General features: G+C 44.6%; 4 protein-coding genes across 4 annotated transcripts; 1 reads left to right on the top strand and 3 right to left on the bottom strand.

Moving 5' to 3' along the window:
* The first annotated feature begins 689,290 nt into the window (after positions 1-689,290).
* Positions 689,291-690,196, top strand: LOC146786061 (taste receptor type 2 member 7-like). Its single transcript, XM_085633154.1, has one exon. The coding sequence runs from the start codon at positions 689,291-689,293 to the stop codon at positions 690,194-690,196; it is 906 nt and encodes a 301-aa protein (XP_085489280.1).
* Positions 690,197-920,345: 230,149 nt separating this feature from the next.
* LOC146786060 (taste receptor type 2 member 41-like) lies at positions 920,346-921,230 on the bottom strand. Its single transcript, XM_085633153.1, has one exon. It carries the CDS (start codon positions 921,228-921,230, stop codon positions 920,346-920,348), a length of 885 nt encoding a protein of 294 aa, XP_085489279.1.
* A 108,018-nt stretch (positions 921,231-1,029,248) lies between these two features.
* LOC146786059 (taste receptor type 2 member 40-like) lies at positions 1,029,249-1,030,076 on the bottom strand. Its single transcript, XM_085633152.1, has one exon. The coding sequence runs from the start codon at positions 1,030,074-1,030,076 to the stop codon at positions 1,029,249-1,029,251; it is 828 nt and encodes a 275-aa protein (XP_085489278.1).
* An 81,824-nt stretch (positions 1,030,077-1,111,900) lies between these two features.
* Positions 1,111,901-1,112,785, bottom strand: LOC146786058 (taste receptor type 2 member 41-like). The gene has a single exon (XM_085633151.1). The coding sequence runs from the start codon at positions 1,112,783-1,112,785 to the stop codon at positions 1,111,901-1,111,903; it is 885 nt and encodes a 294-aa protein (XP_085489277.1).
* Between the last annotated feature and the right edge of the window lie 40,648 nt (positions 1,112,786-1,153,433).

The raw sequence follows: 1,153,433 nt of genomic DNA, 5'->3' as shown, positions 1-1,153,433 counted from the left end.
GATTATGTAGCAGATGATGGATTATGTGGCAAATGCGGCAAATCTATAATTATGTAAAAATTGCCATGGTCGCACAATCGCATAATTCCACTGACCCTGGTGTCTGTTCGTTCATGCTGTAGTAGTGAGACCCACGGAATGAGTGTGTGCGCCTATCCTTTCACGACACAGTAGGAGGACACACAGAATGCGTCTATCGGTTCACAGTACTCAAGGAGGACAAATGGAGTGAGTGTATGTGTTGATCCATTTCAGATACACCAAAGAGGCACTTGAAATAGATGTGTCTGTCCATTCATAGTAGAGAAGGAGGACACACACAATGGATGGAAGTGTCTATGGGCCCGATTCACAGAACTAACTTGAGACAAAATCCTAAACTTACTACCATTTTGGTATTCACAGAAGGCACTTACTCATTTCGGTATTCACAGAAGTTAGTAGTCCTAACTTTAGGACTCCTAAATGCCTTTTGTGAATACCGAAAGTCTTAAAGTTAGGATTTTTCTCAGTTTAGAAGTAGTAAAGTTAGGACTCCAAACCTTAAGACTCCTAAATGCCTTCTGTGAATACCAAAAGTCTTAAAGTTAGGATTTTTGTCAGTTTAGGAGTAGTAAAGTTAGGACTCCAAACTTTACTACTCCTAAACTGAGAAAAATCCTAACTATAAGACTTTTGGTATTCACAAAAGGCATTTAGGAGTCCTAAAGTTAGGACTACTAACTTCTGTGAATACCGAAATGAGTAAGTGCCTTCTGTGAATACCAACATGAGTAATTGCCTTCTGTGAATACCAAAATGAGTAAGTGCCTTTTGTGAATACAAAATGAGTAAGTGCCTCCTGTGAATACCAAAATGGTAGTAAGTTTAGGATTTTGTCTTAAGTTAGTTCTGTGAATCGGGCCCTACAATTTCAGGGTGTGGTAGGTGGACAAATGGAATGAGAGTAAGTGTCTGTCCACTCATAACACAATAGAAGAATATGTGGAATTGAGTGAAAAGGATGCATAGAATGAAAATAAGTTGTATCTATTCACCCCACCGTAGTGGGTAACATGAAATTACGTTGAGTGTCTATCCTTTCACAGCACAATACTTGAGACACATGGAATAGGTATGTGTGTCAATCCTTTGTGTGACACCCCCATAGATTTCCATTGGCCTAAGCCAGCACAGCTATACCAACCAAGCATTCTGAGTGAGGAATATAGACATATTGTGTCCCCTAAAACTCCAATGAGCCTGTCCAGATGGAGTTTGTATTAGGACTGTAACAAACAGTACCTGTCAGACACAGGAATTATAGTCAGTTACCCTCACTCTTTCCCTCAAGCAAGCATACACAAGAAACCTGGACCACTATTTCATGAGGCTTAATACAAAGCTGGTCTAGTGCAGAATATATGCAGAAATATTACAATAAATATATCAAAAGCAGGATTGTGATTATGAATGAAGAAAAACTAAACAATATAAAACAGGCAGCATATGATACCATAATGTTTTCTTTCCTACTACGCATGGGCAAATAATACTTAAAAAACAAAGGTCAGCTGTCTTAAAGCGGGAAGTACATGTGTTGCATACCTGGATGCAGAAGGCAGAGAGCTTGAAGCCTGCAAGATCAGGCTCTTCCTATGAGAACTGTTTAATAATGAATCCCAGAGCAGATGCAAGAAACTGTCCTCTTCATTAGTGACATGGTGCGAGAAAAAAATCATGAAAATTCTTTCAATAATAGTCTTGTGACCCCTCTAAATACTCATTAAAACTCTACGTGTTGTATGAATATATTCATTTAAACACTCTGCCCGAACACAGACTACATATAGCACATATTGCCATGTAGTAATGGACAGAAATGCAGAAAATAATGTGCAGTTCTAATGAATAAACAACTTTGGGGAGGGGGGCGGATAGGCCATAAGTTAATGATGTGCAGTGCATGAAATGGAAGACATCAAAGTAAATAAGGCAAAGGCACATGACATATCCATCGAAGATGCAGTGGGAGGACTCATAGATTCCATGGAAGTCCTTCTCCTTTCAATCTACAGCAGGAGGACACATGAAATGAGTATCTGTAAGGAAACAGGCTTCTGTGCAGGTTTCTTCCACTTTTTGCCCCATTTGGACTATTAGCTGCTGGTTCTTCGACATCGAAAGTGCACTCAGGCCTGCTGTCCAGACCTCAGCGCAAATATTCTGACCCATTGCAAAGGGTATGGTTAATTGGATTCACCCAATAGGTAAATACTGTCTTACTTACAAGTCCATAGCATATGATACTCGGGGTACCAAGGGCATGTAAGGCAAAGTGTTCACCCAGGGCTGCAGCACTGTTTACGCCACCCTGCATGTGACAGACAAAATGGACCCCAGCGTGCCACTGCAGACCGAAAGGGCAGTGTTTACACTGCTACTTCGACTTTGCCATTACACCTAATGACAAAACCACCACTTCCCTTAGGGATATATGTAAGTCTCCTCTAAGGAAGGTCTATGGGACCCTATCACAGGGAGCTATATATACTTAAGTAAGTCATATGATTTCTAGTACCAACACTTCTAAGTTGCTGTTTTGCTGTAGAAAGGTTATGAGACCCAAATTAGTAATTTCTTCTCATTTTTGTTCTTTCTATGTGTGCTGCAAATCATCGATATAGATTGTTGATTATTGTTGATTGTTGATTGTCTATGTGCAGGAAGGTGTCCCTTCCTGCACTTAAACCATTGCCCCTGCAGCGCAGGCACCCTTGCAACATGGCATTGTGCAGCACACATAGAAACAGCAATCGCCATGAATGATTGTCTATGTGCAGGAAGGTGTCCCTTCCTGCACATAAACAATCATTAAAAAAGCGACGATTGGCAACTTCTATGTGTGCTGCGTGGACACCTTCCTGCACATAAACAATCACTCCCTCATTGCAGACACTCCTGCACTGGCAGCTTAATGTAGCACCTGCGGAAACGCAGGGATGTGCCGTATCTTTGTAAATACAACGAATCCCCGCATTTTCGGAATGGCGGAGCGTGGTGTTACCTTTTTATGCTTAATGCCGCGTTCCACCATTCCCTTGTAAATTTGCCCCTATGTTTGTCAGTCTGCGGGGGCCGCAAATTTTTTTTTTTGACGGAGGAACGTGTAAAGTGCGCCATTGAAAAGTTTGAAGACTAATGCCTTTACATGGTCGAAAACGAGTTGAAGACTAAAGGGAATTCTTGTTTGTTTTTACTTTGTATACAGACACATTCATTTATGAGTTAACCGGAAACTTGGACTACGGTCCATGCACAAACACAGAAACAAATACAACCAGCCTCGTGAAACTTAATGTAACTAAACTCCACCTTACTTGTCCACTTCTAATGGTTTCTGTAAACAGCAACTTAAAACAGATTCCTATCCATGCCCCAGGCCTTGCCACCCTGCCTTGGAGCCTGGGTCGAGGTGTTGCATTCGCTTTCTCCATGTCCCCTTAATGTGCCTGTTTCCAACCTCCTGAAATAGATTGAAGTGTTGCCTGTGTTCTGTTGTCCCTTTCCTTTTGAAAGAGGCTTTTTTTGTCTGTGTGCTGGCTCGTTAGAGCTCCCTGCTTCTTACTCGACGCTGCACTTGCGTTGTGCCTAATGAAGGCACCGCGGCAGCCATTAGACTCCGCATTAATCACATCTCTGGCTGCTTGGTCGTTACTCCGGTGGCTTACCACCCATGGCTCACGCTGCCAGGCTTTGTTCTGGTCTCTGTGCCACCTGACATCTGGGCTGCCTGTTGGGAAAAGAGCATGCATCTGCTATAATTCATTAGACATAATTGTGTTGTATTATCACACCTTTTCCCTGTTCAGATTCTTGGCAATGTGTGATCTTTCACTTTCTTTCTTCTTATGCCTACAGCTTCAAAGAGGATTTTTTAAAATAATCTTTCTGGGTCATTAATTACTACACAAAGACGTACTTTTTCCATTTTCACTGGAACCATCATACTGGGTTTGAAAAAAAGTTTTATCTTAACTTCTGGCTCTCAGACTCCTGCAATTATTTTAATGCAGAGTTTAGTCTTCAGTCAGAAGTTCAGTTTCTACCTTGCAATCATCACATTAATTCCTTAGACACTCAAAATTAAGCGCAAGTCACAATAGGGAAACCTTTCTGAGGCACTGAACCCCCAGTCTCATTTCCCTGCCCATCCCCATCTTTATATTTCTTACCTCTCTGGCTAATTGTGCCGCTATTGCACCCGCTAAGACCCCCCCTCCTCCTACCTTCCTGTCCATACCGGCAGACATCTATGGGTGGTTATCGATAATGCACCTCTGCCCCACCGGCTGATGGGGTATGAGTAGAGGGGGCAAAGAATTCCTCTCCACTGGCGGAGTTCACAAAGTTTTGCTCATTCTGTGCGGAGTGCAGAGTTCCGAAAAACTCAGCGAATCAGAGATGTTTCTCTCTCGTGGCTCGCCAACGTTAAGTTGGGAGCACGAGCGAGAGAAATTGTGCACTACACTACCTCCCGGTGAGATTTTTAATCACGGTTGGTAATGGCAGGTTGCTATCGCTTGCGTTGAGAAACTGCCGTACGCTTTGAGGAAGCTGCCGTTCGAGTAAGAAATCCACTTGAGCGTCAGAAAGAAGCCGCGCTCTCTGGTGCTCCGCGTGACGCAGTGTGCGCTGGTTTTACAGCACGGGAGAAATTCTTGGCGCTAAAGATCAGCGCGAACAGTGCGGTATACTGGACTCGGCTACTCATGGAACTGCACATAGCGTGGTGGAGTTTTTTGACACTTCGCAGAGATCCGTATAGCCGGACGCAGCGACCTCCGTGCAGGGCTTGGTATGAGTGCTTTGAGGTGATTCTTTCAGTTCATAAACTCCTCCCTCATTCCCTCTCCTCTGATCCGTCATTTCCTGTCACCCTCCTACAGCCTTGATGTGTCCTCAGGGCCGAGTAAGCATTTTACAAACAACCTACGTAAAGTAGCATAAACCTTGCTGTGTAGAGTGAAACCCAAATCCTTGCTGAAACTGTTGTGTATTGTTTCACCTGACAAGAGTTTTAGGCAGCCCCACACTGCTCTGTCTGAAGAGAATGGGAAGCAAATGGCATCATTTGCATTATATATATAACTATAATTTACTTCTGGTTTACCTACTTTCTGACAATATAAACTGTACACGTTTTGACCATAAACGCCAAAAACATTTTGCATGAAAAATTAAAACTACTAGACACCTTTATCAAGGATGTGAGTACAAAGGTGTTCCCCTTGTTCACAAAGACTGGTAAACAGTGAGTATGATGACAACCACTGCCATTTGTTCATATATTTACTAATAAATGCGTTAAGTTTTTACAAAGAAACACAATACCTGTAAAGATCTCAATATGTGCCCAAAAGAAAGGGCACATGGGCCAATGGCAGGGCCGGACTGGGAACCGAACCGGCCCTGGTAGAGAGCTCGGCTGGCCTGGGGAGAGGGGGGGCGGGCAGGGCATGGGATGGGGGGTAGTGGAAAGCATTGTGCTCTTTTGCTGCAGGGGGCAGATATTGCAAAAACCGCCCCCTGTGACACAAACGGCCTCCCAGGGGTCTAATACCCACCCCAACCATGGCGGCCCCCCGGGGAAACGCTCGGTGGCCGCTATGGCCAGTCTGGCCCTGGCCAATGGCCCTCAGAGTAGAACTGTGACAAAATGTGAGTCACATGAGATTCACCTCTATGAGGGATCCTAAATTATATCATAAATCATTGCATTAATGTTACTATTACAAAATGAACAATAGTCATTATAAGCATGCTTGGTTGAAAGCACGTGATCTCTGCCAGAGCATTACATCAATAGCTTCCTTACATTATATTTAAGTATGCCTAAAGTAGTTGCTGCATCAGGAAACAATTGCTTCAGCCATGAACAGAGCATTGATGTTTGACACTCCAGGCAAATTGGTATTTTGCCGCAGGAGCACTCCCTACCCACCATAAATAGGCTATTTCGTGGCCTTTACTTGTTATATGTTTCAACTAGTAAGGGCCACTCTAAGACAACCTGCCTTATGGATGTGCTGCTTAATCCCTATTAAGCCACAACATACAAAAGTAAGATTCTGAGGGATGCTGGCCCAATAAAGGTTGCTTTATATAAAATCATGTATTCTATTCGATGCTCATTCGGTAATCATAAAGTAACTAACCAATGCCATTTTTAACGCACAATTTCAGCTCGACAGCAAGCCAAACTCAAGTCTAAGAAACTTAAGATAGGAGACTGACAGCCTCCTAATAAATTCTACTATAAGCACACATCCTGATTACAGGACACCAAAGTGGCTCATAAAATGGTAATACAGGAATAGCTTTAGCACACTGGGCCTTTATGAGTGGTCTAAATCATTTGCCATCAAGTTTAAACCTAAATGTTTTTAAAGACCATTCATCAGCTGTGGCAGTGAGCGTACCTCACCTTTGACCAAAGATTTCCAAGATACATTCCTTTTGAAGACCATACTCTTCGGCTCTGGCAAAACAGGGTTCCCCTCTAGACCAGTAGCCCATAAATCTCGATTTTACAAATGTATAAATTCGAATATTTTCAAAGTTTATCTTCAGCCTCTTTAGTTTAGGGCAGTCTGTAAGCGCTGTTGGAACATTAGCATGTTGAGAACTCCCCTGCAAACAAAGGAGTGCTCTGGGCTTCTATGGGCCGGTAGGAGCCGCAGAACAACATTCTAATGTTGTATTTTATTCACAGCTGTTGCTGTGAACAAAGGCCTCTCGGGACCTGAGGGGATTACAATCCTGCTCGGGCACTGAGGGGCCTTTGTTTTGACCAATTAGACATTGTGCCCTCTGGGGTGGAATGTTCTAATAGCCTTAGAGCCCTCCTATCAGGCTCTACTGGCCGTTAATGGTACTCTCCTTGCTTAAGGCCCTCATGTTCGGCTCAGGCCTTTGACGCTGGAGCCGGCCTTAAATGGCCTGTATAGCCGGCTAAGTCAGGCTCTAAGGCTATATTAATTCTCATTGCGAACCGTCTGCGGCATGACCAAGCAACAGTCACTTTCATAAACCTCAGCAAACCTTCTTAGGTCTAAGGGAGGAGGGACAGTTCTAAAACCTAGCACAATATCCTCACATTCATATACTTGTATGACATCGATGTGATGGACTCTAAACAGACTTATTTTAAGGATATTGAATCCTTTGGTCAACTAAACAGAGTTTGAGTATCCATATATAACTCACTTTTTGTACTAACCATACCGTGAGGGTCACCATTAGCACAATCTATAATTTCAGAGGACACCTCATCTATTGCGTCGAAGGTCTCAGATAATGCCGCGCGCACATAATGGAGTGTAAGCGTCACTGAGCTGACCACACAGCTGGCCACAAGTGGCAAAGCCAGAACATTATGCGTTGTCAACCAACCCTTTTTAGAGCCAGTCTTATCTGTTGAAAGATTATCTTTCTCTTCCACCCAGTTAATGAGTTTGACCAATCACAATCTGGCTTTCGACTGGGTTTCAGTACCGAGACCGCCATTCTGGCTGTAACTGATTCCCTCAGACAGACAATGGACGCAGGAGCAGTAGTACTGATCCTCCTAGATCTCTCCACGGCGTTTGATACCATCTCACACTCAATGCTCGCGGAGAGGTTAGTCTCCTGTGGCATTCAAGGGACAGCCTTGAAATGGCTGCAGAACATTATATCAGACAGAACGCAAACTATCATGCTAGGGCCATACTGGTCAGAAAAAATCCGTCTGGACAGGGGTGTACCTCAGGGCTCCTGCCTAAGCCCGACAGAGAAATTGCAGTTATCCGTCGGAATGCTTGCAATTCCTAGCTGGATGACGGAGAACCGTCTCCAGCTGAACCCAGGAAAAACCGAGGTCATGCTAATGGGGAAAGCCTCAGATATCTGGTCGGATGAATAGTGGCCCTCACAAATGGGAGGACCCCCCGTTCCCAAAAAATGTGTCAAAATTGTAGGCCTAAAACTAGACCAGACATTAACCATGAAAGATCACATTGCTGCCACTACCAGCGCCTGCTATTATAGTTTGCGTTTACTCCACAGAATCCATCCTTACATGCCCACTAATCACCGTAGAACTTTAGTTCAAGCCATGGTCATCAGCCGATTAGACTATGGTAACGCTCTGTTGGCAGAAGTGGGAGAGACCCTGCTCACTAAATTACAGGTGATCCAGAACACTGCGGCTAGAATGATACTGAACCTTCCAGCAGGCTCCGCCTCTGCCCCCTTGTTGAGAGAGCTACACTGGTTACCTGTAAGGAAGAGATCATATTTTAAAATCTGCTGTCTCACTTACAATGCGCTGAAAGGCAGAGGTCCTCACTATCTGCAGAAGAAACTCATAAAACATATACCATACAGAAATCTCAGATCCAGTACACTAGACCTTTTACAGGTGCCCCGTATACGCCTGAGTCACACTGGGGGAAAAGCTTTTTCGTATTTGGCCCCAAGATACTGCAATAAATTTCCGCTGGCCTTACGAAAAATCTACACATACAGCACCTTTAGGAAACAACTAAAAGCTTTCCTGTTTTAATTCTGGTCCGACTTCTACCTCATTTCATGACTTGCAATGAAAAGTACCAATGCTCTGCTGGCATGGCATGCGCAAAGTGGAAGCGGTCAATGAGGGAGAGTTTCCAGTTTGAAATGTGGGTTTGGGCGTTGGGGAAGCATCCATCTGTCCAAGGGAATGCTAGATGCTCACCAATTTATCATGTCAGTTTTTATTGTATCAATCAATGGATTCTCTAATCTTTTAAGTAGGATTTGAGAGCATTCTTCTGACTCACTACCATTGATGGAGCAACATTCAGTGACTCTCAGCAAATGCTAATTTTTTACAGTGCCACGGATTAGTACAGCCATCATGGAACAAACATATTCCCACAAACTAGTCGCTGTGTAAAACGGGGACTGCTTTGCAACCTGCATTTTTTTATCAGGTGTGTGAAACAACAATATCCCTGCATGCCCACTTGAAGTCTAAAACATGCTTATTAAGCAGAATTAGAACATTGGAATGTTGAGCACTCCATTGAAAACAATGGTGTGCCCCGGGGCTTCTAATGGTCGGTAGAAGCTTGGAGCATGAACATTCCAACTGGGCCAGAGGGGATTTCAACCTCCTCGGGCTCTGTGAGGCCTTTGTTTTACAGATTAGAACCTTCTGCCCTCTAAGTGCGGAAAGCGCAAATAGCGTTAGAGCCCTCCGTCGTGGGCTCTACCCGCCATTGAAGGCCCCCCTCCCTTGTTAAAGTCTCTCTCCTTCGGCTCAGGCCTTTAACGCTGGAGTGTGCCTTTAATGGCCATTAGAGCTCGATACGGCAGGCTCTAAGGCTAGAATATATTAATATCTCTTTACTCAGCGAGACTGAATGTTCCCTCGCCAAGCAACTGATCATCTAATTCGAGTCTCTTCTGAAATTTTCTTAACATTTCTGCATTTTCTTCACATAGACAGGTGAAACTGCATGTATATGCCAGATATTGAAAGTTTAGATAACTGTACCACCAGGTCACTGGCTTTTGCATGAGATAAAGAAAAAAGGACATTGTGGAAAGACAGAACAGCAGAGATCTCAGAAGCTGAGCTGACTTAAATGAGAATCTTCCATTTGCAGTGCCAGTGTTGAAAGCGAAGCTGTGCACATCAGAGGCGAAAGAAATCAAGCATGTTAGTTTGCATTGGGGATACAAAACTGACACAACATGGAAGTTTGCAAATGTGTAATATATATCTTATGCAGAACCAGTTTGTTAGCATTAAATAAGGATAGATGCGATATAAATTGTTTCAAAAGTCATGATGTACTCACAGATCAAGCAATGCAAAAAGATTTGCAACATCTTCCATAGACCTTAGCCATAGTCAACAAACTTTGCACGTGCGCAGCCAATAGACAATAGTTTGAGTACAAGTAAAGTGCAGGGGTCTGTCTTGGGGCTTCGGGGTGTGTGATTAGAAGCCGGACTGGGCCATACTGACTCATTGTGGTTGGTATTTCTTTCACTGTACCATGCTAATATGGGCTTTCCTAGCCAGGCTGGGGCATAACACTCAGGACGCGTATTTCCCTATCCAATTTCCACATTTTTTCCAAATTCTAGCAATGTTTGCAGTCAGAGATTTGTCCTACAGGAGGAATCTATGCACAGAAACACAAGGGGAGACAGGGTGAGAATGTTCACACTGTGCAGCTCAAAATGGAGCGGAGTGCTATTCACCACCTTGAAATACCACACTGCCTCATTAAAGATTGAGGCCACACGCATCTTGTTCTTGGGGAACGCCCAGAACAAAATGGGCAGAGCAACACGTTTCGAAACACCACAAGCGTATCCACGCTTGCCTGAACAAGGCATATGCTTTAACCACACATATGCGTGGTTAAGGCAGATAGCGTTGTAGTGACCATGATGGGCGGGTAAGCGTCAGAACAGGAAGCTCTGGTTGCAGAACAGTGGGGCTAGAACTGGGTTTGGGGGTAATTTTTTAGGGGTGGAGGTCGCTTTTAAGGGTCAGGACTGGGGGGTCGGGGTACTTTTGGAAAGGGGGCAGGTTTTTAGGGCTCAGGTGGGCAGGAGTGGGTCATGGTAGTTTTAAGGACTGGGTTAGGGGGAGTTTTCAGGAGTGGGGGCAGTTTTAGATCTCAGGACAGGGGGTCGAGTAGTTTTTTTAATTGCGCGCAGGGTTTTAGGACTCAGGGCAGTGGAAGGGATTGGGGTAGTTTCGAAATGGGGAGGTTTTTAGGGCTCAGGGCAGGGGGAGAGGATTGGGGTACTTTTAGGGACAGGACTGGGTGGCGGGGGTCTGGGTGCTTTATGGTAAGAGGGATGGTTTCAGGCCTCACAGACAGGGGAAGGAGAAGAGGTAGCTTTAAGGGCATGGCAGGTTTAGGTCTCATGGTAGGGGGGTGAGGTGGGGGGGTTAATATTTTAGGGCTGAAGGCGGGAGCGGGTAGTATATGGTAAGAGACATGGTTTTAAGCCTCAGGGCAGGGGAGGGAAAGGGGTTGTTTTAAGGGCAGGTTTAGGACTCAGGGCAGGGGGGCGAGGTAGAGGATTTGAATTTTAAGGCAAGGGCAGGTTCGGAGTAGTGGCAAACTTTAACCACACATACCGCCTTACTATTCAAGCCTTTACACCAAAAATGTGTGGTAAAGGCATGCGTGGTAAAGGATTGCATGGTTAAGACATGCCTCTGTCACACATCCCTTTTTCTTTCAATGTTCGCAGTAGGCGATCACTTTCATACCTCACCTTACAATGGTACTCTTGAAGTATTTAAGTGACCTACAGACTTAAAACGAACATCACTTAGCGACAGTCTGACCAGAACCTGCAATATACAGTGCCGGCATATCAAGTAAGAATCCTCCATTCATGTGATGCTTGTAGATTCAATCACTTCTCAAGGGTTAGGCCAATCTGCTGTAGGGAGTGGTAGAATCCAGCATGATATGTGAAAGGACCCATTAGTTGGCACCCTACCTCCAAGGTTTCTCAGACTCAGAGGTAATCTCTGAAGCATACACCTAGGGGGCCGATTACGATCTTAGGCATAAAGCCTCCTCCCGACAGTCGGAATCTCCTCAACCACGTCGGAGCGCTTCTGACGGACTCAGCTGGTTTACATTCCAACCTAGCAATTAGGATGTTCACTGTTGGAATGTAAACAGCGTGGTCATTCTGAATCGGTTACGAGCGACTCACAGAGTATTCATGTCGGTCGGAACCGCATCGTACACCTCTTTGGACAGCGTTTTCGCCATTGGGATTACGATGTCAATTTCCAACAGCCTGTCCAATAGGGAAAGGCTGTCAGAAAGTGACTTTGGGGGCCGCTAGCAGGTCCATTTGCCCTGCGGTTGATGGCAGAGGGGGTTCCTAAGGGACTCTCCTGTAAACCCCTGCTCTGTGTGGCAGACACCATGACAGGGTGGAGGGTTTTCCGCAAACACTCCATTTCCCCATAGGAGCCTGTGTTACGGGCAGTTGTTGGGCGGAACATGAGCTCCCATAAGGAACAATGGGACTCCGACCGAACAGTGTTCAGTCGCATCGTAATCTGATGGTCGGAACCACTGACCGCAAGTTGGTCATTCCCGATTCCGAGTCAGTGTCGGGCAGAGGTTTTCCACCCGTCATCGCTAGGAGCCCCCAAATGTATAAAACATATAGCACATAGTAAGATCAGTGCGTAATTTGACACTGTGGTTTCCGGTGCTCGGCACCGGCATTTTATTGTCAACATCGCACTTATGACAGTATGCCACATGGTGGCACTGCTCATCTAATTTAGAGATGCGCAGAACAGTGTTTTTTTATGAATACAATATACATTAAAAAGTACTAATACCCGCCTCCCCAGCCATTCCTTTAGCTTTGGGGACCTGAATAATATGCATATCACACTTGCAGGTGAGAAAGATGGTTAATAGTTGTCTTGGTAACGATGACAGGGGCGATGCGTGGTGCAAGCTGCTGTGGCCTCCTGGTCAGGGCCCTGGCACTTATTATTTTACAAATTAAGCACTGTATGATCCCAATAAAAATCCCACAAAACCTCTGTGGTGGTCGCAGGCTTACAATAACTTCACATCTGAAAAATGTTACAGGTGCAAAATTCTATCATTTTTTATTTATGGTGAGATTATATCTAGTTGTTACATTTCAGCAGGCAGTGTGAGTGCTGTGGCTAGTTGGCTGTGCCTGTCTACCCTTTTTTAGGCCGCAAAAAGACTTCTTATGGGCATTCTGAAGCTTCCATAGAAATGCATTCCACTCAAAGCTTACCATTGGCTTTGTGGCGTGTAACTCACATTTCTGGCTTTCTATTTGCCGGCTTTATTTGTTTTAGGCTCTCCAGCACATCTTTCTCCCTACCCTAGAGCAAAGGTTGTTCACCAGAGTTCCTTGTATACTTTCTTGAGCCCTTGGTTTCTGTAAACAGGCCTTTAAATTTTGCTCTTATCTTGTCACACTTGCTGTGTGTTCAAAGACAGCTATCAAATGTCAGTCTTTGTCTTCAGAGGGATCTTGATATTTACTTTTTGTTCTCTGACTTCAAAGGGAGAGGATTTATGTGACAATCTTGCTGGTTACTGGAAAATAAAAGGTTTTTTCTAGCACACAACAAATTTTAACGGTCTGTAAATGAACTGTGCAAATATTTCAGAATACATCAGAATTAGGAACGAATAAATGAAGCACTTTTTTTGTAATTCAGAAGTGTGGTGGAAACAAATATTTTAATATGATCAAAACAAATGCACTAAATGATGCCATTTTCACACATTATCATTTGCACGCTGTGTAGTTTTATCAGTAAAACTTTATATACAAATGTAATGGTCGTTTCATTTAAAAATGTGTTGTCTGTAATAGCAATGCGCTAACACACCATGCATACTCAACTCTAAACCACTTCATTCTAAGCCACTCCACTCTACAACACTCCACTCTACAACACTTTATTCCACTCTGCGCCTCTCCACTCTATGCCCCACACATTTACGACCCTCCACTCAACTCCACTTCACAACACTTCCGCCCATGACACTCTATAACACTCCACTCTATGACACTTTACTTCATTCTTCAACAATCTACTCCACTCTTTGCCACTCTATGCCACACTGCTCCACTTCACACTACTCTCCTCTAAGCCACTAACTTTTAGCCATGCTGAACAGCAGCCAGGCTGGTGTACAACTTGACTAAAACACATTGCCGAAGCCACTAGCTCTTGCATAGGCGAGAACTATTGGCTTTGCCACTGCTTGTTTCATTTTGTGCCCCAATAGGTAAGTAATTTTACTGCTAACCAAGTAGTCAACTTGCAGCTGCTAGGCAAGCAGACCTTACTCCAAACACAGGCAATGGTGGCATTACTGGCAGACATAAGCATATAGCTAATGTAATACACATACAGGGCTGCTATAATGCTAGTCTTCTGAGAATAAGGGGCCTTGAGATAACATTTTTATAACATGTTAATCAAAGTGGGGAAAAAAGAAAGAATGCAGGAAATCTGTAAGAATCTCAGAAAGTTGGCCTTTCTGTCTAACTAACACACACCCTTGAGTAGATAAGGTGAAATGTCTGATACAATCTTCTAAGGAGTTTTTGCCTACTATAAAAACTAAATTTTAAATCCAACAATATTGTAGTCCAACATAAGGCAGGCAGGGGTTCTACCTTCATATCCATAAACAAGTTAAGTAGCTTATAGCAGTATGGGTGTCAGTCTAAAATAAAAATAAAACATTGAAAGTTTACTGCACGGCTCCATAATGTTTATGGAGACATTTATCTAACTTTCAATGCATTTCCAGGAACAGCCATTAAGGTGGTTCCTATAAATGCAAGAGATGTACTCTGGGCTGTCGGCCATCTCACAATTTTGGCAGGCGGGTACTCCCTCAGAGAGACTAAGTACTTTAATCCAAAGTCCTGACGTTGTAAATACCTGTCCACCAAACGCTAAATCAGGCCCTAGTCTTTTGTGCCAGTCATGCTATGCCCCTCCATTACTTGCTTTTTGGAGACGCAGTTCTAGTGACGCCAGAAGGCATGTTCTGCTACAGCTTATTGATACAGGACTGCAGCTGTGATGACCATGAGACCCTTGGCAGGATCAGTGCGCCAAGCCTTCATGGTCCCATTAAATATAATGGGGCTACGCTGTGTTTCTCAAAACCTGGGTATGCAGTTATGAGCTACAAACGGTTCTGTCAGGTGAACGAAATCTACTTAAGGGGAATTGTAAAATAATGTTTTTCATGAACATTTAATACTAGAAGGGCCTATAAATAGGAACATAAAGAAAAATTACATCACATTAACATATATAGGACTCAAACAGACCAAAGATCAGCCTTAAATGTATTCAAAGAAAGACACATATGGCTTGACACGCAACAGGACAGCAGAAAAGACAGGAGCTGTTGCTGTATATTTTAAATGAAGCCACGATTGGGCCAAGAGGCCTACAATTAAAGGAGGGTAAAAATAACCCCATCCCCACACCGAGTGAACCCCGGCTGGGGTCTGAGATGTCATGTTACATAACTAATGGATACCATTTTGGACACGCCATATTTGTCTTTCTTTGAATACACTTAAAGCTGCCCTTTGGTCTGTTTTAGTCCTGAGGAAGACCCGTCATGATGTATAGTGAATAACATTTGACCACAGGGTCGAAACATTGATGACATTATGTAATGTCCTGTGTCAGCTATGCTTGGAATATATAAAGAAGAAATAAGGATACACTGAACAAAACATTTTTGGGATATTTTGATTATTTGTCGTTCCAAGGTCTCATGTTTGTGTATGTGATCACTGTGAGATTTGTGATTTTTACTGTGTATATGTTAATGTGATGTATTGTTCTTTATGTTCTCTGGACAGCCGTTGAAATGAAAATTATGAAAAAAGATAGCTATACATGTTGTGATATATTAAAAATAATATATTTAAAACAAATTAATGATTGTGTTGTGTCGGAGGAGTTTCACACATGTTTGAGGGATCATTTATAGGCCCTTCTAATATGTTTAATGAAAAACATTATTTTACAATTCCCCTTGAGGAGATTTTGTTCACCCAACAAAGCCTTCATGGTCGGCACTCATCTTCGGCAGTTGTGGACTCGCCAGTCCAGGTGCAGACTTTGGAACAGATCTTCAATGGGTGTGCATCTTCTGCAGTTTTGGCCTCCAGAGCTGGTCAGTGCTGTGTCCTGAAAAAAGGGATTTTCAGTTCTGGAGCCAGAGAGCAGCAGCGCCCATCCCTCGATCCTTCAGGAGGATGGCAGATAACATGTTGATGCTTTGTCATGAATGCCTTGGGGCAGTTCACAACAGGAACCACTTAGGAGATGGAGGACCTTTCACGGTACAGGTAATTAATCGATTCACTCTTGTCGGGAGTGAGGGACGCACTCACAGCACGGACCACTCCTGGCGTTGAGCCTTCTCTCATTCGGCCTCCTCTTGATATTTCTCAAGCTGGGAATGTGCTAGATTTATCTTCTTGGGCAAACTCCATCCAGTAGGGTCAGGCAATTTCCTTTCCTCTCAAAGCATACAGGAAGGCCTCTAAGCTCCTATCACCCCACTCAGCTCCTCCAAGATGTGCAAGCTTCAAATAATGTTCTCTAGACCCTTGAAATCTTGCTGTTTTGAAGCCACCAGCCCAGGTCACACAGCGGACATTTATGTACAGTGTGGAGGACTCCCTTCCATGCTCATGAAGAACTTGGAAGTGGAACTAAGTGGGATGATTTGAATCCCATTGTAAAACCTGTTTTCCATAGCGGAGAAAGGGGATATACTGTGTAAAGTTTTAGAACCAATTTGTGTTGGTTTTCTTTCACATGTCATTTCCAGGCTGCTCCTCAGACAAAGCATTTGTGCTTGGTGATGGCTGTCACCTGCTGGATCCCAGCAGGTGTATTCAAAACAAGGGCACAGTGAAGTGTGAGATTTCTGCACCTGGCTGTACTCATACTTTCTGAAGCTGAAATCAGGGACTGAAAAAATGACAGGCCAAGCCTAGAAACTTCCTAACTATGAGCAAAAGATACTGCAATCCCTCATCTCCCCCTACTGTTTACCAAACAGCAGTACTCAGGAACAACTAATCATTAGACGTCTGCAGCAAGCACTTCTTTGAATTATTAGGAGTAGCCGAGTCTCCATCCTCCTTCACGTCAGTGACTGGGTCTCTACCCACCAGCCACAGAAATGACATCGATAACACTGTCTGGGAAAGCTATATCCACGCTCCATCTTGTTGATCCAGACGGGGTCCCAGTGGTCCAAGAATTTAGAGTCTCACAGCACAGATTGGCATATTAAAAAGGGCTTTATCTCCGCTTTTTGGGCTTTAAAAGCCAAAGAAGCGGAGATAAAAATATCGCCCTATCAACAACAGGGTGCTAACATGCAAAATCGCATGTTAGCACCCTTTTTCACTACGCTTCCCTTTGCATCTCTAATGAGATGCAAAGTGGGCGTTCCAGAGCAAAATAATAGGAGAAATGTCGCTAAGCGATATTTCTCCTATTATCAAGCTTCACGCTAACCCTGTTAGAGACAAAAAAAGCAGCGCTAACCACGGTTAACGCTGCTTTTTTACGTCTGCTAATTTTCAGACTTAGCCATGTAATCCAATGGGAGGTGGATTACATGGCTAAATCCACCATGGCCTATCAACAAGGATATCCCTATCCTTGTAGTTTTATCGCTGCATTACCAGCGATAACCTCCCAAAATGCCACTATCGCTGGATTTTTTATCGCCTAGGCGGTTAGCGTTGTTAACAACGCGCTAACCAGGCGATATTATCCAGCGATAGCGGACGTTAAAAAAATTAACGCTAACCGCCCTTAGCGTTAATTTTCCCTGTTCCTTGTTAATATGCCCCAGAGTTCTGCTACCACATGTGCTTTGCATTTACTGCACATATAAACAATCAAGACACCCACAGAATGTCTATGTAAGCGTCAGGGGTTATCTTAAAAATATAACTTAACAATAGAGAAATTCTGTAGACTGTGCTGTCCTTTGACACAATAAATGATCTGCTTCTACTACTGATTCACAAAATTTCGATACACTTCCACCACCACATTATGTGCAACATGTATCCTTATTTCGAATAGCGATTACCTAATCGTGATTATGTGCGAGTCACAATTAGGTAATGGCTATTTGAATGTATGAAACTCTTTTAGGTTTCATTTAGCTGTTCCTAATGGGTCGCAAATCGACCTACCTCATTAATATTAATGAGACAGGCCACAATTTGCGACCCACTAGGAATCATTAAAATCACAGGGATGGTGTCCTGCTGGGGTCAGCAGACCACCCTGTCTGTGATTGCTTTTAAATAAAGCAATCTTTTTTTTTTTGCAGCTCTTTCTCCTTAAAGAAAAATGGGTTTCATTTAAAAAAGAAAAATTAAAAGTTTTCTTTTCATTTTTTAAGAGCAGGCAGTGGTCCGTGGGACCACTGCCTGCTCTTAAGAAACATTTTTACAAACATTCACAAAGGGAAAGGTGTCCCCTGGGGGTCTCTTCCCCTTTGCGAATGGGTTACCACCTACTTGAAGTAGGTGGCAAAGTTTGAATGTTTTGCGACTGCATTTCGGTCACAAAACATTCCTACATACCACAGCGATTCGGTATTAAGAAGGGACGCCATAAACACGCCCCTTCCTAATACTGAGTTGTTATGTATTCATAATTCGAAATTGCGATTCGGTAACATGTTACCAAATCGCAACTTGGAATTTATACATACCGAAAAGCATTTTACCGGTAGCAAACGGCCCGGTTTTGCGAATTGGGTCGCTTGCGACTGGTACAATGCATGATACATGTGGGCCCCTATTTGACTCACCAGGGCATGGACATAGTCATATGCACGCTATGAGGGCAAGTTTGATGTGTCCCTCCATGGACAGAACATGTTCTGGACCGCGCATCACCAAGGACATGCCTAGGCCTACTTGCACACTCTCAATTAGTATGGTATTGTGGCCTGACAAAAAGTCCAGATACCAGTTCCACCTGTAGTTGGGCACCCAGAGAAGAGGTCCTTGCTCGTGTGGCATGCAGCGAACATTACCTTCCAACAAGAGGTAGGAACTGGACTGCCAGCGGCTGGCTGGATTGGTCCATGCCACTAACCTTCAGCTGAATGCTGTGTTTCACATGCTCCTTTGGCAAGAATGGAGGACACTTATAAACATGCTATTTACTAGAATTATGTGGTGCAGTAATATATAATAAGATAGATAGATAGCTAGATAGATAGACAGACAGACAGACAGACAGACAGATAGATAGATAGATAGATAGACAGACAGACAGACAGACAGACAGACAGACAGACAGACAGACAGACAGACAGACAGACAGACAGACAGACAGACAGACAGACAGACAGACAGACAGACAGACAGACAGACAGACAGATAGATAGATAGATAGATAGATAGATTTTAAAAGGGATACAATTACCTTTTTTTCATAGTCACTAATAAGCAATCTGCTCCTTTATTGTTGTGAATGTAGATGGAGTTTAATTGTAAAACGGGTGAATCTAGAAATAAATGTTTTTTAACCTGTCACTTACACAGTTGTGTTGAGAGGTTTCTAGAAGGGAGTGAAAAGAAGTAGATGGGCAAGGAGGCAAAAGAAAGGAAAATTGTTAGTGAGGGAAGGGAAGTTATTGCCATGTGCACGGTCTGCACACATCTGATTTATAAGGGCTGACAGAGAACAGCTGCGAGGCGCTTTATTAATCTTTTTACTCACACCCACTGAAATGCCTCGACCAGAAGATGGTGCAAAAACCTCCAAATGAATCACAAGCAGTGGGAGGGGCCTCCGCCCTGTCCCATAACCTTTGTGGCCTCGGTACAGCAACCTCTTCTGGCAGATTCCACCCCACGGTCATGACAGTTGCACTGATGCCAGATTGCCTCCAGACTCCAAAGCAGAGACTTAATGTTCACACCCTGCATTCTGTAGGGGTGCAAAGTCTCTGTGAGGTTCTGAATTCATTTGTGTTCCTGCTTATTGGAGAGAGAGAGAGAGAGAGAGAGAGAGAGAAAGAAAGAGAGAGAAGAGAAGAGAGAGAGAGAGAGAGAGAGAGAGAGAGAGAGAGAGAGAGTCTCTGTGTGTCTCTGTGTGTGTGTCTGCTGAATATCCTACCCCACTATAAAGTGCGCGTTATTTAGAATAATAAATACATACTCCATTATGGTATGGTTAATGAGCAGTCCTCGTATATATAAATTAAATATGTAATAATATGTGTATGTGCTTTTTTGTTTCAGGCTTTACCAATGAGTGTGACTCTGTATTTCAGCTCGCATATGTAATTGAACTTCTATTCCTTTACTGAGTACACTTCTGTATTTGTGTTTCAATGTGCATTGGTGAGTGACTCATCACTTGAAGATCGCTATTAATTAACCTGACCTATAGTGTCTAATTCAGCTCGGTACTGCCTTTATGTCCACAGAGTTTTGTATTGGCAAGGGTTAGCTTTCTAACAACAGGTTTCACCTTTGCACTAGTTTGGGCACAGTCCATGAGAGTTCAGCCCTGCCTTACCCAGTCAGTAGAGTGGTGGATCTGTGGCTCTGGGTGGTGTGGTCAGCGACCATGCACCCTTGAAGTCAGTGGAGGTGATGCGGGATCGCGGGCAGGGCTATCACTCCTACATTGACCACTGGTGTTAAACAGCGCGGCAAACTTGCATTTCAGGCCTCATCTTCAGCTTTTGTTCCTGTGGGATGGTGTAGGCGGGCCCTCTTCTTAGACATTTGCAGTCAATAGGACAGTGCTGGACTTGGACATTTGTGTCCTCTCACCCGGTGCAGGCTCCTCACAGGTGAACACCTTGGGAAGGCATTGGCAATACCAGTCCTTGGTGAACTGAGGCAGAAATGCTGGACAGCACAATGATGATCAGGTGGTTAGCTTCTACACACAGCTCACTACAGGAAAGGCACAAGGAGAACGGGGGCAACCCTCACCAGCTTCTCTCCCTCAAGACAGTTAGCTACTTCTGGGTGTACCTCACATTGAGAACATGCTCGGCTTCTCCTCCTGGACAGCCTCTCCTCTGCATGACCAGGCAATCTCCCTCCATCTCCAAGTAGACAGGTTGGCTTCTAAGATCTAGACAGACCCTTAGCTTCTCCAGCAAGGTGCGACTTTGGGAGATGTTCCCTCATCTTCGATAGACTTCCTGTCAGGCAGACGCCAGGTTAAGCCATGCAGCAGTCCTTCTAGAAACCTATGAAGCACTCCCTTGCTTGGTCAAGAAGAACTTGCAACTGATACAAAGTGGAATGGCTTGGGTCCCGATTTTATGCAAATTTTCCAGAGAGGGGATGTTGATCCACTGTCTAAATTTCTGTAATCAGTTTGTGGCAGTTCCTTTTCAAAAGTTATTTCCCGAAAGTAACTTAGACGCAGCTTGTGTGCAAGGTGAGTATCCGAAATATGGGCACAATGATGTGTTAGATCGCTGCATCCGGCTGTCATCAATCTTCCTTAAGCGGTAATCGGGGACTGACAAATGGCGATAGCAACTGAAACTGCTGACGCAGTCCTTACTCCAACCATCTGCCAAATGGAAGAACTCACAAGGAAGAAATCAGCAGCCATTTGTTGAAAAGGAAGACATTGAATGTCTAATGTTAGTCCTTTCTCCATCTTCATTCACTTCAAATTCCACCTCCCACCATAGAAGTGCGGTTAATATACAGCACACGACTACTGTGGGGGGAAGGTGTAGTCATCCCTCCTCTTGTGGCATGCTAAACCAGGGGCAATTTCAAAGTGGATCCCACTGGTCTGAATACTCAGACTCTCACCAAACCCAGAGTCTTAATTCTACACGTGTTAGGTGTGCAGTGCATATATAAACCCTTGACACGCGCATGGAATGTAAGTGCAATAATGTGGGTGTTGAAGTAAAGCAGAAATGTGGACAAACAGAGTCAACAGACTACATTCTCTTCTGACACAGAAAAAAGTTCTGGTCAAAACTATTATTTCACAAAGCACAGTAGATTGCCACCACCGCTTCATGTGATCACGCCAAGACATGGACTGTAGTTGCACGTCAGTTAAGTGGTCATGCTTGGTGCACTCCTCCCAATTACAGAACAGGTTCTGGAACTTGCTTTATAATGGAGAGTCGTCTGCCTCTGTGTACTTGCTAGGTTAGCGTGGTTGCAGGGCCAACATAGCAAGACGCTAGTGTCATTTCTGCAGGAGACATTTCTGTCCGAATAGTACCAGTAGGTTGCATCGCAAAATCTCCACTTGCAGTAGGTTTCAAAATGACGTACCAAATGAATACCAGCAAGGCAGGTTGCTATTTAAAACCCTGTTCAAATTGTTACAAACACAGGAATGGTGGCCTGCATTCCCAAATGAGAACCTTTTCTTTCTTTCCTTAGGGCCTCTTGCAACACCTTCCCTTTTGCAAATCAGTTACCACCTTTTTCACATTTAATTTTAAAATTAAACTTCAGAAAATAAAACAATTTAATATATTTAGTTTAATTAAACTTGTCATTCATAATTATTTAACAGTGCGGTAGCATTGTAGCATTTTTTTATTCTACAAATAAAATAATTACATAACATTAATTTACATTAAAGTACAATGTAAAAATATTTTTACTATCTCTTGTTTTAGTTAAATAAAAAAAATTGCTTTTCCTTGTACTTTACCACACGGATAGTCCACAGTTGTGGTAGTTCATTTTTTAATTAAAAAAGGTTGTTAAAATATTTAATAATTAAATAGTAACTATGTTTTATCTTTATATTTTGTAACATTGAATTATGTTTTTACTATTTTAAATAATTTTATTTAATGCAACAGTATTCCCTATTGTTTGATTTAAGGCCCTATGTCCATGGTTTTGTATAGGAGGTTGTTGCAGTATCTGTTTCTTTTTGGCTGCAGAAACTTACACTTGTAAATTGGTGTGCCTTCTTTTCAAAGGGCCGAGACATGTATTAAATATACTTAGAAAGATAACTCAATATAATTATATGTTTAAAATGTCTAAATAAAACATAGTTACTATTCAATTATAACATTTTGTAATAACTTTGTTTGAAACATAATTTAACATTATCTTTTCTCAGAATTTAACTATATTATTTTTTATTCATTTTATACATCACGTTTATTAATTATTACTGCAAAATAAAAAAAACTTTTTACTTTATGTTGGATTTTTTAAAATGTAAACTTTAGAATAATAACTTTATGTATTGAAGATATTTAAATTATTTAAATCTGTCATTCATAATTAGGTTAATGGTGCTGTAGCATTATTATTTAATGTATTTTTCATTTAAAAGAATTATACAGCATTAATTTTCATTATTCTGTAAGTAAAAATATGTTTACTTTTTTCAGTTACGTAAAGCTTTTACTTCTCCCTATAGTTTACCATGAGGAGACTCAACAGTTGGGGCAGTTACTTTTTAAATTCCAAGCAAATTGTTAAATTATTTTAGAATTAAATAAAAATTATGTTGTGTTTATATATTATAAGCAATCTTGGCCCCCCCGGCTATCCTTACAGTAAGTCATTTCTCCCGCAGTCTGTCCCCTCTGACTCTCTCCTCGTTCTACTTCCCTATTACAGAACCTTCCTTTATACTCTACCTTCTCCCTCCTTCACCGCCCAGTTACTCCACTTTCCATTTGGGACATCTTTGTATGCACTATTCTACCTCCTCCCTCCACGCATCTCTCTTGTTTTTATTTCTTTCCCCTTGTAAAATCCTCATACCTTCGACTCCTCTCTCTATACCTTTGTACGTTACCTCAATCGTCTTGACCCCTTTTTACCCTCCATTCGTTTTTATCCTCATACCATTTTACCTTTTCTCCCTTCTCCCCCCTCTCGCATATCTCTCTCTCCCCCATCCCCTCTCATCTTCTTTTCCTCCCCTACCCAGGCTAACTTCCCAGGCATTTCTATCATCAACTTATCCTGAAGAGATCCCACTATTGCCAAGGGGATCGAAACGTCGTCGACTATCATCTCTAAACTCTTTTATAACTGTTATCCAACTGTTGGAGTATAAGATGCTGATTTGCCTTTTTGTTACTGTCTATTTGTCTGCACTAAAAAAGGCACCTTTTAAAGTCACTTGCCTGGGTTTTGGAAATCGTCTGATTTCCCTTTTACCCTGCCACAGTTAAACTCACTCACTGCTTTGTTATTTTCGTTGTTTAATAATTGTTTCGCATCGACCAATATTCCTTGCATTGACTTCATACATAAACCCGATTTCTCATTGTATTAATTGTGGTATTATATTTATTATTTTTTGTGAATGGGACCGTTGTTCCTTATAAATATGTGTTTATATATTAAACATTAAATGATATTCTAACTACTTTAAGTAATTTTATTTAATGTAACATTATTTTCTATGGTGTTTTATTTTAAGCCCCTACACCCGTTGTTTATATGGGAGGATGCTGCTGATAGAGCGTGATTGTGCTCTTCCTTGGTAGGGGTGCTTCATAATCATGAGTGGTCCGCACCTGCATTTATTCTTTTTTTGTATTAACGTGGGACAGTACAATGTGTACTGTAATAATGTCAAAGGTAATGTGCTAGGTGTATTTTTCGTATAAACGTGAAGAAATTAATTTTGCAATACATATGTATTTAGCTGAGACATTAGCATGTAGAATTCGTGTATGTGGTTTACAATTATTCACGTATTGGTTTGTGTAGCTTGTTGATTTAGAAACTCTTATTAAAAAGTTCATACAGGTGATTTTCATAAGGCCTATGCGCCTTACTCTTATGTTGGCCGCTTTCTGTAGGCCTGAAATGCATTCTCCATGGAAGCTCTTGTATTAGAGTTAAAAGCTGAATTTCATGTGCATGTTGAATTTGTCTTTTCTCACGTTTCTGTTGCAGGTGGAGAAATTCATTTTTGTTAGTTAGAATAAAGCTTTTGTTTTTGGAGTTGGGCTCGGGGAGGAGCATTTGTACAAGGATTGCGATAATGTGGTATGGTGTTCTTTCTCACTGGAGAAGGCCTGGGAATCAAGGTCATTGAGCCAGAGGCTGGGAGTATCAAACCTAAATGGAGAACCACCTATGCGGAGGCTGCCAGTGGTTTAAGGCGATTCGATGTTACCTAATTGGCGTGTTCTATGATTTTGGGTTTTAAATTAGGGACAGTGTCCCGGGGGTTGAGTTAGGAGAAGAGAGGAGATCGATGGAGAGTGAGGGACCATCTTAGAACGAGCTCTGTAGCTCTGTTGACCCATACAACGTGAGTGCACTTCTTAGGATGTCTTCACGCACTGACACCTTTTCCTAACTTGCCTGCAGAATGCTAAGTAGGGATGTCACATTAATAGTAGTGTATGGACAGACTAATGCTTTATAACTACGAACCTTCAATGAAGTCTGATCTTGACGTGTGGGCACTTACTGCCTGCGTTCTGGTATTGGAATTTGTTATTCTTTTCATGATCCAGCTACTAAACCTTGCTCGCAGATTTGGCTTTGTATTAGTTCCGATGTACTTTTACAACCTTGTCTTGAGGTATCAGTATGTCCAGTTACTTTTGGCCTTGTAATAAACATGGGGGCATATGTATCAACATCACCATTTGCGATTCTCAAATAGCGATTTTTAAAGAATCGCTATTTGAGAATTGCAAAACGGGATGTATTTAAAAAATTGCAAACTTTTTGCGATTTCTTAAAATTCCTTAAATTGCGAAATTGCAATTAAGGAATACCTGCCCATTCATTTCTATGGGTCAGGAGACCCATAGGAATGAATGGGAAATAATTCTCAAATAGCGAATCGCAATTTGCAAATCGCAATTTGAGAATAATTTCAAAGGTGCAAGGGTGTCATGATGACACCCTGATGCACCCCTGAAATGAGCATGTGTGTGCATATGGCGCACATACATGCCCTAAGGGCATGTATGAGCGCCACGTGGCACTTTGTAAAATTCAAAAAAGTGCATTTTGAAAGGAAATCGCTAATTACCACCAGCTGGAAGTTGGTGGTAATTTGCGATTTCTTAAGGATAATTGGCACAACTTGGGTGCTTTTTACATATTATTTAAGAAATCGCAATGTGCGATTTCTTAAATGCTTACGCAAAATTAAGAAATCGCTAAATTAGCAATTCCTTAATTTTGCGATGGGATTTGGCTCATACATCCCGATTACCGATTTTTTAATCGCAAACGCTGATATTTTGCGAATCGCAGCGTTTGCGATTAAAAAATCGTTTGATACATATGCCCCTAACTCACTCAAAACCTGGAGTCTCAGAACCTGGAGTCTGTGATTCTTCAGAGTCATGAATTATTGGGTAATTGAATTGGGTTTGAAAAGTTATTTCTCCCCTCTACACTTCTAAGCATGCACCAACGGTCCATTGACCGGGTGTTCCAGAGAAAATTGGGAATAGGGAACACAGCCCTATCACTGCGATATGAGTTTCTTTTGGCAGCAATTACTTCCGCCTGTAAATTTGGTGGAACCACTGTTCCATAGGGTGGAAATATGTAAGTCTACAATTTTGAGTCACTTTGCTCTTGGAAAATGTGAATAAAAGGTACTCAAACGTTTAAGAATAAATGATACGCATAATTTAATCACAAATGCAAACTACGCTTGGGGAAATAGGCTCCTTTGAGTTTTACAACAGGCTAATTTGTTTTGCGGTATGTGCTTCAGCGTTGCTTGCACTTTTGCCTCACTTTTAGTGCATCATTTTTCAAATACCTATTAACACGTGGAATCAATGGCATGCCTGTATATGTGCAATTTAACTTGTGAGCTAAGATTCCATGATATAAGACCCCCAGTCTCACCTAAAGGGTCCATGCAGTGTACAGAAAAAAAATTACTCTCTTTACCCAGCCCTGCAACCTGATAATAACTAACAATACTTGTTCCAGAATGCTATTTCATTTGATGATGTATGCTGGGCGTTTGAGATGTTTTATGACAGTGGTGTAGCGTGGGAGGGGCCACAGGGGCTGTTGTCCTGGGCGCTCCGGGGGACAAACTTTTAAAAGAAAGTATTGCACCGCCTAACCCGTGGACCGTTAGCACTTCCGGAGCTAACGGTCCATGGGTTAGGGGGCCCAATACTTTAAAAAAAAAATTTGCAGTGGGCACTGGCAACTGACGCTACACCGCTGCATTGTGACATCATTCACCGGATTACCCTTTTAAATTATCGTCTTTGTTCTTTTCTATAATTTTAGCCCCTCCCCACTCCTGGACTCCCCTATTTTTTCAATTGGTTCTGCCTGTCCTTAACAGCACCCGAAGACGAAATTCTCTTCCAGCTGCTGAAGAAGGCTGAAAGGCAGACACTGACACCAGCCTAGTGCTGAAAAATATTTACAGACATTGAAGACTCCCCTTGCTGTCATTTTTTGAAAGATTTGCTCGGTACAAAATGTTCCTAGTCCTTGGAAAAAAAAAGAATGCTCGATAAAGCAAAATTCTCCAGGCCGCTGGTAGAAGTCAAGTGTATGTTTTGACTGTTGTTATTCCAAACCGAAGCAAATTGTTCAAAGCCACCTCATTGCCCCTTCCAGATGCAAATGATATTGTCGACGAAACCAAGCCAGGCAATCAAGTTCTTGCGCTCACATTCCCCTCATCAGAGGAAACCACAGCATCCTCCAAGCTGCAAGATGACACACGATGAAATGGATTCAAGGCCCAGATTGGTAGATGGAAAGGCGGATAACTTCTGAGATAAAACCTACCAAGTCACTTCTCACAGGCAAAAATATGTTCTTTCCCGTGCGAATTGACTTCCAACTCAACCTGCAGGCCTCTTTCCGTGCGGCACAAGCCTTTTTCTGCAAATATAGGACATGTGTCGGGTTCTTTGAAGATCACAGATACCAAGTACATCACTTCTAGAAATGTGATGACCTTTCAGTTACTGGAAGGAGCAAGGATGCCCACGTGACATTTCATCAAAAACCCTCTATTGCATGGCTGGCGACGCACGAAGCGCAGACCAAAGGGCAAAGTGGTTTTAACAGTGCTTGGTGACATGTCAAGCTACCATCTCACTTTTTCTTTAGAAATAGCTGAAAACTAGAAGGAATGATTGGAAAGGGGTACTTTTTTCATAGTTATCTTTTTTCTTCACTTTCCACAAATTGAAAGCAAAGCTTCCAAGTTCAACGTTCCACAGAAAAATAAATTAATGCCATTTTTATTCTACGGAGGGATATTTTATCAGGGCTTTCATACACGGTGTGATGTTTGTAAAAGGCTCTTTCATACATCTGCGAAGATCTAAAGGTAAAAATCCTTTGATGGCTTGCCTTACAACATGCTTGATTGTCCAATGAAAATGTTTTCCAACAATTCTGCTGCATATTACATTTTATTGATCTGTTCATTAATTGGAAAGCATTACTTAGTGGAACATACCGTATGTGTTGTTGTAGATAAGAAGTAAATTTTATTATACAAGCCCATGGAAGCCTACCATCGATAGATAACGCCCCCCGCACCTCAAAATAACAATTTACAAGTAACTGAACCTTTTATCGTTTACCCTTTTTCTTATGTTTTAATATGATCATTTGCTCTTTTTTTCCCACCTTTCATTTTTATCATTAACTTTTTAATGTTTCTTGAGCAAGCTATTTTTACTGCATCGCATAGTACCCTTAACTACCTACATTCCGCATTTATCTATGTACATAGTTATAATTTTTCCTGTTTACTTACCCCTCCCTCTCCACCATTCTGCCTTCCCCCCTGAACCATCTTTGTAAAATTCCTATTACCAAAGGAGCCGGAAACATTTCTGCAGTCCCTTCTGAAATACACATTATGCACATGCACATATGACCCATGCAATATTAAGGGTTTGTTTTCTGATTGACAGGGGGCGTGGTCTTTTGCAAATGATGGAACACCTTTGCCCTTGTGCCTGTGACGCATTATTTATATGTCAGAGGAACAAAACAGGCATTGGTCACAAACTCAAACTGTATGCTTCTCCACTCCGTGCGCACCTATTGAGAAGAGCATGGGGTATTAAAGTACTTACAGTTACCCCCTGGGGTAAATGCTATCACAAAATGGACCCAACTGTAGGAGAATCCCCGCCTACTCTCAAAAGGCAGGCAGCAGCAATGGGAGTGAAATATGAGGCATTTGTGTAAGTCTGTAGCTCCGTCTTTCATTGGGGTGCTCACACTAGGGCAGGTGTGAACCCAGGAATTTGTAATTGCACTGGGGAAAGTGCATTTTATTTGTAATTCCTGCTCAATGAGTGTCACCCCCTGCTGAAAAATAGTAGAGGCATACGAGAAAATAATTGTATTTATTTTTCTCTCTGCTGGCTGCCAGCCAAGCCGAGGAAGTGGTGGGGCCATCCATACAAAGTCTGAAACTGCAGCACTAGGGAGGAGGGGGAAGTGGTGGACACTGCTAGGTGCGCATGATGGATTTGCCGGCCGTCTTGGGGCATCCAAACCGACATGCGCACTTAGGAGCTGATTACGATGTCGGTTGAAAAGGCTCCGAATGGGATTCGGATTTTCCTAAGCCGTGTCGGAGCCTATGTTTCCAACCGACTCGGAAACATTTCAGACCGACCAATTACGATGGAAAGGTAACTATTCGGTCTCTTCGACTCGGTTCCAACTGGCATTCAGAGACCCCGAGTTGGTTGGAGCTTACGATGTCAGATTCGGACAGCCTTTTTGAATCGGTCTGTCTGACACGAAATGGCTGTTGGAAACTGACTTTGGGGGCAAGTAGCAGGCCCCACTTCATTCGGAGGCCTCCGGTGGGGGTACCCATGGGACCCCTCTTTACAACCGTGCACAGTGTGGTGCCCGCCACAGGGTGCAAGGTTTTCCACAACCAGCCTTTTTAGGTCTCGCCTGGCTATCACGTAAGCGATCGCACAGCGAGACTTATGTAGGGGCTTCAGAAAATGCTCCCAAAGGCTTCCCAGGCGGATCAGGTGGCGGTTACGCGCACAACCACGCGCATTCCATTTGCCACCAGCTACTTCCTGTGCGTGCGCCGCCTCACGCATTCAGAGAGATTTAGTAAGGGGCACAAGACATTAGGAATGCAGTTTATGGCCAGTGCATGTGAGGCATTCAAGCGCGAAGCTGGCATCTGGCATCGGACTTGAAAGCAGCAGACTGCTTTCGCCAGCCGGCCTCACTTCCTGCATCCCCTCTTACAACAATAAACTTTCGTTATAACTCACACCCCATATGCTCGTTCCCTCCCACCCTTCCTTTGATGTCCGCTTTTCTTGTTGTTTACAAACCACGCCACACACTGCTGCACACCATACACTGCTGCACGCCACACACTGCTGCACGCCGCACACTGCTGCACGCCGCACACTACCGCACGCCACACACTGCTGCGCACACTGCTGCATTACACACTGCTGCACGCCGCACACTGCTGCACGCCGCACACTGCTGCACGCCTCACACTGCTACACGAAACACTGCTGCACGCCTCACACTGCTGCACGCCTCACACTGCTGCAGGCCTCACACTGCTGCACGCCACTCACTGCTGCACGCCGCACACTGCTGCATGCCGCTGCACGCCACACACTGCTGCATGCCACACACTGCTGCACGCCACACACAATGCTGCACGCTGCACACTGCTGCACGCCGCACACTGCTACACGAAACACTGTTGTTCTTGTTGTTTACAAACCACGCCACACACTGCTGCACACCATACACTGCTGCACGCCACACACTGCTGCACGCCACACACTGCTGCACGCCACACACTGCTGCATGCCGCACAATGCTACACGAAACACTGCTGCACACCACACACTGCTGCACGCCACACACTGCTGCATGCCGCACACTGCTGCACGCCACACACTGCTTCATTACTCACTGCTGCATGCTGCACAACACTGCTGCACACAGCACACTGCTGCACGCAGCACACTGCTGCACGCTGCACACTGCACACTGCTGCACGCCGCACACTGCTGCATGCCGCACACTGCTGCACGCCGCTGCACGCCACACAGTGCTGCATGCCTCACACTGCTACACGAAACACTGCTGCACGCCACACACTGCTGCACGCCGCACACTGCTGCACGCCACACACTGCTGCACGCCGCACACTGCTGCACACCGCACACTGCTGCATGCCTCACGCTGCTGCACGCCTCACGCTGCTGCACGCCACACACTGCTGCATGCCGCACACTGCTGCACGCCGCACACTGCTGCACTCCACACACTGCTTTTATGCAAGTTTATGCTACTGACATTGTAAATGACAATGCCTTTTATTTGTTTTAAAACCAAAACATAAATAAAAGGCATTGTAATTTTACAATGCCAATAGCTCAAACTCTTATCAATGCGAGACCTATTGCATTGCAAATGCTTGTTTTTCAATGGCAGCCTGTGTTGACAGTTGGAACACAGGCTGCCATTGAAGTCAATGGGAGTCTGACCGAACGGTGTTTGGAAACATCGTAAACGGTCGGTCCGACTCACCAAACCTGAGTTGGTCAGAAATGATTCAGACAAGGAGTCGGTCGGAAAGCTTTTCGACCGAAACCGTAATGAGGCCCTTAGCCTTTCTCCAACCGAGCAGTATTGTACAGCCAGGTAAAGAACCAGCCCAGGCTCCCAGTCCATGTCTGAGAGCAGAACCAGAGTGCTAAGACCATTACCAGCACTTCTCTCTTGCTGGGAATAGTATTTCCAGCATGAGAGAAGAGCTGGGATTGCCATCTGGGAGCCTGCACTGTGTGCAGCAGTTCCTAGTCGACCAGGAGGCGAGGATCGGGATCAAGGAGGTGGTCATTGGAGCAGCAGGTAAATACAATTTTATATATATTTTTCTTTCTTTCTTCCATGATCCCCCACCTCCCGCCCACCACTTCGCAATCAGAGAGGCCACTACTGCTGTTACTCTGCTCTAGTATAGTGAAATCCATTGCCTAGTCTCTCTGTGCCTACCATCTACCCATCTCCGTTGGCCTATCCCACCTATTTATGTTTCTCTGTCTCTTTTTCTTCTCTGTTTTTTCATTGTCTGGGTCTGCACTTCCCATAAGGCGTTGCTTTTTTCCTTACTAGTCCCACCTCTCATGCTTAATTTTTTGTAATCCCGATGAATCCAATGCCTATCATCGACAAGACTGAAGCTCTGGAGGTTTTCTGCTGGACTATGCTGCCTTAGTCAAAAGTTTTTTTTTCTCCTTCAAGAAAGTTTCCTCCAAAGAAATGAACTCAATAGTAACAATATCATAACTTGATTAGATACCAGATTAAATATTGGGAGTTTTAAATGGTTTCCAAATGTTTGAAACTTAACAAGTGGTTATTTTTTTATGGTGAAATATTGACACCATGCACGTATGGGTGCTTTACATTATGGGGAATAACAGAATAGAAGAAAGAGATTGTATTTATAACAGGTTGTGATAGTCCTCCAACTGTAGATTGTTGCCCGGCGCAGAGGGCAATAATGGTTGTTAAAGGCCCCCAAACTTGAGTTTTAGACCCAAGCCACAGACTAGGCCATATAAGGAGGATGAGTGTCTTTGGCAGCTGTTAGAGCCCAAGGCCACTAGAAAATTCTACCCACTGAGGGTAGAATGTTCTAAATTGAAAATGGAAAAATGTTTAAACAAACATTGGAATGTTGTAGCGGAAGGTTTGTACCATCCAGTATTGTCTTCAATGGAACTCTAAGCATTCCATATTCTAATATAGTGACACAAGCAAATAAAAGGTCTGAGCCTCGCAGGGGTGTGCAGATGTGATCGCAAAGCCAGGGTCGAAATGCCCATAGGGCAATCTCGCAGTGCCAGAACAGCTGGCCGACAGGTCAGTGCGCTGGTCATTTTTGCAGTCTGTTTTTGAGCTTGTTTTATGGTCTGTTTTTTACTGTTGATTTCCTGGATATTTCCATATGCATTACCAGCAGCAACTACAAATGCATGCAGTCTTCCACACTTTGCAAAACACCTATATAACGTGTTTTTTCATGTTCAAAACTGCCTCGATTTGCAAATAAGGGTCACTTTCCTAAAACGGATTCAGTAATGGTCGCCTCTTTTTTGTGTCCTGGCCTATTTTGAGTACCAGTCCGATCCCGCCCAGAGCTTACTTGTGTAGATGAACGCAGGAGGAGTGCACCAATGCTCATTTCCGAGGGCTGGAATTTATTTTTTGCCATAAGACTAAAGCATATGAAAACACAGAAAGTGAGAAAGAAGAAGGAAGAGAAAGACAGGAAAACAGTGGCACAGGAAGAAAGCAATTTTAAGATAAAGAGACAGAAAATGTCATTGGTAGCCAGAAACCCCACCAGTGGCGGCTCCTCTGCTGTGGCTGGGGAGGATCACCTACCCCTGCCGGCACCCTCAAAAACTTGGGGGAAAAAAGGGATAAAAAACGTGTTTTCAAACTCTTTTTATTTTTCTTCTAAGTGTGCCAACTCGAGTCTTGGGGGAGGGACCAGGGAATAACAGGCACTAGGGGGAGTGGTAAGCGTACTGCACAATCTGACATGCGCACTGAAGCTGTCCCCAACCTGAGCTGCATTGCCGGATTGGAGACAGCAGGCACAGGCTCCCAGTCTCCCTGGAAATGAAAATCAGGGGCGCTCAGGCCAATCATGACGCTGCACTCATGCTGTGAGAGCAGTGTCATGATTGGCCACAGAGGATCCAACCGAATCCTGCGCGCGTGGGGGGGAAGAAAGCGGAGCGGAACGGGGAAGCGGCGATAGATGCTAAACATGAAGCGGTAAGCTCCGCATTACGTAATAAAGAAAATACTCAATTAGCAAATTATGAGAAGAGCAACGAAGATAAGTCACTTATCTGACTGCGAGCAGCAAGAAAAGAGGAATGTTCGCAGTCAGTTGTGACGTTATTCGTGCTGGTGTTCTCTGATTGGATATAAGGTTTTTGTTTTATCGTGTTCCCATTGGCCAGTTGTTTCCGCTTGGCCCTCTGGGAACTGTAGTTTTTTACCTATCTTGGCTGCTATGGTAATTAAAGCAAGATGAGAAAGCATAATAGGAGCCTCCGGTCTTGCCATAAAATTAAGCTCTGTAATCTAATTCCTGTCTGAGATGGTCATGCAACACCTGCAGCACACATCTCAACATTTGTTACCCCAATGAGTCAAAATAAACCGAATAGTCCAGGACTTGTAGGAGGCACTGGTTCGGGGGAAAGGCGCTTGGACATTTTTCCCGCATTGAAGGACGAGGGCTGGCATGTTCGTGGAGCCCACAAGACGCTTGCAATAATGTACAGCCTGTCCGTGCCCATCAGTCAGGCCACCTGACGTCCACGCATCCAGCGTAGCCAAATCTCCCGTCCACAGACATAGCTGCAGCTGGTAAAGCAAGGTCTATTCCCCCGTGAAACAAGATCCGGCAACACATTCACAACTCCTCGCTTTCCTGACAACATCAATGTCCTTTTTGTTTAGCTCCATTGGTCTGAGGCCCATTTTCTGTCCTGTATTTGTCAAAAACAATGTGATTTATTACAGTGTAATGTAGGCTGCCTTCCGCGTGCCCGGGCTCTGCTCTCCGGCCCGCGCGCCGCTTTATTCCGCTATTCCACGCGCAGGTGGTCCATGGAGGGTGTCTGATGATGAACAGGGCAGCAGCAGCACGGAACTTCCGTACAAATAGGAAGGGAATATTATTGGAAAATAGATGTCCATGGAACAATAACATCGAAATAATGCTACCGAGTAATTGCATATTCGGACGTTCTTGATAGTGCTGTGAGAAGGATCATAAACAAGTGTGTGTCAAAGGTCACCAGGATGACGGTCATTCTCTTAGTGTGCAATCGACTTGGGGCCATATGTATGAACACATTTTCCCATAGACACAGAATGGGTAAAACCCTTTGATACATCTGGCCCTTAGAGATCTTGAAGAGTGAAGAGGAAATTACAAACCGAAGCCACACTTGGCCTCAGAACTGCTCTGCATGGGTGTGGTGCTAGGGTGCAAACGCCCTGGGGACAGGGTGACCATATTTTGCAAAAGCAAAAACCGGGACATTTAGTAAAAACAGAAGAAGGACTACAATTTCAAATCAACCGAAGATCACAGAATCACTTCAATGACAATGTTTATCAACATAGAAATTCAGACAATGAGAGACCAGGGTAGTAAATTAAATTCAACTTTTAAATCCAGCATGATGTCTGTTAATTACATTGCTTTCTAACGAGCTATTGACTAGTCCTGCCTTGAAACACATAAAACTTGCATCCCTCTGTTTTCAGTTACCCCTCTCTGAAAACCCCGACATGTGACAAATTGGACGAAGTCTGCCAGGGTAGCTGGTGAAAACCAAAACATCCCTTGCGTATCTGGGGCACATGCTAGCCCTACCTTGACGATAGGTTGCTTGATTAAGGGATTGATTCATCCATTCACTGTAACATTTTTAAGCGCTATCACCCAGAGGGCATCTAAGCTCTTTCAGACGAATGTATGACTTTACAACGCATTCCGTTGTAACGCATGCCTTTACCACACATGCGTTACAACGCAAATTTCATCACCACGAATATCCTTTACCACGAAAATGCCTTTAACACACATACTTTTACAACCATTTTCATTGTTAAATTTTGCATGTTAATGGCATTTTCTTGTTAAAGGATATCGCACTTATTATCTACTCTTTAAATTTTTCCCTTGTGGGACACCACCCCCTCATTCCCCCTTACCTCTCCTCTCCTCGATCTTCCTTGGTGACGTTCCACGTCGTTAAGAGGAAGCAGAAGTGTCCTTCCGTTTCTTCTAACGACGTGGATTGCCTCCATATCGCTCTTTAATTGACGGAATCAGGTACGGTTTTTTAGAATTTATTTTTGGGGGTGCCCCCCAAAGCCCTCTTTTTTAATCCCACGTTTTTTTGGGGGGGGTGAGAGCCCCCCAACCCCCCTTTTTTTTCTTTTAACTTTAGCACACATGCCTTTACTACGAATTTCGTAGTAAAGGTATGCGTGGTAAAGGCTTTTCATTGTAACCACGCATGCGTTGTAATGCATTTGACATTTGACTGTGCTCCAGAAAGGCTCTGGCTGTAGCTTTCATTGGTGCAGCAGGTGCAGTGGCACCGGGCCCAGAGCCTTGAGGAGCGCACTGAACCATCATTATTGTTGCATTTCACAGTTCAAGCAGCGGTCAGGGGGCTCATTTCTTACCTTGCCCAAGAGCCCATGACCAGAGCGGGCCTTTGCTAAGTTAGCGCTCTAGGCATTGGTGGAGAGACATTTGGCGCCCTTGCTGATGGTAGTGAATTAAATGAGGCAGCAGTGGGTCCCTTCTGTGTTCAGTGGTCAGTACCTGGATGAGCAGGGACTGGCCCCTGAGAACAAACATCTCCGGACCTCCCACAGCGCACCTAAATCACCGATAGCTTTGCTACCTCACGCAGATGATGGTTTTGTTGATATGTGCCAGCAGCGGGTCAGAGGGTGAAGGGTGGGCAAGGAAGGGGTCTAAAAGAGGTTCAAAACATCACCCACCGTATGATAATGAAGGTCTAAAACCACTTTAAACTGGCAAATCAGCCAGAAACGAACAGGCAGGGCAAGGCTGGAGCAAGATGAGAAGGGTGCTGATGTTGGCATAACCTTAATACGCACAGCTTCAGGCACCCCTCAGGAAAATGGCACCAGGGCATGGGCCCAGCTCACCTGTGCTAGAGGTCGGCCCTACCCATGACACACTTGCCACGCCCCTTTCCTGATCCAACTCTTTCTCCTTGTTGCTTCACTAACTTTCCACCAGCTCTTCTTCCACTCCGCTAATTCCCCCATTCCAGTATCTCTCGTTTCCTCTATTTTTTGGCCCTCCACCCCCACCGCTGCGCCCCCTCCCCGCTCTCTTCTCATCTCATTAGACAGAGCCATTCATGGCCGACAGACTGCAGGGTTTAATGTATCTGCCTTCGCCTTTGCTGGGCACAGAGCAGCTGCCTTGTTAAAATGCAGCCAGCTCCGACATGGATCAGGGTCTGAAAGAAGCATTTTTTTTGCACATTGCAATCATTGAATGCCTGTAAATAAGACAGGAATATGGTAATTAAAGTGTAACAAAACCCTGGTTTAAAAGGCCGCCTGGGAGACGCAGCTAGGCGGGGAACGCTGCGGCTTCTGTGAGACGAGGAGCTGAGTGGCGGCCAGAATATGACTCCAGGTTCCACACTTCTGTTGTTCTCGAGGAGGAGGAGAGGGCTCCTCCATTCTGGTGATTTCCAGGGGGGCGGTTTGGGGGGGGGCGGGGTCTCATGTTGTGAGTTACCCAGAAATCATTGATGTGAAGGCTGGTCTAACTGGATTATGTTTGGCCTTCCATATGACTCCAGGTTCCACATTTCTGTTGTTGTCAATGAGAGGGGAAGGCCCCTCCCTACTACGCGGGTTGGGGGGGCTCATTTTGTAAGTTACCCAAAAATCATCGATGTAGATGCTGATCTTGCTGGATTATGTTTGACCTTCCACGCCTGTGGAACATAAGATGCCGGTAGGGCCGTGCTTAATTTGAGCCGGTGGTTTCCGCTGCTGGGCACTGGAACTTAATTGCCAGCACCTGCACTTATGACAGTCTGCCACATGGCAGCACTGTCTACCTAAATTAGAATTGAGCACAACAGCTGTTCATTAATTCAATATATATTAACAATGAGAAATAACTTCCACACAAGCCATTCTTCGAGCCTTGGGGGCCTTGAATAGAATGATTTGCAACACTAGCAAAAGTGTGAGGGTTAGTAGTTGTGTTGGTACGGCCATTGGCAGCAGAAATAGAAAGTGCAAGCTGCAGTGACCTCCTTGCGAGGGCCCTGGCACTTAACTTTTTACAAATTAAGCACTGCAGTAGGGGTTAGGCTAGCTGAGCAGCCAGAGGTTGTAATGGTCGGGAGGAGGGCTTGACATAACTATGAGTGGCATTACAGGTGCCATATCCTGAAATACAAGAGGCAATAAAGACAAGCACATGTAATATACCCAAGCATTTGAAGCTCTGAGACCTAATGGTACCAGAAACAAGAAATGGAATACCACGGCTGCATATTGGGACTTGCTCCGCACACATTTGTGAACGGATTTATCGTTTAGCGGGCGGGGTCCTCTGCCACAGACTTGGCAGAGTGCCATGTCCACCAAACTGATGATGCACCTCCTCTTTCTAAAGTTAGGTAGACTGTCATGTTTCCAACTGCAGAACCCCTGCTGACATCCCACCTCAAAAACCTTACACCTAAGGCCCACAGGAGTCTGAGCAGCCCCTATAGCTGCATCAGACCATCCACCCTATTTAGAACGGACAACTTGATGCACTTTTTTTCAGTTTGGGGCTTTCAGGGAATCCCTGGCTGTCCAGAGCAGAAAATGATTAAAATAACCACAACAACGTAAGAGAAAACTCCCAGGGAGTCAGTATCATGAGTCTTTTTGTTTTTTAAACAAACTCCCACTTTACAGTATGTTTTTGAAAAAAAGTTTAAAGTGTGCTGAACGGCCACCAGAAAGATAGCGGCCACTCAGCAAACTTTCAGTGCCTTTAGAGGAGTTGCCGTGGCAGCAGCGGCTTCTCTGGAGGCACAGACAGCTTTGCAGGGTGGCGGAGATCTCTAAAGACTTAGGGGCAGATTTATGTGGGACTTGCGCCCCTTTGACGCCGCCGTTGCGTCACTTTTGTGACGTAGCGGCGGCGTAAACCCTGCGCCACGTTGCGCCAGATTTACATCGTGACGCATCTATGGAGATGTGTCACGGTGTAAAGCCCTGCGCCACGTGAAACCTGCGTCAGGTTTCACGTGGGTGTTGCGACACAGGGGGGGGGCGTTCCGTCGCAGGAACGCCCCTGAAAAGTGACTCAGTGAAATCTATAAGATTTCACTGAGTCACTTTCCCAACGCTGATGCGTCAAAACCCTGCGCCTGCTTGAAGCAGGCGTAAGGCTTGACGCACCATGTTAGGGATAGGGTAGGTTGGAACAGTGCTGGAGTTGCGTCGCACTTGCGACACAACTTCAGCACTGCGCCAACCTTACGCCGGCAGATACGTCACGCATCTGCTTGTCCTTGCGCCACGATGCACCGCATTGTAAATGCGGCGCATCTGCTGTGGCGCAAGGGCAAGCTTGTGTGACGCATCTTCCCTGGCGCATCCATGCTGATTTGCAGGGATGCGCCAGAGAACATAAATCTGCCCCTTAATTTAGATCTTGGAGGAGGGGAATACTCCGTCACAAACGTGACGGAGATCCCGCCCGCCATATTACGATCCCATTATATCCTATGGAGATCATAATACAGCGGACGGGATAACCGTCACATTTCTGACGGAGTTTTCCATCTGCCGAGATCTCAATAAGGCCCTGAATATGGTGGGTTCATTCTGGTCATGGTGGTTGAGGTAATACCACCACCACTCTTATAGAAAATGGGCAGCCCATCATACACCAGCCTCGGGCCGTGCAGGTAAGAGCAGTGGGGCCGGGTGGGGGGGGGGGGGATTTTGACAGATGACGATGTGGGAATATGAAATAAATAATTAATTTTCTCTGGTCGTGGTCTGTCGAAGTCCTCCCCCCACTCTGCCCCACCGCTCTTACCTGCACAGGCAAGAGCTGTCATACTCTGAATCATGGCATACCCAACAGGCAGGAACCTAAACTTTAGAAAATAAATAGCACATCGGCAGTTCATAATTTGTAAAATAATCAGTTCCGGTGCCGACACCTCCGCTGAGAAGCCCAGGGCAGGTGCAATTATATGTAGACGCGCCGGATACTGACGCTGCTTAGTCTTACATACACCACCTGGCTCCGTAGTCCACCGCCAGACACTCCCAGCTCCTTTAACTCACTCTTGCAGGTAATTAAGAATAGGTGGGGTGCACAGTTCATAAAGTCCAAGAGGCAGGTGGTAATAAATAAATAACTTCTTTATTTCAACTGTTAAAGAATTCAACTGGTATAAAAGGTCCAGCCAACACGTTTCATTCCCGCAAGGGGAACTTCATCAGGGCTTAGGTTTCTAAATTTCCTGTCTCCGTATAGTTTCAAATCATTCACAGGATACAGTGTATGGCACTTGCACCAACAATCCCAGAATCAGGTTCTCAAAGCATCTGTGGCTCTTCGGTGTTCCTCGTCGGATACCTGCTTTTTCCCTCTGTGACATATTTCTGTGTTTCCATTCCTCCATCTTGAGAAACGTATGCTGGGGAAAAATAAGTGCTAGTCCCCAAAAGTGAGTGCCCTTGGCCCCCCACCCACAATCCCTAGGGGCGCCCACTGACAGTCACTGTGGGCTCCCACGGGCAATCACCGGAAGCGCCTACCGGCAATCACCGGCTCAAACTAAGCACTGCACCTTGGAAACAAAACACATTCCAGAGCTAAAAACAGTAAGGATCAGGTAAGTATTAACTTTCTCGTTTGAGAGAAGCATTGGTGATGTGAAACATTCTGCATGTATATATGATTCACAGGAATTCATATGGAATTAAAAGCACAGTGTCCATCGAAGTTGCTGCAGTGTGCCAGGCTAGTGTGGAAGACAGAGCCCGGGCTGGTTTAAGCCATTGATGTTAATCGGGGAACTCTGCTTAAGTCCAACTTCTCTTAAATAAATCTCACTTAAATCCCCCAGATTCTACCTGGAAGTATGTCTCCAATTCCCCGAAACACCTGGCTCGTCGATGCAAGGTGTGATCCTGGTCAATTGTTCACAATGATTTGGGTTTCCGTCAATGGTGGTGCTGCTGGAGTCAGCGTTTTGTACCATTTGTAGCCTCCAGGATCAATTCCAAGAAAAGAATAGAAGGCTAATATAAGTCAAAGTCAATAATAGCCTTACGTTTTCTGTTAACGGTCATTGGCTTTTCACTCATGCGCAAGAAAAGTGATTTTTCAGCACTGTCCAGAGGGACCCAATGCCCTCTGCATTTTAAAATTCCATCTGTGACTGGACGCTGCAAAGAAAAGCTTCAAAGGCTCTAAGGAAGAGAGATGGCTTCGACAAAGCTTAGTTCATAACCACCTGCAAGGGCATCAAATTCCCAATCTGCCTTCAAGACAAGCCAGCACACTAGGCTGCACGAAGCTCAAAGTGAAAGGGTTTGTGGGATTTCCAAGGTTACAGCTCCAGAACAGAGTCTGGAGAGTCTCTTAACTCTCACTGTCCTGGGCCCTGGACCTTCTGTGTAGACAAAAGCTGCCTGGCCTCCTCTTCCTGTCATTCATCAGGTCCCTTTAATAGGAACAACCACTTCCTGTCCTAAACATTCAGCCTCCTTCAATATTTCTCACCATCCTCTAAGTGGACACTTTCGTATGGTTCTGGAAGGTTCTCTCAATAAACTTATGAATATTTTCATACAGTTTCTGACCGTGAAAGCATTTCCATAGATGTTGGTGTAAGACCCACAGAAGAATGTTTCGCTAGTTTCATTGTCAGGGCTTGTTTGTTTGAGTTAGTGGATGCTCTGGCATTAGAAGTGTGCACAGCTGCAAAGTCTGACAGCTTGCAACATTGCATCAGTTGTGTTTCTAAATTAAGATTTGCTGCACGATATCTGCCAGGATGTGCAAGAAGACATTGCGCAATGAGGGACTCTCCCGGAAGCATGGGAAGACGAGATACTTCACCAGGAGAAGAAATCCTTAAGGAATTATTGGAGACTCTCCTAGCAGGAGAAAAGCGAGGTTCCGTAAGAGGAGATATAGACTTTCTGATGGAAGTGATGATGATAGGGATTTTCCCAGGAGAAGCAATAACAGACTGTCCCAAGTGACGCAATGAGGAACAATCCAAGAAGTAGAAATACGTTATGACACATTGAGTTGCAATGAGCTTGTCTCCAAGGAGGAATAACCAACTCTATGATTTTGTTGTTGTTGCTGTTTATATATAGCGCAAACCTTGATGGTCTTAGAGTGCTCTACATGAGCATCATTTTCATTACACACAAGGGCACATTCATTAGGCATGGAGAGATTAAGTGATTTGCCCAGAATCACAGGATGCTGAGTTGATGCTGAGATTCAAACCTAGCTCGCCAGACCCAAAGTTGGCATCTCTGGCCGTAACACCACAATCTCTCCCCTATGATGTACAATGACTTTCTCACTGTGAACTGCAGTAGGGACTGCCCAGAGGGAACTATTGAGAGAGACTTTCTCATGAGGTTACTGAGGGACTCCTGTATGATGGTCAATAAGAGAACGTAAAATGGAGTCTAATGTTATCAAAAGGAACAATATGGAATATCACTTTGGAACCCTAATGATACTAGGCGACCATGGATGATGCATCTTTCGGTTGTTCTACCTCGATCAAATGTGGAATCAACACCAAGGCCGGAGGCTCGTATCGTATATTATTTATTTGCATTTAATTCAATAGCAGACAAGATATAAGAAGTACACGTCCTGTGAACCATTGGGGAAATAACTACAAAGTGATGTCAGTTCATGCCAACCAAAAGGCAGTCATCCAGCTCATGCACACTCTTGACTGGGAGCAACAATACCTCTTTTCATGCTGCTCGCAGTCAAGATAATACTTTATCTTTAGATATATTTATATATGCACAGTTTGTTATGGTTGTAGTTAAGTATTTCGCAAACTATTGTGGGAGATTGGTGCCTTTTGAGCAAGTCGGGTTTCCAAATCGATTATGGATGAGCAATCACATCAGTGTCTTCCTGACAAGCAGCACAGCTGTGACCATTTTTCCAGTAACATGGGAGCTTCTGTCAGAAGATGCTATGTGGCCCATGCAACTTCCGGTCACCACATCTCTGAAGAGTATTGAGCCTACTCGGCTGATTTTTGTGAAAAGCATTTCATATTTGTCTAAAGAAGTTACAAGCTCCGCCCGTGTGGGATTGCTTCTTTGTTTTTATTGCCTCAGCTGGGCTGGGCTTTCAGACGCCTTTTGTTGTGTGCGCCTTAGGTTTTTTCCTACTAGTTCAGGGATCAGAAGTGATATTGGCTACCCAAAGTTTGCAATCTTTTATTGATAAAAAGTATTTATATCTTTATCAAAATAATAAATATATCAATCTTTGCCTTTTTTACCTGCCCCATAGTTTAGTCTGTTATAACATTATATTTAATATTGACAATTATTCCTTTATTTAATAAATCATTTTTATGAGATCATTTTGCCACATAAATTGTGACCATCTTCAAAGGCAATTCTTCTTTGACCAATGTGGAGAGGAAAAGTAGTCAGTGACACTCTACTTTCATTAAAGAGCGTCTTGAGCAAGTTGTCACAGATTCTATGTCTGGTATAACTAAAAGTATGGAAGCCTCAGTACATACAACTTTACCTCTGAAGCATTTTTGTTCTCCAATGACCTGTATGCATATAATGGGACAGAAGAAGGGAAAAAAATTCTACAGCTATTAACAAATATTTAGACTCTCCCGAGCCTGGTTCTTCCCGCCAAGAGGTTTCTAATTCAGCTAAAAAGGTACAACTTCCTATTCAAGCAATTCAATTACAGGATACCGATGATGTCGTCTATCAGTCCAACACTTCTACAAATGATAATACAGATGTTTGGGATCCAGAGGAGACTACCTGGCCTGGTCCGCCCGAGAAGAGGTCTACAACTTCACCGAATGAAATGGGTAAGTCATCAAAAAGGCCAATATCACTTTTAAAACTACACAGGCAAGTCAGTGTTAGATCCTTCCTTGATCCACCCTCCCAATTCAATTAAAAAAGTTTCTAGAACATGTGGCAACATTTGCTTCTATTAGATTGAGACATTAGTTGGATACATTGAAAAGAAATAGATTGCATTCAGAATGTCCTCACCCTTGTCTATCCAATAATATTACAGCAACTGCCCCGATTGATCCGAATATATTGCTCTTTTTGCTAAGTTTGGTGAGGACCTCAAAGATGGGGTTCATCGGGCTTGGAATAATTGTGAGGAGAGTCATTTAGATTTAAGTGGTCACCTTGAAAGGACTGGAGAGCTACGGGACAATCAAGTTGATCCCTCTAATTAATCTCGTTCGGCACAAAGGCTGATTTGCCTCCTGGGAAAAAATTAATCGGCTACGATGCAAGAGAGATGTAAAAGTATTTTACTGAAAATCAATCCATAACGTGGGTATTTAGCAACACAAGAAGAGGGCCAACATTCAAATGGACTACTCTTTGGCCATGGCTTCTTTAAGGAAATGAGCAACTACGTCTCCACATTTGATTCCATTAACAGAGCAAAGTTTTCTTTACAAAAGATTTTTGGAGCTCAGGTTCTTGACAGGGCTGGCAAAGGCAACAACTGCCTTTCTGGCCAATACCTTTAAGAGGACACTATCACTTCACTTATCAACAAGAGGATAAACCACAGTTCTATCCACAGAGAGGCAGAGGTTTCAAAAACCACAGATATTGTCAAAGATGAGGTCAAACCTCAGATAAGCCCTTTCAATGTTGGTCTTCCTCCTCTAGAATGTTGTTTAGCTTTTAAACTTCCAGCATGGGGAAACATGACATCAAATCCCTGGGTTGATCTAACGAGGCAAGGGTATTTCATAGAACTTTATGAAGAGCCATTTCAATAGCTTTTCTCCATCTTCTAATTTTTCACAAGGATCAGGAACAACTGGCATCTCAAGAGATAGATTCGATCCTACAGAAAAGAGCTATAGTATCAGCCTCTTTCAATACTTCTAGTTTTGTCAGCACGATTTGCCTTGTATACAAGAAAAACAAGAGGTTTTGTCCAGTGATAAATCTAAGGTTGTTCAACATTTTAGCAGATATCATTACTTCAAGATGGAAACAATTATTCATCTCAGAGATTCCTTACTAGAAGCCAATTGGATGATCCAGTTGGACCTGCAGGATGCATACCTTACAATTCTAGCCCACAAAACCTGCAGAATATGTCTTCACTTTCAATGGAAATTCACTCTTTATCATTTCAGTGGTCTCCTTTTTGGTCCTTGATTGGCCCCTTGGTGTTTCATGAATGTGCAGAGACTGGTGATAGCTCATTTAAGAGCTCAGGGAATTAGATTGATCGTATATCTAGGTGATGTTCTCCTTTTAGTTCAAGAAAAAGATCTCTTGCAATAGCATTTGATGACTCTTATCAATCTTTTCCAAAAAATAGGTTTTCGGATAAATCAAGAGAAATTATATCTCGTGCCCTCCAAACAAATAGAATTTTTAGGTTTCCTTATCAATTCAGAAAAAGCAATATTGCAGCTACCCCAAAACAAAGTGGCAGCGATAAAAAAGGACGGTGGACAGGCTTTTGAAATGTCCAGATTACCTCTGAAGACTTTGGCTCATTGAGTGGGTTTGTTAGTGTTCTCCATACAGGTCCTTTTCCTGGTCCCTCTTCGTTATCAAGTCCTAAAAAAACTGTAATCGCTATGAGGTCTTTCTTATTGCCATATAATAAATTAAGATCAGGTTGCCGCCTTAAAGGGCAAAGCAATTATTATCTTCAGTTCCCACATCTTGCACCGTCCTCCTCATCCACCATCTATTGTAAGTTAGTCTGCACACCAATACAAAAGAAATCTACCTGGCATCCTGCCACCCACCTGCACCATCCCCTGTGCCTTCTGCCTCTCTTTATGCTCAGAGACATGCTCTCCACTCTCACATTGAGGCCGAGTGCCAGTGCCTTGCTGAAAGTGGCTCTGCGACAGCCGCTCATCTGAGTGACATGGGTTAACATAGTTGGTGCCGGTCAGGAGTGACCAACAGCTGGCAGGAATGTGGCAGAGTGGTGCAGGCAACACACTCTCACTTTCTCCCACTTCCCATGGGTTTGTAGAGATCTTAGAGAGGTGGAAGAAATCAGGTCAGCCAGCCAATCCCCAGTCCACCACTCTGCATGTGTCTCTGGGGACCTGGACGAGGCAGAGGATTACTCTTTTGACCTAACAACCTTTAGAAGCATATTTTCCCATTTTTGCTGTTTCATGGCCCCTTGCGCTAAATAAATAGCACTAAATGCTAAAGGACATGAAGAGCAGAAATCAAATGCCACTCACTCTGCCTTAGATGATTGTTCGTGTGCGCCTGTGGTAGGATTTTTGCTCCAAATCACTCTTAATTATTCAAGGTGGCGTAATCCCGCCATTTCTGTAGTTTTGCAGGAGTGATGGATAATTACTAAAATGATGCCAATTACTTTGGCGTAATTAACATTTCCCAAAGGAATACTAGAAATGACACCAGCAGAGTATCTTGTTATTCACAAACTGCACTTTAGACATTGATGGAGTATCTCCTGTGAGAAATAGTATTAAGTCTGAGAGAAGGTCTTCAAGAGACCCTTTCAGGATCTGTATTGCATAGCCGGCTAGGAGAAGCACCAATAGAGTATCTCTGTGATCCCAGGTGGCGCACCAATGTATACCATATTAGAATGAACAATGATGCAGAGGTATCTATATGGTGGTTCTGGTGGTGTCACTCTCAGGAACATCAACGGGGTATATCTCCGGAACAGTAATGCATGCTCTTATTGGATCAGCACTGATGTAGAATATCTCCTGGGAGCAGTAACATTTGCTCTTTCAGGATGAGTATTAAGACAGAATCTCTGTGGAGCTGTAATGTTCACTGTAATAGGATGATCATTGCTAGATAGTCTCTTTTAGCAGCAGTTATTTATTCTCTTACAGGATGAGAGTTATTAGGCAATCTCTGTTGGAGGCAGTTATATAGACTGTTAAGCATTGATTGCTCATTTCGTTTGGTAGCAGTTCTCTGTACATTTATAGGATGAACATTGATGGAATTCCCTCTTGGGAGCAATAACATACACCCTTCCAGGGTGAGTACTGATAGGTAATTTCTTCTGGGAGTAGTAATATGTACTCTTACAGTATAAACAAGTATGGAAATCTGTCTTTTTAGTGGTATAGAGAATCTTTCTTGGAGCAGTGATATTCATTCTTACAGGATGAAAAATGATGGTCAATCTCTCTTGGGAGCTTTAATATATACTCTTATAGGATGAACATTAATCAACAATCTCTCTTGGGAGCAGTGAGATATATACTTGCAAGATGCGCACTGATGGGGAATTTGTCAGGAGCAATAATTTATCATCGTATAGGATAATCACTGATGAAGAATCTCTCTTAGACGCATTAATGCATGCTCCTATAGGATGATCATTAATGAAGGATCTCTCTTAAAAGCGGTAATATATGCTCGTAGAGGATGATCATCATTGAGGGATCTCTTTACAACGGAAACGGCCTTAATAAGGCGGGCTGAGCCACGCATGCCATCTCCCCGCAAGCCGAACCACACTTGCCTTAAGCACGCATATTAGTAGTTAGGGCAGTGCGCGGTCTAGATGCTGCATTGAGTGGGCAGGAAGAGGAAGAATCAGGAGAGGACACCGTCAGGTAAGTGGGGCTGGGGCCGGGTTTTGGGTGGGTGGGGATTATTTTTTGGGGGTTGGGTTGTTTTGGGGCTGAGGGGGGTTAGGGTTGCTTATAGGGCAGAGGGCCGGGATTTAGGGCTCTCAGCAGGGTGGGTTGGAGTAGTTTTCAGGGGTGGGGGGTCCGTTTTTAGGGTTCTGGCTGCGGAAGCTGGGGTCAGGGTAGTTTTTAGGACCTCGGGACAGTTTTTAGGGCTCAGGGAGGGGCAGGGGAAGGGATAGTTTTCAGGGCTGGGGCAGTTTTAGGCCTCAGGGTGGGGGGGCTGGGTCGGGGTAGTTTACAGGGTTAGGAGGTCAGTTTTTAGGGGTCAGGGCAGGGGGTGGCTGGCGTCAGGGTAGTATTTAGGGGGTGGGACCAGTTTTTAGGGCACAGGGCGGAGTGGGGCAAAAGGGACAGTTTTCAGGGCCGGGGGCAGTTTTTGGCCTGGGGGGTGGGCTGGGTCAGGATAGTTTGCAGGTGTAGGGGACAGTTTTTTGGGCTCAGGGTGGAACAGCTGCATCGGGGAGTTTTTAGGGCGTGGGTCAATATTTGGGGCTCAAGGCGGGGTGGGGGAAAAGGGACAGTTTTCAGGACAGAGGTGTGATCTTTACAACACATGCCCCATTACCAATCATGTTGTTACTGCGAAATGTATGGTAAAGGCATGCGTGGTAAAGACACGGTCATGGTTGAGACCGTGTGATTCAGGCATGCGTTGTTGTGGCGTGCGTTGTACCATCATACAAGACTCTTAGAAACAGTAATATATGCTCTTAGAGGGTGAGCACTGATGGACAATCTCTTTGGGGATGAGCAGTGGACGAGCTTATAGGAGCATAGATTGAAAACTCTCAATTGCCCATTCATGTTTTGGAAAAAAACCTCTAATAAGTACTCTCCAATGAGTACTCCTGATGGCTGTCCCATGATAAGTCTTGATGTAGCCTATTGCCGGCCATAGCAGTTGGATACAAAATTAAAATGGCTGAAGAGAAGGGAAGCAATGTCCTCTGACAGTCACTTATCACTTCTCCTGGAGAGGCCCAGGATCATTAAATACCAGAAAATTCAAACAGATGTCACAACCAAACGGGTATTCTACAAGAATATGAGATTTTAATATTGACCTGTAAAAATATTAGTCAAAAAATCAACTACAAGAGACTGTTAATTTGTATTTACTGATGCAACCGCACGAACATTCAACAAAAGGAGACATGCCTAAATTGTGTTTTATTAGAGACTCTGCTTGGGGGCTCTCTTTGTTACCTTCTCAAAAGCCAAGCACTACCTACAAGAAGAAAACCAGCATTGACAAAGCAAATAGGTCTAGCATCAACTGCCCACTTTTGGCTTTGTTAATTTTTGTGAATGGTTTTTGTAAAACTTTAAAGGGGCCTACTCTGTGCAAGAGCAGAATGCTGTTACAGAGAGATAAGCCAATGGCTGAGGTAGACTGAGCATGCTCCCAGGGCCGGACTGGGAGTCTAAAGCAGCTTTGGCAATTTTGTCAGACTGGCCCCCACCCCCGGGGTTGGGGGGCAGACGAGAAGCACTGCTGTCTAACCAAACCATCCCCCAGCACTGCTGCTTTTGGTACCGGTGTCCAATATTTCAGCATTGCTGCAAAAACGGTGCCCAGTAACAAAACCGGCCACCACAGCTCTAAAACCGGCCACCACTGGTCCAAAACCGACCCCCACCTTTCCAGCCTCACAGGCAAACGCCTGATGTCCGCAATGGCCGGTCCAGCTCTGCATGCTCCCAATGCTGTGGGGGGGAGGAACAAAAGTGTGAGTGATACACCAATAGGCCAGTGGATGAAGAAAGCTGGCTGAAAGACAGTGGTGGCCGGCACAGGTAAGCACGGTGGGGTGGTGCGCAGTGGCGGGGGGGAATTTAATAGAAGACAGAATAGGTACAATTTATTTATTTAATTATACCTATCCGGTCATCTGTCAACTTCACCCTCTCCCACAACGCCCTACTGCCTCACCGCACTCACATGTGCCGGCCGCCACTGCTGAAAGACCCTATGAATATATTATATATTTGTCTATTAAAATCAAGAGGTCTTCATCAATGCTGGATCTAAAAAAACAACACACCCCTCGTGCATTCCCCTGCATGTGTCACCAGCCTACGCCATGTCTGCGACCATCACAAGACCTGCAGGGGATTCTCCCCTCTCACCAGGAGCAGTTGACAGGTCCCTCTCCACTCACAGCCCCTGATGCCTTCTCTGGTCACCTGGCAGCTCGCCCAAAGTCTGCTGCTGAAGCCTGGAATCCGACGCATCCGCAGTGGAAGACGGCTCGAGACGGGCACGGGGCCTAGACAACGGGTCACAAGAGCGTAAGTGGCTGATAACTCCAGTGACATGTCATGGCGAAGGCCTTGTCAGTCACCCTTGTAGCTATGTGTTGACATTCTTCCCTCTCACCTCTTCCCCCTGTTAGCTATTTCTCCTTTCCACATCACTCTCACAGCAGGTCAAAGTAGGCCCCAGCTTGAGGTGTAGGGATCTAGCAAGCGGTCAGTAACACACATTTTAGACATGGTGCAGACAGTCTGTGTGATCTGGGGCAGTTGATAATATATCTGCATCCAGTTTATATCTCCAGACAATGGGCATTGATTCAATCTGTTTTTCCTTAAATTAGCATTGCACAATTTGGGAACTTCGGGGAATATTTATGGGAGGCTTGTGTTTGCACCACGCAATATGGTGCATCTATAAGTCAGCTGTATGAAGCCACCCCAAGCCGCATTGTGTGGCTCTGAGTGGCCTCATAAATCTGGAGTAGCGCAACACAGCGCAAATCGCTGCGTTGCGCTACTCTGCCTTTGGTAGGCATTCCATGGGCATTGCGGTGGGTGTTCCCACGCAACTCCCATGGATTTTGATGCATTCAGATTTGCAAGGGGAATGCGCCAACATTTTATGCCTTTCCATAAGAGGTTTAACACGGTGAAATATTTTTTTTTCTCCTCGTTTGTTCCTCTTTATATGTGTGCTGCATTCATAGAAAGAGGACATCACCTCAGAGGATTGTTTTTATGCAGGAAGTTGCCTCTTCCTACATGAAAACAATCCTGCCTACAACACAGGCACCGTTGCAGCACGGTGCAAGGGTGCCTGCGCTGACTTTAGGCTGCAAAACGGCACCAGCACAGGGCAAAAGGACAGGAATGCAATGCAGTGGATAAATACAGTGAATTCCTGCCCTTTCCATGTGACACAGGGTAGCAAAGCAAAGTGACTCGCTGCGCCGCCCTGCACCACAATAGTCATAAATATGCTCCGGAGTATCGCGACAGTGAAGGCAGAAGAAGACGAGAAATTCACACGGCAGAAATAAAGGACAAGGCAGAACAGTCTGAATTGTCACACGTATGGGAGGAAAATGGCTAGTAGTTGTGTCTGTACTGTCAGTGGCAGCTCTGGTAGAAGCAATGGGTGGGACAAGTTGCAGTGGCCTCCTGATGAGGGCCCTGGCACTTATTTTTTTTACAAATTAAGCACTGGCTAAACTACTTAAATGTAATGTGCGGTTTGTGTATGGTTCAGGACTGAGGGGGATCGGCTCATATGCCCTGTGGCTGAGCCCACCAACACTTCTGTGAATCTCTTTCTGGGTCACATCTGACCCGAGAGTCCCATCCAACAGTGTTTTCTTGTAGGAGGAGGCTGAGCCTTCACATTGCTCTGTTAACCTATAAGGATGGATGCATTGTGGATGCGACGCACGGTTTATTGTCGCTGAGACGGAGCAGAGCATGTTGCTGGTATTGAATTCTGTCTCGTCTCTATTGTTGGGCAGTTTTGCTGATCGCAGAAAGCTCTGACATACGAAATGAATTCCCCCTCCTCCGTGTCTGGTAGCATCGGGTCATTGTGTTCAACTCCCTGCCACTGGGATTATCGGATGGATTGTCGTGAGGAGACCAGAGGAGAAAAGACTTCCCTTTCCTTGTGTTTAATGTGAGTTTGTCTGATTTGATCAGTGTTTGCTGCTTCGGGGAGCGCTGCACGCGCCATCCTTTGTTTTCACTGGCCGCCTGATCCTGCCATTGGAGGGGGTGGAGGGGTGTATGTGGTGCACGAGAAGTTGGACTGGATTGTTCCTATTGGAGCAGGATCAAGACTGATTTGCATATGACTGGCTTAATTTGTAAAAGAATAAGTGCCAGGACTATATCAGGAGACCGCTGCAGCTTGCACCACACGTTGCCACTGCCAGCGCTGCCATTGACAATACCAACACAATAACTAACCATGACACCCCTAGACATGTGCCAATTCCGACTATTTCAGGACCCACAGCTGTAAGAACTGCTTGAGAGGCAGGTAATAGTCATTTTTAATGTATATTGAATTAATAAACAACTGTTGTTGTTCTCATCTACAAATTAGAGAGACAGTGCCACCATGTGGCAGACTGTCACAAGCCCCGGTGTTGACAATTACGTGCCGGCGCCGAACACCAGAAACCCCAGGCTCAAATTAAGCACTGGCTGGCTCTGTCTGCTGTGGCACATAAGCAAAAGCTAATGGCCTGAAATTCAGCCCCAGTAGTCTTCAGCGTCTGAGATTACTTCATGTATTTCGCCCATCACTTTTTAGGTTGAGCCAGCACCTGCGCTCTCTTTTGTGAGGCTTACGAAGAAAATACAGGAGTTTGGAGTCAGCCCATTGCTTATCATTTGCTGGCTTGCCAGTCACTGTCATTTGCCTGTTTTATGTTCATGTTCCAGCTTTTCAATCTTGTGGTTTACAGTTCCATTGAGCAGAACCTCTTTATCATCTCTTTTGATTTGCTGCTTATACGCTTACACTGCTTGCTTTTGAAGGACTCATTTATTTATTTTGGGTTGAACGCTTCATAGGAGTTCATGTGTTTTCCAGCTATCACCCTTGTGTACTTCTCTCCCCCTGCACGCTGTCACTGTCACGCGTTTACTTTTCCCTGCTGCACTCATGTTGCACTTGCTCTTCAGTCTTTGCCCCCTTGCTTTCTCGCCCCTGTGCTTGTCACTACCTGCTCCAAGATGCTATTTCGCCTGTTGCTTCTGCTGGAGCAGAGTTTTCTGTTGAAAATTCATCGGGTTTTGAAGCTTCAGTTGTTTAAACGTGGTAAAAATAAAAGTACTAATTTTAATTATTAATTATTTGTTTTGTGTAAATGTTTTTTATTAATCAACATGTATCTATTAACAAGAGAAAAACCGACACGAGGGAAACGCTTATATGTTGCTATTGACAATGTGCATGTTTTATTAAATAAACGTTGCTGAGTGCTGTTTATTTTTAAGCACGAAACGCTTTTGAATTAATGCTTTCCTGTGTTGCTAAAGCTAGCTAATTGCATACACATAAGGGTATTAGTGGGGTTAACACTGTTTAATCACTATGCTGTGGTAACGTTGTTTTGTCTCTTTTAATTAAGATGGTCTATTGTGGCCTATTGTGGCCTACTAAAAGATGGCTGACTTTTGAAGCCTGGTTTCGAGTGAGAATTTGTGATGGAAAAGGCCTTGCTGAATATGGACGCGAGTCATCTGTCCACAGTCCTTGCCTGGTTAAAACTTTCCGTGAGGACAGCAGCAGATCTGGGCATGTTTCCAGATGTATTGGGACAGCAGCCTTGGCAGCCTTGGAAAACAAAGGAGCTTTAAAGAAAGACTCTAAGCTGTCAGCTCACCAGAGGAAATATGTGGAAGTTGAGAAGAAACATTTTAAAATTTAGTTCCTGTTCTGTCTTTTTATTTTTGTGACTTTTTCTGAGCGGAGATTTTTCAAAATGTAGCGATGCTACATCCTTTCCTTCTCGCTCTGCTCAGCGGTTCGGCGGATGAAGAGAAAATTAAATGTTTCTTTCCTTTGTTTGAATTATTATAAATATATTAGACTAGAGAGGGTTCCATTCCATTGCGGTTTTACTTTCTTCCCAAACCTGCGTTGGTGAGGATCGATGCTGTGAGGACGGTGACTTGGGAGATTTCTACTGAGAGACTTATCCTGATGACCCATTCTGACATTTAGCTAGAATAGGTAATTATGAGAAAAATGATTTATTCTGATTAATTTCTTTGACTAACTTTAGATAAAGAATCATAACTTTAATACAGTGTTGGTGATTATTTCTTGTCAATTATTGAGTACTCTATTTGATTATTAATGTATAGATTGTTTTGATTATGACAATTGCAATAGCTAGGTCTTATCGACCTCGGTGTAGGTGTGGGGTTTAGGAGTTTAGGAGTTTTCTTTCCACAAGTTCGATGCTAGTAGAGTATTTGAGTGTATGTTAGTGAAATGGGCCCTAGTGTATGGTGAGTGAATGTGCGTGTAACTGTGAAATTACTCTATCCGTGGAAGTAGGGAGATTTTGTACACCCCAATCTGCATCAAGTACCTGGTAGCAGAGTGATGATGGTTATTGATGATTGTCTTGATCTGATTAGATTGCTTGTACATTAGCTTATTGATTATTGATTATTGATTGATGTTGGTATATGTACTAATACTATATGTTGGAGTTGTCATGTTGAGTTATATGTAGTGCTTCTGGAATTTGGGAGCTAGTAGCAGTTCCGTAGTAGGGCAGAGGGAAGTATATGCTGCTCTCGGGAAAGACGGGATTGTTGGTCCTGTATGTATGCAGGAAAATTCACATTGTCTGGGTTCGGAATCAGTGACATTGTTATATGTTACTATTAGAGATATTTCTGGTATATAAGGAGTGCGTATGGTAGTGAAGGTTATCTATGAAACTCTGGTGTTAAGTCCCAGGGATCCGTAAGGTTCGCCGTTAAAGCTTATCGCGGGAGAAGTAATAGGTATTTTCTGAACTTGTTTGAGAAACTTTGATGTGTGTTATAATTCTGTAGTGGAGCAGATTGTTCGCTGTTCTGGGGAAAAGCAGGATTCTGTGTGTATGTACTATATTTTCTTATATGAATGTGCGTGAATGTTTATGCATTTAGTTGATTGTAAGACTCTTTGGACAAGTCCTAGAGGAAACAGTTAATGAATGTATGTTAGAAGGGCAGAGTAGAGGGATGTGCTACTGTGTCAACGAGAGGTTTCTTGTGAAATAGATTTTCTTTATTATTCTTTGGTTAGCGAAGCAGACAATGGAGATGTTTATATGTTGTAACTAATAGATTTTGTAGAAATCTGACATTTCTACTGAGAAATTTTGTAAAGGAGGGGTAGACGACTGACAGGAGACAGGAGCGAGAAACTGCAGCGACTGCTGACGTCAAACAGACCGCGCTCTCATTGGATATTAGGTCAGAATAGTGCTCGCGCTGAGATTGGTGCGTTGGTGTGAGCCGCGCAAGGATTGGTGGAGCTATTCTAGTGACGTAACGTTCCAGGATTGGTGCGTTAGTGTGAGTCGCGCTGTTATTGGTTGAAAAATCATATTGTGTAGTTGTATTACGGAAGGGATTAGAAAGTTTTGGTAAGCGTTAAAATGTATTACCAAGAGGAGAAAAAGAAAAAATCTTTGTTCAGAAAGATTAAAAATTGGTTCGACAAGGATAAAGATGTTAAAACGAGAGAGGGTGAATTGTTACCTCCATCGAAAACGCCTGCATCCTTCATGGCTGCGAGATATGGGTATCATACCTGTATATGGTTGGAGAATTGGGTTAGGTATACCAAAGAAGATGGAGTTTTAGCATTTCCAGAACATGGTTCATTTAATTTGGCCGTGTTGAAAAATTTACGGGAAAAGATGTTATGTCTTGACTCAAGACCAAGGCCGACACAATTCGAGGCTTTAGTGGAATGGGAAGAGGAAGTACATGAGCGAGAGAAACAGAGGTCTGGAGGCAACTATAGGTATATGTTTGGGAGGAGACATGGTCGTGAAACTCATCATGATCGAATGACCAGATGGCGAGATGCTAGTATGTCAGAGGGATTATATTCTGTGAGAACAGTTGAAGAGGGAGCAGAAAGGGTTCCTGAGGCAGAAGTGAGAAGATATGGAGTTAATGAATATGAGGATGAGGTTTTAAATGACATGATTTACAAAAGACCACCTCCATATAGACCGGAACCAGAAGAGAGTACACCAATTGTTTCTCCGATAAGAGATACGCATCGTATCATTGAGACAGAAAATGTGACACCTGAATTAAGAAGTGGTAATCCTTTCAGGGAGAGAGAAAATAGAAGCAGTGGCGAAAATACGAGAGAATTAGCCAGAACTACATCGGAGTTAACTGAAAAAATCAAGGAACTGACAAAAAATCTAGATGCTGTTACGGTACCCGTAACCATAGGTCCGGTTATGCCTGTTTTTGATAAGCAGAGGAAGGGTGAGAATGGTTTGGTCATTCCATATGTTGGAAATAGATTGACAAGTTTGGCTGGTCCTTCAGGAGATTCAGGAAAAAGGGCAGGAAAATTCAGACATGACACCTGTAATGAAGGATTAGAGGAGTCTAATTCAGGACTGGATGCTGGTGAAGCTAGTTGTTCAGGGATGCCGATTTTAGAACCGCAGAAGAAAGTGGTTCCAGTGAGAAAATCTACTGAAATAACAGCTGAGGATTTGAATGAATGGATGAAAGTTCTTCAAAAGAGGGATAAAGATTCACAAGCAATTGATGTTGCTAGGTTACGTGTAGAATTAGAAGAGCTTGTTGCAGGGACAGTTCCAACAGAAATTCTAAAAAATCATCATGATGGTGAATTATTATTCATGTGTAAGAATATTACCTGGAGAGCGAGAAATACACATGACAGATTAAGAGCAATAGCAAATGACTATGGAGTTGACATTGATAAAGTGAAAGTTTTGCAGAAGTCTTACAGGATGGATTTCACAGACAAGGATATAGAAAATTTGAATGGTACTGGTAGAACAGGACAGATTAAAGAGATGATCGCTTTATTGCGAAAATGGGGTGATGTTGAAAAGTGGAAGGATAGATGGTACAAAAAGAGAGAAGAATCAGGGGATAGGACTTATTCAGCATTTCCTGTGAGAGAAAAGGAAAAACCAGTGGATACTTATCCTATGAGAGAAATACCTGGAGGAGGATATGTACATGTTCCATGGACCAGACAGGATATTTTGTCATTTACGAATGATTTCCCTCGATTGAGAGAAAAGCCCGTCGAGTGGTACAGGCAGGTAGACAGGTTTGTGAAATTATCAAAAGTGCTGTGGATTGACCTAAATAGTCTGTTTGATATAATTGTTCCAGCAGACTTGTGGGCTGAGTGTAAAATAGTTGTGAGTTGGCCTACTGAGGAATATCCAAGAGATCAGAGAACAGGAGCACCAGATCCAGAAGTAATGAGAAAGTATGAGCAGGTGATTGTATACCTGAAAAATAAAGTACCTCCAAAAGAAACAGACTGGGTTAAAATAGATCGAACACATCAGGAAGCAAAAGAATCAGTTCATGCTTTTTACGAGAGGCTGATACTGGCATTTAAACAATTCAGTGGAGATGAACACCTGGGTGACAAGGATTTGAGTCATTTTGTATACAGATTTGTATATGGCCTGAGACCTGAGATTAGTGAAAGAATTCGTGAGCATACTGTGGATTGGCAGAGTAAGAAAATAGATGAGATTCTGAGACATGCAAAATACTTCAGTGATGAGATTGAAGCAAAACAAAGAAAGCTGAAAGAGAAAGCAATGTGGGCACAGGTGAAAGTTGCGGAAAGACAGGAAGCACAGTTGGTGGAACAGGCGAATAATCCAGGAAATAATGCAGGGAATAGACCTAGGTATGCAGGGAAAGGAAAGGGGAATCTTGAGGAAGCAAAAAAGAAGTTCCCATGTCACAACTGTGGCCAACTGGGACATTGGAGATCAGAATGTACCAATCCACCATTAGTGAATAATGAGGGAAACTCCTTGAATCAACAGGTGCAGAACGAGGGGAAAAATCAACAGCAGCAACAGCAGAAAGTTGTGAGACAGCAGAGTCAAGAGCCAAAACCGCCCTTGCCGCAGAATAGAGGAGCACAAAAGTATAATCCGGATTCGGGATTCTACAATGATGAGCAGGTAAACAAACCAAGACGTTCTAACCAGGTACAACAGTACTTGTTAAAGAATGAAGGGAGTGAGTCTGAGGGTGATTATTGACGGTGCCGAAGAGAGGAGGAAGAGTGCATACTTGGTGCAACTCTAGAAATAGACCAGACAGGACCATTTGTGGATGGAAAAATAAATGAAGAAGGTGTTACTTTTTTAGTAGACACAGGTGCGACAAGATCAACTGTCAGGTCAACAGATATTAGAAATCTTCCTCTCTCGGATGAAGCAATCCAAGTAGTTGGTGTAGCCAATACACAAATCAGAACACGTCTTACTGAACCAGTAAGAGTACAAATAGGGAAATTTTCAGACATGCACAGATTTATCGTCTGTGACACAAGTCCAGTAAACCTGTTAGGTAGGGATCTACTGTGTAAGATGAATTGTACAATTTTTGGTACACCAGATGGAATAGCTTTTGAAACACCAGATGAGGATGTTTTGTACGAATGACTCTAGAAAATAGAGAAAGTGAGTTAATTGGTGCATATGCTGTGTTTGATCCAGAGGATTTGCCTCAAGAGCTGAGAGACACAGTGAAAAGGACAGTTTGGGATTTTACTGGAGAGGATGTGGGATTGATGAATAATGTAGATCCTGTGAAAATTTCAGTGAAAGAGGGAATTACTTATCCTAACATTCCTCAGTACAAAATGACACCAGAAATAATTGAGGGAATAACTCCTATAATTGAGAAAATGATTCAGCAGGGAGTTCTGAGAGAACTACTAAGTAGTCCGTGTAATTCACCGATAATGGGGCTAAAAAAGCCTAATGGGAAATTCAGGATTGTACAGGATTTGAGAAAAGTTAATCAAATTGTGGTGGCATGTTGTCCTATTGTGCCAAATCCATCAGTGATTTTGTATCAGATTCCACATGATGCTGAGTGGTATACAGTGATTGATTTGTGTCATGCTTTCTTTTCAATTCCATTGCATCATGACAGCCAGCCGATTTTTGCATTTAGATTTGGCCAGCGTATCTTAGCATGGTGTCGTATCCCACAGGGGTATACAGAGAGTCCTTCAATATTCAATCAGTTATTGAAAAAGTCATTGGAGAGTTTGATCATGCCTGAAAACTCAGTACTAGTGCAGTATATTGATGACCTACTTGTGGCATCAAAGACACGTGAAGCTTGTGAAGTAGATACTATAGCTTTACTGAATCATCTGGCAGATGGAGGGTTAAAAGTATCTCCAGCTAAATTGCAGTTCTGCAAGAAAGAGGTGCATTATCTTGGACACAATATTGAGAAAGGTCTGAGAAAAGTGACTGATGACAGGATCAAAATTATCAGGGAAATGAAAGCCCCAAAGACCCAGAGGGAAGTGAGAATGTTCCTGGGAATGGTGGGTTATTGTCGTCAGTGGATAATTAATTTTTCGCTGATAGCAAAGCCACTGATTAAGCTGACTAAAAGTGAGATGACAGACCCATTGGAACTAGATGGAGAACAAATGGCAGCATTCGAAGAGCTGAAAAGCAGAATGTGTGAAGCCCCTGCTTTGGGTATGCCTGATTATGAAAAGGAGTTTGAATTGTACTGCAGTGAGAGAAATGGATGTGCACTTTCAGTGTTAATTCAGAAGCATGGATTACTGAGAAGGCCTATTGCGTACTTCTCATCGACACTTGACCCTGTAGCTGTGGGTTTACCAGGTTGTCTGAAATCTGTGGCTGCAACATGCAGAAGCCTAGAACAGAGTGAGGGAATCATAATGGGATATCCTGTAAGGGTATTCGTACCTCATAATGTGGCAATTCTTTTGACGAGAAGCAGAACTCAGTACATGTCACATAGTCGGTTGACTAAATATGAAAAAGTCATTCTGGGAGCATCAAATGTGACTCTTGAGAGATGTGTGAATGTGAATCCAGCGACATTGTTGCCGGATATTGAAAATGTGGGTGTGAAAACAGAAGATGATCACAATTGTTTGGATGTGCTTGATTACTGTACAAAACCGAGACCAGACATAAGAGATCTTCCCTTGCATGAGAGTGATCATGTGTTGTTTGTGGATGGCTCATGCCTGAGGAATGATGAGGGTGTGCTATGTGCAGCATATGCAGTGTGTAAGGTTTCAGAAGTAATGGAAGCATCATCATTGAAAGGAGTGAAATCTGCGCAAGTTGCTGAAATAATTGCATTGACAAAAGCTTGTGAAATTGGGAAAGATTTGAGAACGACTGTGATGACTGATAGTCAGTATGGATTTGGAGTTGTGCATGACTTTGGCCAACTTTGGCTACAAAGGGGTTTCTTGACGTCGAGTGGGACTCCAATAAAGAATGCTGAAGTGATTGGGAAATTGCTTGAGGCGATACAGCTGCCTAAAGAATTAGCAGTTGTGAAATGTGCTGCCCATGGAGTAGGAGACGATTTTGTGACAGTTGGAAACAGATACGCTAACGACATTGCACAATACTGTGCAAGAAATAATCAATCTATTAATCGGGAACGAGAAGGTGAAATGTCTTTTTGTTCTGTGATGTTTACTAATGTCTTAGAGACATGGGATGAAGTGAAACAGTTGCAGGATGAGGCAGAGGAAGAAGAAAAGAAAGATTGGATTAAGGCAGGTGCCCCGAGAGAGACAGACCATGTTTGGGTCTATAGAGATGGCAGACCAGTAATGCCCAACTCCATCTTGTCGTCAATGGCAAGGATGTATCATGGCCAGGGACACTTGGGGAGGGATGCGATGATTAGGTCCTTCAAACAAACCTGGTACAATGCAAAGTTCAGGACAATTGCAGAGAGTATCTGTCAAAGATGTTTGATTTGCCAGCAATTTAACACTGGGAAGAAGACAGTGGTGAGTCTGGGAACAATAGGCAGAGAAGGAGGTCCTTTTACAAGAATGCAGATTGATTTCATTGAAATGCCCCAAGTGAACAGACTGAGATAGGTACTAGTGGTAGTCTGTTTGTTTTCAAGATGGGTTGAGGCCTATCCGACTAGGAGAAATGATGGAGTAACAGTGGCAAAGTTACTGTTAAGAGAGTTGATTCCTAGGTACGGATTTCCAGTAACGATTGAGTCTGATAGAGGTGGACACTTCTATAATGAGCTCATGAGTTTGATTTGTGAAGCATTAAGCATACAGCAGAAGCTACATTGTGCATACAGACCAGAGGCTTCTGGTGTTGTTGAGCAGATAAACGGCACAATCAAGAACAGGATTGGTAAGATTTGCTTAGCCACTGGCATGAAATGGCCTGATGTTTTGCCTCTAGTGCTGATGACTATTAGATCTACTCCAGATAGAACTACTGGTTTAAGTCCGCACGAGATAATCATGGGACGTGCAATGCGACATGCATATGTACCTGTCAATAAGTTGATGACAATAACTGATGACATGATTTTGGATTACTGTAAAGGCCTGGCTGACGCAGTTCATTCTGTGTTTCACCAGATTGGAGAAGAAGCTACTACACTTGAGAAGAAGCAAGCTCATGATCTGAGTCCAGGGGACTGGGTGAGGATTAAAGTACACAGAAGAAGAAATTGCTTGGTTCCAAGGTGGGGAAGACCAAGACAAGTCATTTTAACTACGACGACTGCAGTGAAGTGTGCTGGTGTGAAAAACTGGGTGCATGCGAGTCATACTCTGAGAGTTCCAAACCCAAAGGATGGGACTGGTAGAGAGTATTTTGAAGAGTCAGATTCCAGTGATGATGAAGACCCAGAACCAGTGAAAAAGGATCAAGGTTCAGGGAAAGAAGTCTTTCCTACAAGTTCAAGAGAACCATTGAGAATCTCAGAAAGGAGATCTGATTCTGAGAGAGAGCCTGAAGTTCCAAAAAGCAGTGGAGGAAAAAGAAAAGAAAAGAGCAGTTCCACAGAAATTACTCCTGAATCAGAAGAGGAGGAGATTGAAGAACCACTTGAGATTATTTCTGAAGAAGTAGGGTCAGAAGAAGATAGAGAGGGACAGATTGCGGAAGACCCCCGAGGAGGTGTAGGGAACACTTCTAATAAGCTAGGTGAAGGGACAAGTAGACAGCAAGAAGATTGCGTGTCGGAGATCCGAGGAGGGAAAGAAGTAGGGAAGTCTCAAAGAGTGGTGAAAAAGACTGTGGAGCGAAAGAAAACTGCTGAAGAACAAGAGCGAAAGAAAACTGCTGAAGAACAAGAGGCATTTGAAACAGAATCGGATGAAAGTGAAAGTGAAAAATCAAAGGGTCGAGTTCTGAGAAAGAGAACTTGGATTGGAGAAAGAAATAATACAGAAATAAGACCGAAAAAGGTCATAAGAGGAGATTTTTGGCCTAACAACAGAGTAAAGAGGCTGAGATACAGACTGATAAGAGGAAATACATCGAAAGCTGAACAAGTGAATGAAGTATCGAGTCAAAACGAAGTAAAAAGGAAGGAGCAAAAGGAGTCAAGAGAACCTGAGGAACTAAAGAGAATTAGATGACCCAACCAAAAGTACAGATCACCGGAATGGTCTTATGTGGCACTGTCTGAAGAAGGAAAAGAAGAAACAGTGACTCGAGATAATCCGGAGGGGATCTTGAGAAAAGTGGTTGAGGAAAAGGAAGAATCTGTTGGAATCTTAAAAGTTATCTTGACTGACATTGGAGAAGAGTCAGATGCACAGGATGTTGTTGATGATCTAATACAATTTGATGTTGCTGAAGAAGAAGGAGTGAAAAGTGATGAATATCCAAATTGAGTGAACTGAAGAAATCACTTGGAGAAAGTGAAAAGGAGAAAGTCTGAAACTCAGCTGTCTGAAGTAATCCAATCTGAAGTAATCCAAAGTTTGAGAAATTACAGTAGTGGAGTAGTAGAGGCTAAGTCAAAAGACAAGGTCAAAGTAGTAAAATGGCTAACATAGAGAATAATCAAAGTAGATGTGCCTTCTTAAAAAGATGGTGTAGAATGTGCTGCTGCTGTACTGGATTATTAATGCTACTATGGGGTATTTTAGCTTTATTAGTTACATTTAGAGTTTCAATAGGTACATTTGGAATACATACTGAGAATGAGACAAATGTAGAAAAGAATTCGCAAAAAGTAGTTCCAACTAGAATTAGTAATACTTACATGCATAAAGATAGGTCAATTAATGATTTTTCTAGTAATGTTTTTTCAAAGTTGTTATACGAATATGTGAAAACAATGGAAGTAAGGGATTGCTACGTTTGTATGCAATTACCTGCATCCGTTTCAGAGGGTGTTACTTATCACCATTTACCAGCTACGTATGGAATTTCTTGTAGTGTATTAATTAGTGTTTTTTATTTGTTAGGGAAAATAGATTATAAGATGTCTAATAAAGATAGTATTTTTGGGCACTTGCCAATGAACAAAGAGCTGAATCCAGCTAAAGAAGCTAACATTTTTGGTGAGATTTTTATTGAAAAAGAAGAATTAACATTAGATTACATTTTTAAGAATAATTTAACTTGTAGTTTGGAAGAAGAGGAGAAAGATTTCCTGAACATGGTGGAGGAGAGGAGATTGAGTATGCATGAAAAGGCAGGGAAATATAAAGTGAGTGAGACAATTTGGGACATTGAGATGGGAAAAGAATTGAAAAATGGAGCTAGTCCAACTTTAGCTTTAGATGCACCACAGAAGGGTAAGCTGTGCATTACAAGGGGGAAATCCCAATATGATACATATTTTGTTGGGACTAGTGAATGTCATGATACATACTTCATTGCAACAGGATGGGGTTTCAGAGGTGGAGAAGATACAATTTTTCCAGGAGTGTATTATGTTTGTGGGAACAAGGCTTATTACAAGTTGCCTGACCATTGGTATGGCACGTGTTATGTGGGCCTGGTTTTTCCAAAGATTTTTCATATAGATAGAATAGAAGATGTAGAACATATTAATTTACTAATGCGCTTCAAGAGGGAAACTTGGTCTGAAATTGTGGGTGACATTTTTGGAGCTTTAATTCCAGCAGTGGGAATTTCTTTAAATGCTAATGGGATTCGGAAACTGTCAACAGTGGTGGATCGCTTATCGACAAATACCGCTGGAGGGTTTCTTTTGGTGAATACGGAACTAATTGCCGTACGTGCTATGTCTATGCAAAATAGACTTGCTCTTGATATATTATTGGCCAAGGAGGGTGGAGTTTGTGGAATGCTGAAAGTTCAACATTGTTGCACTTACATTCCAGACGAAAGCAAAGACCTGAAGGTATATATCAAAAATATTACTGATTTGCATGAAGAATTAGTACCACTTGAAGCTGAAAGTATCTGGACTAAAATAGCTAATAAGGTGATAGCTGTTAAGAGTTTTATTGCAAAAATAGGTAGTACTATTATAGGTAAGATATTGTTTCCTTTAACTTGTATAATTGTTGCTTTACTGATATTGAGATTAGTGTGTGTGTGTTGTAAAAACAGGGGAGGGAGAAAGAAGTTAATTAAAAGAAACAATAAAAAGGGAAATAAAAAGTTGAAAAGAGAACCACAAGAAATTGAATTAGAAGAATTAAGGGAGAGTGTCTACTTAGAAACAAAGAGGGATGATGAAAGAGTGTCTGGTGTGTAGTGTTGTGTAAGGAGGAAAAAGACATTTCAAATTTCTCCTAAAATGGGATTAAATTTCACTAAATTTTTTTTTTGCGGATTATTTGGTGATAAAAATCACCAAAGGGGGGATTGCTGGAGCAGAGTTTTCTGTTGAAAATTCATCGGGTTTTGAAGCTTCAGTTGTTCAAACGTGGTAAAAATAAAAGTACTAATTTTAATTATTAATTATTTGTTTTGTGTAAATGTTTTTTATTAATCAACATGTATGTATTAACAAGAGAAAAAACCGACACGAGGGAAACGCTTATATGTTGCTATTGACAATGTGCATGTTTTATTAAATAAACGTTGCTGAGTGCTGTTTATTTTTAAGCACGAAACGCTTTTGAATTAATGCTTTCCTGTGTTGCTAAAGCTAGCTAATTGCATACACATAAGGGTATTAGTGGGGTTAACACTGTTTAATCACTATGCTGTGGTAACGTTGTTTTGTCTCTTTTAATTAAGATGGTCTATTGTGGCCTATTGTGGCCTACTAAAAGATGGCTGACTTTTGAAGCCTGGTTTCGAGTGAGAATTTGTGATGGAAAAGGCCTTGCTGAATATGGACGCGAGTCATCTGTCCACAGTCCTTGCCTGGTTAAAACTTTCCGTGAGGACAGCAGCAGATCTGGGCATGTTTCCAGATGTATTGGGACAGCAGCCTTGGCAGCCTTGGAAAACAAAGGAGCTTTAAAGAAAGACTCTAAGCTGTGAGCTCACCAGAGAAAATATGTGGAAGTTGAGAAGAAACATTTTAAAATTTAGTTCCTGTTCTGTCTTTTTATTTTTGTGACTTTTTCTGAGCGGAGATTTTTCAAAATGTAGCGATGCTACATCCTTTCCTTCTCGCTCTGCTCAGCGGTTCGGCGGATGAAGAGAAAATTAAATGTTTCTTTCCTTTGTTTGAATTATTATAAATATATTAGACTAGAGAGGGTTCCATTCCATTGCGGTTTTACTTTCTTCCCAAACCTGCGTTGGTGAGGATCGATGCTGTGAGGACGGTGACTTGGGAGATTTCTACTGAGAGACTTATCCTGATGACCCATTCTGACATTTAGCTAGAATAGGTAATTATGAGAAAAATGATTTATTCTGATTAATTTCTTTGACTAACTTTAGATAAAGAATCATAACTTTAATACAGTGTTGGTGATTATTTCTTGTCAATTATTGAGTACTCTGATTATTAATGTATAGATTGTTTTGATTATGACAATTGCAATAGCTAGGTCTTATCGACCTCGGTGTAGGTGTGGGGTTTAGGAGTTTAGGAGTTTTCTTTCCACAAGTTCGATGCTAGTAGAGTATTTGAGTGTATGTTAGTGAAATGGGCCCTAGTGTATGGTGAGTGAATGTGCGTGTAACTGTGAAATTACTCTATCCGTGGAAGTAGGGAGATTTTGTACACCCCAATCTGCATCACTTCTACTCCCCACCCGCCATCTGTGCAGCTTCCCTCACCCACACTTTACTACTTTTTCGTCCATTGCTTCTCCTCCCCACCCTGCCACAATTGTAGCTTCCCTCACCCAAACTTTCCTTCTTTTTCGTCCGTTGCTTTTCCTCCCCACCCTGCCACAATTGTAGCTTCCCCTCACCCAAACTTTCCTTCTTTTTCATCCGTTGCTTTTCCTCCCCACCCTGCCACAATTGTAGCTTCCCTCACCCAAACTTTCTTTCTTTTTCGTCCGTTGCTTTTCCTCCCCACCCTGCCACAATTGTAGCTTCCCCTCACCCAAACTTTCCTTCTTTTTCGTCCGTTGCTTTTCCTCCCCACCACACCACAATAGTTGCTGCCCTCACCCACACTTTCCTTCTTTTTCAACTGTTGCTTCTCCTCCCCAACCCGCCACCTGTGTAGCTTTCCTCACCCACACTTTCCTTCTTTTTCGTCCGTTGCTTTTCCTCCCCACCACACCACAATAGTTGCTGCACTCACCCACACTTTCCTTCTTTTTCAACTGTTGCTTCTCCTCCCCAACCCGCCACCTGTGTAGCTTTCCTCACCCACACTTTCCTTATTTTTCGTCCGTTGCTTTTCCTCCCCACCACGCCACAATTGTTGCTGCCCTCACCCACACGTTGCTTCTTTTTCAACTGGTGCTTCTCCTCCCCACCCCACCCCACCTTCTGAGTTGTTTCCATCCCCCTGCCTCTGTTTTGCTCCTCGCCCACACGTGCCCTCCTCTCTCAAACTCATTGCTTTCCCTCCCTCCCCAATTCTCTGCATTGTCTCCCCCACCCACAGCTTTCATGTTGCTCCATCCGCACCCCCCATGTAGCCTCTGAACCTGCACTTTGATAAAAACGCTTTTACATATTTTGTTTTCTTTTTATTTGCTGATCCAACTCGAATCGGCAAATAATGAAAAAAGCGGCTGCATCATTTTGTTCGTGCATGACAGCGTGGTGCACGCGCCTACAAAAATGACACGTCAGGTTACGCTGTACGCTTGTTTGTGTTATTTAGCCATGTTTGACAGCGTCAAGGATGCTGTCCAACCTAGCTAAAAATCATTGACAAAGCCAACAGATCTCAAATGCAACCTTTTGGCTTTGCCAACGCTTTTTTTCTCAGTTCTGCACTAAGTGCAACATCCAGTCATGGGTCCCTTTGCCCACTGTGCCTAGGACTCAAGTTGAGTCTCAATGATGAGGCCCAGCTCGGCAAACACTTGTTTGTGGTTGCTTGCATTCCCTATAAAGATATATGCATCAGCCCCTCAGGTGTGTGCTAATTCTGAAGGCATACATGGCAGACCTTGAGATGGGTGTCACTGCAGGGGTATACCCAATAGCATGGGCAGTGGGTACATCTGTTGGAGTTGGACACATCAGCACATGGAGTGGGTTGATCCTGCTCCTGTAGGTATCCACATCAGCACGAGGTGTGAAGCAATGTTGGATATGTCATATTAGACTTTTATATATGGGAGCTACTGCACAGGATGTGGGTGCTGCTGGTGGAGCTGTACTTATCAGCAGGGTTGACTCCTCCTAAATGGCGGAGGAGCGTCGCCCCTCCTGCTGCGAGCATAGCAGGCAAACGGTAATAAATAAAATGGCATAAAAATGCCATTTGATTGTTTCACCAGCTTGCAATGCGTACAGCGTGAGGCAGGGGGCGGGCGGGGTTGGATCCTGCTATTGCAGGATAACTGCTCCCATTACAGTGCGCATGTCGGGATGGCCAGCTGGCTACCTACGGCCAGCCCGACATGTGCACTGTACACCCTGCAATCCCATGGCAGTGAAACAGCTGGGAGAATGCTGGCACAGGCCCCTAGCCTCAAAATGGGTGCTGAGTTAGCCTGCTCCCACCAATCCTGGAGCTGCGGTCATGATGAAAGCAGCTCCAGGATTGGCCAGTAGTCGCGTTCCACTGACAGGAAGGGAAGTCCTTCCCCTTCCTGCTCGTGGACATCACACCAGCATCGTCGGGAGTGCAGCACCGGGCTGAACATAATTGAGCTGAGTTTCGTGCAGGGCACCTCCCCATATCCCCATAGTTTTGTATTGCCAGCCGCCACTGCTTATCAGCCTCTATGTAAGTTTAGAGCCAGAGTGTACTTATCTGCACCATGTTGAGCTGAAAATACTGATGGAGCAGGTAGAGCAAAATTTTGTATACCTCCTCTATTTGCATGAAATGATTAACTATATAACCTACTAATTATATTTTTTTGACGGTTTGCTGTGTGAAATTAAACCAACCCTTTACATACACAAATTACACGCGGGACTTATTGCTTTTTGCATGCAAAATTAACTCTAATAATTAAAATATGTACGCACATTAATGGTAGTACATGTGGTAATAGATATCGCATGATTTAGGTTGCTTTGGTGATGTTTGCGTTCTAGGTTGGATCCAAAAGGTAAATATAATTGCTTTAAATGTTGCTATACGCTAGGAAAATACTAATACATAAAGGGATTAGTAAGGGTATAACATTAGAATCTTCATTTCTTTGGATTAACTATTCTTTTGTGTTTTTTTCGCTTAAGATGGCATTTGGGCCTACCCAGAAAATGGCACCCGACACAGAGTTCAGAAGTGGCCACCGTCTCGTGAAGCGCGATCTCTACTGCGCAGACTTGGATGGCTCTGTGAATCTCCACATAACCTATTCCACCCTGTCCCCGGTCAAGGATAGGATCTTGGTGGACTGCCAAAGCCTGGACTGTAAAAAACTGGTTTAAATGAACAATTGGATCATACAAGTAAAAATCAAACTTTTGTAACATAAGGACGATTTCATCTCCGGAAGCGAATCAGCAAAATCCATGTGAACCTGACTGACTAAAATCGGGCGTTTTCAATTAGCCAATCATAAACTTTCTCCGCCTAAAAATGTTTCATGTTATCCCGAAATTTATTATAAAAAGAGTAGTAGAATAGGGAGGGGCTAGGCCTTCGGCGGTTACTATGACTGCACACCCTCTTTGACCCCACAGGCGACGACAGATGCTTGCACGGCTCTTGGTCTTTTGGCGATCTTTGGGACTGTGACGTGCTGAGTAAAGAACTCTTGGACCTCAAGCTTTGGCCTGCTTATTTGGACAATTTAAGGGCTAATTCGGTTATGCAGAGCCAATGCTTTAGAGAAACCCCAGATAGCCAGAATAGGTAAATATAATGTTCTGTGATTTAAATAAATTGATCTAGAAAATTCAAAAACTTTTGATGAAAGAAAAGCTAATTTTATTTGCAATGAAATTCTAGATAAACAAATATTGATTAATAGTAATTATGAGTCTGTGGTTTTTCGTTAAAGAGAATAAAGGATTGAGGGCCTCATGTAGGTAGCCCAATACCGGTCGGTAACGGCCGATTTTCGGTAATTATACCGTTACCGACCCGTATTTAGGCTTTTGCAATGTAGGGGGCACATTACAGGATTCGGTAATTTACCGAATCGGTAAAATTACCGAATCGGTAATTTTACCGATTCGGTAAATACCGAATCCTGTAATGATATGTAGGGGGAGTGTGTGGGTGTCGTGTGGAGTCGGTATTTACCACCAACTAATAGTTGGTGGTAAATGAAGAATGGCTCTGTAAAAGCATTTTCAAGCGCTTAGCAGTGTGCAATGTGGCAGACATACATGCCCTTAGGGCATGTATGTGTGCCACATGTGCACACATGCAGGAATCAGGGGTGCAACAGGGTGTCAATGTGACACCCTGCCACCCTTGATTGTGATCCCCCCATTACCGAATCGGTATTTACCGATTCGGTAATGAGGCATACCTTCCCATTGATTCAATCAATGGGAAGGTATGCCTCATTACCGAATCGGTAAATACCGATTCGGTAATTACCGAATTTCTACGATTCGGTAATTTTTACCGAATGAATACCTACATAGCATTTACCACTTCATAAATACCGAATCGGTATGATTCGGTATTTATGAAGTGGTAAATGCCAGGCCACCTACATAAGGCCCTCTGAGTCTTAAATGTGTTTTAGCTGGTTCTAAATCACCATCAACCAATCCAACTAATTGTTCCGTCGACCAAGTGGGTGGAGTGCCTTGATGTTTGGGATTAGGAATCTATAGGTAGCGAATGTCAATGTATATTCTGTAAGATAACTTTTCTTTCCCTATAGGTTATAAGGTATCCCCCCCCCACATGTCCGGCGCATCCCCTCCTCCTGTGTGCAGACCTGTGAGAGAAAACGTGCGAGTGTTGGTGTTATGGGCCCCACCAATGAATGCGTGTGTGAATGAGTTAGTGTGACGGCGGATCTGTGACGCAGGGAGGATAGTTGTAAATTTGCTCTTTCTTTTTCCTGGCTTGCGCTGGATCAATGCCAATGGTGTTTTTACTGTTGGGATGTATTTCTCAGACCTCTGTCGTAAGCGCAAGCACTCAGCATGTACTAGGTAGGTCCTGATAGAGTGCTAGTGTACGGGCACACTTGTTAACTAGTGATGGATGTGCTTCTGGTGAAGGTGGATTCATTTGTCTTCTGATGCAAGTACTTGCAGTAGAGTTATATTCCGCGGATACTAACACAGGTACGAATGCTGATGTGATTGCACCAGCCCCTGATGGGTGTACAGAATCTTCCTGTGGCTAATTCTCTGACCCACCAATCTACCCCATGTACTTGTACTGCTGGTGGGGCTCAGCTTCATCTTCTTCTTGGCTGTGTTAGAGTTCAGTGTGTACTAGCTAGCTGTGGGTTGAAGTACTAGTGCAGGAAGTAAGTTAGTCATCTCTCTGATAAGTGCACTATTTATGGAGTTAGATACATAAACCTCTTATGAATTTACTAACTTTGGAGGTGGACTTAACAGTCCTTGAATGATTTGTAGCTCCAGAAGTGTACTCAGAAGTCTCTACAGTGTGCTAATGCTGTGTATTTACTCATCAGCTCCCTGGGTCATGTGCTGTTGCAAGTGATGTACTCATCAGCCCCCTGGGCCATTCACTTCTAAAAGTGATGTACTCATCATCTCCCTGGAACAAGTACTTGTGCAAGTGATGTACTCATCAGCCCCCTTGCCATCTACGGGTGCAGGTGATGTACTCATCAGCCCCCTGGGCCATCTACAGGTGCAAGTGATGTACTCAAGGGTGCAAGTGATGTACTCATCAGCCCCCTGGGCCATCTACAGGTGCAAGTGATGTACTCATCAGCCCCCTTGCCATCTACGGGTGCAGGTGATGTACTCATCAGCCCCCTTGGCCATCTACGGGTGCAAATGATGTACTCTTCAGCCCCCTGGGCCATGTACTAGTGCAATTGATGTACTCATCAGCCCCCTGGGACATGTACTTCTGCAAGTGATGTCCTCATCAGCTTCCTGGGCCATTTACTTGTGCAAGTAATGTTCTCATGAGCCCCCTGAGCTATGTACCGGTGCACTTGATGTTCTCATCAGCTCCCTGGGCCACTTACTGGGCCGAGTGTTGTTCTCATCAGCCCCCTTGACCATGTATTGGTGCAAGTGATGTATTCATCAGCCCCCTCGGCCATGTACGGGTGCAAGTGATGTACTCATCATCCCCCTGGCCCATGTACTGATGCAAGTGATATACTAATCAGTCCCCTTGGCCATGTACTGGTGCAGGTGATGTACTCATCAGCCCCCCGGGCCATGTACTGGTGCAAGTGATGTACTCATCAGCCCCCTTGCCCATGTATTGGTGCAAGTGATGTATTCATCAGCCCCCTCGGCCATGTACGGGTGCAAGTGATGTACTCATCAGCCCCCTGGGCCATGTACTGGTGCAAGTGATGTACTCATCATCCCCCTGGCCCATGTACTGATGCAAGTGATATACTAATCAGTCCCCTTGGCCATGTACTGGTGCAGGTGATGTACTCATCAGCCCCCCGGGCCATGTACTGGTGCAAGTGATGTACTTATCAGCCCCCTGGGCCATGTACTGGTGCAAGTGATGTACTTATCAGCCCCCTGGGCAATGTACTGGTGCAAGTGATGTACTTATCAGCCCCCTGGGCAATGTACTGGTGCAAGTGATGTCCTCATCAGTTCCCTGGGACATGTACTAGTGCAAGTGATGTACTCATCAGCTCCCTGGGACAAGTGCTTCTGCAAACAATGTACTCATCAGCCCCTGGACCATGTACTGGTGCAAATGATGTAATTATCAGCCCCTGGGCCGAGCACTGGTGCAAGTGATGTACTTAGCACTGCATGACGTTGTTCTAGCGCTGGTTATGTACTCTTCAGTCACAAATGAGTTGTATAAGGAGGATATGAAGCATAACGTTGTAATCATTATTGTTTTTTTCTTGCAGAGTGCTAACATGTTACTTTGTGGCTACTTAATGGTGCTAGCCTGCAGGCAGGAGCTGAAACTGAGGGATATCTGGTTCCGCAGTGACGTATTCTCCGATTGATGATGCCTTGCACCTTACTGAAATGCCCTCATAGGTGGCCTAGAGACTGCTTTAGCAGCTCCATCACCATCATAAAAATTATAAATAAATAAATACATGTATACATACATAGAGGGGCTTTGAGTCAGCCCTCTTTATATGGTAGTCAGTTTGTCTGTCATTCATATTTTGTTTTCATCCATCACAGCATATAACAGGGGACTATTGGTCATCCGAGCATAGTCATTGCCTTTTTTCGCCCTGTGAGCAATGGAAGCTGACCCACTCACATGGGCACATCCACATACAAAGAAATGCACTTCAGACCCAGGCCCGGGGGACCAGTGCTTTACTTTGCCAATGCTTGATTCATTCTATTTATTTTTAAAGTAATCATTGCGTGTTTAATGTGTCTTTAGGCAAGAGTAATTCAAAGTCGATTGTACAATTTGTTTGTGCAAAACAAATCATATTTTCCTGGATCTGCATGAAAACTAATAAGCATTTGCAATGCAATATGTCTCACAGTTGTGAGAGTTTGAGCTATTGGCATTGTAAATGACAATGCCTTTTATTTTTGTGTTTAAAAAACCTGCAATAATAAAAGGCATTGTCATTTACGATACCAATAGGCCAAAGTTGTGTTTAGCTTTTGTGACCCGTACTGGGCTACAGCAGTGAACCGCTGAGGCAGACAATATTAAAATGCCTAAAACAAGTTAGTGAACCAGGCATAACGTAACCACTATAGCTTGTGCCTGAAGGGCAGTAGCGACTTTTACCTGGACATGGATAATTACCCCCACACAGAAAAAACAATTTCAAGCCTATTTTTATATCAGCACTGTATCTCATACTGTTTTGAAGCTTAATGGAGTCAAAGGTAATAATCCCAAAAACGTAGATGTTTGCACATGGGGCTTCAGAGTCAATGTGTCTAACTTAAACCCCTATATAAACTAAGGTAAATATTGTAAGTGTACTGCACATTCCAACAAGCAAGCTGAGAAAAAGTCAGGGGGATGCAATTCCTCCGTCTATGTCTGAAGATGGCTCTGTCCCTCCATCGCCCCATTGTGTACATGCTGGAGTCTCTCCCTTGAGAAGCTAAGAGACCCTTATAAAACAAGCCGACTTATAATATACCTTCAATGGTGAGAGACCATGAATTCCTGTCACCCAGAATGATTCGTATCTGAATATCCATTAGACAGTTATACTTGGTAAGAACAGAGAGAGTTACATCAATGTTACAGCTCCCACACTGGACCCTGTTACAAAGGGACTCTGCCGGCTCGTGCAGTGAACAGCTGTTGGACCGTCTTGATAGGCTTCTGTTGTGATTCAGGTCACACGCGCATTGTAACCTCTTCTGATTCTGGAACTTCTGGCAGGGTCGAGCAGCAATACATAGACATTGATGGAGACAGTCTAAAGCCCACGCTAAAAGGCCCTGCCAGGTCTCCTTAGATCTATGTCGGCTTTTTCCTTGGTATTGGAGCGCTTCACATGAGCACCAATTACAATACTCGAGGATACATTCATTTTTTGGTAGGCACGGGGAAATTAAGGGATGTTGACCTGAAACCCGAACCTGGTTCTCCACATCCAAAGTCGGCAGCTCTGCTGCTGCGGAAGCCTTGTATGCGGGTTTCAAGCGCGGAAGGGAATCATACACATGGCAAGACCCTCACTAATGAAATAAGAGCACGACCACAACCCCTACTTGGCGATTAACCCTTCACTAATGAAACACAGGGGACCAGTATTCAGTCTCCGACCTGTTATCAACACGCCGTTATCACTAGTCACAATTCAGCTTATTTTAGAAACTATATAACAATTCACATACTTGAGGAAAAAACACACAGGGAAAACATACACCGACATACTGTGAAGTGAAGAGTTCAAAAAGCAAGCACAGAAAAGCCAGCTTACAGTGAAATTCCCACGGAGTATTAAAATCAGTATTTCAACAGCCTCACAACCCAGCCAGGAAAACAGCTCTTCAAATTCCTCGATGTGCTGTCCGCGGTGGGTGCGCTCGAAAGTGAAGAGACGCCGTGCGCGTGCCAAAGTGCTGTCCACGGTGGGAGCGCTCGAAAGTTAAGAGGTGCGTGAGTGTGCACATGGGCTGTCCGGCGGCCGTGAGTGTGCACATCCCTGTCCCCCTTCGGACACCAAACCGAGCGCTCGAAATTTAAGAGACGCATGAGTGTGCACATGGGCTGTCCGGGCGCTGTGAGCGTGCACATCACTGTCCCCCTTCGGCCACCAAACCGACGACTATAGGTCTCACCAAGACGTGCAGTGCATGCGCTGCATTGCTAGGCGAGACCTAAAAAGGAGTCATATATCTGTTGTATGTACACTTACCTCCAATTTTTTTAATGTTATTGCAAGCATGTAGCTGCCACGTTTAGACAGTGGCATGTTTTCTTTTTCTTTCTTTCAATTTTTGTAGCATATGCTTGCAATAAAATAAATTACCGAAACTTGCCAAGGCCAGACATATTGGCTATGAAATGCTTGTTAGACATAATCAATGTTAGCTATGTGCCTTGAGATTTTATCTCAATGCGTGGATTTAACCCTTGCTTCTCAAGTTTTGCTATTTTCTGAGTCATTCTTAGGACCAAGGGATTTGAAGGAAGACATTTTGTCATGCTTAATTACCAATTCGGTGACATTGTGATTTTCTAAAAAAAATATTACCAAATCATTCTTGGTTTTACTTCTCTGAATGAGGGCTGACGTGTTTCCTAGCTTTGTGCCTAAAACCTCATCGCCTCATTTATGAAAAGTCTTGCACCGCTGGGCAAAAATGGGCATGCGTCACTTTTCATAGCGCCATTCTTACGACACCATGGAGGTGCTGTATTTACAATACAAAAACAACAGTTGATGGACAGAATGCAGAACAATGTCATACATTGACCCCAGTACAGAGATCGGGGCCTAAATCCATTGTTTTTTTGCTCACCATACCATTTCAGTTTGAACCCAGCCATATGCAAATCAGTCTTGACCCTGTGCCTCATGGGAACAGTCCAGCCCGAACTGCCAAGCCAGGTCCTCCCTGTACTGGAACCAAGCATCCTAGGATCGGTTTCGGGGTCCCACCCCTCTTTAGCCAGGATAGCTTGATTCCAGTGGCATGGAGAGCACGGGACTCACGTCTGAGCATACCCGTCCCACTCGGGGTGACAAATGCAAAAACAACAGTTGATGGTTAGAATGCAGAACAATGTCAAACATTCACCCCAGTACAGAGATCTGGGCCTAAATCCATCGTTTTTTTGCTCACCATACCATTTCAGTTTGAACCCAGCCATATGCAAATCAGTCTTGACCCTGTGCCTCATGGGAACAGTCCAGCCCGAACTGCCAAGCCAGGTTCTCCCTGGACTGGAACCAAGCATCCTAGGACCGGTTTCGGGGTTTCACCCCTCTTCAGCCAGGATAGCTTGACTCCAGTGGCATGGAGAGAACGGGACTCACGTCTGCGCATACCCGTCCCACTCGTGGTGACAAATGCAAAAACAACAGTTGATGGACAGAATGCAGAACAATGTCATACATTCACCCCAGTACAGAGATCTGGGCCTAAATCCATCGTTTTTTTCCTCACCATACCATTTCAGTTTGAACCCAGCCATATGCAAATCAGTCTTGACCCTGTGCCTCATGGGAACAGTCCAGCCCGAACTGCCAATCCAGGTTCTCCCTGGACTGGAACCAAGTATCCTAGGACCGGTAAGACATGGCTTGGCAGTTCGGGCTGGACTGTTCCCATGAGGCACAGGGTCAAGACTGATTTGCATATGGCCATGTCTGAACTGGGGTGGCGTGGTGAGCAAAATAACGATGGATTAAACCCAGATCTGTGACTGGGGGTGAATGGTTTGCCAATGTGCAACATTCCATCCATCATCTTGTGTGTTTTGTATTTACAATACAGCGCTCCGTGGCGCAAGGATTTAAATATACATCAGGAATCCTGACGTATCTGGTGGCTGAAAAATGATGCATTGCTGGAGTGTGTCAGATAATTGAAGCAACTCCAGCAATGTGCCATTACACATGGACGAGTCCCATGTGAAAAGCTCTTCGTCACTCCTTATACCTGCTTGAAGCAGGAGTAAGGATTGTGATGCAGTCAAGTCGTAGAAGTGGCGCAGTGAAATCTCATAAATTTCACTGCAACACTTCTGCAAGGCTTTTTTTTATGGGGGAACGCCCATGCTGCATACATTATACCTGACACAGGTATAATGTAGTGCAGTCCTGTACAAATTGACGCATCTTCCTAGATGCATCACTTTGTAAATAAAGGGCAGTGTGGCGCATTGTTTACACTTCCGCAGCTTCACAAAAAAGTAACACAACGGTGGCGTAAGCCCTTCATAAATAGAAGCACCAGAATCTTATGGCCATTCCCAGCACAGGTTTTCTCAAGTTTTACTGTGGAAACTCTAGGCAGAGTCCATGCGGTATTGCTGATTCGGACAAAAACTCCTATTTATTCCTAAATAGGGATTACCGGAAATAATGAAATTAGCCTTTTAGTGATCTTTCATCGGCAGTGTATTCAGAATCGATATTCAGTGAGATTTTTTTCACTTAATGATGGCATGAACATATATTTTCCCAAAGTAGGCCCTACTCACCAGCTAGCGTCTACATCACCCCATAGTAATTCCAGAATCAGCGCCTACTGACATCTCTTCACTTCTATCAGTGCTTGGCCAAGCACACAATGTACAAAGTGTACACCCCTTTTTGCCTCTCCCACGAGGGTGGAGCGTCACAAGACTGAATTGCTAATTCAATTTATGAAGCCTCTAGAGACCCTGGAATCTCACTAAAGATTTGGGGGCATATTATCGCTTGTGAATTTCCATAGAAGCCCATGTTCTGGTGTCAACATGGGCTTCTATGGGCTTCTATTGGAATTCTCTGCGGCATATTATCAAGCCCATTATCGCCGCTTTAGCAGCAGTTTTCTGCCGCTAAAGCAGCGATAATTTTAACGCTGTGCTTGATAATATGCCCCGAGTACTTTTAATCTCAGAACCGTTTGCATTGCCCTTATGAGCTGTTAATCACTGCTTTCCATGACTGTTTCATTACTCTTCAATCTTCCCTTTGAAGCATTTTGGCCCATCTTCACTGACCTTTGTTTCAAAAATCCCAGGGATGATTCAAAGACTTTACTCTGATTTACTCTAGTGACCCTTAGTTCTAGATTCCAGAAGTAAACCACAAGTACACCAAAGTCAGCCTGTCTTACTCCTAGAATTCCTAAACTACTTTCTCAATCCTCTTTCCACACTGAGAATTTCCCTGTTAAGGTCACTAGGAAATCCCTCTTCAGGGTGGGAAGGCGAAATTGACACTCCCCAATATTGAGGGAGGAGTTCAGGAATGGGTTTCTTCATGGGGAATATTTTTTCCAGGTATCAAAAAAAAAAGAAAAAAGTATAAATAGGGTTTTTGGGTTAGCTTCGCATTTTTCAGGTGTGAAAATATACCGGTACATATTTGTGAATGCGAAAAAAGAATTAGGAAACATTTCAGCATTACACTTGAAATTTTGCAACTGGTGCAGGTTTCCAGGTGTAACATGGAAAAGTCTTTTGAATTTTAAACAGTCTAAAATCTGCACCAACATGTGGTCTGGAAATGTGTGTTTGCAGAGATCTGAGTTAAGAGCCAGGTCTTCAAAGCCAGGGAATATTTTAACAGACCATTTAGAGGCATTTTATACATCACTGATGTTCAACTAGAATGAGTTCCTAAGTCAGGCAAAAACCAAATCAGCATCATTTCCACTTCACTGGGAGGAAAAATAGCTGAATCACAGGAACATCATTCCAATTGATGTGCTCTGAATGTAAATCTGGCTTATGCATAAAGGTGTTTTGGAGTCCATAAAGTAGTACACTCCTATAGTAAATTTTTAGATACTCTTACGTGCCATTGTGAATGAGCTTCAGACATCTAATATGGGAATACAATGAGAAATAGTCAAACACAATTATTATTTAAAGATAGGACTGATCTTCTTTGCACCTTTAATTATATGGATTTGGATGTGTTTTTTAGCTGACTCATCAAGTCCTGTAACAGTACCTAAAAGAGTAGTCCTGTGGTACTATTCCCAGTAGTCATAAATGGTTTTGTGAGCTGGAACCATGAAGTATAAAGCGGTTTCTAGTAAATTTTATCTCAATAAGTCTGTTCCTTTTATTTTTGTATTTATTATTGAACGCCTACAGATGGCCATGTGGTTATCAAGGCTTGATAGTGTTACCAAATATTTCATATTTTAGACTTCATTAGCAAAGAAGAAATAAGAAAATGAACCAAAGAAATCTAAAGTCCATTTTTAGTTTTTGAAAGTCCTAAGCTCTAGTTTTTGCCTGATCACATCATTCAGTCCTGATTCAGTGGCTGAATGTTGTCTTCGACTTCTAATGCAGCAAACATGTATTTGTTTTCCACTCTCTGCTGTTCTCTGAATCCATTTTTTAGTAAGTAGCCATAATGTGGAATCCACAGCCCCCAGCCTCATGTGACCTGTTTGGACTTCATCCTCAAACAAACTGAGGTGTGGAGAGTGCTGGACCACTTCTGCGTACCTCATTATCGCTCCACACTATCATTCCAGCGAGTAGAACTCTGACAGAGGCATGCATGGGTAAATCACACCTGCCTCTACCACGCAGCCCGAACGATGAATGTGTCTGAACAACACATTCCTTTACCATGCATGTCTTTACCATGCAATTGTGTGGTAAAGGCATGATTCCTAAAGGGATGTGTGGTAAATAGCACACACAAGCCCCTCTGCCCTGAGCCCTAAAACCCTGGCCTCTGACATATAAACAACCCAACCCCCACGAGCCCTATAAACTAACCCCACCTCTAATATCCCAAAATACCCTGACTCCCCCTGCCTGATCCCTAAATCCCTAGCCTCTTCCCAATAAAAAACCCGACCCCCCCAAGCACTAAAAACTACCCCATCCCTAAAACCTAAAACTACACGACCCCCTGCTCTGAGCCCTAAAATACGTCCCCCTGCACTATAAACAACCCAAACACCCCCTGAACTCTAAAGATTTCCCCCCGCCCCTACTACTACCCCCAACCCCCCAAAACTCAGCCCACCACACTTACCAGTCTGCGTCCTCTCTCATCCTTCCTCTTCCTGTGCCCGCACAGCTGCGCATTTAGGGGCAGATTTATGTTTCCTGGCGCATCCCTGCAAATCAGCAGGGATGCGCCAGAAAAGATGCGTCACGCAAGTTTACCCTTGCGCCACCACAGATGCGCTGCATTTACAATGCAGCGCATCGTGGCGCAAGGATAAACAGATGCGTGACGCATCTAATGGCGTAAGGGCGGCGCATTGCTGGAGTCGTGTCGCAAGCACGACGCAACTCCAGCAATGTTTAGGGGCTGCCCATACCTAACATGCTGTGTCATGCCTTACGCCTGCTTCAAGCAGGCACAGGGTTTTGACGCAGCAGCGTCGGAAAAGTGACTCAGTGAAATCTTGTTGATTTCACTGCGTCACTTTTCCGAGGCTTTTTCCAATGGAACACCCACCCTGCATACATTAAACCTGACGCAGGTTTAATGTAGTGCAGGACTTTACAACGTGATGCATCTCCCTAGATGCGTTACGTTGTAAATAAGGCCCAACATGGCGCATGGTTTACGCTGCCGCTGCGTCACAGTAGTGACGCAACGGCGGCGTAAATGTCTCGCAGGGGGCTTATAAATCTGCCCCTTAGATCGCGCACTGTCTTAACGACGCATATGCTTGGGAAAGGCATATGCGTGATTGCGTTTACTGGGGGAACAGCACAAGTGGCTCTTCCCGTTTCCCGTTGATTGGGGGAAATAAGATCTATTTAAGCATATTTTTTTTTGTAGCGTTTTTTTATAGCGTGAACTAGACCCTAGACAACGGGTATCAGAGCGCTTTACACAAGCACCAGTTTCGTCACAAATGAACACATTTATTTTTGTTAGGCACAGGGAGATTAAGGGGCTGATTTATAAGCCCCTTGCGAGACATTTACGCCGCCGTTGCATCACTTCTGTGACGCAGCGGCGGCGTAAACCATGCGCCATGTTGGGCCTTATTTACAACGTGACGCATCTAGGGAGATGCATCACGTTGTAAAGCCCTGCGCTACATTAAACCTGCGTCAGGTTTAATGTATGCAGGGTGGGCGTTCCATCGGAAAAAGCCTCAGAAAAGTGAGTCACTTTTCCGACGCTGCTGCATCAAAACCCTGCGCCTGCTTGAAGCAGGTGTAAGGCATGACGCAGCATGTTCGGTATGGGCAGCCCCTAAACATTGCTGGAGTTGCGTCGTGCTTGCGACACGACTCCAGCAATGCGCCGCCCTTACGCCATCAGATGCGTCACGCATCTGTTTATCCTTGCGCCACGATGCGCTGCATTGTACATGCGGCGCATCTGTGGTGGCGCAAGGGTAAACTTGCGTGACGCATCTTTCCTGGCGCATCCCTGCTGATTTGCAGGGATGCACCAGGAAACATAAATCTGCCCCTAAGTGATTTGCCCAGAATCACAGGATGTTGAGCGTCGTTGCCGAAACTCGAACCCGGTTCCCCAGGTCCGAGGTCGACCGCTCTAGCCGTAAGGCTACATCTTTGTTTTCACCTTTACCTTTTGTGGAAAGTGATTGTCCAGATTTTTTTTTTCTTCTCCTTCACACAGTTCCTCTGTAAATGGAGACTTTCACATCTGTACACTTTCTAGTCTGCATCTTCCTAGAATCTCCTTTGAAGTCGAGACCCCTCAATAGATTGCACACACCACACGCCACTAATTTCCCTGTGCGATCGATTAAACCACTCAAATCTCACCCAAAATAAAGCAATTGCTACTACATATTTTATTTACATATTTTATTCATTCAGGGGTGTTTCTTTCAGAGACCACACAGGCAGTCATCATATAGAGCAGATGCATGCACCACCAACAATCAGGCTTAGAGTGTTTTGCTACAGGACAGAAGTGGCTCAAACCAAAAATGTACAAAGAATCAAACTGGCCTCTGGGCCCTGAAGGGCATATTTACTAATAGATTACACAATGTGTTTCAGCGAGGCAAGTTGCTGTGCTGCATTTCATAATAATAATCCACATTTGTAAAGTGCGAACAATCACCCGTAAGGGTCTCTAGGCGCTGTCAGGAAGATTAAGCAAGCTATTGCCCAGAGTCACATGGTGCTGGGCTAACCAGTCGCCGGCGCTGGGGATCGAACCATGATCCCCAGATTCCGGAGTCAGTCACCCTGGCCGCGGCGCCACACCTCTTCCATAGATGGGAGAAAGCTGGACAGTGCCATATTTCAGAAAAAATGGCACTGTTTAGCTCTCTCTAGGAGCGGGCACAGTTATTGCTACCTAGCATTAACGCAGGTAGGAAGGTATAAATTCCTGCACAAAAATAATCCTTAGAGGCTACTTCGCCTTTCTCTGTGTGCTGAAGATATTTCTCCTTGTTACGCCTGTTTCTGTTATGCGCACAATTTTGACAAAAACCCACGTTTACTAGCTTTACTAATTTGGGTTTGCATCAAAATACATCGGCGGGTGCATAGGAACGCCTTACCCATATAATTCCTACCGGACACAAAAGAAAGCAAAGCAGCGCTATGCGTGCATTGTGTTACTTTGTATTTACTAAACCATGTAAAGGCAACAAAACCCATTTCACATGGTTTAGTAAATGCAATAAAGTATTTTGCATCAGGGCCATGCCACAGAAGTGATACAACCTTGATGCAAAATCTTAGTAAATTTGGGTGTAACTGTCTTGAGAGACAGTCGCATAGCATGGATGCCTTGGCCTCTGGTGCAAGCAAGGAAAAAGGCTTTTTTTTATTGCTTTTGGGGTAGTAAAATACAACAATTCTCAGGGCTTACTAGGCCTCTCAAGGCTCCGGTCCCTGGAGCCACTGCAGCTGCTGCGCCAATAGTAGGGAGGGAGAGGATGTGGCACAGTGGCCAGAGCTGCCGACTCAGGAGCTGGGGATACAGGTTCAAGTGTCTGCATCGGCTCAACATCCTGTGATCCTGGGCAAATCACTTAATCTCCTCGTGCCTATGGACAGCGCCTGGGTACCTTTGTGAGTGATTAGCCGCACTGTATAAATCTGCAAATGTAATTGTAAATAGTAGCTACACCCCTGTTGCAAAGGTATTGTACACAATACCTTCTTAGATTAGCAAACATTTAGAAGAAGGAGTAATGTATGCATTGAGTACATTTCAAGGCAGGACTCCTCCCCACATCCCATTGGCCTTCTGATGGACCAGGGAATCTCAGCCAGCCTCGGTCAGTAACAAGCAGCACTTAATTTATGCAGGTGTTTGCCGGTGGGGGCCACCAGCACTTACTTTATGGGGCCTGGACTCTTTTCTGCCTTTGATATCCCGTTCTGCAGCTGCTGTGATTTAAAAGGCGTGGGAACAACAGGGTCAATCGTTATTTTATTTCCACAAAGTAACGTACAAATAAAAAGGCAGATAATACTGTGATCTTTGACCATTGAGTGTATTGACAAACTGTAATCTATTTAAACAAACCGCGAAGGAAATAAAAGAAGGACTGTGGCTCTGCTTCCACGATGGTGCAAATGCGGATGTCTGCCAAGGCTGACCCTACAGATGGAGGTCCGACAGCCAGCCGTCAGGGAGGGTTAGCGCCTACTACCCTTTAGTGGCGTTGTAGCTGCGGTCTGTGCCTGACTTGTTCAAAGAGTCAAGGATGTAAGGGTGTGGACCATCACTTGTAGTTTTTTTTTTTCCTCATTAAGCACTGGAAAAAAGTCTGGAAGAAAACTGAGTGAGAACTTGAAAGGATGCTTGTGGTTAAACATTCGGATTCCCGTCATGCGTTCTCTCAAACTCAGTGGCATCTGTCTCTCCTCTCTTATCTACCTCATCTCCCCTCCCCCACCCAGACCTCATGTCAAAATCTATATCTCCCTCCATGAATGTTTAGCAGCTGCGCCTTCTACCACGAGCCACTGTGCCCGATCAGCATGCCAGGCTTGCACGAGATGAAAAGTCCAACATCTTTAGGGAAATGATTAATCAATAATTAATTAACTGGATGGAGCCATTTATCATCCCTTGATAGGAGGTGGAGATGGTTCAGAGTCTGTGGGACTGGAAGATGGCAACTGTACATATCTCAGCTTTGGGAGTCACCAGGGGCAAAACACCCCCTCCTCCCTCTGCAAGCTTGAAACCTAGTGAACACATCAATGAGGAGATGGGGCAGCTTATTATAGACACAATTTAACACACACAATTCTACAGGAAGTGGGGTTTGAAGAATGGCAAGGGGATATTACTCAGAGGGTTGAGCACATGCATCATACCTACATTTAAGGACCAATATGTATTAAGGTGCCCCATTTGAATCGAGGGAACTGGAGTACTTGGTTAAAAAGCAAGAGACAGGAGGCCACAGTCAAGGCAAGAACTTAATTCAAATATTAGGAAAGAGGTCCTCCTACATTAAGGTTTTATCACAAGTTTAGGGGCATATTTACAAGCCCCTAAAGCCACTCGGGCTTCGCTTTTTCTGACGCTCCGGTGGCGTTGCACCATTCCCATATTTGCAAGGTGGCGTTGATGTGGCTTAGCGCTACCTTGTAAATATTCCCCTTACGGCAGCAGTACGTTGCGGCAAAGGGGTGTGCAATGGGTGTTGCAGTGGGCGTTCCGCAGCAACACCCATTGCTTTTTGACGCTGCCTCATATTTACAAGGATGGGACAGCACCAAAACATAAGTCCAGGGAATACCTGGTCTGAAGAAAGCAAAACGAGGGGAAATCATTAACATCTCCATGTATTCTGCAGCACACATAGAAGGAGCAAATGGCCTTTAAAGATTGTTTATGTGCAGGAAGGTGTCCCTTCTTGCACATAAAGGGACACCTTCCTGCACATTAAACAATCACTCCTGCAGTGCAGGTACCCTTGCATCAAGGTGCAAGGGTGCCTGCGCTGGCACCAGGCAGGTTGTTTAAGACCCGGGGATATGCAGGGGTGCACCCGATTTTTGAAAATGTGGCGCTTCTATGTGTTTAAAAAATGTTGGATTGCGCCGTTAGCAATTTTGTACTAACAAGACGCTCCGACATTTTATTGTAAATTTCCCCCTTAGACTCAATGGGGCAGATATACAACAAAGTAACGCAGCACGGTGCAGCAAGTCATTTTGCTGCGCCGTGCTGCGTTAGTTTGGAAAGCACAGAGATGCGACATATTTACAAGAATATGTCGCATCTCTGTGTTTCCCCTGCGCTGACGCACAAACTGCAGCCATGCGCCAGCGCAGGCCCCCTTGCACCATGGTGCAAGGATGCCTGCGTCGTGGGCAGATTGTTTTTGGGCAGGAAGGGGCACCTTCCTGCACAAAAAACAATCACAAGAGGCTTTTTCCTCTTTCAATGCGTGCTTTAGAATGCAGCATGCATTGAAAGAGGAAAAAAACAAGGAGAAATTAAAACATTTCTCCTCGTTGCGCCTCCCTATGCCACCTCTAGGGTGGCATAGCATTCACACGCATCTCCAGATTTACGATTTCTCGTAAATCTGGAAATAGTCTTGTTCCATGGGCGTTGCGTGGGAACACCCACAGCAACACCCATGGAACGCCCCTTCCACGCACAGTGCTGCGTGTGAAGTGGCCATATTTACGAAGAGAGGAAAAGTCATGCAGGGTGGCTTTTCCTCTCCTTGTAAATATGGAGGAGCCCCCTGCGCCACCAGCACGTCATGAAAAGTGACGTAGTGGTGGCGCAGGGGGCTTGTAAATCTGCCCCAAAGAGTGCAATGCATGGAGACCTAGGATTGTGGTGACACAAAATAAAGCACACAGAGCAACATAGCGGAAGAGACATTCCCATACCTGGAGCTCTTACCTCCACCCCACTAACTGGTGTGACCAGAGGCGCAACCAGAGCCAAATTTCGGGAGGGGAGGGGGGCTAAGAAAAAATTTCGGGGGGGGGCTGATTCTTCAAGCAAAAGGCAGAGTCGAGCTGCAGGGGCTCTAAGAAGGGGTGAAAAACATCATAGCCTCATTAACCTCTTCAATGCCTATGACGAGCTGGTCTCGTCATGGGCCGCGGTTGCGCTGTGCCCATGACGAGCCCAGCTCGTCATAAACCCCGCCCGCTAATACAACGGCCTGCACAGGGCGGGGAAAGGGGCGGGCACTGAAGGGGTTAACAAGCAAAAGGTCTTTTAATCTCATTGTGTTTCGCTTTCTTTATCAGGCAAAATAAGGAGTTCCTTAACCCCTTCCCCGCTCATGACTGAACCACTCCGTCATGAGCCACGGTTGCGCTGTGCTCATGACGGAGTGGTTCCGTCATGCTGTGGCCGTTGGCGGCCGCTCCGCCCATGCGGCGCTCATTCCCCGCCTGTGCGGGCGATTAGCGCAGTGGGCGGAGACGTGACGGAACCACTCCGTCATGAGCACAGCTCAACCGTGGCTCGTGACGGAGTGGTTCCGCCACGAGCCCAGCGCCACCGCGCTTCCCTGCCCCCAAACCACCCCCCAGCGCCGCGGCGGAATTCCTGCTGCGGCGAAGGGGTTAAAAAAGTCTTACTGACTGCACTGAGTGCTACATAAACAAGCATTGTCAAAACTCTTCTTGGCTTTGTCAATGCAAACCTTTCGGCTTAGTCAATGCTTTCTTATGATGTTGTTAAAAAAATAGACAGAAATAAATAAATAATGGTTATTGCTGGTCCTGAACTGCGTTAGCTGAAAAATATAGTGTGATCATATATACAGGGGGCATGCGTCAACATACATGTGCAAGTATTTGTCATGATGCTACAGTGGCCCCAGCTTGATGATGTACACGCATGCATGCATCATGACCCGGCCTCCATTTCGGTTCTTTTTTAATTTACTCTTCCAATATGGGAACCTCCCATCTTCAAGCAGTAAATAAAAAAAAAAATGTTTGTGAAAAGGCATTTTTTGAAAAGAGCGGCTGGTAGCAAATTGCATCTACCGGGCCCTCCTAATAAGTTTAGCAAAAATTACATAAAAAAACTTAGGATGAGGAGGGTCCCCATCCCAGCCCCCTTAGAAGCAACAAATAAGGCGTTTGAAGATCCCTGAGTGGCCAATGACTCAATCCTCTGTTGTCAGAGTTACTACTGACACGTTCGCTGCCGCAGGCCGTGTTATGAACCCATGTGGGCCGCATTTTATGCATTACACCCTCTTATAATTTGCAGATTTATATAGCGTGGCTTATCACCCGTGAGGGTATCCAGGCGCTGTCCATTGGCACAGGGAGATTAAGCGATTCACCCAAAATCATGGGATGTTGAGCTGAAGCAGAGATATGAACAAAGATCTCCAGACCCCCAGTAGGCAGCTCTGGCCACTGCACCACATCCTCACCAGTCAAGCTCTATGGTCATGACGCTGTTATTCTAGACCCCAGATTCTGCCCTGCTGAAGCTGTTAGTTTATGGACTCATCCAGTGACTGGGTCAACAGCTCATCTCTGGAGCTGTTCCTACTTTTGTTTCGTGTGGTCGCTTCTGGCAGCCATTTCACCATCTTGTCTTGCTACGCGTTTGTGCTTGCTTAGCCAGTGACTGTCCCTCCACATCTCCACATCTCCAAAGGATCGACATTGTGGACATTGGACATTTGAGCGCTTTAGAACATTGTGTGATTCGAGTAACATCAATTTATCTCCATGCGCTTCTGTTCTTTTCCTAACAAAAGGTAGTCATTCTATCCTACTATCTTGAGTATGAAAATGTCACAGTTTGCAATGACTCCATCAATTACCGAGGCCCTGAATCAGTTAAGGATCTTAGTCCATCAGCATTTCAGGGGAGTGAGGGTTTATTTTTACACTAAGGAGGGTTTGAGAAGTTCCTGATTTTCACTGTTCATAAAGTCTGTCTAAATTTCCAGTTTGACTTCGCCTTTTTCTTCACATTGTAAGGTCATTGTCCTTGCATTGCGAGACTATTTCCCATCTGATCAAACTCAGTCATGGTGTAAAGTGCACCTAGTCTTTTTTTATGCAGGTTCTCTCTTGCAGTGTTTCGTCTGCATAATGGTAAATGCATGCAGAATTTTCTCCTTAAGTCTACCGTCTATGGCGTAAAGAGCCACAATTTTGTGCAGATCTTGGAAAACGTACAGCTTTGCAACATCATGAAGTTGCTACATTATCCAGTGGGGTTTGTGATACAAAAACATGTTTTCAGCCTCCCACACCCTCATGTTTGTCTCATGAAATGACCCCTGATGCATCGGTGCTTGACTGAGTGCCTTACACAGAATGCACACAACTGCTGACATTAAGCTTTTTTGTACGTGTGGTCACACATCTGGACATCTGTTAATCCAAAAGGCCAAGAAGAAGTCCACATCTGGGCGAGAGTTGATGAATAAGCACCGCATCATAGGACTTCCAGTACTTTCCTGCCGCCTTTTCCAATTTCACCATCCACTTGAAAGACAGATTTCCATCAGAGTGTGATCTAAGTGTCTAATGAGCTATCACCGGAGCATCCACCCAGTTTATTTTAGTCCACCACTTCTGATAGAGTCCCATTCTCGATGCTGTGTCAAAACCTAATATACGTTTGCATGAGCATTTGCGTATTGATTCGCGAACATCACTCTTGTATCTTCTCTAGCTATAACTGGTCACGCATCACTAATGCTCTAGAACAGGCTGTGTTGGCACACAAGTCAGCCAGTGATCCTTATTTAGATGGTGGCCACAGCCACATCTCTCACAATCCTCGATTGGCGATCTAATGCCACCATCACTGATGTAGTGTCATAAAAGAGTTGTGCTAAAAGCACCCATTCAGTGAGTGACGTCAGCAGACATCTTGCAACACTGGTGATACAACTGAGGAAGGAGACAAAATTACTTGAGGGGCACCAGCCATTATTCCCGCCCTTTGGTGCTACTTTTTCTGTTGAGGGTTGAAGGCAAATTTCCAGTCAACACTTATCCTTGACTTGTGTGGTTAACACTTCTGTTGTGTAACGCTTCCGCAACACACAAGTATACAAAACAATAGCTTCCGACAGCTCTTAGCAATTGATGTGGTGTCACAGAGACATCCACTGCATTGACCCCCTCAGCCAGACGTCCTCTACTCTGAGATGGGTGTGTAAAAACCACGGCTGCTCTCTGCTGCACCTATCCTCGAGGGAAGCGGAGGAGAGTCTCAGGTTCCTAAAGCCGGCTTCCTCTGCATGTGTGGGTTTAGAGAAGATCTGAAGGAGAGGCACCGGTCCACCACCCCTGATGTCATCCCCAGGTAAACACAGACCCAACAAAATCAGTGGAGATGTGTCTATCAGCAATCAACCACACCAACCCATCTGCTGCTGAGCTCCTCGGCCCCTTCGTAGAGCCAGGGCATGTCATGGGTAGGTAGCACACCCAGATTTGCTGCCCTTCCTGATCCTCCTACCCTCTGCTCTCCTCTGTCTCTCCAGTGTTGTACACTTTAGACTTTCCTAAGTGTTACATATACCAGGAGTGACCATAACACATGAGTGGTGCTGCTGCTGCCCTATACTTTTTCTATGTGAATGAAAAAAGCTAGGTCTGCTGACAGACATTGTTGTGCCCATTGTGTCTGCTTGAGGAAAATAATCACTGGTGCCAAACTAGCTGTAGATGACTTTATCATCATCACTTGATTGAGAAAATACACCTCTTACTTTGCTCTCTAACAGTCCAAATGAGGATGGTGGGGCTGTGTGTAATGTCACAGTGGCTGGCGACAGAGTTATGGAAAGTCTGTCACTGACCTCATTTGCTGCCTCCTCCTTGGTGCTGCTGGTGATGTAAGTGGGTGTAGGGGTGGAGAGGCTTTTGTGTTCACCAGTCAGCTCACCTCCAGTCCTAGCCTTCGCCTGAATAACCCATTCAGGTGCTAAATTAGAGGTGAGAAGGAGTAGGAAGGGACAAGTGTGGGGGGGGGGGGTCGGTGTGCGGGAACAGAGGAAGGGAAATGGAGGTAGACCAAGTGGAGCAAAGAAGATAATCTGTGCAGCACTTGGAGAGAATGAAAAGGGTCTGAAGGTTTGGAATGACGAGCATCATCAAAGCCATTAGGTCTCGTCTTTGGGACATATTGGCTTTGGCAATGTTTGTTAGTCATACGGTACAGCATCCCTCATGTTATACAGCATTGCTAAATAGGAGGAAATAAATCTATGGCGCTGCCAGCCATGACATTTTGTAGGCACACATACAACAAAGCAAGCACCTACAAAATGACGCAAGTACTTTTTCTTTTATTTACCAAACAGTGTTAGATCATTAAATAAAAAAGGACCAAAATTTTTTATTTTTTTAAATAAAAAGACGTGGAGGAAGCAACATGAAGGGCGTGGGTAGGAGAAGCAATGCTGATGGCACAGGTAGGCGAATAAATATGTAGAGCCAGGCGGCAGAAGTAACATGGTGGCATGGGGGTGGAAGCAACACGGAGGTCACTGGTGGGGCAAGAAACATGGAAGGAAGGGGAAGAGCAACATGGAACATGGGTTAAGAGAAGTAAATGGGAGAGAGCAACATGGAGGTGGTGGGGACAGCAAATGGGTGAAAGAAACCCAGAAGCGAATCGCACTAGGGCGATAGGAGAAAAACACAAAGGGGAAAGAAATCAACATGGACCACAGCAGAAGAGGGAAGAAAAAAACATATAATGGAGACAGCTAGAAAACACATGCACTCTAATGGAGAACTTAATCAAAAAGACAGAAGTCATGCCTGAAAAGTGAGCAGTGAAAGGACCCAACTAATGAGCCCATGCTCCAGGGGAAAGATAAACACAACAAGAGGAAGAAAAGCTCACTCAAGCTAACAAATTAAAAGCAGGCAAATGAGAGTGACAAGAAAGTCAACAGTGGTAAGTAATGTGCAGGCTCTAAGCCCACTGTAAGTTGACAATAGGTCTTTTCACAAATAGCACAGTCTGGTAGGCGGGACCGAAAAATAAATAATTAAAAGCAGTTTTTTAGGAAACTCATTCTGCCCCTCTGAAACTAGGAAGCCTGGGCCTGGGTTCAGCTCATCCATGCCTTACGCAGGTGCTGCACACAGGAGCAGCTCTAGAGAGGGCGGTGAAATAATGCCAATACACTGTTTATATCACTTAATACTGCAGTGTTTCCTATTTCTATCCAAAGTTAGTAAAATATAATCCTATTGCCCCCTTAATTACGATGAATAAAAACCTTGTGTTTTTCAATGAAAAAACTCTATCTATCTATCTATCTATCTATCTATCTATCTATCTATCTATCTATCTATCTATCTATCTATCTATCTATCTATCTATCTATCTATCTATCTATCTATCTATCTATCTATCTATCTATCTATCCATCTTCAAAGAAAATCAAAGATTAAGGAACCATTATCGTTAGGGATGATGTAAAGATCTCTTTTCATTTAAAAGAACCTTAGAAATTCACTTGAAAAAACAAAGGTTAAAGTAACATTATAGTGATGGGATTTTGTCAATGACAACATTAAGGTTTTGAACTAAAAAAAACACAGAAATTCACCGGTCAAAGTTAGCAGCACTAACTGTAATTTGCGCCCCCGCCATGCACTGCTTATGACCTCACATATGACTTCACTCATGACATGTTCTATGGCATCATTTGCCACCAAGCAAGGCCGCCCAACACACAAAGCAAGTGTGCCTTACTTAAATACATTTATGTGAGCAGTCATTCGTGTACCTGCTGTTCTTTTTCTCTCATCTATAGGGCAAGTTAGTATTTTTGAACACTGGTGTCTTCATCTACAGTGTGCGTGCCTCATTGTACAGAGAGTGCGGTTCTGGCCAGTATGCCTGCGAGGCATCCATGTTGCTATGTCAATCCAATCAAGCACCTACTCCCCTGTCTATGGAGTTAGTTAGAACATTTCACAATGCGGCCATTATTAATGGCACACGCCCCCAAAACATCCACTATTCATTAATCTTTTTAGATTCATTCTTGATTGGTTGGCATTCCTAATATCTCTAAACTTGACCATATATAATCATTCCCTTCACCATTGGGTGAGTCCCTATCGGTTTAATCTGGATTTATTGAGTTTTTCTGCAGCTGACATCTGACCGGGCTGGTGACATTTGTCCTCTACAGCCCCGCTAATAAAAGTTTATCCTCGGCTCAGTATCGTTTCCCGAAGGACAACTTGTGGACCCCTTCCCTTCTCTCTGGTGACCAGCGGCATTGGCCCAGCGCTTGACAAATACACTTCAGCAGTTTCTCCAACATGAGTGTATTGGCCATACTTTTTCTGCCCACATAGAATGCTGCTTCTTCTGAGTTTTCCTGGTAGTGACTAAAGTAGTCTTTTCTCTTTTCCTTCTCCCCAGGTGCCTTGGATCCTCTTCAGGTACCTCCAAACGTATACCCCATATTTTTCTACATTGTTTTAAATGTATTCATTGGTAGGGGTAACTCTTTTTTTTTCCCCGCTCGGCAGCAATCGCCTTCTTTGTATTCCCTTGACCTGATGATGACCTAAAGTCATGGAGGCTGAAACGCCATCGACTAATTGGGATTGTTAATTATGTCATGATTTTTTTCATTGTCATATTATAATGTAAATGATCATGCATAATACTCTTTTCAAATATTTCCCAAAGAAAACACTGATTTTTTGTTCTTAAGTGTTCCACTTACTCTGTTTAAATAACTTTTTTCACAAGCACAATGTGTTCACCTTGCACCTAGTAAACAACTTAAAAACCATGGTCGATGCTGCTTCTTATTCCTTAAAAAGTTTATATCTATGCCTTTCTACTTTTTTGTTTATACAATGACGCTGAAACTAAAAAATGGGACTTCGTGTTTTGTGTAATCTTGTTTCAGGAATTTCTTCTTGAAAAGAAAAAACGAAAGCTGTTTGCTACAGGGCTGTGTCCTTCTGACGCAGCCCAGCAGCAAATAGTAAAATGCATGGACAGGAACCACCATAACAGCAGCTCCAGCCAAAGCCTTTTTGAATGACCACCTGCTAGGTGGTCGTTTATAAATGAGATGAGCAGCCTCTTAACCCCTTCGCCGCGGCACGAATTCCGCCGCGGCGCTGGGGGGGTTTGGGGTCAGTGCGGCGCCGCCATGCTCATGACGGAACCACTCCGTCATGAGTCACGGGCGAGCTGTGCTCATGACGGAGTGGTTCCGTCACGACTCCGCCCACTTGCATTGTTCGCCCGCACAGGCGGGGAATCAGTGCCGCGTGGGCGGAGCGGCCGCCAACGGCCGCAGCATGACGGAACCACTCCGTCATGAGCACACGGCGGCCGTGGCTCATGACGGAGTGGTTCCGTCATGAGCAGGGAAGGGGTTAACCATGGGGACGGAGACATTTACAGCATCCCCATGGTGGACCCACAGGCTGTCCACCCTAATGTAATTCAGACCCTTAATGATCATAGATTTTAATAGACTTTTTGCTGTCAACGACCAGAGGTCCTTATGTATCTCTAAATCATCCGTGGAAGAGAGTGAAGATTACATATATAACGCCTCGCACCTAGTCTAATAAAAACATTTATGTACACGCACTCTGTTAATATTTATCCTTTCTTTTTTTCTGCTTTTCTTTTATTCCTGTAGGGTGTTTTCTCTGTAGCCCTGATGAAGACCCTATTACAAATAATCATATTGGTTGAAACATTGAAGTACTAAATTGTTGACTATTATACATTCTAGTGAAAAAATGTAACTGTAACACTTTGATATTTTAGTATGTTGTAATGATATTCAGTCAATATTGTTTTTGTAATTAACACCAGTGATCACTGATCATCTTTACTGTGCCACCTTCTGAAGCACCTACCTTATGAATTATGCCTATATGACAAGACTATATAGTAGTCTAAAATTGTCCATTCATATGTGGAAGCTACATCTTTGTTTGGACAAAGAAGCTTAGGCTTAAAGCTTCTTCAGAGGAAACTATTGTTGTTTTTCTGATTATGTACCCAGGCTCCCAGGGAAATCAGTTTATCATTAAATATTCAGTGCAACTGGAATGAAGCGGCAGGGGAGGACCAAATTATGGGTCAGCTTTGACTAAATTATGTGGCAAGCAAAGTATATTATGCAGCCTAATGCAACATACTTTGAGTTAGTATTACTTCATAGTCTCAGAAGTTTTACACATGTTGACAATCTAGGTCACATGTTGACAATCTAGGTGAATAGTTCTCCTCATTAGTACCAATTTTGATACCCAAATTACGGCAGAGCAAGGTGACCAGTCAATCTATGCAAATGGCCTTCCACTGCACAGCAACACACACTTTTGGTAATTTTTGATCTGTGATCTAGAAACAATTTTTTGGGTCCAAAACTGTAGATTATACAGCAATGATAGATTATGGGGAAAATGTGGCAAATCCATAGTTGTTCGCAAAAAAGCCATAGGTGCAAAATATCATCTTTCCAGTGGCCTTGAGTATACTGAACACCACTGCCATGGACTAAGCGAAGCAGAAGAGTGTCTGATAAAGATCTTGCAGTCAGCATATGTAAATGTCCTTTCACCAGAGGGAGAGGGCGGGCAAACCTAATTTCCTGTGGTCTTGCGGTGGGCACTTTTGCTGTCAGCAGTATCCTGATGAGTAAATCCTCACACTTAGATGTCAATGAGAGGTGACAATTTAACTATCATGTATGCTGAGTGTCAATTTGTAAGTGGCCAGCCAGGGAAAAGCAGTAATGAAAATCAATCAGACTCTATGAAAATTCATAAAGGAAAGGTCTCCTTTTCAGCTCCTGATGATTTTATTACCTATTGAAGCCAAGAATAGAAGTCGTCTTGTAGAAGCTGCAGCCTCACCTTCAAGGGCACGGTGTGTGACATAATCCACTTCTTCCAAAGGGACATTGTGAAGACCTTCCCCATCACTTTCAGTTGGGTTTTTTAAAGGCCTTTCCCACCACTTCTGAAGGGGAGATATAGGATCATCCCCACTTCTTCTAAAAGAGGAGTTGTAAAACTCTCCCCAGCAAGGTTGTGGCTTAACGGCTAGGGCAGTGGACTTTGAAGCTAGGGAACCAGGTGTAGGAAGGTGGATATCTGACTATGGTTACCCCCAACTTTTTGCCTAGTGTCTAGCTGGTTTTTCGACTTAGTTGGCCTGAGATCCTGCCATTCAGGGTCTCAGGCTGTCTGCTCTCTCTGTAAAATGGACTCCATGTACCCTAGGTACATAACCAATTGGTAAGGATCACCTTATTGGACCCTGTACAGTGTACCCTAGGTACCCAGGGCATAGGTGTACCCTAGGCCTCCCAGGGGCTGCAGCATGTATTATGCCACCCCTGGTCTGGCCTTCCAATCAGACACAACTGGCTGATCACTCAGCTGGGGCAAGGTCGTGTAATCACCCCTTGCTTAGATATAGTATGCCTATATCTGCCCTTATATATAGACACATGTGTACCTATCAGTCACTCCTATGGCAGGCCTTAACAATCCTGGAGGCAGAGTGCTTGGTAACATGTGAGATGGTGCTCTAGCATGAGCTGAGCCTGTCTGCAGCTTTCGGAACCATGTCCTTATAGCTGTTCTATGATATAGCCTACCATATACTCTTAAAGTGCCTTATAATCTTAAACGGTTATGGTAACTATGGTTTGGCTTTATCAAAACATGTCGTGTAAGGTGTCTAACACTTTGGAATAATACCCCCATACCATTTCTGGTGATGAGGATATTATTCCTCCCTTCTAGAGGGAGAGACATGTTAAAATCCTACTTTGCTGTTTATCTCTAACCAAAGCCTCAGCATCACAAAATGGATGCTGCTGCCACAGACACAAGTCTGACCTCCTGCTGCTGGGAGTGATCCCAGCCAGGGAGGCCTGGACAATAGGTTTCCTGCTTGGGGAGGTGCTAGCACCTCCCCAGACAGCCTTTAGTGTATTGGGGCAGGGTGGGCTGAAAGGAATGAGACATGCCTGGGGCACACAAGGTGTTCCTTGCATAGTCCAGTTCAAACCGGCGCTGGGGCGCTCCAGCCCCAGCTCTGGCGCGAAACTGGACAAAGGGAAGTGGGTGTAACCACCCCCTCCCAGGTCCCACCCATAAGGCGTGACCTAGCAGGTATCCCAGCACCCCAGATTAGTATAAGAGTGGGAGTTGGGCCTCAAGACTTTAGATTATCCTGAACCTGCAAAACTGAACAGAAACTCTGGACCTTCGACATTCGACGAAAGAAGAAGACTGAAGAATCTCCCTTGTAGCCAAGGAGTGGCTACCCTGTGCAAACAGGCACCATCAAGAGACTACCCTTTGCTTTGCGACCGTTCTACGAGGAACCGACTGCAGAGCCCGACCAGAGCCTTGACTTCCAGACTTCTCCGACCCTCATCCACATCTGCAGCAGAGCTGAGATCCGTGGAGGCGACGAGCGACGTGGGACCGGCTACCTGGGAAAAGTGGCTAGTAACTTACAGCGCAGCTTCTGAGGCACCCTCGAAGTTGTGCACCGGGGATTGAGAAGCCCCAACCCCAAGCACCATCTGCACCGAAGATCAGCCCCCCACACTCCACGAGTCCTGCGTGGGGCCCTTCAGCATTTTCCTGCTTGCCGCGTCTGTCCGGTTGCTTGCCCGCCGGCTAGTGGCCTCTGTGACGACGCACCCTGAAATCTTCTGCGCTGGTTTGGCTCCTCCAGACTGGCTCCCGCTTCTCTGCAAGGAAGAAGCACCCCAGACCTTCCTGGTCTGCACCAGAAGCAAGTCCTTCGTTCTTCGTGGGTTCCGCTTGCCAAGGCTTGGTGAGTCCTAGTCCGACTTCGACGCCGCCGACAGCAAGAGCCTTCGTGGGACAGCTCGCCTCCTGGTCCTGGTCGTCCTCGACGCTTCCTGGTCCTCCTGGCTGCAGCGACAAGCTTCACCTTCACCTGCAACTCTTCACGACATCGCCTGGTTCCTTCTTGGTTCCACGTGGTCACTGGCTAGTGACCTTGACTCTGTCCCCTCTGCTTGCAGGTTTCTTCTCTTCTTGATCCCAGCCTTGGGATCCACCGGACACTCTCCCCTGGCTGCCTGTCAGCATCTTTCTTCAGGCATCCATAGGAGTCGACGACGAAAACGACGCATCTTCACCCCTATGCACCCGCAGCCTGTGGGCTAGGTAACTTGGGTACTCCGGTGCTCATCAGGATAGTGACTATCCTAGTGTCTAGTTTTCAAGTCTCAACTTCCTAGCTACTCCGGAAGTGTCCTAAATCTACCGTTTTCTAAACTGTACTATTGCTATTGACTTTTACGCATTACGCGTGAGTGTTTCCACTCTGCACACGAATCCCGTGGGCCTCCCACTTCCTAACTAATGCTAGTGTAGTGTAGCCCCAGCGATTCCCTAGGCCTAGGCCTATTCTATTTCCGTGACAGTGGTTCTTATACCACTTACTTAGTATATGGTTTGCGTGGCCCCTAGGGCCTAACTGTATTACTTACCTGTGTGACTTACTGTATGCATTAATAAGACTGTGTTGTACTTACCTCTAATCTCATAAAGAGTGCTGAGGGTTTGCTTAGAATAAATACACTTTATTTTATATATATATCTGTTGTGGTGTCCTTTCATTTGGTATTCAAGGGATTATATATGGTATCACAGCTGGCTTCACATGCCATTCAGAGTTTAGCCTAAGACTGCTCTTGTCCATGCTACCACTAGGATAGCTGGTCTATAAGGTTGACTTTACAACCAATCACCATAAGGGTATTTGGACTGATATAAGGTGTACACTATAACTAGTGACATCATACATCAGGCCAACTTCTCACATTGGTGAGCAGCGGTTGGGATCTGAGCTTGCTGTTGTAATACCATTGTAATCTTGAGATACTAAATTGAAAGATCACACAGATATTGTCTAGGTACATATAACATAGATTATTATACTTAAGTCCTACTGGACTTTGTAGTTGTAGGTTGAAGGGAATAACACACCCTGACTACAACTACTAGAAAGGTTTAGTAGATACAACTAGTGTAGGTAGGTGCACACACCACACCCTCACTAGATCATGTCTCTGAGAGTAGATCAAGTAGATGCTCTCTCAGGAGGATCAGGTCTGCAAAAGATCCCCTCTAGATATGATACCTTAACATTCCAGGAGATGAGACATTTGTGTACCTCCAGAGGAATAAAACAGGGTTCCAACCCTACCCTTAGACAGCTAGTGGAGCTTCTGGAGGCCTATGATGCTGAAAGAGCTGCCAGGGATGGTGCCATAGCTGTAGATAAGGGTCTACCCACCACAGATGAGTCAGATGGGACTTCAGAGGAAGAGGTAGACAGCCAGGGCCAAGTAGAAAGACTTAGCCAGGCTAACCTAAGTTTACATGGGAGTTTGCATGGGGTCCCCCCATACAGACCCACAAGTAGGCTTACACAGAGAAGCAGGAGGGACAGATCCCCTTCAAGGGAATCCATCCACTCCCATGTTTCTAGCATCTCTAATGCTTCCTCTCACAGGGGAATGACTTCACCTGAGAGAAAGGAGCATAAAGCCAGAATGAGGGAAGCTAATCTGAGGATTCAGAGGGAAGAAATTGCCCTTGCCAAAGAGAAGCTTGCTCTGGCTAGAGAGCAAAAATTGTGTGGGTCAGAACCCACTGGTGGCAGCAACATTCCTAGAGATAGGGATAGGTCTTATGACCATAGAAACCTAAGCAAGATAGTCCCCCCATATCAGAATGGGGATGACATCCACAAATGGATGACTGCTTTGGAGAGGGCCTGCAAAGTACAGCAGGTACCCCAAAGTCAGTGGGCAGCTATCTTGTGGCTCTCCTTTTCTGACAAAGGTAGAGACAAGCTCCTCACAGTCAGTGATGAGGATGCAAACAATTACAAAGTCCTGAAGAGTGCTCTGATAGATGGGTTTGGCTTAACCACTGAGCAATATAGGTTGTTGTTCAGAGACACCCAGAAGACACAGACACAGGACTGGTCTGATTTTGTGGATTGTGCCACTAAGGCTTTGGAAGGTTGGTTAAATGGCAGCAAGGTGCAGGACTATACAGGATTGTACAACTTGATTATGAGGGAGCAGATCCTTAATAATTGTCAGAACCAGCTTCTCCATCAACACCTGGTAGACTCAGATTTGACCTCTCCCCAAGAATTGGGGAGAGGTCAAAAATCAGGGTGGTGACCAAAAGAAAGATACCACCAAGCCTCAAGAGAAGGGTGGGGATAAAGCAAAAGAGAAATCTTCCTCAGGGCCCCAAAACTCCACACAGGGTGGTGGGTCCCAAGCTCCCTCCTCTACCACAGTTAAAAAGCCTTACTGCCATGTGTGTAAAACACCTGGGCATTGGAAAACTGACAGCAGTTGTCCACAGGCTAAAAACAAAACTGTTCCTCCAACTACTCCTGTCACACCACCTATTACTGTCAGCAGTAATCCCCCAGGTGGTGGGAGTGCCCCCAAAAATGTGGTTGGGTTTTCTTGGGGAACACAGGGGGATCCTGGCTTAGCCAATTCCCCTACAGCAGCTACTCTTGTCTGTGATGGTGGCATGGGGTTTGCCAACTTCACTGCCTGTCCCAACACTTTGGGTAGGTACAGACAGGAACCCTACATCAATGGTAGAAAAGCTGAGGCCTACAGAGACACTGGAGCTAGCATCACTATGGTGGCCCATAGGCTAGTTCCCTCTGAGCAGCTTTTGCCTGGTTTCTCCTACCAGGTGACTAACATTGATGGCAAACAGAACAGTCATCCCATGGCAGAGGTATGTCTCAGCTGGGGAGGTGTCACTGGCCCTAAAAGGGTGGCAGTGTCTCCAACCTTGCCTGTGGACTGCTTACTGGGGAATGACTTAGAACTCTCAGCTTGGGCTGGAGTTGAACAAGACACCCATTCCAAAATGGTAGGCCTTTCCCAAAAGGGTAGTGGGGTTGTGCCAGTCACAACCCCTGTCCAAGCAGATTTCCTCCCTGAAAAGGTTGGAAGGGCAGTGGTAGCCACAGCCCAGGCACAGACAGACTTCCCTGTAGAAATTGGCAGAGCTGTGACAGTCACAGCTCAAACACAAACTGAGTGCCTTCCTGAAAAGGTTGGCAAGGCTGTAATGGTCTCAGCCCATACTCAGACTGATATAGGTGTAGTGAAGCCTGAAACTATGGATCACTCCACACAAACAGAGAGTAGTGGGGAGGAAGAAAAGTCTCCCTCTCCCCAGACATTAGGAAAAGGTCAGCCTCCTCAGGGATCTGACCTCACCCCTTGTGAAGGAACTGCCCCAGAGGTAGCCAGGCCTGGCCTGGCAGAGCCTCTGATGTCAGTGGCCCCTTCCAAGGTGGGACCCAGTCTGGTGCAGGTAGCCTGCCTCTCTCTACCCTGCCTCAGTCAGCCCAGGGCTGCAGAGGTCAGGGAGGCCAGTGGACCCCAAGAGGGCCCCTGTCCACAAGAGCCCCCCCTTCAAAAGAATGAGGATTGCCTGGTTAGTTGCCCTAGCCAGGTGATGGGTAAAAACATTCCTGAGGGATCCCCTTCACAGGTAGTTAGGGACCTCCCCCAGAGGGATTCTGTTGGGCACAGGCAAACATGGGACCTTAGTGCCCCAAACCTGACCTGTCCCTCCAGTAAGCCCACAAAAGGGACCCCGCCTCCAGCTTTAGGTAGCCAGAGGCTGACCCTGAGAGCACAGTGCAACTCAGTTAGAGAAAGAAAGGCATCCATGGTGGAGGATGATTGGAGGAAGCTGAGGCCTCACTTTGGGGACACTCACTTCAGTACTCCATCTCAACACCAGCCTTTTACTTTGCAAAGACACACCAAAGGTAGAGATTCCCTATGGTGGAGACCCTATGATATCTTTAGGATGAGGGGTTGCTTAGTGGACCATGAGACAGGGGGTAACCATGCCAGTGCTGGTTCTTCCTTATATGGCCACTTAGGCAATAGAGGCTTACCTTGTCAAGGCCAGCCTTATCTCCTTTCGTTTGGGGGGGGGTTGTGTAGGAAGGTGGATATCTGACTATGGTTACCCCCAACTTTTTGCCTAGTGTCTAGCTGGTTTTTCGACTTAGTTGGCCTGAGATCCTGCCATTCAGGGTCTCAGGCTGTCTGCTCTCTCTGTAAAATGGACTCCATGTACCCTAGGTACATAACCAATTGGTAAGGATCACCTTATTGGACCCTGTACAGTGTACCCTAGGTACCCAGGGCATAGGTGTACCCTAGGCCTCCCAGGGGCTGCAGCATGTATTATGCCACCCCTGGTCTGGCCTTCCAATCAGACACAACTGGCTGATCACTCAGCTGGGGCAAGGTCGTGTAATCACCCCTTGCTTAGATATAGTATGCCTATATCTGCCCTTATATATAGACACATGTGTACCTATCAGTCACTCCTATGGCAGGCCTTAACAATCCTGGAGGCAGAGTGCTTGGTAACATGTGAGATGGTGCTCTAGCATGAGCTGAGCCTGTCTGCAGCTTTCGGAACCATGTCCTTATAGCTGTTCTATGATATAGCCTACCATATACTCTTAAAGTGCCTTATAATCTTAAACGGTTATGGTAACTATGGTTTGGCTTTATCAAAACATGTCGTGTAAGGTGTCTAACACTTTGGAATAATACCCCCATACCATTTCTGGTGATGAGGATATTATTCCTCCCTTCTAGAGGGAGAGACATGTTAAAATCCTACTTTGCTGTTTATCTCTAACCAAAGCCTCAGCATCACAAAATGGATGCTGCTGCCACAGACACAAGTCTGACCTCCTGCTGCTGGGAGTGATCCCAGCCAGGGAGGCCTGGACAATAGGTTTCCTGCTTGGGGAGGTGCTAGCACCTCCCCAGACAGCCTTTAGTGTATTGGGGCAGGGTGGGCTGAAAGGAATGAGACATGCCTGGGGCACACAAGGTGTTCCTTGCATAGTCCAGTTCAAACCGGCGCTGGGGCACTCCAGCCCCAGCTCTGGCGCGAAACTGGACAAAGAGAAGTGGGTGTAACCACCCCCTCCCAGGTCCCACCCATAAGGCGTGACCTAGCAGGTATCCCAGCACCCCAGATTAGTATAAGAGTGGGAGTTGGGCCTCAAGACTTTAGATTATCCTGAACCTGCAAAACTGAACAGAAACTCTGGACCTTCGACATTCGACGAAAGAAGAAGACTGAAGAATCTCCCTTGTAGCCAAGGAGTGGCTACCCTGTGCAAACAGGCACCATCAAGAGACTACCCTTTGCTTTGCGACCGTTCTACGAGGAACCGACTGCAGAGCCTGACCAGAGCCTTGACTTCCAGACTTCTCCGACCCTCATCCACATCTGCAGCAGAGCTGAGATCCGTGGAGGCGACGAGCGACGTGGGACCGGCTACCTGGGAAAAGTGGCTAGTAACTTACAGCGCAGCTTCTGAGGCACCCTCGAAGTTGTGCACCGGGGATTGAGAAGCCCCAACCCCAAGCACCATCTGCACCGAAGATCAGCCCCCCACACTCCACGAGTCCTGCGTGGGGCCCTTCAGCATTTTCCTGCTTGCCGCGTCTGTCCGGTTGCTTGCCCGCCGGCTAGTGGCCTCTGTGACGACGCACCCTGAAATCTTCTGCGCTGGTTTGGCTCCTCCAGACTGGCTCCCGCTTCTCTGCAAGGAAGAAGCACCCCAGACCTTCCTGGTCTGCACCAGAAGCAAGTCCTTCGTTCTTCGTGGGTTCCGCTTGCCAAGGCTTGGTGAGTCCTAGTCCGACTTCGACGCCGCCGACAGCAAGAGCCTTCGTGGGACAGCTCGCCTCCTGGTCCTGGTCGTCCTCGACGCTTCCTGGTCCTCCTGGCTGCAGCGACAAGCTTCACCTTCACCTGCAACTCTTCACGACATCGCCTGGTTCCTTCTTGGTTCCACGTGGTCACTGGCTAGTGACCTTGACTCTGTCCCCTCTGCTTGCAGGTTTCTTCTCTTCTTGATCCCAGCCTTGGGATCCACCGGACACTCTCCCCTGGCTGCCTGTCAGCATCTTTCTTCAGGCATCCATAGGAGTCGACGACGAAAACGACGCATCTTCACCCCTATGCACCCGCAGCCTGTGGGCTAGGTAACTTGGGTACTCCGGTGCTCATCAGGATAGTGACTATCCTAGTGTCTAGTTTTCAAGTCTCAACTTCCTAGCTACTCCGGAAGTGTCCTAAATCTACCGTTTTCTAAACTGTACTATTGCTATTGACTTTTACGCATTACGCGTGAGTGTTTCCACTCTGCACACAAATCCCGTGGGCCTCCCACTTCCTAACTAACGCTAGTGTAGTGTAGCCCCAGCGATTCCCTAGGCCTAGGCCTATTCTATTTCCGTGACAGTGGTTCTTATACCACTTACTTAGTATATGGTTTGCGTGGCCCCTAGGGCCTAACTGTATTACTTACCTGTGTGACTTACTGTATGCATTAATAAGACTGTGTTGTACTTACCTCTAATCTCATAAAGAGTGCTGAGGGTTTGCTTAGAATAAATACACTTTATTTTATATATATATCTGTTGTGGTGTCCTTTCATTTGGTATTCAAGGGATTATATATGGTATCACAGCTGGCTTCACATGCCATTCAGAGTTTAGCCTAAGACTGCTCTTGTCCATGCTACCACTAGGATAGCTGGTCTATAAGGTTGACTTTACAACCAATCACCATAAAGGGTATTTGGACTGATATAAGGTGTACACTATAACTAGTGACATCATACATCAGGCCAACTTCTCACACCAGGTTCCAGTTTGGGTGGAGGCTCAAACGTCCTGTGATTCTAGGCAAATCACGTAATCTCCCTGTGCCTTAAAAATGAATGTGTCTGTCTGTAATGCAACTGGTGTTGTGAAACGTTCCCATCCCATTCTGAGGTTGTTTTGAGACCACCCCTTCCAGTTCCAAAAGGGGAATGTGAAACCTTACCAACTACTTCCAGTGGTTGATCAAAAAACTGTACCTAGTCGAATTTCAAGGAATATTTGTCAAAAATCCCAATTGAGTAGGGCAGATTTCTTTACAGGCCTAACAATGAAGTTGCTATGCTTGTCTTTCTCTCTTTTTTTCAATTCATTTTGTGACAGTTTCATTGTTTTGGCATCATTTGTAATCATTTTATTTGCTCATCTAGGGGCATAGTAACTAACTTTTGACACAACACAGACCTGCAAGTGACTTTGTTGCCTTGTGTGACAGGGAGAGACCAGAACTGCAACATCTTTTCAAAGATGGTGCAGCTCTGCTCTTAACTGGGATCGGTGCTCCTGTAGCTTCCCAGCGCCAACACAGGCATCCTTGTGTCATGTCGCAAGGGTATCAGCGTTGTGGTCAGGATAGTTTTTGTACAGGAAGGGGTACCTTCTTGCAAAAAATCAAATGCTTTGAGGCTTACTCCTCTTTGAAAATGTGCTGCAGAAAGAAGCAGCAGGAGATATAATATATTTTATTTCTTCTAAACGCCAGCCTTGGGTAGGCACACCATTATGGCGCAAACCAATATTTATAAACCTTAGTAAATATGGATTTGCATCAAAATACTTGGGTGGATGCCAGGGAACACCCATGCTCCACCCATGTAACACCTACCTGGTGCAAAGTACCGCAAGCCAGCGCATAGCGCCTTGCGTTATTTTTGTATTTTTTTTACAAGCCCACACAAAACGGGCTTTGTGTGGCTTTGTAAATCCTAAATGGATATTTGGTTGAGGCTGTGCCAAAATAATGACACAATCTCAAAGCAAAATTCCAGTAATTCTGGGCCTTGGTGCTGTTCCCATTAGCTCCTTGTGTCTCTTCTCTAGGTCTGTCCTTGAAGAGGTTTCTGTCCATCACACATTTTAGAGTTCCCAGGTGCATGCACCACAAGGCAAGAGCTTTTAGCAACTTTAATATATATAATATGTGTTAAAGTCACAAGAAGTCAGCTTCTCTCAGCAATTAGAAGGAAGGATGACTCCTCTACTCAGCCATTAAAAGGGGACTTAAGTGATACCATCCATGATGTCATCAGCAGTGTATTAGAAGGGCTTAAGGTGAAATGACTTATATCTCATTGCATGGGTTAATCACGTTTAAACTTTAATATTCTGCACACTGCTATTCCAAATTTCACAGGACATCGGCTGACATATTTCCAATGAACTTCATTATTTTTGTTAATGTGTTATCAGATATAAATGCAGTTTTACAAACCCTAACCTTTTATTAACTGGGTTTTATAACTGGTTTTTATATGTCTCTTCCCATAAAGGCAAGGTCTCGGTACCTTTTTAGAACTGAAGGAAATTGAAAAGCCAGCTTGCACACTGGATACACCTTGAAAGTCCCACAGAGGGCAGCATCGCATTGAGCTGCATGGTAAGCAGCATTGGGAAGCATTTTCCCATTCACAGAAGAAATATGTAGGTGTCCAGAGTAGGGGAAATATTACAGGGAGTAGAAATATGCATAAAGGCTTATATTATTCCAGGCATAAGACTCCCTTTGATCCCTCCTATTCAAAATGTGAATGATGAGAAACAATGGTTTTCAAAAAAAGAAGAAATGTGAGTTAAATCAGCCCAGGAATTACACAAACCTATAGCGAAACAACAGATACTGTTCTGCATGTCCGAAACAAACTTCCCATGCCAGTGCTCAGACTTCACCAGAAATCATGCTGCATTCCCCCAAACAAAATGGTGGTCTTGTCATGTAGGTTGCATGTGTGTGGATTTATCCCCACTTACAGTATAATGAAGCCTTAATGTACAGAGGGTGGAGTGCCACCCCCCTTCTGAGCAAGTGTCACCATCATCTATGGAACCCACACATTAGTTACTGATCCTGCTGTCCAAGCCCCCCATTCCATATGTAGCCTAGATAGCCATGAGAGCATGGTGCAAGGAAACACAATTCTTCCACTGTTGATTAGAGCTTAATGGTCTGTCCTCTGCATAAGTGCCTGGAGGAAGGCCTCAGTGAGCCATACTTGGCGTGCCTTGCATGAACGTGTCACACCGGCAGCAATGTAGGGTGGTTAACGCCAATGTTCACTCACAAGGACAAACCCCTACACGCGAAGTGAGAGCTTGGAAACACATTTAGAGGAAAAACTAATTTGTCCAATAGGACTCTTAAGGCTAACGTCATATCAATTATGCTTATTTGGAATAAATAATTGAATGATTTGCATTTACCTCATATAGTTACTTTTAATGAGCAAATGAATAAATTCATACGCCCCTCTTCTCAAATAAATTATTCTATTCATATATTGTGCTAAACAATTAAGGTGCATGGTTTCATGAGGATTTACATATTCAACAAAACATCTATTTTACATCTGAGGTTCTTGCCTTTGTTTGGTACTCATCTTCTGGAAGATGAAGTAATGACATGTAGGAGGAGCCTACCGGCATGGCCCTGGGGCGTTGTGAGGACTCGCAAGGTGGAAGGACCTTACTGTTGAGGTTCTCACCATAGTCCTGAGTGCCGCTCAAGTTCCTGATGCCATACTGGAGGGCATCGGCCTACCATTTTGAGACACCTTCTGCTCCTCACCTTTCCTGGTGGGAGGCCCACAACTTTGGTTCCACATCAACCCTTCATTGTCAAGCTTGCCAGTTTGTCAAATGAGGAGCCCGGCAACACTCTACCTCCCATCAGGTAGTCTCGAGAGTCTCCAGTTAAAACACTCTGTGGCTTCTTCCACCTTTGCATTACCCATTGATAGTTGGAAGGAGAGGCTAGTGTACATTCCAAAATATACTGCGGCAAGACCATGGCTTACTACTTACCTCATACTGTGCATAACAGATGCATGCCACAGAATTAATTGCCTAAAATTTGATCTTATAACAACATAAGCCCTTAATGCCCGACCTTTCAAATCAAATGTTCGATTTCCTGCAGAGAATAGTGTAATTAACAGTGCGGCGACTAATTAACTGTGTCTGAACCTAACCTTGACTTGTTAATATAGATAATTAATATATGTCTAGTACACAAGCTATTATTAGCATGTCATTGGAGTGTTTTTCTATAATCGACGGTATGGCTTTTCACACTTTCAATCACATCCTAGAGCCGGATTCAGTTTTGGGAAGGTGTGTGGATACTATGGTATATAAACACTGTTGTTTGTTTAAACTGTTGTCTCATCACCCAAGAAATGTCAGTGTGATGAAATGATTTGAGTTGTAGTAAAATTAAAAGATTTGTTGTGATGTGGAGTTCTTAACTGAGGTGTGTCCTACTCTTTCCTACATGGAAAACATCCTTTACAAGGATGTTTTAACAACGCAGCCTTTACCATGCATGCCTTTGATGGAGCAGGTACAACAAGATTTTGTATACCTCCTCTAATTTGCATGAAATTAATTACGTAATCATTCTAAAATTAATTTACATAACATGTTTGAAGTGGAAGTAGTACTAATCAATATTTGCACCTTGATAAACATAAATACACGTGGGACTAAGTTGCTAATTGCATGTCAAAATTAATTAATTAACAATGGTACACAAACTAACTTCAGATTGTGTTGAAATAGTTAAATTGCATGGTTTATGTTGCTTCGTGATTGTATTGTGGCTTTAAATTATCGTATGGTAAGTATTTTCGCTTTAAATGTTGCTGCAGCTTGGAAAATCCTAATATATATTGGGATTAGAGTGGGTCTAAACATTAGAACCTTCATTTCTGCATATTAATTGCTGCTTTGTCTATTCTCGCTTAGTTAGAGTCCGGGCCTCCTAGGCCGCAGTACTCAAGATGGCGTTCTCTGAAGCAGATGCCACCATGTGCACGCGATGATTTCTGCGCATGCCCAGATGGTTCTGGGGATCATGGGGTGAATTGAACTCCTGACATCGTGTTCTCTGCCAAGGTCGATGTGTTGGGGAGTTGACCGCAAGCCTGAAATCTCATTTAAGCATACATTTTCAAGAAAATACAGAAAATCATTTACAATGAATAGGCAACGATAGCTTCAAATCGAACAGGGAGTTATCCGCATTCTCAGCTAAAGTCTATCGCGGTCAGGCAGTCTGACCCTTACCAAAGGATCGAACCGTCAGGCAAAATACAGGATATAATATGATATCGTTGAGATTCAGCAATGTCCATACATCAATCCGTAGCATGGATTAACTCCACACCCAGACTGGCAGCGTATAACTTAATGAAAATAGAAAATAGAAAATTTGGAAAGAACCATCACCCAACAAGAACTTTTTCTAAGATTTTCCCAAAACAAGCTGCAATGGTCACTACAGCAACTGCACAGCTATATCCCAACTCCTCCTGTAATGACTGATCAGGGGTTATTATACCTTTTCTTTCCTTACTTCATACAAAATATGGCAACTTTAGGGGCAGACCGAATGTTCTGATTGGACAATTCGGGGTTATCAATAGTTCAATGCACTCTTCCCAGTGCAAACTGTTTCTTCATAGTGACTTGGCACAAGAGTTCATAAGTTGTAATATTCCTTCCGTTTCCCATGTGTGGACCAGCAAATGTATCTCTTCAAGGCAAAAGGGTCCTATTGACCGGTTCATTCTTTGTCTCTTCCGTGGTTCTCATACTGACTTTCACGTACCCACTGACACAACCGTACAGCCACTTAGAAACCAACTAACAGACTTATACAGACATTCACACAACTAGTCACTCACCCATACATTCACTAAGACACCTACCTATACAGTCATTCACACACCTACTGAATCACCCGTACACCTTGGTATCTATATTTAACACTCATAAACCTTTTTGAAATTCTCACAGTCACCTGAAGATGTCATCAGGGATGTCATTTGAGATGTCATGAATGATGGCGCTGACCATGTCATGAGTGATGTAATATGTGAGGCCTTGAGCTGTGCATTGCGGGAGACACAAGTTTTAGTTAGCTCAGCTAACTATAACTGCAATACTTCACTGGTTTTTGTACAAGTGAAACCTGAGCCTAACTATAACGTCCCTGTAACCTTTGTTTTTTTCAATGAATATAAATATAAACACACGCTCTGAGATAGGTACATACTGACACTTGTGCAGTGAAATAGTGACACCTGTTGTGCATAATATAACCAGTTTTCGCTGCTTAATCTTCTACTCTTTGTAATGGCATGTATTATCCATATTTCTCCCGGCGTCAGACTGGATCCGGAAGATTTTTCGTGGCAATACCTCTGTGTGCCGGTAGGTGTTGATGCTTGGCTCTGCGTGGCATTGTTGGCGTTGTCTGCGCTGGAAGTGCCATCTGCATCACCTATATGGGTGCCACCTTAGTGCGCTGACATCAGTTCGTTTTCACGACTTCATAACTCACCATGCTCTTACCTCAATGGACTACATCCTCCTTGGCCACCTCAATTTCCACTTGGTCAACCTCGACGACCACAACACCTCATCCCTACTGGAGAACCTCGCCACCATCAGACTTAAACAACTGGTGACATCTGCAACCCTCTCAGCAGGACACACGCTCAACCACATCTTCTCCACAAGCAACATATCCATTAACCACACCTCCGAGCCACAATGGACCAACCACCACTGCGTCCACTTCTTCACCAAACCCACCATACGCCACCACACCCACCGCGATCCTCGCAGAAGCTAGAACAAGGTCACCGAAGACCAGCTTACCATCTCCCCCAGACAAACCTCACCTCCAATATCCATTGACACCAACACTTCAGCGTGCAACCTCAACTGTTGGATCTCTGACTGGCCAACACACTGGCTCTCTCAGGAAAGCATCAGGCAAGTAGCCCCTCAAGAAAGTCATCTGGATCTCCCCTGCCCTCCAAGAGTCCAGGAGCACTTGCAGACAGCTCGAGAACAGATGGTGGAGCAGCAAGATCGTGGCAGACCACACAGCCTTCAAAACCGTCATCGCTGCACACCATCACCTCATCAGAACAACAAAGAAAGCAGCCATACAGGAACACGTCAACGGCAACAAAGAACTCTTTGCCCTGGTCAAAGAATTCGCCAAATCCAGCACAGAGACAGCAGACATTCTTCCCTCTCAAGTCCTCTGCGACAACCTCACCACCTTCTTCCACCACAAGATTAAGGAGATCTACAACAGCTTTGCAACCCAAGACCCACCCCACCTGCAACCACCACGGCCAATGGCTCCAGGTCGGAGCAGACCTTGCCCAACGGGACGACCCTTACCTCTGATGACACCCTCAGGATCATGAAGAGCATCCACTCCGGAACCCCCTCAGATCCCTGCCCTCACCACATCTTCAACAGAGTCTGCACCTCCATCGCACCCGAACTGTGACGCACCATAAACTGCTCCATCAAGCTGCCACCTTCCCTGAAGAATGGAAGAATGCAGAGATCAACCCCCTGCTGAGGAAACCCTCTGCCGACCCCACGGACCTCAAGAACTACAGATCCATCTCTCTGCTCCCCTTCCCAGCAAAAGTCATTGATAAAGCCATCAACGTCCATCAAAACGAACCACATCCTGGACCTCTCCCAATCCAATGCCAGACCAATCTTGAACATCCCACGCCACAGTCACATCATCAACCAACTGAGAGACCTTCACTTGCTGCCAATCAACAAAAGAATTACCTTCAAGCTCCTCACACACCTACAAAGCCCTCCATAACCTTGGACCTGCATACCTCAACAACCGCTTCAACTTCTACACTCCCACCAGACATCTTCGCTCTGCCCACCTGGCCCTGGCCACCATACCAAGGATCCGCAAGACCACAGCTGGAGGAAGATCCTTCTCTTACCTCACTGAAAAGACCTGAAATGCCTTGCCTCTGCACTACAGGCAATCACTATCGCTGCCGCAATTCAGAAAGGACCTCAAGACCTGCTCTTCAACTGAACCGCAGATCCCCCCCACACTCAGCACCTCGAGACCCTTACGGATGAGAACTCGCACTTTATTAGAATCCTGATTGATTGACTTTCCACGCCAGAAGCGCGAAGCCATGAAGTACACTGACACTGATGTGTCCAAGCTAGGGCCCTGAAAGGGATCACCCTGATCCTAGAAATCTGTCCGCAGAGTGGGGAGGAAGGGTGTGTCAGTATGGAATCTGTGGTTAGATATTGTCTCTACCAGATAACGTGTTACCAAAAGTAAGTAACTTGTTCATCTGATAGAGACATCTAGCCGCAGATTCCTTACCTTTTAATAGATACCCAAGCAATACCAGCCCTGGACGTGGGTCTGTGGACAAATTTGGACTACGAAGTCATGCAGGACCGAACTGGAAAAATGTCCGTCCCTGCGAACCTGACTGTCCCGGTTTTAAAGAGGGTCGAACTAAAAACGGCACGTGGTTCTTTTTTTATGTTTTACAAAGCAGGGGTTGTTAGCAGATGTTTCAAGAAAGCAATTTAATTAACAGGCAAGCTACTGGGTTTAAAAAATTGCATTTTATTTATGTTCTTACTGCATGTTCTGTAAATGTCTGCTGAGGAGCGCTGCCATTCTGTGCGCGCGCTTGAAGTAAAATTGTAGTCCTTCTTTTTTTTTTAATGTCCCGGTTTTTGGCTTTAAAACTCTGGACACCCTAATCAGTGTGTTCCTGACTAGTCCCACGATCAGTGCATTAGCCAAAAGTGAGGCCTATGCTCCGATAAACCTTGTCACTGCTGGAGATAAAATGCGGTCTTTTCCAGGCGCTTGTTGTGGCCTTTGAGCGCGCGCTGCCTCCGCTGCTGACGCGCCGCTTCTCGTGGCCTTCAGATCTCGCGGCCCCTCTCTTCCCCAGGAATGCTGTTGCCTAATTTGATTCTAATTAAAGTGAATCTCGGTTGAAAGCTTTAACGAGGCTGCCAGAGGAGCAGGAGTCAGCAGAAAAACACTGTTTGAATTATTTTATCTTAAAGAGACAGATGTTTTATATTGACAGAATGGATTAGAGACCATTAATTGGCCATAAATCTGTTTTAAAAAAAAATATTTTTTCACCCTTTTACTTCGTGGGTTGCATGTTCCAGGCGAGAAGGCATAGGGGTGGGTCAGCTTGTTGCAATAAATCAGACACACGTGGAAAAACTGGAATGATTCATGTTTCACAGACTCGTTTTCCAGCAGGAGACGACAGGGGCCAGACTTGGCCGGACCCCAGGCGCTCATATCTCTGGAATGCCGATTTGTTTCTTGGCGACCTTTCAGTGAAAGCTGTGTTCAAAGTAGTTCCAAACAACCCCACTGGAAGCAGGAGACGAAAAATAGAATGAAAGATGCTGCTGTGATGAAAGAAGCTTGTGAGAGTGCTTCACTCATAGTGACGTAACCCAGAAGGAGACAACGTGTAAGTCACATTGATAACTGACGTCAAGCCCACATGAATGTCTGATGTCAAGGTCACTGTCATTCACCTTTGGTTTCAAGTGTTGTGCCTGCATAAGATCACATGTGAGCGAACTAAAGCTACATGACGTCACAGGTCAGAGAGATATACATGTGCATGGCATCCCGGAAAAGAGACGTATGCCTGGGTGACATTACTGCTCAGAGGCAGGACATGAGTGGTGGCTGGCATGGCTCGCGGATGGCAGGGTTGGGGGGGGGTCGCGGGTCACATGATGGGGTCGCACATAATAACACATTTTTTTTTAAAGTAAATAAATCAACGTATCTTTGGGCAGGGTCCCGGGTCCCCGCTCCTGCTCTTCTCTGTCTCCGACGGATGCACAGCCAGGCCCCACTGACCAATCACAATGCTGCAATGCAGCGTTGTGATTGGTAGGCACCCAGGCTCCCCTAACCAATCACAGCGCTGCAATGTAGGATTGTGATTGGTTTTCAACATCCTTGTTCGATGCGCAACACAGGGAATGGGTGCCTGGGCTTGGTCTCCATGCAGGCTGTCATACAGTGTGCATGGAGAATGGGAAAAGTGTGCATGACTGGTTTGGACGGCCCGAGAGGGCCGACCAAACAGCCATTGAGCACTTAAGAGTGGGAAAACCACTTCCCCCTGCCCTGCTCTGTAAGCAGAGCAGCCCCGCTCACTCACCCGCCCGCAAAGCAGCAAGAAGCATAAAATGATAACAACTTAAAGTTATCATTCTATGCTTCTTCTTCGCACTGCTTAAAAGCAGTGCGGCGGTGCTCCTCCGCCATAGCCATGAGCCGCCACTGCAGGACATCACAGCTCAGAAACAGATACCTGCCTCAAAACTGGTCAGATTGAATGGGAAACAAGGAGACCCTACCCACAAGGAGCCTGGGTATTATGTGTTGTAAGGAAACAATAGCTCGTGTGGATTAATGATTATCAATACAGTATATAGTATATAATAATAAAAAGGAAAGGGGTTTAAACGAGATGTCAGAAGAAAAGGCAAAGCCATACACAGTGGGTCTTATTGTAAAGAATATTTTTCCTTTATATTACAAGAATATTTTCATAGAAAGTAGACATAAATACAAAATACAAATTGACATTATACATACAATTTACAAAATAGTGTCCCAATGAAAAAAATAATAATAAACCTAAACAAACAGTTAACATAAAGTGCAACATACAAAAAAGGTTTTCATTTTTCTTTTCCAAGGCAATCATAAACAAATAATAATTCAAGTTAACACTCAAGCATTCTGAGTGTTGCTTTATTGATTTGCCTTTCAAGTCAACGGCGTTTCGACCCTGTTCCAATTTAAAGGGTCTCGTCAGGACAGTCTAATAAGGGGACACCTTATCGTCCGGGGCAGGTCTAGCGTTTAAATATACGGTGACACCGTGTTTAAGGTGAAAATTAAATACTCACAGGTACCCAGCCGGGTGCCCTGTGAGGAAGAACTCACACGGAGGCAGTTGCCCACTGTTAGTATGTCAGCTCTTGAATTAGCTCGATGCGAGAATTTAATAAACCCAACCCACGGAGGCTCCAAACTGCTAAATAGCTGTCGTTATGCTTCCAAGAGTCCAGTCAACTCTTTTCCTTACTTCCAGGGTTACGAATATCCCGAAAGGTGCTACAGCAGGCAAACGAAGTCCTGTCTGCTTGGTACTACAAGCAGACAGGACTTTGTTCGCCTGCTGTAGCACCTTTCGGGATATTCGTAACCCTGGAAGTAAGGAAAAGAGTTGACTGGACTCTTGGAAGCATAACGACAGCTATTTAGCAGTTTGGAGCCTCCGTGGGTTGGGTTTATTAAATTCTCGCATCGAGCTAATTCAAGAGCTGACATACTAACAGTGGGCAACTGCCTCCGTGTGAGTTCTTCCTCACAGGGCACCCGGCTGGGTACCTGTGAGTATTTAATTTTCACCTTAAACACGGTGTCACCGTATATTTAAACGCTAGACCTGCCCCGGACGATAAGGTGTCCCCTTATTAGACTGTCCTGACGAGACCCTTTAAATTGGAACAGGGTCGAAACGCCGTTGACTTGAAAGGCAAATCAATAAAGCAACACTCAGAATGCTTGAGTGTTAACTTGAATTATTATTTGTTTATGATTGCCTTGGAAAAGAAAAATGAAAACCTTTTTTGTATGTTGCACTTTATGTTAACTGTTTGTTTAGGTTTATTATTATTTTTTTCATTGGGACACTATTTTGTAAATTGTATGTATAATGTCAATTTGTATTTTGTATTTATGTCTACTTTCTATGAAAATATTCTTGTAATATAAAGGAAAAATATTCTTTACAATAAGACCCACTGTGTATGGCTTTGCCTTTTCTTCTGACATCTCGTTTAAACCCCTTTCCTTTTTATTATTATATACTATATACTGTATTGATAATCATTAATCCACACGAGCTATTGTTTCCTTACAACTCAAAACTGGTCAGAGCTGTACAGCAGCGTCAAATCACAGGATAAAGTCATATCACTGCAGGACATTAGAGACCAGAAGCACATATCATCATGACATCAAACTACAGAGGCATCAACCTACATGACATCACAGGTTAGTAATGTATACCTGCATGGCATCACAATTGAGAGGCATATACCTGCATGACATCACAGATCTGGGACTTCTACATGCATGATAACACAGATAGGACACATGCATCTGCATGACATCACTTGTCCAAGGCATATACCTGCATGACATAAAAATTGAGAGGTCTTTGCTCCTCAGAGACAGATACAAGCATGACATTCCAGATAAGAAACATAAACCTGCTTGGCATCACCATTTAATCAAAACTTGTAATTCAGGATGTCTAAGATCAGAGACATATATCCAGATGGGATGACAGGTCAGCGACATATACTTGCATGACACCGCAGATCAGAACATATAAATGTATAGTATTATAAATCAGTGACACACATCTGCAGGACACCAGAGGGCAATGCCACATACGCGGTAGACGTAGCATCCCAGGTGAGTGTCATACACCTGAAAACCTTCACACATCTGCATTTCCTATCTGGAGGACACCCTAGATTAACGTCATGTACTGGCATGACGTCACAGGTCAGTTACAAACACCCATGTGACTCCAGAGGGCATTTGCTTGCATTGTTGTGGCCTTGAGATCTTGGACCCTCCATCACCTATTCTACTTCAGTCCTTAAAGGTTTGTGATGTCATCAGTTTTTTTTCCTCCATTTGATGTGGTGCTTCTCTGCAGATACTTGTCCAATACATATGTGGTTATATCTACAAAACAGAAGAAGTGGCTACCAGAAGGCATTGGCCTTTCTTCAGGCAAGTCAAATCAAACAATAAATCTCTCTTGCGTCCAGCACTTGACACAAAGTGATACAGACTATTCATCCATCGTTTCTCTTGCGTCTTCACAGACCTTTCAGCAAGTCTTGTTCTGCACATCCATCTCTTCAGTGAGATCCTCCATCATAGAGCTGGTCCAACCAGCAGGCTACCTGGGGCACTTCAGACAGGAGGCACCAATGCAGACAGACTTTTTAGATTCATCACTTTCTCTGGAGGAGCATCATTCAGTTTTATTTTGAGCTGGTGGTTGCAGGGAGGGCCAACCGGAACTCATTTTTGGGGACAGGCGCTTATTTTTGGGGACCAGCACTTTTCTTTTTCATCAGACTTCGACCCAGAGCAAGAGAGAGAAAATCCAGTGGTCGTAGGAGGCCGAATTTGAGGGGCATGACCATTGGCGTAACGATAATTGAGGGGGCCCCCCTGCAAGGTACGTGGAGGGGCCCTCTCCGGACTCTTTCAGGAGCTCCTCGGCCAAAGTGCAGTGCTGAGGGGGCCCCCTGAAGCTTGCGGGCCCCCCCGCACTGCGGGGGATGCGGGGGCCTGTGTTACGCCCCGGGGCATGACGTACCCATAAGAAGGCAGTCAATTCAGAGAGTTCTAATGCCCTGGCTGAAATGTAAGGCAGGGAGTCTCCTGTGATGTGAAACAGAGGAAGGGGGAGACAGCTAAACAAGCCATCTTGCCTGGGTGCCTGCTTGCCTGACAGAAATTAAAATGTGCCCAACTGCAGATGTAAACGGTGCTTGGCAGACGGTATTGGCTTTAATTGATGGGAACACTTGAAGCTTTCTGATATCACAGACTTATTCTTTTTTAAGTGATATTGCAAGGGAGTTACAAGCAGCATTTAAAAAGTGTGTGCTTTTAATGGACAATTATAAAAAGAAAATTGCAGTATGTATGGTCTGGGTATTACTATAATCTATATTTTGGAAGAACTTTATCTTAAACCTCTTGTAAATTTCTTAGCAGCCTATCTAATTATGTGTATATTAATGACTTAAAAGTTCACAGTGGTTTCTGTCATAGACTGGGACATCGTAGCACTAAATGTACACAAGTCACTATTTTCAACTTCACCAACCAGGATTCAAGTCTGTAGCTCACTAGTGACAGGCACAGATCTCTGCAGTGCATTAACTAATAAAGGGTTCATAATGTAGATTTCCCACTGACTAACTTAAATTGCATTTATTTTCAATTTAAGCTGTACCTTATTTTATATGGAATTACCTGAAGGTGAAAGGCCGAAAAAAGTTTCAGAATATTTTGTTTGCTTTTAAGCCACGCCCTGGTCACTTACCCCGCCCCCTTTGCATTCCACATTGCAGTGATCATATGCTTTTTTATGCACTTCGACCACTGAGGAAAACACCCAAGAAGGAGGAAGATAAATACAGAATACCGTGGCAAAGGGAGAAAGTGGGAACCTGCAAGAGTAAGAAAAAGAGGCAGGGAGCGTCTGGTGTTGGCAGTGGCGTAGCTTGGTCAATATGACGGGGGGTGTAAACTTCAGATTTCCCAACAATCACGCTGGCATAGCTTGTTATAATACATTATATCAGAATCAGGATACAAGGGGAGTTTAAGAGGCACTGGAAAGAGAGAGAAGTGTGGATTGTTAGGAGTACTTAAAACATGATAGTTTTTAAACTAGCCAAGTTATAAGGCACAGACGAGAGAAAGAGAGAGAGTGAGTGTGTGTTTGTCAGTGTGGCCATGAAAAATCTATGGTGAAATCCGAGAGACACCTCACCATACCTGACTGAAAGCATCTGTGCCTAACTATTTACTACAGAATATATTTTATAGGGGTGTGACACCCCAAACATCCCCCTGAAGCTATTCCCCTGGGTATTGGGCTAAAGAGGTGTCAGGTAGATTTAGGACTACGCAGCCTTCGTGTTCGGCAACCCTGATATTCGATAGCTATACGTTGTGCCCCATCACTAAGGAGCACATGAATCATTGTTTTTTGAGGTCGCAAAGGGGCAGATTCGCAGAATCTGCACCTTTGCGACCGCAATTTTTGCATTTGGGATGCATCATCCCAAATGCAAAAATCGCTATTTAAGTAATTGCAAAATTTGCGATTACTTAAGTTGTGCTTGTATTTAGGGAATCGCAAATTGCGATTCCCTAAATGCAATGCAACAACAAAAAATTCGCGATTTCGCTTTTAAGAAACGGAAATTACCATCAACTTAAAGTTGATGGTAATTTGCGAAAACTTTGAAAAATGCACAAAAGTACATTTTTCAAAGTTCCATTATGCACACACACATGCCTTTGGGGCATGCGTGTGTGCAACATGTTTTTTGATTGCACTTTCAGGGGTGCATCAGGGTGTCCTTTTGGCACCCTTGCACCCTTGAAATTGCACGCGCAATTTGCGAGTACCTATTTGGTACTCGCAAACTACGTGTGCAATTTCCATTGATTCCTATGGACCTCTAGGCCCATAGGAAAGAATGGGAAGACATTCCTTATTTGCGATTTGTAATTTGCGAGTCGCAAATAAGGAATGTGTATGAATCGCCCATTTTTGTGTGATTCCTACATGGATATGGAATTGTGAATCCTAAATTGCGATTCATTAAAAATCGCAATTTAGGAATCGCAATTCCTAAGTTTGATGCATGTGGCCCTAAGTCTTTTATTAACTAAGCTCTGGTTTCACTCATCATATGTGCATCTTGCTTCTGTAAAATCTATTATCTTCTCAGCTCAGACTAATCCTGACCCACTGACCTGCCAAAAGCTGGTCACAAATATATGGTTCATCATCACATGCCGGACAGTGGAGGTGTTTGGTGGATTGCGTAGCGCCCAGAGTCTTGGTTGTAGTGAATCTGCCATGCTTTGCTGCTTCTGCAGAAAACTGGATTCTTAACTATTGCAAAAGTGTTGATAGGTGCACATCCTTGCCAACAGCACAGTAACACTGGACAGCATATATCCTCAATGTGTTCCTTCTCCCTAGCCGTGCTTATCCGTTGCTGTTACTCTTCTAATAGTTGTGCTCTGCAACAGTTGTTGGTAAGATCCTGAATTGTCATTCATTAGTATTTTTGGAAAAACCAATGGACTAAATAAAATTAAACTAACTGATCTAAAACTTACAATTAATACCACCGTGTGAGGAGAGGCGGAGCCTTGGAAGGCGCAAGGCCTAATGCCCATAGCTACTCTGCCCCTCAACAAGCCCCCCTGTGCCTCTCCCAGAAAAATAACAAGCATTTGCATACCCAATAGGTCTCGCCTTTGGGACCTTATAAGTGTTTAGCCATGCAACAGTTGCATAAATAAATACTTATAAGGTCCCAAAAGCGAGACCTATTGGCTATGCCAAGCGGCCGTGCGCCCGCGAAAGTGAAAGTGATCGCGATCAAACATCAAAGCGAAAGTGAAAGTAATCGCGGTCAAGCACAGCGCACGCGCCCGCGCACATGTATTGTAGCTCTAGGCTGGCCTGGTAGTACTTTTTGGAGCCCTCTCAATAAGTCTCGCCAGTCCAGCGCATGCGCTGGGTCCGGCGAGACCTAAAAATCAACGGTCATTGTGTCTGTTGCCGATGTTCGGGGGTGATTTCACGCCCCTTAATGGACACGGGATGCTCAGAGCCTCCAAAAACGAGCTGAATATCCACAGTTTACAGGGGTTTTCAGCTCATTTTTTCTGCCACCGCATAACTTTGGCTTCTCACTGACTCCTCACCGGGAGACTGTGTGAAGGGAGCCGAAATCGTATGACTGTCAACAGGAACAGGAAGTCCCAGGGAATGGAAGGCTTTACTGTCCAATGAGGAGTTGAGGGCTGTTCCCCAACTCTCTCGCTGATTCCAAGAAATTACAGTGAGGTCACCAGGTGTTTGTGCAGGAATTGCACTTTTCTGAGGCACGTAATCGAACACCAATGCGTGTGTCCATGCCTGTTCCTCATACTTAAGTTAGTCCCTAGAGATACATGGTCATATTTATTAAAAAAACATGCACCACAGCAAGCCAGCTTGCTGCGCTGCGTGAAAGGGAAGGGATGCACTGTATTTGCCATTATACAGCACATTCCTCTCCTTTCATATCGCTGGTGCACTTTTGGCTGTCCAGCACTAACGCAGGCATCCTTGTGTGATGTTGTAGGGGTGTTTGCATTGCAGGCAGGATTGTTTAGGTGTAGGAAGGAACACCTTTCTGCACAAGAACAATCCTCAGAGGCATTTTCCTCTTTCCAAGTGTGCTGCAGGTGGCAGCACACATATGCATCACACATAGAAAGAGGAAACAACAAGCAGAAATAAAGTTATTTCTCCTTGTTACGCTAGTGGTGGAGAGGCATACAATTCTGACTCATTCCCAGGCATGTCAATGTTGGTAAATCTAGGAATGTGTCACAATCCATGGGTGGATGCATGGGATACCCACGCTCCCCCCATGGCACACCTCCCGGGAAACAACCTTTACAACGCAGTCGTTACATCGCAACATCCTTTACAACGCATGTCACTACAATGCAGCCATTACATTGCATGTCACTACAACGCATGACACCACAACGCATGTCACTACAACGCAGGCATTACATCGCACGTCATTACAACGCATACCATTACAACGCATAGTACCCCACACTATCCAACGCTTACCCTACTGTTGCACCCCCTGGAGTTAGAATAGAAATTTTTACCCCTACGCTATCCAACACTTACCTTAAATGCAATGTAATGGTATGCGTTGTAAAGGTATAATGTGATGTAATGGAATGCGTTGTAAATTTAGTTAAAAAAATGTGTTGTAGTGGCATGTGATGTAAATGTATGCATTGTAACGTCATACATTCACGCCTCTCTGCTGTACAGTAGCACAAGGCAACGATTTGTGCTGTCTTGCATTACTCCTCATGCATTAAGCTACTCAGGGCCACAAAAGGTGGCCTTGCATGGCTTGATAAATCTCATTTACTATTGCATCGCCCATGCTTCCCCTTTCGTGGCTCAAGGGTGATGCAAAACCTTTATAAATACATTGAAAACATGTTCCAACACTACGTCCCCTCACGATGTCTAGATCCCAAAGTGAGAATCTTCTTACCATCCCCAAATTTAGACTCAAAACCAAAGGAGGTAAAGCCCTGGCAGTTTTGGGGTCCAAAGCCTGGAATTCTCTGCCGCCCCCACTCCGACAAATCCCCACAGAAATCCCTTTCAGAAGGACCCTTAAAACCTGGATTTATACCTTATCCGACACAAAATGCAAGAATATGATATAACATTCCAACCCAGTTACACCACAAGAATCAATTTCATCTGGTTCTTTCACACTCAGAAGCGCAAAGATGCTCCGTGGAGTGCAACCCGCGCTATACAAAAAAATCATTTACATTTTACATTTTACAAATATGCCCACAATGTCTAAATTTAGTATGCGAGTAACTACACACTCTTAAAAGTACAGTAACAAATCATTTTGTGTGAGTTGCTCGTCTCTCAGGTTGGTAATTCTTAGTTAAACAAAGGTCCACCCAAGTACTCACAGATTCTGCTACTAAAATATACATCCCTAAACTCACTATCCTTCTGGCAACATATTGCTTTGTGAAATACTTAAACCCTCTATGAAACATAAAAATGACTAAAGGGGCGGATTTATCTAGAGTCACCAGCCAATTGTGTCATCAGCAGTGCTGGCACTAACCACCAGCCAATTGTGTCATCAGCAGTGCTGGCACTAACCAAGGCTTCTTTGTACTACGCTGATCCTTGCACCATGGTTTAAGGATGATTCCGTGATGGTTAGTGTAGAACTCACATTAAGATGTGGATCCTCCAGAATTAATTCCTACATATAATCCACCACAGAAGAACACAACAAACAAGATTTGTGCTATGGCATAAGGCATAGGGCACATGTTGTTTGTGGGTTCTGTTTGTAAATATCTCTTGGACTTACTTTTGTGTCTAGCTTCACTTGACATTAGGTTTTGACACACAGTCAAGTCGGAGCGTTAGTCTATCTGGCTTGGGGTGTTTGTGTGGGTCTGCATACATGCCCTAGTAGAGACTCAACTCTTCATAGTGCAAACTAGATTTGCTTCTACCTACGGGTTAATTTTCAGTGCTGAGAAGATTTAGCACTTGAGAGCTACACATGCGTCCCTTTGCACCGCTTTGCATCACGCAAACACCAGTGGAGACTTACAGATGCACAGGATACTTCTTATAGATGGCCAACCTCTTACTATTAGCAGAGGGAGGGGCTTATAGTATACCCCATACCTTAAGACAAGAATATAGGAGTGAGATACAGGCATCATGAAAACACCAGAAGGAGTTGTATTTAATGCCACCCACAGTTCTTCCCATTACAATCTGACACAGATTAGATGACCTTACAGGTTTGTTTGTCAGTGTTTTTTTGATCGGTGTCAATTTTAAGAGGCAGATGTGGGAGGGAAAGAGTGTTGGATGAATGTGGAACTATGTGTTGTCACTTTGTGATCTTGGCCTGACAAAGAGGTCCTGCTGTGTATTTGCTCCACAAGCTCAATGGAGTCTGCCACCTAACATCCAGTTTGAATTTGCCAGCTGAAATTTTAGAGTGGTTGAGAACATTGGATTTCCCTCTGAAGAGGACAGAATGAACTGTTTGATGAGGTTGCTAGGACTAGATCCCCCATTAAGACTTTGGTCCTAAGCCGTGTAGTTGGGTTATTCTTGTTTCTAGATTGCGTGGATCCAGCCAGGGGAAGAGGCGGATTACTAGCTTTTTGTTCTCCAATTTCCTTGGCCTCCTATTAATTTATGTGCCCTGTTCTTGACTACTGATCACATGTTCTCATTTTCTAGTGTATCTGTTCCAGAAGCTATGTAGTATCAGTTTCAAATCCTGCAAACCATTGTTCATGATACAAATGGGAAACATGTCTCTAATCAACACTTGTTGACTTTTGTTATAGGTGTATTATCTCAAAAGTAATAAAAAAGAATGAATTGATGTCTAGTATTTCTTTCCTTAATTCTAAGAGTGAGTTTTATTCATTTTTAATTGAATACATTACTTTATATTTTTAGCCAGAAAGGAAAAATATGTAATATCAAAACCCTCCCTCATGTTCCATTTTCCAAGAAAAAGATTTTAGCATATTCATCCTTATAATAAAGTGATGTGGGAATATCACTAGAAGGTATGCTAATGTTTCAAATGTTTAAATATCACATGAGCAGACATCAGGAACTACCTTCCTATCCATCATGTGTTCCACTTAGCAGAAACTTACCAAATCTCAGAGGAGTCATGCAGGATATTAGGTTTAGGATTAAGATGTTACAAGAATGTACAAAATAATTATAAAAAAGACAAGTATTCATGTCAATATTGCCTCTGCTCAACGAATTCCTAGACTGATTCTGAAATGAATTTCCTGACCTTTTCTTTTATTGCTACTGTCATTGCACTGCATGCACATGACTGAGTAATTGTTTCAACTGCAGGCATCCCAATTATGACCAACATTATCTTTGACTGCATTATTAGCTCCGTAAATTCAGCCAGACTTCTTTGTACAGCTGAAACCTAACAGCAGCAGCAAGGGTTCTGAATTGATAACCTCCAGTTTCCCCTACCTAAAGACATATGACCCCTTCCCAGTCGACTAGTCTGATCATATGCAGATCCTGTTCTCTATAACCATTTCTCACACCAAAACATATGGGCAAACCAGAAAGTTGAAATATGGTTTAGAGACACCTCCAACCTTGACACAGAAGCCAAGGACCTCATGGCCTTTCCCACCCAAATTGTGATGACACCTCATCTTGAAATTAACGAAGCCTCCAATAAGTACAACTCCTGCATTGAATTCTTTATTGACAAATGTGCACCCCTGAAGTGTAAATTATCCAGACCAAAACCTTCTTAGCCCTGGGTATCAAAAGAGCTTTATGAACAATGAAAGCTTATCAGAAAATGCGAGAATGAATAAAAACAAGCACCATCTCACCTGATTATGACTAAGCTCCGCAAAGCGAGAAAACAATACAAAGAAAATGTCCTCAGAGTCAAATCCTCCCATTTTAGTGTCTTCATGAATTCTGAGAATAATAGACCGAAACGCCTTTTTGAGGTCATTGCATAGCGTACTAACCCCTCTATCACTTCGCCTTCTAAGCCATCCATTGCCCGTTGCAAAGACTTTGTTGGTTTCTTTGATAAAAAAGTTAGAGACATCCATATTTCGCTTCCCATCAACAAATCCCTTGAAATGGCTAAGTCTCTAGTATGCAAGGCACTACAATCATGGTCATTCTTCTCGCCAATCTCTGAGCAGGACCTACGACGAACTATCTTCAAAGTAAAACCCTCAAACCATCATCAGGACACCATTCCAGGCTCTATTAGCAAATCTGCTGTTACACACCTACTCCCCATATGGACCACCATGGTCAATTCCTCTCTCAAACAGGGCTCTTCCCAGAACAACTAAAAATGGTTCAAATCACTCCACGCTTGAATAAACAACCTCTCAATCCGGAGAAACTGAACAACTACTGCCCAGGCTCCACACTCCCATTTTTAGGCAAAATCAGTTGTTTTGCGTCCCAACTGGCCTCACGCTTTTTGAACAAAAACATCCTAGACACTCTCCAATCAGGTTTCTGCCAGGGTCGCAGTACAGAAACTGCGATCCTCCAAATAGCCAATGACTCTCTTAGAGTCCTCGACTCTGGCAATTCCGACCTCCTGGTCCTCCTGGATTTATGCGCCACATTTAACACTGTCAACCATCTTGACCTCCTTCGTAATCTTGAACTACGCATGGGATGTAGAGGCACTGTTCTCAGCTGGTTCTCTTCTTACCTTTCCAACAGCTCCTAAATTGTGAAAATTGGCGACTCGTTCTCAAGACCAGTCAGTGTTTACTAAGGGGTCCCTCAAAGTTCGATCCTCTCCCCAACCCTCGTCAACCTCTATCTAGAACCACTATGTGTAACTCTCAGAAACTCTGGGAATCTCTTCCACCTCTACGCCGATGATACCCATATGTAATTCAAAATATCATCCCCGGAGGACGTTGTCCTGCTTTCAAATACCCTCTTAAAAATTCAAAACTGGATGTCCGACCACCATTTAAAACTCAACCCAACTGAAGCAGAATTTCTTTTGATCTCACCTCCAAAAGCAAAAACACCAGTACAAGAATGGTTGGCCAAATTTCCTGCCTTTGGTAGCTGCCCCGCCATTGTCACGAGTGCCAGATCACTCGACATCCCCATTGATAATTCTCTCAATCTTCACAGCCACATAGCAGCCATTTTCAACAGTGCACGCTACCAACTTAGGCAGCGTTGGGGCCTCAGTCAATTGATGCCGGAACAAGACCTCAAAACAGTGGTGCAGTCTCTCGTTCTCTCTAGACTAGACTATGGAATTGCTGTCTCTCAAGCATTCCCAAAGTTCACCTAGGCCCACTGAGAGCAACACTAGATGCTGCAGCACACTTCGTCTTAGATATCAAGGAATTTGAACGCATTTCCACTGCCCTGCTAACCCTTCAATGGCTCCCCACTGATGCGCGTGCCCATCTCCACATCTAAATGAGAAACCGAAAATCTCAGGAGTAAGTAGAGGTTCCAGAAATGCCCAATCCCTGCTCCTGGAACCCTCCCACCTTTAATCGAGAACGATACATGAACCAGTCTTTCTCTGGTAGCACCACTAGAACCTGGAACTCCCTGCCTCCCTCACTCCGTACAACCTCCTGCCTAGCAACCTTCAAAAAGGACCTCAAGCTACTCCCATTTGACAGATATCTTGGTTAATTCACCCTCGACCAGACTTAAGTACTTTCTCCACTGTGCCCTGATCTTAATTTGTGTAACTGTGTATGTCCTCTGCCCAATTGTTGTAACTGTCTCTTGTGGTCATTTTTGTACACATCCACTGATATAAAATAGAGATTAACTACTATTACTGTAACCCGCTGCTACCCTGTATCCTGTGTGTTGTAAAGCACTCTGCTGCCTTCGTGCAATGTCCGTGTTATATAAAACAACAACTAAATAAATAAGGGTGATACTGTGGACGCCCACACTTAGGTTATTGAATGTAGCTTCCCAGGGATCATATACTAAATTTCTGTTTTTTCTACATATCCAGGCACCCTATGTTAGGTGTGTGAAAAGGTTTGACATAATTTGAATAAAGTACTGTTTGCATGCATAACAATCTATGGATGATCAAATGGCATTGGATGAAAATCGGATGAAAGAGACACCACTAAGGAGAAAATATCTGGAAAAGAGCAGAGAATGAAGAACCAGAGCCGCTGACGTCAAGAACATAGAGAGGACGAAGAACAGGCGTCTGCCATGCTGCACACTCAGGGTCCGAGTCACAAAGAGCCACAAAGAGCCTCCACATTCGTGGTGGAGGATCCACACTCTCTCCGCACTCGTGGGGGAATCTCCACAGTGAGAATTCTTATTGCGGAGATTCCGCCACGAGTGCGGAGGCTCTTTGTGAATCGGGCACTCAAAATACATTGGACGTGATCTCTATATAAAGCAGTGGCGAGGAGAGATACATCTGGAAATGCTTTAGAATTTGAGGAAGGTTAAAAATGGAGATCTGAAAAGAAGACAAGACAATACAGAACAGAGCAAGGAAAACATGAAGGAGTGTGCAAATTGCTTCCTCCCATGGGGTTATGGAAAGTCACTTTTAACAGGTATTATTTCATGTTACACCAACAGCAAAGATTACCCAGGCATCATCATTATAGGGAGCAATATTGCTTGCCAATCAATGTTGTGGACACATTGTGTTGCACAAATGGATGAGTAAAACTGTTGTTGCCACTTTATATGCAGAATACACTTCAGCTTAAAACCCATTGGATCTTCTCAAAATATAAATTTGTGAGGATTAAAGGTTGCATAAATCCTACTAACAAGAGCTCCCGTGCACATGTATGTAGGCCTGGGCGAAAATTTCGCTCCGTTCGCGGAAATTGCGATAATTTGACATTTTCGCGTTCCGCGGAGAGCGCGAAAATGTCAAAAATTCCGGTTTCCGCAGCTTGGCGATAATTTGTTTCTTGCTCGCGCTGTAAAATAATACATTCTCGCGCGCGCGCGATCGCCTTACCTGAATCCCTGCGTTCGCCGACAAGTTTTCTTGATCCGGTCGCGTTCTCCATGAGATGTTGTATTGTTTTTAGCCATTTGCGCTGTCTCGCGACAGTTCGCGCCCGCAGTGACATCATGCGTCGCGCGATCACGTCTTACTTCTCGCGATCATGCACCGCGAGACAACTCAAAACAAGATGGCGCGCCCGCAAGCAACCACATGGGTAAGTTGGCGACCCGCAAAGAGACAATCGCAAAATGAGAATGCAATTTCAAGGGTACCAGGGTGTCAAAAGGACATCCTGTTGCACCCCTGAAATATGTATGTGTGCGCCACATGGCACTTTTAAAAATGCAAAAAAGTGCATTTTTCAAAGAAATCGCAGATTACCACCAACTTGAAGTTGGTGGTAATTTGCGGATACTTAAGGCCAAATCGCACTTTTTCTGTGCTTCATACATTGCATTTAAGGAATCGTAATTTGCGATTCCTTAAATGCAATCGCAAAATAGAGAATCGCAAATTTTGCGATTCTTTAATTTGCGATGCCCTTTTGGGGTGATACATCCCTAAAGGCCTTTTCCCGTTCGCAAACGGGCCGATTCTGAGAATCGGCCCGTTTGCGATCGGGAAAAGGGCTTGATACATATGCCCCTTAGTATACTATTTGCCTGCGACAAAAATTTATTGTTGACTACCTGCACCCTAATTCTTGAATGTCACAACTGCTGGAGTTCCTGCAGGGCTTCCAAGATATTTTAACTTGGCTGGTTCCACTCTTACTGCTGCATCTCCTGATGCGTAGCGCCATGAAGACAGTAGGCCACCGAGCTGATACCGCTTACTGCTAAAAAGAAGGCGGGAGGGAAAGCAGGGTACAAGCAAATGGAATTCAAAGCAACATGTGAGCCCCAGAAGCAGGGATGTTGATCTGGCTGAGGGTAGTATTGCAATTGGCCAGAAAAAAAGAGAGACTTCTGGGTTCCTTGGTAGGAGGTTCCCATGAAGATTCAGTAAATTAAACTATTACAGGATATATGGTATGCTCTGAAAAGGTTGCACTTGGCGGAACCTGGAGGCTTATGTTGGAATGGCTGTAGATTCTACTGATTTTAATGTGCTTCTGTGGACTTCATATTTGGGGGATGAATTAATTAATTCATTTTTTACAGGGCACTACTCTATGCCTCTGATGAGTTTAGTCACATTTTTTCCTGAGGGATTTACAGATTTGCTGTTTCTGCTTGAATGACGACAATTGTAGGCTTTTTCCATTGTCTTTCACAAGAATGCACACAGCACTCCCATTAGCACCAGTGACACTTGTAAATGACTAGCTACTGCTGATAGAGCCATAACTGGTGGTTAGTGCAAGTGGTATTCCCTGATTCTACTTAGATCACTCTTTGTGATCATTTTCTCTTTGAGGAATTTGTTTATGATTAGTTTTATTTCTCCATTTGAATTATCTGACCAATTGTTTCTTTTATTTTTTTCCAGGTTTTTGAAGCCACACAGATACTTATCAGCAGGCATTGTTTTGATGAATCAGTTCATCGACTATGTTGACTTATACATGCTAAGGATTTTTGATGCAAAGCCATATCTACTGAACATGGTAGACATGGCTTTGCCCCACAATATTATGCCTCCTCGAGTTAGGTGCTAAGAGGGATAACCCTTATTAATCATCCAAATATTCCTCACCGTGCACGTGTTGCACTCCACAGAAAACACACTATGTACAAAAAGTTGTAAAGCATATGTAAGCATGTTATTTTGTACTGTTAGACTACCCTTTCAGTACAAAACCGATGCTAAAACAGCATGCAAAGACTTTCACACAATCATTAGTACAGCGCTCTCTGTCACCCCTAGGGGTATCTGGGTGCTGTGTCTCTGTCGAAGAGTCAGGTCTTGAGTCTCTTTCTGAAGTCTGCCAGCAAGAAGGCTGTTCAGAGCTAGAAGAGGAGGTCGTTCGAGGTCTTGGCTACAATGCAGGAGAAAGAACAGCCGCTACTGCGGATGCGGGGGGGGGGATGCGTGTGAGGTCGAGTGGAACTATGGTTCAAAGGGATGTGTGTGATGCTGGGCATGTTGAAAGAGCTTCAGCGCTGGAGATGAAAGCAACAAATGCCATATCTTTGTAGGTATTGTGATTCCATGCTCTCTCTTCTTAGCTGAACGCAGCACAAAATCTTTGGTTGCAGCACTGCGTTGCGCCATAAATTAGTAATTCTCTCTCAGTATACAACAATGGGAGAGTTTTCCTGTGGTGTGGCAGAGCCGGGGCAAATTTCTATTCACACTACCTGAGAATAACAGGGGACGGCCAACGAACACAACATAGGTTGAACCTAATCAGACACAGTGTTCTGTCATTTTCTGATGATGCCCAGCACAATGAAATAGGGCCAGGGATCACACCAGGTGCAGCTGCCCCTCAGGCAGCCCAGAGACATGGCTTTACATACATTAGTACATCTGTTGGGCCGGTGAGGATCCAAGATATCGACTACAGAATATTGTGGAACACTAATATCATAACAGTAGAAAAAACACAGGCAGCTGCTCACATAAACCATCATGAAGCAGTGGCAATCAACAAGTACAGGACAATGGTCCCATTTGGTAGAAGCAAGAAAAGTCAGTTCAAAAGTCAATAGGCAACAAATCCAGGACCCAGAAATAGACCTGGGGTAATTTTGGTATGCTGATGTAAATGGAGTCATTTTGGTAATTCCGTGTTACTCTTTGACAGAGAATTATCCATAATAACACTGTTAGACCTGGCATCCTTGGCATGGTTTTCCTCCTAACCTTTAGCCCTCAGACCTCCTGTTTTGCTGACTTTGTTTTTGCTGGCTTTAGGACTCTGCACACTTTGCCACTGCTAACCAGTGCTAAGGTGCTTGTGCTCTCTCCTTAAAACATTGTCGAATTGGTTTGTACCCATCTGGCATATTTAATTTACTAAAGTTGCACTTCTTGTGCTCCGGGCCTGTTAATTACATGCTACTAGTGGGCCTGCAGCACTTCTTGTACCACCCACCTAAGTAGCACTTTAAACATGTCTCTGGTCTGCCTTTGCAGCCTATGTGTGTAGTTTTTAAACTGAAATTTCGACCTGGCAAAATAAACCTTTTTCCAGACCTAGCCTTTTTTTTAAAATATATATAAGTCACCCCTAGGGTAGGCCCTGCATAGACCAGAGGGCAGGGTGCAATGTATTTAAATTGTAAGACGTGGTTTTAAGTTTTACATGTCCTGACAGTGAAAATAATCTTTCATTCATTTTTCACTACTGCATGGCCTACCTCTCCCATAGTATAACATTGGATAAACCTTATTACAATTAATAGGGAGCGTAGGTGTGCTTGGATGGGCCATCTCTGGCAGGATAGGAGGGAAGAGCTGTGCTTGAATAGGCTTTGTCCTGCCACACAAGGGGCTGCATCCCCCTGTAGTTAGTCTGGAGCCAGGGCAAGGAAGAAAGGGCACCTGTACATTTCAAAGGCATGACCCTCAACCCATTCAAAGGCACAACTAGGTATAAATACTGGACCTCAGACACCAAATCTTCAGTAAACTTCTGGACCTGTGAATACTCTGCCAAGAAGAAGGGCGGCTGTGCTCCTGAAACACTGCCCCACTGTTGGACTGCTACTCTAAAGGACTGCTGTCCTGCTGTGCTGACCTGCTGCCATCTTGTCTGGGTAAGAAGGACTGGTCCTGCATCTGTTGAACCCAGGACCACCAGAGTGACTCCAAGGGCTAGTTGACTGGCCTCCTAACCCGAGTCTCAGGGACAGAAAGCTCTAACAACCATGACTCCAGCACCTAGACTCTGCCATCTGTGCATCTACCCTGCCAAGTGGTACCACCCCTGTCCTGGACCATTGGAATGGCTTTATGGTGCTCAACCATCCTTTGTGGAATCAATGCATCTCCTCTACAGTGCTACCCCAAGCAGACTCGATGCACCAGTGCTGTGTGGATCAGCCCTGTCACAACAACCTGCATCACACTCACAGCCCGCAGCCTCTTCAGAACCACTACTGTGTGATGCATCTTCTGTGCAGACCCTCGCATCCCTTGTGACGACGCTTCAACAACAAAGCCTGACTTTGCATCACAGCCCCTCAGGACCAGCTCATCACCTCGATTCCACAGCATTTTCATCGCCGGACTTAACATCACAAGCCCTCATCGACATGAACCTCGAGGATAAAGCAGGACATCGCATCGCAGCCTCGCAACATCTTGGAACCGACAAATCGCTGCGGCTGCTTGACACATTCGACACAGATCCTCGCAATGCTCAACAAGACATGATTTAAGGTACTTTTTCATCAGGCCTGACTGGCTCCCTATAGCCGGCACCCTGCTCCATCATGGTCAGCCTGAACTTGTACCTTTGTCCCGGTCTGGCACGACCATATTTCCACAGTTGACTCTTTCTGCTTTTTGGTGCTTTTTTTATTCAAATCTTTACAGTTGAATATCTCCCGTTCTACTGATTGGATTTTTGTCATTTTGGTCTTGTTTTATATTATTAAAATAGTTTTATTGTTTCAACTTGATGTGGGATCCTGTATTACTGTTTGAAGTGTTGCACACATACTTTACACATTACCTCTAAGTTAAGCCTCACAGCTCTGTGTCAAGCTACAGGAAGGTTGAGCACAGGTTAATTTAGGGTTGGCTTGTGCTTCACCCTGACAAGGGTTGTGGTTGCTGCGTGGCCAGGGCTCACACCCCAGTCATCCAACAACCCAATTTCTTAAAAACACTATTATGCCTGCTTGAGTAACTAAGAGTAATTTGGGTGAAAAAATCTTACTGCAAGAGCACTTTTAGCAAGCATGAACCAGTCCTTGCGCTTTTTATGCTCTGTTGCATTCAGTCTATTTTCGTAGCTCAAATTCACCCATGCACCTATTTTGGACACAAGGGTGCATTTTACACTAAGAGACTAGAGCTAAATGATGGAAGTTAAGTTAGGGAAAAGTCTATCCCAAGTGCACTTACCTTTCAATATTTTCTCCCTCGATATTTTGTGGCTGATATTAGTGTACCATGATATTCTTGTACTCATATTACAGACCGCAATATGTTGGCTCTCTCCTTTCCTTCCGCAAGCTCATGGGTCCACATCTGCTGTGCAAAGAGGGAAACCCTGGGTGAGTAGGCTTAAGAACTACTTTTACACCTTCTATTACACTTTGCTTTTGGAGGAGATTTTCAAGGTCTTGAGAGCCTCCCTAACAGAAGGAACTCTAATGACTTTGACGGGTCAGTTGATTGTCTAGCTCAATCCAGTTTATGAGAGATTAAAGTTGCACCAGTCTCAGGAAAGGGAAGCTAAGCCAATATACTGATTTATGGAAGCCAGTATATCGCTTCTAAGCAAGCCTCTTTGAATTGGCAAGCACATGCACAGATGATGACTTATTCCGAAGATGTAGGAGCCTTAATAGTACAAGAGTATCAGTACTCAGAAGACTGATACTCTAAGAGCCAGGGATGAAACGAGATAACATACTCATATTAGGGTGATTAGATAAACTATCAAACAGCAGAGCAAAGCCGATGGAGTCTGTCCTGGCCTAAATCATGGTCAAGTCAGACCCTGATTTTCAATTCCAAGTAAAGGCAAAAGTGTTCTTCATCTTGTGATGGGAACAAAGACCCTGAGCTACTGCAACAGCACAAGGCTGAACACAAACCAGTGTGGATATTGAGGTGCCAAGACCCAAATAGAAGAATTATGCCTCACTCAAGGAAAAGTCTGTTCAAACTGTGGAAGGCCAAATCGCTTCACACAGGTATGCAGGAGCAACCAGCAGGGGACAAAACCAGTGAAGTCCCCACCATCAACTAAATCAATACGCACCGCCTCCAAGAATAATCCTGGGGAGAAATGGCAGCCAGCTCTGCTCTCTGCAGTGTCCTAGAACAGGACGATGAAGAAATATTCCTCATCTTCTATGACACCAGTTCAGCAAACAAGGAGAATGCAACCCAAATGCAAGGTTAAGGGTACACGCCAATGGCATGGTAAGTAATTAAAGATTTATTGTTTAGCTAGTTAAAAACTTATCAATTTTACAATAAAACAGTTATTAAAAGCATAAAAGGGGCACCGATGTTAGCCATAGCAAGGATAAGGTTATACAGCGAATGAGGAAGCCACATATGTGATCTGTGTTTAAGTGTCTAAAAATCCAGAGACATGTCCGACCTTCTTTAGACATAGAGTAAGACAAATAAAGGGCAAAGTGTGGCTGGTGATGCCCCCAAGGGGTGCTGGGGAGGATAAAAGTGCACAATACTAGGCCTGTGGGAGATGCATTTAGAGTGATGAAAGGGTCGGCAAGGGGAGCCACTTTCCTTTTAGTGTGATATGCTTTACCAGAGAGACTCTTGCCTCTCCATTTACTACTTCTGGATCACACCACGAAATAGTCCGTTATCAGTTTTTGAGCAAAGGTGGTGGGGCAGGGCGATTCAGGGTGGGGTCAAAGTAGGTTTTCAAGCTTCTTGACATATTTGCCGCACCTCGGTAGGGTTCTTGTGTCATGGACAAAGCACAGTTCATGCAACTCGTATGCAGGACAAGACCAATACTTACAAAAGCAATACTATTTGCATAGGCCAGGGTAACACCCATGTCCCCAGCAGGAGCATTCACTATGCAAATAAACAACTGGAAGTCGAGAGTTGTTGTCCAATTCTTTGTTGCAAAACAAAGGGCCTGAGACACTGATCAGCTGCACAGAGGAGCTTGGGCTGATCTTTTTCACCAGAATCGTCAATTGGTGCAGTATTGATGACATATTTAGGGAGTGCACCTCTTATTCTAAATACTTTGATGGCTCAGCTTGAAAACAACAATTAAACGGCCCATTGATAAAACCATTAAGATGACTGTGCTAATACACAGAAGAGTCCACCTGAGACTATGGGTGGAACAGGAGACGGGAAAGGCAAAAAACCTACATGTGGTAGGAAAAGTTTCTGGTCTCTAGTATATGCCTCCCCCCGAGAACTCTTGGGCTAGTCGACCCGGCTACCACTGAGAGTCAAGTGCTAAAAGGCTACTTGGCACAACTGCTTGGGATCCATATTAGGTCAGGCTAGAGACATCAGGAGTAAAAGGCCTCAACCCCACATGGTTGGACCCAGTAACTCCTGCTTGTCCCGTGGCCCTCTGAACTGGGTTCTGACACTTGATATACCAGCAGCTTCTCATGGACATTGAAAGCACATATATCACAACATAGTCTACTCGCCTGGGATCAGGAGGTATGAAAGATTGAACTTTGGAATATCTTGAGCAGACCTGGTCTTCCAAACTGACAATCGGGTGAACCTCTTGCGGCCGGACTGCATCCTAAACATCAGTGATGACATCCTGATTTTAATGAAAATCATTGCAAATCAAAAAATGCAACTTCAAGATACTCTACAAAGACTGCCACAGTGTGGTCTTACACTACACCTGAGTGACTTTTCAATAAAAAAGTCCAATTCTTAGTCTGCTTGATTTTAAGGGAAGGTGTCAGTGTGGATCCCAAGAAATGAAATGACAGCAGGATGCACCTGCCCACAAAATGCCTCTGAAGTTCAACGCGTCCCAGGGACGTCCACTAATGTGGTGATCCAGACAGAACTGCAACATGCATTCAATAACGCGTAAGAGATGTGGGAGTGATATCAAGACAGCATTACTACATGCTGCCATTGTGCACTGTTACGACCCCTGAAGGGCGATTAGATGGTAGTGGATGACAGGGCTAGGGGCAGTACTGCTGCAAGAACAATCAAAGCATTCATGGACACTAACTGCTGAGCAAGAAACGTGCTGTTAGACATTGGGAACAGATGGGCTCTGTTCATATACAAGATGGTGAGAGATGTAGGTGCAGGTATATCATTGAGTTGCATCGCCCTTGTGCCACGCAAAGGGGCGCAAGGACGACGCAATTACTAAATCATACTTATCAAGTCACACAAGGCCACCTTGCAGGGCCGTGCGTGGCATAATAAATCTAGGGTAACACAACACAGCTCAAATCGCTGCACTATTCCATGGGTGGAATGTGTGTGTCCCCACACGTTCACCCATTGATTTTGGCACATTCCCAAATTTACTATTAGTAGTAGACCTGGGCATGCGTCAACATGCTAAGTCTTCCCAGGAGAGGCGTAACAAGGAGAAATATCTTCCTTTCTCCTCATTTTAACTCTTTCTGTGTGCAGCACACATAGAAAAAAAGAAATGTCTCAGATGATTGTTTTTGTGCAGGAAGGTGGCGCTTCCTGTACAAAAACAATTCTGTCAGCAACACAGGCACCCTTGCTCCGCGGCGAAAGGGTGCCTGTGTTGGGGCTAGGCAGCAAATTGTGCTCCAAAGCAAGGAAAGGAGAAGAAAGCACCATGAAGATAAATATGGAGCATTCCTGCCCTTTACCTTTCAGGCAGCGCAGCACGGTGGCTTGCAGCACCGCATAAAAAAATTATAAATCTGCCCCATAGTGTGCCCCCCTGCCCATACACAGCGGTGTGATGCAATCTTCACGCACTCTGAAGACCAGGTGCCGCAGAAGGGTTAAATTAATTAATTGAGACTAAGGGATCTGTTTACCAGAATGTCAGCAAGTGCAGTGCACCAAGTCACCTTGCTGAGCTGCATTTGTGATAGGGAAAGGGCAGGAATGCACTGTATTTGAGGCAATACGGAGCATTACTGCCTTTTCCCCTGCGCTGGAGCCCTTTTGGTAGCCGGGCACCAACTCAGGGGCACCTTCCTGCAGAAGACCAATCCAGAGAGGCACATTCCTCTTTCTATGTGTCCTGCAGAATGCAGCAAACATAGAAAGAGGAAGTGACGAGGAGATATAAAGATATTTCTCTTTGTTACACCTCTTCTGAGAAGGCGTATCTTTTTGGCGTAATCCCAGGTCTACCAGCTCTGGTAAATCTGGAAATGTGTCAAAACCATGGGAGTTGTTGGGGAACACCCACGGAACGCCTTCCCAGGACAGTGTAAAGCAACACAGTGATTTGCAATGTGTGTTTTTTTGCAGATTTATATAGTGCAAACTCGACCTGAAGGTATTAGAGCACTTTACATGAGCGCTTATGTTACACAAGGGCACAATGGTTTTTAGTAGGCATGGGGAGATGAAATGATTTGACCAGAATCACAGGATGCTGAGCCGACGCCGAGGCTGGAACCTGGTTCCCCAGCTCCAAAGGCAGCAGCTCTGGACATTACGCCACATCCTCTCATCTTGTCTTACTCCAGATTTATGGAGCCACTCAGGGCCATACAACGTGGCCTTGCGTGGCTTCATTAAACGCATGTAAGGTTTGCATCACTCTTGCACCACGTTGCATGTTGCAAAAGCAGCGCAAACCGGCTTGTAAATAGGCCTCTTATTGCAATTGGCCGGTCTCCTGTGTCGCGTGCCATTATAGCATGTGGGGTCATCCCTACTTTAGAGTTGGGATAGGCCAGGCTGCCTACAACGCGTTGTCAACCACCACACCATCCCGTCATCCGCTCAGTCCATCTTTATAATCATATTAAGCCACACCACTTTCAAACTTCACTAGCCCCCATTGTCATGAGGCAGGGCTGACAATGCTTGTTCAGATGGAAAGGAAGGGCGGTGGGACCCTTCCCTTGAGGCATGTTTGGTGACGTAGCCTGGGAGCGGGTGCCTAGTGAACCCTCTGACCAAGGGTCAGCGGAGGTCGCCCCTTAGACACGGCCATTACAGACGTCCCCTCGGGGACGGCGGTCGCGTGACACTTCCTGTCAGAAGGGCCTATCTTTGGCCTGTTCTTGGCCCCGCATGAATGCCGCATTCCTCGTCCTTCATATATTAATAACCTTCGATATGTAAACTCTTTGTGCGCGGGAGCGGCCAAGGGTTCACGGCTAATGACCGTCCCAGCAGAGTGTGGCGCAGCTGACAGGCCGAGCCCTCGGTGTCACCGCAGCCACTGACTGACGGCGGGGTCGGGAAATTATTTCATCAGAAAGTTATGTGGGCCTCGGTGCGCGTGAAAGGATGCTCTGTTTTCGGGACGCGCGCGCGCGGGCCCCAGGATGGCGCAGAGACCCAAGGGCGCGGAGAGGAGTTGGCTCATCCGGGGAGACCCCAGTGGCGGATGCGGGAGGCTGATGAACGCATCTGAAACGCACATATCTCTTTCACTGATCTGTGCACTTAAGGCAGCACTATTATTTACACACTGAAAAGTGCGTATCACGTTTTAAGCGACTTCCCCTCTCCCAGCTCCGTCTGTTCTAAAGATTGGCGAAAATCTGCAATAAAAAAAAGTGAAACCGCTTTTTATTGATCTCAATCTGCAGTCTCGCGCGTAACTAAAAATACAATAGTACTTTTGGGCACTTTTTCTGTAATTAATTATGAAATAAATTGTCAAAGACGCAAGTGGAATGTTTTATTTTCTCACGTGTGGTAGGTAGAGTGTTTTGAAACAAACATCATGGAAATTAAAACAAAAGATACCTATCTCGTTTAAGGCTCCACGTGTGTCTTAATAGGGTCAGATTACCACAATACAATTTGCACCAACGTTGTAGGATGAAATCGACTACAGTGTTGATGCTGTAAGGTTTTTTAATCAAATTATGGATTTTACATTCTAAGACTAGTACAAATTGACGTTTTTCCAGCGGACATTTAGTGCAAATATTAATATTGGTGCAAAATGACACTAGCACAAATATAATCTATGTAATGCAGAAATGTTAATACACGATTGCCCTAACTCCAGGTAATCTATACAATCCATTAATGTTAATGCAACATAACAAAACCAGAGCAATCAATGTAATTCAGAAATAACTTAAAACAACACAGTTTGAAAATATTGGTGCACAATTTCAGAAACTGGTGCAGTCTGTGTAATAAGAAAATGTTGGGGCAAAATTCACTGGTGAAGTCTACATAAAACAGAAACATTGGTGCAAAAATTCACTGTCAGCAGCAGCACAGTTTATGTAATCTAGAAATGTTTGTGCAAAACTGCCCTATCACTAGTGCAAACTGCGTAATCAAAATAGTTTGAGCCAAATTGCAATAAAACCAATGTCATTCTTAATAGTGTTCAAAATTGCACAGCAACCGGCAAATGGTTGTATTGTAGCTCCTGCTGTTCAATCGCACAACTTGGAGATCGAATCCTTTTATAGTTAATTTATTGACTTTTTCAATAAATTGCCTTAAATTAACTTAGTAAAAATATAATTAGGTGATTTTTTTCACTTCTAATGGTTTTTGGAAAAGGGGTGTTAATTGCTTCAGTAGTCCAGTGCATTGCAAAATGTATGTGATCTTGTAAAAAAAAAAAAAACATTTCAATCAAATTGGTATTTTTAAAATAATATTGGTTTTGGAGCAAATTTAAAAAATTGATTTAAATCTTAAGACATTCGTGATTTTTTTTTTAAGCTAAAAGCCTGCATGCACTTTGGCAGTTGAAATGCAAATTACATACATACCACGTTTCCTTTACTGATTCCTCTGAGAGAAATAATTCTTATACATTTTTACCGAATGTCTCATTTAACGTTACGAGTCATGTAGAGACTATGCAGTGTCTCACAAATGTAGTAAATAAACAAGAGAAAATACATTCAAGCAAAAATAGGTAATGCTTCATTTTTTCAAAGAAAACAAGTTCAACATTTTTGAGCTGTTTGTAACTTTATGTCAAATTAAGAAGTCTGCACAAATATTTCACACCCACGTTCTCCGCGCCAGCATGATTGTTCTTGCCAAATTTCGTGCCGATTAGTCAAGCCAATTTCACTTTATTAAGCTGGCGCCAAAGAAAGGTTTTACTTAGCTAGAGAAGGGCTCTTACAAATTCTCCATGCTGCTTCTCCACGACAGCTAATCAAAGTAGAGAACAGCGATTTATATGAATAAATGACTCTGAGACAGCACTGCACGAGGAAACGCGGCAAACCTCACGCCACCATTCTGAAGAAGTTTCACAACCTGTTTTGCTATTTGTTTTTCTTCTTTGTTAATCTCAAATGCAGCTGTTTCATCTTTTAAGGATATTTCAGGATTGAGACCTGTCGCATGACATTAGATTAATCTGTGTACAGTGGAAAGCTTTTAGTGCTTAGCCAGGGAGGGCTTGCCTACAGGCCAGCTCACTTAGTTAAGAATTCTAATCATGCGGAACAAAAACCCAAACAGATTTTATCTTGTCAATAAATAGAATATTGTACCATTCCATGTATGGCCGGACTGACCTATAGGGCAGTCAGGCAGGGCCCGACGGGCTGGTCTCATAGGTCATCTTATGGGCCTTTTTTTGGCCGCGTGTACAGAGACTTTTTAAGGCATGGGCAAAGAGGGTCTATCCCAGGGCCGGACTGGCCGTAGTGGGCACAGGGCATTTCCCCAGTGGACTGCCAGGATGGGGCCGGTTTTGGGCCTCTGGGGTGCTGTTTTTGTTACTGGGGGCCGGCAAAGTCGGCCCCCTGTAACAAAATGGGTCAAAACCGGCATTAGCAAACAGCTCTGTCACACCCCCCTGCTCCTCCGGAGGAGAGGGCGGGGGGGGGGGGGGGGGGCGCGCGAGCAGTTTGCCAGGGCTGGTTTCGGTTCCCAGTCCAGCCCTGGTCTATCTCAGGGCCCCAGCCTTTCAGGGGGCCCCTGATTAAACTGGCTCTGGTCTCCACACAGTCCTTCCCTGATGACCTTGAATGATTCTTAAACATAGATTGTTTTAAATACTATTTGCCTTTAATTTATTCGTAATACATGTGCTGTATAGGAGTCTATTACAGACATTTTGCAGATGGATGTGTTTAGGTTTTTTAGTATCATGTAACATCCATAAAAAAGTTTTTTTTAGATCAAAACAGAACCTTACATATGAGAAATGGCAGTCAGTTTCAGAGATTATTTGCAATAATATTAGTGAGCTGCTGCTATATTAAAATATTGAAAACACACATCACTATCGCTGAATATTAGATGGAAACACATTTAGAATTTGACAAGTGTGTCTGTGCACTGCTGGCGACCTGGCCTTTCAGGGCATGAAAAAGCTGACATTGTATCATAAATTCAAAGCTGTTCTGAACATGAGCCCCCCAAATACGTTTGGCCCAGGGCCCTCAACATTCTTAAGTTGTCCCTATGCTTGTGGGCCTATTTTATGGTCTGCAGGGCCAGTTTTTACTATCGGTTTTCCTAATAATAAAACAAACATTGCTTGCAACAAGAACAAATGCATGGAGTCTCTCGTACCTAGCAAAACACTTATCAGCCTAGATTTCCAAGTTTAAAATTGCCCCAATTTGCAAACATAGGCCACTTATTTTTAGCTTTCTAATTCAACAATGGGGTCGCTTTTATTTTGGTGCACAGGACTATTTTATGTCCCTGTCTGACCCTGGTTCTATCTCCTTCCTTCCAGTGAGAAATGGGGCTTGAAAGAAGATGTACATAATAGCTTGCATTCTTGGTTACTTCAACTTAGTTACTAGTTTCTTGGTTGTGATGATTACTTCAGATTGGGGTATAGGGAAAATGAGTCTGTCAGCTTCACGGCCAGAACTAACCCCCAATGGTGCATCTTTAATTAATAGTAGCCGATAGGAGGTCTATTCCAGTCATACACAATCATCCATTCAGAGTTTATAAATCCATCTTGCTCTGGAAAAAAGAAATGATATTCATAATCATTCGTAATCTTCGCAACATAATTTGTGTTTTTCAATATCCAAACAGCTGACATGTGCTTCAAGGAAACCATCTTTATCAACACTTAGGGGTCGATTATGATGTCGCACGGAAACTCTCCCCACCGAATCAGTTCCGGAATGGTTTCCGAACGAATCGGGTTCTGCAAGTCCAACCGAACGATTACGATGCTTCCAGACATCGTTCAGTCAGTCTCACATTGACTTCAGTGGGAGCCTGTGTTCTGAACAAGAACACAGGCTCTCATGGACAAAAGGGGTGGTTGAGGAAAAGCTTGCACACTGTGGCAGGCACCCCATGGAGCCTGCCACACTGTGCATGCATGGGAAGTGGGGACCCATGGGTGAAGGGGGCCTGCTACGGGTACCCAAAGTCAGATTCCAACAGCCAATCTGTGTCTGCACAACCGAACCAGAAGGGCTGTCCCAGTCTGACATCCAAATCGCTCTGCTGGAGACTCAGTCTGCAGACTGCTACGATTCGACTCCAAACAACTCGATTAAATCCAATGCCTTTCGGACCAAGTCAGACAGTCCAAACACTTTCCAGCCATTTTAATCGGTCGTTGGGAAACGCGTCTGAGTCATTCGGAAAGGCGGGTTCCGAACCAGATTTGGACAAATCGAATGCCGTTCGGAGCATTTCCGGACGACATCGTAATTGACCCCTTAGTTATATTGCTTTAAAATTTGAGGTAGGTTTGCCAGTGTTAAAAGTTTACGGTCCAATGTGTTTCCAAGCTCAAAGTCATGAGTTCATAAAGTACTTTCAAAGAGCAATCGTTGTCCTGAAAGTCTTTTCGGTCCTCAATAGATAATTCATTATCTCCCACACAGTCGGTATTGGAAGGTCAGATTGCTTGCTTGCTATGCTTAGACTTGAGCCTTGAGCCTTGATAAAGAGGATTACCTCGAAACACATGTTGGCTGTTTGGACACTGATATTCACACATTATGCTGAGAAGATTATGAATAAATAATTTCAGGATTTGTAAAGCTTGGCAAATCACCCATGGGAGTATCAAGGCGCTGAATTTTAGGCATGGGGAGATTAAGTGATTTGCCCAGAATCTGAGGATGTTGAGCCAACACCAAGACTCAAACCTGGTTCCTCCAGCTCCAAAGTTGACAGCTCAGGCCGTTACACCACACCCTCCCCTTATAAAAACATTTTTGTGAAAAAAATAAAAAATACCAGAGCACAACAGATTTACAAACTCTGAATGAATATTTGGATATCATTGGAAGAGCCATCCTACTTGCTACTTGTGATGATGTGTTAGTGTCAATTGACTATTATTAAGCATGCCACATTATTGGAAAGTGATATTCTATAAGGGTGGGTGGAATTTGCGAAATTGACTTTCGCAAATTATCGCGAAATTGCGCGAAATCTGCGCGAGCATGCAAAACTTTCGCAAAGATGTGGAGATTGTTTTTCCCGCCCGTTCGCGATGTGTTTTTGCGTACTTGCGGGGAAATATATCTCCAACTTGCCCATGCAGTCGCTAATGGGCGTGGCCATCTTGCTCGCGATGCTTATTTCCTGTTCGCGATCGCAATGAGGCGCACGAACGGATAGGAAAACTCGTCGGCGAACGCAGGGACTGGGTAAGTCGCGACCGCGCGCGTGAGAATGCATTTTTAAAGCACAAACAAGAAAAATACTTCCGTTTCGAAAGGTTGCGAAAGTTTTGACATTTTCGCGCTCTCCGCGGAACACGAAAATGTCAAAATATCGCAAATTCCGCAAGCGGAACAAAATTAACCGCCCAGCCCTAATATTCTAGTCAATTCACAGACCAACTAACCATATTATATACAATCCTGCCAAATGTCTTGACTGAGTCCTGGCTGCTCTCCCTAAAAGGCTGTTCTGTTTAAAGCAGTGGCTAGAAAGACTAGCTAAGTGGAGCTGGGACTACTGCAGTTCTTGTTAATTACAAGTCTACTGTACACCCCCAAACTGATTACAGTGTAAGTAGCCCAATACCCCAAACTAGAAGCCTCACTCGTAACCATTGATTACGACTAACTGGGAGGTTGTGAGATTTTATTGCTGGGGCATATGCAACACAAGAGGCAGTTGCTTCTGAGGAGGTTGATAATGCTGGAAGAGTCAGTCATTTTCCAGTCCCTGATGTCACTGGAGATATCATTCACAATGACATGTGTGATACATTGGTGATGTTATTGGTGATGTCATTTGCAATGTAATAAATGTAATGAGCACATGGAGTAGAGTTAGCATTGTAAATAACTCAAAGAGGAGCATTATAAGTATGATTTCTCCTTGAGGTAAGATTGCACATTAAATGAATAACCTTACCTTACATGATCAGTAGTACCATCACATGATCCTATCATAGACAAATAGAAGCAACGCATCACAGGTGCAGCACACACACATGCACATGACATAACATAACCGAACACACATAATGTAGACATGTCCATAGATGATCTCATCGATAATTGATCTCTACTTTGTCTCGACCCTGACAGGCTCCATTCTTCCATAATAAATGCGTAGTAGATCTCCCAAAAAATAATCAGTAATGGAGTCTCTGGGTGGCTGGCAGATATCAGTCATGGTGTGAATCTTTGTACACTTAACAATTGGCAAATAAAGCAGTTATATCATCACTTGCTCCATCATCGAGGCATGGGGAAGAGGGCTGTAGGGTATGTGCTTGGCCAGGGATTACCCGTGCTGCAGATGATTCTGGGGTAATTGATGCGAGGCATGGCTGCTGGCATGTGGTTGGAGTAAGGGCCTCTAAGAACCAGAAGTGCAAGTGGTGGAAGCTTTCAACAATTACAAGAAGTGCAGTACCAAGACTCTCATCACATAGAGAACATGCCACTCAAAGCTCAAAGGCATTGGGAGTTGGGGGACGCAGGCACATTCTGAAGTCATTCAAAGGTGTGTCCGACTGGGGTGCAGATGATGGATCTAGGATGGACTCCTTCAAAGGATATTCCTGTGGGTGCTCAGTGCAGACTTTTGAGAAATGGAGAAATTACCTTTTGCGACAGAAAAGCATGTTGTGTGGAATGCAATAGTCCAGTGTCTCAGTTATGTAGGATCTCAGATATATGTTTATCAATAAAGCTCTGGACGTCACGTCACTAGGTAACTTAATGCAACTTCACCGTCGGTAAATATTTTCAAATCTACTCAGTGTCGAACAAGACAGTATAGCTGATTTCACATGAAGCGAATAAACAAACCACTCTTTTCTAAGCCTTACACAACATTAAACTTCGGGCCGTATTATGAGTTTGGTGGTCCTGCAGAGGCCGCCACGCCAGTGCCCCGCTCCAAGACTGCCAAGCTCGACCTTCCAAGCCTGCCAGATTCCGAGTCATTTCGTGGTTTGGCGGGCGGCGGTGCAGTTTAAAGGCTCATATGTGAATCTTTGAACAGCAATGCAGAGGGAGCGCCAAAGCAAGTTCCCACACGGCATTGATTTTGCAGCCCATGCCATGCCGGAACACAGGGGGGCACACCATGTGCCCCCCTACTTATACCCCCATGCACAGGGGCACCAGGTGGCCCTGTAGGCCCCCTTACTTTCCTGACCGCCACACTTTTCATGGCGGGATCACCACCATGAAAAGTGTGGAGGTCAGGAAAGTCATAATATGCTTGGTGGTGCCTAAGCGGCACTGCCAGCATATTACTCTCCCAGACCGCCGCGCCAATGCCAAGCGATCACGGATCCCCAGCAGTTATGTTATGTTATTGTATTTTATAGCGCGCACAGCTACTCCTAGGAGTGTCCCGGCGCGAACTTAGAGGTCAGCAGAGCAGAGAGAGAGTTAAAACAAGAGAGTTTTGAGCTGCTTAGGCAAGAGATCTACCCCCCATACGTTGAAGACGTACGCATGGAATAGACGTGAGTAGCTGAGACGACGATCTCAGAGGCCTAGTTGGCAGGTAAAAGGAAAAACGCCTTCTAAGATAGAGAGGACCTCCATCATATAAAGCGCGATGCGCAAGGACCAGAGCCTTAAATTCGACACGATTGCTGACTGGGAGCCGATGCAGCATGCGCAGAAAATGTGCTATACAATTTCTAATTGCGGTGATCCCATGGCAATCTGACCGCTGAAGTTTTAATACAGCAATTGGACTGTCGATGTGGCAGTAGCCGCCATGTCACTGCAGGTTTGGCCATTTATGGACCGCCAAACTCGTAATTAGGCCCTAAATCCCTCTGGACTTCTGTGGATCGCAAAAAATCTTGCCATCATAAACATGTTTCGGATATCAATAATGAGGTTAGATGTTTTTACTGCATCAATGAATGGTTGTTTCTGGTCTACTGGGGCTTTCAATACATAGAGCATAAGTAGAGAGAAAGTAAACTGCTGATGAATGAACCTTGCATGTGTTCTTGTCTCTCTGAATTCTACAATTTACAAATGAATCCATCCATTATTCACAATGCTTCACATTCACCATATTGGTCTTGATTCCCAAAGGGACATCCGTGTAGTAAAGCTACGAGTGAGGAGTTTCACGACTCATCCAGTCTCATCACCCGTGGTGGAGTCTCCACACTCGTGGTCGAATCTCAGAGATTCTACCCTAGAGCGGAGATTCCGCCGTGAGTGGCAAGACGCCATACTGGTAACTTTATTAAAAGTACATCCCTTTGTGAATTGGGCCCATTGTATACCATGTTAGATATTGAGAGTTATGACACACATTTATACCACTGTTTCATGGTGCTGTCGTATTGGAAGAAAGCAGTCAGTTTCCTGAGTGAAATGGGCACGGTGCTCCACTGATTGGCGGCTTGGGTCCTCAGCAGTCTGCCCCCAGTGTGTGAATGTGAGTGTGTGAGTCAATCTGATGTTAAGGAAGATGGGAGGAAGGGTTGAGCCGCAACATAACATCTGCGAAGGACAATATATAGAATTATAGATGGGTAACAGTGAATAGCAGAGAAGTGTTTCACCACAAGGCCCTGAGTGACATCAAATGGACAATAAGAGTGAAGCCCATGTTAGTAAAACTGCTCAAATAAATTAAATAAAGATAAAGAAGATGGTGACCTCCCCAGTACTACAAGGAAAGAAAAACATGAAAGACCCAAAGCTGCTTTTATCAATCTATATTTTCTAGTTATACATGGCCTACCCAAATCATCGTCTCCCGCTTGTAGGTACTGTACAGGTACAACGGAACAATAGGGGGAACCATGCATAACATGCCCCTCTTCCCTGGGGCAAAAAAACAGCTGGATCCATATTAAGGAAGTGCCCCAGGGGAGCTGCAGGTGTTAGCGCCCGCTTTAAGCACCCCGGGGGGCTCTTTGGTATTATAGAAGGGGCCGCAGACACCTGTGCGGCCCATTCCGTAATACTGAAAGTGCTGGCGCGCATACAGCACAAGGGTTTCTCAAGAGGATACTCCCTCATTTGCATGTGGTGTAGCCTGGTACAAATGAGGGAATCCCTGTGTCTCTTCACCCGCGCCTTATTAAAGACGCGGGTGCTAAGGCAAAGAGCTGTCAGGAGGTGCATTGTCAGTGCGCCCCCTGATAGCAGCCATCTGGAGGGGTATAGGGGGTCCTATGGATCCCCTAGACACCCCCGTGCAGGTGGGTGCAGTCATTCACTGTACCCACCTGCAAGGGGATCTCTAATCCCCCTTAAAAGTTCAGGCGGGTTGTCGCTTGCACATTAAAACACGGGGCGGCTGCTTCAAAGCCGCTCTGTTTTTCACTAGTATGTTCTGTCCTCAGGGTAATGCAAGTCGCTGCTGCCCTGGGGGCAGCACATTTAATTTAATAGGGCACACTTTCACTGTCTGTACACAGCGCACCTGTTTTAAAGTGTACTGTGGCACAAACAAGGAAGGTGCCCCCTATCCATAATACGTTCCTGGCCTCCTGCCATCCAATTACATCACATCCTGTGCCTTCCTTCCCCAACCTCTGCTCCTCTGATGCACTCTCTGCTCTGGCTGTGCTGCTCTGGCAGGAGAATGCATAGAATTCCTTTGTGACATTGCAATAGTATGTACCAATTTTTGTTAATCGTCGTTCTTATGTCATAGCAGTAAATGACCAGGGGCCAGATGTAGGTAAATCTGAAATACCGATTTCTTAATAGCGAATTTTACCGATTGGCTATTAAGAAATCAGTATTTCCTATGTAGGTAAAGATTCGGTAAAAAATACCGAAACCTTAATATTCCTTATTACCGAATCGGTAATTGAGATTCGGTAATAAGGAATACCTACCCATTCATTTCTATGGGCTTGGAGGCCCATAGGAATGAATGTGAAGACATTCACTATTAGCGATTCGGTATTACCGAATCGCTAATAGCGGGAGCACTTTTAAGGGTGCCAGGGTGTCAAAAAGACACCCTGTTGCACCCCTGAAATGTGCATGTGTGCACATGTGGCACACATACATGCCCTAAGGGCATGAATGTGTGCCACATGGCACTTCACAAAAAACAGAAAAGTGATTTTTTAAAGGAAATCGGTAATTACCACCAACTTGAAGTTGGTGGTAATTACCGATTTCTTAAGGCTCAAGAGCACTCTTTGATGTGCTTCCTACATTGCATTTAAGGAATCGGTGTTACCGATTCCTTAAATGCAAGAGCAATAAGGAATCGGTATTTACTGATTCCTTATTTACCGATTCCTTACCTACATTAGGAATGGCTAAATACCGGTCGGTCACGCTGAAATTTACCGAATTTCGGTGTTACCGAAGGGTATTTAGCCACCTACATCTGGCCCCAGATTTAGAATCTGTTGTTCACGCTAACGGAGCACGGTGAGAGCCATGGAGAGCAATTTATTTTCAGGAGTTACTAAACAAGGGATCTTCGCAATCCGAATGTAAGAAATCTGTTCGCTCATAGCAAAACCGCTATGCTAAACTCTGTGTGCTTTATATTCAGAGCAGCAACTTGCAGGAAGTGAGGGAGGCCTCTTATTTTCATTTCCTACACAAAAGCCTCACTTAAATGGCCACCAACACTCCTTTTCTGTGGATGTCATCTTGGCTCGGGCTAATTGGAGCCTAACATCAGGGCTATTGAAGAATCTAGGACATTCAGCTTGTTGTCACTGTACAAGTGCTTAAGAGATGAAAGCAGGTTTTTGACTCTCACAAGCTAGGTATGTGAGAGATATGCCTGCACTCTAAGAATGTCAGAATGCATCTTGCTCTATGAGTAATTACACTAATATCATTTTATATAGCACTTTTTAAGTGTTTCTTAGGGCCAGATGCATCAAAGGGTTTTACCCATTCTGTGTCTATGGGAAAATGTGTTCATACATATGGCCCTTAGTGCCCAAGAGAAACCTTATTATCAACCTTAATTTAATTAGGCCTGGGTGGTAAATTTCGTTCCGCTCGCGGAATTTGCGATATTTTGACATTTTCGCGTTCCGCGGAGAGCACGAAAATGTCAAAACTTTCGCAACCTGCCGCGAAACGGAAGTATTTTTCTTGTTCACACTTTAAAAATGCATTCCCGCGCGCGCGGTCGCGACTTACCGGGTCCCTGCGTTCGGCGACGAGTTTTCCTATCCATTCACGCGTGCCACAAGATGTTGGATTGTTGGTAGCCGGTCGCGCTATCTTGTGAGAGTTTGCGATCGCGAACACGTCACTGCGATCGCGAACAGGAAATAAGCATCGCAAGCAAGATGGCCACGCCCATTAGCGACCGCATGGGCAAGTTGGAGATATATTTCCACGCAAGCACGCAAAAACACATCGCGAACGGGCGGGAAAAGCAATCTCCGCATCTTCGCAAAAGTTTTGCATGCTCACGGAGATTTTGGGCAATTTCGTGATAATTTGCAAAAGTCAATTTCGCAAATTCCGCCCACCCTTAAAATTAATGAACAATTGCAACAGGGAAGGTTCTGACTTCTGACTTACAGTTTACATGCATCTCCAGTATACAGTTAATAACTTACTAAACTCATTATGCTGTATTGCAAAGAATTGCAACTTGGGGCCTGCAAGTAGCCTAGCGATTTCTGCTGCAAAAGCAGTAACCCATTGAGCTACCTACATTAAATACAGGCTTTAACTTGCATGTCACATGTCAATTTGCAGCAGGTGCATTTATATTTTGTGATATTTTGTGATGAGTCAAGCCAGTGCCTAACCTGTACAGAGATCATTTCAGCAAGTGCATTAGTCATCAGAGCTATTTTACTTCTATTACATCCTGAAACTTATTGAGTACTCAAAGATCTCTGCAGCTGGTGCCTTAACCCTGTAATATATTTTGAAATGCAGTCCGTTTGTGACTAGGTGTGTGCAAAATTTGTGTAATTTGCTTTTGCCTAATCCGGCAAACTTTTGGCAAAATTATGCGAAATTACAGTAATTATGCAAAATGCAAATTCCTTCATTTTGTACTATATTTTAGCACGCAATCGTCCTTGCGTTGGTTTGTTTTGTGGCATGAGGACGCATTTAAACAAAAGCACCACGGACCACAGCTCGTGTTCAGCTGTTACAATGCACTCATAGTAGAATAGTGCCCTTCTGCTGTAAATTTTCACCATGAATGGGACATATGTGCGTGAAGTGGCTTAATGGGCTAATTTGGGGAATTTCCCGTAACAAGCGTAATGCGAAATTCCTGAGATTATGCCAGCATAATGTAAATTTTGCAAAGTCCTATTTGTGACTGGAACAGATTTACTATCTCAATTATTCTTTTTGCTAATTTCTTTGAAGCCGAGTTAAAAAAAAAAAGTGGATGTCGGCACATAATGTCGGCTCTATGATTCTGCTCCTAATGGCTCCACCCTTCGTGACTCCAGCCCCTTGTTACAGCTATCCCCTTAGCCACCGTTTATGGGATGCCAGAGTAAATTGTTTCTATTTCCAGTACTGAGGACATTGGAAACTTGCATAGGCTGAAAGTTGCAATTGTTTTTTAAATCATCGAGAAGCTTTGGCAACACTTTCTTTTAATCCACCCCCAGTGTAAAGTGATTCAGAAAAAAGAATTGCAGCGGGTAAGAACAGGACTAAGAAATCTGATTATGATACTTCTCCTGCTTTGTGATCAGGATACGTCTGTCACCAGGATGGTGGGACTGGTCCTGGCAGTAGTGTGGAACTAACATATAAGACATCAAAATGACAAGCTGTGCAATGAGATATACATTCACCGCGGAGCTAACGGAAGGTGCTAGAAGTCTGATAGGTCTTGTGGGCAGGATATCTATGAAAGAATTCAATCAAAGAGCCTCTTAATTTGAAACAATCAAATTTACCATTTTGTTTTTCATTTTATGATTGTAATCTTTTTGTCTGGTAATTGAACTTTTTGGTACTATTGTTTTGTATGTTTTTAAAGCTGTGTTGAGCAAAACACATTTTATCATAAACTAATAAAATTGAAACTTCCTTAAGAATAAATTTGCAGGCCAACAGGGATATCTTCTCTACATCACCATGGACATCAGGCTCATGAAAATAATGCTCTCCCCAATCCAAAGCCATTGAAGGCCAATATGTTACCAGATCTGTGGACTCTGAAGAGAAGTTTTAGTGTAATATTCTGAAGGTGCTGGAGTCTGCATCCAAAAGTCATGAGCAGACTGAGGGAAATGCAGTTGCCTTAGTCTAGTCGTGATTGGATGACGGCATTGGTGGTCATCATGCAAGGATTACAGGAAAGAAATGGCATGATGCATTTTAGAAAGGCCAAGACAGGTGGAGCATTATCACATGTTTTTGGGAAACCCAGTTTTTGGTTGAAAAGAAAAAAGTGATGGGATGAAGAAAAGAACAAAAATATACAGGAAGCTTAAGTTATTTGGACAAACGTAGTTAAAATAAAATACAAAAAGAACCAGACCTCTCAATACTATGAAGAAAGCAGCATGACATAGATGTTACTCTTAGCTGTAAAAAATTAAGTATCTCTGTTAATCGTAGGCCTAGTTACTACAGCGAAAGACAATGGCACTGCATAAATGCTTGTATTCATTTCAACGTAGCGGGCACAGGGTTCCCGCACGTCCCTTAGTCAACTGAGATAAATACTGATTGGACTGATCTGGGGTCAGAATGGACATTTTAACATCCCCTATGAAGAAGGGGTTATGGGGGTTCTTCACCTAGAGGCATATTACATGGCGGCCCATCTGCCTTTGCAGATGACTGGTTTGTTCCTGGTAGGAGCATAGATAGGGAACTGCTAGGAAGCTCACTCATGAGTGACAATCTATTGCGCTAACTGTTCCCAGGAATCAGGATGGAGCCATCGGTGCCTTACCTGATAAAAGAGAAGATGTGGTATAGAGATTGGTTTGAACTCGCTGGGGTAAAATACATCCATACACACAAGATTTACCACTAAGGTAGCTTCCTGAATTTACTGAATTTGTGTGATTGGATGCAGATATGCACTTGTCTAAATGGAAGGTGGGAAGTTGCATGATAGCTGGGCATCTATTTAAACTAGAGGCACTGAATTCACTGGTTGGTGCGATTGATATATCTGGAGCGGACATGGGACAGTTCCTCCACTTTAACTTCTTGCCCAAGGTACTGGGACAACTCTGGGCCACACACAAACCATACTGCATAAGTCACATGTGCTGGGTTTCCTGGTAGGTGTGGATCAGGGACGAGAATGTATTGCTTGATTCCATATGGCCTTCAGGGAGGACACACCCAAGCAGGAGCTGTATGTCTGAGGGGAAAGGGAAACTGATAGTGGGATTCAGTAAACAAACAACCAATGGCAGGCGTCACTCATGCTTATACGTTATCCATCCAGCAACGCTAGGTTTCGCCTTTTGCATTTTACCTATATACATAGAACACATGCAATGCTGCACAGAATAGACCCAAGCTAGGTAACAGGCTGCCCTTAATGTGATGAAAAAGAGGTCACATACTATCATCAGGTGTGGGATTGCAAACACATACTGGGATGCTGAAAGCAAGCTGTAGATAGATACGCTAACCATTTACGACTTACCGTACCAATGCTCACATGGACATTGCTGCTAGGCCTTGGCGCAATCTGCTCACAAAATAAAACCAAGACCAGATTTGTTAAATTATCCCTCAAGAAATCGACAGTGGGGAGCTGCATAAAAGAGGTTTCGAAATGGTCCCAGGCTGAGAAAATAAGGATTAAACTGGTCAGATATGATGAAAAACTACAGGAAGCGCTGGGTTCCTTGAATGGCCCGCCTACCCAGTAAAGTGATATATCCTCCCGATGAGAGACCCCCATGAACAGATCCATATGCGATTGGAAAATCCTGTGATCGCGAACTGAGGGGTATATTTAGTAAGATTATGTGTCGAGTTTGCACCACAAAAGTGACACAAATTGATGCAACATCTTTTTTCAATTTACTTTCCAGCGCAAAACTTTTTTTCTCTTGAAAGTAGTGTTAAGCAGCACCTAACCCTGCTGTGCATTACTTATAGCTAATGGGGTGTTCCCTGGGTGGTGCATGGGCATTCCCATTCAACCATATATGACTTTTGATGCAAAACCCTATCGACTAAAAACAAGTAGACATGGTTTCGCATCAAAAAGAAACACACTTTTGAATGGGCTTTTATTTCTCCTTTCTTTTCCCACTGTGCATGTGTGCTGCAATGTATAGAACTCATACAGAGTAGGAAAATATTTAAAGCTAGTCTAAGCCTAGTGTTTTGTACTCGAAATGTATCCTTCAAGTGGAAAACCTAGACTCACTCAGACACCTTTGCAGCATGGCGCCAAGGTGTGTGTGTGTGGTGCTCGGCAGCCGAATTATGTGCCGGTGCTAGGGAGAGAGGGTGGAGAGTGCCATATCTCCATCCTTCTCATGCAACGCACTGCAGCATTTTTGGCCACTGCGCTGGATTGCATGAGAATTTGGTAAATAGACCCCTTAGTATAATGTAAACAGTATTACATGCAATATTTATTAGATATGGAAATTCTGGCCAAATGTAGCCGTATTCTGTGCAGATTCTAGCATTTGCTTTGTCTCTGTGACTGAAAGCACTTTTTGTTCTTAACCAAGTAAACTATTTCAATATAACACCACTGAACTACACCTAAGAGGCACTCCTAGCTCAGCCTCATTGTGTAGGAGGACACCTCTGCCTTGAAAAGGCCAAGAGAACTGACGCATTGCCTTGTGGTTTTTAGGGAATCCATAATCTTGTCAGGGAGGTCAGGCAGAGGTCTGCTGAGAGAAAGGAAAATGGAAAACAACTTGCACTTGTACATGCCAGGAAGTAACACTGCAAAAATAAATTAAGATAAAGATGGCGGTAACAGCCACAGTACAATAATATAATATAGTATATAATATATTGTAATTGCATTTATATAGCACTTACTACCCCTAACGAGGCATCAAAGTGCTTTTTTGGCAAGTTGCACGCTACTCCGGAACCCAAAAAGGATTAGTGGTGAATTAGTATAGTGAAATATGAAATTAATTTAGGGGTGGATATGTTAGTCTGTTATTTGGATTGCAAAGGATAGTTGATGGATAGAATAGAGCAGGGTTTGCATTTGTATAGCGCTTGCTACCCCTGATGAGGTGTTGAAGCGCTTTTTGGCGAGGATCACGCTACTCCGGAACCCATGAGGAAAGAAACACTTGAAAAGCCTTAAACCGTTTTGGATCCAATTGAACAAAGAGCCAAATGAAAGTGTTTGTGCAAATTACAGTGAAATATAACAAACATACAGCGATTAGGGCACCATAACTAATGCTCGAAGGGAACCCTAAATAAACATTAGTGAACCGCACCCTTACACAAGCTTTTTTATAAAGGGGTGCTGACTCACAAACATTCCCACTCACGGTCAGGAAAGAAGTAAAACACACAACTAAAATAGAGTCACACAGGGACAGATTAAAGACCCGGTACCAAAATAAAAGTGGCTCCCACTAGTGAATCAAATAGCTAAAAAAGTGGCCCACTTCTGCAAATAAGGCTGACCGTCTTATCGGCCAGGCCGAAACGGAGTAAAACACACAACAAACTGTAAGGACAATAGCAATGCCAAGTCACACATACACCCACAGCTGTCATCTCTCCGACCAACAATAACAAAATGATAACAGAAAAGCAATGCTAATCTAGTACACATTGAACTCTTACCCAGGACATCGCCCTTTAGTATTCACAGAGTCAATACCAAAACACCCACCAAATAGAACACCGGGGTCCACACTTACAAGATTTTGCCAAGGGATTGTATTACTTTTTTAACACAGCCCGATGCAAAATCATTTTTGGCATTTACAAAGCAACACAAATGATAATTTGTAAGAAAAAGTAATGCAACATGGCATATTGCACTGCCTTGCATTATTTTGCATTATTTTGTGCGCGGAAGTCGATCGAACAGCGGGGAAATTTATTTTGTTGTTTTGTGGACTTCCGTGCAGCTTTAGATCTGGTGGACCGGGAGCTATTGTGGGAGGCCTTAATTAGCTATGGTATCCCAAAAGATTTGCTAAGTCTGGTTCAAATGCCCCACGCAAAGAATTGCGCCCAGATAATTTTAGATGTGGATGGAAGTTTAACCAGAAAGATTGAGATTGGAAATGGATTGCGGCAGGGATGCGTATTGGCCCCCCTGCTGTTTTCCTTGTTCCTGGCAGATTTGCCATCGACCCTAGAGACCGCCAACGGGGCAAGCCCAAAACAAGATGGTAAGCATATTGCATGTTTGCTCTATGCGGACGACCTGGTGATCATGGATCAGACAGAAATCGGCCTGCAGAGGAAACTAAAGATATTTAACGATTATTGCTCCAAGAAAAAACTTGTGGTTAATATGGACAAGACAAAAGCCCTGAGATTTGGCCGGAGGAAAGCTGGGTTTGTATGGTTTTTGGGGACCGAGAAAGTAGAAACAGTCACAGAATATAGGTATTTGGGAATGTGGTTTGAAAGAAATGTAAAATGGCATACCCATCTAGATGCGTTAAAATTAAGAACATCAGCATCAATTAGCGGTTTGAAATTGTTTTACAAAACCTATGGTGCGATGTCAGATAGACCAGTGTTAAAAGCTTACTCTGCCATGGTACCTCCGCAGTTTCTGTATGGCGCGGAACTCCTATACTTGAGCGGCAAACAGGGCTGGGATATTGAGGAAGGCAAATATTTAAAAAACCTATTCACACTCCCCTTGTCGGCAATGGTACAGGCCATAAGACTTGAATTAGGACTGATTTCATGGGGCATTCTAGCCAGTATGGCTCTTCTCTGTTTTTGGCAACGCCTAGGAGTAGGTGAGAACACCAAAATATCACAATGGTGCAAAAACGAAATTCAGAACAGCGAATTAAAATGGGCAAAAGAGTTTAGAGCTATCATGATGAAACTATGCTGTACGATGAAGGTTAAATTGTGCCCCATCACTTATATGATTAATTGTGATAAGAAGGTACTTAGGATGTTGGGGAATGAAATATTGCAGGCACAGGATCAAAACTACCTTGCAAATAAAACTTCAGTAGACTTTATGACTATGGCATGGAAAAATGAACAATGCTTTCCCTACGTTGACAGGTTACCTGATTGCTGGTTGCGAAGAGAGGTTTTAAGGGTAAGAATTGGGGTCAATCCGTGTTATGTAAACAAAGTGATAAAAAGTTCAATGATTGATAAGATGGGAAGATGTATTTGCACTTTGGGCACTTCATGTGACTTGTTACATATCTTAATAGATTGCCAGAAGTTTCTTGATATTCGAATTATGCTTTTAAGACCGATTTTTAGGAAATATGAGATAAAATCTAGGGCCCAGGCTGTAATTTTGGTGACTGAAATGAGCCACTTAGACATTGCCGCTGCTATTGGAAAGTTCATGCAAAGAGTGAAGGCACTTCTTCTAATTGGTTTTAAATGAGTTTTAAATCACCAAGACTTAATTAATTAATTAATGGAGGGTGTAATAATTGTTTGTGTTTTAAGATGTGTTTAGTGTTTTTAAGGTTATGTAAATTTAGATGTATTTTAATTATATGTAAGGTTTGAGGACCTATGATCTAAATAAACGTAAATTGAACTGAACATTCCATGGGTTGTGCATGGGCATTCCCATGCATCCATCTATAGATTGTTACCCAAACCGATATTTACAAAGAAACATAAACATTGATTTGAGCCAGATTGGTACATCTGCCTGAAGCTGGCTGAACAAGGAGAAAAATCTTTATTTCTTCTCCTTATTTACTCTTTGCATGTGTGATACAAAGAGGAAATAGACCCAAAGGATAGTTTTTTGCACAACGGTGTCCCTATCTCGACCACACACAACTCAAACAACCTTGCACTATGGCTCAAGGGTACCTGCACTGGCACTAGGTGGCACAAAGTGGGCGAGAGTGTGGAGAGAGGGAAATTGCACCATTTCCCTGAAGATATGGCACAATTCTGTCTCTCCAGGTGATGCAACGCAGTGCAGTGCAGCAACTTTGCTTACTGTGCTGGGTTGCAGTAAATATGCCCCCAGCTGTGAGCTGCAGCCCACAAATGTCTGAGTTGTCAGAGTCCACAACATAGCATTTTTTTAAACTCAAAACACTAGGTCACTTTTAGAACATGTATCTAGTGTCCTTGGCGCATTAGCACTTACAGCGTGGGCACAGAATTTAACAAAGTTTAGGACCTAAACCCACTAACATGAAATGCACATATAGTCTGGTTATAGGTGAGGCATTAAGTGCTGGATAGGGGACAAATCTATGAACACATTACAGTCACAAACTCAAACACCTGCACACACACTTGCTTAAAAGCTTCACACTGCAAACAACTTCAACCAATATACCTCAATCATCAGAAATCCAATACATAGTGAGTAAGAAATGCTATGTCAATGTAAGGTGCTAGCTAGTGCTACCAGCAAGCTGAAGCATTCATATACTTGGCCTCTTATTTCTATATATGTGACGACACAGGCTTTGGATGGGCACAGACCATAACATTGACCCAATTGTTCTGTACCAGTGCTAGGTATATACACACCTACAGTTGTCATAACCTAATGCGAAGAATATGGCACAGAACCAAGGAACAGAAACTTGCATCATCTCCATTCCCCCCTAGAAAAGGCAGTCACAAACCTCAGGACGCCTGCCAGCCTATCAAACAGCACTTACGCCTGAAAACTGACATGACAAGTAAAGCAGGAGACGTACATTCCTGAATCAAAAAATACAGCATTCCAGAAGAGCATGATGCTATTGCAGCTGAATGCACTAGTTCCACTGAGAGATGGTAAAAGCACTCCGAGAAATGAGTTAACGCTGTGGGGCTCCAGTCCTTCAGAGCTGTCAGCCCTACTAGCATTCACCACATACCTCTGTGCACTGTGCTCGCCAGATGCTGCCTACAAGGACCACCACACTCGGTTCAAGCCTGAGACTCATTGCGGCATCACCACTGCACCATCTTCACATCACTGACCATTAAGTGGCTGCAACATCAAAGTACTCGAGACATGTGCCAACTGTGAAGATGCGGGTGTCAGAACCCTTTTCAGAGGGCCGCGGAGAATACTGGGCCTAGCCATGGTGGTTGAGGCCTTTTACTTCTGATGTCCCGGGGCCCGGACTACTATGGATCCTGTGCAACTGGACCAAGTCCCCCTTCTGCACTTGGCTCTCAGTGGTAGCTGTGGATGAGTAGTCAAAGGCTCCCTCGGGAGGTGGGTGGGGTGCAGATACAGGCTAGTAAACACGACTCATAACTCAAAGAGCGCAAAGCAATGTCAATACATCAATGTCAAATCACATACTTATTTTCATGTTAAAAAGAAGTATTTTATTTCTAACTCTACCCATTCAAAGAAGTATTATGACATTCATAAGCAATAACACAACCCCGTTGAGGTTGGGGCTTAATGAAACTTTACCTTGGCAGCGGGTGACTTCTTAAAAAAGAAAACTGCTCCTGTATTCAATGGAAAGAGTTGAGCATGGGATCATTTTTGTGTTGTGCTTGTCTAACTAGGGAGAGTGTATCCCCCTTCCTATATAATGAAGGGCTCTCTTCCTTTCCAGAGAGTAGGACCCAAAGGTACCCCTCTTTGGGTTTGAGTAGAGAATTCTATATGTGACCAATGAAATCGTATGTGTGCACAGTGGCGGCTGGTGGAGCTTAAAAGCGATGGAGAAGCACTTTCATGCTTTTAACATGTGGAAGCGTTTCCCTTTAGTACATCAATTTATATCACTATATTGAGAGGCATTTACTAAAACTGTTAATAAATAACTCTCAATATAGTTTAACTGATGTATGAAAGTAAAAGGCTCCTGCATGTTAAAAGCATACAATGAACTAGAGCACTTTTAAATATGTGAGTTCAGGATGCACACATCCTATACTCACATATGTAAAAGTGCTCTCTTGAATGCTTTCAATATGCAGGAGAGTTTCACTTTAGTGCCTCAGTTTTATCACCATATTGAGAGACATTTATTAACAGTTTTAGTAATGGCCTCTAAATATAGTGATATAAACTGATGTACTAAAGTAAAACGCTCCTGCATGTTAAAAGCTCACAAAGGGAGCACTTTGAAATTTGTGAGCTCCGGATGTGTGCCCTGCTGTGTGTGCCCTGCTGTGCCAGGCTGTGGTTTGTTTTTATTGTTTAAAAAGCAGTAAAAACAAACCACAGGCTGGCAGGCATAATGGAAAGCCTCCATCCCCTCTAACCTGCAAATCCAGCTGTGGAACACGTGCAGCGGCCCATAGTGGGGTGTGCTGCTACTGTTCCAGTCCAGGATGGCAGTCTTGAGAGTGCCAAGCGTGCCCTCTCAGCCTCCGATGGCCGAGACCACAGAGTCTCATAACTCTGTGACCTCGAGTCATGCCAGTAATTCTTCACAGGCTGCAAGGAACACCCTTTCTTAGCACGTCACAGGTGACAAAATGGGAAAGGGTATTGCTTGCAGCCTGTGAAAGTGATTGACATGCAGGCTCAGGGATACAGGGCTTATGCCCGAGACGCCCCGAATACTTGCAAATATGACGCTGCTGGCATCAGGGATTAGAGGTCTCTTCAGACCCCTGAACATCGGCGCTAGGTCAGCCCTTAGCCTGCATAGGGATTCATTTTAAACTAAAATGCTGAGGGACACATGCTCACTAGAGCATGTGTCCCACTCAAAAGTGCCTGGCTGCCTGACTCATCACAGCAAGTGCGAGAGGCTGCCAGGCACTTAAGCAGCACTCCACAGGGCTTCAAGCCCTTATTTAATGACAAAAAATTATTTTGTGGTTGGTAGTTGTTCTTTGCAATTACCATCCCCATAACATGTAAATAGATGTGGGCGGCTTCCTGGCGCCCTTTAATGGCAGCCGCTGCTGTGTATGCAGCTGAAACGAGTTTTAATGGAAGGTTTAGAAGTGCGTTTATTAAAAGGTTTTGGTTATGCCACATTTTGGTTATGCCACCATATTAATGATTTTGGATTCAGTTTTTGCCTGTGTGTCATAACTCCGGTATTCACCGCTCCCATAGGGTCCTAGCCGCACATCTTCTCTTCCCACAGGCTCTCCGATAGAGAAGCGATGTGTATTCTTGTTTGACAATAATACAAAGGCCTATCAAATTGAATCATCTAGTGTACAAGGAAAGTTGTTTCTTTCAAGGTTTCTTCCACTGTGTTTCCAAGGCAGAGTTCATTTCACATCCTCAAGAACAGCTTTTGTTAGATCTTGCAAGATATGTTCAAAATGTCTCCGGAAGACTGGATCACTGATGAGCATCCGTCTCACTTAGAAAACGGGATATTGCGAACGTATAATGCCATTTTCGCGGTGTACTCTGATTTGCCGGAGAAATGTAACATGCATCATGCCATATTGAATCTATGTTTTAGCTAATTTTCTATGCAAGAATTGTGTATAAGAACCCCTTGGTTTTTGGGGGTGAGCCAGAAGATTTAGAGCTTTCGTAGATGCTAACAGGGATGCTGTCCGATTTGCTGATCATTTGAGACTTATACTGATTTATTGACTCTTGACTAATCTGTATTAACTTTTTGAGATTTTTGTAGTGAAGCCCTTTAACTTTTCCATGGGCTAGAACTGTCATTGAGTGGTCCTTAGGATCTATTATGTTACTCTGATAAATTGAAGTTGAGTGGGGGGTTCTAATCGCAAGATCATTTTGGAAGTGGAACCTCCTGACGTAAATTGTGGTATTTTGGGGTGTCATGGTTATTGGGTACAGCTTTATATTGAGGTATGGGGTTCCGCTCCCACACAAGCAGTGTGACTGAATTTATGGGAGAAGGTGCAAGGAAGGTTAGGTATACTCATTTTACTGATTTGCAGCTTCTAGACTAATTCTGCCCTTCTATTATCAGAAGCTCCTCTCTAATTTCTTCCTAAATAGGATAAGTAGTCTGATGTGCTTACAGCAGTGGCCCCAAGTATGCCCTGCCGTCAGTGTCAGTTTTTAGTTAGCGGAGCCAGCAGGGGCACCGCCAGCTAAAACTGATTCTAAATAGAGAGGCTGGATCTTCAGTTTGGAGGACAGCATATTACGCCATGTTTGCGGCAGAGTATCCTGTTGGCCAACTCCAAATGAGGAAATTTGCCATATCCCCCAGTGGTGCTCCTTGTGAGAGAGTGGGGGGGTCAGGATCTGAGGTAGTCACCCAATCAAAGCTGAGAACGGTGAGCACTGGCTTAGACCCTGCAAGTTTGGTAAATCTGCATCGTGTGCATTCAAGCAGGAGGGTGCACAAAACATGTTGAGCCTATGGCTGACATATTGGTTTTCGGGCGTCCAGTGTGCATGGGAAGCACCAGGCTCCAGAGACAGTGAGACTGTTCATCATGATGTAGCAGTAGCAGTTGGAATGAATACAAGAAGGGAACCAGAGCAGATAGGCAGCCATCTTGGGTTAGTTTGCATGCATTGTAGGCAGTCAGTGCTGGAGAAAGATGCAAGGGAACAGGCCGAAATTGGGTTGCCTGAGATTTTACAGGACCCAATTACTGCTTTTACTCTTCTTTCTTTCTCAGGGGTTGATTGCCTACTGCTTTGCCACCCAGCAGTACTGGGCCTTACTGGAGCTTACATTGGCAGACATCTTATGATCACCTGAAAGGAGCTCGGATTAGATCATTCGAGATATTTGAGTCTACTGTAATTTTGAAATGGAGCACAACTGTGACAGAGTGACACAGGGTGCCCTTGTGACTTGGGCCAAAACATACAGGAGCCAGAGAATGGGGCTCTAGAAACCAAGGATCTTGCACACATGGAGGTGCAACTAATTCTGAACCTACCACTGTTTTAGAGACTCAGGATCCAATTTATAAAAGATAATTTAGAGTACGTTAATTATTATTCCTGTAGTCCTATTTCATTCTTATAATGCATTTCACAAATGCTTGGGCATATGTCTACGTCTATGCAGAAAAAAATTCCAAGCATACTCACATCTACCACACATGATCACTCACAAATACTACAAGCGAATCACATAGAGCTCAATGGAGCAAATAACTAATACTACCAGCACAGAGCCAAACACCAAAATGACACTAAAAGAAAAAAAAGAAAAAGGTATTTGAGTGTTTTCATATTGCAGACACTCATATGCATCAATTTATAAAAATATATTAAAACATCAGATAAAATAATTAAAATTATAGTATACATGAACACCCACATGCATCACTATGTACAAATGTAAAAAACACATTAAAAATAAAATAAAATAAAATTAATATAAAAATATTCATACAAGGGGAAAACATTCAAGACACTTACAAATTGCATTATAAAAAAACTAAAGCAAAACAGGTAACAGATGCACATACATATGAAACGTAATATATTAATGAATTATAAAATACAACTTACCATCTCCTTCTAACACAACTCTACGTGCACACACATTCAAAGACACATCATAAAATTGTCCTTGTCCTAAACAGAAACACACACACACACACCCACCCACCAGCACAATGACACAGTGACACAGTACAACTGTAGGTAATGTCGGGTGTACATTTACAAGAGGTCTGCGCTGCAAAAGCGTAACTTTTGTTGACACTCCAGTGGCACAAGCCTCTCAATCATATCTATTAGGAGACGCAAATCCTCCCTGCATGGCTTTGCATGGCCTCATAGTTATGGAGCAAGGCAAGGCAGCACAAAGAGCTGCTTTGCCTTAATCTGCGTCAAGGAGGCATTCCATGGGCTTTGCGGTGGGTGTTCCTACGCAACACCCATGGATATTGACGCTGCCCCAGATTAACAAAATCACGTAAACCTGGGGCAGCGCCAAAACCTTCCACCGCTACAGAGGAGGTGTAACGAGGAGAAATGTTTTCATTTCGCCTCATTTGTTTCTCTTTCCATGTGTGCTGCAATTTGCAGCACATAAAGAACATGGAAAATGTCTCCATGGAATGTTTTTGTACAGGAAGATGTTCTTTCTCGCACAAAACAATCCTGCCTGCACCCTTGCAACCATGCTGCAAGGGTGCCTGCATTGGTGCTAGGCTGCAAATTGTGCACCAATGGAAAGGACAGGAATGCACCGTATTTCACCAACACAGTGTAATCCTGCCCTTTCACACTGGCATAGTGCAATGTCGGAAGACGACTTGCGGCGCTGCCCTAAACCAATTCTTCATAAATGATGCCCAACATTTCTTAGCAGAAGGTGAAGACGAGAGTCAGCTGTATGTCTGTGTTCCCAAAAGGAACATTTGAAAGGTGTGTATTATTGTACTAAGATGATGCATGTTTCCCTAGTCTTTTCAATTCATACTTCTACCTAGACTAGGAGGGGAATCTCTGCCAACAACAAGTAGAACAACATTTGGTGGATTTGAGACTTTAATTACAGTTGTATTACGAGTTCTACTTGCCTCAAACCTCTTAAGTAGTGAGTGTGGACATAAACTCAGGGGCGGCTCATCCGCTAAAGCGAAGGAGCGTCGCCCCACTGCTCTAAGAGCAGAGCAAAGTAAAAATAAGAGGATACTAACATAATGTTCTTATCATTTTATTTTTAGTCTGTCTGCAAGCTCCATGTTAGTGTGGGGTGGGGCTGGGATAGGGTGACGTAGAGGGAGGAGGAATGTTTTCTGCACTGTAAGTGCGCATGACGGTTTGGTCGGCCTTCATGGGCCCACCAAACCGTCATGCGCACTTCGTATATTTTTTACCAGCTGTATTGTACAGCCTGGGTTGAGAACATGCACGGGCTCCTAATCCCTCTCTGAGCGCCGAACCACGGCACTCTGACCAATCACAACGCTACTGTAAGGCAGCTTCGTGATTAGATAGGGGAGTCTGGGAGCCTGGATGCTTCCGGGTGACAGGATACAGCGGGATGGAGGAGAGGTGGTGACTGGCGGCCCACACAGGTAAGACTTCTTTTTTCTAACCCCCTCAGCCCCGCCCGCCACCATCCCCTACCAGCCACCACTGCACAAACTTCTACTACTAGGTACAATTCTGCGCCTGGATTTGGCATATTCCATGTATATGGAGATTTAGGATGTTCTGACTATGTAAATATGTCATTGCAATTGGTAGAGATTACAGCTCTGCTTGACGGGGCCACAAAGGTTTTGACAAATTGACTTAGAGGGCTTGCTACACAGACAGTAAAAAATACCCGCTCTGTAATTTGCAGCCTCTCAGATTCTGATGCATCATTGTGGCTACGGAAAAATCCTTAAGATGTTTAGTGTTCCCGAAATAGCTAAAATTAAGTGTCGGTGAGATATCAATTCTCCTAAATTCGAAGCCATTAAACGTATCTTACTTTTCAGAGGGACCATGTTCAGTCCAGGAACTGCTTCATTGACTCCATTTACTTAATTTGCTTCATCTACGTTTAGTTTATTAGATATTACTGTATCTTGACTAAAATGTAATACTATTACCGCTCCCTCGATGTCTGCAGAATTGCCTAATCCGTCAGAGCCTTGCAGAGTAACCGGATCACATCTTCCCTTTTTGCTGAATCTCTGTACGGCAGAAGTGGGCCTGTCTCCATGGAAACCATCAGAGATGGCTCTGACAGGTATTGCTCCTGTTGCTTCCTTACACCCTTTATCCTTTTTTAAGTGCATCCTTGAGTCAATTACCTAGCTGCTCCACACCTGGGCATCTCTGCTTCTGAGCCACTTTGCATTCTCTCCATAGTTGCAGCAAACAAATTAGAGCGCGTGTCCTATGCTTTGTAAGATAGGATTTTCACACCAACCCAATAAAAGGTAATTTACATTATAAATCCTTCTCTCTTCAATCCCTCCACTATCCTTTTCAATCCAAATAACAGACTACATCTCCAGCACTCAAATTAATTTCAAAATATCCCTATATTTATTCCCCAATAATCCTGTTTGGGTTCTGGAGTAGCAAGCTAGCTGCCAAAAAGTGGTTTTACACCACATCAGGGGTAGCAAGTGCTGTATAAATTCAAACCCTTCCCACTTCTATCCCTCCATTATCCTTTTTCAATCCAAATAACAGACTTACATGTCCACCGCTCAAATTAATTTCATATGTCCCTTTATTAATTCACCACTAATCTTTTTGGGGTTCCGGAGTAGATTGTTACCCGCCAAAAAGCGCTTCAACACCTCATCAGGGGTAGCAAGCACTATGTAAATGTAAACCCTTCCCTCTGCTAGCCCTCCACTATCCTTTTTCAATACAAATAACAAACTAGCATATCCACCACTCTAATCAATTACATATTCCCTTATGCTAATTTCTCCACTAATCCTGTTTGGGTTCCGGTGTAGCATGCTACCCGCCAAAAAGCACTTCAAAACCTCATCAGGGGTAGCAAGCGCTATATAAATGCAAACCCTTCCCTCTTCTATCCCTTCACTATCCTTTTCAATCCAAATAACAGACTAAGATGTCCACTGCTGAAATTATTTTCATATTTCTCTATACTAATTCACCACTAATCTTTTTTGGGTTCTGGAGAAGCGTGCTACTCGCCGAAAAAGCACTTTGATGCCTTCTTAGGGGTAGTAAGCGCTATATAAATACAATTACAATTACAATTTTAGAATAACACTCAAAAGTTCCTGATTACAAGTTAAGGGCTTAATACCACTCCTCAGAGTTTGCACAGGGATTGGAATTACAAGTTGTGTGGCAATTATCACACCCTTGCAGTTTTCCCCTGATAAATTTCAGTAGATCAAAACTGTTTAATTATTTCAAATAAAAAGACCTGGAGAAAAATAAAATCTGATTAATTAAATGTGTTAAATAACACCCCTGCATGTTATGCTTCATGTCCAAAATGAAAACTTGAACTAGAAGGCACTTACTGAGCCATTTAAATGCCACACACAAGAGAAGTGGTAGAAAATCTACCCTACTCCGAACAATTTTGAATCAGGGAATAGGTAGTTTATAGATATGAAAAAAGTCTTTAAGCTTAAATATAGAAGAAATCGTGTATGCACAGAAGCATTTGACCTTTGATCTGACATCTTGTTAGTGTAAACAAATGAATTACTGAGATGCACAACCAAAACTTAAGAGCTTCTTCCCTGAAATCCTAAATACTGATGACGCAAGAATCTTTCCAAATGGGTGTAGATTTCCAATTAGCTCTAGGGGGTGATATTTTTGTTATTGATATTCAATCAATCAGTAGATGTGTAGAGCGCTACTTGTCACCCGTGAGGGTATCCAGGCACCGTTTACCTGTATGCTGGCAATTATATTACTGTACATTACATTTCATTATAGCAACTCTGTGCAGTGAGTTTGAAGGTTACTGAATACATTTAATCCACGGTTCCCAGGAGCTGAGGTGCATCAAGTAACTGAAATTGGGGTTCAGAGTAAGAGCAAGTGGCTTAATGTTAATTCTCTCTTACTTTTTTTGTAAGTTTGGCATGTCTGGGGACAGCGGTTGAATTGTCACATCCTGTGTGGCTGCATCCCTCTGGTCCATGTCTGCCTTCCTCACACTCCTGATTTTTACTGTAACAGTGCCAGGAGATTGAATGGTTTGGGACTGGAACTATAGCATATTTGACAACTTTCAAGAAGTGGATGAAAAATCCTTTGCATACTGAAAATTCCATCCACAGCTCAGTACTGGCAATGCGCTTTCGCCCAAAAAAAGGTGATCACCCTCAAAACGAATTTTGCAAAGCTCTTTTTAAACAAAGTTTGACCTAAAAAATTATTTGGAGCACAACTCAAATAGACCGGATACATCAACCATATATGAGTGCCTTAAGATTTAGCATTCATAGTATACATACACTAAGAGCAATAAGTTGTACAATTAACGCCATTGGAGTTGTCAGTCATGAAAGAAATGCCTCAAATATATTAGACATAGACTTAAAATTAATTTCTCATCAATCATCAGCCACAATTCAAATATACTATCATCAGCTATAAAACTAGTGTCCTTCATTCAACGCTCTAGGATTTAGACGTACAACTTAAACCCATCAGCCGGGGTGAGAATTCCCCATACTATCTCTTCCCTTGGGAACACATGCACCCACAACCTGGTTTGGGGCAGTGTGTGGAGCCTGAAGGGGAAGTGATATATGTATCATTGCTGTCTTCTCTGGTTCACATGAATCTGATTGCTGCTGTAAACCAAGTACATCCGATGAAGCTAGTCCGAATGTCATTTGTTGACCAGTCTAAGTCTATCTTCAGCTTCTGGAATGCCACCTTGCAGGACAGGAAATGAGTCTGGGAAAGGCTGGACTTCTGGATGTGCTTAGATTCCTCTATTTCCTTACAACTCCGGCATAGCTGGTCTGCTGACCAATTAACATGTTCCTTTTCAAACCAGCAGTGTTGGGCAAGGAGCCATCCCACAGCCTGGAGTCCCTCTCAAGAAAAAGTGTAATATTTTATTCCAGTTCATGTTTATCTGCCCCAGAGAATTTACAACGACATGCGTTAGGTAAAGCGGCATTGGAATTTAAAGTCCAACGCTTTCCCTACTGATGTGGGGACTGGATTTGGAATAGTAAATTATACAATTCCAAAGTGCAGTACCTCCCTAAGGCAAGTCATTGTAACAAATTGTGTTGTAAATGGAATGCGTGATTCAGATGCATTCGTTGTTCCATCCCCGTTGTTAAGGAACGTGTGGGAAATGAAAGCGTGATTGTGTCATACAACCGATGTCTTACCATGTTCCACATCGTGTCTGCATAGACTGTCTCTTTACTTACAATTCATCTGCGTTAGTTCCAGGCCGGGTCAAATGTAACCAGAGAGAGTGTGTATTTGATGTAAAGTTCTGGTTGACTACTGATTAATGGAGAACAGTGCAAAAGCAGATCACTAAAGACTGGAAAAGGCCACAGGGATTGAGGAGCACTGAGGATCTGAGACTGTGGCCTGGAGAGAAATGTCAGCTGTGAAAGTGAGGGGGGAGAAGTGCTAAAAATGGTGTGGGTGGAACCTAGAAGTTTAGGGAAGGAAAAAGTAAAATCAGAGACTCCACAGTTAAAGGTTGCTGGAAGCAATCACCTGAAGCTCCTGCTGTGAAGGAGAGCCTGTGAGATATGGGAGTTTTGGGTCCCCGCATTACATTCTACATCCGAGGGACTCATCATTTAATAATAAGTCACAGGCAAAAGAGGGCATTACTGACAACCATTCCCACTTAAAATAACTACACATGCACACCATTCAAACCACTTAGGCAGGCCTGTGCACCTGCTTGGCCACGCTGCTGCAATTAGAGGTAGTGACACATCCACACTGGCATGATTGGAGCACATCTCAAGTCCTCAATACCAAACCATACTCTTTCAACATAGGAGAATGCCCTTCAACCAGGCACCTCTACTAGGTGTCATAGTAGCATTTACATTTTACCAATCAACCACCTGTGCTACAACAGTGAGTTTAGCCACAGAAAGAAGCATGATTGAAACACATCTCTGGCCCACTTACATCATGCACAACGTAGACTTTTCTGCCCTATTCATCCTCTTTATGGAACCCCATGCAATGATCCTAAAACAAGCCAGAATCGCCTATCATCTCTATGCAGATGACACCCAACTCTACTTCAAAATGTCTACAGTTAAAGACACCCAGCACCTAAACAGCACTCTCTCTGCGGTTCAATCCTGACTGACGAAAAACCATCTTAAACTAAACCCCAGCAAAACTGAACTCCTCTTCATCCAACCAAAGTATAAGTCCTTTCCGGTAGCGATCTGGCTCAAAAACCTCACTGCACTAAACTGCAAAGTATCCTTCTCCAACTCGGTCAAATCCCTGGGGATTACACTTGACAGAAACCTGAACATGAAAGAGCACATTAATGCCTCAGCTGAAAGTGCCCTCTACACATTGAAGCACCTTAAAAAGCAAAATCTTCATCCTCATCGAAGACCTTAAGGATGTGGTGCAATCCTCTCCAAGCTAGGCTACGGCAAATTCAACGCGAATGAGTGACCCGAAAAGACACCTTTTAAACCACACTCCATGAACTGTCCATACGGCTGCTGGGGCAGAGTGGCTTTGAACACAACACTCCCACTTTCAAAAAACTCAACTGGCTACTAATCGAAGCAAGGTGTATCCTCATAACTGCCTGCATAACTCACAAAGCTCTCTATATGGAAAAAACAGTTTACCTCGTGAACAAACTATCAAAAGCCCGCCAAAAAAGACCTCTTCAAAGCTCTAACAGTCTACTCCTGATCCCGCCGAAATTCATGAAAGAAAAATCTCGCACCTACTCCTTTTCTGGGAATGCTCCCAGAATCTGCAACTCGATGCCTCAGGAGAAAGGTGTCATCCAATCACTCTCTCACTTTAGGAAGAAACTTAAACTCAATAAATACCTAAACACTGGCTCCTAAACCATCTATCTGGTCTGATGCCCCTACCTCAGACCCTCCTAATAAATCTGAGCATTGCTACCTCGAGTAAAAACTGTCTATACACTCCCACCTACGCAACACCCTACGGCTGCTACCTCAGAACTATATTTATTGTCCACATATCTCACTGTCAAAATTTTACTACACATATATAGTGTTGCAATGTATTTTTACCTACTCCATTTGTTTTTCCTGTAATTGCTGCTTATCTTTGTAAGCGCTCTGATACCTTTGGGTCTGGCTCGTGCTATCATCCCTATATACTTCTGTCTATTGTGTAACTCCTCATTCACCGTGACTATATGTTATTATTTACTTTGTATGTCACTTATCTAGCTGGTGATGTGCTAACTCTGTAAAGCGCTCTGATACCATCGGGTCAAGTTTGCGCTATATAAAACTCGAAAAATAAATAAACATCCAACACATAACATCCTTTAGCCACAAACCACTCAAACATCAGTCCTAAACCAAACAAGAGCTATGGGAGCAGGGCCGGATTTAGGGCAGTGCGACTGGTGCGGCCGCACGGGGCGCTGACCTGCGGAGGGGGCGCTGTGTTAGCAATAACTTATGATCGGAGAGATGAGGGTCACTTTTGCTCTGTGGTAGTGAGAGAATCCGAGGAGGCCGTCATAGGGTGTGGGGGCACCAAAAATGATTGTCGCACTGGGCTCCACCAGCGCTAAAGCCGGCCCTGTATGGGAGCATAATCTAATTATATAACAGACTTGATTAGCCTCTGGGTCTCACCATCATTTATTGTCTATTTACTATATTGAATGAGGGTGTCCATAATTTTCACACAGTCCTAGAAATAAACCCACCTTTAAGTGCAGGACCCTTTGTCTCCTTCCACTCGTTGGGACTGGCCCTGTTTCCCTTCTGGAATCAAACATTCTATCACTGTACTATCTAGGTCTGAGAAAATGTATCAATAGTTGGAAGAAGTTGTCTTGTGCCCCTGAAGATGGGCATTAAGCCAAAATCTGCAACACATGGCAGTTGTGAAAACACATTACGTATTTGTGGAAAACATCTGAAAAGTAGAATTCATAATTTAAAGAGAATATGTGCGTGGAAAAAAATCTAGAACTGATAAATATGATATTACAATATTTATGAAAAGTGCTTTTGGAGGTGAAGTACCTCATTTTAACAGCATTTGCGCATTTAATTCAGATTTACACGAGCAAATAGTTTTAGCTACGGATAAAAAACACTTTTTTAGATTCGAAAAAGTATATTGTGGCTCATAAATATCTTAGCTCACATTGAGGATTATGGGCTGGTAAATTCACTCCCATTTGCTGAGGAGTGACCCTTAAAGGATGTAAATTCCCTGGAATTTTATGTACATACACAAACATACACATTTGTAAATATTCGTAAACAGTTTTCTGAACAGAGTGGGATGGAGATGGGGCAGAAAAATGGGGAAAAGAGTTTACCCTGAAGAGAAAAGTAAGCTATAAAAACTGCAAGTGATTTTGCACAGGTTGCAAATTTTATCAATCAAAATATATGTATGCATATTTTTGCATGAGTTAATGAAATTCACAGAGGCTTCCTAGGATCATATCTGTTAAGCTGCGCATGTTGCAGATTTTCAGGCAAAACCTGGAAGAGTTTTGCAAATTCCTGAAATGAGTAGCTCCACATCCATGTCAAGTTGTAAAACTCTAGGTGCAAATTGACTCATTTGTTTCACAACTGGTACCAGACTAAGAACAAAGGGGCATATTAACAACAGCCAGCGATAATTATCGCTGGCCGTGCTTAGCGATAATTATATTATCGCAGGCTATTGCTGGTTTTTATCGCCCTAGTAGCACGTTATTAACAACGCGTTACTCCAGGGCGAAAAAAACTCCAGAGATAGCAAGGTTATCGCCCTTTTGCAGGGAACATCGCTGGTTTTCCAGCGATGTTCCCTGCAAAAGGGCGATAACCTTGCTGATACGACCCACAGGGTCGTATCAGCATAATCCACCCCCTATGTTAGGGATGGCTAAGTCAGGATTTTAGCAGATGTTAGGTTTTGGCAAAAACGGCCGTTTTCGCCAAAATCTAATGTTTGCTAAGATCTTGTGGGCTACCTTGTAAATATCGCGATGTAAACATCAGCGATATTTGCAAGGTAGTCCATCCAGGGTACGCCCAGTAACGCCCACTTTGCATCTCATTGGAGATGCAAAGTGAGGCGTTGGGAAAAAGGGTGCTAACATGTGATTATGCATGTTAGCACCCTCTTGTAAATAGGGCGCTGGTTTTATCTCTTGATAAAGCCCTTGTAAATATGCCCCTAATTTGCCCTACCAATTGGTGGATGTGGTGGTGATTATCTTGCACCACAGAAGTATTACAGTTTTAACCCATGGTCTAAGTAGATCACCATCAGGGCCAGACTGGGACCCGAAACCGGCCCTTGCAAACTGCTCGTCCGCCCCCGGGTGCGGCTGAGCTGTTTGCCAGGGCCGGTTTTGGCCGATTTTGTTACAGGGGGCCAAAATTGCTGGCCCTCGGTCAACCATGGGCCCAAAACCGGCCCACACCCAGTCGGCCCACCAGGGAAATGCCCAGTGCCCGCTACGGCCAGTCCGGCCCTGATCACCATCCCAGACACCAGGTGAGTATAGTATTTATGTTGCCCGGGAAAGGATGATGAGTTTGCTCCTAAGCCTTCCATAATTTCCTAGGTATCACTGAATACAGTGGAGTTCAACCTGGTTTGCTGTGATTCCCATCCATTAGCCTGACCCATGCCTTGCGCGGTAACAGGAGGCTGATGCGCTGTTTGCGGATTAAAGCATGGGTGGGAGGAGATCAGGGCTTAGGCGTTCACATCTAGAAGATGCTAAATCAATAGGAAAGTCGAGTAAAGTGTTCAAATGCCTTTTCTACATTCAACACTCAATAAAAGGGAAGTGTTACAGATCTTCGCTGATCCCCCTGCATCAGTTGAGCAGCAGGGTCACCACTTCTCAGAGCCTCCTGTGGAACGTTGCTGTCAAAATAAATCCTTTGTTCTGTTTATTGAACTGGGCCTTTAACCCGGATTCAAAGTAAAGAGAGTTCTGCCTGTCTCAGCTCCTCAAAGTTCAAGGTTGAGTATACCTACCCCAAAGCTACAAAAAGCAAGAGAACAATCTCAGGCTGTGGATCTGCTGCCAGAATGCTCTATAGAATGGAGTTTCTTGACATATATTGAGTGTTTGATGGTGATTTCATATGAATGGATGGGTTGGGGCTGAAATCAATTCCATCGCTTAAAGAAATTGATTATTTTCATGGCCGCAAATTTAGATCCCTCAGAAGACAAAAATCCACGGAGCAGGGTATATTTAAGGGGAGAGGGGCTTGTGGCCACTCTCTGAGACGTTTTTGTACTTTGGGGTCCTCCGGTGCCCAATCTATTATTTAAGGGGAGGGGAGCACAGACCCCCCCTCCCCGAACCATTTTCCGTCCTGGGAACCCCAACCCCCGGGGGATCAATGTAATTATTTAAGGGAGGGCCATGCAGCCCCTCTCTCTGAGCCGTTTTCAGCCACTGGACCCAATACTTCAGGGCTCAATGTATTTATGAAGCCTTAAAAAAGCTCTTGGGATCCTATCCACCTGTGAAGTGACTTAAGTTAAAAGGGAGGGGGCCCATGTGGCCCTCCTCCCTGAGACTAAAGTGCCCCCGGGGTGCCTATCCCCAGGACCCAGTAGTTTACCTGCCAGCTCTACCGTGAGCAGGAAAGCATGTGTTTGCTCATGCCTGGAAAGGAGCATTTTCAAATCTTCCGCCAATTGGGAGTAAACCGGCCATAATACATGCTCCCATAGGTAAATGGGAGGTGTTGTTCATCCCTGCACTCTGTGGCAGGTACCTCAAGGTGCCTGCCACGGGGTGGAGGGAGGGATTAACGTGAGGCACCATAGGTGCCCGCTCGGCCCCCGGCCAGAGGCCACACACACAAGGGAGCGCTGCTGGAGGCCCCCAAACACGCTTTCCGACATGGTTTCCATGTCGGACAGGCCGGCATGAAAACCATGCACGAAACCTTGCATTGTAATCCCAAGGGCTAAAAGGCGTGCTCTTTGGGATTACGAGCCAGTTCTGATGATGGCTTCCAACCATCACCGTAATAGGCCTCTAAGTCTGCTCCCAGCCAGTGGGAGCTTTAAAAATGTGTTCTCCGGGCAGACTCAACCAAAGATATAATGGGAGTTCTTAGATAAGTGGGTAACTGGTTAAGCAGGGAACCAGGTTATAATTAAAAATACCTGCGAGTATACCCTTAATTGGTCCTTTATTCTTGGGTACTCTTGGTATCGTTAAAAACTTCGTGTTGGGGTTATTTTGAATCTAATTTAATTCAAATGTACCCTCAGTTTTGTGCCAACATGTTTCGGCCCTTTCAACTAGCCCAATCGGGTCTGGGGGCCTTCGTCAGGGCGATGTATTTGTTCTGTATTTGTATGTCCCTGCCGTGTGTCAATGCATGTGTTGCATGCACCCCGAAAGTGAGGCCTAATGCACTCACCTGTACGTGTTCGTACTCCGACACCAGTAGTTTTTCTACTGGGAGATGCCTACTCGCACCATGCAGTTCTCATGTGTAGGGGTGATATCTTGTAGTCACACATTCGTCAAAGATAACACCCGCTGTTCCACCTCTCGGGACACATCGTCTGCCGTCGGCAGACGATGTGTCCCGAGAGGTGGAACAGCGGGTGTCGGTGTCGGTACTGTCGGTACTGGTGTCGGAGTACGAACACGTACAGGTGAGTGCATTGGGCCTCACTTTCGGGGTGCATGCAACACATGCATTGACACACGGCAGGTACATACAAATACAGAACAAATACAATGCCCTGACGAAGGCCCCCAGACCCGATTGGGCTAGTTGAAAGGGCCGAAACATGTTGGCACAAAACTGAGGGTGAGGGTACATTTGAATTAAATTAGATTCAAAATAACCCCAACACGAAGTTTTTAACGATACCAAGAGTACCCAAGAATAAAGGACCAATTAAGGGTATACTCGCAGGTATTTTTAATTATAACCTGGTTCCCTGCTTAACCAGTTACCCACTTATCTAAGAACTCCCATTATATCTTTGGTTGAGTCCGCCCGGAGAGTACCATCTTCTCTGGGTGTGGAGTATTTGCCTATGATGAAGCATGTCACTATTATGTGAGTGAGGCTTTTACTTCAATATCTTTGATATTCCACCTGACAATTGGGTTTTGGTATATTACTCCATTACAACGGAAGATTATTATTTTCCACTCTTCCTATAACAGTTGCTCATTGTGAAAAAAAGTCTAGTACGGGAGAACGCAACTGTGTCGTTTACTCTCTCACTCTCCATGTGTGAAAAATAGCTTAAAAAATGTTCCCGCCCCCTGCAAGCAGGCTTGTGATCTGCTGCTCCCTCTGGAAGAGAGCAATGCCACTCCCCCCCCCATGTTGGGGGACGGCTAGGGGCATAGAGCTGTGGAGCTCCCCCTGTGGCCCACAATGTGTTGGTCTGTGGGTGCACTGGGTGGGCACCGGAACGTACATCTTTAATTAATGCGGGACACTGGGGATCGGGTGCCAGGGCAAAAATAGGCTTGGGGAGGGAGACTTCACTACCCCTCCCCTTGCTAATTGGCTTTGGCCCTTGGGGTGGAGTCACTGGGGCCTGATAAGACTCGGGAAGGGAGCCGTGCAGCCCCCTTCCACTTTTAAACAAAAAACCTGCCCAGTGGATGGGATCCCAGGGGCCTATAAAGGCTCAGGGAGGTGGGCCGCGGAGACCCGCCCCTTTCCTTTGAATTATTACTCCTCCCCTTACTAATTACTTGGCCCCAGAGGGTGGGGTCTGTGAGGCCTAATAAGTATCAGGGTGGGGGGGCACAAACTTCCTCCTCTTTTCAGCTGATTTTGGACCCGTGAGATGGAGTCCACTGGGTATGATAAGGCTTGGGACGGGGGGCTGTGCAGCCCCCCCCCCCCTTTTAAATAAATTATTGCCCCAGGGGATGGGGTTCCCAGGGCCTATGAAGGCTCAGGGAGGGGGGCACACCTCACCTGCACCTTTTTGATTGGTTTGGCTCCAGGGAATGTGGTTCACGGGGCCTAACAAGGCTTGAGGAAGGGGCATGCATGCCCTCCTCCCCCTAGAGTTTGGCCCAGGGATCCCGGGGGCCAAAGAAAGCTTGGAGAGGGAGGCCATGTACCCCACCTCCCCTTTTTTAGTGTATTTGGATGAGGTCCCCGGGGCCTATTGAGGCTCAGGGAGGGGGACTGCATGCCCTCCTCTCTGTTTAATTGTCTTTGGCTCAGACGGATAGGTATCTTTGGAGGCTTGGAGAGGAAGGCCGCACATCCCCCTCCCCTTTTTTTTGGATCTGGCCCCAGGGGGGTGGAGTCCCCAGGGCCCAAGAAGGTTGGGGAGGGGGCTGTGTGGCCCACCTCCTTTTTTTATTGTATTTGTTTGACTCCCCGGTTCCTATTAAGGGCCTGGTGGGGGGGCTGCATGTTTTCCTCCCCTGTTTAATTCTATTTGACCCTGGGGGATAGGGTTCTTTTAGGGCTTGGAGAGGGATGCCACACACTAGAAGTGCGCCAATTGGAGAGAAAATGGAGACACGGGTACTCTGACGAAGACAGATCATTATATACATCTGCCCGTAGGAAGTATAAGAACTCCATTTTATCTGCAAAGGCAGTTTTTTTCTCCGAAAAAATCTCCAATGCCCAAAATAAATCAAGAGAAATCTTTAGGGTCGTAAATGACCTATGTAATGATGTCAGAACCTCCCCTTCGCAACCCCCACTCAATTGATGTGCAATCAGCTTAATGACTTTTTTAAGGATAAGATCGCCATTATAAAAGAAAGCATCCAGATCAGCTCTACCATGACGGACAGAGTGGATATCTGTAGAAATCCTCACGAACTCGAGGCTATTCCTCTCATAAACCAATACAGGCTAGCCGAATTAATGAAGCGCGTAAAGTCTGGGTCTCCCAACGACCCCTGTCCCCCACATGTACTAAAGGAAGTTTACTCTACACTCCCCCGAGGAATACTTCCCCTTTTAAACGAGTCCCTATTGCAGGGTATAGTCCCCAACTCGTTCAAAAATGCTACGTTGGTCCCATTGATTAAAAAACCAGGTGCCGATTCATCTAATCTATCGAACTATCGGCCCATATCCCTCCTCCCTTTTGCTGCAAAGATTTTAGAAGCCCATGTGGCCAGTTGTATCTCTAATTTTATAGAGACATCCGACTACCTGGAGCCTAACCAAGCCGGCTTTCACCAGGCGCACTCTACCGAGGCAGTGATCCTCGCTGTCCTGGACACAATGAGGGCTAATGCAGATAAGGGCATACACCAGGCCTTGGTGCTCCTGGATCTGTCGGCAGCGTTCGACACGGTGGACCATACCATCTTATTACACCGTGTCGAACAAGCCGGACTACGAGGCGCGGCCCTCGGCTGGGTCAAGTCCTTTCTGAATGACCGATTCTAGGCAGTCAAGCTTGAGAACTTCACGGCGCCCAAACTGTCCACCACCTGCGGCGTTCCGCAGGGTTCGTCATTGTCCCCCCTCCTGTTTAATCTGTACCTTAAGCCCCTATTGCACTCTCTAAAAAACAGGAAGGTTACAATATATAATTATGCGGACGATCTGCAACTTATATTTCCACTAAACTCAATTGACTCTGTCGAGGAATTTCAGGCCACTATGCTGCATATTCAAGGGTGGATGGAAGTGAATCACCTTAAACTCAACCCTGGTAAGACCGAGCTGGTACTTCCGGGTATAAGTGCAACAAGCTGGGGCCCTCACTTCTGGCCATCATCAATGGGATCTCCTCCGCTTCCCTCTATCTCGGTGAAAAGCCTCGGAATCACCCTCAATTTTGATCTTTCACTGAAAAGTCAGGTGGGAACGGTGAACTCATCAAGTTTCTTCCAGCTACGGAAGATTAAGAAAATTGCTCATCTGCTCACACACTCTGCCCTTATTCAGGTGGTAATCGCCTTGGTCCTCTCCCGCCTAGACTTTTCAAACTCCATCTATTTAGGCCTCCCTTTGACTCTGTCTAAACGTCTGCAAATCGTGCAAAATCAGGCGGCCAGACTAATCTTCAAAAGTAACGGCAGGAGCTCGGCGAAACCGCTGTTGGCCACTCTTCATTGGCTACCTATAGCCCAACGGGTAACTTTTAAAGTAGGCTGCTTGACCTTTAAGGCTCTTCTTGGAAAAAGCCCTAAATTTATCAACCATCTTATAAATAAACATGAACCAACTCGTAATCTCCGCTCTGCTCATTTGACCCTTCTCACCCTGCCCTCTTTTAAAAAGAAATGTTTTGGCGGATGCCGATTTGCGTATTTGGCCCCAAAGATCTGGAACTCTTTTCCTCTGTCACTCCGGAGATGCACTAATCTGACGGAATTCAGGGGCGCACTGAAGACCTGGTTATTCAAGCAAGCGCACAGTTAGGTCACTGTCTACCTTCCTTTCTCACCATCAGCGCCATGAAACCTCTGGGTGTCCGTGCGCTTAACAAATCTCGAATAACATAACATAACATAACACACATCCACATTCCCTTTTTTGATGGTAACTGGCCCCAGGGAGATGGGGTCTCTGGGACCAATTAAGGGTCAGGGAGGGTGCTGCATGCCCCCTCCCCATAATATATATGTTTTGGCTCCGGGAGATGGGGTCCCCAGCCCCAAAGTTCAATCCTGCACTGTGCATGACAAAGGCTATAAGCAATGTAGGGGTGGACAGCCTGCTGGCGGTTTGGCCACAGGGCCTGGTGGTAGGCCAAGCCCTGCAGCCAACCTCCCACTGTGCACAGCCAAAGGCTGTGTGCAACGAGGGGTTGGCTGCCTGTGGGGCGTTGGAAGCAGAGCCTGACTGCAAGACAAGGCCATCGACTAACCCCACGCCATACACGACCAAAGGCTGTGCGCTGCGTAGATTGGTTGCCTCTGAGTGGCTACCTGTGGGGAGTTTGACGTGACACGCAATGAAAGGCCATGTGCAGCGAGGGGTTGCCTACCAGTAGGAGGGGGTGGCTTTCTCCAGATGGGTTGACAACAGGGACTGGCTGCAAGCCAGGTCCTGTGGTCAACTCCGTGCAGTGTGCTGCCAAAGGCTGTGTGCAGTGTGGGCTTGGCTGCCTGTGGGGGGTTTGCGCAGGCCCTGCGAACCCCCCCCCCCCCCCCACAGAGCATTGGCTGAAGGTCATTCGTGACAAGCGTTAGCTTTATATATGGTAATAAAATATAACTTTACGTAAAAAAAAACTAGAAATGTACTAATAAAAACAAAGGCTAAAGTAACGTTACAGTCAGGTGAATATGTCAGTGACAACGTTAATGTTTTGAACTAATTAAAACACTGAAATTCACCAGTTACAGTTAGCAGAGCTAACAATAACTTGTGCCCCAACCATGCACAGCTTATAACATCACATATTACATCACTCATGGCATATTCTATAACATCTTTTATGAAATCACTGATGAGATCTAAAATGACATATTTGATGACATCACTGATAACCTCACTAAAGACATCATGCATGCTTTTATTTGTACACAATACTTTATAAACTAGAATGGCATTTAGAAGCCTGAATGTAAGTACAAAATAGCTTAGAATAATCTGAAGCATCTTAATGCCATCACAGATACAACTCCCCTAGGTGTTGCAAGCATGTGTTATGTGCATCATTGACCCTATTATCATTCATACACTTCACTGGTAGTATAGTTCAGATTAACAATCAACTACAGACAAATGGGAAACCTAAATTGCACACGGAGTTCAATATGTGTACAACTTTCTCAACGTCTGTTCCAAAATTAATGTCCTACCACGGACAGCTTTTATCTGTATCAAATCCCTCACAGTCACCAAACCTACACTGATAAATGAAGATAATATGAGTAGAAAAGTGGGTACTGTAAATAGTGTTTACTCTATGGAGAGAGTTTATTCTGTACCACACTGTTTGCAGACAGTGAAACTCTCGTGAAAAATACACCACAGAGTATTAAAATGTATCTACTAAGAACTGTGTACACTTTATGCAAAACTTGCCCAAAAAGTGACTGTCGGCAAACAATGTGGTACAGAGCAAACTCTCTTCATAGACCCACTTTTCTACTTATACCCACTTCATTTCTCAATGTAGGCTCAGTGACTGTTAGGGGTACAGGAAAAGACTTGCTGTAGTGGGGCATTAGTTATGTAACAGGGCTTCAGTATCTGGGAGAACTTGGTTTTCCCTGAACAGCTGTAAACAGATTGAACACCGTGTGCAGCATAGGTTACACTTTCATCTGTGGTTCAGGGTCATCATGAACTGTATGGTATAGGGTCAATGTTGTACACAGCACAAGCTTGCTTTACCTATGGAAGTAGTATGTATGATAGCAGTATTGATGATTCATATTATTCTGAGCTATTTTACACTTACTTTCATAGCCCTAATGCTATACTATCTATATTATATATAAATATATATATATATATGTGTATATATATATATACATATATATATATATACAAGCAAAACAACGACGGTCCGCAGCAAAAACAACCTCAGAGGAAACAACCCAGGCGCAATTGGAGAAGGTAGATGAAATACAACTATCAACCAACCAAACAGTCATCAACCTATCCGACACCACACTAAATGAAGCGGAAAGGCAACTCCTAGCGCTAGGTTTATCATACTGCCCGGAAAGTACATTTAATTATGCCTCTACGAGAATGGACATTTTCAAAAGCATACGAAAACTGAAGCTCAAGAAGCACTTTCTCCTTTTGGAACACAGCAGTAACAAAAAGCCAATTGTGGATACACAACCCCCAGCATCACTACCAATGGGGCTTACTCCCAATGACTTACAAACGCTACAGGCACTACAAGATCTGTCCCATGAAAATGATAACATTTCACAAGAATGCACCCATATGCAAACTAAGATGACATGTACACCGTTTAAACCTCGGTCTACATTTAATCCAATTACCATAAGAGATTCAATTGATATCTTCAATGAACAAGTGGTCAATGGCATCAAGAAACTCAACTATACTGTTAACAACAACATCAGGAGGGACACTAAGAAATTGCAATATCAACAACTCATGAGCAAACTAAACAAAAACAAGGAGGTAATTATCCGAAACTCTGACAAGGGTGGTAACATTGTGCTACTCAACAAAAAAGATTATGTGGAAGAAGCTATGTCCCAATTAAAGGATCGAGATTGCTATACGCGATGTGACCATCTAGTACTAAAAAATATGTACAATATCTTTGGCATGAAGTTGATAGCCTGGAAAAATGCGGGGCCACTAACAGAGAATGAATACAAATATATGCGCAATGACAATCCAACTACTCCGATCATGTACTTCATACCCAAAGTGCACAAAAATCCTTTAAAACCGCCAGGGAGACCTATCATATCAGCTCGCAACAGTCTCCTTGAAAAAACTTCAAGATATGTGGACTTTTTTCTCCAACCCCATGTACAGAGCCTGCCCTCATACATCCGGAACACTAGTGACTTCCTGTTAAAAATAAGGGACTGTGTTTGGCACAATGAATACTTGCTAATGACTTTAGATGTAACATCTCTCTATACGTCAATTAACCACAAAGATGGATTGCGTGCCTTAAAACATTTCCTTGCTCACAGGGGTACATTGTTTGCAGATCATAATAATATGTTGATCAACATGGTTGAATTTTGTTTAACTAACAACGTGTTTCTTTTTGAAAATGCACTGTACCAACAGCAACGGGGTGTCGCGATGGGGGCCAGCTTCTCTCCCAGCTATGCATGTTTGCATATGGGCTGGTGGGAGGAGCTGGTCCTCGCTAGACATTACCCTACACAACTAAACAACAATATTGTCAAATGGATCAGATACATTGACGATCTGTTTATTATCTGGCGTGGTGATGTTAATGAAGCAAATGTATTTGTGGAAAATCTTAATCAGAACAATCTGAACCTCAATTTTACAGCAGATATCAGTCCGATATCAGTTAATTTTTTAGACGTACAAGTCTACATCAATGAAGGTCAGATACATACCACACTACATAGGAAATCAACAGCTGGTAATTCAATACTTCATGCCAGCAGCGCACACCCGCAACATCTTATAAACAGTATTCCTTATGGAGAGATGCTGCGTCTTAAACGCATATGCAGCAATCCCATTGATCTCAAACTAGTACAAGATTCCAGCAGAAAAAGATTTCTGGCAAGGGGATACTCTCCGAAGATTATTGATAATGCCATCAGGAAGAGCAACGAGTTAGATAGAGCAACTCTGTTTCAAAATAAAGAAAAACCTAAAACAACGGAGGACCAATTTAGATTTATTTTGAATTTCAGCAAAGAGGGCAAAACCCTCAAAAATCTAATCAATAAAAATTGGCCTATTATATTAGGCGATCCAATTATTGGTCATCTACTCCCCAAAAGAGCTGCTATAACATTTAGCAGAGCTCCATCCATGCGTGATGCTCTAGTCAAAAATGACTTGGAAAATCAACTACAAGTCACTTGGCTCAGCCAAAGAAAAGGATTTCATAGGTGCAAATCATGTAAAGCATGCCAACAGGGCGCCAACACCATTGCATTCAGAACACCTTTCAACCAACATGAAATCCTGATTACCAAACACTTAACTTGCAAAACGGATCATGCCATCTATGTGCTGGAGTGCCCCTGTGGACTCAGATATGTAGGAAGTACCATCCTCCAGGGACACAAGAGGGTACTTCAGCACATGAGAGCAATCAAAAACAAGGATCCGTCTTATCCGGTTGCAAGACACTTTGAGGATTGCCACAAATCTGACCCTACTCTTCTAAAATATTTTCTGATAGACAGTATCCCTCACAAGAAAAGAGGAGGAGATCGCGTGAGAGCACTTAGGCAATTAGAGACCAGGTATATCCTAAACTTGGATACTAAGCATCCTAACGGCCTAAATCAAACTGAAGACCTATACACCTGCCTATGAAATCTTATTAGGTCTCCTTGCCTCTCCCTCTTTCATTTAGACTTTAAGGCAACCATAGCTTTACTTACACCTTGTCATTTGTTAAACATGTAAACTTACATACTCTACATGGGAAAACTTAAAAAGCATAGAATATTTGATAGAATACTATGTCCATATTCTGTATTCCCATATGCCGCTGTGTATATATTTTATTCTCAATCTATTCACATACATCATGGGTTTTTGAGAAATTCTTAAAATTTTGGAACAAGGTAGTATCCATTTGCACTAAGCACTTTAACAAAAAAAGTTTTTCTTCACTTGCACAATTCTACATGCACTTATCGAGTCAAACGTTGGTAGACACAGTTCTGTAAAACTGCATTGAATCCACTGCAACGTCTACAACAGTTAACCTATTGAGACTCAATAACAAGGTATTTACACCTGGACGTTGCATCTGACAGATGTCAGTATAAGATTTCCTTTTAACAAATCAGAGATATTTATTGGTTAATTTTAATCTTATTTATTGAAATGAGGTTACTTTTTAATCGTGTCTGATCGCTAGGGGACAACACTTATATACTTCACATTGATGTATATATATCAATTGGATGTAAATATAATTTAGCATTGTAAAACAATTTTTAACATTTGCTATTTTGCACATTTATGTAGTAATAATATGAAACCGGTCTGCATTTTAAGGTTTCATCTGTGTCTATTACCCAACTGAATTTTTGCGTGCATGTCACTTTAAGTTAAAAGTAAAAAAATGCAATATAAAGTACCGTGAGATGTATGGGCGCGTCATGTGATCAAGGTCCTTCTGGGATCGAAACGCGTCATGCCGACTGTGTTTGCTGTGGCTGATTAAATCTTAGATGGTAACACGATTCTTGTGGTCTGCACTCTGTTTTATGACAGCGAAAACGACGACTGTTCACGGAGACAAGGCGATATATATATATATATATATATATATATATATATATACACATATATATATACTTTTAGACCCACATCATTCATTTGTCTGTTGATGAGCATTCCCATTTTTCTTCGGTCTGCTGCAGCTTACAACCTGAGGCAATTGGTCAGCCCACTCCAGGCACTGACTTCACTATCAGTGACTGCATTCTTTCCTTTCAGGAGATACACAAGCACACACAAAGTGGTCCCCTTAATGCATGAAGTTAATTTTGAAAACTGTTTTTTTTTAGCCAAGAAATAATTTAACTTTTAGCCATTTGTTATATTTGCATGGGGCCAGCAGCTCCTTATCTATACAGTTTTACAAAAGCAATGATGAGACAAAGCATGCATTGTCAAAGATAAAAGGCTGGAAAGCAATGCCAAACTTTTGTTTTTTACCAATGCTTGGTGGTCAGGGTAGCAATGAAATGCTTCCTACAGTAAGTCTTAAATAAAAGACATTTGAGAATCCCACTCTGCGGCATTACTGCATTAGGGAGATGGAGTCATAGTTTTATGTTCTTAGGAATTCAGTTTACATTTCTTGCATTAGTCTCGGCAAGAAAACACTATTACTGTTATGGAAACCTAAACATAAGCCAATAATGGAAACTTGATTAAATAATTCAACATATCTCCCTACCATGGAAAAATATTTCCGCCAATTTAAAGGCACTTTATATAAATTTGTAATCATCTTGAATACATTAAATTACTATTATAACTATACTATATATATAAGCTCTATTGTTTAGTTAATTAAAATCATTACAAATAGATAAGATCTAGAGAAGATAAAACAATTATCAGATAAAATGCTTAAAACTTCTGTATATAAAACATGTGCTAATTATGATAATTGTAAATGGTTGATCATATCTGAATAGATGAAATATTTAACCAGGGTGGTCAGTGCAACGCTGAGTTCCTCCACCATCACTCAGGCTATGATGCGCAGTCGTCCGTTCTCGTTTGCTTTTGATTTTCTTTGCCGGCATGCCCAAACTTGCTGATATACACCGCCTAAGTATGGCCACAAATTTTGTGCATCTTGCCAGGGCCCAAGGGGCAGAATTTGAGAAGCAAATCCTGCAAGCTTCCTGACATGTTCAAGCCCCATAGGCTAGTCATGCTGGTTTGTTTAATTGCCTTTTCTGATGTTCCAGGAAAGGACAGCAACACAACAGATGAAACCACGATTTGCTTTGGAGGGAACAAAGCCTGCAAGCTCTCCTTTCACTGAGAAAGGTCCAGGAGGGTTAAAATAATGAATTTGCAGGGCTAGTGACCTCATGTAGAAAATCTGTCCGCGAGTTTCCACATTTATAGCTTCATGTAAATATGGTTGCGGAGTCCCGACTAGCTAGGAGCAATTAGATATCTGGGCTAGTTCCTGAGGAGCTCCAGGTCTCGGTCCATTGAGGTCTCCTTTAGTTGCCGATTAATTACCTTTTTCATGTAGTAAATGGGATGGTTCGCACCTGGTGGATTGAGTCTGTCTTGTGGAGCGAGCAAAGTGCATTATTTACTTGGTCCAACCAAGGGTTCCCTGGGGTTTCAAAGATTGATTGTATGCCGGCTATCAGGACCCTGATGTAGTACTTCAATGTGGCCGCTTGACGGTCTAAGGTCTGGGATACCAGACCGACTTCTAATCTTAGCCTGACGTGGCGAACAAAGCTAGGTTGTTGGGAGATGTTTTTGCTCCACAGTGTACTCGTTCTAGGGTTTAATCTAAAGTTCCAGGGTATGCTATTGGCCGTATTGTACAGCCGGAAGAAAAGTCGCTTCCATTACCATTAGTATTGGGGCTGCCGACGCACCCCTTAAATGTTGATTTAGTCGGCCAACCCCATATGAAATAGCAGTGCCCTTTTTTTTATTGCATTTATTTGTGTCACTGCTGTGCTACTTTCAGTAAACCATACACCATGATAGTTATACTTGCGAGCTGTGGTGATCCTCTGGTTACCAAGACGTCAGGAGAGGTTCTTTTTATTCCTGCAGCGAACGCATATTAGGACCTTTGGGGCATATTATCAAGGGCCTTATCTCCGCTTTTTTGGCTTTAAAAGCCCAAAAAGCAGAGATAATGTTTTCGCCCTATCAACAAGAGGGTGAGAACATGCATTAGCGAATGTTAGCACCCTTTTACCCGACGCCTCCCTCTGCATCTCTAATGAGATGCAAAGTGGGCGTCACTGGGCAGAACAACCTTGTAAATATCGCTGATGTGCACATTGCGATGTTTACAAGGAGTCCCAGGCATTTTTGCAGACGTTATTTTCGCCAAAAACTAATGTCTGCAAAAATGCTGACTTACCTATACTTTTTCGCCGAAAACTAATGTCTGCAAAAATGCCGACTTACCTATACTTTGTATTGGAGGTGGATTATGCTGATACGACCACAGGGTCATATCAGCAAGGTTATTGCCGTTTCCCATGAAACATCGCTGGAAAACCAGCGATGTTCCATAGAAAACAATCTATCACAGGAATAATTATCGCCATTGCGCTATGCGTTGTTAATACAGCGCTAGCATGGCGATAATTATCTGCGATAGCCGGCGATGAAACTTCTCACGCTAAGAACGGCCAGCGATAATTATCGCTGGAAGTTGATAATATGCCCCTTTGTTTTTTCCTGGGTAACAATAAGCTGGTAGTCTTGTTAACAGCATTCGGGGCATTTAGCGCCCGCTGTAAACCGGCCTTTGTGCGATCCATGATTATTATTATTAAATACTTATAATAAGTACCCATAGCCCAAGGGGTTTCCTGGCGCTTGATCACTATATCGTCAGCATATAGTATTATTTGGAGCTTGTTTGGAACTAGATTCAGCAGGGCCAGGCCGCTGGGCTCCAAACACTTCCCTAAGTCAGCTGTATACAAATTAAAAAGTAAGGGAACCAGAACGCAATAGGGCCCTATTTATCTTGATTTTTTGGGTGGCTGATCCCGGACCGGTGTACACTCTGGCCCATGTTTCCGAGTACAGTGAGATTATGACCCTTAGCAGCTTTGCAGGTATGCTCCTGGCATCCAACATCCTCCATAGGATTCCCCTATCCACTCTGTCGAATGCTGTGCTGTAATTGATAAAACAACAGAATAGAGGTAAGCTGCTTTGTTTGGCGGCTTGGTGCTTTAGGAAAGATAGCGCCACTATAATTTTGTCCACTGTAGATGCCCCGGCTCTGAAGCCTGATTGAAAGAATGGAAGGATCTGTTGGTCACTATCCCAGGCCTCCAAGAGGTCCAGCAAGGTGCCTTCATATATTTTGGCTTTCACAATGAGCAGTGTGATTAGGTGGTAGTTCACAGTGTTGTCCGATCCCCCTTTTTATATATGGGGCAGAGAATTGACCACGCCGCATATCCGGGACTGACCCTGTCTGGACCCTGTATTGAAGAAAGGGGTCAAAGTCCTTGCCCAGGTGTCTGGCACTGCTTTGAATAGAGATGACGGCAGACTGTCGGGGTTGGGCGCCTCATCCTTCCTTATGTGCTTTATGCTTCTTGCGACCCTCCTAGGGGATATATGTTCAGGGCTTTCTTGTTCAGATTCAGTGGAGAACACAGGCCTTGATGTTTCACAAGCCTTCTACCCTGGTTGTAAGACCCCTGTGGCTTCCTCTGTGGATTCAGTTTGCTTGTTCGTCTTTTTTATTCAAGTGTGAATTTCAGTTTGGGAGGCAGATTGTCCATGCATGGGTGTTTAATGTGGCTGGCCCAAGCTGCTTCAGAAACTCAGTTCTCCCTTGTATCATTATGGGTCTTTAATTTGTTCATGTGTTCCCAACGGTTTGCATGGTTACTGTTTTTCAGCAGTTGAGATAAGGTGGCCCATTCCTTGTGAGTTCTTGCCTCCTTAAGTTCCCAGGTTATTTTCTTAAGGTCTGTCTCCAGTGCTTAACATCTGCAACAGTGTTGGTTGTAGATTTTTGATAATTTAGCCTCTGTGCTCTTCACAGAGCCCTTAGTGCTGAGATGACCCTGCTCACCCAGGACCCCCTACTGGATAGTGGGATCTTCAATGAATGGATCAAGGACTCCCTTGACACCGTTCTTCCCATTAAGAAAACTGTATCAAAAAGAGCTCAAGGATCGTCCCCCTGGTACTCAGAAGAACTCAGAGAACTTAAACGTCAGTGCAGAAGGTCTGAAAGGAAATGGCGCCTTGATTATACTACTACTGACAAAACCAGATACAAGGAAGCCATAAAGGCATATAAACTTGGGATCACTATAGCCCAATCCACTTACTACAAAGAAAAAATTCTCTCTGCCAGATCCAAACCCAGAGAAATTTATCAAATCGTCAAAACCCTTTCCAAAATTTCCCCCTCGGCAGAGCCAGCCGATAACCCCATCAGCCGCTGCAATAATCTAGCCGACTTCTTTCACCAAAAAATCAACAATATATATTTTTCCTTCACTACCTCCACTCCCGAGCCAAATATCAATGAATCTCAGCTCCCAGCAGATATAACACGCTCACGCCTAATAACCATGAGCAATGTCCCACCATTAGACCTGGAAACGCTTCAAACTCTCGCACTACAGATAAAATCTGGCTCTCCCTCTGACCCAGCACCCCCCCTTACGATGACAATGGCCAGCCAAATCATTCTCCCCACCCTCCTAGAGCTACTGAACTGCTCCTTGGAAAAGGGAGTCGTTCCTCCCATATGGAAACAGGCGATGGTGAAAGCGCTTCTGAAAAAACCCAATCTTGACGTGAACGATTCTAACAACTATCGTCCCATTTCTCTGCTACCCTGGCCTAGTAAAATACTGGAGAAACATGTTAATCTCCACCTAACAAAACACCTCGAAGAAAACCTCCTACTGGACGTCACCCAAAGAGGATTCCGCCCAAAACATGGCACTGAAACAGCTCTCCTAGCCGTGGTGGAAGAATCGAGAAAGATCCTAGATCAAGGGGGATCAGTGGCAGTGGTCCTCCTCGACCTCAGCGCCGCGTTTGACACGGTGTGCCACAAAACTCTATTACATCGACTACTCAATATTGGAGTCTCTGGAAATGCTCTTGCATGGTTGAGATCCTTCTTGAGCGGAAGAACTTTCCAGGTCTTCGATGGTGACTCCTGCTCCACCAGCAAACCTCTGAGCTGCGGGGTGCCCCAGGGCTCCTCCCTAAGCCCCACGCTGTTCAATGTGTACATGAGACCGCTGGCTGGGATCATTCGTCAATATGGTATCAAAATCATATCATATGCGGATGATACCCAGCTCGTGGTCTCCCTGGCACAGAAGAACAGCGGGCTCCCGCAAGCCAACATGGCAACCTGCATGGAAGACATAAAAAGCTGGATGACGGCATCTTCCTTAAAACTGAATGGGGACAAAACCGAGATCATGCTCCTCGGCCCTCCTTCCCCCACCACCATCACCCAGCTATGGCCTTCCAGTTTTGGTCCACCCCCTTCCCCGAAGGAGGACATCAAGAGCTTGGGAGTCTGGCTAGACAAATCCCTCACTCTTAACACCCAGGCAACGAAGACTTCAGCAATCTGCTTCGGGTTAATCCGGATGCTGAAAAAAATTCTCCCTATCCTACCCCTTGAAGCCAAACAAATCGTCGTTCAGGGCCTCATTCAATCGCGGCTTGATTTCAACAATGCCCTCTATTTGGGAGCACCAGAATACGTATTAGAAAAGCTTCAACGGGCCCAGAACTGTGCAGCCCAGACCATACTCCAGATACCCCGCAGAGAATCAGTTAAGGCAGGGATTCGTTCGCTCCACTGGCTCCCTGTCAGGGAAAGAGTAAAATTCAAGGCCCTCTGTATCTCCCATCAAGCCTTCCATAGAGTTGGCCCCCAGATCAACCACTACCTTCTCACCCCCTACTGCCCCGGTAAACAACTTCGCTCCTCAAACGCCTGTCTTGCCACAGTTCCCCGAATCAAAAGATCTAGGGCAGGAGGCAGGTCCTTCGAGCTCAATGCTGCCAAGCTGTGGAACTCCTCCCCCCCCTCCCTAAGATCTAATCAGATCCTCTCTTCTTTCCGCAAAGAACTAAAAACCTTCCTCTTTAGAAACTAAGACCCCCCTCCCCCCTCTCAGAGTACTATGCCCTCTGTGTCAGCGCTTGGACGCCCTTGGGCAGCAGCCGCGCCATACAAATCCTTTTTTCATTTCATTTCATTTCATTCATTTCATTTCATGATAGCTTTGTGATATTGGAGTGCGGCCTCCTAGCACCACCTGGATTGGTCTGGTGATTTCTGTGATCGTCACCTTTCAGAAGGATTCTAAGATCCCCAACAGTCTGCCCCCACCATTTATGAATCATATCCTGCTCGCTCAGGGTTGTTCCAGGGATCTGGTTGATTAGCCGGCATGCTACCACTGGAAAGTACTCCGGCCTCCATTTTATTCTTTTAGCTAGGTTTACTTTTTCCTCCCCTGTTGAAGTGTCCACGGCTGAGCAAATAGCACACGGTTGTAGCTGGAGACTATTGGTGCATTGTAGAGGGCTGTGATCGCTTCCCCCTTTCTGTGAAGCCAAAGGCCCTTCAAAACACTGATGTTCAAATTACCAAGTATTAGGAGTTTGTGAGCTGGGTGGCCCAAAATCATCGATTCTAGACAGTCCAACAGACCCTGGGTCATTAGTAGCTTACTTTCTTTTTTTTAGCATTTTATGTAGCAGTTGACCAGTATCAATTCCAACCTTTTCTGATTGAATTTTAGGCATCTGAACTCGACTGCTCCAATCAAACAATCAAGGGTTTGTAAACCACGCTACTCACCCGTGAGGGTCTCAAGGCGCTCGGGGGGGGGGGGAGCGGCTCCGGATCAGTCAAAGAGCCAGGTTTTGCGGTCCTTCCTGAATGTGTGCAGGGTCGGGGAGCGTCTGATGTTCACCGGGAGCTCGTTCCAGGTATTAGCTGCGATGTAGGAGGACTGCTTGAGTAGCTTCACCCTCCATTGGGTGTTTAATTACCATTAGGTCTGCTGAATGCTTAACGAAAATTGATAAACCCCCAGACGGGCAGCCAAAGATGCTTGTTCTCTTTGCCGAAGTAAAGATCTCATCGTAACCTGACAAGTGCAAGGGGCAAGTTCCCAGGTTTCCTGGAAGCATAATATTTTGTTATTGTTCAGTAAAGCCAGGGCGCCCCCAGTCACTCTCACACTCCTAAGACCAGCCACATTCCATGAGAGTATTGATAATGAGTTGGTTGGACCCAAGCATCGGGAATTGAGAGCACCTGCTGAACTAGGAACTCCACCCTGGTTTCTCTGGATGGATGGGCTCCGGCACCACCCACTTACTGTAGATGAAGTAAGTTGCACGTGTCCGTGTGTATCTCCCTCTGATTGTCTGTACAGACGATAGTTAATGTGCTTGCACACTCTGAGTCCAAGGACTGGCTTCAGTTTCCCCTTGTGCTTCCCTCTAGCAGCTTATGGATGTTTTCCTGGATGTGAGGTTAGGAGAACGTATGGATATTTTACTGGTGGAGTTATGTATCATTCTATGCCCCATTCTGCAAAGGTTACTCTTTCAGCCCATACTGCATCTCTCTGGGCCTTCCATATTGTTTTAGTAACTTCCCTGGTTTAATTCAGATGGGGCGGCTCGAACCTTACCCAGTCCATCTCCTCTGAGGTTATGTGTCTTAATGCTGGGACATGACCGAATAACCTTAATAGTTTCGCTCTGTTGAGGGTGTCTGTTAGACCTGTTGAGATGTATCGTGGAATAATCTGTATTTCGGTGCTGGCCCTACCAGCCTCCTCTCTTGTAGTGTACCTAGAGTGTAACTGGGCTTCTGAGGCCTGGCCTGCCAGAGGTGAATTAATTCTGTCCGAGTGAAAGCGCAACGCTCGGACCACTGAGAGGGACCTTTGGCATCCTTCTGGCTGCTGGTGATCTATTGCCACCCTGTGTTCACTATGGGCAAGGTGGCCCCCTCCAGTAAGTAGACTCAGATGGTCATTTGTGCTTAGAACGTTCTGGGGGTCTTCTGCAGAGTCGGTCTCAGTCTAACCATTAGAAGCCGCCCTACTACAGGTGGTTAGTTGCCACCCTATAGTCTCTGTGGACTGACCTGTTCTCTCACTGCCAGGATTTGGGTGTACTATTATGCTCTTGTCATCCAGGGGACGTGCTGTAGGTTTCTTCTGATGAATGGCTGATAGCCCTTCCAGGAAGTTTCAGTCGGATTGTATGTCTTGATCTGAGAGGTCTCTCTGAGATCCTGGTGGCCCTTTCATGGTAATGTCAGGTAAGGCTGTTTGTGTTGCTGCTGTCGCTGTCAGCCAGAGGGCCCCTGGCCTGAGACCTCCAGACTGGGTCTGGAGCATGGGGGGGCCTCCTCCGTGTACTTTGCAGGCGCCCCCTCTCAAGTATTGTTACATCACTGTTTACAACAGGTAATAGGTAAATCTTTATCCGCAATGTAAGCGAACTTTAATAAATATTCCCGATTGGAAATGATAAAACCTTAGTTCTCGTTTTCCCACTGGCAAAATGTGCGTTTGTAGTTTGAATAAATTATTTTCTTTATAAATAGGGATCCTTCCTAAAGGGATCCAGCCCTGGGTTTAATCTTCTATCTGGCTTATTCTTTTAATGCAGCACTCTACAGAGCAGAGGAGCAAAATCTAAATTATGTGCTTTAATCTTATGGTGATTTGAATATTCCAGGCTCAAATTGAGATGGTGAGTCCCTGTGGCTTAGCTTCGAAACGTGACCTTTGAACCTGGCGAGCAGGATCTAATCCCACATGTGGATTTCTTCAAACATAATCACATGATTTTGGCAAAATCCCTTTAGCTCCTTATGCCTGAAATTATTATTAATGTATAAACCATATACACAGTGTTTTGGCCAGTTGCATTATCAGGTCCTAACCTATTATATCATCCGGATGTCAGTAATCCTGTCTCATCCAGACCCACACACCATACAGCACCTTGTGTTCGAAATGCTACAGCTATACTAAAAATGTTCTAGCTAAAGTGCTTGATTTTCTGTGGGTAAAGGATGACACTTTACCAAATGCCTAAAATATAAGCTGGTGTGCATTTAGTGGCTCTGAATGGAACCGAACCATATTTGCTGGAGATGAACAGGCTGGGGCCATTGGATATGAAGTTATTGCACACATTTGAAGGAGACGCTGGGAAATGCAGGTCAATCCTTTCACCAAATCTTTCAAAAAGTGCTTCAAAAATAGGAATCCTGACTATTCTATTCCAGAAAACAAGGATATGATACATCCTCTATGACATCAGTTATCTTTAAACTGTCTTTATTTAGTGCTTTTAAGGGATGTGTGACATTTGTGTAATTTGCTTTTGCATAGTTGCATAAAAGTTTGTGAGGATTGCGCATAATTACATGAAATACAAATGCATCATTAGCGCTAAATTTTAGCACGATGTGTATCCTCTTGTCAATTTTTGATGCGAGGACTCATTTTGTATTTTAAAGAGTATGAAAAACGCATCTGCTAACAGCAGCCACTCGCATTCTGGCTGGTTATATTGGTTCAACTTTATAATGACACGAATGGTGGAATACCGGCATCATTTTGGGAATTTTGTGTAACAAACATGAAGAGAAATTCACAAAATCACACAAATTATGCTGGCATAATGTAAGTATTGCCCAGGTGTAACTTTTACCAGGCATGTCAAGCCCTTTCAGCATCCAATAGGAGACTACTAAGGAACTAGAGGACATATTTACAAAGAATTGACAGCACCGCAAGTCATTTTGCTGCGCTGCCCTACACCAATTCAAAAGGACAGGAATGCACCGTATTTCCTGCTTTTTCTGCCTGTGCTGGCGCTCAATTTGCGGCTGAGCACCATCGCACATGGCGCAAGGGTGTCTGAGCTGCAGGCAGGATTGTTTTTGTGCATGAAGGGACACCTTCCTGCACAAAAACAATCACAGGAGGCGTTTTCCTCATTCCATGTATGTTGCAGAATGCAGCACACATGGAGCAGCACACATGGAAAGAGGAACAAGCATTGGCATAGCCAATAGGTCTCGCCTTTGGGAACTTATAAGTGTTTAGCCATGCAACAGTTGCGTAACTAAATACTTATAAGGTCCCAAAAGCGAGACCTATTGGCTATGCAAAGCGGCCGTGGGTCCGCGAAAGTGAAAGTGATCGCGATCGAACATCAAAGCGGCCGAAAGTGAAAGTAATCGCGGTAAAACGAGGTGCGCGCGCCCGCGCACATGCACTGTAGCTCTAGGCTGGCCTGGTAGCACTTTTTGGAGCCCTCTCAATAAGTCTCGCCAGACCAGCGCATGCGCTGGGTCAGGCGAGACCTAAAAAACAAGGAGAAATGTAAACATTTCTCCTTGTTATGCCTGCTCTGGGGAAGTGTACGGTTTTGGCGCTGCCCCAGACTTACGCTATGTTGTAAATCTGGGGCATGTCAAAAACCATGGGTGTTGTGTGGGAACACCCACAGCACGCCCATGGCATGCCTCCCCCATGCTGTGTGAGGCAACGCTGCAAATTGCACTGTGTTGACTTACACCATATCTTCTTTTAGTTTTTTCACATGCACTAGGCCAATGGGTGGCAGGGCACTTTACATAAGAACATTTCCAGTACATAAGCACTTTAGATTTGTTACGCTATGAGTTACAAACAAACAATATCCATATTATTTGGAGAAGTCCATGATGTATAAAGCTCGTATAGCTACAAGGAGAGTTCAAACAAGAACAAGCAGAGCTACAAGTACTGAACATGACCAAAAGCAATTTTAGTTTGCACAGTATTATTGATGCAGAGTCCTCCTGATGTAACAAAGTTGCATGCTAATGTGCTATGCTAAAGACAGAAAAATGGACAGCCCCTACTGGGGGAACTTTACCTGCTGAGCAGTAGTGGCATAGAAAGATGCAAAAGGCCCTGGTGCAAGCAAAGAAAATCGACACCTTGTACGCTGGGCGGGTGGTAAAGTACAGCCACATTTGAGGCTGGGTTATCTGGTAGGTCTCCGAGGCACCCGGTGACACTGCACCACCTGCACTGTTGATAGCTACACCACTGCTGATCAGTGCCTTGTACCATTGGTGAACTGTTAGTTCAAATCCACAAACATCATGTTCAGTATAGAGCGAAGAAATTACCTTTGAAATACTCACGCCAGACTGCAGTGTGATAGTAGCCTATAACAGAACAGGTAGTGGAACATGGGAAGGGCAACATTTTTAACATGTAAGCAAAATGTTGCATATTTCCTATTTTTATAAGTTCCACATATTCTGAGTAGTTTTTCTCCCCTTCCTGGTTATGCATTTATTACATATGTTTTACCACAGGAGACAGTGGGCTTAATGACAAGTCTGGCGAGACTCGCGGGGGCGCCGCGGTGGTTGTCTCCCAACCACCCTATCACTAAATGGGTGGTGTGACCACCACAGCCCCACAGCAGCCGCTTGGCATGACTGCTGCGGTCCCACCAAGCATATTAGGAGTTTTCTCCTCCATGTAAACCCTGTCAGAGTGGAAACAAAGGGGGCCCTACTGAGACCCCTGGTGCCATTGCCCCCTGTAGATGCACACAGGGGGGTACAATATGTGCCCTCCTGTGTGCATGCACATAGTTCCTGCACGGCATGGACTTTTAAGTTTAACTCCTAATCTGATGGATAGCCTGAGAACAGCTTTGGTGGCGGGGCGTACCCGGAACCGCATCGCCAAAGTCATAATCATGCCCATAATGTCTTGCAGGAACTGTGAAATGGATGTGATTAATGGCCACAAGAGATTTTCAGAGAAAATCAGTCTTTCACCAGTATCTAACAAAAAGTATGTGTGTACTACAAAGAAAAATGTTCACAAACTACCCCGTTACAATACAGTTGGCTCCAACTAAAAGCTACTTATTTACTTACTGAGGTATTTTGTGTTGCATGAACTAAGCCTGCAAGGTGTCAAAGCATTGTATACAGAAGATATATTCAATAGTGTAGGAGTTAGCAGAGTATATGTATTATCATGTAGATCACTGAAGAAAGGAGCAAACAATAGTGAACCTTTTATTGAATTGTGGCAGATTACAAGTGGAAGGCTTAAAATCTAGCTGCAAGTATAATATCAGTGTACCGTAAATAAGTAGGAGAGACTAAATAGAGTGAGAACACTAGAGAGCCTGAAAGTGACAAAGAACAAGAACATGGTAGAGCTGTGAAGACTGTAGAAAAGTCAATAATGTACATGTTTGAACTAAGTGGATCAAAGCTGAAGCAGTGTTGAACCTGTATTCCAATGGGAAGCACAAAGAAGAACAGGTTGGGCGAGGAACGTTAATAACAAAGTATTTCATAGTTATAAATGACACAGGAGCAGGAAAGAGAGGGTGCTACTTTAATATTGCTTCAAAAATATTGTTAATCTTTAATATTGTTGTAAAAACATGCTGTTGTCCGGATTCTATTTTGTTTACCTTTTTATGTTTGTATTTGTTGCTGGGTTGTTGGATCTGTAGGAGAGTTGGAAAGGAAGTGCTTTAAAATACATATGTTTAAAATTTCATAAATTAAGGAACTTTAGACTATAATTGATTGACTAGACTATTAATTATGTAAAATAATCAATTAACGTTATGATCTACATTTCAGTGTATTTGTATTTTTAAGAATTACTTACATGATTTCTTTCATTAATTAGTGTTTTTTTATTTTAATGTTTGTGCATTTTCTATATCATAATTATTTCTCTAAGTATAAATATTTTTGATGGGTTGCTGGGTTCAGAGGTTACCAAACCTTTGCTACAAGGAATCCCCACTTAATCATTACTGGAACCCAAGGACCCCAACTGAATCATTATTGGAATCCGGGGACCCCACGAGTCATTACTAGAAGGCGAGTACCTCGACCTAACCATTGTTGATGATTTGAACCGCAACACAATACACACAAAATGCAGAAAAAAGTATTTATCAAACAAATACACAAATGATGACATGTTTTTAATTTGTAAACACATATAAATAAAAAAATTTATTAAAAAAATGTATTTTTTATAGAAAGGTTCGAATTTTTCTAAATTCAATTGAGGCTACTCATCATCCATGCTGTATTCTGTTTGATGCACCTGCACTGCTCCCACGAATCAATCTGCGGACTCTAATTTAATTTTTAGCCACCAGTTTCAAATTCCTTCACATTTGCACTTTGTTTTAAAATGTTCAATTGTACATTTAGCTTCATTATTTATATGCACTTTATTAATGTGTTAATATTATTTAATTTTCAAAGTAGTTGCAAACTCCCTGAGGAGGCTTCGCAGACCCTCAGGGAACCCCGGACCACGATTTGGGAACAAGTGGCTGGGTTCATAAGTGTAGGGCAGTAAGGTGTGAAGTGTTTTAAATATATTATTTAATATTTAAATTGACTACTTTATTATTTTTAGGTTAAATATTTTACTAAATTTGCAAATTACTTTTTTTGTGATACCTTTATGACTATTTTTGTTTTGACAAATTGTAAATTCTATACTTTATTAATAGTCGTAGTTAATATTTTATGAAATTGTGTTTATATTTATTTCATTTTAAATATTGCAATAGTTATTATTATTCACTTTTTTTGGTGTGTCGTGTTTGTAATGAAGTAGGGTCGGAAGTTTTCATAAATATTTTGTTTAATCATTTTTAAATGTATTTTTAATTACATGTGCAATAGTTACATTTTTTATTATGAGATTGTATATTTTACATTAAGTTTTATATTGACATTCATTTAAGTCCAATTTGTAACATATATCTATATATTTTCAAATAAATAGTAGTTTTCATTCAGCTGTTGTTATATTTTGTATGATTATTTATAGATTTATAAATAAGCATTTGTTTAATTTTTATATTTTTAATTTGTTTCTATTCATAATAATTAATGCATACAGTTTGAAAATATTCTTTAAAATGTGTTCAATATAATTTTAATGGTAAGAACTTTAAAATATGTTTTATTTAATATTGTTATAAGTAATTTATTGGATTTGATGCTATATTATGTTTTTCTATTACTTACGATTTTAAATAGGAAATGTGATCTGTCTAATATCTTACCACTTTTTATATTGCTGGTCGTGTTGTATTGGGAATTTTCAGAATTATAGCTTCAAAGGCCAACAGCTTCCCTACTATTGTTCAGGTTTGAGTGAAAATAGTAAATCTGATGCTATCAAAGTTCAACACTTTCTCTCCTGATTAGACTGGGAATAGCAAATTTGACCTCTCAAAGTCGAACATTTTCTCTATTGTGGTTCAGGTTGGAGCGGGAAAAGGAAAGATGTATGTTTTATGAATGTGTTTTTTAATTTTTGGTTGAAGGTGGTTATAATGGAATTTTTATATGTAATTGTATTGTTTATTAGATTGGAGTAAAACATGTAAATATTGCCCCTTGTATCCAAGGTGTATTGATTTGTATTGATGTTTCCCGAATTGTATTTCTAGTAGTGTTGGTGATTTTGTTAAACATATTATTTATTTATTTACTTTTGTGTGTTCAGTACTCCCAGAATTAATATTTGCGATAAAATTAAACGTAAGTATATAGTTCTTTACATTTTACATGTTATTTTAATGCCAGATTTCTTTTAGATGCTACTAATGTATTATATATATATATATATTACCTACTGGCGGTCGCCAGTAGGTAGTTATAGTTAGGACCACGTTTCCATAGGAAAACCTCAACATTCTATTTTGAATAACTTTGGCGCCGGTCGACGAATCCTCGCGAATTTCTCAAAATAGGTGGGGCGCTACGCTCCGCTCCTACCCTGAAAGTCTCGGGGGGATCCGTCAAGCGGGGGCTGAGATAAAAGGGGGGTCCCAAAACGCGTTTTTCCCATGCATTTTTCCATAGGACCTTTAGAACGAGCTACAGCCCGAACGGCTGAACAGAATTACTCAAAATTTGGCAGAGAGGTAGTCCCTAGGTCAAGGAAGTGCCTTTTGTAGGTTTGGTGTAAATCTGTTCAGTAGATTCTGAGAAAATAGCCTTTAAATCAATATATATATCTGAGCCCGCTTACGGTACGCTTACCGTACGCTTACGGTAAGCGTACGGTGGCGTGCGCGAGCGCGATTCTGATTGGCTCTTAGATCTTAGTAAACATTCGAATCGGCCGAAACCAGGAAGCGGCGGCCGCCATTTTCTGTGTTTCACTCTGAAAAAAAAAGAGTGAAAACAAGAAAAGGGGGCAATGAGGAGAGTTACAGACCCCCTTACATTTGTGAGGGGGTCAAAGAAGGACTGTAAAGTACAAAACAAACATTTATTGATTTTTAAAAAAAATCACGGGGTACGCGTACGGTAAGCTTACGGTAAGCGTACGGAAGAAACATGGCGTGCGCGAAGGAGATTCTGATTGGCCCATAGATCTTAGTAAACATTCGAATCGGCCGAAACCAGGAAGCGGCGGCCGCCATTTTGTGTGTTTCACTCAGAAAAAAAACAGAGAAAACAAGGAAAGGGGGCAATGAGGAGAGTTACAGACCCCCTAACATTTGTAAGGGGGTCAAAGAAGGACAGAAAAGTACAAAAAAAACATTTATTGATTTTAAAAAAAATCACGGGGTACGCGTACCGTAAGCTTACGGTAAGCGTACGGTAAAAAAAAAAAAAAAAAAAAAATGAAAAGCAGATTTAAGAGTTTGCTCTTCATATGTCCTCCATGTGCGCACGGTGCGCGAAGCGCATCGTGCGTTCATGGCCCATCTAGCGTAATGTGGGCACGCGGTGCGCGAAGCGCACCGCGTGCTCACTGTGCGCGCACGGTGGGCGAAGCGCACCGTGCGCGCATGGAACGAAATGCGTTAAGTGGGCGCGCACGCCACAAATGGCGTAAAGTAACTTAGCATTTAAAAAACCGTACAAATTCACTGAAAAAACCATAGGTTTCACACATGTTATAGTTAGCTGGACATTTTACTGATAAAAAACCAATGAAATTCCCCCGTTATAGTTACTGTAGGCAACTATAACTCACGCGACCGTAATCCTCTGCTGATGACATATGTGTCTTTATGAAAAAAAAATATTTGTAATATATGTATAGCTAAAATTTAATGGAAGAAGACATGGGCAAATAAGTGTCTAAATACAGTATTAGCATCAGCAGAGGATTGCGGTCGCGTGAGTTATAGTTGCCTACAGTAACTATAACGGGGGAATTTCATTGGTTTTTTATCAGTAAAATGTCCAGCTAACTATAACATGTGTGAAACCTATGGTTTTTTCAGTGAATATATATATATATATATATATATATATATATATATATATATATATATATATATATATATATCCTTCCAAAGATGCCCCAGATCTTAGAAACGCCACTCCACCAGGGATGATTTTCACAAATCTTTAATCGCAGAGCCACATACTGGAGGGCTTGGAACACTGTGAAAAAAATCGGGAGTTTAAACAATGAGGTAAAATTCACGGAACCTACCAGAAGGATTAAGTAAGGACTTCATTTCCCAGCATACCACTCACTGGAGAGTGAATGCTAAGTGGGACAAATGGCGTGATGTTCCAATCCGGATTTTACCTGTCTCCCTCCTCCAAGATTAAGGTGCAGGTGCACCGAAACGCATAGGGACAGACACCAGTTGGGGCTGTGTTTGTGGCTCTGCGATTAAAGATTTGTGAAAATCATCCCTGGTGGAGTGGCGTTTCTAAGATCTGGGGCATCTTTCGAAGGATATATTATATATATATATATATATATATATAAGCCCGGTCCAGTAATGTAATACGAACTCCAAAGAAATGGAATGCCGACGCCGTGTCGTTTGGAAAAATAATTTTTATGTCAGCTTGGAAAGAGTCAGACGCGTTTCGCCTGCCCAGCAGGCTTGCTCACCAACAACTCCAATAAAGTTTTTTGCCACCATTTAAACTCGTGAATCAGTTCCGTGTCACATGGTAAACTACAACGATAAACAGTGAAGACATACTCGTAGTTTTTGATTATCACATACATTAAACTCATTTGCGTTATTTTCTAATGTGTTTAGAATTTAACTTTGTGGCTTATACATACCATGATAGCATAACGGATAGCACATTTCATTTTTACAATGCTACATCTATTATCATTAGTAAAAAATCAGGTTCCCATGGTACATCATATATTTTGCGCAAGAAATCTCCCGTGTCTTGGATGTAGGAAGGCAGCCTAGTGACTAATGGATTTAGAAAAGAGTCAACAAATTTAGATGTGTGTTCGAAAGCACTATTGATAGCCGAAATAATAGGTCGACCTGGGGGTTTTTCAGATCCTTGTGTACTTTGGGTATTGAATAAAAATTTCTATCTAAATTTGTTGACTCTTTTCTAAATCCATTAGTCACTAGGCTCCCTTCCTACATCCAAGACATGGGAGATTTCTTGCGCAAAATATATGATGTACCATGGGAACCTGATTTTTTACTAATGACAATAGATGTGACGACTTTATATACTAGCATACGTCACATAGATGGGTTAAATGCAGTCAGATATTTCCTAGGAGAGAGATCTGCAAAATTCTGGCATCACACAGAAATGCTACTATCTAAGACCAGCACATGTTTGCAAAACAATTTTTTTCTTTTTGGTGAAGATCTTTATCATCAAAAGTGCGGTACAGCGATGGGCACCTGCTTCGCCCCCAGCTATGCTAATTTGCATATGGGCTGGTGGGAGGAGCAGGTGATCCAATCGCAGTTTGCCCAAGAATGGCAGAACAACGTCATACAGTGGAGTCGTTACATCGACGATCTATTTGTCATATGGAAGGGAGATGTTACCAGTGCCCAAAACTTTGTAAAGAGTCTACAATCTAACCAATTACATCTAAAATTCACTAGTGTTATAAGCAGTGCAGAGGTGAATTTCTTAGATCTGACTGTCTACATACACCAAGGGAAATTACACACAAAATTATTTCGTAAACCCACTGACGGCAATACGTTATTGCATGCTACAAGTTTTCACCCAGCGAATTTGGTAAGAAGCATTCCCTATGGAGAGTGTCTTCGAGCCATGAGGAATTGCAGCATTAAAGAGGATCTGGAGGCGGAAATTGAATGTCTTAAAAACAGATTTTCTGCTAGAGGATACTCAGAAGAATGCATTGCATCATCTGTGTACAGAGCCACAAAACAATCAAGAGAAGAACTACTCTTTAAACCCAGTAAAAAAGAGAGTAAAAAGACAGGGTATTCCCAATGTAGGATGATCACCACGTTCAATAATCAACACAAGGATCTGCGCCATATTTTACAAAAACATTGGCATATTATTTGGAACGATCCAATTTTAAAAAAGTGTGTTCAGAGGAAACCTCTCATCACTTTTAGGAGGGCACGTTCGCTAAAGCAAGCACTGGTAAGCAACATGCTACCACCTGACAAAATATCTAAGACCAAAAGTACATGGCTAACCAGAAAAAATGGGTTCATTAAATGCACGAAGGGCAAAGCCTGCACTTTTGGGAAGAATACCACCAGTTATGTTTCTGGCTTCACGGAGAGGGAGCAGAAAATCAAGGGACAATTCTCTTGTAGAACGGAGTTTGCTGTCTACGTGCTTCAGTGCCCTTGTGGCCTGAGGTACGTAGGCAGCACAATTTTCTAAGTACACAAGCGGGTGTTACCACATCTGCGGGCTATAAAGAATGCGGACCAATCGTATTCGGTTGCCCGTCATTTCAATCTAATGCATAACAAAGATGTGAGTGGTTTGACGTATTTTGTCATAGATGCTGTACCTATCAACATTAGAGGGGGTGATCAGCAGAAAACCCTACGTAGATTAGAATCTAGTTACATTATTAAGCTTAACACAAAAACCCTTATGGGGCTTAATGTGGAAGAAGATTTATATACGTATTTATGAATTCTCCTCATGATCCTATTTTTCTTTTGCTATGTAAAAATGAAAAAATGTTTTAATTGGGTTTGGATTTCACTTTTCACGAATATTGAATAATGTGGAGACAATCTAGTATGTGGCAATTCAATACATGATAGCATACACCAAGGAAAACGATAAGGTAATGATTGCACACTGGCGCGTGAATACATTAACCTAAATACTAAGTAAAGATAGGATAACCAACATGATAACCCACTAGGGTAGTATTGCTGTGATAAATGCTTAATAATTGTGACACATTAAATATCTCAGAAAGACCGGTTTTAATTTTGGGGCACTAGCGCAGTGATTAGTCTCACTAGAGATGTTGACTGTTAATAATGATTATTGGCTTGGCCATCAAATGAGCTTTTTGAATATTATTGAGAATATTTTGTGTCACTGAACCTATTATCCTGGTACTGCGTATGATTGTGACATGGTATTTTAACATGTACGCTAATAATTATTCTCACCGGAGAAATGTTCTGTTGCATGAAATGATCAGCATTGTAAAAATTAAATGTGCTATCCGTTATGCTATCATGGTATGTATAAGCCACAAAGTTAAATTCTAAACACATTAGAAAATAACGCAAATGAGTTTAATGTATGTGATAATCAAAAACTACAAGTATGTCTTCACTGTTTATGGTTGTAGTTTACCATGTGACACGGAACTGATTCACAAGTTTAAATGGTGACAAAAAACTTTATTGGAGTTGTTGGTGAGCAAGCCTGCTGGGCAGGCGAAACGCGTCTGACTCTTTCCAAGCTGACATAACAATTATTTTTCCAAACGACACGGCGTCGACATTCCATTTCTTTGGAGTTCGTATTACATTACTGGACCGGGCTTCGGAGGTCCATTTATGCCGACGTGCTTTGCGTTCAGGAGGTGGTGGGTTGCAGAAGCAAGTTTGAACCCAATATATATATATATATATATATATATATATATATATATATATATATATATATATATATATATATATATATATATATATATATATATATATATATATATATATATATATATATATATATATATATATGTTTTATCATATGTAAATTGTTATTGGTATAATTAAATCGAATTAGTATTTGTATTTAATATTGCTTTTAATTTTAGATAATTTTGTTACATTTTGTCAAGGTTGATTTTAAAGGTACATATTACTTATATTATTTACATTTAAGTTGTTATATATTTGTTTATATTTCATAGTTTTCTCCAAGTTATTTTATATGTTTGCAAGTTAATATAATATTGTACACTTTAAAACATATATGCATCCCTCTGTAAAGTCAATATTTTAGTCCACTAAGTATATATTTGACGTTTCTGTACAGCAATATGTTGGACTTCGACATTATATCATACATGTGAAGAGAGACGATGAAGGGCATAAATAAAGGTGCCATAAGTATCCAATAAGGTAAAAGAAGAGCACCTGCATCTGTTCCAAGTATGAGTAAAAGATTAGATGTGAGCTGTTGGCTGATCAGCAAACTTTTAAAATCTTTTGTAAACGTCTGATGTGATGGAATCAGATGTAGTGCTGGAGGTAGAAAGTTTCATACTCTGGATGCTAATCCAGAGAAGGATTAGATGACAATGCTTAGTTTATTAAAGATTCCAGTTTCAAAATAAGGTGAGTTTCGGTGTTGCTGCAGGATCTTTCCCACCCAGAAATAGGAAAGTATTCTATCAAACTATGATCGAAGCGAGTTAAAAGGGCAATCAACCATTCTCAATTATAGAAGAAACTGGTGTCCTATGGAAGTGAGCAGCGTAACGCCCTCCCTAACCCGGTGAATACAAAAGACCTTGCCACACACAAAGCTCTGTAGTACACATCTTTATTCTTCAGAGTGCAACGTTTAATTAACTGTACGCATTGCGGCATGAACTTTATTAACCACCCCCAGACACATGCAAACTATTACATCATTCTTCTACGGAGTCCATCAGGTACCAGAAGGATCCCGCTATACATATTTACAAGATACTACACCTCCCCATCTGGTAAATAAAAGTACACAAATATTACACATATACATCATAGTTCCTCAATGAGTCGTAGAAGTGCTTGAACTAGTCTTCCAGATCTAGTTGTGTGAGGTTGATGAAGTGGAGGAGCAGGGTTTGCCTCAGGCACTAGGGATGCAGAGGTAGGCATGCGAAGTGGGCTCTCTGGAGTTTCTGGTGGATAGGTCCCACTTCTGACATCTGGAGTCGACGAACATCGAGGTAGGTGCTTGAAGTGTGACTAATATCTTATGGATTTTCCAGGACGTTGAGCAGTCACCATATGTCCTTTGCTCGTCATGACCCTCAGAGATTCAGCGTCAAACGGAGCATCAGACTTGCATTTCCATCTTTGATTGACCAGTGCCCGAGAAAAAGAAGAGCTAAAGGCGCGGCAGACTTAGGGGAAGAGCGATGGAGTAGGTGAGAAAGTCAAAGAGAGGGGCAGAGAGAGAGAGTGAGAGGAAATATTTCCAGAGGTAGGGATAGAGGAAAGGAGATTGATTCTAGAAAGAGAAGAGAGAAACTGGACATGGAAAAGGAGGGAAGGTGATTGAAGAGAGAATGGGATGGAGAGAACAATTGATAAAGAGAGAGTAAGAGGCAAAAGCAAAAGAAGAGAGAGGGGAGGCAGAGAAAAAAAGAGAGGGAAAGGTAAAGAAGGGAGAAGATAAAATATGAGTGAGAGATACAAGGAGCGAGGGGGGAAATTAGAGACACTGGAGAGGGAGGGAAATATGGAAGGGCTATATATAAAGATAGCGAAGAAAGGAGAGAGAAATAGAGAGATCCAGAGAGAATGAGAAAGATAAAGAAAAAAGAGAATACATCATTATTTCACGAGGGTGATGGAGCTGCTGTGGAGGAGAAAGAAGATGGTGATGGAGGAACCATTTAGCAGGGAATAAGAAGTCATTGGATCTGAGGGCCGCGAATGAGAACGCGGAGCACCAAGGTCCACGCGCCTCTAATGAGGATGTAGAAGTTCCTGGAGATACTAATTGAGAGTGATTGATTGATTAAATGATTTTGCTATCCTCAAACTCCAATTTAACGGGAAAGTGATTGAGAAATGTGAAACTTTACAAGTTGAGACAGTTCTGCAGAACAGCCAGCTTGCTCACGAGCATTAATCCCTCTCTAAGCCACCGTGCAGCACAGAGGCCGTGGAGCGCGGATCCGCCATGACACGCATTGAATTCTGGATGATGCAGAGTCTCCCAGCAGCCCCTGATACTGCAGACCATGAAGCACCAGGGCCATACAGGGCTTTTATTTCACAGGTGGGCTGGGCCCTTGAAGGCTAGTATTGAAAGCCCAGGGCCGCTCCTGGAAGGCCTGACACTTTCCCGAGCTCACTCAGGTAATTGCAGCAGGCACGGGAAAGCTTCGAGAGAGAAAGAGAGGAGTGGTGGGGAGTTATAAAGTGATCTGACGGGGGAGAGTGGAGAGAAGGAGAGAGCAAGAACGAATGAATGGAAAGACAGCAATAGCACAGGGACTGCAATGTTTTAAGGCTTTTAGGGGGCCTGAGCCAAGCGTATTTTGAGGGGCCCAGTTTGGAACAGCTTTGATTTTATTGACCAGTTTCAGCTCTTTCATGTCTTCTTTGGCCAGGTCATTGACAGTGCACAGGCACACTGGTCCAACTTCTAATATGTTTGCATCTTATATTCAAGGATAGTGGTGTGTGATTTTAATATTGTAACTCAACATCCGTTCACTAATATTACTGCAAATAATCTATGTGACATCCTCTCATTTCGGATGTATGACGTTACAACGCATACTTTTACAACGCATGCACTTACAACGCAATTTTTACAACGCAACATCCACTACAACGCATTCCATTACATCGCATGACACTACAACGCATTTTTAAAAACTACCTTTACAACGCATTCCATTACATCGCATACCACCTTTAAAACGCATACAATTACAACGCATAATATTACATTGCATTTAAGGTAAGTATTGGATAGTATAGGGGTAAAAATTACTATTCTAACTCCAGGGGGTGCAACAGTAGGGTAAGTGTTGGATAGTATAGGGGTAAAAATTACTATTCTAACTCCAGGGGGTGCAACAGTAGGGTAAGTGTTGGATAGTATAGGGGTAAAAATTACTATTCTAACTCCAGGGGGTGCAACAGTAGGGTAAATGTTGGATAGTATAGGGGTAAAAATGACTATTCTAACTCCAGGGGGTGCAACAGTAGGATAAATGTTGGATAGTATAGGGGTAAAAATTACTATTCTAACTCCAGGGGGTGCAACAGTAGGGTAAGTGTTGGATAGTGTAGTGTAATATTATGCGTTGTAATGGTATGCGTTGTAAAGGTAGTATGCGATGTAATGGAATGCGTTGTAAAGGTAGTTTTTAAACATGCGTTGTAGTGTCATGCGATGTAATGGAATGCGTTGTAGTGGATGTTGTGTTGTAAAAATTGCGTTGTAAGTGTAGTGCGTTGTAAAAGTTGCGTTGTAAAGGTTGTTCCCCTCTCCTTTCTCATATGTGAGGTTCTGTTTTGATCTAAAAGAAACATTTTACATGGATGTTGCATTAAACATAAACACAACATTTGTCTACAAAATGTCGCAAATAGGATCTCAAACATTAATAATAAATGAAAGGAAAAATGCTACTTACAACAATCTGTTTAAGAATTATTGAAGGTCAACAGGACAAGACTCTCTGCAGAACAGAGCTGGCTCCCTGTAAGGTTGGGGCCCTGGGCCAGACCTACTTTGCCCATGCAGTGATACCTCTCTGAATGAAAGAAGTAGGGAGCAGGGCTGATGTGAGCATTTTTGCCAGGGCTGCTTTTGGTTCCCCAGACCGGCACTATGGTCCACTTACCAATGGGCGACCTCTGAGAATTTGGAAGGCAATCTGGATCTTTCATTGGTTCTAATCCTTCTTAGGACAATGCTCTATTATGATGTCAGTGGCCCCAGGGTTCAAGCCCTACCAAGTCCTCCTCCACCTTTTGTCTAGATTTTGTTGTCACATATATGATTCAACATATATGTCGAATTGCTTGTAACTAAGCCACAACAGTGCCTCCCAGTGACGTGTGCGAAAGAGAGAACAGGTCACTTGTGGGAACATCTTTACTATGGACGGAGAGTTTTTTTTTTCTCTCGAATAACCGCCTCACACATCTAAATATCTCTAGTTTATCCTCAAAAAATTAATTCTGTTATCTTTCCTAAGCTAACAGAGTTTGCTGCTCAGGTTTATATTCGTGGTCTAAATCCAGTCACTTCTTCTTCCACAATGTAACATTGCTTTATTTATTTATTTATTTATGTATTTATTTATTTATAAAAGTGCATATAAACTTAAACATGACACAATAATCACATTTAGAAGAGTGTATTTAATGTTATAGGAAACAGCCTATAGAGACGGGTAGGTAAAATGTCATGCGCACTTATGAAGTGCCTACCACTCCTTCCCCAGCCCCTAAGCAGCCCATCCCCGCTCCACTCCAACCAAACACTATGTTCAAATAAAATTATAATAGTGTTAAGTTGTTATCATTTTATTCTTCCTTTTTAATTGCTCACTCAGTGAGCAGTGGGGCTATGCTCCTCCGCCTTAGTGGAGGGGCCGCCACTAACAGTAATGTGGTACGTCTATCCACTTCAATGGTGGCATGCTTGTAAACCTAAAAGTGTTTCCACAATCCAGTTGATGCTCCACCAACATTGATTTTGCACTTAAGTGTGGTTTTGCATCTACATGTCTGTGTTGGGCTTCTATATGTGCACCTCAAAGTGTTTCCAAAGTATTTTCAAATTCTCATTCTCTCCCAAATCAGAATTCCTATGTGCATGCTAGCTCTGCCCCGAGGAGCGTTGGCCTGCTCGCGTTTCACCAGGTAAAATATGGCCCAAGTCATGAAGCCAAACTGGACTAACTTTACATTAGTGCAGCTAGGAGTCCAAAATAGGCAGCCCAGTCGCTATTGTTTTTCAAACTTAAACGTGTTTCTTTAAAATATTTACAATATTTATCAAATTGAGGTAACAAAGCAATAATTTGTTACACAAAAAATATTTGAAATATTTTCATCTAGCTAATTTTCCCATGCCATCCTTTTGGATTCTGATCTGAGGTCTGAACATTCTATATAAAGGTGTATATTGAATGGTGCCACTGCAAGATTTCCCCCCCCCACAAATATCACTAAGAGCGAGTTCTGGGTCAGCCTCTTTCATCCTTTGCCTTGTTTGGGACCAGCCTCTTCAGACTTTGCTAGCTTGACGTGTCTTTCACATTTTGAAACAATCTCCAGTAGTGTTGTGCAGTGATGAATGTAAATATAGCCCCTTTTTAAGGATAGCGTTTAGAAGCAAAGTGAATCTGGGCAGAAACGGCACAGTGCGGTATTCTCAAAATAATTGAAAGAGAATGTGAAATTGATAATGGAAGCTGCACCACACACAGCTTTTGCCTTGCCCACTCACATCTTTAAAATTCCTAATTTTAGAGGAAAAGCGACAATTGAAAAGAAGGAAATATATGCAGTGTGTGATCTTACCCTAGGGCATAACATGTAATCAAATAAACCCTTGGAAGGCTGTTTTTTTCGTGAAACCTGTTCCTTTCTGTTCCTTTGGAAATTAGAGAAAGTGAAACAAGAGAGCAAAAAGGAATTATCATTGATATGTTTTATTTTATTTGTATGTAGTGAATGTGTCATTATTTCTTTTGCACTGAAGTGGGATCTGTCATGTGCAAAACTGTCCTCCAATGCCACATACACCGAGCCCTGATGTTCAACCCAACATTTTAATCAGTAAAAAATACATAAGTCTCTAACTGAGCTCCATTAAAACTTACTTACACATTTATACAAAGGGCATACTCTCCTGGAATGACTCTTTGGGGCATATTCATCATAGAGTTGAGTCGCTTTTGCACCATGCAACGGGTTGCAGACGTAACACAACCCTTAAATTGGATCTATTAAGCAACGCAAGTCCACCTTGCATGGCCCGGAGTGGCTGAATAAATCCAGATTAACCTCTTCTGTGCACATGACGAGACTATCTCGTCATGAACCCCACCCACTAATACAACGCCCGGCACAGGAGGGGGAAAGGGCGTGGCACTGAAGGGGCTAATGCAACACAGTACAAATTGCTGTGTTGCGTTACTGTGCCATGGGAAGGCGTTCCATGGGAGGAGCATGGGTGTTCCAATGCATCCACCTATGGATTATGAAGCATTCCCATATTTACCAAGACTGGCAGACCTGGGGAGTGTTAGAATGTCATGTCTTCCATGGGGACGCCTAAGGGGGAGGAATCTCTTTTTTTTCTCCTTGTTACTTCCTCGTTCTATCTGTGCTGCATTCTGCAGCACACATAAAAATAGAAAAATGTCTCAGAGGAGTGTCTCCCTTCCTGCACAATAACAAATGTGCTTATAATGCAGGCACCCTTGCACCATGTTGCAAGGGTGCCTGCGTTGACGCTAGGCAGCACATTGTGCACCGGCGCTGGGAAAAAACAGGAATGCAGGTATTATGTTAAATACGGCACATTCCTGCTCTTTTGCTGTCACTCAGTGCAGCGCAGATAGATTACTTCCATCAGTGTGCTGCACATCTTGATTTTTTTTTTTAATATTCCCCATTAAACTCCCCAAAAAAAGCTACTATCTCAGGCTACCATAACCAAAAGTGTGACCTCCTAAGCAGCCTGTATGAAAATAGGTAGGTCACCATCCAATACTTGGATATCATCCTCCATATGTTCACCACATTGTTTGATACCATGAAGTCCTTAAAACCTTCTGTCATTGACCACGGTCCTTTAACACTTAAAGAAAGCCTAACACCTCTATCTGTTACAACATTTCAATTTTATGCTGCTTGTGAGAAGCTGGCTTGGTATATGATGTCCACTTATGCAAGTGGACACCCTGCACCCATCCATGCAACCCTTATGGTGATTTTAGTTGTCTTAGACAACCTTAGAAAGCTCTCTAAGTGGTAGCTGTGGAGAGCAGCTTCAGGCTTAATCCGGAAGGAGTGTAAAGCATCTTATTTTACCAGATTATAATCTTATAAGTATAGATTAAGTAAAATAGAACCCCACAGTGTATTTATAAAAATATGTATTTATTATAAGACACTCACTAACAAGTTCAGATATCTCCTACCCAGAGATATACACAATGCACATAATACCTTACGATATAAACAGGTAAGTAGCACTTGGATGGGTGCATAGGTGTGAATTTGCATCTGAAACCGCAGTTGAACCCAATGGAGCACTTCAGAAAGATGCCGCTGCTGGAGATGGTGAAAGTGTCCCGTGGAACCCAAATGTGGATTCAAGATGTGAAGAACGTGAGGCAGAGGGGACAGAGTCTATGCTACTCAGGAGTGACTTGGAGGCACGGAAGACGAATGCCCACCGATGTTGGGTGTGGCTGAGGAGATGACGGTGACCTTAGAACTGCAGCTGTGTGGAACAGACGATGCTGTGGAAGACCAGGAGCTTTACATGAGCTGTCCCACGTTGAATGTCGAGAGTTGAGGGGTCGGTGTCTGGCAGGAGCTCCAACAAGTCTTGGCAGCTGCAGCCAATGTGGAAGTGGAAAAAGGTGCAATGTCAGGACCAGCAAGGTCCTGGAGACTCACCACAAACAGGGGAGTCAAGGCAGGCCCCAAGCAATCATAGGAGCCCAAAGAATACGAAGATGACCCTCAGGATGACCCAGAGGCCGGAGGCACTGGAGTCGCAAGATGACCTCGGGCAGCTCACCAAAGATGCAAGCCCACAATGCAAGAGGATTCAGTGAGGATGAAGATCTTGGTTACTGGAGATGCTTGAGGTTGGGGCTACTTGGAGCCCAAAGATCTTGGTGAAAGAAAGCCAACAAGGCTTTATAACTGCAAGTCGACGCAGTGCACAGGGGTTCAGTTAATGCGGCTCCGACAAGTGATACTGGCCACAAACTTGGTTAGAGGACAGGAAGGCCTCGAGGGATGTGAAGAACCACAACCTGTGTTGTTGAGCCTTTTGAAATCCGTTGGAGCTCAGGATCAGCAGACCGGTCAGCTTAGTTGTGTACATGCAGACTCCTTTACTTCAAGGGAGATTCCTTCAGGTGTACTGGATGCCCACAGGCCTTTGAAGGTTCCTCTATGGGGCAAAGGCATGGACATTGCAGCAGTCGAGCAGGGCAACGAGATCATGAGCAGCAGGAGTCTTCCTAGTTGCAGCCTTGATGCCCAGAGCGAAGTCCAGCTAAGTCCTGAGTTCCCAGACAGTCAAAGAAGAAGTGGTGTCAGAAATTAATCTTGTCCCATGTCAAATCTAGGGACCCACCCTGAATTACCCTAATGAAAGGGTTGGGACGATTCAGGGGTCCCTCCCTAATAAGGGGCTGGACAAGGGGGAGGATTCTCCCCTGTCCTTTGCCCAGGCTCGCAGATTATGTGGCGCTGGAAAGCGCTCCCACCCTGCCCCAATACACTATATCCTCTCTGAGAGTTGGTCACACCTTCCTGTGACAGGATAACTATTGTGCTTCCTTGCCAGAGCTTGGTTCCGCAGCAGGAGGGCAGAAAGTGTCTCTTTGCGAAGAAAGCACAGAGACTGGGGTCCTGATCAGCAGGATCCCACTCAGACTAGTAAGAAACAGCATTAAATCAAGCAAAAAGTGAGGGTAACCGTAAAAGCAGATCCTACTCGCCTTCACGCCTCAACTCCTCCACTGTCCCTTTATCAGAAACATACTTCTCAAGGAATGAAAGCAGACAGCTTAATTCCAGCATGAATAAAAGTAGTCAGGACTAATGGTTGGGCAAAAACTACTCCTATATTAACCCATCCTGAAACACTGTTGCAGTCCAAGCCAACAGCCATCCTGATAGTCACCACAACCACTCAGTTCAGGCTCCTTCTCACATAAAACCTTGAAGTCAAATCCACCAAACCAGATCAACAGAAATTTCACAAAACGACTCAACCACTCTTGTCCTTCTTTGAAAAGTGTGACTGCTTACTCACCTTATTCTTCATTATAGCCACTCACTACTGGCCTGGACACAAATCTCTTATCCACTTTCCAAAATGAACTGCTGGACATCAAACTGAAGCTAGATCATTGAGATGATACAAAGTCTGAAAGCCACAATATCCATCTTGGTCTCCCACAAGGGAAGGTTATTTCCTCCCTTGGCTACCCTCATACCCCCCTATTACACCTCCATCAGAAATAGCGACTCCTCAAGAGCCCAGCATGGACACTAACAACAGAGCATTCCTTTGCACACATTACTTAATGCACCCAGCACACCTGAATTGTCCTTTATCTCAGAACTCACAGCTTATCCTATGATAATAATCTTCAGAACCAGATGTCCAGATGCAATTAAATATATCAATGTGCTCAAGCAACATTAGTGAGATCTCCTCCTTTCAACCCAGTGACCCCTCACCAACACTCCACATCAAACCTGTTCTCCAGAACCATAGGTCTGGTCTCTCTAATGAAATGTCCATATCTTCCCTCCCCAAAAAAAGTGACCTTCGTGATGTTACTCTTGTGGAAACCAGGTTCTATTCTTCTTCCACACCACCGTTTGACCATATCCTACTCTAGGATGCCTCCAAGGCTTTATAGAGCAGAAATACCTGTCAGGGAGGAGGGCTGTACTTAGCCACTAGGAGCTCCTTAAATCAAAAGTAATCCATGTATTAAAATCCTCCTCAGTTTAATGTCTTGCTGTGGAGATTCCAAATGTGGCACTTAAAATACTGATACTGCCCGCCCTGTAGCAGAAAGGGAGTTGTTGATGGTTTCCTTGATTATTCTAATGATCAAATCATCTCTTCTACTGAATAGATTTTCTTGGAAAGTTATAACCTCTACTGAAAAAAAAGATGAAGACACCCCCAGATCACTCCTCAAATACTTCTTATCAGACACAAACTTATTGTAACATTGTCCTTTCCGTCCCACATTTAAAGCTGCACCCTGAACTTGATTTTCATAATGATACACCACACACACATCTTTAAGTTAGTCTGGTGAGAACGCTTATTTAATCCAGGTAAGAGCCTAACATTAAGCCACTCTCCCCATGGCAAACCAAAGCTGGAAATGGTAAAACCAAGAAACCTCACCCACATTGATAGCACGGCTCTTTGATAAACTCTCTTAAAAGATAATAACCTCTCCTAGCTAGTTGAGTATTATAATGAAGAGATTTCGAGCACCATCAACACAGCAGCCCGCACAACCTTTAAATTGAAAAGAAGGGACAAAAAACCTCAAATTGGTACGCAGCAATGTAAACAAGAAGTGAACAAACATACAAGCGTCAAAGCTTTTAAAGGATATTGGAGGAAAAACTCCCATATCCACCAATCTCTTAAAACTAAAATTTACTTGATAAGCTCACAAGCAAGCTGTATACCGTTCAGAATTCTCCTTTCTAAAGCTACAACTTTGGACACTATGGGCCTGATTACGAGTTTGGAGGTGCGGTGCCAGATCCGCTTTGTCACGGCACCGCAAAACCCGTGATCAGGCTGCCTGCCAGATTAAGAGTCTTTCTTGTGTCTGGCGGGCTTTTTTTTTTACGTTCCCATAGCGGTGCCCTGAAAATGGGCACTGCAACGGGAAGGCCAAAACCAGTTCCTGCATGGCATGAACTGTAAAGTCCATGTCGGGCAGGAACTAGGGTGCATGCATACATAGGGCCCCCTTTGTTTCCTCTCTGACATGTTTTTTATCGCAGTGGAACCACCATGAAACCGTGGCGGAGAGGAAACTCGTAATATGCTTGGCGGGACCGCGCAGTCCTGCCAAGCAGATTGCGGCCTCCTGACCACTGCAACACTGCCAGGTAAGTCAGTTCCCTGGTGGCTGCTGCAGGGCAGTGGCGGTCTACCCGCCCTAATTGTAATAGAGCAGTTGAAAGACCGCCACCCCCACTAAGTGCATCCAAATATAATTACTTATCTTCATTCTTCTTCCACAGAATTAAGTAATTAGGAAGAACATAGCCAAACTCACCCACCCACTGGACACAGATAGTTGTAATTTTACTCCAAAAATCCCTCTCAATAAATTGGAGTTCTCCACCACCATGAACTTTAATACACCAACAAACGTCTTCGTCAACAGTACACATTCAATTTCTGATGAGACCCAATCACATCACCCCTAACCAGAGTGCTGGAATATTGTCTTCCCTCTATGGTCACAGATCATAAACTCCTCATTGAACCAGTACTGTCTTTCACCCTGGTGCTAAACAGTTATCCAGGCATGTGTCACTAGTAATTTTGAGGGGTGATCATTTTGGAAGTCGTTTAAAGTTACTTTGCAAGGGTCGGATGATTAAGCCTTTTTTTCTATGCTATACCCGCTCAATGGCCTCGATCCTTTGTGGTAGAAAAAAAGGATGGCTTGAAATCAGATTAACTGAATGCTCTCCTAAAATATGAAGTTGTTAGCTCCATCATAAACCTGTGGTTATTTGTTCAGATTCTGAGTGCTTGTTTCATCTTGTTTCATAGTTGATCTCTGTAATGCTTTTCTGAATGTCATTACAGTTTGCAGACAATGGGAGTGGTACAGGTGCACAGGGCCCTGCTGTCAGCTCACATTCCAATCCTATCATTGAATCCTGAGGCTATAGGAATTGGAATGCTGCCCAGGCAAGTCTCAAGGTGTCACCTGGTATGGCTGAGCTTTTCAAATCAAGTGTCAGATCAAATGTTGATTTCTTGTTCATAAAATGCTTATTGTTGAATAGCATCTGGCTGAAATTGGAATTACTTACATATTGCATGCAGCGGCGGCTCCTCCTTTAAGGCGGAGGAGCATCGCCTCACTGCTCTCTGAGCAGATCAAAAAAGGAAAAATAAAATGATAATAACACAATGCTATTATCATTTTATATTGCAGTACTGAGCCGGGGCGGGGCGGGCCTGATGGACAGCAGCAGCACCTAGCATTTCTCCACCCAGCTGTGTTGCACAGCCAGGTGGAGAACAGTCTCAGGTTCCCAGGCACTGTCTGAGCAGCAAACCAGGCCATTCAGACCAATCACGACACTGCTGTCATGCTGGTAATACTATTAGCAGCATGACAGCAGTGTTGCGATTGGTTTAGGGGAGCCTGAAAGCCTGCATTATGCAAGGAGTTGGGAGTCAAGAACACAAGAGGACGGAGGCGAGGCAGCGGCCGTACACAGGTAAGTGTTCTTTTTTTAATCTTTTCAACCCTTTCCCCTCTGCCCCTCCACACTGCCCTTCCACTTCTGGTCCCTAGCAGCCGCCGCTAATTGCATGCAAAACAACCATGCACATTTCAAGCCTCATGTGTGCACCCTTCTAGCCATTCAGAGTCATCTGCTCACCCATCCTTCTGCTCACAGTTAATCCAGCAATGCACTTATCTAGTTATCACTTCATCCAGAGACAATCACACACCTCTTCACACACATCTAGCCAAACCTGGCCATCCTGCAGCCAGCCTTGCCTAGCATAACTAGCACATATCCATCCATTCAGAACGGCACATTGATCAATCAACCTTAAATCAAACATTCACCACACAAAAAACCTTCCTGCTATGCTATCTCCTCATCCATCTATCCATCTATCCATCCATGTTTGCACTCAAATCCGGCCAACCATTGATTCACCCTTGTATACAGTTACATAGCTATCAATCCATCTGTCCATTCATTTAAGTAACGTCCATCTTTATATTCATGTGTCTGTATGTATTCTGACTCATTCATGCATGTCAGTGTGTGTGTGCTGTGTGTGTATTGTTGCATCTGAAAGTGATTAGCGGTGTATCTGTTTGTGAATCCAGACATATTACACAACATATCAATAACTCAACATAGATACTTAAAACAAGCCAGACCTATTGACTTTGCCAATACTTGTTAACTGTGGCCCCAAGCGAAACTGTAGGAGGTCGAGTGCAGCCAATCGTCTGTTGTGCAGGTTTTTCCAGCTTCTTCCAATTTCTAAGGGTCGACTTCAGTAATTATTACCCAAAAGAAGCTTTAAATGGGTATTTTGCAGTTGCAAAGCCTGCAATTAGCAAAATCACATAGTATGCCATGGCTAGAACGTCTTTATAGTGCCAGTACCTCTTTAATCATCAACATGAGTGCTTTTCATGAGCACCAGTTAAGGACATATTTATGGGGAGATAAAGTGATTTGCCCAGAATCACAGGATGTTGAACCTGACGCCGAAACTCAAACCTGGTTTGCCATCTCTGAAGGCAGCAGCTCTGGCCTTTATGCCACATCCTGTCCCCACTTTCATGGTTAGTAGTTGGTTCTGTTTTAGTCGTGCTAACAGAAGATATGGGCTGGTGCAAAGTGCCTCCTGACGAGAGCCCCGGCACTTGTTTTTGTACAAATTGACCACTGGTGGTGTACAACGGCGGCCTCATCATGGAGATGCACCACCATGACTGTGTTAGGTCTGTGGTGGCCTGGGATATATGTCTGCCACACATGGAGCATTCAAACTGAGCATCGGCAATATTGAAATACGCTGCAGGATTCAAACCCACTAGGGTAAGGACTTGCAGAACTATCGCCGCATGAACTTCATTGCCCACTGGGGAAAGGATGCCTGTTTAGGTCTCGCTAAGCCAGCACATGCACTGCTCTGCGAGACATTTAGTGTGTGGGTATTCAAAGTGTTGCCACAGGCTTTTGGTGACCTAGCGCTTCCGTTCATGCGAGCGTGCATGCGCGCAGCCGCCATCTGTCTTTGATCGCGATCACTTTCGCGGACTGCGCGGCCGTGTCACTTTCACGGCCGCGCGGCCGATGGTTGTTATATTTATTTTTATACTTTAGGCTTTGTGCTCTAATACGTTTGTGGTCGGATATTCACATCTGACAAAACACGACAGCTCCGGAAATGTCTGTAGCGATGTTACAACACGCAGTGTGCCGGATCATGTATGCGTAATAGTGCAGTAAAAATCCTGTCACTGCACCTCACGAGGAGGCTGTCCCTCAATGAATAACTTGTTTTGAGTGACTGGTCACAACTCTCCCGGGGAGCCCCTATCCTATCTCCGTTTGCCAACAGGACTGCCCCCTCCCCCTCCGTCTGCTATTGGCGCTCACCGTCACTGCCCGACGACGCCTAGGTGCTGCGTAGCTCGTACGGCCCACCGTCGCTCTTATCTAACCAGCCCATTCTCACCCCGCAGACGCCCGGGTTCCAGGTTTACTCGCTCCATATTGTGGTAGTGGGATTGCTACCCCTGTCTTTATGAGAATGCAAGAAAGATAACTTTATGCAACGAGCAATTTCATAACTGACACATTTTGCGTGTGGGAAATATTTTGTGTGGGCCATGCCGGTGTCAGCAGTGAGTGTAGGTAAAACTAAAGACTCCGTCCCAACAAACTCATCTTCGAGGGACAGAAAAACTGATTTGGCAGGGAAACACAGGCTGCTGTCCCTTCTTGTATCACCTATGGGCATGCAGTCAGCTGCAAAGTGCCCACTGAGAAACCTGGCAGGTCCCTCTATGCGCACTAGCCCAAACTTCCACCCAGTAAGCCACACCCCATCAAATACAAGCATTGGCATAGCCAATAGGTCTCGCCTTTAGGACCTTATAAGTGTTTAGCCATGCAACACTTGATGTTGTTGCACCAAGGATATTGTGCTGGATAACTAAACACTTATAAGGTCCCAAAGGCGAGACCTATTGGCTATGCCAATGCTTGTTTTACTAATGGATGAACTATGCAAGTGTCTGTCATGAGAATATGTTAACTTACCAGTGAACAGGGGCTTTGTTAGCCCGAAACGCGTCAGGAACTGAAAAGTTATTTAACTTGATTGAATTCACCAGATGTGTTTCACCCGATGCCAATAAAGTTGTTTGAAAAGCAAGTGCGTCTCCGAGATTAAGGCAAACCTGATGGTGATATATATATCCATATATGTAAGATTTAAGCAAAAAGGCTGCTTTGCAGTGAAAGGTAGCTGAACAAATAACAGTGTGTGGCAGGGTGCAGTGTGATTTATATAGGACAGATAGATGTGGGACGTGGGCCCCTCTAGAGTTGCCTGTGATAGCACCGCTCCACCAACCGAGCACCTTTCCACTCTAAATAAGCCTCCTTGGCATAACAGCCCTTCTACACCATAGCATCTCCTCCATACAGTACTATACATGGCCAATATGACGGTTCCTCCCTGTACCTCTCTACCCTGGCAACACACCCACAACAGCCAAACCTCCTCAGTATAACATCATTTCTCACACTGTATTGAATAGAAACAACCAGACAGCGCTTCTAACCCCATAGTGCGAGGATAAAGGAAGGTGTATTCTCGAACAAGTAGCTCACTACAACATCGGGTGTGCTTGGTTGGAAGAGTGTTGTGTTTACAATGACTATGGGGCATATTTATAGGCTGGCGATAAAAAAGTATCGACGCATTTGCGGACGTTTTCGGCCGGAAAGCGGCGATAATTTTATCGCCTAAGTAGCAAGGCCGCGCTAACGTGTGAAACCTTGCTTTAGCGTGGGGATTCCTAACGCCCCGCTTTGCATCTCTAATGAGATGCAAATTGGCCTTCCTGACCTAACATGACAGGAGAAATGCCGCTAAGCGACATTTCTCCTATCATCAAGCCCCACGCTATGAAGCATAGCGGCAAGAAAAGTAGCGAAAACCCCTGTTATCGCTACTTTCCTTACGCCTGCTTCAGGACTGACTTAGCCATGATATCCTATGGAGGGTGGATATCATGGCTAAGTTTGTGAGTACCTATCAGTAAGCTAACGCCACACTACGTGAGATTATCGCTGGGTTTCTAGCGATAATCTCACGTTAGGCAGTTAACGCTAGGATGTTTATCGCTGAGGAGATAAGCGTTGCTAATAGCACCCTATCTCAGCGATATAAATCCACGTTACCCGGCGATAATTATCCTCACGCTAAGAGCGCTGAGCGATAATTATCGCCGGGTGTTGCTGATATGCCCCTATATGTGATGCATTTCTTGTAGTGCACGAATGACCAGAGTGGTGCTTTTATCTTGTCCACGGATGCTTCGTCCAGGAGTGTGATGGAGGAGGGAGTGTGAGAGGTAGAAGTACAAGTTATGGTTGTAATTGGTGGCATTTGTAGTTCACTATCAGGCCCCAGAACAGGTTGATGGTTACTTTTAGGCTGTATGATCCATTTCTTATGCCATTTACAACAGCTGGGTTGGGCCAGCCGCGAGTCGTGTGATTCTGGGAGGAACAGGCAGCGAGTAGCATCCCTCCACTGAGGCGTAGCCACTACATTTTGACAATCTTCTCCACTCTCCCATGTGGTAAGAAAGGTGATAATTACCTAGAGACGAGCAGAAAAGACCTGCTATTGTACAGAGATTTGTGCATGGTAAAGTAAAGTCAGCACTGCTTAACTTGGGCTGGTGGTTGAAGGTTGTGGGCACCAGCTCTGATTTTGTGGTACTGGGACTCATTGTTCACCATCAGATTTTAACTGAGAGCAAAAAACACAGAAACACGGAAGAGGGAATAAGAAGAAAACAAAAATAGGAAAACAATGAAAAAATGAAAAAAAAAGTCCACAAGCGAGATAAAGAGACAGGGATTGTGTCTGGGCGCTGGAAGAAAGAGGTATGGGATCGGATGAATACTAGGCGACCTTGGTACTTGACAACCCCTGCATTCAGCTCTTGGGAAATTCTTTGGGAGCCTGCAGTTGCTTGATAAGAAATTAATCACTGGAGTGCAGCACTGGCTGAGAAGAGCTGGTGTGCTAAGTATTTCCAGGTAGGGACAGCTGTACCGTTGTCTTGTTAAAGAGGTGTTGCCACCTCGAATATATGCAGGGCCACTGGAATTATGCGATTGTGCAGCTGCGACGATTTTTGTATATTTACAGATTTGCCGCATTTTCCACATAATACACCATATGCTGCATAATATGCAGATTTTATCAAAAAAAAATGTTTCGCGCTCAAACGATTCATAAATTACTAAGAACGCAGCGGCAGGTGTGACCGCCCAGTGGAAGACATTTTGCAAAGGCTGAGTAATCACCTTTGTATTGCTTATTGCTACTTTTGGGTATTAAACTGGTGCTAATGCGGTGCAGCCAATGCCCAGACAATGTTTACAAATGTAAAAAGTGCAAAATAACGAAGTAATACTATTAAGAAATACGCCGCAATACGCAGCATAATGTGCCTTTTCTTGCCGCATAATTGACTTAACTTTGTCACATAATTTGGCCCTGTCTTGCCGCATAATTCCACTGGCCCTGAATATATGTTACTTGGAGAACTCGCTGCTGACTAGAACCTCGGCACTCTTCTAGTTCGTTTCAGAAACATTGAACTTTCTGCTAGTCTTGTTTGCTTTTCCCCCGTTCCGCCTCCCTGTTTCCCTGGCATGATTCCCCCTTTGGACTGGCGGTATTGGAGCGCCGGACACCTGACAAACAAGCCCCGCTGCAGAGCTGGCCTCATGCTCCAGTAACCTCCGAGAACCCGTCCAGCGTGAAGCCCGCGAGACATGTGAACCCAGGTGTGCACAACAGATCGAGCCCTGACATTTCCACTCGCCCGGGGGACCCGGGCCTGCGCTGCCCGCCTGTGCCAGAGTTTCCTGGCGAACGGACACCGTGACAGCGCAGCTGTGTGTGCCCAGACAGGTCAAACAGAGCGCGCGAGCCGCGTGGGCACGGAGCTTGGATTTATTTGGAACACACTGGCGCACAGTCCAGCATCTGGAAATAGATGCTTACGCCGTTCTCTGTGGGCAGGGGGCAGCTGCTCGTGTCAGAGGGCCCCCCACTTCTGTCATCAGAACCTTCAGAGAGGTCACACTGTCCACCTCCAAGGTAGATTCAAAGGTCCTCTCTCGAAAAGGTCATGCTTCCTGAGGGGCTTCGGATACCAGGCCAGGGCCTGGCATGAGGGACCCGGGACCTCTTGAAACGACCTCAGGGGCCCCGTAGCCTCCGGTACGGACTGCTCACGCGTTTGTGTGAGAGACAAGACACGGGGCAGATTTAAAAGCCCCTTGCGACAAATTTACGCTGCTGTTGCGTCACTTCTGTGATGCAGCAGCGTCTTAAACAATGCGCCACGTTGCAACAGATTTACAACGTGACTCGTCTAGAGAGATGTGTCAAGTTGTAATGCCCTGCGCTACAGTATACCTGCATCAGGTATAATGTATGCAGGGTGGGGGTTCCAACGTAAGAAAGCCTCGTAAAAGTGAGGCAGTGAAATCTACAAGATTTTACTGCGTCAATTCTAGGACGCCACTGCATCAAAACCTTGCGCCTGGTTGAAGCAGGCGTAAGGAGTGAAGCAGCATAATAGGAATAGGCATTCCTGACCATTGCTGGAGATGCGTTGCGCTTGCGAAACGACTCCAGCAATGCTCTGCCTTTACGCCAAAAGATGCGTCACGCATCTGTCTATCCTTGCGCCACGGTGAGCCGCATTGTAAAATCCATGGTAGCGCAAGGGTTTTTTTACGTAACGCAAATTCACTGATGCATCTCTGCTAATATGCAGAGTTGCGCCAGTTCTTGTAAATCTGCCCCACGGTCTGCAAGAAACGGCACTTTGTTTCTTGGGCACCTTCCTGGCAGAGGAAAGAGGGCACCTCTATCCAGTTTATCCAGGCGCAGATGAATGCAGCCCACTGTGGCTGGCACAACCTGAACACCCATCTAACGGCCATATTATGAGTTTGGGGGTGCAGGAGAAGGACCGCCCGCACCGCCAACTCATTGAACCACCCACCTGATTTGGCATTTTCTCCTGTCTGGCAGGTAGTTCTTTGGCGTTCCCACGTCAGTGCCTACGAAATGGGCACCGCAATGGGAACATCAAAATCAGTACTTGCTTGGCATTGACTACTGCAGTCCATGCCGTGCAGGTACTGGGGTGCCCCCCTGCATGTACCCCATAGCACAGAGGGGCCCCCTTTGTTTCCTCACCACCACACTTTTCACGGCAGTCGCACCGCCATGAAAAGTGTGGTGTGAGAAATCTTGTATTGTGCATGGTGGGGCCGCAGTTGCCCCAACAAGCCTATTGTGTCCTCATGACCACGCACTACCACCAGGGATCAGAGCCCTGGCGGTTGCAGTAGTTCCAGGGCGGCCCGACCGCCCTGGTTGTAATCGGGCATTCGGGAGACCGCCTCCACCGCCACACTCTTAATAAACAGGCAGATTCCACTGACAATGGTGTTCCGAAACCCAGGCCGCCGTGCCAGAGGTTTTTGTGGGGCTAGGCCTTCAGATTGAAGTGGGGCCCTTAAAAGGAGGAGATAGCATGTTTCAAAGTTTACAAATATGTCCTGATGGAAAGAGAAAGCCCTGTAACCCAGCACCTGGCACCATCTAGTACAATTAATTACCTGTGTTTGCTATTTCCCATAAATAGGGCAGCTTTGATTTTAAAATCTGTAAGTATATGTTTCAGTATCAGTGCGGGGCCCCTCAAAGAGTGTGAGGCCTTGAGAAGGCTAGCCACTCTGCTCCACCACCAGCCTTCGGACTGTCCTGAGTTAAGGAGTGTGTCCCCCCTCTGGAGGGGACAACGCTATCAATAGTGCAGCAGGTGCAGTGGTACCAAGGCCCTTGGATGTGAGGGGGAAAATAAACCCCACACTATCCACTGTGTTTGTAATCACGATGCAAAAGCAAAACAGAGGTTTGCGCTGAATCAGGATCAGCAAACACGTTTGAATGAGAACTTAATTGTTTTAATCAACAAACAACATGGCATAAGCATCAACCCAAATAAATAGAAGCATCTGAACAGGTCCTTTTCCTGCTTGAACAAATTTCTTTGTACAGCAGTGCCAGGCTTTGGCACAGCAATCCCATTTGTTTCTAAATTTGGGACCTAATATCAGACTTGCTGTTTTAGATGTAAAGACATTGGCTCCCGGAAACACTCATTTGCAGATTGTCTTAGATATGTCCTGAGCTGAGATCTTTGGTTTGTTCAAAAGTGATAATACAAATTAACCCCGATTAGAAAATACGTAATTAATGGAACCAGACAATGAATACACAAGGATGACTGAAAGGACAGCCGTTTGACCTGGTGTCCGCGGCTCATCATTATAGCCTGATATCTAAGCCATGGAAAAGTCCAACAATAGCCCTAGTTAATTAATTTTAAATTAAATTAACTCAAATATGCTAATGAAAAAGGAACTCCATAATAAAATATGGGACAGCGGGTCTATGAGCCTGCGATGTGAATATTGATTGAAGTTTGCTTCATGTATTATTTGCATCTACATTGTAGCTGTGGATGGTGGAGAGGTTCTTGGAGGGCAGTAACATGCCCAACCATCATTTTGAGTTTCTTATTAAGTATATGGGCAAAGTAAAAAAAAATTTCTCATTATTGGGTGTTTTCCTTTTGTTTTAGTAAGGGTGTAAAAATCCAACTTTTTATTGGCAAAAAGATGGATTAATCTAAGTGGGTATCAAGTAAAAAGTAATTGAGACCACTTTCACTTTCATGTAGATTCCTTTTGCTGAAATAAATAATTTTAAAAAGTGTTGTGAATAAAGCGTTAATATCACCCTAAAAATCAGGGTTCTCCAAAGTTGGTCCTGGAGGGCCGGATCCATGTCAGATTTTTAAAATAAGTAATTTTGATCCAAATGGGGATATGCTAAAAACCTGGCATGGATCCGGCCCTCCAGGAATGACTTTGGAGAACCCGGCCCTAAGTTATCATCAGCATCTACGCAGATCCTATGCATGGGCGTCAACAACACACACATGCCAGGAGTAGCGGATGCAGCATCATACGCCATTGGACCTTTACTTTCACTTTGACACTTACACATACACACCAGTGACGTAACAAAACCACTGGACCCAGACAGGAGCTGCCTGTGCAGAGTGCCAGAGGGAGCCCCCGTGCGTTCGGGGCCCCCCTGCACCGTGGGGGCTATTGTTACACCACTGATACACACACATTCACACATACAGACACTGTTTCTCACAGATACACTCCCACCTGCAAGCATGCTCACAAATACATTTAAAGGCATTTTTTACTTACCACAGCTGCCAGGCAGAGTCATATTCCAGTTAATTTGCTTTATTTGTTTATTACTCTAATAGAGAATAATATCATATTCCCTAAGGAATGCCCCTGTCCCTAGCATTGATTTTGCCACCTCTGAGGCCAGGGTTTAGCAAAGGCAGTGCCAGGTTTCACAAGGAACTAGTCAGGGGTCGCAGCTGTGACCCCTGGTAACCCCTAAATGACGACCATGGTCCTATGAAATAGACTTATGGCCAGCGGGTAAATGAACATGGCAGACATAAAGGTAGCAGGATCTGTAATGGCCCCTTGAGGGTCTGAGTGGCTGACATGGTAACTGGGGCTCAGTTGTACAGGCTGCTAGTCAAGTGTTGCCAGACTCTTTACATTAAATATATAACTTACATTAGGTTATGCTATGTTGTGTTATGGCATGTTATAAGTTATGCTATAGTATAAAGATTCGTATAGCTCAAATGCAGCCATTTGAATGGCTTCTTTGTGCTGTTGAAGAGACACCTTCATGCCCTGTTCATAAGAAGCTGTCACACAGAAGCCTGGTTTCAGGTTGTTTAAGATGAATAACCTGCAGTGTGAATATCAAAATATGAAGCTTTTGTGTATGTTTGGTTGTACATGGGTTGTTTTGGTTAGTAGTGCTTCCTGTGTGTAGCCAGCAGTCTTTACCACTATGGGTACATACAGTGTTTGAAAAGTTGTATGTGAATTGCTCTGCGGGAAGTGTGTGTCTGAAGTAATTCAGAGTTTTGGTGTCTGGTTAGGAGCTACAGAGTCCCTTTAACTAGATGAACTATGCGGTGTTGTGCTGTACTAGTATTGTTTGTTATGTGTTGTTGAGGAGTGGTATATTCTTGAAGAGTGTGTTGCTGGTGTGAGCTTGGTGAAGTCAAAGTATGTGATGCCTTTAAGCTGTGCTGGGTGTGTGTGTAGTGTTCTGGCTAAAGTGCTCAGTTGGAGTCAGTCATTGCTGATTGTCATGGTTAGTGCTATCATGAGCTTGGTGATACCACTTTATAGGGAACATCTGAGCTGCGTTAGATGTATGGATAGTATTTTGTGTAACTCTTCTACTGCATGCTGTGGGTTGTTCCTACCACAAGGTTGCAGTACGGTGACATCCAAAGTTATGTTTCACCCGAGTCTCAATTGTGGGTGCACCGCCATCTAGTACAGACTAATGTGTTATTTTAAAAGTTTGTGTTGTTGCCCAAATGGGGAGTGAGTGAGGCATACCTATACTCATGCTGTAACTGCACTGCGTTAGATGTGGGGAAGGTGTTTTAAATGATTTTGGATGGACGTGGAAACTAGGGGGCCTATTTATGAGCCGGTTTGCGTCGCTCTTGCACCACACAATGTGGTGCTAGAGCGACACAAACTTACATGTGACTTATGAACCAAGGCAAGGTCACTTTCGTGCCACTTAGTGCTTCCATTAAACTGGAGTAAGCAACACAGTGCAAATTGCACCATTACCTTACTCTGCCCTGGGAAGGCTTCCATGGGCATTACGTGGGTGTTCCCATACAACTTTCATGGTTTTTGGCATATTCCCAGATTTGCCAGAACTGGTATGTCTTCTTAGGTGAGGCGTAAGGAGGAGAAATACATTTTTTTCTCCCCATTACATCCTCTTTCAATGTGTTATGCATTCTGCAGCACGCATAGAAGGAGGAGTATGCCTCTCACGATTGGTGCTTCTTTCTACACAAAAATAATCCTGCATGGAACGTAGATACCCTTGCATCATGGTGCGCCATGGTGCAAGGGTGCCTGTGTTGGCGTTAGGCTGACAAAAGGGCATCAGGCAGAGGAAAGGACAGGAATGAGCCATATTGCCTTAAATACGATGCATTCCCGACCTTTTCCTGTCATGCAGTGCAGTGCAGCTAGGTGACTTTCAGCGCTGCACTATGTTACATTCTCATAAATAGGCCTGAGACGTTTTAATGCTCTGTATCTCTTCCCAATAAAAAAACCTGGATCTAGAGTAGTCATATGGCAGCTGAGGGAACAGTGAGTCATCTACATACTGCCAACCTATTCAAAAGGCATTACAATTATGTAAACAAAAAAGTAATGGGTGAAATGCTTGAATTAATCTTAGCCACTGGTAATTTATCTGGGACGCATCCTGGTCCATATTTGTTTTGCCCAAAAGGCCACCTTAGACTAGACCCAACCATATGCAAATCAGCTTTGGTCTTGCTCCAGTAGAAACCGTCCAACCAAAACAGCCAAGTATGGTCCTCTCTGAAATTAAACATAAGCAACCCAAGGCCAGCTGTAACCTGGTTGGGGCTCTTCAGTCAAAATCAAGCATTACTGTACTACTTCTACTTAAAGAGTGTTCGATTGGGTCAATTTTGGGAACTTGGTGCCATCTTGATGACCATTCGCATGACTGAGATATCAAGCTCAAAGTGTATTTTTTGTCTGCATTTTAAGGCTAAAGACCCTGCCCAGTCCTGCTGAATGAGAATATTAAATATCTAAAACCTTCACTAGAAATGTGCCATCTTTGTGGCAGATGTGTACGTGGATTGTGTTTGCTGGGCACTTTAGCAGATATGTCTTGAAATAACGGAGCCTTTTATTCACTTGTTCAACCAATAACTCTCTCTTTGGACCCCATTAGTCACCTTTTAGGAGAACACAAACTACTTCTACTACTTAACGTGTGTTCCCAAGACTATCCTTCCTGGTTTGATGACACTAGGCCCCGTCCTACTGACTCATGACATTGCAGAGACAGCAAACCAAGAGTGTTTTACCCTGCTATTTTAGGGTTGAAGGCCCTGCCCAAACCTACCAACTAGGAACTTTACACACCTACAACTTAGACCAGTAATGAACTATATTGATATCAGATGCGTGAGTTTATTGAATCTGCCGGGCACTCCAGCTCACATCTCCCTGGTTGAGAGGAGCTGATTGCTAATTTTGTTCATCCAAGAACTCTGACCTGGGGACCCTCCCTGTGACTTGGGTTGCCCCTCCAGTTGGAGCACGTGGCAGGGCCAAGGCCGGGGGCTCTTCAGACGTTCAAGGGTCCCTGCTCTGAATTTACCTCTACGCTCTTCGAAAGGGTTCGATGCCTAAATCTAGATCTGGGTCTCCAATCTAAGTGCATGAGAGCCGACTCCAAGATAGATTTTCTGGATAATCATTGACAACACCAATCAGCCCCATTTATATTAATTTTATGTATTTGTATATGAATCTTTTATCCAGAAGATATGGCGTGGATCTGGCACTCCCTGTCCTGGTTCTGCTTTGAGCACCTCTAACATATATGTGCAAAATGCATTATGTAGAAATGTGATCAGAAGCAACCGGCATAGAAAAATAAATCTGTGACATAATGAGGGAAAATCAAGGTATTTGTGAAGCCTCTACTGGGGTATTCATGAGTTTATAGAAAAAGGGCCTGGTGATCTTTTTAAACTGTTGCCAAATGAGTGCATGCATCTTAGTGACTCCACCATCGCCTGAAAATGTACATTATTTAAGCATAGGTGCCTTTTCTACTTCCCTCAACCCACATTTCTTCCGACTGAGCTCCACTCAGGCAGAACTGTGAACTCTGATGTATTAAATCATGTGCTTGAACTATATTGAATTTGAGACTGAGAGAGTGCAACGCCTAAAGACTCTTGTGGCAGCAAATAATGGATATACTTATGTTCACTAGAAGTCTGGTCAGTTGCAAATATGTTTATGAACCCAACTGTATGTAGTGTAGTTCTTCTAGATCAGTCTGCAAGCTGATAAGAGCGATTCAAATATTTCATTAAAAATTAATTTCCCTGCAAAATAAGTTTTACAAAAACCCCATACAAGACAGCTCTTTGAGTGTGTGGTGTATAGTGCAGCACACATGCAAAGTGGGAAAAGTTTGTAGAAATAGAAGCATTTCTCCAAGTTCACACCAATTACAAAAATGTGTTATTTTGTTATTTTTTGGTGCACAACTCTATTATTGTTAGTAGATAGGGCTTTGCACCAAGAACACCCGCTCCCCTGACTAAAATATTGTTGTGCTGAAAAGTAGAATCTAGAGATACATTTAGAACTAGTGTGCACCACTTTTGTGATGCATTCCTACAACAATATGCTAGTAAATCATCCCCACAGAATTCTATTCATCCCTCACCTACAAGAATTTAATCACCCAGCAAAAACAAAAGCCTGGATAAAAGGATGTAGTATGCTCAACTAAATTTAAGATATGTAAAAAAAAAATACATGTTACATAAGATACATTTCAGAAAATCCTTTACAGGGCTGGCAAAAGACCATTACAAAACAGTTTTAGAAAACGCTGCTAGTAATTTGCCAGCATAAAACTGCAAATTAGCCACTAAAAATAAGTAAAAAATGAAAGCTACTTGGGGAGTAATCGCAAACATACCTGCAAAGTGGCTGGAAGGAACTTTGCTGCTTGAACAGTACAAGCAAACTAAAAATACAATAAAATAGGCAACCTCAGAAAAAAGGCAGGAAACAGGATTTTGAGCTGCAGAAGGTGCTCTTCAGATTGTCTTCTCTGGCATTTGACTTAAATTCAGGGAGCAGTGAGACATTGTACTCCATTCCTCCTGTAGTCACATTCAAACGTCCTGAGTACTCCTGACTCAGGAATATTTGATAAAGCAATAATGGCCCTGGGTAGAGGGCGCTCATGTTTCCTGCTTGAAAGCCTCTTCCATTTTTAGAAGAAGGGGTCTAATAGTACACTAAATGCAATGCATGTATCCGATTATTCCAGGGCCCAGCCTGTAGCAGGGCCCACTGCAACTGGAGAAGAGAAAAGGCAGCAGCATTGGGGCAATCATTCCATAAAAGGCATAGTGGGGCTTGGTCTATTATTCAAGGTTTGTCAATGAAGTTTCAGGCTTGTGTGTGGTTGTCTACAGAAACCCTGACTTGCCAGTATGTCTCCTGCCTATGCAACGTTCCATATTGCAAATGCCCACAGTGTTTTATTCCAGGAGGTTACATTTGTTTTGGTTCCTCAGGGTCTAAGAATCAATATTCACTAAAACTTATAGGCTTCCATACTGTAGGGTTCTCCCCAGCCTGGATGCCCGCAAAGGACTACTCCACACACAGAGCTTACTAATACACCTCTTTATTCTTCTGCATGTAACCACACAGTCCACATTATAAACCAGGCTTCGGTGCATTCTGCTCTAACACTTAACTTCACAGTTCTGCTGAGCCCATCTGGAGCCAAAAGGGTGGCATCATTTCTAATCTGCAAGACACTACACACACTACTACACACTGCTGTAACTTGCCTATTGCACCAGATTGCTGGCCTCTTGTTGCCCATTTCTGCTAACAGACCTGAAGCCAAAAAGGTTCCTTATGAGGGAAAACGTGGGGCAGAATGTTACTCAGACAGATTCACCTCCCACTGAAGGGGAAGAGGGTTGGCACCTGCCACAAAGTGTGCCCTCCCTTGAGGCAAGAATCTACCGCGGAGGCCCCATTGAACTGAAGACAGAGAAGATGGTGCCACATCCAAGCAACAAGAATAAAACAACAGAATTGCCTACCATCACACATCAGTGAACACAAAGACTGCTTCTAAACAGAGTGGCAAACTCGCTGCTAACCATACGCGTCGCAAACCTACCCATGTTTTGCCTCACACTGACCAATGACCCCTGTCACTGCCTAGGATCACAATTGGTCTTGCCTGAAAATCAGCACCTTGATGACTCTTAACCCTGCTGTGACTATATCACCCACTGTCCAAAAGTAGCAAGTCAGTCAGTGGAAGAACCAAGGACAAAGCACACACAGGCAGTTCAGAGTCTCAGATTATAACTTCCCACAGCATCTGTCCAGCATCTGTCCAGACATTGTAACTGGCTGACTTGCAAACCATGGCATCCAGGCCAAGAAAAATCACTGATTTCTTAAACAGGCCAAATCCACTGGTCAATGAATCATCAGCAACTCACAGACATATCAGAATGCAAAGCCCGTCTGGTTCCCATCAAGAAAACTTCAATCAGACACAACAGAAGACACAACACCCATAGCAGGATCACCGCAAAATCTATGGGCAAGAGTTCAGAAGTGACAGCAGGCAAAGTTAGCAACTGATAGATACGTTACTGACTTTAATTCCCAACTATGACTTTGCCATCCTGTATGTTGGACCTTCAAATATCAACTACGAACAGATGCAGAGACGGATGTCATTCTACAGTGACTGAATAGTGACAACAGCCTCCTAAGGGATCCTCCAAGAAATGCATCACTGCTACCATCTCCTCAGCTACAATCCATCTGACTGTAGTCAGACCATCAGTACCATGCTCAGACAGAAGTCCCCCAAGCCCCCCTGGCACTCTGAAGCTACAGTCTACCACTGATGTTCAGATTGCTCATCTGACAGGTATATTATTAGCTCATGTGCCCCAAAGTTGTCCCAAGAAAATTGATAGTGGCTTATGAGCGGTGTTGGAGCTACCCACACACAGCCCCAACACAACCCATGTATGGTTTTGTGATGGGATATCTGGGACAGCTCGTCCTGTAAGAGATGTACTTCTCCACAGAAGGATACTCAGGGCAGAGGTGGCGCAATAAAGTTTTCAGAAACTCTGTTGACAAATTTCCACTTCCAACGAAACCAAGATTTGCATTGGTCTTCACTTGACTCCAGCATCACTCCTTTTCTGATTTGCACTTCTGAACAAGTTGGACAATTAATCGAGAAACATCAAACACTGTCATCAAGGTGGACTGACCATTACACTCAAGCCCATCATAATGACTTGTATGCACTTCGATGTCGGAAGCTGTCGACAACATCTTTGACATGTCCGCCATCAGTATTTGGGCTTTGAACCACAAGACAGGATAAACAATGAACACAACTGATGTCCTGTTGCATCCTACATCCACCGTTTAGCCATCCACCATTAATCTGCTAACTTTGCTCTGTCATAGATGTCTGCTGTGCCTTACCTGTTGGACTACATTGCTTGATATTTGTTTTTGGGACTTTTGGGAGTAAAGTGTTATTCTAAGAGGGCTGTTATTCACACATACACACACTTATCCCTCACAGGCATCACCAGGTCAGGTGACCATGCGAATATAAGAGAGTAGTTTGCATGTATTCTCACTTCACTTTTACCACAATATGGGCCATATTTACGAGCCCCTTGTGCACCAGTAGCGTCACTTTTTGTGACTCAACGGTGGCGCAAACCTCCTAAACATATTTATGAGGCCACGCAAGGCCACTTTGCGTGGCTTTGAATTGCCTCATAGATATCGAGTAAGGTAAGATAGTGCAAATCGCTGTGTTCCCTTACTCTGCACTAGGGAGGCATTCCATGGGCAACACCTATGAATTTTGGCGCATCCCCAGATTTACAAGACCACGTAAACCTGGGGATGTGCCAGAACCATACGCCACTCCAACGGAGGTGCAACGAGGAAAAATATGTTTATTTCTCCTCATTTTCCCCTCTTTCTATGTGTGCTGCACTTTGTGGCACTCATAGAAAGAGGAAAACGCCTCCCATGATTGTTTTTGTGCAGGAAGGTGCCCGTCCTGCACAAAAGCAATCCTGCATGCAACACAGGCACCCTTGCACTATGGTGCAAGAATGCCTGCATTGACGCTAGGCTGACGAAATGGAACCAGCGCAGGAGGAAAGGACAGGAATCTGCCTTATGCCATAGATGCGGCGCATTCCTGCCCTTTTTCTTTGATGCAGGGCAGTGCAGCAAGGTGACCTGCCTCGCTGTCCGGCGCCAAATGCCCCATAAATATGCCCCTCTGTGAGGTCTGTGTTTTCTCTGTGCAGTGCGGCCTGCGCTGCACAGGACATATCAAGCCCTTACAAGGCAGTAGTTATTAAACACAAATATATCGGTCTGTCAATAGGAGCCATGTAAGTCCTAGCCCGCAATACAAGGAACGGAGAGGGATCCTATTAGTACCCATTTATTCTCAGACAGTCCTGTCTGCCAGGGTTAATTGTTCGCCTTTATTAGCTGCTTTTCACATCAGGTGCTTAATTGAAAAGCCATCACGTGGACGCACCAGAAATAGGGCTTGTTGTCGTGAAGAGAAACCATTATTAAACCTTGGCTCATTAAGTAAAACTAAGAACTTCATAACGCAGAAATATTGGCTAACATATTGCTCGCTTGTTTTATTTGTATAAAAATGTCTTTGAATGTTGAACGGGTCTAGTTTGTAGAGGAGGACAGGTGAAAGAGCAATGTCATCATTTTGTGTGTCTATGTTCCAGGGTTTAGCCTCTGGAAAATACTATAGTTTTTTCCTTTTTTTTTTTTTGTTCTTATTCTGCTAGTTATTGGAACAATGTGTCCTTCAAGTCCAAATGGGGCATTAGAGTCCTCCTTGTAAGTTGGCCGTATTTAGATGCGGGAGTGGGCAGCAGGCTTCGACCATGGCTGGTAGCTGTCGTGTCCCCAGGGACCGTATGCATCTGGACTGGGACACGTGGGTAGGACGCATGATGTACTGTGGTGCGCAATGCAGGACACACACTCTTGCTTGGGTTCTAGCGCAGGTTTAGCCTGAGAAGGTAGCTCGGGAGACCTCGCTCGGGCACAGGCAACTCATCCCAGTGCGTGGCCTCTGCGTGTCGGGGCCGGGGGCCATCGCGGCAGACTCGATGGGTTTCGTCCCCCTTGGGAGAAGGCGGGGAAAAAAAGTCTCTCAGGTAGTTGTGGATTGGGCACTGGGTTGGCTCCCTCGTGGTCGTCCTAGAACTTCAGCATGTCCTGATACCCTGGCTCAGGTGAGCCTCCTGGGTTTCATCTGAATAGTTTGAAATGGGATGAATTGTGTGTGACTGTCTCTCGCTGTTGGGAGGTGGTTATCATGGTCCCGCTGACTTTCGATATCTTCCAAGGGTTCAGCTCGAAGGGAAGTCTGAACTTGCTCCCCGGGCGTCGGTCCTTGATGAGCACCCAATCTCCTACAGCGAGCTTTGAGGTTTGAGCTCTTCTGTGCAGTGACGCTTGGTGGTTTTGCTCCTTGCAACGACTTCGGTCAAGGCTCTGTGGCACAGGGGCTTGCTCCCACAGAGGGTGATGGGGGATGACATCGGTGACCTTCGTGCCAAAGCAGAATGTGACTGGGGCCACTCCGGTGGTTGTGTGGGGCTTCAGCTGGTATTCATTCAAGAACGTATGGATTGCTTTCTCAATGCACCGCAATGCTGATAGCAATTGTGATGGTCCGCTTGAACCGTTTGACCTCACTGTTGGCTTGAGGCCAACGGGAGCAATTCAGCAGTGTTTGGTCCCTCTGGATGCATGGTAGCTCACCAGCCCCTGACAATTGAAAGGTGGACCATTGTCCATGCGCAGTTCTCGGATGATGCTGTGGATTTCCAGCTTTGGGTGGTTTCCTCGGCTGAGGTGGTCCGGACTATTTCTACCCCTGGGTGGCAAGAGCAGTCATCCATGACAAAGTAGAGATTGCTGCTGTCTGGCAGGCTGCCGAAATCTGCACTGGTGTGTTGCCAGGAGTGGTCAGTAGACAGTTCAGTGATGATGCGCGGAGTAGGGTCACCTCCCCCAGTGGCTTGGCAATGGCTACACTGTTGGCCTGTCTTTGTGACCTTTTCATCAAGGCCGGGGAACCACACATTATTTCTTAGCCTGTTCTTGGTCTTAACAAACCCTTGGTGTGACCCATGTGCAAGATCTACCATCCATTGGGTCAGGTTTGCTGGCACCACTAGTTGAGGTCCGTGGAGCAAACATTCATCGGCTGAGACGGTGAACTCCTTCTTCACATGGCGTAGTGATTTGAACATGTTCTGGGCCTCCACTGTCCTCTGGAGCAGTGCCGCCATTATTGTGTCCCCTCGTCCTGACTGGGTGGCTGTCACAGCTTGTTGGAGGCAGTCATCCGTTCACGTGGCTTCGATAATCTCAGCCAGCGAGATGGGAAGCGGGCACAATCTCTCTACCATGAAATCTCACATACTCCTCAGCTTCTTTGAACTCTTGCTCTTCTCGGGGGTGGTGGACTGGGCGGGCCTCGAGAGGTTAGTCCACCAGGTTATGAGCCCCGGGTCGGTACTCCACGGAGAAGTGGTACTCTTGAATCCACTTCTCAATCTGAATCCACTTCTCAATCCTTGGTGAAGACTGAACCTTTGAAAAGTGGCAGAAGAGGTTTGTGTTTGGTATTGACCATGAATGGATGCCTGTAGAGGTAGATGTGGAAATGTCTGCAGCCCCAATGGATAGTGATCGCCTCCTTTTCAAAGGGGGAATATCTTTAATTGGTGAGAGTCAGGGCACAGCTGGCAAAAGCAATGTGAGCCCACTGTCCTCACTGCTGCTTCTAGGAAGAGGACTGCCCCCAGAGCTGTGGGATTGCATCTTTCAACAGCTCGGTGTCTTTAATGGGGTCAAAATAAGCGGGGTGGTGTCCCCGGCTAGAATTTGTTTTGTGTTCTGAAATGACTTTTCTTGCTTGAGACCCCATTGCCATGGAGTTCCTGGCTTGGTGAGCTCCCGCAGTATCCCGGTGAGTTCGGTCAGGTTCTACATGAAATGGCCACAGTACGTGACCATTCCCAAGAAGCTCCTGACTCCTGGTAAGGTGCATTTTGGATGTCACAGACCTTGGCTGGGTCAGGTGTGATACCTTTTGCAGAGAACTGATATCTGAAGAAGCATATGTCCTCCTTCAGAAACTCACACTTCGCTTTGTGTAGGGTGAGGCCACAGTTTTGGAGTCAATGGAATATGAGCTACAGTCGATAGAGATGCTATTCCAAGGTGGGGGCATGGACCGCAATGTCATCTCTGACGTTGATGATGCCAGGCAGTCAGGCCTGTCAATACCCCTCATACCTCATATGATGTCCTGAAACACGTCTGAGGCGCTGGAGATGCCAAAGTTGTGGCGTTTGTATGGTAGCTGAGCAACCTGTTCACTCCTCCTTTTATGATGCAGACTTTTGCTCTGTTGGATTTTCCCTGGTGACTGATGGTTGCATTGAAGAATCCTGCTAGTGGGAGGCACCTAGAGGTGCAGTAGGCGCAGACTCTCTTGGTGGTTGGGAACAAAACCGGAGGTGTGGTCATCTTCTTACGCAGCGACAGGGGTAGAATATTGATCGAGGCCCCTGTGTTGATTAGCACCACTAGCAGTTGTCCTTTGACCATGATTTGGCATAGTGGGCCTGGCGTACTCGGGCAGGGCTTGGTTCTACGATGTGAATGACGTGGACAGTGCCTTCAGACTCTAAATCGTCTATGTTGTCGCCATCTGCGGCTCCGAGTTCTGCATCCACCTGGCTGGCTGTCTTCTTCCTCTGTCTATTTGCAGCTGGTGTCAATCTGTAGACCTTGGCGAAGTGACATATTTTTCCCCAGGCTGAACACTTTTGCCCTTTGGCTGGGTCTTCTCCTGCATGTGGTGTGGGGCCCCCATGACACCGGCATGGTCTGGCAGTTTGCTGCACCTTTGGACGGTCTTTTTTCACTTGAGGTGAGGCAACGGCACCAATTTGGTTGACGGGTTTCACTTTGATGGCCCGTTAAAGCGTAGCTTTCATGTGGGCCGCTCGCAAATTAGACAGCTTCTTCTGCCTACCCATGGTGAGGATTTCATCCATTGTCATCCGGGGCACCTGCAGGATGTTTCACTCAGTGTCGCTGATGCACAGCACCAAATTAATTTGACATGAATTTCGTCCTGTTCATGTGGTTGGCACCTCGCATCTCCTGACTCTTCGGGTGGCTATTGTGCTTGCCTGAGCAGGAATCAGTCGTAGTTTGGACTGGCTAGAGGAGCGAAATAAGCAGTGATGGCCAATTTCAGCATGGTATAGGTGTGTGAGGGACCGGCTTCCCGTACCTTCTTGGACTGTTTATTTACATCAGCACATCCTAGGTGTATGAGAATTGGTCGTTGCCTGTCCTCTTCAAGTGCCACTGTGGCAAAGTATACCTCCAGACAATCTGCCCACATTGCCCACTTGGCAGCTTGAGAGGATGGTGTGCCTGTGACTTCAAAAATGTCGACGGTGGGTATGAACGTCATTTGTGCGGACGTTCTGCCCTTGCTTTGACCTCAGGGGTGGTAAGGACACTGGTGATAGTGTGTGTCCTCCTTATTTCTTCTCAGGAGTGGCACTGCCAGGCACAGGTTATGGGCAGGTGTGGGTTGTGTGCTTGACTAGCTTGATGGGTGCGCCTACCAACTCTTGGCAACTGTGGGTTGGTGATTTCTGGGGTTTCCTATAATTGTGGTCACAGATCACGTGTCTTCAGATGCGCATAGGGACACAGTGTAGGCAGTGGGCCATGGGCTGCCAGACCACTAAAACTGCTGCCGAAACTTACTGGGATTGGGTGTAGTAGACGGTTGGAGGGACGGTGGTACCGGTGCTACTGTTTCCTGCTTTCGAGGGTGCTGGTGGAGCAGAGATTGCCCTGCGCTGTGTCATGGGTGGTACACCCTGTCCTCCATTGCCGTGTCCCTGGGGCCCATATGCATCAGGGCCGGGACACGTGAGTAGGTCGCACACGGTACTGCGGCGCGCAATGCAGGACACCCACTCTTGGTTGGGTTATAGCGCAGGGCATCCTCAATGCAGCCCTGCCCTTTTATTTATACATGCGGTCACATGACTGCGGGAGCTACCAAACGGGCATGGTCAGGCCGGGGTGTGAACAGGAACGCCCCTGCATGGGCTGGCCCATTACAGTAGCGACACCCCTAAACCCGTCAATCATGAGCATTTTTGGCCTGTGGGATGGGGAGTAAATACGCACACCTGGAAATATCAGGTGAAAATCTGCAAGTTACCCCTGATACTGGGGACTGTTCCACCAAATTTGCCATCTGCTTTGGCAGTGGGGGAGGGTGGGGAAAGTCGGTGCCAGCCAGAAGAAGGTGGGCAGAGGCACGTAAGTTATTTAAGACAAAAGGGAGGCTGTAACCTCTCTTAGGTGAGCGTTATCTGCCCCCCATGGTGATGGAAGGGGTGGCCGCAGGCTGGGTTGCACTTGTTCTTGCAGCCCCTGGCCCCCAGTACAGAGTTTCAGAAGCACCATGGGGACTTTCAGGTACCTTCGGGACAAAAAGCATTAACACTGGCAAAGTTAGACCTCTTGAAGGCTCCTAGGCATGTTCAGGCCACAGCCCCTAGTCAGTGGCACAAAGGCAGCCCTCTGTAGAACTGTGAAGGTTCTATGAGCCCTGGAATATCACCCACAAACTGAAGAATCCTTCCTCTCCAAAGTCCCACAAACTCAGCAGGAACTCTCAAGCTCATATGATACAAAAAGACCTTCAGGCACCAACCTGAAGCTTTATGTAAGTAGAGAGAATCTCTTGCCTATCTCAGTTTGCCACTGGCATGAGTATACCTCCAAGAAAAGGGCAGAGCTCCAAAAGACGAACAGGATTCACAGGCATATCCAGAGCAAAAAGCATACATGTTCATAGTGCTGCCCCTGGAACTGGGCTTCTGTACAGAGCTCAATACAACCTTCCAAATGTTTATGAGAATTCCATGAGCTCTGGGATAGTCCCAGCCTACTCATTGGTGTCATTTCCTGAAAGAACCCTTATTAGGGCTCTATAAGCCCCCTGTACACAACAAGTGCATGGTCAGCACACAGGGCACAGAAGGACTTTAGGGACACCCATGCCCTTCCAGTGCAAAAATGCCCTAAAAACGGAGAGGTCATGAATGCACAAGTCCAGAGTGCAACCTGTGGATTTGGGATACAGTCACTAACCCAAAGAAGGCCGCTGTGTGACTTGACAGTTCCTTGATCTCTGCGGTGGCTCTCATCGGGTGCCCAGATGACAGGGCCCTGGTTCGATCTGTAGGGGGCCCATGTGCATGTCTGGAGCATTGCCCATGCACAATAACTCCAGGCACTGACCTGAAGCATCCATCTGCATGCAGGACACAGCTTCAAATGCAGATGGACTCCAACATATAGAATAGATATATCGAATGCCATATATGCCACCTTGATGTGGGTCTCCCCACCCATGGCAAGGTGGCTAAAGCCTAAGGTTCTCTGAGCTCTGTGAGTAACTGAGGCTTCCCTTTTCATGGTTTGCCCACAAGCTGGCCCGCTAGTATGACCTCTAAGGGAGGTGTGCTTCATATCAAGGTGCAAATGGTCACTTTCAGCCACTTCCTTTTGACTGCATGGTAAGAACGGAGGACCAGCATCCCAGGCTGGCAAACTGGTCTCATACCAAAGGTATATTTGTTGCTAAATGTCCAGGCTGTTCTGGAGATACTGAGGAGTACTTATTGGAATTTTCCTCAAGTTATTACATTTGCTCACATTAACCTAACCTCCACACAAGGCACTCAGATAAGGAGAAAGCTCAGTCAATTTTGCTCAATTAGTATTGACACAGTGTTAGGTTGTGTTTATTCTCCCCTTAGCTCTCATTGTTCTCCTCAGTCTGTGCAAAGACACCTAGTCCGCCTGTAGGGCCTCTGTCTTTGATCAGCTTGCAATCTTTTTCTTAGTCCACTTGCTTGTTGTAGGGCCGGAGTTACCCTCCAAGGAAATTGAATTGAGTGGTAGCTGGTGCAATGGGTCTTAATGGGGCACAATGATCTATGGATGACTGATGTCTATGGCAGTATGAGCAAAGCAGCCTTCAGGAGGCCCTCTTTCACACACAGTGAGCTGGTTAGTCTTTCTCAATCATGCCTTTTGAGGAACAGGCAGTGGCCTGAAGAGGGCATGCATGGCATGGAGGCCCTGATTGAGGATAACTTGCCCAGATCCATGCTTATATCATGCCTGGGACCTTATGACTTAAGGGTGACTCTGGCAGGCACCCTAGGCTATCTGGACCACAGAAAAAAGGACAATCATCCCCAAAACTATTCTTGATATCCCATCAATGTGGTTGGGGGTCAGATGGCACTAACCACAAATGCTGCCTGGCAGTCTGGACTCTACATTTCATGCTGTTGCCCTTCTTCACCAAACCCTTTCACCCGGTCTAGGACTATTAGCCGAGACTTGGCTACCATTGCAAGTGATGGAAAAGAACAGAAACGAAGTGGAAACAAACATTGTTCCTTCACAGAAACAAAAGATCATATTTCTGACTTTTATCTACATTTTATGCTTAAACATATTAGCATCTTTTAGCCAATTGCTGGGACTATTGGGGATAATTACACCGGGGTAAGGACTGAATCCATTCATTTTATTTCACTCACCGAGCGGGCATGTTGACTTCAGTCGCCGCCGCCACTCTCGCGCTGTGCCTCCGGTCGGCTACGGCTCTGCCAATTGTTGCAGAGAGACACAGCCCCTCTCCCCTCCACTGCAGTTCTGTGTCCATCCAGCAATAAAACTCCAATGCTGAGTCGTATGTGCAGCGGACACGCCGCTGGTGCGCCAAAGGCAAGCCTGTCTGCGCCCGTCTGCGCCCGTCCATGCCCGAACGGGACCAGGGGCCAGGAACCCTTCTCCCCCATGCAGATCTGCAGAAATACACGAGAGATCAGCTCTTAGCGCTCAGGCCTCTAAATCTCCCCCTATGTGAACAGTTGCAGGTTTCCACTAATCTGCATGGTTCCAGAGGAGACTGAAACCAATGCAGCTTTAAGATGCTCGCCTTCAAGGACAAGCATCAAACGGCTCCCAAGCCCCAAAATTCCTTTCGGAAACTTGGATTGATTAATGCCTGGTCAATCCCCAAGCATGCCATTGACATCAAGAATTTGTTAGAGGAAGACACCCTCGATGTACTGTTTGTCACCGAAACATGGCTTGAGGAAAGCTCTAGGACATTAATCTGGCACTCCCTCCAGGCTAACAAATTCACAAACTAGATCGGGAAAAGAAAACCGGGGGCGGAATTGCCATTATTGTAAAAGCTGCTTTTAAATGCCTTACGACCCCACTCTTTCTCCCGGAATACGAAAGTGTTCAGTTCCAAATCACACTCTCGCCTTCCTGGACATACTCAGGTGTTCTAGTGTATAGACCGCTGGGCCCCTAATCCACATGTTTAGAGGTATTACCAGATACTTTATCTAGCCTATCTTTAGTGAAAAACCACATGTGACTTCAACCTTCACTTTGAAGCACTTGACGCCCCTTCCACCAAAAGGCTACAAGATGTTTTGGAGGCCCTTCAACTTACTCAACTGGTCTCGACACCTACCCATGACAAACAGCATACATTGGACCTTATATTTTCCAATGAACCCCAAGTTACAGTATCTGACGTAACCCCAGTCCCTGGTCCGACCACTGCCTTATCCTGTTTAGACTACCCAAACCTACCAAACAGACTAAGGTCAAGGCCGAAACCATTGTAACTAGGAGCTGGTTGAAGCTCAACTCAGAAACTTGGTCAAGCGCCCTGAAGAACCCAATGCCCAATCTCGCTGGCAGCATCGAGGAGGACTACCAGCAATGGGAAAACCGGATTGGTCAATCGCTAGATGCGTGTGCTTCACTGAAAAAAATGCCTAATCAAATGTCTCAGGCTAAGAAAGCCGCATTGTATAATAACCATCTGCTGATATTGAAGAAGCAATGTAAGAGATTAGAAAGGGATTGGAGAAAGGAATATGACCCAGTTTTAAAAGTTAAATACAAAACCTCTATCAGATCCTATCATAGCGAATTAAAATCGGCACAAGCTAAATTTTATGAGGATAAAACAAGCCAGGCACTTAACTCCCCAAAGGAACTTTTCAGAGTAGTTAAAACTCTGACCACACCTGAAGAAATTGAGGGATCTCCAGAGGCCACTAAAGAAAGATGCAATGAAATAGCATCTTTCTTTCACAAGAAAGTGACAGACATTTACAGTCTCTTCCAAAATACCACTTAATCAGCACATGAGGGGTCTACAACCCCAAGTCTATCAAAATTCCCTAAACTCGAGGAAGAGGCTATCCTCAAGCTGATTAAGTCCACCAAATCTGGATCCCCGTTAGATTCAGCACCACGGCACGCCCTTCTCAAGGTGATCGAGGTCATACTTTCCTCACTAATGATGATTCTTAATAAGTCACTCGAGTCAGGCGTGGTCCCACAACATTGGAAGCATGCTGTAATCAGACCAATTCTGAAAAAACCCCATCTGGATCCTGACATACTTGGCACCTATCTCGCTACTTCCTCTCCTATCTCGCTACTTCCTCTCCTTGGTAAGCTCCTGGAGAAACATGTCAATCATACATTAGTTAACTACCTTGAGAAGAACAATCTACTTCACCATGCCCAGATGGGCTTCCGCGCCCAATATAGCACTGAAGCAGCTCTCCTGGCAGTTACCGAGGGACTCAAAGCCCTACTAGTTAATGGAGGGTCTGCCGACATTATTTTGCTCGATCTCAGTGCGGCCTTTTGATACCGTCAATCATGCCATACTTAAAGACATATTAAGGGAAATAGGTATCCGGGACAAAGCGATGGACTGGCTTATTTCTTTTCTGGAAGATCGGTCCTTCCAAGTGATGGAAAAGGACTGTTTCTCTGACCGCCTGCAAATTAAATACGGAGTGCCACAGGGCTCTTCCCTCAGCCCCACGCTATTCAATATATACGTAAGACAGCTTGCCACCATCATGCAGGAGTTTGTTTTCGGGTGTATCTTATGCGTAAAAACACCCAGTTGATTGTCTCTCTGTCCAATGGTACCAACCAAGGGAACCAACAAGTGGCTCCTTGCCTGAACAAATTGTCTCACTGGATGTCGAGCTGTTGCCTAAAATTTAATGTAGAGAAGACAGAGCTCATGATATTAGGTAACACACCAATTCCCAGGCCACTGAATAATTGGCCAACCTGCATGGGAAACCCACCTGATCCTAAACCTGCTGTAAAAAATATAGGTATCTGGCTGGATAGCACCCTTGCAATGAACCAACAGGCAAACAAACTGTCTGGTATCTGCTTCGGGCTTTTAAGAATGCTCAGAAAGATACTGGAGCTTATCCCAGAGCAGCTAGGGAAAACTGTCCTGCAGTCCCTTATAGTCTCACACCTGGATTATGGTAACTCTTTTTACCTAGGCTCACCACAGTATGTGATAAAGAGACTTCAGACTGTGCAGAACGCTGCGGCAAGACTCTTGCTCAAACTCCCTAGACACATATCTGTAAGAGAATCCCTTAAACAGCTTCATTGGCTGCAAAGTGCAGCAAGAGTCAAGTTCAAATCCCTATGTATTGCTCACAGGGCAGTAAATAATAAAGGCCCAGAAAAACTCAAAAATCTGTTATATGCCTACGCCCCCACCAGACTACTAAGGTCCTCCCATCTTCGTCTCCTCGGCATGACCAGAATCAAAAAATCATGATGGGGAGGAAGATCCTTTGCACACCTGATTCCTAAACTGTGGAACTTGGCTGTTTCCCTTATATCACTGATGGGCTCCTTTCTTACCACAGCACTCATCATCAGAGCGGGGAAGCCTTAGGGTAGCCATGCTCTATAGAAATATCAAATCAAATCAAATTCTCAGGAGGTTGTAGCACATATGACCGGGTATTGCCTCCAGACAATCTTGCATCTTCACCCTGGCCAGTGAGGCCTGTTTATTCCACCTAATATTCTGTTGAATGTCATTATCACAGGATCATGACCCTTCACCAAAGGTGCTGTTGAGACTGAGAAAGAATAACACATGCATATTGAAAAGAATTGAAAAAAGTGAAGATCCCTGTTGCATGTACAGGCCACAATGGCCTGGACAGACACTGGTTTCCTTGAGATGCTGGAAAAAAATCTCATAGCATATGGTATGGTCTGTGCAGCACAGAGAGAGCCAAAAGAATCACTTCCACCTCATCTCCCCCCTCAAAATGTGTATAATTTCATCAAAAGCTGTGACTGGCATTCCTTCCTTACTGTAGCACGGGCAGAAACCCATTTGCTCAGGTCAAGAATGCTATGTTTCACCAAATACCTTGACAGTTGCTCTGAAAACAATTTCTCTAACACCTTGGCTACTGCGAGCAATAGCGTGATGGGTCGATAATTGCTAGTTTCACTGGGGTGGACATTGTGGGGGATATTTACAAGATAATGCCGGAGCGCTGTGTTACGCCAAATTTGGCAACTCCGCGCTCCCACATTTTCATAACGCAGGGATGCGCCGTATTTACAAAAATATGGCACACCCCTGCATTTCCCCTAGTGCTAGCACTAAAAAAGCTTCCCAGCGCAGGCACCCTGCCGCCATGTTGCAAGGGTTTCTGCGCTACAGGGGCAATTGCTTTTGTGCAGGAAGGGACACCTTCCTGCACATAAACAATCCATAATGGCGAGTTGCTGCTTCTATGTGTGCGGCAGAATACAGCACACATATAAAGAGAAAAAAGAGAGGAGAAATGTATAATTTCTCCTCGTATCGCCATCCTACGGCCAGAAATTACATGTCCTTAGTTTTTGGCGCTGCCCCAGCCTTTTAAATATGGGGCAGGTTAAAAAAGCAATGGGTATTGCAGTGGAACGCCCAGGGCAACACCCATTGCCTGTCGCTTTTCCGCAGCAGACTGCTGCAGAAAGGAGCATATTTACAAGGTACTGTTAAGCCACATTAAGTGGCTTAGTGCCACCTTCCAAATATGGGGAATGGTGCAACGCCACCGGCGTGTCAAAAAAAGTGATGCTCCGGTGGCTTTAGGAGCTTGAAAATATGCCCCTGTATTTCTTCAGATGTAGTGATACTACCCCAATTGTCCAACGGTAAGACACAACTCTTGTGGTCTGGCAAACAATAAACATTGATGCAAACCTGTTAGCAATCCAGGATACAACCAGCGGCAATGTAACTGCTGAGCACATGTCTTCCGTACTGACGTTTCAATTTTGTTATTCATGTAATGGGATGTTGCTGTTCTCATGTAATTGAGTGGGAACATTCTCTCCCTAAATGGTTTGTGCTCTCATCCTAATATCTTAATAATAGGAGACTGTTTACTTTTCTCACAGCTTGAGAATATTTTGTCCCCTAAAGGGGTGAAGAAGATTAGTTCTGTACAAGATGTATGTGTGTAAGTGGAGGTTACTTTTCAAGATGTTACAGGGGTTTGCCCTTATCATTGTGTGAGAAAATAAGTCACCCGTGGTTTATGTGAGGGAGTTTAGCCCTTCTCATTGCTTAGTGGGGTTTGCCCATTGACGAATCTCCACAAAACGTTCCAGACCTATTCCCCCTTCTACACTGGCAGATGATGGAAAGTTTTGCAACAATTGGTTAAAGGAACACTTAGAAAAAAGGGAGCTTCCCAAAAGGTGTTTTGTCGCAAGAGCATTTTCCATAGGCTTTTTCTATTGGACATAGCAGCCAAACGGTCTGTCGGATTTGGATGAAATTTGGCAGAATTATAGATTATGGTGTGCAGATGATCCTTTTGAGGGTTAGGGGTAAGCAGGGCAAGTGTTTTTTTAAGTTATAAGGGCATAAATATTAGTGGGATCTGTTGTCGTGGTAGTTTTGTGGTAATTTACCGTGGTACATGCAGATGACAAGGCATTATATCATTTATTTATTTATAAAGTTTTATATAGCGCGAACATGATCCCGAAGGATATCAGAGCACTTTACAATTGGAGGGAAGGAAGGTAATAAATGCAGTAAAGGCATCAAATAAACCTATCAAACAGAATAGTTACAAAACAAAAGGGGTCAATAGAGAGTAAAACAATAACTGATACATAGCGAGGGGAGCAAATGATAGGTTAAAGAATAGTAGCACCCAGTGCAGGTCATAGGTTGTAAGTCCAATGACTTAGAGCAGATGATCTAAACCCATTTAAGGTAGGAACTTGTTAATAAGGAATCTTTTAGCTTCCAATTTGAAAGCAACCGTGGAGGAGACTCTGCGTACTTCCGGTGGAAGAGAGTTCCAGATCTTCGGGGCAGAGGAGGAGAAAGCTCGGTGACACGTTCTCTTTTTGCAAAAGATCTGTGGTTTGAGGAGGAAAGAGTTAGCACTTTTTGAGGGCCTACCACCTTCGGATAATTCTAGCTTTTGCGCTACATAAGTGGGGGCTTTGAAATGGAGGGCTTTGTGAGACAGGCAGGCAATCTTTAGCTGAATATGTGCTTCCTAGGGCAACCACTTAAGGGATTTTAGGACTGGGGATATGTGCACATTTCTTTTGGTACCCGTAACCAATCTAGCTGCAGCATTCAATGATGCCCTTAGTGGGGCCAAGGTTTATTTGGGGAGGCCACAGAGAGTAGCACTGCCATAGTCTAGTCTCGGCAATACAAGCGCTTGGACAACCTGCTTAAAATCAGCTTGTGGAAGGAATGGTTTGGTATTCCTGTGTATCCTCATCAGGTGACTAGCTCCCTTGCACACATTGCTGATATGATTCTTCATGTTGAGTTGCTTGTCCAGGGTGATTCTGAGAGATTTGGCTGAGTCAATAATGAGGGGGGAGCAGTTGATGGCAGTGAGGTGGTTGAGCCAAAGATCTAACTTGGGGTTGTGATTGGGAGGAGAAATGAGAAGGAATTCTATTTTGAAGGTGTTGAGCAGGGGGTGGTTCTTGGTTAACCAGTTTTGAGTAGACGTTAGTGTAGTGTTGAATGGTATGAGGTTATCCAGGGAGGAGATTTTCAGATAAAGTTGCGTATTATCCACATGGATATGGAAGAGAATGTTAGTGGAATTTAGTGCCTTAGCTAATGGTTCCAAGAACATGTTGACGAGTATAGGAGATAGGGTGGACCCTTGGTGGACCCCCATGGATACTGGAGAGTGCTGGGAGAGAGAGTGGTTCGCCTTGACTCTTTGTGATCTGTGGTGGAGGAAGGACGAGAACCATTGCAACACCCAACCAGAAAGGCCCAACCTGTTCTTCAAAATGAATAGGAGGTTGTCGCGATTGACAGTGTCAAATCCAGAGGAAAGGTCAAGGAGGATTAGGAGTCAAGATTCATTTTGGTCAATCATTTTTAAAATGTCACCCATAACGTGAGTAAGAGCTGATTCAGTGCTGTGCCCACTCCGAAAGCCAGATTGATGCTGGTCCAGGAGTTGGAAATTCTCGATGTGAGCAGAGTTGTGATTGGATGCATTTTTCTAGGAGTTTGGCTAGGTTGGGGATGTTAGAGATAGGGCAAAAGTTGTTATAGTCAGCACTATCTGCATTATATTTTTTGTATAGGTGATACCTGAGCTGCTTTTAGGCAATCTGGGATTCTGCCTTGTGACAGTGAAGCGTTGACAATCTTTGTCCAGATGGGGATGACGACATCCTTGATTTCTTTGAAGATGGAAGGTGGCAAGGGGTTGCTGAAGTGATTAGATGGGTTGATACTCTGAAGAATCTTGTTGATGTCTATTTCACTGAAGGGAGTAAAGGTGCCCCATGAGGTATTGTTCTTGGTGCTCGGGCTGATTGGTTTGGGCTGCTCTAAGAAGGCAGGAGGTGGCACGGACCCATAGAACGGCAATAGAGCCTTCTTAGAAGCACGTTCAATATTGATGAGTCTTGATTTCTCAGTAAAAAAAGCAGCCAGTTTGTCGCATGAGGGAGTGCTGACTCCAGAGTCAGAGTGGTTTGGAGCTTCCACCAATGGCTGTTTAACCAGTTCAAGAGGTTTCTTGGGGCCATTTGAGGCTTGATCAAGCTGGGATCTGAAGTAGTCGGCCTTAGCGCTCTTGATTTGTTTGTTGTAGGAACTCCTAACCTCTCTAAGGAGTTTTAGCCGATCCGAGGAAGGTTTGGATTTCTAAGATCGTTCAATTGCCCTAAGGTTGCGGCGTTCCAAGTTTAATTTGTCGTTGAACCATGGTTTGGATTTTTTTGTTGCTACATTTTTTTGTTGGAGTGGTGCAATGGAATCCATGACGCTAGAGAGAGTAACGTTGTATAAGTCAGTGAGTACCTGAACCTCAGGCATGTCATCTTGGGAGGAGAGGGCATATTTACAATGGGTTGCTAGTTCATCTGTATTGATAGATCTGAGGTCCCTTTTCCAGATCATCGATTTCGTTGGTTGAGCCTTCCTCAGAGACACCTCCCTGTTAATATAAAAGAGGATGCTGTGATGGTTGGACCAATTGCAAGGGGTAGTGTGATGGTGTGTCCTTTGGTGATGAAGAGGTCTAGAATTTCCCCTTTATTATGGGTTGGCCGGTCACAATGTTGAATCAACTCTTGATCACTTAAGAATGATTTAAGGCATGTTACAGCTTGGTCATTGGGGTTAGACCCGTGAAGGTTGAAATCACAGAGAAAGATTTGGGACATTACGGAGTCGACATTGCCAGAGATGGTTTCCATTAATTGTTCGATGAAGGGGAGATTGTCCCCCGTGGGGTGATATAAAATGTGAAGTTTGCACACCGGAAGGTTGTTACTTGAAATGTTGAGACAAAGGTATTCACAGGAGGATGGCGTAGAAGACTCAGAGAGGGAAACCGAGAGTGTGCTCCGATGCATACAGGCCATCACCCAGCTTCAAAGCTCTGTCTAGACAAATTATGTCGAGGGTAGGAGGGACTAGGAGGTCTAGGATAGGAGTGGAGAAGGAATTAAGCCAAGTTTCAGTGAGGATGATCATGTCTAACTTCTTTTGTTGGGTGAGGTCAAAGATATCAGAGGCATGTTTACTGACTGACCTGCAGTTGAGTAGTATGCATTTAAGTCATATCGGAGTAAGGGGGGGGAGGAGTCTGGATGATGTTCACTCTCATGAGGTGTCATTATTAATGACTCTAAGATTGTGAGGGGGTTCTCTGTTCGGGTTAGAGTGGATGGCTTGTATTTGCCCCGGAGGGATCGTGCTGTTGTCTAGAGTAGGCGAGTACGAGTTGAGTAGGTCATCGATGTCATTAGACGCAAGATAGGCCTTCAATCTTCTGGGGTGGGAGGGGGCGTTAGGTAGGGGTATGGTTTTCGAGATAGAAAGGGGGGAAAATGGTCAAGGCAAACTCTATCACTAGGGTGGGCTCTGGGCAAATTCGCAGGGGAGAGGAGGTTGGTCAATGACTGCCTTTACAAAAGTTAAAAGCAGCCATGTTGTAGTTTGTGCAATTTGGTTGTGTTATGGTGTAGGGCGTAAAAATAGGTGAGTAGTAGGTTTTCATATTTTCCCTAACTAGTATCACTTAATTTAAGTGGTAATAGTCAGGGAAAAATAATTACAATGCTTATTACTTAACCCCTTGTGTGCCCCGCCCTTTCTCCGCCCTGTGCCGGGCGTTGAATTAGCGGGCGGGGTTCATGACGAGATAGTCTCGTCATGGGCACAGCGCAACCGCGGCCCATGACGAGACCATCTCGTCATGGACACTCAAGGGGTTAAAAAATATATATTACAGAGTACCAAAGTAGTGCCTTGGGAGTACCATGGTACCAAAACAAATACACTATGTTTTACTAATATAGTGCAGTGCATTTTCTAATTATAATGTATTTCGAAACAAATTAATGGGTACCACCCAGATTGCACTACAATAAAGTACAAGTTAAAAAAATTTACATCAAAATGTAATTTGGTTATAAAACAAACAGGTAAGTGCTAGCTACTAGTATGGTACATCTTATACTTAAACAAAATAGAGAAAAATACACATTATTTTCTATGCCTAGTAACACTTTAATAACGTGGTAATATGTAGGGATAAAGAAGAAAACCTACTAGCTACTTATATAGGCCCTAACCCAAAATATACCCTAAGTATGGAACAAATTAGATAATGCTTTCCCATTGCCATGTACCACGGTATACCGCAAAAGTACGGCAGTATACCATAGCACAATGTATCACATTTATTATTGTGTTCCCTCACTCTCACATGGCCAACACAATAGTTAAGAAAGATTTACAAAGCAACGCAAGGCCACCATGCATGTCCCAGCACGGACTGGTAAAGCTGGATAAACACAAGGCATCGTAAATAGCTGTCTTGCCTTTCTTTTCACACCATATTCTACTTTCCTACCTAACTTAATCTATATCCGTACACCACTTCATTCCATGCCACTTCACTCTTTGTTTTTCCACTCTACGCTATGCTCTGCTAGGAGATTTATTCCGCTGTCTGCCACTCGACTGCACACCACACCAATGTACGCCACTAAGCTCTATGCCAATCAATTGTACGCCACTACACTATAGGCTATTCCACTCTAGGCCACTATAATGTATGCCCCTCTACTGTATGCCACTCCACTATACGCTACTACACTCTACACTGTTCCTCTGTACATACCTCCACTCTACGTTACTCCACTGGATGGTATTGCAGTCTACACCACTCCAGTGTATGCCACTCGACTGTACTCCACACCAGTCTACGGCATTCCACTATACACCACTGCACCCTACGGTATTCCACTGTATACCCCTACAGTGTACACCACTACACTCTACGCCACTCCACTCTATGCCACTTCACTGTACACCAATCCAATGTACTCCATTCCACTCTACGCTATTACACTGTATGTAACTCCACTCCACTGTATGGTATTCCACTTTACCCCACTTCACTGTAAACTCCAGTAGTCTACGCCACACTACAGTTCACAACTCCACTGTGCGCTATTCCAGTATATGCAATTCCACTATACACCACTTCATTGTACAGCCAGTCCGATCTGCACTATTCCACTGTATGCCACTCCAATGTAGCACTGTCCTGGGTATGCTATTGCACTGTAAACTACTCCATTGGATGCTGCTCCACTGTATGCCAGTGCAGTGTACAATACACCACTCTATGCCACTTCATTATACTCTATTGCATTGGATGTCATTCCACTGTTAGTTCAATTGGCAGAGGAAGGTGGGGCTAAGGTGGTGGCATATGCGGACGATACTCAGCTCTTGTTTACTTGGGATAGTACCTACTTTTCCACCTCTAGAGTACAGAGCTGTCTTGCTGCCGTCTTTCATTGGCTGTCTGCCGCCCAATTGAAGTGCAATGAGGAAAAGACGGAAATTTTACTCTTTGGTACTTTTCCACCTCACTTTAGGGACTCTCTCTGGCCCTCAGCTTTCCCCTCTCCCTCTTGTACGGGTCTCCCCGCAAAAAACTTAGGGATTTGGTTTGACGAGCAGCTATCTTTTATGACTCAAATAAAGAAGCTTACAGGTTGCTGCTTTGGCATTCTCAGATCCTTGAAAAAATGTCTACCTTTGTTACCCAGATCAGCAAAGGAGACTGTGGTTCGGGCTCTTATCCTCTCCCGCCTTGATTATGCCAATGGTCTCTATGTTGGTCTGCCCGACTACCTGCTGAGTAAACTGCAGGTGATTCAGAATGCCGCAGCCCGGCTGGTGGTGAACCTTCCCATCAGAGCCTCTATCTCTTCCTCACTTCGCACATTGCACTGGCTTCCTGTCAGGAAGCGCCTCGAATTTAAAGCATTGGTCCTTGCCCATCGGGCTCTATATGATGGGGACCCTTCTTATCTCAAAAAACGCTTTTCCTTTTATCAACCTTCTAGGGTTTTGCGATCTTCTTCGCAGCTGCTGGCCTCTATCCCCAAATTCCGACTCCAACGCATGGGGGGTAGATCGCTTTCGCTCAAGGCCTCTAGGTTGTGGAATGCATTGCCTCTATCTTTGCGTGCCATTCAGGATGATCGCCTGTTCAGGAAACACCTTAAAACCCATCTGTTCTAATCTGTGTTTTGTTTGCTGTTCTCATAGCTCGCGCCGGGACACTCTTAGGAGTAGCTGAGCGCGTTATAAAACCCAGTAACATAACATAACATAACACTGTATAGCACTCCACTGTATGCTGTTCCACGCTACCCTACTGTACTGTATGCCACTTCAGTCTATGCCACTCCACTGTACACTACTTTACTATATGCCACTCCACTGTACGCTATTCCACTGTATGCCAGTCCAGTGTAACTACTCTCTATGCTATTCCTCTGTTCCATACTCCACTCTACGTCACTCCACCCTGTGCTTTTACACTCTACGCAACTCCACTACATTGTATTTTATTCCACTCTACCTCACTCCACTGTATGTCAATGCAGTCGTCCCTATTACAATCTATGCTATTACACTGAACGCAACTCCAATCTATGCCACTTCACTGTATGTTAATCCTCTCTACCCCACTCCCCTGTATGCCCCTGCAGTGTATGCCACTTGACTGTGTGCCACTCCACTCTATGCTACTTCAGTAGAGATTATTCCACCCTACACCACTGCACTGAATGCCATCCACTCTATGCTATTCTAGTGTATGCCATTCCACTCTATGGCCCTCCACTGTATGCCGCGCCACTAGATGCTACTCCACTCTTCGTCACTCCAGTGTATGCCACTCCACTGTACACCATTCCATTCTATGCTATTCCATTGGACAACACTCTATGCCACTCCGCTGTATTTTATTCTACTCTACCACACTCCAGTGTAAGGCACTCCAGTGTATGCTACTCCACTGTACACTACTGCATCATTCACTATTCTACTGTATGCCAGTCCGCTGTACACTACTCCAGTAGACTATTCCACTCTACACCACTGCACTAAACACCACTCCACTCTACGCTATTTCATTGTATAACACTCCAGTCTGTGACACTCCACTCTTCGCTATTCCACTGTATGCCACTCCACTAGATGTACTCCACTGTATGCCACTGCTGTGTACGCCACTCCACTATGCACAACTCCATTCTATGCTGTTCTATTGGAAAACCCTCCACTTTATGTCACTCTATTGTATTTTATTCCACACTCCAGTGTACACCACTCCACTGTATGTTACACTGTACAGCACTCCACAGTATGCTATTGCGCTATACACTACTCCACTGTACGCCACTCCACTGTACAACTCTCCATCTTATGCTAGTCCACTTATGCCACTGCACTCTACAACTGTCCACCGTACAATGGTGCAGTACAATGTATAACACTTGACGAGACACGCCACTATACTATATGATACACCACTACACTTTACAACACTCTCCTCCAGTGTACTCTACAACACTGATCTTGACAAACTCCACTGAACGATACTCTACTGCACCCTACTCCACTCTACGCCACTTGTCTCTGTAACACTGTACTCTACTCTGTGACAATCTATGACACCCTGCACGACACTCCACTCCACTGTACAACATACCACTCCACTCTATACTACTCCACTCCACTACACGACACACCACGCCAATCCACTGTATAAGAATTTACTCCATTGTAAGCTACCCCACTCATCTCTACTCATTTTTCACTCTACAATACTCCACTCTACCACACTACACTGTATGACACTCTCCTCGACTGTACTATATGAAACTCCAATTAACAACACTCTAATAGATGCAACTCGACACTATGATTCTGAAACACATCTTTATTAAATAAAAAATACACTGAAATTCAATGAAAAAACTCACGGTTAGAGATAAGTTACAGTTAGGAAAACTCTTTCTATACAAACCCAAATGAAACTAGACAAACTTTAGAAATTCCAAAGGTTTATTTATAACTTAGATTTATAATTTATGCACCACCTTCAAGTTACTATAATTGGCGCACCTCCATATCCAGTGTTGTCACCTCAGTGGCCACAGTACATTATCTATAGCTGGAGATTTTTGTGATGGTATTTTGGTAGCACGACATGCTGACCTACAGCCATAGTGATGTGGAGGGGTCAGCCCACTCTAAGTTTTAGGGAGCATTGACTCCCCTCACTGGCAGTGGCTTCGGTCTGTCCAAGGGCAGGGGGCTCTGGCAGACAACCTGCCATGCACCTCCATGGCCCAGTTCACTCTAGTCTTCTTCCTAGAGCTGCTGCAGGTGCTCTTTGAAAAGCTACCGTGAAGGACCCACGGATCTAATCTTCTTTGAGTGGATTATGAAATTGTCAGTCCTTTTCGGTCTCCTTTGTTTTGCATTTTACAAATGCAAATCACTGAGTTTGGAATGGAAGCAGCTATTGCAGCTCTGTTAATCCTCTGGCAGAGGTTCTCACAGGCACTCGTCTTTTCTCTCTTATCGCTTCGAATAACATCTGCTTTAGATTGAGCTCTGACTGGCTGCGTCCGCTTTGCATCGCTCATTTTCTCTCCCTTGTTTCCTCTATCTGATCAAGTCTCTTACATTTTCACTCTGTCTCCAAAATGTGCCGAGCACCATTCTCGCTTTAATTGTACTCATGTTGGGGCATATCAGCAACGAGGCGATAAAAAAGTATCGTCGCTTTTGCGTCCGTTTTCGGGTAAAAAGCGGCGATAATTTTATCGCCTAATCAGTAAGGTCACGCTATTGCGTGAAACCTTGCATTAGCGCCTGAATTCTGAACGCCCAGCTTTGCATCTCTAATGAGATGCAAAGTGGGCGTTCCTGCCCTGACATGACTGGAGAAATATCGCTAAGCGACATTTCTCCTCCTATCATCAAGCCCCACGCTATGAAGCATAGCGGCAAGAAAAGTAGCGATTACCCCTGTTATCGCTACTTTCCTTCCGCCTGCTTCAGGACTGACTTAGCCATGATATCCTATGGAAGGTGGATATCATGGCTAAGTTTGCCTTGCCCTATCATCAAGCTAACGTCAAACTTTGTGAGATTATCGCTGGGTTTCCAGCGATAATCTCACGTTTGGCATGTACCACTAGGATTTTTATCACTTTTGAGACAAGCGTTGCTAATTGCACGCTATCTCAGCAATAAAAGTCCACGTCAGCCGGCGATAATTATCCTAGCGCTAAGTGCGCTTGGAGATAATTATCGCCGGTCCTTGATGATATGCCCCTTACTTCTTTCTGCTCTCACTCGCTCCTTTTTTCGAACACTCCCTTCCTCTGGACTTCCACTTTCTTTCATTGTCCATCCATCCACCCACCCACCCAGCCATCCATCCACCCACCCGCCCACCCATCCATCCATCTATCCATCCAGCCAGCCAGTCAGCCATCCATCCATCCATCCATCCATCCATTCACCCACCCACCCACCCACCCATCCATCCATTCATCCAACCAGCCATCCAGCTCTCTCTCTACCGATTTATCTATGTCGACTAGATGTCTGCCTCTCTGCTGCCTATCTATATATTGCTACTGATCATTTGTAATATTTCTCTACAATTTCAAACAACCACTTAACAAGTGAGTGGGTGGTTGAAGGAGAGGAGAGGAGAGAAGAGAGAGTGACAAATGGGATTGTTAGCATTGTATCGGGTAAAATTGATTGATGCAGGAGAAGAAATAGTCTGAGATGTCGTCCCCGTTGATACTTGATAATCCTGGGCTTGAGGGATGAGCCCCTTGGCTATGAAGGGCTCCCTGGATGATCCTTTACAGTTCTCTGCTGATGGGTTCATGTGGTTTCAGACTGAAGTTAAGCCTTGCTTCTATGTTTTGAATATAATTTGAGGGCAGTAAAGGGTGGGTAAAGGGGGTTGGCATACAAGATCCAAAGGTGAAATGAGGTGAAATTTCGAATTTAGACGAAATGACAGTTCCAATACTAAAACTTTAGTTTTATTTCTCCAATCGTTATTTTAACACGTTTTCTAAAAATAAAAAATAACTGCAAAACTGGCAAATAACTTTATGCAGGCACAACTATATACTTTAATCTCTTAGTTAACATTATCAGACATCATGATAGAGTCTGACATAATAAACTGGATTATTTTCTATTGCATAGTTCTTTAGTTTTACTGAAACTGTTCACTCTTTGGTTCAATCAATGTTAAAATGTATAATTTTGAAATTGTGCCTTACTCTCTTTCACCCACCCCCCTTCATGTTTTAAAATGTTATTAACAAATCGCATGTGTTCTTTTCCCTCAGGAGGTCTGGGGTCTAGAGAAACCAAATATTGAAGTCTGAGATCATGGGAGACTACACTCTGTTACCCCTTCTTTAAAGAGCTTGCTTAAAGGATACTATGCAAGGCTCATGGCCCAAAGAGTGAGGCCTTAAGGATGGTAGATCAAGTGTCTGGGGGGGGGAGCCAAAGTGTAGACTTCAACTTATGTCCAGTTAGAGCGGATGAATTTGGACTATCTGTGAACATTTTTTGCTCCAGTTCTTTTAAATTTGATGATTTAATTTAAAAGCCCTAGGCCTCACTGGCCATGGGAGGTGATCGAGATAAGCAAAGAGAAACTCTGCAGCAGAGGGGCTGTCTGCAGGAAAAGAAAAGTTCATTTTTATTGGGTGACATCAGTTGGTGAAGAATGAGCTTAGCAGAGCAGGCCAGGGGCCATGATTTTCATCCAGTTCTTCCAGAATGTGTTTATGGGTGTCAGACACGACAGATTTGGTGCTATCTCCTGGTCTAAAACTGGATTGGTTGTAGTCCCAAAACAGGTATTTTTCTAGAAAATTGTATAGCTATTTGCAGGTTAGGTGCAACATCATCATGCTTAGCCAAAGGACGTTTGAGATGTATCTGATTTTAGCTGGGACGTCTCAGATGAGTGAGGGTTTTTTTTTAACATAGGGCCGAATTTATACTTTGGCAGAAGTCCCGACCGCCAAATTATGAAATGTCTGTCAGCCCTTCAGACATTTCAAGCACTCACAGGAACCGCCTTCAGGACGGTTCTTGTTAATACAGTGGTACTTTGCAGGACGGACCCGTCAAACATGATGGAGCCGTACGGCAAAGTTTTATTTATTTTCAAAAACAAAACCACAAACTGGTGCCATGAGAGTCATCTTTCATGCCGAGGGAGTCTTTTTTGTGTTTTTTACTGTCCCTTATTGCGAGGGTTTTCCTGCCCTTGAATGGCAGTAAAAAAAAGCTATATGTCCGGACATCCAAATTCAAAGGGAGGACATATAGCCAATTCTCCGACATCCCTTATTCCTCTGGGCCAGAGGAGAACTTTTGCCATGGCAGAGACTGGTCCAATCCCTTCTAAATTTGGCAGGCTGACCATTATGTTGGTACCCGTTGCCATTCCAACAGAGTATGCTTGCTGCCAACATATAAATCGGGCCCAAGGTCGTTTCCACCCTTGTTTAGGGCAATGCCGGGCCCCGGGGGAAGCAGAGTCGCAGACTAGTCTTCCCCCGGGGTCATTCACGCAGGGGAGGACCAGGTAGGGTCAAAGGATGGAGTTAGGGGGTGGGTATAAGAGCGCAGGGGAGGAAGGCGACTTCCTCTTCCTGCGCTCGGCACCATCGGGAGGGTTTAGCGAAGGCCACCCACCCACCCTGCAGTTGGGTTGGGGTTTAGGGTTGGCTAAAGCGTGCCAGTTTAGGACAGGCTGCGAGGGCTGGCGGTACTTTGGAGGGGTGGGGGAGTCTTTAGCGGGCACACCCATCCCTCGGGGGGGGGAGAGTGAACGAGGTGGGGGTAATGGAGGCATGAGTTAAATGGCCGATGAGAGCGGGGAGGATGAAAGGAGGTTTGTGGAATGGTGAGGAACGGAAGGGGCATGGAGTGGTGTAAAAGGGGAGTGTGGAGTGGGTGAAAGGAGTGAAGGATTATGGAGTGTTGTGGGGAAGTTGTTATTCAGGGAATGTTTGGTTATTGTTTATTGTTGTGCAGCCTGGTCCTAATAAATGGCCTTTTACGCTTAAGACACGGTGTGGTCTGTTTATTGCGCGAGCTGGGAGTTCAGCCTCCTGGAAAGTGTTGAATGCAACAATTGAATTCTGAAACAAGCATATTCGTCATAAGAGTTGAAACTGAAGACAGTATAGAACTAAGCAGTGCGGAGAAAGAGTGGCGGCTGACATTAATTGGGAGGAGGGCGCGGGGTCAAATGAAATAAAAAAATATAAAAATAAATGGGTGCATGCAAATAAACTTAAAATATATTAAAAGTAAGCTTACCTTACGACAGGACCGCCGGCTCTGGACCTCTCATGACTGCCACCCGGCCACCAGGAAAGTCTCTAGATTAATCCTGGCGCTGTTCTAATGCTGTGAGAGCAGCGCCCAGATTGGAGGGAGGGTCCTCACTCGGCAATCCACAGTGTTCTGGAGGCCTGCACTTGCTCTAACCCAGCTGTCTTGAGACAGCTGGGTTAGAGATGTTAAAGTGCGCATGTGTGGCTGGGGTGAGCAGTCTAAATATCGAGTTTTAAATTTCGAACTACAAGTATATCGAGTTGGAAATATCGTAGGTAAAGAATATCGAAGTCAAGAATATCGATGGACAGAATATCGACCCCAAGGTAAGTATTATCGAAGTTAATAATATCGAAGTCATTAATATAGATGTAAGTAATATCGTAATCAAAAATTTCGATGTCAAGAATATCGATATTTTATTAGTGTAATGTATTTTAATATGTATTTAATTTGTATGTTAAAGACTATTGTAATGTATTTTAATACATTTAAAAATAAATGTTTAGAGATTAATAATTATGTAAAATATAATTTAGCGTTTTAGTATCAGAGCGGGTTGTGGGTTTATAGGGGAATAGGGTGGGAAGTAATTTAATTATAATTAATTAATTAATATGTATTGTTTAATTGGTATTTATGATTAATTAATTGTTAATTAATTACTAATTGTTAATTAAATATATTAATTGATTAATTAATTGTTAATTAATTATTAATTGTAAATTAATTTTATTAATTGGTTAATTATATAAGTTATAATTAGTTTAATATTAATATTTTTTTATTGGTATTGTTAATTAATTAATTGTTAATTACTAATTAAATGGTGATTTAATTTTACTAAGTGATTAATTGATGATTAAATAAATTATGTGAATTTTTCTGTGTAGTGGGTTGTGGGTTTATAGGGGAATAGGGTGGGATGTAATTAAATTCAAATAATTACTGATAATTTTTATTTATTTGTAATTAATAATAATTAATTGTTAATTAATTACAAATTGGTATTTAATTGTTATTAGTACGTTAAATATAGTAAATATAAATAATTTATTATTCCATGTTATTTGTTGTTATTGCTAATTAATGTATTGTTAATTAATAATTAATTTGTGAATAATTGTAATTTGGTGGTTAATATGTATAAATTTGTAAATAATAAGTATATTAATTATAAAGAATGTATTATGAATTGTAAATAATAGATACACTGATATTTAAATGTATTGTGTATTTTGTATGTGTAGTGTGTTGTGTGTTAAAGGGGGAATAGTGTGGGATGTAATTTAAAGTTATTTATATAAATAATTATTTTAAATAATTGGTATTTAATAATACATATTTTGTAAATTAATTATTAATATGCTATTTTTTTATAACTAATTATTTAATTGGTTATTATGTTTATAGAATCCCTATGCTATCCAGTGCTTTCCCTACTGTTTCACTTACTGGAGTGGGAATAGTAATTTGTACCCCTACGCTATCCAGCGTTTTCACTACTGTTGCATTCTCTGGAGTGGGAATAGTAATTTTTACTCCTACGCTATCCAACGCTTTCCATTCTGTTGGACTCACTGGAGTGGGAATAGTAATTTTTACCCTTACGCTATCCAACGCTTTCCCTACTATTGCACTCTCTGGAGTTGGAATAGTAATTTTTACCCCTACGCTATCCAACGCTTTCCCTACTGTTGCACTCTTTGGAGTTGGAATAGTAATTTTTACCCCTACGCTATCCAGCGCTTTCCCTACTGTTTCACTTACTGGAGTGGGAATAGTAATTTGTACCCCTACGCTATCCAACGCTTTCCCTACTGTTGCACTCTCTGGAGTTGGAATAGTAATTTTTACCCCTACGCTATCCAGCGCTTTTCCTACTGTTGCACTCTCTGGAGTTGGAATAGTAATTTTTACCCCTACGCTATCCAACACTTTCCCTACTGTTTCACTTACTGGAGTGGGAATAGTAATTTTTACCCCTACGCTATCCAGCGCTTTTCCTACTGTTTCACTTACTAGAGTGGGAATAGTAATTTGTACCCCTACGCTATCCAGCGTTTTCACTACTGTTGCACTCTCTGGAGTGGGAATAGTAATTTTTACCCCTACGCTATCCAACGCTTTCCCTACTGTTGGACTCACTGGAGTGGGAATAGTAATTTTTACTCCTACGCTATCCAACGTTTTCCCTACTATTGCACTCTCTGGAGTTGGAATAGTAATTCTTTTCCCTACGCTATCCAACACTTTCCCTACTGTTGCACTCTCTGGAGTGGGAATAGTAATTTTTACCCTTACGCTATCCAACGCTTTCCCTACTATTGCACTCTCTGGAGTTGGAATAGTAATTTTTACCCTTACGCTATCCAACGCTTTCCCTACTGTTGCACTCTTTGGAGTTGGAATAGTAATTTTTACCCCTACGCTATCCAGCGCTTTCCCTACTGTTTCACTTACTGGAGTGGGAATAGTAATTTGTACCCCTACACTATCCAACGCTTTCCCTACTGTTGCACTCTCTGGAGTTGGAATAGTAATTTTTACCCCTACGCTATCCAACGCTTTCCCTACTGTTGCACTCTTTGGAGTTGGAATAGTAATTTTTACCCCTACGCTATCCAACGCTTTCCCTACTGTTGCACTCTTTGGAGTTGGAATAGTAATTTTTACCCCTACGCTATCCAGCGCTTTACCTACTGTTTCACTTACTGGAGTGGGAACAGTAATTTGTACCCCTACGCTATCCAACGCTTTCCCTACTGTTGCACTCTCTGGAGTTGGAATAGTAATTTTTACCCCTACGCTATCCAGCGCTTTTCCTACTGTTGCACTCTCTGGAGTTGGAATAGAAATTTTTACCTTTACGCTATCCAACGCTTTCCCTACTATTGCACTCTCTGGAGTTGGAATAGTAATTTTAACCCTACGCTATCCAACGCTTTCCGTACTGTTGCACTCTTTGGAGTTGGAATAGTAATTTTTACCCCTACGGTATCCAACATTTTACATTCTGTTGTTTTTGTTGGAGTTGGACTAGTAGTTTTATTGTGTCTGATATTTCATATGTTTTGTATTATTTTTGCTATTGTAATATATCATTAATAATAACAATTATTCACATTAAAAATATTGATTATTATTTGCTATATGTAATTATTAAATATTTATTAATGTTATTTTTTTATGTGTATAGATGTATTGGTAATTTTTAAAAACATTTAATAATTTATACGTTACAGAAATTATTAGTAAAATTAATTATTAAGTAAGTATATATATCATATATTATATGTATCTGTTTAATTAAAGTTTTATTAAATTATATATATTAATTATACATTTTAAATATATTTAATTATGTTTATTTAATTTCTAAGTATAATTTGGTTTATTTTACATATATTTTTAAAGTAAAAAAAAACCGATATTTTTAATAACGATATTTTTGACATCGATATTTAATTTTCGATATTTTTGTACTTACCATGTTGTAGATAGGATGTCGATATTCTTGACATCGATATTTTTGTTGCGATATATTTGTAGGTCGATTTTCTGTCTGTCGAAATTATGTCATACAACCTGTGGCTGGCCGTCGCAAGATGGCCAACCAAAGGGACATGCGCACTATGAAAAGTGCATTTACAGCCCTCCCTCCTCCCTGCTGCTGCCATTCGGCAGTGGCCCCGCCCGTGTCCTGAGGCTCGGTTCAGGGCTGGAGGATGCAAAATAAAATGGTAATGAATTTCCATTGTATTTTTTATCTCGGCCCGGGGCATTTAAGTGGGGCAACGGAGGAGCCGCCCCTGTGCAGGACAACCCTGCTGCTTTTATGGCATCCAGGCACCCCCAGACCACTTTTTGTGCCCACATTCATCACAATAAATGAGTTTTAGCTTCAGTTCTGAGGCCCTGAACATGGGACCCATTTAAATGGGCGAGTCCATCTAGGCATGCCTGTATTCCTGTCTGGGTGGCTCGGCCTGACATTTCGAGCCGGACTGCACCTATTAAAGCAGAGCTAAGACTGATTTGCATGGGGCAGTCTAGAGTAATAATAATCCACATTTGTAAAGCGCGAGCAATCACCCGTAAGGGTCTCTAGGCACTGGGGGCCGTCGGGAAGATTAAGCAAGCTATTGCCCAGAGTCACATGGTGCTGGGCTAATCTGCCGCCAGCGCCGGGGATCGAACCGTGATCCCCAGATTCCGGAGTCAGTCGCCCTGGCCGCGGCATCCCTTCTAGAGCGGCATGGGGTGTAAAAAGAGATGGCTCGGACTGCAACGCAAGCAATATCTAGTGGCTAAGATTCATTTAAGCATTCCTCCATCACCTTATTGTTTGTTCTCGGATAGTCAGTCAATAAAGCATCCAGTGGAACAAATTCCCTCAGCGCCACAGCAATGCTGTGGGTCAGGTGAGTGCAACCTCTTTAGGGGAGGGGGGGCTGGGTCTTAAATTATAGCTCATCACTATTCCAAAAAGGGGGGGTAAAAGGTATTACCCCACCCGTCACTGCTATAACTCTATGAATTGATTGGCTGAAGAGAACAGTGGTGGAAGGGAATGCGAGCAGTATGTGATTGGGTGCAAGCATCATTTGAGTAAATTAGCATCCGTGCCTGAATAATTATGCGGCAATGCATTAAATGATAATGTGCCAAGCTCGGATGAATTCGGATGCACATAAGGGGCTGATTTGCAGCTTATGGAAGTGAAAAGGTGTGGTTTGGTCATTTGCAGTATTAACTAGCTGCTGTGACATGTTAACACTCTTTGGTATTGACAGAATGCATTAGGAAATAGACTCTTTTTTTAAATTACACATTGTTAGCATATATAGCATAAAACGAGGCATGAAAAAGTCGATTATTACACGCAGAATTTGTACAATGCAGGCAGCACCGCTTGTTTTCTTCTAGCCTGTCAACTCTGATTTAAGACATGTCCCCTGGAGGGCAGCGCGAGCATTATTTGGCGCTCAGACTGTGGGAATGCATGGCGCTTTCTCTTCTGCAAAGAAAAGAACCTTCTGCCATTTAAGTACATTTTATCCATAAAAGCACCTTAAAACTGAAGACATCTGACCTTGAAAGATTGATGTAAAATGTTCCAAGTTCTTCTAAATCATGGATTCACTCTTGAAAAATCTCGTGTTTCTTTGTGAGAGCTCTGGTTCATTTTTGCCGCACGCAAAGTGGTACATGCGTGACGCAGGGCTTTCAATCCCATTTATGAAGCCACGCAAAGCCACCCTGCATTACTTTAAGTGGCCACATGAATCTTGAGTGAGCCAGCGCTGCGCAAATCACTGCGTCACCTTACTTTGCACCTAGGAGGCGCTCCATGGGCGTTACAGGAGTTTTTTTCATGCAACACCCATGGATTTTAATGCTGCCCCAGATTTACAAAGTCATGTAAAACTGAGAAAGCACCAAATCTGTACGAGGTGAGGCATCACAAGGAGAAATATGCTTATTTCTCCTAGTGTTTACACCACGTAAAGTGGCACATGCGTGATGCAGGGCTCTCAATCTGATTTATGAAGTTATGCAAAGCCACCCTGCATGGCTTTGAGTGCCCTCATAAATCTTGAGTGAGGCAACGCAGCGCAAATCACTGCGTCACCCTACTCTGAGAGGCAATCCATGGGCGTTGCGGTGGGTTTTCCCATGCAACATACATGGATTTTGATGGTGCCTCAGATTTACAAATCATGTAAACCTAGGAAAGGGCCAAATCCGTACACCTCCTGAGGTGAGGCGTAACTAAGAGAAATATTTTTATTTCTCCTCGTTTTTTGCTCTTTCTATGTGCGCTGCATTCTGCAGCACACATAGAAAGAAAAGAAGAAAATGCCTCTTAGGATTGTTTTTGTCCAGGAAGGTGTTCCTTCCTGCACTTAAACAATCCTACATGCAACAGAGTCACCCTTGCCCTATATTGGCGCTAGGCTGCCAAAATGTGTCAGCGCAGGGAGAAAAGACAGAAGTACACTGTATTGCATAAATACACTGCATTATTGCCCTTTCACTTTGGCGTAAGGCAGCGCAGCCAGTGCCTGGCTGCGCTGCCCTACACCAAAATCCCATAAATGAGGGCCCTACTGTTTTCAGAATATTGGAAGACAACATTATCTGAATAGCACCACAGTGGTCTGTTTGCCAAGCATCGATGGCTCGACCTGGACAATTCTGTGCCATGTACTAATCCTGCTCAGAGGAAGAGGACTTATACAAAGATGCAGAGAAACCCTGGCATTTTAATTTTCATGTCTGGATTATTCCCTCTCCAAAACCTTGCAAACAGCTGTGAATGCACAGACTGGGGTCCTCAGCAGACAACAGACCACCATCCTCGGATCCACAAAGCTCTTGAACTGCAACCCCTGCCCCTGGAGTACCATATTTAAATAAATTGCCACATCAGGAATTGGAAACGATGGGCGAACGCAGTGGTACATGGCACAGCTCTTTGTTGCTTCTGCTGTTTGCAGTAAACACTTGAACGGTGGAAGCGGGGTGCTTGAGGGACGGCTTCCACTTTGAGAACACTTATTTTTCATTTATTTATCTATTTATTCATTATTTTACAGTTTTATATAGCACAAACTTGACCCAAATCGGGTATCAGAGAGCTTTATGTAGCACCAGTTGCAATACATGAGGACACATAGGCACGGGGAGATTAAGTGATTTGCTCAGAATCACAGGATGTTCAGTGTCTTTGCCGAGACTCGAACCCAGGTCCCCAGATTCGAGGTCGACCGCCCTACCCGTTAGGCCAACTCCTCTCCTCAAGTGGCCACATGTATCAAAATAGCATTTTTTATTACCAATTAGCTATTTTTACCCAATTGCTATTTGGTAATCACAAAATGATTCATATGGAAGGAATTACCTAATAGAAATTTGGTAAATAGTGAATGGCTATTAGGTAATATTACTCCATTAGTTCTTATGGGCCAAAAGGCCCACAGTTGTGAATGGTTTTGCATTAGCCAATTTGCGATTACCTAATTGGTAACCACAAAGTAGTGAATGCAGATCCATGGGTGCCCAGGGGCCTAAAGCCCCCCCCCCCGCCCTGAAGCACCCCAAAAGATTCATGAGCACATGTAAAGCGCACACACGCACTAGGGGCATGTGTGTGCTATGTGACACTTTGAAAAATGCAGTTTTGTGCACATGGTTACCATCTATGTGAAGTCGATGGTAATTGCATTTTCCTAAATGCACAGTTTTCATTTGGAAAATGCTTCATACATATGCTGATAGAAACGCAAATTGCTATTCCCTATTTGCATTCTCAATTTTAGGTAATCAAACAAAGTCGCGATTACCTAAATTTGCAAATGCAAAGCCTGTCATACATCATGAAATGCCGTTTTACATTCGCAAACGACCAAATTTTGCGATTCGAAAAATGTGAATGCTAACTTGTTTCATACATTTGTCCCTTACAGACTAACAAAGGCTGTTCAATGCAGCAGTGACCAAAAACCACAGATACATGTATCTGCAAGTGGGGGGCGAGCAGCTCTTTACTGCCTATTTTGCCATGCATGTAGCAAAGACCTACAAAGGTACACTTTGGCAGTGGCACTTTGGAACATTGCTGGCTATCTTTCTCCATTTACAAAGCCTGTCAATTTACGCCACGCATGCTTGGCAGCAGCAACAATTATGCGTACATCTGCTACATGAACCAGTTGCAGTCGTGAAAAAAGCACACAATATATAACTCAAATGTAAAATAACTATGGCATTAATCAAATACTTCAAATAATTATCTGGGCAGAAAATTGTGCATGTACATGTCATTGTTTTTCATTAACTCTTTTATCTGATTGATGTTAGTATGAGAAACACTGCCAAAATATCTAAAAATCTTTTTGAAAGAAAAATGTCCTTCCCTCTACATTGCTGTAGGTGTATTTAACCAATTTGATGTTTATTTTTTCTACCAAAATCAAAACAAAGGAAACTTGTCCAGACGCAGTAGGCACTAGATCAGTGCTTAATTTGCAAAACAACAAGTGCCAGGGCCCTCATCAGGCGGTTACAGCAGTTTGCACTAGCCAATGCTCCTGCCACTGCTGCCAACAACAGTAGCAACACGCAGTCTGACAATCACACTCCTGCAAGTGTGACAATTCAGACTCTTCCAGGCCCCAAAGCTACAAGAATAGCTGGGATGCAAGGTATTAGTCATGTGCAATGTCTTTTGAATTATTAAAAAACTGTTGTTGAGCTCATCTATAAACCAGACACACAGTGCCACCATGTGATAGGCTGCCATAAGTGCTGGTGTTGACAATCAAGTGCTGGTGCTGAGCACTGGAAACCACCGGCACAAATTAAGCACTGCACTAGATGTATGTAGCATTATCTGAAGAGAGGCCCCTTTGTCTCTTCAAAGACTGAATACAGACCTCAGATGGTGAAGTGGGTGAGGCACTTTCTACATATATTTCACATAGTTCTTTTTCTACAACTTTGAATCTTTTAAAGTTTGATTCAACATGGCTTCTCTTCTTATATATCAGATTCGATAACAGGTGTATTCTTCAGTTAAATAGGTACATTTATTTATGCTTCGTTTGCAGTGGCTGTCTAATCGATTCATCCCTGTCACCCAGATTAATAAGCAATGTCTGCATTGCCCCTGGAAAGGGGGTGACATTAGGCTGAAAAGGTGAACATCAGATTTAAGATTAGACTTTTAAATGTTATAGTACAGTTAAACTCATCATTCTGGAGAAGATGAAGTGTAGCATTTTCAGTGTTACAAGTCACAGAAAACAAACCCAACTAATATAACCATTTCAAATACAATCAGGCATCTAGTCCAAGAGGCTTAAACAGCAGTAGATGTGCACAAGTCTGATACTGAAATATGCATATTTTTTATAAGTGCATGGATTTATCTTCTGCGGGTGTTCATATCACTGAAACCTGGCAGGCATTCAAGCATTACTGCATATTTATTAGTTAAATAAATGTGGAAATATACCAGTTTCAGCTTTATTTTTTTCACAAAACCCATAATAAATATGGATAAATACAGTTAAAGTTGACAAAAAATAAATATGGATAAATGCAGGCTTGGGACTAGCTCAGATGTAAGATGGCAGGATCTAGCCATATTGATGAGCATCAATGCTGATTTACATGGGCCTGGTTGTTAAGCCACACCACACCGCACTGAGCATGTGCAAAACCGCCTTTTTAAATGGGCGAGTTTCCCTGTTTCTTTGCTAATGTGAGACTGGGAAAGGTCTCAGCACTAAATATAAACTCATTAAAAATATATAAAGTATGCTGGCTCTCTGTCACACTTAGTTCATTTACAGATCCATATGCTCAAAAGTGCACACATATTTAAATATTTTATGCATGCTGTTAGGGATGTAGTGTCATCCCAGACCTTTGGAAGATGTCATCTTATTGGCCACAGTGCTCCTATGTGACCCTAGCACCGTCCACTCCTAGATCCCTTTTATTAATTACTTGTCAGAATGGGAGTATATTCCATGAGCTTTGGCAGTCTCAAAAGAAGGTCCTCGCAAGCACACGAATCAAATTTAAAGCAGTTTATTAAGTCCGCTAAGCTCCCACTGGCCTTCTTGGCTACGAAAAGATGGCGTAGATTTACAAGGGGATATTGCCACCAGAACATCACTTTTAGCGATGTTCTTGTGGTTATATCAACATCTCCTTATTTACTAAGAGGGGTTAAGCCACTTCGGGGCATATGTACAAGCCCCTATCGCCACTTTTTCTGACGTTCCTGTGGCGTTAGGGGCAGAGTTAAGCCACTTAACGTGGGTTAACGCTGCCTTGTAAATAAGGCCCCCTTTCACGCTATCCTCAGTGTGAAAGGGGTGGGCAGTGGGTGTTGCGTTGGGCGTTCCACCGCAACACCCATTGATTTTGATGCTGCCCACTTTATACAAGGATGGCGTAAATAGGAGGCAGCGTCAAAAATAAGACGAGAAAAAAACTGGCCTTAACTTGGCAAAACAAGGAGAAATGCTTTATTTCTCTTCGTTTTTGCTTTTTCCATGTGTGCTGCCTTGAGCAGCACACATGGAAAAAGCAAAACGCCTTGGATTGTGTTTGTGTAGAAGGTGTCCCTTCCTGCACATAAACAAACTTTAAAAAAAATTACATTTTGTAACTTCCATGTGTGCTGCATTAAGCGGCACACATAGGAGTGACAAAACAGCATTTAAAGATTGTTTATGTGCTGGGAGGGACACCTTCCCACACAGAAACAATCTTCCCCTGCACGCAGACACCCTTAGTGCCAGGGTACCTGCATTGGCGCTAGTCAGCTAAGTGTAGCACCAGCGCAGGGGGAAACGCAGGGCTGCACTACATTCTTTTGTACATTTGGCCCTTAATGTTGTTTAACGCTGCCTTGTAAATAAGGCCCCTATCAATGCTTCACTTAGCGTGAAAGGGGTGTGCAGTGGGCGTTTCACTGCAACACCCACTGCTTTTTGATGCTTAATATTTACAAGGCTGAGGCAGGGCAAAAATACTAAGGCCAGGAAATACCTGGGGGCAGATTTATGTGGGACTTGCGCCCCTTTTACGCCACCGTTGCGTCACTTTTGTGACGCAGCGGCGGCATAAACTCTGCGCCACGTTGCGCCCAATTTACATCGTGACGCATCTATGGAGATGCGTCACGGTGTAAAGCCCTGCATCAGGTTTCATGTGGGCGTTTAGACACAGGGGTGGGCGTTCCATCGCAGGAACGCCCCTGAAAAGTGATTCAGTGAAATCTATAAGATTTCACTGAGTCACTTTCCCAACGCTGATGCGCCAAAACCCTGCGCCTGCTTGAAGCAGGCGTAAGGCTTGACGCACCATGTTAGGGATAGGGTAGGTTGGAACAGTGCTGGAGTTGCGCCGCGCTTGCGACACAACTTCAGCACTGCGCCAACCTTACGCCAGCAGATGCGTCACGCATCTGCTTGTCCTTGCGCTACGATGCACCGCATTGTAAATGCGTGACGCATCTTCCCTGGCGCATCCATGCTGATTTGCAGGGATGCGCCAGGGAACATAAATCTGCCCCCAGGTCTTAGAATGGCGATACGAGAAGAAAATATACATTTTTCCTCATTTTTTGCTCTTTGCATGTGTTTGCATTTTGCAGCACACATACAAAAGAACAAATCACCTTTCAAGATTGTTTATGTTCAGGAATGTGTCCCTTCCGGCACATAAACAATTGCCCCTCCAGCGCAGGCACCCTTGCAACATGGCGGCTGGTTACCTGCCCTGGCGCTAGGCTGCTTTCTTAGCGCGAGCGCTAGGGGAAACGCAGGGGCGCGTCGTATTTTTGTAAATAAGGCGCATCCCTGCATTTTAAAAATGTCAGCAGCGTTACCAATTTTGGCATAACACAGCGCTCCGACATTTTGTTGTAAATATCCCCGATGTCTGTGGAGCAAGAGACAACCTCACTCCCAAAGTCATGCATCCAGCCAGCCCAAAGGTAACAAAGTCCAGACAACTAAGCAGACCTTATCCTCCAGTGTGGAACATCCACAGATGGAAAGATCCATACAGCCCTCCTTGACTATTTTGGGAACAGCTTCATAAGTCTGATCCCTTTCAGCACACTGAGTTATTTTCTCTGCTGGTTTCCAGTGATGCGTTCTGAGGTTTTGGCCTCAGGGTGGGCCCAGCATACAGTTTACGCTGTGCCAACCAGCATGCCCTCTTGGCACCTCTGTCAGACTATCTTGAATGCTTGATGTACAATGAAGCCTTTTGCCCGGCACAGCTGTGTTTTTAGACTTAACGAGGTGCCTAGGAAACCTATAAAAGTATATGTTTGGTTCTCGGACTATCATATTTTTGTTTCTACGCTCACATATGACTGGCGATCCTTTGTGCCACTGCACAGTTATGGAAAGATTGAGCCAGCATTGAACTAGCTTGTTACTATTATGGCATAATGTCTTCTTATGTTGCTTGGGCGAGGCCTGGGCATGGCAAAACTGTAATAAATAGAGTTAAAAAAGATTTGGAAATTTGACCTTTACACACCATTCAGGGCTAATCTGGAAAGCTGAAACCTATAGATATAAGAATACAGACGAACGATATTTAATCAGTAATGTGCACTCACTTTTCTGTTTTGGAAGAACAAATGTACCTAAGCAAAAGCCCTGAAAACACTCCGGCGATCATATGTTTTGAACAAGTAACATATCGATACTGGCTTTAAAATCGTGGTTGGTGAACTTGGGTAAATAACTTCCCTGAAATGCAGAGAGCTTTCCTCAAAGGATGATCGGGTTGGTGGTTCGGAGATTTGTTTTAATGTTTTTCTTTTATTATTAAAAAGACAAAATCTTTCATTTTTCAGTGCAATTTCCACAAAAAATGGTTGCAAATCCAGACGTTGTTAAGGGACGCTAAACATATTTTTGCACTGCTTTTATTTCATTTGGCAGGGTGAAAAATGCAAACCCCACACCCAGAGCCCACAGACAGCACAGCGAGATGAAATTTTACAGGCTTGCACAGCAGTGCTACCGCTCAAATTACTGAGAATTTATAGCGTCAGACATGAGACACGCGCCATCAGTCACATTTGCTCAGGACTCTGTTAGCAGCAGCAATACTGCCATAAAAAGCTTTAATTATATTTCAATTTTTAACCATGTTGTCTTCAAACATCAGCTTGCTACTTTCTTATATTGTATACGTTTCACTATCATGTACACGTATTCCTTTCGATAATCAAGCTTAAGTTCCCACAAAAAAGCTTGTCGTTCTCATCAATGAAACTGATTTTTGCCTTCAAATACCCCTAATTAGCATGACGATGACATCACTGGAAATGATACCACTCACCACTTGACCTGTTAAAGACATCAAAGAGTAAATTACATTGCAAACTATGGGATTCAGATCTGAGAAATATATATTCAATTCCACCACCACAAGAGGGATGTAAACAGTTATGCACTCAATATGTCCATGATGGCACCCACTGGGTCAGAGCTACCATTAAGCCAGGGATAAGAATAAAGATCAATTGTGACCACAAAATGTTGAGGAGGGGACTATTATTTCATGGTCCTCGATACGCCATGGGTGGCCACAACCATGCCTTGACTACCATTTCAGTTGGCTGGGGTCCTGAAGTTATTCCTGGTGGAGATCTGGGTGGATTTATTGGTGATTTGAATAACGGTAGCTCTTCCAAAACATTTTCCTGACAATAAACCTTCGAAGACTGGTCAGTGACTGACTGCGGCGGTAAAGGTTATTCATGTGTGTGATCAGCTTGGCGAGGTTCTTAGGCTATTGGGGAAAATGTTAGCGGCTATGACATTGTTGAGCAGCGGCGTCCGGCACATGAAAACGTGGAGAGGCCGGGTCGGTTGGGGGAGAAGTCAACAGACGACGGAATAGGTATAGTTAAATAAATAAAAAACACCTATTCCGTCATCTGTCGGCTTCCCCCCTGCCGTGTCCTACCCTGCCCCACCGCGCTTACCTGTGCCAGCCACCGCTGTTGTTGAGGATGGCTTTTGCTCAGCTAATATTTGTGAGGAACAGGACATCATTGAAAGCTTGAGATGGGGAGGCAGCTAGACTAGAATTGGGAGGTGGTTGGAGGCCACAGTCAATTGTCTACCAGTCAATGTGATCTTGCTTGTCATGGTCTACGAAGGAGATTGCTGAATGGTTTGCGTCTAAGGTGGTGTTCCGGAGTATTGTTTCCAATATCAGAAGCAGTTAGAATATATTCAAGAATGGCCACAAAATGTTAGAGATTGGCTATGACTATTCCACAGATAGCAAAATGTTGTTACTAATGCCCAAAATCTGAAGGATTGAAAAATATTATAGAAGAAATAGCCAGTCATTTGTCCAGAATGAAGATAATTTGCTAATAACAGCCACTAATATGCCAGACAAAGATAAATGACCCCAGTAGGCTAAGACAACAACATGCTTGTTAAACCAACCCAACAATTAGCATCTCCCTATGCCAGTACTTCCACATTGATGGGCAGACACACACACACACAAAGATGCAGACACATAAACTCACATATACTTGCTCATTCAGACACACAGATTGTTAACTCACTGACGTGTACCTATTCACATATGTGCACACACAGGTGGACGCCAGTATATTTGAGCTCCTGCCGGCACACAGCTGAAAATTAAATGGCAGGAGATACCTCCTGGTGGTTGGCGGCTATGTGATGGGTCTTGGCTCTACACGGTCTGGTATGTTCAGCAGCTTGGTAGGCCTCCCTATGGTTCAGGAGGTGGGCAGCCTCAGCTGGGAGCTCTCTAGAACCTGAGCCCTGACAAGTACCACCACCTCCGCCTAAGGATCCCCGGCTACAGGCAGGCATCAGGATGAAGCCGGCATGCAGCAGCAAGTTTAAGGGTACTCATAGACAGCAGTTACTTCTCTTTTTGTTGAACGAATATCAGAAGGCTCTTACATTAAGAAACAGAGGTGCTAACCTTAGGGCTAGCTTCCAGTCAGTTGAAGGCCTGAAAATCTACGTTTGGCAGTGTGTGCGTGGGGTACCCTGAAATCGGAACGCCCCAAAAATCTCACCTCAATCAGAATGCTCAAATTTATTGGATCTCAATGGTGTTTAACCTCAATTTCATTGAGGCACTGCGTCCCAGCGTAAAGGCAGTCCCGATGCACCAAAATATCAAGAAAAAATCAATTTAGTAATTGGGCCGGCTCAATAACTGCATCCTTGATTGATGAAAAGTTCAAATGTTTTATTACAAAATTCAGGAACTAAGTAATACAGATGCCAGGAAGGCTCTCAGTGAATAAGGTAGTACAGAAAAAGGCAAAATTTGAATTTATTCTCAGTCCTCAAAGGGCAGCAAAATGGGAAGAGTAATGGACATCATCCCTCTTAGATAAGGAAGGCCTATATGCAACACTCCCAGAATCAAGGGGTTTTATACATTATACATATATAGTACTTATATATACATTATATAAGGAGTACCCTGTAACTTATAAGGAGTTGAGAAGAAATACCCCTGCATCTTATATGGGTTTGAGAAGGAATACCCCTGCTTCTTATAAGGGGTTGAGAAGAAATACCCCTGCATCTTATAAGGGGTTGAGAAGGAATAGCCCTGCATTTTATAAGGGATTGAGAAGGAATACCCCTGCATCTTATAAGGGGGTGAGTAGGAATATCCCTACATCTTAAAAAGAATTGAGAAGGAATACCTCTGCTTGTTCTGGAAGGTTGATAAGGAATACCCCTGCATCTCATAAGGGGTTGAGAAGGAATACCCCTGCTTGTTATTGAGCGTGGAGAAGGAATACTCCTGCATCTTATAAGGGATTGAGAAGGAATAGCCCTGCGTCTTATAAGGGGTTGAGAAGGAATACCCCTTTGTTTTATATGGGATTGAAAAAAAATATCAGTGCAGCTTATACGGGGTTGAGAGAGACTACTCCTGCCTGTTATAAAAGGTTGAGAAGGAATACCTCTGCATCTTGAAATGGGATGAGAAGGAATACACCTGCATCTTCTATGGGATTGAAAAGGAATACCTCGGCATCTTTTGAGGGGCTGAGAAGGCATACCACTGCATCTTATAAGGGGTTAAGAAGGAATACCCCTGCATCTTCTATGGGATTGAAAAGGAATACCTCGGCATCTTTTGAGGGGCTGAGAAGGCATACCACTGCATCTTATAAGGGGTTAAGAAGGAATACCCCTGCATCTTTTAAGAAATTGAGAAAGAATGCCCCTGCTTGTTATGAGGGGTTAAGAAGGAATACCCTTTCTTGTTAGATGGGTGAGAAGGAATACTCCTGCACCTTATAAGGGGGTGAGAAGGAATACCATTGCATCTTATAGGAGATTGAGAAGGAATACCCCTGCATCTTATAAGGGATTCAGAAGAAATACCCCAGCATCTTATAAGGGGTTGAGAACGAATACCTCTGCATCTTAAAATGGGATGAGAAGGAATACCCCTGCATCTTCTATGGGATTGAGAAGGAATAACTCTGCATCTTATAAGAGGTTGAGAAGGAATACTCCTTCATCTTATAAGAGGTTGACAAGGAATACCCCTGCATCTTATAAGAGGTTGAGAAGGAATACTCCTGCATCTTATAAGGGGTTGAGAAGGAATACTCCTGCATCTTATAAGGGGTTGAGAAGGAATACCCCTGCATCTTATAGGAGATTGAGAAGAAATACCCCTGCATCTTATAAGAGGTTGAGAAGGAATACTCCTGCATCTTATAAGAGGTTGAGAAGGAATACTCCTGCATCTTATAAGGGGTTGAGAAGGAATACTCCTGCATCTTATAAGGGGTTGAGAAGGAATACCCCTTTGTTTTATATGGGATTGGAAAAAAATATCAGTGCAGCTTATACGGGGTTGAGCGAGACTACTCCTGCCTGTTATAAAAGGTTGAGAAGGAATACCTCTGCATCTTAAAAGGAGATGAGAAGGAATACCCCTGCATCTTCTATGGGATTGAAAAGGAATACCTCGGCATCTTTTGAGGGGCTGAGAAGGCATACCACTGCATCTTATAAGGGGTTAAGAAGGAATACGCCTGCATCTTTTAAGAAATTGAGAAAGAATACCCCTGCTTGTTATGAGGGGTTAAGAAGGAATACCCTTTCTTGTTATGATGGGTGAGAAGGAATACTCCTGCACCTTATAAGGGGGTGAGAAGGAATACCATTGCATCTTATAGGAGATTGAGAAGGAATACCCCTGCATCTTATAAGGGATTCAGAAGAAATACCCCTGCATCTTATAAGGGGTTGAGAACGAATACCTCTGCATCTTAAAATGGGATGAGAAGGAATACCCCTGCATCTTCTATGGGATTGAGAAGGAATAACTCTGCATATTTTAAGAAATTGAGAAAGAATACCCCTGCTTGTTATGAGGGGTTGAGAAGGAATACCCTTTCTTGTTATGAGGATTGAGAAGGAATACTCCTGCATCTTATAAAGGGTTAAGAAGGAATACCCCTGCATCTTATGAGGAGGGAGAAGGAATACCCCTGCATCTTATAAGGGGTTAAGAAGGAATACCCCTGCATCTTCTGAGGAGTGAGAAGGAATACCCCTGCATCTTATAAGGGATTCAGAAGGAATACCTCTGCATCTTATAAGGGGTTGGAAAGGAATACCCATGCATCTTATAAGGGGTTGAGAAGAAATACCCTTGCATCTTATAAGGGGATGAGAAAGAATACTTCTGCACCCTGTAAGGGATTGAGAAGGAATACCCCTGCATCTTATAGGAGATTGAGAAGGAATACCCTTGCATCTTATAAGGGGTTGAGAAAGAATACTTATGCATCCTATAAAGGATTGAGAAGGAATACCCCTGCATTTTATAGGAGATTGAGAAGAAATACCCCTGCATCTTATAAGAGGTTGAGAAGGAATACTCCTGCATCTTATAAGAGGTTGACAAGGAATACCCCTGCATCTTATAAGAGGTTGAGAAGGAATACTCCTGCATCTTATAAGGGGTTGAGAAGGAATACTCCTGCATCTTATAAGGGGTTGAGAAGGAATACCCCTGCATCTTATAAGGGGTTGAGAAGGAATACTCCTGCATCTTATAAGGGGTTGGGAAGGAATACTCCTGCATCTTATAAGGGTTTGAGAAGGAATACCCCTGCATCATATAAGGGGTTGAGAAGGAATACTCCTGCATCTTATAAGGGGTTGAGAAGGAATACCCCTGCATCATATAAGGGGTTGAGAAGGAATGCTCCTGCATCTTAAAATGGGATGAGAAGGAATACCCCTGCATTTTATAGGAGATTGAGAAGAAATACCCCTGCATCTTATAAGAGGTTGAGAAGGAATACTCCTGCATCTTATAAGAGGTTGAGAAGGAATGCCCCTGCATCTTATAAGAGGTTGAGAAGGAATACTCCTGCATCTTATAAGGGGTTGAGAAGGAATACTCCTGCATCTTATAAGGCGTTGAGAAGGAATACTCCTGCATCTTATAAGGGGTTGAGAAGGAATACTCCTGCATCTTATAAGGGGTTGAGAAGGAATACCCCTGCATCATATAAGGGGTTGAGAAGGAATACTCCTGCATCTTATAAGGGGTTGAGAAGGAATACTCCTGCATCTTATAAGGGGTTGAGAAGGAATACCCTTGCATCTTATAAGGGGTTGAGAAGAAATACCCTTGCATCTTATAAGGGGTTGAGAACGAATACCTCTGCATCTTAAAATGGGATGAGAAGGAATACCCCTGTATTTTATAGGAGATTGAGAAGAAATACCCCTGCATCTTATAAGAGGTTGATAAGGAATACTCCTGCATCTTATAAGAGGTTGAGAAGGAATACCCCTGCATCTTATAAGAGGTTGAGAAGGAATACTCCTGCATCTTATAAGGGGTTGAGAAGGAATACTCCTGCATCTTATAAGGGGTTGAGAAGGAATACTCCTGCATCTTATAAGGGGTTGAGAAGGAATACCCCTGCATCATATAAGGGGTTGAGAAGGAATACCCCTGCATGTTATAAGGGGTTGAGCAGCAGCTCAGAAATAAAAGAAGTATTTCTGTAATCTGGAGTACCTGGTCCATTATTAATGTGGGTCTGTGTACGAGTGAGTTTTGCCTGTCTTGCAAAGTGTAACTAACGTAATTCTTAATAGGTACTTTAAAAGAGGTCCTGAAAGAAGAACCAATAAACCTATGTATAAATCAGCCAAGCAATGATCAATAGAGTCTCACACATTATAAATGAAAGCACAAACCAGAAAAACTATTTGAATCACCTAAAATAAAATAAGTCTGCAGCCTGGACGTGTCCCTAGAGAATAAGGAAACACAGGTCTGACTTAATTGTTGTAACTCATGTGAAGATTTATCCATGACTGTGATTGCATGTATGTATTGTATGTTTTGTATGTATAGCCTTTGTGACTGTATGTATATGTTAAAGCCTGGCTTGGTGAAGTCCATTTTGAATCTTCACATCACACAGCGCAAGCAGGTTTATATTGAAGGCTCCATGCCCGACATTATAGTCCATTATATTCATCTTGAAGGTTGAATGAGAAGACAACTTTCATCCCAGACTGCTGTGGTATCTATAACAATAAATGTTTTACATATACAATGCATGTATGTCATAAAGAATTGAATGTCTAAGAGTTTTGGGCTGCAATGAAAGGCGAAATGATAAATTCAAACAAACAACAACTTGATGTGAGAATCACTTCTCTGAGGCTGTGCCAAGCACACTCTGGGCCATATTATCAAGAAAGGCGATAACATTATCGCCGCTTTAGCGGCAGGAAACTAAAACGGCGATAATGGGCTTGATAATATACCCTTGAGAATTCCAATAGAAGCCCAGGTTTGATGTCCTTCACACCAGTACCTGGGCTTCTATTGGAATTCTATAGGGCATATTATCAAGCCCCTTATCGCCGCTTTAATGGCAGTTTCCTGCCGCTAAAGCGGTGATAATGTTATCGCCGTTCTTGATAATATGACCCTCTATGTATAAGTTAAAGGATTTGTAGCAAAAGGTCCAGCCAAATCTGCATTGTCAAGCCAGACCTAAAAATCTCCTCTATATTGCAGCGCAGCTCACTACAATGAACACAAAGTTCCTCAATATGGGTTGGGATAGTATCTGGTGCAGATGAGGTAATGACAAGTGGTGCACGCGGTCAGTTGTGACCAGTCCAGGCTGAGGTTGGACTGGATAATGCTTCAGCGGACAGGATTGCAGATATTGGGAGGTTGATAAACCGCTCATGCCTGGGCTTCCTGTAAAATTGGGTTACATTGCATTGAGTTCTGTGTACGCTTTGCCACCATTTTATTTACGACAGAAAAATTCAAATTTTCCATTTTGCTAAATTTGTGAAATTTCTCAAAATTTCACATTACGCAATGTCACACAACTTTATTTAAACAAAAAGTCTCACAAGAAACCAAAGGGTGATTGGTTCCCACTGAAAGGGATTCACTGGCCAGTGGCACAGCAACACTAAGGGGCATATTATCAAGCACAGCGTTAAAATTATCGCCGCTTTGGCGGCAGAAAACCGCCACTTTGGCGGCAATAATGGGCTTGATAATAAGCCGCAGAGAATTCCCATAGAAGCCCATGTTGACACCAGAACATGATCTTCTATGGGAATTATCAAGGGCATATTATCAAGCCCACTATCGCCACTTTAGCGGCAGTTTTCTTCAGCTAAAGTGGCGGTAATTTTAACGCCTTTTCTTGATAATATGCCCCTTAGTGCTTTACTGTTTAGCCCTTGTGTACCCAAGGGATCTGTTCCTTCCTTTTAAACTGGGGGACCTCAAATAACAAGGTTGATGCTCATGTCAGGGATAACTGGATCCTATCACCCGTTCCAGGCATAGAGGGTGAGGTCCACAAGTCTCAGCCATGAGATGTGCCCAGGAGTGCTGTTCTCTTTTCAAAGACTAGCTCTTGTAAAACTGACCCTTAGCTCCTTGACTCTTGTGCTCATGCATACTCAGTCACATATAGGCAGCCAAGCAGACGCAGTGTGTAATGCAGGCAGGAAACGCCCCATCTCCGGTAAAGGCTAATGTACCCTCTAATCCCTTTTTTTATTTTTAAAACTGTATTTATTAGTTTTTCATTGAGCAACAAGAACAGCAACATAGATGCTCACAGGTACGAATGCACCGAACACTGCATTCGGTACAGCAACAGTTAGATGAAGGAAAGAAAGATCACATAAAGCATTGATATAGCACGACAGTAGACGAGTGCAGGCATGGCGGCAGTAACAATGAAGGGCCTGCATGGGGGAAGGGGCACAGTGAGCCGGTACAAGCATATAATGGAAATGGATTCCGGCACAATAGTACATCACATTAGTCGGACTCATCTGATTTTAAGGCAAATCAATAGTCTTGCAGGGGGGCGCACGCTGCTACCCCAGTGAAGTGCGAGACTGCGCTTTGCCGGTAGTACTGCGATGACGGTGAGTTTGCAAACACTCCTGGGAAGGTCCTGGACATAGCCCAACAGGAGGGCAGGTGTAAGCGTGACTCCTATTATGACAGAGACTAGAGAGAAGATTTTAGCCCAATATTACCCTGTACATGGACACTTCCACGTTAAATGGGCAAAGTCCACCTCTACCGCATGGCATTTAGGGCATTGGGACGGGCGTGTAGGATCAAGATGCCCAAAATCTCTGATGGTGGTGTAGAGTCGATGTAAGAATTTGAAATGGAGGATCTTGTGTTTGTGATTGATAGAGATGAGTTTAGTCTGGGCACAGCAAAAGTACCAGAACTTTGTCAGATTGTGGTTGGCCCAGGTCACATTCCCAGGCCTCCCTAGCCCATCTGGAGGAGTCGGGCTTCATGGCCATGCAAGCTCGGTATAATCTGGAGATCAGCCATTCCCGTCGAGCCCAACGGGCCCCACAGGGGGGCTCTTTGTAAGAGATCTTCTGTTCTGTGCTGAAATGATGAGCTAAGGAATAATGAGTGTAGGGCAGCATGCTAAATGTAGTGCTATATGAATTACAACTACCTAAGCGGTACCTATCCAATTGTAATAAAATGGTCCCCTTGAGAGGTATTAAAAGAATGAGCGGGTACTGTCAATTGGGGTCTATGGACCATGACAGCCTCACTGTGAGTGTTGTAGGATCGACATGTTTCACGACTTGATGGCCCAGGGTGGATCCACGGTGTTTCTTCAGGACCGAAAAAATCTCTATCCTAAACTTAGATGGGATATGTGACAAAAATAGGTATCCCAAATAGACCTGAAGGGGAACTGTTCCAACCTAGAAGTAGGGGATTAAAACACATATAGTGGTTTACAAGTAAAATAAATTGTAAATTTGATACTTGTATAGCGCACTACTCACCCGCAGGGTCTCAAGGCACTTGTACGAATACCGCTGTGGAACCCATCCTGGCTTTCCCTGTGAGGCGTCCACTCCTGGGCACCCCCAAGGTGGAGGCCGGGCATCCTTAGCGTTGCGGGGGCGGTTGTGGAGTTTAAGCAAGCTATTGCCCAGAGTTACAGAGTGGGACTCCATGATTGGAATAGGCACCGAGGCAAAAATTATCAGGTCCGTAGAATTTTTGAGCCCGAGACCCGCTGAGGTGGGGAATTGAACCCTGGTCCCGGGCTAGACCTCTGCCTCAGGGTATGCCGCTCTAATCATTGAGCCACACTTCTCCACAAGTGGTGTCACCCATCAGTCATATAGGTCATATAGTCATATATAGACACTCTAAAACAGCATTTCAGTATGTCATATATGTAAATGTCTCAATACGTAGACACAGCATGCCAGGAGCGCAAAAGTCACCCATGTGGTTAGTGTGTAAATGACACAGAAAACCATAATGGGAGTAAAAGCAGCCTAGCATGAAGGTGACGTCCGGGTTCATCCAGAGATAGCCGGCGCGTGTGAAGCAAAGTATACACAAGCGTCGGAGCAGTTGAGAAAGCCTCATCTTGTCAACCCTATCGAAAAGACACAAGGGGGATCGTATGAACGTTAAGAAAGAGAAAGAAATCAATGGAGATTAATCCTTATATGTCATTATACCAAGTTACATTGCCATTATAATATGAATGTCACTATCACTAGACTTACAAATGGGAATTAGGTCATGATTATTGTTACACGTCACAGAAGAGAGTATTGATTTACTGTAGCTAGACATACAGGAGGCCCAACCCAATAGGTGCTTGATGTAGTGGTGCATATATCAGGAGTTTAGAAGTAACTGGAACAGGAGTCCTCATTTACAGTATGAGCAGGAAGTGTAGTGGGGGACTGGGAGTATCCTCACATAGATGTACAGGATGGATTCTAATGTCATGTGAATTCAACCCATGGGATATCATCATTAAGCCCTTTGATGTGAGTGTATAGGCAAAAAACCCAGTGGTGCTCCCTATTCAACAATGATCGTTGGTCCCAATGTTGATATGCGTCTAATTTAGTCCACCTAATGTCATCACGTGTATGCTTGGTCGTCAGGAAGTGTGGAGACATTTTGTTTTTTCTGCGTTGCCATCGAACATTGCTGCGATGTTCCATTATCCGGATTTTGACTGGTTTCATTGTCATGCCCACATATCTGAGGTCACCAGACAGGTGATGAGGTAAACACAGATCCTTGCATTACAATTAGTGTGGCCCCTCTCTGTTCATGTATGTGTGTGATATAGATACATCTCTTTAGTTGCTTTCGTTAGGTGGCACTCTCCGCAGGATCCACAGGAAAAGTGTCCTGTTACTGGTGACTTCTTTTGCCTGAGTGTCATAGTCTCTCAGGTTGCTACAGTTACATCGAAGGTGAAGGAACTGCCCGTATTGTAAGTAGTCTCGAAGAGACTTAGGATGATGGCTATTGTACAGGAGAAGGCTATTGCAATTCATAGTCTTTTTAGAAGTGGTGGTGCATGACATCTGCATCCTCATGTGTCTGAACTTTAGGTGTTAAAATTTGGCGGCATGTGGCTGGCTGAAGGTCTATGTTCAAACATCGGTCATTTGATCTTTCTTTACAATTTGACATTTTTATGACCAGCTAGATGGCTGATGGGTTGGTTTGTGAGTTTGTGCCTTTCTAAGATGCAGCCTCGATACCCTGCCTTTGTCTTGACTTCTTAATCATGGTCTGATTCAAAACTTGAACTGAGGCCAAGGAGGTGGGTCCTGGTCAGCCGCACCTTCCCTTGCTGTGCTCAGGGTGGTAGAACACTGAGTGTTAACAATTGGTATGTCCACAGCCCTCATGCACTGGGCTGTTTCTTGGAATAGAATTGTTGCCTGGTCAGATTTCTCCATCTTCATCGATACATCTGTAAATCTTTTTGTGCTTTGATCAGCTCCCAGGATGAATATTTTCCAAACAAATCAGGGTTCTCTCAATTCCCTCTGATTGCTTTCCTATGCTTTGGTTTGTTAGGGGATAATTTCACTTTGAGAGCAACAATTATCTCCTGGCAGCTTTGGGGGGTTTGGTTCTGAAGATTGTTAGTGGTGATTTTATTTCATCAGTCTCATTGAGTTTGCAGTGTCATTGGATGTTTGCTGGCTCTGATATTAAACCTGTTTTTCTGCATTTTTGTTGATTGTGCATTGATCCATTAAACTAATTAAAGCATGCGCTTTAACAAAATTTTTCATTGCTGACTTCTCCAATGGCCTTTGCAAGGACAATTGATTGGTATTCTTCAGTACACTGAGTCTTACCCTTTCTCATCAGTTATCATTGCTCCACTACTACCCGTCTGTGCGGGTGGTGTCTTTAGTGCTAATGGGGCTGCTTCTGTTGCATTAAGCAAGTTCTTCTGGGTAAAAAGACGGATACAAATTCACCGCTACCATGGGGAGGTCTGGGCATTTAGGGGCCTATTCATCAAACAGTCACGCAACAAGCCACCTTGCTGTGCTGTGTGAAATGGAAAGGACAGGAATGTGCCGTATTTTACATCGCCTTTATGCCTTTTCTCAGCGCTAGCACACAATGTGCTGCCTAGCGCCAATACAGGCACCCTTGCACCATGGTGCAAGCATGCCTGCGTTGTAAGCAGGATTGTTTTTGTGGAGAAAGGGACAACTTCCTGCATAAAAATGTTCCCGAGGCATTTTCCTCTTTCTGTGTGTGCAGCAGCACACACAGAAAGAGGATAAAATGAGGAGAAATAAAGATATGTCTCCTCATTGTGCCTGCCCTGGGGATGTGTAGCAGTTTTGACACATTCCCAGGTCTGCCACTTATGTTAAATCTGGGAATGCGCCAAAATCCATGGGTGTTGCATGAGAACACCTACACATCACCTATGGAACACCTCCCTGGGGCAGAGCAACAAATCACAGCGTGGCTAGATAAGCACATCCTCAGGGTTGCGTCTCTATTGCACCCCTTTGTGTGGCACACAAGCAACACAACTCTTTGACAATATGGCCCTTACATATTTTAAAGAGGAAGGCACCTGCTAAGACTCTCTCCTCATTGTGGCGACCCTTAGGAATAAATATTTGAGCCATTTACGCCTCTGTCGCTCTTGCTGTCTCTCTTCCAGACAGTCCCATGCTTTTACCTTTCCTTGCTGATTTTCCCTTAATTCTCCCTTTCCTGCAGTACCTGCATTTCTACCCCACTCATCACTTTATCCCTTCACTCTTCTCTGCTTTCAGTGTCTCCTTCCATTTCCGTCTTACTCTTTCCCTAGTTCTCTATCGTTCCAGCTGGCTCACTCTGTCTTTTTGAATTTGCCCACCTGTGCTTCACTGCCCTGCCTCTACATCCACCTACTCTCCTATTCATGTAGATCTCTCCCTATATTTTATGTCTACTAGCTCTTTCATACCAGTCTCTTGTTGTCGCTCCATCACAGACCTTTTAAAACATTCTCTCTTATACCCCCCCCCCCGCTCTTTGTCGCATCTCTCTCTCTGCATCTTCCTGTGTCTTTATTCTTTCTCCGTCGATCAAGCGCTCTCATTTGACCTCTTTCCTTATCGTCTCTCTCTAGTCCTCCATATCTTCCTTAACTCTTCAAGTTGCTGGCTGCCATTATCTCTCTTTCACACTCCTTCATCAGTTTCCCTCTCTTCCACTTTGCATATTTGTGATTCTTCTTGTCAGTCTCTTATCCTGCTCCACTTCACATTTCCTTTATCTTTCTGCCTGCTTCTTTCTTATCTTCCTCTGTGTCTCCTCGCCTCTTTTTCTCTCGCCTTCCTGTATCTTATTCCATGTTGCTAATCTTTCTGCCTGTCCCAATCGCTGCTCCTCTATTTTTCATTGCTTCGTTTCCGAGTTTATTTCTGTCTCTATCTTCCACTCTTTCGCTCTCTCCTTCAGCATTGCTTATGAATGCCCACTCTGCTCTATTCTCTTATTCAGATTTTCTCATGTGCTCTCTTTATCACTCTCTCGCTCTCTCTCACTCACACTTTCTCTCTCTCCCTCTCTCATTTAATTCTGCCAAGCCGTCACTGTAGTTCTCTAGCCTTCAGGTTTACCCAATCTTTAAGTTCCTTCCTCTTCTGTCTCTCTCGCTGTCTACCTCTCTCTATCACTACCTCTAACTCTCTCGCTCTCTCGTTTTTCTTTATCACCCTGCTCTCTCTCGCTCTCTGTCTCATTTGCTCCTGTTCTATTTGCTTTCAGCAGATCCTCACTGTTCTCTTTACTCCTCCCTGTGCCTTCTGCCTCTGTCCGTCTTCTCTGTCTCCGGTTCATTCGTGTCTCCCTGGCTCAGTTGGAATGTAGGTCAGATCACACATCCGGAATATTAAGTATTTGGTTTCCAGGTTGCGAGTGAAATGCGGGCTCTGTAGGCTCTCAGGCATGCACAGGCCTGCCAGAGAAAGGTGAGGCTCCATGTAAGCTTACACACCTAATACCTCACGCTTGATTCCGACCTAGGAGCACGTATGGAGTCACGAGATGAAGAGACACGAACGTGAGGTCACTAGATGACTCCATGACACCCAGCAGCAACGCTCCAGATCTGGGCCCTACTTACACAAACCTCTGCATTCAGGGATGTTAGTGCCATTGGATCAAGCGAAGTGCATCCGGACTACAATACCCAGAATTCATTCTGTTGTTAAACTACAGAACTGGAGCACTGTGGGGTGTTTATGCCTACCTGTCTGGATCTCCCTTGAGGTCGGAGATGAAGAGAGATTCAGGGGTCATCTACGAAGCACCTATACTAATAAACTGCTTTTTATTTAGCACCTGTTTGTACCTATCAGATGTGCCTCTTTCCCGCTTTAAATATACACAAATGAGCCACCTTGGAATGATGCATGGCGGGATGGTAGCCCTACTGGAACTCAAGCTTGTGGTCTGTACACCACCACATATCTCAGCTGCGAGCGTTTAACTCACTGAAAGAGAAAGGCGTTGCATGCTCACGGTAGAGAAAGCAGTCTTTATATATCACAATTATCCAGAGCCCTTTACATAGAACTTGTTTAATTCAATTATCACCCATTTTAACCCGGTATACATTTTAATGAACATTAACGAATGTAAGGGTGTGTTGAGCAGATGTGAGCATGGGACCTTCACCTCAGACACACACCCCACCAGGGACTAGATTTACATAAAACATTTTTTCAGGGATTTATCATCAGCATCCAACAGGCTAGGGATATAAGGTAAAACGAATATAAACTGCTTACAAAAAATCCTATTTGGTCGGGACGATACAGAGTTTTCTTGGAGAACAAAACCAATCCTCCCTGTAATGCAAGTGCCAGGAGGCCTGCATTGGCGCTGGGCAGCACACAGTGTGCCAGAGCAAGAAGAGAGATAAAATGCTCCATATCTTTGAAAACATGGCACATTTCCATTCTCTCCCTTTCATGCAACGCAGCACAGCAAGGTCCCTTTCTGCACAGCACTGCGTGAAATAATAGTATATATGGCCCTAAGTGTCTGGTTAACGACTTCCAAATGTCAAGGTCTTCCTGCAGTTTTTCATCAATTCTGAGCAGTTTCACCCGTATGTCCTCTGCCAGAGTACATTGAGTAACATCTTAAGGCAACTTTCGAATGTCGCTTTCTCAGGTGCTATAATGTATTGCAATGTGCCTCTTAACTAGCAACAAAGTGAACTGTACAAATCTTCTCTTAGTTTTATTTTTACAGTTGACTGCATCTATTCCTAATAGGCATGTCTGCAAGAGGTGCATTGTGAGCTGAATGCAACTGGAATTCCTGTCTGCCACTGGCTTCCAAAATTCGAATATGTCTAGGCATTGCCACACCCAGTGAAAATATGTGATCTCCTGGTCGTTGAATTAAGCGAAGCTAGTAACCCCTCTCGGTTCCAATGTATACAGCATTACAGGTGTCATGTAGGTTTTGGGTGTAAAATTGCAGTTTAAGTGGTGAAATCTCGCGTTAAATCTCGCGTTACTGGATCCCTCTCATATAACTGCGAGAGCACCCTGCCAATGTCTGTGTATTGCACAGTACACCCATTTTCCCACTTTGCTACGCTTTGTCAGCTCTTGTTTGGGTTTATCTTCTCTGAGAGCCAAGTGAAATGAAACATCCTTGCCCCTGATCTGTGCCCAGCAACAGACTTTATACATTTGACTCTCTTGGAGTATTTTGGACATCCCCACATATTTTTTTGTTACCTGGCACAGAGCATGATAATGGAGAAACTGCCCTCTGTCCACACCGAAAATGTCGGTTGCACTCTCTGGTGAGTCCAGGTGCCCAGTTTGGACAGGTCTGCTACTGGTAAGCAACCCTCCTCCTTCAATCTTCATAACTACATCAAGTTGTGCAAATTCTGGGAGCTGCCACCATGGTAAATCTCACATGTATGGTTGCACTTTACTCCAACTAGATCTAAACCAGTATCATGTCTCTCACCAGCCGAGGCACCTTCGACTCGAACCTGGACCTTGAAAACAAACATAGCGTCAGGATATCGTTCGGGAGCGACCTACCAAGGAGTCCTTCATCTATACTCTATTCTGGTTCACACCAGCTTTCTTCAAACTGTACTTGTGCTGCTATGAAGAATGCTACAAGGTCATCAGCCCCCTTTCCTCATAATTAATATATCCTTTTTGACTCTCCTGCTTTTTCTTCCCCAGATCAAAGTATTCGGGACTGACTGCAACTGATCATGAATCTCCCAGGGAAGCCCATGCATACTGCACCTGAAGAAGGACAGACATCTGGGCAATACCACCATTTTGGTGATTGCTATTCATTCTACTACTGACAGGGGGCGCAAAACCCATAGATCCAATGACCTTTGCACACCTTCAATCAGTTGATAAGAATAACAGTAAGTCATCAGCATTCAGTGATGTTAAGTTATGTTATGTTGTTATGTCATGTTATGTTATGTTATGTTGTGTTATGCTATGTTATGTTATGCTATGTCATGTTATGGTATGTTATGCTGTTAGTGTTAGATGTTAGTCTAGGCACACCTAGGGCCTAGTGGGCCTACTGGTAAAGCCAGGTCTTCAGCTTCTTGCGTGAAGATTAGTCTCTTATGTGAAGCGGCAGCTCATTCAATGCTTCAAGAGTCAGGGCCGGACTGGGATCCCAAAGCAGCCATGGCCATTTTGACAGACTAGCCTGCCAGCTGCTTTTGTTACTGGGGACCGATATAGAACAACCGCTGCAAAACTGGCCCCCAGAAACAAAAACAGCCCCGCCACTGCAAAATCAACCCCCACCCTTCCGGCCTCCTGGTAAAACGCCTGATGCCGGCTATGGCCAGTCCGGCCCTGAATGTAGGAGAAGGCTCGACTGCCAGATCTGGCTTTCTGTATTCATGGGATTTGCGCAAGTAGGCATCCAGATGATCAGAGGTGTCTGGAAGGTTTCTGAAAGCAGATGAAATAGTTGAGGTATGTTTGGTTTAGGGCTAAGTAGTGCCTTGAATTTATCAGTGAGGAGCTTGAATAGTGCTCGTTTGTGAATCGGAATCCAGTGGAGCTCCTTCAAACGTGGGTGATGTGAACGCAGCACTGAGTTCTGAATGATTTGCAGCCTTCTGGTGAGTTTTTTGTTGGTCCTGGCATAGAGGGTGTTTCACATAGTGCAGGTTGCTTGTGACCAGGGCATGAGTGATGGTTTTCCGGGTGTTGATTCGGAGTCATTTGAAAATCTTTCCAGGATATAGAAGCATGAGACGGTGGTGGCATTGACTTTGTCGGTCTTGTCGAGTTCGCTGTTGATGACGATTCCAAGGATCTTGGCAAGGGTGGCAGGTGTGAGTGTTGGTTTGAGCTCTGTTGGTCACTAGGTGGAGTCCCACAGTGATGTGCTCTTCTTGCAGAACATGGTTCCGGTCTTGTCAGTGTTGAGCTTAGACAGTTTGTCTTCATGCAGTGGGCGACTTCACTCAAGCAGGCATTCAACTTGACAGTGACACCAGATCTTCAAGCCCATGAGTTTCTATTGCCTAATTTGAACGGTCTGATTTAAGTTGATAAGCGCAAGATCTTGCTGGCCAAAGTGAACAGTGACAGAAGACACCCTTGACATGTGCCCTCTAGCTCCCATTCCTCCAAAATCAACCTGTTTGTCTTGACTCTGGCCAGTGACTTTGTATAGATGAGTTTATCCATTTTTATAGACTAAGGTCCAAAATTGATGGCCTTCAAAACTGCGAATAGGTATTTCCAGGTCACAGTGCCATAGGTGTACTCCGTATCCAACAACACAACTGCCAGGGCTATCCTCACTCTTGCCCATTATGTGCTTTAATCTGTTAATATTAAGGGCTGTTCAACTCTTAAATATAAAACCTCATTGGTCTGCATGCATCAGACGGCTCAACTCCCTCTTCCGCATTGATGCCAGCAGCTTGCCAAGGATTTTGTTGTCTACATTTAGCATAGACAATAGGCGGTATATTCTACAAATTCACAGAGTCCCTCCCTGGTGTCAGTAAAACAACTATTGGGGTTTTCCTTATAGAGCGCGACTGGATGCCACCGTGCAATGCCTCCTGATACACCACGATTAGTTTATTTGCCACGGTATTGCTATATACTTGGTACCATTCTTTAGGGGGGCCATCTAGCCCAGACGTCTCGGACAGGTTTAAGTCCTTCAGATCAAATACCACTTCATTTAGGGTTATTAATGCTTCCAGTTGTTCCCATTGATCTGGTGTCAAGCATTTCTATTGAGTACTGGATATGCTCGCTCTCCTCCCAGTATATCTGCATTAGCATATAACTTTTTATAATAGGAATAAAATGCCTCTTTCATTTGTCCTTGTGTGTGGTGTATATTTCCCTATGTGTCTCCCACAACTGTGATGTTTGTGGGTGTCAATTCTTTGTCTTTTCATAAAATAGGTGTGATTTTGAAAATATTACATGAAATATATTTTGTTAGTACCTCGAGTAACTATTCTCTACAAGGGTTTACCTCACACAAAAATCCTGTGAGATACCAACAGATACAAAGTGGTCCTAGAAAAAAAGTCTTGCTTCAAGTAGAGACATTTTCTTCTCAAAAATAGTCTCCCACAGGCAAAAATCATGCAAAATTTCTCTTTATGAAAATGATGAAAACTTTCGGCAACCCTACTGTGTTTGCCGTCGGTTCTCCCCCTCACGTACGCATTGTTCAACTCTAGTTTGTCCGAGTCCATTCCACTTTTACCATTATCTTTTCTACAACCAGCAGCTCAGCTGCTCCCTTTGCTCCACACCTGCGGCACCCGTGAATCACATTGCGGTGGACGCAGATGGCCCAGTAACGGGAGTCAAGTGATGAACTTGCCACTGATGAAAAATCCCGGTGTAAATTCATGTGTTCCTCTTCAATCCCCTTTAAGGTTCCTAAGGAGCTATGGAAAGCACCATGAACATGTGGCTCTAATATTTCAATTCATTTTACCTTGGCCTGTACAAATATCACCTCTCAAGTCTCCAAGGGACATAGAAATCTACTTGGAAAAATTGGTACTGAAAAGGACTTTTGAGAATCCTACTCCTGACCACATAATCTCTAGACCCACTCCCCATCAATGCCAACTCTCCTTCAGAACCCCATGTCTTATTGACAAATGAGTCCATGAGAAGGATTAACATGTATCTCCATCTAAAGTACAGGATAATACTTGACACCCACAGATGTTATTTTTACTCAAACACCATAATCTTACTCCAGATTTCTTAAACATGTTGTAGTGAACTGAGCTGGACATCTGGCTGTTCGAGGAGCCTGACAACAGAACCAACTTTCTCTGATGATCCATATCAAAGTCAATCCCTTCCATGATGACATCTAATTCTGGTATTCACTTACCCTTCTTAGTAGGATATTCATGCAGGTGGTATAGTGTGCAAGGTAGGCACCCCAACTTTAATCCTTCATTGACTTATACAGTAACAGACAGAGCACTTTTAAGGAATGCTTAGAGAGTATTCTCGCCAATGAATGGATCTAACAGATTACCGCAAGGAACAGATGCTGGGTTCAGATGCATATAAATAAGAGCGCCTTAGTGGATGGAATGAATAGGCACCATTAGCAAGTGGAGGGATGAGGAACCTCAAAGGAGCAGTTGAAATACCCCCAAGGAATGGATTTAAAAAATCAAATAAGGAAATGTTCTTTCCAAGATGCGTACTGAACAAATGTTCATTGACTATCTACACCACAGATCAGTTCAAAACAATCTACAAAGACATTTTTTGACTATTGCTCTTTAAAACCATATTCATTCAATCATGCATTCAATAATGAACAGGGCACAGAATGCATTGAGCAGACTCCTTAAAGGAATGGATGGAGTATATATTCTCAGGGATGGGATGGAGAAGTGTGGCTCAATGATTAGAGTGGCAGACCCTGATGCAGAGGTCTAGCCAGGGACCAGGGTTCAATTCCCTGCCTCGGCAGGTCTTGGGCTCAAAAAAATTACACGGACCTGATAATTCTCGCCTCGGTGCCATTCCAATCATGGAGTCCCACTCTGCAACTCTGGGCAATAGCTTGCTTAATCTCCACAACGGCCCCCACAACGCTAAGGATGCCTGGCCTCCACCTTGGGGGTGCCCAGGAGTGGACACCTCACAGGGAAAGCCAGGATGGGTTCCACAGCGGTATTCGTACAAGCGCCTTGAGACCCTTGCGGGTGAGTAGTGCGCTATACAAGTATCAATTTACATATCAATTTACATGCAAGTTTTGTCCCTGTACCGATGAAGATGGAGGAATGAGTCGCCTTGACGAAACGCTTGGAGATGGTGCATCTGCTGGGTGAATGAAATATCCAATATGAAGGGATTTATGAGACACCAATAAGGAATCAGAATAGCGGCAGCCTGCATTAACCAGTGCTTTCTTTTCAGAATTTAGCAAGACCCAACCCACACACATTGCCCTGCTGGTTCCTGACTATTGTAATGAAACTCATACTTGACCAGCCCTCTCCTGCCCCTCACATCTACCTAAATAGATCCCCTTTCAGCCTTCCTGACTTTGGTTTGGACCAGTCCTGCACTTCTATATTTCTAGGAATCCTAAGAATAAACCACAAGAATTATCCGTGATTGAGGACATGCTGGGAGGATTCATGGTTCTCGGTGAATGGTGGATGAAGAGGCAGGGCAGGTAGCTATGAGGCTCTAGGCCTGTAGTCATGTATGTTGTTTATGTATTTGCATAATGTGAGGAGGTATTCTGACATTTAGATGTCAGCCTTTCATTTCTGTCCCACTATTGCCCCAAAAATATTTGGCCCTTGTCCAGAAAATCTACTTCTTTCTGTTGCACCAGAAATCCTGGTCGTTCCACAACCTGCATGATACACGTCCTTTGAAACATAATTCATGTGTGTGCAAGCTGTTGTCCTCGCACAAGCACATGTGTTCTCCAGAACAGCCGTCTAGGCAAACAATGATTAAGTCTGGAACGCTGGAAGCCCAATTCACCTCTTACTCATTCTGGTACCATAATTACAAAATTAAACCACATTTTCTTAGAGGAATCAGCTACTGAAATAGAACAATGTAAATCTGGTTCCCCGTTATACCCCTGCCCTCCTCACATTTTAAAATATGACTCTATAGTTGTAAACTCGATTTTGAACAAAGTCCTGTACAGACATCTGCAGTGATCACATTAACCAAGTGTCATAGTGTGAACGAGTGCATTGCCCATCAACTAGCTTAGTGTGCATTTATTTTACAACTTATTTTACACTTTTCGGTGTGTGCATTATTTTAAATGGCAGCTGCTATGAACGTAAAAATACAGAAAATTATTGATAGAATATTTTGTTTTAAGCCAAACCCTTGATCCCGCCACCCCGGACTCAGGATCACAGCGGCCGTACTTGTTTCTATACTTCAACTGGCTTGTAAGTGAAGATGGCCTGGAAACTGGAAAAATAAACAAAGTCACTCTTCCTGGCCATCTTCATTCACAAGTACTTACTAAGGCAGTTGCCCCCCCCCCAAGAACACTGCCACCGACCTCCAGGGAGGGGTACCCCCCCACACTGCCACCAACCTCCAGGGAGGGGCACCCCCCTCCCCCAGTTTGAATAACTCTGCTTTTACGTATGTAAATAAATGTTTTGCAACCAAAATAAAGTCACAAACATTAATATATCACCACCTCCTCCTATGGAAAGGTAAGCCATCTGCAAATAGGAAGTGGGCCACCATGGGACCCCTTTCCCTTTGTGAGTATTCACAAAACCTTTTTTATAAGCAGACAGTGGTCCTTGAGCCCACTGCCTACTCATCAGAAAGGGATTGTGTATTTTTTTCATTTTCTTCTAAACACAAAATCTTTTTCCTTTGAGGAAAACTGGATGTATTAAAAACAAAGTTAGCTTTACTTTTTAGCAATCACATACATGGTGGTCTGCTGACCCCAGCAGGCGACCGTGCTTTTCATTGTAGCCAATCTTAATGGGTCTAAATTTACAACCTACCTCGTGCATATTAATGAGGTAGGCCAATTGTGACCCACTACGAATCGGTATTTGGAGAACCAACACATTATTTAATAGGTCAGTTTCAAAAATACCGATGGACTCATTAAACCTTGGTGCAACAATTGCGACCACTTCTAACAAATCAATCTTTGTTTCTTTCCATTTACCGAACTGCAAACTGCGAATCGATATTTGTTGCAATGAACGATTTCTTAAATGGAATCTTTGTACTGAAGGGTCCTACTGTTGGTATCGTAATAACAATTGTGCATTTTTTCTAATCACCGGAAGCAGCATGTTTTTATGCATGCTCAGTAAAGGAGCACACACCTTATATGGAAGCTACTAAGGGCCTGAAGTACAAACATACGTTTCTGCCATTCGATAATTGCGAAAAATACCAAACCCTAATTACCTACTCGTATATCAATCTGTACTAATCACTTTCAGTACCTAATTGTTGTTCCTTAGGATTCGCAATTGTGGATTTCCAATTCCTCAATTGTCATTTGTCGATCATCGCAAATTGCGCGAATTGTGCATCGATAAGTTACATCCCCAGGAGCACATTGCTGCTTAGGAGAATCCAAAGAAGAGGTTCAGAGGTGCAGGAGAAAACACAGCAAGATTGACAAGCCAAGAGAGAGAGAGAGGAAAGAGGCTGCAAGAGAAAAGATACGTCCTGTGACAGTGCATTAGAAAGAGTTGTCCAGAGATGTGTTGGCAACAATGTTAAGTACTTTGGGAAATCCTTCTGCACTCGCAAGAAATCCATGAGACAATAAATAAATGCAGTAGGTGCCATCAAACAAATAATAGATGAAGTCTGCTAGAGTTGTTATTATTTCAGGTCACATAGGAAAGAAATAAACGAGCAACCAGAAGGAATGAAGCAGGCACACTGGAGGGACTTTACAGTCAACCACCAGCTTTGGCCTTGGAGGCGATGATTGAAGCAACTTTCCTGCCAGAGGCACTGACAGGAGTCAGCACAGCCAGGCAATTTTTATTTATTCAAGTAACACCAACATGCAGCAAAATGTGCCAATATCAAAGATTTTTTTAGCACATGCATTGCCACCTTGTAAATTCGTGATTTACATATTGCATTCTGGGAGTTTTAATTTAAAAAATATAGATTAAAAACATGACTACAAAACCCATACTGCAATGACTAAAACTGAAAAATCCCAGCAACTTGGAAAGCTTTTCATCTCTGTAAATCGTTTATATAATGATGTTGCAAATGAAGAACATATCCTTCATTGTAATCACATATTTCTAATGTTTGAATCATGATAGTGGAGAATTGCTTTGTAGAAATTGTAGTTTGGAGTTTGACGTGAATATGAAAGCGACTCAAGTGAACCATCTAGATGCTGCATGTCAAGTTTCAATAGTGAAATGTATCAAACCATCTCACCCCAAACTCTGTATGAGGCCATAAAACATGTGGTAATAAAAGACCCTTAGAAGTAAATACTAACCAGCACCTCTCCAACAGATGCCCCATTACAAGAGGAAGAAGCTGAAGATGAAGGAGACATTGATTTTGAACCTGAGGGATCTGACATGGGACTGCCAGCAAGACCCACCCACAAATCATCAACGTGGTCTCTCACAGGATAAAGAGAAGTTGTGGAGGCGCCTCAGTGGAAGAGACACACTGCAAAGGCGGAGGGCACTTATTGGTCAGGAGGGACAGCATCCAATGGGCAATGTAGAGTGCTTGGAAAACCAATGTTGATTGACCAACGCTAGCAACGGAACGTCATACCCAACACTAGAAAAGGGTAAGGGGACTAGAATAGGTTACGAAGGAAGGTTTTACAAGCTTAAGGGCAGGTCATTAGGCAATAACCTTCCAGCTGGAGGCAATGACCAAGGCTGTGACTTTTCTCTCTGTGCAATCCATGAACAGTCAACACAAAATACACCTTGCAGGCAGATGTCAGGGATTTAGGAGATCAGTAGACAGACTGTCCAGTGCTACTGTGGTTCTCTCATGCCGCACTGTTAAATTACAAGTTGAAATTGGGGCGTTTAACTGGCCCAATGCCAATGACCCAACACGGGTGACATTGCCCCAGGAGGATCTACAGACTGCTCTGGTTACCATTGGGGAGTGAGTTCCTGGACGTAGGGAGGCCTCCAGCCTCAGAAGAGTCTCCACGACTGAGGTGGCTACTGACCTCTCTAGGAGGAGCCAGGGTTCTGGCAGAGATGGGCAGGAGCTGGCAAGTTATGAGAGGGCAACTGTGGACAGATGGAGAGACAGAGGCAAAAGGGGTTATGATATAAAAATGCACCCAAACATGGAATTATGACATGTTGACTTTGCAATTCTGTTTTGTTCCTTGAACATTGCCTGCAACTCATCTCGCTGCTGTCATATTTGAACGGCAAATTGAGTTGATTCATTTTCATATAAAAAAACGTAGTTAAACAGAAATAACTTTTGGTTGTTCCTGTTTGGTGTACCCATCCTCAGCTCGAGTGACATGCTGACCTGGACTTGCATGTTCAGGGGTCTTCTTCATCATCAGAATCTTCATCCCCTTGCTCCAATGACAATCCTTTCCTGGTTGCAATGTTACACCGCATGACACAACATGCTATGATCTAAAAAGACGCTTCTGGTGCATCTGCAGTGCCCCCCACTTGTATTAAGAAGCCGGCTTCTTTCTTTTAGCTCCACCCCAGAATGTGTTCGCCTGCGTGCAACTCTGCACCTCCTCTACCTTGGTGATTGTGGATGTAGGCATGATGCCAACAGGGGGGCCAAATGGCTTGCACACTGTCACCTACAAGAATACAAGAAGTGCGTTTTCGTAAAACATGATGACAATTAGGAGATCATTTATGCAATGGGGGTGCAGGGTTTTTACCTATTGGGCTCACAGCCCCAAGGTCTCCTGTTTCTAGATGGTTGTGAAGCGCACAGTGCTGAATCAAATACCAAACATGAGTTTTACCAGGGTAGTATGCAACAATGTCTGTAATAAGGCAGTCAGAGTAACATTCCTTATGTTTAAGGAATGTTTCTTATTCCAGTCCCTAACATAAGGGCCAATTACAATGCCGTGCAGCCCGATTAGGATATAACCAATGCGTCTCGAAACGTGCCATTTTTGTACTGCGGCCTGTGTTGTGGGTCATGAAAATGGCCGCAGCACAAGCCGCAGTGTAAAGGCACTTTGTACACATCCATGCACCGTGTACCAGGCCTCATATAGGTAGGGATTAAATTCCAATCTCAGCCCAATGGGATCTTGGATCCTGTCGAAGGTGGTGGTCTTTCCCCCTGACCTTTGCGCACCGACCACCTGCATTGTAATGTGGCAGTCAGACCAATGGCCTGTCAGTTGGGCAGACCCCCACCGGCGGCCTCTCGGTGACGTTTTATCCACCATTGTAATCGGCCTCTTAGAATTGTATGCCTCATAGGGGAAAAATTGATATGTTGGCCTCATTAACACAGCTAATGGTGTGTAAAAACTATGCACTGCAGTAAAATTCCAACTTAGTGGCCTGCAACTCCTCTGGTGTGTTAGTAAAAGTTGTCTTGCCTTTTATTCTGGATAACATGGCATCTAGGAAATGTCTACAGATCCTGTAGCATGAGATATTCTACCTGCCTCACCTACTGTTCCCTGGAGGCTTCCCTAACTCAAACTGGTGTTAGGAACACAGGAGCTATACATGACATGGAATGACCCGGCTCGTATGTGTGTCTGTCCTTTGTATAGCCTTAGATCCAGCTGTAGCTGGCTCACCCGGCCATTAAAGGTCTGCTCCAACGTAAAAGGCACAAGTCGAAGGTGAGGGCCTTTAACAAGGGAGCAGGCCTTTATTGGCCAGTAGAGCCCGCTACGGAGGGCTCTAAGGCTATAAGAGCATTCCGCCCCCACAGGGCAGAATGTTATCATTTGTAGAAACAAAGGCCTCACGAATCCCGAGGGGACTGAAATCCCCTCAGGCTCCGTGAGGCCTTTCGTTCACAGCAACAGCTGTGAATAAACATTAGAATGATGGAGGTCCGGGCTTCTACCGGCCATTAGAAGCCCAGAGCACTCCATTGTTTTCAATGGAGCGCTCAACATTCCAATGTTCGAGAATGGATTAGTACATGTATTAAGGTTAGTTCCATCCTTCTGCTGAGCATGTACTTGCTATAAATTTCCTCCTCTGTCTACTCAGTGTATTTCTGACCCTGTAAATCCTCTCCAGTCTCCTTCTTCTTGCTGTGCTACCAAAACCCTCCCGCTCCTCACCATTGTACACAAAGCAGCCATTTGAGAAAACAAAACCAAGTTTATGACCCACTGTTATGCTCTGCACCAGTTTACTAACTGTTTCTACATGATGGTGGCTAGTGAGTGCAAAATTCTGAATTTGCAATTGTTTGCAAATTAAAAATATAAAAAAAATATTTAGTGCCTATACATTTCCTTTTATAATTTTTGTACTTGTAATTAGGAAATGTTGTTTTTCTCACGAATCACAAATGTGTCTATTTACTCAACATTTTTTTATGAGACATTTTTTACATTTAGGAGACATTAGAAAATGCTTTTGCGATCTCAGATGAGGTTGTGAATCGTTTGTAAATCAAGCCTTTGAGTCTGAGGCCCAAGAGCTATTTTAGTGCCACATAAATATAATAGGTTGGAACCAGCCAACGTATTAAATCAAATAGATGTCTTCTTGATAAATTCACAAGCTATGCTCACCACTTAATGAGGTCTCTCCAGCAGCACACAGTGTTGTGGTACAGAACCATGCTTCGGAGATGCAATATTTACTAACAGAGAGCAGCAAACGCCTCTATAAAATCTTTGTCTCTGGGGACAATTAAGAGATGCTTCAAACATCACAGACAGCTCTTCCATTCACTGAGCTCTGCTCTGGGTCAGGTCTGTTGATAGAGTGGAGCACCTTGGAGATGCTTATGTGCACAAAGAACTCATTAAACTCTGCTCAAGTACATCTTGAACAAGCACTAGGACTCTGATAGATTTTCTACAGAACAGACCTCAGAGAATAAGGTCGAAGACGAGCGAGCTGCTGCGGCCATTTTCTAGAACGTACAAGAGCTGATCATTCTGAGTGGAGACCTTTGTACTGAGAGATTGAGCAGGAAATAGCCACGAATATGAAGTGTGTTCATCCTTGTGTGTGTTCATATGTGTGTGTACATGCGTGTGTGTATGTGCATATGTGTACGTACATGCATGTATGCGTCTGTCATGTGTTTGCACATGTGTGTGAGTATGTTGGTGTGTGTGCATACATCTGTTCATGTGTGTGTATGCACATGTGTGTGCGAGAGTATGTTGGTATGTGCACACATGTGTGTACGTGCATTTGAGTATGCACATGTGTGTGTGTGTGTACGCACATATGTGTGAGTATGTTGGTATGTGTGTATACATGTGTGTATGTGCATGTGAGTACATGCATGTGTGTGCATGTGGCTGTGTGTGTACGCGCATGTGTGTGAGAGTATGCTGTGTGTATGCATGTGTGCACACGTGAGTATGTACATGTGTGCATGTGGCTGTGTGTGTGTATGCACATGTGTGTGAGTAGATTGGTGTGTATGCATGTGTGCACACATGTGTGTATGTGCATGTGAGTACGTACATCTGTGTGCATGTGTACATATATGTGTGTGTACACATGTGTGTGTGTGAGTATGTTGGTGTGTGTACACATGTGTGTATGTGCATGTGAGTATTTACATATGTGTGTATGCATATGTGTGTGTATGCACATGTGTGTGAGTATGTTGGCAAGTGTGCATGTGTGCATGCATGTGTGTGTACCTGCATGTGAGTACGCACATGTGTGTGCATGTGGCTGTGTGTGTACGCACGTGTGTGAGAGTATGTTGGTGTGTGTGCATGTGTACACACATGTGTATATGTGCATGTGAGTACATACATGTGTGTGCATGTGTGCATGCATGTTTGTTTACACACATGTGTATATGAGTATGTTGGTGTGTGTGCATGCATCTGTGCAGGTGTGTGTATGCAGTTGTGTGTGCCTGAAAGTATGTTGGTGTGTGTGCATGTGTGCCCACCTGTGTGTTTGACTGACTGCGTCTGATTTTACCATCACTATGAAGACTGGGCTGGACCCCGCAGCCCAGACTGTATTTCGCCACACACGCATTCCCTTACTCGCTTTCCTAGAATTAAAAAAAGTTCAGTTTCCACCACTTCATGCAAAGAACCACTACTCTTGTTCAATGCTTTTATTTCATATATTGTTAGTCTACAGCGCTACAAAATGAGTAGCAATGAAAAGCAATTAGGAAGGATTGATATGGGGCGATAATAGGAATATAAAATTGAGCCCTGGCAAAGGCTTGACTATTTTTAGATGTAGATAAAAACTCTGGTTAAATATTTTTAAGCTGTTTCCTCGTGAAGAGGTCAAGCAGAGACATCCAAACTGTGGAGCCACTGAGTGCAGGGGCCAGCAGTAAGCAGTCTGGCAGGCAGACCTCGGGTGTCTGGTTCAGGTTGTAGGGGCACACCAATTTGGAGAGGTGCTCAAGTACCGATCGTTGGTGGGGTTTATGATATATGGGCTAGAAAAACCTTCTGTGCATTATAATAATTTTGCAAATTTCTGAGTAGTTCTGGGACAATATAGAGGAACAAGGGTGAAGGCTCAATTTCTTTATAAGGTCATGGAAAACCAAGGTGACTTGCAACATTCTTTTAACGTACCGTAGGGAGTATTTTATTTCTAATAATACAGGGTAACACCATCACCTTTCCACAAACTGATTACGTCCTTGGTGTCTTGCTCTTTCATGTGAAAGTGATAAATTGTTTACAGAGGTGAATAACAGACGTAGACTATATAGAGTGAAACTCAACACACAGAAAACAGTTACTAATATGTTGCAATAATGTAAGTCGATTTCATGTGAGTCAAATTACCACAGTGCTGTAGCTCAGAATGTGTTGACTATGGAGAGATATTCTGTCTTTCGTTTAATGAACTATTATGTAGAAAAAATAAGCATATTGTCATGATTAACTCCTTTCTGTGGTTCATTGTTAATTTTAAACCCAGTTGTTTAAACCTGAACTGTAGGTATGCTCTATGGCTTGTGTTTCTCCTTGGCTGCTGGCTCTGGCAATAGACATTATGACATCACAAATCAACTGTGATACTTTATTACAACTGTGTACCTATGTAATTTTATTATTACAGATACATAAAGACTTTACTACTAGAATAAGGAAGTTTTAGATGGTATTTTATATGGGAATTGTGGGTTTTCATGTTTCAAAAGGGTTTGAAAATCTCGTTCACTTTAACGAACAACAAATTAAGGGGCATATTATCAAGCCAGGCGATAAAATTATCGCCTCTTTAGCGGCAGAAAACTGCCGCTAAAACGGCGATAATGGGCTTGATAATATGCTCTATAGAATTCCAATTGAAGCCCGGGTTAGATGTCCTTCACATCTAACATGGGCTTCAATTGGAATTGTATACAGCATATTATCAAGCCCATTATCGCCGTTTTAGCGGCAGTTTTCTGCCGCTAAAGAGGCGATAATTTTATCGCCTGGCTTGATAATATGCCCTAGAGTGCCTTAAGAACAGGGTATTGGTGGACACTCTTTTTGAAGCCAAATAGTGTAAAGCATTTTATTATTTAAACATTGCAAATCACTTTGGTGGTGATATTCAGGTAAAGACCATTGCAATTATCTGTGTGACAAAGGGCCACTGTGCTCACTAGAACTATTTAGTGGTGAGTTTACAGTAGATGGAGTGTTTCTTGAATGCACTGAAGGTGACTGAACATATTCTTAGATATGCTTTCCACTAACTGGCTAAAGGACAAGTAAGAGTCAAAGATAACTCCAAGATCTGAGCCCTAAGTTGAGGGACTTGGTATAGAGGTGATGGTGAGAAACTAGTCAAACAGTGTGGTTGAGGAGTCTCCATATCTTAGAAAGGAAAGCCAGTTTTGGTGCACATTGACTGCTGTGGCTGCTGATGAAATCCACTGTTTGATTAAAAGGGTATCTTTGAGTTAAGAAATGGCAGTACCTGTAATAACAGCGCTGACATTCTCAAGTTTAAGAGATACATAAATACGACACAATCAGAGCACATCTCTGGCCCTCATGCACAACATTACTTTTAAATGTGGCATGACCGGAGCACATCTCTGCTCCTCACACACAACACTATCTTTAAATGTAGCACAATCAGAGCACATCTCTGAACCTCACACACAACATTACTTTTAAATGTGGCACAATCGTAGCACATCTCTGGCCCTCACCACATCAGTTTTAAATGAGGCACAATCATTGCACATCTCTGGCCCTCGTACACAACATTACATTTAAATGTTACACAATCAGAGCACGTCTCTGGCCATCACACACAACATTACTTTTAAATGTGGCACAATCAGAGCACATCTCTGGCCCTCACACACTGCATTACTTTTAAATGTGGCACAATCAGAGCACATCTCTGGCCCTCACACACATTACTTTTAAATGTGGCACAATCGGAGCACATCTCTGGCCCTCACACACAACATTATTTTAAATGCGGCATAGTCATGGCACATCTCTGGCCCTCATGCACAACATTACTTTTAAATGTTGCACAATCATAGCACATCTCTGGCCCTCACACTCAACATTACTTTTAAATGTGGCACAATCAGAGTACATCTCTGGCCCTCATGCACAACATTACTTGTAAATGTGGCACAATCAGAGCACATCTCTGGCCCTCACACACAACATTACTTTTAAATGTAGCACAATCAGAGCACATCTCTGGCCCTCACACACAACATTATTTTTAAATGTGGCACAATCTTAGCACATCTCTGGCCCTCACACACATCATTATTTCTAAATGTGGCACAATTGTAGCACATCTCTGGCCCTCACACACAATATTACTTTTAATTGTGGCACAACCAGAGCACATCTCTGGCACTCACACACAACATTATTTTTAAATGTGGCACAATCGTAGCACATCACTGGCCCTCACACACAACATTATTTCTAAATGTGGCACAATCATTGTACATCTCTGGCCCTCACACACAACATCATTTTTAAAGGTGGCACAATCGGGACATCTCTGGAACTCACACACAACATTGTTTCTAAATGTGGAACAATGAGAGCACATCTCTGGCCCTCACCAAATTAGTTTTAAATGAGGCACAATCATTGCACTTCTCTGGCCCTCGCACACAACATTACTTTTAAATGTGGCACAATCAGAGCACATCTCTGGCCCTCAAGCACAACATTACTTTTAAATGTGGCACAATCAGAGCACAGCTCTGGCCCTGACACACAGCATTACCTTTAAATGTGGCACAATCAGAGCACATCTCTGGCACTCACACACAACATTACTTTTAATTGATGCACAATCATAGCACATCTCTGGCCCTCACACACAACATTACTTATAAATGTGTCATAATCAGAGCACATCTCGGGCCCTCACACAAAGCATTACATTTAAATGTCACATAATCGTAGCACATCTCTGGCCCTGACACACAACATTACTTTTAAATGTGTCACAATCAGAGCACATCTCTGGCCCTCACACACAACGTTACGTTTAAATGTGGCACAATCAGCGTGCATCTCTGGCCCTCACACACAACATTACTTTTAAATTTGGCACAATCATTGCACATATCTGGCCCTACACACAACATTATTTTTAAATTGGCACAATCATAGTATATCTCTGGCCCATCACACACAACATTAGTTTGAAATGTGGCACAATCAGAGCACATCTCGGGCCCTCACACAACACATTACTTTTAAATGGGGCACAATCGTAGCACATCTCTGGCCCACATACATAACATTGTTCTTAAATGTGGCACGATCTTAGCATATCTCTAGCCCCCACACACAACATCGGTCTTAAATGTGACACAAAAGTAGCTCATCTCTGGCCTTCATGCATGAAAATGTGGCACAATCAGTGCACATCTCTGGCTCTCACACACATTACTTTTAAATGTGGCACAATCGTAGCGTATCTCGGGCCCTCCCACACAGCATTTCTTTTAAATGTTGCACATTCAGAGCATATCTCTGGCCTTCACACACAAGACTAATTTTAAATGAGGCACAATCAGAGCACGTCTCTGGCCCTCACACACAACACTACTTTTAAATGTGGCACAATCAGAGCACATCTCTGGCCCTCACACACTGCATTACTTTTAAATGTGGCACAATCAGAGCACATCTCTGGCCCTCACACACATTACCTTTAAATGTGGCACAATCAGAGCACATCTCTGGCCCTCACACACAACATTACTTTTAAATGTCGCATAGTCATAGCACATCTCTGGTCCTCATGCACAACATTATTTTTAAATGTTGCACAATTGTAGCACAACTCTGGCCCTCAGGCACAGCACTACTTTTAAATGTGGCACAATCAGAGCACATCTCTGGCCCTCACATACAACATTACTTTTAAATGTTGCACAATTGTAGCACATCTGTGGCCCTGACACAGATCATTACCATTAAATGTGGCACAATCAGAGCACATCTCCGGCCCTCACACACAACATTACATTTAAATGTCACACAATCATAGCACATCTCTGGCCCTCACACACAACATTATTTCTATATGTGGCACAAGCGTAGCACACCTCTGGCCCTAACACACAACATTACTTTTAAATGTGGCACAATCAGAGCACATCTGTGGCCCTCCCTCACAACAATATTTTTAAATGTGGCACAATCATAGCACATCTCTGGCCCTCACACACAACATTATTTCTAAATGTGGCACAATCATTGTACATCTCTGGCCCTCACACACAACATTATTTTTAAATGTAGTACACGTAGCACATCTCTGGCCCTCACACACAACATTATTTCTAAATGTGGAACAATGAGAGCACATCTCTGGCCCTCACCAAATTAGTTTTAAATGAGGCACAAGCATTGCACTTCTCTGGCCCTCGCTAACAACATTACTTTTAAATGTGGAACAATCAGAGCACATCTCTGGCCCTCAAGCACAACATTACATTTAAATGTCACACAATCATAGCACATCTCTGGCCCTCACACACAACATTATTTCTAAATGTGGCACAATCATTGTACATCTCTGGCCCTCACACACAACATTATTTTTAAATGTGGCACAATCGTAGCACATCTCTGGCCCTCACACACAACATTATTTCTAAATGTGGAACAGTGAGAGCACATCTCTGGCCCTCACCAAATTAGTTTTAAATGAGGAACAATCATTGCACTTCTCTGGCCCTCGCACACAACATTTCTTTTAAATGTGGCACAATCAGAGCACATCTGTGGCCCTCACACACAACATTATTTTTAAATGTGGCACAATCGTAGCACATCTCTGGCCCTCACACACAACATTACTTTTAAATGTGGCACAATCAGAGCACATCTGTGGCCCTCCCTCACAACAATATTTTTAAATGTGGCACAATCATAGCACATCTCTGGCTCTAACACACAACATTATTTTTAAATGTAGTACACGTAGCACATCTCTTGCCCTCACACACAACATTATTTCTAAATGTGGAACAATGAGAGCACATCTCTGGCCCTCACCAAATTAGTTTTAAATGAGGCACAAGCATTGCACTTCTCTGGCCCTCGCTAACAACATTACTTTTAAATGTGGAACAATCAGAGCACATCTCTGGCCCTCAAGCACAACATTACATTTAATTGTCACACAATCATAGCACATCTCTGGCCCTCACACACAACATTATTTCTAAATGTGGCACAATCATTGTACATCTCTGGCCCTCACACACAACATTATTTTTAAATTTGGCACAATCGTAGCACATCTCTGGCCCTAACACACAACATTATTTCTAAATGTGGAACAGTGAGAGCACATCTCTGGCCCTCACCAAATTAGTTTTAAATGAGGCACAATCATTGCACTTCTCTGGCCCACGCACACAACATTTCTTTTAAATGTGGCACAATCAGAGCACATCTCTGGCCCTCAAGCACAACATTACATTTAAATGTCACACAATCATGGCACATCTCTGGCCCTCACACACAACATTATTTCTAAATGTGGCACCATCATTGTACATCTGTGGCCCTCACCCACAACATTATTTTTAAATGTGGCACAATCGTAGTACATCTCTGGCCCTCACGCACAACATTATTTCTAAATGTGGAACAATGAGAGCACATCTCTGGCCCTCACCAAATTAGTTTTAAATGATGCACAATCATTGCACTTCTCTGGCCCTCGCACACAACATTACATTTAAATCTGGCACAATCAGAGCACATCTCTGGCCCTCATGCAAAACATTACTTTCAAATGTGACACAATCAGAGCTCATCACTGGCCCTGACACACAGCATTACCTTTAAATGTGGCGTAATCAGAGCACATCTCTGGCACTCACACACAACATTATATTTAAATTTCACACAATCGTAGCACATCTCTGGCCCTCACACACAACATTATATTTAAATGTCGCACAATCGTAGCACATCTCTTGCCCTGACACACAACATTACTTTTAAATGAGGCACAATCAGAGCACATCTCTGGCCCTCACACACAACATTACGTTTAAATGTGGCACAATCAGCACGTATCTCTGGCCCTCACATGCAACATTAGTTTTAAATGTGGCACAATCATCGCACATATCTGGCCCTACACACAACATTATTTTTAAATTGGCACAATCGCAGTACATCTCTGGCCCATCACACACAACATCAGTTTTAAATGTGGCACAATCAGAGCACATCTCGGGCCCTCACACAACACATTACTTTTAAATGGGGCACAATCGTAGCACATCTCAGGCCCACACACACAACATTGTTCTTAAATGTGGCACGATCTTAGCATATCTCTAGCCCTCACAAACAACATTGGTCTTAAGTGTGACACAAAAGTAGCTCTTCTCTGGCCCTCATGCATGAAAATGTGGCACAATCAGAGCACATCTCTGGCCCTCACACAGATTACTTTTAAATGTGGCACAATCGTAGCACATCTCGGGCCATCACACACGGCATTTCTTTTCAATGTGGCACAGTCAGTGCATATCACTGGCCCTCACACACAACACTACTTTTAAATGTGGCACAATCAGAGCACGTCTCTGGCCCTCACACACAACATTACTTTTAAATGTGGCACAATCAGAGCACATCTCTGGCCCTCACACACTGCATTACTTTTAAATGTGGCACAATCAGAGCACATCTCTGGCCCTTACTTACTGCATTACTTTTAAGTGTGGCACAATTGGAGCACATCTCTGGCCCTCACACACAACATTATTTTAAATGTCGCACAATTATAGCATAACTCTGTCCCTCAAGCACAACATTACTTTTAAATGTGGCCCAATTATAGCACATCGCTGGCCCTCGCACACAACATTACTTTTAAATGTGACAGAATCAGAGCACATCTCTGGCCCTCACGCACAACATTACTTGTAAATCTGGCACAATCAGAGCACAACTCTGGCCCTGACACACAGTATTACCTTTAAATGTGGCACAATTAGAGCACATCTCTGGCACTCACACACAACCTTACATTTAAATGTCACACAATCGTAGCACATCTCTGGCCCTCACACACAACATTACTTATAATTGTTCCACAATCATAGCACATCTCTGGCCCTCACACACAACATTATTTTTAAATGTGGCACAATCAGAGCACATCTCTGGCCCTCATGCACAACATTACTTCTAAATGTGGCACAATCTGAGCAAATATCTGGCCATCTCACACAACATTACTTTTTAAATGTGGCACAATCAGAGCACATCTCTGGCCCTCACACACAACATTATTTTTAAATGTGGCACAATCACAGCACATCTCTGGAACTCACACACAACATTATTTTTAAATGTGGCATAATCGTAGCACATTTCTGGCCCTCACACACAACATTATTTCTAAATGTGGCACAATCATTGTACATCTCTGGCCCTCACACATAACATTATTTCTAAATGTGGAACAATGAGAGCCCATCTCTGGCCCTCACCAAATTAGATTTAAATGAGGCACAATCATTGCAATTCTCTGGCCCTCGCACACAACATTACTTTTAAAGGTGACAGAATCAGAGCACATCTCTGGCCCTCACGCACAACATTACTTTTTTAATCTGGCACAATCAGAGCACAACTCTGGCCCTGACACACAGTATTACCTTTAAATGTGGCACAATTAGAGCACATCTCTGGCACTCACACACAACCTTATATTTAAATGTCACACAATCGTAGCACATCTCTGGCCCTTACTTACTGCATTACTTTTAAGTGTTGCACAATTGGAGCACATCCCTGGCCCTCACACACAACATTGTTTTAAATGTCGCACAATTATAGCACAACTCTGGCCCTCACACACAACATTACTTTTAAATATGGCACAATCAGCGCACATATCTGGCCCTACACATAACATTATTTTTAAATTCGCACAATAGTAGTACATTTCTGGCTCATCACACACAACATTAGTTTGAAATGTGGCACAATAAGAGCACATCTCGGGCCCTCACACAACACATTACTTTTAAATGGAGCACAATCGTAGCATGTCTCTGGCCCAAACACACAACATTGTTCTTAAATGTTGCGCGATCTTAGCATATCTCTAGCCCTCACACACAACATTGGTCTTAAATGTGACACAAAAGTAGCTCATCTCTGGCCCTCATGCATGAAAATGTGGCACAATCAGAGCACATCTCTGGCCCTCACACACATTACTTTTAAATGTGGCACAATCGTAGCACATCTCGGGCCCTCACACACAGCATTTCTTTTAAATGTGGCACAATCAGACCATATCTCTGGCCCTCACACACACGACTACTTTTAAATGTGGCACAATCAGAGCACGTCTCTGGCCCTCACACACAACATTGCTTTTAAATGTGGCACAGTCAGAGCACATCTCTGGCCCTCACACACTACATTACTTTTACATGTGGCGCAATCAGAGCACATCTCTGGCCCTCACACACTGCATTACTTTTAAATGTGGCACAATCGGAACACATCTCTGGCTCTCACACACAACATTATTTTAAATGTCGCACAATTATAGAACAACTCTGTCCCTCATGCACCACATTACTTTTAAATGTGGCACAATTGTAGCACATCTCTGGCCCTCACACACAACATTACTTTTAAATGTTGCATAGTCACAGCACATCTCTGGCCCTCATGCACAGCATTACTTTTAAATGTCACATAATCATAGCACATCTCTGGCCCTCACACACAACATTACTTTTAAATGTTGCACAAACATAGCACATCTCTGGTCCTCACATACAACATTACTTTTAAATGGCGCACAATTGTAGCACATCTGTGGCCCTGACACACAGCATTACCATGAAATGTGGCACAATCAGAGCACATCTCCAGCCCTCACACACAATATTACATTTAAATGTCACATAATCATAGCACATCTCTGGCCCTCACACACAACATTACTTTTAAATGTTGCACAAACATAGCACATCTCTGGCCCTCACACACAACATTATATTTAAATGTCGCACAATCGTAGCACATCTCTTGCCCTGACACACAACATTACTTTTAAATGAGGCACAATCAGAGCACATCTCTGGCCCTCACACACAACATTACGTTTAAATGTGGCACAATCAGCACGTATCTCTGGCCCTCACATGCAACATTAGTTTTAAATGTGGCACAATCATCGCACATATCTGGCCCTACACACAACATTATTTTTAAATTGGCACAATCGCAGTACATCTCTGGCCCATCACACACAACATCAGTTTTAAATGTGGCACAATCAGAGCACATCTCGGGCCCTCACACAACACATTACTTTTAAATGGGGCACAATCGTAGCACATCTCAGGCCCACACACACAACATTGTTCTTAAATGTGGCACGATCTTAGCATATCTCTAGCCCTCACAAACAACATTGGTCTTAAGTGTGACACAAAAGTAGCTCTTCTCTGGCCCTCATGCATGAAAATGTGGCACAATCAGAGCACATCTCTGGCCCTCACACAGATTACTTTTAAATGTGGCACAATCGTAGCACATCTCGGGCCATCACACACGGCATTTCTTTTCAATGTGGCACAGTCAGTGCATATCACTGGCCCTCACACACAACACTACTTTTAAATGTGGCACAATCAGAGCACGTCTCTGGCCCTCACACACAACATTACTTTTAAATGTGGCACAATCAGAGCACATCTCTGGCCCTCACACACTGCATTACTTTTAAATGTGGCACAATCAGAGCACATCTCTGGCCCTTACTTACTGCATTACTTTTAAGTGTGGCACAATTGGAGCACATCTCTGGCCCTCACACACAACATTATTTTAAATGTCGCACAATTATAGCATAACTCTGTCCCTCAAGCACAACATTACTTTTAAATGTGGCACAATTATAGCACATCGCTGGCCCTCGCACACAACATTACTTTTAAATGTGACAGAATCAGAGCACATCTCTGGCCCTCACGCACAACATTACTTGTAAATCTGGCACAATCAGAGCACAACTCTGGCCCTGACACACAGTATTACCTTTAAATGTGGCACAATTAGAGCACATCTCTGGCACTCACACACAACCTTACATTTAAATGTCACACAATCGTAGCACATCTCTGGCCCTCACACACAACATTACTTATAATTGTTCCACAATCATAGCACATCTCTGGCCCTCCCACACAACATTATTTTTAAATGTGGCACAATCAGAGCACATCTCTGGCCCTCATGCACAACATTACTTCTAAATGTGGCACAATCTGAGCAAATATCTGGCCATCTCACACAACATTACTTTTTAAATGTGGCACAATCAGAGCACATCTCTGGCCCTCACACACAACATTATTTTTAAATGTGGCACAATCACAGCACATCTCTGGAACTCACACACAACATTATTTTTAAATGTGGCATAATCGTAGCACATTTCTGGCCCTCACACACAACATTATTTCTAAATGTGGCACAATCATTGTACATCTCTGGCCCTCACACATAACATTATTTCTAAATGTGGAACAATGAGAGCCCATCTCTGGCCCTCACCAAATTAGATTTAAATGAGGCACAATCATTGCAATTCTCTGGCCCTCGCACACAACATTACTTTTAAAGGTGACAGAATCAGAGCACATCTCTGGCCCTCACGCACAACATTACTTTTTTAATCTGGCACAATCAGAGCACAACTCTGGCCCTGACACACAGTATTACCTTTAAATGTGGCACAATTAGAGCACATCTCTGGCACTCACACACAACCTTATATTTAAATGTCACACAATCGTAGCACATCTCTGGCCCTTACTTACTGCATTACTTTTAAGTGTTGCACAATTGGAGCACATCCCTGGCCCTCACACACAACATTGTTTTAAATGTCGCACAATTATAGCACAACTCTGGCCCTCACACACAACATTACTTTTAAATATGGCACAATCAGCGCACATATCTGGCCCTACACATAACATTATTTTTAAATTCGCACAATAGTAGTACATTTCTGGCTCATCACACACAACATTAGTTTGAAATGTGGCACAATAAGAGCACATCTCGGGCCCTCACACAACACATTACTTTTAAATGGAGCACAATCGTAGCATGTCTCTGGCCCAAACACACTACATTGTTCTTAAATGTTGCGCGATCTTAGCATATCTCTAGCCCTCACACACAACATTGGTCTTAAATGTGACACAAAAGTAGCTCATCTCTGGCCCTCATGCATGAAAATGTGGCACAATCAGAGCACATCTCTGGCCCTCACACACATTACTTTTAAATGTGGCACAATCGTAGCACATCTCGGGCCCTCACACACAGCATTTCTTTTAAATGTGGCACAATCAGACCATATCTCTGGCCCTCACACACACGACTACTTTTAAATGTGGCACAATCAGAGCACGTCTCTGGCCCTCACACACAACATTGCTTTTAAATGTGGCACAGTCAGAGCACATCTCTGGCCCTCACACACTACATTACTTTTACATGTGGCGCAATCAGAGCACATCTCTGGCCCTCACACACTGCATTACTTTTAAATGTGGCACAATCGGAACACATCTCTGGCTCTCACACACAACATTATTTTAAATGTCGCACAATTATAGAACAACTCTGTCCCTCATGCACCACATTACTTTTAAATGTGGCACAATTGTAGCACATCTCTGGCCCTCACACACAACATTACTTTTAAATGTTGCATAGTCACAGCACATCTCTGGCCCTCATGCACAGCATTACTTTTAAATGTCACATAATCATAGCACATCTCTGGCCCTCACACACAACATTACTTTTAAATGTTGCACAAACATAGCACATCTCTGGTCCTCACATACAACATTACTTTTAAATGGCGCACAATTGTAGCACATCTGTGGCCCTGACACACAGCATTACCATGAAATGTGGCACAATCAGAGCACATCTCCAGCCCTCACACACAACATTACATTTAAATGTCACATAATCATAGCACATCTCTGGCCCTCACACACAACATTACTTTTAAATGTTGCACAAACATAGCACATCTCTGGCCCTCATGCACAACATTACTTCAAAATGTGGCACAATCACAGCACATCTCTGGCCCTCACACACAACATTACTTTTAAATGTGGCACAATCGTAGCACATCTCTGGCCCTCACACACAACATTATTTCTAAATGTGGCACAATCGTAGTGCATCTCTGGCCCTCACACACAACATTAGTTTTAAATGTGTCACAATCAGAGCACATCTCTGGCCCTCACACACAACATTGGTCTTAAATGTGGCGCAATCGTAGCACATCTCCAGGCCTCACACACAACATTGTTCTTAAATGTGGCACAAACGTAGCTCATCTCTGGCCCTCATGCACAATAATGGTTTTAAATGTGACACAAATGTAGCATATCTCTATTCCTTATGCACAGCACTCATTTTAAATGTGGCACAATCATGGCACATCTCTCACCCTCACACACAACAGTGGTTTTCCACACTTGGCATAGCCCAACCATGCATCCTCCCCCAACTACACATACAAGCACAGGCTTTCTGCGATCAGACTATGCAACAGCACCACGATTCTGCAGAACAATTGTTACATCAGTTGTTCTCTTTTTCACATCCATTTGGGAATTGATTTCTGCGTGAAAATGTTTGTTCACCAGAACAGTGACACTGGTGACGCTGGATTCTAAGCCGCTAGAGTTGACATTTGTTAGCAGACCTGGTGCCTAGAGCACCACAGATGGCACAGTTGTTCCTACATATTACTGAATAAACTAACCCTTTTTATATGTCTTGCTTGGATTGCATCCTGTCAACATAACAGCAATACCCTGCTGTACAAATAGAAAATAACACAAATTATTCTTTCTGCCAAATCCATGTTTTTTTCTGTCTACTGCACCTTCATTCTAGTCTGCTACACAGTCCATGCCATCCAAGTATTTCCCTGGTCTGGAATCCCCCTGCGCTGTTATTCCATCTGTTTCAGATCCCCATCTTTCCATGCCCTCCTTTCTCCAGTACACATGTGACAGCACTTTACGCATGCACACTGACAGTGCTGTCTTTTACTCTCACATTTGCTGAAAATACCTCAAGGTCAAACTAAGCACACTCCCCAAATCTCCAGGTGCAGAGTTAGAATAGTAAATCATCCTGGGATGCACGACGTTACAATGCATACATTTGCAACGCAGGTCTTTACCACACAGGAATTGCAAAGCGTTTAACTTTACAACACATTGCACTACCACTCATGGTATTAAAACCGATGCCTTCACCACACAGTTTAGTCATATTGTCCTATGTGTATGTATTTCACATTGAATGTGTGTGTGTGTATGTATATATATATATATATATAGATGCGAAAACAAAAACGAGTTTCCTATGGAAACTAGGTCCTAACTATAACTACCTACTGGCAACCGCCAGTAGGTTTAATATATATATATATTCACTTAAAAAACCATAGGTTTCACACATGTTATAGTTAGGTGGATATTTCACTCTTAAAAAACCAATGAAATTCCCCCGTTATAGTTAGTTCAGATAACTATAACTCGCGCGCCCGCAATCCATTGCTCATGACGTCACATATTACATCACTCATGACATGGTCAGTGGCATCACTCATGACATCACTGATGACATCATCCTTGTGATAGAGTGAGTTATATTTATCTGAACTAACTATAACGGGGGAATTTCATTGTTTTTTTACGAGTGAAATATCCACCTAACTATAACATGTGTGAAACCTGTGGTTTTTTAAAGTGAATTTGAAAGGTTTTTTAAATGCTAATTCCTAACTATAACGTGTGTGAAACCTATGGTTTTTTCAGTGAATTTGTACGTTTTTTAAATGCTAATTTATTTATGTATTATTATTTTTTTTATATATTTATTTTACAATAAACTACGTATTAAAAATATTATTTTTTTTTTCACCGTGCGCGCACCCCCGTGATTTTTTAATTTTAAAAAAAAAAAAAAAATGTTCTGCCTTCGGGGTCCTTCAGGGACCCCCTGACAAAGGCTAGTGGGTCAGGAACTCTCTACCCTGCCCCCTTTTCACGTTCGCCACCTTCATTTTTCACTCTCGCACTGAAAACAAACAAAATGGCGGCCGACACTTCCTGATTTCGACCGATTCGAACGTTGACTAACATGTAACCACCAATCAGAATTACGCTCGCGCACGTTAGGGTGCTCGCACGGTGCGCTCACGGTGCGCGCTTATAGATATTTATATGCTTTTAAATGCTATTTTCTCAGGAACTACTGAACAGATTGACACCAGACCTGCAAAAGGCACTTTCCTGACCTGAGGACTACCTCTCTGCCAAATTTCAAGTAATTCTGTTCAGCCGTTCGGGCTGTACCTTCGACTAAAGGTCCTATGGAAAAATGCATGGGGAAAACGTGTTTTGGGACCCCCCTTTTTTCTCAGCCCCCGCTTGACGAATCACCCCGAGACTTTCATGGTACGAGCAGAATGGAGCGCCCCATTTGTTTTGAAAATTTCGCGAGGATTCGTCAACCGGCGCCAAAGTTATTCAAAATAGAATTTTCAGATTTCCTATGGAAACTCGGTCCTAACTATAACTATCTACTGGTGACCGCCAGTAGATAATATATATATATATATATATACATGCACTAAAAAAACCAAAGGTTACAGGGACGTTATCATTTGGGTCAGATTTTACTCATACAAGACCAGAGAAATTCAGTCCTTATAGTTAGCTGAGTAAACTATAACATGTGCGCCCGCAATGCACTGCTCATGACCTCACATATTACATCACTCATGAAATGATCAGTGACACCACTGAGGATATCACTGGTAACATCTCAAATGACATCAGTGATGACACCATTCAGTAACTGTGAGTGTTTTTAAAATGTTTATGAGTCTTAAATATATATTCCAAGGTATATTGGTGAATCAGTGGGTGTATGAGTGACTGTATGTATGACTCATTGGGTGTGTGACTGACTGTATAAGTGAGTGGTTAGGTGTCTCAGTGAATGTATGGGTGATGGTTGTGTAAATGTGTGTATCTGTCTGTCAATTGATGTCTAAGTGGGTGTATGGGTGTTAGTGGGTAAGTGAATGATTATATGGCTGATTGATTGGTTGTCTGAGTACGTCTATGGTTTTCTGGGTGTCTGTGTTTCGGGGTGACTGTTGCATGTGTGAGAAGTCTTATGGGTGAGTGGGTGTCTGTATGGCTGTGTGGGTGACCGACTGCATGTGTCAGTATGGGTGAGTAACTAAGTATGTGAAAGGTAGTATATGTGAGTGGCAGGGTATATCAGTGACCTTATGCGTGAGTGAGTGAATGTGCGAGTGGTTATATGAATAAGAGCATGCTTCTGTAAGTAACTGTATAGCTGTGTGAGTATGTGTCACTATTTGCATGAGTAAGTAAGTGGGTGTGTAACTGTTTGGGTGAGTAAGTGGCTGTGCGATTGACTGTATAGGTGAGTGTCTAGGTGTGTGAGTAGTTCTATGGGTGACTCACTCAGTGTGTGCGCCTGTATGGCTGTATGAGTGGATATGTCAATGGCTGTATTAGTGAGTGAGTGGGTCTATGAGTGGCAGTTTGTGTGAGCGAGTGGATGTGTGGGTAGATCAATGAATCAGTAAGTGGATGTGTAAGTACTGGTATCGCTCTATGATTGGGTTTGCAAATGGTTGTGGAGAAGTGTGGCTCAATGTTTAGAGCGGCAGACCCTGATGCAGAGATCTGGCCCAGGACCAGGGTTCAATTCCCGCTTCGGCGGGTCTTAGGCTCAATTTCCTCAGACCTGATAATTCTCGCCTTGGTGCCTACTCTAATCATGGGTCCCACTCTGCAACTCTGGGCAATAGTTTGCTTAATCTCCACAGCGGCCCCAACAGCGCTGGGGATGCCTGGCTTCACCTTGGGGGTGCCCAGGAGTGGACATTTCACAGGGAAAGCCAGGAAGGGTTCCACAGCGGTATGAGTACAAGCGCCAGGACGCCCCGTTGCTGGGGCAGCAGTGCGCTATACAAGTACAAAATTTCATTTAATTTCATTTCATTTGTGTGAGAGTGGCAGTGGTAGTGGGTGTATAATAGATTCTCTTGGGATGTGAGTGGGTGTGTCAGATATGCTGTGGATGATGTCATCACTGATGTCATTAGTGATGTCACTGACCATATCATGAGTGATGTAATATGTGAGGTCATAAGCAGTGCATTGCATGGGTGCGAGTTACAGTTTAGTTTTAGCTAATTATAACGGCTGAATTTCTCTGTTTTTGTATGAGTAGAATCTGCCCCTGTAATCTTTGGTTTGTTTAGTGAATTTCCAAGGTTTTTTGAATTCTATTTGCTAACTATAACGCCATTCTAACCTTTGGTGTTTTCAGTGAATGTCTATGTTTTTTTTAATGATAATTCCGAACTACAATGTCTCTGTTACCTTTGTTTTTTTAGTGAATTTCTAAGATTTTTTAACTAGCAGTCACATTTGCAAAGTGGTGTGGAAAGGGGGCTGGGCCTCCAACCAGCTCTCAGGAATTCCGCTGCGTAGGACTTGTAGGACGTACCAGGACGGATTCTTGGCCCCCAAGGTCTCTCAGAAGTAGAGTGGACTTCATTCCCCAACCAGTAGTGCGCCAGGAGGTGCGTTTGCAGAGTGGTGGAGAAAGAGGGTTGTGGCATCCAAAGACCTCTTAGCAATCCCACTGTGTGGCAATTACTGGAGGTAACAAGAGGGGTAGTTGGCCCCCAAGGACATCCTTATATATAAATATATATTCCAGTCAAACGCTGTTTGTCAAAATGTGTCAGCCACTGTTTGCACATTCAGGATGAAACGGTGAATAAAATAAAGTTCATGAACATCACAGATTGCAGTGCCACTCCTCCTTTTCTGCTGAAAGTAGTCCAGTTTGTGTTTTTGTTTTCTTTGTGGGGGATCACCCACCTATCCCCCTTTGTTATTAAAACCTTATTTCCTGTTGGGTCTAGCTTGGTAGGTTGAGTGTGGAATGTAGTGAGGTAACAGGGATGGATAGAATGTTTTGTGTGGGGTTTGAATTGCTTGGGCAGTTGCTGGTCTAAGAATTGAGCTATCGGTTTTAGTTTTTTTCTTGGAATAAAACCAACATGATTCTATAACAGAGCCTTTTCCTTCTTGCTGAGCTGGGACTTTTCAGTGGCTATGAGCTGGTGTTCCCACAATGTTTGTTCTCCTCAACTGGCAGGGTGATATTTCATACTGTCCTGGTGCCATCCTGGTTCCCTCTTCAAGCTCCTTTGTGGTCGAGTCCTCCAGTCATTGTACAAGTTGGTTCCATTGGCCTTGGTGTTTTTGGCGGTCATTCCTGTCAGTTTAGATCGCATCTCTTGGGGACCTTGTTGTTCCCCATGTCCCATGCTTGTCAGTTTAGGATTGTTGCTGGCTGGAAAGAATTTGTGTTTCCCGGTCGGCCTGGGCATCAGCATCACACAACGTACACACAACATGAAAGTGTACGTTTGAACGCCATTTTGGATTGGGCAACTTTGGGATTTTCATGCTATGTTGCAGCACCATTTTGTGCTGGGCAAATCCAGCCCATACAGCCTAAACAAGATATATAAGGAAGGTGAAATCCATTGGTGTGTTTGTGTACCAGCAACTAATGCTGCATGGGTCTCGGTGATCTGTAGACCTGGCAAGTGATTTATTCCATGTCCATCTGTCAAACACTGTGCAGATATCGGTGATCTGCACACCTGATATACAGTACTATTATATACCCAGTGTACATCAATCACTTTTCCTCCGAGCACCATAATTATATTCGTCGTTATGCAACAAAATGTGTTGTCATCTCCTGTTTTTCAGGCATTTCCTGGTACTCCACCCATTGTTTGGGAACTATGGAAGGAAGGTTTTGAAGCCTAATTGGAAGCCATTGAAGGGGATGTGTTTACAGAGAAGATTCTTTTCTATTTTGCATCATTCTTTGGAAACTGAGGGTAGAAAAGATTTAAAGCGCCATTTAACCATTTTACTGTGTGTGGGAAGACAATGCTGTGGATGAATATGCTTCAGCAATTAAAATGCTAGATGTGCATTTTAAGAAAAGGAAAAATGTCATAATGGAAAGGCTTAAGTTTTATATGAGACACCAGTAACTAAATGAGTCAGTTGAAAGTTTTGTTAGTGTTCTAAGGATTTTAGTAGCCTCATGTGATTATCAAACTTTTGAGGAGGAAATGATTAGAGATCAACTAGTGGAGAAATCGAATACCAAAAATATACATGAGAAGTTATTAACTACCGAAAACCTGACATTGTATAAAGGCCATAGAGATTTCTAGTGGAATCGAGTCAACCACAACATTTATGGCACAAATGGCTCTATGTACTCAGGTTCATACTCTTTAATTGGATTATAAAACAAGTAAAAAGTGGAAGAAAAATGTTGATTAAAAGAAACTACTGAAATGTCATAGATGTGGTAATATGAATCAATTAGGTGAGTCATCTAATTGCCCTGCTGTAGACACATTTTGGGGCAAATGTAAATAAAAGGAGGCATTTTACAAAGGTGAGTAAATTACGTTTTGCTGACTCTAAGGAGTCTTATAAGAGTGTGAATACTGTTGAAGAAAGTTCTGATGTTACTGTTCAATCGGATTCAGATGGTGGGAGTATAGTGTTGTTGGTGGATACAGATTAGAACGTTGCCACGACGGTGGGTGTGGATGATAAAGTATCACAAGCAGTAGTTTCTACCATAAAGAAACTGTATAGTCAAATTGAGATTAGTAGTGTTGAAGTCAAAATGATGGCTGATTTTGGGTCCTTGTTTACTCTAATTGGGCCGAATGAGTGAAAGAAATTTCATGGTGTCACTCTTAGGAAGTCCTGTTTTCTGCCGGTAGCCTATGGGGTAAACGCATTGAGGTGTTGGGAGAGTTCAATGCCATGCTGAATTTCAAAAGGCATATAGCTGATGGAACTATTTATGTGGCAAAAGATGAGTCATGTTTTTTGGGCTAGTTGGATCAAAGGAATCTAGGAATTACCTTAGATTCTAACAGTTCTGAACTGGTAATGTTGAGGAAACAGTGTATGGGAGTGTTGTATATTGACAAATGCTCATGGGTGGAGGCAGTTCCTGATGTTTTTAGTAAGAAGCTAAATAAGATCAAGGGTTTTTCACATCAGAATATCTTGAAAGCTTGGGCACTTCCTGTGGTGCACAAAGCAAGAAGGTAATATGTGTTAGGAAGCGGGTGTTTTTGTTGGAGGATCGCACATGGTGGAACAAGGAAAGATTATCTTTGCCGAAATGCGAGTCAGACTACAACTTTGGAGAATTGGAGAGTTGTAGGATTCAGGAGTGAGTGGGCCATGTAATGATTCTTTGTTGACGCAAAAGAATACTCATGTATTGAGAACCCTATGGAGATGTAATAATCCGTGAGACCAAGCATTTATATATTATGAATATCTTGAACTTTTATATGATGTGTTATATGCTAAGTTTCATAGGTTTATGAAAAGTTTTGTTTTATTACTTTAATTTTAGTTTTGAATGTGTGCAAAGGGGAAGATGTATTGGGTCTTGCTTGGTAGGTTGTGGGTGAAATGTGGAATGTAGCGGGGTAACAGAGATGGATAGAATGTTGTGTGCGTGGTTTGAATTGTTTTAGTACTTGTTGATCTGAAGATTGCCCTGTCAGTTCTATTTTTCTTCATGGAATAAAACTTACATGATTCTTTAACAAAGCTTCTGCTGAGCTGGTACTTTTAGTACTTTAGAGGGAAAGGGAGGTGTCCCTTTGCCTCATGGGCCTCTAAATCCTAAAATCACCCTTACCTTCTCTTGACCACTACCTTCCCCATACCCTAAAATCACCCTTACCTCCTTCTACCTCTACCCACCCTTAAACCCTAAAATCACTCATATCTGACTTTATCTCTACAATTTCCTATACCTAAAATCCCCCTTACTTACCTTTATCTCTTCACAACCTAAAGCATAAATCACCCTTATTTTCCCTTAACTATACTCTCCTCTAAGCCATAAAATCACCTTTATGTCCCTTTGTCTCTTCTCTTCCCTCCCTTGGACTCTAAAATTACCCTTACCACCCTTTATCTTTATCTGCATCTAAAATCATTCTTTACAAAAAATAACAAACATTATGTACCGCTTTGTGAAGGCTGTGTGATAAAGGTGAAATCCTATAGTATGCATTTACCCCTGTGGCACTGGTCTGCATGGTAAAGGCATGCCGTGGTAGCGACTGCATGGTAAAGCCTGTTTCTCTCATCTAGGTCTCTCCTGAGAGTTTCAGGGGAAGCCTAGTTATACAGGCACATCCAGGAGGCATGGGCAGACAGGGAGGCTTGGATGGCTAGAACACGTTTGTTCTAGCTCCCCATCTGTCCATGTCCAACGTTCTCTAGTGCTCACATAAAGGCATGTGAAGCCACTTCATACATGCACACCGACAGAGCTGTTTTTTTTCTTTACCCATTTCCCAAAAGTACACTTTCTCCAAATCTTCAAGCACTTGAGCAAGAATAGTAAATCCTCCAGGCCTCTCCTACGTGTTTCAGGGGAAGCCTAGAAATACAGGCAGACCCAGGAGGCACAGACAGAACTGTTTGGGTGGTTGGAAATCCAGCTCCATCTGCCCCCATGTCCTTGCCAACTATCCAGTGACACCTTTCAGCAGGAGCTGGTGTATGGGCGAGGGCTGGCAGCCCAGATCTGAAAGATGGCATGTCCAGGAGAACAGTTTCACACCTGACAGGCAGCATATCTCAACGCGGAGCTCCTTCTCCTCCGCGGAGGGACGGCAGTAAATAGTGCGGCTCTCTGGAGCGTTGAGCCTGGAGCAGAGGGAGAGACAGCGGCCCATTAATATCCCCAAGCAGAGAGTGGGTTGCGGACTGCAGGCATAAATAAAGAGCACTACTGATTCCTTCCCTTTGCACCTGTTATTTATCTCTAGAACTCTCCGCCTCTTTCTTTGTCCTTCTCAATTCTGGCTCTTTCCCCCACCCTATTCTCTTTTTTGTCCCTTCCCCCTGCCTCTTTCTAGCTGTATTTCACTACTTCATGATTAGCGCTTTGAGGCAATATCAGTGCTGCATTAAGAAAAACATTTTACTTTTGCTTCTTCGCATTTATTAATTTATATATGTATCTTCATTTAACACTTGCTGCTGTCATTGGCTTTCAAATGTAAATACTAGCGAAGCCAAAACAGCTATCAGAATTCTGATGTTGGTACATAATGTTAGAAATGGGGGGTGGGTGGCTTATTTACAAGCCCCTTGCACCACCGGTGCGTCTCTTTTTGGGACGCACCAGCAGCACATTTTACTGCACCATATATACAAGGACAGGAAAAGCCACCCTTCCTTGGAACTGCCGACCGAAAAAACGCTGTGCAGGCATTAGTTATCTCCAGAATCGAATATGGCTGCTCCACACTATCTGGCCTGCCTAAGACTTCGATGGCCCCCCTAAAACCTTGCCTCAACGCAACAGCCAGACTCTTATCAGGTTCAAAAACATTTGACCATATCTCTCCGCACCTGAGGGCCTTGAACTGGCTTCCCCTTGAAGGCAGAAGTCATCTCAAACTGGCCTGCATCTCTCACAAAGCCTTGTACACAAACTCCCCGGCATATATCTCGCCCAGAAACTCGTGTTATCTGGGAGATCCAGAAACTCCAGATCCGCCAGAGACGGTGTGCTCCAGCCACCCCGCTTCCGCAAGGCAAAAACATACAATCGAGCATTCTCCGGAGCTGCACCAAGAATCTGGACCTCGCTTCCTTCCTCCATCAGAAGAATACCTTCTCTGGCGGTCTTCAAAAAAGAAGCTAAAACCTTCTTAATGAGCAAATTCCTCCAATAACGCTCCCTTGGTGCACATTCATATGACCTACTATTTGTATCAACTCTCCCTCCTTTCAATGCTCCCTGTATCAGTTTTTGTACATATTTTTTTCGTCCTATTGTTATCAAATCACCCGCCGATCTTGGAACTGTATTGACACTTGTATATATCCACGGCTTTGCCCTACTTTTGTAATTTCCCCAACCCCCATCCCTGTATTCTGCCCACACCATCCTGTTCTTGGATCTGTATTTATTTCTATATATCTTCTCCTTGTGCCCTATTGTACTCAAGTCATCGCTGATTTTGGAACTATATTGACTCTTGTATATAGCCACGGCTTTGTCCAACTATTGACTTTTCCCTATCCCCCATCCCTGTACTTTGCCCACACCTTCATGTATGTAAAGTACTTTACCTTGTAAAGCGCTCTGATACCCTAATGGGTCATGTTTGCGCTATATAAAACTTCAAATAAATAAATAAATGCAGGATTGCCACATGCAGCTACCCGCAAGCGCGTATGGCAACTGCTAAAGTTCCAGGCAGGCGCGCAATGGCCATTGGGCTCAAAGGACTTCAGCCCCCCCTCATGTGTGGCAGCCCGGGCTGAGACAGCTTCCCGGGCACCCACACGGCCGCACCCGAGTACTTCACAGGTCTTTAAAAGATCATTTTCTTGCTAACGAGGCTTTGTTGTGTTTTCACAACTCCTTAGAGCCCCTGCATCTCCACTCTGCCTATAACTGGAAGAATTGGACCCCCCCGAAATTTGTATCAGCCCCACCCGAAATTTAGCTCTAGTTGTGCCTCTGGTTCCAGGAATTTAGGGGCATATTAACAACGGCCAGCGATAATTATCGCTGGCCATGCTTTGCGATAAATATTTTATCGCAGGCTATCTCTGGAATTTATCGCCCTGGTAGCGCGTTATTAACAACGCGTTTCTCCAGGGCGATAAAAATACCAGAGATAGCGAGGGTATCGCCCTTTTGCAGGGAACATCGCTGGTTTTCCAGCGATGTTCCCTGCAAAACTTGCAAATGTTGGGGATAGGTAATTCTGCATTTTAGCAGATGTTAGTTTTTGGAGAAAACAGCTGTTTTCTCCAAATACTAACGTGTGCTAAAATGCTGGGGCAGCCTTGTAAATATCGCGATGTGAACATCAGCGATATTTACAAGGTTGTCCATCTGGGGTACGCCCATTGACGCCCACTTTGCATCTCATTAGAGATGCAAAGGGAGGCGTTGGGTAAAAGGGTGCTAACATGCGATTATGCATGTTAGCACTCTCTTGTAAATAGGGTGATAGTTTTATCTCTGCTTTTTTGGCTTTTTAAGCCAAAAATGCGGAGATAAAGCCCTTGTAAATATGCCCCTCAGTCCGAGGCGTGGGAGACCTCTCTTGGTCTCTCCTTGCTGCCCGTGTCCTTTCTACAGTGCGCCCGCTGGGCGATGCTCGCGGCCTTTGCTCGCGGCCTTCGCTCAAGGGACCCGCAGCACTACACATGGAGATGCTCTGCTATTCGGCTCCCAGCTGAAGGCATCACTCAGGCAGGCCGGAGGAGAGGGGATGAGAGAGCCATATTTCAGTAAATATAGGGGCATATCAACAACAACCGGCGATAATTATCGCTGAGCGCACTTAGCGCTAGGATAATTATCGCCGGCTAGCGCCGATTTTTATCGCTGAGATAGCGTGCTATTAGCAACGCTTATCTCATCAGCGATAAAAATCCTAGCGCTAACTGGCTAACGTCAGATTATCGCTGGAAACCCAGCAATAATCTCACGTTAGCTAGTTGATAGGGACTCACAAACTTAGCCATGATATCCACCCTCCATAGGATATCATGGCTAAGTCAGCCCTGAAGCAGGCGTAAGGAAAGTAGCGATAACAGGGGTTATCGCTACTTTTCCTGACGCTATGCTTCATAGCGTGGGGCTTGATGATAGGAGAAATGTCGCTTAGCGACATTTCTCCTATCATGCCAGGTCAGGAACGCCCACTTTGCATCTCATTAGAGATGCAAAGCTGGGGCGTTAGGAATCCTGACGCTAAAGCAAGGTTTCACGCCTTAGCGTGACCTTGCCGATTAGGCGATAAAATTATCGCCGCTTTTGGGCCGAAAACGGCGGCAAAAGCGGGGATAATTTTTTATCGCATGCTTGTTGATGTGCCCCTTAGTGCTCTCCTGCTCTCTCCTCCCCACACAACACAGCGCAGCATTTTTGTTTGCTGCTCTGCGTTGGGTGAGATTTTAGTAAATCTGGGCCTAAGTGTTAACAGTAGATGACAAAGTGACAAGAGTCAACACAGTTATTACGATCCACTGAATGAGAGTTATCATTAAATATTAAAATTAAAGTGATGCATTGGGTTTTATGATGAAACTGCAGAATAGGAAAGCAAAATATCTGGGGGTTTTTATTGTTATTTTAATAAATGCAATGCAATAGCTGTGAGGTACTGATGTAAGCCAATGAGAGTGTTGTATGTATATTGTTCGTCACTGTTTTTATAAGTCTTTGTATAAATAATGCTAATATTATTACCAATAATACATTATGGGTTCTGTCACTTGAACCATACAGGGTATGGAATAACAAAGATGGCTGCTGGTTTTGCTGAAAAAGCTGGCTTTGGCGTTTCGAAAAGTGGGAGATTTACTTGAAATGAACTTTTTGATTTTTCAGAAATGACCCTCTGTGTCAGAATTATCAGGATCGTGAGCAAACACTGTTTTCATTCAATCACCTTATTTTGAGTGTTGCAGTGTTAGGTAATAATATCACCCAGAGTCAAGCTGCAAGGTGCAGCACTTTTAAACACGCAGCAAGGTCAGATTGTGGGACAAAAAACAGCCATAGCCTTGCTCCCCTCATGAGATCACTCACTTTCCATCCATCCATTCTCTCCCTCTCTCGTTCTCTCCTCTCTATTGCGTGATACTTGTAATGAGGGCTTTTATCTCTCTTACTGTCCCTGCTTCTCCTTTGTCTCTCCCCTTTTTGTTTCACTTTCTCTTTATTTCTCCCCATTCTGCTCCATGTTCCTCATCTATGTTAATTTCCTCTACTCGCTCTCATTCTCGTTCACTCTCTCTAGTCTTTTCTCTCTCGTTCACCTTCTTTGTATCTTCCATGCTTTGCTGCAAGCAGTCCCAAAAGTGGTTTGCCCTGGTTGGGAGTCATCATGGAAGGGCAGCTTACATCCCTGTGTCCAGTTCTTAAGAGGAGTTAGCTCTTGTGCTTTCATCCATCCCATTTCTTGCCTCAATGATGCACAGTAACACAGCCATGGGGCTCAATCTTGCTCCCTAAATAGGACCCAAACTGTGGCTCATCAAGCAGCCCCAACACAGCCGAAACGTGTCGGTGCCTGCTTGTGTTGCCTTACTGTGGGAATGGGCAACAGCAGTTTGGACAAAGCTGAATCGTTAGGGGTGGAGCTATTCCTAATTTACATGTGCTAGGCTCTCTTCACGAATGGGAATCATTGAATGGAGTGTTCTGCTAAGAATTGCTCAGTGATTATGAGGCCTCCATCATGTTTTGTTATTTGACAAGTCTTCAAGACTATTGTTAATGGAGGCTACTTAAGAGTCTTCAGGGCTTTTAGAGATTTATTTGGTGCTGCATAGTGTTTCGCCAAATTTTCATAGAGGCCAAACCAACAGGTGATCAGTTTACCCATGTATCCTCCATGTGTCCTCCATGATGCCCTCAAATGTTTCATGTTGTACGTGGTCAGTCTAGGTATCCCTGTGTTCGAATTGTTTGTATAGCCACAGGGAAATGTCATCGGGAGTTATAATTTGAAGTACAGTTAACACCATTTTACTATTTTTATCCAGCATGCAATGCCAGCATTTCTTTGAGTACAAAGTGAATAAAAACATGTCAGTACATGTTAAGACAGAAAGTAAATCATATAGAGAACAAGCATTGGCAATGCCAATCGGTCTTGCCTATGTGAGCTATTGGCTTTGCCAACAATTTTATCGAACTTGCACAGCAGCAGCATGGCTGAAAGTTTTCAAATAAAAAAAGCGCTATGAGGCACCAGCACTGTTTGTGTCATAGTGCTTTTTTTCAATTGCTGACATTAGGGCAAAGCAGGAGGCATCTGGGGGATGGAGGGCAAGCATCATGTAGTAAGTTGATGCCTTCCTCCCGCGCTTCTGCTAGCAATAACAAAAGGTGCTGGACACCGCGAGTGCTGGCGGTGTCGTAGCACTTAAAAAATAAAAAATAATTCTGCTGTGCTGCACAGAAACTTACTTGGAAACAAAGTACATGCTCCATAGGATGGACAAACATACAAAGAGCAAGTGAAGCTGGCACACACTGACCAAAGAAAAGCAATGAAATGAGAGTGACGATGAAGCCAACAAATGATAACCAATGAGGGGGCTCTAGGCACTCCATAAGCAAACTAAATATCTTGCAAGTGACAGTGCATGGTCTGTGTTGTACAAGACCTAAAAAGCAAAATGACATGCTCTGTCTCAGGCAAGGTCTAATGAGGAGAATCACAGTTCAGTTTTAGTTTAAGATATTTAATAGTGGGAAAAGAAGTAGAGAGTATGAGAGTGCCCAATTTACTAAAATAAGACACTCTCCTCCCCTCTCCTTTGCACCGGCGCTGATATCAGCTGCCGAGCGCCATGCAGACACCTTTACGCCATGGTGCAAGGGTGTCTCTGTGAGTCTAGTATAGGTTTTTTTACTGGAAGTCAACACTTCCAGTACAAAATACTATGCTTAGACTAACTTGAAGCCTTTTCCGACTTTGTATGTGTGCTGTACAGTGCAACACACATGCAAAGTCGGAAAAGGAAGGAGAAATGAAAGCATTTCTCCTTCCTTACGCCTACTTTGAAGGGTGCAGTATTCTCATGGTAAACCCTGTTTACTTCATTGAGTTTAGCGTAGGAAACCTTGTGTGGTTGCATGGGAACGCGCATGCTCCACCCATGGAATGCCCTCTTGGCGCTGAGTAATGCAAAGCTTGCATTGTAATGCTTTGCATTACTTTGCTGTTATTTCCAGCCCTAACAAGTATAGCACTGGAAAGTAAATCAGGAAAAAAAGATTTTGCACCACTTTAGCTCTGGCTTCTTCTCATAAAGTCTGATAGAGTACTGTTGCCACACCCGGCATCAATGCACTCCGAATGGAGACCCCGATTGTCTGTAGAATTCAAGATGGCCTGATATCTGTGGGGCTGTCGATCTAACTTTTCTCCCAGCTGAGCCAGAGGATTACCAGCAGTGGAAACATGGTGGTTCACTTGACTCTATATAGCTTAAATTCTGCAAGTATTGAATAAGGTTGTGGTCCACCTTCTCGTTTAAGTAGAATTGTGTGTGTTTCAAAGTGCCTCATGTAGTTTCTTTGGGGTTTATTCAGAGGTTAGTAGGTAGGGTACTCTGCAACAAATATGGTGCAGTGCCTATCCAACAAACTCTAGTTCCACCTGCTCTATATAGAGTCAAGTGAACCACGATGTTTCCACTGCTGGTAATCCTCTGGCTCAGCTGGGAGAAAAGTTCGATCGACAGCCCCACAGATATCAGGCCATCAGTCTAGAAACCGCACTATTTAGGGTGGATTATTTCATCTAGTCTTTTTCCTGTGTCATACCACCAGACAAAGGCTGATGATCCAGAAAAGGAAAAAATAACATGCTTGGAGAAAACTCACATGGTGTCTGGGCCATTAAGTTTTTGCTTTACAATACAACCTCCTGCTTTTGGAGTTTGTTTTTGAGAAACAAAATCCCAAAGTGGGAGTCATCCACCAGGGTGGCAGATGTTAGGAATTCCACCACCCTGGCAGTGTGGCGGGTCACCTACCAAGCCATTAATAAGGCTTTCTGTCGCTTTATGGGGCACTGCAATGATAATGAGGTTCCTTGTGTTATGTGCAAGAGATCAGGTGCTTCTGTTTTTAAATGGGATATCAATCCCTTGAACCCAATCTAAGATGGCTCAGAGCTGTTACCACACTCCCTTGTTGACTGGCACTGGTCATGTTCACCTTATGGTCAGGCAGAACTCCTGGGGTAAGTTGTATTATTAAAATAAAAACCCTTGGGAGGGAGTAGACAGACTTATGGGCTTGTCTTCTCTGCTGGGGCCATCATTAAACCGAGAAGGAAGTGAGTTTATTTAGTACAGGGGAGTTTGACTGAGTTGGTTTGACCAGAAAGACCACGGTCTTCTGTAGGGGCTTTGTCGAAGTATCTAGACCAACATTTTAATTTTCCCTTGAACTCTTTAGTTTCTTTCACAAGTAGCACAATTTCTGTCTTCTCTGCCCAGCAAATCACAACATGGTTCTGATGCAGTTGAGGCTTTTCCAGAACTACTGAGTTGTGGCCACTTGAACTGCAAGTTAATACAAACTGTCCTTCTGGCAGTAGGTAGTCCAACCTTCTTTGGTCAAACTGCTCCAGTCCTGCTTTTGGGGTTGTGGGTCCCTAATATCTTCTGTAATAAGTATCTGGGCCTCTGGGCCTTAATCTGCTCTTTTCAATTCTCTTTTCAATCCTCTATCCTGTATATGAGATACAGGCATGCCAGCATCACCGGCATTCTTTCCACACAGATAAAATACATGTGTAGAAGGAACAGTTCTTCAGTTGGGTTTTTCTCCACTTTTAGCTCTGGTTAAGAATTCCTAAATTCCCACCTCTCTTCCTCCTGTCTCCATCGCCTTCTAGTGCTTCTCTCAGGACATCCTTGAAAAAAGAGATAAGATTGGTGCAATGTTGAAGAATGCATTGAGAGAGTGCCCTCTCTGGGCTCTTTTGAGACTGTTGTGTGAATGCTGGATAAATGGGCCACTTGGGAGTTCACCTAATTCCAGATTTCTAGGATTTCCTGTAGAAGTCAATGTTGTTGTGCTGGAGCAGAGTTTTCAGTTTGAAAATTCTGGGGCTTTTGAAGCTCTGGCATGTCTGTTCGTTGTATTAATTTATTAATAATTAATAATTAATTATTTGTCTTGTGCAAATACGTTTATATTAATCAATCCGTTTGTCCTAACAAGAAAGGGTTACACGTGAGTGTGCTTAAATGTGCTGACTGATAATAACGCGTGTGTTAAATGTGTTTTCATGTTTAAACGTTGCTATGTGCTGTTTATTTTTGAGCACAAAACGCTTTTGAATTAATGCTTTTCTATGTTGCAAGTGCTAGATAAATGCATACATATAAGGGTATTAGTGGGGTTAACACTGTTTAATCACTATGCTGTAGTAACGTTGTTTTTGTCTCTTTTAATTAAGATGGTCTATTAAGGCCTATGTTGGCCTGAGAAAGAAGGCTGAATAAGTGAGCCTGACTGTGATTATAATTTGAAAGCTGAGACGAGGGAGACCCCTGCTGGAAATGGTCCTGAAGCTAACTGACCATGGTCCTTGTTGAGAAACTTTCCATGAGGACAGCAGCAGTTTTTGGGAAGTCTCCAAGAGAAGTGAAAGTGTCCTTGGCAGCCTTGGAAAACAAAGGAGCCTTAGAGAGAAGCTCTGAACTGTGGCTCGATGGCCGAGGAGAAGCAGGATTAATATGATACATGTTTTATTTTCTTGGTTCCTGTTCCGTAGTTTTCGCTATGTGTATTTTTCTTGAGCGGAGATTCTCAAATGTAGCAATGTTACATCCTTTCCTTCTCGCTCTGCTCAGCAAGTCCGGCGGACATTATAGTTTTTTTCTATGTTCCCAATGTATCTTTCTATTGTTTAGAGTATTATAAGATGTTAGCCTAGAGAGGGTTTTTTGCCACTTGCCATTTTGCCTTTGCCGCGTATCGAATCTGCGTTGCTGAGGATTGATGCTGAAGGGACTTCGTCTTGAGAGACATTTACTGAGAGACTTGTCCTGACCCGTTCTGACATTTAGCTAGAATAGGTAACTATGAGAAATGATTTACTCTGATTGATTTCCTTTGACTAATTTTAGATAAAGCAATATAATTTTAAACATGGTGTTGGATATTCTTTCTTGTCATTTATTGGGTTTACATTATTGATTATTGTTGTATATATTGTATAGGTTATGCTTAGGGACAGTCACAAAAACCAGGTTTTATCGACCTCGATATAGATGCAGGGTGTTCAGGAGTGTTTTCCTTCCACAGGTTTATTGCTGGTAGAGTATTTGAGCGTATGTTAGTGAAATGGGCCCTAGCGTATGATGTATGCATGTGCGTGTAACTGTGAGATTACTCTATTCGTGGTAGTGGGAATATTGTACACACCCTGATCTCTATCAATTTCCTGGTAGCAGAGGATGGTTGAGAGACACAGTGAAAAGGACAGTTTGGGATTTTACTGGAGAGGATGTGGGATTGATGAATAATGTAGATCCAGTGAAAATTGCAGTAAAAGAGGGAATCACATATCCTAACATTCCTCAATACAAAATGACACCAGAAATAATTGAAGGGATAACTCCTATAATTGAGAAAATGATTCAGCAAGGAGTCCTGAGAGAACTACTGAGTAGTCCGTGTAATTCACCGATAATGGGACTAAAAAAGCCCAATGGGAAATTTAGGATCGTACAGGATTTGAGAAAAGTTAATCAAATTGTGGTGGCATGTTGTCCTATTGTGCCAAATCCATCAGTGATCCTGTATCAAATTCCACATGATGCTGAGTGGTATACAGTGATTGATTTGTGTCATGCGTTCTTTTCAATTCCATTACATCATGACAGCCAGCCGATTTTTGCATTTAGGTTTGGCCAGCGTATCTTAGCATGGTGTCGAATCCCACAGGGGTATACAGAGAGTCCTTCGATATTCAATCAGTTATTGAAAAAATCGTTGGAAAGTTTGATCATGCCTGAAAGTTCAGTGTTAGTGCAGTACATTGATGACCTATTGGTGGCATCAAAAACACGTGAAGCTTGTGAAGTAGATACCATAGCTTTACTGAATCATCTGGCAGATGGAGGGTTAAAGGTATCTCCAGCCAAATTGCAATTTTGCAAGAAAGAGGTGCATTATCTTGGACACAATATTGAAAAGGGTCTGAGAAAAGTGACTACTGACAGGATCAGAATAATCAGAGAAATGAAAGCTCCAAAAACCCAGAGAGAAGTGAGAATGTTCCTGGGTATGGTGGGTTATTGTCGTCAGTGGATAATTAATTATTCCCTAATAGCAAAGCCACTGATTAAACTGACAAAAAGTGAAATGATGGATCCATTGGATCTAGATGCAGAACAAATGGCAGCATTTGAAGAGCTCAAAAGTAAAATGTGTGAGGCTCCAGCTTTGGGTATGCCTGACTATGAGAAAGAATTTGAGCTGTACTGCAGTGAAAGAAATGTATGTGCACTTTCAGTGTTAATTCAGAAACATGGATTACTGAGAAGGCCTATTGCGTACTTCTCATCGACACTTGACCCTGTAGCTGTGGGTTTACCAGGTTGTCTGAAATCTGTGGCTGCAACATGCAGGAGTCTGGAACAGAGTGAGGGGATCATAATGGGATATCCTGTAAGGGTATTCGTACCTCACAATGTGGCAATTCTTTTGACAAGAAGCAGAACTCAGTACATGTCACATAGTCGATTGACCAAATATGAAAAAGTGATTCTGGGAGCATCAAATGTGACTCTTGAGAGATGTGAGAATGTGAATCCAGCGACACTTTTGCCGGACATTGAAAATGTGGGTGTGAAAATGGAAGATGATCATGATTGTTTGGATGTGCTTGAGTACTGTACAAAACCAAGACCAGACATAAGAGATTTACCATTGGATGAGAGTGATCATGTTTTTTTGTGGATGGATCATGCCTGAGAAATGATGATGGTGTGCTATGTGCAGCATATGCGGTATGCAAAGTTTCAGAGGTCATGGAAGCATCACCATTGAAAGGGGTGAAGTCTGCGCAAGTTGCTGAATTAATAGCATTGACAAAAGCTTGCGAAATTGGGAAAGATTTGAGGACGACTGTGTTGACTGATAGTCAGTATGGATTTGGAGCGGTGCATGATTTTGGCCAACTTTGGCTACAAAGAGGTTTCTTGACATCGAGTGGAACTCCAATAAAGAATGCTGAAATGATTGGTAAATTGCTTGAGGCGATACAGCTGCCTAAGGAGTTAGCAGTTGTAAAATGTGCTGCCCATGGACTAGGGGAGGATTTTATAACGGTCGGAAACAGATATGCCAACGATGTTGCGCAATACTGTGCCAAGACGAATCAGTCCATCAACAGGGACAGAGAAGGGGAAATATCTTTTCTCTCTGTGATGTTTACTAATGTCCTAGAAACCTGGGATGAAGTGAAACAGTTGCAAGATGAGGCAGGAGAGGAAGAGAAAAAAGATTGGATTAAGGCAGGATGCGCTCCAAGAGAAACAGACCATGTTTGGGTCTACAGAGATGGCAGACCAGTGATGCCCAATTCCATCTTGTCGTCAATGGCAAGGATGTATCATGGCCAGGGACATTTGGGGAGGGACGCGATGGTTAGGTCGTTCAAGCAGACCTGGTACAATGCAAAGTTCAGGACAATTGCAGAAAGCATCTGTCAGAGGTGTTTAGTTTGTCAGCAATTTAACACTGGGAAAAAGACAGTGGTAAGTCTGGGAACAATAGGCAGAGAAGGAGGTCCTTTTACAAGAATGCAGATTGATTTCATTGAAATTCCCCAAGTAAACAGACTGAGGTATGTTCTAGTAGTAGTCTGTTTGTTTTCAAGGTGGGTGGAAGCTTACCCGACTAGAAGAAATGATGGATTAACAGTGGCAAAGTTACTGTTAAGGGAGTTGATTCCTAGGTACGGGTTTCCAGTAACAGTTGAGTCTGATAGAGGTGGACATTTTCAAAATGAGCTTATGGGTTTGATTTGTGAAGCATTGAAAATACAGCAGAAGCTACATTGTGCATACCGACCAGAGGCTTCTGGTGTGGTTGAACAGATTAATGGCACAATCAAGAATAGGATTGGAAAAATGTGCTTAGCCACTGGCATGAAATGGCCAGATGTTTTGCCTCTAGTTCTGATGACAATGAGATCTACTCCAGATAGAACTACTGGTTTGAGTCCGCACGAGATAATCATGGGACGTGCTATGCGCCATGCATTCGTGCCTGTCAATAAGTTGGTGACAATAACTGATGACATGATTTAGGATTACTGTAAAGGCCTGGCTGACGCAGTTCATTCTGTGTTTCACCAGGTTGGAGAAGAAGCTACCACACTTGAGAAGAAGCAAGCCCATGATCTGAGTCCAGGAGACTGGGTGAGGATAAAAGTTCACAGAAGAAGAAATTGCTTGATTCCAAGGTGGGGAAGGCCAAGACAAGTTATTCTGACTACGACGACTGCAGTAAAGTGTGCTGGAGTGAAGCACTGGGTACATGCAAGTCATACTCTGAGAGTTCCAAACCCGAAAGAGGGGACTGGTAAAGAGTATTTTGAAGAGTCAGATTCCAGTGATGATGAAGATACAGAATCAGTGGGGAAAGAAGTAGGAAGAGCTTCGAATGAACCACTGCGAGTATCAGAGAGGAGATCAAATTCTGTAAGAGAGCCTGAAATTTCAAACAGCAGCGAAGGAAAAAGAAAAGAAAAGAGAAATCACACAGAGACTACTCCTGAATCAGAAGAGGAGGAGATTGAAGAACCACTTGAGATTATACTTGAAGAAGTAGGGTCAGAAGAAGATAGAGAGAGACAGATTGCGGAAGACCCCCGAGGAGGTGTAGGGAACATTCTTGATGAGTCAGGTGAAGGGACAAGTAGACAGCAAGAAGATTGCGTGTCAGAGATCCGAGGAGGGACAGGAGTAGGGAAGTCTCAAACAGTGGTGAAAAAATCTGTGGAAAAGAAGAGAGCTGCTGGAAAGCGGAAACAAGAGGCACTTGAAACAGATGATGAAGATGAACAAACAGAGGGTCGAGTTCTGAGAAAGAGAACTTGGATCGGAGAGAGAAGTAATAAAGAAATAAAGCCGAAAAAGGTGTTAAGAGGAGATCGTTGGCCTAATAACAGAGTTAAGAGGCTGAGATACAAAATAATAAGAGCAAATACATCGAAAGCTGAACAAGTGAATGAAGTTTCGAGTCAAAGTTCAAAAGCTGAAGGAGAAGAATCAAAGGAGTCAAACGAACCAGTGGAAATAAAAAGAGTAAGAAGACCCAACCAAAAGTACAGATCACCGGAATGGTCTTATGTGGCACTGTCTGAAGGAGGAAAAGAAGAAGCAGTGACTCGAGATAATCCGGAAGAGATCTTGAGAGAAGTGGTTGAGGAAGATACTGGTGAAATTCTGAAAGTACTCTTGACTGACATTGGAGAAGAGTCGAGTACTGAGGATTTTGATGTTGGAGATCTAATACAATTTGATGTTGAAGAAATTGAAGTGAAGAATGACAAGTATCCAAACTGAGTGAAAGAAGGATTCACTTGGATCAAGTCAATGAAGAGATCATTTGGATAAACTGAAAGCTGAAGAATTGCTGAAGAATTGAAATTGAAGAAGTTCAAACAGTAGTGGAGTAGTAGAGGCTAAACTAAAATGGCTAACATAGAGGATAATAGAAATAGATGTGCCTTTCTTAAGAGGTGGTGTAGGATGTGCTGCTGCTGTACTGGATTATTAATGCTTCTATGGGGTGTTTTAATTTTATTAGTTACTTTTAAAGTAGAGTTTGAGATGCATACAGAGAATGTGACAAATGTAGAGAAGAATTCACAAAAAGTAGTTCCAATTAGAATTAGTAATGCTTACACACACAAAGATAGATCAATTAATAACTTTTCTAGTAATGTTTTTTCGAAATTGTTATATGAATATGTGAAGACAATGGAAGTAAGGGATTGCTACGTCTGTATGCAATTACCTGCATCCGTTTCAGAGGGTGTTACTTATCATCATTTACCAGCTACATATGGTATTTCCTGTAGTATTTTAAGTAGTGTTTTTTATTTGTTAGGGAAAGTAGATTATAAGATGTCTAACAGAGATAGTATTTTTGGGCACTTGCCAATGAACAAAGAGCTGAATCCAGCTAAAGAAGCTAATACTTTTGGTGAGATTTTTATTGAAGAAAAAGGATTAACATTAGATTACATTTTTAAGAATAATTTAACTTGCAGTTTGAAAGGAGAGGAGAAAGCTTTCCTGGATATGGTAGAAGAAAGGAGATTGAACATGCATGAGAAAGCAGGAAAATATAAAGTGAGTGAGACAATTTGGGACATTGAGATGGGAAAAGAGTTGAAGAATGGGGCTAGTCCAACTTTAGCTCTAGATGCGCCACAGAAAGGTAAACTTTGTATTACAAGAAGGAAATCCCAATATGATACATATTTTGTCGGGACTAGTGAGTGCCATGATACATACTTCATTGCAACAGGTTGGGGTTTCAGAGGTGGAGAAGATACGATTTTTCCAGGAGTATATTATGTTTGTGGGAATAAGGCTTATTACAAGTTGCCTGACCATTGGTATGGCACATGTTATGTGGGCCTAGTTTTTCCAAAGAATTTTCATATAGATAAAGTAACAGATGTAGAAGATGTTAACTTACTAATGCGTTTTAAGAGAGAAACTTGGTCTGAAATAGTGGGTGATATTTTTGGGGTTTTGATTCCAGCAGTGGGAATTTCTTTGAATGCTTATGGAATTCGGAAACTGTCCACAGTGGTTGATCGCTTATCGACAAATACCGCTGGAGGGTTTCTTTTGGTGAATACGGAATTAAGTGCCGTACGTGCCATGTCTATGCAAAATCGACTTGCCCTTGATATTCTATTGGCCAAGGAGGGTGGAGTCTGTGGAATGCTGAAAGTTCAACATTGTTGCACTTACATTCCAGACGAAAGCAGAGACCTAAAGGTCTATATCAAAAATATTACTGATTTGCATGAAGAATTGGTACCACTTGAAGCTGAGAGTTTGTGGACTAAAATAGCTAATAAAATGATAGCTGTTAAGGATTTTATTGCAAAGATAGGTAGTACTATTATTGGTAGAATATTGTTTCCCTTGTGTTGTATAATTGTGGCTTTATTAATAATAAGATTGGTGTGTGTGTGTTGTAAAAACAGGGGAGGGAGGAAGAAATTGAATAAAGAAAAGAAAAACAAGAGGTTGAAGAGAGAACCTCAAGAATTTGAACTAGAAGAATTGAGGGAGAGTGTTTACTTAGAGACAAAAAGGGATGATGAAAGAGTGACTGGTGTTTAATGTTGTGTAAAGGGGAAAAGACATTTCCGATTTCTCCTAAAATGGGACTAAATTTTCACTAATTTTTTTTTATGGGTTTATTTGGTGATAAAATCACCAAAGGGGGGATTGCTGGAGCAGAGTTTTCAGTTTGAAAATTCTGGGGCTTTTGAAGCTCTGGCATGTCTGTTCGTTGTATTAATTTATTAATAATTAATAATTAATTATTTGTCTTGTGCAAATACGTTTATATTAATCAATCCGTTTGTCCTAACAAGAAAGGGTTACACGTGAGTGTGCTTAAATGTGCTGACTGATAATAACGCGTGTGTTAAATGTGTTTTCATGTTTAAACGTTGCTATGTGCTGTTTATTTTTGAGCACAAAACGCTTTTGAATTAATGCTTTTCTATGTTGCAAGTGCTAGATAAATGCATACACATAAGGGTATTAGTGGGGTTAACACTGTTTAATCACTATGCTGTAGTAACGTTGTTTTTGTCTCTTTTAATTAAGATGGTCTATTAAGGCCTATGTTGGCCTGAGAAAGAAGGCTGAATAAGTGAGCCTGACTGTGATTATAATTTGAAAGCTGAGACGAGGGAGACCCCTGCTGGAAATGGTCCTGAAGCTAACTGACCATGGTCCTTGTTGAGAAACTTTCCATGAGGACAGCAGCAGTTTTTGGGAAGTCTCCAAGAGAAGTGAAAGTGTCCTTGGCAGCCTTGGAAAACAAAGGAGCCTTAGAGAGAAGCTCTGAACTGTGGCTCGATGGCCGAGGAGAAGCAGGATAATTGTGATACATGTTTTATTTTCTTGGTTCCTGTTCCGTAGTTTTCGCTATGTGTATTTTTCTTGAGCGGAGATTCTCAAATGTAGCAATGTTACATCCTTTCCTTCTCGCTCTGCTCAGCAAGTCCGGCGGACATTATGGTTTTTTCTATGTTTCCAATGTATCTTTCTATTGTTTAGAGTATTATAAGATGTTAGCCTAGAGAGGGTTTTTTGCCACTTGCCATTTTGCCTTTGCCGCGTATCGAATCTGCGTTGCTGAGGATTGATGCTGAAGGGACTTCGTCTTGAGAGACATTTACTGAGAGACTTGTCCTGACCCGTTCTGACATTTAGCTAGAATAGGTAACTATGAGAAATGATTTACTCTGATTGATTTCCTTTGACTAATTTTAGATAAAGCAATATAATTTTAAACATGGTGTTGGATATTCTTTCTTGTCATTTATTGGGTTTACATTATTGATTATTGTTGTATATATTGTATAGGTTATGCTTAGGGACAGTCACAAAAACCAGGTCTTATCGACCTCGATATAGATGCAGGGTGTTCAGGAGTGTTTTCCTTCCACAGGTTTATTGCTGGTAGAGTATTTGAGCGTATGTTAGTGAAATGGGCCCTAGCGTATGATGTATGCATGTGCGTGTAACTGTGAGATTACTCTATTCGTGGTAGTGGGAATATTGTACACACCCTGATCTCTATCAGTTGCAGGATCTCTCAAGCTATTTGTTAAAGCACTGAAGATACTTGCAGGGACTCAATTTCCATGTAGGGACAAGACTCAAGTAAATGTAGTGTCTCAAATTATATATAGGGAAGCCACTCCGGAATTTGATGTTGTACCGCACAGTAGTAGCTCAGAAGATGCTGCTAGGAGTTTTGTTAGAAGGACTGGAAAAAGCATGGTCTGTCACTGGCTTCTGTTTATTGGCTTTAAACTCTTTTTGTCCTTCTGACTATCCCTCTCTATTTTCCAATTCCACATACACTCTTCCTTCAAAGGGCCTGAAAAGCCATCCAAATGAAGAAAATAAGGTGATGGAACAATGGGTGGAGGTGGGAAGTTGACATATGAGTCCTTTTTCTTTATCAAGCATGCCAAGTGTAAAACATTTGTCACATTTTTAGTACTCTCCTAACAGACAGCAGAAGCTGTGTTGATTGTGACCTGCCTTTAAATCGTCCTGTCAATCATATATAATTCCCCGGCTTCTTGTTTGTGAGACGTTTGCACAAAATCCTCCCATTGCTATCTCCACAGGCCCGACCTCTGGAGTTACAGGCCATGATCATTAGCAGGCTAGATTATAACAATTCTTTGCTTTTTGGCTCCTCTGGGAGCCCGTAGAATCGCCTGCACTGTATTCAATACGCGGTTACGAGGTTGGCACTGCAGCGGCTTCGATACTCCTCGCCTACTGTAGCACTGAACACCTTGTAATGGGTACAAGTGCCTAAAAGAGTCACCTTTAAGTCACTCTATATGGTTTACAGGACCTTCCAGCAATGCTACCACTGCCCCCATTGTTACAGAAAACTGTTCTTCCTTACTCTCCTTCCCATCCGTTACAGTATTTTGATGCACACCTTTAGTCGATCCCCATGTTTATTTGTTCCTGGTTAGGAGGCTGCACCTTCTTGCTGGTGGGGAGTAAAGCCTGGATCTCCTTGGTTCTCTAGCATCCATTCTGTGTTCAGTTACAAGCACTTGGGAAGGCATTGGTAACTTTGGTTTGTCTACTATAGCCTGGTACTCCATCCTTCTTGTGCACTTCACTCTGCTTACTTGGGCTTTCTCTCCTCAGTACCAGGATGCTTTCAGACATCAGCATGCTGCTAACCTTTATTACATTACATTTCCCATCTTTCTCTCTTGTGTGCTTCTTGCCCTCCACCAAACATCTGCCACGTACTCTTTGTTGCTTTCTCCTTCATGTTGTAAGCTGTCTCTTGTTTGCTTCTCCCCGCCTAACTCCTCCCTCACTTGTGCTACTTGTTGCTTTCTCCCTTGTGTTCTTCTCCCTGCCTAACTCCTCCCTCCCCTGCGCTCCTTGTTGCTTTCTCCCTTGTGCGCTTCTCCCTGCCTAACTCCTCCCTCACTTGCGCTCCTTGTTGCTTTCTTACTTGTGCACTTCTCCCCACCTAACTCCTCTCTCACCTGCGCTCCTTGTTGCTTTCTCACTTGTGTGCGTCTCTCCCATCAAACTCCTCCCTTATCTGAACTCCTTGTAGCTTTCTCACCTGTGCACTTCTCCCCGTCTAACTCCTCCCTCACCTACGCTCCTTGTTGCTTTCTCACTTGTTCACTTCTCTCCATCTAACTCCTCCCTTACCTGTGCTCCTTGTTGCTTTCTCACTTGTGCAGTTCTCCCCACCTAACTCCTCCCTCACCTGCATTCTTTGTTGCTTTGTCACTTGTGCACTTCTCCCCACCTAACACCTCCCTCACCTGCGCTCCTTGTTGCTTTCTCTCTTGTTCAGTTCTCCTTGCCTAACTCCTCTCTCACCTGCGCTCCTTGTTCCTTTCTCACTTGTTTGCTTCTCCCTGCCTAACCCCTCCCTCACCTGCTCTCCTTGTTGCTTTCTCACTTGTGCACTTCTCCCTGCCTAACTCCGCCCTCACCTGCGTTCTTTGTTGCTTTTTCACTTGTGCACTTCTCCCTGCCCAACTCCACTCTCACCTGCGTTCTTTGTTGCTTTTTCACTTGTGCACTTCTCCCCATCTAACTCCTCCCTCACCTGCGCTCCTTGTGGCTTTCTCACTTGTTTGCTTCTCCCTGCCTAACCCCTCCCTCACCTGCGCTCCTTGTTGCTTTCGCACTTGTGCACTTCTCCCTGCCTAACTCCACCCTCACCTGCGTTCTTTGTTGCTTTTTCACTTGTGCACTTCTCCCCGCCTAACTCCTCCCTCACCTGCGCTCCTTGTTGCTTTCTCGCTTGTTCGGTTCTCCTTGCCTAACTCCTCTCTCACCTGCACTCTTTGTTGCTTTCTCACTTGTGTGCTCCTCCCCCTAACTTCTCCCTCACCTGCGCTCCTTGTTGTTTTCTCACTTGTTTGCTTCTCCCATGCCTAACTCCTCCCTCACCTGCGCTCTTTGTTGCTTTCTCACGTGTGCTTCTCCCCGCCTAACTCCTCCCTCACTTGCGCTCCTTGTTACATTCTCACTTGTTCGCCTCTCCCGCCTAACTCCTCCTCTACTGCGCTCCTTGTTGCTTTCTCACTTGTCCGCTTCTCCCCCTAACTCCTCCCTCACTTGCGCTCCTTGTTGCTTTCTCACTTGTGTGCTTCTCTCCCATAACTCCTCCCTCACCGGTGCTCCTTGTTGCTTTCTCACTTGTGTGCTTCTCTCCCATAACTCCTCCCTCACCTGTGCTCCTTGTGGCTTTCTGACTTATGCACTTCTCCCTGCCTAACTCCTCCCTCACTTGCGCTCCTTGTTGCTTTCTCACTTGTGCGCTTCTCTCCGCCTAACTCCTCCCTCACTTGTGCTCCTTGTTTCTTTCTCACTTGTTCACTTCTCCCCACCTAACTCCTCCCTCACCTGCGCTCCTTGTTGCTTTCTCACTTGTTCGCTTCTTCCCATCTAACTCCTCCCTCACTTGTGCTCCTTGCCGCTTTCTCACTTGTTCACTTCTCCCCACCTAACTCCTCCCTCACCTGCGCTCCTTGTTGTTTTCTCACTTGTTTGCTTCTCCCATGCCTAACTCCTCCCTCACCTGCGCTCTTTGTTGCTTTCTCACGTGTGCTTCTCCCTGCCTAACTCCTCCCTCACTTGCGCTCCTTGTTACATTCTCACTTGTTCGCCTCTCCCGCCTAACTCCTCCCTCTACTGCGCTCCTTGTTGCTTTCTCACTTGTCCGCTTCTCCCCCTAACTCCTCCCTCACTTGCGCTCCTTGTTGCTTTCTCACTTGTGTACTTCTCTCCCATAACTCCTCCCTCACCTGTGCTCCTTGTTGCTTTCTCACTTGTGTGCTTCTCTCACATAACTCCTCCCTCACCTGTGCTCCTTGTGGCTTTCTGACTTATGCACTTCTCCCTGCCTAACTCCTCCCTCACTTGCGCTCCTTGTTGCTTTCTCACTTGTGCGCTTCTCTCCGCCTAACTCCTCCCTCACTTGTGCTCCTTGTTGCTTTCTCACTTGTTCACTTCTCCCCACCTAACTCCTCCCTCACCTGCGCGCCTTGTTGCTTTCTCACTTGTTTGATTCTCCCCCTAACTCCTCCCTCACTTGTGCTCCTTGTCGCTTTCTCACTTGTGTGCTTCTCCCCCGTAACTCCTCCCTCACCTGCGCTCCTTGTTGCTTTCTGACCTGTTCGCTTCTCCCCCGCCTAACTCCTCCCTCACGTGCGCTCCGTGTTGCTTTCTCACTTGTGTGTTTTTCCCCCCTACTCTGTATTGTGGTACCTCATGTGTTGTTTTTTCCATCTACCTGCCCCATTCCTCCTTGCTTCTCCACCTACTCCCCCATTACCCCACTACAGTTTTTAATATTTTGTTTTATATTTATTTATTTATTTTTGACTAATAACAAATTAAAGCATGCGCACGCACACACACATCATCATGCATGCGCGTGCCTACAAAATGATGCAGCCGCTGTGGCCCCTTTATCGCGCCTTTTGTTTCTTTTGAAACCAAGCTCTGGGTCAGGGCTTTAAGTGGACCGGGTCCTGCAGTTGCTCAACACTGGCATTTGCTGGGACGGGTCTCTATGAGGCTTTCAATTTTTGCTCTCAGGGTGAAAAAAAAATTCTTAACTCTACAGCCTTCACTGTCTTTGAGGTAACTTCAAAGAGACTGGCTATAGTTCTTACACTGCCTCATCATTTCATCACTGAAGCATTTCCAATATTATATACAACAAAGCCATAGTTGCTGCTTATTTATCTTACACAACTAACAACCACTGCCAAAGCCAATAGTCCTGGCTTTTTGTAGGTGTAATGTTACTTGTTGTATCGTCTATCTGGATGCAATGACAGAAGCAGCAACATACCAGCCGGCGGCGCACTATGCTAGGCACAGATTTTAGCGTGCGTATTTTTAAGCCACGCCCTTAATTACATTGGCCACACCCCTTTGAGAGACCCCTCAGTTTTTTCATTCCACTTAAAGCCCTACTCTGGGTATTTTTAAGTAGTTCTCAGGCTATATATGAATGAAACCACACTTGATGCTATAATACTGGCCCCGAGTATGGCGAGGTTGCCTACGCCCTTCATGATCTTACCAAGTCGATTAAATGAGTGCCGCTGTGGCACCTGTTTCGAGCGCCTCGGGACACCTCTGTCTGTGATGTGCGCTACAGAAGTCCTCATAATTATCCCAGTTCGGCCCCTTAGCTCAGAAATAGGGAGCTCATCTACACCTCACGGGTGATTCCGCTTTCGCCCTGGAGAGCGTGGGCTGAGCTGTAATTAGTGGAATATCTGTAACCTGAACTGTGTTCACAGAAATAAAATCACCGAGCAGCGGTAATTATATGGGCTGACTTGGCACAAACCGTGTGATCTGAGTCAATAACGCTGGCTATTAGACTATCATCTGTCTGCTGATGCGGCGTCTTCCACAGCACAGCACCATGTGATCTGAGCCAAGGGTGATTATTAGACACTCTGCCGAAAAGCCAGCCTAGACCGCACAGCATTGTGTGATCTGAGTCAATAACGCTGGTTATTACACTATCTCCTGCTGATGAACAGCACAGCACCATTTGATCTGAACCAAGGCTGGTTAATAGACAAAGATGTGCCGAGAAGGCGCCTCTAGACTTCACAGCACTCTCTTGGCCCGATCTGCAGAGCTAACTTAAGACAAAATCCTAAACTTACTACCATTTTGGTATTCACAGAAGGCACATACTCATTTTGGTATTCACAGAAGGCACTTACTCATTTCGGTATTCACAGAAGTTAGGACTCCTAACTTTAGGACTCCTAAATGCCTTCTGTGAATACCGAAAGTCTTAAAGTTAGGATTTTTCTCAGTTTAGGAGTAGTAAAGTTAGGAGTCCTAACTTTACTACTCCTAAACTGCGAAAAATCCTAACTTTAAGACTTTTGGTATTCACAGAAGGCATTTAGGAGTCCTAAAGTTAGGACTACTAACTTCTGTGAATACCGAAATGAGTAAGTGCCTTCTGTGAATACCAAAATGGTAGTAAGTTTAGGATTTGTCTTAAGTTAGTTCTGTGAATCGGGCCGTCTGTGCTCTTCTGACTCAATAACGCAGGGTATCAGTTTATCATCTGCAGACAAAGCCGCTCTGCAAAGCACAGTGTGATCTGAAGTTGTAACACTGAATATTAGACTCAATGACGTAAAGCCTAAATGACGTGGTCCTTGCAAAATAGGAAGAGGGCCCCTTTATCTCCCATGTATTCCTTGGTTTTGGCTTGAGGCAAAATGGTGCCCCACTAAAGGGCTGGTGGTCCCCAGAATGATTCGGGGCCCCCTAAGCCGCAGGGGCCACAGGAGCCTGCGTTACGACTCTGATTAGACTGTCACCTAATGATAGAACATTTTTAGACACATTGGTGGCTCCTCCGCCATGGGTGAGGAGCGTCGCCCCACTGCTTTTAAGTAGTGTGACAAAGGAAAAATAAAATTATAAAACGTGTGGTAATTATCACTTTATTGTTTCCAGTTGCTTTGCGGGCGGGGGGGGGGGGGGGTACTCTGCTCTCACAGCAGGGCAGGGGAGGAGTGGTTTGTCCACTTCAAGTGCTAATGAATGCTTGGACGGTCCACTGTATACTGATCGCTTTAAAAAAAAAAACTTTGATACAACAGAGAAGTGGTAAAGGGAACGCATGGAAAGTGGCGGCGGGGGGTGTTAATGTTTTTTTAGGTCAACAAGGTACAACATGTTGCCTTTGCTACTGCTTGTTTGATATATTTTTACAACACACAAATATTCCAAAGAGGCTTTCTACCATGAAAAATGCCCAAGAAAAGTCTCAAAGATAGGGACGAATGTAGTTATAAGTAAGGTAATACTAAATATTTACACAAATGTCTCAGTGTTCAGCAAAATTTGGGAAGTTTCGTCATTTTAAGCGCATTTTGGATATTTTAGAATTTTTAAGATAATTTGGATATTTGGGAATTTTTTAACAAATTTTGTATCTTTACCCGAATTTTCAGGTCGAAAGTGCATAAAATCATCAGAAAGTAAGGATGAATAATTGGGGCTAAAACGATGCCTCAGTGGCCCATATTGACACAGGCGGACAACACCGAAGGGGCTGCTTGAGATACCGATTTATTGTGATGGCAGCTCAGATGAGTTGCAATATGAGCAAAGCAGTGGCCCTCTCTGCATGTGTGTTGCCTAGCCCAGTTCATTCTGTCACGGAATGGAGGGTCTCGTCGACCCACTACGACTGAATGCAGAAAGCACGTGTAAGCTCCCATGGAACCAACAAGCAAAGGGGTTTCCACCATGGTACCAAACTAAATTTAAATATTGCACCTGAAGGAGGTTACAGAACATGACTTCTCACATGTGGAGACATGTATTGTGCTTCCAGCACATGATTCACGCTTTTGGAAGCAAATACTAAAGCCGTCCGGCTGTACCTTACCATCACCAAAGTCATACATTCAAATCTAACGAATATCCATCTAACATGACCATTTGTGGTCCTCCAGCTACTGAAACTAATTCTCAATATTTAATTAACACACCGGACGCGAAAAAGATCCATGTAGGAGCTATGCATAATACCTGAAATTCATCGATGTAGGACCACTCAGATGCATGCCTGCAAGTATAGTTCCAAAACCATATGTAGCAATCATCCCAGACATTCCATAGTGCTACGAGGCCACAGTAACAGTTGCTATTTGCCATACGGATATGTATAAGGTAACTTTAGTGCTACTGGTGGGCTTCTTGATCGTAACAAATTTTCTTGACTTAATCATGAGAAAGTTCGATCATAAACAGTTCTCGTTTTCATCGATCACTGTAAACATGTTTTTGTTTTCACTTCAATTAGGCGCGGGAGTGTTGTGAGACTGTGTGCTAGGACCCCTGTGGTTCTGGACAGACGCAATAAGGGATTACGTAACTAGCTGGGATGTGTTAAGGTGTGGTTTTTAACGGTTATGACGTAACGAGAGAGTAGAGTGTGATCGTCTGCTGAGGAAGAAAGACGTCTACTCTAGAGCTCCGTGTGTGGCATATTCATTGTGCACGCTCCCGGGCTGGGGAGGATGCTACAGGCGCTTCCACCGAAATGAGCTGGACTTGAGTTAAAAAAGTGAGTCAGTCCGGACAATAAACACTTTAGGTTGTCTTAGGTCCGATCAAAGCAACAGTCAGGTTCTAATAAAGGTGAGTTAAAACAGTGTGACTACATGCATTGATTTACAACTGTAAGTTGCAGTCAAACAATACTCTTGGTTCTATTCGCCTGGCATCAACAGTCCCTAAGTTCAATAAAATAATTTGTTCTTCAACAAACAAGGCATTGATCATCTTGTATTGGAGGAGCAAACCATCCCGTTCTTTGTCAAATGGGGGAAGTACCTTCATGAATGAACCTTGAATGAAATGAATTGTGCCCACCATTGTGCCAAGTTCATAAAGAGAACCCATAACATGAAAAATGTATTGAAATTATCAGCTGCTTATTACTAACACTATTGAGACATGAATGTCTAGCTGGGCTAGACGTGGAGGCCACTCCCTAAGAGATGAGGTAATTGACGGCCATGTGGAGTAGGGAGTAGCGGTAGTACCCTGATTACTCCCGCGGCCAAGACCCAGTTAGTACTCTAATCAAAAGTCACTCTGGTTGGTGTACTCTGCCTACAAAAGCGATCTCTCACACTCCTTTGCATTCTGCTCCATGCATAACATACTGTTGCATACCGCCGCGCCATGTCTAGAGCACGCTCGCCAAGCTTCACACACGACACTAAAATCCACTACTGATAGGTGACATTTCTACGAACACCCTTCTCCATCCATGCACAATAAACTGAGAAGTTGCTTACGCGACCACCATGAAATGCGCAATAAACTGAGAAGCTGCTTACTCGACCACCATGAAACTTTTAGGGCCTTATTAAGAGGCGTGAAAGTGCTATAGAAATGTGCTATACCTGCTGCTCAGCCAGTGTGACTGGGGCGTGGAATGTTGGTTTGTGGTGATGCTGTGGAATGTTGGATGATTGAGAGAGTCACTTAAAGAATGGGCTGAGCAGCAGGAAGGCTGCTGCTGGTGGGGCTCTTCATGATAACTGCCTAATAAACATCCTACATTAATCTTCTCCTGAACTACTGGAAGGCTTATTAATTACAAAAAAATGCTACAATGCAATAAATTATGTTGCTGGGAGGTAGGATGGACCGCAGTTTGGCGGGAAGAATGGAGAGACCCGGGGATGGATGAATTCGGGTACAGAAATCCCTAATTTTCTTTCCTCAATGACTGATAATGGGTGGAATGTGTTCTGTATTCCTGTCTAAAATATAATTAAAATAATGTAAAAAATTCAAATTCCTTTGGCTTTAGCCAATCCTCGCCAGAACAATAATGTGGGGAATCTTTTCATATAATGGTAAAAAAAAACACACACAACAGGGAATGGAAAAGGCATGACCTGCATGTGTGAACAGGGGGTTAAAAATGAAGCACATGGTAGCACATACAATTGGCGCCACAAACAAGCACTTTGCTGTTTCAGGTAAGTCGTGAATTGAGACTTCTTGCTGTGCCTTCCTAAGGTGCCCCGAGTACAATAAAGATGAGAAGGTATTCAGATTGTTGTGTGAAAAAGAAATATTTGTGTTCAAAATAAAAGTTTCTTGATGCTCTACAAAAAGAGCAAGCAGCTGGATTTGTGCCAGAATAAACTTGTAGTTTTAAGTGTAACTGCAAAAGATGGAACATATTCTTGGCCTAATGAAACCAAAAGGGTCCCCAGAGGACCCCCATCCCCTCCCTTCCTAAGTGAAGTGTAAAGGTGATGTGTTCACACTTCCCTTAGTTGCAGCGTTAATAAATCATACTTGACAGAGGGTTAAGTTCCAGCTGTCTGGAGTGGGCCAGACTTATGAAAAAAATCATATTTGGCTCTTTTTGGAAGTTTTTAAACATTGAACACTTTGAAGTCATTGAAACTTACACACTTGTCCAGATGCTAATAATGTCTCTCCAGTCCACTGTCAGTGGAAGCCATGTGGCAGAGCACAGTTAAAAACAGTTTTGCGCACATACATTGAGTATTCATGCACAAACTAGACCCTCGCACAATTTTGGCAATGTCAACGAAATCTTCCATAATTTTTTGCATTTTGTGTTATGCATGTGTCACGTAATGCCAACAATTATGCCATCATGCCGTGCTGCGAAATTGAGCTTTTGTTCGGGTAAAAACATTATGGTAAGACCGATGGAACAACCCGAACGACCACTAGCTGTCCATGTCAGGTGCAATTTTGGAAATGTTTTTAGTGCAAAACACGTTCTTGTGTCCGAAAATAAACGCAAATATGAATTTTGGACTGAAAAATAGCACCAAATGCTGGATCAGCATTTTGCTTAATTTTTCGGGAATTCTCTTCAATTCCGGTAAATATATAATGTGAAGTTTGTATACCACTATGCAAAACAAAAGAGATTTAAACTCTACATCACATTTGCTGCAGTTGAAAGTCCAGTGTTAAGGGCTGCAAAGGGGGCGTGCCAGGAAAGCAGATGTTGTAAAACGACTGTCATAGTCACAAAGATTTTTGGTGTCCAAATCCAGCCTGGAATCACATGGACATTTACTCCACATTGATGGGAAACAGCCTTTACAACGCAGGCTTAGCCACGCGTGCTGTTTCCACGCAAGCGTAACCACGCCTGCCTGAACCACAGTTCCTTTAACCAGACATATGTGTGATAAAGGCAGACAGCAGTCTAGTGTTCAGATGGGTGGAGAAAAGAAGAAGTAACGTCAGAACAGGAAGCTCCAGATGCGTACAGGTAAGTGGGGCTGGGGCCTGGTTTGGGGGTGTTGTTTTTAAGGGTGGGGGTCCATTTCCGGGATCAGAGTGTGTGGGGTTGGGGTAGTTTTAAGGGTTGGGGGAGAGTTACTAGTGGTGGATGTTGGCTTTAGGGCTCAGGGCTGGGATGGGGGGTTTAGGGGTCGGGGTTGGTTTTAGGGCTCAGAGCAGGGGGGGTTGGGGTATTTTATTGAATGGGGAGGGTTTTAGGCCTCAGGACAGTAGAAGGGGTAGTTGTAGTTATAAGGTCACCGCGGGGTAAGTTTTAGGGCTCAGAGATGGAGGCTGGGGTCGGGGTAGTTTTGGTAGGGGGCAGGGTTTTAAGCCTCAGGGCGGGGGTGGGGTAGTTTTAAGGGCAGGCCATTGGTAGGTTTTAGGCCTCAGAGCGGGGGGGGCAAGGTAGGGAGATAGGATTTTAGGGCTTAGGGTGGGAAGGGGGGGTCAGGGAAGTGTTAATCGTTACCGTGGATATCCCATTACCAATCTTGCCTTTACCATGAAATTGCGTGGTAAAGGCATGCATGGTAAAGGCCTGCGTGGTAAAGGAATGCGTGGTTTAGATGCATTCGTGGCTAGACCGGCATTGTAGAGCCACACATGGTTCAGCCATGCGTGCCTCTGTCATACAACCCACTCTGACACCTGCAGCCACTACTCCAAGCGGACCACCTCCCTGTGTTTGTGTGCAGGGAAAAGAGGATTTCAAGAAATCCAGGACTTGCTTAGATCTTCGAAACTACCTCTGGAGATCTTTTTGATTTCCCTTCAAATCGAAAATGTTCGAAAATCTTAGGTGCAAGTCTTTCATTCTAGATTTCCTATTTCTACCAAAATGTTTGTAAATCAGTTCCTACTTATTACACTTATTCACAGGGGCTTTCAGCCATCTATATTCATTTCTTGGTTTGTTGCTGTGCCGTTCATGTTTTCTTCAGCCGAATACAGTATATAGCATGGGGCAATGGGTCATCCCACTTCACCCATTGGCTAACTTCACTGTGAGTGACGGTATTGTGCCATGTCACGCGGTACACATCCACAAACAAGGCCCTGGTTCTGGCTTTCTAGGAATCCAGGTGCTTTTTATTGTATCAGATAAATAACAATACCCTGTGGTAATGTAATTTATTTGGTGCCATAGATAGCACCAAATATGAGTTTTTGGAGAATAACATTAGGATCTGTTGCAATAATGCACCAAAATCCACATGGTACAGTAAACACTTTCCACCTTTTTGACCTCTAACAGCACATCAGCCCTTACCTGCCAGTACACCATGAAAGTCCAGAGCTAGACTCACATATATCTTTCTCAGTCTCTTGTCTATATCATTGTTGGGGTCTGTGGAAAGGAGTGTAAGGAAGACAAGAGGAGATGGATGCAATAATTGGCTGATATAAGACTTACAATGCAACCCACTGCTTTCATGCACCCCACTCTGCCTACACTCATTCGCATTATACACTGTGGGACTCATTCAGAAAGGATCTCCGCACTCGTAGCGGCGGTCCCGCAGTCATGCGGGAGTCTCCATACTAGGGACGGAACCTCCACAATGATTCTCATTGGGGAGATTGTGCCGGTGTGCAGAGACTCCCCCACGACTGCGGGGCCTCCGTTACGAGTGCGGAGACCATTTGTGAATCACGCTCACTTTTTCACACCACTCACAGTGCACGATACAGAACTCAGGATGCTCCTCACTGCATGTACACAGTAACTGGTTTACACTTGGACATTAAATACCATCACATCTATAATGCACCAACACTGCCCACACAGAACACCCAAAATGCAACCAACACCGTTCATACTGCATGTACTGCCCACTACTAGTTCTTGCTTCTCACTGCAATCACATAGCCCTCTTCTGCACCTCCTCTGCTTTTAATAGGTAGTTAGACTGTTTATATATTCTCCTCCTCTCTTCTGTTCTGACCCTGTCTGCATTGTTTTCTAATACTCATTGAGCTCAGGGAACATTTTGTGACATGATCGACTAGGCCTGCCCTTGGAAGAGGCGCTGGACATAAAATTAATCACAGCCCAACTGTAAATGACTCCAAGAGATTAGTGTTTGAAGAATCCCTGATCAATGAGTTCACAAACTAAAACAGGACATCACAAAGTGAGAAACAGATTATAGAAAGAAACATGTAAATGCATATGAATTGTTATGAAAATATTCTGCAGTTCTCCTTTCCAAAGGGTCATCCGGTGAATATTGTCACAGTAGCTCTCAATCTCAACCAGACATCTTCAAAGAAAGAACCATTCTGGATTGTCTGTTGGTGCTGATTGCTAGAGAAGCTGAACTGAGTAAAGAGAACTGTTAGACTTGGCATCCATGGTGTGGTTTCCGAATCACTGACAAAATATCGACTACCACAATATTGAGGTACAAAAATATTGTGACAAAAATATCGAAGTCAAGAATATCGACATCCTATCTACATCATGGTAAGTACAAAAATATCGGAAAAAAAATCGATGTCTAAAATATCGTCGCTAAAAATAGCGTTTTTTAAAATTTAAATCAATTAATTTACTTGCCACCCTATTCCCCTATACACACACAACCCGTGCCAATAAAAAATGAACACAAATAATATAATTATCCATTAATCAATTAATAAACATGAATTACCAATTAATAATTAATTAACAATAAATTAATTATCAATACCAAAAAATGAAAAATATTAATTAATTTATTATAATTAATTTACTTGCCACCCTATTCCCCTATACACCAAAAACCCGAGCCAATAAAAAACTTATCACAAATAATATAATTATCAATTAATCAATTAATACAAATTAATTACCAATTAATTAACAATAAATTAATTATCAATCCCCAAAAATAAAAATTAATTATTACTTAATTACAATTAAATTACTTCCCACCCTATTCCCCTATAAACCCAAAACCCACTACGGAACTAAGATGCAAACTTTAATTAAAAATAATTAATAATTAAAAAAAATTATGATGTAATTTACTATAATTAAATTACTTCCCACCCTATTACCCTATAAACCCACAACCCGCTACAGTACTAAGACGCAAAATATACTTTAAAAAAATTACTACCTTCTAAACATTTAAATCATATATTTAAAAAAAATACAAAACTTAACAAAACATGTGGAGCACATACATATAAAATACATACTAAAATACATAGCACTAACATAAACATCAATATTATTAACATCGATATTTTTGCTATCGATATTACTAAGTTTGATATTAACAAAAACGATATTTCTTACCTTCAGGTCGATATTCTGGTCACTGATATTCTTGATGTCAATATTCCGTCCCTACAATATTTAAAATTCGATATTTTTGTAGGTCGAAATAAAAAACTCAATATTATGTCTGTGCACCATGGTTTCCCCAGACATTTTGCCTTCTGACTTCCTGTTTGTGCAGATTTTGTTTTTGCTGGCCTTAGGAATCGGAGCCCTTTACCCCTGCTAACCAGTGCTAAAGTACATGTGCTCATGGTAACATTGGTTTTATCCACAATTGGCATATTTGATTTACTATAAGTCCCAAGGAAAGTTCACAATATGTGCCCAGGGCCTGTATATCAAAGGCTACTAGTGTGACTGCAACACTGATTGTGCCACCCCCTTAAGTAGCCCTTTAAACATGTCTCAGGTATGCCACTGCAGAGCCTGTGTGTGCAGTTTTAAACTGCCATTTTGACCTGGCAAGTTAACCTACATGCCAGGCCCAAATCATTATTTTTATGACATATAGGTCACCCCTAACGTAGGCCATGGACAGCCTCTGTGCAGGGTGAAGTCTTTTTAAAAATTAGGACATGTACTTTTATGTTTTACATGTCCTGGTAGGGAAATACACTTAAATTCATTTTTCACTACTGCTACGCCTAATTCTCACACAGCTTAACATTGGGATTGCCTTATTACATTTTGGAAGTATAATTTCCAATTCGGAAGAGATGGGAAACCCAAATAAGGTGTCCCTGGACTCACAATTTAAAAACACAACTGATGCTGAAGTTGTTTTTTAAATTGCAGTTCTGAAAAAGCCACTGTTAGAAAGTTGGAATTTTCTTACTTAAACCATTTTGTGCCTTCTGCCTGTCTCTGAAAAACACGTCTGGGGTGGGTGACAGCTGACTTCCTGCATTCCCTCTAGACAGCAATTCAAAAAGGAAGTGTAAGTGTGACTGAGTAGCCATCTGCATGTTAATGGGTTATCCTGAGCTGTATGAGATTGAGGAGCTGACACTCTACACCTGAAGAGACTGTGTCCTTTCCCTGCACAAAGGATTGCATACCCTCCTGGAGTGAGTCTGGAGCCAGGGCTGGAAAGGCAGGGTCTTCCACACTTCAAATCATCTCTTTGAAGTCCTCCTAATTCAGAGGCCCAACTGGGTATAAGTACTGGGCCTCTGACACCACTAAATTAGAGGGCTCTGGAACTGAGGACATTCTACCAGGAAGAAGGACTGCTGTGCTTCCAGGAGGGACTGCCACTTTGCTAAACTGCTCTGCTGTGTTGGCCTGCTGCCGGCTGGTTATTGCCTTGGTGTGAGAAGGACTGGACCTCCATCTCTACGTCCCAGAACCTAAGTACTCTCTAAGGGTATGTTGGCTTCCCTCCTGTTTCTGAAGTCTCAGTGTTAGAAGGTGGTTCTGACACTATGGGCGGCCCGGATTTTTCGCTTTTTGAGCACTTGATTGTTGAGCTTTTACTGTGGGGGAGCCTCATAAGGTGGGACTCACCCACAGTGAACTCATGATGTAAGAGACTGCATGGGGATTTTACTGGTGTCCCCCTGGCTTGAACAGGCCACTGCACAGCAGCTGGAGTAAGGGACACCGGGCTGGTTACATGCAGACACGTGTACATGCGTGTGCACACGTGTAAGGGCTGCGCAGGGGAGATTCCTAGCGTGCGCAGTCCAGGAGCAGCTACAAAGTGAATAGTGTGGCAGGACTTATGCAGTATTGGGTGGTTACATGGAATAGGCTTTATACACTGGAAAGAAACATGCCAGGGAAAGTCAGTGTGTCTTACTGTTTTTTTACTTCATTATTCCCCTATGGGAATGTGGAACCCATGGGCTAGATTAACTTCCATTAGTCCTACAGATTCCAGATATGCGCTTAAGTCCATTGTAGCGGATGTGAAAAGAAGTATTCTGCAGAGTCCAAAGTCATATTTGTACTGCTTTTGGGTCATCCAGAACTGTCATATTTCTCTGAGCCAGCCATGAGCCATGTGGCCAGAGACACTGGACGACACCATTTTGAACAAACCCAGAGGCTGGACAAGAAGGAGGGAGCAGGGGCAGGGAAGTGATGTGTCGCTGTTTGATAGGACCAACAGAGACTTCCTGCCAGCCCCCTACTCAACTTTTAAAAAGTGCTTGCACAGGAAGAGAAGCTCTCTCTGGGGTGTGGTCTGCTGAGGCTGAAGGTGCTGGAGCCTGGTGCACTGGGCAGTTGGAAGGAGATACCCCCTGACTGCCCCCAGGACCCTATCAGCACAAGAAGAAGAGACCAGGACCGGTGCACAGAAGCATTGGCCTCTGCGCAGGGAGAAGAGAGGCCAAGGAGGAGAGCCAGGCGAAAGGCTGGCGCAGGGAGCCAGTGAAAACAGCTCCATGCTGAATCCACCCTCTTGGAGACCCGGAGGGCGAAGGAGAGTGCTCCCATTGGCTGAGGGGCGCCACCAGGAGCAAGAAGACGTGAAAATGGGGCAGATCGCACACCCAGGGGCTGAGAAATGGCCCCCGGAAGGTAGGCGACCTTTGACCCCTAAGAAGACCGGCGGCGAAGCGCATGGGGCTCCGCCGCCGGTCTCAGAGATGCCTCCGGGGTGGGCCAGGTCCCGGGGGCTGCCCTTGCAAAGAGAAGTCAAGCCGGGGGGCACCGTCACGCTCCCCCCGTGAAGGTGACCAGATGGGGCCCGGGACCTCATCCCTGGGCACCGAAGCAAGGCCGGGGAGCGCCGTTGCGCTCCCCATGAAGATTCACCCCTATGGGGTGCCAGGAGCCCACCCTGGCCGCCGGCGAAAAAGCGGAAGCCGGGGAGCACCGGCGCGCTGCCCGTGAAGCAGGGGGAGGGGCCCCGGACTCCATCTCTGGGCCCCTCAGGGGGGGGAGAGAAGTCTCACTCCCCCAAAGCCTGGCAAAGCCGGTGAAGACTGGCCTGTCTGTCCGCCGGAGCGGGCAGACCAGAACGGAGTGCCGGCTCCCGTGGCAGCACGCATGGGTGCTGGCCGGGCGGGGAGCCGGCGGGGGCAGCTGGGGGTGGGCTCCCCGGGCTGCCCTTCAACAAATGGCCATGCGGGGGTCCCGGGTGGGACCAGAGCCCCCGAGGAAGACCACCAGCGGTGCGAGTGGCCCGGGTAGGACCGGGCCCTGGAAAAGAGGAAGAGCGGCCGGGGGTGGGCTCCCCGAGCCGCCTACGTTCACCTGGGGGTCCGGGTGGGACCGGGTCCCCCAGTCACCGAGGCCCAAGAAGCGGCCGGAGGCCCACATCGCGGCTCTCCCCGGCACAGCGGGAGAGCCGCTAATAAAATATTCATAAGAAGGAGCCTGAAGCGCCCCATAATGACTTGTAAGACATGGGAAAGTTATCGTTTTTGGAGCCTGGTGGTCCCCCAGAGGAGGGGGGTCACCCTCACTTGTGAAAAGATGCTGGGAGGAGCTGCTGGAAATGTGCAATCTTCCCCCCAGCACGAACAGAAAAGTCACCCTAAGTTTCCTGGGGATTTGAAAGGAATAACCCCTCAAGGGATCAGCCAGCATTTTAATTTCTCTTGGGCTGGAACTTTCGTTCTACAGCTGGAGGAGGGGTTGAGAAGTGCATATTGGAGTAAAGGACTGAGTAGGAGATGTCTAGAGAAGAGCATCCCCTGGAGGTGAAGAAATGTAATTGTACCAGGAATGCTTTAATGTTATTTCTTTTAGAGGAACTGAAGGTCACATGTGTAATGTGGAGTACTTGTGTGAGGTGATGTCGTAAGCAAAGTGGGGTTATGTTGCCAGACATTCCTCCTAGGGTGTCTGGCTGTATATGCGTAATCCTATGATTTTATCTGTGATGCCTTTAGGGGCTGCAATTGCAATGCATTCTAGTGATCGACAAATGTGATGAGTACTGTCATTCTAAAGTGTTGCTTAAACATGTATTCTTGCTGCTGCGCTTAGGTGAAGAACCCAGACTGCTACCCTTAAGATATAGAGGTGCATACTTTATGGTCAGTAGGACATGCTCAGTCAGGGTTATATGTCACCAAGGCAGGGTTACCTATTTTAAATGCTTGTGGAGATAATGGCGGGGGGTCGCCACTGGGATGGTGCTAGTGCCCTGGGCCCTTGCCCCAGGCTATGTTCAACCAACTGCATGGGGGCAAGATGATGTGCATACATGGGAGTGGTGTTACTAGACCCCACCCCCCCTGCGGGAGGGGTGGAGATGTTATGCAATGTCACAAAGTAATTCCAACAGCTTATGTATATTTGCAAATTGGTGCATAGTATTGAGTGGTGTGTGTGTTTAATAAATATACTCTTATTTTTATAAAGCAAAGTACAGTCTGGACAATCAATTATTGAGTGTTATTTTTGCATACCTGCAAATGGCGATTACTAGCCCACACCACCTCCCTTGAGTAAGCCTCAGACTGCTCTGCAACGCTACCCTCTGAGAGTCAGGCGCTGCAATTGGGTGTTTGGTTCCCACTGAAGGACAAATGTAGTCATGTTATTTCTGCAGGCCCCACAGATGCTGCCTCGTTTTCCAACACTCAGGGATATAAAAGACTTCACTTTCATCTTCAACCTCAGCACCTGGACTTTACTTGCTGTAAATCTTGCTCTGCCTAGTGGTGTCGGGCGCTTGGAAGTGAGTTTAAAGTGCTGCATCTGCCATAACCTGCGATTCAACACTGTTGCTCAGATCGGAACCAATGCATTGCTTTCTGCCTGATTGGGTTCGACGTATCACCACTGTTGCAGAGGCCAGACCGGCACATTGCACTCGGAACAGCCACATCACTTCCGGAACCAATACATCACCATCACTGCTTGAAGAAGATCAATGCATCACCCCTCCAGTGTCGACCTCCACTGGTTGGATTTGTCTTGTCTTGGTCTGGTTGTATTTCTAAAAAACATTCTCTATTTTTCTAAACTGGTGTGAAGTCTTTTTGTGGTGTTTCACTGTGTTATTGTGTGTTGGGTGCAGATATATTTTACACATTGCCTCTCAACTAAGCCTGACTGCTTTGTGCCAAGCAAGCAGAGGGTAAGATGGTTAATTTAGAGTGTGTTACTGAAACACCCTGATTGTGGTTCCTGCTTGAACAGGGTGCATACCTCTGCCAACAAGAAACTCAATTACTAACATTGGTGATCAGAGGTGAGGATAGGACTTGTATTCGTGCAGTACATACAGTGATTGGTGTACACTACTATCCATATCTCAGATCAATTTGAACCGTTCTAAATTCTCCCTGATTGGCATTTTTATTTTTTGCCAAAATCATGTCTGTCTAGAGAAGCAGCATCTGCACCTGAAAAAATGGATTTTGAGAAGGCCAAGCTGGAGACCCATCTCAAGGATTTCTGTAAGGGGTTTGAGCATTCTACTAAAGGCTTCACAAGAAAGGTGGAGTTGCAAAGGTGCTGAGGGCCTGGATAAAAGCTTGTGATACAGTACCTGTGGCCCCAGAGGATGATAATGAGGAACTGGATGGTGATGAGGAGCTGGACCAGGATTCACTGGAGAATCTGGGACTGCTTGTGAGTCAGGGGGCCAACAACCTGCATGGTGAGATGGTTCCCCCAAGGGCAGGCAGCAGTGTATCCTCCAGGGGCCCGTCCCCAGAGGAGCTGGAGAACAGAAGAACTGAGAGGAAATTAAAGGTGAAGATTGCTAAGCTCAAGTTGGAGGAGAAGAAATTGTCTCAGGAAGTGAGCTTGAGAGAGCTTGACATACAGGCCAGGATGGCTGGGTCCAGCACAGATGGTGGCAGCATATCTTCAATCGCCCTCTGAGAAAAGAATACACATACCCAAGGGCCTGGTGCCTGAGTATGGAGTGGGAAATGGCATAGATAGGTGGCTTGAGGCAGATGAGATTGCTTTGCAGATGCACAAGATCCCTGAGGAGGTCTGGGGGGGCTAGTATGTGACAGCATATCCTTACTAAGGGAATGGACAGTCTACTGTCCCTAGAAGGGAGTGACAGGATGAGGTATCCCTCCACGAAGAAAGCCCTTCTCAAGAAATATGGTTTGACCCCAGAGAATTACAGCCAGAACTTTAGGGACAGTATGAAACTATCCCCTCAGACCTTGGTGGATTGTGTGGACTCTTTTTGTAAGGCACTTGATGGTTGGGTGAAGGTCAGTGATGTGAAGGATTATCACGGGCTGTATAACGTGATTGCAAAAGAGCACGTTTAGTCTCTGTTTTACAGATCTGTGCCAGCAGATGATTGACAGTAAGCTCTCTGACCCCATGGAGCTTGTTAAGGAGGCGGGAATCTGGGTCAGCACCACGGTCCACAATAAGGTATCTGGGGGGATCACCACAAGGGTGGGCAAGGTCCTCACCAGAAGGAGGATGGACAAAAACAAAAGAAAGGAGTTTTCTAAAGGACCACAAACTCTTTCTTTGGGCCAGGATTCCCATCCCCCTGCTGAGAAGAAAAATAAGTGGTTTCCTGACTGTAAGTCTGAAGGGAAGGCAGCCCCCAAGTGTTATGAGTGTCAACAGGAAAGAAACTACATGGGGTATGTCAAGTTTCCCAAGCAGGTACAGCTCCCCCACCGGTGGGCAGTCACTGGGGTTTGATAGTGTAGTGCTTGGGGAGGAGTGTGTCCCAGCTAGTGGTGGGGACAGAGTTGAGGTTACCCTAGCTTCCCTGAGTGATGGAAAGATGGTGTAGAGAACCCACAAACCTGATAATACTAGGAAGTGCAGTCAGTGGGTCACCATCAATGGGGCTCCATGCCAACTTCAATTTGTTCTTGAACTTCCACAGCAAACATGCATGAGTAAAGCTATGAGGAGATATAATAGCTGCATGATTGGCTCCCAATGTTGCCCACTGTTACTGGGGAAGGTCTCCCTGTTTCACTCCACTTTGTTCTGAAGTGCTGAGAAATTGAATGAAAATATGATAGAGTGAAATATGTTCTTCTCCAATTAATTTTCTTTTTAGATCTGTTGTCTACAGATTAACATAGGTTTAGAAAGTGCTTTGTGAGATCCCAAGACAAACCAAAACCATTGCCCTTTTCTATTCTTCCTTCTCCAGCCAATGGCATGAGACAATGTCTATGACAGGCCAAAGGCTAGTGGTTTGTGCTTCTCTTTCTACTGGTTATTTCTGTGTCTTTCGCCTCCAATGGATTCCTTGAATTCTAGTGCACGAGGGACTATCTTATCTCCCCTCCTGTCAGTCCCTCACTCTGAGCTACTTGCTGCCCTTACTACTCTTTCTCCCATAGTGTTTCTACCCACTTCACACCTTCTTTAGCTGCTTCCCCTGCTATATTTCTCCTCCCACCACCGTTCATTCTTTGCTCTTCTTGCTTCCACTTCCTGTGATCTCCAAGCCCTCACACTCTGCCCGCTGATATCAACGTTGCCAATGCATGGAAAATTGCATGCATAGTAGCATGCATAATTGCAGACAGCCATTTCTGAGTGGCTTTCTTCCATAAAAAACATTAGCACTGGTGTGTGCGCACCAACGTGCATACAGCAGACCCTCTTTACTTTATACAAAAACTATTCAAAGATATTTACCCTACAGTGTGTGTAATGCACCAACAGTTATCTTTGGAAGGCTTTTGGTACACTTACCGAAAAATTTACCAGGTAAACAAGCATTTGCAAAGCCACTAGTTCTAAATCATTAAAGGAAGTGGAATTTTATCTTGACAGGGCAGCATGGAAGGCCAGACTATAGGAGTGTGCCTGCAAATGAGGGCCATGTCCATTTGTAGTGTCTTTAAGCATTTGTTCTTAGATATACACAACTCCCTTCACCTCCCTCTCCCCCCTGAATAAGATGTAGTCTAGGGTTTTTTTTGTTTTTGAAATGCCCCTCTTGTTGGCAGTGCACTGATGATATGTGTCAGCACAGTGAGATCTCTTGTTTCATGCACTGTTTAGCATGTTGGCCTCTTCGAGCATAATAGGTGAGGGGGATAGCCAGGGCTGCAGTTTGTATGATCAGACACATGGTCAAATTTCTCCCTCCATTCCAGAGAGGATACTAGGACTTAAGGCCTTATTATGAGTTTGGCAGTCCGGTGGACCGTCAAACTCAAGTGGCGGTGCGGCTACTGCTGCACCAGTGGTCCGACTGCCCTATCACAAGTTGGGCGGTCAGACTGCCATTGGACCGCTGCTGCTGCCAGGGTTCCATGACCCATGGTGATTTTGCACTGGTCTTGAAGGCCGCAATATGCTTGGAAGGGTTACTGCGGCCTCGCCAAGCATATTACGAATTTCCTCCCGCCTCACTTTTCACAGCAGTGAGGCCCTCTGGGCCCTAGGATACATGCAGTGCGCACATGGTGTGCTCCCCTGCGTGCATGCAACCCAAATTCCTGCAGGGCATGGACGTTTTTTAAAAGCACCACAGTGTGACCACCAAAGAATCGCCCGCCAGTGATGAAAAACATCAACATCTGATAGGCGGTGCTCACACGGATCTGGCAGTGCAGGAGGGGGCAGTCACGCTCCCGTACTGTCAAACTCAAAAATAAGGCCCTTAGCCAAAATATCTCTTTCTCTAAGCCTGTAAAATAGGTGGTACCAGCTGTCGCCTGGCGGCGCCAACTGATATCTGGAAGGTGGAAGTTGCCAGTGGCACCCTCAGGTTGAGTTACAGGCCACTCGGTAGGGGGATGGAGTGATGCATGCTAGATATAACTTGACAGACACATATCTTTAAGCTTTGAATATGTAAAACAAACTTTAGCAATTATTTTTCTGTTCATCCTGCTAGGTCCCATTAGTGCCTTTACTGCTATGCTTTGTGCTTCCCAGGGTGCTACCTGGGAATGAGAGTTTTAAGGGATGTATGACATAACAACGCGAGTCATTACAATGCGTGCAGTTACATCGCGGTCGTTACAACGACTGCGATGTTACTACGCTATGCCATTACAACGCAAGTCTTTACATCGACTTGCGCTAGATGGCATGCTAACATTAGAAAAGCGTAATTTACTATTCCAACTCCAGTCCACTTAACAGTCGGGAAGGTGTTGGGATAGTAAACTACACTATTTGTAATGTTAGCACGCCATCTAGCGCAAGTCGATGTAAAGACTTGCGTTGTAATGGCATCGCGTGGTTACATGCGTTGGTTGTAACGACCGCGATGTAACAGCATTGCGGTGTACTGAATGCGATCTAAACGATGTTTCCCGTTTTAAGTAACCTACTGCTAGAGAAACCACCACACTATGTGGCAATACACACGGTGCACTGAGAAAGCTCTTCGGTTTCTTTAAGTGCAGTAGGGAGCATTAGTTACCTCACTCACTGAATCAAATATATTTATCTGAGAATTTTTAATAGCAGAAATTTGCCAACGCTGCTAATCATGGAAAAATATATAGGGAGGAAATCTGAAGATAAAAGCAGCAGAAAGAAACGTAAGCAAACTAAACCTCATTATTTAAGGGGAGGGGTGAGATCTCTTAGAATTCATCCGATTAGGCTTGTGAGTGACTGAAACAGGGCGGTGTTCCAGAATGAAAGGCAGATAAAAGAGACAGCCCAGCCTCCGACGGCAGATCATCTACATCTTCAAAGGCTTTTAAACCTGAGGATTCTGGGACCTCTGTAGGGAAGAATATTTTGTTGAAAATAGACTTATGAAAAAGAAAAAAGGTCCGCATTTAGTAATATTCTATCAAGAAGGAAGGCTGCCTAGAATGGAGGGGATATGAATAAGGGTAGGTGAACTAATGAAATGTTTTTAAGCTCTGCATGGAAATCTTGATTTTTTTCATCAATTTATATTGCCAAATGTAAAATTGCATAGACAAATCTTGGCTGGGATCAATTAAACAGAAAATTAAATCACAATACAGGAAAAAATGATATCACAATATGCAATAAACTTTGCATGAGCAAGCCGATACTTTCTGAAGACCAAACATTAACAACTTGCTAAAACTTTGTTGGTGAACAATAACATGTCACATTCCTACCTACATAAGATGTGGTTAGGTTAGGCTGGTCGAGCGGTCAAATAATAAAATCCAGTTGAATGTTCAGAAAATCCACAATATACATTCATGATAAACTTTTACCAACACTAGCTACAATAAACCATAAAGATGAAATTTAAGAATGATTTTTCATGATAGGTGTATGCATCTGACTGAAAGTTTCTAGTTAGTGTGTGGATGACCTCATCCCTAGCTGGGTTCTAAGCAGTGGCGGCCAGCATGGCTTGCGGGCGGCGAGTCAGGCACGCAGGTGGGTGGAAGGGAGGGGGGACGGGGGCTAAAATGTAAACACTGTTTTTTTTTTTAATTAACACTTGCCTAGCCACTGGGTCTCGCGTCTTTGCTCCTGCTCTCCTGCGTCCGACTCCAGGAACAGGAAGCAGGCGGCCAGGCTCCCTCTATTAAGCCAATCACAACGCTGTAGTGCAGAGTTGTGATTGATCTGAGTGCCATGACACTGTGCTCAGCCAGGGGCTGGAGGGGTGAGCATATTCTCCATGCAGGCTGTAATGCAGTCTACATGGAGAACAGGAAGGTGCGCATAGCTTTTTTTGGGCGGCCCAAGAGGGGCGACCAAACAGTCAATACGCACTTAGGAGTGGCCAAGCTCTGCAGCCCCTCCCCTTGTGCAAAGCTGCCGCAGCAGGAGAACAAAATAAAATGATAATAACATTACTTTATTATAATTTTTTTTTCTCCCTCTTAACTGCTGAAGAGTAGTGGGGCGACACTCCTCCATCTTAGTGTAGGAGCCACCACTGGTTCTAATGAATGTTGAATGGTTGGGTGGAGGCGAAGGGGGACTTTGCCAGAAGAGACGTAACAGAAGTGGAGAGAAAACATTTTCATGGCAGAAGGACAAACTTTTACCCAAAACCATTTATTCGATTGACTAAGTAATTAATCTACTTAAATTCTTTGCATTTCCCAGAGGAATCAGAGCCTGCAAGTGACACTCTCTCTGAGATGTGCTGCCTTATTTCCCTACAATGAACCTATTAATACCCTATGTCGGCCTGAACGCGCATCTGCCGTTGAAGCCCTCATTAAAGAGTTTAATCTCACCGCCCCCCCCCCCACACTTCCTGAATAACAGAGCACAAAGACACAGATGAAAGGCGAAGGAGCCAGACTCGGAGATCCAACCTCTGGAGGGATTTGCTCTCTGAAATAGGCTTCATTTATTTCCAGTAATGAAAAATGCAAATATGGGACATGAATTTTTAACGGTGGGGGAGCGGATGTGAGGTGGGAGGGGGAGCAAAGCCAGAGAATTGGCTGTCTGCTATGTTGCAGATGTCAAGGATTGAAAACCAGGAAGGACATCGGGCTAATATCCGGGCAACTGACTAAAGTGAAAGACATCTTCTGGGAGTGAGGGGCAGATGACACCCTCTCCTGATACATAGGTCCACCGTGAATGGTACCCTGAACTGGGATATACACAGAGGCACTTCGCGGCATATTTATGAAAAAGTCACTCAGTGGAGCAAGCCACCTTGCGGCACTGTGCCGAGTGACAGAGAAAGGGCAGGAATACAGCGATTGAAACATCATATGGCGCATTCCTGCCTTTTTCCAGTGCTGGCGCACAATGTGCTGCCTAGCACCAATGCAGGCATTCTTGCACCACGGGTGCCTGATATGTAAGCAGGATTGTTTTTGTGCAGGAAGGGACACTTTCCCGCGCAAACACTATCCCCAGAGGCATTTTCCTCTTCCTATGTGTGGTGCAGTTTTGACACATTCCCAGGTCTACTACTAATGGTAAATCTGGGAATTTGCCAAAACGCATGGGTGTTGAGTGAGAACACCCGCGCTCCACCCATGGAACGCGTCCCTGGGTAACGCAAGGCAGGATTTGCACTGCATTGCGTTACTCCAGATTTATCAAGCCACTCAGGGCCACGCAAGGTTGCCTTACGTGGCTTGATAAATTGCACTTAGTAGTAGCAATGCACCTACTTGATAAAAATGGCAAGCAAGTTCAAGGGATGGACGGACATGAAAAGGTGGGTTGGGATTCAAGCTGAGCTGAGATTCAAGACTAGTATGACTTTTCAGTAAATATAAGTTTCTATCCCTATCACATTTTAGGAAGTTTTCTTCTAGTCAGAGATGAAGGAGAAGGAGAAAATTGTTCACGGAAGTCAGGTTTGATTGTGTAGATCTCTAAAACTTACAAACTTATCCAGGCAAATAGTGACACATTTGTGGGATGCTTCTAGGTGCAGTCACGGTTGCCAATATGCAGTAGGGGGACGGCTGGGCAGCAGCAGCGGCGATGGCACGTGGGGAAGAGGATAGGGTTGAATTGAAAAGATGAAACTTACCTGATCATGCGGTCACCTCGCGCTTCTCTTCCGTTCTCCTGCTGCAGCTGCTCCCAACAGTCCCTGGGACAGACTCCACAAACAATCCAGACGTTGCTCTCATATTATGAGTACAGTGCCCGTTATCCACTGCACAATTTTGCCACGCTGACACGTCGGGGGGACTCCATCACCCAGAAGCCTAAGTGCCAGGAGGCTCCACGTCAGAGCACCGTGCCTGCGCCTGGAGGCGCATAAGAGCGGCTCGGGCTTCCCGCAGCACGGGAGCCCGTTATCCACTGCGCAATCTTGCCACACTGACACATCGGGGGGGCTCCATCACCCAGAAGCCTAGCGCCAGGAGGCTCCACGTCAGAGCACCGCACCTGGCGGCGCATAAGAGCGGCTGGGACTTCCCGCAGTGCAGGAGCCCATTATCCACTGTGCAATCTTGCCATGCTGACACGTTGGGGGGGACTCCATCCCCCAGGAGGTGCCACGTCAGAGCATCGCGACCGTGCCCGGAGGCGCATAAGAGCGGCTGGGGCTTCCCACAGCGCGGGAGCCCGTTATCCACTGCTTAATCTTGCCACGCTGACACGTTGGGGGAAGACTCCATCCCCCAGGAGGCACCACGTCAGACCACCGTGACCGTGCCCGGAGGCGCATGTGAGCGGCTTGGGCTTCCTGCAGCGCGGGAGCCCTTTATCCACTGCGCAATCTTGCCACACTGACATGTCGGGTGACTCCATCCCTTAGGAGCCTAAGCGTCAGGAGGCACCATGTCAGAGCCATGCGGCTGCCCCCGGAGGCACAGTAGTGACTGGGGCTTCCCGCAGTGCAGGAGCCCACTATCCACTGCGCCGTGTTGCCACGCTGACATGTCGGAGGGGACTCCATCCCCCAGAAGCCGAAGCTCCAGTAGGTGTCATGTCAGAGCACAGCGCCAGCGCCCGGAGGCGCATAAGAGCGGCTGGGGGTTCCCGCACCACTGGACGCACGTGGGCATACCTGGGCAGCGCCCAGGTGAATTCCAGCTCAAGGGCAACCTGTATGCGCCCGTCAGCGGCAGGAGGAGTCAGGGCTGGCCCCCCCCCTCTTTGCTGCATGATCTGGTAGTGTCTATATCCTTCCGCCCACTGTGATTGTGAGGACTCATCTGTAAAGGTACTGTAATGTATGATCTGTGACTGTCCCCCTGTGTGTTGAAATGCTCATCACTCAGTGCTTAATTTGGGTTTTCAAATTGTAGCATATTTTATTATTGGACATGGGGAAAAGAAAACAACCGAGTTCTGCGTTAGCAAAATCCCCTTCTAAATCACTGCAATCTATTATGAATTTGATAACAGGGGCAATGGGAGCCATTGAGAAGCAAATTCTAAGTGTGGAGGAAACACTAACCACCTGCACTGAGAGTGGGACTGATCCTTTAAATAAATGTATGCCGTGTTCCTCGGATTTGGCCCTAACCCCGGAAATACAGCCATGAGTCAGTCCAAACCTTCACCCTTGCCGTTCTGGGCACCTCAAGTTCTACTCCTCCATCTAAACGCCCTAAAACCACTAAACCCATTTCGCTAAGACCAATATAACTTTGTGTGACGGGAAAATGAAGTCAACAAAAAAGGTAACTGCCTTAAAAACGGGCCAAGGTTCAAAATCCCAGCGAGATTTGAATAAGGGACTATCCTCTGCACCATCTAACTCTTTGGTTTGCTCTTCATTAGTGGCATGTGTACATGAACTGATAGAGATTATTAAAACCTCTGTATGCAGCTTTACTGACCGCCTGAACGCTGTTGAATGTGCTGTATAATCATGTGAAGATAGATTGGGTTCAGTGACTATGCACACTGGGATGGGAGGGAAGAGCCAACGGATGATAATACTGCTGGCGTACCTCGCACGATCCAAGTACAGCAACCTGTGAAGGGGTCCTGTAGGGTTCCCCAGCAATTACTTCAACCGCATTATGGAATGTCAACCTCAGTGACCCAGACACAAGCTATCCCGGTTAAGGACATGATGGGGGTTCATAATAAGGTGACACTATCACTCCCCAAACCTAACATTGATGCGGGGGGTACAACTCATAAATATCCTCCGTTTGCCAGGGATAGACTAGACCTACCACCTGATGTTACACCTTATGTGGTCATTTTGGCAAATGCTCCACCAACTGAGTCTCCGCAACACGAAACATGGGACTCACAAATGTCTCATTTGGCTAAATTCTAAAGTGGGGTTGGGGGGAACACTTTTTGCTGACTTTAAGATGGCCAGACGGGTTGGATGGGTCGGTAATGATGCCAAAGTGTTTAAGGATGACTGTATAGTCCTCTCATTTAAATCACCAGGACTGGTTAATGATATACTGGGTAGGGGGAAGTCATTCTGTTCAAATGAAAAGCAAATTATGGTTGTACCGCTTGGTTTCTTTTATAAGCCCCCTAGACAATGTTTTAGTCAGCCAAATGTATTTACACACCTCTGCCCCCCAATAGAAGGCATATTGCAATAATCGCCCCTATTTACAAACTATGTAAATACCTCTTCAAACTCCATTACCATAGATTTGACACTCTTTCTAATCTTGGTAGGGTAGATTTACTAAAGTATAAATCACTGGAGGCCACCATAACGCGAAATTTTTGTCCTAGCACCCTGACTCCTGTTAAGAACTCGCAGCTAGATATGAGTTCTGAAGATCTAACGAGCCTGGCACCATCTGCGCCAGGCAAAGAGCTACCATTGGAAATTATGCCCCCAGACTCTAATAGCATCACAGTAGTTTCCTGGAATGTAGCAGGGTTGCGTAGCAAGCTTAACTCTCCAAAGTGGCTAAACTTTATAGACAATTTTACCATTGTTTGTTTACAAGAAACCTGGGTGATTAAACCCTGTCATCTCAATGGTTTTAAAACGTATAATTTGCCGGCTATTCCATCCAGCCATGGTAGAAACATGGGTGGTCTTTGCACCTATGTATCAAATGAACAACCATCCTCTTCTGTAAAGCTTAGGATCACTAGTATTTTTTTATCAATTTTTCACTATTGATCTTTCTGGATCGCTTAAAGTGTTTTTAGTACATTTTTATAATAATGCTCACAGTTCGGATATACTGGCCACATTGTCCTCTCTTGATAATGATCTGGCCGATTTTGTTACAGGGCCGATTTTGCAGCTATGCTTTCGAAGGGGACTGGGGACAAAATTATATTCTGGGTGGGGGATTTTAATATCCAACTAAGTAAAATGCCCTCAAAAACTATCTATGGTATGATTTCACCAACAAATGAGGACTCCACCCATTTTTTACATTCAGATTATGGCAGGAAGCTCATGAGCTTATTTCTAAATACGATCTAGGCTCTTGCAATGAGTTTGGTAATATCCCAATTGACGTACCCTGTACCTTTGACGGCACCATGGGTAAAAGTGCTAAAGATTTCTTACTCTTTCCAAATCGTCATTCAACTTATATTAATAATTTTCCACTATATGATTGTGTACTGAGTGACCATTACCCCCAGAGTTTAATGCTAAATTTTGGGTCAGTAAAAGATCAGAGGGACCACGTCCATACCTTAGCCGTGGAGAACTTAGAGCTCTCCGGAACTAATGGGTTTACACTACGCTGGTCTATGGTCAACCCAACTGTTTTTCTAGAGACACTAATCCAGCACCATAAGAGTGCCTTCAGTGTATGTTTGGACACTTCAGAGGAGGCTTCTGTTATTGTGGAATCCTTCGGACAAATAACCAGTGCCATCAAAGTGGGGCTATCATCCAGGCAGAAGATAGGAACGGGAAACAGGAAGGGTTGGTTTGACAGTGCATGCAGCGAGACCCATAAAAAACTTATAGGAGCTCTGAAAAAGAACCCCAGAAATATCAAGGAGGTTTAGCACTGGAGGCGGGAATATAGGCTTACTTTAAAAAACGTTAAAAAAAAATTTAAAAAGGAGACTTGGGAGAAACTGCATGAGGCCAGCCGAAGTAATGACACCACTGCATTTTGGCACGTGGTTCATTCCCCTTTCCTTAGTGATGGTGACAACCCAAAAATGTAGGTTGCGGTGACTGAAGAAGACAGGGTAACAAATTTTTCCACCTTATATTCATCTACTGCAAATAGTGCTATTCACCATTCATCTCTAATCCCTGTGGTAGCTCTGCAGACGCTTACTCCCATACCTGACTGGTCCGCCTTAAATTTTATTCAGGAAGAAGTCTCCCGTGCTGTTAGCTCAAGTAAGGGAAACAAAGGTCCTGGGCCAGACGGGGTTCCAATTGACCTATTTATAGCAAATATTGATCTCTGGGGTCCCCTCCTCACCCACGTTTTTAGATCCTACCAGTGTACGGGGTTCCCCTTGACTTGGGCAGAGTCCCAGATTGTGCCTATATTTAAACAAGCATTTGCATAGCCAATAGGTCTCGCCTTTGGGACCCTATAAGTGTTTAGTTATCCAGCACAATATCCTTGGTGCAACAACATCAAGTGTTGGTCCCAAAGGCGAGACCTATTGGCTATGCTAATGCTTGTTTACATGACTTTCAGCCATGCTGAACAACAGCTGTGCTGCTATTTAGCATGGCAAAAAGGCATTGATATTGAAAACGCCAATAGCTCTCGGATTGCAGAGACCTATTGGCTTTGCCAATGCTTACTACAGATATCTTCTAATTTCACACAAAAAATGTCACCGATCTCTAAAGGACATTTAGGCCAATGCCATTGGGAAGTGAGACAAGTTTCAGAGCAGAGAAGGCCAGCTTTGAGAAGAAATACTTAAAGCTATGACTGTAGCAAGATGTGACTCAGCAAGTGCTCTGGTATCGACACTGCTGCCTGTCCTTTTTCCAGATACGAACTCAGTTTACCTCAGGGAATGTCACCTGAAATCGTTTTATTGCTATGTCGGGCCAAGATTTAGAGGTTCCTTATTGTAGGCAGTACCAGGCCCCATTCTATGGGCCGCGCTAGACTCAGTGCAGGAACCATCAAGGGAATTAATGTAGACATATATCATTGCTTTGCTTTTGTATCAGTTTGCTTTTTGTGCATGTATCTAACCTTTGCACCATTAAATGGGGAATAACTAGTGGCAAAAAACAGTCTTTGGTGCTGTTTTCTTCACATGGTATTTCCCTTCTCGCACACTTTTCCAGCACAATTTCCTCCACATTGCACATGAAGGAAAATGCGCTGAGCGCAATTTGTGTTAATGATGTGATGTAGAATAAGTATAAAAAGAGCAAACACTGTTTCTGCGGGATTTTACTCAGGTCCTCATTCGGGGAGGCACTTTTTGGGTGTTATTACCATAACCAGTAAATACTGGCAGAGTAGGGGGCGCATTTACCAGGTGCTTTATTACTTTGCCAGCAATTTCCAAGTTCCGAATCTTCAAGTGGGGTATACGGTGGTAATACTGTGGTAATGCCAAATATTTTCCATTTTCTAAGCTATGATATGCTCAAACATCGTACGTACGCCCCCCCCACACACACACACTCACACACACAGATGCCCCTTATTACTTGGTCAAATGTGTGCAGGGAAAACCATTCAAAATGTGATTACTACTTGGAATCCTAATTCAGGTCCTGTTTGCATCTCAATGGGAGTTACAAGGGCACCGGGAAAGAGGCCAGTCCGCACACCTGGTCTGGGCCCTAAGTACTTGAAGGGGAATTGCCAGACTAGAGGAAGCGCTTCTCTTTTTTTTTTTAGTTAAATATTTTTTATTGGAAATAAGATAACACAGGATTACAAATATAAACTTAGTCAATAACGATCAAAAATATAAACATACAAGCGTATATGAACAGTAACTACACAATAGGTGAATTATACAGAAAAGGTTACAGAATATATAAACATTAACCTTAATATGCCTAAGAAAAAGAAAAAATAGCTAAGACTATTATACTACAGTGGAGTACAAAGATCCTGTGTAGATGTTAGAATGAATATATTATTTAAAGAGGAAGTTAATTTTTTTGCGGAAAGGAAAAAAGAAAAAAAGAAAGAGAATGAGAAGAAGAAGAAAGGAAAAGAGGAAGAAAGAGAAAAGAAAGAAAGGCAGAGAAGGATAACTAAATAATAAGAGTAGAAAGATATTATAAAGGTGATGACAGAAAAGTCGTAAAGGGTAGCCATAGTAAGTCAGATGTAATTTGTAGGTGGATGGAAGATTGAGGAATAGAGGCGATTCTATGTTCATCACATATATAGTTCCACCAATGTAAAAAGGATAATTTAGAATTGTCTTTCTAGCAGGATAGTATAACTTTAAAAGCCACAGCAAGAAATAAATCAAATAAAGGTGAAGCAGGAGTAACTTGAGCAAAGTCAGGCGACATAGTGCCTAAAAATACATTTTGAATATTAAATTGTATTTTATGAGAAAAAATCAGTGTACATTTTGACCATATAGCATCCCAAAAAGCATAAACCTTAGGACAATAGAATAATAAATGTAATAAAGAACCTTCAGCATTAAGACAAGACCTACAAGATGAAGTGACAGAGTGGTTGAACTTATGTAACATAAGGGGAGTAATGACAACTCTATTATAAATAAAGAATAGGGACTGTGTGAGATTAGCAGCTTTGGAAGTCTTGAATAGTTTCTGCCAAAACTTATCCCATTGTGATATCGATAGTGTCAAAGAGAAGTCCTGTTCCCACTCCAGTTCAACCTTAGATTTATTACGTGTGCCGACAGGGGTAGATAAAGACTTGTAGATAAAAGAGGCACTAGGGATAGTATCAGTAGAGACTTGATATAATGAAGAATCAGGAAGAAAGGAAGTAGGAGTTGATAGAGAGAGGAATTTCTGTACACACCCCTGTAGAATTGAAGCTAAAGTAACATATTGCTGAATACAGGAATCAGGTAATTGAAAAGACTCTTGCAACTGATGGAAAGAAAGAATCACATTATTGACAATCATTTGGTGTACATAAAAAAGACCCTTTTCTTTCCATTGTTTGTAGTAAAATGAGTTGTGGCGAAATTTTATGTATTTAATAAACCAAAGTGATGACGCTAGAAAGGATTGGTAATTGTCCAAATTCTTAAAGAAAAGTGTACGTAACAAAACTTGAGAATGTTTCAAAATAGGGTATTTGGAAATAAAAGTACAATTAGTCATGTGAACAACATCTCGTATTGAAAAATCATTTAACAGTGAGCATTCAACATTAACCCATGAAGGCTTAGGTAAATCCTTATAATCCTTAGACAAAGAATAAAATTGACGAATCAGAAATGCATTATGGTATAAATTAAAATCAGGGAATCTTACCCCCCCCCCCCTCATTTTTAGGACGAATCAGTTTAGACAAAGCAATACGTGCATGTTTGTTATTCCAGAGAAATTTAGTGCATAACGAATTAATATGAGAAAAATAATATTTAGGAATTTTAAATGGTAACATAGACAATATAAACAGAATCTGGGGGACAGTCATCATTTTAATTGTATCAAGTCTGCCCCACCACGAGAGGAACAAAGGAGACCAAAGGTTTAACAAATTAGTAATTTTAAGTTTTAAGGCAGAGAAATTATGGGATAATGTATCACGAATGTTAGGGGAGAACCATATGCCAAGATATTTAATTTTTTGGGGACACCATGTGAAGTTAGACAATTCAAACATATATCTATAACATGAAGGATTTAAGGGTAAAATCTCAGTTTTAGAGAAGTTTAATTTGTAGCCTGAAACCTTAGCGAATGAAGAGATTTCCTGCAGAAAGGGGGGTAAGGATGATACAGGATTGGACATATATATAAGAATATCATCAGCATATGCAGACAATTTAATTTGTTGGGTCTTGAGACTAAAACCAGTAATGAGAGGATTACTTCTAATACGTTCCAGAAATGGCTCTAAGCATAACAGGAAAAGCAATGGTGAAAGAGGGCAGCCCTGACGCGTACCTCTTTGAAGGGAGAAATAAGGGGAAAAAAGACCGTTAACAAAAATACATGCTTTAGGATTGGTATATAACAGTTTAACATATGAAATAAACTTCGGACCAAAGCCAAACCATTGTAATGTGTGAATCAAGAACTCCCAGTTAACTCGGTCGAAGGCTTTTTCTGCATCCAAGGACAGAGCAGCTAGTGGGGAAGGATATTTTTTACTAAGGGCAAGAATATTGGAAAATATTCTGGCATTATCAGAGGCCAGACAACCTTTAACAAAACCAACTTGGTCTGGGTTAATGAGTATAGGGATAATTTTCTCTAAACGAGAAGCCAATATTTTTGCAAAAATTTTACAATCATAATTAATTAATAAAATAGGACGAAAATGTTTGCAATAGGAGGGGTCTTTATCTGGTTTGGGGATTACAATAATAAGGGCTTCCAAAAAAGAACCACAGGCTTGGGAATTGGAAATAAAAAAATTAAAAAGTTCTAACAATTTGGGAGCAAAAATTGAGGAGAAAGCAGAAAGTAATTCAACTGAAAATCCATCAGGGCCTGGAGCCTTCGCTTTTTTCAAAGATTTAAGAGCATCAGTTAATTCTTGTAAGGAGATGTCTTCTTCAAGGGGTTGGAAATTATCTTGGGAAGTTTTGGGCTTGGGGATATCTCGGAAAAAAGAAATAAAATCTTCTTCAGAGGGCTTGGTAGTTTCTGTATATAAGAGATTGTAGTATGATTGAAATGTGGCAATAATATCAGAATCAGATGAAAGGAGTGTATTGTTTGATTCTGAATGAATGGGGCCAATAACTTTACGTTCTGATTTAATTTTTAGATAATTTGCTAGCATTTTCCCAGCTTTGTTTTGGCCTCCATGATATTTCGATTTAATCTTAAGGAGGATATTGCAGGCATCCTTAGTGACTATTTTATTCAAGGTGGATTTAGCTTTGATTAATTCTTGTAGTGATGAGGGAGATTTAGAAGAGTAATAATTATGTTCTAGCGTTTTCAGAAGGGTTAAGGTTTCTTTATATTTAGTATGCAGTAATTTTTTCTTCTTTGAGGAATAGGCAATAGTGAAGGCTGTAAAGGATGCTTTAAAAGCATCCCAATTGTTGTGTAAGGAGGTGTCTAAAGAATTATTGAAAGTAAAGAATTCCTTAATAAAGGAGGTCGCTTCTAGAATAAAGGTACGGTCTGATAAAAGGTAATTTTTGAAACGCCATCTGCCGTGTTTACAAGTGGTGAGAGATAGGTCAATAAGGGTGGAGACAGGGGCATGGTCAGATATAAAGATAGACCCAATGTCAGAAGACTGGATACAAGAAAGCAGTGATTTGGAAACAAGAATATAATCAATACGAGATCTAGTATGGTGTACAGGTGAAAAGAATGTAAATTCTGAGGTATCTGGGTTACACGTTTTCCATGTATCAAATAGTGGACGAGAGGAGATGGCTAATTGAAATGCTTTGTGGGATTTGTCAGGTTTGAACTTGCATTTGGATTGCCTATCAGTGAACGGATCTAACCAATTATTTAAATCACCACCAACCACAATATTAGAATTGGAGATTGACAATAGTTTCAGCTTTATAGATTGCCAAAATTCAGAATCTGGTTTAACAGGACCATAAATATTGAAAAAAGTTATTTGTCTTTTATTTATGATAACCTCAGGCAATACCCATTGACCATCAGGGTCACAATCTGATGATATAATCTGTGCATTAATAGATTTATGAAATAAAATAGCGACACCACCATGCAGATCAGTAGCAGGAGAAAAAACAATTTGATTAACCCAATGACGTTTAAGTTTAAGGGATTCTTTGTCATTGCAGTGGGTTTCCTGTAAAAAAGCAACCTGGGTGTTAAGTTTAGCTAGATGAGACAATACCTTCTGACGCTTGACGGGGTGACCCAGACCACGAACATTCCACGACACCACATTAACCATAACTCTGGATGCAGGAGAACATGAGGGCATAGGAACACAGGACTGCGGGATTGACAAGAAAAAAGAAGGAAAGACATTGTTCAATAAGTAAAACGAAAGACCTAATATTAAGAGTAAAACATGCACATAGAAACAGGATTAAAAATGAGGAAGAACGAGAAAAAGAGAAAAAGAAATAAACAAAAGGGAAAGGAAAGTGAAGCAAAAGAGAGAAGTAGAGACAAGTAAACAGATCAAGGAGGAACATCCAGATCTGTAAAAAGAAAGAAGATCGAAGAGCGAGGAGCATAGTGACACCGAAGGACGCGGACCACAGTGAAAACAAATATAGAAAACAATGAAAAATATATGAACCTCACAAGTATAAAGAGGACAAAAAAAAAAAGAATCAGCAGATGTAAACAGGCAAATCATTATAAAATTAAGAAGAACAATCCGGAAATATGAGTGAAATCAAGAACTAGTATCCATGCCATGTGAGGAGAAATTATGAAGAAAATGTTTGAGTTTATCCGGATCCTCAAAAGAGCGTGTGCGACCATCATGTGTGATTTTGCAAAGGCAGGGATGAAGAACTCCATATTGAATATTGAGCTGCCGCATCTGAGGCTGAAGAGCAAGAAATTCTTTGCGTCTGGCAATGGTAGCATTGGATATATCTTGAGATATGAAAATGTTGTGGCTTGACCAGTTAAGACGACGTTTGATTCTAACAGCCTTCAAAACTTGCATGAGTTCGGTGAATTCCAAGAAAAGCATTATGATTCCATGCGGTTTGTTGGCAGAAGGAGGAAGACGACCTAACCGATGCGCTCTTTGTATGTTGAGAGGGTTTGATGATATCTGCAGGTCCAGAAACTCTGGAAGGAATTTCTTTAGAAATGATACTAAGTCAGACCCTTCAATATTTTCCGGCAGGCCAAAAAGGCGTAGGTTGTTTCTACGATTGCGATATTCAAGATCCTCTGTGTGGAGTTTTAGTTCATGAATTTCTTGTTCAAGTATTGGAATCTTTGTATAGATATCTTGTATGTCGCTAACACGTTGCTCAAGATCAAGCACCTTGTTTTCCATAACAATCCATCTTTCCTCAATTTGTTTAAGCTTGTCATTAGTAGCGGACATGAAGGGCTGAAGGCCTCGAACCTCATCTAAGATAGAATCCAGGACTGGATTTTGTCATGACAAGATTGGAGAAGGTGGGTCGTTTTTGTGCCTTTTCGGTTTTGTACCAGAAACCGAGGGCCTGGACACGTGGGGATCGCTAGCCATCATTGAACTACAGAAAATCAGAAACACAGTAATCCAAAAGCGGCAAAAACTTAACGTCTCTTCAATGAGGGAAAGTAATTAAACCACTTAAGATGGAACACTGCATAAATTCAAAGTGCAGCTTTTTTTTTTTATGAGGAACCTTATTTCCAGTTGGATAGCTAATATGGAGGTAAGAACAGAATTTTGCCAGTCATACCATATCCAAAGGCTATTATACAGAGGGACATTGTATCAAAATGCAGCGAAACCCCACCGTGACTGAAAGTGGCACAAAGTCGGCAGACAGATAGCACCTCACAAAACCAGCGAAAAATGAAGAGTCCATGAGTGATGGAGGCAGTTCACTTCCAATATTACATGAGAGGAAGAGCACGCATACTGTAGCAAGAGCTGAATCATAGAAAATCCATTTCAGCATCAGGAGAAAATGAAAACAGGATAGAAATGTATACTTCAATGCCCGTGGGAGGATTCAACGTGTGGGCAGACTGGTCGGAGGAATAAATGCCTCAATTCAGATGCCATTTGAGGGAAACTTCTTCAAGATAATGAGATGCAAGCGCCGCGGGTGCGCGAAACAAAATGGCGGCCGCTCGCATCTCTGTGAGGCAAAAACTGCCGCTACGGTAAAATCCGTCAAAAAATGAAGTAGCGAGAGGGAAAAAGCGGCATGGAGACTCACCGCGTTGCCCATATTACATGACAGTCCCTTCATTCAGATGAAACGAATATGTGAGGCTCCAAAGTTGCTTCTGAGTCCCGCGACGGAGCGGAGCTCACACAGGATCCGCCATGACACCTCGGCGTGCAAGCCACGCCCCCAGGAAGCGCTTCTCTAAAAGCTTTCCAGAATACAGGTGTCGAAAATCACGTGTGCGGTGATCCCGGCATGTTCACTACCACACCTGAGGGCTCGAGTAACAGTCCAGGTTCAATCCGATGGGGTTGGTAATCCCAATAAACCGCCCTCCCAGGCCCAAACTAACGTGCCGGTCCCCATAAATGAGTAATATTAGGGCAGCACAGTGTGCAGTGTAAGCATACTGCTTGCCATAACACTGATGAACGACAGGTTTAAGAGGCTGCCACTGCCAGAAGTAAGGCGGGACAAGATTCACGTCAGTGGTACAGAGGATGGGTCATCTATGCAGGAAAGGGGGAAGGTGAGACATTTGACGTCTTGTAAAAGAATAGCATTCGAAACTGCACGCAGATAATTAAATATTTAAAATTTCAGACAATTTAAAGCTCATTTCACGACAGTAATTTGTTACAGAATATCGGAAATTACTTGTAGGGAAGCAGGACCCGGGGCACTCACTGAGCAATTATGTCACCAATTAAGCATGTTTGTCAGACAGCTGCAGCGGGGTCCGCAAAGAACATAATGGAGTAATTGAGATTGGGATGAAAAACTGTGGGACAAAAAGGTGAAGCACGTGCAGAGTATATGTGAAAAGCGTCTCTCACGGCCCAGGGAAATGTCTGCCGACCTCCCGAGCTCTTGTACTTGAAGAAGAATGAAGGCGATTGTGTCAAGGCGACGATGACACGACATAGCAAAACAAGCATTTGCAATGTAATCGGTCCGATTCCATTGCAAATGCTTAAGTTTAAAACTGAGCGCGGCGCCACTTCACGGACACCGCGCCCGGTTTCTTTATATATTTCTTAACTTCAACACTGTGCGCGGGGTCCTTGAAGCGGGCGCTGCGCTCAGTGCTAAAGTTAAGAAATATATAAATAAACTGAGCACGGTCTCCGTGAAGCGGCGCCACGCTCAGTTTCAAAGTTAAACGAGCGAGACTCGCAGAGCGTTTCCCTGGCGGGAGCGAGCCATGGGCACCATCTGTTTGCAAGTTAATTAAAAACAGATGTTTTCAAGCTCGCTCCCGCAAGGGAATCGCCAAATGTGCAAGCGTTACCATTGAAAGCAATGCAACGCGTGCACGTTTTTGGCCAAAAAGGCGAGTCGATTACAAGAGGTCCCCTCCTAAGCAGCACATGCGTGCTGCGTAGGCGCGACCTAAAAAGGTGATCGAAACTGTCCATTGCACTACAGACCAATCTCTCTACTTGACTCATTGGTTAAGGTGGTAGGTCGTATACTTCTAGCCAGACTACAAAGCTGGGTGGACAGCAATAATAAGATCTCTGACCTACAATATGGATTCCGTCAGGGAATTGGCACTACAGAGCAAGCCATTAATCTGAATTTGCAACTGGGCAACATATGCACATATTACAAAGGGTAACTTATATACAGTATTTGTTGACTTATTGTCAACTTTTTGATTGTGTTATTCATGACAAATTGTGGTCAGAAATGAGTTCAATGGTTATCGATAGTACTATTATTAACCTTTTAAGACATCTGTACTCAAAGAGCTACGCAAGGGTACATATTGGTACAAAAGGAGAGTATACTCGCCCCTTCAGAATAGATAAAGGGGTCTGCCACGAGTGCGTACTTGCCCCTTTTCTATTCAATTTAAACCTTAATTACATGGGTAACACTCTGGCTAGTTCATGCACGGATCTGCCACAAGCAAAACAGCGGCCAATTCCCGTATTGCTTTAGGCGGAAAACGCCGTTCTCATGGCGCTCACTCCTTTAGCCCTGCAGCGCCTCCTTGATAGTTTCACCCTATTTATGGATAATCTGGGGCTACGAATTAACATTAGCAAGACATTTGTTATGAAAGTGGGTCCTTGAAGCGGGCGCTGCGCTCAGTGCTAAAGTTAAGAAATATATAAATAAACTGAGCACGGTGTCCGTGAAGCGGCGCCACGCTCAGTTTTAAAGTTAAATGAGCGAGACTCGCAGAGCGTTTCCCTTGCGGAAGCGAGACAAGGGCACCATCTGTTTGCAAGTTAATTAAAAACAGATGGTTTCAAGCTCGCTCCCGCAAGGGAATCGCCAAACGTGCATGCGTTACCATTGAAAGCAATGCAACGCGTGCACGTTTTTGGCCAAAAAGGCGAGTCAATTACAAGAGGTCCCCTCCTAAGCAGCACATGCGTGCTGCATGGGCGCGACCTAAAAAGGTGATCGAAACTGTCCATTACACTACAGACCAATCTCTCTACTTGACTCATTGGTTAAGGTGGTAGGTCGTATACTTCTAGCCAGACTACAAAGCTGGGTGGACAGCAATAATAAGATCTCTGACCTACAATATGGATTCCGTCAGGGAATTGGCACTACAGAGCAAGCCATTAATCTGAATTTGCAACTGGGCAACATATGCACATATTACAAAGGGTAACTTATATACAGTATTTGTTGACTTATTGTCAGCTTTTTGATTGTGTTATTCATGACAAATTGTGGTCAGAAATGAGTTCAATGGTTATCGATAGTACTATTATTAACCTTTTAAGACATCTGTACTCAAATAGCTACGCAAGGGTACATATTGGTACAAAAGGAGAGTATACTCGCCCCTTCAGAATAGATAAAGGGGTCTGCCACGAGTGCGTACTTGCCCCTTTTCTATTCAATTTAAATCTTAATTACTTGGGTAACACTCTGGCTAGTTCATGCACGGATCTGCCACAAGCAATACAGCGGCCAATTCCCGTATTGCTTTAGGCGGAAAACGCCGTTCTCATGGCGCTCACTCCTTTAGCCCTGCAGCGCCTCCTTGATAGTTTCACCCTATTTATGGATAATCTGGGGCTACGAATTAACATTAGCAAGACATTTGTTATGAAAGTGGGTCCTTGAAGCGGGCGCTGCGCTCAGTGCTAAAGTTAAGAAATATATAAATAAACTGAGCACGGTGTCCGTGAAGCGGCGCCACGCTCAGTTTTAAAGTTAAATGAGCGAGACTCGCAGAGCGTTTCCCTTGCGGAAGCGAGACAAGGGCACCATCTGTTTGCAAGTTAATTAAAAACAGATGGTTTCAAGCTCGCTCCCGCAAGGGAATCGCCAAACGTGCACGCGTTACCATTGAAAGCAATGCAACGCGTGCACGTTTTTGGCCAAAAAAGCGAGTCGATTACAAGAGGTCCCCTCCTAAGCAGCACATGCATGCTGCGTGGGCGCGACCTAAAAAGGTGATCGAAACTGTCCATTACACTACAGACCAATCTCTCTACTTGACTCATTGGTTAAGGTGGTAGGTCGTATACTTCTAGCCAGACTACAAAGCTGGGTGGACAGCAATAATAAGATCTCTGACCTACAATATGGATTCCGTCAGGGAATTGGCACTACAGAGCAAGCCATTAATCTGAATTTGCAACTGGGCAACATATGCACATATTACAAAGGGTAACTTATATACAGTATTTGTTGACTTATTGTCAACTTTTTGATTGTGTTATTCATGACAAATTGTGGTCAGAAATGAGTTCAATGGTTATCGATAGTACTATTATTAACCTTTTAAGACATCTGTACTCAAATAGCTACGCAAGGGTACATATTGGTACAAAAGGAGAGTATACTCGCCCCTTCAGAATAGATAAAGGGGTCTGCCACGAGTGCGTACTTGCCCCTTTTCTATTCAATTTAAACCTTAATTACTTGGTTAACACTCTGGCTAGTTCATGCACGGATCTGCCACAAGCAAAACAGCGGCCAATTCCCGTATTGCTTTAGGCGGAAAACGCCGTTCTCATGGCGCTCACTCCTTTAGCCCTGCAGCGCCTCCTTGATAGTTTCACCCTATTTATGGATAATCTGGGGCTACGAATTAACATTAGCAAGACATTTGTTATGAAAGTGGGTCCTTGAAGCGGGCGCTGCGCTCAGTGCTAAAGTTAAGAAATATATAAATAAACTGAGCACGGTGTCCGTGAAGCGGCGCCACGCTCAGTTTTAAAGTTAAATGAGCGAGACTCGCAGAGCGTTTCCCTTGCGGAAGCGAGACAAGGGCACCATCTGTTTGCAAGTTAATTAAAAACAGATGGTTTCAAGCTCGCTCCCGCAAGGGAATCGCCAAACGTGCACGCGTTACCATTGAAAGCAATGCAACGCGTGCACGTTTTTGGCCAAAAAAGCGAGTCGATTACAAGAGGTCCCCTCCTAAGCAGCACATGCATGCTGCGTGGGCGCGACCTAAAAAGGTGATCGAAACTGTCCATTACACTACAGACCAATCTCTCTACTTGACTCATTGGTTAAGGTGGTAGGTCGTATACTTCTAGCCAGACTACAAAGCTGGGTGGACAGCAATAATAAGATCTCTGACCTACAATATGGATTCCGTCAGGGAATTGGCACTACAGAGCAAGCCATTAATCTGAATTTGCAACTGGGCAACATATGCACATATTACAAAGGGTAACTTATATACAGTATTTGTTGACTTATTGTCAGCTTTTTGATTGTGTTATTCATGACAAATTGTGGTCAGAAATGAGTTCAATGTTTATAGATAGTACTATTATTAACCTTTTAAGACATCTGTACTCAAATAGCTACGCAAGGGTACGGATTGGTACAAAAGGAGAGTATACTCGCCCCTTCAGAATAGATAAAGGGGTCCGCCACGAGAGCGTACTTGCCCCTTTTCTATTCAATTTAAACATTAATAACTTGGGTAACACTCTGGCTAGTTCATGCGCGGATCTGCCACAAGCAAAACAGCGGCCAATTCCCATATTGCTTTAGGCGGACAATGCCGTTCTCATGGCGCACACTCCTTTAGCCCTGCAGCGCCTCCTTGATAGTTTCACCCTATTTATGGATAATCTGGGGCTACAAATTAACATTAGCAAGACATTTGTTATGAAAGTGGGCCATGGTGTAGCCAAGGGTCGCAACATCTAATTAGGAAAAAAAAATTCTACCTCAAACCCTAACTTTTTCTTACTTGGGAATTTTATTTGATTGCGAAGGGACATGGAAAAGTGCAATTGAATCTAGAAGATTGCAATTTTTAAGATCTATTTCAGCCCTTTGCAATATTGCCAGGAAATTGGGGAATATCCAACCCCAAAAAATGCTAACCATTTATTATGCAAAATGTAGAACTATTTCAATTTATGGTTCAGATATTTGGGTATACGCGAATGTTGAATCTCTGCAGGTGGTGGAAAATGCATTTAAAAAAAAAATCTTCTAGCACTTCCCTCCAGTTGTTCAATCCATGTATGTCACTCAGAATTGGGGACCAACTATCTAATAGATCTGGTTAGGATTCAACCACTTCTACTATGGCACAAAATATGGACCTCGGAATACATGGACTTGAATCGTGCCATAGTCAAGGACTGTTGTGACTCTGAAATGGCTTTAAAGATTCCTTGATTAAAGGTTATCAAGAACTTTATGATAGATATCAGCCGTTCAGAATTTTATGATCGACCTGAATCGCTATCAAACATCTCAAGGAAAGCATAAAAAAAAGAGTGTCTAAACCACCTGGGGGACTTGCGACTATGTATGGAATTTGCCAAACCATTTGTGAAATACAATCAAATGGTCCTTACCACCTTTTCAATGCAACCATACCTTTTTAACGTTCTTAACGCCCAACACAGATTTGTTTTAACACGTTTTAGGCTAAACATATTCCACCGCCTGATAAGCTTCCCAAACCCCAACAACTGTTCAAATGATCAACAGTTTTGCCCTTATGACAATGTATCTAATCAATCAACCATGCGCATTGCACTTTTTTGTAAATTTGATATGGATCTGAGAAGATTTTTTACTGTACCTTTACTGAAATCACTAAATTCTAAACAATGTAGGCCTGCATTTTTATATTTGCAACTTCTTCCAAATCTTTATACTTGCGTGATTCTTGCAAGGTTTCTTAGGGCGACTTCTCAAGTAAGAAGAAACTCTGTATGAGCAATATGTTGATACATGAATTGTCAGTTAAAATGTGAACTGTATTTCTGCCCTCCTGATTTTATTGTATTTTAACCGCTTGTATCCTTCATTATGAATTTTTAATCTTTATGTATTCTTTTATGATACACCTTGTGTGAATCGAATAAAGATAAATGGATTGATTGAGTACAGTGCCGGGATTGGCCTTAGAGGGCTGGTTTGATGCACCGCTCAGGCACAGGGAGTCTGCGCCATTTCTCCACCCGACTGTAGAATGCAGTTGGGTTGAGAAATCTACCTGCACATGTCTGTTTGGCAGTTCTAAGTCAGCCAGCCAATCAGACATGCACACTTAGAAGTGCACAGCCACTACCTGTGACCACAGCCCTGCCCCGCCCTACACATGCTGGCTCGGCTACCAGCTGCAAAATAAAACAATAGTAAAATATAATTATATTTTTTCAGCTGCTGTCTCTGACCCAGTGGGGGTGATGCTCCTCCGCCATTGAGGAGGAGCCGCCACTGTATGGGTGGCTGGCAGGATATAATAATCTGTCAAAGGCAACCAGTCCTGTTGCTGTGTATTGCCTCGTAGAAGGGAGATTGTGTCCTGAACGATGTCCTTTACCAGCAGGAGTCAGTGTCGGCATTTAAAGCACAGTTTAAGTGTTTCAATTATTTTACAACAAAGATGGGGTGATTGCATGCATCAGTGTCATTTGACGATTGCATAGCAATTTTGCAGGGAGGCCTGAGTAGACAGCCTTGCAGTAGTTCAGTCAGGATATTCCTATGGCCATGTTAGGTAGCATGGTCAGGAGGGGAAGGGTCTGCTCTCAAGAGTCATAAGTGGCAAGTTTTGGCAAGTTGAACGATAGGTTTGCATGAATGTGTATCATTGCATCCAGGCCACTGATGTTGGCAATGGAATTTTAAATGAAATATCCATTGCATTATCAAAAGTGTCACATGTACGTCGATGATTTCAGAAATTGAATAATACCACCAGGGTTTGTTATAAGTGCTGTAACACTCAAAGCAGCTTCATTGCTTTGTTCACTCATGCCAGAACTGAAGGAGTTTTCTTTGAGGAATGTGCCAGCTTCACTCCCTTTGGAAGATATACTTTTAGTACAGGAGGAGAAGTTAAGGTTGCGTTTATCCCCCTTTCCCAGGTTAGATTTCTAGGTTCCCAAATGCCCTGTTCAGGTATGCCTCGAGTGCGTTGTGACGCTGGGACAAAGAATGGTTGAAAACATGCCAGGAAGCAATGTTTATTGGTGTTTGCAAGACACTCTTCTTTGAGTATTAAGCAAAGACAAACAACCTATCTAGTCCACCGCATGGTATGGCCGAATGTTTTTCTTTCTTTCTCCCAATGATGTTTAAGTTGTATATATATATATATATCACCAACAGTCCCGATCATGGAGAAGGCTGTCAGATAGGGCGGTCCGAGTTGGGGTAATCGGCAGCCCCAATTATAAAACTCCAAACTTTTCTTGTGCAAAAGTAAACACGGACTCCCAGGAGATTTGCTGTTCTAAAGCTTGTTTAATAGACTGCACACAACAACGCGCTTCAGTGTGAACAAGGCGAAAGCTGAAACGCGTTGTTGTGTGCAGTCTATTAAACAAGCTTTAGAACTGCAAATCTCCTGGGAGTCCGTGTTTACTTTTGCACAAGAAAAGTTTGGAGTTTTATATATATATATATATATATATATATATATATATATATATATATAGATATATATATGAGGTCCAAGACTTCTTGGAGAGGCACAGGCATTGTCCTTATGTCTCCAGCATTGGCTCGACTTGATGGGTTGGTTGGAGGTAGGGGGCCTAAGGTCGTTTATTCCCTGCAAGTCTGCTGAGCCTACCCTGCTGCATCGTAATACCTACCAGTTTGCTGCATTCTGGGAATTGCAGTTTTGACATTGGACTGTAACAACGCCCTGCAGGCAAACGTGATGCAGGTGTGCCCTTCACTATTTTGGTAGGGAGGAGTCTATGTAAATACACCTATCAGGAGTCTCAGCACTGAACTGTGGCATTTGAAGAAGGCGCACAGCCGAAACCGGTCATGCCGTCCAGTCTTTATTAAACGACCATAGAAAACCCCGCTGTATCCTCTGATCTTTTCTCGAATGGAGGAGGTTTGGTGGCATATGAGGCACGCTGCCTGTGGTGTGCAACAGAGGACCCTTCCGCTTTGGGTCGTGACTACATGGGCAACTGACTTTGATAATAATTTTCCGAGGGATCGGATGTCCGCGACCCGCCACCCGGATGCTGAATCGAGTTGCTGCTGTCGGAATGAGGTCCAAGACTTCTTGGAGAGGCACAGGCATTGTCCTTATGTCTCCAGCATTGGCTCGACTTGCTGGGTTGGTTGGAGGTAGGGGGCCTAAGGTCGTTTATTCCCTGCAAGTCTGCTGAGCCTACCCTGCTGCATCGTAATACCTACCAGTTTGCTGCATTCTGGGAATTGCAGTTTTGACATTGGACTGTAACAACGCCCTGCAGGCAAACGTGATGCAGGTGTGCCCTTCACTATTTTGGTAGGGAGGAGTCTATGTAAATACACCTATCAGGAGTCTCAGCACTGAACTGTGGCATTTGAAGAAGGCGCACAGCCGAAACCGGTCATGCCGTCCAGTCTTTATTAAACGACCATAGAAAACCCCGCTGTGTCCTCTGATCTTTTCTCGAATGGAGGAGGTTTGGTGGCATATGTATATATATATATATATATATATATATATATATATATATATATATATATATATATATATATATATATATATATATATATATATATATCCATCAAAGATTTCTCCAACTGGTGGGACGGGCATGGAGTATGCCTTATTTTGGCACACCAAAGCGAAAAAAGAGAAATGCGAAGCCCAACTGAGTACATCACTGGCTTCATTGCTTCTTAGAAGTGGCAGGACATCAAACCCTACGCATTTTGGCCGTTGATCATGGTCTTGTTCACAGGTGAGGTGCATCACATTTAATCAGCTCTCACATTTTAAACACACTGATCACGTGACCCGGTGCAATACTACCAGTCCCATAGTGCACCTTGAGTGTTGCTGCAAATTGTGGTAGCTGTGAAATATTGCTGAAATAGCATCTTAATACGGCAGTTGGAGTGGAACCCTTGCTTAGTGCTGTGTACTGTAATGTGATCTAAATACAACTGGATAACATCCTTGCTTTCAGTACATTAGTCCGAGGTGCGCTTTGTTTTTCACAAAAACTGTCAAGTAATGAATGTGCAGCAGTTACCTTCCATAATGGAGTCCACAAAATGTATATATATTACTCACTGGAAAAAAACAAGGTCACAGGGATGTTATAGTTAAGAGATAGAACTTTTAAAAAAACTTTGAAATTCACTGAAAAAAACAAAGGTTACAGGGACAATATAGTTAGGTTCAACTTTTACACACATAAACCATGGAAATTCAGAAATTATAGTCACCTCAGCTAATTATAACTTATGCTCCCCGCAATGCACTGCTTATCATCCTCACATATTACATCTTTCATGACATGGTCAGTGACATCACTGATGACATCTCAAATGACATCACTGATTAAATCACTTATGACATAATCCAGTGAGTTTGAGTGTTATGTAAAAGATTCTGCCACTGAAAGATACATACTGAGCTACTTCATAAGTTAAATTGTTATTCTTTCTTTACTACAAATGAGTGTTAATATTTCTAACATATATCATCTGAACTATGCTCCTGTTTTTAAAGTGGGTGTACTATTTATGAGTGAGCTATCCTCTATGCTGACACATGCCCCCTCATGATGTATTTGTATGGTAGTGCTTTGCAGCAGTCTAAGCTGTTCATTGAGATTTCACTCCATGGTGATGGCTGGGTATAGTTTTGTTTTACGACATACTGACCACTTTTCTCAGACCTCTCTCCTTCGAGGTAAATGAGTTTAGTAGTAGTTTGCAATAAATTAATCTGTACACTAAAATCTCTCTGTAGGGTGATGGCTTAGTGTAGTAATGGCTTGCAACAGACTGACCTCTGTGCTGACAGATTTCTAGAGAATGAAGAATAATTGTGCTAGTTGTTTGTGACACAGTGGCCTTTTTTCTAAGGCCTCTCTACTGGGTGTGTGTTGTAGTGGTTTGTGTATAACTGACGTCTGCACGAAAACCTCTTTCCAGCTTGATGAATGGTGTTGTAGTAGTTTGTATTAGACTAGCCTGTACAGTTAGATGTCATACTTTGGCCGTTAGTTTTTAAACTATTGGTTTAGAAGAGACAGGACTATCCGCTGAGAACTCTCTCCTGGGTGATAAGTGAGCATAGTAGTTGATAAGGTTACAGTGAGCTCTCTGCTTTGCGTCTCTCACCTGTCTCCTTTTCCTATTTAAAAAAAAAATGTAAATGGTATTTTATGAAGTATATTGAAGATTACTTTGCTGGATGATGTCTTCATTGATGTCATTTGAGATGTCACTGACCATATCATGAGTGATGTAATATATGAGGTCATAAGCAGAGCATTGTGGGGGCGTAGGTTATAGTTAGCTCAGGTAACTAGAACTGCTGAACACCTATGGTTTTGTGTGTGTAAATTCTGAACCTAACTATAACGTCCCTCTAATCTTTGTTCTTTTAGTGAATTTCCACTCTTGTTTTTACCCATAAATTCAATTGACTAATATACATTTTCAAATGTTTATATGTACATTTTGTTCACACATTCATTCCTATTATATATTTTAAAAAAATCAAAAATTAAGGCAAGGTAACTTATGTAGTCTTTCTATAAATGCAATTCACTAAGTTTTTCTTGTTTTGATCCATTTTATGGATCTGCAGATCTATTCCCAACCAAGAGCACACATTCAATACTAGTACAACAACACATTTAATACAATACGCTTGCAATCTCTATACGTGTATCACAGCCTGTGCATAGGTGTGTGAGTGACTGTGTGGGTCTGTGAGTGGCTATATTGGTGTGAGTGGCTGTGTGGGTGTGTAAGTGGGTGTGGGAGCAGCCAGCTGTGTGGGTGTGTGAGTAGGTACATGAGTGTGGGAGTGGTATTTTGAGTGTGTGAATGGGTATGTGAGTAGTTGTGTGGGTGTGTGAGTCGGTGTGTGAGTTGGTGTGTGGTTCTGTGAGTGGTGTGTTGGGTCTTTGAGTGGGCATGCGAGTGGCTCTATGGGTGTGTGAGTGGGTGGCTGGGTGAGTGGTTGTGTGGATTTGTTTAAGTGGGTATGTGAGTTGGTGTGTGAGTGGCTGCATGGGTTTGTGAGTGGGTGTGTGAGTGGTTGTGTGGGTGTGTAAGTCAGTATGTGAGTGCATGTGTGAGTGGCAGTGTGAGTGGATGTGTGAGTGGGTGTGTGAGTGGATTTGTACACATGTGAGTGTGTGTGTGAGTGGCTGTATGAGTGAGTGGTTGTGTGGGTGTGTAAGTGGGGGTGTGAGGCTGTAGAGGTGTGTGAGTATTTGTGTGGGTGTGTAAGTGAGTGTGTGAGTGGCTTTCTGGGTCTGTGAGTGGGTGTCAGTGGTTTTGTTATTGTGTGAGTGGGTGTGTCAGTGGCTGTACAGTTGTGTGAGTGGGTACGTGAGTGGTTGTGTGGGTGTGTAAGTAGGTGTGACACATTCCTATGTGTACTAGTCTTAGTAAATCTGGGAATGCACCTAAAACCATGGGTGAATGCTTGGGAACACCCACACTCCACCCATAGAAAACATTCCCAAACCAGATTAATGCAAGGTAGTACCTTGCACTGACTTGCATTACTCCAGATTTACTATGCCATGCAAGGTTGTTGTGTGTCGATTTAGATACCGTATATAGGTTTCCCTATGTAGGTCCTTATAAAGGCACAATTCGCTTTGCCCATATTTAGGCATAGAAATCCTACCCTTATTTAGGCATTATCCATGCTACCCAAATACAGGCATGGCCACCTACATCCGTTCATCTACATCACAACGAGTTCTTGGAAAACCAGACTCTTAAGCCTTTAGGACTTCCCCTTGCTTGGATATTGATTTCTCCAAGAACTCATTTATTATGCATGAACATCTATTCCTTAGGGGTTCATTTATGACGTTCTTCTGCCTGACTTTTATGTCAATACTGGCATCCCTAAACACCTTCAAGGAATAAATATATCTTCATTTACCATGGCAAACCATGGTTCGACTGCTTAATTGCATGACGCGGCTCGCCACGGCAAGTTCGGAAGGAAGTCAAGCCCCCGCCTGATGCACTGACCAGACGCTGTCATCCTCCTCGCAGAGAATCCAGCTCCAGTATTTCTGACTCCCCTTGCGGGGTGTTAGAGATCGAGACTCGGAAAGAGATTCCAACCTCACTCATTCTAAGGTATGGAGCGGACTAGAACCTAGAGGGACTTATGGCAAATCTTGGCAACTATAGCTAAACTAGACTATAGACAAACAGCACCTACTTCTTTACCTCGTACTACACTTAGGTTAGGTACACTGGGGTAGAACTAGCTAGAAGCATCAGATGACTATTAACATTTTAGCCTGTGTTATTTATGTATGTATTTTATGAATATCTGTCATAGCTACACACCATGCTATTGCAGTATTTTTTTATTTTACTGCTAACGCTGTACATATTTTACTTCGCATTCTGTCTTACAATTGTAGCAGTTCATATCTCTTGCACGAGAAATAAGACTGTTCAATAAACCCTTTTTTTTAAAACGCTCATCTATCTATTTCTGTGTAACTCTGTAGAAGCGAGGCATGCACGATTGACTGAGTGAAACTGTTATCTATTGTTTACACATTTCTGAGATTGTTCCGATTCTAAGGGAAACAAAGTTGTCATGTTCATGCGGTTGTCAGAAACTAATTCCTTCTTGTTTGTTCGAGAAGTTTCTAGTGACCTCTGAGTTAGCTGGCACACACAAGTAATTAGGTTTAATGTACTCGATAGAGACATATTTACCTCAGTCCTATGTCAAAACTATAGTGTATATTATTCCAATGCGCAGGGTCTATCAGGAATATAGGAACTACACTACAAGGTGGCTTTGCGTGGCATAGTAAGTCTGATTTAAGCTCTTGTGTTGGCTTGTGATGTCCTTGCATCATGCAAACCCCTTGATAAATCTGGTCCTCGTTATATAAATTTGTCTCAGTGGAAGGTGGAGACAAGCAACCATGAAACTATCCTCAGGCAACCAAGGTCGGTTTTAGAGCCATCAGTACATTCAAAACTTGGGTCTATTTTGATGCAAGGGTATCAGGACTAAGAAATTAAGGAAATTGGCAGTGAGTACCAATGTAATCTATGAATTTACTGAATCAGTCAATGAGCAGTGTATTTACATAATGCTACTAAGTACAGTGAAACAATAGTTACAACTCTTTTGGATATATGGACGCACAATCTTTTAGATAGTTCAAAAAGACCAGTACTGGTGCAGTATTTTTGATGGCATTTGAAATTATGACATTTGTTTAACTGAACATTGTTCAGGCATTGTGGAACTGAGGCTTTATTTATTTGGGCATATATGATCTTCAGCCAAGGAATTCATCCAAGATTTTTGCCAAGTAGATTTGAAAGTGGACGGCTAATTAGGTGGTGGGTTTGTGGCACACGGTGGGTTCCTCTGATGAGAGTGAAGAAGTGTTGACTTCTAGTCTTGTAGTGCATACATAAAAAAAAAAAAGTTACAATCACATCTTAGAATTTCAAAATATTTCTTTCATTGGCAGTTTCATTTTGAGATTTATAAAAGACTTTCTTACCCTTGTACATTTTGTCTTTTGTAGCTTTTTTGTTTGGAGTGGGAGGAAAGAGGCAAATCCATCAACCCATGCTCATTCATCAACCCATACTCTCTAAGTTATGTTCTGGAGCATGATGTCTTTGTCTTTTTGCATTTTTCAGTTGTCACATCATTGATGTCAAAAGGTATGAGCCAATATTTATCTGCCTTCTCAGTCTAAATCAGCACATTTCAGCCCCCTGTAAAGGTATTTTACCCTACTACACAAACTCGTTCTAAACTCCTCCTTTCTTTCTTCTCTATTTCTCTGCTTCGCCTATTTCCACACTTCAAATATTTATACCCCACTTCTTTTCCTTCCAACTACGTCTTTACCTCTCACTTAGTACCTGCTGTACCCATTTTCACCTCTCACCATTTCTCGCCTGCACCCTTTATTTTATGTCTATTCTATATTTTTATTTATTACATTCTAAGCCTGAGAGGCAGAACAAGACGTGCTGTCATGTATTTACCTTTTACTAGTAAAGAGCATTTATCAGCAGTGCATTTCCACTCAGTGAGATGTGCAGAAAACTGATATGAGAGTCACAGTAAGAAGAATTTGAGTAGAACTCGAGCAATCTTTTAACATTTCTGTACAGAAACAAAGTGGGTTCTTCTTTCCTGTCTCTCCCTTTCTTCTCCTTCTCTCACCGGCTTCCTCTGGAACCTTTGGGCTGATCCGGTGGGTGGCTGAGGTGGGGGATGACGGATGGGTCTTCCGTTTGCGCAGACTTCCCTCATGAAACACACTTTGCTGTTGCTGCACAGTTACATTAATTGCATTGACATGCAAGTGAATAATTTAGGGTTTCTTCGCCTGTGCATTTTGTAAGACATCATCTGCTCACTGATCTCTTTGCATCAGAGGGTTCCAGTGAAACCTCCTCTGAGGAGTAGTTTAAGGAGCGCAAATCTGAGCTTGACTCGAATGTGGGCTCAGCTTTGCTGCTCCTGTTGTTGTTGCTTAGATGTGCAATAAAGGAAATTCACTGTGCAGTATAGATTTATTTATTTATATAGCACCAACATCCCACCGCTTTGTCTCTTCGACATGCCATGAAAGCAAAAGTATAAAAGGATATAGCTGGCTCGCTGAGTGAGTTCAGCGTGGTTTAGCTGGTAGATTAGGTAGTGGTGGCCATCACAGGTAAGAGTGGTGGAGCGGTGAGGCAGGGCGGGGTGGGGTTGGGGGTTAGTCAATAGATGACGGGATACGTAAAATTAAATAAAAAAAGAAAACCACTTACCTTGCACTCGCCTAAGTGGTATTATTTATTTATTTATTTCATTTTACCTATCCCGTCGTCTGTCGATTTCCCCCTCACCCCGCCCACGCCCTACCAGCCCACCGCTCTTACCTGTGCCGGCACCCACTGAGATTAGGTACAGAGGATGGCTGTAACGCTTGAATGCAAGTGTCTCATGTTAGAAAAAATGCTAGAATGGGAGCATGGAGGGGGACTTTGGTAGAAGATGAAAACAGTTTCAAAATGATCGCCGTAGGCAAGATTTTGTTAGGCATTGTCACGGGGTCTGATCCATGGGTCTGCCTGAATGTAAAAGGTCTCTGTTATATTCTGAAAGTTAGATCATTTGTGTATGTCCTATTGACAGCTGACAATGTTGAGTTAAACCATAATCTCCCAAAATACTGCAACAGTATTTTAACCTTTGAATTTCATTGATAGACAGTGAACATACTGAAGAAATAGAAGTTCTAAGTTTAAGACTTTTTTGTCAGCCACTCCTGCATTGATTCTGGGCCGCTGTTCCTGAATGCTTTGTGCTTAGAGTATATCATTTTGGATTTGACTCTGGATTCCTCTGGGAGCCAGAGGAGTGCTTTCAAGGCAGTGTATCTATTTTCTTCTAATTCAGAGCCACCCTCCGGGCTGATTTTGCATACATGATAGCGTGTCAATGAACGTTTTCAAGAGGCATCTCTTGACCAAATTGCAATATTTGAGCTAGGCTCCATGAGGCCTTTGTTTTACAAATTAGAACATTCTGCCCACTAGGGACGGAATGTTCTAATAGCCTTAGAGACCTTCATAGTGGGTTCTGCCGGCCATTAAATGCCCACTCCTTTTTAAAGGCCCCCACCTTTTAACGCTGGTGTGGGCCTTTAATGGCCGGTAGAGCCCGCAACGGCGGGATCTAAGGCTATATTAGAACATTGGAATGTTGGGAGCTCCATTGAAAAAAAGTGGAGTGCTAAGGCTTCTAATGGCTGGTAGAAGCCCGGAGACTCGGCATTCCAATGTTTGTCATTCATAGCTGTTGCTGTGAACAAAGGCCTCACAGAGCCCGAGGGGTTTCAACCCCTTCGTGCTCCTTGAGGGCTTTGTTTTACTATTTACAACATTCTGCCCTCTAGGTCATGTTCTAATAGCCCTATAGCCCTCCGTAGTAGCCTATACCGGCCATCAATGTCCCGCTCTCTTGTTAAACGACCTCACCTTTGGTTTAGGCCTTTAACACGGGACGAGGCCTTTTATGGCTGGTATAGCCCGCTACAGTGGGCTATAAGGCTATAATATGAGAATAGGGTGTACACTCCCAGAGGTCTGACAGCACAATGAAAGCAAGGCACCTAAATAATTAGGGCAACTGTTGTGAATATATTGTTTTTTGTAACAAGAGATGGAGTGAAACTGTATGCGTTTGACAGCTGAATGAAGAATCCGTAATAAAGTATTTAAGGAAATTTCCTTGACTTCAATGGAAACACAAGGATATGATGGACGGAGTGCTGAAACTTTTCAGACACTCACCCCCCAGTCACAGATCTTGTTTGAATCCATCATCGTTCTTAAGCTCACTCCGCCACCCCAGTTCAGACCCAGCCATATGCAAATCAGTCTTGACCCTGTTCCTCATGGGACTAGTCAAGCCCGTACTTCAAAGCCAGGTCCTCCCTGGACCTGAAACAAGCATCCTGAGACTGTTTTCAGGGTAACACCCATCATCAGCCAGGCTAGCTTGAATCCAGTGGAAAAGTGAGCAAGGGGCCTACCTCTGGGCATACCCTGCCTACTTGGGGCAAACCAAGCAAACACAAGGAGATGATGGACGGAGTGCTGAAACTTTTGAGACACTCACACCCCAGTCACAGATCTGGGTTGAATCCATCATTGTTCTTTTGCTCACTTCGCCACCTCAGTTTGGACCCAGCCATATGCAAATCAGTCTTGACCCTGTGCCTCAAGGGGACAGACCAGTTCAAACTACCAGGCCAGGTCTTCCCTGGGTCAGACACAAGTATCCTGGGGCCGGTTTCAGGGTATCACCCCTCATCAGCCAGGCTAGCTTGAATCCTGTGGCAAAGTGAGCAAGGGAATCACATCTGGGCATACCCTGCCAACATGACTTGGATGCTTCTTGTCTATTGATAAATGGTTTGAAAACATATCTGACCATCACCAAATGAACTTCACTGGTGGACTGTTTAATAGTTTTAACAACACATGTAATAAGTAATTATTTGGGTGCCTTCTTTTCATTGCATTAAGTATCATTGGTTGAATCTGCAGTGTACTAAAAGTTAGACGTCTTTATTATGAAGATAAAGAAAATGTCTGAATCAAAGATTATTCCTAAGTTTCTCAAATCTTAGTGTAGGTTAATAGTCATTCATTAGAGGTCTCCAAAAATAGTTTCTGGAACTCCTGCTTTTGCCCTATGATCCATCTGCACTGCCTTTGTCTTAAATGTCTTAAAAGCAGAGCATTGAAGAGAAAAGTAAGCGTTGCTCATAGAGCCATGTTTGCCTTTCCTTGGTTCTCCCTTGTTGTCAGAAAGCACCAACATTCTACTCTGGATCCAATGGTGGTGATGCCCTCGCCTCAATTACTACTTACAACATACTATGTGAAACATGGGAATATTAGTAGAAGTAGAGGAAGGTAAATGAGGTAAGAGACACTGGAAGTCACTCTCTGCCTCATTGCTCTGCTGGGCACAGGCAGAAACAGATTGAAATATATATCCACAGGGAAATAAGGAAGTGTTTAGTATTCTGTCATCACCATCTTGCACCCAACTTCAGCAGTGAATGGCTATACCTTTAGAACAGCTCTTTGAGGACTGGACCAGCTCTCTGTCTCTTAGAAAGAAGCAGACTTTCTTGGAATTGAATTACAACAAGATATAAGGCCACTAGTATGCTGACTCAGCTCCCTCGCTAGTACCTCTGATTTCATACATGTGTACCTTCTAGAATTAATTGGATCTATTCTGAGAAACCTTTGTGCAACTGAAAAGTAATTTAATATATAATATAATATATTATAATTATATATATATATGTATTAAGTAATTTAATATATAACATATTATGTATATATATATATATATATTCCAAGAAAACAAACTCCTACTGGAAACCAGAGCCCTTGGGGGGTGGCGCGTTCGCCGGTGGAGATAGATTGGCATCCAAATCCAATGCAAAATTTCAGTGGAATCGCGCTCTCAGGACAATGACTCAGGAAACTCCAATTAGCAACAAGGGGATTTATTGAACTTCATAAACCCTTCGTTCCCTCGCATCCCCTAAGGGACCAGGTGCCGATACCAAGATCTCCTAGTAAGGTAAATTATTTTTGCTTTACTCATCTGCCATTATGCGTTTCGGTCATAGCCGTGACCTTGCTCACACACATATATATATATTGGCATTTATTATTTATATATATAAATCTTTATTTTTATTATATTTTTTTATTATATTTTATTCATACATATATGTTGACTCTCTGTACTTCAGGTTGATGAATTATGTATATGTATTTGAATTTGCGTGATTCTATGTATGGATTTCACATGTATTTACTGTGGTAGTCTGTTTTCATTGAATCGATTGCAGTTTCATTTTGCAACTCACCCTGTTTTCTATGTCTACTGAATTGTGAGGAAGTGTTTTTAAGCCCTTGACCACTTCCGGGTTACTGAATGACTCTTTGACAAAGACGGGTGTCGTTGAAACGCGTCAGAGTCAATAAAATTTGTTTTTCGCCCATTTGAATCCTGAGTGCGACTCTTTTCTTATGCTTGAGCAGCGTAAGGCTTCTTTACAAATTATAGCGGGTCCAGCGCCCGCCTGTTCGCACCGTCCCCGCATGGTGGAAGTGATCGGATGAAAAGCTGGACACGGCTTGAAACCTTCTCTTTCCCGATTCCCGCCGCCTTTTTGGATTACGGGGAGTTCTTCCCCGATGAGGAATAGGCTTGGATTTCCACACCACGCGAGCCCTGATTGGCCGCCGCCACAGCACGCCGACTCTGTGTTCGGAGCCGATTTGTTTGAGGCGGACGTCTATTTTGGGACCTGGTGAGACAGTGGCCTTTCCTGTGTACGTGACTGAAAACGGCAGGGGACCTTCCGTTCCTGACATCACACTTCTGTGTCTGTCGGTCGAACTAGAGAGGATTCGTGAATGGCGATTGGAGTGAAAACAAACCAGCAAGTGTATTGAACATCCTGCAGCAACAGGACGATGTGTGAATTCATTCGGAGTAGACTTGACGAAGCGAAAACACTATTCTCAGAAATAGATGGGGACCTGCAAGGAGCACCTACGCGTGACCAGGGCACTGAGTCCAGTGGTGAAAGAACACTCCGTCAGGACCTTAACAGACTCGAGAAGCTTTGCAAGAAGCAAATTAATAGGAGTTGGGAAGTAATATCACTCGACAACTATATCGAAGTGGGACGTGTCCCAAGGGGGCTGCGAATCCTGGTGACCCCCACATATCAAAATCCAAATCCGAAACTATTGGAGGAATGGTCGGGTTTGATGGCAACTACCTGCAAACAAATGTTAGGGCTCCTCTCTAAATATGCTGCCATCGAACTTCAGCAGATTGAGGAGGACCTTAAACAGCTTCGTGAAGAGTTAAATAAATTAACATCTCAAGAGGAAATTACCAATTTCGTTAAGGAAATGACGATAAGGTTGACGAAATACGAAGATGGGATTAAAGCCAGGAAAAGATGGAAATTCATTCGGGATCGTAATGATTACGCACAAGGTCGCATTTTGACCTTTAGCCGAAAGTACGATGCCATCAGACGGGACTATAAGAACGTTGAAGCACTTCATATCCAGGAATCGGAGGCCTCCGGGTCCAGCTCAATTGCTTCGTCGGAGGATGAAAGCCGTGTGGGCTTAGAAAGAGGCCCTTTCACAGCACTAGAGGAATACCGTTTTGTCCAACTGAGCCTCAATTCAACAAAAAAACCGGCTCGGGGAAGAGGCAAAGGAGGAGGCAGAGATCGAGGAAAAGAAGGTGCAGGAGAGGTGGGGAAGGGGAGCGAAAACGAAACGCCACGTGGGAGAGGCTCCAGGCGATCCAAACGGAACAAATGAAAGGTGAGCAAACCAATTTTTCTATTATTAATCTTTCCTCCCACGAGATTACCCCAGAAGAGAGATCAGTATTGGAGCTGGGTCTCTCCTTCTGCCCTACTGCGAATTTTGATTATGCAAAAACACGCATAGATTTGTTTTTCTTTATGCGCAAACTGAAATTACTCAAAATTCACACTGCACGCAATACTAATATTGGTAATCCCAAACATGATGGTACTAATACCCTGGAGTCGGCTGAGGGTACTTTAGCTATCAGTGATATTGCGACTTTGTCTATACTCAGGGAATTTCAGACAGGCACAATGGATTGGTCTACGGACCGAGAACTTTTGATTAACATGGACATGGAGATTAGCAGGAAATCCAGGAATGACTTCAAACCAAAATCTAGGTTTAATCCTATAACCTTACATGATGGGATAGATACTTTTCATGAGGTCATTCTTAAGGATATGCTTGATTTATGGAAGAGACAGCAGGATACTTTTGCACACAATCTGACACCCTCACAGAGAAGTGGACTGGCGTCCCTCGAAAAAGCGACCAATTTTGTCATAAAACCTTCCGACAAAGGAGGAAATGTGGTCCTCTGGGACATTGATAAATATCGTACGGAGGCCAAGCGCCAATTGGAGTTCTCTGGAAGTTATTTACGTTCCAGTTTGGGCAGATACAATAAAACCATATGTGAATACCATGCTATGCTAGAAGGCTGGCAACAAAACGACTTATTGAGCAAAAATGAATATCTTTTTTTGCTCGTACGGAAACCTATGGTTCCAGTTTTTTACCTTTTGCCCAAGGTGCATAAACATCCGACAGATCCTCCTGGAAGACCAATAATTGCAGCGAACCAGAGTCTTTTAGAGAATACCTCCATTTATTTGGACTACTTTCTTAGTCCATATGTTTGTAACCTTCCCTCTTATTGTAGGGATACTATGGACTTTCTCTCTAAAACACAGGAAATTCCTTGGCAGGACACATACATTCTGGCAACAATTGATGTTGTCGCGCTATATACCTGCATTGAACATGACCTTGGTATTGCAGCTTGTAAATATTTTTTGAGGGACAGACCGTTAACACTGTTTGATCATACCACTGTCTTATTACAAATGTTACATTTTTGTTTGCACAATAACTGTTTTTTATTTGAAGATCAGTGGTACGAACAGTATACAGGAACTGCGATGGGCAGTTGTTTTGCACCGAGTTACGCCTGCCTCATGATGGGGTGGTGGGAGGCGGAACATCTGTGGCATGACGGTAATGCAAAATATCAGGAAAATGTCATTCTGTGGACCCGGTACATAGATGATATCTTCATGATTTGGGACGGTCCACAGGATGACCTTGACTGTTTTATCCAGGGTCTTTCACTGAATGAACTGAATTTGGAATTCACGAGCAAAACCGATCCTCAGACTATTGAATTTTTGGATGTTCAGGTTGAGGTAGGCGGGGGTACCTTACAAACTAAATTGTATAGGAAACCCACTTCAGGCAATAGTATCTTACATTTTGGAAGTCACCACCCAGTGGGTTTAAAACGTAGTATTCCCTATGGTGAATTTTTAAGAGCAAAGAGAAATTGCAGTACCCAAGCACTGTTTGAGAAAGAGGTCACTGATATGCAGACAAGATTTAGGAGTAGAGGCTACACTGCCAAGAATCTGAAAACAGCCATTCGAAAAGTGGATACTAGAGAAAGAAGCAGTTTACTTACTCCTAAACCACAGGTTAGTGATAAACAAGAAGTAAGATTGATCACCACATATAATTCCGCTTCACGAGATTTACATCAGATAATACGCAAACATTGGCATATTATCAGGAGTGATGTTATTATTGGTAAATTGGTCAGCCCTACTCCCCACATTACTTACCGCAAGTGTCGATCCTTAAGAGACCTCTTGGTTCACAGTCACTTGACTATACCCAGTTCTACACCCAAATCCTGGTTGAGGGAACTCCCAGGGTTTTTCAAATGTGGCAGATGTAAGGCGTGTAGCTGTAGTTCCAATGTCAAGACTTTCTCTCTCCCAAATGGTAAGCAAGGAAAAATACGGAATTTCATCAACTGTAATACTGAGTATGTGGTATATGTCATTAGCTGTATTTGTGGCCTACGCTATGTGGGGAGTACTATCTTCCCTGTTAAGAAACGCATTTTGGAACACCTGCGCGCAGTGAAAAATGGCGACATGTCTTATGCTATTGCGAAACATTGTCATGTAATGCATGGTGACATCAAGGATATCAACACTAAGATTGCATTTTTTGGTATCGACAGGGTTCCTGCTAATACTAGAGGTGGTGACCGGCAACGGCGATTGAGGCGCCTAGAATCAGAATATATTATTAAATTATGCAGCAAGTTCCCTGGTGGGCTCAATCAGGAGGAGGATCTCCACATTCATCTTGGATAATTGGACCAGATTCTATTTTTGTTTATGATTAGCTCGATATTATTCCTTGTGTTTACAATGGAATTGTAGCTTTTCTGGGCATTTTTGTTCTGTATCAAAACACCTGGTCCTTCCCTACCCTTCTCTGTTGTTCTTGATGTCCTTGCCTATGAATGTATACATTACAGTTTCCAATGCGTGTACAAGAATATATACGTACACATACTCTTCCTCGACACTATTGTCGCTTATTCTATTGCCATCTCAACCTTCATTCTTACCTCTTTCTTTATCTCTTTCTATCTTTTTCTGTCTTTCTTTTTCCCTTCTTCCTTTGTCTTTAGCTCCTTGCCCTTTTATTCCCCCTTTTATTCCTTCTTTATTCCCTCTATATCCCCTTGTTTCACACATCTGCCCTAGTAACTTTGGGTTATGACTTGCCTATATCCATTTCGGATATATGCATTGATGCCTGGGCCTTTTGCCAGTCCTCTAGAGCGGCTGCTCGAGGTGCATCCTGGTTGGCCTGGGTGTTTTTGATTGATTTTTGTGATTTTTGTTTTCACAATATGATGATGCTAACTTGCTGGTACTTTCTGTCCTTGTACTCTTTTTTGTGTTGAACTAGCAACCCGTAGGGGGCCGGACTAGGTGACTTTGATTTTTCCTCCGTAGTAGACAATTACGAGAAAGGTTATTTATCCTTTACGTTTTTTGGACTGGCATTTGCCCTTATATATGTCAATTTTGGGTGAGACATTTGTTATTCATGCACTTGCATAATACCTTTCACAAAATTTAGAAAGTTGATAGAAACTGATCCTATGCTGTTGGTCTTCTTAGCCACTTGGCATTTATTATTTATATATATAAATCTTTATTTTTATTATATTTTTTTATTATATTTTATTCATACATATATGTTGACTCTCTGTACTTCAGGTTGATGAATTATGTATATGTATTTGAATTTGCGTGATTCTATGTATGGATTTCACATGTATTTACTGTGGTAGTCTGTTTTCATTGAATCGATTGCAGTTTCATTTTGCAACTCACCCTGTTTTCTATGTCTACTGAATTGTGAGGAAGTGTTTTTAAGCCCTTGACCACTTCCGGGTTACTGAATGACTCTTTGACAAAGACGGGTGTCGTTGAAACGCGTCAGAGTCAATAAAATTTGTTTTTCGCCCATTTGAATCCTGAGTGCGACTCTTTTCTTATGCTTGAGCAGCGTAAGGCTTCTTTACATATATATATATATATATATATATATATATATATATTACCTACTGGTGGTCGCCAGTAGGTGATACAGTTAGGACCTATTTTCCATAGGAAATCCGCAACATTCTATTTGGAATAACATTCGCGCCGATTGACAAATCTTCGCGAAATTTTCCAAACTTTTGGCCAGCTCCGGTCCGCTCCTATCCTGAAAATTTCACGGTGATTCATCAAGCGGGGGCCGAGAAAAAAGGGGGGTCCCAAAACACGTTTTCCCCATGCATTTTCCCATAGGACCTGTTGACGCAGCTACAGCCCGAACTGCTGAACGGAATTACACCAAATTTGGCAAGGAGGTAGTCCTCAGTTCAGACTCGTGCCTTTTGCTTAAATGGTGTAAATCCGTTCAGTAGTTCCTGAGAAAATTAGAGTTAAAAAGATAGATATATCTATGGCCTCGGAGGATCCGCGCACCCTCCCCGCACCCTTCCCACACCCTCCCGAGCACGAGCTGAATGCGAATTGGCTGCCAACACTCTGATTCTGGAAGTGTTGGCAGCCATATTGTGCCTCGGTAGAACCGAGGCACAAGAAAACACCCCCAAAAAAGGCGCAAAATGCGACAAGGGGGCAGGGTAGAAACACCCTGACCCCCTAGGCCTGCTCAGGGGGTCCCACAAGGACCCCAAAGCCAAAAAAAAAAATCTTTTTTTTTTTAAATCGCGGGCTGCCGAAAAAATTAAAAAAAACGAAGCGCAGGTTCCTGTGCTTCGTTTTTATTTAGCCCCCGGGGGGGGCCAAGTCCCGGGGGCAATATGTATATTATAATGGGGTGCCCAGAGGGGCCCCCCAGCCCCAGGGACCGCCACCCCCCAGGGCTTTATTATGCATGGGTGGGGCTGCCATGGAGCTGCGTTGCAGAGAGGTGTAAAAAGGGGCGTGGCCTCTGAACACCTCTCTGCAACGCAGCTCACTGGCGCATACTGGAGGTACCCGGTGGGCTACTTGGCCCCCAGGTGACCGCAGGATTGAAGAGGAATTAATTCCCCAACTTAAAACGTGTCACAGGGCGTGTTTGCACACATCACCTCAGGCCCCGCCCCCTTCCTTCACCATTGTGCAAATATTCCTCTAAAATCAGCCGAACTACGAATCCCGATTTGTTCACCTGTTATCAGGAGAGAACCCAGTGCTGCATCTTTTAGCCCAGCACTGACCCTGGAAAGTAATTCTCAGTGTACTTACCAGTAACTTGTATTTCCTTCCATAGGAATCCATTGTGTGGTTTTCACCAGAAAAGTTGTAAGTGTCAACTTTTAAAGTACAATAATATTCCTTAAAAATCACTACTGTAACCAAAACGCTTTTACTCAACTGTTTACAGGAGATGTCCAAGGACTGAATCTAGGATCCAGTCCTGTGGTTAGAAAATTAATCCATAAAGTAACTAATTGCTTTTAACTAGAAATTCCCATTGAGCTCAATGTTGCAGTGTGTTTGAAATTGTGTTGTCCATTGCAACAACTGTAACTACTGTACTTAAAATTCTATTGCCTATTTGCAAAGTATTTAAACTAAAGTAATTCATTCTGAGAAAGTATATTTTGTATTGTAATGTATAAAGGAATTATAATGTAATTAAAAAATAAAATATCTAAAAATAAATAGTTTAAAAAATGTAGTAAATCAGTATCAAAAAAATCAGTATAACAATTAATATATTAAAAATTGTCATTTACAAAACCTTTGAAATTCACTGAAAAAACCATAGGTTTCAGGCCTGATGTAGTTAGGAATTAGCATTTAAAAAACCTTTGAAATTCACTGAAAAAAACATAGGTTTCAGGCCTGATATAGTTAGGAATTAGAATTTAAGAAACCTTAGAAATTCACTAAAAAAACAATAGTTTTTAGGGGTGTTATAGTTAGCTGGACATTTCACTCGAACAAAACCATGAAATTCCTCCGATATAGTTAGCTGTACTAACTACATCTCGCGCACCCGCAATCCACTGCTGATGATGTCACATATTACATCATTCATGACATGGTCAGTGACATCACTGATGATATCTCAAATGACATCACTGATGACATCACTGATGACATCATCCAGTGAATGTGCTTTGGTTTGTTATTAAAATATGTATTAAATATATATCAATTTGCATTGAAGAATGAGTGGATAAATAAATATAAATATCTGGATGGAGGATTAAGTATCAGGCATGAAACCTATGGTTTTTTCAGTGAATTTCAAAGGTTTTTTTAAATGCTAATTCCTAACTATATCAGGCCTGGAACCTATGGTTTTTCCAGTGAATTTCAAAGGTTTTGCAAATGACAATTTTTAATGTATTACTTGTTATACTGATTTTTTTATACTGATTTACTACATTTTTTTAACTATTTATTTTTAGATTTATTTTTTAATTACATTATAATTACATTATACATTACAATACAAAATATACTTTCTCAGAATGAATTACTTTAGTTTAAATACTTTGCAAATAGGCAATATACTTTTAAGTACAGTAGTTACAGTTGTTGCAATGGGCAACAATTTCAAACACAATGCAACATTGAGCTCAATGTGAATTTCTTGTCAAATGCAATTAGTTAGTTTATGGATTACTTTTCTAACCACAGGACTGGATCCTAGATTCAGTCCTTGGACATTTCCTGTAAACAGTTGGGTAAAAGCGTTTTGCTTACAGTAGTGATTTTTAAGGAATTTTATTGTATTTTAAAAGTTGACACATAGAATTTTTTTCACATAGAATAACCAATGTTATCCCATGGCAGAAAATTCACTTAGCAGGTAAGTAGTGTTATCGTTACTTTTTCTTACTCAGTGGTCGATCCTGGATCCAGCACTGGTGAATCACCTGTAAACAGTTGAAAGAATGTGTTTAAGTCATACAGACGATTTTTTAGGAATATTTTTAGTTTGTGAAAATAGACACTTAGAAACTTTTGTGCTGAAAACCACACAATGGATTCTTATGGAAGGAAATACAAGTTACTGGTAAGTACGCTTAGAATTACTTTTCAGGGTCCGTGCTGGGCTAAAAGATGCAGCCTTGGGTTCTCTTTCTCTCCTGATAACAGGTGAGTAAATCAGAATTCGTAGTTCGGCTGATTTTAGAGGAATATTTGTACGTTTCAAAAATGGACACTTAGAAACTTTTCTGGTGAAAACCACACAATGGATTCCTATGGAAGGAAATACAAGTTACGGGTAAGTACCCTTAGAATTACTTTCCAGGGTCAGTGCTGGGCTAAAAGATGCAGCACTGGGTTCTCTCCTTATAACAGGTGAGTAAATCGGAATTCGTAGTTCGACTGATTTTAGAGGAATATTTGTACGTTTCAAAAATGGACACAGAAACTTTTCTGGTGAAAACCACACAATGGATTCCTATGGAAGGAAATACAAGTTACTGGTAAGTACGCTTAGAATTACTTTTCAGGGTCAGTGCTGGGCTAAAAGATGCAGCCCTGGGTTCTCTCCTGAGAACAGGTGAGTAAATCGTAATTCGTAGGTCGACTGATTTTAGAGGAATATTTGTACGTTTCAAAAATGGACACAGAAACTTTTCTGGTGAAAACCACACAATGGATTCCTATGGAAGGAAATACAAGTTACTGGTAAGTACGCTTAGAATTACTTTCCAGGGTCAGTGCTGTGCTAGAAGATGCAGCACTGAGTTCTCTCCTGATAACAGGTGAGTAAATCGGAATTCGTAGTTCGGCTGATTTTAGAGGAATATTTGTACAATGGTGAAGGAAGGGGCGGGGCCTGAGGTGACGTGTGAAAACACGCCCTGTGGCACGTTTTAAGTTGGGGAATTAATTCCTCTTCAATCCTGCGGTCCCCTGGGGGCCAACTAGCCCAACAGGTACCTCCAGTATGCGCCAGGGAGCTGCATTGCATAGACGTGTTCAGAGGCCATGCCCCTTTTTACACCTCTCTGCAACGCAGCTCCGTGGCGCTTACTGGTGGTACCTGGTGGGCTAGTTGGCCCCTAGGGGACCTCTAGAATGAAGAGGAATTAATTCCCCAACTTAAAACGTGCCACAGGGCGTGTTTGCACACATATCACCTCAGGCCCCACCCCCTACCTTCACCACTGTGCAAACGTGCCCCGTGGGGTGTTTTAAGTTGGGGGATTAAGTCCCCTTGAATCCTGAGGTCCCCTGGCGGCCAACTAGCCCACCAGGTACCTCCAGTATGCGCCAGGGAGCTGCATTGCAGAGAGGTGTCCAGAGGCCACGCCCCTTTTTACAACGCTCTGCAACGCAGCTCCGTGGTGCTTAGTGGAGGTACCTGGTGGGCTAGTTAGCCCCTAGGGGACCTCTGGATTGAAGAGGAATGAATTCCCCAACTTAAAACGCGCCACAGGGCGTGTTTGCACACATATCACCTGAGGCCCCACCCCCTACCTTCACCACTGTGCAAATGCGCTCCGTGATGCGTTTTAAGTTGAGGGATTAAGTCCCCTTGAATCCTGAGGTCCCCTGGCGGCCAACTAGCCCACGAGGTACCTCCAGTAAGCGCCACGGAGCTGCGTTGCAGAGAGGTGTAAAAAGGGGCGTGGCCTCATTACACCTCTCTGCAACGCAGCCCCCTGGCGCATACTGGAGGTTCCTGGTGGGCTAGTTGGCCCTCAGGAACCCCCAGTATTCAAGGGGAATTAGATCCCCCTCTGCAAACGCACTGGGGGGCTCGTTTGCAGGGTGGTGCAAGGAGGGGGTGTGGCCTCTGGCCCGATCCCGTCTTTTTTTCTTTTTTTAGAAGGGGGGCTATGTAGCCCCCCTTCTTTTTCTAATTTATTGGCCCTAGGGACCCCATCCCCCCAGGGCCTGCCCCCAATTTTTTTTTAACAAAAAAACAAAAATCGGGAATTGGGCCATGTGGCCCCCCTCCCGAGGCCATAATTTGCCCCGGGGACCCCATCCCCCGAGGCATGGCCCTTTTTTAAAAAAAAAAAATATATTTTGGAAGGGGCTGCCTTGCCCCCCTCCTGTGGCCCCTTTTGGCCCCGGGGACCACATCCCCCGGGGCTGTTTTTTTTTTGTTTGGTTTTAAAAAAAAAAAAAATTTAGGAGGGGGGCAGCATGGCCCCCCTCCCGGGCTACTACTAGCCCCGGGGACCCCATCCCCCGGGCTGGCCCTCTTCATTGGGGGTCATGGGGGGGTCCCCAATCCCCCCACGGTCCCAGCGAGCTCCCCGCATCCTGCGGGAGCCGGCATTGCTTTTCCACATGGGGAGCAGCTAACATGCTGCTCCCCATGTGGAAAAGCAATCTGCTTTGCTTCATTGAAGCGAGAGCAGGTTTCAATGAAGCAAACCAGTTTTCAATGGTAGGGTGGGAGCCGCGAGGCTCCCGCCCTGCAATTGCAAACAGCAGTGTCCTGGGGGTGGGCACCCCGAGACACTGCAGGAGCTGGCCCTGGGGGTGGTGGTCCCCAGGGCCTGTACAAGGCTCCAGGAGGGGGGCTGCGCGGCCCCCCCTCCCATTTTCAAGAAGCCCTGGGGGGTGGCGGTCCCCGGGGCTGTGGGGGGGCTGTGAGCCCCCCGAGGATATTATGTTAGAGTCCCGGGGGGTGGCGGTCCCCGGGGCAGTGTGGGGGGATTGAGACCCCCCCACACTTTTTCAATATGTCCCCGGGATTTGGCCCCCCCGGGGACAAATTAGTATATTCAGCGCGGGAGCCCGCGCTGAATTTCTTTTTTATTTTTGGCCGAAATTCACGCTGGGTGCGCGAATCTCGCTGATTTTTTTTAAAACAAATGCTTTTTTTGGCCCTGGGGGTCCTTGTGGGACCCCCTGAGCAGGCCTAGGGGGTCAGGGTGTTTCTACCCTGCCCCCTTTTTGCGTTTTGTGCGGGTTTTTTTAGGTTTCTTGTGCCTCGGTTCTACCGAGGCACAAGATGGCTGCCAACACTTCCTGATCTGGAGTGTTGACAGCCAATTAGAATACAGCTCGTGCACGGCAGGATGCGCGCTGGGTGAGCATAGGGTGCGCGGATCCTCCGAGGCTGTGAATGTCCCCAAAATGTTTGGATTCAAATGTAGAATGAAGAATAGTTCAAGTTTGGTTCCCACTGAAACTTAGTTCAAAATTGATTTTCACAAGCAACTTGACTTCCTGTATACTTCTGTATAAATGTGGAGATCTTAGCAAACTCTTAAGAAGTTCCTCAAACAGGAATCACAAAACCATGAAGCAAGGATCCTGGCTGCAGCAACATAGCAAATCGAATGCCTAGTAGTGACTCTATGAAACACAAGTAACAGTATTCCCAGTAATCCAGGATGGCTGTCACCACTGCAAACAATTGATCATTTCTGAGACCTGCAGTTCAATTAACGAAACACCACAGTGTCGTATGAGGCCTCCTGCAAGTCAGCACTAACAAACGATATGCACCGCCATCCTATTTCTTAACCTCAGTAACTTTTGCACGGGAGGGTTTTGAACATTGTGCCCCACGCCCTTTATGCAAGGCCTGCTTCCTGAACCACTTCTGGACACATGTCCCACTCAGTGTGCAATTCAAGTCTGTCAAGGAGGTAATGGTGGCACAGGAAATGAGAACTCCCACTTTTTTTACCTCCTGCAACCTCCTCCCTACAAACTAGTTTCTGCTGAAGGGTGTGACATGGGTTGATGATGGAAATTCCCACTCCCTCTGTAAAAGCTAGTGAAGCCTGCCTGCAGCACCATGTCACCAGACATAAAACCAGAGCTGAAGGGATGTGTACACTTGTCACTTCCTGTGCTCGCTAAAGGTGAGCAATATTTTCTTGTTTTGCTTAGACAAAGAAACTACTTATAGGAAGCATTTTGCATATAACTTGATTATATCAAATGTAAAGTGTGCTCTAAACTGCTCCTATGTGGAAATAGGGGAGTATTAAGAAGTAAAGATTTTCCTACCTCAACTTGTCAACTATTTTGTAAAACTTGACAAGCTTTGTGAACCTTACATTACAAAATACTGATATCCAACAAATACCAGGAAAACCAGCTTTTTTTCAATGTACCTTTGCAGAGGCAAATCCCTGCAAAAATGTACTTTTTTGCAGAAAACTTCTCACATATAAACCCTTCTGCTAGAGAATGTCTCATGCAAAGTGGGCAGGAAATTCGTCAAAAGACCACAATACACAGTTTTTCAATTTCAAGGGCAAAGTCTGAAAACTTTGCACCATAGTGAGCTCTCCGAGGAAACAGCTATTCAATGATAATTACACACTAACACACTAGCACTTACCTTTTACCTGCCTTCAGGACTCTCATCTGTATTTAGTGATATGGAGAGCTGTGTATGGTATGGGGAGAGGAGGTAGCCTTACGGCTAGATCGCTAGACCTAGATGCTGGGGAACTGTGTTCGAGTCTCGGCAACGACGCTCAATATCCCGTAATTCTGGGCAAATCACTTAATCTCCCTGGGGTTTATTATCAAGCACCGCGTTAAAATTATCACCGCTTTAGCGGCAGAAAACTGCAGCTAAAGCGGCGATAATGGGCTTGATAATGTGCTGCAGAGAATTCCAATAGAAGCCCATGTTGACACCAGAACATGGGCTTCTATGGGAATTCTCAAGGGCATATTATCAAGCCCATTATCGCCGCTTTAGCGGTAGTTTTCTGCCGCTTAAGCAGCGATAATTTTAACGCCGTTTCTTGATAATATGCCCCCCTGTGCCTAACAAAAATGAATGTGTCCATCTGTAACGCAACTGGTGCTCATGTAAAGCGCTCTGATACCTTATATCTTCGCGTCTAGCACACACTATATAAAACTAAAAAAAAAGAAATACGAATACGTCTCCGCAAACATACCTCTAAGAGCCACATTTAGGTCCCAGCGGGTGGAGTGGCTAGCTAATGGGGTGGAAGACACCCTTCCTTCATCGGCTTTGTAACATCCCATTCATCATATTTTAAGTTCTTCGCCCTTCAGTGGGGACTGTCACTGAGTACTCACAGTAACAAAGCCTGAAGGAACCAAACATCACTGCGATTGCACCACGACATGTCTCAAACATACCTGTGTTGGAGCGGGGTTATTTATACCTCAATTTCTTGGTATACTCATCAAACATAACCCCCCACTGGTCATATGGACCTTTGGTAGTCGACTTGAAGAACGCAGGGAGTGCTGGCATTTGGGATTTGTTAACATTTCAATGAAACCAATGCAGTTCCACAATAACAACAGAGAAGATGGTATGCAACCATAAAAGTTTGTTTTTAATTAGTACTTCATGGATTAATAAAATGTGATATTGCAGGAAAAATATTTTGGTGCCCAGACACTCTGAATTTAAGTATTATTAAGTACAGAGTGCAAAGAATCAATTTGTAAAGAATGCGCATTATCCAAACTAAGGATTCCGTAATGAAACTAAGCCTAACTAAGGGGCATATTATCAAGAAACGGCGTTAAAATTATCGCCGCTTTAGCGACAGGAAACTGCCACTAAAGCGGCGATAATGGGCTTGATATTATGCCCTTGAGAATTCCAATAGAGGCCCATGTTCTGGTGTCAACATGGGCTTCTATTGGAATTCTCTGCGGCATATTCTCGAGCCCATTATCGCCACTTTAGCTGCTGTTTTCTACCGCCAAAGCGGCGATAATCTTAACGCGGTGCTTGATAATATGCCCCTAAATTAAGCAACAAAAGTGCGATGGGGATTTCTAAAGGGGAAATCATGGGAACCTCAGTAGAAGTTCATAGAGAAACAAAAGAGTGTTTAACATGAAGCCCCACACTCAAGGAAGTCAGAAAGTAGAGGCCTGCTCTCCTCCAACCAGCAGCATTTGCAGGGAGCCAGTCACCCCCTGTGTTCCCATCCCAATGCAATTAGGCACCCATCTGCTCATCTTGGAGAGTGGCATCTTCCCAGTGCACCAGGTAAAGAAGACTTCTTTAATAATCATTTCTCCTCATCCGCTGCCAACTTTTCGTCTTCATGCCTCACTATCAGTTTGGTACAAAATAATGAGCCTTTCTCTAGCCAAGGAGGGATTTAATAACGCAACTAAAAAGAAATGATTAAGTAGCACATGGACAATCTCAAAATGAGTAGCATTCGGCCAAGACCTACTGTCAAGACAAGTTAGCTTGAGAATCAAAATAGAAGCACATTGTGACGTTATTAACCATAGATAGCAAGCCGTTATCTTTATAATGTAAAGATTCAAAGACTGTAAATACATGAGTTGTTTATTCACTCCAATACACTATGTATTTCTGAAAATGCACATCAGTGTTTCTCTACGATAATACATAAAGGTTAAACACACAAACTAATGAATTAAATGGAAGCAGACGGTGCACATATGACTAATATATCATAACATATGAATAAAGGATATGTAGTGGGTGGAATTTAAGTTACATTGCTCCACTTGTGTCCTTGTGAGGGACATCTCAGTGCACATGTGGTCTGAAAATCCATGAGTGACTGCAGGACACTTGTAGATGGTTAACTGAACAGATACAGAATCTAAGGTGCCTTCCATACAGATTGTCCTTCTAGAAATTCTTCTGCTCAAGTTTCTGAACTAAAACTTCAAGTGCCAGAGAGACCATCTCCTGACAGGTACATGGGAAATGGAGAATAAAGTACTGTAGCCTTCAGACTAGTGTGTCCTTTATGCATCACAGTACTTGGTGACACTTGAAGATGCAAAAGCAGAAAAAGCAATAAAGAGAAAGAGAACATCTAAGACCCAAACCCACTTTCCAGGATCTCTGGCAACAATAAGGGCGGTAAAGAATTTGTTGACGTTGCAACAAGGGTTACACTTGTGGTTATCCAACTTTCCTTTACTCTTATTGAGTTAGGGATCTTTCAAGACTTCAGTGTGAGATAGGGGCCTCCCATGGCATTAATATCACTCATCATGACCATTGGTCTGTGTCAAGACAATAACCTAAAAGGGAGAGGATTCAGAGAATTACTATCCAAATAATTGGATGAAACCAGACATCATCATCCAAGAGCTGAGACTAGAATCATGGTCAGGTTCATTCATGAGGATAATTATTGAATACACAGGTAAGGAACATCCTAGATAGATCTCACCTGCTCCAACACAGCATCTCATACTGTTGGCTTGTAATGAGAGCAAGCAATTTTTGCAATAACAATGCTGTGAACACCATAGTGACATGAACACATTTTGACACTGGTTGCCCAGATGCTCATTAGCTGGTGTGGGCTGGCAGATGGAGGTACCTCATGTGGAACAATCCACATCAGTACCAGCATTCATGTAACTACACTGAAGCAGCCATTAGAGAAAGTGTTCCTAGCCCAACTTTCCAAGCAGTTCGCTCAGAGAAAAATGGTGGCCTCCATTCGTTGGTCCTGCTTCAGAACCCAGCAGTCCAACAGCCTGAACAGAAAATGGACCTATCCAGTACCGCGGCTACTGTAGACACCAAACCTTGGATGATAAATCTCACACTGTCCTATTCAGGAACACACTGACAATTTCAGAGTACCATATACAATTCCATAATACTTCCCCAAATCAAACCCCCTCTCCAAGTTGGGCTGTATTCATTCAGAGAGAGATGTGGGTGCATGTCCAGAAGGTAACCTGCAACAGCAAGCCACTAGTCTTCCAAAAGAAAGAAAAAGTATTCCAAGGGCAGGACAATGGTAACCCTCCACTCCCTGATCAGCCTTGCAGGGTCTATTTCAGGCCAGTAGTATATTTCCAGCACATGAATAGGGACGGGGAAGAGGGATGTCCACATCATTTTGTAGGAACCCAGAAGACTATAATGAGAAACCCATCTGTGTGTGCTGTAATATTCCGCCAGTAAGTAGCCTAGACATCTTACACGAAGCTTCCAATTTTGACTATCACACTGGTGAAAGTTCAAGTTCTCAGTTCAATAAAAAATGCCAGATGTAATTTGCATTTAGCTTAATTTTGAGTATTTGTTTCTGAAATTTCGCATAATTACAGAAGAGGAAATTACATGAGTGTTGTACACCCCTAGCAAAAAGAACCATGAAAATGTGTTCCTACGACCCTCCAAATGTAGCGAGGGAGTATGGCCACAACCAGGAGGATTTGAATAATCAAATTATACGTGCAAAAATTGTGTGTCCTTCCAGTGGACGGACTGCCAAACCGACACAAAGGTAAACAGGGACGTTACAAGCTTTTAAAGGAGCAAAATCTCTAAATTTGTCGAACCTCTACCAGTAGCGCCTCTTCTGCTATGGCGGAGGAGCGTCACCCCCACCACCCTCAAAAGTTGAAAAATAAAACGATAATAAAACAAGTTTATTATCATTTTATTTCTCAACTTCGACATGCTGCTTCCTGTGGAGGGCTTTACGGGGCTGTCAGGAGAGGGAGTGGTGGGCAGCACTGCTATCAGTGCACATGTGGGTTTGGCGGGCCATCTCAGGCCGGCCAAACCGACATGCGCACTGAGCTCCCTCCAACCCAGCTGTGTTGCTGGGTTGGAGATGCAAAGCAGAGGCTCCCAGTCTCTCTGGGAGCACAATTTCCCAGAGCTCAGGCCAATCCTGATGCTGCTTTCAAACTTGACAGCAGCATAAGGATTGGCTGCAGGGAAGGCTGGGAGCCTGTGCCTGTGCTGCAGAGAGGACACAGAAAAGAGCATAGAGCGGCAGGCAGAAGACCCGGTAGAAGACGCCGTTGCGTCACTTTTGTGACGCAGCGGCGGCGCAAATCCTGCGCCATGGTGCGGGGTACTTACAACGTGACGCATCTGGGAGATGCGTCACGTTGTAAAGCCCTGCGCCAGAAGTAGGCGTTCCTGCGAAGGGGGGGCGTTCCGTCACAGAAACGCCTCCTAAAAGTGGCTGAGTGAAATCTACAAGATTTCACTCAGTCACTTTTAGGCCCATGCTGCGTCAAAACCCTGCGCCTGCCTGAAGCAGGCGTAAGGATTGACGCAGCATTTACAAGATAGGGCCCCCCAGAGCATTACTGGAGCTGCGTCGCGCTTGCGACACAACTCCAGCAATGCGCCACTTTTACGGCACAGATGCGTCACGCATCTGTGCCGTTTTTGCCCCATGGTGCGCCGCATATCCATGGTGGCGGTGCTGTGGGACACAATAACTGGCGCATCCCTGCTGATATGCAGGGATGCGCCAGTTATTGTAAATATGCCCCCTTTTCTGCAAGGGGAGGGAGTTTGACAGGAGTTATTTGCTAACTTTGCAGTTTGCACTCGAATTCTAGATTCAGACCTCAGAAGTGGGGATAAATTAGGCATGTTTTCCTCTTCTAGGGTGTACAAAAGCGATATTCACTCATAGAGTTTGCCCGATTTGTGCAGATTAAACATATAGAAAAAACCCTGGCAAAAAATCCTGCATGCACAATTTGTGCCGGATTCTAACCCTGTTCTGTGTGCAAATCTTATTTGCGTGCCAAAACAGGATTGGTGCCCCAGCCATAATTTGGACTAGGTGTGCTTTGTGTGTCTTTCAGTGTCTATGGTTAGTAGAAGAGAAAAACAGCCAGATTAAGCATGTGTCAGTGGAATAATGCAAAATTATGAAGCTCCCTTGCAGATTGTGATATGGGGGTCCCTTACTCTTCCATATCTCACAGATATTCATTGACCTTGGCCTGATTGGGCATCCTCTGAAGGGTTTGGGGTCCCTCAAGAGGTTGCCCCCCCCTTTACTGCAGGGTTTGCAGAGGCTTGTCTTATGCCCCTGGCGCAAGCGCGTATAGTGTAATCGGTGAGTAACTCTTGCAAAATCGGGTGCTGTGCTATTTTCTGTCCTCTGCGCTACCCTAGCACCTCTAAATTATGACACCAGGAGACATATAAGCCTGGGCCATACTCGACACTTACAAAAGAAGTTTGCTCTAAACTAAGCCTCCTTCCAAGTTGCGTGGTCTTGAACAGGTACACAAACACTCAGTATCACTAATGTGTGTTCACAGGATCTGTTTTGCACAATTATTACTTTTTGAATGGGAAATATAGTGCAAAAACAGACACCTAGGGTCAGATTTACATATGTTTGCGGCAAAGCAGCACAGCAAGCAAAGGTGCTGCACTGTGTTGCATTATCTATTAACCCCTTCCCTGCTCATGACGGAACCACTCCGTCATGAGCCACGGTTGCGCTGTGCTCATGACGGAGTGGTTCCGTCATGCTGCGGCCGCTGGCCGCCGCTCCGCCCACGCGGCGCTAATTCCCCGCCTGTGCGGGCGATTAGCGCAGTGGGCGGAGACGTGACGGAACCACTCCGTCATGAGCACAGCTCAACCGTGGCTCATGACGGAGCGGTTCCGTCACAAGCACAGCAGACCCGCAACTGCCCCCAAACCCCCCCAGCGCCGCGGCGGAATTCCTGCCGCGGCGAAGGGGGTAAGATATGGCGCTGTTTCTTTCTCCCCTTCAAGGGAAACATCCTTTACAACGCAGTCATTACAATGACCTACCTTTACAACACAACTGTTACAATGCAAATGCCTTTACATCGCATGCCTTTATATCGCAATGCCATTACAACGCATGTCACTACAACGCATGCCACTACAGCGGATGCCATTACAGCGCATGTCATTACAACGCATTATAAGGTAAGTAATGGAGATTTGTTTAGTATTAGGGTGGGTATGGGTTTTGGGGTACATGTGAATAGTAATTTTTACCCCTACACTATCCAAAACTTACCCTACTGTTGCACTCACTGGAGTGGGAATAGTAATTTTTATCCCTACACTATCCAACACTTACCCTACTGTTTGCCCTAAAAGTATTAGGCGTTGTAACGGTATGCATTGTAATGGTAGTTTAAAAAAATGCGTTGTAATGGCGTGCATTGTAAAATCATTCAATGTAATAGTAGTTGCAATGTAACGACTGCATTGTGAAAGCATGCATTGTAATTGCATGCATTGTAACTTCATATATTTCCCTTCGCCCAGAGCAAGTTAGACAGCCCTGCCCCACGCACACACCCTTGCACTATAGTGCAAGTGCTTATCTGAGAAGTCGAATATAGGTTTTGCATTGGAAGGCTATGCTTCCAGTAAAAAATTGCATGCTTAGACAGAGTTTAAATCTTTTCCAAATGTGTATGTGTGCTATACCTCATAGCACATGCAAAGTTGGAAAAGTTTGTAAAAAAGAAAGTTTCTCCAACGTTACACCATTTCTGGAGGAGGCAGCAAGCTGTAGAAGAAAGCCCTGTACACTTTGGAGTGCACCCTGAGTATTGACCCGAGAATATCCATAGAAAAGAATATGCAAGACAAAATATTGAAAAAAACAATTGAAAGGTAAGTAAGTCTAAATTTTCTATCTTTAACTTCACATATATGTACCTTTGCAGTACATGTACCTTCAAGGTACATAGATGTGGAGTTAGGAATAGTAAATCTATACTTCTTTATATGCCTCAATACTCTGTTCTCAATATTCTTGAGCCATGATATTCTGGGGATCGATAATCAGAAGTACAATCGTCTATTTCTTATAGTAGATATGGCTTTGTGTCAAAATCCATGGGTGGATGCATGGGGATGACCAAGTACCACCCATGGGATGTCCCTTGATGTAAAGTCCCTCAAAGTAGCAGCAAACGCTACTTTGTGATAGTTTTGGAGTAATTTCCAGCATAAAGCAAGTTTTGCTCTAGAAAGTAAATCCCAATTCTACACTTTGCGCCAGTTTGTGTCACTTTTGTGATGCAAAGTGTTAGTAAATCTGGGTCTGAATTCACACACAACACAATCACTGTTTTACGTGCACAATATCCTTCTTCCTGAATTTGGGCTCATATGAAAATGGGTTCAACGCGAAAAAACAGGCGTAAACCATGTTTGTGCCTCCCAACATGGAATGTGTCCATTCATTTTTATCAGAGAATGAAACCAAGTCCTAGAAGGTAATCAACTAGCCAGGATCACACATGCAAGGGACATTGGAAGCCAAACCCAGGTTGCGAGATCCGAAAGTCAGCAGTTGAGCCACTAGACTACATGCTCCAGTGCTTAATTTGTAAAAAATGAAGTGCCGGGACCCTTCTCGGAAGGCCACTGCAGCCTGTACCACCCATACCCTGCTAGCGCTTCCAATGACAGTACCAACATAACACCTAACCATCGCACTCCTACAAGTGTAACACTTCAGACTATTTCAGGCCACACACAGCTATAATAATGTCATCAGAGTTTAGTATTAATCATTTTCAGTAAGTATTGATTTAATAAACATGTTTGTTGTGCTCATCTCGAAATTAAAAAGACAGCACCACCAAGTTGTTGACTGTCAATAGAGCAGGTGCTGCCAATTAAGTGCTGGTGCTGAGCACCGGAAACCACCGGCACAAATTAAGCACTGAGATGCTCTCACATATGACTCGATGACACAATAAACAATTCTGGGGATTACACTAGAAGCTGGTTTGTTATTCAGGATAGTCACATAGCATGACCAGTTAATGGTTGTGGGTTCAATCACTGCAGGAGCACTTAGGGGTTTAGTTAAGGGGTGACCGGGGAGCATCAGTGGAGCCCTGGATAAGGGCTTGGAAAAAGGCTGTCAAAGACACCTAGTGCGGCTTCTGAAGAGGGTATTATAACCTTTTTCCCAATAGTGTCATTGCATTTCTGCTGACAGGGCATCTTTTATTTTGTGCAGCATAGATTATATTTGAAAGGTTTCGATCAAAGACTGACATGAGAACAGCGGAATGGTAAGGATGTGAAAAGGTCAGGAGTTGCTGGAGGAAACTGCAGACAAACGAGGCTCTCAGAGGTGGGTGCCTGGGTGACAAGAAAGCTATCAGTGACAAGTCTGAGCGCTGATTCGAATGACTTTGCTTCCTTTCTGATGGGAAAGGTAGAAAAAGGCAAGGTACTAGGCAGTCCCCTACCGGTTTGACTGGGATCGATAACAGCACAAACACACACACCCCCTGCGTAAGGACAACTTACAAGCCACAGCTCACCTCATCCAGAACCTGAAAAAATATGACCACATCACCCAGACCCTGATGGAACTCCACTGACTCCCTGCATCACCTTCAAAACCAGCTGCAGCATCTGCCTGGCCATCAAGGCTTGCACACCTGCCTCCCTGGCTGACAGCCTCACCACCTCCAGTGGGTCTCAGTACACCTGCAATCAGGACTCCATCAGACTGGAAACAAGAAGTGCAAAATGAAAAAAACAAGGCACCAGGCCATCTCTATTTATGCCCTCAGGTTCTGGAACAGCAGTCCTATTTCCATCTCGACCACTCAAACCGTGCTCCAGTTTCGGGAAAAGCTGAAGACACATCTCTTTAAAGAACACAACATCACATCGAAGTGGCGATCTCCTCGGTTCTCAGAATCCAGGTACCGAGCCAATCGCTCATTGACTTTATATTTGTTGTTGAGACAATACAACACTCCACTGAATTTCGGCTAGGTTCACACTATACTCATGGAACAAACATAAACGTACAAACAAAAATGGACACTAAAAGTAAGTTGGTCAGATAAAAGTCGCCATTCTTTTAGTGGGGGCATATCATCAAGGACCGGCGATAATTATCGCTAAGCGCACTTAGCGCTAGGATAATTTTTATCGCTGAGATAGCGTGCTATTAGCAATGCTTATCTCAAAAGCGATAAAAATCCTAGCGCTAACTGCCAAACGTGAGATTATCGCTGTAAACCCAGCGATAATCTCACGAAATGTGGCGTTAGCTTGTTGATAGGGCCTCACAAACTTAGCCATGATATCCACCTTCCATAGGATATCATGGCGAAGTTAGTCCTGAAGCAGGCGTAAGGAAAGTAGCGATAACAGGGGTTTTCGCTACTTTTCTTGCCGCTATGCTTCATAGCGTGGGGCTTGATGATAGGAGAAATGTTGCTTAGCGATATTTCTGCAGTCATGTCAGGGTAGGAACGCCCATTTTGCATCTCATTTGGGATGCAAAGCTGGGCGTTCAGAATTCAGGCGCTAATGCAAGGTTTCACGCAATAGCGTGACCTTTACTGATTAGGCGATAAAATTATCGCCGCTTTTCGCCCGAAAATGGATGCAAAAGCAGCGATAATTTTTTATCGCCTCGTTGCTGATATGCCCCTTAGTTGTCAAATGAGTTAAAATAGATCTTAATTATTGAAAAGTATTTTGAAGATTTTTATTGAAATTATAACTTACTAAAAATATTTCTCCTTGGGAAGTGATATACTAAGAATTGATTAAAGAACAGAAGTTGCAAATGGTGCACTTTTTGCGAAACGATTCTGATTTAGATTTTGCGACCTATGTATAACAAGGTCGGCTCACCAAATTACCATAAGGAATGGGTGGCTTATCGATCGACGTCATTACAATTTATGTGGTCGGCTGCAAATTGTGGCACAGTCTGGTTTCCATCAAAGTGATGGGGTACTGTGGGGTCAGCACATCACCATGACCGTGCTCTCATTTAAATAAAGTATTTACTTTAGAAAGATGTAGCCCTTTTTCCTTAAAGAAAACTGGTCTGCATTCAACAACAAAAACGTACTTTTATTTTAAAGTTTGTTTACTAGTGGGTAGTGGTCCGATGGACTCCTCTCATAATTTTTTTTAAGATTCATAAAGGGGAAGGGGTGAATGGGTTACCATCTCCTTAGAGGATTTGGTAACCCATAAATGGCTTTCAACAGAAACTGTGGTTGCAAACCATTGCTAGACAGCATTCCAAATCAAAATTTGGAAGGGATACTCTACATATGCTCCTTTAAAATTTTTAGTGTTAATTTCTAAACTCATTTTGTGATTCAGTAAGCACTCACCAAACCGCAAAATAATAATAAGCCATTTAGTGGTTGCAATCTCTATGATTTAGCAAAGCAAAGAGTTTATAACCTCTAACTGCTTTTGTAAATCTGGCCCCTAGGTACATGCCAACCAGGTCATGAATAATGTCACTGCAAAACTGAGTGGTTAGGTGTATTGATTATGTTGACTGTAGCCCTAATGGTCTCAAAGGTTGCTCCATATGATGTTAATTTCTGCCCAGAATCCAGTCAATGCCCACCCTCCCTGTGTTGGCCTATCCTTCTCCTATCATAGCCCTTTGAAAGTCCTTGCCCACTGACCTTGGAGCTAAGAGACCTTAAAAGTGTACGCTCAGCTATCAGCTATCAGGGTTGGTTCCAACAGGTGATTCATATGGTATTGTCTTCCCTGACTGCAGTAAATTGCAACCAATGAAGCTAATAATCACCTAGGAAGGCTAGTGGCTTTTTGCCATTTCCTCTATTATTTTATACCCTGAGGACTAGGTGTGATCCTCCAAGATCCTTATACATACTTGGCCACATGTCCATGATGCCATTTTCAAATGGGCATAAATGATGTCGTGAGGAGACGCTTCCCTGCATTATGCATTTACTGGTTGCATGAAGGGGTTCCTTGGTGGATAACTATGTATGCAAATAATTAAGTGGAATGCTAGTGTTGAACACATTTTATGAAAATCAGGGAGGGTATAGATCCTAATGGTGTGATTGGCTATCAATGCCAAAGGCCATTCTCTGTTGTGTCTTTTACCCCCACCTGCAAAAGCCTCAACCCTGCAGGAGATGCTCATGCCCTGAGGGTGGATGTGGCATTGTTGCATGTATCTAAAAGAAGTTTTGTAGAAATACTATCCACAAAAAAAATGCAAATTGAAGAAAAAAGAATCGTGAGACTCCATGATCTCAGGATTCTTTTTTCTTCAATTTACATTTAGGACAAGAAGTCCCTACTTGAGCCCCCATTCCGAGTTACCACTTAGTTTCACCAATATGGCCAGAAACAGCTGTTTTTGGCCTCCGTTGAATTATGAGCTCTGCTGGAACACTGTGGCCTGCTTACTTTCACCTAGCAATGTTGGCTGGTGTACGCGGCTGAAATGTCCAGATGAATGTCAAGGAAAAGTGAGGAATGATTGGTGGAACCTGACTCAAAATATTGATTCCATCGGAAGTTCCTCACTCCTTACTGCACTCTCAGATTCCAACTCGTATTGGCCAGATATTTCTCACATCTATTGTTATTGGTAGCAGGCCTAGGTGGAATTTCAATTACACTGGGATAATCAGAGTAATTTTGGTAATTCAGCGTTACTCTTTGGCGCGCTTACATAATTAAGAGTAATTTGAGGGACAAATCCTACCACAAGAGCACTTTAAGCGAGTGTGAGGGGCTGCTCGCACTGCGGGTTATGTTGTTTGAGTTCTGTTGCATTTAGTGCTATTTTCTTGGTGCAAAATGCATCCTCGAGTCCATTTTAGACACAAGTGTGCATTTTCTGGCGAAACCAGAGCTAAATACAGGCAGTAAGTTGGGGTAAATCCTACTCCGAGTGCACATTTAGCAAGCAGCTGGGAGCACTCGCTACTCATGCTCAGTTGCATTTAGTGCTATGCCTTAGTGCAAAATGGATCCTTCAGTCCATTTTGGACATGGGGAAGCGCATTATTATTCCATAGAAATGCCTCTAAATGTAGAATTACTCTTCTTGCGGAAATTCTGAAAAATCTCGCGTTTGTTGGGTATTTTTGCATGATTGATTAAGCTACACAGAATTACACAAGTTATGCCAACCTTTAATTGGCAGCACCAGCATCAGGAAATTCAAGAGTGAGAAATACCTACCCATTTCCCGGAGTCACTTATACGTGGACCTTAGTCTCCTTTATACCTCGTCTGAGTGAAAGCATCTTTGAAAATCTGGTCCAAAGAGAATACGTATTGCATTATAACTCCCTTTTCAAGACCTAACATGCTAATTTAGAGCAAATGTCCCTGACAATCACTTTCTTGAATACCTGATACTTCTCAGCTGGTAATTGTGTTTTTTGCAGTGTTAATCTGTAACCTCGCTGGATCTGTTTAGCAGCTTTTTTTTGCAAATATGTGGAGGACCTCCCCCAGCACCTGATCATGTCATGCATGTTTGGCCATGTAACAATTATCAAGGAACATACGGGCATATTTACAAGGGAAGTGGCGGAGTGAGGCGTTGGCCTTCCTGGCTTAACGCCTAACTCCGCCACTTCAGAAATGCAGGGCTGCACCATATTTAGAAGATTATGGTGCAGCCCTACGTTTCCCCCTGCGCTGGCGCTAAACAGCCTATTGCCAATGCAGGCGGGGGTGTCTGTGTGCAGGGGAAGATTGTTTATGTGCAGGAAGGTGTCCCTTCCTGCACATAAACAATCTTTAACTGATGTTTTGTAACTTCTATGTGTGCTGCCTAATGCAGCACACATAGAAGTTCCAAAACTGCATTTTTTTGCAAATGATTGTTTATGTGCAGGAAGTGGGACCGTCCCACACATAAAAAATCATTGGCCTTTTGCTGTTTCCATGTGTGCTGCACAAGGCAGCACACATGAAAAGAGCAAAAATGAGGAGAAATGAAACATTTCTCCTCGTTTTGCCAGTGTAAGACCTGGTTTCTCCTGGTTTTAATTCTGCTGCCTCCTATTTATGCCTCCCTTGTAAATGGGGGGCTGCATCAGAATCAATAGGTGTTGCGATGTAACGCCCACAGCAACACCCATTACCCTCCCCTTCCACGCTAAACATAGCATGAAAAGGGGCCTTATTTAGAAGGCAGCGTTAACTCACATTAAGTGGCTCGACGCTGCCCTGTAAATAAGGCGAAGCCCCTATCGCCACAAGAACGTCGTAAAAAGTGATGTTCCCATGGTGATAGGGGCTTGTAAATATGCTCCTTACCGTGCGATCCATTTAGCAGATTTAAAGAGATAAGCTGGATTGATCAAGAACACAGATCTTGGGGATGGTGGGTGAGGGAATAGTCCTGTGCAATTAGTCTGTCTTGATAATAGAGGTCTCAATTTTCCCACAACAGGCATGAGTAGCTAAAGCAATCCTTCTCATTGGCTTGTTTGCACACTATAAAACGTACAAATATATATATATATATATATATGTATATATATAGCGCATAGACGTTTGCCTGTCTACACGCCACCGTTTGGATTACCAATAAAAGTTTTTGTCCGTTCCACTGTAGTGCCGTCCCTTCAAATCAGTCTTTTTGAGAGCCGTATCATATATATATATATATATATATATAGATATATATATATATATATATATATATGATGCGAGGGGAGAGAGGAGGCAGCGAGTGGTTGCCTGATAAGGATACGGACGAGGATGCGAGCTGAATTAACACATCCAGGTGGAATATGCAGTATACAGTCCAGCGCCATGAACTGTGGGGCATTATTAGGTGTTTGGATGCCCATCACTGTATGAGGTACCACGTTGGACTGCAAGTACCATCATTCAGTTCTCCTGGAGTCCAGCGGTATTATGTCAACCACCTGACTTCAGTAGGAGGAGCTAGGAGACTGCTTATCAGGAGTGATCTCTGAGCCAACAGATGAATCTACCAGCCTGTGAGACCGGCACTGATGACGGCCATGATGGCCAGAAACGCGTCTGCCACAATTCCACGAATTGTTTAGCGATAGCTGGGAATTTGCTCATTAAATCCTTTACTTTATCCGGAGCTGTGTCCTGCTTGCTTTTTCAAATAAGGTGAGCGTTGGAGTGGATATATATATATATATATATATATATATATATATATATATATATATATATATATATATATATATATATATATATATATATATATATATATATATATATATATATATATATATATATATATATATATATATATATATATATATATATATATATATATATATATATGAGATACGGCTCTCAAAAAGACTGCTGTGAAGACATATATATATATATGCATAATTGTATATATATAGCAAATAGCAATGCGCATGTGTATGCTGTCAATGATGGGCAGGTAGTAGCTTTACGAATCCTATCCCCACCATAGAGTATGTCTTGTACAGAGACAGGACAGACTCAATCTTTCATAAAGTCATGCTGAATACTGCATTTTATTTACTAAAAGCCTCAGTCTGTTTAGCTAAGTGAATTCAGATCCGGGCTTCAGAAGAAGTTTTTTCCCTTTGTCTTTGTGTGCCAAAGTGTTAATATCAAACAACACCTGCCACATCCTTGCACTTTATGTCCTGCTCATGTCGGTTGCAATCACCTAATCCTGCAAAGTTGTTCTTCCCTGACCAGAGAACAGGATGGTACGAAAGGAGAAATTAATTAACAGGAAAACACTAATTGCCGAACCCCCTCCTTCCCCTACCCGCCAATATCAAGATTTATTGCCCACTGGTCTTCCAGTCATCGACTGCGATGCTCAGGTCAGGCTGCGACCAGAGTAATCAATGTGTGCCGCACCTTGCAGCCAAGAAATCAAGCGAAACCTCAAGGCCACTCTATAGGGCATGGTGAAGCTCCTAGGGGAATTTCTTTAGTGTTTAAATGTTAAGCAAAGCCGACACACACACACACACACGCACGCACGCGCACTCTCACACACACAAACACACCCCCCCACCCCACCCCCTTCTGTAGATGCAGATCTTAAAAGATGCAGTACGTAGGTGTGAATGTTTCTATGGCTCCAGAGTAGTAAATGGAATACTAAAAGAGGTACAGAAATGGGAGAGTCCCAGACGCAATGGTAAAAAGCTATTGGAGGGATGCAAATCCTGTGCCCTTATGAAAAAGTATGTCACATTCCAATTATTTTCTTTTCTGGCCTGATGTGTGACTTATCCACTAGTAGCCATGATATTTAAGACCCATGGAGGTGATGTGTATTTTATTTTAGATCTAAAAAGCAGAGCTTCATTTTCTTTTGACAGAGAATATACCCCAGAGTACGTCCATTGACAGGGGATGTTGCCTGATTCGCCCCCACCACACTACGGAGAGCCTGATGCTTGCTGACATAATACTCTTCCTTACACCCGCCCAATCTTATTTTATGTGTTGGTTGGGGGACATAGTCAAGTGACCCTACATTCAAAGAAAATGACTCAACCACCCACAGCTGGAGGTTCCCTTCTGGATTCTATTTGTATACATGGCAACCTGCATATGGCGCTCTGTCATTAGCTATATAACTCTTAAGGGAGGGTTTGGGGGACCACAACCACATGCTACCAGGGTCATTGGTCTGCTAGGCAGAGAAGGACTGGCCAGAAGTGGGTTGGTTGCTTGACATCGCTGGCCCAGTTGTGCCCTGTTGTAGCATAAAGTTCTGCACAGTGTCATCAGAGATATACATCTATTGAGCTATCATGAGCTGCTGTGCGCCCTGAATATCAACTCCAGAACATTGATTAGTCACAACGTTTAGGACAAAATATCAAAAATACAATATTGACAGGTAAGTCTAGATCACCACGCCACGGTGGTGGTGGCATCCTAATTGCCGGTGCGGGAACGCCGCACCACTGGCAGCCGGTACCTGCACCGCTGCCATCCTAATAGGCCCCTAAATGACAACATTGAAAACATAAAAGAGAACAACCATTCCCCTTTAATAGCAGAAACGGTGCAAGAGTAAAGAAGAATAAAAAAGTTCCAGAGCTTCGATGAGAGCAAGCATTGAAGAGTATGCCACCAAAATTCAATCTCAGTGGATGGACAAATGACATCTATTCCAAACCTAAAAACACAATAAGCATGAAAAAGGGACCTTAAAAACAAGCAACACATGTACTTAAAACGGTCTATGATATCAACATTTCAGTCCATCTTATGACACAATGCTCCATTTAGCTAATGGGAGAGACACTGAATCATGCCCTCACCTTGCAGCTAAATGTATACAATTCATGGACAGTCCTACAATAATAATAGGCCTTTGGAGTCCTATTCACAAAAGCAATTTTGGAGTACCTAAAGAAGTAATAATATACATATGGCAAAATGCAATACACAAACTCCTACTGGAGGTCTCCTCCAAAATCTGTTCTGCGTTTTCTGTACAGAGATCTCCGCTGCTACAAAAAAAAATTACACCTAGACTTAAGCACTACATAAACCATAAACAAACATATTTTCTAAAAACACATAAAAGAAAACTCTTATTTTAACTTACAAAACTAACATTCATATTTAAGTACTAGTATAGTAGATCCATCATACATTTAAAACCATTCTACCAAAGAAACATAACACATATGTATTGAAAATTAAACAATGCACAACATTAACAAAATTAAAAATGTAAACCATTTTAATTAACCCACTCATCATCATTACCAAGGTAAACAATTTTACGTATACTTGAAGATCTGAAGTTGTAGATATTCCTTACAAAATCTCCACATCTACAGCATAAAATCCAAAAGGAACCATCTCCCAAAATATGTAAAACTCAAATCCTTAAAACATTATTCAGGTGAAAAAAATACTTTATCAACAGCATTGTATTCCTTAAAGAATCAAAAGTGTATTTTTAAAAAAGCCAGACAAACAAAAAAAATGTAAAGAAAATAGTAAAATAAATAGGAATATAAGTGTTCTCACACAGTTAGCAATCTCTTAAAGAAAATGTTATTTAATACACAATTGACTTTACCTATACAGTAAAACATTACATTCCAACCCATATGCTAACATTATCAAAAGAAGCTCTAAATACAGAAATTCAACTCCCTTTACATTACTAAAATGTTGTACTCACATGAATGTAATAATATAATACCAACTCCACATTAGCAAATTAGGTCTGCACATTAATAGCAAACTTGTAGTTACAAAATGCCAACCTTAAATAATCTATATGTTAGTTACCAACCAACCTCATTAAAATAACAATAAAGTAGACTCACCCTACCCATTAATGTAAGAAACATAGAAAATATAAGTTTCCTTTCCTGAAACAAAGAAGCATAATACTGCATCCAACATCCTTAAAGTCTGATGAACATTATTATGGAAAAAGACTGTACATAAGGCAAATATAAAATCACAACTGTGATAAAATAGAACTTAAAAATAGACTTCAGTTATACTAAATGCAACATACATTTGTAAAGTACTTTTTATATTATTAACATGTAATAATTTTACAATATAATAGATTTTTGTGATATACATATCACATAACTTATTATAAAATATTTGATTTCTTTCTTCAATAAATGCAGAATATCTGATTTGTTTATATTTATTTTATTATAAAAGTGTTAAAACATTGTTTTCCCAACTTTTCTGTAAAGCAAATAAAATATTTGTCATTTCTAAATATAACATTTATTTTTTTATCCTAACAGATTATATGTCTGTGAAGAAGCAGTTGTTTTTTGGGTATCAATTAATAAACATTGACATATTTATTTCCTAATTGTTGACGTAAAATATTTTTGCAAATATTTTTAAATATATAATTGTTGTCTATTTGGCATAAATAAAATCTTTACAAAATAAATACATATGCTTTCTTCCTCATTTAAAAAATACTATTTAATAATGTATTGAATTATTTGTATTTATGTTTCCATTTAACAAAAGTTAATACTTAATAAATATTGGTGGAATTATTGTAACTCCAACATCAGAAATGTTGTGGTAACGAATGGGAGTCAAAATTACTGTTCTAAATTAAATACAACAAACACTGGGGATACTACATATATTTGGATGGGGAAGGATTTACTATTCTAACTCCAATGCCATGACCTTTGTGGAAAGTGCACTTATAGTGTCGCGTTCAAACATACTATTCTACTTACAAACACTGGGGAAAGTACAAATTTGGTGGGGTCAGGTTTACCATTTTATCTTCAATCCGACACACATTAGGTAAATAGCAGAATTTGGAGGGAGAAACAATTTTATAGTAACTCCCGCAGTATACGCTAAGGAAAAGTACATCTTATAAGGAGGTCTAATTTACTATTTTAACACCAACTCAACAAACATTGGATTAAGTGCAAATATTAAGCAGTGTCAGTTAGCTAATTAACTCTAATACCTTAAATACAGAAAGTGCAAATATTTAGGGTGGGGTCAGATTTAGTATTCTAACTAATATTCTCCACCATGTGTGAACAAGCAGACTTTGGCATGGAGGGGACAGATTTACTAATTTAACTACAACACAATAAAAATCAGTGAAAGTGCAAATACTAAGGGAGGTTAAATTTACTGTTTTATCTAAAACTCACCAACAATCATTAGGCAAAGTGCAAATTTGGATGTGTGGTGGAAGGTGGTCATTTTTACAAATCTGTCTCCAACCCAACAATTACTGACGAAAGTAGAAATATTGGGTTAGCATCAGATTTACTATTCTATCTTAAACCCAATATATTTTGAAGAAAATGCAAAGTATAGAGGAGGTCAAAGTTACTATTTTAATTCCAATTCAACATACACCGGAGATATTGCTACGTTATTTCATTCTGCATTTAATTTAAATTATTATTAGGATTTATATATTCATTATAAAATATTTCATTTAATACTTGAACCCCACTTTTTAATTTGCTTACCTAAAGCATTTTCATCATTTATAAATTTATTAAAATAGTGCAGTCAGCTTTTTAATTAAACACATATAAAGTTGAAAATTTAAATAAATATCAAGATACCTAATCAATGTTTATCTAGATAAATCTAATCAATTTTAAAACACTACTGACTTAATCCCCCCGAAAAAACTAGAACCCAGTTATGTTTTTTTCAATTTAAATAACACTTAATGTAGATTAATAGGCTCCAATATTTCGTACCCGTTTAAGCAGTGGATGGCGGTGTGAAGAGCTAGGAACTGACAAGAAATCCAGTGACAGGCCACAGTGTTGCTGCAAACACACTTGCTGGACTCGACAGAAGAATAAGCAAGAGACAGCGCAACAAAAAAACAAGATCAGACTAACTAAGAAACCGAGGGAATTGGGAGGGAGGAAAATAACTGTGAGGGATGTGAAATGGATGTGAACTGATTCGAGAATTTAAAAAGCTAATGCAACCACCCAACTCATTGCCGGGCAAGGAATGGAGCCAAGAAGGAGTTTTAAATAGGATCTATCACTCTTTACCTGAAAATGACACAAAACACAATGAGTGAGTGAATGCATGTCTACACTGAGGTTAGCGGTCTAGTATTCAAGTCCTTCTAAGTTTCCACTGGCGCATTGTCCAATGCTTCCAGCTGCTGTGATGGTGATGCTTTGTATCAACCCTGACAGCAATGCTCACCCAGGATAACAAATTCACTTGGCATCACGAGAAGCATGCAGCAGGTGGTGCTTCTCAAAGCTAACTAGACTAGTCTATATTGCACCCCAGACATGTCAATCTATCAGTGACAGCACAGTTCAGTCATGGAGCTCTATAAGCACTTGTCATAAGTCTGTTCATGTAGTCTTTAAAAACTGATTGAAGAGTCCACCAAGCCACACATCCGATGTTATACCTATAAGCATTGTACATAATGTATTACTTAGTATTACAAAAAGTAGCATGTATGCTGTATGTGTGATTTATGGTTGGAGGAACAAAACGTTCTATTTTTTTGCAATAGTGCTCTCAACATCCCTCTTCATTCCAGTGTCTTGGGACTCCTTGAGTGATATTTCAGACTACATATATAATTTTTCACTTTCTCTAAAACCTGTAGTACAAGTGAAAGAGACATATTTTCTTTTGAGAGTCTAGAAACATTGATTCACATCTATGCTGTTGTTGGTCCTGAGACCATAAGGCCTAATTCCTATTAATTGTTCTAATATAAATAGAATGAATCAAAGCCAATTGTAGAATCTTGTGTCTGAGTGCAATTATCCAATTCAGATATTTGGATGAGCTCATTATATCTCTGGAACGACATATTGCATTGACCTCCTTCATATAAAATGCTGATCTCACCATAGCCTTTTCACCAGACTATATGTTTCAATTACAATGAGCCCTATATAGTCTGTTTTATCAAGTCTCTCTGTCTTTAAATAGTACTAGGTGAGGTAGCGCATAAATGACATGAAAGCTAAATGAGAAGAAACACAGTTCCTGTTCAGCACAAGCTCTTGAGTATAACACAGGTGGCATAAGGCATTATCAGTGCCCAATGACTCCTTACAGAACTTGGTCACTGCCAGTCAGTTCTTTGCCTAGCACATGTTGCTGAAGCCAAGGTTTTAAAGCTGTAAGATTCAACTGTCTTGCTATGACCCTCCTAAATAGACCTTAGAGTTTGGGGGTAGAACAAGGATGCAAGGATGCAAATACAAGCCTCTCTGTTGGAAAACAATTGTCACAGGAGTTCCTGGTAACTTGCCTACTACAGTTGCCATAGAGTCTTGCTGAACCCGGAAGGTATGTACGGAGTTGTGTGTGTACCTGCCAGTGCAAAATGATTTGCCACAATAAGAAACAAATATAATATGTCAATCATTTGTGGGAGCGCAATCCCAATACCAGTAGTAGGTGTTCTTCAGATGTCCTGGATCTCAAAAAAGTCCAGGAACACATCAGATGGGAAAGGTTGAGTGGCCTACAGTATAGGTAATAGTGCAATCAATTACATTTGCAGTAATGCAAGAGGCAAGCTGAGCTATCTCCGTACAAGCAATAAGATTGGCGACAATTTAAAGAAGGCAATAGGATATTTTAGATTACCTGATTGGTCATCAAGTGCTCCATTAGACTAGCATATGACCAATTAGAATAGAACAAATGCAGTAGATTGCCATTGCATATTACTGCAATTGTTTTTATGGGCCCCATAGAGGATTAGAGGTGGGCGGACCTTGTAGTCAAACTTTTGTCAAAGGTGGACGCCCGCATAGAACCTAATCGGCTCCTCAAATGTTAGCAGCCCACCAGCACAGAACCTAACCGGCCCATATTAGGTTCTATGCTGAAGCACCCCTTTGACAAAAGTGTGACTAGAAGGTTCAGCCACCTTTAATCTTTTATGGTGCACATAAAAACATTAGAATGAATACGCAACTGGGGATAGTTCTCAGTACAGTTTGCGCTTATGGCATGCTTCAATTAGTGTGGCTTAATGAGTAAGGTTAACCTGTCAGAATGTGACTGTTAATCTCAGCTATAGCGTCCCAAATTAGTGATCAGTTTAGAGGCCATAGGTTTGTTCCAGAAGAAAGCCATTTGACATTTAAGGCAAAATTGTATGGCTGAAACATGTAGACCCATTGATGTTTGAGTTAATTGTATACTCTACAACAGAACCCCTTGTTTTTTAACCTTGCCAAAGGTCTTCGAAATAAACTTTAGAGATTGATGGGATACCTTTAAGCAATTTTGTATTCAGATCCCTCCACAATAAAAACACAAAGAACTCCCTTGTTTACCAAGGTGGAGCCCACCCAAATACGTATCTGGGTGAGGACTCAATGGATGAAGCATGCCAGCACTAACCCCATGGGTGTGAGCTCTTTTTTAAACCAATAGGGACACCGCTTGGTGGGCAGAGGAAAGGACCACAAAGGCTGTAGTGAGTTCGCTCTCCTTGGTGATGTGGATATAGTAGCTGGGAATAAGAGTGCACTCTTGTTGAATACATTCTCTTTGCCGTCCTCTATGTGCCGTCTGCACCCACCACTCTTCAAACAACTTTGACGTTTAACCTGTATGACTGTCCGTTTAGCTTCCGCAACTAATATATGCTCAATCACCTTGACATTTCTGCCCCCGCTACACAACCAAGTGCTTTCTCAATGCTTCACTCTCTGCCCAGCCATTCTCTTTTTTTATAGCTTGACATCAGAAAGTTCACTTTCTCTGTCAGTGTAATGTGGACTGAAACTTCCTACACTTTCAGGATTGCAGCTCTCTGTCTACATGAGCTCGCCCACAGGACTCATACAGTTAATGCCACTGACCTGTACTTTCTCTGCTTGTATTAGCACAACTAGGCTTGTCTGACCTATAAACAGGTGCATTTGTAAAACACATATTCACCCTAAGGGGTGTTTCGGCTCAATTTACAGGCAGGATATGTCTACTGCTTCCCCACGTCACAGAGGATAATCTGAGTGGACACCGTGGGATTTGAACCTGTGACCATGGGGTCAAGCAAAGACCTCTGCAGGAGTAGAGGTGGTCCACTGAGCCACCAGTGAAGGACAGTAAATACATTCCACCATGCACTGTCTCCACATAATATTCAACCTAGTCAGCTGATGACTTGGCCGCATATTTCTCCACATTTCACTGTACACTTGCCATTGCAACCGTACACATGCACATTCTCTAATAACTTTGCCCACAATTATCTTTTTATACTTGTGGGCTGCCCATCTGTCACAGTACATTTGACTTTATCCTCCTTGTCTCTATGGAGTCTGTCACTACTTTATCTTCTCATCGCTTTTGCTCTGAAGTAAGAGTCTTTTAAAACAGTCCTCCTCGTTCTCCTGCCCACCTATATATAGCTTTACGGAGCTCTACCATTTTTCTGAGTTTATGTCCCCATGCAATAATATTGTGTCGGAATATCATAGATTAACATATAGGGCCTCATTATGAGTACGGCAGTCCTGGGACCGCCGTACTCACGTTGGCGGTCCGACTGCCACCACCATGGTGGTCCAACTGTCATATTACAATTGTGGCGGTGGCACCGCCACAAGACTGCTGCCACCACCAGGATCCTACTGCGGCGGCGGTGGGGAGAGCAGGTGGGAATCACCGATCAGATTCCGACCTGCCTTTCATCTAAGCATTTCATCTCCGGGACCCCACCATGAAATGCTTTTGGAAAGGCATGGAAAGGGGCTCCCAACAGAGCCCTCAGGCAAATCTGTGCATGGGGGTGCGTGCCAAGGGGCACATGATGTGCACCCCAAAACATACACAGTCATGCGTGCACTGTGTGACATGTGTACTAACTGTTCTTAACTACATATGTAACATGCCTTCACAATAAATACTGATGTCGTGTCACGGATTACAAATCTTTACTTACATATACATAGTTACCTTGATGAGAGGTTGACAGTCAGTATAATGGGCATGATATTGTTGCGGGTCGATACTGAAAACTCAATGTTTAGACATACAACCAAGTCTTATGGTCAGACATGAGTTAGTCACACCCACAGATTTCTCTTCTGCCACATATCTTCTTTACCTGCCACACTACACTACCACATGAACTTTTTAATCCGATAGATATTATCATGTTAAATGTCCAATTGTCACACCGCAGCATGCCTTGCCGTCTTATCCCCTGTAGGCTCATACGCGTTCCTTCTGCCACCCGTGATACTGGTGCAACTTTTCTCTACCTGTAGAAATGTCCTTTTCAGTCTCCCATTTATAGATGTTGACTTTGACATAACCTCACAACACTGTCCTTCAAGCCTTGGGTGATGATCCCTGCTACCCCAGCAGGTGCCTCCTGCCTGTCCACGCCCCCCCATGCCCTCCCTCACAGGGCCTGTGGATTCCCTCCTTGTCAAGTAGCTGCAGAACACGCTCAGGCAGGTGGGAGTGTTGCACAGCGTGGGCATTTTGAGGGCTTTTGATTTCTGCGAAGACGCTTAAAAAAGTTTTGTATTCTCTTTCTTGGAGCAGCCGATGGCTCTTCATTCAGGCGTTCCACTGAACCTTTTGTACAGCTTGTTCTTTGTAGAAGGGCGCGCAGTTCACCCACATTACCTTTCCAAGATTCGTTCTCTTGTCAATGTTCACGCTTGTAAGTAGAGATTTTTTGAAGAATCCTGTTCAGTATTTTCCCTTCGTAAGCCACCTTAGGTACAGTGTGCGAAACAGATATAGAAAAATTGATGAACACTAGAGAATTGGTCGCCTCCTGGCACAATCATGCTAACACAGCTCTAAACGAAATAGTGGCTATATTCCACCTAAAAACACTTCTCATTACTCTCTTTTATCTGCATATACTTACATTTTACTTATACCAACTAACCCATCAGGCATCCAAGCCACATAATGTGCAAAGATGTCTGAAAACACAGCTGCCAACCAAGACTGGGCAATGGATAAATGAACCCCCAATGCAGCAGGAAACAAACAACAATGCCCCTTGGCATGCACATGTCTATGCACATGAAGCTCCCCACAGATTAATAACAGTATCTAGACAACCAGGATTCAATTTAATCTTGGATTAAACAATACAGTGATCAACTGTAACCTCAAAGGCCATCATCTTGTACCACTCATCTGTAGAGCATGACAAACTCCAGCAAATACAATGTCAACAGTCCAATTTAAAACCTCAGTCAACAAGAGGCCCAGTGCTGTAGAGTGCACCAGGATTCTGAAGGCACTAGGGGGCCACTAAAATGGAGGTAAATTAATATGCACATATAACATAACAAAACATTAGTACTGATTAGTGCAATATAACATAGCACAGGATAGCATTGCTTCTGCCTTTTTTTGCGGCTGGTTTAGCTGTGAAAGTCTCTCATTATTGCCTTCGGCCTGCCCTTACTTACCAGTGAAATCTCCAAAGATTATTCCCCAAGAGTCGTGAAATCTGATATCCTGTGCTCACCTCTTGGACAGACTAACCACAGTCAATGGGCTAATGGTCAAAAAACTCCCCTGGCTTCAACTTTTTTTCATGGTGGGAAACCATCACCACTTCCTCTAGTACGGAACCTACTTAGAGTCCATATGTCCATGCAGAAGAATATTTACCCTATCTGTGAATAAGTGCCGTGGAGAACTATGCTCTGGCACCCAATGTGTGGAGAACGATTGAAAATATAGGCGGTGGAGGAGTTTGCTACTTCTCCGGCTGTATAAGGGTTATTGTTATGTGCATGAGAGTCATCATGTCTCTAGGTTAGACTCTGCTGCTCCTGTGCATGAAGTCAGCACGGATTATACGAAGCAGACCTGACCAGCCTTAAATAGGGCCCTTAGCATCCTCAGCATTACCAGCACATAGTTTCTGATGGGATTCCAGGACAGTGGATTCTCTTGGTGGTTATGGTACCTGTTCCCTCAGCATCGGAACTTTGGTTCCCACTGGTTTCCCAGCTAGAAATGGTGCTCCCAGTGATAGCCTGGAATGAGGCCTGAGGAATCTCTGGTGGCTGAGATGAGTTCAAGCATTCCTTCCATCACTTTGTTGTTTTTCGCAGCAGATGCCCCTAAGAGTGGCAGCTATCCCCTGACACGGGACCCATGTTATCCATAGCGCAGGAGTCCAGCTTTCCTTCACTGATGAAGCCTAACTTTGTCAAAAGCAGTCTGGGGTAGTTTATATTCCCATACAGAAGGGACCTGGCCTCGCAGTTTGGCCTGGATTATTTGTAATGAAACAAGACCTGGGCTGATTTGTATATGGCTGGTCTCTGACTCAAGTGGCATTCTGTGCAAAAAATGATGGAATGGAATGTAGTGTTGTTACCGGAGGCTGAGACTTTTGCAAGCTTTGTGCCCATCACCTTTGTGATTTCTTCATTATTTTATACCAGACATTTGAGGTCACACATTGTGACTTGCTGTGAAGGGGGCAGAAAGCATACCTAAAACAGCCCTGGAATTAATCTTGAGACCAGCCCCACCATTGTAATTGTAATTACATGTATATAGCGCTTTCTGCCTCTGACAAGACGTCGAAGCACTTATTTGGCGAGTAGCACGGTACTCCGAAACCCAAAAAGGATTAGTGGTGATTTAGTATAGGGAGATATTAAATTAATTTGATCGGTGAACATGTGAGCTTGTTATTTCTATTGAAGAAGGATAGTGGAGGCATAGAAGAGGGAAGGTTTTCATTTATATAGCGCTTGCTAACCCTGATGAGGTGTTGAAGTGCTTTTTACCGGGTAGCACGCTTCTCCAGAACCCTAACAGGATTAGTGGGGAATTAGTATAGGGAAATATAAAATTATGATGGCGTCAGTGACTAAAATTGGGCCATGGTGGTGTGACATGGTCATGGCAGCCCACAGACGTATTTGCGGTTCTGTCAAGAAGTGTGTTGTCCGCATCGTTGTGTTGGGCATGGTCTTTCTCTGCTCCACTGGCCCGACCTCTTCTGTTCCCGGCTCCTTCTTACACTCCAACAGAACCTAAAAACTGAAAGTTACGATTCCCAGCGGCTCTGAGGATAGCATTTATTAAATAGATGTATTGTTTGTTCTAAACTGAAGTGCCAGAAGGCTCGCATTCCTAATGCGTTTAATAATTTCAGGCAGAATTACAGCGCCCTTATTGAAATGTTTATGGAGACGATGAGCGTTTAATACCCGGGCCGTAAAGCGCGCGGAGCTAATGTCTCGGAGCCGTTTTGCACACAGCCGCGGCTGCAATAGCTCTCGATTCGTTTCCATTATTTAAACAGTTTTCACACCATTTAGAATCCCCGCGCCCCTCTCAGCATCTCTGGCCAACTTCCAGCAGCCGAGGACCGCTGCCCGGAGCGGTGACGTCCCCGCACGCCGTTGCCATGGCAAAGAAAGTGCAGTCTGAAGTCTTAAAGAACGTTTAAAAGACTTCCACAGGGAGGTCACCGCGTATCAGCCTTTAGCAGAGCCCAGTCCAGGGCATTTCAAGTACAGGGGGGCGAGGGAGGGTGGGGGGAAGAAGAGATGGAAGCTGACAGCGCGAAATGAGGCGGCAGCCATGAGGAGGATACCTGGCAGGAAGCAGCTGGAGTTAAGAAGGAGACAGGAGCAAACTGAAGGAGGGAATGAGAGAGGGAGACACGGACAGGTGGAGGGCGGTACACGAGGAGTGAGAGACATATGGTGACGAGGCATACTGTGTGAGAGTCAGACATCAGAAATAAGAGAGGAATGTGAGATGAGTCGGAAGAGAGAGAAAAGTGGTCAAGGAGGGGGTCCAAACACCCCTCTTCCATTTTTATGAGATTTGGCCCTGATGGATGGTGTCTTTGGGACCCAAGAAGGCTCAGGGAGGGGGGCCGCACCCCCTACCTGTTTTAATTGCTTTGGCCCCAGGGATGGGGTCCCTGGGGCCTTATAAGGCTCGGGAAGGCTGGCCGTGCATCCCTCTCCCCTTTCAAACACAAAAAAGGCCCCAGGGGAATGGGGTCCTTGGGCTTAAAAAGGCTTGGAGAGGGGCCCCCTTACTTTTTTGGACCCAGGGATATGGCCCCTGAGACCTATTAAGGGTAGAGGAAGGTGCTGCATACCATCCTCCCCTGTTTAATTGTGTTTGGCCCCGGGGGATAGGGTTCCCTGGGCCTTTTAAGGTTTGGGGAGGGGGCAACATTGCCCCTCCCCTTTTTATTGGAACAGGCCATCGGGTTTGGGGTCCCCAGGGCAAATTAAGGCTTGGGTAGGGGGCTGCACGCCCCCTCCACATAATATATATGTTTTGGACCAACCCCCAAGGTGCGCACGCCAAAGGCTGAGCGTGGTTGCAGCCTGCTGGGAATTTTGCCACAAGACCTGGCGGCAATTCAAGCCCTGTGGCCAATCCCCCACTGTGCATGGCCAAAGGCTTTGCATAGCATGTGGTCAGCTAACTGCAGGGAGTTGGAAGCAGGGCCTGGCTGCAAGACGAACTCCACGCACTGCACAACCAAAATCCATGAGTAGCGTAGGTGTAGCTGTCTCTAGGTGTCTGCCTGCGGCCAACCCCATGCCACGCACGATGAAAGGCTGTGCACAGTGTGGGGTTGGTTGCCTGTGGGGTGGTTGGCTGCCTCTGGGTAAGTCAGTGACAGTCCAGGCCCTGTTGCCAACCTCTGGCTGCGCGCAGCCAAAGGTCGGGTTTGGATTTACATATGGTGTTAAAATATTACTTTACGTTAAAAAAAACGTAGTAATTCACTGAAACAAAATAAAAGTTAAAGTAACTTTATAGTTAGGTATGATAAAAAGATCTGTTTTTGTTTAAGAAAAACCCTTAGGACTTCACTGAAAAAACAAAGGTTAAAGTGACAAATGTCAGTGACATTCAAATCAAACAATCATAGAAATTTACCAGTTAGAGTTAGCAAAGCTTACTATTACTTGGGCCTCCTCCATGCACTGCTCATGACATGCATATTACATCACTTATAACATGTTCTATGACATCACTGATGACATCTAAAATGACATATTGATGACATCAATGATGACATCATCCAAGCTTCTTTTTTCATTAATCTATAAACCAGTACGGCATTATAGGCCTGAAAGTAAGTACAGAATAGCTCAAGATATCCTGAAGCGTCATTAATGCCATCACAGATACAACTCCCTTAGATGCAGCAAGCATGTGTTAGATGCAACATTGACCCCATACCATTCAATTCATGGGCAGCATGGGTCACATTAACAATCAACCACAGATTAATGGGAAATCCTCATTGCACATTGTGTTACATAGGTTTACAACTGTTCAGAGAGAGCCAAGTTCATGAAGATACTCAAAGTCTGTTCCAAAATGAATGCCCTACTACGGGCAGCTTTTATTTGTATCAAACCCCTCACAGTCACTGAACCTACAGTGAGAAATGAACTCGATATGAGTAGAAAAGTGGTTACTGAAAACAGTGTTCTTCTATGCAGAGTTTTTACTTTGTACCACACTGTTTACAGACAGTGAAACTCTCATGAGAAATACACCACATAGTACTAAAATGTATCTACTAAGAACAGTGGACACTCTATGCCAAACTTGACTTAAGGCTGCTTGCAATACATAGAGGGTCATTAGGATGGCGGGCGATCAGTGCGGGGGTCCCGTTGCAGACATAAGGATGCGCCCGCCAGTGTGCATTCCTAACATTGCGGCGGGCGGTGCTCTAAGCACAGCCCGCCGCAATGCCAGGAAGGTATGCCATGCACTTCCATGCACAACGTGGCAGGCACCGCGTGGTGCCTGCCATGTTGTGCATGGAACTGCAGGGGGGGTACCACCCATGTGCACCCCCCACCCCCCAGAATCCCTGGGGGCCCGCTACGGGCCCCCAATGACAAAGACCGCCTGCCTTTCCATGGCGACGTTGCCGCCACGTAAAGGCACATCCCCGCATGTATGCTAATATGGATGGCAGTGTCTCCCAGACACCGCCACCATGTTAGCTGCTTTTCCGCCCGGTCGACTTTGCGACCGGGCGGAAAACCGGCGGACGGTCTTTTCGTCCGCCGGGGTCCTCCCCGCCATGGTAATGTGGCGGTGGGAATTTTGAAGCGGGCAGTGTGTTTTAGCGGGCGGATCGCCACCGCCATGTGGGCGGTGGCGATCCGCCCGCTATACTAATGGGCCTCATAGTATCTACTGCGTAGAATATTTGCCCTGTTGGAAACATTTTCTGCACAACCCAAAAACATGTGTGGAACATACTGGACACAAGTCATCACCTGTCATCTTCACACAGAGCTACTCTTCAATACAAAGACTTAAAACATGTTCAATACCTAAATACACCTATGATGCAATCAGAAGTACTTCTGATTTGTAATTACTTGCACCCACTAGCTGGACACAGGCTGTACAAAATTAGTAGAAAAATAATGTGGTAGTTACCCGCCACTATGTAAACTATAAAACAAACAAACACACTCATTGAATGATGTCATCAGTGATGTCATCAATAATGTCATTGAGATATCATCAGTGATGTCATAAATAATGCCATATAACATGCCGTGAGTGATGTATTATGTGAGATTGTAAGCTGTGCATGGAGGGGGCGCAAGCTATAGTTAGCCTTGCTAACTATAACTGTCAAATTTCAGTGTTGTTTTTTTTTAAACATTAATGTTGTCATTGACATATTCACCTAACTATAACGTTACTTTTACCTTTCTTTTTTTACTGTGAATTTCTAAGTTTTATTTTTAGCAAAACAGATCATTTAATCACCTAACTATAATGTTACTCTAACCTTTGGTTTTTTCAGTGACTCGGTTCAGGTAGAAAAGGATAGATGCTACCTGTGAATCGATGCTGAGAAAAAGCAGTGGGTCGACATGGCAAATGCAAACTTCTTTCGGTAAAGACAACATGCAACCTATAGGGGTGCCTCTCAAACCTTTCAGCAGTGGCTCTTGGAACGTCCAAAGCATATCCTGGTAAGAAAAGTAGGTGGATAACATGAAGAGCAAATCACATTTTGGATCAAATTGTTTCCAGATGTGAATTCATCCTGGGCAGATCTTTGGCCTTGGACTGAATCGAAGACATACTGGAGTTACCTGCAAAGAATTTCAAACAGTCTGATCAGTGGTGAGGCTGTGACATAAGTCATCATTTAGTTTCCTAACATCTGATTCTCAATACATGAGAGATTGTGTTATCTTTGTAGCTCTGAAGCATATTACCTTCAGCAGCAAAGGTTGTTGTTTTATGTTCTATGGTTTGTGTTAATTAAATGAGTAGATTTAGCCCTCTGTCAATTCCAATTTTATTTCTTCATTAGCTCCAAAATAAGTGGAACACCCAGTCTTTAATGGCCAATGGAGGTCGTAGTCAAAAAAAACTACTTAAGGAATTAGGTGGCCAAATAATGCAAAGTAGAAAATGAATGAATAACAAATTACCAAAACTAACCAAAATTAATTATCTGACACAGTTGGCTTGGGAACTAAAGAGAATAAAGCATTGCTGGTGTGAGAAGGAAGCATCCAAGGATGTACTCTAATAGTGCCCTAGCATCTTTCTTGATCTGCAGACTTGTACTGTGAAGAGAAATCGGAGAGGCTTTTGTGGGGAGGAGCCATCTTAGACATAAGGTTTCCATTTAACTGCATCAAGTCATATAAAAGAATTTACAAGCGCAGTTGATCAACTGGCCAGTGATGTGATGTACCTTTTAGTGTGATATAGTATATGTTTGATGGCTAAAGCTGACATGCCCTACACAACTGATAACCAACTGCCCTTTTTATGTGCACAAATATAGTTCCTTTTGAGGTCTTGTATTTGCAGTTCCAACAATCATCCAACAATTGTGCTCTTGCTATATTAGAGTTGTTGCTACTATTTTCATCCCGCTGTGAATAACACTAGTTGCACATTCATCACCAAATCATTGCAAAAATTGTGCGCCTCAAAATCATTTAAAATCACAGTGAGTGTGCACTGCGCCTAGTCATTTCGTCTACTGAGCGATCTCAAGTTCTCAGTGACTTAAAGCGCCTGCATAGCCACACACCAAAACAGTTGCGAACATATGTGTTTTGTTGGGATGCTGCAGCATCCATGGGGCCGAGTATGTGTTACATGGTCAAAAGGTGTCGGGACACCCTTTGTGAGCGCTTTAGAAATGTGTAATTCAATTCAATTCAAAATAAAAGGGCCGAGGGGTTCTCTTTGGAGAGGTAAGGGAATGATATGTTGGATTATTTGCAGTTAATCGACTTCACAACATATGTAATAATTATGTGGTTCAACAACATTTTAAGAATGAGAAACACCTATGATCAGACTACTTCACCCTGGTATATTAGGGCCAGCCTTTGATGTTGGACAGAAGAGCAGATCTTTTAACTTCATTCCTTGGCCACTTTGCTCTTATTATTTCTAAATCTTACCCCTAATTATGTTTGTAACCTCACTAGATGATCTTGCAGGCCTCTATGTCGATGAGTGAGGTTTCCTACATATGAGTAAAAGCTGATGTCTTACACCAAGCAGAATGTCCTTGTTCCTGGGAGAATACTAGGCCTGGGCCAAAATTCCGTTCCGTTCACGGAAATTGTGATAATTTGGCATTTTCGCGTTCCGCGGAAAGCGCAAAAAAATGTCAAAATTTCCACATTCCGCAGCTTAGCGATAATTTGTTTCTTGCTCGCGCTGTAAAATAATACATTCTTGCGTGCGCGCAATCGCCTTACCTGAATCCCCGCGTTCGCCGACAAGTTTTCTCGATCCGGTCGCGTTCTCCACGAGATGCTGGATTGTTGGTAGCCATTTGCGCTGTCTCGCGACAGTTCGCGCCCGCAGTAACGTCATGCGTCGCGCGATCACGTCTTTCTTCTCGCGATCATGCACCGCGAGACAAGTGAAAACAAGATGGCCGCGCCCGCGAGCAACCGCATGGGTAAGTTGGCGAGCCGTGACCACGCAGAAAATACCGCGAACGGGCGGGAAAAAAACTTCCGCATCTTCGCGATATTTCCGCGTGTTTGCGGAGATTTTTAACATTTTCGCGATAATTTGCGAAAGTGAATTTCGCAAATTCCGCCCACCCCTAGAGAATACGCAAAGACTATTTCCCGATTAACCCTATCCGCCCTCGTAGTCAGCACTTATTGCTGTCTCCCTGCATTGCTCTCATGAAATGTGCCTGTTTCTCTCTCCTCCAAGTTCCCTAACCTTACAGAAGATATTGATGGCATTCTCAATCAGTCGCTCTAGAGCTTGTCTCTTTTCTATCATTTGACACAGGCCCTTCCTTCCCTCACGGAGGCAGAATTGTGTCACCAGAACCCTTGTCTGCCTGTTGATCATCAAACGAAAGACAAGGCCACCCATCCCTTCATGGACCTGAGTGGAGAGGGGCTGCCTCCCCTCACATTGGTGCCACCTTGTACACTGCAGGAGCACTAGTTTTCAGTAGCTTGAGTGGCATAGGGTGCAGTCTCTAGGGGTGTGAAGTTTTTTTTGTCGATGTTCACCAGGGTGCATGGTAAACCTTAAGCTTTACAAAAGTTGCAAGTTCTGGTTAGTCCCATATGCACGAAAATTATGTTTTCCTAATAATTAAAGTTGGATTTGACCTTTTTAAACAATTAAAATGGTTTTTCATGAGATACACCTTGCAGAAAACGGGTTATGTTCTTCTACTGCACAAACTATTGTGATTAGAAAAGCTTCACACACCTGAACTTGCTAGGAAAAAAATCAGCATGCACTTTCCAGCATGGATGGTTCATTACAGTGGAAATTATCTGGTAGCCCAAAATATCTTGCAATATGCAGAAAATTTTTCCTATGCAAAAGTAAAATAGAATATTTAGCAGATTTCACAAGCGGCAACAAACAATTTGTACCATCACAAAACTCCGACAGTGGAATAAAATATTGTTTGAAATATGTATCTACCTAACAAGCAGTGCTTGATTTGTAAAATATTAAGTCCAGGTGCTCACATTTTTGTAGGATGCCACACCCACATCCTCGACGGGCTCCACCCTCTTACTCTATTTGTCGCAGACACATTAATATTACTCGGGTAGCACAGCAATCGGGACTGTACTACAGGTCATTTACAAAAACAAAATGTGGGCAACAAATGAGGGGTGCACTTTTCCAGGGACGTACCTCAACCATTCAACAACATACTTCGCTTCGCACCACAGTACTAGCGTGTATTAAAATTAAATCATTACATACTTTGCCTTTTGGTTTTAATTAGAGGCCTGCTGCTGCGCGAGTCAGGGCGACACACGCTGCTTGCTTCCTGAGTTGACTCGACTAACTAGCGCTGCTGCAGCTGCGCAGTACGCTTAAGCGGGTGAAAAGTGGGGTCAGGCCTGCTGCTTGCTCGAGTCATCGCGACACACACTGCTTGTTTCCTGAGTTGACGCGACTGACTAACGCTGCTGCAGCTGCGTAGTACGCTCTAGCGGGCAAAAAGTGGAGACATTGGTCAGATTTGTGTTTGTCCGACTCCGAGAGGAAAGACGATTCAATTCTAAGGAGGCACGGAAGGGGCTGGGCTAATAATTCATTTTTCAATTGTTGGGGCCTCACACAGGCACTTTAAGGCGGGAGGCCGCGGCTCTAAATGTAAATATTTTAGGCACAAATCCATATTGCGTGTAGACCCGGCCCTATGAAATAAGTGCCGGTGCTAAGCACCGGAAAGCACCGGCACAAATTAAGCACTGCTAACAAGGGCACAGGCCTGAATGGCTGGCATGGTAAGGATGCTGCAAGTCAATGCATGTCACCCGCTACATTACTGCTCAGATTGTGGATGCCTCTTTTTGGTACTCATACGCAGCTCCCAGAAAGGCATTATTGTAGTAGGGTTTTGTATATTTAGAAATACACCAATGCTGCGGCTGTAAGGCTTTCGGATCATTCTTAACATTTTGTTCCCTCTCTGCATTATGGCCATTTAAAGCTCTTCGAACCAATCGGAAGGTGGCATTTAAAATGTCTACCGAAAGGCAGTGCGATGCAATACTAACGGCAGATTGTGCAATGCACAAGTGCTAATTAACAGTAACAACCATATAAACAGCAATAATAGTATTATAGAATTTCACAGCGCGTAGTGTCACCAATGCCAGCATTTGTTGTTTATAGCCACGATCACTGGAATTATGTGATTTTGGGGCTGCAAGGTATTACACATATATTTATTGATTTGCCACATTTGCCACATTGTCTGCTGCATAATCTGAAGATTTTGTCGCTCAAGTGGAACAATGTTCCTAAAAATGCCACAACCTGTTGCCAGGCAATGCCAGGCCCTTTGCCTGGTCGCGTTTCTGTTGCTAATTGCTGTATTTAGGTGCTAAACTGATCCTAACGATCTAATAACTATGCCCATCACTATTAAGAAATGTAAATATCACAAAATAATGAAGTAATACTATCTCAAAATGTGCTGCATTACACCGCATAATTTGCATTTTCTTGATGCACACACCAGTAAACCTTGCCATATAATTTGCCCCTCCCCTGCTGCATAATTCCAGTGACCCTGTTTGTAGCAGATATTTGGTGGGTCATCGCAAGTCAACGGAAGCCATTTCAATTTATAACTCTTAGGGCACAATCACATATATTATTATTTTACAGTTATTTTACTTGTTTCTTTTTGACCTATTTTCTTTGGCTTATTTGGTAGGGCGCTTAAAAAACCATTCTAGAAAGGTGTTATTAAAAAGATAATGGACAGAAGTTATAGATACACAAGTTAGATAGAAAAGAGTACAGAGGAGGAAAAGGCATGTCAGAGACACGCAGAGGAGGAAGGTAAATGAGCAGGCAAAAGAAACTGCAACAAACAAACTCCCAATATCCAGAGAATCTCCAGCCTTGAATAATTGATCTGTAAGGGGTGCTCTGAGAGCTGACCCTGGCCTTCTTAATTGCTGAATCGCTGGTTTGAAATCATGCAGCCTTTTCACCAGGCACATCTTTGAAATAACGCAGCAAACGCCTTCTATGCAGCCTGTGGATTACTGGCAGGCAGAAGACGCGGGCAGCGCGCAAATCCGAGAGCGCCTCATTAGGAAACTTTTCATTATTCAACAATTAGCCGACGTCAACACTTTCTGCTGGCAGGTTCCTCTGGGAGCGTGGACGAGACAGGCGCGCTGGAAGAAGTCCCGGCGGCTTTCACTTGCTATAGCTGGCACGTTTCCTCGAAGTGTGCGCGTGCGTGCCCCCGTGCCCGCGACGAGCCGGCAGGATCAGTGGCGCCCTCTGCACTTTAAAGAGGATCAGCCCTGAGTCTGGGCTTGCACAGCGCCTGGTGATGGTCATTCAAACCAATGTTTAATTTGAAACACAGGGGCACATTACCAAGGACTGCGCTGGTTTAGCGGCAGAAAACTGCTGCTAAAGCGGCGATAATGGGCTTGATAATATGCCGCAGAGAATTCCCATAAAAGCCCATGTTCTGGTGTGAACATGGACTTCTATTGGAATTCTCCAGGGCATATTATCAATCCCATTATCGCAGCTTTAGAGGCAGTTTTCAGCCACTAAACCGGTGATAATTTTAACGCCGTCCTTGATAATATGCCCCAAAATAAGTGCCAGGTCTGTGTTCAGGAGGCAGTTTGCACCCGTCCATTTGTCCTGTTAGCGTTGCCTAAAACACAACCAACTACTAACCATGGGGCATATTAACAAGGAGGCGATATGAAATTATCGCTGCTTTTGCGTCCGTTTTCGGGCGAAAAGTGGCGATAATTTCATCACCCATTATCGCTAAAACAGCGATAATGGGCTTGATAATATGCTCTATGGAATTCCAATTGAAGCTCGGGTTAGATGTCCTTCACATCTAACATGGGCTTCAATTGGAATTCCATAGAGCATATTATCAAGCCCATTATCGCCATTTTAGCAGCAGTTTTCTGCCGCTAAAGCGGCGATAATTTTATTGCCTGTCTTCATAATATGCCCCTTGGTTTGAGTTTTGGCATCGGCTCATCATCCTGTGATTCTGGGCAAATCTGTTAATCTCCCTGTGCCTACCAGAAATTAATGTCCTTAACTGGTGCTCATGAAAAGTACCGGTGTTGATGATTAAGTGCTGGTGCTGAGCAACGGAAGCCACCTAATCAAATGAAGATCTGATTCAAACTTTTCAGATAGGTTGCGCAGAGGCAGCTCCTCCATTTGAGGGGTGGAGTGTCACCCCACAAAGAAAAGGCCCTGGCCAGAGCTGGAAAATAAAATGGCAATACATTTTATTTATTACCATTTTATTTTTCGGAAACCAAACCGTTCCGCGATGAGCGTCAGGACAGGGGGGTGCCATTGCTGCTGAGTGGCAGCAGGGACCTGTGTGCTCAAGTTTGAAATGCGCATATCCCTTTGGCCGGCCGTCTTGTGATGGCCGGCCATACTTGCACATTTTAAACCTCCCTAACTGGGTTAGAGAAAGCAAAAGCCTTCAGTTCTCTTGCGAGTGCTGCTAGAGGTCGCTCCCACTAATCCTGGAACTGTTCTCTTGATGACAGCAATGACAGGATTGGTTTGGGAGTTTGGAGCCTGCCTGCCTCGAGGAGAGAAGTCCATCTAGGACAGTGGTCTTCAAACTTTTTAATTTCTCGCCCCCCCCAGTGTAGAAAAAAAAATCATTGGGTCCCCCCTCAACATTTTTCACAATTATTCTATTTAACTGGCAATGTTTAAATATTTCTAGACTTATTTAAAATTGCAGCAAAGTTCTGTCACTGTTTTAGAAATGCAAACAAATACAGGATTTCCAAACATACTATTCTGGTGAGGCAGGCCTTACTAATGTGTAATAGTATCCACAGTGTGATTATTCAAAATGGAAGTGGGGGTTTCGGAGAGTCCCTTTCCTCTTGACGCCTTCTCCCAGCCAGGATTTAAATGACAAAGGATGTTAATGATGGCCCATTACAGACGTGCTAACTGCCGCTCATTATTTTTGGCTGAAAACAAAGTATAATATTTCTTCTGGCCAGAGCCTGGCGCCCCACCCTGGGATCACTGGAGGCCACCCTAGGGGGGCCCTGCCCCCCGTTTGAAGACCTCTGATCTAGGAGGATTTCACACTCGCAAGTAAGTGCCTTTAAGTAACATTTTTTTTTAATATCCCACCCGCCGCACCACCCTGGGACATGTCAGCCGCCACTGGATGTTGGCATGTATGCCAACATTTTGGAAGTAGAAAGTGGGAGATTTATAAAAAAAATATTCAGAGAATATATTCCCCCCATTGACTTCTTTCCCCCCTGAATTGGGTCTATTGGCATGTATGCATTGGCAATGTGTCCTTGTCTAGAGCATATTTATTTATATGTAGCTGAGCTGTTACAAATAACACTGAAATACTAGGATACAACTGTCTTTCAATATGTGGAAACCCTAAGAATCAACACAAACAGCAGGACTCAGAGTGACAGCAGTTCCAGGGTGCTGTCATGAAAAATCAAGTAGGTAAGCATGGTGTCAGAGCGCTCATATTCACTCACACATCCACCTATATACTCACCCATCCACCCACATCCACACATCCACTGATGAATATGTCCTGTAGGGAATACAAGATTGTTCGTGCTGCCTTCTGTGAGAAAGAAGCTTGCTTTACTCCTGCTATAATGTACCTATTGTGTGAGGAAGCAACGCTTGCACTGTTGCTGCCCTAGCTATCACTGTCCTCTGTAGCAGAGAATCTTGCACTATCACTGCCCAAGATGTATCTGCCCAAAAACAAGGAATGTTTCTACTGCTGTACCCCATTATATGAAAAACTAAACAAGATATTTAGTGCGCTTCCATAATATGCCCTATGAACTAAGGATAGTTTTACTATATTTGATGTGAGATACTAAGACCTCCGATCCTGAAGAAGACCCCATAGTGACAATATTCGAGTGCTGAAACATGTTAACTAGAGAGAGGTGGAGGGTCCATTGTTTGACCCTCTTGTGTTTAATCTTATGGTAGGGCGACATGCATTAAAAGCAATTTAGTACACCCACACAATTTTAATGAAGGCCTGATAGTTAAACAAAAGGGTAACACAAATGTTGACATAGAGGAGGTAACCTCACCCAATTGGTGAATGCATAAAGAGGAGTCTGTACAACCAGTGTTCAGTAATACTCTCACATGCTTCCCAGTACTAGATGTGGAACTCACCGATAAAGTATACCACACTGACTGAGTGGGGATCGTCATTCTTAATGAGTACAGGAATGTTTGGAACTCCAAATGAAGTTTGTTAGTTTCTTCTAGGATTGTGTTAACGGTGAGCTTACCATAGCTCTTCAACTCCTCTCAATCCCTCTATAGTTTGTTAGCCCTCTGCATTGTACTTGTTCTGTACATGTGAGGGAATTATGTAATGTTCCTTCTTCTACTGCCCTGAGTTCTTCTGTTTTTCTTTGTTTTAGGTAAGATTGCACTGCTGCTGTGCATTTTGCAACTTTGCTGTGTTGTGGTGCTCGGTATAAACCTTTCCACTGCACAAAAGTAAAAACCCTCCTAATTGTTGATGCTGCTTTTAATGTATGATGTGAATGAAATAGTATACAATCACAAAATACATGAGCAGAGTTTAGTATTGGTCTTACATGTGAAGTATGCCATTTTTAAAATAGACTAGACAAGTTTGTAAAAATTTAATTTGAAGCTGACTCTGTGCAATGTATAACACCTTGGTCCAGTTCTGGCATTTTAGGTAATAGTATATTGCATGGGGAGGCCTTGAACGCATAATGGTAGTATCAAATTCAAACCTACAAGCCCCACAATTGCTGATAGTGTCATATGTCACAGAGCCTGGGACAGCAAGTATCTAACTCAGAGAACCCAGTATTGTTAATTAATAGCCTTTGTTAGTTGACACATTATTAAGTTTCAACCTATTTGAGAGACCATCGAATAATTCAAGGTAGAACAGAGAGTAAGTGCCATTAGCACACCTATCGTCTTTACGATTATTAAAGATTTTGTTGATACACTTTCTAATTAATCACATATTTAAGTCGGACTGGAAAAACTCATGTCTTTTCTTTGCAGAAATTATGCAAAATTCCCCAAAATTATGCTACGATACGTATTATGCAAAATGATGGTTTTAGTATGAGATGCATGCTCAATCAATCAATCACTTAATCAATAGTCATTTGTAGAGCGCACATCTACCTCAAAGAGGTGTCCCGGCGCTAATAGCGAGACTAAAGAAAAAGACCAGCCAGGAGACTACACCTGATGAAAGAGGTACGTTTTTAAGGCCATGTTATGTCTTGATCAGGCGCAGGTGGGCAGGCAGTGCATTCCAGAGTTTAGCTGTCCTCACCGAGAAGGCCTTGCCACCTTGACGGGTTGTGAAATATCGTGGGACGCAAAGGAATCGCCGGTGGTTGGATCTCAGGGTCCACTCCTGTCGATAAAGTCTAAGCCTCTGCTTAAGGTAGCATGGGCCAAAGCCCCTCGTGGCTCTAAAGGCAAAAGTCAGAGCCTTAAACTCTATCGTCCTGGCCACCGGAAGCCAATGTAACTGCCTCAAATGAGGGGAGATATGGTGCTGGAAGGTCACCCATCAAATACCTTGCCGCCGCATTCTTAATTATCTGTAATCTGTAAATCAGGTAGACAGGAAGCCCCAGATAGAGACTAATGGCATAATACAACTGAGAGGTCATCAGAGCCTGGACCGTAATCTTGCGGTTCTCCTGCAGCAGAAGGCATATTTTTTTGTGTGAGATTGCATTTTGAGCTTAAAAAAGCAAAATTGCGTGACATGAACTACAGCTGCTCATGTTTACTTTATGAGCACTTTTCCAGTGCTCCCCAACAGGATTTTTATATGTTTTAAGCAATGTGGTGTAATGGGCTAATCTCAGGCATTTTGCATCAGTCGTAATGTGAAAAGCTGAAAGATTTGCAACATTTTGCCGATGTAATGACGTTTTGACAAAATGAGAGTCAGAGACCCTGACCACTTAGGCTACAATGTGTCTTTTATCACAGTCCACAGGAAAGGAGTGTCCATAGGTCTGCAAGCAACATCCAAAATGCCACTGGTTGAGTTTCCCAACCCAGTGGCATGGATCCGCAAACTAGTTCTATCATTTATAAAGTTTTCACTGCCATGCATACACAAGAGCCTTTTTACTGCAAGACTTGAACCATTAGCATACAGCCTGCGAATCAGAGCCCACAAAGGATATCCCAGAAGGCCCCACAAACCCACATTTACTTTGGGGAATGAAACATACAACTCATTCTGTACCACACTGCTGCAGCTGAAGCAGACATTGTGGAGAGTGCACACATCCTGAACTTTCAATAACAGAGTACAACTAGGCAGGGAGATACAGTGGTTGTAGCAATTATATATCCTTCTACGGGGGGGGTGAAAATATAGACACTTCTTGGCCCAAGAAGAGGAGACCCTCTAGAAATGAGACTGCATGACCCTGTTTATCATGGGGCTTCAGTTTATTGCATGGGAATCAGACCCCCAAAAAGGGAACCGCTGCCAGGCCCCATAAACTCAGATTTAAAGTGGGGAATGACCAATACCTAATCCCTGCAATGAATGCAAGCCAGCATATTATATATTATGTTTACACTGCTGAGGGTACGCCCACCCCAAAATTCTAGCAGCCAAGGTACAATCAGGTAGACACATGCAAGGCTTCCACCACAGGAATATCCTGCTACTTGAGGAGTTAGAAACTGCCCAGACCAAGAAGAGGAAGACCCTCTAAATATTAGAATGCAAAGCCAACATTCTGCATACTGACCCCAAGGTACACTCACAAGAGGCAAGGACAGCACCGAAGCAGGACCATACCGGCCAAGAGCATTGGCTCAGCACAGGCTTTGAGTGGAATTTTGACACACGATTTAGAATAGGAAGTCGAATGGCCAGCTTTTACTGTCCCTTACCACCAGGTAAAACATGGGGCTAAGGGGCAGTGAAACCTTCAAAAGGACCCCCACGCCATGGGAGATAACCCCCATGGTGCAGGGCTGATTAGGTTTTGTATTTTTATAAACAAAATCCTACTTTGGGATTTTGTTTTTGAAAATACAATACTATGTTAAAATGTTGATGGATGGTACCATTACTTTGAAGGTATCATCCGTCAAACTTATAGTACATTGACAGGAAGCAATGTGACATCGGTTCTTCTAATTTTATGAGCATGTCCGCTGGGCTGGTGGACATCTCTAAATCTGGTGGGGGGAGGACCCTCGGTGTGGTAGCAGTAAAGCACTCCACCATACTGACGTATTTTTCTCTGTTCTCCAAACTCTAAATCAGGCCTAATTATAGCCTTTTTTTCTCTGTTTGGCTTCACCCTTTTAATCTCCGGTAACCCCGCACAGCTCCGAATCAGTCCCAGTCCTTTCGGTTGTGCAGCGCCGATTCCCTTCTCCCAGAGTGGGGGTTTCCTATGAAATTTGTTTGCATCTGTTGACTATATTTTGGGACATTTGATGTCCAGAAGTGGCAAGTCATTAGATCTGTTCATTTATTGTGAAAACATTTGAGTATTGTGTATTTTTGTGTTGGCTCGTCGTGATATTTATTGTTTGTAAACTTAATACAAGTTTAAAATAATTCATATCTAATGACTTTCCAGGGCTAGTTTGGAAGAGAATACTTGTTTTTTAAGAGGATTATGTCAGTGAAGGTTTCCCATTGCAAGTATAATTTTTACTACAAAAATCACCTGACAACTTTCAAATTAAAGAGAGATAAGGCATATGCAAAAAGGAGTTGGTCAACTTGCTTCACAAGCATGGAATGTGGAGTGTAATTCTTGCTATATTTTATCACCTTTTTTGTTTCAGTAGACAAGGTAGGTTTCAGACTTTCTGATGTCAACTTCTTAGTGGGATGTGCCATTGTCCTGTGTTTCATTCCAGCCTTCATGGTTCTCCTGGGAAGGGCATTAATGTTTATTACAGCCTGGAATTCACTGCATTTCCCATGGAGGTACTTTCATATATGCCTTTCCACAGGGCTGCTATAGGAATTTCACCATTCCATACAAAAAGTTACATTTTGATGACAACATTTGTTGATTATGGAACATTTTGCTAGACCAATTGGAACGCCTAGCCTTGTGATGCTCCATAACTGGCATTATGTGTTCTCACAATATTCAGATAAGCCAAATCTTGGTAACGGAAAATGCCCAGTGTGTCTGTGTGTCTCTTTAATTTCCTTCTACCTCATTCCTTCCCAAGTTACAATCACAATTTGAGTCCTGATTATTGGGAACTCAGGGGTAACATTAGAAAATATGCTTTTACTAAACCATTGTTTAGACACGAACTATACATTAATTGATTTAATTAGTGCCCACAGTTATCGCAATGTTCAAAACAATTGATCTTTAGTTATATATCAATGCATGTAATATTATCCTGACCTTGTACAAAATTTGCAAACTGTGTACCCTCTTTGAGCCACCACGTTTTCTTTATTTGGGACTTCTTCAGATCTGAAAAACATGCAGGCAAAAATATTTACACATAAATCACATGTTGCTGCACAGTTTTTAAAAAATCAACAGCATAATGGTTAATTACAATTCTTTTCTGAAGATAAATACAAACATCAAAAATGAAAGGAAGAGTAAAATGTGCATCATTTTGAGGAGGGGAGCACACCACCTACTCATGGGGCAGAGGGGTGGTCATGTTAAAATTTAGAACTAATGCTGATCCAAATATCATTACGTAATTCAGTAAGTGCCCTATTTTGTAAATGTAACCACCTTATATTACATTCTGAGAAAAAACTCAAAACATATTCTGTAGGCCAGCTGGTAGGACAAACTAATGGACTTCTGTCCATTGTTCAGCATTTTTCAGGTTTATGCAGGTAATTACTAACCCTTCGCTCACGGAGCATGCGAAGTTTGCACTACTACGCACAATGCACATAACACAGTGCAAAAACTGTGCTACAACATGCAGCGTAGCAGCAATATCAACAATACCCACAAATGCTTTGATTAAGCAATTTTATATGCTAAAAACCATAACCAATTCACAAAAGTGAACTGTGAAGGAAAATACTAGGCAATGAGAGAGGTGATGATTTTGGGGTCTCCCCTAACCTAGAAGGAGGACCAAGTAGATGCCTTGAACACAATGAGCATATCATGCTGGTGAACGATTCAGTGGTGGTCCCTTCCTCCTAGGACCACCCCAAGCACAGTTATTGGCAAAAATACAATCCCAACCAAAGGCCCTGCAAAGCATTATGGGACGAGATTAGCAGTAATAAGTGAATATTATAGTGTCCAATATCAAGTCGTCACTAGATGTCCCTCACGAGTCAAATGCAAAAGCATTGAAATTATTATTACATCAAGCTGCAGTTCTACAAGTCATTACTAGATGTCCCTCGCGAGTCAAATGCAAAAGCATTGAAACCCTTTCATGAAGCTTTTGCATCTGACTACTAAGCGCGCTTTGCGATATTTATCGCCGGCCCTTGTTAATATGCCCTGTAGCGCCTGCTAAGTAAGAGCTCTGTTACATTGCTCCAGCCATCTTGTGTCTCCAGTATGATCTTGTATTTCTCCAAGCATGTTTGGGACTTACTACAACAACTCAGATTTAACATTATGGTTACCACTAAATTAAAAGTAACATTCTGATGGAACAAAGACAACTTCTGGCACTGTCACAATATCAAACGTATATTAGTGACCACTGCCTTGTCGGTAGGATTTCAAAACAATCATTTTGTCTTGCAATTTGCAGTGCATACACACCAAATACTGATGACCTAGGCATGTTCCATCCACTTTTACTGTAAGTATCCCTCCGAATAGGACCCTTGTGTTTTTTTGCAGTGACATTAATTTAACAACTCTAACCTTTGCAATTTTCTAGGGTTAAAATTGTTAGATCCAGATCAGATCAGTTGTGGTCATCACTAAAGTCTCCAGAAATTGAACACGCAGACTCTTCCGAATTGTACAATAATTTTTTGTTTAAGAAAAGCTTTAAAGCCAGCTTATCACTATTAGAAGCTCCTTAAAAACAACCTATGTGTCAAAGAGGGACAGATTGATTGCTTTTATACATTTTTTAGAATAATGTGAATATGGCCAGTATACTTCCATGAAAAACAGACAGGAGGTTACCAAAAATAAGGAAGGACGTTTGGGACTTTTCATGATTACTATGAGGATTTGTAACAGGAAGATTGTCTGGTTATGTCAGAACACAATATATATTTTATAGGAACAATTGGTGTTATTGGCTTGAAGCCTGCACAACACCTCATTTTAGGAACGCTTATCACACAGCAAGATCTGAGAAAGGCTACTTTTGGTTCATTATTAAGCAAGGCAACTGGTCTTGACTCCATTCCATCGGACATTTCCAAAACTTTCTCTACAACCCTGGCTCCTTTTTTACTTTACCTATTTAACTCTTTCAATAAAACCTACACTTCTCCAACTTTATGGAAAGATACTTATATAGTCATCTTTAAAAAAAGAAAAGGATCTAAGGATCTGTCGATTATAGCGTCCATTGTTCCACATCAATGGTGACTCCAGAATATACACTAAAACATAGTAGCTAACAAGCTTTCCTCCAGGATAGGGAACATGATCCGAGGCAACCTGTATTAATATTTTCAAGAGGCACCACAACTCATTCCAGTCTGGCAACGGCAATCTTTGATATGGCGGTTACTATGGATAGCCCTTTCGGGATGATCCTGTTGGACACAGGAAAATGGTTCAGATGAGTCTCCTGGCCCTTTTACTGACAGGTTCTAACCAGTTTCGGACTTGGACCCCAATTTGTTCACAGCAGCAAAGCCCTACACACAGGAAAATATGCCAAAATCATGATTATGTGATTGACATCATCCACATTTTCAATATCCAGAGGGGCACACCAAGGGTGTCTTGTATCCCACCAGCGTTTTGCCTTATATCTTCAACCTTGTATAAAGCATCTTAACCGTCTTTCAACATTCTTCTCCTGATCCTTAAAGGTCTGGATCGCCATTAACTGCTTATCCAGACAATATAGCCATTTTTACCACTGCTCACTCTATTTATCTCCCATCACACCCGAGGACACTCACTTTGGCTTGGTGTCTGGTTACCACTTAAATATTTGCAAAACACAGATCTTGTTTAATCAGAAGGCCCCTAGTCCTGTTCTTACTATTCATTTTCTGCCACATACCTGGATGTCAAAATATTCACTCAAATCTAGGAGATGCTTAAGAGTAAATATAAATCACTGTTAGTTTCTTCCAATACAGAAGTTGGATAGATTCCCACTGAGGACTTTAGGAAGGTGCAACATTATAAAAAAAGTTACATTACCAACATTCTTGCTCATAATTCCTGCTGTTCCCCTCTTTGTGGTAGTCACTTTTTTCATATGGCCAATTACTAGGCTGCATTTTTACCCCGACTCCCTCAAATGTTACGTCAAACCAATACCCTCTCACCTCTCCCTGAGCTAAACAATGATCTATCACATTTCACAGGTTTATTTGATCCACATTACTGTAGAAGAACCCAGTTTAAAACATCAGTCTTTTATGAAGATATATGGTTTGCAATCAGCTGAAGGTTTCAAATAACTAGCTATGCTAGATATAACTCCCTTTTACATAATCCATTGATTCCCAGTTTCTCAATGATGCCTTAGTTTAGCAATGGTCTAACACTATTTACAACAAATCGGTCATTTATAACATGGGTCAGTTTTTCCTTTGTTTGCAGTGCTTGTCTCATTATACTTTATCCATACTACCGGGTTCTTTCAATATTTGCAGATGCATGAATATTTTATGCACACCTCACACTCCAACTTGAATTTGACATTATGAACCCTTACGGAGCTACTGACCAATTCATATGGTAAAAGTATTATCTGTCCTGTTTATCTTCTTTTGTTGATGGGAGAAACAAGTAATTTGCAGTACTTGGCAAAAAGATGTCCAGGCAGACTAGGCAAGCCTCATGGAAGAATAAATATCTAAGAGTATAATTCTAGGTTATAAAGTTCTCAATATGTCATGCCTTAAGATCCATCACTTCAGACTTGATAATGTTCTTGAGTGATCTCAGGATCCCAAAATACATGCCCGCCAAGGCCGTAATCTGGCCATTGAATGTAAGGTTTTCATCAAACCAAATGCCTAGGGTTTTCACCTTAGGCTTTGGCGAAGGAAGAGACCCAAGCAAGTCTGGCCATCAGGCAGGAGACCAAATGTAATGCTGCTTGCCCAGGATATGGACCTCAGTCATAGCTGCATTTAGTTTCAGGCAACTGAGGTCCATTCATTGTGCGTCATCCGACAAACAGGCCCTCAGAGAAGTGGACATACCAGCTGAATTCTGTGACAGTGCGACGATAAGCTGAGTATCATTGGCATATGATATAATCTTAAAACCATGCAGCTTGATGACATCGGCTAGGGTGGGCATAGATAGATTGAATTGAGTAGGGCTCAAAGATGAGCCTTGAGGCACCCCCTGGTGTAATGGAAGTACCTGGGATTTGAAAGGTTTCTGCAGCACCTGAATGGTTCAGCTCTGCAGAAAGGAGGTCAATCATTTCAAGGCCTTATAACCAACACTGTCAGTCCACAACCTCTCTAGTAAGAGGCTGTGGGATATGGTATTGAAGGTGACACTCAGGTACAGCATCATCAGTGCAGCGATATCACCCTCACCCAGAATCTGCCAAATGGACTCCGAGGCAAGCAGCACAAGTTCTGTGCTATATTGCAAAAGTTGTTGGTTGACGTATTTTTCGGCAACTTTAGATGAAAACGGGAGCAACGATATTGGTCTGTAATTTTCAGATTTAGTTGGATCAAGTGATGGATTTTTCAAAAGGGGAACTGCTGATGCGTGCGTCTAGTGCAGAGGGAGCTGTGCTGTCACAAAGGAGCTAGTAATCAGTTCCCCAAGCACAGGTAGGATCTCCTCCATTCCTCACTCCAGGTTAGCAGGAGAAGAGGGGTCGAGTGGAGAACCAGATTTAACAGATGACATGAGGAGGTGTAGCTCGTCTTGTTCAATCGGTTGAAATTGAAATAGCTTTGAAAGATCTGCTAAGGGTTCAAACCAAACATCAAGATGTGGGGCCTTTTTTACAGCCTCTGGAAAAGAAGAGTAAATGGATGCTACCTTATCGGCAAAGACCTTAGCCAGCGCATTACAGCTGTCCTCTGAAGACAGACCTTAAGTGTCACTTGCATAGTAGAAATTAAAATAATTTTCAGTCTGCCACCAGACCCTAACCAAACAAACACTCCATGTTTATCCCCCTACACAGGCATCTTGTATGCACAAATTCAACATTCAATATCCCTCTTGCATGCAGGAGTGGCCGGTGCGCTGGGTCGGGGGGAGTCGGCAGATGACGACGAGGGAAATTACCATAAAAAAAGAAAACCACTTAACTTGTGCTTGCCGCATCTTCCGACTCGGGGATGCCCAAGGTAAGTGGTGTTCTTATTTCTTTAATGTTATTTTCCCTCGTCATCGTATGTCAAGTTCCCCCCACCCCACCCCCGCCTCATCGCACTTACCTGCAATGGCCGCTCCTGCTTGCATGAAAAGAAGAAGCTAGTTGCAAAAGGCTCACAGATCATGTTAAACAGGAGAGCCCAGCAAGCAGTCTCCCGGCACAGGCACAGATAAAAATGCCTGTGACCATTATAAATTTTCTGTTACCACCACTGTCAGTTTTCCATGACCCAGTAAGCTAACTACACTCACAATCATAAAGGAGGGGTGCACATAGAGTACTCCTCCAGACCACATAGACCCGCTCTGTGTTGTATTCTATTTTATAGGGAACCTTCAGCACACACAAATGTTTGTTGTGTGTGATGGAGAGAAATGAATCAAAAACAACCATAGCCCATCAGGGCACGATTAGCCCTCTGGGACATCAGGCGTTTCACCGGTAGCCTGGAAGGGTGGGGTGCCGGTTTTGTTACAGGGGGCTGGTTTTGTAGCAAAGCGGTCTTGAAAACATCCGCTAGAGAGTTCCTTGTATATCCAGTAGTTTTTAGGCAACAATAATATTGTCAAGATAACTCCAATGATTAATGTCCCGCATGGGGGCTGGTCTGAAAAAATGTGCCAGGGCTGCTTTGGGTTTCCAGTCTGGTCCTGTAGGCCAAACGTGGAATTAGAGGAAGGGACACATATATCCATAGCCATACAGGGGACCTTTTCCATCCCAAGAAAGGTGTACTGAGGATGAGGATGAAGAGGGCGAAGCAAGGCAGAGTGACAGCAAGAAACGTGTAGCGTTTGAGATAGGAGAAGTGCACTGTACGGAGTAGTTGTAGTGAAGAAGCCAGACAAAGGTAGGGTTCAGTTGTTTTATTATGAAGGCTGCACAGTAGACAGGTCCTCATAGCCAGCTCCCCATCCAGCTCCAACCGCCCACTCTAAGGATCTCTTGCTCCCTGACAATGTTAGACCTTCTGGGAGAGAATGAGCAGAGAGAACTCTGCTCATATTCCCAGCACTAAGTAAGAACAACAAAAGTATATACATATAATTACTACATATCCTTCTTCCTTATTAATAAAAAAACAAAATGTGAAAATAGAAATGCACACATAAACCAAGGCTTACACACTAAATCTACTGGGGAGGACTATGGGTCTAGAGCTCCTCCTAACGGGAAACCCACTGGAATCACCCAACCCTTCAGTTTTGCAAGCTTTTTCCTGATTAACCCTCTTCTTTACCTTAACAATGTTTCCAACATTCTACCATTTACCTCCTTCAACCGGAACAGCATTGCTCTCAACCTTTACCACAGCAGTAGGGGCACCAAACCTGCCCAAACCCTTTTTCACATGGATAGGTGACTTGACTCGCACCACATAACCTACTGCCACAGGAACAGTTTTGACTCCTCTTTTTTAATCAAACCAACACTTCTGTTTGGACTGTGTTTTTAACACATTCTCTTTGACGATGTCCATCAGACTCTCCACGTCAGACTAAGACTTGATCCACTTATTCATCCATTTTGGTTTAAAACTAGTATTGCCTCTCCTTTCCCTCAACATTTCAAAAGGGGCAATCTTGGTGATGGAGTGAGGAGTGGTTCTATAGACCACAACATGTTGTCCAAAGACTTGCCCACATCATGGTTGCCTGACTTTGCCCACTTGACACCCTCACCCACCACTCTGTTCATACGTTCAACCTAGCCATTGCTTTGTGAGTGATAGAGGGAACTTTCAACATGCTTGATGTTGCAAGAATCAGGAAAATATTTAAATTCTCCACTCACGAATTGTGTACCATTATCCGAAACAAGCACTTCAGGAAAAACCTCCCTCATGCAAATCTCTTTGAGAAACAAAATCAAGCTGGATGCACTAGGGTCTTCGACCATCTTAATCTCTGGCCACTTGCATGCATAATCGACCAGCACAAAAATATACCAGGGACCACCAGGCAATGATTCGAAAGGACCCATGATATCCACACCAACCTTGACCCACAGTCCTGAAGGGCATTCAATAGGAAAAAGGGGCGGTGTGGCCACCTTAAGCCCTTTATCTGGCGAATCACACACTACACAATTCTCTAATTCATCACTGATCTGTGCATCCATGCCGGGCCACCAAAAGGTCTCACGGATGTGACTTTTGGTGAGAGTAGCGCCTAGGTTACCTTCATGGACTTTGCTGATGATGTCCTTCCTAATATCATGAGGAGGAATTAGTTTATCCGAATGCAACAAAAGCCCATTTTTCATGGATATTTCGGCTGCAACCTTACAATAAGGTGTAGAAGCGGAGATAGGACTTTCTCCCTGGACCAACCACTCCTGACTAGATCACAAACTTGTTGTAAAACCACATCATCCCTCAATGAACTCATCCAATACTCCTTCAAGGAAAGATTAAGTTCTGACAATTCCAGGGCAGCCACAAAACAATCTTCAGAGTCTTCATCACATAACTCAATTAATTCCTGACCATCACCTTCATTGCTGCTGAAAGGGAACATGGTCAAGAAATCAGCCACACAATTGTTACCACCTGAAATGTGAATGACATCAAATGAATATTGCAATAACCGAGAAACCATCCTCAAAATCCTTGTAGTACAACACTTATTAGTACCTGTGCCGAGAATATTGACCAATGGTTTGTGGTCTGTCCGCAGTGGAAATCACCTGCTCCATACATAGGGGTGAAACTTTTCTACTGCCCACAGACAAGCTAAAAGCACCTTTTCATTGACAGAATATTGCAATTCTGCATCCTTAAGTACTCTTGAAGCAAAAGCTACTGTGTTTTCTTCGTTTCGAGAATTCTGTGTCAAAACGGCACCCAGTCCAACTTGACTGGCATCTACAGTTATGCAACACACACAATCTGGATCATAAGGCTTGAGAGCTTTACTCTCACTAAGACATGACATGACCTGCTGGAAAGCTGAAACACACTCCTTGGACTACTTAAATTTCACACCCTTTCTGAGTAGACTGCTAATGGGGTGTACAATAGTAGTGAAATCTAGAATAAAACGTGAGTAATACTTCACCCCGTCTTGTGAACAGGTGTGGTGGCCCCAACAATAGCATCCAAAAGACCTTTTCTAGGTCTGATCCCTTCTTTCGAAATAAGATGGCCCAGGAATTCCACCTCTTCACACAACAGCTTGCATTTTTCAATCTTGAGGACAACACCATGCTTCACAAAGATATCCAAAACCTTGTTTAAAATATCGTCATGTGACTGAACATCCTTTGCATGTATAAGCACATCATTTTGAAAGATTAACACACCTTCCACAGAGCCCAACAAGTTTTGCATTACACTATGTAAAACAGAGGCAGCAGATGACAAACCGAATGGCATCCTTTTGTACTAAAAAGTTGCTAAGGGTGAAATGAAAGCTGTCAAAGGCCGTGAATTAGGATGTAGTTCTATTTGGTGATAAGCACTGGCGAGGTCCAGCTTGGGGAAAACATTAGAACCCCTGACACACACACAAAAATCACATACTTTGCGAAGAGGGTGAGAATCGACCCTAATTTCTTTATCAAGTCAATGCACACACGTAACTTTCTGCACCTCTTGCGTGCTACCACCAAGGGAGACAACCACAGAGACGTTTCTGTGGGCTTAATGATCCTCTGACCAGATACAAATCTTACCTCTTTATCCAGATCTGCCCTAACACTAAACAGAACACCCCTTAGTTTATGTTTCACAGGTGAGGCACCATCTTTCACAATAATTTTGTTTTTGAAGCCTCGTATTTTCTCTAAACTATCGCCAAAAACTGAGGGAAATTTCTTCTTCTACTTGTATACCACTTCATCACAACCAACCAATAAAACTTGCTCCTTGGCACCGGGTCTAAGGACTATACTAACCCTGGGCATAGTTTGCGAAGTAGCGCTACGCGTAGCTTGCACAAAGTGCACTTCGCACTATGCGAGCTACGCGTAGCACTTCGCGAACTGCGTAGTATCCTGTTCGCACTGTGCAGGATGCCGTTTTCAATGATTGCAGAGTGCGGACAAGCATCCGGAACTGTGCAATCATTGAAAACGGCATCTTGCACAGTGCGAGCTGTAGTTTTCTGCCGCTCGAGAAGATTTTTACTCGAGCGGCAGCTTTCTCAGCGCGGACTGGTAGTTTCTCATCGCGAGCGTTCGCGAGCATACGCGACCACTCGCAGTGAGAAACCTGACCTCCCCACATTAAGAATCTCGCCGGGAGGTTTATTTTCCACGCTCGCGATCGCCAACTTCATGTTGTTGATCGCGAACGAGGAAAAATCTCTCTGGGATGTCATTTTGCTTGCTCGCGGTCGCCAACTTGACGTTGAGGACCGCGAGCAAGCAAAAAATGACCGCTGCACTACGCAACGCTATGCTACGCGTGTTTGCACTGTGCTACGTGCAATTCGCGTAGTGCGAAGTAGCGCAAACTTCGCAAACTACGCGAGCGTAGCGAAGTGCTTTGACCAGGCTTAGACTATACCAAACAACCCTTGATGAAACCTTCCTCAAATGTTCAAACTTTTAAGGGCAACATAAACTTTACCTTTGAACTTCCTGCCTTTAAATGTAAGCACATCCTCAATATTACCAAGGAGTTCGATTTTGTGTCCTTCGTATGAGGCTGGAGAACGGTCAAGTGGCAAAAGTGCGCTATCACCCCAAGTTTCCTCAAATAGTTTCTGGGTAATCATATTGATTTTGGCACCAGAATCGACCAACAAATGAAGAACTTTGCCTCCAACGGACACCTCAACAATCAGAATCACAATCAGACTCCATCACACATGCCACAACCTTCTTTTGATTTTTTTTCCTTAAACAAACTTTGGCAAAATGTCCCGTCTTTTTGCAGTAATTGCACACCACATTGGCTCCCTCCCTTGGGATGTGGAGAATTTCCACAACGCAAACACATTGATTTAGAATTAAAGTACTCAACTTGACTCTTATTTTTGATAATAGTAGGGATGCCACTACAAGTGTCTTTAGGTTTCAGATTCCCACTACCCACCACAGCATTTACAGGCTCAAGGACTTTATCATGTAACTCTTTCAGCGAAATTCGAGAAATTTCAACGCTTTTGGCCACTTTGATAGTTTCATCTAGTGATGGGTTTCCCATGGATAACAGATTTTGTCTGATTTGCTTGTCTTTACATTGGCAGACAAACTGATCTCTGATCAGTTGATCGGTGAATGACTTGAATTGACACACAGATGCTAGCCTACGTAACGCAGAAATATAAGTATGGACATCCTCACTATCGCCTTGCTTTCTTTAAAAGAATTAATACCTCAGGACCATGAGGCTATGGGCCACATGCATCAACGAGAAAACTGGTCGCAAACGGGCAGATTAGCAGAATCTGCCCCTTTGCGACCGGTATTTTTGCATTTGGGATGCATCATCCCAAATGAAAAATCGCAATTTAAGGAATCTCTAAATAGCGATTCCTTAAATTGCAATTGCATTTAAGGAATCCCAAATTGAGATTCCTTAAATGCAATGCATTAAAGTTAAAATAATAGCGATTTCGCTAATAGGGGGAGCAAATTACAATGAAGTTGAACTTCATGGTAATTTTCAAAAACTTTGAAAAATGCACTTTTGTGCATTTTTCAGAGTTTCATGTTGCGCTCACACATGCCCTTAGAGCATGTGTGTGTGCAACATATGTGCACAGATCAATTTCAGGGGTGCAATAGGGTGTCATTTTGACACCCTTGCACCCTTGAAATTGCATGAGCAATTTGCGAGTACCTACTGGTACTCGCAATTTGCTCATGCAATCTCCAAATCATTCCTATGGGCCTGGAGCCCCATAGGAATGAATGGGACGGCATTCCTTAATTACGACTCGCAATTTACAAGTCGCAATTAAGGAATTTGTAGGAATCGCTATTTTTATAGCGATTCCTACATGCATAGGCTTTTGCAATTCCTTAATTGCGATTCCTTAAAAATCGCAATTAAGGAATCGCAAAAGTCTTTGTTGATGCATGTGCCAGTATGTTGTTTGTCAAACCTTGTCTTAATTTTGGTAATAGTATCTTGATATTCATCAAAAACATCACCATCTTGGTGTGTTATATCAGGTAGATAATATGGACCTCCCCTCAAAGCCCAATGAGTGTAGCAACAGGCATTTCTTACGCTCAGCACTGAATCTTGAGGCACCAATGGTCCCGAGATAAGTTTCAAATGCGTCGAACCATAACTCCCATCTAACAAGAGGCTCGCCGCGGCTGTCCAGAAATGAGGGAGGCGGTGCAACAGCTTGCATGGTACACATGGTCTTGAAGGTATCAAAACAACCAAAACGGGAAAAAAATAAAACTATTGTCAGAATAATAAAGTGTGCAAATCACTGTGTAGCCGTGTAGCCAACTTGTCACCATATTTTGTGGTGAAGCAGCCAGACGAAGGTAGATTCAGTTGGTTTATCATCAGGGCTACACGGTAGACAGTTCCTCACAGCCAGCTCCCCATCCAGCTCCAACCGTCCGCCCAACGATCTGTCTCCAACAGTCATTGCTCCCTGGCAGCATTAGAACGTCTGGGAGAGAATGCGCAGAGAGAACTCTGCTCATGCTCCCAGCACTAAGTAAGAACAACAAGAGTATGTACACATGATTACTACAGTGGTTAAGTGAGTTGAAGGATGGACTTGGGACTTGAGGATGGACTAAAGGAGTGTGGTAAAAAAGCACGATGAAGGGAGAAGTGGAATAGGTGAAGGAGGTGGGTGTAGGTGAGGTGGTAGAAGAGCACTGAAATCCAGGTAGAGGAGTGAGGGAAAGGGGTAGGAGTGGGTATGGTGGGAGAAGTACACTGAAAGAAGTGTGGAGTGAAAGCAAGTTCGAAACTTTGACCTGGGAGAAGTAGACGAAAGCGCGAGGTGGACTGAGAGACAGGAGGTTGGAGAGGGTGAGGTGAGAGAAGTGCATTGTAGGGAGCAGTTGAGTGAGAGATGGGACATGTGAGTGGGTTACCATGGAGACGTCACACAACGGAGCAGTGAAGTGAGAAAAAACAAGCATTTGCAATGCAATCGGTCTCGCCTTTGGGACCTCATATGTATTTAGCTATGCAGTACATTAGCCTGGGTGTGGAAACATCTACTGTTCTTTAACTTGGAGGGAAAGTAAGCATCAAACTGCGTGAGAGCACATGGAGAGAAATATTGCCTTTCAGCGGGAAATTATATAGTCCAAACATCTGTTTTTAATATAACATCAGGGCCTTCAGTGGACATATCACTGAAAATACAAGATTTGAAAAAAATATTATTGTCTATGGGTGCTTGTGGAAGACAATTTCGATGGACTGGAATCTAGAGAATGATAACGTTTTTCTGGTATTTTACTGACCTCTGCTGGTCGTTTTCTATCAAGAAAGTTAAATAGAGCCAGTTGCCAGAAAAATTAAAAAAAGAAAGTCCCTCAGCAGAGAGCAATTCTGGTATTTTACTGACCTCTACTGGTCGTTTTCTATAAAGACCGTTAAATAGAGGAAGTTGAACAGAAAAAAGTCCCCAAGTGGAAGCAGACAAGTCCTTAGGTCTGATCTCCAGATCATCTGTTGTTTTTGCATTTGTCACCCCGAGTGGGAAGGGTTTGCCCAGACGTGGGTCCCGTGCTCTCCATGCCACTGGAATCAGGCTATCCTGGCTGAAGAGGGGTGAAACCCCGAAACCGGTCCTAGGATGCTTGTTTCCAGTCCAGGGAGGACCTGGCCTGACAGTTCGGCTGGACTGTTCCCATTGGGCACAGGGTCAAGCCTGATTTGCATATGGCTGGGTTCAAACTGGAATGGCATGGTGAGCAACAAAAATGATGGATTTAGGCCCAGATCTCTGTACTGGGGTGAATGTATGACATTCTTCTGCATTCTGTCCATCAACTGTTGTTTTTGCCCAAACAAAGAGAACAGCCCAGCTGGCTGTAGGGGATCCAATGAAAGCAGAAATCACTGACTCTCATGGGGATTGATCTGTTGCGTGCCAAGCCCCTGAATGTTCTTTGATTCTTTCCTGGTTGATTACAAACATCAGTATTAACATTCCCAGTGCCAAACTTTAACTGGAACTACTTTTCTCCTGCAGGGAGGCCATGGGGAGCAATTATGGTCCTCCTAAGTGCTTAGTCATCTCAGGTGCAGTGTTTTACTGAGGATGCAACAAGGGCACAGTGTTTCAAGGCCTCATCATAGGGTCTGGCAGTGCACACCCTTCCTTCGACTGCAAATGTTCCTCCCTCAAGTCATCACAGTCCTCTTCTTTTGTGTAGACTTCTTTCTCAGTCAAGGACACCACAGGGCGCCTCCTCCACAGTCAATCAGCTCCTTCCCTCAAGGGAGGCTTAATACTGCCCTTCTCTTGGCAGGTTTCCAAAAGTTTTGGTTCCTGTTCCAAAATGTGGTGAAGGAGAGTTACCAACCACACACTGGAGAGTTTCCTGGCTGGTGCGGATCCATGGATTCTGGTGTAGAGCAATATGGTCATACAGGCAAGTTTGTAATTTCTACCCTGTACTTATATTACGTTAGCAGACTGGGTTGTGTATTCCAAGGGGCCAGTTCTGGGACTGGCTCTTGCCTTTTGCTAATCCCACTCAGACTGGGCCCTACAAAGTACATACACATATAAGAACATACTAAAGTATATACACGAGATCTCGAATGCTCGACCTAAAAAGGTTGGAGAGTGAAGTGGCAGAAAGGCACCAAATGGAGTGCTTGGTGGACTGAGAGGGCAAGGTTGGAGGGCTGCAGAAGCAGCAGTGCACTGAAAGGATTGTTGCTGCGAAAAAAGTGAGTTTCAGGAAACACATTAAAAAGCAGGAAGTGAGGTACAATGCTGACCATCTCCCCTCATTCCTTGTCCCGCCTTTCCAGCAGCCTGGATATGGATTTCTTTCCCGTGTCTGTTCGAGGAGAAGCCTAATGAGCAATCGAGCCCCAGCTCTGCTCTCGTTTACAGGTAATTGAATTTCTGGGGCTCCCCGGATGACTTCAGCTGGAGGTGGTTTAATATTAATAAAGCCTGACAGCTCGCAGCGAGCTACAGGCTGGGGGGCCAAGGGAAGCAATCACTGCGCGCATCTCTCCCAGAGGCATAGGAGACCTTTGTGTGCATGAGTGGGAGGCTCCTGGTGACCAAACAGGAGCACAGCTTTTTACAGACTCACAAGCACGCTTGCATTTCAGAGAAGAAAGAGGCTGTTGTGTGCATCCGCGCTGTGGGCTGGAGAGGCCCTCCGGCGGTCTCTGCCTTTCCAGAGACACACTTCCTAAGTTTGTTTTACTTTCTATTCTTAGAGTCTTCCTTGTGAGCTCAAAGGAGGTGTAATGTCCCTGATTCTATGGTAATACCATGAGTTGGGTGGGTTGAGGAATTTTACTTTCTTGTTACTGTAAATCTGGAAAATGTAAATCTGGCTCTCTCCTCTCGTTGTCAGATCTGGCTAGACATGGCAGCTGTTGCCAGACCTTAGGAGATCAACAGAAAAAGAGTTGTTTTTTGCAGTTGTATATAGCACAAACTCTACTCGAAGGTATCAGAGCACTTCACTTGAGCACCAGTTACATTACACATGGACACATTCATTTTTAGGCACAGGGAGATTTAGTGAATTGCCCAGATTCACAGGATGTTGAGCTTCCCACCAGACTTGAACCCGGTACCCCAGCTTCAAAGTCAGCTGTCTTAGCTGTTAAGTTCAGAAGTACCACTGAGAGGGGGTTAGGCTCCACCCACACGTTGATTTACTTGATTCCAGCATTTGCCTGGGAAGAGGTTGTGTGCCTCCTCAGAGGAGTGCTTGCATTGCATTTAATGTCTTGTAAGAAGGCTTTTTTGCTTTTTCAGCAGGATGTAGTTAGTCATGGTGTTAAGTCAATGATCAAGGCTGTAGGCCTGCTCCATTTATTATGAAAAGGTATGACCAAGGCAAAAAGCCTTAAGTATTTGTTGCAAAAAGCATATGTTAAAGTCAATAGACATTTAAGGGCGTATTATTTTTATATGGAGTCTAATAAGTTAATTTAGTAGGCAAGAGTTTCACTATTGGTTTTCCCCTCTGACAACCCATGGTGATAGAAGATTTGCAGTGTGATCATCCTTGTTAGTTCCTCTTAGGAGAGATAGTATTTTGCTTTGTCAACTGCAATATTGTACACATTTTTCAATGTTGTGACTCTATACCTGATGGCTTACTTGTGGGAACGATTTTGCTCAATATTGTAGGCCTTAGTTGGCTATGTTGACAAGTTGACTCCCAATTCTGCACCACAAAACTTGTAACACCTGGCCCAGTCTGAGTGGAATAAGTAAAAGGCAAGAGCCAGTCCCAGAACTAGCCCCTTGGAATACACAACCCAGTCTGCTAACCTAATATAAGTACAGGGTAGAAATTACTAACTTGCCAGTATGACCATATTGCTCTACACCAGAATCCATGGATCCGCACCAGCCAGGAAACTCTCCAGTGTGTGATTGGTGACTCTCCTTCACCACATTTTGGAACAGGAACCAAAACATTTGGAAACCTGCCAAGAGAAGAGCCTGTCCCTTGAGGGAAGGAGCTGATTGACTGCAGAGGAGGGGAACAGCGGTGCCCTTGACTGAGAAAGAAATCTACACAAAAGAAGAGGACTGCGATGACTTGAGGGAGGAACATTTACAGTCGAAGGAAGGGTGTGCACTGCCAGACTCTATAATGAGGCCTTGAAACACTGTGCCCTTGTTGTATCCTCAGTATTGTATCCTCAGTAAAACACTGCACCTGAGATGACTAAGCAGTTAGGAGGACCATAATTGCTCCCCATGGCCTCCCTGCAGGAGAAAGGTAGTTCCAGTAAAGTTTGGCACTGGGAATGTTAATACTGATGTTTGTAATCACCCAGGAAAGAATCAAAGCACATTCGGGGGCTTGGCGTGCAACAGATCAATCACCATGAGAGTCAGTAATTTCTGCTTTCATTGGATTCCCTACAACCAGGTGGGCTGGTCTCCCTGTTTGGGCAAAAACAACAGTTGATGGACAGAATGCAGAACAATGTCATACATTCACCCCAGTACAGAGATCTGGGCCTAAATCCATCGTTTTTTTGCTCACCATGCCATTCCAGTTTGAACCCAGCCATACGCAAATCAGACTTCACCCTGTGCCTCATGGGAACAGTCCAGCCCGAACTGCCAAGCCAGGTCCTCCCTGGACTGGAAACAAGCATCCTAGGACCGGTTTCGGGGTTTCACCTCTCTTCAGCCAGGATAGCTTGATTCCAGTGGCATGGAGAGCACGGGACCCACGTCTGGGCATACCCGTCCCTCTCGGAGTGAGAAATGCAAAAACAACAGTTGAGGGACAGAATGCAGAACAATGTCATACATTCACCCCAGTACAGAGATCTGGGCCTAAATCCATCGTTTTTTTGCTCACCATGCCATTCCAGTTTGGACCCAGCCATATGCAAATCAGTCTTAACCCCGTGCCTCATGGGAACAGTCCAGCCCGAACTGCCAAGCCAGGTCCTCCCTGGACTGGAAACAAGCATCCTTGGACCGGTTTCGGGGTTTCACCCCTCTTCAGCCAGGATAGCTTGATTCCAGTGGCATGGAGAGCACGGGACCCACGTCTGAGCATACCCGTCCCACTTGTGGCTCTTTGTTTGGGCAACATTTCTTTTTCATGGACCCAAAGAAGATCCACTCCACAGAGACTGACCTGACTGCTGTCATATTCAGCAGAGGACAGCTCTCTTGCTCCAGCAGCTGTGTCACCCCTTTCAAAGCTGTGCGTTGGACATGTTGGAGTGGTAGCGAATGCCAGGACGGTGACAGAGTAATCCTACTCTGCGGGCCCTGTGGAAGGCACACCACCTCGAGTGGGCATAGTTCCCAATCCTCACCTAAAACAGCAGGCTCAGCATGATCAGACTAAAGACTAAAAAAGCCTCAATAAAGGTGCAATACAAAGACAAAACATTGAAGCGAGAACTGATTTGTGAACTTTATTGTCCAGTAACGTTATCCAGGGCCGACTTTGGGGCTGTGCGAACGGTGCGGCCACACAAGACGCTGACATGTTGAGGGGGCGCTGACCTTGGAGGGGGGGGGGTGCTGTGTTTAGCAATAACTTTTGACTGGAGAGATGAGGGGCTTTTTTTAATGAGTGGTGGTGAGAGAATCTGAGGAGGCGGTCATGGTGTGTGGGGGTGCCAAAAATGATTGTATCAACGGGCGCCACCAGCGCTAAAGCCAGCCCTGATGTTATTCCTTCAGGAAGAGGTTATTCCAAACACAGGCTATTATCCTTTTCTGCTGGCGGATTGTGTTGACATTTGCACTCTTAGGAGTAGTTTAGGAAGTGTCAGCTGCTCCTTTCTAGTCCACAAAATTAACTTGCATATTGTACAGCATATCATTGCAAGTAAGGTGTTTTTTATTTTATATGAACACACTATCTAGACAGTGAGTGATAATACTCACTCACTCATCACTCAGTCACATCTAGACAATGATTAATTAACTACTGTTACATGTTTTTCTGAGTTCTGAATTTCTGACATCGCAATCTCTTCCTAAGTAATCCTTGCACCGGTCAACTTTGCTACCCTGAGGGACACATGCTACTGAGGTGTACGTCGTCCTCAGAGTTGAGTCCAATACTACATCAGAGCCCCAGGGCAACAGTCGTAAAAGGGATATCATTTTTACAACTTCAGCCTCGTAACGCCTGTCCTCCCTGGAACTCCTGAAAAGGTACCCACTGTTTCTTGAAAATCACTTCTCCCTTCCTGCCAGCCCACTCAATCCTTCTCCCTTCAATGGCATTGCCTCAACTTTCCGGTCCCTTACCCCAACCCATCCATACAGCTCTTTCACCTCACTTCATTTGTTCATCATCTTCCCTATTGCTTCACCCTACTACTCCCTTAAACAGTGCTTAATTTGGAAAAAAATAAGTGCCAGAGCCCTTGTTAGTACGCTATTGCAGCTTGCACCATCCATTGTCCTCGCCAGCACTGCCAATGACATTACCAACACAACTATTTACCCACCACACTCTTGCAAGTGTGACAATTTATACTATTGCAAACCCCCAAAACTATAAGAATGGATTGGATGGCAGGTATTAGTCAATGTTAATGTGTATTGAATCTATTTATTTAATTATTTATGAGTTTTGTATAGCCCGTACATGACCCGAATGTTTCAGAGCGCTTTTCAGAGTGAGCACAACAAACAATAACATGAATTACCTAGAGAGTAGCTAAACAAAATATAATAACGGTAAAAAGGAGTAAAAGGTATACAGTAGGATATGTAAACAAAATAGCAACAAGTATCCGAGCTACATAATGTGTAAACAAAAATACATAGCAACATTATAAAAAAGAAGAATCTAATATACAGTAGGACATGTGAACGCAATAGTTCAGTGGTAGTAGAGGTAGGGAGATGTGAGGGAGGGGAGAGTAGATGCACAGTTTTCCAACAAGGTAGAGAACAAACATGGCATCTTAGAGCTTTAGTTCATGACAACTTTGTGCTTTACAGAGTAAGCATAACAGCAATAGCACAAGATACAAAGAAAGTAGATAAAAATATATAGTAATGGGAAAAAAGAGTAAACGAATGACAGTGGGATATGTAAATAGAATAGCAGCAAGTACCTGAGTTATATAGAGTGTAAATAAAAAAACATAGCAACAATAAATCAAAGAAGACAGAAGACAGTGTACTCAAGGGGTCTGAGGTAGTTGCGCTAGGGAGGAGCACGGGTGAGGGGAGTAGATGCACAGTTTTCCTCAAGGTAGTGATGCATAGACTTTCGTGAGGGGCGTAGTGTAACATAGGACAAAGACACAGGCATGTTATGGAGTGACAAGAGGCAGCAGACAAAAGGAGGTCGGGATCTAGCCAGCGTGGCCAAATCCTCTGTGAGAGAGGGATTTGTTGGATAGAAATGTTTATACTACTTTCCTGAAGAGGGATGTGGATGCATCATATCTGATCTCAGAAGGGAGAGAGTTTTTATATTTAATATTTGTTGCCATTCCTGAGATGGATCAGTTGCATGTTTTCTTTTTTGATTTAATTTTTGTGGCTTGAGAAGCAAGGAACACATACTTCTGGAGGGTCTGTTTCCACCCAAAAGCGTCAGCTTCTGGAACAGGCAGGAGGGAGTGTTATGGTGCAGCGCTGTATGAGTCATGCAAGCAATTTTGAAGTGCATCTTGCTCTCGAATGGTAGCCAATTCAGAGTTGGAAGGTCAGGAGTCATGTGATCACTTTTTTAGATCCCGTGATGAGCCTAGCTGTTGCATTAAGTGTAGCCTTCAGGGGAGCAGCTGAAGATTTTGGGGGGCCCACAAGGGTAGCACTACTGTAGTCTAGTTTCGGCAGCACAAGTGCATGAGTCACAGTTGTGAGGTCAGCCACAGGGAGGAAAGGTTTTAGTTTCCTAAGGATATGCAGCTGATGGTTAGCTCCTCTAGTGATGGCGCTGAGAGGTCTTTGTCTTAAGTAATACCTAAGATTTGGCGGAGTCGACGATGTGTGTGTTGCAGTTCAAGGCAGAGAGAAGGGGGAGCCAGTCTTTGACGTTAGAGGTGGTACTGGGAGGTGTGATCAGTAAGGATTCAGTTTTAAGGGCATTGAGTTTGAGGTGATTGTGAGTCAACCTTTGTTGTGTTATTGCTAGGGTGTTATTTAGGGTGCGGATGTTGTTGAGTGATGTTATTCCCACATAGAGTTGGGTGTTGTCAGCATACACATGGCAGGAGATGTGGGAGCATTTGAGGATATTGAATAGGGGCTCCATGTAGAGGTTGCACAATGTCGGGGAGAGGATAGAGCCTTGGGGAATGCCCAATGATTGTTGAGCCTGCACAGATAGAGTGGAATTAACTAGGAAGTGCGGCAACCTCTTTTGTAGAAAGGAGGAGAACTATTTTAGCACTGTGCCGGAGATGCCCGTCCTATGTTCTAGAAGGTTGAGGAGGGTAGCATGGTTGATGGTGCCAAAGGCTGCTGACAGATCCAGTAGCAAGAGGCTAGGTTTGTTAAGGTCAAGCGAGCAAATGGTGTCATCAGCAATGTGGGCTATGGCAGCTTCGGGGCTGTGACCCGATCGGAAGACAGATTGGCAATGGTCTAGGAGTTGGAACTGTTCAATACAATTGTGGAGCTGTCAGGGCACTAATTTTTCTAGTAGTTTGGCCAGAGTAGGGATGTTGGAGATGGAACGGTAGTTGGGGTCGGATTGACCAGAGTTTTTTTTTTAGGATAGGGGTGTCCTGACCAAGTTTGAGGCAGTCGGGTAGAGAGCCTTGAGTGAGAGAGACATTGAATATCTTAGTCCACAGTGGGAGTAGGAGGTGATTGGAGGAGAGGGGATCAATGAAGTTGTTAGAATATTTAAAGTTGGTCAGAAGATTTAGAGTGCCAATCTCATCGAGGGTTATGAAGCTGGGCCAGGTGGCATCGTTTATGGAGGAGATGAGGCAGTTATACGCGCGAGCTACATGGTCCATTGTGGAGGGGTGAAGGAGGGGTTGGATGGAAGAAGATTGAGAGCGGTCTGGATATTGTTAGTGAATAATGACGTTTTCTCTGTAAAACATAAGGCAAATGTTTCACAGTTAGGGGGCGCTTTGTTGTTTGTGGAACCAAGATTGCTTTTGCAGGTAGATTGGTTCCTGATAGTTTCAAACAGTTTCTTAGGTCTATTAGTAGCATTGTCTAGTTGATTTTGAAAGAAAGCTGTTTTTGAATTCCTGATGAGCCTATTGTAATTAATAAACAGCTGTTTTTATGCTCATATCTAAAATAGGCAGACAGCGCCACCATGTGGCATACTGTCATAAACGCCAGTGATGCCAATTAAGTGCTGGTGCCGAGCACCGGAAACCACCGGCTCAAATTAAGCACTGCCCTTAATACAACCCATCCATTCACATATCGCTTTCACCTCACCTCAGTTGTTCACTATCTTACCCATTGCTTCAACTTGGTGCTCCCTTAAAACAACTCAACCATCCATATAAGCCTTCCACTTCACTCAACGTATACCTCATTATTTCCCTCTTTCAAAGCAAACCCTAACCTTCAAAGTGAACTCCTCCACATTAATTTCTATCCATTCATTCTCACCTTCAAGAGTAGCCCAAATGAAGAGTGGCCACAGATTCCCTTGAGAAGTATTGGTAGTATACCACACCTGCTGGCATGCACAGGAAAGTATGCTTTTGACGGATGGTGAGGGTCTCATAATGGTAGTCTACTTTCAAAATTTTTTGTAGAATGCAAAATAATGATAACCTCTAGCACTTATGTGGTCCGCTTGTAGTGCCTGCTACTTAGAAGGCAACTATGTGTTACGGTGTTATTTTTGTGCTGATGATTGCAGCTGGTGGGCACCGGACACATTTTTGGGGACTTGGGCTTATTCTACAAAATCAGAATTTGACTCAGAGATATAAAGATACGAGCAAGATGGGGAGAAAGAAAGAAGAAGAGAAGGAAAGGACAACAGCGACAATGGGAGAAAAGATAGCCAAAAATGAATTTGGAAGATTTAAGGAGACAGAGGGGCATATCATCAAGACAGGCGATAAAATTATCGCCGCTTTAGCGGCAGAAAACTGCAGCTAAAATGGCGATAATGGGCTTGATAATATGCTCTATGGAATTCCAATTGAAGCTCAGGTTCGATGTCCTTCACATCTAACATGGGCTTCAATTGGAATTCCATAGAGCATATTATCAAGCCCGTTATCGTCGTTTTAGTGGCAGTTTTTTGCCGCTAAAGCGGCGATAATTTTATCGCCTGTCTTGATAATATGCTCCAGAAAGTGTTGGGAGGTGTAAGAAAGAAACAGGAGGTAGAATCAAGACTAGGTATCCTTGGTACTTGGCAACCCCACCATTATGCTTCGCCAACGGTGAAGTAAGAAATACGTGAGTGCCCCACACATTATTTATTCATGTATTTATTTATTTTTATAAATGTACAAATGAAGCACTTGGAAGCATTGCATTTATTGATTGTGCTTTTCATCTGTTATTAGCACATTTATCTCTGCAGCTCCATTCTAAGTATTCCTCTGCTGTTCCTTCTGGTTTTTGTGTGCATGGGGAGCCTTAATGTGTTGGCAGGGTTTAAGTGTCAGAGCAGTTTTCATTTGTTTGTCAGAAAATAATATGGAAGGGGAGGGAGGTTGCAAAGTCAGACATCTTTTAACATTGTGTACATTTATTTAACTGTCCCAGCTTTTCAAACCACAAATCTGACACACAGTTAAAAGAAATTGGGCTAAATAATGGCTTACTGCTATAGCAGGAACTTTCATGTTGCCATGAAAAGTGAACAATGGCAGCTGCTTACATTTTTCGCTCTCGCCTGCCGACAATACATGTGCTGTCACAGCGAGGGGTATTATGTACAGTAAAGTGCTTAGAGCCCACCCATTGCTTACAATTCATAGGCATAATTTTCAATCTTCATCGATGCCTTTTAATTGGCCAGCATGTGCAGGGCGTAACTTCCTTTTCTTTCTTAGGAGCATGGACCAAGCACAGATTCATTCATCTTAATTAGTATCCTTTCACTGCTCGCACTGTGATTAAGGTACTATTTCTTCCCGTTTGTCACTGGTACTTCTATGTCCTTCCACCCACCCCTTCTTCATGGTGCTGCTTTCCCTCGCATCTCTATATTTCTTCGTGTTGCTGCCTCTCTCCTACTACCCCTACTTATCGTCATTACTTAACCATATCCCCACCATTCTTCCCCTGTCCATGCTTACCCGTCCTGCCAGAAACAATACGATATGACGCGACGCTAGTGCTAGTCGCGTCATAACACTTTTTTTTATAACTTTACTTTTAGCTATGCTGCATCAGCACTTTGTTGTACAGCATGGCTAGAAGACATTGGCAAAGCCAGAAGCTGCCACATAGACAAGACCTATTGACTTTGGAAGTGTTTGTTTCTTTCTGCAGCGCGGATTGTGCTGTGCCTCCTTTCCTCGCTGCCAGAAGTCGCATGGTGGACTTCCTGCAGTGCAAATTATTGATGGTTTGGCCAAGCAGCCTGCTCTGTTACCCTGTTGCCATTCAGGTTAATGAGACAAGTCAAATTCTTACAGATTGTTGTCCTTCTCCACGTTGAGCAACAAATCTGGCTGTACTGATGATTGGAGTTAACAACATGGGCCTCACACAAATTCAGGCAAGTTCAGCTTTTTATAGCAAAGTGCACAATTCCCCGGCTGCATGGGTACAACAAAAAATTGTGGCCACTCCTACTTTTGACATGTTTGAATTTTGTGGGTGCACTTTTTATCAGAGGGCACTTTGACTTGGTGATGTTTCTCACTTGTACTACTTCTATGGCTTTGCAATTTATCAGGAGGCTAAAATAGGTCCCGAAAGGTGGAAGCCATACCTGATTTTAAGGATAACCACTGATTGTGTATACATGTATATTGGGTATAAATGTATCTTATGTGGATATTGTGAAATCTGCTCCCCTCAATACCAGGGGAATGCAACAAAGATCCAGGTGGGTCAGATCCATACCCGATTTTCGGGATATTTTTACAGAAAATTATTTTAAATGAATTAAATTTACACAATCAGTGCTCATGCAGGAGATTTAGACCTACATTAGACACAACTTCTTTATTTCTACCATGGACCTGGGCTAGGGCTGGGTGGTAATGAGTAATACAGCTATTCGGGAAGAAAGTGGCAAATCTGGCAGAGAATTCAAAGGTATAATGTTTGTCCAAATTACCATCCCTAAGGTGAAGGTTATTCCACTATTGTGTTGTGCTGCATTCCAAGCAATTCACAAATCAAAATTACATTCCATTCCCATCAGACTCTGAATCAGACTCTAAGGGCTTGATTATACGATTGGCTTGGAGTACCAGGTGCTATTTATTGCACCAGTAATATCCCTATCCTCCGGGCTTGGAAAATTAGAGGGTATGCTATATAATGTACGCCTGGGTGGTGAACTCCGCTCTGTTTGTCATTAGCGGAGTTTTTCGCACTCCTCGCTCTGCGGAGCTTGTGGAGTTACCAAATACTCAGCTTCACGGAACGTAGCAGAGTTTTTTCCTCGCTCACTCTCGTCAATTCCAACGAGTGAGGAAAATCCAATGCTAGACCACTTCCCAGCGAGATTTTGCAACACGGTGGTCATGGATGGTCGCAACCGCTCGAATGGAGAAACCTTCCGTTCACGTTGAGGAAGCTGCCACTCCAGTAGAAATTATACTCGAGCGGCAGAAAGAAGCAGCACCCTCTTGCACTCTTGCACTGTGCAAGATGCCGTTCAAGCTGTTTTAACAGCGCGGGACAAACACCAGCCACAACAAATAAGTGCGAACAGAGCAACGTAACCCACTCTGCCACTCGCAGAACTCCGCTTAGCTTGGCAATATTTTTTTGTCACTTCACGAAGTTCTGTGTAGTGGAACTCAGAGAACTCCACCCAGGCTTAATATAATATCTTGCACCAGTTTTTCTCTTTGTCACTGAATGCAACATATGGATTTTGGTGGACTTTGGTGCTTTCTGCACCAAAATCTCAATCTTTCAGGATTTACCATCCTTATACTCACCTGGAGAAACTCCAGAGCAATCGAAAAGTTTTCACTCGTGTGTAACACTCTCTCAAATAGAATTTGAATAGAAGCCCAATGTAGCACAGCACTGGTAATCGAGACCCCTGTCTTTTCTTGAGCCTCTGATCCAGAAGCTATTTCCTCGACCTCATTTTACCCCTAGGACTCAATGCATACTCTTTTTTTTTGGTATATTTTAATATTATACTGACTTTCTGAAAGACTGTTTCAATTTAATTTCAAAATACCACACCAGGCAGGTGCAGTTGATCTAAGCCTGTCATACATTGTGTGATCACTTTATCTCCCCTTGCCTCCCTTCCCTTGTCTGCCAAGTGTGATATTAATAACTGGACATAATTACATTTACACAGGTTTTAGCTTTTTGCCAGAGGCAGGAGACATTTTTAACATATCATTTATCGGCAATCTATATGCAGTGGGCGCCTGGAAAATGGCAGCACGTGCTCATGAGTGGGCCAACGCGCATTAGGCCTTAACCGTTCCCTGCAGAAACAAATCACCGAGCTGTCATACTTTAATTAATTAGGAACAGTCTTTGCAAAACGTTTATACGTGCGAAGTAAGATCTCGAATAGTGTATTTTAAGCGTTCCTTATAAATTCAATGCTGGATATGTATTCAGTCCTCGTAGATTTGGCTCAAAGAGTGCAAGGCAAGTTGGCTGCCATTAAGTGTAATGAAATGCAATATTTTTATTGAGTCAAAAACATGTAGAGTCAAATTTCAAAAATTCTTGATGTCTTGCTGACACTAATGAAAGATATTAAAGTTAGTTAATATGTTTTCATATAAAGAAAGGTGGTGATGAGATTAAAGCTCATTAAATCAGACAAGGACAGGGACCTGCGGAATCATACAATGCTCAATTGTGATGATTCATATTGATACAAGCTCTTTATTAAAATGTGTACTGAACAGTAAAACTCAGGGGCATATTTACAAACCCCTATCGCCACCAGAGCATCACTTTTTTTGACCCTCTGGTGGCAAAGCGACATTTTCCATATTTAAAAGTGGCGCTAAGCCACTTAGCGTGGCTTAACGCCACCATATAAATATGGCCCTTTGCGCCACAGTCTTCTGTGGCAGAGGGACGTGCAATGGGTTTTGCTGTGGGCGTTCCTAACCACAACACCCATTGCTTTTTGACACTGCCCCTGATTTACAAGGTTGAGGCAGCAGCAAAAACAGCGCCATTTTAGCGCCATGATTACTAGGCGTTAGAATGGTGATACAAGGAGAAATTATTAATTTTTCCTCGTTTTTTGCTCTTTCCGTGTGTGCTGCATTCTGCAGCACACATGGAACGAGCAAATCACCATTATTGATTGTTTATGTGCAGGAAGGTGACCCTTCCTGCAGATGAACAATCGTCCATGCAGTACAGGCACCTTTGCGACATTGCGGTAGGGTGCCGGCGCTAGTGCTAGGCAGTTTTTTTTTGCACCATGGGAAACACATGGGTGCGCCTTATTCTTGTGAATATGGAGCATCCCTGCTTTTTCAAAATGGCGGAGTGTGGTGCTGCCAAATTTGGCGCAGCTCCACGCTCCAAAGTTTTTTTGTAAATATGCCCCTCAGAGTTCTGACAACCAATGTGACAGGTTACTGTATTTCTCGCACCAAAAAGATCTTCTGGTTCTGTGTCCATCATTTTACTTCTACAAAGTTTTTAAGTATATAGTTTGATTTCACGACACAGGGATTTTTGTAGAGAGGTGAAAATAAAAAGAAAGTCTTGTTTTGAGTATATTTAGTGAAAAGACGACAAAAGCTATCACTCATTTTGAAACATGGACATTTTTATGCAGCTTAATCCTTTCAATTTCACTAGGCTGGGATCCATAACAGAATTCATAATGGAAGCTTTCTGAAAGGGAGAGATGCAGGACTGTGAAGAAAGTCCATCAATTCCTTAAATCTTGACTCAATATGAGGAAAAATATTCTTCTGAAGAACTGAGTAAGTTTGAGGCAGCTTGTAAATGGTGTAGAACCTAGATGACACAGGAGAATGATTGTAGATGATGTAGACCCAAACAAGAGGGAAGGCAACACTGTTACATGATTCAGAGATCCACGTGGGAAGAATGTGCTGCCTAAATCTTACAGCACAACCTTGAGTTTGAGATCTTTCTAGGTCAACCCCTGAGAAATGAAATGGCATCTTGCTTAATATCCTGGTGACAACCGCAACATCTTTAAAGGCTTTGCAGCATCTGGGTTAGCTGGTTGCCATGGTGTGGGCGATTCTAGAATGTGGGATTTGTTGGTGACAGGATGGTTGGAAGCGGTACTTGAAGGTTGTGGAGCTTATCCTGCTTGGTCTCATAAAAATCATTTATACAATCTTGACCGGTCTCATATCTCTACAAATTTGGCAACAAGGAACTTACCCTTTCCCCGGTGTACACTGAAGGATAAGCTTTGGGCGTCCGTTGTGATGATCAGAGGAAGTGAGTTGGACGCCGCTAACTATTTAAAAAAAATAAGATTTCCTTGGTTGTAGTTCTGTGAGCCCCACATGAACTTTGTGGAGACCTGGGTGAGTTCAGGTTAGTTTGGCATGTTTTGTGCGGTGACCATAAGCCGCTCATTGCATGCCCTCGATCGTGATCTCATGATACCTTCTAACTCGCAGTGCCATTGTGCTCTTGTATGGCTCTTTGTATCCTACACTTCCTGGACATCGTAGCCATCTTGGATTGGGCCAATGCTATCTTTGAGTTCGCAGTGACGTTGCGGTACACACGTCCTTGAATGCTAGACTCCCTGAGGCTACTAGATGGACGACATGGCCAAAGCTCCAGAGACCACAGAATTACTTTTGCAGCTGCTTGTCATGGAGAGCACCACCTTTTCGGCATGTCCAGTGGTGATATGCTCATGGGAAACCTAATTTCTTAAGGTACCCTGTGTTATCTATGGATATATGCATACCATTTTACATTATATAGATGTGTACTGAGAGATTTTTTTTACATCTGAGGCTGCTGTGCGTGTAAAGTTGATAGCAACACTCAGTCAAAGCATACTGTGAAGCTGTGCTGTTAACTGTACTGTAATTACATTCTACTGATGTTCCTCACATATAGTTAGGTGTCTTTGCTGTCCTTTGTCCTTGAACTCTCCGGTTGCACTGCACCACTATGTGTACCCAAACCTTCTCTCTTGCTCCACCATTAACGGTTCCTCCTCGGCCTGGTGAATCACAAATGAAATGGTCAGTCTGGAAGGATTGTTTTCCCAACTATATTTCAGCTATAGAAGAGGAAGATGAGGAGGAGTTTACCCCCACAAGTAAGAAAAAGATCTTATTACATAGTTTGGGTCCGGAAGCCTTACTTGTTTATAGTAAAATAGAAACGAAATATGTAGCGACAGATGTGTTTAAGAATGTATTTAGGTCTAAACTTAGACTTCAGGTCTAAAGTTAGACTTTGGGTCTAAACTTAGGGTCTGATTCACAAAGATAAAGTTAGACTGAAGCTTAGCTTTAGACCTGCAGTCTAACTTTCCACCCAAACTCTAAGCTTATACCTGAAGTCTAAGTTTAGACCTAAAGTCTAACTTTAGACCTGAAGTCTACGTTTAGACCTAAAGCCTAAGTTTAGACCTGAAGTCTACGTTTACACCTAAAGTAAAACTTTAGACCTGAAGTCTACCTTTAGACCTAAAGTCTAACTTTAGACCTGAAGTCTACGTTTAGCCCTAAAGTCTAACTTTAGAACTGAAGTGCAACTTTAGACCTGAAGTGTAACTTTAGACGTAAAGTCTAACTTTAGACCTGAAGTCTAAATTGAGACCTGAAGTTAAACTTTAGACCTAAAGTCTAAATTTAGACCTGAAGTCTACGTTTACACCTAAAGTAAAACTTTAGATCTGAAGTCTACCTTTAGACCTAAAGTCTAACTTTAGACCTGAAGTCTACGTTTAGCCCTAAATTCTAACTTTAGAACTGAAGTGTAACTTTAGACATAAAGTCTAACTTTAGACCTGAAGTCTAAATTGAGACCTGAAGTCAAACTTTAGACCTAAAGTCTAAATTTAGACCTGAAGTCTAAGTTTAGACCTAAAGTATAACTTTAGACCTGAAGTGTACCTTTAGACCTGAAGTGTAACTTTAGACCTGAAGTGTAACTTTAGATGTAAAGTCTAACTTTAGACCTGAAGTCAAACTTTAGACCTAAAGTCTATCTTTAGACCTGAAGTCAAACTTTAGACATGATGTCTAGGTCTAAAGTTAGTCTTCAGGTCTAAAAATAGTCTTCAGGTCTAAACATAGACTTCAGGTTTAAAGTTAGACTTTAGGTCTAAACTTAGACTTCATCTAAACTTTGGGCCTGATTCGCAAAAGTAAACTTAGACCAAAAGTCTAAGTTTAGACCTGAAGTCTACATTTAGACCTAAAGTGTAACTTTACTAGTAGTAAAGTTAGACTTTTGGCCTAAGTTTAGACCAAAAGTCTAACTTAGACCAAAAGTCTAACTTTACTACTACTAAATTTAGACTTTTGGTCTAAGTTAGACTTATGATCCAAACTTGGACCAGAAGTCTAACTTTACTAGTAGTAAAGTTAGACTTTAGGTCTAAGTTTAGACCAAAAGTCTAACTTAGACCTTAAGTCTAACTTACTGCTACTAAAATTAGACTTTTAGTCTAAGTTTAGACCTAAAGTCTAACTTAGACCAAAAAACTAACTCTACTACTACTAAAGTTAGACTTTTGGTCTAAGTTTAGACCAAAAGTCTAACTTGGACCAAAAGTCTAACTTTAGTGGTAGTAAAATTAGACTTTTGGTCTAATTTAGACTTTAGGTCTAAACTTAGACTAAAAGTCTAACTTTAGTAGTAGTAAGTTAGACTTAAGGTCTAAGTTAGACTTTTGGTCTAAACATACTTAAAACATGGTAACAGTCGCTTAGCCGTATTTGGCTTATTTAATTTACCTATAAGTCCCTAGTAAAGTGCACTACATGTGCCCAGGGCATGTAACTTAAATGCCACTAGTGGCCCTGCCGCACTAATTGTGCCACCAACTTAAGTAGCCCTTTACACATGTATCTGGCCTGCCATTGCAAAGCCTATGTGTGCAGTTTTAAACTGCCTTGTCCACCTGGCAAGTTGCCAGGTCCAAACCATCCTTTTTAGTACATATAAGTCAACCCTAAGGTAGGCCCTGGATCGTCCATGGGCAGGATGCAGTGTATTCAAAAAGTAGGACATGTAATTGTAAGATTTACATCTCCTACTAGTGAAATACTCCTACATTTTTTTTTCACTACTGCAAGACCTATCTTCCAATAGGATAAGATCGGGATGTCATCATTATTACGGTTTATAAGTGTAATTTCCAATTGGGAAGAGAGGGTACCCTCAAATTTGGTGTCTCTGGAATCACAGTTTAAAACCACAACTTATGGTGAAGTTGGATTTTAAACAGCAATTCTGAAAATGTCACTTTTACAAAGTTAAAGTTTTCGTACTGTAACCAATTGGTGTAGGGTAACAGCTTGCTTTGTGTATACCCTCAAGACAGCCACACACAGGGGGAGCTTAGGTGTAACTGATCGGTTTCCACATCCTGATGGGCCATCCTGGGCAGTATGGGAGGGAGGGGCTGACACTTCCACCTGACACATACCCCTCTGTAGTGAATCTGGAGACAGGGCAAAAAAGAAAAGGACTTGGGTATGTCAAAGGTATCTCTTTGAAGTCTCCTCCACTTCAAAAACCCAACTGGGTATAAGTACTGGAGCTCTGACATTATCAACTCAGTACACCTCTAAAATTGAGGACATTCTGCCAGCAAGAAAGACTGCTGTTCTGCTGGAGGGACTGCCACTTTGCTGAACTGCTTTGTTGTGCTGCCTGCTGCCCTCTTGCTTAAGAGTGAGAAGGACTAGACCTGTTTCTACACATCCCAGTACTTAAGTATCTCCAAAGACTTGTTGGCTTGCCCTCTGTTTTTTGAAGTCTCAGGCATATCATATATGCTTGCAGGTCAGGTCACCCCCCCCTGCTGCCGGACAGCTCCACCGCCAAGTGCCTGCTCCTTTGCTGCGCGTGATCGCGCCCGCTGCCTGCCTCGGATCACCTCCGTGACCCGGGTCAGACCCTGTGCTCTGCCTGATTCTTGGCTTCTGTGTTCAGGCTCTTCTGCATTTTTGCATTCTTGTGACTATTTTTCCCCTCTTTCTGTATTTTCTGTGACTTATTTTCTCCCCTCTTCGCTCGAATTACCCCCCTTTTCGCTCTTCTTCACGCTGCTTTTTTTCGTCGCTGCCCCTGAGGCCACACCCTCTCGCCGTCCCGCTCCCGCCTCCCAGCTGCCTCTCCCTCCCTCCACTCCTTAAATGGCGGCCGCTGCTCGGACACGCGCAGCGGGTGCGCCGATTGAGCGCTGAATGCGTGCCAAAGGCAAGCCCGTCTGCACCCGTCCGCACCTGGACCAAGCCCAGCAGCAGGACCCCTGGACCCCGCGCACTCCACAACGCCAGACTCCGATACAACGCCAACTCCCTTCACGCTCTCAACACCGGCCGAGACCACCGCTGCTTCTAGGCTGCCCCAAAACGCACCCACGGATCCTTCTCCTGCCACACCTGCAACTTCACCTGCAACAGAACCACCAAGCCTCCAAGGACCGGACCCAACCACCTTCGATGCATCCTCCTCAACACCCGCTCCGCACGCAAACACGCCGTCGAGCTCTGGGACCTGCTCGACACCTCCACCCCAGATGTTGCCTTCCTGACTGAGACCTGGTAGAACGACTCCTCGGCACCTGACATCGCCATAGCCATCCCAGACGGCTACAAGATCTCCCGCAGAGACCGCACCAACGGAGTCGGAGGAGGAATAGCCATCGTCCATAAGTCCTCCCTCCAGGTCCACATCCTCGCAGACGACTCCCTCAACTCCGCCGAACACCTCCACTTCCGGATCCACACCGACCCCAACACCACCCTCAGAGGAACACTCGTCTACAGACCCCCTGGACCACGGGCCCTGTTCAGCGACTCCATCGCCGACCTCGCCAGCACCCACGCACTCGCCTCCATGGATTACATCCTCCTCGGGGACCTGAACTTCCACCTCGAGAACAACAACGACGCCAACTCCGCCACCCTCATCGCCAACCTCGCCAACCTCGGCCTCAGACAGCTCGTCACCGAACCCACCCATGCCGCCGGCCACACGCTCGACCCCGTCTTCTCCACAAGCACAGACATCACCTTCAACAACACCACCGAACTCCACTGGACCGACCACTGCTGCATCCACTTCACCTTTAAGAAACCAACCACGCACCACTGCACCCAACAGCTGCCCCGCCGCTGCTGGAGCAAAGTCACCGAGGACCAGCTGACCTCCACCCTCGCCCAGAACCCACCCACCGACCCAGACACCGCCGCCCTTAACCTCAGATAATGGATCGACGACTGCGCCAACACTCTCGCCCCGCTCAAGAAACCTTCCATCAATCACCCCAGCAAGAAAGCCGCCTGGTTCACCGAAGAACTTCAGACCTTCAAACGTACATGCCGGAAGCTGGAAAAGAAATGGCTCCACGACCGCACACCAGACAGCCACGCAGCCCACAAGGACGCAATCCGCAGACATCACCACCTCATCAGAACAGCCAAGAGATCTTCCTTCAAAGCCCACCTGGATAACAATGCACACGACAGCAAAGAGCTTTTCAACATAGTGAAGGAACTCTCCAACCCCAGCGCCAACACCAACGACATCCCGCCCTCGCAGGATCTGTGCGACTCTCTGGCCACCTTCTTCCAACGCAAGATCGCCGACATCCACGACAGTTTCAACACCCCGTCCACTCCGACCACGACAGGCCCCACCCCGAACGTCACCTGCACCAACCAGCTGACCTCCTGGTCCCACGTCAACGACGACGAGACACGCAAGGTCATGAACTCCATCCACTCAGGATCTCCGTCTGACCCATGCCCGCATCATGTCTTCAACAAAGCAGACGCAACCATCGCACCCCAGCTACGGAAGGTCATCAACATCTCCTTCGACACAGCAACATTCCCGGAAAGCTGGAAGCACGCCGAAATCAACGCCCTCCTCAAGAAAGAAGAAGGCGGACCCCAAAGACCTCAAGAACTTCTGACCCATCTCCCTGCTCCCCTTCCCAGCGAAGGTCATCGAGAAAATCGCCAACATACAGCTGACCCGCCACCTCGAGGACAACAACATCTTAGACCCATCCCAGTCTGGATTCAGACGAAACCACAGCACCGAGACAGCCCTCGTCGCTGCCACAGACGACATCAGGCGCCAACTAGACAACGGCGAAACGTCAGCCCTCATCCTCCTGGACCTGTCAGCCGCCTTCGACACAGTCTGCCACCGGACACTAAGAACACGCCTCCAAGAAGCCGGAATCCAGAAAAAGGCCCTGGACTGGACCACGTCCTTCCTCTCCGGCAGAACCCAGAGAGTCCGCCTCCCACCCTTCCGATCCGAAGACACGGACATCATCTGCGGCGTACCTCAGGGCTCATCCCTCAGCCCGACCCTGTTCAACGTCTACATGGCCCCCCTCACACAAGTGGCCCGTCAGCACGACCTGAACATCATCTCCTACGCCAACGATACCCAGCTCATCCTCTCCCTCACCAAGGACCCACACACCGCCAAAACCAACCTCTACGAGGGAATGAAGGCGGTCGCCGAGGGGATGAGGAGCAGCTGACTGAAACTGAACTCGGACAAGACGGAGGTCCTCATCCTCGGCCCCACCCCCTCTGCCTGGGACGACTCCTGGTGGCCGATCACACTGGGAACAGCACCGACACCAACGGACCACGCACGCAACCTAGGATTTATCCTCGACTCCTCCCTCTCCATGTCGAAACAGGTCAACGCTGTCTCCTTCTCCTGCTACAACACCCTCCGCATGCTTCGCAGGATCTACAAATGGATCCCGACCGAAACCAGAAGAACGGTGACCCAAGCCCTCGCCAGCAGCAGGCTGGACTACGGCAAGGCACTCTACGCAGGAATCCCGACCAAACACCTACAACGGCTGCAACGCATCCAGAACGCCTCCGCCTGCCTGACCCTCAACATCCCTCGATGCAGCCGCATCACCTCCCACCTAAGAGACCTGCACTGGCTCCCCCTCAACAAGAGGATCACCTTCAAGCTCCTCAACCACGCACACCAAGCACTCCACAACACCGGACCAGCCTACCTGAACAACAGACTCAACTTTCACACCCCCACCCGCCAGCTCCTCTCTGCCAGCCTCGCCCTCGCCGCTGTACTGCGCATCCAACGAACAACCTCTGGCGGCAGATCCTTCTCCTTCCTCGCCGCCAAGACCTGGAACACCCTCCCCACTCATCTGCGGCAGACCCAGGACCTGCTCACCTTCAGGAAGCACCTCAAGACCTGGTTTTTCAAGCAGTAGCAGCACCCCCTCCCCTCAGCGCCTTGAGACCCTCACGGGTAAGTAGTGCGCTTTACAAATTCACTGATTGATATACTTCTCTCTTCAAACTGCAAAGAGCACCTGAACTTTGTTTGCTTTGGGTTCTCCTCTGTCAAGTGGTGCCAATCCAGTCCTGGGCCCTTGGAAGTGAGTTGAAAGTGCTGCAACTGTGAAAATCCACACATCGATGACATTACGCCAATCAGAACAGGTGAATTTCCTTCAGCGCCGATGCACTGCTGCTGCTGCATGGACCATGAACACCACATCGCCGACAGCATGATGCATCATCTCCAGTTTCTGGTGCATCGTTTTGTGCTGCTCGCATCGCCTTCAGATCAGTGGTTCGCTCACGACTCATCACGCCGTCGTTCTTTGCATCTTGACTCTCAATGGATCCTTGACGATCACCTACATCTGTGAGTTCAACAATGACGCTTTGCCTCCCTTGCTATCCCCGCATATCCCTCGACGTCAACGCATCCAAGGTACTGTTCAGCGGACCAAGGCAGGTCCCTAAATCTGACCTGTACTCCATCACGGTTGGCCTGAATGTTTGGGTTTAGCATGATAGCTCCAATTGGCACTATTTGTTTCTAATCACTAACAAACAGTTTATTATTTTAAAAAGTTTTGGTCTTGCTTTACTCATGAAAATATAAGTTATTTTTCTAACTTCGTATGGAGTCTTTTCTGGTCTTCTCCTGTGTTACTGTTTCTAGTGTGGCACAGATACTTTACAAAAGGCCTCTTAAATTAAGCCTGGCTGCTATGTGCCATGCTACCAGAGGGTGAGCACAGATTAATTTAAAGTGTGTTTCTGACTTATCCTGACTAAGAATGTGATTCCTGCTTAGGCAGGGTGGATACCACTGCCAACCAGATACCCAATTTCTAACAAGTACATTACAATGCATGGGAGCCTGCAATCGCTGTATAAGAATCAATCTCTAATTTCCTTATTTAAGACAACTTGTGATGTCTCTATTTGCCTGCAATAACGGAATAACTTAGCTCTTAACTGTGATGACCTATTTATTTTGCACGCTTTAGAGAATTTGAGTAAATATAGAATCTCCCTATATGTTTCTTTACCTTCCGAACTACAGAATTCCAAGACTTTAGAAAGAAACTCCGCATTCACCTCATTCCTCTATGTGGTAATGGAACTGACGTGTAATGATAATGCACGACAGGGCTTACTTTATCCAATATATAATAATGTGTGCAATTAATCCTTCATAATTGACATGGAAACAATTGACAAATGCAAACTGGGGCCCACAGACACGCTTAAAAAAACCAGTGCTACCTTTTAACACCATATCAACTTTGCCCATTCAAAAGAAATCCTAAACATGAATCTAGAAATGCATCAGTGTACATCTGAAGATTTCTGCCATCCACCATTCTTCTCTCGCCTGGGAATTTAACATAACCCTACCTAATAAATAGTTTAAACCTCTGGTCCACTCTACCCAGCAGCGCCGCACTTCAGCTGGATCGCCCGAGTCTTGAGCCCTCTCTCTCCAGGGTTCGAGGCTGCTCCGTTACCTTCTCGGTATTTTGCTGTTATTTCCACCTGCTGATCTTTATTTGTGCCTGACTGTTGCCTTTGCTCATTGTATTTTCTGTAACTGTTACTGCCTCTGTATTTTCCGGTTTTACCAACGTCCCTTGTGCTTACTTTTCCTGCCGCTGCTGCCCCTGCGGCCCCGCCCCCCGATTCAGCCTCGCTCCAGCCTACCACTCCTCTGCTCCCGCCCTCTCCCCTACTAAATGGCGACCACCGCTGCATCGCACCACTGGCGCGCTTAAGGCATGTCTAAGGCAAGCCCGTCTGCGCCCGTCCACAAGTCGACCGCGACCAGCGCCAGGAACCCTGGTTCTCCTGGTCCCCACCTCTACGACTCAGCCACCCTCCATGCTCTCAATCCCGGAGGCCACGCCGACTGCGTAAGATCCTCTCCCAACACTACCCATGGGCAGTTCTCGTGCGGACACTGCCGAAGATCCTTCACCATTGACAAGGCGCCCGCAGCCGCTGAAGGGCCGCTTACTGAACGACCCACTGAAACCCTGACTTGCATCCTTCTCAGCGTGCGCTCCCAACACCGACACGCCGTAGGGATCTGGGACATGATTGACACCCTCTCACCCGATGTCGCATTCTTCAAAGAAACTTGGACCAAAGCCACCTCAAGCCCCGACATCGCCACAGCAATCCCTGATGGCTACAAGATCCAGAGAAAGGACTGCCCACTCCGCCCGGGAGGAGGACTCACCATTGCACACAAGACCCCACTCCGACTCTCCACATCCAGCATGAGGAACCCCCACTTCAACACGGAACACCTCCATTTCCAGATCCAGACCAGCCCCAGGACCACGCTACGTGGCACCCTCATCTACAGACTGCCAGGACCCCGCACCCAGCCCGCAACCACCATCGCCGAGCTCGCCGCACCCCATGCCATCACCTCCACGGACTACATTCTGCCCGGGGACCTGAACTTCCACCTCGAAAACAGCCACAACCCCGACTCCACCACACTCCTCGAGAACCTCGCCAATGTAGGACTGAAACAGCTCATCAGCACTTCCAACCACAGAGCGGGTCACACCCTCGACCCCATCTTCGCGAGAGGATCAAACATCCGCTTCAGCCACACCACCCAGCCCCTCTGGATGGACCACCACTGCGTCTATTTCACATTCAACATCACCACTGCACCCAAGCCCACCCCGCGCCCGCCGCGATGGAACTGGGGTAAGGTCACCGAGGAACACCTGAACTCCGCCCTCCTCCAAAACCCATCAACGCCACAATCGACAATCAACTCCTCCCTCATATCCAGCATCTGCCCAGACGACTGGAAGCGTGCGGAGGTGAAACCCCTCCTCGAGAAACCAACGGCCGACCCAACTGACCTGTAGAACTACCGACCCATCTTTCTCCTCCCCTTTGCAGCCAAAGTCACTGAAAGACTCATGAACGCCCAGCTGACCGCCTTCATTCAAGAAAACTCCATCCTAGATGCATCCCAGTCTGGCTTCCGCAGCAACCACAGCACCAAGACCACCTTCCTCGCCGCCACCGACGACATCCGCATGCTGCTAGTCCAGAGACACACCGCAGCCTTCATCCTCCTAGACCTCTCCGCAGCCTTTGACACCATCTCACATCGCACGCTAGCCGCCAGACTCCACAACTTCACAACAATCCTTCCTTTCCGGCAGAACCCAGAGGATTAGACTCTCCCCTTCCTCTCCGATCAAACTGACATCATCTGCGGAGTAGCCCAAGGATCATCACTAAGCCCGATGCTATTCAACATCTACATGGCCCCCATCACCGCCATCGTCAGACGGCAGGGGCTTAGCATCATATCCTACGCTGACGACACCCAGCTCATCCTCTCCCTCACCAAGAACCCAGAAGACACCAGACTCTGCTTCCAGGAAGGAATGAGAAACGTAGCAGCCTGGATGAAGGATAGCTGCCTAAAGCTCAACTCTGAGACGTCTGAGGTCCTCATCCTTGGACCCTGCATCTCCACCTGGGACAGCACCTGGTGGCCCTCCACCATCGGGACCCCACCCACCCTGACAGACCACGCTCAGAACCTCGGCATAATCCCCGACTCCTCCCTCTCCATGAACCGCCAGATCAACGCCGTCACATCCACCAGTTTCAACTGCCTCTGCATCCTCCGTAAGACCTTCAAATAGATCCCCCCCCCCCCCGACTGCAGAAAGACCGTCACCCACGCACTCATAACCAGCAGACTAGACTACGGCAATGCCCTCTGAACCGGAATCAACAAAACTCTTGTACACAAACTCCAAACCATCAAGAACGCCGCAGCCAGGCTCGTCCTAGAGACACCCCGCCACGAGTACATGACCCAACACCTACGAAGCCTCCACTGGCTCCCCGTCGAGAAGAGGGACACCTTCAAACTCCTCACCCATGCCTACAAATCCCTCAACAACATCGGACCCAAATACCTCAACGACCGAGTATGTTTCCACGTACCCAAGAGGAACTTCTGCTCCACTGACCTCACCCTGGCAGAGGTCTCCCGCATCCGCAGAAACAGAACCGGCGGGAGAGCTTACTCCTACATCGCGGCCAAAACCTGGAACGAGCTCCCGGTCCACATCAGACGCTCCCCAATCCTTCCCGCGTTCAGGAAGGACCTCAAGACCTGGCTCTTCGACTGACCCGGATCTGCTCCCCCAGCGCCTTGAGACCCGCACGGGTGAGTAGCGCGCTCTATAAACCACTGATTGATTGATTGATTGATAAGGCAGCGGTATTTTTTTTTCAGCTAAATAACTAAAATATGTTAATCTATATTAGCTTCCAATAGTGTTCAGCTTTGTGAATATATTTCAATACACTAGGGAAAATTTTGTTTTTCTTGCCAAATAATTAAAATAAAGAAGTAGCTATGACTATGCCTGTATTATTTTCTAACGTTTTGTGTACAAATACATTTAACAAATCTCTACAAGTATAGGATATGATTAATTACAGCAAATATCAATAAAAAATGAAGCAAAGTTTTCTGATGTTCCCTACATAGGGCCTAATTATGAGGTGCTTCTCCCCTGCACTAGTGCACAAACAGCAGCCGCGTGCCAACGCAGACACCCTTGCGGTATGTTGTGAGGGTACCTGCATTGCAGGGATTATTGTTTTTGTTCAGGAAGGTGTGAAAGCAATCATTGATTGCATTTTTCTCTTTCTATGCATGCTGCAAAATGCAGCAATCATGGAAAGAGGAAAAAATGAGGAGGTATAAAAGTATTTCTCTTTGTGCGCCACTCCTATGCCCCCCTTGGGATGGCGTAGGATTCTGACACATTCTCAGCTTCACAAAACATTGGAAATCTGGTATTGTATCTGGTTCCATGGATGTTGTGTGGGAAAACCCAAAGCAACACCCATTTCATGCAGAGTAATGCGTGAAAGGGTCCCATATTTACAAGTCCATGAAAAGTCAGCAAGGGTGGCTTTACTGCTACATGAATGAGATACCTGTAATGAGGGCCAAAGTCAGAATAGTCCTTCCTAATTTGTGGTGTAAACGAATGATGTATACCTAAACCTACAATGGAAACCGTTTGTGCAAATGTCATTACTCATTCTCGTAAATAAGTAGTTCCGGGGTGATAGAGTCTTATTGCTCCCTCCAAGGCAGTGCCGTAACACAGGTCCCTGCAGCCCCCCGGGGGGGGGGAGGGAGCCTCCGAGCTGCAGGAGGGCCTCCTCAGCACAGTACTTTGGCCTGAGATCTCCAAAATAAATACAGAGCAGGGGCCCCCCATGAACCTTGCAGGGGGCCCCCCTCAAGTTTCCATACGCACGTGCTCCCAGGAATTAACCAAATCTCATATTTTACTATAATGCCTTTTTAATAAAGATAGTGAATTTAACTGAGAGTCTCTGTCTTCTTCACAAAGCTTCAAACGAGGAAATCAGAGATCCAGAATGCCCAATAGAAATTGAATATTTAGACTTACGATGACCGATCAAGGAAACAAGTAAAAATAAAGGTGGCAACACACGTAAATGAGCACACCGACGACCAAGGTAATTGAAGAGTGCACTCAAAGATATAAGTAAAACCACTATAAAACAAATTCTACCTCTCCCTTTCCCTCATTTCCAACAATACTTTCATCTTTACTACCTAAGCAATGTGAAATAACTTCATATCTGTAGACCTCATTTAATTTATTTCGACGCACGGCAGCGCAGCAAGCCTTCCAGCTGCCCTGCATCAAAATAAAAAGGCAGGAATGCGCTGTATCAGATATGGCGCATTACTGTCCTTCACCCCTGAGATGGCGCACAAACAGCAGCTGTGCGCCAACGCAGACACCTTTGCGTCATAGTGGAGAGGGGCCTGAGTTGCAGGGATGATTGTCGTTGTGCACAAAAACAATCATTAATAGCATGTTGCTCATTCTCCAGCACATATAGAAAGAGCAAAAAACACAGGAGAGATAATAGTCTCCTCATTGCGCTACTCTGAGGCATTCACAGGTTATTACACTTTGCAAATCTGGGAATATGTCAGGTTCCATGGATATTATGTGGGAACACTGTGCATAGCTCCCAAGGTCCGTGCCCCAAGTATCTGAATAACACTACCAAGCACTGATAAGTCACAGATTATTCATCCCTAGTCTTTGTCACAAAAAAGGCAAAGAATACATTTTCATACACCCAAAGACACATCATAAAAAGAGAAAGACCAAAGAATCCTGGAACCCAATTGGGTTGACCACATCAATCACACCCTATCACCTGAAAAGCATCATTACTTTTAGACCTCACAGCCTTAAGGGGGTCTTCCCCCATCTTTTTTGACCGTTTCCTCCACTTTTTCTAATCTTGTTTGTGCTGGCCTTAGGACTCTGAGCACTTTATCAATCTTGCTAACCAGTGCTAAAGTGCATGTACTCTCTCCATAAAACATGGTAACATTAGTTCATCGGCAACTGACATATTTAATGTACTTATAAGTTCCTAGTAAAGTGCACAACATGTGCCCAGGCCATGTAAATTAAATGCTACTAGTGGGCCTGCAGCAAGTATTGTGTCACCCTCTTAAGTAGTCATCTAACCATGGCTCAGGCCTAACATTGCAGAGCCTGTGTGTGCAGTATACACTGCCATTTTGACCTGGGAATCAGGGGCGGCTGGTGACATTTGAAAGTGGCGGGGCGTAAAATGCTTGCAAAGGAAGCAAACGAACATGTGAGCAGTCGCGAGGGGGGGGAGGTCAGACGCGGGGGTGGGGGGGGTCGCACGGGAGAATAGTGTTTGGGCTGAAGAGACGTGGCTTGCAGTAAACAGCAATAGTGAGCATTGGAATATATTTCTTAACGGAAGTTAGAATTACGAGAGATAAGGCGATTCTGCTGGCATAGTGAAATGCTTGAATAAAATACCCTGTTTTCCCGTGCCAGGCCAGGCAAACCTGGTTATCATGCACTAATGAGTACTCTACGTCGCAGTCCTTTTTCTTCAGAATACTCTATCGTCCTGATAATAAGAGAGGGGGCCCAGCGGGAAATTGAATTTTAAGTTCAGAAGAACAGAAAAATGTAATTTCCATTCTAGCTTCTGCTCACACGTGGCTCAAGCAACCAACGCATGCTTACCCAAATAACGGGTCATTTTCCCCAAATCCGAATAGCCAAGCGAACAGTTCCTGCCGCAGTTAACCATCTCGTTAACGTGACAGGTAAACGTCGTTTAGCGATCAGGGTTTGCGAACACCAGGTCAAAAAACACGTACGAACATCGTTATATTTCAAATACCAATGCTATTAATACACCCATGTCTAACACTAAAGACACATTTTATAAACACTACAAACAAGCCTTATACATTTAAAATTAAGAGGAAAACTTACCTGACCGCCTCTGCTCCTGGTCCGCGTTGGCGCCTCTCTGCCCTCTTCGAACTGGAACAGCACGTCACGTCAGCACTGCGTGGCAACCCCTCAGCCAATCCTGGCGCTGCTGCAGTGCCAGGATTGGCTGAGGGTACAGCCTACTCCTCGCCCGCCGCCTGCCCATTAGGAGACCAAGGGGCTCCTAATGGGCATGCGCAAGTCCGTAAAAACACAAGTGCGCATGACTGGGCACGGGCTAAAAATTAGCTCACCATGCCCACTCATGCGCACTTGTGCTGCAGTGCTGCCTGGTCTGACAATGCATGTCAGTCAACATGACGCCAGACCGCCCACGGTCTGACGCCATGCTGACTGACATGCATTGTCAGTTCTCCCCACCCTCGGCGTCTCTGAACTTAAGTAAACTAAGTTCAGAGACACCGAGGGAGCTGCGGGCGCGGGCGGGTGCGCGGGGGCGGGGGGGCAACGCCCCAACGCCCCAATGGACGAACCGCGCCTGCTGGGAAGATAAACTTCTTGCCAGGCTCAACCCTACTCTTTTTATACATATGAGTGACCACTACGGTAGGCCCTGGACAGCCCAGAGGGCAGGGTGCAATGTATTTTAAAGGCAGGACATATAATTTTAAGTTTGCATGTGCTGGGAGTGAAAAATTCTCAAATTCAATTATCACTACTGCAAGGTCTATCTCTCCCATAGGTTAACATTGGGATTACCTTATTCCATTGTTTAAGTGTAACTACCAACTGTGAAGAAATAGACTTTTCAAGTTTGGTGTCTCTAAAATCATAATTTAAAATCCAAACGTATGGTGAAGTTGGATTTTAAGTTACCATTCTGCCAAGAAAGGACCTTGCTTGGCAGTTAGGTCTGGACTGTTCCCATGCAGCACAGGGCCAAGACTGATTTGTAGAAGGCTGGGTCTAAACTGGGGTGGCATGGTGAGCAAAGGAACGATGGATTTAACCCGGATCTATTGACTGGGGGAGAATGCTTGATTTGCTCTACATTCCGTCTATCACCTGTGTGACTTTTAGAACGTTGGCATTTCCTTACTTTAGCCATTTGCTGCCTGCTGCCTGTCTCTGATCACATGTCTGGGGCGGGTAACAGTTGGGCTTTGTGTATTCCCCTTGACAGTGACACACAAATAGGAGCTTAAGTATGACTTGATGGGCCTTTGGCAGGATGGCAGGGAGGAGCTGGACTTAGTCTCACTTACACCTGAATAGGTGTGTCCTGTCCCCACACAAAGGGCTACATATTCCCCCTGTAGTGAGTCTGGAGCCAGGGCAGGAAGGCAGATCCTCTGTGAACTTCAAAGGCCTGTCTTTGAGGTGTCCCCCACTTCAAAGGCACAACTAGGTATAAGTGCTGGACCTCAGACACCACCAATTCAGTACACATTTGGACTTGTGACTACTCTGCCAGGAAGAAGGATTACTGTGCTGCTAAAGGACTGCCACTCTGCTGACCTGCTGCATTGCTGGAGTCCTGCCTTGCTGCGGTGCCTGCTGTTCCCCTGCCTGGGTGAAGAAAACTGGACCAGCATCACTTGAAATCAGAGTGACTCCAAGGGCTAGCTGTCTGGCCTCCTGATCTGAAGTCTCAGGGGCATAAAAGACTTCCAACCACCCTGCTTCTGCACCTGGGCTCTGCCATCTGTGGGTCTGTCTTGACAAGTGGTCCCACCCCAGTCCTGGAGCCTTGGCCCTAGGCCTAACGTGTTTGATCTAGCGGAACCAATGCATACGCTGCTGAACCAATGCATCACCACTGTTATCCAGATCAGAACCGGCGCATCACCACTACTGCATGAATGGGAACCGACGAATCCCCGCTCTGTGGATCGGACTCTATGCATTGTCTTCAAAACTGCCACTGCACAATGCTCTCCCTGGCGCAAGGTTCCCCTTTGACAGCAGCCTTGACGACAAAGCCGAAACTCCACATCGCAGCTACCCAGCTCATCAGAGTTGATGCATCACTTTGACTTCACAACGCATCCTCAACACTGTCCTTCACATTGCAAGGCTCGTTGACAGGATCCTTGACTAGAGTACCCATCTGCCAAACTCTAAATCAGACCCTTAGTCCTATAATGCTGAGTGAATACATATATAGTCCTGCACTTCCAAATTATTAAATAAATTATCCTATAATGCAGCAGGAAAACATACATAGGCTTATAATTGTATGTTAATACATAACATAATCTATAATGCAGCATGAAGACTTCCAGTCCTATTATGCAGTGTGAATAAATGATTCAATAATGCAATGTGACTACAGATACAATATTATGCAGTGTTAATACATAAATGATCCTATAATGAAGCGTGAATACATATATAGTCCTATGATGAAGTGTGAACACATACATAGTGCTCTAATGCAGTGTGAATGCACAAAATACACACATGGTCCTAAAATGCAGTGTGAATACATAAATGATTCTATGATGCAGTGTGAATACACACACTGTCCTATAATTCAGTGTGAATATATAAATGATTCTTTAATGCTGTGTGAATACACACACAGTCCTATAATGCAGTGTGAATACATAAATGAGTCTTTAATGCTGTGTGAATACACACATAGTCCTATAATGCAGTGTGAATGCACAAATGATTCTATTATTGAGGATGAATTCACATATAGTCCTATAATGCAGTGTGAATACATAAATGATTCTTTAATGATGTGTGAATACACACATAGTCCTATAATGCAGTGTGAATACATAATTGATTCTTTAATGATGTGTGAATACACACATAGTCCTATAATGCAGTGTGAATACATAATTGATTCTTTAATGCAGTGCAAATACACACATAGGGGCACATGCATCAAGGTATTTTGCGATCGCAAACAGTACGATTCGCAAAAATCGGCTTTTGCGATCGTAAAATAGCCTTTTGCAATGCATGAAAGTTTTTCTTATACTCAATTTAGGTAATCGCAATTTCTTGCCATTACCTAAATTGAGAATGCAAATAGGGAATTGCAATCTGCACTTTGCTAATGCATATGCAAGAAGCCTTTCCTAATTGCGAACGTTGCATTTAGGAAACGCTAATTAGAATCAACTTCAAGTTGATGCTAATATGTGCATACTTTGAAAAATGCACAAAACTGCATTTTTCAAAGTGCTGTGTGGCGCACACATGCCCCTAGGGCATGTGTGTGCCTTACATGTGCACCTTTTTTGTTAGGGGCGCCTCAGGAGGGCCTTAGGTCCGCAGGCACCCTTGCCTTTGCATTACCTAATTTGCGATTACCAATTAGGTAATCACAATTTAGGCATTGCAAGACCATTCCCCCCTATGGTCCTTGTGGCCCATAGGAAAGAATGGAATGGCAATAGCAAATAGCGATTACCTAATTGCGATTCATAAGGAATCGCAATTAGAGAATCGCTATTTGCTCTTCGTATTGATGCTCTGCATTTTGCCATTACCAAATAGCGATTTCTTAAAAATCGTTATTTGGTAATCGCAAAATGCAAGTTTGATGCATGTGCCCCATAGTCCTAAAATGCAGTGTGAATACACAAATGATTCTATTATTCAGTATGAATTCACACTTAGTCCTATAATGCAGTGTGAATACATAAATGATTCTATAATGCAGTGTGAATACACACATTGTCCTATAATGCAGTGTGAATACATAAATGATTCTATAATGCAGTGTGAATACACACATTGTCCTATCATGCAGTGTGAATACATAAATTATTCTATAATGCAGTGTGAATTCACACATAGTCCTATAATGCAGTGTGAATACATAAATGATTCTATAATGCAGTGTGAATACACACATTTCCTATAATGCAGTGTGAATACACACATATTCCTATAATGCAGTGTGAATACATAAATGATTCTATAATGCAGTGTGAATTCACACATAGTCCTATAATGCAGTGTGAATACATAAATGATTCTATAATGCAGTGTGAATACACACATTGTCCTATAATGCAGTGTGAATACATAAATGATTCTATAATGCAGTGTGAATTCACACATAGTCCTATAATGCAGTGTGAATACATAAATGATTCTATAATGCAGTGTGAATACACACATTGTCCTATAATGCAGTGTGAATACATAAATGATTCTATAATGCAGTGTGAATTCACACATAGTCCTATAATGCAGTGTGAATACACAAATGATTCTATTATTCAGTATGAAATCACACACAGTCCTATAATGCAGTGTGAATACATAAATGATTCTATAATGCAGTGTGAATACACACATTGTCCTATAATGCAGTGTGAATACATAAATGATTCTATAATGCAGTGTGAATACACACATTGTCCTATCATGCAGTGTGAATACATAAATAATTCTATAATGCAGTGTGAATTCACACATAGTCCTATAATGCAGTGTGAATACATAAATGATTCTATAATGCAGTGTAAACTCAAGCCCAGCCCTATGACAGGACGCATTGGTGAAGCCCTATGCATTTCTCTTGAGTCCACAGTAGCTCTTCCGGCTGCAGACTTGTGATGCGCTGTGTATGCTCCCAGCTCCCAGTTCAAGCTGAGGATTCACCTCTGTCGCGCGCAGGACCGCAGATGGATGTCTCGTGTGAAGCCCGAGGGCTCGCGTTGTTTTGGTTGTGCTCGGTGGGAGCCAGGAGCCTGTGTTTTGCTCAGGATGCCACTCTGCGGTGTTTCCCAGCCTCTGACCTCTCAATGTGTGAGTTGGCATCCCTTTATTTTATTTTTCTCGCTACCTAATGACTGTTTGTCTGGGAGTGGAGGTGTTTTCGGAGGCCTGGTGTGGTCGCCTGACCCCAGCAGTGTTTGGACAGCACAGTGAATCTTTTGGTGACTTCCTGTTGCAGCGTCACGTGCCCTGGTCCTACACCCGGAAGCTCATCAGTCTCAGCTAATGAGGGCAGAAGGAGGACAGTGTGAGGTAGCAGGAAACCTGTACTCTGATACCAGGTCAGGTTAAATGTGTTCCAATGAGATGAGAGGGATCGAGGGCTGGGGAGGGGGAGGAGAGACACAGTCAGACAAAAGAGGAAACCAGAGGCAGCTGAAGGTGGGTGGATTAAGACAGATGAAGGGAAAAGAGAGGGCAAGGAGCAAAAGAGAGTGCAATGAATGGTAGACTAAGATAAGAGAGAAGCAATGGCGAGGTAAAGGAAACAAGGCGAGGTCAAGAAGAGAAGTGTGGGTGCACGCCACAAGGAGAGGGTACTGGCAGATGAAGTGTGACCAAGGCAGAGGTGAAAAAGAGGCATGGAAATAAAACAAAACCCAGAAGGGGTACCTTAATGGTTGTAATAAATCAGGGGCAAAGCATGGCTTGGAAGAGAGCTCTGGAAGGCAAAATGAAAAGGAGAGGGTACCAGGATGGAAAGGTTTAATTCAGGTTGAAAGGGCAGTAAGGATGTACAGAAGGCAATGAAGTTACATTTGGGGCAATAGTGGCAGAAATCGCACTTGCGTTACATATGCCGTGGGGTGGTGGGTGGATAATGGACATGGGGCTGTAATAGAGAAAGCAGCAGTCACGCAAAGAGGTTAAAGATGTGTAATGGACGGAGAGCAGGGATATAGAGGGCCATCAGGTTGGCGCATGCAGCCTGTTCTGTAACGGCCTGCCACTGCACATCAGAGCCACCTCCTCAGTTCTTAAACTCCACAAGAAACTGAAAACCTGGTTATTCACTGGCTATACCCAGCCTTGTCTCCACCCACACAAATCCTATTTCAGCACCAAAGTGCTCTCCAGGGCAAATTGCATGCTGTGCAAATATGCATAACATAACCCAACACAGCATAACAATAGGGTTAGAGGGGGATAGTCAAGTGACTCAACAGAAAGGACTTTAGGTTGGAGAATGTCCACCCATTAGAGAGGTGCCGTGCACCTCAGCGAGGGCAGCGTGGTTACGGGTAGGCTTTGCATCAGAGAGGGGTGATACAGAAGGCAATACATATACAGCAGTTTAGCAAGGTTGTCTTGAGATCAAAAGCAAACAAGGAAACAGGGCCCAATACCCAGGTTTGGTTCTAAAAGGGAGCTACTAATTGGATGGGATTGGCCCTTAAACTCCTCGGCTACACTATTGGCAGCTAGGGCCCTGGAGCTCTAGAAGGCAATAGTTTTATAGAGGGGTATTAGATGTAGATTTCAAAGAATTAAAGAGACAGTAGAAATACAGAGGGCAATGACCAGGGAATGTAAGAATAACACTAGCAGAAGAGAGAAGGAGCACCATTAGAGCTGTAAAATCTTGTTTGCGAGGACATGAGAATTCGAAAAGGGCAACAAACAAGGAGGTGCAACTTAGTTCCACAAGGAGCCCAAAGTGTTGGAGATGAGCAATATATATATATATGTGGATAAAACAGAGGTGGAATTATACTGATGGGGTTGAGGAGGAACAGAGAGTGAGAAAGAGAGAAAGTGATAGAAAGATGGGAACATTAAAGTTATTGGTGGACAAGATCATATAAAAGGGGAATTAGAATAAGAATTAGAGAGGGCCAGCCAGAAGTGATAAAGGGGAAAGAAGACTTAGATGAATGCAGCTCGATGGAGGAAATTAAGTTATAAAAAGACTTAGTAAGATGCAGAAGAGTATTATGTGTTCATAGCACCACGAATAAAAGGCTCAATAGTGAAAAGACAAGAGTAACAGAGTGTAAATAAAATAGAGTCACGAAGGGCGACATAATTAGGTGTTCTAGCTATTGTACAGTTACAAAAGGTATAATGATAGACAGAAGGAAGGAGCTGTGTTAAAAAGGAAACATGACCAAGATGACTAGAGAGGAGGAAAAGACAAGAAATCACTAATGAAGAATTGAATATTGGAAAGTGGACACAAGGGAAAGAGAAAGTAAAAGAAGGATACACAAGGTAAAAGGAAGAGGCAACCCTTATAGGAGGCATTGGGGCTATAGAAGCCCCCTGTGAGGTATGAGCAATCAGAACATAGAGGATATTGGGAAGGAACAGAACTAAAGTGGACAGTAGAGACATGATGGACAACATGGAATGTATAAGCACTAAAGAAGAACAGGCGAGATGGGCAAGAGCCTTGGAAGTTAATGACATTCCTATGACCGAGGTACAAAATAACAGCCATGGCAGTAAATGCTTTCTGGTTTCAGAGGCCCTAGATTAACAATATGATTACCAAAACCAAATTACATTATTTATCAAATATCTGTTTTATATATCAGAGAAACAGCCATTTTTTCTCCAAATGTCAGCTTGCTGTTTCTGAAAATACAGTTTACTATCACATGCACGCTTTTCATTGTGGAGATGGGCAGATAGTTTGGGAACATCTTATACAGTGATTTCTGGAAGTGTTGGTAAAATTACATTTTGCTATTCAGGGGCTCCCTTTATCTCCGTTAACGAGGCCTTTTGGGGGCATTTGATTTAATCTGGCACCTCTATTGGCTGGTTGTGTAGACAGCACAAGACCGTGGCTATAAGACCGTGTCCTAGACTTGGACTTTGCAAAAATCCCTTTGTCGATATGGTCCCCCTTGACCACGGGGGGGGGGGGGGGAGGGGTGTTGGAACACCACATTATAGCACTAATTTCCTGACACTGTCGCCACACACCAAATGGTGTTTCTCTCCAGGCTATTTTGGGAGAAAGCAGTATATCTCAGCTCCAGACCTTCAACATTAGTGAGTAATTAGCATGTGATTTGCTGGAAACTATTATTGCAAAATACCTTCCTAAACAACAAGGGATGAAAAACAGAGTCCTTTCTGGGCCCTGGTCCAGGGAAGTGAAAGTTCAGAGCACTTCCCGCTGCCATCTTTCCATTGATGGACGGCTCTTGGATGTCGAGCGAGGGAAGGAGCGCCCTTTCCTTTATGAGATACTCGGCTTCGCCAGGGATGGAAGTTTCTGGGATAAGACACCCTGTCCAGTCACACCTTTCCTGAGGAGAGGCGAGAGGTCACCTCTCGGAAAACAAGACGTGGCCTTCATAACATCCACACTCTGCAAAACAGCAGCATGTACAGAAACTGCTGTGTCCAGTCATAGCAGCCACAAGCACTGCTCCTAGGTTTCCAGTATGGTGTGCACCCTGAATATCGACCCCAGAATATCGGTGGGACACAATATTGAGGACAAGGTATCTTCTACACTTAACTCCACATATACATACCTAGCTTATACGTATATCTTCAAGGTGTGGAGTTAAAAATAGTGGGGCAGATTTACAAGCCCCTTGCGCCTCTTTTACGCCGCCGTTGCGTCACTTTTGTGACGTAGCGCCGGCGCAAAGCCTGCGCCATGGTGCGGGGTATTTACAACGTGACGCATCTGGGAGATGCGTCACGTTGTAAAGCCCTGCGCCACATGTAGGCGTTCTGGCGCAGGGGGAGGCGTTCTGGCGCAGGAACACCTCCTAAAAGTGGCTGAGTGAAATCTACAAGATTTCACTCAGTCACTTTTAAGGCCATGCTGCGTCAAAACCCTGCACCTGCTTGAAGCAGGCGTAAGGATTGACGCAGCATGTTAGGGATAGGGCACCCCCCTAGCCTTGCACATTTTAATATATATTTTCCCAGGGTTTTGGCAGAAATCTCTGCTAGTGGTAACATTCCTGCAGTGTGGGGAATGGGCAAGGGGTAAGGATGGCAGCAATGTGCACATATAGGGCCCTATTTAAAAGAAAGTAATGCAGCGCGTTGCCACAAGCCATTTGGCTGCGCCCGCTGCGTTAATTTCAAAGCAAAGAATGTGTCATATTTACAATAAAATTATGTCTCCCTAAGCTCTCCCCTGTGATTGCGCAAAATTGGCTGCCATGCGCCAATGCAGGCCCTCTTGCACCATGGTGCAAGGGTGCCTGCGTTGCAAGGATGATTGTTATGTGTAGGAAGGGACACCTTCGTGCACAAAAACAATCATCAGAGGTGTTTTCCTCTTTCTATGCATGTTGCAGAATGTAGCACACATAGAAAGAGAAAAAAACAAGGAGAAATAAAAGTATTTCTCCACATTGCGCGTCCTTACGCCTCCCGTAGGATTCTGATGCAAAATGTAAATCTGGGAATGCGGCAGAATCTATGGGTAATGCGTGGGGACACCCACAGCAACACCCCATGGCACTCCCTTTCACACAAAGTGCTGAGTAAAAGGGGCCATATTTACAATGCCACGAAAAGCCACTCAGGGTGGCTTTACGCAGCTTTGAGAATATGGAGCACCACACTGCGCCATTGGTGCGTTAAAGAAAGTGATGCACCAACAGCGCAAGGGGCTTATAAATATGGCCCTTACTACTTTGTCAAAGTATTTTCTGTGTAGGGGCAAAAGTCTTCCCCTACATCCTCTGGAAATATAGTGTTATTTAGAATTTTTAACACACAAACAGGGCACATTGAGGGGGATATTCTCAAGAACGGCGATAATCATTGCCAAAATCAGTTAACGCAATCTTTCATATCGCCATCTATCGCGGGAAAAGAACTCTGTGTTAACGTCCTATTCACAACACAGCTGTTACATTCGATAGTCTCCCGATAAAAAGTCAAATGTCCGCGATAAAATCACCATGATGGCGATAAAAATCTAAACCCGAATGCGAATAAAGTTGTGGGCCCAACTGCAATAAAAAATGCAGCGAGAAGCAGCGCCACGCCTGCAAGTCCCACAAGTCCGGCGGGAAAAATCACTATAAAAGCGGCTTCAAAAAACACAAACAAAACACATACAACTGCGAAGCACCATGGAGGTAGCCAGAGTAAGTACAGAGGACAACCAGAACCCCACAACCCCCACGGAGGACCAGCTTGGGACCATCACTGGGGAGACGTTGGCAGGAATTGGGGGACTGGACACTGCACAACATGACCTGAGCCAACAGCAACAGGATGAGTAACGAGCAGGGCCTGGGGGGACGGGAGGAGATGGGCACAATGGCACACACACACAAGTAAGTATAGCACACCTGCGGATAAACCATGCCCTACAGTCACAACTCTAACCAAGAGCCCAATTTACGCAAGTCTGCAACATCTCAGCACTGTCTGAGCACAGAAATGAAAGGCACACCACCTGAAAGGGATAAGGGCCAGCCAAATCAGAGTCGAAGGGGCAAGTCACCCACAATGCAGCACACACACATAAGATGCAGAGCACACCAACATTGACAACAATGTGGTACAAACTGCCACACTATCACAACAGAAAAGAGGACACAACTGCTGCTGATTGTGTGTAGAAAATAGTCATTCGCATTTGGCATAGCAGGAAACTGTGAGATGACAATGTACAAGTACAACCACACATCCCCGATGGTGTAGAAATGCCAAGTGTCCCACTTCAAATAGGCATCTCCTCATAAACAGTCACAATGTACATTGCCATGCAGTCTGACAGTAAACTTGTACAATGCGTGAACATGCATGTGAACACAATGTCAATCTGCATTTCCCCTTAACATTGCAGAGGGAGAATCAACACCTCCTGCAGAGCAGACCCAACAACTCAGCACTGATGATGAAGAGGACCTCCCCAACATCTACACAATGCACTTCAACAGCTCAGGGACAGCTCCGGCACCCCACCTCCGGGAGCAGGGCAGCCCAGCTGCATCTATGAGACCCCATCCCCTGCACAGACCACACAGCAGGAAGCACCCACCACCACAGCTGTCTCCCAGGACCCCCACGACCAACACATGGCCTTCCAACGCCGTGTGTTAGGGTGCCAGGAGGAGATGTCTGACCAGCTGCGGGTGGGGTTCGATCTCATGGCAGCCAAACTTGATGCCATACATGTTTGTCTAAGTCCCATCAGGGACCACTCACAGTCCCTAACGGACACCCACTGTCCGCTCCTTGCTCTACAACAAGCCATGGCTGACATCGCTGGAGTCATGACTCTGAGCCAAGAACAACTGTCAAGTCAGAGTGGCCCCCTGCGATGTCAGCAAGGAGTTGCATCACATGCAAATGATCATGGAGAACATGGAGCGGATGCAAGCCTCACAAATGACTGCCACGGCTGCACAGCAGCGAGATGTAGCTGTGATCTTCCATGCCCTGCAGATCCTCGTCATAGCATTGCCACCGCAAGGCCTGGCTTGGATGGATGCTGGTGCTACTACTACATCCACATCTCCTCCCCTTGAAGTGGCAGTGCCACACAGTGCAGCAGATTTTCCACCTCCTCCCCTGAAGTGCTAGTGCCACACAGTGCAGCAGATTTTCCACCTCCGTACCCTGATGTGTCACTGCCACACAGTGATGCAGACTAAACACCACCACCTGCATGTGAGGCACCTGACACATCAGAGGACAAAGATGATGATGAATCTGGCTTTGTGGCTAGAATGAAGTGGTAGCATTTATCTCCGCCATATGGCCGGGTTCAGCTTGGTTCTGACCTCTGCATCATGCCCTGGAATAACACCTCCCACTGTTCCCCTATACACTGAGCGACACTCACCTTGGACCTCAACATGGACTGCCATATATGGTTTGGTTACCAATGACACAGCAATCACACTGCAGACTGTAGTCTTCCACTCCCTATGAACTTGTCAATCCCAAAAGGACTCTGGCTGGCCCTCCAAGGGCCAACAATGTAAAGTTGGGTTTGCATGGTCCTGTACTGGTCCAGCTTCAACACTCCACTGAATGTGAAAAAACATTCCAATTCACACAGATGTATCATGGCCAAGATCAATCAAGAATGAAAGAATGGATGAATGTAGGGACTATGATTCCACAAAAAGGTACTCCCTGGGTAATGCTATCAATGCGCATGTATGGCCGTGAACCAGATAGGCATTGAGGCACACATTGTCATTCAAATCAACAATCATCACAGTTGAATACAAGTGAAGGTGTGTAGACTTTATTAGCATATGTGTGTCAGTACGGGCAAGATAAGTGCCATAACATGCAGACCAATGCAGCAGTATGTCAGAATGAGGAACGTTGCCATGCACCGCTGTCCACTCCGGGGGAGTGCCTCACCTTTCACTGGTGTGTGTTAAGCCGCGTTGTTGTCCGCTCATGTAGTCGGTGTCTAGGCGAATGCAGCCATGTCCACTGTTGTCATGGGATATTTGACCAGATCTCCAAGATGCAACAAGGTGTCGGGACATGTGCAATGTGTTCCAATCTGTTGTGGCTGTAGGTATGTAGTTACTCGTCCATGACAGCGATTGCAGCTTCGTAGGCTAACATTTCCAACATGAGGTCGTTCTTGACTTCATCAAACATGATGTCGAGTCCATCCCCTTACACCAATCTGCACTACAGCCCAATAGAAGAGCTGTTCAATGTGTTCACTGCACACTAGCATTTGTGCAATCTCCCAGGTCCAGCTGCCAGCATGTATGCCAAGAATCAAGGCATTCCATAAACGGGTAGCATGGTGACACTCCTGGTTGTGGGCCAACAGGGGGCGCACACACATGTCAAAATCCAGTTCAGCTACCGTCCTGTTGGAGAGGCAGACATCCATGGACCACTTGAATATGCACGATTGACAATGCAAGACAGGCTGAACACAGGTGATGTTGGCAAGGTGGAAGCTTAGCCGGTAACTGATCCGTAGCACTGCCAATGGCATTGCCTCCAGTAAATGTGTTACAGCAAACAAATGATGGACAGAATGCTGACAATGCAAACATTCTCCCGCAGTCAAAAGATCTGGGTTAAATCCATCGTTCTTTTGCCCACTACGCCATCCCAGTTTGGACCCAGCCATATGCAAATCAGTCTTGACTCTCCGTCACATGGGAACAGTCCAGACCGAACTGCCAGGCCAGGTCCTCCCTGGAAGGGAAACAAGCATCCTGGGACAGGTTTCAGGGTATGTCACCCTTCTTCAGCCAGGCTAGCTTAAATCCAGTGGTGCAATGAGCAAGGGACACACGTCTGGGCATACCCATCCGACTTAGGGCAAAAAGTGTTACAGCAAACACTGATGGACAGAATGCTGATAATGCAAACATTCTCCCCCATTCAAAAGATCTCGGTTAAATCCATTGTTCTTTTGCCCACTATGCCACCCCAGTTTGGACCCAGCCATATGCAAATCAGTCTTGACCCTGTGCCCCATGGGAACAGTCCAGACCGAATTGCCAGGCCAGGTCCTCCCTGGACCGGAAACAAGCATCCAGGGACCGGTCTCAGGGTATGTCACCCTTCTTCAGCCAGGCTAGCTTGAATCCAGTGGCGCAGTGAGCAAGGGACCCATGTCTAGGCATACCCATCCCACTAAGGGCGAAAAGAGTTACAGCAAACAAATGTTGGACAGAATGCTGACAATGCAAACATTCTCATCCAGTCAAAAGATTTGGGTTAAACCCATCATTCTTTTGCCCACTACGCCACCTCAGTTTGGACACAGCCATATGCAAATCAGTCTTGACCCTGTGCCCCATGGAACAGTCCAGACCGCACTGCCAGGCCAGGTCCTCCCTGGACCGGAAACAAGCATTCCGGGACCGGTTTCAGGGTATGTCACCCTTCTTCAGCCAGGCTAGCTTGAATCCAGTGGCGCAGTGAGCAAGGGACCCATGTCTAGGCATACCCATCCCACTAAGGGCGAAAAGAGTTACAGCAAACAAATGTTGGACAGAATGCTGACAATGCAAACATTCTCATCCAGTCAAAAGATTTGGGTTAAACCCATCATTCTTTTGCCCACTACGCCACCTCAGTTTGGACACAGCCATATGCAAATCAGTCTTGACCCTGTGCCCCATGGAACAGTCCAGACCGAACTGCCAGGCCAGGTCCTCCCTGGACCGGAAACAAGCATTCCGGGACCGGTTTCAGGGTATGTCACCCTTCTTCAGCCAGGCTATCTTGAATCCAGTGGCGCAGTGAGCAAGGGACCCACGTCTGGGCATACCCATCCCACTTAGGGCGAAAAGTGTTACAGCAAACAAATGATCGACAGAATGCTGACAATGCAAACATTCTCCCGCAGTCAACAGATCTGGGTTAAATCCATTGTGCTTTTGCCCACTACGCCACCCCAGTTTGGACCCAGCCATTTGGAAATCGGGCTTGACCCTGTGCCCCATGGAACAGTCCAGACCGATCTGCCAGGCCAGGTCCTCCCTGGACCAGAAACAAGCATCCTGAGACCGGTTTCAGGGTATTTCACCCTTCTTCAGCCAGGCTAGCTTGAATCCAGAGGTGCAGTGAGCAAGGGACCAACGTCTGGGCATACCCATCCCAATTAGGGCGAAAAGTGTTACAGTAAACAAACGATGGATCTGGGTTAAATCCATCGTTTTTTTGCCCACTACGCCACCCCAGTTTGGACCCAACCATATGCAAATCAGTCTAGACCCTGTGCCCCATGGGAACAGTCCAGAACGAACTGCCAGGCCAGGTCCTCCCTGGACCGGAAACAAGCATCCTGGGACCGGTTTCAGGGTATGTCACCCTTCTTCAGCCAGAGTAGCTTGAATCCAGTGGCGCAGTGAGCAAGGGACCCATGTCTGGGCATACCCATCCCACTAAGGGCGAAAAGTGTTACAGCAAACAAATGGTGGACAGAATGCTGACAATGCAAACATCCTCCCCCAGTCAAAAGATCTGGGTTAAACCCATTGTTCTCTTGCCCACTACGCCACATCAGTTTGGACACAGCCATATGCAAACCAGTCTTGACCCTGTGCCCCATGGAACAGTCCAGACCGAACGGCCAGGTCAGGTCCTCCCTGGACCGGAAACAAGCATCCTGGGAGCGGTTTCAGGGTATGTCACCCTTCTTCAGCTAGGCTAGCTTGAATCCAGTGGCGCAGTGAGCAAGGGACCCATGTGTGGGCATACCCATCCCACTTAGGGCGAAAAGTGTTACAGCAAATAAATGATGGACAGATTGCTGACAATGCAAACATTCTCCCCAGTCAAAAGATCTGGGTTAAATCCATTGTGCTTTTGCCCACTACGCCACCCCAGTTTGGACTCAGCCATATGCAAATCAGTCTTGACCCTGTGCCCCATGGGAACAGTCCAGACCGAACTGCCAGGCCAGGTCCTCCCTGGACCAGAAACAAGCACCCTGGGACCGGTTTCAGGGTATGTCACCCTTCTTCCGCCAGGCTAGCTTGAATCCAGTGGTGCAGTGAGCAAGGGACCCACGTCTGGGCATACCCATCCCACTTAGGGCGAAAAGTGTTACAGCAAACAAATGATGGACAGAATGCTGACAACGCAATCATTCTCCCCCAGTCAAAAGATCTGGGTTAAATCCATCGTGCTTTTGCCCACTACGCCACCCCTGTTTGGACTGAGCCATATGCAAATCAGTCTTGACCCTGTGCCCCATGGGAACAGTCCAGACCGAACTGCCAGGCCAGGTCCTCCCTGGACCGGAAACAAGCATCCTGGGACTGGTTTCAGGGTACGTCACTCTTCTTCAGCCAGGCTAGCTTGAATACATTGGCGCAGTGAGCAAAGGACCCATGTCTGGGCATACCCATCCCACTTAGGGAGAAAAGTGTTACAGCAAACAAATGATGGACAGAATGCTGACAATGCATACATTCTCCCCAGTCAAAAGATCTGGGTCAAATCCATCGTTCTTTTGCCCACCACGCCACCCCAGTTTGGACCCAGCCATATGCAAATCAGTCTTGACCCTGTGCCCCATGGGAACAGTCCAGACCGCACTGCCAGGCCAGGTCCTCCCTGAACCGGAAACAAGCATCCTGGGACCGGTTTCAGGGTATGTCACCCTTTTCAGCCAGGCTAGCTTGAATCCAGTGGCGCAGTGAGCATGGGACCCTTGTCTGGGCACACCCATCCCACTTAGGGTGAAATGAGTTACAGCAAACAAATGATGGACAGAATGCTGACAACGCAAACATTCTCCCCCTGTCAAAAGATCTGGGTTAAATCCATTGTGCTTTTGCCCACTACGCCACTCCTGTTTGGACCGAGCCATATGCAAATCAGTCTTGACTCTCCATCACATTTATTTATTTATTTATTTATTTGTGTATTTTATAAAGCGCACAGCTGCCCCAACGGGGCGTCCCGGCGCTAGAAAACTGAGAAACCGGAGAGCAAAGGAAGATAGCAGGCCTGATTTAAGGGGAAAAGAGATGAGTTTTCAGGTGTTTACGGAATACAGATTCAGTATGGCAGGTGCGAAGGGCAAGCGGAAGCTTGTTCCAACACTGAGTGGCACAGACCTCAAAGGTTTTTCCACCTGCTCGAGCACGTTTGAATCGTGGGGTGTCCAGGAAGAATAAAGAGTTGGAGCGTAAAGTCCTGGAGTTAACGTAAGGTCGCAAGGTGTTTTTCAGATGGGCCGACCCGTTGCCTTTGGACGCACGAAAGGCCAGCGTCATAGCTTTGAAGACACATCTTTTGGCAATGGGCAGCCAGTGGAGTTTACGGAGGAGAGGGGACATATGGTGTCTAGCGGGGACTTTCTCCACCAACCGTGCTGCGGCATTTTGGACCGTCTGAAGTTTATGACAAAGGGATGCTGTAATACCAAGATAGAGGGCATTGGCGTAATCAAGGTGAGATGTTATCAATGCCTGGATCACCGTCTTGCGGCAGTCCGCTGGTAAATAGTTGATGAGCCGTTTAATTGTCCTGATCTTTGCGAAGCAGGAGGCTGCAACTGTTTGTACCTGGGTGTTAAAACTAAGGTGGGTGTCCCAGCGTACTCCTAGGTTTCTGACCGAGTCTTTGGGGATGGGAGCTTGACTCAGATCAACTGGCCACCATAGGCTAGAATCCAGGGGGGATGGAGAGTTAAAAAACAAAATCTCCGTTTTACCTGCATTGAGACGGAGGGAGTTGGCATCCATCCAGGTAGAAATGTCTCGAAGGCAGGTTTTCAATGGGTCAAAAGCAGAAGCTGAGGGGGTATTGAAAGTGAAAAGTAGCTGAATATCGTCAGCGTAGGAGATGGATTTAATCCCAGACTGAGCAATCAGCTTGGCCAAGGGAGTGAAATAAACATTGAATAGAAGCGGGCTCAGAGAGGAGCCTTGTGGAACTCCCCATTTGAGTGGTCTGAGGGGGGAAGTGTAGGGAGGGGTGAAAACCTGCTGAGAACGGTCCGAGAGGTAGGATGAGAACCATTTCAACACAGCACCACCCAAACCTAAGTCCTCCAGCCTCCCCAGCAGGGTCCTATGAGAGACGGTGTCAAATGCCGCTGAAAGATCCAGCAGCACTAACACCGCCCTCGACCCCTGGTCGAGCGTCCATCTCACCGAGTCAGCCATTTCAATAAGGGCCGACTCTGTGCTATGGCCCGACCTGAAGCCATGCTGGGATTCATGGAGGAGTCTATTGGATTCGATGAAATTAGCCAGCTGGGAGTGCACCAATTTCTCCAGGATCTTAGCTGGGGCAGGCAGGAGAGAAATAGGTCTGTAATTACTGGGAAGGTCCGGGTCCAGATTAGGCTTTTTGAGGATGGGGACCAGAGAGGCAAGTTTCCATTTAGCAGGAAAGCTGCCTGTTCTGAGGGAATCATTCCAAATAAGATTCAGGTAAGGGTTAAGTAAAGAAGCAAGTTTTTTATATTGCTTAGCTGGCCAGGGATCATTCGGGGAACCTGACTTACATTTAAGTAGTTCGGCCAGGGATTCTGCCTCAGAGACGGCTGCAAATTCGAGAAAGGTAGACACCGGTGGCAAGAAAATTATGGGTTCCTCTTCCCTTCCTTCAGAAGTGGAGGTGGGAAAAGAGGAGTAAATGGTCTCAATTTTGTCCTCAAAAAATTGAGAAAGTTTATCGCAAAGTGACTGTGAGGCAGGTTGAGTGCGTGTCAATGCGTTAGGATCTGTAAAAGATCTAACTATATTGAAGATCTCCCTAGCGCCGTTGCTGGCGAGTTTGATTCGAGAGGCCAGATAATCCCGTTTATGCTCCTCAATCATTCGGCGATATTCTTTAAGAGCTATTTTATAGGTGATTTTACTGTCCGTAGTATAGTTCTGTCTCCAGAGGCGTTCGAGAGATTTACAAGAGGTCTTTTTCTGTCGGAGCTCGTCAGAGTACCAGGGTGCTGAAGGTACAGCCCTGTGGGTTTTAATAGGCTTGAGAGGAGTAAGAGCATCTAAAGCCTGACCGATCCATGCATCCAAGTGGTCAATCTGTAGATCAAGATCAGTGACAAACCTGGTTGGGTGTTTTGTAGGTATTCCAGGAGTGATTCAGAAGTGATCCGACTCCAGTTTCTGCCAGATATTTTGGGGATGATAGCGGGTCTAGAATGGCAGGGAATACCGATCTCAAAAGGAATGAGGAAATGGTCCGACCAAATAACCGGGGTAGGGGGGGGATGCCTGAATAGAAGGTAAGTTGGAGCAGATCAGATCCAGTATATGACCCGCTTTGTGCGTGGGTAGGGTTATTATTTGGGCAAGATTGCAGTCTGCTAACATGGAAATTAAGTGATTGCTATGCGAACAGGATACGTTGTCAACATGGAGGTTAAAATCGCCTAGAGCGGTAAAATTAGCATAGCGTGTACTAAGCTGGATGATATAGTCCGCCAGAGCCGGTAGGTGAGCAGTGTTGGAATGAGGGGGACGATAAATAAGAATTCCCGAACAAGAGGAAGACGGGGAAGTTAAGATACTAAAAAGCATGCCTTCAATACAATCGATTTGGTCGTAAGAGGGGAGGGTAACCGTCCATTTGGACTTATGGATTAAGGCGACACCACCTCCTGAAGAGCCGTTAGACCGGTTGGCGCAGATGATATTATAGCCCTCCGGCAAAGCAAGGGTGATAGCGGGGTTGGTGGTGTCGTTCAGCCAAGTTTCAGTTAGAAAGAGCAAGTCCCAATTGTTGTCCCGGAGGGACTGCCAAATATCGATGGCATGTTTGCTCAGCGATCTACAGTTGATCAGTGCAACTCTGAGGGTCGGGAAGGACTGGGCAACACGTATGGAAGCGGGGTGCAGATCGTGCGTTGTGCTGCAAGTGTGGTCTAAGGCAGAGAAGGAAAAATTACAGACTGTGCAGGCAAAGGCCTGGCTCTGAGCGTCAAAGGCGGGACAAGGGCCGGTCACTAGGAATGGAGGTCTCAAAGACAACAACTCGGTCCGAGTATATTTCGCGGAGATATGGCTGATGAGACGTGGAGAAGTCCCTGCCCCGGACACGGCCTGATCGCGGACGAGTGCAGACGAGCTTGCCATAAGCGCGCCTTCGGCGCGCCATCTGCGCGCCCGCTGCGCTCGTCCGCTGCGCTTCTGATATGTACACATCTATATGGTAAGGGAAATACGTACAGGGGGTGTGTCCTCCGAGTGGGTGTGTCACTGTCTGGGCGTGAGGGGAGGCAGGTGGAAGATGACGGCGATTTCCGTTGCCAGCGCTCGCACCGCTATGCAAGATCGAGTGACAAGGGGAAGGAAAAGTGAGTATTAAAAGCAATTTCCTAACATTAGAAGTGCAAGCGTTCAGGCGCTGATAGCTGCTGATAGCTGCCTACTCCCGGCTGTGCCTCAGGAGGTTCCAAAATTAACTAGCGCGCTCGTGAATCCGCGCGTTTTTCAGCTGGTAGCAGGGGGCGTGTCCTCCGAGTGGACGTCTCACTGTCTGGGCGTGAGGGGAGGCAGGTGGAAGATGACGGCGATTTCCGTTGCCAGCGCTCGCACCGCTATGCAAGATCGAGTGACAAGGGGAAGGAAAAGTGAGTATTAAAAGCAATTTCCTAACATTAGAAGTGCAAGCGTTCAGGCGCTGATAGCTGCTGATAGCTGCCTACTCCCGGCTGTGCCTCAGGAGGTTCCAAAATTAACTAGCGCGCTCGTGAATCCGTGCGTTTTTCAGCTGGTAGCAGGGGGCGTGTCCTCTCAGTGGGCGTGTCACTGTCTGGGCGTGAGGGGAGGCGGGTGGAAGATGACGGCGATTTCCGTTGCCAGCGCTCGCACCGCTATGCAAGATCGAGTGACAAGGGGAAGGAAAAGTGAGTATCAAAAGCAATATCCTAACATTAGAAGTGCAAGCGTTCAGGCGCTGATAGCTGCTGATAGCTGCCTAGTCCCGGCTGTGCCACATGGGAACAGTCCAGACCGAACTGCCAGGCCAGGTCCTCCCTGGAAGGGAAACAAGCATCATGGGACAGGTTTCAGGGTATGTCACCCTTCTTCAGCCAGGCTAGCTTAAATCCAGTGGTGCAATGAGCAAGGGACACACGTCTGGGCATACCCATCCGACTTAGGGCAAAAAGTGTTACAGCAAACAATGATGGACAGAATGCTGACAATGCAAACATTCTCCCCCAGTCAAAAGATCTCGGTTAAATCCATTGTTCTTTTGCCCACTATGCCACCCCAGTTTGGACCCAGCCATATGCAAATCAGTCTTGACCCTGTGCCCCATGGGAACAGTCCAGACCGAATTGCCAGGCCAGGTCCTCCCTGGACCGGAAACAAGCATCCAGGGACCGGTCTCAGGGTATGTCACCCTTCTTCAGCCAGGCTAGCTTGAATCCAGTGGCGCAGTGAGCAAGGGACCCATGTCTAGGCATACCCATCCCACTAAGGGCGAAAAGAGTTACAGCAAACAAATGTTGGACAGAATGCTGACAATGCAAGCATTCTCACCCAGTCAAAAGATTTGGGTTAAACCCATCATTCTTTTGCCCACTACGCCACCTCAGTTTGGACACAGCCATATGCAAATCAGTCTTGACCCTGTGCCCCAAGGAACAGTCAAAACCGAACTGCCAGGCCAGGTCCTCCCTGGACCGGAAACAAGCATTCCGGGACCGGTTTCAGGGTATGTCACCCTTCTTCAGCCAGGCTATCTTGAATCCAGTGGCGCAGTGAGCAAGGGACCCACGTCTGGGCATACCCATCCCACTTAGGGCGAAAAGTGTTACAGCAAACAAATGATCGACAGAATGCTGACAATGCAAACATTCTCCCGCAGTCAACAGATCTGGGTTAAATCCATTGTGCTTTTGCCCACTACGCCACCCCAGTTTGGACCCAGCCATTTGGAAATCAGTCTTGACCCTGTGCCCCATGGAACAGTCCAGACCGATCTGCCAGGCCAGGTCCTCCCTGGACCAGAAACAAGCATCCTGAGACCGGTTTCAGGGTATTTCACCCTTCTTCAGCCAGGCTAGCTTGAATCCAGAGGTGCAGTGAGCAAGGGACCAACGTCTGGGCATACCCATCCCAATTAGGGCGAAAAGTGTTACAGTAAACAAACGATGGATCTGGGTTAAATCCATCGTTCTTTTGTCCACTACGCCACCCCAGTTTGGACCCAACCATATGCAAATCAGTCTAGACCCTCTGCCCCATGGGAACAGTCCAGAACGAACTGCCAGGCCAGGTCCTCCCTGGACCGGAAACAAGCATCCTGGGAGCGGTTTCAGGGTATGTCACCCTTCTTCAGCTAGGCTAGCTTGAATCCAGTGGCGCAGTGAGCAAGGGACCCATGTGTGGGCATACCCATCCCACTTAGGGCGAAAAGTGTTACAGCAAATAAATGATGGACAGAATGCTGACAATGCAAACATTCTCCCCAGTCAAAAGATCTGGGTTAAATCCATTGTGCTTTTGCCCACTACGCCACCCCAGTTTGGACTCAGCCATATGCAAATCAGTCTTGACCCTGTGCCCCATGGGAACAGTCCAGACCGAACTGCCAGGCCAGGTCCTCCCTGGACCAGAAACAAGCATCCTGGGACCGGTTTCAGGGTATGTCACCCTTCTTCCGCCAGGCTAGCTTGAATCCGGTGGTGCAGTGAGCAAGGGACCCACGTCTGGGCATACCCATCCCACTTAGGGTGAAAAGTGTTACAGCAAACAAATGATGGACAGAATGCTGACAATGCAAACATTCTCCCCCAAGTCAAAAGATCTGGGTTAAATCTATCGTGCTTTTGCCCACTACGCCACCCCTGTTTGGACCGAGCCATATGCAAATCAGTCTTCACCCTGTGCCCCATGGGAACATTCCAGACCGAAATGCCAGGCCAGGTCCTCCCTGGACCGGAATCAAGCGCCCTGGGACTGGTTTCAGGGTACGTCACTCTTCTTCAGCCAGGCTAGCTTGAATACATTGGCGCAGTGAGCAAGGGACCCATGTCTGGGCATACCCATCCCACTTAGGGAGAAAAGTGTTACAGCAAACAAATGATGGACAGAATGCTGACAATGAATACATTCTCCCCCAGTCAAAAGATCTGGGTTAAATCCATCGTTCTTTTGTCCACCACGCCACCCCAGTTTTGACCCAGCCATATGCAAATCAGTCTTGACCCTGTGCCCCATGGGAACAGTCCAGACCGCACTGCCAGGCCAGGTCCTCCCTGAACCGGAAACAAGCATCCTGGGACCGGTTTCAGGGTATGTCACCCTTCTTCAGCCAGGCTAGCTTGAATCCAGTGGCGCAGTGAGCAAGGGACCCATGTCTAGGCATACCCATCCCACTAAGGGCGAAAAGAGTTACAGCAAACAAATGTTGGACAGAATGCTGACAATGCAAACATTCTCACCCAGTCAAAAGATTTGGGTTAAATCCATCGTGCTTTTGCCCACTATGCCACTCCTGTTTGGACCGAGCCATATGCAAATCAGTCTTGACTCTCCATCACATGGGAACAGTCCAGACCGAACTGCCAGGCCAGGTCCTCCCTGGAAGGGAAACAAGCATCATGGGACAGGTTTCAGGGTATGTCACCCTTCTTCAGCCAGGCTAGCTTAAATCCAGTGGTGCAATGAGCAAGGGACACACGTCTGGGCATACCCATCCGACTTAGGGCAAAAAGTGTTACAGCAAACAATGATGGACAGAATGCTGACAATGCAAACATTCTCCCCCAGTCAAAAGATCTCGGTTAAATCCATTGTTCTTTTGCCCACCATGCCACCCCAGTTTGGACGCAGCCATATGCAAATCAGTCTTGACCCTGTGCCCCATGGGAACAGTCCAGACCGAATTGCCAGGCCAGGTCCTCCCTGGACCGGAAACAAGCATCCAGGGACCGGTCTCAGGGTATGTCACCCTTCTTCAGCCAGGCTAGCTTGATTTCAGTGGCGCAGTGAGCAAGGGACCCATGTCTAGGCATACCCATCCCACTAAGGGCGAAAAGAGTTACAGCAAACAAATGTTGGACAGAATGCTGACAATGCAAACATTCTCACCCAGTCAAAAGATTTGGGTTAAACCCATCATTCTTTTGCCCACTACGCCACCTCAGTTTGGACACAGCCATATGCAAATCAGTCTTGACCCTGTGCCCCATGGAACAGTCCAGACCGCACTGCCAGGCCAGGTCCTCCCTGGACCGGAAACAAGCATTCCGGGACCGGTTTCAGGGTATGTCACTCTTCTTCAGCCAGGCTAGCTTGAATCCAGTGGCGCAGTGAGCAAGGGACCCATGTCTAGGCATACCCATCCCACTAAGGGCGAAAAGAGTTACAGCAAACAAATGTTGGACAGAATGCTGACAATGCAAACATTCTCACCCAGTCAAAAGATTTGGGTTAAACCCATCATTCTTTTGCCCACTACGCCACCTCAGTTTGGACACAGCCATCTGCAACTCAGTCTTGACCCTGTGCCCCAAGGAACAGTCAAGACCGAACTGCCAGGCCAGGTACTCCCTGGACCGGAAACAAGCATTCCGGGACCGGTTTCAGGGTATGTCACCCTTCTTCAGCCAGGCTATCTTGAATCCAGTGGCGCAGTGAGCAAGGGACCCACGTCTGGGCATACCCATCCCACTTAGGGCGAAAAGTGTTACAGCAAACAAATGATCGACAGAATGCTGACAATGCAAACATTCTCCCGCAGTCAACAGATCTGGGTTAAATCCATTGTGCTTTTGCCCACTACGCCACCCCAGTTTGGACCCAGCCATTTGGAAATCAGTCTTGACCCTGTGCACCATGGAACAGTCCAGACCGATCTGCCAGGCCAGGTCCTCCCTGGACCAGAAACAAGCATCCTGAGACCGGTTTCAGGGTATTTCACCCTTCTTCAGCCAGGCTAGCTTGAATCCAGAGGTGCAGTGAGCAAGGGACCAACGTCTGGGCATACCCATCCCAATTAGGGCGAAAAGTGTTACAGTAAACAAACGATGGATCTGGGTTAAATCCATCATTCTTTTGCCCACTACGCCACCCCAGTTTGGACCCAACCATATGCAAATCAGTCTAGACCCTCTGCCCCATGGGAACAGTCCAGAACGAACTGCCAGGCCAGGTCCTCCCTGGACCGGAAACAAGCATCCTGGGACCGGTTTCAGGGTATGTCACCCTTCTTCAGCCAGGCTAGCTTGAATCCAGTGGTGCAGTGAGCAAGGGACCAACGTCTGGGCATACCCATCCCAATTAGGGCGAAAAGTGTTACAGTAAACAAACGATGGATCTGGGTTAAATCCATCGTTCTTTGCCCACTACGCCACCCCAGTTTGGACCCAACCATATGCAAATCAGTCTAGACCCTGTGCCCCATGGGAACAGTCCAGAACGAACTGCCAGGCCAGGTCCTCCCTGGACCGGAAACAAGCATCCTGGGACCGGTTTCAGGGTATGTCACTCTTCTTCAGCCAGAGTAGCTTGAATCCAGTGGTGCAGTGAGCAAGGGACCCATGTCTGGGCATACCCATCCCACTAAGGGCGAAAAGTGTTACAGCAAACAAATGGTGGACAGAATGCTGACAATGCAAACATCCTCCCCCAGTCAAAAGATCTGGGTTAAACCCATTGTTCTCTTGCCCACTACGCCACATCAGTTTGGACACAGCCATATGCAAACCAGTCTTGACCCTGTGCCCCATGGAACAGTCCAGACCGAACTGTCAGGTCAGGTCCTCCCTGGTCCGGAAACAAGCATCCTGGGAGCGGTTTCAGGGTATGTCACCCTTCTTCAGCTAGGCTAGCTTGAATCCAGTGGTGCAGTGAGCAAGGGACCCATGTGTGGGCATACCCATCCCACTTAGGGCGAAAAGTGTTACAGCAAATAAATGATGGACAGAATGCTGACAATGCAAACATTCTCCCCAGTCAAAAGATCTGGGTTACATCCATTGTGCTTTTGCCCACTACGCCACCCCAGTTTGGACCCAGCCATATGCAAATCAGTCTTGACCCTGTGCCCCATGGGAACAGTCCAGACCGAACTGCCAGGCCAGGTCCTCCCTGGACCAGAAACAAGCATCCTGGGACCGGTTTCAGGGTATGTGTTGGAAACGGGTAGCGTGGTGCAGAGCGGGCGGGCCAAACTCCGGAGGAAATGTGCAAAGCATCCACGCAGTACAAACAGGCGACACACAAGGCACACTACAAAAAGAGACACTACACCAGTTGAGGTAAAAATAACTTTTGTATTGTCCAAAACCACAAGGTGTCAATAGGCAATCTCTGTACTGCGCCAATTGGCGCTCGGTTAACATGTACAGGGGGGGAATTATATACAGGGCAGGGCCAATCGGGCCCCTGCCGGAATCATGGCGACTTAGAAAACAATGACAAGAAGTCCATCAGCCTCAAACCTGCAAGGAAATCATCATGGCATAACATTAGGCAATAATCCGGAACACCTGTAATCAAAATAGCATGGCATCCCCTTAGGCATCACCAATATGATTGACTCCTGAGCCTGAGGCCAAAAATTAGGGTAGGCAGTGCATCAACACCTTAAAACCTGGCATCTAGACATAGCGCTGCACATAACAATTGACTGGCGCTTCAAGTCAGGGCCTCTAACATAGCGCTGCACCTAACAATGCAATCACGCGTGAAAACAGTGCATCTACCATAGCGCTGCACACAGCAAGGCATTAGCGCTCAGAGCATAGCACATAAACATAGCGCTGCACAACCAGCATTTACCATAGCCTTTAAATATGGCCTTATAGCATAGTGCTACCTCTGGCAAATCCATGGCGCTTCAGATTTGGCCCTCACTGGGAGCATTCAGCCTAACAAGCCCTTGGGGCATGACACGTAGCCAGCTCTTACAGCGCTTCCCCATATCAGGGATCCAAGCGCCACCTCTTGTCCTGGCCGGGAGCCTTCCTTGGGGGGGGTATTCCCCCGGGTCCTTTCTTCTTGGGTCCCGCTGTTAGACAGTCACACTGGTGCAAGAAAAACCAAGGGGGGGCGGGCACCGACAATGTGCCCTGTCGCCCTCTTAATCCCCCGCTCCTAGATAGGCCCCCTTCGTTGCAGCAACCCACTCACCGGCACTCTGGAGGGCTCCTGACGTCTTAACCCGGGCGGTGGGGCAGGCGCCGACCATGCGCCTCGGGCCCCTCCTTCCGCCTCTCCGCTACAAACGCGGGGCTCTCTTCAGCGTAGGAGAGCCCCGACCACATCAACGCTTCTTCCCTCTTCAACCAGGCCCCCTCCTGGGACCCGGAGCGGCGACACGGAGCCCGCAAGGCTCCAGACGACCTCGGCCGCACCGGGGGCTCTCCTCAGTGCACGGAGAGACCCCCGGGCCACAGCTCCTCTTCTCGCCGGCCCCTCGTCCTTCTTCTCGGGCCTGGTCCCGACAACCAATCCCGTCGCGGCTTCCAGGGGGCGCGGCCCAACGGACGAATGGCACAGCGGCGGGGGCGGCGTTTGGCAGTCCGCCCCCGTCAGGTGACACAGGCCTTGGCTTCCAGGCCTAGCGTGGCCCTTGCGGGATGGCTTCAGGCCTAACAAGGCCTTCGCTGAGTTCCGGCGGCACTCTCCTGCCCTGGGGGCCACGTTACCTCGGCTGCGACGGCAGCGACGGGGCCCCGGGCATCTCCGCGGGCCCCGCTGATGGCAGGGGACAATCTCACAGCGGTGAGCTATTTCTTTTTTTGGGTTCCCCGACGGGGGTGGCAGAAATTAAGGGCTGGCTCACAGCCCGGGGGTGGCGATGTGTTTGGTGCCTAGCGCCCCCTTGCTCCCACGACGACGCCCCAGCTCAGGGCAGGCAGGCTGGGAGGCGGCAGGCCCCACGCCAGGGGCAGAACACAGTCCAGAACAATGTAGCGCTCACCAAATATAGCGCTCTCCTCCCAGGGGCAGCTTGGAAATAGCGCTCTCCTTTGTAAATAGCGCTCTCCTTCCAGGGGCAGCTTGGAAATAGCGCTCTCTGTTGTAAATAGCGCTCTCCTTCCAGGGGCAGCTTGGAAATAGCGCCCTCTGGTTCCTGCCCCTTGCTTGAGGGTTTCTTGAGGGGGGGAAATTGCGTTGGTGGCTGAAGGCAGACTAATTAGTCTCTGCCTGTCGTCCCTGGATTCTCCTCTCGACGGGCCAGATCAGTGGGTAGTTCAGGATCCCTCACTCACTTAAAGGGCAGCGCCTAAACCCTGTCCCCTTCAGAGGCATAGGTCCCTGACTGATCCTACTGCCTAAAACTCCTGCGAGGGCTTCTCCAGGTTTGCGTTGCCCCAACTATATCTTTCCCTCGCCCTGTGGACAGTAGGGGGGTAGGTAGGCCCAGGGCCCAGCACACAGGCCTATGTGGCGGTAACCCCTGGCAGCAGGTCCCCTCTCTCCCAGGTCCACCCTCTGACTGACTGCATGGCAACCCAGCTCCGCCCTTTAGACGCCCCTCACCCCACCTTCCAGACAGTGCCAGAAGTTTCTAGAAGCGTCTGGGGAAACTGGCTCTAACTGGCCTAGGGGGAGGGGTAGAGCACCCTGGGTGCCAGGCTTCCCTCCAAAAGCTGGGGCTGCTGGGAAATAATGCCTAGACTGTCAACCCAGCTCAGTCAAACGGCGCAACCACACAGCTTTGGCATCCATTTTAAGTAACCTGTTTAAAATGAGGAAACTCAGACTGCACACATTCATACAGCATTCATAGATCATTTAGCTTCCCCGAAAAGCGAAAAATTTCGGGAAAAAGGGCCAAGTCCAACACAACCCCCATCCAGCCAAAAGCCAGGGTAGACCGATCAATGCCTTGATGGGCTTCCCTGCTTAGGGAGAGAAAAGGTGGACGCAGGCCCGCAACTGCAGGAGCACCCGCAGGTTCTCCGCCACTCTGGAACCCGAAGGTTCCCTCTCTCAAACCTTCCTCGACCGACTGAGCCACCACCCGGGGGTCCCCTAGCTGGTTGTGGCCAGGACTGGCCCCTAGGCCAACCCAGATGTATTTGGCCCTTGTGGTCTCACAGAGTGGGGGGCAGTAACCCCAGGCCCGTAGTACCCGTTGACCACTCTCCTCCTCCTCCTTGCAGTTCCGAACTGCCACTGGTCCTCCCACCTGGGGTCCGCACCCTCAGGCTGACCAGCCCTCAGGGGCGAGGCTCTCCTCCCCCTACCTCTCCTTCTGGGGTTCCTCACCCTACTCCCATGCGAGGCATCCTCAGACCACCACTCTCTCCCCAGTCCAGGGCCTTGACCCTTCAACTGGTTCCCCAGCCTAGGGTCTAAACCCTTAGGCTGCACCGGTGCCAGGGGCGAGTCCTCCCTCCCCCTGCACCCCCTCCCAGAGTTCCGCACCCTCCCAACGGGAGTAGCACCCCTGGAAGACAATTCTGGGGGGACACTGCTAACCGATGTCCCACCCGCCAGGTCAGGCAGTACCCATCCCTGGCCTCCCAACCCAGGATCTAAGCCCTGTGGCTGAGCCGGTGCCCGAGGTGAGACCTTCCTCCCTCCGTACCCCCTTCCAGAGTTCAGCACCCTCCCACCTGGAGAAGTACCCCTGGAAGTCAATTCTGGGGGGACACTGTTAACAGATGTCCCACCCGCCAGGTCAGGCAACCCCTGAACCTGGCATCCCAGCCCAGGATCTAAACCCTGCAACTGGGCCAACCCCAGGACCTCAGGAGCTCTGATTACAGATGCCCCGGGTCCTCCTGACACTAGGGGCTCCCCCTCACCGGGCGGCACATCAGGACAGCCTAGGCTACCAACCTGGGGCTTCCTTACGGAACTCTCCAGGCCCTGAGACTGCGGTTGGGGCACCTCGGGACACCTCCCCGTATCACTCCTTCCTATGGATAGGTCGTGAGGCCCTACAACCCTCTCTCTTCCCGGGGACCTAGCTGGGCTATTCGCCACCTCTCCCACCTCGCTGGGTTGGAAGATCCCTGCACCACCCCCTTCAGGGTCACTCCCCAATGCCTCCTCAGACACCCTGGCCCTCACCCAGAGGTCTGCCTCCTGTGCAAGCTCCTTGGGGTCGGAGAACCCACACTGTACTAGGTGGTGACGCAACCTTGGGGAACAATTTCTAAGCATGTGCTCCCGGATGAGTACCTGGCACAGCCCTTCCCACTCATTCACTGCACTCCTCACCACCCAATCCTCCAATGCAGTCCCACACACCTCCGCAAACTCCCCCCAGGACTGGTGGGACAGTTTTCCCCTGCCCCTGAACTCTAACCTGTCCCCCTCTTCCGGGGAATCAGGCACCATCTCCTGGGCTCTGGGAGTGGGACACCCTACATTGGATCCATTCTCGCTGCCACCACTGGATCCCACCCTTACTGGTGAATCCAGACCACAAAAACCACTCTCAGGGGACAACCTACCCTCCCGAGCTGGTCTCTCCCTGGCAAAGGCCCTCTCTGCCTCCACCATCCTCTCCTGCGCTAGGACCGTCTCCGTCTCTAGCCTCTTCTCCTCCACCCTCAGCCGCGCTAGCTCCACCTTGAGCCTTTCCAGCGCCAGCTGATGCTCCCTCTCTTCCCTCCTATCTACCCACTCTTCTGGGGACAGGGAAAGGGACGGGGCAGTGCCCCCGGGACTGGACCCAGCGCGGGACTCCCTAACTCTGGTGTCCTCCCTCGCTACTGGCGTCTCCCCCCGGTCATCTTCTTCCTCCTCGTCAGTGTCACCACCCTCCAGGGTTATGGGCTGGGCCCCCTTACTCTCTGAGTCCTCCCTACACTGGAGGTCCTCCTCCGGGTCTCCACTAAATCCACCCTTTAAATATGCGGAGGGGTAATCTGACAGGTCCCCACCAATATCTAAGGGTTCCCCCCTTTTGAGGGCCTCATAGAGAAAGAGCTTCCTGCGCGTGTTGCCTACTGGGGGTATCCCTCTCTCCCTGCAGAAATACATCACTTCCTGCTCCGTGTACTCCCCAAGATCATCTTCGTTGTAGGTTAACCCCATCCTGGCGAGGTACACCCGGGACACACCACCCACAGTGCAACAAGGAGACACAATTTAAAAACACACTTCTAGGAGGAAATCACAATCAGGAAAAACAATAATTCCCCAAAACCTGAGATTACTTTCAACGCTCAATTTGCAGTGCAACCCGTGGTCACTGCGGTACTGCGCAAACACATGTCCTATCCCACCGCTGAACACCAATGTTGGAAACGGGTAGCGTGGTGCAGAGCGGGCGGGCCAAACTCCGGAGGAAATGTGCAAAGCATCCACGCAGTACACACAGGCGACACACAAGGCACACTACAAAAAGAGACACTACACCAGTTGAGGTAAAAATAACTTTTGTATTGTCCAAAACCACAAGGTGTCAATAAGCAATCTCTGTACTGCGCCAACTGGCGCTCGGTTAACATGTACAGGGGGGGAATTATATACAGGGCAGGGCCAATCGGGCCCCTGCCGGAATCATGGCGACTTAGAAAACAATGACAAGAAGTCCATCAGCCTCAAACCTGCAAGGAAATCATCATGGCATAACATTAGGCAATAATCCGGAACACCTGTAATCAAAATAGCATGGCATCCCCTTAGGCATCACCAATATGATTGACTCCTGAGCCTGAGGCCAAAAATTAGGGTAGGCAGTGCATCAACACCTTAAAACCTGGCATCTAGACATAGCGCTGCACATAACAATTGACTGGCGCTTCAAGTCAGGGCCTCTAACATAGCGCTGCACCTAAGAATGCAATCGCGCGTGAAAACAGTGCATCTACCATAGCGCTGCACACAGCAAGGCATTAGCGCTCAGAGCATAGCACATAAACATAGCGCTGCACAACCAGCATTTACCATAGCACTTTAAATATGGCCTTATAGCATAGTGCTACCTCTGGCAAATCCATGGCGCTTCAGATTTGGCCCTCACTGGGAGCATTCAGCCTAACAAGCCCTTGGGGCATGACACGTAGCCAGCTCTTACAGCGCTTCCCCATATCAGGGATCCAAGCGCCACCTCTTGTCCTGGCCGGGAGCCTTCCTTGGGGGGGTATTCCCCCGGGTCCTTTCTTCTTGGGTCCCGCCGTTAGACAGTCACACTGGTGCAAGAAAAACCAAGGGGGGGGCGGGCACCGACAATGTGCCCCGTCGCCCTCTTAATCCCCCGCTCCTAGATAGGCCCCCTTCGTTGCAGCAACCCGCCACGGCGGCGTTGCTGTATAGTCCCCGGGGCCCTGTGGCCCTGTCAGTGGGGGGAGCCGGCCCTCCAGGTGCTTTACAGCAATTCTGGGGGCCCGATGCAGCTGCCCGCTGTCAAGTGGGGCAGCTGAGGAACACTCACACTCGGGCGGTCCCGGGGTGGGGGGGGAAGGCGAGCATCGATATCCTGCCCCGAGGCCTCCCCCAGCAAGCGAAGACCAAGGCTCCACTCACCGGCACTCTGGAGGGCTCCTGACGTCTTCACCCGGGCGGTGGGGCAGGCGCCGACCATGCGCCTCGGGCCCCTCCTTCCGCCTCTCCGCTACAAACGCGGGGCTCTCTTCAGCGTAGGAGAGCCCCAACCACATCAGCGCTTCTTCCCTCTTCACCCAGGCCCCCTCCTGGGACCCGGGGCGGCGACACGGAGCCCGCAAGGCTCCAGACGACCTCGGCCGCACCGGGGGCTCTCCTCAGTGCACGGAGAGACCCCCGGGCCACAGCTCCTCTTCTCGCTGGCCCCTCGTCCTTCTTCTCGGGCCTGGTCCCGACAACCAATCCCGTCGCGGCTTCCAGGGGGCGCGGCCCAACGGACGAATGGCACAGCGGCGGGGGCGGCGTTTGGCAGTCCGCCCCCGTCAGGTGACACAGGCCTTGGCTTCCAGGCCTAGCGCGGCCCTTGCGGGATGGCTTCAGGCCTAACGAGGCCTTCGCTGAGTTCTGGCGGCCCTCTCCTGCCCTGGGGGCCACGTTACCTCGGCTGCGATGGCAGCGACGGGGCCCCGGGCTTCTCCGCGGGCCCCGCTGATGGCAGGGGACAATCTCACAGCGGTGAGCTATTTCTTTTTTTGGGTTCCCCGACGGGGGTGGCAGAAATTAAGGGCTGGCTCACAGCCCGGGGGGTGGCGATGTGTTTGGCGCCTAGCGCCCCCTTGCTCCCACGATGACGCCCCAGCTCAGGGCAGGCAGGCTGGGAGGCGGCAGGCCCCACGCCAGGGGCAGAACACAGTCCAGAAAAATGTAGCGCTCACCAAATATAGCGCTCTCCTCCCAGGGGCATCTTGGAAATAGCGCTCTCCTTTGTAAATAGCGCTCTCCTTCCAGGGGCAGCTTGGAAATAGCGCTCTCCGTTGTAAATAGCGCTCTCCTTCCAGGGGCAGCTTGGAAATAGCGCCCTCTGGTTCCTGCCCCTTGCTTGAGGGTTTCTTGAGGGGGGGAAATTGCGTTGGTGGCTGAAGGCGGACAATTTGTCTCTGCCTGTCGTCCCTGGATTCTCCTCTCGCCGGGCCAGATCAGTGGGTAGTTCAGGATCCCTCACTCACTTAAAGGGCAGCGCCTAAACCCTGTCACCTTCAGAGGCATAGGTCCCTGACTGATCCTACCGCCTAAAACTCCTGCGAGGGCTTATCCAGGTTTGCGTTGCCCCAACTATATCTTTCCTTCGCCCTGTGGACAGTAGGGGGGGTAGGTAGGCTCAGGGCCAAGCACACAGGCCTATGTGGCGGTAACCCCTGGCAGCAGGTCCCTCCCAGGTCCACCCTCTGACTGACTGCATGGCAACCCAGCTCCGCCCTTTAGACGCCCCTCACCCCCCTTCCAGACAGTGCCAGAAGCTTCTAGAAGCGTCTGGGGAAACGGGCTCTAACTGTCCTAGGGGAAGGGGTAGAGCACCCTGGGTGCCAGGCTTCCCTCCAAAAGCTGGGGCTGCTGGGAAATAATGCCTAGACTGTCAACCCAGCTCAGTCAAACGGCGCAACCACACAGCTTTGGCATCCATTTTAAGTTACCTGTTTAAAATGGGGAAACTCAGTCTGCACACATTCATACAGCATTCATATATCATTTAGTTTCCCCGAAAAGCGAACATTTCGGGAAAAAGGGCCAAGTCCAACAGTATGTCACCCTTCTTCCGCCAGGCTAACTTGAATCCAGTGGTGCAGTGAGCAAGGGACCCAAGTCTGGGCATACCCATCCCACTTAGGGCGAAAAGTGTTACAGCAAACAAATGATGGACAGAATGCTGACAACGCAAACATTCTCCCCCAGTCAAAAGATCTGGGTTAAATCCATCGTGCTTTTGCCCACTACGCCACCCCTGTTTGGACCGAGCCATATGCAAATCAGTCTTCACCCTGTGCCCCATGGGAACAGTCCAGACCGAAATGCCAGGCCAGGTCCTCCCTGGACCGGAAACAAGCGCCCTGGGACTGGTTTCAGGGTACGTTACTCTTCTTCAGCCAGGCTAGCTTGAATACATTGGCGCAGTGAGCAAGGGACCCATGTCTGGGCATACCCATCCCACTTAGGGAGAAAAGTGTTACAGCAAACAAATGATGGACAGAATGCTGACAATGCATACATTCTCCCCCAGTCAAAAGATCTGGGTTAAATCCATCGTTCTTTTGCCCACCACGTCACCCCAGTTTGGACCCAGCCATATGCAAATCAGTCTTGACCCTGTGCCCCATGGGAACAGTCCAGACCGCACTGCCAGGCCAGGTCCTCCCTGAACCGGAAACAAGCATACTGGGACCGGTTTCAGGGTATGTCACCCTTTTCAGCCAGGCTAGCTTGAATCCAGTGGCGCAGTGAGCATGGGACCCTTGTCTGGGCACACCCATCCCACTTAGGGCGAAAAGTGTTACAGCAAACAAATGATGGACAGAATGCTGACAACGCAAACATTCTCCCCCAGTCAAAAGATCTGGGTTAAATCCATCGTGCTTTTGCCCACTACGCCACCCCTGTTTGGACCGAGCCATATGCAAATCAGTCTTGACCCTGTGCCCCATGGGAACAGTCCAGACCGAACTGCCAGGCCAGGTCCTCCCTGGACCGGAAACAAGCGCCCTGGGACTGGTTTCAGGGTACATCACTCTTCTTCAGCCAGGCTAGATGGAATACATTGGCGCAGTGAGCAAGGGACCCATGTCTGGGCATACCCATCCCACTTAGGGAGAAAAGTGTTACAGCAAACAAATGATGGACAGAATGCTGACAATGCATACATTCTCCCCCAGTCAAAAGATCTGGGTTAAATCCATCGTTCTTTTGCCCACCACGCCACCCCAGTTTGGACCCAGCCATATGCAAATCAGTCTTGACCCTGTGCCCCATGGGAACAGTCCAGACCGCACTGCCAGGCCAGGTCCTCCCTGGACCGGAAACAAGCATCCTGGGACCGGTTTCAGGGTATGTCACCCTTCTTCAGCCAGGCTAGCTTGAATCCAGTGGCGCAGTGAGCAAGGGACACACGTCTGGGCACACCCATCCCACTTAGGGCGGAAAGTGTTACAGCAAACAAATGATGGACAGAATGCTGACAAAGCAAACATTCTCCCCCAGTCAAAAGATCTGGGTTAAATCCATCGTTCTTTGGCCCACTACGCCACCCCAGTTTGGACCCAGCCATATGCAAATCAGTCTTGACCCTGTGCCCCATGGGAACAGTCCTGACCGAACTGCCAGGCCAGGTCCTCCCTGGACCGGAAACTAGCATCCTGGGACTGGTTTCAGGGTATTTCACCCTTCTTCAGCCAGGCTAGCTTGAATCCAGTGGTGCAGAGTGCAAGGGACCCACATCTGGGCATATCCCTCCCTCTAAGGGCGAAAAGTGTTACAGCAAATAAATAATGGACAGAATGCTGACAATGCAAACATTCTCTCCCAGTCAAAAGATCTGGGTTAAATCCATCATTCTTTGCTCACTTTGCCGACCCCAGTTTGGACCCAGCCATATGCAAATCAGTCTTGACCCTGCGCCCCATAGGAACATTCCAGACAGAACTGCCAGGCCAGGTCTTCCCTGGACCGGAAACAAGCATCCTGGGACCGTTTTCAGGGTATGTAAATGCAGCATTCATGCATGGTACAGTTCCACGTGACAGGGGTTGTGCATGTGTCCGAGATGTTCGGCCATTGCGTTAGTGGGTCTGATTGAAGCGGCACTGTTCTGACTTGCGCCTGTTCTGTGGAAGAAATGCCACATCTCGGATCAAAGTGTTGTTTTAGTGTGCACCGGTTGTACTCCTAGGATGTTGTGGGAGTAAGTGTGAAGGCCTTTCCATGCAAGATAACTTCGAGTAAGGACTCCTGTGTGTGGGGCGTGTATACGTTGGTCTCTCGTCGGGCTGTGCGTAGTGTGGTAGTCGGCATCAGCTGCTATAGTATCTGTCAGGGGTTGCCGGGCACATGCAATTCCGAGGTCGGAGGTGCAGAGTGCTCCCACCTGATAGTTCAGACAAAGGAGCTTTCATCCCTAGTGTAAGTTTGTAATCTGCTTGCATTCATGAAATGTGAAGTGGCTTGTTGGGGGTGGGGTGGGATGAGTGCGACTTTGGGATTCATTTTTGACATGTCTTGCATGTGGCATATGAGCGGCATCACTGTGTGTTATGTTGCCTCACAGCTGCTCCTCCCTCCCCCCGAACCCATTTACTTATGTGTGCTGCGCGATTGCATCACTTGCACTCCTATGGCACAGTATTGTCATGCCTGTCTGCGCATGTCCACAAGCCAGACAACGACACAATGATGTTGGCCATTGAAGGTGGTGAGCCACGTGAGTGTAGGCCTATGGTAAGGATAGTGCGGACACAGATGTAGAGTACATGCCTAGCTGAACTGACGCTGCTAATGTGGCTAGGCATTTGGCTCATACTGCGGCAATACAGATACACACAACACTTGATATGTATGATCCTTCATTACTCCGTTCGTGCTAGCCTGCCCTCCAGGGGCATGCTACATTGTAACATTGTCGCTTACAGGGGGGACGATTTAGCTGCATGTCCAAGTTCTTACCCACAGCCTGAGGTGACATGGTTGCATCCGCTGTCCACAGCACAATATAAAGTGGTAGGGCCCGGGGCCATCATTCATACATAACCTTTGACCCCAGGGTAGGTCACTCCCCTGCCCTCGCGGCGCCACCAGATCCTCTGTGCCTGCCTTCTGCTCTGTTGTTGTGCCGACTGTCCCCCAGAGTGTCTGCCTTTTTCCCCTGTGTATGATCGCGTCCCCTTTTGCCTTTTTGTATCCCAGAGTGCCTGCTTTCCCCGTGTGATCGCGCTCCCCTTGCCTTCTGTATCCCTGAGTGCCTGCTTTCCCCGTTGTGATCGCGCTCCCCTTGCTTTTTGTATCCCTGAGTGCCTGCTGCCCCTCGTGCCCCCGCCGTCCCCCCCGTCCTTCCGCCGCTTTTCGTCGTTTTTTCTCGCTTTTCCGGCTTTTGTACCCCTTCTAGGTACTTTTCCGCTTTTTCGGGCCTCCTCGCATCCCCGAGGCCCTTCACCGCTTTTCCCGCTCTTTTTCCCCCCTACCCGCCCTCCTCCCGCCTCCCAGCTGTCCCCGCCTCCCCGGCTACCCCTTATATGGCGGCCGCTGCGAGGCAGTGGTAGCGACCTTTGACCCCAGGGTAGGTCGCTCCCCTGCCCTCGCGGCGCCACCAAAACCTCTGTGCCTGCCTTCTGCTCTGTTGTTGTGCCGACTGTCCCCCAGAGTGTCTGCCTTTTTCCCCTGTGTATGATCGCGTCCCCTTTTGCTTTTTTGTATCCCAGAGTGCCTGCTTTCCCCGTGTGATCGCGCTCCCCTTGCCTTCTGTATCCCTGAGTGCCTGCTTTCCCCGTTGTGATCGCGCTCCCCTTGCTTTTTGTATCCCTGAGTGCCTGCTGCCCCTCGTGCCCCCGACGTCCCCCCCCGTCCTTCCACCGCTTTTTGTCGTTTTTTCTCGCTTTTCCGGCTTTTGTACCCCTTCTAGGTACTTTTCCGCTTTTTCGGGCCTCCTCGCCTCGCCGAGGCCCTTCGCCGCTTTTCCCGCTCTCCTACCCGCCCTCCTCCCGCCTCCCAGCTGTCCCCGCCTCCCCGGCTACCCCTTATATGGCGGCCGCTGCGAGGCCGCGCAGCGGACGCGCGCAGCGGGCGCGCCGCTGGCGCGCCGAAGGCGCGCCTAAGGCAAGCCCGTCTTTGCCCGTCCGCGCCTGGACCGCGCCCAGCACCCGAACCTCTGGCCCCCGCGCCCCCCGCCTGACCTACGACTCCGCCTTCCTCGCCAACCTCAACCCCGGCCGCACGCCGGGCTGCTACTGCGCCACCCCGAAACGCACCCACGGACCCTTCACCTGCAGCAACTGCCGCTTCTCCTGCCTCCGAACCCACTCCGCTCCCGCCAAGAACTACTCCCCCGGAAACAACCTCCACTGCATCCTGGTCAACACCCGATCCATCCACAGGCACGCCATCGAACTGTGGAACCTCATCAACTCTACGAACCCGAACATCGCCTTCCTCACCGAGACCTGGATGAACCCCTCCTCGGCACCCGACATCGCCATAGCCATCCCCGACGGCTACAAAATTATCCGGAAAGACCGCACCAACCGCATCGGAGGAGGCATCGCCATCGCACACAAAAACTCCATCCGCATCTCGACCGACACCGACAACTCACTCCCCGACGCCGAACACCTCCACTTCATGATCCACAGCGACCCCAAAACCACCCTCAGAGGCACCCTCATGTACAGACCACCAGGACCTCGCACCAAGTTCAGCGAAGACATCGCAGACTTCGGCAACCCTCACGCACTCTCATCCACCGACTACATCCTCCTAGGAGACCTCAACTTTCACCTGGAGAACCTCACCGACAACAACACCACCGCCTTACTGGACAACCTCGCCAACCTGGGACTGAATCAACTAGTCAACACCCCCACCCACGACGCCGGACACACGCTCGACCCCATCTTCTCCTCCAGCAAACACATCACCTTCAGCCACACCACCGAACTCACCTGGTCGGACCACAGCTGCGTCCACTTCATCTTCAAGAAGACCACCGTGCCCCACCACACCCAGCAACCACCAAGAAGACACTGGAATTGTATCACCACGGAACAGCTCGCATCAACCCTCTCCCAGAACCAACCCACCAGCACCACCGACCCCAACGTAGCCGCCAACAACCTCACAAACTGGATCTCCGACTGCGCCAACCTCCTGGCCCCCCTGAAGACTCAAGCCAGCACCAACAACCACAAGAAAAACTCCTGGTTCACCCCGACCTCAAGAACTCCAAGAAAGAATGCCGCGCCCGCGAGAAGACGTGGCGCCTTAACCAGACCGAAGAGAACATGTCAGCTCTCAAGGACGCCACCCGCCAACACCACCAACACCTCCGCGCCGCACGAAAAACAGCCTACCGGAACAGACTTGACAACAACGCCCACAACAGCAAGGAACTATTTGGCATCGTCAAAGAGCTCTCCAACCCGGAAGCAGAAAACAACTCCATCCCTCCCTCACAGGACCTCTGCGACTCCCTCGCAACCTTCTTCCACCACAAGATCACCGACATATACAACAGCTTCCCGACCGCCGACACAAGCCCCCCTCCGGAACCCGCCACCGACACCACCACCATCCTCACCTGGAACCCTACCACCACCGAAGAGACCACCCGCATAATGAACTCGATCCACTCCGGATCCCCATCGGACCCCTGCCCGCACCACATCTACAACAAGGCCGACGACATCATCGCACCGCACCTCCGAGACGTCATCAACGCCTCCCTCACCGCCGCCACCTTCCCGGAGAGCTGGAAACACGCAGAGCTCAACGCCCTCTTAAAGAAACCTACAGCAGACCCCACCGAACTCAAAAACGTCCGGCCCATCTCTCTCCTGCCGTTCCCCGCCAAAGTGATTGAGAAAATCGTCAACGCTCAACTCACCAACGCCCTGGAAACCAACGACTCCCTCGACCCCACACAGTTCGGTTTCAGGGCCAACCACAGCACCGAAACTGCCCTGATCGCAGCAACGGACGACATCAGAGCCCTGACCGACAAGGGAGAGACCGTGGCCCTCATACTCCTGGACCTCTCTGCAGCCTTCGACACGGTCTGCCACCGCACCCTGATACGCCGCCTCAGCAACGCCGGCATCAGAAGCAAGGCCCTGGAATGGATCGTCTCCTTCCTCTCCGGAAGGACTCAGAGAGTCCGCCTTCCCCCCTTCAGATCCACAGCCACGGAGATCATCTGCGGCGTACCTCAAGGATCCTCCCTCAGCCCCACTCTCTTCAACGTCTACATGACCCCCCTGGCGAACATCGCACGCAAACACGGACTCGACCTTATATCATACGCCGACGACACCCAGCTCATCTTATCCCTTACTAACAACCCCACATCAGCTAGGACCAGACTACATGAAGGAATGAAGGAAGTGGCGAACTGGATGACAGACAGCCGTCTGAAACTGAACACAGACAAAACGGAGGTCCTCATCCTCGGCCCCACTCCCACTGCATGGGATGACTCCTGGTGGCCCCCCACCCTAGGCAGCACTCCCCAACCCACCGACCACGCGCGCAACCTCGGCTTCATCCTGGACTCTTCCCTCACCATGACCAGACAGGTGAACTCGGTGACCTCGGCATGTTTCAACACCCTCCGCATGCTCCGCAAGATCTTCCGCTGGATCCCCACCGACACCAGGAAGACCGTCACCCACGCCCTCGTCACCAGCCGCTTGGACTACGGGAACACCCTGTACGCCGGCATCACCACCAAGCTGCAGAGGAAACTGCAACGGATCCAGAACGCTGCCGCAAGACTCATCCTGGACATCCCTCGCCACCACCACATCTCCGGACACCTGAAAAAACTCCATTGGCTACCCGTCAACAAGCGGATCACCTTCCGACTACTCACCCACGCACACAAAGCCCTTCACAACCTCGGACCCAAACTCATCAACAACCGCGTCTCCTTCTACACTCCCCCGCGCACTCTGCGCTCCACTGGACAGGCCCTGGCAGCCGTACCCCGCATCCGCAAAGCCACCGCCGGAGGAAGATCCTTCTCTTTTCTAGCAGCGAAGACCTGGAACTCTCTGCCCAGCCACCTTCGCGCCATACCTGACCACCTCTCCTTCAGAAGGCAGCTCAAGACCTGGCTCTTCGAGCACTGACCCCCCCCCCCCCTTCTAGCGCCTTGAGACCCTTGATGGGTGAGTAGCGCGCTTTATAAATGCGATTGATTGATTGATAATGACCAAACAGACACACTTGGATAGGTGGTAGAACTGGCTATGGGCACGTGCGCCCGGACCCTTTTTATTACCAGGATCACATATCCAGTGATGCCTGTGCTTTTAGGGTGTGGGGTGTGTGTGAGCCAGCCCTTAGGGAGTGGTTGGTGCTGGCAACAACTTGAACAGTGATCACTATTAAAGCGGAAACAGAAAACACCAACATAACACAAAAAACTGCGATGCATCATGGAGATAGCCAGAGCAAGTACAGAGGTCACCCAATATTCAATCAGAAGGGACCATGACTTGTGGTGCACTGAGGTAGGAGCACCAGAGCTGAGCGTGCTCATGTGAAGAAATTGTCAATGGTTGTGTGCCTTCGGGGTATTCCAGCTGCAACTGCAGTGGGGTGTGTTACACCTGCTTCATCTTCATCATTATCGTCCCAGGTCTTCCACACTGCCTGAGGTGACATTGTTGCATCCGCAGTACGTAACTCAATCATAAAGGGTCCATGGGCTGTGGTGCACATAGTTAGTGGCACCTGTGGCGCTCAGCGTGTGCGCAGCCGGCGATGATGCGATGTCCGTGAAGGTCAGGAATGGATTGGATGTGTGTGTGCCCTGCTGACCACAGTGTAGGCCAGAGGAAGAGGTCAGCAGGAGCCCACAGCCACATGGCGTTGACTTGTGCTGAACAGAGTTGGTGGCACCCGTGGCACTCAGCGGGTGCGCAGCCTGCGATGATGCGTCATCCGTGAAGGTCAGGAATGGATTGGATGTGTGTGAGTCATGTTGACCGCAGTGTAGGATGGAGTCAGAGGTCAGCAGGGGCCCACAGCCATGTGGCGTTGACTTGTGCTGCTCAGAGTTAGTGACACCTGTGACGCTCAGCGTGTGCGCAGCCTGCGATGATGCGTAGTCCGAGCGGGCTGCACTGGTAGCAATATCTGTTGCCTACTGGACTGCATCATCTGCAATCACGACTCGATCTGAATTGTGAGCCCTGCTGACCGCAGTGTAGGTCGAAGGCAGTAGTCAGCACAGACATAACTCCGCTGTGCTGTGCCGCTGGGTTCGCTGGGGGCCTGTGTCGAGGAGGCCGGCGGGCACTGCGGCGGCCTCGTGGCAGGGTGAGGAGCGCTGCCCTGGCAGACGCATTGGCTATCCCGGAAGTGAACCACGCCCTATTTATTCACACTCCTCCGCTGGTCTGGCGTACGCCGGACCAGCCCACTCCGCTTACGATTACAGCGGGGTACGACACAGCTACATGATCGAGGTCTTTCCCACTGCATGAGGTAACATGGTTGCGTCCACTGTCCACAACACTACAAACACCAGCAGTATATGTCCACATGGGCAGGTCTGTGCTCTGCATACTGAGGTCTGTCCAGCACATCACCGTCAAACTTGGCATTGTGTGCATTCTTATTCATGGGTGACTTGCCTCCTTCACACATACTTGGTTCCCACCTCTCCCCACATTCTGCTATTGTGTGGCTGAGGGGCCATGCCGTTTTCGAAATGTCCGCTGTCCTGCGCTGCCTCGGTGGTATTCAGGGGGTGGTTCGGGAGGGAGGCATGGGGGTGGTGGCGGTGGGTATTGTGGACCTCTTGGGCCTCCGAGCTGCATGATCAGTGTCTCCATGACATCTGTTGGTCTTCAGATGTGGCTCTGGGCTGGGCTCCCTTTCATACTGCAGGTAGTCGTCCTGATTTACACCAGTAAAAGGCAGGTGTTAAATCCCTGCTTCTAACGTGCCATATTGCATTGCAGATCTGGTTGGTCGTTGGGAATATCACGAAGTGGTGTTTTCGTGGGTTTTTTACATGGGAATGCCTACTCTGCATATCATTAGCGTTAGTTGTCACTCTCATCCTTGGCGATGTTTTTTGCAGACGCTATTGCTGGATAACTGGCGATATCGGCAGTTTGCACCAGCTTGAGAAAGGAGCGATAATTCTTTTGCCACTTTTGCTGCGCTAAAGTGCAAGTAACTCGGTGATAAGTCCTTAAGAATATGCCCCTTAGTTTGTTTAATGGTAGAATTAAGCATGTACATTATTTATTAAAATGCTTGCATATGTCCTTAAGTTAGGACTTTATGAGAGTTCACCCCTTTTCGACTGTCCAATTACACATGTTTCTACTTATGAACTCATAGCTACGGAGATGAAAACCCCGCCTTACTAGCAGAGATTCTGCAGTAGAAAGTTCCGCTAGCAGGAGTAGATTTCTACCCATCTTGATTGTGTGAATTAGGAACAGCCATTTGTGCTCTCAGATCACACCTTTTTGTATGTGTGCAGATTGTGTTGTCAGTTTAGCCCTTAATGACAAGTGCTACCCTCCTAATAACCATAATACGAACATGGAATAGGCACGCACTCTTTCTCAAACCCATAGGAATCGCAGTGTGGGCAAAAATCAAAGATTGCAACCAAATTAGGTTTCCAGTCAGTGCTTAATTTGTAAACAAATCGAAGTGCCAGGGCTCTCGTCAGAGCAGCTTGCACCACTCATTGCCCCTGCCAGCAAAACAACTAACCATCTAATTCCTAAAAGTGTGACAGTACAGACTATTCCAGGCCACCAAAAGCTATAGGAATGGCTCAGGCAGCAGGTATTTGTCATTTAAAATGCATATTAATTAACTGTTGTTGTGCCCAGTTCGTAAGGAGCTAACAGCGCCCCAAGTGGCTGATAGCCCTAAGAGCCGGTGTTGACTATTAAGTGCTGGTGCTCAGTACTGGAAACCACCGCCACAAATTAAGGACTGATTATTTCCAGTATCTGTGCGAATTTCCGTTCCCATCATGTTTTGCTTTGAACAATTCTTGCTTAGTAATTAGACATCAGAATTTCTGTGGGAAAAGACACTTATTCCACGAGCGTCACCTCAGAAACTGGGGTAAACACATGGTAATTCTAAGGTTTCACCATTCCGAGATGAGAAAATGGTGTACAAATATTGCACCTGGTAAATACTGCATCCCGGTATATCAGTATTTCTGGAGTGTGGTATCACTGCACTCAAAATGCGGACCTTAGTATAATTGAGAAAAACATCAGTATTAACTGTGAGAAGGAAGACAACATGCAGGAGTTGTTCAAAACCATATACCTACCATTAACACATAAAACAGATCGTTGCACTAGTTTAAAATACACGATTTTGAAATGAATTCAGGCTGTCTGTGGAACTCACCATACCTTCCTGTGGTTAGGCAGGCGCATGGCCTCAGGGGAATTAACTCACAAGATGGAACCACAAAACCTGCCAAGTTCCATGAGTAGAAAAACTCATCAGAACGAGGTGTAGAAAGAAACTGGGTCAAAGGACTTCTTACAAGAAATCAGAAGTTAAGAAGGAACAAATCTCAAGTCTGCAGTTATGGTTGCATCTGTTTCAGAAGCAAGTACATTGAGTAATATGTGTTGCTTTGGAGAAAAGAATAGTAGAGAGAAGAAATACCAATGAAATGCAATCAGAAAGTAGAACCATTTGGAGTAAATGTAGGTATATAGGCCCTCATTTTCAGGATGTTGGTGTAGAGCAGCATAGCAAGTCACCTTGCTCTGTCGCCCTACACCAAAGTGAGAGGGCAGGAATGCACCGTACTTATCCAATATGGTGCATTTCTGTACTTTCCCCCTGCGCTGGCACAATTTTGGCAGCCTAGCACCAACGCAGGCAGCCTTGCATCATAGTGCAAGGGTGCTTGTGTTTTTTCAGCAGGATTGTTTTTGTGCAGGGAGTGGCTCCTTCCTGCACAAAAATAATCCTTAGAGGCGTGTTCCTCATTCTACGGAATAAACAAGGAGAAATGAAGTTATTTCTCCTCGTTATGCCTCACCTCGGGAAGAGTAAGCTTTTGGCACATCCCCCGGTTTACATGGTTTTGTAAATCTGGGGAAACATCAAAATCCATGGGTGTTGCGCCCACCGCAATGCCTCCAGAGGGCAGGGTAAGACAATGCAGCGATTTGCACTGCCTTGCTTTACTCCATATGTACGAGGCTATTCAAAGCCACCCAAAGTATGATTTCAAGGTTTGCGTCATCAGAGCATCACAAAAAGTTATTTTCTGAATGTGCAGAAAAGATGGTATGAAAGACTGAATTGTGAGTGAGCTAAATGTAGACATTATGAAGACACAGAAATCAGACACTCGTTCAGTGGTTTGACAAAATCAGAGCTGGGCACCATCCTTGGTTTAGTCTTTAGTGTATTTTCTGTGAGTGTTTATAATTCATATTTTATATATTTCAGTTTATTATTGTGTTAACTTTTACCATGCTTTATTTGGAGGATTAAATTAAAAGGTTTTGGCCTTCATTTATGGGGTGTTGGTGTAGGGCAGTGCAGCAAGTCAGTGTAAGGCAATGCAGCGATTGGCACTGCCTTGCCGTACTCCATATGTACAAGGGCAATCAAAGCCACGCAAAGTGGCTTTGTGTGGCCTCATAGGTATGATGTCAAACTTTGCGCCGCCGGCGCATCAAAAAAAGTGACATGCCAGTGGTGCAAGGGGCTAATGAATATGTCCCACAGTGCCGAACGTATCTGCTGCAACATGTATCATTAATCCACTTTCAAGCTTGCCTAGATGTGCTGTATGGTATCTACAGGTGTTTGAAATATTAACTTTGTGGGCAAATGATTTATTAAGTTATTCTTTTAGAAGTCGGGTTTGCTGTGATTTCTCCGGCAAAACCTACATTTGTGGATTTCTTGAAACCAACATTAACAAAATTTACTAAAGCAAGGTTGTGAGATGATGCTGGCTTACCAGGGACAAAGTATTACATTTCTGGGAATTTATTTTGCAATTCATTAACTTCAGGTGCACTATTTCAGTTGATGTAATTGAGTGGACCTTGATCACGAACTCCCAGCATGCACCGGGACTGGATGAATGTGTCTTTGATAGGATAGCCATCTGGTCATCATATTTCACAACTTCTTCATCTGGCAACTTAAAAGAGTGAATTTCTGGTCAAAGTGGGTACAAATAAGATCAGTGTAACAAAACTTGAACAACTGTTACTCAAGCTTGTCTTGACTTTAGAACGAGAACTGATCCTGTCTTGGCTTGTATTTCAGAAGATACCCAACATGCATCGATTCATTCTTGGATGTGTAGTTTTGGGCTTTGATCCATTAAAACCTTGAACAATTACCCCTGAAAACAATGATTTGTTGGGAAAAGCACAGACCTGGAACATTGTGTCTGTAAGGTATGGAGTCGAATTGTGACCCTGGACAGAATGGGGAATACTTCTTAAAGGTGTTTTCAAGATAATCAGAGATGTTCTGCCAGTTGCTGAGCTGTAAATGATGGAGTTAAGATACCAAAACATAGAAAATATAAAAACTGAGGACTTTTCAAACGGAGACTAATGAGAAATTGACAAGTCATCAAGCCTTAGCCAACCTGAAAATGCTCTTTTAGTGAATGGTAAGCGGTCACTATTCCTCCCTAAGGTTGGTTATTCACTATTCTGTATGCTTCGCACAAGTAAGGCATGGAGAACTGAAAAGATTTTGTGTTATTAGCTTGCAACCTTGGATACATGCTGGCAAATAAGGTTCTCTAACTCTAAGTCTTTATGATTCATGGTAACTTGTGGAAACCTTCTGCAGAAAATTATATTTTGCAATGACTGTCTGCCTGAAAAATGTTTATATTAGTGTCTTTGTTAATGATTGCCACAGTGGAATGACAAATTCTAGCCGGTGCTAGAAAATAACAGAAAAAATACTCCAGCACCTAGGCAGTCTTACTTAAGGCATGTCATTGTCTCAGAATTCAAGGAACCCTAGTAGTTGGCTCACCTGTGAATTTAGTGGGCTTATGAACTCCCTTTTACCCCTCAACGCGAATTATTCCTTGCAAGCTCATGCTTTCAGGGTCTGTACACCTAGACATACCATAGAAGGCACTTACCCACTAATCTACGGTGGACAGGATTGAATGCTACCCCACAAATAGTTTCATTTCCCACAGATTTCAGTGTCCCCTCAGCTTTAGTACTTGTATGCTCACCCTCTAGAATCCCCTCATGAGAAACATTTCTCAGTAGTACAACAGTCTGCTCATTCCGAGACAATACCCTTCCACCGTGAACACGCTGGTCACAGTATCCCAAAGGGCAGTGATTCTTCTCCTGCAGATGTCTCAAAGTATTGGCTGGAGCAAGGACTAGAATTCTTGAACTAGACTCGACTTCCATAGGGAAGGCAATGTGTATCCTAATACCCTCACCCTGCTCACACCGGGTCGCTGGCTACCTGGAAGACCAGGGTAGGCACATCACATCCGTTTGTCTTCTATTAACTTGCTCTATTACATCCCGGCCAAGGGCCCGATTCACAAGGGAGCTTACTTGTAGTAAGTTATCAGTGCAGTTTCCACACTCGTGGTGTAATCTCCACACTCAGGTGGAATCTCTGTAGTGCGCTGTTAGATCTGGGAGTCTCTAGTTGGCAGGGTAGGTACCACTGTCCAAGTAGGGACCCTTGCTTCTAGTCAGGGAAAGGGGGATACACTGTTAAGATAACCCCTGCTCACCCTCTAGGTAGCTTGGCCTGAGCAGTCTAGGCTATCAAAGGCAATGTGTAAAGTATTTGTACCGACACTCACAGTAACACAGTGAAAACACCACAGATTTACTCCACACCAGTTTTAGAAAAATAAGGTATCTTTACTAAAAACTTCACAAGACCAAATACTTCAGAAAAACCAACATACAATTAAAAAGATTACTTTAAAGATAGTTCAAGAGTTTGCAGAAAGTACTCCAGGATGTAAAAGTCAGTGTCCTGCACAATGCGACTCTCAATGCACAAAATGTGACACTCTCGTGCCCAACAGTACCTGTAGTTGCGATAAGGTTCCCAAAAGCTATCACAAGGAAGATGGCAAAGGCGATGCGATACTCCTGAGATCTTGGGGAGGCTTTGCAGCAGCCCTGCTTCATGCAGCAGAGGTGGATGCGCCGGCTCCGATCTGTAGGGGGAGGATGCGATGACTTTGGCTTTCGTTGCGTAGGTTTCTTAGGGGGAAGCTTCACTCACAGGTACGATGCGACGATCTTCGGTGCGGCGCGATGCGCGGCGTTGACTTCTGGCGCCGCAACCCTCGATGCGTCGCGGTGCGCGGCGCAGCGTTGACTTCGGGCGCTGCAACCCTCGATGCGTCACGGGACGGGACTCTGCATCGACACACGCAGCGACTGGATACTTTCACGCACCGGCAGTGGTGCGGCCCGCAAACTGGTTCTGCGACGACCCTCGCAGTGTCAGGAATCTTCTTGCACCGGAACGATGCTCGACGCACTCGGCGATGCGGGGACTCCGGGTGCTGCGATGACGCCGCGATGAAATTTTCCTCGCACTCTCGTTCTTGCGACACGCAATGGGATGATGCGTTGGGTACCAGTTACTCTTTTTCACGCTTCTGCTTCCCAGCTCCCAAACACTGCAAAACGACCTCCTGTGGCCCCAAAACTGGGCAAGCTCTCCAAGGCAGGTCAGAACTCCTTCAGCAGAGTTCCAGGGGAGCTGGTGGTGAAGTCCTTTTGTTCCTGGGACTTCTTAACAGGGAGCCAGCTCTTCTCAGGCCCTTGGAGATCAGAATCAAAAGAAGGGGACACTGCAAAGTCCTTCCCCTCTCCTTGGCAGCAAAGCAAAACAGCAAGCAGGCAGTATTCTCCTCTTCAGTCCTTTTCAGCTTTCTCCTTGGCAGAGGTTTCTTCTTAGTTCCAAAGTGATCTAAAGTTTAGGTGTCTGGGGTCCTCTTCTTATACCCTTCCAGGTCTTTGTCTCTCTTTGTTCCAGTGGGGGGATTCCCCTGCTCAAACCGGTTCCTGGGTGTGCTCTGCTCTGGAGCACCTGGTTCCTTTCAGAGTGAGGGGCAGGGTCGTTAGACGCTCAGCAGGAGGTGGAGCCTTCTTTGTGCCAGCAGAGGCAAAGTCCTCAGCCTGGCCAGCAGGGGGTGGAGCCAGCATTGTGCTGGCAGGGGCAGCCCTATTCAAACCCAGGGACTACTCCTCCCACCCATCTAAAGCAGATCTCCCTATTCACCTTGCTGCTGACTCATCCAGGCTCCTGGAGCCACCTAGCCCATCACATGACACCATTCAGCCAACCAGCACACAGGCACACAGGAAGGTTAAACAGGAGAATAGCTACTTTCTAAAAAGCGCTATTCTCACACAGTGAATTTAAAAAACCATCTTGCTCAAAAGGTGTATAATTAAATTCTAAACACAAAGATACCACACTTGGATTTTCTATCTTGCCCTTATGGGAAGATAGGCATGTAAACAGCCTACCCCATTCTATCCTATGGGCAAGATAGCCTCTCAGCAGTGAAAAACGAAAATGGATGTAATTCACTACCAGGGCATGTTACACACCTCAGTACATGCCCTACCTTTCAGATACACTGCACCCAGCCCAGGGGGGTACCTAGGGCCACCATAGGGATGCCTGACATGTACAGAAAGGGAAGGATAAGGCCTGGTCAGTGGGTGCACTGGCCAGGTCGACATGGCAGTCCTGGACTGCACATAGGCACTGCAAGCAGGCCTAAGACATCATTTTAGGGTTACTCCTGTGGGTGGCACAATCAGTGCTGCAGCCCACTAGTAGCATTTGAATCAGCAGCCCTGGCACACTCAGTGCACTTTAATAGGGGCTAACAGGTGAAACAAATATACCAATCATGGATAACCAATCAATATCACAATTTTTACAGAGAGCATATGCACTTTAGCACTGATCAGCAGTGGTAAAAGTGCCCAGGGTCCTATTGCCAACAACCACGGGTCAGAAAAAATAAAGGAGGAAGAAGCAAAAAGTTTGGGGATAACCCTGCAAAAAGGGCCGTTTCCAACATGCGCACTCTATGCAGTGCGCTGTATGGAGACTTCATCCCGAGTGCAGAGATTCCATCCCAAGTGTGAAGGCTCCACACTCGTAACATTACTACATCTAAGTCCCTTTGTTAATAGGGTCTCAAGTTTCCCAGATCCATGCATGACTAGATGTGTCCATCGAGATTTGTTTATTGCCTTATAAAACCAAAACCTCAAGTCCCAGCATGCAAAATGGCAAGTAAAAACATTGACTGTAGCAGTTAGTTGCTCATTGACCTGGTAAATCTAGCAGAATATCCACCATTCAATGGTTTGGGTTTCCAGAGAACTGCGTATCCGCAAGATTCCACTTTTCCAGTTCTGAGTTTTTATGTAACAAATCAGTTCATTGTGGGACTTGAAGATTTTATTATCCATTGAACCATTTGTAAAAAAAAAAAAAAACACCTCAAAAGAGTGTTTTTCGAAAATAAAGAAGAGGAATGGCGAGTGGTGTTCTTCCAAAGCATGGAGTCTGTGTCTTCCTGGGCTTTTTTCAGGCATTGAACTGTCTTCTGTTCATCCTCATGGCATTTTTCTGCACATTAATTTTGATACATATGACATATTTTTGGGAAAGGTCTTGAGTACATGTCCTACTCCAAGTGCTACCTAAACTAAGCCAACTAATTAATTGGGATATCTTAAGTTACAATTGAATTATTCAAGTCTTTGTATATCCTTCTTTATCCAACCATTGAGTGTGTCACGGTGATTTACAGGTAACAAGTGTTGGCCACTAATACTTATGAATCCTTTGGTTCATGACTTGCCCTTAAAGTAGGGGTCTTCTCTCTGGGGAGTGAAAAACCCTACCCAGGTGAATACATTGAAAAGCAATGTTCGATTTGAGATAGCTGAGGGTTCATAAATGGGCGCCAGTCAGTTACAAATATCCTGTTGAAGGGCTTCCCTCTATCTGACACTTTGTGTGTCTTACACGTAATTGCACCAGTGATTGCTTCTCCGCTATCTGAGAAACTTATAAATAAATCACATCTTGCCAAAAGTAGTACAATTGCACCACCAGGAAAAGGAATAGCGCTAGGCAAAAAATATATGAGATCCAACCGCACAACTCTACGTGGTGGACCAAAAGCTAATAATAACCTTAGAAAATGTGATCAGACCAGCCCTGCTCTATATTGTACAGAGTTAATGTACTAAATAAATCTGACTGAAGAAGTAATTTGGTGGGCAATTTAAACTTGTATCTACAAGAAAAATATGGATAGCCTAAGGACTGGTTGCCACTTGCCTGGCTTGATAACTGATAATCCTTCTAACCATCCCGGCCTAAAAGCAACCCCCTGGTCCAAATCCTACTGTTTGTCATTTTGTCCCATATGGTTGAATCAGCTCTGAGAATTCCCAGAAGACACTAGTTTGTCAAATGAGCATCAAGGCCCGGAGAAACGGTATTCTGATGATTTTGTGCAAGGTGGCAACCTACTTGGAAATTCTATGTAGTTTCAGTCACAAGCCAGATTCACATTAAGGAGGTGCTGGGAAAAAAAGGTATATCAAATAGTGTCTTGGGGACATGAGGATAGAAATGAAACACTTGGATACTGACAAATTGAAAAGTGACAAACTCAGGCAACATAGAGAGCAGACAGGTTGGGAAAGAAGTGGCAAGTGTGAGAGAGGAGACCTGCAGCCAATCATGAATGTGGGTGTTTGAGCGTTGTCTCACTTTTTTTGGGCGCATCACTTCTAGGGTCTAGAGTTGTGCAATACCATCGCGGAGAGTTGGTGCTGCACTGATCCAGAATCTCAGAGAGGCTTGTAAAAAACTTGGGGCCTCATTTATGAGATTTTTCGTAGGGCAGTGCTGCAGACCTTACTGCTGCACTGCCCTACGGCAAAAGAAAAGGGCAGGAACTTGCCGTATTTATCATTACAACAAACAAATGATGGACGGAATGCTGACAATGCAGACATTCTCCCCCAGTCAAGAGATCTGGGTTAAATCCATCGTTCTTTTGCCCACTACGCCACCCCAGTTTAGACATGGCCATATGCAAATCAGTCTTGACCCTGTGCCTCATGGGAACAGTCCAGCCCGAACTGCCAAGCCATGTCTTCCCTGGACCGGAATCAAGCATCCTAGGACCGGTTTCTGGCTATCAGCTGTCATCAGCCAGGATAGCTTGACTCCAGTGGCGTAGTGAGCACGGGTCCCACGTCTGGGAATACCCATCCCACTTAGGGCGAAAAGCGTTACAACAAACAAATGATGGACGGAATGCTGACAATGCAGACATTCTCCCCCAGTCAAGAGATCTCGGTTAAATCCATCGTTCTTTTGCCCACTACGCCACCCCAGTTTAGACATGGCCATATGCAAATCAGTCTTGACCCTGTGCCTCATGGGAACAGTCCAGCCCGAACTGCCAAGCCATGTCTTCCCTGGACCGGAATCAAGCATCCTAGGACCGGTTTCTGGCTATCAGCCGTCATCAGCCAGGATAGCTTGACTCCAGTGGCGTAGTGAGCACGGGTCCCATGTCTGGGAATACCCATCCCACTTAGGGCGAAAAGCGTTACAACAAACAAATGATGGACGGAATGCTGACAATGCAGACATTCTCCCCCAGTCAAGAGATCTGGGTTAAATCCATCGTTCTTTTGCCCACTACGCCATCCCAGTTTAGACATGGCCATATGCAAATCAGTCTTGACCCTGTGCCTCATGGGAACAGTCCAGCCCGAACTGCCAAGCCATGTCTTCCCTGGACCGGAATCAAGCATCATAGGACCGGTTTCTGGCTATCAGCCGTCATCAGCCAGGATAGCTTGACTCCAGTGGCGTAGTGAGCACGGGTCCCACGTCTGGGAATACCCATCCCACTTAGGGCGAAAAGCGTTACAACAAACAAATGATGGACGGAATGCTGACAATGCAGACATTCTCCCCCAGTCAAGAGATCTGGGTTAAATCCATCGTTCTTTTGCCCACTACGCCACCCCAGTTTAGACATGGCCATATGCAAATCAGTCTTGACCCTGTGCCTCATGGGAACAGTCCAGCCCGAACTGCCAAGCCATGTCTTTCCTGGACCGGAATCAAGCATCCTAGGACCGGTTTCTGGCTATCAGCCGTCATCAGCCAGGATAGCTTGACTCCAGTGGCGTAGTGAGCACGGGTCCCACGTCTGGGAATACCCATCCCACTTAGGGCGAAAAGCGTTACAACAAACAAATGATGGACGGAATGGTGACAATGCAGACATTCTCCCCCAGTCAAGAGATCTGGGTTAAATCCATCGTTCTTTTGCCCACTACGCCACCCCAGTTTAGACATGGCCATATGCAAATCAGTCTTGACCCTGTGCCTCATGGGAACAGTCCAGCCCGAACTGCCAAGCCATGTCTTCCCTGGACCGGAATCAAGCATCCTAGGACCGGTTTCTGGCTATCAGCCGTCATCAGCCAGGATAGCTTGACTCCAGTGGCGTAGTGAGCACGGGTCCCACGTCTGGGAAAACCCATCCCACTTAGGGCGAAAAGCGTTACAACAAACAATGGATTTATCCCAGATCTCTTGACTGGGGGAGAATGTCTGCATTGTCAGCATTCCGTCCATCATTTGTTTGTTGTAACGTATTTATCATATACGGCGCATTCCTGTCTTTTTCCCTGGCGCACAATGAGCTGTCGTGCTCCGACGTAGGCTTCCTTTGCACCGTGGTGCAAGGGTGCCTGCATTGCAGGGAGGATTATTTTTGTGCAGGACGGGAAACCTTCCTGCACAAAAACAATCACAAGAGGCTTTTTCCTCTTTCTTTGTGTGCTGCAGAATGCAGCACACATAGAAAAAGGAATAACAAGGAGAAATAAAGATATTTCTCCTCATTGTGCCTCCCTTACACCTCCAATGGGGAGGCGTATATTTTTGGCACTGCATCAGAGTTAAGATTTCTCGTAAAACTGGGGCTGTGTCAAAAAGCCATGGATGTTGCTGTGCACGTCACTAGCAACACCCATTGCACGCCCCTTTAATGCGGAAAACTGCATTAAAGGGAATGATATTTACGAGGCAGCCTTAAGCCAAAAAAAGTGGCTTAGTGCTGCCTCGTAAATATGGAGCAGGCTTCTGCGCCATGGAACGTCACAAAAAATGACGTTCCGGCTGTGCATGGGGCCTCATAAATGAGACCCCATGCATGTCTGATGGTCCTTGGCTTCTATGCTTGGAGCAACAGGCCTCCACAGTTTGTGTTGGTTACACCACTGGTGTCCATCATTTCCTTGTGTCTGGTTTGTAATATTCTCCCAAGCATCAAACGATGGGTATCTTTTGCATAAAATAGTACTACATGGCCATGAAAGGCTAGGTTAATTAGTTTGTGGCTTTAGAACATGTGGGTACTTGAAAATCACCAACTAATGTTTGGGCAGCAAGCATGTCATTCTTAAAAATAACAAGTTAGTATTTTAGGACAAAGTTAGAGATAGTTTCATGAAAACGATGATTTTTTGGGGGGGGTAATGTAGTTTATTTATCCTTATCCAGTATAAAAAGCTTGCATTTGATATCAAGATTTGAGTCGTTTCTTGATCTGATGCTTGGAGACAAAATTAGATATTTGAGTAGACATCACTGTTACTGACCGAGATCCTAGTCTGTAAAATGGATCTAACCTGTAATTTCTCTGTATTCTGAGCAATATTACTCTTTCAAGAGACTCTCAAACCTGTCTGTCTCTACTATCTGTGACTGAAAATTGCATGGCTCTGTATTTTTTTTTATTTTTATGCACGGCCCAATAACACATCATTGTGAAACGACTTTGAATAGGCAGCTTGGAATACAATTAAGGTAACTGAACTATGCATAGCAAGAAAGATGTTATGAAAAAAATATAAACTATGAGAAATTGCATATTCTGAACTGCCTTTGTCGCCCATGACTTTATAGACGTTTGTTACGAAATTTGTGCTAATTAAAGGAAGGATTTTGCCACCATTTTCTCAAATGATTTTTTGGGTAGACTTGCATGGTGCACTATGACAATACTGGATTATTCCACGTGTGCACCTTCACAATCTGTCTATAAATGGCTTGCTGTGTAAAATACACCATGGGTCCCAATTGGTTCATGCTTTTCTGGGAGTGGGGAGTTAACACCCACAAACCACCCTGGATGATGTTTGGCTTGTGTGATCCACTCGTCCAGTACAATTTGGGGTGGGGATTTATTCCCCTTCAATTTCCAAGATCACCGAGTTACACCGGAAGAGATCCAGTGACCTTTAACAATGTATGGGATGAAGATGCCGGCTTTTGCAGGATTGAGAGAAAGGAGGCACAACATAAATGAGAAACAGAAAGAATGCATGCCGGTCAGTAAGAGGATCCTTGCCATGGTGGCAGCCCTAATGGGCAGCAGCTCATGTCCCAGCGCAATTATAGCTGGAAGTGGAGAAGGGGACTCCCTGAACTGAATGCGATCAATAGAAAGTGGTCGCTTAATTGCTGCTCTGTCCAGCTCCTCAGCTGCTTCCCTCTGAGGTTACCCACCTCTCTCACATCCAATTATAGGCGGCTCGGGCTGCCCTGTGCTCATCACCAAGCGTAGCCTGTCTATTGTGCGTCAGATATATCACAGCGACAGCGAGCCCCTTTATCACAAAGTCTTTACTTCAGTACCACAAAGGGCTCTCTACTGGTCCACGCGTCCTTGTAATTCCTCTCCTTATTCTTTAAAGTCTCTCTTTCTCTCTCTGCTGTCTCTGTCGCACTCTCTCTAGAGCTGCTGAACCGCTTCTCACTGTTTTCCTTCCCTCTTCCTCACTTAGGGGCATATGTATCAACATCTCCATTTGCGATTCTCAAATAGCGATTTTTTGAGAATCGCTATTTGAGAATTGCAAAACGGGATGTATTTAAAAAATTGCAAAACTTTTGCGATTTCTTAAAATTCCTTAATTGCGATTAGCAAATTGCGAAATCACAATTAAGGAATACCTTCCCATTTATTCCTACGGGCCAGGAGGCCCATAGCAATGAATGGGAAGTCCTTCTCAATTTACGATTCGCTATTTGCTAATCGCAAATTGAGAATAATTTCAAAGGTGCAAGGGTGTCATGATGACACCCTGATGCACCCCTGCAATCAGCATCTGTGCAGATATGGCGCACATACATGCCCCAAGGGCATGTATGTGCACCACATGGCACTTTGAAATATGCAAAAAAGTGCATATTTCAAAGAAATCGCAACTTCCCTTTTTATCTTCCATTTCTCTCTGGCAGTTTTTACAGTGTGGCATAATTGTTCAGATGAGCATGATTTCTCCTGTGGCATGCTATTATTCTGCTGTGAACCTTCTACTTATTCTAATGTACAAACTGCTTCTGGTAAATGCATAGATGTGTCTCTGACTGCTGAGGCATAATTGCTCTCGGCACTATGACAGATATGTAAGCAATACAATCGTTCTTCTAAAACCTGCGGAGTTTTAAATCAATTCATGGAATGTCTACCTTTAAATGTAAGTTTTGCCCCATTTAAAAAAAATATAATATTCATTTTGGAAATGGCTGGCATGCTCAACTGTTAAAAAAAAAATATGCATTAAAAATATTTATTTATCTGTGTGCGCCTTAAAAATAAATTTGTTCAAAGTTGTTTTGCCTCTCACTGCACAGTGCTTACCCAAAGTACAGCTTCATAACTCTGAGCCATAAATATTCCATTATGTGCTTGCTTTCAGGTGATTTACCACTCCTTTCACAATTCGAAAAAGCGATTTATCTAGCAGAGAAAATCTGTTAACAAATATATTAATACAAACTGAAAGCAAATTCGGAAAATGTTCCCGACTAAGCAAAAAATAAGATACAGACTGTCTCCCAGTTCTACAAATGATAGTTGATCAAACATTGGTTGACCTAAAAAGTCATGCTTATAAAGCAGGTATTTCATTCTCCAGGTCTAGCACTGGCACTTTCTTTGGATAAATGACCCATCTTGTTCTGTATTAGAGCTGTGATTTCAAGACATTAGGGGGCATATTATCAAGAAACGGCGTTAAAATTATCGCCGCTTTAGGGCCAGAAAACTGTCGCTAAAGCGGCGATAATTGGCTTGATAATATGCCCTTGAGAATTCCCATAGAAGCCCATGTTCTGGTGTCAACATGGGCTTCTATTGGAATTCTCTGTGGCATATTATCAAGCCCATTATCGCCGCTTTGGCGGCAGTTGTCTGTCGCTAAAGCGGCGATAATTTTAACGCTGTGCTTGATAATATGCCCCTTAGAATTCAACAATTACTTTGATCTCTTTGAGCTGCTCAAATGTACCTGTCTGTCAAACTATTTTGAGTTGCTGTTTATTGTTATTGATTTGAACCCGCATTGTTTACATAAGACTCAAGTGATGTTGTCAAGGCCTTGGTTATACCCACATGTTAAAAAATGCATTATTTCAGCTAAAATTTATTGAAGTCTCTCATATTGAGTAAAGTTCTAATCATTTCCTGTGCAGTTTAATCACATCTCAGTAGTGTGTTGGGATGTTGTTGTGTTGCTTTAGCCCCTTTTTTAGGTTTCGCCTAAACAGCAAAAAAACGAAAACAAAATCTTAATAAAAAAGGCTTAGAACCCGCCCAATGCATACAATCGGTTGGCTCCTATGTCACTCTTGTTTCCTTACTTCCTGTTGGTCAGCACCTCTTCCTGCCTAAAGCTTCCTGCCCGGCTTCATGTTTTCATTCTGGCTGTGGAGTTTGGACCAAGTACTGCTTCCGGTGGCCAATGTTCTTTCACTTGTAACATACTTTATTTTTTCTACTTTCTTTTTTTCGCATTTTGTTCATTGCTTGCCCGTCCCTACCACCACCTCACGTCCGGCACTGCATGTCCTTTTCACGCATGACCCTTCCCTGTTTGTTGCTGGCCGGTCCCTCCCACCACCTCACTTCTATCACAGCTTGCTCCTTCCTCATCCTGTCGCTAGTCATAGAGTGTTTCATATAACATGAAGTCAATTGGAAGGACTTTGAGCACTTTACATAAGCACTAGTTACATTACACAAGAACACATAAAGGCACGGGTAGATTAAGTAAAGGGCCCAGAATCACAGGATGTTAATTGGGCACCAAGACTCGAACCTGGTTCCCCAGCTCCAAAGTCATCAGCTCTGGACATAATGCCACAGCCTCTCCATGCTCAGTGTTCCAGCTAGCTACACTTTGACATGCTGGTAACTACAAAGAACATTTGTTCAAGAATATAAACTACAAATTAAGTATAGAGAAAACAGCAATTTTAACTTGTTTGTACGTGCATAGCTTAAAATAAAAAAAAGTGCAATGATGTGGTCTGGCCACATCCTGTCACTTTTTTTTTCACTTTAGGCTATGTAGCACAGCAACACGCACCGCTATGCAACAGCAAACATTGACAAAGCCAATAGATTTCACATCGAATAAACCTATTGGCTTTGCCAGTACTTGTTTTATATTGCTTTAGACTGTCTTTGTCTCAATGATAAAAAAAAGAGCACCGCAAAATAAGAAGTATTCCAAAGAAGCTGAATGACATCACAACTACAGTACTGCGGTAGCTAGGGTTGTTCCATGTGCATCTCATAATTGTGATTTAGGACCAATTTAGTGTTTGGCGGACAGGGTACTCTGTTGGAACAGCGACAAAATATCTGACCACCAAACCTACAGTACTCCTATCCAATTTTGAGTCAGGGAGACAATAGGTTTACTTCAACAGAGTAAAATGTAACCTGTCGATGTAAACTTTACGCCTTTGCCTCTAGGGAGTACATGCTGTTGAAGATAAGACATCTGACCATCCACCCTATTTAGAGTGGATCGCCAGGTGGCTTTTCTTTTCCACTATCCTTAAACACCACAAATATCCTGGTGTTGAGGGCCAGTAAAAATAAATAATATGACCTCACACCAGGGGAGAAAACCCCCAGGTATTGGGGCCATTAGTTTTTACTTTTCCTACTTTGAGATCTTGTTTTTGTAAATATGAAAACTTTTAAATGGCTTTGTATGAACCGCCATGATGGCAGCTCTTGCAAACCGATATAGTTTACAGCAGGGCCGGCGGTAAACTCTAAGGTTGACGGATCGATTAAAAACGGAGTGGTGCATGTAAAGGCCTCCTCACCCTTAATGCGTTTTCCCCATTCACCAGTCTTTAAAGTGGGCCCTAGTCTTAGATTTAGCAAGGCTGATGAGGCCTGGGAAGATGGTAGGTAATAAAATTTAGATGGTGTGGAACGATAAGAACTTTAAACATAATGGTACTGATTTAGAGATGTGTGAAATTATGCATGGAAACTGTGCACTGTAATATTCACATGAATGCATACGCATCGTTTAAACTGCATTTAGCCACATACATTTTCTTACTATGCATAAGTGAAATATGCAAGGGCATAAGCTATGTGTACAGCCATATATTAAACAGATTGATTGATGCTTTACATCTATTATCCAAACCCTACATTTGCATAATCTGTGCAATGCATATGTTATACTATAATAGGGTGCGGATAAAATTGTTACTTCAATGCAACATATTATTATCATTTTTCCAGTGATTTAATTATTTCTCTCACACAGGTCTTCCCTTGATAGACAAACTTTGGGGCATATTATCAAGAAACAGAGTTAAAATGATCGCCGCTTTAGCGGCAGAAAACTGCCGCTAAAGCGGCGATAATGGGCTTGATAAAAGGCCCTCGAGAATTCCCATAGATGCCCATGTTCTGGTGTCAACATGGGCTTCTATTGGAATTCTCTGCGGCATATTATCAAGCCCATTATCGCCGCTTTAGCAGCTGTTTTCTGCCGCTAAAGCGACGATAATTTTAACTCCATTCTTGATAATATGCCCCCAAGTTATTTCTGGGCAGATAGCTGCATTGTCTGCACCTCTTATGCCTGACACATTTTATGTCTTTGAGCTGCTCGAATGTACCAGTCTGTAAAACCTCATTGAGTTGCTGTTCTTTCTTGATTTGGACCCCCATTGTTAGCTTGAAATCAGACTTGTGTGGGCTCGCCTAGGCCCTGGTTAAACCCTCATATTGAAACAAGCATTAGCAAAGACAACCAGCCTGGCCTTTCACATAGCTATGGTTACCTCAAGTAATTACTGGATGACCTTTCCAAGTCGGAAAGAATGTGTGAAGTCATTAACAAGACTGCAGCTGAGGGGTGTTGCTTCAACATAGAAATGTGCATATCCACTTTTGCTACTTTAATAAAGCTTTGATATTCTTTCATCAATCTGCTGTTCTGTAAGTTGTTAATAGGTGTCCCTTCAAGTGAAGTGCAAATGCATTTATATTCTTTCATGAAGGTGCAGTTCCACAATTATTTTCTAGGTGTTCCCCACAAGTCAAATGCAAAAGTATTGAAGCCCATATTTATCGTAATGTTGCGTATCCCTTGTACCATGCAAGCGGGCGCAAGGTCCACGCCACATTCAGTCAGATTTATCAAGTCATGCATTGCCACCTTGTGTGGCCCTGCATGGCATGATAAATCTGGAGCAACGCAAGGCAACGCAAATTGCTGCCTTGCGCCACTCTGCCCTAGGGAAGTATTCCATGAGTGGAGTGTGGGTGTTCCTATACATCCACCCATGCATTTATTTTGGCACATTCCCAGATTAACCATTAGAGGTAGATTTGGGAATACATCAAAATGCCACGCCTCCACGGTGGAGATGTAACAAGGAAACGTATCTTTATTTCTCCTTGTTTTATCTGCAGCACACATGGAAAGAGGAAAGTGACTCTCAGGATTATTTTTGTACAGGAAGGTGAACTTCATGGACAAAGACAATCCTGCTTACAACACAGGCAGCCTTGCAGCAGGAGCAAGGCTGCCTGCATTGGTGCTAGGCAGGCAAAAGTGCTCCAGCGCAAGGAAAAGACAGGAATGCACCATATGATGTTAAATATGGTGCCTTCCTGCCCATTCCATTTCACACAGCAAGGTGTTTTGCTGCGTTGCACTGCATGAAAGTATGAGAAATGTGCCCTTCAATTTCTTATATGAAGCACCAGTTCCACTAGTCATTACTAGATGTCCCTATCTAGTCAGATGCAAACGCATTGAAATTCAGCTGTAGTTGCACTAGTGGTTACTGGGTGTTCCCTCGAATATCAAATGCAAAAGCATAGAAATTCTTTCACAAAACTGCAGTTCCACTAGTCATTCCTAGGTGCCCCTCATAAGTGAAATTTAAAAGCATTGATAGTCTTGTGTGAAGGTGCAATCCCACAAGTCAATACTAGGTGTGCCTCACAAGTCAAATGCTAAGCCATTGAAATTCTTTAATTAAGCTGCAGTTCCACAAGTCTTTCCGAGATGTCCCTCTAAAAGTCAAATGCAAAAGAAACCAACTGAATTCTTACTTGAAGCTGCAGTTCTTTTAGTCCTTACTAGGTGTCCCTCAAGTCTGATGCAAATGCATTGATATTCTTTTGTGAATGTGTTATTCCAGAAGTTGTTACTAGGTGCCCCTAACAAGTCAAATGCAAAAGCAAAGAAATTATTACATCTGAGCATTGAGTTGTCACTAGGTGTTCCTTAAAAGTGTAATCGAAACGCATCAAAATAGGTCTTCCTATGTTTGACCCTCAACTTATTCATCATGTGAATTCTACAGAACGGTTACCCTCTGATCATGTGAGTGACCATATTGCTTCCAGACTTCACTTGCCTCTAGACAAACAGATCAGTGCCAAAGTAAAATCTGAAAGCTCTAGATCCTCGTTACCTTCCCAAATAGTCTCTACACCCCCCGTTGACCCCAAAATTCACTCTTTTTTCTCTAAATTCTGTAAAGCTCTTCTGTAAAGATCCTCGTAAGAGGGTAGACAAACCATGGTCCAGTTGCCAGGACAAGATGTTAGATGTCATTGGCCCATATTTCTGACCTTCCTGAATCAGCTAGACTAGATACCGTCTCTGTGGATGCTGAAGAACTGTCTGTGTGGACCCAAAGGGCCTTTTGCCTGCTTGCAAATGCTAACTCCTCAATTACCCATGAAGGGAAGAAATGTCTCTTATCAAAATTGGATCCCAAGTTGGCAAATCTGGCTACTGTGGATCCCAGTATTAAGGCAGAGGGACTGTTATTTGGTGATTCCTTTATTAAGGAACTTAGTAAATATGTTACCACTTTTGCGTCCCTGGACAAGGCCAAATAGGCACTCAGAAATGTTTTCTCCCAATGTGTTTATGCCAGGCCTGTAGAGGCATCAGCCCCTTTACCAGCTAAACCTTCAGGAACTAAGGATGTAGAGGCTCCTTCAACTTGAACTATCAGGAGTACACACCTCAATACTACCCACAAAAAGGCAGAGGTTTCCATGGCAGAGGTCAAAGGAGATACAGAGCTTCAACCCCAGCAGGCAAGTCTTCCTTCTGGCCAACTTTCTGTAGGGGACCGGTTAAAGATTTACTGAAAAAATGGTTAGCAATAACCTCAGACACTTGGGTTCTAAACACCATTTAATGTTATTCTATAGAACCTTACAAAAGTCCTTTTCCAAATAGTATTTCGCCCTCCCCCAAAATTCTCGTCTGAGATGTCACCATTATATCACAGGAAATAAATTCCCTTTTACACAAACAAGCAATACAGGTGACTTTTTCCGATCTTTCAGGCTTCCTAAGTTCTCATTTATTAGTACAAAAGAAAAACAAAAAGATGAGACCTGTTATTAATCTCAGGCATTTCAACCCATTTGTGGTTTATTGCGATTTTAAGGCTCTCCTCCATCTCAGGACGCATTGCTTCAAACCGAATGGATGCTGCACTTGGATCTACAAGATGCCCACCTCAGGGTTCACATCCATCGCAACCACAGAAAGTTTCTCCAATTCCAATAGCATGGGAAAAAGTATAATTTCTGCTCTCTTTTCTTTGGCCTTTCATATGCACCATGTTGTTTTACAAAGATCATGAATCCAGTTGTAGGCCACCTCAGAATACAAGGTATTAGACTCATAATTTACCTGGACAATAGTCTCTTAATGTGCCAGAATATTTACACCCTACAGTCACAAGTTCACAGTACTTGCTCCCTTCACTTAGATCTTGGCTTTCTCATCAATACAGATACATCTATCCTATCTCATCTACTAACATGGACTTTTTTGGATTCTAGATAAACTCCTCCAGTATAACTCCTCATTTTCCCATGGCCAAAGTCAAAGCCATCAAATCAGAAATTCTCCAGACTCTTCAGAGTTGCTCTATTTTTATCAGATCCTTAGCAAGGATCATTGGTCCTTTTTCATCGTCAATCCAGGCCATCTTTCCAGGACCTCTTCATTATTGAACCCTCCGAATACTAAAGATTCACTATTTGTGCAGGGGCCTTATCTACTCCAACACAATCTCTATAGATTCAGAATCTCAACTGACACTCAAGTGGTGGATCAGCCATTTGGATGCCTGGAATGGCAGAATCATTTTCTCATCAGCCCCCGACCTTGTATTAGAATTAAATGCAAGTCTGCCAGGCTGGGGCATCTGGTGTGGTTAGAGCTTAACTAGGGGTACATGGGTGAAGTGCACATTGCATGTAAATTGTTTTGAGATGCTTGCAGGGCCCTTTGCAATCAGAAGCCTAGCTTAAAACAAAATACATTGTTCCATTATTCTCCGCATGGACAACATCTCCGCAGTCTGCTATGTCAATCACCTTGGCGGCACAAAATCCAAACCCCTTGCTGAGCAGGCAAAGAGCTTTTGGGAATTCTGCCTCCTTCACAAGTTCCCCCAGAATATTTACCAGAAAATCTCAACACCATAGCTGATTGACATTCCTGTTATCTTCATGATTCCAGTAACATCAGGCTTCATCCTCCCATGCGCAACACTCTTTTTCACAAATTGGGACCTTTTCAAATAGATCTTTTCACATACAGGCTCAACTCCAACATCTGGATTTTTTCAGCTGGTGCCTGGATTCTTTAGCTTTGGCCTCCGATGACTTCTTACAAGATTGGGCCCAAGCCATCAATTATGGCTGTGCTCCTTTTCGTATGATCAACAGGGTGTTAGATCAAGTTAGATGTCAATAGGCAACCTTGGTCATGGTGGTTACCTTCATGCAATCCCAGGCATGGTTTGCTCCTCTTCTAGAACTGACAATAGACTTTACAATTCTTGTACCTTCTTTCACAGATCTCCTACTAGACCCTCAATGTTCTTCTCACAATCTGATGGATTCTAGAGAACTCTCTCACTCTTTCCACTTGGAAGGTGGAGGGCCGTTCCAATCTCCCATTGGCATTTCGGCCGAAGCTTCAAAATACATCACTAAATCCTGGGATTCAGTTAGTACCAAGGCTTACAAATCAACGTGGTCTATGTGGACTAGCTGGTGTATGGGAAAGTCTGTCAATCCCTTTTCAGCAGATATAACCTACTTTATAAACTTTCTGGTGACCCAAACTAGTGGGGTAAAAACCTACCGAACTATAAATCTTTATGGGTCAGCGATTTCTATGAATCATCCTAACATCAACAGAAAGCTGGTAGGGGAACTTACGTTTGTTTGTCACCTTTTAAAGGGACCAAAAGTTTGCATTCTTCCTATTTTAAAAGATAGTCAGATTTGGAATGTGAATGTAGTTTTACAGCTATTCTAACGATGATGGAAAGACCTGTGTGCACAGTGAATTATTTAGTGATTCTAATCGTTATTCAATTATGCCTTTCTGCGCTCAACCCCAAGTGGCCCACCGTTAAGCCACAACCAATACTATAAAAAACACCATACAGAAGGAGCGCCAATGTAATCACAATGTTAACAATTAAATATTGAGGTCCATGAATAATCCAATTCCAATGCAAGCTTCTTTTTATGACTCAGTCTTTTATTGATGTATGAAGATTTTTACTTTCTCATCTTCTTTTCATTCAAAGGGTTCTTCAAGAAGACATTCACAAAATATATCATTAAATGCACAATGAACACTCCACAGCCTACGCGGGGCATCAATATTAATTAGTCCTATATGGAATATCTCTGTCGGTGTGCTTTACTGTTCCTAATCTCTATTTACGCTCCCAGATTCAACCATGCCGTTTTCCAAATTTTAAGGCTACTTCTGATATTCCTCCAGATATCGTCCTACTTTTCTTGATACACACGAAGTACCTCTGTCTCTCGTCTGCAATCAAAATTGTCCCTAGTAAGTCTTCTTCAATTAATATTCGGTCTGTTCGGGTTTTCAATAGTAAGTCCTAACTCCAAAATCATTCCCAGAGTCCAATCTTATTTAACTAAGATCCCAAAAAGTATCCAATTCCTAATTTCCAAGTAGCGTATTATTTTTCAATAGCTCTCCATCTTTTAACGGCTGAATTTGCCGTTATATCCTCCTTCGTGGACAGCCTGGCCCGATAAATCCCGCTGTAAAAGATGGAGAGTTATTGAAAAATAATACGCTACTTGGAAACACCACAAACTTGTTTCTTCTTTTATTCTTGCCCGTAGGGTTAAGGTTAAGTTGGATATGTCACTTGCGGGATAGATACAAACATTTTTGGTGCTCATTCTTCCAGGGGAACCATACCTCCAAACGTTTCTGAGTGGGCACCCGTTTAGAGGACATCCTGAGATCAGCTGATTGGTCAAATGATAATGTTTTTCGCAAATTGTTTGGTAAACTTGTACATACTGTATTGTCTGTTGTGACTAATATGCTTAAAACAAGCATAATAGAAGCCTCCGGTCTTGCAATAAAATGTGGATCTTCCTAGTAAGTTATGAAGGAAAGCCTTAATATTATTAAATACATGGAGGTGAGTATTATCCCTGTTTAACCTGCTGATTTCCTGCCCTGACAGTTACAGTTAATACATTGTATTCATCATAAAAAGTACCTCGAGGCACCAGCAATCTTTTTCAGACCTACCTGCAATGGAAACTGCTGGTGCTGTCCTCCCATCCAGATTTCCTTCACGTCCTTTTGGACCCGGCTGGAAGGACTTTTTTAAGAAGTGTTAACTTTTTCTTTAGCTGTTTTATTTTCATTTCTATTTTTCCTTTATTGAATATGTAACTATAAGTCCTTGCTCATGAAAAGAGGACTGTTAGCAGTCAAGGTAGGTATTATAGGGGATGCTTGAACCTCATTGGCTGTTATAATTACTACGTTTGCTCTTCCATTGAATTTTGTCTCTAAGCCTCATGGGAACTGTAGTCTTTTTCTCTTGACTGCTGCTGCTTAAATAAACGCAAGATACAGAAGCATAATACTCTCCTCTGTGTCATTAATGTAATGTTAATAAAATTAAGACTTTCCTTCATAACTGACTAGGAAAATCTACATTGTTTACTGTATATCCAATGTTATGAGAAATCATTGTTCTTTCCTGAAAATATATTGCTATTCTTGGCTTAAATGAGAAACTTAGACCAAAAGTATGCCAACCATTAAGTAAGTAACAATCAAATGCAGAGCAGATCAGTTTGGTCTTAATTTACTGTGTGAGTTCTTCTCTAACTCAGGGTGGAGAGGAGCTTGCAGAACCCGTCTCAGTTTGGTGATTCCCAGAATCAAGGTAATTGATTGTGCTGTAGCAGTGAAAATATTTACAGTCAGGAATATGAAGTGAATGAAGCTTAGTGAAGTTAGTGATGCCCATCCTATGAATAGTCAGGAGGAGCGAACCAAAACTAGTCTCCAGCTTGGGTTGGCTGAACTCTGATGCATTTCCTCTCATTGATGAGTGTGTCTGTAGAGGGATGCGAGAATGTGAGTGACGGAAGCAATGTCAATCAAATCAGGTTAACCTTAGTCAAGAGTATGGTACATAACTGTTATTGAAGGTATTGATGTCACCTTCTCGCTTGTGACAGTAGGTGTGAGTGTAGGTAACTTAAATGACTTTCTTTTTGAATCCTAATATTTTAGGATATTATTGACCAAAGATCAAAATACATGCCCCAGGAGCAACCAGGGCACTAGTTTAGAGATCCTTATCTTAAACCAGAAGAAGAGGCAGTGGCTAAAGTCCAAAATCTTAAAAGTAGAAGATGAAGAGGCAGGTGGTGAACCAGTTACTTGAGGTATGAAATCATATTATTACCTCTTATATGACTACAGCAACATGCTTAATGTCATGAACATTGGCCATGTGATAGTTGCACAGATCATTCCTACAACAGTGCATTCCCAGTGTCACTAAGACCAGACCTTGGGCATTCAGGGTTCTGCCTTTAACCCAATAGAGGAGATGGACGGTAGGCCTGGGTGAAATTTGAATTATGCCACAGTAATCGGAATTATTTAGGTAATTCTGCATTACTCTTTGACGCTGAATTATTGATAATAATGCATCATGTTTTGACGCAGAACTATTGGTAATAACGCTTGTACACCTGCTCCCATAATAAGAGTAATTTAGGGGGAAAATCCTATCACCCGAGCTATCGAGCGCGAGTAGTGCTCTCGCTCATTATCTGTCTTCTGTTACATTTATCGCTAATTGTTGTTGCAAAATGCACCCTCACATCATTTTTGGACGGGAGGGTGCATTTTGCACTGAGAAAACAGTGCTGAATGCTGCGAAAAAGTTAGACAGAAACCCTACCCCAAGTGCTCATTTAACGAGCATGAGCGGCAGCTCGCACTTGCTATTCATGTTCTGTTGCATTTAGCGCTATTTCTTACTACAAAATGCATCCTTGTGTTCATTTTGGGTGCGAGGGGGACATTTTACACTAAGAAAAAAGCGCTACATGCTGAATTGCTCTTTTTGTGTAATTGTGCATAATCTTGCTGCATTTTTGGGTAATTTCACATGATTTCGCTGATGGAATTACATTAGATATGCCCTCCCCTTATAGAAATCCAGAAATAATCCACCGGTGAGTATTCCTATCAGATGTAATATTGATATGATAATCAGAACTACTATATATAAGGCACTTTTTTATTTTCCTTCTTTGTTCTGACCAGAGATGGACAAGAATGGTGGGCATGGATGCTCTGCAAACATTCCAAACCATTCAAGGCTCCTGGGGCAAGACCCTTCAGCTGTCATACTTCTCAATGGTTTTGATATCCCTGTGCATGGACGCAAGCATGCTAGGTATTGCATGTCTCTGTGCTTGAAGTAACTAAACTAAGTTGTTTACTTTAAAATATAGCCTACATTATGATACATGAGTGATGTATTTGCCTTTTTCCTGCTGTGAAGCACAGGATAATTGCGCGTACAGAAGAGAATCATGACAGTCATTGCCATTTTCATTTAACCCAATGGCGTATGAAAAACACCTTACAATTTGGAAATAATTTTGCATTCAAAATCCCCTGAACTTTTCTGGCCTTTACATCCAAATTATGAAAAGATCTGAAAATGTTCCTGTTTCCAAATATTTAACTTGCATCTGCTCCCTTCATCACAGCTGCCTCTTAGAGGATCTCCAGAGGATATGTTTGCTTGAGCCAAGAATACTTCTGTCATGAATGCAGTGTGAGTATAAAATGTTTACATTTCTGCAAACTATTTTTAAATGCATTATGCATATACTGACATGTCTCTATCCACCTCTTGGTTGCTTAAAATTATTCTGGCTGTGGGTTTGTGCATTATAAATGCATGAAACAAAATGTGTAGAATATTAAAATGATTTTCTCATTACATCAATATCACTTAAAATGCCATTGAACATATAGAAACATTGAACCACACACGCAGGAAAAAAAACTCTCTGTGTGTCAGGGTCATTGAGTTTTTTCACAACTCCCTCTTTGGGGATTTGTAAAAAGCAAAATAAATGCTGAGCGGGTGAAAAACATGGCACTCAGCATGAGTGGTTGAAAGAAAGTGATGCACATTCAGAAATCAGTTCTTTTAATCAATCAATCAATATTCTTCGAAAGTGTGACTACTCACCCTTGAGGTTCTCATGGCGCTGGGTGGAGGGGGGATTTTTCTGCGGTTCAGTCAAAGAGCCAGGTGTTGAGGTCCTTCCTGAATTGAGGCATCGATGGTGATTGCCTGAGGTGCAGAGGCAGCTAGTTCCAGGTCTTCGCAGCGAGGTAGTAGAAGGATTTTCCTCCATCCGTGGTCTTGCTGATCCATGGGATGGTGGCAAGGGCAAGACGGGTGGAGCAGAGATGTCTGGTGGGAGTGTAGAAGGAGAGGCGGTGGTTGATGTTTTACATGTGCATCAGCTATAGCATCGGATGCACTTTGCCATAGGGATTACTACCGGGGGGAGATGCATCGTTGTCACAGAGAATTTTGGAAGCTGTATAGTTTGGGCAGTCATTCAGTGGAGATATTTACTGTCACATCAATATATCTTATGTGTTTTAGGTGATATTACACACTAATAGAATAGGGGAACATGCTCGCTAACATTGTCTACGTCTAGGCTTAAAATTGCCAGTAATCTCATATTCACATTTGACCAGAGCCTGTGCCCTGTAAAGCTATACAATTTGAAGATAATAATCCTCAATTTAAGATCCATGTATTAAAGAGCCTGGATCAATTCTATGAGGTAGAGCTTCCAGATAACTTTGTGAGTTAGGGGAATCTGCTGATTTCATCTTTAGTTCTTCTCTTCCAACAAGGGAACAGGTGCCTCAACAGGAGATGAAAAAGGTGGATGCTGCCGGATGCTGGCAGCATCAATTAAACTGTTTATTGTGCATGCTAAATGTTGTGGTCATTTGCCAGCCAGTTAAAAAGGTGTTAATAATACTATGGGCCTGATTTAGATCTCGTTGGATGGAATACTTCGTCACAAACGTAACGAATATCCCTCCAGAGGATTTGCAGTCACAGATGCCCCATTTTTATAAACCATTTGCTGAACTGTTTTGTATTGAGGGTTCATTTAGAGCCTGAGGGATTTCCTCAAGCCAGAAGGGTTGGCAGAGACACATCCCACTACCCAGCGAAGGACTGCCTGCCATATTTAGGAATCCCAGCCTGCTGAACGAGATCTTTTCGCTGAACATGCAGCCACCAGGATGGCGGATGCACTTTTTGTGTAGCTAAATGCAGATTGTTCCACCGTGTTTCAGCGGCCCAATCAGCATTCTTTTTTACTTTTCCAAAATGAAACCCGAAAGGAGGTGTTCAATGCCCTATTTTAAATATTATTCTGCATGGTTACTTACATGCATGCTTATATGAGACTCCTATTTCTTGTAGGCAGGATGTATAAAAGGAATAGCAAAAAACACAAGTGTAGCTAAATTACGCATACTTAACTTGAGGTCTCTGGTGATGTGGTTCAAATTTTCCTTTATTCATTAGTGGATAAAGATTTTCTGGTTACGCTTCCCAGTTGGTTAGTTTGTGTCACTAAATGTGATAGAACTGTGCACCGTCCTCTGCTGAAAGAAATGTTGATGGAAATGCCATGACCTGTAACAGCTAAGTTGCATGCTGCTTGGAGCAGATGCATTGCTGTCTGTCAAAGGGAAGGAGAAGTTGTGTTCCACTATGGCTCTTTCTATTTTAGGACTGCTCTTACAAATGGTGCTGCGGAGCACAAGACCTGAATATGTGCAACCTTAGAACACCTAGAAGTCCTCTGGGAAGTGTCTATCCCCACACCATGATGAGCCAACAGTATGTAGTTGAAATCTGTTTGTTTCCTTTCTGAGGAAATGTGCTGCATAGGATAAATGGTGCATGGACACGTTACCAATATGGGGGCATATTATCAAGAAACGGCGTTAAAATTATAGCCGCATTAGCGGCAGAAAACTGCCACTAAAGCGGCGATAATGGGCTTGATAATATGCCCTTGAGAATTCCAATAGAAGCCCATGTTCTGGTGTCAACATGGGCTTCTATTAGAATTCTCACTGGCATATTATCAAGCCCATTATCGGTGCTTTAGCTGCAGTTTTCTGCCGCTAGAACGGCGATAATTTTACCGCAGTGCTTGATAATATGCCCCATGGAGAGCTAAAGTGAGCAACGGCATTGGTAGTTGGTAAGCAAGAAATGAAGTTATGTGTAACACATGTATTATGCAAAGTACAAATGTACAGGTTTTAGGTTTCTAAAATGAGAGAGACTAGGTAGTGTGAAAAGTGGTTTAGAGAAAGAAACTTCCAGTGAAGGATCCAAACAGGTAGGGGGGTTGGACGCCGAAGCATCATGGCGGTTCTGCAGTGAGCTCCGCTTGGACGCGGGGCTTATTTTCTTCACAAATGCCTGTTGACGTGGAGTTGCTTGGCTCCGACGGCAGTCCCACTTGGGTGATGCTGCGGTGAGTCTCTGTGCCGCATCTGGCTTCCCCAGCATCATTTTTGAACACCGGAGCCGCAGCGGTGATTGTCCCCTCTTGAAACGCAGGCACCCGCCATTTTGAGTCGCGGCGCTCGCGTCCCGATTATTTCATCATTGTTGGCAAACACTTTGAACTGATAGTGAAATGTCCCGGTCGTCTCTCGGTCGACTCACAGAAGAAGGTGGGATTAACTCTCAGTGAATCCATTTCCTTGAAGAAGTGAGAAGATTGTAAGTACCTGGTTACCATGGCTGATTTCTGGTCACGCCTGGGTGGGGTGGTGTCCATCTAATGAAAGCAGTGATCAACAGGCTCTAAACACTACCTCAGCACCTGGAGAAAAGTCTGGCAGGGCAGAATAGCTCACTGTGGATATGGCTTTAACGGCGGCAAGGACTGCTGTCATCTCCCCTGATTCCAATGCTTCAAGAAATGTGGCCTGATTTTTTAAGATAATTGAACATTTACACCCTGATAGCTCCAATTGGGTGATGCAACGGTGAGTCTCTGTGCCTGCATTTGGCTTCCGCAGCGTCATTTTTGAATACCGAAGCCGCAACGGTGATTGTCTCCTCATGAAGTATAGGTGTCTGCCATTTTAAGTCGCGGCACTCGCGTCCTGATAGTTTCCTCATAGTTGGGTTTCTCAAATGGCCTGTAATGTCATACTGCCTCTTTTTGACGTCAGAGTCATGCGTCCTCCATGGTCTTTAATACATTTTACTTTTTGTGACTTGCAGAGCTGAAAACTGTGTTTGTGACTGCTTTTTGGGATGTCACTCCTTCTGGTTACCTGTATTACTGTGGACTATTTATGTTACTGAATACTACCACTTTTTTATTACTACGCATGGAACAGCCGCTCTTCTCTTTGGCTTGGATGGTGTTTTTTATCATATTTTGGGTAGCACTGGTCGTTTTCTGAGGGGGCATTTTTTCTCCTCATGAGGGGTAGATTTTATAAGTCACCTTCCATTGTCTAATACACTTGACCTCTACCCCTCTGTTTTATTTTCAATCTGGTGACCTGCTTTTGGCTGCTCATTGCTCCTGTCTTCTTCATCGCTAGTATATGGGCCGAATCCGCCCTATTCCACTTACCACTCATCGCTCCATCCAACAATCCAGTATGGCCAGCGATTCTCACGTCACTCCTAAACCATCCTCTTCCGGCGCAAAACCAAAAAGGCACAAAAATGATCCACCTTCTCCTATTCTCTCCTCGCAAAATCTGGTTCTTGACACTATTTTAGATGAGGTACGTGGTCTTCAACCGTTTATGTCCGCTACCAATGAGAAACTAAAACAAATAGAAGAACAATGGATTGTCATGGAGGGAAAGATGTTGGAACAGGAGCAACGTGTGGGAGATCTTCAAGATATTTCTACAAAAATTCCTTTATTAGAGCATGAGATCCACAAGCTGAAACTCCACACTGAAGACCTTGAAAATCGCAATCGGAGGAACAACTTTCGTCTTTATGGACTTCTGGAAAATATTGAGGGCCCTGACATGTTAACCTTTTTGCAGAAGTTCCTCCCAGATCTCTTGGGTTTTCAGTCTTCTTCACCTCTCAATATACAGCATGCGCATCATCTGAGTCGTCTCCACCCTAATTCAAACAAGTCACGTGGTATTATAATGCTCTTCCTGGAATTTACTGAACTTATGCATGTTCTGAAGGCTGTCAAACTCAAACGTCGTCTCACTTGGTCGGGACATAATATCTTCATCTCCCAAGATGTTTCCAATGCAACGAATGCTCGACGTAAAGAATTTCTGGCTCTTCATCCTCAGATGAGACATTTAAACATTCAGTAGGGCATTCTTCATCCTTGCCTTTGCAAAATTACTCATGAAGGACGATCGCGTTCTTTTGAGGACCCCGAGAAACTCAAAATCTTTCTAAATAGCATCTTCTCTTGTAACATGGATACTAATGTCTAATTTTCTCTTAGTTAACGGATTGTTACTGTTGTTCTAATAGTTTATATATCTTGATTCTTATTATTTGTTCCTCTTCTCTTCTTTTCTAGTACTCTCTCATCCTTTACTCTGTTTATTTCTCATATTTCTTAAATTACTCTTACTCTTTGCTCTTTTTCCGTATTTTTTATTTTCTATTCTTTGTTATTTCTTTATTTCTTAGGAGGCCTTTTCTTACCTATTCACTCCTACCGCCGTCCTTGTTTTGTCGGCCTCACCATGCTCCTCTCATTCGGTTGCTTATTTCTTTTCAGATCTGGACTCTTTTCCTTGATCTGTTTACTCAATCTATTCCTCTATCTTTTTCTCCTTCTCTCTTCTCCTTCCCCTTTGCTCTCTGGTTATTTCCCCTTACGTTTTTCTCTCATTATTATCTTTTTATCTTCTTGAGTGTATTTCTTTTATCATTTGATAAATGTTGTTTCTTTTTCTTGTTTATTGGTCTTGCAGCTCACTGTTCATGTCTTCATATGTTCCCCCCCACCCGTCAACATTGTCTCGTGGAATGTCCATGGTTTAGGTCATCCTGTCAAACGTCAAAAGATATTGTCTCACTTATCCAAACTTAATACTCATGTTGCCTTTTTACAGGAGACTCATTGTAATGATGTGGAATCTCTTAAGTAGGGGTGGGCGGAATTTGCGTAGTCATGCTACGCACAGCTCCGCGAAACGGTAAAAAATCTCCACGAACACGCAGAAATTCCGCAAACACACGGAATTGCTTGTTCGCGATGCTTTTTTCCTGTTCACGAACGCTGTTTGCGTGCTCAGGGGGAAATATCTCGCAAACATGCATTTTGAGAACGCAAAGAAGCAAAAAATTCCGCAAAGCCGCGGAACGCAGAATTTTGGGCAATCCGTGGAACGTGAAATTACCCAAATTCTGCGAGCAGAACGGAATTTACCGCCCAGGCCTACTGTTAAGCTTAAACATCAATGGGTCAATCAAATTGTTTTCTCTCTTGCTCTTGATCGTCATGGTGGTGTTGCTATTTTATTTCATAAATCAATTGATGCACAAATATTATCTACAGAATGTGATTCCAATGGACGTTGGGTTTTGGTTGATGCTATTATTTGTAAAACACTTTCCTTAATATTTATGGTCCTGTCAAACCCAACCCACAATTTTGGCATTGTATTTAATTGAAACTATCCTCTATTTCTAACCCCAATATAATTGTTGGTGGCGACTTTAATAATTGGCTGGACCCCTTCTCTGATAGAAAGTCTACATGCAAATTTAAGCCTGATAAGATTCACAAATCATTTCAATCTGCCATCGGCTCTCATCCTTTGTATGATGTATGGAAAACATGTAATCCAGACACATCTGAATATACTTTCTTTTCACCTGTCCACCATACTATGTCCCGTATTGATTATATTCTGACATCTAATAATTACTCCCCTGTATCCATTCCTCTGAAATTGGTTCTATTTTTATCTCTGACCATGCCCCCATGACTGCTTCTTTTCATCTGTCCCTTAATACTTGCAAACAAGGTCGTTGGCGTTTTAACAACCACCTACTCTCTGACCAAACCTTCATATCAGAAGCGACCTCTTTTATTAATTAATTCTTTCAGTTCAACAAACCTTCAGACACCTTAGTTCATAGCAATTGGGATGCTTTTAAAGCATCATTTAGAGCCTTTAATATTGCTTACTCTACAAAGAAGAAGAAATTACTTAATGCTAAATATCAGGAAACTCTTCAAAAAATAAAAAGTCTGGAGCATAATTTTTTCCCCTCTAAATCTTCCTCCACTTTGCAAGAATTGATTTCAATCTACCCTGAATAAATTGCCACTGTTGATGCTTGTAACATTCTTCAATCCAAATTTCATGGTGGCCAAAATAAGGTGGGGCAAATGTTAGCAAACTATTTAAAAATCAAATCAGAACGTAGAAATATTGGACCTATTCACTCAGAAACAACTAATAAACTTCTTTCCTCCGATTCAGATATTGTAGATACATTTCAGTCCTATTATGAACTTTTATACACAGAAGATACAACTCCTTCTGAAAATGATTTTGAAACATTTTCCAAGGTATCCCCAAACCCCACTCTCTTCCTGATACTTTTTTACCTCTTGAAGAGGATATCTCTCTTCAGGAAATAACCAACACTTTTAAATCTTTTAAAAAAGCCAAAGCACCGGGACCAGATGGTTTCTCAGTTGAATTATTCCTACCTTGTTCCTCAATTTTTGCACCAAAATTATTGGATTTTTTTAATTTATTCCTTTCCAATTCCAAAGCATGCAGTTATTTTCTAGAAGCCCTTATTATTGTCATCCCCAAACCTGACAAGAACCCTTCCTTTTGTAAAAATGTTCGACCTATCTCCCTAATTAATTATGATTGTAAAGTCTTTGCAAAGATTTTGGCTTCCTGTTTAGAAAAGATTATCCCTCTTCTCATCAAACCAGATCAAGCTGGTTTTGTTAAAGGCCAACTTGCCTCTGACAATGCTAGAATGTTCTCAAATATTCTTGCCCTTGGAAAAAAGTGCTCCTCTCCTTTAGTTGCTCTATCACTTGACCCTGAAAAAGCCTTTGACCGAATAAATTGGCAATATATGCTTTACGCTCATCAATGGTTTGGCTTTGGTCAAAGGTTTATTTCCTATATCAAGCTACTCTATACTGCCCCACATGCTTGTGTGTTTGTCAACGGGCTCTTTTCCTCATATTTTCATCTGCAAAGAGGTACCCGTCAGGGTAGCCCTCTTTCTCCATTACTTTTTCTCCTCTGTTTAGAACCCTTTCAGGAACAAATTAGACATAACCCTAATATTACTGGTTTTAAACTTAACAGCCACCAAATTAAACTTTCTGCCTATGCAGACAATACCCTTATTTACATGTCCAATCCTTGCAACTCCCTTCCCCTGTTTTTACAAGAGATTGCTTTGTTTTCCACTGTTTCAGGTTACAAACTAATTTTTCCCAAACTGAGATTTTACCTTTAAATTCATATGCTACCGCTACATGTTTGAATCAACCAACTTTACTTCGACCCCTAAAAAGATTAAATACTTAGGAACATGCTTTTTCTCAAATATTCCTGACACTTTATCCAATAATTTTACTGCCTTAAAACTCAAACTCACAAATTTGTTGTCTTCCTGGTCCCCAATATTCTTATCCTGGTGGGGCAGACTGGATACGATCAAAATGATGATTGTTCCCCAGGTGCTATTCATAATTTCATTGTTACCTTTTAAAATTCCTAATTATTATCTTTCACAGATTAATTCTTTATGTACCAAATTTTTATGGAACAATAAACGTGCTCGTATTGCCCTTTTTAAATTAATTCACCCAAAACCTGAGGGTGGTGTTCGATTTCCTGATTTCAAACTATACCACAATGCTATTTTGATTTGTCAATTTTATGCCATATCTAAAGATTATCAAGATTTACCTATGCCATCATGGGTTGCTGTTGAACGTTCCCAGTTAAATGACTTTTCTTTTCAGGATGTTATGTTTATGACCAATTGTACTTTCATTTCCAAATATCCTATCTTAAAATATTCTCATCATCTAATACATACACTTTGTTCCAAGAGTTTTGACCCATACCAATCATTCTTATCTTCTTCAATATGGTTTAATAAACACATCAAATTCCGCTACAAGGGCATTTTTTATGTTCATCAGTTGATAGTTAACAATTCGATTTTGCTCTTTCCCCAAATATAAGAGAAATTTAGCCTCCCTGACTCTGCTTCCAACAATATTACACATTATCACCTGTTCCCCAAACCTTTTAAAAAATGTTTAACTCCAATCAAACTCCTTTTACATTTACGCCTGTTACACCCCTGTTTCAAATTTCTTATGACCCAATACCTGGTGCCTCTTTTATATATAAAACCTTATCTTTTGTTCCGAAAAAAGCTGAAAACCCACCTCTTCCCAATTTCTAAACCTTCAGCATCAATCTTCAGTTGGTTCTGCTCGGTATAAGCGCCGTGATATCCCCTGGGATGAGTGTTGCGCTCTACAAAAACCGTAAATAAATAAAATAAATAAATAAATCCTTAGGTACTAGCACTAGGAGTAAATCTCCTACCGAATTAGCTTGGGAACAGGATTTATCTCAATCGCTTTCTGTTCCTCAATGGGATCGATTGTGGCAAAAGATTTTCAAAACTTCTAAAGCTGCCAATATTACACAATCCTTATATTTTATGTATAACAGAGTTGTAATTACTCCCCACTTTTTACACAAAATTGACCATTCTATATCACCATTATGTTGGTCCTGTCTTTCTTCTGATGGAACATTGATACATTTACTTTACTATTGTCACAAGGTTTATGACTTTTGGAAAGATATATGGTCGAAATGTATTTTGATTTTTTCTTGTGATGTTCCATTTGCTATTCACAATATATTTTTAGGTACTTCTTCTCCTGATTTTGACCAACTCCCTTCAAAAACTATTTTATTTGACTTTTTTATTGCTGTTGCTTTTAAAGATATATTAACATGTTGGAAAGACAATTCTAAACTATCCTTTTTGCTTTGGTGGAATTTAATTTGTGATGAACATAGAATTGCTTCCGTCTCTCGCTCTTCTATCCATCTAAAGATTAAGTCAGATTTATTATGGTTACCCTTTACTACATTTCTGTCCTCACACTCATCTTTCTTATAATACCCATTTTTAATCTATTCATTTGTCCTTCTTTTCTCCCCCTCTTTCTCTTCTTCTCTTCTCACTTTTTCTTTACTCTCTCTCTTTTCTATAAACAATACATATACCATACTCTTTTATTTTTTCTTCCAGAACACATTATTTTATTACAATGTTATGTTTTTTTATCCTCATTAATTTTCTCTTCTTATATTATTGTTTTTTATTATAATATTTGCATTATGTGCTTTTTTATTATTCTTGTATTTGATAGATTGTATTAACCTCTGTTAATCTCCTGATATATATCCTCTGAGTTATGTAATGTTTTAACTCTGTGTTCATTCTCTTAATAAAAATTATTTAACAAAAAAAAGGATTCAAACAAAGCAGAAGGACTGAAACATTGAAGGGGTGCAATAGCAATTGAAATAGGAAGAGGGATTAGGGGTAGAATGAAGATAGTACAACATGGAAGGATCTGGATAGTGTTTGTCTTTGGTGTGCTAAAACTGAGCAATAGGCTTGGAAGTCTGTGAATAGCTTTGTGATACAAGGCCATTCACACACTATCTTTACTAGAAGGTGCTGACTGTTTGCATAGGAATGTGAGGGATTCTTATTGGAAAGGAAATAAACTTTTTTCCAAAGGGGTTTAAACTGTAAAATTATCTTGCCTATTTTAAGGATTAATCGGGGATTTAGGTCAGTGGAAAGGAAAGTTTTTAGCTTCTTCGTGAAACAGCATTTGTCCCTTTAGCAGAGAATGTACAGGAATTTTGTGAATCTCTAGCAACCTTAAGATAAATGTTTAAGATTATGTGCCTGAATACTCAATGAACCCAGCACAGTTGAAATCCAAGACTAACCAACTTTGAATTTTTAATTTGCATTATGTCAACCAATACCCTTCGCCTTTTAAACATAGTTGCCTTCTATTTTGAAAAAGAAATTACTTTCTTACTTTTGCACCAGAGTTTCAGCTTCCTGCGCAAAACTTGTTTTGCATCAAGATGGAGTGTCATGAGTGGTTCAAGGGCATTCCTATGCAACCACCCATGATGCAAAGCCCTATCAACAGTAGACAGGTCTTTGCATAAAAAATACAACTTCGTTGAAGCGGATGTTGAACGGATACATGTTTTTATTTCTCCAAGCATTTCTGATTTCGCATACATTCTTCACTGTACAGCACATATACAAAGTGGATTTTTTAAAAGGTTTGACATGGTAAATTTTTACTGGAAGGGTATCCTTCCAGTACAAAGCCTATGCTAGACATTATGCAGATACATTTGCAGTATGGTTCAACAGTGTGTACGTAGCTCTACGCAGCCTGATTGTGTGCCAGCATTAGGGAGAGAGTAGGACAGCACCATAAAGTAGTAGATATGGTGCTGTTCCATTTGATCCCTCTCATTCAAAGCAGGACAGCAACTGTTGTTGCTATGGTGCTTTGCTTGAGTTGCTTCAGTTTTTAGTAAATCTACCCCTGTGAGTTGTCTACAGAAATTTGAGTCTTTTCAGTTTTCAGCCCCCTGAACTCTAAAGCAGGTTACAAACCCCTGTTTTGAAAAACAAAACACATTGCTGAGCAATCTCTTTAAGTAGCGTCTGCTCATCCAAGATTGCAGTGCATCCAACCGGTAGCTCTGCTGAAGGGACAGAGATATCTGCCTTCCTGGCACAGATGTTTAGATAAGTCTGACCGTACTCCACCATGGCTGCGCAGTATTTCCCACCACTGTCCTAGCAGACTGGAGTACAGCCAACCTTAGTCTAATAAGGCCCATAATCTTTTCATTTGTTAAAGACTGTCCTTGCAAATTCTCCCTTACCCCATCCCCCAGGACCTTTGGCAAATGTAAACCTTGGCTTTAGCCTGCATGACTAATTGATTGGTCAGCAATGGGACTCTTTAAGGAGCGATTTAGGCCTGATTTTATCTGTACACTGCTGAGTTTGAAAAAATGTGATAGGTGGGCAGCATGTGGCTATCACGCTTTCTGACATGGTATGAGCGATTTTCCGAGCCTGCCTACACCCATTACAGCTGACATCTAGAGTCCCCTAAGAAGGATAGCCTCATGAGAGAATTCTATTACTGAGAAGTTGCTTACTAGTTGGCACCAAGCCTACCTTCCTCCTTACTGGCATGATCCTATACCAGTCACTCATGACAGATATAATCCCTCTAAATTGATTATTTTTGGTCCATGAGCTGGCTTTGATTCACACTCTGCAGCCAACCTTAGAGGTGTCAATGGTTAATAAGGATACTTATTGCATTACAATTGCTACGGTTCTGAGGTATTGATTTGTTTAAATTCTCAAAAACACAAAAGCAATAAAACTCCTCAGAAGTTAAATGGGGGCTAGAAGTCTCATGAGGTTCTTGACTCAGGTCTTCCTTCGAATCAATAAAGGAATGGTACCAGCCCTCTCAAATCAGCCTGCCACTCAGAGTCAAAAGTGCTCCTGTGCCAAGCCTAAAGATGTCTGAGTCAACTCTGTTGCTTTAATTTGGCTCCAGTTAACTTGATCCACAGACATATTTTGGTCCATTCATCGCAAGTTGGTTCACATCAGTTCAAAGACCCATAATGCAATTTATCCTTTAAATCTGTGTTGACAAAGTGACAATGAGGGTGATACTGAGTATGAGCAAGAGAGTGAGGGGATCAGGGAATGCATATGTGGAGTCTGAGAGAGAGGGAAAGAGAATAGGGGTTTTCAATCTCAATGTTAAAATACGGACACCAACACAAAAAATATAAAAAATACATTATTCATAAATAATTGTGTACCTTAAAAATAAACTCTCTGAAAGTAAATTCAATATACCCTAATTTTAACACAAATAAAGTAATTAGTCCCCGTGGTTGGCTTACATAAAATATTTGTACTGCTTTACATAAAACATAAACACAGCTTGAGGTACTTAAAATGGCGTTGATAAGCACGTTACTGTGGACATGCAAATCTGGTAAACATTACAATAAATAATAGGATTTGAGCATCCTCTGTTAGTGTCTCAGAACCACACCTTCTCTCAATGTAACACAAAATGTTGAAGTGTTTCATTTTTGAAGACAAGTATCAAGTTTCACGTCCAGATCACTTTCACCTCTTGCAGAGCTGCTTGACCTATGCCGAGTTTCTTTGTATCTATTTCAATCTTATTCCCTACCAGGAAGGTCACAAATTGTGTGTGCAAACTGCATACCAAAAATATATGTTGTTTTGTACTTTGACCCACCTATTAACAAGTTGCTTCGCAAAATGATCAATAGCAGCAGATCATTAAACGATCTGTTTAATGAATATTAATTAGGCAGCCACTGACCCCCCTGCAAACGACTACCAACGGAAGGATGGTGTCCTGCAAGGGACTTCAGTACAACATCCCTGAATGTACATTCCCAAACAGGAAATATATATTTTTTAACACAGCTCTGGATCATTAAGTGAACAGCGTTGATATAAATTAAAAAAATCCTGCTAGGGAAGACATCTAGGGGCGATTCCAATCCTGGAAAAAGGCTGTACGAATCGTTGTACGGAGCGTTTTCCCCGTACGACTCATACCCGTTAAACTTTCCGTACAACCTAGGAAGTACGATTCATACAGAAAGCCTATTTCCGTACGCTTCGTACAAAAGCCCGTACGGATCAAAAAAACCTACAATTCTGATCCGGAACAGCTTGTATGCGACGTCCGGACGTATTCAAGCAGCGGTTTCCGGCCCAGCAAGTACGATTCGTCCCTACGTCACTCCGTACGGCTCTTTTTTTATGGGAGCCGAACACAGCCGGAAAAGCAGAGTCCGACGTGAACTGCTACGCAACGTAGCCCCGGTAGGTGACGTACACGCCATGAACCCCGTTGTACGTGTCATTCCGGTCCTCTTGGCCTACGACCTGGTGCACCGGACCCGACGCACATGCCGCAGAAGGTGAGAACAACACCCAGGGGCCAGGGTGGGGGTGAGGGGCAGGAAACATACCCCATACCCAAAGCCAAACCTATAATATGGAGCCCATACATTACCACCAGGGTATGGTCACTTGGGGGGGGCGTGTCCAGCAACCCCTGCGTACCGCATCAATGGAAGTGGACGTGTATGGTGCGTTGCACACGTACCCCTAGGCACCATTAGAACTGTGATACGGACCGTACACACGCAATGAATGCGTGGGTACGGTGCGTTGCACACGTACCCCTATGGCACCATTCGAACTGTGTTACGGACCGTACACACGCAAGGAATGCGTGGGTACAGTGCGTTTCACACGTACCCCTACGGCACCATTAGATCTGTGATACGGACCGTACACACGCAATGAATGCGTGGGTACGGTGCGTTTTACACGTACCCCTACGGCACCATTAGAACTGTGATACGGACCGTACACACGCATTGAATGCGTGGGTACGGTGCGTTTCACACGTACCCCTATGGCACCAATAGAACTGTGATACGGACCATACACATGCAGTGAAAGCATGGGTATGGTGCGTTTCACACGTACCCCTACGGCACCATTAGAACTGTGATACGGACCGTACACACGCAATGAAAGCGTGGGTACGGTGCGTTTCACACGTACCCCCACGGCACCATTAGAACTGTGATACGGACCGTACACATGCAATGAAAGCATGGGTATGGTGCGTTTCACACGTACCCCTACGGCACCATTAGAACTGTGATACGGACCGTACACACGCAATGAAAGCGTGGGTACGGTGCGTTTCACACGTACCCCCACGGCACCATTAGAACTGTGATACGGACCGTACACACGCAATGAAAGCATGGGTACGGTGCGTTTCACACGTACTCCGTTACGACACCAGTACATATGGGATACGAGGCGTACAAACGCCAGTAATGTGGGCTTACAGACTGGCCCTGCATGTTACCTTCATATTGGTGTGTGTGTAGGTCCAGGCCAGCAGTGTACTGCTCCAAGGGGGTGCGTGGGTGGTTGCAGAGGATTCCCAGCAGTGGCCAGCCATATGGGGGTGGCTGTAGATCAATACCAGCAGTGGCCACACATATAGGGGTGGGTGCATATGACTACCAGCAGTGGACAGACATTTGAGGGGTGGGTGCATATGACTACCAGCAGTGGACAGACATTGGAGGGGTGGGTGCAGAGGACTCTCAGCAGTAGACAGACATATGAGGGGTGGGTGCATATGACTCCCAGCAGTGGACAGACATATGAGGGGTGGGTGCAGAGGACTCCCAGCAGTGGACAGATATATGAGGGGTGGGTGCATATGACTCCCAGCAGTGGACAGACATATGAGGGGTGGGTGCATATGACTCCCAGCAGTGGACAGACATATGAGGGGTGGGTGCAGAGGACTCCCAGCAGTGGACAGACAAATGAGGGGTGGGTGCATATGACTCCCAGCAGTGGACAGACATATGAGGGGTGGGTGCATATGACTCCCAGCAGTGGACAGACATATGAGGGGTGGGTGCATATGACTCCCAGCAGTGGACAGACATATGAGGGGTGGGTGCAAAGGACTCCCAGCAGTGGACAGACATATGAGGGGTGGGTGCATATGACTCCCAGCAGTGGACAGACATATGGGGGGTGTACATCATTATCAGATGACCACACCTACATGGTGGTATGGACGCATCCCTAACTTTGGACTATGATGATAGTGCTATTACAACACTTCACTGACAGCAGTGTCCCACTCCCAGGAGGATGGATGTCTTTCACACACTGCATGACACACCACATGTGGGTGTGAGGACATATAACACATGCATACCCACCCATGGCGGGTGCAGCACATACACACACTGATGTCATGCCATCAGACTATATAGTCATGTAACTGCATACAAAACTAAGATAGCCAAAGGGAACACACACTGTCACGCACATCCCAGGAGTGATAGGAATGTTCAGGTGCTGGTCCAGCCACCAAGATGTTGTCTCTCATGGAAGGAATAGGGTTGAATTCCACTAGATACAATGCCCACAATTGTGAGTCAGGTGCCAAAATACCCTGCATAACAAGTACCATTTGTGTGGTAGGCCGTGATTACACACATGCATAGTGATGAAAAGGGGCAATTTGTCCCTGAAGGCATTCCTACATACCCAAAACACAAGTACAGAGACTAGCAAGGATGGCACAGACGATTCAGCAGGAGACATCGGTGAGCAGGCATGGCCATTGTTGAAGGGATCCGTCACCAACAAAGGAAATGTTGACACAGGTCAGCACAACAATTGTGCAACTGTTTACAGGGAAGATGTCAGGTGCCACAGAGGAAGGAACACTCCTTGGGACAATGTCTCCAAACTAAATGAACACACACTACCAATGATTCTTTGCAGAGACATTGTGATGGCACACAGATACCATGGTCCACCTCATGACCATCATACAAAAACATTTCTCAGAACCCTAACACATTACCAGAACACCAACTCCAGGAGCCTCATCACCAACATCAAGTACCTGAAATGCAATAGTGTTGAAAGTAAAAGAAAAGGCTTTATTCAGCACAGAAAAATAATAAATTAATAAGACTATGTACAAAGGCCAATGGCCAGTCCATTTCTCGAGTCCAAGGGTGGACGTAGGGGACCGTGTCCACCCCTACTTTGCCTGCACAAACGAACCTCAAGGTTTTTCGACCGGGGGGGGGCATCATCAGTGGCAGGACCAGGCACCGCAGGGACAGGATGGGGTTGGGTAGGTGTGGTGGGTGCAGGAGTGGACGTCTCCACCACAGGGGGTGGGGCAGCACCAAAGGTGGAGGTGAACACGGCACATCACACTTCAGCTAGGGCCTCCATCCCAACCCCTGCACCGGAAGATACCCCAGGGCCAATGGAGGGTGTGGTGGCCGAGGGATGGGGTGCAGCGGTCTTTGGGGAGGGGGTTGACATGGGGGGACTCAACTCCCCTGCCCGGGGACTTCCTCGCACGCTTGTGGGGTGGTGTCACAGTGGAGCTGAGGTGGTCCAAAATCAGATTATATTGTCGCTTTATAGATGACATATTTCTAATCTGGACGGATTCAAGTGAAACCCTGGAACACATGATTCTAACAATGAACACTTTTGACCCTAGAATTCAATGTACCTATAAAATCGATAAGGAAATAATTGAATATCTGGATGTTACCCTCACTAAAAATCGTGATCAAGCATGTTTACAAACTTGTATCTATACCAAACCCACGGATCGCAATAATGCTCTGGACCACACAAGTTTTCACCCAAGAAGTCTCATTAGAAATCTACCGTATTCTCAGTTTATAAGGATTAAACGCATATGTTCTGACCCCCAAGCATGTTTGAACAAAACGGAAGAATAGAGACAAAGATATATACAAAGAGGATACCCGGACAACATTCTCCAAGATTGCATACAAAGAGTAGCTGGCAAGCAACAAAGTGAACTGTTCAATCAGCACAAACCAGCTAAGAGTAACAACATAGTATTTGTATCTAAATATACAACCAGCTCTTCAGCGATTAAAAGGATTATCAACAAAAGATGGGAGTTACTGGCTAATGAGGCGGACTTCAATAATATTTTCAAAGAACCTCCTCTATATGCTTACACAAGAGGGAAAAACCTGAGAGAATTATTATCTCAAACTCATGGAGACCCCACTCTTACAACAGCCAAAGGCACCCTCAGATGTTTCAACTGCTCACATTGCAATAACGTAATCCTGGGCAACTATATTACTCATCCTACTACTGGTAAAGGAATTCCATTAAAACATACGAGTGATTGTAATACCAGCAACGTGATATATGCAATAAAATGTCCGTGTGGCAAAACTTACATTGGCAAAACTGAACGGAAAATTAAAATCAGACTGACAGAACACAAAAGTCGAATAAGAACCAAGAATCTGAATTCATCATTAGCCGCCCACTGGACAGAGGCAAATCACTCAATTTCCCAACTAAGGTTTCAAATCATAGAGAGAGTTAAAATCCAACCAGGAATAGACAATAACAACAAACTACTTCAACGTGAGGTCTACTGGATAAAAACTTTGGACACCATGATCCCAACAGGAATGAATGACAGATTAGATATGTCATGTTTCATATAGCTTTACACACAAGGTGCACCTAAAACACAGGCTACCTTTCTCTCATACTACTCTTCTTTTTTACATAGTATCAAATGCCATGTCAATTTTCAGTTATGACCAGCACAAGCCTAAAGAACATTTTTTTCCTTTCCCATTTTCTTCTTACATTTATTTTACATTAACACTAGGTTTCCACCATATCAACATCAGGTCTCCAGCGCGTTGTACATGAGTATCTCTGTCGTTATCTTTTATTATCATTTTGTTGTTTCACAAGAATAGTGACATTCTCGCATAACATTTGGTATTTCATTAGATACGGTTGTCTTCATCATTCTTTGCCATTTCATCACCTAGTATGACACGTTACGATTTTGATTCACACAGTTTTATTAGTTAAGAGACGTTGCATCGTTATCTTGGAATATCAATTCTGTCCCACAGTGAAAAGCTATCTAGTTACTTCTTGGAAATCGTTTTCATACTGCTTTTGTTCTTTCTATGAGTTCCAGCAAAATGTTTCACACATCATTTCAATTTTTTATTAACGGGGAAACATTGTTTCGTTATTGGGAATATCGTATCTCAGGCATCTCTATATATTACAACATGGCGCCTACGCACGAGCCACAAAGAGATTAGTGCTGTAGCATTAGTCCGTCATTGCTGTTCATAGCGCGCGCCATGATCGCGCGATTTAAATCGCGAGTGAAGGGGAACACTACTTCTCACAGCATCACGGAAGATTATTTTGGCGAACGCGACTACATAAACTTCAGGTACGAGGCATTTTCAACTTGACCGGTTTTCTGTCTTAAACTCAAGCGTTTCTTTAAACCATTTGAGGATTGGTCAAGACCTAACCTCTCTTCTTATCGTTTTCTTGTGTAGATACTCGACATAGTGGGTGCTACATAGGTAAGCAAGTTTACTCATTTGAGAAGCGGTCCAATTGCTCTTAAGTCACTTTGCAGATTATCCCAGTACAGTGGTTTTGACCCTAGGTTCCTTCTGGTCTTTTGTTTCAGACAAACGTGCATGTTAAACCTCCACGAGGTAAGTCTTGCTTATGAGCTTTCGCTTTACTACTTCACGCTTCTAGTGGCACAAGGTCATAATTACAACGTTATTGCAATTTGGTATTTCAGATTTCATCCCGTTAGGACCATCGGTTTACGCAAGACATAAACTGCCTATTGAAGGTATGAACTATCAACATGTTCTGACTACATCACAATAGCATAACCTGAAAATACTCATATAAATCACACTTTTTGTTGTTAATAGAGCTTTTTTTGAGCCTCCATTTGGACAGACAAAATAAAATTACTTTATTTATTTTTTCATTTCAGAATCGCCCCTGAGGAAGGAACTAGTATGTTCCGAAATGCATTGGGCTTCAGTATCCATGAATGTATAAATTTGTAAATTTGCAAATGTAGTGTCTTTGTTGGAGTACATGAACACTGTCATTCTTTACAAACTATTGAGTTTGATGTCATTAGATACAATTGTATGTGATATTATGTAACTATGGACAGTAAAGTTTTCAATAAGCTAATAAATGAACAATTTGCAGATTCACGAGTAAAATAGTGGTGGTTACACACCTGTGAACAGTGCGCAGCAAACACAAGCCTCCACACTTGTGATCTATTCAACAGTGGAGCTGAGGGCCAGACCAGCCATGTAGCTGTCCTTGGGTGACAGTTTGGCAGGGGAGCTAAGGGGAGTGGTTTTGGAGGAACTGGGTTGTGAGGACTGCGGACTATGACTGTGGCTGCATGTCTGTCGTCTTCCCCCAGACCCTGTGGGTGTGCCTACATCCCCCTGAGTGTGCGTGCCAGGATGTGTGCGCTGTGCCTTACTTGTGGGTGTGCTGGATGTGTCTGTTGGGGTGCGTGCCCGTGACTGTCTGGGTGTGCGTTGGGCAGGCATGGGAGAGGGCAGTGTGGATGAGTCCGGGGTGGGGGGGATGGAACGCTGCAGGGCAGTAACTGCTGCCGTCAGTGAAGTGTCCATGGACCGCAGAATCCTGCGTTGGTCAGACATCGTTGCTGACATGCCCTCCATGAACGACACCACCTGTGTGAGCAGTCTAGTGTGGTCATGGAGGACATTCAGCATCGATGCCTGGCCAACCTGCAACTCCCGCAGTATGTCCACAGACTCTTCACTGAGGGCAGCAGGGGTGACAGGGGCAGGGGGTGCGGTGCCTGGCACGAAGGAGACACGGTGGGACGCTGCACGGACAGGAGGGACGGGAGCAACTGGGAGGGCGGAGATGGGAATGAAGGAGGTGGGGACAGATGTGGGGATGCTGCCAGTTGGTGTTGCAGCCTCCGCCTCCTCAGGGAGTTCAGCCTCGGACCCGTCGGCGTCGTAACTGCTCTCGCCTCCAGACAGGTCCTCCAACTGACTCCCCTCGCCCTCCGTGCCACTGGCTCCTGCTGACTCCACAGCACTGGCTGCACTGTCGCTGGGTCCCTCCTCCAGGTCCATGCAGGTGTCTCCCTCGTTTTCGGTTGATGATGCTGTGGGCAAGGAGAAAAAACCGAAACTCATCAGTCACCTGTATACATCTGACACATGAGCACAAAAACAATTGGTCACAGTGCATATCAGGCAATGCATCATGAGTAACAGCTAGATTACTCCGCACATATGTAAGCCCTGTACTGCCCAGTTGGTAGACCCACTATGCCACTTGGACACCAGGAAAAAAAGAACACACCAGGCCACAACTTGAATGAGAAATACACTGAGAAGCTAGTGTCTGTGAACCGGTGAGCACAGCAATACAATGAAGTCATGCCACCTCTTGTTTACCCTGAAAGAAACAGTAGTGGTGCACCCAAGGTAAACTAACACACCTCAATACTCAAGGTGTCACCACACTCAGAGACCTGTAAGTACTTTGGAACACAAAACGAAAAAATGTTGGTACCTTGGGACTCACAATACTTTACACAATCGACATGTTTTGAATGTGGCAAATCTCCATTTCGTGAAAAGAACACTCATGTGCCTGCATGAAATATGTTGCACAAGGCAGTGCACACAAAAGTACATTTGCACTGTCATTGAAGAAGCTGGCACCTTTTCTAAGAAGCCACTGTTAGAAATAAATGGTGTTGCAGAAAGTACATATACATGGGCCCACGGAGGTCTTGGTGTCTTGAGACTCGTTAGTTTGTATCACCAACAACAAAGGAGTCTCACAAAATCAAGACCACTGTGGGAACATGTATATGGAGAATCTACAACACCATTTAATTCTAACAGTGGCTTCTTTGAAAAGGTGCCAGCGTGTTCCATGAAAGTGGAAATGTCGTTTGGTGTGCACTTCCTTGGGAGACTTTTTTCATGCAGGCACATCAGTGTTCTTAACACAAATCATCAAATTACCACATTTAAAACATGAAGAACTGTTGACAAGTGCTGTGAGTGCAAAGGTACAATTTATTTAGAGTAACTACTTGAATTATGTCAGTTGTCACATGGCCATCCGTCACCTGATTACACAGTTGGCTACACATATGACCTACTGCCTGTCATCTGGAGTGGCACACATGTCCACACCCAGGACAATGCATAAGCTAATGGGCCTGCAATTGGGTTGTAAAAAAGCATAGCTGTACTGTGGGGACACCCTAATGGCAAGCCAGAATGTACACACAGATGTCAGCACACAAAGTCCAAACTGCATTGCATCTGAACCACATACAGGTGCCAAAAATGTATGAGCAGGATTCATGTTTTTAAAAAACTGACACAGGCTGCAAAGCACGAACATTAAGCACTGGCCAGCATCACAGGGGCACTGCACGCTGATTCTTAGATTCTGTGAACAGTGCGCAGCAAACACAAGCCTCCACACTTGTGATCTATTCAACAGTGGAGCTGAGGGCCAGACCAGCCATGTAGCTGTCCTTGGGTGACAGTTTGGCAGGGGAGCTAAGGGGAGTGGTTTTGGAGGAACTGGGTTGTGAGGACTGCGGACTATGACTGTGGCTGCATGTCTGTCGTCTTCCCCCAGACCCTGTGGGTGTGCCTACATCCCCCTGAGTGTGCGTGCCAGGATGTGTGCGCTGTGCCTTACTTGTGGGTGTGCTGGATGTGTCTGTTGGGGTGCGTGCCCGTGACTGTCTGGGTGTGCGTTGGGCAGGCATGGGAGAGGGCAGTGTGGATGAGTCCGGGGTGGGGGGGATGGAACGCTGCAGGGCAGTAACTGCTGCCGTCAGTGAAGTGTCCATGGACCGCAGAATCCTGCGTTGGTCAGACATCGTTGCTGACATGCCCTCCATGAACGACACCACCTGTGTGAGCAGTCTAGTGTGGTCATGGAGGACATTCAGCATCGATGCCTGGCCAACCTGCAACTCCCGCAGTATGTCCACAGACTCTTCACTGAGGGCAGCAGGGGTGACAGGGGCAGGGGGTGCGGTGCCTGGCACGAAGGAGACACGGTGGGACGCTGCACGGACAGGAGGGACGGGAGCAACTGGGAGGGCGGAGATGGGAATGAAGGAGGTGGGGACAGATGTGGGGATGCTGCCAGTTGGTGTTGCAGCCTCCGCCTCCTCAGGGAGTTCAGCCTCGGACCCGTCGGCGTCGTAACTGCTCTCGCCTCCAGACAGGTCCTCCAACTGACTCCCCTCGCCCTCCGTGCCACTGGCTCCTGCTGACTCCACAGCACTGGCTGCACTGTCGCTGGGTCCCTCCTCCAGGTCCATGCAGGTGTCTCCCTCGTTTTCGGTTGATGAGGCTGTGGGCAAGGAGAAAAAACCGAAACTCATCAGTCACCTGTATACATCTGACACATGAGCACAAAAACAATTGGTCACAGTGCATATCAGGCAATGCATCATGAGTAACAGCTAGATTACTCCGCACATATGTAAGCCCTGTACTGCCCAGTTGGTAGACCCACTATGCCACTTGGACACCAGGAAAAAAAGAACACACCAGGCCACAACTTGAATGAGAAATACACTGAGAAGCTAGTGTCTGTGAACCGGTGAGCACAGCAATACAATGAAGTCATGCCACCTCTTGTTTACCCTGAAAGAAACAGTAGTGGTGCACCCAAGGTAAACTAACACACCTCAATACTCAAGGTGTCACCACACTCAGAGACCTGTAAGTACTTTGGAACACAAAACGAAAAAATGTTGGTACCTTGGGACTCACAATACTTTACACAATCGACATGTTTTGAATGTGGCAAATCTCCATTTCGTGAAAAGAACACTCATGTGCCTGCATGAAATATGTTGCACAAGGCAGTGCACACAAAAGTACATTTGCACTGTCATTGAAGAAGCTGGCACCTTTTCTAAGAAGCCACTGTTAGAAATAAATGGTGTTGCAGAAAGTACATATACATGGGCCCACGGAGGTCTTGGTGTCTTGAGACTCGTTAGTTTGTATCACCAACAACAAAGGAGTCTCACAAAATCAAGACCACTGTGGGAACATGTATATGGAGAATCTACAACACCATTTAATTCTAACAGTGGCTTCTTTGAAAAGGTGCCAGCGTGTTCCATGAAAGTGGAAATGTTGTTTGGTGTGCACTTCCTTGGGAGACTTTTTTCATGCAGGCACATCAGTGTTCTTAACACAAATCATCAAATTACCACATTTAAAACATGAAGAACTGTTGACAAGTGCTGTGAGTGCAAAGGTACAATTTATTTAGAGTAACTACTTGAATTATGTCAGTTGTCACATGGCCATCCGTCACCTGATTACACAGTTGGCTACACATATGACCTACTGCCTGTCATCTGGAGTGGCACACATGTCCACACCCAGGACAATGCATAAGCTAATGGGCCTGCAATTGGGTTGTAAAAAAGCATAGCTGTACTGTGGGGACACCCTAATGGCAAGCCAGAATGTACACACAGATGTCAGCACACAAAGTCCAAACTGCATTGCATCTGAACCACATACAGGTGCCAAAAATGTATGAGCAGGATTCATGTTTTTAAAAAACTGACACAGGCTGCAAAGCACGAACATTAAGCACTGGCCAGCATCACAGGGGCACTGCACGCTGATTCTTAGTACAGCCAATTCTCACACACAGGTCAGACCTGGCAAGCAAAAATCAGAGTTGCCCATGTAGGCCTCTCCCACACACCCCCCCCATACCTGAGTGAATGTGATTGATACAGATCAAGAAGTGACACCTCTTATTCAGGGTTAGAAAAACTGTGCAGCAAAAATTGCTACATTTACACACCATCACCTCGTGGGGCTGGCAACACATATTTGTGATAAACAACCATCAACAGATTCTTGTGAATAGCCACACAGGCACTGCCCAGTGTGAGTATGCACAAGCAAAATGGTGTATCCCTGTCCAGTGGACACATGTAGCACACATTTGAAAAATACAAACTAGGCCAGGGAACAATGCCACAGAGGCAGACCCCTGCTGAACCCACAGAGAATGTGCACAGTGTTGGATGACACACATGATTAGGAGGCCAGGGTGTCTCAGGGGACTGTAGTGGGTACACTGCTCCGTGTTCCTGGAATGATCAACCATCATGGCACTATGCATATCTCCCACTCATGCACATCATGTCTGAGGCCACAACATTGGTCATGCATGGTGCAAGGGTGTTCAGTTGAAACCTCACACTCCTATGTTGAGAATCATCATCAGTGCCAACAAATATGGACCCCCAACATAGTGAACAGGTCATGGCACAGGCAAGGTACCAACACAAGTCACAGACCACCCTCCCACATGATGCAGAAAGCAATGTGCACTTTGATTTTCTGGCAGCTTAGATGACCATGTGCAAATGTGATTACACACAGACCAGGGGACATATGTCAAGGAGGGGAAGGGATGAAAAAGAGCACCAGGTGAAATTGGGGAACAGAAAATGCACTGCACATATAAACTCTGTGAGTGTATCCAGGCTACAGAGCACTTCCAAAAGCTGATGACACATAACACAACATACAGCCATGTACCTACTTGCTGCAGTCTGTCCTGTAACTGCCTATCGAGGTCAGGGAAGACCACCACCAGGACACGGCTCATGTGGGGGGTCAGGTGTCGGCGGCCGCCGTGGGGGCGAGGAGGGTTGAGCTCCAGCTGGACCCAGGCGATCCTCCGGGTCCAGCAGCGGATGTCCTGCCACCTCTTGCGGACCTGTGGCAGCTACCGACTATGCTCCCCCGCAGATCTCACGGCCCTGATGATGTCCCGCCAGATCACACCCTTCTCGTAGGCAGTTACCTGTCAGGATGACAAAGTGACACAACATCAATACACCTGCTCCATGTCCTAGAGACACACAATTGAACATCTTTGAAATGTTGAACAGGGCATAGGATGCTGACAGGAATTGCTTAATTCACAATAAGAAATTGGCCTGTGTGCAAGCCCCATTGCACTACATGGCATTGAAAGTCAACAGGTGGCATGAGGGGTGCGACACACTCACTGATCATGCCACACTCTGTGCAGCACATGCAACAGCAGGCTGATGGCCAGCACGTGCCAAGCAGTCACATGTCCCACTGTACTGACGCACCCTCAGCAGACTAGACAGACACACCCAGGCACAGATCACTCGCCTGTCATTGACAAGAGTGGATACAACCCTCACTCTGCACATGTGCCATCTGCCAGTGGGGTGTCACAGGTGTCGTGCTAGCTCTGCAAGTCAGACACACAGCACGGCTTACTTGTTACATCAGATGGGTAGATCTTTGGCCTCCTCCATGCAGCTGTGGTGCAACACTTCACATAGACACTCACCCACATGACAAGGAACATTCACACACATCAATGTCCATGAGGTCGTACACATCATTTGGACACTCTCATCACAGGTCCACTCAACTCATACACATCTGTGGGTACAGTCACCTGTCACACCGAGGGGACCACTGAATCACCTCAGGACAACAGGAGAAAAAGCCACCAAGGATTTGCCAGGCTGGATGTGTCATGCACTATGCAGTGAAAGTCACAGTAAGCACTATGCAAGTGATGAGTGCACACAGGAACTACATCATGCTCTGCATGAGAGACATAAGCATGTCTCCCCCCCCCCGGACCCACTCTAAACAACATTGCATGTCTGTCCCACCTGGACACAATATTGACAGTCACACAACAGGTGCATAGGCAAAGGTAGTGGAGTCAGCACTCACCTGCTCCCCTGGTCTCCCATACACCTTGGTGTACTGTGGGAGGAGGCAGTCCAGCAATGCCTCATTCTCCTCATTGGTGAATGGCTGGGCCCTCTCCACAGTACGTGACATGGTCCAGGAGAAGCAGAGACAGCAGCAGTGTGGTCGACTCTAAAGTTGTGCAGGCAAGTGCCCTCTCAGGGGTTCTGGCTGCCTTATATCTGTGTTGCTGAGGGGCATTCATTTTGAGGAGTACATAGTGATTGGTCTGAATCATTGGCATCATACGTTTACTCCAATCCCTTTACACATACAGCAATGACACGCATTCGCATCGTTCAAATTTTGAGTATCATGTCAAGTTAACAACCACTTTGCAACATTGTATTTTGTGGCCAACTGACTGTTCCAGGACACCTGATGGACACATTTCAACTGAAAACTCTGTCTCCATGACAACCAGCATGCATTTAGGGCCTAATACTTGTCCCTTATGTGTAACCTATGTAATTTTGAAATCCACACACAGGTACGGTGCGTTTCACACGTACACCTACACCAATAGTTGGACAGTGCGTTTCACACGTACACCTACGCCAATAGTTGTATGGTGCTTCTCACACGTACACGTACGCCAATAGTTGTACGGTGCTTCTCAAACGTACATGTACGCACTAGTTGTACGGTGCATTTCACACGTACACCTACGCCAATAGTTGTACGGTGCTTCTCACACGTACACTTATGCCAATAGTTGTACGGTGCTTCTCAAACTTACACGTACGCCAATAGTTGTATGGTGCGTTTCACACGTACAACTACGCCAATAGTTGTACGGTGCTTCTCACACATACACGTACGCCAATAGTTGTACGGTGCTTCTCAAACGTGCATGTACGCACTAGTTGTACGATGCGTTTCACACGTACACGTACGCCAATAGTTGTGCGGTGCTTCTCAAAAGTACATGTACGCACAACTTGTATGGTGCGTTTCACACGTATACGTACGCTAATAGTTGTACGGTGCTTCTCACACGTACACGTACGCCAATAGTTGTACGGTGCTTCTCAAACATACATGTACGCACTAGTTGTACGGTGAGTTTCACACGTACACCTATGCCAATAGTTGTACGGTGCTTCTCACACGTACACATACGCCAATAGTTGTACGGTGCTTCTCAAACGTACACGTATGCCAATAGTTGTATGGTGCGTTTCACACGTACACCTACGCCAATAGTTGTACGGTGCGTTTCACACGTACGCCAATAGTTGTACGGTGCTTCTCAAACGTACACGGACGCCAATAGTTGATCCTTCACTCCTCAGGCGGAAAGCCGGGAGCATAGACCGTTAATTGCCGCACTTTTTAAAATATTTTAATCTTTGAGTGTTATTCTACTAGTGTGTCAAAATCATTCGCCTACCTGGCAAAAGCATCTTTTACTCGCTCTGGGAACCTGCTGAGTGCAAGCAGCGCCTCCCAAACGCCGACATACGCCCCCTGATTGCAGCCATTGACGGCGTGCAGCGAGGCCACGCCCCCTCTCTGGCCACGCCCCCCGCCCAGGTCAAATAGCGCTGACTGAGAGCGCGTTTTGATTGATCCTTCACTCCTGAGGCGGAAAGCTGGGAGCATAGACCGTTAATTGCCGCACTTTTTAAAATATTTTAATCTTTGAGTGTTATTCTACTAGTGTGTCAAAATCATTCGCCTACCTGGCAAAAGCATCTTTTACTCACTCTGGGAACCTGCTGAGTGCAAGCAGCGCCTCCCAAACGCCGACATACGCCCCCTGATTGCCGCCATTGACGGCGTGCAACGAGGCCACGCCCCCTCTCTGGCCACGCCCCCCCGCTTCTCCCTCACTATAAAATGCACTACAGGAGGAAGCGCAGCGGACGAGCGCAGCGGGAGCGCCGTTTGCGCGCCGAAGGCGCGCTTAAGGCAAGCTCGTCTGCGCTCGTCCGCGACGAGGCCGCGACTAGCGCAGACATCTCTGCACAAATTTGCTCGCGGCCCCCACGCTATACGCGGGAAACCCTGATTAACCTGCGAGAACTCGCTCACGAAGGTAAACTCATCTTTGAGGACACCGCCTTTCCACTGCTTGACTTCACTCATAAGGGTCTGCTCCTGGGAGGCCTTCTGAATGTCAGATCACTGCCAAAACATGCTAACGAAATTCATCTCCTCATAGAATCCCACCACCTGGATGTCCTCTTCCTAACTGAAACGTGGACTCACGCAGACTGCGACATTGAATTAGCATGGGCTTGCCCTCAAGACTTTAAAATTTTGCACCTTCCTAGACCCATAGGCCGGGGTGGCGGTGTAGGCATAATATATAGAGCCTCCTGGCACATTAATAACATAGATATGGACTCAGTTGCCGGGACTGAGCTCTTCGGCCTTTCCATAAACTGCCACTCTGGAGGCATCTTCACGGCAATTATTTGCTACCGACCTCCAGGGTCTTTCACCTTCCAACAACAGCAAGCGCTACTGACCACCTTCACGAACATGGCAACCTCCCATAATAAATTAATCATTCTAGGGGACTTCAACCTCTGGCCAAACGGGAGCCTAGACACCGGTCTAGATAACCTCCTGCTCTCCTGCGAAAGCGTGGGACTCTACCAACTGGTTAAGCATCCTACCCACTCAGCAGGCCACCGACTTGACCTCATCTTTTCCAGTCTTGGTTTAACACATCTGAACGACATTCTGCCCATGAGCTGGACAGATCATGCTCTTATCAAATTCTACATTACCACCACAAAAACTAGAAAGCTGAATAATAGCGCACCACCCGAATTTAATTACAGGAACTGGAAAGCTCTGAAAAAACTGAGCTCCACCACCACCGTCTTCAACGTAGAAGATAGCTTCTCCCCAATCAACCCGGTTGAAGACAACTACAGAGCCTTTTGCACGAGGATAGTATCCACCACGGACTCTATTGCTCCACTAAAAAGATGCAAACCTAAAAGCAGAGCACCAGCCCCATGGTACAACGACTCCCTGAAAACCCTCAAATCAGCCTGTAAACAGGCCGAGAGGAAGTGGAGACTAGGCTACTGCGAATCAAACAAAATTAGCTGGAAAAACAAGCTCCTTGAATATAAATCAGCCATCGCAGAGAGCAAATCCACCTATTACTGCTCCACTATAGTCAACGCAGCTAATAGCTCCAAAAGCATTTTCCAGATCCTTGATAATCTTATCCACCCCGACTGTGCCAAGAAAACTATCCCCCTTCTCAGACCCTCTGCGATAATCTCGCACAATTCTTCACGAACAAAATTGAGACCATTATTCAGAATCTTGCAATTCCCCCTTTTCAAGATAATCTAAACTCCCCCGAAGCCGCCATTACCAACCTTGAGCCGCCGAGCCCAGGACACCTATCAAGGGAATGCCTACAGGCTCTCCCCCTTATCCCCGAAGCAGATTTTGAGAGACTGGCACACGGAATCACCTCTGGGTCCCCCCTCGACCCACTGCCCCCTAAAACCTGGAAAGCATGCGGAACTGAGCTATTCCACACCCTCCGCAGGATCTGTAACCAATCTCTGAGCTGTGGATTTGTCCCCACCCCCTGGAAGCAAGCACTCATCACCCCACTGCTAAAAAAACCCTCCTTGAACCCCGAGTGTCTATCCAATTTTCGACCTATATCGCTCCTACCCTTTCCAGCGAAAGTGGTGGAACGCTGGGTTAGCTCCTGTCTTTCGACACATCTTGAGCAGAGTCACATCTTGGACGACTTCCAATTCGGCTTTCGCCCAGCCCATGGCACCGAAACGGCGGTGCTTACAGCCATGGAAGAACTTCGGATGCGTGCAGACAGGGGCCACGCAGTAGCCTTGATCTTATTGGACCTGTCTGCCGCATTCGATACGGTTAACCATGTGATTCTGCTGAAGAGGCTCAGAGAGGCAGGGGTCGACGGCACCGCCCTGCTATGGTTCCACTCATACTTGAGAGACAGGAAACAGGCTGTGTCCCTTCCCCCTTTTCAATCCGCTTTTTCCCCAGTATCTCACGGTGTACCTCAGGGCTCGTCCATTAGCCCGATCCTTTTTAACGTTTATCTTAAACCACTGATAACGTTAATCAAATCCCACAGACTGAAAACGGTAAACTACGCGGACGACACCCAGCTCATCCTCTCCTGGGAGGGGGAGGATTCAATCCCCATGGAATCGTTCCACGATTGCTTAAGAGACACAGCCGGCTGGCTGCACATGAATTCCCTGCAATTCAATTCCTCCAAGACCGAGGTCTTATTCTGCTCTGGGAGCCGGATTCCTCGTCTATTTCCTACAGAATTCTGGCCCCCGGAAAACCCAGAAAAACCACAGCCGGTCACTAGTGTCCGCAATCTGGGTGTTATGCTAAACAACAACCTCAGCATGGAAACGCAGGTAACTAAAACAGTCTCTACTTGCTCGGCCCTACTGCGCTCTTTACGTAAAATCATGCCACTACTTCCCGCCCAGGCCCGAGCACTAATAGTCAGGTGCACTATCCTTAGTCGCCTTGACTATTGTAATGCTCTTTTGCTCGAGTCCCCAGCTGTTCTACTGGACAGACTCCAAAGAGTACAGTCAGCTGCAGCCAAACTGGCCCTTGGTTGGACTAGAAGCTCCTCGGCCACAGCAGCCTTAGCCGAGCTACATTGGCTCCCTTTGAAGCAGCGAATTGCTTTTAAAGCACTCTGCCTTGTCTTCAAGGCACTACACGGAACGGGCCCTAGATCCCTACAAAAAATGTTTTCCTGGTACACCCCCACCAGAACTCTCCGATCCACCTCAGCCCGCCTGGTGTTGGTACCCAGATTTAACAAAGTAAGGACCGGGGGAAGATCGTTCAAAGTGGCCGCCGCCAAACTTTGGAACAGTTTGCCGGTTGACATTCGCCAAATTCCAAAACTCCTGCCTTTCAGAAAGCGAATCAAAACCTGGCTCTACCCTAATTCCGTTCACTGCTAACTTAATTAGCCTCCCGTCTCTTTCCTTCCTAATGGAGTGAGCTTCAGCGCCAGGATATCTGTCAGGTGACAGTTGCGCTCTGCAAGTGTTTTTTTTTAAAATAAATAAATAGTTGTATGGAGCTTCTCAAACATACATGTACGCACTAGTTGTATGGTGCATTTCACACGTACACCTACGGCAATAGTTGTATGTGCTTCTCACACGTACACGCACGCCAATAGCTGTACGGTGCTTCTCAAACGTACATGTACGCACTAGTTGTATTGTGCGTTTCACATGTACACGTACGCCAATAGTTGTACGGTGCTTCTGAAACGTACATGTACGCACTAGTTGTACGTTGCGTTTCACACGTACACCTATGCCGATAGTTGTACGGTGCGTCTCACACGTACACGTAGGCCAATAGTTGTACGGTGCTTCTCAAACGTACACGTACGCCAATAGTTGTACGGTGCGTTTCACACGTACACCTATGCCAATAGTTGTACGCTGCGTTTCACACGTACACGTACGCCAATAGTTGTGCAGTGCTTCTCAAACGTACACGTACGCCAATAGTTGTACGGTGCTTCTCAAACGTACATGTACGCACTAGTTTTACGGTGCGTTTCACACGTACACCTACGCCAATTGTTGTACGGTGCTTCTCACACGTACACGTACGCCAATAGTTGTATGGTGCTTCACAAACGTACATGTACGCACTAGTTGTACGGTGCGTTTCACATGTACATGTGCTCCAATAGTTGTACGGTGCCTCTCAAACATACATGTACGCACTAGTTGTATGGTGCGTTTCACACGTACACCTACGCCAATAGTTGTACGGTGCTTCTCACACGTACATGTACGCCAATAGTTGTACGGTGCTTCTCAAACGTACATGTACGCACTAGTTGTATGGTGCGTTTCACACGTACACGTACGCCAATAGTTGTACGGTGCGTTTCACACGTACACGTACGCCAATAGTTGTATGGTGCTTCTCAAACGTACACGTACGCCAATAGTTGTACGGTGCTTCTCAAACGTACATGTATGCACTAGTTGTACGGTGCGTTTCACACGTACACCTACGCCAATAGTTGTACTGTGCTTCTCACACGTACACGTACGCCAATAGTTGTACCGTGCTTCTCAAATATACACGTACGCCAATAGTTGTACGGTGCGTTTCACACGTACACCTACGCCAATAGTTGTATGGTGCGTTTCACACGTACACATACGCCAATAGTTGTACGGTGCTTCTCACACGTACACGTACGCCAATAGTTGTACGGTGCTTCTCAAACGTACATGTGCGCACTAGTTGTACGGTGCGTTTCACATGTACACCTACGCCAATAGTTGTACAGTGCGTTTCACATGCTTACAATGGTAATACAGGCATACACATGCCAGGAATGGAGGGCTACGAGTCGCACAAGGATGTCCATCAAGTACTTGTCATTGCATACTTACATGTGCAGGCCCTAGGTGTGGCAGACAGTGATATTGCACAGGTCATCTCATCTAGTTGCACAATTGGTGTGTGATGACCTGTGGACACATGTCATGTGTGATGGGGCACTATGTGGCACACATCAGCTCGTCACTTGCCACATGTGTGTCTGTAGTCCAACTGTGTCATGCACAGCAGCAGTGGGATGGCACAGTCATCACCACCCGCACCTGTCTCCTGATGCCAGGGACAGGGACACTCTATCAACTGACATGTCACGATCAGCGTGCCCCTATGTGACTATGTCAGGTGTGTGTCATGTGTTCCCATGAGCTTGCTGTCAGTGTTCCGTCAACTGCATCTGGTGTTGGTGCATCCAACATGGGTCTGTGTGGAGATGGGCAAGGCACACATCTATGCACACCATGCCACATGTGGATTCCCACGGCTGTAGGGTCTGTGTGCATTGGACATCATATTTTCCCAGGCATACATGTCTGCGTCGTCTGAATGGCTGTGTTTAATTGGTGTCACGTGTACCCCTTCATCGCAATGTGTGTCATATGTACATTTGACATTCCATGTGACCTGTGCGTGTGCCTTGCAGTCAACTGTCTGGATGAGATGACATCCTTCCAATGCAGCTATGTGGATGTGTGTCACTCCGGTGATATCTCTGGCTGTTCACTCAGACTTGCCCCCAGCTCATTTCAGGGCATGTCATGTAGACTTGACAATCAACAGGTGTATGAGTGCCAGCAAGCTGGCATATGTGTCCTGGATGTATTGCACACACCAAACTCCATAGTTACCTGATGTGTAGTAGCAGTTTAGCATGTGCTATGTTCATTGACATTGATGTTGGCAGACTCTCAATCTTCATTCTTCCCAACAATGTCTTGCAGGGTACCGCCTGTCCCAAGACCAATGGCAGACTTGGCTGCCATGAGGGAACGTGCCTGCATCCGACGTTACAGATTCACTCAACAGTTGATTGAAAACTTGACCGACAAGCTGGCACCACACCTCCAACCGCGACACAGGTATCCTACTGCGCTGACCCCCAAGATGAAGGTGATGGCAGCCCTACATTTTTTTGCCACAGGTACGTTTCAATTGACCATAGCTGATGTTGGTGGGATGTCACAGACAATGTTCAGCCGTGTCCTGCGTGATGTTTTGGCAGCCATGTTGGACCACCAGGGTATGGTCACTTGGGGGGGCGTGTCCAGCAACCCCTGCGTACCGCATCAATGGAAGTGGACGTGTACGGTGCGTTGCACACGTACCCCTAGGCACCATTAGAACTGTGATACGGACCGTACACACGCAATGAATGCGTGGGTACGGTGCGTTGCACACGTACCCCTATGGCACCATTCGAACTGTGATACGGACCGTACACACGCAAGGAATGCGTGGGTACAGTGCGTTTCACATGTACCCCTACGGCACCATTAGATCTGTGATACGGACCGTACACACGCAATGAATGCGTGGGTACGGTGCATTTTACACGTACCCCTACGGCACCATTAGAACTGTGATACGGACCGTACACACGCATTGAATGCGTGGGTACGGTGCGTTTCACACGTACCCCTATGGCACCAATAGAACTGTGATACGGACCGTACACATGCAATGAAAGCATGGGTATGGTGCGTTTCACACGTACCCCTACGGCACCATTAGAACTGTGATACGGACCGTACACACGCAATGAAAGCGTGGGTATGGTGCGTTTCACACGTACCCCCACGGCACCATTAGAACTGTGATACGGACCGTACACATGCAATGAAAGCATGGGTATGGTGCGTTTCACACGTACCCCTACGGCACCATTAGAACTGTGATACGGACCGTACACACGCAATGAAAGCGTGGGTACGGTGCGTTTCACACGTACCCCCACGGCACAATTAGAACTGTGATACGGACCGTCCACACGCAATGAAAGCATGGGTACGGTGCGTTTCACACGTACTCCGTTACGACACCAGTACATATGGGATACGAGGCGTACAAACGCCAGTAATGTGGGCTTACAGACTGGCCCTGCATGTTACCTTCATATTGGTGTGTGTGTAGGTCCAGGCCAGCAGTGTACTGCTCCAAGGGGGTGCGTGGGTGGGTGCAGAGGATTCCCAGCAGTGGCCAGCCATATGGGGGTGGCTGTAGATCAATACCAGCAGTGGCCACACATATAGGGGTGGGTGCATATGACTACCAGCAGTGGACAGACATTTGAGGGGTGGGTGCATATGACTACCAGCAGTGGACAGACATAGGAGGGGTGGGTGCAGAGGACTCTCAGCAGTAGACAGACATATGAGGGGTGGGTGCATATGACTCCCAGCAGTGGACAGACATATGAGGGGTGGGTGCATATGACTCCCAGCAGTGGACAGACATATGAGGGGTGGGTGCATATGACTCCCAGCAGTGGACAGACATATGAGGGGTGGGTGCATATGACTCCCAGCAGTGGACAGACATATGAGGGGTGGGTGCATATGACTCCCAGCAGTGGACAGACATATGAGGGGTGGGCGCAGAGGACTCCCAGCAGTGGACAGACATATGAGGGGTGGGTGCATATGACTCCCAGCAGTGGACAGCATATGGGGGGTGTACATCATTATCAGATGACCACACCTACATGGTGGTATGGACGCATCCCTAACTTTGGACTATGATGATAGTGCTATTACAACACTTCACTGACAGCAGTGTCCCACTCCCAGGAGGATGGATGTCTTTCACACACTGCATGACACACCACATGTGGGTGTGAGGACATATAACACATGCATACCCACCCATGGCGGGTGCAGCACATACACACACTGATGTCATGCCATCAGACTATATAGTCATGTAACTGCATACAAAACTAAGATAGCCAAAGGGAACACACACTGTCATGCACATCCCAGGAGTGATAGGAATGTTCAGGTGCTGGTCCAGCCACCAAGATGTTGTCTCTCATGGAAGGAATAGGGTTGAATTCCACTAGATACAATGCCCACAATTGTGAGTCAGGTGCCAAAATACCCTGCATAACAAGTACCATTTGTGTGGTAGGCCGTGATTACACACATGCATAGTGATGAAAAGGGGCAATTTGTCCCTGAAGGCATTCCTACATACCCAAAACACAAGTACAGAGACTAGCAAGGATGGCACAGACGATTCAGCAGGAGACATCGGTGAGCAGGCATGGCCATTGTTGAAGGGATCCGTCACCAACAAAGGAAATGTTGACACAGGTCAGCACAACAATTGTGCAACTGTTTACAGGGAAGATGTCAGGTGCCACAGAGGAAGGAACACTCCTTGGGACAATGTCTCCAAACTAAATGAACACACACTACCAATGATTCTTTGCAGAGACATTGTGATGGCACACAGATACCATGGTCCACCTCATGACCATCATACAAAAACATTTCTCAGAACCCTAACACATTACCATAACACCAACTCCAGGAGCCTCATCACCAACATCAAGTACCTGAAATGCAATAGTGTTGAAAGTAAAATAAAAGGCTTTATTCAGCACAGAAAAATAATAAATTAATAAGACTATGTACAAAGGCCAAAGGCCAGTCCATTTCTCGAGTCCAAGGGTGGACGTAGGGGACCGTGTCCACCCCTACTTTGCCTGCACAAACGAACCTCAAGGTTTTTCGACCGGGGGGGGCATCATCAGTGGCAGGACCAGGCACCGCAGGGACAGGAGGGGGTTGGGTAGGTGTGGTGGGTGCAGGAGTGGACGTCTCCACCACAGGGGGTGGGGCAGCGCCAAAGGTGGAGGTGAACACGGCGCAGCACACTTCAGCTAGGGCCTCCATCCCAACCCCTGCACCGGAAGATACCCCAGGGCCAATGGAGGGCGTGGTGGCCGAGGGATGGGGTGCAGCGGTCTTTGGGGAGGGGGTTGACATGGGGGGACTCAACTCCCCTGCCCGGGGACTTCCTCGCACGCTTGTGGGGTGGTGTCACAGTGGAGCTGAGGTGGTCCAAAATCAGATTATATTGTCTCTTTATAGATGACATATTTCTAATCTGGACGGATTCAAGTGAAACCCTGGAACACATGATTCTAACAATGAACACTTTTGACCCTAGAATTCAATTTACCTATAAAATCGATAAGGAAATAATTGAATATCTGGATGTTAACATCACTAAAAATCGTGATCAAGCATGTTTACAAACTTGTATCTATACCAAACCCACGGATCGCAATAATGCTCTGGACCACACAAGTTTTCACCCAAGAAGTCTCATTAGAAATCTACCGTATTCTCAGTTTATAAGGATTAAACGCATATGTTCTGACCCCCAAGCATGTTTGAACAAAACGGAAGAATATAGACAAAGATATATACAAAGAGGATACCCGGACAACATTCTCCAAGATTGCATACAAAGAGTAGCTGGCAAGCAACGAAGTGAACTGTTCAATCAGCACAAACCGGCTAAGAGTAACAACATAGTATTTGTATCTAAATATACAACCAGCTCTTCAGCGATTAAAAGGATTATCAACAAAAGATGGGAGTTACTGGCTAATGAGGCGGACTTCAATAATATTTTCAAAGAACCTCCTCTACATGATTACACAAGAGGGAAAAACCTGAGAGAATTATTATCTCAAATTCATGGAGACCCCACTCTTACAACAGCCAAAGGCACCCTCAGATGTTTCAACTGCTCACATTGCAATAATGTAATCCTGGGCAACTATAGTACTCATCCTACTACTGGTAAAGGAATTCCATTAAAACATACGAGTGATTGTAATACCAGCAACGTGATATATGCAATAAAATGTCCGTGTGGCAAAACTTACATTGGCAAAACTGAACGGAAAATTAAAATCAGACTGACAGAACACAAAAGTCGAATAAGAACCAAGAATCTGAATTCATCATTAGCCACCCACTGGACAGAGGCAAATCACTCAATTTCCCAACTAAGGTTTTAAATCATAGAGAGAGTTAAAATCCAACCAGGAATAGACAATAACAACAAACTACTTCAACGTGAGGTCTACTGGATAAAAACTTTGGACACCATGATCCCAACAGGAATGAATGACAGATTAGATATGTCATGTTTCATATAGCTTTACACACAAGGTGCACCTAAAACACAGGCTACCTTTCTCTCATACTACTCTTCTTTTTTACATAGTATCAAATGCCATGTCAATTTTCAGTTATGACCAGCACAAGCCTAAAGAACATTTTTTTCCTTTCCCATTTTCTTCTTACATTTATTTTACATTAACACTAGGTTTCCACCATATCAACATCAGGTCTCCAGCGCGTTGTACATGAGTATCTCTGTCGTTATCTTTTATTATCATTTTGTTGTTTCACAAGAATAGTGACATTCTCGCATAACATTTGGTATTTCATTAGATACGGTTGTCTTCATCATTCTTTGCCATTTCATCACCTAGTATGACACGTTACGATTTTGGTTCACACAGTTTTATTAGTTAAGAGACGTTGCATCGTTATCTTGGAATATCAATTCTGTCCCACAGTGAAAAGCTATCTAGTTACTTCTTGGAAATCGTTTTCATACTGCTTTTGTTCTTTCTATGAGTTCCAGCAAAATGTTTCACACATCATTTCAATTTTTTATTAACGGGGAAACATTGTTTCGTTATTGGGAATATCGTATCTCAGGCATCTCTATATATTACAACATGGCGCCTACGCACGAGCCACAAAGAGATTAGTGCTGTAGCATTAGTCCGTCATTGCTGTTCATAGCGCGCGCCATGATCGCGCGATTTAAATCACGAGTGAAGGGGAACACTACTTCTCACAGCATCACGGAAGATTATTCTGGCAAACGCGACTACATAAACTTCAGGTACGAGGCATTTTCAACTTGACCGGTTTTCTGTCTTAAACTCAAGCGTTTCTTTAAACCATTTGAGGATTGGTCAAGACCTAACCTCTCTTCTTATCGTTTTCTTGTGTAGATACTCGACATAATGGGTGCTACATAGGTAAGCAAGTTTACTCATTTGAGAAGCGGTCCAATTGCTTTTAAGTCACTTTGCAGATTATCCCAGTACAGTGGTTTTGACCCTAGGTTCCTTCTGGTCTTTTGTTTCAGACAAACGTGCATGTTAAACCTCCACGAGGTAAGTCTTGCTTATGAGCTTTCGCTTTACTACTTCACGCTTCTAGTGGCACAAGGTCATAATTACAACGTTATTGCAATTTGGTATTTCAGACTTCGTCCCATTAGGACCATCGGTTTACGCAAGACATAAACTGCCTATTGAAGGTATGAACTATCAACATGTTCTGACTACATCACAATAGCATAACCTGAAAATACTCATATAAATCACACTTTTTGTTGTTAATAGAGCTTTTTTTGAGCCTCCATTTGGACAGACAAAATAAAATTACTTTATTTATTTTTTCATTTCAGAATCGCCCCTGAGGAAGGAACTAGTATGTTCCGAAATGCATTGGGCTTCAGTATCCATGAATGTATAAATTTGTAAATTTGCAAATGTAGTGTCTTTGTTGGAGTACATGAACACTGTCATTCTTTACAAACTATTGAGTTTGATGTCATTAGATACAATTGTATGTGATATTATGTAACTATGGACAGTAAAGATTTTCAATAAGCTAATAAATGAAAAATTTGCAGATTCACGTCTAAAATAGTGGTGGTTACACACCTGTGAACAGTGCGTAGCAAACACAAGCCTCCACACTTGTGATCTATTCAACAGTGGAGCTGAGGGCCAGACCAGCCATGTAGCTGTCCTTGGGTGACAGTTTGGCAGGGGAGCTAAGGGGAGTGGTTTTGGAGGAACTGGGTTGTGAGGACTGCGGACTATGACTGTGGCTGCATGTCTGTCGTCTTCCCCCAGACCCTGTGGGTGTGCCTACATCCCCCTGAGTGTGCGTGCCAGGATATGTGCGCTGTGCCTTACTTGTGGGTGTGCTAGATGTGTCTGTTGGGGTGCATGCCCGTGACTGTCTGGGTGTGCGTTGGGCAGGCATGGGAGAGGGCAGTGTGGATGAGTCCGGGGTGGGGGGGGATGGAGCGCTGCAGGGCAGTAACTGCTGCCGTCAGTGAAGTGTCCATGGACCGCAGAATCCTGCGTTGGTCAGACATCGTTGCTGACATGCCCTCCATGAACGACACCACCTGTGTGAGCAGTCTAGTGTGGTCATGGAGGACATTCAGCATCGATGCCTGGCCAACCTGCAACTCCCGCAGTATGTCCACAGACTCTTCACTGAGGGCAGCAGGGGTGACAGGGGCAGGGGGTGCGGTGCCTGGCACGAAGGAGACACGGTGGGACGCTGCACGGACAGGAGGGACGGGAGCAACTGGGAGGGCGGAAATGGGAATGAAGGAGGTGGGGACAGATGTGGGGATGCTGCCAGTTGGTGTTGCAGCCTCCGCCTCCTCAGGGAGTTCAGCCTCGGACCCGTCGGCGTCGTAACTGCTCTCGCCTCCAGACAGGTCCTCCAACTGACTCCCCTCGCCCTCCGTGCCACTGGCTCCTGCTGAATCCACAGCACTGGCTGCACTGTCGCTGGGTCCCTCCTCCAGGTCCATGCAGGTGTCTCCCTCGTTTTCGGTTGATGATGTTGTGGGCAAGGAGAAGAAACCGATACTCATCAGTCACCTGTATACATCTGACACATGAGCACAAAAACAATTGGTCACAGTGCATATCAGGCAATGCATCATGAGTAACAGCTAGATTACTCCGCACATATGTAAGCCCTGTACTGCCCAGTTGGTAGACCCACTATGCCACTTGACACCAGGAAAAAAAGAACACACCAGGCCACAACTTGAATGAGAAATACACTGAGAAGCTAGTGTCTGTGAACCGGTGAGCACAGCAATACAATGAAGTCATGCCACCTCTTGTTTACCCTGAAAGAAACAGTAGTGGTGCACCCAAGGTAAACTAACACCTCAATACTCAAGGTGTCACCACACTCAGAGACCTGTAAGTACTTTCGAACACAAAACGAAAAAATGTTGGTACCTTGGGACTCACAATACTTTACACAATCGACATGTTTTGAATGTGGCAAATCTCCATTTCATGAAAAGAACACTCATGTGCCTGCATGAAATATGTTGCACAAGGCAGTGCACACAAAAGTACATGTGCACTGTCATTGAAGAAGCTGGCACCTTTTCTAAGAAGCCACTGTTAGAAATAAATGGTGTTGCAGAAAGTACATATACATGGGCCCACGGAGGTCTTGGTGTCTTGAGACTCGTTAGTTTGTATCACCAACAACAAAGGAGTCTCACAAAATCAAGACCACTGTGGGAACATGTATATGGAGAATCTGCAACACCATTTAATTCTAACAGTGGCTTCTTTGAAAAGGTGCCAGCGTGTTCCATGAAAGTGGAAATGTCGTTTGGTGTGCACTTCCTTGGGAGACTTTTTTCATGCAGGCACATCAGTGTTCTTAACACAACTCATCAAATTACCACATTTAAAACATGAAGAACTGTTGACAAGTGCTGTGAGTGCAAAGGTACAATTTATTTAGAGTAACTACTTGAATTATGTCAGTTGTCACATGGCCATCCGTCACCTGATTACACAGTTGGCTACACATATGACCTACTGCCTGTCATCTGGAGTGGCACACATGTCCACACCCAGGACAATGCATAAGCTAATGGGCCTGCAATTGGGTTGTAAAAAAGCATAGCTGTACTGTGGGGACACCCTAATGGCAACCCAGAATGTACACACAGATGTCCGCACACAAAGTCCAAACTGCGTTGCATCTGAACCACATACAGGTGCCAAAAATGTATGAGCAGGATTCATGTTTTTAAAAAACTGACACAGGCTGCAAAGCACGAACATTAAGCACTGGCCAGCATCACAGGGGCACTGCACGCTGATTCTTAGTACAGCCAATTCTCACACATAGGTCAGACCTTGCAAGCAAAAATCAGAGTTGCCCATGTAGGCCTCTCCCACACACCCCCCCATACCTGAGTGAATGTGATTGATACAGATCAAGAAGTGACACCTCTTATTCAGGGTTAGAAAAACTGTGCAGCAAAAATTGCTACATTTACACACCATCACCTCGTGGGGCTGGCAACACATATTTGTGATAAACAACCATCAACAGATTCTTGTGAATAGCCACACAGGCACTGCCCAGTGTGAGTATGCACAAGCAAAATGGTGTATCCCTGTCCAGTGGACACATGTAGCACACATTTGAAAAATACAAACTAGGCCAGGGAACAATGCCACAGAGGCAGACCCCTGCTGAACCCACAGAGAATGTGCACAGTGTTGGATGACACACATGATTAGGAGGCCAGGGTGTCTCAGGGGACTATAGTGGGCACACTGCTCCGTGTTCCTGGAATGATCAACCATCATGGCACTATGCATATCTCCCACTCATGCACATCATGTCTGAGGCCACAACATTGGTCATGCATGGTGCAAGGGTGTTCAGCTGAAACCTCACACTCCTATGTTGAGAATCATCATCAGTGCCAACAAATATGGACCCCCAACATAGTGAACAGGTCATGGCACAGGCAAGGTACCAATACAAGTCACAGACCACCCTCCCACATGATGCAGAAAGCAATGTGCACTTTGATTTTTTGGCAGCCTAGATGACCATGTGCAAATGTGATTACACACAGACCAGGGGACATATGTCAAGGAGGGGAAGGGATGAAAAAGAGCACCAGGTGAAATTGGGGAACAGAAAATGCACTGCACATATAAACTCTGTGAGTGTATCCAGGCTACAGAGCACTTCCAAAAGCTGATGACACATAACACAACATACAGCCATGTACCTACTTGCTGCAGTCTGTCCTGTAACTGCCTATCGAGGTCAGGGAAGACCACCACCAGGACACGGCTCATGTGGGGGGTCAGGTGTCGGCGGCCGCCATGGGGGCGAGGAGCGTCGAGCTCCAGCTGGACCCAGGCGATCCTCCGGGTCCAGCAGCGGATGTCCTGCCACCTCTTGCGGACCTGTGGCAGCTGCCGACTATGCTCCCCCGCAGATCTCACGGCCCTGATGATGTCCCGCCAGATCACACCCTTCTCGTAGGCAGTTACCTGTCAGGATGACAAAGTGACACAACATCAATACACCTGCTCCATGTCCTAGAGACACACAATTGAACATCTTTGAAATGTTGAACAGGGCATAGGATGCTGACAGGAATTGCTTAATTCACAATACAAAATTGGCCTGTGTGCAAGCCCCATTGCACTACATGGCATTGAAAGTCAACAGGTGGCATGAGGGGTGCGACACACTCACTGATCATGCCACACACTGTGCAGCACATGCAACAGCAGGCTGATGGCCAGCACGTGCCAAGCAGTCACATGTCCCACTGCACTGACGCACCCTCAGCAGACTAGACAGACACACCCAGGCACAGATCACTCGCCTGTCATTGACAAGAGTGGATACAACCCTCACTCTGCACATGCGCCATCTGCCAGTGGGGTGTCACAGGTGTCGTGCTAGCTCTGCAAGTCAGACACACAGCACGGCTTACTTGTTACATCAGATGGGTAGATCTTTGGCCTCCTCCATGCAGCTGTGGTGCAACACTTCACATAGACACTCACCCACATGAAAAGGAACATTCACACACATCAATGTCCATGAGGTCGTACACATCATTTGCACACTCCCATCACAGGTCCACTCAACTCATACACATCTGTGGGTACAGTCACCTGTCACACCGAGGGGACCACTGAATCACCTCAGGACAACAGGAGAAAAAGCCACCAAGGATTTGCCAGGCTGGATGTGTCATGCACTATGCAGTGAAAGTCACAGTAAGCACTATGCAAGTGATGAGTGCACACAGGAACTACATCATGCTCTGCATGAGAGACATAAGCATGTCCCCCCCCCCCCCGGACCCACTCTAAACAACATTGCATGTCTGTCCCACCTGGATACAATATTGACAGTCACACAACAGGTGCATAGGCAAAGGTAGTGGAGTCAGCACTCACCTGCTCCCCTGGTCTCCCATACACCTTGGTGTACTGTGGGAGGAGGCAGTCCAGCAATGCCTCATTCTCCTCATTGGTGAATGGCTGGGCCCTCTCCACAGTACGTGACATGGTCCAGGAGAAGCAGAGACAGCAGCAGTGTGGTCGACTCTAAAGTTGTGCAGGCAAGTGCCCTCTCAGGGGTTCTGGCTGCCTTATATCTGTGTTGCTGAGGGGCATTCATTTTGAGGAGTACATAGTGATTGGTCTGAATCATTGGCATCATACGTTTACTCCAATCCCTTTACACATACAGCAATGACACGCATTCGCATCGTTCAAATTTTGAGCATCATGTCAAGTTAACAACCACTTTGCAACATTGTATTTTGTGGCCAACTGACTGTTCCAGGACACCTGATGGACACATTTCAACTGAAAACTCTGTCTCCATGACAACCAGCATGCATTTAGGGCCTAATACTTGTCCCTTATGTGTAACCTATGTAATTTTGAAATCCACACACAGGTACGGTGCGTTTCACAGGTACACCTACACCAATAGTTGGACAGTGCGTTTCACACGTACACCTATGCCAATAGTTGTATTGTGCTTCTCACACGTACACGTACGCCAATAGTTGTACGGTGCTTCTCAAACGTACATGTACGCACTAGTTGTACGGTGCATTTCACACGTACACCTACGCCAATAGTTGTACGGTGCTTCTCACACGTACACTTATGCCAATAGTTGTACGGTGCTTCTCAAACGTACACATACGCCAATAGTTGTATGGTGCGTTTCACACGTACACCTACGCCAATAGTTGTACGGTGCTTCTCACACATACACGTACGCCAATAGTTGTACGGTGCTTCTCAAACGTACATGTACGCACTAGTTGTACGATGCGTTTCACACGTACACGTACGCCAATAGTTGTGCGGTGCTTCTCAAAAGTACATGTACGCACAACTTGTATGGTGCGTTTCACATGTATACGTACGCTAATAGTTGTAAGGTGCTTCTCACACGTACACGTACGCCAATAGTTGTACGGTGCTTCTCAAACATACATGTACGCACTAGTTGTACGGTGAGTTTCACACGTACACCTATGCCAATAGTTGTACGGTGCTTCTCACACGTACACATACGCCAATAGTTGTACGGTGCTTCTCAAACGTACACGTATGCCAATAGTTGTATGGTGCGTTTCACACGTACACCTACGCCAATAGTTGTACGGTGCATTTCACACGTACACGTACGCCAATAGTTGTACGGTGCTTCTCAAACGTACACGGACGCCAATAGTTGTATGGTGCTTCTCAAACGTACATGTACGCACTAGTTGTATGGTGCATTTCACACGTACACCTACGGCAATAGTTGTATGTGCTTCTCACACGTACACGCACGCCAATAGCTGTACGGTGCTTCTCAAACGTACATGTACGCACTAGTTGTATTGTGCGTTTCACATGTACACGTACGCCAATAGTTGTACGGTGCTTCTCAAACGTACATGTACGCACTAGTTGTACGGTGCGTTTCACACTTACACCTACGCCGATAGTTGTACGGTGCATCTCACACGTACACGTACGCCAATAGTTGTACGGTGCTTCTCAAACGTACACGTACGCCAATAGTTGTACGGTGCGTTTCACACGTACACCTATGCCAATAGTTGTACGCTGCGTTTCACACGTACACGTATGCCAATAGTTGTGCAGTGCTTCTCAAACGTACACGTACGCCAATAGTTGTACGGTACTTCTCAAACGTACATATACGCACTAGTTTTACGGTGCGTTTCACACGTACACCTACGCCAATTGTTGTACGGTGCTTCTCACACGTACACGTACGCCAATAGTTGTATGGTGCTTCACAAACGTACATGTACGCACTAGTTGTACGGTGCGTTTCACATGTACATGTGCGCCAATAGTTGTACGGTGCCTCTCAAACATACATGTACGCACTAGTTGTATGGTGCGTTTCACACGTACACCTACGCCAATAGTTGTACGGTGCTTCTCACACGTACATGTACGCCAATAGTTGTACGGTGCTTCTCAAACGTACATGTACGCACTAGTTGTATGGTGCGTTTCACACGTACACGTACGCCAATAGTTGTACGGTGCGTTTCACACGTACACGTACGCCAATAGTTGTATGGTGCTTCTCAAACGTACACGTACGCCAATAGTTGTACGGTGCTTCTCAAACGTACATGTACGCACTAGTTGTACGGTGCGTTTCACACGTACACCTACGCCAATAGTTGTACTGTGCTTCTCACACGTACACGTACGCCAATAGTTGTACCGTGCTTCTCAAACATACACGTACGCCAATAGTTGTACGGTGCGTTTCACACGTACACCTACGCCAATAGTTGTATGGTGCGTTTCACACGTACACATACGCCAATAGTTGTACGGTGCTTCTCACACGTACACGTACGCCAATAGTTGTACGGTGCTTCTCAAACGTACATGTGCGCACTAGTTGTACGGTGCGTTTCACATGTACACCTACGCCAATAGTTGTACAGTGCGTTTCACATGCTTACAATGGTAATACAGGCATACACATGCCAGGAATGGAGGGCTACGAGTCGCACAAGGATGTCCATCAAGTACTTGTCATTGCATACTTACATGTGCAGGCCCTAGGTGTGGCAGACAGTGATATTGCACAGGTCATCTCATCTAGTTGCACAATTGGTGTGTGATGACCTGTGGACACATGTCATGTGTGATGGGGCACTATGTGGCACACATCAGCTTGTCACTTGCCACATGAGTGTCTGTAGTCCAACTGTGTCATGCACAGCAGCAGTGGGATGGCACAGTCATCACCACCCGCACCTGTCTCCTGATGCCAGGGACACTCTATCAACTGACATGTCACGATCAGCGTGCCCCTATGTGACTATGTCAGGTGTGTGTCATGTGTTCCCATGAGCTTGCTGTCAGTGTTCCGTCAACTGCATCTGGTGTTGGTGCATCCAACATGGGTCTGTGTGGAGATGGGCAAGGCACACATCTATGCACACCATGCCACATGTGGATTCCCACGGCTGTAGGGTCTGTGTGCATTGGACATCATATTTTCCCAGGCATACACGTCTGCGTCGTCTGAATGGCTGTGTTTAATTGGTGTCACGTGTACCCCTTCATCGCAATGTGTGTCATATGTACATTTGACATTCCATGTGACCTGTGCGTGTGCCTTGCAGTCAACTGTCTGGATGAGATGACATCCTTCCAATGCAGCTATGTGGATGTGTGTCACTCCGGTGATATCTCTGGCTGTTCACTCAGACTTGCCCCCAGCTCATTTCAGGGCATGTCATGTAGACTTGACAATCAACAGGTGTATGAGTGCCAGCAAGCTGGCATATGTGTCCTGGATGTATTGCACACACCAAACTCCATAGTTACCTGATGTGTAGTAGCAGTTTAGCATGTGCTATGTTCATTGACATTGATGTTGGCAGACTCTCAATCTTCATTCTTCCCAACAATGTCTTGCAGGGTACCGCCTGTCCCAAGACCAATGGCAGACTTGGCTGCCATAAGGGAACGTGCCTGCATCCGACGTTACAGATTCACTCAACAGTTGATTGAAAACTTGACCGACAAGCTGGCACCACACCTCCAACCGCGACACAGGTATCCTACTGCGCTGACCCCCAAGATGAAGGTGATGGCAGCCCTACATTTTTTTGCCACAGGTACGTTTCAATTGACCATAGCTGATGTTGGTGGGATGTCACAGACAATGTTCAGCCGTGTCCTGCGTGATGTTTTGGCAGCCATGTTGGAGCACCTTGATGAATTCATCAAATTTCCTACTCCTGAGGAGTTGACAGATGTCAAGGGTGATTTCTATGCCCTGGGAGGGATGCCCCATGTAATTGGGTCCATTGATCGGACACATGTGGTTTTGGTACCACCACAGGCACAGGAGCAAGCCTATCGCAATAGAAAACATTACCACTCAATAAATGCCCTTGTGGTGTGTCTTGCTAACATGCTGATTTCCCATGTCTGTGCACGTTTTGCCAGGATCAGCACACAATGCCTACATCATGAGGTGTAGCAGGGTGCCACAAATGATGCTGCGGCTGCACAACGAACGAGCATGTCTTTTTGGTGGGTATACTCTGTTTGTCCTGTGTGTTGCAGTATCTTTGGCTCTTACGGCATCTCCTGACCCACTTATTTACATGATGTTTCCATGTAGGGGACTCTGGATATCCCAACATGCCATGGCTAATGACACCTCTCCGCAACACAAGAACAGCTGCAGATCACCTGTACAACAATGTACACGGGCAGACCAGGCGAGTGATTGAGAGGACGTTTGGACTCCTGAAGAGCCGATTCCGGTGCCTTGACAAGACAGGTGAGTCCCTCCCATATGCACCGGAGAAGGTGTGCAAAATCTTCATTGAGTGCTGCATGCTGTACAACATGGCCGTTGAGAAGGCAGTGCCACTCATCCTTGATCCTGATGAGCAGGAACATCCACCCGTGGAGGATCCAGGGCTTGGTCATGAGGCAAGTGATGAGGAGGAGGAGGATGATATCCGGAGTCAGCTCATACGCAACTTCTTCTCATAATGGTGAGTCACTGGGTATGAGTGTGCAAGCTTGTAGCATTGAGTGGCATGTGTTGCAATGTGTGTGTCCAGCTGACTGAATGCAATGTGACTTTGATGTGTGTACTGATGTGTCACTCGAGTGATGATGTCATGCCACACAGTTTTGCGGAGAGACTTTCTTTGCAATTTGCTTGTGTCCAACATTGTTCATGTTTCGTAACTGACCAGCTGTGTGGCGAGATTTGTTTTAGGTGACTTCTTGTGTGTCTGTCATTCCCAGGTTTTTGCGCCTGTTGTCTGCTCGTGTCATCTTTGTCCTCCTGTTATTCCTCGTGAGGATTGCAACGTGTGCTGAATCAGCGTTCCATGCAAGGACATGTGGAAATGTCACTTTGGGTAAGGATAGCAGCAAGGATTTTTGGTGGTGGTACGGGTTAGGAATGTGTGGGGACTGCTTCTGTGCATGTTGTGGTACCATGCATACATGTCTTCTCACCATGGAGCATATAACATGTAGCATCACTCCCATGACATGATATTCACCCTTCTTGACAGTCATCTGTAGTGGAGTGTGGAGTCTGATGTAGGCATCAATGTGCGTAGACCTTGGCTCTGAAACATTGCGGATCCTACTGGTGGACATAGTGTGCGACATCACAACAACAGGCTCAATGGTGAATTGCAGCCTCTCTGTGTGCAGCAGGATGTGTTTGGCTCATCCCCTTAACTTGTGTGCCAGTTTATTGGGATTTACAACATCCGTGTTGTGAAGGGGGGGTCCAGCGTATGTCCCACATGTTCTGTCAACTGACCTGTGAGTCTGTTCGTATGGATGCATTTTCCTTTGTGTGATTTTGTGCAATAAAGGTGTTCAGCACAATCCAAAGTGCCTCATCTCTGTCACTGCAGATCTCTTGCCAGTTTGCATGCGTCATCTATGGCATACTTGTCAAAGATTGAGCATATGAGTGTATGTGTACTTCGGCAACATGCATGCATTTCTTCATGGCTAATAATCTCTATTGTGCATGAAGTACCTGGTTGTGTATGTATTTGTGCAGGTTGCTACCCACAACGGGACGTCAACGCCTGCTGACGGTGTGTCTCCTGTGCGCAGCTCCGCATTTTGTTGCCTGATCCTATGGCTGTTATTTTTGTTGATTCTTCATACATTTTCTCGGAGTGACCCATGAGTAACCTGACACTCCTTCCTTTACATACACCTGTTGCACTGTGCCTTTCTGACCTCCTTGTCTTTATGTGCTACTTTTTGCCTAGTTTCTCACCCCTTCCGCCTGCTGCTGCCTCACCTGCGGCACCGCACCACCAAGTGCCCTGATACTGCAACCCACACGCCTCCAAAATGCTCCTCCCTTCCCCCCTCCACCCATTCTTAGTGAATCCAGCAGCTTGTCTGTGCCACTGTTGCGCCAACGCAGTGCCAAAGGCAGGACCGTCTGCGCCTGCAACGTGCACAGTGCACGCCCCTCTGGTCCTTGCATGACCCACGTCACACAACAGGCTCATGCTGCAGCCATCCCTCCAAGCAATGTCCACCAGACAAGAACCCGCCTGCTATCAGGCACCCCCTAAGCGCACACACGACACCTTTGCATGCTGAGTGTGCAACTCCAACTGCCTACACAGCGCTGCCCCGCCTACCAGACCCTGTCAGAACAAGCAGGTCATGTGCCTCCTACTCCACACCCGCTCCGTCCACCAGCATGCCATTGAACTCTATTACCTCCTCAACACAACAGCCCCACACATCACCTTCATGACAGTGACCTGGATAAAAGCATCCTCAGCACACAACTTCTTCATTGCCATCTCTGACGGATACAAGATCACCCGCAGGGACGGCACCAACAATCCCGGCGGATGACTTGCAATTTATTCACAAGTACACCCTCTGAGTCACAAATCCGGTTTTGCACCAACCCCCTGGCAACCCTCATAGTAACTCTCATCTACAGATCTCCAGGCCTACATCCACAAATCCCCAAAGCCATCAACACGTACATCTGCACGCATGCCCTCACCTCCACAGGCTACATGTGGCTGGGGGCCAGTAACTTCTTGCTGTAGGAGAACCACACCACCATCCATCATTGGTCCATCAACATTTGCATCCACGTCTCCGACAAGCAACACCCTGCCCCACACCCCGCTACCGATCACCCAAAGATGCTTGATGTAAGTCGCCACAGACAAGCTGTGTGGGACACTCGAACCAACACCCCCGCCACACCCTGCAACCTCACACACTGGATCAGCAACTGATCCAACAATCTTGCCACATTGACGGACTTTCCTGTGAAGCACAACAACAGTTAAGCCACCTGGGACAAGGCAGACCTACTGGACTCATACAGATCTAGCCGGACTCTTGTGCAAACCTTGCAACACAAAGAACCATCAGTTACCTTACAGCCCTGGAAAACGCCACACACAGCCAACACCATATCATCAGCAAGGACAAGTGGAGATCCTTCAGATAGGGCCGAGGCACCACAACACACGACATAAAGGAGCTCATCAGCATTGTGAGTGGACTGACAGCAGCTCTCCATCCAAAAGACACCCCACCCTTGCAAGGCAGATCAAATCCCTCGCAACTTCTACCATGCAAGCTCATGGCCATTCACGACAGCCTTGGCACACAGAGGCAGACAGCACTATCATCCACGGGACAAACCCCCTCAGGTTCTGGACTCCCGTCAACAGCAAATACACCACCTGGCTCATGTGCACCATCCACTCTGGCTCTCCATCAGGCCCCTTCCCACACAACATCCTAACCACATCATTCACCATCCTTGAAGCCTGCGTCCAGCGTGTCCTGAATGTCTCCTTTGAGTTTGCCACATTCCATGGGAGCTGGAGGCATGCAGAGACCCAGGCCCTTCTTCAACAACGGACGGCAGTACTGCAGGATCTCCTGGAACATCACCCTGCTTCCCTACCCAGCAAATGTCATCAGGAAGACACTCAACAAGCAACTGAGAAACTTCCTCTGCGCAAACAGCTCCAGGCAACCGGCACCAGAACATCTTCCACAGTAATCACCCCACTGCAACCGTCATCATTGCCACCACCAACGACAACTTTGCCATGCTCAACAATGGTGAGACCACCCCACTTGACCTCTCAACGGCATTCTACACCATGTGCTACCACACTGTCAGCTCACACATCTCCAACACTGGTATCCAGAGGAGGACCCAGGATTAAATCAACAAGTAGCTCACCAGCAAGGCCCAGGGAGTCGGCCTCCACCCTGCAGCATGTAGTACACTGGGGTCATGTGGCCCATGCCCCAGGGCTAATCTCTCAGCGTGATGAACTTCAATGTCTCCATGACCCCCCTCTCCACCATCACATGCGCACACCACCTCATCATCATCTCGTATGCCATTGACACCCAGCTGCTCCTCAACCTCACCAAAGACCCAGCCATTGCCAGATCCAACCTTCAAGAAGACATGAGATCCGTTGACGACTGGCTGAACATCAGCCACCTGAGGCTGGACTTGGACAGGACTGAGGACATCATCTGAGGATTGTCCCCTTATGGCTGGGTCAACTCCTTGTGTCCCACCGGCCTGGGCACTGCACCAGCACCCAGTGGCCACGCACGCAAGCTGGTGTTCATTATGGACTCATCGCTCACAATTACCATGCAACTCAACACCATCTGTACCTTCATGCTGCAACACCCTCCGCATGGTGCAAATGATCCACAGATAGATCCACTCCAAGGCAAGACAGACCGTCCCCCAGGTCCACGACACCAGCCGGCTCAACTACAGCACCGCCCTCTACGGAGGAACAACAGCAAAACTGCAAGAGAAGTTGTCCACATCCAGGGTGCATCCGCACACCTCATCTTCAACATCCCCTGCCCCAGCCACATAACCGTCCACCTGAGATAGCTACAATGGCTCACTGTCTGCTGCAGGATCACCTTCAGACTCCTCAACCACACTCAGGAGGCAGTCCACAACCCCAGACCCAAAACCGACCTTGGACGTCTGTCATCCAACACCCCGTTGGCCCAACTCCGTGCAGCCGACCTTGCCCTGGCCACCATTCATCACATCCACAGGAAAACTGCATGCAGGAGATAGTTCTCCCACCTCGCCAAACAGACCTGGGACTCCCTCCCCGGGCACCTCAACATGACCCATGACCTCTACACCTTCATGATACTCTTCCAAATTGGTCTGTCTGAGCAGTATTGCAAGCCCCCCCTCAGCAGCTTGAGGCCATCACGGGTGAGTATTGGGCTCCATGTCTGTATTTGGTGATACATTGTGACCCATGTGTGTCCTCGACCAGACTCAGATCCAAATGTATGGATGGCTGGAGTTATTTCCACACTCAGGCATACTTTGACATATCCCCACACGTATGTTGTGGACTCATGCTAAATGACTGCAACATAAAATTTCAAGTATTATTTTTTTATTTATAGCTCTGGGGCGTGATCTGTGCACAGAAAAAGGTGCAATGCAGGGACCATAGAATCCAAAGTTCACAGGGGGAGAAGGTATCCTTGCCATTTGAAGTCATCAGAGTCCAGACCACAGTGTTTGGCATCATTGGTCAGACTGTGACCAGCAGGTCCATGTGGCAGATGATGTCAGTCAATGAGGTGATGCTGTCGCACATGAAGGCCAGGTGCCAGGCCAGGTGACCTGGGAGATGTGGATGGGCCGCTGCCTCTCACGGTCTTTTCCGTGGACGACCCACCTTCCTCGGGGGACCCTCAGATGCAGGCCTTGACGATGCTTGAGATCCTCCATTGGACGAATCCTAATCCTCCTCCCTCCCTGTGGCTGGTGGTGGTATTCGCCTGGTGGCACAGGGAGGGTTGCCCATGTTGTCGGCAATCCGACGGAGTGAATGGCTTATGTCCCTTTGCACCACCAGGAGCTCAACCAGTCTTGCCTCCATCCGTCCTTGGTGTTCTTGTTGACTGGCGTGTTGCTCGGCCTGCTGGTTCTTGATCTCTGTGAGGGTCATCACTACATGGCTGAACTCCCTGGTGTCACGCCGGTATGCATCCATGATGTTGTGTATGTGTGACATACCGGTCGCTCCCGCTGGCTGGTCAGGTTCTTGCCTCCGCCTGCCTCCACTCCCACCACCCCTGCCCACACGATCTGGCCTGCCGTTGTGGACACATCGGGTCTACGGGACCCCTGAGGGATGGCAGTGGCGGTGTTGTCTGCCTCCTCCTGGGTGCCCGTCGCACTTTGTCCCTCCTGGTCAGACTGGCTTAGTTGTTCACTGCGGGCAGGGCTCCTCGGTGTCTCCTGGGATGTGGCAGGAATGGGGGTGGTGGTTGGCACAGAAGTTCCTGAACCAGGTTCAGCAGGGGCTTGGACACCAGAGGGTCCAGGTCGGTCGGGGTCATCCGCGGAGTGTTGAGAGGCGTCGCTGCCGGTGGGATCAGGTTCCTCCCGAGCCAGGGACTGTGAATCTTCACCCCCATTGTTGGGGGTAGATTCATCACGTTGCCCTGTGTGTGAGAGACAGACAATGTTAATGCTGTTTCATGCAACATGCATGTTTCATACACATTCAAGTTGGCACTGTTCCTCCAGATAGTTGTAGGTGCCTAGCATTCTCCTCAATGTTCACTTGTGGATGGGTATGTTGCGGGGGACAGGTTGATATGTTCTCCTGAGTCTTTGACATGTAGATTTTTGGCTTGGATGCTTCTTCGGCTATGTATTGGTCTTGTTGTGTTACATGTCCATTGTGACAGTGGGTAAATCCATTGCCTGTCCCGGGGGTGTCTGCTTGTGTAAGGGGTGTGTGTGACAGGGCCTGCTGGTGTGTGTAGTGTGATTTGGCTCTGGGGCTCCCAGGTGATGTAGCTGTCCCCCCATGGAGCATGCTGCCATGACAGTGAGTGTGAATTCCTGTCGTAGATATCTGACCTTGTTGTCTTGGTGTTTTTGTTTGCACTGGTCACAGGAGGGCCTTGTGCTGCCTACACCCGGGCCGAGTGTGAGCTATCTTGTCAGTACTTTCCCAATCCCTGTGCATTGTGCATGGTGCATGGGTATGTACCTGGGCCATATGGGATGAGGGCAATTGTGTCTGATTTGGAGTTCAACAATGTGTTTTGTGCCACCCACCCTCCCAGCATACCAGACATCCATTCTTGGGTTGGTGCTTCATGTAGCATGGGACATAGCATGGCCTTGCTTTCTCAATAGGGCATACACATGTTACTGGCATTAGCGTTATTTTTTACTGTGGTTCTGGTCGGTGAGGGCTTGGGGGTAGTTGTGTGCATTTGGTGTAGTTGGGGTGTGGATGCCATTACCCCCATGTTACGTAAGTTGTTTGTGTACTCACCAGGCTCTGGAAGTCCTTGAAGTCCATGTACTCCCACCGGCGGAAGCAGGGCCATCACCTTCTCCTCCCAGGGATGGAAATGTATTGGTCCGGTGATGTTGCTCTGGGCGTAGTCATCATTCATTTTTCGCTTGACCGCCCTCCGCAGATTGTACCACCTGGCTTGGCATTCAGTCCTGGTCCTTCTGATGGGTGCAACAGCATTCACCCTATCGACGATCCTCTGCCACAGGCGTGATTTTTCGGCTATGCTGGTCTGTCTGACCAATGTTCCAAACAGCTGTGGCTCGAATCTGATGACTTCATTGACAAGGATCTCCAGCTCCTCCCTTGTGAACTTTGAATTCTTGTCTGTGGGCATGGTGTGGGGTGAGGGTGTGGATGGTTGTGGGTTTGGGGGTCTGAATGTGACGGTGTGGGTCTGAATGTGAAGAGGGGGTATGTGTGAAGAAGGTTGTGTTAAGGTGTATATGTTAAGGTGGATGGGTGCAGTTGTTGGTGTGTGCTCTCTAGCTGCAGTGAGTCTGTTGCAAAGGCTCATGGTTTGTGTGTGTGGGCCCTTTTTATTGGTCCATTTGTGGGTGGGTGTGTTATAAGGGGTGGTTGTGAGTTTGCCCCTCTGTTTGCCTGTTTGGATGTGTCCAGGTCAGTCATTTCCATTTTTTGTGCACTCTAGACGTGTTTTGTGGTGTGGTGCGAGTCGAATAGACCCTCCTTGTGCGGTTTTACAGTGTCCGTGGTTCAGTACGGTACAGGGGTACGAGTCATACAGGCACACCCCCATGCGTTGTGTATGTACGGTGCGTACACGGACATTGCTATGTATGGTGCGTACACCGCAATTGCGTATGCACGGTGCGTACACCGCCATTGCGTATGTACGGTGCGCACACCGCCATTGCGTATGTACGATGCGTACACAGACATTGCTATGTACGGTGCGTATACCGCCATTGCATATGTACGGTGCGTACACCACCATTGCGTATGTACGGTGCATACACTGCCATTGTGTATGTACGGTACGTACACAGACATGCGCATTTCTTGCGAGAAATGCGCATGCGCGGGCATCCGCACATGCGCATTTGTCACAAGAAGTTGGAAACAAGGAAGAGGGAGCCCCGGAGACGCCGCGCTTCAGGTAAGTCTCTTTACTTTTAATTATTTAACATGCAGGGTATTATTTAAAAGGAGGGTGGGCGGGAGGCGGGCGGCGCGTAGTGGGGCTACGCAGAGCGCGCGAATGTGCGTAGATTTGGGCACACTACGCACTGCTTCACGTAGCCCCACTACGCCCACTACGCCCACCCTTATCAGAAATCCTATGATTTTTCAAATTGCAGTGGTTTTTGACTGCAAAATTACTGGGTGCATGCATTGTACATGAAGCTCTACATTTCAGCTATCTGAGCACTTAGTAATCTGAATTTTCTCCCAAAACTGAACTAAATCCACATATTCCCCAAATAACGTATAATTTCTTACCCAATGCAAATATTTCAGCTTTCTCTACACCAGTTGCCTTATATTTGTTGCCTGTTTTTTAACTGCCTAATAACTTTTGTCCTGCCACCACATACGAAACAGTTATGACAACTTCTCTTAAGAATAGTAACGTGATGAATGCCTACGATCTTTTGACAGCATCTGCTTTATATTTGTAAATGCTTTTAAGGCCCCATTTAATCAAAGATTAAATTGTTAAAGATGATGTACAGATCTGTACTGATCTCACACAAATGTTCTGCATTCCAATGGCTGCAGGAGGGATTTAACATGGCGTCTGAGAATGTCCATTAGCTAGAGCAGTGTCAGTAGGCAAAAACTAAATGAAGCACAACACGAGGGCGTGATTCATAAAAGCTAACTTACATTTTTGAGAAAGTTTACACCTTTGATTAAGTTTGCTTTTTGGTATTCACAAACATTTATTACTTAAGTATATATGTTAGTATATTTCTATTAATTAAATATGTATTTCAAAACTAAGTTAACAATGATGTAGGGTTTTTTATTTTGGTCTAAATTTAAAATGAATAAATAATTTTAATTTACATTAATGTTAGATATAAAAACATTTCAACATGTAAGTTTGAGGTAAACATGTTTATTTTTTATTTTTCCCTGTACTCTTTTATAGGGAGTCCTTGAAATCAGGGCAGAGATCTTCATGTGGTAAAGTATGGGGAAAAAAAAAAAAGTAAATTTCACTGACAATAAATATTTTTTGTGCTAAATATTAATGTAAATTAATTTTATGTATTGTGGAAGTAGAATAACATAAATCAATTTTGAAATAAATCTTTAATTAATGTAAACATATTTATTAAAATTATTTTTTTTAAGTTTAAATTAAAAAATAAATTCCCACCTAAAGATGTTTTTTATTTTTATTAGGCATTAATAGTTATTAGAAGTGATACATGCATAATTAATCACAATTTGCTCATATTATAAAAAATTGTGTTACATTCATTTAGGGGCCGATTCTGATCCTGGACTTTTATTTTACATACAAATCGGATCCGTATTTTTTTCCATACAAATCGTACAAGTTTCTTCCAACCCGTGTAGTACGATTCGTACGGGAAAAATACATACAGATCGGCCCGATCCTTACAAATCGGATCGGGAAAAGCTGTATGACACGGACTTGTAAAAAAGACCATACAATTTGTAAAAAGGCTGTACAACCCATCAAGTACGATTGGTACCGGGTTGTCAGCATGCGATTTGTATGGAAATTGGCCTGTATACGGGGAACGACTCGTACCGGGCTACGAAGCGAACCCCTATACGCCGCGTACCCTGGTATGACTCGTTCTGGGGGTACGACTCGTACCGGGGTACGGGTCGTATAGGGGTATGAGGCGTACAGGGGTCCCCCCACATGCGAGGCGTGTGTATGGAGCGTACCCCAACATCGTGCATGTACGCACCGTACATACGCGATTTTGTGGTCCGCACCGTACATACGCACTTTTGGGGTACGGTGCGTACACAAGCGATTTTGGGGTACGGTGCTTGTACGGTGCGTACACGACCAGTACCCCTTCGGTGCGTATATACGCACCATACCCCACTTTCCGTGTCATCGGTACGCACCGTACATACACACCGTACCCCTGTATTCATGGGGTGTACGACGCGTACATGGGGTTCCGTCTCATACTGTTTTCGGGGCATACAATGTCTTCCCGGCACTTTTTAGCTCCTGTAAAAAAAGAGCCGTAAGAAGTGCCCTTTGTACGAATCGTACTTGACGGGTTGTAAACTGCTGCCGGGAATACATGTGAACGTCGCGTACAGGGCAATCCGAATCGGAATCGCTTGTATATACGAGTTGTATGGTCTTTTTTACAATTTGTATGGAGAGCGTCTATTTGTACGGATCGTACTTCCTAGGTTGTAGGGGAATCCTTACAAGTACGAGTTGAATGGGGAAAACGCTCCATACCACGATTTGTACAGCGTTTTTCCAGGATAGGATTCGGCCCCCTAATGATTAAACTATATTTTATAATTAGATAATAAATAAATAGTATTTCTTTGACATTACTTTATATTTATTTATATTTTTAAATTATTCACTACTTTCTATGTGAAGACTTCTATTACTCAACACCATATTCACAATGGAAGTGTTCCAAGACCTTCCTCACACTTTCAGCATGGCCAATGCCTAAATCATGCATGTATAAATTAAAAAATGCATGTCAGTGTGGAAAAGGTCTTGGAAGTGTTTGCAAATACCCACATTATGAGTGTTGACGCTATTTTCATTGTTCACCCAACTAGGAAACCCCATTTAATTTTTAGATGTTTAACTCATAACAAGTAGGTTGCAGTAGATGTACAATTATTTGTACTTTGAATGCAAATTTTCTAATGAATTAAATTTAACCCTGGGCGTAGTTCGCGTAGTCGCGCTACGCTAAGTTACACGAAGTGCACTTTGCACTACATTGCACTACGCTTAGCTGCGCGAACTGTGTAGTGCGGTAGGGAAATGCTGTTCGGAATGATTGCACAGTGCCGGATGCTTGTCCGCACTGTGCAATCATTGCGAACGGCATCATGCACAGTGCAAGCGGTCGTTTTCTGCCGCTCGAATAGTTTTGTACTCGAGCGGCAGCTTTCTCAACGCGGACTGGAAGTTTCTCATCGCGAGCGGTCGGGAACATACGCCACCACTCGCAATGAGAAACCTGACCTCCCCGCGTTGAGAATCTCGCCGGACGTTCATTTTCCACGCTCGCGATCTGTAACTCGATGTTGCCAATCAAGAACGAGGAAAAAGTCTTCCCGGGATGTTGATTTTGCTTGCTCGCGGTTGCCAACTTGACGTTGAGGACAGTGAGCAAGCAAAAATTACCCGCTTCGCTATGCGTTCTTTGCATTGTGCTACATGCGATTCGCGTAGCGTGTAGTTGCGCTCACTACGCACACTCCGCGAGCGTAGCGTAGTTTTCCGCCCAGGGTTAATTAAAATGACAAAAACAGAGTTCACAACTACATTTCTGCTGTCTATATAGTACAAGATGACAGAAATTATTGCAATTGACAACCGTTGTACTGAACTGTGACTCTTGTTTTAATTATGCCCCTATAATGTCATGGTTTGGCAAACACAGACACTTTTGAAAATTCGTAAATGCACCAGATTTGATAATGTACATTACCACAAAGAAATAACTCAGTTCACAATCCGGAGACAGCACCATCTTTCTGGTATTTAGAGCAGTGTAACCTAAAAAGCTCTATAAATAAAACAACTCATATTCAACATTCAAGGCTCAGGAGGTCCATGCATCCCTGCGGGACTGGTTTACAGTAAAAAGAGACTATAGCATCAAATCACTTTTTTCTGGAAGATGGCTTCAATGTGGGGACTTACTTTCTCCAGGGTGAAAGAACCTTCTGCAGCATTTTCTTCAGATGGTGTTTTCAAAGATTAAGATGAAGGATTGTAGAGGCACAGAGTAAAAAAATATAAGTACAGTAAACTCAAAGGAGGTCCAAGCTCAACTAACCCTCGGTCTGCCTACCTCATTTAGACATGGGTAGGCAAGAAATGTTCCATTGACAGACCCCCAAATGGATTCATCAATAGAGTTCTTCATCCTACATCCAGGCAGAGTAGGGCTATCAGAGAAAGGATATTACACAGTCTGCCCTATTTAGGGTGGAGAGTGCAATACCTTTTTTTCCTTGTCTAACACGGCCAGGTAGAACCCAATGGTGCAACAGAGGAAAAAATCAATAATGATACCCCAGACCCTGGCAGAAAACTCCCAGGTTGCGGGGTTATTTTCAAAAAGAAACTCCTAATTTGAGAGTTTGTTTTTGAAAACCAAAATCTTTTGAAAAGTGTAGCGTGTGGCCATCATCGCTGAACGTACCACTAATTAAACTTTTCCCACATTGACAGGAACCACAATGACGGCAGTTCTCGTCAATGTAGAGAGATGTCTCTCGAGCCTGTGAACATCTTTAAAAATGTTGTGTATTGGATGTCCATCAGGGCAACTGTGTATAGTACTCACCCTGACAGATATTTTTCCATTAGCATACTCTAAATTAGGCCCCATAATAATAGAGAAAGAGCTTTTACATTTCTCACTCATTTACTTTTTCAATCTATCAAAGGATGTTCTGAGGTGCATTTGTTTTCCATATTTATTTTTGCATTTATCACGAAAAGAAGAATACTTTAGGCCTTTCAAACACTATTGTGTGCATTTATATGGGATGAACTACCCTCTTCTATATGATAACGGTATTGCTTGTCACTAAAAAGTTATGTGATTAATAAGTGTTATATATTATTAGCCAGTCTCAGCCAGGCTGAGATTGCTATGATATAGTATTTATTCTAAGTGACATGTTCAACATTACACGGTTCAGTGGTTGGGCATTATTGTAACTGTGCCTGGCTGTTCTGGTTTGATGATTCCAGCTTCTGATCAACGGAGCTTAACAGAGGAATGTGAAGTATGTGACATTGATTAATCTACCACATTTTGGCGATGATTTGAGTCTGGTGCTGGGATGCAGCAGTGAATCACCGTGAAGGACCTGCGGTGTAAAGTAGTCGAGAAGAAACCATCACAACTGTGTAAAGGAGCGGTTGGTAGATGATTGACACAGTGCCAGGGAGCACTTTCCCTGTGAGGTATTGGCCGCTTGAACTGTGCGCTTGGAGGGTACATCACTTTAAAATATTTATAAGCCCAATATAGACATGTACACAGTATTAAGGCCAATAGTAGTAGTTTTGATGGATGTGTGGACTGTAAATTTTGTCAGCGGAGATTGTGGCTGGCATGCGCGACATCTTAATGGGGCTACACCAACTGTACCAGCGCCTGTTTATATAGCGTATGCTTTGTGCGGTGTGAGCGCTTATCCTTGCTTTGGGTGGTGCTCCTCTGGTTGCCAACCCCAGTGCTGCATTTGGCTCTTGCCTCCAACGTGTTCTGGGTTCAGACATGGGTGGATTAAGATGTGTTTCCGGGAAGGCTGTGCAAGGCGTAGTCAACACCTTTTCCGGGCTCAAGCATACAGCGGGTTCAAAGCAGCGGTGATGCACACACAAAAAGTAATGAAGAAGTGCCCATTTCTGAAAGAAACAGCGTGTTTTAATAGCTGTGGCATACACCATAGAAGTAAAGTGGAAGGCATCTTTTCTAAAGGATACAGCGTGTTCACTGTAGTTGTGACATGCACACCATTAAAGGCACTTAGGAAGTCTGCCTATGGCATAAGAGCTTCTTCTAACCTGTGACTCACCCTGTGCTGTTTGGTCACCACATTCAGTGATTATCACACCTTCTTGGTATCTTTGAAGTATTATTACTAGTAATTGTCAAACTTCTTTCTTCACTGATTTGCAAATTTAAGGTTGTGTGACTAGTAATTTATCACTTTGGGTTTACAATTCTGTAGTGCATTGCCATTAATATTGTAGTGTTGTGCTTCCTCGATGAATATTGCTAATAGAATTACAGCTCCACCTTCTTATGTCAGCAGTGGAACCTCCTATAAAATGGTAGGATGGGATCGACTTCTTGAAAACTTATTTGGCAGCGTTGGATGGCACAACATTTCCAGCACTAATGAAAAAAGCTTTGTTGTTAGGAGCACTTCGAAAAAAGGAGCAACACACATTATATATCTTTCAGGGTAGTGAGAAAGTGGAAGATGTATACAAAGATGATATCTTGAAATTACGTACTAGGTTTGCAAAACAGAACAATAATTTTATGATCATACACAACCACAGTATGTAACAGAAACAGGAGATTAATTTATGTCCAGATTAGGGAAACTGTCTACAAGTGCCTGTTTGGACAGATGCAAGATGAGATGAGAGGGGACCAGCTAATAGTACAGTGTAATTGCAAAAAAGCACAAGAAAGGTTGTGGGCTGCAAGCAATCCAAAGGAAGCTATTGTAATAGAAAAAGTGGCAGAAGAATCCAAAAAGTGCATGAGGGAAATGAAGTCTCTTCAACAAGAGAAAGGAGTGCAAGTGACAACTATGCAGTGTGACCTCGAAGGTGTCAATGTAGTGCACAGCAAGACAAACAAAGGCGGGGCCAATACCAGTGAGACTAATATGAGTAAGGGGGTGTTCACTTCAACAAAGGGCTCCACATGGGTATGTCATGGGTGTGGAAGTACCTTTCATTTTGCAGACTCAAAGAACTGTTTTGTTTAAGGGAAGGAGTGCCATAAGTGTGGAATGAAGGGGTACACATGCACACATGTGCAAAGCTGTTACTAAGAAAGTAGCTGTAGTAGAAGATGAAGATACTGAACATAGGGTACTCATGGTAAAGGAGGATGAATTGTCTGGAAATGTGGTGAAGAATAATGATTCGGCCAAAAGCAGATTTTCATTTTAATGGAAAAATGTTGTCCTTAATGGTGAACACAGGATCATTATACACTATTATTCCCTAGGAAATATTTGACATAGTGTGGAAAGGTGTGACGCTAATTTCTTCTGATGATGTTCTGAAGGGTTACCAGGGTATGGACATCGGTGTGTTGGGTTATATGGAGGCTTCAATAAGGTTTGGGGTCAGGCAAATTACCGGAAAGGTATATATTGGTCCCGAGCAACCAGCTATACTAGGGTGGACTCATCAATATGATTTGAACATTAGGGTGGATCTGAGAGCAGGACAACAAGTCATGATTATTAATGATAGTGATGTAGAGGACATTCTCAAATATCATGGACAGGTCTTTGATGGAAGGCTAGGGGAGGCTACTGGGTTTCAACATAGTCTAAGGTTAAAGGAACATTCTGTGCAAGTCATACATGTTGCAAAAAGAATACCTATGGCAGCTAGAGCACAGGTTAAAAACATAATTAAGTAAATACTTGATGATAAGGTCATAGAAACTGTGGAGGTAAACAGAATGGTTGGCACCAGTTGTTATCACCAAGAAACAGAATGGGTCACTGCGTTTTTGTGTGGATTTGAGAAACTTGAATGAAAATTAGATTATGGACAACTTTCCACTTCCAAACATAAATGAGATCATTTTAATGCTGTCCTGGGGAGAGTTATTTTAAAACTTGATTTACATAGTGCATATCGCCAGATTAAACTTCATCCTAATTCAAAGGAGTACATGTCCTTCATAACAATGGAAGGGACATTTCAATTCAACAGGCTTTAATTTGGATTGTGTTTGGGAGCCAGTACTTTTCAGCAAATTATCACCGAAATTTTACAGGGTGTCAACAAAGTAGTTTTTTATCAAGATGAAATTCTAATTCATTAAACTGATGGGAGGACCATAACAGAACACTGAGGGAGGTATTATCCCACTTGAGTAGGGTGGGGTTAACTTTGCAGAATGAAAAATGTGTGTTTGCCATGGAGGAAGTGGACTATTTGGGTTACCATCTTACAAGGGAAGAAATAAGACCCAAACAGGACCTTGTTAGTGCCATAGTGAATGTGGAAGTGCCTGATGATAGGGATGAGCTAAGGTCTTTCATGGGATTGGTGGAGTACTGCTCCAAATTTGTGCTGGATTTTGCACAGAAAGCGGAGCCATTGAGAGAGTTGTTAAGAAAAGGGATGAAGTTTAAGTGAGGGTGAAAAGCAACAGATGGCTTTCACTCTGATAAACGAGAAAATCGAACAGGCTGTAATCTTAGTACCATTCAGAACAGAGTTATACACCGCACTGACTGTTGATGCTAGTGCGGTGGGTATTGTTTCTGTATTAGCACAAAACCATGGTCAAAGAGTGCGAGGCAAAAGTCACAGTAATCTCTTGCCTGCCATGCAAGAGAAAACTGTGGCTTTTGCCTCGTGCTCTTTGACAGATGATGAGAGGAATTATTCATTGATAGAGTATGAGGCACTAGCAGCTGTGTGGGCCACTAGGCATTCCTGGGTATTTCTGTGGGATGGAGTTTTTACGTTAGGAGCTGACCATAAGCCTCTTTTAAAGGAGTAGGGCCAGATGGGATGAAGAATTGCCTGGGTAGATTTCCACATTTGGCTGTGAGGTTACATGATTTCTCGTGTCATGTAGAATATGTCCCTGGGTGAGGGAACAAACTGGCTGACTGTCTCTCGAGATTACCGGACACTAAGGCAGTAGGTGAGGAATTGCAAGTAGAAGAAGATTCTGCAACCCTGGTGATATCACTGAGTGCCTTGGTAATTCCTTCGCTAGAGCACAGTGGGTCGTAAGCATGCAAATGATGATACAATTAAGGATGTTATGAAGGTGATGAAGGAAGGAGTGTCAAGAGAAAGTACCATACCTGAAGAATTTAGACCTTTTTATAAAATGCAAAGTTAATTGTCCACGCCATACGTTGGTAGTTTTGAGAGACGAGAGGTTTTTGCCACCAGAGTCTATCAGAGGCAGGGTGATAGGGTTGGCACATTAAAGTAGTCTGGGGCAGACATTAACTGGGAGGAGAGTAAAGGAATGGTTCTAGTGTTGTAGAGAATTAGAGAAAAGATTACGTGTTGGTTTGGCAAAGAGGATCGAGCGCAACATATTGTTGAGGATGATGTGGCTTGAAAGAAGGTTTCTTTAGATTTTAATGTCCCTTTCAATAGTTTGCAAGAGCAAGAAAGGTTTTCGGCTGTTTTGGTGGATGCTGGATCCAGGTGGGTGGCAGTAGATTTCATGAAATCCATTACTATTGAGTCAACAATTAAAGTATTAAGTGAAGCTCTTACCGAAAATGGAACACAACTAACTTCAAAAGAGATGGAAGATTTTTTGGGAAGAGTAGGTTTGAGACATCCGTGTACCTCACTCTATAAACCACAAGGAAATGGGACATGTGAGAGGACAAAGAAAATAGTGAAAGGGACAATGCAGTTAGCAGTTTCTCCAAGATTACCAGTACACTAAGCTATTAAGGAAATGCTGTGGGCATATCGTATAACAGTGCATGATGGAAGGGTGAATTAGTGTGTGGCAGACAACCGGGCCCTAAATTGGTCCCAATGTGATTACAAAACAGACATAAAATAGATGTAACTAAAGCTCTGGGAGAAGGTGCTTAAGCTTTCCAAGAAGGAGATTGGGTGAAAGTCAAACCTGGTGGAGTGAGTAAGGGGTTGTCCAAGTTCAGAGATCCCTATCATGTTAAAGTTGTTGGTGGAAGGTGAATACATTTGCATAATGGTCAAACTTGGAATCTCAGGAGGGTAGCGCTTTATCACAAAGAAGGGGTTTGTAGGGAAGATTCAAGGGATGTGGAGATGTCTTAGTCCCCATGGTCATTTGTGAGTGATGATTAGTTTGAGAGAAATCATAACAATGACACAATGTTTTCAAGGCAAGGAGCATGTGGAACAAGGGGTGCTGTTCAAAAAGAAAGGGGTGAGTGAGAAAAAAGAAATCTTAGCTATTTGAAGGATTATATGTGTTTTTAGTAAACTTTCACTGATATTGTTTTTAATGAAATGAGTAGAATTGTGCATGCATTCTCTGTATAGAAGTTAAAATATTTTGTGTATTCCCTGTACAGTTGTTAAATCATTTGGTGCAGTAATTGTGGAGAAGTTGAAGAGGGAGCATTGTACACAGCGTGTGGCATTGTCCTTGATCATGTTCTGCCTTGTGTACATTTCCCACCCACCCCTTTCCACTTACTGGTTGCTTGGTGTCCTCCTGTGTTGTGTTGTCTTATATTGTACTCACCTTGGGTTTTATTAGGCGTTCTCCTCTGTGTTATACCAGTTTTCGCCATTAATTCTGTTGTGTTAGTAAGGAAAGGAAGGAGGTTTGTTATATATTATTAGTCAGTCTCAGCCAGGCTGAGAGAGAATGCTATGGCATAGTATTTAATCTATATGACATGCTCACAATCCACAGTTCAGCGTTTGGGCATTATTGTGACTGCGCCTCTCTGTGATGGTTGAGCGATTCCTGCTTCTGACCAATAAAGCTTAACAAAGGAATGTGAAGAACGTGTGTTTGATTAATTTACCACAATAAGACTGTGTTACTTTGTAAAGTAATTGAACTCCAAGGTGACTTGGCATATCCTAGAGATGCCTTGAGACAATTTTATGTATCTTCCAGAACTCATGTGGAAGCAGAAAATGGGACTGAAGGTAAAGTACATAGATAGGCTCAAAGTGTTAATTTTAACAGTTGTAGATTTAGCGTTTTACTTTTGCAATGGCCGGGGGGGGGGGGGGGGGGGGGGTAAAAGATAGCCCCTCACTGTGATCAAACTAAAAAGCTTACTTGAAACAAATGTTGCTCCTAGTGCTTCAATTGTCATCAGCGCACACCCACAGCATGTATTAAAGCAGCACCCAGATCTACTTCATCAGTAGGGATGACAGCTGAAGCAACAACTGTCTTGCTAGAAGCTGCACAGGCTGTTACAGAAGGACTGGCAGCAGTGACCACAGCAGACAGGGTGGCAGAGAGTACAACAGCAACAATGTCTAACAACACAGCATATACAACAGTGGTAAACACTGCTGTGCCACACCTAAGATCACAGCAGTGGAGACAGCTACCACCATGGCAGTAAAAATAGCAGTAAAAAATCATGCGAGTTAGCCAGGGACAAAAACAGTGATCTTAACTGTAACCACAGGAGGGACAGTAGCAACAACAAAAGTGGTAATATGCAAAAAAATACCAGCCGTGACTACAGCAGCTACAATAGCAAGGCAAGGACCACAGCCTCAACAGCAACTGTCACATTAGCAGTCAAATCGCTACTACAACAACAACCACCAAAACAGCAACAACAGTGATCACTGTCACAACAGTGATCACAGATGTAATGCTAGCAAGGACCACAAAGTTATTAATTGAACAATGACCAGAGAAGTGTGACCACAGCTATAAAAACAGCAGCAGTCTGTGTCCTTCATAGTCTGTGCAGATTTTTTCATGACTTTATCAGCATGCATTAACATAATAAAGACAGGTCTACTGCCTTTGCCAATGTTTTTTACTTCTGGTAGGAGTTATGTCATCCCTTAGAGACTATTTACAGTAAATAAGTAATTAATTAAATAAATAGACAAATACGTATTTGTGTATCAAAATATATTCCCCCTGCACTTGTCAATCCTTGATTTCCTGCTCCGATGCAAGACATCTTTCCTCTGCAAATGAGAAAAAAGAAAAATTGCACTGTGTTAATAAATAAAGCAGTATACAATTAATACATTGATGCAAGAAACCTGTTGGCAGTTTTATGAAACCGAACTTGGAAGTAGGCTATGTGGTTATTAATACCTGGTCTCAAGCACAGAGACTTTTGCTCCCCTCTGATAAATTCCATTTGTGCTTCTGTCTTGCTTAAATGAGATCCCTGGTTGGCTCTGAGTCAATGAGTTGAAGCTCGTTGCATCTACGACTGAGGTCATGTTACTGGGCCAAGACAGATATTACCTTCTAAGTCACTGTGCCATCCCCACCCCCCACCACCACCACCTATTGCTTTGTGGCACTCCTTCATTATTCACTGACCTAGTAAAGAGTCTAAGTTTTAAATGGGATTGCCATAAAAGCCTTACATTTCATGTCAACACAATCATCCAAGAATGCTAGTGTAAGGTGCACAAGATTGGTTAGATGTTATGTCTTCTAGACACCTTGAAATTGGTGATGGAAGCTCTCATTCAAAATTAGACTAGGTTATGTGGATCCCTTATTTAGTGACCTCTCAGAAGTCCAACTATTGTGAATGCAGAAGTCTCAGAATGCTGTGTTTGTCTGTTCTTTAAGCTTCACAAAAGGGATTAAATTGCCCTTGTCGGGCAGTCAATTCACTGGCTCATTCTGAAGGCCTGTGTGCATTTCAAAGTGACTGCATAGTATAGCACTAAACTACCTTACAAAGAAAATCTGTTTTATTAGGCTAGAGGTCACCTGTATTTTAGAGAACGTCTTTTGCTCGTATTCCCCAGAACCATATGTAAATCTCAGCATGACCAAAGATTTTAAGTACATTCCCCTAAGTTCTAAAATGAGTATAATATAATATACATATTCGAAGGCAGCAGTTTTTGTTATTCTTCTAGAATCAGTTGAATGTTGGCTGATCTGCTTCAGGCAATCCACCATGGGCTGTTAAAATACTCCATTTTTACAGCAGAATTTTTGTTCTGTCTTTTTTCCTTGTCAGAGTCCTTTTATCATGATGGCAGGCCAAGCAGTCCCAAAAATGTTGATGGACATGAAACAGCAGTTGTCCACATGTGATGCCCAGCTCATGATCCTATTGGACATTTTGGATCCAAAACACCAATTTCAAAGGAAAGTTTCTGCAGGATAAACCAAATAGTCAGTAAGTAAAGAAGACTTACACTGATAGCTATTGACTGTCTAGGTCCCGGCACACGCTATTGCTAGCGCCATGAAACCTCCCGGTGAACGTGCACTCTACAAGTAATTAATAACATAACATATAATGCAAGTGTGGCTTAACATGGTAGAACAGAATACAACTTTGGTCGTGCATCCTTGTGAAAGTCCATGGCTTGGTCAGACTGGCAGAGTAAAGGCACTGCTGACTCCTTCCAGATTTCCACCTCAGGAGTGACTATGGAGATAGAACTGGCCTCACTCAATATAGGACATGCCATTGATGTTGTATCCCATAAATCACATGTCTATGCTTCTCTAGCCCCTGGTCTATCTCCCACTCTGAGAATGAACAGATGACATTTGAGCTGCATATATCAGAATTATGTTTAATCTAGAGACTGATACAAGCTACAGGATTAAACAACTGGAATGGAACCTGTTATACGGAATTTAAGTGAAATCGCAATGAAGGGAGATAGATGTAGTGAGCTGCTCTAACATACATGCACATTTTTTCTACTGAGGACTAGGTGCTGCCTTTGTCTGCTTTAATAAAGTCCAAACCGTACAGTTTTACAATGCAGAACTGCCCTATTCTACAACTTGTATGGCGTCCACCTAATGTTGATGTTTAAGAACAAAACATTGCCTCCTTTATGTGTGACTCTAGTCCTCGCAGCGGACATCGATTACAGTCAAAAACAATACATTTTGAGGGGGTGAAGAGTGATAAGTGCACTTCATCTGCTCAATGTGTGTTCTGAGAGGAGAGGAGTTGACGTTTAATTACCAGAGGCAGAGCCACAGCCATCAAAAAATACTCATCCGTGGGGTCAAACTTTGGCTCATAAGGCGAAGCATTCTCGGAGGTCAGGCATAACAGTGTCAACAAGGTGACAAGTCCCCTGAATCTGATAGGATGGTGCCAATGGTGGGGATTGAATAGTGGAAAGTAGAACGTGTTGATAGATGACAGATGCATGACATGACTTTGCTAGTTCATTGTGGGGGTAGGATTCACAGGCAGGCATTATTGTTGTTTTGGGTAGTATGTTTAAACATGTCTATAACAGTTCTATTGTAGTTACTTCAAAATCATAAACATAATTCACATATTTGCTGGTGAGGATCTGTACTTGCACTGGTCCTGTCATGTGCTGAGTACCCCACAGAGTGTAGAATTGCATATATATAACTTTATGCTTTAGGTGTAAGTGATGGGGGGACAAGAGGCTGTGGTTTTAAAATGAGACTATCTACTAGGGATGATGGAAGGGAATAGACACAGGGACGGACATTCAAATGAAAAATACACCTTCAATGGGGTAAGACACCTGCAATTTTGAAAAAGTTACTCAGACATCAAATACTATAAGTAGTGCAGCCCAAACAGGCTCACATCTACTCAGCCAATCCTTAGATTCAGCTACACAATGTACATGGCCATTGACAGGTACTGCAAATGATTTACACTTAAATATATATATGTATGTTCATTTAAAGAAAATCATAAAAATAACCATGACACATCTCTCACTACTTTACTCACAAACAGATATATCATGAAATATTACATATCCCAAAAACACAGACGTGTGCACACCCCCACACACACACAAGGACACACACCCACACACACACATCTGTGTTCATATATGCAGAATGTCCTGGATATTTCTATGAAAGAATAATATGCATTTGGATGGATACACTGAGGTTGTTAAGAGATGGTTGGTGCAATGAATCATACAAATAAGTGGAATTACTGCTAGAAGGAATGTGTGATTCTCAACTATACTACAGATGAGACGAGAATAGTATGTATTCCACCTACGTTTAAGATTATGTCTGGTTACTAATATTAGAGTCAATAAATGAATTAGCCTGACCTTCTGATTTGTCAGAGGAATGAGAAGCATAAAACCCTAGCACATTTGCATCCATTCAAATCCATAGTCATGACTTAGAAGGTGGCAGGGATAACATTACCTATGAGCACCTGGAGGTTTTAGTAGTTTATGGAAAACATCTTTGCTCATACACAACCTCTTCTTAAAGCAATACTTCATGTTGTGAAACTGTCAATAGATCTGCGAGTAGAAGGACATAAATTTGGTACATAAATTTAAAGTTGCTTTTGCATCAGTACTAACCTTGATAGGAATACACTAGTGCATTTATTGCGGCTTTGAATTCCCTCGACAGAGCTTAAGGTAAATACCTGGGCACCTGTGAACTGATCTTACTGGCTCTGGGTAACTCCTCCAATTCTTTATGCTTCTTTTAAATGGAATGAAGGTCATGCCTTTAAATCCCAATTTCCAGTCATAGCTCAGTTTCAAACATGGATTGACACTTCTAATACCTGGTATGCTGCTTGTATCTGTGTCTTCTACTGTATGACAATGGTGGACTTCAACCACTTTGTCTTCATCTGGGTATAGCTGAGGGTCTGTAAGATGGTACCCGGACTGCTCCTTGTAACTTCTGAGGGGTCCTAGGTACTCAGTAACTGTGTATACTGGAGCTCATGTGGAGAATTCGCTCTACACCCAGCAGCTAATGATATCATTAAATCTACGTCACGAACGATGAATTTACTCACAATGTGTGCACTTTTATGTATCTAGTGGTATTGGCTTCTGCTTGCCCATTGTGTTTGTCATTATTTCAGTCACACTTATCCTCAGCTCCCTCTGCAGACATACCAGGCGTATTAACCCCTTGCATGCTTAGGACGGCCCACGCCCGTCTGACGTCATGGAGGGCGTGTGAGGAGGAGGCTGGGGGCCGTCTGAAACCCACCCACTCTTTAATTCGCCCACCCAGCGGGGAAATTCGGGCAGATTGCAAGGGGTTAAAAAGAGAGCATCAGAGTTTAGCCACCCACGGCTGGAGTCTCACTTTGGGGAAGCCAGGATGGTGGGCTCCCTCCTTCTGATCTGTATTTTATTCTTACTGTCTGAGTGTGTGATAACACAATTCCAGACTTCATGGTTTACTTCTATATTCTCGTTTGTCTTCTTTTATCGTCTTACATCTGCACAATCCATCATTTTGATTCTCAGAAACACCAAACTCAAGCATGCTCTTTGGAAGGGCTTCAAGGATTGGAAAAGTGAGAAGGTGACTAGGGAAGACATCTGGGAAACCAAAATGATCTGATGAATGGGATCTCTTTCTTTTGCCAACCATGGGATCTCACTCTTTATTCTTTTTGATCACTATAAATCAAATCAAAATGATTTGAACTGTCTTTCAAACAAGAACACCAAAATGCAGAAAGATTTTGAAATTTTTAGCATAATATCATTTGAAATATATAAAGCAATACAATTCAGGAATTTTTATCATAACCACTAATATGACATTTTAATGCATGTTCGGATTTTAGTTTTTAAATTCATCAGGTGCAACACTGGACGCAGCTATGGCTAACACTCTAAAATCTAACTGTATTTTGCTATTTCTTACAATGTCCTTTGTCAACGACAGCATTCCAAATACAATAATTACTTACCCATACATTGTGAAATTTAGAAAAATCGCAGTTGCAAATAGCATTAAAAAACCAATCCATATGCACATATGGACTGTAGCATTACTGAATGTATTAAAGTTAAATCACAGGAAATTAACAGTGCTGTCAGCGGGGTTACACATACTTTCAGATGTTCCCAAGTACTATTGTTTTATGGGGCCAGTGAAATCTTGATAGATTCATTGGTTATTTGCTGGGATGTGGTACCAGAACATTTATCTATATCTATATCTTTTGTATAGACAGGATACCGGCACGCACCAGAGGGAGAGATAAGGAACTTTTACTGAGGAGACTAGAGTCAGAATAAATCATCCGTCTACACATCAAACAGCCGGGTGGACTCAACCAGCATGAGGAGCTCCATGTACATCTGGGTTGGATTCTCCAGCATTATGATGTTCCAGGATAGTCCGCTTATTTCACTCTTCTTTTCCATTTTCTTCCCGGCTCTCTATTCTTGATCTAGTTTCCACCTTTTAGCCTCAAGACGGGTTTTTTCTCCTTCTACCTTGATCCAACACTTTTCGCCTTATTTCAGGCATTTTATCCTTCTTTTTCCTTCTTTTCCTGGCGTTTACTTGTTGTCCATATGCGGTCTTTTTTGCAGTAGCACTGTGCTGACAATTGAAGGGTATCTGTGTGATTTTGAACCTAAGATCCATACCCTCAACGCTGTTAACTAACATAACTATAGGTCACTGGACAATACAGCTCTGGAATTTATTAGGACTCCTGTGTGTGGCACTAGCCACATTAGCACTTTAAATTGAATGTATGTGATATAATTTTATTCACATCCTTGTTTTCTCTTTTTAGACTTGCAATAACCCGGGAATGTGTTAATGTATTGCATGATGAAAGATGTATTTTCCTTTTGTTAATTTTTATTTCCCCATTCTGTTTATTTCATTTTTATCATTTATTTATGATACCAATTTTTGGTGTTAACAGTGATTTCATTTGATAAATCTCCTGGTTTGAACTTCAATATATTTGGGAAGTCTGTCTATTAGGTAAACACTTAGGGGTATATTCACAAGAACGTGCGATAACTACCATAAGAGTAGCGTAATGCAACTTTCAGCATTGCAGCCTATCGCAGGGGAAAAAAACCCAGTGACAACGTGGAATTCACAACAAGGCGGTAGCATGCGATAGTCTGCCGAAACCGCGGACAATGTCCGTGATACAGCCACCTCGATAGAGGTAAAAACACAAACCACAACACCAAAAAACACTTGATGGGCCAAAGCGCGATGAGGAGATCAGCGATAAGCAGCGCCAGGCAAGCAACACACACCTGGCTGGCGGGAAAAATCACCATAAAAGTTGAACAAAAACACCCAAACACAAACTGACCAACACCCAAGCACCATGGAGGCAGCCTGAGCAGGCGCAGAGGATGAGCGCAACCCCATGTGCGCCCCAGACGACCAGCCCGGGACCCCAGGGACAGGGAAGGGAAAGGACAAGAAGAAGAGGAAGACGAAGTTCAGTCCGCAGGCAAACAGGATCATAGTCACAGAGGTGATGGAACACCATCAACAACTCTTTGTCACCTCCAACGTGTCATTGGACACCAAATCTGGAATGTGGCGGGACATCGTGGACAAGGTGAATGCAGTCAGAGAGCAGAAGAGGACAATGGTCGAGGTCAAGAGGCGATGGAATGACATCAAGCGGAAGCCCAAGGAGAAACACTCTACCAACCAGAAGGCAGCAGTGCAGACTGGAGGTGGGGGCCCAGCGCCACAGCTGGAGCTGGATGACATGGAGGAGCTGGTGTCGATAGTCATCAGTGTGTAGACTGTGGCCAGAGTCGGGGGACCGGACACTGCTTGATAGGACACAACACAGCCGCAACAGGGTGAGTGACCACCAGATACTGGGGGGACAGGTGGAGATGGGCACATTGACACACATGCACAGTCACACATGCACAGTCAAGCAGAGCACAGTGCACACCCACAATGACTATGGGTCCTCGCCCTGATCTACAGACTGTCACAATGTGCAATGCCATGCTGTCTGAATGTCAACATGTACCATGCGGCTACATACATGTGGACACATTGTAATACACCATCTCCCCTTCACATCGCAGGGGCATAGTCAACACCGCCTGCAGAGCAGTCCCAGCCATTCTTTACTGATGACGAGGAGGACAGCACCAGCATCAACACCCAGACCATCCAAGGCATCACTGACCTCATCTGCGACTCACCTCCAGGATCAGGGCAGCCCAGCTACATCGATGAGACCCCAACCACCACCCAAAATACCCAGCACGAGGCACCTACAGTCCGGCACTCTCCCAAGACCGCCAGGAACAACACATGCCCTTCCAACACCGTGTGCTGGAGGGCCAAAGGGAGACGGCTAGGCAGGTGCAGGTGGGGTTCGACCTCATGGCTACCGAACTGGACGCCATCCATGGGTGTCTACGGCCACCCCATGGTCTCCAACGAGCCCTGACTGACATTGCTGGAGTCATGACGCGGAGAGAGAAGAACACCTGTCCACTCAGAGTGGCTCCAGCGATGCCGGCGTGAGTGGCACACATGCGGAAGGCTCATGGAGGCCATGGTGCTGGTGGAGGCGGAAAGGATGGCAGCCACCGCTGCACACCATCGAAATGTAGCAGGGATCTACCATGCCCTGCAGTACTTCATCATGGCATTGCTGCCACAAGGCGTGATGCTGATGAATGCTGCTGCCCCCACACCATCCACATCTCCGCCCCCTGGTGTGTCAGTACCTCCCAGTGCAGCAGGTATATACACTCCAGCACCTGATGTGTCACTGCCACACAGTGCAGCCGACAATACCCCTCCAGTTCCTGATGTGTCAGTGGCACACAGTGCCGCAACCGGTACTGCTACACCCACAGGTGGGGCAGGGCACACATCCGTGGACGAGGACATGGATGGGACTGTGTTCAGAAGGATTAGGCACTAGCATTAATTTCCGACACCTGGCCTGTTTCTGCTTGGTCCCGCACATGGCCTCATGACCTTCCACTGATCGATACACTCCAATGCACTAACCTTGGACAGCGACATGGACTGCCACAGCCTGTTTGACGACCAATGATACGGCGACCAGACTGCGGACTGTACCCTTCCTCTTCCGCAGTACATGTCATCCCCGGCTAACCTTTCAGGGGCCCATATTGTGTAGTGTGCTCGGCATTGCCCTGTACCGCTCCAGCTGCATAACTGCACTGGATGTGCAATAAACATTCAGTTACGCACTGCTGTGTTATGTCTGTCATCATCCATGTATGAATGTGTGGATGAATGTAGGGACAGTGACTTCCCTTGCTTCAATGATGTTCAACCTATGGGATGCCAGTCAGTGGGTGCGACATTGCATTTTGTGTACAGGTTCCCGCGAACACCACAACAGGGACACTCGCATCGGTCACTTCCTTGTACAGACATGGCCTGTACCACGGCCAGAGCCCACAAGTCATTGTTGCAAGCCCTGCACTGGTCCGGCGTTCGGCAGGCCGGACCACTCCGCTAACGCCCTGAGGGGGGCTCTCATTGCTACCCGTCACAGGCGTACTCACTGGTGGTGTGCAGGTCACTGGTCTAGTTGTCAGCATGTCACAGACACTCCTCGAGGGCAGGTTTTCACACACACCACACCCATCCAGCACAATCGTCACAGGACATGTGACCATGCCAATATGAGGGGCCGACAACATCACATTACCCTCTTCCAGTGGTGACTGGATGACGGCCACTCCACGGTTCTCACTCATAAAGGGCCCATGAGTTGTTGCGCACAGGGTTAGTGGCATCCGAGGCCTTAAGGATGGCACAGGCCTACCACCACGTGGTGCAGACTGGGGTTGCACAGGGTTAGTGGCATCCAAGGCCTTGAGGACGGCACGGGCCTACCACCACATGACGCAGACTGGGGTTGCACAGGGTTAGAGGCACCCAAGTGCCTTGTGGACTGCACAGGCACACCGCCGACGGTGACTTTGGGTGCACTAAGTCAGTGGCACCTTAAGCTGCTGAGCGGGTGTGCAGCCTGCGATGATGCCCCGTCCCGGCGGTCCGGACAGCTCAGGTTTTGTGTGCCCTGCTGGACCCCAGTGTAGGCCAAAGCCAGTGGGCAGCGGGAAGCGCGGGCCTACAGCCACATGGTGTCGCTTCTGGGTTCCCAGAGTTAGTGGCACCCAATGGGCTGAGTGGGTGTGCAGCCTGCGATGGTGCCAGGTGCACTGGTATGTCCCATGCCATGGAGTAATCAAGACCCGGAACCAAACATGAGCGGAGCGTGGCCGCATGGTGTGGAGGGTGCGATGTCCGCATGCCCCGGGCTTGTGGCTTGCAACGACATGTGGTGAGACCTTCTGTCTACACGCCGGTGTCGGAAGGTGAGCAGTGAGGCCTGGGTGTGCATGGGCGGGCATGCTCCGAGGGGCAGAGGGAGGGGTTGAGGTGCGTCTGCCTGGGTGTGCATGGGCGGGGAGGCGATGTTGTCTTGTGCAAGTGTGTGTCCTGTGCCAGTCATATATCTGGACTCTGTTTCAGCTGACAGCTCGGACTCAGATGTGTGACCTGGTGTACTGCTATACATACTGGCACGTGGTTGGAGACACACTGGTGGCAGCAGGTGAGCAGTGTGGCCTGGGTGCGCAGGGGAGACACTCGATCTCTCTCTCCCTCTCTTCTTCTCTCTCTCTTTCTCTTTTCCTCTCTCTCTCTCTCTCCCTCCCTCTCTTCTTCTCTCTCTCTCTCGCCCTTTCTTCTTCTTTCTCTCTCTCTCCCTCTTCTTCTCTCCCTCTCTCTCTCCCTCCCGCTCTTCTCTCTGTCTCTCTCTCTCTTCTTCTCTCTCTCTCTCCTTCTCTTCTTCTCTCTCTCCATCTCTCTCCCTCTCTACTTGAAGGTATGTTCTTGACAACACTGTGTTGAACAATGGATTAATAATTGAGATTATTACCAGTTGCTACCTACGTACTTTTGCGGGTTTGGCACAATGCACCAAACATCATAAAATCTTGACACCAGACATTATGCACTTAACATCAATTAGAGAATAATGATATCATTCTGCTTACAAACAGTAACAATACCAATTTAATTTTTATAGTTATTTGTTTTGTATGTGAGCGAACCCCATCTTAACAATGGTGAATAAGTCTGTCTTCTATAGTAAGGACTGTAGCATTGTCAAGAACTACATCTCCCAGAAGGCTACATTGTGGGCTGAGCTGGGAGTGGTATAAAAACAGAATTATGGGTAATGTCCTCCAACCGAGAGCAAGGCCCTGTGTGGCCGAAACACTTTGGTGACTTCGGTGTGACAGACTGGCTCGGTTTGTCAATTAAAGCATCAAAATGAAGAATCCTGAGTGTGGCGTTTTCTTGGTTATAAATATATATATATATCAAGCTCGGTGGGGAGTGTCACTCGGACGAACCGCACTCGAGCAGCGAGGAGCTCCCCCAAAGCTGAATCACAGGTACGAACAGTAAAGGTCACCTGCAAATGTTCCATGTGGCCACAAACCAGACGTGTTTCGAGTTCACCTCTTCTTCAAAGGAATGCAGCCAGAAAGCGCTGAAGTGGCTCCACCTGCCAATTAAATATGCTCGATCAGCTGCCTGAATAGGCAACTCTTAAATGAGAAATGTGTTGCATTTTGGGAGATGAAGTCCTTTATTAAAACATGAATTGCAGCACACGTTATCTACCCTAACGTGCGCGAGCGTAATTATGATTGGTGGTTACATGTTAGTCAACGTTCGAATCGGTCGAAATCAGGAAGTGTCGGCCACCATTTTGTTTGTTTTCAGTGCGAGAGTGAAAAAGGAAGGTGGCGAACGTGAAAAGGGGGCAGGGTAGAGAGTTCCTGACCCCCTAGCCTTTGTCAGGGGGTCCCTGAAGGACCCCGAAGGCAAAAAAAATCATTTAAATTTTTTTTTTAAAAATCGCGGGGGTGCGCGCACCGTGCGCGCATGGTGAACCCCCCCCCCCAAAAAAAATGTTTTAAAATTTTTTGAATACGTAGTTCATTGTAAAATAAATATATAAAAAAAATAATAATACATACATAACTTAGCATTTAAAAAACCGTACAAATTCACTGAAAAAACCATAGGTTTCACACACGTTATAGTTAGGAATTAGCATTTAAAAAACCTTGGTGAAAAACCAAAAAAGAAAAAAAAAATTATATATTTTTTTTATTTTTATTTTTTTTAAATTATAATACGTAGTTTATTGTAAAATAAATATATAAAAAAAATAATACATAAAGAAATTAGCATTTAAAAAAACGTACAAATTCACTGAAAAAACCATAGGTTTCACACATGTTATAGTTAGGAATTAGCATTTAAAAAACCTTGCAAATTCACTTAAAAAAACCATAGGTTTCACACATGTTATAGTTAGGTGGATATTTCACTAGTAAAAAACCAATGACATTCCCCCGTTATAGTTAGTTCAGATAACTATAACTCGCGCGACCGCCACTCTATCACAAGGATGATGTCATCAGTGATGTCATGAGTGATGCCACTGACCATGTCATGAGTGATGTAATATGTGACGTCATGAGCAGTGGATTGCGGGCGCGCGAGCTATAACTCGCGCGCCCACAATGCACTGCTGATGACGTCACATATTACATCACTCATGACATGGTCAGTGACATCACTCATGACATCACTGATGACATCTCAAATGACATCACTGATGATATCATCCAGTGAATGTGTTTTTCTGAAAATTACATATGTTTTATATATGTATATCTCAAGGTCGATGGAAGAATAAATGGGTATATAAGTGTCTAAATGGATGATTTGTTTTTGAAAAATTGATTGTATAACTGACTGATTAAGTGTATCTTAGTGAATACATGGCTTTGTGAGTAATGTTTAAATATGTAAATATCTGTATCAGTCTCTCACTTTGTGTATAAGTGGCTGCATCGGTTGGTGAGTAGCTACATGAGTGTCTATATGGGATATTAGTTGTTTTTTTGAGTATCAGTATGAGTGTCTGAGTGTCTGTATAGTTCGGTGGGGGGTATTACGTAGTGCATAGGTGCATGAATGAGTGACTCACTGTTTGTATGTGTTGAAGACAGCATGTGTGCAGGACTGTATGGGTGGATGTGTGTGTGCATGGGTGGGTTAGTGAGTGAATGACTGTCTCAATAGTGTCTTTATGAGTAACTACATATGTTTTAAACTAGTATATGTGACTATTGGTGTATATAAGTGAGTATATGTGAGAGTGAGAGATTGAAAGAGATCCTGTATGAATAAGTATGTGTTTCTATAAGTGATTGTTTAAAAGACTAAGTATGTGTAAGTTTCTGTAGAAGTATGTGTGGTGGTGTGTGTATAACTGTATATGCAAGTAAATGGATGTTTAATTCTTTATTAGCATGAGTGACTATGTGTGTGAGTAACTCTATGGATGAGTGGTGTTGTGTAACAGGATGTATGGGTGTATGAGTACATATGATGAGTGAGTACATGTATGAGTGACTGTATAGGACTGTTGGTGAATGAGTGGATGTGGATCTTAGAATTACTGAATAGGTTGTTGTAACTGATATTGGTATGTCCATTGTTTTGAATATTTTAGTTTCTATTTTTGAATGTGTGTATCAAAGGTTATATTAGGGGGAGAGGAGGTCTGCCACTCTATCACAAGGATGATGTCATCAGTGATGTCATTTGAGATGTCATCAGTGATGTCATGAGTGATGTCACTGACCATGTCATGAGTGATGTAATATGTGATGTCATCAGCAGTGCATTGCGGGCGCGCGAGTTATAGTTAGCTGAACTAACTATAACGGGGTAATTTCAATGGTTTTGTACGAGTGAAAAGTCCAGCTAACTATAATGCCCCTAAAACCTATGGTTTTTTCTGTGAATTTCTAAGGTTTTTTGAATGCTAATTCCTAACTATAACGTGCCTGAAACCTATGGTTTTTTCAGTGAATTTCAAAGGTTTTTTTTTTTTGATAAGCAAATTTTTATTTTTGCAACTAAACAAACAAAAATACATGGACAACCGTCCAAGCGAACTGGCATCAAAAGATATTTTATACATTCATTGACCTTCATCAGCACAACCTCCCACCCCCTCCCCGACCACTTCACTCCCCCCACCCGCATTGACACCCCTAAATCATACCCCCTAGCCACTTCCCCCACACTCTGTGAAACTTCTTAGGGCAGCCCCGTGCCGAATACATCATGCGCTCCTGCGTTGCGCACCAGTCCACCCCCCTCCTCCACGTAGCACACTTGGGGGGGTCCGGCCGCTTCCAGGCGGCAGCAATATCTCGCTTCGCCACCACCAAAGCTGTAGTAAGGAAAAATGTCTCATGACGGGAACCGTCTGTTATCCCCAGCAGGGCCATTCTGGGATCATGGGGAACTGCCCACCCCAGTGTTTCAGTTAGTTCAGCCTCAATCTTGCCCCAGTAGGTTCCCAGATGCGGGCAGGTCCACACCATGTGGAAGAAGTCGGCCGGGTCCGCCCCACAACGTGCACATGAAGCATCTGGGGAAAGACCCGCGTGGCGAAGGCGCTCCGGGGTCAGATAGGCGGTGTGCAAGTAGTACAGTTGGATGAGCCGCAGCCTGGCCGAGGAGGTGATTGTCCTAGGTGCCATAAGGGCGTCCCTCCAATCGGCCTCATCCAGTGGTCCCACCCAGACCTCCCAGTGCAGTTTCGTGTCCTCCCAGTCCATTGGGGTGTTGTTGACCAGGGCCCGGTAAATACGGGAGATACCCCCCTACCCAGAAACCCCATCATCACCTGCGCCTCTGGCGGGCTATGGTCAGGGATCCGCGAATCTAGAGGGACGTGGGACCGAACCGCGTGGCGCAGCTGGAGATATTTGTAAAACTGTGAGGGGCACAACGAGAAGCGAGCCTGAAGCTCCCGGAAGGAGCACATACGACTCCCCCGCCACAAATCGCCTAAGCAGGAGATCCCAAGGAGGTCCCACACCCGAAATCCTTCTAAGCCCGTGACCTCCCGCAGCCAAGTGCCATGCCAGAGTGGTGTAACGCGGGTCAGTTTCCCCGACCACCGGGTATGCCGTAGAGCCGCACGCCAAGCCAAAAAGGGGGCCCGTACAACATCAGGAAGCGACCGAGGAAGCATCGCCCCGTAGAGCATATTTTGAATAGAGGGGAACCCCAGTATCTGTACCTCCAGCCTGTATGCCGGATCGTCCCAACCGCCTGAGAACCAGTCATGGACCACCAGGAGCCGAGTCGCAAGGTAGTATAAGTATAGGTCGGTCATGCTCATACCTCCGTCGTGTGATGGAATCCGGCACCGGCCGAGGGCCAGACGTGCCCTACCGCCACCCCATAGAAACTTGGTCGCCATACTAGCCAAGTCCCGGAACCACGGACGAGGGAAAGAGCAGGGCATGTTTTGCAGCATGTACAGGAATTTGGGAAGGATCATCATCTTATAGAGAGCAATCCTCCCCAGCGGATTCAATGGGAGCGATTGCCATCTCGCCAGGTCTGATCTGGCCTTGTTGACTACAGGAGCCACGTTAAGGGCCCAACAGAGCTCCGGTAGAAGGGTGACCCAGATACCCAGATACTTAAAAGATAGTCTCCGGAGGGGGATATCGGACTGCCAATCGAAGCAATCTCTAGCCGGGTGCAGCGGGACCAAGACCGATTTCTTGGGGTTGAGACGGAGACCCGACGCCCGACCAAACCGGCGAAGAATCCCATGCATGATAGGGCCAGAAGTAGCTGGGTCGGAGAGGTAAAGGAGGACATCGTCAGCATACAGAGCTATTTTATCGGGGACCATGCACGGCCAGTCCCACCCAGGAAGAGCAGGGTCTGAGCGGACCAGAACAGCCAAAGGTTCCAGTGCCAAGGCAAAGAGGAGGGGCAAGAGCGGGCAGCCCTGACACGTCCCTCTCCCGATAGAAAACGGGCGAGATAGAGCCCCATTCACCAACACCCTGGCCCGTGGAGCCGCGTACAAGATCCGGACCATGGCGCGGAATTGAGGACCGAACTCCATCCTCTCCAACACCTCGTCCAGGTAGACCCACCCCACCAAGTCAAAGGCTTTCTCAAAGTCGACCAACAACAAAGCCAGATACGGAGAGAGGCGCTCTCAGTGAGCCATGGCGAGATGCAGGCGCCGCAAGCAGTGTCGAGTTCCCTGGTTCGGCATAAACCCACACTGGTCCGGGTGGATCAGCGAGTCGAGGTAAGGACGCAGCCGCTGTGCGTATATTTTGATCTCAGTGTTAATAAGAGATATCGGTCGGTAGTCCGAGCAGGACTGCAACGGAGGCTGCGTCTTAAGGAGAACGACTTTCGTAGCCATGTCCGCCTCCGGTGGGAACGAGCCCTTCTCTATCACTTCTGCATAAAGGCCCAAAAGCTGCGGAGCGATGGTCTCACGGTAGTGGGCATAGTCCTCCTGTGGGAAGCCATCCGGACCCGGGGTTTTCCCAGGAGCCAGGTGGCTGATGGCATCATCAATTTCTTGCAGAGTAACGGGCGAGTCGAGGGTCTCCCTAGCCTCACGCCCCAAGCACTGCAGCTCCGCACCACCTGATCCCAACACCTGCGGGCCTGCAGGTGCCAGACCCTCCACACATCACACAAACCCTGGGCCTCGGCCCAGCCCGATAGCAGCTTCGAGTGGGTAGCCCTGGCAAGGGAGACCGGGCCCGTCGCGTCCATGCTGGGCGTATACACCGCGTTGAAATCCCCCCCAAGACAAGCGCGCCCGCCGGGAGTGTGGGAAGTAAATTTGCAGTGTACGAGAGGATGGGCTGCAACTGGGACGGGGCCGCATACAGAGAGACAAAGGCTAGGGGACGCCCCTCAAGGGCGCCAGAAACCGCAACCGCTGTGCCCTGGGAGTCGAAATGCACCTGGGCAAGAACGAAGGGAAAAGTCCGCCGAAGCAGGATAGCCACTCCCCGGGAACCCCTAGCGAAGCCCGAGTGCCACACCCTGTCATACCCGTAGCGAGCAAGAAAGGAACAGTTGTTGCCAAGAAGATGGGTCTCCTGCAAAAGAAGGACATCAATCCCCAGACGCTGCGTGTATTTAAGGACTGCCATGCGCTTGAAGCGGTCCAGAAGACCATTGACATTCCAAGACAGAATGCGCATGGCGGCCTTAAGAAGGTTAGTGCCAGCCATCACCCCAGGTCGGAGCATCTAGTGTACGCAGAGGGGGGACGTCCCCGGAGCGTGATCCCAACACGGAGATCGGGGGGACGCAGGCACCGGGGCTCCCCAAGGGGAGAGACCATGGGCAAGCAGGCCAGCGGGAAGGTCAAGAACGCAATGATGCCACAGAACAATAACACTGAGGAGGATCTCTCCAGCCAACAAAATCCTCCATAGGAGAAAGAAAGAACCCCAAAACCACCCCAACCCCCCACCCCCCACCCTATACTTCGAGAACGGAAGCATCTGTCGCCCTAAATGTGAAGAACAACGACCAAGTTAAAACGCTCGGGCTTGAGCACCTAGTGGATCCCCAATTAACCGGATAATGACCCAATCCCCCGCCCTGGCCGAAAGCTATCTCTGAAATGGAGCACGGAAGTCCAAGTACTAACATTGGCGGCCCGGTAAACCATCCCCAGTCCCCCAGCAATCAAATAAACCACCTGCATCAAGGGCGAGTCAAATAACGGGACTGCAAGAGAGGTCCGAGGTGTCCACTTGTCCAGCAGGCGGGGCCACAGAGCCCGACCGCACCGGGGACCTGGCCCGGCAGGCCGCAACAACAGGGCTGGCGAGGGCGACCGAAGAGGCAGGGGAGGCTCCAGAGGCCCGACGCGGCCGTCCCATGGAACGTGTGACCACCACCTCCCCCTCAGCACGTCCCCGGGGCACGGTGCACCTCCTACGACGGCTCCTGGACGGCCTGGATGTAGACCACTCGGCAGTGAGCCCTGTCCACATCGATGCAGCGGATGTTCCTCCGTCAACCAAGTCCAAGCGGCCCGAGGCGTCTCAAAGAAGATGGCCTTATGCTGAAAGATGACCCGAAGGCGGGCCGGGAACTGCAGCTGGTATTGAAGGCCCAGGGACCGCATCTTCGTTTTCACCTCCGCGTAGGATCGCTGCTGCTCCTGGACCTCCCGAGTGTAATCCGGGAAGATCCTGATTTTATGGTTCTGAAAGTTGAGAGAGTCAGCACGCCTGGCCTCTCGGAGAATAGCATCCCTGTCTCTGAAGTTAAGGATCTTAAGAATGAAGGGGCAGGGGGGCGCCCCCGGAGGCCTCGGGGCCAAGGAGCGGTGGGCCCTCTCAACAACAAACCAGGCCGATAGGCTGTCCGCTGGCATCCAGGATTGGAACCAACCCTCCAAAAAGTCATCGGCCCGGCCCGACTCAGCCCCCTCCGGAAACCCCACCAAGCGGAGGTTACTGCGACACGCCCGGTTTTCCGCATCCTCAGCCCGGCGGTGTAGCTCCTTAGAGTGGGTGGTGAGCTCCCAAACCTGATCCTGCAGCTGACGGATGTCGTCCTCCGCTGTCGAGATTCGCGATTCGGCCTCAGAAATGCGGGTAGTAGCATTGCGCAAGTCCTAGCGGAGAAGGGCAACGTCCACCTTGACCTCACCTACCATGCCCTCCAGGGAGGAACGGGATGCATTAATGGCCTGCAAGATGGCCGCAAAAGCCGTGGCAGGGGGCGATGCCGCCTCCCCATTCGAGCCAGGACCCCTTTCGGAGGTCGTGAATTGGTCAATCCTGGTTTGGGTCGCCGCAGGGGCCGGCTTGGAGGCCCTGTCCCTGCCCATGATGGCCTCAAGCAGTCCGTGGGGGACAACCGCACCCACCGGTGGGCCCCGCAGAGGATCCCGGCAAGCCCAGGGGGATCGGGGATCCAGGCGGCAGGAGGAGGAATGGGTAGGTAGGGTGTCCACTCACCTGGGCAACTGGCAGACCCAGGCCCCGCAAATCGCCTCCAGGGGCGCTGCCCGATGTGACAGCCAAGCCCTCCCCAGGGACCGCCGCCATTCCACGGCCCGTCGGGGTCCAAGATGATACGCCGCCACCTCACTCCGCCCGCAGCCGATGCCGTCACCGCCTGTAAGGCTCCGTATTTCTCCACTCCACACCAGTGGGCAAACGCTGCAGGGCGGGCACCCGGGCCTCCGGGGCAAGGACGGAGGGGGGAGAGAAGAGGGAGCCGGGCCTCCCGACCGCCGGTCGTGGCCCGACACTCGGGGATGGTCCCAGGCCCCACAGCGCATCCTCGCGGGTCCAGGCGGGTGCTCCCGGAGGGGCTGCAGCAATTGAGGGGGGGGAGGGAGGGAAGGTAGCCAGGGAATCACAGATTCCCCCCCCCAGATGCACCACAGGAGCCCCCGCACCACCTCCATGGCAATGCCGTCCGCGCTAATGCCGCCGCACTCACCGGCCTCTACCCAGCGCCAATCCGCCCCTCTGAAGCAGCTCCACTCCCCAACTGGCAAGCAGGGTCCACAGAATGTAGGCATGAAGTGAATGGGGGGGAGGGCCCCTGCGATCGCCGCAAACAGGCTGCTCCCACTGTGCCCCTGGAGGCCCGGATACCTCGTGGGCGCCGCGGGCTCCAGTAGTCCTCGCCGCCGGATTGGTCTCCAGGCGCTCCGCGTCCGCACCCCGGGCCCGCTTCAAACATGGCTGGCGGCGCCCGGGGAGGACCGGAGCGCTTCAAATTTCTCCCCCAGGCTGCGGGACTGCTCCGCGTCTCGATGCGCCCATCAGCTCCCGGCCAGGGCGTCTAGGAGCGGACCTTGTCGGAGAAGACGGGGCCGGGCGCTCGGAGCCGCTTCGTTAGGCGGCCATGTCGGTCCGGCGCCCCCTGGTGTCCTCAAAGGTTTTTTAAATGCTAATTTCTAACTATGCCTACAGAGATAGGACATGTGAAGAAAGAAGAAAAAACGCACAGAAAGAAAAAAAAGAAATGCAGAAAGAAGCAACAGAAGTCCTCAAAGACGAAGAAAAGTGCAGGAAGAAGGATAACGTGCAGAAAGAACAAACAGAAGAGCAGAAAGAAGCCTTGTTGCAAAATCATCCTGTACCCTCAACTTTTTCAGACGGATACTGGTGGTGGTAACTGAGTCTGACTAACCAGTCCTAGAGCCAGTGCTATGTTAAAAGACACTCAGAATACAGTGAAAACACCTACATACACTAGGGAACACTATGCGTTGGGGTCCCCCTGTGATCAGCATGACCTCCTCTGTAGGCCCCTAGTATATAATAGGGCAGGGGATTAAAACGAACGTCACCTCAGGCCCCGTCCCCTCACTTCCCCACTGTGTAAACACGCCCTGTGGCCATTTTAAGTTGGGAGATTAAGTCCCCTTGAATCCTGAGGGTCCCTAGGGTCCAACTAGACCACTAGGTACCTCCAGTAAGCGCCACAGAGCTGCATTGCAGAGAGATGTAAAAAGGGGCACGGCCTAGACCACCTCTCTGCAACGCAGCGCAGTGGTGCTTACTGGAAGCACCTGGTGGGCTAGTTGCCCCCAGGGTCCCTCAGGATTGAAAGGGAATTATTTCCCCAACTTAAAACGCACCACAGGGCTTGTTTGCACACGTTAACTCAGGCCCCGTCCACTCCCTTCACCACTGTATAAACACGCCCTGTGGCCGTTTTTAGTTGGGAGATTAAGTTCATTTGAATCCTGAGGGTCCCTAGGGTCCAACTAGCCCACTGGACCATCTCTCTGCAACGCAGCTCAGTGGTGCTTACTGGAAGCACCTGGTGGGCTAGTTAGCCCCCAGGGGCCCTCAGGATTGAAGGGGAATTATTTCCCCAACTGAAAACGCGCCATAGGGCGTGTTTGCACACGTCACCTCAGGCCCCGTCCCCTCCCTTCCCCACTGTGTAAACACGCCCTGTGGCAGTTTTTTAAGTTGGGAGATTAAGTCCCCTTGAATCCTGAGGATCCCTAGGGGCAAAATAGCCCACTAGGTACGTCCAGTAAGCGCCATTGCAGAGAGGTGTAAAAAGGGGCACAGCCTGCACCACCTCTCTGCAACACAGAGCAGTGGCGCTTACTGGAAGCACCTGGTAGGCTAGTTGGCCCCCAGGGTCCCTCAGGATTGAAAGGGAATTATTTCCCCAACTTAAAACGCGCCACAGGGCGTGTTTGCACATGTCACCTCAGGCCCCGTCCCCTCCTTTCACCACTGTGTAAACGCACCCTGTGGCCGTTCAAAGTTGAGAGATTAAGTCCCCTTGAATCCTAAGGGTCCCTAGGGTCAAACTAGCCCACTAGGTACCTCCAGTAAGCGCCACAGAGCTGCATTGCATAGAGGTGTAAAAAGGGGCGTGGCCTCAGAATACCTGTCTGCAACGCAGCTCCCTGGCGCATACTGGAGATACCTGTTGGGCTAGTTGGCCCTCAGGGACCCTCAGTATTGAAGGGGAATTAATTCCCCAACTTACAACTGGCCAGGGGGCGCTTTTGCAGAGTGCTGCAAGGAGGGGGCGTGGCCTCCAGCGCGATGCCGGTCTTTTATTTATTTTTTATTTTTTAAGAAGGAGGGCTGTGTGGCCCCCCTTCTTTTTCTAATTTACTGGCTCTGGGGACCCCATCCCCCAGGGCCTGCACCCTAATTTTTTTTGTTGAAAAAAATAAATTTGGCCCTCCCAAGGCCTTAATCGGCCCCGGGGACCCCAACCCCCGGGTCATAGCCTTTTAAAAAAAAATTCTTTAGGAGGGGGCTGCGTTGCCCCCCTCCTCAGGCCACTTATGGCCCCGGGGACCCCTCCCCGGGGCCGGCCTTTGTTTTTTATTATTTTAAAAAAATATATATTTATAGAAACACCTAGGACATGCTGGACAAACCGTATGTACCTATCAGCATGACGATTTGCGTGATATTCATTAAAAGGCGACTATGCATAGAATGAATCCACATGGAATGTATTTACACCGCTAGTGAAGCTCTGACGTGTCTGACGCCCTACCGTGCCTAATCCCTGCGCCCCTGCCGGTGGGTACTCTCCAAGTAGACACCCTTGTTGTTTATTTATACAAACATGGGTAGCTATTGATGGGCACATTTAATATACACGCACACCAAGCCATTCAAAGGGGATTCGACAAAAATTCGACCAAACTATGCAAGAAACCCCCTCACGGTTAATAAAACACACATCCACCGCCGGATGTGTAATACTTTTTATTTTACTCCCCGGAAAGGAGCCGAACCTCACTTGAGAGTCACAGCGTGCTCCTGGCTGAGCCCAATGCTGTGTTACACCCACCAGTGCCCGCCGAGCGCCTCACACCTCTGTGTTGTATTCCACCAGCTAGTGCGTATGCTATGACACTCTCTAGCCCATGTGCACTGTAACACCACCCCGTGAATATGTCATGCCACACTTGCCTTCGCATGGGTTATATTGCCCAATCTAACGTGCCTTCCTCGATGGCTATGTTATAACGCACAGCGCTATGCCATACATATTACAATCTGGGATCCATATCTTTGTCACAGTGCATATGCAACGTTACACGACCCAGCACATATTTTATATTACAACTTTAGAAACTAGTTAGGTTACACAACACTGCCCTGTGCATATTAAACTCCAAGGCGCATATTGCATAGCACACGCTAGTGCCTGTGCTATCTCGCACTCTCCAATGAATCTGTCATTGCACACAATGTATTGCATACTATATTTCATGCCCCGGTTCATCTTATATCACACTTTTTGGTGCATAGTTTATACCATATACTATATCTAGTTTTCATTTTCAATCGTGCTCTCAGGACTATGTTCTATATAACACTGCGTCCACCTACCCTTTTCACGGGCATTACATTTTGTGATGGGGGTGGAGGGTCAGGGGGTGTTTCTGCCAAGTGAGCCCGGAGTCACAGTCACAAACGTCCTCTTCTTCCTGAATAAAAGTGAGATTATGCTGCATACTTGTTCATATTTTAAGTAGTTCGCACAGACACACATTTTAAAAACAATAAAGTTCCTTATACCCACCTTCTCTGAACAGTTAGCTTGCTGCCCCATCCACCTCCTCCCTATCCTCTGTTGTCTGAATCCATGGACTAGCCTCCTCCCTCCTGCCATGCATGGTCTGATGTTCTGCCACTGCCCTCCATTTAGCATGATGTACCAGTCCACTCCTCCTGCCCTCCATTGCCCAATTCTATGGCCCATCATTGACCTCCTGCTTAGCCTCTGTGCTTAGCTTGCTGCCCCTATTCTCCTTCCCCCTGCCCTCCAATGTCTTTGTGCATGCCCCTGCTCCATCCTTTTTGCCCACCATGTCCCATGGACCTGCCACTCCTATCTACTCTGAGTGTTCTGTTGAGCTGCCACTCCCCTCCCACCTGCCTAGCATTGTCAGATGACTGTGACCTGTCCCTGCCACCTCCACCCTGCCTCTCCACATGCCATGCCCCAATCCTCTTCCTCCTGTCCTCCATGGTCAATTTTACTGCCACACCCTTCTGACATCCTGGTCTGCTGTGCTGCAACTGCTCCTCCTGCCTGCCCTGCGCGGTCTGTTGTGAGGCCCCTTCCCCTGAACTCTCTTGTCTGTGCCCAGGTCCTGACCCTCCCTTCTATCCTCCATGGTCCTTTGTGCATGGCCCTGCACCCTCCTTCTTGCCCATCATAGCTATTGTGCTGCCACTAACCATCCCGCTTGCCATGCATGGTCTTCTGTGCTGCCATGGCCCCTCCCACCTTCCCTGTGTGGTCAGCTAGCTGCCCCTGACCCCCTCCCACCTTCCCTCCATGGTCTGTGTATATGCCATCATAGTCTCATTGTTGCTCTCCATGGTGTGTCTTGTTTCTAGTGCCCATCCTGCCTGACCTCCATGGTCATCTTGCTGCTCCTGCCCTGCCCCCTTGCCCCCAGCCCTCTTTTTCCATGCGCAGACCCCTATTCCCTCCCTCCTGGCTTGTCTGTTCCATTGTAATGCCCCTGATCCGTCCCTCCTGCCCTTTATGGTCTGTTATGCTGCAGCTTTCTCTCCTGTCTGTCCATTATGGTCAGCCAGCTACCATTGCCTCTTTCCCCTCTGTTCTCTGTTGTCCATGTGCATGGTCCTGTCCCCTCCCTATTGCTTTCTATGGATTGTTGTGCTGCACTCCCGTCCCGCATGCGCTGTGTGGTGTATTGTGCTGCTGCAATCCCTGATGCCTGCCCTGTAGGGTCAGTTTGGTGCACCTCTCCATGTCCCTCCTGTCCTCTGTTATCCGAGTCCATGTCCCTACCAAATTCCTCCTGCCCACCATGATCCAATGTACCATACTTGCGAACATTTTGAACTTGGTAAGAGGGAGATTTTGAAAAAAAACTGGGGTATTGATTTTCCCCTTTGAGTTACATTGAAAAAGAGGAGATTGTAGACAGGAGACAGATCAAATAAAGCCCATTTGAGCTTAAAAACATTGGACGTTTCCTGGCTGAAACGGGTCTGTTGACATGTATGGTTGTATTACCACTGCCTCTTCCTTCTGCCCACAATGGTCTATTATATTGCCACAGCCTCTCTTGCCAGTCCTGTATTGTTGATTTGTTGCCCCTGCCCCCCTTTACACTGCCCTCCATAGTCTGTTGTGCTGCCACTGCCCTTCCTGCCTGCCCAGTGTGGTCAAATGGTTGCCTCTGCACTCTCCTACCTGCCTTCAATTTTCAGAGTCCGTGCCCCTGGCCTCTGCCTCTCAACAGTATCCCAATGAACAACTAGATTGCTAACATTCTATATTTATTACAAAAGTGTGGAACGCCTGACGTCATCTTGATGTAATCAAAACTGTAATACCTAGAGTATTTCCTTTAGAAATTACATATATGAGAGGGTCTTATTTGCATCAAAATTATGGTTAGTGCTCTAAAAAACTAAAATGAGGACATATTTTTTGAGTTTTCAAATAGCGACAAAGAACTTTTAAATTATTTGTAATCTTTATGTTTTTTTATCCAGTTGACCACTTGATTAAATGTTGCACCTAGGGGAGAGGGTGTGGTGTTACTTCTAGAGCTGCAGACTTTGCAACTGGGGAACCAGGTTGGAGTTTCTGCTGCAGCTCAACATTCTGTGATTCTGGTCAAATCACTTAATCTCCCCATGTCTACAACCAAAATGTATTTGATCTTGTGTGATGTAACCAATGCTCATGTAAAGCACACCAATACCTGACAAGTCTGCACTATATAAAACTGCAAATACACAAAAAATAAGTGTTTTGCACACTTCTGTCATTGGGCTACATGTGGGCTACATCTGGGTGATATTTGTGCTGCATTTGGGCTCTTTTGTCTCTGGTGGCCATCTTGGGAGATTTATTTGTTATGAAGTTTCCTAATTTCCTCATTTACTGCAGTCTCCTCAGTAGGAAATGCTTTCAGTTTTTTACTTTGATTCCATCAAGAAGGTATTCAGATATGTAACACATTTGCCATAAATTCTGAATGTTAGCACTCTGGTTGCTCATTAGATCACTGTAGTAAAACTACTGCTCACTAGGGAAGTCTGCTGCTGGTATTCAAAGTGCATGTTTCAGTCTGCATGTCAGAATTTTTTTATGAAATAGAAGAGGATTTGAGAAGTCAAAATGTGCCCTAATTTTTCTTTCTGCAGCACTAATCATAATTTCTATGGCAAAATGAACCCCTTCATGTTGTTCCTTTGTAAATTAAATGTTTTAAGTGTTACCACTTTATTCCATTCAAGATGGCTTCAGGTGTGCCATACTTTTGTCATAAGTAAGACTGTTAGCGCTCTAGTTGTTCGTTAGAACACTCTGGGACATTCTGTCATTGGGCTACACTTGGGCTACAGCTGGGTGATATTTGGGCTACATTTGGGGTATTTTGTCTCTGGTGGGCATTTTAAGAGACTTATTTGTTATGATGTTTCCTAATTTCCTCATTTACTACAGTCTCCTCAGTAGGAAATACTTTCAGTTTTTTACTTTGATTCCATCAAGAAGGCATTCAGATGTGTCACACATTTGCCATACATTCAGAATGTTAGCACTCTAGTTGCTTATTAGATCACTGTAGTAAAGCTACTGCTCACCAGGGAAGTCTGCTGTTGGTATTGAAAGTGCATGTTTCAGTCTGCATGTCAGAATTGTTTAATGAAATAGAAGAGGATTTGAGAAGTCACTCAAAATGTGCCCTAATTTTTCTTTCTGCAGCACTAATCATACTTTCTATGGCAAAATGAACCCCCTCATTTTGTTCCTTTTTAAATTAAATGTTTTAAGAGTTACCACTTTATTCCAACCAAGATGGCTTCAGGTGTGCCATACGTTTGTCATAAGTAGGACTGTTAGCGCTCTAGTTGTTCTTTAGAACACTCTGGGAAGCTGCTGCAGAACACAAAGGAATCAACTGACAGTCTCTGCCCTTGTTGGATGTACATGTTTTACTGAGAATGTCAGACTTCATTCTCACATGACTGAGAAAGATAATGTGAATTTACAGAAAATATGCTCTCAGTTTAGCTTATAGATCACCTTCCAAACCTCTGTGGGAAAAGCATGAGAAAATAGTTTTCTCTCAAACATGATTCATGATATCCCAGCAGAAGGCTTTTTCACATGGTAAAATCACCTTAGAACACACCACAATTCCTAAAATGAGTATGGTACCATCAACAAATGATTTATAATGTAACTAAAGTCTTAAAACCTTCTATTAACTGCAATGCTTTTTAATGAGGTGCTATCATGTATATTGGTCCCAAGATGGCTGCCAACACTTCCTGGATGAAGTGCTGACAGCCAATCAGATCTCACAATGAGATGTGTGGTTAGGCTCCGCCCAGACATATATGTGATTTTACTTTTGATTTTCTCAGGAACTACTGAACGGATTTACACCATTATGGCAAAAGGCACGAGTCTGAACTGAGGACTACCTCTTTGCCAAATTTGGTGTAATTCCGTTCAGCACTTTGGGCTGTAGCTGTGTCAACAGGTCCTAGGGGAAAATGCATGGGGAAAATGCGTTTGGGACCCCCCTTTTTTCTCAGCTCCCGCTGGACGAATCACCATAAAATTTTCAGGATAGGAGCGGACTGGAGCTGGCCAAAAGTTTGGTAAATTTCGCGAAGATTCATCAATCGACGCCAACGTTATTCTAAATAGAATGTTGCGGATTTCCTATGGAAAATAGGTCCTAACTATAACTACCTACTGGTGACTGCCAGTAGGTAACATATATATATATATATATATATATATATAAATATATATATATATATTTGATATATATATATATATATATATATATATATATATATATATATATATATATATATATATATGAATTCAAACCTTGTTTCGCGATATCCTCTGCCTCAGATTGGTGGCGGGCTGCCGGCAAGGACGCGACCCTTATTATTCCATCATTCAATCCTTTGCTCGAAAAAGATTGCGCCGAGCCCCAATTTAGTTGATAACAGCGTGCTTTATTCGATCAGGTTTGTGGCAAACAACACCCGACGCGTTTCTAAACCCTCCGGTTTCTTGGTTACGGGTCGATATGATGTTGACACTCGTCACATGATATAGTACACAATGTGTGAAAAATATTATATAAACAAAGGACTACATTGCTGCCAGGTTCACATAGCTAGCATGAGCGCCATCTTTGAATGGTAAAAAGATACTGGATTTCAATGATTAGCTCACAGCATATTAACTTAAAATTCAACACATTCAGTTGGACAATCCATTAATATATATATATAATGAAATTACAAGTGTAAATTTATCGAATTGTCCAATGGTTGCGGAACATAAATAATAAACGATTTCCTCATCGTAATTAAACTGGTCATGTCCATTAACCCAAGTGGGTATGCTGTGATATGTGATTCATTTAACAGACCCAGTGGGCAAACGTTTATCAATTGAAATTCAATCCTTTAGTTCATTTTTCAACAGATTGCTAACGCTGCATATTTCTCAACCTCTGGCAAAAGCTCTGTCTCCTATAAAGAATAATAAATGTGTATCAATAAAATAGTATAGTATATACCAAATTTTTTTTAAAAAGACATTTTGAACATCGTATCCCAGGAGGCAACGTGACTTCATCATAATTCTATTTACATTCTATTTACATAACAGTTCATGAAGTTCAGAAAAGGCCAGAAAGACTTTTATCAACCAAGGTGGACTGACAGTTCCTCATCTTTGTTGATGCCCACCGGATGTACCGTATCATATTTTATAATCAATCTAGATTCTAACCTGCGCAAATCTTGGATTCTGTTCCCTCCCCGTTCGGATAAAGGAATTCTATCTAGGGCACAATATCTCAATAGACTGATGTCTTTGTTATGGCATTCCTTAAAATGCCGTGCAATTGGATACTGTTTGTCCTCATTTACTATTGCCCGCATATGTTCTAAAATGCGCAATTTCACCTGGTTGATAGTACTACCAATATAAACCCGTTCACAAGGGCACACTAGGGCATAGACACAGAAATCTGACTTACAGCTTAGGTGTTTGGAAATGACAAATGGTTTTAAAGATTTTGACAAAACTATCTGTTTGCAGTTCAAACTATTCTTACAAGCTTTGCAAGAAGCACATTTATAGAATCCCTGAATTTTAAAATGGGGATCCTTCTCATCAGTTAACATACTTTTACATAAAAGATCTTTCAGTGCTGGACATCGTCGGAATGTAATACTAGGATAACTTTCAAAACTCTTTTCAAAAGTACTATCAACTCTTAATACATTCCAATATTTTTTCTAATGCCATAACAAAGACATCAGTCTATTGAGATATTGTGCCCTAGATAGAATTCCTTTATCCGAACGGGGAGAGAACAGAATCCAAGATGTGCGCAGGTTAGAATCTAGATTGATTATAAAATATGATACGGTACATCCGGTGGGCATCAACAAAGATGAGGAACTGTCAGTCCACCTTGGTTGATAAAAGTCTTTCTGGCCTTTTCTGAACTTCATGAACTGTTATGTAAATAGAATGTAAATAGAATTATGATGAAGTCACGTTGCCTCCTGGGATATGATGTTCAAAATGTCTTTTTAAAAAAATGTTGGTATATACTATACTATTTTATTGATACACATTTATTATTCTTTATAGGAGACGGAGCTTTTGCCAGAGGTTGAGAAATATGCAGCGTTAGCAATCTGTTGAAAAATGAACTAAAGGATTGAATTTCAATTGATAAACGTTTGCCCACTGGGGCTGTTAAATGAATCACATATCACAGCATACCAACTTGGGTTAATGGACATGACCAGTTTAATTACGATGAGGAAATCGTTTATTATTTATGTTCCGCAACCATTGAACAATTAGATAAATTTACACTTGTAATTTCATTATATATATATTAATGGATTGTCCAACTGAATGTGTTGAATTTTAAGTTAATATGCTGTGAGCTAATCATTGAAATCCAGTATCTTTTTACAATTCAAAGATGGCGCTCATGCTAGCTATGTGAACCTGGCAGCAATGTAGTCCTTTGTTTATATAATTTTTTTCACACATTGTGTACTATATCATGTGACGAGTGTCAACATCATATCGACCCGTGACCAAGAAACCGGAGGGTTTCGAAACGCGTCGGGTGTTGTTTGCCACAAACCTGATCGAATAAAGCACGCTGTTATCAACTAAATTGGGGCTCGGCGCAATCTTTTTTGAGCAAAGGATTGAATGATGGAATATATATATATATATATATATATATATATATATATATATATATATATTATCTACTGGCGGTCGCCAGTAGATAGTTATAGTTAGGACCGTGTTTCCATAGGAAATCTCAAAATTCTATTTTGAATAACTTTGGCGCCGGTTGACGAATCCTCGCGAAATTTTCAAAACTAATGGGGCGCTCCGTTCAGCTCCTACCCTGAAAAAAAAGGGGGGTCCCAAAACGCGTTTTCCCTATGCATTTTTCCATAGGACCTTTAGACGCAGCTACAGCCCGAACGGCTGAACAGAATTACTTGAAATTTGGCAGAGAGGTAGCCATAAGATCAAGGAAGTGCCTTTTGCAGGTCTGGTGTACACCTGTTCTTATTTCCTGAGAAAATAGCATTTAAAAGCATATCAATATCTATACTGTGCGCGCACCGTGCGAGCACCCTAACATGCGCGAGCGTAATTCTGATTGGTGGTTACATGTTAGTCAACGTTTGAATCGGTCGAAATCAGGAAGTGTCGGCCGCCATTTTGTTTGTTTTCAGTGCTAGAGTGAAAAAGGAAGGTGGCGAACGTGAAAAGGGGGCAGGGTAGAGAGTTCCTGACCCCCTAGCCTTTGTCAGGGGGTCCCTGAAGGACCCCGAAGGCAGAATTTATTATTTATTTATTTTTTTTAAATTGCGGGGGTGCGCGCACCGTGCGCGCACGGTAAAAAAAAAAAAAAAATTTAATACGTAGTTTATTGTAAAATAAATATATAAAAAAAATAATAATACATAAATAAATTAGCATTTAAAAAACCGTACAAATTCACTGAAAAAACCATAGGTTTCACACACGTTATAGTTAGGAATTAGCATTGAAAAAACCTTGCAAATTTACTTAAAAAACCATAGGTTTCACACATGTTATAGTTAGGTGGATATTTCACTCGTAAAAAACCAATGAAATTCCCCCGTTATAGTTAGTTCAGATAACTATAACTCGCGCAACCGCCACTCTATCACAAGGATGATGTCATCAGTGATGTCATGAGTGATGTAATATGTGACGTCATGAGCAGTGGATTGCGGGCGCGCGAGTTATAGTTATCTGGACTAACTATAACGGGGGAATTTCATTGGTTTTTTACGATTGAAATATCCACCTAACTATAACATGTGTGAAACCTATGGTTTTTTAAGTGAATTTATATATATATATATATATATATATATATTATCTACTGGCGGTCGCCAGTAGATAGTTATAGTTAGGACCGTGTTTCCATAGGAAATCCGCAACATTCTATTTGGAATAACTTTGGCGCCGGTTGACGAATCATCGCAAAATTTTCAAAATAGGTGGGGCGCTCCGCTCCACTCCTACCCTGAAAGTCTTGGGGGGATTCGTCAAGCGGAGGCTGAGAAAAAAGGGGGGTCCCAAAACGTGTTTTCCCCATTCAATTTTCCATAGGGACCTTTAGTCCAAGGTACAGCCCGAACGGCTGAACAGAATTACTTGAAATTTGGCAGAGAGGTAGTCCTCAGCTCAGGGATGTGCCTTTTGCATATATGGAGTCAATCTGTTCAGTAGTTCCTGAGAAAATTGCAGTTAAAAGCACATACATATCTATAGCCGCGCACCGCGCGCGCACCGTGCGAGCACCCTAACGTGCGCGAGCGTAATTCTGATTGGTGGTTACATGTTAGTCAACGTTCGAATCGGTCGAAATCAGGAAGTGTCGGTCGCCATTTTGTTTGTTTTCAGTGCGAGAGTGAAATAGGAAGGTGGCGAACGTGAAAAGGGGGCAGGATAGAGAGTTCCTGACCCCCTAGACTTTGTCAGGGGGTCCCTGAAGGACCCCGAAGGCAGAAAAAATCATTTTAATTGTTTTTTTTTTAAATCGTGGGGGTGCGCACACCGTGCGCACACGGTGAACCCCCCCCCAAAAAAAAATGTTTTAAAATTTTTTGAATACGTAGTTCATTGTAAAATAAATATATAAAAAAAATAATAATACATACATAACTTAGCATTTAAAAAACCGTACAAATTCACTGAAAAAACCATAGGTTTCACACACGTTATAGTTAGGAATTAGCATTTAAAAAACCTTGCAAATTCACTTAAAAAACCATAGGTTTCACACATGTTATAGTTAGGTGGATATTTCACTCGTAAAAAAACAATGAAATTCCCCCGTTATAGTTAGTTCAGATAACTATAACTCGCGCGGCCGCCACTCTATCACAAGGATGATGTCATCAGTGATGTCATGAGTGATGCCACTGACCATGTCATAAGTGATGTAATATGTGACGTCATCAGCAGTGGATTGCGGGCGCGCGAGTTATAGTTATCTGAACTAACTATAACGGGGGAATTTCATTGGTTTTTTACGAGTGAAATATCCACCTAACTATAACATGTGTGAAACCTATGGTTTTTTAAGTGAATTTGCAAGGTTTTTTAAATGCTAATTCCTAACTATAACGTGTGTGAAACCTATGTTTTTTTCAGTGAATTTGTTTTATATATATATATATTCAAAAGTGGGTTTCTAGTCCTTTGGTTTTTGGACTAGAAAAGGATTGCACTCACTCGTAGTAGTTAGATGGAAAGGTCTTTATTCTTGCCAATAAACCCAACGCGTTTCACCTCGTCACAGAGGCTTGATTCCCGTGATCAAGCCTCCGTGACGAGGTGAAACGCGTTGGGTTTATTGGCAAGAATAAAGACCTTTCCATCTAACTACTACGAGTGAGTGCAATCCTTTTCTAGTCCAAAAACCAAAGGACTAGAAACCCACTTTTGAATATTTAACGACTGGATCCTGTCGCATGGATTTTGCACCGCGCAAAAAACTGAGCGCCGGCGTCACAAAGGGATCCATCCCGTGTACTCATATATATATATATATATATATATATATATATATATATATATATATCCACCACAATTGCCACGCAAAAAACCCGAACCTTCAGAGGGCGGCCAGTGCATCTCTCTGATTTTCAAACAGCCCATGTGATTTCCTTTTATCAGCGCGGGCCGTATATTCACACAGAGTGCGCACAGGGAACATTATTACGGCTTTTAAAGGTAACAGGTGCTGTTATTTTAGTGTTCTTTAAATGTTCATAACCATATTGCACCCAAACTTCTTATTATTTATATGCCAGTCCTTGAGCACAGAAATGAAGTCAGCCTGATTGCACAGTTCGTTTTTCTTTTTTTCACTCACTTGAAAGACGAGCAACTCCAATCTGCAACTTCGGAATTCATCCTGTTGCTCCCAAACTCGCCACACTACTGGAACATAATCTCAGGGGGCAAGCAGGTCGGGCTCCAAACAATTACAATCCACCACAATTGCCACGCAAAAAACCCGAACCTTCAGAGGGCGGCCAGTGCATCTGCTGCGAGGCTTGCAGTAAAAATTCCAACCATTCCTCCTTTTCATTAAAAGAAGGTACACCGACACTGATTGGGTTGCCAGTCGAACACTTTAATGGTGAAGAGACACGAAGGCAAGAGGCTTTCAATTCCCAACGTTTCTGCTCTAGGAGCCTTGATCACGGGAGGCAGTCTCTCTGATTTATAATATATATATATATATATATATATATATATATATATATATATATATATATATATATATATATATATATATATTCATGCTCCACAACACCAGCCAGTTGCACTCTCGAACGGGTGCACGCCAAGCGGGGGTGTTCCCGCTTCAAATATTTAGCTCACAGTTCCATCGGGTAATCGTACCCATCACGGACGACAGCACTCACGGGGGAGAGTTCAAAAAAGATTTATTGCTTGAACCCTGGGCAAAGACGCGTTTCGGCACTCAGCCTTCGTCAATTTCTGCAATGAAACGCGGCGGCCATTACACATTTTTAAAGCACATTCGAAATTTCCGGTGTGGAGACAGAAAACAGACTAAACATAAATCGGCGACAAATCATTCCGCCATCCTTGAACGTCTGAAAAGGAAGGAGATTAGTGCAATAAATATAGCAATAATTCCATGAAAATGTAAAGATATGCAGCCTATATTCTATATACGAATTCCTTGTAGGAAAAACATATAATTTGATTTAGCCCACAGATGGGCATTAATATACTGCCTTTAAAGATACCACCAGAACTAAGTAGAACACAATAACATAGGGGAGTCATACGTGAATCATGCCCACAGATGGGCTCGTATTCTGTCTCCTATGACAGGGCTCGAAAATTCGCACCACATATACATACACATATAGTACAAATTGTGTCCAAAAAATGAAAATACAAAATGCAGACTTTATACAAGGATTAGAGGGAAATCAGAGGAAAAAATCCATCATAATTTAGCAATGTGAATCAATTCATCCTAGATGCACAGCAAGTTCTTCACTACTATTCAAACCCAGTGGATTCTTGCTTTGTAAGTCGATGATGTAGCGTGATTCGAAACGCCTAAGTTTCTGTATCCTATCACCACCCCTAGGGCTTTGTGGTACATGATCTAAACAAAAGAAAGATAGGAGATCCTTGTTGTGACAATGCATCTTGTTATAATGTCTCGCTACTGGGTAGGATTCATCTACATTGTTTATCGCCCTCATATGTTCAAGGATCCGAATCTTAACTGGATGAATTGTGCTCCCGATATAACGGAGCCCACAAGGGCACAATAAACAGTATATAGCATAAGGAGTGGTGATTGTAAGAAACTTGGTGATCTTTTTAGGTGTGCTAAGACCAGGTACATCATACGTTAAAGTGCGTTTGCTTTTCTTACAGGCTTTGCACTTACCACATGGGTAAAAACCATTAAGTGTTTAAAAAGATATCCTTGTGGGTTCTACATCATGATAGCTGTGGACCAAATGGTCTCTTAGTGATCTAGCTTTCCTGAACGTAACTAAAGGATTCGTTGGTAGATCCTCCTTAATGATGTGATCAGTGAGGAGGATATGCCAGTTCTTGCGCATTATCCTCTTCAATTGATTGGCATTTTCAGAAAAAGTGGTGATCAAGCGGAAAGCGCCATTTTTGGACTTATTGACAACTTTCTCCGCAAGTAGATCTCTTCTCGGGATCTTATTCACTCTATCTAGGGAACATCCCAGAACTGCTTCGCTATAGCCTCTCACTCTAAAGCGTTGCATACTCAATTCTGCTGCCTTTTTGAATTCCTTATGGCTGGTGTTGTTCCTTTTCAGCCTAAGTAACTCCCCATATGGGATACTATCAACCAGTTTTTTAGGGTGGCTGCTAGTAGCAAAAAGGGTGGAATTCCCTGCGGTGGTTTTCCGATAGAGTTTAGTTTGTAGCTGACCATCATTTACATACACAGTGAGGTCCAAATAGTTGACCTCCTTAGTGCTAACTTCTCCTGAAAACTTTAGATTCACATTGTTACAATTTAAAACCTCAATATATGATTTAGCCAAGTCAGGTGGACCATCAAATACAATGAACAAATCATCAATATAACGATACCAAGCCTTTATCCTCAAGTTCCAAAATGCATTAGGCTCCGCCCAGGCCACCCGCTCCTCCCACCAGCCAACGAACAAGTTCGCATAGCTGGGGGCGAAGCAGGTTCCCATGGCGGTCCCCAACATCTGTCTAAACATCTGTTTTTGAAACAAAAAAATGTTGTGAGTCAGGCAAAAATTGACAAATTCCAAAATCATCTTATTATGTTCATAAAATCTCAAATCACGAGTTTCTAAAAAGAAACGTATAGCCTCTAGACCATCAGTATGTGCAATGCATGTATAAAGGCTCGTAATGTCAAGAACCATAAGACAGTAACTAGCTTGCCATTCGATTTCATCGATGTGTGTTAAAAAATCTTTTGTATCTCTCAAATATGATTTCAAAGTAACCACATGTTGAGAAATAAAAAAGTCGACATACATAGAAAGGTGTTCTGTAAGACTACCTTGAGAGGCAATAATAGGTCTCCCTGGAGGGTTCTTAATATCTTTATGGACCTTGGGCAGGTAGTAAAAAGTAGGAATGATAGGATTCAAACATCTCAAAAACAGATGTTCCTCTAGATTAAGTTTATTCTTTTTATACCAGGAAGAAATCAACTCATGATAATCAGTAATGCTCTGATTGTACATCTGTGTACTAGTTCTTTCGTAGCATACAGTGTCATTTAATTGACGATATGCTTCAGTTTCATACTGGATTTTAGTCAGTAGGACTATATTCCCTCCTTTGTCCGATGGCTTACAAACCAGAGAGGTGTCCTTAGATAAATCATCCAACACCTTCTGTTGCTGCTTAGAGAAGTTCGTAGTACTCTTTTTATATTTGTTATCATGACGTAAGCGAGTGAGGTCTTTAATCACAGCATCTGAGAATGTGTCAATCGCATCGTTGGCCATTTGTGGAAGAAATACTGATGCTGGTTTAAATGGACTTAATCCTCCACTTTGTTGTATTTCATATTGGGCCATGAGTTGTGTAGAATTGATGCCAGTGTTATCAGTCTCAGTTGTTTCAGTTCTCAGATCCGCCAGTACTTTCAGAGTTGCAATATCTCTACCAGTCAAAGCATCTGGTGTAGTTGTTCTCTGACTAGGATTCATATTTTGCCTGGTAGAAGGTATCAATTTGAAGTACTTGTGAAGCTTCAGCTTACGAGTAAATTTAAACAGGTCAATCCTTGTCTGGGTAAATTTAATACTCCTCTGTGGACAGAATGAGAGACCAAGTTTCAGAACCGATTCTTCTTTCATGGTTAACACTCTAGGAGTCAAGTTGATTATCGTCAAGTTTTGTTCATTCACTTCCGTTTGTTGAAATACTTCCTGCTGCGGGTCATGGGTGGCGAGCCTTCGAATTTTCTGGCCCCTGCCCCCCTGCCCCCCGCCTCGTCTTCCTCTTACTGCCTGTTCTGGAGGCTTGCCTCTGCCTCCCTGCAATTGCTGTTTCCTGATGAGTCGAAATTCCTCGTGAAAAGGAGGTTCATCCATTAGTGCCCCACTCACTGCATCTTCATTGGAGGATTCATCTCCTGTAACCTTCGATTCTGATGTATCTGGGGCCACTGTTAATGGTTGAATTGGTTTTTGTCGTAGTTCTCTCCTGGGATTATCATATTTCTTGGCGAATGTTAGTATTCTGCCTTGGCTATAGTCTCTTTCATCCCGGTCGAACTTCTCTTCTTTACGCTGCTTAATTTTTTGTTCGTATGTTTTCAATCTCTTTTTCATTTGTTCACGTTTTGTGTCCACGTTGGTTTGATCTTCTTCCTTGAGCAAATCATCCTCTAATTCTTTAATCAATATTAAGGCCTTCTTGCGGTCGCTCCATGCAAACCGTACAAGTATTTCAAGCATTCCCTTGCAGGACTTGGCCGTGTGTTCCGCCCAGGCATCCAGCAACAAGGGATCCGGATTCTAATAGGCCGGTACTGTGTAGATTCGAAGGCCTCTCGGAACTCTGTCTACCTCCAAATAATTTTGCAGGGAGGTGGCCTCCCACCAGTTCCGGATCTCTCGCTCGTAGAGACGCTCTAAGTTGGAGAGTCTGGTGACAGACGGCTGAGACAACTTCTAGCCCGGTAAGGTGCCGTAGGCACAAAGACTCCATCTATTCTCCGCATTTTTCACTGAACAAGGGGGAGAAGGGCACGAACATTACAGTTGTGTACACAACTATTTAAGAACCTACAATATGTTCTGCGAAACGGAACGCAGAGAAGCGGCCGCAAGCATTTTCAAAAAACAAAATGGAACTAACAGAAATGCAAGAAACAATAACGGAACGCCTGTGACGTCAAACCTAGCCTCCAAATTCTCCAACTTAGAGCGTCTCTACGAGCGAGAGATCCGGAAGTGGTGGGAGGCCACCTCCCTGCAAAATTATTTGGAGGTAGACAGAGTTCCAAGAGGCCTTCGAATCTACACAGTACCGGCCTATGAGAATCCGGATCCCTTGTTGCTGGATGCATGGGCGGAACACACGGCCTGCAAGGGAATGCTTGAAATACTTGTACGGTTTGCATGGAGCGACTGCGAGAAGGCCTTAATATTGATTAAAGAATTAGAGGATGATTTGCTCAAGGAAGAAGATCAAACCAACGTGGACACAAAACGTGAACAAATGAAAAAGAGATTGAAAACATACGAACAAAAAATTAAGCAGCGTAAAGAAGAGAAGTTCGACCGGGATGAAAGAGACTATAGCCAAGGCAGAATACTAACATTCGCCAAGAAATATGATAATCCCAGGAGAGAACTACGACAAAAACCAATTCAACCATTAACAGTGGCCCCAGATACATCAGAATCGGAGGTTACAGGAGATGAATCCTCCAATGAAGATGCAGTGAGTGGGGCACTAATGGATGCACCTCCTTTTCACGAGGAATTTCGACTCATCAGGAAACAGCAATTGCAGGGAGGCAGAGGCAAGCCTCCAGAACAGGCAGTAAGGGGAAGACGAGGCGGGGGGGCAGGGGCCAGAAAATTCGAAGGCTCGCCACCCATGACCCGCAGCAGGAAGTATTTCAACAAACGGAAGTGAATGAACAAAACTTGACGATAATCAACTTGACTCCTAGAGTGTTAACCATGGAAGAAGAATCGGTTCTGAAACTTGGTCTCTCATTCTGTCCACAGAGGAGTATTGAATTTACCCAGACAAGGATTGACCTGTTTAAATTTACTCGTAAGCTGAAGCTTCACAAGTACTTCAAATTGAAACCTTCTACCAGGCAAAATATGAATCCTAGTCAGAGAACAACTACACCAGATGCTTTGACTGGTAGAGATATTGCAACTCTGAAAGTACTGGAGGATCTGAGAACTGAAACAACTGAGACTGATAACACTGGCATCAATTCTACACAACTCATGGCCCAATATGAAATACAACAAAGTGGAGGATTAAGTCCATTTAAACCAGCATCAGTATTTCTTCCACAAATGGCCAACGATGCGATTGACACATTCTCAGATGCTGTGATTAAAGACCTCACTCGCTTACGTCATGATAACAAATATAAAAAGAGTACTACGAACTTCTCCAAGCAGCAACAGAAGGTGTTGGATGATTTATCTAAGGACACCTCTCTGGTTTGTAAGCCATCGGACAAAGGAGGGAATATAGTCCTACTGACTAAAATCCAGTATGAAACTGAAGCATATCGTCAATTAAATGACACTGTATGCTACGAAAGAACTAGTACACAGATGTACAATCAGAGCATTACTGATTATCATGAGTTGATTTCTTCCTGGTATAAAAAGAATAAACTTAATCTAGAGGAACATCTGTTTTTGAGATGTTTGAATCCTATCATTCCTACTTTTTACTACCTGCCCAAGGTCCATAAAGATATTAAGAACCCTCCAGGGAGACCTATTATTGCCTCTCAAGGTAGTCTTACAGAACACCTTTCTATGTATGTCGACTTTATTATTTCTCAACATGTGGTTACTTTGAAATCAGATTTGAGAGATACAAAAGATTTTTTAACACACATCGATGAGATCGAATGGCAAGCTAGTTACTGTCTTATGGTTCTTGACATTACGAGCCTTTATACATGCATTGCACATACTGATGGTCTAGAGGCTATACGTTTCTTTTTAGAAACTCTTGATTTGAGATTTTATGAACATAATAAGATGATTTTGGAATTTGTCAATTTTTGCCTGACTCACAACATTTTTTTGTTTCAAAAACAGATGTTTAGACAGATGTTGGGGACCGCCATGGGAACCTGCTTCGCCCCCAGCTATGCAAACTTGTTCGTTGGCTGGTGGGAGGAGCGGGTGGCCTGGGCGGAGCCTAATGCATTTTGGAACTTGAGGATAAAGGCTTGGTATCGTTATATTGATGATTTGTTCATTGTATTTGATGGTCCACCTGACTTGGCTAAATCATATATTGAGGTTTTAAATTGTAACAATGTGAATCTAAAGTTTTCAGGAGAAGTTAGCACTAAGGAGGTCAACTATTTGGACCTCACTGTGTATGTAAATGATGGTCAGCTACAAACTAAACTCTATCGGAAAACCACCGCAGGGAATTCCACCCTTTTTGCTACTAGCAGCCACCCTAAAAAACTGGTTGATAGTATCCCATATGGGGAGTTACTTAGGCTGAAAAGGAACAACACCAGCCATAAGGAATTCAAAAAGGCAGCAGAATTGAGTATGCAACGCTTTAGAGTGAGAGGCTATAGTGAAGCAGTTCTGGGATCTGCCCTAGATAGAGTGAATAAGATCCCGAGAAGAGATCTACTTGCGGAGAAAGTTGTCAATAAGTCCAAAAATGGCGCTTTCTGCTTTATCACCACTTTTTCTGAAAATGCCAATCAATTGAAGAGGATAATGCGCAAGAACTGGCATATCCTCCTCACTGATCACATCATTAAAGAGGATCTACCAACGAATCCTTTAGTTACGTTCAGGAAAGCTAGATCACTAAGAGACCATTTGGTCCACAGCTATCATGATGTAGAACCCACAAGGATATCTTTTAAAACACTTAATGGTTTTTACCCATGTGGTAAGTGCAAAGCCTGTAAGAAAAGCAAACGCACTTTAACGTATGATGTACCTGGTCTTAGCACACCTAAAAAGATCACCAAGTTTCTTACATGCACCACTCTTTATGCTATACACTGTTTATTGTGCCCTTGTGGGCTCCGTTATATCGGGAGCACAATTCATCCAGTTAAGATTCGGATCCTTGAACATATGAGGGCGATAAACAATGTAGATGAATCCTACCCAGTAGCGAGACATTATAACAAGATGCATTGTCACAACAAGGATCTCCTATCTTTCTTTTGTTTAGATCATGTACCACAAAGCCCTAGGGGTGGTGATAGGATACAGAAACTTAGGCGTTTCGAATCACGCTACATCATCGACTTACAAAGCAAGAATCCACTGGGTTTGAATAGTAGTGAAGAACTTGCTGTGCATCTAGGATGAATTGATTCACATTGCTAAATTATGATGGATTTTTTCCTCTGATTTCCCTCTAATCCTTGTATAAAGTCTGAATTTTGTATTTTCATTTTTTGGACACAATTTGTACTATATGTGTATGTATATGTGGTGTGAATTTTCGAGCCCTGTCATAGGAGACAGAATACGAGCCCATCTGTGGGCATGATTCACGTATGACTCCCCTATGTTATTGTGTTCTACTTAGTTCTGGTGGTATCTTTGAGGCAGTATATTAATGCCCATCTGTGGGCTAAATCAAATTATATGTTTTTCCTACAAGGAATTCGTATATAGAATGTAGGCTGCATATATTTACATTTTCATGGAATTATTGCTATATTTATTGCACTAATCTCCTTCCTTTTCAGACGTTCAAAGATGGCGGAATGATTTGTCGCCGATTTATGTTTAGTCTGTTTTCTGTCTCCACACCGGAAATTTCGAATGTGCTTTAAAAATGTGTAACGGCCGCCGCGTTTCATTGCAGAAATTGACGAAGGCTGAGTGCCGAAACGCGTCTTTGCCCAGGGTTCAAGCAATAAATCTTTTTTGAACTCTCCCCCGTGAGTGCTGTCGTCCGTGATGGGTACGATTACCCGATGGAACTGTGAGCTAAATATATATATATATATATATATATATATAATTCTATTTGACATTTTATGAAGTTTGCTGAAACAATTGCTATGTTAAATCTTGCTAAATCTGGGTATTATGCCCTAAAGCAGCGGTTTTTAACCTGCAGTCCTTGGAACATTCTGGCCTTTTCTGTCCCCAGGGCCCCCATCCGCAAGGGCCCACAGTATTAAAAGTGGGTGCACTGGCCCCAAACCAGGGCACCCACAATATACTTGCTGGGGCAGCAGGGGGAACCCCAAGGCCTAAACTGTCTCCGAACATGAAATGAAATGAAATGAAAAGGAGTTTTATAAAGCGCGACTGATGCCCAGGGGCGTCCAAGCGCTACAAGAAGAAGATAGTACCTCATAATGCAGAGACACCGGGGGTGATTAGTCAGTGAAAGAGAAATGTTTTGAGCTTTTTTCGAAAGGAAAGCAGGTTCGGGTCACGTCTGAGTTGTAAAGGGAGGGAATTCCAAAGCTTGGCCGCGTTGTGAGAAAATGATCTGCCTCCTGCTCTTGATCTCCTAATCCTGGGGGCTACAGCCAGGAAAGCATTAGCAGATCGCAGTTGTTTACTTGGTTGATACGGGGCTAGAAGACAGTGGTTAATCCTTGGACCCGTGTTCCAAAATGCCTGATGCGAAATGCAAAGGGCTTTAAATTTGATTCTGTCCCTCACAGGGAGCCAGTGAAGTTTCTTTAGTCCTGGCTCCACTGATGTTTTATGAGGGAGTTGTAGCAGGAGGTGGGCAGCGCAATTCTGGATGCGTTGCAATTTCAGCAATACGTATTCTGGGGAACCTAGGTCCAGGGCGTTACTAAAATCTAATCTGGATTGAATTAGGCCCTGTATCGCAACCTGCTTGGCTTCCAAAGGTAGGAGCGGAAGAATTTTCCTTAGCATTCTAATTATTCCGAAGCAGGTTGCAGAGATCTTAGTTGCTTGGGTGTTCAGAGTTAGAGAGTCGTCCAACCAGACTCCCAGACTTTTTATGTTGGTTTTTGGGATGGGCGGGGCACCCAAGCTAGGGGGCAATAACAGGTCCAAGGTAGCGGGTGCTGATGGTCCAAGTAGCATGAGTTCGGTCTTATCACCGTTGAGGTTGAGGGACGAAGCTGTCATCCAGATTTTAATTGCTTCCATGCAGGCAGTCAGATTGGTCTGAGCCGAGCCACTGTTCTCCTGTGCAAGGGAGACCACGAGCTGAGTGTCATCCGCATATGTAATGATTTTGATACCATATGGGTGAACAATCTCAGCCAGGGGTCTCATGTACACATTGAACAGGGCTGGGCTAAGTGACGAGCCCTGCGGAACCCCACAAGCCAGGGGTTTGCTTGATGAAAAGCAGTCTCCATCAAAAACCTGGAAGGTTCTTCCAGACAGGAAGGATCTAAACCAGGCTAAAGCATTCCCTGAAACTCCCAGATCAAGGAGTCGATCCAGTAGGGTTTTGTGACTAACTGTATCAAAGGCTGCACTTAGATCGAGGAGGATTACTGCCACTGATCCTCCCCGATCCAAGATTCGCCTGGTTTCCTCTGTTACGGCCAACAAGGCCGTTTCTGTCCCATGTTTAGGGCGGAACCCCATCTGGGAGGTGTCCAGTAAATTATTATTCTCGAGAAATACAGTCAGATGTGAGTTTATGTATTTTTCCAGAATTTTACTTGCCCAAGGTAGCAAAGAGATGGGGCGATAATTGCTGTAGTCCGTGGGGTCGAAGGTAGGCTTTTTCAGCAGTGCCTTTACCATGGCTTGTTTCCATGTGGGTGGAACAGTGCAGGTTGTTAAGGAGGTGTCAAGCAAATCTAACAAAGTGGGAAGAATAATTTGACTGACCGAGACCATAGTGCAAGGGGGGCGGGGTCACGTGGGGAGCCAGATTTCACTTGCTGTATGAGAGTCTCTAGTGTGTCTTGTTTGATCAGGGGGAAGTGATCTAGAGTTATACGTGTGGATTGAGTCTCTTCCAGGATAGGAGACAAGTTCTTAGGAAGGGGTTCTTGATCAGAGACTACAAATGAAGAATACATTTTGTTAATTTTCTGGTAGAAAAATTCTGCTAGCTCATTACAGCGGGATAGGGTATTGTCACTGGGTGTCACAGGAGAGGGGAGTTTAGTGAGATTTTTAATAATGTGAAAGATCTCACTAGGTTTAGACCGAGCCTTCATAATTTTGGTGCTGTAGTATGCGGCTTGGCTAGATTTAATTTTTAATTTATATGCTCTGATGGCCTCTGTGTAGGTGATTTTATCTGTAAAGGAGTAGCCCAACCGCCATTTCCTTTCGAGCTTTCTACAGTGCCGCTTCAAAGTTCTAAGCTCTTCAGTATACCATGGGGCTGTTTCTCGCACCCTCTTTAGACTGATTTCCTTTACAGGAAGTACTGAGTCAAGCGCACGGCTTATCCAGTCATTGAATTTCCATTTATCCACTAAAACATTCTGTGAGGGAAGGGGTCTGTTAGTTATCAGATGATTGATCCATAGATCCAGAGGGAGTTTGACCAATTTCTCATTTTGCGTGGCTTGGGAATGACGGAGACACTTTTGTCCACAGACCAGTGAAAGGGAATTAGAGAATGATCCGTCCAAGGAAGATGGATAAGGGGCTCTATCTTAAGCTCTGTGCTGTTACTGAATATCGGGTCCAACAAGTGTCCCTTGATATGTGTTGGGACCGGGACTAGTTGTGACAGCTGAACTGCGGCCAGACTTGCCGTCAGTTCAGTGGCAACATTGTCTGACTTGTCATCGAAATGAATATTAAGGTCGCCCAGTAAGGTAAAATTAGAGGACGAAGCCGACACTTCAGCTACGTAGGAGGGTAGTGGTATGTGAAATTGATTCAGGGGTCCTGGGGGGCGGTAAATAAGAGTCCCTGAGAAGCAATTGTTGGGAGAGAATTTAATAGAAAAGGGTAGACTTTCATAATCTGGGATAGATTCTGAGGTGCATAGACATGAGTATTGTGTTTTATAGATTATCGCCAGTCCCCCGCCTCTTCCCTGGGCACGGTCTCTGCGTATGATCTGATAGCCCGGGGGAAGTGTTTGTACTAGGTCGGGGTCGGAATCTGGCATTAGCCAAGTTTCTGTTAGGAAAATGGCGTCGGGTGCAAGATCCTCCAACAATAAGAGGATTTCCGTAGCGTGTCTTGGAAGGGACCTGCAGTTTAGAAGAGACATTTTAATGACTTTAGAGGCGTCTTCCTTTGGCTCAGGTTTAAGGTTTACGTTACACGTCTGGCAGATAGCGGGAACATCAAGTGGGTGGAAGATATGGCGGCAGTTGGTTTCAACGGGGGGTCGGAGGCTGAACAGGGCATCTGAAGTGTATGTTTGCCTCAGGATGGAGCAGCGACCAGGGGTTATGGCCCCAGGCCCCCGTCGGCCGCGGCCTTCGGCGCGCCTTCGGCGCAACACTGCGCGCGTCCGCTGCGCGGTCGACGAGGAGTGTAGTGAGATCCGACATAGTGCCCACCCAGAGGGAGCAGCTACTAATGCCACTTCATCGGGGAGGGCAGGAGCAATATTCTGAACTGTTTGCAGGCAGGGAAACTGCTATGTCACTGGGTTGGGCTCCCTGGGGGACAGACCTCAGCTGAGTCCAAAATAAAAGTTAAAAAAGAAGAAAAGGCTGCAGAGTAGGAATATAGGAATACCCTGACCAACTAACTCTGCTGCTGGGGCCACCTAGGGACCAAACCAGGGCACAAAAGCATTTTTTGAAGTGTTTGCCCCACAATCGTGATGACGTTGCAAATCCGTGGGAAAAAGTTCAAAGGAAAACAGTCCCTGGGTAGGCCAAGTCTCGGGGGCATCCATATTATTTACAAATGGGGAGGGAGATGCATGCAGCCCCTCTCCCTAAATTCAGTTTGAACCTCCGGGGCTGCCATCTCCCTGAGGCTTTATTTATTCATTTGAAAGGGGCCGCACGGCCACCCCTCCTCAGGCCTTAATGCCCCGGGGACCTCCACCTCCCTGGGGCTTATAACTTATAAAAGAGGTGGAGCTGCGTGGACCCACCTCATACTTAGGGCCCCATTACGATGGCAACCGTATCGGAAAACTGGACCAACTGCCAGAGGTGCGGCGGTCCCGCGAGGCCAATTAGGATGCGACCACCACCCTGGCGGTCGCTTCCAGCATCTTTAACATTGCAGCAGGCAGTACTGTAAGTAGCAACCGCCGCAATGTTAAAGTGACATGTTGTGCATTGCCATGCACAATGTGACAGGCACCTTGCCGTGCCTGCCACGTTGTGCGTGGCAATGGTACCCCCCAAGTGCAGCCAACCACCTTCCACCCCCCAGGGGCCCGCAATGGACCCCCAAAGTGATTTACCATATGCCCTACTGGATGGTGGTGCTTGAAAGGCACCGGCACCATATTGTGGGCCTTTTCTGCCCGGCCGGCAATTATGCGGATTGCCGAACGGCAGAAAAGCAGCAGACGGACTTTCCAGTAATATGGTAACATGGCGGGGGTAAATGTAGTTGGGATGGCGGGTGGATCTCCACCACCGGCCGGACGGTGGCGATCCACCCGCCATCTTAATAGGCCCCTTAGAATTTTGCCAAGGGTGAAGCCACCTCCCCTGGGCACAAAACAACTAAAACAAGTGAGGGAGGCACACAGCCCCCGTCCTGGCCAGATTTGGCTCAGGGGACCACCACGTCCCTGGCACTGGTCCGTTCATACTAAAGAAGGAGGGCTGTGCAGACCCCCCTTCTGGAGATATTAATGACCCTGGGAGGCACCGCCCCCTAGAGCCATCTCCTGCTATATCCTGTAATGCCCAATCTTGGGTGATAGCTGTTAACAAACACTAACTCCACACCCAGCAAGTGGGAGCTGTCAAACTACTCCCCCTTGCTGGCAGCTGAGGTTTCATCTGTTTCCCTGCCCGCAATCATGCAGGCAGAGAAACAGATAAAATATTGCTCCTGTACGCAGGGAGCTACCTATTTAGTAGCTCCCTGAGTGTGTGAACTATGTCGGCTCCTGCAGGCTCCCCCCGCTGTCTCCATTAAAGCACACTGGGTAGACGTATCTGGGCTCTGAGGAATTGGGGTCCCTGGGGCCATAACTGCCCCTCTCTCCCTATGAATTTTAGACGAGACATGGGGGTTGGGGTCCCTGAGGCCGAAATTGGCTAGGGGAGGGGGCCACGCAGCCCTCCTCCCCCAACCTGAAGCACTTACGTATAGAAACACCGCAGGTACCCAATTCAAGCTTCACTTCTTTAAAAGAGAAATGATCCTGGCTTCGTGGGCTTGATGATGGCAAAGCAAGTGTGTTTTCTCTGCAATTCCACACTGAAAGACAATCTGAAATGCTTTGTCTCCTTTTTCTCCCTTACAAGGGTAACTTTCCCTGATTTAGCTGGAAGGTTCCTAAGCTTATGTTTGTTCTGCGAGACCCCAGGAAGTTGACTTGACCACTTGTCTTGCTGGGAGGACGATCCCTCCATTGGCTGCCTATAAAGCAGCGCATAGAATTCAAGGCGCTTACATATGTGCTTAAGGCAATTTATGGTGGGGCCACTGAGGACCTGGAAAGATTCTTTGTACCGTGTGTCCCGTGGCGCACTCTAAGATCGGCCACCCAAGGTTGAGTTAGAGTGCCTAAGATCAGACGAGAAGGCTGGGGTGGCCGGACTATTACATACTGCGCTGCTAGACTCTGGAATACGCTGCCCCAGGCCATGAGGCTCCAATCCAATCTCCAGTTGTTTAGAAAAAATTTAAAAACCAAGCTTTTCGCAGCTACATAAGCTGCTGAGTTCTGCTCCCCGTGCCACTACATTTCCAGCGCCAAGACGCTTTGGCATTCGAGCGCTTTAGAAACATATAAACATAGAGGAATGCACTAGATCTTAATTTATATCTTTTGCATCCTATAGCCTCACTGTGTGGGGTAAGGCTGGAGGGGAGAACTGACAGCGACTTACATGGTGGAATTGAGGTATCCCCCTAGAGAGCGATTGTTTTCCTCCACCTTGCTGAGAGGCTAACTCCATGGACCTAAAGACCATACCAATCCCTACCCTGTCCTGGTTTAGCTGGCTTAAATCTTCTAGAGGGGGCCTTCTAAAGTACCTTGCAATGAATTGTGCTCCTTAGTCAATGATTGATGAGTACTCTGAGTACTTTGAGCTCTCACTAGAGGACGACGCAAGCAGCGAGAACTGTCCCCGCCAGAGTCCACCTAGTAAAAAACAGACAGCTCCAAGGTGCGACACCAGGCGCAGCGAGTCTCCCGTAGCGCTCCTACTGCCCTCAGGAGCGCAACAGTTGATCCGCCACACATCCAAAATCCAGGCTCGAGTTGCAATGAGCATGGGTGTATAGTCCTGCTCACTGCTACAACACTGCTACAGCAGATTGTTATTTTTTTCTCTAAACCAATATGGCAAACACTGGATCCACACTGGGAGCTCAAAGCTCTCACTGGCAGGACTCGACATGCCTAGGAGGCCCCTAGTTCCTGGTAACAAGCAGTGTTCACAACATGCTCCTCGTCTCCTCCACCTCAGGCACTCCTGTGCACCCCCTGTGCCGATTCAAAGTGGACAAAGTGAAGAAAATGTAGACCAACAATGGCACGAAGGTCTGAACACTCAGCGCCTCCTCCGAGACACAGCACGGCATCAGCACGCAACACGAGGGGCAGAGAGCAAAGTCAGCGTTTACCACCGTTCACCTTTTGCTGTTTTACAAAAACTGCTGAGCCGAGCCTCACAAACAAGACGGTGACTCCTCACAACGCTGCCTGAGCCCCCGGTCAAACCACGGCCATGGTAAAGAACGAGGAAAGGGAAGCGGGGAGAGAGGCGCATCAAGCTGGTACTACAGCACTTCACGGGAGCTCATACCCTCCAGGTCAGTGGGAGCGGCTCGCGACCTACTTCCTAGCTGGCCGCCATGTTCCCTAGCTAGAATCACCTCCTACTGCATACTCCACATATCCTTTTTAAAAAAAAAGGAGAGAAAGAAAAAGCCCTCTTTAGTGCCCGCAATGGTGACCCCCTAACTTAGATTTTGCTTCAAACTCAATACGCAGGGTGTTATGGAAAACTCCAAGCAAGGTGCATCTATATCGGGGACCTCCCCACTAATAAACCCATCTATCCGGGTATCCAATAGATTTTCTCCTCTGAGTGAGGTACCCACTATATCAGGGGAGGCAGGCAGGAGGAGGGTGGCCGGATAAGTGATGCAGCTCCAGAGGGGGCCCTCGTGACAACACAAGGCTCTGATCAAATACAAGGGATGTTGAGCCAATTGTCTCTGGAGATCAGGGAACGCTTCTCCACCTCAGAAATTAACCAAAAAAAGATCCAGGACACTTGCACCAGCATGGAAGAGAATTTGTCTGAGCTGCCGCATCGTATGGAGGATCTTGAAAATAAAGTGGGGGAGCTGAGGTTGGAGGTGAAGGGCGATACTCAGGAAGTGACCAGGATGAAGGAAAGAGAAAGGGAACTCTCTGAAAGGTTGGAGGGACTAGAAAACAATTTGAGGAGGAATAACATCAGGATTTTGGATTCAAGAGAAGGTCTGGAAGGAGATACTATTAAAACTTTCATTATAGATCTCTTAACTAAAGCTTTCCCGCAGGTAGCCTTGGCATCTGTTTGGGAAACAGGGATTCAAGGAATTCATAGGGACTCCTTAAGTTGAATCAGGGATGAAAAAAGCCTAGGAAATTTTTTATTTATATCCAATCGTACCAGTTTAAAGAACAACTGCTTGGGGCTGGTCTTAAACTTAAGAGTTCACAGGTTCAAGATGTTTCATTTAGAATAAGATCAGACATATCCCGTATTACAGAGGATAGAAGGTGGGAACTGGGTAAGCAGATGGACTCGCTAAGAGAGCTTGGTGCACAAGTCCAATTAAGATTTCCTGCCTTCTTGAAAGTAATGTGGGCTAACAAGACGTACAACTTTAGATCCCTTGAGGAAGTAGACAGCTTTCTGGCACTTAATACACCTTAGCTTGTGGGTCATATTTAAGTACTTGGAGGGAGCCCAGTTACTAGTGATAATGAATTGCATTTTTTTTTCTTTTAGGTTAGTGGGTTGCAGCTCAAAGTGGCAATTGGTAAATTGCCAATGAGAAGTCAGGGAGGGTTCCCATGGGGGGGATGGGAGGGCAGGGGAGAGGGGCACATGTGGAGGTGGGGAGCATTGGGAAAAAATAAAAAAAAATCTATAATAGTGATCTCATGTGATTTAACAATCGTCCGTAGATGCAGCAAGGGGGGGACCAGGATATTGATGGAGGATACATCTAGTCTCGGGGGTGGTGGATGCCTGGAGGCTTTATGCTGGAACGTGAATGGGCTAAGAGTTAAGAGAAGGTAACGTCTGGTTATGCAATACCTTAAAGATAGCCCAGCCAGGATCCTCTTGCTTCAAGAGACGCATTTGTTACAGTCTGAATGTAAGGCATTGTTTGGTAAACAAAGATGGGTGGCCAAGTTTGTAGCTTCTGATAAACAATGTTGTTTGAAGGGGGTGGCCATAATCCTGAAGGTAAATTCTGGTATAGAGCTGATTAGGTCGCAGGTGGATGACAGAGCACGCTGGGTAATAGCTGAGGTCAGGTGTCAGGGTGCTAAATATACTTTAGCCAGCTATTATGGTCCCAATGAGGACGATATTTATCCGCTAAATAACCTCTGTCTTGCTCTTGCAGATTTTGAGGCCCCCCTGATACTAGGTGGAGATTTCAATGTTCCTTTAAATAATAAACTAGACAGATCTTCCCCCAGAATGCAGATAGCGGCACCACGGGTTAGAACTCATCTTGCTACAATATTAAAATATCTCAATCTTTGTGATGTTTGGTGGAAAAAAATGGGCGGTGCTAAGGAGTATTCTTTTTACAGCCAAAAAATGGTCATTACTCTAGAATCGATTACATTTTCATAGAACTCCCGGAATTAGGTAATGTCAGGTTATTCACCTCTCTGATCATGGGGCTATAGCTTTTAACTTGGTTCTTCCGCCAGAGCACACCTTAAGGAGATGGACCGTGAATAAGAGACTTCTCCTTCAACCTTTCTTTCTGGCTTAATAAAGAGGGAAACAGCTATCTTTTTCAAGCACAATTTGGACTGTGCCCCCTATATATAGTATGAGATGCCTTTAAGGCCTGGCTGAGAGGGACGCTGAAGGACATAGCTATAGGTTGGGCTAGATCCGAAAAAAAAGAGATGGCAGATCTGGAGGGGCGGCTAGCAGAAGCTGAGGCAGTATTAAAGTCTGATCAGGCTCATGGTATGGAGAAAGAAAGCTTACTAGGGAGGTTTGAAGATCTCCAGTTGAAGTTCAGACTTAAAATGGAAGAGATTATGCCCCAGAAGTGGCAAGTAAGTAAAATGCGGGATTTTGATCAAGGTGAGAATTGTGGTAAACTCCTTGCTATGAAGAGTAGAGTAGAATGGTCAACTAGTTATATTAGTAAGATCAAAGTGGGTAACCAGGTTATGGAGGATAAAGGTCGTATCGAACAGGCCTTCATGAAATTCTTTCAAGATCTAGACCATGAGGATCTATCTGTTGAGAAGGAGGTAATAGATCGGTGGTTTAATGGGAAACAGCTTCCTAAACTGAATTCGGATATTCAAAAAACACTTACTCAAGATATAACAGGGAGCGAGTTATCTGATATCTTAAACAAGGAAAAGAAACTGAAAGCTGCTGGACCTGATGCGGTTCCATCAGAGGTCTGTGTCTTAATATTCGAAGAAATTATCCCGATCTGGTTGAAATTGTTTAATGAAATTCTTGGAGGCATTTCCCCTTTACCTGAATCATGGAGAGAAGCTGTTATTACACTAATATTGAAACCAGGGAAGGACCCAACATAGTGCCAATATTATAGGCCAATATCCCTGTTAAACTGTGATTACAAGATCTTTGCAGGGATTTTGAATGCCCGGCTCTGTAAGATTGCGGGGTCGATAGTTCAAGAAGATCAGAAGGGATTCCACCCGGGTAGGCAGATGCTGGATTTGGTCTACACCTCAATTGGTGTGGTTGACCTGGCAACTGCACAGAGCGCCCCCCTCTCCATCAGATCTGTCGACGCAGCAAAAGCTTTTGACTGAGTCAACTGGTACTATTTGAACAGGGCCTTGAAGGCTTTCGGCTTTGGAGATATGTTTAGGGGGTTCTCAGGAAAATCTATGATGCTCCCTGGGTTCAGATCTTGGTTAATGGCTGCCTCACTGCAGGGTTCCTGATAGAGTGTGGTACTAGGCAGAGGTGCCCATTGTCCCCTATTCTTTTTGATCTGTATATAGAGCCTTTGGCTTAGAGCTTAAGGCAGAATGAAAAGATCGCCCCTTTGCTGTAAATGGGTTTATGAGAAAATTAGCATTATATGCTGACAACTTGATTTTATAATCATCAAATGTTAATTCTGCCCTAGCTGAGTTACAAGAGGAAGTGGAGACTTTTGGGAGGTTATCTGGCTATGAGGTCAATAATGATAAAACTGAGATCATGGCCTGGAACATCGTAGATCAAGGAGTTAGGCTATCCAAGGAGTTAAGATACCTCGGAGTAATATTAACTTAAGATCTTAAAGATATTACTAAAACCAACCCTGAGAGAGTCTCAAAGGAGACGGATGTTTTACTGAAGAGGTGGCAGAATATCCCGTTGTTCCTTTATGGGCGGGTCAACCTGGTTAACATGTGTGTCCTTCCCAAATATGCATATCTTTTTAATAATATCCCCCTGGAGTTCAATAAAGCTGAGCTACTTAAAATACAGGGTAAGATCTCTTCATTTATCTGGGCAGGTAAGGGGATCAGGTTGTGTTGGAAAAAATGAAGGTGTAAACTCCATAAAGGTGGTATGAGTCTACCGGACTTCCAGTTGTAGTGTTGGGCGTATCAACTAAAACACTTCTTAGCCCAGACACTTCTCTGATTGGCCGTATGTTTACAGCTATGTTGAGGGATGTAGGGGAGGTAGGATTCATGTATAAATTTGGTGCCCCTACATTTTACAAAAAAGTTCAGCTGAAGGTACTGTTTGCAGCGGCCAAACTTTGGTCGGACTGTCAGTCCTGTTTGGGACTGTCTTATTATAGTGAATGGGCTCCACTTTGAAACTCCCCAGGGATACTAGAGTGCCTCTTGGATGCTCTGGCTCAACCTCTAAACGCCGCAGGTGTTACTTACTGGAAAGATGTTGTGGCTGGTAATAAATGTCTACCCTGGGACTTCTGGAGGAATCTTACTAATGGAGCTCTCTCTAGATTTAAGTTCTACCAAATTTCATCTTGGTGTAAGAGCCACCACTGGCCATTATTAGAGGACAACCCCATGGAAGATGAGCTATAAGATCTGGCTCCAAAAAAGAAGGAAGTAGCACTCTGATATATAATCACCTTTTGGTTGCAGCAGACAGGAAGCTAGAGTATTCACATCTGGTCTGGGAGAAGAGCTTTTCGAGCGAGGAGCCGAAAAATCTTTTGCAAGTATCTGTAGACACACTTTACTTGGCGATTAAATCTGCCTCACTAAGAAGAAACCACTTCTTTACGCTCCACAGAATATATTGGTCCCCCCTCAAACTATCCAAAATAAAGGGCAGCGGAGAAGCAAGATGTACAAGATGAGGTGCTCAGTTGGCAGATGATGTTCATGTGTTTCCATCCTGCCCACTGATTCAAGAATTCTGGGGCAAAGTGGGTAAGACTCTGACTGATGCCTTGGGCTTCGAGATTGAGGAAAGCCCTTCTCTTATCTTGTTTGGCATTATTTTGTCACCCGAAGGGGTGCCAAGCCTTTCAGGGGTACAGAATAAATTGGTGTTTTATTTGGCCAGGAGGGAGATCTGTAAATTATGGAGTCATGTGGTACCCCCAACATGGAGAGCTTGGAGATCCTGATTAAGCTACATGATAGAGTCTAATGATTATACCTCTTGGTCAACTCATAATGTGTACTGCGGTGGCTCTCGTAAGAACATTAGCTGAGCTTGGAATCCCCAAGTTATAAGCAGCCGGGGTGGATCAGGGTGAGAGGTTGCTATAGCTACGGAGGTCATATGAGGATTAAAAAAAAAAAAAAAAATCTGAAATGCTTTGTGGAGGTGAATGCATCGTTGATTTATTGGAGCGTAATCTGTAGTGACAGTGACAAGTGGGTTCTTACTCATCCTTACCTGGTGAGAGCAGAGTCCATGGTTTTCCCTTAAATTGCAATGAATATTCAAATGTGCAAAATCACATGGAAGCTCAGCTCATTTGGCCCCGCCCACCTTAGTAGTATGCAAAGGTCTTCCTCCCTTTTGTCAAGATGATGCACAGCTTAACTAGAGGCCCCCAGCGCGTTTCTTGCTAATTTTAGTGACATGTTCTTGATGTCGAGGAATCACTTACTTCATATAGTTAAGAAAAAAGACCCTTGCCTTGGTGGATATTTAACTCTTTGTATTCTCGTTGTCTTCTCTATAGGAAAATTCATGTTATCACACATTTCTGGATAAAGATGCACGAGGAACAATCACATTGCCAACACACACACAAGGTCACTGGTGACATTTTGTTGTGCTCCATCACATAGAGGTGTAGAATATGCACAAGCCATTTACCCAAGGAAGTAGCAGTAGAAAGTACTCCACTTAGGTAGATATTTTGTGCAAAACTGTGGACTCTTTTTGGATAAAGGGGCAGGTGCGGTTCTGTTGTGGCCTAGTCACTGCCACAGCTACTAATACACCTAAACAGACACTAAGAAATCCACTCACACACTCAGGCACTCACACACCACTGAAAGACCCAGGCAGACACTGATACACCCACTCAGACCCGCTCAAACACTCACAAACCTGGTCACACACCCACTCACAGGCCTACTCAGACATTCTCACATAGACACTCATGCACCCACTCACAGAAACACTCAGACACTCTCACACCCATGCACAAACCAACTAAGGCACTCATGCACCCACTCACAGACCCACTATACTCTCACAAACCCACTCACAGCCTTACTCAGAGACTCATGCACTGACTCACAGACCCACTCAGAGACTCACATACCCACTCAAAAACCCACTCAGAGACTCCTGCACCTACTCACAGACTCTCATGCATGTATAGCATATAGTTGCCAGTTGAGGAGGCAGCCATGGACACCATCTTCGGCCCTAGCTATGTGAATTTGCATATGGGCTGGTAGGAGAAGCAGGTGCTGGCATAGGATTTTGCCCAAGAGATGACAGAAAACGTGATCCTATCGGCACGATATATAGATAATTTATTTATCATCTGGCGATGATTGAAAGATTCAAAAAAGAAATTTGTTGAGAGAATCAATACCAATGACTAAAATTTACACTTTACTTTCCACATAAGCACAGAGGCAGTTTAGTTTTTGGATCCCACTATATATATATTGATCAACATAAACTGCACACAAAAACCTTCTGAAAGAGCATTGCAGGCAATGCACTATTGCATGGCCAAAGCTTCCATCCAAATAAGTTGAAAAACAGTATCTCCTATGCAGAGAATCTCCACATGCGGAGAAAATGTAGCAGTAATGCACAGTTGGAAGTAGCACAACAGGAATTGAGCGACAGTTTTCTTGCATGTGGCTATGGTGAGAAGGTGGTACAAGCTGCTAGGAGTAAAGCAAACTCCAAAACAAAAGATGAAGTGCTGTTCTCTGAACATTTGAGAGAAGAGTGGCAACAGGACACCCCTCTCATTACAGGATTTAGTATCCAACACATGCAAGTGAGATGGATCTTCCAGAAGCATTGGCACTTACTTCGTAGCGATCCTATTATAGGCCCACAGATTGACTGCAGACCCCTGAGAGCTTTCCAAAGATCAAGGTCAATGAGAGATGACCTGGCGGTCAGCATTCCGAAAATGCGGCAGGGTGGCACAAGGCTTATGGGTAGTGGAGGTTGTAGAAAGTACCACTAAAGCAAAGCACGTAAACATGGAGTTAACACCTCACAATTGGCTTTGCCATTTTCAGATGGGGTTTGGAAAATCAATCAATCAATCATAACATTTCAAGAGTGAGTTTCCTGTGTATGTGCTAAGATGCACCTGCTCAAGGTTGTATATAGGAAGAACTATCCTAAAAGTCAGTTTACGTATTTTACAACAGGGCGATTAAACATAAAGTTCAGACATACCCTGTAGCCAGGCACTTTGAGGAAGTACATGGAATTAAGACAAAGGACCTAAGGTATTTTTTATTAGATCAAGTGCCCAATAGAGTTAGAGGAGGTAGCAGGAAAAGATATCTGAGGCAACTAGAGTCCAAACACATTCTTAGATTTAATACCAAAAATCCGTCAGGGTTAAATATCGAAGAAGATTTAATTCGTTGTCATTAATAATGGTTAGAAGGTTAGTTATCACTCCACTTAACACTTTTCACAATTTGGTATGTTTTTGGGGGGGTTTGTCGGATGTCAACTTAATATTGACAATGACTTAGATAGACATAGGCAACAGTAGTGATGATGTTTCAATATGATCTATCCTGTGATGTGCTCCTGTTAGACACCTCAATATAAATTTGTGAAAAGAACAGGTTTCTTTTGATTCTGTGATTGTATACACTTAAGTGTATATTTTGTACCAATTTACACAGATGCACTATGCACTTTCTTGGGATGGGCACTTGCCCGTAATTGTCTGTGTGACTGCATTTTAATGAGTAAATTGTTTTTCTAAAGTTGTTTTTATTAAGCAGTTGTTTGGAGTCAACAAGAGTCATATTTCTTCCCTGCAATCACCTTGTGTTATCTGGGAGTTGTGAGTTTAGTTCCCTCCTGTCTCTCTCTTTTTTTTGGATCATTTTGATATGTATACCGACATTTTGCCTCCCTGGTCCTCAAAGCATTTTAGACTGATTAGAGCCTAACCTTTCTGCAAATTTCCTTCATTCAGTGTTGTTAACTGTAATATCCTGAAACAGTCTACATTTGGGCATGTGGTGTTTTTTACAAAGAGATATAGGGGTTCATGCCTATAGATTGTGTGTCATTTTACATCATTTTGTATTTGTAATTTCATTTTTCTTAGCAGCCTTTGTTTGTATGAGGATGCGGGGATTACCTATACCAGGATTAGATTATCACAGAGATAGATGTTGATATTATCTTTTCTGTGGCTTTTGTTTGATAAAGATAAGACCTTGAATCTTGGAACTTGAGATAGGTGTGAATACTCTCTGAGGTTGCAAATGATGTATCTGGAACACTAGCCACTTGGTTTGACTTTGTTTGACTAGGCAAGTATCAATCTTTGCATCTATTACTTAATTGTCTATCAGGGCACTTGCCAGTAATCACCATAAATTAATGTTTATCATGTGTGGTTTCTTTTTCTGGTTTTACTGTTAACCATAGGTAAAATGCTGGATTTAATTGATTTTATAAAGTATCATAATCCAATGTATTCATTTTTCACTTGAATTATTTAATTGCCAGTAACAACAATACAATATTTGTCGGTATATGTCATTGTTTTACATTGATAAAATGCTGAATCCATTCTTTCTTTCTTGTTCTCAATGTGTCAAAATGAAATGTTTCATTTTTCACTTGGAAATTCATTTAGTTAGATGTATTAAAAATTGTGGAAAACAAAGTTTTTCATTTACTGCATCGGTTTTTGAAAACCTGCTGAGACAGAAAGTAATGCTATATTGTTATTTTGAATATTGTTTTCTATGTCTATGCCACGGCAGCCCCTGGTTTTGTTTTATAACGTGATGGGGCATGTTGCACTAAGGTTTGCGCGTGCCGAAGCCTGGGCTCGGGGCAAACGCGTGGCTGCAAATAAAATAAATCTTCTTGGATTGAACTGTGGAGTGCGAAATCCTCTTTGATACTGATTGATAATTTCTTGGGTTCTACCTTATACATTACGGGCTATGCACTCGTATACTCGCACCAGCCCTGCAAGTGTGGATGAGGCCGGTTTCACTGCAGTGTTTCTATATATATACATATATATATATATATATATATATATGTATATATATATATATATATATATATATATATATATACCTACCGGTAAAAAAAGAGGAGTATGAAAATATAAAATCCCCATTCCTCTTTTTATAGACTTCTTTAAGGCAAGTCATAGCAAAAACTGCTGAATGGAGTTACACCAAATTCAGTAGGAAGCTAGATGTTGGTCCGCAGATTTTGCTTTTTTTTGATTTGGTGTAAATCTGTTCAGTAGTTTTTGAGATATTAAGGGTCAAAAATAATTTCATATTTAGGCAGTTGGATATGCGAGAGTCCCACGAACGTCCAGCGAGAGCATGAATAAAAAAATGAAGTCCCATGATTGGCTGAGAGGCCTGTTTTTCCTGAGAGCCTTCAATCTCTCGCAAAAGGCCTCCACGAGTCCTGTGAGAGTGAGCACTCTGATTTCCTAGCTGTTGGAATTTTAGAAATCAAATGGCCGCAATTACTGTTTACTGTGAAAATTGGATGTGTTGTGTAAATGAAGTAAAACAACTAGATAAGGGGACAGTAGAAAGGCATGCTGTCCCCCTAGACTTAGAGAGGAGGAGTCTAGGGGGTAATATCTGTGAAGAAAACAAATGTATATTGTTTTTAAAATAATTTTCACTATCTTACAGGACTCTCACAGAATTGTGAGTAGATGAGTTCTCAATACACTTTATTAGTAGGAATGCATATTGTGGTCCCCGTTTTTTAGAGGAAATGTGTAAGAAATAAATACTGTAATGATTAGAATGTTAATGCTTTTTCTAAAAAATAAAAATAAATTGCCAGACTTGAGCGGGATTGTGAAAAGTAAGAAGAAGAAGGTGATGTTTGAATACAATCTGGTAAGCGCAGCTGTTCCTGAAGGAAGGAGTCTGTCTGAAAACAGTGTCTATAAGAGACTTGTAAGTAGAGTTAAGGCTCTTCCCACACCCTACTATGCACACCTATCATCAAAGGTTGTTAGTGGGGAGGACATTCCCTTGACGCAGCATGCAATGCACACATGTCATCCAAGAGAAAGGTCTCAGCAGAGAGGCCAGTCTCTCTCCACACACCCTAGTATGCATATTCCTCATCTGAGAGAGAGGTCTTAAATGGGAGCCCAGTACATCCACACACCCTACTAAGCACACCCATCATCTTGGAGAGAGGTCTGACAGGAGAGGTCTGTTGTTCCCCGTTCACCCTACTACGCATACCTATCATCTGAGAGAGAGGTCAGAAAGAATAGGCCAGTCCATGCACACACCCTACTATGCACACTCTTCATCTGAGAGAGAGGTCTCAGTGGAAAGGCCAGTCCCTCCCCACTCACTACTACACACTCCCATCAACCAAGAGAGAGGTCTCAAAGGAGAAGCCAGTCCATCCACACACCCTACTGCAAACAAATGTATTCTGAAAAAGAGGTGTGAAAGAAGAGGCCAGTCCCTCTCTACTCACTACTATGCACTCCTTTCCTTTGAGAGAGAGGTCTCAATGGAGAGGCCAATCCATCCACACACCCTACTATACACACCCATCAACTGAGAGGTTTGACAGGAGAAGCCAGTCCATGTATACACCATAATACACATGCCCATCATCTGAGAGAAGTCTGACACGAAAGGGCAGTACCTCACCACACACTACTATGCATACGTGTAATTTAAGAGAGAGCTTTGAAAGGAGATGGTTGTCCTTCGTCACACCCTAGTTTGCATAACTATTATCCAAGAGAGGGTTATCAGTGGAGAGGCTATTCACTCCCATATACTACTATTGTCCTACAATTCTGTTGTGATCCCACAAGAGAGACACACAAGAGTAGTGTGGAAGCTTCACGGATTGAAGTGTGCTGCATGAGGTTCAGTCAGTCTTGCAAGTATCTCATAGGACTCACATGGATAATTACTGGGCCTGCCACGAGGCGTTTTACAATACCGCGAGAGTCTTGTGACATCATATGGGAGAAGTAAAAAAGAGCCAAGGCTCAACCAATAGTTACCATTCTTATTGCATGGGTAAAGAAGTGCTGAGTTGTGATTGCGTACAGAACCAGAGATAGCTCAGTTTGTTCTTGGTGCTTTGGAGGAGAAGGAAGTCTGTTTGAGTTGTGCCCAGCAGAAGGAAATTTATTTAGAGCTTAAAGAGACTGGTGTCTTCATCTACATTTAAATAAAGAACAAGCTTAGGTACGTATTCATATACTTTATACACTTTAGGGCTGATTACAATGTTGTGCCGAAACTTTCTGCCTGACTCATTGTCGGATTCGGTTCCGACCGACTCGCGGTCGGTTGTTCCACACAACCGATTACGAAGCTTCCGAACACCGTTCATAAGTACTCTCATTGACATCTATAGGTGCCTGTGTTCTGAGGACAACACAGGCTCCCATGGGGAAAAGGGTTTTCTGTGAAAAAATGTACACCCTGTGGTGGGCACCCCATGGTGCCTTCCACACAGTGCATTGTCTCACAGGGGGTCCCTTGGGCACCCCATGGCCCCCAACCAGAGGCCTCAGGATGAAGGGGGCTTGCTAGGGGCCCCAAAGTCAGTTTCCGACAGCCTATTCATGTCAGACAGACTAACATCAGAATCGGTCGGTCGGAAAAGCTGTCCGTAGAGCTGTACGAACTGGTTCCGACCGACTTGGATTCTCCGTTTGCCCGTGGGAACCAATTCGGAATGACCGAGTGGTTCCCCTTCCGACCGTGAGCATGATAATTGGTCTGTCGGAATTGTTTCCAACCGAGTCAGATGGATGGGTTCCGTCACAGTCTTGCTGATTCGGACTGTCTGTCAGAGCCTTTCCCCACGACATCGTAGTCTGCACCTATGTTGTGAAGTGTAAGTAAGTGAACTCATTTTCGTAAACTTATTTTACAGCATGTTTACAGAGTGAAAAAGCTGATTGGGGAGGTATAGATCTCTTAATATAGCTTTTTAGAAGTATACATTAAAATGTAGAGCAATATTAGCAAGTATTGTAGATTGTTTTGAAAAACAAAGTGTTCCAGCAGTATGTATTTGCAAGTAAAGGACGCAGTGTTTCTAAAATTATAAAGCAAAGGAAATGGATTGTGTTGATATATGACTTGGTGTTTTTATGAACCTCACTGTACATACACTTTAGCCCTATGAGATATTTGAGTGGTGATATTGCTATTTCTAGAGTGAAAAACCATGCTCGGTGTTAGTGAAGGTGTCTCGGGAGGAAAGTGTTTTACGTTGTTAATTTATACACTTTTATGAAATCAGGTTTGATGGCATGTTCTAATTTATTTGTGAAAAAAATACACTGGGTGAGGGTGTGGAATTTATCTGGAGAAAGGAATAACAAGTTATTGTTACACTCTAAATATGTGATTGTGAGTGAAAGATGTGGAAATCTTTACAGAATATAGTGAAGAATGACTGCTATGATTTATTGACGAGTACGCAACTTTTAAATTGTTTGGCTATATTCTGTTTTTGTAGGAAGAAAATGGAAAACAGAATCACCATTTCATCCGTTGATTGATCTTTTTACATTTGCTGTGCTGTCCAGCTGCCCTACTACCTTCCTGCCTGAATGAGAAGGACTAGACCTGCATCTTGAACCCAGGAAGCCAAGTATGGTGGCGTAGTGTCAAGGAGGAAATGGTGACAGGCCAAAGCGCTTATCTCGCAGTGCCCTTCCGATTATGGTGGGGTAGTGTCATGGGGGAGTAGTGACAGGCCAAAGGCTCGTTGGCTGACCTCCTGAAAACAGCCTCAGGAGCAGAAGGTTCAAATCACCTAGAACCCGGCCACTAGACTTTGTCAACTGTGAATCCTACTCTCCCAAGATGTGCCACCCCAATCCTGGATGCTTGGACGTGTCTCTGAAGGTGCTTTACCAGCCCAGCTGCGGTATCAACAGAACTAATGCAGCATGACCCATCGCCTCCCTCAAACTCCGCATTGTACAAGCAGCACAATGCGTCACCTCTCTCAGAACTCCCCATCAAAAATTGCTGCGCGATGCATCCTTAAACTGGACATTTAATTGTACCCTGTAGCCTTCTCAGAACCACTGCTGTGCAACACATCCACGATGCAGACCAGCTCATGGCATGCCCCTCGTCGATGTTATCCGCAACGAAGATGCAGGATTCAGCATCACAAGCCCAGCTAGTACTTCTGAACCATTCAGTGCGCAACACATTTCAGATGCAGGAGTTAGCAACAATAGCCCCTCATTGATGGCATCCTCGATGACTATGCAGTACCTCGATTGAAGCATCGCAGCTTCTCGGAGCCAATGCTGTGCGACGCATCTCCACTCCAGGAGCTTGCATCACCCTAGCTGCGCAACCCATAGTCTAAGCCGGATCTTGCAATGCTCCACAACCAGGTTGTTCAGCGAGCCTAACTGGCTCATTGTATCCAGCCCACGCTCCATTGTGGTCGGCCTGAACTTGTAACTTTGTCCCAGTCTGCATGACCAGATAATCACAGTTATCGCTTTGTACTTCTAGGCACTATTTTCACTTAAGATAAGGGTACCCAAGCACACGTAAAATCAAGGTCAAAACAGTTAGAATATACATAAACAAGTAACACAAGTAGATCTTCGTCTCTTTCTTTTGAGTTTCTTCGGTTTAATATTCTTTTCTCAGAATGTATTTCACAGTCTTCAAAATGGTTCCCAAGCCAACACGTGTTTCGTCGCCTTTAGTAGTTTTTTACATGCGACTTGTTCACGGCTAGGTACAAATTGATATGGTAATTACATTAGTTTATATGTTATTACAAGATGCAAACATTTGTAAACAACGTAAACAAATGTGCTCCCAGGGTAGGTGTAAAAACTATGGGTGGATTTATCCATAGATGGTATCACAAGGCTATAGTGTACTATCAAACACCGTGAGGTATGGTGAGCACTAGCCATATCATATCAGTTGGTGATTGTCAGATCTTCTACAAACTAGCGTGTGAGTGACGTATGTGAGACAATCCTGTATGTGCTGGAACTTCATTCCAGTCTGAATTTAATCCGATATCGCATGCGGTATGAACAGTCCATTAAGTCAGAAAAAACACAATAAGTACGCAGACTATTGTCGTAAAGAATTTATGAGTAGAGATAAAAAATGTGCCAAATGGAAAAAGCAGGTGACGCAAATAAAACAACTGACCTGAATACGGTTTAATATGCAAAGTCTGTAAAAATGTAATCAAGATAAGAAAAGTGTCAACATTGGTAACTATATAGACACTTTGTAAAATGCTTGAGTAGTGGACGAGTTCTTGTCCAAATTCATATACATACGTCTAGTATGACGATATTTCCAGGTCATACAATCAAACGACGAGGGAGGGGGAGGTTAAAGAATTTCTTCTGGGTGAAACGCTTTCACATCTCAGCTGTGCTCGAAATTTGAGCACCTCGTCTGAAACAAAAAGATAGATTGTCTCAGTATTGTCAACAGACAACATAACTGGTCTGTCTGTCAGAAATTACATTTCTGCGGCAATGCCGAGATGAGCTATGCATAAATTTGTTAGGCCCGTATACGTCTCGTCTATGTATAATATTAGAGCATCTAGTCTTTAGAACCCGAGACATGTAGAGTATAATCTTAACATGCGACGAGGGAGGGGGAGGCCCATAATATCATTTGCTATTAACGAAAATAGAATAAAATTAAATTAAAAACTCTAGTCTCAGTATACACGAGTAAAATCTTGGTGTGCCCATGCACATTTGTTTTTAAACTAGGGAACACAAGAACAATAAATTTTATAAACTCCTCATTCCAAAGTTATCTATGTTCAATCAAAAAGAATCCTCGTTAGAAACAAATAGATATCCTTGTGTTCTCACTGTCTGGCTCGTAATCTCTAAACGTATTTACTCTTTGTAAAGAGTAAAAGGTTATGACAAAATGACAAGGCGTGCCCCGTTATTCGTTCTCCTCTTACCTCTCGGTCTGTATATATAAACGTATTTGCTCTTTGTAAAGGGTAAAGGGTTATGGTAAAATGACAAAGCGTGCCTCGTTATTCGTTCTCCTCTTACCTTTCGGTCTATGAAGTGTATCTCCCCCCAACCGCGTCTGGCTCCAAATTAGAGTTGTCGGTGTGCGTTTACTCGGCAAGTATATGCACGAGTGGAAGGTCACGTGACCGGAAAGCGGGCAGCTGCGGAAAGCATACCACCGAAAACCACAGGCGCCATATTTAAGAAGGTTGCGTCTGGATGGTATAGAATGGGTCGAAATCTCACCGAATTCTATTTTCAGTATTATCTAAATGAATAAGACGCGATTAAACCATGTTTTATCAACATTCCAGACCCGATATGAGTGCGAGTGACATTATCATGTTCGTAACCGATTTGATAAATCGGTAGAAAATATTGCATTACGCATTCGCGTTGTAAAAGGAAGGACCAAACTCAGAGTATCTAATTGTGATTGTATCACTGATAGCAAAGTCATTTAAGCATATATTGAATTGCAAGTTTGGCAGCCATCTTGGGTCAGGACATGCCTAAGATAGTGAAGGCAAAGAAAACTTTATGACGGGCCCAAAGTGCACAGAAATCACGGCTGCACTGTAGGCAGTTATCGAGTGTATATTATAAAAGCGTAAGTATAGGGCCACATATACATATCTCGAATAGTCGAATAAAAAATCTGAAACTATCATAATTAAGGAACATGAGGCGTGCCTGTAGTAAACTGAAAATTTGTTTGTCAAGTATCCAAGGAATTTCCGGAACTCAAAGACTGTACATACCGTGATGTGTATAAAATTAATAGTGGCTTACCACATATAACCAAAGGTGATTTATGGTGAATGGGTGAGTGACATCATGAAACATATACTTCGCAGAATTCCCATAATCTCTTCAATAGAACCATATTTATACAACAACCAAATGTTTTCAGAAGAAAAACATCTATGTATTTGTACACTGTCCAATACTCTTAGGAGATGATATAATAATATGGCCGTATATAGTGTCTGACTTCATTTACCAAGAAAATAATGCATTTCATCATCAACATTGATCCCTAACTCAGTCGTACGTAATTTCAATATCCAGGAGGCTTCATTTCTACGAAGCATGAGTTCTCTGTTACCCCCTCTAGGGTTTCTCATGGTTTGCTCTATACCATAGAATGTAAAGTCCCTGTGTACTCCCTGCGAGTGGCATTCCAGGATGTGTGTCGCAATGGGGTATCTTTCATCACCCTGTTTCACTGCCCTCATGTGTTCCCCTATCCTGACACGTAGGGGGCGTATCGTGCTGCCCACATATTTTTTGTTGCACCTGCACTCGATAATATATACAACAAAATTAGTGTTGCAATTGATATTCGTCCTAATCTTGTAACATTTCTCGTTAGGACCCATGAATTCCAATTTCTTATTGTAAGCCCATTTGCACGCTGAGCAGTGTCCACATCTATGGAAGCCCTCCATATGTGTAGTCAACCAGTTTTTACCGGTAGTGGCTATTGGATAGCTGAGGCTAAGGAGACCTCTAAGGGAGTTTCCTTTTTTATAGGTGATTTCTGGTTTGTTGCCAATAACCCCTGTCATGGTATCGTCTTTTTTGAGGAAATGCCAGTGTCTGTTAAGACTTTTAACTAGCACATCCGAAATGTCATTGTAGTTTGTAATAAATCTTACTTTGTTATCATCTGTCTTCCTGTTGGTAATATCCCTGAGGGTCGTTTCTCTTTTAATCTTCATGATCCTAGCTTTTGCTTTTTTTAGAATGTTGGTGTTGTAACCCCTGGATTTAAAGCGTTCAGTCATTTCTTCAGTACATTTTGTAAATTCAGCGTCCAGACTACAGTTGCGTCTGGCTCTGACAAATTCTCCATAGGGTATCGCATTGATCTGGTGCCTAGGGTGCGCGCTGGTGGCATGCAATATTGCATTGCACGCCGTGTCTTTGCGATACAATCTGCTATTAATCTGATTGTTCCCTACGTACAATTCTATGTCAAGGAATGTGACTTTCACCTTGCTATGCTCGTGTGTGAATCTGATATTCCATGTATTATTGTTGAGGTGTTCCACAAATTTCATGAGTGTTTCTTCATCTCCTGTCCAGATCATCAGGCAGTCATCGATATATCTGCCCCAAAAGAGAATAAACTCTGTCCATTCCGATCCATGTTGGCCCCAGATCCACTCCTCCTCAAGCCATCCCATGAACAGATTGGCGTATGAAGGAGAGAATCTGGAGCCCATGGCAACTCCCTGTTTTTGACGATACCACCTATCCTTAAACAAAAATACGTTGTTGTCAAGGATAAGTTCTATCATGGTAATCAACATCTCTGTGTGTTCCCATGTGCTTGCTGATCTGGTGCTTAAGATTTTTTTGATCGCTCTTAATCCACATTCTCTATTGATACTGGTGTAGAGGGCCGTGACATCTAGTGTCACTAGTATCATTTCTGGTCCCCATGTAATGTCCGATAAGAGTCCCAAAATATGTTTTGTGTCCCGTATATATGATGGGAGGTTGCATACCAGTGGTTTTAGGAAAATGTCAACATATTCTGACATTCTTTCTGTGGGGCCCTCTATCCCCGAAATGATAGGTCTACCCGGAGGGAACGGAAGGTTTTTATGTATTTTAGGCAGTGTATACAGGCAAGGGTATCTTGGTTTATTAACCTGCAGATAGCTGTACTCATCATGATCTAGAATACCCATGCCATACCATTGTTTTAAATGTCTGTTAATGTGTTCTGTCAATTTCCAAATTGGATTGCTGGAAAGGTGTTCATAGCATTCCAAGTCTCCCAATTGGGAGAGAATTTGTTTCTCATAGTCAAGGTTGGACATGATGACAATGTTGCCCCCTTTGTCCGCCTCCTTTATAATAATGTTGTCATCAGTTCTTAACTTATATAATGCTTGTCTTTCCCCATATGTCAGGTTATCATTCCTTAGTCGTGGTGTGCGTTTCTTTAGATCAAATCTGTCTAAATCGCTGCTGACAAGTTTGTGGAAAATGTCTATACTGTTCCCACTCTGTAACGTTGGTACCCATTTAGATTTTTCTCTTAAGCCACTTTCTACTCGTACATCACTTATCACATTCAGATCACGCATGACAATATCTGCAGTTGTAATTTCATCTTCACAATCTGTTAGTGACAAAAGTAGCCTAGTGTCAATGATTTCTTGAATAGTTACCGCACTCAGAGGATGTAGTTGCTGATCAATAGTATCTTTTTTATTCATTTCATTCGTAAACATGAAGTGTTTAACTATTTTCACTTAAATCTTTAATACGGGCTATCTCTGCTTGTACTGATTGAATTTTTGTTATTTTGGTATCAAATACTTTATTAAATTCTATTTCTCTAAATTGGTGTGGGAATTTTCTCGTGTCATATTTTCATTTCATAACTGTTTTAACTGCTGCATAAATACTTCACACATTTCCTCCAAGTTAAGTCTGACTGCTTACGCGACGAGCTACCAGAGCGTTAAGCAACCAAAGGTTAATTTGGGATTTTCTTTTGACTACACCCTGACAGAAATTGTGCTGCTGCTTGAGTAGAGTTTCACCACCCTCAATCATTGACCTGGTTTCCAACATTAAGCAATAGTAAAATGGTAATGGCGAGGGATTGTAAATGTGATTTTGTGATTTAGATATTGTTTGCAATCAACAAATCACATTTTTTTGCTAGTATGACAGGAAAACACATAGAACAAATGTGTCCTACAAAAATGTTCCAGTCACAATATGGTTTAACACAATATTGAGAAGGTAGATAAATAAAGATAACTTTCTATTTTCAGTTTCCCATTTAAGTAACTTTAAATTTATAAATATATAGGAAGTGTGTTTAAACATACATGGGAACGCTCCTGACTATTTCAATGAACGAAAGAGTTCCATTTTGTTGGATACATTGAGTTTGTAAGGAGATGGTGTGATGCAGGGAAAACAATTTAGCGAGAAATACTCCTAAAAGAAATGTGTTACTATTTTATGTACTTCAGATGAGAAGAGAATGTTATATACTCTTTCTGTTTTCATGATTATTTCTGGTTTCTAATAGCAAAAGATGGAAAAATTCACAACTGAAATTGCATTATGGGCATATGTACATTTAAATGATCCTTTATACAGCCTGGACTTGGTATTTCTCTGAGGAAACAGAAACATTAACTCCAATACATTGAATCCATCCAAATCAAAGTGTTGGTGAGGGAGATAGTATTAACACAAGATAGAAGCACCTGCACATTTCAAGAGTCTCTGGAAAGTATCCCTGCCCATGATACTCACATACAGTTTTGGTATTTATTTAGAATATTAATATTAAAGAATGGAATTACTAGCAGTCTATAAACCATATAAAACATGTTTGCCATGGGTCAATAAGTGATCTAGCATGTTTTTTTTATTTCTTAGAGGAACCAGAAACATAAAGCCTGCTGCATTTGTATACATTCAAAGCCATGGTTTTGATGGGAAAGGTAGTGTTGGTAACATTAACCATGAACACCTGCAGGTTTTAAGTTTATGGAAAGCATCCTTGTTCATGATACTCACTCACAACCTCTCCTGAAAGCAAGACTTCATTTTGTGAAATTGCCAATAGACCTGCAAGGAAAAGTAGAGAAAATGGAACATACATTTAGAGTTGTTTTTGCTACCATAACATCAGTCCTAAATGTGATTGGAGTTCTCGCCAGTTCCTTTATGGTGGCTTTGAATTCCCTGGATGTGGTTAAAGGCAAACGCCTGGGCACCTGCGACTTGATCTTACTGGCTCTGGGACTGTCCTCCACTTGTTCTCAGTGTATCCTATTGGTGCAGATGTATGCAGTTTTTACATTGAGTGAAGCTCATTTCATGGAGTTCCAGATTCCAGTCCTAACTCTGCTTGAAACATGGATTGACTCTTCTAATATCTGGTTTACTGCTTGTCTGTGTGTCTTCTACTGCGTGAAGATCGTGGACTTCAACCACCATGTCTTCTTCTGGTTAAAGTTGAGGCTTTGCAAGGTGGTACCCTGGCTGCTCCTCGGAACGGCTGTGGGTTCCTTGGTCCTCAGCATCAGTGCAAACTGGTTCCCATGTATAGCATTCTCTACCCACACAACAGCTAATGATACAGCTGACTCCACAGTTACAAAGGGTGACCTGAACTCACAATGTGTGTACTTTTATGGAATTAACGTCATTGCCTTCATCTTGCCCATTGTGTTTGTCATTATTTCCATCACACTCATCCTCGTCTCCCTCTGTAGACATACCAGACGGATGAAAGAGAGGACATCAGAGTTCAGCCAACCCCGGCTAGAGGCTCACTTTGGGGCGGCCAGGATGGTGGGTTCCCTCCTTCTGGTCAATATTTTATGTTTACTGTCTGAGTGTGTGATACTACAATTCGAGACTCTTTGGCTTACTTCCACATTCTGGTTCATCATTTACTGGACTACACCTACAAAATCCATCATTTTGATTCTGGGAAACACCAAACTTAGGCAAGCACTCTGGAAGGTTCTCTCACACTGGAAACAGTGAGAAGCTGCAAGGTCAAAATTGATTGGAAGGGATCTCTTTCGTTTGCCAGACATTGTGTCTGACACTTTACTATTTTTGATCACCATACATCGTATAAAAATGATTTGGACTCTCTTCAGGCAACAGCACATCAAACCAGAAAGATTACTTTGTAGATTTTCATTTATTTAGCATGACAACGCTTTGAAAATGTAAGGCAATAAAATTAAGGAATTGTGAAACATAGCCTCGACTTTGAAATTTGAATGTATGTTGAGATTCAGCGTTCTACTTTTTTAGTTTCGAAATTCAGAAAGTGCAACACTAGATGCAGATATGCCTAACACTCTTGAATCTAACTGTAATTTCACTTTGCTTTGTGCTTTGATACCTCCAGCACTCCAAATACAATGCATGCTTCTCATGCAGTGCAGAGGTTATAAAAAATCAACACTTTCAAATAGTAGTAGAAAAACAATCCATAGGAGCTTGTGGACTGTGGGATTCTTTAAAACATTAAAAGTAAAGACAGAGGTGTTACACATAGTGTCAGATGCTCCAAAGTACAATTGTATTATGGTGCCTGTGAAATCCTGATATATTCATTAGTGATTTGAGGAGAAATGTTATCAGAATATATTTATTTATTTATTTATTTTATTTTTAACGTTTTATATAGTGCGAACATGACCCATGGTGGTATCAGAGCGCTTTACACGTGCACGGAGAGCAAAGGCATAAAGAATCGAATATGGCTTCTAAGATATGGGAGAGATCAGCACAAAGTATAGATACAAGTAGATACTGTAGTACAAACACTATATAAATATATATATATATCTTCAATCCAAATGTGTTGCTGATTATCCTACTTCAATTGGCGGCGGGCTCACGGCGAGGTAGCGAGCCTCTCATATACTCAATTGTCTCTTCCTCAAAGAAGACAGGCCGAGCCAAATTTCTTAAGCTTGAAGTATTTTATTCCATACAGCGGAAACGCCCAACACGTTTTGGAGTGGCCACTCCTTGTTAACGGGTGAACAAGGAGTGGCTGCTCTGAAATGCATTTTCACTGTATTGAGTAAAATATTTCACGCTTACGGAATTGGGCTCGGCATGCTTTCTTTGAGGAAGAAGCAAACAAGTATCTATCTATCTATCTATCTATCTATCTATCTATCTATCTATCTATCTATCTATCTATCTATCTATCTATCTATCTATCTATCTATCTATCTATCTATCTATCTATCTATCTATCTATCTATCTATCTATCTATCTATCTATCTATCTATCTATCTATCTATCTATCTATCTATCTATGTACATATATATATATATTTATATTACCTACTGGCGGTCGCCAGTAGGTAGTTATAGTTAGGACCCCTTTTCCATAGGAAATCCGCAACATTCTATTTTGAATAACTTTGGCGCCGGCCGATGAATCCTCGCGAATTTCTCAAAATAGGTGGGGCGCTACGCTCCGCTCCTACCCTGAAAGTCTCGGGGGGATTCGTCAAGCGGGGGCTGAGATAAAAGGGGGGTCCCAAAACGCGTTTTTCCCATGCATTTTTCCATAGGACCTTTAGACAGGGCTACAGCCCGAACGGCTGAACAGAATTACTAGAAATTTGGTAGAGAGGTAGTCCCTAGGTCAAGGAAGTGCCTTTTGTAGGTTTGGTGTAAATCTGTTCAGTAGATTCTGAGAAAATAGCCTTTAAATCAATATATATATCTGAGCCAGCTTACGGTACGCGTACCGTAAGCTTACCGTACGCGTACGGTGGCGTGCGCGAGCGCGATTCTGATTGGCTGTTAGATCTTAGTAAACATTCGAATCGGCCGAAACCAGGAAGCGGCGGCCGCCATTTTGTGTGTTTCACTCAGAAAAAAAAAGAGTGAAAACAAGAAAAGGGGGCAAGGAGGAGAGTTACAGACCCCCTTACATTTGTGAGGGGGTCAAAGAAGGACTGTAAAGTTCAAAGAAAACATTTATTGATTTTTAAAAAAATCACGGGGTACGCGTACGGTAAGCTTACGGTAAGCGTACGGAAGAAAAAATAAATTAAAAAAGAAATGAAATGCAGATTTAAGAGTTTAGATATTAGGGAGCTCTAAAAAGAGCCGTTGTGTTTATGAAGTCATTTTTTTAGTGGTACCTACAAGTAAGTACCGATGCAGAGTCTAAGGTTCAAGAGGAAGACTCTGTTCCCTTCATCATTGAAGTGCACACCATCTCCTCTATAAATGTCTTGCATGTCATAACGCAAGTTGTTGTGGTAAATGGCACCCATACCATAGTCACGGAGGAAAGCAGAAACAGATTTGTTGACGTGCTTTCTTGCTTTGTCAATCTGCGGACAGAAATGATTGGACCAGTTCCATTTTTGCCTTTGGCATATGTTGGAAAACACAAAGGCAGTTTTAGGGAAAAGTGAAAACAGTTGTGCAAAGGTGTCCTTCATAAGCATTTCCAGACCTACCCCAGTCAAAGTGCCTAGGTCATTGCCACCACAGTGCACTATTATGAGGTCAGGGTGTTGGATTTGCATGAAGGATTTCACCAATGGCATCAATTGGTGCCACTTTAACCCTCTCTGACCAATCCATTTAATGTCTACATTTGGCAAAGCAAGGTCTCTCACCATACCTGTTTTCTCTGCAAACTTTTTACTCCAGAAGACATAGCTGTGCCCTACAATCCACACTGTGAACATCTTCAAAGGAGAACTGGATGCACTCAGGAGGTGTCTTTCAGTAGAATGGCAATATGAAAAGAAAGACAGTTTGGAAATGGAGGCATACATATTTTTTTCAAAACAAAAAGAACTGATTGGCTGTTTCATACCATTCTAGAATAAAAACTAGGCTGTATGTGTAAATTAATAGAAGCATGTTTTGTATTGGTACAAAAAAATGTGTTACCAAAGAACAGTACTATGGATTTGCTGTTAGGTTTGAAAAGTCAAGCACTCTTGCTCTGTGGAATTGAAACATTGTGTGGCGAACTTCTGACCTAACTCCACACAGCAGTGTTCCATGAGCTGTTGCTATGGTAGCAGGCAGAAGTCAAGTTGGGGGAAGGGTACTAGGCAGAAGTCAAGTTGGGGGCAGGGTACTTTTGGAAAAGGGTTGGTTTTCAACCAATAGAAATGTGTGATTACATTTGAAAAAAAGGGGGAAGCACTGAGATTTGAAACTTACATGTATATGTGTGGAAAAATAGAGGGAAAGTTTGCCATTATCTGGTTCTGCTGAGAGGAGAGAGGTGTACAGCTCTGAGATCCTGGCTCTGCTAATCTGCTGTTTGAGTGCCACATTTCTTTCACAACTAACTAATTTTAAAGGTGAGGTTAGAGTTTGAGAGGAGATGTATATGGTAAATTAAGAAATGAATAATAGAAATGGAAATCCTTTTGTTGAAGTTGCGTTTATCATTTTCTGTTTTGGGAGAAATTTAAATGTGAGGAACATGTAAAATAATATGGACTATGTTTTCACGATAAATTAAGGTGTACTGGAAAAAAAAAGAATAGTTTAAGGGTTTGAGGTTGGACTCAGTAATGCAAATACATTCAGCATCACTAAGGCTGGTTGCCCTTGCTGGAATGTAGGCAGCCACCCAGGTTACACATGGTGGTGGTCTGAAAAAGCAGTTTGGACATGTGCATTTAAAAAAATCAAAAAAGTGGATTCATAATGTGTCAGTCTGTAAAAGTGATTTTCACTTGCTAAAAAAAAAGAGCAGTAAGTGTGCTTTCAAATTGGCAAAGAAATTTCGTTTTGGGACTAATGTGAAAACATGACTCTGTGTGGAAATAGGAATTACAGGCAGAGATTTATTGCGTTTTTCTCTGGTGATTTCACAGTTGCATTAGTAGGAAAAAGGGGGAGCGATTGTTTGGGGGAAGAAGCAAACTCTTAGCACACACCCAGCTGCTTGCCATGTATAATCATGCACAGTATTTACAAGCGAGTGGGGTTTTCAGGTTTCAGTCTGTAATGCAAATACATTCAGCATCACTAAGGCTGGTTGCCCTTGCTGGAATGTAGGCAGCCACCCAGGTTACACATGGTGGTGGTTTGAAAAAGCAGTTTGGACATGGGCTTTTTAAAAAAACTGAAAAGTGGTTTCATAATGTGTCAGTCTGTAAAAGTGATTTTAACTTGCCAAAAAAAAAGAGCAGTAAGTGTGCATTCAAATTGGCAAAGAAATTTCGTTTTGGGACTAATGTGAAAACATGACTCTGTGTGGAAATAGGAATTACAGGCAGAGATTTATTGCGTTTTGCTCTGGTGATTTCACAGTTGCATTAGTAGGAAAAAGGGGGAGCGATTTTTTGGTGCAGAAGCAGACTCTTAGCACACACCCAGCTGCTTGCCATGTATAATCATGCACAGTATTTACAAGTGAGTGGGGTTTTCAGGTTTCAGTCTGTAATGCAAATACATTCAGCATCACTAAGGCTGGTTGCCCTTGCTGGAATGTAGGCAGCCACCCAGGTTACACATGGTGGTGGTCTGAAAAAGCAGTTTGGACATGTGCATTTAAAAAAACTGAAAAGTGGTTTCATAATGTGTCAGTCTGTAAAAGTGATTTTCACTTGCCAAAAAAAAAGAGCAGTAAGTGTGCATTCAAATTGGCAAAGAAATTTCGTTTTGGGACTAATGTGAAAACATGACTCTGTGTGGAAATAGGAATTACAGGCAGAGATTTATTGCGTTTTTCTCTGGTGATTTCACAGTTGCATTAGTAGGAAAAAGGGGGAGCGATTTTTTGGTGCAGAAGCAGACTCTTAGCACACACCCAGCTGCTTGCCATGTATAATCATGCACAGTATTTACAAGCGAGTGGGGTTTTCAGGTTTCAGTCTGTAATGCAAATACATTCAGCATCACTAAGGCTGGTTGCCCTTGCTGGAATGTAGGCAGCCACCCAGGTTACACATGGTGGTGGTCTGAAAAAGCAGTTTGGACATGTGCATTTAAAAAAATCAAAAAAGTGGATTCATAATGTGTCAGTCTGTAAAAGTGATTTTCACTTGCCAAAAAAAAAGAGCAGTAAGTGTGCTTTCAAATTGGCAAAGAAATTTCGTTTTGGGACTAATGTGAAAACATGACTCTGTGTGGAAATAGGAATTACAGGCAGAGATTTATTGCGTTTTTCTCTGGTGATTTCACAGTTGCATTAGTAGGAAAAAGGGGGAGCGATTTTTTGGGGGAAGAAGCAGACTCTTAGCACACACCCAGCTGCTTGCCATGTATAATCATGCACAGTATTTACAAGCGAGTGGGGTTTTCAGGTTTCAGTCTGTAATGCAAATACATTCAGCATCACTAAGGCTGGTTGCCCTTGCTGGAATGTAGGCAGCCACCCAGGTTACACATGGTGGTGGTTTGAAAAAGCAGTTTGGACATGGGCTTTTTAAAAAAACTGAAAAGTGGTTTCATAATGTGTCAGTCTGTAAAAGTGATTTTAACTTGCCAAAAAAAAGAGCAGTAAGTGTGCATTCAAATTGGCAAAGAAATTTCGTTTTGGGACTAATGTGAAAACATGACTCTGTGTGGAAATAGGAATTACAGGCAGAGATTTATTGCGTTTTGCTCTGGTGATTTCACAGTTGCATTAGTAGGAAAAAGGGGGAGCGATTTTTTGGTGCAGAAGCAGACTCTTAGCACACACCCAGCTGCTTGCCATGTATAATCATGCACAGTATTTACAAGCGAGTGGGGTTTTCAGGTTTCAGTCTGTAATGCAAATACATTCAGCATCACTAAGGCTGGTTGCCCTTGCTGGAATGTAGGCAGCCACCCAGGTTACACATGGTGGTGGTCTGAAAAAGCAGTTTGGACATGTGCATTTAAAAAAACTGAAAAGTGGTTTCATAATGTGTCAGTCTGTAAAAGTGATTTTCACTTGCCAAAAAAAAAGAGCAGTAAGTGTGCATTCAAATTGGCAAAGAAATTTCGTTTTGGGACTAATGTGAAAACATGACTCTGTGTGGAAATAGGAATTACAGGCAGAGATTTATTGCGTTTTTCTCTGGTGATTTCACAGTTGCATTAGTAGGAAAAAGGGGGAGCGATTTTTTGGTGCAGAAGCAGACTCTTAGCACACACCCAGCTGCTTGCCATGTATAATCATGCACAGTATTTACAAGCGAGTGGGGTTTTCAGGTTTCAGTCTGTAATGCAAATACATTCAGCATCACTAAGGCTGGTTGCCCTTGCTGGAATGTAGGCAGCCACCCAGGTTACACATGGTGGTGGTCTGAAAAAGCAGTTTGGACATGTGCATTTAAAAAAATCAAAAAAGTGGATTCATAATGTGTCAGTCTGTAAAAGTGATTTTAACTTGCCAAAAAAAAAGAGCAGTAAGTGTGCTTTCAAATTGGCAAAGAAATTTCGTTTTGGGACTAATGTGAAAACATGACTCTGTGTGGAAATAGGAATTACAGGCAGAGATTTAATGCGTTTTGCTCTGGTGATTTCACAGTTGCATTAGTAGGAAAAAGGGGGAGCGATTTTTTGGGGGAAGAAGCAGACTCTTAGCACACACCCAGCTGCTTGCCATGTATAATCATGCACAGTATTTACAAGCGAGTGGGGTTTTCAGGTTTCAGTCTGTAATGCAAATACATTCAGCATCACTAAGGCTGGTTGCCCTTGCTGGAGTGTAGGCAGTCACCGAGGATACACATGGTGGTGGTCTGAAAAAGCAGTCTGGACATAGGCTTTTTTAAAAAAAATCTGAAAAGTGGATTCATAATGTGTCAGTCTGTAAAAGTGATTTTCACTTGCCAAAAAAAAAGAGCAGTAAGTGTGCTTTCAAATTGGCAAAGAAATTTCGTTTTGGGACTAATGTGAAAACATGACTCTGTGTGGAAATAGGAATTACAGGCAGAGATTTATTGCGTATTGCTCTGGTGATTTCACAGTTGCATTAGTAGGAAAAAGGGGGAGCGATTTTTTGGGGGAAGAAGCAGACTCTTAGCACACACCCAGCTGCTTGCCATGTATAATCATGCACAGTATTTACAAGCGAGTGGGGTTTTCAGGTTTCAGTCTGTAATGCAAATACATTCAGCATCACTAAGGCTGGTTGCCCTTGCTGGAATGTAGGCAGCCACCCAGGTTACACATGGTGGTGGTCTGAAAAAGCAGTCTGGACATGGGCTTTTTAAAAAAACTGAAAAGTGGTTTCATAATGTGTCAGTCTGTAAAAGTGATTTTCACTTGCCAAAAAAAAAGAGTAGTAAGTGTGCATTCAAATTGGCAAAGAAATTTCGTTTTGGGACTAATGTGAAAACATGACTCTGTGTGCAAATAGGAATTACAGGCAGAGATTTATTGCGTTTTGCTCTGGTGATTTCACAGTTGCATTAGTAGGAAAAAGGGGGAGCGATTTTTTGGTGCAGAAGCAGACTCTTAGCACACACCCAGCTGCTTGCCATGTATAATCATGCACAGTATTTACAAGCGAGTGGGGTTTTCAGGTTTCAGTCTGTAATGGAAATACATTCAGCATCACTAAGGCTGGTTGCCCTTGAAGGAGTGTAGGCAGTCACTGAGGATACACATGGTGGTGGTCTGAAAAAGCAGTCTGGTCATGGGCTTTTTAAAAAAACTGAAAAGTGGTTTCATAATGTGTTAGTCTGTAAAAGTGATTTTAACTTGCGAAAAAAAAAGAGCAGTAAGTGTGCATTCAAATTGGCAAAGAAATTTCGTTTTGGGACTAATGTGAAAACATGACTCTGTGTGGAAATAGGAATTACAGGCAGAGATTTATTGCGTTTTGCTCTGGTGATTTCACAGTTGCATTAGTAGGAAAAAGGGGGAGCGATTTTTTGGGGGAAGAAGCAGACTCTTAGCACTCACCCAGCTCCTTTCCATGTATAATCATGCACAGTATTTAGAAGCGAGTGGGGTTTTCAGGTTTCAGTCTGTAATGCAAATACATTCAGCATCACTAAGGCTGGTTGCCCTTGCTGGAGTGTAGGTAGTCACCGAGGATACACATGGTGGTGGTCTGAAAAAGCAGTCTGGACATGGGCTTTTTAAAAAAACTGAAAAGTGGTTTCATAATGTGTCAGTCTGTAAAAGTGATTTTCACTTGCCAAAAAAAAAGAGTAGTAAGTGTGCATTCAAATTGGCAAAGAAATTTCGTTTTGGGACTAATGTGAAAACATGACTCTGTGTGCAAATAGGAATTACAGGCAGAGATTTATTGCGTTTTGCTCTGGTGATTTCACAGTTGCATTAGTAGGAAAAAGGGGGAGCGATTTTTTTGGTGCAGAAGCAGACTCTTAGCACACACCCAGCTCCTTTCCATGTATAATCATGCACAGTATTTAGAAGCGAGTGGGGTTTTGAGGTTTCAGTCTGTAATGCAAATACATTCAGCATCACTAAGGCTGGTTGCCCTTGCTGGAGTGTAGCAGTCTGGACATGGGCTTTTTAAAAAATCTGAAAAGTGGTTTCATAATGTGTCAGTCTGTAAAAGTGATTTTCACTTGCCAAAAAAAAAGAGCAGTAAGTGTGCATTCAAATTGGCAAAGAAATTTCGTTTTGTGACTATTGTGAAAAGAAATGTAGTAATATATTTAAATAAAATAAAGGAATTTTTTTTTTAGTTTTTTTCAGGTATTGCTGAAGAGCAGTGAACAAAATTTAAGATGCCTACAAAATCCAGAGTTCAAAAAACGCTAAAAAAAACCTATATTTGAAGACAACTAGAGGACCAAAGTTAGTAGAAGATGCTGATGTTGGGAAAAAGAAAAAATCTTCTGGTAAGCACAAAAAACAATTTCTTAAAAATATATTCAAAAGAATGAAAAATGTACAAAATGTCTGTACTCGAAAGGATGTTTTTAAAAAAAAAGGAGAGGAAAAAATTGACAATTTAGTTAATGCAAATATACCTTCAGCAACTGAAAAGATTTATATAAATAGAAAAACAGCGTTTAAAGAGATACGTAGAAAAATGTTTCAGAGAAGAGTTATGTCTAATTTGATGAAGGATGTGAAGAAATATAAGAAAAAGACAAAGTTTTATAAAAGAAAAAAAGAAATAGAAGCCATTGCAGCAAAGGCATTAGAATTAAAAAGGAAACTATTCATATTAATTTTGAATAGGATGCGTACATTAGACAAAATGGTTAATGTACTGAAATCACATAGCAAAAGGAAAAGAGTAGTGAACAGAACAAACTTTTGTAAAGTGTTTTTAGGCAAGTGGATGCATAGTTCAAGTAGTGAACCTTTTTTTAATGAAGAAAGCTATTTTCAAAGTAATAGTTTGCTGCATGCAGTTGATACCAGAGGTCGTTCATACGAAGTAAAAAATGGTTGCATAATGGAGAAGGAGATAATGGTTCCAAGAGATGAGGTACAAGTGATGGCAGATGAGGCAATGGGGAGACGTCCTAAAGCCCCAGTGTACACTTGGAATTGTAGTAGTATTTGCACTGTGCGTCAGGAATCTATTGACAAATTTCGAGAGTTTCTAAGAGAATATAGTAAAAAAAGTATAAAACAGAAGATTAAGGTGCTTCAAAGTCTGGATCCATGCAGAGTGAGAGAGAATACTGGTTTGCAGGGTCATTCTCTGGCTTGTCTATCTAGAAAAGTGTGCAATAGTGTTTTCCATCATTTTAGGATGCTGGCTGTTCATCATACTGAAATGAGAAAGTTTGTGAGACGGTTGTATTTTGCTAAAAGTCCAGCAATAAAGTTAAATGAATTGAATAGGGCTCTGTTCCGAGGAACGGTATCAGATGTAGAGAAGGTTGTTGATGAAATTCAGTTTTGTTACTTTGGTCCTGAACAAAACAGTGCAGAGAAGGACACACTAAATGAGGAAGAAGTGGAAGAGAATGTACAACCATTTGTAAGTAAGACATTTAATGATCACATAACAAAATTTGAAAAAATCTCTAATGAAAGACCAAATATTACTTGTATTTGTTGCCGCAGAACTCATTATAGAAAACAAACCAGGTATGTTGATCTGTACAGAAAGAGTGAAAATGAAGATAATTATAAGTGGAAGGATTTTGCCACATATATATTTCTTGAAAATTGTTTTGAATTGGGTGAAGTTCAGCGTATTTGTAAATACTGTTACAACAAGTTAGAAGAAAATAGAATGCCGACCAGAGCTGTACATAATAATTTAGAATTGGATGCTATTCCTGCTGAACTTTCTGAATTAAATACTTATGAGTCTATACTTATTCAATGTGTTCATCCGTTCCAGACCATAGTACGTATGGAGCCCAAAACTGGTAAATTACCTCCTTCTGATTTACTGAGAGGTTTAAAAGGTAGAGTGGTGTATTTGCCCTTGGATTTGAAAAAAAATATGGAAACTATTGATGCGGATACTTTGGAAACTGAACCATTAGTTATTCTGGTTAATGGTGTACCTACAAAGAATAAGAAGATTTGGCAGGAGCTGGTAGATGTACGGAAAGTACAAAGAGCAAATTTGTATTTGAAAAGGAATAACAAATGGTATGAATCAATTTATATAGAAGAAGAAGAAGAAGAAGATTTACAAGAAGACACAGAAACACCAACTGGACAAATTGAAAAAGTGGACAAGTCAAAGGAAGAAGAAATTTATGAACATTTTAGCATACATCCTCTTCATTCAAAAGAAGTTATGGGAGACAATATTGATCTCTTTCAGATGAAGAAAGCAAAAGGGACTCCCGTGAGTGTATGGGAGGAGAGCTTGGAAGCTCGATGTTTTCCCCAGCTGTTTCCTAAAGGAAAAGGAGGACGATACGATGAACGTCCAGAACAGATTCCAGCTTCTGAGTATCGGACTACAAGACTATATGCTGAAGATCCCAGATTTTGACAAAGTATTCCTTATTTGTTCCATCTTTTATTTGAAAGCGACTTGTCTGCACTGTCTTATGCAGTAAATCACATTTTAAAAAGTGGAGTACATTTACAAAATGTGTCTGCTAAGGATTTTATGGAGAAAGTGCAGCACCGAGATGATCATTTGGAAACACAACTGATCAATCTGATGGCTTGTCAGCGTGGGACAAATGAATATTGGTACCGACGCCATGGTGAATTAAAATGCATGTTACGGAATTTAGGAACTCCAACATGGTTCCTTACCCTAAGCTGTGCCGAGTACGCTTGGGATGATTTACTGGATTTTCTACGAGAGGCAAATTCAAACATTAAAAACATCGAATACAAGACAGCAGGAGAACTGTGCTCATTGGATCCGGTTAATGTTTGCAGATATTTCAATCATAGATTTGAGGCTATGATGTCCTTCATCTGCAATAAAAAAAATCCACCTCTTGGAGAAGTAGTGGATTTCTTTTGGAGAAAAGAGTACCAGGCAAGAGGTGCTCCTCATATTCATATGCTGTTGTGGATCAAAGATGCCCCAAAGTTTGGAACAGATACTGATGAAGCAGTGTTATCTTACATTGAAGAATATGCAACATGTGCTATACCAAAAAGCACAGAAGAGAAAAAGTTAAAGGAGCAAGTTTTACGTTTCCAAAGTCATCGGTGTGGAAAATACTGTCGACGGAAATACAAGAGCAAAGAAAAATACTACACTAAATGTCGATTTGGATTTCCTAGACCTGTTCTTTCAAATGGAAGAGTTAACAGTTTTATGTCAGCTGTGAGACATACTATCACAAGAAAATCACCTAAGAATACCTACAACCTTAAAAGAAAAGAAGAATCAAAAAATATAAATGACTACAACCCAGTCATTTTATCCATGTGGAACGCTAACATGAATATACAGTATGTAGCTGACAATTCCATTGCTGTTGCTCGATATGTAACGTCTTACATTACGAAATCAGAAAAAACAGAATTGAAGGAAATGTGGGAAGAGATTTCTCACGAGAAGACTGTCAGTAAGAAGCTGTACAGTTTCAGTTTGAAGATGTTATCGCATCGAGAAATTGGATCCTACGAATGTTCAGATAGGTTATCTTCTGCAAGTCTCTACTCGAAGTCAAGAAGAATAATTTGGGCAAGTTTAGGCCTTGCAGCAATGAGAAATCGGGTACTGAAATCTGTAGGAGAAATTGAATATTTGGCCGAGAATGACCCAGAAAGTACAGATATTTTGAAATCAAACATGTTGGACACTTATTATCCCAAGAGAAGTCAACATCTGGAGAACATGTGTCTCTATGAAGTGCTGCAGAACTACATTTATTCACGGAAAGCCGCAGAAGACATCAACAATGGAAAATATAAAGTCGTTGGTGAAGAAGGATGTTTGGTGAAGCAAACAAAAGGAAGTTTGATAAATCACAGGAAGCTGAGTTGCGACACTACTGACAAGAAGGAATTTTACTACTTGGCTCTTTTACAGTTGTTTAAACCATGGCGTACAGAGGATGAACTACTGGGAGAATTTCAAAGCTATGAAGATTCTTTTAATGCTTGCAAAGACAGCATACAATGCAGTACATTCTCAACTTATCTGCACATGTTAAATGAAGAAATTGAACAGGAAACTACAATTGCAGCAGAAATAGCTAGAGACAGTTCTCAGGACAGCCAAAGTTCAGGAACACTCAGTCAAGATCCCCTAGGACAACCAATCGTTGAAAATGAAGCATCAATAGCCATGAATGAAGTGGAAACGGCTATGAATCAAGCTCAAGAAGAATTTATAGACTTAGAAAATTTGGAAAGACAACTGAATCAAGAGCAGCAACAAATTTATGAAGAGATCAAAAACAAAATTGATCACGGATTTCTACATGAAAAAAAAGAGTGCTCATGCACATCATTTCATCCAATCAGGATGTATGTAAGCGGACAAGCTAGAACTGGAAAAAGTTTCCTTATAAAAGTCATCAGAAGCTACCTACAGCAAAAAACAGATTCTACTTTGTCTTGTGTGGTTACTGCTCCAACTGGGTTAGCAGCATATAACATAAAAGGAATCACTTTACATCGTTTGCTAATGTTACCAGTGGAGCATGAGAACAAAATACAATACAACAAGCTAACTGGAGAAGCATCCTTGGAAGTTTCAAGAATATTGAAGAAGATGCAAGTTCTCATTATTGATGAGGTGAGCATGGTATCAAACTTAATGCTTGCCTTTGTGCATTTAAGAATGCAGCAAATTTTGAAGACAGACTATGACATGTTATTTGGTGGAAAACACGTCATAGTTTTTGGAGATCTTTTGCAACTTACTCCAGTTAAAGGACAACCAGTGTTTAATACTGTCACACATGAAGACACGAAGAAGTCATTAGGAAGCATCGGAAATACAAATATTTGGTCCTTCTTTGAGTACAAGGAACTTACTACTAATATGAGGCAAGCAAGCGATGAAGAATATGGAAGTATTCTGAAAGATATCAGAATTGGACTACTCACAGAAGTTGGCAAAAAAGCATTACAGAGTCGGCTGCTACATAATTTATTTCCAAAGGAAGAAATAGTTGCAGAGAAAATATACAAGAATATTGCAGAAAACAAAAGTGTCATCTGCTTAATGCCAACTCTACGTGAATGCTCAATATTTAATGAGGAGCTTTTGAAATTGGAAAAGGAAGAGATCAGGAAATTGGAAGCAGTGGACAAAATTGAGGATGGAAGAATTACTGTCACAGTAACAGGCAAACTGAAAAATAAATTGGACTCTCTAGAGAAGAACATCTCCAAAACAGTTGGATTAGAAAAAAATCTATATGTTTGCATGAACTGTAGAGTATTTTTAAGAAGAAATTTGGATGTTGAAAAAGGTTTAGTTAATGGAGCTATGGGAAGAGTTGTGGGTTTTATTAATTATCAGAAAAAAGATGGAATTGAATGTTTAAAAATAAAATTTGATCAGATAGAAGAAGTTAAAGATATTTGTCGTTGTACAGTTCGTTTCATGCTTGTGAAAGACTTATATGTACGTAGGAAGCAGTTTCCGTTTTCTCTAGCATATGCTGTAACTATTCACAAGTCTCAAGGATTGACTGTAGATTGTGCATTTGTGAACATTGGTTCAACTGTGTTCAAAGAAGGTATGGCATATGTTGCTTTGTCACGAGTGAAAACATTATCAGGTTTATTCATGATACACTTTGATGATTCAAAAGTTAGTGCTGATACAAACTGTGTAAAGGAGTATAATAGATTAAGAAGAAGCTATGCTCCTCATTTAGGTCAGTATCCTGTGTTGGAGAAACGTGTAGTTTCTCGTAAAAGAAAAAATGAGAATATCTGTAATGAAGATGTAGAGAAGAGGAAAAAAAGAGGAGTGATGTAATTGCAAGCAAAAAGAAAAAGGAAAATGAAGAACAGGTTGTAGGATGTCATTTTGAAAATAGCTCTGGTGTCAACTGCTACGCAAATGTAGTGCTGAATGTTGCATTTTATCTGGAAAGTTTGCAAGAGCAGATAATAGTAAATCAGGGAAAAAGATTCTGTTCTGAGCTGAGTCTCCTTTTTCAAAAGCTGAGTAAAGATAAAACTCAAATAGAAAGTGCTACTGAAATTAGAAAACTTTTAGATATATGTTCAGGACGAACACAGTTTTCTCAAAATGAACAGCAAGATGCACACGAATTTTTGATGTATTTTCTTCAGGTACTGGAAGAAGAAGGGGTTCCCATTGAAAATTTATTTGGTCTCTCTTATAAATGGGAACATAGTTGTGAAAACTGTTATAATATATGTGGCTCTAATGTTGATAATGAAAGGTTTATTTATTTGACATTGCCAGAGAGTAAAACAGTCACTTTTGCAAAATTAGTTAAAGATGCTAATCATAGCATGAAATGCGGTGAGTGTAAATCTGACATGTTTTCAACATTAATTTTAAAGGAATACGGACAGTATGTAATTTTAATGATGCAACGATGTAGAGCTGATGGTTCAAAATTGGATACTTTAATAAAGAAGTTTACAGGACAGCAATTATCAATTTCAGGAAAAACTTTTGTAACTTTTGCAATAATTTTCCATGATGGACCTACTGTTACTTCTGGACATTACACAGTTTATCTTAAATGTGAAAAAGGCTGGACACTGTGTAATGATTCCCAATTGATTTTCAAACAACGTTTGCCTTTTGATTTAGCAAATTCCTATCTAATCTTCCTGAAACCTAAATTTTAGAGAGATTTGGCAAGATCTGGACAAAATAATTTTACCATTTTACTGGCTTACCATTGGAATTTTGTAAAAAAAAGATTTTTTAAATTATCATTTGGCCTAATGGAAAGATAACCAATTGTAATGTGGACTTTTTTAATTTTTAATGAAACTTTCAAAAACCAATAATTTAGAGATAATCGGTAACATCTGTACAATTTAAATTTTGGATTGTTATTGGAGTGCCATTGGAAATTTTATCAAAAATGATTTTAAAAATTACTATTTGGCCATGCGGAAAAGTAACCAATTCTATTGTGGACTTAATAAATTATTCAAAAAATTTTCGTGAACCAAAATGTTACAGAGAATCGGTGAGATCTGGACAAATTAAACTTTAGAATTTTATTGGATTACCGTTGGAAATTTATTCCAAAAAAAATTTAAAAATTACTATTTGGCCTAAAGGAAATGGAATCAGATGTATTGTGGAGTTATTTGAGATATAATATTGTGATTATACTTCTGAAACAAACATATCAGACGGTATTTTAAAGAAATAAGTATTGGTATTAGATGATATTTTTTTAGAATATTATGCATTTCTATAATGTTAAGTTTAAGTAAAAAGAGATTCTGGGCTTTTTTAATACAATCTTTGAGATTGTTATTTTTTTTTGCCCGCTGTAAAATGATGAATGCAATTGCTTTCACAATTTATAGTGAAATGCAATATATTCTGAAAACAGCAAAAATAAGGCAAAAATATTTTTTGAAAAATATATAAATATGTGTACTGTATTATAAAATGTTTTAAAAATATTAATACTTTTTTCTTTTTTTTCAGATTGATATAGAAAAATTTCGAAAACTAGAACCATTTTTAAAGCAATTTTTTTTAAAAACAAATGAATAAATATTTTTTTGAGTGGGTATGGTAAGTCAATAATAATAATTGTAGTCTCTCAAGGACCTTGTAATGTGATAATTGATTTTTAGTGTTTTTTTAAAAAAAAAAAAAAAAAATTACGCGTACCGTACGCGTACGGTAAAAAAAAAAAAAAAAAAAGTTTTTAAAAAACATATGTAAAAAAAAGATGAAAGATAAGGTTGGCTCTTAAAAGAGCCGTTGTGTTCATGCAGGGACAGAGGAAAGAAAGATTGGGAATATTAGACGGTACGACAAGTGTGCTGATCTATTTTACTGTTCACTAGGGAAACACTGGTCTCCCTATAAGTAATTAGATCGTGACAATGGGCGCACCGTACTTCAACCCTCGCAAACCGAGGGTTAATTTCCAGAGGGCCAGCAAAAGGAGATGCTCCCCCCACAGATGAAGGGCTCACCTGACCTGCAGAAGAAGGAGTCAGCCCTGCAGATGATGGTCCAGGCTGAGCTGCTGTGGATGTGCTTGGTTGACTTTCTGAAGAGTTACCTCCAAAAAGTCGAGCATGTGTCCTTCTGTGTACATCCTTGAGGTGTCTCTTCATGGTATGATTCCCAAAGGAATACTTCTTGTCAGGATTACCTCTTGAAAGTACACGCTTACACAGCTTACAAGTTACTAAAGGTGCATTTACCTTTTGCTGGCCTTCAGGAAAAGTAAAATAATCCCATACATAAGAGGGCTTTTGTTACCTCGCTCTCTGCCTCAAGGTAGTGCTGCTAGTGCTAGCCTCACTCTCAGAAGAGCTCTGCTGTTCTGCCATCGTATCACAAAGACAACCCAGCTCCTTCTCCTAAGGGATCACAAGCAGAAATGAGAGGAATGGGTGTGGTGTAGGAGAGTTCTAGAACTGAAAGTAGTTTCAACCAATCAAAAGTTGTGTTTCATGATCACATGACCTACCGTACGCTTACGGTACGCTTACGGTACGCTTACGGCAAAAGTGCGCATGCGCGTAAAAAAGACACGCGCTTGCGCGCATGCGCATAACAGTCACTACCCGACACTTCCGCGTAACGTGCGCGTGTAGCGTACGCGCGCACGCGTCCCACGCGGAGTACGCGCGGCTACGCAAATTGCGTAACTATACGCAAGCAGCGTAGAAAAATTACGGGCGTTGCGTAAACCGTACGCTTACCGTAAGCTTACGGTACGCGTACTAAAAAAAATAATAAAAAAAATAGAAAAAATGTACTGCAAATAAATTTTACGTTTATTTTAAAAAATATATTAAAAAAACATATTAAAGAATTTTAAAAATTTAACCATAGTCTTTATAAAAGGTAAGAAAATTAAAAAAAAAAATGTTTAACAAAAATAGAAGAAAAAAAAAAATTAGCATTTAAAAAACCTTGCAAATTCACTGAAAAAACCATGGGTTTCACACACGTTATAGTTAGGAATTAGCATTTAAAAAACCTTGCAAATTCACTGAAAAAACCATAGGTTTCACACACGTTATAGTTAGGAATTAGCATTTAAAAAACCTTAGAAATTCAGTGAAAAAACCATAGGTTTCACAAGTGTTATAGTTAGCTGGACATTTTACTCGTAAAAAACCAATGAAATTCCCCCGTTATAGTTAGTTCAGCTAACTATAACTCGCGCGCCCGCAATGCACTGCTGATGACGTCACATATTACATCACTCATGACATGGTCAGTGACATCACTCATGACATCACTGATGACATCTCAAATGACATCACTGATGACATCACTGATGACATCATCCAGTGAATGTGTGTTTTTCTGAAAATTAAATATGTTTTATATATGTATATCTCAAGGTTGATGGAAGAATAAATGGGTATATTACTGTCTAAATGGATGATTTCTTTTTGAAAAATTGATTGTGTAACTAACTGATTAAGTGTATCATAGTGAATACATGGCTTAGTGAGTAATGTTTAAATATGTAAATATCTGTATCATTTTTTCACTTTGTGTATAAGTGGCTGCCTACATGGGTGTCTATATAGGTTATTAGTTGGTTTTTTGAGTATTAGTCTGAGTGTCTGCATGGTTCGGTGGGGGGGTATGACGTAGTGCATAGGTGCATGAATGAGTGACTCACTGTTTGTATGTGTTGAACAGAGCATGTGTGCAGGACTGCATGGGTGGATGAGTGTGTGTATGGGTGTGTTAGTGAGTGAATGACTGTCTCAATAGTGTCTTTATGAGTAACTACATATGTTTAAAACTAGTATATGTGACTATTGGTTTATATATGTGAGTATATGTGAGAGTGAGAGATTGAAAGAGTTCCTGTATGAATAAGTATGTGTTTCTATAAGTGATTGTTTAAAAGACTAAGTATGTGTAAGTTTCCGTAGAAGTAAGTGTGGTGGTGTGTGTATAACTGTATATGCAAGTAAATGTATGTTTGATTCATTATTAGCATGAGTGACTATGTGTGTGAGTAGCTCTATGGATGAGTGGCATTGTGTAACAGGATGTATAGGTGTATGAGTACATATGATAAGTGAGTACATGTATGAGTGACTATATAGGACTGTTGGTGAATGAGTGGATGTGTATGTGGATCTTAGAATTACTGAAGAGGTTGTTGTAACTGTTATTGGTATGTCCATTGTTTTGAAAATTTTAGTCTCTATTTTTGAATGTGTGTATCAAAGGTTATATTAGGGGAAGAGGAGGTCTGCCACTCTATCACAAGGATGATGTCATCAGTGATGTCATCAGTGATGTCATTTGAGATGTCATCAGTGATGTCATGAGTGATGTCACTGACCATGTCATGAGTGATGTAATATGTGACGTCATCAGCAGTGCATTGCGGGCGCGCGAGTTATAGTTAGCTGAACTAACTATAACGGGGGAATTTCATTGGTTTTTTACGAGTAAAATGTCCAGCTAACTATAACATGTGTGAAACCTATGGTTTTTTCACTGAATTTCTAAGGTTTTTTAAATGCTAATTCCTAACTATAACGTGTGTGAAACCTATGGTTTTTTCAGTGAATATATATATATATATTCACTTTAAAAACCAAAGGTTTCACACATGTTATAGTTAGCTGGACATTTCACTCGTGAAAAACCAATGAAATTCCCCCGTTATAGTTAGTGCAGGCAACTATAACTCACGCGACCGCAATCCTCTGCGCACCGCGCACCCACTTTACGCAGTCCGGACGGTGCGCGCACGGTGCAGACAGTACGCGGATTTTTTCCCGTTTACACCGTGCGCACTCCGCGATTTTTCGCGAAAAAAATAAATACTTTTTTTGGCCCTTGGGGGTCCTTCTGGGACCCCCTGACAAATGCTAGGGGGTCAGGAACTGTCCAGCCGGCCCCCTTTGCACGTTATCAACCTTTGTTTTTCACCCCCTCAGAGTGCGAGAGACAAAATGGCGGCCGACACTTCCTGGTTTTGACCGATTCGAATGTTTACTAAGATCTAACAACCAATCAGAATTGCGCACGCGCACGGCAGGGTGCGCACACCCAGCGTGCACGGTGCGCGCGTATAGATATATGTATGCTTTTAAATGCTATTTTCTCAGGAAATACTGAACAGATTTACACCAGACCTGCAAAAGGCACTTCTTTGACCTTATGGCTACCTCTCTGCCAAATTTCACGTAATTCTGTTCAGCCGTTCGGGCTATAGCTGCGACTAAAGTCCCTATGGAAAAATCCATGGGGAAAACGCGTTTTGGGACCCCCCCTTTTTCTCGGCCCCCGCTTGACGAATCGCCCCGAGACTTTCAGGGAAGGAGCGGAGCGCCCCATTAGTTTTGAAAATTTCGCGAGGATTTGTCAACCGGCGCCAAAGTTATTCAAAATAGAATTTTGAGATTTCCTATGGAAACTCGGTCCTAACTATAACTATCTACTGGCGACCGCCAGTAGATAATATATATATATATATATATATATCTATATATATATATATATATATATATATATATATATATCTTAAAAAACCATAGGTTTCACACACGTTATAGTTAGGAGTTAGCATTTAAAAAACCTTGCAAATTCACTGAAAAAACCATAGGTTTCACACATGTTCTAGTTAGCTGGACATTTCACTCGTAAAAAACCATTGAAATTCCCCCGTTATAGTTAGTTCAGCTAACTATAACTCGCACGACTGCCACTCTATCACAAGGATGATGTCATCAGTGATGTCATCAGTGATGTCATTTGAGATGTCATCAGTGATGTCATGACTGATGTCACTGACCATGTCATGAGTGATGTAATATGTGACGTCATCAGCAGTGGATTGCGGTCGCACGAGTTATAGTTAGCTGAACTAACTATAACGGGGGAATTTCAATGGTTTTTTACGAGTGAAATGTCCAGCTAACTATAACATGTGTGAAACCTATGGTTTTTTAAGTGAATTTGCAAGGTTTTTTAAATGCTAATTCCTAACTATAACGTGTGTGAAACCTATGGTTTTTTAAGTGAATTTGCAAGGTTTTTTAAATGCTAATTTCTAACTATAACATGTGTGAAACCTATGTTTTTTTTTGTGAATTTGTAAGGTTTTTTTAAATGCTAATTTATGTATGTATTATTATATTTTTTATATATTTATTTTACAATAAACTACCTATGTATATAGTTATAGATTGACTGTATCCTGTAATATGGAATGGCTCAGCTCTTTTTTTTTGAATTTGGATAAATTTGAACAGCATAGTTAATATCTTCTATAAACCTATAAACAGTTTAAAATTTTTTTTTTTTAAGGGTTTTTCACCATGCGCGCCCCCGCGATTTTTTTAAAAAAAAAGAAATGTATTTTTCACCCTTCGGGGTCCTTCAGGGACCCCCTGACAAAGGCTAGGGGGTCAGGAACTCTCTACCCTGCCCCCTTTTCACGTTCTCCACCTTTCTTTTTCACTGTCACACACAAAATAGCGTCCAACACTTCCTGATTTCGACCGATTCGAACGTTGACTGACATCTAACCACCAATCAGAATTACGCTCGCGGACATTATGGTGCGCTCACAGTGCGCGCATGGTGCGCACATATAGATATTTATGTACTTTTAACTGCAATTTTCTCAGGAACTACTGAACAGATTGACACCATATATGCAAAAGGCACATGCCTGACCTGAGGACTACCTCTTTGCCAAATTTCAAGTAATTCTGTTCAGCCGTTCGGGCTGTACCTTTGACTAAAGGTCCTATGGGAAAATGCATGGGGAAAACATGTTTTGGGACCCCCCTTTTTTCTCAGCCCCCGCTTGACGAATCACCCCGAGACTTTCAGGGTAGGAGCTGAGCAGAGCGCCCCATTAGTTTTGAAAATTTCATGAAGATAAGTCAACCGGCGCCAAAGTTATTCAAAATAGAATTTTCAGATTTCCTATGGGAACTCGGTCCTAACTATAACTATCCACTGGCGACCGCCAGTAGATAATATATATATATATAACTTGTTATACCGTCAGTTACAGGGAGTAGCCATGGGGGCCAGTTTCTCTCCAAGCTACGCATGTTTGCACATGGGAGCTTGGGAGGAACTGGTCCTTAAAGTACAATTTGAAGAGGTTATGAAAACTAATATTATTGTTTGGTATCGGTTTATTGATGACCTATTTGTAGTCTGGCAGGGTGACAGGGAATCAGCTGAAACATTTGTTAAAGCCATCAACATTAACACACTGAATCTTAATTTTACTGTAACCATGAGCCAAACGAATGTTACGTTTTTAGACACTGAGGTATACATTGAAAATGGAGCAATTGAAACTAGATTATTTAGGAAAGCAACGGCCGGCAATACTATCCTTCACGCGGCCAGTACCCACCCACAACACCTGATTGCAAGCATACCATTTGGGGAGATGCTGCGCCTTCGTAGAGTTTGCAGTAATGAGGTGGAATTGGATAAAGCTCAGGCATCAAGCAAGATTAGATTTTTACAACGCGGCTACTCAGAGTCAATGATTGACAAAGCTATTATTAAATCTCGAGCTAGGGAGAGACATGGGTTATTGGTGAAATATGGTGAAATATGGTCAACCTGTTACCAGTCACTTGGACCCTGCTAATACAGCTAAATCATTTAATGAATTTAGATTCATTACAGGGTACAACAAACAACATCGAGAATTGCACCGTATTTTAAATAGGAATTGGCCTGCATTGAAAAGTGATCCTGTTCTAGGTCCTACTCTGCCTCGCAGGGCCACTCTCACCTTTAGTCGGGCCCCCTCAATGAGGGATAGACTTGTTAACACTAACCCTGAGACCATACAAAAATCTACGTGGTTGCAAACCAATGGGGGATTTTACAGATGTAAGGTATGCAAAGCATGCACACACGGGGTTAATTCCAAAACTTATAAAGATGGATTCAGCGAAAGAAAACACAAAATTGAGAAGGTATTAACCTGCAAAACGGAATTCGCTGTATATGTACTTCAATGCCCGTGTGCACTTAGATATGTGGGCAGCACCAAGTTAGAAGTGCATAAACGCATTCTACAACACCTTAAGGCAATTACGAACCAAGATAACACGTATCCGGTGGCTCGTCATTTTAAGGAGACACACCACAGTAACAACAAAGAATTATCATTCTTTGTCATTGATGCAATACCAGCAAGCAGGCGAGGAGGTAATAGGGAAGCGTTGCTTCATAGGTTAGAGACTAAGTACATATTCCGCCTTGATACTAAATGGCCGGCTGGTCTGAATGTTACTGAGGATTTGCACACTGGCCTCTGTTAGAATCAGAAATCTATTTGTACTCTGCATATGCAAGTGGGCTACTGTTTAACGCGACGTCTTGGCAAACACTGTCTTGTTCTATCCTTAGGTTTTAGCAATATCATTTTAAGGGTTTTTTAACACGCAGAGGTTGGCATTTTATCTTCTTATGTATTATTTATTATTTTATGGAAAATAATGATCATCAATATTAGGTTTTATTGTTGTGGATTTTTATGATCTATATTTGGATCTACATATCAAGATACAACTAATGAATGCGTGATATTCTTTACCATGGCATATTTGCACACTTTACACTTTGCACTTTGGATCTTGATGCACTTTATTCTTAATGGACCTCATGATTGAAGTAGTATCTGCTTATTCGTATAGCGATAAATAACTATATGTTATTATATGGAAAGAATCCTTAAAAACCCACCATGTTTATCAGTTAACTAATTACTAATAGCTCATACAAATATATTGTTGGTATGACTGGGCTCAGTCTACCCACTATGGTGCCGATCACGATCCTGTAAAAACCGGGTACGAACCGTCGGACGGAGCATATTCTCCGTCCGACGCGTACCCGGTCGTCAAAATATACAAACATGGAATTACGATTCGCACGGAAACACCATTTCCGTACGAATCGTACAAAACCCAGAGCGACGAAAATAAACATGCAAATGTGATCCGGGAAAGCGCCGACGTGACGTCGGGACGCACGCAGCCTGCCATTCACGAACCAGGAATCACGATTCGCACCGACGTCATCCCGCACGGTGAATATTTTCCGGCTGCCAAAAACTGCCGGGAAATCAGGATGACGCGAACAAGGAGTACCTGTACGCGACGCACAGACATGGACCCGAACCTACGTGTCATCCCGGCCCTCATAGCAGTCGACCTCCTCTACAGGTTCTGACGCAGACGCCGCAGAAGGTCAGAACAACAAAGGGAGGGGGGAAAGGGGGGGGCAAGACCAGGGGCAGGCCACAAAACCCCCACCAAAGTCACACAGCACACATGCCCTGGACATACCTGACCCCCAGGCCCTGGTCACGACGAGGGGGTGGGAGCGTGTCCAGCAAAGCCAGCGTCCGCCACAACGGAACTGCCTGACGATGCGAACCGGCAACACAACAATACAGGTACGTCCCGTACCCACGCCTTAAGAGCATGGGTACGAGTCGTACCACGCCCACACCTACGTCACCCCAACAATGGCGGTATGGCTGTACCCACGTGGCAAAGGCCTGGGTACGGCCCGCACAAGCATCACATAGCATGGGGACGGATATGTACGGACTGTACCCCCACCCCCCTATGCATGGAGCGTACCCCCCACCCCAACAGTGTAAGTACGACCCGTACCCTCACCCGCGTACGTATGGAGCGTACCGCCACCCCTACAGTGTAAGTACGACCTGTACCCTCACCCGCGTACGTATGGAGCGTACCTCCACCCCAACAGTGTAAGTACGACCCGTACCCTCACCCGCGTACGTATGGAGCGTACCCCCACCCCAACAGTGTAAGTACGACCCGTACCCTCACCCGCATACGTATGGAGCGTACCCCCACCCCAACAGTGTAAGTACGACCCGTACCCTCACCCGCGTACGTATGGAGCGTACCCCCACCCCAACAGTGTAAGTACGACCCGTACCCTCACCCGCGTACATATGGAGCATACCCCCACCCCAACAGTGTAAGTACGACCCGTACCCTCACCCGCATACGTATGGAGCGTACCCCCACCCCAACAGTGCAAGTACGACCCGTACCCACACCCGCGTACGTATGGAGCGTACCACCACCCCAACCGTGTATGTACGACCCGTACCCCCACCTCGTATGCATGTAGCGAACCCACACCCGTGTATGTTCTAAGCGTACATATCCTGAAATAGGAGGGGTGGGTGCAGAGTCCTCCCAGCAGTGCCCAGAGACAGGAGGGTGGGTGCAGAGTCCTCCCAGCAGTGCCCAGAGACAGGAGGGGTGGGTGCAGAGTCCTCCCAGCAGTGCCCAGACACAGTAGGGGTGTGTGCAGAGTCCTCCCAGCAGTGCCCAGACGCAGTAGGGGTGTGTGCAGAGTCCTCCCAGCAGTGCCCAGATGCAGTAGGGGTGTGTGCAGAGTCCTACCAGCAGTGCCCAGAGACAGGAGGGGTGGGTGCAGAGTCCTCCCAGCAGTGCCCAGACGCAGTAGGGGTGTGTGCAGAGTCCTCCCAGCAGTGCCCAGAGACAGGAGGGGTGGGTGCAGAGTCCTCCCAGCAGTGCCCAGAGACAGGAGGGGTGGGTGCCTAACACTCACAGCAGTGCCCAGAAACAGGAGGGGTGTGTGCAGAGTCCTCCCAGCAGTGCCCAGACGCAGTAGGGGTGGGTGCCTAACACTCACAGCAGTGCCCAGAGACAGGAGGGGTGGGTGCAAAGTCCTCCCAGCAGTGCCCAGACGCAGTAGGGGTGTGTGCAGAGTCCTCCCAGCAGTGCCCAGAGACAGGAGGGGTGGGGGCAGAGTCCTCCCAGCAGTGCCCAGAGACAGGAGGGGTGTGTGCAGAGTCCTCCCAGCAGTGCCCAGAGACAGGAGGGGTGGGTGCAGAGTCTTCCCAGCAGTGCCCAGAGACAGGAAGGGTGGGTGCAGAGTCCTCCCAGCAGTGCTCAGAGACAGGAGGGGTGGGTGCAGAGTCCTCCCAGCAGTGCCCAGACGCAGTAGGGGTGTGTGCAGAGTCCTCCCAGCAGTGCCCAGACGCAGTAGGGGTGAGTGCAAAGTCCTCCCAGCAGTGCCCAGACGCAGTAGGGGTGTGTGCAGAGTCCTCCCAGCAGTGCCCAGAGACAGGAGGGGTGGGTGCAGAGTCCTCCCAGCAGTGCCCAGACGCAGTAGGGGTGTGTGCAGAGTCCTCCCAGCAGTGCCCAGAGACAGGAGGGGTGGGTGCAGAGTCCTCCCAGCAGTGCCCAGAGACAGGAGGGGTGGGTGCCTAACACTCACAGCAGTGCCCAGAGACAGGAGGGGTGTGTGCAGAGTCCTCCCAGCAGTGCCCAGAGACAGGAGGGGTGGGTGCCTAACACTCACAGCAGTGCCCAGAGACAGGAGGGGTGGGTGCAGAGTCCTCCCAGCAGTGCCCAGACGCAGTAGGGGTGTGTGCAGAGTCCTCCCAGCAGTGCCCAGAGACAGGAGGGGTGGGTGCAGAGTCCTCCCAGCAGTGCCCAGAGACAGGAGGGGTGTGTGCAGAGTCCTCCCAGCAGTGCCCAGAGACAGGAGGGGTGGGTGCAGAGTCCTCCCAGCAGTGCCCAGAGACAGGAGGGGTGGGTGCAGAGTCCTCCCAGCAGTGCCCAGACGCAGTAGGTGTGTGTGCAGAGTCCTCCCAGCAGTGCCCAGAGACAGGAGGGGTGTGTGCAGAGTCCTCCCAGCAGTGCCCAGAGACAGGAGGGGTGGGTGCCTAACACTCACAGCAGTGCCCAGAGACAGGAGGGGTGGGTGCAGAGTCCTCCCAGCAGTGCCCAGACGCAGTAGGGGTGTGTGCAGAGTCCTCCCAGCAGTGCCCAGAGACAGGAGGGGTGTGTGCAGAGTCCTCCCAGCAGTGCCCAGAGACAGGAGGGGTGGGTGCAGAGTCCTCCCAGCAGTGCCCAGAGACAGGGGGGGGGGCAGAGTCCTCCCAGCAGTGAACAGACGCAGTAGGGGTGGGTGCCTAACACCCACAGCAGTGCCCAGAGACAGGAGGGGTGGGTGCAGAGTCCTCCCTGCAGTGCCCAGACGCAGTAGGGGTGTGTGCAGAGTCCTCCCAGTAGTGCCCAGAGACAGGAGGGGTGTGTGCAGAGTCCTCCCAGCAGTGCCCAGAGACGGGAGGGGTGGGTGCAGAGTCCTCCCAGCAGTGCCCAGATGCAGTAGGGGTGTGTGCAGAGTCCTCCCAGCAGTGCCCAGAGACAGGAGGGGTGGGTGCAGCGTCCTCCCAGCAGTGCCCAGACGCAGGAGAGGTGTGTGCAGAGTCCTCCCAGCAGTGCCCAGAGACAGGAGGGGTGGGTGCAAAGTCCTCCCAGCAGTGCCCAGAGACAGGAGGGGTGGGTGCCTAACACTCACAGCAGTGCCCAGAGACAGGAGGGGTGTGTGCAGAGTCCTCCCAGCAGTGCCCAGAGACAGGAGGGGTGGGTGCCTAACACTCACAGCAGTGCCCAGAGACAGGAGGGGTGGGTGCAGAGTCCTCCCAGCAGTGCCCAGACGCAGTAGGGGTGTGTGCAGAGTCCTCCCAGCAGTGCCCAGAGACAGGAGGGGTGGGTGCAGAGTCCTCCCAGCAGTGCCCAGAGACAGGAGGGGTGTGTGCAGAGTCCTCCCAGCAGTGCCCAGAGGCAGGAGGGGTGGGTGCAGAGTCCTCCCAGCAGTGCCCAGAGACAGGAGGGGTGGGTGCAGAGTCCTCCCAGCAGTGCCCAGACGCAGTAGGGGTGTGTGCAGAGTCATCCCAGCAGTGCCCAGACGCAGTAGGGGTGTGTGCAGAGTCCTCCCAGCAGTGCCCAGACGCAGTAGGGGTGTGTGCAGAGTCCTCCCAGCAGTGCCCAGAGACAGGAGGGGTGGGTGCAGAGTCCTCCCAGCAGTGCCCAGACGCAGTAGGGTTGTGTGTAGAGTCCTCCCAGCAGTGCCCAGAGACAGGAGGGGTGGGTGCAGAGTCCTCCCAGCAGTGCCCAGAGACAGGAGGGGTGGGTGCCTAACACTCACAGCAGTGCCCAGAGACAGGAGGGGTGTGTGCAGAGTCCTCCCAGCAGTGCCCAGAGACAGGAGGGGTGGGTGCCTAACACTCACAGCAGTGCCCAGAGACAGGAGGGGTGGGTGCAGAGTCCTCCCAGCAGTGCCCAGACGCAGTAGGGGTGTGTGCAGAGTCCTCCCAGCAGTGCCCAGAGACAGGAGGGGTGGGTGCAGAGTCCTCCCAGCAGTGCCCAGAGACAGGAGGGGTGTGTGCAGAGTCCTCCCAGCAGTGCCCAGACGCAGTAGGTGTGTGTGCAGAGTCCTCCCAGCAGTGCCCAGAGACAGGAGGGGTGTGTGCAGAGTCCTCCCAGCAGTGCCCAGAGACAGGAGGGGTGGGTGCCTAACACTCACAGCAGTGCCCAGAGACAGGAGGGGTGGGTGCAGAGTCCTCCCAGCAGTGCCCAGACGCAGTAGGGGTGTGTGCAGAGTCCTCCCAGCAGTGCCCAGAGACAGGAGGGGTGTGTGCAGAGTCCTCCCAGCAGTGCCCAGAGACAGGAGGGGTGGGTGCAGAGTCCTCCCAGCAGTGCCCAGAGACAGGAGGGGCGTGTGCAGAGTCCTCCCAGCAGTGCCCAGACGCAGTAGGGGTGGGTGCCTAACACTCACAGCAGTGCCCAGAGACAGGAGGGGTGGGTGCAGAGTCCTCCCTGCAGTGCCCAGATGCAGTAGGGGTGTGTGCAGAGTCCTCCCAGCAGTGCCCAGAGACAGGAGGGGTGGGTGCAGAGTCCTCCCAGCAGTGCCCAGAGACGGGAGGGGTGGGTGCAGAGTCCTCCCAGCAGTGCCCAGATGCAGTAGGGGTGTGTGCAGAGTCCTCCCAGCAGTGCCCAGAGACAGGAGGGATGGGTGCAGAGTCCTCCCAGCAGTGCCCAGACGCAGGAGAGGTGTGTGCAGAGTCCTCCCAGCAGTGCCCAGAGACAGGAGGGGTGGGTGCAGAGTCCTCCCAGCAGTGCCCAGAGACAGGAGGGGTGGGTGCCTAACACTCACAGCAGTGCCCAGAGACAGGAGGGGTGTGTGCAGAGTCCTCCCAGCAGTGCCCAGAGACAGGAGGGGTGGGTGCCTAACACTCACAGCAGTGCCCAGAGACAGGAGGGGTGGGTGCAGAGTCCTCCCAGCAGTGCCCAGACGCAGTAGGGGTGTGTGCAGAGTCCTCCCAGCAGTGCCCAGAGACAGGAGGGGTGGGTGCAGAGTCCTCCCAGCAGTGCCCAGAGACAGGAGGGGTATGTGCAGAGTCCTCCCAGCAGTGCCCAGAGACAGGAGGGGTGGGTGCAGAGTCCTCCCAGCAGTGCCCAGAGACAGGAGGGGTGTGTGCAGAGTCCTCCCAGCAGTGCCCAGAGACAGGAGGGGTGGGTGCAGAGTCCTCCCAGCAGTGCCCAGAGACAGGATGGGTGGGTGCCTAACACTCACAGCAGTGCCCAGAGACAGGAGGGGTGGGTGCAGAGTCCTCCCAGCAGTGCCCAGACGCAGTAGGGGTGTGTGCAGAGTCCTCCCAGCAGTGCCCAGAGACAGGAGGGGTGTGTGCAGAGTCCTCCCAGCAGTGCCCAGAGACAGGAGGGGTGGGTGCAGATTCCTCCCAGCAGTGCCCAGAGACAGGAGGGGTGTGTGCAGAGTCCTCCCAGCAGTGCCCAGACGCAGTAGGGGTGGGTGCCTAACACTCACAGCAGTGCCCAGAGACAGGAGGGGTGGGTGCAGAGTCCTCCCAGCAGTGCCCAGACGCAGTAGGGGTGTGTGCAGAGTCCTCCCAGCAGTGCCCAGAGACAGGAGGGGTGTGTGCAGAGTCCTCCCAGCAGTGCCCAGAGACGGGAGGGGTGGGTGCAGAGTCCTCCCAGCAGTGCCCAGATGCAGTAGGGGTGTGTGCAGAGTCCTCCCAGCAGTGCCCAGAGACAGGAGGGGTGGGTGCAGAGTCCTCCCAGCAGTGCCCAGACGCAGGAGGGGTGTGTGCAGAGTCCTCCCAGCAGTGCCCAGAGACAGGAGGGGTGGGTGCAGAGTCCTCCCAGCAGTGCCCAGAGACAGGAGGGGTGGGTGCAGAGGCCCCCAGCATTGGCCATGGCCAAAAAAAGGGTGGAGTACCCACAGATCCAATTGCCACAATTGTCAGTCAGGTGCACAAAGACCCTGCAGTACATGTAACACATGTGTGCGAGGCTGGGAGTACACACATGCATACAGCCTAAAAGGGGACATGTCCACATGAAGTCATGTCAACAGACTACATACACAAGTACAGTGATCACCCAGGATGCCACGAATGATGCAGGTGGAGACATTGCTCTGCATGCCTGGCCAAAGTTGAAGGGGTCCGTCACACACCCAGCTAATGTACACACAGCTCAGCGCTAAATATTGGGAACACCCTGCAGGGAAGATGTCAGGGTACACAGAGGAAGGAATACACCTAGGGACAATTTCACCATGCAGTAACTGCTTACATGAACCGAGAAACCTAGCTAACACCTTGTGCTGGCACACAGATACCAGGGTCCCCCCTATGACCAGCACACTACTACATTTCCCACACACCCAACACATGATCACCACCCATCCTGGAGCAGCCCCACCAACAGCAACACCACAAAAGCAGTAGTGTTCTAAGGAAAAAAAAAGGCTTTATTCAGCATTTCCAAATAATGTGTGTGTGGATCAAGTTCAATATTTACAAAGCCCATAGGGCAGTCCATGAGTCACAGCTGGATGGGGGACACAGTGGGACGCGTGTCCCCTAGCTTGCCTGCACACTCAGACTCCTTCGTCTTCCACAGCGGGGAGGGCATCATGTGGGGGGGGGAAGGACCAGGCACCGCAGGGACATGAGGGCGAAGGGTAGGCGTTGTGGGTGCAGGGATGGAGGACTCCACCACAGGGGGTGGGGCAGGGCCAAAGGCGGAGGCCAGGATTTCGCTGCACACCTTAGCAAGGTCCTCCAGCGTCTCCCCTGCACCCGAAGGAACCACAGGCCCCAAGGAGGGGGGGGGGGGCGGAGGGATGGGTCGCAGCGCCACTGTGGGAGGGTGTGGACAGGGGGGGACTCAACCACCCTGACCGGGGACTCCCTTGACCGCTTGCGGGGTGGTGTCACAGTGGGGCTCAGGGACAGAGCGGCCATGAAGGAGTCCTTGCCGGATATGTGGCCAGGAGAGCTGAGGGGAGGGGATTTGGAGGGAGTGGATTGGGTGGAATGCGGACTCCCACTCTGGCTGCATGACTTACGTTTGCCCCCCGACCCAGTGGGTGTGCCTACTTCACCCTGTGTGTGCGTGCCAGGAGGTGTGCGTATGACCTTCCCTGCTGGTGTGGTGCCTGTGTCTGTTGTGGTGGGTGCATGCTGACGTCTGGGTGTACGTGGGACAGGCATGGGAGTGGGAAGTGTGGATGGGGCAGGGGTAGGGGGTGGGACGTAGCGCTGCAGGAGACCCACTGCTGCAGTCAGTGTCGAGTCTATGGACCTCAGCAACTGGCGTTGGTCAGCCTGCGATGAAAAAATGCCCTCCAAGTATGCCTCCATGTTGTGCAGCACTTGGCTGTGGCCATGGAGGACATTAAGAATCGCAGCCTGACCAACCTGCAACTGCCGCTGGATGTCCACAGACTCGGCATTGGCGGCAGCAGTGGAGACAGGGGCAGGGGGTGCGGTGCCTGGCAGGAAGGAGACATGTGGTGACCGGGCACGCTGGGAAGGGACACGAGCAAGTGGGAGGCGGCTGATGGCAATGGAGGGGGCGGGGTGCGATGTTGTGCCGCTGTCAGCTGCTGGTGCAGCCTCCGCCCACTCGGAGAGATCATCCTCGGACCCGTCAGCTTCATATTCTGTCGTGCCAGTGGACAGGTCCTCGGCCTCACTCTCCTCCGCCTCAGTACCACTCAATGTGCCAGCCATGATGTCACCGCTGGCACTGGTGCTCGGTCCCTCCGCTCCGTCTGTGCTCATGTCTCCCTCCGTGTCCCCCGACGATGCTGTGGGCAAGGTGAAGAGACAGCAATTAATCACACACCTGTATACATATGTCACATGAGTCCAATCTACATAGGTCACAGTGCATAGCCTGCAAAGAAAGATCAGGAACATCTACAAAACAAGGTACAGATGTAGGGCATGCAACACACAGTTGGTTGACCCACCATGCCAATGAAAATCCATGGAGAGCATGACACAATAGCAAATGACATGAAATGGAGTTTGACATAGGAGCCAGGCCCTGGGGACATTCCAGCACTGCATCTGCACCACACAGCGTTGCTGAAAATAGGGATGAGGAGGGACCATATCCATGAACTTGAGGCACATGCTGCATAGGTAATACTGAAAACATTCCCACCATGACTGGCTCACTGCACCTTGAGTGTATGTCCAGACAAACATCACACACTGGCCAGACCTAGCAAGGAGAAATCTGGTTTTGACATGTAGGCTTGGCGGCACCAACCACCCCCTACATGAGACAATTTGTGGAGACACAGGTGGCACTTACATCTCTTAGTCTGGGTGAAATACACAGGGGCTGCATTAATGCAAGATTGGATGCCAAATACCCAAGGTGCGCCTGTCCAAATAATCATGTACAAATGGCCATCATCAGATGATTGTAACAAGACACACAGGCACTGGCCACTGTGACTATGAACCAGGAAAATCAGGTCAGGCTGTACAGTGGACACTTGTACTACATTTCACGTCAATATACATGGTGCCAGGGGACAATGGCACAGAGCACAACCTATGCTGTAGACACTGAGAGTGTCCACGTTTTGTGCTGACACACATGACACCTATGAAAATATGCCCCAGGGGACAGTAGTGGCCACACAACTCCATGGTCCTGAATGGGAATGACTGCAACACACGCCACCATCCCTGCACTATGCATATCGCACACTCATGCACATCATGTCACAGGCCACAACATAGGACATGCGCGCTGTAAGGCATGACACTTGAGAGACTAACTCCCATGTCTGGACTCAGCATCAGTGCCAACTGACATGGAACCCACATGTACTGAACTGGACAGGGCACAGGCAAGGTCCCCAAACCTGTTACACACCACCCCCACACATGATGCTACAGGCATAGTTCACGTGGAGAAAGCGCCAGCCCACATTACCTTGTGAAGGAGTGACTACACACAGACCAGGGAACACATTGCAAGGAGGGGAAGGGAAGCAGGAGAGCACAGCTATACTGTGGGTAACTGGATCTGCACAGCACCTTTAAACCCTGGCAGTGTATCCATGCAACTGTGCACTTACAAATGCTGGTGACACACAACAAACACACATGTACCTACCCCCTTCCTGCTGCTGCTTCTCCTGTAAGCGCCTCTCCAAGTCTGGAAATACCACCGCCAGCACACGAATGTGGATGTGGGTCAGACGGCGGCGCCTCGGTTCTTATGGGTCTCAGGTGAGTCCCCTAGCAGGACCCGTGCGATCCTCCGCGTCCAGCACCGGATATCCTGCCAGCGTTTCCTCACCTGGGACAGGCGCCGCTTGCGACCATCCACACTCCTCACGGCACTGACGGCGGTCAGCCATATCTGCTTCTTGGCAGTGGCGCCTACCTGTGAGGATGAACAAGTGACACTACATCAATACACCAGGCACATGTCACAGAGAAACATTTTAGAACAATTTTGCTGTTTACAACAAGGCATAGTATGCATCCAACGCATTGCACCTTTGTCATAGGGACATGATCCTCTGGGGAAGGGCAAAAGCAGTACGTGCCATTGAAAGTACACAGGTGGAATGAGTGCAACTACACAATCAATGATCCAGGCTCACACTGTGCATCACAAGCTACACCAGGAGAATGTGCAGCACCTCTAAGCAGTCACATGCCACAGGCCACTGACGCTACCGCAGCAGAGTACACAGACACACACAGGCACAGGACATTCACCTGCCATTGCCAAATGCAGCGACAAACCTCACTCTGCACATGTGCCACTAGACGGGGGGGCTCACAGGTGTGGGGCTGGCCCTGCACATCAGACACACTGCAATGCTTCCTGCTCACATCACATGGGCAGGGTATATCCATCCCTCATGCAGCCCGGGTGCCACACTCCACATATGCACCCACCCACATGACAGGGGACTTACACACACACCGATGTCCAGGGTACGAACACATCATGTGACACTCTCAGCACAGGTACAGAGAACTAACACACATCTGTGGGTACAGTCACCTGTCACACTGGGCTGACCACATAATCACATGAGGACTAGACAGGCAGAATGTGGCATGCACCATGCAGTGATTGTCACAGTAAACACAATGCAAGTGAGGACGGCAGACATGCACCACAGCATGCTCTGGCTGGGAGACATCAGGCATTCCCCCCCTGGGACCCCCCCTACAGTACATAGCATGTGCGTCACACCTGGACACAATGGCAGAAGTCACAGTCACAAACAAGGGACACAGTCTGTGCTAGTAGACTCTGCACTCACCTGATACCCTGGTCGCCCATACAGCATGGGGTACTGTGGGAGGATCACATCCAGTAAAGCCAGGTTCTCTTCCAGGGTGAATGGCTGTGACCTCTCCACAGACCTTGACATGGTTCCAGGGAATCAGTAGCAGCAGCTGGGTCGTCGAATACAAAGATGTGCAGGCAAGTGCTCCCTCATGGGACCTGGCTGCCTTATATCTGCCTTGCTGGCCTGTTTCATGCACAGGAGTACAGAGTGATTGGTCACTCACATTTGCATCCTATGTTTCCTCCAATCCCTTCAAACCTATCACAGTCATTGGTTTTTTATAGTGTTTTTTTCTCCCAGCAGTGCCCAGACGCAGTAGGGGTGTGTGCAGAGTCCTCCCAGCAGTGCCCAGAGACAGGAGGGGTGGGTGCAGAGTCCTCCCAGCAGTGCCCAGAGACAGGAGGGGTGTGTGCAGAGTCCTCCCAGCAGTGCCCAGAGACAGGAGGGGTGGGTGCAGAGTCCTCCCAGCAGTGCCCAGAGACAGGAGGGGTGGGTGCAGAGTCCTCCCAGCAGTGCCCAGACGCAGTAGGTGTGTGTGCAGAGTCCTCCCAGCAGTGCCCAGAGACAGGAGGGGTGTGTGCAGAGTCCTCCCAGCAGTGCCCAGAGACAGGAGGGGTGGGTGCCTAACACTCACAGCAGTGCCCAGAGACAGGAGGGATGGGTGCAGAGTCCTCCCAGCAGTGCCCAGACGCAGTAGGGGTGTGTGCAGAGTCCTCCCAGCAGTGCCCAGAGACAGGAGGGGTGTGTGCAGAGTCCTCCCAGCAGTGCCCAGAGACGGGAGGGGTGGGTGCAGAGTCCTCCCAGCAGTGCCCAGATGCTGTAGGGGTGTGTGCAGAGTCCTCCCAGCAGTGCCCAGAGACAGGAGGGGTGGGTGCAGAGTCCTCCCAGCAGTGCCCAGACGCAGGAGAGGTGTGTGCAGAGTCCTCCCAGCAGTGCCCAGAGACAGGAGGGGTGGGTGCAAAGTCCTCCCAGCAGTGCCCAGAGACAGGAGGGGTGGGTGCCTAACACTCACAGCAGTGCCCTGAGACAGGAGGGGTGTGTGCAGAGTCCTCCCAGCAGTGCCCAGAGACAGGAGGGGTGGGTGCCTAACACTCACAGCAGTGCCCAGAGACAGGAGGGGTGGGTGCCGAGTCCTCCCAGCAGTGCCCAGACGCAGTAGGGGTGTGTGCAGAGTCCTCCCAGCAGTGCCCAGAGACAGGAGGGGTGGGTGCAGAGTCCTCCCAGCAGTGCCCAGAGACAGGAGGGGTGTGTGCAGAGTCCTCCCAGCAGTGCCCAGAGACAGGAGGGGTGGGTGCAGAGTCCTCCCAGCAGTGCCCAGAGACAGGAGGGGTGGGTGCAGAGTCCTCCCAGCAGTGCCCAGACGCAGTAGGGGTGTGTGCAGAGTCATCCCAGCAGTGCCCAGACGCAGTAGGGGTGTGTGCAGAGTCCTCCCAGCAGTGCCCAGACGCAGTAGGGGTGTGTGCAGAGTCCTCCCAGCAGTGCCCAGAGACAGGAGGGGTGGGTGCAGAGTCCTCCCAGCAGTGCCCAGACGCAGTAGGGGTGTGTGTAGAGTCCTCCCAGCAGTGCCCAGAGACAGGAGGGGTGGGTGCAGAGTCCTCCCAGCAGTGCCCAGAGACAGGAGGGGTGGGTGCCTAACACTCACAGCAGTGCCCAGAGACAGGAGGGGTGGGTGCAGAGTCCTCCCAGCAGTGCCCAGCCGCAGTAGGGGTGTGTGCAGAGTCCTCCCAGCAGTGCCCAGAGACAGGAGGGGTGGGTGCAGAGTCCTCCCAGCAGTGCCCAGAGACAGGAGGGGTGTGTGCAGAGTCCTCCCAGCAGTGCCCAGACGCAGTAGGTGTGTGTGCAGAGTCCTCCCAGCAGTGCCCAGAGACAGGAGGGGTGTGTGCAGAGTCCTCCCAGCAGTGCCCAGAGACAGGAGGGGTGGGTGCCTAACACTCACAGCAGTGCCCAGAGACAGGAGGGGTGGGTGCAGAGTCCTCCCAGCAGTGCCCAGACGCAGTAGGGGTGTGTGCAGAGTCCTCCCAGCAGTGCCCAGAGACAGGAGGGGTGTGTGCAGAGTCCTCCCAGCAGTGCCCAGAGACAGGAGGGGTGGGTGCAGAGTCCTCCCAGCAGTGCCCAGAGACAGGAGGGGCGTGTGCAGAGTCCTCCCAGCAGTGCCCAGACGCAGTAGGGGTGGGTGCCTAACACTCACAGCAGTGCCCAGAGACAGGAGGGGTGGGTGCAGAGTCCTCCCTGCAGTGCCCAGATGCAGTAGGGGTGTGTGCAGAGTCCTCCCAGCAGTGCCCAGAGACAGGAGGGGTGGGTGCAGAGTCCTCCCAGCAGTGCCCAGAGACGGGAGGGGTGGGTGCAGAGTCCTCCCAGCAGTGCCCAGATGCAGTAGGGGTGTGTGCAGAGTCCTCCCAGCAGTGCCCAGAGACAGGAGGGGTGGGTGCAGAGTCCTCCCAGCAGTGCCCAGACGCAGGAGAGGTGTGTGCAGAGTCCTCCCAGCAGTGCCCAGAGACAGGAGGGGTGGGTGCAGAGTCCTCCCAGCAGTGCCCAGAGACAGGAGGGGTGGGTGCCTAACACTCACAGCAGTGCCCAGAGACAGGAGGGGTGTGTGCAGAGTCCTCCCAGCAGTGCCCAGAGACAGGAGGGGTGGGTGCCTAACACTCACAGCAGTGCCCAGAGACAGGAGGGGTGGGTGCAGAGTCCTCCCAGCAGTGCCCAGACGCAGTAGGGGTGTGTGCAGAGTCCTCCCAGCAGTGCCCAGAGACAGGAGGGGTGGGTGCAGAGTCCTCCCAGCAGTGCCCAGAGACAGGAGGGGTGGGTGCCTAACACTCACAGCAGTGCCCAGAGACAGGAGGGGTGGGTGCAGAGTCCTCCCAGCAGTGCCCAGACACAGTAGGGGTGTGTGCAGAGTCCTCCCAGCAGTGCCCAGAGACAGGAGGGGTGTGTGCAGAGTCCTCCCAGCAGTGTCCAGAGACAGGAGGGGTGGGTGCAGAGTCCTCCCAGCAGTGCCCAGAGACAGGAGGGGTGTGTGCAGAGTCCTCCCAGCAGTGCCCAGACGCAGTAGGGGTGGGTGCCTAACACTCACAGCAGTACCCAGAGACAGGAGGGGTGGGTGCAGAGTCCTCCCAGCAGTGCCCAGACGCAGTAGGGGTGTGTGCAGAGTCCTCCCAGCAGTGCCCAGAGACAGGAGGGGTGTGTGCAGAGTCCTCCCAGCAGTGCCCAGAGACGGGAGGGGTGGGTGCAGAGTCCTCCCAGCAGTGCCCAGATGCAGTAAGGGTGTGTGCAGAGTCCTCCCAGCAGTGCCCAGAGACAGGAGGGGTGGGTGCAGAGTCCTCCCAGCAGTGCCCAGACGCAGGAGGGGTGTGTGCAGAGTCCTCCCAGCAGTGCCCAGAGACAGGAGGGGTGGGTGCAGAGTCCTCCCAGCAGTGCCCAGAGACAGGAGGGGTGGGTGCAGAGGCCCCCAGCATTGGCCATGGCCAAAAAAAGGGTGGAGTACCCACAGATCCAATTGCCACAATTGTCAGTCAGGTGCACAAAGACCCTGCAGTACATGTAACACATGTGTGCGAGGCTGGGAGTACACACATGCATACAGCCTAAAAGGGGACATGTCCACATGAAGTCATGTCAACAGACTACATACACAAGTACAGTGATCACCAAGGATGCCACGAATGATGCAGGTGGAGACATTGCTCTGCATGCATGGCCAAAGTTGAAGGGGTCCGTCACACACCCAGCTAATGTACACACAGCTCAGCGCTAAATATTGGGAACACCCTGCAGGGAAGATGTCAGGGTACACAGAGGAAGGAATACACCTTGGGACAATTTCACCATGCAGTAACTGCTTACATGAACCGAGAAACCTAGCTAACACCTTGTGCTGGCACACAGATACCAGGGTCCCCCCTATGACCAGCACACTACTACATTTCCCACACACCCAACACATGATCACCACCCATCCTGGAGCAGCCCCACCAACAGCAACACCACAAAAGCAGTAGTGTTCTAAGGAAAAAAAAAGGCTTTATTCAGCATTTCCAAATAATGTGTGTGTGGATCAAGTTCAATATTTACAAAGCCCATAGGGCAGTCCATGAGTCACAGCTGGATGGGGGACACAGTGGGACGCGTGTCCCCTAGCTTGCCTGCACACTCAGACTCCTTCGTCTTCCACAGCGGGGAGGGCATCATGTGGGGGGGAAGGACCAGGCACCGCAGGGACATGAGGGCGAAGGGTAGGCGTTGTGGGTGCAGGGATGGAGGACTCCACCACAGGGGGTGGGGCAGGGCCAAAGGCGGAGGCCAGGATTTCGCTGCACACCTTAGCAAGGTCCTCCAGCGTCTCCCCTGCACCCGAAGGAACCACAGGCCCCAAGGAGGGGGGGGGGGGCGGAGGGATGGGTCGCAGCGCCACTGTGGGAGGGTGTGGACAGGGGGGGACTCAACCACCCTGACCGGGCACTCCCTTGACCGCTTGCGGGGTGGTGTCACAGTGGGGCTCAGGGACAGAGCGGCCATGAAGGAGTCCTTGCCGGATATGTGGCCAGGAGAGCTGAGGGGAGGGGATTTGGAGGGAGTGGATTGGGTGGAATGCGGACTCCCACTCTGGCTGCATGACTTACGTTTGCCCCCCGACCCAGTGGGTGTGCCTACTTCACCCTGTGTGTGCGTGCCAGGAGGTGTGCGTATGACCTTCCCTGCTGGTGTGGTGCCTGTGTCTGTTGTGGTGGGTGCATGCTGACGTCTGGGTGTACGTGGGACAGGCATGGGAGTGGGAAGTGTGGATGGGGCAGGGGTAGGGGGTGGGACGTAGCGCTGCAGGAGACCCACTGCTGCAGTCAGTGTCGAGTCTATGGACCTCAGCAACTGGCGTTGGTCAGCCTGCGATGAAAAAATGCCCTCCAAGTATGCCTCCATGTTGTGCAGCACTTGGCTGTGGCCATGGAGGACATTAAGGATCGCAGCCTGACCAACCTGCAACTGCCGCTGGATGTCCACAGACTCGGCATTGGCGGCAGCAGTGGAGACAGGGGCAGGGGGTGCGGTGCCTGGCAGGAAGGAGACATGTGGTGACCGGGCACGCTGGGAAGGGACACGAGCAAGTGGGAGGCGGCTGATGGCAACGGAGGGGCGGGGTGCGATGTTGTGCAGCTGTCAGCTGCTGGTGCAGCCTCCGCCCACTCGGAGAGATCATCCTCGGACCCGTCAGCTTCATATTCTGTCGTGCCAGTGGACAGGTCCTCGGCCTCACTCTCCTCCGCCTCAGTACCACTCATTGTGTCAGCCATGATGTCACCGCTGGCACTGGTGCTCGGTCCCTCCGCTCCGTCTGTGCTCATGTCTCCCTCCGTGTCCCCCGACGATGCTGTGGGCAAGGTGAAGAGACAGCAATTAATCACACACCTGTATACATATGTCACATGAGTCCAATCTACATAGGTCACAGTGCATAGCCTGCAAAGAAAGATCAGGAACATCTACAAAACAAGGTACAGATGTAGGGCATGCAACACACAGTTGGTTGACCCACCATGCCAATGAAAATCCATGGAGAGCATGACACAATAGCAAATGACATGAAATGGAGTTTGACATAGGAGCCAGGCCCTGGGGACATTCCAGCACTGCATCTGCACCACACAGCGTTGCTGAAAATAGGGATGAGGAGGGACCATATCCATGAACTTGAGGCACATGCTGCATAGGTAATACTGAAAACATTCCCACCATGACTGGCTCACTGCACCTTGAGTGTATGTCCAGACAAACATCACACACTGGCCAGACCTAGCAAGGAGAAATCTGGTTTTGACATGTAGGCTTGGCGGCACCAACCACCCCCTACATGAGACAATTTGTGGAGACACAGGTGGCACTTACATCTCTTAGTCTGGGTGAAATACACAGGGGCTGCATTAATGCAAGATTGGATGCCAAATACCCAAGGTGCGCCTGTCCAAATAATCATGTACAAATGGCCATCATCAGATGATTGTAACAAGACACACAGGCACTGGCCACTGTGACTATGAACCAGGAAAATCAGGTCAGGCTGTACAGTGGACACTTGTACTACATTTCACGTCAATATACATGGTGCCAGGGGACAATGGCACAGAGCACAACCTATGCTGTAGACACTGAGAGTGTCCACGTTTTGTGCTGACACACATGACACCTATGAAAATATGCCCCAGGGGACAGTAGTGGCCACACAACTCCATGGTCCTGAATGGGAATGACTGCAACACACGCCACCATCCCTGCACTATGCGTATCGCACACTCATGCACATCATGTCACAGGCCACAACATAGGACATGCGCGCTGTAAGGCATGACACTTGAGAGACTAACTCCCATGTCTGGACTCAGCATCAGTGCCAACTGACATGGAACCCACATGTACTGAACTGGACAGGGCACAGGCAAGGTCCCCAAACCTGTTACACACCACCCCCACACATGATGCTACAGGCATAGTTCACGTGGAGAAAGCGCCAGCCCACATTACCTTGTGAAGGAGTGAATACACACAGACCAGGGAACACATTGCAAGGAGGGGAAGGGAAGCAGGAGAGCACAGCTATACTGTGGGTAACTGGATCTGCACAGCACCTTTAAACCCTGGCAGTGTATCCATGCAACTGTGCACTTACAAATGCTGGTGACACACAACAAACACACATGTACCTACCCCCTTCCTGCTGCTGCTTCTCCTGTAAGCGCCTCTCCAAGTCTGGAAATACCACCGCCAGCACACGAATGTGGATGTGGGTCAGACGGCGGCGCCCCCGGTTCTTATGGGTCTCAGGTGAGTCCCCTAGCAGGACCCGTGCGATCCTCCGCGTCCAGCACCGGATATCCTGCCAGCGTTTCCTCACCTGGGACAGGCGCCGCTTGCGACCATCCACACTCCTCACGGCACTGACGGCGGTCAGCCATATCTGCTTCTTGGCAGTGGCGCCTACCTGTGAGGATGAACAAGTGACACTACATCAATACACCAGGCACATGTCACAGAGAAACATTTTAGAACAATTTTGCTGTTTACAACAAGGCATAGTATGCATCCAACGCATTGCACCTTTGTCATAGGGACATGATCCTCTGGGGAAGGGCAAAAGCAGTACGTGCCATTGAAAGTACACAGGTGGAATGAGTGCAACTACACAATCAATGATCCAGGCTCACACTGTGCATCACAAGCTACACCAGGAGAATGTGCAGCACCTCTAAGCAGTCACATGCCACAGGCCACTGACGCTACCGCAGCAGAGTACACAGACACACACAGGCACAGGACATTCACCTGCCATTGCCAAATGCAGCGACAAACCTCACTCTGCACATGTGCCACTAGACGGGGGGGCTCACAGGTGTGGGGCTGGCCCTGCACATCAGACACACTGCAATGCTCCCTGCTCACATCACATGGGCAGGGTATATCCATCCCTCATGCAGCCCGGGTGCCACACTCCACATATGCACCCACCCACATGACAGGGGACTTACACACACACCGATGTCCAGGGTACGAACACAACATGTGGACACTCTCAGCACAGGTACAGAGAACTAACACACATCTGTGGGTACAGTCACCTGTCACACTGGGCTGACCACATAATCACATGAGGACTAGACAGGCAGAATGTGGCATGCACCATGCAGTGATTGTCACAGTAAACACAATGCAAGTGAGGACGGCAGACATGCACCACAGCATGCTCTGGCTGGGAGAAATCAGGCATTCCCCCCCCTGGGACCCCCCCTACAGTACATAGCATGTGTGTCACACCTGGACACAATGGCAGAAGTCACAGTCACAAACAAGGGACACAGTCTGTGCTAGTAGACTCTGCACTCACCTGATACCCTGGTCGCCCATACAGCATGGGGTACTGTGGGAGGATCACATCCAGTAAAGCCAGGTTCTCTTCCAGGGTGAATGGCTGTGACCTCTCCACAGACCTTGACATGGTTCCAGGGAATCAGTAGCAGCAGCTGGGTCGTCGAATACAAAGATGTGCAGGCAAGTGCTCCCTCATGGGACCTGGCTGCCTTATATCTGCCTTGCTGGCCTGTTTCATGCACAGGAGTACAGAGTGATTGGTCACTCACATTTGCATCCTATGTTTCCTCCAATCCCTTCAAACCTATCACAGTCATTGGTTTTTTATAGTGTTTTTTTCTTCAGCATGATGTCAACTCCAGAACCACATTGCAACAAAGTAGATTCATTCAAACTGACTTCTGCTGTGCACCTTCCGGAAAAATTCAAACTTTAAAATTGGTCTCCATGACAACCAGCATGCATGTAGGCCTTTATACTTGTCCCTCATGTGTCCCCTATGTAATTTGGATCTTCACACACAGGTACGGTGCGTCCGGGGGCCCTAGGGCACCCCAAATGCATATCAACGGCCCGTACAGGCGTGTGTATGGTCCGTCTCACTATGGGTGTTCTGGCGTATGCGTACTCATAATGATAGTGAGCGTACAGGCGTGTGTACGGTCCGTACCACTATGAGTACGCATACGCCAGAACACCCATAGTGAGACGGACCGTACACACGCCTGTACGCTCACTATCACTATGGGTGTTCTGGCGTATGCGTACTCATAGTGGTACGGACCGTACACACGCCTGTACGCTCACTATCACTATGAGTACGCATACGCCAGAACACCCATAGTGGTACGGACCGTACACACGCCTGTACGCTCACTATCACTATGGGTGTTCTTGCGTATGCGTACTCATAGTGGTACGGACCGTGCACACGCCTGTATGCTCACTATCACTATGGGTGTTCTCGCGTATGCGTACTCATAGTGGTACGGACCATACACACGCCTGTACGCTCGCTATCACTATGAGTACGCATACGCCAGAACACCCATAGTGGTACGGACCGTACACACGCCTGTACGCTCACTATCACTATGGGTGTTCTCGCGTATGCGTACTCATAGTGGTACGGACCGTATACATGCCTGTACGCTCACTATCACTATGAGTACGCATACGCCAGAACACCCATAGTGGTACGGACCATACACACGCCTGTACGCTCACTATCACTATGGGTGTTCTCGCGTATGGGTACTCATAGTGGTACGGACCGTACACACGCCTGTACGCTCACTATCACTATGGGTGTTCTCGCGTATGCGTACTCATAGTGGTACGGACCGTACACACGCCTGTACGCTCACTATCACTATGAGTACGCATACGCCAGAACACCCATAGTGGTACGGACCGTACACTCGCCTGTACGCTCACTATCACTATGGGTGTTCTCGTGTATACGTACTCATAGTGGTACGGACCGTACACATGCCTGTACGCTCACTATCACTATGAGTACGCATACGCCAGAACACCCATAGTGGTACGGACCGTACACACGCCTGTACGCTCACTATCACTATGGGTGTTCTCACGTATGCGTACTCATAGTGGTACGGACCGTACACACGCCTGTACGCTCACTATCACTATGAGTACGCATACGCCAGAACACCCATAGTGGTACGGACCGTACACACGCCTGTACGCTAACTATCACTATGGGTGTTCTCGCGTATGCGTACTCATAGTGGTACGGACCGTACACACGCCTGTACGCTCACTATCACTATGAGTACGCATACGCCAGAACTCCCATAGTTATAGGGAACGTACACAGGCCCTCTTAGCGAATGTACGGTGCCTTTCACACATCACAGTGGTGACAGACAGCACACAGGAAGGAATAGGGCTGACATACTTGTCCATGGATGGACATCAAGGCATTGTCTGGCCAGTACTACATGTGTGGGGCACAGGTGTGAAAGGCTGTGATGTGGCACATTACTCCTGAGTGGAGAAGGCACCAGATGTATGATGAGATGTGTACAGATGTTATGTGTGACGGTGCAATGTGTGCCAGGCATGCCCTTAACTCCCTTGACATGTGTGCATGTCGTACTGCACACTTGGGATGAGCGTCACTGGCATGGCACGGTCACCAACACACGCAAGTGACCCCTGATGCCCGGTACAGGGGTTACCAGACCAGACATGTCACTACCCACGGTGCACGATGTGACTATGTCATGTATGTGTGGGGGGTTCCCATTAGGTTGATGTTGGAGCTCCCTCAAAAGCATCAGCTGTTGCAGCAACCAACATGTGTCTGTGTGTAGATGGACATAGCACACTGTTCCGCACACCAGGCCACATGTGGTATCGGATGTGAGGTGCGTATGTATGCATGGGACACGGAGTAGCGTAACAAGGACATGTCTGCATCCTCTCTATGTATGTGTGGTGAGTCATCACATGTACACCTTCATGGCAAGGTGTGTGGGCTGTCCTAGTGTAATGTCATGTGACCTGTGGCTCTATTGTCCCGCTACCAGTCTCTGCAATCGACATCCTACTTCTGCTGATGTGTGGATGTATGTCACTCCTGTGTTGCGTCTGGCTGTTCACTTACACTGGGACACAGCTAATCCCATGCCATGGCATGTGGAGGTTCACAATCTCCGTGTGTAGCTGGGTCTTGGTAGGAGTGTCACCTGGCAGCCATACGTGTCCAGGGCATATGGCACATACCTGACTCCGTATGTCGCATATGTGTATTGACAGATTAACATGTGCTCAGCCCCAACAAATTGTTGTTGTAGTGCACTCACTCTTCCTTGTCACTTCCAAATTACTGCAGATCGCCGCCTCTTCCCCGAGCTATTCCGGACTTGGCTGCCATGCGGGAGAATGACTGTATCCGGTGCTACCGCTTCCCCCAACCGTTGATTCTGGAGTTGACGGCGAGGCTGGCACCACACCTGCAACCGCTGCACAGGTATCCTACGGCACTGACACCCAAGCTGAAGGTAATGGCAGCCCTACATTTTCTTGCCACGGGTACCTTTCAAAATACCATAGCTCATGTTGGTGGCATGTCCCAGAGCATGTTCTGCCGTGTGCTGCATGATTTCTTAGAGGCCATGTTGCTTCACCTGGATGAATTCATCCATTTCCCAACCCCTGAAATGTTGACTGGTGTCAAGCGTGGATTCTATGCCCTGGGAGGGATGCCCCATGTCATTGGGTCCATAGATGGGACACATGTGGCTTTGGTACCACCACAGGCACAGGAGGTAGCGTACAGGAATCGCAAGCACTACCACTCCATCAATGCCCTTGTGGTGTGTCTGTCCAACATGGTGATTTCACATGTCTGTGCTCGTTTTCCAGGATCAGCACACGATGCCTACATCATGAGGCGTGGCAGGGTGCCTGAAATGATGACGCAGCTGCGCAACGAACGAGCATGTGTTGTTGGTGGGTACACTCTGTCTGTCCTGTATTTTGCGTAGACTTCCAGCGCAACCGCTTCTCCTGTCCTACTTATGTCCATGTGCTTTCCATGTAGGGGACGCTGGCTATCCCAACATGCCATGGCTGATCACACCTCTCCGCAACCCCATCACGCCGGCCCAGCTCCGCTACAACACCGCCCATGGCCGGACAAGGCGAGTGATAGAGAGGACATTTGGCCTCCTGAAGAGCCGATTCCGATGCCTCCACAAGACCGGCGGCGCCCTCCCATATGCCCCGGCAAAGGTCTGCAAAATCTTCATGGTCTGCTGCATGCTGCACAACATGGCAGTTGAGAAAGCTGTGCCACTCATCCTGGATCAAGATGATCAGGACCATCCACCCATGGAGGACGAAGGTCTTGGCAATGGGGCTAGTGATGTGGAGGATGTGGAGCCGCAAGAGGACATCCGGAGTCGGCTCATACGCGACTCCTTTGCTTAGTGGTGAGTACCAGTGTCTGTGTGTGCACGCATTTGTCCCCGTGTGGCATGTGTTGCGATGTGTGTGTCCATCTGCATGTATGGCACGTGAGTCAGAGGTGTGTGTGGATGTGTCACTGGAGTGATGGTGCCAGTGATGAGTGTATATCCCCAGTCATAATTGTGACCTGGCATGTTGTCATCCTTACATGTGTCGAGTACATGCACATGCAAGTGGCTGTGCTTTTTGTGGCTGACTTCTTGTGTGTCTCTCATCCCCAGGTACTTGCGCATGCCGTCTGCTGGTTGCATTGTTGTGGCACTGCTATTCCTCATGGACACGTCATCGTGTGCTGACCCAGCGTTACACGCACGGACAAGTTTGGAAGTCTCCTTAGGGTAAGGGATGCATCAGGGGTGTATTGGGTGTGGCAGTTGTTTACGATGTATGCACACTGCCCCTGTCGATGTTTGGTTCCTCTGCAGACATGTCGCATCACCATGGTACACATGACATGCAGCTGGGTACACCTGAATAGATGGTCAGACTTGTTGACAGTCATCAGTGATGGGATTGTGGAATGTGATGATGGCATCAATGTGTGTTACACTGCCCTCGGACACATACGGTTTGCATTGGCTTGACATGGTGTGGGACTTCCACATCAGCGGATCAATGGTGTATGGCAGTCTCTCCGTGAGCAGCAGGGGGTGTTTAGGTGTTAGCCGACACTTGTGTGCCAGTTCCATGGCTATCACGCATTTGTGCTGCAGAAGGGGGGTGCCAGTGTTGGACCCACATGTAACTCCACATGACCCGTTCATGTGTACTCCGAGTTGCCTCTGCAATCCCGAATACATGACTAATAAAGGTGTCCCTATGCCTCCAAGGTGCCTCTTCTCAGTCAATGCTGGTGTGTTGCCACGGTGCATCCGGCATCTCTGGCATGGTTTTCCGTGATAGTGGCTATGTGTCTATGTGTAGAGTAGCAAGATGCAAGCTGTTTGTGTGGGATTAGACTGTGTATTGTGCATGATGTCCATGACTGTGTGGGTATTGTGACATGTGCCATCCCCATGCATCCAACGTTGGCCAGGCCACCATTCTCTGCATCCACCTGACTCAAGCTTGCAGGACAAGGTTCTGCCACCTGTCCACACATACCTGGGTGCCCCCCAGGACACTCCACTTGATCCCTGACCTCTGCGCATGGCTGTCGCTGTATTCTATATGTCTGTCGGCACGGTTGTGCGGCCACCCCCTCAGCTGGTTGGGCCCATCACGGGTGTGTATGGTGCTCCATGTCTGTCTGGCCTAATACAATGTCACCCATGTGTGTTCGGTGCCAGACTCAGGCCCCAGGGTGTGGATGGTTGAAGTCAAATGAGAACTCAGGCATGGTTAGACTTTACAAGACACATGTGAGGTAATAATGCAATCACTAGGCATCTACTCTTCATGGTGTGACTTTTTATTTTGGTTGGGGTGGGGGGGGGGTTTGACATGAGGGGCTTTCCGGGTGTGTGGAATCCAAAGTTCACTAGGGGAGTTGGTGTCCTTGCCATTTGAAATCCTCAGAGTCCATGCCACAGTCTTAGTCAACATTGTTCAGACAGTGACCAGCAAGTCCATGTGGCAGAGAATGTCTTTTGCTGCTGTGCTGCTGTTGCTCCAGTGGGCCAGGTGCCCGGCCAGGTGTCCTGGGAGATGGTGCTGTTGCGCCGACCCTCACGGTCTTTTCCGTGGACGACCCGCCCTCCTGCGGGGACCCTCAGAAGCAGGCCGTGACGATGTTTGGGATGCTCCATCGGATGTCTCCTCCTCCTCCTCCTGATCCCTCCCTGTGGGTGGTGATGTTCTACGCCTGGTGGCACAGGGAGGGTTGCCCATGTTGTCGGCCATCCGACGGAGTGTACTGTGAATTCCCGTGAACACCGTCACGAGCTCAGCCTGTCTGTCCTCCATCCGCCGTTGGTGTTGCAGTAGACAGGCATGTTGCTCCGCATGTTGCAGGGCCTGCTGGGTCTTGATCTCCTTGAGGATGGACACAACCTGGGCCATGCCCGTGGTGTCCTGCCGGTATGTGTCCAGGATGTTTCGGACATGGGAATATACCGGTTCCCCAGCCAACCGGTCAGGCTCGCGCCTCCACCGTCCTCCACTCCCACCACCCCTGCCCACTTGCACCTGGCCTGCCCTTGTGGGCACATCGGGTCTCCGGGACCCCTGAGGGGTGGCATTGGCGTTGTCGCCTGCCTCCTCCTGGGTGCCCGGGACACCGTGTCCCTCCTGGCCAGCCTGGCTGCATTGTGGTGGTGGGGCAGGGATCCAGGGTGTCTCCTGGGATGTGGCAGGAGTGGGGGTGGTGGTTGGCCCAGTTGTACCTGACGCAGGTGCTGCAGGTCGTTGGACACCAGAGGGGCCAGGTTGGTCGGGGTCGGGTTCGTCCACAGAGTGGTGAGAGTCGTCGCTGCCGGTGGCTCCGTCATCCCACCGAGCCGGGTCCTGTGAGTCTTCCCCCCCAGTGTTGGGGGGTGATCCACGACGTTGGCCTGTGTGTGAGAGAGACAATGTTAAATTTGTTCCATGCAACATCCATGTTTCATTGGTTTCAAAGTTGGCACATTTGCTCTGGGAATTTGGATATGTCTTGCATTCCACTCACAGTGCACTTGTGCATGGGTATGTCCCTTGGGCACAGCTTTTGCAACTTTACCTATGTGTGGCACAGTCTTACTTGCTGCGTCAATTGTGACTGCAGTCAGCAGTGGAGTGGGCAGGTGTGGCGAGCCATGCATTGGCGCCTTCCGTGTAGCACTGTACGTGGGCACATGGAGTTGTTCCACACACTTATATGATGCAGGAACCTGTTGTTGTGCTCGTGCACAGGTTGTGACATGGCCCTGTGTTTTGCCATGGAGAAGAGGGGGGGTTCTGGCACTGGCCACCCTTGTCTACATGCACGCAGTCCACCTGCTGACGAGCAGACATTCCCACACACCACAAGGCTGATTTGCTCTCCCTGTGTGTCCCTTTCTCGCTCCCTCTCTGTCCCCCTCTCCCTCCCTCTGTGTGTCAGCCTCCTCCCTCTGTCCGTCTCCCTGTGTCTCCCTCCCTCTCTGTCCCCCTCTCCCTCCCTCTGTGTGTCAGCCTCATCCCTCTGTCCGTCTCCCTGTGTCTCCCTCCCTCTCTGTCCCCCTCTCCCTCCCTCTGTGTGTCAGCCTCCTCCCTCTGTCCGTCTCCCTGTGTCTCCCTCCCTCTCTGTCCCCCTCTCCCTCCCTCTGTGTGTCACCCTCTGTCACCTCAGCCCAGCTTCCTGGGCACACACTGTTGGCAGATCTTTGAATGGCCCTTGGATTGTTGATGTGAGTTTGTTTCTGAACTCCAGGCACCCATTGGGTGTAGTGTCTGTGTCTGTACTGCTGCTGTGGTGGTGTGTGCTGCCACTCTTTCACAGTGTTGGCTGTTCATTAGCTGCTGTCATGTGCAAAAACGTGCCGTCACCTCCATGTGTTAATGCAAGGCGTCCACCATTTGCTGGCAAGTCTTTCCTGTGTGGGGACACACTGTTTGTCTGGCTGTGACCTAGGCCATATGGGCAGGGGGCATTGTTGTCTGCTTCTGAGTTGCAGTATGTTATTTTTGTGGCCCACACTCTCGCCATCCGTGTTCCCGTGTCTTGTGTTGGTGTTTTCTGTGGCCTGTGACTTTGCATTGTCCTGCTGGGTGCATGTGGCATGGTGGCGCCAGTGGCATGTGCGTGTTCATGGAGTGTGGTTGAGTCATGCGATAGCTTGGGGTGGTTGCGTGCCTGATTGTGAGTTTGGTTGTGGATGACATTCCCCCATGTGAGGTGAGTTGTTTGTGTACTCACCCGGGTCACGGAGTCCTTCTAATCCGTCCACTGCCACCACCGGTAGTATGGCCATCACCCTCTCTTCCCAGGGCTGGTAGTGTACGGGTCTGCGGGGCGGCCCTCCTCCAGTGGCGTTGGCCTGGTTGTGGTCGTCGGTCATTTTGGCTCGGACCCTCCTCCGCAGATCGTACCACCTGGCTTGGCATTCCTGCCTGGCCCTTCTGGTGGCCGCAACAGCATTGACAGCATCGATGATCCTCTGCCACATGCCAGTTTTTTCGGAGATGCTGGTCTGTCTGACCAATGTTCCAAAGAGGTGTGGCTCGACTCTGAGGATTTCATCGACAAGGACCTCCAACTCTCGGCTAGTGAACTTTGGATTCTTGTTAGTGGGCATGGTGAGGGGTGTGGGTGTGGATGGTTGTGGGGGGTGTGGGTGTGGATGGTTGTGGGGGGTATGGGCGGTTGTGGGGGGTGTTGGTGTGGATGGTTGTGGGGGGTGTGGGTGTGGGTGGTTGTGGGTGTGTGTGAATGTGATGAGGGGGTGTTTGTGAAGGTGTGTGTGTGAAGGTGTTCAAGTGTAAGGTGTAGTTAAGGTTCTAGTATGGTGCTGTAGGTTGTCTGTGGGGTCTGGCAGCAGTGAGTCTGTAGCAAAGGCTCATGGTTTGTGTGTGTGGGCCCTTTTTATTGGTCCATTGGTGGGTGTGGCTGTGTTTGAAGTTTGGGTGGGTGTGTTATAAGGAGTGGTTGTGTTTTGGGCCTCTGTTTGGGATTTTGGCAGTTGCAGGTCAGTGAATGTGTTGTATTTGTGCTTGTTGAACATGTTTTGTGGCCTTGTGCCATTTGAACGGTGTATTCTTGTGTTGTTTTGCTTTGTCCTGGTTGTGTACGTGCGTTTTTAGCGTGTGTACGGTGTGTACATGGGCCATTTTGTTGTAAAGTGCTGTCCTTGTGTCTGGCTTGGTACGACTCGTACATGCGCGATGTTGTGTGAAGGTGATGATGTTGGGGTGGGGGTACGCTCCATGCATACACGGGGGGGTACGACTCTAACGTACACGGGTGTACATACACGGGGGGTACGAGACGTACACGGGTGTACATACAGGGGGGGTACGAGACGTACACGGGTGTACATACACGGGTGGGGGTACGACTCGAACGTACACGGTTGTACATACACGGGGGGTACGACACGTACATGGGTGTACATACACGGGGTGTACGGGACGTACACGGGTGTACATACACGGGTGGGGGTACGACTCGGACGTACACAGGTGTACATACACGGGGGGAACGGGACGTACACGGGTGTACATACACGGGTGGGGGTGCTGGAGCAGAGTTTTCTGTTTGAAAATTCGCTGGTTTTTGAAGCTCTGGCATGTCTATTTGTCATATTAATTTTCTAATTACTAATAATTAATTATTTGTCTTGTGCAAGTGTGTTTATATTAATCAATCCGTTTGTCCTAATAAGAGAGAGTTACACGTGGGTGCGCATAAATGTGCTGTTTAACAATAACGTGCGTGTTTTCATGTTTAAACGTTGCTATGTGCTGTTTATTTTTGAGCACAAAATGCTTTCCGAATTAATGCTTTTCCTATGTTGCAAGTGCTAGATAGATGCATACACATAAGGGTATTAGTGGGGTTAACACTCTTTAATCACTATGCTGTGGTAACGTTGTTTTTGTTTCTTTTAATTAAGATGGTCTATTGTGGCCTATGGTGGCCTAGTTAAAGATGGCCGATTTTGTAAGCCTGGCCTCGATTTGAAAATAGAAAACTGTGATGGAAGAGAGCCCTGCTGAATATGGTCCTGAAGTCAGCTGACCACAGTCCTTGCTTGCCTTGTGAAATTTTCCGTGAGGACATCAGCAGCCGGGGTAATCTTCGAGTGAAATGGAACGTCCTTGGCAGCCTTGGGAAGACAAAGGAGCCTTAGAGAAAGACTCTGAGCATTGGTCTCATTGCCGAGGAGAAGTAGAACTAACAAGATACATTTGTGATTCTTGGTTCCTGTTCCGTAGTCTTCATTTTGTGATTTTTCCTGAGCGGAGATTTTCGAATGTAGCAATGTTACATCCTTTCCTTCTCGCTCTGCTCAGCGGTCCAGCGGACATTACAACTTTTCTATGTATCTTTCTTTTGTTCAATTTAGTATAAGAATTGTTAGCCTAGAGAGGGTTTTGCCACTTGCCATTTGCCTTTGCCGCGTACCGAATCTGCGCTGTTGAGGATTGATGCTGAAGGGACTTCGTCTTGAGAGACTTTACCGAGAGACTTGTCCTGACCCGTTCTGACATTTAGCTAGAATAGGTAACTATGAGAAAAATGATTTATTCTGATTGTTTCCCATTTTGACTAATTTTAGATAAAGCAATATAATTTGAACATGGTGTTGGATATTATTTCTTGTCAATTATTGTGTATTATATTTTGATTATTGCCATATAGGTTGTATAGATTATGTTTATGGACAGTCTCAATAACCAGGTCTTATCGACCTCGATATAGATGCAGGGTGTTTAGGAGTTTTCTTTCCACAGGTTTATTGCTGGTAGAGTATCTGAGCGTATGTTAGTGAAATGGGCCCTAGCGTATGATGAATGTATGTGCGTGTAACTGTGAGATTACTCTATCTGTGGAAGTGGGAATATTATACACACCCTGATCTCTATCAATTTCCTGGTAGCAGAGGATGGTTATTGATGATTGTCTTGATCTGATAAGTTTGCTTGTACATTAGCTTATTGATTATTGATTATTGGTTGATGTTGGTATATGTACTAATACTATATGTTGGAGTCGTAATGTTGAGTTGTATGTAGTGCTTCTGGAACTTGGGAGCTGGTAGTAGTTCCGTAGTAGGGCAGAGGGAAGTATATGCTGCTCTCGGGAAAGACGGAATTGTAAGGAATAACGTGTGACAATTGAAGTTGCGCGTCACATTGTCTGGGTTCGGAATCAGTGACATTATCATATGTTACTATTAGATATTTCTGGTATATAAGGAGTGTGTATGATAGTGAAGGTTATCTGTGAAACTCTGGTCTTAAGTCCCAGGGATCCGTAAGGATTACCGTTAAAGCTTATCGCGGGAGAAATAATAGGTATTCTCTGAGCTTGTTTGAGAAACTGGACAGAGGAAAGCTGTTTAGTTGATGTATGTTATAATTCTGTAGTGGAGCAGATTGTTTGCTGTTCTCGGGAAACAGGATTCTGTGTGTATGAACTATATTTTCTTGTATGAATGTGCGTGAATGCACATATACATTTAGTTGATTGTAAGACTCTTTGGACAAGTCCTAGAGGAAACAGTTAATGAATGTACGTTAGAAGGGCAGAGTAGAGGGATGTGCTACTGTGTCAACGAGAAGTTTCTTGTGAAATAGATTCTCTTTTACTATTCTGTGATTAGCGAAGCAGACAATGGAGATGTTTTTATGTTGTAACTAATAGAGTTTGTAGAAATTTTGACACGAAGTCTACTGAGAAGATTTTGTAAAGGAGGGGTAGACGAGTGACAGAAGACAGGAGACAAGCGACTGCAGCGACTGTTGACGTCAGAAAGACCGCGCTCTGATTGGATAGTGGATCAGAATAGTGTTCGCGCTAGGATTGGTGCGTTGGTGTGAGCCGCGCAAGGATTGGAAGAACTATTTAGTGACGCAGACGCTCTAGGATTGGTGCGTTAGTGTGAGTCGCGCTGCTATTGGTTGAAAATTCGTATTGTATATTTATAATACGGAAAGAGTAGAGAGTTTTTGGTAAACGCTAAAATGTATTACCAAGAAGAGAAAAAGAAGAAAACATTTTTTGGTAAAATTAAAAAGTGGTTTAACAAGGATAAAAATGTTAAAACGAGAGAGGGTGAGTTGTTACCTCCAACGAAAACACCTGCATCCTTCATGGCTGCGAAATATGGGTTTCATACCTGTATATGGTTGGAGAATTGGGTTAGGTATACTAAAGAAGATGGTGTTCTAGCATTTCCAGAACATGGTTCATTTAATTTGGCCGTGTTGAGAAATTTACGGGAAAAGATGTTATGTCTAGACCCGAAACCAAGACCTACACAGTTTGAGGCTTTAGTGGAATAGGAAGAGGAAGTACATGAGCGAGAAAAACAGAGATCTGGAGGGTACTACAGATATATGTTTGGGAGGAGACATGATCGTGAGACTCATCATGATCGAATGAAAAGGTGGCGAGATGTTAGTATGTCAGAGGGATTATATCCGATGAGAACAGTTGAAGGAGGAGCAGAAAGGGTTCCTGAGTCAGAAATGAGAAAATATGGAGTTAATGAGTATGAGGATGAGGTCTTGAATGACATGATTTACAAGAGACCACCTCCATATAGACCAGAACCGGATAAGAGTACACCAGTTGTGTCTCTGATAAGAGATACAGTTTGTGTCAGTGAGACAGAAAATGAGACACCTGAGTTAAGAAGTGATCACTACCTTGATGAGAATGCCAGACAATTAGCCAGAACTACAACAGAGTTGACTGAGAAGATTAGGGAGTTAACGAAGAATCTGGAAGCTGTTACGGTGCCTGTAACAATAGGTCAGGTAATGCCTGTGTTTGACAAACAAAGGACAGGTGAAAATGGACTGGTGATTCCATATGTTGGGAATAATTTGACAAATTCAGTTGGTCCTTCAGGAGATTCAGGCAAAAGAGCAGAAAGAAGTGACCTGAGACAATCAAGACATGACATATGTAGTGAAATACTGGATGCTAGTGAAGCTAGTTGTTCAGGGATGCCAATTTTAGAACCGCAAAAGAGAGTGGTTCCAGTGAGAAAAACTGCTGAAATAACAGTTGAGGATTTGAATGATTGGATGAAAGTTCTACAGAAAAAGGATAAAGATTCACAAGTAATTGACGTGGCTAGGTTGCGTGTAGAACTAGAAGAGCTTGTTACAGGAACAGTTCCAACAGAAATTCTGAAGAGTCATCATGATGGTGAGCTAATGTTTATGTGCAAGAACATTACCTGGAGAGCAAGAAATACACATGACAGGCTAAGAGCAATAGCGAATGAGCAGGGAGTTGACATTGATAAAGTGAAAGCTTTACAAAAACCCTACAGGATGGATTTTACAGAGAAGGATATTGAGAATTTGAATGCTACTGGTAGAACAGGACAGATTAAGGAAATGGTAGCATTATTGCGAAGATGGGGTGATGTAGAAAAGTGGAAGGATAGGTGGTATAAGAAAAGAGATGAAGCAGAAGATAGAACAACTTATTCAGCATTTCCAGTGAGAGAAAAAGAGAAACCAGTGGATAATTATCCTATGAGAGAAATACCTGGAGGAGGATATGTACATGTTCCATGGACCAGACAGGATATTTTATCATTCACGAATGATTTCCCTCGATTGAGAGAAAAGCCCGTCGAGTGGTATAGGCAGGTAGACAGGTTTGTGAAATTGTCAAAAGTGCTGTGGGTTGACCTGAATAGTCTGTTTGATATAATTGTTCCAGCAGACTTGTGGACTGAGTGTAAAATAGTTGTGAGTTGGCCTACTGAGGAATATCCAAGAGACCCAAGAACAGGGGCACCAGATCCAGAGGTAATGAGAAAGTATGATCAGGTGATGGTATACCTGAAGAGTAAAGTTCCTGCAAAAGAGACAGACTGGGTAAAGATAGATCGAACACAACAGGAAGCGAAAGAATCAGTGCATGCTTTTTACGAGAGGCTGATACTAGCATTTAAACAATTCAGTGGAGATGAACACCTGGGTGACAAAGATTTGAGTCATTTTGTATACAGATTTGTATATGGCCTGAGACCTGAAATTGGTGAGAGAATTCGTGAGCATACAGTGGATTGGCAGAGTAAGAAAGTAGATGAGATTCTGAGACATGCGAAATACTTCAGTGATGAAATTGAAGCAAAACAAAGAAAGCTGAAAGAGAAAGCAATGTGGGCACAAGTGAAAGTTGCGGAAAGACAGGAAGCACAGTTAGTGGAACAGGCGAATAATCCAGGAAACAATGCAGGGAATAGACCTAGATATGCAGGGAAAGGAAAAGGAAGTCTTGAGGAAGCGAAAAAAAAGTTTCCTTGTCACAACTGTGGCCAATTGGGGCATTGGAGATCAGAGTGTCCTAATCCACCATTAGTGAGTAATGAGAATAAATCCTTAAATCAACAGGTGCAGAATGAAGGAAATAATCAACAGCAGCAACAACAGAAAGTTGTGAGACAGCAGAGTCAAGAGCCAAAACCGCCCTTGCCGCAGAATAAAGGGTTACAAAAGTATAATCAGGATTCAGGATTCTACAATGATGAACAGGTAAACAAACCAAGACGTTCAAACAAGGTACAACAGTACTTGTTAAAGAGTGAAAGGAGTGAATCTGAGGGTGATTATTGACGGTGCCGAGGAGAGGAAGAAGAGTGCATACTTGGTGCAACTCTAGAAATAGACCAGGCAGGACCATTTGTGGATGGGAAAATAAATGAGGAGAGTGTTACTTTTTTGGTAGACACAGGTGCGACAAGATCAACTGTCAGGTCAACAGATGTTAGAAATCTTCCTCTCTCGGATGAAGCAATCCAAGTAGTTGGTGTAGCCAATACGCAAATCAGAACACGTCTTACTGAACCAGTAAGAGTACAGATAGGGAAATTTTCAGACATGCACAGATTTATTGTCTGTGACACGAGTCCAGTGAATCTGTTAGGTAGGGACTTGTTGTGCAAGATGAACTGCACAATTTTTTGTACACCGGATGGAATAGCCTTTGAGACACCAGATGAGGATGTTTTGTACCGAGTGACTCTAGAGAATAGAGAAAGTGAGTTAATTGGTGCATTTGCTGTGTTTAATCCGGAGGATTTGCCTCGAGAGCTGAGAGACACAGTGAAAAGGACAGTTTGGGATTTTACTGGAGAGGATGTGGGATTGATGAATAATGTAGATCCAGTGAAAATTGCAGTAAAAGAGGGAATTACATATCCTAACATTCCTCAATACAAAATGACACCAGAAATAATTGAAGGGATAACTCCTATAATTGAGAAAATGATTCAGCAGGGAGTCCTGAGAGAACTACTGAGTAGTCCGTGTAATTCACCGATAATGGGACTAAAAAAGCCTAATGGGAAATTTAGAATCGTACAGGATTTGAGAAAAGTTAATCAAATTGTGGTGGCATGTTGTCCTATCGTGCCAAATCCATCAGTGATCCTGTATCAAATTCCACATGATGCCGAGTGGTATACAGTAATTGATTTGTGTCATGCGTTCTTTTCAATTCCATTACATCATGATAGCCAGCCGATTTTTGCATTTAGGTTTGGCCAGCGTATCTTAGCATGGTGTCGAATCCCACAGGGGTATACGGAGAGTCCTTCGATATTCAATCAGTTATTGAAGAAATCGTTGGAGAGTTTGATCATGCCTGAGAGCTCAGTGCTAGTGCAATACATTGATGACCTACTTGTGGCATCAAAGACACGTGAAGCTTGTGAAGTAGATACCATAGCTTTACTGAATCATCTGGCAGATGGAGGGTTAAAGGTATCTCCAGCCAAATTGCAATTTTGCAAGAAAGAGGTGCATTATCTTGGACACAATATTGAAAAGGGTCTGAGAAAAGTGATGGATGACAGGATCAGAATAATCAGAGAAATGAAAGCACCAAAAACTCAGAGGGAAGTGAGAATGTTCCTGGGTATGGTGGGTTATTGTCGTCAGTGGATAATTAATTTTTCCTTGATAGCAAAGCCACTGAATAAACTGACAAAAAGTGAGATGACAGATCCATTGGATCTAGATGCAGAACAAATGGCAGCATTTGAAGAGCTCAAAAATAAAATGTGTGAGGCTCCAGCTTTGGGTATGCCTGACTACGAAAAGGAGTTTGAGCTGTACTGCAGTGAGAGAAATGGATGTGCACTTTCAGTGTTAATTCAGAAGCATGGATTACTGAGAAGGCCTATTGCGTACTTCTCATCGACACTTGACCCTGTAGCTGTGGGTTTACCAGGTTGTCTGAAATCTGTGGCTGCAACATGCAGGAGTCTGGAACAAAGTGAGGGAATCATAATGGGATATCCTGTAAGGGTATTCGTACCTCACAATGTGGCAATTCTTTTGACAAGAAGCAGAACCCAGTACATGTCACATAGTCGGTTGACTAAATATGAAAAAGTGATTCTGGGAGCATCAAATGTGACTCTTGAAAGATGTGTGAATGTGAATCCAGCGACACTCTTGCCGGATATTGAAAATGTGGGTGTGAAAATGGAAGATGATCATGATTGTTTGGATGTGCTTGAGTACTGTACAAAACCGAGACCAGACATAAGGGATCTTCCCTTGCATGAGAGTGATCATGTGTTGTTTGTGGATGGATCATGCTTGAGAAATGATGATGGTGTGCTATGTGCAGCATATGCGGTGTGTAAAGTTTCAGAGGTCATGGAAGCATCACCATTGAAAGGAGTGAAATCTGCGCAAGTTGCTGAATTGATAGCATTGACAAAAGCTTGCGAAATTGGGAAAGATTTGAGGACGACTGTGTTAACTGATAGTCAGTATGGATTTGGAGTGGTGCATGATTTTGGCCAGCTTTGGCTACAAAGAGGTTTCTTGACATCGAGTGGAACTCCAATAAAGAATGCTGAAATGATTGGTAAATTGCTTGAGGCGATACAGCTGCCTAAAGAGTTAGCAGTTGTAAAATGTGCTGCCCATGGACCGGGAGAAGATTTTATCACGGTTGGAAACCGTTACGCCAATGATGTTGCGCAATACTGTGCTAAAACAAATCAGTCCATAAATCGGGACCGAGAGGGGGAAATGTCTTTTCTCTCTGTGATGTTTACTAATGTCTTAGAAACCTGGGATGAAGTGAAACAGTTGCAGGATGAGGCAGGAGAAGAAGAGAAAAAAGATTGGATTAAGGCAGGATGTGCTCCAAGAGAAACAGACCATGTTTGGGTTTACAGAGATGGCAGACCAGTAATGCCTAACTCCATTTTGTCGTCAATGGCAAGAATGTATCATGGCCAGGGACATTTGGGAAGGGATGCGATGGTTAGGTCATTTAAACAGACCTGGTACAATGCAAAGTTCAGGACAATTGCAGAAAGCATCTGTCAAAGGTGTTTGGTTTGTCAGCAATTTAACACTGGGAAAAAGACAGTGGTGAGTTTGGGAACAATAGGCAGAGAAGGAGGTCCTTTTACAAGAATGCAGATTGATTTCATTGAGATGCCCCAAGTAAACAGACTGAGGTATGTTCTAGTGGTAGTCTGTTTGTTTTCAAGGTGGGTGGAAGCTTACCCGACTAGAAGAAATGATGGAATAACAGTGGCAAAGTTACTGTTAAGGGAGTTGATTCCTAGGTACGGGCTTCCAGTAACAGTTGAGTCTGATAGAGGTGGACACTTTCAAAATGAACTGATGGGTTTGATTTGTGAAGCATTGAAAATACAGCAGAAGCTACATTGTGCATACCGACCAGAGGCTTCTGGTGTGGTTGAGCAGATTAATGGCACAATAAAGAACAGAATTGGAAAGATGTGCTTAGCCACTGGCATGAAATGGCCAGATGTTTTACCACTAGTGCTGATGACTATTAGATCTACTCCAGATAGAACTACTGGTTTGAGTCCGCACGAGATAATCATGGGACGTGCAATGCGCCATGCATTCGTGCCTGTCAATAAGTTGGTGACAATAACTGATGACATGATTTTGGATTACTGTAAAGGCCTGGCTGACGCAGTTCATTCTGTATTTCACCAGGTTGGAGAAGAAGCTACCACACTTGAGAAGAAGCAAGCCCATGATCTAAGTCCAGGAGACTGGGTGAGGATTAAAGTACACAGAAGAAGAAATTGCTTGGTTCCAAGGTGGGGAAGGCCAAGACAAGTTATTCTGACTACGACGACTGCAGTAAAGTGTGCTGGAGTGAGACACTGGGTACATGCAAGTCATACTCTGAGAGTTCCGAACCCAAAAGAAGGGACTGGTAAGGAGTATTTTAAAGAGTCAGATTCCAGTGATGATGAAGATACAGAATCAGTGGGGAAAGAAGTAGGAAAAGCTTCGAATGAACCACTGCGAGTATCAGAGGAGAGATCAGATTCTGTAAGAGAGCCTGAAGTTTCAAAAAGCAGTGAAGGAAAAAGAAAAGAAAAGAGAAATTTCACAGAAACTACTCCTGAATCAGAAGAGGAGGAGATTGAAGAACCACTTGAGATTATACTTGAAGAAGTAGGGTCAGAAGAAGATAGAGAGGGACAGATTGCGGAAGACCCCCGAGGAGGTGTAGGGAACATTCTTGATGAGCTAGGTGAAGGGACAAGTAGACAGCAAGAAGATTGCGTGTCGGAGACTCGAGGAGGGAAGGAAGTAGGGAAATCTCAAACAGTGGTGAAAAAATCTGTGGAAAAGAAGAAAGCTGCTAGAAAACGAAAACAAGAGGCACTTGAAGTAGAATTGGATGATGAGAATGAACAAACAGAGGGTCGAGTTCTGAGAAAGAGAACTTGGATTGGAGAAAGAAGTAATAAAGAAATAAATCCGAAAAAGGTGATAAAAGGAGATCGTTGGCCTAACAACAGAGTTAAGAGGCTGAGATAGAAAATAATAAGAGCAAGTACATCGAAAGCTGAACAAGTGAATGAAGTATCGAGTCAAAGTTCAAAAGCTGAAGGAGAAGAATCAAAGGAGTCAAAAGAACCAGTGGAAATAAAAAGAGTAAGAAGACCCAACCAAAAGTACAGATCACCGGAATGGTCTTATGTGGCACTGTCTGAAGGAGGAAAAGAAGAAACAGTGACTCGAGATAATCCGGAAGAGATCTTGAGAGAAGTGGTTGAGGAAGATACTGGTGAAATTTTGAAAGTACTCTTGACTGACATTGGAGAAGAGTCGAGTACTGAGGATTTTGATGTTGGAGATCTAATACAATTTGATGTTGAAGAAATTGAAGTGAAGAATGACAAGTATCCAAATTGAATAAAGGAAGGATTCACTTGAATTAAGTGAACGAAAGGATCATTTGGAAAAACTGAAAAGCTGAAGAATTGCTGAAGAATTTAAGAATTCCGACAGTAGTGGAGTAGTAGAGGCTAAACTAAAGTAGTAAAATGGCTAACATAGAGGATAATAGAAGTAGATGTGCCTTCTTTAAAAGGTGGTGTAGAATGTGCTGCTGCTGTACTGGATTATTAATGCTTCTATGGGGTGTTTTAGTTTTATTAGTTACTTTTAAAGTAGAGTTTGAGATGCATACAGAGAATGTGACAAATGTAGAGAAGAATTCGCAAAAAGTAGTTCCAATTAGAATTAGTAATACTTACATACACAAAGATAGGTCAATTAATAACTTTTCTAGTAATGTTTTTTCAAAATTGTTATATGAATATGTGAAAACAATGGAAGTAAGGGATTGCTACGTTTGTATGCAATTACCTGCATCCGTTTCAGAGTGTGTTACTTATCATCATTTACCAGCTACATATGGTATTTCTTGTAGTATTTTAAGTAGTGTTTTTTATTTGTTAGGGAAAGTAGATTATAAGATGTCTAACAGAGATAGTATTTTTGGGCACTTGCCAATGAACAAAGAGCTGAATCCAGCTAAAGAAGCTAACACTTTTGGTGAAATTTTTATTGAAGAAAAAGGATTAACATTAGATTACATTTTTAAGAATAATTTAACTTGCAGTTTGAAGGGAGAGGAGAAAGCTTTCCTGAATATGGTAGAAGAAAGGAGATTGAACATGCAGGAGAAAGCAGGAAAATATAAAGTGAGTGAGACAATTTGGGACATTGAGATGGGAAAAGAGTTGAAGAATGGGGCTAGTCCAACTTTAGCTTTAGATGCACCACAGAAGGGTAAACTTTGCATTACAAGAAGGAAATCCCAATATGATACATATTTTGTTGGGACTAGTGAGTGCCATGATACATACTTCATTGCAACAGGTTGGGGTTTTAGAGGTGGAGAAGATACGATTTTTCCAGGAGTATATTATGTTTGTGGAAACAAGGCTTATTACAAGTTGCCTGACCATTGGTATGGCACGTGTTATGTGGGCCTGGTTTTTCCAAAGATTTTTCATATAGATAAAATAACAGATGTAGAACATATTAATTTACTAATGCGTTTTAAGAGAGGAACTTGGGGGCAGATTTATGAGCCCCTTGCGCCACTTTTGCGTCACTTTTCCCATGTTAAAAGTGACGCAAAAGTGGCGCAAGGGGCTCATAAATCTGCCCCTTGGTCTGAAATAGTGGGTGATATTTTTGGAGTTTTGATTCCAGCAGTGGGAATTTCTTTGAATGCTTATGGAATTCGGAAACTGTCCACTGTGGTTGATCGCTTATCGACAAATACCCCTGGAGGGTTTCTTTTGGTGAATACGGAATTAAGTGCCGTACGTGCCATGTCTATGCAAAATCGACTTGCCCTTGATATTCTATTGGCCAAGGAGGGTGGAGTCTGTGGAATGCTAAAAGTTCAACATTGTTGCACTTACATTCCAGATGAAAGCAAAGACCTGAAGGTCTATATCAAAAATATTACTGATTTGCATGAAGAATTAGTACCACTTGAAGCTGAGAATTTATGGACTAAAATAGCTAACAAAATGATAGCTGTTAAGGATTTTATTGCAAAAATAGGTAGTACTATTATAGGTAGAATATTGTTTCCTTTAACTTGTATAATTGTTGCTTTATTGATAATAGGATTGGTGTGTGTGTGTTGTAAAAACAGGGGAGGGAGGAAGAAATTGAATAAAGAGAAGAAAAACAAGAGGTTGAAAAGAGAACCTCAAGAAATTGAATTAGAAGAATTGAGGGAGAGTGTTTACTTAGAGACAAAAAGGGATGATGAAAGAGTGACTGGTGTGTAATGTTGTGTAAGGGGAAAAAGACATTTCCGATTTCTCCTAAAATGGGACTAAATTTTCATTAATATTTTTTTGGGGTTTATTTGGTGATAAATCACTAAAGGGGGGATTGCTGGAGCAGAGTTTTCTGTTTGAAAATTCGCTGGTTTTTGAAGCTCTGGCATGTCGATTTGTCATATTAATTTTCTAATTACTAATATTTAATTATTTGTCTTGTGCAAGTGTGTTTATATTAATCAATCCGTTTGTCCTAATAAGAGAGAGTTACACGTGGGTGCGCATAAATGTGCTGTTTAACAATAACGTGCGTGTTTTCATGTTTAAACGTTGCTATGTGCTGTTTATTTTTTAGCACAAAATGCTTTCCGAATTAATGCTTTTCCTATGTTGCAAGTGCTAGATAGATGCATACACATAAGGGTATTAGTGGGGTTAACACTGTTTAATCACTATGCTGTGGTAACGTTGTTTTTGTTTCTTTTAATTAAGATGGTCTATTGTGGCCTATGGTGGCCTAGTTAAAGATGGTCGATTTTGTAAGCCTGGCCTCGATTTGAAAATAGAAAACTGTGATGGAAGAGAGCCCTGCTGAATATGGTCCTGAAGTCAGCTGACCACAGTCCTTGCTTGCCTTGTGAAATTTTCCGTGAGGACATCAGCAGCCGGGGTAATCTTCGAGTGAAATGGAACGTCCTTGGCAGCCTTGGGAAGACAAAGGAGCCTTAGAGAAAGACTCTGAGCATTGGTCTCATTGCCGAGGAGAAGTAGAACTAACAAGATACATTTGTGATTCTTGGTTCCTGTTCCGTAGTCTTTATTTTGTGATTTTTCCTGAGCGGAGATTTTCGAATGTAGCAATGTTACATCCTTTCCTTCTCGCTCTGCTCAGCGGTCCAGCGGACATTACAACTTTTCTATGTATCTTTCTTTTGTTCAATTTAGTATAAGAATTGTTAGCCTAGAGAGGGTTTTGCCACTTGCCATTTGCCTTTGCCGCGTACCGAATCTGCGCTGCTGAGGATTGATGCTGAAGGGACTTCGTCTTGAGAGACTTTACCGAGAGACTTGTCCTGACCCGTTCTGACATTTAGCTAGAATAGGTAACTATGAGAAAAATGATTTATTCTGATTGTTTCCCATTTTGACTAATTTTAGATAAAGCAATATAATTTGAACATGGTGTTAGATATTATTTCTTGTCAATTATTGTGTATTATATTTTGATTATTGCCATATAGGTTGTATAGATTATGTTTATGGACAGTCTCAATAACCAGGTCTTATCGACCTCGATATAGATGCAGGGTGTTTAGGAGTTTTCTTTCCACAGGTTTATTGCTGGTAGAGTATCTGAGCGTATGTTAGTGAAATGGGCCCTAGCGTATGATGAATGTATGTGCGTGTAACTGTGAGATTACTCTATCTGTGGAAGTGGGAATATTATACACACCCTGATCTCTATCAGGGGTACGACTCGGACGTACACGGGGGGGTACGACACGTACACGGGTGTACATACACGGGGGTACGAGACGTACACGGGTGTACATACACGGGTGGGGGTACGACTCTAACGCACACGGGTTTACATACACGGGGGGTATGACTCGAACGTACACGGGTGTACATACACGGGGGTACGACACATACACGGGTGTACATACACGGGTGGGGGTACGACTCGAACGTACACGGGTGTACATACACGGGGGTACGACACGTACACGGGTGTACATACATGGGGGTACGGGACGTACACGGGTGTACATACACGGGTGGGGGTACGACTCGGACGTACACGGGTGTACATACACGGGGGGGTACGACTCTAACGTACACGGGTGTACATACACAGGGGTACGACTCGAACGTACATGGGTGTACATACACGGGTGGGGGTACGACTCGGACGTACACGGGTGTACATACACGGGGGGAACAGGACGTACACGGGTGTACATACACGGGTGGGGGTACGACTCTAACGTACACGGGTGTACATACACGGGGGGGTACGACTCGAACGTACACGGGTGTACATACACGGGGGTACGACTCGAACGTACATGGGTGTACATACACGGGTGGGGGTACGACTCGGACGTACACGGGTGTACATACACGGGGGGAACAGGACGTACACGGGTGTACATACACGGGTGGGGGTACGACTCGGACGTACACGGGGGGTACGACACGTACACGGGTGTACATACACGGGGGTACGAGACGTACACCGGTGTACATACACGGGTGGGGGTACGACTCTAACGCACACGGGTTTACATACACGGGGGGGTATGACTCGAACGTACACGGGTGTACATACATGGGGGTATGACACGTACACGGGTGTACATACACGGGTGGGGGTACGACTCGAACGTACACAGGTGTACATACACGGGGGGTACGACACGTACACGGGTGTACATACATGGGGGGTACGGGACGTACACGGGTGTACATACACGGGTGGGGGTACGACTCGGACGTACACGGGTGTACATACACGGGGGTACGAGACGTAAACGGGTGTACATACACGAGTGGGGGTACGACTCTAACGTACACGGGTGTACATACACGGGGGGTACGACTCTAACGTACACGGGTGTACATACACGGGGGGTACGACTCAAACATACACGGGTGTACATACACGGGGGGTACGACACGTACACGGGTGTACATAAACGGGGGTACGAGACATACACGGGTGTACATACACGGGTGGGGGTACGACTCGAACATACACGGGTGTACATACACGGGGGGTACGACACGTACACGGGTGTACATACACGGGGGGTACGGAACGTACATGGGTGTACATACACGGGTGGGGGTACGACTCGGACGTACACGGGTGTACATACACGGGGGGAACAGGACGTACACGGGTGTACATACACGGGTGGGGGTACGACTCTAACGTACACGGGTGTACATACACGGGGGGTACGACTCGAACGTACACGGGTGTACATACACGGGGGTACGACTCGAACGTACATGGGTGTACATACACGGGTGGGGGTACGACTCGGACGTACACGGGTGTACATACACGGGGGGAACAGGACGTACACGGGTGTACATACACGGGTGGGGGTACGACTCGGACGTACACGGGGGGGTACGACACGTACACGGGTGTACATACACGGGGGTACGAGACGTACACGGGTGTACATACACGGGTGGGGGTACGACTCTAACGCACACGGGTTTACATACACGGGGGGGGTATGACTCGAACGTACACGGGTGTACATACACGGGGGTAAGACACGTACACGGGTGTACATACACGGGTGGGGGTACGACTCGAACGTACACAGGTGTACATACACGGGGGGTACGACACGTACACGGGTGTACATACATGGGGGGTACGGGACGTACATGGGTGTACATACACGGGTGGGGGTACGACTCGGACGTACACGGGTGTACATACACGGGGGGTACGAGACGTAAACGGGTGTACATACACGAGTGGGGGTACGACTCTAACGTACACGGGTGTACATACACGGGGGGGTACGACTCTAACGTACACAGGTGTACATACACGGGGGGTACGACTCAAACATACACGGGTGTACATACACGGGGGGTACGACACGTACACGGGTGTACATAAACGGGGGTACGAGACATACACGGGTGTACATACACGGGTGGGGGTACGACTCGAACATACACGGGTGTACATACACGGGGGGTACGACTCGAACGTACACGGGTGTACATACACGGGGGGTACGACACGTACACGGGTGTACATACACGGGGGGTACGGGACGTACACGGGTGTACATAAACGGGTGGGGGTACGACTCGGTCGTACACGGGTGTACATACACGGGGGTACGACACGTACACGGGTGTACATACACGGGTGGGGGTGTACATACACGGGGGTTCGACTCGTACGTACACGGGTGTACATACACGGGTGGGGTGTACATACACGGGGGGGTTCGACTCGAACGTACGGGGGCGGGGGGGGGTCGGCGCGTATGCGGGCACATGTCTCCATGGTTGCTATGGGTGTTCGGTGCGGACGGTGTTTTTTCCATACGGTTGTAACATCGGACGCACGGGATGGATCGTGATTCCGCGGTCGGACTTCACATTTCACATTTGTACGGTAAATCGTCCGGGGACGTGTCGGACACATTTTCCGACCCGAGGACGTGTGGGGAATTATTCCCAATGCGATTCGTATGGACTTTTTCCCATGCGAATCATAGTTGGCAGTTTGTACGGCACTTGTACGATTCGTACGGTAAAAAGACCGGATACGAGTCGTACGGGGAATTTTTTTACCGGATCGTAATTGGCACCTATATCTATTTGCTAAAAAAGTAACTGCTGCTATTCTGTTTTTAAAGTTTAAGTATTATATGTAAAGCACTTTTGTTTGCTATTCACACATCACTAGGCACATTGCACTTTATTACACCCCTTTTATGTTGACTTAGCTGCAGGAATCAGGAGAATAATGATGATGCTGATCAAATAGTTGGAATACAGGGGGATTTAACCCATCAGAACTGCAATTAATTGGTGGTAGCAAATTGATTGATTGTTTGGAAGTATCAACACGAATGGCACATTCAATATTCATTGTATTACTTTGATTATAGTCGAAAGCAGAAAATGTATACAATAAGAATGTATTTACATACCGGTGTTTTAGATTTAACTATACATGGATTGCTTAAATTGAAACAATTATCGCTTTCGTGTTGTAAACCTTTAAACCCACCAATTGTAAAAGCATTGCAAAACGGAATGATATACTATTCACAGTCTATCTACCATGTTTATGCGTGTTTACCAGCATCACGTGCAGAGTGTATTCCGTCTATAAATGGGTGGATCTTTATTTTACACGTTGTCATGTGATCAAGGCTCAGGAGGAGCCGAAACGTTATGGCGACTAGCACGCAAGATTTGTAAATAAAAAATTGCACTAAGACCGAGGTCCGTGTCTGTATTGTTGGGGACCGGCACCAGAAGCGGGTGGACTCGACGAAATTACGGAAAGTAGTGGATATATATATATATATATATATATATCACGATTATTCCTCCGTAGCTTTCCGAACTGACGGCTCTCCTGAAGAGAAAGGCACGGACCCAACTTGTAGTGCAAAAAATCTTTATTCCTCTGTCGCCATTACGCGTTTCGGCTCGCCTGAGCCTTGATCACATGACAGTGGTCTAAGAGAGATAGCACCTTTTTAAAGTGACAGTGCCAGTATGATCGTGACCACGTGATCAGCTTGCTGCGATAATCTCGTAATGGACATAAACAACAAGAACAGCATATATCGGTGACGAGACAGGTAAAATTACATAAAATGTCAACCTGAATATATATTTTGTAACAATCTCATAAAATTATTGAGAAACTCTATCACATGTTTTTTTACTTAGTATGCTGTCTTCAAACATGATTGATGTTTTCTCTTCTGTTTTATGCGTCACGATCAAGGTAAAATCAATAACAATAAATAACAACAATTGTTCTTGAAAAAAAGTGCTTGAGTGTAAAGTGCAAAATGTGTGCAAAGAAGCCTAGGTGTATGTGCTGCGCGATAATGCGATAATTCAGTGAAATTGAATTATTTGTTACATTAGTTGGGGGATACTTGATGTTTGTTGGATCATGGTTTCAATACCCATGCGCTCTAATGTAGGCAGAATGACAAGCGGAAAGGTAGAGCGATTAATTGTAATTTCACCATAGATGTGTCTATTATAGCCAATCTATTTTAGATGTTTGATTGTTTTATTTAGAAAATATCCATGCCTTAATGCACCGATACTTAAATGAGGTCACTCGCCCTCTACTTAGGACGTTAGATACTACATGACACTGGTGTAGTCCTAGATCAAAGGGAATGTGATATGTGCATCAATGCTGTTACATAGTCTGTACAAATTCAACTAAGGTTCGTCTACGACTAAACACATTAGACTAAATGTCATTTGTAAAATGAATATAAGTCATTGTCGTAGCATAGTGCAAATTGCTAATAAATAGATAAAAGGTGTTAAAAAACCTTTAAAATTACTATCTATCTGTTGACCTATCCCTGTAATGTGACATGTGGATAGGTGCCAATTTAAGAACAAATTTACAATAAATATATTAAAAGACTAAGAATTCAAGATCTTATTAATACCTTAAAACAGTTGTACAAAATACATAACCACATAAAAAATTATTATTGTCTTCCATTTGCGAACTTGTAGGACTAAAAAGTTAAAAAATATTTGCTATATACAAGTGTCAGTGATGGGTGCTAAGACTGAATATTCTAAATCTAAATGGGGAATGTCTTTGAATGCTATATATAATCTAATCATATGGTGACCGTATATTACCTCTCTTTGAGTTAAATCAAGCATGTGTATAAATCTTCAGTAGCGTTGAGACCGGCAGGGTGTTTGGTATCTAACTGTAAAATGTACCGAGTTTCGAGTTTTCTAAGTTTGTTCTCTCGGTTGCCTCCCCTCCTGTTCGGTGGTACGGTGTCAATTACAAAGTATTTTACTTTGCGATTATCGGATTGATGACATTCTTTAAAATGTCGTGCGACAGGGTAGGTATTGTCCTGATTTGTGATGGCCCTGAGGTGTTGAAGGATACGTTTGTACACGGGTAGCTTTGTGCTGCCAATGTAGCGCAGCTTGCAGGGACATGTAAGTACATATATCGCGAATTCAGTTTTACACGTGAGTAGCTTGGAAATAACGTGATTTTGATCGCTGAAGGGGGTTTGATATGTGTTGGTGTTCACTCCCTGGATGCATGCTTTACATGTTTTGCATCGAAAAAATCCTTTCATGGATTGTATCCAACTATTGCTATCAATCACCTCAGGGCTTGTTCTGACAAGCAAATCCCTCATTGAGGGAGCCCTGCTGTACGTGATGGACACCCTCTGCGGTAACAGGGGTCCTATCACTGGGTCACTTCGTACCAAAGGCCAATTCTGCTGAAGAATTTTGCTTAACGCTTTGTGCTGTTGATTATATTGCACAATCAGGCGAAATTCATTGTCTTCCTTATTGCTAATACATGTGGTATTAGTGGAGTTTGCATTAGTCAAAATATTTACAGACTTCTTGTCCCTTATGACTTCATCTCTACTCAACGTCATAGATTTTTTGATGGCGTTATCAATGACATGTGATTGGTAGCCACGTTGTTTGAAGCGAAGTTTGCTTGCTTCTTGTGCTGCCACTAAATCATCATTGTTGCTACAAATGCGTCTGATCCTTAGCATTTCCCCATAGGGGATGCTATTAATGAGATGTTTAGGATGCGCACTTGACGCATGAAGTGTAGAGTTGCCTGCCGTCTTCTTTCTGAAAAGACGGGTTTCAATTTTACCATTCTTTATATACACCTGGGTGTCTAAGAATTCAATTTGTGTGGCACTGACTGTGGCAGTAAAATGTAAATTCATGATATTGGCATTAATCTTTTCAATAAAGTCAAAAGCTTGCTGGCTAGTACCTTCCCAAATAACAAAAAGATCATCAATATATCTTAACCATACTTTGACATTAGTATTGACATATTCATGGTGTTCTTGCTTGAGGACCAGCTCCTCCCATCTGCCCATGTGCAGGCATGCATAGCTCGGTGAGAAGCTGGCCCCCATAGCTACGCCTCTAGTTTGCTGGTAAAGTTGACTGTTAAACATAAAAATGTTATTCCGTAAACAAAATTCTGTCATTTCAACCAGCATGCGATTATGTTCTAGATGCTGCGCAGATCTTTGTGCAAGGTAATGTTGGATCGCTGCTAAGCCAGACACGTGTTCAATGCTAGTGTATAAAGATGTTACGTCTAATGCAATAAGCAAATAATTGTCCTGCCACACAAAGTTCAAAATTTTTCTGAGGAAGTCACTGGTATCTTTTACATAAGATGGTAATTTCTGTACAAACTCCTGCAGATAATAGTCAATGTATTTGGTTGTATGTTCCGTCAGACTGTTTCTGGCACTGATGATTGGCCTGCCAGGAGGATCGTTGTAGTTTTTATGAATCTTCGGGATGAAGTATATAGTTGGTGTAGTAGGACTGTCATTTTTTAGGAATTTGAATTCATCGTTGCTGATCAGATTGGCATTTTTCCATTTGTTGAGCTTAAAGTGGAAATCTTTATAGGAGATTTTCATGTCACTGATAGTTGTTCGTGTGTAACATGTGCGATCGTTGAGTTGCTTATATGCTTCCTTGTTGTATGCACTCATTGGCCAAATGACAATATTTCCACCTTTGTCACTGTTGCGAATTACAATCTCCTTGTTGTTTTTTTGTAGTTTAGATGTTAACTGCTTGTATTGCCGATCAACTTTATTATAATGCTTCGTTTTAGATTGTATTTTCCTATTCAACTCCTTCATTTGGGTGGTCACCGCTTCGTGGAAGATATCGATGGAGTCTCTGATCATGATTGGGTTAAAGGAGGATTTGGGTTTGAATGGACTTGCTTTAAGAGTTAGATCAGTTGGGTTGCTTTCATTGCTGAGATCCTGCATAATTTGTAAAAGCGATGTATCTGATTGGGTTAATGTGTTCGTTCCCCGTTGGGTATCTGGAGTAGAGATTTCACCCATAGTTGTTTGGTTGGGTGTATTTATAAGGAAATGCTTTTTTAGTTTCAATTTACGTACTCCTTTATATACATCAATTCTTGTTGTAGCATAATCAAAGTTATTGCGCGGAGCAAATGATAGACCCAATCTTAGAATGTTTTTCTCCTGTGTTGTGAGCTCGATGTTAGATAGGTTCACTATGGTATTTTCTACCTGCTCATCCATTATTGTTTGTTGCGCCAATATCCCCGTCCCATCCTTTTGCCTTGTCTTTGCTCGTTTGATATTTGCTTTGCGCCTCTGTCTCCGTTTGAAATTGATGTAACCAGATTTGCCTGAGGTCTTGGGCGCAGAGTTTGTCTGCGCTCTTGACATAAAAAATTGAGTTCTTCTCCCGGAGATGGCTTCGACTTTGATCCCATCATCGCAGCGGTGCGCATTTCTGATTCTGATTCGCTGCCTGCCCCAGAGCTGCCTTCTGATTGGGTGGTATTAGCCCCACGATTTCCATTCACATTTGGGACTGCTGGTGCTTGCTCAGTGCGGAATTTTGACTTCCTCAGTGCATCATAACGTTTGGCGAAGGTAAATATTTGGCCCATCTCATAGTCAGTTCTGTCTCTTTGGAATTTATAAGCTTTTCTTGATTTAATTTTTTCCTCCTCTTTTGATAAGCGAGCCATCATTTCATTTCTTAACTTCCTTTGTTCATCCTTATCTTCATGTTTTTCCAACTCCTCATTTATATCATCAATTTCCCCCAGTAGTTTGGCTCTGTCAATATCAGCGTATTTGATTAGGATGAGAGTTAGTTTCCTTGAGGATTCTAAGTTGCACTCCGCCCATTCCTTCATTAAATCTGGGTTGGGTTCTTCGTAACTCGGTGCCGTTAGTATGCGCAAGCCCCGTGGGATCCTATTGACGTCGATGTATCCTTGCAATGACTTAGATTCCCACCACTTAGTCATTTCTGCTTTCATTTTTTTCTCCAGTTTTTTAAATAAATCCCTTACTGAATTGTTGACATTGGTTTTGTTCAACCTAGGTTCCGTCATATTGCTCGTTGATGGGAGAGCGTCAGAGAACATCTCTGTTGCTGCAGCCTCCCGTGCTCTTGCCACGTCGGCCGACATGAGTCAAATAATACTTGAATACTTCAGTTCAAACAGTTTTGTATATAGCTGTCTTCAATGAAGTATTTGTATGCCTCCTCACCCCGCAATACCCACTTGGGCGCCTACCTGCTAACTTCCGTATTTGTCGAGTCCTCCGACTCGCCTCCTACCAAGATCGTCAGGTTTTCCGGGCTGGTTTTTAGGGTTGCGGGGGGTCCGGCGGCTAGTATCCTGTGCGGAATGAATGCAGGCTTCCGGGTCACCCGGGAAGAGAAGTCTCACTGCGCCGTCGACCGTTGACGAGAAGGGGGTCCGTGAATGGTCGTGCGAGACCAGCAAACGACCAATGAAATCACGATTATTCCTCCGTAGCTTTCTGAACTGACGGCTCTCCTGAAGAGAAAGGCACGGACCCAACTTGTAGTGCAAAAAATCTTTATTCCTCTGTCGCCATTACGCGTTTCGGCTCGCCTGAGCCTTGATCACATGACAGTGGTCTAAGAGAGATAGCACCTTTTTAAAGTGACAGTGCCAGTATGATCGTGACCACGTGATCAGCTTGCTGCGATAATCTCGTAATGGACATAAACAACAAGAACAGCATATATCGGTGACGAGACAGGTAAAATTACATAAAATGTCAACCTGCATATATATTTTGTAACAATCTCATAAAATTATTGAGAAGCTCTATCACATGTTTTTTTACTTAGTATGCTGTCTTCAAACATGATTGATGTTTTATCTTCTGTTTTATGCGTCACGATCAAGGTAAAATCAATAACAATAAATAACAACAATTGTTCTTGAAAAAAAGTGCTTGAGTGTAAAGTGCAAAATGTGTGCAAAGAAGCCTAGGTGTATGTGCTGCGCGATAATGCGATAATTCAGTGAAATTGAATTATTTGTTACATTAGTTGGGGGATACTTGATGTTTGTTGGATCATGGTTTCAATACCCATGCGCTCTAATGTAGGCAGAATGACAAGCGGAAAGGTAGAGCGATTAATTGTAATTTCACCATAGATGTGTCTATTATAGCCAATCTATTTTAGATGTTTGATTGTTTTATTTAGAAAATATCCATGCCTTAATGCACCGATACTTAAATGAGGTCACTCGCCCTCTACTTAGGACGTTAGATACTACATGACACTGGTGTAGTCCTAGATCAAAGGGAATGTGATATGTGCATATATATATATTATCTACTGGCGGTCGCCAGTAGATAGTTATAGTTACAACCTAGTTTCCATAGGAAATCTCAAAATTCTATTTTGAATAACTTTGGCGCCGGTTGACGAATCCTCGCGAAATTTTCAAAACAAATGGGGCGCTCCGTTCAGCTCCTACCCTGAAAGTCTCGGGGTGATTCGTCAAGCGGGGGCCGAGAAAAAGGGGGGGTCCCAAAACACGTTTTCCCCATGCATTTTTTCATAGGACCTTTAGTCGCAGCTACAGCCCGAACGGCTGAACAGAATTATGTGAAATTTGGCAGAGAGGTAGCCATAAGGTCAAGGAAGTGCCTTTTGCAGGTCTGGTGTAAATCTGTTCAGTATTTCCTGAGAAAATAGTATTTAAAAGCATATCAATATCTATATGCGCGCACCGTGCGCGCACTGTGCGCGCACCCTGCCGTGCGCGAGCGCAATTCTGATTGGTTGTTAGATGTCGGTAAACATTCGAATCGGTCGAAACCAGGAAGTGTCGGCCACCATTTTGTCTCTCGCAGTCTGAGGGGGTGAAAAAAAAGGCGGAGAATGTGAAAAGGGGGCAGAGTGGACAGTTCCTGACCCCCTAGCCTTGGTCAGGGGGTCACAGAAAGACCCCCAAGGGAGAAAAAAACAAGTTTTTTTTTTTTTTAAATCGCGAGGTGCGCGCACCGCGCGCGCACGGCACGCACTGCGAACCGTGGGTGCTCGGTGCGCGTACGGTGAAAAACCTTGCAAATTCACTTAAAAAACCATAGGTTTCACACATGTTATAGTTAGCGGGACATTTCACTCGTAAAAAACCAATGAAATTCCCCCGTTACAGTTAGTGCAGGCAACTATAACTCACGCGACCGCAATCCTCTGCTGATGACGTCAGATATTACATCACTGATGACATATGTGTCTTTATGAAAAATAAATATTTGTAATATATGTATAGCTAAAGATTAATGGAAGAAGACATGGGTAAATAAGTGTCTAAATACAGTGATGTAATATCTGACGTCATCAGCAGAGGATTGCGGTCGTGTGAGTTATAGTTGCCTGCACTAACTATAACGGGGGAATTTCATTGGTTTTTTACGAGTGAAATGTCCAGCTAACTATAACATGTGTGAAACCTATGGTTTTTTAAGTGAATATATATATATATATATATATATACATATATATATATATATATATCCGAACGCTGAGATACGGAAGTCTGGAGCTTCTCACGTGGCGGTCCCGGATGGGCTCCGTTTCCCTTGTATTCCACACGCACACCTTCGTAGTTCCGAAAGAAATACCAGGACTCTCAGGATTCGTTAGAAAAGGATTTATTGGGCTGTGTCACGCCTCACCAACGCGTTTCGCTTAATAGCTTTTTCACGGTATGGCGGCAGTCTCGTTTTCCCTGTTTACATACTACCTCGAAGGTTGACATAATGGTGGGACTGAATCCATACAATGTTATTATGTTGTGAGTATGAGCGCCATCTTGGCATGTTGTTAACTAAAGCGAAATTAATGCGCAATATAAGAGATACAACAGCATAACAAGGGTCATAAATAAAATATTAAGACCTAGTTACAAAAACAAATCAATATCACAACATTTTGTGTTGGCACAGTCATATACTTATCATGGTGCATACGGAAGAATTGAGTCCAATGTCAGTTACTGATTGTCAATAAAGCATTATTGACGTTTTGAATTTCATGCCCAAGTGGGCTTTGGTTACACCGAATCGCAATGCCAGAAAAGGAACTCAGTCTGATACGACTGGTCATGTTTTAAAATAAAGTTATCTCAAACTTTGCAACTGATCACATAATTAAGTTATATACACGATTGAACAACCTATTTCATGAGTGATACTCATGTTGAATATTATCACAATTGCGCTGAAAAACGTTATCCTTCTTGTAATGATCAACCCAATAATATCAACTCAAGGAACTTTAAACCACAATAAGTTTACGTTTCAATTGATCTTGGTGTTGACTTAAGGCAAAAAGTGTCATGTTATTTTGGTACTGTTACTAACCTACATCGTTCTGTCTCGCCCAAGTGGGCCAAAATGACATTGGGCTCATTATCTATGCAAACATTGTCAGTAATCAATTGCTGTTGAAATCTCTTAGACAATTCATCTTGTACTTTTAACATTGTCCTACATTACGGGAAATAGAGACATCCGCCTCAATAAAAATTCATTCAAGTGAAGAAATGGCTGTACACTTATGATAATTGGAACGGTTGTAAGAATCATATGTTGATCTGTTTTCTGCTTATTTAGATGTTATCTTGCTATTAACACATATATTTTCGTAGTGTGTTTTTTTGATATATTTAGAACTATTTCAGGATAAGGGATATTAGCCTTTGCAGTTAAAATGAATTTTATCTATCTATTTATCTATCTATATATATATATATATGTACATATATATATATATATATATATATATATATATATATATATATATATATATATATATTACCTACTGGCGGTCGCCAGTAGGTAGTTATAGTTAGGACCACGTTTCCATAGGAAATCCGCAACATTCTATTTTGAATAACTTTGGCGCCGGTCGACGAATCCTCGCGAATTTTTCAAAATAGGTGGGGCGCTACGCTCCGCTCCTACCCTGAAAGTCTCGGGGGGATTCGTCAAGCGGGGGCTGAGATAAAAGGGGGGTCCCAAAACGCGTTTTTCCCATGCATTTTTCCATAGGACCTTTAGACAGGGCTACAGCCCGAACGGCTGAACAGAATTACTTGAAATTTGGCAGAGAGGTAGTCCTCAGGTCAAGGAAGTGCCTTTTGTAGGTTTGGTGTAAATCTGTTCAGTAGATTCTGAGAAAATAGCCTTTAAATCAATATATATATTTGAGCCAGCTTACGGTGCGCTTACGGTACGCTTACCGTACGCGTACGGTGGCGTGCGCGAGCGCGATTCTGATTGGCTCTTAGATCTTAGTAAACATTCGAATCGGCCGAAACCAGGAAGCGGCGGCTGCCATTTTCTCTCTCGCACTGAGAGTGATGATGAAAATACAAAGCACAAAAACATGTAAAGGGGCTGTTTAGACAGCTCCCACACACATAGCCAAGGTGGGGGGGTCCCCAAAGATCCCCCAAGGCCAAAAACGGAATTTTTTTTTTTTCGCTAATTTCGCCGATTACGCTTACCGTACGCGTACGGTAAAAAATTACATAAAAAAAAAAATTATCCACACTCTCCCCACCCCGTGTGCAATTGGTGGCCGAAGGACACCAATTGTGCATGGCTTATAAGTGAAGAGAAAAACTATAATATTTAAAAAAAAAAAAATAAAAAAAAAAATTATCCACACTCTGTCCACCCCGTGTGCAAATGGTGCCCGAAGGGCACCATTTGTGCATGGCTTATAAAAATTACGAAAAATTAAAATATTACCTTTCAAAACGAAGTGCATCATATGTCCTCCATGTGCGCACGGTGCGCAAAGCGCATCGTGCGTACATGGCCCATCTAGCGTAACGTGGGCACGCGGTGCGCGTAGCGCACCGCGTGCCCACCGCGCGTGCACGGCACTAACTGCGTAAAGTGGGCGCGCGGTGCGCGAAGCGCACCGCGTGCTTACTGTGCGCGCACAGTGCGCGAAGCGCACCGTGCGCGCACGGAACGAACTGCGTTAAGTGGGCGCGCACGCCACGAATGGCGTAAAGTAACTTAGCATTTAAAAAACCGTACAAATTCACTGAAAAAACCATAGGTTTCACACACGTTATAGTTAGGAATTAGCATTTAAAAAACCTTGCAAATTCACTGAAAAAACCATAGGTTTCACACATGTTATAGTTAGCGGAAATTTTACTGATAAAAAAACAATGAAATTCCCCCGTTATAGTTAGTGCAGGCAACTATAACTCACGCGACCGCAATCTTCTGCTGATGACATATGTGTCTTTATGAAAAAAAAATATTTGTAATATATGTATAGCTAAAAATGTATGGAAGAAGACATGGGCAAATAAGTGTCTAAATACAGTATTAGCATCAGCAGAGGATTGCGGTCGCGTGAGTTATAGTTGCCTGCACTAACTATAACGGGGGAATTTCATTGGTTTTTTATCAGTAAAATTTCCGCTAACTATAACATGTGTGAAACCTATGGTTTTTTCAGTGAATATATATATGTATATATATATATATATATATATATGTTACCTACTGGCTCTCGCCAATAGGTAGTTATAGGTAGGACCTATTATCCATAGAAAATCTGCAACGTTCTATTTGGAATAACTTTGGCGCCGGTTGACGAATCTTCGCGAAATGTTTAAAACTGGTGGGGCGCTCCGGTCCGCTCCTATCCTAAAAGTCTTGGGGTGATTTGTCAAGCAGGGGCCGAGAAAAAAGGGGGTCCCAAAACGTGTTTTCCCCATGCACTTTTCCATAGGAACCTTTAATCGCAGTTACAGCCCGAACTGCTGAACGGAATTACACCAAATTTGGCAAAAAGGTAGCCCTTGGTTCACACTCGTGCCTTTTGGTTAAACGGTGTAGATCCATTCAGTAGTTACTGAGAACATCAAAAGTAAAATCATAGAAATATCTGGGCGGAGCCTAACCACATATCTCATCGTGAGATCTGATTGGCTGTCAGCACTTCATCCAAGAAGTGTTGGCAGCCATCTTGGGACCAATATACATGATAGCACCTCATTAAAAAGCATTGCAGTTAATAGAAGGTTTTAAGACTTTAGTTACATTATAAATCATTTGTTGATGGTACCATGCTCATTTTAGGAATTGTGGTGTGTTCTAAGGTGATTTTACCATGTGAAAAAGCCTTCTGCTGGGATATCATGAATCATGTTTGAGAGAAACTATTTTCTCATGCTTTTCCCACAGAGGTTTGGAAGGTGATCTATAAGCTAAACTGAGAGCATATTTTCTGTAAATTCACATTATCTTTCTCAGTCATGTGAGAATGAAGTCTGACATTCTTAATAAAACATGTACATCCAACAAGGGCAGAGACTGTCAGTTGATTCCTTTGTGTTCTACTGCAGCTTCCCAGAGTGTTCTAAAGAACAACTAGAGCGCTAACAGTCCTACTTATGACAAACGTATGGCACACCTGAAGCCATCTTGATTGGAATAAAACGGTAACTCTTAAAACATTTAATTTAAAAAGGAACAAAATGAGGGGGTTCATTTTGCCATAGAAAGTATGATTAGTGCTGCAGAAAGAAAAATTAGGGCACATTTTGAGTGACTTCTCAAATCCTCTTTTATTTCATTAAAAATTCTGACATGCAGACTGAAACATGCACTTTCAATACCAGCAGCAGACTTCCCTGGTGAGCAGTAGCTTTACTACAGTGATCTAATGAGCAACTAGAGTGCTAACATTCAGAATTTATGGCAAATGTGTGACACATCTGAATGCCTTCTTGATGGAATCAAAGTAAAAACTGAAAGTATTTCCTACTGAGGAGACTGTAGTAAATGAGGAAATTAGGAAACTTCATAACAAATAAGTCTCCCAAGATGGCCACCAGAGACAAAAGAGCCCAAATGTAGCACAAATATCACCCAGATGTAGCCCAAGTATAGCCCAATGACAGAATGTCCCAGAGTGTTCTAAAGAACAACTAGAGCGCTAACAGTCTTACTTATGACAAAAGTATGGCACACCTGAAGCCATCTTGATTGGAATAAAGCGGTAACACTTACAAAATTTAATTTGCAAAGGAACAAAATGAGGGGGTTCATTTTGCCACAGAAATTATGATTAGTGCTGCAGAAAGAGAAATTAGGGCACATTTTGACTTCTCAAATCCTCTTCTATTTCATTAAAAAATTCTGACAGTCAATCAGTGTCAGTCAGTCAGTGTCAGTGTCAGTCAATCAGTGTCAGTCAGTGTCAATCAGTCAGTGTCAGCTAGAGCAGCTATGCTGACCTGGTTCTCTGGCTCTAAAGCATCTCTGCTGACCTGGTTCTCTTCCTCTAAAGCAGCTCTGCTGACCTAGTTCTTAGGCTCTAGAGCAGCTCTGCTGACCTGGTTCTCCGGCTCTACAACAGCTCTGCTGACCTGGTTCTCTGGCTCTAAAGCAGCTCTGCTGACCCGGTTCTATGGTTCTAAAGCAGTTCTGCTGACCTGGTTCTCTGGCTCTAGAGCAGCTCTGCTGACCTGGTCCCTTGGCTCTAAAGCAGCTCTGCTGACCTGGTTCTCTCCCTCTAAAGCAGCTCTGCTGACCTGGTTCTCTCCCTCTAAAGCAGCTCTACTGACCTGGTTTCTCTGGCTCTACAGCAGCTCTGCTGACCTGGTTCTCTGGCTCTAGAGCAGCTCTGCTGACCTGGTTCTTAGGCTCTAGAGCAGCTCTGCTGACCTGGTTCTTTGGCTCTAAAGCAGTTCTGCTGACCTGGTTCTCTCCCTCAAAAGCAGCTCTGCTGACCTGGTTTCTGTGGCTCTACAGCAGCTCTGCTGACCTGGTTCTCAGCCTCTAGAGCAGCTCTGCTGACCTGGGTCTCTGGCTCTAGAGCAGCTCTGCTGACCTGATTCTCTGGCTCTAAAGCAGCTCTGCTGACCCAGTTCTATGGCTCTAAAGCAGTTCTGCTGACCTGGTTCTCTGGCTCTAGAGCAGCTCTGCTGACATGGTTTCTCTGGCTCTACAGCAGCTCTGCTGACCTGGTTCTCTGCACTCACGATGCATGCACCCGACTTCGCGAAAATATATTTAAAAATAGTATAAGTTTATTATTAGTACAAATATATTATTTTTATGAATATCTTCGTAATCTCTTGCCCTAATATATGTATTAAAGACACATACATATCATTTTGGAACATAAATTATTTTTGCGGGAGTCGCGCACCCAGCGCGCCCCAGCATGTATATGACATCACGCGGAACCCGCCACCGCGCAAGCATCTCATACCGTAATGCGCATGTGTCGCGAATGCGCAGGAGCAGGAGTCGCGGACTGGTCGCATACCAATCGCGCACATCACGTAATGTTATATGTATATGATGTAACTGAAAAACATGCAGCGGCTAGAATCCGCTCACCCACCGTGATGTGTGCGCTTTTGAGTGCGCGACTCCCAAAAAAATTTGGAAACATTTTTAAAAAAAAGAAAATAATATAAATATTTTCAAATAAAAAATGAAAACAAAAAAATTAATCAATATTTCAGTTTGAATGTTTTAATTTTTTTTTGTGCAATTTTCAGAATAATATATAATGTTATTTAATGAATAAAATATTTATAAATAAACAGTTCAAAAACTGTAGAAAATCAGTACAAAACAATAGGTATAACTACTATAACACTTAGAAATTAGCATTTAAAAAACCTTTGAAATTCACTGAAAAAAACCATAGGTTTCAGAGACGTTATAGTTAGAAATTAGCATTTATAAAAGCTTTGAAATTCACTGAAAATACCATAGGTTTCAGAGACGTTATAGTTAGAAATTAGCATTTAAAAAACCTTAGAATTTCACAGAAAAAAACATAGATTTCAGGGGTGTTATAGTTAGCTGGCCATTTCACTCGTACAAAACCATAGAAATTCCTCCGTTATAATTAGTTTGCGCGCCCGCAATGCATTGCTGATGATGTCACATATTGCATCATTCATGACATGGTCAGTCACATCACTGATGACATCAATTATGACATCTCAAATGACATTACTGATGACATCATCCACATGACAATCTGATACATCTCATCATACACTAGTATAACCTTTCATCACTCACTGTAAAATACAGAGTACCATATTTGAAACCATTGACACACCAATACCAGTTACTACATACCCACTCACTGATTCCTAAGTCTACACACACAACTACCCATTCAACAACAGAATCATTTATATATGCAGTCACTAATTAATAGAACACTATCAAATGCACTTATACACATATATAGACATTGACACATCAGCCGTCATCTTAGTCGGTTATGCAGTCATTCTACTGACTCATAAAAAAAATTAATCACACTTACATTTACTCACTTACACAATTATCCAACAACACCTCATTTCTTCAAACATATAGTAACTCATAGTTAATATGTTAAGAAATCACCATTACAATTATACACTCATTCAATATAGTTACTCTCAAAATCATTGACTCTTGCACATACTTATTTATATACACCGACTCTCACATACAATGCCTTTTATTTTTTTACTTTGTTGAAGATGTACAACTAAAACATATATTTGCTCACCAACACACAAATAAATACACTCAGTCACTCAAACAACTGTTTCCACATGCACTCTTAAACCTATACACCTAGTCAATCAATCATTCACACATCTATGCATAGTTACACACACCCCATCCAACCTCACACAAACTCAGTGTCCCATACAAATACTCACCCAACTAATCAATACCTAATATACACACTCATGTAGTTAGTGACCAACTGATGCAGCATGTTATACAACAACAGAGACAGTGATGCACACATTCACATAGTTTAGTTACTAATCCATGTATTAAGTGAGACACTTTTAATTACTCACTTAAACAGACAGTCAGACAGCTACTAAATCCTCCATCCAGAGAGTTATATGTCCACTCAATCCTCAATACAGATTGGTATATATATAATACATATTTAAATTTCAAACTAAACCACTTTCACTGGATGATGTCATCAGTGATGTCATCAGTGATGTCATTTGAGATGTCATCAGTGATGTCATCAGTGATGTCACTGACCATGTCATGAATGATGCAATATGTGACATCATCAGCAGTGCATTGCGGGCGCGCGAGTTATAGTTAGAAGAACTTACTATAACGGAGGAATTTCTATGGTTTTGTATGTGTGAAATGGCCAGCTAACTATAGCACCCCAGAAACCTATGTTTATTTGTGATATATATATATATATATCTATATATCTATATATATATATATATATATATGCGCAAACAGAAGTCTTTCACCACAGAACCACCAGGCAGGCAGCAACGAGGAAAAACCACGCAAGTCCCAGTCTTCTTTCGGCAAGTTTATTTAAAAAGGCAAGTTCACCAAATCTGACGCGTTTCGGGCGTCCGCCCTTGGTCACAGATCGTCAGGCAAATGAAAGAACATCCCTTTTAAAGGGTACATTGCACGAATTTAATTAGTGATTTTTTTCTTTTTGCAACACCATGTGATTAGAAACTGAAAACTGAGGACACACTACATATAGCTAACATAGATAGTCTGTTTTCTAAATCACAATTTGATATATATAAATCGAATAACGGGAGGTATAATTACAATATTTACATTTTGTTGCCCAAATTTGTGTTAACATTCCATTGTGAGTTGCCATGCTATATATTTTGTAAATTTTATATCAGACAATTATTGTCAGTGTGCATTGAAAATGGCACATGATATCCGCATAAATGCGCTTATATAATAGATTGCAAAAAAAAGACACAGTGTTACTGGTGGTCATTTGTCATGAAAAAGTGCAATGCGCGTAGATAAAGTGCAAATGCAATTGTGCAAATAATGCAAAATATTCTGTGCAAGCATAGCATATAAATAAATATAAATATTTATAAATAATTTCATATTAAAATCATCTAAGCTTCTCAATTCATGAAACCTGATGCTAGGCATATGACCATATAAAAATATCATCTATGTTTTACTCCTTTGCAATCTCTCAATTAACTGCATGAATGCAATAGACATGTAACGACAATATGGATCGTAATGATTTACAATCAATTCCTTTATATATATTTAGATAAAGCAACAAATATCGACCACCTTCCAAAAATTTTTTTTACTCTATACGTGATTCAAAAGGAGGAAACAAACTAAATCTATCTTGATGTCTGTGTCCCAAAACTTAAATGGGAAAAGTAATGTGAATCCATTGAACCAGTGAAAAAAATCAATTGTGCATGTGATACTAAAAAAAGGGATGATATACAGTATGTGTAATAAAATTCATAATGAAATTAATAGGGTAAAGGCGGAGAGAGCAGATAATGGCCCAAAACAAATCATTAAACAGGGATTGGTTATAAAAAAACATGTAAGTCTTCCGTTGTGTTCAATCCATTGGGGAATCTGCTGTCTAACTCAATAATAAATTGTGACTCAAGTCTTCTGAGCATTTTTTCCCTATCGCCACCCCGTCTAGATTTAGGGACTGAGGCAATGACATAATATTCCAAGCATTGTAAGTTGTTGTTATGTCTTGCCTTGAAATGTCTGGCAACAGGATAAGTGCCATCGTTATTAACGATGGCACGTAAATGCTGGAGTATTCTGGCATGCACCTGTAGCTTAGTGCTGCCCACATATCTGAGGCCACAGGTGCATGTCAGAATGTAGACAGCAAAATCAGTTTTGCAATTAAATGTGCCCTTGATGTTTATGGCAATAGGACTGAACGGTGTCAAGTATTGGGAAGTGTTTTTTCCAAATTTACAAGCTCTGCAAGTTGAGCAACGCTTGAATCCCGGCCGGGATTTCAACCAATCCTCTTGTTTTGCTAGCTCAGGGAATTCGTGACTGATCTGGGTTTTAAAGGAGGGTCCCCTCCGATAAGTAACCACAGGGTTGTCTAGAAGCCTGGGGGCCAGAACCAAATCTGTTTTTAAAACAGGCCAGCGCTGTTTTATGATGGATTTAATTTGTCTGGCCTGTTTGCTATACCCGGTGATAAGCCTGGGAGTTTGTTCCTCCCTTGAATCAGTTGATGCAATTGATTCACTGTTAGTAAACAGAGACTCACGGGTTCTAGCATTGGTTTTCTGGATGGCAGTTTTTAAGACTGATTCTTTGTATCCCCTACATCTGAATCTGTCTAGGGCTTCATTTGTGCAGGCCTGTAAATCAAGATCAGTGCTACAAATTCGTTTCAACCTGAGCAACTCCCCAAATGGAATGTTGTCAATCGTGTGTCGAGGATGTGAACTACTGGCATGCAAGATGTTATTGCCAGCAGTTTTCTTTCTATGTAGTTTAGTGACAAGATGGCATGTCATGAATGATGCAATATGTGACATCATCAGCAGTGCATTGCGGGCGCGCGAGTTATAGTTAGAAGAACTTACTATAACGGAGGAATTTCTATGGTTTTGTATGTGTGAAATGGCCAGCTAACTATAGCACCCCAGAAACCTATGTTTATTTGTGATATATATATATATATATATATATATATATATATCTATATATATATATATATATATATATATATATATATATATATATATATATATATATATGATTACGATCCTGTCCTCAAAGTATGAATCCAGAGAGAAAAGGGACAGCACACCAGGAAACAGCACAAAATAACTTTATTTGTGCACTAGCTTAATTCAGGACGACGCGTTTCGGCGTTAGCCTTTGTCAAGTAACTTCCTGTGTTCCCACAAGCCATAGAAATACACGGACATGGTTGATAGACATAAAGAAAATACTGCTATTGATTTAAGCATAGCGTAAAAAATGCATTAATTTAACCAGAAAGTCATCCTCTATAATTCAGTTCACATCCATCAATGACAGTCAAAATCTATTTACAAATTCATAGACTGAAACTGAAAATATTCTAATGATACCAAAATATTGTCGTAATTCAATGCGGTCATGTGCTGTAAAAATAGACAAAGTATTGAGTCCCTCATGGTCATGACATGGCCTAATATAAAATTACATTAGGGACTCATGCAAGTGTATTCGATAGGCAATAGCAATATAATTGCAAGCTATGCCTCATCTGACAAATGTTTTTAACAATTTCATGTGCAATAAAGTTATACAAATTCAATCAAACTCGATTTCAACATGAATACATATGCTACTTTTGCCATGTTTCTGTCATTTTTTTGGATTATTTTGCATTTATTTACTTTTTTAACATGGGGTACCATGGTAAAAGATATTAACGTAGCAAAGTACATCACCAGTGAAAATAAATAGAGCATAAATCTCAATAACGGGGTAAGGGCGCAATTGCGCAATTATCTTAACCCCGTTCATGTATAATAGTTCATGTGGGTGAGTGCCCTGCAATAGTATCAGCTGCGGGGAAAGCAGGAAGAAGCCTTTATTAAGTGCTAGATAGGGGAAGTGATGGGGAAGTGTGGGAGTGAAGTGCATGATTACAAGTGAAACAGGAAAGGGTATCAGGACATGCCATGGACAGACTACATCTACCACAATTGTGGTTAGTAATACATGTTACCCCTATTGGGGTATATAACACAATCCATCGGTATCCTATTACCCTAACTGAATAAAATGTGTAAAATAAGAAATAGAATACCATTACCATTAAAATCCCAGCCCACATAGGTTGGGAAAAGACACACTACTAATTACGAGATTGCAGAATACGGCGAAAGTGGCAAGCTATAGCCCTATGTGGGTCGCAAGTTCCTCCCCACTGTTGAGTCCCTTGGGTGCCTTGCAGTCCAGATCGATAATAAATTTGGACTCAAGTATTCTTAAATTGTTTTCTCGGTCACCTCCCCGTTTGTGTTTCAAAATTCTCTCAACTCCATAGAACCTTAAACTGCTGCTGTCACTGTTGTGAAGTTCTGAATAGTGACGTGCCACAGGATAATTGTGATCACAATTAGTGATGGCACGTAGATGCTGTAGAATTCTTAGTTTTAAGGGCAGCTTTGTACTGCCCACATACTGGAGGCCACAAGGGCATTCCAGGACGTAGACAGTGAAATCGCTGGTACAGTTAATGATATGTTTGATTGGACGTATTTGTCCAGAGCCCGTAATGTATTCTTTGCAATTTTTGCCATTTCGGTCAGCTTTACACATACCACACGTGGTGAAGCCATTGGGCATTTTCAACCACTGTGAACTCATGTCCTCATTCTGAAAGCTGTGGACTAGTCTGTCTCTCAGTGATCTTGCCTTTTTGTAGGTTATCTGTGGTCTTGATCCTATACGATCACCAATAATTGGATCTGCAGTTAATAGATTCCAATGCCTGCTCATGATCCTCTCCAATGTCCATGCACCCCTACTGTACTGTGTTATCATTCTAGGTGCATTGGACTTGGTCTCCTCATCCTCTTTCTTCCTAGTACTCGTTCTCGATGGTTTAAATAATAGGTCATGTTGTTTCAGATCTTTGACCTTATTTTTAGCTATTGTCAGGGTTCGTTCCTTGTATCCCCTTGATTTAAAGCGGGTCAACATGGTCTGTTGTTCCTGCAGAAAATCTTCATCAGTGCTGCATGCACGGCGGGCTCTCAGCAGCTCCCCATATGGTATGCTGCTTTTCAATGGTACTGGGCGGTGGCTCACAGCGTGTAATAGTGTATTGCCGGCGGTTTGTTTACGAAAAAGACGGGTGGTAATCCGTTTCTCCTTTATCTCTACCGCAATGTCCAGGAATTCACAGTAAGTTGTACTTATGGTGTGTGTAAATCGTAGATTTAAATTGTTGATTCCTAATTGCTCGATGAATTCCTTGGCTAGATTCTTTGAACCGTTCCATATAAGGAACAGGTCATCTATATATCTGATCCATACTAGTATGTGATCAGTGTATTTCTGTAGATGCTGTGTCCATACCACTTGCTCCTCCCACCACCCCAGAAAAAGGTTAGCTAGACTAGGGGCAAAGCAAGTACCCATCGCGGTACCAGACCGCTGTCGGTACAGTGATTTCTCAAAAAGGAAGATATTATTTTGGAGGCAAAAAAGCATCATTGTTTCTAGCATTCTGTTGTGCTCCCAATAATCAATGTTTCTACTTTTCAAAAAATACATGCATGCCGCTACCCCTTTGTGTTGGTCAATACATGTATAAAGAGAGCAGACATCCAGACTGATCATCATATATCCCTCTTCCCATTGCACATCATGTAGTCTGCGCAAGAAATCTGAACTGTCTTTACAATACGACATTAAATTTAACACATATTTAGACAGGTATGAATCAAGGAAAATAGACGTATTCTCTAAGAGTCCCCCATTTGAGGAGACAATTGGACGCCCTGGTGGTGAAGTGGCATTTTTGTGTATCTTCGGCAGGAAGTACACACATGGTACACGTGGTTTCTCAGTTCTTAAGAAATTAAATTCATCACTGTCAATTAGGCCTAGAAAGTACCAATTGCTTAGGAGTCTATGATAATCCAAGATGGTCTGTTTATATCGGCTCCAGTCGATGAGTTCGTAACATGTTTCATCCATGAGTTGCCTCATAGCCTCTGATCTGTAGTCTTCGACATTCATTACCACAACATTGCCCCCTTTGTCAGAAGGCTTGATGACAATCGTGGGATCTGATTCCAAGGTCTTAAGTGCATTTCTTTGCACCCTTGTTAGATTATCCCATTTAGAATTTTGAAATGTATTTCTCATTCTCTTTAATTCAGTGATGACAGCAGAGCTGTATGCTTCAATGTTGTCGTAGGGTACATTGGGATTAAATTTGGATTTCCTTTTCAGTCCACTGTGCTCATTTAGAGTTCCACATGTTTGTAGTAAGCCATGCTCACTTTCATCCTTATTTTCACCCATTTCTAAGTCATGCATAACTTTCAGAAATTCCATATCCTGGACTTGTAGATTATATAATTCAGGACTATCTGATGTAGATGATGATTGTTTCACCTTGGTTTTCACACGTGTTTCATACATTTTCAGTAATTTGAGTTTGCGGATATATAGGAATAAGTCAATTCTGGTATTCGTATAGTTTAAATTACTGTTTGGGCAGAATGACAGGCCTAGCTGTAGTACTGAGACTTCCGCTTCGTTGAGATTTCTAGCAGATAGGTTTACAACTGACTTGTTTATTGCTTGGTCATCCATATAAGAAATTGACATATGCGAGGTTCCGTGTTTGTTCCTTTTTAGTCTTTTTCTTTTGTTGTCCCTCGTCCTCTTCCTCTTCTTTGCCCCCTTCCTCTTGTTTGTCCTCTCGTTTGGGGCTTGTTCACCTGGTTTTGTTCTTTTTTCTGTTTTAGTATTTGAAATTCGTGAAGAAAAGTGAGAGGACGCGAAACTAAAGGGGCCGCTGTACCACGATCTTCTGAGTCGGTACTTATATCAGAGCTGGATCCTGTTGATAATAATCCGGTTGTGCGTTCAGAGGTTGTAACTTTTAAATTTCTCTGGGCCCAATCGTATTTTCTCGCATATGTCAGAATGCGCCCTTCTGCATAATCTCGTTTGTCTCTGAGAAATTTACGTTGTTTCTTTTGTTTTATTGCGTCTTCGTATTCCTTTAATTTCTTAGGGAGTGTTTTCATGAACTCCACTGTGGCACTTTCGTCGATGTGTTTTTCTAGGTCAGCTTTGAGTGTTGCCAGTTCTTTTCTCGTTGTTTCAAGATCTATCTGCGCTTACTTAATAAGCATCTCCAGCATGCCTTTACATGTTTTAGCCATAAACTGGGCCCATTCCGTAAGCAGATCCTGGTTTGGATTATCGTATGTTTGTACGATTGTAATTCTCAAGCCCCTTGGTACACGGCCAACCTCCACGTAGTTCGTTAGGGAGGCAACTTCCCACCACTTGTTTATTTCACGTTTGCTCAGTTTTTCCAGTAGAAGTAATTTCTGTTTGAGAGATGAATCAGCTCCCACGGGGACTGAACTGGTTGTAGATTTAATTATTGGCTCGTCCTGCTCCTCATTAAACAATGAGATCGCCTCTGCTCTTCTTTCATTCTCCCAATTGCTCATAGTTCATCAGTTCACTGACGTCGCAACTTATTTAGCGGCAGTCGCGTCTGTAACCCGTACCACAAATTCAAACGCTGGACTCAGCACTCAGGGCAGAGGCTCCGTGTCGAGCATCACGAGAGTTGCGTTTGGCCAAATATTCCCCGTTCTTCGACAGGAATTATTAACTTTACACAAAACTCTATCGTCAAGACACAGGCTTACCCGTAGTGGATGATGCGATGTGGGTTCGGTCGGGAACGGCGGGGATCACCATAAGTCATCAGATTTCATTGGTTCACTGCTAAAGCATTCCCCGTGCCTACGACGCTGGTGCCGTCAGTGGTAGCAGTAACCACTCCAAATGATTACGATCCTGTCCTCAAAGTATGAATCCAGAGAGAAAAGGGACAGCACACCAGGAAACAGCACAAAATAACTTTATTTGTGCACTAGCTTAATTCAGGACGACGCGTTTCGGCGTTAGCCTTTGTCAAGTAACTTCCTGTGTTCCCACAAGCCATAGAAATACACGGACATGGTTGATAGACATAAAGAAAATACTGCTATTGATTTAAGCATAGCGTAAAAAATGCATTAATTTAACCAGAAAGTCATCCTCTATAATTCAGTTCACATCCATCAATGACAGTCAAAATCTATTTACAAATTCATAGACTGAAACTGAAAATATTCTAATGATACCAAAATATTGTCGTAATTCAATGCGGTCATGTGCTGTAAAAATAGACAAAGTATTGAGTCCCTCATGGTCATGACATGGCCTAATATAAAATTACATTAGGGACTCATGCAAGTGTATTCGATAGGCAATAGCAATATAATTGCAAGCTATGCCTCATCTGACAAATGTTTTTAACAATTTCATGTGCAATAAAGTTATACAAATTCAATCAAACTCGATTTCAACATGAATACATATGCTACTTTTGCCATGTTTCTGTCATTTTTTTGGATTATTTTGCATTTATTTAATTTTTTAACATGGGGTACCATGGTAAAAGATATTAACGTAGCAAAGTACATCACCAGTGAAAATAAATAGAGCATAAATCTCAATAACGGGGTAAGGGCGCAATTGCGCAATTATCTTAACCCCGTTCATGTATAATAGTTCATGTGGGTGAGTGCCCTGCAATAGTATCAGCTGCGGGGAAAGCAGGAAGAAGCCTTTATTAAGTGCTAGATAGGGGAAGTGATGGGGAAGTGTGGGAGTGAAGTGCATGATTACAAGTGAAACAGGAAAGGGTATCAGGACATGCCATGGACAGACTACATCTACCACAATTGTGGTTAGTAATACATGTTACCCCTATTGGGGTATATAACACAATCCATCGGTATCCTATTACCCTAACTGAATAAAATGTGTAAAATAAGAAATAGAATACCATTACCATTAAAATCCCAGCCCACATAGGTTGGGAAAAGACACACTACTAATTACGAGATTGCAGAATACGGCGAAAGTGGCAAGCTATAGCCCTATGTGGGTCGCAAGTTCCTCCCCACTGTTGAGTCCCTTGGGTGCCTTGCAGTCCAGATCGATAATAAATTTGGACTCAAGTATTCTTAAATTGTTTTCTCGGTCACCTCCCCGTTTGTGTTTCAAAATTCTCTCAACTCCATAGAACCTTAAACTGCTGCTGTCACTGTTGTGAAGTTCTGAATAGTGACGTGCCACAGGATAATTGTGATCACAATTAGTGATGGCACGTTGATGCTGTAGAATTCTTAGTTTTAAGGGCAGCTTTGTACTGCCCACATACTGGAGGCCACAAGGGAATTCCAGGACGTAGACAGTGAAATCGCTGGTACAGTTAATGATATGTTTGATTGGACGTATTTGTCCAGAGCCCGTAATGTATTCTTTGCAATTTTTGCCATTTCGGTCAGCTTTACACATACCACACGTGGTGAAGCCATTGGGCATTTTCAACCACTGTGAACTCATGTCCTCATTCTGAAAGCTGTGGACTAGTCTGTCTCTCAGTGATCTTGCCTTTTTGTAGGTTATCTGTGGTCTTGATCCTATACGATCACCAATAATTGGATCTGCAGTTAATAGATTCCAATGCCTGCTCATGATCCTCTCCAATGTCCATGCACCCCTACTGTACTGTGTTATCATTCTAGGTGCATTGGACTTGGTCTCCTCATCCTCTTTCTTCCTAGTACTCGTTCTCGATGGTTTAAATAATAGGTCATGTTGTTTCAGATCTTTGACCTTATTTTTAGCTATTGTCAGGGTTCGTTCCTTGTATCCCCTTGATTTAAAGCGGGTCAACATGGTCTGTTGTTCCTGCAGAAAATCTTCATCAGTGCTGCATGCACGGCGGGCTCTCAGCAGCTCCCCATATGGTATGCTGCTTTTCAATGGTACTGGGTGGTGGCTCACAGCGTGTAATAGTGTATTGCCGGCGGTTTGTTTACGAAAAAGACGGGTGGTAATCCGTTTCTCCTTTATCTCTACCGCAATGTCCAGGAATTCACAGTAAGTTGTACTTATGGTGTGTGTAAATCGTAGATTTAAATTGTTGATTCCTAATTGCTCGATGAATTCCTTGGCTAGATTCTTTGAACCGTTCCATATAAGGAACAGGTCATCTATATATCTGATCCATACTAGTATGTGATCAGTGTATTTCTGTAGATGCTGTGTCCATACCACTTGCTCCTCCCACCACCCCAGAAAAAGGTTAGCTAGACTAGGGGCAAAGCAAGTACCCATCGCGGTACCAGACCGCTGTCGGTACAGTGATTTCTCAAAAAGGAAGATATTATTTTGGAGGCAAAAAAGCATCATTGTTTCTAGCATTCTGTTGTGCTCCCAATAATCAATGTTTCTACTTTTCAAAAAATACATGCATGCCGCTACCCCTTTGTGTTGGTCAATACATGTATAAAGAGAGCAGACATCCAGACTGATCATCATATATCCCTCTTCCCATTGCACATCATGTAGTCTGCGCAAGAAATCTGAACTGTCTTTACAATACGACATTAAATTTAACACATATTTAGACAGGTATGAATCAAGGAAAATAGACGTATTCTCTAAGAGTCCCCCATTTGAGGAGACAATTGGACGCCCTGGTGGTGAAGTGGCATTTTTGTGTATCTTCGGCAGGAAGTACACACATGGTACACGTGGTTTCTCAGTTCTTAAGAAATTAAATTCATCACTGTCAATTAGGCCTAGAAAGTACCAATTGCTTAGGAGTCTATGATAATCCAAGATGGTCTGTTTATATCGGCTCCAGTCGATGAGTTCGTAACATGTTTCATCCATGAGTTGCCTCATAGCCTCTGATCTGTAGTCTTCGACATTCATTACCACAACATTGCCCCCTTTGTCAGAAGGCTTGATGACAATCGTGGGATCTGATTCCAAGGTCTTAAGTGCATTTCTTTGCACCCTTGTTAGATTATCCCATTTAGAATTTTGAAATGTATTTCTCATTCTCTTTAATTCAGTGATGACAGCAGAGCTGTATGCTTCAATGTTGTCGTAGGGTACATTGGGATTAAATTTGGATTTCCTTTTCAGTCCACTGTGCTCATTTAGAGTTCCACATGTTTGTAGTAAGCCATGCTCACTTTCATCCTTATTTTCACCCATTTCTAAGTCATGCATAACTTTCAGAAATTCCATATCCTGGACTTGTAGATTATATAATTCAGGACTATCTGATGTAGATGATGATTGTTTCACCTTGGTTTTCACACGTGTTTCATACATTTTCAGTAATTTGAGTTTGCGGATATATAGGAATAAGTCAATTCTGGTATTCGTATAGTTTAAATTACTGTTTGGGCAGAATGACAGGCCTAGCTGTAGTACTGAGACTTCCGCTTCGTTGAGATTTCTAGCAGATAGGTTTACAACTGACTTGTTTATTGCTTGGTCATCCATATAAGAAATTGACATATGCGAGGTTCCGTGTTTGTTCCTTTTTAGTCTTTTTCTTTTGTTGTCCCTCGTCCTCTTCCTCTTCTTTGCCCCCTTCCTCTTGTTTGTCCTCTCGTTTGGGGCTTGTTCACCTGGTTTTGTTCTTTTTTCTGTTTTAGTATTTGAAATTCGTGAAGAAAAGTGAGAGGACGCGAAACTAAAGGGGCCGCTGTACCACGATCTTCTGAGTCGGTACTTATATCAGAGCTGGATCCTGTTGATAATAATCCGGTTGTGCGTTCAGAGGTTGTAACTTTTAAATTTCTCTGGGCCCAATCGTATTTTCTCGCATATGTCAGAATGCGCCCTTCTGCATAATCTCGTTTGTCTCTGAGAAATTTACGTTGTTTCTTTTGTTTTATTGCGTCTTCGTATTCCTTTAATTTCTTAGGGAGTGTTTTCATGAACTCCACTGTGGCACTTTCGTCGATGTGTTTTTCTAGGTCAGCTTTGAGTGTTGCCAGTTCTTTTCTCGTTGTTTCAAGATCTATCTGCGCTTACTTAATAAGCATCTCCAGCATGCCTTTACATGTTTTAGCCATAAACTGGGCCCATTCCGTAAGCAGATCCTGGTTTGGATTATCGTATGTTTGTACGATTGTAATTCTCAAGCCCCTTGGTACACGGCCAACCTCCACGTAGTTCGTTAGGGAGGCAACTTCCCACCACTTGTTTATTTCACGTTTGCTCAGTTTTTCCAGTAGAAGTAATTTCTGTTTGAGAGATGAATCAGCTCCCACGGGGACTGAACTGGTTGTAGATTTAATTATTGGCTCGTCCTGCTCCTCATTAAACAATGAGATCGCCTCTGCTCTTCTTTCATTCTCCCAATTGCTCATAGTTCATCAGTTCACTGACGCCGCAACTTATTTAGCGGCAGTCGCGTCTGTAACCCGTACCACAAATTCAAACGCTGGACTCAGCACTCAGGGCAGAGGCTCCGTGTCGAGCATCACGAGAGTTGCGTTTGGCCAAATATTCCCCGTTCTTCGACAGGAATTATTAACTTTACACAAAACTCTATCGTCAAGACACAGGCTTACCCGTAGTGGATGATGCGATGTGGGTTCGGTCGGGAACGGCGGGGATCACCATAAGTCATCAGATTTCATTGGTTCACTGCTAAAGCATTCCCCGTGCCTACGACGCTGGTGCCGTCAGTGGTAGCAGTAACCACTCCAAATGATTACGATCCTGTCCTCAAAGTATGAATCCAGAGAGAAAAGGGACAGCACACCAGGAAACAGCACAAAATAACTTTATTTGTGCACTAGCTTAATTCAGGACGACGCGTTTCGGCGTTAGCCTTTGTCAAGTAACTTCCTGTGTTCCCACAAGCCATAGAAATACACGGACATGGTTGATAGACATAAAGAAAATACTGCTATTGATTTAAGCATAGCGTAAAAAATGCATTAATTTAACCAGAAAGTCATCCTCTATAATTCAGTTCACATCCATCAATGACAGTCAAAATCTATTTACAAATTCATAGACTGAAACTGAAAATATTCTAATGATACCAAAATATTGTCGTAATTCAATGCGGTCATGTGCTGTAAAAATAGACAAAGTATTGAGTCCCTCATGGTCATGACATGGCCTAATATAAAATTACATTAGGGACTCATGCAAGTGTATTCGATAGGCAATAGCAATATAATTGCAAGCTATGCCTCATCTGACAAATGTTTTTAACAATTTCATGTGCAATAAAGTTATACAAATTCAATCAAACTCGATTTCAACATGAATACATATGCTACTTTTGCCATGTTTCTGTCATTTTTTTGGATTATTTTGCATTTATTTAATTTTTTAACATGGGGTACCATGGTAAAAGATATTAACGTAGCAAAGTACATCACCAGTGAAAATAAATAGAGCATAAATCTCAATAACGGGGTAAGGGCGCAATTGCGCAATTATCTTAACCCCGTTCATGTATAATAGTTCATGTGGGTGAGTGCCCTGCAATAGTATCAGCTGCGGGGAAAGCAGGAAGAAGCCTTTATTAAGTGCTAGATAGGGGAAGTGATGGGGAAGTGTGGGAGTGAAGTGCATGATTACAAGTGAAACAGGAAAGGGTATCAGGACATGCCATGGACAGACTACATCTACCACAATTGTGGTTAGTAATACATGTTACCCCTATTGGGGTATATAACACAATCCATCGGTATCCTATTACCCTAACTGAATAAAATGTGTAAAATAAGAAATAGAATACCATTACCATTAAAATCCCAGCCCACACAGGTTGGGAAAAGACACACTACTAATTATGAGATTGCAGAATACGGCGAAAGTGGCAAGCTATAGCCCTATGTGGGTCGCAAGTTCCTCCCCACTGTTGAGTCCCTTGGGTGCCTTGCAGTCCAGATCGATAATAAATTTGGACTCAAGTATTCTTAAATTTTTTTCTCGGTCACCTCCCCGTGTGTGTTTCAAAATTCTCTCAACTCCATAGAACCTTAAACTGCTGTTGTCACTGTTGTGAAGTTCTGAATAGTGACGTGCCACAGGATAATTGTGATCACAATTAGTGATGGCACGTAGATGCTGTAGAATTCTTAGTTTTAAGGGCAGCTTTGTACTGCCCACATACTGGAGGCCACAAGGGCATTCCAGGACGTAGACAGTGAAATCGCTGGTACAGTTAATGATATGTTTGATTGGACGTATTTGTCCAGAGCCCGTAATGTATTCTTTGCAATTTTTGCCATTTCGGTCAGCTTTACACATACCACACGTGGTGAAGCCATTGGGCATTTTCAACCAGTGTGAACTCATGTCCTAATTCTGAAAGCTGTGGACTAGTCTGTCTCTCAGTGATCTTGCCTTTTTGTAGGTTATCTGTGGTCTTGATCCTATACGATCACCAATAATTGGATCTGCAGTTAATAGATTCCAATGCCTGCTCATGATCCTCTCCAATGTCCATGCACCCCTACTGTACTGTGTTATCATTCTAGGTGCATTGGACTTGGTCTCCTCATCCTCTTTCTTCCTAGTACTCGTTCTCGATGGTTTAAATAATAGGTCATGTTGTTTCAGATCTTTGACCTTATTTTTAACTATTGTCAGGGTTCGTTCCTTGTATCCCCTTGATTTAAAGCGGGTCAACATGGTCTGTTGTTCCTGCAGAAAATCTTCATCAGTGCTGCATGCACGGCGGGCTCTCAGCAGCTCCCCATATGGTATGCTGCTTTTCAATGGTACTGGGTGGTGGCTCACAGCGTGTAATAGTGTATTGCCGGCGGTTTGTTTACGAAAAAGACGGGTGGTAATCCGTTTCTCCTTTATCTCTACCGCAATGTCCAGGAATTCACAGTAAGTTGTACTTATGGTGTGTGTAAATCGTAGATTTAAATTGTTGATTCCTAATTGCTCGATGAATTCCTTGGCTAGATTCTTTGAACCGTTCCATATAAGGAACAGGTCATCTATATATCTGATCCATACTAGTATGTGATCAGTGTATTTCTGTAGATGCTGTGTCCATACCACTTGCTCCTCCCACCACCCCAGAAAAAGGTTAGCTAGACTAGGGGCAAAGCAAGTACCCATCGCGGTACCAGACCGCTGTCGGTACAGTGATTTCTCAAAAAGGAAGATATTATTTTGGAGGCAAAAAAGCATCATTGTTTCTAGCATTCTGTTGTGCTCCCAATAATCAATGTTTCTACTTTTCAAAAAATACATGCATGCCGCTACCCCTTTGTGTTGGTCAATACATGTATAAAGAGAGCAGACATCCAGACTGATCATCATATATCCCTCTTCCCATTGCACATCATGTAGTCTGCGCAAGAAATCTGAACTGTCTTTACAATACGACATTAAATTTAACACATATTTAGACAGGTATGAATCAAGGAAAATAGACGTATTCTCTAAGAGTCTCCCATTTGAGGAGACAATTGGACGCCCTGGTGGTGAAGTGGCATTTTTGTGTATCTTCGGCAGGAAGTACACACATGGTACACGTGGTTTCTCAGTTCTTAAGAAATTAAATTCATCACTGTCAATTAGGCCTAGAAAGTACCAATTGCTTAGGAGTCTATGATAATCCAAGATGGTCTGTTTATATCGGCTCCAGTCGATGAGTTCGTAACATGTTTCATCCATGAGTTGCCTCATAGCCTCTGATCTGTAGTCTTCGACATTCATTACCACAACATTGCCCCCTTTGTCAGAAGGCTTGATGACGATCGTGGGATCTGATTCCAAGGTCTTAAGTGCATTTCTTTGCACCCTTGTTAGATTATCCCATTTAGAATTTTGAAATGTATTTCTCATTCTCTTTAATTCAGTGATGACAGCAGAGCTGTATGCTTCAATGTTGTCGTAGGGTACATTGGGATTAAATTTGGATTTCCTTTTCAGTCCACTGTGCTCATTTAGAGTTCCACATGTTTGTAGTAAGCCATGCTCACTTTCATCCTTATTTTCACCCATTTCTAAGTCATGCATAACTTTCAGTAATTCCATATCCTGGACTTGTAGATTATATAATTCAGGACTATCTGATGTAGATGATGATTGTTTCACCTTGGTTTTCACACGTGTTTCATACATTTTCAGTAATTTGAGGTTGCGGATATATAGGAATAAGTCAATTCTGGTATTCGTATAGTTTAAATTACTGTTTGGGCAGAATGACAGGCCTAGCTGTAGTACTGAGACTTCCGCTTCGTTGAGATTTCTAGCAGATAGGTTTACAACTGACTTGTTTATTGCTTGGTCATCCATATAAGAAATTGACATATGCGAGGTTCCGTGTTTGTTCCTTTTTAGTCTTTTTCTTTTGTTGTCCCTCGTCCTCTTCCTCTTCTTTGCCCCCTTCCTCTTGTTTGTCCTCTCGTTTGGGGCTTGTTCACCTGGTTTTGTTCTTTTTTCTGTTTTAGTATTTGAAATTCGTGAAGAAAAGTGAGAGGACGCGAAACTAAAGGGGCCGCTGTACCACGATCTTCTGAGTCGGTACTTATATCAGAGCTGGATCCTGTTGATAATAATCCGGTTGTGCGTTCAGAGGTTGTAACTTTTAAATTTCTCTGGGCCCAATCGTATTTTCTCGCATATGTCAGAATGCGCCCTTCTGCATAATCTCGTTTGTCTCTGAGAAATTTACGTTGTTTCTTTTGTTTTATTGCGTCTTCGTATTCCTTTAATTTCTTAGGGAGTGTTTTCATGAACTCCACTGTGGCACTTTCGTCGATGTGTTTTTCTAGGTCAGCTTTGAGTGTTGCCAGTTCTTTTCTCGTTGTTTCAAGATCTATCTGCGCTTACTTAATAAGCATCTCCAGCATGCCTTTACATGTTTTAGCCATAAACTGGGCCCATTCCGTAAGCAGATCCTGGTTTGGATTATCGTATGTTGGTACGATTGTAATTCTCAAGCCCCTTGGTACACGGCCAACCTCCACGTAGTTCGTTAGGGAGGCAACTTCCCACCACTTGTTTATTTCACGTTTGCTCAGTTTTTCCAGTAGAAGTAATTTCTGTTTGAGAGATGAATCAGCTCCCACGGGGACTGAACTGGGTGTAGATTTAATTATTGGCTCGTCCTGCTCCTCATTAAACAATGAGATCGCCTCTGCTCTTCTTTCATTCTCCCAATTGCTCATAGTTCATCAGTTCACTGACGCCGCAACTTATTTAGCGGCAGTCGCGTCTGTAACCCGTACCACAAATTCAAACGCTGGACTCAGCACTCAGGGCAGAGGCTCCGTGTCGAGCATCACGAGAGATGCGTTTGGCCAAATATTCCCCGTTCTTCGACAGGAATTATTAACTTTACACAAAACTCTATCGTCAAGACACAGGCTTACCCGTAGTGGATGATGCGATGTGGGTTCGGTCGGGAACGGCGGGGATCACCATAAGTCATCAGATTTCATTGGTTCACTGCTAAAGCATTCCCCGTGCCTACGACGCTGGTGCCGTCAGTGGTAGCAGTAACCACTCCAAATGATTACGATCCTGTCCTCAAAGTATGAATCCAGAGAGAAAAGGGACAGCACACCAGGAAACAGCACAAAATAACTTTATTTGTGCACTAGCTTAATTCAGGACGACGCGTTTCGGCGTTAGCCTTTGTCAAGTAACTTCCTGTGTTCCCACAAGCCATAGAAATACACGGACATGGTTGATAGACATAAAGAAAATACTGCTATTGATTTAAGCATAGCGTAAAAAATGCATTAATTTAACCAGAAAGTCATCCTCTATAATTCAGTTCACATCCATCAATGACAGTCAAAATCTATTTACAAATTCATAGACTGAAACTGAAAATATTCTAATGATACCAAAATATTGTCGTAATTCAATGCGGTCATGTGCTGTAAAAATAGACAAAGTATTGAGTCCCTCATGGTCATGACATGGCCTAATATAAAATTACATTAGGGACTCATGCAAGTGTATTCGATAGGCAATAGCAATATAATTGCAAGCTATGCCTCATCTGACAAATGTTTTTAACAATTTCATGTGCAATAAAGTTATACAAATTCAATCAAACTCGATTTCAACATGAATACATATGCTACTTTTGCCATGTTTCTGTCATTTTTTTGGATTATTTTGCATTTATTTAATTTTTTAACATGGGGTACCATGGTAAAAGATATTAACGTAGCAAAGTACATCACCAGTGAAAATAAATAGAGCATAAATCTCAATAACGGGGTAAGGGCGCAATTGCGCAATTATCTTAACCCCGTTCATGTATAATAGTTCATGTGGGTGAGTGCCCTGCAATAGTATCAGCTGCGGGGAAAGCAGGAAGAAGCCTTTATTAAGTGCTAGATAGGGGAAGTGATGGGGAAGTGTGGGAGTGAAGTGCATGATTACAAGTGAAACAGGAAAGGGTATCAGGACATGCCATGGACAGACTACATCTACCACAATTGTGGTTAGTAATACATGTTACCCCTATTGGGGTATATAACACAATCCATCGGTATCCTATTACCCTAACTGAATAAAATGTGTAAAATAAGAAATAGAATACCATTACCATTAAAATCCCAGCCCACATAGGTTGGGAAAAGACACACTACTAATTACGAGATTGCAGAATACGGCGAAAGTGGCAAGCTATAGCCCTATGTGGGTCGCAAGTTCCTCCCCACTGTTGAGTCCCTTGGGTGCCTTGCAGTCCAGATCGATAATAAATTTGGACTCAAGTATTCTTAAATTTTTTTCTCGGTCACCTCCCCGTGTGTGTTTCAAAATTCTCTCAACTCCATAGAACCTTAAACTGCTGTTGTCACTGTTGTGAAGTTCTGAATAGTGACGTGCCACAGGATAATTGTGATCACAATTAGTGATGGCACGTAGATGCTGTAGAATTCTTAGTTTTAAGGGCAGCTTTGTACTGCCCACATACTGGAGGCCACAAGGGCATTCCAGGACGTAGACAGTGAAATCGCTGGTACAGTTAATGATATGTTTGATTGGACGTATTTGTCCAGAGCCCGTAATGTATTCTTTGCAATTTTTGCCATTTCGGTCAGCTTTACACATACCACACGTGGTGAAGCCATTGGGCATTTTCAACCACTGTGAACTCATGTCCTCATTCTGAAAGCTGTGGACTAGTCTGTCTCTCAGTGATCTTGCCTTTTTGTAGGTTATCTGTGGTCTTGATCCTATACGATCACCAATAATTGGATCTGCAGTTAATAGATTCCAATGCCTGCTCATGATCCTCTCCAATGTCCATGCACCCCTACTGTACTGTGTTATCATTCTAGGTGCATTGGACTTGGTCTCCTCATCCTCTTTCTTCCTAGTACTTGTTCTCGATGGTTTAAATAATAGGTCATGTTGTTTCAGATCTTTGACCTTATTTTTAGCTATTGTCAGGGTTCGTTCCTTGTATCCCCTTGATTTAAAGCGGGTCAACATGGTCTGTTGTTCCTGCAGAAAATCTTCATCAGTGCTGCATGCACGGCGGGCTCTCAGCAGCTCCCCATATGGTATGCTGCTTTTCAATGGTACTGGGTGGTGGCTCACAGCGTGTAATAGTGTATTGCCGGCGGTTTGTTTACGAAAAAGACGGGTGGTAATCCGTTTCTCCTTTATCTCTACCGCAATGTCCAGGAATTCACAGTAAGTTGTACTTATGGTGTGTGTAAATCGTAGATTTAAATTGTTGATTCCTAATTGCTCGATGAATTCCTTGGCTAGATTCTTTGAACCGTTCCATATAAGGAACAGGTCATCTATATATCTGATCCATACTAGTATGTGATCAGTGTATTTCTGTATATGCTGTGTCCATACCACTTGCTCCTCCCACCACCCCAGAAAAAGGTTAGCTAGACTAGGGGCAAAGCAAGTACCCATCGCGGTACCAGACCGCTGTCGGTACAGTGATTTCTCAAAAAGGAAGATATTATTTTGGAGGCAAAAAAGCATCATTGTTTCTAGCATTCTGTTGTGCTCCCAATAATCAATGTTTCTACTTTTCAAAAAATACATGCATGCCGCTACCCCTTTGTGTTGGTCAATACATGTATAAAGAGAGCAGACATCCAGACTGATCATCATATATCCCTCTTCCCATTGCACATCATGTAGTCTGCGCAAGAAATCTGAACTGTCTTTACAATACGACATTAAATTTAACACATATTTAGACAGGTATGAATCAAGGAAAATAGACGTATTCTCTAAGAGTCCCCCATTTGAGGAGACAATTGGACGCCCTGGTGGTGAAGTGGCATTTTTGTGTATCTTCGGCAGGAAGTACACACATGGTACACGTGGTTTCTCAGTTTTTAAGAAATTAAATTCATCACTGTCAATTAGGCCTAGAAAGTACCAATTGCTTAGGAGTCTATGATAATCCAAGATGGTCTGTTTATATCGGCTCCAGTCGATGAGTTCGTAACATGTTTCATCCATGAGTTGCCTCATAGCCTCTGATCTGTAGTCTTCGAAATTCATTACCACAACATTGCCCCCTTTGTCAGAAGGCTTGATGACGATCGTGGGATCTGATTCCAAGGTCTTAAGTGCATTTCTTTGCACCCTTGTTAGATTATCCCATTTAGAATTTTGAAATGTATTTCTCATTCTCTTTAATTCAGTGATGACAGCAGAGCTGTATGCTTCAATGTTGTCGTAGGGTACATTGGGATTAAATTTGGATTTCCTTTTCAGTCCACTGTGCTCATTTAGAGTTCCACATGTTTGTAGTAAGCCATGCTCACTTTCATCCTTATTTTCACCCATTTCTAAGTCATGCATAACTTTCAGTAATTCATATATATATGTTAGATTCAGTTTATAAAACACATGGCTACCTCTAACGGAGGTGTCCCGGCGCTGGGAAGCAAATTCACAGTGAGGATGATAAGGGGAGTGGAGCTACTGAAGGCTGCTCTGAAATCCGTTTTCCTATATAGAATAAAATATTTCACGCTTAAGGAATTGGGCTTGGCATGTTTTCTTTGAGGAAAAAGCAAACGAGTATCTATCTATCTATCTATCTATCTATCTATCTATCTATCTATCTATCTATCTATCTATCTATCTATCTATCTATCTATCTATCTATCTATCTATCTATCTATCTATCTATCTATCTATCTATCTATCTATCTATCTATCTATCTATCTATCTATCTATCTATCCATCTATCTATCTATCTATCTATCTATCTATCTATCTATCTATCTATCTATCTATCTATCTATCTATCTATCTATCTATCTATCGGGACAGTGAATCAGTTATTACGAAGCTTGCTTCTGGATCATATGGAATAAAGGGGTATCTGCCAGCTGGAATTCAGGATGAGGACTAAGTTTGTTGTGGCAGGGCCACCAGTGAGAGGCCCGTCACTACTTGAGAAACCTTCGGGAGCAGCATGGGTTTGTAGGGGTATTTTACCATTGCTTTTGAAATGCATTAACAAGGCAAGTTACGAACTTTTATGAGAACTGGACTTTAAATGATAGCACTATCTTTTTGACATTATACTAAGACCGAATGCTCAGCCTTGCACAGAATTATGATGAGACACATTGGTACAGTTAATACAAGGTGATGATTTTAAAACAACAGATAATATCGAAGGATCTGAAATAGAGAAGTGTAACCAAATTAAAGCATGATGGGCAGTGTGGTCCTTACATTTGTGCTAAGCTTGCAAAATGAAGACAGCGCTGGGATTCGATGAATGCGAAATGACATGCTATTTGAAGGATTGGCCTGCGCAAGAAGTAGTGAAAACATTCTCTGTCTTCATGCAATATACTCTGTAAGAACTTTGTAACAACTGATTCACTGTCACTTTAAACAATGTGAATAATGTACGAGCACCCTGGTCCTTCTTCACAGTTGTGAGCTACATTTAAAAAGTGCAAGAGAGTTCTCCATCCGTGTTTGCATAGGATGAAGGGCCAGATGTACGACCATTGGAAAGTGCGAATTGCAATTTGCGCTCGATTGCGAGTCGCAAATTGCGAGTCTCAATTTCCAATGTACAACAGTGTTCGAGACACTCTTTTCAATTCTCAGTGGGATCGCAAATTGCGTGCCTCATCAATATTAATGAGGCACTCACAATTTGCGACCCCATTGAGAATCGCAGGCCCTCCCAGGTATGGTGGCCTCCTGGGCTCAGCAGACTACCATGTCTGAGACTGCTTTTAAATAAAGCAGTTGTTTTATAAAATGCAGCCCTTTTTTCCTTAAAGGAAAGCGGGCTGCTTTAAAAAAAAAACATTTTTGTTTCATTTTTTTCGGGCAGGTAGTGGTCCCTGGGTCCACTGCCTGCCCCTAAAAATATTACCTCCTGCATTTGCATAGGGGAAGGGGTCCCCTGGGGGCCCCTTCCCATTTGCGACTGCATTACCACCCTTTTGAAGAGGGCAGTAAATTGAGAGTGTTTTGCGACAGAAATTGTGGTAGCAAAACATTCATACATGGGCTGCGAGTCGCAATTAGGAAGGGACCCCTTGGAACACCCCTTCCTAATTGTGAGTCACTAAACACTATTTTGCGTGTTGTAATTTTTTGTGACTCGAAATATAGAGTTAGTGCATGGCCAACAGGGATTTTGCATGCGTAAACAGGAAGCAAACATGTTTGCGCATGCAAAATCCCATCGTACATCTGGCCCTATGACTTTTAGGAGTCTAAACACGTTATGCCATTTACCTTACCTTAGATTAAAAAAATCTTAATGAAGCGCGTCTGGTGGGCCTGTTTGCATGGCACTGACTCGGTGCATGTTTTCATTTGGAAATATCTGGTGTCTGACGCACCCTAGCAGGTCCTGACACGAGAGGCGGGGCTTCGCTTCTGGATCATATATACTAAGCTTCACACTAGCCTGGTTGTCAACATTTTGGCAGCAACATTTTTGCATGTTGATATTTTTTGTAAATAGTTTGCAAGTATTGCTGAATATTTTATATTTCGAACATTTTTGATCACAGTATGTATGTAAAAAGAATAATGAAGATTTTAAAATTCATTACATATAGCTATATTTGCTGCATCTCCGCATCCTTTTGCATATGGACAGTCCAAGGGGCATATTCTCAAGCCCCTATCTCCACGGGAATGTCACTTTTTTTGACGTTCCCGTGGCGATAGGGCCAGCGCCCTATTCTCAAGGCAGCATTAACCCACTTAACGTGGCTTAAAGCCACGTTAAGGAGCTTAACGCCGCCTTGAGAATAGGGCCCCTTTCACTCTAAACTTAGCGTGAAAGGGGCGTGCAGTGGGTGTTGTGGTGGGCGTACCACCGCAACACCCATTGAATTCGATACTGCCACCTATTATTGCCTGTTATCAAGGGCAGCGATAATAGATGGCAGCGCCGAACTTAAGACCAGAAAAATCCTAGTCTTAAAGTGGCGAAACGAGGAGAAATGCTTAATTTCTCCTGGTTTTGCTATTTCCATGTGTGCTGCCTTGTGCAGCACACATGGAAATAGCAAAATGCCATGGTTTGTTTATGTACAGGAAGGTGTCCCTTCCTGTACATGAACAAACCTTTTAAAAAATGCCGTTTTGTAACTTACATGTGTGCTGCATGAAGCACACATGTAAATTACTAAACGGCATTTTAGGTTTGTTTATGTGCAGGAAGGGACACTTTCCTGTACATAAACAAACCTCCCTGTTCGCAGACACCCTTGCACTCTGGTGCAAGGGTGCCTGCGTTGGCGTTAAGTCGTGGGACATAGCGCCGTCGCATGGGGAAACGCCAGACTGCACCACATTTTTGTGGATATGGTGCAGCCTGTCATTTCCGAAAGGGCAGTGAGAGGCGCTAAGCAAAGGAGGCTAACGCCTCTCACCGCCACTTCCTCGTGAATATGCCCCCAAGTGTTTTCCTGAATTTAAAGCCGTCAGAGGCGCTGTCATCGGAAATCTTCATTCCCTAGACCTTTAAATAAGGCGGGGAAATGAGAAGTGGTATGTGACTTTTTCTAGGTGTCCCATTACCAGGGACCTCCACACAATCTCTTAACTTTTTTTTTCGGGGGGGGGGGGGGTATTTTCCACATCTCCTTAGAAGAATCATCCTTTTTTTTCAGACAGATTAAAGGATTTAGGAATAGTTGTTACCAATGCTTACAAATCAAATCTTGTGTGCCATGTTGTAATTTTACACACATTTCTTTTTTAGACTATTTAAGTAATGGTTGTGAATTACAGATTCTATTTACCTGCCGTTTGTTTATTTAGGAGGACAAAATGAGAGTTATATAAACAACTTTATTAAAAATAGCAATACAGATAAAGATGGCTCCACATCAAGTTCATCAAGTGGAAGAGAATGCCCTAAATACAGATCCACCACAAAAGAAAGAGTAGGATTGGATGTCTACGTCACGATGTTCATTGTTAGCAGTTTCGGATTAGCCAACAGACAAAGAAAGCACCGGTCTATGTGCCCCACTCCTTTTAGGAGCCCCGTGACAAGGGAACAAAATAATATTAATTTGATCTTGAAAGAAAATTACAATTAAGCTTTCTTAAATTGTTTCCAAAAGATAGAAAAAATTATTCAACTAAAAAAAAAAAACTTTTACATTAAAGACTATAGAGAAAATACTGTATTAATATAATATAGTGGTTTATTAAAATTGTTGGTTGGTAAAAATAAAAACATATTCGGAGATAATTTGCGAGGGGGGCAATATTTCAACATGCCTATTGGCCTCCATAGGGTTTAATCTGGCACTGATTGTTGGTTCAAAGCAGCTTCTACAGGCATACTATGTAGATGAAAACTGTATTTTATGCTTGAAAGATAGTTCACCAAAACAAGAAGGATTCAACAATATTCATCCTGTCTTCCTCCAAGGCACTGTTGTAACCTGAAACTCATAGCCAACATTCAGCCCAAAAACGTAGCTAAATCATTAATGCTATATAAAGTTAAATGCATTTGTGTTTGAAATTTTCTGAAGTTTTCTGAAACAAATGTTCAGTTAAATCTTGCTAAATCTGGGTATTATGCCCTAAAGCAGTGGTTCTTAGCCTGTGGTCCACGGAACACCGGAAGTCCATGACATATACTCAGGATGTCCACAGCTGTTTAAAAAATGTAGAATATTGACGAAGTACATAGATAGAAAAAAAGCAAAATTAAAAAATTTAAGTTTTAAAGCGCTCTCTATAGTTGAAAGAAATAAAATTTGGAAGCTGAAAATTATGTTAACATACATTTTAATATCATATAGTTTTCAGTCACATTAAAATTACCTCTGATTACTATAATGATTTTTAACCTCACTCACAATTTCACGGGCCCCCACTCAGTCATTTAGAAAGTGCATCCTTGTCGTCAAGTGCATGCCCGCCCTCTATCAAACGAAGGTTTAGAGGGCGAGGACTGGTCAATGATGAAGCATGACACCAGGTGGTGTGTGAGACCAGTCCGTAACTTTTTGTGAGATGCCCACACTTACGACGTTCTTGTAACTCTTTTGGGTTATCACACTAGGAGCGGCTCTTTGTGGTAAACAAGACACGAATATGCCTCGTTATCCCGCAGTCTTTTTCCCCGCAGGGAATTACAACGCGGTCGTTACAACGACTGCGTTGTAATTCCACATACCATTACCCCGCAAGTCGTAACAACAACTTGCGGAGGGGAGGCGCTGGATGTTGGAATAGTCTAACTCCAGTCTGCGAGGACATTAGGGAAGGTGTTGGATTTTAAATCCAACACCTTCTCCCCTCTCCGCAAGTCATTGTTCCAACTTGCAGAGTAATGGTATGCAGAATTAAAATACGGTCGTTGTAACGAACGCGTTGTAATTCCCTGCGGGGAAAAAGTTTTGTGGTAAATGTGGTTTACCGTAAGATACGGTTACTGACCCTATATTAAATGTCTTGTCTGAATGCGATAACACATACAACATTGCTCATATATCATAACACCATCAAAAGGATCCTAGCCGGGTTGGGCTGAGACAGAAAATAGACCCGCACAACAAAATAAAAGTAGCCCTTTTTAAGGGACAAAGATAGGCAAAAAAAGTGGCGGATAGGTCTTAGTAATCGGGGTAGTTCTGAACTCATAAAGACACCCAGCAAAGGTGTTTTGCAAGCCATGGGAGGCTACATGCATTTGTGCTTGCTGCAGGCAATGTTTGTGGTATTAGCAAGGAAATCAATATTAAAATCTGGCCCACCAGACCAGAAGGTAAACAGGCCCACAAACAACCAAAAAACTAGCCGACACACTGACCTGTCAGAACAGCCTGTGTGAAACTACCAGATTGCTCTATAGGCCAATCGAATCTGATCATCAGGATTCCAGTAAAGTATGGACATCCATGTGCCTCCTTATACCTGGAGGAGGTTTTAATGTAATCCCGGAAATGGAGCGTAAAATTATTGCATGACATCAGCCATAACATAGGAGGATGTAGAACAAGAGAGAACCTTTTTCCAAATCTTCATTCCTCACCTGCATGTGAGGCGTTTTGATTTGAAAAAACTTTACATATTGCAAATTTGTATGAAGGTGTGCTTTACAAATGTCGATAACAATTTGTTGTTTATACTACATCTTCTACATTTAGATTAACTTTTACTCAACCATAAATATATTATGGAAAATAACTTGTGCTATCATAGTTTTTAAAATGCAACACTTCTTTATTAACTATAGGATGCAAAGTCAACACGTTACAAACATCATTAAAGTTCACTGTGTAGTAATCATTTTCCGTGTTTGGAAAATGGTTCCATACATTGAACAGGGGTTTAGGAGCAGCAGAAAAGAAGAGAATTACCTGCGGTTTGTACATTAGAATTATGCTCAGTAGATTAGGATGAGATCTCAGACATCACGTTGACTGTAGGGTCTATGTTACTGTACCTCAGTAACTCTGACTGGTCTCTAATATTGTGCACATTTGTATACCACATCACCATGACATTTTCTAGCAGTAGCTGTGTGTCCGCCTGTCATCTATTCTTCACTGTCATTGGTGCAGATAGGCTCTGTATGATGGTCAAAACTTTTACCTATTTTTATGAAGGTTATTCCCCTGAGATTTACATTTTGATGCATAGTTGAACACCCCAAAATTACCTAAGGGTAAACCAGTAGTAGGAGAATATCTAGTTGTTTATTGTGCTTTGTCACTGCTCTTCTCCATGAGGTGGTCCACTGATTTCAGACTTCTTCATGCTTGGAATTCTCATCTTCTTCCACCAGTCCTGCCCCACCTCATCGTGCTCTGAAAGGCAATTCCTCTATTATAAACTTGTTCGATCTCTGGAACCTTTTTATATTCATTTATATAAATTACAAATTTGCACAGCATTATCTTACTTTTCTGTAAATATCTGGAGTCCATTTAGAACGATTTCTGTCTCTTGTGTTGTATGACAGAACCCTTCATGCATTTACCATGCATGCCTTTACATCGCAGTCTCTACCCCGACTGCTATGTTACCACACATTCCTTTACCATGCAAGTCATTACAACGACTTGCCTTAGGGGAGTGTATGACTTTGGAATAGTATAATTCACTAGTCCAACTCCAGTCTATGCAATGGTAGGGAAGGTGTTGGACCAGTCCAACAATGCTTCCCCTAAAGCAAGTCATTGTAATAACTTTTGGGGTGAAGAAAGACGTGGGAACGACGAAGTTGGGGTAGTGACTGGGATGTATAGGCACATTATGGTAGTGACTGCATGGTAAAGGATGTTTCCCGTATCTTGGCATCCTGTAAACTCTGATTTTAGTTAGTGCTCCTCCATGATGTATACTGACATTTAAAAAGATAACCCATCCATAAATATATTAACATATTACTATCAACTCCTGAATGTATGCAAAGGAACACCATGCATGATGACTAATGGAAAAAACATGCAAGCCAGTGTCACAAGCAGAAGTAATACGACATTTCAGCCAATGAAATCTTACTCACCACATAATACCATGCTTCCCTCCATAACATGGCTGCACAACAGTGAGCACCAAGGGACATATGTATGAACAAGACATGCAGGGCAGTGCAGCAAGTCACCTTGCTGCGTTGCACTGTGTGACAGGGAAAGGTCAGGAATGCACCATATTTAACATTATACTGTGGATTCCTGTCTTTTCCCACTGCTGGTGCACAGTGTGAGCAGGATTGTTTTTGTGCAGGAAGGGACAACTTCCTTCACAAAAACAATCCTCTGATGCATTTTCCTATTTCTATGTGTGCTGCAGAATGCAGCACACATAGAGAGAGGATAAAATGAAATGTGTCTCCTGGGATGCGTAGCAGTTTTTACACATTCCCAACTCTGCCACTTATGGTAAATCTTGTTATATGCCAAAATCCATGGATGTTGCGTAGGAACCCCCTTGCACCACTCATGGAATGGCTGCCTGGGGCAGAGTAACACAACACAGTGATTTGTGCTGCATTGCATTACTCCAGATTTATCAAGCCACTCAGGACCATGCAAAATGGCTTGAAATGTCACACTTAAGGGTTGCATCGATTTTGTGCATGGCGAAAAGCGTCACAACCCTTTGATAAATAGGCCCCATAAGATATATTTGAGTATATTCATGTAATCTTCCATCTTTACACATAGAGAATGTGTGGATACCGCAACAGACTAGCACAGGCATTGCATATCTAAATTGTGCTATTAAAAACACTTGTGGTACTTTTGTTATATTGAGGAAAAAACTTTGAACTACTATAATATCGAGTGACAAATATCGTGGAATAGAAATATCGAGTGCAAGAATATCGTTGTGAAGAATATCAATTTGAAGGTAAGTAATATCGATTTTAAAAATATAGAAGTCATTATTATCATTTGTAAAAATATCGTTTTAAAATAATTTTTATGTTTTTTAACATATATTTTAAATGTAAATGGCATTATTTTTTGTTTAATTATTGTGAAAGTTATGAAATATAATTTAATTAGATTGTCTTTTTTAGTTCTGTAGCGGGTTTTGGGTTTATGGGAAGTAATTTATTTATAATAAATTAATGATTATTTTTTAATTATTATTATTATTTTGTGTTTGTAATTAACATTATTTATTTAATTGATATTTAATTTTGTTTATTGTGTTATTAATTTTTTATGTAAATGTTTTTGGAGGGTCGTGGTGCTTATAGGGGTAAAGGGTGGGAAGTAATTTATTTTGAATTAATTAACACTTAGGGGTCTATATTAGAATGTCGGGCGGATCACCACCGCCCGCATGGCGTCGGCGATCCGCCCAACATTCACCTTTGCCCGCATGCCATTCCCCCTGCCATATTAGTAAGGCGGGGGGGACCCCGGCTGACGGAAAGACCGTCCGCCGGTTTTCCGACGGTCACACAGGTGACCGGACCGAAAAGGGGCCTGATATGGTGGCAGTGTCTGCTAGACACCGCCATCCATATTATGATGGCAGCGGGAAGCAGCCTTTTAATGGCGGCGTTGCCGCCACAGAAAGGCATGCTGTTTCCACAGTTGGGGGCCCGTTGACATATTTAAAAATGTCAATATTTTATGTATGTAAATTATTTATAATTACATTTTCAAAAATATGTGTTTACTTTTTATTTTAAATTAAATTGGTTTTCTTTTTAATATTTTATGTTTTTGTTATATTTCAATATTTATACATATAGTTTTGATAATATATTATTTGTGATATTATTATTTCAAATATGAATTTATTTGTATATGTATGTTCATGTGTGTGTGTATGTGTATATATATATATATATATATATATATATATATATATATAGGATATAATGGATATATGGCGGCACTTGGACCTCTCCCCTTTTCTCTTTAGGGGTGTCCTCTAAGAATGGCCTATGCTCACTTGGGCACTATTGTATTTTACAACTTTATTGACATGTAGAACGAGTACGGTCATGCATTAGGCTCTAAATAGAGTGTGTGCTTGAGCTATATACAATGGACATTTCTTATAGAGTACAGAGAGATCCGAGTCACAATTAGATTTGTCGCCCACTGGGGCATGATATATTAACCAGCACATGTATTTTATGGATATGCGCTAATGAGCTGTCGTAATAATTTTGCTCCATGCTTTGTTTACTATATTAGTTTCATGTATAACTGTATTTAATCACTATGTGATCTACTGCTACACGTTGTGTGGAATCCCCATTGTTAGTACATCACTACAAGATGGCCGCGATGGTCGTATTGAGGTTGATACACTGTTGTGATGAGTCCGTTCTTGAATTTATGAGATTTAAACACGGTGTGATTTTGCATATTTGAGTGTGACCAAGCCGTAATGGCGAAACGCGTCGTTTTGTACTTGTAAATAAACGAGCTGCATTCAACTTGGGAGTCCGAGCATTTCTCGATATAACGGGACTGTGTGGAGTATATTAATTTGGAATTCCGGTTTCCATACTCGGACCGCCCGTGACAGACGGATCTTCTGTACCGGAACTTGTGGATTGATATATATATTATATATATATATATATATATATATATATATATATATATATATATATATATATATATTGGAAAATTTCATAAAGATTTGTCAAACGACGCCAAACGAAGTTATTAGCAAATCAAAAAATGCTTTTCCTATGGAAACTAGATTGTAACTATAACTATCTACTTGCGACCGCCAGTAGGTAATATATATGTGTGTGTGTGTTTACATTTTTAAAAGTACGTTTATTTGTTATATTTTTGAAAATATACATTTGAATATATTTTATTTTTATAAATTAATGTTCGTATTTAGTACATATTTCTTTTAATATTTTAAATAATATATATTTAAAAATCTATATTTAATGCAACTATATTATCATAAAAGTTATTTTTTTTAGGTATTTTTGTACTTACCGTTTTAAGTATAGGCAGTCGATGTTTTTGTATTCTATATTTTGTCCTTGATATTTTTTTTCTTCTATATTTTTTTCTTCGACATTCTGTCAGTGAACCAGAACAATTGTGTCCCAATGCCAGAGATATTGGAGTGTGGCTAAAACAGTCTTCAACAATCCAACGCACTCATTTATCACTGGTTACCTTCATTGGGTTAAAAATAGAGAATAACAACAGAGGCTGGTAAGGTTGGAAAGGGACAGCAGGAAAAGGAAGTTGGCAAGTTCCGTGGTGACCTAGCCTTGGCAAACATGTGACTACATTGTGCCACCCACTTTTCCGTGGGTGACGGCCCTGCAATTTCCAGTGGCATACCTGTCCCAAAATGGTTGGTCTCAGATATAAATAGTCCTAATATTAATTTTTTTTGTGTGTATCTTCAATTGGGAGGGTGAAAGAATAGGCTTTTTTAACCTCGCTCCCCCTTTGTGGGATTTACATTATATATACTTACCCTACATGCACAAATGTCAATGCAAATTCAATACACACATTTTAATAAAGAAATAAGATACAGTAGTATATTGCTAGGAGCAGCACCACTGCACGATTTCACTTCATGTTCGACATATGGTCAAAATGCTAGATTGTGAAAGAAATTAAAATGCTTCTAAAATGCATAGCAATTTTTTTTAAAAATACGCTTCCACCTTTTGCGAATGCCAAATGACATGAAGACATCAATAATATGATGAAACGTTAATGGGCAATGCCCCACACATGTAAAACTCTCAAATGTTTTAATTCACTAAGATGCAGCTAAACCTACATGATGACATATGTTCTGTCTTAACTTTGTTTTGTCCAGTGTTTCTCCATACCGTCCAATCTATCAATCAATCAATCAGTGACACTTATAAAGCGCGCTACATACCCGTAGGGTCTCAAGGCGCTGGGGGGGGGGGGGGGAGGGGTGCCGCTACTGCTCGAACAGCCAGGTCTTCAGCTTCTTCCTGAAGGAGAGGTGGTCTTGGGTCAGGCGCAGGTCGGTCGGGAGGGAGTTCCAGGTCTTGGCGGCCAGGTAGGAGAAGGACCTTCCTCCTGTAGTCGCTCTTCGGATGCGGGGGACGGCGGCGAGGGCGTGGTTGGCTGAACGGAGGAGGCGTTTGGGAGCGTAGAAGTTGACTCGGCTGTTGAGGTAGCTCGGGCCTTGGTCGTGTAGGGCTTTGTGTGCGTGGGTGAGGAGGCGGAAGGTGATTCTTTTGTTGACGGGGAGCCAGTGAAGGTCTCTCAGATGTCCGGAGATGTGGCTGGTTCGTGGGATGTCGAGGATGAGTCTGGCTGAGGCGTTCTGGATCCGCTGGAGTCTCTTTTGGAGCTTTGCGGTGGTACCGGCGTAGAGGGCGTTGCCGTAGTCCAGTCGGCTGGTGACGAGGGCCTGGGTGACGGTCTTCCTGGTCTCGGTGGGGATCCACCAGAAGATCTTCCGTAGCATGCATAGGATGTTGAAGCACGCCGAGGAGACGTTGTTGACTTGCCTGGTCATGGAGAGGGAGGAGTCCAGGATGAAGCCCAGGTTGCGTGCATGGTCTGTCGGTTTGGGTGCGGTGCCCAGGGCGGGAGGCCACCAGGAGTCGTCCCAGGCGGAGGGTGAGGAGCCCAGGATGAGGACCTCCGTCTTGTCCGAGTTCAGTTTCAGGCGGCTGGTCGTCACCCACTCGGCTACCTCTTTCATCCCTTCGTGCAGGTTGGCTCTGGCGGCGGCGGGGTTGTTGGTCAGGGAGAGGATCAGTTGGGTGTCGTCGGCGTAGGAGATTATGCTGAGGTTGTGTTTGCGTACGATGGCCGCGAGGGGGCTCATGTAGACGTTGAAGAGGGTGGGGCTCAGAGATGATCCTTGGGGGACGCCGCAGATGACTTCGGAGGCCTCTGACTTGTACGGTGGTAGGCGGACTCTCTGTGTTCTTCCGTCGAGGAAGGAGACGATCCATTCCAGCGCCTTGTCCTGGATTCCGATGTTGCTGAGGCGCCGTACTAGGGTGCGGTGGCAGACCGTGTCGAATGCCGCGGAGAGGTCTAGGAGGATGAGGGCCGCTGTTTCTCCATTGTCCATCAGGGCTCGGATGTCATCGGTGGCGGCGATGAGGGCGGTCTCGGTGCTGTGATTGGCTCGGAAGCCGGACTGTGAGGGGTCGAGGGATCCGTTCGTCTCGAGGAAGGCGGCCATCTGCTTGTTGACGGTCTTCTCGATGACTTTGGCTGGAAACGGGAGGAGCGAGATGGGGCGGTAATTCTTGAGGTCGGTGGGGTCCGCTGTTGGTTTCTTGAGTAGAGCGCTGAGTTCGGCGTGTTTCCAGCTCTCAGGGAAGATGGTGGTGTTGAAGGATGTGTTGATGATGTCCCGCAGGTGGGGTGCGATGACAGCGTCGGCCTTGTTGAAGACGTGGTGAGGGCAGGGGTCGGTCGGTGATCCGGAGTGGATGGAGTTCATCGTGCGGATGGTGTCTTCGGTGCTGATCGGGGTCCAGGCGTGGAGGGTGGTGGTGGGGGGTGGTTGTTCGGTCATGGTGTGCGTTGGTTGGTTGTTGAAGCTGTTGTGTATGTCCGTGATCTTGTTGTGGAAGTATGAAGCGAGGGAGTTGCAGAGGTCTTGCGATGGGGTGATGTCGTTGTTTCCTGCGCTGGGGTTGGAAAGCTCTTTCACGATGTTGAAGAGTTCCTTGCAGTTGTGTGCGTTGTTGTCCAACCGGTCCTTGAATGCTGTTTTCTTGGCGGCGCGGATCAGCTGGTGGTGTTTCCGGGTGGCAAGCTTGAAGGAGGTCCTGTTGTCCGGTGTCGGTTCCCTTCTCCAGACTTTCTCGAGGGCTCGGCAGTTCTTCTTGGAGCTCTTGAGTTCGTCGGTGAACCATGGGGCCTTCTTGCTGCCGGGTCTGCTAGGCGGGGTCCTCAGTGGGGCGAGTTCGTCCGCGCAGTTGCTGATCCACTTCGTGAGGTTGTTGGCGGCCTGGCTGGGGTTCGCTGAGCTGGCAGGAGGGTGCTGGCTCAGGGAGGTGGCGAGCTGGTCTGCTGTGATCTTGTTCCAGCTTCTGCGGGCGGCCTGTTGCTGGTGTTGGTGGGTCGTCGTTCTCTTGAAGGTGAAGTGGACGCAGCTGTGGTCCGTCCATTGAAGCTCTGTGGCGTGGCTGAAGTCGATGTCTGTGCTGGAAGAGAAGACTGCGTCGAGTGTGTGTCCGGCGAGGTGGGTGGGGGTGGACACCAGTTGCTTGAGTCCCAGGTTGGCGAGGTTGTCGAGCAGGGTGCTGGTGTTGCGGTCGTTGTTGTTCTCCAGATGGAAGTTGAGGTCTCCCAGGAGGATGTAGTCGGCGGAGGGGAGGGCATGCGGGCTGACGAAGTCGGCGATGTCCTCGCTGAATTGTGTGCGTGGTCCAGGGGGTCGGTAGATCAGGGTGCCTCTGAGGGTGGTGTTCGGGTTGGTGTGGATCTGGAAATGCAGGTGTTCGGCGCTGGTCAGGGTGTTGTCGGTGCTGGTCGTGAGACGGATGGTGTTCCTGTGGATGATGGCGATGCCTCCTCCCATCTGGTTGGCGTTTCGGTCCCTCCGGACGATCTTGTAGCCCTCTGGGATAGCGATGGCGATGTCGGGAGCTGAAGAGGCGTTCAACCAGGTCTCCGTGAGGAAGGCAACGTCAGGGGCTGTGGCGTCTAGAAGGTTCCAGAGTTCGATGGCGTGTCTGTGGACGGAGCGGGTGTTGAGCAGGATGCACTTGAGGTGGGTGCTGCTGGTGTTCGACTTGGCGGGTGCTGGTGTGAGGCTGGTCCGGGTGCAGGTGAACTTGCAGGCGTGGCAGCTGAAAGGTCCGTGGGTACGTCGTGGAGTGGCTTGATGGCATTCTGGGAGTCGGCCGGTGTTGAGTGCGATGAGGGTGGCGGCGGAGTACGTCAGGCGGGTCGGTCGGGGTCTTCGTGGGCCAGGGGTCCTGGCGCTGGGCGCGGTCCGGTCGCGGACGGGCGCAGACGGGCTTACCTTTGGCGCGCCTTCGGCGCACAATCGGCGCGCCCGCTGCGCGTGACCGCTGCGCGTTCGCACGGTCGCCATTTAAGGCGAAGTGCGCGGGTGGGCGGAGCAGCTGGGAGGCGGGAGCGGGGAGGGTACAGAATAGAAAAAGGGGCGGGGAAAAGCGGCGGTGGCGGGAAGGGAGGGCGGAGGGCGGCGAGGTAGGCGGACAACAAGGAAGGAAACCAACACAGGCACAGTGAAATAAAATTACAAACAGGCACAAATTACTGACAAAACAAGGCAAAAACAGCAGCAGCGGAGGCAGCCGGCAACCGGCAAACGAGGCAGCAGCGAGGCAGAGGGCAGGCAAGGGGCACACGCAGCAGCTGGTGGCCGTGCGGCGCGGGGGTGTCCCACAGGTGGATTGCTCACACTTTAGGAGGCTCTATTAAAGATCCTGAACCAGTTACGCAGCTCAGTTAGAAAAGAAAATGTAAGAGTGGGAGCTGGCTAACATGGGCATTGCCATGCCCCTCACCCCCAACAAATGTAGCATCAGTCTTTCTGCCCCCCTCAGGAACAGATCGAGGTGATTACCCCAATCTACCCCTCAGGGTGGGGAGTCAGAAAGCTCACTAGACACCAGGGAAATTTTGCAAAAACAATGTACAGGGATGTGGGCTGCCCATCATAAACATGGCACATCCTCACCCCAAAATGGACAGACAGCCTTTCTGCACCCCCTGAGGGATGGATGTGAGCAATTAGCCCCAATTTTCACCGCCGGGGGGGCAGAAAGATCATTAGATACCTGTGACTGCATTTATGCAGTGCTTTTTGGGGGAGTAGGTCTCCCTGGGCATGGACCTGTGCTCTCCACCATCCCATGAACCAATAAGCTCTCTGCCCCCTGGGGGATGGATAGGGATATTGAATGTGCTCATCTGAGGTAGCGGAAAGCCCACTAAATGCCAGGGATTTCAAAACGGAGCCAAAATAAATAAAAGGAGGGGGCGGCCTACCCTGCATCGAGTCACACACCCAGCCCCAGAAGGGGCAATAGTTTTTTCCTGCACCCCCGGTAACAGGTATAAGGTTTCTCCCAGTTGGGGAGGTTACCCCAAATACATCCCTGAGGAGGGTAAAAAGTCTGACTGGCATTTTGCATTTGGGCCAAAAGAATGTGGCATGGGTGTTGCACTTTGGTTTGTCCAAATTGGGCTAGGGGTGTGGCCAATGACAGAATGCAACACCAGCACCACTTCCTATTACCCCAAAGGCAAAATCCATGGTATCAGGTGGACCTACTACCTTCCCGGGGGCAAGATTAGGGCAACCTTCCCAAATGCGACAAACCTCCTCTCTGCCCCGGGGGGGACACTATCGCCCCTTCAGGGGCAGTGGTGTAGCTCAATGTCAGGGTAGGCTACACCCTCCTTTTGTTTGTTTTAGTGCCTTTAGAATTCCCTGGTGTGTAGTGGGCTGTCTAACCCCCTCAGGGCAAATTGAGTGCAAGACCCCGGTGTGGCCCAGGGCCGGAGGAGAAAAACTAGTTTGTCATTGTGCAGTGGGGATGTTGCCAATGCCAGTTTATTAGCTCCCCCCTTAGTCAGATGGGGTTTACCTTCCATTTACCCCTGAGACGGGCAGAAAGTCCGCCACACCAAGGAACTCAAATGGTGCAGCCTACTCTGGTTTCGAGCCATACCTCTGCCCCTAAAGGACCAATAGTGTATTTCTACCCCTTGGCAGTTGATAGGCGGTTTGTCACAACTGGGGAGAATGCCCCAAATCTGCATCTCAGGAGATTAGAAAGTCCATCCGACACCAGGGATTTTGCCTTTGGATCAAAAAAATGTTGTGGGGTATTGCACACTGGCATTGGCCACACCCTCACCCCAAAAGAGGACAAACCATTTTTTTCCCCCACCCCTGGGGCCTCCAATTTGACCCAGGGGCAATAGAAACCCACTGTATGGCCGGATGTTCTTTTTTTTTTTAAATAATGGGGTGGGTCTTGCGAATCCTAATACCCAGCCCCACCCTCACCCCTACAGCCTCAACAGTCTTTCTGCTCCTCTGCAGACTGAAAAATCCCATCCCAATGGCAAGCAAGAGGACATTTTAATTCTTTTGAATGTTGTTTGTACTCCTTAAACCCGTGATCTCGGGTTTTCATTTTGAGCGTTTGTACATATGGACCAGCAGAGTATTGCTAACTCCCAATATCGTCCCACTTGCAGTAGTGAATGGCTGCATTTTTTGGGTGCGGATAGACTACCAGACCCATACAGTTCTGAAACTAGACACCTGGTAGAGTCCAGGGTGGTGTACTTCACTGTTCTCTCACAACACCGTCTTACCCACAATGCCGTACAAACCTCAAACTGACTAAAAACACACATTTTCCTCACATTTCTGTGAGAAAATCCTCTGGAATCTGTGGGGATCTCCAAATTTCCTACCACCCTGAGTTCCCACAAGTCTCCTGATAAGAGCAATACTCCACTTGTATGGGTGGGCCAAGAGTCCACGACCCAAAATGCCCTAAAGCACGACATTGATATGTAAGCAATAGAGATAGGTCTGGTATTTGGGGCCATGCTTTGGTGACACCCATGGAAATGTACGAACCACAGACATTTTTGAGGACTAGACAACCAGGAGATTCCAGGGTGGTGTGCCTTGCGTGGATCGGATGAGGTTTTCTTACTCACAATGCCCTGCAAACCTCAAACATGGCCTTAAATCAAACATTTCCCTTACATTTCTAAATGGAAACTTCTATGATCCATTGGAATCTACAACATTCCTACTACCCAGTGTTATCGCACTGGTGATGAAAAAAAACACTTGTATGGCTGGGCCTATTGTTTGCAAATAGAACAGATCAAAATGAGGTCAATGGCAGACCTTGCGAGGGCATTTAGATAACCTTGAGCTATTTGATAAAATATCTGTAGACCTACAGTGAATGAAAAATAGCAAACAACAGGTGGCTAGACACTAAAGACACACTCCTCTGTGTATTCAAAGTGTACACAAAAAATGTATAGCTTTTTTTTATTTGCTCTTTCAGTATAAGTGGATGGGAACATAAATTGGAGGTTATCAACAATTAGTGATACTTCACTTGCATTGCCAATATTGTGGGATAACGGTTCCTTTTATACATTATTGGATAATGGATTTGGGATTGTCATGGATGTTAACTATGGATAATTTGACGTATGTTACCGATAACCATACCGTTTGTTTTGGCACTTTTTGATTTTGTGGTGGTAATGATCACATTGGATATGTAAGAAATGATGTTAAAGTATGTGTATGTTTGATTTTACCCCTGACAAAGTTAAGGGTGTATGTGCCATAGTGATAAAACATGTGTTGGCTTAATGTGCATATGGAACTGTGAGGGTTTTGATTAGAAGAAGCCCTTTGGATCTGTACTGAAGATTACAATAAAGAACCTTGGATTACTATTGGACTTTGCTATAGAATTCTTTACAGTTTAGGATGCTTGGGGGCGGTTGGTTGGTAAATGATAAATACTCTGTTTAGGTATGGACATGAGGAGATATGCTCTGTAGATCAACCCGGCATGGAATAAGACCACAGTCTTTTGTGAAACCACATTTTAGGGTAGTTTGTTTATTTACCTTGTGACACTTGTTAAAGCTAAAAAGGAACTCGACAAGTACGACTTCTAACGCACTATCTCACTGTAAATTAACAATAAATAGAGGAGCTAGTTTGCAATCACTGGTAGACCTCTATCATTCAACAATTAACCACATTTTTTACATATGGAGTACCTCTCTGGTTTCCATCCATCAAAATACACTTTAGAAGGGCCAATATGGAGGATGCTGTCATGTCTGCCAAAGAATGGAAGCAAGACCTCTGACCTCCTGGTCAGGGTAACTGCTCCCCCCTCACCGACCTCCGTCGTTAAGGCACTGCCCCCAGCGTCTTCTGGTGTCCCAGGTAGGTGTTTGAGGCCATCCTCCACCCGCAGGCTCCTGCCTGTGCCTCATCCCTGGTGGTCCAGTAGAAGAGTCTGCTCTTCTGCTGGTCCTCTCTGTGGGTGTCAGCCTTTTTCTCTCTTTTACTCTTTGTCTATTTTTTCTGTCCTTTTCTGCTTTCTGTTTTTTGCCTTTTTATTCTGCCTTTCTCTATTTGCTTCCGTTTGTTTTGCCTTTGATTCCTGCCGCTGCTGCCCCCGCAGCCCCCCAAGCGTGTTCCGGCTCCCGCCTCCTGCCTCGCAGCTGCTCACCCTACCCCGACCCCTACTTAATGGTGTCCACTGTGCAGCCGCGCCACTGGCGTGCAGAAGGCGCGCCAATGGCAAGCCCATCTGCGCCCGTCCGTGACTTGACAGCCACCAGCGTCGGTGACCCTGTTGCACTGACCTCCCACCACTCTGACCCCAGCACCCTCCACGCTCTCAACCCTAGACGCACCAACAACTGCCAGCTCTCGACGCTGAGCAACTCCCAAGGCCCGTTCTCCTGCCGACACTGCCTCCGCACCTCCACCCTCCGCCGGACCCAGACAACCAACCCCAGCCCACCGGTCCCCAGCGTACACAAATCCCTGACCTGCATCCTCCTCAATGTGCGATCCCTGCACAGACACTCAGTAGAAGTTTGGGACCTCTTCAACACTCATTAGCCTGATGTCATGTTCCTCACAGAGACCTGGACCAACACCAGCTCCGCACCCGACATCGCAACCGAAATCCCCGATGGATAGAAGATCCAAAGGAAAGACTGCTCCAACTGCCGTGGAGGAGGCCTCGTCATCGTTCACAAAAGCTTCCTCTGACTGACAACCAGCAACTGGGACGACACTTCGTCCCCCATTGTACACATCCACTTCCAGATACAGCCCAACCCCAGAATGATGCTCTGCGGAGCACTCGCCTACAGACCGCCCGGACCCCTCTCCCCATTGCAGACTACATCACTCTCTATGCCCTCACCTCCATGGACTATGTACTGCTTAGAGTCCTGAACTTCCACCTAGACAACCTCAGCGACCCCAACACCACTGCCCTCCTAGAGAACCTCACCAACATTGGACCAAAGTAACTCGTCTCCACCCCACCCACACAGCAGGACACACTCTCAACCCCATCTTCGCCAGAGGAAACAACATTTGTTTCAGTCACAACACGGAACCCTCTGGACTGACCACCACTGCGTCCATTTCTCCTTCTCAAAAACCACTGCACACATGCTTATGCCACCCCTCCCATGCAGAAACTGGAGCAAAATTACTGAAGAACACCCCACCTTCGACCTCAGCTGCACCTCTCCCCTTAGCACAACAGACGCCAACACAGCAGCAAACGACCCTCACCAATAGATCGCCAACTGCACCAACACTCTCGCCCTCTCCAGAACTCCACCAGATGATACAACGCGAAAGCCACCTCATTCACCATGGACCTCCAAGAATCCAAGCGTTCTTACCGATGACTGGAGAAAACATGGAGGAACAGCAAAACCCCAGAAGCACACTCCAGCTGCAAGGCTGCTACAACAGCACATCACCAACTCATCAAATCAGCTAAGAGAAACTTCATTCAAGACAGAATCCTCTCCAGCTCCCACAACTCCAAGGAACTCTTCGCCATCATACAAGAATTCACCAGACCCAACAGCGAAACTACCGACATCCCTCCCTCCCAAGACCTTTGCAACAAACTCAGCTTCTTCTTCCACCAGAAGATCAGGACGCTGTATGACAACTTCAATGACTAAGACCACGACACCGACCCAACTCCCCCTACAAGTGACACCACCCAGCCAACCCTCCTCACCTGGACCCCTGTCACAACAGAAGACCCCGCAAAGATTATGACAAGCATCCACTCCAGAGCACCCACTTACTCCTGCTTGCCGCACATCTTCCACAGGGACACCACCGCCACCGAACCCGCACCCAAACTATGACGAACAATCAACTGCGCCCTCGAAACAGCCACGCTCCCCGACGACTGGAAATGTGTCAAAGTCAAACCCCTCCTCAAGCAGCCCTCTTCAGACCCGACAGATCTCAAGAACTACAGGCCCATCTCTCCTCTCCCCTTTGCCACCAAAGTCATCAAGTAATGCTTCAACACCCAGCTAATGCACTTCATACAAACCAACAACATCCTCAACTCCTCTCAATCTGAATTCCGCAGCAACCACAGCACCGAGACTGCCCTCATAGCTGCCACTGATGACATCCGCACCCTCCTCTATCAAGGCCACACTGCAGCCCTCATCCAACTAGACCTCTTAGCAGCCTTCAACACTGTCTCCCACCACACATTAGCCGCCAGACAGCACGACCCCGGCATCCAGAGAACTGCCTTAGACTGGATTCGATCTTTTTTCTCAGGCAGAACACAAAGAATTAGACTCCCGCCCTTCCTCTCCAAACCCACAGAGATCAGATGTGGAGCACCCCAAAGATCCTCCCTCCACCCCACGCTCTTCAACGTGTACATGGCCCCCCTCGCAACCATCGTCAGAAAACACGGACTCAACATGGTCTCATACCCTGACAACACCCAGCTCATCCTCTCCCACACCAAAGAACTCAACATCACAAGGCACAGCTTCCAAGAAGGGATGAAGGACATTGCATCCTGGTTGAGCAGCACCTGCGTGAAGCTCAACTCTGAGAAAACAGAAGTCCTCAACCTCGGCTTCACCCCTTCCGCATAGGACAACACCTGGTGGCCCCACGCCCTCCGAAACCCTCTCACCCCTATGGACCACGCCCGCAACCTTGGCATCATACTCAACTCCTCACTCACCATGAACCGCCAGATCAACGCTGTGTCCTCCACATGCTTCAACACCCTCCGCATACTCTGCAAAAGTTTCAAATGGCCCCCCTATGACTCAAGGAAGACCGTCACCCAGGCACTCATTACCAACAGACTGGACTACGGAAACACGCTCTATGCCGAAATCCACAAAACGCTCCTTCGCAAACTCCAGACCATCCAGAACGCCGCATCCACACTCATCATCAGCATCCCACAACATGACCACATCACCCGGCATCTACACGACCTCTACTGGCTCCTCGTCGAAAAAAGAATAACCTTTAAACTACTCACACATGCCTACAAGGCCCTCCATAACACCGGACCCCACCGCCTCAATGAAAGAATCTCCTTCCATGCACCCAAGAAAAACTCGGCTCCACTGACCTAGCCCTAGCCACGGTCTCCCGTATCCACAGGGCCAGAACGGGTGACAGATCCTTCTTCTACATCGCGACCTGGAACAAACTCCCTCTTCACAACAGAGGAAGCCCGACACTGCACTTTTTCAGAAAAGATCTCAAGACCTGGCTCTTCGGATGACCACGGAGTTGCCCGCACCCCCTCACCCCAACCCCCCTCCCTCCGGGACTCGAGACCCTCCTGGGTGAGTAGTAAGCTCTATAAATCCCTGACTGATTGATTGACTGCACTATTTGAGTTAGTGATGCAAGAAATAGGCTTAAAATCTAGTGGGTCGCTACCTTAGTATTTACACTTTGTTGTTTCAGTTGAGCAGGCCTCTGCCTAATTTACTGGGTCATCATTCCTATGGAAAATGTGTCTGCATTGACAATTTAACTTTTAATATCCTTGCTGCATCGAATGGTTGTTATACTCGCTGACCATCTTTGATGAGCAAGGAATTACTACTGGTATAGTTTAATCACCTGCCCAAAAATGATGTCACATAACCAAGATCAATTAAGGCTGATTTAAGGTTGGCCGGACATAGAAAGCTTTACTGTAAATAAATACAGATTATGTTGGTTTATTATTTCCTTGCTTTTTTCCCAGTCCTCTTGTGTGTCTTACATCAAGAAAATATTTAAACATAGCTAGGAAATAGTACAAGTAAATAATATAACACAGAAATGAATAATCATGAATAATCATGAGCTTTGGATTGCGAAATTATGGGTCCTGTTTGATATGGAGACCTCATTGTCGGTTTTTGGGTTACTGTGAAAGGCATAATGATGCTTTATATATGCAACAATAACGTTTTTAATTCAACATACAAAATATTAAATAAATGAAAGGAGGGAGGCAAAGTAACAACAATCAAAGCAGGCAAAGCACCTAAATGAGAGATAAACCATGATGCAAAAGACAATACATTAAAAAGAAAAGACTTATGGCCCTAACCAAGAGAAATAAAGTAAACTAAGATAAATATAAATACATCAATAAATAAATGTAATGCCTCATCAGCTCAGGAGCATAAGTGGCTGCATTGTCTGTAAGGGACAGAGCAGTAGTTTAAAGCAGATAGTCAGTCTTTAAATGCACTAGCAGCACATTGAGGGGCAATTCTCAGGCAGGTTGGGTCTCCATAGTGGTGAACTGACTGTGTCACTTGAGATGTGGCACACAATGAGGCTGCTTGCCGCTTGAGCCATGTGATAATAAGGAATGGTACAGGGGAAAGGCATAACTTGGAATGTGCCATGCATCCCTTCAAATAAGGCCCTTGGGAATTGTACTGGTGCTTCCAAATACCAAATGGGCATGTATGCATAACAACCGAATTCCAGTTGCAAAACAGTAATACTTTACCACTAGTTTAAAACTGGTGGTAACCCATTCGCAAAGGGGAAGGGATTTCCCTTTGAGAATGTAAATAAAATGTTTTTTAAGAGCAGGCACTGTCCTTTTAGGCCACTGCTAACTCTTAAAAAATGAAACTTCAAGTTACATTGTTTTATTTTTAAACTCATCCTGTTTCCGTTTAAGGAAAGCGGTCTGCATATATTGCATTATTAAAAGCAATCACAGACATAGTGGTCTGCTGATTTCAGCAGTCCACCATCCCTGTGATGGCTGTGATTCCTCATGGGTCATAAACTGCAACCTATCTCATTAATATTCATGAGGTAGGTCAATTAGCGACCCACCAGGAATCCCTAAACGAAACTCAATGGATTTCATACATTAGGAATGCCGATTTCCTAATTGTGGTTCAGAAAGGATCGTAATTAGGAAACCAATATTTCTAATGTATGTACATCTTGCCCTTAGTTTCTAGTCTGAAGCTTCTGCTGAAGTTTTACCTAATCCTTTGAGGTTTTGATCTTGAATGCCAGATAGGATGGTCTGTAATTATTGAGTATCTTGAGATAATGCAGAGCTTAAAGGTGATATTGTTGGGTAGCTGATCCATGAAGGTGTTTCAATGCGTGGATAAGTCAAGCTGGTGTGCAGGGAGGCATATTTAATAGTGATGAGATGGGTCTCCTGTATCCTGGCAGGCAGGATGTATCTCCCATTGAGGTGAGGAAGGATTACTGCATGGAAGGTTGTTCTGCAATTCTCTTCCTGGAGTAATACCTTCACAGTGAAAATCTGTGATAGTCGATTACTCTGGATAAGGACAAGGGAGTGGTTTCATCTTCGCAGGGTACTGCTTTAAGTGTGGGAAGCTGGGAGATTAGTTTCTATGTGATGAGAAAGTGAGTTGTAGACCTTGTCAGTACATTGCAAGTTGGGCTCGAAACCGAAATTTCATGGGAAAGGTTGGTGTTGACGAGATTCAACATCTCTTTATGTTTTCCATGTAGAGGTTCTTGATAGTTGTTCAGTTTTCTTCTGCGAGAGGAAAGGTTGGTTTCATGCTGTAATTAATGATTTTAAAAAGTGCCCTGCTTGTGTGGAGGAAACACGTTGATGACTTTGGCTTCTGTGATGATTTATCTATGGGTTGGTTGAGGGTGGAGTGGCTATTAGACTGTTGTGTGTTTCTCCTTTTCCTTCCTTGTCATCTATTGGTGTGTTTATTATCAAAGAATTACTGCCTGTAACATTGTTGTTTATTTGATTTTAGAGTGGCATGACCTTAATTGCTATGTGAGGAGGGCTGTTGAGGTTAAGTAGGAGTGATCTGATTTTGGTTGTGGGTTTTGATGAAGTTGCTAGAAAGTTAGATCCATGAGCAGAGCACCCAAGTGGAAATTACATCTGTTAGATTTCTTTGCTGGCATGGACTTTACTCAGTGTGTAGAGGTTGTGTTTGCTATGTCAATGACAATAGAAACATGGTCACTTTAGTGAAGGAGTTCAGGGGTGGCAGAATAGATAGGTCATTGAGGCATGAATGAGTTATAGACTGTTGCCTTTGTTTTGTAGTTGTGGGATCAAGTTAATCATGTCAGCTATTATTTGCATGTCTAGGAAATTATATGAATAGACATAACAACATATGTTTGTAAGTATGGATGTGGTACTTTCTTTAGGTGATCCTAGCCAAAAGGCTCTCTGCTGAACATCATGTTTCATATGGAAGGGCGCAAATTTTTTCATGGTTTCACCGAAGTATATCTTCAACTAAACCCAGATGAAGGGCAAGCTCTTCTACCAGAAATGCACCATGTCATTGGAAGTCACTAAAATTATGTGGAAATGTTGACTTCTTTTACATATTATGGAAGGTGAAGTTTTGGTAGATTCCTTGGATGAAATTTTCAGTTTCTAAACGAATATTTAGGTCTTTAAAGAGCTAAATGAGAAGTAAATACATGGGGACTTAAATGAAATATAGGCATTGGACATTTATCCAAATAGTGCACTGGTTTGCTTACAGTCAAAATACTACACGGAGACAGGTTTTTTGATTAAGTAAAAACCCCAAATTGGATACATCAACAATTATCAGATCCATGACACTAAATTTAACACAAGGATTCTTTGTTGTACCCATAACCATTACATTACCCTGAACATTAAGCTTAAAATACAGATGCAAGTCCTCTACAATGACAGATTTTGCATTATATAGTCCTCATGGCCTACATTTGACAATGATGGATGCATCTACAGTGCTAAAGCTGAAATGCTGCAGAAATTGCATACATTTGACTCGAAATTCAAAATGGTGAAGCTGTAGATGAAGGAAGGAAAACTAGGGGAATAAATCGCATAGACCCCAGTGATGCCTTCTCTGACTGATCTCTTCAGTTTCTCCAAAGTATAATGAGCTTCCAGAGAGTTTGTCTTAGTTTTGCAGTTCCCAGAATCAAGATGATTGATTGTGCAGGCATACTAGAATCATTGATGAACATCATAAGATATCTAATCCAATCAGTTTTAAGATAGAATATGAGGGTCTCTGAAAGCAAAAATGAAATATGGACCAGAAGGAGTGATCCCATCATTCTGGCTGCCCTGAAGTGGGCCTCCAAGCATGGTTTAGTTAACCCTGTTACATTTGTTTTCATCCGCTGTGCATGTCTACAAAGAGATGTGAGGATGAGGGCGATGGAAGTAATGTCAATCAGAACAGGCAGGCGGAAACCAAGAACACTGGCTACTATTAGGTATGAGGTTTCCCATTGTAGTTCACCACATGGATCTGTAGAATTAGCAGTGAGATTACTTCCTGGATTTTTAGAGAATCCAGTATTTAAACTCAAGAAGACTGGAGGAAAACTGGAGAGGGCCAAGGATCCCGCAGCAGACCCGAGGAGAAGCCACGGCACCGAAGAGTTGATCCTCAGCTTTATCCAGAAGAAGAGGTTGTGGTTGAAGTCTACGATCTTCACACAGTAGGAGGCACAGAGGCAGCCAGTGAACCAAAAACTTGAACTACCAAAGAATACAACAAATTGAAGCAGGAATGGAGTAAAATACCCCATGCCATGAGGACACAAACATACCCTTCTAATATAAGCGTAAACCACAGAAGTGCCTTGAAAACCAATACAGGAGAACCCAATAGCCACCAAGAGGAGATCGCATGCAGCCAGGTTCTTGCCTTTAATCCAGCCCGCAGAATTGAATGCCATAACAAACGCACAGGCCGATATTCCAAACATATTCAGTACTGATATGAAAATAAAGTATTCTAGGCTAATATGAAGATCCATCTGCCACTCTTTTCTCCTTGACTTCTTTCAATGAATTCACAAAGAGGATTGCTTCTTCTACTGTGTTTGTCTGTAAGCCTCTGCGTGTTATAAACAGGGGTACTTTATATATTTCAAGTTCCTGCCATAGCTATGAATTTGACTTTGAAAATAATGCAAATATATCAAGGTGTACACTTCTGGGTCAGGAAACAAGAATCACAATACAAAGTTTACATTATGTAAAGTAATGCTGTACGTTTTGTCATTGCTGCAGAGATGCATATATTTACCTTTACTTTGCTTGAATACACATTCACAAACTTCTATGCAGCAGCAGTCACTTACATCAGCTCTTGACTGTCTCATTCAAGTCTATAACTGATACAAGCATCTGCTCAAAGTTCGATTTTACCATTTAGACACTGTTTACTAGTACTAATAGAAACTTCAGAATGATTGCACCAAAAGCATAGAACTAACATGAATGGGAATATGATTCTTACATGTGATCTTTTTTATAGCTGTGCAAAATGGGGTGGTGTGACCCCAAAAAATAGATTTACCAGTATCTCACACAGCACAGTGCATCAGCCGCAAATGCTGCGTGGCGTTGCGTGAGCAGGAGGGAGCAGGAGTGCACCATATTTACAAAAATATGACATTCTGCCTAGCACCGGGGCTGAAATCAGCTGCTGTGCACCAGGGAGACACCTTTGCATTATAGTGCAAGGGTATCTCCATGAGTCAAGCATAAGTTTTGAAATGGAAGGGAACTCTTTCAATACAAAATACTATGCTTAGACTAATTTTCAACATGTTCCCAGTTTGTATGTGTGTTGTACAATGCAACACACATGCAAAGTCGTAAAATAAAGGCAAAAAAAGCATTTCTCCCTCATAGAGCCTGGTTCAAGTGTGCGCTATTTTTCTGATGCTAAATCCTGTCCACTTTTTTAAGTAAATTGGGTTGAGCAACAGAAAGCTTGGGTGGTCGCATGGGAATGCCCATGCACCACCTATAGTATGCCACCTTGGTGCTAAGTTATGCAAAGCAGCACTATGTAATGCTTTGCGTTAATTTCACATTATTTTCAGCGCTACAGGTTTAGCGCTGAAAAGTAAATTGGAAAAGAAGACTTTATGCTGATTTTCGCCACTTTTGTGATAAAAACATTGCGTAAAATCTTATTAAATCTGCTCCGTAGGATCTGCATTTTGGGTGTGCCTCACTGGAAAGTTAGAAGCCATACAAGGGGATGCACACAAACAGAGGGGCATATCAACAAGGTGGCGATAAAAAATTATCGGCGCTTTTGTGGCCGTTTGCGGCCGAAAAGCGGCGATAATTTTATAGCTATATCAGCAAGATCACGCTATCTCGTGAATCCTTGCCTTAGCACCCTTTCCCGTAACGCCCACCTTTGCATCTCTAATGAGATGCAAAATGGGCGTTCCAGCTCAAAATAACTGGAGAAATGTCACTAACCGACACTTCTTCAATTATCAATGGGCACGCTAACCAGCATAGCGATAAGAAAAGTAGAGCTAACCTTGGTTATCGCTACTTTCCTCACACCTGCTTTTAGTTTGACTTAGCCATGATTTCCAATGGAAGGTGGATATCATGGCTGAGATTGCCCTGCCCTATCAGCAAGCTATCGCCAAACGTTGTGCGATTATCGTTGGATTTACAGCGATAATCGAACAATTGGCAGCTTGTGCCTGGAATTTTATCGCTTTTGAGATAAGCGTTGCTAATAGCACGCTATCTCAGCGATAAAATTTGGCGATAGCCGGCGATAATTATCCTAGCGCTAAGTGCGCTTAGCGATAATTATCGCCGGTTGTTGCTGATATGCCCCAGAGTTGTTAGATCAAACGGAACTTGCAATTCTCTACATAAAAGTGATTACGTAATACCTGAAAATTTAATGCTATGATCTGTAAATTCACCACTAAAAGAATTATGTAAATCAGTACATAGGGCTCAAACTCCGAAATCTGCTAAATTAGCTATGGCTAAGATTAATTGTATCGTTTGCTGAAGCAAACCATTCCCACATACGGCACTAGAAATATTAAGATTAGCCCCATAATTCAAATCCATATATCCATGTGTAAACCTTTTGATGAGAGCTCTTGGTATGTAGGTGCACATAATGAGCACAAGATGTCTCACATTGAAGGTGAATCAAGGGTTACTTCCTGGGTGGAACACAGCAGAGCTAGTAAAGGCAGTGGGATGGAAGCGAATGAGTGCTCGAGGAGGCAGGGATGAATGTTGGTTGTTGCTATAGGGCACAGCAACTTGAAAGACACAGTGCTCCCACATTTTGGTGCTGCTTGACGGATTATTAAAGTTCAAAAGGAGACACATTGCACAGCTAAAAACAGCCAACCAGTGGCAGCTGGCACGGATCAGAGCTGGCGGCTCGGAGGGCGGGGGATGGGGTAATCGTCTCTCCACTCCAGCTGGAACAGGAAGCACCCAGGCTTCCCTAAGCCAATCAGAATGCTGCAATCATTGTGATTGTTCTGGGCGCCATGGTTCAGCGCTCAGCCAGGGAATGGGAGCACGGACATGTTCTCCTCCCAGGGTTTGATGCAACCTTGGTGGAGAACATGCAAAGTGCGCATGATTGTTTGACCGGCCCGAGACAGCCGGCCAAACATTCATGCTTACTTCGCAGAGTGCCCACCACTCCTCCCCCTGCTCTGAGAGCAGAGCAACCCCGCCCTGCAAAGCTGCTGCAGCAGGAATAAATAAAATAATAATAACAATGAGTTATTATCATTTTATTTTTCCTTTATTTCCACTGCTGAAAGTAGTGGAAGTGGCTCTGCCTTAGCAGAGGAGTTGCCACTGCACCACAGTTACTCAAAAATATACATCACGATTTTAAACATATGTACTGTACATGGGTCGAATTGCAGTGCAACTTCGAGAGTGTGATGGTTCCCCTAGTCGTGGATACTTGTGAAAAGTGTTTAAGTGTGCAGTCAGCCCAGTGACTGGCCCACATAATGATAGGCCCCGAATATGTAATATTATGTGTTTGAAAATGTATTATCAAGGTGCAACTGTGGGTAGTTCCAACACTGGTAAAGAGCAAAGAGGCAAATTGTAACAACAGCTGGTCTTTGATGAGAAAATGAAGACTGGCTCAAAGGTGAAACTGTTTTGCAACTGACAAAGCAACAAAAAAAAGGTGCCAGGAGGAAGCAGTGGTCACAAAATAAAACATCCATGCCTTATCAAGTAGTCCTCAAAGCTGAGCTTGATCAAATTTACACTTAATGTGACTTGAAGTAAGTGACACACCACACACTGGCCACTCAATTAAATTCCAAAAGTAACACAAATGTAACAATCTATTCAGTTAATTTCAAACTAAGAAGTTATAATGGTCTAGCAGAAAGAAGCAGTAACAAAACATTGTAAACAACCAATGCTTAATTTTTAAAGGGATAAGTGAAGGGAGCCAAAGTTTTGCTCAGAAGCCTGCAGCTTGTACCATTGAAGGTAGGGGTGTTGAATCCCAAGGCTGCATAGTTTTGATTCCACCTCATGCCTCTTCAATCCATTGCCAGACACTCCTGTCCGCTTTACCTCACTCTTTCAGACTCCTTCACATCCTGCCTTCTCCCTCTTTGTCACTGTTTTTCCATCTTTCTCCTTCTCTATTTCTCCACTTTTTGGGACTTATTTATATGTCCTTTGTGCCACCGTTGTGTCTATTTCAATATGGGAAAAAGTGGCTGAAGATTACCTACTCAGGTGAGAGGAAAAAGCATGGCATAGACAGGCCGGCAAAGGAGATCAGTCTTAAATGGTCCCATGGTCAGGTGACTTCCTCAGAATGAACGGCCTTTTGGACTGCGTTTTATCTTCTGAAATTGACCCTTTTCTAGAGGGCAGTACCATTTGGTCAGATGTGAGGGTGCAGGCTTTACTGAGTCATAGTTGAAGACAAGCTACTGAGTTCTAAATTATATCACATCTATACAAATTAGAGGGGAGGACCAGATATGGGGGCCATTTATTATTTTAAATGTGATTATATCACAGCTTTAACCCGGTGGCTTGAGGCGGTGTAGGTTCCTAACGGGTGCCGAGCAGCGAGGGCGGTGTGCCAGATTTGCTCGCACCTCTCCCCCGGGATCCCTGAGGCGACGAACAGTCTAGCCTCACAAGTAAACTCGTTTCTCTCCACCATTATAGTTTTTGGCGGATTTTTCCCTGTGTTTCATATTATTTTTCACACAGCAGCCCACGGGAGGGTGAACCTTAGTGCGTTCACACCACCGGGGCACCCACACTTCCACTCTGGTCCTGAAGAAAGCCTGTAAACTACACATAAAGGCAGAAACATGTTGACCGCCACGGAGTGAACCCGGTCTGTTATTTTTTTGACCATCACTCCTTTTTATTATGTTTTAATTTTCCAATTAGCAAAACGAATAAAATACTTTTTTGACTCAATTGGGAATTTTAAATTCACTATCACCACACACAACCCCGCTCCGCAGTAACCTGGCGTTGCAGCACACTGGGATGGCACTCGGCCATGCCCGGTGGGGCCCGATGATGAAGCATGTCACCAACCAGGTTGGTGAGTGAGGGCTTTTCATACAAAATCTGTATTACCTCCGCAGGTCTGTTTTCCTCCCTGTAATTGATTGGGTAGGCTCTGACCTTGGAGACCAGTGCTTCTACGGATGGTGAGTGCATTCTTGAGATTACATTGACTTCGTTGGTTTACACTATATCACAGCTTTGTCACCTTTGTCCTTCAAGAGTTGAGTGAAGAAGAACTTTCAACAATTTTATAGCAAGTAAAAGTGACTTTATTAGTCTGCTTTGTAAAGAAGATAGAGAGTCATAAGGAATTACGTTTACATTGTAGAAATTAGGGACAAGGGAAGAGAGTGTCAGGCCACCAAGAGGTAGTTCAGACAGAGGAGACCACAGTGGGACAGGCCCTGTCTTTTGTCAGAGTTTAATTTGAATACGTTTTCTGCAATGATCATGATAGTGATCCAGCGGAAAGGGCAGATTGATATATTCTCCCTATGTCACAGACTCGTCATCACTCTAACTCATCCATACATTCATTCATTGGTGGGCCCCATAACACCAACACTCATTTGTCTCACTCGAATCTGTACATAGGAGAAAAAGCGCTGGACATGGGGAGTACCTTATTACCTGTCGGGAGTAAATGTCTTTACATAATATACATTTTATACATTAGCACCTATAGAATCCTGACTTTAACATCAAGGCACTCCACCACTTGGTCGACGGACCAATTAGTTGGACTGGTTGATGGTGATTTAGAACCCGCTAAACACAATTAAAGCCTAGGAAACCTTTGATTAATCCTCAATACCTAATTATAGAACCACAAACTCATGTCTTATTAATCTAAATCTTGTTTATCTAATATTAATTTAGCATTCAGGCAATATGGAATAAAACATACTTCAATTTATGCCATGGAGACATCAAATCTTTAGAGCATAAGCATAGATTTCGTATTTCATTATATTTACCAAACTCCCAGAGTCGGTGACCCTCCAATCACAGGGATGCAATATCCAAAGTCACGGTAACACTCTCCAGCCCTGACTGTCCAACACAATAATCAATCATCAAATGGAATAACTCTCCCAAATTTCAAAGAAACCCAAGGTGGACCAGGGAAATCTTCGTCACTTCAACACAGACCCAACGCCATAGACGATCAGCCCAACGAACCACCCCCACTGACAGATCACGGTCTTTTATACAATTTTCCCTCTTACTTTCAAAAATGTTTGGGGTGGAAAGTGTTCTAATTGGCTAATCCAATTCAATTGGTAAGTTCTTGGAGTTTTCTCATGTTCGCCTGTTTTCCCATGAGACCGGGCATGGCAGAGAACAACTGTATATCCTTTAATGCGGGTCACAGGCGAAAGTTCCGAAGTAACAATAAGCAAGCCTCCTCGTACAGGTCCCTCATTGTCCCCTTGGTAGTTAACACCGTTCCTCACTTGGCAGTCCTCCATGTTCCTATCCTTGACAAGGAACACACTGGTTCGGGGTTGAGGTCACTTGGAGAGCTCCAGAGCCATCCGATTCTGCGCAGTAGCTATCGCGCTCACATGACGGCGGCACCTTCGGAGCTCCATCTTAAGTACTGCGGCCTAGCAGTCCCGAATGCCAACTTAAGCAAAAACAGACATAACAGTAATTAGAATATAAAAATTAAGATTCTAATGTTTAGTCCCACTCTAATCCCAGTATAAATCAGTATTTCCTAGCTTGTAGCAACATTTAAAGCAATAATACTCACCATTCTGCAGCATTGGAAGAACAAACCATCACAAAAGCAACATGAATCATGCAGTTCTCTATTTCACCACGTTCTAAAGTTAATTTGCGTACCATAGTTAATAATTGTAATTGTTTTGCCATGCAATTAGCATTTTAGTCCCACGTGTATCTCGTGTTTATCAAGGTGCAAAGGTTGATTAGTCGTTCCACTCCACACTAGTTAGTACGAGTTAATACTTAATATGGTTAAGTAATTAATTTCATGCAAAATAGAGGAGGTATACAACATTTTGTTTTACCTGCTCCATCAATAGGTACGTTGGAAAAAGAGCAAGAGTGTCCCTGTGTGTCCCCTCTAGGCAAATTGGTGTCCTATGTCCTATGTCTTCTGCAAAGACACAGCACAATATGAGGCCAGTACTTAATTTGAGCCGATGGTTTTCCGGTTCTCAGCACTGGCATTTAATTGTCAACAACGGCTCCTGTGATGGTCTGCCATTAGGTGGCACTGTCTGGCTAATTTCGAGAAAACCAGAACAACACTTCATTATTAATTAATGTACACTAAAAATGACTATTACCTTCTACCCAAGCCATTTATATAGCTTTGGTGCCCTGGAATAGTCTGAATTGTCACACTTGTGGGAGTGTGATGGTTAGTTGTGTTGTTACTTTCATTGGCAGCATGGGAGGGGCAATGTGTGGTGCCTTGGCAATTCTTTTTTTTTACAAATTAAGCACTGTATGAGGCACTCCACAAGTCAGAGGATTGAAATGTGACTGCAGAGGGGTGCTTGGTTTATGCCTGGAAAGAGACGTCAATCAAAGATATGGCTTCGGAGATGGTATCCAGCTGACCTGGCCTTTGTAAAAGCCAATTAGGATCAAAGGAATGAACTGATCTCAAGGATTTTGTGCAATGACACTGCTGACGCCCAACACTAAACTAAAGAGGGACAAGGGAGCAGCAGACTGCTACTACAGGAGAGGGACAGGTAGTACATGCTTGACAACACAGTTGTAGTAGACAGGGAACAATTATGATTCCTCAGGTGATATGTGCCCAATCAGAAGTTAATTTCAGGGGCTGAATCAGTGAAACTGGTACAAGGTGTTCGGTGACCTCAACCTGAGAAAGTGGAGAAAAACATTCCAAGGGTGGAGTGGACTCAATGTGATAAGAGAAGGGAGAGGTAGAGTAGAGTGTCTCAAAGTAAGGAGGCTTTCAATTTATCAGGAAAAACGTACAGTCCATCACATAAACCATAGGAAGGAATGATAGTAGTTTTATTGCATGCTGGTTCACTGAGTTCCTATGCAGTGCCAGTGACTGTTTGTATAGTATTAGTATTTCCTCAGCCCGGGAGACTAGCTTTCATGCTATTATATTATATTTTCTAACTTCTTTTGTAGGCCATAGTTGTTTCTTCTTGTTGCAGGCTGAACCTTGGCACAACTAGGGTGCTGATGTTCACTAAGTAGAAGTCAGGGACTGTTGTGTGGAAGAGTTGACTTGGTTCAAGGGTAAGGCAGTAAGAAAAGACAAAGAAAGAGAACTGTAGAAGTTAAAAAAGAACCAACCTAAAGCCCACATGACCCTTTCTTGGAACAGAACTCCTTCCCAAAGGACAAGCTGGACAGAAGCAAACTAAAGATTGGGTAAAAAAAATAGAATAATGTAGAGAAGCAAAAACAACAGGTCAAAGTAAAGAACACATACCCAGGTCTATTGCAGGGACTGATTGAGGTGTGAGGGAGAAACCTCTGCTGCTGCAGGTATGCTAAATGCCTAATGACATACTGTTGCTAATCATAAGTAAGCTACACAAAATCCCCAAACCTTTTTCATTATGAAGGTGCACCTGTTTTGTAGAGCTGAACCTAATCATCAGGAACAACATGAATCTCTTTGGAATGGCTGGAGAAAACGTGTTGGGGACATGCATTCCTCTACATGTGACCATAAACATAGTCAGACAGTGAGAGATGGAGGGTGCATACCAAATATCTCACTCTACACTGATCACTGCCAGTGTGATGGTACTTGCTGCATTCCAGACTGGAATCGTCAAGCCATTCCAGGTGATTGCACAACCTATTGTAATAAGTAACCAACATAGTCCTGCAGTACACCATCATACAACATGTACACTAGCTACATGCAGGCAGTATGTAAACAATTTTGCAGCGATGAGTTGCATACGTCTATTTCACTACATAACTTCATCTTTGATAGATTCAAAGGCCCATATTTAGGAATTCTTTGGGTTGACTTTGCGTCACACAAGGAGACGCAAAGACAACGCAAATGCTTCAGTAATGTTCACAAAGCCACGCAAGGTCTGAGTTGTGTGGTCGTGCGTGACTTTGCAAAGAAATGTGACACAAGGCAGCAACTTTTTCTTCATTAAGAAACATTTCAACTTAGGAGGCATTTCATGATTGGACCATGGCCATACCCATGCATCCACCCATTGATTGCGGCGCATTCCTGGATTTACAAAGACTTGTAAACCTGGAAATGCGTTAAAATGCTACTCCTATCCAACGGAGGCGTAACAAGGACAAATATCTTTATTTCTTTGCGCTATTTTCTCTTTCCACTTATGCTGCACTCTGCAGCACACACAGAAAGAGAGATATGCCTCTAAGGATTGTTTTTGTGCAGAAAAGTGCCCCTTCCTGCTCAAAAACAATCCTGCCTGTATTGCAGGTACCCTTGCACTATGGTGCAAAAGTACCTGTGTTGGAGCTAGGATGCACACAGTGCACCAGCGCATGGAGAGAGCCGATGTGATCCTCATCTTTGAAAATATGGAGCATTTCTGCCCTTTCAAGCAATGCAGCACAGCAACTTTGCTTTCTGCCCTGCTTTGTGTGGAATGTTAGTAAATGTTCTCCAAAGAGTCATTACTGTGGTTTCTTGGTGTAGCTGAAGTGACCATTATTGCCATTTTCATGCGCTGTGACGTTCCCTGATTGTGCACTATTTTGGAAATGTCACTGACAGACCCACATCTCTAAATATTTGCAGCAAACATAGCAAGCACAATAAGATGATGGACTGAGTGCTGAAACCTTTCAGACATTTCCCCCCAGTTACAGATTTGGGTTCAATTTATCATCGTTCTGCTCTCTAAGCCACCCAAATTTGGTCCTAGCCATATGCAAATTAGTCTTGACTCTGCTCCTCATTGGAAACAGTCCAGCCCGAACTGCCAGGCCAGGTCCTCCCTGGATCGGAAAAAGTATCCTGAGACCATTATCGGGGAATCACCTCTCATCAGCCAAGCTAGCTTGAATCCAGTGGCAAAGTGAGCACGGGACCCACGTCTAGGCATACCTAGCCACAATTGTTGACCTGAGTGTGGGTGTGTAAGCCCCAGTTGGATATAATGATCCTATAGGGCTACCCTATAGGATCATTATATCCAGCTGGTACTCACTATTTTTAGCTAAGCTTGTGCTCCCTGTGAATAAAATAAATTTGTTAGGGATGCACTAGACCTATTTTATCATCACACTCACGCACTACCTAGCCCACACACCCAAACTCACCCTACAGCTTCATCACCGAAAGATCTCCGCCAGAGTCCCTTTGCGGGTGCCGGCCGGACATTGCAGCACCGGCCCGACGAGGAGCAGGCCTGATGATGAAGGATGACATCCTTCGGGGTGTGTGAGGGCACTTTTTAGAAAGACCTCCCTTTCCCCTGCACCTTTCGGAACTGCATATCCCTTGTGTTTCTCAATTCAACTTAGGAGCATTTATGCAGGACCTGCTTTAAAAAGCTCCTGGTTCCTCTTGTTTAAGCCGTGAATAAATAACCTCATTCCAACCAGTGGGCTCGTTGTGCCAGACCACATCATATGCACGGATGATGTTCTCTGGGCAGCAAGTAGGTTGACAGAGTGAGGAAATAAGTCCTAGGTGCAAGTAAAAATAACATGTGGAATTTATCCTAACTTCTATAGAGGGCAACCCGAAAGAGGTTCAGATGAGGAAGATTGCACACTGGTCATGGCCCTCATTTTTTTCCTGCAATAGAAACACAAGATGCTTGGTTGCAGGATTCAAGATAGTGAACTAAAGAACAAATGGATTCCCTTCTGGGATTGCATAGAAATAGAGTCAGACACTTCTTCCACAGGTGCTGTGAACAGGAGGGACATACATGTGAATATGTCACAGAGATCATTGGAGTTCACTGTGATGTGAAATCTGTCACATAGGTCTGCTCTTCACATATATAAAAAGGACAGGGATTGCTGATGAACTCTGAACCTCGACCATCTGCACCTTCAGAAATTCTGTGAATCTAAAGTAAGCCATCAAAATGACTTTCTAGAACAAATGAACCAACCTAGGCCTTCCATAAGGGTGTCTGTGTAGGCCCTTTCAGGTCTGTACATAGGATACACACTCTGATGAAAGGGGCAGAAATGTAGAGGCAGATAGAAGGCATAGTTGTTGGAATAAAAAAAATCATGAAGGCCTATTAAGCGGAAGTTGGTTTGATGTTACCCTACTTATGCAGAACAAGTCTGCATGTAACACATATATTGATGTAGGACCTGTGCGCAAACTTGGTGAACGATGGGGCTGTTTGGTAGGGAAACAGAATCTGTAAAAGAATACGGGCCTGATTTAGATCTTGGCGTTGGGTACTACTACATAACAAACATGATGGATATCTCATCGGCCGTATTACCAACCTGTTATATCCTATGGAGATTGTAATACAGTGGACAGGAGATCCGTCACATTTGTGATGGAGCATTCATTCCACCAAGATCTAAATACGGCTCTAGGTAATTGTTTGTTAATCTTGGTAGACATCTGACAGCATCAGAAGTATGCTTCTTCTTAAAAATCTCAAGTACCAACATCATAATTTAGAGCAAAATGAAATAAAATATATGGTGCTCTATTGCAGTTGCATCACTTTGGATCCAGCTCTGATGGTCCTGTTGGCTTGTGGGAGGGAATGTTGGAAGACTGGAGCAAAATCTCTGTCACCTATGATTACCCTGATGACAGACTTCAAAGCAGGGGAATAGCTTCTTCACCTACTCAACTACATTCCTCATTTTTTAATACGCCTTTGATTGTCATTTCATCACCACTTATGTGTGGAAGGATATCCGGGAAAAGGCTGTTTTGTGACAAGCTTCTAATTTGTATCATCTTTATAAACATATCTGCTCTAGACTGCAATATTATACACCTGTGTAATAAATTTGGCAATTAGGAACATTATTGGCCCCATCATGGGTGACCTCACTAGTGATGTCACTGACGCTGTAATTTATGGTGTTATGAACTATATAATGTGAGAGATCACGAACATTACAAGTGGGATTAAGAATGTGTGGCTCACCATAACACTCCATTATCAGTGATTTTTAGGTTTTGGATAATGAGTGTTATGTTCCTTCCGATGGGACTTTTATGAGCAGTGTTCTCTGTTTTTTTTTTAATAATGTCTAGGAATTACTGATATCCATAGCTAAGTAAGTCACTAACAACATTTTTTATGAAAAATATATATCTAATATAAATAAAGTCATTAACATAAAATAGGTTACCGGAAGCACTAGCTGGCTTTGCTTGACCAATCATGCATGTTGTCCTTTATATATATATTACATGTGCTTTCCTTCAGCATGAAAATGCTTTTTTTACAGACAAGAAAGGTCAATTTAAAAAGGTAAGGTAACAAGTATATTAATTAATTAATTAATTTATTTATTTTGGGGATAATACTCTACAAAATGTGCACATAAAATCCCAAGTACATACATCAGAATTTAGAGCAAAAAAGAGATAAAATACATTGTTCCTCCATCTCTTAAATAACAGTAAAATCTTAATATACATATGCTCATCTCATCTTCTATAAAAGAGTACTAATTATATTTATAACATTTTACGTTGTACACTCCAAGCATACAATAGATTTCTAGACACAGAGAATACAACCCACTCAATAGTTTCAGATCTTAATATTCGAATAGTATCTGTGGGATGTTCTATGGACAATGTACAGCAAATTGGATCTATCTAAGTCTTCTTCAGGTTATCATGAAAAAGACAAAATGCAAAACAAATTCTTCAGATTCAGTACTTGCCTTGCATGCAGGGCAGGTGGGTGAGGCAGGACTCTCTCGCCACCTACTTCTGACTGGAGATAGGTCAATTCGATCCAAAAACTGTTCATATCTCGCGTTACAATTGAAATCAAAAACGTTCCCTATCAAAGAACCATATACTTAGAGTGCCAACTTTCTGGGATGTACATTCAGGGGCTCATTTATGAGCTTTGTGACGCAGCGCATAGGGAAAGGCCAGGAATGCACAGTGTTTATTGGAATATAGCGCATTCCTGTCCTTTCCCATGTGCTGGCACACAATGGGCTGCCTAGCGCCAATGAAAGCACCATTGCACTATGTTGTAAGGGTGCCTACATTGCATGCAGGATTGTTCTTGGGCAGGAAGGGACACATTCCCGCAAAAAAAGAATCCTGGGAGGTATATACCCCTTTCTAAGTGTGCTGCAGAATGCAGATGTAAATCTAGGGATGCGTCAAAATCCATGGGAGTTGCGTGAGACAAATAACACAATGTTCATGGAACGCCATCCCAGGGCCGAGTAACGCAATGCAACGATTTGCTCTGTGTTGTGTTATTCCAGAATATTTAAGCCATTCAGAGCCACGCAAAGTGGCTTTGCATACCTTCAAAAATCTGACTTTAAGGTTTGTGTTGCTCTTGCACGACACTTTGTGGTGCAAGAGCGATGCAAACAGGGTCATAAATAAGCCCCTCATTATCTTATCTTTAGTTGGTCTACCATTTCCTTAGTTATCTGCTCAGGGTTATCACAGATTAAGTGTAGGCCTAAATTGTACATCCAGGTCTTAATGTGTCTAATCCAGGGTATTAACCCAGAATTGTCTTGGGTTTTCAGCTATATGAATGCTTGTCCTAGGGGAATTGAAGATTTACTTGTTCAAACCCCTAGCCAGGAGATCAAAGATTTAAGGGCTGCAACATGTGTTACATTCTAAGCGCATTGGTGTAAGTAGGGCATTTTGGGGCAACATAGGTACTGATCGATTGCCCCTATTCTCTATTGTCTTCAAACCTCTAGTTTGATCTGTGCCCCAAATCTCTGCTCCATGCAAGGCCGCACCTAGCCCTCTTGCATGATAAATTTCTAAAAGAGGTGCTACCAGTCAGAATTTAGGAACGAGTTGGGGTTCGGAGGGACGGTACTCCATTGGGACACGGGGACTCGTTGTGTAATGAGCAGTAATTGTTGATTTGGAAAATAATAAAAATGTTTCAACAAAAAAATCAGTCGGAATTTGGATTTGTATAATTTCTTCACTACCGTTCACTCTTTGAAGGGCACATGACAATGTACTGGCAGTCCCCACCCACAAGTAATCAAAGTCTTTGATGTGCTTCAAGTTGATCAGCCCTAGCTTCACTTTCCCTCCAACTTTCCTCTGTTGAGCGAAAGGTCATTAATTTCAATTTGGCAACATTAATTTCCAGGCCCTAATTGTCGCAGGAACTTGAGAACTGGTTAATTTTGTTCTGCAATCCCACAGGAGGTTTTGATATTAATAACCTATCAATTGGGAAAAGAAAGGCACTTTCCCAGAGAAAAGAATGGATGACATGATAGTTGTAAAATAGAAATACCTCACACGGCAACTGAGAGTAGAATTGTTGTTGTTTCCAAGGAGACTGGTTGACTTAATGAGGGGCCCTCAATATCAAACAGGGAGATTTTACTAGAGGATAATAATTCAACTATTTTTACTTTGGAGCAGTCAGATATGCAAATAGCCACCTAAAAGATAGACAACAGGGAAAGATTTGCCAGACCCCTCGACCCTCACAGACAACTGATGTCCCCCTGCTGATTAAGTTGCTCTCATGGTTCAAGAAAGTGCTCCTTTAGGGGGGGTGTTGTACTGAAATTGTATTGAGGATCCCTTAGTAGGCGAGGTGCGCTGGTCTAAATTCCCCAACCCCAACCACAATTCCTCCTTAAGCAATTCCACAACTATCAATCAATCAATCAATCAATGTAAGCATGCTGCTTGTTCAACAGGGCATGTTTCACAGTGAGGAGATCAGATCTTACCAGTGAATATCAATGTCAATAGTGCCTTATCCAATGTATTACTTTATCTTTTATTGATTTGTTATCTTCCTTGGTTCCCACGGGTAGCCTGGGGACGTTAACCATATACAATTGTTTACCAATAACTTTGTGTGCCTCAAACTCCCTATATAAACCTACTCTCCTGCTACTTGACTGCAATGGAGGTATGGGGTAACCTGACATTCCCACCTCTGCTTCAACCTCTCCATATAACCCTCCTCTCCCACTAATTAACTGCAGTAGGGGTACTGGGGGGATTGTTAACCCCTCCTCTGAGGCTCTCTGCACATTGAGGGTCTTGGAAATTAATTAAATGATTGTGATTGTGTTCTGGAGGACTCTATCCTGCTGTCTATGGCTCAGGGTCCTAGGCTGAGTGTTTGAGATATAATTCTCACACGGGCCAGTGAAGCAGTGTGGGGCACCTCCCTCCCACTCACTTCTGTTTTCCATATTTGGCAACATCTCCCCTTGATTTCCTCCCGTCCTCCCTCTAGCTGGTCAACCGTGTTCCATCAATTTTGTCCATTAGTAGTTCAAACTGTACACGTGGTTGGCCAATTTCTCCCACCATCTGAGCAATAGTCTCTTTAAGTACTTTAAGGGACTTGTTACATTCGCAAACCATTGCCTTTTCATTTATAGTATGTATGCTCGGCCTTTAAAATGCTACCTGTTAAGAGTATCTCTTGCTGTTTCAATTTTTGTTTCTGATGTTATGAGGGGACTGTATCAATTCATGTAGGCTAATTTGGGAATAATAATACAGTTGGTTTCACCCCCTTTGTTAACAGCAGAGTAACCTTGCCACTCAACCGGCGTTGCCTTAGTCTGTAATGCTTCCTCCTTCTTACCAGTTGTTCTAGCAGTGTTATGTCCTCTCTCAATTCCTAGTTCTCTAAAGGAAGTTGTGTTGGATTTCTTGATGACGCAGATTTTGAGCCCTTTTTAAAAATGTCTGCTGTTCTTGGCCTTGGTCAGGGAAGTCCATTGTTTTCCCCTTGTTTAATATAGATTCCACCTCTTTAATAAGATTATCTATTTCATCTATAGTACAGTTCTCTGCAGCACGTGAGACCATTAGGCTTTCCCAAGCTTTCCTTTTTCCCATTCTCTCTCTTATATGTGGGCTATTTGCTAATCTTCTATACTAAGGATTTGTCATCTTTACTGTTTTGTGGACACTATCTTGTTCCCCTGCTAGATGACTGGTAGGGGCTTGGTCATCTAGGACGGTGGTCGTCAGAGGAGTGGCCCAGCCCTGCTACTTCCTGCCTCAGGCGGACTAAGACAGACCTGGTCTGTGAGAATAGTAACACACTTTAAGCACTCTGTCGGTCCCTTCTCCTGGGGCAACGAAAGGCAATTTGGGAGTTGTGGTTCCCACACCAGCCAGCAGAGTCTTCAGCCCATAATACTTGCCCGCACTGTGGGGGATATTAACGCCCTTTAAGCACTTGGTTGGCTGCTCGACCTGGGGCAAGGCAAGCCAGCTTGGGAGTTGCCCCTCCGGCCAGCAGCATCCTCAGTCCACGATACTCATCCTGCACTGCAGGGGATATTAACGTGCCTTAAGTTCTCCGTCGGCCCCACCTCCTGTGGCAAGGCAAGATAGCTTGGGAGCTGTGCTCCCCCGTCCACCGGCCAGCAGTGTTCTCAGCCCGAAATACACGTCCCACTCTGCGGGGGATATTAATGCACTTTAAGCACTCCATCAGCCCCTTCTCCTGCAGGAGACAAGGCAGCTTCGGAGTTGTGGGTCCCCCTCCAGCCAGCAGCATTGTCAGCCCAAAAATACTCACCCCACGGTAGGGATGTTTTAAATCCTCTGTTAGCCCTCCCTCTTGGGGCGAGGTAAGTCAGCTTAAGTGTTGTCCCCTCACCGGCCAGTAGCTTCCTCAGCCCACAATACTTGTCCTGCACTGTGGGGGATATTATACATGCATTAAGAACTCCCTCGGTCCCTCCTGCTGGGGCAAGAAAAGGCATCTTGAGAGTTGAGGTCTCCCCGTCGGCCAGCAGTGTCCCCAGCACACAATACTCATCCCACGCTGCATGGGATATTAACTAAGCATGGGTGCTAAAAAACCTCCACCACGCTACGTGGAGCTCCGCAAGCGGCTGAGTGCATTAGAAAAATGCAGTTCGCTGTAATTTTCAGCGCTGGGTGTTTGTCTGCACTATGAAATTATTGTAAACGGCGCCATGCACAGCGTAAGCGGGCGCTGCTTCCTTTCTGCAGCAGCTTTCGCAAAGCGAACGGAGGGTTTCTCAATGCAGCGGTCACGAGAATACACGGCCACTTACATTGAGAAATCCGACCACACTCGTTCAGAAATCTTGCCGGGAGGTTGATTTCCCTCACTCACGCTCACCAAGGTAAAAAACTCGCTATGCAGAACAGAGTTTTTCGGAACTCCGTGAGCTTAGCATAACACGGAGTGCAGAAAACTCTGCAAACACCGGCCAGGCTTAATATTAACACCCTTTAAAAGCTTCATCGGCTCCTCATTTAGGGGCAAGGCAGCTTGGGAGTTGTGGTTCCCCCCACCAGCCAGCAGTGTGCTCATCCCACAATACTCATCCTGCGCTGCAAGGGATATATTAACACGGTTTAAATCCTCTGTCAGCCCCTCTTCCTGGGGCAAGGCAAGGCACCTTGAAAGTTGTGGTCCTCCCAACAGCCAGCAATGTCCTCAGTGCACAATACTTGTCCCATGTTATGAGAGATATTAACGCACTATAAGTGCTGTGTTGGCCCTTCCTCCTGGGGCAAGGCAAGGCAGCTTGGCAGTTGTGCCCCCCACCAGCCATTAGATGCTTCAGCCCACTATACCTATTTGTATTTGTATTTGTAATTGAATTTATAGGGCGCACAGCTACCCACAAGGGGTCTCCCGGCGCCAATAGAGTTTATGATTACGCATTGCAGTTGTTAGTGAGAGAAGAGCCAGGTTTTAAGGTCTTTGCGAAATTTTAGCAGAGATGGTTCAAGTTTCAGCGTAGCCGGGAGAGAGTTCCACAACCTGGGGGCAACGCAAGAGAAAGAGCATCCGCCCATTCTCATCAGTTTGAAGCGCGGAATCAGAAAGTTGCCATGAGCAGATGACCTAAGGGGGCGGGATGGAGAGTATTGTTGGACAAGGGCCTTAAGGTAACCTGGGGCCGACCCTTGCTTGATTTTATGCAGAAAGCAAAGGGCCTTAAATTTGACACGGTTATCGATACAGAGCCAGTGAAGGTCTCTAAGAAAAGGGGAAATAGGAGATCTCCACGGGACCTTACAGAGGAGGCGAGCAGCTGAGTTCTGTACAAGCTGAAGTCTCCTCCGAAGCTCTAGGGTAACTCCTAGGTAAAGCACATTGCCGTAGTCTAAGCGAGAGGTGATTAATGCCTGGACCACCGAGCGTCTAGTCCATACTGGGAGCATCCATAACATTTTTCGGAGCCACCCCAGGATGGAGAAGCAAGTGGCTGCCACCTTAACCACTTGATGTCGCATGGAAAGCGAATCATCCAGGACAAAGCCAAGATTGCGAACCTGGGCCACTGGAGGGGGTGGTGGGCCCATTTCTGACGGCCAGTGTGCAGGGGTCCAGAGATGCTTTTGCTTACCCAGAATGAGCACCTCCGTCTTATCTCCGTTCAATTTCAGGAGGTTCGCCTGTATCCACTCTGCCACTCGGCTGAGTCCTAATTTAAGAGCAGATGGAGCTTTTGCTGCAGCCGTGGAAAGGGAAAAAAGAATCTGAGTGTCATCGGCGAATGAGTAGAGGGAGAGACCGGAGTCTTCCACGATGGTAGCTAGGGGTCTCACGTAGATATTGAAGAGAATAGGGCTCAGTGAAGACCCCTGCGGGACACCATATGCAGATGAACGAACAGAGGAAGAAGAGCCGGAAGAAACAACCTGAAAGGTGCGGTGATTTAAGAAAGAGGCCAGCCAAGCAAGAGCAGGGCCAGTCACTCCAGCCGTTCTCAGGGCTCTCAGAAGAATAGAGTGTGAGACCGTGTCAAATCCCGCTCAATGGGGATATTGACATGCTTTAAATGCTCTGCCACCCCTCCTCCTGGGCTAGGCAAGGCAGCTTGGTAATTGTGGTCCCACCACTGGCCAGCAGACTTCTCAGTCCACAACACTAGTCCTGTGCTGTGGGGGATATTAATGCAATTTAAGCACTCTGTCAGCCCCGCCTGCTGTGGCAAGGCAAGGCAGCTTGGGAGTTGTGGTCCCTCAACGACCAGCAGGTTCCTCGGCACACAATAATCACCTATTAATTGCTTCTATACTTAAGAAACAAGTAAAATGTAATAAAAACATTGACTAAGTTCCATGATTTTATTGGAGTTTTAAGGATGCATTTAATTCCATGGGAGAGAATGATGATGAATCAAAGGGCAGTGGTGTACCTGAGCATTATGTTTTGATACTTTCTCAGGGTGGTTGGTGGATGGATGCTTGGTGACCCTGTGCGTACTTGGTTGATGGCTTTCCTTAGCAGGCATTGCAAATGGGGAACTTACCGCAGGGCCTAGGGCATGGCCAAAGGTCATGCTTAGCAGTTAGTGAGGTTCAAGAGACTACCTGCTGACACACACAGCCATTGCTTCTTTCGTCGTGGAAAGGGGGGAAATAGCAGTGTCCAAAGTCTTGTGCATTATTTGTACCTAAAGTGCAAATAGTAAGAAGGGATCATAATTTGGCCAATATCTTGCCAATTCTCATGTCATGTGTGGTTTATAAAACACATGACAGTTGCTGTTGCTGTTTTGTAGAGCAAGAACACCTCCATAAATCCGCAGATATCCCTATTTTACAAAACTATGTTTCCTAGCCCCATTGAGCACAGGGAATCAGGCAGGTTTCTGTAACTAGTAAGACCGCTGGCTTCATTGACAAAAAGTTTGGATCCAACAGTCTGTCCTCCATAGAGCCACCGTTGCTGTTGCCCCATATTATTTAGAGAATGCATCTGCGGCCATTTTTTCAGCCCACGACCTCCATGCAATGTCTGGATGCCATGAGATGGAAAAAGACAAACATGTCCCTGAGCCAAAAACACTCTTTTTTTTATTGAGTTTTAGAGGCAAACCCAGCTTTGGTGCTTTCTATCTAAATAGTAATAAAGAATGAAGAGTGGACCATTTGAATCCAGCTGTGATCAACTATGTCTCTTGGTAGGCAGGATGGTCCCCAACTGGAGGGGCAAATGTGAGGGCCTTTACTTGGGAGCAAAAGGCAAAGGTTTCCGCCATCTCAGGAAGGTGGTGGGCCTTCAACTATGCTCCAGATCATCCTCTAAGCCAAATTACTCTAAATAATTGAATGAAGTCACTTGTCTCGGCATTGTGGTAGCCAGGAATCAAGTGACTGAGGCAATCAGGTATACCGACTTGGGTGGGGAGTACGGGTAGTTGTTTAGAGTTGGAGTGAATGCCTGTTGAATGGTTTCAGGGGGCCCTATTTTACATGAGACATAGGGTCAACTAATGAAGTCCCATATTAGCTTGGCATTGGCAAACCTCTACAGTGAATAAAACTTAATTAAAAGATTTGATTAGAAACATATGTATACCTATAAGTTATTACTTCTATCTTTACCCTTAACACAGAAGTTGGATTTCTTTTATATAATGATAACCAGTTTTTCCAAATTGTCATCTCTCCTGTCTTACTACTTTCCAAACATCTCCAAGACAACATCTCAGAATTGTATTTAGGAAGGTTGACAATCTTTATTTCATAAGTACATAGCAACATCAATGTACATTTTCTTCCAATTTGGATATGTACTTTACAAAGACTTCCAACTACCATTTTATGTACACAACTATACCCATGATATGGTTCATCAAGGACAAATTCCCTGCAAAATGTACCCCTAAATAAGTATTATTTGGTGCCACTTCTAATTCCCGTGCATGCAACCTCTATACTTTTTTCATGAATCTTTCTTTTCCTAACTCCTGTTATTTTTTTTTGTCATCAATAACATTATGGCCCATACTGATGAAAGGTATTCAGGGTTGTCCAAACATGTTTTCCTTATTTTAGAATGTCACACTCTAAGACATAGCATAGTGAATACGTACCACTAAATATAATCAGTATAACGGAGATTTATCTCCACATCTTTACTTGTGCATTAAAATTCTAGTTTTTTATATTGTTTATAAACATCTGATCTCCCTACAAAATACTTTAAAATATCCTTATCATTTTTATAGGAGTGAGCCCGTAGTTAATTGTATGTGCTACTCCTCTGTTTCCTAATTGAACTGTTATACACTCCTTTGTTACATTAGGTGTTATAGCCCAGGGGAAGATAACCCACTAAATATATGTTTAGTATAGGCAGTTTGTATTCCCCATTAGACGCTTTTCATTGACAAATATACATCTCATCTACCAGGATTTCAGTTATTTTTGCATCATTTGTGTATCTGGATTTTATATTTAACTGTGTCAATGAGTACGTATTGTCGTTGTAAAATATCACATTGTTGTCATCTTTGAACTATTATATGTCTACATTAATAAAGCATCTGTTTGGAAGGGCACTATTTAGCTACTCTAAATTTTAACTGTTTTGTAAATGGGCTGAGCAGTAACCTGGTAGACAAGAGTAAAAAAATCACATTGAAGAGCTTGTGAGTATTCCAAACACAACAATTTTAGAATAAAATATTATGAAATATTCTATATTAAATAAAAATCTTGGTTGGTCTTTCTTTTACGTTACTTGTGAGTGTCGTGCTGAACCACATATAAACGCCTGACACCTGCAGCTGCATCTGGTTTAAAATACTACTGTCATTTTCCTAATCATAAATACAGATTTGAATTTCGAGCAATGCAAATATGGTCTGATTCAAATTGCTCTGAATTGCATTCAAAGACTCAAAACGCCAGGCTATTTATAGTAAAATAAACAGGGACAAGCATCCACTTCAATTATCTATCTATCTATCTATCTATCTATCTATCTATCTATCTATCTATCTATCTATCTATCTATCTATCTATCTATCTATCTATCTATCTATCTATCTATCATCTATCTGTCTATCTGTCTGTCTGTCTATCTATCTATCTATCTATCTATCTATCTATCTATCTATCTATCTATCTATCTATCTATCTATCTATCTATCTATCTATCTATCTATCTATCTATCTATCTATCTATGAAAAAAAAGTGTTAAACGTTAGGAGCACAAAAGAGACAGAAAAAGATTTACACCAGTTATGATATAGAGCGTATAAGGTACAGCACATATATAATCTATTCCCTGAAATAACAAAGGTTAAAGTAAAATTATGGCATTTTTATAACACCTGCCACTCTGAGCTAGGGATGCTGCATAAATCTATCCTTATACAAATAGAACTCGTTTTGCTGTGGCACAGGATTTGGACCACCATAAAAACTACTTTTAACCGATATATTTTAAATGATAGTCTTAAGCTAGAGCGGATCTCTACCATCCCATTGCTAAAATACGTTAAACTTTTTATGAATGACCTTGGGCATCCTGAATATTACGATGACCCCAGTACCACGATTGTTGTCTCTAGAAAAGATCTTAAGGGAAGTTGTTTGACGCTGTTGGACACAATCAGACTTTCTGCAGAAATAGTGAAGCCTACTGTACTGGTGAACCAAATGATACTAACCACCTATAGTATCCAGCCGTATCTCAAAAATACTCACGGCGGGTATGATAGATTACTTTTGACCCACTTTAGATTAGGGATCATTCATAGATTAACACGTTTCCCTATCATGAATGATTGTTTTTCAGATATATGAGCAAGTGCCCATGTGATTATGTGTCACAACAATCAACATTGATGTTCTTTTATTTTGTAAATGTTATTCTATACAAAGAAAGAGGTGGATTTTACCAATCTTAAAGTCACTATGTCTAAGACAATGTCACCCCACGTTTTTAGCATTGCAATCTCAGGAAAATAAACATTTTATAAGGTCACTATCTGTATTTGTTATGTAATCAAATGTAGGAAAACCATTTTTATTTTGAATTTTTATAATATGTAATTTCTTGATCATGTATATGGGAAGCTACAGTAGGGCAAATTAAAATCAAATTTTAGATTGTATTTTTTTCTTTAGTTCACATTATTTTATTAAATTTTTGCAGACAGAGGTAGACAGTGGTAAACAAAATAAATACACAGTAGGAAAGGATGGATACATCATAGGGAGGCGGTGAAGGCTGTGCATAAGATGATGCAGTGAACATTCTGCAATATTGATTGAACAGTATAATGCATAGAGGATATAGCATAGACACGTAATTGTGGATAACATGTAGGATGCATAGCATGACACTTTTGATTGTATTTTTTTAAATGTTCTTAAAGCTGTACTGAATAGAACGATGTGTGATATTATGTGCCTGTATGATTTTCTTGAAAGAAATCTAATAAAGCTTTATTGAATTAAATTGAATATAACACTTTAACATATGTTTAAAAAAACTGAAAACACTGTTGAAGTCCTGTTATTGCTACAAACTAAAACAAAAAAAACCCACAGAAATTAACAAATTGTGTTTAGGATTAAAATTCATACAAAACATAACTCAACCAGAAAATACAATGCTCATGACCTCACCCTTAGTAAAACAGGTGCAATTACAAATGCTGCAAAACATTCTACAGATTCCCCTTACCTCCTTGTCAGAGAAAACTATCAATGTAATATCAAATTGGTTTGATTATGATGTACTTCAATTACATTTGAAGTAATGGACTTTAAGTACATGATGATTTGATGGAATGTTCTTTAATTAGAATTTGCTTTTAAGTGTTGTTTATTTTTGGCATACATATTATAAGGTCACAAGCACTGCATTTGACATGCTAGTTATGGTTTGCATGGCTGTTGTGCAAGTTATGGTCTGTATGTTATCTTGAGGGAAAGGTAGGCCATGCAGTAGAGAAAAATAAAAATGTAAGAGTTTTTCAGTTCTAGGACATGCACATTTTATAAGTACATGTCCCATTTTTTAAATGCAGAGCTCCATGTCCTATAGGCTGTTAAGGGCATCGCTCAGGGGTGATGTATATGTATTGGGAAGGGAGGTTTAGGCTTGGCAAAGAGGTTATCTTTCAAACTCAAATTGACAGTTTACATTTGCACACAGGATACAATGGCAGGTCTGAGATATGGTTTAAAGGGCTTCTTAAGTGAATGAGTGCCGCTGGTTCACAAGTAGCATTTAATTTACAGGCCCTTGGTACATATAATATCTCTCTACTGGGACTTATAAGTAAATTACCTTATATTCATTTTCCAGTGCAAAAGGCCCTTTACATTATTTTGGTGAACATAAGGCACCAGAAAAGCATATATTTTCCTTAAGCAATTTCATACACTTTTAAAATGTAAGATACCACGAGATACCTTGCTAATTAAACTCTTACAAGACAGTATGCCATGGGAGACTAAAACAATAAAAAGGTTTTCATTTTGAGCTACTGGGAGGAGGTGTGTAATGGTCTCCGAGATCCTCAATATTAAGTTTCAGGTTAGCCTTTACCTTGTGATTTTCTTTGGACCTGGAACGGCTAGGGCAAATTAAACAGAAAACTACTTTTGTACCTGATTCTCCTGACCTGGAGGGAGATCTGTAGAAGGTGGCTCAGGGACCTCCCACTTGCGTATATCGAGTGGGTGGGGTCAGTCAAATACAATTTTAAAATGGATGCAATAGATCTGTAGAGAGAAGATATACGTTTTGGCTCCTATTGGTTAAATGGTTTGGAAGAAAGGGTGATTGGAAGGATAAGATTCCAACGAGCACTGGGAGTTAAGCTCTCTGTCCTATGATTATACCCTGTTGCTGTTTTTAATGCTTCGATACGGGGCTAAAAAAGCTTTGGAGTACCGGAGAGTTCAGCATGATAATTCCCAGGTGCGGACTCTGCACCCACTTCAGATCTGAGATCTGGGCTCACTCAGGAAAGAGATCTCAAATAGGGCAACCTGAGGGGAATGAGGACACTTTAAAAAAATAAATAAATAAAGAGTTTTTAACAAGTCACAAAGGAAAGAAAAACATATATTAATATATTTCTTGCCAAAAGTGTTTAAAATGCAGTGCTAAAGTAATGACCTTCGTAAAGGTAGAAAAGAAAAAAAAAACACCTTGTTTAAATGTTATTGTTTTATTTCAAGTAATTTTATTTTCATTTTTGTAAGAAAAACACATCAAAGTAAACAGTGATACAGTCACTACCGGCAACTTGATGGCATATAATTTGCAGTTGTGTCAGAGCGCCAAACGTACAGTTCATGTTATCATTGTTTCCACACATGGGTGCACAATCCTCCCACAATAGTAATTAGCTATACTTTGCCGTAGAGCTCCATGTATCCCAGCCCATTCGCATCAGTTGCTACCCACATTAGACCACAGCATGTCAGCTCGACTCACCTCTGAGTCCCCAATCAGGGCCTACTGTCCTGCTATCCTCATAGGTCAAGTCCGCCACCAGTCAGCAGCGGCAGGGCACTGCCAATCTTACATTGTCTCATCACAGCAGGTATGACCCCCTTACCAGCAAGGGGGACCATCCTCCCTGGACAGTTTCTTGGCTGCGGTCTCATCTTCTAATGCCTCTATCATTCTGTGCATGATGTTCTCCCACTGTCTGTAATCGTCCTCCAGGAGCTCATCAGAGCAAACCTCTCTCAAGCACCTCAACTACATCCATGCCAAATCCACCAGGTCCCTGGACCATGTCTGTATCTTAGGCCCAAGGGTGAACATCTAGTGGTTAGCCACTCATCACTTGGCCACTAGGAGCCCCAGATGTGAAAACTTGTATCACATCCCACCCTCATTGAGGCACGGAATATTGCCCAGGAGGCAATGTTTACCCTCAGACTCAAGATTAATGCAGGATGACCTGCCACAAGCATCAAACCACCTCTTGCCAAGGCAATGGAAAACAAGAGTGCTTCTTAGTGCTGGCATTACACTACTATCCTTCACCAACAGAACAATGAAAATGACATGACATTGTCTGGCTTTAACCCCTTCGCTGCTAGGCCTTTTCCCCTCCTGTGCTAAGCCTTTTTTGGGCTATTTGGGGTAGTGCGCGCTTAGGCCCCTGTAACTTTTTGACCACATTAGGTATCCAAGCCAAATTTGCGTCCTTTTCTTCCAACATCTTGGGGATTCTAAAGGTACCCAGGGTTTGTGGATTCTCCTAGAGGGTTCCCAGAAATTAGTCAAAATACAGCAAAATTTTGTTTTTTTTGTGAAAAATGGGAAAAACGGGCTGCAATTGAAAGCTTCTGGGTTTTTCTCTGCAAATGGTATCAAAAAAGGGTTTGTGGGGCTGAAATCACCATTTCTCCAGCTTTTAGGGAATGACAGAATTTTGTTAGAAAACCAACATTTTTTACACAGTTTTGACATTTTTCTGGGACATACCCTATTTTTGCTATTTTTTGTGCTTTCAACCTCCTTCCAGTTAATGGTAGAAATGGGTACAAAAACAATAATGGATCCTGGAAAGCTATACGTTTTTGAAAAGTAGACAACATTCTGAATTCAGCAAGGGGTCATTTGTGTAGATCCATCAAGGTTTCTTTATAGAAACTTACAGGTAAATATAGGGAAAATTAAAAATTTGTTGAAAAAAGCAGCCTTTTGAGTCAACGTTTTCACCTGTAACTTCTTCGAATTATGACATCTCTTTGAAAGCAATGTACCGTTACATCCGGTGGACCTTCTTGGTTGTGGGAACATATAGGACTTGTAGGTTCACCAAGAGCCCAACGAACCCAGAGTAGAAAACTGAGCAGCATTTTGTAATGTTTTTTTTTTTTGTTCCGGGTATATAGCAATTATTGTGGGAAAATGTATACATGGAAAAATCGGTATGAAAGACACCTATGTATTTCTGAAATGGGAACAAATTACAGAGTTTAGAAACAGTGCATATTTGCTCATTTTCGAAATTGGGAATACTCATATTTGCATGACAATTATTGGTCATTTTTCAAAATGACTTTTTTTTTACACAATGTCTTTCATTTGGAAGGGAGAAATGCATCAAAAATCAATAGGTAGAAACAGTTGCTTTACAAATCTGAACTACCCTAAGTCTCCCGATAAAAATGGTACCTCACTTGTGTGGGTAGGCATAGTGCCCACGACAGGAAGTGGCTCAAAACCTAAGGTGAACGCACCACATTTTCACACTGAAAATTTACACTTTTTTTGTGAAGAGTCTAGCTGTAGTTTTTGAACCCTAGCCCTGCCGGCATCTAGGGAAACCTAGCAAACCTATACATTTTTGAAAACTAGACACCCAGGGGAATCCAGGATGGGGTGACTTGACTGCCTCCCACCATGGTCTGTTACCCAGAATCCCTTGCAAGCGTAAATAATTGACAAAAAAAACACATTTTCCCCACATTTCTGCAATGGAAAGTTCTGGAATCTGCGTGGATCCACAAATTTCCACCCACCCCGCGTTCCCCAAAGTCCTACGAGAAAAATGGTACCTCACTTGTGCGGGTCGGCCTAGTGCCCGCGACAGGAAACGGCGCAAAACACAACGTGGTTTTGCAGTGAAAAATGACCCTTTTTTTGGCAAAGTGACTAGCTGTAGATTTTGAACCCTAGCCCTGCCGGCACCTAGGGAAACCTAGCAAACCTATACATTTTTTAAAACTAGACACCCAGGGGAATCCAGGATGGGGTGACTTGATTGCCTCCCACCATGGTCTGTTACCCAGAATCCCTTGCAAATGTAAACAATTGACAAAAAAAACACATTTTCCCCACATTTCTGTGATGGAAAGTTCTGGAATCTGCGTGGATCCACAAATTTCCACCCACCCCGCGTTCCCCAAAGTCCTACGAGAAAAATGGTACCTCACTTGTGCGGGTCAGCCTAGTGCCCGCGACAGGAAATGGCGCAAAACGCAACGTGGTTTTGCAGTGAAAAATGACCCTTTTTTTGGCAAAGTGACTAGCTGTAGATTTTGAACCCTAGCCCTGCCGGCACCTAGGGAAACCTAGCAAACCTATACATTTTTGAAAACTAGACACCCAGGGGAATCCAGGTTTGGGTGACTTGACTGCCTCCCACCATGGTCTGTTACCCAGAATCCCTTGCAAGCGTAAAAAATCAACAAAAAAAACACATTTTCCCCACATTTCTGTGATGGAAAGTTCTAGAATCTGCGTGGATCCACAAATTTCCACCCACCCCGCGTTCCCCAAAGTCCTACGAGAAAAATGGTGCCTCACTTGTGCGGGTCGGCCTAGTGCCCGCGACAGGAAACGGCGCAAAACGCAACGTGGTTTTGCAGTGAAAAATGACCCTTTTTTTCGCAAAGTGACTAGCTGTAGATTTTGAACCCTAGCCCTGCCGGCACCTAGGGAAACCTAGCAAACCTATACATTTTTGAAAACTAGACACCCAGGGGAATCCAGGATGGGGTGACTTGACTGCCTCCCACCATGGTCTGTTACCCAGAATCCCTTGCAAACGTAAAAAATTGACAAAAAAAACACATTTTCCCCACATTTCTGTGATGGAAAGTTCTGGAATCTGCGTGGATCCACAAATTTCCACCCACCCCGCGTTCCCCAAAGTCCTACGAGAAAAATGGTACCTCACTTGTGCGGGTCGGCCTAGTGCCCGCGACAGGAAACGGCGCAAAACGCAACGTGGTTTTGCAGTGAAAAATGACCCTTTTTTTCGCAAAGTGACTAGATGTAGATTTTGACCCCTAGCCCTGCCGGCACCTAGGGAAACATTGCAAACCTATACATTTTTGAAAACTAGACACCCAGGGGAATCCAGGATGGGGTGACTTGACTGCCTCCCACCATGGTCTGTTACCCAGAATCCCTTGCAAACGTAAAAAATTGACAAAAAAAACACATTTTCCCCACATTTCTGTGATGGAAAGTTCTGGAATCTGCGTGGATCCACAAATTTCCACCCACCCCGCGTTCCCCAAAGTCCTACGAGAAAATTGGTACCTCACTTGTGCGGGTCGGCCTAGTGCCCGCGACAGGAAACGGCGCAAAACGCAACGTGGTGACACCTCAATTTTGCAGTGAAAAATGACCCTTTTTTTGGCAAAGTGACTAGCTGTAGTTTTTGAACCCTAGCCCTGCCGGCACCTAGGGAAACCTACCAAACCCACACATTTCTGAAAACTAGAAACCCGGCGGCTTCCAGGGAGGTATGGCTTGCGTGGATCCCCCAACGTTTCCTTACCCAGAATCCCCTGCAAACCTCATTTTGTGCTGAAAAAATCACTTTTTTCACACATTTTGGGGTGGGAAAGTTGTGGCATCACCGGGCTCACACAAATTTACCACCACCCAGCGTTCCCCCAGGTCTCCCGGTAAAAATGGTGCCTCACTTGTGTGGGAGGCCCAAGTACCCGCGGCAGGCAAGGGCCCAAAACGTAGTGAGGCGACATCAAAATGGCCTATCGCAAAACCACCTGGTTTTGCAAGGGTGGTCACTTTGGTTTTTGACCCGGTGCTCGGCGGCCATCTAGGGAAACCTACCAAACCCACACATTTCTGAAAACTAGACACCCGGAGGCTTCCAGGGAGGTATGGCTTGCGTGGATCCCCCAACGTTTCCTTACCCAGAATCCCCTGCAAACCTCATTGTTTGCTGAAAAAATCACTTTTTTCAAACATTTTGGGGTGGGAAAGTTGTGACATCACCGGGCTCACACAAATTTACCACCACCCAGCGTTCCCCCAGGTCTCCCGGTAAAAATGGTGCCTCACTTGTGTGGGAGGCCCAAGTACCCGCGGCAGGCAAGGGCCCAAAACGTAGTGAGGCGACATCAAAATGGCCTATCGCAAAACCACCTGGTTTTGCAAGGGGGGTCACCTTGGTTTTTGACCCGGTGCTCGGCGGCCATCTAGGGAAACCTACCAAACCCACGCATTTCTGAAAACTAGACACGCGGCGGCTTCCAGGGAGGTATGGCTTGCGTGGATCCCCCAACGTTTCCTTACCCAGAATCCCCTGCAAACCTCAATTTTTGCTGAAAAAATCACTTTTTTCACACATTTTGGGGTGGGAAAGTTGTGGCATCACCGGGCTCACACAAATTTACCACCACCCAGCGTTCCCCCAGGTCTCCCGGTAAAAATGGTGCCTCACTTGTGTGGGAGGCCCAAGTACCCGCGGCAGGCAAGGGCCCAAGACGTAGTGAGGCGACATCAAAATGGCCTATCGCAAAACCACCTGGTTTTGCAAGGGGGGTCACTTTGGTTTTTGCCCCGGTGCTCGGCGGCCATCTAGGGAAACCTACCAAACCCATGCATTTCTGAAAACTAGACACCCGGCGTCTTCCAGGGAGGTATGGCTTGCGTGCATCCCCCAACGTTTCCTTACCCAGAATCCCCTGCAAACCTCATTTTTTGCTGAAAAAATCACTTTTTTCACACATTTTGGGGTTTGAAAGTAGTGGCATCACCGGGCTCACACAAATTTACCACCACCCAGCGTTCCCCCAGGTCTCCCGGTAAAAATGGTGCCTCACTTGTGTGGGAGGCCCAAGTACCCGCGGCAGGCAAGGGCCCAAAACGTAGTGAGGCGACATCAAAATGGCCTATCGCAAAACCACCTGGTTTTGCAAGGGGGGTCACTTTGGTTTTTGGCCCGGTGCTCGGCGGCCATCTAGGGAAACCTACCAAACCCACGCATTTCTGAAAACTAGACACCCGGCGGCTTCCAGGGAGGTATGGCTTGCGTGGATCCCCCAACGTTTCCTTACCCAGAATCCCCTGCAAACCTCAATTTTTGCTGAAAAAATCACCTTTTTCACACATTTTGGGGTGGGAAAGTTGTGGCATCACCGGGCTCACACAAATTTACCACCACCCAGCGTTCCCCCAGGTCTCCCGGTAAAAATGGTGCCTCACTTGTGTGGGAGGCCCAAGTACCCGCGGCAGGCAAGGGCCCAAAACGTAGTGAGGCGACATCAAAATGGCCTATGGCAAAACCACCTGGTTTTGCAAGGGGGGTCACTTTGGTTTTTGGCCCGGTGCTCGGCGGCCATCTAGGGAAACCTACCAAACCCATGCATTTCTGAAAACTAGACACCCGGCGGCTTCCAGGGAGGTATGGCTTGCGTGGATCCCCAAACGTTTCCTTACCCAGAATCCCCTGCAAACCTCAATTTTTGCTGAAAAAATCACTTTTTTCACACACTTTGGGGTGGGAAAGTAGTGGCATCACCGGGCTCACACAAATTTACCACCACCCAGCGTTCCCCCAGGTCTCCCGGTAAAAATGGTGCCTCACTTGTGTGGGAGGCCCAAGTACCCGCGACAGGCAAGGGCCCAAAACGTAGTGAGGCGACATCAAAATGGCCTATGGCAAAACCACCTGGTTTTGCAAGGGGGGTCACTTTGGTTTTTGGCCCGGTGCTCGGCGGCCATCTAGGGAAACCTACCAAACCCACGCATTTCTGAAAACTAGACACCCGGCGGCTTCCAGGGAGGTATGGCTTGCGTGGATCCCCCAACGTTTCCTTACCCAGAATCCCCTGCAAACCTCAATTTTTGCTGAAAAAATCACTTTTTTCACACATTTTGGGGTGGGAAAGTAGTGTCATCACTGGGCTCACACAAATTTACCACCACCCAGCGTTCCCCCAGGTCTCCCGGTAAAAATGGTGCCTCACTTGTGTGGGAGGCCCAAGTACCCGCGGCAGGCAAGGGCCCAAAACGTAGTGAGGCGACATCAAAATGGCCTATCGCAAAACCACCTGGTTTTGCAAGGGGGGTCACTTTGGTTTTTGGCCCGGTGCTCGGCGGCCATCTAGGGAAACCTACCAAACCCACGCATTTCTGAACACTAGACACCCAGCGGCTTCCAGGGAGGTATGGCTTGCGTGGATCCCCCAACGTTTCCTTACCCAGAATCCCCTGCAAACCTCAATTTTTGCTGAAAAAATCAATTTTTTTACACATTTTGGGGTGGGAAAGTAGTGGCATCACCGGGCTCACACAAATTTACCACCACCCAGCGTTCCCCCAGGTCTCCCGGTAAAAATGGTGCCTCACTTGTGTGGGAGGCCCAAGTACCCGCGGCAGGCAAGGGCCCAAAACGTAGTGAGGGGACATCAACATTGCCTATCCCAAATGTCCCATCACTATGTTTTGGGCCCTTGCCTGCCGCGGGTACTTGGGCCTCCCACACAAGTGAGGCACCATTTTTACCGGGAGACCTGGGGGAACGCTGGGTGGTGGTAAATTTGTGTGAGCCCGGTGATGCCACTACTTTCCCACCCCAAAATGTGTAAAAAAATTGATTTTTTCAGCAAAAATTGAGGTTTGCAGGGGATTCTGGGTAAGGAAAGGTTGGGGATCCACGCAAGCCATACCTCCCTGGAAGCCGCCGGGTGTCTAGTTTTCAGAAATGCGTGGGTTTGGTAGGTTTCCCTAGATGGCCGCCGAGCACCGGGCCAAAAACCAAAGTGACCCCCCTTGCAAAACCAGATTATCTATTGTTCCTACAGCGTGAGAATTTTGGAATAATATTGCAAAGAAAATGTGGCAGACATTTTGAGGTTTGCAGGACATTGGGGATAAAAAATTTTTTGTAATTCACAATAGAGACATCACCATGAACTCCCATGGGTTTCCGACAATATCTACAGTTGGTGGGTTATTCTTGCATGGAAAGTGTAACTTGGCAGAGAATCTAAAGACAAAGATTCCTGCACAACCATCTATTCCTCAAACACACACACATACTGGTTGGATTTGGCACGAGGGCGAGTCATGGTTCAGTGTATTAAATTTTATTAACAAGAGATTTCACAAAAATGAAATGCACTGTCAATAATTAAATTCACAAAAAACCAAACCAATGACTCGCAGCTCGTGAGCTCTAAAGCCACGACAAGGCACCAACCACTTTACAGGCCATTCACACACCTTTAATACGTGATACAAACAAGACCATTCGCACCACCAGGCACAAAAGCAACACATTACAAAATTCACCAAAAAGGGACAAGGTACACCCTGCTTCAGAAAGACAAATATTACTGCACAGCCATCTAATCCGCAAGCACACACACATACTGGTTGGATTTGGCACGAGGGTGAGTGATGGTTCAGTAGATACAATTGTATTAGCAAGTGATTTCACAGAAATGAAATGCACTGGTAATAATTGAAAGGGCGAGAAACTGAACCATTGACTCACAGCTCGTGAGCTGTAAAGCCACGACAAGGCACCAACCTCTTTACAGGCCATTCATACACCTTTCATAAGTGTGAGACATACAAAACCATTCACACCGCCAGCCGCGGGCCCATCACATAACAAAACTCACACCAGCACACAGCGCCATTCAAGGGCCCATCACTTTCACACGCCCACAATCCAGACACAGCAACTACACAGGCTGATGGATTGCGTGGAGTGGCACTCAGCTAGCAGTGTGTGTAGTGACCAGCAGAAAGTCAATACTCACACACAGCCAGCAGAGCACCAGTCCACACACACCGCTAGCCAAACACCAGTCCACGCACACCGCTAGCCAAGCGCCAGTCCACGGACACCACCAGCCAAGCACCAGTCCGCACACACCACCAGTCCATGCACACCGCCAGCCAAGTACCAGTCCACGCACACCGCCTGCCAAGCACCATTCCACGCACACTGCCAGCCAAGCTCCAGTCCACGCACACCACCAGCCAAGCACCAGTCCGCACACACCACCAGTCCACGCACACCGCCAGCCAAGTACCAGTCCACGCACACCGCCTGCCAAGCACCATTCCACGCACACTGCCAGCCAAGCTCGAGTCCACGCACACCACCAGCCACGCACCAGTCCACGCACACCGCCAGTCCATGCACACCGCCAGCCAAGCACCATTCCACGCACACCACCAACCAAGTGCCAGTCCACACACACCAACAGCCAAGCGCAAGCCTACACACACCGCCATCACATTTAGGATTTTTTTTTTTTTTTAAATAAAAACACAAACAAATTGCAAATAGATACAAATCTTCTAACAGAAAATCAGCAACTAAATACATTGCACTAACACCAACCTTGAAACAGAATCAAATTATCCAAAGAATACAGACCAGGCAGTTCACTTTACCACTCAAGAATCCTCCCAAAAATTCTTTCGTGTGTGGTACACTCTAAAACAAGCAGAGAGACACAGTGCAGGATGAGAAGGACAGTCGGGGCAGTACATACGACTCTCCTTCCGCAAACCTTTTCGCCAACAGACTCTACATCTCCTACTGGGAAAATCTTTTGCGGGTGTGGGAGGAATGTGATCTGGAAAGTGGCGTTCTTTCAATCTAGCAACATCCTCCACCAGTCCAACTCTAGGAACACTTGCCTGTTCCACTACAACAAGGCTGCCTATTACAGACTCCTGAAACTTAGCAAAAGTCATCTTTGACTCAGGGCAAGAATCCTGGAACACAACAAAAGCATTAAACATTGCCATGTGGAAAAGATGGATAGCCAACTTCTTGTACCAAATGTAAGCCTTACGAAGAGCAGTGTAAGGTTCCAACCTCTGATCTACTCTGTCAACACCACCCGTGTGCCTATTATAGTCTAAAATGCACACAGGTTTGCGCGCTTCAGCGACCTGACCCCAAACAGTCACAGGTGCAGTGCTTTCATCATGGATGGTAGTCAGCATGTAGACATCTCTCCTGTCTGTAAACTTCACAGCAAGAAGCTCCTGGCAACGCAACGCACTGCACTGTCCCCGCACAAGCTTTTGACAAACAAGTTCTTTCGGGAAACCTTTACGGTTAGAGCGGATTGTGCCACAAGCAAGAGTGTCCACTTTGGCCAATTCCCTGAACAACCGCACACCAGTGTAGAAGTTGTCTACATATAAATGGTGGCCTTTGTTAAAAAATCTTCTTCCAAGTTCCCAAACAATTTTCTCAGTCACTCCAAAAGTGGACGGACAACCAGGGAGGTTAAACCTAGATTCCTTACCGGTGTACACCCTGAAATTAGAGACATATCCAGTCCTACTGTCACACAGCATATACAGCTTTATTCCATAGCGTGCCCTCTTACTAGGAATGTATTGCCTAAAAACCAAGCGGCCCTTGAACAACACCAAAGACTCATCCACTGCAATTTGTTTCCCAGGAGCATAGATCTCAGGAAATCGATCAACAAAGTGATCAAGGACAGGCCTAATCTTAAAAAGACGGTCACAGTCAGGGTGATCTCGTGGCAACGCTAAACCATTATCAACAAAATGCATCATCCGAAGCAGTAGCAAATACCTGTCACGAGTCATGACTGCCGGAAAAATAGACGTTGCCATCAAGGGACTGCTAGACCAATATGAAGACATTGATGGTTTCCTTAGCAAGCCCGTCAAAAAAGTTAAACCCAAGAACTTCTTCATCTCTTCAACATTTGTGGGAGTCCACCGGGTAGCTCTAGAGTGTGGCTTAAGACTGGCACAGTTGTCCCTCAAAAACTGTTCGGCATACAAATTAGTCTGCTCAACAATCTCTGCAAAAAACACATCATCCATAAACAACTGAAAAAAATTGACCGGCAAAAAGTTTTCAGTATTCACTCTAGACCTTGGAAAACCAGTAAACTCTGGCAATGCCGGCTGCACCATGCCAGGGGCAACCCAGAGGTCATCACTTTCAAAGGGAAGCCTAGCAGCCCCAGCCTGCAGCCCAGAAGCCTCTTGCCGCACTACACCAACGGGAAGCCTTGCAGCCCCAGCCTGCAACCCAGATGCCTCTTGCCGCACTATCGGCACATCTGTCTCCTCCTCTAACACAGGCACTTCATCCGCACTAAGAATATCTTCATCATCCGATGACTCCATACGGAGAGACAACTCACTGCCAGAATCGTCCCCTGCCTCCTCTCCCTCAGATGCAGAGTCAGTCTCTGAACCAATATCAGAGGAAGACTCAAACAGCAAACCAACAACCTGCTGAGCAGTCATCCTGCGGCTAGCCATTATACTTACTAAGATAGAAGACTGCACAAACAAGTCAACAACAACCAACAATGTGCAAACCAAGTAAGTAAAGAAATGTGTACCTTTATCACAAAGATCAATGTACTCAAAAACTATACAATCCAATTACAAGAGACAGCTGCACTCACCAGAAACCAACTCTGCAGTGACACAGCAAAAACCAACAATATCAAACTAGAAAGAAGAAAAAAAAAAAATTACTCACAAGACAACAAAATACACATCGAGCACCAATGCAAAAAGTTTTTGACACTCAAAAAACAAACATACTGCTATTATTACACCATTTGCAAAAACAATTCATGCAGAGAAATCAAACACATTTACATTGTACAAAAAAGAGTCTCTTACCAAACTACACAAACAGCAGAACCGCCAGAAACACGGCAAACTGAAAAGAGCAAAAGCCTTCACCTAGAACAAAAAAGTAAAAAAAAAAACATTACTATTGCAATTCACAAAAAAAAAACAATAAACATAACAACATTCTATGTTACTACCCAAATGGTCAATCGTTATGTTCCAGGTGGGGCAGAAAACAGCAGGAAAAAAAAAGGCTACTCTGTCCCGGGGCGGGTAGGCCAAATACATATTCTAAAAATTGCCCCCTGGAAGCGACACTTGCCAAAGGGGTCACTTCCATTTTTATTTACACTAATTCCCTGGTGTCTAGTGGGCTTTTCTGTTCCCCCCCTGGGGCCAGACACGGAGCGAAAGTGGACCGATCTGCCCCCAGGGGGGGCAGAAAAGTCTGTGCAAAAATTATTCCCCAAGGGAAGCGACCCTTGCCCAAGGGGTCGCTTCCCATATCACTATAACGAAATTCCCTGGTGTCTAGTGGGCTTTTCTGCCCCCCTGGGGGCAGAAACGGACCGAAAGTGGACCGATCTGCCCCCAGGGGGGGCAGAAAAGTCTGTGCACAAATTCTCCCCCAGGGAAGCGACCCTTGCCCAAGGGGTCGCTTCCCATAACAAAATTGCGAAATTCCCTGGTGTCTAGTGGGCTTTTTTGCCCCCCCTGGGGGCAGAAACGGACTGGAAGTGGACCGATCCCCCGGGCAGAAAAGTCTGTGCACAAATTCTCCCAAATTCAGCCCCAGGGAAGCGACCCTTGCCCAAGGGGTCGCTTCCCATATCAATATATCGAAATTCCCTGGTGTCTAGTGGGCTTTTCTGCCCCCCCTGGGGGCAGAAACGGACCGGAAGTGGACCGATCTGCCCCCAGGGGGGGCAGAAGAGTCTTTGCAAAAATTCTCCCCCAGGGAAGCGACCCTTGCCCAAGGGGTCGCTTCCCATATCACCATTACGACATCCCTGGTGTCTAGTGGGCTTTTCTGCCCCCCCTGGGGGCAGAAACAGACCGGAAGTGGACCGATCTGTCCCCAGGGGGGGCAGAAGAGTCTTTGCAAAAATTATCCCCCAGGGAAGCGACCCTTGCCCAAGGGGTCGCTTCCCATATCACCATTACGACATCCCTGGTGTCTAGTGGGCTTTTCTGCCCCCCCTGGGGGCAGAAACGGACCGAAAGTGGACCGATCTGCCCCAGGGGGGGCAGAAAAGTCTGTCCAAAAATTGTCCCCCAGGGAAGCGACCCTTGCCCAAGGGGTCGCTTCCCAAATGGCCAAAAACAACATCCCTGGGGTCTAGTGGGGGCATTCCTGTCCCACGATCGCGACGCTGTGCGCGATCGTGGGACAGGAATGCCCAGCATTGAGACACAAGGGGAGAGGAAATACTCTTTCCTCTCCCCCATGCCTCAAGGCACTGGAATTCCGCCCCCCCCCGCCACACCGCAGCAAAACACCTACCTGATCCGTTGGACGCGCTGGAAGAAATGAATTCCAGCGCGTCCAACGCTTCCTGATGACGCCAGCGCGCGCTGTGCGCGCTGACGTCATCAGGAAGCGTGGGGGGGCTCGGGGGTGGCAGCGGAAACTCTTCCGCTGCCATCCCCATCTGTGGGGGCACGATCGATGCCCCAGGGGGGGAGCGCCAGCACTTCCCCCAGGGGCTGTGCTCATGACGGAGCGGTTCCGTCATGAGCACAGCTCAACCGATGCTCATGACGGAACCGCTCCGTCATGAGCATCGAAGGGGTTAAAGCCCAAGAATGAACTTTGAGGAAAGATGAAATAGAATAAAATAATTCAGTACAACCTTTGCAGAAATAGACATCTATGGAGCCTCTCTGACTTATTTTACCTTCACTACCCTCATTCAGTTTACGCCCACAATTAAAATGTACATAGGATTGAGAATAAAGTGTCTCCCAACATTGTAAACATATATAAGAAAATACCATTGTCCCAGCTGGGGACACCCTTGTGACACTCTGCATCTTTGTGATCACTGTGTATTTCCTTCATCAGCAAATGTTGTGATTAATCATGCATAATGAAGTTCTCCTTGTACCGAAATATAGTTTTTAGATTGTGACAAAGGTTTATCTTAGAATTAAAAATAGGAAATTGAGGAACCGAAGAAACAATAGGATTACAGAATCTATAAAATCAATTTACATTCTCTTTAAAATTCATTATCATTTGCCATTGCACTAAAAGCATAATCAAAACGAACACAATCTGTTCCCTCAATAAATTTCATCTTTGTAAGATAGCATAAATACATCAAAAATTAAACACACAAAGAACAGATCAGTTGATTTAAGGTTGAAGGGATGTCTGAAGAGAATCCAGTGGAATTAATCCCTTCAGTATGGGAGATCCATTCAGCGGGTGAGTTCTTTACTGCCTCCAAGGAGTGAGGATATTCCAGAGCGCCTCCCTCAGTTTGGGATTTCCCAGAATTAAGACAATGGGTTGTGCAGTTATATAAGCGATAATAATAACACAGCAGATAGAAAACATTACGACGATTGTTGTGCACAGTATAAGAATCTGTGAAATTAAAATTGAAATGTTGGTCAAAAGGAGGAACCCCATCATTGTGGCTGCCCTGTATTGAGTCTGCAGCTGGGGCTGGCTGAAGCCTGATGCATTAGTTTTCATCCTCTGGATGTGTCTGCAGAGGGAAATGAGTATGAGTGCCATGGAAGCAATGTCAAGGACAAGAGGTTAGCAGACACCAAGAGCAGCAACTGCCTTAAGGAATGAATATGACATGTTCAGTGCATTAGTGTTGATAGTCACATGAAATTTTAGATTAGCTGTTGAATTCTCCAGGGATTCTCCAAATGAACTCTAGAACGATGGGATACCAAGGGCGATGGCCCCATGACAGACCACAGGAGCAACCAGGGCACCATCTTGGAGATTTTCATCTTCACCCTGATGAAGAGGTGGTGGCTGAAGTCCACAATCTTCACACAGCAGAAGATGCAGAGGCAGGCAGTGAACCAGCATGTGGTGCTGCTAGAGTATATTTCAATGAAATTACAGACTCAAAGATCAACATAGATATGATGTACTTTCAGTAGACGGAAAATAACAACACTACACTGATGAAATGTGGATCCGAATCCTAGAGACACTAAGATAAGTACACAGGTATTCAACCTTCTTTTTTGAGCCCAGGCCAGGAGGTAGAACGCCACAATGAATACATTGGCGAGAATTCCAATCAATGTTCATGCAATATTTACAAATGCTGCCAGAAATGAATCCTCCATTTTCTGTCCTTTTGTTATCAGTTCGCTCAGGGAATTCACAAACCGCAATACTGGTCGCACCTCAGGCTTCTCTAGGTTTCTTGCGCATGGATCTTTTAAAAAGAATCCTGAACCAACAGCTGCACCTGGTTCAAATTACCCCTCATGTCTTTCTTGTCATAACCCTGCATTCAGATTTGCATTGATGCAAACCTGACAGATTTTTCCATCATCATTCTTCAACCATTTTGAAGATCAGAGAAGCTATTTTACATTCCCCTATGAGTCAAAATCTACAAATTGAAGCTGATCATTAGATTTGCTTTTTCTGTGACCAAAAATATGTTGAATATAGTTGTTTTAAAACAGAAGTAATCGTCACTTCATTCCATCGTCCTCCTTAAAATGTGTTTCCAATGAAGGAGTGCATATAGTGATTACATTTTTAATTATCGTAAAATGTTTTAATTACAATGGAAAAAATTAAAAATGTCTATCATACATTACAGTAATTGCTGCTGTTTGCTCTATGAAAGCAACTAATAAAGTCTTTGCTAACACCACTGCTGAATATCACCTGTGGTTTTCCTGTGGCCCTAATGGGTGAATGTATTTATTTATTTAATACTATTTTATTCATTCATTTTATTTTCAAATGGCTAAAGATGTTTGCCCACTGGCATGAGTACAGGTACACATCTTACTGAACCTTAATAGTTGATACACGTGCATGAGATAGTTGTGTGATGTTAGTAAATGGCAATAAAGAACATTCAAGATTGTGTGCTGGAGTATCACATTTTGAGAGGGCTGTTGAAGATGTGGTGGTGGGGGTGCCACAATCGCATGGCTGTTACTTAAGGCTGAGTAGTTAAATGATACACTTCACTGCAACAAACCTTCAAATCTGGTTGAAGGTTTGTTTAAAGACTTCTGATTTTTATAATGTTATTATTTGGGGGGGCGTGGCTTGGCGTCCGACGGAGATGGCGGCACTCGGATGAGGCTCTCCGGCGGTCTACAGAGTAATCACGCTTTTCGAGCGAGCTGACTTGAAATGACAGCGGATTCATGTGGATGAAAACCTGGAGAACGTTTGGACATTCATGAAACCTGCAGTTTTTGCCAGCAAGTATGTGGTTTAATCCACTTTGTGGCCGCGTCCTTTCGCGGCCGCCATTTTGTTTTTTACCGCGATTCGCGGTTTTGCTGATACTTCATCAGAACATTTCGTAATTTTTCTAAGTGCCCCCAGCCTGCTCTTAAAGCGTTTTTTTGGTTTTTTTTGACAAGGCCTCACCTCATTTTGCTGAAGATTGTGGCTGTAAGAATGTTGCTGGGGGTTTCTTGAGAATGTGAGGAACTTAAACACGGTGGCCATTTTGGGACTCTGTGGAAATTCCTGTGGAACTCTTTAATGTGGCTTCGACGTTGCTGACTGAGAAACAGTATAATATTTAGTTTGTGCTGAAATTTTCTTGGGTTTTGCTTTCAGTGCACCTTGTAAACCCCTTTATTTGAGCCACTTGTGCACTTCATCTTCATTGCCTTAAAGCACGTTGTTGAGAAACTATGTTACCTTCTCACTGATATTTTTTTACTCTCAAGGGGAGTGTTCGTGGCAGAGACTGGGTGCTCTCGCATTGTGTCGTACAGGTCTCACCTAGTGCGCACTTACTGTGCCTTGGTGGTGGGAACCTTAGGTCAGCATTTTATGGGCAGAACAAAAGGGACGCGTAGTTTTACATCCAAGCCACATATTTTTATAAAGAACTCAAAGCTCTTCACGGAATTTTCCAAGCTAGACCTCCCTTTAATGACTGAACCTCACTGTTCAACTGCCACTATGGATCCCTCTTCCGGTGCTACTGGTAAATCCCAAACTAAGCGCCTTAAAAAAGATCCTCCCTCGCCGCCCAAGTCGACTTCACCTGTATCAATGGAGCTTTTACTCGAGGAGATTAGGGCCCTCAGACCTTTTATGGAAGAGACTAATACCAAACTGCAAATCTTAACGGATAATTGGTCCCAACTGGATGCAAGAATTTCTACTGTTTAAGAGTCTATTTCCTGTATACAAGAGTCCTGCTCAGTTGTTTCTCATCTACACTCTCAGGTCTCCGTGCTGCAGAAACAGGTAGAGGATCTTGAAAATCGCAACAGGCGGAATAACCTGCGTATTTATGGCCTGGGAGAGGGAATTGAGGGGTCAGACCCGATCACCTTTTTAAAATCTTTTTTGCCCAAAGTTCTTCACTTATCAGAAGGGACGCAGCTCAATATTCAACGGGCACACAGGCTGGGTCGTGCCCCATCCCCAGCTAGCACCTCGCAGAAACCAAGAGGTGTCATTATCTACTTTTTGGAATATACAGATCTGATGAAAGTGATTTCTGCAGTCAGAGCTTCTCCGAGGATTACGTGGTCAGGCTCGTCCTTTTTTTTCACACAAGACTACGCTAAAGCTACAGCTAATAAACGCAAGGCATTCCTCAATATGAGAGCTGATCTTCGCTCCTTAGGGGCAAGGTTCGGCCTCTTCCATCCTTGCCTCTTCAAGGTTACGTATAACAATAGAATATCAATCCTTTGTATGTTTCATTCATGTGTCTCAATGTTGGTTCTATAGGATTATCTTTTATGTTGTCTCCGCAGATGTTCATCGTTGTAATGTGATTTCTCCCCGACTTTCCGCTTGGTCGACATCAGACGTGCTGCCTACTCCCCGTGGCTCCACCCCTCCCCCGCATATTCCTGATTCTTCTTTTGTAGGTATGTCTTCTTTTTGTCCTTCATTAGCTATTTTCTCTTTTGTGTTTTTTGTTCTTCTTTAAATGCTAGTAGGTTTTCGTCAGTAGGTGTTTCTCGTTTACTCATTTCACCTTATCTGAGCTTTTCGACTATTCTTTCTGTCACAACTATTTCTTCATTTCCCTATTACCTATCCATTTGGCTTCCACTTCTTCTTGTCATGACCTCTGACCAACCTTTACTGTTCAGGTTATTTGATTCATCTTCTCACTCTAACTGTGTCACTGCACAATTCGTTTCCTCTTTGCCCTATCTTCTTTTTATCCTACAATGTTCTTGTTTTGAATTGGACTTTTGCTTTATGGTTGCATTATGTTTTGTCTTTGAATACTTATGCCTTTGAAATTGATTACATGGAACGTTAAGGGCTTATATTCTCCCATCAAACGGCAAAGAATTTTGACTCACCTAGCCAAGCTGGATGCGGATATTGTTTTTTTACAGGAAACTCGCCTCTCTGACGTTGAATCATTAAAGTTGAAAAGAGGTTGGGTGGGGGAAGTTTTCTTTTCTCCAGGTGATGGTAAACGGAACGGAGTGATGATTCTCTGTCGTAAGTCCCTCCCGTTTTTACTATTGTCTCAAGATTCAGATGTAAATGGAAGATGGTTGAATGTTAAATTGTCCTTGAAGGGAGTTCCTGTGTCTCTTTTTAACGTTTACGCCCCTACGTGTGGCAAACCCTCCTTTTGGTCCACGCTGGCTAGACAGATTGCTCTTTACATGGAGGACAATTTCATTTTTGCTGGCGACTGTAACCAGATCTTTGACCCGTTTATAGACAGGAAGTCTAGAGTTTCCTACATTCCTAATAAATCCTAGAAATAATTTTTAAGATCCATATCCCAGTACATGCTTTTGGACGCTTGGTGTCTCTGTAATCCGGTTACCAGAGAGTATACTTTTTATTCCCCATCACACCAAACTCAATCAAGAATTGATTACGTTTTTGTTTCCCATTCCATCTCGCAAACCCTCACACATGCGGAGATTGGTCCTATTTTATTATCAGACCATTCCATGTTTCAATTGGTCTAGAGATTTTACCTAAGGCCACGGGCTCCAAAAGGTGGCGTTTCAATAATGCCCTCCTTTTAGGTCCAAAATTCACTGCCTCTTTTACCACCTTCTTTGAGGAGTTTTTTGTGTTGAATCAAACCCCTTCCATGCCCCTCTCAACTGTATGGGACGCTTTTAAAGCCTCAGCGAGGGATTTTATTATTGGCTTTGTTGCTAAGAGGCGGAAAATCTCCCGTAAACTCACTAAGGACCTTCTACAGGACATTAAAAAATTGGAGCACTCTTTTTACACCTCACACTCGAAGCAGTCTCTCACAGCTCTCATCAATGCCAAATTGCAATTTAACAAGAATTCAACGGAGGATGCTTCACTATATTTGTTAAAATCCAGCGCCAAATTTTATGGGGGTAAAAACAAAGCAGGGAAAATATTGGCTAATTATTTAAAAGTTAAACATAATAAACTTACCATTGAATCTATTTATGATGACTCCTCGGACCTAAAGTTCAAAGATGCTGATATTTTGCACGAATTTTCTCGGTTTTATAAGTCTCTCTACACCTCGGAGTCACAGCCCTCTGATCATTCCTTATCCCATTTTTTCTCTAATCTCCAAAGATCTCCTTGCGCTTTACCGGATCTGGCCCTCATGGAGTCAGATTTGACACAGCAAGAATTGTCAAATGCCCTTCAGCAACTTAAAAAAGATAAGGCACCAGGACCTGATGGGCTCACAGTAGAATTTTATCAGCACTTCTCCAAACTCATATTGCCCAAACTACATTCTCTAATAAATCTATTTAGTACATTAGGTAGTTCCTCGGGGTCTTTCTCAGAAGCACACATCTGTCTCATACCCAAAGAAGGTAAAGATCATAGATATTGTAAAAACTATAGACCCATTTCCCTGGTAAATATTGATTATAAAATTTTCTCTAAAGCTAGCCATACGACTTGATTCTTACTTGCCTGATTTATTAGGGAAGGAACAATCTGGTTTTGTCAAGGGTAGGTTTATAACTGATAACACAAGACTCCTTTTTAATGTTCTTTCTAAATCTTCACACTTTAAACACTCTCTCGCGGCAATCGCACTCGATGCTGAGAAAGCAATTGACAGGGTTGAGTGGGCCTATTTGTTCTATACTCTCAGATGGTTTGGTTTTGGGTCTAAATTTATATCCTTGATTTCTCTTCTATATTCAAATCCACGTGCGGCTATCTGCGCCAATGGCTTGATTTCCTCGTTCTTTGACTTGGGTAGAGGAGTGCGTCAAGGTTGCCCTCTTTCTCCTTTCCTCTTTAATTTAGCTTTGGAGCCATTTCTCTCTAAACTACGTCAAAATCCAAATTTACACGGTTTTCAAACAAAAAACTCTCACATTAAGTTAGCTGCTTATGCTGATGACATCTTACTTTTTATGTCTAATCCTAATGACTCCATTCCTGCCTTTCTGGCGGAGGTACAAGCTTACTCTGAAATATCTGGCTATAAGTTAAACAACGATAAATGTGAGATCCTTCCCCTGACCAAGTACACTTTTAAGGTGGATTTTAATGCCTCAAATTTCACATGGAGCCCCTCCCATATTAAATACCTTGGCTTGCATGTTACCTCTTCAATATCGGACACGGTGACGCTATGCATGAATAGGTGTATACAGAAAATTGCTGATCTGGCGGCTAAATGGCATCCTCTTTACCTATCGTGGTGGGGTCGCCTGGATACTATAAAGATGATGTTGTCACCTATTGTACTATACACCATCTCTAACATTCCAGTTCCCATTCCTGCTAAATTTTTTAAAAGGATCAATTCCACCCTTTCCTCATTTTTGTGGAACTCGAAGAGATCTCGAATGTCTATGTCTAAACTAGTACGTCCTAAAACTGAAGGTGGAGTTAATTTTCCCAATTTTCAGGTCTACCAAAAAGCTTTTCTCCTACATCAAGCCTCTCTCTGGCTGCTTGACCCCTCGGAGAATGACCCCTTATGGATCACAATTGAACGGCTTTTTTTATCTCCTTTCTATTTCTCTGAGTACCTGTCTTTTTCACGTAAACCGCAGGATGTGTCCACTTCTATACTAAAGTTGACTTCTAAACTTTTGGCTGCTACGCTTCCTCCTTCCCCCAACACTTTGGACCATTTCTTAAATTCAACAATCTGGCACAACAAGGATTTGGTTATCCGCAATAAACTATTTTATTGGGAGTCCTGGCGACGGAAAGGTTTAATATGGATAAACCAGTTATTTTCACACTCAAACTTTTTATCTTTTTCCTCACTTAGACAAGTATTCAATTTACCTGCTTCATTTACACATAAATATAATATACTTAAGTTGGCTGTGATGGATAAATATGTTTGATTATCTGCTACATCCAATGCTCCTACTCCCCAGACCCCTTTTTCACAACTTTTTACCCTGCTTAAAACTAAACCCACAGCCTCCATTATATACAAAACTTTACAAGGAAAAGATAATGTCAGGCAGAAATCTAAAACAGAAGAAGCATGGGAGTGTGATTTTCAACTTTCGTGGCCAGTAGCTTTATGGAACAACTTATGGATTAAACTGCGCAAATCCTCCAGGGCAGCTAGTATAATACAAACGTTGTTTTTTGTGTTTAATCGACTTTTGCTTACTCCGAGAGTTTTGCACAGCAGGTTTATGACTACTTCGGATGTTTGCTGGTCATGCTTTTCTCAAAATGCTGACTTAATGCATATGTTATTTTTATGTCCATTAGTAGATAGTTTTTGGAAACAAGTTTGGACCCAAATTAATCTAATTTTTGGTACGAAATTCTCATTCTCCATTACCCATGTTTTCTTAGGGAGTCTTGCACCTTGCTGGGGAAATGTTACAGTTAATGTTAAAATTATTGATTTGTTACTAGCGGCTGCCTTTCAGCAAATCACTGTTAACTGGATGGATTTTGCAAAAATTTCTTATAAGGCATGGTGGTATGCTGTTTGCCACAACCACAGGTTGGACACTTCCTTTGTATATCCTATACAGGCGGTAGCGAAGCGGTTGGATCTGTGGTCCCCTGTTACACTTTACCTTGATGCATGTGCCAAACGATGTTCCCAGTTAAAACCATCTCAGCAGGAAGTTCTGAAACCTCCTTGATTTCCCTGTGCGTTCCCAGATTATTTATAATTCTAGTACTTCTATGATTGACTCTTTATGTATTATTTGTTTATTTGTTTATTTCTTATCCACAAGTCCGATTTGGTTTTGTGTAGTGCAACCTATTGTACTGTATCGACATGAATTTATGGTTATGACTTTTGTGTTGACACCTTTATTCTGCTTAATAAAATTTTTCTTTTGAAATTAAAAAATAATGTTATTATTTGAAGTTTTGTGATATACAGATATGTTTCTCAGCGTATGATCAATAACAGCCAAAATCAGGGCGGAGCTTGGCCTCATTGAATACGGTGACTCCCTGAGGGCCTGACTGCATTCCTGGGGAACTACTGCCATGCTGCTCTCTGGTGCCTGACTGCAACCACCTATATTTGGAGGGTCTTGAAAGGCTGTGATGCCTGTGATGAACACCAGATGAATGTCTGCCCCTCCTCCCGTTCCCACAGTCAGCTGGTGATAGTGGGGCCTACTTTGTTTTTGGGGCAGTGCCAAGTGAGAGACATCGCCAGGAAACGTGAGGGGCTGTGGTCAGAGCACAATCAGGTTGGAGGAAACAAGAACAAGCAAACCACTGGTATGGGCACACTAGTGAACTACTGAGCTGTATACAACGTCCTGAGAACTAATGGGCTTATTTACAAAGAAATGTCAGAACGCGGAGCTGCACCAAATTTGGGAACTGGGAATTCTGACATTTCCAAAATGCAGGGATGCGCCAAATTTACAACAATATGGTGCACCCCTGTGTTTTCCCTAGCGCTGGTCCTAAAAGTAGCTGCCTAGCACCAGTACAGGCACCCTTGTGCCGTGGTGCAAGGGGTGTCTGCGTTGCAGGGAATGATTGTTTATGTGCAGAAAAGTGTCCCTTCCTGCACATAAACAATCAATAATGGTGATTTGTTAATTTTATGTGTGCTGCATTCTACAGAACACATAGAAGAAGTACATCGTCATTATTTGATGATTGTTTTTGGGCAGTAAGTGACACGTTTCAGCACATAAACAACCATTAATGGTATTTTGCATTCTGCAGCACAGATAGAAAAAGCAAACACGAGGAGAAACACAAGTATTTCTCCTCGTTGCGCCATTCGAATGCCTGTAATAAGATGGCGTTCATATTCGGCACTGCCTCAGATTTACACATTCTTGTAAATCTGGTGCAGTGTCAAAAACAATGGTTGTTGCGGTGGAATGCCCACAGCAACACCCATTGCCCATCCCTTTCAAGCAGAAAACTTTATAAAAGGGTGCCTTATTCACAAAATAGCCAAAAATGGCTTGACACCGCGTTGTAAATATGAAGAAGGGCATAGCGCTACCAGAATATCGCTAAAAGTTAAGCTCTGGTGTCGACATCCCCTTGTAAATATACCCCTGAGTCTTCAGACAGCCCTACCTTCAAGAGAGGAGTTTGTGAGTTGAACTACTGACTATGCATTGTATGTGGAGCGGATCAGTAGTGTAGTGATCTAACGATGGATCTTGTATGTGCTACAGAGATGGCTTCCCCCACTTCTGACTTGATTGGCCAGTGGTGCTGTGTAGGGAGGACATGCTGGTTTCCCGCCCTTTGTTCTTTAACATGGGAATTATTTGTTCTCTCGAATGTTGGTACAAATGTGTGGTATCAGAGGATTCTGCATACCTTGAATTATAATAACCACGAATGTTGCGTCTGTTTGAAAGTGTTAGCACAAGCCTGCAACAGCCTATCTATCTGGTTGTGAGAGCAACTTAGGGACGGAATTGTGGACCATTACTCAAGTACTTGTGAAACAATTATAACATCAGTAGCCAAGAATGCTTGTGGTATACTACTGCTGGTTTGAGGTCATCTGCTCACATATCCATACCATCTCATAATATAGTCAGCTTCTGGACCCGCACCTACCTTTCTCTGTTGTTTTTTGCCTTCCCCTTCTTGTTGACTTGGTCAGCGTAACAGCTCCTTTTATTAGAAGTGCTTCCCTGATGCCAGCTCAAAAAGACTCTACAAAACTGTCGAAAGTGACCCTATATTCTATCCTAAGGAAAATCTTTACTGTAGGGCCATCAGTGGTGAAGATGAATGCCAAAGTGTCAGCAATGTCTTCAGAATTCAAGGAGCAAGGGATGGAGCACTGGGCCATTCTTACCATTTCTCCTGTCGATAGACCTTTTTTATCTGCCTGAGAGCTGAAAGGGTGTTAACATCAGTCGAACAATTCAGTTACAGTGTAGTTGAGAGTTTAAATGGGTTTACTATAAATTCAAAGCCAACCTCATGTATATGAATCTCAAGAACACATTGTAAAGATACCAAATCACCATTGATAACAAATCACCACTGGTTAACCAAAATATTGAATGAATTTAAGTCTCAACAGCTTAAGGCATACGAGAAATTCAGTTGCAGCAATAGAAAAGATAAGGAACAGAATTTGATGATCAGTTAGCATGTTATGATCCTCCTATCTATGTATGAATAAATCTAAAGTCACTTAAACTAGTCCTAAACTAAAGTTGGAATACGGGGAAACCTAATTAAATCAGAAAAAGTAGGAAGCTGTCAGCATAGTGGAGACTTCAGTAAAAGTTCTCCAGATCAAGCCTATTTCTAGCATAAAGCCACAAAGGGGAAATATGAACAGAGAGCACTGCACATCTCCATGTCCAAAGGGCATCTGATATAAAGACTAAGGGCCTCATTGACAAGCCCATTGCGCTGCCGACGCGTCACTTTTTTTAATGCACTGGCGGCACCATGGGATTTCCCATATTCACAAGGCCACGTAAAGCCACCCTGGGTGACTTTCCATGGCCTTGTAAATAAGGGCCCCTTTCACCATTACTCTGCGAGAATGGGGCATTCCATGGGTGTTGCTGTGCGTGTTTCCAATCAACTTCCATGGAGCCTGACACATTCCCTGATTTACAATGTTCTGTAAATGTGGGTATGCGCCAGAATCCCACGCCTCCCCAGGGGATGTGTAGGTGTGGTCCAATGAGGAGAAATATGTTATGTTATGTTGTGTTAAAACCATTTATAAAGCGTGTGGCTACTCAGCAGAGTGTCCCGGCGCTGGCAGAGGGAGGACAGACACAAAAAGGGGACTAATCGTTAAAAAGATAGGTTTTGAGCTTCTTCTTGAACAGTTCAAGACTGTCTATCAGCCTCAGGTACGGTGGAAGAGTATTCCAGGCACAGGGACCCAGATATGCAAAGGATCTCCCACCCATCCGGAGACGGTTAATTCGAGGGACCCTTGCCATATGAGTAGAAGAAGAGCGAAAAGTAAGGGCAGGAATTTATGAACTAATTCTCTCCTTGAGAAATACTTTTATTGCTCCTTGTTTTTCTTCTTTCTATGTGTGCTACATTCTGCAGCACGCATAGAAAGGGGAACATTTAATCAATGATTGTTTTTGTACAGGAAGGCAAAAACAATCATAGCAACATTGACTGCACCCTTGCAACATGCCGCAAGGGTGCCAGTGTTGGCGCATGGCATCCAATATTGCGCACCAGCACAGATGAAAGCAGACGGATGCGTTGTATTGTTGTTAATACAATGCATCCTTGTACTATTAAAATTATGCAATTCAGTGCAGCAAGCTGGCTTGCAGCGCTGCACTACATCATTTTGTAGTAAATGAGGCCCTGTCAGTGTGAATTACAATTAAACCCACAGAACATTTGAGAATTGTACGTCATTGACTTCAATAGTTTTCCACCTTCTCAAAGTAGAAATTGGCAATTTCACTTGAATTTCACATTCAATGGTTTGATCATCAGAACAACCTTGGATGTCTCCCTGCTTGTGATACGATATGGAGTCCTCCATTAGTTTGTTAACGCCTCACATTCTTGCTAAAACTTCTCCTCTCGGGCCTCACCATCTCTAATACACAATATGTTTTTCACTAGCCATGAAATCATGTGAATGCACCTGCAAAAGAAAGAACATTGCAGCGCAAAACTTTCACATTGATGGTTAAACATTGAAGACCAAATGCTTAGGGCCTTTGGTGAAGCTAACTTAATGAAACAGTTAATGTGCACTTCGAATGCATGATTATATGTGTACATACGGTTACAGAATAAATGCAAAACATTAATAAATTAATACGAGTACATAAGAAATACAATGTCAGTAAAAGCAGTATAACTCCAAGTACATAAATATAATTGTGAATGAGAACTCAATTTTTTTACATTTTAATGAAGACATTAGAGTACATACTTATATGAATCCCTACTTTCTTTAGTAAATGCACTCCCGCAGTATGTTTGGAGCTCCACTTTAAGTTAAACCTGTGTATCGCGGCGGTAATTCCGCTGCGGTGCGGGGTGTTCCATTGAGTGGGCAGGGCCGCGTCGGACAACGGACTTGCGCAGCACTACTCAGGTAGTGCTCGAGACAGCCGTTGGCCGACGGGCGCAACGAAAGGGTTAATAAGGTTAAGGCACAGAATAGATATGTTGTGCTAATACATGTAAGTATCGCTCTTCTGTGACAAATAGGGCTGGAGATTAAATTGTGCATTTTGACTTCACACTGATGTTACTGTTCAATGTCTAGACATGATCAAGAAGAGGACTGGAGATATTAAAATTAATCTACTTTCAGCTCATGATTTAGACCAGAAGACATGGTACTTCCCCACAGGATCACTAAACTTGAGGACCGTTCCATGAGAGACAATGTAAATTTTGGGGGATTTTTGAAGGGTGCAGAGGGCCCAGATGTAATATTTCTTATTGAATGGCTACCTGCCCTTCTGCAGGGTCCATTGTCAAAACCTCTTCAATTTCAAAAGGATCATCTGCTTTAATACCTCCAAGTTTTGTTGCCCAACAGATCCCAACACTTCATTGCATGCTCTCCCATCAACGTATGACAGCATTTGTAAGAGCAACTACGCAAAAAAGACCCCTTTCTATATGAGGGTATATGCATTTACGTTTCATCTGATTACTCGACCAATGCTAACATCAGTAGACCTCTGCCCCATCTGAAAAAGATTGACATTGAATATGGCCTACTACGCATGGTCGTGATGATTGTCACATTTAGGACAGGAATAAGGTATCCCCATCACCCGAGGAGATGCAGGGTGTCCTTCACTCTCTGCAATAACCATCTTTGGATGTGGCTGAAATCCCTGTCTCATTGCACTGGTGCTAGACACCTGACTATTGTCCCCTCATCGTGAAGACATCCTTCATCTCAATGCTGTACAGACATAAAGAAATGACAAATCGAGATCCCAGTTGGAAGACACCCATACAACTTGAAAAAGTCATGTACTTGTTCTATGTTATATGTGCCCCCCTCTGAGAGTGTCTATTTTGATGAATCTTTTGCTGTTCTGATATGCTCAGATGTACATAACTAGTGGACGTAGGTACAATTTCCTACTGCACGGTTTGAAATGAACACAGTGAAAGTTCCTGTTCAGACTTTTCTATTTCTTCATAGAAAGTGTGAAGTTTTAAACATCTGCAGAAATGTAAAAAATGTCTGCTCCCCGTGCACCTGCTTTTATGATTATAAAAATTGATTTGGTACATTTGGATTCATAATTATGTGTTATATCCTACTTAATTGAATAACATGTAGTCCAGTCCTGCTGCCACTAGCTGCTCAGCCAGAGCGTGAGATGGTCATAGAATGTTGGTGTGCCTGTGATGCATGGAATGCCTGGGTGTCTGAGTGGATGAGTGTTGGCAGTTGAAGTTAATGTTATATCCTACTTATTTGAATAACTTGTAGTCCAGCCCTGCTGCCACTAGCTGCTCAGCCAGAGCGTGAGATGGTCATAGAATGTTGGTGTGCCTGTGATGCATGGAATGCCTGGGTGTCTGAGTGGATGAGTGTTGGCAGTTGAAGATGGGCTGAGCAGCTAGGCAGGCTGCTCCTGGTGGGGCTGGTACCACACTAGGCTGGCTGGAGTAGAGACAGATGTAACCTGAACTGGAGACTGAATAAAGATGGCTTAAGAATACCTTCTGGCTCCAGGTGTCTTTCTACAGAGATCACAACATATATTTTGGCGACGAGCGGACTTGAACCCTAGAGACTCTTGGTGAACCACTGAAACAAAGGAACTACAAAGAAAAAAAGGAGAAACTAAGACATCTTACAAGCAAATACAATCTACAAACAAAGAATTCCCAGGAAAGCCAGCGCCAGCCCCACCAGTGTTCTCATCAACGGACAGCCCACAGAGAAGTGTCATCACCAACTGCCAACACTCATCCACTCAGACACCCAGGCATTCCATGCATCACAGGCACACCAACATTCTATGACCATCTCACGCTCTGGCTGAGCAGCTAGTGGCAGCAGGACTGGACTACATGTTATTCAATTAAGTAGGATATAACATTATGTTGTCTTGTTGTATTACTGTTTTAGTGTCTGCTATTTCCATTATAGTTTTCTTAACTCCCAGTAGTTATTTTTGCATTTTACAAAATTCTAGAAACAACTGTTCACTGCCAAATATTATCAGGCAGATCCATCCACATTGGTTCACTGACCCATATATATCTGATTTAAAACAATTGTTGCTCTTGACCTCTCAAGCTCTTGGTGCTATAACGAAGAAGCACGTGATAAACATCAAAAACTTCAAAACTTAAGAATCAAGAACAGTGAAATACATAAGCAATTCCCACTGCAAGTGAGTTACAACAAACTGAGTACTCACAGAGGAATTTCCTGTATGCACCGAACATAGAGGCTGCTTATGATGCCCGACGGATTGACCTTCCAAGCGCCACGGTCTGATTGCCACAGCTGAGTCCTCGGTTTACTCCACAGCTGTATCCTGATGTATACAGACCTCATCACAGACCATGACAGTCGGAGTTGACTCCACATGAATCACAGCGGTCAGAAAGTGTGCCGATATGGACTCAGGCGCCTTCATGGCTTTGGATCCACCACTGAGCAGATTACGATACATCCGAGAACTTTGGGGGTCCATGTAGGGTGTTACCCCTATTTGAAAGACTGCCAAAATAAACACACCAAACAAGTTACATTCTGGCGTTGCAAGGGGCTTGTAAATAAGCCCCTGAGTACTTAGAGAGAAACATTTTGTAGGTACCGAACATAGAGTGGTATCACCCTCCTCCATCCTTCTCTTATGTCAACATCATAAGAAAAGCACCCAGTAAGATCTCAGATGTTATCAATGTGTTAAAATATTGCTACGGTTATTGTCTATTCCCCTCAGGGTGTCTGTCCATCAGCTTTAGGTTTCAATGTTTCCAGAAAACCATCCAATTTGTCATATTGTGTACCCCCTCCAGTCGCACTCTAAGATTAAAAAGCATTTCAACTTTTGCGTAACCCCAGTTTTTAAAATTTCTCACTCACTCCCACAGGGCAGAAGGAGTGTTCCAGGTCATGACAATACAACTCACTGCAAGAACAAAGGGAAGATCAATAGGTCTACAGACATGTTTTATCCTCTTTGTGCATATCATTAGCCCTAAAATGCATTGAGAAGCCTCCCTCATGTCAGTCTGCCATCATATCAGACACAAAAGTCAAAGCCTCCTCTGAGAATTTAGAAACTAGCCGGCCTTGCCGTACCATATGAAGACAATCTGCATCTGTCTCTGGGCATCTAGGACAGGTAGTCAATGCACCCAGGAATGTCCATCCTATCTATTTAGGAGTTGTCCCCTTATTGTTCTCAAAATATAAAATTATAAAATTGGATTGATAATCAGACACTGTGACACCTGACACCCTTGGGTGGTAGGCCCCAAACTTCTTGCCTTAACTCTTCCTATTTTAATGAATTTGTTTTTATTTCCTGTGGGACTCTGTGCACTTTACTACTGCTAACCTGTGCTAAAATGTTTGTGCTCTCTTCCAAAACACATGGTAACATTAGCTCACACCAAATTCACACATGAATTTACATACTCAGTCAAATTGTTATACTTTAGAGAGCCTGCAAAATATACTTTGGTACTCTACATATCAGAGTTTATGCAACACTATGTCCCTAAGTAGACAAGGACATACAGAAGTATATTTAGGTTCGGAGAAAACCCAGACTGACACAAAATGGAGACACTTTAGGCAAACACAACTTTCAGTGGTTTTCCATTTTGGGCCTCACATTACCTGACACATCATCTGTCACTATTGGAATACTACTTGCTTCAGGCACAGCAGATGCCTCAATAGGTAGAAATCGAAAAGTCCCTACTGTTATGCCCAGTGAAGGTCTTCCTGCAAGCCGTTGCTGTGAACTCTTGATAACCAGACTATAAGGATAATCTTCATTTGGAGAAGGGTTAATTGCCAATAAAAGATCAATATCAACTACACCACTCACTCCCTGTGTGGAATGAGGCATATATCCAAATAACACCCATGCCTGTCTCTTGACCAGAATGCCCTGAGAGGAAACCTCTAATTAGAACTGTTAATCCTTAATAGCAAATTTAAAGGCTTTCCAAAAGTACAGTCAGACTTTGGTCTTAACACTACGAACTATTGGTAGTTCATTCAGATTTTAAAGTGTCTGAAGACGATACTTGGCCCATTCCAGATAGACCAACCAACCTCTCCTCTCCTGCAATTCCTCCATTCCTGGGGCCACTTTAAATTGGCAGTGACTGCTTTGCAGAGTGCAATATTCAATAAACTGTCAGTGAAACAAATTGAGCTAATCACAAGATGTCACTGGCAGAGGGTTCTGGGATGGGAATATAGTTCTGAAGATTGGAGAACATTCCAGTTATCTTTATGTCAAGGAGACAAAACTAATGTTTCTATATTTATAATGTTGTACCTGTTTGATACTGAAATCCACTGAAGTGCACACAGCTAGTCTTTTCCACCATTTAATGTTTTGGAAATGTACTAACACTTAATGCAACCTGGTACATATCATTGATGTTGTCCATCTATCCATGGTTACTGGTCAGATCTGGTCAGAAGTATATAGTGCAAGTGCATAGCTGCCAAGATTTCAGTTTGCTATGTGTGACATTTTCATAATTTCTGTGCAATTATGAGTGACATTTCCATGACAATGAGTGATACTTTCCTGCGAGCTAAATCAAGCAATGCAGATGAGGGAAAGATATAAATATCAGAAACTACACCCATTTGAGCAACAAAAAACTTACCAACAGGATGTGAGGGCCAAACACGGATCTCTTCTCTGTCAGGTGACACGAGGACTCAACCGCCACAGACAGCACGGCTTTGGACAAGCTTCAGGAGAGTGAGGCAGAGGCGCACGCACACTAAGGCCACAGCGAGGCAGGCTGAATTATTTCAAAAAGACTTAAGCTCACAAAAAATCATTTGCTAAGCAAGCTGAGCAGCTGACCTACTGGACCTGGGTCTGTGACGCTGCCTGCTATGTGCAATTTCAGTTGCACCACAGTGTCTCTAAGTCTTGTGAGCTGTCACCCTGACCGTAAACAAGTTAGACATAAGTTCAGAAGATGATGATCTGATCATGACCCGTGAGTTAAAAAGCAAATTTTATTAGCATGACAACTTGGAGATTATATCCTCTGTCACTTAGTTCTTTGAGTGGCAAGTTGGCCCGTGACAACATGCTGGCCCTGTTGTAGATGGCCCTCAACCACCGGTGGAGTCCTACAGCACTGCCATGCCGCATGATTCTTGCAGACACACAGGAATGGTGACAGTGCTTTGGGCTTCAGCTGAGGAACCACTCCTCCAGCTGCTGCGGTTCGGCATAGTTCACACTGCTGGCCCACTAGTAGCATTTCATTTTCAGGCCCTTGGAACAATAAGTATCACTCCACTGTGGACAGAATAAATGTGAATCAAGGTCACTGCAATATTCACAACGTCTGTCATAAGTGAATTCTCCATTTTCTGTCCTTTTGTTATCTGTTCGCTAAGGGAATTCACACACAGCAATACTGGTCACATCTAAGGCTTCTCTACGCTTCTTGTGCAGGGATCTTCAACAAGGGGGCAGTCCTCCCTGGCTAGTTTCTCAGCTGCGGGGTCACCTTCCAATGCCTATGTCATTCTGTGCATGATGTTCTCCCACTGTCTGCAATCATCCTCCAGGCACTCATAAGTGCAAACCTCTTTCATGCACCTCAAATCTACCCATGCCCATTCCACCAGATCCCTGGCCAATGTCAGTATCTTAGGCCCAAGGGTGGACATTAAGCGGATAGCCACTCATCACTAGGCTGTAGGAGCCCCAGATGTGAAAACGTATATTGCATCCTACCCTCCTTGAGGCACAGAATAAGGTTCAGCAGTCATTGCTTAGCCTCAGCCTCAAGGTGAATGGCTGTGGCCTGTTGCAAGCATCGAACTGCCTCTTGCCAAGGCAATGGAGCAATAGAGTGTTTTTAGTGCTGGCATTACACCACTATCCTTCATCAACTGAACAAGAAAATGGCATGACATCATCTGGCTTTAAAGCCCATGAATGAACTTTGAGGAAAGATGAGATAGAATAAAATAATTCAGCCCAACCTTTGCAGAAATAGAAATCTATGGCTCCTCTCTGACATCTTCACTACCCTCATCCAGTGTACGCCCACCATTAAAATGGGCATAGGATAGAGAATGAAGTGTCACCCAACATTGTAAACATATAGAAGGAAATACCATGCTTCCAGCTGGGGAAACCCTTGTGATACTCTGCATCTTTGTGATCACTGTGTATGTCCTTTATCAGCAAATGTTGTGATAAATCATACATAATGAAGTTCTCCTCCTGAAATATTGTTTTTAAATTCCATTCAAAGAAAATGATTGTGCCACTTTACTTGATACATGGACCATCGTTCACTATTTTAGTGGCAGCGTTGTGAAATAGATCTTGACAAAGGTTTATCTTAGAATTAAAATTAAGAAATTGAGGCATGGAAAAAACAACAGGATTACAGAAAACTGTAAAATCAATTTAAAATCTATTTAAAATTAATTATCATTTGTGATTGCACTAAAAGCTTATTTAAAACCTACACAATCCATTCCCTTCGGAAATTTCATCTGTGTAAAATAGCATAAATTCATCAAAAATCAAATATTAAACACACAAAGAACGGATCGATCTGTGTAGAATTGAAGGGATGTCTGAAGAGAATGTGATCCAGTGGAATGAATCCCTTCAGTATGAGGTGAGTATGAGTGTCATGGAAGCAATGTCAAAGACAAGAGGTAAGCAAATACCAAGAGCAACAGCTGCATAAAGGTATGAAGATGACATATTCAGTGCATTATTGTTGATAATCACGTAAGATGTTAGATTAGCTGTTGAATTCTCCAGGGATTTTTCATATGAACTCAAGTATGATGGGATACTGAGGGCGATGGACCCCACGACTGACCCCAGGAGCATCCAGGGCACTATTTTCGAGATCCTCATCTTCAGCATGATGAAGAGGTGGTGGCTGAAGTCCGCAATCTTCACACAGTAGAAGATGCAGAGGCAGGCGGTTAAACAACATGTGGTGCTGCAAGAGTACATTTCAATGAAATTACAGACTCCAAGATTGACATAGATACAATGAAAGTACAGTAGACTGAAACTAACTGAATAACACTGATAAACTATGGATCCGAATCCTAGAGACACTTAGATGAGATCACAGGTCTTCAACCTTCTTCCTTGAGCCCAGGCCCGGAAATAGAACACCACAATGAATGCATTGGCGAGAATTCCTATTGATGTCAATGCAATATTCAGAACTTCTATCATAAATGAATCCTCCATTTTCTGTCCTTTTGTTATCCGTTCGCTCAGGGAATTCACACACAGCAATACTGGTTGCACCTGAGGCTTCTCTTAGTTCCTTGTGCAGTGATCTTTTAAAGAGTCCTGAACCGACAGCTCCACCTGGTTCAAATTACCACTGACGTCTTTCTTGCATAATCCTGCATTCAGCTTTGCATTAATGCAAATCTGACAGACTCTTCCATCCTCATTCCGCAACCACTTTTCAGATCAACAAAGCTTTTTCTTTAATCCCTACTAGTCAAAATCTAGAATTTGAAGGTGAATGTTAGATTTGCTTTCTTTGTCACAAAAAACACATTGAATATAGTTGTTTTAAAACTGAAGTAATCGCTTTCTTCTTTCCATCGTTCTCCATTAAATGGGTTTCTGACGAAAGTGTGCATTTAGTGATTCACTTTAATATTCATACATTGCTAATTATTTTTAAATGTTTTAATTAAAATAGAAAAAAATAAAAGATATCTAATATACATCTTTTCTCTATCAAAGCAGCTCATTATAAAGAAACTTCTTTGCTAACACCATTGCTAAATATCACAAGTGTTTTTCCCATGGCACTAATATGGTGAATTTATTTATTTAAACTATTTTATTTTTAAATGGCTAAAGATGTTGGTACGCATCTTATTGAACCTTAATATTTGATGCCTTTGCATGAGATAGTTGTGTGATGTTAGTAACTGTCAATAAAGAACTTTCACAATAGTGTGCTGTGCTGGAGAATGACATTTTGAGAGGGCTGTCCAAGATGTGGTGGTGGGGGTGCCACAATCGCATGGCTGTTACCAGAGGCTGCGTACTTAGAAGGTGCACTTCACTGCAACAGACCTTCAATACTAGTTGAAAGTTTGTTTAAAAGTTCTGATCGTTATAATGTTAATATTTGATGTTTTGTGATATACAGATATGGATTTCAGCCTATTTGCAAAAATTTTGAATTTTCTTCATGATAAATAACAGCCAAAATCAGGGCGGAGTTTGGCCTCATTGAATATGTCTTCCCCCTAAGGGCCAAGCTGCATTCCTGCGGAACTATTGCCACGCTGCTCTAAGGCGCCTGACCGCAACCATATTTATTTGGATGACCTTGAAAGGCCAAGATGCCTGTGATGAACAACAGATGACTGTCTGCCCCTCCCCCCTTCCCACAGTCAGCTGGTGATAGTGGGGCCTATTATGTTGTTGGGGCACTGCCGAGTGGGAGGCAAAATCAGGGAAGGTGAGGGAGCTGTGATAAGCACACGCTGAGAATTGAGGGAACAAGGACAAGGAAACCACTGTTATGGTCATACTAGAAAACTACTGTGCTGGATACTATGGGGTCTATTAGCATGGCGGTCGGAAAATCACTCCGACCACCATGGTAGCGGGAAAACACCGCCCTCCAGGACTGCGGGAAAACCACTGGTCCAATTATTATGCTCTGCAGTGGAAATCCGACCACGGTGGTTGGATAGTGGCGGTTAACATTGTGGCGAGCGGTGCTGCTAGCAGCACCGCCGCGATGTCCAAAAAAGCATTTCCTGCATACCCCTGCACTGTGTTGCAAACAAGGGAGGGACGGGAACCGGGTTTATAAGGTCCTGCTCACTGGCTCCCAAAGGAGATCAATGACAGAAAGGTGAGCAGTTCCTGGGAAAGGAACAAACAGGGGCAGGCAGGTCTTTCTTTGTAATGCCGTCACACACCCCAAGGGATGTCATGCTTCATCATTTGGGCATTTGCCCCTCGTCGGGCTGGCGCTGCAATGCCTGACGGGCTCCCGGAACCAGGGCTCTTTATCGGGGACCTTTTGAAGAAGCCATTGGGTGCATGTGGGTGTGGGGGCTGGGTAGTGCACGGGTACAGTGGGTTAAAAAGGTTCAGAGCAGTGCTATTCTTGTGAATTCTTTTTATTATTTAGGTAGCTCTTGCCTGGTTAAAATAGTGAAAGGACCCTTGTGTTGGAGCAATGTCCCTAAAGGGCTGATGTGGTGTCAAAGGTCAACATGTTTCATGCCCAAGCTGCCCAGACCGGGTCAATTGGCACTTCGTCAGGACCATAAACTAAAGGTAGTGTGTGCACTACCGTATGGCCAATTAGGTTTGTTTGCCAGAGGCGGTAGGGAGTATACTGACAAGCTGATGCTGGGGTATACTGAAAGACCCCTAGCTAGCTAGTTCGGGCTGACCCCGTGAGTCCCGAGCCTTGGGTAGGACAATCGCTAGTTGCCCGCCTACACCTACAGCTAACGGAGCAACGACGTGCTCCGATTTACCCCCATCAGCCCGGATTAGCTAGCTATAAAACCATGTTAAACCTGCAAAAGAAAGAACATTGTAGCACAAGCAAAACTTTGACTATTGAAGGTTAAACATTGAAGACCAAATACTTAAGACCTTTGGTTAAGCTAACTTAGTGAAACAGTCAATCTGCACTTCAAATGCATGATTATATGTGTACATAGTGTTAAAGAATACATGCAAAGTATTAATACATGAATACATGAGTACATAAGAAATGCAATTTCAGTATAAGCAGTATAACTCCAAATACACAAATAAAAGTGTGATGAGAACTACAATTTCTAACTTTATAATGAAGACATTAGAGCACACACTTATATGAATCCCTTGTTTCTTCAGTAAATGCACTCCAGCAGTATGTTTGGATCTCCACTTTACATTAACAAGGTTGCTTCACACAGTAGATATGTGATGCTAATAAATATAAGTATTGCTCTTCTGTGACATATGTGGGTGGAGCTTAAATTGTGCGTTTCCACTTCACACTGATGTTACTACATCTGTTCAATGTCTATACAGGATCGAAAAGAGGACTAGAGATATATAACTTCCTCTACTTTCAGCACATGACTTAGGCCAAAAGGCATGTGCCTTCCCTGCAGGATCACTAATCTTGAAGACCATTCTATGATAGACAATGTCAAATTCTTTGGATTTTAGAAGGGTGCAGAGGGCACAGATGTAATAACGTTTCATATTGAATGGCTGCCTGCCTTTTTGGGTGTTCCATTTTCAGAACTTCTTGAAGTTCAAAATGGGTCATCAGGTTCAATATCGCCAATCCCTGTTGCCCAATGGACCACACCACTTCATTCATTGGTCTGCCATCAACATGTGAGGGCTTTTCTGCGAGCAAACAGGCACAAAAGTCCCCTTTCAATATGAGTGTATACACATTTATATTTCACTGATTACTCTACTAATGGTGATATCACTAGAAGGAAGTTCCTGGCCCTCTGACCCAGCTGAAAAAGATTATTATTAAATATGGCCTACTAAGCACAGTTGTGATTATTGTCACATTTGGGACAGGAATAAGGAATCACCATCACCCGAGGAGATGAAGGACTTCCTTCACTCTCTGGAAACACCATCCATGGACGTGGCTAACCCCCCTATTAATTTGCCCTGGTAAGAGACACCTGACAAGTGGCCTCTTATCCATGGTTCTCACATGAAGACATCCACCGCCTCAATGTGGTACAGACATCAATCCAAAAGGCCATATCTATATAGGATTGTAGAATGCCTACATAAAGAAAGGGAGAAATCGAGATCCCAGCTGGAACAAACCCATAGCACCTGAATCGCATGTCCTTGTTCTAAGTTTTGTTAGCCCCCCTCTGAGAGTGTCTATCTCCATTAATCTTTTGCTGTTCTAATATGCTGAGACATCGGTAACTAGTGGACTTAGGCACAATTTCCTACTAAACAGGCTGTAATTAACACAGTGAAATTTCATGTTTAGACTTTTCTATTTCCATTATTCTCGTGCTTCAAGCTCTACTATTTCAATTCCTTTCTGTACTTAGAAAGTGTGGAGTTTTAAAAACATTTGTAGAAATACACAAACATTCTGATCTATGTGCACCTGTTTTTATGAATATAAAAATGGAGTTGATACTTTTGCCTCCATGATTGTGTAGTCTTTATACTGGTTTAGTGTCTGCTAGTTCCATTATAGATTATTTAATTCCCAGTACATCACATTCAATTTTAGAAAATTCAACAAACAACTGTTAACAGCTGAATATTATCAAGAAGATCCATCCACGTTGGTTCGGTATCACCGACCCATATATATCTGATTTAAAAACAATTGTTGCCCTTGACCACTCAAGCCCTTGGGGAAATTACGTAGAAGCGTAGAATAAACATTAAAACCTTTAAAACTTTAGATTCAAGAACAGTCTAATACATAAGCAGTTCCCCACAGCAAGTGAGTTACAACAAACTGAGTACTCCAAGAGAAACATCCTGTATGCACTAAACATAGGGGCTGATTATGAAGCCGTTGGATCAACCGTCCAACCGCCACAGTCTGATTCTGACCACTGAATCCGCAATTTCCCCTTCAGCTGTATTATGATGCATGCAGGCCTAATCGCAGACCGCGACGGTCGGAGTTGGCTCCGCATGGATCATGCCTGTCGGAAAGGCGGATAGGGACTAAGACGCCCCCATGGCTGTGATAGCACCACCGAGCAGATAACGATGCATCCAAAGCCTTGGCGGATCCATGTCGGGTGTTATACGTCATCGAAATACTGCCAAACAAACATACCAAAAAGTGACGTACCAGCGGTGCAAGGGGCTTGTAAATAAGCCCTTGTGTACTCAGAGAGATACATCCTGCATGCACAGAATATAGAGTATTATCACCCTCCTCCTTCCTTCTCTTATGTTAAAATTGTATGTCTATTCCCCTCATGGTGTCTGTCCATCTGCTTCAGGTTATAATGTTTCCAGAAAACCATCCCATTTGTCATATTGTGTAGCCCCTCCAGCCCCACCCTTAGATTAAAACAGCATGTCAACTTCTGCATAGACCCAGTTTTTTAAATTTCTCACTCACTCAGACAGGGCAGAAGGAGAATTCCAGGTCATGGCAATACAACTCTCAGCAAGCACATAGTCCAGATCAATAGACCTACAAACATGTTTTATCTTCTTTGTGCATATACGTAGCCCTAATATGCATTGAGAAGCCTCCCTAGTGTCAGTCTATCAGTCATATCAGACACAAATGTCAAAGCCTCCCCTGAGAATTGAAAAGCTACTGGGCATTGCTGTAGTATATGAAGAAAATCTGCCTCTTGGTATCTTGAGCAGGTATTCAGTGCTCCCAGCAATGTCCGCTATATCTGTTTAGGGGCCGTCTCATTATTGTCCTCAAAATATAAAATAGGATCGATAATCAGACATTGTGAGTCCTGACACTCTTGGGTGGCAGTCCCCCAAACCTTCTGGTTTAACCCCCTCCTATTTTTATGAATTAGGTTTTGTTGGCTGTAGGGCTCTGTGGACTTTACCACTTCTAACCTGTGCTAATGTACTTGTGCTCTCTCCCATAAACATGGTAACATTGAGTTACACCTAATTCACACATTAATTCACATTATCAGTCAAATTATTATACTTTAGAGAGCTTGCAAAATATTACTATGCTTTGGTAAGCTACATATCTCAGTTTATGCAGCCCTGTGTTTCTTAATCAAACAGGGACATTTGTGTAGAAAGAAACCCAGACAGACTTAAAACACAGACACTTTAGACACATACAGCATCCAGTGGCATTCCATTTAGGGCCTCACATTAGCTGACACATCATCTGTCACTATTGGAATAATTCTTGCTTCAGACACTGCAGATGCCTCAATAGGTAGACATGGAATAGTCCCAACTTTTATGCCCAGTGAAGGTCTTCCTGCAAGAAGTTGCTGTGAACTCTTGATACCCAGACTATAAGGATAATAATCTTCATCTAGAGAAGCGTTCATTCATTGCCAATTCAAGATCTACGTCTCTTACACCACTCACCCCTGTGGAATGATGCATATATCCAAGTAGGACACATGCTTGTCTCTTGGCCAGAATGCTATGAGAGGAGAGCCTCTAACTGGAACAGTTAATCCTTATTAGCAAATTTTAAGATTTTCCAAAACTAAAGTCAGACTTTGGTCTTAACACTACAAACTATTGGCAGTTCATTCATCTTTTACAGTGTCTGAAGATGATACTGGACCCATCCGGATAGGCTCACCAAATTTTCCCCTCCTGCAATTCCCCCATTCCAGGGGCCACTTTAAATCGGCAATGAGTGCTTTACAGAGTGCAATAATCAATGAACTGTCACTGAAACAACTTGACCTGATCACAGAATGTCAATGGCAGAAGATTCTGGGATTAGAATGTGCTTCTGAAAATTGCACGACATTCCTGACTGAGTATGACCTTTATGTCATGGAGGCACAACTAAAGTTCCTGTATCTTAAAGCTATACATGTTTGATACGGGACTCCCCTGAAGTGCTCATGGCTGGTCTTCTCCATCATTTAATGTACTGGAAATGTACTAACACCTAATTCGATCTGGTGCTTATCATCATTTTACATTTTGGCCGATTGATCAACACTCCTGGGGTCCACATTGGGCGCGCGGGACCACCATCTCGGGAGTAATCTGGGTAGCGGGCTAGTCTTACCCCCCGGAGCATACTTAAACACAAGCAGCGCCAGCCCCCCTGCCCTTTTTGATGCAGGTAACCCAACCTCCATACAGTATTCCAGTTGCACTCTGCACAGCTTAAATGCGACCTATTCTAACTCTGAACGCCTATGTTATCTGCCCTGTACCTGGCCTCCACACTCCCAATTGACATTTCCTGGCTGTAACACAAAACTACCAGACCTTAAGTTCCAGCAGATAAAAGGCCATGCAAAACCCAGGCAGGGACAGGAAAAGACATATGAATAAACAAGATTGGAAGTGTGTCCTTCTCAATGCAAGATCACTGGTAAAACACAGTTTTGATTGCGCCTCTCTTTTTGAGGAAGTAGGAATTAACATCGCTTTTATTACTAATTCATGGACAGACAAGGCCTCCGGCCCGGATTTGGTCAGTGCCACACCTCGGGATTACCACTGCTATACATTAAATAGGCCTTATAGGACAGGTGGTGGCTTAGCGGTTATATACCAAATATCAATAAACGTTTTTTTTTAACTCTTCATCCAATGTTAAGTGCGAAGCTCTAGATTTTTGCTTGTATCTCTCACACCATCACTCCTTCAGGGGTACCCTCATCTACAGGCCACTGGGCCTCAGAAACAGGTTCATAACACAAGCCGGTAGCATGTTGGAAAATGAGCTATGTGCCAGCTCATACACGATTTTAGGAGATTTTAACTTTCATCTAGAGGCTCATTCTGATCCAGATATGTTAAGCCTGCTGGACCTGACGAGTAATGTGGATTTGAAACAACTTGTCATCGGTGCCACACTCAAGGCAGCACACACACTGGATGGTATATTTTCCAACAACTCGCAGCTGTTTGGGTCTCCTTCCATTGGTTTGGTCAGATCACAAGGCAGTGTTATTTGAGCTGACCATGCTTGATCGTCACATGACGAAACCAGCAAATAAACAATTGATTAGCAGAGCATAGAATAAGGTTTATGCTAGTGAACTACAAGAACTACTAGCCTCAACATCTTTTGTTATACCTACAGACCTAGACGAGGCCGCTCTCTATTACACTAACTGGCTGGAAGCAGCAGGTAGCAACAGGTAACAAGCCGCAGGTAAAAAGCCAGCTCCCAAAACACTCACCCGCCGTAATAGAGCACGACCATCCTCCCTGTGGTATAACCAAGAACTAAAGCGATCAAAAACTGGCCTGCAAGCAGCTTGAAAGAATCTGGAGGAGGGAGTGTAATGATAGGAAAAAAAATTAATACAATTGCTTAAAAAAACTAAACAAGAGTTTTTCGATAAAAAATTTAACTCAGAAAAAAACTCCACGAAAGAACTGTTTAAAACTGTAACCACCCTAGCTTACCCAGCCCCTCTGCCCATTCCGGTGAGCCAGGAACTGTGCAAGAAAATATCAAAACTTTTCTTCGACAAAGTTGAGGCTATTTTTTCGACTTTCACTGGGTCAACGATTAAGAGGTCGTCGGCCCACATAATAGACTTTAAGGGGCCGATTAGGATGGCGGGCGGACTAAAGTTTGCCCGCCACCCTAGCCGTGCTGGGACCGGCTGCCAGTGGTGCGGCGGTCCTGCACCGGTAATTAGGATGCCACCGTGGCGGTGGCATCCTCAATTCCCAGCATTGTGGCGGGCGGTGCTCACAGCACCACCCACCACAATGCTCTGGCTGCACTGTGTGCATTTGCATGCACAACGTGGCAGGCACCGCGCCGTGCCTGCCATGTCATCCATGCAAATGCAAGGGGTACCACAGGTACCCCCATGTGCCCCCACCACCCCCCCAACATCCAGGGGGCCCACAACGGGCCCCCAACTCAGGAGTCCGAATGCCTTTCCGTGGCGGCGGAAAGGCTGCTTCGCGCTGGCATCCTAATATGGCTGGCGGTGTCTAGCAGACACCGACACCATATGCAACCCTTTTCTGACTGTGCGGAAAAGCGGCTGACAGTCTTTTCATCCAATGCGTTCCCCCCCGCCATCAAGATATGGCGGGGGGAAAATGGGAGGGGTGTGATGTAGGGCAGATCGCCACCGCCATGCGGGCGGTGGAGATCCGCCCTACATCATAATCGACCCCTAAGTCAGGAAAAAGCTCTCTGCAACAGTTTGATAAATTTGCCCCAGTTACTGCCATAGACACCTGTAAGCTTCTCATGACGGCGAAATCGGGCTCACCATATGACCCTTGTCCACTCTCTATACTAAAACTAGCACCCGATCCAGTTACAATGTCACTGACTTCCATCATAAATGCTATATTTGCAGAAGGGTACTTCCCCAAACTATGGAAAAGTACATCCATACTGCCACTGCTCAAAAAAACGAGTCTGCATTCTAAAGACTCTAATAATTTCAGACCCATCTCTAGAATTCCACTCCCAGCGAAAACTACAGAGAAAATCATGAATGCACAACTTAGTCTGTTCCTGAAAGAAGCTCAGGTGCTGGATCCCACCCAATATGGTTTCCGGGGGGGGCACAGCACGGAGACCGCTCTTCCTAAATCCACTGAAGAAATCAGGGCTATACTCGACCAGGGAGAAAAAGCTGCTATGATCATGTTGGACCTCTCAGCGGCCTTTGATAAGCTCTTCTTGGGTTATCATGTCGTATTGATCGACCGGCTGCAGGAGATTGGAGTCCAGGGGACCACCTGGAAACTATTCAAATCCTTTCTAACAAATAGATTACGGAATGTTTCCCTCGGCGAATTCTCAGTCAAACCATTTTCTTTGCTCTTTGGTGTCCCTCAGGAGTCATCTATGAGCCCAACTCTTTTTAATGTCCATGTGTCACTATTGCCTCCCCTGATTAAATATTTTGGTTTTAAGCTGACCTCATATGCATACGACACCTAAATTGTGGTGTCACTACTGCCAGGAAAGCTACAGGAAACCGCACATAAATTCCACGATTGCATGACAGCAGTGTGTATCTGGATGGCCCAAAACTGCCATAAACTTAATTCCAGTACAACGGAGGTGGTTCTTTTTGCTAATGACTCTAATTTCTGGACTCCAACATGGTGGCCAGATACACTGGGTCCTCTACCTACTCCGATTAAGAAGGTAAAAAAATCTGGGTGTCTACATAGACAATAAACTTAGATTTAGGGATCCAGTGAATGCGGTAGTCTCATCTACATCGTATATTCTGAAATCCTTTAAGAAAATTATGCCATTTCTACCCAAAAACAGCCAACAAACAGTTATCACTGCTCTAGCCAAGTCTAAACTGGACTATTGCAATAGCCTCTACATCAATATCCAGGAAGGGCTTATGAACAAATTTCAACTTTTGCAGAATGCAGCTGCTAGATTGCTTACCGGCATACCAAAATACACTTCAATCTCTGCTGAGATTAGAAGGCTTCATTGGTTGCCCATTAGAAAGCATGTTAAGTTCAAAGCCCTATGCATCGTACATAAAGCCCTTCAAGGAACTGGGCCCAATCACCTAAAACTGCTATTCCACTGGTATACACCAAAAAGAGCACTACGCTCAGTAGAAGCAAAATTGGTGTTGGTACCCTTTGTAAAGAAAGCTAACTGGGGTGGCAGAGGTTTTGGAGTCGGTGTAGCTAGGGCATGGAACGGCCTCCTGCTGCACTTTAGATGCATGACGAATCTGCTTGCCTTTAGAAAGGTCCTCAAAACTTGGCTTTTTACTGGTTGATCATCTTCATTACTTGTCCACTGCTTTGGCCTCGGTAGGACTTCAGTTAGCGCCAGGACACCTCCGGGTAACAGTTGCGCTCCAGAAATATCAATAACATTAACATTAACATCTGGCGTTGTCCATCCATCCATGGTTACTGGTGACAAATCTGGTTAGAAGTAGATAGGGCAAGTGCATAGCTGCAAAGTTTTCAGATTGCTATGTGTGACATTTTCATAATTTCACTGTAATTATCTGGGACATTTCAACGACTATAAGTGACACGTTCTCGAAAGCTAAATCAAGCAATGAAGACCGGGGAAACATTTAAATTTCAGAAATTATACCCTTTTGAGCTACAAGTAAACTACCAACAGGATATCAGGCCCTAACACAGATCTCTTCGCAGCCAGGTGACTTGAGGACTCTGGCCGGCACTGACAGCACAGCCTTGGGCAAGCCTCAGGAGAGTTAGGCTTGCACGCAAAGGTCACAGCTAGGCAGACTGAATTATTTCAAAAAGACTTAAACTCACAAAAAATCATTAGCTCAGCAATATGAGCGGCTGACTGACTGGCCCCAGGGTCCGGCTTGCCGCCCGCTATGTGTGAGTTCAGTTGCACCACAGTGTCTCTAAGTCTTGTGAGTCGTCACCACGACCCAATAGAAGTTAGACATCAGCTCAGAAGATGGTGATCTGATCATGCCCGCGATTTAAAAAGCAAATTTTATTAGCATAGTAACCAGGGGGAATATGTATTAAGCCCTTTTCCCATTCACAAACGGGCCGATTCTCAGAATCGGCCCATTTGCGAATGGGAAAAGGCCTTTTGGAATGTATCATCCCAAAGGGGCATCGCAAATTAGAGAATCGCAAATTTGCGATTCTCTATTTTGAGATTGCATTTAAGGAATTGCAAATTGCGATTCCTTAAATGCGATGTAACAAGCACTCAAGTTGTGAGATTTCTCTTCAAGAAATTGCAAATTACCACCAACTTCAAGTTGGTGGTAATTTGCGATTTCTTTGAAAGATGCACTTTTGGCATTTTTCAAAGTGCCATGTGGCGCACATACATGCCCTTAGGGCATGTATGTGCGCCACATGGGCGCACATGCTCATTTCAGGGGTTCATCAGGGTGTCCTTATGACACCCTTGGACCCTTGAAATTATTCTCAATTTGCGATTCTCTAATTGCGAATCGCTAATTGAGAATGTCTTCCCATTCATTCTTATGGGCCTCCTGGCCCATAGGAATGAATGGGAAGGTATTCCTTAATTGCGATTCGCAATTTGCTAATCGCAATCAAGGAATGCCAAAGAATCGCTAACAATTTGCAAATTTTTACTTACATCTCATTTGCGAATCCCAAATAGCGATTCTCAAAAAAATCGCTATTTGAGAATCGCAAATAGAGAATTTGATACAAATACCGGTCGGAGATTATACCTTCTGTCACTCAGGCACTTACTGCTTTGCAAGGCCAGCTGGCCTACGGCAACAGTCTGGCCCCGCTGTGACTGACCCATAATGACTGGTGGCCTCCTGTGGCAATGCCACGCCACATGATTCTTGCACACACACTGGACTGGTGACAGTGCTCTGGGCTTCAGCCGAGGAACCACTCTTCCAGCTGCTGCTGTCTGGCATGGTTCACACTCAGCTCGCCCGCCACTGCGCCAGTGGGGTGGGTTCAGGTCCGGTCACTGTATCAATGCCACCGTGGTGCGAGCGGCAAGCTCTGCCATATTGCCAGTAGCATGCCCACGACGTTTCAGCCACCGACGCTGGTGGGGTTGGGTCTGGTGATGTTGTGGCATCATATTTATGGAGAAGTGTGGCTCAATGGTTAGAGTGGCAGACCGTGATGCAGAGTTCTGGCCCGGGACCAGAGTTCAAGCCCCCGCCTCGGCGGGTCTTGGATTCAATTTCCTCGGACCTGATAATTTTTGCCTCGGTGCCTATTCTAATCATGGGTCCCATGCTGCAACTCTGGGCAATAGCTTGCTTAATCTCCACAACGGCCCCAGCAGCACTGGGATGCCCGGCTTCACCATGGGGTGCCCAGGAGTGGACATTTCACAGGGAAAGGCCAGGAAGGGTTCCACAGCGGTATGAGTAAAAGCGCCAGGATACCCCCGTTGGGGGTTGCAGTGCGCTATACAAGTACATACACATTTACATTTACATTTACCACTGCGGTGAGAGCGACGAGCTATGCTGCCTTTGCCTACTGCAGTAGCCAAAACTTTATTCATGGACTGCTGCACTCTCATGCCACTAGCAGCAGGAGGACTCATTACCCGCCTATTAAAGAGTGCATTTGGCATCAGTAAATGTAATGACACACGGTCCTATTTTTTACATTGCAGCAGAGTAGCAGTTTCAGCTGTGAGCACATGACCGTGCCCTTAAGCCTGCTGGAAGCAGCGCGCAGCCACTGCAGCTTTCAGTCACAGTATGGTGCATTATGGCAGAGCTCCGTCTTGACAGCTGAGGAAGCGCTATAATGCGTGATTTTGAATTTCAGTGCGGTGATGCAGACCACCACACTGAAATGCATCAGTCAAGTCAAGTCAAAAGCACTTTATTCGATTAATTAAAAATCATAAAAAGTATACTATACAGTTACATAGAGTTAAAAATTTCCAGAGCATATTATACAAATAAAATTTTAAATATATAAAAAAGTCTGTGACATATACATATAAATCCACACAAATACACTAAAAATTTATAGTAGCAAATGTGTCATGATTCGTAACACCAATATTTCATTTGTTACAAGAGGATTGATTTAGATTGTGTCATACGATCTCGGGAAAACATTTACAGAACCAGATCCTACATTCAACTTGAGTCTCTTCCTTCTAGCACGGATTGAGGCAATCAGAAAATTGGCTACACCAAACATCACTAAAGGGGTCTCCAATAATTGAAGATAATACAGTGCAGGTTTAAACTGTACAAACCCCTTTTCCCTTAACAGCGGTCTGATGAACTTTTTCCTACTTTCAAAAAAGAAAGAACAGAAAAACACAAAATGTGTCTGGTCCTGATCGGAAAAATTATCACAGTCACAAGGTGCGTTTTCCTTTGGGTTACACCAGTTTTCATAAGTTCCCAACAAAAAATGAGCTTGATTAAATCTAAATTTTGTTAGGAGCCACCGGTGATAGGGTCTGGTAACAATAGTCAGGTAGGGTTGAATTGATAAGGACGAGATCAACAAAAAGTGTGACCTAACTGTAGGCTTTGTGATTTCCTTTGCTTCTCGTTCTAATTCTCGTAAATTTATGAATTGTGTTTTTACCCATGTAATATCTTCCTTAGTAAGATTTTCCGGATTCAGATATAATTCGGGGCGACCCAGAAGTACTGCAGATGTTTTAATAAATGTCAATCACAAAATGTCCGCCACTCCATCCCTCCCCATACAATCCCTAATAATCTTGTGGTTTAGTGTAAGGTTGGGGTTCAGCCAGGTTCTGATCCATAGTAAAAGCGGTGCCAAATTTAGAATATCAGTAATATACCCTATCCCTAGCTCCATATGAGCTGCAAAGGATGATGTAGATTGGGGGAGACCCAAGACAGATCGAAGAAATTTATTTTCTTCTCTCTGTATCGGGGCTAGATCTTTATAGCCCCAAATACCTGCCCCATACCTTGCTATGGCTAGGGTTTTGGATCTGTAGATCATTAATATGGCCTCAGCTGGTTTGCCACCCAATCTTTGAGCAAAGCCTAATATAGCCGCCGAAGATCTTTTCACGGCTGCTACTTTATTAGCAACTTGGGGTACCCAAGACCCTATGTCATCAAACACTACGCCAAGATAGGTGAACACTTTCACTCTCGTTATTCCTAAGCCGTTACAAGAAAGGGTTTTCATGTTCTTCCTACCTTTCCCTATGGCCATGACATGCGATTTCTCTACATTTGTCACTAGGTCCAGATTTTGCATAAAGTCCCCAAAAGAATTTAGCAGATGTTGTAGGCCTATTGGGGTCCTTGACAGCAGCACCGTATCGTCAGCATATAATAAGACCGGCACTGGTGTTCCCCCCATGCATGGGACATCAACGGCTGCAGCCGCCAAGGAGGAACCCAGTGAATTTATATATAGAGAAAATAGCATTGGGGCCAGGATACACCCCTGGCGAACTCCCCTGCCGGACTTGAGACCAGCGGAACACTTCCCATCTTGAGTCATGCGAATGACCGCTGTTAGATCTCTGTGTAGCTCCGCCAGGAAGCTCACCAGAGCCCGATCTAAACCCAGCTCCAAGAGCATTGTCCACAGTTTCGACCTATTAACTAGGTCAAAAGCTGTGGACAAGTCCATAAAAGCCAGGTAGATTGCCCCTTTTGTCGCTACAGTATATTTGCTAACTATTAGATGTAAATTCAGGCACTAGTCTTCGGTGCCTCGACCAGTTCTGAAACCATACTGTGCATTACACATGATGTCATTGTTAGTAACCCAAGAGGAGATCCTAGACAGGATAACCTTCCCTAGTATTTTAAAAGACGAGTCCAGTAATGATATGGGCCGATAGCATCTAGGGTCCCCCCTCTGGCCCTTCTTAAAAATCGGGACAATAATCGCCTGTGACCAGGAAGTAGGCAATCTGCTATTATCAATACAGGCCACATTAAATACATTAGTAAGAACTACAGACCATATATTAGGATGTGCCTTAAACATGTCAGCTGGTACCCCGCCTGGGCCAGGGGCCTTATGAGCAACCGTGTCCTCGATAGCCTTTTGTGTTTCTTTAATTGTAAATCTCAGTGGGGGCTCCTCTTGGTCGCTCACTATCGGGACAAAAACATCTGCTGGGAGGTCATTGCCATAGATTTTCCCAAAATGGTCTAGCCATTCACGTTCAGATATATTTAGTTCAAGCGGGGTATTTTCCTTGTCATTAAAAAGTGGAGAATTGACGATTTCCCAGAATTTGGAACTGTTCTTAAGGCTAGCCTTGTCATACAAGGAGTCCCAGGCGTTTTTTTTTATATCATTCTTCCGGGACTCAACAGTCATTTTATAATGTTTTCTTAACCTGACCACTTCTACATTATCTCTAGGACTCTTTTTCAATTCCACCAGTAGGTCTCTATGGGCTTTTGAGCATTTTTGGTCAAACCACCCATGTGGTTTTTGCTCCTTATGTGATGTCTTACATGTTAGGTCCACAGCCACCTGCTGGCAGATTAAGTCAAAAAAGGAGATAATATCTCCACCCCACCTTAGCGGATCCAAACAGATATTAATTTCCTTACCCACCTTATCACTCAATGTGGTATAAAAAGCCTCTGGGATTATTTTACTCCATTTTAGCCGTCTCCCCTGGTCCTGAACAGATAATTCCAAGGGAGGTACTATATTTATGTTTATATTATCAATAAGTAAATATGGATTATTATTACGTAGTTCTAGTAATACTGGGTTATGATCACTGAATGTAGCGTGTATTGCATTATAAAAGATGACATTTTGCAGCAAGCCTGGAGAAACAAATATAAAATCTATAATAGTGTTACTGTTCCTACCACTATATGTAGCTACCCGGTCATTGATGTCAAAAAACTCCGGTTCAGCTAGATCAACATCGGACAATAAATCTTCTAAAGCGGCACCCTTTATTGAATGTTCAAAATGTGATAGGGCAAGAAATCAGTATCAATTGTATCCCTATACTGACAGTTTAGCTGACACAAATGTGTGTTAAAATCCCCGAGGATGATTAAATGAACAAAAGTGTTTTGACCTTTCTTGTAATTTGTTAAAAACTTTGCCAATGCATTAATATTTTCGTTACAATGCGTACCACAAGGGGCATTATAAAAGTTAACATACACAATTTTATGTTTATTTGGAAAAGTAAATTCCAGAGCTAGAAAGTTCGGGGATAAGGTGTTTAGAATTTTTGCGGCACCCATATGTTTCACAGAGATTAGGAACAAAAGCCCCCCTCTATCTCTCCCTGAACTTGTTGCTAAAGCAGCTTCAGAATACGATAAATATCCATCTATCCAAAAGTTGCATTCCCTATCCCAGGTTTCCTAACGCCTGATGCGTGCTCTTTGGCAGGATTGGTGGCCAGCACGCAATGGCTGGCGGACACATGCAGCAACACCATGCTGCATGAATCTCACAAACATACTGGACTGGTTACAGTGCTGTGGTCTTCAGCCGAGGAGCAACTCCGGCAGCCGCTGCAGTCTGGCATGGTTCACACTTAGCCCGGCCGCCTCTGCGTCGGCAGAGAGGTGTCGAATCCAGTCACTAGATCAATACCACGGCGGTGCGAGCGGTGAGCTCTGCAAAATTGTCAGTAGCATGTTTACGACGTGTCAGCTGCCGGATCTGGTGGGGTTGGGTCTGCTTTTGTCGTGGGATCCCATTTAACGACGCAATACAAGCGCCGATCTGCAGCAATCAAAACTTTATTCATGAACTGAACTCTCACATCACGGATAGCAGGATGACCCATTACCTGCCTATTAAAGACTGTGGGGCAGATTTATGTTCCCTGGCGCAGCCCTGCAAATCAGCAGGGATGCGCCAGGGAAGATGCATCATGCAAGTTTACCCTTGCGCCACCGCAGATGCGCCGCATTTATAATGCGGTGCAACATGGCGCAAGGACAAGCAGATGCGTGACGCATCTGCCGGCATAAGGTTGGTGCAGTGCTGAAGTTGTGTCGCAAGCGCGACGCAACTCCAGCACTGTTCCAACCTGCCCTATCCCTAACATGGTGCGTCACGCCTTACGCCTGCTTGAGGCAGGCGTAAGGATTTGACGCACCAGCGTAGGAAAAGTGACTGCGTGAAATCTTGATGATTTCACTGCTTCACTTTTCCGAGGCTTTTTCCGACGTAACGCCCACCCTGCATACATTAAACCTGACGTGGGTTTAATGTGGCGCAGGGCTTCACAACGTGACGCATCTCCCTAGATGCGTCACGACGTAAATCTGTCGCAGCATGGCGCTAGCTGTGCGCTGCCGCTGCGTCACAAAAGTGACGCAACGGCGGTGCAAAAGTGGCGCACGGGGCTTGTAAATCTGCCCCTGTGTTTGGCATCAGTGAATGTAATGCTGCATGGTCCTATGTGTTACATTGTAGCAGAGCAGCAGCTTAAGCTGCGAGCACATGACTCAGCCCACAAACCTGCCGGGAGCAGCGTGCTGGCACTGCAATTTTCAGTCACAGTATTGTGCATTATAGCAGCGCCTCAGCTTGACAGCTGTGGAAGTACTATAGTTCGTGACTTTGCATTTCAGTACAGTGTTCGGACCACCACACTGAAATGTGTCAACCTAACGCCTGATGTGTGCTACTTTGCAGGACTGCAAATAATCTTATTATTCCTCAGTTGGCCCAATTAGCCTTATTGCATGACATGTCCTCTGCAGTGGGACCTACCACCCATAGTCGCAGGTAGCTAGACACATCTATGACAGCAACCAAACTATGCATACTGCGACAATGGAAACAGACAAATGTTACAACTTTTGATGAGTGGTTGACATAAATATCAAGAATGTAAAACTGTGAAAGACTCATAGGAACTAGCAATAAACATAAAACTTTAATCAGATAGGGGACTACTATTGATGAATAACATTCTTGAAAGGAGCTGCCTCGTATGGGATCCCTAGTGGACCATACAGACATTGCTATCTGTGGAAAGGTAGCAACACCATAGAAGTACTGCTCAAATCGAGAAACCCAAGGATCGCTGACCATTGCACGGCTCCCCTAACTAATGAGTACTGACTTGTACATTGTGTTTACTGATCACCAGACGATTCTGGATTAATATTTGTTTCTGAACTCGCATAGTCAAGATTTTGTCTTTTTTGTCTTGGCTAGTTCCATGATATTTGTACTCTAACCATTTTTTGGTAACTCTTAACAAGCAATAACATCTGAGGCAAAAAAGTCAAAATCAACAAATAAACACATTATAAAGGCAACAGGGTGTGCTAAAACTGATAAGGAATTGCAGACACCGGACAGGATTGGCATTGAAATTTTAAGACATTATATTTATTATTATTATTATTATTATTAAATCTTTATTCGGATATAAAATATCCATCAAAGCACAGACCAAAACATTTTGAAAAGAAGTGCAATCAGGTCTACTTATGAAGTATTCATGGAGGCGCGTGAGCGGATGGCCATTTTCAAAAAAGTGCTAACGCGGAGGATTACATTTTCCCCGTTGAGCTATAGGCTACCCTAAAGTCAATAATGGCCAGATCCTTAAAAAAAGGAATCGACAGATGTTTGCTATATTTTTGGTAAAAGTTACAGAAAAATAGAAAATGTAGCATAGATTGATTGCCACGATTTCCGGCGGGACAGGGCATTTGCTCAAGATTGATTTTAAAGCCTAGAGGGAAACACAGTAGATGTTTTAAGGTGCCAGCCATGAGGCGAAAGAGCAAGCTTCGGTCCCAGCGGTTGATGATTTTTAGGAAATAGCTAGCTGGTAAATGTAAAGGGGGACTATCAGCATCCACCATGAATATATACCGGGCGACTGATGATTTCGAAAGTTCTTGTTCATATCTTATGCCACCATAGTGTTCATATAGGCCCTCTTGAATGATCTTTTTATTAATACCCCTCATATGGCTTGGGTTTAAAAAGATATGGTCGAGATTTACACTAGACAGGCTGTCCCTAACAGCCGCCAACCACAGTATATCTCCGCCCTTATCACATTTAAGGCAGTCAGCTATAATTTCTCTAGTTAACGTGGCTGTTGGATTTTGCCAAACTTTTAACCAAACTATAACCGGGCGGGACCTGATTTAGTCTTCGAGATAAGACAACTTTAACTCCTTGTGACAAACGAAAGATGAGGATTAAATCGGTACCCCCAAGATTCTCCGACAGAATCTGTTTTCTTCTACCTGAAGGCTGTTACAATTTATATGGCCCCAGACTTCTGTCCGTATGTTGCAGTGGATATGCACTGTGTTTTATACATTTTCAATAGGGATAGCACTACATCTGTTCTTTTAGGTTGGGGGAGGCTCAAGATCGAGTTGACAGCCTTTAAAAATTTACTCCGGCTATGCGCCAGGTGACCTGCCCAAGAACCATTATCTGAAAACACTAGACCCAGGTATGGAAAAGTGCGAGTGAGTAGCAGATTTTCAGAACCGGAGATGATTATATTAACAGAGTGTTTTTGGGGGCCACAACTCATTAAAAGCTATTTCTCAAAATTTGTGCAAAGGTCCAAGCCGTCCATAAAATCAACAAACCTCCTGATTAAAGTGCGCAGTGCATTTGGGTTGCGGCCCATTAAGACCACGTCATCCGCATATAGTAGGGCAGGCAATTTGTTACCATTAATCATCGGGACATCTGTGGTCAAGTTTGACAACACATTATGTAACTCATTGATGTATAAAATAAATAGGGGTGGGGCCAGTACGCACCCCTGCCTGACCCCTCTACCAATGGCTATGTCCCCTGAAACTGCCCCGTCCCAGCTAATCCTCACCCTTGCCCTCAGGTCCCTGTTCTAAATAAGCTAAAAAATGCACTAAAACCTCATCCAAACCAAATTTTAAAAGGCATAACCATAGACGCGATTTATTAACAAAATCAAAGCCTGAGGTAAGGTCCATAAAGGCTAAGAAAATGGGAGAGTGCCGGGCTATTGTATATTTGCTGATGATCAGATTTAGGTGGAGGCATTGTTCCACTGTTCCCAAATTACTCCTAAAACCTAGCTGACACTTATAAACAATGCTTTCCTCCTCAGCCCAAGACCTGATTTTGTTAAATAGCACCCTCCTGAGTATTTTAAGTGTGTTATCAATCAGGGAAATCGATCTGTAGCAGCTAGGGTTGGATCTATCCCCCTTTTTAAAAATCGGCAGAATAATGCTGATCGACCAATGCTAGGGATTTGGGTGTTTGTTAAATTGTTAAAAACGTTGAGTAAAAGAGGCGCCCAGAACTCAGGTTTATGCTTGATAAAATCGATGGGAAGCCCATCGGGCCAGGGGCCTTGTTACCTAAACTTTGATGGATAGCATCCTCAACTTCAGATAGAGATATCTCAATTTGTATAGAAACATAGATGTCTGTGAGATCCTCACTCTGAGGCGGGCGGTACATATTTTGGAGAAATGGGCTTCCCAAGCATCGCTAGTTATATTGCAGCTTAGAGGAGTGTGAGGCCCATGGTTCTCATGTCTTTGACCTCTGCCCTGAAACCATTTGTGTCATTAAGTCTAGCAGCACCAGCCAAGTTATCCCATTGTTCTTTCAGGATCTCATATTTCCTCTGCTTAGCCACTTCTTTATATTGATACCTCAGTAATCTAATGAGGTTTACATCCCTTGGTGCCGCTGTAAGGGCGACGTGGAGTTTTCTATTTGCCCGTGAGCAAGCACTGTTAAACCACTTAGTGTTATGGTTGTTATTAGATGCAGGTCTTGATATCATTTGTTTATTGCCTGCACATAAGTGGGTAAAGGCGATAACTACCTCAGGATTAGGATCAGTGGGCGGCAGACAAGTATCGACAAATAGTCGATAGGTTATTAGCATTTTTAAAAACACTTTAGTGTAGTCAATACCTTTCCAAATAACTCTTAAATTATCTGTTGAGGATGGTAAATTGCAGGGCCCTGTTTCTTCAATAAAGTCTGGTCTAAGGGCGACCCTAAGTGTTACCGAGGTTGGATTATGGTCCCCATACACGGTGGGTTTAACCTCAGCTTTAGCTAAAAAATCTTCTAATGAAGCCGATATAAAAAACATAATCTATTATTGATGCGCAGCCACGGCCTCTATAGGTGGGTATTGGGTGACTGTCATTTTGATTTACGGCCGCGATGTTCATCACATTAAATAAGTTATGATTTAACAAGTAGTCTAGTAATTCAGTCCCCCTTTTACACATATGTACGTGGGGTTAATGGACGGCAACCAAATTGTTTGCCTCTGCATTCTTTTTTTAAAAATCTTTTTTATTGAATATTTGGCACACATCAATACAGTTACAGTATAATAACATATACTCATTGGCATATTCCAGCAACAGCCTAGGCATGTATATACATGGCATCCTATTGTACACTTGACCATACCTCTAGCAACCCGCCAGTGCCCTATTTGATGTAATGTAGTGTGGCAACCCCTGTCTCACCCCTCCGTATCGGTCAGTCGCTATCGTCTTTCTTAACATTAAAGTCACCACCCAAGAAAATTCCAGCTAAATTGTAATTCTCTTTTGAACTTTGTATGCCCGAGACAAAATTAAAAAGATTCGCAAAGTGCGCATTAGGTACAGTTAAAAAGTCATTATTATAAAAACTGTTGAAACAAATGGGGACCCCCGCGTGTATATCAGGGCTTGAAAGTTGGCACTATTAGTGGTAACGGTTTTGACGCTGCCACCCGAAGAAATGTTGACGCAAATGGAAAGGCCGCCAGAGGGTCGCCCATGTTTGGGGACAGGTACGATGACGTGAAAGCATTCAAAACCTTCTAAGTGAAACTCCCTTGATGCCCAAGTTTCCTGGAACATTAAAACATCATATTTGTTTACCATCTTAACCCAATCCTCAATGCTTATTTTAGAGGCCACGCCGGCAATATTCCAGCTTAGCACCTGCAGGTTTGGGTCATGTGGCTCCGGGGTTTCATTTTCCAGGTGAACCGGCATATGTATAGAGGGAGCAGATTTAATTGGTGTTAATATAGGCGACAGTCAGTCTAAACTATCTAAACCAGAGAGGGCCGAAAACCTATTATGTATCGAGTATGGGGAAATAGCAGATGTAGTTGCCCATAGTTTGGTTTGTAAAAAAAGCAGAGAGGTAATGACCAAATATGAGTGGGTATAGAGCTGTTATGCTCTTTTGACATCAATATAGATCTTACAAGTGCAGGTCGGCGGAAATTGATAACGACACAGTCTCCCTCTATTGTCTTATCCGATGGTCCAACCCAGCCAACCCTGCTTGCCATTATGATGTCATTGATGTTAGACGCCCTGAACCCTTTGTGTTTAGCCAGCCAGTCAGTGCTCTTGTTAGGTAATGGGACCCAAGACTCAGGCTGGTTTATCCCTATAGGGGGGACCCCTGCTAAAACCAAGACATAGGGACAGATCGCTGGTGGTAAACTTAAAACATCTTTACTTGCCTCAAGAGGCCCGCTCCCATTATTCTTATTAGCAGGGGTCATACTCTGGGGATTGCATGCTAAACGTGCGTTACTTGCAGGGGCTGTGAGGGAATCATGGTCGACCGATTGACTAGGTGGGTATAACCTGTTGGGGCCACCTGGCTTTGGAAGATTTACCTGGTTGATAAAAGAATTGGGGGAGATACATTCTTTGACTTTACGACAAGTGTCGCAGGAATCAGTTAAAGAAGGCTGCGCTAGGGTTAAAGTTTGCTGTTGCATACTGGGAATAATTACAATCGTGGGCTGCGATTTATGGGTCCCTCCCTGTTGGGGTAGCGTCTTGGGTACATTGTTGTGGGAGCGTAACTTATTAGTTAATGATTCTAAGCGATCCATGCGCTTCCAAAGTGTAGCGAAGGGCTTATTTACGAGCGCCTTAACACGCTCATAAATAGTATCTATGATAATATCGATTGCAGTGTCCCCAAGTTTAAAATTAGTAAAAGGTGCAGATATAGCCTCGGTTTGAGTGTGAATAGAATAGTTTAATGTCTCAGAGGGCGTGGGTTCAGCAGAGACACTAACAGTTGCTGTATCAACTGGGATCGCTGGTCCTTGGACCCATGTACTGAAGACGGTACATTGTGGTTATGAACGTGAGGGTTGTTTCCTCTTTGAGCAAACAGGCTTAGTGGATTTCCTTTTTCTTTTTGCCCCGGCAATATCTGGATTCGGGGAAACATTCACGATTGCGCCAGTGTCCTTTTTGCTGATCGACGAAGGATAGTCCTCAACCACCCTTGAGCCCCCAGCTTCCTTATTACCCTCTGCATCCTGCCCTCTTCCCAGGGCTGGCGAATGCATGTTGTGTTCAATTGGTGAGTTTGACATCAAAGGGGGGCTGGGGCGATCATCATCGCCAGCTAGAAGAGTGAGCTGAGGGATTGCTAATCCCAGGGACAAGCGTCTCTCAGTTAGCTCGATTTCAGTGCTAACGATATTAACGGCTCTCTCCAGCATACTGTCTATGGAGGTGGTGGAGCGGGAACTTGGCATAACATTACGTTTACTCATGATGAATCATATCCACAAAAATAAATCTTGCATGACTCACCGTACAGAAGTCAGGAATAATAAGGGGTGTCAGAGGGGAGGCCCAGCCCGGCCTCCTTCGGTCTCTGACAGGCGTGGACGGGCCCGCCCTTGGCCCGGGCTGCGCCCGCGCGCGTCCCATGCTGCAGGAGCACCGATGGGCTTAAGTAGGTGCCTCCAGGCGCTTCAGACGCAGGCAGCAGGTGGCGTTGACGGGGCTCGAGGGGCCGCTAGTGGTGCTGGGAGTTGTGGTTCACTTCCTCCCAGTCACCCGGTCTCAGCATTTCACTGCCCCCAGCAAGGAAAGAACCGTGGCGGTGGTTTAAAGAATACAATTATTATATTTAAATGAAGACTAAATCTTAAGGAAGAGACATGTTTATCCAAAACATGATACAACAGTGCATATGCCTTTTTCTTATAGAGTCTGTGAAGGTGATAGATTTATGTTTACACTTTGCATGTGTTCTAGTAGATTGGAGCACTTAGCATAATTTCTTTTTAATATCTATCTGGTCTTCTTAGGGCTTTTTTGTTTGAACTTCCAATGAATTTATATACATACAAATATAATAACATCTACCTCTAACCTGTGTTTTTACCAAGGCAACAGATGTCATGTTAGTTAATTTTTCCTCACCTCACTCAAATATTTGAGCAGTACCATGTTTATTTGTTTTGCTCTTAAAACATTAGTTTTTGACTGATGACAAAAGTAAGTAACTTGAATTTCCTTTGAATATGAACATGACCAAATCCCCCTTTCTCTCTATCTAGCCACATTGGGAGAATACTTACCCTCTAAAGCATGGGTACTCGCAAACATATGCCCAGGGACCACAAAGTATGGTTTGTGGTGTGACCATAGGCTGCACAGATGCCAGCAGGGTGGCGGTAGGGGATCTGGGTGGGCCAGAGATTGCGTAAGGAGGTCTACAAAAATGTTAAATAAACGGGCAAGCATTTATTTGTAGGTTAAAATATGACTGCCCCTTTAATTAGCATTTTTTCTGAATATTAGTGCTCAGCAACTACACAGCAACTGTTGTTGCTGTACACCAGGTGATGCAAATGTAAAGGTCAAGAGGGCTGCAAGCGTCCCCCGGGCAATACTTTGAGTATCACTGATCTAAAGCACTATTTCTTAGCCAGCTCTACCGAACTGCATTCATCCCAAACCTATGGTGTTTCCCAGATGGACTTAGGAATGTGAGCATTCTCCTTCCAACCTGCTGCCTTGTGGTTTGGAAGCTTGGTGGGGGGTGGGCTTTTAGGGGACAGAATTATTGTCCTTCACCAAAGCCTTACTTTCTCTCAGTCCAGGCAGGTGTTCCAGTGCCAATCAATATCTAGGGAAGGCTTCCCCAAGGTATCGCATGCACAGTGAAAAGAGATGTGGTGGTTGGGCCACATTACCTCCTGATGACAGAAGCCTGGCATCACAAGAACTATGCAGACCAGGTTTAGAGCTTAACATCTTTAGATAAAGAAGGATGCTTTGCCAAAGAACTTGGTTTCACTGCTGGCAGTGCCTCTGGGGACTGGAACGCTTTGCCAGCAATCAGCTGCAGGCTGTAGACGTTCCTAAACAACAGGCCCTGGCAGAGAGTTGCTGAAGTTCTGTACCCATGCAGATCTAAAAGCCTACCTTGCTCGGACCATCCAGAATTTTCAAAGGTTCAGGGACACAACTGGGCAACTATGAGACCACAGGGGCAGCTTCCAACCACTAACTTTTAATGTTCTTCCTCAACAGACATGGAACTCATCAGTTCAAACAAAAGTATGAGTGGATGTGTTTTAATTGTTTAACTGTGTGAAAGGAAAGTGGTAAAGCAAAATTCAAAACACCTGTGAAGGGGAGCATCATGTATGAATGGTGAAAGTGTTATGGGTCTCCCCGATGTATCTAATGTGGCTCTTCCTGTTTGGGCTTGTTCAAGGTGGCACTCTCAATACTGAATCCCTTCAAATTTGGTTGTATTGGATAGAGTGCTGTGATGTGTTTGTTGTAACTAACCCCTTGTAAAGTCACTATTCTAACTAGGGGTGGGTGGCAAACTCTGCTCCGCAGATGGAGTTTTTGCGGAGTTCGACAAAAACTCCACTCACCTTGGGAGCTAAGCTTATCAGTGCGCCGTGCACTGCCACTCCCCCCTAGCTACCCTTCTACGATCTCCTTCATTTTGTGTATTAAAAGCAATGTGGAAGATACCATGAAGGATACATTTGTGGGTAAACACCGTAGTACTAGAAGCTAGGTACATGTGAGATGCATGGGTTCGTATGCACGTTCTTCCATGACTGTATGAGTTATACTTGAGAGTCTCTTCCATAGTTAGTCGCTTTTTAATTAGAACTGCCATTCAGAAATGTCACAGTTGCCTCCCCTTGTATATAGGTTCAATGGTATGCTTGGGAGGCCTGGCTTACCATTGGCTCTGTACTTCCAGTTCTGTCCGTCCCACAGGCGCTTACTGCTTTCCCTTTGATATGTCCTTGGAGGCTTCTCCAGAGTCCACAACCAGCAGCATGAGCAGCAGCATGAGACCACTTTAGCCTGGTATCAGCCCGCTGAAACCATATGCAGGTGGTCATTGGAGCTGCAGGAGAGCCAAAGTCCCAATCAGAGACTGTACTCCAGCTGGACGGCTCAAGCCTTGGCAGTACCAAGTAGTTGTGGGCGACTGTCTGAGGACCCCTAGGTTCAATCAGAACTTCAACTGAGCAGCCTGGAGGAGCCCAGGCTACAATTAACTCTCCGGACAACTGACGAGTGTATGGACGGGAGCAGCCCAGAACAGCGGGGAGCTTATGGTACAATCAGCACTACCCACGAGCCACCTGGAAAGACCCAGTAAAGCAATCCCCATTAGCTAGGAGGTGCATTGGGAGGATGGCCAGAAACCCCCAGGAGTGCAAAGGAGTCTGGGTTCCATTGGAGAGGGAGCATAGGTGGAGTCCAGGGGGAATTGTGAAAGGCCCCCCGCCTCAGGTTCAGAATCTGTAGAGGGTCCAATCCAGGTGGGTAACCCACAGGATGTGCTACTCGGTGCAGACAGCAGAGAGCACCAGTCAGATGACATCGAGGTTGGGGAAGTGTGTGTGTGTGTGGAACAAGGAGCCAAGATCCTTTGATGGCTGTAAAAATTCATGGGGGGAGCTGGTTTAGAGCCTCTGTGTTGAACGGAGTGAGAGTTCAGTTTGCTTCTGGTGTGTTGAAGGGTCTTAGGGTTGACCGAGTAATACTCTGCAGACTTTGGTGATGTTTTTCGGTAATGCAGTATATGACCAATGAATACTCCTTCTGTTTTTAAAAAGCAACATAGAGATTTCAAATATACAAAATTGTGGAAGACACAAGAAGTGGATATTAAGAGCCAGATCACAAAGGTAAACTTAGACCTGAAATCTAAGTTTAGATCCAAGTCTAACTTTAGACCTGAAGTCAAACTTTAGACCTAAAGTCAAACTTCACATCTAAAGTCTACGTTTCGACCTAAAGTCTAAGGTTAAACTTCAGGTCTATTGTTAGACTTCAGGTGTAAACTTAAACTTCAGGTCCAAGTGTACCTTTGTGAATTGGGCCCTCAATGTTGTGTCTTGATAGGATTTCACTGAATTGTGCTTATAATCTGACTACCTCTTTTTTCAGCTCAAATGCTCCAGGCATTAGCCTGATGCTGGAGGTGTCACCTTCTCTAACCCTTGGTTCACTTACTCCATGATCTCACCCTCTGGAGAACCCTGATGTGACAAGAGATCTGCATAGACATGAGACCTGATTATAACATTTTATTTGTTACACCATGGCATCGGCAACATATACCTACACATAGGAGGGTTGGTCGGCTGAAATGTTCCAATATATTTCCTGTGACTGTAGTTATTTACATATCTATTGTGGATGTTTTGATTTGACTAAATTCTGTAGATTGCATTCCTGAGAGGCTATTTCATCCTAGATTCAGCACCTGATTTAATTTTACCATTAACTAAATGATATACCAATTAACTCCACACACATCGATCATGACTCTTTGAACTACGATATATGTTGTTGCGAATCTCTCTAAATTATACTCTGTGCACTATGTTGTTGTTGTGAAAATGAGCACCACTCTTGCCTCCAAGGTTATCTGCAAGTTACAAGTGTCCTTGCATTGCTTGCTGTAGCACTACCATACCACTGGCACTAAAGTATCTCTGGGTGTAAAAAAAGGGCCCTCCACCTGTTTCACTGACACCGGGGACATTACAGGAAAGAGTGTTTTTGGGACCAACCGTATATACTGTTAGATATTGGATTATTGATTGAGAGTGGTAAATACTCTTCACAAGCAACAACTACAATCCTTGTCAGGGTGAACCACAAAAGTCATTAAACTAATCTGTGCTTAACACTCTGGTAGCTTGACACAACGTCAGTCAGGCTTAACTTATAGGCACTCTGTTAAGATTTGATGCAGCACTCAAACAGTAATAAAGGGAACACACAACACAAGAACAGTACAAAATTTAGAGGAATGGAGAAAGATTTCATGAGTAAAATGACAAAAATCCAATGAGTAGAACCATATCTGGTCACGCAAGACTTGTACAAAGTCGAAAGTTAAGGCCGACTGCTATGGAGTGCAGTTCTGGATACATGGAGTGGGCTGGGCCCGGTCTAAACGTACCTTCAGACTTAGAAGAAATGTAAAAAGAAATGTCTGAGAAGGTTGAGTTCAGTGGAGCATGGCAGCCATCAGTGTTCAAGGTCGAGGTTTCATCGTCAGGAAGCCGCTGAACGAAGTCGCAGAGAAGATTCTACGTTTGGACTTTGTCACTTTTTTGGAATTAAAAAATCTACAGTTGGGAAGAAGCTGGAGGTTGTGGCCGATAAGGGCTCCATGAGGCCGAATACTCTTCTGGAGAAGAGTCGCTAATAGGACTTGCTGCTGAAGGGAAAAACATAGTGGCAGCTACCATGAAGTTAAGCCCACCAGCAATGAACACTGGGCGGCTCAGAAAGCATGTAGGTCGGGGTCTCCAGTCAGTTCTCAGACCACTTTCTAGTCGGAAATTTCCTCATGTTTTGGTTTTTGCCTGTCGCCATCTTTTGCAATACTACCATGAGTTTAGGACTGGGTGGGCACCACTTTGAAGGTAGGACTCACTTCAGGTAGTGTCTAGGTTCAGGGTTAGAGTTGCTTGAGATTATTGTGCCCTTGCTGCTCAGAACAGGTTGCCAGCCAGCTAACTCTTAGAGACAGTCTGGTAGTCTAGGGTTCAGGTAGCAAGGCAGGCCTCAAGCAGCATGGCAGTCCTTTGAGGGTGCTTCATGAAGTACAACAGCCTCTGTTAGCAACAATATAGTTTTCTGAAATACAAAGCAGGCCTGAAGCAGTGGGGCAGTCCTCTGAAATAAAAGGTATTCCTTATGTGTGTCCTCCACAGGTCCAGGAGTGAACTGATGAGCTAGTCTGAGCCAGGGCTCAATATGTATACCTGGTGCTAGCCTTTAAAGTGGCAGAAACTTCTGCACCCTTCTACCATCTTGTTCTGGAAATGTCCCCCCCTTCAACAACCAAGCCCCCAAGAGGTCTTGGGTATCAAAGTGTGGTGTCAAATTCTTTGTGAGTATGCCAAGGCAGTCCCTTTGAAGTGTAAGTGGGGCGGAGAACAGCCGTGCATCTCCCAATCCTGGCAGGATGGTCCATTTTGCAAAAACTAAGTTCCCCTTTTCCCACTGTCTGAGAGGAATATACAAAGGTCAACTGCCAGCTACACCTAGTTATGTGACCCAGGACACAGGCTGCAGCCACCAAATGGCTGGGACAAGAAAATGTCAACTGACTGAAAGTGGCATTTTCAGAACTCTGCCCTAAAATCTGTGAGAAATTGGGTTGTTGGTTGAGGGATGTGAAAACCTACTCAAGCAAAAGCTGCAATCCTTGTCAGTGTGAACCACAAAAAGTCACTAAATTAACCTGTGCTGAACCCTCAGGTAGCTTGGCACAAATGCCGTCTGGCTTAATTTAGAGGCAATGTGTGAAGTAATTTATGCAGGACTTAAACAGTAATAAAGTGAAACACAACACAAGAAAAATCCCACAACTATTTAGAATAAAAAGTACATTTTACTAAATTATTTGACACAAAACAACAAAAATCCAATAGAACCATAGTTATGAATTTCTTAAGTTTAAAGTGAAAAATAGCACCCAAAAGATCAAATCTTACATCTAATCATGCTAGACAAGTGCAAAGTCAAAAGCTATGATTGAAGGCAATGCAATGAGGCTCGGATGCATAAAGTGGAATTGGCCCAGTCTCTGCTTACCTTTACACATAGAAGAATTTCTAGAGAAAACTGTCTGAGAATGTAAAATTCAGGGGGACAAGGAAGATAGAGGTGTCCAAGAAGTAGGCATCATCATCAGCAAGCCTCTGGACGAAAGTTAAATGATGATTTCTACATTTACAGTTAGGGGCATATGTACAAGGAGTCAACGCCGGCGTAGCGTACATTTTTTGATGTTACGGCGTCTTTTTTTCATCGCTGTATTTACAAGTCCCGCTAACTGCAGTTAGTAGAAGTTTTCTGGCGTAAACGTGAATTTCTAAGATCGCCACTTCTGTCAGCGGGACTTAACAAAAACTAGATGCAAGGTAGGCGTTCCCATGCAAAAACTGCTGCTAACCCCACTTTGTGATATTTACAAAGAATTCCTTGTATTGTGCAAAACCCCAAAAAACTGCCTCTATCTCCAGTTAGAAGCAGTTTTTTAAAGACCAGAAAATAGCTGGTCTTAAAAATGGTGCAAACACTTGGGGCCTCATTTTAGAAAGTTTTGGTGCTGGACAGCGCTGCAAGGAATGTTGCTGCGCTGCCCTGCAACTAAACTACAGGGCAGAAATGCGCACCATCAATAGGATAGAGCGCATGCCTGAGCCTCATTCATGAAATGTGTTGCTGCGACCGAACAGCTTTGCAAAACCTTACACTACGCCCTTCTTGTGACACCATGGATGCGCTGTATTCACTGTACGGCACTCCATGTCGCAATTAATGACAGATACGTCTGGAATCCTGACGTATCCGTCAGCGCTAAAGTCACATATTGCTGCAGTTGTATCACAAGCATGACGCTACTCTAGCAATGCATGGGGCCAGCCTATCCTTGTGGAACTGCATCACCCTTACGCCTGCCATGAGGAAGGAGCACGTCTACCGTTCACAGCTCCAAGGGGCACCAGGCGGTCTTCTCACACAGGTCAGCAATGTGTCTCCATGCGACCTCGCAGACTTCACCACCAGGTAAGGGCGATCTCTGACACCTCAATGCCTACCACCATGACCCAGAAACTCCACAGCAGCTCTACATTCCACTCCGGGGCCCAGACGGAAGCCCAGCGAGGCCTCCAGGCCCCGGGGACTGTCCGCGCTTTCAAGGTTCTGGATGCCATGGTGTTGCAAGAAGTGCACAATGATAAGGTTTTGCCCAGCAATGCGCCTCTTTTCATGATTGTACTCCTGAATTTCCTCTCCACCTGGGGCTCTAGCTGGTCATCCTGGCTGTTGGTGGGGCTTGCGGGGGGTTGTTGATCTGTGCTGCACTTGGCCCAAGCTGGTCCATTCTGCATTCCATTGGTTTTGTTTCCTATTTTTCATTGGATGTGGACTCATAGGCTATTTTTGCTTCTAGAGGCAAAAAAGTCACGTTAGGCTGACTAACTTGAGTTTTTTTGCCCCTAACGGGCATTTTGTCAGCGAGGATTTGTATTGCTTTCACGCTGGTGTTAGAGGCAGTTTTCACTGCGGCTACTGGAAACTATCACCATGTAGCGATGTATTGTAAATACATCGCTAACAGGGCGATAGTTTTGGTGATAGGCAGCGTTAAGAAAACTGACGCTATCTAGCGTTAGTTACCGACAGTTCTTGTACATATCCCCTTAGTCTCTTTCATGGGAGTGGAAAATCTCCAGCGGGATGAAGCTGCAGGCTGTAGCCAACAAGGTCACCACAAAGCAGGTTACCCCTCCTGTGAGGAGCCGCTGAACATCATTTGCTGCTGTGGAGAAGAGGGTAGCAGGGGCTGCTGTTCAGTGAGGCTGCCCAGCTATGCACTATTGGGTGCATGGCAAGCAGGTAGGTTCCAGTCTCGTTTCAGTTCTTCAAACCACTTTTGGCAAAAATGGTCTATGTCATTAGATTTGGATTTGGGCTATCTGGGCACCTTTAGCACCACCTCCAAGGGCCCAGGACAGGTTGGGCACCACTTGGAGAGTTAGGAATCACCTAGGGTGGGTCCAGATGTGGGTTCAAAATAGTTGAAGCCTTTTCTGTTAATAAGGCTCTGATCAGGAACAGGAAGCAATCCAGAGAGAACTTGGAGTCACTCTGGAAGTGTTGGGTTCGAGCAGGAAAGGAGACCTCAGGCAGCAAGGCAGTCCTCTGAGGGCACAAGGCAGTCTTCAGACAGCAGGGCAGTCCTGTTGATGCAACAGGGCAGTACTCTGAGTCCACAGCAGGCTACAAGCATCATGGCAATCCTCTGAGATTCCATATGCAGGTCCAGAATTGAAAGAATTGAACAAAAGAGTGGGTCTGAGGGTCCTATTATTATACCTGGCACCAATTCAGAAGCGTAAGAAACTTCTGGAGATTTTTCCCTACAGAAGTGTCAGGAATTTGCTGCTTCCCTGCCCTGTTCTCAGTCTATTTGGGTGTACCATAGACTAGTGGGAAGTTCATTGTGTGTGAGCTGAGGCAGGGTCTTTGAAGTGCAAGTGGGGCTGTGTACAGCTCTGCACCCCCCATCTTGCCTGAAATGGCCCACCCTGCCAACACTCAGTCACTCTATTGTGTGGTTACCTGGAAGGAATACACAAAGGCCAACTGTACCTAGTCATGTGACCCAGGAAGCAGGCTGCTGGCACCAAATTGTAAGGAGAAGAAAAGACTGGGGGGCAGATTTATGAGGGACTTGCGCCCCTTTTACGCCGCCGTTGCGTCACTTTTGTGACGCAGCGGCGGCGTAAACCCTGCGCCATGTTGCGCCCCATTTACATCGTGCCGCATCTATGGAGATGCGTCACGGTGTAAAGCCCTGTGCCACATGAAACCTGCGTCAGGTTTCATGTGGGCGTTTCTACACAGGGGGGCGTTCCGTCGCAGGAACGCCCCTGAAAAGTGACTCAGTAAAATCTATAAGATTTCACTGAGTCACTTTCCCAACGCTGATGCGTCAAAACCCTGCGCCTGCTTGAAGCATGCGTAAGGCTTGACGCACCATGTTAGGGATAGGGTAGTTGGAAAAGTGATGGAGTTGCGTCGCGCTTGCGACGCAACTTCAGCACTGCGCCAACCTTACGCCGGCAGATGCTGCTTGTCCTTGCGCCACGATGCACCGCATTGTAAATGCGGCACATCTGCGGTGGCGCAAGGGCAAACTTGTGTGACGCATCTTCCCTGGCGCATCCATGCTGATTTGCAGGGATGCGCCAGGGAACATAAATCTGCCCCAAACTTTCTAAAAGTGCCATTTCCAGAAATTTGACTTAGAAACTGATTTTACAATTAAAGAGGATGGGATTTAAAATTACAATTCCTTAGACACCAAACATTATATTTCCATGGGCTCCAAAAACAAAGTTATCACTTATTAAATGTAACAATGTCATCCTATTGGCTAGGTGGGCTTCACAGTAGTGAAAAGCGATTATGGGAGTTTTTCACTACCCTGACATGTACAACTTAAAAGAACATGGACAACTTTTTAAGTCCAATGCACCCTGCCCTATTGGCTACCTAGGGCCTTCTTTAGGGGTGATGTATATGCATTAACAAGGGAGTTTTAAGCCTGGCAAAGGATTTATTTTTCAAGGCAGTCAAAAACGGCATACAGGATGCAATGGCAGGCCTGAGATATTTTTTTAAAAAACTACTTAAGTGAGTGGCGCAATTAATGCTGCAGGCCCACTAGAAGCAATTAATTCACAGGACCTGTGCACATGTAGTACCACTTTACAAGGGACATATACATAAATTAAATGTGGCAATTGAGTGTTAGCCAAATTTACCATATCTAAAAGAGATGGCACACACACACTTTAGCACTGATTAACAGTGGTAAAGTGTAGTCCTAAGGCCAACAAAACCAAATTCAGCAAAACAGGAGGGGAGAATGTAAAACGTTTCGCTGGACTTCAAAGAGAGGTCCAAGTCTAATGACCCCCCTCCAGTTAAATGTGACCTGAAACTAATCAATATGTTGAAGGGCTTCCTTGCTTAGGCGATAGGACATGGCCCTCTTCAGCAGAGGCTCTTGACAGTTGTATGCCCCTCTGAACTCAGTTGGATCCCTCTGTATACATCCTCCAGAACCACTGAACTGACCAATGGGGAATCCTTCTCCACACCTGTAGACCGCATCTGTGAAGCATGTAACTTTAACTTGCTCACAGAGGCATCCTAGTACACAGAGAGTACCACTATGGCCAGCAAAGTAATGTAGCCCATTCTACACCTTGGATCAGACTTCTGTCTCCAACCCAATAAAAACTCTGCCCATAGGGACAGTAACCAACAGCTGTCCGTGTCAAGAGTCTGGCCCTAGGCCATCCAGGGTTTACTGACCTCTGAGGTTTCTAATAGAGGGGGAAATAGTTCTGGGTTAGGCACCCATCTTTCACTCACCTTCCCTCCGGTACTGGGGTGGTAGCTTGAGCCTGGTTATCCAGCACAGGGTCAGCACCCTTAGGCTGAACAGGGGTCAGATGTTAGCCTTTCCTCCCCTGCTCTCTCCCATTGGGCTTTGATACCTTCTGTTTGGAAATGGTACCTGTTAGATTTGGGGGTCTCTAGTTGGCACAGGTTGGCACTTGTGACAAATAGGGACCATTGCGTCTAGTCAGGGTAAAGGGGAACACTCCTAAAATAACCCCTGATCACCCCCTTGGTAGCTTGGCACGAGCAGACAGGCTTATCTCAGAGGCAGTGTGTAAATTATTCGTGAACACATACAGTAATCAAGTGACAATACTACAGATGGACACCACACAAGTTTTATATCAAAAATAAGTATTCTTTAAATAGATTTAACACAAGACCATAAACGACACACATCCACAATACTGTCACTTTAAAATGGTAGAATTGGCTTAGTTCCTTTTAGAACTTAAAATGCGACACTTTGAGTCAATGTACCTTTGGATGCAACACACAGGGCAACGAAAGTGTTGCAACGATGGTGATGCATTGATTCCTTACTGCGCTTCCGGGGCGATGCGGCGAGCAACGCCGTGATGCGCTGAAATTCTGGTGCAAAGAAATGAAGATGTCGTCTTCTTCTTGATGCGGCATGCTTCTATGAGGTCGCGAGAAGTCTCAACTCGATGCGTCAGCTGCAGCGGCAACACCCTTGTTCCGTGACAGCGGCTTTGGCGGCGACACTCTTCTCCGACGATGCGAGACGCTTCCCTCGATGTGACAGCTGCAGCGGCTCCAACGGTGGCACGCTTCTCCGTGGCTGAAGGGGGGTGAAACTCCGAAACCGGTCCTAGGATGCTTGTTTCCAGTTCAGGGAGGACCTGGCTTGGCAGTTCGGGCTGGACTGTTCCCATGTGGCACAGGGTCAAGACTGATTTGCATATGGCTGGGTTCAAACTGGAACGGCATGGTGAGCAAAAAAACGATGGATTTAGGCCCAGATCTCTGTACTGGGGTGAATGTATGACATTGTTCTGCATTCTGTCCATCAATTGTTGTTTTTGCAATTGTCACCCCGAGTGGGAAGGGTATGCCCAGACGTGGGTCCCTTGCTCTCCATGCCACTGGAATCAAGCTATCCTGGCTAAAGAGGGGTGAAACCCCGAAACCGGTCCTAGGATGCTTGGTTCCAGTTCAGGGAGGACCTGGCTTGGCAGTTCGGGCTGGACTGTTCCCATGAGGCACAGGGTCAAGACTGGTTTGCATTCTGTCCATCAATTGTTGTTTTTCCAATTGTCTCTCCGTGGATGCGAGGCGCTTCTGCGGTGCAATGCGACAGCTACAGCAGCGACATCCTTGTTCCGTGATGTGACGGCAGTGGCTGCGAAGGCGACACGCTTATTCTTCGTTGCCAGACGCTTCTCGTGGTGTGGTACAATGCAACAGCTACAGCGGCGACATCCTCAATGCGATGGCAGCGGCTGCAACGGCGACACACTTCTTCTTCGTTGCGAGACGCTTCCAGTTCCTTGCGACACGCAGTCCCTCAGAAGGCCCAAACAACTGCAGGCACTTCCAAAGAACTCTTGGGGAGCTGGGGGTTGAAGTCTGTTGTCCCTGAGACTTCAGCAGGAGGCAAGCTCTTTTCCAAGCCCTTGGAGATCCTTCATAAGTTGAATGAAAATGCACACAAAGTCCTTTCTCCTTTCTTTGGCAGTCAGACAGCCACTGCAGGCCAATCCCCCAAGCAGCACTTCAGCTTAGGAATAGTCTCTCCTCAGTTTCTTCTGGTTCCTCTCCTCAGCAAAGTTTTCTTCTTGTTGTCCAAAAGTGATCTAATTCTCTGGGGTTTGGGACCCCTCTTTTATACTAAGTTTCTCTTTGTTCTCTGAAGGCAGAGAGGCCTTTGCCTAGTCCAAACCAGTTCTGGTCAGTCCTGGAGCACTTTGTTTACATGACTCCTTCTTTCCTTTCAGAGAGCAGGGCAGAGATATCAGATGCACCACAGGAGGTGGAGCCAGCATTGTGGAGGGAAGGCACAGCCCTATTCAGGTCCCAGGTGCAACTCCTCCCTCCCATCTAGATGCAGATCTCTCTATTCACCACTGGGCTGACTCACCCTTTCTCCTGGAATCCCCCAGCCCCTGTCACTCAAACTCCAGACAAGGAATACACAGCCTAGCAGAGGCAGGTGTGGATGGTTAGACAAGAAAATACCTAGGGCCCGATTCACAGAACTAACTTAAGACAAAATCCTAAACTTACTACCATTTTGGTATTCACAGAAGGCCCTTACTCATTTTGGCATTCACAGAAGGCACTTACTCATTTCGGTATTCACAGAAGTTAGGAGTCCTAACTTTAGGACTCCTAAATGCCTTCTGTGAATACCGAAAGTCTTAAAATTAGGATTTTTCTCAGTTTAGGAGTAGAAAAGTTAGGACTCCAAACTTTAGGACTCCTAAATGCCTTCTGTGAATACCGAAAGTCTTAAAATAAGGATTTTTCTCAGTTTAGTAGTAGTAAAGTTAGGACTCCTAACTTTGGGACTCCTAAATGCCTTCTGTGAATACCGAAAGTCTTAAAATTAGGATTTTTCTCAGTTTAGTAGTAGTAAGGTTAGAACTCCTAACTTTAGGACTCCTAAATGCCTTCTGTGAATACCGAAAGTCTTAAAATTAGGATTTTTCTCAATTTAGTAGTAGTAAAGTTAGGACTCCTAACTTTAGGACTCCTAAATGCCTTCTGTGAATACCTAAAGCCAAAAAGTTAGGATTTTTCTCAGTTTAGGAGTAGTCCTAACTTCTGTGAATACCGAAATGAGTAAGTGCCTTCTGTGAATACCAAAATGAGTAAGTGCCTTCTGTGAATACCAAACTGGTAGTAAGTTTAGGATTTTGTCTTAAGTTAGTTCTGTGAATCGGGCCCCTACTTTCTAAAAGTGGTATTTTCAAACACAGAATATTAAAACCAACTTCACTAAAAGATGTATTTTATTATTCTGAGTTCAGGCATACTAAAATCGAATTTCTACTATGTTCCCTGAGTCAGTTAGGATTATAGGATGTAATAATCAAACTGTCCATTCTGGCCAATGGAGAACAGGTAGCCATGCAATAGTGAAAAACGAAAATGGCTGTAATTCACTATTAGAACTTGCCACACACACCATTGCATATCCTACCTTATACTTACAATGCACCCTGCCCTTGGTCCTACCATAGGGGTGTCTGATATGAAGAAAAGGGAAGGTTTAGGGACTGGCAAGTGGGTGCACTTGCCCAGTCAGCATGACAGTACCAGACTGCATGCAGGCTCTGCAATGGCAAGCCTTAGACACACTTTTACAAGCTGCTTCTGTGAGTGGCACAACCAGTGCTGCAAGCACACCAGCAGCATTTGGGTTACCAGCCCTGGGCACTCCTGGCGCACTGTACTAGGGTCTGACAGGTAAACCAAACCAACCAATCATGGAATCACTAATTCATACATCAATTTACAATAGGGAGCACTTGCACTGTGGCACTGGACAGCAGTGGCACAGTGCCCAAAGCACCTAACACCAGCAAAAACACATGAGGCAACAGCGCAAAATGGAAGAAAGACTCACACCAAGGTGCCAGGTCTAACAGTACCTCCAGAAACCCGAGTTTTCAAGTCACCCTAGGTGCCCTCCCCTCCCAGATCTTCCACTACTGGTGGCAACCTATTCAATAGAATGCAGTCACTGGGCATCTGCGGACTAACTATGACCCTTCTGTGGGTCACTTACCCATCCCATTCCAGGGATACCAGGGCCATGGGTTGGGAAAAAGTCCTGCACCTGGGACTGAGTTTTCATGCACATCTGTCCAGTGTACAACTCTGAGGAAAACAGTCTTTCCCCTATCATAGTCTGACTAGTGCTGGTATCCCTCAAAACAGTGACGGGAATCCCTTTGAACTGGTGGAAGTGACAACTCTCCCCCTCAAAGATCACCACCTCACCCTCTTCGTCTATCTCCAAACTAAGGGAGATTAGGGCATGTTCTAACACCTGCCCCTAAGGACACCTTCCCACTAAGCCAGTGGGTGGAGTCCTCCTGTAAGTGTTCCATCTGAGAACAATGAACACATCAGGGTGACGAGCGCCACCACCCAACAGAACTTACTCCTTGTTTCTCAGAAGGGACATGGGACCCCCTACCTTATTTTGTGTCTGCATCCGTGCCATATTATGGAAGTGGGCAGAGAGGCAAACATGCTTTTAGGAGGCACAATGAAAGTGTGTGATAAAAATGTGGTACACTTTTAGTGTGTGTCACAAAGGCAGCCCATATAGGTGGGAAATGGGGTCCCATGGCCCCCCAGATATTCCTTTGAAAGCAGGTGCAGTCACTCACTGTACCCACCTGGAATCGGATATCTCTTCCCTCTTTAAAAGTGAAGGTAGGTTGCCACCTGCACAGTGAAAAACAGAGTCCCCAGTGCATCACAAGTTTGCAGATGCCCTAAGGGCAGTGCATTCCATGTGAAACCGCATCAAAGTACAAACAGGGAAAGTGCGCCTTATTTTTTATAAGGCCCATGGTGTTGGCACAGCTATTTAGCATGTACTCAACTTTGCTGCCTATCAACAAACCCCTCCACTCAGTGCCACACTTCAATAGTCCATGAAATATACTAAAGACTGGTTGGGGAGTTTGTGACTCTCCCTGAACTTGAGGTCGAACCTCTCAGGGGTCAGCTCAAATTTGGAGACAAGTGGCCTTCAAAGGGGCATACATCGTTTGGAGCCCCACCTCTAGTATAAGATGCACCCCTCCCGCTACAGGAATGTCTTTCCAACGGCTCCCCCTCCCTTAATACTCCTGTGTGTACCCTCTGCATCCTCAGGTGTTGCTCTATACTAATAAACCATGTGTCTATTTCATCTCGCACTACATAGCTGTGCACCAGGTCTTGTGGGATGCAGACTCTCACCTCTCCATTGGACACTGAGTGCATATATATGAGCCCCTTGTGCCCCTGAAGCGTCACTTTTTGTGATGCTGCGACGGTCAAACCTTGAAATCATATCTATGAGGCTACGCAAAGTCACTTTGTGTGGCTTTGAATGGCCTCAGATATGGAGAACGGCAAGGCAGCACAAATCATTGCATTTCCTTACTCTGCGCTTTGGAGATGTTCCTTGAGCACTGTGGTGGGTGTTCCCATGCAGCACCCGGGGATTTTTCACGCTTCACCAGATTTACAAGGGCATGTAAACCTGGGGAAGCACCAAAACCTTTAGCCTCCCAAAGTGAGGCATAAGAAGGAGAAATAGCTTTATTTCTCCTTGCTTATTCCTCTCTATGTGTGCTGCATTCAGCAGCACACATAAAAAAGGAAAATGCATCTCAGGATTGTTTTGGGGCAGAAAGGTGCACCTTCCTGACCAAAAACAATCCTGCCAAAAACACAGGCAACATGGTGCATGGGTGCCTGCATTAGAATTAGGCTGCAGAAACAGTGCCAGTGATGAGGAAAAGCAAAGGATAGGGTGCATTCCTGCCCTTTCACTTTGACATATGGCAGCAAAAGCAAGATGACTTGCTGTGCTGCCCTATGTCAAAACCCCATAATGAGACCCTGAATGTACACTTACACTATTGCTGCTGGACTCTGCTTGCTTGGCTCAGATGTCCAGCGCCAACTTCTCATCTGTTTTAAGCTTGGTTAGCTGCAAAATAAACACCCTTTCAGGCTTTTTGTCTGCCAACTCTACAAGGGACAGGTTGTGAGAGGAAACACTGCTCCTTGATGTGATAGGGGCTCCTCTCCTATGGGTAAGCTATTCTCTTCCTCAGGAAGCTATAGCTCAGGGCCCATGGGCAGACCCTCCTCCTCTTCTAGGTCCTCCTCCTCCACCTCCTCAGGGTTGTCTTTCTGTGGCTCTTCTTGGGTCGACTGCATCTTCTTGACATCCTCATAGGCATGAATGGCCACATTTGTGGCCCACTGTCCTGCATTCAGCCCCTTCTCCTTGCAGAGCTTCTGCAGCTCAGTCTTGCTGAGGTTATCGTTCTTGAGAAGCACCGTCTCAATTGCAGTCAAAAAGGAGGTGAGAAACTGAAATTTCAAAAAGGGAGGACAAATAAACAATCAAATGAATCAAATCTTAAGGAGAGTATAAAAAGCGGTCAAATCTGGTGTCAACTTATTTATCTGGGCTTTTAGTGTTATTCTGATCACTTTATGGTACTGCACAAACACTGTGGGGTATTGTATCCCACGCTACTATCAATGTAAGAAATTGGGTTGTTGGTTGAGGGGTGTGAAAGCAACAACCACAACCCTTGTCTGCGAAACCACAAAAAGTCACTAAATTAACTAATGAGTGTTCTACAAGGCTGGACACACCTTCTACGAGGAGCCACTGATCAGGATTCGCTGCTGCAATGAAGAACGCGGCAGGAGCTGTCACAAAGTCAGCCTGCCCGGCGATGCACCTTTGGTGGATTGGCAAGTAGCGTTTCCTGTCAGTTCTCAGAGCCCAGGTTTTAGATTGGAGCTAAAGGGGCACCTTTAGCAGCAATCCCAAGAGTCCAAGACTGGAGGGACAACAATCTGAGGATTAGAACCACCTTTGGCTTGATACAGGTTTTCAGAGAGGGTCAAGTCCAGCAAAATCAAACTTTGTCATTAAATAGGGTTTTAAATTACATTACATACCAAACATGAAGTTTCTAGTTGTCATCAAAGAAAAAATATTGCTTATTATATGTAACAAGGTAAACCACTGTCATCTTAAGGGGAAGGTGGGTCTTGCAATAGTGAAAAATTAATTTCAGAGTTTATCAGTACTAGGACCAGTAAAATGTAACAGTACATGTCCCATTTTTTAAATACACAGCTCCCTGCCTTGTAGGCTGTTTAGGGACTAGCTCAGAGGTGTCGTATATGTTACGGGAAGAGAGGTTTAGGCTTGGCAAAGAGGTTATTTTGTAAAGTCAGATTGGCAGCTTACAATTGCACACAGGCTGCAATGGCAGGTCTGGGATATGTTTTAAAGGGTTTCTAAATTGAGTGAGTGCTGCTGGCCCACAAGTAGCATTTAACTTACAGGCCCTAGGTACATGTAGTATCACTCGACTGGGGATTTATGAGTACATTTCGTGTGCCAAGTGGGTGTAAACCAATTTTTTCGGGTTTAAGGGGACAGAGCACAAACAGTTTAGCACTGTCTAGCGGTGGTAAAGTGCACATCGATTACCTTATATTCATTTTCCAATGAAGAAGGCCCTTTACATTATGTTGGTGAACTTAAGGCACTAGGAATGCATATATTTTCCTCAAACAATTTGATACGCTTTTAAAATGCGAGAATACAAAGAGGTACATTGCTAATTAAACTCTTACAAGACAGTATGCCATGGGAGCCAAAAACAATAAAGAGTTTTTAATTTTGAGCTACTGGGAGGAGGTGTGTAATGCTCTGTGAGATAATCAATATTAAGATTTAGGTAAGCCTTTCCCTTGTGATTTTTGGGCCCTGGAACGGCCTGGGCAAATGAAACAGAAAACGACTTTTGCATATGAATCTCCTGGCCTGGAGGGAGATCTGTCGGAGGTGGCGCAGGGTGGGTGGGGTCAGTCAAATACAACTTGAAAAAGGATACAATGGATCTGGAGAGGAGGAGATGTAAGTTTTGGCTCCGGGTGGTTACAAAGAAAGAGTGATAGGCAGGCTAGGGTTCGATGAGCACTTGGAATTAAGCTCTCTGACCTATGATTATACCCTATTGCTGTTTTTAATTGCTTCACTACTGGGCTGAAAAAGCCATGCAGTACCAAAGAGTTCAGCATGATATTTCCCATCTGGGGAGTCTGCAGCCACTTGAGAGCTGAGATCAGTGCACTCAGGAAAGAGATCTCAAATAGGGCAACCTGAGGAGAATGAGGACACTTTAAAAACAAAATTATAAAAATTAAGCGTTTTTAACAGGTCACAAAGGAATAAAACACATATATTAACATATTTCTTGCCAAAAGTGTTTAAAACGCTTTGCTAAAGTAATGACCTCTGGAACAGTTGAAAAGAAAAAAAACGCACCTTGTTTAAATGTTTTCTTTTTTTATAGTGTTATTTTTGTAAGATAACACATATCAAAGTAAACAGTGATACAGTCACTACAAGCAACTTGATGGCATGTAACTTGCAGTTGTGTCAGAGCACCAAAGGTACAGTTCATGTTATCATTGCTTCCACACATGAGTACACAATCCTCATCCAGTGGTAATCACCTATTCTTCACCGCAGAGCTCCGCATGCCCCCAACCCCTTCGCATCAGGTGCTACCCACATTGGGCCATAGCACATCAGATTGTCTCGCCCCTGAGTCCCCAATCAGGGCCTACTGCCCTGCTATCTTCAAAGGGGAAGTCTGCCACCAGTCAGCAGCGGCAGGGCACTGTCAATCTTGCACTGTCTCATCACAGCAGATGAAGCCCCCTTCCCAGCAGTCCTTCCTGGCTAGTTTCTCTGCTCCGGGCTCTTCTTCTAATGCCTCTGTCATTCTGTGCATGATGTTCTCCCACTCTCGGCAATCGTCCTCCAGGGGCTCATCAGTGAAACCTCTTTCATGCACCTCAACTCCATCCATGCCCATTCCACCAAGTCCCTGGACCATGTCTGTATCTTAGGCCCAAAGGTGGACATCCAGCGGATAGCCACTCATCACTTTGCCAGTAGAAGACCCAGATGTGAAAACCTAGAACAAATCCTACACTCATTGAGACATGGAATAACGCTGCAGAGGCAATGTTTAGCCTCAGCCTCAAGATTAATGGTGGTGGCCTGCCGCAAGCATCGAACCCCCTCTTCCAAGGCAATGGAACGCTTGAGTGTGTCTTAGTGCTGGTATCACATCACTATCCTTCAGCAACAAAACAATGAAAATGACATGGTAGCATGTGGGTTAAAAGCCCATGAATTACATTAAGGAAATATGAGATATATTAAAAGGATTCAGCACAACCTTTTAGAAATAAACATCCATGGCACCTCTCTGGCATCTTTGACCTTCACTCCTCTTATTCACTTAACACCTACCATTAAAATAGGCAAAGGATTGAGAATAAAGTGTCAGCCAACATTGTAAACATATGTCAGAAAAGAACATGTTCCCAGTTGGGGAAAACCTTGTGCCACTCAGCATCTTTGTGATCACTGTGTATCTCCATTATTAACAAATGTTGTAATTAATCATGCATAGTGAAATTCTACTTCTCCTGAAATATTGTTTTAAAATTGTGTTAGAAGAAAATGATTGTGCTCATTTTTTTAATACATGGACCATCGGTTACCATTGTGGTGGCCACAGCGTGAAATAGATTGTGACAAAGGTTTATCTTAGAATTAAAAATAAGACATTGAGGCATGGAAGAATCATTAGGATTACAGAAATTTTTTAAATCAATTTAAATACTCTTTAAAATTAATTATCATTTTCAATTGGACTAAAAGCTTATTCAAAACCTACACAATCCATTCCCTCCAGAAATGTTATCTTTGTAAAATAGCATAAATACATCAAGAATCAAATAGTAAACACACAAAGAACAGATCGTTTGGTTTGGAGTTGAAGGATGTCTGAAGAGAATGTGATCCAGTAAAATGAATCCCTTCAGTATGAGAGATCCATTTACCGGGTGTGTCCTTCACTTCCTCCAAGGAGTAAGGCTCTTACAGAGCGCTAACCTCAGTTTGGGATTTCCCAGAATTAAGACAATGGGTTGTGCAGTTACAGAAGCGGCATTAATAACCCTGCAGATAGAAAACATTAAGACGTTTTTTATGCACAGTATGAGAATCTCTGGAATTAAAAATGAAATGTTGGTCAAAAGAAGGAACCCCATCATTTTTGCTGCCCTGTAATGAGCCTGCAGCTGGGGCTGGCTGAAGCCCGACGCATTAGTTTTCATCCTCTGGGTGTGTCTGCAGAGGGAAGTGAGTATGAGTGTAATGGAAGCAATGTCAAGGACAAGAGGTAAGCAGACACCAAGAGCGGCAGCTGCCTTAAGGAATGAATATGCCTTATTCGGGGCATTATTGTTGATAATCATGTTAGATGTTAGATTAGCTGTTGAATTCTCCAGGGATTCTCCATATGAAATCAAGTATGATAGGATACCGAGGGAAATGGACCAGATGACAGACCCCAGGAGCATCCAGGGCACCATCTTCGAGATCCTCATCTTCAGCCTGATGAAGAAGTGGTGGCTGAAGTCCACAATCTTCACACAGTAGAAGATGCAGAGGCAGGCGGTGAACCAAAATGTGGAGCTGCTAGAGCATATTGCAATGAAATTATGGACTTGAAAATCAAAATAGATATGATGGACTTTCAGTAGACGGAAAATAACAACACTACACTGATAAAATATGGATCCACATCCTAGAGACACTAAGATAAGGTCGCAGGTATTCATCCTTCTTCCTTGAGCCCAAGCGAGGAGATTGAACACCACAATGAATGCACTGGCAAGAATTCCAATCAATGTTAATGCAATATTCACAAAGTCTGTCAGAAATGAATTCTCCATTTTCTGTATTTTTGTTATCAGTTTGCTCAGGGAATTCACAAACAGCAATACTGGTCGCACCTGAGGCTTCTGTACGTTTCTTGCAAAGGGATCATTTAAAAAGAGACCTGAACCGACAGCTGCACCTGGTTCAAATTACCACTCATGTCTTTCTTGTCATAATCATGCATTCGGCTTTGCATTGATGCAAATCTGACAGATTTTTCCACCATCATTCCTCAACCATTCTGAACATGAGAGAAGCTATTTTACAAACCCCTACGAGTCAGAAATCTGCAATTTGAAGCTAAATATTAGATTTGCTTTCTCTGCGCCTAGAAATATGTTGAATATAGTTTTAATTAGAATTGAAAAAATAAAAATATCTAATATAAATTACAGTAAATATTGCTCTTTTCTCTATGAAAGGAACTCATTATAAAGAAACGTCTTTGCTAACACCATTGATAAGTATCACCAGTATTTTTTCTATGGCACTAATGTGGTGAATGTATTTATCTAAACTATTTTATTCATTTTTTTGAAATGGCTAAAGATGTTGGCCCACTGGCGTGAGTACAGGTACACATCTTATTGAACCTTCATATTTGTGTGTTGGAGTATGATGTGGTGGTGGAGGTGCCACAATCCCGTAGCTGTTACTCGAGGTTGAGTACTTAGAAGGTACACTTCACTGCAACAAACCTTCAATTCTAGTTGAAGGTTTGTTGATAGAGTTCTGATTTTCATAATGTTATTATTTGATGTTTTCAGATATATAGATATGGTTCTCAGTGTTTCTGAAAAAATCTCTAATCTTCTCCATGATCAATAACAGCCAAAATTAGGGTGGAGCTTGGCCTAATTGAAAATGGCTTCTCCCTGAGGCTCTATGGCGCCTGACAGCAAACACCTATGTTTGGAGGGTCTTTAAAGGCTGTGATGCCTGTAATGAACAACAGATGAATGCCTGCCCCTCCTCCCTTTCTCACAGTCAGCTAGTGATAGTGGGGCCTATTTTGCTGTTGGGGCAGTGCAGAGTGGAAGGCATCGCCAGGGAACGTGAGGGGGTTGTGGTCAGAGCACGCTCAGGATGGAGGAAGCAAGGTCAAGGAAGCCACTGCTAGGGGCACACTGGTGAACTACTGCGCTGTATACTATGTACTGAGAACTGATGGACATATTTACAAAGAAAAGTCAGAGCGCAGAGCTGTGACTAATTTGGCAGCTGGGCAATCGATATTTCCAGAACTCAGGGATACAATGTATTTACATCAATGCGGAGCATCCTGTGTTTTCCCTAGCGCTGGTGATAAAATGAGCTGCCTAGCGCCAATGCAGGCTCCCTTGCACCGTAGTGCAGGTGAGTCTGCAATGCAGAGAATGATTGGTGTCCCTTCCTACACATAAATAATCAATAATGGTGATTTGTTACTTTTATGCGTGCTGCATTCTACAGAACACATAGAAGGAGTAAATGGTCATTATTTATTGATTGTTTTTGGGCAGGAAGGGCCACCTTTCTGTACATAAAGAATAATTAATGGTGTTTTGCTTTTTCTATCCGTGCTGCACACATAGAAAAGCAAACATGAGGAGAAATACAAGTATTTCTCCTCCTTGCATCATTCTAAGGCCTGCTATTGCATGGCGTTCGTTTTAGGAGCTGCCTCAGATTTACACATCCTTGTAAATCTGGTGCAGTGTCAAAAACCAATGGGGTTTGCGGTGGAACGCCCACAGTAGCACCCTTTGCCAACCACTTTCAAGCAGAAAACTTTGTGAAAGGGTACCTTATTTACAAGGCGGCGTTAAGCTACACGAAGTGGCTTAGCGCCACTTTGTAAATATGGACAAGGGCATAGCGCTACCAGAACATCGCTAAAAGTGATGCTCTCATGTTCCTATCCCCTTGTAAATATACCCCTGTGTCTTCAGAAAGCCCTACCAACAAGAGAGGTGGAGCGGATAAGTGGTGCAGTGATCCTACTATGGACCTTGTACATGGATACAGATAATGGACTGAGATGGTCCTTTGTTCTTTAACATGTAAATTGTCTGTACTCCCGAATGTTGGCACACCTGCGTGGTATCAGGATACTGCATACCTTGAATTACAATACCCATGAATGTTGTATCTGCTTGAAAGTGTTAGCAGGCGCCTGCAACAGCATATCTACCTGATTGTGAGAGCAACTCAAGGTTGGACTTGTGAGCCATTTCTGAAGTACTCATGAAACAATTGTAACATCTGTAGCCAGTAATGCTTTTGGTATTCTATTGCTGGTTTGAGGTCATCTGCTCACATATCCATACCATCTCATCATATAGTCAGCTTCTGGAACCATACCTACCTTTCTCTGTTGTTTTTTGCCTTCCCCTTCTTGTTGACTTGGCCAGCGTAACAGCTCCTTTTTTTTAGAAGCGTTTCAATGATGCCAACACAAAAAGACTCTACAAAACTGTCTAAAGTGACCCAATATTCTATCCTGAGGAAAAACTTTACAGTAGGGTCATCAGTGGTGAAGATGAATGCCGAAGTTTTATCAATGTCTTCTGAATTCAAGGAGCAAGGGATGGAGCACTGGGCCATTCTTACCATTTCTCCTGTCAATAGACCATTTTTAGTTCCCTGAGATGTATTAACATTAGTCAAACAATGTAATCATGGTGGAGTCCACTTTTCAACACAAAGAAGACCAGGAATCGATGAGTAATTTTAAACGGGTTTATTATAAATTCAAAGCCAGACTAATGTAAATGAATCTCAAGAACATATTGCAAAGATACAAAATCACCACTGGCAAACCAAAATGTCAAATGAAATTTTATCTTACCAGATTAAGGCATTCAAGAAATTCAGTTGCAGCAACAGAAAAGATAGGGAACAGAATTTGATGATCAGTGTACAGGTTTTGATCCTCCTATCTATGTATGAATAAATCTAAAGTCACTTACACTAGCCCTAAACTAAAGATGGAAAACGGGGAAACCCAGTTAAATAGATAAAAGCAGGAAGGTGTCAGCATAGTGGAGACTTCAGTGAAAGTTCTCCAGAGCAAGCCTTTGTATATCCACTCAAGGGAAAAATGAACAGAGAGGTCTGCACCTCTCTGTGTCCAAAGGGTATCTGATCTAAAGACTAAGGGACTCATTGACGAGTCCATTGCACCGCCGGTGTGCCACGTTTTTTAATGCACCGGCGGCTCCATGGGCTTTCTCATATGGACAAGGCCACGTAAAGTCACCCTGCATGACTTTTCATGGGATTGTAAATATGAGCCCCTTTCACCATTACTCTGTGAGAAAGGGGCATTCCATGGGTGTTGCTGTGGGTGTTTCCACGCAATATCCATGGAGCCTGACACATTCCCTGATTTACATTGTTCTGTAAATCAGGGAATGCGTCAGAATCCCATGCCTCCCCAGGGGATGCATAAGAGTGGCGCAACGAGGAAAAATACTTTAATTTGTCCTTGTTGTTTCCTCTTTCTATGCGTGCTGCATTCTGCAGCATGCATAGAAAGTGGAACATTTAATCAATCATTGTTTTTGTACAGGAAGGTGTCCCTTCCTGCACAAAAACAATCATCCCAATATTGCCTGTACCCTTGAAACATGAAGCAAGGGTGCCTGTGTTGGCGCATGATATCCAAATGTGCACCAACACAAGGGAAAGCAGATGAATGTGTCGTATTGTTGGTAACACGACACATCCCTGTGCTTTTAAAATGATGCCGTTCTGTGCAGCAAATTGGCTTGCAGCACCGCGCTGCGTCATATTGTAGTAAATGAGGCCCTGTCAGTGTGAATACCAATTAAACCCACAGATCATTCAAGAATTCCACGTCTTTTAAAAAAAATATAATTTTTAATCAAAAATAGAATTCTCCTTACCCATTTGGGAAAACAGATTAAGTAAAGAAGCCTGATGATATGTTAAAAAATGTGGGAGTGCCAGTCCTCCTGAAGTTACATCAAGTTGCAATATAGAGAACTTAACCCTAGGTTGTTTACTATTCCAAACAAACTTCCTTATTAATTGATCCAGCTCCTTAAAATAATAACTCGGGATTTTCATGGGCAGATTAATAAATAAAAACAAAAACATTGGAAGGACCGTCATTTTAACCATTGAGACCCTTCCCACTAAAGACAGTTGCAACAAAGACCAGTTATCAAATAACATTTTGACTTTCGTAAGCAATCTAGTGTAACTCATAGAAAATAATTGCACAAAGTCATTAATAACATGTATTCCCAGATATCTAATTGGGTGCGGAGGTTTTAGATGGATGGCAGGTGGAAAATCCAAAGGAATCGTATTAAATGCAAAAATTTCAGTTTTTGCATGGTTAACTTTGTATCCTCCGACTTGTATAAAATTTTGAATTTCATCCAACACATTCTATAGGCTATCTGCTCCTGCCTTCAGATATAAAATGATATTGTCTGCGTAAAGCTTAATTTTTGCCATACCATCTATACCAGGGATGATACTTATGCTCTTCCGGATCTTCTCGGCTAGGGGTTCGATAAACAATGAAAATAGAAGAGGAGACAATGGGCATCCCTGACGGGTGCCTCGTTTGACAGTAACCTTACCATTTACTAAACCATTAATCATGATTGCAGCTTCTGCCTCTCTATACATTTTTTTTAACATCTGTATAAGTTGTTGTGGAAAACCAAACTTTGATAAAATAGAAAATAACGCACTCCAGTCTACCAAATCAAAAGCTTTTTCAGCATCCATCATCATAATCACCACATCAATCTGATTAATAGAAAAGTAATCAATGGCTTGCATTAGAAAATAAGTATTCGTTGCCTTTAAACGTCCAGGAATAAAACTGTTTTGATCACTATGAACCAGCTGTTGTGCACAGGGAGCTATCCTTTTTGCCCAGATTTTCATAGGAAATTTATAATCTGTATTTAACAGACTAATAGGATGATAGGAGCATGGATATTACTACCGATTTCTTAAAACTTTTGGGGGTATCTATACCATCCTTGATTTCATTAAACAATTTTACCAAAAAAGGAAGCAGTTCAGCCTGAAAAATCTTATAAATTTCTACAGGAATCCCGTCTGCTCCACTAGCTTTAGCATTAGCCATACTTTTTAATACTACTTGTGCTTCAGGGACTCCAATTTGAGAAGCTCAGTGCTTCTGAGAGCTGCTGTGATAGCAAAGGTAGCTCCAATGAGTCAAAATATCTCTCAAGATCTGCCTCATCCACCCCCTGCGTTTCTCCATAGATATGATTAGAATGTGAACTGAACACCTCACCAATACCCCGCTTATCATCTACTAGGAGACCAGTTGCTGGATTTTTTATTTGAGAGATTAATTGTGCAGCTTTTTGTGGTTTCGTGGACCAAGCCATAAATCTACCAATCTGCTGACTCTCCTCCTATCATTTTTGTTGGTAAGCCTTACTTCCTGCAATTTCCACTGTTAAGAAAAAATCTTTCAGTTTCTCCATTGCCCTAGCTAACTCTTGTTGCTGTGCTTTTATTATGGGTGCTAAGGAATCTGTAAGAGTTATCTTTCGTCTAGCCTCCTCCACAGCAGTTTGAAGTGTGGCAATCTTATGTCTCCGTAGGTTATTAATTCTTGCTTTATGAGAAATAACCTGGCCTCTAAAAGTGGCTTTAAAGGCCTCTCATACCGAGAATAAAGGGGCCGTATTTACATTATGTTGAAAAAACTCCTTCATAAACCGTCTGGTTTCTGTTAACATGATCGTATCTTGTAGAAGGGCGTTATCAAATTGCCATCTGGATCTGTTTTTCACACTCTTATTTAATAATAATGAAAAAGAAACTAGGGAGTGGTATGAAAAGGAGTTGGTTACTATTTCTGCCGGGCCCCTAACAGCTGATTTATCCACTAAAAAATAATCCAAACGCGAGGCCGATCTAAATCTACCAGAATAGCAGGTATATTGCGAGAGAGTAGGATAGGCTAATCTCCAGGGATCTACTAATGAAAAATCTTTTGTTAGGCTACTAATTATTTTTGCGGTTTTAGGTTTCAGTTGACGCTTCGCTTTATTTGATGAATCCAGGGCTAGATTCTGAATAAATTTAAAATCACCGCCCAGAACTACAAAACCTTCCATGCTTATTACTAATTGGTAAATTTGGACGAGTGCTGCAATATCGTCCTCAATAGGACCATAATAATTTACCAAATTCAGCAATGTTTCTTGCAGTTTAACCTTTACCCACAACCATCTGCCTTTCCCATCTCGCTGGACATCCTTAACTTGCCAGTCAAGTGTATTTGTAAGTAGAATCCCAACCCCTCGAACGGCTAAATTGGCGGAAGAAAAAAATGCCTGTGAATACCTTTTGGGAAATACTATCTTTGGGTTATCAGATCTAAAACGAGTTTCCTGTAGAAACACAATCTCGGGGGAAAGAGACGTAACCCAGTTTAAAAAAGCAACTCTTTTGCGCGGGTTAAGTAATCCATTAACATTACAGGATACAATTTTCACAGTCTGCATTTAAACATTCTATCTATAAATCTGTATAATACCAATTACCGTGGCCTGCGTTGAATAAAGTAAATCTGTAAAATCGAATACACATTTTTTTCCCTGTTCATTTTTTCCTGCATTTATACACCCCCCTCAAACCCTTCCCTCATCCCTGATGTGGTCCCCTCTGATCCCATAAACCACATTTCCCTTTTTTTTTTCCCCACCCATTTGGGGTGCCTTGGACGTGCACCCAAGGTGAGCAACCCCACCCCCCAACCCGAGAAAGGACTTGTAAAAAAAAAAATGCAAACATTATACATTTTCGTAAATTAAATCAATGCCAATTCATCTCCCAGTGGAAACATCTCTCAGCAATTCCTGAGCTTCTTCTACCCGTGAGAGCATATGAAATTTGCCTTTAGCCAACACCCGTAACTAAGATTGTTGTGCAATGGATGCCTGAACCCCTTGTGCTTTAAATAAAAACAGGAGCTTAACAAATTATTTGCGTCTATGGGCTGCTGTTGCAGACATGTCTGGGAAAATCCGGCATTTGGTACCCTCGTCAATAGCAAATTGTCTCTGCTGAATTGCTTTAGTTAACACATTTTCCTTAATTCTGTAATCGGAAAAATTAATTAGAATTGTACGAGGGTATTTGGAATTCGGGATAGGATGCGCCGAGACCCGATGTGCCCTGGTTATTGTAAGATCCCCCAAAAAGTCAGGAAGTACTTTTTGCTTAATAAATGTTTCAACCCAGCACAGGGTGTTGGTACCATCTTTCCCTTCCGGCACTCCCACAATGAGAAGATTTGAGCGGCATGAGTGATTTTCCAACTTTTCTACTTTAGTCTCTAAGGCGATCTTATCTGCAGTCACCTCATTGATTTTCTGTATTGTGGAGCTCATCTGATCTTCCAAATGAGCTATTCTTGCCTCTGCTTCCTCAAGCCTTGCGGGAGTGCCTGAGACTGGGACTTTTTCATTTCCCTGATCTCCTTCGAAATAAGATTGAGTAAATCTTTTACTTCCATCTGTTGCAAATTAAATCTAGAGGATAGCAATTCTGGATTCTCTTGTGAATTCTCTTGCAAATTTGTATTCCCATTCTTGTTAGACTGATTTAATTAAACCTGACTGTTCTCCAGGAATAAACCAGGCCGTTCCTGTAATTGCTGAAAGCTTTCTGGCTGTTGTTCTGTGCTATTTGTTACTAAGGAAGGTTGAGTAGTGGATCTTCTCCGGCAGGTTTATTTACTGGGGAGGGTGGTATATTCCCCTCTCTTAATTTAGATGACACAGAGGGTGTCGGGGCTAGAGGTGAGACCTCGGCAGGAGGAGAAATATGCAGTCTTGCAAAGGAATTAATTGTTACTACCTCATCTGGTGTTGCTGGAGGGACTGCGGCTATCAGTAAAAGAGTTGGAATTACGGGGGACTATGTAGGCTGAGCATTTCTTTTAACAAACAGCGTGAAGTCTTTACAATTTCTTAACTCCACCGTATTGCTTACTGGCGTGAGGGGCTCACTAGGCTCTTCCTGTACTCCATCGGTTCCTAGGATGGCATCTTCCTCCCCTTGTAATCCTTGTGACTCAGTCAGTTCTTCCCTGGAATTCTCTGAACTTGAGATTAATCCAGAGCGATTTACGGCACCTGGGGCTTTGCCGGGGCTGATATCCCTTTAGCCAGCGTGTTACATTTTTTCACTTTCAATCCTGTCGCTGCTTCCACCCTAGCCACCGCATTCGCTTGTCTTAAATGTCTTCCCATCCTGCTTTAAATTCTTTAACTTTTTCCCAACTGCACACCCATACACCCAAAGTCTAATATTGAATATCAAAAGAAGGAAAATCTTAAGCACCCTTTTTTTTTTCCTTTCATGGGGCTAGTGCCTGGAGCTATAAATGCTTCTGCTCTGATGTTTCCAAACAACTCTAGTTTCTGCTGTTTCTTCAATCTCCCACAGCTTTAAGAGTTAAATTCAAGAGTTCAGAACAGCCCTCCAGCCCTCCGGCCCGGTTAACACAATTAAATTGCAGTAAAGCTACAGTCTCTTTTTTTTTTCTTTCCCGATACCTGGCTGGGCAAAGCGCTATCCAGCGCACGGTAGCCGTCTGTCACGATCCACTCCTACCACTTCTGCCGACCAAGACGAGGTGGTATTATTATGTCCGGTTGTTTTCCTTGTGCTGAAGCAATAATTATCGCCCTCCGCCTCGTTCACGCTCACACTTGGCTGAGAATTCCCAGGCTGGATGCTGGCTGGCTCGGGCGAACACCTTTAGCCTTGAATTTGGTTCGCGTTCTCAGCGTTTGCCGTGCTTCCCCATTACCACTTCACCTCCACAACAGTCGCGTTCGCGCTTAGACTCGGCCAAGAATTCCCAAGCTGGACGCTGGCTGGCTCGGGCGAACACCTTTAGCCCTGAATTTGGTTCGCGTTCGCGTTCTCAGCGTTTGCCGTGCTTCGCCATTACCGCTCATTGACTCTAGTAGTTTTCCACCTTCTCATAGAGGAAATTGGCAATTTCACTCGCTTTTCCCATCCAACAGTTTGAACATAAAGACAACCTTGGAAGCCTCCCTGCTTGTGATACGACATGGAGTCTTCTATTAGTTCATTAGCGTCTCATATTCTTGCTAAAAGTTCTCCTCTCAGGCCTCACTATCTCTAATACAAAATATGCTTTTCACTAGCTATGAAATCATGTGAACGCACCTGCAAAAGAATGAGCATTGCAGCACAAGCAAAGCTTTCACGTTGATGGTTAAAAATTGAAGACCAAATGCTTAAGGACTTTGGTTAAGCTACATGTGCACTTCGAATGCATGATTATATGTGTACATACGGTTACAAAATAAATGCAAAAATGAATAAATGAATACATGAGTACATAAGAAAGGCAATTTCAGTAAAAGCAGTATACAAATACCAAATACACGAATATAATTGTAAATGAGAACTGAAATTTTAATAAAGACATTAGAGTGCACACTTAAATGAATCCCTAGGGCCCGATTCACAGAACTAACTTAAGACAAAATCCTAAACTTACTACTTTTGGTATTCACAGAAGTTAGTATTTTGTCTTAAGTTTGTCTTAAGACAAACTTAAGACAGACTAAGACAGACTTAAGACAAAATCCTAACTTAAGTCTGTCTTAAGTCTGTCTTAAGTCTGTCTTAAGTTTGTCTTAAGTCTGTCTTAAGTCTGTCTTAAGTTTGTCTTAAGTTTGTCTTAAGTCTGTCTTAAGTCTGTCTTAAGTTTGTCTTAAGACAAACTTAAGACAAAATCCTAACTTCTGTGAATACCAAAAGTAGTAAGTTTAGGATTTTGTCTTAAGTTAGTTCTGTGAATCGGGCCCCTAGTTTCTTCAGTGAATGCACTACAGCAGAATGTTTGGAGCTCCACTTTATATTAATAAGATTAAGGCACAGAGTAGATATGTTGTGCTAATACATGTAAATATCACTCTTCTGTGACATTAGGGGTGGAGCTTAAATTGTGCGTTTCCACTTCGCACTTATGCTACTGTTCAATGTATAGACATGATCAAAAAGAGGACTGGAGATATTAAACTCTCATAGTTAAAATTATGTCTTTTTGTCTTATCTGGTTTTATAATATTTGTACTGTAACTATTTTTTGTAACTCCTAACAAGCAGTAACAATTGTTGCAAAAAAGTCAAAATCAACAAATGAATACATTATAAAGGAAAAAGTGTAAAAAAAGTATTTTCAGAGAAACCAATCCACCATTGTCGCGCACGCACGCAAATATGTGCAAAAGGTCACAACGCAAAGGAATTCGTTTTATTTATTTAAATGTGTACTTACCTCCGTTCATCCATATTCCGGTGTTTACATTCCCCCACCCTGCCCCTCCCCCGCCCCGCCTCACTGCCCCATGGAACTCTCTCCACGGACCGCTACTGGTCCTTTGAGTGTACTAGGCAGGCTTCATGCAGCAGGCTAGTCCTCTGTTTGCATCAGAACAGTTTTCTGAGGTACAAAGCAGGCCGCAAGCAATAGGACAATCCTCTGAAAGGTAAGGCACTCCTTCTGAGTGTCCTCCACAGGTCCAAGAGTGAACTGATGAGTTCGTCTGAGGGTTCAATATGTATACCTAGTGCTAGCCTTTGAAGTGGGAGAATCTTCAGAGCCCTTCTACCATCTTGTTCTGGAAATGTCCCCCCTTCGACAACCCAGCAGCCAAGAGGTCCATGGTCACAAAGCCTGTTGACAAATTCTCTGTGAGTATGCCAAGGCAGCTCCTTTGAAATGTAAGTGGAGCGGAGAACATCCTGGCAGGATGGTACATCCTGGATACACTTATTCCGCCTTTGTCCCACTGTCTGGGAGAAATGCAAAAAGGCCAACTACGGCTAGTCATAGGACACGGGCTGCAGGCCTGCAGGCACGAAATGGTTAGGACAAAAAAATGTAAACTTTCCAAAAGTGGAATTTTCAGAACTGCAACCTAAAATCTGTGAGAAATTAGGTTGTTGGTTGAGGGATGTGAAAACCTACTCAAGCAACATCCACAATCCATGTCAGGGTGGGGGGGCGGATTTTGCCTGGTCCTAAGATGGCTGCCATGTAGTGATGCTCCTGACCACATCGCCGCAATCCGCTCATTATTTGCTTTCCCCATGACCCCAATATACTCCTGAACGGTGCATCTGAATCCGCTTGGTGAGGGTGCTGGAGCAGAGTTTTCTATTGGAAATTTATTGAGATTTAAACTCCAGTTTATGTTTATATGTCGTAACTAAAATCACTGAAAATTAATTATTAAATACTAATTTTGTTTAAGTTTCTGACTAACCAACATTGCTAATGAAAGAGATATACGCGGGAATGCATTTATGTTGCTTTATTAACACGTGAACTAAATTGGTGAGTGGATTAATTAAATATGTGTGGCTAAAGTGCTATTTGTAATGTGTTTGCGCTTTGAAATAACGTGCTTCTAATGCTTCTTTATGTTGCAGATGGCTAGGTAATTACATACACATAAATGTGTTAGTGGGAATTAACACTGTTTAATCATTATGATGTAGTAACGTTGTTTTGTGTTCCTTTTAATTAAGATGGTCCGTTCAGGCCTAATCCAAGATGGCCGATATTTACAGCCTGCACTCGAGTGATTGAAATGTGACGAGAGGCCTCGCTGAGCATGGTTGAAAACCACCTGACTTCGGCCTCTGTCTGAATTAAAAGTTTCCGTGAGGACAGCAGCTCCAGGCTTGCTGCCAATTGCCCTTGGAGAAGAATAAAGCCACAATGAACTCTGATAAACTTGCGGTGGCTTCACTGTGATTCCGAGGAAGAGCATTCATGAATGTATCATTTTTAGTTTGAAGCTTCCTTCTTCCGTGTTTTTATTTTTGAGATTTTCGAGAGCGGAGGTTTTCTAAATGTTGCGAGTCAACATCCTTTCCTGCTCGCTCTGCTCAACGGACAACGGACGTTTTAAAGATTGTTTGTAACTTTAGTATGTAAATTTTTAGTATAAATATTACTAGACTAGAGAGGGTCTGTAGAGATTATGGCCATTTCTCCCTGAACCTATGCTCGAGGGAGGATCGATGCTGATTGAGAGGACGGTGACTCGAGAGACTTTACTGAGAGACCTGTCCTGACCCATTTAGCTAGAATAGGTAATTATGAGAATAATGATTTTGCTGTTGATTGACTTTCCTTTGAACTAATTTAGATAAACAACCATTTTGTTTGAATTACAGTGTCGGGTGGTTATTTCTTTGTCATTTATTGAGTATTCAAATGTATTTCTAATGTTTTAATCATGACTCAAGACAATTTCTTTAGGTTACATTGACCTCGCTTTAGATGCAGATTGTTTAGGTTTTCTCTCATATATGCAGTGTGGATAGAGTAATAGAATGAATGACAGAGTGATGGGCCCTAGCGTATGATGAGTATATGTGCGTGTGACTGTGGAATTACTCTGTCCGTGGAAGTAGGGAGAATTTATATGCGCCGATCTGCAGCAGTTTCCTGGTAGCAGAGGATGGTTTTAGATTATTGTCTTGATCTGATAGATTGCTTGTACATAGGCTTTTGATTCATTGATTTATTGATTGATGTTGATATATGTATTAACACTATATGTTGAAGTCGTCGTATTGAGTTTTATGTAGTGTGTACGGCTTCTGGAACATGGGGAGCTGGTGACAGTTTTGTAGTAGGGCAGAGGGAAGTGTGTGCTGCTCTCGGGAAAGACGGAATTGTTGGAATTACCTGTACGTATGCAGGAAAAACGTGTGACAATTGAAGTTGCGCGTCGCATTGTCTGTTTCGGAATCAGTGACATCGTCGTGTGTTACTATTAGAGACATATTTCCAGTATAAAAGGAGTGTGTGTGATAGCGAAGGTTATCTGTGAAACTCTGGTCTTAAGTCCCAGGGATCCGTAAGGTTTGCCGTTAAAGCTTTCTGCTGGAGGAGTAATAGGTATTCTCTGAGCTTGTTTGAAGGACTGGGCAGAGGTAAGTACTGCTTGGTTAACGTGTGTTATAATTCTGTAGTGGGACAGACTGTTTGCTGTTCTCGGGAAAGGCAGGATTCTGTGTGTATGTACTACATTTTCTGGTGTGAAAGTGCGTGAATGTATAAGCATTTAGTTGATTGTGAGACTCTTTGGAGCATTCCAGGAGGAAACAGTTAATGGATGCATGTTAGAAGGGCAGAGTAGAGGGATGTGCTACTGTGTCAACGAAAGTGGTAATTCTGTAGTGGAGCAGAGGTAAGCGCTGTTCTAGAGAGAAGCGGGATTCTTGTGAGAAAGACTTTCTTTACTATTCTGTGGTTAGCGAAGCAGACAATGGAGATGTTTATATGTTGTAACTAATAGATTTTGTAGAATCTGAAACGAAGTCTACTGAGAAGGCTTTGTAAAGGAGGGGTAGACGAGTGACAGGAGACAGGAGTAGAAGCTGCAGCCAGTGACTACTGACGTCAGAGAGTCAGAGACAGACCGCGCTGTGATTGGACAGTGGATTAGAATAGTGCTCGCGCTAGGATTGGTGCGTTGGTGTGAGCTGCGCAGGGATTGGAAGGAGTACAGGGTGACGTAGACGCCCCACGATTGGTGCGTTGGTGTGAGTTGTGCTGTTATTGGACAAAGGATCGTACAGTTGCGGAAGGGACTAGAGAATACTGGTAAACGCTAAAATGTATTACCAAACGGAGGAAAAGAAAAAGAAATCCTTGTTCGGTAAAATTAAGAGATGGTTCGACAAGGATAAGAACATAATAACTAGAGAAGGTGAATTGCTACCTCCGACAAGAACTCCTGCATCCTTCATGGTTGCGAAATATGGGTATCATACCTGTATATGGTTAGACAACTGGGCTAAGTACACTAAGGAGGATGGTGTTTTAGCGTTTCTGGAACATGGTTCATTTAATCTGGCTGTGTTGAGAAATTTACGGGACAAGATGATGTGTCTAGAGCCTAGACCAAGGCCGACACAGTTCGAGGCATTGGTAGAATGGGAAGATGAGGTGCATGAGCGAGAAAAGCAGAGGAGTGGAGCTAACTATAGGTATATTTTCGGGAGGAAACATGATTGTGAGACTCATCATGATCGAATGAGGAGATGGCGAGATGCTAGTATGACAGAGGGATTATATCCTATGAGGACAGTTGACGAGAAGGAAGAGAGGAAGGGTACGGAAAAGATACCTGATACAGAAGTGAGAAGGTATGGGGCTAATGATTATGAGGATGAAGTCTTGGATGACATGATTTATAAGAAACCGCCTCCATATAGACCAGAACCAGAAGAGAGAACGCCAGTTGCTACTCCCATAAGAGATACTTTACGAATTGTTAAAACCGAAATTGTGACACCTGATTTGAAAAGTGGTAGCTCTTTCACGGAAAGGGAGAGAGAGAGAGAGCGAGAGAGAGAGAATCGGATCAGTGAAGAGAAAACAAGAGAATTAGCCAGAACCACATCTGAGCTGACTGAGAAAATTAGAGAGCTGACGAAAAATCTAGAAGCTGTTACAGTGCCTGTAACCATAGGTCCGGTTGTGCCTATTTTTGATAAACAAAGAATGAGTGAAAATGGTTTGACAGTTCCCTATGTAGGAAATGGTTTGGTTGGTTCTTGTTCTTTGGAGGAATCAGGAATAAGGACGGGAGAAAATAATTTGAGACAGCTGAGACATGACACATGTAGTGGAGGATCAGATGTACAGCCTAATTCAGGATTGAATACTGGTTGTTTGGGAGGATCAATTTTGGAACCACAGAGGATGGCAGAACAAGTGAGTGCAGTGAAAAGGTCTACAGAAATAACAGCTGAGGATTTGAATGATTGGTTGAAGGTTCTTCAAAAAAAGGATAAGATTCACAAGCAATTGATGTGGACAGGTTGCGCATAGATTTGGGAGAGCTTATTGCAGGAACAATTCCTACAGAAATGTTGAAAAATCATCATGATCGAGAGTTGTTATACATGTGTAAGAGTATCACCTGGAGGGCTAAGAGTACACATGACAGATTAAAGAGCATAGCGAGTGAAATGGGGGTTGACATGGATAAGGTGAAAACTTTGCAGAAGCCTTACAGAGTGGACTTCTCGGATAAGGACATTGAAAATCTAAATGGTGTTGGCAGAACAGGGCAGATAAAGGAAATGATTGCCTTATTGCGAAAATGGGGTGATGTGGAAAAGTGGAAGGATAGGTGGTACAAGAAAAGGGAAGATTCAGTGGACAGGACTTATTCAGCTTTCCCTATGAGAGAAAAAGAAAAAACAGTGGATGCTTATCCTATGAGAGAGATTCCTGGAAGAGGATATGTACATGTCCCATGGACTAGACAGGACATTTTGTCATTTACGAATGATTTCCCTCGACTGAGAGAAAAGCCCGTCGAGTGGTATAGGCAGGTAGACAGGTTTGTGAAATTGTCGAAAGTGCTGTGGATTGACCTGAATAGTCTGTTTGATATAATTGTTCCAGCAGACTTGTGGGCAGAGTGTAAAATAGTTGTAGATTGGCCTGCTAAGGAGTACCCAAGAGATCCGAAAACAGGAGCTCCAGAGGTCATGAGGAAATATGATCAGGTTATTGTGTTCCTGAAAAATAAGGTACCCCCTAAAGAAACAGATTGGGTTAAGATAGATCGAACACATCAGGAAGCAAAAGAATCAGTTCATGCTTTTTATGAAAGGCTGATACTGGCTTTTAAACAGTTTAGTGGAGATGAACACTTGGGTGATAAGGATTTGAGTCATTTTGTATACAGATTTGTATATGGCTTGAGACCTGAAATAAGTGAAATGATACGTGAGCATACAGTTGACTGGCAGAGTAAAAAGATTGATGAAATCTTGAGACATGCAAAATACTTCAGTGATGAGATTGAGGCAAAACAGAGAAAGCTGAAAGAAAAAGCAATGTGGGCACAGGTGAAAGTTGCAGAAAGACAAGAAGCACAGCTGGTGGAACAAGTAAATAATCCAGGAAATAGGCCCAGATATGGTGCAGGAAAAGGAAAGGGGAATCTAGAAGAAGCCAAGAAGAAGTTCCCTTGTCACAACTGTGGACAATTGGGGCATTGGAGATCCGAGTGTACCAATCCACCATTAGTGAGTAATGAGAATAAATCATTGAATCAACAGGTGCAGAACGAGGGGTGTAATCATCAGCAGCAACAGCAGCAGAAGGTGGTCAGACAGCAGAGTCAAGAGCCAAAGCCGCCCTTGCCGCAGAATAGAGGGTCCCAAAAGTATAACCAGGACTCAGGATTCTACAATGATGAGCAGGTAAACAAACCGAGACGTACTAACCCGGTACAGCAGTACTGGTTAAAGAATGAGGGGAGTGAGTCTGAAGGGGACTATTGACGGTGCCGAAGAGAGGAGGAAGAGTGCATACTTGGTGCAACTCTAGAAATAGACCAGGCAGGACCATTTGTAGATGGGAAAATAAATGGGGAGAGTGTTACTTTTTTGGTAGACACAGGAGCGACGAGATCAACTGTCAGGTCAGCAGATATTAGAAATCTTCCTCTCTCGGACGAAGCAATCCAAGTGGTTGGTGTAGCTAATACGCAGATTAAAACTCGTCTTACTGAACCAGTAAGGGTAAGAATAGGGAAATTTTCAGACATGCACAGATTTGTAGTCTGTGACACCAGTCCAGTGAACTTGTTAGGTAGGGACTTATTGTGTAAGATGAACTGCACAATTTTTTGTACTCCGGATGGAATAGCTTTTGAGACACCAGATGAGGATGTTTTGTACAGGATGACTCTAGATAATAGAGAAAGTGAGAGTGTTGGTACATATGCTGTGTTTAATCCAGATGATTTGCCTCAGGAGTTGAGACACACAGTAAAAACAGCGGTTTGGGATTTTACTGGAGAAGATGTGGGATTGATGAATAATGTAGATCCAGTGAAGATTTCAGTGAAAGAAGGAATCGTTTATCCTAATATCCCACAGTACAGATTGACACCAGAGATAATTGAGGGAATAACCCCTAAAATTGACAAGATGATTCAACAGGGTGTTTTGAGAGAGTTACTGAGTAGCCCATGTAATTCACCGATAATGGGGCTAAAGAAACCTAATGGGAAGTTCAGGATTGTACAGGATTTGAGAAAGGTTAACAAAATTGTGGTAGCATGTTGTCCCATTGTGCCAAATCCATCAGTGATTTTGTATCAGATTCCTCATGATGCTGAGTGGTACACGGTAATTGATTTGTGTCATGCTTTCTTTTCAATTCCATTGCATCATGACAGCCAGCCGATTTTTGCATTTCGGTTTGGACAGCGTATTTTAGCATGGTGTCATATCCCACAGGGGTATACGGAGAGTCCTTCGATATTCAATCAGTTGCTATAAAAATCATTGGAGAGTTTGATCATGCCTGAAAGCTCAGTACTAGTGCAGTACATCGATGACCTACTGGTGGCATCGAAGACACGTGAAGCTTGTGAAGTAGATACCATAGCTTTACTGAATCATCTGGCAGATGGAGGGTTAAAGGTATCTCCAGCTAAATTGCAGTTTTGCAAGAAAGAGGTGCATTATCTTGGACACAATATTGAGAAGGGTCTGAGAAAAGTGACTGATGACAGGATCAAAATTATCAGAGGAATGAGAGCCCCAATGACCCAGAGAGAAGTGAGGATGTTTCTGGGGATGGTGGGTTATTGTCGTCAGTGGATAAGTAATTTTTGCCTGATAGCAAAGCCACTGATTAAATTGACTAAAAGTGAGGTGAGAGACCCATTGGAACTGAATGCAGAACAGATGTCAGCATTTGAAGAGCAGAATGTGTGAAGCTCCTGCTTTGGGAATGCCAGACTATGAGAAAGAATTTGAGTTGTACTGCAGTGAGAGAAATGGATGTGCACTTTCAGTATTAATCCAGAAACATGGACAACTGAGAAGGCCAATTGCGTACTTCTCATCAACACTTGACCCCGTAGCTGTGGGTTTGCCAGGTTGCCTGAAAGTAGTAGCTGCTACATGCAGAAGCTTGGAACAGAGTGAGGGTATAATAATGGGATATCCTGTAAGGGTGTTCGTACCTCATGATGTGGCAATTCTTTTGACCAGAAGCAGAACTCAATATATGTCACACAGTCGGTTGACTAAATATGAGAAAATCATTCTGGGAGCATCAAATGTGACTCTTGAGAGATGTGTAAATGTGAATCCATCAACTTTTTTACCAGATGCTGAAAATGTGAATGTGGGAGATGATGTTGATCATGATTGTTTGGATGTGCTTGATTACTGCACAAAACCTAGACCAGACATAAGAGATTTGCCATTACCTGAGAGTGATCATGTGTTGTTTGTGGATGGATCATGTCTGAGAACTGATGATGGTGTGCTAAGTGCAGCATATGTTGTGTGCAAGGTTTCAGAAGTTATGGAAGCTTCGTCTTTGAAAGGAGTAAGGTCTGCTCAAGTGGCTGAATTGGTGGCATTGACGAAGGCTTGCAAGATTGGGAAGAATTTGAGAGTGACTGTGATGACTGATAGTCAGTATGGATTTGGAGTGGTTCATGATTTTGGCCAACTTTGGCTGCAGAGAGGTTTCTTGACGTCGAGTGGGACTCTAATAAAGAATGCTGAAGTGATTGGAAAGTTGCTTGAGGCGATACAGCTGCCTAAAGAACTAGCAGTTGTAAAATGTGCTGCTCATGGACAAGGAGATGATTTTGTAACCCTTGGTAATCGTTTTGCTAATGACATAGCACAGTATTGTGCAAAGAACAATCATTCGATTAACAGGGGACGAGAGAGGGAAATGTCTTTTTGTTCTGTGATGTTTACTAATGTCCTGGAAACGTGGGATGAAGTGAAACAGTTGCAGGATGAAGCAGGAGATGAGGAAATGAGAGATTGGATAAAGGCAAGTTGTGCCCCAAGAGAGACAGATCATGTTTGGATCTATAGAGATGGAAGACCAGTCATGCCAAATAGCATGCTATCAACAATGGCAAGAATGTATCATGGCCAGGGACATCTGGGGAGGGACGCTATGATTAGGTCCTTTAAACAAACATGGTACAATGCAAAGTTCAGGCTGATTGCAGAAAGCATCTGTCAAAGATGTTTGATTTGTCAGCAGTTTAATACTGGGAAAAAGACAGTGGTGAGTCTAGGAACAATAGGCAGAGAGGGAGGTCCTTTTACTAGAATGCAAATAGATTTCATTGAAATGCCCCAAGTGAATAGATTGAGGTATGTTCTAGTGGTAGTCTGTTTGTTCTCAAGATGGGTGGAGGCCTATCCGACTAGGAGAAATGATGGAATAACAGTGGCAAAGTTACTGTTGAGAGAGTTGATTCCTAGGTATGGGTTCCCAGTGACAATTGAGTCAGACAGAGGTGGACACTTCTACAATGAGCTCATGGGTTTAATTTGTGAAGCAGTGAGCATACAGCAGAAGCTACATTGTGCATACAGACCAGAGGCTTCTGGTGTTGTTGAGCAGATGAACGGCACAATCAAAAACAGAATTGGTAAGATGTGCTTAGCTACTGGAATGAAATGGCCTGATGTCTTGCCTCTAGTGCTAATGACTATTAGGTCTACTCCAGATAGAACCACAGGGTTGAGTCCACATGAAATATTGATGGGACGTGCGATGAGACATGCTTTCGTGCCTGTCAACAAGTTGATGACAATAACTGATGACATGATTTTGGATTACTGTAAAGGCCTGGCTGACGCAGTTCATTCTGTGTTTCACCAGGTTGGAGAAGACGCTACTACACTTGAAAAGAAGCAAGCCCATGATCTGAGTCCAGGGGACTGGGTGAGGATAAAAGTACACAGAAGAAGAAATTGCTTGGTTCCGAGGTGGGGAAGGCCAAGACAAGTTATTCTGACTACAACAACTGCAGTAAAGTGTGCTGGTGTGAAAAACTGGGTTCATGCAAGTCATACTCTGAGAGTTCCAAATCCAAAGGATGGGACTGGTAAAGAGTATTTTGAAGAGTCAGATTCCAGTGATGATCCAGACACTGAACCAGTGAGAAGAAAAAAGAATCCTGAAAGGGGTGAAGGAGAAAGAGAGTCAGGTGATTCTTTTTTCTTCCCGAGAGAAACTTCAAGAGAAACGTTGAGGGTCTCAGAAGAGAGATCGGATTCTGTAAGAGTGCCTGAAGTTCCAACAACGAGTGGTGAGGAAAGAGGAGAAAGGAGCGATTCCACAGAGACTACACCTGAGTCAAATGAAGAGATTGAGAATCCACTTGAGATTAATCCTGAAGAAGTAGGGTCAGAAGAAGATAGAGAGGGACAGATTGCGGAAGACCCCCGAGGAGGTGTAGGGAACATTCCTGATAAGCTAGGTGAAGGGACAAGTAGACAGCAAGAAGATTGCGTGTCGGAAACCCGAGGAGGGACAGTAGTAGGGAAATCTCAATCGGTGGCGAGGAAGTCTGTGGAAAAAGAGAAAATCGTTGATGAACAAGAGGCAAATGAAACAGAATCAGATGAGAGTGAGAATGAGAAATCAGAGGGTCGAGTTCTGAGAAAGAGAACTTGGATCGGAGAAAGAAATAATAAAGAAGTGAGACCGAAAAGAGTTGTAAGAGGAGATCTTTGGCCTAACAGGATAAAGAGGCTAAGGTACAGACTGACACGAGCAAGTTCATCGAAAGCTGAACAGGTGAACGAGGTGTCGAGTCAGAATCAAGCAAAGGGCGAGAAACAAGAAGTATCAAAAGAACCAGATCAAGAGAATCAGAAAACCTAACCAGAAGTATAGGTCACCGGAATGGACGTATGTGGCACTGTCTGAAGGAGAAGAGACAGAAAGTCAAGGAAATCCAGAGGGGACCGTACAAGAAGTGGTTAAGGAGGAGAAAACTGTTGGAATCCTGAAAGTTATCTTGACTGACATTGGAGAAGAGTCGGATGCTCAGGATATTGAAGATCTGATACAGTTTGATGTTGCTGAAGAAGAAGTCAAAAGTGATGAAAATCCAAATTGAGTGAACTGAAGGAGTCACTTGGAGAAGAAGTGAAAAGTAGAAAATCTAAAATTAGCTGTTTGAAATAATCTAGAATTCTAGAGATTCAGTAGTGGAGTAATAGAGGCTAAGTCAAAAGACACTGCCAGAGTAATAACATGGCTAACACAGAAAATAATCAAAGTAGATGTACCTTCTTGAAAAGATGGTGTAGAATGTGCTGCTGCTGTACAGGATTATTAATGCTACTATGGGGTGTACTTGCTTTACTAGTTACATTTAGAGTTACAATAGACACTTTTGGAATACATACTGAGAATGTGACTAACATAGAGAAGAGTTCACAGAGAGTAGTTCCAACTAGAATTAGTAACATTTACATACATAATGATAGGTCAATTAATGATTTTTCTAGCAATGTTTTTTCAAAGTTGTTGTACGAATACGTAAAGACAATGGAAGTAAGGGATTGCTACGTCTGTATGCAATTGCCTGCATCCGTTTCAGAGGGTGTTACTTATCACCATCTTCCGGCTACGTATGGGATTTCATGTAGTGTGTTGAGTAGTGTTTTCTATTTGTTAGGGAAAATAGATTATGAGATGTCTAACAAAGATAACATTTTTGGGCAGTTGCCTATGGATAAGAAACTGAACCCTGCTAAAGAAGCTAACATTTTTGGTGAGATTTTTATTGAGACAGAAGAATTAACATTAGATTACATTTTTAGAAACAATTTAACTTGCAGTTTGAAAGAAGAAGAAAAGGCTTTCCTAGACATGGTAGAGAAAAGGAGAGTGAGCATGCATGAAGAGGCAGGGAAATATAAAATGAGTGAGACAATAAGGGATATTAAGATGGGAAAGGAGTTGAAGGAAGGGGCCAGTCCAACTTTGGCTTTAGATGCACCACAGAAGGGTAAACTATGCATTACCAGAAAGAAGTCTCAATATGATACTTATTTTGTTGGGATTAGTGAGTGCCATGATACATACTTTATTGCAACCGGATGGGGATTCAAGGGAGGAGAAGATCCAGTTTTCCCGGGAGTGTATTATATTTGTGGGAATAAGGCTTATTACAGGTTGCCTGACCATTGGTATGGCATGTGTTATGTTGGCCTGGTCTTTCCAAAGATTTTTCATATAGATAAGATAGAAGATGTAGAACACATTAATCTACTAACACGTTTTAAGAGAGAATCTTGGTCAGAAATTGTAGGAGATATTTTTGGAGCTTTAATTCCAGCAGTGGGAATTTCATTAAATGCATATGGAATTCGGAAACTGTCAACAGTGGTGGATCGCTTATCGACAAGTACCGCTGGAGGGTTTCTTTTGGTAAATACGGAGATGGTTGCCGTACGTGCCATGTCTATGCAAAATCGACTTGCCCTTGATATTCTATTGGCCAAAGAGGGTGGAGTTTGTGGAATGCTGAAAGTTCAACATTGTTGCACTTACATTCCTGATGAAAGCAAAGATCTAAAGGTCTATATCAAAAATATTACTGATTTGCATGAAGAATTAGTACCACTGGAAGCTGAAAGTATCTGGACTAAAATAGCTAATAAGATAGTAGCTGTTAAGAGTTTATTTGCTAAAATAGGTAGTACTATTATTGGTAAGATATTATTTCCTTTGACATGTGTGATTGTTGCTTTATTGATTCTTAGATTAGGGTGTTTGTGTTGTAAAAACAGGGGAGGGAAAAAGAAAATAATGAGAGAAAATACTGAAAAGAAACAAAAGAGGTCAAAGAGAGACCCACAAGAAATAGAATTGGAAGAGTTGAGGGAGAGTGTTTACTTGGAGTCAAAGAGGGATGATGAAAGAGAGTCTGGTGTGTAGTGTTGTAAAAAGACATTTCAATTTCTCCTAAGAAATGGGACTAACATTTTTTTTTTTTTGGGTTGGTTTTTGTGGTGATAATATATCACCAAAGGGGGGATTGCTAGAGCAGAGTTTTCTATTGGAAATTTATTGAGATTTAAACTCCAGTTTATGTTTATATGTCGTAACTAAAATCACTGAAAATTAATTATTAAATACTAATTTTGTTTAAGTTTCTGACTAACCAACATTGCTAATGAAAGAGATATACGCGGGAATGCATTTATGTTGCTTTATTAACACGTGAACTAAATTGGTGAGTGGATTCATTAAATATGTGTGGCTAAAGTGCTATTTGTAATGTGTTTGCGCTTTGAAATAACGTGCTTCTAATGCTTCTTTATGTTGCAGATGGCTAGGTAATTACATACACATAAGGGTGTTAGTGGGAATTAACACTGTTTAATCATTATGATGTAGTAACGTTGTTTTGTGTTCCTTTTAATTAAGATGGTCCGTTCAGGCCTAATCCAAGATGGCCGATATTTACAGCCTGCACTCGAGTGATTGAAATGTGACGAGAGGCCTCGCTGAGCATGGTTGAAAACCACCTGACTTCGGCCTCTGTCTGAATTAAAAGTTTCCGTGAGGACAGCAGCTCCAGGCTTGCTGCCAATTGCCCTTGGAGAAGAATAAAGCCACAATGAACTCTGATAAACTTGCGGTGGCTTCACTGTGATTCCGAGGAAGAGCATTCATGAATGTATCGTTTTTAGTTTGAAGCTTCCTTCTTCCGTGTTTTTATTTTTGAGATTTTCGAGAGCGGAGGTTTTCTAAATGTTGCGAGTCAACATCCTTTCCTGCTCGCTCTGCTCAACGGACAACGGACGTTTTAAAGATTGTTTGTAACTTTAGTATGTAAATTTTTAGTATAAATATTACTAGACTAGAGAGGGTCTGTAGCGATTATGGCCATTTCTTCCTGAACCTATGCTCGAGGGAGGATCGATGCTGATTGAGAGGACGGTGACTCGAGAGACTTTACTGAGAGGCCTGTCCTGACCCATTTAGCTAGAATAGGTAATTATGAGAATAATGATTTTGCTGTTGATTGACTTTCCTTTGAACTAATTTAGATAAACAACCATTTTGTTTGAATTACAGTGTCGGGTGGTTATTTCTTTGTCATTTATTGAGTATTCAAATGTATTTCTAATGTTTTAATCATGACTCAAGACAATTTCTTTAGGTTACATTGACCTCGCTTTAGATGCAGATTGTTTAGGTTTTCTCTCATATATATTCAGTGTGGATAGAGTAATAGAATGAATGACAGAGTGATGGGCCCTAGCGTATGATGAGTATATGTGCGTGTGACTGTGGAATTACTCTGTCCGTGGAAGTAGGGAGAATTTATATGCGCCGATCTGCAGCAAGGGCAGTCTGGCAGTAGCAGCATTTCCTGGAGCGGCACCCGCATGATCCTGGTGAAGGACCCGTAATCTGCTGTGGAGGCGAGGCCTGCACATGGTTCGTGGCGAACCGGGCTTATTGGGCGTCCATGGCCGATGTGGAAATATATGCTGCTCAGGATGTGCGGTGGGTCTCCTGTAGAGTTCACCCCTGCAATAAAGACCTGAGAGGAATGGACACGCTGCTGAGGGATACAGAGGGTGTGCCTACCACGAGGACAGTCTGACACCGGTGCGCATTCAGGCGCTGTTCGACGTTGAGTCTGGGAGTCTATAGTTGGGCCACGCCTGGTCCGACCATTACCGCAGAGCGCTGTTGCTGCTTAACATGCCCTCCATAGACATTCCTTGCATAAGGAAAATAAAAGTACAAGACACCTAGCGCGTCACCAATTGCAGCATAACAACCTGGTCCTGCTGCGCTGGGCCCCTACCCTCCTGGGGGATTCTGTGAACAAATACGCTGCAGACTCTCAGTGATCTGAGCCTTCTGGTGTGGCCTTGGCACAGAATGTACCAACTTTGTCACATCATATGAGCAAAGATAGAATATGCACTTTTTTGCTGCCCCTAGGAGTGGGGCCTGTGGTACAGTTGAGCTGGGTCAGTGACATTGACTGGCGGTCCCGTTGTGTCAAGACCTGAGCAGTAGCCTTCTCCCCCATTTTGGCGGTGCCTATAGTAGCGGCTACACCAGCACTAAATTCTTTGGGCTGACTAGGAACACCGGGACTACCCCAGGTGCAGACAGCTAGCTGGATCTCAGTATGGGTCACTTCTCCTGTCAGCGTCACTACACATCTATCCAATAGGGAACCCTGATAAAACACTAAGCTGTTGATCAATGCAAGTCGACCAGGCTGAGAGAAGATGGTGCAGATTCTGACCCTGGTGATCAGGGTGCGGCGGGGCTGGAGCCAGGTGGTGACCTGAGGCAAATCCTGACAGCCATGCAACAAGGTCTCTTCACGGTAAGATTGACTTTCTCTCATACCGCATGGACCGCATGTCAGAGCGGTTGGACAAACACACGGAGAGAATCGAAATGGTAGTGAGACGAGTCTCAAAAAATGAAGATCAGTGTGGAAGCCTCTGACTCACAAAAAGTTGGGAAAACTCGTGGAACCTCTGCAAGCAAAAGTCGAAGATATGGAAGCACTCTCTCTGTGCAACAACTTACACTGGGGCTTACAACTTGGGCTGCCGGAGTGCACCCCAACCGGCAACATGGAGCTCTTTGTCGAAAATCTTCTGGCCACCCTTCTGGGCCGTGATTCTTTCTCCTCAATGATCCTAACATCGACTATGCTATGCTCCATCCGGCCTGATTGAAAGTGACGTTGAATGGTAAGGTGCGGATTTTCGCCGACCCTGGGAATGTGCAGCAGGAGCTGCGAGAATACACCAATGCACAGTCTACCAAGCGAACAGCTTTTGAAGATACAACTGGCGACGGTGCTGGTAGTTCTCTGGACCAAAATGACTGATGTGTTGGCCTTCGGGTATAGCACAGGGGAACAATTAGTCATAGCTTCGTAGGTGCATCAGGTTCAGTATATGGTTACTATTATCTATGCCTTAACTGGCAGTTCACCTCGCACGCACTATATTTTAAGAGACATTGCGGTTGCTACCTTGGTCTGGCCTCCTACTCCTTACCCTGTGGGACAGATGGAAAGGGGAAGTTGCTCCTCACCTACAATGCAGTTTGGGGGTGGAAGTCCAATTTCTTGGAAAAGATGCTGGGCCAGTTGACACATGACACATTACGTGGTTTTTTGTAATATGTTGCGGCGATTATTGAGCACTTTACGGTTGGTTGGGCACTCGCCGCTCTTGAGTGCGTATTACACACTGGTTATTTAGGTGGGGGACGGATAAGGGGTTCAAGAGGGTTGGGGTATGTCGCCATGTCATCTGTTGGGGGACGTGACGTGGGAGGGGGAGGGGGGTTGTTTGATTTTACATTGCATCAAGGCAGTGGCGTGAAGATTAACAATCATTTCTGGTCACTCACCCATGTAATTGCTTTCCCTCACATTGTAACAGCTCAATATGGGTAAAAGACATTGCAACACAACCAGACAATAACATCATACTATAAATTTCTTGACCTGGAACATCAGGGGCCTAAACGACCGGCGAAAACTCCGCAAGGTAGTTTTATATTTGCTTAGACATCACATTGATGTTGCAATACTCCAGGAAACTCATTTGGTGCCAAAAACGGGGCTGCAGACAAAGAGGAGAATGAAAGGCACATGCGTGGTGGCCGGTTTAACCTCGCATGCACGTAGGGTTTTAATCTGGGTTCGGCAGGGGTCCAACATTAAGATACACGAAGTAGACAAGGATGATGAAGGGAGATATATGATAGTACATTGCCGCAAGGACCACTCGTGTGTACGTATAGTGGGAGTATACGGTCTCAACTATGATAATCCTCAATTCTATCGTACCCTGCATAATAATTAACCCTGGGCGTAGTTCGCGTAGTCGCGCTTCGCGAAGCTTCGCGAAGATGTCATTGCACTACGCGACCTTCGCGAAGCTTCGCGAGCTTGCGTAGTTGCTTGTGGCAACCTGTTCGCGATGGCTTTTTCTTGTTCGCGAGCGCGGTAAGCATGTTCGGGGAACTGTTTGCATGCTCGGGGGATATATCTCGCGATCTTACCCATGCGGCCGCCAATGGGCGCGGCCATCTTGTTTTTCTATAGTCCCGCCCGCTCGCGATGCCTTATTTCCTGTTCCGGGTCGCGGATAGCGTGTTCGCGATGTGCATTGACGTGTTCGGGAGCGCATTTTACTTGTTCGCGATAAATAGTACATGTTCGCGAGAAATATCGCGCGAACTTACCCACGCGGTCGCGAATGGGCGCGGCCATCTTGTTTTTCACTCTATGCCATGTTTCTGGGCCTACTTTTGTATCCTCCCTTTATCATAGCAATCCTTTGTCTTTAAAGCCTTTTTCCTGACTTTTTTTTAGTTATTATCTATCTCTCTGTTTGCCTCAGTTTATATTTTGCATTTTATTTCTACTTTTACTGTGTTTTTGTTACTTTTATAAAGTTCTTTCTATCTTCTTCCCCCTAACTTTTTTTCCCCTTCGGACTTTTCTTTTCCGCCTCCCACCCACCCCAGAACCATGGCCAAGGGCACACCAAGTCCCAAGGGCAAGGGACCTGCAGGCGCAGAGAAGCGCCGCCTGCCTTGCGGCAGAATGCGTCCTGCAGGGGTGCAGGCCCGGCAACTGTTTGGGGAGGAGGAGGTGGCGGCTCTTGTTTTCTTCATCCAGCGCCTCCTCCCCTTGACCTTGGCAGCAGGTGGCAGGCCCGGCTCCGGGTACGCTACCCTGGAGCGGCACCGTCGGTGGGCGAAGGTGCGCCGGGCCGTGTTCCGGTGCACTGGGATCCGGCGCACCCACAACCAGCTAGCTCACCGGTGGTCCGACATCCTGGACCGGGAGCAGGACCTGTTGGACCTGCTAGCTGTCGAGGTCATCGGGCTTGGTGAGTAACTGATTGTGTATATTAAATTAGATGAACAACAAGATTACTGCTGCGTGCCAAGCGTTGCTGGTAAATTACGTTCCAAAAAGCAAAATGTTCTTTGATTTAAGGACCCAGGTGCACGGTGGTACTCTTACTTGTTTGCAACGTAGTTTGCGCTAGCTTGTGCTGATGCTGATTATGTAAGAGTTTACTTTACAGAACTGAAGTTAGGTAATGTGATTTGCTAGAGAGACTCTAGTCCTTCCATTGTCCTACTGTGAAATAGTGGTGGATGGATATTGGATACTAGGTTTAGTTTGTTAGTAGTAGTTACTAATTGTTTTATGCGGTCTGCGTGACGCATCCTCTGTCACTGAGTGCTGCTTACCCCAGTCCTCCGTCGAACCTTTTGTACTTTGTTTAGTGAGTGGTAGGCTTAGCATGGTCAGTCAGTAGCAGAACTAGATCAGCATTATGCAACCAACCCACAATTTGTTGTATGTATGCACTAATGTATGCAACTATGCATGTGTCCTCCATCTCATCTATGCATTTGATGGCTGAAAAAAATTGAAGTGCAGACTTAGTGAACAATTGGCCCGTCTGGAATAGGTGGTGTAGGTCAGGTGGTACTTACTAGGCTTTGTTGGTATTTGGAATCAGAATGATCAAGGAACACTGGAGAGTTCATAAATAAGTAGACGATCCGTAAATGCACTAGGAAGCAGCCAGTAGTCGATCCATCTGATTAGATAGGTCAATTTTATTGCACTTGTTGTTTCCTAAAATGTTCTTTGACTTATTGTTTTTCCAAATGATTTATTATTTTTCTCACAGCACTCCTTAATGTTGGTCTCTTTCTTTATTATATTTTACATGATCATCAGCACCACCCAGGGGCAAGAAGACGGGGTCGGAGTCGGCGGGGGAACCCCAGGACCTCTCCTCTACTGAGGCCCCTGCAGCTGGCCCCAGTAAGTCCTCCATTGGTTAGATTGACATTTATATTTCCCTAAATGTTATGTTACTGCATCTTTTTTTTCCCAAACTCTAAATTATGGTTCCACTTTCTGAATCTCTTTTTTACAAAAGCTTACTTCTTTGACCTTGACTATCTGTTTACTAATTCTGTTTATCCCTGCCTCAAAGTTGCTTCTAACTCCCTCTGCTATGACTCTCTGTGAAACTAATACTACTACTACTATTACTATTATTACTCTGTGTGTAGCGAAGCTTGCACAGTTGCCCACTCTTTAATAGAAGGTTTTCTTTGCAACAATAAAACTCTGATTGACCAATAGCTCTAGCCACTGGGTCCTGTCCTTTGGGTTGTCCTCTTCAAGTCTTCTCAATGTTGAGGCTTTGACAATTACCACAAACAAAATGCCCAACCAGATATTTGACTAGTATTTTTGATCGGATAGTACATGATACTACTATTGTCTAGGATTCTGCAGAGCCACATACAGAACTATGCACAACAGAATAGGATGTTGCTGATGGGAGGTTGGATCTTACTGATCACACCTCAGTCCGAAGAACCCAGGATCCCCTAACCGACTAGCTATAGTGTCTCACATTAGGGTCCCACTCCCGACCCCCCCCACGAAGACGATACACAATGTTGATGATGACTGAGACAGAGACAACCCAGAACATAATAACAAACACCATTTTGCTCACACACTTGTGTAAGTCCACTCCACCACACCAAATACCACAGAGTCTATGTGTAAGTTCAAAAGGTTTATTTGAAACAAGTATCAAACTCTGTACATCGTTAATATGAAATTTAATTTACGACAGCCATAGTCAATAAGCCAGCAAAAAGCCTAACATTAAAACAGTAAACATTTACAAGTGCATGATTGACAACAAGAACAAGAGCCAAGATCTTTTTAATTCTGGAAGATCCCTCACCGTAGAACGTAGAAATACTGGTTACATCATCTTGCATCCAATATGCTCTGTAAATCTGTGGTTTGTAGAAGGGAATCTTCCGCCTATGATATATGAGAAAAACGCTGCGAGTTAGCCGTTAGATAGTATACTGGTGAATGCTAGCATTTTGCAGTCATGCCAAAAAGTGTAACATGTATGTGTGATGGCTAAGCAATATAAACTAAACAAAGTCAATAAGTTGTTTTTTTTTCGACCTCTTCACTTGTACGCAACAGTCAAGCGGCCTTAAAGGCATCTACTGCACATGCCAATAAGCTGGCAGGTATAATATGCACCAAAAGAGTAGTAGTCGACATGATGAATCTAAAAGGGTTACTCATGGCTCAGGCTAACTTTCAAAAGAGTAGAGTAGGACTAGATGACCCTATGAAGTAGAACCATATCCTACTAGTGTCTGTCTACTGACTGTACTTACTGTCTAGTGCTGATGTATGTTGCATTGCATTAACTTTTTTTTCAATGTTCCAAGTGAACACTTAAAATAGGGGGAGGTTTACAGGCATCTAAAAAATTTGTGATGCTTTTTTCTAGGCACACTACCATCCACCAGTGCCGTCGGGGCCAGCGATGCGGCCATTCCGGAGGGGGCAGGCGAACTGGCGGCACCTGCAGGAGACACAGGGCCCAGGGGGGATCCAGCAGCAGTGGCCGGCGGCGGTAAGTTATATTCATTACTTCTTGACATTACAGCTAGATGGAACTGTGTTCACTATTTCACTGTACTGTGCGACTTATTATACAACGGTTGAAGAAGACACCCTTTACGTAGCATTACCAGCGTGAGTAGAGTAACCAATGGCCTCTTCTATTTGACTCCAAAATCAGCTGTGAATGTTTTATGGAGAAGACAAACTCAGATCAGATGACCTTCATGGATGTGTTGAACATAGAGGGAAAGCACTAAGGGTGGAAGGACGGGCGAGATAAACAATATGACTGACCGGCAGAGAAGGATATGTTGTTGGAAGCATGCATAGGTGGCTGATAGTAATAAGATCAGATGCATGGGTTGTTGAAGGATGGGTGGAAGGTGAAAGAATGCCTGCCTGGGTGGGCGACACAGTATGGGTGGATAGTACTAGATAGCAAGAATCAGCGGTGTTTTTGGTTCAAACTCAAAGCCAAGGCAAGGAAGGAAGGAGCAGAAGCATGGGTGTTTGTTGGTGAAACCAACTAAGGTTTGTTAAGAGATATATACAAAAGGATAGACGTTTACTTTAATGGATGTATGCCTGGATGTACTATCACCAAGAGACAGTATAGGTGGAAAGTGTCACTGGAGATTCTTACTTTGAAGAAAATGTAAAAGAAACTGCGCGACAGTAGCAAAGCCTAGAGGAATCAAGGTAGTATTATGAGCATACAGTACACTTGCAGTAGTTTGCAAGCACGTCATATATTATCAAGCGGAAACCCCTTCCTCCCACTCTGGGGACCACTCCCTACCTATTATTATTAATGTATTTTCGATTGGGGCAGCCAGCCTGCAAAGGGTGGCCTATCTGTTGTTTAATGTTTATGTATATTGGTTACACAATCAATGAAAGCAAAGTACCCTCTGCAGTAGCGGTTGGTGGTGGGATTGTTGGCGGGCGGTGACATAGGGAGGGGACGGGTGGGTGGCACTGGCGAGTAAACTGTGTATTACTGTTACGGCCAAATACAGGTAATCAACATAAAAATAAATAAAACTATTTTCAAGGTGCGCACTGCACCGCCGAATGCGATGCAGTGTGTGCTACTGTGTGCAGCAATGTTTTTTTTTTATGTATTCTTTAATTACCTGTGAATGTCCTTAATCCATCGTTTACTATACCCACCCTGCACCTTCCCACGTAACCGACCGGCAGCACTCCCACCACCGACCGCTACCGACCTGATGTCGTATATCGTATTAGCACTAGCAGCATCTATAATATGAATATAAGCAATGATCGTTGGATCCGATAAATAATCAGCCTTTTTGTAGTACCCATGGCAGGGTGTAAGTGAAATTGTGCATGCCATTTGCCCTCATGTAACAGAGTATGGCCAGTGCCAACGGCCGTAAGGCGTCAGACGAAAAGATGAGCTTCCCCACCTGCAGACAGTAGTAGTAAATAAAACTAACGTGAGTCTGCATCATGTGGCTCATATCTGTTTCTCTTGGGTGCAAGCTTAGCTGATGGGCCTGGCATGCCGCCTACAACAAGGTTATGTAATTGGGCTAAACTACAGATAAGAACAGCACGACTGGTGTACCGGAGTACATACATAGTACGATTATATTTATAAATAATGTCTGAAACGGTCACAAATGTTAGAGTCCAAGGAAGTAGGATTAGAGATACTTACCCCAGCACCAAATCCCAAATGTTATGAACTGTGCTTGCTAGTGATACTGTGACACTATGTGTTGAATGATTTTAGTGTTCCTGTTTTGCTAAGAGTATTGGCTCCAACATGTTCTTTTTCTTTCTTGATATAGATGATACTCCTTCCACTAAACCATCAAGGAAGGAGTTGGCCGCTAGGGCCCGGCGCCGGAAACTGGAGGCCATCTGCGAGCATTATCGCCGGCTGGTGGCTCAGGAGGAGGAGGAGGAGGAGGCGGCTGCAGCTGCAGCCTCCTCCAATGCCCCGGGCCCCAGTCTGGCCTGGCCTCCACTTTCACGGCGCCGTGGTCCGGCATCTGCCCGCCGCCGCGCCTCTATTTCCAGCACTGCTGCCCCCCACCCTGGATGTAACTGTAGGGCATTTCGCCGCCAGCTGCTCCACCGGATGGCCCGCTTGGAGGAGAACATGGAGGAGCGGGTAAAGATCCTGGTGGACAAACACCTTAAGGCCCGCCGACAATAGAGGACCTCGTCGTTTGCCTCTTTTTTAATTCCTTTTGTTGGTGGGTGGGTTTGTGGGCGTTGGGGATTTCTACAGACATTGGGACTTTGGACTTTCGTTTCGTTTCGTTGGGGTTAGGGAGGGGGGTGGGTTAGGTCAGAGCGGGATAGTTTATTTTTGTTAGGGGACATTAAAAATATACTTACTATTTATTTATACGGTGTTAATGTTTTTTGTGGTGGGTTACAGTTTTCCGAATTCAATGTAAGTTACATGGTTGTTTACTTTGTTTCCGTGCTGCTGCATGCCCACAGCCAGTGTTTGATTTAAAAGATCTGCCGATTTTGTAACACACAAACCGATAGATGCAGTACCCCTCACTGAGTTATTTTTAATTGTCATAATAGTACTGTCAGTCTCTCCTCCTAGTCCATACCTCCCACCAAACTTATCTTACCTGTGATTGATGATGAAGTTCGGCACACTGATGGCTGCATGGTTGGTTTCCCAAATTGACGGAGTAGATGCCATTATTGTGGTGGTAGTAGTAGACACTGGCAATAGCGTTTGAAAAAAGAAAGAGAAAGTCACTTGACTGAGACTCTGGGAGGAGGAGTGGAACAGAACACAAAGTAAACTACAGCATGGGTGGTCAAGCAGAAGAAGATCCTTGCCCTGCCTTAGTTGAAATTCAATTAGTGTTGCTTTCACCACATCTGCCCCAGCAAGCGTGTGATCAATTGGTGTACATAGTCATCACATCACACCTCAATATAAATCACACAGCCCGGGGGAAGAGGGTTAGGGATTGATGATTGGATGGGAAGTGGGGTTTTGGGAAAGGTTTGAGAAAGAAAAACAGACAATATGCATGGACACAACAAAAGTAAAACACAATCTTGTAAGACGACCATGATCCATTATCAAAGAAATCAAAGTATGAAGTGAGAGAAAGCAAATGCATGCATGCTGAGGAGGATAACTTGATGGTTAATGATAATGAGTTGTACTATAACTACTATGACCCAATGAGACAGTACAGTCAGGGACGAAATTGAAATTTGCCTTGCCTGTCTGACGCCCTCAGAGCTCAGACCGAACCCAATTACATGCTGTACCGGGCTTACTTTTATTTTTCAAGCTAGCTAAGGAAATTAAAAAAAAGTTGGATCAATTAACAAACAAACCACAACACACAGTCGTAATGATTAAAGAGAAAAAAGCAAGCAAATAAATGTAAAGACGAATGATGATACTAAAGTTACTGTATTATCCTGGTCCAAATGTGGAGTTGCATCATTCTCGTCATTCTTCTTGGTCCTCCCTTCCATGGACACTCCGCACATCAATCTTGGGTACCACTGCCTGCCTGATGCGGATTGGTAAGGTACGTGTGAGTCGTTTCTCCCACTGTAGCACAGGGTAAAGGCCAGCCTGTAAGTCTAGATGGAAAAACAAACGGGGTATTGAAAAATTACAGCCTTTACAACAATAAACTCAATTACAGTGGAGTGCAAGACAACACTCTGGAGAGAACACTTTCAGACTGAGGCAGCTTGGATAGGCTACATAGTGTGTCTACTCTACAGCATTAAGGTACATCAAAAACGGGACAGGATTCAGGAGCCAGCACAGCCACAGAACAGGAGAACCGCGGCACAGGCCAGGCACCCTACCCCTTACTTACATTTTGACCGAGACAGAGAAATGTCATATGCACTGCAGCAACCTAGAATTTTCCCAATGAAGTGACTAAATCAATGTGCCACTGTCCGTCATACCACTACACTCTACTCCAGTCCACACCACTACACAGACATCTAGCCTAGGTCTGCTGTGGTTCTTGTTCAAACTTTTTACCTTTTATGTCAGCCCATGAAACGCCTGATGCGGATTGGTAAGGTACGTGTGAGTCGTTTCTCCCACTGTAGCACAGGGTAAAGGCCGGCCTGTAAGTGTAGATGGAAAAACAAACGGGGTATTGAAAAATTACAGCATTTACAATAAACTCAATTACAGTGGAGTGCAAGACAACACTCTGGAGAGAACACTTTCAGACTGAGGCAGCTTGGATAGGCTACATAGTGTGTCTACTCTACAGCATTAAGGTACAACAACAACGGGACAGGATTCAGGATCCAGCACAGCCACAGAACAGGAGAACCGCGGCACAGGCCAGGCACCCTACCCCTTACTTATATTTTGACCGAGCCTGAGAAATTTCATATGCACTGCAGCAACCTCGAATTTTCCCAATGAAGTGACTAAATCAATGCGCCACTGTCCGTCATACCACTACACTCTACTCCAGTCCACACCACTACACGGACATCTAGCCTAGGTCTGCTGTGGTTCTTGTTCAAACTTTTTACCTTTTATGTCAGCCCATGAAACGCCTGATGCGGATTGGTAAGGTACGTGTGAGTCGTTTCTCCCACTGTAGCACAGGGTAAAGGCCGGCCTGTAAGTGTAGATGGAAAAACAAACGGGGTATTGAAAAATGACAGCATTTACAACAATAAACTCAGTTACAGTGGAGTGCAAGACAACACTCTGGAGAGAACACTTTCAGACTGAGGCAGCTTGGATAGGCTGCATAGTGTGTCTACTCTACAGCATTAAGGTACAACAACAACGGGACAGGATTCAGGACCCAGCACAGCCACAGAACAGGAGAACCGCGGCACAGGCCAGGCACCCTACCCCTTACTTATATTTTGACCGAGCCTGAGAAATGTGATATGCACTGCAGCAACCTAGAATTTTCCCAATGAAGTGACTAAATCAATGCGCCACTGTCCGTCATACCACTACACTCTACTCCAGTCCACACCACTACACGGACATCTAGCCTAAGTCTGCTGTGGTTCTTGTTCAAACTTTGTACCTTTTATGTCAGCCCATGAAACGCCTGATGCGGATTGGTAAGGTACGTGTCAGTCGTTTCTCCCACTGTAGCACAGGGTAAAGGCCGGCCTGTAAGTGTAGATGGAAAAACAAACGGGGTATTGAAAAATTACAGCATTTACAACAATAAACTCAATTACAGTGGAGTGCAAGACAACACTCTGGAGAGAACACTTTCAGACTGAGGCAGCTTGGATAGGCTACATAGTGTGTCTACTCTACAGCATTAAGGTACAACAACAACGGGACAGGATTCAGGAGCCAGCACAGCCACAGAACAGGAGAACCGCGGCACAGGCCAGGCACCCTACCCCTTACTTACATTTTGACCGAGCCAGAGAAATGTCATATGCACTGCAGCAACCTAGAATTTTCCCAATGAAGTGACTAAATCAATGCGCCACTGTCCATCATACCACTACACTCTACTCCAGTCCACACCACTACACGGACATCTAGCCTAGGTCTGCTGTGGTTCTTGTTCAAACTTTTTACCTTTTATGTCAGCCCATGAAACGCCTGATGCGGATTGGTAAGGTACGTGTGAGTCGTTTCTCCCACTGTAGCACAGGGTAAAGGCCGGCCTGTAAGTGTAGATGGAAAAACAAACGGGGTATTGAAAAATTACAGCATTTACAACAACAAACTCAATTACAGTGGAGTGCAAGACAACACTCTGGAGAGAACACTTTCAGACTGAGGCAGCTTGGATAGGCTACATAGTGTGTCTACTCTACAGCATTAAGGTACAACAACAACGGGACAGGATTCAGGAGCCAGCACAGCCACAGAACAGGAGAACCGCGGCACAGGCCAGGCATCCTACCCCTTACTTATATTTTGACCGAGCCTGAGAAATGTCATATGCACTGCAGCAACCTAGAATTTTCCCAATGAAGTGACTAAATCAATGCGCCACTGTCCGTCATACCATTACACTCTACTCCAGTCCACACCACTACACGGACATCTAGCCTAGGTCTGCTGTGGTTCTTGTTCAAACTTTTTACCTTTTAAGTCAGCCCATGAAACGCAGTTATTCCATCAATTTTCTCCAATCCAACTGACTGTGTGCAAAGATAGTATGCTCAGCATCCTCAATGATGGTGACCGTGTGGTACGTATTCTCCAACACCAACTCAGTCTGTAGTGACTGATTAAGTTTATAATATATTCCATATTACCAAATTGCAACGGATATTGGCCGGCACCTGCAGTGGTAGGAGTACAATGTGGTCATTATTAAACAACAAGGAAACATTAACTGTCACCACACCTGAGTCACTTTTACTTTGTCGATAAACTAGTATAGTTCTACTTCATGGCATGCACAATTCTTCGTAGTCAGCCAGCATCCAATGCAATGCATGCCACCATCATTCACAATAATCACTCATTACCTGTCTTGGTGTTCTCTTTGGCTTTCTGATCTGATGCCTGCCTAGCCTTCTGCCAGTCAGTGATGAGTTTCTTTCGGATTGGAAACAAAATGGAATATAGGTGGAGTCACGTTTCACTTCTTATGGAGGGACTGTTAGAGGCAACCTGTATTGTACTATTCTCCATCTCCATCCAATGTCTGACTTGCTTGAAATGTACTTAGGGAGAGTAAGGAACATGGAGCAGGACCCTGAGGAGTGGAGTGGACAGTTATGCACAGACGTGCAACTCCAATAGGGAAATAAAAAGAGGAGACTGTTGATGGCTTTGTTGTGAATGTAGATTTTGAACCAGAAAAACAGATACACACAGTCACACACAAATAAAGGAAGGGAGAACAATTTGAAAGCCTAGTTGTCAGGGAAGAGGAGCTCGTCCTCAAACTCTGGTGGTTCGGACAGCAGTACGTCTAACAATCCACTACTTATGTCATCAAAGTCGCTCTCCTCTTCCTCCTGTGATTCACGTATTTTGTACTCTGGTGGTATAAAGTGTTGATTCATTTTGATCATGGTTAACCTCTCAACACTTTTGGGCGAGAGACTGGTCCTTTTGACAGTAACAATGGCACCAGCAGCACTGAAAACACGCTCTGAAGAGACACTTGCAACAGGGCAAGCCACATACTTTATCGCCAGCCTGCTGAGCACTGGCCATTGGCTTCTTTTCCCATACCAATACACCAATGGGCTTTGCTCCATGTAGACCTCTGTTGTGTCATCTAGATAGGCCTGAACCATCCGCTCAATGTTCAGGGGTGCTCCGATTTCCTGGGCCTCTTTTGCCTTTGCATCAGTCATGGATGTGCAATACCCTTTCCGTAGAAACCAATCACCTGCCGTTTTTGTAAATGTGCCTGATGATCCTGTTGGTGCTGTTGATGTTATTGCTGCTGGCAGTGTTGACTGCTGGGAGGCAAACGCACTGCTCTTGGCTTCTGAAGTAGAACTTCGTTCTGGGTGCCCTGCAGTACTTTTTCTGCCCTGGAGGGGCGGGCCTTTAATGAAGATCCTTTTGTTTTCAAACTCAGTGGCTTCCTCAGCTATCAAAGTTTTGTACTGGGCAACATTCACTTCTGAAAAAGGAATGACTTCATTACTGCGCAGCAATAATTTGTAACGTGGATCCAAAATTGAGGCAGTAATGTAATGTGGATCTGACAGAATGTTATTTTGAATCCTTGTATTGTGAGATAAGCGAGCGGAGGTCCCATTGGGCCATCTCAACTCTCATGCCTTTCACTGTAGGATCCCCTGACTTTTTCATGACATAAGCATTAAGTGGTATGTACTGCTCAAACAGACGCTCAAGCATGTAATACGTTGAGTTCCAACGTGTTGGCACCTCTTGGATGAGTGCTTTGACTGGCATTTTATGCTCACGTTGAATCACCCTCAGCTCCTTCCGGGCTTTAAAAGAATGGTTGAAATGTGTGCATATTCTTCTGCAGGTGGTCAGTAAGCTGCTGACTTTGCTTTCATTTTTCAGAAAGTCTTGCACAACAATGTTAATGCAGTGTGCCAAACATGGCACCCTGAAATAGCCACCATCTTTCATGGCCCGAACTACATTACTGCCATTGTCCGTGGCAACAAAACCAATGGTAAGACCTCTTGGTCGCAGCCACTCAAACACCTTGCTGTTAAACTCATCCAAAATGTTAGCAGCAGTATGAGATTTCTCCATTGCAAACATGGCTACAGTTGCATGTTTGCGAGTGTCTTTAAAAATCTCAGCGGTGTCAACAACGCCGTCAGATATCTTATCTTTAACACCCGAAAAAGAAACCCAGTGTGCAGTGATGCACATGTAATCAGTGGCTTGGCAACTGGTCCACATGTCTGTTGTCAGGTGTATACTCTGAACAGCACTGTTTTTTAAGGCTTTTCCAAGCAATTCCAGCACGTCATGATGTAGTGCTGGAACAGCAACTCTTGCAAAATAGTAGCGGCTGGGAACTTTCCATTTTGGGCAGATGGTGGTCACAAACTCAAGAAAACCCACCCCTTCAACAAAAGAAAAAGGGAGAAGGTCCAGTGCTAACATTTTTGCCAGCTTAGCATTGTACAAACGTGCTATTGGGTGATTGCGTTCGTACTGCCCCTCCGGCCTACTAAACATGCTAAGAATGGTAGGCTGCATGGTATTCCTTCCTGTGGTCGACGTCGCACTTTTTGGGCCAGCAGTACTCCTTGGTGTCTCAGGCTGGCTCTTACTCTTGTGCCAATGAGATGTGGCTGAGGATGTGGGCGTTACCACTGCAGTGCTGGGGACAGGGCTACTTTGTGTACCACTAGCACAGAGAATGTCTCCCTCTTCTTCCTGTTCCACCGTGAGCGGACTTTCTACTCGTTTAAGCCCAACAGCAATGGTTCCAGTTTTGATGAGCCTAAGGTGCTCCTCCCACTGGATTGCGTGGTGTTTTTTCAGATGGGTCATTTGGCCTCCGGTACCATAGTTTGTACCAAGCTTTCCACGGCTAACACAGGAATGACAAACGGAGCATACAGCAATGTTCTCCTCCTTTCGGCTAACCGTAAAGAAGTCCCACACTGGGGAGCTTAACTTTTGTCTCCTGCTGGAGGTGCCACTCCCACTTCCAATGCCGGATGAACTGAAGGGTGTGTGTTGAATTTGACTCTGTGCAGGACCACTACCTACTTCTGCTGAGGTGGTGCTTGTTGTGCTGGATGTAGGACGCTGCCGGCCCTTTGCTAATGTAAATATGGAAGCTGGAGGTCGTGTTGGTGTTACCTGTGTTGGAGGTATGCGTGCTACATCCCTCGCATCCATTTTGGATAATGTAAAAATGTTGCTCTCCATCTCCTCAGGCCCGGGAGTGATGTTTGTGATGACTGGCTCATCATCATCATCATCATCAACCTGCTCTTCTACATCAACATCCATAAGTGTAAGGCTTTCTGGAACCTTCCTTTTCCCATGCCTGCTCTTGTGATGTGTTTCCCTCTCAGACTCAGTTTGTGGCTTCCAAGTGACATCTAGATCATCAGAAGGGGGGCTTGGTGAAGAACTTGATGTACTAACCCTCCTTTTCCTTGCTGGGGATTTAAAAGCCAATGCAACTTCTAAAGGAGTGGCTTCCTCTTCTTCCTCTGCATGAGGCTCAATTTCCTGAACTGCCCCTACTTCGGGAGGAACAACAGCTACTATTGCGGGCGGTGGCTGCGGCTGTTGACCACTTATCTGCTGTGTTGATGATGTTCCCTCCTGCGTTGATTGTGTACTACTTTGAGATAGCGATAAGTTTAGTTCAGGCTCAGCATCACTGCTTTCTACCATAAGGCTGGCTACCTCTTCCACACTCATCTGCTTGGGCATGGGTTGGTGGGTTGGGCCCACTGATGTGGAGGTGCTGCCCCCAGCTTGCCCCCCCGACACCGCTGCTGCAGGCCTCATTTTTGGTGAACCAAAAAAGGTTTTGGGAGGCACACCAGACTTAAGTGACACTTCCTTCTTCTTCTGTTCCTTCTTCTCCATGGCAACTTTCTTGGTACCGGAGGACCTGCTACCTGCTTTCTTTGGGGGCATCTTCAACAGATGTCAATACCGCACTCAGTTGCACAAGTTGCAGAGATGCCTGGTCAGGTCACTGACACGTCACGTTGTGTACACTACAGCAGCAGGACGTCGGTCTGGCACCACAACAGTGGATGATGATGACACACCTCTGTCTTTTGTGCACCTAAAAGCAAAAAAGCCAGAAGAACATCAGTCAAAAGATCCATAGTATAATATATAACTTCTTAGTGTCTCGTGGGTGGTCATCACAATTATTAAATTTCATGAAGTCAGTGAACAACATCAACAGTATAGCCAGCCATTAAGAGACTGACAAGGCCAGGGATCCTGTTGTATTTGTACTGTGTACACTTAGGAAGAAGAATAGCAAGGAACAAAAACCCGCCGTGATGATTGCTGAGTTGTACCCCTGGGCCTACTGTACGACTAGGCCACAAGTTTGGACGCCTATGGCAAACGCACAATGCATGCCTTCCTAAAATGGCCGCCACACACATGCTCAGCCCACCCACCACAATAACAAACAAAAAGTGATTGCAAAGGACAGGAAGAGGAAGTTGTAGTGTCTGTGGAACTTAACCCCTCTCATAAAAATGTTTTCCAGACAAATAACAGCTTCTCCCTGCTCCAAACCTACAGCTCAATGACAGCCTGAGGAGTTTTTTGTGCAGAAATGCACAAAAAAGCGTTTTCGAGAAGGGTCTATGTTGCTCGCGAGATATTGTTTGCCAGATTGCAAAAGCTGCGTGTTCGGGATCGCGAACTGTACAAAAAGGCTTTCTCGCGTTCGCGAACACGCATATTGCGAGCGCAAAAATGACGAAAACTGTAAGTCCGCGTTGTTGCGCTGTGCAGAGTTACCGAAAGTTTGCGAGCTGAATCCCTTGCCTTCCATGCTGGCCAAAAAAGCCCCATTTGTTTAGCACACACCCAAAAAATGCTATTCCACCCCAAACACACCTTTTGCAATAAAATCCAAAGCCATCCACGGAGTAAAGGGAAATCACCAGACAACACCAACTGTACATTTAAGTCACGCACCACAGATTGGAGGCTGACTACCTCTGGGCCTACTGGAAGACTACTAGGCCACAAGCTTGGAACCGGATGGCAAAAGCAAGCACACTGCTTGGATGGCTCCACAAAATGGCCGCCACACACCCACAACAACCACAAGAAATGGGAGACAGTCAATGTACGCCTACGGCAAAGGCACAATGCATGCCTTCCTAAAATGGCCGCCACACACATGCTCAGCCCACCCACCACAATAACAAACAAAAAGTGATTGCAAAGGACAGGAAGAGGAAGTTGTAGTGTCTGTGGAACTTAACCCCTCTCATAAAAATGTTTTCCAGACAAGTAACAGCTTCTCCCTGCTCCAAACCTACAGCTCAATGACAGCCTGAGGAGTTTTTTGTGCAGAAATTCACAAAAAAGCGTTTTTGAGAAGGGTCTATGTTGCTCGCGAGATATTGTTTGCCAGATTGCAAAAGCTGCGTGTTCGGGATCGCGAACTGTACAAAAAGGCTTTCTCGCGTTCGCGAACACGCATATTGCGAGCGCAAAAATGATGAAAACTGTAAGTCCGCGTTGTCGCGCTGTGCAGAGTTACCGAAAGTTCGCGAGCTGAATCCCTTGCCTTCCATGGTGGCCAAAAAAGCCCCATTTGTTTAGCACACACCCAAAAAATGCTATTCCACCCCAAACACACCTTTTGCAATAAAATCCAAAGCCATCCATGGAGTAAAGGGAAATCACCAGACAACACCAACTGTACATTTAAGTCACGCACCACAGATTGGAGGCTGACTACCTCTGGGCCTACTGGAAGACTACTAGGCCACAAGCACTAGCACACACATCCAACAAAGGTAAATCACACACACACACACCAACAGTGAAATACACCACAGCCACGTTTAGCATTTCAATCCTATGCCATCCATGCCCTACATGATGTAGAAATTCTACAGACACCACAAAACATGGACCCATGGGTACCCTACTGGCTGAAATTGCAGAGAAAAACAACTAGGCCCCTATTGAAAGTAGTACAGGCCACCCACCACAACAATAATTTTTAAAAACAATAAAAATCCCAGAAAAATGTAGGTACAAACGATCCCCAATGAAACAAACACACCAATTCTCCAACTTACTTGTAGTAAATTAAATCTCAAATCAAAAATTCCTCAAATAAATCCAATCCAATGGTATGATGCAGCAGACAGACACAAAAAGTGATCCTTCCAGCTCCAAATCCAAATGAAAGTGAACAACACATGCACAACGCACGTGGGAGGAGCCTGCTGGACAGGAACAGGAAGTTGTAGACTCAGGGGCACTTCCTTCCTCTTGAAAAAAAAGAGTTAAAAAAATTAAAGGACTCTTTCTTACACAAAAGACTACAGCAAGATCACAATCTGAGGAGTTTTCTGAGCAAAATGATCATTTTAGAGAAGGTTTTATGAAGCTCGCGAGATATTCTTTGCCAGATTGCAGTTTTTCCATATTCGGGATCGCGATCTTACCAAAACAGCCGCCGGAAGTCAGCTCGCGCGCACCAATGACGTGTTCGGGGTCGCACACTCTCGCGGGCTTGGGCAGCCATAGTACAAATCTCGTGGCGCTCGCGAACAGACAGAAAAGCAAGTTGGCGATCGCAGAATCAAGGTAAGACATTACCGCGCGCGCGAGAATGAATATTGAGCGCGCGAGGAAGCAAATTTACTACGCTACGCGCTAGATTGCGTAGCAATCTGCAACTTCGCGCTCTACGCGAATCGCGAAGTTACCTAAACTTCGCAAGCTCCGCGAACGGAGCGTAGTTCAACGCCCAGGCTTAATAATAATCTCATCACGTATCCCAGGATGCATACATTGTGGGGTGGTGATTTTAATTGTGTGCAAAATCCAGCTGTGGACCGTTCGAAAGCCCCCCCTGCCCCCCCCCTCTTCAGCGGGAAAGGCAATCGCTGAGGCAGATGACCAGATCGACTTCTGGTGACACCGCTCACCGGCTAGCAGGGAATATAAGCATTATACATCAACACATGACATACACACGCGTATAGATTATTGATTGACATCAAGGGGCTTAATTCCCTTCATATCACGTTGCGAACACCTACCCCGCACATATTCGGACCATTCCCCTGGTCAAATTGCAGCTACAGATAGGAAATATGCAGCCCAGAACATGCACATGGCGATTCCCTCAGTATTCTTTGCTGGACGAGGCATTCAGGGTTGAAATCTCAAAGGAGATTGATTTGTTTTTCTCTACCAACTAGGTTAGTGTACCCAAGATGGCCACTGTGTGGGAAACGTTTAAAGTTTTCATTAGGGTGGCACTCATATCAAAGCACGCAGGGGTCCTTCATTCTATCAGAGGAAGGTTTCAGAGGCTTGAGACCAAATTAGTGGACCTAGAGAGACGAACGACTGTAGAACCCTCTCCTGACGACCTGGCACAGATCAGAGCCAAGCTGGTGGAATATAACGAAGAAGCACACGCAGAGGTGGTGCACCTGGGGAAGTATGCAACAGCGAGAGTATATGGGGAAGGGGAGAGACATGACGCCACATTAGCAGCTTTAACTCGCTTGATTGGTGGTTCTGGGGAGTTATTGAAACTATGTGATGACAACTACGTCATACTCACAGATGCTGTACAGAAAGCAGACAGATTTCGCTCCTACTACACAAAACTATACACGTTGCACACCACCAAGTCCGACGAGTCGGATGAGGAATATTTATCGTACATAGCTATGAGGTGGTTCACAAATTCACGCAGAGAACACCTGAGGGCACCTCTGTGCCCCACTGAGATTGCCGCTGCTCTGAAAACTATGCCTAATAATAAGGCCCCAGGTTCCAACAGGCTCGCAGTTGCATTCTATAAGACGTATCCGGACCAGCTGCTCTCCCACCTAGTCAACCTTTTCAAGGAAATGGTCACAGATGGTATTACGCTCCCCAGTATGAGAGAGGCCACCTTGATAACTCTCCTGATAAAAGACAAACCTCTGCAGCAATGTTCCTCCTACAGGCCGCTCTCGTTGTTAAATACAGACACCAAATTATTCGCCAAAATACTCGCGAATCCGCTCGCTCCTCTTCTCCCTTTAGTAATGGCCCCTGAGCAATCTGGCTTTGTACCTACATGCTTGTTAACCAGCAATTTGCGGACCCTTTTCGATACCATCGCCGGTATAGACCCTGCTGTGCGTGCTGCAGCGGTCTTCCTCGATGCCGAGAAGGCTTTTGATTCTGTCGAGTGGCGCTTTTTTAGGGCAGTGTTGAAATGGGTGGGAGTGGACAAGATCCTTATTAAATAAACTAGTGAACGTGCTGTATAAGCAACCTACTGCACGCGTGCATAGACTCCTCTCAGGCCCATTAGCTATTACATGAGGCATGAGACAGGGGTGCCCTCTGTCCCCCTTGTTATATGCCTTGGTTGTTGAAGCTCTTGCCTGTGCACTAAGGGAATACCATGGCTTCTGCGGCATACCCTTCCCACAGTATAACTTAATAATCACGGCTTACGCAACCACACCCTCCTATATGTTCACAAACCAGCGTGGAATTTAACACCAGTCCTGCAGGAGGTGGAGTGATTTGGGCAACACTCTGGCCTTCGTATTAACTTGAGTAAGTCCATCGTGGTCCAACTGACCCCCAGTACGCTTCCAGTGGCAAGTATGTTCCCATTGAGTGGACATCAGAGCCCACCAGATATCTGGGCGTCCAAATACACACTGACCCTGAGGTAGTGGTCCGAGAGAACTACGGCAGGGCAATACAGAAGCTTTCGGATTCTATTAATCAATGGATTCAGCTACCATTATCGCTGCTGGGACGAATCTCGCTCATGAAGATGATAGTACTCCTGAGATTTTTGTTCTTATTTTGCTAACATCCCGATTTTGTTTCCCAGGTCGTTTTGGGGTACACTCCGTTCTTTCTTGATCCTCCTCGCCTGGGCTGGCAAACAATCACGTGTGTCCTGGGACATATTGACCAAACCTTATGTGGAAGGCGGACTCAGTGCCCCTGACTCTGAACTTTATTATTGCGCTATGCAACAGATGCACGCCCACTTATGGTTGCACAGCCCCCAGGACTGTCCGCAGTTACACATAGAAAGACATGCGGTACATCCTTTGTCACTTCTGCAGCATTTGTTTGGGGCACCGTGCAGGCGTTATCACATCATAGATCTAGTATGAAACACAAGGAGCCTGCTGTGGAGGTCAGCTCTTGGCAGGGAATCACTTTACTTTACTCCCCCAAATTAGCGCTTGAACTATGTGACTGGTTACCAACGAGGCAGGAGAGGGAATTAACCACAACCATGCGGTCACTTGGGATTGGCACTGCGAATGATTACTTTGAGGAGAAAACGGTTAAGCCTTGGGAAAAGTTACAAAATGACCCTTTGGCCGCCCCTGCGATAGCACGATTTCACTATTATCGTGCATGGCACGCGCTGCACGCAACGTTAGGCAAAGGTGTGTTAGAACCGGGTGAATACACCCGTCTAAATTATTTATTAAGAGCTACGGGGCATATTATCAAGCACGGCATTAAAATTATCGCCACTTTGGCGGCAGGAAAACTGCCGCTAAAGCGGTGATAATGGGCTTCTATGGGAATTCTCAAGGGCATATTATCAAGCCCATTATCACCGCTTTAGCGTCCGTTTTCTGCCGCTAAAGCGGCGATAATCTTAACGCCGTTTCTTGATACTATGCTCCTTCATCCTCACGACACATGATTTCAATGTTATACTCTCTTTCCAACACTGGCTCAGGCTCTGTTCCTACAAAGGCCCTGCAGGAATGTCGAGTGGAGCTAGAGATAGAAATTACTGGCGTGCATTGGAAGTATTGCTGCGCAAGCACAAAATCCATTTCCCAAAACGGTAGACATCGTTTGACACATTTTAAATACCTGCAAAGTGTATACTACACCCCGGTTCGTGTACATAGATATGGTCTTAGAGAGGATGACAGGTGTTTAAGATGCGGAGCGGATTCAGGAAATTTCACTCATCGTGCTTGGGTCTGCCCGGATGTTTATAGGTTTTGGGAGTCCATACACGCTGCCTTACAAGAGCTAGCAGAGACGAGGCTCAAGTTAACCCATTGGAGGCCTTATTGGGGTATGTTAAAGAGTACCCGAAGAGTACGCGTGGGCTACTGGCGCTGGGCATTGTGTTGGCAAAATGTAGACTAGCGATGCGGTGGATGAAAGGGCCCACCCAGGCGCGCAATGCCCATTGGACTCAAAGGGCTTCAGCCCCGCCCCCCGTCGTGTTTGGCAGCCCGGGCTGAGGCTGCTTCCCGGGCACACACACAGCCGCACCCGAGCACTTCACAGGTCTTTAAAAGACCTTTTGCTTGTTAATGAGGCTTTGATGGTTTTCACCCCTGCTTAGAGGCCCTGCAGCTCCACTCTGCCTTTTGCTTGAAGAATCAGCCCCCCCCCCCGAAATTTTTTCTTAGCCCCTCCCGAACTTTGACTCTAGTTGCGCCTGCCGCCCACCCCTACACTAAAGGAATTGTGTGCAGATTTGATATACTGCAATACACAGTCTGAAAATGTTAACGCTCTCATGCCCATTCAGTGTGCATCAACAGATATATGGGACCCATTCAAGGCCTATCTCACTCGTCACACATCGCCCGAAGGGTCAGAGGAAGAACAGGACAGAACAGGGGTTGGTTGACCCAACAAACACATAACCGTTTGGGATATACCTGTGATGCCATCATCTTTGTAGGGTGTGGGGGGCGGGGCCACTCGCCGCTTAGTAGGGGTAACAACGTTCTGTGGTTTCTAGAATGTAATGGAAATGTAATCAGGTGTGTGTAATGTCTTCTAAATCTCCCAAACGAAATGGTTGTAACTAAGAGATACTTGTCATGGAGTTTCCAGTCCACTCTGTATGCTGCTGCCTTAAATGTAATGATTGTCTAGACTTAAGTTTGTATGCAAAATGTAAATAAAGTAAAATTAAAAAAAAATCCTTGTCAGGGTGAACAACAAAAAGTCACTAAATGAACCCATGCTTAACCGTCTGGTAGCTTGGCACAAATACAGTCAGGCTTAACTTAGAGGAAATGCGTTTATGTAGGCAACACTTAAACAGTAATAACGTGAAAAAACAACACAAGAAAAATCAAACCCGAATTTAGAAAAATAGAGTACATTTCAATAAATTATTTGACATCACGATAAAAAAAATCCAGTTGAACCATAGATACGAACTTTTAAAGTTTAAAGTGAAAAATAGCACGTAAAAGATCAAAGAGCCACCCGTAGACATTTTGTCACGCTAGACCAGTGCAAAGTAAAAAGCTGTGGTTGACAGTAATGGAATACGGTTTGGATGCTCAAAGTGGATGGGGCCAAGTCTCTGCTTACCTTTAGACTTAGAAGAACTTTTGGAGAACAATGTGTGAGTAGGTAAAGTTCAGTGGAACAAAGAAGCCAGTGATGTCCAAGGAGAAGGAGGAGTCATTGTTAGGGAGCCACGGGATGAAGGTAAAATGAAGATTTCGATGTTCAGACTTAGTCTCTTTCATGGGAGTTAAAAATATCCAGCGGGATGAAGCTCCAGGTTGTAGCCACTGAACATGATTTGCTGCTGTGGAGAAGAGCGAAGCAGGTGCTGCCGCAAAGTCAAGCCGACCGGAGATGCACCCTTGGGAGTATGGGCAAGAAGGTAGATACCAGTTTTGGATTTGAGATATCTGAGTACCTTTAGCATCACTTCCAAGGATCCGGACGGGCAGGGCACCACTTGGAGGGTTAGGACTCACTCCGGCTGGGTCCACGTGCAGGTTCAATATGTTTGGAGACTTTTCTGTTACTGAGGCTCTCATCAGAAAGCTAGCCAAATAGCCCTTGGAGTCACTCTGGAAGTTTCAGGTACAAGAAGGAAAGCTGATCTCAGGCAGCAAGACAGTCCTCTTAGGGAATAAGGCAGTCTTCAGGCAGCAGGGCAGTCCTGTTGATGCATCAGGGCAGTCCTCTGAGTACACAGCAGGCTACAAGCAGAATGGCAGGTCTCTGCGATTCTGTCTGCAGGTCCAGAAATTAACCGAAAAGTGGGTCTGAGGATCTTATTTTCATACCTGGCACTAACCCGGAAGTGTAAGAAACTTATGGAGGTTTTCCCCTATAGAAGTGTCAGTAATGTCCTGCTTCTCAAGCAATTAAGTTCCGGTCTCCTTTCAGTTTGCGAAGTTTTTTTGGGCAAAAATGTTCTAGGTCACTATATTGGATTTGGGCTATCTGGGCACCTTTAGCTCCACTTCCAAGGGTACAGGGAAGGTGGTAAGTAAGTAAGTAAGTAAGTAAGTAAGTAAGTAAGTAATTTTATTAGCATAGTTACTTAAAACCATTGCTATACAAAATAAATTAAGAACAGGTATGGTAAAAATACAATTCTAAGTAAAATCAGAATAAAATTGTGCACTTTATGTTAGTAGGGTTATTTCTTCTTTCTCGGTTTCCTCATGAGTTCGTATGGTCAGTAATGTCAATCGACAAGCAATGTTAAGTCGATGATGCAGGGACCGTTATAGATTAATTTTTGGCATCTTTGTTCCCACTGCCTTCATTAAATTTACAAAGCTGCAATTCATGCGAGGATCGTGGGAAGAAAAGCAAACAAGAACTGCCTTTCTTCGTGTGCGGATCCCTTGCTGATTAAAGTGGTGTTTCAACAAGTGTTTTCGTTCATCGCGTAGTTTCTCACAAGAGCAGATCAAGTGCAGCATATCCTCTTGCCCCAAACCACATAGCCGACAAAGAGGATCAGCTTTTATTTTGATCCAGATTGGAAAATTTTGAATGCAGGGGAGCAGACCCAGCCTGTGCTTTAAGAAGCACATTTTGGCGGATTTAGAATATCCCTCACCAAAAGAGCACTGTGGTGCCTTCTTTGAATACGAGTTTAGGATCATCCAGCCATGCGTTCTTTTGGAAAGGGCTGCCTTGTCTTGAACCCATGATAGTTGTTTGATCGATTTTTTGACCAATTTTTTGAATGTTGTGTGGTTTGCTGTGGTATCCCAGAGCTTCTCTAATCCCGTGTTCTTCAGGCTGTCCCGTAGGAACTTGGCTGCTGCTGAGGACGGGTGTTGGGCTAACTCCATCCACAGATGTTCATTTAATGTTCCTTGTTTCGATTTCCTCACTTTGTCCCAGGCTATCATGTAGGCTCCCTGCCTTGCCAGGATCTGTTGATCAATGCCAAATTCAAGCCTGATTTGAGCTGGTGAGGTTTGCTTGGGCAGGCTGAAGATGATTCTGTAGGCAGCTGTTATTGTATTATCAAGGGTCTTGGCGTCTCTTCCTCTAAGCACCTCACTCCCGTAGGTAATCGTTGGGAGAAGTTTAGCGCGGATTACTTGCGTCAAGGGCAGGAGAGACGGGCCAGAAAGTTTGTTGTTTAGAGACTTTAGCGAAATTGCCAAAGATATCCCTTTCCCTCGAATGCTCGTTCTTTGGGCGGAAAACTGCCCTCCGTTATCAATCTTCACTCCTAGATATTTATATATTGGCGTGTCTCCGATTCTTATTTTATCCCAGTACCATGATGTTGATTTGTTTCTTTTCTTGCTGATGGTCATTGACTGGGTTTTCTCCAGGTTTATTGTAAGCTCATTTTTACTTGAGTAGCATTGTGTTGCATTCAGGAAGTGCTGAAGTCCTACCTTGGAATAGCTTATAAGGACGATATCGTCAGCGTAAAGTAGGCAAGTTAGTTGCAGTCCTCCTACTTTGGGGGCGTGGGAGTTGCAGCCATTTAAAATGGGGACAAGGTCGCTTAGGAACAGATTAAATAGGGTGGGGGCCAGGACGCAGCCTTGTTTCAGGCCCTTGTTGGTCGGTATGCGCCTGGACAGGACGGATCCATCCCCCACCTTTATCTGTACCCAAGTCTCTGTGTGAAGGTTGATTAGCAGGTTCAAAAGGGGTCTAGGTATCCCCCAATCGTTTACTTTAGACCACAAAAGGTTCCGATTTATATGGTCAAAAGCAGCCTTGTAGTCAATGAAGCAGAAGTGTATGGGCATTTTGTTAGATTCTGCCTTATCCATTAGCATGCCCATGCTCAAGATGTTCGTCATTGTCCCTACTGCTTTGGCAAAGCCTGTCTGGTTTGCCGGGATTAAAGATCTCTCTGTTGCCCAGGCCATCAGCTCTTCTAGTAGGATGCCTGCAAAATATTTTGCCTCATTGTCAATTAAAGCCACCAGTCGATAGTTTTGAGGGGAAGCCTTGTCTCCTGCCTTGTGAATTGGGGAGATAATTGAGCCCTTTCAGGAGCTTGGCAGGATGTTGTAGTGTCTTATCTCCAGAAAAAGCGGTTCCAGGGCTGCTGCCCAGCCTGCCACATCTTGTTTATAGAGAATTGGCGGGAATCCATTCGGCCCTGGTGCTCCCTCTCTTCTTCCCTTCTTGATTAAACGCTGAATGATGTTTTGTAAGTTCAGCAGATTCTCTCTATCATTTCGAATCTGCCCTTCTGTATAGCTTGTGTTGTTACTCGTTAAAGATTTTTGAATATCAAACTCATGGTCCTGGTTATGTCCCGCAGCCTGGTGAAAATGGCTGCCAAGATAGTTTGCCCATTTGTCCTCTGAGATGTTAGATGAGACCCCATGGTGCTTGGGTCTTATAAATGAGTTTATTGATTTCCAGAACCTTGCCCCGTCATTCCGTTTGATGTCAGAGTGTAGTCTCGCCCATAGGTTATCCTCAGCGGATTTGTTTGCTTCCCATTTTGATTTTTTCAGTGTTAATTTTAATTTCCGTAGTTGATCATGCTTTGCTAGGTTCATAGGATTCTGTTGAAGTTCTCTCATTGTGCGATAGATTGAGGTTTTTATGCCTCTGATTTTTCCTTTATGTTCTTGGGAGAATTTGCTCGATCTTTCGTTGCTTAATTGTGGCTGTATTTTAGGTCTTGTAGCGTACATGGACATAGTATTTGTAAATTGTTCCCATTTTGTGATTTTGCTGTATCCAGTGCAACTCCCAAAGTGCTGTTTTGCTCTTTCCGCTAAGGTTCCGTCTATTGCTGCTGAATACTTAATTTTTTTGAAGTTGACGGTATGGGTTGACTCTTTTGGTTCTTTCGAGAGTTCAAAATTGGGTTTTGCAATCTTAAAGGTGGTTTCTTGGGGGCAGTGATCACTGTCTCCGCTACGACCTATCCGGTATGATTTTAAAAACTGAAATAATGGTAATGAAATGAAGGTATAGTCTAGAATACTGCTTGTTCTTGTTGAATGAAAAGTTGCAGCTGGGGGATTGTCTCCAGATGTCCTTCCATTTAAGGCCCTGATGTTGAAGTGTACCAGATCTTCCAGAATCTTATTACCTAACTTTGTTTGCTTGGAAATCTGTGAAATCGCTTGTGAAGGAATATCCCAGATTGCATTTTGAATTAGTGGCTCGTCTTCTTGCGTGGCGCCCATGAGGTTAAGGTTGAAGTCCCCAGTGAGAATAACGTTTGTTGTAGGTCTTTCCCTTATGCAAGACTCCATGAAGCTGCAAAGGTTTTTAGCTTCTTTTCTTTTCTTTCTCGGATGAATGTAGACGTTGATTAGAGTAATGTCATTTTCGGCGGAGCCTATTATAAGTTGTGGCATATAATTATTTACCGCCAACAAGGCTGTGAGAGTTGGGCCGACTTCTTTTGCCGTCAAAATGCTTGTGGCCGCTATATAAGTTGCTAGGCCACCTTGAAGGTGCCCGTATTTAGCTGACCTTTTTGCAGCGGAGAAAAAGCGTAAGTAGCCATGAAGGTGCGGGGGCTCTGCAAGCCATGTTTCTTGGAATGCCACGACGTTGAAGTTTCTGATGTATGTCATAAACTCTGAGTCTGATATTTTGGAGGCCAAGCCATTAATATTCCATGAGCATGTTCTTAATGAGTCATGTGCGGCCTCCCCTGGCTTGAGGCCGATTTGTCATTCGTTGTTATTTAAAGTTCTGGCTATCCATCTTGGGTCGGGCAGTCCCGATGGTTGTATGTGTTCGTCTACTATACGTCGGGCACTGTCATTATATTGATCAACCTTATTGCCCTCTGGCCCTGCCGCGCCTCTCAGGACCGAATTTCTGAGGCTTTTCGTAGTAGTTAGTTCTGCCTCTTTTTCCACCGGGGCAAGAATTTCAGGGTATCTAGGCTTTATATATGGTTTTATTGTGATCCCCCAGTTTTTAAAGGTTTCAGCCTCAGCATATATTTTTGTGATATTGCCAAGGTTGTCCAAGTTGCTTTTGTTTTTTCTCTTCCTGTGTGCTCATCGACTACAAATTCAATGGATACCAGGTCTGAGATTTTTACTTCTGCCAAAGAGGTGACATGAGATAGCAGTCGTAGGATGTTACCCCTATTCAGTATATCATGTCTTCCTTGCGAGCAGTAGTTCGGGTTGAACCAAACGACGCCTGTTGTATGTCCTTGTTCACTTGTCTGTTCACTCTCTGTTTTCGTTTGACTAGATCGCATATCCTCTACTAGTCTTTTTACAGTTGTTTTCGTTTGGTTAGAATTAGGCGCAGTGATTCTTAACTCTCGGGCAGGTGTTTGCTGGGTTCGTACAGGAGACTCAGCGTTTCTTTGTTCATTTGACAGCCCTCCCTCTTTTTTGCGGGGGCTGAGTCGCATATCCTCTACTAGTCGTATTGCATTTGTGTTAGCCTGATTTGCGTTGAGTGCAGTTACTCTTAGATCACGACTGATAGTAGGCTTGTTCAATGCTAGTTGCCCGGCCGGGTGGCACATTTCGCCGGGCCTGGAGATGTTGCGTGTAAAATCCGCTGACCCTATAGTAGATGTTGTTTCTTCTTCTTTCTTCGTGGGCGATGCTTCTTGGGTAATTATCAGTGAATAACTTGCTGGCTGCCCTATGCCTGTCTCTGCGTTTTCTGATCCTTGTTTGTTCCCAGGCTTCGCACCCCAAGTGTGTTCTTGGTTTTTTATTTGCTGTAAGTTGGGGCCGTGCTGTCTGCCACTTTTTTGTGCCTGTTTCGCGCTGGATTCAAGGAAAATATTGCGAGCTTCACCGGCTTGGGGGTGTGAATTTTGTGTTCCTATTTCAAGCTCTTTTTATATGTGAATCCCGGGTGGTTCCGTGGTTTTTGTTTTGGGCTTAATATTACACCCCGTCTTATTAGGAATTTTTGCCTTAGTGGGAGTCTCAGATGTACTGATGGCTTCCTCAATTTCCGGTGGGCACAAGGCACTCTCGGATTGAGCTGCGCTTCGTTCCATAGTTGGAACATTCCCAAAGAGGTGCATAAAGCCTTTACGTTGAGAGACAATTTTGTGTTTCCTGCCTTTGCGTTTTTTGCTCGTCTTTGTTTGGCGTTCGTTTTTGGGCTTGCTTTTTCTTCCTCAGAGTTTACCGAGAGTGGAATTTCTGTTGTTCCGGTTTCACAGGTCCCTGTACTTGTTGGGATTGTAGATGGAGGTGCTCTTAATTTGCAATTGCCTTGTCTGTTGCTCACCGGCGTTTCTTTAATCCTTGAGTTGTTTGTGTCAGCCACAAAGGAACTGTTGCGAGGGTTACATTGTTTGCACTTGGATGGCTTTCTAAGCTGTGTGCACAGATTGCTCAATATTGTGGGTAAAGTTGCCAATTTGTCAATGATTGGGCCGCATCCGCACCCTTCTTTAGTATTCCCAGATCCTTGATTCGGCTGAGCCAGTTTGTTTTGAAGAAGCGTGTTTAGCGTGCCCAACTTCCCATCAATGGCAACCACAAATACAGCCAGTGTGTCAAGTAGCGTCAATTGAGTGTCCATTTTATCCGATTGATAGTTGAGGGCTTCTACTAGGAGTTGTATTGTTTTAAGCAGACTGCACCAGGCATTTTCGTGCTTTGGGGTTTCATCGTGATTGTCAGGAATTATGGGGCTTTTTTGACCCATCTTTGGTGCCTCCTCATCCGTCACTGGATGTTCATGTGAGATGTCGCTTATTGTGATAGGCGTATTCAACATTTTAATGTTTGACTTGCTTTTGCCTTTGTCTTGAGTGTATGCAGCTAGTAGATCTTCCCACTCTTCTTTTCCCAGGAATGAGGATATTTCTATTGCCTCTAGTGGCGAGGTTAATGACCTATCTGTGCGGGCCATGTTCTTCCCAGGCCTCGACGTACTATCATGATCCGTTACTTGTTCAATTTGAGTTGGGTTTTGATTTCTCAGGATTGGATCATTTACTTCCCAGCGCTCCTTTTTGGTGTTTACGTTTGCGTTGTTGTAGTTGCTGGGATGCTTAGTTTGTTCTTTGTTTTTTGCAATACAGTTCATAGAAAAGTTGGCTTCGTCTCCAGTACCACATGTGTTGCAATCGCAAGAGGTTTCATTAGGATAAGTGCGGGGGTCTGTGAAGCTTTTGTGGAGTATATTTGTTGGCTGATCTTTTTTATGACTGTTATTTGCCCTATGCACTTGGATCAGATTTGCTTCTAAGAACATTTTCATTCCTGGCTGAAACCCTTTGGTTATTGCGCCCCTTGTGATGCAGCTTTTATCGCGCTGAGGGGTTGATGTCACTTGTAATGGCGCCCTGGCCGTAGGGCAGGGGCTTCCGTTGCTGTTATTGACTGGCTGTAAGCCAGAGTGCTGCGCGGGCTGAGTAGGCTGGGATGGTTCGATGGGTTGCTGTAAACCTAGAGATTCATTGGTGTTTGAGAGTAGTGTGTCCGCCGCATTTTAAAAAAAATGAAACTTTGTGTAGATTTTCGGTTGGAGCATTTCTTGTGTCAATTGCTCGCTACGCGGGCTGTTAGGATTGACGTTTGTTAAGTCAATTAGTGAGCCTTCCTTCTGGGTTGTTTGCCTGGATTTGGTCAGTGGCTCTTCTCTTATCCCATCGAGCTCTTTCGGCGATCTTTTACATTTATTCGTGCGTTTGTTTGCCCCCCCTTTGTTCGTTGGGCAACCACGAATACGCCCTGATCTCATATCACCAGGGCTGTCCGGCCGTCTAAATCGTATCAGAAGATGCCCAAATCAAGCAGCCAGAGGAATGTGGTATTAGTTGATACCTTCCTACACCACCTCAGAGGACCGAGCAGTTTGACTGGTGCTTAGCAGTTAGCTTGACAAATACCCCTCAGCGGTATCAGACCACCTATCTATAACCAGTGCTACTAGCACCTTAGTTCGCTGCTCCTCTCTGCTCCTCCTGCTCTAGTTTGCCCCCTCTGCCGATTCTTTACATACTCCTCAACTCACTTCCAATGACTGGGCGCAAGGGCAGAGGCGAGGACCCACTTTGCTGCTCAAATGAGAAGATTTCGCTGCGCTGCCCCCTTTGTGCTCACCGTAAGTTCAGTTTCGCCGCGGTGCCTCCTCCATCTCCAGGCTCTGGTACTCAGTCGCAGGTGGCAGCGCAGGGGGAAGAGTGCCGATATCTGAAGCTCCCCAAGGCTTGGGGACCTAAAGCCTGTAGCCTAATGCCTGGGGGGTTCATGGGTTGCTTGCAGTGGGAACAGCGGGAACAGCGGGAACGGCTTATGCCTGCGGTTTCACTGTGGCTTCTGGCGATCACAGAAGACAGCTCACTAGTGCCCTCCGCCACTGGTGAAGAGGTCGAGTGCAGGCTGGGCCCCCGCTCCCCGTTTTGCGGCTGATGTGTGGCTGTAGAGGCGGCTTACGATGGCGGCTATAGCTGATTGATTTGTCTGTGGCTGTGGCTGTAACTGCTTAGTGGCCGCTTAGTGCAAGTGCTGTTGCTGGTGCTACGGGGCGGTGGAGCTCCGCTGGTGCTACGGCTCTAAAGAGCAGCGATTGACATCAGCTAGCGGTAACGGTAATGGTGATGGTGGCGGCGGTGCCGGATTCCCGCCGTTACAGCTCCGCTTCAGCTCCGCTCTGCTCTGCTCCGCTCTCTCTCTCCCTCGCTCCTCCGGCGTGCTGCAAAACGTGGACTGGATCGGCTTGCATCCAGGGATTCACCAAACCAAATAGTGAAAGTGGGAGTCGATCGACTGTTTACAGCAGTGAAGTAAAAGGTCTTATGAAGGTGGGGCACCACTTGGAGGGTTAGGACTCACTTAGGGTAGGTCCTGATATGGGTTCAATATAGTTGGACCCTTTTCTGTTACTAAGGCTCTGATCTGGAAGCAAGCCAAATATAACTTGGAGTCACTCTTGAAGTGCTGGGTTCAAGCAGGAAAGCAGATCTCAGGCAGCAAGGCAGCCCTCTGCGGGCACGAGGCAGGCTTCAGCAGCAGGGCAGTCCTATTGATACCACAGAGCAGTCCTCCTAAATACACAGCAGGCTACAAGCAGCATGGCAGTCCTCTGAGATTCCATCTGCAGACCAAGAAGTGAACCGAAGAGTGGGTCAGAGGTTCGGTCCGATTTTTATACCTGGACACCATCTCAGAAGTGTCAGGAACATCTAGAGTTTTTCCCCCACAGTGTCAGGAATTTACTGTTTTCCTGCTCTGTTCCCAGTCCATCTGGGAGTACCATAGGCTACTGTGAAGTTCTTTGTGTGTGTGCTGAGGGAGGGCCTTTGAAGTGCAAGTGGAGCTATGCACAGTTCTGTGCCTCCATCCTCCCTTAAATGTCCCACCTTGCCAACACTCAGTCCTTCTATTGTATGGTTGCCTGGGAGGAATACACAAAGACCAACTGCCAACTGCACCAAGTCATTTGACCCAGGAAGCAGGCTGCTGGCACCAAACTGTTAGGAAAAGAAAATGCCATCTTTCTAATAGGCATTTTCAGATATATGACTTAAAATCTGATTTTACTATAAAGAGGATTTAAAATTACAATTCCTTAGACACTAGACATAATGTACCTCTTTGGGTGACATATATGCATTAAACAGGGAGATTTAGGCCTGGCAAGGGATTTATTTTGCCAAGTTGAATCTGAAGTTTAAAACTGCACCCAGGCTACAATGGAGGCCTGAGAAATGTTAAAAAACACTACTCAAGTGGGAGGCACAATCAGGGCCGGACTGGCCGTAGCGGGCACTGGGCAATCCCCGGTGCGCCGCACGGGTAGGAGCTGGTTTTGCGCCCTGGGGGCCGTTTTTTGTTCAGGGGTCAATTTTGCAGCATAGCTGCAAAATCGGCCCTGTAACAAAATCGTCCGAAAACCGGCCCGGGCAAAGAGCTCGGCGGCACCCCCAAGCGCTGGGGGGGCCGGCCGAGCACTTTGCCAGGGCCAGTTTTGGTTCCCAGTCCGGCCCTGGGCACAATTAGCAGTGCAGGTCCACTAGTAGCTTTTAATTCACAGTCCCTGGGTACATGCAGTACCACTTTACTAGGGACTGATATTTAAAAGAGAAAGCAGAAGCACTTTAGCACTGATTAGCAATGGTAAAGTGCAGTCCTGAGGTCAACAAAAGTAATTTAGGAAAACAGGAGGGGAGAAGGCAAAATGTTTGGAAGGACCTCAGAGAGAGAGAGCCACGTTTAACAGCTGCCCTTTATTCAAAAGCCACGGGAGACAAATCAATATGTTGAAGGGCTTCCTTGCTTAGGCGATAGAAAATGGACAATGGCCTTCTTCCGCGGAGGCCCTTGCCAGTTCTGTGCCCCACTGAAATCAGTTGGATCCCTCTGTCTACAAATCACTGAACTGACCAATGGTGAACCCTTCTCTTCACCTGTAGACCACATCTGTGAAGCACCTAACCTTAACCTGCTCACAGATGCATCACAGTTGGCAGACAGTACCACCATGGCAAGCAAAGTAATGTAGCCCATTCTAGCCCTTTTATCAGGCTTCTGTCCCCATCCCAAGGCAAACTCTGCCCATAAGGACAACAACTATCACCTGTCAGTGTCAAGAGCCAGGCCCCAGGCCATCCAGGGTTTCCTGACCTCGGAGGTTTATCATAGGGTGGGAAAATAGCCCCAGGTTAGGCCCCCTTCTTTCAATCACCTCCCCATCAGTCCAGGTGTGGTAGCCTGGGACTGGTTATCCAGCCCAGGGTCTGTACCCTTGGGCTGAACAGGGTTCAGGGTTGAACATTTCCCTCATCTGCCCCTCGTCTTGGCTTTGGTAACTTCCGTTTGGAAGTGGTTACCCCAGAAACCTGAGCTTTCAGGGCATCCTAGGCTCTCCCCCCAGGATATTCCACTCCTGGTGACAACTTATTCCCTAGAATGCAGTCAATGGGCATCTGGGGACTAAATATAACCCTCCGTGGGTCATTTGCCCATCCGATTCCAGGGATACCAGAGCCATGTGTTGGAAAAAAGTCCTACCCTAGGACTTGCCAACTTTCTAATAGAGGCATTTTCAGAAATGTGACTAAAAATCTGATTTTACTATTAAAGAGGATTTAAAATTACAATTCCTTAGACACAAGACATAATGTACCTCTTCGGGGTGACATATATGCACTAAACAGGGAGATTTAGGCCAGGCAAGGGATTTATTTTGCCAAGTTGAATCAGCAGTTTAAAACTGCACACAGGCTGCAATGGAGGCCTGAGAGATGTTTAAAAACACTACTTAAGCGGGAGGCACAATTAGTAGTGCAGGTCCACTAGTAGTAACCTACTGCACGCGTGCATAGACTCCTCTCAGGCCCATTAGCTATTACATGAGGCATGAGACAGGGGTGCCCTCTGTCCCCCTTGTTATATGCCTTGGTTGTTGAAGCTCTTGCCTGTGCACTAAGGGAATACCATGGCTTCTGCGGCATACCCTTCCCACAGTATAACTTAATAATCACGGCTTACGCAACCACACCCTCCTATATGTTCACAAACCAGCGTGGAATTTAACACCAGTCCTGCAGGAGGTGGAGTGATTTGGGCAACACTCTGGCCTTCGTATTAACTTGAGTAAGTCCATCGTGGTCCAACTGACCCCCAGTACGCTTCCAGTGGCAAGTATGTTCCCATTGAGTGGACATCAGAGCCCACCAGATATCTGGGCGTCCAAATACACACTGACCCTGAGGTAGTGGTCCGAGAGAACTACGGCAGGGCAATACAGAAGCTTTCGGATTCTATTAATCAATGGATTCAGCTACCATTATCGCTGCTGGGACGAATCTCGCTCATGAAGATGATAGTACTCCTGAGATTTTTGTTCTTATTTTGCTAACATCCCGATTTTGTTTCCCAGGTCGTTTTGGGGTACACTCCGTTCTTTCTTGATCCTCCTCGCCTGGGCTGGCAAACAATCACGTGTGTCCTGGGACATATTGACCAAACCTTATGTGGAAGGCGGACTCAGTGCCCCTGACTCTGAACTTTATTATTGCGCTATGCAACAGATGCACGCCCACTTATGGTTGCACAGCCCCCAGGACTGTCCGCAGTTACACATAGAAAGACATGCGGTACATCCTTTGTCACTTCTGCAGCATTTGTTTGGGGCACCGTGCAGGCGTTATCACATCATAGATCTAGTATGAAACACAAGGAGCCTGCTGTGGAGGTCAGCTCTTGGCAGGGAATCACTTTACTTTACTCCCCCAAATTAGCGCTTGAACTATGTGACTGGTTACCAACGAGGCAGGAGAGGGAATTAACCACAACCATGCGGTCACTTGGGATTGGCACTGCGAATGATTACTTTGAGGAGAAAACGGTTAAGCCTTGGGAAAAGTTACAAAATGACCCTTTGGCCGCCCCTGCGATAGCACGATTTCACTATTATCGTGCATGGCACGCGCTGCACGCAACGTTAGGCAAAGGTGTGTTAGAACCGGGTGAATACACCCGTCTAAATTATTTATTAAGAGCTACGGGGCATATTATCAAGCACGGCATTAAAATTATCGCCACTTTGGCGGCAGGAAAACTGCCGCTAAAGCGGTGATAATGGGCTTCTATGGGAATTCTCAAGGGCATATTATCAAGCCCATTATCACCGCTTTAGCGTCCGTTTTCTGCCGCTAAAGCGGCGATAATCTTAACGCCGTTTCTTGATACTATGCTCCTTCATCCTCACGACACATGATTTCAATGTTATACTCTCTTTCCAACACTGGCTCAGGCTCTGTTCCTACAAAGGCCCTGCAGGAATGTCGAGTGGAGCTAGAGATAGAAATTACTGGCGTGCATTGGAAGTATTGCTGCGCAAGCACAAAATCCATTTCCCAAAACGGTAGACATCGTTTGACACATTTTAAATACCTGCAAAGTGTATACTACACCCCGGTTCGTGTACATAGATATGGTCTTAGAGAGGATGACAGGTGTTTAAGATGCGGAGCGGATTCAGGAAATTTCACTCATCGTGCTTGGGTCTGCCCGGATGTTTATAGGTTTTGGGAGTCCATACACGCTGCCTTACAAGAGCTAGCAGAGACGAGGCTCAAGTTAACCCATTGGAGGCCTTATTGGGGTATGTTAAAGAGTACCCGAAGAGTACGCGTGGGCTACTGGCGCTGGGCATTGTGTTGGCAAAATGTAGACTAGCGATGCGGTGGATGAAAGGGCCCACCCAGGCGCGCAATGCCCATTGGACTCAAAGGGCTTCAGCCCCGCCCCCCGTCGTGTTTGGCAGCCCGGGCTGAGGCTGCTTCCCGGGCACACACACAGCCGCACCCGAGCACTTCACAGGTCTTTAAAAGACCTTTTGCTTGTTAATGAGGCTTTGATGGTTTTCACCCCTGCTTAGAGGCCCTGCAGCTCCACTCTGCCTTTTGCTTGAAGAATCAGCCCCCCCCCCCGAAATTTTTTCTTAGCCCCTCCCGAACTTTGACTCTAGTTGCGCCTGCCGCCCACCCCTACACTAAAGGAATTGTGTGCAGATTTGATATACTGCAATACACAGTCTGAAAATGTTAACGCTCTCATGCCCATTCAGTGTGCATCAACAGATATATGGGACCCATTCAAGGCCTATCTCACTCGTCACACATCGCCCGAAGGGTCAGAGGAAGAACAGGACAGAACAGGGGTTGGTTGACCCAACAAACACATAACCGTTTGGGATATACCTGTGATGCCATCATCTTTGTAGGGTGTGGGGGGCGGGGCCACTCGCCGCTTAGTAGGGGTAACAACGTTCTGTGGTTTCTAGAATGTAATGGAAATGTAATCAGGTGTGTGTAATGTCTTCTAAATCTCCCAAACGAAATGGTTGTAACTAAGAGATACTTGTCATGGAGTTTCCAGTCCACTCTGTATGCTGCTGCCTTAAATGTAATGATTGTCTAGACTTAAGTTTGTATGCAAAATGTAAATAAAGTAAAATTAAAAAAAAATCCTTGTCAGGGTGAACAACAAAAAGTCACTAAATGAACCCATGCTTAACCGTCTGGTAGCTTGGCACAAATACAGTCAGGCTTAACTTAGAGGAAATGCGTTTATGTAGGCAACACTTAAACAGTAATAACGTGAAAAAACAACACAAGAAAAATCAAACCCGAATTTAGAAAAATAGAGTACATTTCAATAAATTATTTGACATCACGATAAAAAAAATCCAGTTGAACCATAGATACGAACTTTTAAAGTTTAAAGTGAAAAATAGCACGTAAAAGATCAAAGAGCCACCCGTAGACATTTTGTCACGCTAGACCAGTGCAAAGTAAAAAGCTGTGGTTGACAGTAATGGAATACGGTTTGGATGCTCAAAGTGGATGGGGCCAAGTCTCTGCTTACCTTTAGACTTAGAAGAACTTTTGGAGAACAATGTGTGAGTAGGTAAAGTTCAGTGGAACAAAGAAGCCAGTGATGTCCAAGGAGAAGGAGGAGTCATTGTTAGGGAGCCACGGGATGAAGGTAAAATGAAGATTTCGATGTTCAGACTTAGTCTCTTTCATGGGAGTTAAAAATATCCAGCGGGATGAAGCTCCAGGTTGTAGCCACTGAACATGATTTGCTGCTGTGGAGAAGAGCGAAGCAGGTGCTGCCGCAAAGTCAAGCCGACCGGAGATGCACCCTTGGGAGTATGGGCAAGAAGGTAGATACCAGTTTTGGATTTGAGATATCTGAGTACCTTTAGCATCACTTCCAAGGATCCGGACGGGCAGGGCACCACTTGGAGGGTTAGGACTCACTCCGGCTGGGTCCACGTGCAGGTTCAATATGTTTGGAGACTTTTCTGTTACTGAGGCTCTCATCAGAAAGCTAGCCAAATAGCCCTTGGAGTCACTCTGGAAGTTTCAGGTACAAGAAGGAAAGCTGATCTCAGGCAGCAAGACAGTCCTCTTAGGGAATAAGGCAGTCTTCAGGCAGCAGGGCAGTCCTGTTGATGCATCAGGGCAGTCCTCTGAGTACACAGCAGGCTACAAGCAGAATGGCAGGTCTCTGCGATTCTGTCTGCAGGTCCAGAAATTAACCGAAAAGTGGGTCTGAGGATCTTATTTTCATACCTGGCACTAACCCGGAAGTGTAAGAAACTTATGGAGGTTTTCCCCTATAGAAGTGTCAGTAATGTCCTGCTTCTCAAGCAATTAAGTTCCGGTCTCCTTTCAGTTTGCGAAGTTTTTTTGGGCAAAAATGTTCTAGGTCACTATATTGGATTTGGGCTATCTGGGCACCTTTAGCTCCACTTCCAAGGGTACAGGGAAGGTGGTAAGTAAGTAAGTAAGTAAGTAAGTAAGTAAGTAAGTAATTTTATTAGCATAGTTACTTAAAACCATTGCTATACAAAATAAATTAAGAACAGGTATGGTAAAAATACAATTCTAAGTAAAATCAGAATAAAATTGTGCACTTTATGTTAGTAGGGTTATTTCTTCTTTCTCGGTTTCCTCATGAGTTCGTATGGTCAGTAATGTCAATCGACAAGCAATGTTAAGTCGATGATGCAGGGACCGTTATAGATTAATTTTTGGCATCTTTGTTCCCACTGCCTTCATTAAATTTACAAAGCTGCAATTCATGCGAGGATCGTGGGAAGAAAAGCAAACAAGAACTGCCTTTCTTCGTGTGCGGATCCCTTGCTGATTAAAGTGGTGTTTCAACAAGTGTTTTCGTTCATCGCGTAGTTTCTCACAAGAGCAGATCAAGTGCAGCATATCCTCTTGCCCCAAACCACATAGCCGACAAAGAGGATCAGCTTTTATTTTGATCCAGATTGGAAAATTTTGAATGCAGGGGAGCAGACCCAGCCTGTGCTTTAAGAAGCACATTTTGGCGGATTTAGAATATCCCTCACCAAAAGAGCACTGTGGTGCCTTCTTTGAATACGAGTTTAGGATCATCCAGCCATGCGTTCTTTTGGAAAGGGCTGCCTTGTCTTGAACCCATGATAGTTGTTTGATCGATTTTTTGACCAATTTTTTGAATGTTGTGTGGTTTGCTGTGGTATCCCAGAGCTTCTCTAATCCCGTGTTCTTCAGGCTGTCCCGTAGGAACTTGGCTGCTGCTGAGGACGGGTGTTGGGCTAACTCCATCCACAGATGTTCATTTAATGTTCCTTGTTTCGATTTCCTCACTTTGTCCCAGGCTATCATGTAGGCTCCCTGCCTTGCCAGGATCTGTTGATCAATGCCAAATTCAAGCCTGATTTGAGCTGGTGAGGTTTGCTTGGGCAGGCTGAAGATGATTCTGTAGGCAGCTGTTATTGTATTATCAAGGGTCTTGGCGTCTCTTCCTCTAAGCACCTCACTCCCGTAGGTAATCGTTGGGAGAAGTTTAGCGCGGATTACTTGCGTCAAGGGCAGGAGAGACGGGCCAGAAAGTTTGTTGTTTAGAGACTTTAGCGAAATTGCCAAAGATATCCCTTTCCCTCGAATGCTCGTTCTTTGGGCGGAAAACTGCCCTCCGTTATCAATCTTCACTCCTAGATATTTATATATTGGCGTGTCTCCGATTCTTATTTTATCCCAGTACCATGATGTTGATTTGTTTCTTTTCTTGCTGATGGTCATTGACTGGGTTTTCTCCAGGTTTATTGTAAGCTCATTTTTACTTGAGTAGCATTGTGTTGCATTCAGGAAGTGCTGAAGTCCTACCTTGGAATAGCTTATAAGGACGATATCGTCAGCGTAAAGTAGGCAAGTTAGTTGCAGTCCTCCTACTTTGGGGGCGTGGGAGTTGCAGCCATTTAAAATGGGGACAAGGTCGCTTAGGAACAGATTAAATAGGGTGGGGGCCAGGACGCAGCCTTGTTTCAGGCCCTTGTTGGTCGGTATGCGCCTGGACAGGACGGATCCATCCCCCACCTTTATCTGTACCCAAGTCTCTGTGTGAAGGTTGATTAGCAGGTTCAAAAGGGGTCTAGGTATCCCCCAATCGTTTACTTTAGACCACAAAAGGTTCCGATTTATATGGTCAAAAGCAGCCTTGTAGTCAATGAAGCAGAAGTGTATGGGCATTTTGTTAGATTCTGCCTTATCCATTAGCATGCCCATGCTCAAGATGTTCGTCATTGTCCCTACTGCTTTGGCAAAGCCTGTCTGGTTTGCCGGGATTAAAGATCTCTCTGTTGCCCAGGCCATCAGCTCTTCTAGTAGGATGCCTGCAAAATATTTTGCCTCATTGTCAATTAAAGCCACCAGTCGATAGTTTTGAGGGGAAGCCTTGTCTCCTGCCTTGTGAATTGGGGAGATAATTGAGCCCTTTCAGGAGCTTGGCAGGATGTTGTAGTGTCTTATCTCCAGAAAAAGCGGTTCCAGGGCTGCTGCCCAGCCTGCCACATCTTGTTTATAGAGAATTGGCGGGAATCCATTCGGCCCTGGTGCTCCCTCTCTTCTTCCCTTCTTGATTAAACGCTGAATGATGTTTTGTAAGTTCAGCAGATTCTCTCTATCATTTCGAATCTGCCCTTCTGTATAGCTTGTGTTGTTACTCGTTAAAGATTTTTGAATATCAAACTCATGGTCCTGGTTATGTCCCGCAGCCTGGTGAAAATGGCTGCCAAGATAGTTTGCCCATTTGTCCTCTGAGATGTTAGATGAGACCCCATGGTGCTTGGGTCTTATAAATGAGTTTATTGATTTCCAGAACCTTGCCCCGTCATTCCGTTTGATGTCAGAGTGTAGTCTCGCCCATAGGTTATCCTCAGCGGATTTGTTTGCTTCCCATTTTGATTTTTTCAGTGTTAATTTTAATTTCCGTAGTTGATCATGCTTTGCTAGGTTCATAGGATTCTGTTGAAGTTCTCTCATTGTGCGATAGATTGAGGTTTTTATGCCTCTGATTTTTCCTTTATGTTCTTGGGAGAATTTGCTCGATCTTTCGTTGCTTAATTGTGGCTGTATTTTAGGTCTTGTAGCGTACATGGACATAGTATTTGTAAATTGTTCCCATTTTGTGATTTTGCTGTATCCAGTGCAACTCCCAAAGTGCTGTTTTGCTCTTTCCGCTAAGGTTCCGTCTATTGCTGCTGAATACTTAATTTTTTTGAAGTTGACGGTATGGGTTGACTCTTTTGGTTCTTTCGAGAGTTCAAAATTGGGTTTTGCAATCTTAAAGGTGGTTTCTTGGGGGCAGTGATCACTGTCTCCGCTACGACCTATCCGGTATGATTTTAAAAACTGAAATAATGGTAATGAAATGAAGGTATAGTCTAGAATACTGCTTGTTCTTGTTGAATGAAAAGTTGCAGCTGGGGGATTGTCTCCAGATGTCCTTCCATTTAAGGCCCTGATGTTGAAGTGTACCAGATCTTCCAGAATCTTATTACCTAACTTTGTTTGCTTGGAAATCTGTGAAATCGCTTGTGAAGGAATATCCCAGATTGCATTTTGAATTAGTGGCTCGTCTTCTTGCGTGGCGCCCATGAGGTTAAGGTTGAAGTCCCCAGTGAGAATAACGTTTGTTGTAGGTCTTTCCCTTATGCAAGACTCCATGAAGCTGCAAAGGTTTTTAGCTTCTTTTCTTTTCTTTCTCGGATGAATGTAGACGTTGATTAGAGTAATGTCATTTTCGGCGGAGCCTATTATAAGTTGTGGCATATAATTATTTACCGCCAACAAGGCTGTGAGAGTTGGGCCGACTTCTTTTGCCGTCAAAATGCTTGTGGCCGCTATATAAGTTGCTAGGCCACCTTGAAGGTGCCCGTATTTAGCTGACCTTTTTGCAGCGGAGAAAAAGCGTAAGTAGCCATGAAGGTGCGGGGGCTCTGCAAGCCATGTTTCTTGGAATGCCACGACGTTGAAGTTTCTGATGTATGTCATAAACTCTGAGTCTGATATTTTGGAGGCCAAGCCATTAATATTCCATGAGCATGTTCTTAATGAGTCATGTGCGGCCTCCCCTGGCTTGAGGCCGATTTGTCATTCGTTGTTATTTAAAGTTCTGGCTATCCATCTTGGGTCGGGCAGTCCCGATGGTTGTATGTGTTCGTCTACTATACGTCGGGCACTGTCATTATATTGATCAACCTTATTGCCCTCTGGCCCTGCCGCGCCTCTCAGGACCGAATTTCTGAGGCTTTTCGTAGTAGTTAGTTCTGCCTCTTTTTCCACCGGGGCAAGAATTTCAGGGTATCTAGGCTTTATATATGGTTTTATTGTGATCCCCCAGTTTTTAAAGGTTTCAGCCTCAGCATATATTTTTGTGATATTGCCAAGGTTGTCCAAGTTGCTTTTGTTTTTTCTCTTCCTGTGTGCTCATCGACTACAAATTCAATGGATACCAGGTCTGAGATTTTTACTTCTGCCAAAGAGGTGACATGAGATAGCAGTCGTAGGATGTTACCCCTATTCAGTATATCATGTCTTCCTTGCGAGCAGTAGTTCGGGTTGAACCAAACGACGCCTGTTGTATGTCCTTGTTCACTTGTCTGTTCACTCTCTGTTTTCGTTTGACTAGATCGCATATCCTCTACTAGTCTTTTTACAGTTGTTTTCGTTTGGTTAGAATTAGGCGCAGTGATTCTTAACTCTCGGGCAGGTGTTTGCTGGGTTCGTACAGGAGACTCAGCGTTTCTTTGTTCATTTGACAGCCCTCCCTCTTTTTTGCGGGGGCTGAGTCGCATATCCTCTACTAGTCGTATTGCATTTGTGTTAGCCTGATTTGCGTTGAGTGCAGTTACTCTTAGATCACGACTGATAGTAGGCTTGTTCAATGCTAGTTGCCCGGCCGGGTGGCACATTTCGCCGGGCCTGGAGATGTTGCGTGTAAAATCCGCTGACCCTATAGTAGATGTTGTTTCTTCTTCTTTCTTCGTGGGCGATGCTTCTTGGGTAATTATCAGTGAATAACTTGCTGGCTGCCCTATGCCTGTCTCTGCGTTTTCTGATCCTTGTTTGTTCCCAGGCTTCGCACCCCAAGTGTGTTCTTGGTTTTTTATTTGCTGTAAGTTGGGGCCGTGCTGTCTGCCACTTTTTTGTGCCTGTTTCGCGCTGGATTCAAGGAAAATATTGCGAGCTTCACCGGCTTGGGGGTGTGAATTTTGTGTTCCTATTTCAAGCTCTTTTTATATGTGAATCCCGGGTGGTTCCGTGGTTTTTGTTTTGGGCTTAATATTACACCCCGTCTTATTAGGAATTTTTGCCTTAGTGGGAGTCTCAGATGTACTGATGGCTTCCTCAATTTCCGGTGGGCACAAGGCACTCTCGGATTGAGCTGCGCTTCGTTCCATAGTTGGAACATTCCCAAAGAGGTGCATAAAGCCTTTACGTTGAGAGACAATTTTGTGTTTCCTGCCTTTGCGTTTTTTGCTCGTCTTTGTTTGGCGTTCGTTTTTGGGCTTGCTTTTTCTTCCTCAGAGTTTACCGAGAGTGGAATTTCTGTTGTTCCGGTTTCACAGGTCCCTGTACTTGTTGGGATTGTAGATGGAGGTGCTCTTAATTTGCAATTGCCTTGTCTGTTGCTCACCGGCGTTTCTTTAATCCTTGAGTTGTTTGTGTCAGCCACAAAGGAACTGTTGCGAGGGTTACATTGTTTGCACTTGGATGGCTTTCTAAGCTGTGTGCACAGATTGCTCAATATTGTGGGTAAAGTTGCCAATTTGTCAATGATTGGGCCGCATCCGCACCCTTCTTTAGTATTCCCAGATCCTTGATTCGGCTGAGCCAGTTTGTTTTGAAGAAGCGTGTTTAGCGTGCCCAACTTCCCATCAATGGCAACCACAAATACAGCCAGTGTGTCAAGTAGCGTCAATTGAGTGTCCATTTTATCCGATTGATAGTTGAGGGCTTCTACTAGGAGTTGTATTGTTTTAAGCAGACTGCACCAGGCATTTTCGTGCTTTGGGGTTTCATCGTGATTGTCAGGAATTATGGGGCTTTTTTGACCCATCTTTGGTGCCTCCTCATCCGTCACTGGATGTTCATGTGAGATGTCGCTTATTGTGATAGGCGTATTCAACATTTTAATGTTTGACTTGCTTTTGCCTTTGTCTTGAGTGTATGCAGCTAGTAGATCTTCCCACTCTTCTTTTCCCAGGAATGAGGATATTTCTATTGCCTCTAGTGGCGAGGTTAATGACCTATCTGTGCGGGCCATGTTCTTCCCAGGCCTCGACGTACTATCATGATCCGTTACTTGTTCAATTTGAGTTGGGTTTTGATTTCTCAGGATTGGATCATTTACTTCCCAGCGCTCCTTTTTGGTGTTTACGTTTGCGTTGTTGTAGTTGCTGGGATGCTTAGTTTGTTCTTTGTTTTTTGCAATACAGTTCATAGAAAAGTTGGCTTCGTCTCCAGTACCACATGTGTTGCAATCGCAAGAGGTTTCATTAGGATAAGTGCGGGGGTCTGTGAAGCTTTTGTGGAGTATATTTGTTGGCTGATCTTTTTTATGACTGTTATTTGCCCTATGCACTTGGATCAGATTTGCTTCTAAGAACATTTTCATTCCTGGCTGAAACCCTTTGGTTATTGCGCCCCTTGTGATGCAGCTTTTATCGCGCTGAGGGGTTGATGTCACTTGTAATGGCGCCCTGGCCGTAGGGCAGGGGCTTCCGTTGCTGTTATTGACTGGCTGTAAGCCAGAGTGCTGCGCGGGCTGAGTAGGCTGGGATGGTTCGATGGGTTGCTGTAAACCTAGAGATTCATTGGTGTTTGAGAGTAGTGTGTCCGCCGCATTTTAAAAAAAATGAAACTTTGTGTAGATTTTCGGTTGGAGCATTTCTTGTGTCAATTGCTCGCTACGCGGGCTGTTAGGATTGACGTTTGTTAAGTCAATTAGTGAGCCTTCCTTCTGGGTTGTTTGCCTGGATTTGGTCAGTGGCTCTTCTCTTATCCCATCGAGCTCTTTCGGCGATCTTTTACATTTATTCGTGCGTTTGTTTGCCCCCCCTTTGTTCGTTGGGCAACCACGAATACGCCCTGATCTCATATCACCAGGGCTGTCCGGCCGTCTAAATCGTATCAGAAGATGCCCAAATCAAGCAGCCAGAGGAATGTGGTATTAGTTGATACCTTCCTACACCACCTCAGAGGACCGAGCAGTTTGACTGGTGCTTAGCAGTTAGCTTGACAAATACCCCTCAGCGGTATCAGACCACCTATCTATAACCAGTGCTACTAGCACCTTAGTTCGCTGCTCCTCTCTGCTCCTCCTGCTCTAGTTTGCCCCCTCTGCCGATTCTTTACATACTCCTCAACTCACTTCCAATGACTGGGCGCAAGGGCAGAGGCGAGGACCCACTTTGCTGCTCAAATGAGAAGATTTCGCTGCGCTGCCCCCTTTGTGCTCACCGTAAGTTCAGTTTCGCCGCGGTGCCTCCTCCATCTCCAGGCTCTGGTACTCAGTCGCAGGTGGCAGCGCAGGGGGAAGAGTGCCGATATCTGAAGCTCCCCAAGGCTTGGGGACCTAAAGCCTGTAGCCTAATGCCTGGGGGGTTCATGGGTTGCTTGCAGTGGGAACAGCGGGAACAGCGGGAACGGCTTATGCCTGCGGTTTCACTGTGGCTTCTGGCGATCACAGAAGACAGCTCACTAGTGCCCTCCGCCACTGGTGAAGAGGTCGAGTGCAGGCTGGGCCCCCGCTCCCCGTTTTGCGGCTGATGTGTGGCTGTAGAGGCGGCTTACGATGGCGGCTATAGCTGATTGATTTGTCTGTGGCTGTGGCTGTAACTGCTTAGTGGCCGCTTAGTGCAAGTGCTGTTGCTGGTGCTACGGGGCGGTGGAGCTCCGCTGGTGCTACGGCTCTAAAGAGCAGCGATTGACATCAGCTAGCGGTAACGGTAATGGTGATGGTGGCGGCGGTGCCGGATTCCCGCCGTTACAGCTCCGCTTCAGCTCCGCTCTGCTCTGCTCCGCTCTCTCTCTCCCTCGCTCCTCCGGCGTGCTGCAAAACGTGGACTGGATCGGCTTGCATCCAGGGATTCACCAAACCAAATAGTGAAAGTGGGAGTCGATCGACTGTTTACAGCAGTGAAGTAAAAGGTCTTATGAAGGTGGGGCACCACTTGGAGGGTTAGGACTCACTTAGGGTAGGTCCTGATATGGGTTCAATATAGTTGGACCCTTTTCTGTTACTAAGGCTCTGATCTGGAAGCAAGCCAAATATAACTTGGAGTCACTCTTGAAGTGCTGGGTTCAAGCAGGAAAGCAGATCTCAGGCAGCAAGGCAGCCCTCTGCGGGCACGAGGCAGGCTTCAGCAGCAGGGCAGTCCTATTGATACCACAGAGCAGTCCTCCTAAATACACAGCAGGCTACAAGCAGCATGGCAGTCCTCTGAGATTCCATCTGCAGACCAAGAAGTGAACCGAAGAGTGGGTCAGAGGTTCGGTCCGATTTTTATACCTGGACACCATCTCAGAAGTGTCAGGAACATCTAGAGTTTTTCCCCCACAGTGTCAGGAATTTACTGTTTTCCTGCTCTGTTCCCAGTCCATCTGGGAGTACCATAGGCTACTGTGAAGTTCTTTGTGTGTGTGCTGAGGGAGGGCCTTTGAAGTGCAAGTGGAGCTATGCACAGTTCTGTGCCTCCATCCTCCCTTAAATGTCCCACCTTGCCAACACTCAGTCCTTCTATTGTATGGTTGCCTGGGAGGAATACACAAAGACCAACTGCCAACTGCACCAAGTCATTTGACCCAGGAAGCAGGCTGCTGGCACCAAACTGTTAGGAAAAGAAAATGCCATCTTTCTAATAGGCATTTTCAGATATATGACTTAAAATCTGATTTTACTATAAAGAGGATTTAAAATTACAATTCCTTAGACACTAGACATAATGTACCTCTTTGGGTGACATATATGCATTAAACAGGGAGATTTAGGCCTGGCAAGGGATTTATTTTGCCAAGTTGAATCTGAAGTTTAAAACTGCACCCAGGCTACAATGGAGGCCTGAGAAATGTTAAAAAACACTACTCAAGTGGGAGGCACAATCAGGGCCGGACTGGCCGTAGCGGGCACTGGGCAATCCCCGGTGCGCCGCACGGGTAGGAGCTGGTTTTGCGCCCTGGGGGCCGTTTTTTGTTCAGGGGTCAATTTTGCAGCATAGCTGCAAAATCGGCCCTGTAACAAAATCGTCCGAAAACCGGCCCGGGCAAAGAGCTCGGCGGCACCCCCAAGCGCTGGGGGGGCCGGCCGAGCACTTTGCCAGGGCCAGTTTTGGTTCCCAGTCCGGCCCTGGGCACAATTAGCAGTGCAGGTCCACTAGTAGCTTTTAATTCACAGTCCCTGGGTACATGCAGTACCACTTTACTAGGGACTGATATTTAAAAGAGAAAGCAGAAGCACTTTAGCACTGATTAGCAATGGTAAAGTGCAGTCCTGAGGTCAACAAAAGTAATTTAGGAAAACAGGAGGGGAGAAGGCAAAATGTTTGGAAGGACCTCAGAGAGAGAGAGCCACGTTTAACAGCTGCCCTTTATTCAAAAGCCACGGGAGACAAATCAATATGTTGAAGGGCTTCCTTGCTTAGGCGATAGAAAATGGACAATGGCCTTCTTCCGCGGAGGCCCTTGCCAGTTCTGTGCCCCACTGAAATCAGTTGGATCCCTCTGTCTACAAATCACTGAACTGACCAATGGTGAACCCTTCTCTTCACCTGTAGACCACATCTGTGAAGCACCTAACCTTAACCTGCTCACAGATGCATCACAGTTGGCAGACAGTACCACCATGGCAAGCAAAGTAATGTAGCCCATTCTAGCCCTTTTATCAGGCTTCTGTCCCCATCCCAAGGCAAACTCTGCCCATAAGGACAACAACTATCACCTGTCAGTGTCAAGAGCCAGGCCCCAGGCCATCCAGGGTTTCCTGACCTCGGAGGTTTATCATAGGGTGGGAAAATAGCCCCAGGTTAGGCCCCCTTCTTTCAATCACCTCCCCATCAGTCCAGGTGTGGTAGCCTGGGACTGGTTATCCAGCCCAGGGTCTGTACCCTTGGGCTGAACAGGGTTCAGGGTTGAACATTTCCCTCATCTGCCCCTCGTCTTGGCTTTGGTAACTTCCGTTTGGAAGTGGTTACCCCAGAAACCTGAGCTTTCAGGGCATCCTAGGCTCTCCCCCCAGGATATTCCACTCCTGGTGACAACTTATTCCCTAGAATGCAGTCAATGGGCATCTGGGGACTAAATATAACCCTCCGTGGGTCATTTGCCCATCCGATTCCAGGGATACCAGAGCCATGTGTTGGAAAAAAGTCCTACCCTAGGACTTGCCAACTTTCTAATAGAGGCATTTTCAGAAATGTGACTAAAAATCTGATTTTACTATTAAAGAGGATTTAAAATTACAATTCCTTAGACACAAGACATAATGTACCTCTTCGGGGTGACATATATGCACTAAACAGGGAGATTTAGGCCAGGCAAGGGATTTATTTTGCCAAGTTGAATCAGCAGTTTAAAACTGCACACAGGCTGCAATGGAGGCCTGAGAGATGTTTAAAAACACTACTTAAGCGGGAGGCACAATTAGTAGTGCAGGTCCACTAGTAGCTTTTAATTCACAGTCCCTGGGTACATAGGGACTGATATTTAAAAGAAAGAGCAGAAGCACTTTAGCACTGATTAGCTAGTCCTGAGGTCAACAAAAATAAATTCAGCAAAACAGGAGGGGAGAAGGCAAAACGTTTGGAAGGACCTCAGAGAGAGGGCCAAGTTTAACAGCTGCCCTTTATTCAAAAGCCACGGGAGACAAATAAATATGTTGAAGGGCTTCCTTGCTTAGGTGATAGAAAATGGACAATGGCCTTCTTCCACGGAGGCCCTTGCCAGTTCTGTCCCCTCTAAAATCAGATCCCTCTGTCTACAAACCCCTGAACCACTGAACTGACCAATGGTGAACTCTTCTCCTCACCTGTGGACCGCATCTGTGAAGCACCTAACCTTAACCTGCTCACTGATGCATCCCAGTTGGCGGACAGTACCACCATGGCCAGCAAAGTAATGTAGTCCATTCAAGCCCTTTTATCAGGCTTCTGTCCCCATCCCAAGGCAAACTCTGCCCATAAGGACAGCAACTCAATCAATCAATCAATCAGGGGTTTATAAAGCACGCTACTCACCCGTGAGGGTCTCAAGGCGCTGCGGGGAAGGGGAGGGGGAGCTCTGGATCAGTCGAAGAGCCAGGTCTTGAGGTCCTTCCTGAAGGTGTGCGGGGTTGGAGAGCGTCTGATGTTCACGGGGAGCTCGTTCCAGGTCTTTGCACCAATGTAGGAGAAGGCTTTCCCGCCTGTTCTACTTCTGCGGATGCGGGGGACCTCTGCCAGGGCGAGGTCGGTGGAGCAGAGGTTCCACTTGGGTACGTCGAAGGATACACTCTCATTGAGGTATTCGGGTCCGATGTTGTTGAGGAATTTGTAGGCGTGGGTGAGGAGTTTGAAGGTGACTCTCTTCTCGACAGGGAGCCAGTGGAGGTCTCGTAGGTGTTGGGTCATGTGTTCGTGGCATGGAGTTCAGAGGACGAGTCTGGCGGCAGTATTTTGGATGGTGTGGAGTCTGTGTAGGAGAGATCTGTTGATTCCGGCGTATAGGGCGTTCCTGTAATCCAGTCTGCTGGTTATGAGTGTGTGGGTGACGGTCTTTCTGCAGTTGGGGGGGATCAATTTGAAATTCTTTCGGAGGATGCACAGGCAGTTGAAGCTGGTGGAAGTGACGGCGTTGACCTGGCAGTTCATGGAGAGGGAGAGTCGAGGATGATGCCGAGGTAGCGTGCGTTGTCTGTAGGAGTGGGTGGGTTCCCGAGGGCAGAGGGCCACCAGGTGTTGTCCCAGGCTGAGTTGCAGGGTCCGAGAATGAGGACCTCGGTCTTCTCTGAGTTGAGCTTAAGGCAGCTGTCGTTCATCCAGGTTGCCATGTTCTTCATTTCTTCCAGGAAACAGAGTCTGGTGTCTTCGGGATTCTTTGTGAGTTAGAGGATGAGCTGGGTGTCGTCTGCGTAGGATATGATGCTGAGCCCATGCTGTCTGACGATGGCGGTGAGGGGGCCATGTAGATGTTGAAGAGCGTGGGGCTTAGTGATGAGCCTTGGGGCACTCTGCAGTTGATGTCGGTGGCCTCGGAGAGGAAGGGAGGGAGTCTGATCCTCTGGGTTCTGCCGGAGAGAAAGGATCGGATCCAGTCAAGGGTGGCTCCTTGTATCCTGGCGTCATGAAGCCTGGCTGCTAGGGTGCAATGGGAGACGGTGTTGAAGGCTGCGGAGAGGTCTAGAAGGATGAGGGCCGTGGTGTGTCCTTGGTCGAGTAGCAGGCGGATGTCGTCTGTGGCGGCAAAGAGAGCGGTCTTGTGCTGTGGTTGCTGCGGAATCTGGACTGGAAGGCGCCTAGGTTGGAGTTCTCTTCTATGAAGGTGGTCAGCTGAGTGTTCACGAGTCACTCTGTGACTTTGGCTGTGAAAGGGAGGAGAGAGATGGGCCGGTAGTTTTTCAGGTCCGTTGGGTCGGCCGTGGGCTTCTTGAGGAGAGGTTTAACCTCCGCTCGCTTCCAGTTGTCTGGGAAGATGCTGGACGTGAAGGAGGTGTTGATGGTCCATCCAAGTTTGGGTGCGATGGTGGCGGCGGCCCTGTGGAATATGTATGGTGGGCATGGGTCCGTGGGGGCTCCTGAGTGGGTTTTATGCATGGTCACGGTGATGTGTTCGGTGGTATCGGGCTTCCAGGTAGAGATCGTTGGCTGATCGGCCAGGTCAGGGGGGGTTGATGTCCTGCATCGGTTCGCTGAAATTGCCGTAGAGATCCTTGATCTTATGGTGGAAGTATGTGCTGAGCTTTTCGCAGAGTTGCTGGGAAGGTGTGACGTCTGTGGCTTTGTGAGCTGCTTTATGACGCTGAACAGTTCCTTGGCATTTGTCGCGTTGGTCTGGATTTTGTCCTTAAAGAAAGTTCATTTGGTGTTTCTTATGCACTGGTGGTATTCCTTCATGGCGCTCCTATGGTTGTTCCGTGCTTCCGTAGTTTTCTGGTTTCGCCAGGCCTTCACTAGGCATCAGCACGAGCGTCTGACTTCCTGTAGTTCCATGGTGAACCAGGCGGCCTTCAGCGAGTATGTCGGCGCAGCGGGCGATCCAGTGGTGCAGTTCTGTGGCTGCGGAGTTAGTGTCGGTCGTCGCGCTGGCGGGGTCTTGGCGAAGGGTGGAGTTGAGGAGTTCCTCTGTGACCTTGCTCCAGTTTCTTTGTGGCGGTTGCAAAACGGGTTTGGGTGCACTGGTGGTGTTGAAGGTGAAGTGGACGCAGTGGTGGTCAGTCCAGTGCGGCTGGTTGGTGTGGTTGAGCCGGATGTTTGTTCCTCCAGCGAAGATTTGGTCCAGAGTGTGTCCAGCTCTGTGCGTGGGTGTGTTGACCAGCTGTTTCAATCTGAGTTTGGCGAGGCTGTCAAAGAGGGTGATGGAGTGGGAGTCGTTGCGGTTGTCGACGTGGAAGTTCAGGTCCCCGATGAGGATGTAGTCCGTGGAGGTGATAGCGTGGGGTGTGGTGAGCTCGGTGATGGTGGTTGCAGACTGGGTGCGAGGACCCGGTTGTCTGTAGATTTGGGTGCCAAGTGGTGTGGTCCTGGGGCTGGTCTGGATCTGGAAGTGGAGGCGTTCTGTGTCGGAGTGGTGGTCGCTTGTGCTGGATGTGGAGAGTCGGAGGGGGGTCTTGTGTGCGATGGCAAGACTTCCTCCTGGGCGGTGGGGGCGGACTTTCCTCTGGACCTTGTAGCCATCAGGGGCTAGAGGTGGCGTTGGTCCAGGTTTCCGTGAGGAAGGCGATGTCGGGCGAGAGGGTGTCGAGCAGGTCCCAGATCTCTACGCCGTGTCGGTGCAGGGAGCGCACGTTGGGGAGGATGCAGGTCAGGGTGTTGGTGGTGTGTGTGTGTGTCAGGCGGGCCTTCAGTGATGGTGGTCGGGGTGTTGTCAATGGTGAAGGATCTGTGGCAGGCTCTGCACGAGAACTCTCCCTGGGTGGTGTTCGGTGTGGTTCTTGCACAGCCGGTGTGTCTTCCGGGATTGAGTGCATTGTGGGTGGTTGAATTGTACTGGTGGATCCTGGGAGGGGCAGGGTTCCTGGCGCTGGTCTCGTTCGGGTCGCGGACGGGCACAGATGGGCTTGCCTTAGGCGCGCCTTTGGCGAGCCAGCGGCGCGACCGTACAGCGGTCTGCATTTAAATAGGGGAGGGAGGCTCAGCTGGGAGGCGGGAAAATGGGCGCGGGTGGAGGGGAGGGGCCAGGACAGCAGCGGCGGGAATGGGTAAAAAGCACAAGGGGGCAAGCACAGTAAAGATGACAAGACAAAAAGAAGACAGAGGCAAAAACCGGAACACAAATTAAGCGAAATAAGCCAAAGAAAAAACAATTACCAAAATGCCAATACTGGGAGGCAGCAGCCTCAAACACCCAGGGCAGGGGGCTCAGCAGGCAGCAACGACAAGCAGGAGCTATCAGGGAGAGTGCAGGCCTATGAACGAAGTCAAGATCTTACCAGCGCTCCCCCGCAGCGGTCTGCATTTAGACTGAGGCAAAAACCAGAACACAAATTAAGTGAAATTATCCAAAGAAAAAACAATTGCCAAAACGCAAATACTGGGAGGCAGCAGCCTCGAACACCCAGGGCAGGGGGCTCAGCAGGCAGCGACGATAAGCAGGAGCTGTCGGGGAGAGTGCAGGCCTATGACCGAAGACAAGGTCTTACACCTGTCAGTGTCAAGACCCAGGCCCCAGGCCATACAGGGTTTCCTGACCCCTGAGGTTTATCATAGGGTGGGAAAATAGCCCCAGGTTAGGTCCCCTTCTTTCAATCACCTTCCCAACAGTCCAGGTGTGGTAGCCTGAGACTGGTTATCCAGCCCAGGGTATGTACCCTTGGGCTGAACAGGGTTCAGGGATGAGCATTTCCTCATCTGCCCCTCCCTCTCGGCTTTGGTAACTTCCGTTTGGAAGTGGTTACCCCAGAAACCTGAGGTGTCAGGGCTTCCTAGGCTCTCCTAGGATATTCCACTACTGGTGACAACTTATTCCCCAGAATGCAGTCAATGGGCATCTGGGGACTAAATATAACCCTTCCGTGGGTCATTTGCCCATCCGATTCCAGGGTTACCAGAGCCATGGGTTGGAAAAAGTCCTGCTCCAGGACTGAGTTATCATACACACACCCAATGTACTATTCTGAGTAAATCAGCCTTTCCACTAACATGGTCTGACTGGTGCCGGTATCCCTCAGAGCAGTGACCGGGATCCCGCTCACTTTGACCTGGTGAAAGTGACAACTCCCACCCTCAAAGATCACCACCGAACCCTCTGAGTCTATCTTCAAACTAAGGGAGATTAGGGCAAGTTCTAACACCTACCTGTCCCTGGTGACAGCTTCCCACTAAGGCCACATTTACTACATCTGTAGAGTTCCCCCCAGTGGATGGTTTCTTAGGACAGAAGAAGGAGGCGTGTGTCCTTTCTGAGAACAATTAAAGCATCAGGGTTGGAAATGGGGTGCCCTGGACCCCCGCCCACCAGAACGTCCTCCTTGTTTCTTAAAAAGGGCATAGGACCTACCTTATTTTGCGACTTGCCTTTGTCTCCCTGGACCCCCTTCTCACTCTGCTGGGGGGAGCCTGAACAACCCTTGTTCAGGTCACTCCCCGGTCCCTTTGTAATCACTCTAGTACTCATCCAGTGGTCAGCCTCCTTAGCAAGCCTTCTGAGGTCAGTGAGCTTACTATCAACCTGGGGAAGTATTATAGGAAGTGCCCCAGGTGCGCAACATGCCTGTGCGCCTGCTTTGAGTGCCCTTGGGGCACTTTGGTGTTACAAACACTTGTGCGGCCCTTTCTCTAATACAGCTATGGCTGGGAAACATGTAGCGCCAGCTCTATATCAAGATGGCATAACTTAGTTTGTACGCGGGTATGGCCCCATGCAAATGATGGAATCATTTTGCCTCTGCGCCCGTGCCATAATATGGATGCGGGCATAGAGGCAAACATGCCTTTAGGAGGCACACTAAAAGTGTGTGATAAAAATGTGGTGCACTTTCAGTATGCCGTGTAAAGGCAAGCCTCTAGGGGGGGGAAATGGGGCCCCATGGACTCCCCAGACATTCCCTTGTGGGAGGGTGCAGTCACTAATTGTGTACCCACCTAGAAGGGGTTCTTTGTCCCCTCTTAACCCCTTCAGCGCGGCGCAGATTTCCGCGCTGTGCTGAAGGTTCAGTGCGCGGGCGGGGCCATGACGGAGCCGTTCCGTCATGCGCACAGCGCAACCGACGCGCATGACGGAACCGCTCCGTCATGCGCATCGAAAGGGTTAAAAGTGTAGGCAGGTTGCCACCTGCACAGTGGAACATGGAGCGGCTTTGAAGCAGCTCATCCGTATTTCACGTGAATGTACTGCACCCACGGCAGCACAAGTTCGCAACTGCCTCAAGGGCATTGCATTCACTGTAATGCAGTGCCAAAGTACACACAGGGAAAGTGCGTCGTATTTGTTATGACTCCTGGTGTTGGCGCAGCTCTGTAAAACAGATATTGAGAATGTATTCCTTCATAATCTTGTTGTACAGCCCACTAAAATCCTCAACTTTGCAGCCTCTCACCAAACCACTCCACTCAGTGCCAAGCTAGAATAGTCCAAGAAATCTACTGAAGATTGGTTGGGGAGGGGTCGGCTCAAATTTGGAGACGAGTGGCCTTCATAAGGGCATACATTATTTGGTGCCCCACTTCTAGTGTAAGATGGGTGTCCCTGCAGCTATAGGAATGTCTTTACGTAGGGTCTCCCCCAATACTCCTGTGGGACCCTTCATATCCTCAGGGATTCCTTATACACCTTAAACCACATGTCTATGTCATCTCCCACTACATAGGTGGACACAAGGTCTTGTGGTTTGCAGACTCTCACCTCTCAGGTGGACACTGAAGGGCATATATATAAGGCCCTTGTGCTACTGAAGCATCAGCTCCAGTGGCGCAAACCTTGAAATCGTATCTATGAGGCCACACAAAGTCACTTTGCGTGACTTTAAATGGACTCATAGATATAGAAAGCAAGGCAGCTCAAATTGCTGCGTTTCCTTACTCTGCACTTAAGAGGCATTCCATGAGCTTTGCGGTGGGTGTTCCCATGCAAAACTGATGTATTTTTCATGCTTCACCAGATTTACAAGAGCATGTAAACCTGAGGAAGCACCAAAAACCTTCACCTCCCGAAGTGAGGCATAAAAGAAGGAGAAATAACTTTATTTCTCCTCACTTATTCCTCTCCATGTTTGCTGCATTATGTACCAACACAGCAAGGGTGCCTGTATTGTCAGCAGGATTGTTTTTGTGCAGGAAGGTGCACCTTCCGGCACCAAAACCAATCCTGCTGACAATACAGGCACACTTGCTGTGTTGGTGCTGGGCTACCGAAACCGCCAGTGCTAGTGGGGAAGGACAGGAGTGCACCCTATTAGATAAATACGGTGCATTCCTGTCCTTTCACTTTGACGTATGGCAGTACCTCAAGGTGACTTTCTGCGCTGCCCTAAGTCATGAGCCTCTGAATGTACACTACCACTATTGCTGTTGGACTCTGCTTGCTTGGCTCTGATGTCCAACTTCTTCTGGTTTCTCCCATGAGCCACTCTCTTTTCCTCCAGAGCCAGCTTATCCTCCATTTTAAGCTTGGTTTGCTGCTACATAAAGTCCCTTTTCAGGCTTTTTGTCTGCCTGCTCTTCAAGGGACAGGTTGTGGGAGAATACACTCCTCCTTGATGTGGTAGGGGCTCCTCTCCTATGGCTAAGTTATCTCCTTATGTAGGAAGCGGAAGCTCAGGGTCCATGGCCAGACCCTCCTCCTCCTCTGAGTCCACATCCTCTTCCTCAGGGCTATCATTCTGTGTCTCTACTTGAGTGGACTGCATCCTCTTTACATCCTCATAGGCATGGAGGGCCAGTAGAAGGTTCACATTAGTGGCCATCTGCCCTGCATTCAGCCCCTCTCCTTGTAGAGCTGATGCAGCTTAGTCTTGCTGAGGTTATCAATCTTGAGAAGCTCTGTCTCAATTGTAGCCAAAAAGGATGTGAGGTACTTAAATTTAAAAAAGGGAGGAAAGATATCCAATTAAAATCTAAGGAGAGTTTAAAAAGAGATAAAATCTTGTGTCAAATCATTTATCTGGGATTTTAATGTTACACTATTCACTATATAGTAATGTACAAACACAAATACTGTATACCACCAATGCACTCAAGCAGTATTTAGACAAAATATCGAGTTGGAAATGTCGACCTACACAAATATCAAGTTGTAAATATCGTGACACAGAAATATCTACAGCAAGAATATCGTGGCCAAGAATATCTAATTTAAGGTAAGAAATTTAGTTTTAAAAAACTACAGAAGTCAATAATATCGTTGCAAAAATATAGTTGTTTAAAATATCGATTTTTTAATTAGTGTTATGTATTTTAGTATATATTTTAAATGTATGCAATGTATTTTTTAGTATAAGTATTTATTATAAATTTAATATATGCTTTACATTTCTAGTAGCTATCAATTTTATTTTAATTAAATTTTAAATTTTTTTGTTCTGTAGCGGTTTGTGTGTTTAGAGGGAATAGGGTGGGAAGTAAGGTAATTATAAAAAAAATTAATCATTATTTTTTATTTATTTATTTTTATTTTATTCGAGATTTTATAGTGCTAATTGTGCTTTTTTTCTTCATTAATTGGTTGTTAATAAATATTAATTAATTAATTGGTAAATAATTATGATAATTGTGTAAAAAAAATTAGGTGCAGGATGTGGGGTTGATAGAGGTAAAGGGTGGGAAGTAATTTATTTTTAATTAAGTAATAACTGATAATTAATTTTGTTAATTGTTTAATTATTTTTTGGGGGGTGTGGGTTTTGGGTTTAAAAAGGTAAAAGGTGGGAAGTTATTTATTTGTAATTAATTAATAATTAGTTGTTAATATTATATAATTAATTCAAATTAAATATGGAAATTGTGTAATTCGTTTTAGGTGCGGTCTGTGTGGCTTATAGGGGTAAAGGGGGGAAGTAATTTATTTTGAATTAATTTTAATTAGTAGATAATTAATATTAATTAATTTATCGTTTATTAGGGTAATTGTATTTTTTGTGCATAGGTTTTGGTTTTATAGGGTTAAAGGGTGGGGAGTAAATTAATTTTACTTACTTTAGAAATAGTTGTATTACTATTAGTTTTTTTAATTGAAAAACAATTTTAATTGTGTATTTAGTTATTTCACAGTTTAATTTTCGGTATGGGTTTTGTGGATTATAGGGATAAAGGGTGGGAAGTTAATTAAGTTACTCATAGACAATTCCTGTTCAATATTGTTTAATCATATTGAACACATGTTGACATGTTCAAAACACAGCATATGTCTGAATCAATTATGCAGTTGTGGCCCAAAGAAGGGAAAAAAGGGGGGTTGGTGCAGCAAAGTGCAGAAGTGAGGGTTTAGTGGAAAAAGAGGAGGGCAGTGACAATATATACATCAAAAATTACATACAAAGCCTGTTCAACCTGACACAGGGCTACAAATAAATTTACAGTGTCAATTATGTTAAATTAGGCGCAGTGAAAAAAGCACTGTTGTCCACATTGGCGTAAAGAATAGAGCTGTCGACGTTTCGACCCACTGATAGTGAAGGGTAACCTAAATCCTTACAGTAGGGTCTTCATCAGGACTGTGAGGGCACCTGAAAATTATTTAAAATACCCTTTAGTGTATTGAAATGAAATAAAGAGGACTGATTGCAAAACAATTGGCTAAAAGATTACATGACAAACAAGGGTTAAGAAATTACCGATGTCCAACTTGTCTGCGATGAACAATTGATCTGGAAGGGCCCATGGGCTCCCAAGGCAGAGAGGGAATCAAGATGGCAATCTGTAACAAGAGTTTAACATGCCATCAGTATTAAATGACAAAGCAGGTCTGTGCTTTACACTGCTTGTGTCTCTGGTATTTACTCTGTAAATCAGTAAAAACTTACTTCACATATCTTTGGGAATATCTTAAAATATCTTCTTTAGTAAGGCAAGGATTAATCCAGGTGCTCCGTAATTCTATAACAAAGAAATTGTTTGTATAAATGGAGTGAAATGAAATGACTTCAGAGTTTTTGGGAAAAAGGGCGGAAAAGGCCGCAGTAGAAACAACATGCCTCCTTTGGAAATAATACGTCCGTTCGCCAACTCGCAAATGGAACAATGATGGATTGGGGACGCGCATGCACACGTGGGGGGTGTGCATGCGCTATGTTGCGAGTGCAGCCGCTGACTGCTTTCACTTGTGTTGTTGCCTTACAGAAAGTGAAGGACCGCCGGTTAAGCGCGGTTCAGTTTCAATGAATGTCTTAGGGGTCTATTAGGATGGCGGGCGGACTTAAGTCCACCCGCCACCCTAGCGGTGCTGGGCCCGGCCACCAGTGGTGCGGTGGTCCCGCACCTGCAATTAGGATGCAGCCACCACCGTGGCGGTGGCATCCTCCATTCCCAACATTGTGGCGGGCGGTGCTCACAGCACCGCCTGCCACAATGCTGGGAATGCACTGTGTGCATTGTCATGCACAAGGTGCCAGGTACCCCGCGCGGTGCCTGCCACCTTGTCCATGACAATGTAGGGGGGATACCATAGGTACCCCCATGTGCACCTCCCACCCCCACAATACCCAGGGGGCCCGGAACGGGCCCCCAAAAGCACAGTCCGCATGCCTTTCCATGGCGGAAATGCCGCCACAGAAAGTCTGCTTCCCGCTGCCTTCTTAATATGGATGGTGGTTTCTAGCAGACACCGCCACCATATCATGCCCCTTTTCCGCCCGGTCACCTATGTGACCAGCGGAAGACCAGTGGACGGTCTTTCCATCCGCCGGGGTCCCCCCACCATACTAATATGGCGGGGGAAATGGTGGTGGCGGGGTGTGTTGTAGGGCGGATCGCCACCGCCATGTGGGTGGTGGCGATCCACCCTACATCCTAATAGACCCCTTAGTCTGATAGACCTGACTCAGTTTTCATCAATCTGTGAATGCGCTCGTGGATGCGTTGTGATTGATGTGTTACATAAATCTTCTAGTGGCGGGGCATCGTGGAGGTTACATGTGAGAAATGTCTGGCCACGGGCTAATATCTACACGGGACCGTTGGTATCCTTGGTGCAACCTGTGCCTATTTGCTTATAGTTAGATATGGTTTAATTACTCTGTTGTTTTAAAAATGGGGCATTGTGTGGATGCTAACAAAACATAGTAAACAACAATTATGCCCTTGATCTACTGCATACATGAAACCATTGTTAGTGCATATCATACATGGGTCAAATAGCTGCTGGATGTCATGTATTCACATTTTTTAAGGTACTTGTTACATTGATGGCATATGTACGTTGAACCGTGGGTGTCATAGGTAATACCTATACATAGTTCCATAGAGTCTAAATAGTACGCTAAAATTGGTGTTGAAAGGTAGAAATATTTAAACGAGGCATCGTATCGTTAACATTTGAAACAAAATGGCCCTTGTTCTGATGCATAGATGAGACCATTGGAGATGCACATTGTGCATGAGTCAATATCTGCGTTAGAGTGAACAGGAGCATTACTTCATGAATATTCCATATTCAAACGTACTTATTACATTGATGGTGCGATTACAGCGTTACAGTCATTGCATCGAAACCCTAACTTTGATTAGGGCACACAGTATTCCGTGATAATGACAAGACCTATGAAGTGTATGCATGGTGAAACTTACAAAAAAGGTCGTAAACGTACTAAACATAGTATTGTGGATACATAAAGTAGCATGACTTAAACACAATGAACTGATCATACCCTAGTGATACTTCTCTCGGTACACCCTAGCATAGGTTAGGTGCCTTGAAAAACTGTAGGTGAAGGGTAGGTAATCTTAACATTGTCACAGAGATGCATAGCCTACAAAGAACATACGTAAATACAATGATCCCATCTTCGCAAACAATTATCCTATTCAGTGGTTAAGCATGATAGCTGGGCGTTGCTGGCATCTAATTCATTTAGCTCATTCTGAATAGTTTCTAAAAGGTGCATCCATTTACATTCTCGAATATTTTAAACAGTTTGAATGTCTTCTCCCCTGATGCCTAGTGTCACCTTCTCCAGGACAACCCATTTCAAACTCTCAGCTGGATGTTCTGCGCTCTGAAAATGTTCTACCAGGGGTGCCCCAACTTCACCACATCACACCCTGCTACAGTGTTGGAGTACTCGTGTTTTCACTTTTTGCCATGTTTGACCTACATACATCATGTCACAGGGACAAATGATGGCATAGATCACTTCTGATGTATTGAAATTAGTGTGGGTTTTAAGGTAAATGACATGTTGTTTGTGATTAGGGTGTTTAGTCTGAATGTTTAGTTTACAAGCCTAACAGTGGCCTATTGTTTCTGGAAGATGCCACATGGTCTGGATGGAGGGTGCGGCAGGTGTCTCCAGCAGGACCACATGGTCTCGTATACTTTTCCCTTTCTTAAAAGAGTGCATGGGTGGTTCATGTAGATCCAGATCATCTGAGATGAGTTTCCAATAGTGGTTGAAGATTTTTCTTGATCGCATGACTCCGGGTACAGAATGTGGTGACACATATCATCCTATTGTTCAGAACTTTTTCCTGTGTCTTTGCCGCGAGTAAGGTTTCCCTTGGTTTAAACCTTGCTCTCTTGCGGGCACGTTTGACCAACTTCTTTTGGGTATCTTCTTTCAGTGAGGCGGTCCATGAGGTTTTCTGATTCCGTCATATAATCCTCCTTCCTGGAGCAGCATCTGCGAATCCTCAAAAATTGTCCAAAGGGAAAGTTGTCCTGTAGCCCCCTCGGTGGTGACTTGTTGACAAACAAGGGTTAAGAAATTACTGATGTCCACCATGTCTGAGGTGAACAATTGGTCTGGAAGGGCCCGTGGGTTCCCAAGGCAGTGAGGGAACCAAGATGGCAATCTGTAACAAGAGTTTAAACATGCCATCAGTATAAATGTCAAAGCAGGTGTGTGCTTAACATTAATTGTCTCTCTGGTATTTACTCTGTTAATCAGTAAAAACTTACTTCACAGATTTCTTTGAATATCTTAAAATTTCTTCTGTAGTAAGGCAATTAAGAACGTAGCAGGAGCTGTCACGAAGTCAGGCTGGCCAGTGATGCATCTTTGGTGGATCGGCAAGTAGAGTGTCCTGTCGGTTATCAGAGCCAAAGTTTTGGATTTGGGCTATATGGACATATTTAGCACCAATCCTAAGAGTCCAAGACTTGAGGGGCAACAATTGGAGGGTTTGGAGTAGGACTCACTTAGGCTGGGTCCAGGTGCAGATTCAAGATGACTTCAAAGAGGGTCAAGTCCAACAAAAATCAACTTTACCATTAAAGAGAGTTTAAAATTACAATACATACCAAACATGAAGTTTCTAGTTGCTACCAAAGAAAAGTTATCTCTTATTAAATTCAACAAGGTAAACCAATGTTATCTCATGGGAGTGGTAGGTTTTGCAGTAGTGAAAAATTAATTTAAGAGCTTTTCAGCAGTAGCACATGTACAACTTAAAAGTAAATGTCCCATATTTTGAATACTCAGCACCCTGCCCTATTGGCTGTTTAGGGCCTAGCTCAGGGCTGACGTATATGTATTAGAAAGAGAGGTTTAGGCTAAGCAAAGGGGTTATTTTGCAAAGTCAAATTGGCAGTTTATAACTTCACACAGGATGCATTTGCAGGTCTTAGATATGTTTTAAAGGGCTTCTTAATTGAGTGAGTTCTGCTGGCCCACTAGTAGCATGTAATGTACAGGCCATTGGTAGATGTAGTATCACGCTAATGGGGACTTATAAGTAAATTAAGTGTGCCAAACCCGGCTCTATGAGGGATAGAGAGAGTAGAGGAAGGAGGGCTGATACCTTAAGGCTAGCTACTTGGAACATAGCTGCATTTAGGAACAAAAAAAGGACAATCCAGATTGGCCGAAGGTGGTAAATTAATATGACATCATTTGTCTCAGGGAAACGTGGGAGGTGGGCCCAGTCTTCCTAGATGTCTATAGCTTCTTCAAAACCCCAGTTTTACCAGCTACTTCAGTCAGGCCGAGCTAGAGGTGGCATTTTAAAACTTTTTGCCAACACTACTATTGTTAACATTTTTAAATTCTTTGATGCTTCACCCTTCTTTTATGTCTCGTTATGCGAGGGGAATACGTATCCTGATATAATTTTGATACATTTTTATAATAATTGCTTGGATGGGGATATTTCACTAGTGTTTGATTCTTTAGAACATGCAATTAGTACAACTATTACTTATAATCATAAGACCCTGGACCCTGGATGGGGAACTTCAATGCCAAAACTGACCAAAGGTGATGAAACTGGTATGTGGTATAACAGATTGTGTTAGTGACAACATGATCCATTTTAAATATGATACCTAGGGAAAGGCCTTGAACAGGCTTATGGTGATATGGAATCTCACGATTGTTAAAACCATAATTCCCACAACCGGTGCTTTGGGGTTAACATTTGCGAAGTTTGAACAGGTGTCCATGCTAGACTTCATAATTGTAACATTCACCCTTAGTGAGAGAGCGACAAATACCCAGAAAAAGTACTGTCCTTGCCTACAAATTAAAATTGGAAGGTAGAAGGAAGATCTATTCAGATTTTACTCCCAAACCCCTTTAACATGAAAAATGAATACATCCTGAAATGGGATAAAGTGGATAAGGAAAATGTTCCCCCTTTGATATTACATCACAAAAAATAAGAGGTTATGGCCTGTTTAGATGCCAATTTGGATCTTTAGCAGGTTAAAACCCATTTAACCTTTTTACTAGATGAACGAGGTTAAATGTCATCTGACAGGACCCTTTCACCCTAAGACACCCCCTCCCTGAGCATTGGTTTGACTCTTTGTGTACTAAAACTTTGTGGGATCTTTGTAAAGCCCTGCATACAATCTCAAGAGATATTCATCTGATTCGGAGCCTAAGTGCTAGTTATAAGGTGGTTAGAGAGAACAGATTTCAATCTCTAAAGGAGCAAGCCAGGTTGGAATTAAGTAGAGACTCTGAGGCAAAAGATTATTTTGAATTCTGGAAGGTGGTTATGCAACCCAGAACAGAGGTGATTGAGTCTTTTCCATACCATGGAGTTTTATTTGATGGGAATTCTTCAAGGAAACATATAGTGTGCAATAAAGCCCTGCATCTGGAGAGAGATGTTGCAGCCGTCTTTAAAATTTCAAAGAAGGTAAGGAATAAACATGTTCCTGAAATGCTACAGATTTATTCCCCTAAAGCTAAGGGGGCAGCCACTGATGGGGCGGTAGTGTGGGGCATAGCAAATATAGATTCTTTACAATGCATAGAAGAAGCCTTTGCTAAAAGGCTATTTTACTTGCCTCGAAGTTGTTCCAATTTATGTATGCCATAACGAGTTAGGATTCTCTTATATTAGTGATGCTGTTAAATTGGCCCCTCAGTTATTGTGGCTTTCTATTTGAAAGAGTGAGACATTGATTTTAATTCAAGCAGCTTAAAGGGATTGCCTTAAATTGAATCATGCCAAAGCCATACCATGGCTGAGGTACGTGAGATCCATATTGGCAAGTATTGGCCTGCACAAATTGTTTGACTCTCCGTTAGTTTGTGTTACCTGCCCTAAAACCAAATTAAAGCATATCTTTTTAGAAAATGCACCTGCTAATAGGGGGCTAACAAAAGTACATTTAGTGTAGCTCTTTATTATAGGGCACCCACAGTAAGGTGTGACACTCAGTCCTATCTAACCTTTGTTCACAATTTGCAGCATCGCTTTATTTTGGTTAGATTTTGCTTGAATTGTATCCCACTCATGGTGGGCTTCCAAGCTAATACCCTACCATTTAAAAGTGTGTCTCGCCGTCCATGCGATGGGTTTTCAGAACAAACAGCTCATCATTAACTCTTTTTTTGTTTATTTTATTCCCAACAAAGACAATCAATATTGACTCCATATCTGTGCTCAATTAAGTATAAACAAGCATTGGCCCATTTCCAACAGCTTGACAGACCTTTAGTCTGCTGGGTCTTGGATATGAACTTATGGGCTATTGTCAAACACAGGAAAGCGTTTCAGTGGTTTGAAAGGACGAGCCACTACTGTATATGTTAGCAGCTATCGGTCAAAGGGTGCGGTGCTAGGGTTAGGGGGCTTTGCATCGTATTAACCCTGACTTTTCTAATCATTTAATATAAAGGTGGATTCATTATTTATGTAATTGGTAGCCACTGAAGAAAAGTGTTTTTATAACTGAATTTTATATGGTTTAAAGATAATGGTTTAGTTCATGAACACATTTGAATTAAATGAATGTATTTATTGTTAGCATCTCCTTCTATGCAAAGAAATATTGCAAATAAAGTATTATTGACTTGAAGTGTGCCAATGGGGTGTAAGCCAATTTTTTCCAGGTTTAGGGAACAGAGCACAAGCAGTTTAGCACTAGCTAGCAGTGGTAAAGTGTACATCAACTACCTTATATTCAGAGTAGAAGTGATTTTTTTTACAGTGCAGTCGGCCCTTTACATTATTTTGATGAACATAAAGAACCAGGAATTAATATATTTTCCTTAAAGATCACAGACGTGAGGCGTGGCCAAGATGGCAGAGTGAGCGGACGCATTCTACTTAAGCTCCGCTCCCACCGGGCCAACAGCACTTATCAAAGCACCTCTAGGACCCGGAGCCCCCGCCGAAAGTGACGAGTTCCCGCGGCGCTCCGGGCCAGGAGCCGAGCGACGACCTACCCGCTCACCAACGGACAGACAGGCAGCCCTGGGAACGTTTGACGGTGAGGAGCCGGGGCTGTCCTGAGGACCGACTGCGCTGCTGTAGAGGCTGCTAGCCTGCGCAACCTGCACACGTGGGCTCTAGAGGGCATTTTACGCTTGCAGATCCCAGAAGATTCACCGCGGCTGCATCCTGCATCCTACGACCCTTGGCCCGCAGGCGTACCTAATTGGCCCCGGTCCTGCTGAGAGGCCTACAGCGTAACTTGACCCTGCAGCGTGAGGCCCGCTCAGCACCCCACTGTTGGAGGGGCTCGACTGGCGCACCGCAGCATCTGAAGGTGACCCGGCGAGGAGTGTGTGCCCGCGGACCCATATACTGCCGAATCAGGGCCAGCTGGGCCTTCATCTACTGGGAGCGGCCAGCTCGGGCCTGTGGAGTCCCAGAGAGCACCATTCGAACGTGGGCCCCCGAAGACATTCCGCCGCAATGCCCGCTTGCGAGTTGCAGAAGGTCTGCCGCAGCTGCACCCAGACTCACATGTCCCTTGGCACACGAGCACACGAGACAGGCCACGGGCCTGCAGAGCGGCCCACAAATTAACGCAAGCCCGCGGCGTGATGCCTACTCAGCTCCCCGCTGTCCAGTGCTTGAATCAGCGCACCGCATCACCAGAAGGTCAACTTGTGAGGGGCAGGTGCCCTCTGACCCCCCTTCCTGCCACATTAGTGCCTACCGGGCCTCAAGCTGTGGCACACGCGAGGCCTGTGGTGCTCTAGAAGAACATGGTGAAGGAGGCATGCTGGTACAGGGGTGACTCAGGCGTGCCCCCCCCCCGCTGAGCGATTACCACAGAGACTGAGGGAAATACTGCCCTGCTTCCTTTGGCCAGATAGCTGAGGCCTGAGGCTGTGCACCAGTGAGGCCTACAGAGCGGTGCAGGCACCGGGGTCTCTCCTCCCCTGCTGGATCCCCTCTGCGCACCCCACCAGCCCAACAGGAGAGGGCCCTTGGGCTGTACTGGACCCTGCTGGTGATTTGAGCCGCACCTGTGGAGGTTCAGTGGTGTCTGTAGGCAGTGGCGCGGCAGATCCGGTGAGGCGCCAGTGCTTCGTAGAACCCGATTCCAATCACCCTGGGGACAGAGTACCCCCAAGAGCATCGCAGGGTCTACTGTTTACTACCGCCACGCGCTCAGGGAGTGACAGGGACTCAGTCTTGTAGCAGAAGAACGTCAATACTCCCAGCAGAGCACCTGGGCGTGAACAACAACTCTTCTGGGAGCTAGCGCACTTCATCACCCAACTAACAGCCTCCTGGTGCGCACATATCCCTTCTACTGGACCCAACCCCAACCCATGGGAGGGCCAGCCTCAAGACCCCACAATGGCGGCAGCCAAAAGCAAGGAAGATAGGTCCGCTCGAGACCTTCTCATGAAGTCAGTGGGGGATGCCTCGGGATCTACCGCGACATCAGCGGGAGACAGCCCAGACGTTGCGGTCACAAGGGAGTTCCAAGAGGTGTTCTTCGCTTCTCACAGAGAGGACATCCTGGTCATTAAAACGGACTTACAGGCAGACATCCGGGAGGTGCACAGAGACGTGGATGCTGTGGGGGAGTGGGTGGCCTCCCTGGAGGACTCAACAACTGCCAGGGACGAAGAGATCGCAGCACTTCAGCAAGAAATGCTGCGGCTGCGGGACCAACACTTGGACCTCCAATTGCACTGCGAGGACCTGGAGAATAGTTTGAGGAGAAACAATATCCGTATTCGTGCAGTCCCAACCGGGGCAGAAGGGGAAGACCTCATGGGTTACGTGCAAGACCACTTCCAAGTGGTCGGAACGCAACGGCTGACTCCTCCTTCAGGATTGACCGATGCCACTGTGTTGGCCCGCCAGGTCAACCGAACCGCCCTCCTGCAGACATTCTAGTGTGTGTGCACGATTTCACAGTGAAAGAGGAGATTCTCAAAGCGGCCCATTCTAGTCAACCTCTATGCTTCCGGGACCACCCTCCCCAACTATTTCAGGACCTGGCAGCCAGTACGCTTCAAAAGAGAAGAGACTCTCGCCCCATCACTAACCACCTGCGTTCTCAGAATATATCATATGCCTGGGGCCACCCATTCCTCCTCATTTTCCGTTTTGACGGGAAGCTGCACTGAGTCTTCTCCATGAACGAGGCATGTAAAGCGCTGAACCTGAATCACGACAACCTGCCTACCCAGCCAGATGCCTTGGAGTCGGGCACAAAGAAGCCCCCAGGGAGGTCGGGGCTTGGGTCGCCTCAACCCTGACCCTGCCTGTTAGACCTGCCAGTCCTTTGGCTGTCCCCTCCTCATTGTTCTTCCTTTACCCTCTAATTTTTCGGTCCACTAGTTTTTTTGGTGTTGACGTAGAGGCTCTGGGTGCCCCATTTTCACTGATTGAGGGTGAGGCGCAAGGTGCTTCTCTAAAATGGAGGGATGGAGAGAGCTCCTATACAAAATGGTGGCCTAAACTGTCACCTCAGAACCTGGGCGATAGACTGTCATGAGGGGTTCCAGAACCTTCTGGGCCACTCTGGCCAGTCAGGGCACAGACTATAAATAGAGGTGAGGTGTGTCGGCCATTTGGTAGAAGGTGTGACGTGAGGTAGTCAGGAGTAAGGCACCTGGGTGGGGAGGTGGATGCGCTAGAGAGGGAAATTGACAGTTCTTAGGGCCTGCTTTTTCTTCCCCCCTCGGCTGACACTACCCCCTACCTCTTGACCTGACCCTGCCCTCAGCCACTGACCCTGGGGTCACATCAACCTTATGCGCTCTTTGTCTAGCCAGGACCCCTGAAGGGAGACAGGGTAGAGAGTCACCATCATTGGCCAAATCCTCCACATCCCCGCTGTTACCTGGAACCCTGGAATAACCCAGATCTGGTGACTGACAGCTTTTCTTGACTGAACAAGAATGTGATCATCGCCACAGACCCAGGAAATAGGCTGTCCGATTCGACTGCCCTGAGCTACAGATCACCCCCTTTAATTTTGGCCACCCCCGCACTGAGAACCCAGAAGGAAACACTCACCGCTGCATCCCAGGGTTTGAAAGATCGTCCCTTCTGTCACCTGGGGCTTGTGAGGAAGACCGGGGCCCCACTGTGACTGGCTACGTTAGCACGGCGCAGCCCAGAATTGTGAGGAAGCCACCGGAGGGGAATAGAAGGCCGCGTCAGGCCTTGAAGCCAGCAACACTCGTATCACGTGTTGGGAGCGGACTGTGGAGCGCCGCCCCCGCCGCTGCCCGATTGTGTGAGGAGGCCGCGCCCCCGCAGCCCGCGCTGCTTCTGGCGGCTGCGGGCGCGCCTCCCGGCAGCCACTAAGGCCGAGCAAAGTAGCGCCTGGCCTTAGGAAACATTGTGTGGCCGAGGACGACGCCACATCAGCGCAACCCCCCCCCCGGACACCGCCAGAGAGTGAGGCCTGCCGGCGTGTGGAGCTCTCTGAGGAGCGAGTCCTCAACCGGCCGAAAAGTCCTACCAGAGGCCCACAAGTAAGGAAACCCCTGGGGAGGAGGGCGGAAGGCCGGAGTGGGCCTGGATTCGCCCCTCCCCCGGGGAAGTCTCTCCTTGAGCCCGGTGAGCCCCCACTGCCCAGCGGAAAGAATAACTCGGCTGGTGGCCCCCTCCATTCTCACCCTGTGGAAGACGTGGTATTCACCTAGTAAGCCGGGCAATTTGGGGGTATACAGGAGTCCGCTATTGAATGCCAGTTTAATGTCCTGAAAGGCCAGCTTTCCTGTTTCAAGGGAAAGCCATGTTCTATGCTGCAAAGACCAGCCAGGTGTCATGAGCATATTTAAGGGTATATTTCATGCATAAAGGTATTGCCAGAATTGAAGTGCTATGTGCAGCGCTTAATGTAATAACCTGATTTCAAGCGCATTGTGATTCCTATGTGCAGCGCTTAATGTAATAACCTGATTTCAAGCGCATTGTGATTTCTATGTGCAGCGCTTAATGTAATAACCTGATTTGAAGAGCATAATGTATGCTATGTGCAGCGCTTAATGTAATAATCTGATTTCCAGCGCATTGTAAATGCTATGTGTAGCGCTACATCTAGTGACTTTATTTAATGCTCTATTGAGTTTACTGTGCTTGTCTGAATCACCAAGTGGCGCGCTTAATTTCATACCAGTCTAAAGCAGAATAGTACTGCTAATTTAGACACAATGATATGTTTTGATCTTGATATGCAAAAGATAAAAACTGATTGACTTCACTTGAAAGGGAAGGAGGTACATGATATAAGGAAAGATAAAGCTTTTCTACCTTTTCTAATTATTTTGTGTAGCGTCATTTTTAGTGATGGAACGCTGGAGTGTGAAGTGGGTGTGATGCAAGCACGACATGTAACTCTGGAGTAAGGCCTTTCCACCTGAGCCAAGCTACCCTAGGACTCTAGGTCCAACACTGCCACAATCATCAAAGAGCTGTCTGCAGTTCTTCGGACCCTGGCTGGCGCAGAAGGGGACACCCTGGACTCTAATGACAGAGGGTAACGTGCTTTTGGGTTTGTCATATCTTTTTTGGGTCCGACGGGAGCAGGGAGATCATTCCCTTCACTAAATAGGAGTGCCCCTCACTCCCTTGGCAGTCTCCACTTCCTACTGACCAGCTTCAAGATGGACTTCGTGGGCTTTCCCAGGCTGTTGTTTTATTGTTTTGGGGTTTGTTTTTATTGTTATGGGTGGGGTGGGTCTTCTCTCCGGTGAGCTTTTTTTTTCAGGGCTCCTCTATCAGGGTTTGTCCATTTACATGTGTCCACGGGGTACCTTCTGAGATTTATCCCTCAGCACTGGCCTCACAGCTTAAGTAACAGCTCATGATGGTTCTTCCCCCACCGATGGAGGTCAAGGTAGTCAGTTTTAATGTCAGAGGCCTTGAAAACCCCACTGAGCGGAAGGCAGTGCTCTCATTGCTCGAACATGTGGAAGGGGATGTGTGCCTACTCCAAGAAACCCACCTCCTCCACAGCGACACTCACCGCATGCAGCACAGAGGGTTTCCACTGCAATTTTTGTCTTTGGGGAAAAGTATGAAGGTAGTGTCGCTATTTTGCTTTCTAAACACTGTAGAGGTTCCGTGGTGTGTCCCGTGGAGATCAAGGGGCGTCTGCTAGCGCTGAGATTACACATAGGGGCCTCCAACATCACAATAGCCTCAATCTACTCCCCCAACGAGCACCAAGAGAAATTCCTGATGGACGCTTTGGCCGAAGTCCTTCATACACCCGATTCCCTGGTGGTGGTGGGTGGTGATCCAAATCTAGTTATGGATGCAGGGTTGGACCGTTCCAGTCCGAGGTCGGGTGGAGCAGAAGCTATATCGGGGAACGGTAGGGATTGGCTGGACGACTGTGGGATCAAAGATGCATGGTGTAGCTTACACCCCAATGAAAAAGACTATTCCTTCTATTCAGCGGCCAATAAGTCATACTCCCAAATAGACCACTTCCTCATCTCCCAAGCTGCATGGGCATGCACCAGCACTTCTACTATTGAGGCCCGATCTCTTTCGGACCATGCACACATTACCCTGACACTGCTACTGCTGCCCACGCATTTGCCCCATCACACTGGCGTCTGAAGGACTCGCTGCTACGGTCCCCGCAGGTGGTGGAGGACCTGCGATGTGCACTGACTCATTCTCTAGCATTTAACGGCGACGGCTCCACGCCTCTGGCCTCCATCTGGGAGGTTCTTAAACTGGTCGTAAGAGGGGCCTTAATCGCCAAAGTGGCTTATGATAATAAAACCAGGCAGGCTAAATGAGAGGACCTAGAAGCCAAAGTTACGGAATTGGAGGCAATCCACAAACCCACAGGTTCCCCCAGAGTCTGGCACCAGTTGGAGAAGGAGCGGCTCCATAGGCTCCTCGATAGGGCTGAATACGCGGTGCTCCAACTGAAGCATAAGTATTATGTGGGATCTAATATGGGCAGTCGCATGTTAGCTCATTGTCTACACAGTCAACAAACGGCCCAGGCAATTAAATCTGTGCGGGAGAGTGGGGGTCTGAGGTCACGGACGCTGCCAGTATAGCGGCAGTTTTCTGGTCCTTTTACTCTAACCTATATTCTGCTGAGTCCTCTAACCTTGCTGACCCCAGTGAGTACCTATGTGGTACCTATGTGGTACCTATGTGGTGCCCCTTTCGTCTAGCGAAGCAGATGGGCTGAAGGCCCCCATACAGATAGAAGAGGTGATTTCTGCTATTGCCCGTCTGCAGCCCCTGAAAGCACCGGACCCTGACGGCTTCAGTGCTCTTTTCTATAAGACTTACTGTGTTGAACTGGCTCCGCTGCTCACTCGATTATTCAACTCCTTTGCGGTCACGGGCACTCTCACGGCTTCCATGCTGCGAGTGACAATCTCGGTCATCCCCAAACCGGGGAAGGGCTCGGTGTTCTGCAACTCATATTGGTCGATTTCTCTGCTGAATATCGAGGTGAAACTGTTGTCTAGCATCCTGGCCCATAGAATAAACCCACTCATGCCTGGCTTGATCCACCCGGCTCAGTCAGGCTTCATCCCAAATAGACAGTGAGGGACAATACCAAAATGTTTTGCCACTTAATTGACAAGGTACACCGCTCTAAGGAGGAGGCTTTACTGCTGGCGGTCGATGCCGAGAAAGCCTTTGACCGCATGTATTGGCCGTATTTGTTTGCCACTCTGGAGCGCATCGATTTGGGTGTCAGGTTTCGCAAATGGGTGGCGAGCATCTACAGCTCTCCATCTGCTGCAGTCAGGGTAAATGGAATACTCTTGTGCGACTTGGCGGTGGGAAGGGGGAATAGAGAGGGATGCCCTATCTCCCCCTTTCTCTTTGCCCTGTACATGTTGCACTTTGATCAGAGGCTCCGGGACAATCCACAGGCGCAGGGTGTCCCGTTCGGGGCTGACTGCCATTTAATTAGCCTCTACGCCGAAGACGTAATTTTCTCGGTAGCACGTCCCTTGACTTCCATGCTGGCGATCGTGGAAGACCTGCAGGTCTTTAGTCTGGTTTCTGGATTTAAAATAAATTTGCAGATGTCTCAAGTACTGAATCTTTCTGCAACACAAATGACAGTGGATACCTTGCGTGCCCAATTTGATTTTGACTGGGTGACAGATGGTATAACATACTGTGGTAATGAAGTCAGGAGATCACATAAATAAATACAAAGCCAGGATATAACACATACCTAGGACTGGTTCTTCACAAATGTCTGGCTAAGACAGCGGAAGTAAACTACACTACCCTACTCTCTCTCATCCGAAGAGATATAGCCCAATGGCGGCCACTGCCCCTTTCGTGGCTTGGGAGACTGTCCGTAGTTAAAATGAATGTTTTACCCCGGGCCTTATATCTCTTCCAAACTCTTCCCTTACTGCCCCCACCGAACTCGCTCTCGCACATACAAACTGAGATTGAGCGTTTTCTTTGGGGCCCAATTTCTCCTAGGCTGCAAAAGACTCTGCTGCAGCGCCCTAAGAAGGAGGGCGGCCTTGTCTTGCCAAACATCACTCGCTACTTTCAGGCTTCAATGCTGCGCTACCTCGTGGAAATAGAGGTTTTCATAGACCAGGCGGTGGCAGGCCTCCATATCTGGAGGGAGACCTGGTTACCTAAGTCGTCGTGTTCCTGGGGACGATACTCCTTGCCAGTCACTCGCTCCACTATGCTAATTTGGGACAGAGTGTCCAAACAGGCTAATCTTACAACGTTCCCCTCTCCCATGTCTCCAATCTTTTCAAACCCCAATTTCCCACCTGGGATGGCTAAAGGGGCAGGCGTGCGGTTGTTGACGGGCGGGTGTCAGTGCTTGGGGTCTCTGTTCGACCTCCAGGGTCATATCCCTTTCGAGCAGCTCCAGGAGGATTGCGGCCTTGCAGGCTCGGACCTCTTCCTACATATGCAAATGTTGCACTGAGTAACTGGTCCCTTAAAATGACCCATGGTTGGTAGACCGATGCTGCCATTTGAAAAGTGTCTCTTCTTAAAAAAAGATGACCGCAAACTCATCTCTGAAATATATTCGTTTCTCACTCAGGGCACCAAGAGAGTTGTGGGTGGCGGAAATAGGTCGCACTCTTTCAGACAAAGACCCACCACACCGCACACTCCATGGAACACACGGAAACTGCATTTAAAATTGTATCTTACTGGTATTACACCCCGGCTCGCCTAACCAAGTGGAACTCTCAGGTCGATGGCCTCTGCTGGCGCGGCTGCGGTAGCCCTGGTACCCTCCTTCATTTGCTGTGAAACTGCCTGCAGCTCACGAGATATAGGGACAAGATCCTCAATGAAATCGATACGGCCTTTGACACCACCATCCGTAGATTCCCTGCTTATACTATCCTGGGATTGCCCAATGCGCTGACCTTCCCCTTGCGCTCTACCAAAGGCAGGCAGATTGCACTGGCACTGAATGCCGCAGCTGGGTGGAGGACAGACAGGATCCCGGAACACACACAATGGCTGCATCAATTGTGGTGTCTTTTGGGAATAGAGAGACTGTCTATGGCCACTCTGGGGAAGAAATCCGAATCCGCCAAGATCTGGGCCCCTTTTATCTCAATTCTATCCACGGAGTTTCGGGAATTGTCATGTCCCATCTATCTACAGATTCTGAAACTGATTGCCGAAAGTCAAGTGGGTAGCTAGCGCACTCAGTTCCAGATGGGTTCCCTGGGTCCTCATGACACCGGTAACTATCACATCGGATCATACCCGTATGTAAAAGTGTACTTTTTCCTTGTTTCTAGCTAACCTGGAGAGGGGTGGTTTGGGGGTGGGTATTTGGTTTTTCCACTAAGATCCTGCTCTGGTTTGGTTTGCATTTTTTATTCCTTCTCTTAAAAGGCATACTCTATTGCCTCAAGCCCTCAAGGCGGGTCCATGGTTCATTGCCACAAGCATGCTCATAGCGCATCAGACTTTTCTCTTATTCATATTTCATAGAGCCCCATAGGACTGTTTAAAGTCTCCTTTTAGCAAACGCGGCCCACCCAGGATGGGTTGAAGGCGGGATGCTGTGTCCACTAACTAAACAGATAGCCTCTGATCCATAGGCCTTGCCTTTCTTTTCTGACTGTGATGTAGCCGGCCCGTAGGGTTGTAGACAGCGATGCAATGAATTTTAATGCTATGTGTTCTGCTAATAAAATTGATTTAATTCTAAAACTCTCAGACGCTTTTAAAATTCAAGAATACAAAGAGGTACCTTGCTACTTAAACCCTTACAAGACAATATGCCATGGGAAACAAAGATAATAAAGAGGTTTTACTTTCAAGCTACCTGGAGGAGGTATGTAATGCTCTGTCCGAGATCATCAATATTAAGATTTAGGTAAGCCTCTACCTTGAGAATTTGGGGACCTGGAACAACCAGGGCAAATTAAAGAGAGAGAGAGTGAAACTACTTTTGTATATGATTGTCCTGGCCCGGAGGTACATCTGTAGGAATTGTCTCAGGGACCTCCCACCCACGTATATTGAGTGGGTTGGGTCAGTCACAAACAACTTGAAAATGGATGCAATAGATCTGGAGAGGAGAAGATATAAGTTTTGGCTCCTATTGGATACATGGTTAGAAAGACAGGGTGATTGGAAGGATAGGATGCCAGCGACCACTGGGAGTTAAGCTCTCTGTCCTATGATTATACCCTATTGCTGATTTTAATGCTTCGATGCGGTGCTGAAAAAGCCATTCAGTTCCAAAGAGTTCATCATGATATGAAACAGATCCCAAATAGGGCAACCTGAGGAGAATGAGGACACTTTAAAAAAAAAAAAAAAAATTAAGAGTTTTAAACAGGTCACAAAGGAATGAAACACATATTACCATATTTCTTGCCAAAAGTGTTTAAAACACATTGCTAAAGTAATGATCTTTGGAACAGTCGAAAAGAAAATAAACGCACCTTGTTAATGTACGATGACTAAGTTGACAGTGCAAAGAGGACTGCTATGGAATCGAATAAAGTGGCTCTGAAAAAAACAAAAACAGTTCTGATTCCAGGGAGCTACTACAGGATGGCAATTGATTACAAATTATTAAAAATTGACGTCAGCATTCGCAATAAAAAATAAATATCAGAAGCAATAATTACTAAAATTATTAAAGTGCTTATTGCATCAAAACAGCATACTCCTTCTCTTAGCTAAGGTGCACTTCAAGAAGTGTGCAACTGCAAAGCAAACGTTACAATCGCTAAGTTGCTGTAAGTGGAAGAGAGCCGCTTTACACGTAGAAAATATAAGTCTGCGCAGTAGCGGAAATAAGAACTTCCTAGTACACGGAAGATAAAACTGACAATAAAAACCAACATGTAAAATAGTTTGACTCAATTACTCATCACATGGACAAGCAACAACAGTGTTAGAAGAATATTGACCTAAAGGAAAACATATTGCCCAAAAGAACCCAACCTAAATTTTGTCAACAAATTTATTTCGTAAACATTGGTCACGTCTAATAGATACGGGGCAATTGATGGAGTTGCTTGAATGAGGCACTAGTCTAACTGAGGGTTTGGCCACTTCCAATAGTTTCCTAGAGATTTTTTTAAGCTTAACAAAACTGTCCCGAACCCACTTTATGTCCTCTGTAGGTCTCGCCTGACCCAGCGCATGTGCTGGTCTGGCGAGACTTTTTGTGAGGGCTCAAAAAAGTGCTACCACTGTAGCCTAGAGCTACAGTGCATGTGCGCGGGCGCGCGTGCCTCACTTTCGCGGCCGCACGGCCGCTTTGATGTTTGATCGCGATCACTTTCACTTTCGCGGCCGCAGGGCCGCTTTGATGTTGTCCGTGAGCCATTTTTTTTCCCCTGTTTATTGCTTCTATGTAGTAACCCGTGCACCGCCATTACTACAGAGCAGTAATAAACAGAAACAAGCATTGGCATAGCCAATAGGTTTTGCTTTTGGGACCTTATAAGTATTTAGTTATGCAACTGTTGCATGGCTAAACACTTATAAGGTCCCAAAAGCGAGACCTAGTGGCTATGCCAATGCTTGTTTGGAATTGCCTCTGGATTCTCAAACAATAAGGCACAGCCAAGTGCCGAAAAACAAGTTTTGATATATTGGAGCCATGGAATGGAAATCCACGGGCGCATCTTAAACAGTCTCTAATGACAGCCCGATTAAAGTCTGCTTCTTGGTTAGACCAGATTGAGCACCAGAGGGCAAGAGAGGCAGCACTTATGATGTCCTGGACATACTCAAGACCTCGCTCCAGGTGGACAGAATAATGCGGAGATGAGGAAGGGACGCCTAGTAAAAACAGGCGGCAGAATCTATTCTCCTCTGTCTGCAATGAAACACATATATTAACATATTTCTTGCCAAAAGTATTTAAAACGCATTGCTAAAGTAATGACATTTGGAACAGCTGAAAAGAAAAAAGACGCCCTTTGTTTAAATGTTATAGTTTTTTTTAATAGTTTTATTTTCATATTTGTACGAAAAACACATATCAAAGTAAGCAGTGATACAGTCTCACTCACTCAAGCTGTCTTTATTCGATCTTCCAAGGACAGTTCATAAAAGGTACATATTAATTACAGACACGCATATTTTAAAAAGTGACAACCACATATTGAAAATAGAACAAGTCCTGCAAAAGTCCATGTCTTGTGAATTAGGGACTGACACATTTTTAAACGTATGAACTCCTCATGTTAATATACGATGACTAAGGTGACAGTGCAAAGAGGACTAATTTGGCATCGAATAAAGTGACTGTGAAAAAAAAAATATACAGTTCCGATTCCAGGGAGCTACTACAGGATGGCAATTGATTCAAAATTATTAAAAATTGACATCAGCATTCATAATAAAAACAAAAAAAACATCAGAAACAATAATTACTAAAATCATTAAAGTGCTTATTACATCAAAACAGCATACTCCTTCTCTTAGCTAAGGTGCACTTCAGGAAGTTTGCAACCGCAAAGCAAACGTTACAATCGCTAAGTTGCTGTAAGTGGAAGAGAGCCGGTTGACACTCAGAAAATGTAAGTCTGTGCAGTAGCGGTAATAAATACTTCCTAGTACACGCAAGATAAAACTGACAATAAAAACCAAAATGTAAAATAGTTTGACTCAATTGCTCATCACATGGACAAGCAACAACAGTGTTAGAAGAATATTGACCTAAAGGAAAACATATTGCCCAAAAGAACCCAGCCTAAATTTTGTCAACAAATTTCTTTCGTAAACATTGGTCACGTCTAATAGATATGGGGCAGTTGATGGAGTTACTTGAATGAGGCAATAATCTAACTGAGGGTTTGGCCACTTCCAATAGTTCCCTAGAGTTTTGTTTAAGCTTAACAAAACTGTCCAGAACCCACTTTTTGTCCTTTTTTGGGAATGCCTCTGCATTCTCAAACAATGAGGCACAGCCAAGTGCAAAACACAAGCTTTTACATATTGGAGCCATGGAATGGAAAACCACGGGCGCATCTTAAACAGTCTCTAATGACAGCCCGATTAAAGTCTGCTTCTTGGTTAGACCAGATTGAGCACCAGAGGGCAAGAGGGGCAGCACTTATGATGTCCTGAACATACTCAAGGCCTCGCTCCTGGTGGACGGAATAATGCGGAGATGAGGGAGGGACGCCTAGCAACAGGTGGCAGAATCTATTCTCCTCTGTCTGCATTGCATGTACATCCCTGAAGCCCCAGATACCCATTCCGTATGTTAAAATCGGCAAGCATTTGCGATTGTATATCTCTAAAATGGGAACGATGGGCTTTTTACCAATAGACTTGGCAAGCAAGAAGGTAGTGCCTACGGCTTTGGTGTAACGTGTTATTCTATTTTTAATGCACATATGCCAAGAGCAGCCTTCATCGAAAACCAGGCCTAAATAGGGAAAGGAGCTGACCCTCTCTAGGGGTTTGCCCCCTATGTTTAATGTACAGGTTTTGGTGTTTTTTGGGCCACATATCGTAGTGAATGTTTTCTTGAAGTTTGGCTCCAGGCCCAGGTCCTTCATAAAGCTAAAGTAACTAAAGTAACTAACAATGACTTTTTTGAGGCCGTTGGCGGACCTTGCCAGTAGAACGGCGTTGTCAGCATAAAGCAGCGTGGGCACAGGTGTTTTTTCCACAAGCGGAACGTCTGCCCAAAAGAAACCAGTGCCTTCTTCAAGTTATTTCTATAGAGAAGAAAAAGGATTGGGGCAAGGTCCACACGCTTAATGCTGAACTACTCTGTGCATTCTCCAGCACTTCCATACCTGACTGTGGCTGAAAGGTCATGGTGGAGATGCCTTAAGAATGTAAGCAGCCCCACATCAACTCCCATGCTCTCTAAGATGACCCACAGCTTTGAATGGGAGACATAATCAAATGCGCTGGACAGGTCCATGAATGCCAAATGGGTAGAGTCCCCCTTGGCGTATATTTGTATTTTGCCACAATGAGATGAAGGTTGATACACTGCTCAATTGTCTCGAGACTCTTTCTGAACCCGCACTGGATTGGTGCAAGTACGCTATTAACATTCATCCAATCCAGTAAGCGATCCAATTCAACTCTCCCAATGATATTAGCTGTGGAATCTAGAAGGGATATTGGGCGATAACATTTGACATCATGCACGTTTCCTTTGTTAAAAAACAGGGACAATTATAGATGACCGCCATGACCTGGGCACCCCCTCACTGCATGTAGAGTTAAAAACTGAAGTAAGGACCGGCGTCCAGAACACTGGGTCTTCCCTGAATAAGTCAAGGGGAAATCCATCCAGCCCCGAAGCCTTCTTGCATCTACTGTCTGCGATTGCTTTGAGGACCTCCTCCTCATTAAAAACCAGTTTAGAACACATTGGGGGAAACTGCACTGAGGCATCGTCAGCCTTACAGTGGGTAGAATACAGCCCCGTAAAGTGCGCCACCCATGCCTCGGCCCTAAATATGGGCTGTTACTTTTCTGTAGGTAAAACAGGGGATAAAACCAACCACACAGCTTTCCAAAATGCTTGTGGATCTTTAGACTGGCAGGCTCCCACAATAGATTCCCATTTCTCCTCCTTCATTGCCGACTTCCTTCTTTTTATGGCTTGCTGGTATAACTTTCTGCTTTCCCTGATTGAACACTGATCTCTGGGGATTTGCTTTAGGGCCCTGCGTAGGGTATAATTGGCTGCTCTGCATACTTCATCAAACCATCATTTAACATGGCGGCGTGGCTGAACGTTGGGTCTGGAAAGCAGCTTTTTTATCTTTACTAAAAGGTTAGAAAAGTCAGTTAGGATGAGGGCCCGGTGACAAGGTAGGCAATTGCAACTACTCACCAGAGCAGTACTATTGCGTACAACTTGGGACATAATGCTCTTCAGGTTCGCGGTGCGCCAAACCACCCTGCGCCCTGCATCATTGATAGATACGTTTTGGGGCGGCAATGACTTTATCTTAGGTTGCACATGTGACAACTGTATCTTAACAGTAATGGGGTTATGGTCACTATAGGTCTGGATAAGAACCTCAAAGTTGCTGACAATTGGGGACATGCTCCCAGAGGTAAGAAAATAGTCAATAGTGCTCCCAGCACCCCACCCTATGAAGGTTGGAATATGATGATCGGGAAAGTTAGGGACTTTGTTGACCGGGCCCCATTCCGCCAGGATTGAGAAAAGGACCCGCCCCCTCGAGTCCATCACATTGCAATCACTATCTCGGGCAAATGGGTTGAAAGTACTTGGAGATATAGATGGAGGGTGCCCCAGTTTAGCATTGAAGTCCCGCCCCACCATCAGCCTAAGCGGGCATTCCGTCTATGCCTCTTTCTCTACAAGCATGTCGATAACAACAAAAAGACCTTGAAAGTGGCAAGCCCCCTTACTTGAGAAGTTGTTATTATAGAAATTTAACAAAAACATTGTGTCCGTGTCTTTCCAGCTAAGGCAGAAGGCCTGCACTTTCCCCCACCATTGGTGGATAGGTAAAACTAAGCAACCAATATTAGCTTTAAACCAGGTGGTCAAACCCCCCTTTGCTCTACCAGAGGAGAATAGGGTTGCAGGAAACTAAAACACATGAAACCATTGAATGCTATTTCATTTACCTCCCAAGTTTTCTGCAAGAAGACTATGTCAAAGTTTGCAATAAAAGATCGCCATCCATCAATCGAAATTTTGGAGGCTAGACCCGCAATGTTCCAACTTAAAAAATGAAAACAGGCGTTGTCTGAAGGACCATGCAGGTGCTTATACAGAACCTTGGGGAGGGGGAGTTCTGTTTGAGAGTTGGCAACGATCGGGCAACAGGAATTAAACTATCGAGTGTCCTGCCCTTATCCAGTACACCAGACCCTAAATGGGGATAATTCGGAGTGGAATTAATTGGTAGATGGGCGACAGAGATGGAACCATCAGGTTCCCCCCCCTTCTCAAGTGATCTGGACGATGTGAGATAGGAAATCTGTGGAGGTACCTAAGCAACATGTGTAACAGGAATTGGACAATCGGGTGCCCTGCCCTTGTCCTGAGCACCAGGCTCTGTATAAGGATGGATTGGGATAAAATTAGTAGACAATTGGGCAACAGCGATGAAACAATCAGGTGCCCCACCCTTCACAATTTTGCTGGAGCAGCCATTCTCCTCCCTACACCGTCAATCGGTGTCCTCCAACCCAGCCAATGCAGAAAATCTATTATTCAGGGGGAATTTTGTTAGAGGGGGGAGAATAGGTAACACATTCATTTATGAGGTCAAACCGGAAGGAATACAAGGGGGTTAACAATATGCTGATAGAAAAAGCCAAGTGGCAGTATCTTGACTGAACTGGTTTTAACCATTTCTAAACTTTCTTTTGTGCAGAATTTCCTGTACAACAGAGGGGTTGCGAAAATTGACTACAATAACATCACCATTGTCCCCATTTCCCCCCCACCCCTCGCACATGCCTTGCCAACAAGATCTCTTTTGAAACGTCCCTATTTCCAGCAACGTTGTTATTCAGCCAGTGAATGGATTGATTCATTAGTCCCCTAGTGGTTTCCCTACTGTCAGCTGAGAGCTTGGAAACATTGGACAAGGTAACAACGTAAGGGGCAGATGCGGGGGGGGGGAGATCAATCTCATAATGCCAGTTGCTTTTCCGTTAATTTATCCTTAGGATGTTGCACTTCCACGCTCTGTTCATTTGTGATAGGGAATAAATCAGTGACTGAATGCTGAGTGCAGATGGAAGGCCTAAGATCCAGGGGCTTCACCAGGTTAGCTTCAATTTGGGCTAGTTGATCAATAATGGGATGCAGTTTGGAGTCCAGAAGTTCACCAAGTTGATACAGTCACTACGGGCAACTTGATGGCATGTAATTTGCAGTTGTGTCAGAACGCCAAACGTACAATTAATCATTGTTTCAATACATGGGTGCACAATCCTCCTCCAATGGTAATTAGCTATTCTTCCCCGTAGAGCTCCACGTACCCCCAGCTTATTGGCATCAGTTGCTACCCACATTGGGCCACAGCATGTCATATTGACTCACCTCTGAGTCCCCAATCAGGGCCTACTGCGCTGCTATCCTCACTGTTCAAGTCTGTCACCAGTCAGCAGCAGCAGGGCACTGTCAATCTTGCACTGTCTCATCACAGCAGGTATGACCCCCTTCCCAGAAAGTGGGGCAGTCCTCCCTGGCTAAATTCTCAGCTGCGGGCTCATCTTCTAATGCCTCTGTCATTCTGTGCATGATGTTCTTCCACTCTCTGCAATTGTCCTCCAGGCGCTCATCAGTGGAAACCTCTTTCATGCGCCTCAACTCCATCCATGCCCATTCCACCAGGTCCCTGGGCCATGTCTGTATCTTGGGCCCAAGGGTGGACATCCAGGGGATAGCTATTCATTGCTTGGTCAGCAGGAGCCCCCGATGTGAAAACGTATACTACACCTTACCCTCCTTGAGGCACGTAATAAGGCTTAGCAGTCAGAGTTTAACCTCAGACTCAAGTCAATGGTGGCGGCATGGTTTTAATGGGCCGGGTCCTGCCGGTGCTCAGACTCAGCAGTTCTAAAAACCAGGTCCTAAGACGGGTCCCTATCGGGCTCTCCGTTTTTGCCGCCACCCTCAGGGTGAAAACAAATCTTAACTCTGCAACAGTGCCACCCTTCACTGCCTTTGATGTTCAAAGAAACTCTTTATAGTTCTTTCACTGCCCCATCATTTCAGAACAGAAGTATTTTCAATATTATATATAATGAAGCCATAGTTGTTGCTTATTGATCTTACGCAGCTAATAACCATTGACAAAGCCAATAGCCCTGACTTCTTGTAGGTGGAATGTTACTTGTTGGCATAGATATCTGGATGCAATCACAGAAGCAGCAAAATACCAGTGGGGTGGCACACTACGCTAACCACAGATTTGTAGCTATGTGCTTTTAATTAGATCAGCCACACCCATTTGAGAGACCCCCCAGTTTTTTCATCTGACTAAAAGCCCTGGGCGATGGCCTGCTGCAAGCATCAAACCACCTCTTGCCAAAGCAATGTTTGCTAGTTCTGGAATTACACCACTATCCTTCACCAACAGAACAATGAAAATGACATGGCAGCATGTGGCTTGGAAGCCCATGAATAAACATTAAGGAAAGATTAAATAGATTAAAAAGATTCAGCACAACCTTTGTAGAAATAGACATCCATGGCACCTCTCTGACATCTTTGATCTTCACTACCCTCACTCAACCTACGCCCACCATAAAATGGGCATAGGATTGAGACTAAAGTGCCACCCAACATTATAAACATATAACAGGAAATAATGTGCACCCAGTTGGGAAGACCCTTGTGCCACTCTGCATCCTTGTAATCACTGTGTATCTCCTTTATCAACAAATGCGATTAATCATGCATAGTGAAGTTCTCCTTGTACTGAAATATTGTTTTTGAGTTGCGTTCAGAGAAAATTATTGTGCTAATTTTTCTAATACATGGACTGTCGTTCACCTTTTGGTGGCTGCAGTGTGAAATAGATCTTGACAAAGGTTTATTTTAGAATTAAAAATAAGAGATTGAGGAACGGAAGAATCAATAGGATTGCAGAAAACTGTAAAATCTATTAAAATACTCTTTAAAATGTATTATCATTTTCCATTGTACTAAAGGCTTATTTAAAACCTACACAATCCATTCCCACCAGAAATGTTATCTTTGTAAAATGGCTTAAAAACATCAAGAATCAAATATAAAACACACATGAAAAACAGATCGTTAGGTCTGGAGTTGAAGGGATGTCTGAAGAGAATGAGATCCAGAGGAATGAATCTCTTCAGTCTGAGAGATCTATTTAGCAAATAATTTTTTCACTTCCTCCAAGGAGTGAGGATCTTCCAGAGAGCATCCCTCAGTTTGGGATTTCCCAGAATTAAAACGATGGGTTGTGCAGTTATAGAAGTGACAATAATAACACCGCAGATAGAAAATATTAAGACGCTTGTTGTACACAGTATGGAAATCTGTGAAATTAAAAAAAAAAGTTGGTCAAAAGGAGGAATCCCATCATTTTTGCTGCCCTGTAATGAGCCTGCAGCTGGGGCTGGCTGAAGCCTGATGCATTAGTTTTCATCCTCAGGGTGTGTCTGCAGAGGGAAGTGATTATGAGTGTCATGGAAGCAACGTCAAGGACAAGAGGTAAGCAGACACCAAGAGCTGCATAAATGTATGAATATTCCAAATTCAGGGCATTATTGTTGATAGTCAAGTTGCCTGTTAGATTATCTGTTGAATTCTCCAGGGATTCTCCATATGGACTCAAGTATGATGAGATTCCGAGGGTGATGGACCCCATGACAGACCCCAGGAGCATCCAAGGCACCATCTTCGAGATCCTCATCTTCAGCCTGATGAGATGGTGGCTGAAGTCCACAATCTTCACACAGTAGAAGATGCAGAGGCAGGCGGTGAACCAAAATGTGGTGCTGCTCGAGTACATTATAAACAAATTATAGACTCGAAAATCCACGTAGATACGATTAACGTTAAGTAGACTGAAAATAGCAAAACTACACTGATAAAATAGGTATCCGAATCCTAGAGACACTAAGATGAGATCACAGGTATTCAGCCTTCTTCCTTGGGCCCAAGTCAGTAGATAGAACACCACAATGTATGCATTGGCGAGAATACCAATCAATGTCAATGCAATGTTCACAACTTCTGTCATAAATGAATCCTCCATTTTCTCTCCGTTTGCTATCTGTTCACTCAGGGAATTCACAAACAGCAATACTGGTCGCACCTGAGGCTTCTCTACGTTTCTGAGGCTTCGCACGAGGATCTTTTGAAGAGTCATGACCCGACAGCTGCACCTGGTTCAAATTACCACTCATGTCTTTCTTGTCATAATCATGCATTCAGCTTTGCATTGATGTAAATCTGACAGATATTTCCATCATCATTCCCCAACCATTTTGAACATCAGAGAAGCTATTTTACAAACCCCTACGAGTCAAACATCTGCAATTTGAAGCTGAAGGTTAGATTTGCTTTCTCTGTTACCAAAAATATGTTGAATATAATTTTAGTTAAAATAGAAAAAATAAAAATATCTAATATACATTACAGTAAATATTGCTCTTTTCTCTATGAAAGCAACGTATTATAAAGAAACGTCTTTGCTAACGCCATTGCTAAATATCACCAGTATTTTTCCTATGCCACTAATGTGGTGAATGTGTTTATTTAAACTATTTTATTCTTTTTTTTTTAAATTGCTAAAGATGTTAGTAACTGGCAATAAATAACTTTCAAGTTTGCGTGCTGGAGTATGATGTGGTGATGGAGGTGTCACAATCGCATAGCTGTTACTCAATGCTGAGTACTTAAAAGTTACCCTTCACTGCAACAAACCTTCAATTCTAGTTGAAGGTTTGATTATACAGTTCTGATTTTCATATTGTTAATATTTGATGTTTTCAGATACATAGATAGGGTTCTCAGTGTTTCTACAAAAATCTCTAATCTTCTTCATGATCAATTACAGCCAAAATCAGGGCTGAACTTGGCCTAATTGAAAAGGCTTCTCCCTGAGGGCCAGGCTGCATGCCTGGGGAACCATTGCCACACTGCTCTATGGCGCCTGACCATGACCAACTATATTTGGAGGGTCTTGAAAGGCGGTGATGCCTGTAATTAACAACAGATGAATGCCTGTCCCTCCTCCCCGTCTCACAGTCAGCTGGTGATAGTGGGGCCTACTTTGTTGGTGGGGCACTGCAGAGTGGAAGGCTACGCCAGGTAAGGTGAGGGGGTTGTGGTCAGAGCATGCTCATGGTTGGAGGACACAAGGACAAGAAACCACTGCTAGGGGCACACCAGTGAACTTCTGAGGTGTATACTACATACTGAGAACTGATGGACATATTTATAAAGAAATGTTTGAGTGCAGAGTTGTGCCTAATTTGGCAGCTGGGTAAACCGACATTTCCAACACTCAGGGAAACAACGTATTTACAACAATACGGTGCACCCTGTGTTTTCCCTAGCTCTGATGCTAAAATTAGCCTCCTAGCACCAATGCAGGCACCATTGCACCGTAGTGCAAGGGTGACTGCATTGCAGGGAATGATTGGTGTCCCTTCCTGAACATAAACAATCAATAATGCTGATTTGTTACTTTTATGTGTGCTGCATTCTACAGAACACATAGAAGCAACAAATCGTCATTATTTAATGATTGTTTTTGGGCAGGAAGGGACACCTTCCTGCACATAAACAATAATTAATGGTGTTTTGCTTTTTCTATGTGTGCTTCATAATGCGATTGCATGGCGTTCGTTTTTGGAGCTGCCTCAGATTTACATATCCTTGTAAATCTGGTGCAGTGTCAAAAAGCAATGGGTGTTGTGGTGGAACACCCACAGTAAGACCCATTGCCCACCCCTTTCAGCAGAAAACTTTGAGAAAGGGTGCCTTATTTACAAGGCAGAGTTAAGTCACAAAAAGTGGCTTAATAGAGCTTGGCAAATATGGGAAAGGGCATAGCGCTACCAGAGCATCGCTAAAAGTGACGCTATCCCCTTGTAAATATACCCCTGAGTCTTCAGACAGCCCTATCTACAAGAGAGGAGTCTGTCTATGCATTGCAGGTGGAGCGGATCAGTGATGCAGTGATCTTACTATGGAAGTTGTCTGTGGCTACAATAACCATGATTGTTGCATCTGCTTGAAAGTGTTAGCAGGTGCCTGCAACAGCCTATCTTTCTGGTTGTGAGAGCAACATAAGTGCGGCATTGTGAGCAATTACTGAAGTACTCAGGAAACAATTGCAACATCTGTAGCCAAAAATGCTTGTGGTATACTACTGCTGATTTGTAGTCATCTGCTCACATATCCATACCATCTCATAATACAGTCAGCTTCTGGAACCACACCTACCTTTCTCTCTTGTTTGATACCTTCCCCTTCTTGTTGACTTGGCCAGCGTAACAGCTCCTTTTTAGAAGCGTTTCAATGATGCCAGCCCAAAAAGACTCTACAAAACTGTCTAAAGTGACCCGATATTCTATCCTGAGACTGTAGGGCCATCGGTGGTGAAGATGACTGTCGAAGTGTCAGCAATGTCTTCTGAATTCAAAGAGCAAGGGATGGAGCACTGGGCCCTTCTTACCATTTCTCCTGTTGATAGACCTTTTTTAGTTGCCTGAGACGTAAAAACATTAGTCAAACAATTCAATCATGGTGTAGTCTATTTGGCAACACAAAGAGTACCGTGAACCGATGGTTAAGGTTAAATGGGTTTACTATAAATTGAAAGCCAAACTACAACACCAGTGAGTGCCTAACCGCCAACATCAACACTAGCAACAACAAAACACTTTTCTGCCCCCTTATTTACCACCCCCCAGGCAACACCACCACATTCACTGAACACCTGTCCGACCTGATTGCCCACTGCTCTCTACGAGGCACGAACAACCTTATTCTGGGCGACCTCAATCTACACTGGAATGAAGAAAACAACCTGCTAATCCAGAACCTGAAGGAGCTGCTTCACAGCAACAACCTTACCCAACACTGCTTAGAGGAAACCCACAACAAAGGAGAAATCCTAGACGCCATTATCGCCCAGCACGACACTATCACGATAGACCGCACCCTACCCGTGGACTGGTATGACCACCATTTCATCCTTTTACACCTCACTTAGCCAATCACACTTAAACCCCACATCCAAGACCCTCCGAAATGGACTAGAACTTCACTCAGATTAACATGACTGACTTAGAGGGTAGGGTTAACTCTCTCCTCACTGCCTCCACGGATGATATATCCACAACATAACTCACCTCCCACTACAACACAAATATGACATCCATTCTAGATCAAGTAGCCCCCTTGAAACTAAAAAAAGGATCCCATCCAGATCTTGGTTCAACACAGACATTAACAACGAAAGAAGACAACTAAGAGCTACAGAAAGACTACGGAGGAGCAACCCCTCCTCAAGCCTACTCGAACAACTCAAAGCAGCCCGAAGGAAATACAAAAAACACATCAGCAGCGAAAAATCCACCTTCTTCTGCGCCACCCTAGATAACGCAAAAAACAGACCCAACGAACTGTTCAAAATCATCAGGCAACAAACCTCCAAACCCCTGGAATCCTCCCTACAGGCCTCCAAGGACTTCTGTGAAAACTTCGCCAACTTCTTCGAAGAAAAAAATAATCAAGATTGAGCTCTCACTGGACATCAACGTCAGCCCCGTCTGCAGAAGCCTGCCCCCAGTGACAGTAGATCGCATGCCCAAGCACCCCACAAAAACCTGGAAGTCCTTCAACCCCATCCCGGAAACTGAGATCCTCAAACTGATCTCCACCTCCAAACCAGCCTCTCACGTCCTTGACCCGATACCCACGAGCTGGCCAAAAAACTGAAACTCTCCATAGCCCTGTTCTGGTGCAAGATCATAAACAGCTACCTGAGAACCGGCATCATACCTGAATGCCTCAAAGTTGGCCAAGTCACGCCACTACTAAAAAAAACAGGCCTTGACTCCAAGGAACTGAATAGCTTCAGACCAGTCTCCAATCTCCCCCTCCTATCCAAAATCCTTGAAAAATGTGTCCTCCAACAACTGACTCAGCACATGGATAGCATCAACCTTCTTGACTCCCACCAATCGGGTTTCAGAAAAGGCTATAGCACTGAGACCGCGATCCTTAACATCACAGACGCCATCCACAAATCCCTCGATACCGGCCAATGTTGCCTCCTCATTCTCCTAGACCTATCGGCAGCCTTTGACACGGTTGATCACCAACTTCTCATCAAGGCTTTACAAGAAACGGTAGAAGCTAATGAGGTGGTCCTACGCTGGTTCTCCACCTTCTTACATAGCCACTCACAAAGGATAAAAATTAAAAACTTTACCTCCGACCTACACCCCGTCAAAAGGGGCGTCCCCCAAGGTTCAATGCTCTCACCTCAACTATTCAACATATACATGGAATCCCTCACCACCCTACTCAAAAATGCTAACATCCCTTTCACAGACTAAATGTCACTCTAAAAGAAATCCAACACTGGCTGTCGCTTAACCACTTAAAACTCAATCAAGACAAAACCGAAATATTCCTTATCTCCAACAAAGAAGAGAACCCTCATATTTCAGAAAGGCTATAAGCTTTGGATGCTCTTAACGGTAATCACACTCTGACCCACTCCATTAAATCATTAGGAATCACCCTAGACCCAAAACTCGACATGACCAAACACATGAAGAACTCTGCAAAGAGTGCCTTCGTCAACCACAAGCTACTTCACAAAATAAAACCTTTCATCCCAACCAACGACCTCAAACAAGCCACTCTCACCAGCACTCAGAGAACTAAAATGGCTCCCAGTCGAACTGCGTGCCAGTTTCAGAACTGCCTGCCTCACACACAAAGCCCTGCACACAGGAAAACCTGAGTATTTGGCTGCTAAACTAAAGAGGGCTGGTCAGACAAGGAACCTCAAGAGCTCCAGCACCCTATTACTCATCCCTATGAAAACACGCAAACAAAAAGACTGCCACATGGTCCTTCGCCGGAAACACACCCAAAATCTTGAATGCCATTCCAGTCGGTATCAGAACTATCGCGTCCTTCACAAAATTAAAAAAACACCTAAAAGTCCTTTTCCTCAACTGCTCCCACCCGAATGGATAGCTGCCATCTAAACGCAAATCCCTGCTTGTCGTCTCTCCCAGTCATTGGAGCTCTAAGACTTACCTCCTCCCTGCTATTTGACCCCTAACTGCTCCCCCCCCCCAAGTGGTTCAACCCCAAGACAACGTGCACTCCATGAGGTTTTCTCAGGACTCACGGACTACCTCAATGCTGCTCAGCACACTTGGACATTCCGAACCTATATGTAGAATACTGTTTTATTGTGTCAACCCCAAGACAACGTGCACTCTATGAGGTTATCTCAGGACTCACGTACTACCTCAATGCTGCTCAGCACACTTGGACTTCCGAACCCATGTGTAGAATACTGCTTTATTGTATGAATCTTGCTCAAAAACTGTTGTGAAGCACTTCAATACCCTCGGGTCAGGCTATATAAAACTCCGCAATAAATAAATAAATAAATATATAATGTAAATGAACCTCAAGAACCTATTGCAAAGAAACCAAATCACCACTGGTAAACCAAAATGTCAAATGAAATTGTCTTAACAGACATTCAAGAAATTCAGTTGCAGCCACAGAAAAGATAAGGAACAGATTATTATGATCAGTGTACAGGTTTCCTATTTATGTATGAATAAATCTAAAGTCACTTAAACTATTCCAAAACTCAAGATGGAAAAATGGGCAAACCTAGTTAAATCGAGGAAAGCAGGAAGGGTTTACCATAGTGCAGACTTTAATAAAAGTCTCCAGAACAAGCAACAAGGGAAATATGAACAAAGAGGTCTACACCTCTTTTTGTCCAAAGGGTATATGATCTAAAGACTTAGGGACATATTGACAAGTCCATTGCGCCACCTGTGCATAACTTTTTTTTTTATGCACCAGCAGCCCCATGGGATTTCTCATATGCACAAGGCCACGTAAAGTCACCCAGCGTGACTTTTCATGGCCTTGCAAATATGGGCCTCTTTCACCATTACTCTGCGAGAAAGGGGCATTCCATGGGTGTTGCTGTGGGTGTTTCCACGCAACATCCAGGGGGCCTAACACATTCCCAGATTTACATTGTTCTGTAAATCTGGGAATGAGTTAGAAGCTCATGCTTCCCAAGGGGATACGTAAGAGTAGCGCAACGAGGAAAAATACTTTTGTTTCTCCTTGTTTTTCCTCTTTCTATGCATGCTGCTGCAGCATGCATAGAAAGAGGAACATTTAATCAATTATTGTTTTTGTGCAGGAAGGTGTCCCTTCCTGCACAAAAAAATCATCCCAACATCGCCTGCACCCTTGCAACATGAAGCAAGGGTGCCTCTGTTGCCGCATGATATCCAATTGTGCACCAGCACAGGGAAAGCAGACAAATGTGTCATATTGTTGTTAATAAGAGGCATCCTTGCGCTTTTAAAATGATGCAGTTCTGAGCAGCATAAAATGGCTTGCTGTGCCACGCTGCACCATTTTGTAGTAAATGAGGCCCTGTCAGTGTGAATACCAATTAAACCCACAGATCATTAGAGAATTCCACATAAATTGACTCCAATAGTTTTCCATCTTGGCAATTTCAATCGATTTTCCCATCGAACAGTTTGAACATAAGGACAACCTTGGAAGTCTCCCTGCTTGAGATATGACATGGAGTCTTCCATTAGTTTGTTAACGCCTCACATTCTTGCTAAAAATTCTCCTCTCAGGCCTCACCATCGCTAATAAACAATATGCTTTTCACTGGCTATGAAATCATGTGAATGCACCTGCAAAAGAAAGAGCATTGCAGCTCAAGCAAAGCTTTCACGTTGATGGTTAAACATTGAAGACCAAATGCTTAAGGCCTTTGCTTAAGCTAACTTAGAGAAACAGTTAATGTGCACTTCAAATGCATGATTATATGTGTACATACGGTTACAGAATAAATGCAAAACATTAATAAATGAATACATGAGTACATAAGAAATGCAATTTCAGTAAAAGCAGTATAACTCCAAATACACAAATATTATTGGGGAGAGGAGTTGGCCTAACAGCTAGGGCGGTCGACCTCGAATCTGGGGAACCGGGTTCGAGTATTGGCAAAGACACAACGTCCTGTGATTCTGGACAAATCACTTAGGGCCTCATGTAGGAAGCCAAATACCGGTCGGTAACGGCCGATTTTCGGTAATTATACCGTTACCGACCGGTATTTTGGCTTTTGGTATGTAGGGGGACAATTTCTGTATTCGGAATTTACCGAATCGGTAAAATTACCGAATCGGTAATTTTACCGATTCGGTAAATTCCGAATACAGAAATGAGATGTAGGGGGAGTGTGTGGGTGTTGTTATGAGTCGGTATTTACCACCAACTAATAGTTGGTGGTAAATGAAGAATGGATGTGAAAATGCATTTCCAAGCGCCTACAAGTGTGCAATGTGGCAGACATACATGCCCTTAGGGCATGTATGTGTGCCACATGTGCACACATGGCCGATTCAGGGGTGCACACACCACATCACAATCAAACGAAGGAAAAATAAAAGCGGGAGGGCTATATTTAACGAGGTCCAGTATACAAGCCCTGAAGTAGTTATACGAGAAGGGTATACAGTTCCTCTAGTTGTACAGGAGTGTGAAGTATACACTCATCCTTGGGATCGAGACAAAGTGGGGAGCAATGTCTTAGTTGGCCTGGGAGTGTACTAGCATGTGTTGGATGGGGGAACCCACATTGGTGGAACTAAAACCCTCACACACCCAGCAAGCTAGGTGTCATGCTTCATCATCTGGGTTTTGCTCCTCGTCGGGTCGGCGCTGCAATTCCCGACGGGCACCCAAAGATGGGGCTCTTTAGCGGAGATCTTTTGTTCCTTGCCGAAGGTGAGTGCAAGTGAGGGCCAGGTAGGTGTAGACGTTAGTGAGTGTGTTTTAAAACGGGGTTGGTTAGTCTGAATAATGGATTTTATTCGGTCAGTAAACCACCCTATTAAAAACGAAATGAGAGGCGGTGGTCTGGACACAATGGGTCAGGGACTACTCTGCTCTACTCAGATGGTCAACATGTTTCTTGCCTCAAGGTCAGGGGGATCCAGCGGCAATTCATCAGGACCGGTGAAATAGAACTATCTACAAAATTGTGAGGGTGTGCAAACAATTATTTACAGTGGTGTCTGAATAAAAACTACCCTAGGGAAGTGTCAGGAAAACTAAACACTTCCGTTATGGATTGGCCTAACGGTTTCGGCGGAGCGGGGTAGGTTTGCAGACCACCCTTGGGCGACAGAACTTAGGCTAACACGCCATCCCAAGAGGCTCGCCATGTACCGACTGGAGCGGCACTTTCTATAACGTTAGGCCAATCCATTATTCAGACTAACCAACCCCGTTTTAAAACACACTCACTAACGTCTACACCTACCTGGCCCTCACTTGCACTCACCTTCGGCAAGGAACAAAAGATCTCCGCTAAAGAGCCCCATCTTTGGGTGCCCGTCGGGAATTGCAGCGCCGACCCGACGAGGAGCAAAACCCAGATGATGAAGCATGACACCTAGCTTGCTGGGTGTGTGAGGGTTTCAGTTCCACCAATGTGGGTTCCCCCATCCAACACATGCTAGTACACTCCCAGGCCAACTAAGACATTGCTCCCCACTTTGTCTCGATCCCAAGGATGAGTGTATACTTCACACTCCTGTACAACTAGAGGAACTGTATACCCTTCTCGTATAACCGATTCAGGGGTGCAACAGGGTGTCAATGTGACACCCTGCCACCCTTGCATGTGTTCCCCCCATTACCGAATCGGTATTTACCGATTCGGTAATGAGGCATACCTTCCCATCAATGGGAAGGTATGCCTCATTACCGAATCGGTAAATACCGATTCGGTAATTACCGAATTATTCCGAATCGGTAATATTTACCGACCAATTACCTACATATCATTTACCACTTCATAAATACCGAATCGGTAAAATTCGGTATTTATGAAGTGGTAAATGTGTCCCTACCTACATATGGCCCTAAATCTCCCCGTGCGTAACAAAAATGAACGTCCTCATGTAACGCAACTGGTGCTATGTAAAGCGCTCAGATACCCGATATTTCGGTTCAAGTTCGCACTATATAAAACTCTGTAACATAAAATAAAATATAATAAAAATTAATTGTGAATGAGAACTAAAATTTCTAACAGTTTAATGAAGACATTAGAGCACACACTTAAATGAATCCCTAGTTTCTTCAGTGAAAGCACCCAAGCAGTATGCCTGGAGCTCCACTTTACATTAATAAGGCACAGAGTAGATATGTTGTGCTAATACATGTAAATATCACTCTTCTGTGACATATAGGGGTGGAGCTTAAGTTGTGCGTTTCCACTTCACATTGATTTTATTGTTTAATGTCTAGACATGATCAAAAAGTGGATTGGAGATAATAAACTCTCATAGTTAAAATTAAGTCTTTTTGTCTTATCTGGTTTTATGATATTTGTACTGTAACTATTTGTTTGTAACTTTTAACAAGCAATAACAACTGTTGCAAAGAAGTAAAAATCAACAAATGAACACATTATAAAGGCAGCTGGTTGTACTAAAATTGATAAAAATGGCAGACACCGGACTGGATTGGCATTGAAATGTAACTTGCTGACTTTACAGATATTATAACTAAACAAAGACCAAATCTTGTGGAAGAGACACTTTTATTCAAGCATGATAGTAACAGCAGAGTGTACAGGTAGAACATGCATTTACCATTCCCTTATAGAGTCTGAAAATGATAGATTTAAATGTGCACTTTGCAAGTGTTCTGGTAGATTGAAGCACTTAGCATAATGTATTTTTAATATTTATCTGCTCTTCTTGGGGCTTCTTGTTTGAACTTGTCTTCCTAGTGCTTCTTTTTATTTTTTTACGTTGCTAGGATTTATATACATCAAAATATATGAAAATCATCTTCATCATCAAGAAACTTTATTCGGCTTTAAGTGCAAAACCATAAAAGTCAAAGCAGCTTACAAGGAATCATCATACAGGTTATAAAATCACAAATATACTAAGATCCGAATAGTCAAGACAGAAGATAAAATATATGATAGCCAATACAAATGTTAGTTGCATGTTTTTCTAAGTTTATTGGCTTCCCGTAAAAAACTATGGGGAACATGCATCAAGCAAACCAAAAGCGATTCCTTAATAGCGAGAAATAAGGAATCGTTATTAAGGAATCGCTTTTGGGCATGCATCAACAGATTCGGTAAATCCTAGCGATTCATTAAAAATCGCTATTTTTACCGATTAATCAATAGCGGGGCATGCAAACTCCGATTAGCTAATAGCGAGTTTGGTAATACCGAATTAGCTAATAGCGAATTCGGTATTAGCAAAATCGCAAATGACCGCGTCGCACCGGGAACGTGCAGATGACATCACCAACCAGGAAATACTGCAGCCCCACCCACATTGCCTCGACAGAGGAGCAAACAGGAGCTGTGACTGAAGACTGCCTGTGCAGAGTGAAGCCACAACAACTGAGCCATCCTCAAAACAAATACCTGATGGAGAAGGAAGCACCATCCAGCGCTGAGGCTGCACGCAAGCGCAAGCGCAAGTTCTCCGACAGGGAGCTGGAGCACCTGATAGAGGGAGTCAGCAGCAAGCACGATCGCCTCTTCGGTAAGCTGTCCCTCAAGGTGCCTGAGGCGGAGAAGCGCCGCATTTGGCTGCGCATCCGGGAGAGGGTGAATGCTGTAGGTGTGACGCCCCGCAGCATCGATGACCTCAAGAAAAGGTGGTACGACCTGCGGAAGCGTGCAAAGGAGAGGATTTCAGAGAGGCTCCGGGAGGCAAGCAGAACCGGAGGCGGCCCTTCCACGGTCCAAGCAAACACTGCCCTGGAGGAGCTGGTGGAAGGAACAATCGAGCGGGAAGCCGTCGTGGGAGTGACCCAGATGGACACGTCCGGCGCAGCCACAATTGCCCAAGGTAAGATGCATGCCTGTGCCCATACCCAGCATAGCGTAAATCCATTTCCATGCCCCCAGCAGGATCTGAGTGTGTATGCAGCTTTGGCACACACAGCTTTACTCCTAACACTAGTGCATCATGGGAGTTGTAGTCTAGTCAGCCCAGTGTGCATGTACAGGCGTAAATGCAATGACCATTCACCACATCAGTTGAACATGGATAGAGACTGTTTATTTAGTGGATCACAGAGGGACATGTATGTGTACAACACTACATAGGTGTAACTATCCCACTAACCATGCACTGTTTCACACACAGATGCATCTCCTGGGGATTCGGACGACAGCGGGCGGCTGATAATATCCGAGACACCTGTGGATTCCGACCTGGAAACAGCGCAGGATGCGCATACATCACCTCCACCTGCCACCCCACCAGCACCACCACCACCAGCACCACCAGCACCGGCACCAGCGCCACCAGCAACAGCACCAGCCACACCCACTGCAGCTACAACAGCCACAAAAGCGCAGAGGCGAAGGTCCCAAGTTGCGCCCTTGCAGGGGATGGAAACACCCTCCACACAATTGGGACACAGTCTGCGCATCATCACACCACCTGATGCACCACCTGGACGCGCAAGACTCACACAGCGGCGCAGGGCTCGGCCAAGTTCTGTCTCCTCAGGCGACCTGGATCTCCCACACACTTCTGCCATCGAGGAGAGGATGCTGCGTGTACAGCGCCTGCAGGGACGACACATGGCAAACATTAGCTGCAATATCGTGCGCCTTGCTAGAGAAATGCGTGCCATGACTGCGACGGTTACGGACATGAGCACGGCGGTTAGGGAAATGACCACTGTGGTGGCAGAGGGCAATGCTCACCTTAGGAAAGACATCCATGAGCTCACCCGTGCCATGAGGGAGGGCCATGAGTGCGAGAAGAGGAGGCACCGACAGCAATTGGTGCGTTCCGCCGCCACTACAAAGGCGATCACACGTCACAGCAACAGTACCGCAGTGTTGGCACGCCGCTCTGTGTCCTTGCAGGTGGACCTTGGGCACTTCTGCGGGGATGTTGCCAAGGCACTAGGGCAGATGACCACTGCTGTTGAACACCTACAGAGCAGCACATGCAGTGCTGCTGCTTTGGGAGGGGATGACGCCAGTGAGGCTGCCTCCAGTGTCAGCAGCGTGTCACTGGCAGAGGCCAGCACCAGGCGCCGCAGTTCGCGGGCCTCCACGGGGACAGGCCGTGGTGAGGCATTGGAGACACCTGAGCGGAGGCTTGGGGTACGTGGCAAGCGCCACTAGACAGATACACAGACATGCCGGACCATGGTGGGGCAACCATGCACCTCCCCTTTCTGAGTCTGCACAGGCGTAACTTTAACGCACATTTGATTTTACTTTTTTCCTGTGGAGCATTATTTCCATTGCTTGTTTTGTTGCACATGCCGCAGTGCTACTGTGCATTAAACAGTTGCACCCCAAACAAACTTGTAATGTTTCATTCTCACCTGATTCAGAAATGATGTTGCATGATGTATGTCCGCCTCCTGTGGCCCTCTGCTGTGTTAGAGACGTGTGCCTGTCGTTGTTGGGCGGGTGGTTGGTCATCCCGGTGGTGGTCATTCCTGTCATCCTCTATGGGTATCCCCCTTCTGGTCGCAATGTTGTGCAGCATTGCACATACAGCAATAATCCGGCAGCAGGTTTCAGGTTTGTATAGCAAGGTGCCGCCAGTCTTATGTAGGATTCTAAAGCGACTCTTCAGAATCCCAAATGTCCTCTCTATGACATTCCTAGTGCTTATGTGTGCTGCGTTGTAGCGTTGTTCCTGTGGGGTTGCTGGATTGATGTATGGGGTGAGTATATATTCACGCAGGGCGTAAGTACTGTCACCTAGAAGATAGAAGCAAAGACTTAGCATTGGTGATGTCCATACATGTGTGGTGTTGGTGTGGGGAAGCGTAATTTGTACGTACCAAGCAGGAGTCCCTCTCCAAATTCTCCGTTGATTAGACGCATGTGGATTCCACTGTGGCGGAATATGTAGGAGTCGTGTGTGCTCCCCGGAAATTGTGCCACTAGGTCCGTTATGATGTGATTGGCATCGCACACAACCTGCACGTTGATTGAGTGGTAGGACTTGCGGTTCCGGAATATGTACTCATTTGCTGCGGGTGGACATATGGGGATATGCGTACAGTTTATGCAACCAATTACATGGGGGAATTGTGCCACCTGGTAGAATGCCTGTTTGTTGCGGTCCAACTGCTGTGGGGTTGTGGGGAAGCTGATGTGGGTGTGTAGCATTGTCAGCATGGCATCTAGGAATTTCTTGAAGAAGCGTGAGAGTGCGCTTTGCGATACGCCTCCGGCTACCGCAATTACCCCCTGGAAACTCCCTGACGCCAGTAGGTGCAGGCTGCATAGGACCTGGACGTGCGCAGGGATTGCATTGGTCCGGTGTGTCTGGTGCTGCAGTAATGGTTCCAGGTCTGCAATGAGGCGCATGATCATGGCACGATTGAGTCGATACTTCTCGTACACCTCGTCCTCATTCTGCCCGAGCAAGGTGATGCGCAGTCTGAAAACTCTCTCCTGGACCCTTCTCCTGCGCTGTCCTGCCGCATTGATACGCATCCTCCTTGCAAGCACGTAGAGGGCTGCCATTTTGTGGTAGCCAACAGGGTCTCCTGGGCCACATTTAAGGGTTTGGTGATTGGCACAATCAGTTGCACATGTTGAAAGTGTTTTTTTTTATTCACATGACTTTTTTTTAACTTTACCTCCAGGTTCTGATTCCCCTTATTTAGCTCAAGCAAAATAGCGATTTGTGGGGTTTTCGGTATTTGCGACTTTTGTTGCATTGGGGTGCGATTCGTTATTTGCCATTGGCACTTTCCGGGAGCTAATAATGATTTCGGTATCTGCTCATTCGGTATTTAGCGATTCGGTAAATTTGCTTTTTGGTTATTTGCGATTTGGTATTTTACCGGATTTATTTTGCGATTCGTTATTGGCTCACATTTTGGGTTCATGCATTGGAAATCGTTTTTTTTTATTCGCTAACGGGTGTTATTAGCGATTCGGTATTTTACCGACTGGATATTTGCTTGATGCATGAGGCTGTAAGAGTGTACAGAACAGTATAGCTGGAAAGAAGTTGTAAGAAGATAAAAGCTGGTCTCACCCTCCTAAAATGGGGATAATAAATAACTTTCTGGGTGCAACATAAAAAGTACAAAACATTAAAAAGTGCATCAAGTCCTGAGGAGACTCGCAGTCGCAGCCACAGAGCATGAGGCACTGACCTCTGTGGGAGTCTTGGGGGTATGCCAATGAGTAGTGAAAGAGGTTGAGCCGGAACCTTGTTAATAGATACTGGTCGTAGGTACTTCTGTGCCCTAAAAGATAAGTCTCAGTGGTAGGCACAGTTTTACTATGACATATTTTTGCACACTCGGTTTACACAGCTCCTTATGCTCTCTATCACGGTGACAATTTCTAAAAAAACAACCTCCTTGGCCCAAATGAGGTCCCTTTTACAAATGCCCTCTGGGTTCGTGTAAAGATCTGCTCCTCCTAGCCTGGCGAGGCCAACTCTTATGTACTGGAGCAATCGAATACGCGAGGCGTAATCAAGTGTAAAATAATCCCGTATGATGTCTTTACTAAGTGTGTTCTCCTGCTTTGACCAGATTTTGAGCCACAAGGACAAAGGACGGAAAGCTAGATCATCAGCAAGGAAAGACATCCCCGATTCCGCGTGAACAACATAAGATGGAGTACATTGCGGAACTGAGAGAAGTCTTCGCAAAAATGAGTTCTCTGTGCTCTGCACGGCCCCAAGTTCGATATGACCCCATATCTCACTCCCATACCTAACCTTAGAGATACATTTTGCTTGGTAAATCATCAGGGGTGCCCCTATTGGCTTCCCTCCCACTCTGATGACAAAGTTAAAAATGGCTGCTGATGCTTTCACTAAGTCCCCTTTCTTGCGGTTAATCAGGGGGCACCAGCTCAGGGAGTCATCAAATACTACTCCCAAGTAGGAGTAAACGTTGGTTTTAGGTATTGACGAATGTTCTAATTTAAAAATGGGCTGCTTTGCCTTCGCCTTACCGGGGCCCACTTGTATAATGTATGACTGAATGATTCACTGATAAGTCCAGTTCCTCCATAAAAGAAGCAAAAGAGATGAAAAGAAGTTGTAAGCCCCTTGCAGTCCTCGCCAGGAGGACTACTTCGTCCACATATAAAAGAACCGGCAGTCTGCCTTTGCCTACCTGAGGAGTGTCTGCTTTGGTGTCTAAAAAAACCTTCTATGAAGAATTGATATATAATTTAAAAAGGAAGGGTGCGAGGATACACCCCTGGGCACTCCCCTCTTTATATTGAATTGGTGGGACACATTCAAGTCCTTTGAATAACGTACTACTGCCCTAGAGTCTCGATGGAGATCCCTCAAAAACCAAATGATATTATTGTCAATGCCAACGGATGCCATCAGCTGCCATAACTTGGTCCTGTTCATACAGTCAAAGGCTGAGGACAGGTCCATGAAATCTAGGTAAATAGGGCAGACACGAGCCACAGTATACTTGTTCAAAACAAGATACAAGTTAAGACACTGCTCCACAGTGGAACGGCTGGGGCGCAACCCTTTTTGTATCTCAGAGAAGAAGGTACTTTCATCCGCACAGGAAACCAATCTATTGAGAATTATGTGGCACACCACCTTCACCACGGAATCCTGGAGGGAGATGGGCCTATAGCATAAGGTGCTGTCCCTGTCGCCCTTTTTGAATATCGGGACTATGGTCGATAGGGCCCAAGAATCAGGGCAGCCAGCCTGGACCAAGGCAGTAATAACAGCAGTGAGGACAGGCGCCCAAATGTCTATATGGGCGATGTAAAGGTCAGGCGTAATCCTGTCTGACCATGGGGCTTTTCTCTTTGTCAGGCCTTGTATGCCCACTCTAACCTCTAGTTCAGAAAAGACGAGGTCCGTCTTACCTACTCCCCTGTTCTGCCTCTCGATAGGTGTGGAGTCTGATTGGAAGATACCCTTGAAGTGATGAACCCAACCATTCTTTGTAATGTGAGCGTCCAATAGGTGAGCGCTCTCTTCTGAGGGAAATAGGCTGTTAATGATAGCCCAGAACTTAGAGCTATTTCGCAATGTACTTGCCTCCACTAGGTCTGACCAGGCCTCGTCCTTCAAGGTGGACTTACTGGGTGCTAACACAGCCTTGTATGCTCTACGAAGACCTTTAACCGTCACGGGGCTTGTCGCTCAAAGCCTGTCTCAACTTCCTAGAAGCCCGGGAACATGGAGAATCAAACCATCTTGGGCATGCCGGCTCCCTTCCTCCATCCGGGGCACGCAGTAGCCTCCAGATGACGGTAGGCATAGTGCTAAAAGCACCTAAAACATCTGAGGCACCAGCCTCGCTATCAAGACAAGTGGCAAACTCCTTGCAACACTGATTTGTAAGGGACTCGTGAAGTGACTCTGGTGCTATACTCCCCCATTTTAAACTCCTTCCTGCCTCTGAAACTTTGAGAGGGGCTCCTCCTCTGCCCCGTTCGGAATGTTCAGGTACTCGGGACCAGCATGTAATAATGCAGGTAGGGTTGTGCTCACTGAACTCGCTTGTCTGAATTAAAAAGTCTGTGACTAAAGGAAAAAAAAGGGGTAGATACAAAAGTAAAATTTATAAAAGTTTCACACCCTCTGCCAATAAAAGTGGGGGCAATGTCAGTTTTTCCTGGGGGCAACTTTTACATGACTGATATTAAGTCGAATTGGAGCAGAAAAAAGTTAAGCTTGCTACCTTGGGGCGTATGCTCCATGTGCAGGCCCAAATTGACATGCACAACCCATAGCTTCCACGCCTCCTTTTCTGATATCCCCACACGTGTGGATATTAAAGTCCCCTGTTAAAAAGATATGATGACAGTTCTGAGCATTCAGGGTACAACCCCGTAATACTAACCCAGACTGCGTTATAACATATATGCATTTTATTGATGACATATTCATTATCTGGAAGGGCAGCAAACAGGAATTGGAGACGCACATCTAGATTCTAAACACACACAATCCACAAATCCAGTTCACCCATCAAATGAGTCAACAGCAAATTAACTTTTTGGATATACAACTGATCTCACAGAAGAAGGACTTCAAACATGTGTATTCAAAAAACCAAAAGACAAAAATAACGCATTGCACTTTAGCAGTTTTCATCCATTTTCTCTCAAAAGACACTTACCATTATCTCAGTTTATACGTATCAAGAGAATCACGTCGGATCCAATACACTGCCTTGAACCCATTAAAGAGTCACATTATCAATACATTCGAAGGGGTTACCCCATGGAGATACGAAATGAGGCTCACGAAAAAGTTTCAAGGATGGAACGCGAGAGTTTACTAACAGAAACATCGAAATGTCCGCAAAACAAAGAAGTATGAAATTCTCTACGAAGGCAGCGGCTGTCAAACGCATTATATGCCAAAGATGGGAAGTCATTGAGCGAGAACCAGATTTCAAAGAGATTTTTTTAATGGACCCACTATTTGCACACTCTCACTCCAGAAATCTCAGAGAAATACTTAAGAGCAAAGCGACATTTAAAGGAGAGCCCATACTGGTATGAAAAAGTGCCTGACCTGCAGTCATTGCAGTAATGTGATAGTTGGGAGCACTTTCACGCATCCACAGACTGGTAAAACACTCAAGCTCAAAAACTCTTCTGATTCGGAGCACAAAAGTACATTTTGCACCAAGAATAGAATTTCATGTTTGGCCGCACACTTGGGAGATTCTTCACATACCATACCTCAACTACATTTCACGATTTTAGAAAAATTTATTTCTAGACCAGATAGAGACATACAAAAACTATTGGCTAGCAGGGAAACATTTTGGATCAAGTATCTTCAGACACTAACACCAAAAGGGCTGAATGATAAAATTGAAATGTGTTTTTTAATAATATGATCAGGCTAAAACTGTTGTTTTGTGATCCTCTTTTTTGCAATATACACTCAAAACTACTTAGTTTTGACACTCCCTCTTTTCTTTTTCACTTTCACCTTCTTCTTTGATACATTAAGATAAGGCACTTGGAGTTTCTGTATATTGTGTTCATTTACGATGGAAACGGAATTTTGGTTGGGTATTGATTCAAACAGATGTTATGACGAGTGAACGGTTTAATATGGAGCCGCAATCGGCAATCAGTTGCAATGAATTGTACGGTCTACTTGTCTAGAAGTCCCTCTTCTTTGTTCTTAACACACATTGACATTAGATTCCATTTAGAGCGTCACTGATGGGCACGGTATACACTTTTGTCTGGCAACATGGAGGGCGCACATGGAGAATTTTTCTCGCTTTATATGCGGTAAGCTCAAACAACAACATTAATTGTGATTCAATAACTTAGTAAATTATGGCGGTCGTGCCGCATATAAACAGTAACCTAACTCGTATGTTCCAGAATTTGGATACTTTATACAACCGAGCGAGAACATATAATTTCATATGAGTGGATTGGAATTGGCTTCCACTACTCGTGTAAGTAATTTATTTGAGCATGTTTACTAATTAATTTAGCAACATGGCTATGTATAATTATTTATGGTTTATATTACGCAGCAGTCAGATTGGCATGGAATCGCGTTTTTCGGTCAGCACAGCCTCAGTGTTTTCTTAGAGGTATGTGTAGTTTATAACATTGATAACCGAGGGGGCATGTGGTATTCTTCAGCACGATATCGGTACGCGAGGCTTGTACACACTACAAGACATAGGGACACCAGGATACTAGAACTTTTTAGTTGCACGATAGTGAAGATTGATTTACAAGGATGCATGAGCACAACTAGTATTTGGGTGTATACTCAATATGGTCTCATTCGGGTTATTCTTGGCCAGGACAGAAATGAACCTTTTTTGGTTTTTATTTTGTGTGGTTTCTGTCTTTCACTGCTTTTAAATATCATGTTCCTGTGGGGCACAATACAGCTGATTTTATATTCTCTTCACAGTTGCCCTGACAAAGGGTTGTTGAAACCCGAGATGCATTGAAAAGGCGAGAGCATAGAAGAAAGTTGTATTTGTAAAATTTGTATTGCATGAAAGCAAGGTGATGTAACATTGTTGATAAGACGCAAATAATTCCACAAGTATAGATGTGATGGAATATATGGATTGGATTTGATTATTTTTTCATTCAATCTAAACTGTTAAATATAGTAAAATATAAGGTTAATTACTTTCTTTTTGATCAAAAAGTCAATCATTGTTAGAACCTTCAGGTCTGTGAGTAGTGCACCTTATGTGTTATGTACATTTTTGTACCCCAACGAGGCATTGTTATTTAGGGACTTGAGCAGGTCCTATTACAAGGCAGCACACCTGTGATGAATTTAAGCAAATGTAATTTAGCGCTGTAATGAAAAGTTGTAAATTTGATGACAATTAAAGTCTAGGCTATACCTTTTTCACGTTGTAACCTTCTAAAAGTCCCATTTTCAGAAATGTGACTTAAAATCTGATTTTACCATTATAGAGTATTTAAAATTACAATTCCTTAGACACCAAACATGATGATTCCACTGGCTCCCAAACAAAAGTTATCACTTATTAAATGTAATAAGGCAACCTAAATGTTATCCTATTGTAGAGGAAGGCATCACAGTAGTGAAAAACGAAGATGTGAGTTTTTCACTACCCTGACATGTAAAAGTTAAAAGTACATGTCTAACTTTTTTAATTCAATGCACTGAGAGATGTTTAAAAATACATATAAATAAATTAAATGTTGCAATTGGGTCTAAGCCAATTTCCCATATTTAAAAGAGAGAGCACAAGCACTGTAGCACTGATTAGCAGTGGGAAAGTGCAGTCCTAAGGTCAACAAAAACAAATTCAGCAAAACAGGAGGGGAGAAGGCAAAACGTTTGTCAGGGCCTTGCAGAGAGGGCCAAGTCTAACAACCCCCCTCCAGTCAAACGCCACAGGAGACAAATCAATATGTTGAAGGGATTCTTTGCTTAGGCGATAGAACATGGACAATGGCCCTCTTCCGCAGATGCCCTTGCCAGTTCTATTCCCCCCTGAGCTCAGTTGGATCCCTCTGTCTACACCCCCCTGAACAACTGAACTGACCAATAGGTAACCCTTCTCCTCACCTGCAGACTGCATCTGTGAAGCACCTAACCGTAACCTGCTCACAGATGCATCCCAGTAGGCAGAGAGTATCACCATGGCCAGCAAATTAATGTTGCCCATTCTACCCCTTGAAACAGGCTTCTGTCCCCATCCCAAGGTTAAATCTGCCCATAAGAGCAGCAACGAAAACCTGTCAGTGTCAAGATCCAGGCCCCAGGCCATCCAGGGTTTCCTCACCCTTGATGATTCTCATAGAGAAGAGCACAAACCAGAGGATAGGCACCCTTCTTTCAATCTCCTTCCCACCAGTCCAAGGGTGGTAGACTGAGACTGGCTATCCAGCCCAGGGTCTATACCCTTGGGCTTAACAGGGGTCAGGGGTGAGCCTTTCCTTACCTTCCCCTCCCTCTGGTCCTTGGTACCTTCCATTTGGAAGTGCTACCCCCAAAGTCCTGAGCTTTCAGGGCACCCTAGGCACCGGACCCTCGCAGATTGTTTACTACTGGTGACAATTTATGCCCTAGTAAGCAGTCAATGGGCATTTGGGGACTAACTATAACCCTTCCATGGGTCATTTGCCATCTCATTCCAGGGATGCCTGTCCAGTGTACTAATCTGAGGAAATCAGGATTTTCACTAACATGGTCTGACAGGACAATATGTTGTAGAACTCGATTTATGGAGCGTTAACCGATTCTCTCGCTGTTAGGTTAATTGTAAACTTATTACGTTCAGTGGTGCGGCACTGCGGAGTGAAGCTGCAAGCCACACCAGCATAGTTGACATGGAAATGTTATTTGGCTGAGTGCTTCCTTATGCCCCTACCTATGCCATTCGATTACATTACTAATCTCCAATGTCAATTGTCTGCCTTGCTTGTTATGCAAATGTTTTGGATGATATTACACTAAAAATTTAATAAACATCATTTATCAAAAAAAAAAAATACATGGTCTGACAGGTGCAGGTATCCCTCAGAGCAGTGACAGGGATCCTGTTCACTTTGCCCTGGTGGGAGTGACAGCTCCCGCCCTCAAAGATCACAACAGCACCGTCTGAGTCTATTTCCAAACTAAGAGAGATTAGGGTATTTTCTAACACCCGCCCCTACGGATACCTTCCCACTAAGGCCACATTGGCTACCTCTGTAGAGTTCCCGCCAGTGGGTGGTTTCTTAGGACAGAAGCATGAGGCTTGTCTTCTATCTGAGAACAATCAAAGCGTCAGGTCAGGAAATGAGGTACCCTGGACCACAGCCCACCAGAACGTCCTCCTTGTTTCTCAGACGGGGCATGGGACCCCCTACCTTATTCTTGGACTTGTCGGTGTCTCCCTGGACCTCCTGCTCACTCTGCTGGGGGAACCTGAACAACCTTTCTTAGGGTCACTCCCAGGTCCCTTTGTAATCACTCTAATACTCATCTAGACGTCTGGTTCCTTAACAAGCTCCCTGAGTTCAGTGAGCTTACTATCAAAGGAAGAGGTGTGGCGCTGCGGCCAGGGCGACTGACTCCGGAATCTGGGGATCACGATTCGATCCCCAGCCCCGGCGGCAGAGTAGCCCAGCACCATGTGACTCTGGGCAAGAGCTTACGGGTGATTGTTCGCGCTTCACAAATGTGGGTATTATTATTATTAATATTATCAACCAGGGGCCGTATTATAGGAAGTGCCCTAGGGGCACCACGGCATGTCCCTGGGTGATTTTGGAATTACAAACACTTGTGCGGCCCCTTCTGTAATACAGATAGTGCTGGTGAACATGTAGCGCCAGGGCTATAGCAAGAGGGCATAACTACATTTGTACAGGGGGTGTGGCCCCATGCAAATGATGGAATCATTTTGCCTCTGCATCCGTGCATATTATGGAGGAGGGCACAGAGGCAAACATGCTTTTAGGAGGCGCACTGCAAGTGTGCGATAGAAATACCTCGTAGAGGCAGACCCTAGAGGAGAGAAATGGGGTCCCATGGATCCACCAGACATTCCCTTGCAGGCGGGTGCAGTCACTATTTGTATCCACCTTGAAGGGGATCTCTGTCCCCTCTTAAAATTATAGGCAGGTTGCCACGTGCACAGTGGAACATGGAGCAGCTTTGAAGCAGCTGATCCGTATTTCACTTGAATGCACTGCCCCCAGGGCAGCACAGTTTCACAGCTGCCTTAAGGGCAATGCATTCAATGTAATACAGACAAAGTACAAACAGGGAAAATGCACCATATTTGTTATATGGCCCCTGGTGTTGGCGCAACTATGTAAAACAGATATTGGGCATGTACTCTCTCATATTCAGGTTGTACTCATTGAAATTCACACCCTTGATTCCTCTCACCAAACCACTCCACTCAGTGCCAAGCTTGAATAGCCCTTGAAATCTACTGAAGATAGGTTGGAGAGTTTGTGACTGCTCCTGAACTTGAGATGATACCTCTCAGGGGTCAGCCCAAATTTGGAGAAAAGTGGCCGTCATAGGGGCATACATCATTTGGTGCCCCACTTCTAGTGTAAGATAGGTGTCCCTCCCTGCTATAGGAATGTCTTTCCATAGGTTCCCCCAATACTCCTGTGGGACCCTGTACAGCCTCAGGGCTGCCTTATATGCATAAAACCATATGTCTATGTCATCTTCCACCACATAGCTGTGCACCAGGTCTTGTGGTATGCAGACTCTCACATCTCCAGTGGACACTGAGCTGCTTATTTATAAGCCATTTGCACTTTTTGTGATGCTCCAGTGGCACAAGCCTTGAAATCATATCTATGAGGCCACGCAAAATCACTTTGCGTGACTTTGAATAGCCTCATAGATATGGATTAAGGCAAGGCAGCGTAAATTGCTGTGTTTCCTCACGCTTTACTTGAGAGGCGTTCCATGAGCTTTGCAGTGGGTGTTCACACGCAACACCCATGGATTTTTTTAACACTTCACCAGATTTACAAGAGCAACCAAAACCTTTCACCTTCCGAGTTGAGGCGTAAGAAGGAGAAACAACTTTATATCCCCTCGCTTATTCCTCTCCATGTGTGTTGCAGCGCCAGGACACCTTCGGGTAATCGTGCGCCTTATAAATCACCCTAACATAACATAACAAAGAGGAAAATGCCTCTCAAGATTGTTTTTATGCAGGAAGGTGCACCTTCCTGCCAACAATACAGGCGCCCTTGCACCATGGTGCAAGGGTGCCTGTGTTGGTGGTAGGCTGCTGAAACAGCAACAGTGCTGGGGGAAAGGACAAGAGTGCACCATATTAGATAAATATGGTGAATTCCTACCCTTTCCCTTTGACGTATGGCAGCTCCACAAGGTGACTTCCTGAGCTGCCCTACGTCAAAACCCCATAAATGAGGCCCTGAATGTACACTACCACTATTGCTGCTTGACTCTGCTTGCGTGGCTCTGATGTCCAACTACCCTTGGTTTCTATCATGAGCCACTCTCTTTTCTTCCAGAGCCAGCTTCACCTCCATTTTAAGCTTGGTTAGCTGCAACAAAAACTCCCTTTCAGGCTTTTTGTCTGCCAACTCTTCAAGGGACAGGTTGTGGGAGGATACATTCCTCCTTGATGTGTTATGGGGCTCCTCTCCTATGGGTAAGTTATCCTCTTCCTCAGGAAGCTGCAGCTCAGGGTCAGACCCTCCTCCTCCTTTTCGCCCAGATCCTCCTCCTCAGGTTTGTCTTTCTGTGGCTCTTCTAGAGTGGACTGCATCCTCTTGACATCCTCATAGGCATGGAGGGCCATTAGGAGGTCCCCATTTGTCGCCCTGCGTCCTGCATTCTACCCCTTCTCCTTGCAGAGCTTCTACAGCTCAGCCTTGCTGAGGTTATCAATCTTGAGAAGCTCAATTTCATTTGTAGCCAAATAACCAATCAAAAACTAAAGAGAGTTTAAGAAGAGGTTAAATCTGGTGTCAAATTCTTTATCTGGGATTTTAGTGTTACACTAATCACTGTATGGTAATGCACAAACACGAGTACTTTATTTCACCGCTGCCATCAATGTGAGGAATTGGGATGTTGATTGAGGGGTGTGAAATCCTACTCAAGCAACAGCCACAATCCTTTTCAGGGTCAACTTCAAAAAGTCAATAAATTAACTGACGAGGGTTCCACAAGGCTTGACACCCCTTCTGCGAGGAGCGCTAAACAGGATGTCCTTCTGCGGTGAAGAACGTAGCAGGAGCTGCTGCAAAGTCAGAACGACCAGCGATGCACCTTTGGTGGATTGGCAAATACAGTCTCCTGTCGATCCTCAGAGCCCATGTTTTGGTTTTGGTCTATATGGGACACATTTAGCACCAATCCCAAGAGTCCAAGACTGGAGGGGCACCAATTGGAAGGCTAGGACTCACTTAGGCTGGATGCAGGTGCAGGTTCAAGATGATTTCAGAGAGGGCCAAGTCCAACAAAACTCAACATTACCATTAAAGTGGGTTTTAAATTACATTTCATACCAAACATGATGTTTCTATTTGTTATTGAAGAATATTTATCTATTCTTAAATGTAACAAGGTAAACCAATGTTATCTAATGGGAGAGGTAGGCCTTGCAGTAGTGAAAAATGAATTTAAGGGCTTTTTATTACTTGGACATATGCAACTTAAAAGTACATGTCTCATTTTTTAAACACTTAGCACCATGTCCTATGGGCTGTTTAGGGCCTAGCTCAGGGGTGGCGTATATGTATTAGAAAGGAAGGTTTAAGCTTGGCAAAGGGTTTATTTGCAAAGTCAAATTGGCAGATTGCAACTGCACACAGGCTGCAATGGCAGGTCTGAGATATGTTTTTAAAGGGCTTCTTAAGTGAGTGAGTGCTGCTGGGCCACTAGTAGCTTGAAATTTACAGGCCCTTGGTACAATTAGTGTCACTCTACTGGGGACCTATAAGTAAATTAAGTGTGCCAATTGGGTGTAAGCCAATTTTTTCCAGGTTTAAGGGTCAGAGCACAAGCAGTTTCGCACTGAGTAGCATTTTTAAAGTGTACATCGGTTACCTTCTATTCAGAGTAGAGGTGATTTGTTTTACAGTGCAGGAGGCACTCTACATTATTTTGGCGACCATAAAGCACCAGGAATTAATATATTTGTCTTAAACAATTGATTACGCTTTTAAAATTCAAGAATACAAAGAGGTACGTTGCTAATTAAACTCTTACAAGACAGTATGCCATTGGAGACAAAAACATTGATGGGTTTTTAATTTTGAGCTATTGGGAGACGGTGTCTAACGTTCTCCGAGATCCTCCATGTTAGGATTCAAGTAAGGCTTTCCCTTGTGAATTTTAGGACCTGGAACGGCCAGGGCAAATTAAACAGACAGCGAGAGCAAAGCTACTTTTGTATGTGATTATACCCTATTGCTGTTTTTAATGCTTCGATTCGGGGCTGAAAAAGCCATGGAGTGTCAAAGAGTTCAGCACGATATTTCCCAGGTGGGTAGTCTGCACCCACTTGAGATCTCAGATCAGGGCGCACTCAGGAATGAGAACTCAAATAGGGCAACCTGAGGGGAATGAGGAAACTTAAAAAAAATAAAAAAATAAAGGGGGATATTCTCAAGAACGTGTGATAACCATCGCAAAATTAGCTTAACACAAATCTTCACATCGCAGTCTATCGTGGGAAAATAACTCAGTGTTAACATGGTATTCTCAACACAGCGGTACCATGCAATAGACCCACAATAAAGCGGCGAATGAATGCGCTAAAACCAATGCGATGCCGCAAAAACGCAAAACACGAAAATAGTAGCGATGACGCAAATTGCGATACAAAAATCAGCGAAAACCAGCAACAGGCCTGCAATTCCCACGAATCATGTGGGAAAATGTACCATAAAAGTCGGAAAAAAAACCAAACCACAAACAAAAGCCAATCAACAGCGAAGCACAATGGAGGTAGCCAGAGAAAGTGCAGAGGACAACCAGAACCCCACAAGCCCCCCGGAGGACCAGCCTGGGACCTCGGGGTCCGGGAAGGGCAAGGACAAGAAGAGTAGGAAGAAGCGGTTCAGTCTGCAGGAAAACAGGATCCTGATAACGGAGGTGGTATAACACCATCAACTACTGTTCATCACCTCCACTGTGTCACTGGGAACTAAAAATGGAATATGGCAGACCATCGTGGACAAGGTGAATGCAGTTGGAGTGCTGAAGAGGACAATGGAAGAGGTCAAGAGGCGCTGGAATGATGTGAAGCGCAAAACCAAGCAGAAACTCACAAACAACCGGAAGGCAGCAATGCAGACTGGAGGTGGGAGTCCAGCACCACAGGAGGAGCTGGACGAGATGGAGGAAATGGTGTCCACAGTCATCAGTGGGGAGACGGTGGCAGGAGTCGGCAGCCTGGACACTGCTCAACATGACCGGACACAACAACAACAGGGTGAGTAACGACCAGGGACTGGGGGCACGGGGGGAGATGGGCACAATGTCACACATGCACAAGTAAGCATAGCACATCTGGGGACAAACCATGCCCCAGACCCCCAACTCCCACCAAGAGACCAATGCACCCAAGTATGTAACATCTCAGCGCTGTATAAGCACAGGCGTCAGAGGCACACCGCATGTAAGGGATAAGGGGCAGCTAAATCAGTGCTGCAGGGGGGACTCCCCAAAAATGTGGCACACACACATTACATGCAGAGCACATCAATATTGACAATGATGTGGCACAAACCGCAACACGTCCACAACAGAACAGAGGACACAACTGGTGCTGCTTGAGTGTAGAGACTGGCCAATTACATATGGCATTGCAGGGAAATGTGAGTTGACAATGTACAAGTACAAACACACATCTGTGATGTCGTCGAAATGTCCACTGTCCCGCATCAAATAGGCAGCTCCCCCAAACACTCACAATGTACACTGTCATGCAGTCTGAATGTAAACAAGTACAATGCATCAACATACATGCAAACACAATGTTAAACTGCATCTCCCCTTCACATTGCAGGGGGGAAATCCGATGACGAAGGAGACCACCACACCTTCGACTCCGACACCCTCCAACAGCTTGTGTGGAGCCTCCGCAGCCCACTTCCAGGAGCAGGGCAGCCCAGCTGCTACGAGGAGAACCCACCACTGCACAGAACACACAGCAGGCTGCACCCACCACCACGGCTGCCTCCCAGGACCCCCACCACGAACACATGGCCTTCCAACGCCATGTGTTGGTCATGCAAGGAGGAGCTGGCTGAACAGGTGCAGGTAAGGTTCGACCGCATGGCAGCCAAACTGGATGCCATACGTGAGTGTCTAAGTCCCATCAGGGACCGCTCACAGTCCCTAACAGACACCCACAGTCCGCTTCATGCTCTCCAACGAACCATGGCTGACATCGCCAGAGTCCTGACTCTGAGACAAGAACGACTGTCTAGTCAGAGTGCCTCCAGCGGTCTCGCCCGGGAGTTGGGACTCATGCGGACACTCAAGGAGAACATGGAGCAGACCCGGGAAGAAAGAGCAGCTGCCACGGCTGCACACCATCAAGAGGTAGCTGGGTCCTTCAATGCCCTAAAGACCCTCCTCATGGCATTGCTGCCACAAGGCCTGGTGCTGATGCATGCTACTGCTACCACTCCATCCACATCTCCGGCCCCTGATGTGTCAGTGCCACACAGTGCGGTGGAAATTCCACCTCCGACCCTTGAGGTGTCACTGCCACACAATGCTGGCAACAGAACACCACCACCCACATGAGAGGCACATGAAACAGCAGAGGACGAAGATGCAGATGAATCCGCCTCTGTGGTCAGAAGGACGCAGTAGCATCCATCTCTGCCATGTGGCCTGTTTCTACTTGGTTCTATCCTCTGCATCATCACCTTCTACTGTCCCCCGATGCACTCTGCGACACTGAACTTGGACCTCGACATGGACTGCCATATTCTGTTTGGTCACCAATGACACAGCTATCAGACGGTGGAATGAACTCCTCCTCTTCTGATGTACCTGTCATTCCCTGAAGGACTCTGACTGGCCTACCATGGGCAAACAATGTAAGGTGGAGTTTGCATGGTCCTGTACTGCTCCAGCTTCAAATCTCCACTGAATGTGTAATAAATATTCATGTTCACACGGATATGTCATGTCTATGATCTTTCAAGTGTGGAAGTATAGATGAATGTAGGGTCAGTGATTCCCCCTTACGTCCATGTTGCTCATGTTGTGGGACTTGGGCCACAGGGTGACACATTGGCGATTGCTGTCCAAGTGGGACAGACACTACAATGGAGACACACACATTAGTTAATTCCTTGTCCAGCCCAGGAGGGAACCACGCCCAGAGCTTCTGGGTCATTGTTCACACCCTTACGCTGAGCTGGCATACGCCAGGCCAGCCCACTCCGCTTATGCTCACAGGGACGACGACAACACTACATGTCCCAGGTCTTCCCTGTAGGGATCTGCTGCTCACAGGTCTAGTTGTCAGCATGCCACAGCCACTCCCTCACGGCTGGTGTACACCCACACCACACCCATCCAGGACAGCCGTCACAGGGCATGTGACCCTGCAAATAAAAAGGGCCTGGTGCACTTGCTGGATGCCATTTCCACTCTCTAACTGGGTGTCTCCGTGTGGGTATCATTTATGCACGAGGGCCTAAGGCCCTAAGACCTCACATTGCCCAGCGCTGGGGGTGACATGATGGCATTCGCACCACTGGACTCAATCATAAAGGCTCCATGGCTTGAGGTGCACAGACTTGGTGGCACGGGATACACTGCGGCTGGCACAGGCACACCGCCACGGGACGGTGTCTTTCGGTGCACTGAGGTAGGGGCACCTAAAGTGCTGAGCGGGTGTGCAGCCTGCGATGATGTGCCGTCCAGGCGGTCTGGAATGGTAGGATTAGTGTGAGTTCTGCTGGACCGCAGGGTAGGCCCAAGCCAGCGGGCAGTGCGAGCCTCCCGCCACGTGGCGTTGCCTTGCGGTTCACAGAGTTAGTGCCACCTCAAGGGCTGAGTGGGTGTGCAGCCTGCGATGAGCCGTTTGTACTGATGTGATCTCTGCCATTGCGAAATCAAGACCCAGAATCAAGTGTGAGACCTGGTGGCCCGCTGTGCGGGGCTGCATAATGTGGAGGGTGCCATGGTCGAGGGCCCTGGGCTTGGGGCTAGCACCGGCACATGGTGGGCCCTCTTGGAGACACGCTGGTGGCGGAAGGTGAGCAGTGAGGCCTAGTTACGCAGGGGTAGGCAATCACCGCTGGGCGGCAGGAGGGGCTGGGGTGCAGTAGCCTGTGTGCGCAGGGGCAGGCAAGTGATGATGGCGTGTGCAGCTGTATGGACAGTGCCATTCATGTCTCTGGCAATTGTTTCAGATAAGGGACCTGGGGACTGCAGTGTATACCGGCACGTGGTTGGAGTCACACCGGTGGCAGCAGGTGAGCAGTGAGGCCTGGGTCCGCAGAGTTGGCACTCTCTCTCCCTCTCCTTTTCTCTCTCTCTCTCTCTCTCTCTCACTCTCACTCTCTCTCCCTCTCTCCCTCTCTCTCTCTCTCTCTCTCTCTCTCTCACTCTCTCCCTCTCCGTCTCTCTCTCACTCTCCCTCTCTCTCTCTCTCTTTTGCTCTCTTTCTCTGTACTTTGATGAGCACGTGACACACCTTCTCATCTAGATTTTTGTCTTGCAGGCTGTGACTAACAGGATGTCCTGAGATGACCCACCATGAATCTTCGGAATTGTTGTTTTGGGTTTATTCTGTAATAAAGGAATTATTTGGATGTTCTTAGAAGAATGTATGATTCTCCTTTTTCTGTCCACACATGTATGATAGGTGTTGTGATTGTGGGACTTCATGCAAATTGTTTGGTTCGGGATTTCGTAGAGTTGATGTGCAATAACTGTGTGCGAAGGAGGGAGTGTGGTGCCCGGGGTATGGCCCGGGGTGGGGGGTTTGTGGGGTCCTAGAGGTGGTGGCGGTGGGTGTTGTTGCCCTATTGGGGCTCTGGGCTGCATGTTCATTTGCTCCAGGGCATCTGTTCTTCATGTGTGGCTCTGGGCTGTGCTCCCTTGTCTGGTGCTGGTTGTCGTCCGACTTTACACCGTGTTAGAGCAGGTGCTAAAAACCTGCAGTTAACGCGCCTTATCGCTTGTTTTGTCTTCTCAACGCCGATCTGGCTGGTCGTTGAGAATGTTGCGGAGTGGTGTTGTCGTGGCTTTTGCCACGGGAACGCCTACTCTGCATCTCATTAGCCTTAGTTGCCGGGGTCATCTGTGGCGATATTTTTTGCGACTGCTATCGCAGGTAAACTGGTGATATGGGATGTTAGCACCAGCTTGTGAATGGGGCAATAAATGCATTGCAACTTTGGCTGCGATGAAGTGCCGATTAACTCAGCCATAGATCCTTGAGAATATGCCCCTCAGAGTTTTTAACAGGCCACAAAGGATTGAAACACATATATTAACATATTTCTTGCCAAACGTGTTTAAAACGCAGTGCTAATATAATGACCTTTGGAAAAGTAGAAAAGAAAAAAACAGCGTGTCTTTTTTAAATGTAATTTAAAACTACTTTTGCATATGAATCTCCTGGCCTAGAGGGAGATCTGTAGGAGGTGGCTCAGGGAACTCCTACACTGGTATATTGAGTGGTTGGGGTTAGTCAAATACAACTTGAAAAAGGATAAATAGATCTGGAGAGACAAGATATAAGTTTTGGCTCCTATTGGTTAAGTGGTTAGAAAGAAAGGGTGATTGGAAGGATAGGTTTCCGACGAGCACTTGAAATTAAGCTCTCTGTCCTATGATTATACCCTATTGCTGTTTTTAATGCTTCGATGCGGGGCTGAAAAAGCCATGGAGTGCCAAAGAGTTCAGCATGATATTTCCCAGCTGGGGAGTCTGTACCCAGTTGAGATCTGAGATCCGTGCACTCAGGAAAGAGATCTCAAATAGGGCAACCTGAGTTTTTAATAGGTTGCCAAAAGTGTTTAAAACGCAGTGCTAAAGAAATGACATTTGGAAAGGTAGAAAACAAAAAAAAGCACCTCGTTTATTTTTTATTTTTGATAGTGTTATTTTCATTTTGGTAAGAAAAACATATCAAAGTAAACAGTGATACAGTCACTACGGGCAACTTGATGGCATGTAACTTGCAGTTGTGTCAGAGCACCAAAGGTACAGTTCATGTTATCATTGCTTCCACACATGAGTGCTCAATCCTCATCCAGTGGTAATCACCTATTCTTCACCGCAGAGCTCCGCATGCCCCCAACCCCTTCGCATCAGGTGCTACCCACATTGGGCATAGCATGTCAGATTGCCTCGCCCCTGAGTCCACAATCAGGGCCTACTGCCCTGCTATCCTCATGGAGTAAGTCTGCCACCAGTCAGCAGCGGCAGGGCACTGTCAATCTTTCACTGTCTCATCACAGCAGGTGTGACCCCCTCATCAGCAAGGGGGGCAGTCCTCCCTGGCTAGTTTCTCGGCTGTGGGCTCTTCTTCTAATGCCTCTGTCATTCTGTGCATGATGTTCTCCCACTCTCAGCAATTGTCCTCCAGGCGCTCATCAGTACAAACCTCTTTCATGCGCCTCAACTCCATCCATGCCCATTCCACCAAGTCCCTGGACCATGTCTTTATCTTGGGTCAACGGGTGGACATCCAGCGGATAGCCACTCGTCGTTTGGCCAGTAGGAGCCCCTGATGTGAATACTCATATCGCACCTTACACTCCTTGAGGCATGGAATAACGCCTAGCAGTCAGTGTTCAACATCAGCCTCGAGGTGAATGGCAGTGGCATGGCTTTAAGAGGGCCGGGTCCTGCCGGAGCTCAGCACCACCAGTTCTAAAAACCAGGTGCTGAGACGGGTCCCTATCGGTTGCTCTCCATTTTTGTCACCATCCTCAGGGTGAAAAAAAAATGTAAACTCCCCAACAGTACCACCTTTCACTGCCTTAGATGTTCAAAGAGACTTGTTATATTCCTTTCACTGCCTCATCATTTCGAAACGGAAGCATTTTCAATATCATATATAACAAAGCCATAGGTGTTGCTTTTTTTTACGCAGCTAACAATCATTGCCAAAGCATATAGCTTTGACATCTTGTAGGTGTAATGTTACTTGTGATAGATATCTGGATCAGTGCTTAATTTGTAAAATGTTAAGTGCCAGGGCTCTGACCGGGAGGCCACTGCAGTTTGCACCACCCATCGCCCCTGTCATCGCTGCCAAAACAACTACTAACCATCTCTCTTGCATATAAATGCGACAGTTCAGATTATTCCTGGTCCCCAAAGCTAAAGGAATGGCTGGGGAGGCAGGTATTAGCAATTTTTTAATGTACATTGTTTTCCTAAACAACTGTTATACTGCTCATCTCTAAATTACATGAGCAGCGCCACCTTGTGGCAGACTGCCCTAAGTGTGGTGTTGACATTTAGGTGCCGGTGCCTAGCACCGGAAACCAATTAAGTGCCGGTGCTCAGCACCAGAAAGCACCGGCTCAAATTAAGCACTGATCTGGATGCAAATCACAGAAGTAGTAAAATACCAGTGGGGTGTCACACTATGCTAATCACAAGAGTTTTAGCGTATGTGCTTTTAATTAGATCAGCCACAACCCTTTGCGAGACCCCCCAGTTTTTTCATCCAACTTAAAGCCCTGGCAGGTGGCCTGCTGCAAGCATCAAACCCCCGCTTGCCAAGGGAATGGAATACTAGAGTGTTTCTTAGTGTTGCCATTACACCACTATCCTTCACCAACAGAACAATGGAAATGGCATGGCAGCCTCTGCTTTAAAGCCCATGAATGAAAATTAAGGAAAGATTAAATTGATTACAAAGATTCAGCACAACCTTTGTGGAAATAGACATCCATGGCACCTCTATGACTTCTTTGACCTTCACTACCCTCATTCAGTTTACATTCACCATTAAAATGGGCATAGGATTGAGAGTAAAGTGCCACCCAACATTATAAACATAAACCAGGAAATAATGTGCGCCCAGGTGGGGAGACCCTTGTGCCACTCTGCATCCTTGTGATCACTGTGTACCTCCTTTATCAACAAATGTAATTCATCATGCATAGTGAAGTTTCACTTGTCCTGAAATATTGTTTTTAAATTGCGTTCAAAGAAAATTATTGTGCTAATTGGTCTAAGACATGGACTGTCGTTCACCATTGAGGTTGCTGCAGTGTAAAATAGATCTTTGCAAAGGTTTGTATTAGAATAAAAATAGGAAATTGAGAAATGAAGAATCAATAGGATTACAGAAAAATGTAATATCAATTAAAATTCTCTTTAAAATGTATTATTATTTTCCATTGCACTAAAAGCTTATTCAAAACCTACACAATCCATTCCCTCCAGAAAAGTGATCTTTGCAAAATAGCATAAATACAACAAAGAATGAAATATTAAACACACAATGAACCAATCAGTTGGTTTGGAGTTGAAGGGATGTCTGAGTGAATGCGATCCAGTGGAATGAATCCCTCCAGTCTGCGGGATCCATTCAGCGGATGAGTTCTTCACATCCTCCAAGGAGTGAGGATCTTCCAGAGCGCATCCCTCAGTTTGGGATTTCCCAGAATTAAAACGATGGGTTGTGCAGTTATAGAAAAGACAATTGTAACACTGCAGATAGAGTTCATGAAGACCTTTGTTGTACACATTATGAGAATCTCTGAAATTAAAATTGAAATGTTGGTCAAAAGGAGGAACCCCATCATTTTGGCTGCCCTGTAATGAGACTGCAGCTGGGGCTGGCTGAAGCCCGATGCATTGTTTCTCATCCTCTGGGTGTGTCTGCAGATGGAAGTGAGTATGAGTGTCATGGAAGCAATGTCAAGGACAAGAGGTAAGCAGGCACCAAGAGGAGCAGCTACATAAATGTATGAATATCTCAAATCCAGTGCATTATAGTAGATTGTCACGTTGCCTGTTAGACTAGCAGTTGAATTCTCCAGGGATTCTCCATATGGAGTCAAGTATGATGTGATACCGAGGGAAATGGACCCCATGACAGACCCCAGGAGCATCCAAGGGACCATCTTCGAGATCCTCACCTTTAGCCTGATGAAGAGGTGGTGGCTGAAGTCCACAATCTTTACACAGTAGAAGATGCAGAGGCAGGCGGTGAACCAGAAAGTGTTGCTGCTAGAGATTATTTCAAATAGAAGCAGGACTCGAAAATCGACATAGATACGAATAACTTTCAGTAGACTGTGAACAACAAAACTACACTGAAAAAATATGGATCCGAATCCTAGAGACACTAATATGAGATTGCAGGTATTCAACCTTCTTTCTTGAGCCCAGGCCAGGAGATAGAACACCACAATGTATGCATTGGCGAGAATTCCTATCGATGTCAATGCAATGTTGACAAATTCTTTCCTAAATGAATCCCCCATTTTCTGCCCTTTTGTTATCCGTTGGCTGAGGGAATTCACAAACAGCAATATTGGTCGCACCTGAGGTTTCTTGGGAAGGGATCTTTTAAAAAGAGTCCTGAACCGACAGCTGCACCTGGTTCAAATCACCACTCATGTCTCTGTTTCATAAGCATGCTTTCTGATTTGCATTGATGCAAATCTGACAGATTTGTCCATCCTCATTCCTCAACCATGTTTAAGATCAGAGAAGCTATTTCACATATCCTCCACGACTCCAAATCTACAATTTGAAGCTGAATGTTAGATTGGCTTTCTCTGTGACCAAAAACACGTTGAATATAGTTGTTTTAAAACAGAAGTAATCGCCACATTTATTCTATCATTTCCCTTTAAATGGGTTTCCGGCGAAAGAGTGCATTTAGTGATTCACTCTAATATTTATACATTGTAAATGATTGTTCTCATAAAAATATCTAATATGCATTACAGTAAATATTGATCTTTTCTCTATGAAAGCAACATATTATAAAGAAACTTCTTTGCTAACACCAATGGTATATATCACCAGTGATTTTCCTATGACACTAATGTGGTGAATGTATTTATTTAAACTGTTTTATTCATTTTATCTTTAAATGCTTAAAGATGTTGGCCCACTGGTGTGAGTACAGATACACACCCTAAAAAAACCTTTAATATTTGATTTATTTGCATGAGATAGATTTAAAACATTGTTTTTAATTCTCTTTATTATTGAAATACGAGAGCACATCAATCATTCAGTTACATCATGACCATAGTAGGTATTCACAAATTCCTCAAAGAAGGGTAGTATAGTACATCAAGTACATCAATGAGCAATGACACTATTTGCATTTTACAAAAACGGGTGAACCACAGCCATTCATTAACCCCGTCCCAGGCAGCGTCACTCGGCAGCCATCTCATACCATGATAACAGCTGTGGGTCAGTCAACCTAGTGGGCATTCTATCAACCAGGAGGCTAACCCATTTCGCTCTCCCATTGCCTATCATGTAGCAACTCTACCATCCGTCTGTGCTCCACAATAAGGTACAATGTCCCCATTCACTCCCCCTCCGCCTCCCCAGTCTCCTTATCCACAAGGTAGTTTTGATACAAGCCCCAGTGGTTTTTAGGGCGACTCTGAGGAGGGAGCAGCTCACTGTATACGTCCGACTGAGTGTTGCAGTAGACCATATCGGTATGCCATTCAACCAGGGTGGGAACTGGGCCCCTTGCCCAGTGCATTGATGTCCGGTAATAGCCCAGTAGACACCAGGGGTCTGGTTGCTTTGTCCACTCCCCTGTCGAATCCCAGAAGAGCCAGCATAGGGTCAGCTGTCAATGGGGAACCAGTAATCCTACTCAACTCTCAGGATATTACTTTCCAGAACTCCTCGACCTCTGTGCAGTACCATGCCACATGAAGAAAATCAGCCACACTCGTGCGGCATCTCAGGCACTGCACGGAGTCTCGTAACCCTTATTTGTAAAGTTTTTCTGGGGTGTAGTATACTTGATTGACATATTTAAAATGTATGAGTCTCTGTTGCCCATTTAGTGATACCGATTTGGTCAAAGAGCAACAGTATCTCCAGACTTCGTTGTCTATGTTCTTGCCTAATTCCGTCTGCCACTCTTGCCGTGCTCATGACACTGGCCTGCATGCCTCCTGTGTAAGAACATAAACCTTCGCGACCAGCATAGTGGGAGTGCATGATTGAATCAGTAGTGACAGGGCAGGGAGGGCCGGGGGTTCTTCCATGTCCTCCTCCAAGAATTCCCACAGGGGGTGACAGACTCTAAAATATTGGAAGCGGGCAAGGGGCTTCTGTGCTTGTTCTCTATCCCGGAATGCGCTCCAGCCCTCCACCTGCCCTTCTTGGAATAACTCCCCATCTCGGTGACCCCCAGGCAAATTAATGTAGTTACTATGCCTTTCTCTTGACTCAGCGGAAACAAAAAGCACCAATCAATTGGAACATGTGGGAAATATAGTAAGGAGCCAGCCTGCTGCTCCAGCAGTTTCCGCCAAGCGTGTGTCACAGATTAAGAGAGTCATATATGCCATGGCATCTAGACGGATTGAGGAGCAGAGTCTGTGGGAGAGTGGCAGGATGTGCAGCATCCCTTTCAATGTACAGGTGTGGTAAATCCTGTGGACCATGTAGCCAGTGGTACGCTGCCGTGCACTGTGCCGCACTATACTACAATTCTAAGTCTGGTTCGGTTAGTCCCCCCATATTGTACGACAAGGTAAGAACCTTCCACTGAACCCTTGATTTTTTACCAGCCCACGCCAACCGAAAGGAGCTGAGTCTACAACTCTGTAAACAGTGACTTTGGTAGGAGCATTGAGATATGGTGGGACAAGAATACAAATCTGGGGAGTACCACCATTTTCATGAGCGCTATCCACCCCATTAGAGACAGGGGACGTTTAATCTCAGGGTCTTGGATATATAACGTATGCGTATGCTGATATTACAAGGTTATAAACTGGGAAGCCTAGTCCCATATGCCCATGGTATTCTCGGAGAGTGCACGCCAATGGCTCCACCACCAGCGCATACAGTAAGGACGAAAGGGGGCATCCCTGTCTGGTTCCCCTAGATTGGTAATGCGGTCGTCACAGTGTTTCCCACTCAAATCTGAGCCGTTGGTTCCATGTACAGTACCTCTATCAGTCTCAGAAAGACGTCTCCCACCCCGATCCAGTGAAGGACAGCTCGCAGAAAGGTCCACTCCACAGAATCAAACTCTAGCATCTAAAAACACAGCAGCTGACCTCACGTTCAGATCTACACGCTGTATAACGCCAGTATGGGTGTTAGATATCAAACTTCGACCTGAAACAAATCCAGCCTGCTCCGGTCACACCACTCCTGGCAGCAGAGGGGCCAACCGATTGGCCAAAACTATAGCGCATATTTTAGTGTCAACATTTAATAAGGATAACGACCTGTACAAGGAGCAATTCTCTGGGTCTTACCAGGCTCCAGGAGAGTAACAATTAATGCTTCTCACATTGAGGGAGGCATCCTACCAGACTCTGTCACCTCTTCATAAAGTGTGACCAAATGTGAGATGAGGAGGTCTTGATATGCCTTATAAAAGGCCACCGTTAAGCAATCCATACCTGGTGCCAGATGGCATATTAGAGAGGGCGGTCCTCCTCAGGGCGCAGTGGAGCCATTAGGTGCTCCCTGTGCTCCCCTGTGAGCCACATCATGGCAATATGCTCTAGCTGATCCTTAATAGCCTTTTCGTCAGGCGTGACCCACGTGCAACATAGGTCAACATAGTATCTGCAGAACCTGTTCGCGATGCGAGCCGTGTCACAAAGCAAATGCTCCCCCTCATCTTTGATGCCTATGATCACTTCGGCTTCCCTTCTGGGACATGCTAGCATCGCAAGAGAGGCTCCTGGTTGCTCTCCCTCTCCATATGTCTTTTGAACAGCATATTTACCCAGGTGTCTGACCTTGTCATTAGCTGTATCGTTTCTTTTTATTTACCCAAATATGCTAGGGTCACCATCCCTCTGGTGCCTCGTTTCCAAGTCCGCTATCTCCTTTTCCAAGCGTGCCAATGTGCCCCTTAATGATCTAAGGACACCAGCATTTTTAGTGAGAGCAATGCCTCTAATATAAACTTTGAATGTTTACCAAACTGTGGTGAAGCTGTCAGTTGACCCCACATTGATGGCAACAAACTTTTCTATAGCTTGTGCTAGTCCTGACTTAAAAACCAGGTCCAACAGAAAGTAGGGAGGGAATCGCAAAGTAAAAGCAGCAATCTCTGGGGAGCGAAGCTCCAGGTCCAGCATCACAGACTAGTGGTCAGAGTAGGTGCGAGGAAGGGGTGTAAACTCAGATACACGGGACACTAAACTCCTAGATAACATACAGTAGTCTATGCAGTGTGGATATCGTGGGCTGTAGAGTAATAGGTGTGTTTCCCACCATCAGGACAGTGGTGTCTCCAAATGTCAACTAGTCCTGTACCTTCTACTATTTCCATGAGTACCCTGGCAGCAGCGGATGGGCAGTGAGGAGGACCCATTGAGCGGTCTCGGTATGGCTCAAGTACACAGTTGAAATCTACCCCCCAGATCTGTGGGAGATCATCCCACTGCAGCAGGTGAGCACTAGGGGAGAAAAAAACTGAGGGTCGTCATTATTGGGACCATACACCCCACCAGTATCGTCTCCAAATCATCATTCCGGCAGGAACCGATTATGAATCAACCCCCTGGATCAGTGAAGACATTCGTCAGTCTTATCCCTGAACCACTATCTGCCCATATCAGAACTTCTTGTGCGTGTGTGGAAAACCCGACAGCATGGTAATGGGCACGTAGTTGCCATCTTGTTAATGTGTCACTATCGGGTGGCAGGTGTGTTTTTTGCACAATCGCTACGTCTACCTTATGTCGTCTGAGATAAGCTACCATCTTACGAATTTTGCGGTGATCATTAAGGCCTCGCACATTCCAGGTAATGAATCGCAATTTCGGCTTATCAGGGCGGTCCCCTGTTTTGCGCCTCTCATCGGTTCTCCCTATGAAGGAAAGTTCGGTCATGCTCTATCTGTGGGGTGTTTCATTTCCCACCGATAATAACAAACTGAAAACAACTACCCACCCACACCATGTAATCCCCAACTGTGCATAGCAAAAATGGTTCCCTCCCCTGCATTTCCTAAATAAAACACAACAAATAAAAACTGCAGTTTGCATTTAGTGGTACACACATAGGGTGGATGTTACCAGCTATCTAAGTCTCCAGTAGACCCAGTCTCCCCATCCAATCATTCATAGAGATGAGTCTATAGGTGCGCCCATTGCATAAGAGGCTAGGAATAAAAGGTACAACCACAATAAAAGCGGGGGACAAGGAGCACGGAGGATCACTAGCCCACCCCAACCTATCTTCATGCCCTCCACTCCCAAAGCAGGTGCTGAGCAATAAGCAATACCAGGTCAACTGTTTGAGGGAGCACTGCCGATATACAGCTATGCTCATGTACATTTCCCAAAATAGCGACAAAGTCTTTTACACTGCAATTGGAACAGTCTTACCAGTGTCTCAAGTGAGACATGACTGGTAGCAGTCTCCAGTGGTTACCAGTAAAGACGGGAGAAAGGGAGGGTCTTAGCAGCCTGTGGATCGCATCACAGTCACTGCCAGATCGAGGTCTGATAATTGAAGAGTCCCGCATCTCCACCGCCTTGAGCTTTCCAGTCAGACCAGGGTGCCGATTACGATCCGGTAAAAACCGGGTACGAACCATCGGTCGGAGAGTTTTCTCCGTCCGACTCATACCCGGTCGGAAAACTTTACAAACATGGAATTACGATTCGCACGGAAACACCATTTCCGTACGAATCGTAAAAAACACAGACCGACGAAAATATACGTACGAATGTGATCCGGGAATGCTGCGACGTGACGTTGGGACGCTTTCAGGCAGCGTTTCACGACCCAGGAAGTACGATTCGAACCGACAGCAGTCCGGACGGCGATATTTTCACGGCACCCAAAAAGTGCCGGAAAAGCGAAGTACGGCGCGAAACGACCAGAGTAGGTGGCCCGGTACGCGCCGTACCCCCCCCCCCCAGCCCCTGTATGTACGCGCCGACCCCCCCAGCCCCCGTACGTACACGCGACCCCCCTCAGCCCCCGTATATACGTGCCGACCCCCCCCAGCCCCCGTATGTACGCGCCGACCCCCCCAGCCCCCGTACGTACGTGTCGAACCCCCCATGTATGTACACCCATGTACGTGTCGTACCCCCCGTGTATGTACACCCGTGTACGTGTCGTACCCCCCGTGTATGTACACCCGTGTACGTGTCGTACCCCCGTGTATGTACACTCGTGTACGTGTCGAACCCCCCCGTGTATGTACACCCGTGTACGTGTCGTACCCCCCCGTGTATGTACACCCGTGTACATACACGGGTAGGGGTACGACTCGAACATGCACGGGTGTACATACACGGGGGGTACGACACGTACACGGGTGTACATACACGGGGGTATGACACGTACACGGGTGTACATACACGGGGGGTACCACACGTACACGGGTGTACATACACGGGGGGTTCGACACGTACGTACGGGGGCTGGGGGGGGTCGGCGCGTACATACGGGGGCTGGGGGAGTCGGCGCGTACGTACGGGGGCTGGGGGGGTCGGCGCGTACATACGGGGGCTGGGGGGGCGGCGCGTACGTACGGGGGCTGGGGGGGTCGGCGCATACATACGGGGGCTGGGGGGGGTCGGCGCGTACATACGGGGGCTGGGGGGGGTCGGCGCTTATGCGGGCACATGTCTCCATGGTTGCTATGGGAGTTCGGTGCGGACGGTGTTATTTCCATACGGTTGTAACATCGGACGCACGGGATGGATCGTAATTCCGCGGTCGGACTTCACTTTTCACATTTGTACGGTAAATCGTCCGAGGACGTGTCGGACACAATTTCTGACCCGGGGACGTGTGGGGAATAATTCCCAATGCGATTCGTATGGACTTTTTCCCATGCGAATCATAGTTGGCAGTTTGTACGGCACTTGTACGATTCGTACGGTAAAAAGACCGGATACGAGTCGTACGGGGAATTTTTTTTACCGGATCGTAATCGGCACCCAGATCTCAAAGTTTGATTCTACTGCTCCTCCATGCCGTCTGCTTTCTCGTCCTGCCCGAGGATGTTGCATGGAAATCTCCTTCTGTTACCAACCCCATCTCTCTGCTTGAGAAAATGGAACACAGGTGCGGGTTGTTGAAGTAGGGATGAAAAATCTTGAACCCGATGCCCGTTCTCTGGACCATATGTCATCGTAATATAGATCCGCCTGACTGAAAGAGAGTAGCGAAAGCCTCACAGTGCGCGGAACCTTACATTAATTTCCAAGAAACGGAATATAAGAAGGAAGGAAGAATAAAGATTTAGAGGAAATTAAAGACATATGAGAGAAGGAGGTCGTTATAAGTAACCAAAGACAGGACATCAGACCAATAATCGTTGAAAACTGAATAGCCGCTAAACGAAAGATTATAAATAAAACCCTGATTTAAAAAAAAAAGAGGATTCATCATAAGAGATAGACAAATTTGTGTCTTGATAAAGATGGTACGAATAATTTGAGGCCATCGAAACGCGTCGACGCCGTTGAAGGCACAATCCAAGGACCAACATAGAGAAATTAAATACTGATTATAACAATGTATTAAGAAGCTCTGTTTTGAAGTCCAATGGGATGTGCATCCGTAAAGAACAGTAACTTTTTTGTCTTACGTATATGTCTGTCTCTATTATGCTGGTCATAATTGTGATTTATTGTTCATTTACCCTGTTGTTTAATATGAAATGTAGATTGTTTTAGTGAAAAAAAAATTTTTTCTTATATATTGTAATAATTTTTGTAAGATTGAATTTTATTGTATGTGTTTGGAAACAAATCAAACACAATATATATATATTTTTTTAAAATAAAATATTGTGATAATATAGAAATATTGATTTAGTACTCAATTTCTCCATTGAATCAACAGTATCCAACGAAATTGAAATTGTTAAATCAAGGGAATCTCTCTCTTTTTCTCTGTTGAAGTAGTGCACCTTCCCTCCGATATAACTCACAATTTTGCCGGGTACAGCATGCTACATTCAAGCTGAAGATCGCAAAGCTTCCTTTTGACAGGGACAAATAGCCAATGCGCCTCCTGTACTTGCTGTGTGAAGTCCGGGTAGAAGGACAAGCTCATGCCTTTATATTACAGGGTCTTTAGGTCCCGCACCTTGGTTAGTGCATCATCATTGACTCTATAATTAGGGAGTCTTGCTGTGATTGGACGGGGCCTCGCCCCTGGAATTGGTTTGGGTGCGTGAGAAAGGTGGGCACGCTCCACTCCAAAGATCTCAGAGAAAGTGTCCCTTCCCAGTGCAGTGGTCAGGAGTTGTTCCAAGAATTGCTCCATGTTATCTATGTTGGTTGGTTCGGCAACTCTCACAATACGTATAGCAACAGTCCTTTGCACACGTACAGAGTATAGCTACACAGTGTAGAGGTAGTTCAAGCACATTTAGGACAATATTCCACGTAGATTTCTTGTTTCTTTAATATGTCACAGCACAAAACAACAGCCAGCCGACACGTGTTTCGTCAGAGAAACAGTGTACTCCGACTCTTCAGGGCTGGAAATGATACAAAAGAACTCACTTAGCACAAAGTATACATGATCAAGTCAGGTGAACAAATCTCCTATAGCATCACCCAACACTTGTGGAAACCACATTACAATTAAAAGCCCGAAACTCTGGTGTCGCGCAAGCCCATAAAGCAGCATGCAAGATGAGTGAGTTAAGCAAAATCATCACTGGAACAATAATACATTGTGCGCAAGAGTGCAGTCTGAAACATTGGTCAGGCGGTGCTAAGCAAAACAAGGTGCCACCAAAAACACCAGTGACCAAGCCCAGAAGTGAAAAACACATGACACATAATCACGCAGGTATGACCACAAAAGCCCAAGAGTGAAATAAACTGAGTAACCAAAGGGCAACAGCCCTAGTTGGATAGGAAGAATACAATACCTAAAGGTAAAATCGACAGTGTGTAGAATCTAAACAATGCAAAAAGTAGAAGGAGGGTCGGGGGAGGGGAAACTCAATGTCAAAAGAGAGTCAATGCATATTGAGTAACACGCAGAGGAGAATCAAGTAGCGTGTGATACTAAACGTCTGACAAGTGTCTGAAAACACTGACGGACTTACCCCTGTACCGGTGATAATTCTAACCTGGTCAGGTTCAGAAAAAGGTGGTGGTCAAAAGTATAAACTTAATAGAGTAACAGCAGCTGGGAGGATAAAAGGAAAAGGGAGGCGTAAATAAAAAGCAAGAGAGTGGTCCTACTCAAGAATCATGTATCCAGTTAAGAACATCATGCAGCAATACCCGTCTTGCCCATCCTGTGATTGTACAGTGGCCCACTCCTTTTGAGGACAGGTATACATCTTTGGACAGTAGGGGGACTCTGCAGGGGTCGACTCAATCTCTGTTGTGGCGTATTGTATGGTGACACGAATTACACGTACACCCCTATCAGCAGTATTTCAGGATCAATCACCACATCATTCTCGATATAGCACCGCTAAATTGGACCACCTCTTACTGCAGGTAGTGACCATAAGCAGGGGGGCAGCTCGCAGGCCACTGTACCTGCATCACAAGCTCAGAGGAAGCCCACAGATGCCCATACTACCGGAATCATCATCAATCACTAAGTTTGTCCCAGGCGTCCGCTCCACCCAAAGCAAAGTGCTGCTGTGAATAGGGAGACATAGGGGTCAGTTATGCCGAAAAGGCTCCTGATTTCTTCACCCATCCAGCATGTGGACACACGGTCTCTGTGCTCCCAGGGCCTCCCATGCCTGTCAGATCAGCAGCTACAGTGAGTAGTTTGTTCCTAACAGCAAAGGGAAAGACAGTCATCAGCCAGCGACGTGCTTGGCTGACTCCCAACAGTTCGGGCACCAGTCCCTCTGGCCGCGTCTCCCGCACGTTCACAGGCCTCATCGGTGATGATACATGTTCCTCCCAGGTCTCGGATATGAGCGCAATCAATCCCTGCTGGTAGCGTCCACGGGTCCCGGCCGCTGCTCTCACTGCTGCCCCTACAGGCCACAGTACGCTCACATTCTTCTTGACTTGGGCCTCAGCAGGCGTCTCGAATACAGTCAACTCACCGCACATCAAATAGAGCCAAGAAAGCCTCCAGATAGGTCGTCCATGATGACAGGACTTCCTCCTGTGAGTTCCAGCAGTCTGGGTCACCTCCAGTTCATAAGGGTGGGCGGAGCAGGCGTAGTGCCTGTACGCGAACTTCCACGGAGTTGGAAAACAACTCTGTGGAACTTCGCTCCACTACGCTACACCCCCTCCCCCTTTCGCCCTCCCAAAGTAATTATAAAGTAATGAAAAAGGCACTTACCTGCCGCAGCTGCCTCCTCCCTGCCATGGCCTCTCTCCTTCCTTGTCCTTGAAGTCCTTCTTCTTAGATAACCCCTACGTTGTATGTCTTGCGCGTGCGCATGCACACTTGCAAGACATACAACGTAGGGGTTATCAGAGAAGAAGGACGGCGAGGAGAAGGAAGGAGAGCGGCCATCAGGAAGCTGCACCTCACGGTCCTTGGCCAGACCCTCCTCCTCCTCCTCCTCCTCCTCCTCCTCCTCCTCCTCCTGTTCTAAGTCGACATCTCCTCCTCAGGGTTGTAATTCTGTGGCTCTTCTTAGGTGAACTGCATCTTCTTGACATCGTCATAGGCAAGGAGGGACTTTAGGAGGTCAACATTGGTGGCCCTCCGCTCTTCATTCAGCCCCCTCTCCTTGTAGAGCTTCTGCAGCTCAGTCTTGTCAAGGTTATCATTCTTGAGAAGCACCGTCTCAATTGCAGCCAAAAAGGAGGCGAGGAACTTACATTTTGAAAAGGGAGGACAAATAATCAATCAAATCCTAAGGAGAGGTTAAAAAGATGTCAAATCTGATGTCAAATTATTTATCTGAGATTTTAGTGTCATACTAATCACTGTATGGTAATGCACAAACAAAAGTACTGTATCCCACCGATACCATCAATGTGAGAAACCGGGTCGTTGCTTGAGGGGTGTGAAAGCAACAGCCACAACCCTTGTCAGCTCGAACCACAAAAAGTCACTAAATTAACTGACAAGGGTTCCACGAGGCTGGACAAACCTTCTACGAGGAGAGAATGAACAGGATTTACAGCTGCAATGAAGAACGCAGCCGGAGCTGCCACAAAGTAAAGCCGACCGTCAAAGCTCCTTTGGGGGATTGGCAAGTAGCATCTCCCGTAGGTTCTCAGAGCCTAAGTTTTGGATTTGGGCTATATGGGTACCTTTTGCACCAATCAGAGGGTTAGGACTTATATAGTCCAGGTGCAGGTTCAGGATGTTTTCAGAAAGGGTCAAGTCCAGCAAAATTCCACTTTATCATTAAAGAGGGTTTTGAATAGCATTACATACCAAACATGAAGTTTCTACTTGTAATCAAAGAAAAGTTATCTCTTATTAAATATAACAAGGTTAACCAACGTTATCTTATGGAAAAGATAGGCCTTTCAGTAGTGAAAAATTAATTTAAGAGCTTTGCAGTACTAGGACATGCAAAACGTAAAAGTACATGTCCCATTTTTTAAATACACAGCTCTATGCCCTATAGGCTGTTAAGGGCCTAACTCAGGGGTGACGTATATGTATTAGGAAGGGAGGTTTAGGCTTGGCAAAGAGGGTATTTTGCAAAGTAAAATTGGCAGTTTACAATTGCACACAGGCTGCAATGGCAGGTTTGAGATATCTTTTAAAAAGCTTCTTAAGTGCGTGAATGCTGCTGGCCCACAAGTAACATTTAATATACGGGCCCTTGGTACATGTATTATCACTGTACTGGGGATTTATAAGTAAATTAAGTGTGCCAAATGAGTGTAAGCCAGGTTTAGGGGACAGAGCACAAGCAATTCAGCAATGGCTAGCAGTGGTAAAGTGTGCATAGGTTACCTTATATTCTGAGTAGATGTGATTTGTTTGCCAGTGCAGGAGGCCCTTTACATTATTTAATGAACATAAGGCACCAGGAATGCATATATTTTCCTCAAACATTTTAATACGCTTTTAAAATGCAAGTATACAACGAGATACCTTGCTAAATAAACTCTTACAAGACAGTATGCCATGGAAGACTAAAACAATAAAGAGTTTTTCATTTTGAGCTACTGGGAGGAGGTGAGTAATGCTCTCTGAGATCCTTAATATTAAGATTCAGGTAAGCCTTTTCCTTGTGATTTTTGGGACCTGGAACGGCCATGTAAAATTAAACAGAAAACTACTTTTGCATATGAATCTCCTGGCTTGGAGGGAGATCTGTAGGAGGTGGCTCAGGGAACTCCTACACTGGTAAATTGAGTGGTTTGGGGCAGTCAAATACAACTTGAAAAAGGATAAAATAGATCTGGAGAGACAAGATATTCGTTTTGGCTCCTATTGGTTAAGTGGTTACAAAGAAAGGGTGATTGGAAGGATAGGGTTCCGACGAGCACTTGGAATTAAGCTCTCTGACCTATAATTATACCCTATTGCTGTTTTTAATTGCTTCGATACTGGGCTGAAAAAGCCATGCAGTACCAAAGAGTTTAGCATGATATTTCCCAGTTGGGGAGTCGGCAGCCACTTGAGATCTGAGATCAGTGCACTCAGGAAAGAGATCTCAAATTGGGCAACCTGAGTTTTTAATAGGTTGCCAAAAGTGTTTAAAACGCAGTGCTAAAGTAATGACCTTTGGAAAGGTAGAAAACAAAAAAAAGCACCTTGTTTAAATGTTTTTTAATTTATTTTAATAGAGTTATTTTTATTTTTGTAAGATAACACATATCAAAGTAAACAGTGATACAGTCACTACGGGCAACTTGATGGCATGTAACTTGCAGTTGTGTCAGAGCACCAAAGGTACAGTTCATGTTATCATTGCTTCCACACATGAGTGCACAATCCTCATCCAGTGGTAATTACCTATTCTTCACCGCAGAGCTCTGCATACCCCCAACCCCCTTCGCATCAGGTGCTACCACATTGGGCCACAGCATGTCAGATTGCCTCGCCCCTGAGTGCCCAATCAGGGTCTACTGCCCTGCTAGACTCATAGTCAAGTCCGCCACCAGTCAGCAGCAGCAGAGCACTGTCAATGTTGCACTGTCTCATCACAGGAGGTGCAACCGCCTTACCAGCAAGGGGGCAGTCCTTCCTAGATAGTTTCTCTGCTGTGAGCTCTACTTCTAATGCCTCTGTCATTCTGTGTCATTCTCTGCAATCATCCTCCATGCGCTCATCAGTGAGAACCTCTTTCATGTACCTCAACTCCATCCATGCCCATTCCACCAAGTCCCTGGACCATGTCTGTATCTTAGGCCCAAAGGTGGACATCCAGGGGCTAGCTATTCATTGCTTGGTGAGCAGGAGCCCCCGATGTGAAAACGTATACTACACCTTACCCTCCTTGAGGCACGTAATAAGGCTTAGCAGTCAGAGTTTAGCCTCAGTCTCAAGTCAATGGTGGCGGCATGGTTTTAATGGGCCGGGTCCTGCCGGTGCTCAGGCTCAGCAGTTCTAAAAACCAGGTCCTAAGACGGGTCCCTATCGGGCTCTCCGTTTTTGCCGCCACCCTCAGGGTGAAAAAAAATCTTAACTCTACAACAGTACCACCCTTCACTGCCTTTGATGTTCAAAGAAACTCTCATTAGTTCTTTCACTGCCTCATCATTTCAGAACTGAAGCATTTTCAATATTAAATACAATAAAGCCATAGTTGTTGCTTATTGATCTTACGCAGCTAATAACCATTGACAAAGCCAATAGCCCTAACTTTTTGTTGGTGTAATGTTTCTTGTTGTCTTAGATATCTGGATGCAATCACAGAAGCAGCAAAATACCAGTGGGGTGGCACACTATACTAACCACAGATTTGTAGCTATGTGCTTTTAATTAGATCAGCCACACCCATTTGAGAGACCCCCCTGTTTTTTCATCCGACTAAAAGCCCTGGGCGATGGCCTGCTTCAAGCATCAAACCACCTCTTGCCAAAGCAATGGAACACTAGAATGTTTCCTAGTTCTGGAATTACACCACTATCCTTCACCAACAGAACAATGAAAATGACATGGCAGCATGTGGCTTGGAAGCCCATGAATAAACATTAAGGAAAGATTAAATAGATTAAAAAGATTCAGCAGAACCTTTGTAGAAATAGACATCCATGGCACCTCGCTGACATCTTTGACCTTCACTACCCTCATTCAACCTACGCCCACCATAACATGGGCATAGGATTGAGACTAAAGTGCCACCCAACATCATAAACATATAACAGGAAATAACGTGCACCCAGTTGGGAAGACCCTTGTGCCACTCTGCATCCTTGTAATCACTGTGTATCTCCTTTATCAACAAATGTGATTAATCATGCATAGTGAAGTTCTCCTTGTCCTGAAATATTGTTTTTGTGTTGCGTTCAGAGAAAATTATTGTGCTAATTTTTCTAATACATGGACTGTCGTTCACCTTTTGGTGGCTGCAGTGTGAAATAGATCTTGACAAAGGTTTATCTTAGAATTAAAAATTAGAGATTGAGGAACGGAAGAATCATTAGGATTGCAGAAAACTGTAAAATCAATTAAAATACTCTTTAAAATGTATTATCATTTTCCATTGTACTATAGGCCTATTTAAAACCTACTCAATCCATTCCCACCAGAAATGTTATCTTTGTAAAATGGCTTAAACACATCAAGAATCAAATACAAAACACACATAAAAAACAGATCGTTAGGTCTGGAGTTGAAGGGATGTCTGAAGTGAATGAGATCCAGAGGAATGAATCTCTTCACTCTGAGAGATCTATTTAGCGAGTGAGTTTTTCACTTCCTCCAAGGAGTGAGGATCTTCCAGAGAGCATCCCTCAGTTTGGGATTTCCCAGAATTAAAACGATGGGTTGTGCAGTTATAGAAGTGACAATAATAACACCGCAGATAGAAAATATTAAGACGCTTGTTGTACACAGTATGGAAATCTGTGAAATTAAAAAAGAAATGTTGGTCAAAAGGAGGAATCCCATCATTTTGGCTGCCCTGTAATGAGCCTGCAGCTGGGGCTGGCTGAAGCCTGATGCATTATTTCTCATCCTCAGGGTGTGTCTGCAGAGGGAAGTGATTATGAGTGTCATGGAAGCAATGTCAAGGACAAGAGGTAAGCAGACTCCAAGAGCAGCAGCTCCATAAACGTATCAATATTCCAAATTCTGTGCATTATTGTTGATAGTCAAGTTACCTGTTAGATGAACTGTTGAATTCTCCAGGGATTCTCCATATGGACTCAAGTATGATGAGATACCGAGGGTGATGGACCCCATGACAGACCCCAGGAGCATCCAGGGCACCATCTTCGAGATCCTCATCTTCAGCCTGATGAGATGGTGGCTGAAGTCCACAATCTTCACACAGTAGAAGGTGCAGAGACAGGCGGTGAACCAAAATGTGGTGCTGCTCGAGTACATTATAAATAAATTATAGACTCGAAAATCCACGTAGATACGATTAACGTTAAGTAGACAGAAAATAGCAAAACTACACTGATAAAATAGGGATCCGAATCCTAGAGACACTAAGATGAGATCACAGGTATTCAGCCTTCTTCCTTGGGCCCAGGTCAGTAGATAGAACACCACAATGTATGCATTGGCGAGAATTCCAATCAATGTCAATGCAATGTTCACAACTTCTGTCATAAATGAATCCTCCATTTTCTCTCCGTTTGCTATCTGTTCACTCAGGGAATTCACAAACAGCAATACTGGTTGCACCTGAGGCTTCTCTACGCTTCTCACGCGAGGATCTTTTGAAGAGTCATGACCCGACAGCTGCACCTGGTTCAAATTACCACTCATGTCTTTCTTGTCATAATCATGCATTCAGCTTTGCATTGATGTAAATCTGACAGATATTTCCATCAACATTCCCCAACCATTTTGAACATCAGAGAAGCTATTTTACAAACCCCTACGAGTCAAAAATCTGCAATTTGAAGCTGAACGTTAGATTTGCTTTCTCTGTTACCAAAAATATGTTGAATATAATTTTAGTTAAAATAGAAAAAATAAAAATATCTAATATACATTACAGTAAATATTGCTCTTTTCTCTATGAAAGCAACGTATTATAAAGAAACGTCTTTGCTAACACCATTGCTAAATATCACCAGTATTTTTCCTATGCTACTAATGTGGTGAATGTGTTTATTTAAACTATTTTATTGTTTTTTTTTTTAATTGCTAAAGATGTTAGTAACTGGCAATAAATAACTTTCAAGTTTGAGTGCTGGAGTATGATGTGGTGATGGAGGTGTCACAATCGCATAGCTGTTACTCAATGCTGAGTACTTAAAAGTTACCCTTCACTGCAACAAACCTTCAATTCTAGTTGAAGGTTTGATTATACAGTTCTGATTTTCATAATGTTATTATTTGATGTTTTCAGATACATAGATAGGGTTCTCAGTGTTTCTACAAAAATCTCTAATCTTCTTCATGATTAATTACAGCCAAAATCAGGGCTGAACTTGGCCTAATTGAAAAGGCTTCTCCCTGAGGGCCAGGCAGCATTCCTGGGGAACCATTGCCACACTGCTCTATGGTGCCTGACCATGACCAACTATATTTGGAGGGTCTTGAAAGGCGGTGATGCCTGTAATGAACAACAGATGAATGCCTGTCCCTCCTCCCCGTCTCACAGTCAGCTGGTGATAGTGGGGCCTACTTTGTTGGTGGGGCACTGCAGAGTGGGAGGCTACGCCAGGGAAGGTGAGGGGGTTGTGGTCAGAGCATGCTCATGGTTGGAGGAGACCATGACAAGAAACCACTGCTAGGGGCACACCAGTGAACTTCTGAGTTGTATACTACATACTGAGAACTGATGGGCATATTTATAAAGAAATGTCAGAGTGCAGAGTTGTGCCTAATTTGGTAGCTGGGTAAACCGACATTTCCAAAACTCAGGGAAACAACGTATTTACAAAAATACGGTGCACCCTGTGTTTTCCCTAGCTCTGGTGCTAAAATTAGCCTCCTAGCACCAATGCAGGCACCATTGCACTGTAGTGCAAGGGTGTCTGCATTGCACCCATTGCCCACCCCTTTCAGCAGAAAACTTTGTGAAAGGGTGCCTTATTTACAAGTCAGAGTTAAGTCACAAACAGTGGCTTAATGCAGCTTGGTAAATATCGGGAAGGGCATAGCGCTACCAGAGCATCGGTAAAAGTGACGCTATCCCCTTGTAAATATATCCCTGAGTCTTCAGACAGCCCTACCTACAAGAGAGGAGTCTGTCTATGCATTGTAGGTGGAGCGGATCAGTGGTGCAGTGATCTTACTATGGAACTTGTCTGTGGCTACAGATGATGGACTGAGATGGCAGCCCCTACTTCTGACTTGACTGCCCAGCGGTGTTGTCTCGGAAGGGTATACTGGTTGCTGGCCCTTAGTTCTTTAACATAGAAATTGTCTGTACTCTTGAATGTTGGCACACCTGTGTGGTATCAGAGGATCCTGCATACCTTTGTTACAATAACCATGATTGTTGCATCTGCTTGAAAGTGTTAGCAGGTGCCTGCAACAGCCTATCTACCTGGTTGTGAGAGCAACATAAGTGTGGAATTGTGAGCAATTACTGAAGTACTCAGGAAACAATTGCAACATCTGTAGCCAAAAATGCTTGTGGTATTCTACTGCTGATTTGTAGTCATCTGCTCACAGATCCATCCCATCTCATAATACAGTCAGCTTCTGGAGTCACACCTACCTTTCTCTGTTGTTTGATACCTTCCCCTTCTTGTTGACTTGGCCAGTGTTACAGCTCCTTTTTAGAAGCGTTTCAATGATTTCAGCCCAAAAAGACTCTACAAAACTGTCTAAAGTGACCCAATATTCTATCCTGAGACTGTAGGGCCATCAGTGGTGAAGATGACTGTCGAAGTGTCAACAATGTCTTCTGAATTCAAAGAGCATGGGATGGAGCACTGGGCTCGTCTTACCATTTCTCCTGTTGATAGACCTTTTTATGTTGCCTGAGACGTAAAAACATTAGTCAAACAATTCAATCATGGTGTAGTCTAATTGGCAACACAAAGAGGACCGGGAACCGATGGCTAAGGTTAAATGGGTTTACTATAAATTGAAAGCCAAGCTACAACACCATTGAGTGCCTAACTGCCAACATCAACACTAGCAACAACAAAACACTTATTTGCCACCTTATTTACCACACCCCAGGCAACACCACTGATGGAGCGGGTAGTACAACATTTTGTATATCCCCCCATTTCTGCATGTTCATACTAATTAGAATAATCTATTAATTGTAATAATATTAATGTGTTTTGAGTGGTACTTAACCAACCTTACTAATGTATGAATTACACGTGGGATTTGCATTTTGCATGGCTAAAATAATTTGTAAACTAATATACGAACGCATACTAATACTAGAAAAATAGAATATTGCATGATATATGTTGCTTTTGTGACGTAATTGTAAATTGCACCAGATTACATCATTGGGTGAATTAAACGCTTTAAATGTCGCCATTATGCTAGATAATTACACACACATAGGGGAATTAGTGATGGTTAAAATTTTATTCGTTATTTCCATGTTTTAATTACTTTTTGTGTTTGTTTCGCTTAAGTTGACCGATTGGGCCTATGACAAAATGGCCGACCAACGTACACGACGAGACAGCTACCATTCCACGAGGTTTCAGACCAAGTGCGCATGAACCAGGCTGCTGAACAAGATGACCTACACAGCCTGTACCCAAACAAGATCACGACTGGACTTTTGCCAAGAGCTTTAACAATGGACAATTTTTGACAACCGAATGGATCATGTCTGACAGAGTGATATCATAGACTTTGGGAGACCGAAACGAACGATCTTATCCAACCAATCAGAAGTGCCCAAAACTGACTTTCGTTACATTTTGTCATTACTTTCATTATAAAAGATGGTAGAATAGTGAGTTGGGGGGACCTTTTCCTTTTTCCTGACGTAATGCTGACGGAGAGGACGGTAACACTGCAGGACAGCTGTTTCCCTGAATCTTTGACAGACTAAATTGCTGCCCATTTTCCTGATGAACTGAGGACTCTCAAACTGATGGGCATTGATTGATGTGTACACGCTTATGGTCCAGACCCAATCTTTGGGACTGTAGCGTGCTGCATGACGACTTGATTGACTTAGAGGATGACTAATAGCCAGATTAGGTAAATATGGTGTTCTGTGGTTTGATTAACGTTTTATTAAAATTTGCATTAATTAGATAAACAATATTTATGATTAACCACTTCTGTGCCACGCCCTTTCCCCCTCCTGTGCCTGGCGTTGCATTAGCGGGCGGGGTTCATGACGAGATAGTCTCGTCATGGGCACAGCGCAACCGTGCTCCATGACGAGACTATCTCGTCATGGGCACCGAAGAGGTTAACAAGCAAATGTGTTGGGTTATTTATTGAGAAGGAATAGATTAAGATTTGAATATAAATGAAAGAGGATTAAAATCACTTCTCCAACTCAACTAATTTGATCCATCGGCTAAGTGGAAGGAATATCTCGAGGTTTAGGATTAAGATGTGCTGGATTAAGGATATTTAGTGTATGTTTATGTAAATAAAATTCCTTTAGATTATAAGGTATTCTTTTCACGTCAGCGTTTGGAACACTTATCTCTCCCGTAAGAGCAGACCAATGAAGTGAGAGTGTTGGTGTTATGGGCCCCACCAATGAATGTACGAAGTGAAAGCGTTAGTATGATATCTGGTCTGTGACGAAGGGAGGATTTGAAATTCCACGCTGCATTACCACCACATTCACTGAACACCTGTCCGACCTGATTGCCCACTGTTCTCTCCGAGGCACGAACAACCTTATTCTGGGTGACCTCAATCTACACTGGAATGCAGAAAACAACCTGCTAATCCAGAACCTGAAGGAGCTGCTTCACAGCAACAACCTTACCCAACACTGCTTAGAGGAAACCCACAACAAAGGAGCAATCCTAGATGCCATTATCGCCCAGCACGACACTGTCACGATAGACCGCACCCTACCTGTGGACTGGTCTGACCCCCACTTAATCCTTTTCCACCTCACTCAGCCAATCACACTTAAACCCCACACCCAAGACCCTCCGAAATGGACTAGAAACTTCAGTTAGATTAACATGACTGACCTAGAGGGTAGGGTTAACTCTCTCCTCACTGCCTACACAGATGATCTATCCACAACTGAACTCACCTCCCACTACAACACAGACATGACATTCCATTCTAGATCAAGTAGCCTCCTTGAAACAAAAACAAAACCAGGAACATCCCATCCAGATCTCGGTTCATCACGGACATTAACAACGAAAGAAGACAACTAAGAACTACAGAAAGACTATGGAAGATCAACCCCTCCTCAAGCCTACTCGAACAACTCAAAGCAGCCCGAAGGAAATACGAAATACACATCAGCAGCGAAAAATCCACCTTCTTCTGCGCCACCCTAGATAACGCAAAAAACAGGCCCAATGAACTGTTCCAAATCATCAGGGAACAAACCTCCAAACCCCTGGAATCCTCCCTACAGGCCTCCAAGGACTTCAGTGAAAACTTCGCCGACTTCTTCGAAGAAAAAATCACCAAAATTGAGCTCTCACTGGATATCAACGTCAACTCCGTCTGCAGAAGCCTGCCCCCAGTGACAGTAGATTGCATGCCCAAGCACCCCACAAAAATCTGGAAGACCTTCAACCCCATCCCAGAAACCGAGATCCTCAAACTGATCTCCACCTCCAAACCAGCCTCTCACGTCCTTGACACGATGCCCACTGAGCTGACCAAAAACCTGAAACTCTCCATAGCCCCGTTCTGGTGCAGGATCATAAACAGCTCCCTGAGAACCAGCATCATGCCTGAATGCCTCAAAGTTGGCCAAGTCACGCCACTACTAAAAAAAACAGGCCTTGACTCTAAGGAACTGAATAACTTAAGACCAGTCTCCAATCTACCCCTCCTATCCAAAATCCTTGACAAATGCGTCCACCAACAACTAACTCAACACATGGATAGCATCAACTTTCTTGACTCCCACCAATCGGGTTTCAGAAAAGGCTATAGCACCGAGACCGTGATCCTGAACATCATAGACGACATCCACAAATCCCTCGATACCGGCCAATGTTGCCTCCTCATTCTCCTAGACCTATCGGCAGCCTTTGACACGGCTGATCACCAACTTCTCATCAAGGCGTAGGAGCAGATGAGGTGGTCCTATGCTGGTTCTCCTCCTTCTTACAGAGCCGCTCACAAAGACCATCAAAAGGGGCGTCGCCCAAGGCTCAGTGCTCTCACCTCAACTGTTCAACATATACATGGAACCCCTCACCACCCTTCTCAAAATGTCTAACATCCCTTTCCACCTCTATGCAGATGACACCCAGATCTATCTAGAAACCACCTCCATTGATGACATTCACAGACTAAATGTCACTCTAAAAGAAATCCAACACTGGCTGTCGCTTAACCACTTAAAACTCAATCAAGACAAAACCGAAATACTCCTCATCTCTAACAAAGAGGAGAACCCTCATATTTCAGAATGGCTATAAGCTTTGGATGCTCTTAACGGCAATCACACTCTGACCCACTCCGTTAAATCATTAGGAATCACCTTAGACCCAAAACTCGACAGGGCCAAACACATTGAGAATTCCGCAAAGAGTGCCTTCGCCAACCTGAAGCTACTTAACAAAATAAAACCATTCATCCCAACCAACGACCTCAAACAAGCCACCCAATCACTGGTGCTATCCAGACTCAACTATGGGTATGCCACCCTCACTGGTACAACAAAATCTCACCTAACTCCCCTCAAAACTACTCTCAACACTGCAGCTAGAAAGGTCACTGGAATCAGGAAATACAACCACATCTCACCAGCACTCAGAGAACTAAAGTGGCTCCCAGTCGAACTGTGTGCCAGTTTCAGAACTGCCAGCCTCACAAACAAAGCCCTGCACACAGGAAAACCTGAGTATTTGGCTGCTAAACTAAAGAGGGCTTGTCAGACAAGGAACCTCAGGAGCTCCAGCACCCTACTACTTATCCCTATGAAAACACGCAAACAAAAAGACTGCCGCATGGTCCTTCGCCGGAAACCCGCCCAAAATCTGGAACGCTATCCTAGTCGGTATCTGGACTATCTCATCCTTCACAAAATTAAAAAAACACCTAAAAGTCCTTTTCCTGAACCGCTCCCTCCTGAATGGATAGTTGCCATCTATGCGCAAATCCCTGCTCGTCGTCTCTCCCAGTCATTGGAGCTCTAAGACTTACCTCCTTCCTGCTATTTGAACCCTAACTGCTCCCCCCCCAAGTGGTTCAACCCCAAAACAACGTGCACTCTATGAGGTTGTCTCAGGACTCACGGACTACCTCAATGCTGCTCAGCACACTTGGACTTCCGAACCTATATGTAGAATACTGCTTTATTGTATGAATCTTGCTCAAAAGCTGTTGTGAAGCGCTCGGGTCAGGCTAGAGCTATATAAAACTCCTTAATAAATAAATAAATAAATAAATAATGTAAATGAACCTCAAAAATCTATTGCAAAGAAAGCAAATCACCACTGGTAAACCAAAATGTCAAATAAAATTGTCTTAACAGCTTAAGGAATTCAAGAAATTCAGTTGCAGCAACAGAAAAGATAAGGAACAGAATATTATGAATGTATGAATAAATCTAAAGTCACTTAAACTATTCCTAAACTAAAGATGGAAAAATGGGCAAACCTAGGTAAATCGAGAAAAGCAGGAAGGTGTCATCATAGTGCAGACTTTAATAAAAGTTCTCCAGAACAAGCCAATGTATAGCCACACAAGGGAAATATGAACAGAGAGGTCTACACCTCTCTGTGTCCAAAGGGTATATGATCTAAAGACTTAGGGACATATTGACAAGTCCATTGCTCCACCGGTGCATCACTTTTTTTTTATGCACCAGGAGCCCCATGGGATTGCTCATATGCACAAGGCCACGTAAAGTCACCCAGCGTGACTTTTCATGGCCTTGCAAATATGGGCCTCTTTCACCATTACTCTGCGAAAAAGGGGCATTCCATGGGTGTTGCTGTGGGTGTTTCCACGCAACATCCATTGGGCCTGACACATTCCCAGATTTACATTGTTCTGTAAATCTGGGAATGAGTTAGAAGCTCATGCTTCCCAAGGGGATACGTAAGACTGCCGCAACGAGGAGAAATACTTTTATTTCTCCTTGTTTTTCCTCTTTCTATGCATGCTGCAGCAGCATGCATAGAAAGAGGAACATTTAATCAATTATTGTTTTTGTGCAGGAAGGTGTCCCTTCCTGCACAAAAAAATCATCCCAACATCGCCTGCACCCTTGCAACATGAAGCAAGGGTGTCTCTATTGCCGCATGATTTCCAATTGTGCACCAGCACAGGGAAAGCAGACAAATGTGTCATATTGTTGTTAATAAGAGGCATCCTTGCGCTTTTAAAATGATGCAGTTCTGAGCAGCATAAAATGGCTTGCTGTGCCACGCTGCACCATTTTGTAGTAAATGAGGCCCTGTCAGTGTGAATACCAATTAAACCCACAGATCATTAGAGAATTCCACATAAATTGACTCCAATAGTTTTCCATCTTGGCAATTTCAATCGATTTTCCCATCGAACAGTTTGAACATAAGGACAACCTTGGAAGTCTCCCTGCTTGAGATATGACATGGAGTCTTCTATTAGTTTGTTAGCGCCTCACATTCTTGCCAAAAATTCTCCTTTCATGCCTCACCATCTCTAATAAACAATATGCTTTTCACTGGCTATGAAATCATGTGAATGCACCTGCAAAAGAAAGAGCATTGCAGCTCAAGCAAAGCTTTCACGTTGATGGTTAAACATTGAAGACTAAAAGCTTAAGGCCTTTGCTTAAGCTAACTTAGAGAAACAGTCAATGTGCACTTCAAAAGCATGATTGCAAGTGCACATACGGTTACAGAATAAATGCAAAACATTAATAAATGAATACATGAGTACATAAGAAATGCAATTTCAGTAAAAGCAGTATAACTCCAAATACAAAAACATAATTGGGGAGAGGAGTTGGCCTAACAGCTAGGGCGGTCGACCTCGAATCTGGGGAACCGGGTTCGAGTATTCTGGGCAAATCACTTAATCTCCCCGTGCCTAACAAAAATGAATGTCCTCATGTAACGCAACTGGTGCTATGTAAAGCGCTCAGATACCCAATACTTTCGGTTCAAGTTCGCACTATATAAAACTCTGTAAAATAAAATAAAATAAAATATAATTGTGATTGAGAACTAAAATTTCTCACAGTTTAATGAAGACATTAGAGCACACACTTAAATGAATCCCCAGTTTCTTCAGTGAATGCACTCTAGCAGAATGTTTGGAGCTCCACTTTATTTTAATAAGATTAAGACACAGAGAAGATATGTTGTGCTAATACAAGTAAATATCGCTCTTCTGTGACAATAGGGATGGAGCTTAAATTGTGCATTTCCACTTCACACTTATGTTACTGTTCAATGTCTAGACATAATCAAAAAGAGGACTGGAGATATTAAACTCTCATAGTTAAAATATGTCTTTTTGTCTTATCTGGTTTTATGATATTTGTACTGTAACTATTTGTTTGTAACTTTTAACAAGCAATAACAACTGTTGCAAAGAAATCAAAATCAACAACTGAACACATTATAAAGGCAGCTGGGTGTACTAAAATTGATAAAAATGGCAGACACTGGACTGGATTGGCATTGAAATGTAACTTGCTGACTTTATAGATATTATAACTAAATGAAGACCAAATCTTGTGGAAGAGACACTTTTATTCAAACATGATAGTAACAGTAGAGTGTACAGATAGAACATGCATTTACCATTCCCTTATGGAGTCTGAAAATGATAGATTTAAATGTGTACTTTGCAAGTGTTCTAGTAGATTGAAGCACTTTGCATAATGTATTTTTAATATTTATCTGCTCTTCTTAGGGCTTCTTGTTTGAACTTGTCTTCCTAGGGCTTCTTTTTTTATTTTACGTTGCTAGGATTTATATACATCAAAATATATGAAAATCATCTTCATCATCAAGAAACTTTATTCGGCTTTAAGTGTAAAACCATAAAAGTCAAAGCAGCTTACAAGGAATCATCATACAGGTTATAAAATCACAAATATACTAAGATCCCAATAGTCAAGACATAAGATAAAATATATGATATGCAATACAAATGTTAGTTGCATGTTTTTCTAAGTTTATTGGCTTCACGTAAAAAACTAATAGTGTACAGAACAGTATAGCTGGAAAGAAGTTGTAAGAAGATAAAAGCTGGTCTCACCCTCCTAAAACACAGCTTTTTTTTTAAATTGGGATAATAAATATCTTTCTGGGTGCAACATAAAAAGTACAAAACATTAAAAAGTGCATCATGTCCTGAGGAGACTCGCAGTCGCAACCACAGGGCATGAGGCACTGAACTCTGTGGGAGCCTTGGGGGTATGCCAATGAGTAGTGAAAGAGGTCGAGCCGGAACCTTGTTAATAGATACTGGTCGTAGGTACTTTTGAGCCCTAAAAGATAAGTCTCAGTGATAGGCACAGTTTTACAATGCCATATTTTTGCACACTCGGTTTACACAGCTCCTTATGCTCTCTATCACGGTGACAATTTCTAAAAGAAAAACCTCCTTGGCCCAAATGAGGTCCCTTTTACAAATGCCCTCTGGGTTCGTGTAAAGATCTGCTCCTCCTTGCCTGGCGAGGCCAACTCTTATGTACTGGAGCCATCGAATACGCGAGGCGTAAAAAAGTGTAAAACAATCCTGTATGATGTCTTTACTAAGTGTGTTCTCCTGCTTTGACCATATTTTGAGCCACAAGGACAAAGGACGGAAAGCTAGATCATCAGCAAGGAAAGACATCCCCGATTCCGCGTGAACAACATAAGATGGAGTACATTGCGGAACTGAGAGAAGTCTTCGCAAAAATTAGTTCTCAGTGCTCTGCACGACCCCAAGTTCGATACGACCCCATATCTCACTCCCATACCTAACCTTAGAGATACATTTTGCTTGGTAAATCATCAGGAGGGCCACTATTGGCTTCCCTCCCACTCTGATGACAAAGTTAAAAATGGCTGCTGATGCTTTCACTAAGTCCCCTTTCTTGCGGTTAATCAGGGGGCACCAGCTCAGGGAGTCATCAAATACTAGTCCCAAGTAGGAGTAAACGTTGGTTTTAGGTATTGATGAATGTTCTAATTTAAAAATGGGCTGCTTTGCCTTCGCCTTACCGGGGTCCACTTGTATAATGTATCACTTTGAATGATTCACTGATAAGTCCAGCTCCTCCATAAAAGAAGCAAAAGAGATGAAAAGAAGTTGTAAGCCCCTTGCTGTCTTCGCCAGGAGGACTACTTCATGCACATATAAAAGAACCGGCTGTCTGCCTTTGCCTACCTGAGGAGTGTCTGCTTTGGTGTCTAAAAAAACCTTCTATGAAGAATTGATATATAATTTAAAAAGGAAGGGTGCGAGAATCCACCCCTGGGTACCCCTTCTTTATATTGAACTGGTGGGACACTTTCAAGTCCTTTGAATAACGTACTACTGCCCTAGAGTCTCGATGGAGATCCCTCAAAAACCAAATGATATTATTGTCAATGCCAACGGATGCCATCAGCTGCCATAACTTGGTCCTGTTCATACAGTCAAAGGCTGAGGACAGGTCCATGAAAGCGAGGTAAATAGGGCAGACAGGAGCCACCGTATACTTGTTCAAAACAAGATACAAGTTAAGACACTGCTCCACAGTGGAACGGCTGGGGCGCAACCCTTTTTGTATCTCAGAGAAGAAGGTACTTTCATCCGCCCAGGAAACCAATCTATTGAGAATTATGTGGCACACCACCTTCACCACGGAATCCAGGAGGGAGATGAGCCTATAGCATAAGGTGCTGTCCCAGTCGCCCTTTTTGAATATCGGGACTATGGTCGATAGGGCCCAAGAATCAGGGCAGCCAGCCCAGACCAAGGCAGAAATAACAGCAGTGAGAACAGGCGCCCAAATGTCTATATGGGCGATGTAAAGGTCAGGCGTAATCCCGTCTGACCATGGGGCTTTTCTCTTTGTCAGGCCTTGTATGCCCGCTCTAACCTCTAGTTCAGAAAAGACGAGGTCCGTCTTACCTACTCCCCTGTTCTGCCTCTCGATAGGGGTGGACTCTGACTGGAAGATACCCTTGAAGTGATGAACCCAACCATCCTCCGTAATATGAGCGTCCAATAGGTGAGCGCTCTCTTCTGAGGGAAATAGGCTGTTAATAATAGCCCTGAACTTAGAGCTATTTCGCAATGTACTTGCCTCTACTAGGTCTGACCAGGCCTCGTCCTTCAAGGTGGACTTACAGGTTGCTAACACAGCCTTGTATGCTCTACGAAGACCTTTAACCGCCACCATATCACGGGGCTTGTCGCTCAAAGCCTGTCTCAACTTCCTAGAAGCCCGGGAACATGGAGAATCAAACCATCTTGGGCATGCCGGCTCCCTTCCTCCATCCGGGGCACGCAGTAGCCTCCAGATGACGGTAGGCATAGTGCTAAAAGCACCTAAAATGTCCGAGGCACCAGCCTCGCTATCAAGACAAGTGGCAAACTCCTTGCAACACTGATTTGTAAGGGACTCGTGAAGTGACTCTGGTGCTATACTCGCCCATTTTAAACTCCTTCCTGCCTCTGCCATTTTGAGAGGGGCTCCTCCTCTGCCCCCTTCGGAACGTTCAGGTACTCAGGATCAGCCTGTAATAATGCAGGTAGGGTTGTGCTCACTGAACTCGCTTGTCTGAATTAAAAAGTCTGTGACTAAAGAAAAAAAGGGGTAGATACAAAAGTAAAATCTATAAAAGTTTCACACCCTCTGCCAATAAAAGTGGAGGCAATGTCAGTTTTTCCTGGGGGCAACTTTTACATGACTGATATTAAGTCGAATTTGAGCGAAAAGAGTTAAGCTTGCTACCTTGGGGCGTATGCTCCATATGCAGGCCCAAATGGATCCCACTCCTCCTTTTCTGATATCTCCACACGGGTGGATATTAAAGTCCCCTGTTGAAAAGATATGATGACAGTTCTGAGCATTCAGGAGACAACCCCGTAATACTAACCCCAACTGCGTTATAATGTATATGCATTTTATTGATGACATATTCATTATCAGGAAGGGCAGCAAACAGGAATTGGAGACGGACATCTAGATTCTAAACACACACAATCCACAAATCCAGTTCACCCATCAAATGAGTCAACACCAAATTAACTTTTTGGATATACAACTGGATATCACAGAAGAGGGACTTCAAACATGTGTATTCAAAAAGCCAAAAGACAAAAATAACGCATTGCACTTTAGCAGTTTTCATCCATTTTCTCTCAAAAGACCCTTACCATTATCTCAGTTTATACGTATCAAGAGAATCACGTCGGATCCAATACACTGCCTTGAACCCATTAAAGAGTCACATTATCAATACATTCGAAGGGGTTACCCAATGGAGATACCAAATGAGGCTCACAAAAAAGTTTCAAGGATGGAACGCGAGAGTTTACTAACAGAAACATAGGAAATGTCCGCAAAACAAAGAAGTATATGCCATGAAATTCTCTACGAAGCCGGCGACTGTCAAACGCATTATATCCCAAAGATAGGAAGTCATTGAGCGGGAACCAGATTTCCAAGAGATTTTTTTAATGGACCCACTATTTGCACACTCTCACTCCAGAAATCTCAGAGAAATACTTAAGAGCAAAGCAACATTTAAAGGAGAGCCCATACTGGTATGAAAAAGTGCCTGAACTGCAGTCATTGCAGTAATGTGATAGTTGGGAGCACTTTCACGCATCCACAGACTGATAAAACACTCAAGCTCAAAAACTCTTCTGATTCGGAGCACAAAAGTACATTTCGCGCCAAGAATAGAAATTCATGTTTGGCCGCACACTTGGTAGATTCTTCACATACCATACCTCAACTACGTTTCACGATTTTAGAAAAATTGATTTCTAGACCAGATAGAGACATACAAAAACTATTGGCTAGCAGGGAAACATTTTGGATCAAGTATCTTCAGACACTAACACCAAAAGGGCTGAATGATATAATTGAAATGTGTTTTTTATAATATGATCAGGCTAAAACTGTTGTTTTGTGATCCTCTTTTTTGCAATATACACTCAAAACTACTTAGGTTTGACACTCCCTCTTTTCTTTTTCACTTTCACCTTCTTCTTTGATACATTAAGATAAGGCACTTGTAGTTTCTGTATATTGTGTTCATTTACGATTGAAATGGAATTTTGGTTGGGTATTGATTCAAACAGATGTTATGACGAGTGAACGGTTTAATATGGAGCCACAATCGGCAATCAGTTGCAATGAATTGCACGGTCTAGTTGTCTAGAAGTCCCTCTTCTTTGTTCTTAACACACTTTGACATTAGATTCCATTTAGAGCGTCACTGATGGGCATGGTATACACTTTTGTCTGGCAACACGGAGGGCACACATGGAGAATTTTTCTCGCTTTATACGCGGTAAGCTCAAACAACAACATTAATGGTGATGCAATAACTTGGTAAATTATGGCGGTCGTGCCGCATATAAACAGTAACCTAACTCGTATGTTCCACAATTTGGATACTTTATACAACTGAGCGAGAACATATAGTTTCATATGAGTGGATTGGAATTGCCTTCCACTACCCGTGTAAGTAATTTATTTGAGCATGTTTATTAATTAATTTAGTAACATGAGAGAATCGAGGTGGCTATGTATAATTATCTATGGTTTATATGACGCAGCAGTCAGATTGGCATGGAATCACGTTTTTCGGTCAGCACAGCCTCAGTGTTTTCTTAGAGGTATGTGTAGTTTATAACATTGATAACCGAGGGGGCATGTGGTATTCTTCAGCACGATATAGGTACGCGAGGCTTGTATACACTACAACTCATAGGGACACCAGGACACTAGAACTTTTTAGTTGCACGATAGTGGTAGTGAAGATTGATTTACAAGGATGCATGAGCACAACTAGTATTTGGGTGTCTACTTAATATGGTCTCATTCGGGCTATTCTTGGCCAGGACAGAATTGAACACAGACTTTTCCCTTTTTTGGTTTTTATTTTTTGTGGTTTCTGTCTTTCACTGCTTTTAAATATCATGTTCCTGTGGGGAACAATACAGCTGATTTTACAGTCTATTCACAGTTCCCCTGACAAAGGGTTGTTGAAACCTGAGATGCATTGAAAATGCAAGAGCAAAGAAGAAAGTTGTATTTGTAAAATTTGGATTGAATGAAAGCAATGTGATGTAACATTGTTGATAAAACACAAATAATTCCATAAGTATGGATTTGATGGAATATATGCATTGGATTTGATTAGTTTTTCATTCAATCTGAACTGTTAAATATAGTAAAATATAAGGTTAATTACTTTCATTTTGATCAAAAAGTCAATCATTGTTAGAACCCTTCAGGTCTGTGAGTAGTGCACCTTATGTGTTATGTACATTTTTGTACCCCAACGAGGCATTGTTATTTAGGGACTCGAGCAGGTCCTATTACAAGGCAGCACACCTGTGATGAATTTAAGCAAATGTAATTTAGCACTGTAATGAAAAGTTGTAAATTGGATGCCAATTAAAGTCTAGGCTATACGTTTTTCACGTTGTAACCTTCTAAAAGTCCCATTTTCAGAAATGTGACTTAAAATCAGATTTTACCATTATAGAGTATTTAAAATTACAATTCCTTAGACACCAAACATGATGCTTCCACTGGCTCCCAAACAAAAGTTATCACTTATTAAATGTAATAAGGCAACCTAAATGTTATCCTATTGGAGAGGAAGGCATCACAGTAGTGAAAAACGAAGATGTGAGTTTTTCACTACCCTGACATGTAAAAGATAAAAGTACATGTCTAACTTTTTAAATTCAATGCACTGAGAGATGTTTAAAAATACATATACATAAATTAAATGTTGCAATTGGGTCTGAGCCAATTTCCCATATTTAAAAGAGCGAGCACAAGCACTGTAGCACTGATTAGCAGTGGTAAAGTGCAGTCCTAAGGTCAACAAAAGTAAATTCAGCAAAACAAGAGGGGAGAAGGCAAAACGTTTGCCATGGCTTTGCAGAGAGGGCCAAGTCTAACAACCCCCCTCCAGTCAAAAGCCACAGGAGACAAATCAATATATTGAAGGGCTTCCTTGCTTAGGCGATAGAACATGGACAATGGCCCTCTTCCGCAGAGGCCCTTGCCAGTTCTATTCCCCCCTGAGCTCAGTTGGATCCCTCTGTCTACACCCCCCTGAACAACTGAACTGACCATTAGGTAACCCTTCTCCTCACCTGCAGACTGCATCTGTGAAGCACCTAATCGTTACCTTCTCACAGATGCATCCCAGTAGGCAGAGAATATCACCATGGCCAGCAAATTAATGTTGCCCATTCTACCCCTTGAAACAGGCTTCTGTCCCCATCCCAAGGTTAACTCTGCCCATAAGAGCAGCAACAAAAACCTGTCAGTGTCAAGAGCCAGACCCCAGGCCATCCAGGGTTTCCTCACCCTTGATGATTCTCATAGAGAGGAGCACGAACCCCAGGATAGGCACCCTTCTTTCAATCTCCTTCCCACCAAACCAGGGGTGGTAGACTGAGACTGGCTATCCAGCCCAGGGTCGATACCCTTTGGCTGAACAGGGTTTCCTTACCTTCCCCTCCCTCTGGTCCTTGGTACCTTCCATTTGGAAGTGCTACCCCCAGAGTCCTGAGCTTTCAGGGCACCCTAGGCACCAGACCCTCGCAGATTTTTTACTACTGGTGACAACTCATGCTCTAGTAAGCAGTCAATGGGCATTTGGGGACTAACTATAACCCTTCCATGGGTCATTTGCCATCTCATTCCAGGGATGCCTGTCCAGTGTACTAATCTGTGGAAATCAGGATTTTCACTAACATGGTCTGACAGGTCAATATGTTGTAGAACTCGATTTATGGAGCGTTAACCGATTATCCTGCTGTTAGGTTAATTGTAAACTTATTACGTTCAGTGGTGCGGCACTGCGGAGTGAAGCAGCAAGCCACGCCAGCATAGTTGACATGGAAATGTTATTTGGCTGAGTGCTTCCTTACGCCCCTACCTATGCAATACGATTACATTACTAATCTCCAATGTCAATTGTCTGCCTTGCTTGTCATGCAAATGTTTTGGATGATATTACACTAAAAATGTAATAAACATCATTTATAAAAAATAAAAAAAACATGGTCTGACAGGTGCAGGTATCCCTCAGAGCAGTGACAGGGATCCTGTTCACTTTGCCCTGGTGGGAGTGACAGCTCCCGCCCTCAAAGATCACAACAGCACCCTCTGAGTCTATCTCCAAACTAAGAGAGATTGGGGTATTTTCTAACACCCGCCCCTACGGATACCTTCCCACTAAAGCCACATTGGCTACCTCTATAGAGTTCCCGCCAGTGGATGGTTTCTTAGGACAGAAGCATGAGGCTTGTCTTCTATCTGAGAACAATCAAAGCGTCAGGTTAGGAAATGAGGTGCCCTGGACCACAGCCCACCAGAACATCCTCCTTGTTTCTCAGACCCCCTACCTTATTCCTGGACTTGTCTGTGTCTCCCTGGACCTCCTGCTCACTCTGCTGGGGGAACCTGAACAACCTTTCTTAGGGTCACTCCCAGGTCCCTTGTAATCACTCTAATACTCATCCAGAGGTCTGGTTCCTTAACAAGCTCCCTGAGTTCAGTGAACTTACTATCAACCAGGGGCCGTATTATAGGAAGTGCCCCAGGGGTACAACGGGCATGTGCACCGGGTTTGAGGGGCCCCTGGGTGACTTTGGAATTACAAACACTTGTGCGGCCCGTTCTGTAATAGAGAAAGTGCTGGTGAACATGTAGCGCACGGGCTACAGCAAGAGGGCATAACTACATTTGCACAGGGGGAGTGGCCCCATGCAAATGATGGAATCATTTTGCCTTTGCATCCGTGCATATTATGGAGGAGGGTACAGAGGCAAACATGCTTTTAGGAGGTGCACTGCAAGTGTGCGATAAAAATACCTCGTAAAGGCAGACCCTAGAGGGGAGAAATGGGGTGGATCCACCAGACATTCCCTTGCAGGCAGGTGCAGTCACTATTTGTATTCACCTTGAAGGGGATCTCTGTCCCCTCTTAAAATTATAGGCAGGTTGCCACGTGCACAGTGGAACATGGAGCAGCTTTGAAGCAGCTGATCCGTATTTTACCTGAATGCACTGCCCCCAGGGCAGCACAAGTTCACAGCTGCCTTAAGGGCAATACATTCAATGTAATACAGACAAAGTACAAACAGGGAAAATGCACCATATTTGTTATATGGTCCCTGGTGTTGGCGCAACTCTGTAAAACAGATATTGGGCATGTACTCTCTCATAATCAGGTTGTACTCAGTGAAATTCACACCTTTGATTCCTCTCCCCAAACCGCTCCACTCAGTGCCAAGCTTGAATAGTCCTTGAAATCTACTGAAGACAGGTTGGGGAGTTTGTGACTGTTCCTGAACTTGAGATGATACCACTCAGGGGTCAGCCCAAATTTGGAGAAAAGTGGCCTTCAAAGGGGCATACATCATTTGGTGCCCCACTTCTAGTGTAAGATAGGTGTCCCTCCCTGCTATAGGAATGTCTTTCCATAGGTTCCCCCAATTCTCCTGTGGGTCCCTGTACAGCCGCAGGGCTGCCTTATATGCATAAAACCACCACATGTCTATGCCATCTTCCACCACATAGCTGGGCACCAGGTCTTGTGGTATTCAGACTCTCACCTCTCCAGTGGACACTGAGGGGCTTATTTATAAGCCATTTGCTCTTTTCTGTGATGCTCCAGTGGCACAAGCCTTGAAATCATATCTATGAGGCCACGCAAAGTCACTTTGCAGGACTTTGAATAGCCTCATAGATATGGATTAAGGCAAGGCAGCGTAAATTGCTGTGTTTCCTCACTCATTACTTGAGAGGCTTTCCATGAGCTTTGCAGTGGGTGTTCACACGCAACACCCATGGATTTTTTAACATTTCACCAGATTTACAAGAGCATGTAAACCTGGGGAAGCACCAAAACCTTTCACCTTCCGAGGTGAGGCGTAAGAAGGAGAAACAACTTTATATCTTCTCGCTTATTCCTCTCCATGTGTGTTGCACATAGAAAGAGGAAAATGCCTCTCAGGATTGTTTTTACGCAGGAAGGTGCACCTTCCTGCGAACAATACAGGCACCCTTGCACCATGGTGCAAGGGTGCCTGTGTTGGTGGTAGGCTGCTGAAACAGCAACAGTGCTGGGGGAAAGGACAGGAGTGCACCATATTAGATAAATATGGTGAATTCCTACCCTTTCACTTTGACGTATGGCAGCTCCACAAGGTGACTTCCTGAGCTGCCCTACGTCAAAACCCCATAAATGAGGCCCTGAATGTACACTATCACTATTGCTGCTGGATTCTGCTTGCGTGGCTCTGATGTCCAACTACCCTTGGTTTCTATCATGAGCCACACTCTTTTCTTCCAGAGCCAGCTTCACCTCCATTTTAAGATTGGTTAGCTGCAACAAAAACTCCCTTTCAGGCTTTTGTCTGCCAACTCTTCAAGGGACAGGTTGTGGGAGGATACACTCCTCCTTGATGTGTTAGGGGGCTCCTCTCCTATGGGTAAGTTATCCTCTTCCTCAGGAAGCTGCAGCTCAGAGTCAGACCCTCCTGCTCCTTTTAGCCCAGATCCTCCTCCTCAGGGTTGTCTTTCTGTGGCTCTTCTACAGTGGACTGCATCCTCTTGACATCCTCATAGGCATGGAGGGCCATTAGGAGGTCCCCATTTGTCGCCCTGTGTCCTGCATTCTACCCCCTCTCCTTGCAGAGCTTCTCCAGCTCAGCCTTGCTGAGGTTATCAATCTTGAGAAGCTCCATTTCATTTGTAGCCAAATAACCAATCAAAAACTAAAGAGAGTTTAAGAAGAGGTTAAATTTGGTGTCAAGTTCTTTATCTGGGATTTTAGTGTTACACTAATCACTGTATGGTAATGCACAAACACGAGTACTGTATTTCACCAATGCCATCAATGTGAGGAATTGGGATGTTGGTTGGGAGAAGCAACAGCCACAGTCCTTGTCAGGGTCAACTTCAAAAAGTCAATAAATTAACTGACGAGGGTTCCACAAGGCTTGACACCCCTTCTGCGAGGAGCGCTGAACAGGATGTCCTTCTGCGGTGAAGAACGTAGCTGGAGCTGCTGCAAAGTCAGAATGACCAGCGATGCATCTTTGGTGGATTGGCAAATAAAGTCTCCTGTCGATCCTCAGAGCCCACGTTTTGGTTTTGGTCTATATGGGACACATTTAGCACCAATCCCAAGAGTCCAAGACTGGAGGGGCACCAATTGGAAGGTTAGGACTCACTTAGGCTGGATGCAGGTGCAGGTTCAAGATGGTTTCAGAGAGGGCCAAATCCAACAAAATTCAACATTACCATTAAAGTGGGTTTTAAATTACATTTCATACCAAACATGAAGTTTCTATTTGTTACTAAAGAAAAGTTATTTCTTCTTAAATGTAACAAGGTAAACCAATGTTATCTAATGGGAGAGGTAGGCCTTGCAGTAGTGAAAAATGAATTTAAGGGCTTTTTATTACTTGGACATATACAACTTAAAAGTACATGTCTCATTTTTTAAATACTTAGCACCATGTCCTATGGGCTGTTTAGGGCCTAGCCCAGGGGTGGCGTATATGTATTAGAAAGGAAGGTTTAAGCTTGGCAAAGGGTTGATTTGCAAAGTCAAATTGGCAGATTGCAACTGTACACAGGCTGCAATGGCAGGTCTGATATATGTTTTAAAGGGCTTCTTAAGTGAGTGAGTGCTGCTGGGCCACTAGTAGCTTGAAATTTACAGGCCTTTGGTACAATTAGTGTCACTCTACTGGGGACCTATAAGTAAATTAAGTGTGCCAATTGGGTGTAAGCCAATTTTTCCAGGTTTAAGGGTCAGAGCACAAGCAGTTTCGCAGTGAGTAGCATTTGTAAAGTGTACATCGGTCACCTTCTATTCAGAGTAGAGGTGATTTGTTTTACAGTGCAGGAGGCACTCTACATTATTTTGGCGACCATAAAGCACCAGGAATTAATATATTTGACTTAAACAATTGATTACGCTTTTAAAATTCAAGAATACAAAGAGGTACGTTGCTAATTAAACTCTTACAAGACAGTATGCCATTGGAGACAACAACATTGATGGGTTTTTAATTTTGAGCTACTGGGAGACGGTGTGTAACGTTCTCCGAGATCCTCCATGTTAGGATTCAAGTAAGACTTTCCCTTGTGAATTTTAGGACCTGGAACGGCCAGGGCAAATTAAACAGACAGCGAGAGCAATGCTACTTTTGTATGTGATTATACCCTATTGCTGTTTTTAATGCTTCGATACGGGGCTGAAAAAGCCATGGAGTGTCAAAGAGTTCAGCAAGATATTTCCCAGGTGGGTAGTCTGCACCCCAGGGCTTAATTTGTGCTGGTGCTTTTCGGTGTTTAGCACCGGCACTTATTTGACAGGGCCGGGTCTACAGTACGCATCGGCTGCGCAAGTCACATTTATTTTTGAATTTAACTTACTACTGTACTCTCGTGCAGCGGCTGCGTGTTTTTCACATCTGCTGAGTGGGTAACAATGCCGGTGGTTAAAAGTGTTGCTGTGGGACTTAGACACTTAGCCTGCTGCAGAGGAAATTCATTATTCAGAAATACATTTAAATATCTAACTGTTTTGATGGCGGCACACTGCGCGCCAGGGCGGTCTTAGCCACGTGCCTGTGGGCGGGCTGCAGCGCCGGAGGACACGGATTTGGGCTGGATTTTGGTTATATTGGGGTAGGGGCTGTGTGCGCAGATTTCTTTCACATTGCCCCGCCCCAGCATAACCACCGCAGCGCGCAGCATCTCACCAAGAGTCATCTCGTTCCAGTCGGCCCGACCCCGACGACCGTGGCGTTGCGGGCATCGATCAGCTAGTAAGTAGCAGTGCTGTGTCTGGTAGTAGTAAGCAGCTCAAGGCCTAGACTGAGACTGGTTTGTGGGGAAAAAATGAATAAATTAAGCATGCTATGTAAAGCGCTCTAATACCTTCGGGTCGAGTTCGCACTATGTAAATATGCAACCAAAGAGGGATTTACGGGAGAGAGTGTTCTCTGGCACGTGCGCTTTCAAATTTCTATTGTTGGGCGGCGGGCCTCACGAAAAACCTTGCAAACATTTTGGGTAGTTCGCAAAAACTCTGGCAGGCTGCGGCCACAAATGGGAAAACTGTACGAAGAAGCCTTCACTGAGTGGAAAGAGTTGCCGGGATCGGGTTACGAGTCTCGGGGTCGTCTATCCTGTGATTCTGGGCAAATCAGTTAATCTCCCCGCGCCTTCCAAAAAATGAATCTTTTCTGGTGAAATGTAACTGGTGCTAATGTAAAGCACGTACCTTCGGGTCGAGTTCGCGCTATGTAAATATGCAACCAAAGAGGGATTTACGGGAGAGAGTGTTCTCTGGCACGTGCGCTTTCAAATTTCTATTGTTGGGCCTCACGAAAAACCTTGCAAACATTTTGGGTAGTTCGCAAAAACTCTGGCAGGCTGCGGCCACAAATGTGAAAACTGTACGAAGAAGCCTTCACTGAGTGGAAAGAGTTGCCGGGATCGGGTTACGAGTCTCGGGGTCGACTATCCTGGGATTCTGGGCAAATCACTAAATCTCCCTGCGCCTTCCAAAAAATGAATCTTTTCTGGTGAAATGTAACTGGTGCTAATGTAAAGCACGTACCTTCGGGTCGAGTTCGCGCTATGTAAATATGCAACCAAAGAGGGATTTACGGGAGAGAGTGTTCTCTGGCATGTGCGCTTTCAAATCTCTATTGTTGGGCCTCACGAAAAACCTTGCAAACGTTTTGGGTAGTTCGCAAAAACTCTGGCAGGCTGCGGCCACAAATGTGAAAACTGTACGAAGAAGCCTTCACTGAGTGGAAAGAGTTGCCGGGATCGGGTTACGAGTCTCGGGGTCGACTATCCTGTGATTTTGGGCAAATCACTTAATCTGCCCGCGACTTCCAAAAAATGAATCTTTTCTGGTGAAATGTAACTGGTGCTAATGTAAAGCACATACCTTCGGTTTGAGTTCGCGCTATGTAAATATACAACCAAAGAGGGATTTACGGGAGAGAGTGTTCTCTGGCACGTGCGCTTTCAAATTACTATTGTTGGGCCTCACGAAAAACCTTGCAAACGTTTTGGGTAGTTCGCAAAAACTCTGGCAGGCTGCGGCCACAAATGTGAAAACTGTACGAAGAAGCCTTCACTGAGTGGAAAGGGTTGCCAGGATCGGGTTATGAGTCTCGGGGTCGACTATCCGGTGATTCTGGGCAAATCACTTAATCTCCCCTCGCCTTCCAAACAATTAATCTTTTCTGGTGAAATGTAACTGGTGCTAATGTAAAGCACTACAATAACTTCGGGGCAAGTTTGCACTATACAAAACCGCAAAAAAAGGGCCACTTGGCCACACGAAGTCTCAGAGCATCCAGCAGTAGTCTATGGGTTTTCAAATTTAGCACCCCAACGAAATATAGAGCAAAACCAAACCTATATGTGCCGTGACAGGAGAAAAACGTTTTTATTCAAATTGGGCCATCTTACGTCTGCAGAAAAAAGTGAAAAAATATACAGAGAGAGATATCATGGCGGATATAGAAGAGGGTGGTGGGAAGCTACGCATTTCTACTGATGGTGGTAAACTCTGCTTGCCTATATATGGGCAAGGGAAGCTATGCATTTCTATTGGTGGTGGCAAGCTCGGCGTTAGTGCTCTTGCTCATGTATGGGTTAGGGGAATTTCAGGTGTCACCAGAGTTACCTTGGACCAATAATTGTAGTTCCTGCTAGACTGGTGAATGTTGCTAGAATAGGTTAGCTTGGGTTTGGTTCTTGGGTGTCCCACCCAACTCCCCTTCTAGGGTGAATATTGCAAGAATTAATTCAGGAATATTTCCTTCTATCACTTCTTCTGTTGATCTCTTTTTGAGAACACAAGGCGGCTGAAAGTCTCTTTGGTGTATTGGGGAGCGTAGGTATGTATGGACGTTTTTGGGAGAAACTTTGAAGGAGCTATAGACATGTCCTGATGTCTTTACATTTGGTTAAAGGATGTTTTTGTCGAGGCACGACAAACTCTCAAATTCAAATCCTCTGACCCATAGCCCTACACAATAATATAATCCCAAAGTAATAAACAAATGCATCAATCTCTTTCTTATCTCCCCATCCTGAAACACATCAGCCACCCGGACCTCTCCTGACTCTAATGCTCCCTCTTCTGTCCAGCAACACATCTCATGCACCTTCACACACCTCTGGACCCTCCTGCTCCTGACAGTCTTCTGGCCTTGTATCTCTTCACTGCCCTTGTCAGTGTTTACCTTCCTTGGCTAACCAGCCTGCGACCACACGTGACTGCTGAAAGGACAGGGCTGTTTTCCGATCTACTGGTCTATACCTCCTGAACCTCCATGTAACTCTATTTAGCCTGAGGGTTTAAAACAGGCTGCAGCGGTATTGGTGCTTTTGAGTTAATTCCTTGTGTTTGAGATGGAAGGCATGTTGGATGTGAGTGAAGTTAGCTGTGCAGAGCTGGTACAGTGCTATGTGGCCCAGCTTCCCTGGATGGCAAGGAGGTGCCATCACAGTAGGGCCTTCAGGGCAGTGAAAACTGGCTCCCTATGAGCGGGCCTTGAGGTTTGAAGTGGATGGAGTAGAATGACTAGTTCTACTGTCCCATCTGAGGTCTGCACAAGGATCCTACCTTCAGGAAAATGCCAGGGAAGTTCCTGTTTTAACCCTCAACTCCCCATCCCCCCACCCCCTCTGAAGGCACCCATGCTCATGGGGTTGAGTAGGACCCGGTTGCGGCCCTCTGCTTACAGCTGCAAATTGTTGCTGGCTTGAGTGAGCTGCCAGGACCTTTCTATGCTCTAGAGTTGTAAAGCCCCCCCCCCATAGCAATGCTGTTGACTGGCTGTAGGCAGGGTATTTAAATGTAGGGTGCCTGGAACCTTAGTGCCAGTGCTTAATTTGAGCCGGTTGTTTCCAGTGCTCAGCACTGCAGTTAATCACCAACACCGGCACTTTTCCTGAGCACCAGTCAATTCTGAAGTCGGTAGCTCTGGCCAATGTGCCACATCCTCTCTCCACTTTTATGGTTAGCAGTTGAATCTGTTTTTAGCAGCGCTAACAGGAGAAATGAGCTGGAGCAAGCTGCCTCCTAATGAGAGCCCCTGCATTATGGAGTTAAGTTGTTTACAAATTAACCACTGATTACATCTGACTTTTAGCAGTGCCAGTTGAGGATGTGGGAGGAGCTAATAGAGTGGGTGGAGCCAGTGGAGGAAATGGGTGGAGCCGAAGAAAAGTAGGTGTGGCCTCCCAAAAACATTTGAGCACCTGCACTTCATATTTTACAAATTAAGCACTGCTGCACCCACTTGAGATCTGAGATCAGGGCGCACTCAGGAAAGAGAACTCAAATAGGGCAACCTGAGGGGAATGAGGACACTTTAAAAAAAAAAAATAATAAATAAAGGGGGATATTCTCAAGAATGTGTGATAACCATCGCAAAATTAGCTTAACGCAAATCTTCACATCGCAGTCTATCGTGGGAAAATAACTCTGTGTTAATGTGGTATTCTCAACACGGTGGTACCATGTAATAGACCCACAATAAAGCATTGAATGAACGCGCTAAAACCAATGCGATGCCGCAAAAACGCGAAACACGAAAATAGTAGCGATGACGCAAATTGCAATACAAAAATCAGCGAAAACCAGCCACAGGCCTGCAATTCCCACGCGTCATGTGGGAAAATGTACAATAAAAGTCGGAAAAAAACCCAAACCACAAACAAAAGCAAATCAACAGCGAAGCACAATGGAGGTAGCCAGAGAAAGTGCAGAGGACAACCAGAACCCCACAAGCCCCCAGGAGGACCAGCCTGGGACCTCGGGGTCCGGGAAGGGCAAGGACAAGAAGAGTAGGAAGAAGCAGTTCATTCCACAGGAAAACAGGATCCTGATAACAGAGGTGGTAGAACACCATCAACTACTGTTCATCACCTCCACTGTGTCACTGGCAACTAAAAATGGAATATGGCAGACCATCGTGGACAAGGTGAATGCAGTCGGAGTGCTGAAGAGGACAATGGAAGAGGTCAAGAGGCACTGGAATGATGTGAAGCGCAAAACCAAGCAGAAACTCGCAAACAGCCGGAAGGCAGCAATGCAGACTGGAGGTGGGAGTCCAGCACCACAGGAGGAGCTGGACGAGATGGAGGAAATGGTGTCCACAGTCATCAGTGGGGAGACGGTGGCAGGAGTCGGCGGCCTGGACACTGCTCAACATGACCGGACACAACAGCAACAGGTTGAGTAACGACCAGGGACTGGGGACCCGCGAGATGGGCACAATGTCACACATGCGCAAGTAAGCATAGCACATCTGGGGACAAACCATGCCCCAGACCCCCAACTTCCACCAAGAGGCCAATGCACCTAAGTATGCAACATCTCAGCACTGTTTAAGCACAGAAGTCAGAGGCACACCGCATGTAAGGGATAAGGGGCAGCTAAATCAGTATGCAGGGGGGACTCCCCCAAAATGCGGCACACACACATTACGTGCAGAGCACATCAACATTGACAATGATGTGGCACAAACCGCAACACGTCCACAACAGAACAGAGGACACAACTGGTGCCGCTTGAGTGTAGAGACTGGCCAATCACATATGGCATTGCAGGGAAATGTGAGTTGACAATCTACAAGTACAAACACACATCTGTGATGTCGTCGAAATGTCCACTGTCCCGCATCAAATAGGCAGCTCCCCCCAAACACTCACAATGTACACTGTCATGCAGTCTGAATGTAAACAAGTACAATGTGTCAACATACATGCAAACTCAATGTTAAACTGCATCTCCCCTTCACATTGCAGGGGGAAATCCGATGACAAAGGAGACCACCACTCCTTCGACTCCGACGCCCTCCAACAGCTCGTGGAGAGCCTCAGCAGCCCACTTCCAGGAGCAGGGCAGCCCAGCTGCTACGAGGAGAAACCACCACTGCACAGAACACACAGCAGGCTGCACCCACCACCACGGCTGCCTCCCAGGACCCCCACCACAAACACATGGCCTTCCAACGCCGTGTGTTGGGATGCAAGGAGGAGCTGGCTGAACAGGTGCAGGTGGGGTTCGACCGCATGGCAGCCAAACTAGACGCCATACGTGTGTGTCTAAGTCCCATCAGGGACCACTCACAGTCCCTAACGGACACCCAGTCTGCTTCATGCTCTCCAACGAACCATGGCTGACATCGCCAGAGTCCTGACTCTGAGACAAGAATGACTGTCTAGTCAGAGTGCCTCCAGCGATCTCGCCCGGGAGTTGGGACTCATGCGGACACTCATGGAGAACATGGAGCGGACACGGGCAGAAAGAGCGGCTGCCACGGCTGCAAACCATGAAGAGATAGCTGGGTCCCTCAATGCCCTAAAGAACCTCCTCATGGCATTGCTGCCACAAGGCCTGGCGCTGATGCATGCTGCTGCTACCACTCCATCCACATCTCCGGCCCCTGATGTGTCAGTGCCACACAGTGTGGCAGAAATTCCACCTCCGACCCCTGAGGTGTCACTGCCACACAATGCTGGAGACAGAACACCACCACCCACATGAGAGGCACATGAAACAGCATAGGACGAAGATGCAGATGAATCTGCCCCGTGGTCAGAAGGACGCAGTAGCATCCATCTCTGCCATGTGGCCTGTTTCTACTTGGTTCTGTCCTCTGCATCATTACCTTCCACTGTCCCCCGATGCACTCTGCGACACTGACCTTGGACCTCGACATGGACTGCCATATTCTGTTTGGTCACCAATGACACAGCTATCAGACTGCGGAATGAACTCCTCCTCTTCTGATATACCTGTCATTCCCTGAAGGACTCTGGCTGGCCTACCACAGGCAAACAATGTAAGGTGGGGTTTGCATGGCCCTGTACTGTTCCAGCTTCAAATCTCCACTGAATGTGTAATAAACATTCATGTCTATGATCTTTCAAGTGTGGAAGTATGGATGAATGTAGGGTCAGTGATTCCCCCTTATGTCCATGTTGCTCATGTTGTGGGACTTGGGCCACAGGGTGACACATTGCCGATTGCGGTCCAGGTGGGAGAGACGCTACAACGGAGACACACACATTAGTTACTTCCTTGTCCAGCCTAGGAGGGAACCACGCCCAGAGCCTCGGGGTCATTGTTCACACCCTTATGCTGAACTGGCATACGCCAGCCCACTCCGCTTATGCTCACAGGGGGGACGACAACGCTACATGTTCCAGGTCTTCCCTGTAGGGATCTGCTGCTCACAGGTCTAGTTGTCAGCATGCCACAGCCACTCCCTCACGGCTGGAGTACACCCACACCACACCCATCCAGGACAGCCGTCACAGGACATGTGACCCTGCAAATAAAAAGGGTCTGGCGCACTTGCTGGATGCCATTTCCATTCTCTGACTGGGTGTCTCCGTGTGGGTATCATTTATGCACGAGGGCCTAAGGCCCTGCCACCTCACATTGCCCAGTGCCGGGGGTGACATGATGGCATCCGCACCACGGGACTCATTCATAAAGGTTCCATGGCTTGCAATGCACAGACTTGGTGGCACGGGATACACTGCGGCAGGCACAGGCACACCGCCACGGGACGGGGTCTTTCGGTGCACTGAGGTAGGGGCACCTAAAGTGCTGAGCGGGTGTGCAGCCTGCGATGATGCGCCGTCCAGGCGGTCCGGAATGGTAGGATTAGTGTGAGTCCTGCTAGACCGCAGAGTAGGCCCAAGCCAGCGGGAAGTGCGAGCCTCCCGCCACGTGGTGTTTCCTCGCGGTTCACAGAGTTAGTGCCACCTCAAGTGCTGAGCAGGAGTGCAGCCTGCGATGAGCCCGTGTGTACTGATGTGATCTCTGTCATTGCAAAATCAAGACCCAGAATCAAGTGTGTGACCTGGTGGCCCGTGGTGTGGGGCTGCATGATCTGGAGGGTGCCATGGTCGAGGGTCCCGGGCTTGGGGATAGCACCGGCACGTGGTGGGACCTCTTGGAGACACCCGGTGGCAGAAGATGAGCAGTGAGGCCTGGTTGCACTGGGGCAGGCAATCACCGCTGGGCGGCAGGAGGGGCTGGGGTGCAGTAGCCTGTGTGCACAGGGGCAGGCAAGCGATGATGGCGTGTGCAACTATATGGACTCTGCCATTCATGTCTCTGGCAACTGTTTCAGTTAAGGGACCTGGGGGACTGCAGTGTATACCGGCACGTGGTTGGAGACACACCGGTGGCAGCAGGTGAGCAGTGAGGCCTGGGTCTGCAGTGTTGGCACTCTCTCTCCCTCTCCTTTTCTCTCTCTCTCTCTCACTGTCTCTCTCCCTCTCTCTCTCTCTCTCTCTCTCTCTCTCTCTCTCTCTCTCACTCTCTCTCTCTCCCTCTTCCTCTCTCTCTCACTCTCCCTCTCTCTTTTGATCTTTTTCTCTGTACTTTGATGAGCGCATGACACACCTTCTCATCTAGATTTTTGTCTTGCAGGCTGTGACTAACAGGATGTCCTGAGATGACCTGCCATGAATCTTCGGAATTGTTGTTTTGGGTTTATTCTGTAATAAAGGAATTATTTGGATGTTCTAAGAAGAATGTATGATTCTCATTTTTCTGTCCACACATGAATGATAGGTGTTGTGATTGTGGGACTTCATGCAAATTGTTTGGTTCGGGATTTCGTAGAGTTGATGTGCAATAACTGTGTACGAAGGAGGGGGGGTGGTGCCGGGGCTATGGCCCGGGGGGGGGGGGGGTTGTGGTGTCCTAGAGGTGGTGGCAGTGGGTGTTGTTGCCCTATTGGGGCTCCGGGCTGCATGTTCATTTTCTCCAGGGCATCTGTTCTTCATGTGTGGCTCTGGGCTGTGCTCCCTTGTCTGGTGCTGGTTGTCGTTCGACTTTACACCGTGTTAGAGCAGGTGCTAAAAACCTGCAGTTAACGCACCTTATCGTTTGTTTTGTCTTCTCATCGCCGATCTGGCTGGTCGTTGAGAATGTTGCGGAGTGGTGTAGTGGCTTTTGGCACGGGAACGCCTACTCTGCATCTCATTAGCCTTAGTTGCCGGGGTCATCTGTGGCGATGTATTTTGCGACTGCTATCGCAGGTAAACTGGTGATATGGGCTGTTAGCACCAGCTTGTGAATGGGGCAATAAATGTATCGCAACTTTGACTGCGATGAAGTGCCGATAACTCAGCAATAGATCCTTGAGAATATGCCCCTAAGAGTTTTTAACAGGCCACAAAGGATTGAAACACATATATTAACATATTTCTTGCCAAAAGAGTTTAAAACGCAGTGCTAATATAATGACCTTTGGAAAAGTAGAAAAGAAAAAAAAAAGCGTGTCTTTTTTAAATGGAATTTTTTTTTAATGATTTTATTTTCATTTTGGTAAGAAAAACATATCAAAGTAAACAGTGATACAGTCACTACGGGCAACTTGATGGCATGTAACTTGCAGTTGTGTCAGAGCACCACAGGTACAGGTCATGTTATCATTGCTTCCACACATGAGTGCACCATCTTCATCCAAGGGTATTTAGCTATTCTTCACTGTAGGGCTCTGCATACAAACCCGCAGCCCCCTTCTCATCAGTTGCTACCCACATTGGGCATAGCATGTCAGATTGCCTCGCCCCTGAGTCTCTAATCAGGGCCTACTGCCCTGCTATCCTCATAGGTCAAGTCCGCCACCAGTCAGCAGCGGCAGGGCACTGTCAATCTTTCACTGTCTCATCACAGCAGGTGTGACCCCCTCATCAGCAAGGGGGCAGTCCTCTCTCGCTAGTTTCTCGGCTGTGGGCTCATCTTCTAATGCCTCTGTCATTCTGTGCATGATGTTCTCCCTCGCTCAGCAATTGTCTTACAGGTGCTCATCAGTGCAAACCTCTTTCATGCGCCTCAACTCCATCCATGCCCATTCCACCAAGTCCCTGGACCATGTCTTTATCTTGGGTCAACTAGTGGACATCCAGTGGATAGCCACTCATCGTTTGGCTAGTAGGAGCCCCTGATGTGAATACTCATATCGCACCTTACACTCCTTGAGGCACGGAATAAGGCCTAGCAGTCAGTGTTCAACATCAGCCTCGAGGGGAATGGCAGTGGCATGGCTTTAAGAGGGCCGGGTCCTGCTGGAGCTCAACACCACCAGTTCTAAAAACCAGGTGCTGAGACGGGTCCCTATCGGTTGCTCTCCATTTTTGTCACCATCCTCAGGGTGAAAAAAAAATGTAAACTCCGCAACAGTACCACCTTTCACTGCCTTTGATGTTCAAAGAAACTTGTTATAGTTCTTTCACTGCCTCATCATTTCGAAACGAAAGAATTTTCAATATCAAATATAACAAAGCCATAGGTGTTGCTTTTTTTTTACACAGCTAACAATCATTGCCAAAGCAAATAGCTCTGACATCTTGTAGGTGTAATGTTACTTGTTGTGATAGATATCTGGATGCAAATCACAGAAGTAGTAAAATACCAGTGGGGTGGCACACTAGGCTAAGCACAGAGTTTTAGCTTGTGTTTTTATTAGATCAGCCGCAACCCTTTGCGAGACCCACCAGTTTTTTCATCCAACTTAAAGCCCTGGGTGGTGGCCTGCTTCAAGTATCAAACCACCGCTTGCCAAGGGAATGGAATACTAGAGTGTTTCTTAGTGTTGCCATTACACCACTATCCTTCACCAACAGAACAATGAAAATGACAAGGCAGTGTCTGGCTTTAAAGCCCATGAATGAAAATTAAGGAAAGATTAAATTGATTAAAAAGATTCAGCACAACCTTTGTGGAAATAGACATCCATGGCACCTCTATGACTTCTTTGACCTTCACTACCCTCATTCAGTTTACATTCACCATTAAAATGGGCATAGGATTGAGAGTAAAGTGCCACCCAAAATTATAAACATAAACCAGGAAATAATGTGCATCCAGGTGGGGAGACCCTTGTGCCACTCTGCATCCTTTTGATCACTGTGTACCTCCTTTATCACCAAATGTGATTAATCATGCATAGTGAAGTTTCACTTGTCCTGAAATATTGTTTTCAAATTGCGTTCAAAGAAAATTATTGTGCTAATTGGTCGAAGACATGGACTGTCCTTCACCATTGAGGTTGCTGCAGTGTAAAATAGATCTTTGCAAAGGTTTGTATTAGAATAAAAAATAAGAAATTGAGAAATGAAGAATCAATAGGATTACAGAAAAATGTAATATCAATTAAAATTCTCTTTAAAATTCATTATTATTTTCCATTGCACTAAAAGCTTATTCAAAACCTACACAATCCATTCCCTACACAAATGTGATCTTTAGCATAAATACATCAAAAATCAAATATTAAACACACAATGCACAAACAGTTGGTTTGGAGTTGAAGGGATGTCTGAGTGAATGAGATCCAGTGGAATGAATCCCTCCAGTCTGAGGGATCCATTCAGCGGGTGAGTTCTTCACGGCCTCCAAGGAGTGAGGATCTTCCAGAGCGCATCCCTCAGTTTGGGATTTCCCAGAATTAAAACGATGGGTTGTGCAGTTATAGAAAAGACAATTGTAACACTGCAGATAGAGTTCATGAAGACATTTGTTGTACACATTATGAGAATCTCTGCAATTAAAATTGAAATGTTGGTCAAAAGGAGGAACCCCATCATTTTGGCTGCCCTGTAATGAGACTGCAGCTGGGGCTGGCTGAAGCCCGATGCATTGTTTCTCATCCTCTGGGTGTGTCTGCAGAGGGAAGTGAGTATGAGTGTCATGGAAGCAATGTCAAGGACAAGAGGTAAGCAGACACCAAGAGGAGCAGCTACATAAATGTATGAATATCTCAAATCCAGTGCATTATAGTAGATTGTCACGTTGCCTGTTAGACTAGCAGTTGAATTCTCCAGGGATTCTCCATATGAAGTCAAGTATGATGTGATACCGAGGAAAATAGACCCCATGACAGACCCCAGGAGCATCCAAGGGACCATCTTCGAGATCCTCACCTTTAGCCTGATGAAGAGGTGGTGGCTGAAGTCCACAATCTTTACACAGTAGAAGATGCAGAGGCAGGCGTTGAACCAGAAAATGATGCTGCAAGAGATTATTTCAATTAGATGCAGGACTCGAAGATCGACATAGATACGAATACCTTTCAGTAGACTGTAAACAACAAAACTACACTGAAAAAATATGGATCCGAATCCTAGAGACACTAATATGAGATTGCAGGTATTCAACCTTCTTCCTTGAGCCCAGGCCAGTAGATAGAACACAACAATGTATGCATTGGAGATAATTCCTATCAATGTCAATGCAATGTTCACAAATTCTTTCCAAAATGAATCCCCCATTTTCTGCCCTTTTGTTATCCGTTGGCTGAGGGAATTCACAAACAGCAATATTGGTCACACCTGAGGTTTCTTGGGAAGGGATCTTTTAAAAAGAGACCTGAACCGACAGCTGCACCTGGTTCAAATCACCACTCATGTCTTTGTTATCATAAGCATGCTTTCTGATTTGCATTGATGCAAATCTGACAGATTTGTCCATCCTCATTCCTCAACCATGTTTAAGATCAGAGAAGCTATTTCACATATCCTCCACGACTCCAAATCTACAATTTGAAGCTGAATGTTAGATTGGCTTTCTCTTTGACCAAAAACACGTTGAATATAGTTGTTTTAAAACAGAAGTAATCACCACATTTATTCTATCATTTCCCTGTTAATGGGTTTCCGGCGAAAGAGTGCATTTGGTGATTCACTCTAATATTTATACATTTAAAATGATTGTTCTCATAAAAATATCTAATATGCATTACAGTAAATATTGATCTTTTCTCTATGAAAGCAACATATTATAATTTGCTAACACCAATGCTATATATCACCAGTGATTTTCCATTGACACTAATGTGGTGAATGTATTTATTTAAACTGTTTTATTCATTTTATCTTTAAATGCTTAAAGATGTTGGCCCACTGGTGTGAGTACAGATACACACTCTATAAAACCTTTAATATTTGATTTATTTGCATGAGATAGATTTAAAACATTGTTTTTAATTCTCTTTATTATTGAAATACGAGAGCACATCAATCATACAGTTACATCATGACCATAGTAGGTATTCACAAATCCCTCAAAGATGGGTAGTATAGTACATCAAGTACATCAATGAGCAATGACATTATTTGCATTTTACAACGAGCATTGAAAATGCAATAGGTCTCGCCTTTGATTAAGTTAAAGCCATTTGCTTTGCTAATCGTATTGTATAGCAAAGCAAATGGCTTTAACTTAATAAAAGCCGAGACCTATTGCATTTTCAATGCTTGTTTCAGAATGTTAGGAGTGAACTGAAAGGTTGTATTTTTCTCAAGCAAAGTGAAGAAGTGAAGGAAGAGAGCGGGGAAGTCGGAACCAAGGCAGAGGGGGACAGTGACACACGTGGGTCAGGCGTCGAGGGAGGGGAAACGGAACCTAGAGGAGAGAGACGTACACACATAGAAGTGGAGAGGGAATAGAGGGTGAGATTGAAACCAGGGCAACGGGAGGGAGATATACACAAGGGGTAAGAAGTAGAGCAAGATAGTGGGGGAGAAGGAAACAAGGGCAAAGGGAGAGAGACACCGCTGGAGGTCAGAAGGGAGGAGAGAGAAAGGGGGAGATGGATACAAGGGCAGAGAGAGACACACACAAGGATTAGAAGGGGAGCGAGCGAGAGAGAAGGAAACAAGGGCAGAGAGAGAGAAACGCATGGAGGTCAGAAGGGGAGAAAGAGACAGGGGAGGTGGAAACAAGGGCAGAGAGAGACGCACAGGGAAGTGGAGCGAGATAGTGAGTGGGAGGGGAACAAGGGCAGAGGGAGAGACGCATGGAGGTCAGAAAGGGAGAAAGAAACTGGGCAGAGAGAGATACACAGGTGTTCAGAAGTGGGGGAAGAAAGCGAGGGGGGACGGAAACAAGAGCAGAGAGAGTGACACACAAGGGGGTCAGGCGTGGAGCCAGATAGCGAGGGGGCGATGGAATCTAGGGAAGGGAGACATAAACACACACAGAGTCAGAAGTGGAGCGGAATAGAGGGTGAGATGGAAACCAGGGCCGCGGGAGGGAGATGTGCACACGCGGTCAGAAGTGGAACGAGATAGAGAGGGGTGAAGGAAGCAAGGGCAGAGGGGAGAGAGATACACATATAGGGGGCTCAGAAGGAGAGCGAGAGAGGTGGGGGAAACAAGGGCTGAGAGAGCGAGAAGCCGGCAGGAAGGGCAGATGTGGCTAGCGAGATGGGCGAGGAGGCGCAGGGGGTGCATGCTAGTGGGAGAGGGCACAGAATGAGAGGCCGTGGCGGGTGACCCTCGCTGCAGTGGCATGGCAGGGGTGCCATTATAAACAACCTTCCCTTCAGCTGCCAAGAGCGTCCATGATCTCGGGGTCTGGGAGGGATGTTTTCTGCTCTTTATTTAAAGGGACTCCATGTGCCTTGCTTATGCCATAGCGCTCACACACCCTGCATGGCGCTATACTGTATTCGGAATGTTCCGAAATGCACGCACTCTCTCTTGGTTGCACTGAAACCTGCCAGCGGGGCTGCAGGACCTCATCTGCATAATCAAGCTTCCGGCTGCGGGGCTGCTCCAGTGATGGGCCGCTTTAGATTCATAGATCCAGAGCGTTTCTTAAAATGTCTTCAGCTTCGGGGCCCGTCCAGGGCCCGACCTCGGCATCACGCAAGGAGAGGCGAGTCAGGGACGGATATAATGAGAACACGAAATGGAGGATGAAAACCAAATATTCGCACATATAAACATGTACTGAGGACGGAGCATCCAACGAGCGCGCAAGTTTGATTTTGGGTGGGGGAAGGGAGGAGCGGGTACAATTGCCAATGAAGAGCCAGCTTGTAGCACACCCGCTTCACGGCTGTTTTGAAGTCTTTTCTTATCTGCTTGTTAAATAAACAAGCGGATAAGAAAAGTAGAAGCAAGTTTGGGGGGAAAAAAAATCTGAAGGAAGCCGTTTAGCGTGAGAGAGTTGTGTTAGATCTAAATCTTGAAACAGGTAAGCTAGGTTCAACAAGCATTGGCCGCACGCGCGCCTCGCGCTTAAAGTTAAAAAAACAAACAAAAAAAAAGACAAGCCCGGTGGAGCGTGGCGCGCGCGCGCTTAGGGGTGGGGGAGCGGACCCTTTGAAGTGCTCCCAAAAGGCGGATTGCATGGCGGCACGATGCGCGTGATTGTGCGCGTGCTAGCCATGCAATCCGCTTTTTGGGAGCACTTTTCAAACCCGCTCACTATAGTCTCGCTTTGCGATCGCTTACGCGATAGCAAGGTCGAGACCTAAAAACGGGTGCACCACAGCCATTCATTAACCCCGTCCCAGGCAGCGTCACTCGGCAGCCATCTCATACCATGATAACAGCTGTGGGTCAGTCAACCTAGTGGGCATTCTATCAACCAGGAGGCTAACCCATTTCGCTCTCCCATTGCCTATCATGTAGCAACTCTACCACCCGTCTGTGCTCCGCAATAAGGTACAATGTCCCCATTCACTCCCCCTCCGCCTCCCCAGTCTCCTTATCCACAAGGTATTTTTGATACAAGCCCCAGTGGTTTTTAGGGCGACTCTGAGGAGGGGGCAGCTCACTGTATACGTCCGACTGAGTGTTGCAGTAGACCATATCGGTATGCCATTCAACCAGGGTGGGAACTGGGCCCCTTGCCCAGTGCATTGATGTCCGGTAATAGCCTAGTAGGCACCAGGGGTCTGGTTGCTTTGTCCACCCCCTTGTCGAATCCCAGAAGAGCCAGCATAGGGTCAGCTGTCAATGGGGAACCAGTAATCCTACTCAACTCTCAGGATATTACTTTCCAGAACTCCTCGACCTCTGTGCAGTACCATGCCACATGAAGAAAATCAGCCACACTCGTGCGGCATCTCGGGCTCTCCACGGAGTCTCGTAACCCTTATTTGTAAAGTTTTTCTGGGGTGTAGTATACTTGATTGACATATTTAAAATGCATGAGTCTCTGTTGCCCATTTAGTGATACCGATTTGGTCAAAGAGCAACAGTATCTCCAGACTTCGTTGTCTATGGTCTTGACTAATTCCGTCTGCCCCTCTTGCCGTGCTCATGACACTGGCCTGCATGCCTCCTGTGCTAGAACATAAACCTTCATGACCAGCATAGTGGGAGTGCATGATTGAATCAGTAGTGACAGGGCAGGGAGGGCCGGGGGTTCTTTTGTACCGCTTTGTTCGCCATAAGTTGGCAGGGTATGCTCAGACGTGAGTCCCATGCTCACTTTGCCACTGGATTCAAGCAAGCCTGGCTGAAGACGGCTGAAATGCCAGAAACCGGTCCTAGGAAGCTTGTTTCCGGTCCAGGGAAGGCATGGCTTGGCAGTTCGGGCTGGACTGTTCCCATGAGGCACAGGGTCAGACTGATTTGCATATGGCCATGTCTGAACTGGGGTGGCAGAGTGGGCTAAAGAACGGTGATGGATCAAACCCAGATCTGTTGACTTGGTGTGAGTGTTTGATTGGTTCTGATGCTCCGTCCATCACCACCCCCTTTTGTACCGGGGGTTCTTCCATGTCCTCCTCCAAGAATTCCCACAGGGGGTGACAGACTCTAAAATATTGGAAGCGGGCAAGGGGCTTCTGTGCTTGTTCTCTATCCTGGAATGCGATCCAGCCCTCCACCTGCCCTTCATGGAATAACTCCCCATCTCGGTGACCCCCAGGCAATTTATTGTAGTTACTATGCCTTTCTCTTGACTCGGTACAAAAGGGGGTGGTGATGGAGGGAGCATCAGAACCAATCAAACACTCACACCCAGTCAACAGATCTGGGTTTGATCCATCACCGTTCTTTAGCCCACTCTGCCACCCCAGTTCAGACATGGCCATATGCAAATCAGTCTGACTCTGTGCCTCATGGGAACAGTCCAGCCCGAACTGCCAAGCCATGCCTTCCCTGGACCGGAAACAAGCTTCCTAGGACCGGTTTCTGGCATTTCAGCCGTCTTCAGCCAGGCTTGCTTGAATCCAGTGGCAAAGTGAGCAAGGGACTCACGTCTGAGCATACCCTGCCAACTTATGGCGAACAAAGCGGTACAAAAGGGGGTGGTGATGGACGGAGCATCAGAACCAATCAAACACTCACACCCAGTCAACAGATCTGGGTTTGATCCATCACCGTTCTTTAGCCCACTCTGCCACCCCAGTTCAGACATGGCCATATGCAAATCAGTCTGACCCTGTGCCTCATGGGAACAGTCCAGCCCGAACTGCCAAGCCATGCCTTCCCTGGACCGGAAACAAGCTTCCTAGGACCGGTTTCTGGCATTTCAGCCGTCTTCAGCCAGGCTTGCTTGAATCCAGTGGCAAAGTGAGCAAGGGACTCACGTCTGAGCATACCCTGCCAACTTATGGCGAACAAAGCGGTACAAAAGGGGGTGGTGATGGACGGAGCATCAGAACTAATCAAACACTCACACCCAGTCAACAGATCTGGGTTTGATCCATCACCGTTCTTTAGCCCATTCTGCCACCCCAGTTCAGACATGGCCATATGCAAATCAGTCTGACCCTGTGCCTCATGGGAACAGTCCAGCCCGAACTGCCAAGCCATGCCTTCCCTGGACCGGAAACAAGCTTCCTAGGACCGGTTTCTGGCATTTCAGCCGTCTTCAGTCAGGCTTGCTTGAATCCAGTGGCAAAGTGAGCAAGGGACTCACGTCTGAGCATACCCTGCCAACTTATGGCGAACAAAGCGGTACAAAAGGGGGTGTAGTCAGGTTCTGAGCTGGGATGGTGCAGTGAGCTAAAAACGGTGATGGATTAAAACCATGATCTCTTGACTTGGTAAGAGTATTCTGCATCATTCAGAAACTCTGTCCATCACCACCCCCCTTTTTCCCAAATCGATTTCTCTTGACTCAGTGGAAACAAAAAGCACCAATCAATTGGAACATGTGGGAAATATAGTAAGGAGCCAGCCTGCTGCTCCAGCAGTTTCCGCCAAGCGTGTGTCACAGATTAAGGGAGTCATATATGCCATGGCATCTAGACGGATTGAGGAGCAGAGTCTGTGGGAGAGTGGCAGGATGTGAAGCATCCCTTTCAATGTACAGGTGTGGTAGATCCTGTGGACCATGTAGCCAGTGGTACGCTGCCGTGCACTGTGCAGCCCTATAGTACAATTCTAAGACTGGTTTGGTTAGTCCCCCCATATTGTACGACAAGGTAAGAACCTTCCACTGAACCCTTGATTTTTTTACCAGCCCACGCCAACCGAAATGAGCTGAGTCCACAACTCTGTAAACAGTGACTTTGGAAGGAGCATTGGGATATGGTAGGACAAGAATAGAAATCTGGGGAGTACCACCATTTTCATGAGCGCTATCCACCCCATTAGAGACAGGGGACGTTTAATCCGGCGCTCAAAACTTCTCCTAATTTGTGTATTGCTTTGCCATATTTATCTCTCAGAATCTGCACAGGGTCCGTGTGGATTTGTATCCCCAAGTACTGGACAGTGTCAGTAATCCAATGCAGAGGGAATTTCAGCACTATGGGTGTCATTGCGGGGGTGAGCAGGAAGATTATGGACTAATCCCAGTTGATCTTGAGGCCTGAAAGCCCCCCAAATCTCACCACTTCTCGTAGCATGGGTGAGAGGTTGCTCTCAGGGTCTTGGACATATAACGTATGCGTATGCTGATATTACAAGGTTATAAACTGGGAAGCATAGTCCCATATGCCCATGGTATTCTCGGAGAGTGCACGCCAATGGCTCCACCACCAGCGCATAAAGTAATGGCGAAAGGGGGCATCCCTGTCTGGTTCCCCTAGATTGCTATTGCGGTCGTCATAGTGTTTCCCACTCAAATTGGAGCCGTTGTTTGCATGTACAGTACCACTATCAGTCTCAGAAATACATCTCCCACCCCGATCCAGTGAAGGACAGCTCACAGAAAGGTCCACTCCACAGAATCAAACTCTAGCATCTAAAAACACAGCAGCTGCCCTCACGTTCGGATCTACACGCTGTATAACGCCAGTATGGGTTTTATATATCAAGCTTCGACCTGAAACAAATCCAGCCTGCTCCGGTCGCACCACTCCTGGCAGCAAAGGGGCCAAATGATTGGCCAAAACTATAGGGTATATTTTAGTGTCAACATTTAATAAGGATAACGACCTGTACAAGGAGCAATTCTCTGGGTCTTACCAGGCTTCAGGAGAGTAGCAATTAATGCTTCTCACATTGAGGGAGGCATCCTACAAGACTCTGTCACCTCTTCATAAAGTGTGACCAAATGTGAGATGAGGAGGTCTTGATATGCCTTATAAAAGGCCACGTTAACCATCCATGCCTGGTGCCAGATGACATATTAGAGAGGGCAGCGCGTACCTCCTCAGGGCGCAGTGGAGCCATTAGGTGCTCCCTGTGCTCCCCTGTAAGCCACATCATGGCAATATGCTCTAGGTGATCCTTAACAGCCTCTTCGTCAGGCATGTCCCACGTGCAACATAGGTCAGCATAGTATCTGCAGAACCTGTCCGCGATGCGAGCCATGTCACAAAGCAAATGCTCCCCCTCTTCTTTGATGCCTATGATCACTTCGGCTTCCCTTCTGGGACACGCTAGCATCGCAAGAGAGGCTCCTGGTTGCTCTCCCTCTCCATATGTCTTTTGAACAGCATATTTACCCAGGTGTTTGACCTTGTCATTAGCTGTATCGTGATATTCTTCCATTTTTCTTTTTATTTACCCTAAGATTCTGGGCTCACCATTCCACTGGTGCCTCGTTTCCAAGTCCACTATCTCCTTTTCCAAGCAGGCCAATCTGCCCCTTAATGATCTAAGGACACCAGCATTTTTAGTGAGAGCAATGCCTCTAATATAAACATTGAATGTTTCCCAAACTGTGGTGAAGCTGTCGATTGACCCCACATTGATGGCAACAAACTTTTCTATAGCTTGTGCTAGTCCTGACTTAAAAACCAGGTCCAACAGAAAGTAGGGAGGGAATCGCAAAGTAAAAGCAGCAATCTCTGGGGAGCGAAGCTCCAGGCCCAGTATCACAGACTAGTGGTCAGAGTAAGTGCAAGGAAGGGGTGCAAACTCAGATACACGGGACACTAAACTCCTAGATAACATACAGTAGTCTATGCAGTGTGGATATCGTGGGCTGTAGAGTAATAGGTGTGTTTCTCACCATCAGGACAGTGGTGTCTCCATATGTCAACTAGTCCTGTACCTTCTACTATTTCCATGAGTACCCTGGCAGCAGCGGATGGGCAGTGAGGAGGACCCATTGAGCGGTCTCGGTATGGCTCAAGTACACAGTTGAAATCTACCCCCCAGATCTGTGGGAGATCATCCCACTGCAGCAGGCGAGCACTAAGGGAGCAAAAAAACTGAGGGTCGTCATTATTGGGACCATACACCCCACCAGTATCGTCTCCAAATCATCATTCCGGCAGGAACCGATTGTGAATCGACCCCCTGGATCAGTGAAGACATTCGTCAGTCTTATCCCTGAACCACTATCTGCCCATATCAGAACTTCTTGTGCGTGTGTGGAAAACCCCACAGCATGGTAATGGGCACGTAGTTGCCATCTTGTTAATGTGTCACTATCAGGTGGCAGGTGTGTTTTTTGCACAATCGCTACGTCTACCTTATGTCGTCTGAGATAAGCTACCATCTTACGGATTTTGCGGTGATCATTAAGGCCTCGCACATTCCAGGTAATGAATCGCAATTTCGGCTTATCAGGGCGGTCCCCTGTTTTGCGCCTCCCATCTGTTCTCCCTAAGAAGGAAAGTTCGGTCATCCTCTATGTGTGGGGTGTTTCATTTCCCACCGATAATAACAAACTGAAAACAACTACCCCACCCACACCATGTAATCCCCAACTGCGCATAGCAAAAATGGTTCCCTCCCCTGCATTTCCCAAATAAAACACAACAAATAAAAACTGCAGTTTGCATTTAGTGGTACACACATAGGGTGGATGTTACCAGCTCTCTAAGTCTCCAGCAGACCCAGTCTCCCCATCCAATCATTCATAGAGATGAGTCTATAGGTGCGCCCATTGCATAAGAGGCTAGGAATAAAAGGTACAACCACAATAAAAGCGGGGGACAAGGAGCACGGAGGATCACTAGCCCACCCCAACCTATCTTCATGCCCTCCACTCCCAAAGCAGGTGCTGAGCAATAAGCAATACCAGGTCAACTGTTTGAGGGAGCACTGCCGATATGCAGCTATGCTCATGTACATTTCCCAAAATAGTGACACAGTCTTTTACACTGCAATTGGAACAGTCTTACCAGTGTCTCAAGTGAGACATGACTGGTAGCAGTCTCCAGTGGTTACCAGTAAAGACGGGAGAAAGGGGGGGTCTTAGCGGTCTGTGGATCACATCACAGTCACTGCCAGATCGAGGTCTGATAAATGAAGAGTCCCGCATCTCCACCGCCTTGAGCTTTCCAGTCAGACCAGATCTCAAAGTTTGATTCTTCTGCTCCTCCATGCCGTCTGCTTTCTCGTCCTGCCCGAGGATGTTGCATGGAAATCTCCTTCTGTTACCAACCCCATCTCTCTGCTTGAGAAAATGGAACACAGGTGCGGTTTGTTAAAGTAGTGCACCTTCCCTCCGATATAACACACCATTTTGCCGGGTACAGCATGCTACATTCAAGCTGAAGATCGCAAAGCTTCCTTTTGACAGGGACAAATAGCCAATGCGCCTCCTGTACTTGCTGTGTGAAGTCCGGGTAGAAGAACAAGCTCATGCCTTTATATTACAGGGTCTTTAGGTCCCGCACCTTGGTTAGTGCATCACCATTGACTCTATAATTAGGGAGTCTTGCTGTGATTGGACGGGGCCTCGCCCCTGGAATTGGTTTGGGCGTGTGAGAACGGTGGGCACGCTCCACTCCAAAGATCTCAGAGAAAGTGTCCCTTCCCAGTACAGTGGTCAGGAGTTGTTCCAAGAATTGCTCCATGTTATCTATGTTGGTTCGTTCGGCAACTCTCACAATACGTATAGCAACAGTCCTGTGCACACGTACAGAGTATAGCTACACAGTGTAAAGGTAGTTCAAGCACATTTAGGACAATATTCCACGTAGGTTTCTTGTCTCTTTAATATGTCACAGCACAAAAAAACAGCCAGCCGACATGTGTTTCGTCAGAGAAACAGTGTACTCCGACTCTTCAGGGCTGGAAATGATACAAAAGAACTCACTTAGCACAAAGTATACATGATCAAGTCAGGTGAACAAATCTCCTATAGCATCACCCAACACTTGTGGAAACCACATTACAATTAAAATCCCAAAACTCTGGTGTAGCGCAAGCCCATAAAGCGGCATGCAAGATGAGTGAGTTAAGCAAAATCATCACTGGAACAATAATACATTGTGCGCAAGAGTGCAGTCTGAAACATTGGTCAGGCGGTGCTAAACAAAACAAGGTGCCACCAAAAACACCAGTGACCAAGCCCAGAAGTGAAAAACACATGACACATAATCACGCAGGTATGACCACAAAAGCCCAAGAGTGGAAAAAACTGAGTAACCAAAGGGCATCAGCCCTAGTTGGATAGGAAGAATACAATACCTAAAGGTAAAATCGACAGTGTGTAGAATCTAAACAATGCAAAAAGTAGAAGGAGGGTCGGGGGAGGGGAAACTCATATTGAGTAATACGCAGAGGAAAATCAAGTAGCGTGTGATACTAAACGTCTGACAATTGTCTGAAAAGACTGACAGACTTACCCCTGTACCGCTGATAATTCCAACCTGGTCAGGTTCAGAAAAAGGTGCTGGTCAAAAGAATAATCTTAATAGAGTAACAGCGGCTGGGAGGATAAAAGGAAAAGGGAGGCGTAAATAAAAAGCAAGAGAGTGGTCCTATTCAAGAATCATGTATCCAGTTAGGAACATCATGCAGCAATACCTGTCTTGCCCATTCTGTGATTGTACAGTGGCCCACTCCTTTTGAGGACAGGTATGCATCGTTGGGCAGTAGGGGGACTCTGCAGGGGTCGACTCAATCTCTGTTGTGGCGTATTGTATGGTGACACGAATTACACGTACACCCCTATCAGCAGTATTTCAGGATCAATCACCACATCATTCTCGATATAGCGCCGCTAAATTGGACCACCTCTTACTGCAGGTAGTGACCATAAGCAGGGGGGCAGCTACTCAGGCCACTGTACCTGCATCACAAGCTCAGAGGAAGCCCTCAGATGCCCATACTACCGGAATCATCGTCAATCACTAAGTTTGTCCCAGGCGTCCGCTCCACGCAAAGCAAAGTGCTGCTGTGAATAGGGAGACATAGGGGTCAGTTATGCCGAAAAGGCTCCTGATTTCTTCACCCATCCAGTATGTGGACACGCGGTCTCTGTGCTCCCAGGGCCTCCCACGCCTGTCAGATCAGCAGCTACAGTGAGTAGTTTGTTCCGAACGGCAAAGGGAAAGACAGTGCTCAGCCAGCGACGTGCTTGGCTGACTCCCAACAGTTCAGGCACCAGTTCCTCTGGCCGCGTCTCCCGCACGTTCACAGGCCTCATCGGTGTTGATACATGTTCCTCCCAGGTCTCAGATATGAGGGCAATCAATCCCTGCTGGTAGCGCCCACGGGTCCCGGCCGCTGCTCTCACTGCCGCCCCTACAGGCAACAGTACGCTCACATTCTTCTTGACTTGGGCCTCAGCAGGCGTCTCGAATACAGCCAACTCACCGCACATCAAATAGAGCCAAGAAAGCCTCCGGATAGGTCGTCCATGATGACAGGACTTCCTCCTGTGAGTTCCAGCAGTCTGGGTCACCTCCAGTTCATAAGGGTGGGCGGAGCAGGCGTAGTGCCTGTACGCTAAGTTCCACGGAGTTGGAAAACAACTCTGTGGAACTACGCTCCACTACGCTACACCCCCTCCCCCTTTCTACCTCCCAAAGTAATTATAAAGTAATGAAAAAGGCACCTACCTGCCGCAGCTGCCTCCTCCCTGCCATGGCCTCTCTCCTTCCTTGTCCTTGAAGTCCTTCTTCTTAGATAACCCCTATGTTGTATGTCTTGCGCGTGCGCATGCACACTTGCAAGACATACAACGTAGGGGTTATCAGAGAAGAAGGACGGCGAGGAGAAGGAAGGAGAGCGGTCATCAGGAAGCTGCAGCTTAGGGTTCTTGGCCAGACCCTCCTCCTCCTCCTCCTCCTCCTCCTCCTCCTCCTCCTCCTCCTCCTCCTCCTCCTCCTCTTCTAAGTCCACATCCTCCTCCTCAGGGTTATAATTCTGTGGCTCTTAGGTGAACTGCATCTTCTTGACATCGTCATAGTCAAGGAGGGACTTTAGGAGGTCAACATTGGTGGCCCTCCGCTCTTCATTCAGCCCCCTCTCCTTGCAGAGCTTCTGCAGCTCAGTCTTGTCAACGTTATCATTCTTGAGAAGCACCGTCTCAATTGCAGCCAGAAAGGAGGCGAGGAACTTACATTTTGAAAAGGGAGGACAAATAATCAATCAAATCCTAAGGAGAGGTTAAAAAGATGTCAAATCTGATGTCAAATTATTTATCTGAGATTTTAGTGTCATACTAATCACTGTATGGTAATGCACAAACAAAAGTACTGTATCCCACCGATACCATCAATGTGAGAAACTGGGTCGTTGCTTGAGGGGTGTGAAAGCAAAAGCCACAACCCTTGTCACCTCGAACCACAAAAAGTCACTAAATTAACTGACAAGGGTTCCACGATGCTGGACAAACCTTCTACGAGGAGAGAATGAACAGGATTTACAGCTGCAATGAAGAACGCAGCCGGAGCTGCCACAAAGTAAAGCCGACCGGCAAAGCTCCTTTGGGGGATTGGCAAGTAGCATCTCCCGTAGGTTCTCAGAGCCTAAGTTTTGGATTTGGGCTATATGGGTACCTTTAGCACCAATCACAGGGTTAGGACTCATGTAGTGCAGGTGCAGGTTCAGGATGTTTTCAGAAAGGGTCAAGTCCAGCAAAATTCCACTTTATCATTAAAGAGGGTTTTGAATAGCATTACATACCAAACATGAAGTTTCTACTTGTTATCAAAGAAAAGTTATCTTTTATTAAATATAACAAGGTTAACCAACGTTATCTTATGGAAAAGATAGGCCTTTCAGTAGTGAAAAATTAATTTAAGAGCTTTGCAGTACTAGGACATGCAAAACGTAAAAGTAGATGTACCATTTTTTAAATACACAGCTCTATGACCTATAGGCTGTTAAGGGCCTAGCTCAGGGGGGACGTATATGTATTAGGAAGGGAGGTTTAGGCTTGGCAAAGAGGGTATTTTGCAAAGTCAAATTGGCAGTTTACAATTGCACACAGGCTGCAATGGCAGGTTTGAGATATCTTTTAAAAGGCTTCTTAAGTGCGTGAATGCTGCTGGCCCACAAGTAACATTTAATTTACGGGCCCTTGGTACATGTATTATCACTCTACTGGGGATTTATAAGTAAATTAAGTGTGCCAAATGAGTGTAAGCCAATTTTTTCCAGGTTTAGGGGACAGAGCACAAGCAATTCAGCAATGGCTAGCAGTGGTAAAGTGTGCATCTGTTACCTTATATTCTGAGTAGATGAGATTTGTTTGCCAGTGCAGGAGGCCCTTTACATTATTTAATGAACATAAGGCACTAGGAATGCATATATTTTCCTCAAACAATTAAATACGCTTTTAAAATGCAAGTATACAACAAGATACCTTGCTAAATAAACTCTTACAAGACAGTATGCCATGGTAGACTAAAACAATAAAGAGTTTTTAATTTTGAGCTACTGGGAGAAGGTGAGTAATGCTCTCTGAGATCCTTAATATTAAGATGCAGGATTGCCTTTTCCTTGTGATTTTTGGGACCTGGAACGGCCAGGGAAAATTAAACAGAAAACTACTTTTGCATATGAATCTCCTGGCCTGGAGGGAGATCTTCTAGGAGGTGGCTCAGGGAACTCCTACACTGGTAAATTGAGTGGTTGGGGTCAGTCAAATACAACTTGAAAAAGGATAAAATAGATCTGGAGAGACAAGATATACGTATTGGCTCCTATTGGTTAAGTGGTTACAAAGAAAGGGTGATTGGAAGGATAGGGTTCCGACAAGTACTTGGAGTTAAGCCTATGATTATACCCTATTGCTGTTTTTAATTGCTTCGATACTGGGCTGAAAAAGCCATGCAGTATCAAAGAGTTCAGCATGATATTTCCCAGCTGGGGATTCTGCAGCCACTTGAGATCTGAGATTAGGGAGCACTCAGGAAAGAGATCTCAAATAGGGCAACCTGAGTTTTTAATAGGTTGCCAAAAGTGTTTCAAACGCAGTGCTAAAGTAATGACCTTTGGAAAGGTAGAAAGTAAAAAAACGCACCTTGTTTAAATGTTTTTTAATCTATTTTTAATAGTGTTATTTTCATTTTTGTAAGATAACACATATCAAAGTAAACAGTGATACAGTCACTATGGGCAACTTGATGGCATGTAACTTGCAGTTGTGTCAGAGCACCAAAGGTACAGTTCATGTTATCATTGCTTCCACACATGAGTGCACAATCCTCATCCAGTGGTAATTACCTATTCTTCACCGCAGAGCTCTGCATTCCCCCAACCCCTTCGCATCAGGTGCTACCCACATTGGGCCACAGCAGCATTTCAGATTGCCTCGCCCCTGAGTGCCCAATCAGGGCCTACTGCCCTGCTAGCCTCATAGGTCAAGTCCGCCACCAGTCAGCAGCAGCAGAGCACTGTCAATTTTGCACTGTCTCATCACAGGAGGTGCAACCGCCTTACCAGCAAGGGGGCAGTCCTTCCTAGATAGTTTCTCTGCTGTGAGCTCTACTTCTAATGCCTCTGTCATTCTGTGTCATTCTCTGCAATCATCCTCCATGCGCTCATCAGTGAAAACCTCTTTCATGTGCCTCAACTCCATCCATGCCCATTCCACCAAGTCCCTGGACCATGTCTGTATCTTAGCCCAAAGGTGGACATCCAGTGGATAGCCACTCATCACTTGGTCAGTAGGAGTCCCAGATGTGAAGACCTATATCCCATCCTACCTTCGTTGAGTCATGGAATAACAATGCAGAGGCAATGTTTAGTCTCAGCCTCAAGATTAATGGTGGTGGCCTGCTGCAAACATCAACCACCTCTTGCCAAGGCAATGGAACACTAGAGTATTTCTTAGTGCTGGCATTACATCACTATCCTTCACCAGCACAACAATAATAATAACATGGTAGCGTGTGGCTTAAAAGCCCATGAATGGCATTAAGGAAATATGAGATATATTAAAAGGATTCAGCAGAGCCTTTTAGAAATACACATCCATGGCACCTCTCTGGCATCTTTGACCTTCACTACCCTTATTCAGTTAAAGCCGACCATTAAAATACGCAAAGGCCTGAGAATAAAGTGTCAGCCAACATTGAAAACATATATCAGGAAAGAACATGTTCCTAGTTGAGGAAAATCTTGTGCCACTCTGCATCTTTCTGATCATTGTGTATCTCCATTTTTAACAAATATTGTGATTAATCATGCATAATGAAATTCTCCTTCTCCTGAAATATTGTTTCAAAATTGCATTAGAAGAAACTGATTGTGCTCATTTTTTTAATACATGGACCGCCATTCACCATTGTGGGGGCCGCAGCGTGAAATAGATTGTGACAATAGTTTATTTTAGAATTAAAAATAAGTAATTGAGGCATGGAAGAATAAGATTACATACAATTGTAAAATTAATTTAAGTTCTCTTTCAAATTCATAATCATTTTCAATTGGACTCAAAGCTTATTCAAAACCTACACAATCCATTCCCCCCATAAATGTTATCTTTGTAAAATCGCATAAATACATCAAAAATCAAATATTAAACACACAAAGAACAGATCGTTTGGTTTGGAGTTGAAGGATGTCTGAAGAGAATGTGATCCAGTAAAATGAATCCGTTCAGTCTGAGGGATCCATTTACCGGGTGAGTCCTTCACTTCCTCCAAGGGGTAAGGCTCTTTCAGAGCACTAGCATCAGTTTGGGATTTCCCAGAATTAAGACAATGGGTTGTGCAGATACAGAAGTGACAATAATAACGCTGCCGATAAAAAACATTAAGGCATTTGCTGTACACAATATGGGAATCTCTGGAATTAAAAATGAAATGTTGGTCAAAAGAAGGAACCCCATCATTTTGGCTGCCCTGTAATGAGCCTGAAGCTAGGGCTGGCTGAAGCCTGGCGCATTAGTTTTCATCCTTTTCATTCTCTGGGTGTGTCTGCAGAGGGAAGTGAGTATGAGTGTCATGCAAGCAATGTCAAGGACACGAGATAGGCAGATACCAAGAGCGGCAGCTGCCTTGAGGAATGAATTTGCCTCATTCGGGGCATTATTGTTGATAATCATGTTAGATGTTAGATTAGCTGTTGAATTGTCCAGGGATTCTCCATATAAACTCAAGGATGATAGGATACCGAGGGCGATGGACCCCACGACTGACCCCAGGAGCATCAAGGGCACCATCTTTGAGATTCTCATCTTCAGCCTGATGATGAGCTGGCTGAAGTCCACAATCTTCACACAGTAGAAGATGCAGAGGCAGGCGGTGAACTAAAATGTGATGCTACAAGAGTATATTACAATGAAATTACAGCCTCGAAGATCAACATAGATATGATGAACTTTCAGTAGATGGAAAATAACAAAACTACACTGATAAAATATGGATTCGAACCCTAGATTCACTAAGATAAGATCTTCCTTGAGCCCAGGCCAGGAGATAGAACACCACCATGAATGCACTGGTGAGAATTCCAATCAATGTCATTGCAGTGTTAACAAATTCTGTCATAAATCAATCCTCCATTTTCTATCCTTTTGTTATCAGGGAATTCACAAACATCTATACTGGTCGCACCTGTGGCTTCTCTAGGTTAATTGTGCAGGGATCTTTTAAAAAGAGCCCTGACCCGACACCTGCACCTGGTTTAAATTACCACTGATGTCTTTCTTGTCATAATCATGCATTCGGCTTTGCATTGATGCAAATCTGACAGATTTTTCCATCATCATTCCTCAACCATTTTGAACATCAGAGAAGCTATTTTGCAAACCCCTACGAGTGAAAAATCTGCAATTTGAAGCTGAACTTTAGATTTACTTTCTCTGTGACCAAAAATATGTTGAATATAGTTTTAAATAAAATAGAAAAAATAAAAATATCTAGTATACATTATGGTAAATATTGCTCTTTTCTCTATGAAAGCAACGTATTATAAAGAACCTTCCTTACTAACACCATTGCTAAATATCACCAGTATTTTTGCTATGGCACTAATGTGGTGAATGTGTTTATTTAAACTATTTTATTCATTTTTTTAAAAAAGAACAAAGATGTTGGCCCGCTGGTGTGAGTACAGGTACACATCTTATTGAACCTTAATATTTGATACATTTGCATGAGGGAGTTGTGTGATGTTAGTAACTGGTAATAAAAAACGTTCTAGTTTGTGGACGGGAGTATGATGTGGTGATGGAGGTGTCACAATCGCTTAGCTGTTACTCCAGAGCAAGTACTTACAAGATACACTTCACTGCAACAAACCTTCAATTCTAGTTGGTTTGTTTATAGAGCTTTACTTTTCGTAATGTTATTATTTGATGTTTTCAGATATATAGATATGGTTCTTAGTGTTTCTGCAAAAATCTCTATTCTTCTCCATGATCAATTACAGCCAAAATCAGGGCAGTGCTTGGCCTCATTGAAAATGGCTTCTCCCTGAGGGCCAGACTGCATTCCTGGGGAACTATTGCCACACTGCTCTATGGTGCCTGACCACAACCAACTATATTTGGAGGGTCTTGAAAGGCAGTAATGCCTGTAATGAACTAGCGATGAATGCCCTTCCCATAGTCAGCTGATGATAGTGGGACCTATTTTGTTTTTGGGGTACTGCCAAGTGGGAGACATCACCAGGGAATGTGAGGCGGTTGTGGTCAGAGCACACTCAGAAAGGAGGAAGCAAGGACAACAAAACCACTGCTAGGGGCCCACTAGTGAACTACTGAGCTGTATACAACGCACTGAGAACTGATGGGCTTATTTACAAAGAAATGTCAGAGAGCGGGGCTGCGCCAAATATGGCAGTTGGGATCACCGACATTTCCAAAATGCAGGGATGCGCCCCTGTGTTTTTCCTTATGCTGGTACTAAAATTAGCTGCCTAGCGCCAACACAGGCACCCTTGCATCGCAGTGAAAGGGTGTTAGTGTGGCAGGGAATTACTATTTATGTGCAGAAAGATGTCCTTTCCTGCACTTAAACAATCAATAATGGTGATTTGTTACTTTTATGTGTGCTGCATTCTAGAGAACACATAGAAGAAGTAAATTGTAATTATTTAATAATAGTTTTTGGGCAGGAAGGGACACCTTCCTGCACATAAACAATCATTAATGGTGTTTTTTCTTTTTCTATGTGTGCTGCATATGTCTGCTGCAGAATGCAGAACACATAGAAAAAGCAAACATCTGGAGAAATGCATGTATTTCTTCTCGTTGCACCATTCTAATGCCTGCTATTGCATGGCGTTCGTTTTTGGCGCTGCCTCAGATTTACAAATCCTTGTAAATTTGGTGCAGTGTCAAAAAGCAATGGGTGTTGCGGTGGAACGCCCACAGCAACACCCATTGCCCACCCCTTTCAAGCAGAAAACTTTGTGACAGGGTGCCTTTTTTACAAGGCGGCTTTAAGCACCCCCACTTCTGACTTGATTGCCCAGTGGTGCTGTCTAGGAAGGATATGCTGGTTGCTGTCCATTTGATCTTCAACATGGAAATTGTCCGTACTCTCGAATGTTGGCACTCCTGTGCTGTATCAAAGGATCTTGCTTGAAAGTGTTAGCAGGCGCCTACAACAGCCTAGCTACCTGGTTGTGAGAGAAACTTAAGGATGGAATTGTGGGCCATTACTGAAGTACTTGTGAAACAAATATAACATCTGTAGCAAAGAATGCTTGTGGTATACTTCTGAGCGCTTCAATAATGCCAGCCCAAAAAGACTCTACAAAACTGTCTAAATTGAACCGATTTCTATTCTGAGAAGAAACCATCAGTGGTGAAGATGAATGCCGAAGTGTCGGCAATGTCTTCAGAAATCAAAGAGCAAGAGATGGAGCACTGGGCCATTCTTACCATTTCCCCTGTCGATGTGAACCTTAGTCAAACACTTCAATTACGGTGACTTTTCATGGCCTTTTAAATATGGGCCCCTTTCACCATTACTCTGTGTCTAAGCGGAGTTCCATGGTGCTGCTGTGGGTGTTTCCACGCAACATCCATGGGCCCTGACACATTCCCAGATTCACAACGTTCTATAAATCTGGCAATGCTTCAGAAGTCCACGCCTCCCCAGGGAATGCGTAAGAGCGGTGCAAAGAGGAGAAATACTTTTATTTCTTCTTGTTTTTTCCTCTTGCTGCATTCTGCAGCACACATAGAAAGAGCAACAAGTAACCAATTATTGTTTTTGTTCAGGAAGGTATCCCTTCCTTCCCAAAAGCAATCATTCCAACATCGCCTGCACCCTTGCAACATAACGAAAGAGTGCGTGTGTTGGCGCATGGTATCCAATTGTGCCCTAGCACAGGGGAAAGCAGACAGATGTGTCATATTGTTGTTAATACGACACATCCCTGTGATTTTAAAATGATGCAGTTCGGTTCAACAAATTGGCCTGTGGCGCCCTGCTGTGTCATTTTGTAGTAACTGAGGCTCTGTTAGTGTGAACACCAATTAAACCCACAGTACATTCGAAAATTCCACGTCATTAACTCCAATAGTTTTCCATCTTCTCACAGTAGAAATTTACAATTTCACTTGATTTTCCCATCCAAAGGTTTGACCATCAGGACAACCTTGTATGTCTCTGCTTGAGAAATGAATAGGAGTCTTCTATTAGTTTGTTAGCACCTCACATTCTTGCCAAAAGTTCTCCTCTCAGGCCTCACCATCTCTAATGCACAATATGCTTTTCACTAGCTATGAAATCATGTAAACTCACCTGCAAAAGAAAGAACATTGCAGAACAAGCAAAACATTCACGTTGATGGCTAAACACTGAAGACCAAATGCTTAAGGCCTTTGGTTAAGCTAACTTAGTGAAACAGTCAATGTGCACTTCAAATGCATAATTATATGTGTACATATGGTTACAGAATAAATGCAAAAACATTCATAAATGATACATGAGTACATAAGAAATGCAATTTTAGTAAAAGTAGTATAACTCCAAATACACAAATATAATTGTGAATAAGAACTATATTTTTTTACATTTTATGAAGACATTAGCGCACACAAATAGGAATCCCTATTTTTTTATTTAATGCACTCTAGCAGTATGTTTAGAGCTCCACTTTATATTATGAGATTAAGGCACACAGTAGATAAGTTGTGCTAATACATGTAAGTATCGCTCTTCTGTGACAAATAGGGGTAGAGATTACATTTTGTGTTTCCACTTACACTGATGTTACTGATCATGTCTAGACATAATCGAAAACAGGACTGGAGTTATTAAACTTCATCTACTTTCAGCACATGATTTAGGCGTAAAACATGGGCCTTCCCCGCAAGATCACTAATCTTGATGACCGTTCTATGAGAAATAATGTCAATTTGTTGGGATTTTAGAAGGGTGTAGAGGGCCCATATGTAATACAATTTCTTATTGAATGGCTGCCTGCCAAGTTGAAAAGGGTCATCAGGTTTAATATTGCCAATTTCTGTTTCCCAACAGATCCCACGACTTCATTGCATGCTCTGCCATCAACGTGTGTGAGCATTTGTAAAAGCAACTAGGCAAAACAGCCCCCTTTCAATATGAGGGTATTTGCATTTACAATTCAGCTGATTATTCTACCGATGCTAATTTAACTAGCCTTCTGCCCCAACTGAAAAAGATTGACATTGAATACGGCCTACTACGCATGGTCATGATGATTGTCACATTTGGGGCAGGAATAAGTAATCCTCATCACCGAAGACATGCAGGACTTCCTTCACTCTCTGGAATCACCATATATGGATGTAACATTGCCCCAGTGACTGATACCTGACTATTTTCCCCTCATGGTTGGTTCTAACAGGAAGACATCCACCACCTCAATGTCGTACAGATATCAGTCTGACAGGCTGGATCTCTATAGAAGATTAAAATCTCTACAGAAAGAAAGGGACAAATTGAGATTCCAGTCAGAAGAAACCCATAGCACCTGAAAATGTCATGTACTTGTTCTATGTTATATGTGTCCCCCTCTGAGAGTGTCTATTTGGTGAATCTTTTGCTGTTCTCATATGCTCAGACATAGATAGCTAGTGGACTTAGGTACAATTTCCTACTACACGGTTTGAAATTAACACAGTGAAAGTTCCTGTTTAGACTTTTCTATTTCCATTATTTTTGTTCCTCAAACTCCACTATTTCAATTCCTTGACCTACTCAGACTTTTCTTTTTCTTTATAGAAAGTGTGAAGTTTTAAACACCTGCAGAAATACAAAGAATTTCTTCTCTCTGTGCTCCTGCTTCTATGATTATAAAAATGTTTTGGTACCTATGCAGCCATAATTATATTATATTATTACTGTTTTAGTGTCTGCTAGTTCCATTATAGTTTTCTCCCAGTAGTTATTATTGCATTTTACAAAACTCTAGAAACAACTGTTCACAGCAGATCCATCCACATTGGTTTGGTATCACCAACCCATATATATCTATTTTAAAACAATTGTTGCCCTTGACTTCTTAAGCCCTTGGTGATATTACGTAGAAGCACATGATGAACATTGGAAACTTCAAAAATTAAGAATAAAGAACAGTCTAACACATAAGCAATTCCCACAGCAAGTGAGTTACAACAAACTGAGTAATCAGAGAGAAACATCTTGTATGCACCAAACATAGGAGCTACCTATGATGTTCTTCGGATTGACTGTCCAACCACCACGGTCGGATTCTGACCACTGAGTCTGCGGTTTCCTCTCCATCCGTATTATGATATAATAAAATGAAATACCAGCATTTGTAAAGCACACAGGTACTTCTGGAGAGGTGTCCCGGCGCTGGGGACCGTCGGGAAGATCAAGCGAGCTATTGCCCAGAGTCACATGGTGCTGGGCTAACCTGCTGCTGGGGATCGAACCGTGAACCCCATGGTGCGGAGTCAGGCACCCTGGCCACTGCGCCACACCTCTTCCAATGCATACAGGCCTAATCACAGACCGCTACAGTCTGAATTAACTCTGAATCGATAGCAGCAGTCAGAAAGTGTGCTGATAGGGACTCCAACGCCTCCACGGCTGTGGTCCCATCAATGAGCAGATTATGATACATCCAAAAACTTGGCGGGTCCATGTAGAGTGTTGCACCGCATTGCAAGACTGTCAAAAAACATACCAAAAAAGTGAAGTACTGGTGTTGAAAGGGGCTTGTAAATAAGCCCCTGAGTACTCAGAGAGAAACATTTTGTATGCACCGAAGATAGAGTGGCATCACCCTCCTCCATCCTTCTCTCATGTTAACATCATATGTGAAAAGTACCCAGTACGATCTCAAATGCTATCAATGTGTTAGAATATTGCAACAGTTTTGTCTATTCCCCTCAGGGTGTCTGTCCATCAGCTTTAGGTTTCAATGTTTTCAGAAAACCATACCATTTGTCATATTGTGTGCCTGCTCCAGATGCACTCTTAGATTAAAAAGCATTTCAACTTCTGCGTAAACACAGTTTTTAAAATTTGTAGCTCACTCCCACAGAGCAGAAGTCTTCCAGGTCATGGCAATACAACTCTCCTTAAGCACAAAGGCCAGACCAATAGGTCTCCAGACATTACCTCTCATATGCATTGAGAATCCTTCCTCATGTCAGTCTATCAGTCTTATCAGACACACATGTCAAAGCCTCGTCTGAGAATTGAGAAACTACCGGGCACTGCTGTACCATATGAAGAAAATCTGCATCTGTCTCTGGGCATCTAGGACAGGTATTCAGTGCTCCAAGGAATGTCTGCCCTATCTGTTTTGGGGTTGTCCCCTTATTGTTCTCAAAATATAAGATAGGTTCGATAATCAGACACTGTGAGACATGAGACCCTTGGGTGGTAGTCCCCCAAAATTTGGTTGGGCCTTTAAACCTTCCTGTTTCAATTAATTAGTATTTGTTGGCTGCAGGACTCTACAGTGCTAAAGTGCTTGTGCTCACTCCCGAAAACATGTTAACATTAGCTTACACCAAATTCACACATTAATTTACATACTGAGTCAAATCATTGTACTTCACAAATTCTGCAAAATAGAACTGTGTTTCGGTACATATCGAAAGTTTATGCAAAACTAAATAGACAAGGACACACAGCAGTCTATTTGGGTAGGAGAAAACCCAGACAGACACAAAACGCAGACACTTTAGGCAAGCACGACGTCCAATGACTCTCCATTTAGGGCCTCACATTACCTGACACATCATCTGTCACTATTGGAATACTTCTTGCTTCAGATACAGCAGATGCCTGAATAGGTAGAAATTAAAAGGTCCCTACTGTTATGCCCAGAGAAGGTCTTCCTGATTACCAGACTATAAGGATAATAATCTTCATCTGGAGAAGGGTCCATTGACAATTCAAGATCAAGCTCTGCTGCATCACTCACCCCCTGTGTGGAATGATGCATAGATTCAGTTAGGACACATGCCTGTCTCTTGCCCTGAGAGAAAGCCTCTAATTGGAACAGTTAATCCTTAATAGCAAATTTAAAGACTTTCCTAAACTACAGTCAGATTTTGGATTTAACACTGCAAACTATTTACAGTTCAAACAGCTTTTACATTGTCTGAAGAAGATGCTTGGCTATACCAGATAGAACCACCACATTCTCCCCTCCTGCCATTCCTCCATTCCAGGGGCCACTTTAAATGGGCTGTGACTGCTTTGCAGAGCGCCGTAATCAATGAACTGTCACTGAAACAACTTGAGCTAATCACAAGACATCACTGGCAGAGGGTTCTGGGATGGGAATGAACTTCTGAAGATTGGAGAACATTCTTGACCGAGTATGACCTTAATGTCGTGGAGGCAAAACTAAAGTTCCTGTATTTTAAAGTTGTACATGTTTGATAGTGGACTCCCCTGAAATGTACAGGGCTGGTCTTTTCCACCATTTCAATGTTTTGAAAATGTACTAAGACTGATTGCGACCTGGTACATATCTTCTGACCTTGTCCATCTATCCATGGTTACTGGTGACAAATCTGGTTGCAAGTAGATAGGGAAAGTAGTTGTAGTATTCCTCAGTTGGCCCAATTAGCCTTATTGCATGATGCGTCTTCTGCAGTGGGACCTACCAACCATTGTGACAGGTAGCTGGAAGAGTCTATGGCAGCACCCAAACTCTGTATAGAAACAGACAAAGGTTACAACCTTTGATGAGTGGTTGACAGAATTATCAAGAATGTAAAACGGTGAAAGACTCGCAAGATCAAACTGTAACTAGAAGTCTTTTATCAGATTAGGGTAACACTAATGATGAATAAAACCCTTGAAAGGAGATTCCTTGTATGGGATCCCTAGTGGACCATACAGACGTCGCTATCTATGGAACAGTACCAACACCAAAGAAGTACTGCTCAAGACGAGAAACACAAAAATCACTCACCTTGTTACGGCCCCCCTTAATTATTTAGTACTAACTTTTACATTGCATTTACTGATCACCGGAAGATTGTGTAATAACATTTGTTACTAAACTCGCATAGTTAAGATTTTGTATTTTTGTGTTATCTGGTTTTATATGTGTGCTCTAACTAGTTTTTTTGTAACCCTTAACAAGCAATAACAACTGTTGCAAAAAAGTCAAAATCAACAAATGAACACATTATAAAGGCAGCAGTGTGCACTAAAATTGATTAATAAAAAATGCAGCACCGGACAAGATTGGTATTGAAATTTAACTTGCTGACTTTACAGATTTTATAACTAAATGAAGACTAAATCTTATGGAAGAGACACTTTTATTTAAACATGATAAAAAGCAATGTAGTGTACAGGCACCACGTGTGTTTGCCATTTCCTTGTAGACTCTGTGAAAGTGATTTATAACTATACGTTGCATGTGTTCTAGTAGATTGAAGCACTTACCATGTGTATTGAAGTTAGCAGCCTAGTAGTTGGGGGGCGGAGCGAGTGGGGTTGAGGGGAAGAGGAGGAGTCGACACAGGATGAGGGCAGTTAGAGTAGGGACAAGGCTGAGGTTGGAGGCAGAGAATAAAGCTACCGAGATAATCATAAGAGGTGTCCGTGATTACTTGCAGCGCGATGCTACAACTGGCGACGAGGGTGGGATGACCAAACCTCACCGCTCAGAACCCCACGAGACACCGAAGCGCCGAAGCGCGACTCACGCCAGAAGCGTGTGCTTTGGGTGAGGCTGGCGAGCACCGAAGTCGGGAGCCCACCCCGACCCTGCCTCGCACCCGAGAGCGAAGGAGAAGTGCCCCAGCGTGGAGGACGCCGTCCCTGAAGGCCTGCTGGCGCGCGCCGCCGAGTGCCTTGAAGTTTGGGCTTGAGTGCCCGTCGATGGTGGAAGGTCTCACGCCTGATGCGTGAGTCTTGGCACGCTGTCGCGAGAAGAAACGCGGGAATCTGCAGAATAAGGCGGGAGCCCACCCCAACCTCACCTGATAGTAGCCGCCGTTGGGGAGATGCAGGTCCTGATGTGTGCTGCCTCTGAAGCTGCCCGCCGGTGAGTCCAGAGTGAAAGAGGACCGAGTGAGCCATGAGAGCAAGCCTCGTGTGCATGCAGTGACAGCGGCCATCTTGGAGTCAGGCATTTTTCAAGACAGACCCCTTGATTGTTGTAGAGCGGCCATTTTGAAGTCAGGCATACAGTAACAGAAACAAGCACTGACAAGAGCAAATAAACAAGCATTGGCAGAAAGAAAAAATAAACAAGCATTGACAAGAGCAAGTAAACAAGCATTGGCGAGAAGAAATAAGCAAGCATTGACAAGAGCAAATAAACAAGCATTGGCGAAAAGAAAAATAAACAAGCACTGACAAGAGCAAGTAAACGAACATTCGCGAATGGAAATAAACAAGCATTAACAAAAGCAAAGAATAAAACACTGACGAGAAGAAGTAAACAAGCATTGTCGAGAGTGAATAAACAAGCAGCATTGAGAAGACATAAAGAAACAGGCACCAACAAAAGGGTGAACAGGACACAACGACACCATGGTGACCCCCAACGCCTCGCCAGAGCGGAAGCCCCTCGTCGCGGGAGGATCACACCTGCGAGCTCCAGAACCTCTGACTGTGACCACAGGAGGGAGTATGGGCCCCAAGTGGCAAGAATGGTTGGAAGACTTCGAAGACTATATTGAGGGATCCAAATTGACGGAAGACAAAGAAAAGTTAATTGCCCTCCGCAACCTAGCAGGCCGGGAAATAAGCAAAATTATCAACGATTTTTCGCCTGCTAGCAGGCCGGGAAATAAGCAAAATTATCAAGGATTTTTCGCCTGCAGATACTGGAACATATGACAAGGTGCGTGAGGCACTGAACAAAAAGTTTCTCCATAAAAGAAACGTGGACTATGAGCGCTACGCTTTTCACCAAGCACGTCAAGGAAAAGAGGAAGCAATGAGCGCATTCATCACCCGGTTACGACGGCTGTCGAGACACTGTGAGTTCGAAACCTTCTCGTCTGACGCTGCCATCAAATCGCAAATCATAGACGGCTGTCATTCAGAAACACTCAGGAGACGGCTACTGAGGAAACCCCACAAATTGGAAGAGATCGAAGAAATGACTCGTATATACGACCAAGCGGAAGAACACGCCGCCACCATCGAAACAGGACACAACGGCAATCAGGAGCAAGCACACCGTGTTCAAGAACAACCTCGTAGCAGAAGGAAGTATTCGCGGGAGAATAAATGGAGACAGAGACCGTCGTCTCACCAACGACGCCCAGAGTACAGGAGAAGAGAAACAGGGCGAAGGGACCGAAAGCCAGAAAGGACTAACCGATGTTATCGGTGTGGTTATGACTATCCTCATATAGACACCTGTCCGGCCATGGGTCAGCGATGCAGGAAATGTGGGCGATCCAACCACTTCGAAGCCATGTGCGGGGACTATCACAAAGAAAGGCGAAGTGAAACAATGAGATCGTCCAGCTCTGACACAAGGAAACATCACATACGAGCTGTTCAAGGAGAGCCCAGGCGGTCCCCAGGCTCATCACATTCCAGCCGGGAATCACACAGGTCACGATGGGAACGCAGATCCCCATCTCGGGACTCGAGATCATCGTCCTCCAAAGACTCGACCTACACTGTGGAATACTTGAACATGATTACGGACCCTGATCAACTGAAAAGGTATCCACGCCTAGACATTAGAGTAGGGAATCACGACACCAAATTTGTAATGGACAGCGGAGCCTCACTGAATTATATTCCAGTCACGGAACACGAGAAAATGGTCCCGAAACCCCAACTAACTTTTGCACCGGTCCGCGTCTTCACGTGGATGTCCAAAAAACCACTCCCCTGCCTGGGTAAATTCCACACAACACTCACCCATGGCAACATCACCATACAAGCGGTCATACATGTCATCAAAGGGCCTGAAGCCGACTGCCTACTTAGCCTCCCCACGGCTGAGCGTCTTCGTCTGGTGGAAATCTTATTCAAAGTCAACGATAAGCAGAACTGTGTCAGCAAGTTTCCCAAATTATTTCAAGGCTTAGGCAAGCTGAAAGGTTGTCAAATTTGGCTGCATATTAATGAACGGATCAAACCGGTTGCGCAGCACCCACGACGTGTTCCATTCCATCTTCAAAGTGCCATCAAGGACGAACTTCAAGAACTCCTATCCGCAGACATCATTGAGCGCACGGATGGCCCGACCCCTTGGGTGTCGCCGGTGGTCATCGTACCTAAGAAAGGGACTCCCAACAAGGTGAGACTGTGCGTTGACATGCGCCTACCCAATACTGCAATTGAAAGGGAGCGACACCCTGGACCGCATCTGAGCGATATGATTGCTGCACTGAATGGTGCAAGGGTCTTCTCGAAGCTAGACCTGAACAAAGGTTATCACCAGCTAGAATTAGACGCCAGATCTCGCTACATCACCACGTTTGCAACTCACCTAGGACTTTTTAGGTACAAGCGGCTGAGCTTTGGTGTCTCGTCGGCCGCGGAAATCTTTCAGGAGGCAATCCGTCAAATCATTTTACACATCCCCAACACCTTGAACTATAGCGACGACATCCTGGTCTATGGGTCTGATGTTCGTGAGCACGACATCGCTCTTGATCGCGTCTGCCATGCCCTGTTGGACGCGAATTTGACGCTGAACAAGGAGAAATGTGAGTTTCACCAGGCCACTTTGAAATTCTTTGGCCACATTTTCTCGGACGAGGGCATGAAACCAGACCCGGACAAGATCGCGACCCTGAATAACACCAAGAGCCCGCAGGATGTAAATGAATTGAGGTCCTTCTTAGGGATGGCCAGCTACTGTGCCCGCTACATCCGTGACTATGCGACCATCAGTCACCCCCTTCGGATTCTCACCAAGCTTGGTCAACCGTTTGACTGGACCCCTGAGTGTGAACGGGCGTTCAAAGACATCAAGCGCGCCGTAGAAACGGCCGACAGTCTCTCATACTTCAACCCTCAATGGAAGACGGAGATCACCGTCGACGCTAGCCCCGTTGGATTGGGGGCCATCTTGGCTCAATATGAGAATGACTCTGATCAGAGGCGGATCGTTGCCTATGCCAGCCGCAGCCTGTCTGACCCTGAGAAGAAGTACTCGCAGCCTGAGAAGGAAAGTCTTGCTGTAGTCTGGGCATGCGAACACTTCCATGTCTTCGTATATGGCAAGCACTTTACCCTGATCACTGATCACCAGGCGTTGGTCACTATCTACGGCAACCCGACATCCAAGATGCCTCCGAGAATCGAGAGATGGGGTCTCTGACTTCAGGAGTAAACGTTCACTATTGTTCATAAACCGGGGAAGGCGGAGAACCCGGCTGACTACATGTCACGCCACCCTCAGCCGTCTTCAGACTCCAAACCATCGATCGCTGAGGAGTATATCCACTTCGTGGCTGACCAAGCATTGCCACCTGCCATTCCCATGGACGTCATTCGGGAGGTCACCGCTCAAGACACTATCTTGCAAATGGTACTCCACCGGATCCAAACTAATAGATGGAGATATAACCCGCAAGAAGAAGACACAGACCCTACAATCCGAAAGAGATACAAGCATTCCGGCACGTCTGCGATGAACTGTCGGTCACCACTGATGGAGTCATCCTAAGAGGTCAACGACTTGTCATCCCCAGTCAACTACGGCAGGGAGTCATCAATCTGGCCCATGAAGGCCACAGAGGAGTAGTATCTACGAAGCGAGCTCTACGGGAACGCGTCTGGTTCCCCTTTCTGGACCAAATGGTGGAGTCTACACTGAAGGAGTGCCACCTCTGTCAGTTGACCAGCAAAAGCAACCCACCGGCACCACTACAAATGACCACCCTACCCAGTGGAGTGTGGCAAGAAATTGCCATGGACTTTTATGGACCGCTGCAGTCTGGAAAATATGTGGTTGCCATAATTGACGAATATTCACAATTTCCCATCGCACAAATAATATCGTCTACAAGCGCCTCCTGCACTATAAAGGTGCTGGATGAGGTATTTGCAACATGGGGTGTCCAAAAAGAAGTCAAAACGGACAATGGGCCTCCATTCAATGGACACGAATTCAGTGCCTTTGCGAAACAAATGGACTTCAAGCACAGAAAAGTTACACCACTCTGGCCACAAGCAAATGGCACCATCAAAAGATTTATGGCTACGATCAAAAAGACATTTCAGCACGCCACTGCTGAGAAGAAAGAACTGCAGGCAGCTCTGAATGAAGTTCTCAGAGCTTACAGGACAACTCCCCACTCAACCACCGGACAATGCCCTGCAACCCTCATGCTAGGGCGGCCAATGAGAAATCGCATCCCGACATGGGAAGGTGCCTTGCAAGCGGTATCGCCAAACCACATTCACCAGGAAATGGCTGTGACTGACAGGCATAACAAGGACAGCATGAAATCGTATGCTGATGCCAAAAGTAGAGCGAGGTCTCCATCTTTGCATGAAGGGGATCATGTCTTCATCAAACAGGAGCAGCAGAGAAAGACTGATTCCCGATTCCGGGACGAGCCACTGTTAGTGACCCAACAGAAGGGCACCATGTTGACAGCGGAATCTGAACAACGCAGAATCACCAGGAACATCTCCCACTTCAAGAGGTGTCCGCGAGACATACAGGGACCTGGGATGAGCCCTACTGGCACTCCCGCACTTGAAGAGCCTGACCTTGGTGCCACAGAAGGAAGAGGTCAGTAGAGTGAGCCCAGGCCGAATGTGTCCACCGGGAACATGTCATTGCGGCCACGTCGTGATATCCAGCCACCAAAGAGACTCATTGAAGAGATGGACTGAAGCACTGTTGTTTGTTTTATCAAGAAGAGGGGAGATGTAATGAAGTTAGCAGCCTAGTAGTTGGGGGGCGGAGCGAGTGGGGTTGAGGGGAAGAGGAGGAGTCGACACAGGATGAGGGCAGTTAGAGTAGGGACAAGGCTGAGGTTGGAGGCAGAGAATAAAGCTACCGAGATAATCATAAGAGGTGTCCGTGATTACTTGCAGCGTGATGCTACACCATGATGTCTTTTCAATATTTATCCGGTCTTCTAAGGGCTTCTTATTTGAACTTGTCTTCCTAGGGCCTTTTGATTGAACTTTGCTAGGATTTATTTACATTAATATACATGAAAATCTGTCAGCAACCAGGGTTTTTACTAAGGTAACAGATGTCATGTTATTTATTTTTCCTCACCTCACTCTTAAAAATATTTGAGCAGTACCATGTTTATTTGTTTCGCTCTTACAGCATTAGCTTTTGACAGATGACAAATAGGAAGTAACGTACATTTCTTCAGAATATGAATGTGACCTAATTCCCGTTTTCTGTTTACCTAGCCCAATTAGGACAATACTTACCTTCTAAAGAATCTTTTCCCTAGCCCGCTCTACTAAACTGCATTCCTTGCAAATCTATGGTGTTTCAAACATGTCCTTAGGAATAGGAGCCTTCTCCATCCGACTTGAAGCTTTGTTGTTTGCAAGCTGGAGGTGGGGGACGGTGGTTTGGGAGACAGGGTTAATTCCCTCCCACAGATTCTTATTTTTTTCAGTCCAGGCCGGTGTTCCAGTGCAAATCAATATCTGATTAAGGCTTTCCAAAGTTATAGCATGCACAGTGGAAGGAGATCTGGTTGCCTTTTGATTACAGAAGGACGTCTGACATCACAAGATCAATGTAGACCAGGTGTAGAGCTTGACATCTCTAGATAAAAAGACTGCTTTGAAGGTTTTTGGTGTCAGCGCTGGCACTGACTCTTTGGACAGGTAAGTGTTCACAGCTGTTCAGCAGTATGCTGTAGATGTTCCTTAACAACCAGGCCAAGGTGGAGAGGTAATGAAGTTCTGTCATGTATGGATCTAAAAGCCTACCTTGCTCTTCAACTGGGCAACTTTGAGACCACAGTGGCAGCTTGCAACATCTAATTTATCATTTTCTTCCTCAACGGACACAGAACTCATCAGTTCAAACATAAGTATGGGCAGATGTGTATTCATTGTTGAGCTGTGTGAAAGGAAATTGTTAAAGCAAAGTTGAAAACATCTATGATGGGGAGCATCATGTATGAATGGTGAAAGTGTTATGGGTCTCCTAGATGTGTCTACTGTTGCATTTCCTGTTGGGCTTGTTCAGGGTGGTATACTTGTAATACTGGATCCCTGGAATTCAGTTGTAGTGGATGCAGTGCTGTGATTTGTCTGTTGTAGCAAACCACTTGGAAAGTCGCAGTTCTAACTAGGGGTGGGTGGCGAACTGAGCTCTGCAGGCAGTTGTGGCAGAGTTTTTGCCACTCCGTGCTCTGCTTGGAGTACGGAAAAAACTCCACCCACTACCACAGCGTAGTTTATCAATGCTCTGTGTACTGCCACTAGCTACTCTTCTACGATCTCCTTCAGTTTATGTATTAAATGCAGTGTGGAAGATACCACGGAGGTCAGATCTTAATAAAGTAGTACTAGAAGTAGGCCTGACGGTAAACTTCGCTTCTGTCGTCATATGTTAGATATGGCGCATTCCTGCCAACTTATTGTGACACACAGCAGTGCAGCAGGAAGGCTTGCTGCACCTCTGTGCTCCAGAATGTTACAAATGAGGCCCTTAGTCTCTTTCTTGGGAGTTGAAAATCTCCAGCTGAATGAAGCTGCAGGCTGTAGCCAACAAGGGCACCACGAGGCCTAATATGCCTTCTGTGAAGAGCCGCTGAACATTATTTGCTGCTGTGGAGAAGAACGTAGCGGATGGGCATGCAGGTAGTTTTCCTTTCAGTTCTATAAGCACCTTTTGTTGGCTTTGAGCTATCTGTGCACCTGTAGCACCACCTCCAAGGATCCAGGACAGGTGGGGCACTGCTTGAAGGGTTAAGACTCACTCAGTCTGGGGCCTGGTGTGGGTTCAACATGATTTTACCCTTTTCGGTTACTGAGGCTCTGATCAGGAAGCTAGCCAACTAGCCCTTGGAGTGACTTTGGAAGTGTTGGGTTCAAGCACGAAAGCAGATCTCAGACAGCATGGCATTCCTCTGAGGGCATAAGGCAGTCTTCAGTCAGCAGGGCAGTCCTGTTGATGCAACAGGGCAGTCCTCTCAGTACACAGCAAGCTACAAGCAGCATGGCAGTCCTCTGAGATTCCTCTGTAGAGTTCCTACCTGTGGGTGGTTTCTTAAGACAGAGTCCTCCGGCTTGTGTCCTATTCGAGAACAATCAATCAGGGTTGGAAACGGGGAGCCCTGGGCCACAGCCCACCAGAACGTCCTCCTTGTTCCTCAGAAGGGGAATGGGATCTCCTACCTTATTCTGGGATTTATCTCTGGCTCCCTGGACCTCGTGCTCACTCTTCTGGGAGGAACCTGAGCGACCCTTCTAGGGGTCACTTCCAGGTACCTTTGTAACCACTCTAATTCTCATCCAGAGGTCTGCCTCCTTAGCAAGCCCGCCAAGGTTGGTGAGCGTACTGTCAACCAGGGGAAGTATTATCAAAAGTGCCTCAGGGGATGCAACGGGCATATGTGCCCACTTTGAGTGCCTCTTGGCACTTTGGTATTACAGAAGGGTCCACAAACACTTGTATGGCTCCTTCTTTAATACAGATAGTGGTGGTGAACATGTAGCACCAGTGCTGTAACAAGAGAGTGTACCTTCATTTACATGCGGAGTTTGGCCCCATGCAAATGATGGAATCATTTTGCCTCTGTGCCCGTGCCATATTATGGAGGCAGGCACAGAGCCAAGCATGCGTTTAGGAGGCACACAAAAAGTGTGCAATAAAAATGTGGTGCGCTTTCAGTGGGCCTCATAAAGGCAGCCCTCTAGAGGGGCAAAATGGGGTCCCATGGAACCCCGAGACATTCCCTTGCAAGCGGATGCAATCACACATGGCACCCACATGAAAGGGGATCTCTCTCCCCTCTTTAAAAGTGTAGGCAGTTTGCCACCTGCACAGTAAAACACAGAGTGGCTTTGAAGCAGCCTCTCCATAAATCACTTGAATGCTTTGCCCCCAGGACAGCACAAGTTTGCAGCTGCCCTAAGATCAGTGAATTCACTGTAACATAGCACAGACATACAAACCGGGAGAGTGTGCTGACTTTGCTATATGGCCCCTGGTGTTGGTGCAGCTCTGTAAAACAGATATTGAGCATGCACTCCATCATAGCCAGGTTTTACAGTCCACTGAAATTCTCAACTGTGCTGCTTCTCACCAAACCACTCCACTCAGTGCCAAGCTGGAAAAGTCCAAGAAATCTACTGGAGACTAGGTGGGGAGTTTATGACTGTCCCTGAACTTGAGAAGGTACCTCTTAGGGGTCAGCCTAAATTTGTAGAGGAGTGGCCTTCATAGGGGCAAAGACCATTTGGTCCCCCCAACAGTGTATGTTGGGTGCCCCTGCCCGTTATAGGAATGTCTTTTCAAAGTATCCCCCAACACTACTGTGGGACCCTGTGCATCCTCAGGTCTGCCTTATATGCATAAACCCACATGTCCATGTCACCTCCCACTATATAGCTGGGAACTAGCTCTTGTGGTATGCAGACTTTCATTTTTCCAGTGGACACTGAGGGGCATATTTACCAGCCCCTTGCGCCGCTGAAGTGTAACTTTTTGTGATGCTCCAGTTTCGCAAATCTTGAAATCATATTTATGAGGCTACCCAAAGTCACTTTGCATGGCTTATAATGCCTCATAGATATGAAGTAAAGCAAGGCAGCACAAAATGTTGTGTTTCCTTACTCGTATAAAACAAATATCAGCATCTCAAAAGGTAATACTTACAGAAAATTTTGGAAAACAAGCACAACTGTTGGAAGAAGAAGGAAACAGGGAGGCATTAATGGTTGTTGCATTATATGGGACGAGCAGTCTGTTTTCAAAACACAGTGAGGAAACAGCACTATATTACTTTGAATGTACGTGTAACCTGTACAAATTTGTGCATGTGTGCTTGTGACAAAGGTGAATGGCGTGTCAATATATAAAGGAAAACTTTTTGTGATTCAGATTCATTAACAAGGATTTAAGGAAGGTAAATCATTTGATGAACCCAAGAGCATGCGCCAAGGAATTGAGCTGGTAAATCGATAGCGTTTTGACGTGTTGTAAGTTCAGGTCATCTTCAGGACCAGGTTACAGAGGGGCATATTCTCAAGGATCTATCGCCGAGTTATCGACACTTTATCTCAGCCAAAGTTGCGAGAAATGTATTGCCCCATTCACAAGCTGGTGCTAACAGCCGATACCACCAGTTTACCTGCGATAGCATCCGCAAAAAAACATCGCCACAGATGACCCCGGCAACTATCGCTAATGAAACGCAGAGTAGGCCTTCCGGAGCAAAAATCTGTGACAACACCACACCTCAACATTCTCAAAGACCAGCCAGATCGGCGAGAAGACCACGAAACAGGCGATAAGGCACGTTAGCAGCAGGAAATTAACACCTGCTCTGACTTGGTGCAAAGTCGGATGACAACCTGCACCAGAAAAGGGAGCCCAGCCCACAGCTCCACCTGAAGACCAACAGATGCCATGGAGCCCCTGATCATGCAGCTCAGAGCCCCAACAGGGCCACAACACCCACCGCCACCAGACCCAGGACCGGCAACCCCCCGGACCACCCCCCGCCGTCCCCAACCAACCACTGTACCACCACAGAGGGAGTGCAGACAAAGACAGCGGACGTTTAGGAAACGTACCAGCCTCACAGACCTAACACCAGACAATGTAAGTGCCCACTACAGGCTAAAAAGGACAACCATCCTTCACATCCTGACCATCATTGCCCACAGGCTGACGGGACCAACACAGCGCACAACCAACATCCCAACTCAGACAAAGCTGCTGGCTGTGCTGCACCTGCTGGCCTCTTGTACCTCCCAACCTACAACCGCCAGAGTCGGAGGAGTCTCACAGCAAACCCTATCCAAGTTCCTCACACCTGTCCTGGATGCCATCATCAGCTTGGTACCCTGCTCAGCTCTTCAGGTGCCACTAACTCAGTACACCACACCTCATAGACTATTGTGGTTGCACATTGGGTGAACACTCTTCTTTCTCTGACTACCACCATGATGCTTCACAGTTGTTTCTGTTATGCTGGTGTTTTCTGTTTCTGCTTTAATCAATGTTCAAGTTGTTGCCAGCACCAGTGGCTCCATGAGGGCAGGCTTACATTCACCCCACACACATCCAGCACAGGCGTCACTGTAGATGTGACCCTGGCAATAAAGGTGTCGAGCGCACGTGCCCATAGCCAGTTCAATAAACTATCTGAGTGTGTCCGTGTGCTCATGATGTATGCATTAGGGCCCCGGGCCCTACAACATTACATTGTGCCGTGTACAGCGAAAGCAGCCATGTCACCGCAGGCAGCGGGTGAGACCTTGCACTTGTAGCTTCGTCATCCCCCACTCAATGTGTAAGAGGGGGGAACTGGGCCGGCGTATGCCAGTCCAGCGTGGGGGTGCGGATGATTATCCCATGGCTCTTGGTGTGGTCCAGTGCTGGAAATGTGCACATGCATGTGTGTCAGTCGCAGTGTGTGTCTCAGTTGGGGAGTGTAGGTGGTCCCTGATGGGACTTAGATACCCACGTATGTGATCTAGTTCGGCTTCCATGAGGTAGAACCCCACCTGCACCTGTTTGGCCACCCTCTCCTGGCAGTCTGACACCTGGCCTCGGAATGCGATGTGTGCTCCGGTGGGCTGCTGGGAGCCAGCCGTGGTGGTGGGATGCATCCAGCTGTGTGGTCTGTGCAGGAACTGGGTTATCCTCGATGCAGCTGGGCAGCCCTGCTCCTGGAGGTCGATTGCTTAAGATGTCCATGAACTGTTGTAGGGCGTTGGAGTCGAAAGCGTGGAGGTCCTCTTCAGCATCACTGTAGAGTTGTCTGGTCTGCTCTGCTGGAAGTGTTGTTTGTCCCTCTGCAATGTGAAGGGGAGATGCTTGTTGAAATTGTGTTGGCATGTATGTTGACGCACTGTTCAAGTTTACATACAGACTGAATGGCAATGTACATTGTGACTGTTTGGGAGGAGCGGACTGTTTGATGCGGGACAGTGGACATTTGGACGACATGAGGTAGGTGAGGTTGCACACGTACATTTTCATCTCACAGTTTCCTGCTATGTCAGATGTGATTGGCCATATTCTACGCACAAGCAGACCCAGTTGTGTCCTCTGTTCTGCAGTGTAAGTGTTGCACTGTGTACCACATTGTCGTCCATGAGCTGTAATTGCTATGTGTGAGTGATGCATTGTGGGAGGGTCACCCCTGCAGCTGTGATTTTGCAGCCCCTTATCCCTTGGAGACGGTGTGCCTTTGACTTTTGTGCTTTTAAGGTGTTGTGATGTTGGCGACTTGGGTCATTTGATCCTCTTGGACGGTTTTTGCACTCTTGTGCATTGTTTGTGTGCAAATGTGTTTTTGACATCATGGGTTGTAGGTGCACATGGATGTGTCAGAGTGTGACCTGCTCCTTTCCGGATGTGATCCACACTCAGCCACCTCAGTCTTGTGGCGTGCAGAATGTCATGGTGATTGTACTCCAGCCATGCTGCTCGTCATGTAGTGTCGCTTGCATTGTCAGTGTGGCTCACAACTATGCATGTTTGCTGTGTGTTGTGGAATTGGTGATGTGTGTGGGGGACTCCTTTGGGCACATGATGGACGGGGTGGTGTTTGTATGTGTGCTGTAGTGTGCCACGGGGATCAGGGACATGACTCAGGGTCATTGTGGGTGTGCGGTGTGCTACACCTCGTTGTGCATGTGTGCCATTGTGCCCGTATCCCCCGTCCACCCAGTCCCTGTTCGTTACTCACCCTGTTGATGTTGTGTCAGGTCATCTCTAGCTGTGTCCGGACTCCCAACTCCTTGCACCATCTCCACACTGATGACTGTGGCCGCCATTTGCTCCAGCTCATCCTGTGGCGCTGGTCTCCCATTCTCCATTCGCAGTTGCTGCCTTCCTGTTGGCAGTGGGTTTCTGCTTGGTTTGGCTTTTCACATCATTCCAGCACAACTTGGCCTCCTAGACACTCCGACTGCATTCACGATAGAATGCCATTTTTACGTCTGTGTTGCCAATGACACGATCCGGTTGTCATGCGGACTGTACCCCGTCTTCCTCTTCCTCTACTCCTTGGCCTTCCCCGATCCCAAGGTTCCTTGCTGGTGGTCTGTGGGGCTTGTAGGGCTCCCTTTGGCCTGGGCACTTGGTCCGGGTGCATCCATGTTGCTACGCAGTTTATTTTGTTTGCGATGTATTTTTCTTGTTTGGCTTTTATAGTGCATTTTCCCGCATGACGTGTGGGAATTGCAGGCCTGTTGCTGGGTATCGGTGATTTTTGTATCGCGCTTGGCCTTATTGCAACTTTTTGCGCATTCGTATTTCGTATTTTTGCAGCGACGCATTGGTTTTAACGCGGTCATTTGGCGCGTTATCGTGGGACTATTGCATGGTGCTGCCGGCTTGAGAATACCACGTTGACAAGGAGTTATTTTCCCGCGATAGACTGCAACGATGGTTATCACATGCTCTTGAGAATATGCCCCAGAGTTGTAAGTGCTGCTTGATTGTTGGAGGGCAAATTCCAGGGGGGCTGCGAGAGTAGCCCCCTAAAGAGGTGTGCTAGGGGAGGCAAGACGCCTGCAAGGCTGTCCAAGGGGAGACCAGGGTGGTCCAAAACACGTAATATTCTGCAGGTATATTCAGGTGGAGGCTGAAATGAACATCAATTAATCCGGTACAGAGGACACACCTTGATCTGGGGTCCGGCATTGGGGGTGGCGACATCCGGAGTAGAGGCTTATTGAGCGGTCTGCAAGCGTCTGGAGGCCAGCAGTGGACCTTCACTACCCTTATTCAGTTTATGCACACCATTAAAATAGGCATAGGATTGAGAATCAAGTGTCACCCAACAATGTAAACATATATCAGGAAATAACATGCTCCTAGATGGAGAAACCCTTGTGTCACTCTACATCTTTGTGATGACCGTGTATCTCCTTTATCAGCAAATCTTGTGATTAATCATGCATAATGAAGTTCTCCTTGTCCTGAAATACTGTTTTTAAATTGCATTTAAAGAAAATGATTGTGCCAATTTTTTCGATACATGGACCATCATGCGCCATTGTGGTGGCTGCAGTGTGAAATATATCTTGAAAAAATGTATACTCGAATTATAAATAAGCAATTGAGGCATGGAATAAACAATAGGATTACGGAAAATTGTAATATCAATTCAAATTTGCTTGAATATTTATTATCATTTGCCATTGCACTAAAAGCTTATTCAAAACCTACACACTCCATACCCTCCAGCAATTTTATATTTGTAAAATAGCATAAATACATCAAGAATTAAACACACAAAGAACAGATCATTTGGTTTTGAGTTGAAGGGATGTCTGAAGAGAATGTGATCAAATGCAATGAATCCCTTTAGTTTGAGAGATCCATTCTGAGGCTGAGTTCTTAACGTCCTCCAAGGAGTGAGGATCTTCCAGAGTGCTTCTCTCAGTTTGGGATTTCCCAGAATCAAGACAATGGGTGTGTCTGCAGAGGGAAGTGAGTATGAGTGTCATGAAAGCAATGTCAAGGACAAGAGGTAAGGAAACATCAATAGCAGCAGCTCCATAAAGGTATGAAATGAATACCCCATATTCAATGCATTCTTGTTGATAATCACTTTACCTGTTAGATTAGCTGTTGAGTTCTCCAGGGATTCTCCATATGACCTCAAGTGCGATGGGATACTGAGGGCAATGGACCTCATGACAGATCCCAGGAGCATCCAGGGCACCATCTTTGAGACCCTCATCTTCAGCCTGATGAAGAGGTGGTGGCTGAAATCCACAATCTTCACACAGTAGAAGATGCAGAGGCAGGCGGTGAACCAAAATGTGGTGCTACTAGAGTATAGTAGATTATGAATAAATTATAGACTCGAAGATCAATAATGACACGATGAACTTTCAGTAGACAGGAAATTACAAAACTACTCTGATAAAATATGGATCCGAATCCTAGAGACACTAAAATGAGATTGCAGGTTTTCAACCTTGTTTCTTGAACCCAGACCAGGAGTTAGAACACCACAATGTATGCATTGGCGAGAATCCCAATCAATGTCAATGTAATGTTCACAAATTCTATCATAAATGAATCCTCCATTTTCTGTGCTTTTGTTATCAGGTGGCTCAGGGAATTCACAAACAGCAATACTGGTCGCACCTGAGGCTTCTCTTCGTTTCTTGTGCAGGGATCTTTTAAAAATAGTCCTGAACCGACATCTCCACCTGGTTCAAATTACCACTAATGTCTTTCTTGTCATAATCATGCATTCAGCTTTGAATTATTGCAAATCTAACATATTTTCCATTCTCATTCTTCAACCATTTTGAAGATCAGAGAAGCTATCTCACATATCCAGTACGGGCACAAATCTACAATTTGAAGCTGAATGTTAGTTGCCAGTGGTTTAAAAACACTTGAGGGCCCCCCCTCGGCCCACTACCTAATACATTGGTCCCAAACCCAGTATACTGTGCTGAGGGGGTTCCCTGGAGCTCGGGGACCCTCCCCCAAACCGCAGGGGATGTGGGGGATAATGTTACACCCCTGAGATTTGCTTTCTCTGAGACCAAACCCATGTTGAAGGTATTTGTTTTAAACAGACGTAATTGCCACTTCATTCCCTCGTTCTCCTTTAAATGGGTTTCCGACAAAATAGAGCCTTGAGTGATTCACTTTAGAATTTATACATTGTTAATTATTTTACAATGTTTTTTATCAAAATAGAAGAAATAAAATTACCTAATATACATTACACTAAATATTGCTCTTGTCTCTATGAAAGCAACTCATTATAAAGAAACTACTTTTTCTCACACCATTGTTAAATATCACCAGTGTTTTTCCTATGGCACTAATGTGATCAATTTATTTATTTAAACTATTTTATTCATTTATATTTTTAAATGGCTAAAGATGTTGGTCACTGGCATGAATACAGGTACACATCTTATTGAACCTTAATATTTGATACATTAACATGAGACAGTTGTGTGATGTTAGTAACTGGCAATAAAGAACTTTCAAGATTGTGGGCTGGAGCATGATGTGGTGGTGGAGGTGCCACAATCGCATAGCTGTTACTCTAGGCGAGTAC

This window comes from Triturus cristatus, chromosome 11, assembly GCF_964204655.1.
Source record: "Triturus cristatus chromosome 11, aTriCri1.1, whole genome shotgun sequence".
NCBI lineage: Eukaryota > Metazoa > Chordata > Amphibia > Caudata > Salamandridae > Triturus > Triturus cristatus.
This window is presented reverse-complemented; position numbering and strand designations above follow the sequence as displayed.

Excerpts from the sequence above, each read along its gene's own strand:
- LOC146786060 (XM_085633153.1), bottom strand. The coding sequence starts at position 921,230 with ATGGAGAATTCATTTCTGACAGACTTTGTGAATATTGCATTAACATTG.
- LOC146786061 (XM_085633154.1), top strand. The coding sequence starts at position 689,291 with ATGGAACATACATTTAGAGTTGTTTTTGCTACCATAACATCAGTCCTA.
- LOC146786058 (XM_085633151.1), bottom strand. The coding sequence starts at position 1,112,785 with ATGGGGGATTCATTTTGGAAAGAATTTGTGAACATTGCATTGACATTG.
- LOC146786059 (XM_085633152.1), bottom strand. The coding sequence starts at position 1,030,076 with ATGACTCTTCAAAAGATCCTCGTGCGAAGCCTCAGAAACGTAGAGAAG.